General features: G+C 39.9%; 1 protein-coding gene across 20 annotated transcripts; it reads left to right on the top strand.

The window, feature by feature from the left end:
• Nucleotides 1-143,937: 143,937 nt before the first annotated feature.
• Trpm3 (transient receptor potential cation channel subfamily M member 3) lies at nt 143,938-1,010,717 on the top strand. 20 transcript variants are annotated; one of them, XM_040746451.1, is made up of 28 exons: nt 517,327-517,745; nt 752,536-752,615; nt 753,851-754,055; nt 767,304-767,517; nt 771,263-771,387; nt 784,930-785,101; nt 800,198-800,272; nt 819,747-819,921; nt 837,817-837,940; nt 884,236-884,308; nt 911,249-911,349; nt 912,592-912,726; nt 916,040-916,090; nt 922,742-922,777; nt 922,929-923,069; nt 925,298-925,327; nt 926,283-926,572; nt 927,211-927,439; nt 929,843-930,010; nt 934,847-934,987; nt 941,489-941,617; nt 945,773-946,024; nt 951,933-952,143; nt 992,868-993,018; nt 993,137-993,336; nt 997,829-997,961; nt 1,002,061-1,002,344; nt 1,003,998-1,010,717. In XM_040746451.1, the coding sequence occupies exons 1-28, from the start codon at nt 517,656-517,658 to the stop codon at nt 1,004,018-1,004,020; spliced, it is 4,038 nt and encodes a 1,345-aa protein (XP_040602385.1). In that variant the 5' UTR covers nt 517,327-517,655; the 3' UTR covers nt 1,004,021-1,010,717. The 20 variants fall into 20 exon arrangements, with proteins under 20 accessions (XP_040602323.1, XP_012969718.1, XP_021081008.1 ...); XM_040746389.1 differs by lacking the exon at nt 517,327-517,745 and adding an exon at nt 143,938-144,035 and having other exon boundaries at nt 1,002,061-1,010,717; XM_013114262.3 differs by having other exon boundaries at nt 517,321-517,745; nt 1,002,061-1,010,717.
• Nucleotides 1,010,718-1,072,466: the final 61,749 nt, after the last annotated feature.

Raw genomic sequence — 1,072,466 nt, 5'->3', positions numbered from 1 at the left:
CCTTTGGATTTTGCAATTTCTTTTAGTTTTTGTAAGGAGCTGAAAGAAAAATATGCAGTTAGCTATGATTAGAATGCAGAACAACAGGCACAGGTGCCTTGGCTTTGGATATAGAGAGAATTATCTTGCAGGTATGTATCTAGACTCTGTTAATACAGATGTATGTTAAGGCAGATGAATGGCCAGTTATAAGCATTTGCTTTGTAAGCCAATGCCTTTTAATACAAGAACTTTATGAAAACTGGCAAGAGGTGGTTGGATGGACTTGGGGTTAAGGAAATTGATCCTTGTCAAGGGAAAGGGTGGGACCTTGGGTGTGCATACCCGGCTTCTCTTCTCCCATCAGCTCATCAAACGGCACCTACTTCCTGGGGGAGGCACGTAGGCCAAGAAGACTTCTGAAGGAGGAGGATGTGTCACAGAAGGTAAGGAACGCCCAACCTTGGAAAGAGAAGTAAGTTGTGATGGTAAAGAAGTTCCATGAGAAGAGAAACCTTGTTGTTTACTTCAAAAATACATGTGCGTGTGCACACACACACACAGCCAGCTTAAGGAAGACAGCTCTGGCAGTTAAGGGCAGCTATAATGGATGCTTTGGGAAGCAGCTTTGGTCTAATGCCAGTGAGGGCATTTAGTGATGTTACTGGGAGCAGCGTCCTACCTCTGACGCTCTGCTTTGTCAACTCTCACGTGGGACTATAAACACTTTGTGTAATCACAGGAGGCCCTGAATGAGAATGGCCTTGGCTCACAAATAGCTGGCAATGTGAAACACCTGGTGGGTCCTTTAAAGATCTATGCCAGAGTCCCTGGCACTTTACATTCTTTAGTATTTTTCTAGCAGTGAAGAGTTAGGAACTCAGTGTGAAAGCAAGTTTGCAGGATGGAAGCCACACACGGAGGCAGCCCTGTGCTGAGCCTAGGCCCTTGTCTTATTCGTATCTGGACAGCAGCACCTAGAGGCAGGCAGAGCTTGTTTAGGGAACTGGTCTGCACACCCACAGGATTGCATTCATGCTGGTGGTTTTGAGGGTGCCACAACTCACTAACTAGGTGTTACAGACCAGAGCTAGGAAGTGTGGAAATGGCTCTTCTATAACGAAAACATGCGACAGCCCTCATTCTCCAGCAGAGCTGCATGGAGTTCTGCTCTTGCCATTCTTACGAGGGAAAACTGGAGTCTATCTAATAGTTTGTTTCTTCCAACTCCATTTACCATAAAGTAATGGAATGAAAACAACTCATGGCTAATCATCTCAGCTTTTCAATCACCCACGTTTTTCACTTCTGCCCAAGAGGAGAAATCGCTAATATTCAGCATAATGGCTTCGAGTTAAACTTTCTGTAATAAGCTGAAACTAAATTGCAGACTTGGGAAGGAATGCTGTTGGCAACATACCTGCCTGTGTTTCTGTTCATTTCTTCTTGGTCACATCATATCAACACTTCTTGCTCTCTGCTCAAGGTTCCAAGAGGTGCAGGTGGCGGTGGTGGGGTGGTGGTGGTATGTGCTGTTAATTTTTGGCAAAATTGAATTCCCAGACCTCTTTTGTAACTCCTTGTCCTGTTTATGAGTTCCCTTTTCAACACTCAGGATTTTTAGTCCTTGCTAAACTAATTCAGAAACAGGTTCCATGTCCCAAATTCATTCTCACTTGGGCAGTAATTCCATCTAAATATCTGCCCACAATACCTACAGTGCTAAAAGCAACATGTACCTGAAAGTTTTAATTATCTAATCTGGTTGATCTGTAAGGCAATTTGCTCTCCCACGGATTGACCTAAATGCAAAAGTACAGCCATCTAAGTGCGGGGAGAATTGTGAACCTGGAGAGCCACATCTTGAGAATGAGTCACTGAGTAATTCAGTCAATACCAGCAGCAGAATGTGAGCAATTGGGTTGGAAAGGGGTCCGTTCTGTTGAGGAGCCATGTTGTAAATGATAGCTGATTTTCCTGTTTTGGTAACAGTCCAAGAACACAGACCAGAAGAAAGGTCCTGTCAGGCTCTGAAGCGTGCAGCCCTCTTGAATTTGTGCCCAGGGATTAGCCACACCCCACTGTATTTCTGGAGGTACTCTTTGCTTGTAGTGACTTGCATTTCTCCAAGTCACCCTATTTCAATAGCTAAAAGGAAGAGATTCGGTAATTATAACTTTTCCCTGTTGCAGCTCCATATTGGAAACACATGCTAGCAAGGCTGGGTAAGGATCCAAGTTGGGGAGATGCTACACAAACAAGAGGAGACTCAGGAGACTCAGGGTCCGGGAGTTTCTTCTTGTGCAGTTTGCCCATGGGGAGGGGATCGATTATAAACATGAATGATTTCAGAGGAGGGCTGTTTTACTGATCCCTAATTTCTTTCTTTTTTAAAATATTTTATTTATTTATTATGTATACAATCTTCTGCGTGCATGCCAGCAGAAGGCATCAGAACTTATTCAAGGTGGTTGTGAGACACCATGTGGTTGCTGGGAATTGAACTCAGGACCATTGGAAGAACAGTCAGTTCTCTTAACCTCTGAGCCTTCTCTCTAGCCCCATTTCATATATATATATATATATAATTTAACTTTTTACACATATTACTCTCAGTTCCCTTACCACCCTCCCCTCCTCCCTGCCTTCCCGGTCCCCCAACCCTCCCAATCCCCCATCCCACTCCATCTCCCTTTCGCTCCCCAGGGAGGGTAAGGTCTTCCATGAGGGATTTTCAGAGTCTGTCATATTATTCTGGGCAGGGCCTAGGTCCTCCCCCACGTGTCCAGGCTGAGAGAGCATCCCTCCATGTGGAATGGGCTCCCAGAGTCCATTTGCATGCCAGGAATAAATACTGATCTACTCTCCAAGGTCCCATAAATTGCCAAGGCCTCTTCTCTGACACCCAGGTTCAGGGGCGGAGCAGGGGCATCTGGATCAGTCCCATGCTCGTCTCTCAGTCATCAGTCTGGGGTCCATGTGTTCCCCCTTGTTCAGGTCAGCTGCTTCTGAGTTTCGCCAGCCTGGTCTTGATTTCTTTGCTCATCACTCCTCTTTGCAACTGGCTTCCAGGAGTTCAGTTCAGTTTTTAGCTGTGGGTGTCTGCCTCTGCTTCGTCAGCCATAGGATGAAGGTTCTAGGATGGCATATAAGGTAATCGTCAATCTCATTATCAGGGGAGGTCATTTAAGGTAGCCAGTTGGTGTCATTTTTGTAGATCTCACTAGTGCCAAATCTCTCCTCCAACTTATAATGGCTTCCTCTATTATGGTATCTCTCACCCTTCTCTCCTCTATTCTTGCCTTGGCTCAACCTTCCTGTTCTCCTGGGTCCTCCTCTCTCCTCCTCTTCTCCCCCTCTCTTTCTCCCATCTCCTTCTCTCCTCCCCTCCCCCCTGCTCCCAATCCAATTAGGAGATCTCCTTCCATAACCCTTCTCCAGGTTACCATGCATATCTCTCTGAGGGTCCTCCCTGCTTCCCAGACTCTCTGACGGTGGGATAGTAGCCTGGCAATCCCCTGCTCACTCAGGATGATTTTTTTCCTGCCATCCATTTGCCTGCAAATTTCAAGATTCCATTTTTTTCCTACTGAGTAGTACTCCATTGTGTACATGTACCACATTTCTTCTACCCACTATTCAGTTGAGGGGCATCTAGGTTGATTCCAGGTTCTGGCTATTACAAATAATGCTGCTATGAACATAGTTGAGCAGATGTCCTTACTGTATCTTTTGGGTATATGCCTAAGAGTAGAATTGCTGGATCTTGTGGTAGATTGATTTCCATTTTCCTGAGGAATCTCCATACTGATCTCCACAGTGGCTGCACAAGTTAGCATTCCCACCAACAGTGGGGGAGTGTTCCCCTTTCTCCATATCCTCTCCAGTATAAATTATCATTAGTGGTTGTGATTTTAGTCATTCTGACAGGAGTGAGATGGTATCTCAGAGTTGTTTTGATTTGCATTTCCTGGATGGCTAAGGATGTTGTGCACTTTCTCAAGTGTCTCTCAGTCATTTTAGACTCCTCTATTGAGACTTCTTTATTTAGTTCTGTACCCCTCTTTTTAATTGGATCCTTTGGTGTTTTGGAGACTTGCTTCTTGAGTTCTTTGTAAATTTTGGAGACCAGTCCTCTGTCAAATATGGGGTTGGCTAATATCTTTTCCCATTCTGTGGGCTGTTGTTTTGTCTTGTTGACTGTGTCCTTTGCCTTACAGAAGCTTCTCAGTTTCAGGAGGCCCATTTATTAATTGTTGATCTCAGCGTCTGTGCTACTGGTGTTATGTTTAGGAAGCAGTCTCCTGTACCAATTTGTTCAAGGTTATTTCCCTCTTTCTCTTATTAAGATGTTCAGTGTGGCTGGATTGATGTTGAGGTCTTTGATCCATTTGGACTTAAGTTTTGTGCATGGTGATAGATATGGATCTATCTGCTGTCTTTTATATGCCAGCATCCAGTTACTCCAGCACCATTTGTTGAAGATTCTTTTCTTTTTCCATTGTATAGTTTTAGCTTCTCTATCAAAGATCAGGTGTTCAAAGGTGTGGGGGTTGATTCCATTGTTCTACCTGTCTGTTTTTGTGCCAATATCAAGCTGTTTTCAGGAGTATAGCTCTATAGTAGATCTTGTGATTCCTAATTTCTAGTTCTTGTAAATTCCTTGGAATGAGTTGATTTTATTTTAATTAAAAATATAGTACCTAAAATAGAGGAATACAAAGTCTCTGGATAGCTATTAGATATATCAGATAGTCATCTTCTAAGTCATCCCTTTAATGCATATGTCTATCTTGTTTGAAGGAAATGACACAGCATTATTTACTTATATTTGGTCCCTTATCTCTTTATATGAGATGCATGGTTATTGGAAAACACAAAGCTAGCCAGTTGGAGATCTACCAGGACTTTCACTCTGTCACTCTGTCTCTGTCTCTGTCTCTCTCCCTCTCTGTGTCCTTTTCAGAGGACCCAAGTTCAGTGAGGGTGGGTAGAGGACTCACACCTGCCTGCAACTTCAGCTGCAGGCATTCCAACACCCTGTTCTGGCCACCTGCATTCAGGTGTGTATACTTATACACAGATGCCCCCATGTGCACATAATTAAAAACAATTCTTAAGAGCAACAGTAGGAAAGGACTTAAATCGACCAAACTGTGTTGGGTCTCAGCCAGTTTTCCCATTGACATAAGCTTTAAGCTTTAGATAGAGGAATAAAGGACTGGGCTGGACGTGGCGGTGTAATTAAGCCAGCTTGGTCAAGGTGTGTCGTGATGGAACATTATCTCAGTTCAGGGCCTGAAGGGTAGTTGGAAGAAATCTTTGCTGTGTGGGGACAAGGTGGTTTGTGTGAGACCTTTGCTTCAGCACAGGGGTGACCAGTCTGCAAGGATTTGCTCTTCCTGGCATCCAAGGTCACTACAGATTTACGACAGTGACTAGAGACCTTCAGATACCTTTTGGATATGTGGGACAGGACACTGTAAAAGGTAACAGTAACATACCTCAGTTACCTTTAAACTCTGTGCCTTTAGCCTGGAAGAGGCATGATATAGGCAAGAGAGCAGAAGCTCCGATAGAGACTCATGGAGGGATTAACATGCCTATGTGCAGAGTTGAGCAAGAATCTGACCCAGTTTTAAGACAAAGGAGAGAGATGCAGAATGAAGATTGGGATGCCAAGATTGTACCCTGCTTTTAGTCACCTGTGGGCCCAAATGAGTCAGTGCTTTTTAGCAAAAGCAGTGTCTAAGTAGTTATTTTTACTTTTAAATTAGCAAGTGGGAGCCCATGGACTAATTGCTTAATTTCCAAGTTTGCTGTGTGTGATAGGAGACTTTCAAAAGCAAATTTTGCTCATTGTAATCACTGTGTGTGTGTGTGTGTGTGTGTGTGTGTGTGTGCATGAGAGAGAGAGGGGGGGAGGGGAGAGGAGAGAGGGGGGAGAGGAGAGAGGAGAGTGCTGCTCATATGTCTGATAATTTATTTCTTGTGCCAACATTATAAGCTTGCTGGAGAGTATGGAGGTAATGTTACACTGTTGCGTGTGGGAGGTAGAGCCCTGTTCAAGGGCAGAGTCAAGCCTCCTGCTAATTACTATGCTGCAGTTAGTTGTTCAGATATACCCACCTGCTTAGTGTTAGCTTCTAAGTTTAGAGGGAAGGATGGTTTAACGTCTCTGATTAGATTTCTGTGAGTCGAATTGTCTTGAAATGAGCTGTTGACTAGGGGGGTGTTAAATTGCCAGATGCCACATGATTGAGAATGGGCTATTAAGGGGAGGGATCTCTGAATTCTAGAATACTTTCCCCTGGACTCTTAACACTGTATGTTTACCAATGCCTGGGACCATGCTTCTTTCATGTATATGGTATACACATGTGTGTTTGCACATGCATGTGCTCATGTGTACGGAGGCTAGAGGTTGATGTCAGGTATCTTCCTCTATCGCTCTTCATCTTATGTACTTAGGTAGCACCTCTCACTTGAACCCAGAGCTCTCTGATTGAGTTTGTCTACCTAGTCTTGGTTTCCTGCAGGAATCATCTCTGCTTCCTGAGTGCTGAGATCAAGGCTGCTCTGACTGCCTGGCATTTACATGAGTACTGGGGATCTGAATTATGTGGATTATGTTTCTCAAAGTAGGGTTTATGGGCCATTTGCACCCAAATGATAATTTTATAGCTGAAATAGATTCAATATAGATTCGTGGTCTCTATTGTAGGTGGATTGCATTAGCATCTTGGGCTAAAACTTGTAGATCTGCATTTATACAAGCAACTTAACTAGTGAAGGCTTCACAGAAACTGATAGAAGTAACAAAGACAACATTACAAATGAGTGGATATAGGACAAAGGATTAAGTAAATGATGTGAGAACAATTAGATTCTTGTAAATGAATCCTTACTTCAAACCACAAAGGAAAATAACCTCCATGTAGATTAAATTTAGAGCTACAAACTTTTCAGGAAAAAATGTAGGAGAATATCATCGGGGCATTGAAACAGAGAAGGATATTTTCAATATTTCAAAAACAAACCAGAGGGCCTGAAGACATGGTCCGGAGTTTGAGAGGAGAGTTTACTGCTTTGGTGGAGAGCCTGAGATCAAGACCCAGTACCATTGGGATCCTTGAGGGATCCAGTGCCTGTTTGATCTCTATGGACACTGCATTCACATAAGCATACCCCCACACAAACATACACACAAGTATGTAAAACATAGAAATACATTTTAGATAAGACAAGCAAGTGTACACATGGCAATTCTACTACAGTACAATCTGTCTCAGTTCATTTGCATTCCTATAACATACAATAATGCTGGGTAACTTCAAAGGAAGAACAGCTTATTTTTCACAGTTCTGGGGCTGGGAAGTCTGAGTTTAAGGTATCAATAGATTTAGTGTCCTGTGAGGGTCCACATTCTAAAACAGCAGCTTCTTCCTGCATCCTCACGTGATAGAAGGCTCATTGTAGTTCTCGGACTCCATTGATAATCGCACTGCTTTCATCATGAGGCTTCTGTCCTCATGTCCTAGTCACTTCCCGAGACTGCCTATCATCATCACAGGGTTCAATAAGTGAAATTAAAGGGGACAAGCATTCATATCACAGCAAAATTTCATACATATGTCTGACAAAATAGATCATGAAGAAAGCCAATGGACACACCACATAATTGGGTGAGGCATTTATTTATGATTATAACCTGTAAGTGGTTAATGTAAAGAATATATAGAAATTTAGGTAGATTATTAAGGAAGCATAAGAATGGAAAATGTTCATTATAACACAAAATACAGGAAATCTGAATGGGACACACACACACACACACAAAATGTTTAACTTTGTTAGTAGTCATAGAAAATATAACTTGGAATGAGATGACATTCCAAAGATTATATGTGTATAAGATGAAAACTGGGATACAGTGTTGGCTGGAAAGTAAGTTTACCAACTCAGGATTTACCACTCAGAGAACAAAGTTCAAATTGGTAACAATTAAAAGCATTTATTTTTTTTTCCATAGGGTTTTTTTGTGTAATAGCCCTGGCTGTCCTGGGACTCACTTTGTAGACCAGGCTGACCTCAAGTTCACAAAGATCCATCTTCCTCTGCCTCCTGAGTGCTGGGATTAAAGGCATGTATCACCACCACCACCACCCAGGTATTTATTTATTTTCCATTGTGGTGTTGGAGATTGAACCCAGAGACTACATATACTTCCTAAGTGTCATGCTAATTATGTTTTATGTGTGAACTTCTTGCTCATGGGAATAAGCAAACATAGATGCATTCATTGCTGTGATGAAAACTCTGAAATTAGAATATGATTGTCTCCAGTGTGGGGCTACTCTAACACACTGTAGTGAACTCATGCAATGATCTGCCATGCTCTAGTAACTAGGAGTGAATTGTGCCTGTGCTGTCTTTGAGCATTTAGAAAATATAATGTGAAAAGGGAAGGTGACAAATGGATATATATATATACATATATATCACCAGATACTTATGAATGTGTACTTACTGTTGAGAACTCATGACCCAATTTTATATCATCATAAGATAATTTCTTTCTACTCTTGTTAAATTTGGAAGTTCATTATTTAATGTCTGAGAATGCCGAGGCTAAAACCTCTCTTAGAGACTGTCTTATACAAGTTCCTCTATAATTTTTTGAAAGTTTTATTTGTACTATGCATGTGTGGGCACATATGCCAAGCACCTGTGTGGAGGCCAGAACAAGTTTGGGAAGTCAGTTCTCTCCTTCCACCTTTACATGGGTTCTGGGGATTGAACTCAGGTCCTTGGGCTTGCAAGGCAAGTGCTTTTCCTGTTGAGCCATCTCTCTGGTCCCTCTGGTATGTTTTTTCATATGGACATTAATTTTTGAGTAGTTTCAAATATAAAGAAAAGTCTGCAAAGATATTATAGAGAATTCTGCTTTAGCCACATTTAATTTCTCCTGTTACCTTACATTAATATGGGATGGTAGTTTGTTATAAATAACAAAATTGTGCTCACATAATAATTAAGATTTATACTTTAGTCATAATTTTTTGTTTGCTTTTGAGACAAAATCTCATATGCCCTAGGCTGGTTTTGAATCCCTGATTTTGAATTTTGAATCAGCACCACCAACTTAGGTTGGGTACTATGTAGTTGACAGAGAATAGCTTTCTTTGAACTTCTGATTCTCCTGCTGGGATTGGAGGCTGCTGGTGCCAATACATTGATTTGTGTAGTTCTGAGAATGGAACCCAGAGCCTCACACACACTAGATAAGTGTTCTGGTTACTGAGAAGTATCTGTTGCCCCATTGCTGGTATTTAATGGATTTTTCTAAGCCTTAGATTCCACCCACGACAACACAGCTAACTCCTTCCTCCTGTGTTAAGAGAAGCTTTTTCTTTACTAGCCGCTTTGGTTTATCACCCGCCAGTCGCCTGGGCTCTGCTGCGTTGTAGTCCCCAAATAACACACAAGACGCTGTATTAATTATGAAGCTGTTGGCCTTGCTTGTTTCTTACTGGCTAGCTCTGACTTAAGTAATTACCCCATAATTGTTAATCTAAGTATGTCTCTTACCGGAGAATAGTTCCGGGCTTCCTACCCCATGGCATCACATGTCGACTCTCCTGTGTTTCTCCTTCCCAGAATCCTCCTGGACTCCTAGTCCCACCTATCTAGATTCCTATTGGCCAACAGTGCTTTATTAACAAATGTACAGGACTTCCCCCATCATCTCCTCTTTTCTGTTTAAACAAAAAGAAAGGTCTTAACTTTAACATAGTCAAATTATATATAACAGAACAGTTATCAAGTAAGAACATAGTTACAATATTTTAGCAAGATTTGAAGAAAATATCATCCATCCCATTCTTGTGAGTCCAAAGTTCTATATGTAGCTTATCTTTTATCATAACTAAGGAAAACTATAATTATAACTATCTGTCTTCAACTCCATCAAAGACCACAGAAGGATAATATATAAACACTAGGATTGACAGAGACATCTAGCTACCTGGACAGTCACCCAAAGTTCCACTGTAACATTGGGGCATCCATCTTCAGCCCATAGGCCACAATGTGTCTGGAACACTTCTCAGCAAAGCAGGAAATTTCAAACTGTCCATCTGCATTGGCAGTCTGTCAGTCATTTTTCTGTGTCCTGCAGAAAGTCTGGTAGACTCTTCCATGAAGCAGGAACCCTGTAAGACTGAGTTCAGCAGTCATTTTTCTGTGGGTCCTGCATGTCCAGATTATACAACAACAGTCAAGCAGTACAGGCAAGAGCTGTTTCTTGCCCAAATGGCTAATCTTGCCACGTTGAAAGCAAACTCCATAACAAGTTTCTTTGATGCCCATCTTCCTCTCAGACATAATTGGTGCTGCCAGGAGCAGACATTTCTCATTGTCAAGAAAAACCCTAAACCATTTTAAATGCCATTTTCTGAAGGTCTTTGAGAGGTTTGAAGACTGTTTATCTATGTCAAATATATTTCTGTATATCTAGAAAACCTAACTTACCTAACTATAAATTCTATTATCAATAACCATTCTGTTAAGAGAAGCTTTTTCTTTACTAGCCGCTTTGGTTTATCACCCGCCAGTCGCCTGGGCTCTGCTGCGTTGTAGTCCCCAAATAACACACAAGACGCTGTAATAATTATGAAGCTGTTGGCCTTGCTTATTTCTTACTGGCTAGCTCTGACTTAAGTAATTACCCCATAATTGTTAATCTAAGTATGTCTCTTACCGGAGAGGTTTCCGGGCTTGCTACCCCAATTGCGTTACATCTCGACTCTCCTGTGTTTCTCCTTCCCAGAATCCTCTTGGACTCCTAGTCCCACCTATCTAGATTCCTATTGGCCAACAGTGCTTTATTAACAAATGTACAGGACTTCCCCCATCACTCCTGTCTTTTAGAAGCCTCTCAATTGTGATACTCTGCCTGGCTTTCCCTCAGAATGTTTTTGTTTATTTTGTTTCTTTATGAATCTGACGGCTTATTTTGTTATTCTGTAGAATGTTCCTGGTTGGCATCTGATTGATAGTTTTCTTGTGTTTACAATGGGCTTGAGGGGGAAATATGTAAATGTGAAGTGCCAGTCTCGTCACATGGCAAAGTGTACGTGTTGTTAACATGGCATCCTGTTGCTGTCACCTTTGACCAGCTAGTGGAAGACACTCTGTCAGGTCTCACTGGCAACACTGCTGTTTTGGCGGTCCTTCTTCCTCTCCCATGCTAAAGTCTTCAGAAGGAAGTCACTGTGTGCAACCCATACCAATCTCCTTGATAAAGGAGTAATTATATCGTAAAACAATAGTGACTTGTCACAGATTAGAGTTAATCATATTCCAAGGTATGGTTTGGACCAAAGAAGAGTCAGTTAATCCATGATTAGATAATTTTAATCAACATAATTTGAAGATCAGTGTGAATCAAATTCTTTTATTTCATTTAATTTTACATTTAACTTACATGTCAAATTAAGACAGTGGATATAGTGAATTCAAAGCTCACTTTCCTTTCTCAACAACCCTTATATTGTTCGATCTAGCATTTATATATATTAGTTATGATATTTTTCATATTAACATATATGCCCACAATTCCACAGAGCTGACTGCAGAATGAGCAAAGGAAAATGTGTACCTATTAGAAAGTAGGACAGAGCCACTACTAAGTAATAATGAGGAGATAAACTCCATGGGAACCAGAAAAGTTTACCAAAAGCCTTTCCACAGCATTTGCCACCTGGTCAGGAAGCTCCCAGAGTCCTAGATCCTGGGGATACAGTAAGAAAAAGGTCCACATGCAGCTGGTGTACCTTCTAGGAACCCCAGCTTTCTTGATCCCTGAGAGCAGGCACTGTGCTTAGATCCTGTAACATTCTGGGGGATACTACTCCAGGTACATGCCTAGTGTGTGCAATGGCTGGGGGCTGACTGTTCATATCACAGATAGATGATAGGTGGCTGGCAGAGATTATCACTGAAGCGCTGGGTCATATATGAGACTCTAGATGCCAAGGCCCGAGGATGGCATGCTGTGTCGCCATGAGGACTACCCTTGAGTAGGGATGGAAATGATCACAGAGCAAAGTAATGAAGTGAAACAATGATGAACAAAAGGAGGAATAAAAGAGAGAAACCAGATTAACAAGTTATCATCATAAAATAATGACGGAACTTGAAAGGAAAAGTAACTGCTCAGGAACCCCAAGACCAAGTTCTCAGCACAAAGAACATTTCTTTGCCCCAGAGGAACAGAGGACACGGGGAATAGGGGACAGAACCAGGAAAGTAAGAGGGAGAAGGGGAAGGTAAGGAAAGGGGGCAGGGATTTTTGTCCTGGAGGTACAAAGGACTGCCTCTAGAGAGGAGACAGATGTGGCCCATAGGAAAATGAAGGTTAAGAAAGGTGCAAGGGAAAGCCCCATCTTAGGATGAGGTGTTTAATTTTAACTGGGCATGTTAGTTAGGTGAGCCAATGGGGGCTTTGGATTTTTGGACTTCAATACTTTGATAGCTGGACTTTGGTAGTCAGTCTCAGGAGGAGGAAGTGGCCAAGTAAGGGAATAGACCTTTAGGCTAGCTTCAGAAATGTCATCTGTTTTTAGCAAGGAAGAGGGAATGGGAGAGAAGGGCAAGGTCTGTCAGAGTCATGTTTACCATGCCTGGGCTGGATACAGTCCCTTCGGAACTGTGTATGTTTCATAAGAAACCGGAAAGGAAGTACTCTGCAGTAAAGGGGGGGGGATCATGAAGTAGAAGTGCAGAAGAATTTGCAGGTGCTAACGGCCCTGCCCTTTTTAGTAAAGAAAGGAGATGCTGATTAGCTTGACTCTTAGTTTGTTAGAAATCCAAGACTATCTGCTAAAAATAAAATCAGCTGCATAATTTCTGCATTGGTAAAAGAAAGAAGGTTTAGAAATGGATCTGTCTAGCCTCCAAAACAATACAGAGAAAACCTGTCTTGAAAAACTGAAAAAAAAAAAGGATCTGCCTAGTGCTTGTAAGCAAAAAGAACCAAGAAAATGAGAATAAAATTCTGAGGGTAGATAGTAACAATTATGAAAATGAATAAGGGTTAAACTACTAGTTACTCAGTTTTGTTAACTACTGGTTACAGAACCCTCTAATGGTGTTGAGAAGTAAAATATAGTTTGTGTTGCTTCTGTACATAAACTCACACAGAATAATTAAAAACAGTGTCACTGTGTGGATGGGCTTTGAGCTCACTTTTGCTGAAGCTACGCTCAGTGAGTTACACTGTTGTTTCTGCTGCTTGTGGATCAGGATGTAGAACTCTTAGCTCCTTCTCCAGCACCATGTCTGTGTCATGCCGCTTGAAGATAATGGACTAAACCTCTGAAGCTTTAAGCCAGCCCCAATTAAACATTTTGTTGTAAGAGTTGCTGTGGTCATGATATCTCTTCACAGCAATAGAGACCCTAAAGTAAGACAGTGATTTTTTTAATTTTTATTTTTTATTTATCTTTTCAGTGGCAAGGGCACTTTTTAAGAGTGGAAAGCAGATATGGAAAGACTGGGAAATGAGTGGGATTGGTGTGTATGATGTGAAATTCCCCCAAAAACCAATAAAAAATTAAGTTAAAAATAGAAAAGAAAATAGTACTGTTAATTTCCAATGGTCCCTCCATCAATTTGTTGGCAGTGCATGTCCCATCATCCCCATGCTCAAATATGCCGTCTTAGCTCTTGAACGTGCCAGGAGTTTTTTCACCTTGGTCTTTCTTTCATGTTTTTCTCTATCCAGAGTTTCTCCTCCACAGTTTTTCAAGGTAACTTTTTTTTTAATAGTCTAAGACTTGAATTTCACTCCAGATTATATTCTTGGGTAATTGTCACAGTGCCGTGGCCTCCTGTAGCACTCATTTTCCCTGCAGTGGCATTTGTAATCCTGTCTCTTGTCTCTCTCCTCCACTAGACAGGGTACTTCCCAGGACGGAGGCTGTGCAGGGTCCCACACCGCACACAACCACAGGCAGCTGGTTTTCTTTGGAGGCAATCCACTCCTGAAGAAATGAGTTACATAAAGATGTTGTGTGCTCACAGATGGTGGGATTAATACCAAGGGAAATGCCTTCAAAGAGGAAGTGACCTTTAAGAAAAAACATGGGAAGAGTGTTTTCCGGGCAGAAGGAATGTAAGATAAAATGGCATGGCCTGGCAGGATAGGTTTTTCTTCTTCCTTTTATTAGTCTGTAAAGAATTTCATGTAGCATATTCTGATCATATTTACTCCTCACCCCAACTCCTCCTAGGTACACACTCCCCCCATTTTCTATCCACCAACTTTTGTGTCTGCTTTTCTTTCTTATAACCCATCAAATAGCTCTGCTACTTTTAAATTCTTGGGTGTGTGCCCTTTCGCTGGAGCATAGTCCACCTGCCCTGAGTCCACACCCTCGGAGAAAACTGGCTTCCCTCTCCCAGCAGCTATCAATTACCAATGACTCCTTGGCTAGGTGGGGTTTTTTGGCCCCCTCCCCATCCAGAACTCTGTTTCCTTGTGGTCATACACTACCTCTGGCTCTTACAATCTTTCCATCCTCTCTTCTGCAATATGATAACAGAATTTCAACTTGGGCTGAGCATTTCACATAAATAAGGCATAGTGGCATGTTCATGCTCTCCCAGCACTTCTGGAAGTAGAAACACTGGAATCAGGGGTTCAAGGTCATCTTAAGCTACGTAATAGGTTATATAAAACCCTGGATCAAAAACACAGCCAAAAAAAGCAAAACCAAATTTCTAGCAAAATAAACTAAAAACTGACACAAAATCAGGAATGAAAAACAATTACAATGAAAACCATAGGAATTACAAATGATTAATATTTATCATACATGCTAATGTATTGGTAAACCTCAAACAAATGGATATATACATCATACAAGGGTTGAGGAGAAGAATTAGAAAATATCTGCTGAACAATAAGCAGAAGGTGATTAAATAAGCAATAAAAAGGCTCCAAATAAAAGCTTGTGGTCTGGTAGATTCACTGCTAAATTCTTTTAAATATTTATGAAGTACTAAACCTTTTTAGACTAGATCCAAATTGAAAAGGAGAAAATTCTTCCAAAATCATTTCACAAGGCCAGCATTATTTCTGTCTGTAAAACCAGACAAGAACATAGTAGAAGAAAGAGAGAAAGGAAGAAAGAAAGAAAGGGAGGAAGAAAGAAAGGAAGACAGAAAGAGTCACAAGCTACATACTTAACATGGATCCAAAAAAAAAAACCCCAATCTTTAACCAAATATGAGCACGTTAGGCCAGTAAGAAGGCTCAGCAGGTAAGGTATCACTGCCATGCCTGAACACCAAGTTTGATCTTCAGAAACTATGGAGTGGAAGGAGAGAACTAACTCTTTCAATCTGTCCTCTGACCTCCTCAGGCACTCCACAGCACATACAAGCCTCCTTCCCAAAATAAAAGTAGCAAAAAAATTGAAACAGTGTGAGAGAACTGAGCTTGGTAGCACATTGAAGAATCTCTTGCCGTGCAATTTGAGATTGATGCAAAATGCAAGGATTTTTAATATATGATACATTATATTAGCACGATTAAATGATTGTTTAATATACTAAGGAAAAACATTCAATAAAATATAGCATCCCTTCATGTTAAAAATAACTCCTTCCATTGTTGGTGGGAGTGCAAACTTGTACAGCTGCTGTGGAAATCTATACAGTGATTTCTCTGAAAATTAGGGATCAACCTATCTCATGATTCTGTAATATCACAGCTGGGCATATACCCAAAGGAGGCACACTCACACCACAAGAACATTTGCTCAGCTGTGTTCATAGCAACATTATTCGTAATAGCCAGAACTTGGAAACAGCCTAGGTGCTCCTCAGTTAAAGAATTGATAAAGAAAATGTGTTATATTTACCCAATGGTAAGAAACAATGACATCCTAAAATTCACAGGCAAACAGAACTAGGAAAAACCATCCTAAGTGAGGTAACTCAAAACCAGAAAGATAAATATAGTATGTACTGACACATAAGTGGATACCAGACATAAAGCAAAAGATACCCAGTCTACAATCACTAACTCCAGAGAAGCTTGAACTCTCTACCAGATACAGATGGAAACAGATGCAGAAATCTACAACTAACCAATGGACCAAGCTCCTGGAGTACAATTGAAGTGAGGGAAGAGTGATAACATGAACAAAGGAGTCAAGACCATGATGGGAAAACCCAAAGAATCAGCTGACCAGAGCTAGTGAGAGATCACTGACTCAGGTCTGACAAATGGGGAACCTGTATAATAACAAACTAGACTCCTTTAATATAGGTGGCAATGGTGTGACTGGCATTGGTGTGACAATGAGGCCTCTGGCAGTGGGTCCAAGATCTAACACTAATGCACAGTCTGACTTAGTGGAGCCTATTCTATATGGAAAGATACCTTGCTCAGCCTAGACACAGGGTATGGGGGTGTGGGCGTGGAGAGGTGTCTTGGTCCTGCCACAACTAGATGTTGGGACAGACTTTGTAGACATCCTAGGGGAGGCCTTACCCTCTCCTTGGAGAGATGGGAGGAGGGGGCGAGTGGGGGAAGCAGGAAGAGAGGAGGTAGGGGGAACTGGGATTGGAATTTAAAAAATAAGTTAATAAAATGTGCAAAAAATTTAACTCGTTAAATATCGAAGGAATATATACTTTAACATAATAAAAGGCAACTTATGCCAGACCCATACTTAACATATCGAACTGAAGCTTTCTTCTGATATGGAACATAACAAGTTTGCCACTGTTAAGTTACATGGACTGGAGTGTTAGCTAGAGTCATTACACAAGATAAATAAAGGGCATCAGATATGAAAGAAGGGTGTCAAATTGTCCCTATTTGTAGATAACATGATCATGGATATGGAAAAACTTAGATTTATCAAAATCTGGTAAAAATTAATAGATGGATTCAGGGGGTTGTTGAAAGGTATGGAATACAAAGTCAGCACCTAAAAATTGCTTCTTGAGGCTGGAGAGATGGCTCAGCAGTTAAGAGCACTCACAGCTCTTCCAGAGGGCTGGGGTTCAGTCAGTTCCCAGCACCAGCATCAGGTAGCTCACTATTACATGCAGCCCCAGTGCCAAGGATCCAACCCCTCTTTGGGGATCTTGGGATAGCTGCATGCACACAGCTGCTATACAGAAATAAGTAAAATTAGAAACAATTTGTTATTGTTGTATATAGAAAAGCTGTCTGAAAAAGAATCAGGAAATTAATCCTATTAAAACAGGCACAAAAATTTTAATTGAGGATAATGTAACTAATGAGGTGAAAGATCACTACAATGAAAACTATAAAATAGGGGTCAAGGTGTAACTCATTGGTAGATCTCCAGCATACACGAGGCTCTGGGTCTCTGTCCCTGCAGAAAACCAAAAACCAAACCTACAGAAACACGTAGGAAAGAAAAGAGGTTACAGATGACATAAATAAACAGAAGATTTCTTCTATGCTCATAGATTAGGAGAATAAATATTATTAAATGTCCACACTGTCCAAAATGATCTACAGGTTTTATGTAATCTTTACCAAATACCAATAACATTCTGTCCAGAAACAACCATAAAAGCAATGCTAAAATTCAGGAGAAACAAAAGGACGACCCTGCTCCCCCCCCGTATCAGTCTTGAACAAAATTAATCACTCTGACTTGAAAATGTACCACAGAGCTATGGGAGCTCAACCCAGTGTGGTTCCAACCTTTACACACAGACACGAGGAATTGAGCATAGCAAACAGGAACCAGTCCATCCACAGATATGTGATGTATTTTCAACAAAGGCACCAAGAATTAAATCTGAAGGAAGGACAGACTCTTCAACAAATGTTTCCAGGGAAAATTTAATCTGTGCTTGTAAAATAGATCCTAGAAACTGAACTTCCCAGAAAAAAACAAAAGCCAAGCCTATTAGAGCTTTTACAAGGCCAAAGGAACTCTTTGTGGAAAGTTAGTGTTGCAGACCAGAGTCCAAATGATCTTGGACTATTTTTAGTCCCCTTAAGAGTTCTTCATTTTCACACCCTTGTCTGAACTAACATCCTTAAGATTATGAAACCTTTAAAAGCTGTTTTTTGTAGAGGCCAGCTTTCCACCAAGCCAAAACCCAAGAATGTGATCAGACAATGTCAGAGACCTACCGCATTTACCCACTTTCCTGTAACCGCTTACTTGCAGTCCCCACCAATGTATTTCATCAGTGCTATGACTGATGACTTACTTTATTCTGGAATGAATAAAATATCTAGTTGATCTTTGTTACAATTCTGAGGAGCAAGATGACTAAAAAGATCTCATGTAACCATTTCCTCAGTGGAATATGTCTTCTGCTGCAAACTGAATTCAGTCCCTAAGTCAATGTCCTTCATATATGGCTCAAGAACAAAGCACCATTATTTTCTTTGAAGCAAGAACTCCATTTTGTATTGATAACCTCTACCTCTCACTGTTGGTATCCAGGCATTATGCTGGCCCCACCCCCTGACAATGGCAAGTAGGAACACTGGCATTCAGGCAGATACTTAGACAGCTCAAAGGCCCTTGTGTTTTGTGGCTGCATCGTGCATTACCTGACTGTGTAAGAACTCTGTTCGCATGTGCAAGTTTTCCCTTTTAAGCAGGTGCTTCTGCCTGTTGGCCCCTTCTCCTTCTCCTTCCTCCTCCACCCCTTCCCCCCTACTCTTCTGTTTCCCCCTTGTTCCCTTCCACCAATAAAGTCCACGTGTGTGTGTTGAGTCTTGTGCTTCATGTTTCATCGCTTGTAACTGAAACAAAAGCACAACACTCACAACATAAAAAAATAAGTAGAATGAAAATTGTGTGTAAGACTTACAACAATAAAATTAGTAAAAAAAATGGATAATATCATGATACTTTTTTTTCTGAAAAGACTCAAAAGCACAGACAGCAATAGCAGGAATTGCACATTAACATTTTATTGTTAAATAAAAAGTTTCTGCACAATAAAGAAAATAATTAACAGAATGAAAATATAACTTGCAAAATGAGAGAGAAATATTTACAAACTAAGTCCCTGGGAAGTAATTAATGTCTACATTATAAGGAATCTAGTAACAAAAAAAAACCAAATAATGTAATTAAAACACAGACAAAGGACTTGAGTAGATGTCAAATGAATACACATAGCCAACAAGTACATGTAAAAAGCACATCATCTATATAAATTAAAACCACAATGAGAGGCCCATCATTTTGCCTTAATTAGAATGGCAAGTACAAAAGTAAGACCCAAATAATAAGTTCTGGCATGGGTGTGGAGAAATACAAAGTCTATTTATATGCTGGGAATGTAAATGTAAATGAAATTTCCTTAAACAATAAAAGTGGACTTAGCAATTGATCTGACATTCCCACCATGAGCATCCATCCAAAGGAAATGAAATCAGACACCAAGGTATCGGTATCTGAACTCCTGTTTATTGTCACTATTCACACTGTAGCCAAAATAAAAAAAATCAAGGTAGGTGTCTACCAATATATGAGTGGATAAGAAAAATGTGTTGCTGCATAGAGCCAATAGACAACTACTTAGCCACAAGAATGACATTCAGGCTTTTGTACCAGCATGGACAAAGCCTGGAAGACTATATAAAATGATATAAACCAGATACTAAAGACTGATACTGCATGATCTTACTTCTGTGTCAAATTATACAGCTGTTTTCAGAGAAGTATAGAATAGACTAATGGTTACCATAGGCTGGGAAGGCAGGACAGGGATGATTATGAAACATAAGTCAAAGGAGGTAAAATTATAGTCAGATAGGAGGAACAGGCATGAATGTTTTATAGCTCCAAAGGGTAAATAGTGCAATTAATAATAGTGTGCTGTTTACTTCAAAGCAACTAGAGGATATGGCATGTTTAACAGAAAAAAGTGACAAGAATTTGATGTGATGACTATGTTACATATTGTGATTTGATCATTGCCTGCTGTGTATGTGAACAAAATTTCACATTATACTTCATAAAACATGTAAATCTGTGTCAGTTAAAATGAAAAACAAAATAAGATCAATAGAAAATATGTGTGCACAGAGTGGACCATTTTAAACTTACGACTTATTCAAGGCAAAGATTATAGGAAGGTAAGTAAAAGCTTCTTATTAGAAGCAAACCAAATAAAACCAGCATTGAGATGTCAGAAAGGAAAGGGCTTCCACAAGAGTAGCCTTCGGTGACATATATATTATAATTATAATTATAATCCAACAGGGGTCAGAAGATTCCAGTATGGATTCCCCACAGTGATTTATTCACAAAAAAATGGCAGTTTGGAGTATGTGGTGAGAATGGGAGTAAGACTTAAAGTCTGTCTTCTAGAAGTTCTTCCCAGCTTCCTCGAGAGGACGTTAAGGTTTTTGACACCAAGGCCCCTGGAAATCGGTAAAGCTATGTGGGGTGGGTAGATGAGATGGGTTTGCCCAGAGGAGAGAATTTGGAACCCTGGTGGAGGGGGTGCAGGTAGCAATGTTGGCTATATTTAGGCCTCCCTTCATTCCACAGTGTTGCTTCCAGCATGCATTTTAAGGCTGACTTGTTGGACTAAATTCTTTTCATATCATGATAATTTTTCTATCCCCATCACTATGACAGAGTTCTACTGGGTATTGCAGGTTGATGACCATGATCTTTAAGAATTTGAAGCACATTGCTACAGGCTTTTCTGGCTTTGAAAGTGTCCAGTGAGAAATCAGTTGTTGCTCTGATGGGTTTTCCATTATATCTGACTTTTGTGGGTGTTTTCTCTTGAAGCTTTCAATATTTCTGTTTGTTTGTTTTTCAAAACAGATATTCTCTGTGCAGTCCTGGTTGTCCTAGAACCTACCCTATAGACTAGGCTAGCCTTGAGCTCACAGAGATCTACTTGCCTCTGCCTCTGGTAGAATGAAAGATGTGTGCCATGCTACCACTGCCTGACTCCAATTCATGTTCTTTGTTATCTATCGTTCTTATACACATTAGGTGTTTTAACTATAATGTGCCATGGGAAGTCTCTTTTTCTAGTTCTGTCTATTTGGTGGTGTTCGTGTTTCTTGTATCTATATAGGCATGCCTTTCCTTAACTTGGAGGAAGTTTCATTCTATGTTCTTATTGACGATTTAGTCTCTGCCATTGACCTGGGGTTCTTCTCCTTCATCTATGCCTATAACTTAAAGGTTTGTCTTTTCATGGTCTCACATAGTTCTTCTGAGTTTCTTTAGTATATTTTAATAAAATATTACTTTTTATCTTCAAGCCCTGCTGATTCTGATCCATACTATTTGTGAGGCTTTTCTTTGACTTTTAAAATTTGGTTATTAAAATTTTCGATTCCATTCTAAGTTCATCTTGAGTTTTCACAAATATTTCTATTTACTGGATTCAGTTTTCAAATCCAACTATTTTCTTCTTGATTTCATTTAATCATATATACATGTTTTCTTTATCACTCATGCATTTATTGTTATCTTCTAAATTCAATGAGGTGTTTGTCTTCTTCAAATTCATTGAATTATTTGATAAACTTCATGATTATTCTTTTAAATTTGGTGGTCTGGTGTTTATCTAGGTAATTTCTATTAAAGAACATTTCTATAGGACTAGTGGATTTGGTGGAAGATATGCTGTCTTGATCTTTCATGTTGTTTTTGGTTTTGCCATGTGACCTGGACATGGGGACTTCTTACTTTTGGTTGTGTGTCTGATGTGAGATTCTAGCCTGCCTTAGATTGGGCCAGGCAGGAACCATATGACTATAGCTAGGTCAGGTAAAACTACTGGATGTTGGTCAGTCAAAGCCAATATCGAGTATTTGTACCTAGTCTGGAGGTAGACCTGTGGGTGTGAAGAGGGCAGTTGGGATAAGGGAGGAGGGACTCAATCAGGCAAAGCAAGTTCTTGAGCCACAGCTCTGGAGCCTGGTCTGCAGATGTGGAGATATTGGTGGTGTATGAATTGGTCCTACTAGCATCTTACTCCTTTAGAATGTCTCTTGGGTATCCTAATGGGTTTAATAATCTGTGCTGCCTTCAGCTGATACATTGGCTTGTGATAGGTAGTCATTCTTCATGCATCTTAATCACAAAATTTGTCCACATGTTTCTTAGCTCCTGGAAAGCTCTCAGTTGTTATGAGAACACATTCCTTCTTTATCCCCACTGCACTTGTTTTTCTGCTCAGTGTCATTGCCTTGGGTATTTATCCTACTGTGTCCTGTTTCTGTGACTTTCTCTATTATCAAACCCTTTTGATTAATTGTCAGATTGTATTGAAACATTTTCAGAAACATCCAAGCAACAGTTGACATCAATACCATAAATCCAGCTTGTAACACCATCATAGAGATGTTGACCTTCATTGTGACAGGACAGGGTAGTACAGAAGCTCCACCATCTTGTGTTCTTACTGAGGTCATTTTGGGTTTAGCTATAATTTGATCTCCTTGCTGGAGAATCTCGTGGAAAATCACCAAACCCTATTCTATGAACCCAAGGTCAGGATGTCCTAGCTAACTTGTCTTGGCTTCTGTTAAATTGCCTGCTTGTGCAGAACCCTCCCTTTAGCTAACTGCTTATCTCAGCTTCTGTTAAATTGCTTGCTTCTGTGAAGCCCTGCTGCAGCTGCTAGGATGTTTTTATCCTTCAAAATCCTTGTGCTCTGGACACTCAGGGTTCTTCTTATGTCTCCAAGCACTTGAGTGTAGTCCCAGCTGACTGGAATAAAGTTTCAGTGGCCTATAAATGCTATCTGAGTGGTTATCATCTGGTGATATCATATGACTAGCTATGTTTCAGTGTAGTCTACATATAGTAACTGACAAGTTTCTCACCATGTCTTGATAACAGAGACTGTAAAACACAATCTCAATTATAAAATGGAACTACTTATTCAGAGATGTTAAAATCTCTGAACAAAAAATGTGCATCTTAGTAGAGCTAAAATATGAAAAGCAATTTTTATGTAAATGTGGTCTTTGAAGTTTATAAAATTCAATCATAATTCTGATAAACATTTTCCTACTTTCTATTTAGCACTTCTAATAGATGCTAATAGAGTTGACTTGAGTCTAAACTTTTCTTACATTCTTTCATCTCTCCCAAAAGAAACATGAAATAACCAAGAGACAGTTTTCTGGGAAGGGGAGAAAATAAACACTTTATATTTTGTGCCCCAAATAGCTTGCACAGTTATATATCTCACCTGCAGGTATCATTTTGTTCCTAGGCAAAACTGGATCTGATTTAATTCTGAATCTACTCCCTTTCTGTCTCTCATTAGAAAAGAATAGGTTTCTAAGAGATAACAGCCAAATATGGCAAAATAAAATATAAGATGAAGCAAAAACTTCCATATTGAGGCTGGACATGGAAATCCAACAGGAGGAAAAGAGTCCCAAGGGCAGGCAAAAGAGTCAGAGACTCACTCATTCTCATAGTCAGGAGTCCCATAAAAACACTAAGCTAATAGGTATAATATATATGCAGAGGACCTTGTGCAGGCCCATGTAGTCCCTGTGCTTGCTGCTTCAGTCTCTGTGAGCTCATATGAGCCTTGCTTAGTTGACTGAGAAGGTGGTGTTCTCCTGGTATTGTCCATGCTCTCTGGCTGTTAGTCTTTCTCCCTCTTCCCTGAGTTCTGAGGGGAGGGGGTCTGATGGAGACCTTCAACTTAGACTTTCTCTCTATATGTTTAGCTGTAGGTCTCTGCATCTGTTCTCATCTGCTGCTAGAGGAAGCTTCTCAGATGATGATAAGGCACTGATCTATGAGCATAGCAGAATACCATTAAGAATTAATTTATTGGTTTTTGTTGTTTGTTTGTTTTTAAAGTGGTATTTGGTTTTACGTCTTTAGGCTATCTAGCCTCTGGTTCTTCTTAGTTTTTAGGGAAAGGAAAAGAAATGACTTTGTGAAATCCTGGTCACAGTGATTCATAGATCTGTAATGCTGGAGGACCAGAAATCGCCTCATTCTAGAATAGCATGCTTACTGATTGAACAACTACTGTATATAGTTTACAGTGTGACTTATGAGCTATGCTTCACCAAGTTATTCTCTGATGGGAAGGAAAAAATCAAACCAGGTTAAGCAAGCACAATTGGATTGCTAGTAAGTATAGCCTAGAGCATAGAAGACAAGTACGTAAATGCTGATCAAGTGTTCCTTCCACTGCACATTCCTGAACCCCCTCCCCTCTCCGCCCGTCGTGTTTCTCCTCTGCCTTCCATCAGTCACACCTATTTCTCTTTCTTTCAGTTGCTCTGCTTTGTTTTTGTCTCTTGTTGTGTCAAGGTTGGTTTGGTCTGTGGAAAGAACAAATGCCTGGATTTCCTGCTCCCCAGAGCTCTGGGGTGAGTTAAGTCTACAGATGTTTATTCGTGGTGACAGTCCTTGTTGGCAGGTTAGGCCAGTGCTTTTGTTTGAGGGCTGGCTTTGCTCTGTGATGCTAGCTGAAGGGGAATCCTAGGAATTTGCTTTCATTTAGATCAGACAGTTGAACCAATTGAAGAATGCTTGCCCACTTCTCTGGGCTCGTATACTCCTCAGAACCAAATTTTGTTTATGCAAATCTGAGAATGATTTTCTGTTGTTTTCATCTGATCTGGTAGGGAGTGGAGGATAATTGCTCAAAGGGGAGCTCTTTGTTCGTCTTCTCTGATCTATTTCAGAGGAAAATTTCCACAGGAATTCTAGAAAGAGGAACAAATGGCTGAGGCAGTGGGCAATATTTGTGCTATTGGTTGTTCCAGTGACTGACTCTGTGGATAGCAGGACAGCCAAGCCAGAGGAATGTTGACAGTCTTTGAATTGGAGCCCCATGTCTGGCAGCGATGCTAATTGTTTCACAAGGGAAAGCTGACATTTGGTGCTAGGGGCCTTCACTGGCTTCTCTTGTGAGGCACAGGCAAACTCCTGAGGCCTGTTCACAGGGTGGCGGTAAGGAAGGACAGAGCTTGAAAAGGTGAACATGACTCAGTGCTCTTTTCCTGACAATCACTTCTGCTTCCCACTTCTGTCCTTGTCAGATGTTACCCAGTGACGTCTTCTTGGGCTCACTCTTTCCAGGTTTGGGGGTGGGGGGCACATGTATCTGGGAAGCAGATATAGGAAGCCGTGATCTAAAGAGCAGGCATAGGAAGCAGTCATGGAAACGGAAGCTGAGGTGATGGGAATAAAGCCCAAGCAGTTTACAGGAATCAAGAGAACCTGGGAAAAACCCCAAGCCCCGAAGCTTTGGAAAGTTTTGCAGGATAAAGGTTGGTCAGGTCGAAACAAAGCTTTTCCACTGGTGATTGAAAACAATACACTGAAGAAAAAAAAACAAAACCTGCAACAAACAGCACCTCTTCTTTCCTTTTTGCTGAGCAGGTTTTAAGTTCAGCAAGAGGACTGGTGGGCTGGATATGGAGATGTGATCAGTCTCTGAATAACTGGGTGAATCCCATCAGCATGGAAGGGCTGCACAGACTAAAACTAATTGCTTTAATAGGCATACTCTTCCAGACCCTTGGCCTTCCTGTGAACAATATAGCCTTGCGCATCTTAATCCCAAAGATGGGAGGAGAAAGACCACTTACCCAAATCATCATGGCTGAATTAATTAAAGCAAGAAATTAATTAAAGCAAGCTATTTAATTTGTGTGTATGGGTCTCCTTCCCCTAAGATAGGGTTCAAGAGGTCGGCACTGGATGTGAGGAAGGCCTTTATAGCTCAGGGGTGGGAGGTTTCTGTAGTCAGATTTTTCTTTAGGCCACCAGCTCACAAATAACACAGAGACTTTACTAATTGTGAAAGTTTGGCTGTAGCTTAGGCTTGTCCCACTAGCTCTTACAACTTAACCTGCTTTTCTATATCTACATTTCACCATTGTAGCCTTTTACCTTTTATTCTTTGTGTCCGACTTCCTTAGTCTCTATGAAGTCTCCTGCTCACCTTGATTCATCTCCTCTTCCCCTTTCTCCCTGGAAGTCCCGCCTATCATTCCTGCATAGCTACTGGCCATTCAGGTTTTTATTGCACCAATCACAACACTACACTTTCACACAGTGTACAAATATCCCATAACAGGTTTCCAAATGCAGGATTTGCAGGCAAAACAAGTGGGGTTACAGGAGCAGAACATAAGCATACACTTTCATCCTATGATCTCCTGAAACAAAGACATGGTTGCCAGGTGGGCATAATAAGGTAGTCATTGTAATGATTGAATGGCAGAAGGTACCTGGGAGGTTGGAGCCAAGGGGTGCCAAACAGTCAAAAAGTCACACCATGCAACAGTACTCACATTTGGGGACGGGTTCAAAAGCAACCTCTAACTCTGATCTAGCAGAAGGGAGAGGGGGGAAGGGGGACAGGGAGAGGGAGAGAGAAAAACAGAGAGGTCAGAGAGAGAAAGTGCTTGCCTTTTATAAGGAGATATAGCACATGTGCATAGGCAGAGTTCATGACCAGCGGTGGCAATAACCACAGTGTCACATCTTGGCTGCTGCTGGTGAATTGCCCTGCTGTTGTTTGGTCCCCAAGGGCAGGCCAGTGTAAAACAGTCATAGCTATAGTAGTCACAACAAGGTAGTCATATAACCTTTTGAAACAAAGTAAGGTTGTAAGATGCTTATAAACAACTTTTTGAAACAAAGACATGATTGTCATTCCTGGAACAAGCAGTACAGAACCATTAGTAGTTAAGGTCATAGGTGGGGTATAGCCCAATCCTTGAAAGACAGAGGTTTAATCATAAGTAAGACGAACCTAGTTTGTCTTTACTATAAGATGGGTTTTAAGCCTAAGAGGAGACAGGGGTAGTGGCATACACTTTTAGTTCCAGCACCCAGGAGGCAGAGGCAGGAAGATATCTGTGAATTTGAGGCCAGCCTGGTGTAAAGGAGTACCTGGACAGCCAGGGCTATGCATAGGAACCCTGTCTCAAAAAACAAAACAACAACAACAAAAAGAAAACAAGCATATAAACAAAAAGCCTAACATGGAGACAGACTGGTTCTTCACATATATCTAGAACATTTCTCAAGGGTATTTTTTACCCCATGGTATGCTTTTTCTGTGAGTTGCCCTTTCTTATGTTAAGAAGTATAGAAAATATAGATTGATTGTGATTATTATTTTTCAGTTAATTTTTTTTTTTTGGTTTTTCGAGACAGGGTTTCTCTGTATTGTTTTGGAGGCTATCGGTCCAGCCCAGCCTCGAACTCACAGAGATCCGCCTGCCTCTGCCTCCTGAGTGCTGGGATTAAAGGCGTGCGCCACCACCGCCTGGCATTATTTTTCAGTTAATTTTTAAAGCTAATGATAGAGCATAGACAACCCCCACCCTCACCACCCCGAGTGCCACACACACATTTACACACATACTCACACATACACACTGAGCTTTTCCTGGCCACCATCAAAGCTGTAGTGGATGACTCTAGTGCTAATCCAGGCCAAAGCCCCTGGCTATATTTGACAGGTGACAAGCAGAGCCAGAATGGGTAGGTAAGCAGTGTTTTTCTTGCCTTTTCTTTCTACTTTCCTAGCATTTGCTCTAACACTCAGAGGTGGTGGGTGATGGGAGGGGGTGGTTGGAGGGTCGGCGTGGCATAGAGGCTCTTGGGTTTTGGCAGGCTTTTCTCTTTCCCTTTTTGGGCTTGACGGCTTACACCTGATTGGTCCCATTTTGTATCTCATTTGAGTGCACACATAGCCAGTCAGGATCCTCCTGGCTTTTCATAAACAAAAGGCACACAGGGTTTTCGCAGTTGAGCTCCCAGGTCTGGTCAGGGTCCAGTTCCCAGGCAGGCCTTCCTGCCCTCTTCAGAAGGGAAAAGCCTGAAGACAGGACCTCAGAGTCAGGTTTCTGGCCAGAGTCGGGTCCTCAGTCAGATACTGGTTCTGGCCAGGGGCTTGGCTCCTTAATGCTCTTGGGAGAAGGAAGACATGTCTTGAGACAAACCCAGCACACACAGGCAAACTCACACTGGATCCCTGCTTCAGTCTGTTCCTGCTTCAGTCAGGGTGTTCCCACCTTGACAGGCCTCTAGCCTCAGTTTGAGAGCCACTATTCTGTTCTTGGGTTGGCCTTTGAGATCTGTTACTTCAGCTGCAAGCAGGGAGCTCTTCCATCTCCGCCAGAGGTGGGAGATGCTCTGCTCCAGCTACTCATGGGTGACCTGCTCTCTACTGACTTGCTCTGTATGGCACTGTTCATGGTGGGCATCCCATAATATTTGCTAACAGCTCCTGAAGCCTGCTGAGAACCAAGGGGTGCCACGCTGCCAAACTCCCCTGACTGACTGGCATCCTGTTCTACTTTCCCATTTGGTGAGCCACTCTCCTGTTTAAACTGTTTCCTCCTGGCAAGTGAAAGTTTCCCATGTCGCCTCTTTGTCTGCCCAGCCCATCTGTGAGGGAGGGTAAGATGTGAACCTGAAATGGAATCGACTCTCTCCATAGGGCCTCGTTGGTTTGCATTGGTAGCTTCAAACTTAACTATGTAGTCCAGGCTGACTTTGAACTCCCAATTCTTCTGCCTTACCTTCCCAATTGCAAGGATTACAGATGTGTGCCATCATGCCTGGATCAAGAATTGACATGTTTTTGATACTTCTTTGACTTTTTTCATGAATTAATGTTCCACAGAAGAAATTTACCACAGAAACACTGTTAGAAATGTTGCTTAATTGAATTCATTCTTGTACTGTTTCCAAAAGATTAAAAGTCAAATGTATTATATTGAGATGGGTCATGAGGCCCTCACATGGATCATGGGGAAAATATACATCAGGTGCTAACCTCAAGCAACCATGGCATATGTGCTGTGAGTTCTCTCAGAGTTCCTTAAAGTTCAAAGTCCTCCCCAGTGATAATATATAGGATGTCAATATTGCTCATAAAAGGTGAGACTTTCAGCATAGTGTTTGGTGTGGGCCATGAAGAGATTGCACGGGAAACGACTGTATTCTAGTTAATCTTCCAGGGTTACTATGTATCTGTTATGTTTTGAGTCTACAATGTCCCTCATGGGCTCATGCGTTTGAATACTTGGTCCCCTGATAGTGGTGCTGTTTTGGGATGTTTGGGTCTAGTTGTTAAAACTAGGTCACTAGGGGTGGACCTTTGTAGGTTTTTGTGTGCTTGAGGTTCTGGTCTGCTATTCTGATTCTTGGTCTGTGCTATATGGGTAGCCACGGCCTTGTGTTCCTACTACTGTGAACAGAGCTGCTGCTGCTGCTGCTGAGAGTTCCCTGCTATGGGTGACTGAAATCCCTCTAAAACTGTGGGCTAAATAAATATCTTCCCCTGTGAGCTATTTCTGTGAGGCATTTGCTTCAGTAGCAAGAAAGGTAACAGATATAGAACATTCTCCTGTTAGTCTCATTATATGTCTTACACCATTTTGTAGTTATCTCACAAGCCTGGGCTATTCTACCACACCTATTCCAGTCTCTTTTCTCTTTGCTCATCAAAAAGTTCTCCTGACATGTCCCGAAAAGCCAGACTATGTCAAGCAAAAGAACTCTTTGTTTCTGCTACTATAAAGCTCTTAACTTCTGGTATTTTCCTTTGATTCTCAGTCTTCATGTCTCTCTGTTCACATTACCCAACTGTCTTTGTATGCTATAAATTTATTTTGTGTGTGTGTGAAAGACCTTTACATGCTAGTCATTGGTCGTACCTATGTGTTCTCAGTGACTCTGAAGCATGCGAGAGCTTGAACAGAATTTCTGCAGAATTACTCAATGTCTACCTACCTTCACAAAGTCCTCCTTCCTAGCCAATGAGCAGATCCTATACCACTCCACCATCTTTGACATACCCAGCCAGAATGTTCTATTGTACATAAGGGGGAGGGGCAGGGAATGTGTCATGGTAAATTAAACATAACAGCCTTTGGGAACCATCACTCTCTTGTTTTTGTTGTTTTCTTCCCAACCCTTGGTTATCTGCTCATGGTTCTCTCATTATAAGGAGTGATTTTTGCTCATGCTCCTTTGAACCAGTCTTCCTATGGCCTTGATGTCTGCACCACTGTTATCTGAGTTCAAGGCTCAGTGTTTGCAGTGACTTTCTGTCAGCAGCTTAAAGAGATGACTTTGCTGCGCTCTGGCATCTGGGGCAGATATGAAGTCTGTTGTTTGTCTAATGAGCGCTTGTTAACCGGAATTCTGTCTTCCTCTATGTGGCTTTGAGAATTGTTGCCTTTGTGTGAGGCTCTACAATGTTGCCATCTCCTGTTCATTTATCACAATACTTTTCATTTTTGTGTATTTTTAAAAAAGCGTGAAGATTCGTGAAAGTCTTAAACTTTGCTTCTACATTGACTCTGGAGATTTGAACTTGTGCCTTCACACTGTGTGGCAAGTTATTTATCTGTTGAGTCATATCCCAAGCCTAAATCATCTGTCTTATAGGCAATACTTGAGCAGAAACAGAATATTCCAGCATGCTTCAAAATAACTCCTTTGAAGAGAAATTGTTCCCGGAGGAAAAACTCACAAAAACACATCCATGATGTGGCAGCATGGATGGGTCCCTGTAGGAATTTTAACTCCCAGACGTGTCCACATCAGAGCTGCCTGCCAGCTACATCTCAGGGTTTCCCAGCCTTTCCATTGGAGGCTGCTGCTCACAGTTTTACCTTCTTGTAAAGTGTTATTCTTTGTAATCCGCCATCTGGATCTTCTACTTCAGAGGCTGCGGTTCACTCTGTGACCTCATTTCTCTGGTGGATTTAAGAGGATTTGTTCATTTTCATTTTGCTTAGTCTTTTGCTTATTAGAATGGGATAATAACTGCCCATCACATACGTGTAACTAGAAACTATAAAAACACTATTCTTTATACTCCAGGGGCTTTGAGAACAAATCAAAGATTCTTGCCAGATTGTACCTGTGTGTAGAAGCATTATAAATGTGTTCTTTGAGAGCCAGGGAGGAAACTTGGTGCTTGAGGGTTTTGGTTAGCATACACAAGCCTTTGGGTTTAATTTCTAGCACCACATAGTCTGTGACCTGCATGGCTTTAGTCTTGACCTTACTGGGTCAATGAAAGAATGAAGAAATCACAGACACAGAGACATATGTACATAAAAGCTGGGATTGAGTGAGCTGTTTGCTGCGATAGAGATGCACCAGTAGGCCCTTGTAATGAGAAATCCATGTGCATCTATTTTAGGGGTAATAAGGATTTATTCCCACTATAGCCCCCAAACTCAATTTATCTGTTATATACTGGTGAGCAAGGAGGTAGGATTGTGTGTGTGTGTGTGTGTGTGTGTGTGTGTGTGTGTGTGTATGTGTGTGAATGTACATGTAAGTGTATACATAGCTGAATGAGGAAGAGATGGGTTACCTAATCTGAGTAGGAGGTCTCTGTGTTTTCAGATTGCAGTCATGCAGCAGGAGGGAGCTGTGATTGACTGTTTCTGCATATACTGGTTTAAACTAAGGGTCAACCATTAATAGCATCCATACTTGGACCAGAGGAAGACTTTGCCTTTCTTTTGAGACTCACCTGGAGAAGTCTTTCCTATTCTCACAAGTCTAAGGCAATGGGTTCCTGGACATGGCTGTGAAAATGTCAATAATGTACATCCACTCAGGACTTTATCTTGCTCTCTCTGTCTTCCCTTCCCTTATTTCTTAAATTCTCCTGATGCATCTTGACTTCTAGTCCAGTGGTACATGTGCTTCATCTTTGGAACCTGGCTGAGAAGAGAAACAAATTCCAGCCCAACCCTCCCCATGTAACATGCATCCCTCAGGGATGTTTGTAAGAGCCGGGCCACAGTATGGACACAGTTCCTTTGCAGTCTGGTGAATCTCAGTGACAAGGTTTTTTGTTTGTTTTGTTGTTTTTTTTCTTCCTTTGGTGGGCATTCTCTTCATGCCTTTAAGATGGCTATATAGATTGGTTTATAAGTTGGCAAAGGATAGCGTGATTTGTTGCTGATTTCTTTATAATCGATGAGGCCAGATTCCCTTGGCTCTTTGGTGAGGAAATGGCCAAGGATCTATGGAATTATATACAAGACTCCATAAACCTGAAGTAAGAGTGGGAATAAATTCAGGTTCCTCAACTCTATTGTATATAGATTCTTCAATCCTTTTCTTTCTTTTAAAGAAGCCCAAATCACTGTCCCTTCCTCTGCAGATCAAGAGCACATCTCCCAAACATAGTGTAAAGGCCAATGAAGCCATAAAGTTCTCACCCCTCTTCTGTGGCTCCCCCAAACCTTACCCAGAGTACCAACATATTGTCTCTAGATTCTTCTTGTTCTGTGTTTTCCACCTCACACATAGAAATTTGCCCCTCTTATCTTAAGCCGCTGGTTCTGACAGGAAAATTAAAATATACAAGCCCCAGACCAACTCAGAGCCAAAGACAAAAAAGAGTGCTTGGAACAATTAAGCTAGAATTAAACAAAAATGGAGAGGAGGCAACAGAAGAGGCAAAAGATAGAAGGGGCAAAAATGGAGAAGTAGAAAGTGGAGAAGATGAGGTGCAGCTCCCCAGGATGCGTTCATCAGGATGCTCAAAAGGAAGGGAACAAAAGAGATGAAAGCAACGTTCACCAAAAATAGCAGCCAAAACTTTTCAGAGTTGAAGACATCCATAAATCGATGCATTTAACAGGACACTCAAATGAAAGGGATAGGTAGAAAGAAATGTACATACAGAGGAGATGCTACCCTCACGCAAAAGGAACAATTTTCACACAACGGCAACAATTCTCAAAGCCACATAGAGGAAGACGGAATTCCGGCTAACAAATGCTCATTAGACAAACAACAGACTTAATATCTGCCCCAGATGGCCAGAGCACAGCAAAGTCATCTCTTTAAGCTGCTGACAGAAAGTCACTGCAAACACTGAGCCTTGAACTCAGATAACAGTGGTGCAGACATCAAGGCCATAGGAAGACTGGTTCAAAGGAGCATGAGCAAAAATCACTCCTTATAATGAGAGAACCATGAGCAGATAGATAACCAAGGGTTGGGAGGAAAACAACAACAACAAGAGAGTGATGGTTCCCAAAGGCTGTTATGTTTAATTCACCATGACACATTCCCTGCCCCTCCCCCTTATGTACAATAGAACATTCTGGCTGGGTATGTCAAAGATGGTGGAGTGGTGTGGGGTCTGCTCACTAGCTAGGAAAGAGGACTTTGTGAAGGTAGGTAGACATTGAGTAATTCTGCAGAAATTCTGCTTAAGCTCTAGCATGCTTCAGAGTCACTGAGAACGTATGGATATCCTCCTAGGAGCATTTGACAGTTTGCAAGGAGGGCAGCACTGATGCTCTGGAGTCTACATTCAGGGGTCCAGCATGCTCCCTAGGTTAGAAAAATAATACAGTTAAGCATGAGATCAGAAACCTAAAAGTGAACATTAAAGAATAAAACTCCAGAGGATGTAGAGTTGGCTCAGCAGCTAAGAGCACTGCCTGTTTTCCCCACAGGATCTAAGTTTCATTTCCAGCACCCAAATGGTGCCTCATAATTGTCTGTAAATTCAGTTCGAGGGGATCTGATGCTTTTACATAATTGTCTGTAAGTTCAGCTCCAGGGGATCTGATGCTTTTACTGATTTCTGTAGGTACCACACCCATATTCAGTATACATTCATACATTTAGATTAACACTACACATAAAATCTTTTAATAAAGATGTACAAATGCTGCATCTATCTTCCAAGCCAAAGAAGAAAAGAATATGTGTATATAAATTGTACTGGAGGCAAGAGAAAGCATGTGGGAATGGGGGTGTGACAAGACAAGATAGGCATCTCACATAGAAGCTGCTGGCACTCCTTCAGGAAATATTCAACCATCTATAGTAAAGATGGGGGTTGTATCATGTTGAAGTAAAGACACCCATTCTTTTTACCAAGAATCTCACACCCACTTATGAGGAAGCTACAGAAATTTGTGCATTCAGGTGTGTCTGCAAATGTTTGCAGCATTGCTTATGATTAGCAACGAGCTAACCCTACAACCAAACAGTGTATTCAATCCAGGACTTTCACTCAGAATACTATAAATCAAAATGTATAGTTCTATGTGACTAGAGAGTCCACATATATATTCTTTAATGTTCTATGCCATATAATTCACTCCAAATATTTATTTTGTAAAATTAGAAAATCATAATTATTTAATGTGCATGCATGTGTGCGTGTGCATGTGCGTGTGTGTGTGTGTGTGTGCGTGTGCGTGTGTGTGTGTGTGTGCGTGTGCGTGTGTGTTAAAGGAAGTCACTTTTCCTTTTCTCCCTCCACCATGTGAGTCCCTGGGATAGAAATAAGGGAGTCAGACTTGAGGTTGTTTGCCTTCACTTAACTGAACAATTTTTATAGGCCCATTGACCCACAAGAGAAAGACACCGTGCAACAGGGTTCAAGCAGAGAGGTTTTTTTTTTATTAAGGAAAGACATAATAAAAGGGGGAGAGGGAAGAGAGAGACTGGCCTCTGGAGACAGGAGCAGCAGGAGAGGGGAAAGAGGAGAGAGAATGGGAGAGAGTAGGAGAGAAGGGAACAGATGAGAGAGAGAGAGAGACAGAGAGAGAGAGAAGGCTGGGAGATAGGCAGGACCCTTCTATAAGGGAACACAGTGAATATGTATAAGTTGTGCTTTTAGTGGCTACTGAGGGCATATCCTGTCAGAATCCCAAGGACAGGCCAGTACAGATGTCTGAATGCTAACACCTACTCCAAACACATCTAATCAGCTTTAGTTAAAATTATAATTGAAACTATAAACCACCTGCCTTAAGATTCTTTACCTGACTTGTTTACTTGAAATGATACTTAATATGAAATGGTAATGACATCTTGGCATGAATGACTTTGAGAATCCAAGCATTGGGTTAGACACAATTTATTAACTTAGAAAAATATGCAAGAGGTTAGATGATATTTATATTCCTATCATCATGACTTTAAAATTAATTTGTGCTCCTTTTGTGTTTTGTTATCACAGAATTATCTCTACAAGCCTGTTTACTTAAAATATAAAGATATTTTGTACCACTGAAAGGCATTTTTATAGTAGTTATTGTCTCAAGGCTGTGACTTGTAAAGTTTTCGATAATTGTTTTTGTTTTAGGAAGCGCTCCTTAAATTACTTGTAATAATTGTGTGTGTGTGTGTGTGTGTATGACTTTGACCTGGAGAAATCAACAATGGTAACCATTGCAGAATATTATTTTAAGATGTATTACATTTGTTTATGTTGTGGAACATTTGTTTAATGATGAAAAGATGTGCTGCATTCTTTTATGTTGCATTCATTTAACTCTGTGAAACTGTGTTACTTTGCCTGTCTAAAACACCTGGTTGGTCTGATAAAGAGCTGAATGTCCAATGGCAAGGATGGAGAAAGAGTAGGCATGCCTGGAAGGTGGAGAAAATAAATAGAAGGAGTAAAAGAGCAAAGAGATGGAGTGAGAAAAGAAGGGGCCAGCCACCCAGTCACAGAGTAAGCAGTAAAGAACAGATATACAGAAAACGAGAAAGGTAAAAGCCCAGAGGCAAAAGATAGATGGGATAATTTAAGTTAAGAAAAGCTGGCTAGCAACAAGCCAAGCTAAGGCTAGATATTCATAAGAAATAAAAACATTCTGTGTGATTTACTTGGGAGCTGGGTGGCGGGACCCTCAAAGAGCCAACGAGTAAAAACAACAACAGGTAGTCTTCTGTTCTTGTTTCAACCAGAAGATTAAAATCTGCTCATTGAAATTAGGAATGCATAACTTTAGAAAATCAGTGATTCTAATACTGAAATTAGGAGTGATTCTATCTTTGATTCTATCATTAACCTAAAAACTATAATGAAAATACTAATTTTCCAGGTATATATATATACATATATATATATAGTAAAATAGCCAAATTAGAATATAAAATACAAATTACAGACTATGTGCAATAAATAAGATGGCATTTATTTAAAAATTAAATCAATGAATATCATCCTAAAGATATTCCATATATCACTCTTTTACCATAAACTGAACTGTCAGGGGACTATAAATGTCTATAATGCATAATATATCTTGATGATAGATTATGAAATACAAATGACAATGAAGCTGATGATAATAGAAAGGAAGGGCCACTGTTGATATCTGACACACTTCTAAAAACACACGATCTGATAGAGATAGGGTGCAAATGCCATTTGTTGAATATAGTGTGGGTACTTAGATGTATAGGTGCTTAGATTTTCAAAAGGTCATCATATCCTTACTGGGTTATAGAAGATGAACAAATAAATCTGTAAAACCATATTCATTTCTTATATACATTATACATGATAAATATTACATATATATCACCAATTCTTTACAGCAGGGATGTCACAGTGTTCTGCTGTGATAGCAGTGAGCCAGTGGCATATTTCTACTGCTCCAGAAATGTCTGAATACTTCTGGTGATTTCTTGATTGTCTTTGGTGACCCCATAAGCCATGATCAATCTTCAGATGCTCCCTGAGAAGCACCCAAAACTGTCAGCTGATGCTTTTCAGAATGTCATAAAGAAGTGTTATTTTCCAAACCTAATGCAACCACTCCAGAGAAACAGACCCAACCTCTCTCCATGCAGAGCAGACTGGCATTGTGGACATTCCTATGTGAATGTATGTTATAATGCCTGAAGTTATGAGGGGAGATGATTCCATCTTTGGAGAACTTAGTCTGAAAGACTTCACCTGGTTGAAGGAAGCCTACCTATAAAAAATGATAATCTGACTTTTTCACAGTTGACTTAGTGTGGCTGGAAATTTGTTTCTGCCCTCTAGTTTCCAAGGCTTAGTATTAATTATGAATGGCTGGCTAATGGCTCAGGCTTATTACTAGCTAGCCCTCACTTATAAATTAACCCATTTTTATTAATCTAAATATTGCCACGTGACCATGGCATTATCTGTCTGTTGGCACATTGTTCCTTGTGTAGCTGGATGGTGTCTTCTAGACCCTGCACTTTTTCTCCCATATGTCTACTGACAAAGCAGCTTTATTCATCAACTAATAAAAGCAACACATATTCACAGAGTACAGAATGGCATCCCACATTAAGTTAGTGTTTGCTAGATGTAAAATACAATAATGCCTTGAAATCATTGAGGCTTGTGTTTGATAAGTAACTGAATAGTAGCCAAATTTATCTGTAAGTTTAGAACTTGTTGTACCTTCTTTCTCTCACCTCACCAAATGGAAGCTGTTGGAGTCTCACCTTTCTCTCATTTTCTATAAAACAATGGCCTTTAGTCAACTTAATCCAGTAATCTGTGTTCCTTGTTCTCCTTTTTAATCTTTTTCAGAAAATCCGAGTAAAGGATGCTCTCTGATTTCTGTGCCTTCATTTTCTCACACACACATATAATTCCATGAAATAATCTTCCATCTTAAAGGAGCCACATGTTATTCACCCCACCCTCCAATTTTTATTGTATCTGTCCCTTTTATAATAGCTTCCATTCAACTATGTTGCCAAGAGAAGGGTTTTTAAAATACAGGAAATATTTACATGTTAATGGAAAAATTGTGGTGGATTCTTTTTGAATCCATGATAGCCAGTTTTCATAAGTATTAAATACACATTGAATGATGCAAATATATATGGCTTTAGTTTTTGTAGGGCTGGAGGTTGGACCCAAGCCTAACACATGCAAGGCAAATATTCTACACTGATGCTCATTTGCCATCCCTTAGACCAAGTATTTCCAAGCAATGCATGATGTTTTGAAAGTCACTAAAATTGTGCTTTATGTATGAAATAATGGATATTTGTTAAGTTTAACATTTGTTTTTGTGTGATTTTCTTCTACTGTTTTCAACCTGCTGTAAAGACACACCATAAGAACACATTTATCACAAAATAAAGTGAAGACAAGAGAGTGCTAGTGATGACCAAAAGAATCAAGATTGGGCTGGCAAAACCCACAGAGGCAGCTGACCTAAACAAGGGGTTCCACATGGACCCCAGACCGATGACTGAGGGGCCAGCATGGGACTGATCCAGACATCCCTCCCACCTCTCTGGGTGACAGAGAGGAGGCCTTGGCAATCTGTGGAACCTTAGAGAGTAGAGCAGTATTTATTCCTCTTCTCTTCTCCCCTCACTTCCCCTTCTTTCTTTCTTTTCATATATTTGTGGTGTTGACTCCCCCTTCCCCCATGCCCTGCTCAGTTGGCTATGGAGCTCCTAGCTGAGATTCGTGTACCATCCTTTGGAGCAGGAATATTAAACTACACAAATTTAGGGATGTCCTATGATATTTATTGAAAGAGAATTCACTTATGTGAAAAGCCAAGAAAGCTGAGAACCAAAGGTCCACACACTGCTCTATAGGTGGAAACTGAAACCCAAAGAGAATGAGTCTCCTCCCCCTAGCTCTATTTACCCCCCCATACATTCTATATACCCATGAATGCATCCACATGGGAGTGTGGTTAGTGCTACGGATACGTAAAATCTCTCCCTACAACCCTTGAACACTTGTGTTTAGATACTGCAAAAGCAATTTGACGTGAGACATCTAAATTGGATAAACATCTGTGTTAGTTACTTTTTTCCTGTTGCTGTGATAAAATACTATGACCAACTTATAGAAGGAGGGGTTTATGTTATAGTTCCAGAGTGTAAGAGTCCTTCATGGCTGGGAGGCATGGAAGCAGGAACAGGAAGCTGAGAGACCACATCACAATCTGAAAGCACAAAACAGAAAAGGAACTGAATGTGGGTCAAGCTTTTAAACTCTCAAAGTCCATCCCCAGTGAGCTCCATCCTCCAACAAGGGTGTACTGCCCCCAGAACCTCTCCAAGCAGTATCACCGGCTGGGGACCAAGTGTTCAAACGCTTGAACCCATAGGAAACATTTCTCATTCAAACCATCATAGCATCTTTTATAATATCTATTCTCTCTCCTGTTCATCCTCTCATTGAATACTACCACAGTCTACCAAGATGCTCAGGCCAAGCACTGGAGAGTTGTTAGGGACTCTTTTCCCTGTCCTTGGTAACCATTTGTTCATCGAAAGCCATTGTTTTTGCTACTCCACATTTCTTGGAGACATCAACTCCTTTGAATTTCCACTGCTGCATTCTTAATTTGGGACACCTTGTTTGATTTCAGCTGTCACCATTCAATGTTCTCTCTATGCTCAGACTTGTTCTCTCTATGCTACAGTCTTTTATATTCTACCACTACAGTGACTTCTAAAAGCACACACCTGGTTCCCTCATTCATTCAGCTAAAATCCTCTGATGTCTTTCTTCACTGATACCAGTTTGTAATATAAACTGATTGACACATGGCCTCTTTGCAACCTTTCCACCTTTTCCCCAGTTTCCATTAAATGAAACCCAAACTGCAATAGTTCCTAGGAGATCATGTTCTCTTGGGTTCTGTCCCAATGGCTAGGGTTTTATTGTTGTTGTTTTATGTTTTGTTCTTTTTCTGTACTGGAATGGCAGTTACTCAGCTGTTACTTTTAAACAGCTTACTGGTTTTCTCTTAATGTAGCTTTCACTGAGCCAGAGGCTCCCATAGCATCATATAAATTACTATATCTAGCATTTACCTCACTATACATTTGTTAGTTGTCAGTAGTGCCTGAGGTCCATTAGCCAGGGAATATGCTTTTGTTTTCAGCTCCTGGAGTAGGGCTTGTTGCCAGGCACACAGCATGCACTTAGTGCATACATGTGAGTGAATTAATGCATCGAGACTTCCCTAAGAACTGTGCTGATAGCTACAATCCAGACTGGTTTCTTTCCAGCCTGTGTTGTAAAAATAAAGAGAAGGGAAGTAGGGGAAAGAAGATGGATTTCTCAATAAATACACAATGTCTGCTGAACAGATGAATCTTCTGTAAAGACTTTTGTAAATGTCTAAACAGACAGCTAAAGCGAAAGGATGGAGGAAAAAAGGCATTCCTATCAAGCAAGGTGACATAAAGCATCACAAAAGCCCATTTTGGATAAACCAACAAATAATAGCTAAATACTAAGCTTGGGACTTTCTGAAGGAAATGTACTTCAAGAATGTCAAATCAAAGGTCAGGAATCTCAAAATCTGAAAAGACACCCTTAGGCGGGTGGGCTTGATGGTGAGTTGCCCAGCTAACACTTTTGACATATATGGAGTATTTCATAAGAATTATTGTAGTCTTATTTGGCGTGGTAGAGAATGTAGACTGAGGACATCTGGCAGCTTTTCTATCATATCAGCTGGGTAGAAGCCAAGTGATCCCTCTGTCAATGAAGAGGCTTCTCTTCAGATGCTGAGTTTGGCTTTGCTGAACATGCACAACCAGGGCATGAACTCTCCATTGCACCATGATGGCTTCATACGCAGCTGCAGTCACAGCAAAGGCGCATTTCCATCCGAACTTCCTGATGGCTTTTGTGGGTTTCTCTATCAGGAGCCTCTGGGGAATAGGAATGGCAAGGGCACATGCAATAGTAGACCAAAGGCTGTGGAGGGTTTTTACTTAATCCTACCTTTCATTTCCTGTGTGGTTTGTGGGTGTGAGTGCTAAGAATGTATTTCCTCTGCAAAATGAGGAAGTGGCAGGGCCAGGAGCCAGAATAACTGATCAGAATGCCCCAAGGAATGGAGCTAAAGCAAGAAATGGGACTCTCTGCCTCAGACACTCAAGTGGCTTAGCTAGCGCGCGTGTGTGTGTGTGTGTGTAAAAGAGAGAGTGAGAGAAAGAGAATGACATCATGATGAAAGTATAGAAATTTTCTTCACTTTTTTTGGAGTGCCTAAAATTAGATGTTCCTGATGAATTTAGAAGATTTTTTGAACTAAATATTATTTTAATTTTGTTATCATCAATTTGGGTTATTACAGATTACTGATCTGTTTAAAAAGATGGAAAATAAGAAAGAATTGATCACCTAACAAGCCTCTGGAAACGAGAAGTGGAGTTTGAATTCCAGAGGAACAGTACTAACGATCCTGGTGAAGAGTATGGCCTCTGCTGCCTTTGGCTGGCTCATAAGAAAGAGCCCATTGTAAAATACCTAGTAGTTTCCAGCTGGCTTTGCAATCATTGCGACTTGAAATTGTGCAGTTTCAGTGAGTGGAAGTTTCAACAAGACCCAGTTGGCTTGCATCCTATCTACTCAAGGAGGATTTCTACTCAGAATTTTCTGTCTCAAGCATATGTAAAAAAGAATAGTGCTGGATCAACAGAGAACAAGGAGGGAGAAGGAAGAAAGGATGGGATGGAGGGGAGGAGTGAAAGTTGGAGAGGGAAGGGAGAGAGAAGGAAGGCTGGAAGAAGGGAGAAGCTGGGTGAAGTAAGGGAAAGAGAAGGGGGTTCTAAAGAGAGAAACAGAGAACAGAGTAAAGAAAGAGGGAGAACAAAGTGGGTTGTGGCAGGAAAAGAAGTGACTAGTTTGGTTCTTATTGCCGTGGACCATAAATGAATCGTGAACGAGGATTCCTTATTAAGGATAATAAACAAAATGGATAAAATAAGAATTCAAAGAGACAATGCTAAACACAACCCCCCCAACAAACAGCAGAACAAATTGAAAAAGGAGTTTTCAGAGCAGAGGGAACAACTTAAACAAAACAATGCCATTATAAAACTTAATTGGAAACAAAAATTAGAAAGATGAAAAAGCAGAGCATGCACAGCTGAAAATCAAATTATTTACACAGAGGAACTGCTGGCGACAGTCACAGTGAGTACAGGAAAAATAGAAGGGTTGAAAGTTCTTGGGATGGCGGGCCTCAGGGTCACTCACCCTACTGTCAACACCCCCCCAATTTGGTTGGGTCCCCAGTATGTGGGCACTACCTGACTTGCTAGGAGAGTTTGCTAGACTGGTTCAAGTAAAAAGTCATCTTGAAAATCTGATTAATATGTACTATTTCTTTATTAACTACTTACCTATTATTCCTGCTGGAAGAAAGATCTTTTTGTCAGGACAATGCATGGAAGAACCCATTGAGAGCTTCTCCATGCTAAAGGCTTCTTCCTATGGTATCTCCTGGCAAATGAGGAGGCTAAAGCTATTAACTCTACTGCTTCTTCCTCACATCATGCTTGACCAAATAAATACAATGACTAGAAAAACAACCCTCTAAACAAAACCACCACTATGATTAGGCTCAACTGTCTCCTTGCTCAGAGTGTCTGAATGGGGCCAGATTAATCCATATCAATTAATCCATATAATAGTCCCACTTTAAATTGATGTTCACAGTTATCAAAAGAATACTGATGTTTCTCGGTTTTCTATTTTTTCTGTTATGAAGGTTCTACTTTCTCTCTGGTTCCTAAAGATAACGCTTTCACTTTTCTCCCTAATCTTAGTGTCGCTGTTCTTATGCTCACTCAGCTGATCATTTCCCTTCTTATTGCAAGGCAAACAGATGGTAGCTTGCTTATCTTTGCCTGCCTTGGTGCTGATTCTTGGTTCTCATCTGTCTTAATAATGCAGCAGCTAAGTGGCCTGTCCATCCATCAGAAGACGCTGTCTGAGCTTCCAGGACAGCAAGCATGCCTTTCCTGGATTCTCCTCTTCCTGGCATTGGCTTTAGTCCATCAAAGACCCAGGTCCACATCTCAGACTGTTTGGAGGACTGTTCCCACTCCTCCCGCACTTGCTGGCTTGTTTTCGAAGTGGGAATTGGCCATGCATTTTTCTTCAAACTTCTCAGGTAGCTGTGGCCCATTGAGAACCAAAAGCTCCCTTAGCTGTTCTAGGTGTCCATTCATTCTTTTGGCATTCATTTCATCTGCATCTTTACTACTTCTAAATCTCTTCACTGAACTCTGTCTTAAACACAGATACTTTGGTTTGCTGACTTTTGAAGAGATTAGCTCCAGGGTGGCATTCAAACTCAACATGCCTGATCTCCCACCCTATTCCCTCTCAGTAAGCTGTGCCAACTTCAACTCCATTGTTCGAATGGAACAAAATCAACCAACGGCAAACCAAAGACACACTGGAGGTTGTTGTTTCTGCTGTTTTCCAACTTCATTCCTTCCGACTAGTTTATCAGCAAATGTACTCACTCTCATAATGGGTGCCCTGTTTGCTATTTGTTTGCATCCTTATTGTTTGCCCTCTAATTCAAGATACTGTAGTTTCTTGCCTGGACCCATAGTCATCTCCTAAATAGACCTCCTACTTCAACCTTTCTATGTCACTTCTCTTTTCAGTTCACTTTCTTGCAGGACTCAATTTGATAGTCTAAAATTGTAAATCATCCCATATGCTGCCGTCTCCTTCTTTCAGTGGCAAGGTGAACTCTGTAGGCTTCAACAGTTCTGATTCTAAGCATTGAGCTGGGAAAACTCTCCTCCCAGTCTCATCTTTTCACTGAGCTTTGTTAATTCATCTTAAAACCAAAACTTAGGACGTGACTGATTTCTCTTAAATGGGCAGGAAGTAAACAGAGAAAGATGCAAAGCCAGCAGCCAGCACCGTGACTAACAACGGAAACATGGGGGGTTCTGATGACGTATTCAGCTTGGGCCTGCCTGATGGGGGTAAAGGATGCTGCCATTTCCCAGGCATGGTATGCCAGATAGGAATGTATTATCAAAGGAAATGGCCTGATACAAACAGAGACACCCAGATTGGGCACGGATGAGACACTGTCATGGTAAGTGGCAAGTTATGGACACTCAGATAGATTTCCTTCCTTTGTTGTGTCCAAAGTTTTCACTGTATCAAGCTTCCTTTGTTAAAAAGTGTATATCCATGCTGACCACTCCACATCCTCTTTTACTCCCTCAGCTTTAGGTTTCACTTGTCTGAAGGCCAGTGATTAGCAGAAAATCATGTGGTTTTGACTGAGAGCAACCCCCTTAAATCATTTCCATACTGTATGTTTCCCATGTGTAACTTTTACATTTCAAAAGGTCCTAATACAAAGGTACACACACACACACACACACACACACACACACACGGCAATAAATACACATTTCAATTATTGGACAAATAGTAAGTGCCTTCAAAGGCTAAATCCAAGGTGTAAAAGACAAAGGAGAAATTCATTATGAAGAGAAATAGATGAAAGAAAGGAACATAAGACAATTATAAAGGTCCTAACTGAGTTTTCATTGTTGAGATGTACTCTGCTCATGGTAGGAAGTGCTGATAGGAGAATTTGCAGTCGACACTTCCTTTTAGGGTGTTTCAAGGGAGGGGACATCATTCTGAGAAGTAAGTACTCAAGGCTTGCTATTACACACGACACTTCAAGGCCATGCCTAGGAAAGAGTGAAAGGCAAACCCAGGGGTAAATGTCAGCTTCATCCTGTGGGCACCCTGCCACTCACAGAGTGAGTGTAGCTACATCCTAGACTAAAGAAAGTAGATATTATCTAATAGCTTCCCCTTAACCCTGTATTTAAGAATGGAGGAGGAAATAAAAAGAAAAGGAAGTGTTATCTAAAGTCTGCCTGTTTCATTTTCTTTAAATATTCTGACTGTCCAAGAAAGGTCTTGGGATATGTTTTCCATTGTGCTGAAATCGAAACCACTGTTATCTTCAGGAAGTACAGGCTGGTCTCACAAATGAAAGATTGGGGTGTTTATGGATAGCAGCTATGTGCAATGGTGCAAGCAATCACAGGAACTGTGGAAAGAGTAATCGCAAAAGCCCATGTGCACAGGAAAGGAACACTGTGCACAGAACACAAGTGAACTCCCTGCCTGGTACCTCCCGCTTCCTGCTGTGCCTTCACATATACTGTTGGATCCACAGGCCATGGCCAGATGACAGCATTAACTGATGAAGCTGGACAGTCATCTGAGGTCACTTTAATTATAAAGCCAGAGCCCATCAATGGGATAAAGGCAGTAATGGGAACAGCTCTGCATGAAATGCATCCACTTGTTATTTTGTAAAACTGAGACAGTCTAAGGGTTGTTGTAAGAGGCATTGTGGACATTTTTTTCCAAGGGGCTGGGTGGAGGGTGTGAACACATTATAAGACTGCAAATTGCTTTGAGTAAAGTAGAGATGTTCTTAGAGAAGCAGTTTCTACTACATGTAGCAAATTAAGTTCCAGATGTTCATTACTACAAAATCTCTACCAGATGTCCAGTCTCATGTGGCTGGGGATGTTTATTGCACATATAAAATACTCCGCACCTGTTCCCTAGAGGCCTCCTCGTCCCTTTTCATCTATATTGGCATACTAATCATGTGGGGATGATGAAATATTTAGGCCTCACTTCATAATTAAAGGGGCTAGGAAGAATATAAGACTTTTAATTACTTTATTTTCAGAGCCAGTTAAGTAAATGGCTATAGTGTGCCTCTTGGGAGAGTTTTTGGAAATTTATTAACTATATTGTTTGAAAATCTGGGATCCATTTTTTGAAGCGAATTCAAAGTGGAACAAAGGTTTAAGACCACATAACCCAATCCCAAGGACAAACACTGGCATTTTGCATGGCGTTCTCCTTTATAAGCAAAGTCCCCCATTCCACCATGAACTTCTTTTGCTAAAGAGCCGCTTACTTGCAAAGTCTCTGCTAATGTAAACCAAAGGATTGCCTTTTCTTTTCTGTTATACACAGCACAAGAAGACTGAGTGCTGCCAGAACATCCATGCCCTTTGGGTTCCAATCATAAATTGCTATAAGCAGGGCAGATGCACCTAGGCTTCTTGCCACCTAAGAGTTGGATCACATCTTAAGGTAGCACATTAGTCAAGCTCCACCCCCATCCAATAAAGAGTGATTCCTGTAGTCTAGGTCACGTGTACCCTGCTTCCCAAGCTCTGTCTCACAGCATAGGACACAGATTAATTAAGCCTGCTTCCTTGCAATATAGACCTCCCCTTCTCCCAGAAATCTCTCAGAATAGATCTGAAGCCCCTTCCTTCAGACTCTCGCATTGTCATGCTGCCTGTCGGCCTGTCGGTGTTCCTAAAACTTTTCTGTGAAGGGTGGTCCATTCTGCAGAACTCCTCTCCTCTCCCTCTCCAAAAGCTGACATTTCCCTGTCACCTGCATATTGTCCACCATCAGGTAGAACACACACACACATTTAAGCAAATTGCCTCTTTTGTGACATACTTGAGCCTGAATGTCAGTGTGAGCTCTGCAGTTCAGGACCTATGCTAAAAATAAGTGTCATGGCTGTCATCCCAGCACCAGAAGACAGACAGAGGCAAGAGGATTATCACAAGTTCCAGACCAGCCAGGCCTTCATGATGAGCCACTGTCTCGACATACAAAAGTGAACAAGAAAAAGAGCTTGGAACCATTGCTATTTTGAGTGTGTGTGTCCACTTCCTTGACATCACAGCTACCAGTTGCTACTACAAACAACAATCATCACTGTCTCCATAGATCATAGCTTGGACAGAGATTAGGTAAGAAACGGGAAATACAATGACTTTCATCCAAGTTCCTCCTGTCTCGGAACGGCACACACATACACACACACATACACATACACACAAGAATATGCACCCACGTATGTACACACATGTACACACATATATGTACAAACATAAACATATGCATACACACATTCACAAACACACATTCACATATACACATGTGCATGCACATACATACATACATGCACACATACATATACAAGCATAAACATATGCCCACCCATTCACATGCACACACATGCATATACACACACAAGCACATATAAACACACGCATGTGCACATATACAAATACATATACACATACACATTTACATCCATGTCTCTTTAGATGTCAAGACAAATTGTGGTTTTTTTTTTTTTTTTTTTTTGGTTTTTCGAGACAGGGTTTCTCTGTGGCTTTGGAGGCTGTCCTGGAACTCACTTGGTAGTCCAGGCTGGTCTCGAACTCACAGAGATCCGCCTGCCTCTGCCTTCCGAATGCTGGGATTAAAGCCGTATGCCACCAACGCCCGGCTCGACAAACTGTGTTTTTATAAAACTTTGCTTTTTGAGGCCTGGTTTATGATAGTCTGAATTTAAACAAAATGAAAAACAGACTTTATTCAGATGAGTTAAAGTGTATAGGAAAACTGAGCAGAAGGTTTAGAATCTATACATGTTCCAAATCCCCAATCACAGAACTGCCAGACTCCTCCTCAACATTCTACCCCAGGGCAGACCTACATTGATGTATTATGATTGCCCAAAGCCTGTATGTACTTTGCCTTTATATATCACATAGATTTTAATAAATGCCAAACAAGACATAGGCACCATTATAGTATTGTAAAGTTCACTGCTTCAAAGAGCCCCTGTACTCTACCTGCTTATTTCTCTGTCCTTTTTAGCCCCTGGGTTTACCTTTTATAGAACATCATAGAACTGGACATCTGTGTGCACAGTCTTTTCAGCTGTGTATCACTTGATGGCATGTATTTTTAGCTTCCTTAATAGTTTTTAAGGCTGAATTTCTTTTTCTTTGAAAATAGTGAAAACAGAAACTAGCTTCCCAGAGGGAAGACAGTGGCATCTCATGTCACAGACTCCATGCTAACTCACTTTAGGTTTTGATAATCTACCAGTATGTCTGGGAAGCTTTTATATGCTAGTTATTCTAAACCTGCTTAGACATTGTGATATTCACATTTTTTGATGGTCCTCTGTTGCTTTCCATTTTAATAAGTATCTAATGATGGGTTTTGGTAGGCTGTTGTTAAAAAAGGAGGGATTTTACTGATGTCTACTGAAAAACGAAGCAACAAAAACCCACAAACCACAACAACAATAGAACCAAAGAAGTCAAGTTTCATAGACAGTTTTCTTTTTTCTGCTCAGACGTTTTTCCTCATATAAGTCTGGCTTCCTGTTTCAGTAGAGGGCACTCTGACCTAGTCTAGAACCTAGAGGCTTTTCATTTGGCCAGTTGTGAAAAGTAGCTAGCATCTTTTAGTTCTCCAGTCGGCAGTGGTACACAACAGAATCCCAGCAATGCAGACTGAGAGTGAGTCCTTCCCGTGCAATCCTGAAGCTTTGTGTTCATCTTCCCCCCTACAGAGGCTAGCGTTCTCCCCTGCAGCCCACAGACTTCACACTTAGTCCCTCTGACTAGTGTGCGGAGGTAGAGTTCTTATTTCACATTTAGGGTACTGCACAGGGAAGGTCTATTAGTATACTGAAAAATGGAAGCTGTGTGTTGGGGGAGCTGGGTTGAGTGGGGGAGGTGAGAAGGGGTTGGGCCTGACTTTAGTACAATGAACAAAAGAAAGCTTGTATGTTTCCTCATGTTTCCATAGATGTCACCATTCTGCCTTAGGGAGTCACATCAATGTTCCACACTGCTTTTTGCCAGGTGGGAAAAAAATGGCATCTGGCTTAACTCCAGACTGGGAGAACATGGAGTGTTACCTGTTACACAGCTACGTGGTATTGTGTCTGAAGCCTTAGTGATGACATAACAGGCTAGTGATGGCAAGTTGTGTGTAAGTGTATAAAGGTGCAGGCACAGACCCAAGTCAGATCCAGCTAGCTGACTTACATCCCCCCTTTCTTGATCTTAAAGCTCTTCTCTCCATCTCCAAATCTTGAAATTCTTACTACTATTCAATCACCAGCTAAGATACTACTTTGGTAGCTTGGTTTACAGGCCACAGTGACCTCTCCTTCTGGTCTCCTGGGGAGATTACACCATTTATCATCTTTTTGTCTCTGAGATAAGTCTGGCTATATGTTTTAGGTTGGCCTTGAACTTGACATGTAGCCTAGCTTAGCTTTGAACTCCCGCTTCTTCTGTCACCACTTCTGAATTATTGGGATGCCTCATGTTTACCTCTGGGACAAATGTTGCACATTTTATCTTGTGGAATTTTCCTTCCTTTAGGAAGGCACTTAGCATGTTTGAGTGGCTGTTGTATGTGTCATTAGACCTAACCTCTACAACATTTTCCTAACAGTTATTTTAGGAAACTGGAGTTCAGAAATGTCAAAGATCTTAATTATTATGATCTATCAAATGATTGATGGCCATTTGAAAATTGATTCGGCCTGAGGCCAAATCCCTTGTTTTCTCTATTATGCAACACTGCCAAAGGACATGATCCAGTATAGTCATTAGATGGCTGGCTGCATTTTTCACAAGTTGGGAAATGAGAGTCCCTTGAATTTTGCTTTGCTTGTAGGCTTTCAATGTCAATATGCTTTTCTTGACCATCTACCTATTGCAACCTGGTCATAAATAGGACCTAGGAATCGGCAATTTATATTGCAGCAGTTTAAAATTTTTAGAATTGATATATAGCCTACACATAAGGTTCCAAAGATGGGGAAGGGCATTCTAGTGCACAGCTTGATAAAGTTTCATTATGGAACAGGAAAGATGCACATAGCTGTCTCAAACTGCTGTCTCTAGAAGACATGCTGGCAGGGCTGTTCCTTGACTTGTGTCTGGGGTGTGGAACTTTAGGAGAATTCTTACTGGTTAGTTTGTTTTCTTCTTTCTATGGACATTTGTGTTGTTTCCAGATTTGGTCCATTATGATTTAAAGCTATGATGAAAATGCTTGAATATAAACCTTTGTGATATTTCCCTAGGAAACTTTAGGGGTCAAGTTCTTAGACTGTAGATTGGATACCCACCCTCCTACATATTTATTTTGCCTTTCTGATGATTATTGACATTGAATATATGTCTTCATTTATTGTATGTAGTTATTGTACTCATTGTATATAGATTTTCTTATATTACTTTTAACCCTTTTCATTTTAAACAAAAAAGGGGAATTGTGGTGATATTTTGTTTGTGCTCTAACAAATAAAGCTTGTCTGAAGATAAGAGTGTGGAGCTAGCCACACTAGTTAGCCATAGATGTTAGGCAGTGGTGGCACACACCTTTAATCCCAGTACTTGGGAGTCACACACCTTTAGTCCCAGCCGTAGGGAAATGGAGACAGGAGCAATATGACTGGTCAGAGAGAGAAATATAAGGCAGGAGGAGAAAGGAGCTCATTGCATTCAGTCTGAGGATTTGTAGGAACAGGATGACCCCTTTGGTCTGAGGATTCAGTAGAGGTAAGAGGTCTCTCTTGTGACTGGTTCCTTTATTTCTCTGACCTCTCAGTGTTTACCTCAATATATAACTCCAAGCTTTTATTATTAAGACCAATTAGAACTTGTGCTACATACATTTTTTTTGAACATGTAAATACCTTCTTCTGGGAAGTAACTCTTGTTAAATTTTGACTTTTTAAAAAAATTTTGACTTAATCTCATACCTGAGTTCTTTCTAATTCTGACCTATCTTGTTCTTTCATATAATGTACTGTGTAAAATTTCCATTGCTTTAAAATACCAGGCTGCAGGCACGACCCCAGTGACCCAAGTTCAATTCCCAGAGCCCATGGTTAAGAAGGAAGTAACTCTTAAAAATTGTTCTTGGACTTTCTCACATCCCCATGGCATGCATGTGTTCATGCATATCCACAGCAATAATAAAATTATTAATAACTGGTTATGATTTTATGTGCTGTGGGCCATTACTCTGGGCATGTTTTTTCTCATTATCTATGGACGTTTCCTGTGCCCTATTCTTTGTTTTATTGGAAAAACATTATCTAGATTTCAACCTTGGTCCTCCCTCTTTTGTCACTCATTTTTATATGAAGTTCATTTTACTTAATATTTCCGAGGGAGAGGCAGGCTAAGACACTGTTCCTGTCTATCTGTCTGTAGAGTTCTTTTTGTTGTTTATTGTTTTTAAATACTGTCCCTCATTTTAGAGATCAGGTTTTCTTCTAGTTCTATATGCAGAAGCCTGTCCATAGCACATAGGATCTTTGTTGTTGCTCTGACTTTCTTTCTTTTAAGTTTTACTGAAAGAAAATCTCACTTATTTGATATTATATTAAAAGTTGTCATTATTTCTGAGTTTCCTAAGTTCCAATTTCCTTTAAAAATCTTTATGTTTCTTATTTTAACTGAAGGTTACAATATGAAAATACATTTTTAAAATCACAAAAATCCCAGTTTTAGGATTACTATTTCATGAAGATTAATATAAAAACTGTCTTTTATGTAGGACTGCATGTACCTTTTACCCACTTCAAAACTCCCATTTAAATTTCAGATTAGCAAAAGTAATAGTGTATGGGAGAAGTTTGTACTCAAGAAAAAAAACCTATTTTTAAAAGAATACATTTTATTTATTCTTTGACAGTTATATATACAAATATCTTGATCATACTGTCCCCAATCTTTTTTAAAAATGAATTCACCATCTGAATACATTACATAGGACAAGACAAGCATCAGCTGAAAGTACATGGGTTCCCTCTTCTATAACATCTATAGGTTCTCCAGTTGCTAAGTAGCACCCAGCAAGGATCACCCCCCCCATTTTTGTAACATCAGACACTTTGTGGGGATGAACCCACTACATGCTTTAAAGATGGTAACCTATCCCCACCCTAGACCTTTCATATTGTCATCCCATATTATAGGTAAGGAAACTAAAGCTCTTGTGTCCAGGTGAGTCTTTCTTTAGCACTGAACATTCTTTTTTTTCTCCTCCTTTTAACATTTAATTTAAATTAGAAAAAAGTTTGCTTCACATTTCAATCCTAGCTCCCTCTCCCTCCCTTCCTCTCCTGCTCCCCTTCAACCCTCCCCCAACCCTTCTCCCAATCCTCACTCCACTCTCCAAGGAGGGTGAGGCCCTTCATGGGGGAATCTTGAAAGTCTGCCATATGATCCAGGGCAGGGCCTAGGGCCTCTTCCACGTGTCCAGGTGGAAACAGCATCCTTCCACGTGGAATGGGCTCCCAAAGTCCATCTGGATGACAGGGTTAAATGCTGATCTATTGCCCAACGCCCCAAAGAATGCTGACGACTCCTCAATGGCACCCATGTTCGGGGGTCTGGATCAGTTCCATGCTGGCCTGTCAGACATCAGTATAGGGGTCTATGAGCTCCCCCTTGTTCAGGTCAGCTGTTTTTGTATGTTTGACCCCTTTGCTCCTCATTCCCCCCTCTCTGCAACTGGGTTTCAGGAGTTCAGTTTAGTGTTTAGCTGTGAGCACCAAACATTCCTAATAATTATGTTGCTTGATGTTGTCTGGACCTGGGCATTAGCTTGTGATTATGCAAGAAGCTATATATTCTACTGTGTTATTATATTTGTCTTATTTTTAACCTATCTTTTTGAAAATTTCACACATGAGCATTATATTTATGCCATTTCTACCCCTCCTTCCCCCCATCTCCCTCTCAGATATGACCTCTTCAATTTTAATTATTGTTACATACATATATAAATATATCATGCTCAGTCCATTTGGTGTTGTTGGTATGACTGTGTGTTTAAGATCAATTGCTTAGGGTTGGACAATCTATCAGGGGCTTGCCCCTGGAGAAGACTGATTTTCTTTCTCCCAGTAGCCATTAATTGCCTGTAGCTCTTCATCTATGGATGGGACTGTGTGAGGATTCCCCTATCTACACTGGCAAGTCAACTGGTGTTGTCATTGTTGGATCTTGTTTAGGCAAGCGCATTGTTGAGATTTCATGAGTGCAGCTTCCTTGTCATATATAGAAGATATTGTCTCACAGCAGAGGTCATGGTCCTCTGGTTTTTAAAATCTTTATGTTCTTCTTTCTCCATGTTTCCCGAGTCTTACATGTAGGGTTTTGTTGTAGATGGATCAGCTGGTGACAGGTGCCCACAGTCAGTTCTCTGAATTTTTTTCAGTTATGGCTTTCTGTAACGGTCTCTCTCTGTTAAAAGGAAACTTCTTTAACCGGGGTTTAAAACTGCATTCATTTGTGGGTATGTGGATAAATATTTAGATTGTAGCTAGAAATTATACTGGCTTAAGAATTGGCAGTAGTAGGTTCTCTAGGTGCTATGACTTCACGAGCCATGGGTAGTGGACTAGCTTCACAGTAGTAGGCATGAATTCCCTTCTATTGAGTGAACCTTAAGACCAATTAGATGACTGTTGGTAGTCTCCAAGGTGCCATCCTTGCATGATACCATGATAGTGAACTCTTGGGGAATTCTTGCCATGCTCGTCATTACTGTAGTTCACAGTAGGGCAGAACTACAGATTGCTTTTCTCCCTTGGCAGTTTGCATCATATCCTCTGATACTCAGAGATGAGGCTTCCGGATTAGCTCCAGATGGATTCCTCTTTCCAAAGTGTGTAGTGTCATCACCAATAGGATCTTACTTCAAGTTCTGGGAGACTGCCAAGGACAAGAGCAATAGCCTATGTTGTTTTGGAAGTCTCTTTGACTCCCTTGGAATACAACTCAAAGGGAAGCTACCCATGGCCAGCTTTGGGGATTTTGTTAGTCTCTGGCTCTTAGGGGTAGCATCATCACCCCAAATTCATTGATACATATATTATATATATACACATATATGTATATGTGTATATGTATGTATACATATGTACTTATATATAATGTAGTGACTTTTAAGTAGACATAATGATTCCCTATGACTTTTCTGAGCATCTTTAGCATTAATTTATCTTTCCTTCCTCTTTCTCCCTCCCTGCCCCTCCTTAAGAAGTGCACTGGTTTAAGTATGGGTTGTCTCTTTTGTAATTCCTCCTTAAATTTAATCTCTGTTGTGAAGCAGTAAGAGGTGGGACCAGGAGGGACCTTGAGCAACTAATTAAGGTTCTGCCTTTATATATGAATAAACAGATAACAGTGTAGCTAATGGGTGAATGGGTTATTTTAAGAACAGTTTGCTAGAAAAGCCAGTTTGGCTAGGTCTCTTGCACATTTTCTGTCTCTCCCAACACATGATTTCCTGTGCCTATCTAGGACTCTGCCATCAAAAAAAGCCATTGTCAGCTGCAGCCCCTCTACTTTAGGTCATGATTGTGATCCCAAATGAACTCCCTTTCTTTATAGCTTACAGTTTATGTGATGGTGTAGCATTAGCAACAGAAAAGCCACTAGGATAAAGGGAAAAGAATATTCATCTCTATTTTTAGCTCTTTTTCCTGTTTTTAAAGATTTCTAAAAAGTGTCCACCCTCCCTTCTTCTACTTGTTTTCCAAGCCTTGATTTGCACATGTTTGGTGCCACCTTATGTAAGTCACAGCTTTACAGAAGCATCCCCTGAACCCCCATCCCCACTTCCCAAAGCGACCATTGACAAATGGATCTCAATTCAAATGGCCTGCCGGTGGTACCCAGAGACTTGGCAGCACTCAGAGACTTGGTATCTTTGCACAATGAAATTTCCCTAGGGTTGCTGTCTACTTCTCTGCCTCCCTAGGACTCCTTCCCCACTGACTTTGCATCCTTGGGCTTTTGGGAGGGGGCTGATTGTTTTTTTCTTATTGTATGGTTAGTGACTAATTTTAAGGACCTCAAACTGGAGTGACCATATGAGATACTTTACTAACTTGGTCCTCCTAAGAATCTCCTGGACTCTCTGAATCCCATAAGTGAGAGAGCAGAATCAAATCCTGTAGTCCAGTCTAAGACTCTACATGGGATGCAAATACATGTATACAAAATGTAATGCCAGTGTGACTGGTTGGCCCACAGACCACATTTTGAGGCATGTTAGCAGGTGCCGAAAGCATTTTCAGAGAGCAAATCAAAATGAACTTCAATGACTATGTTATTGACTATAGGCAGGGAGGTTCCTGAAAGAAATTGTCTGTTGTGAACATGCATTTGCCAATATAAAATTATCAGAATGTTTCAGGGTTTGGACCTGATACCAGAGTTTTAAGGGGAATGAGAGACAGACCTTGACTTTATAGCCAACAGAGACTAACATGCAAAGGAACCACTTCCAAATGATATACAAAAGGCAGCAGAACTAACATGGACACTCATCAGGCATGTATATGTACCTTGATTGCCAATCAGCCATCAAGAATGAAGAGTGACAATTTCAGTCAGATACAAACAAGGATATGGCAGGACCTCCATGTTATTGTTTCTGTTTTGTTCAATAAAATCATAAGTACTAGTAACACTTCTTCCAGTCTAAGAGTATTAACCATATAGTTTTCAAAGTGTGTAGAAGAGTGCTATCAAGTTTATTACAACCCAGACACCAGAACCTGTTGCAGTGTTTTGGGTAGCTCAGGGGTAGGTTCGTGTCACTCACGGTTAGTTGTCTCCTAAACACTGCTCCTTGCTCATTACCATCTTCTGCATCTAAAGGTTTTAGAGGAGGCATATATGTAGTCCTCTGGAGAGTGGTAAGCATGGAGACAAAGAGGTCATTCACAGAGGACCTCAGGTGCTGAGGGCTAATGTGGGAAAGGAGAGGACATCAGAGCAGACGAAGTGACATAGACTGCATGGTATATGCAATTAAAAGCCAGCACTCACATGCACACACATGTACATATAATTGAAAAAAAACAAAACAGAATCTTGAAAAAAGCCCATCCAGACTGTGGAGACAGCTAAGTTCCTCCTTCCACTGCAGAGAAGATGACTGCAATGGATACCAGCTAAGCTCATCTACCACTAGAAAGATGATGAGTGCAGTGAAAACCATCTAAGCCCCTCCTTCCACTGTAGAGAAGATGAATGCAATGGAAACCATCTAAGCCCTTCCTTCCACTGTAGAGAAGATGAAAGCAGTGGAAAAGCTAAACTTCTCTTTGACTGTAGAGGAAATAAAGACAATAGTTTCTGAGGGCTAAATGGCTAGTGGGAGGAAATATCTCAGAAACATCCAGTAGAGTGGCTGGTTGACTTTTGTGGATGAATGGAATATAGTTATTCTTGCCTTGGAGTGGATGATATTTAGAGCCCCATCTAGATCTCTGTTTCTTTGATGTACAAAGTATATTCAGAATTTTGGGAATAAAAATAAAAAACATACTCTATGGGTATTCCTTCATATATAAAATAAATTTGATTATACTTGAAACATCAAAACATCTACATTTCTGATTGTAGGTTCAGCATAGGCTCTAAGTCCCCAAATGTATTCCTTGACTAAATGTCCCACGATTACCCAGCTTCTCACTAACGTGGACTGCCAGAGAAGGCTGTGTTATTGGACTGCAAAGCCTGCTCTTGGTCAACATATGTAATAATCTGGCATTTTCATTAGTGGTGCCTCAGAGTTCACAGAAAGAAAACAGAACATGAGAAAGAACATTAGCAATCGTGGCCCTGGTGGCTTCCATGTCACTTCATTTATTTTCCCAGGATGTTAGATACACTCTCTGGAAAGGAAAGAAAATGATAAGCAAGTCCAAAGAAAGCCAACCTCTGTTTATATTTCTGAAGAGAAGCACAATGCCCATGATTACCACAAACTTCTCTAATGAAAGGGAACTTTTCCTGCTTTATGTCCCCTTAATGGCTGCTATGTAAGGCTAGAGCTCTGAGTATTTTTCACTCGTAATAAAGAACTGAACATTCTCTCCCAGCAGCAGCTAGCACAGAGTTGTGGATGAATAGCCTAGCGCACACTCTTCAGTTTTCCAGTACTCAGGACCACAGGGCAAATAGCCATGCAGGCTCAGCCATGGAGCAAAGCCAGGGCTTCTTTCTTTGCTAAATTGGTTTGGTAAATGAATTTATCACAGAAATCCTCTCTGAAAGGAACAACTCAAATCTTCTGGCTTTTCTTTATATATTTTATGTCATAAGGAATATATTTTGACACTGCCTCTTTCAGAGAGACCCCTCCCAGTTCTCCCAGTTAGTCATTTGTTTATGAACTTGGACTGAGGGTCTGCCATGTGCCAGGTTGCACACTGTGAGTGAGTCTAAGACTTGGCTTGAGGACTTTTTTTTTCCAGAGAGGACTTAAGTAAGCTACATTAAAGTCTCACAGACAAGGTGATATGTGAACTGGCCTGTTGAAGGAGGAGTTTGTCTTTCAGAACATTGGTTGAAGTCTGGATGATCCCCTAAAGTGTAAGAAGGCACCCAGGATAGAAAGTGAGAGCAAATGCAGGCATTCAGGATCACTATTACTTTGCAAACATATAGGGAACTTGGATTGAACTTGAGTTTGTTCAGGTTGTCCCAGGAGTTGAAGATGGAGATGCAGGAGGGGTCATGCCATGACCTACTTTAGGTGGCATGAGGAAAATTCATGTCATGTTTTGAGGTCTTTGTTGATGTCTGGACTTGTCATACCTGCATCACACACTTCATTTGTACAACAACAATAATTGCACTTACATAATGGGATTTCTGTAAATAGAAAACAAGATAACGTGAGTCCAACTCTCAGCCTGCTCATTGGAATTATCTGTCCTGAGCTGTGTGTGACACTGCAGTGGCAATAGTGACAGGGGCTGTTTGGTTATGAAGTTCAGAACATTTCTGGTAAGACATTTTCTCCATGCCTGTCAAAAACTGTGGGGGTCCCCAACAAGAAAACTGAGTCTGTCATAATACATGTTGCTACACACCACCCCCACACCCCCTCCCCCCATGGCTGGAATGGTATGTAAACTCCTGACTCGAGAAAGCCAGTGAGTTCTGGGTCCTCTTCTTGAGCAGGCTTGGGAGAGAAGCTGGGACAAACTGCATCTTCAGCTGAGTATAAAGAAGGTTGATGAGAATGGTGAGAATGTAGTTTAGTCACGGATGTGTGTCCAAGTCTCACCCCAGCTGACTGCTGCTCACCCTGATACTGCACTGACAGCACTCCCTAGTGGCCGATGGGAAGAGAACACACTTCCCATTGCTAGAGTAGGACTAGATTCCATACCATCCGCAGCCCAGAGAATGCTATGCAGTCATTTAAAGAATGAATGAGAGCCACCCCAGAGGCACTGGAGGAACTTCTGTAAGGGACTGAGAGAGAGAGAGAGAGATAAAGAGAGAGAGAGGTGCAAAGTCCCTAAGGACTTAGAATCCCTTCCTGTAAGACAGTAACTAAGAAGACTTCCCCCTCATAATGAATAATGCATAGACAGAATACATAATTAAGTAGAATTATAGAATTATGCAGACATAATAATACATGAAAGGATGTCGACTAGACTGTTGACTTGGAGTTATGGCTGATACATGTAGAAGGAAGATAAGAAATTTCAAAAGCCAACTAAAAATGAAAAGAAAAGCTCCCTGTTTGTGCAAAATTATGTTTAAGTATGTATATTCAAAATAGTCATTTTACAAGTAAAATAATCCCAATGATGAAAGTTCTGAAAGCTTCCCGTAAAATTCTAAGATCAGTCATCTCTTCATGTATTTAAGAGTTTTAATGTGACTTAAGAAATGTAAAATGACTCCTTGAAGAAACTATGGTTTTACAAAAGTTCAGTGTGTATAATAGGACTTGTAGATCATGGTTTGAAGCTTTTATGGTACAAAGCCTGTCTTGGAATTCCTAGCGTTTTACCAGAGAAGTCTAAGGAGTCACAGATCTGGCCCGATGCTGCATTTCTTTCCACTGTGGAAGCATCTGCAGGCAGTCACACTGTTTCTGAATGCTTGCTCGTCTTACAGCAGTTTCACTTTATTTTCACTCTTACATGAACAACAGTGAAGATCTAGCTGAAGCTACTGGCTGAAATATGCTATCGTGTGCTCTTCTGTTTTCCTTTACTATGATACCATACCACAGGCAGGACAGCATATAAAGAAAAGAGGTTTCCTTTTGTTTGTTTGGTTTTCTTTTTCTTTCTTTCTTTTTGATCTCACAGTATTAGCACTGTGCAAACTCCCTGAAATCTATGATGGTGACCCCAGCAAAGACTCCTAGTAATGGGGGCTATGGAGCCTGAACTGACAATCATCTGGAACCAGGCAAGGTTTCCAGTGGTGGACTGGGACAACCCAACCTATAATTTGTCCTGCCTGCAAAATATGCTGGAGTAATGGTGGCACAGAACTTGTGGGAGTGGCCAGCCAATGATTGGTCCAAGGAAGCCCATGCCTGACACTAACTACCTTGATAGCCAGAAACCAGAGGTTAGGTAGGCCAGAGACATAGAAAAAAAAAGTAAACGAAATGATTTCTAGTGAAATTCCGCTATGCTTTTGTGACCCTTTTCCTTCTGGGTTGCCTCATTCAGTCTTGATACGAGGGTTTGTGCCTTAGCCTTATTGGAACTTGGTATGTGGAGATTGGTTGATATCCTGGGAGGCCTGTTATTTTCTGAAAGAAAATAGAGGAGGAGTGGATCTGGGGACAGAGAAGGTAAGCGGGGGAACTGAGGAGTGGAGGGAGAGGAGGGGAGGCTGTGGTAGGGATGTAATGCATGAGAGAATAATGACAATAATACCAATACCAATAATAATAATAATAATAATAATAATAATAATAATAACCCCCACAGTATTAGCAGTTGAAAGTCTAAGACAGACAACTTCTCTAGTTTGGCCTTTGGAGAGGTTCTTCTGGCTGTATGATGAAGAACCTGGTGAGAGCATGTGTTGAAGGAGAGAGCAGAATCCTGGTAAAACAGGAAGCAAGGGGGAGTCAGAGATTGTCAAGAGAATTTACCCACTCCATGAGAGCAGCATTAATTTCTTTGGGCAAGATCCTCCCAGGACCCAATTCCCTATTAAGGTTCCATTGTTTCAATACCCCTGCACTGAGAATCAAGATTCTATAACAGAAAGCTAGAGAAACAAGTGTAGACCTGCCTAAAAATGTGACACAGTGGGAAGAAGAGCCACTCACTACATGCTCAGATCAGTTTACCACAAGGGCCATGTGATACAGAGGGGAGTGATCCATCCACACTACATCTAAAAACAGCAGAAGGCCACAAGACACAGTGGGATGAGACATGCATGGGCCACTCCCAACGGGGAGGATCCCTGATTTGCATATGATGCTCTTCAGTGTCCACACTCTGCACCATGGGGATAATAGGGTGCAGAAGTTGCTGGCTTGTAAAGACCGAGAATAAAAGGTTTAGCATGACTCCAGGCACGGTATGGCCACTCGTTTCTTCATTCAGAGTACTTGTGTGCTATATACTGGAGATTTAAAGAGAGAGGTCCATGCAGCTTCAGCTAGCTTGCCAGCTAATAGAGACAGAAAATTCTAATGGCCATACAGTGAAGAATTGGAAACTGTGATATGTGCAGAGACAAGCAGATATGTCTGAAGCAATGGGAGCAAGTACCTGGTGGCCTGGAGTCAGAGACAGACCCTCCAGGTTAAACTAAGCTCATGGGAGAGGGACATTCCTAAAATGTCTATGGCTCATGACTCAGCCAGTTCCACTCCTCAGTTTTGGACAACACAACTTTTGTCATCTGCAAAGGTTACATTATATCTACTTACTGATGTGTTGAGAATGAAATAAGAACAATTTTGGTGTATACTGTCCTTTACACAGTAGCTCTAGATTAAATGCCTCCTTAATATAGACTTTGCAGGTAAGAAATGTAAAATGACTATTTAATCATTATCAAGCAATTGCATTGTGTGCCAATATCCCTGATTAACTGTTTGGCACATACATGGTCATTACTGCTCCAACCTAGCCATCGTGTAGGTGACAAGCTCTGCCTCTGGAGGTGTGGCTTAGCTTGTGAATGGCAGGATAGTTGCCAATGGAACCTTAGTGTTCTCCAGTTTTATTTCAAAAGCTTGCGTCTCCCTTGCTGAAATCCCAGAAGCTGGCTGCTGTAGGGAAAATAAAATTGGTACAGCGATGCTAACTTTCTTTAGCGATGTATCTTTCAGGTAGTTTTCAAGTCTATGTAGGATAATAACAAGGCAGCAATTTTAGTTCACTAAAAATTAAAGTAAGATGACTCTATGCTGGTCATTAAACTAGTTGTTGGGTAATGAAAAATTATTAAAACAGTATCAGATAGAGACCTTTATATCATGAAATTAGTGCTTATTAGTATTTGCTTCTCTTGGAGAACAGGCCATTAGTGAAACTTGGATGGTAAAGGGAGACAGTAGGGCTTTTGGGACATCTGGTCTCCCTGCCTAAAAAGTATCCTTGGTGCCCTTTCCTCCTAGTGCTTTCCCTGCTCAGCCCTTACAGTCTGAGCTGTAGCACTTAGCTTCAGTGACTGACCCTCCTGCCTTGGAGACTGGCTCTCTATCGCAGGGAGTGGTTCCCCACCCCTGTGCATGCCGGGCACTTGGGCTCTTCTTCCCCTTTTACTCACTCCCACTTCTGGGTCTGCATAAATGTGTCTTCTGGGGGAGCACAGATCACATGGAAAAGCCCCTCTGCTCAGACTTCTTAGAAACACATTTTCACTTCCTAGTTGATTCTGTACTGGAAAGCATAGTAAAAGGGCTTGGGTCAGGAGTTGAATAAGTCAGTTTTCATGCTCCCCATCAGCTGCTCTTGACTCGGTCTGCCCAAAGTTGGAATTTAACTCCAAAGCAACAATAGTAACAAAAGTGTTTTCCTGCAAAATGGAACATATCAGCCTCTCACTACCTTTCCAATGGGAGAAAACAAGGTCTCAATAGTCACCACAAATATTCTGTTGCAGATTTATCCTCAACTCTGGGTTGACAAACTACGGTTTCCAGCTCAAGTCCAAGTCACCCCTCTCCTTTGAAAATAGGTTTCTTTGCATGTTCAGTTGTTGACATACTATCTGTGGCTCCTTTTGTGGCCAGTGACAGAGCTGAGCTGTGTAGGTGCTACATGACATACAAAGACAAGCCTTTTCTTTTCAGGGTCTCCTTCAGAAAGATGTCTACCAATCACTATTCTGGTTCATCAGAATCCTGCGTGGATCTCCCATAAATATTTTAATATGTTATTCATCATTAGCATTCTCTATAGGAAATAGTAGGAGACAGAGAAGATACTTTTTTCTTCCTTTTTAAAATTTAAGTTAGAAACAAGCTTGCTTCACATGTCAATGCCAGCTCCCTCTCCCTCCCCTCCTCCCAAGAAGATACTTTTTAAAATATTTTTTGAGATTATAATTTTATCATTCCCTCTAATCTTTCTTCCCTCCAACTCCCCCAGGTTCTTCCCCCATTCTGTTTCAAATTCATGGCCTCTTTTTCTTTAATTGTTGATATATATGTATATCTTATATATACGTATATCACCTACATATATATATATATACATATATATATATATATATCTTATCCAATTTGTATAATGTTTTCAAGCCTAACATGAGTATTGGATAATCAATTGATGTTCTCTTCCCTGGAGAAGACTATTTTTCCCATTCTCAGCATCCCTTAGTTGTCTCTAGCTGTTTTTCTAGGGTTGAGGACTTAAGAGCTTTCTTCTTTCCAAGTTAGCATGTCTATTGTTGGTATTGTCCTTGCCCAGGACAACATGTTAAGGCACCATGCTGGTGAGACTTCATGGGTATAGCTTTAGGACACAGAATATCTTAAAAACAAGGTTAATACATTAGAACAAGGGAGAAGCATTGGATATCCTTTCTGTATGTCTGTTATTCCCCATCCCTCAGCCAGGGTACAATGCCCTGGTAAGGTAGCTCACATTAGCACAGAGTGGTCTATGTCTCCCAAAGGCTTACTCCCCAGGGTGACACTATTGGAAGGTAGTGCAAGCTTTAGGAATAGTACGTAGTGGGAGGTCTTTAGGTTGGTGAAAGCCTGAGCTAGAGAGGAATTATGAGAGCCTGATTTCCCTTCTTTCTGTCTCTACACTTTCCTTCTTGACTCATGACATAAGCCAGCATTCTGTCATGTTCTTCTCCTATGATGAGCTGCTTTTCCAGAGACCCAAAACAGTACAGCCACTTGACAGTGAGTTGGAGTCTTCAGAACCACAACTGAATTTAAACTTTTCTTTTTATAAATAAATTGCTCAGGTACATAACGGAAAGGAGCATTGGCTTCCAGTGATATGCCTGCCTCTCTGCAATAAAAAAAAGATGCCATGAATTTGAAAAATTCGTATTTGAAGGCGATGATGTAATGATTTCACTAGACCCAAGATAAATGATAAATGGTTGTTTATTGGAGAACAATTACACTGAGAAATACAAAGAACTGCAGAAGCATTTCTCTGCCCTTCCTACTGGATCAGCTGACCAACCATAAAGGAAGTGCAAAGGAAAGCCACACCTGTAGCTTCCCTCTGCCTGAGGCCATGCACAAGGGGGTGTGGGAACTGTTACAAGTTCACTGCAAGACTGCTACACATGTTGAGCTCAGACCTTCTTTATCTTGGATTACTTTGAGTCATCTCAACCATATGATATTCCTTCAGCATTTTCATACTCATTCATTCAGAGCCTTGAAGATCTGAACATTAAAATAATCATGGGCCCCAGCTAATGGTGCCATTTTGGAAGGTTCTCAGAACTTCAGGAGGTGGGTGGGGCCTGGCATGCAGAAGTGAGTCGTTGTGAGTGAGGCTTTGTAGAGTATACCTGGCTTCTGGTTCTAGCCTTGCTTTTTTTCTTCTGGTCTGCCACCAAGTGAACAGTCTTGGCCACACGCCCCCATTAGGGTGATCTGAGTTGCTCTGTCATGTCTTTCCTGGGGTGATGGATGTAATACTCTAAAACCATGAACCAGCTCATAGCTTTTCTTCCTTAAACTGTTGTGAGGGCTTACATGAGTTTACTATTAAATACAAAACATCTTTAGTCATAAGCTACATATAGGACACATTCTTGTCTACTGTTCAGTAGATGATTCTAATTTACCACATGAACCTCAGATCTTATGGTTACATAGAGTTACATTGTCCACCTTAGAAGGGTTCAAGAAAAATCCAGGGACTATTTTTAGAAAAACAGCGATTTACTGTTAATATTTCTAAGAGTCACTACATAATACCCCAGTTTATGGCAGACATTTAGACTTGTGACTGCTACTTCATAACATCAGGATTTGTAGTAGATATTGTAAACATCATTGTATTTGTTGGGTCCTAAAGGCCACTGGGAAGCTTTGTTTGCTTTGCATATTCAGAGCTGAAAGCTTACTCTGTGTACATTAGTTAAAGTTGGCATATTTACATAGTGCTCAAATGAATGTAAAAAATATGTCAAAGTTTGGTGAACATTAATCCATTAGGAAGTTTACTCCAGTGGAACTCAGTTCCAACACTCATTTTATAGCACCTAGCTTACTTTCAGTATTATCATTGTCATTCATGTCACAATCATGGTGTTCTGGGAAATGATAAGTAATCAAAGTCCCTGTATAGTAATGATGGTGAATCTTCCGAAAGTAGATGGAACTCCATAGGAAAGAAGGTTGCAGGTTTGCAGACACATACTGGAGAAAAGAAACTGCTTCTGGGGATTTATACTGAATGGAATTTAAAAAATAGAGCATTGCCCAGGCAGGTAACTGTGTATCACATGCCAGGTACCATGCAATTTTCCCAGTAAATAGCCTAAAATGGAAATTTTAAAAAGACTGCTATTCACTAGAAAACAACCATCTACTACAAATGTTAAATAGCCAGGTTAAATAGATATAATGTTACTACCACTTTCTTACTAGTTTTCTTATACACATAATTTTTAAAAGAGCTTATTTTGGAAATATTTACTATGTGGACCAGAAAGCCAGTGTGAGCCAGTTCATGTCAATTTTCATTTGAAAACACAGGAAAAAGGGAAATGACTATAAAGTGGGTTCCAAGATCCTGCAACCCAATGCAGAGCTAGTACCATGTGACCCACAGAGGTGCCTCCTATGGAGCTGATGACAGTGGCATCCAGGACCCTCCCAGATTAATATTGGTCTCATACATTCTTGCAAGGGTCAGAGTGTCTTTTCCCATCCAAAGTCACACCTCTGACACAGCTAATACACCTCTTAGCATCCTTCTCAAAGGTCAAGGAGCCCTGCAGTGACTCAAGTCTAAAATTGGAAGGATTATAACATTCTAGTGCTAGACCTACAGTTTTCTATGTTATATGTGCTTCTTGAAAATCACTGTGCTTCCAATCATGCTTTATCTAAGGGACTACAATATTTATAAGTCACCGTCAAAGGTCCTCCTAAACATTATACGCTAGGATCCATAAATGAAAAAGAACACATGAGTTTTCTTTTTCTAGTCTGAGTTAAATTATTTAATATAATACTTGCCAGATTTTCCCACTTTCCTGAAAAGTTAATTTTACTTTGCAGCTGAATAAAATTCCACTGTGCATAAACACCACATTTTCATTATTCATTCACCTGATGATGGACATCTAGGCTGATTCTATTTCCTGTCTAATGTGAATGATGATGCAATATACCACAGGTGTGCAGGCATTTCTGTCACATGATACAGTGTATGGGATATGTGCTCAGGAGTGCTTAGCTAGATCAAATGGTGGGTTCTATGTTTAAGATTTGAGAAACTACCACATTGATTTTTTCATAATGTCTGTACAAGACTATACCTCCACCAGAACCTAATAAAAATTCCTCTTTCCCCCACATCCTCACTAAATTTTGTATTGTCTGTTTTTTTGGTGATAGCCATTATAATTGGGGTGAGACAGAATCCCAGAGTAGTTTTGATTTGCCATTGCCTGATGACTAAGGCTGTTGAAGCCTTTTAAAGAACTTATATGCGATTTGTGTTTCTTCTTTTGAGAACTGTCAGCTATCTCACTAGCTCATTTAGTGATCGGCAGATTTGTTTTTATTTTATTTTTGGTGTTTAACTTATATAGTCTATAGATATTAAGCTCTTGTCCAAAAGAGATTTTAGCTGGAAAAGAATTTTCTCTCATTTGGTAGGCTTCCTTTTACTTTGCTGGTAATTTGTTTGACATGCAGAAACTTTAGTTTCATGTAGTCTGCTTATTAATTCCTTGTATCAGAGTCTTGTTCAGAAAGTTCTTGCCTATACCTGTATCTTTAAAAATTGCATTTTCGTGTATTTTTTGTATATGTAGCAGAGGGTTATATATGTGTTGGGGGTGTGTTTCACAGTTCAGTGCTGAGGTCAGAGGATGACCGGTGGTCGTTTGTTCTCTCTTGCCATGTGGGTTCTGGGGATGGACTTCAGGTTGACTGTCAAGATTGGTTGCAGGGACATTTATACAAGTTGAACTTATTAGGTTTATAACTGTGGTATCTCTGTGTTTTACTTGTTTAATTGTTTATGTTTGTGTTGAAGTCACATACTATTAATCTCTGGCTTGAAGTCAAGTAGCACTTTTGAAATGAAACTGGGTGTGTCTGAGTTTGGCGCATATAGTTTAGAATTATAGTGTCTTCTGCATTGCTTTTTCTCTTGCCAGGATGAAATGTCCTTCTTCATCTCTTCTTATTAATTTTGGCTAGAGCCTATTTTGTCAGACATTTGGATACTGTCCTCTGCTTTTTCCTGGTCCCATTTTCTTGGAATAACTCCCCCGCCCCTCATATCCTTTCACTCTATGGTAGTGTCTCTCTTTGAAGGTAAAGTGGTTTCTTGTAGACCATAAAAAGACCACTGTTCAACAAGCATTTTTAAGTGTCTATCAGCCATTTTAGGCTCCTCTATTGAGAATTCTCTATTTAGTTCTGTACCCCACTTCTTTTTTGAGACAGGGTTTCTCTGTATTGTTTTGGAGGCTGTCCTGGAACTCTCTCTGTAGAGATGGCTGGTTTCGAACTCACAGAGATCCACCTGCCTCTGCCTCTTGAGTGTTGGGGCTAAAGGCGTGTGGCACAGATGCCCAGCTTTTTAATTGGATTATTTGGTGTTTTGGAGACTAACTTCTTGAGTTCTTTATAATTTTGAAGATCAGTCCTCTGTCAGATGTGGGGATGATGAATATCTTTACCTATTCTGTGGGCTGTCATTTTGTCTTGTTGACTGTGTCCTTTGCCTTATAGAAGCTTCTCATTTTCAGGAGATTCCATTTATTAATTGTTGATCTCAGTGTCTGTGTTACTAGTGTTATGTTCAGGAAGCAGTCTCCTGTACTAATTCACTCAAGGGTATTTCCCATTTTCTCTTCTAAGAGGTTCAGTGTGGCTGGATTTATGTTGAGGTCTTTGATCCATTTGGACTTAAGTTTTGTACATGGTGATATATATCGATACGGATCTATCTGCAGTCTTCTACATACATGCCAATATCCAGTTATGCCAGCACCATTTGTTGAAGATGCTTTCTGTTTTCCGTTGTATAGTTTTAGCTTCTTTGTCAAAGATCATGTGTTCGTAAGTGTGTGGGTTAATATTAGGGTCTTCAATTCTACTCCATTGGTATACCTGTCTATTTTTGTGCTAATACCAAGCAGTTTCCATTACTATAGCTCTGTAGCAGAGCTTGAAGTCAGGAATGGTGATGCCTCTGGAAGCCCCTTTATTGTACAGAGTTGTTTTGGCTTTCCTGGGTCTTTTGCTTTTCCATATAAAGTTGAGAACTGTCCTTTCAAGGTCTGAGAAGAATTGTGCTGGGATTTTGATAGTGATTGTATTGAATCTGTAGACTACTTTTGGTAAGATTGTCATTTTTACTATGTTGATCTCTCCATGAGAGATCTTTCAATTTTTCTGGTATCTTCTTTAATTTCTTTTTTTAATGACTCAAAGTTCTTGTCATACAGGTCTTTCACTTGTTTGGTTGGAGTTACCCCAAGATATTTTATGTTGTTTGTGACTATTGTAAAGGGTGATGTTTTTCTGGTTTCTTTCTCAGCACATTTATATTCTATATATAGTAGGGCTATTGATTTTTTGAGTTAATCTTGTATCCTGTTTGCTGAAGGTGTTTATCAGCTGTAGGAGTTCCCTGGTAAATTACTTTGGGTCACTTGTGTAGACTATCATATCATCTGCAAATAGTTATAGTTTGACTTCTTCCTTTTCAATTTGTATCCCTTTGATCTCATTTGTTGTCTTACTGCTCTAGTAAGATCTTTGAGTACAATATTGAAGAGATATGGAAAGAGTGGACATCTTTGTCTTGTTCCTAATTTTAGAGGAATCACCTTGAGTTTCTCTCCATTTAGTTGTATGTTGGCTGTTGGTTTGCTGTATATTGCCTTTATTATGTTTAGGCATGTTCCTGTTATCCCTGATCTCTCCAAGACCTTTATCACGAAGGGGTGTTGAATTTTGTCAAAGGCTTTTTCAGCATCTAGTGAGATGATCATCTGGTTTTTCATTTGCAGTTTGTTTATATGGTGGTTTACACTGATGAATTTTTGTGTGTTGAACTATCCATACATCTCTTGGATGAAACCTACTTGATTATGGTGTATGATTTTTTTCTGATGTGTTATTGGATTCGATTTGCTAGTATTTTATTGAGTATTTTTTCATTTATGTTCATGAGGGATATTGGTCTCTAGTTCTCTGTCTTAGTTGTGTCTTTGTGTGGTTTGGGTACCAAGGTAATTGTAGCCTCATTAAAAGAGTTTGGCAATGATCCTTCTGCTTCTATTGTGCAGAACAATTTGAAGAATATTGGTATTAGCTCTTCTTTGAGTTTCTGGTAGAATTCTGCCCTGAAACCATTTGTCCCTGGACTTTTTTTGGTTGGAAGAATTTTGATGGCTGCTTCTATTTCTTTAGGGGTTATAGGTTTATTTAAATTGCTTATCTGTTCGTGATTTAATTTTGGTAACTGATATTTATCCAGAAATGCTCCATTTCCTTTAAATTTTCCAATTTTTTGGAGTACAGGTTTTCAAAGTATGACCTGATAATTCTCTGCATTTCCCCAGTGTCTGTTTGATCTCTCCTTTTTCATTTCTGATTTTGTTAATTTGCATGTTCTGTCTCTGCCTTTTGGTTAGGATGGATAAAAGTTTGTCTATCTTGTCGATTTTCTTAAAGAACCAGCTCTTTGTTTTGTTTATTCTTTATATTGTTTTCTTTGTTTCTAGTTTATTGATTTCAGCTCTCAATTTGATTATTTCCTGGTGTTTGCTCCTCTTGGGTGAGTTTGCTTCTTTTTGTTCTAGAGCTTTCAAGTGTTCTGTTAATTCTCTAGTGTGGCAATTCTCTAGTTTCTTCATTTCCTGAACTTCAGGAGTTTTAGTCATCCTTATCTATCTATCTATCTATCTATCTATCTATCTATCTATCTATCTATCTATCTTTCTATCTATCATCTATCTATATATTTTTGTGTGTGTATGTTTTCATACTGGGTTTCTCTGTGTAGCCCTGGCTGTTCTGGAACTCGCTCTGTAGACCAGACTGGCTTTGAACTTAGAGATGTGCATTCCTCTGCCTCTCCAGTGCTGGGATTAAATATGTGCACTGCCCAGCTATTCTTGTCCTCTTAAAGATCATTGAGTTGCTTGTGTCTCCTTTAAAATTGCATTCTTTGATCGTGTTTATAACTGTTATTTTCAAATTTGAGTCCTGAAGTTCACATCTAGATGATTTCCATTGCTGAACATCTCTTCAAGGCAGCTGTTTTTTTGTGGAAGTCATACTATCTCAGTCTTTCATATTGTTGGTGCTTTTGCAATGGGACCTGGGCATGTGGAGCTAGTTTGTTCATTTTGTGTGTGAGTTTCTGTCCACCTATGCTGAGTGGGAGTTTGGTTGTGTTTTGCTGTTAGCAAAACTTGGTTGATTTCAGGTCATATGCAAGGAGCTTGCAGGTTAGTTCTTCAGATACTATCTTAGTTAGGGTTTCTATTGTTGTGTTGAAACACCATGACCAAGTTGGGGAGAAAAGGGTTCATTTGAATTACATTTCCATCTCACTGTTCATCATCAAAGGAAGTCATGACATAAGCTCAAACAGGGAAGTAACCTGGAAGCAGGAGCTGATTCAGAGGCCATAGAGGGGTGCTGCTTACTGGCTTGCTCAGATTCCTTCTTTCTTTCCTTCCTTCCTCCCTTCCTTCCTTCTTTTCTCCCCACCTTCCTCCTTCCCTCCCTTCCTCCCTCCCTCTCTCCCTCTCTTCCTTCCTTTTCTTTTTTTTGAAACAGGGTTTCTCTGTGTAGCTTTGGAACTTGTCCTAGAACTAGCTCTGTAGACCAGGCTGGCCTCTAACTCACAGAGATCTGCCTTCTGCCTCTTGAGTGCTGGGATTAAAGGCATAGACCACCACCAATGGCTAGCCTACTTTCTTATAGAATCTAGGATCAGCAGCCCAGAAATGGAACCACCAACAATGGGTTTGTCACTCCCCCATCAATTACTAATTAACAAAGTGCCCTACAGGCTTGTTTATAGCCTGATTCTTTTGAGACAGGGTTTCTTTGTGTAACAGCCTTAGCTGTCCTGGAACTAGCTCTGTAGACTGTAGACTAGGCAGGCCTTGAATTCATAGAGATTGACCTGCCTCTGCCTCCTGAGTGCTGGGATTAAAGGCATGCACCACTACCAACCAGCAGGAAACATTTTCTTAATTGAGGTTCCTAGCTCTCTTATGACTTTAACTTGTGTCAAGTTGACATAAAACGATCCAGCACAGCTACTCAGTGTTGATTTTTGACTTAGAGGCTGAGATGATTCCAATTCTGTGGTGTGTGTGATTGTGTGAGGAACTGGAACAGGGGTGATATGGAACCCAGATGTGTGGTACAGTGCTTGGGGAAGGTTCTGGGAAGGAGTGGGAAGAGGGCAGGGACAATAGGACTTACGTACTGTGGCTTCTGTGGAGTAAGGAAAAAAAGAAATGTAGGGTATGAGTGAAGGTCTTAAGGTCTTCCTAGAAAGTTCACATGTGCAATTCCTTGCAGGCCCTCTGTGTGTGTGTGTGTGTGTGTGTGTGTGTGTGTGTGTGTGTGTGTAAGAGAGGGAAAGAGGAGAGAGAGAGAGAGAGAGAGAGAGAGAGAGAGAGAGAGAGAGAGAGAGAGAGAGGAGTATGGTGTGAGGTAAGAGGCTTTAGGGGTTTCATGAAGAAAGCTATGGGCAGAGAAACTGAACACCAGAAAAGCATATGGATATGACCCCTGGCTTGCCTGTGTGGAGAAAGTTAGAGAAGGGCAAGGGACCGGAGTGTGCAAGCATTTAGATTAAGATCTTCGATCCCCTTTGAATTGACTTTTGTCTAAAAGGCAAACTATAGATCTGGGTTTTTCTTCTGTAGGCTGATATCCAGCCTTGACAGCACTAGTTGTTGAATAGACTGCCTTTTCCCTCATGCATGTTTTGCTGAGTATGCCAATTCTGATGAATAAGGTGGTTCTAACTGTGTGGGTTTACTTAGGGATTCTCTGTTCTGACCCATTGGTCTACATATGTTTTTGTGCCAGTACCATGTAGTAGTTGTCTTTGTAGCTTCATAGTACAGTTTGAAGCCTGGTGTTGTGAAACTTCTAGCAATGCTCTTTCTGTTAAGGATTATTTGGTATCCCTGACCTTTTTTGTTCCCATTTGTGTTTTTAGATGGACTTTTATAGTTCTAAGAACGTTGGTCATTGGAACTTTGGCAAAAAAAATTGAATTGAATGCAGTATTCTGCCAATCCAGGATCATAGTCATTCCTTTTACCTTCTAATATTCCTATGCTGTCTCACATATGGATCCTATTTATATGTTTGTAAGTTGAAGTGAATGCAGGAATAGGCTATGGAACTAGAAAAGAGAACAGGAGAGGGCACATGAGCATTGAGGAAGCATGGAACAAAGTAGGTCACGTGGGACATGGAAGTGGAAAGAAAATTATGGCAGGATGGAAAGGTACAAGGGCCCTCAGGGATGAAAGAGAGGAAGGAGAATCAACAAAATAGACTTTTCTTGAAAATTCAATAATAAAAACCTATTTTAATTAAAACTTTGAAATTCAAGCTGCCCATAGTGGTACATTTCTTTAACCCTAGCACTCAGAGGGAAGCAGAGGCAGGTGGATCTTAAATTTGAGGCCAACCTAGTTTACATAGTGAGTTCCAGAGCAGCGAGGGCTACACAGACAAAGCCTGTCTTGAAAATAAATTATGAAAAAATAAATAAAATAAAATGTAGAAAATACCTGCATAGATCATTTTGTTCTGAGGGTCATTTAAGATTGTTGTCTACCTCCATGACTATCGCTACTGTGTATCCTACATAGGGTTAAAACATTGCTTGGCCAATGCTATTGAAGATATCATGGTTGCAACTGAAGCTAGGAAATACTTTAATAACTGTCCCTTCCGTTTTCATTTCTCGTCCACAAAAGACTGACACTAGAGTCCTTCAAAGCAGTCATTGGTGGGAGGACAACTGGTAAGTCCGTTTTACCATTCCTGCATACTCAATCTTTAGGTTCCCTTATCTACATTTTATCAAGGGACTTTTGCCACCAACTTCAGTTCAGTCCAATTAAGAATGAGTTTTGTTAATTAGTTGAACATTCAGAACCATTGCTAATTACTCACACAGCATCATGAGTCCAGAATCTGTTAAGTGCACTCATACAAAAATACCAGTCCCATAAATTACTCATCCCCCAAAGCTGTTTATATCCTTGGACTCCATTCCCCAACGTACTCCTGAGGATATGTGGTATAAATTTACGCACACTTGCAGTTCTCTTGGCATGTCACCCTTTCCTTCTGGGTTTGGAGTAGACCTGAAATTTGTAAAGATCTGACTTTTGTTACAGGCTTTCAAGCAACAAGGATATGAGAATGACAGTGCTTAATGTAACGATGCAGGCTTTTCAAGTTCAACAATTTAAGTCTTCTCAAAGATGGTGACAAAGGTTACTCTTGCTAATAAAAGAGGAGGCTCCATGACATTTGAGAGAATTAGTTACTTGAAATTTTCAGAATTCTACATTTACCTATTGTTGCTCATGAGACCCAACCCTTTTCAAATTAGTAACTACAGATCTCTAACAAAACTCTTAGGTGAGGTTGGAATTCAACTTACTTTGTATTTTATAAATCCATAGGGGTAGACCCTGCAAAATCTGTGCAGGGACATCTTCCCAAAAGCTACAAGAAATAGTGCTTAAAATCAAAAAGTCATGGTTCTCTGACAATGTGGTTGGCCAAGAATTTGATTCCCCTAAGTTCCCTCCATGTCTTTCTTTCTTCCTTCCCTCTTTCCATTTTCCCTCATTCCAATGAGGTCTAATTAACAAATAAAATGGTATAAAAGCACACACCCTGATGTTTTAATATATGTACGTATAGTGAAATAATTGCCATTGGTAAGGTAATTAATATTTTCATTATTTCACAGACCAGCCAGTTTTTTTATGTGGTGAGAACGTTAAAAGTACATGTACTATATTTATCAGGGTTCTCTAGAGCAGTGGTTCTAAACCTTCCTAATGTTGTGACTCTTTAATACAGTTCTTCATGTTATGGTGGCCCCAACCATAAAATTATTTTCATTGTTGCTTCATAACTGTAATTTTTTTTTGGTTTTACGAGACAGGGTTTCTCTGTATTGTTTTGGAGGCTGTCGGTCCAGCCTGGCCTTGAACTCACAGAGATCTGCCTGCCTCTGCCTCCCGAGTGCTGGGATTAAAGGAGTGCGCCACCACCGCCCAGCTCCATAACTGTAATTCTGCAGCTGTTATGAATTATAAATACCTGATATGCAGGGTATCTGATATGTGACCCCTGTGAAAGTGTCGTTTGACCCCAAAGGGGATAGTGACCCACAGATTGAGAAACATTGCTTTAGAGGAACAGGACACACACACACACACACACACACACACACACGTAATATGTATACACATATATGTATGCACACATATGTTCAAGGCCAACCTAGTCTATATAGACTACTTACAGATGGGATTTATTTGATTAATTTACATGATATGATCTGGGTAGTACAACAATGACTGCTCCACACCCAAACCCCAAGAATCAGTAGTTACTAGATAGTTCCAGTCTCTGACGGCTAGAGATCACTGGAGAGTTGCTGGTTTTCAGTAGTTACTAGATAGTCCCAGTCTCTGACGGCTAGAGATCATTGGTGAGTTGCTGGTTTTCATTCTATGTTGGGAGTCAGATGAACCTGGTTCAAACATCAGTGAAGGAATGCAACAGTGGCAGTTGCAGAGTGGATGAACTTGCCAGAACAACAGAGTGAAAGTAAGCAAACAAAAAGCAGTTTCCTTCTTCCATGTCTTTTTTTAAAAACCACATTCAGTGGGTGTCTTCCAAATACAAACAATTGGATCAAAAAGCCACTCATGGGGATGCTCAGCTGCTTGTGTTTTAGTTCATTACAGATCCAGGAAAGATTAGCCATTACACCGACTATGCTGCCAACTAAAATCATTATATTGTACATAGTCTCTCTAGAGTTTATTGAAACTATAACATTTGATCATCTTTCTGTACTCTTGAGCTGCTGGAAGCTATCATTCCACTTTGAATAACAGGAGAGAGTGTACACCTTTGTCTCGTTTCTCATTTTCGAGGAAATACTCCCAGCTTTCCCCACTCAGTATGTTCATTGTAGGTTATCACATAACCTTTATTATGTTGAAATAGTTTTTTTCTGCCCTTGTTTCTTCAGGACTTTTTATCATGAAAGAGTGTTGAACTTTCACAAAACCCTTCTCTGTATTTAGAGAGATAATTTTTTTGTCCCTGAGTCCATTTACATGCTGACTATGTTTTAAATAATTCTTTTACCCCTGGAATGGAATCAAGTAGATGATGGTGTCTGATTTTGAAGTCTGTTGTTAAATTTATAAGCATTTTATTGAGTATATCTATATCATAAATTATTCTACAGCTTTCTTTGTGTTCTTCTTAAGTTCTAGTTTTAGGCAGTACTGACTTCAGAAAGATGTTCACAGTGTCGTTCTAGTGTCATCTAGTTTATGGAACAATTTGGGGAGCATCGGCATTAGTTCTTCTTTAAATGTCTGGTAGGATTCAGCAATGAATCCATCAGGTCCTGAGGTTTTTGTCACTGGGAGATCTTTTATTACTGCTTCAATATCATCACTTATAGGAAGAGATAAAAAAGAAATTAAAAAAGCTCCTAGAACTCAATGAAAATGAAGACACAACATACCCAAACTTACAGGACACTATGAAAGCAGTGCTAAGAGGAAAGTTCATAGCCCTAAGTGCCCACATGAAGAAGCTGGAGAATAGTCACACTAGAGAATTAACAGCACAATTGAAAGCTCTAGAACAAAAAGAAGCAAACGCACCCAGGAGGAGTAGATGCCAGGAAATAATCAAATTGAGGGCTGAAATCAATAAAGTAGAAACTAGGAAAACTGTAGGGAAAGATCTTACCTACCTGTACCCCTAAAAAAGTACAAAGAATCATTGTAATGAAGAGTTAGTTTTTTTTCAAGAAAATCAACAAGATAGACAAACCTTTATCCAAACTTACCAAATGGCAGAGTGTGAACATGTGAATTAACAAAATCAGAAATGAAAAGGGGGACATAACAATGGACACTAAGGATATCCAGAGAATTATCAGGTCATACTTAGAAAACCTGTACTCCTCAAAATTCGAAAATCTAAAGAGAAAGGGACAATTTTCTGGATAGATATCACTTACCAAAAATTAAATTAAGATCAGAGAAGCAATTTAAATAGATCTATAATCTCTAATGAAATAGAAGCAGCCATCAAAAGTCTCCCCTTCCCCCCCAAAAAGCCCAGGGCCAGATGGCCTCAGTGCAGATTTCTACCAGACATTTAAAGACCAGCTAATACCAGTTCTCCCCAAAGTATTCCACTCACTAGAAGCAGAAGGGTCACTGCCAAACTCTTTTTATGAGACTTCAATAACTTTGATACCCAACCCACACAAAGATATGACTAAGGATGAGTACTATAGACCAATATCCCTCATGAACATTGATGCAAAAATATTCAATGAAATACTGGCAAATTGAATCCAAGAACACATCAGAAAAATAATACACCATGATCAAGTAGGCTTCATCCCAGGGATGCAGGGATGGTTCAACATACGAAAATCCATCAATGTAATCCACCACATAAACAAACTGAAAAAGATAAATCACATGATCACCTCACTAGATGCTGAAAAAGCCTTTGACAAAACCCAATACCCCTTCATGATAAAGGTCTTGGAGAGATAAGGGATAACAGAAACATACCTAAACATAATAAAAGCTATATACAGCAAACCAACAGCCAACATCAAACTAAATGGACAGAAACTCAACGCAATTCCTCTAAGATCAGGAACAAGACAAGGCTGTCCCCTCTCTCCATAGCTCTTCAATATTGTACTTGAAGTTCTAGCTAGAGGAATAAGACAACAAAAGGAGATCAAGGGGATGCAAATTGGAAAAGAAGTCAAACTTTCACTATTTGCAGATGATATGATAGTTTACATAAGTGACCTGAAAAACTAATGGCATTTCTATCTAAACATACCAGGCTCACAACAGGGGCAGGTGGATGGTTTCTTCCTACAATAGGACAAACTTCAGGCTTCACAGTCTCAGGTTTTTCATGCCCTGCATGGCATTGGTGCACATCATTATACTAAAACAACTACAAGGCACTAACTAGGTTAAGTACCAGAACATTTCCTCTGGACTAAATTCCAGTTTCAGAGAGTTGGTTTTGAGATTTTAGGAAAAGGGAAATTTGTAAAGACTGTAAAGAGCCAGAGGCAGATGAACATATCCAAATAGTGTTTTCCAAACACAACAGGGCAATTGAACATACAGTACCAGAGTATACTGTGTCTGTATATATTTTTGTACCAAGGTTTTTCTTTTGGGCTGCTACCCAGCTTCCAAATCATGACACAGAGACTTCTTATTACTTATTAGGCTTGGCCTAGCTTAGGCTCATTTCTGTCTACCACTTGTAACATAAATTAACATGTTTCTTTTTATCTACCTTTTTTTCCTTGGGGCTTTTTACCTTTTCCTTCTGTATGTCCTACTTTTCTTGCTTCTTCTGTGTCTGTCCTCCAGCTGCCTGGCTTCTGGCCCTGGACATTTCTCTCTTTCTCCCTCATTCTCTCTTCCTCCCTTTCTTTTTAAGCCTAGATTTCTCTTGCTACTTATTCTCTTTGCCCACCAGGCTGGCCTATCCTTTCTCTGCCTAGCTATTGGCCATTCATCTCTTTATAAGCCCAATCAGTTATCTTAGGCAGGCATGGTGAAACAGTAACACATCTTTTCATAATTAAATAAACACAGCATAAACAAATATGACACATGCTTACATCATTAAATAAATGCAACAAAACAAATGTAATACACCTTTATACAGTTAAAATAATATTCCACAGCATAAATAAATATAACATGTCTTTAAATAGTTAAAATTTTCAAAATATACTTTAGGAAGCTTCTACAGTAGTAGGTTTCCATAAGACTTTTCAAAGGTTTTCAGTGTTAATTATTCCTCCCCAATCTTTTCCCTCCAGCACTTCCATCCCACACCACTAAATACTTCTTGGTACATTGTTCCCATTCTACCTTTAAACCTTTACCTTCATTTATCCCTTCTTCCTTTAATCATTCCCTACTGTGATCTCTTACTAGTTTCCTGGACTTTATGGATATTCTAATTTAAATACACATGTCTAAAAATACAAAGCTTGCATCCGCACATAAGAGAGACTATACAATGTTTTCCTTTCTTGGTCTGGGTCACATTCAGCTATGCAGTTTGATGAGCATCGTTTGTTGAATATGCTGTCTTTTCTCCATGTGTATTTTTGCCTCTGTCAAACCCCAGCTGGCTAAAGGAGTGTAGGTTTGCATATGGTTTCTTTTTTTTTTTTTTTTTGGTTTTTACGAGACAGGGTTTCTCTGTATTGTTTTGGAGGCTGTGGGTCCAGCCCGGCCTCGAACTCACAGAGATCCGCCTGCCTCTGCTGGGATTAAAGGCGTGCGCCACCACCGCCCGGCTGCATATGGTTTCTTAATCCTATTCCACTGATTGATCTGTGAATCCATTTTTATGGCTATACCATGTTTTTGTTGTTATTACTATAAACTCTAGTAGAACTTGAAATCTGGAATAGTGATACCTCCAGCAGTTTCTTGTTTGTTTTTGTTTTGTTTTATGTTTTTTTCAATTGTTTGGGAATTTTTTGTCTATCCTGGATGTTTTGTGTTTCCACATGAATTCTTTTAAGATTAATGTTTCAATTTCTGTGAAGAATTGTGTTGTAATTTTGGTGAGGATTGTGTAGGATCTGTAGATTACTGTTGGTAGAATGGTTATTTTTATAGTAGTAATCCTACCAAGTAATGGGCATTGGAAGTCTTTCCATCTGCTGGTGACCTCTTTAGTTTTTCTTTAATGTCTTAAATTTTCATTATGCAAGTCTTTCTGTTCCATGGTTAGATTTATTCCAAGATATTTTATTTCTTTAAGCCTATTATGAATGGGATCATTCACTTAATGTATTTGTCAGCTATTGGCATTCTCTGGTGGAGTTTTTGCTTATATACACATATGTATGTATATATATATATTCATCTGCAAACAAGGATACTTTGATTTCTTCTTTCCTATTTGTAGCCCTTTGATCTTATTTACCTTTTTATTTTTCTAGTTAAGACTTCAAGCATTATACTGAACAGGAATGGAGAAAGTAGGCATCTTGGTCTTGATTTTAGTGGAAGTGCTTCATAATGTTGCATGTAGGCTTGTATAATGCTTTTAAAGCTGAGATGTCTCATATTTCTAGGACTTTTATCATGAAGTGATGTTGGATTTTGTCATAAGGTCTTTTCTTCATCTAAAAGATGATTTTATATGTTTGGGGTTGCGGAGAGCATCAGAGGATAGAGATTGCATCTTCTGGAGCAGGAAGACTCAGGTGGTTATTTACTCTTATCTGTGTGAGTCCTTCCTTAACAAATACCTATTTATCATTTATTGTGGGTCTGGTGAACTCATTTAAACCCCCACCTTCAATGATCTTGTGGTCTCTGTCCTTGAGTTGGTTTACATTGTGGATTATATCTATTGATTTCATCCCTGCACCTCTGGGATGGAGTGAACTTGATCATGGTAGATACACTTTTTGATGTCTTCTTGAATTTTGTTTACAGGTACTTTACTGAGAATTTTCACATCTTTGTTTATCAGAGGTATTGGCCTATAATTATTTATTTTTTGACTGAGTCTTTGTCTCTTTAAAAATATTTATTTATATTTTATTTTTTAGGTGTTAGTACTCTTCATGGATGCCTAAAAGCCAGAAAAGGATATCAAACCCCACTATAGGTGGTTGTGAGCTACCATGTGGTTGTTGAGAATTGAACTCATGACCTCTGGAAGACCAACCAGTCCATGCCCTTAACAACTGAGCCATCTCTTCAGCCTGTTTTTCTCCTAAAAAACAGTATAATGCTGTCTTTGGGAAAAGAATTTGGATGTATTCCTGGGTATCTTCTCTTTTTTCTAAATCCATGATTCATACACACACACACACACACACACACACACACACACACACACATCTCAGAGTTCCTGCTCATGTGTTTATTTTAGTATTTAGAGTTAGTATTTTCTGTGACTGAATCATCCAGTTCTTTAACTTGTCTGCATGCCCTCATGTCCTCTTTTCAACTTGAGGCTTTCCATTAAGTATTTACAGAATTTTTATTTTAAGCTTTATTTCAGTTTTGCTTTTCTTCAAAGTACTATCTTCTTATTAGATTCTATTTTTATATATTAGAAAGTTTTTCTATTTTACTCAACTGTTTGTGTTTCTGTTTTCATTTGGTTTTTATTCTTATCCTCTTTGAGTTGCTTGATCCTTATATATTTGCTATATTGTAGTTTTTGTCTTGTGAGTCATCTAAGTTGCTTTTCTCTGGGAGCACTGCTATGGGAGTCCTCATTTTCAGAGGAGGCAGATAGTCTTATTCATTTTTTTGGGATCTAGGCATCTGAAGTTAGGGCATTGGAAGGTTTCTTGGTATAGATGTCTTGTCTTTGCTGTGTGGGTGATTGAATGTCTGTTTGCTACTATTTTAACTTGTCAGATTATAGGCCATTTGAATGCTGTTTGGGGTTCATTGTTGATGTGCAAATAGAATGCCTAATGTAGTTCTAGTTCAGCCTGGATCAGGTCCAGGTTCTGAGCCTAGGAATAAACCTTCCTGTGGAGTTACACGGTTCTCAGGTTCTCATTGCTGAGCCTCAGAAGTCTGTGGAAGACTCACTGGGTTCCACGAGTAGTTCTTAGGTAGTAGGGACTAGAGTCTAACTGGAATGGGAGGTGCTACCTTGCAGAGGTGAGCAGGATTTGTAGTCCTCACAGAGTGGCAGTGATGTAGAGATACTGTGGCCAAGATCAGGATCCCTATATGGAGTTAGGGGCACAGGTCACCATGTAGTCATCTGCTGCTGGGAAGCAGGGTTATGTGAAGTGGCTGGTGGCTTAGTGGGGGTTCCCACCTGGAGGTATGGAATGCAGGACATCAAGAAATCTTGCTGCTAGCAGCAGTGGGATTGTCTCAATATTTATCTTTAGTCTTGACTAGTCAGAGTGGAGTCACCTATTATTACTGTATCTGTACTTATCTTTGTGTCCAGTAGTGTTTGCTTTATGAAATTAGGTATACTAACATTTGCTACAAATACTTATATTTACAATTGTAACTTTTTGATAGACTGCCCCCTTCATTAAGATGTAGTAACTTTGTCTGTACATCTGCTTTGTTAGATATAACAGTGGGCACTCTGCCTGCTTCCTGGTCCATTTGTTTGGTATTTCAGTCCTTGACATTCAGTCTATGTGAGTCTTTATAAGTTATGATAATATTAAGAAATATTTGTTGATTAGTTTTCATGGTTTAAATGTTATTTGCTCTTTTCCTTTTATAGGTCTTAGGGACTTTTTTTTTAAATTGATTTTGGCATATTTGATTAATCTTAGTTTTCATTAGTTACCTATTTCTTCAGTGAGATTTATTTTTGGTTTTCTTATGTTGTGACTGTCTTTTGCCTTTTTGGGTAGAATTCCTTTATGTATCTTCTGTAATACAGGATCAGCAGACATGAATTGCTTCCATTTTACTTTCCTTGAAGCTTTTTACTTCCCGTTAGTTAAAAATCTTTTCTCTTGTAGGTTTTTGTTGGGGGAAGTCCTGTGCATTTGTCAATAAAGCACTGTTGAGCCAATAGGGAACCAAGATATGAGGGACTAGGAGTCCAGGAGGACTCTGGGAAGGAGAAACACAAAGGAGTCAAGATGTAACGCCATGGGGTAGGAGCCGGGAACTATTCTCCGGTAAGAGACATACTTAGATTAATAATTATGGGGTAATTACTTAAGTCAGAGCTAGCCAGTAAGAAACAAGCAAGGCCAACAGCTTCATAATTAATATAGCCTCCTGTGTGTTTATTTGGGACTGATGCGGCTCTGGAACCAGGCTGGCGGGAAGGCATTCTCTCAAGGAAAAAGCTTCTCTTTACAGGTTTTAATATATTTGTTGTTGTTCTGTAGCTTTAATACTTTAATGAACATCTTGGAGAGGTTCCTTTCAGGTGATGTCTCTTTGGGTTTCTTAAATGCATTTTCTAGTTACATGGCCATTATCTTCTTTAGACTTGGGAAATGCTCTGCTATTATTTTAGTGGATATTTTTTTTCCTGTGACTTTGGTTTTGATCTCAGCTCTTTTCACCTTGTGTATTCTTAGCTTTTTCTCTTCATCACATTCCAGAAATTTTGGGAGCTGTGCTGATGTTTGACATTTTTATTGTTGTCTGAGTGCTATAGTTCACCAGCATGCCTGATGTTTTTTCCTGTGCTTCATCTAGTCTGTCAATAATGCTTAGATTGTATTTTTATTTGAATAATAGCTCTGGTTTCTAGCATTTCTATTTGGTCTACGTTTGAATCCCACTCATTTTCTGCCCATGATTTTACATTTCTGATTTTTTTTGCTTATTTTCTTATCCACATCATTGATGGATTTTATTTATTCATTTACTTGTTTAAGACTTCTATGTGGGAATTTAACATTTTTTAAGAGTAGAATTTAGATTTTTCAACTATTTCATAATCTTTGGTTTTAGTTATTGAACATAACTAGCTATAATTCCATGTATGACCATTGTCTTTTCCATGTTCATCAAGATAGTTTTTCTAGAGGTGGGACTTTGGGGAGATAACTAATTAGATTTACATAAGGTCCTGAGGTGAGTTCTTGAGTGATTAGAAGCCTTGTAAGGACAGGAAGAGGAGCTGGAAGTTCCTTTATCTATAATGCAAAAACAGAAAGCTACTCCCACTGTAAGTTGGGAGGAGAGCCTTCATGAGTCATGGAGTCTGATGGCACCCCACCCTGATTTTGAACGTCCCAGCTTTGAGGAACTTTTGTTGCTTAAGTAAGGACTCAGCTCATCAATATTACATTTTCGTTTTCTGAAAGAGTTCATTTTTGGCAAGAATTTCTGATAGAAATTCCTGTCTGGACCAGGATTATTAGCTGTAAACAAGACAGTTTATTTGAGGGCATCAAAAATAAACTGATTAGTTTCAGAGCATTAAAGAGTGGAACATATTTCCAGTAGTCCCAGACAGCTAAATTTAAATTATGACCAATCAGCAACAACACAGTCTCCAGAGACTCCAAGTGGCTATAGGACTATAAATAGAAACTATCTTGTTGCTGCCATACTCTGCTTGAGAAACTACCTGGCTCAGAAGACCTTTGTGTAAAACTTAGGGCTGTGGTATGACTCCATGGTTGATTGTATGCTTGACATGCATGGGATCCTGGGTTCAACCTCAAGAGTTATCATTTAAAGAAGAGAGAGAGAGAGGCATTTGAACTGAAGATGTATTTCACAGGCAGAACTCTTATCTGACATATATAAGGTCCTGGTTTCCATTCTCAGAACCAAATAATTAATAAATAATTAAATAACCAACTAATGAAATAGCTAATAATTAATTTATTTAGTGATAAATAATTAAAAGCTAAGTAAATAATAAGATAAATAAATAACTTTCATCTCCCATTGTCTAGTTATGTATTGTGCACCTCCAAAGTATCCAAAGAAAATCCTAGATATTAGCTTTTTACAAGGTGACATACCTCAGAGAGGTCATCAACCTGCAGTGTCTGCCACAACGTCAACCGAGTCTGTGCAGATATCAACAAGAAGATTTTTTTAGTCTGTTTTCTTTCTCATCTAGCTGACTTTGGGTATCTATTTATATTCCAACTGATGCTCTATTTTGAGAATGTACTCTGCAGTTACTGAGTCTCCAGTGACAAACCACCCATCAGTCTAGTTCCACTCTGTGAGAAGCATGGCACAAAAGAAGTCTCATCCTACTGTCTTAATGAGCAACCCATTAGAACCATGTTATTGGCCCTACTTGCCTCATTTCCTAAGTATAGCCAGCCTCTCTTTGTAAGGGTGCTTTAGGAAAAGCTGTCCATGGAAAAGAAAATCAAGTAGAAACTCTAGCTCTCCTTTTTTAGTGCTACTCAGGGTTGGTGTGCACATTTCTCAGCTGCCTGAAGAGTTAGTATAGCCAGCCTCTCTTTGTAAGGGTGCTTTAGGAAAAGCTGTCCATGGAAAAGAAAATCAAGTAGAAACTCTAGCTCTTCTTTTTTAGTGCTACTCAGGGTTGGTGTGCACATTTCTCAGCTGCCTGAAGAGTTAGGGCTTTGTTGTTGCTTTTGCAGCAAAGAAAATGTTTCAACATAGGTTGGAATTACTGTGTCCTTCTGAGATTCCCTGGATTTTGCTTTTCCTGTGGTATGTCAATTATCTTTAATCTCCCTAACATCATACTGTACTTAGTAAGAAACACTTTTTTCCAGGAATCGTTCATATTCTATGAAAAAGAAATTTGTCTTCAAATAATAAAGTGCAGAGACACATCCCTTGCATGTGCCTATGTGTTCATATTTTTCTAAGGTGTTCCAGTTAAAAAATCTGTCATATTTCTAAAAAGTAAGATTCAATAAATTTCTGAAATCTGTAGTGTCAATAGGAGAGATGTAGCCCTTGACCAAGGGAGATGTTATGCTTGTGTCTGAGAGACCTTTAGGGGAAAGGAAAAATATGTCTTTGAAACTTACTCAAGAACATTGAATAGAAAGTGAAGAAAATGCTGTAGATTATTTTTAATAAGAAACATTCTACCAAAGAGAAATATTTGTACAAAAAATGCTACGGGGTTAAGAATGGCCAGGCTTTGTAAGAAACAGCATGTGCATTTTTTGAAAGTTAAAGAATCGTCTTAGAGAAAAGAATTTCAGAACAATGAATTTTGAAGGTATCTGACTGACTCCCAAGTTCTTGGTATCTTACTAAATACCTATGTAAAATGGGACACATTATCTTTTTGAAAATTAATTTCATATGCAGGTATAATGTGAATGAATAACACTAATTGCCTACAGGAATATCGTAAGAATTAAATGTTATAATGTATAGAAACATTTCAGTTCCTCAGCAAAATGGTAATCAGTCTACCACAAGACCCAGCAATTCCACTTTTAGGCATATACCCAAAAGATGAACATTCATATAACAAGGATGACTGTTCCACTATGTTCATAGCAACATTATTTGCAATAGATAGAACCTGGAAGCAATCTAGATGTCCCTCAACTGAAGAGTGGATAGAGAAAATGTGGTAAATTTACATGATGGAGTACTATTCAGCAGAAAAAACAATGGAATCTTGAAATTTGTAGGCAAGTGGATGGCACTAGAAGAAACCATCCTGAGTGAGGTAACCCAGTCACAAAAAGACAAACATGGTATGTGCTCACTCATATATGGATTTTAGGCATGAATCAGGGGAGTGCCAGCATACAATCCCATTGCGAGTGAGTCTGGGAAACAGAACCTTCATCCAGTGACTGATGGAAGCAGAGGCAGACACCCACAGCTAAACACTGAACTGAACTACTGGAATCCAGTGACAGAGAGGGGGGGACTAATGAGCAAAGGGGTCAAGACTGGGCTGGTTTAACCCACAGAAACAGCTGACCTGAACAAGGGGGAGCTCTTGGACCCCAGACTGATGGCTGGGAGGACAGCATGGGACTCATCCAGACCCCCTGAAGGTGGGTATCAGTGAGGAGGCCTAGGCAATCTATGAGGCCTTGGGTAGTATTTATCCCTGGCATACAAATGGACTTTGACTGCCCATCCCACAGTGAGGAATGCTCTCTTAGCCTGGACTCTTGGGGGAGGGCCTAGGCCCTGCCCTGGATGAAATGACAGTTACTGGAGATCCACCATGGAGGGTCTCACCCTCCTTGGGGATCGGAGTGGAAATTGGGTGGGAGTTTGTGGGGCCTGGTGGGGGGGCGGGGGAGGAGAGAAGGCAGAGGGAGCTGAGGTTGACATGTGAAGCAAGGTTGTTTCTAACTTAAATAAAAAAGGAAAAAAAAGAAACTTTTCAGTGCCTGAACATAACCAGAAGGTATTATTACAAGTGACATTATTTATAAAAATCTTGAACAATGTGTATGGAAATATTGAACTGGAGAGTTTTAGGTTGAAATATATATACCTCTATTTTCAGGTACATATATATTATCACTTGGTTATGTTTGCTTATATGTAAAAATAATTCATGTTCATTTAGGCTTTGTATGGCAAGTTCTGCTGCCCATCCACAAAGCATCATTTTTGTTACATCTTCAATAGATGTCCAACGTGCCTGGGTAATAAAGTCACATTTTGCAGTTAGATGTTTTGGCCAATGAGTAGAAGCAGAAATTACTCAATAGTGTTTGAAAGTTTCCTTAATAGCAGCGTGTGCCCTTTATCTTTGCCATGTTCTTATTCTTTTTGAGAGGGGAGTTGGGATAAAGATACCATGTCCATTTTGATATGACAAAGCAACCATGAGAATGGAAACAGAGAAGAGAGTAGATGACACTGTTGAGTGTCTGGTGAGCAGATAACACTGTGGGATTGCTACCCTGGTTCTTAGTAACATTTGTGCCTCTCTATGTGGCCGAGGCTTGGCTTCAAACTCACAATCCCCCTTCATCATCCTCTAGACATGTTATTTTTAAATAATTAGTAAACAAATTATTTAGAGTAGTTACTGGTGCATAGCAGAACTAAGCAGGAATGTGAAAGTTCCACACTCCTCCTGTGAACACACATGTACACATTTCGTTGCCAACATCCTTCTCTAGAGGGAAATATTTGTTAAAATCAAGGCCTTTGTTGGCATTTCACTGTCCCATAATGCCATACTTTACATTGAAATTCACTTTTAATATTGCGTTTTCTATGGACTTTGGTAAAGATCTATCATTGCAATATACAGTCTGGTTTCATTTCCTTGACAGTTTTCCATGCTGTACCTACTATCTCTTCATCTTTCACTAGCCCATTGACCGTTTTACACTCTCTTTATATGTTTTCCCCTTTTTCTGGGTGTCATACACTTTCTCATACTATATTGTCTTTTTGGGTTGGATTCTTTCCCTTTAGAGTATACTTTTAACTTTCTTTTATATATCTTCAATATCTTCATATCTTGGCAACTTAATTTTAGGATTCAATAATATTTTATTGTCTGGATATGTAACAATTTATTTCTCCATTAACCTGCAGAAAGATATCATGGTTGCTTCCAAAGTTTGGCAGCTATGAATAAAATTGATATAAGGTTTCTGTGGATATAATTTTCATTTCATTTGGGTAACTCCTAATGTGTGTATTTGCTTTATCATATGTTAAGTGTGCGCTGTGGTTTGTTGAGGAATTGCCAAACTTCTTTCAAAAGTGGCTGTTCTACCAGCCACAGTTCACAGCTTCAGTGGCTTTGATGTGTTGTCGGTACTTCATTTTTGTCATTTTAGTCATTATGTGTTGATTATCTTGTTGGATAATCTATGCCATTGACCCATGACATTGAACACCATTTTATATGGTGCTTGCTGCCTGTGTATAATTTCTGGTGAGGTATATATTCATGCCTTTTCCTTCTTTGCTTTCTATGTTTGGACTTGGGCAATGAGGTTGGGTCACTGTGTGGATTCTTTTGTAAAAATCAACCTTTTTTTTTTCATTCAGTGGAAGTGTTTACAGTATTCAAGGGTGACTAAGTTGTAATTACAATAAGGTGCCATTTTCCTTGGCTTATTGGGGCCACCAGGTTCAATCTTCAGTACTTCTCTGTAAGTAGAATACTGTTTCCAAGTGCAATCACTATGTTAACTATGAAAAATCTCATAGGCCATTAATGACCATATAGTAATAGTCAAATAGAAAACAATCAGCTCTCAAGTGACAATCATTTCAGGAAGTAAGGGGCCAATGACAACACTATGCTCACTAAGGTATTAATTACTGTGGGTATGAGTGGGGTGGGAAAATGTAAAACAAGACATGTCATGAATAATGGATGATAGAGAAAAAGCAGAAGAGGGAAAAGTAAACAGAAGGAGGGAAGAGTAGTCACAAGGTAGGACAATGAGGCTACACCAGGCTATTTTCAATATGGCTTCTGGAATTGAAACTCAGGGCCATATCATTGCTCTGCAAGCTCCTTACTGACTGAGTCATCTTTTCCACCCATTTTTTAAAGGCCCACTGGCCTAGACTTCAAGGTATAGACTAGACTATCTCCTCCCTAGTCCTAGGTTTACAGGCATATGTTGATATGCCAGAATTTTTAAAAATATGGATTCAGTATAGGTCTTCATTTTTATGAGTCAAATACTTCACTGACTATAGTGAATGAGAATGTTCCTCATAGACTCATATAGTTAAGTACTTGGTTCCCACTTAGTGAAAATTTTGGGGGGAAGAATTAGGAGGTTGTGGCCTTGTTGGAGGAGGTATGTCACTGGAAGTGGGATTTGATATTTCAAAAGCCCACAGAATTTGAAGTTAGCTCTGCCCGGGGATCAAAACATAAGCTCTCAGCTACTTTCCTGGCTCCATACCTGCCTTCTGCCATGCTCTCCAATATGGTGGTCATGGACTAATGCTCTGAAACTGTAGGCCCAAACAACTCTTCTGTGAATTGCTTTGGTCATGGTGTCTTACTACAGCAATAGAAAGCAATGAAGACACTGACTATCTCTCCAGCTTGGTTTTATATTATTAAATTAATTTAGACTTAGACCAAGCCTGAAGTGATGACAGGGACTTGCCTTCTGATCCTCATCTTAGCAGTGACACTTTGAGTATCTCACAACTATGTATGCCACAGCTGTGACTGCTGGACTGCTGTATGTGACTGCTCTTCTGAGAGTTTGAATCACCATGAGGTGTTTCATTTTGTCAAATGCTCTTCCCAATCTGTTCATACAGACATATAATTTCTTTTACAGAGCCTGCTGATGTGCTATAGTAACTCAAATAATTTCTGAATGTTGAGCCAGACTTGCACGTGTAAGATAAACTCTGCTTGGTTGTGATGTGGATTTGAACTGCTGATACTGGCTTAAAGCACTTTACAAGGTATTTCATCTGTCCTGATTTTTGAAAAGCACTGTAGACAGAGGGTCTACTGTCTTAAATGTAGAGGAGAACCCTGCTCCCAGTGTACTCATTCGAGTCTATTGCTTTTTGGTTGGGAAAGTTATTAAGTATTGATTTGGCATCTTGAATAGACACAAGTTTGTTCAGACTATCTATTTCCTTCTGTGTAAGATTCGGCACATTCTGTGTTTCAATAAATTGGTCATTTCTATTGGGGCCAATCCGGCTTACTAATATTGTTAAACTTTCCTGCAATCCCACGACATTTAAGTTCTTCTTCCATTAGTTACTGGGTAAAAGATAGGGGGTACTCCAACTGTCATTGTCACTAGGTTTTTTGTTACTATTAGTTTTTAAAATCATTTTTGTTGTTTTTTTTGAGTAAATGTTTGAAATCTTTTAGATTGACCAAATAATTTGAATTTTTCCCCATTCTTATCTTAAAGTTTACTTTGTATAATTAGTGTAGTCATATGAGTTTTATTGGTTAATATTTATATGGTATGTATTTCCCCATGATTTACTTTCATTTGTTCTATTTTACTTTGATATTTAGTGAGACGTATATAGTCCCTTTACACTTCCTACAATTACTGATAAATCTTGATGTCATAGTTAGCTTCAATTGTCAACTTAACACACCTGGGGAAAGAGAACCTCAAATGAAGAATTGCTTCCATCAGATTGATGGGTGGGGGGGCACATTGTAGGGGCATTTCTTAATTGCTAATCGATGAAAGAGGGCTCAGTTCACTGTGTATGTCGTTTTGGGCTGTATAAGGAAAACAGCTGAGAAAGTCAGCAAGAACCATCCCTCTATGGACTCTGATTCTGTTCCTGTCTCCAGGCTCATCATGCCTTGGTTTCCATTGATGTTGAGTGGTAAATTTAAGACAAATAGACCCCTTCCTTCCTAAGCTGGTTTTGGTTAGTGTTGAATCACAGCAACAAAATGCAAACTAGGACACTTGATTTTAGTTTACAATCTTACTAAATTTTAAACTTGTCCTTTCATTTGTATTTCTTTTCTCAGTTGTTTTACCTTCACTTGAACTAATGAATTATTAATAATTCCATCATCTCTGTATTTCTTAGTAATATATTTCTGCATTCTTCTTTTAGTAGTTACTTATACGTTACAATATGTCACTATTTGTTAGAGCATAATATAAAGTGTTTTAGTGTATTCAAGAAAGAGAGAAATTTTGAAGAGCTATTTCCTCCTCATCCCTGACTATTTTATTGAATTGGTTTGTTCCAGCTCCTGAAGACTGACTGTAAATTTTCAGAAACCTTACAAATACACGTATTTGAAATTGGCATTGGTGGGCATATTTCTTCTACAGAAAAAAATCAATTCAAAACAATTTGAAGTTGTTGGGGGCAAATCATTATTTACTAGTACATTATTGCTACCATCATGTTCCTCTTTTCACATATGCTATTAATTTATTTATCCCTCTCTGGTGTGTACATGTTAGTATGTGATGTGGTGTGTGTGTGTGTGTGTGTGTGTGTGTGTGTGTGTGTGTGTGTGTGTGTAGGCAGGTACATTCCCTCATGCATGTGTGTGCAGAGGCCAGAGAAGATGCCTATTGCTCTCGGTCCTATAACTTTGAGATAGTGTCTGATAGGACTGGAAGCTCCTTCTTTCAGCTAGGCTGGCTGGCCAATGAGATCTGGGGATCCAACTGTCTCTGCTTCTAAGTGCTGGGTTATAGGCATGAGCAGTCATGCCTGGCTTTCTACATGGTATTGGGGATTTGAACTCATATATTCATGCTTGCACACCAAGAGATTTTGCTCACAGAAGCATCTTCACAGACTTGTATTTCTAATATATTTTAATACATACATATTTTAATATACATAAATTTAACATGTAATTATATATCTAGTCTTCACAAGATTTTAAAAATATTTCCTTGCATAGACAGTATCATATATTAATGGAATCATAGACTATATTTGAAAGTATTTAAAGAGATTTTATTTTTAATTAAATGTGTATGTGTATATTTCTGTGTGGGTATGTGTCTGTGAGTGAATGTACCCACCAGGGTCAGAAGAGGGTGCTGCAGTTCCTAGAACTGGAGTTACAGGAGGTTGTGAGCAGACTGGTATGAGTGCTAGAAACTGAACTTGGGTTCTCTGCTAGAGCAGTAAGTACTCTTAACATCTGAGTCATCTCTATAACCCTATAACTATATTTTCATTATCATGCATTGGGGCTAGGACGATGGCTCAGCTTGGAAATTGCCTGTTACAAAAGTAGGAGGTTCAGATTCCCTATATAAAAAGATCTGGACCTGGCTACATGCATCTGTAACTCTAGCACTGAGGTGGTAGAGAAATGTAGGCCACAGAGCTAACCAGTCAATTGGAGGAGGCCGGATTTGATGGGGAGCAAGGGTGAGAGACATATGATACCCACCTCTTGTTTCTACATGCATGCACACATGTATGGGCAAACTTGATTGTATATTCACATGAATACCTCCCCACACTTTCTATAGCATAAAGAGTGCAGAACAAATAAATAATTATTTTACCTATGAAAATTAGAACAAATTATGGGAACAGACCTTGCCTGGTTTTGGTTTCTATTCATGTTAGCAAGTCAAGTAAAAATTTGAATTTTAAATCTTGTTGCTTATTGCTTATTTTCTTAGGCATTCTGTCTAGTGCTTGTTGGATAAATGACAGAATTACTAAACATATGATGTGTGCTGTTTTAAATGCTATCTTTGGTACAACTACTGTTGTTAATGTAATAAAATCAAGAAGGGAATTCCTTTTACTATATCTCTGAAACCTAGTGTGCATTCAATACATATTTGTTCAGTTGGTGAATAAGGACTAATCAGCCACAACCAAGTACGGACGTCCCGTCCCCTCCCCCCAACATTGCCTTCCCTACAACTGGGAACATTGTTGACCATATTCATTATTTGAACTTCCACCATTTTTGGACAGCTTTCTTTGGTTGTTAAGTTGATGTTAGCTACTCATTTGTGCTCCTGTATCATCCTGGGTTTCCTCCAGCATTCTACACACAGGGCAGTACAATCGCTTGCTTAATTGTTGGCCACTCCCATCCTCCTTTGTGCTCTCTGGAATCAAGGGTTGTGCTGCTGCCTCACACGGTTGCTTCTAAGCATATTTAATGCTAATGCATGGACTGCACGTTTTCAAGGGCAGATGTTAAGACTCATCTGTCTGTTTTTACTTTGCCGTGGAGGCATGGTACCACTTGGCCACCTGGTTCTCTTGTAATGCTACTTTATTTGAAATTACCACTTTCCCTTCAACCATATGCTCAGAAAAAAAGAGAAACTGCTTTTAATATTAAGTTGGCCGAAACATAGAAAGTTAAGTCTGGCTCACAGTTATATAACAATACTTCAGGTATTTTCCATATCACTCCTCCCCAGCAGCCTAGATGACTAAGCCCTGTTAGCGTTTCCAAAAGGGGAAACCAGCGAAACAGGGCACCTTGACTGGAGGGCTTCCAAGCATTTCAGATGATATTGTGTGGTGGGTGATATTTAGCAAAACTGGAATGGGACCCAGTCAAATATGATTTCAGAATTAAAGGCAAGAATTTCCATTCCCTGTAGCATGGCAGATTAGCTTTGTTCTATTTACTCAGCGGCACAATGGAATAGCAACCAGTGTGTCCTGTATAGCCAGAAGTTTGATCCCTGCCTTATCTAGTCAGAATCCAAGGTTTTCAATCCAGGCAACATTCTTCTACAAGCCTTGGCTCCATTGTGTAATGGCTTCAACCAGAATAAAAATTCTTCTTTCCTTTGTCAGCACATATTGTGAAAGTTTAGAATTATTTATTTGGCTCTGCACAAAGTTTCCAGAACTCCCTGGATGGGGCCATCGGCTGAGAACCAACTGGCAACTTTATTTGGTCAGAAAAGTCAGTTACGTTTACAAAGGTTTTAGTTCTTAGAAAATCATACTCTAGGAAAACCCCAACTCTCAAAGTTGGCTTGGATGAGGTTGATCATGTCATCTGTCCTAAATTTAAATAGGCTGGAATGGAAGAAGGTACAAGTCATTTTCTTTAATGACTTAATGTTTTCCATTGCCTGACTGCTTTTGGCAACATATTAGTGTGCTAAATGACACATAGTGAGTTTTCAAGTCCAAATGATGAGAGTTTTCTTTACTTTATTTGCTAATTATAGCCTGGCTTTTTGAATCTTCCCTTTGGCTGTGTTACTCAGTGAATTTGAAGCAGAATTTCCCAAGGGAGACTCTTCTTTGGGCTCAATCATGACACATTTTTTTCCTACTCTTTGGGTCACTTTAGTCACTGAAACCAGCAGATGGTCTATAGTCTAGTTTGGAGAACTAATTGCATTTCCTTGACAAAAAAAGAGAAAAAACCAGGACATTGTAGAGAGATGGAACTTGAGTGGGTATGGGGTGTCCACTAGATTAAATTGGAAGATGGTCTGCAAAAGTCCCATATCACAGAATTTTCTTAATACCTACTTATTTATTTTTAGTGAATTTTTCATTTATTTTATATCCTGACTGCAGCATCCGTCTCATGGTCCCCATCATAGTTGACTTGCTTTCATTTGCTGAATTTGAAAAGAAGGGATTTCATTAATAGAGATTCTTCCTGATTGTCTTTGTGGATTTCTTTTTTTATTTTTAAATTTAAATTTAAATTAGAAACAAGTTTGCTTCCATGTCAATCCCAGGTCCCTCTCCCTTTCCCTCCTCTCCTCCCACATCCTTCCTACAACCCTCCCTATATTCCCTCATTTCCCCAGGGAGGGTGAGGCCCTCCATGGGGTTATCCATAGTCTGTCATTTCATTCAGGGCAGGACCTAGGCCTTCCCCCAAGAGTCCAGGGTGAGAGTGCATCTCTCATTGTGGGATGGGCACCCAAAGTCCATTTGTATGCCAGGGATAAATACTGATATACTACCCAAGGCCTCATAGATTGCCTAGGTCTCCTCACTGACACCCACATTCAGGGTGTCTTCATCAGTCTCATACTGGATTCCCAGCTATCAGTCTGTGGATTTCTTTTTAGGGAAAAGTAGCTACTCCGGCCTTTCAGATTATTCTTCTTGAAGCCTTTTACTTTTTTTCTTTTTTTAAAACTTTTTAGTTTTCCTCTCTTCTTCCTCCCACTTCTTCTTCTGTAAAGAATACTAAGAAACGGTTATGCTCATATCACTTTTCACAGCTCAGTAAGTATTAGTGAGGTTTAGAATAAAATTCAGACAAAGCATCCTAATCCTCAAGCCCCACTGGTATCTGATTCTTGGAGCTGACACTGGGTTCTCAGGAAGTGTGTGCCCCGCCCTCACCATTCCTGTATTGTTAGGACTAGCCTTTCTGCCTGTTATGTTTCTGTATTAGAATGCTTTGAAATTTTTATAATAGCCTCTTTATTTTGGATTAAATTTTGACCCCATGGTTGTGAAATCTGTTGCTGCTGGGATCATTTATCCTAAAGTATGCATGAATTTCAGAAGCCTGTTTTGAGCCTTGTTTTGGACAAAACTATGAGAAAGAAATAGGACAAGCATTTAGCTATCCAGTGTTGGAAGAGTGATGACTTATAGGGGAGAGGGTTGAAGTGGTCAGTGTTCAGGTTTCGCCAACCTGGGGGTCTGAAATCACCACAGGGCCATTTGTTTATTCACAGTTTTACCCAGCACAGTTTCCAATGGGGGCATGGATAAGAGGAGGGAGGGGCAGGTCTCCTACTTTATTGGTGAGATCTGGTAAGGAACTTGAGGAGAGGACTAGCATTATACATGTAGAATGAAGAGAGATCTCTTTACCAGTCAGTGAACAACACAGAGCTGGAAGATGTATGCAGGTGTGAATTCACTGTCACAGAAGCACCCCTTAGGGGATAGTGGAGAAGATGTTCCAGGGTCCTGAATCCAGCCTCCTTTCCACTTGAGGACCACCTGTGGGACAAAGGCAGGTTCACAGAGGACTCACGGAGCCTGGAGGCGTATGGCTATTCCCAGGGTAAGTAGTTCTTCCCATTCTGTTTCTCTACAGCAGGGGTGAGAATCAGGTCAAAAAGCCCCCTCTATAATCCATGAGCTGTCAGGTGGTATCAAGGGTGTTATTATTATTATTTATTATATTATTCCCTATAAAGCTTCCTGGGCTCTCATTTCTCATTAAAACTAAAAGAAGAGGGGGAACTAAACTATTTTAATTTTGAAAAACAGAAATTGCTTTGTGTCTGATTATTGAAAAATTGTAGGTAGATTATAAAAGAAAACCCACAAAGAAAAAGGGAATGCTTCATTTGAGTTTTGATGCATAACTTTCAATAGCCATCTAAAAAGGCTTTCTCTAAAGTTCACTTACCGGAAGTGCATGAGGCCAGCCTACTGCTTGCACTCACAGATGCCCCGTCCGCCCCATCTCTTTAGTCATTGCCAGCCTGTTGTTTATTTGCATTTCTTTGATTACTAGTGAGACTGAACATCTGTTCATATATTTACTGGCCCTATTTTTGAATTGTTGATTCCTCTCCCCTAGTTATTTTTCCTCCTCTCTGCATTGCAGCTATTTATCTATTAGAGACAATGTTACAAATCTTTTCTTGCAGGTGTTTGTTCTCTATCCTGATTGCAATATTTTTGTTATTTAAAAAACTTCACATTTGGAGTGGGAGAGAGTGTATACTATTCCTGCAGACAGTTCAGTTCTCAGCATCCACCTGAGGCAGAACCATCTATAATTCCAGATCCCAGGGATCCAGCACCATCTTCTGGAATCCAAGGGCATCTGCACACATATACCTAATTAAAAATATAGCAACTCTTTTAAAAACTTTATATTTTATGGATTTAAGTTCATTGACATTTCCTTTTTTATTTGCATTGAAAGCGGACATGGAAAAACTTTTTAAAGTTATAAAATTTATTCACTCATATTTTGTCTGAAAATAACATTTATTGAATATCCATATGTGTCATGAGCTATATTTGTCTTCATGTACATATGATTTCATTTAAATTTTACAGAAATGTGGTATGGTAGGTTTTGGCATTATCTTTGTTTTATAGGTGACAAAATTATAGGACAGACAGCATAATTTGTTCATGGTCACTTGGCAGTGAAAGGGTTGATCTTTGACTAGTGGTCAGTGCTCTTAACTCCACTCCATAGGATGCAAAGTTTTTACATAGTTCATTGTCTAGAGGGGACTCTGTTGCAATATTTAATTAGAATACATTCATAAATTAGAATCTATTACAAATACTTTTCGCAGAAAAGTATCCAATCCTGGAGAATTGCTTTAATCTCTTTATGTAGGCTGATAATGGAAAAAGTACAGATTATGGCCACTAGTATCAGTAATCATTCTTGGATCAAAATTTATTAATTTTCATTACACATATAGATGGAATATTTTGGTTATGCAAATTTCCTAGGGAAAATCCAGAGTGATGTTACCATGAGCCAAAGAATGGAGATGATCGCTTCCTTCTTGGTCCTTTCTAATAATCTGAAAAAAAATTGAACTCATGATTCCTTCTTCCTAGGAACAACATTTTATTTAGACCATTTTTGTATGTTTCATCTGTTGGCATAATTTGATGGTCAAGTTGGATTTCACATCTGAGTAAATGAAATGTTTTAAAATTATATGGAAAAGAAAGTAACGTTCCTTTGAAAACTTCATCTCATAGGATAAATCATACTTTAAAAATTATTTAGTTAAAGATAATTTCCAATGCTATAAGGCCAAGAAAACTACACAAGATAAGTTAAAAGGAGATTTCTCTAGTATAATATTACAAAATATTGCAGAAATAATTCAATTTCATTTTCTGATGAAATTTAACTTTCTTATGAAAACCCAAGGGAGGTTTTATTGTTTTTTGTTTGTTTTAGGAAAAGTCTTCTGCTAAAAAAGATAATTTAAAACACTTAGACTGATGACTTAAAAGAGATAATTCGGTATTTGTGAACGAGGAAGTTTGCAGGTCAATTATTCACCACACAGGGAATCCAGTAAGGGGGTCAAAGGGCATTCTGGATAGCACAGGTAGGATGAATTCTTCTCAATAAGTCCCTCCATTTATCTTTACAAATGGGGGTGAGGTGAGAAAGAGTCCAGTTCTGACTTCTGGGTAATCAATCAGTATTTTCAGGGTAGATCAGATTTTTTAAAATTTATTTTATGAGCATTGGTGTGAAGGTATCAGATCCCGTGGAACTAGAGTTACAGACAGTTGTGAGCTGCCATGTCGGTGCTGGGAACTGAACCCAGGTCCTCTGGAAGAGCAGCCAGGGCTCTTAACCACTGAACCATCTCTCCAGTACCAAGGTAGACAGATTTTTAACTGAGCAATAGTTATGTGGAACTGGAAGAATATTATGACCTGAGCAATCATATGAGGAATGATTTTCCATTTTCTTACATGAGACAAGGAGAAAACTGAGGGAGAAGTGGAGATATGTAGGTCTGACTGTACTACAGGACTCAGGACCAAGATTCAGATCCAGATTCCTCCACTCCATGGGCACTTGTAGCAGCACCTACAGTGTATCTGAACTCATCTGGGGAACAATATCCTTTCACTTTGACTTTAGCCCATGGACATCTGAACTAACTGTTGTGGTGGTGGTACTAGGGATGGTATGAATTTCTTTTCATCATTTCTCCATCACTTCCTTCTAAGAGACAAAGATTAAGCAGTAGCTTGGAACTTGAAATTAGTGTGTGACATTCAGCTGTGCATAGTTACCATATCAAAGGTGTCACATTAATGACATGCCCTCTTTTTAGTTTCCTCTTCCAGAACCATGGCTCTCTCTCTCTCTCTCTTTCTCTGTCTCTCTGTCTTTCTCTCTGTGTCTCTCTGTGTCTCTGTCTCTCTCTCTCTGTCTCTCTCTCTCTCTCTGGGTCAAACTGTCCTAGTCAGTTGGTGGCAGCTCAGAACACAGCTCTTGAGCTAAACCTATTCTTTTTGTTGGCTGTCTCTGTTTCTCTTTATAGACTGACAAGACAGGCCTCTGATTCTGATCCATGTGAGTAAGTCTTAAGTTCTTGTTTTACTTGAGATTTAGCTAAGGTCAAGACTCATGGGTAGGAATCTGATTGTCTCACTATGACCACAATTCAACTTTTACCATAGCTCTGCTCTGATAGTACTATCAAAACAGTGTGTCTGTTTGGCTAGTGATCCTTGTATGCACACTTCATCGATCATGGCCAATTAGGAGGAAGAGTGGCAGTTCAAATCTCTAAAGGCTCTTGCATGATGTTTAGGCTTCCTGAAGACTTAGAAATAAACGTGTTTTCTAGAGAGAGCTTATAAAATGAAAAAAATGATGCTGCAGAAAAATAGCCTTTAAGAGCAAGCACGATATCGTGTAAGTGTCCTGTGCGTGAAAAGGAGAGATAAGAAGTCAGATGAAAACATGGTAACTCTGAGTGTGTGGATATAGACATTGGGAGATCATATTATTTCTTTTGTTCTCCCTCTCCCACTGCTCTCTATTCTTTCAGCAATTCCCTCTTCTACTTTCATGGAGTGTGTGTGTGTGTTCCATTGAGTTTAATTAGGGTTGTTGTTATGAGTGTGGTGGATGTTATTTGCTGGAACACAAGTGACTTTTGTGGTCTCAGCACTGAAAAAAAATGGCATCCCCTCCATCAGAAACTTTAACTGATAAGAGTCCCTCAGGGAGAAGTGGGCCTCCTAGGTTCTTCCCTGGTCCATGGTGAAATGTTAACAGGGACCAATCTGGAGCAAGCCCTGAGCAGATAACCACACCTTTAGTGACTACATAAAGGGAATGGCTATGTCATGTCCACAAGATGTCTTTTTGCTGAATATCTATCCATTCTCTTGGTTTTACATTCTTTTGCTATCCCACTTCTGGGATATTCCCTGAGCTTTGGAGTGAGTTTTCTCCTCCCTTTTGAAATTTCACAAATATGAATGTTTATTATTACCCTTTGAGTTACAGTGAACTGACCAACTCTCCAGCCCCATGTGCATCATTAGTGACTTCTCTGAGAAGCTCACATCATGGCAACCAGGAAGTAGGGATAGAGAATGCCTACCCTCCAGTCATTCCCACTCTGTACTTTATGTAGCAGACAGAGCCCATGGGATGGTAATGCCCAGATTCCCTACCTTTAGTTAATCCTCTCTAGATGTGTCCTCACAAGCACATAGATGTGCTTGTTAATAATCTCAGTCCAGTAGAATTGAAAGTCAGATTAACCATCACACACACACATACACACACACACACACACACACACACACACGAAGCAAATATGGACTGTGAGAAAAATTATATTGTAAGGAACACCAAACCATCTCATTCTCAGTCACCCAAGAAACCATCTGGGAATGGAAGCCCATGCAGGGCTGGGGTAGCTGTGTGCAAATGGAGAGGAGAAAACTGTGTGACAAGAAAGGAACTTACCGCTCTGCCACACACACACACACACACACACACACACACACACACACACACACAAATGTTGGATGCCTGTTAAGTGTGAAGCTCCACAATAGGTATGAGGTTTCAATGGTCCGCAGTGTTAGTGTAGCCTCTGACTCCATCAACCATCCATAGTTGGAAGGGTAAAGACAAGAGAGAGAGAGAGAGGGGAGATAGGAGTTGCTATGTAGCAATGAGTATCATGTTGGGCCATTGATACAGCCCTGAATGTAAGGGTCTGAAATAGGCCTTGTGAGAGATAAGGGAGGATGATAGTGATTGGGAGTGTAGTGTGGAGGTGTGCTCTCAATGATCTGCATAATTGGGTGTCCCTTCAGGAGCAAGAAAGTCACATTTCCCCCTAACATTTGTACATACAAAGCTCAGTGTTTCTGCATGAGTGGATAGGAATTTCTGTGACTGAACATAGTCAGTCACATCTATTTTTTTAATCAACAAAATGGCTAAATACTATGACTTTTTAGCCTAGCATCTGAATATGCTCTTCAGTTCTGCCTGGCAAGGATCTTTCTCTTCAGAAGGTGTTCCATATTTAAGCCCAGCTGAAAAGCTAATTTGCGAACAGAGGAGGGTAAAAGGCAAAACAGACATGCTGTTCCCAAGCAGCTGGAGCGCATTGCAGCGGGGATGTTTGCAAGACACATGTCACTTTGCTGTCCCGCTTCTGGAAAGCCATATGCTCTACCCCTGAATGCTTGAAGTCTGAATTTCTCCAGAGTTTCAGCTCTGTGGTACTGTGCCTAACTGATAGAGGTGTGCCATTGGGACTGCTAGTAAGGAGTCATGCCTGGAGAAGGGCTGTGATAGACTCGCCTTAAATGTTTACCTGGAGGGTTTTATTCTATTGCCATATGGCTCTGGGCCACTGATTTATAGTAAATTTCAATGTTTTGTTTTCTTAAACAAGTTTTCCCAGCATTGGTAGGCGTAAAATAACCAGAATAGCTATTTGAAGCACTCCTTTCTGCTGTTTGCACTAAGGGCTTGCCTAGCTTTCTGCCCCTGTGATAAAGTACCGGAGATGGGCATTTTTTAAAAGGAAAAGCATTATTCTATTTTATTTCCATTTCAAGTTACTTAGTTTAAATACACTTTGGGGACCAAAATCTGGCAAGAGGTTTAGCACTCAAATATTTCTTTTGTTCAACTCCAGTTTCTTTCTCTAGGTCTCAGTAGCACTTAGAGACTCTGGGCTATAGGCAGGTGTGGTGCCCTTTCCAATTAGCAGGTGGAATGAGCTTTTTAATATTTTCTATAGCTCTAAATTCTAGGGTGTCAAGGCTCAGGGGACGTCACCCCTGTGTAGTTTTAGCACAGACTAAGGTGAGTCTGGGGTTATGGTGCTGAGGTTTTGTTTTTTGTATTTTTCCCTGTTTAAATTTAAATTAGAAACAATCTTATTTTATATATCAATCCTAGTTCCTTCTCCCTCCCATTCTCCCATGTCCCTCACCTACCCTCATCCCATCCCCCTTCTGCTCCATAGAAAGGATGAGGCCTCATTTGGGGCAGGGCCTAGGCCCTCCCCCATGTGTCTAAGCTGAGAGAGTATCCGTCTATGGGGAATGGGCTCCCAATGTCCATTCGTACACTAGGTATAAATGCTGTTCCATTACCAAGGGTCCCATAGACGGGAAATTTTTAAGGAGAACATGTTTAATTTGGTTCAGAGTTTTGCATGTTTCTGTCCATGGTTTATGGGTCCTGTTGCCTTTGGGTCTGTGAGGCAGAACACCATGGTGGGGCCTGTATAGTGGAGGGGGATGTTCACCTCATGGTGGCAATGGAGCTGTGAAAGGGAGAGGGGTTAGAGCACTTACTGTTCTTGCAGAGTACCTGAATTTTATTCCCAGCATCTACATGGCAGCTTACATCTGGCTATAACTCTGATTCCAGAGAATCTTATGCCCCCTTTTGACCCCAAAGGGATCTTGGACGTGGTATACGAAGAGTCATATAGGCACATATACATACACAAAACAATAAGTAAATCAAACATATCTCTAAAAACAGAATAAGAGGAAGAGGAAGAGGAAGAAGAAGAAGAAGAAGAAGAAGAAGAAGAAGAAGAAGAAGAAGAAGAAGAAGAAGAAGAAGAAGAAGAAGAAGAGAGGAGAGAGGAAGGGACAAGGTTTCAAATATCCTCTTCAAGTGTACACCCTTGGTGATCTAACCTTTCCCCAATGGTTGTGTCTCTTAAAGGATTTGCCATATTCCAAAGGGCTACAAGTTGTGCTGACTACTAACATTGCTTGTCAACTTGACTACATCTGTAATTATCTAAAGTCCTAGAGACTGGAAACACCTGTGAGGGAGTTTCATTAATTAAGTAATTTGAAGTGGGGAAAACCACCGTTAATCTGGATCTTTTGGAGTGGGAAGATCTACCTTTAATCTGGGCCATGCCTTCTGCTGGTAGCCTATATAAGAGACACCAAGAAGGAAGTGTTTTGCTCTTTGCCTGATTGCCATCACTCTGACTGACAAGTCCATTTCTTGACTGGCATTAAGACCCACTTCTTCAGGGTTCTGATGCATACTGAATACCAGCAGAGACTGAACAATTGCTAGATTCTTGTGCCTTCAATTGGTAGATAGGCATTGTTGGGCTGGCTGAACCACAAACTATAAACCATTCTAATAACTTCCCTTTTTTCTATATATGGAGTCATTATATCTGTTCTGTTTCCCCAGAGAACCTTGACTATTACAGTACCATGTCTTTATCACATATACACTTGGGGGACACTTATACAGACCATATGAAGGATACAAGGAGAATATGATATGAGATCTTAACCTGGACCAAATAGTGTAGGCAGAGAGATGTCTAGATACAGGAACTTCAGATTTCAGGATTTAATGAAAAAAAAAACTAAGTAAATACATGAAAAATAATGAGGGTGGGAGCTAAGGGGATGCCTTATAGTGGATAAAGTGCTTCCTGTAAAACTATTAGGATTTGAGTTCAGATCGCCAACATCCAAATGAAAAGCCAGGCACTGTGGTTCGTGTCAATAATATTGGTGATGGGTAGCAGAGACCAGAGGATCCTGGGGTTTTGCCTGGACAGGCAGCCTAGTCAATCAGTGAGGATCCGATTTAGTGACAGGCTCTGCCTCAAGAAATCAGGTGGAGAGCAACAGAGGAAGATGTTGGGTGTCAACTTCTAGGCCACATGCACACACCCCTGTCTGATAACTGAATGGGATCATAGAATAATATACTCTGTGGTAATGGGACCGCATTCCACCAGTGGGGCAAGGTCACAGCTTTCTCAAACTAACTGAAAGTTCTGGAGCTTTACTCACCTTGAACAGAAGCTTCCAAGTTAGTTGGATTCCTATATCACATCCAAATCACACCCAGGCAGGACTGAGGACAGATAACCAGAATACAAACTGCAGAAGAGCAAGGCTCCCTCTCTCCCTCCCTCCCTCCCTCCCCCATCATTTTTCTTGCAATTCTTTCTTCCTGTTTTCCTTTTCTCTGTTCCTCATTCTCTTCTTTGGATACTTCTAAATGGATGTGACATGCATCAGGGAAATTTACATTCTCACTGACAACATGATCCCATGTAACCACACACTCATGAAATAAAGGTCCACCCATTTACTGTGCATAGAGTTGTGCAAGGTGTTTCCCCACTTCCAACCAACCCTTCACAGAGTTCTACAAAGTGGATATCATAAGCCCCATTTTGATACAAAGAATCTGAGGCTTAGACAATTTCTAGAATTTACTTTTTAGGGATGGCCACCTGGGGCTATTCTATATGTGAGATAATCTCCAGGAAACACTAAAAGCAGTTTTAAGGCTTGGTATATATACCTGTAGCACATCCACTCATAATGACTTAATGGAGCTAGAAGCTCTAGGAGAGAAGTTAAGGATAGACTAGGGATGAAGCTGTCTGCAGAGGGGTTCTATGCCTAGGGATCTACATTTCTGGAGGATGGTTTATTCTGGAATCTAAACAGAAGAGGACATTGACCTAAAGATGCAGGTAATGAATTAGATTATCTGAATCAAGTAAAAACAAACTTGGACAATTTTCTTGCTTCTGTGTTGCTCCAGACGTAAAGAGCGCTGACAACAGGCCAAAGAATCTGAACATTTTCCATTCTCTTTCCCGCATCCCCCACTCTTTCCCCTTCTTCTCTTTCTTCTCCTCCTAATACACTGTCTAGTACTGTAGCCTGGGCTGGCTGGGAAGTTACCTCAACCCTCCTGCCCCTCCCTCCATTCTTCCTAACTTATAGAGCTGGGTAACCAGAAAAATTAATGTCTTTCCACTGTTTCTATGTAAAAAAATAGCTGATTCTGGTTTTCATTCTCTAACTCAGGGACACTGTACAACTGGGCAGGTTATTTATTATAGGAGTGTCTGGCCTGGTTGGCATCATTTCTACTTTGCAAACACTCAAGCTCATTGGGCTAGACGTAGCTTGATTTTGCTAGGGCACAGTGCTTCCTTGCATTGTGTTTTTCTTATTTAGGTGGAGTTTAGGAACTACAGAGGCCCATTGCATCTTGAAAGATGCAGGTACAATCAGAGGTTTTTCTTTTGGTTGAAGAGGAAGGGAACAGGGTCTGGCTATGTGGCTCAGGGTACCTTGAATTTGGGATGTCTGCCTCATTTCTACTGAGTGCTGGGATTTCAGGCATTTATTACCACGTGAGGTGGGGGTGGGAGCTATGTGAAGCCCTGTGTTAATGAAGTGTGCCAGGAGGCATTGTTTTAATATATTCTGTGGTTAGTATAGCAAAGAATAAAGCAAGTGACAATAGGAAGACAGCAAGCCTACTTATAAACTAACGAGAGAGACTGAATCATCAACGGGGCGTGAAAGTGATAAATGCAATCTTCATTAATTCTCATTCTAAGTGTGTGATGGCAGGACATTTTTTTCTTCTTTTTTTACTTAAGTTAGAAATAAGCTTGCTTCATATGTCAATCCCAGCTCCCTCTCCACCCCTCCTCCCCTGTCCTCTCCACCAGGCTCACCACCCAATCTCCACTCCAGTCCCCAGGGAGGGTGAGGCCCTCCATGGAGGATCCCCAGAGTCTGTCATTTCATCCAGGGCAGGGCCTAGGCCTTCCCCCAAGAGTCCAGGCTGAGAGAGCATCCCTTATTGTTGGATGGGCACTCAAAGTCTATTTGTATGCCAGGGATAAATGCTACCCAAGGCCCCACAGATTACCTAGGACTCCTCACTGACACCCACATTCAGGGGGTCTGGATCAGGCCCATGCTTTCCACTCAGCCATCAGTCTGGGTAGAGTCCAAGAGCTCCCCCTTGTTCAGGTCAACTGTTTCTGTGGGTTAAACCAGGATGGCAGGAAATTTTATCACTGCCCAGTTGAAACTGATCTCAGTCACTTCAGCTTTAAACAGATAGCCTAACTCTTCCTTACCCTCATCGCCATTCTTAAGGGATAGTTTCTCCCCTTCCCCCCAGAGCCGGGATCTTAAATAGTATGATGGTACCACATGAAGCTGCCTGGTCTCTGCCTTGGGCATCTATACCCTTGGCAAGAAAGAGCTCTAACTCATCTTGTGTTAACTTTGATGCTTCCCATCTGTGTCTATCATGCTTTTGCCTGTCTCCATCTCTGGTGCTTGGGACCTCCAACTTGTTACTATGTAAAAGAAGTCAACCTAACGGGACCTCCCTCACAGCACTGTGTGCCCGTGCATACATATTGGGGTACAAACATAGCATCTGCATTCTTTTTTTAAAATTGACACTGGGTTTTTCTATGTAGTCTTGGCTGTCCTGGAACTCTCAGAGACCCTCCTGCCTCTGCTTCCTGAATGCTGGGATTAAAAGTGTGCACAGATATACCCAGCCTTCTCTGCTTTTAAAGTCTCTCTTTATGTAGAGCTTTACTTCTCTTCTCCCAAGACTCATTCCAGTTGGGGACATTTAGTGGCAACAGATTTTCTAACTTCATTTTGCCCTTGTAATTGAATCTCAGGAATGGAAATGCCTTTGAAGCCATCTGTTTTACATAGCATGAATTTTTTCTTTTTTGTACTTTATAACTCAGTTTTTGAGTTTCAGAAACACCTCTCCTGATGTAGCCCTCTGTCCAGCTCAGCTTCCAGAACTTGATGAGGAAGGAGAAAAGAAACAACTATGCTCTGTTAACCTCATGTGATCTTTCTTCCCCCATAACACTGGGCCAGAGTGCCTACCTGCAGCTTGTGTCCACAGAGAAAGAAGCCCAGAGTCATCTGATACGAAATATGATGACTATTTAATAATGCTGCAGAGAAACAAAAGGTTGCTAAGGCAAGAGACTTTAGGAGCTTTCAGAAAACATGAATATGCATGTGTACACATACACACATGCATAAACATGAACATACACACTCAAGTATATGCATACATAAATGAGAGAAAGAACACACAGAGAGAGAAGAAGAGGAAATGGCAATCAAAAATAAATGCGAGTAGATTTTTCTTAATCATTTTGCTATGTACATGTATCACAACATATGTAATACATAAGCATATATAATACATATATATGTAAAGTCAAAATAATTAGTGTCAAAATGTTGCTCCATTAGACTTGCTATGATGAATTCATGATCTGTCCTGGGCAGGCCATGAATGGACACAAAGAATGATTATGGTCACTCTGCTTGCTAGTTTTATGTCAAGTTGATGCAAGCTAAAGTCATCTGAGAGGAGGGAACCTCTGTTAAGAAAATGCCTCCATTATAAACAGACAGGTGAACCAATGGAATTGAATTGAAGATCCTGATGTTAATCCATACACCTTTGAACACCTGATTTTTGACAAAGAAGCTAAAATTATACAATAGAAAGAGAAAACATCTTCAATAAATGGTGCTGTCATAACTGGATGTCAACATGTAGAAGAATGCAAATAGATCCATATCTATCACCATGCACAAAACTCAAGTCCAAATGGATTGACAACCTCAAGATAAATCCAGCCACACTGAACCTCAAAGAAGAGAAAGTGGGAAGTAGTCATGAATGAATGGGCACAGGAGACCACTTCCTAAATATAACACCAGTAGCACAGACACTGAGATCAACAATTAATAAATGGGACCTTCTGAAACTGAGAAGCTTCTGTATGGCAAAGGACACAGTCAATAAGATAAAACAGAAGCCTACAGAATGGATAAAGATCTTTATCAACCCCACATCAGACAGAAGTCTGATCTCCAAATTGTATAATGAACTCAAGAAATTAGACATCAAAATACTAAGTAATCCAATTAAAAAATTTAAACAGAGAATTCACAATAGAAGAATCTTAAATGGATGAAAGACATTTAAGCAATTGCTCAACATCCTTAGCTACTAGGGAAATGCAAATCAAAATGACTCTGAGTTACTATCTTAATGCCAGTCAGAATGGCTAAGATCAAAAACACTGATGACAGCTTATTCTGGAGAGGATGTGGAGAAAGGGGAACACTCCTCCACTGCTGGTGGGAGTGCAAACTTATACAGCCAGTTTGGAAATCAGTATGGCAGTTCCTCAGAAAATTGTAAATCAATCTACCTCAAGATGCAGCAATACCACTCTTATGCATATACCCAAAGGAGGCACACCCATCTCACAAGGACATTTGTTCAACTATGTTCATAGCAGCATTATTCATAATAGCTGGAACCTGGGAACAACCAAGATGCCCCTCAACCGAAGAATGGTTTAAGAAAATGTGGTACATTTACACAGTGGTAAAAAACAATGACATCTTGAAATTTGCAGGCAAATGTATGGAACGAGGGAAAAAAACATCCTGAGTGAGGTAACCTAGACCCAGAAAGACAAATGTAGCATGTACTCACTCATATTAAATGTAAAACAAAGGGTAACTAGTCTATAGTCCATGACACCAGAGAAGCTAGGTAACAAGGAGAATCCTAAGAGAGATGTACATGGATCCCCCTGGGAAGGGGAAATAGACAAGATCTCCTGGGAAAATTGAGAGTATGGGGCAAGGAAGAAGGGGAAGGGAAGGCAGAAGGGGAGAGGGGAGGAGAACATGAGGGAAGGGGATGATCGAGATGGGGGAAAGATAGAAAAGGAGAACAAGGAAAGAGATGTCTTGATTGAGGGAGTCAATATGGGTCAAGGGAGAACCCCCGGCACTAGGGAAATTCCCAGGAATCCACAAGGATGACCCCAGATTAGACCCTAAGCATTAGTGGAGAGAGTGCCTGAACTGTTCTTCCCCTGTAATCAGACTGATGACTACCTGAATTATCATCATAGAACCTTCATCCAGCAACTGATGGGAGCAGACACAGAGATCCACAGTTAAGCACTGGACTGAGTTCCCAGAGTCCAGTCTAAGAGAGGGAAGAACGATAGTATGAGCAAAGGGGTCAAGACCATTTTGGGGATACCCACAGAAACACCTGACCTGAGCTAGTGGGAGGTCACTGACTCCAGACTGTCAGCTGGGGAACCTGCATAGGACCAAACTAGGCCCTCTGAATGTGGGTGACAGTTCTGTGGCTTGGGCAGTCTGTGGGGCCATTGGCAGTGGGGCCAGGATTTATCTTTAATGCTTAAGCTGACTTTTTGGAGCCCATTCTCTTTGGATGGATAATTTGCTCAGCCTAGATATAGGGCAGAGGGTCTTGGTCATTCCTCAAAGTGATATGCCAGACTTCCTTGACTTCCCATGGGAAGTCTTACCCTCTCTGAGGAGTGGGTGAGGGGTGGGAGAAAGCAGGAGGGGGAGAGTGGGAACTGGGCTTGGTATATTAAATGAAAAAATATTGTTTTAAAATAAAAAAATGATTAAAAAAAAGGAAAACGCCTCCACAAAATTTGGCTTATGGGACAGGGGAGGTGAGGCAAGCCTAACTTCTGCCTGAGCAGAAACACCGGAGAACTGAGGACTGCGCACAGCAGAACTGGCTCTCAGCCCCACAGGATTTAGCCTGCCCGAGACTTCCAGCTTCCAAGTCCCAGTCTCCACCCACAGGACAGTCGAGGCCAGGGCCCAGCCTATCCAGAGTTTGCTAAGGTCCCGATAGTAGGACGGCCTCCATCCATGCAAGAGGAAAAGCCACCAGGGTGTTGGACCTGCTCCCACCCACTGGAAAGGAACCGTGGTCACATACCCACCAGGGGAGGAAGAGACTCCTTCTGCACCCACAGGAAGAAATGATGGGAAGGAGACAATACAAAAACACACCTACCAACAGAGAAACCAACATGACACCACCAGAAACTAGAGACTCTACACATGCAAGACCAAAACAGCCCAGTGCAGAAGAAGCAGATGAGAAAGACCTTAAAAACAACTTCATGAAAATGATACAGGCCCTCAAAGAAGATATGAGAAAATCCCTTAAAGACATGGAAGAAAAAACAAACCAAAAAATACAAGAAATGGAGGAAAAGACAAACCAAAAACAACAAATGCAAGACAGAGAGGAAAAGACAAAGCAAAAAATTACAATAAGCAATTAAAAAAAGTACAAGGGTTGAAAGCTGAAATACAGACAATAAAAAAACATAGTCTGAAGGAATGCTAGAAATACAAAAGCTGGACAAACAGCCAGGTACTACAGATACAAGAATAACCAACAGAATACAAGAGATGGAAGACAGAATCTCAGGTGTTGAAGATACACTAGGGAAAAATAGATTCATCGACCAAAGAAAATCTTAAGTCCAACAAATCCCTAATACAAAATATCCAGGAAATATTTGACACTGTGAAAAGACCAAATCTAAGAATCATAGGTATAGAAGAAGGCGAAGAAATCCACCACAAAGGGGCAGGAAACATATTCAACAAAATCATAGAAGAAAACTTTCCAAACTTAAAGAAAGACATGCCAATGAAAGTGCAAGAAGCCTACAGAACACCAAATAGAGTGGACCACAAAAGGAAATTCCCTCACCACATAATAGTAAAAACATACAAAGGCAAACCTATCAGAATCACACCTGACTTCTCCATGGAAACTCTGAAAGCCAGAAGGTCCTGGATAGATATTCTACCAACACTAAGAGACCATGGATGCCAGCCCAGACTGCTATACCCAGCAAAGCTTTCAATCACTATAGATGGAGAAAACAAGATATTCCATGACAAAACCAGATTTAAACAATACGTATCCACTGACCCAGCCCTACAGAAAGTTCTGGAAGGAAAACCCTAACCCAAGGGAGTTAACTACAACCAGAAAAACATAGGCAATAGATAATCCCACTTTACCAACATCCAAAAGAAATGAGGTGTAAATCCACATATAATTCCACCACCATCAACTATTCCAAAACAAACAAGAATGAGCAATCAATGGTCATTAATATCCCTCAATATTAATGGTCTTAACTCACCCATAGAGAGACCCAGGCTAACAGAATGCATTCAAAGACAGAACCCATCCTTCTGCTGCATACAAAAACACACCTCAGCCTTAAAGACAGACATTACCTCAGAGTTAAGGGTTGGGAAAAGATTTTCCAACTAAATGGACCCAAGAAAGAAGTGGAGGTAGCAATCCTAATAAATAACAAATTAGATTTTAAAATGAAATCAATCAAAAGAGATGAAGGAGGGCACTTCATACTCATCACAGGAGAAATCTAACAAGATGAAGTTTCAATTTTGAACATCTATGCCCCAAATACAAAGGCATCCTGTTCATAAAAGAAACATTACTAAAACTCAAATCACATATAAAGCTCCACATACTTATAGTGGAGACTTCAACACCACACTCTCACCTCTAGACAGGATTACCAGACAGAAACTTAACAAAGAAGCAAAGGAACTAATCGAAGCTATGACCCAATTGGGTTTAACAGACATCTATAGAACATTCCACCCAAATAAAAAAGAATATACCTTCTTCTCAGCACCACATGGAACCTTCTCAAAAATTGACCACATACTTGGCAACATATCAAATCTCAACAGGTACAAAAAATTGGAATAACTCCATGAACCTTATCAGACCACCATGTGTTAAAATTAGAATTCAACAACAACACAAATTGCAGAAACCCTACAAACTCATGGAAGTTGAATAATGCACAATTGCACCATTTCTGGGTCAATGAAGAAATAAAAAAGAAATTAAAAACTTCCTAGAATTCAATGAGATTGAGGACACAACATACCCAAACTTATGGAACACTTTGAAAGCAGTGCAATGAGGGAAGTTCATAGCACTAAGTGCCCACATGAAGAAATTGGAGAATAGTTACACTAGAGAATTAACAGCACACCTGAAAGCTCTAGAACACAAAGAAGCAAATTCACCCAGGAGGAGAAGACACCAGGAAATAATCAAATTGAGGGCTGAAATCAATAAAGCAGAGACTAGGAAAACAATACAAAAAATCAATGTAATAAACAGTTGGTTCTTTGAGAAAATCAACAAGATAGACAAACCTTTATCCAAACTTACCAAACGACAGAGTGTGAACATGCAAATTAACAAAATCAGAAATGAAAAGGGGGACATAACAATGGACACTGAGAAAATCCAGAGAATCATCATGTCATACTTTGAAAACCTGTACTCCACACAAATTGAAAATCTAAAGGAAATGAACAATTTTCTGGATAGATATCACTTGCCAAAATTAAGTCAAGAACAGATAAGCAATTTAAATAGACCTATAACCCCTAAGGAAGTCTCCCAACTAAAAATGCCCAGGGCCAGATGGCTTTAGTGCAGAATTCTACCAGAAACTCAAAGAATAGCTTATACCAATTTTTCTCAAAGTATTACATGCAATTACAAGCAGAAGGATCTTTACCAAATTCCTTCTACAAGGCTTCAATAACCTTGATACCAAGCCACACAAAGACACAACTCAGAAAGAGAACTTCAGACCAATATCCCTTATGAATGTTGATGCAAAAATACTCAATAAAATACTAGCAAATCGGATGCAGGAACACAGCAGAAAACTCATCCACCATAATCAAGTAGGCTTCATCCCAGGCATGCAGGGTTGGTTCAACATACGGAAATCCATCAATGTAATCCACCGTATAAACAAGCTGAGAAACAAAAATCACATGATCATGTTACTGGATGCTGAAAAAGTCTTTGACAAAATCCAACACCCCTTCATGATAAAGGTCTTGGAGAGATCTGGGATAAGAGGAACTTACCTCAATATAATAAAAGCTATATACAGTAAAGCAACAGCCAACATCAAACTAAATGGACAGAAACTCAACTCAATTCCTCTAAGATCAGGCACAAGACAAGGCTGTCCACTCTCTGCATATGTCTTCAATATTGTACTTGAAGTTCTAGCTAGAGCAATATGACAACAAAAGGAGATCAAGGGGATACAAATTGGAAAGGAAGAGGTCAAACTTTCATTATTTGCAGATGATATGATAGAAAAAAACAATGGAATCTTGAAATTTGCAGGCAAAATGATGGCACTAGAAGAAACCATCCTGAGTGAGGTAACCCAGTCACAAAAAGATAAACATGGTATGTACTCACTCATTTATGAATTTCAGACATGAATCAGAGGGAGTGACAGTACACAATCCCACTGCCAGAGAGCCTAGGAAACAGGACTTTCATCCAGCAACTGATGAAAGCAGAGGCAGATACCCACAGACAAACACTGTACTGAACTCCTGGAATCCAGTGTCAGAAAGAGAGAACTGATGGGCAAAGGAGTTAAGACTGGGTTGGTTTAATCCACAGAAACAGTTGACCTGAACAAGGGGGAGCTCTTGCACTCTAGATTGATGGCTGTGTGGAGAGGATGGGACTGACCCAGACCCCCTGAATGTGTGTGTCAGTGAGGAGGCCTAGGTAATCTACTGGGCCTTGGGTAGTATTTATCCTTGGTGTACAAATAGACTTTGAGTGCCCATGCCACATTATTGGAGACTCTCTCAGCTGGGACTCTTGAGGGAGGGCCTAGGCCCTGCCCTGTATGAAATGACAGTTACTGGAGATCCACCATGGAGGGCCTCACCCTCCCTGGGGATCAGTGTGGAGATTGGTTGGGGAACTGGGGGACTTGGTGGGGAGGGCAGGGGAGGAGGGGAAGGAGAGGGAGCTGGGATTGACAGAGAGAATAGGTCATGGGGGAACAGGAAGGTTGAGAGGAGGGTAGAAGAGGGGGAGAACCGGATGAGAAATACCCTAAAAGAGGGAGTCATAGGTTAGAAGATAGATCTGGCACCAGTGAGATCTCTAGTGATCTAAAGGGATGACACCAACTGGCAAGCTAAGCAATAGTGGAGAGACCAACTTAAATGTCCATTCCTGATAAAGAACTTGATGTCTACAACTATATGCCATCTTAGAACCTTCATCCAGTGACTGATGGAAGCAGAGGCGAATACCCACAGTTAAACACTGAACTGAACTCATGGAACCCAGTGACAGAGAAAGAGGAGCGATGAGCAAATTGGCAAAGAATGGGCTGGCAAAACCAGCAGAGACAGCTGATCTGAACAAGGGAGAGCTCTTGGACCCCAGACCGACAGCTGGGAGGCCAGCATGGGACTGATCCAGACCCCCTGAATGTGAGAGTCAGTGAGGAGGCCTGGGCAGTAGATCAGTGTTTATCCCTGGCATACAAACGAACTTCATGTGTCCATAACACAAAGAGGGATGCTCTCTCAGCCTGGACTCTTAGGGGAGTGCCTGGACCCTGCCCTGAGTTAAATGACAGACTCTGGATATCCCCTATGTGGAGGGAAGTGGGTGGGAGACTGGGGGGGATGGTGGGGAGGTACGGGAGGAGGGCAAGGAGAGGGAACTGGGACTGACATGTGAAGCAAGGTATTTAATGTTAAAGTAATAATAAAAAAGAAACAAGATAGTTTCTAACCTAAATAAAAAAATAATTATTAAAAAAATATTAGGCTTACGACATTTTCTAAATTAGTGATTGATGGGGGAGGGCCCAGACCATTCTCGGTGGGTCACCCTTGGCTGGTAGTCCTGGTTTATAAAAGAAAGCAGGCTGAGCAAACCATGTGGAGCAAGCCAGGAAGCAGCACCCCCTCCATAGCCTCTGCATCAGCTTCTGGCTCCAGTTTCCTACACTTCTTGAGTTCTTGTTCTGACTTCCTTTGAAGATGTGGAAACATAAACTGAATAAGCTCTTTCTTCCCCTAGTTACTTTGGTCATAGTATTTCATCATAGCAATAGACAGTCACCAACCACTGATAAGCACTAAGCCTAGGCAAATTGTCTCTGGCTTGAGTAAAGATGATTTATTAGCTACTTTTTTCATGTTCATGACAAAGCATGTGGTAAAAGCTACTAAAGAGAAAAAGGTTCATTTTGATGTAAATTTTTGGGATACCATGTATGGTGACAGGGCAGGCATGGTGGCAGCAGTTGGAGGTGACTGGCTGCATTGTGTTTTGTGTCAGGAAGCAGGGATGAACACTAGGGCTTGCTCTCTTCCTCACTTCTATTCAGTCTGCAGCCTCAGCCCAAGGGATGATGTCGTCCACATTTGGAATGATGAGTCTTCCATTTTCAGTAAAACCTGTTTGGAAATATCCTCACAGACATAGCCAGAGGTATGTTCACCTTCTGATTCTAAGTCCAATCATGTTGACAGTAAAGGTTAGCCATCAGAAATAATGAACCTGGACAAAGTCTAGAAAGAAGGAAGATGCATTCACACTGGCCAACTCAGAGTCAGGCGAGAACTCTGAAAAGTGCCTTAGAGAAGTGTTCAGAGAAACGTCATCACCCTGACAAGGAGAAGAAATAAATCCAATCAGGAAAGGTATCATAATGTCTGTTTCTTACTTTATTCTTCTCAGAGGAAGTGTGGACAGCCTAGGCCATACTCTTTCTACTGAGATGACAATGTGCTCATTTAGTGTTGTGCTAGAAGGCAGGTCAAAGTGTTTGTCCTGACCTTCCTCTTCTTTGAGAGTGTCTGTCTCTGTCTTCCAAGGTGATTTCTAATCTATTGTATTAACTATGCACATAACACAAATCCTTCCCAGATTTGGACTAGAGTTATGGCGGAGTTATGTTTTAGGAATGGATTATGCTCTCAAATTTTCCTACTTTTGATGATATTTTGTTGAAAAAAAACTGGAGCACTTTTGTTGGCACTGTCATAATAACTAGATGTATTATCTTGTTTTTGGAACAGCATTTAACAATAGTATAGGCCCTTTGTTTACTTGGTAATTATCAAAGGCATTTAGAATATCTGAAAAATTAGTTGTTTTTATGACTGAGTTATAGACATTATTGTAAGCCAAGATCTCTGTATTAAAATTTATCTGAAAAATAATTGAAAGTGGTAGAGACAATGAAAACATGAACACTGGGGGACAAGCCTTCACACTGTAGTGTTTGCAGCACACAGTTGGAGGGGACGGATAGTGTTTCCAGAGTGAATGAGCTCAGCATCTTTCTGATCAGAAGAAATGCAGCTATACATTTGGCTATACAGTTGGCAAAGGCCATAATGATCATTTAAATCTGTATCAGATGTAACCTCTAAAGTCAAATTTGATAAAAGGCATAAAAGAGGGGATAAAAAATAGTTTTCCTTTCCAGTGATTTACATTGGTAGTGGCTGCCTGAGTAACTGCATGAGAGAAGAAATAGGAGTCTGTGTGCAGATTCAAGACTGTCAGGAGCATAGGCAAGAGGGTGGTCATGCTGGTGTCATGCTGTCCCTACCCTTGGTATAAAACACCAGGAAGACATGAATAAAGAAAGAGAAACTATAGAAACTAAACAGAATGAGCTAAAAAAATCAAAATGTCTTCCTGACTGGACACATTAGTGGTTTAAGGGGATGTGAAAAGCTCTGCATTATGGGCAAGGAGGACAGAAAGTCATTGAAAAGAGCTGAGACCACATCAAATCCATGAAAACTCATGTTTGAGGCCTGAATATCGAAAATTACTTCTGTTTAGGCAGAAAAATAGTAACAGATCCCAATGCAATCACATCCAAATAACCTCATGATGATAAAATGGAAACTTCCATGGTTGAGATCATTTAAACTTACTTTCTGCCACATCTGTTTAGTGATTGTATTGGAATGCTTGAATTATTACAGCAAGTTATTGTAGGCTGAGTAGCTCATACAAAAATTTTTCTCACAGTTCTGTGCGTTGGAAATCTGGAAAGTAAAGTTCAGGGTGCTTGCAGAGTTGGGTTAGGTGAGGCTTCAGTTCTTAGCTTGTGGACAACTCCTTTGCTCTGTCTTCCTACTCCTTTTGCTGTGCACACTTGTGGGGGGCATTTCTGGTGTGTCTCCTCTTTTATAAGAACTTGAGTTCTATGGGATTAGGAGCCTTCCCTTATGATCTGATTCAACCTCAAGACTTTCACTTAAGGATTTGGGGAGATACTGTTCAACCTAAATTGATGATCTTTGCCTTCAGTTGCAGATAGTCTCTCCAAGGGGCTGGTACTTGTGTTACTTCCTGCAAGATACAGAGCCATCCTTGCTAGGGTAGGGAGGCAGGGGGGCTTTCAGGGAGCTGCGTACTCATGACAGCAGTAGTCACAGCTTTCTTTGCCCCTTTCCCTGTCCTATTATCTACTTCTTATCATTAACTGGACAGCCATCAGTCATGTTTTCAAACTCTTCTACAGAGAAGTAGTGTTCCATGGCCATGCTTTATCAGAAATTTGTTTTAATTTAGGACTGTTTTTCCTGCATCTATGTATATGTGTCTAGTCCTGGTGGAAGCTGAACAAAGTCATGGATGCCCTGGAACTGGAATTATATATGTCTGTGAGATGTTAGATGGGTGCTGAGAGATAAATTTGGGTCCTCTGCAAGAGTAGAAAGTGCTGTGAATGACTGAACCATCTCTCTAGCCCTTTGATGGCTTTGCTTTAATGAAATTTTAAGAGTGTACTTCAAATGGCATGCAAAAATATATTTAATCAAGAAAACTATAATTAAGAAGTCACATCAAGCAGTTCCCTTGCCTTATGTGGTAGTTCAAATGAGAATGGCCTCCTTAGGCTCAAATATTTGAATAACTGGTCCTCAATTTGTAGAACTATTTGAGAAGAATTAAGAGGTGTGGCCTTGTTGGAGGTGTCACTGCAGTTGAGCTTCGAGGTTTCAAAAGAACCAGTGTATCTCTTTCTATCTCCTTGTAGATCAAGATACCTCTCATCTGATCCTGCAACCATGCCTTTGCACTGCCATGTTGAACTCTAACCCTTTGAAACTATGTGCTAAATTAAATGTTTCCTTTTATAAGTTGCATTGGTCTTGGTGTTTTATCACAGCAAAAGAAAAGTAATTAAGACGTATTATATGGCAGATTTGGACACATTTGGGATAACTAACAAATACTTAGGATATAAGGTAGCTATGATGCTCAGTATGAATTGGAATAATATATTTGCCATTTCTTTTTAAAATTTATTTTAAGAATTATATTTGTGTATAATTTGCTTATATCGTTTTCCCTCTTTCTCTTTTTCCTCAAAGCCCTCATAGGCTCCTCCAACTGCTCAGTTGTGTATTCATTTGTCTCTTTTCCTATAACTGTTATCACACACACGCACACACACACCCCAAAACAAAACCACAAAACCTGCTGAGCCATTTAGTGTTGCTGGGCATGTGTATGTTTGTAGGGCTGACCACTTTATACTGAATAACAAATTAGGGGGCTCATTCTTGGGGAAGACTTTCTCCCTCTCTCAGAAGTTATTAATTAATTGCCTGTAGCTCTTCACTAGGGGTGGGACTCCATGAAACTCCTCTATCCACCTTGTGATACCAACTGGTATTGTCATTATTTATGTCTTTTTAAACTACCATTTCTTTCAAATTTAAGAATCCTGGATAATCCAATGAAACAGTTTATCTACACCAATGAAATTTATGAAAATAAATCAAACATTGAAGTTACTATCTAACTCTATTTAAATACCCAATTTCTACAACTTTTCTTCTTGTGAAAAAAAGTGTTAAAATTCTTACAGTGGGCATAGAGGTGTGTAGCTGAAACATTCTTTGAGCCATCAACGAGCTCCCAAATAAAGACAGGGGGATTCATTATTAATTATGACTGCTCGGCCTTAGCTTAGGCTTGTCCCACTTGCTCTTTTAACTTAATTTAACCTGTTCCTGTTCATGTATATTTGGCCTCAGGGGTTTTATCACTTTTTCATTCTGTAGGTCCTACTTTCCTGCTTCCTTCTTGTCCAGCTGGCTGGCTGGTCCTTGGTGTCTCTTTTTCTTTTTTCCTTGAGCCTCAATTTCTCCTCCTCTTTACTCTCCCTGCCTGGAAGTCCTGCCTATACCTCCTGCCTAGCTATTGGCCATTTAGATTTTTATTGGACCAATCAGGTACCTTATGCAGGCAAGGTAAACAAGTGCAACTATCTTTACATAGTTAAACTAATATTCCACACTAGTAGTTCCTGCCTTTAATCCCAGCACTCCAGAGGCAGAGGCAGGTGGATCTCTTTGGGTTCAAGGCCAGCCTGGTTTACAGAGAGAGTTCTGAGACAGTCAAGTTACACAGAGAAAAACCACATGCCCACATACACAGAAAATTCTTACATGAATGAACTTACAAATTTAAGTTACCCTAATATACTTATACTGATAACTACTGTTTTTTTATATTCATTTATTTAAAAAGTATCATATGAGAGAAGTTTGGCTGTGAAAGCAAACTTAGAAAGCAGTTGTTTGTCTCCTGGACAGTCTGTGTGGCACATGTTTTTCAAAAGTACACACTGCACACATGATGCAAACAAAACAGAATTATGACACAAAGCAAGCAAAGTAGGTAGGACACATGGCGTTTCAGGTGGTAGAAATATGTATCAGGTGAGTGCCCTTGCATTTCTAGTCTTACAGTCTGACAATGAGCAGTCCTTCATTATAAATCATTAGAATTAGAATTAAGAAATATTAGTGTCAGGAGTTGAGTTGGTCAGGGACATTAATGTGAGTATCTGGTATGAAGATGAGAGCTCAGTAGGAAACTTCCTAATGGAAATGTCACTGATAGTAATTACTTCTTTCCAGTCAAGCAGCTCTTTGATTTTCCTCCAGCATTAGGGGACCAGGCAGCCTGACAGACCCAGCGAAACAAGAGGATAATTTAGAAAGCTGAGGATTGGAAAACTGGCTAGGGAATTTGGAGACAGCAGAAGCTTAATTTAATATTTGCACCATTTGAAGAGAATGCTGGGACATGCTTTCATATCACAAACCATGAATTCAATGGGAGAAAACTGGTGTGGGATAGTAAGAAGGCTGGGAGCTGGAATCCTAGGAAACAGACTCTGGTAATGTTGAGAGTACACTGAGGAGCCAAAGGAGCAGGCAAGTTCAAGGTTAAACTAATGGGTCTCTGGCTCTCTCAGTTCTCCTTTGAGATCTTTTTAGTGCTGGCAAGCAGTGCAATGTCCCTTGAAAATCTGTGGGAGGATACATGGGATCATGCTTTCTGTGATCAACATGGCTATCAATTATCTATCAACACTTGTGCAATCTCAATTACTGTACAAAGGGCTTTAAACATAGCCGCTGCTCAAACTATCTTTCTTTAGTCCTTTTTTAAAAATTTTAGTTTTGTGGCTCTTTAGAGGTAGTACCAGGAACATCCCACTTCCCAGATATTTACTCATAAGTTGAAGATGAAATTTCTGATAATTGAATGATATCTTGCTGAAGGATGGGCACATTTGCAAGAATATCATCAGAAATAATAAATTATCTTCATTTGAGTGTAATTAGTTAAGATGGAGATTTGAGTTCTGCTTGCCATTTGGAAGTAGCATTTATGATAATGCGTACTGTACATAGGCAAACATACACCTACATTGTAGGGTGTCAATAGGGTAAATATGCTTAAGGTTTCCACGTGTGACGTTACTCAAATGCTTTCAGTAGTCACATTTTTTTTGTCCCTCAATAAAGGAAATACTGTAGTTATCCCCACTGAAACTTAGCACATTTCTGTGTTAACTGACTGATATAATGCTTGGTGTCTTTTGGGTTGACTTCCTAGCAATCAGAACCAACACGGATGTGCTTATTTGTTTTTGGGGGTTTATAATGGCTCAAATGGGAATAATTCAAAGGGTTGCTTCTGTGAGTTCAATAATTCCATCTCCACTTAGAAATGAAATGATAGATTTTTTTTAAAGCAACTAAATAATGCATCACCTGATGGGATGAGGATATACTGCTAAAATTCACATCAAAAAGCATACTCTATCACACTGTTCGGTTCTCAGAGCTGTTCCATTAGTGCCCCTTTAACATGTAATATTTTCCAATTAAATGTGTTGGTAAGAATTATTCATTTTAATAATTAAAGAGCTTCCCCAGCTCCCTGAAGAGCGTTACCATGGAGGCCCAGCTCCACTGCTGGGAATAACCACAGCATGCTAATGTGAAAAGAGGGTGACAGTTGAATGTTGGTATTGTTGAGGAGTAGACCTAACTAGAGCTCATCTCAATGGCTGTTTCTCAAGACATCCAGGGAGTGACCTTTACTTCAGCAGGTGGTGATTTAGGTTAGTTCTGTGACTACAGTGAAGTGAGCAGTTTCTCAACTGCTAGACATTGATGGTGTCTTCAGACACTCTAAGGTGTCTAAGTCACATTTTTTACTGCTTTCCACACTATTTAACTACCAGACAGCAATTCCACTGTTGGGTTTTGTTATGCTTTGGGCTGCCATGAAAATTTTCAAAGAAGTTCTTTTATTTTTGAGTAAAAATAAATAAATAGCTCTGAGGTTTTAAGAAGCACTGATAGGAAGGTGAACTTTGACAAAGAGTCATAAACAAAAGTGACAGAGCTATGTTGAATGCGGGTCTCTGGGCAGGCAGGGATGGGTGTCTAGTATGAGAGGAATTCCTTGGGTATAAAATGCTGGTAACTATAACCACAGTATTGGGAGATCAATAATTCCCAAGCACTTAAGTTCCAATAATAAGACTTAGCATGGAGGCACATTATCGGGAATTCAAGGGCAGACTGGACTATATAATGAGACCTTATCTCAAAAAAGAATGACGAATTAAACACAAGCTACACATTTCAGTAAAGCCAGAAATCTTTTCTTTGCAGAAAATAATTAGGAGAATAAAGGCAAGGACATAACACTGAGCCCGTTCCTGATGAACACCAAAGTAACAAAATAGTCAATGCTCAGGGAATTGTTTCTGAAACGTATAGTATTCAGTGTGTTGCATAAGCTGATTCATTCATTCATTTGACCTACAAAGCCAAAGTTCAAGACTATGATACTGTGCTAACCTAGCAATAGATGTCACAATCTTCTGGACCATCTTCCTGTCCCCCCTGGTGATTACACCGTGGGACTATTCAGCACACGCTGTTTCCAAATCACTCTCCTATTTACTCATGCAATTCTTACAGCAGAACAAGGAGGTAAATAGAACTATTTTGATGTTAATTATATAGAGAAATTATGAGATTTTCCCAGTTCAACAGTTCATCTTTAATTTCTAGGATTTTCTTATGGGAAATGTTTTATAGATTTTCTTTTTCCGTTTTTTTTCTTTTAATTGGTAAAAAACTAAAGAAAAACCAACCAACCAACCAACCAACCAAACAAACAAACAAACAAACAAAAAACCCGCCAGTCTTATAGAAGTTTTTGGTTTCCTTGGTCTTTAACACTATCTTTGCTTATCTTTGTCTGGTAAGAGGCAGCATTATGCAAAGTGTGCTTAAGTACCTTCTAAGAACAAATGCAGGATGAAGCTGCTTCCCTCAAGAGTCTCACTTCTTTCCCATCTTCAGCTGTTCAGCTGTTAATGTGGAAATGAAAATGATGAAAGATAGAGGAAAGGGCCCAGGAAGATGGACTGGCTAGCTTTGAGACTCTGCCTGGAGAAGATAGACTTGAGCACACGCTTTCTAGGTTCATGAACAATGGGAGTAAGGTCCTTAGTTAGATTCTGACCAACTTGGGCGGTGGCTTGCTCAGAATTGTCTTCTATGGTTGTTACCGTGTGTGAAAGGAGGGGCAGAAGACTGAGACAGGGGATCCACTTATCCATACACACTCTCCCCCAGTCTCACTCTCTCTCAGCAGGCCGCACTGTTATCTTCTCTGTACTCTGGAAACTATCTTGATAAGTGTCTCGTATGATATTATGGTTGATTTTTAAAGGAAGCTTTCTAGATCCTCAACGAATTGTTGATATTGTAGCTTAATCTTTCTCTATATTGTGACCTTGTGATGTAGTAAGAGATGTATGTTGGCATTTGCCCTGGTTCCTAATACAAAGCTCTTAAAACCTTAGTAATTTCTTGATGACAGAAACATCTTGTGTCAATCATAATCAGCCCTCATTTTATGCTACTGAGGTGACTTTCAGTCCCAATGACAATCTCAGAATGGGATGACAGCTAGAGGCTGAATTAGACACCGGTGATTTAATCAACCATACAAGCCTTCTAAAGTCCCCAAATAATGGGATTTAAGTGAGTGAATGATGTGCTGTGTAAACATAGCTGCTTTTCCAATGAGTTCAGAGAGTTCTCTGGGTTGGTAGAAGAACAGTGAGGTTTTGGTGGATGGTGTGTCCACAGGGCCTCCAAGAGTGTTGAATGCCATTTTCCATTCCTTGCCCAATGATGTTCTTCTTCCATTTGGTTATTCCCAAGTTGTATACATTCTATTAAGAAAAACACAAAACAACAACAAAACCCCCTAGTAACTGTATGTAAATTTTTCTATGGATTTTGTGAGCTTTTGTAACATGTCTTCAAACTTGAAGGGGAAGCCAAGGAAACTTCTGATGTTTAGACAAGTAGTCAAAAATATGGTAGTCTATTTTTGATTTCATCATCTAAAGTAAGGGTAGTCTTGTGAGCCAAAGCCATTAACTGTGGAGTCTATGATAATTCCAAGTAGCTAGTAACAGAATTGAATTGAAACGGTAGACACCCAATATGCATGAAGGGGTTTGAACAACTGGTTAGTGTGAGGAAAACCCACATACATTTGGTGTCAAAAGCCTCAGTGGGAGAGAAAAACAATAATAATAGCCATATTTGTCAGAGTGTAGGCATTACTTAGTGATCTTCATAGGTACCAAGTAGTATAGATAACTTACTAATTATTAACTTTCAATCCCATAGCACATGCACTTAACATTTGTGGCATCCTATAGCCACTCTTAAATAAGTAGAGATGTTTGCCATCAATGGTCTTCCCCTCCAGAGCTTCTGTTTTGCAATCAGGCTGCTTTGCTTGTTCCCAGATAATCATGGCTTTCCAGTTACTTGACAGGCTTGATCAGGAAACATTTATTTGCAAGGAATGAAACTAGTTCTAAAATGAATCAAATTTTAACACATGCGTGTTTAATTTTGTGGGTACCAGGAATTACAAGGCAGTCCACTGTTAGAAATGAAGTATGGCCTCTTTTTTAGGAGGCTGGTACTTTGAAGTGTTAACTCAGGGTATGGACAGACCCTTAATATTTCTTTCCATAAATTCATTGTATTTGGTGAATGCTCACTCTTCCTGGTGCACCTGTAGACCATCCTTTGGCACTGATGTAACCCATTGAAGTAATTTTCAAAGGACAGCTTTGTGGACTTCTGTCAACACAGCTTCACTCTCAAATTTCCCATATGGAATGATCTGGTGCTGGTGGCCAACTAAGCTGGGCTCTGTGTCAGTCTCACATCTTAGCTGTGAAAGACAGAAATACCATGACTAATTTATTACATTTTAATTTATTTACATGGTGTAGGGGTGAGGAGCACATGTGTACCATATAGTGCATACATGCACCTGTGCTTGTGTGTGTGTGTATGTTTGTAGGTCAAAGGACAACTTGAATTATCTTGTTGGCTCTACCTATATAAAGAAGGTGTCCTGGCTGTGGTGTGTGTGTATGTGTGTGTGTGTGTGTGTGTGTGTGTGTGTGTGTGTATGTGTGTGTGGTGGTTTTCCCTTTCCCTACTTGATACAAGCTAGAGTTATCTAGGAAGAGAAACTTCAATTGAGAAAATGCCTACATTAGATCATCTAAGTATGTAGAACATTTTCTTGACTGATAGTTGCTAGAGAAGGCCCCAACTCACCTTGGGCAGTGAAAGGACTCAGTGCGCAAGTGGTCCTGGATGGTATTATTTTTTTAAAGCAGCCCAAGAAAGCCATGGAGAATAAGCTAGTAAGCAGTGGTTTCTGCTTTAGTTTCAGTCTCTAGGTTCCTGCCTTGAGTTCCTGCCCCAACTTCTCTCAGTGATAGAATCTGACCTGAGAGCTGTAAGAGGAAATAAATCCTTTCTTCCACAAATTGCTTTTGAGAATGCTGTTTTACTACAGCAATAAAATTCAAAGACATAGGTTTATGCTTCTCACTAGGTCTCACAGGGCAGAACACCCCATCAAAATAAGGAAATTTAGATTCAGAAAAGTCAAACCCGACCAGTCAAATAACAGCAAAAACAAACTAAAAACTCAAACTCAAGCAAAAATTTCAAAACAAGTGGCTGCCAGGTCCAGGAACTATTTCCTTCTGCCTGAGTGAGTGTGAACAGTCAGTCCTGTTGAGTCAGCTGTCTATGACTGAACCAATTGACAGGTAGTCTAGCTACAGATATCAGCTTACCAAGGCTGCGGGTGAGTGGCATCTTCTCTACGAGGTAGTGTGTGTGGAGTCATGACTAAGTCACCTATCCACTTTCCAGATGCCAGCTTATGAGTGCTGCATGTCGTGACATAGATGCTTTGTGATTCCTTTGATGGCTTATATCCTGTGCCCTCCATTTCAGATTACATTCTAATTGGCATTAGTGGCACAAATATGTGACTATGTCTTCATTTATATGTTCCTGTGCCTTCTTGGGACAGCACTAGTTGCTTGGGGACAGTTGGCAGCCCTGTCTCAGACCTTTTCAGGAGGCCAAATATCATGTCTGTCTTAGATAAAATTCAAGCCTGCTCCTTAGCTGGTCATCTGGAATCAGAGCCAATGGAATAACCGGTGAGCACTTTGACAAAGGTCTGATGTGTGCCACTTTTGAGAGCATCTGCCTAGTGTCTCAGATAGGTGAAGTGTGGAAATGGAGCACAAGCTTTAGGACATTGGAGTGCCACTGGGCTAGTTTTCATTGCTGCTGCTGAAACAAAGCCCTGAGACAGTTTAAAGGAGGAAGGCTTACAGTGGCTTACTGTCAGAGGTTTCTTTTCTAGGTGGGCCGGCAGAGTGCCATTCAAGAAGCACATAGACAAGGGGACAAGGCAGGGTACATCTTTCCAGAGGACAACCCCAGTGATCCTCTTCCTCCAAATGGGCTCTAATTCTGCAAGTTCCCACAAAGTTCCAATATTACCATTAAATTGTGAATTCAGCAAGATTAACCTATAGATCAGGTCAGAGCCCTCATGATTCAATCACATCTCAATTGGATCTATCAAATTGGGACCAAGTCTCCAACACAGGTGCTTTCTGGGGTCACTTAATATCCAAACTGAATCTTTAAACAACAAAACATCACAAAAATGTTGACTCTTTAAAAAATCTATTATCTACTAGGAAGTGTGTCATATGTCACTGAAATTAGTTTTTCTTATTTTAGGGAGCACAGCTCCTGACAGATTGAATCCATTCTCATTGGGATCCAAATAAGAAGTAAATGCCACATACATGGATACATGGTAAACATCACATATACCTCTGTCCTTCTAAAAACTGGTAATTTGAATACTTGAGATTAAAGCACCACCAGACTGTATGTATTCCTTGCCCCAAATTATATCCTCCATTGGAAGAGAGTTTTTTTCTTTTTACAAACATTTAATTTAATAAAGAATTCTGAGACTGTTTCTAGAGTTTCTATTTGGTGCCTGAATTTTAACAAGTACAACTGGGTATTTGTTCTGAGTTAGATAAATGGTGCCAGGAGCAACAATTATCTTTAATGTGTACTGTTATTCATGCTTTGGAGAAGGAGAAGCAGAACTCACGGGAAATGCCACAGTCGATAGGAAATCATAATAGAAGGAGCAAGGCATACGCCGGGCTAGGTGCTATGGAGAACCTTATTATAACACTGGGGGAGAGCAAAAGGATTTGTTAATTACATACACTCACATTTGAAAAGCAGGTATATTAAATGTGAAGACATTTAGACTTAGAAGTAGACTGTAGACATTTAGACATGGATGGGCAGGTAAAGAGTTTCAGTGATCTGCTGTCATCTGCTTTTTATGAAATCTTATCATCCAAATCCACCTGATGTGATACGTCTCAGAAAAACATGTGAAGGCTGATGGTACAGTTCAGTGGTGGAACAATTGTCTAGTGTGTGTGAGACCCTGAGCTATAGCAGGCTTTCTTTGGGCAACCACGTAGACCCCAAATCATGACACGGAGACTTAATATTAGTTATGAAAGCTCAGCCTTAGCTTATGCTTTTCTCACCAGCTCTTAGATCTTAAACTAACCTGTTTCATTTCATCTATGTTTTGCCTCCAGGCATTTTACCTTACTTTCATTCTGTATGTCCTACTCTGTATCTGTCTGTCTGGTGGCTGCCTGGCTAACTGACCCTGGCTGTTTCTGTCTCTTTCTCTTTCTGTTTCTTTCCTCTCTCATTTTCTCTTTTTGAGCCTAGATCTCTTCTACTTCTCTCTGCCTTCTAGCCCCATCTATCCTTCTACTGCCAAGCTATTGACTGTTCAGCTTTTTATTAGACCAATCAAGTGCCTTAGGCAGGCAAGGTAAAACAGCAATACGTCTTTACATAATTAAACAAATTCATCATAAACAGTTGTAAAACGTGTTTGCCTAGTTAAACGAATGCAGCACAAACAAATGAAATACACTTTTAGATAAAGTAATATTCTGCAGCATAAATGTAACACATCTCTGCCTAAAGTAATATAATATTCTCTAACACTGAGCTCTGTCTCAAGCTCTGAAAAAACAGAAGAAGAAAGAAAAAGTTGCATTTGAAAAGCAGGGCCAGAGAACAGATTGTATGGGGAATGCATGTCTGACAGCATGGTTACATTTTAGAGATATCAAAAGAAATGATGCCCTTTTGGTAAGAAGGGAATATGATGACATTCGAGGTGTTCAGCCATTTTTGTACTAGGTAGATTTAAGACAAATCGCTCTGATAATCTCTTTAGCATTGAATTTTCCTTGTAAGGGAAAACACATGTGTTCAAATTCATGCATCCTTCCTGAAGACACTCTTCATTGTTGAGAGGATACTCATGGATAAAGCCCTCAATCTGCCCAAATATCAGGATCTACAGGACTTAGTATTCAAATGAGTGTTGAATAAGCAAGGCCTGAGTGGCAGATAGTGGATGCTTTCTCCTCTGAGACTTCTGTGGCCACTATTATAGTTATTCAATGACATCTTTAGGTCTCCAAGTAGCCATGGAAATAAATGACTGAGATGGTATGTTATTATAATGCTTTATTTATAATAGACCTAAACATGTAATATCACATGTCACAAAAAATAATTATTTTCATTATTTTAGCTACCAAAAGTATAAACATTACTTCCAGCTTCATAAGATATAGGGAAATGGATAGTGGTCCAGATTTAGCACATGGGTGGGGGTTTGCCACTCCTGCTCTTAAAAGTCCTTTGTTTTCAGGGGCCATGCTGTTGGGAACCATATTGATGGGCGTAATCTATGTTATGGTGATGTTTAGATCCATGCTGCCACTGAGGCCATGACTGGGTCCATAGTCCTACTGTGGCTGGGATCTGTGTTGATGTTACCACTGAAGGGCATGTGGATATCTGTAGCCTGTGCTGTAGCCTAAGGCTATGCTGATGTCTGTGGCTGGACTGCCTCCAAAGGCCTTGTTTGAGTACTTAGTCCTCCTGGAGCCAGGGACTCTGTTTGTGGTCTGTGCTATTGCCAGAAACCATATGGAAGCCCATTATCCTTGCTTCTGCTGATTTCGAAGAGCAAGGAGGCCACTTTTGCTGTGACATGGATGACTACAGATGCACTTTTGAGAGGGAGGGAAATGGAAGGCTTTTGAGACAACCCCTACCGCCCATAACTTCCCTCCCCACAAAAGTAACAGCTAAGACAGGAAGCCACTGAAAAGAACTCTTAAAAAGTGTGATGGGGTCAGGAAATGGTGGTTCACACCTTTAATATGGGCACTCAGGAGGCAGAGGCAGGTAGATCTCTGTGAGTTCGAGGCCAGCTTGCTCTAGAAAGGGAGTTCCAGGACAGCCAAGGCTACAGAGAGAAACTATCTCCAAAATCCAACCTTCCTGTACCCTCATGTCCTCCTCTCCCCTCCTTGCCCCCTTCTCATTCCCCTAACTCCCTCTCCCCTCCCTGCATCCTCCCAATTTTCTCAGGAGACCTTGTCCCTTTCCCTGTCTCCAGGGGACCATATATGCCTCTCTTAGGGTCTTCCTTGTTTCCTAGCTTCTCTGGCGGTATGGATTGTAGGCTGGTAACCCTTTGCTCTATGTCTAAAATCCATATATGAGTGAGTCCATACCATATTTGTCTTTTTGATTTTTGGGGGGAGGGAGTTTTTAAATTTAAATTAGAAACAAGCTTGTTTTACAGGTCAACCCCCTCCTCCCCTGCCTCCCATCAACCCCCTATACCATCCCTTTTCTGCTCCCCAGGGAGGGTGAGACCTCCATGGGGGATCTTCAAAGTCTGTAATATCATTTGGAGCAGGGCCTAGGCCCTCCCCCATGTGTCTAGGCTGAGAGAGTAACCTTCTATGTGGAATGGTCTCCCAAAGTCCATTCATATACTAGGGATAAATACTGACTCACTGCCAGAGGCCCCATAGATTTCCCAGGCCTCCTAACTGAAACCCATGTTCAGGGAATCTGCATCAGTCCTATGCTGGTTCCCAGCTATCATTCTGGGGTCCATGAACTCCCCCTTGTTCAGGTCAGCTGTTTCTGTGGGTTTTTCCAATCTAGTCTTTACCCCTTTGCTCATCACTCCGTCTCTGCAACTGGATTCCAGGAGTTAAGCTCAGTGTTTAGCTGTGTCTGCCTGCTTCTGCTTTCATCAGATGGATGAAGCTACTGGATGAAGGCTCATGTTTGTCTTTTTGTGACTGGGTTACCTCACTCCGGAAGTTTTCTTACAGTTTCATCCATTTGCCTGCAAATTTCAAGGTTCCATTTTTTTTCCCACTGAATAGTACTCCATTGTGTAAATGTACCACATTTTCTTTATCCATTCTTCAGTTGAGTGCCATATAGGTTGCTTCCAGGTTCTGGCTAGTACAAATAATGCTACTATGAACATATTTGAACAGACATCCTTGTATGAATATGCATCTTTTGGGTATATGCCTAGGAGTGGAATTGCTGGGTCTTGTGGTAGACTGATTTCCATTTTCCTGAGGAATCTTCATACTGATTTCCAAAGTGGCTGTACAAGTTGGCACTCCCACCAGCAGTGGAGGAGTGTCCCCTTTCTTCACATCCTCTCCAGCATAAACTGTCACTGGTGTTTTTGATTTTAGCCATTCTGACAGGAATAAGATGGTATCTCAGAGTTGTTTTGATTTGCATTTCCCTGATGGATAAGAATGTTGAGCACTTTCTTAAGTATCTTTCAGCCATTTTAGACTCATCTATTGAGAATTCTCTATTTAGTTCTGTACCCTACTCTTTAATTGGTGTTTTGATGACTAGCTCCTTGAGTTCCTTGTACATGTTGGAAATCAGTTCTCTGTCAGATGTGGGGAGGTGAATATCTTTTCTAATTCTGTGGGCTACCATTTTGTCTTGTTGACTGTGTCCTTTACCTTACAAAAGCTTCTCAGTTTCAGGAAGTCCCATTTACTAATTGTTAATCTCAGTGTCTATGCTACTGGTGTTAAGTTCAGGAAGAAGTCACCTTTACCAATTTGTTCAAGGGTAGTTCCCATTTTCCCTTCTAAGAGGTTCAGTGTGGCTGGATTTATGTTGAGGTCTTTGATCCATTTGGACTTAAGTTGTGCATAGTGATAGATATGGATCTATCTGCAGTCTTCTACATGCCAGTATCCAGTTGTGCCAGCACCATTTGTTGAAGATGCTTTTTTTTTCCATTGTATAACTTTAGCTTCTTTGTTAAAAATCAGGTGTTCGTATTGTACAGGGTTGTTTTGGCTATCCTGGGTCTTTTGTTTTTCCATACAAAGTTGATTATTGTTCTTTCAAGGTCTGTGAAGAATTGTGCCAGTATTTTGATGGGGATTGCATTGAATCTGTAGATTGTTTTGGTAAGATTGCAATTTTTATTATGTTGTTCCTACCTATCCAAGAGCGTGGGAGATCTTTCCATTTTCTGATATCTTCTTTAAGTTTTTTCTTTAAAGACTCAAAGTTCTTATGATACAGGTCCTTCACTTGTTTGGTTAGCATTACCTCAAGATATTTTATGTTGTTTGTGGCTATTTTTTTCGAGATAGGGTTTCTCTGTGGCTTTAGAGGTTGTCCTGGAACTAGCTCTTGTAGACCAGGCTGGTCTCAAACTCACAGATAACAGCTTGCCTCTGCCTCCTGAGTGCTGGATTAAAGGTGTATACCATCACTGCCTGGCTGTTTGTGGCTATTGTAAAGGGTGTTGTTTCTTCTTTCTCAGCTCATTTATTGTCTTATATAGTAGGGCCACTGATTTTTTTTTAGTTAATCGTGTATCCTGCCACTTTGCTGAAGGTGTTATCAGCTGTAGGATTCCATGGTAGAGTTTTTCAGGTCAGATGTGTAAACTATCATATCATCTGCAAATAGTGAAAGTTTGACTTCTTTCTTTCCAATTTGTATCCCCTAATAGAAGAGAGCAAGAAAAGAGATACCATAGTAGAGGGAGTCAATATAGGTTTAAAGAGACATCTGACACTAGGGAAATGTCCAGAGATCTACAAGGATTACCCTAACTAATAATCTAAGCAATAATGGAGAGGCTACCTTAAACACCTTTCCCCTATAATAAAATTGATGACTACCTCATATACCATCCTAGAACCTTCACCCAGTAGCTGATTGAAGTAGCAGCAGGCACCCACAGCTAAACACAGAGCTGAACTCCTGGAATTCAGTTGCAGAGAGGGAAGAGTGATGAACAAATGGGTTAAGACCAGGATGGAGAAACCCACAGAAACAGCTGACCTGACCAAAGGGGAGCTCATGGACCCCAGACTGATAGTTGGGAAATCCGCATAGGACTGACCCAGATCTCCTGAATATATGGTTGTCAGTTAGGAGGCCTGGGCAATCTAGAGGGCCTCTCATAGTGGATTACTATTTATCCCTAGTATACAAATGGACTTTGGAAGCCCATTCCACATGAAGGATACTCTCTCAGCCTAGACACATGGGGAAGGCACAGTCCCAGCTCCAAATGATATGACAGACTTTGAAGTTCCCCCATGGAGGCCTCACCCTCCCTGGGGAGCAGAAAGGGGATGGGATAGGAGGTCAGTGTTGTGCAGGGAGGAGGGGAGGAAGCTGGAACTGGGATTGACATGTAAAACAAGCTTGCTTCTAATTTAATTTGAAAACAAAAAACAACCAACCCATCAACCAACCAATAAAACAAAGAAAAAACATGTTATGGGAATGCTGAAGTGTAGATCTCAGTAATAGATGGCTTCAGGCAGGGGCGTGGGAAGGGAAGGACTCAGTTCTCTTTAAGGGCCACCTAGAGTTTGACCATACAAGAGTAAGTATATAGATAACACAAACTGGACCTATTTTTTTATTCTTATTTTTTTTTTGCTTTTTTTCAGGGAGGGAAGTCAGAAGGGATTCCAGGAGGGGGGGAGGACTGGCATAGAAGGACTGGAAAGTGAGTATGATTGGGGACATGGTGTTAAAGTCTCAGAGAATCAATCAAAATGTTATATTGAACAAAAACATAAAATTGCTGTCCTTCTCTCATGGTTTCTAATCAGAATTACATTTTCATGAGGCACATTTCAACCTTGCTTTAAAATATGATCCTTGCTGGGGATGTAGCTCAGGGTAGAGCACTGTGGTAGTTTGAATATAATTGGCCCCCATAAGCTCATAGTAGTGGCACTATTAGGAGGTGTGGCTTTGTTGGAGTAGGTAGGGCCTTGTTAGAGGAAGTGTGTCACTGCGGGGGGGGGGGGGGGGGAGCTTTGAGATTTCCTGTACTTGAGCTTTGCTTACTGTCTGAGTCCACTTCCTGTTGTCCTCTGTTTAAGATACAGCCAGCATCATGTCTGCTTGCATGACACCATGTTTCCCACCAGGGTGATAATGAACGGAACCTGTGAACTATATGCAATCCCCCAATTAAATGTTTTCCTTTATGGGAGTGCTGTGGTGGTAATTTCTCTTCACAGCAATAGAATACCTAAGACAAGCACTTTCCAGGCATGTATAATGCCCTAGTTTCAACATCAGCACCACAAAACAACCCAAAACTTAAAAGTAAAACACTTTATTCTAAGATCCCACTGCCTATTCAAGTATGCATAGCTTCAGTTCATAGTATCAAAAGCATACAATGTAGATAAGCCTGGCCAGAGCTTATATGTTGCTATTTAGCTACAATCATCTATAGTTTTTAATTCATTGTTTGTTTATCTGAGTTTCAAAACACAGTTCCTAATCCCTTCCTTTCACTTCCCTTCTCATTTCAAATCTAATTTGTATGTCACATATATAATCTTCTTTGAAAAAGACATTTGCCACGACTCAAGCAATCCCTCTGTTTGCTTTGGTTTCCTTACTCTTGAAATGAGAGAACACACATTTTAGTCCCAGATGAATAAGGGGGTGGGGTGGGTGGGGAGTAAATTGAGTTGAACATCAGCCAAAATACAGGCTTTGCATGAGATGCCCAGCTCATTTCCCCTACCTTTGTCTGCTCTGTTAATTTTCTGCCAGTTGCTTATTTTCTAACAAATCTCACACATCCTGTTCAGACAAAGGCGGAGACAGTGAGAGCTTGTATTCAAACTAAATAAACAGCAAGCACTCATGCATTTGCACTGTTATGATAAAAAATCATTTTTAATTCAATTTAGCCAGTGATGAGGTGGTATGTTTTTATTTGTCCATAGATATTGCTGGGTAGACTGGGGTGCGATTCTAAATGTCTATACCATAGAGTATATAACCACAGAGAGTACGAAATTAAAGGATATTCTCAGATATATTCAAATAAAGACTAACAAATCATGGTGGATCTTAAAAGTCTGTCATATTATTTGGAGCAGGGCTTAGGAACACCCCCCCCCCCGCCATGTCTAGGCTGAGACAGCATCCCTCTATGTGGAGTGGACTCCCAAAGTCCGTTCGTGTACTAGGGATAATTACTGATTCACTACCAGAGGCCCCATAGATTAACCAGACCTCCCAACTGATATCCATGTTCAGGGGGTCTGGAACAGTTCTATGCTGGTTTCCCAGCTATCAATCTGGAGGCCATAAGTTCCCCCTTGTTCAGGTCAGTTGTTTCTGTGGGTTTCTCCAGCCTGGTCTTGACCCCTTAGCTTATCACTCCTCCCTTGCTGCAAGTGGATTGAAGATCCCCCATGGAAGGCCTCACCCTCTCTCGGGAATAGAAAGGGGATAGGATAGGTGGTGTGTGTTGATGTATGTGCATGTGTGTGTGTGTGTGTGTGTGTGTGTGTGTGTGTATGTATGAGTGTTGATATGTGTGTGTGTGTGTGTGTGTGTGTTGATGTGTGTATGTGAGTGTGGACTTGCATCATACATGTAAACCTCAGAGGGAAGTCTTGGGGGTTGGCTCCTTGTTTGAGACAAGTTTTCTCTTGTTCTTTGTTATGTATTCCAGGCTAGTTGCCCTAGGAGTCTCTTGTAATCCTCCTGTCTCTGCATTCTGTATCCCAGCATCAGGCTTCATGTGTGTTATGGGGATCCAAACTCAGATCATCAGATTTGTTCATCAAGCACTTTACAGCTGAACCATTTCTCCAGCTCAAATACACTATTTACTGATGAGGGAAGCAGGAGTATTATTTACAAAATGAAGCTTATATCCAGGAAAGATCTGCTTCCATAGAGCAGTATTTCCACCTTTTGGAAATGTCATATTAGAAGTGATATATTGGTAAGACAAATAGAATTTATGAATCTTCATTTCTTTCTTTATCATGAGCAAAGTGCGTGAAATGGCATGACTTGGTCATTATGCCACATAAGACTATGATGAAGGAAGGTGTACCTCACCACCTCACTGCTTATGTTTCTTATTCAAAGAGGATTTAAGCATTCAACTTACTTTAGATCCACAGCAAGCTCGCTCTGTCTGTCTGTCTATCTAAATATCTATCTATCTATCTATCTATCTATCTATCTATCTATCTATCTACAGAATTTCTCTGTCCTGGCTTCCAATTCATAGAGATCCACCTACTTCTGCCTCCAAGTGCTAGGATTAAAGATGTGCATCATCACACCACCACATAGGGTTTTAGACTTGCGAGCATATATTTAAAATTTTTATTGTTAATTATATATATGTACATATCCATACTCACACACATATGTTAGCAGAAATGAACACATGTGTGATGATATTTATACACTGGAGAAAAGGAAAGTCAATTAGACTCTGGCTTTTCTTTGTAAAATTTATGCTGGAAAATAATTTTTGTCAAACAGACAGCAGGTTTTAGCAATGAAGATTAAGTACTACATTTGTATTATTTAATTTAGCCACAAAAGTAAGCTTGCTATCACTATAATCACACACAGATGAAGTAACTATAACTGGTTGAAGTTGCTCAAGCGTAGACATAAAAAATTGACAACATGCAGATTAGGAGCATAGATGGTCTGACCCCCAGGACCACGTTTATTTGGTTTGTGTGTTCTAGGGACACACAATAACTCCCATTGGAGATGGTATGGATTTTAGAGATGAGAATTTCTCTTCTTTCTTGTAGCATCACTCCTGAGACTGATAAAGGATATGCTTAGAGATGTCTACCCTCATCTGCACCCCTGCAGCTTCCCTGAAGCATTGTGGTTATTACTTTTGCATTTGTTGTAGCTCTTCCTTTACATGAGAAGACAAAATACACAGGCATAGTTGTTTTCTGTCACTTAAATTCCACAGGCTTCCCTTTTTATCCACATATGGGAAAAGCTTAGATAACTTAAGATCTTAAACAGAAATCTCCTTAAATTCACAACTTTTAATCTTCCTATATTGAGATTTTCTTGATCTTCTTTATTATATGCACAATGTATGACAAGAAAGTAAAGGACATGAAGGTAACCATGACTTTTCCATGAGTAAAAATCTCAGTGATGTCAAAGCTGTTCTACATTACCCTTGTGTTTCATGTATTCATTTCTAGGCTGTGATTCACACTTGAATGGTCATATGTGGATCTACAATGCACAAGTGCATACTGAAGTTTGCTAACATCCAAAGTCTATGAAAAGATGCTTATTGGTTAAAAATCCATGAGTTTTGTTTTGTTTGAGAATACTGGTGAAGAGTAGATAGGGTATTTTGTGGACCCTTTCTGAGCTGACCTGTGGTGGCACATAGCCACATGGGCTGGACTGAGAATGGCAACCTTTTGGGATGAATGTGGACCAAGTCGTTTTCATCTCTAACATCCACAAAAGAGATGAGGAACATGAACAAGAATGCTGGGCGTGGCCTCTGCTGAGCTTTCTAGAGTGAGGACACTGATCCTGAATCTTTGGAGGCCAGAGGAGGACACTTGGACCTGAAGCCACTCTCCCATTTAATACTGAGTTTTAGTTTAGCAGGCCAACTTTGCCTTGCACTGTCATCCTTGTATGACCTACTCTTCTTCCTCCTCCTCTTCTATTTGAAACTTTTCTCTTTTCCTATTTAAAATTTTTATTTTTATTTTACTTTGCTAGTCTTTCCCAAAGAAGATGGGCTGGCCTGGGTTTGCAGTATCTCTGTGTCTCAGTTACCGAGAACTGGATATGGTGGAGGGGTATTATCATAGGTTATCTGACTACATTTACTTATGTCTCATCTTTATTCTATTTTAGTCCACACTCCCTCACTCATGTCTTGCATTTACCTCTTTCCATCATCAATTTTTCTGCTTTCTCCCCTCCCACTCACACCCACAGTAACTAATGTATTAGTGCACATGGGACTGTCAGTGTTCCCTTCACTTCCTATAACGGTTGTCATTTAAGAAATGATTGGCTTCTTTGTTTGATAATTACTGTAATTTTACAGTGTATCCATTTCTCTCCTAATATTAAATACAGTACTTACAGCCTTAAATACAGAGAAGGAAATAACAGTTATGATACCAGTAGGAAAGGAAGAAGCAAGGAAGTCCTTCCTATTTGCAGATGATACAGGAGACTGTGGAGGCTCTACCTGCGAACTATTCTATCTGCCACTTGCTCTCAGCAAACTGGCAGTGTTCAAAATTGATATGCAAAAATAAGTAGCTTTCCTCTACACCAATATGAAACAGGCTGAGAAAGAAATCAAGGAAATAATCCCATTCACAGGTATCTCCAAATATACTCTGAAATAACTTAATCCAGGAAGTGAAAAAAACCTCCACAACAAAATCTCTAAATCACCAAAAAAAAAAAAAAGCAACTGAAGATGGCACTAGAAGATGGGAACTTCTGTATTCATGGTTTGCAGGAGTTAATATTGAGAGAAGGGCTATACTACCAAAAGTGACTTACAGTTTAATTAAGTACCCATAATTCCCATACCATTATTCATAAAAATTAATTGCTAAAGCAATCCTGAACAAAAAGAAAAATGCTAGCAGTATCACCACCTCTGATCTCAAGTTATACTACAGAGCCACAGTGACAAAACAAGTTTGGCACTATATACAGATGAATGGAATAGATTGGAGGCCTAGGCATAGACCAGTTACAGCCACTCAACTTCTGCTAAAAATGCCAAAATGCACATTGGAGAAGACAGAGTTTCTTGAATCAATGATTCTAGAAAAAACTGTATTTGCATATGTAGAACAGAGCTAGGTCCATAGCCCTCACCCTGGAGAAATTCTACTCCAGGTGGATTGAAGACTTTAGCATACGATGAGAAACTGACACTGCTAGAGGAGACATATGTAAATATATGCAAATTTGATGAATAGGATTCTAGCCATCAAGGAAATAAAGCCAACAAACAACATATGGAAACTCATAAATTAAAAGGCATCTGGGCCTGGTGAGATGGCTTGGTAGGTGAAGGTATCTCTACCAATTTTTACATGAAGGCAAACCTGAAAACCTGGGTTTAACTCACAGGACCCACATGGTGGAAGGAGACAAAAGACTGCTATAAGTTGTCCTGTGACCTTTGTGGATGCTGTGGTATATGTATGTACACACATATACATGTTCTGAAATAAATGAAATATAAAAATTAAAGGCTTGCATATTGCAAAACAAAGAGTTGATTGAATGAAGATGTAGTCCACCAAATGGGAGAGAATATTTTCCATATATATACATATATCATTTAGAATATATAAAGAACTAAAAAACCTCAAAAACCTAAAACAAACAAACAAAAAACAACTGAGCATCCAGAAGTCCAAGAACCCAGTCAATAAATGGGCTTATGAACCGAACAGTTTTCAAAAGATGAAATAAAAATGGCCAGCAAACACACACAAAAAATTCAACCCCACTAGCTGTCAAAGAAGTGCCAATCAAAACTACATTGAGCTTGTATCTCATCCCAGTTATAATGTCAATCATTCAGAAAACAATTGACAAATGCTGGTGAGGATGTGGCAAACAGGGGTTTCTTATTCCTGGCTGGTGAGGATGTAGACTAGTCTATCCACTATGGAAATCAGTATGGATGTCTCTCAAAACATTGAAAAATAAATCTATCCATTTAGCTGTTCTCCCTATGATTTGTTTGTCTTTGCATTGTGTACAATTGTGGCTTCTGTGATGGACTCCATTGGCAATTAAAAAAAAAAGCTGCTTTGATAAGGGGTAGTAGCTACGCTTATCTCTGGGTATAAGGATAGGATTCTGAATATAGTAAGCATTATGATACTTGAGGGGGACCTTGGTGGATCCCATGGCAGAACAAACATGCTAGGCAGACAGAGGTTACTTGGGAAGCTTTACTGAGAAAAGGAAAGGAGTAAGGGAAGGGAAGAAAGAGAGGGGATAAAGAGAGAAAGAGAAAGAGAAAGACAGAAAGAGACAGATATACCCCCTCAGAGAAAGGGCAGAAAGAGAGCGGGAGTGTGTAAATATATGCATGTGTGTGTGTGTGTGTGTGTGTGTGTGTGTGTGTGTGTGTGTGTGTGCCATCTCTTAATGGGACCTTTGTGCCTGTTTAGAGCCTGGGTACTGTTTGCCATGCACAGAGGGATGAAGGTTCTGCCTCTGCCAGGCCTCCAAGGAGCAAGGCCAGGTTTGTGTTTGCCTGGATGATAACACAGGTCTAGCAAAGTGGCAGTAGTTAAGGCTCATGAACTTATTAGACTTAGGAAGCTGGCTAGGTTTCCAGTACCAGACATAAATTCCCTCTTCTTGTGTGGGCTTTAAGTTCAACTAGAATTCACTCTTTTTGTTTCTATGGCTCAGGGAACATTGCAGTAGCAGGGAGGAGAGAAAGATTATAAGAGCATTAAAACTCTGAAAATAGATCTACCTTAAGATTCAGTTGTACCATGTCTGTGTACTTGCTTAGAGGACCTGTGGTGACCATGTTACAGATGTACTTACACAGCAGTGTTCATTGAAACAGTATTCACATTAGCTAAATTGCAGAACCAGCAGAGTAAGGGACAAAGAAAATGTGGTACACATGCACATTACGGTTGTTTTCTGCCACAATGAAGAATGAAGTTATACTGTCCTCAGAATACAATGGCAATTCTGCAATGGATGCAATGGCAATAATCAAATTATGAAGGAAGCCAGTATCAGAAAGACAAATACCATATATTCTCTCATTCGTGGTTCCTATCCTTTTTAGGTACATATTATCATAAATGACATGAGAGTAGAAGGAGAACTGTCTAGGGCAATACAGAAGACTAATGGGGGAGGTGAACAGGCAGGGTAAAGAAGTAGGTAGATATTACCAAGGGAGAATATACAATTGTATGAAAATTCTTATGAACACAGTATCGTGTGTATGGACATATACAATTAAGATTTAAAAATAGATGAATTAAATCAATGTGATGGATAATCTTGCTTGTCAATTTGACACACTCGGGAAGAGGAAACCTCAATTAAGGGATTACCTCCAGTAGGTTGAGGCATGTCTGGGGGCATTTTCTTGATTGCTAATTGTAGGAAGGCCCAGCCACTGTGGGAGGTGCCACCTGGGACACGTGGGCCTAGCTGTATCAGAAAGATAGATAAGCAAGCCAGTAAACCTCATTCCTTCAATGGTCTTTGCTTTAGCTCCTACTTCCAAGTTTATGCCTTGGCTTCCCTTCATGATGAACTGAATCCTAAAAGGCAAATAAACCCCCTCTATTCTAAATCGATTTTGGTCATGTTTTAATCTTTAGAATCAGGAAACTAAGCTAGAATAGTCAATAACAATTATACCTCAGTACATTGAATAGCTCTGTAATCTTTTGGGCAAAATATAAATATTTTTCAATTTTTCATTTCCAGGGAAATGGAGCTTCAAAACAAGCTACTTAAGGAAATTGCTAGAAAATGAGAATTTTTAATTCTCTGTGATAAGAAGAGACATTTGAGGAAAATGCTCTAAATGTGGCCCCTGAATGTGAAATGCAATATTTACATTTGTAATTAGATGGTGTAGGAATTAAAGTGAATGAGTTTGAGTGCCTGAAAATGAGTGAGGGTGATCATAGATAGATAAGCTGCCTTTAGACATCTCCCTTTTACAAACTGGTGCAAAGCCTGCAGAGTAGAAATGACCAATCTCCTAAATAAAGGAGTTACTATTGTCATTAAAATGTAGCTTCCCCATGCCTCTCTGGAATTCAGAATTCACTTGGTGTAATGTCCGTTATTATTAATAATCATACATAATGTGACAGCACATACATAATACATATTGACTTCATTTTTGTATCTAAGAGCCTGAGATGTTGTTATGATATTAGAAATAGTGACTCTTTCTTGTTGGCAGTTATTTGAAGATTTTTTTCTGACCAGTTGAAGTGGAAATCAGCATTCTATCATAGGTTCATGCCATTGCTTATAAGGAAGAAAAGATTTGTTTTATTATTATCTGGGGGGTTTCATTAAAATCTTCAATTGAAGCTTGTATACATGAAATGTGTATGGATAATGTTGGTTGCTCCATTATTCATGTACTTCAGTATATGACACTGGTGTGTAAGTATCAGGCAGATTCAAAAACTCCTCTGAGCTTAAATGACAGGAGATTTAACGCAAGACTAGTTGCATAGATGATGGAAACTGGAAAACAAAAGCAGACATTCTTATGATCAAAACATTATGAAGAAAACATCCTGTTTCGCTGTAACGAACTGCCCCAAACTCTATGGCTTGAAAGAACAAAATGCTATATGATATGATTCTGAGGGTCAAGGATATGGGCATGGGTGGCATGAAGTTCTCTGGCTCAGAATCTCTCAAGAGCTGACTAGAGCTTCAGCCTTACCCATGAGTGCTTGTGTAGCGTGAAGGATCCTCATCATTTACGTAGTAGGCTAGTCAAGACATGAGAATTATGCATTGGTGCAATCCACAAAGAGTAGAAGTCTTTCTTATGAAATGCAGGGTAACATTTTTGAATCCTGGACAATATTTTTGGTTTTAGTGAGTCATCTCAAGACTGTCATTAGAAAGAAAAATCTGGCCAGGTGTTGGTGGCGGACACCTTTAATCCCAGCACTCGGGAGGCAGAGGCAGGCTGATCTCTGTGAGTTCGAGGCCAGCCTGGTCTACAGAGCAAGTTCCAGGACAGCTAGCCAAACTGACTAGCTCCTCATTCCTTATGTATTGCATGTTTATGGATGGCTTCAGTCAGTGAACCTGCTGTGTTCATTGCTAGAGTCAACTCCCTCTTCTACCAAGGGGCTAGTTTTCCCTCTGGAGTTTGGCTGAGGGTTCATTTACTTTGTGAAAATTTCCAGTGTCCCTAAACCTTGTTTGTTGGCCCTCTCCACTCTATAAACTGTCCTCCCGTTATTAAACACACTGCACTGAATCACAAAGTGCTTCAATAACTTTCTTCCTCCATTGTAAAAATCACCAAGGATGGAAGAATTGCTTTTACAAAACCACTGGAGGTCTAGGACCTATCCAAGAGCCTGGTGTTTATATTATATAATATATATATATATTATATATAATACATCAATAGGTATTTAAAAGGTAGTCATCTGTCTAGGAATTATACTAAAAGGGAGAAGCACAAGTCTTACTTCAGTATCATAAAGTGGATACTTCTACCAGTGATGCATGAATTTTGATATATTCCTTAAAGGTAACACAACAGGAAATGATACCTTAACAGGAAGTTCAGTTTTATTAAATCTATATATTTACATCGTGTCTCATATGTGCTTAAATAGAACTTTATAGTGCATGATTATGCATTATTTGTCTTCTCAAGTAGGACCATGAGAGGTTTCCAGTTTTCAACTTAATCTTGCCTTTTATCAGTCACTTTGGAAGAAAACAGATTTTTTTTTTAACGGAGAGGACAGACAATGTTAGTGTGGCTATTTCCGTTGCTATGAAGAGGGGGACTGTACTTGCATGGCTGTCTTTAGACACTCGGGTTCTACTTTTCTTGCCTGATGGCACCTGCCTGATTACCTGGTTCAAGGTCCTGCCATGCCTTTGACCTGAAGAGTCTTACACTATACCTGCCTGCTATCTCAAACCTGGTCTTGGAGGGTCACATGCTTCCTTAGCCTTTAGGAAGGAGTCACAGCTGTTGTCTCAGCACCATCGCTGAGTGTGCCCCTGAGGCTTCTAAGGGCCACAAGCCAGTGCTGTCTTTATCATCTCAGCACCCTGGTCCTTCCTAGCCATCTGAATTGCCCTGAGCATTTTAGGTTCTTCCCAGAACACTTCAGAGAGTGTTGCTGGGCAAAGAAATCTCTCTTCAGGATAGGCCCTAGTCACAGCAGTAGATGGCCAACAGCTAACGAAGTCAACAGCATTGGAGGTTCTTTGTATCATAATGCTAAGTCAGGGCATTTTTCCCCTTATAAGTCGTATATCTGATTTTTGGGGGATTCCTATATGTGTGTCTCTACATCCATATGCATTTCGTGCCCTTTTTTCTATGGCTCTTTATTTGTTTAGTTGTTTTGTCATATTCCAAGTTGTTTTTGATTTACCTTGTATTGGTTTATTATCATTTCTTAGATGTCTGTTTGCTTTCTAATGAGGGACAGGAAGGATCTGGATCCAGATGAGAGGGGAGGTGTGAAGGAACTGGAAAGTGTAGGGAGGGGGAAACTGTAACAGAATATATTGCATGAAAAAAACTGTTTTCAATAAAAACACAATACTTAAAAAAGAAGGGAGGTGGGTCAGGACAGGCAAGGAAAAACATTTGATTTATTTATTTTTCTACTTTTGTAATAATAACTTATACTGTATTTATGTTATATTCAAAGAAGTTCTGTAATGGGAAAATGCTTTGGCATGTGTTATCTTAATGATTATAACCCAAGCTTAAATCGGGCCTACAGGCAGCCTAAGGTTCTATAGAATGACCATACAGAGAAAAGAGAGGTGCATATGAACTGCCAAATATATTACATTTTTAATTAACTAGAGACCTCAAAAACCACCAGAACACAAATCTGACAGGGTCATGGCTCAAAGACATTAATACCGGTTAAAAAAAACCCAGTGTGAATATTATTTATAGCCTTCCATCTATTGAAGTTAAAAAATCGTGTCAATAAATCTCATGGACAAAAGCGAAATGCTTTCCTGAGGAAAAGGCTGTATCAATACTGCCTGAGGCCCTATTAGTGTGTTCTGTTGATAGGCTCTTCATCTACATTTCATAGGTGAAGAAACTTACATCAGGTCATCCACTATCATACAGCTGGTGAATGGCTGAACCATGGTCAAAACCCAGGGCTACCCATTTTGGAAGGCATCTGGGTACTTCTCTTGCGTGCCATCAAAAGAGGCGTTGGTTTTTGAAATTGCCTTGTGTTTTATGTAGGGTAGCCTTGGACCTAGATACACCATAGCCAGTTTCCTTGGTCTAAATGATAAGGAAATAAGGAGAGCAACACTAAGAAAAATGTCTCATAGCTTCAGGATAACAAAAGGAAGAGAAAAAAAAACCTAAACAGCTGCTAAACAGAAAGGAGTGATACAGTTCATCTTTTAGCATTTGCTATTCAGAAGGGGTGGAGTGTTACAACTCGTACATTCATTTATGTTGTACTTACGGTATAATTATTCATGGTCTTAAGACAATCTCATCTCCCCAAATGCAGGCAAAGCACACACACACACACACACACACACACACATACACACACACACACACACACACACACACACACACACACACACACACATGCAGGCACGCACCAAAACATTTTAGACTGTGGCCAAGATAATGTGGTGATAGACACAGGTGTAAGTATGTTAGATATGACTCTTAGCAGCGTGAATAGATTGTTTTGTTGGCTGTGTGAAATAGTATGCCTCCATGATATGACAAGATCACATGATGAGGAACTGTGGGTGACCCTACTAGCTGAGAGTGGTTGCTGACTGACAATAAGCAACAAAATCAGTGACCTCAGTTCCACAGTTCCAAAAATGAAATCTTGCCAGTAGTTTGTGAAAATATCCTGACCTCCACAAAGGGATGGTAATCAGACAAGTTTCTGAGCAGTGGCCATATTGGGACCCTGGCTGCTGCAAGCGGGAGAAAGAACAAATGCATGTTGTTTTATGACATTGGACTTGTGAGGGTATGTTTTGCAACAATAGAAAATAAACATAATAATACATAGTAGAAAAGCATTCTCCAACGAACAGAGCTCTAGACAATAGGAAACTTGGGGGCTTCCCTGTGTGCTAGTGAATTTACCCTGGGAGCATCAAATAAGTCACAAAACTTTTGGGGCTTCAGTGACCTGATAAAGGAAACGAGAACCTCTTTAAGGTTTTCCCACAGGTACTTCCTGGTGAATGTGTCTACCAAGTGCTAAGGGGCACTGAGTCACACCAAATATATTGTGTATTATTGCCATGTTCTTTTAAGTGGTCAGGCATTTAGTTAACTAATTAATTTACTGTTGACATTATTGCGTGATTCTCCACACATTTTAGAGGTTGGTAAAACCAGTACCCTCGGTTTCAGAGTGAAGAATCAGGAGAATAAGAAGCAGTTGAGGAACGTACTTGAGAAAGCCTTTCTGCAGATTGTCATTACCCACCAGGAATTCCATCGTAAAACAGAAAAGAAAGGCATGGCTAAGGTCAGGAAAAGAAGAAATGGGTATTCTACATTCTTGAACACTTTCAGGAAGGTGAAAGATGGGTTGCCTGGACTCCCGACTGCATCTAGAGCTCTACATGGTGTGGAGAAAACAGGAAACCTAGGCATCTCCAGAGAGGGTCAGTACATTCCCCTGGTGAGGATGCCACCTCAGAGGCAGCACCTGCTTGTCACCACTAGGAGCAGCTCTACACCTGGTTCACCTTAACTGCCCTGCCCAATCATTGGTGAACAAGGAAGGAAAGGACAATGGAGCCACCAATTGCTTGGTTATCATTGGGAACATGTCATTTCATATTTAATGCGAGTAATGAGCCTTGGAGAGGCAAGCCCCATGCTGTGCAGGGTAAATGGTAGCCTCCCTCCTGATCCCACAAGGGTGCTGTAAACAAAGGAGACTTTGGCTATAAATAGGACCTGGGTCAGGAAACGTTTCATGCAATTATTAATAATCAATGCGCTTTACAGACAGTGTAGGGTGAAGTTGGTAATTACCATCCAACAGGGAAACCAAGGAAAAAGGAAGGACACAGACATGACTTCCTTTGCTTTACATGGTAGCTGATGTGACCAGATGAAAGATTCATTACCAACCGTGGCTCCCCTCCCTACTTTCAGTTGATATAGGGGCACTGGGGCTCCTTTGGAGTCAGCCAGAGGAGTACAGAGTTAATCGTCATCTGCAAACTTACCACCTACTGGAGGCAAAGCTGGAAAGCAACTGCTGAAGCCAATCACTGCAACCTGTAGCAGGCTCCCCTCCCTGCTCTGCGCTGCCCTGAGCTGGCCGTTCTCCCTCTCAGTCCTCCTGGACAGCACGGCTGGCTGCTGCTCTCTGTGCACCTGTCTCACCTTCCCGGTTTTGGCAGAATGGAGTGAGGAGACATCTGGAGTCATTGAGGCTCATCTGTTTGAAGGCTGCCCAAATGAAAAACAAACAATCAAATCTGGTGAGTTTCATGTTTCTCTTAAGTGTACAGAAATGCAGCTGTTAAGTTGTGTGGGAGATCAAAGGAGGGGCATTTCCAGTTCCGGATGCCAAAGTGTTCTTCCTGGCTTGATCCTTGATGGAGATCTGTTAGCAAACTTTAGAAGGAAGTTGAAAAGAGGATTATGTCTACTAAACTAGGCTGAATTGTGAGAGTTCCCTGTAAAGCTCATTAAGTGGCCGGATTGCTGATCACCCTGGGAAGATGTCAGTACAGACAGCCCTGAGGTTGTCTTTTAGTGATGAGAAAGGTGCATGCTTACAAAGCACTTATTAAAATAGATTGATATGGTAATTGTGACAATTGTTTATAAACTGTCAGTTTCTTGGAGAAGAAAAATAGTCTGAAATATTTAATAATCTTAGTGCATGGAAAGCAATTAAGCTTAACCTTAGCTCCAAAGTTTGAAATTGTCTCTAAAATATAGATGTGAAGTAACTGACATATTAGTGTCCGTCATGATGGAGAGCATAGACCCCCAACTGATTGGAGCAAACAAAAGAGTGCGTTTATTCTTTCTATTAGTGCATTATCAGTGAGTTACTAATTTCTCAATTTTTTTTACTTACAAATGAATGTGAGATCACGTCGTGGAGTATAATAGAGAAATTAAATTGTAGTATTTGAATATTAAATCTTCTTAACTTAGGCATAGTTAAAATAACACAGAGTTGAAATTTTGTCTTTATTTTGATCTGAACTTATCACTAGGATGGTTGTATATGGTTCACACTTTATGTTTTATTTGACATGCTTTAAATGACCTCTTGATTGATTTTGATTTTCTCTATATAGATATAGCAATTTTCAAAATGCTATATGACTTCAACTAAGCAAGCAAAGGTGATTTAGAATTCATTTTGGTATTGTTCATGATATTTGTACATAGAATGAAATCTATTTGGTTATTCTGATAATTTGTGTGTTATCCAAATGGTTGCTTTTGGCTACTTCATTTCATAACTGCAAAAATTAATTTTTACTTACTGTTGCTTTGATTTACAAATGTCATTGAGAACTGTTTAATACCTAGTTATTGGTCAAGTTTGGATTTTACTTTGACCATGTTTAGGGGCTTAAAGGAAAGATAAATTGAGTGTGGCCGAGACTCTTGAATTAAAAATGTATAAAGGTTAAACATCAAACACTCATGACTGCATGAGAATAATTCTAAATTACAGCTCATCCTTGATATCAATCTTTCCTTCTACTAAGTCCTGTTCTCCTTGATGCATTTTTTCTAATGATATGACTTTGATTTTCTTATTTCTTGAAATGTTGCTTCTGTAAAAAGGTAGGTTTGAGGACAGGATTCCCAAAAGGTAGGTTTTTATTTCATGTTCAAATCGGAATGCTTACCAAACTTCATATAAGTTACTGGTTCAAATATGGGCCCAGTCTCAAGGTGATCTTGTCAAATTACTGAGGTATTGCATTAGTTGGTTCTCAGGTAGAAGGCAACACACACAGTTGTAAGAAAATTAAAAATTTTTTGTATTATACAACAGTTCATTCCACACAGTGAACCCACACAAAGTACTTCAATTCTGGAAATAGTATTAATCATAGAAACTCCCACTAATTTTAAAACTTCATGTATAGGATTTCTGGAAACCAAACTTTCAAGATGGCCTACAGGTGTTCACTGCAAAAGTTATTTTTATTTGTTCCCTTCTCACAAAATTTGAAGGTTACAAACATTTTTACTTGGTGATAGATATGTAGTTTGATTGTTAGAAAGATACTAATTATCCATTTTCTTCCTTCTTTATAAAATACCCCTGACTTTATTATTTTGTTGTCAATTTAAGTTTCTTTCTCTCATAAACATTATTCAAATAAATCCTCTAATACTTATAAATTATTTTCACCAAACATCTGACTTAATAATCTACTTTATCAAAGTAATTGTAGTATTTATTTGTATAGATTACATGTCCTTTTGAAAAATTGCAATAACATGTGCAAGTTGTATTGTACGTTAGATTATGTAAAACATTAACTATTTTCCAGCATTGTTGGCCATTATTAGTTACTGCATAACATTGTATTAAATAGATAAACCAAAGTTCTTTTAACTATCCTCTTGTTGGTATTTAAAAGTTCATTTTATATTATATAGATCCTTCAAGATTACTTGAGTCGAATGTGTTTGAGTATTGAAAATATTGGTTCTCTGCTTCCCCAAACAGGCCGGACTTACTTCCTCAGGATAGGGTGCCTCACTCTGGAAATGGAAAAAGGGGCTCCTTAGATGACTTCTACATATTTGCCTTAATTTTAATTATAACTATTTAAAATTTATTTATTATAGTTGGCACTGACAGAATTGTACAGTTTCATTTAAAGTACTCAATAAGCCATTAATACACCAAGAAAACACATTGTAAAGATTATCCTTTGAAATTCATTAGAACTTGTATCCATAAAGGGACTCTACATATTTGTGTATTTACAAACAACAGGATTATTGAGATTGTTTAAAATTATCAAGTTACTTCCGGTTCTGGACTGTGTTTTCAAATAGGTTATACAGTCAGGAGGGATGTTGGATTAAAAATCTATCAGTTATGAATTTAAATAGCATCTTGCTAACAGCTCCAAACTCAAGTGTTCCTGCCTTAGGAAGGAGGGCATGTTTAAAAATTGTAACTGGAAATATTTCCAAAGGCTGGGTACTGCAGTCAATCTGTTGTTTATCCCTGAAAACAAAACCAACATTTTTTTTTGGTCTAGTAACTATATGTGGTTTGAGGTTTGAATAAAAGAAGAAATCCTATTCATACCTTTTCTCAGGCTTCTCTCTCCTAAGCCACATGCTTGCAGCTTATGTTAAAGGGGGACTGGATTTCCTCACACCAGCCAAGAGCTATTAGCTTCTCCTATATTTAAGCTGTTAGCTTCTAAGTTGGCTATAGGTGGCAGGCTGCATAAACAGCTGTGAAGAGGGAAGATGGACAAGGACAATGGCTTTCACAGCCTGGTGTGAAGTTCTTTAGGTACCTAGGGAGAGGAAGAACTTGGTAGCCATGGCCATGAATTAAAGGATTTAGAAAGGCTACCTGAGTTCAGGGTGTCCTGTTTGTGCTAACCCCAAAGGAGTAGGCCTGAAGGTAGGTTGTGTGTGTATGTGTGTGTGTGTGTGTGTGTGTGTGTGTGTGTGTGTGTGTGTGCCTCATACAGAGCCCTTGTACATGCTCGTGGCAGCCTTGTTTTAACAGCATGAGAAACACTGACAGACTAATGAGGATAAGGAGGAAGAACTCTTGGGGAAGCCAGCACAAAGAGGTGGTGTGAGTGCTGTGGGACTCTAGGAGGGAGCACCAAAGCTGTACAAGTTAGTCGGTCTCCCCACAGCAAACCCAAGAAAGCATTTGATGAGAACCCATGAGCAGAGAAGACATCGGAGATCTCTAGTACCCTTTTGTTCCCGTGGCTATGCCTTGGATCACCTTTGAAAATTGACATATAATGCAATTCCATTCCAGAACAGATACATTTAAACAGGACCCAAAGTCTGATCATCTTCTGGATGGTGATGATAAGGAATTGTGAGTGATTTAAATTATACTTATGTTTTAATATAAAAAAGAATTTGGTGAGAAAATTTTAGGGACCCAATGAAGGTTAACTTAAACTAGGGGAAAAAAACCCTAAAATTAGTTTTGTATTTGATCGCTAGTGACTGGAATTTCCCTTGCCATTTTGACTTTATTTTTTATCGATTTATTTTTTTGTTTTTTTGAGACAGGGTTTCTCTGTGGCTTTGGAGGCCGTCCTGGAACTAGTTCTTGTAGACCAGGCTGGTCTCGAACTCACAAAGATCCTCCTGCCTCTGCCTCCCCAGTACTGGGATTAAAGGTGTGCACCACCACCACCCAGCCCCTTTTTGACTCTTTTGAACACAGTGAGGGTATCTGCTAAGAAACACCAACAGCACCTGTTTCCTTTTGAGTCGAGCAGCAACCTCCTGGCTTGGCACACTGCTTAGGTACACTGGGAAGGCCAGTGGGATGGCTACTCATTCAAATATTCTCCCTTCCTGGAGCTGCAGAAGCCACACCTGAAACAACTCTCATCACCTCAGCAGTGCCCCCCCTTGATCCGGGTCAGGATATGCTGGGCAGCCGGGGTTATGTGAGCTAGGGGGGTAGCAGAAGGTCCAGTGAATGTTTTTCATAGTGTTTTCAAGATGTAATACACCCAGGGAGATTTGTTCCAGATGGATGCAGTGTGAAATGAAAAATAAAATAAAACCCTCTCCAAGCACAATATTGCTCTAGATATTTCTATGAGGCATCAGCAGGTTTTAAATCACTGGAAGATGTGCATGAGGCATTCTCTATATCATTGTGCCTTTCCTAGTCATTTGAATGAAATTTTAGTTTTAAAAGAGCTTTTATGTTTCTATAATTCTATTCTTTACATGTCATTGGCAAATTTATCCATTATGTTAAAAAATCATATCAAGACAACATACACGACAAGTCATGACAACAGCAGTGGTGACTTTTAAGTGTTTTGGAACACACCCAATGCTTTCTCTAGGTGCATCACAATTTCTGTATTTATGCCCATGCTTTAAAAGGTCAAAGGCAGCATTATGAGAGCCTTGGCTCAAAAGCACTGAATGTGGAATGTGTATGCAGTGGAGAAAGCGATTACAAAGAAATTAAAGAAACAATCCTGCCTGACTCTGTATCTGCTCAAATTGCTGGGATGTTCAACAAGTTTAAATCAGGGACTGTAAATTAAAAATAAAGTAAAACCCTGGAAAGTAGTTAGATTTCTTGTTTGATATATAGGTTTGTGTGTGTGTATGTTGTGCATATATATAATGTGTGTATATGTGCATATATATGTCCGTGTGAATACATGTGTGTATGTATGCATGTATCTATAGAAGCCAGGGGGCAATTTGGTGTCATGCCTCCTCAGGCACTGTCTACCTTTTTTATAATATTTTTTTATTTAACTTTTTACACATGTTTCTCCCAGTTCCCTCTCCCTCCCCTCCTCCCCCTGACCCCCCAGCCCCCCCAACTCCCTGCCCTATCCCATCCCCCCTCTACTCCCCAGGGAGGGTAAGTCCTTCCATGAGGAATTTTCAGAGTGTGTCATATCATCCCAGGCAGGTCCTAGGTCCTCCCCCATGTGTCCAGGCTGAGAGAGCATCCCTCCATGTGGAATGGGCTCCCAGAGTACATTTGTATGCCAGGAATAAATACTGATCTACTCTCCAAGGTCCCATAGATTGTCAAGGCCTCCTCTCTGATACTGAGGTTCGGGAGGGTGGAGGGTGGTCTGGATCAGTCCCATGCTGGCCTCTCAGTCGTCAGTCTGGGGTCCATGTGTTCTCCCTTGTTCAGGTCAGCTACCTCTGTGGGTTTTTCCAGCCAGGTCTTGATTCCTTTGCTCATCACTCCTGTTTGCAACTGGTTTCCAGGAGTTGTAAGTGGAGGGCCACCCTGGCTCTTGGGAGTGACAGGACAGAGGGAAATGGGGGTCTGTATGTACTTACTGGCTCTGTTTATGAAGCACTTTGTAGACACTGGAGGGGGACTGGGACCTGACCCTGTTCAGGACACTAGAATTTGGTAAACAGTATAGCCCTCCTTAAGTTAGAGACTTTGCTTGGTCCTCGATTTATGAACCCAGTTCAGGATAATTGATCTAAACAAAATCTTTTAAAAAGATGTGTCCCAAGACCAAAATGGTGGCTCCGCTGTTAATAGCACTTGTTACTTTTCTTTTGAGACGTCTCTTATTGACCTCTTATTCCCAAATTAGCCTATGCTGCTCTTCATGTCTCTATTTCCCCAAGTGCATGCCACCTGACTTCTTTTTTTTTTTTTTTTTTGGTTTTTATGAGACAGGGTTTCTCTGTATTGTTTTGGAAGCTGTCGGTCCAGCAGCCCGGCCTCGAACTCAGAGCAATCTCCCTGCCTCTGCCTCCCGAGTGCTGGGATTAAAGGCATGCGCCACCAGCCACCTGACTTTTTACTTGTATTCTGGAGACTAAACCGAGTTCTTACTGCTCGTATGACAAGAACATTATAGACTGAGCTGTCTCCCCAGCCCTGATGCATAGCTTATAAAATTTAATAAAATAGTTATGTAGGTGGCCTGTAGATCTGATTTAACTGATTTTAAGGGAGTATATAAAAATAAATAGGGCTTTGGTCAATTAAGAGCCTCACACATTGATTTAACCATTTGACTATTTTATTTTGGAACTCTAGGTATGCACTTTTAAAATGTGAAAGAAATAAATCGTTCATCAAAATCAGAAGTGTATTAGGTATTTGATGAAGAAAACTATCTTCAGGAAGCGAGTGTTTAATTAGTCATCCATAATGTTGAAGAAGAATCGTGTTGAACATGGACTAAGATACACAGTCTTTGCCCCCTGTGTCCCTGTGTGTGTGTGTGTGTGTGTGTGTGGTGAAAACTTAAGTCCTATGCTATCAGTTGCACAATAACAAACTTCAGAAAATTTCCACAGAGCCTAGTAACTATTGAAGCAGTTGACAAAAAGTTACTCCTTCCAGAAATTTCATATTCTCTGAAACAAAGGAATGATCAATCCATTTCAAATGTTTGGGCTATAGCCATTATCTTTGAGCCTTTATTCTCAATTGGAATTTTTGTCTAAAATTGAAATTACATAAGCATAGCTGAGAGCAAGAGCACTTTTGTTTGACTACCATAACAACCCAAGCATGGGGGAAGTAAGTTGGCTTGCTTCTTGCAAACAGTTCACAGAGGGGGGACAGTTTGTTGATAGTGGCCTGGATTAAGTGCAATGGGCCAGAGGTCTGCAGCCTGCTGCTCACTCCAGCTGTTACGATGACTGTGTTCTTCCTCACAGAATCAAGGGTAGGAGGGTGGTGTGTCCTTACCTGCAAGTCTCCAAGCATCTGCTAAAGCAGCACTTGCAGGTGTGCAGTGATCCAAAGTGCAGCTCTTTGAAAACAGTGAATCAGAACGCTCATAACAGGAACTGTTCTAAGTCAATCTGATTGGGGTATCATTGCTAAAATAACAGTTTACTTTGGTTTTAGTACAGGAAAATAAAACATGAGCCAAGGATATCTTTTGCTTTAGAGTGAGTCTTCAAAGGGCAGGAGAAAACTCTCCGGCATGCATTCTTCAAAGGATTGCAATTGTGTCGAAAACCTTCATAGTATGTGCAGATTTGAGTTGGAAATGTTGTAGAAGTGGCTGTGTCTTCACTCTCTTCACTCCTGGATCAATGCTAGGCCCTTTGGTCACAGTAGATGTATGCTAAGATTCACCAACAAAGTCCTGTGTAGACAGCAGGAGACTTGCCAGTAGGAATCTGACAAATTGGCAAGTGGAGACCATTCCCGTTCTGATCGACAATTTGGCAAAAAACCCCAGCAATGTTGTTGAAGCAATGCTACTTTTACTGGCAAACTGTTTTCTGGGTGCCATTTGAGTTGATCATTTTGACAACCCTTCCTTTGGAGTTTATTAATTTCCACCAGAAAGTTCTGGATAGATCCAGGGTAATCTGCCAAACTACCGTTGCTGTTTTCTCCAAGCCCATGTGTCAGTCACAATTTGCCCTTTCATGGAATTTATGCAAATATGATGGCTGGAGCTGTGTATTAAGACACACCTGTTTTTATAAGGTGGCTGTTTGGGCTGACTTTAACTTGTGATTTATCCTGGCTTCCTCCGGCTCTGTTCATTTTGAGGCCTGACCTGCTGTGTTTATCCAGAAGAAGGCAGTCAGAACTGCTGAAGGGGGACCTAAGATCACTGGCTTTCTTAGAAAAAGTCTGTCATTGTTTGAGGGTACCAGGAGCCATCACTCCCTGTTTCAGATGCTGTGAAGGCAGGTGGAGAACCTCTCTGCTCCATTTGTGCTTGCACTCTCTCTCATATTCTTCTTCGTATTTGGACCAAAATTTCCCATGAGAGGCGTTAACCTTTCTTTCATGGGTAGTTAAAACTGTATTACCTAGGAATGTAGTTTCCCCAAACTCTGCTGCAGGCAAAGTAGACGCATGGTAAAACTTACCTAGTATTGTTTAGTACTCCTAAAGGTTGGTATTCTAGCTGTGGATAAAAAAAATTCAGGGCATTTTATGAGTTTAAAAATAAGAGGTCAGCTTCCAGGACAGCCTCCAAAGCCACAGAGAAACCCTGTCTCGAAAAACCAAAAACAAAACAAAAAAAAAAATAAGAGGTCAGCTCTTCAACATCATTGTCACCAATTTGACATTTAGAAATGGCAATTTAATTTATTTCATTTTTTTGCAGTTGTAAAGATTGAACTCAGAGTCTCCTGTGTGCTGGGCAAGTGCCTGATAACCCCAAGCCCAGAAATGACAATTTAAAACATATTCTTAAAGATAAGTTAGGTGTCTGATACAATACTACCATATGAGGAGAATGACCCAGGACTTACAATTTATATCAAAGATATATATATATATATATATATATATATATGTAGGTGTGTATGTATATGCAAATAAACGAATGGCAAAATCTAATTATATAAGTCAGTTATTCACGTCAGTGTTTTAATTTGTCAACTTTAAGTTGGTCTAAGTAACTCTTTAATGTTATTTTGCTTGTAGTTGTTGAGACAGAATCTTTCCACATAACTCTGGTTGGCCTGGAACTCATTGTGCAGACTAGACTGGTCTGGAAGTCACAGAGAACTTCTGCCTCTGCCTTCCAAGTGCACTACCACATCTGGCCAGTAAGGTCTCTCACTGTGGAGCTTAGGCTGCTCTGGAACTCAGTGTGTGGCCCCACTAACTTGCCTCCATCTACTTTTAGCATGTGCCACCATCATGTTGAGCTGAGGAAAACTTTCACTAGCCATCTGGATGGTTAAATGTCCGAGCATTCTAAAAAGAAACATGGCTTTCATGCACCAACTTGGCATCCTGCTAAAGACAATAAGATACTCAATCTCTAGAAGAAGAACAAACTATTAAAATCTGCTAGGGATTGAACCTGAGCAAGTGGGAACTCAGTAATTACAGACTGACCGTTGGGGAAACTGCATAAGAACTAACTAGGCCCTCTGAATGTAGGTGACATTTGGGGGGCTTGGGCAGTTTGTGGGGCCACTGGTAGTGGAGCCAGTAATTGTTTATAGTGCATGACTGGCTTTTTTGAGCCCATTCCCTATGGAGTGATACCTTGCTTAGCCTAGATATAGGGGGTGAGAGCTTTTGTTCTGCCACAAATGATGTGACAGATTTTCATGCATCCCCATGGAAGGTCAGACCCTCTCTGAGGAGTGGATCAAGAGTGAGGTGGGGAGATGGTCAGGGTAGTGGAAGGACAGAAGGGAGAGGGAACTGGATTGGCATATAAAATAAGATTGCTTAAAAAAGGTATTATACAAATACCATTGGAAAGAAAAAATCTGATAAGTAAAACCAGGTGCATAACTTAAACTATATGAATATGGAGCAGTGAGAGGTATGTGAGGGGGCAGTGTCTAATAGGGATTTGGGCGGCCAGTTAAGAATATTTAACCATGGGTCTCCAATAGCTCACAGCTACATGTATCCCTACACCTACAATACTGAATAAGAAATTTATTTATTGTTATAATGTGTGTGTGTGTGTGTGTGTGTGTGTGTGTGTGTGTGTGTGTGTGTGCATGCAGACAGTGTGGATGCCAGAGGACGACTTTCAAGAATTGATATACTCCTTCCACTCCAGGGTCCTGGAATCAAACTCAGGTCATTGGGTTGGTGCAGCAAATCCTTTTATCTGCTAAACCATCTCTCTGGATGGAATTTAACTCTAGTCTGTGGCTTTGGACATCTTGCCTTTCTGTATTCCTGCTTTTTGATTTCTAAACAAATGGCAGTGAAATCAACCCAGGATTTTGATCCAATACCTCTAACAATGTTCAGCAAGTTTGTATATCTTTAGAGACTTTAAGCAGATAGCTCTGGCAGTGGTGCTGAGGCTTTTGAGAACAGGCAAGAATACCATAGTTTCAGGTAAAGGATAGTTTGGACTTCGTGAAAATACAGCAGAGCATGGCCCTGTTTCCCAGTGATCCTGTGTATCTTTCTAACCTGGAAAACGGTGGGCATTGGTTCTGTTCCATCGTTTCTTTCAGAGACAGTTCTCTGTGACTTGAAACTCAAGTTAGCAAATCAGCATCAGAGGAAAGGAAAGAAGGGAGTCTCTTAAAAGAGTGGTCCAGGTGAGGTGTTTACATCTGATTGGCATTGGGAACTAGCTGAGACCTGAATCCACTGGAAGATGGCCTGATGCCATTGAACCGCAGGGAACTTCAGAAGGAAACCTGGAAAGGATATTTCCTTGGAACTCAGGGAAGTTTGGGGTGAGTGGCCATAGGGAACTTATTTATTAATGAGAAACTGTTAATTTCTTTAACATTTGCTTTCTAACACAAACTTTAAAGTGATAAATTAGTGAATAATTTCATTGCAATTTGTCAAATTTTACACGTTAACAGTGGGAAAATGTACATTTATGACATTTATCTCTATAGAATCATCTACATTTGTGAAAAGAGTGGTTAGCATATAATTTGAACTATGTGACTGAAGTAGCCTGACCAACAATTTTCTTTGATTTCTCTCTCTGGGTGTTATGTGTTTATCATCTATCACAACTAATCATCTATCTATCTATCTATCTATCTATCTATCTATCTATCTACCTACCTACCTACCTATCATCTATCTATCTGACGGAGGGGGAAGCTTCTGGGTATTAAACCTAGGGCCTTATGTATACTAGATATATACTCTATAGTTGAACTACATCCCTAGCCAATTGTTGTGTTAAAGTTGCAAATGTAGTTTCAATGAAAATTGAATTAAAAACCATGATATAAAGCAAAATAAGAACACCTAGGTATTAAGAAGACATGGAGAAGTGACATAGAATATTACAATATTACTTTTCTGAAAGATTCTGTGTGTATCTAGAAGTTAAAAAGGCTTTCATATCTCTGGGAAACAGGCATTGGTAATAATCACTTGATGGACAAAAGCTCTTCACCACTGAACATTCAATACAGAGGATTTGAGCACCATGACAACCACATGTCCCACTTGAAAGTTCAATAAAGCAGGACTCTGATTTTTACATTCCCTGAAAGGAGAGAAGGGGAATGATCTCTTTAGTGCCATTCACTGGAAGAAAAAGTTTCATATTTACCAGTGATGCCCATTACATATAACCACAAGAAGCAGGTTGACATTCCCATGGTATGAAAGTGGAGACGTCAGCAAGATGCAACGGCACGTGTGGTCAATGTGTGCTCCTTGTCATGCCCTTGCTTGCCTTTGTGAAGCTACTACTCTTAGTGCATGTTTCTCATCTGAATTACTTTTTATCAGTAAGGATGACATTTTTCATCAGCTACACACACCATCCAGGTCAAAGAGAAACTGTCACCTGGGTATTATGTTTATAGAAATGGTACATTCTGTAATTGATTTCAAGACAATAAGGATAGAAGCAGATTTATGTGCCTCCATGCATAAATCAAATATTTTAGCAGCCAAGCCATCCAGTAACACAATCCTATTGTCTTTTTGGCCTATATCATAATGAGAATCCCTTAATGAGTTCTTAATAAATCAAATAAATTATGAAGTACCTTATAGTAAGTTCTCTTTAGACAGGTAAGCAAAAATTGCTCCCTGAATTTGTTCATGCATACATGTGTGCACATGCACATGAATGCCCACACATGTACAATTGAATATTCATACACAGGTGTGTATATTCATATATATGCTAGACATTGATGTCATGTGTCTTTTTTGATAACTTTCCACTTCATTCTTTGGAACAGTGTCTCTCATGGGCCAGGAACTCATTGTTTCTGCTAGGCTGGCATGCCAGTGATCTTCAGGGATCCACTGTCAAACAGAGTCACAAATGTTCACTGCTGCATCTGCCTTTTATGTGGATGCTAGTGATCTGAGTTCAGGTTCTCATGCTTATCTGAAAGACAGTTTACTAACTGAGCCATCTTCCCAGCCACTGTGCTTTTAATATGTTGTTAGCAATTTTCTTGAGAGTATAAGGGTTCGATTTGAAACATTCTTGTTCATGTTTCATATGCGGTTAATCCTTCTCTCCATTCTCACATCTTTTCCTTGAAGCTCATCTTTACAGGCTGTGCCTAGGGATGCTGCACAAATGATTCCTAAGCTTGTCCCTGTAGCTTAAAATCTAAACATTATGAAGTTCTTTGTCACGTAATGAAACAATTGAGAATCATTAAATATACATCTGGAACTCAGTCTCACGTTATTCCTTACTAGATGCTTTCTATAATTAAATTGTAACATTAAACAGAGGTTGAGAAAATCTATTGTGTTTTAAGCTAGTAAATGTTTCAGTCATTACCATTGTTTCTATTTGAAAACAGGGGCAAAATTATTTTGTTTGAAAACCTCCCTACCCTTTTGTGTGTTCACCAGTATTTTTGACCATACTTTGAAGTAATTATGCTATGGTAGTGTATCAACTCTGGAAGCACCTTCCAATCACAGGGGCACTTTTTAAAAAGCCTATCAATATTTGGGGTCCACCCAGATGGTGATCTGGGGAACTCTTTTTTTAAAGCCTTCTGGGCAAACTATGTGCAAACACAGAGGGTATTCAACTACCCGTCTTCCAAGACAGGAGATCTGCTATTACTGCTGCTTATGGGATGTGCTGTGGGTGGTTGTCCCAGAAACCCCAGCCAATGAGCGCCTGCAACTTTCATTCTTCTGAAGATGGTGCATTCATCTTCTGCATCCTATAGGTCATCTCTCCAAGCTATGCACATTATTGTCTCCATGTGGTCCATCAAGAGCCTTAATGTCTTGAATCCTGGTTAAATTTTATGTGTCTCTGGGCAGATGTATATGGCTGGCCACATAGAAATGGTAAAGATTCCAATTCCCCTCTCAACACTTTAGTATGTGACTATTTATATGTATTGGGAGTTAAGTCAGTCATATATGTAAACAGAGCTTGCTTCATAGTATTGTGAATACCTTTGACACACAACCCCTTTCTATGTGATATTGGTAAGTACCAGGAGATACAGTTATATGGCAAATGTGCTTTCCTCTTGACTTTGTGATCTGTGTGTATATACACATACACATATATACACATACATATATATACATACATGTATATGTATGCATGTATACACATACTTATACACACATATACACACACATACAAACACATGACTTTCTCTCCCATCTTTCATTACTCAATTTAATCACAATTATGACTTGAATATGAACAACTCCCCAGTTCTAGTTCCTATATGTTGTTTTACACAATCATGAATAATGGAGAATCCATTTGCCGGTCATTCCCAATCTTGTTCTCATTGAATCTAGTCTTTAAACTTCTCTCAGTATGCAAATGTATAGAAGTTATATCTAAATTTTTAACAGCATACTGCCTTTTCCTGATCCCAGAGTACCATAGACTTCCTAATATAAATATTGAAGTAAAATCAAATGGAATTAAGGCTTCTGCAATGCAATTAGGAAGTTAAGTAGAGTGAAATTAAAGACATTTAAAACACAGTGTTTTGAAATATTTGTTGAATCTCAAGAAGAATCACAATTTTCTACCAGCATGAAGCCATAACAGGATTTCATGTAAAATAAGTTCTTCGTTAATAACCAGAGGCTATATAATTATATAAATTCATGCACAGAGTCAGAGAGTATGCCAAGAATGATCAGCAGACAATTTTAATTTATTAGTCCTTTCTAATGGAAAATCAGTTAGTTGGATTTTTTTCCTTGAGAGAAAATATAGCTTTGATTTTATGTGGAGAGTCATCTTGTGGAGCTGCAAGCTTTCACACTGAGATGGGGAGAGCAGACGGGAGAAGGTGCTATTATATTACAATATGGTCTTGCAAATAGGTGCGAAGAATCGCCCTCCTAAAACTTCACAGCCTGCTGCTTCTGGTGGCTGCACCTGTGTGGTTGCTGTAATTGAATAATGCTTTTCTTTTGAGGCTATCTTTATTTTGGGGGGCTTCAAATCTTTTACCATGCATTCATTGGGCCCTGGGTTTGTGCCTGAGATAGACAGGAAAGCTGCTCATAAATTTGGGGGTGGGGCAGAGTGTGGTGGGGTTAAGGTTTGATTCAGGGATGTAGGTATTCTCAGAGTCCTTTAGACAAAAGGCAAGAAGATAAAACATGATCAGGATGAAAGGCAGAAATACAATACATACATTTGGCAGTCACTTTATTGGAATAAAAATTATTTGCATGAATAAGTGAGGACTCCAGTATGAGCAGACACAACCCCATATGCTTATGTCTAAAACTCTCCTAGACTGTCCTAGACAGCTGGATGTGTTAGCTAATAGATAGACACAGCCTCCATCCAAGTAGGTAAATTATGTTGTTTTCTTTCAGTTCATTGCTTCAGTTTCTTTCTTTCTTTCTTTCTTTCTTTCTTTCTTTCTTTCTTTCTTTCTTTCTTTCTTTCTTTCTTTCTTTCTTTCCTTCCTTCCTTCCTTCCTTCCTTCTTTCTTCCCTCCCTCCCTTCCTTTCTTTCCTTTTCTTTTTTCTTTCTTTTGACTCATAGGCCTCAATTTTACACTATCAGTTTGAAAGAAAAGTAAAAACTAAAACTTGAACATTGCTCCTAAGAGTTAGTATGTATGAGTATGGCATGATCCTCTTGCATTTCAGGTAGGTGTGGGTTTCATGGCCCTCACCAACATGTAGCCCTGTGCAGATTTCGTACTGCACAATTCTGTGTGTGGAGGGATTGTTCTATAAATGTAAATGACAACACCTAGAATTATGCAATACACAAACTGGACATTTGTATCAGCTGGTACAGCATGTATGATGATCCTTTCTTCCTACTCAGGCTTTGGGGTTCATGAGATAGGGATATTCTAATCATAGATGTGAAGGTGTTTTCACTTTTAAGTATAAGTCAGAGGATGGTGTATAATTGCTGTTATAGAAAGAGTAACTAGATAGCCATGTCTAGTATCTCACCATTTCATCCTTGCTTGACTATGTTTTTATGACCTTAGATATTTTAGGAGGAACAAATTTATAGCTGAACTTTTCTCCACTCTTACATTAATTGATTCAATCACTATTATGATTTGAATATGAAAGCCCCCTGTTCTAGTTTCCTTCATGTTGCTGTGATAAACAAAGCAACTTAGGAGAACAAAAGGTTTCTTTTATCTTACACTTCTAGTTCACATCCATTATTTAGTGAAATCAGGGTAGGAAGTAAGGCAGGAACCTATAGGTTCCTGCTATTCCATACAGCATTACTTCTAAGAGAGAACTCAGCCAAAGGAGCATAGCAGAAGCCATGGAGAAATCCTCCTTTCTAGCACTTACCCAGGCTCCTGCCTAGGGAATGGTGCTACCTACAATGAGTTAAGTCCTCCTACATAATTAAGAATGAAGGCAAGCCCCCACTGGATGTCCATAAGCCAAAATAATATGGGTTGTCCCTCAGTTGAGACTCTTCACAGGCGGGATCAGATTGTGACAAGTTGACAGTTAAAGATAACTAGGACAACCCCCCATTTTTAAATTTTATTTTAATATCCCCTCATTTCCCCAGGGAGGGTGAGGCCCTCCATGGGGGTGTCCATAGTCTGTCATTTCATCCACGGCAGGGCCTAGACCCTCCTCCAAGAGTTCAGGGTAAGAATGCATCGCACATTGTTGGATGGGAGTCCAAAGTCCGTGTGTATACTCGGGATGAGTACTGATCTACTGCCCAAGGCTCAATAGATTACCTAGGCCTCCTCACTGACACCCACATTCAGGGGGTCTTGATCAGTCCCATGCTGGATTCCCAGGCTGATGCCTGGGATTCAAGAGTTAACCTTTGTCAGGTCAGCTGTTTCTGGGGGTTAAACCAGCCCAGTCTTAATCCCTTTGGTCATCAGTCCTCCATCTCTGTTACTGGCTTTCTTGAGTTCAGCTCAGTACTTAACCTTGGGAGTATGCCTCTTCTTCCATCCGCCACTGAATGAAGTTTGTTTCCCAGACTCTCTGGCCATGGGATTGTAGGCTGGCACTCCCCAGATCTATGTCTAAAATCCATATATGAGAGAGTACATGCCATGTTTCTCTTTTTGTGACTGTGTTACCTCACTCAGGATGGTTTCTTCTAGTGTCATCCATTTGCCTGCAAATCTCAGGATTCCATTGTTTTTTTCTGCTGAATAGTACTCCATTGTGTAAATATACCACATTTTCTCTATCCACTCTTCGGTTGAGGGGCATCTAGGTTGCTTCCAAGTTCTGGCTATTACAAATAATGCTGCTATGAACATAGTGGAACAGACATCCTTGTTGTATGAATGGACATCTTTTGGATATATGCCTAAGAGTGGAGTTGCTGGGTCTTATGGTAGGTTTATTCCCATTTTTCTGAGGAATCTCCATACTGATTTCCAAAGTGGCTGAACAAGTTGGCACTCCCACCAGCAATGGAAGAGTGTTCCCCTTTCACCACATCCTCTCCAGCATAAATTGTCATTGGTGTTTTTGATGTTAGCCATTCTGACAGGAGTGAGATGGTATCTCAGAGTTGTTTTGATTTTCATTTCCTGGATGGCTAAGGATGTTGAGCACTTTCTCAAGTGCCTCTCAGCCATTTTAGACTCCTCTAATGAAAATTCTCTATTTAGTTCTGCAGCCCACTTTTTAATTGGATCCTTTGGTGTTTTGGAGACTTGCTTCTTGAGTTCTTTGTAAATTTTGGAGATCAACCCTCTGTCAGATGTGGGATTAGTGAATATTTTTTCCCATTCTGTGGGCTGCCTTTTTGTCTTGCTGACTGTGTCCTTTGCCTTACAGAAGCTTCTCAGTTTCAGGAGGTCCCATTTATTAATTGTTGATCTCACTGTCTGTGCTAGTGGTGTTATGTTCAGGAAGCTGTCTCCTGTACCAATTCGTTCAAGGGTACCACCCACTTTCTCTTCTAAGAGATTCAGTGTGGCTAGATTTATGTTGAGGTCTTTGATCCATTTGGACTTAAGTTTTGTGCATGGCAATAAACATGGATCGATCCGCATTCTTCTACATGCCAGCCTCCAGTTATGCCAGCATCATTTGTTGAAGATGCTTTCTTTATTCCATTGTATATTTTTAGCTTCTTTGTCAAAGATCAGATGTTCATACGTGTGTGGGTTAATATCCGGGTTTTCAATTCGATTCCATTGGTCTACCTGTCTATCTTTGTGCTAATACCAAGCTGTTTTCAGGACTATAGCTCTATAATAGAGCTTGAGGTCAGGGATGGTGATGCCTCCAGACGTTGCCTTGTTGAACAGGGTTGTTTTGGCTATCCTAGGTCTTTTGTTTTTCCATACAAAATTGATTATTGTTCTTTCAAGGTCTGTGAAGAATTGTGCTGGGATTTTAATGGGGACTTCATTGAATCTGTAGATTGCTTTTGGCAGGATTGCCATTTTTACTACATTGATCCTACCTATCCAAGAGCATGGGAAGTCTTTCCATTTTCTGAGGGCTTCTTTAATTTCTTTCTTTAAAGATTCAAAGTACTTGCGATACAGGTCTTTCACTTGTTTGGTTAGCGTTACCCCAAGGTATTTTATGTTGTTTGTGGCAATTGTAAAGAGTGATGTTTCTTTCTCAGCCCTTTTATCATCTGTATATAGTAGGGCTACTGAATTTCTTGAGTTGATCTTGTAGCCTGCCACTTTGCTGAAGGTGTTAATCAGCTGTAAGAGTTCCCTGGTAGAGTTCTTTGGGTCATTGATGTAAACTATCATATCAAACCCCCAAATTTTAATAGTAGGTCTCCAGCTAGTGGTGCCCTTTTCAAGAGTTCTGGAAACTTTAACAGGTGGAAATCTAGCTGGAGGAAGTAGGTAACTGAGAGAAAGTCCTTGTGGGTATTTATCCTGGGACTCTTCTAGCGTCTCTATCTGCTTCCTGATTGCCCATGAAATGAAGAACACCTTTTGTTCATGTTCCTGCCACTATGATGTGATGTTCTGTCCAGGTGCATAGATACAACCATCCATGGGGAACTCTGAAACTGTCCAATAAAATGGGTCTTTCATTGCTTAGTTTCTATCAAGTATTAGTTACAAACCTGAGTCATGCAGTCCCTCCCCTGAGAGGCAGGTTTCAGGGTGCCTGTTGTAAGGTGTCATTACCCAGAGGACTTGCCTACAGATTGTCCTACCTTAGGAATGACATGGAGTTTATAAATAATACAGTCTCATAATTTCCATTAACAACAACAATAATAATAACAAAAATCTGTGATGGGGCCTGGGTACTCTCTTAAGACCTGCAGTGGTGTACCATATTTCTTACTTTCCTATTATAAGATTAGCTCTACCATAGCTCCCTCACTCAACTTCTGCACTATCAGTGTCTGTATCTAAAGTCAACGTGCTAGGTCAGGGTGTTGACATACATGGTGTTAGAGAATTCTACATCTGGATCCAAAGGTAACAGGAAGTGAATTGTTTCATGGGGCATGGTTTGTGTACATATGAGACCTCCTTCCACAGTGACACACTTCTTCCAACAAGGCCACACCTCCCAGTAGTGCTATTCTTTTTGGGAGCCATTTTCTTTCAAACCACCGTAGCCATATAGGTGCTAGTGTAGAAAGCTGAAGTTGAAATGGTGGATTCCTAATTGTTTGGAACAGCTTTGTCTTTCAAACTACTGGCTGCGTATTTATCATGTAAAACTATTGTCTGGAGTACTTGGGTTCAGACTGTGGATACCTGTTTAATAGATACCTTGTAATCCTGAAGATTTTAAGGAATTGCATGATAGTAGCAGTCCATAGCTCATCCTGTCCAAGGCAGCTGCACAGAAGCTCCATGAGATAGAGGTTAGACATAAAGGTGATAGTCAGAAAAATTAAAATAGAAATCCCTACAAGCCAAACCAAAGCAAATAATGAAGCAACTACACCCCTGTCTACTGTATGTACCCATGATAATGTCCTATGGTGTCTCTGTCCTTTTTGTCTTATAACTGGAGTTTAGAAGTGAGACAGTTGTCACAGGGATTTGTATTAATACAATCATTTAGAGTGAAAAATTAAACAAGACATTGGGGCTGGAACAAAAATCTGATTTGCTTTATGAACTTGATAAGTGCTACTGTTTCAGGTCAGATTGTGTGACATATATCCTCTAAGCTATGGTTATGAAATCTTCAGCTCTAACATTAAAAAAAGCTTTCTTTAATCTCACAACACATTTGAATGACACCTACAGTAACTACTACCATATATGATCTTAACCATATATTAGAAGTGTATGTTTTTTTTACAATTCTTTAAAAATTTTTTGAAGAGCACTTGAAACACCTTTACTGGGTCAGTCATGATGCCCTCCTGGCCTCCAGCCACAAGATCTTTGTGAGAAGCACAGCAGATCCTACAGATCACCAGTGCCACCATCACTCCAGACAGATATGGACTCACTGTGGATTCAACACTGCTTCAAGCACATGGATTCCATGCTAGAGAAATATCTGAATGAGGTCCCGCCATGCTGTCCAGTTAGGCAGCTCAATGATCTGGTCTGGACACTTCATTTGAGACTGAAGCTGTTCAAGTGTTATTTCATTTACTATTGGAAAATTTGTATAAAAATTATTGTGAAACGTTCATGCTTTTGGAGGAGCAGTATTTGAGAACATGAAGTAAGTGTGCTTTTATAGACTACCAATCATCTGACTTGGTTATGGTTTTCTGTCTAAGTCAACCTTTATTAGATTGGCGCTTTCCCCTTATGCCCAGCAGGACACTCTTCTGCCTTATTTTGTTCTCCAGTAAATTTTAATGCAATGCTAGAGATGGAAACATTTTAAAAAGCAATCATTAAAGGTCCCTGAAGATATTAGGTGTCATTTTACTCATCCATGAGAGTGGGTAGGCATCTGTGGGGAAGGTGATGAGATCATGCTTACATAGGAAAGGAAGGGGGAAGAGGAGCAGTCCCTTCACCTCTGCTTAGAGAGTTTAGCTCAAGTTGGCTACAACAACACTAATGCATTCCTCCAATTCAAATGCATGGAGATGATACTTTCTGTGGGAGATTGCCCACTTCTGCCAAAGACATTAATTGGTAACAGCAGCTAACACAAATATTGAGGAAGGCTTCTCTATGGGATGATAAAACTTCTCACCCTTACTGTAATTCTTTGTCTACATCTATGTATGGTTCTGAAAAAAAAGTTCTCTCTGAACAACAGCTTAGCAGTGTTTGATAGGAAGACCCACAGAAAATGACTTTTGTTTAGGGTTTTGCCTAAACAGGAAGTCCCAGTGTGTTCACTACACTTGTAGCTTCCTGCCTGGAGCTAATGCTCATGCTGAAAAGGCTGCACTTGGAGCACTCTTGTAAGGCTTCAGAACCTATGGATAGTTCTCGTCAGGGTTTCACTGTGTTGCTTGTAGGAACTGCTCATGCTAGCAAATTAGCCCATTTGATGATTAACTTATGTCTGAGATTAAAGAATCTCTAAGAGGAAGACAAATGAGTCATATACAGAACTCATTGTCAGCATTTGACAGGTGTAATTATGGTGGCATTGCTACATCAGGTGGTCCCAAACTACAGTATATGAACTTCATAGACACGAATCTAGCCCACTGTTTCAGGCTTTAAGAATTTTTCTTTTGCTTCCAAACCAGTAATTTTTTAAAGAAATAAATGTCCATAGAACCTTCTAAAATAATCTTTCACTAGACAGATACAGGTACCACAAATTAGTTTGACAAGATCTAAATTGCCACACTTTAGCTTGCAGTTAAGGCATGAATAGAGTAAATGCTGATTCTACTGAAGTAGAAGAGCTGGGGGCAAGAAAGCTGACCCAGTGCACTGCATGGTAACATGTGAGCAGGATCTTGTCTTATTTATAGATTTTTATCTACCTTTGTTTGCAAGAAGTTTTCCAGTTATTATTAATGGTAAAGATGAGATTTGAGCGTTTTTTATACTAGTTTCTAATATATGGGAATCCTAGTTCAGTATACTGTATAGGGAGAAATTATAGATGATTGCTTCATCTGAGAGTCTTCTGGTTTTCCTTCCTGTTTCTAGAGCCACTAGCAAGAATATCACACTTGTCTAATAATTAAATAATTGCAGTGGTACATTGAACTGTCTGTATGTGTCTCTTTAATTTCATTTGATTCCACCTGCATGAACTAGTTTTCTGCGAATGACTCCCTGATCTTCTCTTCAATGGAGTCATGACTTCTTCCATGATGATTTTTGAATTCCTTAGTCTGCCAATCAAAACGGGTTATTCTGTACATATGGGATCTATATGAGTACATTACACAGTTTAGTACTTAAAACAACCCTTGATAAAGATGCCATTGTCCCCCTTTTATAGATAAGGAAAGAGGATCTCAGAGAGTTTGAGTAATATCCTATGGTCATACAGCTCATTACTGCTAGAATGAGTGCTTGGAACTGATCTGCTTGTTCCAATGTCTTTTAGTTGAAGTTCTAATCTTTCTACAAAGAAATTCTAAAATAAAATCCCAATTTTCTTCTTGGTCTTAATGCCCATTACTCTCACATGTAAGAGCAATCTTAATCCTAAACTCCTTAGTAAGCATCTACTGCATGCCTGGATGCATTGATTTGTCAGGTACTGATCTGAGTTCTGTGATTCAGGTCCCTAGACAATCCCCCTCTCCTGCTCCATGATACTTTTAGTGGCTTCTTTTCATATTATTCATGAAGATTGCCTCATACCCTGCTAACTGGGTGTCTCCCCAAACTACTCCATCCACCCAATGGAGATTTCTTCCTCTCTTGACCTCTGATTAATGCACATTCACTCTTCTTAAATACAACCTCTGCCTCCAGTTAGCTGTGTAAACTGTGGAACATTACTGTCTTCTCTCCACAATTAGTTTTCTTATCTACAAAATAGGATTATTGATACTACCTTGGTCATAGTGTTACGGGAAGCATTTAGTTCTTTATGTACACCATGATCAAGGGTACCTGACCTTTGTTCCCCAATTCTCCTACCTTAGCCTTGGAAGGTGTGTGCCACCAGACCTAGCTTTGAAAGAACATTTTGTTGAGGGATGGAATGATGACTTCATACATGACTCATTATGTTTCTGGCATAATTAAGACCATAGTGATCTTTAGGATTTTAGAAAATACAAATTCTTAGGAAGAGCTCAGACTTTCCTCTAATATTATTTTCTTCATCATGTACATGAGACTTCTAAACACAGGCACACTGTTAAAGAAAGGACACACTTGTGCTGAGAAGACAAGTAGTCATCAAAAATGTGTGACTGCTGGAAGAAACTGACATAGGCTTAGAAAGCATCAGTCAAATATTCAGTGTTTTTAATAATTTTTGTAGGTAAATAGTCAATTGAGTTTGTTTTTAGGAGCAGGTAACAATGAACCAAAAACCCAAGGTAGAAGCTCTGTAGACTCAAGGATGCAAGTCAGTACTAGTGAAGCCTGGCTTTTCTCAGCTGGTCTGTTAATATATTCATAGAAAGTTTAACTAGGAGGAAACTCTGGTGAGTCTTAGTTGGAATTCATTCCTATTTTTGATCACCTGGTTTGTGTAGAGCTATGGATGAAATGATCTTCTTGGCCTGTCTGGGTCATATGCTTGCTATCTTCTGTGAACACAGATTCTGTGACTTACAGGAAAAATAGTTTCCAAAATGAACACTTGCCAGAACTAAAATGAAAGCATTCATCATACTCAGGCTAAGATGATTGGTAATGGTGAATTCATGATTCCCAGGAGATTAGGCACCCTTGGTGGCATTGCTAAGCAATATCCTACTTAGGGTTTGGCAGAGTAAAAAAGTGAGTCTCACAAAAGTGAGGGCCACACATTTTAGCAGCTGAGCATCATCAGTCATCCCCAGACTGCAACTGGCCTTTCTACTTACTAGGTACCTTCCTTGACCACTGCTTGATAGATTCACATAGGAAGATATCTTGTCCTATTCTCCAGCGTGGTGTCACTCTGACAGACTACTTGTAACACATGGCCACTTACTTCTCCCTGCTACAATCACTGAAGTTAGACAATGTTCCTGTTTTAACTGCTGAAGCTCTGCTGAGACAGGGATGGCTTTCTGAAAGACCCCACACCATAGATGGCTCCCAGTCCTGCCATCCCATGATTATGCTCTTCAAAGTCTCCCACCATGATGTGGAATATCTTCCACCTTCTTGTCCTTTGGATTCAACTGTTTATTTATCCACCTAATTTTTTCCTTCATTAAATGAAATTACTTTTTTTCTTAATATAAACTGAACCTTAGGGTGTGATTTTGAGTTAGAGCTGGGGGAAAGGACTGAGAGTCTCCAAATTACCAGCAGGTAGCAGTGCCAAGGACAATCCTGAAAGGGAATGGAGATCTAGAAAAGCCCTCTCATGGATGTTTGAATGAATAGAGCTTAACTGTGAAGAGAATTAGGAGCTGTCCAGATGAGAGGACTAGAAGCCACAGAGGTTCAGAGCCCCTAGAATTTGGAGCCAGGCCAATGGGGCACAACCTTTGTGATATATATGAGGGACTCATTAGATGAGAATAGAACCTAGCAAAATGATGTGGAGCCTCCATATCATATAAATGTGTCTGGTCTTCCCCTAAGAATAGTTGGTTCTGCTTGTAGATGGAACTTCCATCTACATCTGTTGTCTTTCTTTAGCAGACAACTTCCAACTCCAACTATTTGGATTTTTGTCACTCAGAGTCTTTGGTAAGCTAAGTTGAATTCTCCCTGTCTTCCCTTTGACAGTATAGGCTTGAAGTCATCAGAACACTGGGATTCTAGCTCGGCTTGGCTGTCCTTAAACTCAGGTCCTGGCATGAGATATGGGTTACAAACTTGTAATCCTAGCACTTGGGACGCTGAGGCAGGGAGGTAAATAGCCTAAGTCCAGCACATTATACACTGTAGGATCCTGTTTAAAAACAAAACATCCTCTCTATATACAAACCCCACACATATGAAGGAGCCATGAACCACATCCTTAGGCATACATATCCACTTGAATGACTTGTAGGAAATTCTCCCCCTGAATGAGTTCTTCCTGAATTTTCTTTCTTCTCTGCATCTATCTTCCACCCAATCCTTAGTGTGCAGGAAGGCAAAGTTCCAAGAGATATAGCAGGGGCTGACCATAAACATAGTGGAGTAGACACCTACCTCTTAGATCGATCAAATTTTGAAGAAAGCACACTAGGTAGACTCCATTTTCCATCTTTGGACATGAGACCATGATCCAAAGTACTTCTTGAGAATCTTAGAATGAGGATGGGTAAGAATTTAAGAAGCAGTAAGCCCTGCTCATAACACCTCTGAGACAAAAAAAGCCCAACTTGAGGATAGGCTAGAAGGTCTTTGTCTATAGATTCCAAGTAAGTTCTAATAAAGTATAAAAGAAAGAGACCAGGAAAGAGCATAGAGTATGCCTCATGTTTGTTTTCCTATCTTCTCACTATCTCTAGTGAGAGTACTCTAGTCTTTAAGAAATCTGATGGGTGGGGCGATTATTAGCACAATTTACAAATTTTGTTAGTGAAAGCATAATTTATAAGGCAAGGAATTGTGCTTATGGGAAAGCTGGGAGAGGTAAGTGTACCCTTAGGACATGAGAGCTGTGCAGACATTCAGAGGTTGAAAGCAGTCCTCAGACAGAAGGAAACCTCTCAGTTATTTGAGAGGGCTGGGCTACATCCTAGTTTTACTTATTTTGCTGTGATAAAATACCCTGGCAAGATGGAACTTAGGGGAGAAAGCGTTTATTTCAGCTCAGTTCCAGGTTGCCATCCATTCTAGCAAGGGAGTCATGGTGGCAGGAACTTGAAGGAGGCAGTCACATCACAAGCTCAGGAAAGAGCTGAGAGAAACAAATGCATATATGATCACTTACTTGCTTACACTTAACTTGATTTCTCCACTCCTACACAGTTCAGGACCTGGTGCCTAGGAAATAGTGAACCCTACAATGGGCTGGAGCTTCTCACACCAACTAATTTAAATAAGACAATCCTCTATAGATATGCTCAATGTAGATACTCCCTCACTGAGACTTTCCATGTTTTGTCAAGTTGACAAAGTCAACCATTACAGGTTGGAACCTCTGGCACATGTTAGATTGTACTATAAGTAAACCATAGGCCAAATACTTGAAATTTATATCATAGGTAAATGTACATTTTTCCTTTGCTTCTTAACTTCCATGTTTTTAAAGAAGTATGTAGGATACTATGGAGGGAATAGCTTGCACTCTTCATTCTAAAAGTGACCGCTAGAGCAATCTGGCTCTTCCTCTACTCTGATCCCATTTGTAGCTACACTGTGGCAATACTTTACTTTGACTTTATCTTTGTTTTATTGAAGAGGCTACTTGTAGAAGATAGAATGATCTTATCTTTAAGGATACCTTTTTGTTGAAGAGTTGTGGAGTTGCATGCATGTGTTTTATAGGTCAGCCCTTATTCTACCCTGCTGTTTTCAGCAAGCCCTGCACTTGGGAGCTCAACAGGGCTTCTTCTGGTACATTCCAGTGATTCAGGCCAGGCTTCTTCTGGTCTTCGCTCAGGACACCATTAGTGAAGGAGAGGTATTATTTATACTGCCTTGTGAATACATATATGAGAAGCATGTTTACTGTACCTCTGGACTGTTAACTCACTGAAATGCTTCCTATCTGGGAAAAATGGAGGGGCTCAGCAAAGCCAACTTCAGCCCATGTATTCTCCCCTATTCAGTGGCTATAATGCTAACCTTGCTACTCTCAAGGAATGTACTATGGGATTCAAAATAACTCAGGGGAGAGCTCTTGGACCCCAGACCGACAGCGGGGAGGCCAGCATGGGACTGATCTGGACCCCCAAATGTGAGGGTCAGTGAGAAGGCCTGGGCAACCTATGGAGCCCTGAACAGTGGATCAGTGTCTACCCCTGGAATACAAACAGTCTTCGTGTGCCCATAGCACAAAGAGGGATGCTCTCTCAGCCTGGACTCTTAGGGGAGTGCCTGGACCCTACCCTGAGTGAAATGACAGACTCTAGATATCCCCTATGTGGAAGGAATTGGCAATAGGGTGGGAGGCTGGGGGGGAAGGGGAGTGCGGGAGGAGGGGAGGGAACTGGGATTGACATGTAAAACAAGCTATTTAAAATTAAAATAAAAATGATTAAAAAATAACTTTTCTGGAGGAATCTGTGTTGAAAGAAATGTATAGAGCAGCCAGGTCTGAGAGGAGTAACGTGAGGATGACAAACAGGAGATATAGATGCTACTTCCTCTCCACTCTTGTGAGTGGCAGACATTGCAAATCACCAATGGCACACTTTGCCGCTGAATCTTAGTACTAAGTAGGGCCTGAGAGACCTTGCCAGTACAGGTCTGGAGGCATTTCCAATAAGTTAGGTGTGGTTCTTGGATGAAGTCAGCTTGCTCTCAGAGCATGAACTGAGCAGTCAGTAAAGGTGGTCAGTACCCTCTACTTTGTATCATCTCTGCTGATTCCAATAGAAAGGAGGGGCTGAATAGTGATGGAAACGAGGCCCATTGCATCTGTCTCCCATGCTCTCACACTGTTAACCTGTGGGGGACTTCTCTTTGGTGTAGACTGCTGGCACGAAGCAGGTCTCATGAGAACCCTGGAAGGATCACGACTTCTGAAGTGACTTGGTGAATAGAAACATGTCAGTTTTCTGTGCGTCTTTGATCACTAGTCTTTGTAGTCATCCCTAGGATATTTTGAAGGATATAACTTCCTCTTTTTTTACTCCTCCCACTTTTGGGGGGTACTAGGGATGGAACCCATATGCTAGACAAGGGCTCTGCCACTGACCTCAGTCCCAGCTGTCTGTATGCTTGACAAGTTTCCTACTGAGTGAATTCAAAGTTCCCAAAGTAAGGTTTTGTTCTTTGTTTCCCTTTTTGAGTCACAGTCTCATGTATTTTGGGTGGACTCAAACTTTTGTGTAGCTGAAGTTGGCCTCCTAATCCTTCTTCCTCCTTCTCCCTAGGTGCCAGGATTATAGGCATGTGCTACCATGACTAATTTAAGGCTCTGTGAAGTTTAATTTGTTTTCAGTTTCCTTCCTAGGTAAGATATGACAAACAGTTATCCAAATGATGCTTTTTTAGTTTAAACAGTATACCTGTCATTGGCATACTGATAATTTTCAGATGGTTCAGGAGCTTAATTTTGGAGGGCATATTTAGAGAAATTAATACGTGTTGCCTGCATGTCAAATAAATCTTGAGAACACTGGCAATAAGAAGGTCTTGGAATGCAGCCCTGCACTATTTCCAACTGGCCCTGTCTCTTTCGCCTATTTTTTTTTAACGAGTGGATACTCCATTTTTGGATTGCCTCTTCTTTTGCTTTGTCACTATTGGAAGATTTCCCCAGCTCTGTACATTTATTTCATGTGTGTATAGTTCTGAGTAATCTTCTCCTGACCTGTTGTCCATGTGTGTGGCTCTGCCACAAGGAATGTAAGCTGCAACTTCACTTTTCCTGTGCCTCCTACCTCACACGTGTTCTGCCCATAGTCTTGGTTGTTGCAAGTCACTCATTGTGCTTCCTCTTGGGATCTAGTATTCTTTGGACAATATTCTGCACCCTTGGAGAGACACTGGCGAAACAGACACCAGGGAATCTGTTCTCTGAATGCTCTCCCTTTTCTTTGGAAAGGAAAATAATCCAAGATAAAATTCGAACTGTAGGATTTTCCTAAGGTTTTAGAAACTACTTATTAAGTCTACTCCACTTCTGCCATGAACAACATGACCAAGGGCCTGCTTCAGCTGCTCAGATAAGTTAAGAGGCATTTTCTAATGAGATCCATCATTCGAGATACACATGTCATCACTATCACTCACATTTACATCCCTGGAATGTAGGAGCCTTTCAAACACACATTAAGTTCCAGCAGAAGTCATCCAGTCCAGGACCACATGTTGAGATTACAATAGAAACTAAGCGCAGTATTTGATAGAAAGACAAAGCAATTTCAGTGACTGTGAGCTTTAATAGCTGGATATCGTTTCAAGCATACACTCCAGTTCGCCAAGCCAAAGCAGAGCGCCACATCACAGCTTTCATGCGGGTTTCTCTGCGTACAATTCGGGGCCCCTCCCCTGCCAGTGTTTGAAATAAGCTGAATAAACAGAGCACAGTGGGTTACCTGGGGAGTGTACTAATTAGAAATATTTTCACTCAGGGGGTAAGGCTTTACATAATGCTCTGGGAGCTATGGTCTGAACTACCCATTGCAAGCAAGGGAGTATTGCAGTGAGAACATGTTCGGTCAGGGTCCTCTTAGCGGCTATGTAAAACTTCACAAACTGCAAACACCTCTCTCTCCCTGCCTATTGCACAGTGTCCAAATGTCAGCTGCACTCTAAGCCCATCCTTTCCATTATGCTCTCTTCTGGTTTCCAAGTGTCAGAAGATAATATAAAGCCAGAAGCACATTCAAGAGATGGATGGAAAATGGAATCTAGTCTTGTGGCCAACTTCAGCACACCCCTGCATGGCTGTGCCCAGTATCTTTATGTAATAATTTGTTTCTTTGGCATAAACACTGTAGGACATATGGAATGAATTTCTCTTTATTTATCTTCCTAAAAACATGTTTTTTCTATCAACTGTGTCCTATAACAATTGTGTCCAGTTTAGCTTTAAAATGAATTGAATACGCCAATGTTTACCAACCAGATTAAGAAGCAAAAGACTTTCAATATATTGTAACCTCACCTCTTGACCTGCTTTTAATATTCTCTCTGGCTGCTCAGGGATAATTATTATCCCACAGCTGTTATTATCCCTGCATTTCTTTAGAGATTTGCTTATTGGTCAAAAGTAATTTTTCAGCATGTAGTATGAGAACTTTATATATGAATTACAGTTTATTTTACTCAACATTATACTTGTAAGATCTGCCTGTGTTAATGTCAGTAACTCGGTTTAATTAGTTTCACCATTGCACATTATTCTATCACATAAAGGAATAAAAAACCCCAGTACACTATTGAGCCATTTTCTTGCTAAAGGACATTTTGAGTTGGTCTTGATATTCTTCCATTTCAAGTATTATTGCTAGAGAGAATTCTGACCCATATTTCCTGTGGATTTGACTAAGTTTCTCTGAGGTGCATACCTGGGAGTCTATTGAATCATATAGCTTCAGCATTTTCCTTTCTCCTTAATGTTGTGACTTTGTGTTTGTTTTGTTTTAATTTTAAAAGTATATAGTTGGGACATCAAACTTCAAACCATGTGTTGAGTCTGTCATTGATTTCTTCCTTGTTTTCTACAAATTGAACCAAGGGCTCCAACTTCTAGTTACAAACACAGGTAAGTACAAGAAGCTAATGGCCGCTTTGATATTTTCATCTTTTCTGCTTGCTCTGTTCAAGCATGCCTTGGCTGAATAAGGTTCATCCCATTCCTCAGTATGACCCGGATTACTGTACTCACCCTTTCCTAAGGCCTAGTCCATCTGTAAGATGAATTGTCTTCTGTCTGTATTGCAGTGGCATTGACAGCTTGATCTATGACTGTGCCCCTCCCCCTTTTTGACTCTTGAACGTTTATTTTTAAATTTATTTTTCAATTTGCATACCAACCACAGTTCTCCCTCCCTTCCCTTCTTCCATCCCCCTCCTCCCCCTTCCCACCCCCATTAACTCCTCAGAGGAGGTAAGGCCTTCCTTGGAGAGTCGACCATAGTTGAGGCAGCACTAAGTCCTTTCTCCCTGCATCAAAGGTGAGCAAGTTATCCCACCACAGGGAGTGGGCTCCAAAACGCCAGTTCATGCCCCAAGGTTAGGTCCTAGTGCCACTGCCATCCCCCCTCAACAGATCAAGTCACATAACTGTCACCCATATTCAGAGGTTCTAGTCTGGTCCCATGCAGGGACTGTGGATGGTAAATTGAACCTTTCTATGGGAAGAACTGTGAAGCTCTGAGGCTTTCAGTGGCTAGGCCTGTCCTGCATGGAAGACCCTCCTCTGAGTGGAGAAACTGAAACCACCAGAACAGAAAGAAGTTGAGATGAGCAGGTTCTGAGAGCACTGGCTTCTCATTCCTTTCAGTCATACACGCCAACTCCATTCTCCTTCCTGAACAGTTTTGAACAGAAAGTTGGATTTTATAATAAATATTCTAACAGCACCATGCTTACACCTGGTTTTCGTAAGATCTACCTTGGGTTTACCAAAGTATAATGCTGAGTCCTGAAGTTCTGGAGACCAGCATGATGGAATGAGAAAGACTGCAATGATAGAGACAGAGTGAGCCATGGCTTCAGTTTTCACGGAAATGGGCATTGGGGATCTTTGAAAAAGGAAACTGAGACAATTAAGAGATGGTAATGAGTTAGAATAGGATTTGTGTTCATCACCAATGCTTGATGAAGAAGTTGATCTAATATGCAAAATTAAAGTGTATGACCAATATGTAAATAATATTAGTGCCGGTATATTGTTTTATGGAAGAATGCTTCCTAGCATACTCCAGGCCAGGAAGCACATTCCTAGAAGCAAACATCCATGTGTGCTCACAAACATACACACAAGTGTGTGTACACACACACACACACACACCCAAACACAAAGATATGGAGGAAGCAGTGGATTTGTGGTCTGTAAAACAGTCCCCAGAAAAGTGATTAGATCTCTCTGTGCATGAACCAGGGAGCTCATATAACTGATGGGTTGCATAATGATGAATGGTGATAATTTTTACTAGTGCTTTATTTTACGTCACGAAGATCCAATTCTTATTACACACTTGAAAACCTGATGGCTGTGTGGAAAGCATGGGACTGACCCAGACCCCCTGAAGGTGGGTGTCAGTGAGGAGGCCTAGGTAATCTATGAGGCCTTGGGTAGTATTTATCCCTGGTGTACAAATAGACTCTGAGTGCCCATGTCACAATATGGGATACTCTCTCAGCCGGGATTCTTGGGGAAGGGCTTAGGCCATGCCCTGGATGGAATGACAGTTACTGAAGATCTACCATGGAGTGCCTCACCCTCCCTGGTGATCGGAGTGGAGATTGGGTGGGAGACTGGGGGACCTGCTGAGGAGGGCAGGGGAGAAGGAGAGGGGGAGGGAGCTGGGATTGACATGTGAAACAAGCTTGTTTCTAACTTAAATAAAAAAAGAAAACCTGAGAATACACTCAAACTTTTGTCTATAATAATGTCTTTTCACTCATTCATGCCCAACCTTTTTTTTTTTTTTTTACAAGTGGGGACTAGTACATGGACTTTGATTACCACTGGGAGAACTGCCTACAACTTTGCCTAATTTCTGGGAGTGTGGCACACATGCACTTCATGTTTTATTTTTATCATGGCAGAACATGATCGAAAGCAGACTATTACTGGATTATACACTGTTATGTAGGATCTGTGTTTTCAGTATTCCCTACCTTAGGCCCAATGAGCAATCACACAAGAAGTACTTAGCAGTAAAGAATTGACCTGGAAGTTCTAAGGGACCACCTGTAGTTTTACCAATGTCAACAGATACTCCAGTTTCATTCATCTACCAAGTAGGGAGAGTGTGCTTTTTTGCTGACCTGCTTTTAAGAGAATATTGATGCTCCTGGGTTTGTGAATGATTTGAGGCATTAGTGCCAGCTGCTGAGACAATCCTTTGAGGTTTTAGAAGTTTTGTACAGAAATTTTTAATTGCCATGAAGGCTTTAATTATGCAAGTACTTCCTGGTCTGTATGTCCAAAGCCACTAGAAATTCACTCGATGCATTAAAGAAAATACTTGAATGAGAAACTAAACCTTCAAAGAGTGTTCATGTGTTTTAAAGAAAACACATCTAGATAAAATGGTAAATTCTACTGGTGAAGACTTTAGGAAAGACATTGGGATCCCTCTAACAATGAGATGTTGATGGTGATCAAATAAGAGTCTGAAAACGAGAAAAAGATGTATAATCAACTACTGTGATTTTCAAATATTATTTTATTTCCTAAAAGTTGGTAACAAGTGGAGAAGTGGGTGTTGGGAAGAGAACAATTGCTCCTTTGAGAGAGCTTGTTGGGTGCTGATCTCCTGCAGTTAGAGTTGCTATTTGAGAGAGCCATCTGCTTCTTCACACTTTCCAAGATCGTGCTTTATCTATAAGAGTCCCTCAGCATCTTCAAACTGAGAACTCAGTAGGTTTCAAGTTGATGCCAGACAACCAGATGCTAACCAGATTGCCAGGCCCCCTCTCCCTCCCAGCACCAAAGCCTTTGAAGGAGGCTGAATTAACACAAATGTTGGACAACACTTTGGGTTGAACTTCAGAGCCAACCTTGATCTCTTTTGGCCTCTGTTCATGCAGCCCTCTAATGACAGTCAAGGGGACTTCTATTTGTGCTTTCAAACTCCATGTGCCTAGGGGCTAAGTATTCAGGGAAGAAACTTGGACTTTCCCCTCACATCCACATTCATCCTGAAGTAATTATAAACACTAAATGCTGGGGAATCCAATAGATATTCCCAGTGCTGCTTCCTTCATCCAACATGCGTTCATCCACATTTTGGATCAGTTTGCATCATTGATTATACCCTACAGACAGCCCCACTGAGCTCAAAGAAATGTTGAGCCAAGGAAAAATTATGCAATGAAAATTGAAAATGAAAACGGCTCCTTTGCATGTCCCCTCAGAGCTGACATTTGAATGTCTGAATTATTTGGCTGGGGGTTCTCAGCAGAGAGTTAGAGGGACAAAGAGGGATATATCATTTCTAGAAAGCCATGCAGAAGGAGGCTGTGTGGGCAAATTCTCTGGAGGAAGCAAGACCTCCATTTTTGTTTTGACAAGTGGTAATTTATTTCCTGGGCTTGGGTGGTGAGGTCAGAGGTTTGTTCTGTGCTTGTCAAGCAAGACAGCATTAAGTGAGTTGAGAGATTCAAACATTGTTCATATTTTTTCCTCTAGCTCATTTGTAAATGAAACCAAATCAAACAACCAAGTTTACTAACCAACAAGACAAAACAAGTATAATCCTTTCATGTTCAACCTACATGTGCTATTTTAAAAACTGAACAAGTAAGTTTTAGGTAGAACAAATTACTGTTTGTAAGGGAGAGTATGTATACATGTGTGTATTGGATGTGTGTGCCTGTGTGCACCAACAATGAAAAACATAAGGTGTCCTCTATCTCTCTGTCTTTTGAGACAGGGTGTCTTACTGAACATGGAGCTGGGCTTGTGGTAAGCAAGTCCCAGTAATCTCCCTGTCTCTTTCCCCCATAGTACTGGAGTTATGGGTGTCTATGCAGCTTTGTCTGGTATTTTAATGTGAGTGCTACGATTCAAACTCAGGTCTTCACACTGGCACAGCAGGCACTTTCACTGAGTCATTTCTACAGCCCTGACTACTATTTTATTTTATGGAAGTAAACCATTATTCTGTTTAGAGATTTAGTTTTTCTTGCATGCATAGTCTCTTTTTAAATTATATTGTCTGAATCCCTAGTTAGTCATGTTTAGGGAAATGTGCACTTGAACGATATATTGAACAAATCACAATAGCCTAGTTTTTGACATCCCAGTTGCAAAAATGCTCCCTATTCTCAAGGGACCTGGTCTGATTTTGACCCACAGATGTGTCGTATTGCTGCAGGAAGCAAAATGTGTCCTCTTTGTGGTGAAAGTCCAGTTTTGTTAGAATTTACTACCTCACATGCAAAAGATCCTTTAGACACATGCACACTTGTGTTTTCTGATGTTTGGAAGCACTCCAATTCATATGGTTTCACTGCTTAGCACTAGTTGTCCTGGAACTCACTATATAGATTAGGGTGGTCTCATACTAACAGAGATCCATCTGCTTTTGCCCCTTTAGTACTGGGATTAAAGGTGTGCACTATTGTATTTGGCTCTTTCTTTTTGAACATTTATTTACAGACACGGATGTTCACTCTGTGTCTGTACACTTACATGTGTGCATGCAGGTATACCACAGCACATGTATGGGGGTCACAGCACAATTTTCTGAAGTAGTTATCCCCTTCTACCACGTAAAATCTGGGAATGGGACTCATGTCATCAGGCCTGCTAGCAAGTACCTTAAGCTGCTGAGCCATCTCATTGACACTCATGTGTTCATTTTTGTCAGAGGAATTATAAATATTTACAGAGAAACAGTATTATATTCAGTCTCAGTAACAGAGTGGCTAACATGTTCTACATGATTCATAGTGTCGGGGATACTTCGTTTCTCTGTGCTATTTATTCTTTTAAACAATTTTAGTATTTTAAATTTTAATTGCCACAAAGTAATTGAAGATATTTTTGATTACTATTTAAATATAGTCATATATCATGCAAAAATTACAGTAGGGTCACTGGCATGCCCACTATGTGTGGTGGTACAAGGCCATTTCTTCATTTGGGGAGAGAGAGAGAGAGAGAGAGAGAGAGAGAGAGAGAGAGAGAGAGAGAGAGAGGTGTTTCAGATTCCAGATTCCTCCTTGCTTTTGGGATAAAGGCTCAAGTTTTCTGTGTCTTTACTGATATCCTCTTTTGAAGAACTTTGTGACTCATTTGCCAGTTCAGAAGTTACAAACAGTTGGTTGCGTCAACATTGCTTCTCAACTCCATAGGTTCTCTTTGTTTTTGTGCTAGCCTACACTATGTCACATCTTCGCTTTAGCAGATATTATTGGATCAAATCAACAGAGCAGTCTGAATCTCCAGTTACTGGTGGCTGCAACAGGGCTGTCCCTGCTGTGATGCTTGAAGGCCTTCTGGCATGTGACACTTTACTCATTGGCAAGCAGGAAGCTTGTTATCAAGGTTGCACCACTATTTCTGCAAATTTTTATCTCCCAAAGTATCAGGTATAAGATCCTGTCACTTTCTAGGAAAAAATGTGCTTCTGGTTGGTTAATACAGAAAATCCACAGACAGAACCTTTTATCAGGCTAATCACCAACTTAAAAATTGCTAGTTCAGTACCAAATTGTCATTAACATTTGGTTGGAAAATGAGGCTTTCAAAGAACATCTTTTAAACCAAAACACAGTCACTTCTTTTAAAAATCCATTAATTATTATGATCCTTTTCCAAGAGCCCTCTTTATCCCCAAACTCTGCAAAGAATGTGCCCAGATTTTCTTTACAATTCTCAGTGGTCTCTGAGAGTGTCTTTCCGTTTTGCAAACATGAGAGCGTTTGCTTGGCTACTTGCCTGGGCTTGGAAACTCATACAGGAGAAAGCTGTATTTGTACCAGTTTCAGGCCATGTCTGATAGGAGAGGAGGCCATGCACAGAGCATAACCATGCATATAGGAAATCACAGCTTTTGACTCTTCAAGAACTGAAATTAAATGCTAAGTACCTTTTTGGTAGGGATGGTTCTGCTTGCTTTCTTTGTGTCTCCTCATTTCTGACTGTCACAAAATGGGAATGTGTGGGAAATGCAAAATAAATACTATGAATAATTGAGACTTTCTTCAAGCTCTAAGAGCAAAGTCATTGGATTGCTTTACAAAAATGTAGAAAAGGGAAAAGATTACTGAAGACCTCACAACCCAGATGGCAGTGTAGTTAGGGTTCAGAAAATACAAAGTGTGAAGCAGTTTGCAATGGTGTTGGGCCCAACTGTCAGTTCATTACTCCAGCCCACTCTTTCTCAACCCTGCAGCTCTAAAAGTAGTTTGTTAGCACCTTTATCTGTAGAAAATTCCCAAGCCCCCCCCCCGCCATGATGACAGCTGCCAGAATGAAGGTGACATGTTCTATTATCTACCTTTTGCAGGTCTTAGGAGATCTCAGGAATCCACATGGACAGATGCAGTGTGGCTCCTCTTTTCTATCCACTCTATTGTCCATCCAGTCACTAGTTCAATGAATACACTGTACTAGGATTTTTTTTATAATGTCATAAAATACCTGACTTAAACAATGGAAGGGAGGAAGGAAGGGAGGGAGGAAAGAAGGAAGGTAGGAAGTAAATAAAGAAGGAAGGGAGGATTTATCTTGGCTCACAGTTTCAGGGCACTCAGTCTTCAGCGCTGTTGATTCTGGACCTATGATGATGCAAAGTATTGTGTGAGAAACTGTTCAACTCATGGCAGAGAGGAAGCAGATAGGAAGGAAGGGACTGAGGACAAGGCACAATATTTTAAGCCTTGCTCCCTTACATACATACAGTGAAGCCCAACTTCTTAATGTTCCCAAAACTTCCCCTCAAAACACCTCCATCTGGGGACTGAGCATTCAGCACAAGTCTGTAAAGAACATTCCATGTGCAAATCAGGGCATAGGAGCTTAAAATGCAGAATGCTGAGGGCCAGTAAAAGAAGACCAAGCGTAGTTTATTCAGCCAAATGTGTGTACACTCTTTGAGAATCAACTCAACTACTCTGAGGGTCTGTTAAGAAAACTTGCACAAAACAAGGGAGGTTGGAAGCAACTTCTGCCTTCTAATGAACTAGTGAGCTTTGCAAACTCCAACCTGATATGAAACCAGTCAAGCAGTATGAAACCCAGTGCAGGTTGTGTACAGTAGACAAGCCATGAGGAAGACTGGATGAGTTTATGACTTTTTGTTTGTTTGGTATTTTTTTTTGAGACAAAAGATGCTGCTGAATAAAGGGAGGTCAGTGTAAATTGAGGATTCATTCACTCTGCCCTTCTGACAGTCAGCCTGAGGTTTTCTGAATCCTCTTCGTTGTTGCTTCATTGTTTTCTCTCATTAGTTACTTTTTGTCCGAGACAGAGTTTCTCTGTGTAGTTCTGGCTGTTCTGGAATTTACTCTGTAGATCAGGCTGGCCTTGAACTCACAGAGATACACCTTCCCCTGCCTCCTAATTGCTGAAATCAAAGGCGTGCACATTCTAGATATTCCTTATTATTTCGGTAGAGAGATGGCTCGATAGGGACCAGAGAGCTGATTAATGCTTGGACAGATAGAAGGAAGCCAGCATGGTTACCACATGTTTACTTTTATAACCTATCTGTGCTTAAAACACCATTGCTATATGTTGTGCTGTCATTACAAGGCAATCAGTGTTGGCTCTCTTTCCTCTCTTTCTCTTCTAATACATCACTATACTTCTATTATCCTTCTATCTCAGTAGCTCTTTTCCAACTTCCAAATTCCAAGCTTTTGGACCTTCCCTGTGGCATTTAGGAAGAAGTCAATGCCTGCAGAGTATTTGTATGTAATGAGTGTTGTTTAGTAACACATATAAAATAATTTCCTATACTCTATGAGATTGGCACATGACCAGAAAGAATCTTAAACCTTAATGGCTTCCTTTTCCTGTCTAACTAACATGGCAAGTTCCAAACCGTTGGAATACAATATCATGGGGAAAACCTTGATTTGATCCTTGATACAGACTTCTAAATGTTAGTCTCTGAATCTCTGTCTGTTCATCCATTAGATGCAGAGGTTCTCTGCTTTGCAGCTCTTTTAAAGAGACTACATGAAATACTGTATATGAATTTTATGACCAGAGTCTGGCATTTAATAGACATTCAATAAATGTAAGCGCTGTCATTCATTATGTATCATTGCAAGAACTTGTGCATTATTCAGTATCTGGAAGTAAAAAGGAGTTTGAAAGGTTCATTTTCAGCTCTCACAAAACCACAGCATTTTTTTTTCTCATGAGGTTGTTGTATAGAGTTTTGAAAGTTAATAGATTGTACTTTAAAACCATTTAGAGGTGTAAACCTCCATATCAGTGGAAATGTAATAATAGAGCAATAATTGCAATAACTGTAGCAAAACCAAAAGCAATAAACTTAAGTGACCTCATTTTGTGTACAGAGAAAGTTCATGTTTAATCTTTATAATTACCATAATTTAGTTCAGCTGTGTTTCATGGATGCGGATCCTGCCACACAGAGAGGTCAATGGAATCATCTGACATCATGTAAGTGGTAAGAAGGAAATTTGGGGTTGAGCTTGCTTCCACCAGAAACCAAAGACTAAGTTCTTCCATAAAACATTCCAACTATGCTTTTCCCAAAAGGAGCCCCTCCACACCCCTCTCATGTAAAGGATTTATCCTGACTCTCCTCTGACTGTCTTCTCCCATAAGGCCATGGTATGGAGTCAAGAGGACAAACGTGCTTGAAGCATGTGACTCCTGAATCACAATGGGCTGCTGTGGGCTTAATTGTACCCCAAATTTTTTTATCACTGCATCACTGCAGTCCCTTTTGCATAATGGTTAGTCTCCAGCAGCTGCTGCTCTATTGTCTGTCTGCTTCTATGAGTTTAACTTTGAACGATCTTACTTGTAAGTATAGAGTATTTCTTTTTCTGTGCCTGACTTCACTTAGCACATTATTCTCCAATTTCATCAATGATTTTGCACATGGTAGAATTTCCTCCTTTTAAAGGCTGTTTAGTATTCCATTGTGCACAGGTACCACATTTTATTGATTCTTTTATCTGTGATGGACACTTAATCTGATTTAATGTCCTCAATATTGTCCAAAGGGCAGCCCCCAAACACACACATACACACACACACACACATACACACACACACACACACACACACACACACACACACACACACACACAGAAACTATGAAAGTTTCTATTTCATATGCTTTAGATGTACATGTTATAATGTGATTGCTAGATCATTTGGTAGTACCTTTATAAGTGTTTCGGAAGCTTTGTATTATTTTCCACAATAGCTGTCTTAGCTGAGATTCTAGTGTATGTGTGTGTGTCATCTCTATAAAAAAAAACCTCAGAAATTGTATTCTATTGTCTTAATCGTTCCATTTTTTTAAAGTTAGTGGCTATTTTTTGACAATTACATGTAAAAGTTGGCCATATTTGCTTATCATCCAACTCTTACCAAATCTACCTCTCCTCTGTACTTTGTGTCCCAAGAGTATTTTTATCTATCAAAACCAATTTGTGCCACTCATATGTTCATGGATATGTGATATTCCACTGGAGCATGGTTGACCTAGTAGGGGAAACAATCTTAAAGAAAACCAGCTCTCCTTCTCCCAGCAGCTATCAGTCACCAGTAGATTCTTGCTTAAGAGTGGGTCTTCATGTCTTTCTCCCTTCTCCATGCTGGGATCTGACCTGGTTTGAGATTACACGGAGCTTGTGCATGCTGTCATAACTTCTCTGAGTTCCCATATGGAGCAGCCCTCTGGTGTCTAGAGAACATTGTTTCCTTGTATTCATTCACCAGCTCTGTCTCTTACAGTCTTTCCACCCCTCTTAAACAATTCCTGAGCCTTGGGAGTAAAGGGTACAGGTATTCTATTTAGGGTCAGGGATGCTGTAGTCTCATAATCTTTTGACCTTGGCCATTTGTGGGTCTCTGTGTTAATCACTAATGCAAATAAAAGCTTATTTGATGAGGGTTGAGGGACCCAATAATCTATGGGAATAACATATGCCATTAAGAGTCAGTTTATTATTAAGTCTTTCAGTAGAAGAATGGTAGCAGATTCTCCCTTACAGCCTATGAGCTGTCTTGTCACGGATTTTTGACTCAACAATGGTGCCACTTATGAATGCCATCTTCTGGAGTAGGACTTAAATCTAATTAGAGAGTTACTGGCTACTCCCATGATGTTTAAAGCACTTTTACACCAGTGGGCATGCCTTGCCAGACTAGTTGTTACTGTAACTTGAAGGGTTCAAAACTGTGTAAGCTCAAAGGCAAATTCCCTCCAATCCTCAGTAGTGTGGATAGCATCTTCTAACACTGTGAATGCAAGCCAGTAGGAATGAAGCTTCTAGGTCAACACCAGCTCACTATTTCAGTATTCTGACTCAGGTTGGTGTGTAGTGTCCTCAATAATGTGGATTTACTGTCAAATTCTGGAGAGTAAACAATAACATTAACAATAACCTGTAGTGTTTGGGGATCTATGGCCAATAACTCCAGAAGAAGAAACTTATTCCTAGCACCAGGCTTTTTATTCATTAGATTATGGTTTTGTGATCTCATTACAGGGTGAACTTCATTCTGTCTTTATAGCTACAGTAGTAGGTATGTTTCCTACTTTCCCCCAAAGGTCTTTAGAGTTATTTATCCTTAACTATATTCCCTTTTTTGTTCCCCTTTCCATTTTAACCTTTCTTGTTTCACTAATTCCATTTGAATGTTTATATCACCACTTTCTGTCTCTCCTCCTTTGAAAACTACCCCTTATGCCCCCTTTCTAATTTTCTGGCCTTTATGAGCATTTCAAATTAAACATATTTATCTGAAGACTTGAAAGCTAACACCAACAAATGAGAAAAAACTTGCAACCTTTATCTTTCTGGGTCTGGATTACCTCACTTAGAATGATTGTTTCTAGCTTTATCCATTTATCTTCAAATTTCTTTTCCTTTTTTTATTCAAGGCAGGGTTTCTCTGCATAGTCTTGGCTGTCACAGATCTCACTCTGTAGACCAGGCTAGTCTTGAACTCACAGAAATCTGCCTGTCTTTGCCCCTTGAGTTCTGGAATCAAATGTATGTGTCACCACCACTCAGCTCATTTTTTCTTAATAGAGAAACAACTTTCCACTGTATAAATGTGCCACTTTTTCATTAGCTATCATGGACATCTAGGCCATTTCTATTTTTCTGGCTATTAGGAATATAGCAGCAATGAACATGAATGAACAGATAGCTCTGTAGTAGGATATAAAATCCTTTGGGTATTCCCAAGAATGGTATGGCTGGATCATGTGGTATTTTTAGTTTTTGAGGAACCTTTATGCTGATTACCATAGTGACTGTACCAGTTTGTACTCTCACCAGCTTTGATAAAGTATTCCCTTTTAGGCACACTCTTGCCGACATTTGTCGTCATTTGTTTTTTGATCTTGACCATTCTAACTAGGATAAGATGAAATCTCAATGCAGTTTTAATTTTCATTTCACTGATGACTAAAGATGTTAATTAACATCTAAAAAATCTTTTGCAGCTATTTTGTATTTCACCTCTTGAGAACTCTGTTCAGTTTCATGCACCATTTTTAAATTTGGGTTTTTTCTTAAATTTTTTCAGTTCTTCATAAATACTAGCCCTTTGCCAGGTGTATATAGCTGGTTAAGATATTTTCCCAGTCTGTGGGCTGCTTTTTTACTCAAACACTTCTATCCTTTGCTGTACAGGAGCCTTTTAGATTCATGAGATACCATTTCTTTCTTGTTGGTCATAATGCTTGTGCTATTTGGAGTCCTTTTTATAAAATCCTTCTCTGTGTCAGTGCGCAAGCATATTTCTATTTCTTACTTTTTCATTTTTATCAGATTTGGGATATCAGGCCAAGTCTTATTTGAGGGCCTTGACCCATTCGGAGTTGAGTTTACAAAGGGTAGGAGATAAATATGAAGGTTCATAGACAAATCAGAAAAACAATAACAATCTCAACAGTTTCAGAGCTATCTTGGAGCACTTCACTGATTTGCTGTATGGCTTTTGAACAGCTGATCTTCAAAGATAGTTTCAAGAGCCGCTTCAAAATTCATTTTTTAAATTAATACCTGAGTTGTTTTGGATCAGTCTCCAGAGGTTTCTTTTTCTGGTCTTTGTATGTGGTATAATCATTATAAACCAGAGCTGTTATGCTATCTATAATTGTGAGCTGTTGACACTGCTCTTCTGCAGGCTTTTTCCCGACTCCATTTTATTCTAGCTTATAGTTAGATGGATTGGACTCAGACTTCATTTGAACCTGTCCCTGTGGCAGAAGCTGAACTCTCAGTTCAACCTGATCAGCCTTAGATGAGCTGTGAGTCTGCTCAACTTGTACATGTTTGACAAGGATGTGGGTAGTGTTTACATACAGAACTTAGAGCAGATACCTTCTTCTTTGAGGGCAATTCTTTCTTGTTATCTATTTGTGAAACAATAAATTCTTCTGTACAGTCTCCAAGTTCTGGCATTATAGGTATGTGCTATGATGCCTGACTTACAGTTTTTTGGTTGAATTTGGGAAGAAGCAAAGATAGGACATTTATTCAAATGAAGCCCCATCAAGAAGGGGAGCAACTTAAAAGGTTCAGTAACTCGAAGTCTGTCTTCAGGATAGTGGGTTTGTATTCAAGTAGTGGATTCCTCTGAATCCATAATTAAACTCTCTTGGTCAAGTTGCAGTCCAGGTCATCATGGGCCTGTTATTGACATAGCTCTGGTATACTAGGTGGTCTGGTAAATTGTGAATTTATTAAACACTAAGGGCCCATCCTTGTTCTTGCAACAATTGTCCTACTAGAGAAAGGGGTTAGTATAGAAGCTTTTATTCTGGCTTACAAATTTTAATTCCAAGAGGAAAAATAATAAATAATCTAGTTTTGCATCTTCAGATTTCAAAGTTATTTTCCTTGTACTTGCATTCAAAATAATAGCTTAATTTGTAAAATTATCCATTTTTGTACTTTCTAAGTACATATATTACCAGCAGAGAATCAATCAAATTCATTGTTTCTGTGAATAGCATAATCCTTTAAAAATAAATATGATTTTTATGGAAACAAGAATGTGTTAATGGCAACATTAAGTTACTACTTTTTCATTTTGACTTATTCCACAGAATTTATATGTGAGTACTTGATATTAAATGACTAACAGACCCAATTTGCCTTGTTTTAATGTATTAAAATACACTATCAATTCTTTTTCTAGATTCTGTCACATCTATGAACAAGCTTACCAGATTTTTTCTTTTTTTATTGAAAGAAGTTCTTTTTGAGTCATCTAAGCATTCAGAATGATATATGTTAAAGACAAACCATAGATCCAGTATCAAGAGATGTTGCTAATAAAATATAATTCAAAAAGGGAAAGCCCTGTAAACATATTTCCTATTAACACATCCTGGCTTTTCACATCTCTTAAGAGGAGCACATATTTGAATAAGAGATGGCTGAGCATTTGTGGAAACCAAGAATTTCTTTTATTTCAAAGAGAGGTTTTGAATGCAGGCAATCCTTTATACCAAAACATATCAATATTGAATAATGAATGAAAAGGATTCGACTCTTGAGACACTGCTGTTGGCTTCTAATGAGCTGGGACACCAGAGCAGATGACTCCTATCCACTGGATCTGGAAGTGGGGACTATTCTGCAGAGTTTGTGAGTAGAGGGATTTTCAGCACCGGTTTGTGTCTGAATCAGTTTGTTCTACTCCCTGTAACCAAGGTGATGATTCAGAGCAACAAAAACCAAAAGCACTTTGTAAAAATGAAGCTATTTTTTTTTGCTATTTGTCAACACTACTATTTTCTCATTTTTTGTCCCTCCAAATAAGTTTTATTAATTAATGTAGCAATTTCTCTGTAAACAGCAATTGTCTGTCGACCAAACACCATGACTCTTGGAACATAGGTGTGCTTTTCTCCCCTTTGATGATGTAGAATATTGCTTAGAATCCAGGTATCTGATGACATTGCCATGGTGAAGAGAGTTCTTCTGTTTAAACATTCATTTGCATATTCATTTTCTGTAACCAATTTGTTGAATGTTTGCAATATACATAGTAAAGTTTGATATTGGCATATGAAGCTATTTAACAGTGTCAGTCAATCGACTGATTTAAGATTAATAATTAATAACACTTTGAACAAGATTCTGCATTATCCAGATTCTAATGTTATCTCACGATGTCTAGGCTGATGAATCTGAGACCACACAGGCTTTTAATTCTCAGGACCTGACAGGCACTGCAACATAAGCACAGCTCATACTTTGTTTCCCTTTTAATCACTGTGGGATTTTCTTATTAAACAAGATCGAAAACCACAACAATGAGAAGCAAGGAACATGTTAATTGCTGTATATAATATTTGTTGCTCTCAATCTTGATACCTTTATCTCTGATGGAGCATGTGTTTTGGAGTTCCTCCTCTAAAATTGCTCCAGCTGGAAGTGACACTTTCATTCCTTGTGTGTTTTCCTCCCCTCTTCCTTGTTATTTTTAAAGCTATTAATCGGTGAGTCAGAGATTTAGCAGGAAACATATGGAAGGGTAAACCTGAGTAACTAACTAGCATTTAATGAAAGAAACTCCACAGCCAGGGGAAATTTACTAAATAAATATGTGATATCTACATTTCTCAAGAATTTTCCAGCCAGGCATTGGTGGTGCACGCCTTTATTCTCAGCACTTGGGAGGCAGAGGCAGGCGGATCTCTGTGAGTTTGAGGCCAGCCTGGTCTACAGAGCGAGTTCCAGGACAGCCTCTAAAACAATAAAAAGAAAACCCTGTCTCGAAAAACCAAAACAAAAAAATTCCTAGAAACTTTTTGAACAGCTTGTCTTTGCATCTATATGCCATTGCTTAGAGAAGATAATGGTCTCATGATCTTTGGCCTCTTATACCATTTAAGTGGTACTCATTGGCTGTCCCTGGCTATCATCGCTGTAGTGGTGATGTTCTGGAAAATATGATTCTATAGGTGTCTTCTCTAGAATTGAAGGGATAGTCATGGTGAAAGTATTTATTTGCTACTTAGACAAAGTAGCTACTTAGACAGGGTAGGAACTGTGAAATCCACTAGAGGGACATGTTTAACTTGTACTGATTCATCATCTTACAAATTTGCAATTGATCAAATCTATTCAAGCAGCCAGGGCAATGAGCCTCCAATAGTAGAGGGTGAGTGTAGCTGAAGATATTCATCGAGACTTTTCAGTATGCCCAACATTATAGGCTGCCAACTTGGCATTTCTGATACTTCCTTCTGGGCACAGGGAGCCAAATTTTCTAGGATCTCACCACTACCACAGTGATGATAGCCAGGGCCAGCCAACAAACAACATTTGAATGGTTTAAATGTCAGAAGGCCAGTATTTTTCCTAAGCAATGGCATGTAGATGCATCAGCAAGCTGTTCAAAAATTTTCTAGGAAAGTTTTGAGAAATGCAGATTTCATATATTCATTTAGAAAATTCCCTGTCTCCATGAGCATCACAAATTGTAATTAACAAAAGAAATTTTAGTGAAACAAAATCCCGATGCAATGGTCAATCAGGTAAAACTATTGTTTCTATACAGTGTGTGTGTGTGTGTGTGTGTGTGTGTGTGTGTGTGTGTGTAATCAATTGCTCATGACTGTGTGTGGAGGTCAGAAGTCAACCCTTTATGCCTTCTGCAAATACTGTCTACCTTGGGTTTTTATTTACTGTCTCTCCTTGGCCTGGAACTCTCCCAATAAGGCAAAGCTGGATCGTCATCAAGTCCAGGGATACACCTGTGTTAGTCTCTCCAGTGCAAGTCATCACTTCCAGTTTTTTTAATATGGTTTTGAGGAATTGAATTTGGCTTCTCATACATGCAATGCAAACACTTTATGGACTGAGCTATTTCCCCAGTCTAGTTTCTGTATACCTTCACACTATTAAAATTCTATATTGCTTGTACAATTTCAAAGAATGTAGGTATTTCCTGACTCTTGCCTTTATCTAGCATGTACTTTATATCTAAACATGAAGTCAACATAATTATTAATGGCCTTCTAGACAGTTTTCAGCCCCATATGTCTACCTCTGTTTAATTACTTGCTGTATATCTGAACCAGAGTCCCTAAAAAGAATTCTGCCTTATTGAATTAGTGATTCTATGAATTACACATTTATTATGGGAAATATATATGTGCATAAATAATGGCTATATATACACATATAATATGTATATAGTATCTACTATATACATATCCCACAGTGATGAATGAACACACTACTTAAAAGCTAGAAATTTCCTGATAATGTACATCTCTGAGAATCTCCCCTTCTTAAATGCCCCATACAAAGAGTAAAATGTGTTTGAATTTATGTATTTTTATCTTTTTGCCTTTAATATAATAGTGATGTATATATATATATCCTTTTGAATTGAATTCTGCAGCTTTAACTGTGCAGCTTCACTGCTTTTAAGCTTTAAAAAGTCCCATCTGCTCCACTATGTTGATAGCAGCATTATTTGTAATAGCCAGAACCTGGAAGCAACCTAGATGCCCCTCAACTGAAGAGTGGATAGAGAAAATGTGGTACATTTACACAATGGAGTATTACTCTGCAGATAAAAAAAGCAATGGAATCTTGAAATTCGCAGGTAAATGGATGACATCATCTTGATGAGGTATCCCAGTCACAAAAAGACAAACATGGTATATACTCACTCATATATGGATTTTGGACATGGATCAGGATAGTGACAGTCTACACTTCCACTGACAGAGAGTCTGGGAAACAGGAAAGAACCTAGGAGAGATATGCATGGTACCCCAGAGAAGAGGAATGAGGCAAGATCTTCTGAACGGACTGGGAAAACAGCAAAGGGTGGGGCGGGGAGTGAGAACTGGGAAGAAGAGAGGGGAAGAAGAGGAAGAGAGAGTAGGTTATAGGGGAACAGGAAGGTTGAGTGGGGGGTAGGATAGGGGGAAGAGGGAATCATAGGTTAGAAGACAGATCTGGCACCAGTGTGACCTCTAGTGATCTAAAAGGATGACACCAACTGGCAAGCTAAGCAATAGTGGAGAGACCACCTCGAATGCCCATTCCTGATAATGAACTTGATGTCTATAATCATCCTGGAGCCTTCATCCAGTGACTGATGGAAGCAGAGGCAAACACCCACAGTTAAACACTGAACTGAACCCAAGGAACCCAGTGACAGAGAGAGAGGAGCGATGAGCAAATTGGCAAAAAATGGGCTGGCAAAACCAGCAGAGACAGCTGATCTGAACAAGGGAGAGCTCTTGGACCCCAGACCGACAGCTGGGAGGTCAGCATGGGACTGATCCAGACCCCCTGAATGTGAGAGTCAATGAGGAGGCCTGGGCAACCTATAGGGTCCTGGGCAGTGGATCAGTGTTTATCCCTGGCACACAAACAGAATTGGTGTGCCCATAGCACAAAGAGGGATGCTCTCTCAGCCTGGACTCTTAGGGGAGTGCCTGGACCCTGCCCTGAGTGAAATGACAGACTCTAGATATCCCCTATGTGGAAGGAATTGGCAATAGGGTGGGAGGCTGGGGGGGATGGTCCGGGGGTGGTGCGGGAGGAGGGGAGGGAGAGGGAACTGGGATTGACATGTGAAACAGCTATTTAAAATTAAAATAATAAAAAGTCCCATTATTTAATAATCACCTAAAATTGCTTTTGTCATTTAAGATTATTTCTGAGATTCATCAGTGTTATATGCAGCTTTATCTCATTTATCTTTCCTTGTTTCATGCTGTTCCTTTATCACAATTGATAGGCTATAAATATTCCCACACAAGTTTCCTGCTACACTTTATAACAGAGTGTCTGGGTTGATGGTCTTTGGAATCTGACTGATGAGTAGCTAGACATGTGAATGTCCTACAGAGTCCTGAAGGTCAGTGGCCAGGTTACTTTCTCACTAGCAGTTTCAAAGAATTGTCAAAAACAATCTTTATTAAGTGATGTTATGGTTCGGTGGGTGAGGCAGCCGATTGTGACAGCCTGAGTTTGATCCCAAGAACCTACAAGGTGGAAAGAGAGAACTGAATTTCTCAACTTGTCCTCTGACCTCCATATAGGTACCATGGCATCCTCACTCCAAGTCATAAATAAATAAGTGTAAAAAATCTTTAATAATATGTTTTGCTAGCATATTGGCTACAAAATTGAATCTCATTGATCTTATTTTGTATTACTATGGTCATAAAAAAGTATGGGAAATATATTTTAACTATTGCATTTCTTCTTTTCAGAAGCTACAAGTTGGGTTTTTCAGAAATCGTATTTACTTAGTGTTTAATTCTTTTCTTTTTATTGAAGATATTTGGGAGTTATTTTAGTATTCTTTTGTGTATGTATGTATTTACTGCAAATATTTTCCTACTTGTGGATTTTTAAAAATTATTAATAGTTTTAAGAATTTTTTCAGTGTCTTTGAACTTTTCAGGTTTTTATGGGTATTGTTTGTTTTTGTTTAAAACACTTCTTTAAATTCAAAGTATTGTGAAAGTGTCTGAACACTTTGCTCCTAAAACATATCTTATATATTTTAAGTATTTTTTGAACTTTTCTGAGGTAAACCACCGATATCAGGGTTTTGTTTTATGTATTTATTTATCTTTGCTTATAGATAACTGTAGATCATCATATCCCATGTTGAATTTCGGGGATGAACAGATCTTTTGTGGAATTTCTTTATTCTTAGCCTTTGATAAATTATTTTATTTATTTTCTTGCTAAACTTTTTGTATTAGTTACTTTTCTGTTGCTGTGGCAAAACACCATAAAAAGTGACTTATGGAGTGCTGGGCATGGTGACACACAGCTTTAATCCTAGTACTTGAAATCCAATCAGAATCATATAGACATTTTGTAGTATGTGTAGCTCTTATTTGTTCTAAATATCATGACATTTTCCAGTGATCCATTTGGCTATCATTCATAAATGTGCTGCATAGGGAGGGTAGCTAGAAAAAAGAAAGTGCTATAGTGGTCCTCACTTACAGTTGTAAGCACACCAGGAACCCAATCTTTTCATGTTGAAAAAAATCTCTCTAGCACTCCATTCATTCATACATTCTGCAAATATTTATCAACTCTTCCAGAAGCTAAGACTATATCAGTAAGTGCAATTGTCTCAAGAACCACAGTTTTATTACTTAATTTTTTCTCCTCCTGTTGGGTTGAAAGTTATGCATACTTTAGTTCTGATTTTTGCTGGTCACTTTTGAAATATTACTGTGTACTTTGGGCTTTACAGAATTTACAGTTTCTGTCTCTCTGAAAGTAAAATAATGTCACAAACTTTACTCTTACAAAGATATTGTTTAGCTCTTAATCCCCTCCTTTTAATAACAACAATACACTCATTAGCCATAATTGCTATATATCCATATTGATTTAAATGTAGCAATACATTTCCAAGTCCCTTTGCTCACCCCTTCTCTTTCTTCTTTTGAGACTACCGTCATCATTTTTTATTCTTTCTTTGAGGCCTTCACACGTGTATGTAAGGTATTTTGATCATACAAACCCCACTCACTTCCTTCTCCAGTCCTCACAGACCCTCTCCCTGGACATATTGTCCTTCTACTGTCATGTCCTTTTTTTAAAGTCTGCTGAGTTCGGTTTGTTCTGTCCTTGTGTGTATAGGTATAGGACCTCCCACTAGAACGCAGTCATTTTAGTAGATACTACTTACTGAAGAAAGCTGACTCTCCCTACCCCATTAGCCTTCTGCTTTCAAAGCTCCTCAGCGGTGGCCTTCACAAGACTCTCTCCCAGCTATGCTGGAATTTTAACTGGCTTGGTTTTGTTCATAGAAGCTGTGAGTACACGAGTTCAATTTATTTTACATATTCAGAAGACACATATTTTCTGCAGTCTTTCCAAACCTCAGACTCTTAAAATCTTTTCCTGTCCTCTTCTGCAATCGTCCCATGAGCTTTATAGGAAAGGAGCATGGTCACCATTCTTTCTTTAATTTCAGAATTTCCTTGATTTCTTCCTGAATTTATTTGTTGATTGTAAATATATAGATACATGTATAAACACACACACACTTATGTTGTTTAAACTAAACAATGAGAAATAGTTGTTTGGTAGATTTCCCAGTAGACTATTAATTTTAATTTAGCACATAGAAACTACTATTTTAGTAACTTCACACTTCCATAATTGCATTTGTGAAGTCTGCTATTGGCAAATTATCTTACTTGACAGAAGATCTATGTATCAATCAGCCATTTCTGTGTGGAACATGATTGTTGAGGCCCAGATGACTTAGACTATACTTTGTTGGATAGCTCTATTTCAGGATGTAGGTTTGTCTGAGCTCAGTTATTTCTTGTGTTTGATCCCATGTCAATTCTCTCTGACTTTTTTATGGAACACAAATATTATTTATTGCAATGACTTTATATTATACCCTGCATGCTCAGTCTTCTAGGGTAAACTTTCTAAGAACACAGTGTAAGTACTAACATAGTAGAGTGGAGAAAGTATAATGAGTGTCAGAAAGGAACCTAGCCAATTTCTTGTAGGTAGGACATATTTAGGATACATGACAGTTAGTTATTCCTTACTAACTGATTTGTTAGAAGGTAGACACATTAACTTAAATAATCTTAGATAAATTAGGTTGGAATGACTAGAAGTAGCTCACAAAATTGCATTTAGAATAACTTCTTTGCATGCTGTTGCTTAAGAACAATCTAAAAAGGACTTTTTCAGCTTGTAAGATCTGGCACTGGTGAAATTGTCGGAGATCTGCAAGGATGACACCAACTGGCAAATGAAACAATAGGGAAGAGACTACCTTAAATGCCCATCCCTGAAAATGAGTTTGACAACTACCTTGTATGCCATCCTAGAACCTTCATCCAGTGACTGATGGAAGCAGAGGCAAACACCCACAGCTAAACATTGAACTGACCTCCTGGAACCCAGTAACAGAGAGGGAGGAATGATGAGTAAGGGGTGTCAAGACTGGGCCGGTGAAACTCACAGAAACTGCTGACCTGAAACAGAGCGATCTCTTGGACCCCAGACTGATTGCTGGGAGGCCAGCATGGGACTGATCCAGACCCCCTGAATGCTGTTGCCAGTGAGGTGGCCAGGCCAATATATGGGGCTTTGAGCAGTAGATCGTTATTTATCCCTGGCATACAAATGGACTTTAGGTGCCCCTCTCATAATGAGGGATGCCCTCTCAGTCTGGACTCTTGGGGGAGGGCTTAGACCCTGCCCTGAATGAAATGACAGACTCTGGATATCCCCCATGGAAGGCCTCACCCTCCCTGGGGAATGGAGTGAGGATTGGGTGGGGGGCTAAGAGGGCAGGTGGGGATGCGGGGGAAGAGGAGAGGGAGAGGGAGCTGGGATTGACAGGTGAAGCAAGCTTGTTGCTAATTTAAATAAAATAAATAAATACAAAAAGAACAATCAGAGACTGGGAAGCATCATCTCTCTTTTGACTTAAGAATTGTCTTTCAACAGACTGATGGTCCAAAAGTGTAGGAATAAATCCAATATAGTGGTTGGTAATTTTTTTCTAGCAAAATGCATAAGATGCAGATCCAACAGTCTTTCAATAGGGTTACTAACCTGTTAGAAAGTGAATACAAATTAGTAATTGTTAGACAAGAGTACTATGTGACTTTAAAATGCTAATAACATCTCTTTTTACATTAGATAGTTCCATTAGTCACAACTGCTATAAATGTAATTGTTTACCAAACCAACCTTTGACTGGAGTAACATTTCACCTTTCCTCTTTAATGTTTATGTTTCCATTGGGGAATAATAAATATTTTTCTCACTTGTATTACTTTGTAAATACCAAAGGAAAATGAACACATAATTAATGTGAATACTGAGATTTTTAGTGCCCCAGTCCATTCATTTTAGTCTCAGAAATTGATTGTCCCTATAAAAGAAGTGAGGCAAAGCCATTTTGTCTGTATATGATTATATGAAATCATGAATGTCTTTGTAACTAATTCAGTGTGGCATCATATAAATAAAGCATGGCCTGGTTCCCTAGAGTCATTGCTTTTGGAGATCAGTAGAGCATGGGCAGCATATGATCCATGCCTACCAATAATGAACAAGGTGATACTCTGGCTAGAAACATTTCAATGTCTTGAATTTCTTTTGGTAAGCACACAGGTAGTCTTCACTGACAGGTTAATCAATGGGTCATTTCTAACTTATGGGTTGATTTGTAGCTATCCATTGTACTCTTATTAATAGCATAACACTTGTAGGAAACATTAACTAGAGTTTTAATTAAATTCAAATTGAGGAATATATGATATTACCATGTTGGAGCAAGGCATAATAACCCAGTCAAGTTCAAACTCAAGTCCTGAGGTACCCTTGCCTTAATTTTTATCTAGGTTGTACTAGTCAAACATCATGTCCTTCCTAGACCACTGGACCTCTAATTTGAATGTTAATAAGTATACTCAGGGTTACTTGTTGAAATATGATATTTATGGGATCTGCTTCCACATTTCTCTTGAGGTATACCTTGAATAAGCTTGAAAATCTGAATTTTTAATAATTAATTCAGAAGATTCCTTTGAAAGATAATTTTAAAACACATGAGTCATACAGATTCATGGGGGTTGACTGTGATATTTCTTTACTTGCACAATGATTCTGGTCAGTCACCCTTTTTCCTCCACATCCCCTTTTCTACCTAGCACCTTCACAGTTCAAGAGACATTTTGAAGGTAGTCATGAGTCCACACTTTGCTCTATACTTCTCTGGACGTTTTTGTGTTATCAGAACTGTCTCAGAGGTAAAGGAGGATGTATCTTAGCCTCATAATATCTAGGTGTTTTCTTCATCACCTCTTCTGCTTTATAACACAAAAATCCTGATACAGGAGTCTCTAAAGTAATATACATAGTCAAAAGAAGAGAAAAAGATAAGAAAACATTTTAAACATGTAACTCAAGTAAAAGAAAGGACATACAGAATAAATTTGTAAGCTATAAAGAATTGATTGTAAAATGAAACTCTGATGAAAGTTTCCAGATTTTCCAGATAGGAGGAAGATATAGTTCATTCTCGTGCTAGCTTTTATTGCCAACTGAGTGGAAATACCCAAGACTCACAGAAAACAAGCAAGTCTTGGTCCAGAAGGACAGAGGAGTGGAACAACCATGCTTTCAAGGGCTTTCTTCGCAGTCAGAAATGGACAACCTACATACAACCTGTTCATGGGAGCTGAGGTGAATGTAAGTCAAAGTCAGGAGACAGGAGGCGTCTATCTCTCCCAAGTGCCCACATCTTTTGGAAGGTGAATATCAGCACCTATGGTACTTTTCCTTGACCTCATCATAGTACTTTACACTAATACTTTATTCCCCTCATGGTGGAGATTAGTTGCTTAAAGTCCACTCTCTTGCCATTCCTTTCCCAACTGTGAGAGACCTGCTCCCGGACTACTTTCTCCAGAGGTCTTCAGTCAGATTTTGTTTGTTTCTTGGACAGCTTCTAATCCACGAAAACAGGAATGTACTATGGGGAGCTATGAGATCTTGTAGCTGTTAACATGGTATGAGTCTGTGGACATTACTTTTCTGTTTCTGTGATAAAATACTATGACCAAAGGAATCATAAAATAGAGAGAGATTTTGGCTTTTAATTCCAGAGGGATGAGTCGACTGTGGCAGTGGGGAGGCATGGCAGCAGCTGTAGGAAGATGAGAAATGCTCCATGAGCATGAAGCATACAGCAAACTGGAAGGTGCTGAGGCTGTGAGCCCATATCCAGTGGTGCACTTCTTCCAGCAAGGCTTCAAATCCCCATAACTTCTCTGGACAGAACTACCAACTTGGTATCAAGTGCTCAAATACCTGAGCCAATGGGGAACCTTTCTCACTCAAACCACTGCAGGTTAAGACTCATGCCCAACCTTCTTCGTCATCCTCAGAACGATCCCAAACAGGTCTGGGATCAATGTTGACTTTTGCTCTTCTTTCTACTAAATTTAGTAGCATGCAAAGCTACTTCAGATCTTATCTAAGACCCCTGAAACATCACAGAACCATTGCTAGTTTTATATTAAAGTATTCATACAGGTACTGTGATTTGGAAACACAAGCAAAATGCTGTTCTGAAAAAAAATCTCCTCAAGTTATATGTAGTTGGTAGTTTTGATTCTTTAGTGTTTAAACCTTTTCACTACATGGGGCCCAACTCTGAAACACAAAACTATTCATCTTGAGCATACTCGTTGGTTCACTGTTCTTTATACCAGAGCCTTGAGGACTGATTGAGAACCAGAGAGTCTAGGGGCAGAAGATGTCACATACAGAAGGGCTGTTGGTGTAGACAAACAACAGTATTTAAAAGCATCCATCATACAATTCTGTCTAGGGACTTTCTTGTCCACAGCATTACAATGAAATGACATGAAGTTGGCTGTTTTATCAGCAAGATACCATTTGGTTTTCTAATGTTGGCATCGGTGAAGGAATCTAGAGGCAAAGAAAATCCTCAAGTTTTCAGTATGGTTTTAGTAAAATTAGCTTAAAAAACCCAAACATAGTAAGGGTGTAGTTTAAAAAGTAAGAAGGGTGCCTGCATCAGTTACTTTTCTTGTTGCTATTATAAAATACCTTAAAGAAGTCATGTAAGGAAAGAAGGATGTCCTTTGGTTCATACAGCCTATGAAAGCATGGTGGCAGGAATGTGAGACTGCTCACATTGCAACAGCAGTCAGGAAATAGAGATGAAAGGTGGTTCTCAGCCCATTTTCCCTTTCCCCCCTCTTCTTATTTAGCCTGGGTGCCCTGCTGTCTTGTTTTTATTTTATTTTTTTATTTTGTCAACTTCACACAAGCTAGAATCATTTGGGAAGAGAATATATTAATTGAGAAAATTCCTTCATTAGGTTGAACTGTAGGCAAGTCTGTGGGGGTATTGTGATGATTAATGACAGATGTAGGAAGACCCAACCTAGCCCACTGTGAGTGGTATTACCCCTAGGCAAGTGGTCCTAGGATATAGAAGAAAGAAAACTGAGTAAGTCAGGAGGATGTGTTCTTCCATGGCTTGTGTTTTAGTTTCTGCTTCCTGGTTCCTGCCTTGAGTTACTTCTTGCCCCAACTTAGATATGTATATATATGGATACTATGTCTCTATCTATCTATCTGTCTGTCTGTCTGTCTGTCTGTCTGTCTATCTATCTATCTATCTACTGGTATATATATCAACCCATAGTATGGTGTTACCTACATTAAAGATGAGTTTTTTTTCTTGTAAAACTCTGGAAAATTTATGTCTCCTATACAATTCTTAATCCAGTCATGTTGACAAGAAGGATTTGCCATCACAGTGACCTTAGTAATTAAAGTGTGAAGAGAAAAGGATGTGGAACTTCCAGGGCCATCTGATGCAAATGGGCTCAGTGAATACACTGCATATATTTTGGACTATTATTTGTTTATAGTAAGACCTCATTCTTTTGGAAGAGGTTGAAGATATAGAAAAATTATTCAAAACACCAGGAAAAGGAGTTTGTTAGAAGGCCTTTTACTTAGCCTCACCGGTCCTGCCTATAAAGGAACCAGCCAATGAAGTCTTTATGTATTTCAACCATATACCAGAAAGAAATGAATTGGGAAAATGGAAGAGATCCTTTCTCTTTTATAATGCAATTGCTAGGCTAGGATTGTACATAGAAGGCTGAGATAATAAGAATGATTTTCTTTCCTTTGTTCCTGACTTTAATGTGAGGGTTTTGGATTTTTCCCCATTAGTACAGTATTAGTATATATTGATTTTGAATCTGTTGGTAGAATCCTGTGATTTTTCTTCTTCAAATTTTTTGGTTGTGAGCCCAGCTTTTAATGGCTGAACTATCCCTCTAGCCTTTCTTCAACTTTTTGATGAAGTGTGTTGTATGAACTGACCTTGGATGTTTTACTAGACTTCCACATCAAGGGATGCCATCTCTTCATCATGGTGTTTATTTATTTTTCTGGAGATTTTTCTGGTGTCCATGGAGGCCAGAAGAGGACATCAGATCACGTGGAATCAGAGTTACCAATACAATGTGGTTGCTGGAAATTGAATCTGGGTCCTCTGAAAGGGCAGCTAGTATTCTTACCTACTGAGCCGTGTCTTTAGTTCCCTCTCTTTCTCTGTATACATGGTTGGATTTTGCTTATGAGTACTTTCTAAGGATTTTTGGTAGGTTTTCTCATAACTTGTAGTATTCTATAGTTTCCTTATGATACCTGATCTTGAAATTTTGGTAATGTTGACTTCATACTAAAATGAGTCTTATGATTTTTTTAAAATCTTGATACAGGTCTACTCAGAAAATCCATTATTTGTGTAAATTTTAGTGGGTCAAATCTTTCTTTAAATTTGTCCATTTTATTTATCAAGTTGGTGAATTTAAATAGCATATAGCATTCCTTCCTTACCATTCAGATCTCCTAGTAATACTCTCTTCTATTCTCTGAATTGGTCATTTGTGTCACTGATCCCTGTCCCCCCTCCTATCAACACCATTAAAGACTTATCAATCTTATTGATGTTTCTCTATTCTCCCCCCCCCTATTTTTTGTTCGAGACAGGGTTTCTCTGTAGCTTTGGAGCCTGTCCTGGAACTCACTCTGTAGACCAGGCTGGCCTTGAACTCACAGAGATCTGCCTGCCTCTGCCTTCTGAGTGCTGAGATTAAGGGCAGGTGCCACTACTGTTGGGCCAATGTTTTCAAGAAAAGAGTTTAAAATTTTTACTTAGTTTCTGCTTTCAATTTAATTTTTCTGATTTACATTTTACTTAGTTTCTTCTGCTTACTTTGGATTTAATTTGTTTTCCAGTTTATACACACACACACACACACACACATTTCTTTAATCTGTGCTTTCTTTAAATCTCCCCCATCTTGTAAGACATTCATGAAAAGGAATTATAATCTTTTAATTATAATCTTTCAACTCCCCTCTAATTTGGTAAAGCTTTTGTTTACATAAAGGCCTTTCTGGACTTCCAGATGGTCCTGGAGTTTAGTTATCTCCCCTCATTTCCTTTAACTTCACTTTCCAAATTAGCCAATTGGGCATAGGCTATGAGACTGACCCTCACCCAATGAGGAACAGCCAAGTTCACCCTTGTGTTAAGGATAAAAAACAGAGGTAATATGGCCATACTTACTCCTCGTACTACTTGCTAGCCATATTTGCTGTCTTGGAATATTCTTAACAAAGAGAAATCATCTCTCTGAGTTGCCTGTGCCTTGTTTTTGTGTTTCTCTATGTGACTTAGAGGATATTATTTTTCAGCACAACACAAGACTTCCTCATATGCTATGTAAGTAACCTTTGAGTACTGTGCCATTGAACTACATTCCTAATTCTTAGTTTGTTGTAATTGGGCATTCTGATTTTTATTACATCAGTGTTCCTTTTTAAAAAGATTTACTTTGCATGCCTTTAATCCCAGCTCTCTGGTGGTAGAGACAGGCAAATCTCTGTGAGCTTGAGGACAGCGTGGTTCACAGATCGAGTTCCAGCATAGCCAGGACTGTTGAACAGAGAAATCCTGTCTGGAAAAAAAGAACAAAAAAAGTTACATTTACATTTATGTGCATGGGTATTTTACATGTACCACATAAATGCTAAGCCTGTGGAAGCCAGAAGTCATAAGTTCCTGTGGAACGGGAATTACAAGTGACTATTAATTAGCCTCCATGTGGCTTCTGGGAACTGAACCTGGGTCCTCTGCAAAAGCAACATGTGTTCTTAACCAGTCTCTCTCCAGTCCCACATTAATGTTACATTTTGGAAATTGAAACATTGAAGTTCTTATTTATTCTCATTGGAAAGCCTGCTTCAATATGTTACGGCTACACTGCCTTTTAAACTTTTCCAGTGGTCTAATGATGTGACAAAGCACATTAAAGGCTGGATATCCACATTTTTATTTGCTGCTTTTCCTTTTGTGTTGTTGTAGTTAGTTTTCTTTGTGAGAACAGGGTCTCGTTTTGTAGTCCTGCTTTGAACTTACAAGTGTCCTCTGGCCTCAGCCTCCCCAGAGACTGCAGGTCTCTGCCTCCATATCTGCCTTGCTTTAGTTTTACAAGTTTTTTTCCTTCTTTCCTCCCTTCCTCCCTTCCTCCCTTCCTTCCTTCCTTCCTTCCTTCCTTCTTTCTTTCTTCCTTCCTTCCTTCCTTCCTTCCTTCCTTTCTTTCTTCCTTTTGAGACACATTGTTACATCATATAAACTTCTTTTGTAAAGATCAGCCTTAATGCTTTTTAAAATGTTTCTAAAATTCTTTGTTTGCTTCAACAGTGGTTCTTTCCCCTTTCCCCTTCCAGAAGCACCCCCTCCACACACACATATTTACCATGACAGCCTAGATAAGCTCCTGGACTTATAACTCACAACAGGAACTGTTCCTTCCACCTGTGACGGTGTCTTTAAGGATTTTTAACTCTTAGGCTATCTCTGTCCAACCTCTAGCAATTTGTTATTACCATTCAGGTCTGACTACCCCAGCACATAGTTCCCCAGGTACTTCTCGATATTCTCCTTGGGTCTCTTCATTCCCTAGATTCCTGCAGTCTTCACTCTGCACTTCTTGAGTTCCCTGAACTACACAGCACTTCTGCAGAGAACAGGGATGCACAGTGAGGGGTATGTTTGCACAGGAGGCGATAAGGAGGCCTGAGACACCAGGGCCAGAGTCTGAAGTCATACTTGGGGGAGGATTCTGCACTCATCAGAACAGGACCGCTGTGAGCAGCACACAGCTGTCAAATCATTAGGTGGGGACACCTCTTGGCCCCCCTTAATTTGGAGCAATCTTTATCTGAGTGGGAGAAAAGTTGTTAGATCTTTCACATTGCCTCTGGAAACAACCCAAAAGTTGATTTTTTAAAAAAAAATATTTTCTTCTAATAGTGTGTCAAACTGGGGGAAGAATTGCTTCAGAGCGATTGGAGGATATTATCTTTCCTTTAGAAGTTTGACTCGCAGCCAATAGCAAATGGATGTTATAGATAAAAGGGAGTGTGATTAATAACAAGGCAAAAAATACACCGTTTCCTAGGTGATCACTTCCAAGCCCACCTATGTCCATTATGTTTTCTTATAAGTTCAGTGGGTTACAAGATTATATGAAGAGTCAGCTGTAGGTGTTATGGTGTGAAAGCATCATACACCAATCAAACTCAGAGCCTTCATCAAATTCTCTAAAATCTTTCTTGCAAGACAAAGGGCATAAAGTCTCCAAAGACAAATCCAGTTCAGGAAGGAAACTGGCAAGGAAGTGAACTTAACATTAAAGCTGGGAGGTCCCTTAAAGCTTAACTGTTCAACCACCTTAGAGATGTAGTCAAGCCCAGAGACATGATTGTTGACAAGCTTGCAGTTAGATGTGGCACTGGGGTTGGACTAGACTCTAGGGTTCCAAAGATTTTAAAACTGAAACAAAAATTACTTCTCACGTGCACATGAGTCTGAGGGTTCTCTCTCTCTCTCTCTGTCCCACTCTGTCTCTGTCTCTGTCTCTGTCTCTGTCTCTGTCTCTGTCTCTCTCTCTCTCTCTCTTTCTCTCTCTCTCTCTCTCTCTCTCTCTCTCTCTCTGTCCCTCTCTGTCCCTCTCTGTCTCGGTCTCTTTATCTCTCTCTCTCTCTGCAGACTTGCTAGTTCAAGACATTGGACTGCAAGACTTCTTTTATGAGGAACAGTTTTCTATGCCATCAGGCTTCTAGTGGATTATAGTACTACAAAAGCTAGAGCCTCAAATGTTGCAATGTCCAGGTTTTTACACTGTTGCGGCTTCTTTGTCTACCACATATGGCTGCTTACAGTTTAGGTGGGTGCTTCTAATATTGGTGTGCCTGCATTCCCTTGCATACCCTGATCTTTCTGACAATGTCTGGGAGAAGTCTTTTGGTTCTCACAGTTGGTTTGTGAGCTATAACTAACAGCCTGTGGAGGATGCTGTGAAACACCAAATTACCATGCCAGAATGTCAACTGCTGAGGAATCTTAACAAACCTAACAGCATCATCCATTAGGCTAACAGTATATATGAAACTTTATGTATGACGAGGCTGATTTATAAGTCTTTACCCCAGGGTCTTGGTGATGCAAAGTTGTAATTCCATCTACTTGGGAGGTTGAGGTAGAAAGATTTCAAATTCAAAGGATGGTTGGGTTACATAGCGAGCGAAGAAACTCAGAGCTTGCCTAGGCAACTTAGCAAGAAGGAAAAAAAATGGAAAGGGTTTAGCATATTGGATGAATGCTACAGCTTCATGCAGAAGGTCCAGGGTTCTATTGCCAGTATAGCTAATGAATAAGTAAAATAAGAAACATTTAAAAACAGCTATAAAGGGTTTAATTCATGTATTTTAATATAAGGATTTGAGCTATTTTTAAATGAGCAACAAAGACATACCAAAGGCACATGTACTAAACAAAAGCTGATACTCTTCATTTAACAAAGCATCAACTGAGAGCTATGACAATATTTCCAACTCTCTACAGGATATGGAAGCAGTTTCATAATCTCAAGTGAAGTGGGGAGGGGAGTGTTCTTAATAATAAAAGTTCAGAGAGCTCAGACAAGTATCTCTCTTGCACAGCATTTGAGTTGGCATAAAACAAACTTAGCAATTCTTTCTCCAACAGTGTTCTCTTTACCTTTCTGCAATGCCTATACCACATGTGGAAACATTTTGACCTTGTATAAGTTGCTGCATCTTATGTTTTTCTCAGGTATGCAGACAAGATATCCCTTAACTTGCCTTATTTTCTGCGGAGTGAGAAATGAAAAATAGCACTGTTTTTCAGTGGCAACTATACCTCAAAGTAGATTAATTTTACAAGTTGCAGCTTGTCCAAAGCCTCTTATCTTGGGATTACTTAGGTTGTGTTAAGATTAAGTAGAAGGAGCATTGAGCGGCCAAACTCCATGGAGGGCTCCAGACAGAGGTTGCAGCTGATGCTCTCAGGTGGTTCCTGGAGATTTTTGACATGGTTTCTCTGCTCACTGCCTTCAGAGAAGCTGAGCAAGGGGATAAATGTGTTGGATTTCATCTCTATCTCTTGGCTTCAAAAGCCACCATTATCAAGAATATTGGCTGCACCACTTTGGTGCTAGGAACTCAATTGTTTCCTTTCAAATTTCCCCTTAGCTACTGTTGTTGTCACCTTGGGACAATTTCACATGAAACAATATGCCTAACTGAGTGTTTCAGTAACATGATGTTGGATATTGGTGGGAGGTCTCTGAGGGGTTCTAGAATTTTACTATATTGCTTTAAACCTGCAAGGTAACTTTGTTTCATTTTGTGATGCTGGTTATATAGAACTCTTAATTTTGAACCTTTAAACACAGGCATTAATATAACATGTAAGGATTTGTTTATACACCAAGAACAAAATGAAACCAGAAGATACTTTATTGGAATTTGTTTTAATGTTGTTTTGTTTCCTTCTCTGTATCCTGGTTCTGAGTGTTTTTCTCATTGTCCTCTTCTTATGGGACTCCAAGGTAAATACTTTATTTTCAAGTGTTTTTTTTTCTTTTTTTCTCCTTAAAGTCTTTGTCCCACGGCAGAATGAAGGCAGCTTTGTTCCTGGCTTTAATTTCCTCCCAACCCTTTTTACATCTTATTCCTATTACCCAAGTAGAAGGAAAGTATTTCTTTGAAAATGCCTGTTTTATGAATGCCCTAGAAAACAGAGAATTTATGCCTGGCTTTTCCTTTGCACCCCACAACTCAGAGACAGGGATCAAGTTTGCTCCTGACTTAGATTCCATACAATGCTTTATGCTTCCTGAATCAACTCACACTTAACTCTGCTAGAAGATATGGCATGGAAGGAACCATCAGAGGATTTGAGACTATGAAAAAAGCAGGGCATAATCTACCATCCCTGGGATCCCCCTGAGTGGGTATCACAAGGCCAGAATGAACTATTAGAAGTTCAAGAAAACAATGCTTCAAGATACTGTTGAGGGAAGCTTCTAGTCATAGAAACATGTTCAGAGGCTGGTGTTGCAAGTTTTCATTGGTAAAACCTTGAGTTATTCATTTAGCATTTTGGCGATGCAAAGGAACATTCATGATTGATTGCTGACAGTGTTTATCATTGAATTCCTGAGTAAAAGCCCAGCATTCTTAGAAAGGAATTTCCCTTAGACAGGAATGAACCCATGAACCTTCTTTTCTAAGATTGGAGGGATTTGACTACATTGCATTACTTTTAGTAATGTAAAAGTAGTTGAACTGGGGACATCCAAGGTCAACTGTTGAACACAGAGAAAGAAAGGCAGATTGGTGGGTGAGGGAGGAGAAAAAGAAGGGGAATGAAGAGGACGAGGAGGAGGAGGAGGAGGAGGAGGAGGAGGAGGAGGAAGTGACTCACAGAGCTGAACCAGTAGAAATCCTCTTAGTTGCCACATGGAAACACAAATGTGTGTCTATAGGACTGGCAACCTTGAGGAACGAGGCTAATCTTATGGTTAAACAGTTAAATATCGAACTTACTGTCATCACCTTAGAGTTATAGTTTTGTACAGAAATATGCAGTAAAAGCAGTATATATATGTATATATATGCATATATATATGTATATATATGTAGTAAGATGCAAAATATATGTTATATACATATACAAGAAATGGGTATTTGAAAACCAAAGACGATATTTTGTGGACTAAATATTTTCATCAGCTGATTCCAGAATGATACATAGGTAACATCTGTCCACCTGCATGAAAAGATGAGAACTGTTCCTACTTCATCTCTTCCTGTCCACAGTCTCCTGACTTCCCCCTCTAACTAACCTGTATCGCCCACTTAGGAGAAATAAAGTGAACAGCGATCATTTCTCCAGCAAAGTAGATTGTTTATCATAGCTTAAATAATACAGATAGATGAGAAGGAATTTATATTTGGGAGAGGTAGCTGCATAAACAAGTGGAAAGAAACCTGAGAGTAACAGAGTAATTATTTCTCAGGCCTGGCCTCTCTGTGATGTGAGGCCTGGTGGGCAGTCCTGCACTGGCCAGAAGTGGGAGTGTGTGTTTGCAGCTACAGATCCCTCCAACTGAGCCATCTTTGTATTTACTCAGAGTGTGGAATGTGGGGTGGGACAATAAAGTCCCTAATTCATCCCAGCAAGGCTCAGCAGGGGATAAAGCATGACCAAGAGGCACCAGGAGAAGTCCATTTAGCAACAGGAAGCTAATTGCTTCATCTTTATTTCACAAGATCTAAACCAGGCATCTGGCAGGCAGCCCACACGTGAACATCCTTAGATTCCCTGTCATGGGTCAGGTAGCTTCCAGTGTGCAGAGGCTGAACAGTCATCAGGTGGCCTGTGAGTCCTGAACTCAGTGACTCCCCCTGAACTCAGAGCTTCCAGCTGCATCATGTCCTGGTGGTCAGTATGCCTATCTCTACCTGACTGGTTACACAGGGTGTAACATTCCTCACAGGCTCATACAGAGATGCATTATGGGCGTGGAACTCTGGCAATGGCTCTTTAGTATGTGTAAGGAGGGATTGGAAAGTTCACTGCCTCCTTCAGGACATCAGCATGCATCAGGAAACCCTTTACAGTGATCCAGTTCTAAGATGAACTCTGGCAATCTATATAGCAAACGCATTCCTAGATGATGCTATTGTTCTGGTCCATGCTCTTAGAAGAACCTGTTGGTGTGCTAGATATAAATAAAACAAGAAGAGAGCCACAAGATAACATAGTTTCTCCCTTTTTAGGTCTGACTCACAAATCCTGAGTTTTTAATCTTTGGCAAAATTATATGACAGGGCAACCTGTGTTAACCTTGTCATGTAGTTTTCCCAATCATTGCTACTGGCAACTACACCCTCTATTGCCACCCTCTCACTCTTAAAGGTGCAAGTAAATTAATACTTTTATTTAAAATGACTCATTATTTGGTCAAAAGAAATTCACATCCAACGTGGGATGACCAGACCTGAAGGCTGGTTTCATACAAAAAATAAAATCTATTGTGTTTTCATACTAACAAGCCCTTAGTATGAAGCACAGTTTCTTTTTCTTTACTTCTCTTCCCAGAGAACTACCCTGACCTCTGTGCAATGAATGTTTTGGGGGAGAGAACAGTTATAGATAGATGGGAGCAAGGGCTAACTACAGAATCATGGCGAGGTTAAAGTAGTGATTTACAATACATCTAGAGGCACTAGTTTTTTTTTCTGTTAAAAATAACAAAGGTTCTGGATGTACATGTTAGTCTAATTGACTGAAACAGAAACTGCCTAGAAGTATCAAAAAAGTAGAAAAACAGTTTTATAATGAAAAAAATCTTGAAAAAGGAATATAACCACCAGCCTAGACAGGAAGGAGGCACAGTCATTTGGAAGATGTCACATGTTCCAGGAGCTAATGAAAATTTTGCCAAGGGCCATGGCAGGTTTCTTCCTTTTTCTATTTTATTTCTCTGCTTCCTTTCCTTTTCATTATTCATGACACATTTATTTGGCTATAATATGTATAAATAACATTTAAGATACAACCAGGAAGGAGAGGGACAGGCCAGACACAGACCTTATCTTCAAGAAAGCTCAGGTTTGACAATGTTGCCATGTTTAAACCCAACTGTGCTCAAACTACAATCAGCCTTCACATTGGGCAGGTTCTGCATCTCTGAATTCAAATAACATAGAATCGAAAATGTATCTTTAAAATTTTCATCTGTTCTGAATATATAGATATTTTCCATTGTTATCTGAATAGTGTTGCATGGTAGGTACTTCCAAAGTATTTATATTGACATCATGTTAGGTATAATGGTGAATATAGAGATAGTGTGTGCTGTTGTGATGGATTTATATGCAGACACTTCATAATTCTCCATAAAGCATTTAAGCATTATGGAATTTTGGTATCTTCACTAGGTATTCTGCTATCAAGCCCTTGTGGTTTCAGAGGTGGCTACATGTTAACTTTATCCTACCTCCTACTCTCTGCATTTTCATCTTTCATTACATGTTGAATCATCCTCTCCAGTAGCCTCTGTCTTTGATTTGATTGGCTTCTGTTGTTTGTGGTTGTAGGTTTGAGCATGCACAGTTCATATTGGATGGGGTTGGGTGTTTAACACTTACAGTATCTGGGTGATTATGATAAAGAGCCTTTCCCATTCCAGCTAAGTATTGTATGCGACCAAAATAAATAGGAAGAATCTATGACTTACACATATGGCTAATTCTACACTAGATTATTTCCCAGTTAAAAATATCATAATATTAAGTGTTTGGCATTAAAAACATATTGGCCATTTTCTTCTTTATGAAGTCTTGAAGGGTAGGTATTTTCCTAGTCATGGATGTGTCTTTGAGGCATCCTGAGACTCTGACTATTTGGATGACTGAAGAAGGAAGGAAGAAACAAAATGACAGGACTTGGGGACCTGCCTTGACTCATGGCTGTGATAAAGTGCAGTGAATAAGGAAATGTAACATAGTTGTTGTTGCTATAAATCAGTGTCTGTAGAGTTACAATCATCTCCATCCCCTACAGATTGTGTGACTCTAGTAGGCCAAAATTCAAATGATAATGTGAGGAATTTATATTAGTTTTCTATTGCTGTGATAAAACACCATGACCAATGTAATTCATAAAAGAGTGTTTAATTGGGCTTATGGGTTCAGGCAGTTAGAGTCCATGATGGCAGAGAACAGACATGGTTGTAGCAATGGCTGAGAACTCACATCTTGATCCACAAACAGGAAACAGACAGACAGACAATCAGACAGACAGATAATGGAAGCGGGAGAGCAAGGGGAAGAGAGAGAAGACAGACAGAGAGAGAGAAAGAGAGAGAGAGAGAGAGAAACACATTGAGAATGATGTGAATTTTTTGAAACCTTAAAGCTGACTCACAATCATACACTTCTTCCAACAAAGCCACACCTCCTAATTCTTCTCAAGCAGCTCCACCAGCTAGGCATCAAGTATTAGAATCGATAAACCTATGGGGACCATTCTGATTCAAACAACTGCAGATATCAATATTACATGCATTAGAAGGTTATAAAGTGTGAGTTGTTTATCACAGTATCACCAATAAATGATCTTTCTCTTCCCTTTTCCTAACCCCCCCTCCTACCTCTCTTCCCTTCTTCCATCTTCTTCCTCTCTCTTTCCCTCTGCTGCCACTCCTCAGATATAGGGTACTAGCAGGCCTCCTTCTCTGTGTAAATGTTTCAGTTCTCTACTGTGTAGGTTTTCAGAGTATGATCCTCAGAGTAACACCATTGTCATCTTGTGAGAAATAGGACCATCCTCAAGCTATAGTCATACCTACAGAACTAGAAACCTAACAGTCAGACTTTGTGATTACACAAGTCCCTTGGGTGACTCTTATGTATATTTCCTTATAGGAACCCTTATTTTAGGGGCCAGAGTAGAGTCTTCCTCAGCAAGGATATTGTGTTCAAAGCCAATTAGTGATTGCATTCCGGTTCCATTGTTCAGCAAACACAGTGTAAGTTCCACTCATTGGTGGAGTACCAGGTATGTGGTCCAGCTCTCAGGAAAGGAAGATAGTATCTCTACTAGCCATGTGGCAGGCTCTAGTTCATCTTTCTTTTCTCCATGTTGGCCAAGCCAACTGGCACTGGGGAGAATCCACATGTTCCTCATGGGACTAGGAGGTTAATCAACATCAACCTTGTTGTTTATTTGGGCAGAAGGTGTATGCGCCCAGGATTCACTTCCTGGGGGAGCCAGATGTACCTTGACCAGGTGTGCATGGCTTTGGAAACTGGTGCTAGAGATGAAAAGTTGCCATTGTTCCAGGTTAACAGAGTTCAGATGGGAGGGGCTGAGTGTAGGTACTGGGGGCTTCCTACACTAACACAACTTTGTGTGTTTGTGTGTGTGTGTGTATGAGATAGTGTGCCTCTCTGCAACCCTGTTGTTCTAGAACTCTCTTGGTAGACCAGATTGGCTCCAAACTCACAAAGATTTGCTTGTCTCTACCTCCCAAATGTTAGGATTAAAGGCATAAACCATTATGCCCATCTTAACACAAACTCTTTAGAAAGAACAACAGCTTAGTTTCAGGCATCTCTGTTTCTCTGCTCTGCATGTTGCTAAGTTCTCTGCCTGACAGTCACAAGCACCGTGAAAAGATATGACCTGCTTTGCTTCAGCCTTTTCATTTTAAGGCCAGCAACAGGCTGTGGCCAGAATTTGTGTCTGGTGGCAGCTGAGTAAAATCCCAGAGGAGATAACCTTGTCATCCCTAGAATGTATCTGGGCACACTGGACTGGAAATGTGCTCAGGTGCAGACCACGTTGTAGTCAAGGGTGATGCTTTTCAGTGTGTTCCTTGTAGAAACATCAGGGTAGAAATGTAGAATAACATAACCAAGAATTCCTCTGAGAAATCAACCCCTATGGAGAACCTAGGACAGAGAAAACAAGAAGTAATCGCCAGGCCTTGACTCACTTCTGTCTTGATGTCACACTGTGTAATTTCAAGGCTTCTGTCCCATGTCACAGCAGAAGCGAGGATCAGAGTCAGTATCTCCTCTGTGCTCTGTCATTTCAGCTGACACAGTGTGCTCCCAAACAGCTCGAAAGTATTAACCCTAATCAGCAAGATATGGATCACAAATCAGCCTCACAATTACCATCAGAACTGAAAACAAGTTGAACCTCTGAGTGTCACATTGTTATTGAATAAAAATTAGAAACTAAAAATGTGAATGAGTTCAACAAATATTTATTAAGATCCTATTAAAGGAAATCTCAAATGACAAATGGAAAAATCTACAGAAAGGGTTATTAAAATGAGGGTTCTAGACATTATTCCAGAATTTCTAATAACATATTAGAAAGAAGCTCAGAAATCTGTATTTTAACAATTAACCCTAAGTGGTACAAATACCAGTGTCCCAGAGCATACATTGAGCCACAGTGTTTCAAGAAAAGGACACAGAGTCTGAGAGTTGTTCCTATATCCTGTCCCTGTGCCATCACTTCCCTGCTGGAAGAAACTCCAAATTGCTTCACTTACCCCCGATAATTTAGACCTATTACTATAATGCTGTCCATATGCTCCAAACTCCACAACCTAGATCTGGAATCTAGACCCCTCCCCGAACTCTAGAAGCACATACCTGCTCAGTACTTCCAGGATTTTGTCTATGAGATATCTTGGCCTTAGCAAGCTAAAGCTGGGCTTTTGCAGTCTCTCAAACCTATTCTATATGCAATTGCCCATGTTCATGCATTTTTATAATTATCTAAGGAAATATTTGGGAAATCTTTGAGTTCTTTCTTTTTGTCATACCACTCAACCAATTTTTAAAGAAATTCTGTTACCTTTATCTTTTAACTTCATCCAGAATTGGTTCAAATCCATTTCAAAGCCTCCATCATCTCTTGGTCCATACCCAGTGACTTGCTGATTGACCTCCACAAAATACTCTGCACTCCCATTGCAGTCTATTTTTAGGACAGCAGCCAGAGAGATCCTGTTAAAATGAGCATCAGATGATGGGAGGCCTTGCTTTGTGATACCCCATAGTTCCCTGTTTTGTTCAGAGCAAAGGCCAGAATAAGTACTCTGGATTATAAAGCCTTGTAAGAAATGACTGTACACTGTCTAATAATCTTGTCTCTGCAATGGTCTTCCTTACTTATTTGTCATATTCCATGGGGCTGCTGACCCCTCCTGCAAGACCCTTGTCATGTTTTTCTTTAGGTTCTTTGCTGCTTTGCCTGGAATACTCTTCTATACTACAGTCTCATGTATACGTGTTTTCTGAACCAGTTTGGGACAGTGATGTCTGTCTTGGCTGCCCTATCTGACACTGTAATGTATGAACATGTCTTCCAACTACCTATACTTCTTCTGAACCTCTTCCTTTTACAAATTCTGTGCTATTTCCTTTATCTTTTTTGTCACTCTCAAACACATAATGAGATTTTGCATCTTTTGTATACTGTCTCCCTTCTGTCAACTGGATGCAAGCATCACAGGGGTGGAGACCACTAACTACTTTTTTTAAAGACAGGGTTTCTCTGTGACCATCCAGGAATTTACTACATAGCCCAGGTTTTCCTGGAACTCACAGAGATCTGTCTGCCTCTGTGATTAAGGGTATATACCGCCACTGCCCAGTGACTAGCTGTTTTTGTCCCATTGCCACAAGCACCACAGCAGTGTCTGCGATAAGGTTGATGCTCTGCTAGTGTTTGTAGATGAAGTTAAGGCTTGATGTACAGTGCTTCTCAATATTTTCCAACAAGACATCATTTTGAAACATTAATTAATTGTAGCCTATTCACCTTATGTTTACAAAGGAAAAATTAAAACTAGCCAAAACAAACAAACAAAACAAAATATTAGCCCAGCTGACAAATAGAAAGTAACATAGGCAACATTAGATATTTAATGGAAACTGTGGATTATAGGCCAAATTCACCTGGTTCTAAATGCCTTCAGTACTTAGCATACAATGTCTCAAGCATTATCCTATTTACAGTGTCCAAAGGTGGAGTCTTGGTTTCTGTTAAGTTTCCACTCTTTAGAGAAGACAGGTTCATGCCATTGACTATCATAGCAAATGCTTAGATGAATCTATTCCAAAACAGAATATGTCACACATATGCAGTAAGTTTCCAGGTACCACTGTTACCATAAAGTAACAAGGTAATACCATAAAGTAATACTGGAAATATGAGGAAGCCTTGGCTAGTTACTGAGTGTTGGATAGTTTAGGATAAACTAGATTTTGTGAAGACAAGGAGAGTGGGAATTAGGTACAGGAAACATAGCATTTTCTAGAGAAATGGAGTATAAAGGCAACAGCCTGGGTAAAATTATTGTTTTTGTTTGAATCTGTAGAAAACTCTGTTAATGGGGAAGCTTGGCATTATAAGAACCATTCTGATGGACACTGTGTGAAAATGTATTGTATCACAATTGATATAATAAAAATCTGAATGACCAATAGCTAGGGTAGAGGAGGGACTTCCAGGCAGAGAAAAGAAGTAGGAGCAGATAATTGAGGCACAGAGGAGATGCCAGGAGACACAGAGAGGAAACAGCTGGTACAAGATGGAAGAGAGATAATGCCACATGATAGAACATAGATCTATATGGCTGGCACAATAGAGAAAGACTTGTTACACAAGTGTTCATATTTTCCCATAAAACTATAACTATATATTTATCACACCAAAACTATGTATTGTGTGCTTTCTATGTGTGAAGTGAAGGAGCTGAAATTAAGTGAAGAAGGAGGCCTCTGCTTTTTGCAGCTGGTAACTGGCAGGGATGTTGTCTAGTCAAGAAACAGGTACAATCCAGGGCGGTGAAGAAGACGCAGAGCCCTCAGCAAAAGGGAAAAACATAACCTGGATTCAGGTATCAGAAAAGAGTTGCAGGGGAAGTGCCATTCTAGCTAGGACTTGGGAAATGGAATTGATTGGCAAACATATTAAGGCAAAATGTAGGAAGAAAGGTGTTGTAGGCAAGGGAATGGCAGGTGCCTAAACCCAGAGTTCTCCCAAAGCTAGAAGTACAGTGGAGCTCAAAATGAAATTTTAAAGTGCAGAGCAGACAGGAGCAATGCTGAAAGAGTAGTCAGTTGTTTCTTGAAGTACTTAACAAATATCAGTTTTAGTTCCATCAGAAGAGAAAGAACTGTCATTATATGCTCATGTTTGCATTACTGCGTCAAATAGTGTAGTTTGGAAGAGACTAGGGTTGGAAGAATTGAGAACTGTTCAGGAGTCCCTGAGTAATCCATGCAGGGGTGGATAAATTGGTGGGACTGGCAAGATTATTCAAGATTTAGGGAATGTGAGGATGCGTTTGGATGATGAACAGAAATGGATCAAAATGGATTTCAGGTTTCTAGCTTGTACAAATGGGTCCTAGGAGAGCCAATTACTGACTTGTGACTGGACAGAAATGGAATATTTTGCTGGAATGCATGTGTGTGGGTGTGAGTGTGAATTAAGCAATTGTTGCAATAGATGAGATAAAGCATATAATAATAGTAACAATGGAGGGGCAGGCAATTACTTTCTCACCAAATTTATGATCATTATAATGTTACTGGCAAGAAGCCACACAGATAAAGTATGTGATGATGGCACATACTTTATCATCCATCTGTAGTTTTATAGATCATTAACTGATGATGTGTTGAGCTGTTGAGTTGATAACTCATTTGTTTAGTCAAGGCTTACATAAGGGGAGCCACTTAAACCTCTTATAACATATAGGCTTAGAGAGAAAATTCTATCATCATATGAACTATATCTTAGAAAATACATTACTGAAAAATCTCTTAAACATAGCAGTAATTAGGACTTTGCCATATCATTTCTTTGATATAAATATGTAGTATTCAATTGAAACATAGTGTTTATCATTTACAACCCAATGTGAGCTACTGCTTACCTCTGAGAATTTCTTTGTATTTAGTTTTTATTTTTATTATTTGAGACACAATTTCTTTGTTTATCCATGGTTGTTCTGGAACTTGCTCTGTAGAGCAGGCTAGCCTTGAACCCAGAGATCTACCTGCTTCTGCTTCTCAAGTACTGAGATTAAGGGGAGGAGGACCACCACACCTAGCATGGGAATTCCTTTATAAGAAATGGCAATTTGGAAATTGTTCCCTGCAGAACTTTAAAAAGTAAGCAGAGACAAGGAAGGCCAAGTGTGTCTTATGTCAGGAAGTATGAAGGAAACTTCAATCCAGTTTGATTTTTCATGGAATGGCTTTTGTCAATTCTTAGCCTAGTTTATACCTTATGTGTTACTCGTCCACATTGCTCACTGTATTTACAGACAAAACCTATTCTGAACTTGCAAGCTGTGTTCTTTTTAAAAATTTCAATTTAAATGCAACTTTTGAAAGTACCAGTATAGAAATCTAGTCTTCAAAATGCCCTTCCAGACAATAATTGAACTGGGGGCAGCCACACCCAGCTAAGAATGACAGGCAGCCTGAGCTACTTGTGCCCACTCTGATAAAGACTTTTCACTCACAAGAAATTATCTTCTCAACAAATTGCCTTGGTAAGATACTTCTGCCACCATTTTAAATAGACAGGTGAGTTGGGTTCTTTCTGTCCCTTTCCACAGATGTGGTCTGTAGTAAATATATAAAGAATTCCAACTCTTCCCCCAGGATACTGAGCTTTAGGGGCTAGGACTATAAGTTAGAGACTCTGGCCACAAAATATGTTTTATTGGTGTCACTGCTGGTAATAGGACTACTAGAATGTTGATATGCTTATAGTAAATATTCAATAAATAAGTTATGGGAAAATAAATAATATATAAACATTTCAGGTCTGGAGAAATAGCTCCGTAGTAGAGTGCTCTCCTGGATGCTCTGAGGCTCTGGGTTCAGTCCCGGTCTGCCTGCCTTGACTTCCTGACCTCCCTCTAGAGACTTTATGTATATGAGAGTTCCACTTTCCAGGTACAGTGGAATACTTGGGGGGGCACTTTTCCTAGAGAATACATTATCTTTAATTTGTGCAGTACAAATTATTATTTAAACACCATCAGCCTAACATTCAGAGTAGTATAAATATTTTATCACTCAAATTACAAATGAATTCTCATGGATTTAACTGCTAATGGAGGATGTTTGTAATTTGTAGTGGGATATAGTCATGATCCCACTTCAGTCTGTCTTGTCATTGTTGCTTGTCTTAGGGTTTTTATTGCTGCGAAGAGACATCATGATCACAGCAACTCTTATAAAGGAAACCATTTAACTGGGGCTGCCTTACAGTTCAGAGGTTTAGTCCATTATTATTATGGTAGAAAGCATGGCAGCATGCAGGCAGGCATAGTGCAGGAGAGGTAGCTGAGAGTTCTACCTCTGGATGCACAGGCAGCAGGAAGAGAACTGATTCATCATGAGACCTCAAAACTCACCCCCTAGTGACACACTTCAATCGAGCCACATCTACTCTAACAACGCCACACTTCTTTATAGTGCTACTCTCTATGGACCTATAGTGGCCATGTTTATTCACCCCATTGCCTTTTCCCCCAGCTGCACGTTTTGTTTGGGCTTCTAATATCTTGTGCCCGCTTCTTTTCATGACATAGTCTTACTTTTGGCCTATCTGCACATTCCATTCTTAGTTCCCTACTTCTGAAGTACAAATTTCCTGAGAGGAAGTGTGTCCCATTTGTTTGCTGTGGTTGGCTAAATTCATGGAAGCTGCCTATATCTCAGTCTAATCATCAAAAAGCCACCCAGAACTGGGCCAAGGATGGACTTTGCAGACGTCAAGACAGGATGGAGACCACTAAAGTGATTGTGGAATGTGAGAAGTAAGTTCCCTGATATTTGCCATATGCTACACAGTACTCTATACATCCTTATTTATCTAACTTTTGTAGCAGCCAGTGATCTAGAGAACACCATTATCCTAGATTTGTACACAAGGAAAACAAGGTGCAGAGATATTCTGTAAATTGTCTACCTTGAACTCAGGTAAGCTGGTTTCAAACTTCTTGTTCCAATGTCCTTCCTTCCTATCATTTAGATATACTAGCTAGTACTACAGCCTCTTGATTTTGTTTTTTTTTCGGTTTCTTCTCCCCCCCTCTCTGTTTCTCTCTGTGTGTGTGTGTGTTCTGTTGTTATTATTCTTTTGTTCTGATGTAGGGCCTCATTTTGCAGTTCAGACAAGTGTCCTGAAATTCACTTCACAGTCCAGGCTGAGTGCAACCTCACAGCAATCCTGCATCTGCTTCCTGAGTGCTGGGATTAAGAATGCGAGCCCCCATGTCCAAGAATGAAACCTATTTTTAAAGATTTATTTATTTGTTATATATATAGTGTTCTGTTTGCTTGTATGCCTGCAGGCCAGAAGAGGGAACCAGATTTGATTACAGATGGTTGTGAGCCACCATGTGGTTGCTGGGAATTGAACTCAGGACCTCTGGAAGATCAATCAGTGCTCTTAATCTCTAAGCCATCTCTCCAGCCCCAGAATGTAACCTTTTTAAATGCCGGTTATTTCATATTTCTAAGATGATAATACCCACCTATATGCCACAGAAAATTCTTTATAGGACTAAGTAAAATATATCTGAATATCCATTTTGATCTTGGGAGCAACGTATAAATATTCAAAATACCTACCTATAACAATTAGAAAAGTAAAAATATAGAAAGATTTGTGGATACTCATTTTTGATAATTGCTTTAAAAATCATTTTAGTTCTCAAGTTCTCATTATAAAGGACTCTGACATATTTCTGAGTCTTTAATATGACAATATTTTTTCTCCTGGGGCTGATTGAATTATTGCTGTATCATTATTGTTGTATCACCCTAGAAATAATAATATTGCAAAAGGGCAGGTGTCTAGGATCTGCATCTATTTTTTCTTTTTCCTCCTCCCACCGGTGATTATTTGTGGGATAGACACATTTGTAACAAGCTTTCAAGCTTCAGAGAGAAGGTGTGAGCAGCCGTTTGGTAACAGCCTGTTCTCCTGCACTGGTTTCTCTTTTCTTGAGATGTTCAGCAACAAACTGTACAATGTAAAGTGCTTTGTCCTTCATGTTCAGCTCCTTAGGTAAACATCTCTTATTTTCCCTACATTGAGAACCGACCAACTTGTAGGTAAATGAGAGTCCCTTGAAGGAATTATTTCTTAACTTTTCTCATTTAGGAACCTTAGAGACACAGCTTTTCAGAAAAAGCAGGAATGCTGGTGTGTGTAAGAGAAGATAGTGGTTAATAACTGCAAGTTTTCTCCTTTCAGGTTTCTGTATTGAAGAAGCAGCACATTAAATGCCAAAGCAGCATTAGCCCTACGAACATATTAGTCTGCTGTGGGATACTTTCAGTACCATGGTAACAATTATCTGTAGATTTCACATGCTACAGTTTAGGAATTAAAAGATACCCATCTCTTTTTAGGAAAACTAACACGTACACAGACGAGAATGAATAAGAGAGTATTTAAAGCAGACTTTTTAAAATCAAGAACAGACTTTATTTGTAATCAAACTTTTCCACTGAATGTGTTTATGTCCTTTCATTTTCCTTTGTATGTCTCTCATCTCCTTTCACACTGAAGAAGGGCAGGCTTGTGTTGTAGGCAGCTAAGGCAGTGGGTATATGCTTATGAGGTTGGGAATACATTACATTACATTTCACCTCATAAAGTTGGTTATGTCCTTGGAGTTGGCACAAAAATGAAATTTCCTTTATTTGTTTCCTTTGGAGTAAGCTCATCCAGTAAGCCACTTGTCTTCATTTTAATTAGGTTGGTCCTCCTTCCTCGCACTCCACTTATGTACTTGTCCCTGGAGCAAAAATGCCTACTCATAAGCACCAAGTCAGGAGTCAGTTATGGTCGCCTGCAGACATGATAGCCATCATCACTGCTTTTTGGCAGAAACTGTTGTCATTGACAAAGATGAAAGGGGTCTTTGGGATAAAGATGGTTCAGGAAGATGCAAACTGAGTATTCTCATTTTCCTCTGGTTATAGAAACAACGAAAATGATAAATTTAGTAAAACAACAACCAATTGCAGTTGTTTTTCATATCTGTGGTCAGAGGCTTTCTTTATCCTAGTTACAAATACTTAAACCACACATGCATCAGTTCTCGAGACTATACTTTAGTCTGTAAATATTGAGATTTCATTTGTAACAAACTGCAATGGAGGATGACTGTTGAGTGTGAACTAGTTCTGTCCCCCAATGGCTGAAGAGGTCAACTAAAATTACCTTTTTAAAAAGAATTCATGTGGGTAGTTAGTGTCTTATTCTTAGGTCTTGACTGTCCATTCCCAAATAGGGACCACTGGAAACCACTATTTCATGCTTGGCTAACAGAACTCAAGAACTAAGTGGTCCAAATGAAAATAAATTTTAATGTTAGTAGGTAGTTAGCTGAACATAAACTTGTGAAGTGACAATGGACCTCCTTGTTCTGGACCCAGATGCAGTAGATCTACTTTGCCCCATCTCTCTTAAGTAGACATCAGAATAGGAAGAAGAGTGTACATTGGCTTTGGAGTCCAAGATCTGAAAAACAACATGGCAATGTGTGTTTTTGTCTTTGTGTCATCTATCCAAGATAAGGTGATGGAGGGCCAGGTAACACAGGAACCCTGATGTGATCAGACAGACAAAAGTCTCAAGAAAGACTCTATTGTAACCAAAGGACAAGGAAAGGAGCAGCATAGTAAGGCTGACAACTCTCAGACAATGACCTGCTTCCTTCCCCAAATACTATGGAAGAATAAGCACCTTTGATAACCCTGCTTCCATTAACATCAGCAAAAGTAGAGTGTGGCATTTGGACTGCAGCCTAGTCAGTTGTAACGAGGCTTCCTTCCTCTCTTCCACCATAGAAGATGAGCTGGGAGTTGGGACGTTTGCCTCTTAGAGGACCAGAGTGAAGCACTTGTATTGTCACTGCCACTTGGCAGCAGTGAGGCTGTGTAAAAAAGAGAGATGAAATGGATTTATGTGATGCTACAGAAACACCTCAAGTTGAATAAAAGAGGCAGTTAATAGCTAGCAGCTTTAATATGAACTAGATGCTTCCATGATCTGACAAGAGTTCTGAAGTAGCCATTAAGAATATGCTTGAAACAAAGGAATGTGTAGAGGGCCTCAGCAAGTAAATAGCTACTTGAAACAAAGAGAAAAGTGGGAATTTTAGCACTAAAAAGGATGTTAGTCAAAATTAAAGTCTGCCTGGGAATACTCAACAGCAGGAGAAGACAGAGAAAGTCAGCACAGAAGACACTAGAAATTATCAAGGGTCTTGTGACACTCATGTCACCAGACTCCCAGAGAGAAGGAAGAAGGTGAGCAAAAAGATAATCAAATACACAGTAGCTGAAAATTTCCAAATATGACAGACAATGTACTAGAGAGACTACATTGGTCAAATGGCAGAGGTATCATCATGAGAGAGGTAATCCAAGAGCCTAGAGACTAGCTTCTAGCTCCACACCCTGTTCCAGAAGCAGAGGCATTGCTCTGACAGACCACTTACTGTTCCTCTGGGTCTGGGAGAGTGATTTAGGGAATTTCACTCAGGTGAAGAACTTAGTTGTAAGCACAGGGAGCTTAAAGAACTGCAAACAAACTGATTTTGGAATGGGGGAAGGCCCATTAGTAAACTCTACAGAATCAAAAAAGAGGTGTCCCCCTCAAAATCCCCATGTGGTCAACAAGACTCTTGAGCCAGCACTAAAAGATCACAGTAACACAGGGGCACAGATTTAATTGTAAAGATAGTGGGGTAACAGGAAAGGCAGTGGGGTAACAGAGTGAAGGTAGTGGGGTAACAGGGAAGGCAGTGGGGTAACAGAGAAAAGCTCAGAAGAAGCAAAAAGATTAGCTAAGAAATCCAGACCTAGAACTGTCTTTGTAAAATGAAAGTAAAGTGGGCATTCCTATGTCAATCTCAATGAGGGAATATATTGCCACTAGGCATGCTTTATAAGACATAATACATGAAGTTCTCCAGGCTAGGAGAAATTGCTGTTACTAGACAGTAACTGAAATATGTAAAACAAGACAGAAAGTAATAGTAAAAGTATAACAGCAAGTGAGAATTCCAATACTTTAAATGATGGACAGAATAATTAGACAGATGTCTTTAGGAACAAAGAACACTTGAATGATATCCATTGTCTCCTAAGCATATCTGTGGAAACTTCTAGTACAATAGCAGCAGAATAACTGTTCTCAAGTGCATGGCTACTTACATTTTTTTCTACTTGTCATGTCTCTTCACCTGAGAAAAATTTACGCAGCCCTGAATATATAGCCATAAAAAGAGCTATACAAATCAAGCATTTATTTGGTGAGAAATCATGGAGAAGTTTATTTTAAAACAAATCTTTGGTATACACACAATTTCACTATTATAAGTGAAAGCACGCTTGTATACTAGTAATATAGGTGTGCTTTTTAAGAATGTGAGCCAATCTTGGCTAATTTGATATACTGTATGATGCAGAATATTCCCAAGAATTTTCAGAGGTGATTCAGTTTTGATTTGATATAATTCTTGCTTAGATGCTGTTTCCCATAAGTGTACCATTCAAAATGGCAGAATTATGTTTAGGGTTGTTCCAGAAATTGCTGGAAATCTGCCCTAACTCCAAGCCAAATTAATTTAATGATTTTTGTTTTATGAAAGTCATTAAACCCATGAGAAATGTTTAAATTATAATATTCTATCACAATCAAATATGTAGCTACTTAATTCCTATCTTAAGGAATGATAGTAGGCAATGTTAGGAATCTTTGCTTTCTTTAATTAAGCCATATATTCCCATAAGAGCAGAAAACTGTGAACCTACTGTAAAAGTGCTGCAGCTTATAACCTTTAGTTGTCTTGATTCTGAGATGAGGTGTTTTAAACAATATTCATTGGCAGTATGTGGTGTGATGACCTGCAGAGTGCACAAGCGGTGTGTTCAAAATCAAGGCTGTAATGGAGTTACATGATGGAACATGGGTAAAGGCAGCACCAAACCCCTCAGATTCATTATGCATTTGGCTTTGAATTAATTTTCGGTAATTGCATGTTAAGAAACATACTCAGTTTTGTCAACTTTTTGGCAACTTTCACATTCAGTTATGTGACCCCCATATGGGGTTGTGACCCACAACTTGCACTCCAATGTATACATGACATTCTCCAAGACAGGCCGTGTATTAGACCACAAAGCAAAAGCTAATACACTTGAAAAGAGCCAGATAATATAAATACTATCTGAATGAAAATTAGACATCGATAACAGACATTTTGAAAATTCTTGCGTACTGCAGCTGGTGAGGAGCAGGGACAGCTCTTCTGCTCTGATGACCTCAGCACCAATTCTCACACCTGCTGCAGGATCATGTTAGCAGATGTAAAAAGGATTTGACGAAAATCCAAGAATATGTGTGTAATTAGATCAAGACACTAGCAACATAGGAGCTCCTGAGTGTGAAAACTACATAAAAAACATCACGCTTAAGGCTAAAACGCTGGCCACTTCCCCCCACCTGCTAAGATAAGGTAAAGCACAGAATGTCCATACTACACTACCATTTCAAGTCACAAAGCACGTGTGTGTGAAACAGAAAAGTATGCAGATATAGAGGGCACATTTAGCCTGTTTCTCAGTCCTCACACTTCCCATGTAGGATGTTATCTTCCCACAATTAATTTCTCCATTTTGTTATCACTTGTTACCTTTTGTTACCCAAGAACTCCTACAGGTGGCTTCTAAAGCTGTTACAGTTAAAAGCGAATCAAAATATTTAACACAGTTGTTCTATGTCAAGGGCTGTCCTTTTGCCCATTGTCCCTGTATGCCTTGTGACTTTATTTTGCTTGTGACTTTATTTTAATGTTTTCTTTCAAGCTTTATGACTTTATCATCAGCATGTAAAATTTTTGTGTAATGCACAGTAAATTTAGAAGTGAAAAAACTAAATGGAGTATTTGAAAGAAGGAAGAAGCCAAGGATGTCCTTTCATAATCTTTTTCTTTTCTTTTCTTTTTTTGACAAGAAAACAAATTTTTTATTATTTAAGTTAGAAACAAACTCGTTTCACATGTCAATCCCAGCTCCCTCACCCTCCCCTCCTATCCTGCCCTCCCAACCAGGCCCCCCAGTTCCCTACCCAATCTCCATGGTGAATCTCCAGAGTCTGTCATTTCAGTTTGGTGGTAGCAGTTTTAGACAATTAGAAGAGATTAAAGTATAATACAACAACCAACCAATCAGAGAATCTTATTATGGTTTAACCAGCAGGAGGTGGCTCCTCTCACTGTCATAAAGGAAAAGTAAAGTCCATTAGGATCAAGGGAAGAGTCATGGCACCTCCCTTTCAAACTTCTGGCAAAAGTTTAATTTTTATTGCTTTTGAAGGCAGGATCTTGGAGAAATAATAACAGTAAAGCCATTACATTCAGTAAGTATACAACTGCGGGGACAGAAGATGGAGGCTTTCTGGCCTTCTGCACCTCTGACCAAAGTGGCAGCTTGATATATCTAAGAAGGAGCTAGTGGGTATGAAGATTAAAAAATAGCAAGTGACATGGATTTCATTGCATTTCTTTAATAAGTAGGTAAACTCATATGTAGAGGCAGAGAACATCTTACCAGATTAAATGATTTGTCTATCAAGAACTTCATAAACAAATACAAGAAGTACTTATTAATGTTCTGAACACCAAAAAGACAACTAGGAGAAGACCTAAACATGCATCTATCCATTTGTTAAGGACAAGTGCAGTGGTTACTGCTGCACCTTCTGTAGTATATAAACAGTGTTTGCTAAAGGACCTTGTTATTGAGCAGAACACCATTAGCTGCTTTAGGATTATGAGAGAAGAAAATAAGTTTAGGGCTGCTGGCATTTCCTAGGGGGATGAGGAACCAGAGCCAGTTATCTTCTTCGTTTTCCTTTACCCTCCACAATATTAGAATTTATTAGAAGACTCAAACTAAAATAAATTATAGAATGAAAAGAAGCAAAATAAAATGGGTGATGGGTCCCCCACCATACTGATTGTTTTTTAGGAAACATATAGCCACCTCTGCCTGCCAAGATATATCGATCTGTGAATGCATTAGAAGGTGCATAGTTTGAGAAGCCTGCCATTCATCATAACTGATGAATATTTATTGAGGGTAGTGAGCTTTACAGGTTATTTTTCTCATACATTCCATTTTCTAAAGGCTAAAAGGCATAATAAGAGCCTTTGGTAATTTTTTTGTTATTTTCCATTTTAATAAGTTGCATTTTATTTTTTCCATTTTTTATTTTTGATTTCATTTTACTTTCCAAACACAGTTCTCCCTCCCACCCCCTCACCTCCTCTCACCCCTCCTCATCTCTCCCCTACTCCTCTCCCATGAGGAGTCAACACAGTCTGGTACAAGAGTTTAGGGCAGGGCCTGGACCCTCTCCCATGCATTAAGACTGAGCATGGAATCTCATTATAGGGAATGGGCTCTAAGAAGCTAGCTCATGTTCTGGGATTATATAATGGTAATACTGCCTCTAAGCATGGCATCTCACCCTAAGAAATGCCTTTCAACAAGCTAGCTCATTAACCAGGTTTGTATTGTGGTCCTACTGCCAGGGGCCCCTCTAATAGTTCAAGATTCACAACTGTTTCCCACATGCAGAGTGCCTAGTTTGGTCCCCCGGAGTTTCCACAGTTGTAGGTCTAGAGTTCATGGGTTTCCATGAGCTTGGTTCAGCTGTCTGTGTAGATTTCTCCATTATGGTCTTGACCTCCCTTGCTCATATGTTCCCTCCTCCCACTTTTCACCTGGATTCCTGGAGCTCAGCCTGGTTCTTGATTGTGGATCTCTGCGACTGCTTCCATCAATTACTGAATGAGAGTTCTATGATGGCAGTTGGGGTATTCATCAATCTGACTATATGGGTAGGTCAGTTCAGGCATCCTCTCTACTATTGCTAGGAGCCTTAGTCGGTGTCCTCTTTATGGATTCTTGGGAATTATCCTAGTACAAGTTTTCCTCCTAAGCCCATAGTGGCTTTCTCTACATATCAACCCTTGGTTATTTTTTAAAAATCCTAACTGGTATGATGCTTCAGTTGGTAAAGTACCTGCCACATAAACATAAGGATCCTCAGAACACATGCAAAACCCAAGTGTGGTAGCAGGCCTGCAGCCTTGGCACTGTGTACAGGGAGCTGCATAGAGAAGTGGATCCTAGAGTTTATGAACCAGCTAGTCTATTCAGTCTATGAGCTTCATGCTCAGTGAGAAAGCCTGTCTTAAAAATATGGATCAAAAGTGATACCTGACATTGATGTCTAGCTTCCCTAAGTGTACACACCTACCCAGAAGTCCACAAGTCCACATACTTACACATATACCACACACACACACACACACACACACACACACACACACACAAATACACAGAGGAGTTTTAACATTATTGAGTAGAGTTGCTAACTCTCTACCACCTGCCTCCGTGACTCACTGTTCATTCTCTGTCAGCCCTGGGGAGCAGGTATGGAGATGGCTGGGTGAAAGAACTTATGCTGTGTTTGTTTGTTAGCTGAAAAGTTTGACTAAAAATCTGGCTTGTGGGAAGTTTCCTGTAGCATTAAAATGTGAGAGGGCATTGTTCTGGATTAACTAGAAAGCAACAGTGTGTAAGCGACAGTGCAAAGTATTAAACATTTTATAAGTGTTGGGAACTGATGTAAATTGGTATATCATTGCATTTGTTTATAATCACCACACCATACCAAAGATCAGAAAAACAATGGAATCTTGAAATTTATAGGAAAATGGATGGCACTAGAAGAAACCATCCTGAGTGAGGTAACCCAGACACAAAAAGTCAAACATGGTATGTACTTACTCATATATGGTTTTTAGATATGGATCAGGAGAGTGTGAGCCTACAATCCCAGTGCCAGTGAGTCTGGTAAACAAGGAGGTTCCCAAGAGAGATATCCCAGAGAAGTGGAATGAGGCAAGATCTCCTGAGCAGATTGGGAACATTAGGGGAGGGGAGAGGGAACCAGGAAAAAGAGAGCGGGATAAGAGGAGGGGAGAAGAACGCATGGGGGAGAAGGAAGGTTGAGTCGAGGTAACAATAGAGGAGAACAGGATGAGAGATAGCATAATAGATCGATAGCATTATAGGCTTGAGGAGAGAGCTGACACTAGTGAGATCTCCAAGGATAACACCAACCAGTAAACTAAGCAATAGCGGAGAGACTACAATAATAGCCCCTCCTTGAAGATAGGGTTGATGACTACCCTATATGCCATCCTAGAACCTTCGTCCAGGGACTGATGGAAGCAGAGATAGATGCCCACAGCTAAACACTGAACTGAACTCCTGGAACCTAGTGACAGAGATGGAGGAGTGATGAGCAAAGGGGTCAAGACCATGATAGTGAAACCCACAAGGACAGCTGGCTTGATAAGGGGGAGCTCTTGAATCCCAGACTGATGGCTAAGAGGTCAAAAGGGGACTGATCCAGACTCCATGAATGTAGTGCCAGTGAGGAGGCCACAGAAATCACTGGGGCCTTGAGCAGTAGATCAGTGTTTACCATGGTGTATAAATTATCTTTTGGAGCCCATTTCAAATATAGGGATGCTCTCTCAGCCTGGACATATGGGGAAGGGCCTAGGCAGAAGCCACCACAATGCATCGTACCTCTGGATTTTAGTGCAACCCAGAGAAGCACAGGCCATCCCAATAGAATTTCTAGAAGGTAGTTGTTTGGCATCTGATGAAGTTAACTTAAAGAAATAATGAAATTGTTCATATTGTCAATTGGCGACCTTACACTGACACCCAGTCTCATTTCGGGGAGCAGTTGCCTTCTGCTCTCTCCCTGAGTCTCAGTGAGGTATTAACCTAGCATGGTTATGTTTGTCTTCCCTTCCCAGCTCCCAGAAGAAAGACTGTTTATGAAATGACTGTAGAACTTGGGCCAAAAGCCTACATAAAACAAAGAATTATTTGTAATCACCTTTTGTGTATATTATTGACCACTTTGCAATGATTGGGTCCACCTTTTTATGACATCTTGCTATATAAAGAGAATTTCACATCCTAAAAGTCCCTAGATAGATAACACTTGGCTTTACTATTAAAGTAAAGCTCAGGGTAAGCTGAGACTGTAGTTTTGTGTGAAAAGAATTGGCACCCTATTTCTAAAGGAGTATGTAAGACCAGTTCCTCTAGCAGACTTTTTCTACGATGTTATATTTCCAAGTGGGGCTAATATTTCAGTAGCTACTGGAGAAATAATGATGACTGTGGTAGAGAAAGTCCTCATCATGGAGGTCACAGTCTGAGTTTTCCAGACATCTGCTACTTAATCCCTGTCTTTGTGCCATGCTCTACCTACCAGAAACATGAAATGGCTTTCTGAAACAGTGAAAGTCTGTGTTCATTACACAGAAAGGTAATGTGGATGGTGATTTATGGTGGGGTCTCAGGAATAATACCAGATGGGCTTAGATATTTACTTGAGATATGACTACAGTGAGTCACATGGCCTCTTATGGTTTAGTTTCTCCCTCTGTAGTATGAGAATTATTGAACCTATATCATCAGCCTCTTAAGTAAGCTAATAGAGGTAACACAGCTGTGGTTGGCACAGTCTTAAAAGTGGTAGTTATTGAGATATATGCATTCAATATTAATTACATGGAATAGTCATTAAAGGCATGGGGATTGCTTACAATCTGCAATAACCCCCAAATATATGCCATTATTTGTTCCACAGTGTCCTGACCAACAGTTTCTGCTGTGATTAAAAGCATGTATTAAAAATATGGATTTCAAGGTGCGTTACTAGAGGAAGGTATTGGAAAGTAGCCGTCCTTTGGTTGGCCCAGGCTTACCCTGTGTTTGTTGCAGATAAGAATACCTTTTAGAGACTTAAGGACATACTAACATGAAGTCATTGCTAAACAAAGTCAATTCACTTCAGAAATCTCTGATGAACAAAACAAGAAAGTATCACAGAATAAGACAGGGGGCAGGGCTCTTGCATGAAATTGAACCTATTTTTAAAAGGTGATATTATGCTATTGAAAATAAGAAGTAGCTGAATTGCTAACCTTGGGAGACAATGGAAGTTGGTGTTCAACCGTGTCAGTGTGATTCCTTTGTGTTCCCTTCCCTGGAATAGGAAGCCACAGGCTCTGCATGTGGGGCCTCAGTTCTCCTAGAGAGGAACATGGGAACCCTGTCTCCCCATCTTAATTTGTGAATGTTCAGGGAATACACAGGGTCTGAGTGTTCTGATCTGTGAGGTAGGAAATGCCTGGCAAAGATGACAGAGGAAGTGATTTTGTAGTAGATTATGGCTTGGAGCTTTCTGATGTGCAGCACTGGACAGCTCTCTCAGGCTCCAGTCATGCTCTGCCAATACTTTATTACCTTCAAAAATAATACACAAGTAGCAAATCTTTTCCTTTGACAGCATCTTAAAGTGCAGGTTGTTTAAAACTATATGTGTGCATACATATACATATATGTATACAATAAAAGCTAGTGAAATAAAAGAAGCCATGTATTTGAAGGAGAGCACATGGGAGAGTATATGGGAAGGCTTCAAGGAATGAAGGGGAAGAAAATCAAATTAAATTCCCCAAACAAATTTTGCAATCATAATAAAATAAGAAAGTAACTAGTTATAACAAAACACTTTTATCCAATCCAACAAGTTATTTCTTTAAATACCACTATTTTTCTTACAATGTGTTGGAAATTGTATAACAAATACCTAATGATTATTTTTTCTTGATTTTCAGAGTTTATATTCTAGGTCATTGGTGTTTTAGATTTCTGTGGTTATTTTTCTGAAGTTTTGTACATTTTTTCCTTTGCTATTAATGGTGGTGGTGGTGGTGGTGGTGGTGGTGGTGTGTGTGTGTGTGTGTGTGTGTGTGTATCTGTGCGTGTGTGTTATGTGTAGTATGTGTTGTGTGTTGTGTGTGTGTGTGTCTGTTTGCTGTGGCTCTGATCTGTATAATTCTTTCACTTCATTTAAATTACAGTATTATGGTCTTAGAATGTTTATTCTATAAAGTAGAAGCATGCTGCAATGAGTAATATTATGACTGCCAAGCTATTGTGGAATCTATTGTACTGTAGCTTATTAACTTAGAAGAGGATGATTTAGATTGTATGTGTTTTGATCCTATAAACTTTACTGACCACAATAATGAGTGAGTACATTACATGCTGAAATAGAGGAATTGCTTTAAACAGATTTATTTGCTTCTGGAGTGTCAGAGAGTGACACAATGAAACAGTTAAAAGTCAGTTTCAAACAAAACAGAACAACACAAGCATCTTTGGAGACATTATACATACTATAAAATGAAAGGACAGTTGTCCCTTAATGGCCCTTTACCCTCCAGGCATGAAACTCTGAGCCCCATAATGATAGGCTGACTCTGCGTACTTTGTGCCATCTACCAGGACACTCTGGTGCAGAGTCATAATTAAATACCATAGCCACTTAAGTTAAGTTAAGAGAAACTTAACATCTAGGGTGGCTGGAAATAAAAGATAAGTGGAGAATCTAAGAGCCAGTCAGACTTGAATTCAAGCTCTAGTCCTTGATAGTTAAGTTTCTTTCTTTTCACAAACAAAACAGTCACAAAGTTCTTTCTCCTCTTGTGAGTACAAAATTTTGCTACAAGTAACATCTGTCTACCATCAATTTCTCATTCTTGATGAAAACATGTGATAGACCAAAGAACAACTCTGTAGGAACCATTGGTAATTTCTAAAAGGCAAGCTTCTAAGGAAAAATGCTACATCTCTCTGGGCTCTCATCACATTGTAGGGACACCTTCCCAGGAAACTTGTTGAATTTAAGATAAAAAGGTGAATATAGTATAAATATAGCATGGTCTTTCCTAGTGCACCCATCAGCTTTATGGTGCCAGGCATTGTATCTAGTTGAGAATGTTGCTTTTTTGTTTTGTAAAGAGTTACTTTATTTGTAAAAATTGTGTGTGTGTGTGTGTGTGTGTGTGTGTTTGTATAGGTGGTGATAGAGGTCAGAAGATGGCATTGGCTCTCCAGAACTAGAGTTATGGGCAGTTGTGAGCTGCCCAATGTCAAGGATTATGATAGAAAACCCTTTATGTAAGCTGACTTGCCTGTCTTGTGCTAAGAGCTGAACTTGGGTCCCCTAAAAGAACAGTGTGTTCTCATACCCACCAATACCTAGGAAAGAATTCTGAGCACCATGTGTACATCTTATGGGAAAAAGTGAGGACTTCTTTGTTATCTTGGGATTGTCAGTAGGTAGGAGGCTGGTTTTGATGGAGTTGGTCATAGAGCTTTGTGTACCAAAGGAAGAGTTGGCCAGCTTTCTGTAGTCATAACCATGTGTGGCCATCCAGTTGTCCCTTGGAAGGCGTGGAGCATGTGTTTGTACAGCAGTCAGACAGTGACAGACTCCACAACAGTAGGACCCAAAGGTCTCTACCTTCAGGGCTGGTTCAGAGTAGAGATCAAGATGACAGATCTTTTCTGCAAAACCCATGAACACATCCAGAAACTGATGATTTCCTAGGCTTTCTTGGCTCTGGCTTCCCTTTGAGTTGGTATGAGTTGGTCTTACATATCTTGTTTTGTCTTGAAACACAATAAGGCATTAAGACCACATTGAAAGAAACATCTAATGGTTTTTTAAATCATGTGTTCATCATGCTTAAGGTTAGAAATCACACACACACACACACAGACACACACACACACACACACACCGAGACACACACAGAGATAGACACAGAGACAGACAGATAAAGAGGACAGTTTAGTAATCTAAAGTAGAAAAGAATAGCCTAGGAGGTATAAATAATTTTCTCTTTCTTCATGGTAATAAACATCAGATCTGAGTTTTCTTCTCATTAAATCTTTGAAAAATGCATCACCACACCTAATTCAAAGTCCTTTCTAAAGAGAGGAAGTCTCAGAGGTGCTTCCACACTTAGAGACAATCATTTACCCTGTCAAATTAACGAGAAATTGATGGTAGACAGATGTTACTGAGAAAGAATAAGTAAATATTTGTTATCTGCTTTGAAAAATAAAATTTAATAACACTCTTTGTACCCATCTTTTAAAGTAGGTGTACAAAATAAGAATTCAGAATGTTTATTTTTTAATTATTTCAGTAAAAAAGTAGCGAATGACACCCAGTGATGCAGGAATGAAAAGGAAGATTAAGGATAGGAGCTTAAAATTAGGGCCAGATTCTATCATTTCTACATAAATAAATATTCACAAAGAAAATATTTGGATGCCTAATCAGGCCATGTACAAACTTGGTTGATGCTTAGGGAGAATTTAGAATACTTTAGGTTTAAAACTCTGATCTAGGTCCCCTACAACTTAAAAGAATAAGAATATGTAGGTGGCTGGGTAGAGATGGCTTGGGTGGTAAGATACATGCCTTGTAAGCCTACGAGCCAGTACTGATGGGTGTCTATAAATATATCTGGGGAAATAGAGACACTGGAGAAAACTGGAGGGAATAGAATCCCCAGAGTTTGCTAGCTAGCTAGATTCACTGAATAGCTGAGCTCCAGGTTTGGGAGAGCCTCTGCATTAAAAAATAAAGTGGAGAACAATAGAGAAAGACACTTGATGTCAATTACTGGCTTCCACACACATGCACACATACATGTATACACATTCTCCACATACCTGCACTTGAATACATCCACATGCACATACCACACATATATATGCACATGCAAAGCTTATGTGTGTGTATGTGTGTGTGCCTGAATACACACACATGTACATACACACAAATAATAAAATAAACTTTCTCATGCTTGCAGAGGATGCTAATATGCAAAAGGAGTTTGAATGAAGAGGAATGCCATCACTGTTGTTGGTCCATTTTAGCTTATTGTAGAAATATGTAGAAACTTCCCAGGTCTTCCAGGTCTTTCTTATAAATGCCTGTCACACCAGTGCTATTGGTTTCTATGGAGAGTCTTCTCATTCTACCAAACTGGGTAGATTTCTTGTTCTAACTGGGCACAAGGACTGTTTCTGCCCCTGTTCTAAATGGCATTATGATTATGATGGCAGGAAATTCACAGGATGTGGAGGAATCTTTATCATTTTTCTGGAGGTGGTTCAGCTGCAAATGATCTCCCAGGAATCATTTAAGGCCAGTTCTTGCCACCTAATAATGTGAACTTTTGAAAATGATATTTAAAAATCTGTTAATTGTGAACAGCTGTGCATTTCTTCTGGCATAAAAACACACGAACTACTCTTCACCCCGCTGTGCTTCAAAGAAAGCCACCTGACCTCCTGAGGCCACACAGGAAGAAGTTCAGGAGAACTATGGCCTTGACATTTGTCATTTTCCTTAAGTTTTAATTTTAACCAGCTTGGAGTCACTTTTCATCTTACAATTTCAACACTGTGATAAGGTTTGTTTCCCTGTGACAAATATGAACATAAAATGTTGCCAATCTCCTTTATTAACATAAAGTAGATCAGACACTTCAAGAAATTGGGCCTTTTTGATCTAAATAATCGATAGAGCTGTACAGAATCTGGTGCAACATAGTAAGTTACAGCCCCACTAAGACACTATTTAATCTTCTTTCTTCTTCTTCTTCTTCTTCTTCTTCTTCTTCTTCTTCTTCTTCTTCTTCTTCTTCTTCTTCTTCTTCTCCTCCTCCTCCTCCTCCTCCTCCTCCTCCTCCTCCTTCTTTTTTAGAATATTGCTGGCTTTGTGTCTTATTTTGAAATCAAAGGACGCATGTAAAGCACTTAGGAATTTTAGTTTGTCAATAAACCTGTTCTCTGACTACTTCAGGCTTCAATAGTGACTTTATAAGAGTTGGGGAAATGAATTTAAAATATGCCTAAGATGCAAAGATAACTGAGGTGCTCTTCTGTTTTACTCCCTTCACCTTTGAATTTTAAGGTAAAATGATAAATTTGAAATAATCCAAATTATTATGCTTGGGTTCATATGCACTTATCTTTTTTAATGAGGGAGTAGTAATTGTGACTTTAAGCAGATTGGAGTTTTGCATGGTAACTTCTACATTCTCTTTTCATGTTCACAATGCTCCAAACGACATCCCTCTGTAAAATGTAAGTGTGTAAATAGATAGCTTAAAATCTTAATTTCCCAACCTCATGGAAGGAAATTATGTTTAAAAACTAAATGTGCCTGAGCATCATACCCGGATTTACATAACCACCATGACCTGTGTAGAACTTTGGTCAAGCCATACTTTCTTAAAAATAAAAAGAAGAGAAATAATGACTTCCCCGATGCCTGTAAGACAGTGTGTTTAAGATGACCCTTGATGTTTCCTGATGCTATTCTGTGAAAGCAAGGTAAGTGGATTTTAGCACAGGTGATTTCCTCAAGTCTAGGGTTAAAATGTGAGGGCAGAGAAGAAGCATGTATTTACCAGAAGATTCAGACTCTGGAATCTGCATCCTACTTGGCAGACCCATGCTGAATGTTCTTCTCTAGCAAGCTCTTACAGGTTTCATTTCACACTGAAAATCTGGACCACACACATGGGGTAGACTGAGAAAACTCAAGCATTATTCATCAGAGATGCAGTTACATTGTTTAAGAAGTGAAAGTAGGGAAACTGAAAAACAGTTTGAGGAAAAAATTCCGATATTCTAGAGGCGAGGAAACCACTGCCTTGGCAGGTAGTAATTTCATACAAGCTCCTCCTTGGTTGAAAACCTGGTTATGTTGAAACATCTTCTTTGACTTAAAAGAAATTACATTTATTTTGGAATCTAAGGACCAACTTTTCTTTGATCACTTCATAGTAATTAAGCCTCTGTTTTATCTTTTTGTATAAACCATTCCTGTTATGTTGAACTTCTGTCTTAGTCACTGTCCTATTGCTGTGAAGAAACACCATGGCCAAATCTTCTCTTATTAAAGAAAGCATTTAACTGGGGACTTGATTACAGTTCAGAGGTTAGTCCATACGGTTATAGATGTTAGTCCATTATGGTGGAAAGCATGGCAGCAGATATGGTAGGCATGGTGCTGGAGAAGTAGTTGAGAGCTACGCCTTGATCAGCAGGCAGAGACTGGAGGATGGGTGGCATGGGCTTTTGAGAACCTCAAAGCTCCCTGCCCCCCAGTGATATGCCTCCTCCAACAAGGCTACACATCTTAATCCTTATAATCCTTTCAAGTAGTGTCACTCCCTGATGACTAAGCATTCAAATATAGGAGCCTATGGGGCCATTCTCTTTCAAACCCCCACAACTTACAATTTCCAGGGTTTTTTGTTTATTTTGTTTTTTGTTTGTTTGTTTTTAATGAAGAGGCATCTAAATAATAACCACAGAGCATTCTGAGGGATCACTCTTTGTAATGCAACCACTTTGTTTGCTTCATCTTCTTCCTTCTGCCTGTGATTATCTTGCTCACATCATTTCACATCAAGGCATTCTTTAAAAAGTGATAATGGTGGGCTGGCAAGGAAACTTACACAAAGCCTGACAACTTGAGTTTCATCCCCAGGGTCCATATGGTGAAAAGAGAGAATGCACCTTGCATGAAACTTGTCCTCTGACCTTCACACACAGAGACAGACACAGACACAGACACACAGACACACACACACACACACACACACACTCACAGATGGGTATAATCACATGCATACCTCAAACAAATGTAACATTTTAAACTTAAAAATCAAAATACAAGGAACTGACAAGAATGTCTTTTTTCCCCAAAGCATTTCTTTGGTTTTCATGGAAATTAAAGCCCCCCGCACTTTCATTTGTTTTCCTTGATATTTAATTAAATTGAATATATGTAGCAAATATACATTATATAAATACACTTGGGATGAAATAGAGAAGATACCTGGAAAACATATAACTCATCAGGGAGGAGCCAAAAGCTGTAGACAACAGCTATGGAGTGTCTAGTATTCAGAGCAGAAAGCTAAGGAGAGAGATTTAGCTGCAGCTAGGCAGAGGTTGGTCAGGAGGCTTTCCTCTTCCTGATAAAGCCTTGGCTCTGCTCCCCAGGATTCTAATGATGGAGCCCTCTGTGGCAGCTTTCCAAACAAATGTGCTCTTTGCCTGAAACCTCAGAGGATGTTTCTCCACTATTTCAGAGCTTTCCCTAAATGTTTTTATATTGTAGGAAGAAGAAAAATGAGTATATTTTGTATAAATATGTGCTTTTTGGTTTGAATGACTTATTTTTCTTTAGTGTGGAGTTGCTATTTTGTAATGTTACGTGTTTTGTTATTTGATAACAAATATGTGTTAAATAACATATTAAACCATTGCATGTAGATTGTATGAGAGAGAGAGAGAGAGAGAGAGAGAGAGAGAGAGAGAGAGAGAGAGAGAGAGAGAGAGAGAGAGAGAAAATACAAAGATGAATACAGGAGTGGCAAAAAGAGAACTTGGAGTTGGAGACTAAAAGTCTCAGGTTCAAGACTCACACTTGTAAACATTAATTGGGAGCATGTCAAAAAAATCACTCAGTTTTCTCTTCTGAGGAGGCAGGCATGCTGTCATCTTTCTCTGAAAAGACAATATATACAATTATTTTAGCATTTCAAATGTCATATATTATTTCAGGATAAACCCATAGTGATGTTCATTAGTCTGTATAAAATACAAACAGCAATTTATATGTGATGACACTATCACCAGAGAGCACATTAGGGAAGCATTTCTTTTTCTTCTGCTTTTCTGATGAGCTATTATTGAGATGAACACAAAAAAGACACACTATTTACTACTATGTGCCTCTAAATAGTTGCCAAAATGAATCTGCCCTTGTTGCTATCATCTTGATTGGTAAGCAGCACATCTTTGGTTCCCCAACAGCCCTGTTCATCTGTTTTCCAGTCTGCATGACATGTCCCCTTGTCATGTTAACACCCTTATGACTTATAGCGATTTAGATTATTTTTGTGTAATGTCGACCTATGTGAATGGAATTCCACACTATGTGTTCTTTGTGCCTGTATTCCTTTACTCCCTATTGCTGTTACATCCAGGACTTAGAATGCAATGTATCTTTTGTGTACATAACTTAGTGCAGGATGCCTGAGTCACAGGGTATCCCAAAATCAGCTCCATTATGGATTCCATCCAGTAGTGTGTGGTGAATCTACCAGCTCCACATCCTCAATGTCACTTACAATTTTTGTTTGCTATAATTTTCCTGTCCACATAATTTTTTATCATTTCAATAGTATTATATTACTCATCTATTTTATATATTATTTCAGAATAAAGTGACATTTTGTTCATAACCTAATTATTTCCCTTTTTATTCTCTCTTCTCTGTCTCTCTAATATGTCTATAGTATTTCTAATTCTATTTTTATTTACATTCATAGTTCTTATACTGATAACTTGAGCTGTTATCTTTTAATCTTGAACTTAAAATTTTAGAGAACCAACAGAATTGTAAGGATGTTTAAATATATGCAAGTTTATCAAAGTACATCCATGGAAAAAAGGAAGTTTTTAGTATGATACTTAAATGTAATGTTATTTAAAGAGTAAAAAGCCTGTGATGGAAGGACATAGTTCTTCCCAGGTTCAGAGAAAAGAAGGGAATCAAGGTGGAACAAGGTAACTGGGGAGATTTGTAGGTGTCTAGTCACTGGATGGCTTCTCTGCAGGTATTATTGCAGGGGATATAGAAGACTGTTTTCTCTTTGAAGGAGGCTAATTTTTCAGGATCTGTCTCAGAGAATTTAAACCATATAGATGGGCAATTTACATAAACCAGGATAGCCCTACTGTTGCTTTTCTTGATTAATAGTCATGGGCTTTGGGGATTTCTTGCTTGAGTTACAGGGATAATTGCTTCACCTCTCATGCTTGTCTGGCTTGTGTGAGACTTAGCCCTCAGGTCTGTAAAGGAAATCTAATCATGACTAAACAGAAATTCTACATCCTGTCTCTTGCTTCATGGGCACTGACTAATCCCACTTCACCGAGAGCCTAGTCATAGAGATTAAGCTTCCAGTGGACTCACAAAGCTGTTGCTGCAAGCTCATTTAACACCATTCTTAAGTTTCTCTCCTATGTGATTGTGCTGAGTTGGCCTTTGTTCTGTAGTGTGTGGAAGGATGTGGCAGAAGGAAGCAAATATTGTTTACAAAGAAGAGAAATTACAGGGGATATGTATAGGCCATCTTCAAATACTTGGCAGTTCTCACAGGAAAAGAACACTTGTTAAATAAGCGTGATTCCAGAATTAAAGACTAGAAAAGAGGGACTTCAGCTTAGTTTATAATGCTAGGCATCCTAAAACTTAAAGCTTTTAATTAAAGAAACACTGTGATAATGAGAAGAGAAATACTTGATGTTGAAGGCTAAGTGTTGAGGCAGAGGATGTAGGATAGCTTGTCAGATCTTCAGAGTCAGGATGCTTAGCATGTGTCTCCCTTCAAGATGCTGTGAGTCAATATACTGTATTCCATCTAATCTGAGATGTCATCTAGTATAAAAAGCATCCTGATTCCAGGGATGTTAAAATGTTGAAAATTGAGGGCATTAAAACTGCCAAACTATGGTTCATAATCTCTTATATCATAGTGATAATTTGGGAACCAAGCATAGCCTGATAATTCATTATCATTTTCTCTGTTTGCTCTCCCCTCTCATATTTTATGTACTCTTGTCAGTCCCTGGGTGTGTCTGTGGGTCATAAGGCCTCCCCTCTCACATTTTATGCACTCTTGCTAGTCCCTGGGTATGCCTGTGGGTTTATAGGAAAGATATTTTCTATTAACTTTCTTGCAACAAAGTGCACCACCATGTGACCTATAGCAATTGGATTTTGAAGAGTTTGTTCTTGTTGCACAGACTCCTCAACAGTAAGGTCAGCCTCAGGTTGGAGGAGGCCTTGTAATTGTGGAGAACAGTTGCTACTTATTTTATGTGAATGTGTGTGTGCCTGAATACATGTATGGTCACCACGTATGTGCAGGTGCCTGAAGAGGCCAGAATTGGAGTTGGACCTGGAATTGGAGTTATAGGTGGTTATGATGCCTAACATGGGTTCTGGGATCTAAACCCGTCTTCTAGAAGGGCAGTGCATGTTCTTAACCACTCAGCCATTTGCTCAGTCCCTGAATATTATCATTAATAATATCTAAAATTCTTTTTCCAGATCATTGTATAATATTACTTTTTATTTGAGACAATTTAAACACTTATGTTTAATTTTGTATGGACTATGTCATTAAACAGTATAAGTGATTTTAGTCTTACTGACAGCCTATTGATTTGCATATCCTGTAAGTATTTGAAAGTATAGGAAAATTTTGTTATATTTCTGATTTGCTTTTAAAAAGTTTGTTATTATTATTATTGTTGTTGTTGTTATTATTATCTCAGCAGTTGAAAGTATGCACTGCTTTTCCAGAAGATTTAATTGTGGTTCCCAGTGCTCAGGTCAGGTGGTTCATAACTCCCCATAACTCTAGCTTCAAGGGGGATCGAGTGCCTCTTGACTATACGTAAACTCACTTACAGACACATACACATAATTAAAAATAATAAAATCTTTTTTTAAAGATTTATTTTTCAAGAAATTTTTGTGTCATGTATGCCTTGTGTTTATGAGTGCTGTCCTAGGTGCTGGTCTCTACAGAGTACCGTCTTTTAAAATGGACTAGCATTGTCCTTATGACAGTGACTTTCCCAAGAAAGCTAAGCTACTTTGGCAGTGTCTTCTAACCCTAATGTTAATGCCTCAATGCTGGTATCTTTCAACATTTTTGGTATTTTTCAAGTGCGAGAAGAACTGCATAGATCATCTTCAAACAAGGCTTTAAAAGCAGTACTCTGTAATAAGGGCATTTGAAAGCTGATTTTTCAGAGCAAACAGCTAAAATAATGCCATGTGCAATCACTATTCATCATCAAATTTTTCTAAGTACATTACAAAAAACAACCCTTCCAACCACTTGGAGTTATCATTGACATGCCGATATGGTCATTTAAGACAGCTACCCTTGATGGCAGGGCTTTTTTCTCCTTAATTGGCTGATGTGGGTGAACCAGGCATGGTTTTAGGACTCTGTGAGGTGAGTGCCTGGATACATTAGTGAGCATCCCTCAACTTCTTTTCAGAGATGCTGTCATTTACATCAACGGAGGGAACTGTCTTGCAAAGTGTGCAGAGTTTTCACTTTTAAGGAGTTATGCCCTTGTGTCTCTTTTGAAGTGGCTCAAGGAAAGGATAACTATTTGCTCTGTCCTAATTTCGTGGCTTTCATAGCTCTCAATTGGTGCTTTGCTCCCATACCTGTGCACTTTGTAAACTATGCATGATTATTTTGTTTTGTTTTTATAAGTGGGAGAAATATTGTCTGAATATTTGCAAGTTCATGCAATGTCCCTAACAATTTCAAATCCATGAACCTAGATATAAAACAAATCAATGCAAAATGGAGCCTGTGGTTTTCTCATTAAATGCCATTGGTTGTCACAAACATTGTTTAGAATTTCATTTTCTTTAATATGGATATATGATTTCCAGACATAGAGTACTGCTTTGAAAAGCCCCTTTGTTTACATGGATAGGCTCACAAGCTATAAACACAGGAGCACATCTATGGGAAAGGCCTTAGAGGTCTGCCTGCCATCTCTGCTAACTAGCAGATTCTAAGGCCCCTGCAAGAGCACACTGGCTACTGTCACCTCACTTTTCTCACAGCCAGGATCAAAGCACCATGTTCCCCTCAGCATTTCCCAACCTCTTTCCTTCCTTGTTACATGTTCCTCATAGTTTCTACTTGTTTGATTGAGAGACTAAAATGTATCTTTCTGAGGTTGCAAAAGATGAGCAGCCAGGCTATTCTTTTCACCTGGAACTGTTGTAACTCCCTCCTTTCATTGATAATTGAAGGCAGTGTCTCAGATTCTGCTAACTTGTGGTGCCTCAGTGGCCCTCTTTCATCGTGTTAAGGCATAACTGAACATGACAAGAGCACAGCTTAAGACAACTGACATGAGGCTCATGAGAGAGCATAAACCATAAGGAGGAGACGACAAGGAACACTTGACACATTGAAGACCCACCTCACACTGTTCTCAGCCTAACCGCCACCCTTTCTTCAGTACTGAAAGGGTAAAACTCTGTACCTGTTCCTACTAGAGAGAGGGAAAAAAGTCCCTTGAAAGAGTACCAATCCCTTCTCTTCCCAGAATCCTCAGCTCTGCTTCCTAGTACAGACCCTTGGGCTTAATTGTAGATGGAGAATCAATTGACTGGGGAGTTTTCTTTTTTTCCTCAGTTCTAGGAAGCTGGGGATCAAACATGGGGCCTTGCCCATTTCAGCAAGCATCTACTATTGAGTTACGCCCCAGGCCCCAGCAGAATAGAGCTTGTAGTGTTCTGATTCTCAAGCCACAGCCAAGCTAATTATATGAACCTCCAAGGAATATCAGCATTTAACATGTTACAGTCACATACAAGTATTCGTGTGTGTGTGTGTGTGTGTGTGTGTGTGCATGCGTGAGTGTAAATGAAAATCTATTCAGAAAACTTCAATGTGCCGCCTAGTCTGAGGCTCAGCAGCCTAGCCTGGCAAACAGAGGGAGGAAGTAGCCTAACACCTGACAGGCAGATGAAGCTGGACTCTCCCAAGGGTTCTTGAAGACAGTTGTTGTGAAGAGATGAAAAAGAAGAAAGAGAAAGGAAGGCGGACAAAGTTCCAAGCTTCCCTTCTTTGTCTAATTCATCTGGAGTCTCCACCCACCCACCAGTGTATGACCTAGGCTTCTACTCCCAGGTCCCAAGGGCCTTGAGACTGGGCGGGGTGCAGGGACTGCAAGAAACTCCCAGAGCGCGTCCACAGCCCCAGGCGTGGGCTGTGCATTCCCCTCCACGGGAAGGCAGTAGCTGAGGGTGGAGAGCAATTTGGGGTGCATAAGGAAGCGGGTTGGGGCGCAGGTGGCGCTCGCAGCCCCAGCCCCAGTTGAGCCAATCGCTGGCGCAAGCGCAGCCTGCTGGCGGCAGTACCAGAGCGCAGGGCTCCAGCGAGAGCCGACCAGGCGAAGGAGGCGCAGTAGAGAGCTGAGCACCGCTCCAGCCAGCACTGCCAAGGGAGCGGGCCGCCTCCCCGCTCAGCCACGCGGGCTAAGCATGGGCAAGAAGTGGAGGGACGCGGGCGAGATGGAGCGAGGCTGCTCTGATCGTGAGGACAGCGCGGAGAGCCGCAGGCGCAGCCGCAGCGCCAGCCGGGGCAGGTTTGCCGAGTCCTGGAAAAGGTTAAGTTCCAAGCAGGGGTCCACCAAGCGCTCAGGACTGCCCTCTCAGCAGACACCGGTGAGTGTTGAGAGCCCGGAGCCTCAGCAACCTTCCACCCACTTGTAAGGAGCCCTGTCCGTGGTGCTGAACTTGCCCTCCTGGTGCTGGAGCCTGGGGAACTTGTGGAGTCACTCACAGGGAAAGAAAGTCCTTGTGAGGAGGGGCCCCATTAAGGGATCACTGCCCTCTCTTTAGCTAGAAGAGGGTCTCTTGACTTGTCTGCTGTCTGTCTGTGCTGGAATGGGAAGAGTGTTGGATAGGCAGGGGGCTGACGGTCAGATCATTTGAGTTTTGTAATTAACAGAGTTATCCTACATTGTGTGACTCAAGACTATCACTCTGGTCTGTCTGTGTCCCACATTCGAACTCACTTAACATCAATTGAATGGGGGTGTAATAGGAAGGGTATGTCATAATTTCACTCTCCTAGCACTTGCTCTTTCTACTCACACCCCCACCGTTTTAATGGGTGGGTTTAATTGTTTGTGGAATGTCATTTGCATGTAGAGAATAGCAAGAATATCCCAGGTGCTCATAAGCCTCTTGTCTAACATGTACGACATTCAGAAAGCAGTTTTCCCATTTGTCAGCGCCTCTTCAGTGTCTGATTAGTGCGATAAAAACACTCATGTGAAATTAGCACAGGCACTGTGTTTGTGTGTGTGTATAGAAATACAGTTGATGAAAACTTCTGCTGCATTTGCATTTCTAGTATTTAAATATTAGGTTTTCCATCATGTCAGAGGGAGAGAGCTCTGTTCTAGAAGAAGGTTCCATTGGCCTCCTGTTGCTCATGGCCAAGGAGGATGCACGGCTTTTAACTCCCAAAGGATCCTTAGAAATGTCAGCATGTGTGTTCCTATGTTTCCAGATATATCGTGCAGATTGTATATAATGAAGAGAATTTGAAATAATTAAGTAGTTCACACTATGGACTCTAGTATGACTACTTAGCTCACTCTAGTTTTCAAGGGCTGCACTGAGGGATAAAATTCACCCATAAATGTAGCATGTGTAAACAGCAGTTCCACAGAATAATAATTTTAGTCCATTTAACTTTGTTTTTCTTGTTTACAAAAACCAGTGGGAGAAAAATTAATAGATTTGGGAATTTCAATAAAATATTTGATGTGTTTTGTGGGTAAGTTTTTCATTTAGATATGGATATAGTCCATATACATGCAATTAATTTATTTCAGCCACAGAAATATTCCTTTAGAAATACAGATCTGAAAATATTCTAAAAACTGAATTTTAATCTGAAGACAGACTTATGACCTATTACCAGTTACATAAACTAAGAATTAAGCTAATCTCCTTAGAAAACATCTACACATTATTCTTTGGGGCTTCTTATACTGTGTTTTTTATTTTGCTCAACAGGTGTGTGAACAGTCTTTATTAGGGCCATACAAAATCTTCATTTAATACTGTTGTGAGAATAAATGCCTTGGAGGTTACTGCCTTGAATAAAACTGTGTGTGAGGCATACTAGGATACCATGACAACCAGAAACATCTGGAAGAGTAACCATGCATGTCCTCCTGTTTTCTAAGGGCAGGCAATAGTGAAGTATTTCTCTGTGGTACTTGTTAATTGAAACATTAGCAATTCATTAAAAAGCAGTTGAAAGCCTGTGTTTTTTTTTCCTCACATTACATGGCAAGTTCAATATTGACTCTGTTCTAAAACTCCAAAAATAAGTCTCTTAGCTATGCTTTTAATTATCAGATTAAATATCCCCCAAAGATAATGAGCTTTTGTCATTCTCAGGACTGCAATCTTAGTTTTCATTCCTGGTTTGATCTCATTAGTTCTTGATTAAAGACTTTTGACTTCATTAGTAATTGAGATATGACACATGCAGGCAAACACAGGAAGCAGCAAGGGGATGACAATGCTTTCAGGGTATTTCTTTACAAAAGTTTTTAATTTTCAAGGTAAGATGCCTTTCTTATAATTTAATGTGAGCTGGTGCCATTTTCAACTTCTGTCATATTTTAATGTCAGAAAAATGCTTATAGACCACAGCTATCTTAAACAATGTTGCTCTTTGTTGTTCTTATGAGTAATTAAGATATTCTTTGACACAGTTTTGGATCTTATCCACTGTGGGCTATATTCAGAAACAATGTGGCATTCAGCCTAATAATAAATCATATGAAGATTTTACTCTTTCTTTTGAAAACAGACTAGACGAATGTGGAAGAATTTGGTTAATTTTGCTACTGATATGACTCATACTGTAAATATCTGATATGTGACTTCTCCAAAGGGATCATGACCCATAGGTTGAGAACACTGTTATAGGCTAATAAAAGAAACTTTTCTTTATGACCTAAGCTACAGTATTTTATGTGTGAAGTTAAGGGAGATTTGCTTGAATTGATTTTAGTTAGATTTCTTATTGATTCACCACTGAATTTGTACGGATTGTTTTTCTCAGAAGTTGAGTGCCAGTACAGTCATTATACTAACAATAGAAGTAAAGGGTTACATTTCTGGCAGATGCTTTGGTAATGAGAAAGTGCTTATGGAGTATGGAAAGCCAGGGGTAAGAGAATAAGTATGCCCCATCCATCCCTAATTGCAGCTATCTAGACTCTTTGATTCCAGTGCCAGGCAGAAGTGGTACTGTCTCTGCAAAAGCTGGAGAAAGGGATAGTTGTTCTGAGTCTTCATGATGGCATTTCATGGCTATGCTCTGAGATTCTGGGCTACAACAGTGAGCATGTCTCACAAGGTGACCTTTGTTGATTCCTATATCATTAAGAAATGTTCCTTTCTCTCCTTATTTTTCAGCAGGTGTATGAATTCATGATCCTTTGGTATTCAAATAACTAACTCATATAATTCTGATGTAGTGAAGTAGTATTTAATAATATGCATCCTTTAGAAATTATTTCCTCTGAAATAAAGTCTTAGATTTTCTTAAATCTGGAAACTGTTTAAAATAGAGACATAAATTTTATTCCAATTTTATTTTATTTTTGATTAGTGTGAGATTATGTGTGGGGTATTGAATCAAGTTTCTGAATATCAGCTTTTTAGATAGTATGTCTATCAAAGTTGTCTATAGGTATAAAGGAAATTCAAGAACTTCTTCATGGTCATTCTATAAGATCTAGACAGTATTTTCCTTGAAGTAGTGTGTTTGCTCTTCCTGTTGATTTTGTATTTGTACAGAAATAGATGAAAAGCATTCAAAATATAATCTAGGAGGTGCAGCCTGGTGTTGCAAATATCTAATACTCACCTCAGCACGCATGCATTATTAATTTAAAGAGGTGATTTCCTCTAGTCCCATAACTATTTAAAGGCTTGTTTACAAATAGATGTAGGTTTAATTTAATCTCTGAGTAAGCTCTGTGTTAAAGAGACAATAACAGTTTGAGGGAGTAAAATGATGGAGTAGTTGTAATTAGAGTTGTTTTTCAACCTTGAATGGCATATTTGCTTCCACTAATGCTATAATTACCCTTATCAGCAGGTGCCAAACACAGAGTATCACACCTTATGCAGATAAGTGGGCAACTAAGAGTGTGCAGAAAGAGCAGGGAGCACTGGAAACAGCATTGCTCCAGAGTAGGCAAGTGGATTTCAGCTGGGTACCAAATGTAGTCTGCCTGCCATTGCTTCAGCTTGAGATGCTGTGTATACAGGGGGTGTCTGTACAAACCTGGCTTTGCTTCTGATACCCATGTCCTCATTTTGGGCTTAGTAGGTGATGCCTACCTTTTGTTACTCAAAGCAAGTATTGTTTGATTTTTTTCATGTGTCTCAAGATGTAAACAACTGTCTATCCATCCCAGATATGGTACCTACAAGAGATAAAAGAAATTATTTCATCCAAGTCTAGCTTGGTAAGGCAAAGAATTTAATTGGGTTATTTATAGGTGCATGGACAACTTATAGGTAGTTACAGGGCCAAAGAAGACTGCCCCTCTTTAGCAGTTGTCATCTTGCTTATATATCTTTACTGAAGTGAGGGTCCTCTTATGCCACATGAGCCATCTTAGGTCTCTTCCAGGAAAATATCAACAGACCTGAATTTGTGACTTTGTTAGAGTCTCTGTGGGTGGGTAATCTAATCTTCTCTGACATCACAGTGGCAAGACAATGTCACTATGGCATGCCTAAAGGACAGAGTTTCACAACAGCTACATTTGTCAATGTCTTGAAATAAATAAATAAATAAATAAATAAATAAATAAATAAATAAATAAATCCTGAGTAGGCAGGGCTAAATTCAGAAAAACTTCTTTGTCCAGTATTTGAGGACCATGCAGATGGTGAGTCTGTGGTAGTTGTGAAAGAAACAGTGGCAACCGGGTGAACAGAATATCTCTGTTTCTCTTTCTGCATGTAAACCGCCATCATCATGTCATTAAGTCCTTAATGGTTTATTCTTGTTGTAAAAAGGGCTCTCTTGGTGGTAGTGGAATAAGTCTCCTGCAGCGCTGATCCATCACTGAGTAAACCATTTCTTGACAGGTTGATTTTTGTGTAATGCCTTTGGTCATTGTGTTGCCTGGGAATACAGTTGCATTTTCTTGTTAGTATGTTCTTTTTTTTCTTTTTTGGATGAAGAGAAATCCATTTAATAACAATGGTCCATCTTGTTTAAGCATTTTGGAAATACTCCTTTTGAATAATTATCAAAACAATAAATACACTTTTCCCCACTGTAATCCTCATAGTGAATGAAAATTTAGTTGTATCTTTGAGGGCGACAAACATATTAGGAGGAAAGTAATTCAAACAAGTTTTGGGGAAAATTGGGGATAATTTTTAAGTTGTTTTCAATTCTGAAATATATCAGAACAGTTTCTCCTGCCATTGTTTACTGAGATTTAAAAAAACAATTGAGTCATTAAAAATTATTTATAAATAGCAAAAGAACCATTATATTCATTTGGTTAGACCAGCTGGATGTGTTGACTTTATCATTTTCATTTGCAAAGGAGGGCTAGAAGAACAAAAATGAAAGGATTCTAGAGAATATGTTTTTAAGAATATTATTCTAGGAGTTTAACAGACGACTCAGCAGTTAAGAGTATTTACTGTTCTTAGACGACCTGAGTTTAGTTCCTAGCACCCAGGTTAGATTGTTCAGGCATGTACCTCCAGAGCCAGGGAATCCAATATCTTCTGGACTCTGTGGCAACACACACACACACACACACACACACACACACACACACACACACACACACACAACTTTTTAGCATTTGTCAAGCACATAGAAGTTTTAGGCACAATGCTAGTTGGTTTTTTTCTCAATGTGTCATAAGCTAGAGTCATCTGGAATGAGGTTAAGCTCAACTGCATAATTGCCTCCATCAGACTGCTCTGTGTGCAAGTCTGTGGAGGTGTTTTCTTTATCAGTTATTGGTGGGAGGGCTCAGAAGGCCCAAAGCCCCTCTCACCCCAGTGGGTAGTATCACAGTTGAGCAGGGCAGGTGGTCCTGGAATATATGAACCATGGGGAGCAAGCTGATGAGCAGAATTCCTCTATGGTCTTTGCTTCAGTGTCTGCCTCTGGATTCCTGTCTTGAGCTCCTGCTCTGGCTTCTGTCACGATGGACTGCAAACTGTGTGATGAAACAAACTCTTTCCTTCCTATGTTGCCGCTTGGATGGTGTTTATCAAGCAACAGATAGACATCATGGTATGTCCTGGACAGTTTGTCTAAGAGCAATGAGAGGTTAATCCACACAAAAGATATGCAAAACAGCTGACAGAGGATACAGTCTGTCTTTATAGCCAGAGCCCACTGGAGCAAGGTTAAATGGTTCATGCCTCCTCAAAGGTGGGGTTAGAAAGTCAGGATCATGAGCTTCCTTGACATGGGGATAGACATCAAGAGGAAGAAAGGCTTGCTTGGATTTGTCAGTTAGGAAGAAAGTAATGACAACTTCCTAATGGCAATTTTAATTGAATCGTGGAGATCGATGCTAAATGTTGTGAAATAACACCAAGACCAATCATTCTGTGGCTCTGACTGCGTGGAGGCTCTCATAAGCAGACTGCATGTACAACTATCTGTCTTCTTACTTCCCATCAGATTACTTCCTTTGCTTATTACAGCTGGAGTGTTAGCTCCCCTGAGTACAGAATCTTGTATTATTCAATGATACAGCAAAGAACCCTGAACAGAGTCTGGCACAGAGTAATCAGTCAGATATTTGTTCCATGAATGAAATAATCAATTAGCAACATAAAAATAAAAGCAATAGTTTTTAATGTGAGGGAGATTTTGGTTCCTAGGCTTTGGGTCTGAAAAGAAAATAGAGACAAATGTTTTACTTCTTTTTATCTTATTTTTATTATTTTCTTTCTGGATAGGGAAGAATAGTTTAAATAAATAGGAGGCAGATAACTATAAAATTACTCCATAGGAGTGGGGTATGGGGGGTTATTTTAAATTTACTTTTTGCATTTGCATTTAAATTTACATTGCAAATTTGCTTTTTCTTGTGTTCAGTCTAGCTCTGATTCCTTCATCCTCATGGACTTGCTTAGTAGAAGGAGATTGCAGGGATAATGCTTGGGTAGGTCTTACTTAGATGGTACTTATTCTAGAATGTTGGTGAATGAGTTCACCATTTTCACGTAGTGAAATGTATGCTTGCGGAAGCTTTTATGAATAATTCAAAGGTCACCAAAGCATCAGTTCAAGTCTTTCTCTGACATCCTGGAATAGGTTTAAAGAAATTGCCCAAGCTTTAATAAAGTGAAAACCATTCTGGATGTTCTGAAGATGGATGTCTAAAATTGAGAATTGACATGACAATTTATGTATGACAAGACAGGCATTCTCTGCCAGGGCTACATATTAATTAAAATCCTCTCTCTAGAATACCCCAAAGTAGTCCAGAAAGGGAAAGCATTCATGCTAATAACTGCCTAGATGATTTCCCCCTTCTGGAAAGTTGATTTTTCTGGGATTTCTTGGAAATGAACTTTGTAATAGTGACACTTTGGATTGAGAGCTGTATTGAATAAGAATGTTGCACACAAGGTCTGATATGAAGCATGTTGTCTCAACTTGGGCTGTAAATCTACAAGTACTCTAGTAAACATTGTGGTAACTTAGGAATGGAGCTGGCTGAGACTGGACTCTTGTCAGTTGTTAGCTGTGTAGCCTGAAGAACTATTTTCATGGCTGGCTTTTCTCACCAGTTATCTCTTCCTTTCTTATTAAGTTTATGAGTCACCCAGCTGCTCTTTTTTCTTAAGGGAACACTATTCAGTGAAAATTCTTTTACAAGTCTCTTTGACTCTTTACTATCCATTCATAATACTTTTTAAATGAAAATGTAAATAATTCCCATATGCAAACAGAGAAAATGCTGAGGCCTGCTGATCATCCCAACACACAGTCAACAAAAGCTAAAACATTATCTTTTCTTGATATCTTTAAAATAACAAAATAATGTAGATACAGATAAAACACCAATTTCCTATATTTTCCCCGCAAAGACTTCCTAAAATCAGCATTCATTCTCTCATGCAAATTAAAGACACACATCTAGTATACATTGTTATCAATGTAAAGACATATGTCTTTATCTTCTTGGCATTTCTTAGGAACTGTGCTGTGCAGTGGATTTTCATTCACCATTTGCCTTGTCCACTCACCATTGTTTTTTGAGCTATACTGTGCCATTCTATGCAAGCATTCCATAGTGTATGTTTATGTTTCTATTTTTCTAGTACATCTTGAAAGCATACATTTTTATTTCTTTCATTTCTTATTGAGAACATTGTGCTGACTAATTTGATAGCTTCAGCTTCACTATTTTCAACTATTCAGGGAAACTCCTTTTCATTGTCTCTTTGGTTGCTCCTAGGAAGATAGAGTGCCCAGCCACAGAATGGTTAAGCTTATCTACATCTCAACCTCTTAATTAAGTCAAAACTTTGCCAGAGACAGAAAGTGGGTGGCACTCGCTGTTATCATTGATATTCACCCTTGTGGAGTCCAGCCTGGCTCAGTCCCCTCACTGCTGAGTGTGAATGACACATGCCTTGATGTGGAGCCTTTGGAAGTCGTGTACTCCCTCACACAGGGCGGTCTCCTAACTCCTTGTTGGTATTCACTGGAGATAGGAGAAGCACTGGGCCCTTGTTCTGTAGGAGGTATTTCTTTAATACTTTAGAAGTGTTGTGGAGTACAGCTAAGCTGTAATATGAAACTAATGATTGTGCTGGACTTGTGGCTTGCAAAATGCCATGAAAGGAAGCTCAATATGGTGATCATCCACAGCAGATCTCAGTCACTGGAACAACCTTCTGCATCTTCGCTGAAGCTAATTTCATTGGCCTTTTGGGAACAAAAATAGGAAACTTAAGCAATATTGAAGTAGAGGACATTCTTTGCTTTTGGTATTTTTTATTGGTTTCTTTATACTTTGAGGAAAATTGTCATAATAAAATTACTCTCTTCATGAAGCTCATGGCCTTTGGGAAATAATGCCTTTTTAAAATATGGGAAATTTCAAAAATATAGGAAGACTTCTTAATAATCCTATAACCTAATTTCATTCAGTATCCTATTCTTCATTTCTTCCATCCATGCCAGATAATTTACAAACAAATCTCAGATATTATGTTACTTTATCTAAGTGTTATATGAAAGAGAGAGGGTATTAATTTACTTGTTTGGATGTGGAGCATCCAACTCAGAGTCTTGTGCATGTGAAACCTGTGCTCTGCTACTGAGTCACATCCCTGAACACTCTAGTGCAGCAATTCTCAACCTATGGGTTTCAACCCCTTTGGGGGTTACATTACAAATCATAACAGTAGCAACATTACAGTTTTGTATGCTATGAAACTTTAGGGCTTTTTGAAGATGTTTTTAGATCTTTAAAGAGTAGTCACTAAGTCCCAGGGAAAGAACACTAGCCAGAATCTGGATCTACCCTTAGTTAAAGTCTGCTCTCCTCTCCTCACTTCTTGTTATCACCAGAGACTGCAACATGATGATGTAATTCTGCCTTTCCTTTCTCAGTTACTAGTTGAAATATGTTTAAAACAAATCTCCCTTACTGACTGATGTACCTTATTATGTTTGTACTTTGTCACAATCCATAAGTCAAGATGAATTCTTGAGAGAGATTTTTTTAAAGTAGAGAGTAATCCATGTGTTACTATACTGTCAAGGCTTAGGTTTTAATTAGGTCATTGTGTTTGGTTAACTGGCAGAGAATAGTTGGCCTTTTAATTGTGGAGGCCAATTAAAGTGTTGTGAAGATGTGGAATATGTAAAAACAAATTGTCAAACTGTTTCTGAATTAAAGCTTTTGCTTTTAGTATTAAAAATGTGGGGCATTTTATTGTATTCCCACTGTTGCAAGGGAATTGGCATAAACTTAGTGGGCTAGTGCTACACAGATGTGTTGGAGTTCTGTAGTTCAGAAGTCTGACTTGGCTTCACTGCACAGAAAAGCAGGACTGCTTTCCCTCTGTGGTGTCTAGGAAAATTATTGACTTGACTTCTCCAGCTTGCAGAAGTCACCTACATCCTGTAGTTCATGCTTCCTCTGTGTTTGCACGTAGGAAAGTTGAGTCTACTTCCACTTCCATCACAAGCTTTTCTGCCTTTCACAGTTACTATGTTGGATCCACCTACACAATCCAGAGACCTTATTGTAAAGGAAGATTATTAACAATATTGGTTCATCTGCAACCTTATTTCTTGTCTGCCATGCAAACTAACAGGTCATCATTATTCTGTCTCTATGGGTATTGTTATGTTTCTCAATGAGTCCTTTACCTTTTGGAGTATGAGATTCAGAGTGAAAATTTTACAGGTAGAAGTGACCTCTACTACTCAGTAGACTTTGAAATAGAAATACTTTTTATCCGTTGTTTTTATAGTACGAGTCTGTACACATGAAATCTCACAGGACACAAGAGAAGGGAATGTAGGAAATTCTTCTGAAAGATTAACTTGATATAAGGGAAGAGATTGCATTATAACTTTAAAAATAGAATAGGAGGGAACTTGGGATATCCAGTTTATCAGTGGATAAAGTGCTTGCTGTGCCAGCATGAGGACATGAGCACCCATGATCTCCAATGTTCATGAAAAACTTGGTCACAGCAGCAGGCATCTGTAATGCCTGTAGTGGGGTTGGGGAGAAGGGAGATCAGAGAACAGAGACGACCCAGGATTTGCTGGCTAGATCGCCTTGCCAAAATGGATCAAGAGAGACCCCACATCAAACATTGTGGAAGAAAGGTGGAAGAAGGTAGGACCCAGAGAAAGACAGAGAGGAGTGATGTGAAATGCTGTCTTCAAGATATGACATGGCCATCACACCCACAAGCTCACTGCTGCCATGGCTACCTGCAAAAAATCAAGTCACTAAGCTCAATCAGAATTCCAACAGGTGGCAGTAATTGTACTCAGTGGGTTTTTGACAGACAGGAGAGGGCATTAAGTGTGGAGGAGGCATGCTTGGGAGTCTTTGGAGGGGATGAGAGCAGGAGTTGGGGTTCTTGGGGGGAGTGGAAATGAGAGTGGGAGTTGAGAGTGCCTATGATCAAAATGCATTGTCTACATGGATGACTAAATGATATTCTATGGAGAAAAATAAAAGGAACCCAATCCTGTCTCAAAAGTTGAGGCTTTGTGTGTGAAATACACACAGCTTGTATAATATATTAAGTAGATTTCAAGAATATTTTAATTTTATTTGTTAATTTGCTAAATTGTTTGGTAAGCATGGTCAAGCCAGTGAGGGAAATTACCCATTGGACTAAGAGCAAATGATGTAGTTTTCCATTTTTGGTTCACTGAATTTAATCCATACACATAATACACATAAATTGTCATCATATATTATTTTTATGTGTTCGTATATATGATGGATATATGATTGTGTGTGTGCACATGCATATGTGTGTGCATGTGTAAAAGGATTGTGAGGGTGTACACATGCCACAATATAAAGGTTAGGAGACAATTTCAAGTGTTGGTCATCACCTTCCACATTGTTTGAGATAGATAATTTTGTTCACAGCTGTGAATGATGCCAAGCTAGCCGGCCTGTGAGGTAACAGGAATTCCTGTCTCTGGCTCTTACCTGCTGTAGGAGTACTAGGAGTACTATGATCATTGTTACCTGCTGTAGAATCTCAACTCAGGAACTCATGCTTGCATAGTAAGTACTTTACTTATAGAGTCATTGCCTTAGATCACACTTTCCATATATGTGTGTGTGTGTGTGTGTGTGTGTGTGTGTGTGTGTGTGTGTGTGTGTGTGTGTGTGTATGTATGTAACTTTTTACTTTTTTAAGACAGGGTTTCTTTGTGTAGTCCTGGAACTCACAACTCACTATGTAGTTCAGGCTGGCCTCGGACACAGAGATCTGCCTGACTCTGCCTCTGCCTCTGCCTCCCAAGTGCTGGGATTAAAGGTGTGTGCCAATACTCCCATTTTTTTTAGCTCATTCAATATCTTCTAAACAGATGATACAAAGTGCAATTTTTCCAGCTTCTAAGTTTTATTGATTATTTTATTAATGAAGAAAAAAATCATGTCTTGACATAACATTTGGGAAGAGGGAACCTCAACTGAGAAAATGCCTTAATAAGATTGGCCTGTAGGTAAGTTGATGGTGCATTTTCTTGACTACTGTTTGCTGTGGAATGACCCAGCTAACTGTGAACATTACCATCCTTGGGTGGATGGTCCTGAGATGCTTTCAGTAAGCTGAGAAACTCATGGGGAGCAAGACAGTAAGCAGTATCCCTCCGTGGTTTTGACTGAGTTTCTGCCCAGACTTTCCACAGTGATAGACTGTTAACTGGAAGTGTAAACTGAAATAAACCCTTTTCTCTCCAAGTTGCTTTTGGTCATGGAATTTATCACAATATAAACCTAAGATGAACCCTCAACTGGAAATGTTGAATCACAGCTACTCTCTAAAGAGAGTTCTTGTCATTGTTTTCCTAGTAATCTGAGGATATTTGATCTTTCATAGGAACACTTCTCTCTTTGGCCCATAAATGATGAGCAATTGCAATAATAGGTAATTACTTGATCGTTGCTTGTAGGAAAGAACAAATGGTGAAACATTATTAGTAGTTGTGGACAGACCAACAGATGATCTTAAAATGCACAGGTCAAACATGACAGGAAGTAGAGTTTCCCTTACTTTACAACGTTTGTTTAGATTTATTTCTTTGATGTGTATGGGTGTTTTGCCTATGCGTGTGTCTGTGTACCATGTGCATGCAGTGACCACAGAGGCCAGAAGGGGCATCAGATCCCCTGGAATCTGATGGCTAACAATGGTTAGTAGATACCTGTGGGTGCTGGTAATAGAACTTTGGTCCTCTGGAAGTGTAGTCAGTACTCTTTTAAGACAACTACCCTTCTTTTCACTGTTAAGACAACTACCCTTCTTTTCTTAAAAATAGTGGGGTTTCAAGAAAGTATGGTTTTGTTACAAAGTCTAGAAAAGTCTACCCTAAAAAACTGACTAGAAATACAACTAAAGAAATATTTACCCCAAGGAATATATTACATTTAGAAACAATAGTAGAGAATTTCCAAAGTATGTGTGATTGCCTAAACCAGACCTTAATGTCAATGGACAACACTTAAAGCATAAACATTCAGGGAATTAGCAAATAGATTATTTTCCTTATAATGTCTATAAAGGAAGATGAATGAAGCTGTGTTTTAGTTTGTTTAGGATACTATAACAAAATGCCACAGGCTGGAAGGCTTTTTAATGATGGGGACTTTTAACATTTCTGCAGGTTGGAGAGCCAAACATCTTTTGGGTTTAGTGATATTTTGTTTGTAATCTAATATATAAAGTTTGACTGAAGATCCAAGTGCAGAGCTAAACCACTAGTTAGCCACATACACATACCTAGTTAAGAGCTAATCCACTTGTCAGACACACACACACACACACACACACACACACACACACACACACACACACACACTAAGCCACTAGTTAGCCATAGAGGTTGGGCAGAGGTGGCATACACCTTTAATCACAGGACTCAGGAGACAGAGGCAGATGAATCTCTGTGAGTTCAAGGCCACCCGGGGCTACCTGAGAGTGAATCAGTCTAAAAGAGAAGCAGACCTGGTGCCTTTAATCTCAGAACTGGAGAGGATGTAAGACATGACCTCAGTGCTATCTCAGGGAAGTCTGAGGTTTGGTGGAGATCACTGCAGTCTACAGCCCACCCCCCTTGGTCTGAGCCTTGATAGAGGTAAGAACTCTCTAGTGGCTTGACTGCTTTGCTTTTCTTATCTTCAGCTTGAACCCCAATATTTGTCTCTGGGTTTTTATTATTAGTGTTATAGGTGGAGTTTTCCTAGATAGCAGTGTTTCTGCTGTAATTTTACCAAGTGGGGAATGGACAGGGTTTCTTTGGGTTCTTTTTAATACTGTCACCCTATTTATGTCACCCTATTTGGCATCCCGAAATATACTTATGCTGGGGATATATTCCATCATGCATTTTTTTGGGGGGGGTGGAGTGGGAGGGCACTTTTAGTTTATCAAAGAATGACCTTTTATATTAAACTTCAGAAAAAATCCAATGTGGATAAGGCCCCCAAATTAGAAGGGCAGATATTTGGGGGCTGAAAGGCATGGTGGCCTAGAGCAGCTATGGTTGAGTCAAAAATCCACCTGTGTAGTAAGTAGTTAAAGAAGGCCATCTTGGATTGGACTTCAACATCAGACCTGTGCATATCTGGGCTATGTTTGGAATATGAAGTCCTAGCACTTGTTTAGAATTATAGGAAAATAAACAGATACATTCATGAATTCACAGATGATAGCCACCAAGCAGGTGATTGGCTTTGGGGGCACAAGGTATTCTTCAGCTAATTAACACAGACTGCAATAAAGGGTCCAAGAAGCATGCCATAGGAACAGAAATATGAACATAAGATTTTAGAGGGCTATGAAAACCAATGCAAATACCAAAGACAAAAATGTTGACCTAAGATAAAACATTTCAGTTTGTTGCTCCTGGGTTTATGGTGAAGAAATCTGACAGTCTATGTCACAATTCCTAGACATATGAATGTAATGAAGTAGGTAACTCTATCTGTTGTGTTTCTTTGTTGTCCTTATATGACTTTCATAAAATCACCCCTTCCAATAGGTTATGGAGACAGAGTTCAGTGGGTGAGTGCCTACTACTTGTCATGCAGAAGGTCCTGGGTTTTGTCTCCAGCACCACAAACAGGCACAGCTTCCAGATTTACTGAGAGGATGGAGTATAAGTAAGCCTGACACTTGTGGTTGCCATTTGTTTTATACACAGAGAGGGAGAGCCACTTTCAGAAAAGGAGGAATTCCCATTCTCTTTGGTTTCATGTCACAAGTCATCTCTCCACATACAGACAGATTGCAAACCAAAAAGATGGACTTGAAAATCACTTTCCTTCATGTGAAACAACTGGCAATTCATTGTAATAAATATGAGTTTTTAAATCATTTTAAAGTATTCAATATGCCATCAATAAGTGAAATTAACTTTCCTCAGAAGATAAACAGTGGTGATTACCATCGTAGTGAGAATGATTTGGGTTACAGATACAAAAATAGTTTATTATTTCAAAGTTTGGTCAAGTTATTAAATACCACTATAGAATGCAGTGGCAACTGTAACTAAAGCAAAGGCTTCACTCATGTTATCAAGACCAAATGCTCTTAATTAAACAAATGCAGAAGGAACCAGAGATAAGTAACAGGTAAGCCCTCTATTTGTAACTGACCCCATTGCATACAGAAGAGAAACAGTTTGCAAGAGCACTGAATTTTTAAAACTGGTGCCTTTGGATCTACTAATGGAGACAGACTACTGGGCTGATAGGATAATATCACAGCCCTGTGCTGACATGAATAGTGAGGTAATTCACAGAATATTGTATTACTGCATAGCTTGTGAATCTCATGTTAGAGAAGGCTAGCATTGCTTCTTCCTGGGAAAAACATCTGACCAGCAAAAATAACCTTGCTTGTGCCTCAGGTATCATCTGGTCCTCCATTTAGTACTATGCTTCAGGATATTCCTCCTATATTGCTTCTACCTGGGATGCTCTGGGACCATGTGATGGTAGATGAAGGTGTGCAACAGAGCACAGTGAAGACAGCCAGACATAGACGTTTCATATCTAAATAGGGAGGAGGAAAGAAGGGAGGAAAATGACTTCAGTTTTTGAATATCTAAATACTCAGAGCTTTAAATGACCTCTTACATGACTTACATAAACCAAACATCATTAGGTTTTATTTGGTTTTCCAAATTATAGATGAATAAACTAAAATTCAGATCAGTGGAGTCGTTTGCAACTGTGGTGGGCTGGGAGATGATAGAAATGTTATTCACAGGTAGCCAGATCCATCTTTGCCTGCAGGGCTTTGATGACTTGTGAGGATCGGGAGTAAGATGAGGGGGAAACAGAGTTGACCTCTGTCCCCAATAAGACACCTATATTTTTCTTGATATAGATGGTGAGGTCAAATCAAGTTCATATTAATGAAGGCAACAAAAACCCTAAATTGATCAATGAAACAATATAGAACCTTCATAGGATGTTATCTTTTCTCCCTCCTCTCCCCCTCTTTCCTCTCTTCACCTCTTGTATGTATGTATGTATGAATACATGTGTTTATGTATAGTAGCTACTATTAATAATATGACAAAAGAGTCTGGAGAGATGGCTCAGTTGTTAAGATCACCTGCATCTCTTCCAGAGGACCTCAGTTTAGTTCCCAGCACCCATGTCAGGCAGCTCACCACTACCTGTAACACCAGCTCCACGGTATACAATACCTCTGACGCCTGTACACATATGTTGAACATACACATAGACACATACACATAATTAAAAGTGAAAAATGAAATAAGAGATTTTAATAAAGCAATTACTGTGGTTTGTCCTGAGGTTAAAACAGAATCAGGTAAATAACTTGAGCCTTCAGTGTCTTCACTAACTCAGACAGAAATTGATGTCTCTAATATTGGCCCTTAGCCAAGGTGCTGCCCTTCAGCCATAGATGACAAGTGAGTGATGTCTACATTTCCTACTTGCAAAGGTAAGAAATTGTGATAATGGCATTATGTTGATTAATTGAATCTGTGACGGGAACTACAGGGAGTTACCAGAGTTGAGACAATTTAAGGAGACTTTCAGTAAAGGAAAGGAGACTGAGAGAGTGGAATGCACACTCCAGATTTGACAGTCTGGATTCTTTGTCAACAGCAGAGTCTTTATAATGATGGGGCCAGGAGCCAGGCTGCAACAGGCTGGGGAGTGCAGAAAGTAGAGGCTGTGACTGAGTTGGCTGTGGTGGATATAGCGAGACTGGGAAAACTGACTGGGTAACTGAAAGGTCTATTACGGTGAGGCACTGTTTGAAAATAAAGGATATCAGGGGTGGTGTGCTGAAAACATTGATGCCATATAGATGAAGAAAATGGTAATGGAAGAGAAAGGCATGCTTGGAAAATATAAAGTCACAGAAAAAAACAGAGGGTCTAGGTCCTCTGTGAAATAGCATTATATAAAAAAGCAAAGTAATTCACTATGAGCAAGAGGGAGTCGGGGTAAGCTAGCACTGTGAGTAACGTTTTCAGTTAACACTATACCTCATGATTGTGCCTTATTCTCATTTTTTTAACTTGCTTGATGACTGTTTATTTTTCGGTTTGATATCCAGAGAAGAACATGTATGTTTTATCTGTATGTCACTTAGGTCACATGTATATTCAATATGTGTCTTGGTTCACATGTATTTTCAATATGAATTTAATTGCAGTATTGTCACAGAAGCATTAAATCTCTTAAAAACTAGGTTAGGAAAACGCTATGTGATTACATGTCATAGGACACAAAAGACCACTTTCTGATGAATTCAGGAATAAATGCAAATCAAAACCTATTGCTGAACGTGGTATAAAGGAACTTAGACCTTTGCAGTGTTTTGGGGAATCCCTAAAGCACTCTTGAGAACCTAAACAATGTGAACTTAAGGAAGAAAGCAAAACCAGATCCTGAAATGTTGGAAGACTATTAAACAGTGAATGCTGTTGTCAAGGTCAGGCACCTGAGCTGGTCTGACCTCAATCAGCCTCTTCATCACCCCTTCCTAATAAGGCAGAGCCATACTGGATTTGGAAGTAGGTTAAGCACACCATGTCTTGGTTGAGGTTTTAATAATTTTAGCTTCATTAAGAACATACTTCTTGGTAGTCTCCATCAGCTGGCTTGCATATCAGAGACCTGCTACAATCCACAGCCCCAGAGAGGCTAGGTAATAAGGAAGGTCTCAGCCAGCAAAAATACAAAAGGAGGAACTTAGTCCTACCTCAATTTGATATGCCATATTTTGTTGACACCTATGGGAAGCCTGCATCTTTCTGAATACAGTATGGCAATATCCTGAGTTGTCTTCTCAAATTTCTTTGTAATGTACATAATTTTAAAGTGTCTACATTGTCTTGTTTTAATTTCTAAAATAATATACATAATGTTTTCTACCCACAAGTTTCACTAATCAGCATAAACTACTGATGAAAAACAAACAAACTGCTTTCATGGTGCCAGGCTATAGTTCTAGAAGACTGCTATGAAGACAATAGCAAGAGAAAACTATTGTTAGAGTGTAAGGGAACAGTTCCTTGGTAAATGCCAGTTTTCTTCCTTTTTTAGATGGGGTAATGCTTCTGCATGCACATCATATTACAAAATAATCTCAAAGATCGGTAAGCCTCAAAAACGAAAATGGTAAAACTTGATTTTTTTAGAGTGGTTCATGAACATGAAATTCTATTTCTGAATTTTCTGACCTTCAGTGGATTTTTCCTCTTCATCCATTTCTTGAATGTTTCAGTTTAAAGTTATCTCTCAAAAGGTGAAGATCTGCCCCAGGCTTGAGAAGTGAATTTAATGGTAAGGCAAGCAAGGCAACTTAGAGCAGAAATAGAGTCATTGTAGGATTTCTGCCTTGAGAAATGGGCAGTGTGAAATTGCTGGGCACTGAGCAAAACTCTTACTGCTAAGTTGTATAGAGGTTTGGCATGCAATGCACTTGTCAGATTGTGGGCTGAACTTCAGAGGGAGTGGGTTTTGCCCTGTAGATATTGTATTTTGATGGGGTGATACAAGACTGTGGGATTCTTAAAGGCCAGCTATTTTTCATGTAAGTGTGGTGAGACAAGGGAGGCAAAGGCTTAGAAATTATTCTAAAAATCTGAACAAAAAAGCATCTTCAGGTGCTATAAGAGAATTGTCTTAAAGATTCAGAGATACTTGGAAATACCAAATAATATATATATGTTAAGTATTGGCTGAGTGATTTTCAAAGGCTAGCTTTATGAAACCAAATGTAATGTTGTTACATAAGTCCAGTCAGATATATCTTATTTGGAGTAATTTTTAAATTTCAGTGATCATTGTTTTGCTTATTTTGAAGAATTCAGATTTACACTACTATAAATATACATTGAATTATATTATCTTGAGAGTTTAAAACGTTAGGAGCTTTCAAATTAAGTTTGGTAAATGTACAAGTTTCAATAAATATTTTTGACATATGCACAAAGGGTAATCACTTGTTTTTATTTGCCCCTAACCCAGCAGTGAATGAAGACTGAATGATCTCTAACCAAGCATATCTCAAGTAAAAGGAGAAAACCATTGTTTTAAATAATATATGCAGATGGCATTTCTTGCTGTAGCTACAGAATGTATAGATATCTGTTCTATTTTCTTCATCATGGTCACTTTTTTGTATTTTACTTTCAGTGTATTAGCATATTCATACTTTTTTATGAGTTGGTACTCACTTTATCACTTGTGTAACAGTCGTTATCACATTGGAGGAAAATAATTTTTTACTTTTCTTTCTACTTTTCTAAGCTTTTATCTGAGATTCCTGCAGCAAAATTAATTAATAAAAAGGGAAGAAGAAAATAAAAACATATAAGAAAGAAAAGAAAAATAAATTTATTGATGTGTTTAGCCTGTATGACTTTTGGAGGAAAATTGGAAAATATTGAAATTTCCAAGAACAAGTCAGAACTCTGTCTTGTATGGTGCCCTCAATAAAAAATATTTTTATGTAAATAACACAACAAAGGAAGAAAAAGTACATTGATCTCTAGTGTGGTAAATTGTAGGATAATGATGGAAGACAAAGGCTCCCTAGTCCTGTTGTCTATGTGGATTCTTGGGTTGTCTCTGGACTAATGAGGATCTGTGAAATACCCTTCACAGAGGGTTTTCTCACCTTTCCAGGAGAGAGTAGAATACCTTTGTGCTTTTAGGCAAGCAGGGGAGGGAGCACTTCCTGACTCTCAGCTCAAAATAATCCTGTGCCAATGTGGCATGTTTTAGAGTGACATGGTCTACCCTCCACCACAGAACATTCTTTGGAGATTTACACATCTTCCATGAGCATTTTCCTAAAAGAAGAAGAGGTTTATAGAACACAAATCCATTGATGCACCTTTCAGGGAGAGAGCAGTCTGCAGAGATATTAAGTGTGACTTTCTATCTAGCATTTCACCTCATTTTCTTCCTTTCCTTTTGCACCGATATGAGATTTTCCATACCACACTTGACACATTGTCTCAGGTCCCCATTTTCCTCTTCTTATAAAGAACATGATAACATTGAGGTTAGCTAACATTAATTGAGTTTTGAAGACAGAAACCATGAAAATTATTTGGTCAAATAAATAGTAAAAAAATTAAATGTAATTAAACCATAATCAATTAGACAATGATTTCTGGTTGACTATTAAAATTGATAGTTTGATTTGAAATTATAGTTTTATTGAGGTTCATTGAATTAAGAACAGGAGATTAAATAACTTGGAGTGTAGGAAATATCCTTAAGGTTTGTATCCCAACCCAGAGAAGAAGACAATTATCCTTAATAAGGAATAAATCATTGATCTCACATGTGAGGGGAAGTAAATATGCTGTATTAAGACAATTTTACCAATACATTTAAATGTACATTTTAAACTTTTATCATGATACAATATAACACAACATACACTTTATGTATTTACATGCATAATTCAATAGTACTAAGTACATTCTCATTGATATAAGAGTAGAACTCCTGAAGAAACGTTTCTTGGTATTTCTCTTTTGATCAAGTTTTATTTCAGACACTTTAACTCTTCAGTTCTTCTACTAATTGTCCTAGTTAAGAGTTAACAGCTAAGAGAATTATGGCCCAAAGAAATTAACTAATTGTAGGACTGTTTCAGCTTACCCACAACTTTCGCCTTTAGCAAAGAGCTGCCTATTAATTTGCAAATAAATAAATTGACAAAAATGTTACTAGAAGATATGGTGCCTTTTAAATATTTAATGAAATTTCTCCCTCTTAAAACATGTGAGCAATATTTTTTCCCAGTCCTTCTGAAAAAAAATGCTTGCTTATGCCAAAGAAAGGAACTTAAGTAAAATCACACATTCCCATGATCACTGTCATGCAGTCCCAGCCATTCACCTCTTTGTTTGTTTACAAGGGCTTTGGCCTATGTTAAAAGTAAAAATGCTCTCTGAAGTAGCTGCTGTAATCAAAGGAAGCAGACCCTGTGAAGGTTCCATTATTGTTTATTTGATGGGAGCTTTTTCACTTTATTCTCCTCAGATTTAAAAATAGGGGGAAAAAGTTATCTTACATGGTAAAAAAACCATCAATCAATTCAAAGTATGTTATCAATAATAAAATATTCATAGTTTTAAATATTTCTTAACTTGATTATGAATATTTAAACTTCTATAATTTTCTTATAAATTCCTTCTTATATAAGTTTCTTTTAGGGGAACTAGTAAATTAACTTTTCTTCTGCTCTCGTAAATACCTGTTCTTAATCTTATTAAAATCTCTCCTTTAACTTACAGTTTTTAATAGACAACAAAAAGTCCCAAATGACTTTGATTCTGTAGGAAAGGTAGCCATATATTTTCTTTTCACTTGTGAAAAAAATATTAGGACCTGGGAGTCTATCTCAGTGCAGAGCCCTTTCCCAGAATGCACAATACCCTGCTGTCAATCATCAGTGTGAAAAAATTAAAATAAATTCTCAGCCTTACTGTCTACTAAGAGACCACAATTAAAATTAAAAAAATCTTTGACTTTAATACCCTACAATTACTTTTAAAATGTGTTTTCCCAACATACCAGGCAATAATAGGAACTCAATGTTTTCTACGTTTTTGTTTTCCTCCTTAGAGTAAGTTTTGTTGGAAATACTTTTCACATCTCCTTCAGGTTTTTTTCAATATGGTTTTAAGTTTGGTAAAACCCTTGCACTACAAATCTGCTGAGACTGTTTACATCAAAAACTTAAGAAGACTTTAACGCCGTCCTGAGAGGCTGGTAGGGAAAACTCTGTCAGTAGGGACTGGAGAGTTTATAAACTGATCTTAGTCCGTTTTCGGTATAAAGAATTTGATGACCATACACGGGAGTTGATGTTTTGAACTGTGTCTATTTGTGGCTTATGAATAAAAGAGTATTTGAAGGCTATTTTTACTGGCTCTAAATAAACAGGAAAATGTGTTTGAATAACCGTTATACCATAGTTACACTTATTGGCAGTTGTATCATTTCCCTGTGGTTAATGTAAGAAAGAACCACACACTGGATAGATTGAGACAACAGAAATTATATTCTCTTAAATTTACACTCCACAAGTCTGAAATTAGTATTACAGGAAGAAACCAAGATATCAGGAAAGCAACTGACCCATGGTTCTGGTACAGACACTGAAGCTTTATCTCCTGGCTTCAGGATTCCTTGGCTTACATTCATGCCTGTCTACTCTCTGTTTCAATGGTCATAGCCTTCCCTTCTGCTTGGACTCATTTCCACTTCTGCCTGTCTGTAAGGAAGGCACTGTAACTGCATTTGTGCCTCATAGAAATAATCTAAGACAGTCTCCCGGCCTCAAGATCCTTACTGAGAGCATCCCTGCTGATATCTTTTCCCTCAAATAACACATAATGTTCTGGGTCCAGGGATGAGGGACTCACATCCTTCCAGGTTCTTATTTGTATAATTACAGTGACCTAAAATATGAAGCTCACTGTTCTCATCATACTTCCCTTTCTCTGTCTCTCCAAAGCAATATTTTCACACAATTTGGGTTTTAATTGATTGCTTATTTTAAAAGGATGGAGTATATTGCACAAGCCAGTGACTGACCCCACTCATAATAGCCGTAAGAATCTTGACTTATCTCTAATCTGTGAGCCAATATCTCATCTCTCCAGTAAGCATTGAACACAAGGTCTGTGTGCTATACCATTATCTTATGAAATCTAGAATTATCCTGAGAGTAGCAATTTAAACTCTCCCAGTCATTTATTAACCAGTACTTCTATTATATATTATATTTTTTTAAATCAGAAAATGTGACTGCCACGTAGAGAGCTTGACCCAGAAGCAACCTTTTAACTGTATCTGTTCAAGATCATAATGGAATTTCACTTTTTCTCAAGCCAGTTTATTACTGATTACCTCACTTTTCTTTTTCCCTTTGTGAAAGGGAATAAGGAAGTAATAGATGGGTAAGCTGCTAAGAGAGCAGTGGTATCAAGTCTGTCTGTAACATCAAATTATTACAACATTTTATTGCAATGATGGACTGAATCTTGTAATAAGGCATCAATGTAGCAATAATAAGATCTGACATATTAAAATTTAATCTCCATGGTATCACATAAATGCTGGCTTCTGCCCCCAATGGTGTAGCTTTATTATTATTATTGCTGTTGTTATTCTTGTTATTATTATCATTAGTTTCTTTCAGCCTCACAGACCACAGAATATACAGCTTGACTTTGAAGGCAGCTTCACAAACACATGAAGAATGACACTACCATAAGTGAAGTATAATAGATGAAGTTTAATTTCATTTTTACATGGTGCAGTTAAAAGGTTACTGTTTGTTTTAGTTTTGTGAATATTACAAGAGAAAAGGTCATGCTTGGGAGCCAGTTTTAGATGAATGTCAACAGATGTAGTGTGAACCAGTCAGGAGGCAAACATGCTCCATGTTTCACTCTATTATGTGTTGCTAGAAGAGAGTATCTGAGAAGCATAATTTGTAAAGAATAGAGGTATATTTGTCACCATCCAAGAAGCTGCAATGTCCAGGGTGACAATATTAGCAGGCTTGGGCCCTGTCTGCCTGAATCTATGGTTGCATTTGAGTACTAAGGGAAGAGAAACGTATTTCTTACTTGGCAGTGCAGTGGGAGGTAGTGATATTTTTATAAGGATATGGGTAGGGTGTGGCTTTCTGGAGCCTTAAATCTCCCCAGCCACACCTTCTACACCTTTTGCAATGGGATTAAGTTTCCAACAGTTGGACTTTGAAGGATGCACCTGCCCACAGCATTCAGCAAGCCCTGATCCCACTGTATTGGGTAGGGAATGTGAATCACATGATATTTGATAAGCATGAATGCCATTTACAGTATACACACATTTTATTGTCTTGGAAAAGTTGGTTTCAAATAGAAGAATCTATTTACTTCTTAGTATAGTGATGGAAGCTGTCACATAATCTTGGAGGTTAAAGTAGATGAAATGTATGGGGTATTGAGGATGTACATTCCCAGTGATTAGTGCATATGAATTATTGATATTCAGATCTCAGAAGTACATAAAAACAGGAAAGCCAGTAGCTAGTTTGACGTATTTAAGATACACACTCACACATGCAAACAGAAGAGATTCAGTGAACAAACTCAACATTTTTTAAATCAGTGTGGATGGGATGTTCTTGATGTCTTCACTTTAATCTTCATTATCATTCTGAATCTGGTTCCTGAACTTCAAGTTCAGAATCTAGAGTTTAATTCTTTGTTCCTAATCAATATCATAATTTTCTTTTTCTAGACATACCTCATACCATCAAAGAAAGTGCCCTAACCCAGGTGAGGTGTCTTGATATGGTCCTCAAGGATTGTAACACAGGAGACATTATGACAAAGGAGCTAAGTAAAGCTGTCATGCTATTGCATTGTTCCAGGTCCCTTAAAATCTTTGCCTTGTTCATTGATATAGTTTCCATTGTAAACAAAGATTTCCATTTGTTCCTTATTGTGCGTGTATATTAAGGATATAGTTTTTTCTTGATAAAGCAATTCAAATAGTTTCTTTATTTTATAAGGCAGGCACTAACAAATGACTGAATTTGAAAAAAGTTACCTATTAAACTTAGCTGTCATCTGTCAGTCTTTTGGGTCACTTGGAGTTTTTTTTCTGATTCATCTCACAGTTCCTTTCTTCTTTCAAGACACTTTGGTAACATTTGCCTTTCTGTAGATTATATTTCCCAAGACACCATGCTGCTTTCTTTTTCATTTTGTTTTTTGTTCGTTTCTTTCTTTTTCAATTCAACACATGTTTATTGAGTATTCCCTATAGCTAAATGATATGCTAGGCAGTGCAATGAAACAACCAAGATTACAGAATTGGATCTCTTCATTAGTCACCTCTTCATAGTCAAAAGATGATGGAAAGCCTGTATCTATTTCTGTCTTTGTGCTGTACCTTTGACCATTTCTACATTTAGATGTGAAACAATGAGTAATAGGTACATAGATATATTTTTAGCTTCTGACATACTTTAAAATATATTTTTAATCTTGAATATGTATTAGTTGTCATCTGCCAAATAATAATTACCATTCTTTGAAGCATCCCCGGTGCAGGAAGTAAAGACAAATAGAATTGATAATTTCACACAGCACTGTGAAAGTAAAAAGAGAACTACCAGGAAACAAACATTTATAAATGCATTATGTAATAACTATAACTAGAATCAGCATGTCAAAATTAAAAGATGTTCTTTCAGGACTTTATGAACTCATAGGAAAAAAAGGATTTTAAGATTAGTTTGTCTTCTCAGACTTATAAAGAATACACACAACAATTTGTGCAATGCTAAAGAAAAGGAAAAAATCCATGCATGTGCTTTTGACTTCAGAATAAAATCTCGTTTACAAGCAGTGAGAAGCTAGCAATTGCCTGCAACCTGCTAATGTTGCAGCTGCACCACTGGGAGAGTTCTGGAAGCATGCAGGCAGCTGGTTTGTGTCTGATTGATGCCAATGTCTAATGATCATTTGTGATCACCCCCACAACGACCACTCCCAGTTTCTGGAGTAGTCGTATTGTCCTTCTCTGGCTTTGAGTATACTGCAGAACACAGGGCATGCAATAACAAAATTCTAATTGACTTAGAATACAGTTTTTAAATAAGGGCACAACCTATGAAGACAGGCAAGGGGATAATTACAACCATTTACCACTTGGCAAATATTTACTCATAGTGACTATGAAACAAAAATAAACAGAAGGTTTTGAGGGTGTGGCATCAAGTGAAGCAAGATTCATGACTTGGTGGCACCCACGGCTTTGATGAGACAATATGTATGTTAGTCACAGAACAATGCATGAATGTGAAGAATATCTCTAGTTAAAAGCATTATAGGACTTGGAGCACCAGTGGACCAGAATTTTCTGAACAAATTGAAGAGAACTGTATAGAGCATTGTAGGGAGAGGCTATGGACACCCGAATTTCGACAAAGAATGTACTACATACTTAACAGTGTCATCTACCAGGAGATGGCTGGGTCTGTCTGATATAGACAGAGGGTCAAGTTGAGGGAGATGAGGTGAGGGGGGGTGATTTAGGATTTAGGACTTTACATGCACAATTGCAAGAATTTGGTGAGTAATGAGATTTAGCAGGGTAAATAAAAACATTTTGGATGGCATGTATGCTGCTTAAGTGGAAATACATCTGATTAACATTGGTATTAGCTAAATTTATTTCCTAGTGAAAATGTTAATACAATAACAAGTTATCAACTATCTGCTTATTCTTCTTATGTGGTAGGCACTTAAAAAGCCAGTGACTAGCTAAGATTATTGAGCCACTACCTTGTTTCAGGAATGGGTCTAAAGACTTAAAATCTTTTTGCCATATTTATGATTGCCTTGTGATACATATTTCAGAGCCCTTATTTTATAGCAAAGGATACCCCAGCTCTGAGCAATTCATTTTGCATGTAAACTTCTTAACTTCATGTGCATTTTATTAGTAGGACAAATTTGGACATTTTCTTTTATTCTAAAACTCTGATGTTCTTTCTCTAATAGCACATTCCTCCTCTGTATGACAGAAATTTTAGAACCTATTTTCTGTATTTTAAAAGGAGAATACCTTGCTGGCTACTAGAAAGCTGAATCTTTCTGACAAATTCCATGAATTACTTTAATTTACATTCAATTCTTGTGTGTTTTGAACTCTCCACAGACAAAAGAAGCATATGCTCTTTGTCCCACACAAGTCTACAAGGTTCCATGGACCTTTGGATAGATCTGAAAACTTTGTTGATACAATAGTTTCATATTTGCCTAAAGCAAGTTCTGGAGAGAGAAGGTGCCTCCTGTGTTATAACCAATTGTCTTCGATCGTCTAAGGTCAAAGTACTATGTTGTCTGGTCCATTGCTGTTCCTCTAGCAATGTTTTTCCCACACATACACCTCGCAGAAATGACCCTTTCCTTTTGACTTGATGCCTAAGCATATACTTCCCAAATTACCTCACAGGCCCCAACCACCTCTTTGCCTTGATCAGCAGTTGACGAACTTTTTCTGGGAAGAGGCAGAGAGTCACTGTTGTCAGTCTTGAGGTTCATGCAACAGCCATATTTCTCAGCCTGAAAGCCGCAACAGTTGGTGCTTCCAGAAACTGTTGTCTTATATTTCAGTAAAACTTTAATTATAGAGAAAATTTCAGACTCCATGGGATGTGTTGGTTCAGTTTGCCAATACTCTTTCTGAAAAGTTTCTTCATAGTCCACACCTTAGTAGTCTTAGCCTGCTGGTTTACCTGGAAGTCTGGAGTGTCTCCATCCATGAAACAATGTTGATCTTTCTTACCTAATCTGAGGACTCTGGCAATAGGAATTTTTCTTACCTTCTCCATTACTTTTCCAAGGGTAGAGAAGTCTCAATACAGTTTCTTGAGTGGATGGTTGAGTTTCATAAGCACAATACTGTGTCCTGGTTGTGCAATTCAATTGTTCTTTGCAAAATCTGTTTTAAAATGATCAGATTAGTGGAAGATCACACCAAGAATAGGCCTCCCTGCCTTACCAATAGCAGGAAAAAGGGACATACAACTCTTTTAAGTTTTATTTAAGGTAATTATTTTTGATAGCATGGAATACAACTTTTAATATTGTCATTAAAGTGAAATGATTCACTATAAATTTAGTCTTTTGTTTCTTAGAAGTAGGAACTTTGCTAAATGTACAATTTAGTGTGATGGGGAGAAGTTAGATGGGAAAGTGGTACTTTTGTAGGCTTTGGAATATTCATCAATAAATTCTTGAATCACCTAGTTGAAATGCATAGTTGTTTGCTATATGTGTTACAAATAATTTATGTGACCTCAACATGGCTGATTAAGGAGGAATTCAAAATAATGGTTAAAACACTTCACCTCTGATCTGCAGAGTGTCAGAGGAGGTGATAGAAAGACTATAAGCAATCACATTTAAGAAGTTTTGTTTCATTTCAGACTGTTTTTGAGCTTTTTTTTATATATTTTAGCAGTTTTTATTCCTTCTTGAGCAATTGAACAATTCAATGACAACACAATAGCATACAGTATCCAGACTCTCTGTGTATTTTCCATCTTTACATGGCTTTTTATTTATCTATTTATTATTATTACTCTCTTTTAGTTTTCCTTTTTACTTCTTTTTTTTAAATTTTATTTTCCAGTTTAAATTTAGATAAGAATCAAGGTTGCTTCACAAGTCAGTTCCAGGTCCCTCTCCCATTCCCTCCCTTCCTCCCGTGCCCTCCCCCCCCCCGTTATCCTCTCATTTCTCCAGGGAGGGTGAGGCCCTCCATGGGGGTGTCCATAGTGTGTCATTTCATATAGGGCAGGGCCTAGACCCTTTCCCAAGAGTTCTGGGTGAGAGTGCACCTCACATTGTTCTATTGGAGTCCAAAGTCCGTTTTGAGCTTTTTAATACAAACTATTAATGCAGCAAGGTTTATGCCGTTTTTCAATTTGTATTCACTAAATTGTCTTCGTAAAAATGACTCAAATATGTAAAATAGTTTTGGATTTCAATTTTTTTTGACTTAAGTAAGCAGCAATGTGCCAGGGACTTGCATGCTGACCCCAGAGTGGGAAAGTCACTATTGACTGTTCATTTGGATGCTCATATTTTCCTTCAGGTTAGCTGGAACAGTTGGGACATGAAGACCAGTCACTCCTTTACTGCTTCCATACTGGACACGTGATGGTTTTTTCAAACTGTCTTCCCCCATTAACTCTTAAGCATGATTTGAGGGAATAATAGTAACAATGTTAACTTCTAGAATTTCAATTTTTGTTTCTGTTGGAAAAGCATTCAGCTAAATAAATCATTCATAATGACCAAACTCCACAATTATTTAGTAAGCTGTTGTCATATTTGAGCATATACCTGTTTTGCTATAGCTTTATGATCACTCCTCAGTTGAACTTTGGAAAGGAAAGCAGACATTTTGCCTTTTTTTTCTTTGTCTGCCGTGTTCAGTTCTTTTTTATCTTGGATGAAAATCTAATCCCATCCCAACTACATAATCCTGTTTACTTTTACTTAGTTGAAAATACTAATCCCAACAGATGAATGCATTTTCTGCCCAATGAGGCCTGTGAAGCCTGTGTCCCTCATCTATACCACATTGCCCATGTTCTGCTCAAATGAGTACTGATCAACCTCTTACACGCTCCAGACCCCTGGACCCTCCCACTACACCAACCTTCTTGACTATGACCATCTTCTCATCTTCCTTCCACACCATGTGTGGATACCTCAGATGAAAGGAATCCCAAGTTCCTTGAAAGAAGTGGATATAGGCTATATCACTGATCTCTTATTTATTTATTTATTTATTTATTTATTTATTTATTAAATACCACAGCTACTGTTTCCCCACCTCTTCTCCTCCCTGTCCATCCATTATAACATGCCCCTGCCAGCAGCCCACTACTCCTCCATTTCTCTGCAGAAAACAACTGGCCTCCTATGAATAACATCCAAACATGGCATATCAACTTGCAGTAAGTCTAGGCACCTCCCCTCTTATTAAGGCTGAATGAGGCTATCTAGTATGAGGAAAAGGGTCCCAAAAGCAGGCAAAAGAGTCAGAGACAGCCACTTTTCCCACTGTTAGGCATGCAAAAAGAAGATCAAGCTAGTATAGACACTGTAAGATACAGTAGAGGGCCTAGGTCAGTCTCTTGCAGGCCCCTCAACTGATTTGTTTTCCCAGTTTAGTGAATATAAAGGCATAAAATCTTGCTGCATTAATATTTTGTATTAAAAAGCTCAACACAGTCAGAAATTGGAGAAAAACTTCTTAAATGTGATTGCTTCTAGTGTTTCTGTCACCTGCTCTGCCACTTTGCACTAAATTGTCTTCATAAAAATGACTCAGATATGTAAAATAGTTTTGGGTTTCAATTTCTTTTGACTTAAGTAAGCAGCAATGTGCCATGGACTTGCATGCTGACCCCAGAGTGGGAACGTCACTGTTGACTCTTTGTTTGGTTGCTCATTTTTTCCCTTCAGGCTAGTTGGAACAGTTGGGACATGAAGACTAGTTTAATGTTAGTTTGTTGAGAATTTCATACAACGTATTTGATCATATTCACCCCATCCCCCAATTCCTCTCAAGTCCACCCTCTCTCCCTATTAGCCCAATTTTGTATCCTTTTAAATTATTTTTCACTCAAGGAGTTTAATTTGTGCTACTCATATATTGTTGGCTGTATGGATTTCTATTAGAGTGTGGTTGACCTGCCAGGGGCTACACTCTTAAAGATAACTTACTCCTTATATCAGTGGCTGTAAATTGCCAATAGCTCCTTGGATGGGACTTTGTGTCTGACTTCCTTCTTTTTGCTAGGATTTGATCTCCCTTGAGCTTGCCTCAGGTTCTTGTGTGCTGTTACAACAATTGTGGGTTACGTGTAAAGCTTTCCTGAAATGTCCAAAGGAAACTGTTTCCTTTTCTTCATATACTCCCACTGAAGTTTTTCTACTTCATCTTCTGAAATGATCAGGAGCCTTGGGAGAAGGGAATATGACGTAGATGTACCATTTAAGGCTGAGCAACCCCCAGGCTCTTACTCCCTGTCCTTTGACCAGTTGGGGGACTCTGTGTTAATCACCAGCCACTGCAAATAGAATCTTCTCTAATGATGGTTGAGGGATGCATTAAGCTGTATCTTCATGCCATAGGAGGGCTCTAATGGGGAAGAGGTCTGTATCACCAACTCTTGATGAATGTATGCTCCACTGGGTGGAAATTATAATGCATTCCCTTGAGTGTACTTTTATAAAGTGTTTGTATCTTATTTAAATTTTTATATTCTGAAATACTGAAAGTCACAACTAGCAAAATGTCATTGTACTAAAAATATGATCAAATCCTATATTCCTTGGAGTAAATATTATTATTTTGCCAATAAATTATAATCCTTTACTTACAATTATAAAGTATGACATATCCTTAGTTTTAAAATTTTCAGACAGAGAGGGAGGACTGATGAGCAAATGTGTCAAATTAGGACTGGTTTAACCCACAGAAATAGCTGACCTGAACAAGTGGGAAATCTTGGACCCCAGATTGATGGCTGGGAGGCCAGCATGGGACTGATCCAGACCCTCTAAATGCGGGTGTCAGTGAGGAGGCCCAGACAATCTATAGGGCCTTGGGTAGTGGATCAGTATTTATCCCTGGCATACAAATGGACTTTGGGTGCCCATCCCACAATGAGGGATGCTCTCTTAGCCTGGACTCTTGGAAGAGGGCCTAGTGTCTGCCCTGAACAAAATGACAGACTCTGGAGTACCCCCTGGAGTGCCTCACCCTCCCTGGGGAACAGAGTGGGGATTGGGTGGGGGGCTAAGGGAGGCGGTTGGGGGTGTGGTGGAGGAGGGGAGGGAGAGAGAGCTGGGATTGACATGTGAAGCAAGCTTGTTTCTAATTTAAATAAAAAATCTTTAAAAATCATTTTGATATTTGACATGATTAACATTAACATTAACATTTTCTCTTCATCTCAACAAACAATGTGGTTTCTTCTTATATTCCCATGTTACTCTTTCACCACTCACTTGAGAAAAGAATTCAAAACTAAGAGTGCTAAATATGGACAGTTCTCTTGATCATCTACATGGCCAGCAATGTAAACTGCCAAGAATCAAAATATTCTGCTGTGCTTTTTAAAAAATTTTATTTTATGAGTAAGGTTGTGTTGTCTGCAGGTATTTCTGTGATCTACATGTATGCCCAGTTTTCACAGAGGCCAGAAAAAGGTGTTGGATATATCAGGACTATAATTACAGATGGTTGTGATCCACTATGTGGTTGATGGGAATCTTTCCTGGGCTTGCTGGAAGCAGATAATGTACTTAACTGATGAACTGTCTCTACAGTCCTCTCCTGTGAGAGAACCAAATACTTATAATTGATGTACTAAAAATATTTCCATTTACCATAATGCAAGCCCTAGAAAAATCCAAAGTCAGGATTATTTTTATACTCTGCTTGTATAATAGTGGTCAACGATGATGCTCCTATAGCTGTGGAAGAAACAGCCAACATCCAACATGGTGTTTCCACCTGAGAAAACAGACCAGAAGAGTTGATCAACCTGGTCAAAGGTACACAACACTGAGATCAGCCATCTGACTCTGAGGCTAGGATTCTTTAGTCACCTCATATCCAAATCCAAGAAAAAGACTAATTTTGTTCAGTATAAATACAAAATAAACGCATAAAGGGCAAATGTGATATTGTCATCATATAGTTATTCTAAGATAATTGTTCTAATTTTTACAGAGTGAGTTCTAAGACCTGTTGTCAGTTTTTTATTTGGATATATATTTAGCATAGGGTGGCTGCAAGTTGACCAAATGAGCTCTCGTTTTCTAGATAGTTATATCTGGGTAGGTTCTAGTTCTGGGAAGCACAGGTTTTTTCTATGGATTCTCTACTTTGCTCCTAGTGCCTTGAACACAATGACAGTTTTGCACTGGGCAGCAAAATGTACCATAGCCTTTGCTTCTTCCTCATTGGTTTTCTAGGTAGTGACTTTATGTGACTTCCTTCTATTCCAGCTTGTGGGTAAATTGTCTTAGTTTAAGCCCTTATAATTTTGTGCCCTTAGGTTTCTTCTCTGTTTCCCCCTACACAGTGCTCCCATAAACATTTTTTCCAAAAAACAGTATCCTTAAAACAGGAATAAAAGGATTCCTTTTTTCCTTTATGTGTATGGGTATTTTGCCTGAATGTTATGTTGGTGTATCATATGTTTGCAGTGGCCTTGGAGGCCAAAATAGGGCATTGAATTCTTTGAAACTGGAGTACAGATTGCTGTCAAGCAGCTGCCATTTAGGTGTTGGAAAAGGAACCTAAGTCCTTTGGAAGAGTAACCAGTGGTCTACCAGTAATCCATTTCCTCAGACCTCCCACCCCATTCTTTCAGCAAATGTTAGACTTAAGTTTTAGTAAGATTCATATGGTTTATTCAGAATAACTATGGTAAATTATATTGCCAATAAATTTTACCTTTTTAAAACTGTAAACATTTTTGGATGAATTTTGTTATTTGACAGTTTAATGCATTTATATAATTTATTCTGATTGCATTCCCTCCCATTCTCCTTTAATTTTCTCTTCCATTCCTATTAAGTCCGTCCTCTGTCCCTATTAGTGCCTTTCCAAGATGACTTTTGGTTTGTTTTTTGACTGACTTAGTTTCACTAGGGCTATGTGTGTGGACACTGAATTGGAAAGATCTATTAGAGCCTGGTGGCATCACTAATGGGTACACAACTAAGAGCTATTATTTCTTTTCTACTCAATCTATCAATAGCAAATAGTTCAGCAGTGAGGGCTAGGGTCCCCTGAGTCTATCTTCCAACAATGCCTGACTTTTTATGGACCCAAGATTATATTCTTTAAATTGATTCATTGGTTCAAATTACACATAGTCACAAACTCACTCATTGTGATAAAAATGCTGGAGAATTAGTGCATGCACTCTTTGCCTGTGAACAGAAACTTTAGAAGCTGCCCCTTTCTGGGTATGGGCTGACAAAGACAGAGGTGGGAGAATACTGTGCTTTCTCTATCACTCTAAGGGCTTTTTCTCAAGATAATCTCCTAGCTATAGTAAATAATTTAGTTACTTACATCCAAGTGTCTAAAAAAGAAATCTTTGAAATACAGAGCAGTAACAGGTAAACTAATTGAAGTTACGTCGACCAAAGCAATCAGATTATCAATGCTTGTAATTAGTCTGTTGCTACAATGGAATTCTTGGTATGGGGGTGGGACATTTAGTGAATAGTTTGGGGAGTTTGAAATAGAAAAATGGACAGGCTTTTGTGTTCAGTCTCAGATAAGGTTCCCATGAAAGATGCCATCACAATGATGGGAGTGTGTATGAAAGTGTTGACAGAGTGAAATAGTAGTAAAAGGGATTCAACAATCATGCTCTCTTTAGTTGTAATACATTGCTCTTGACAGAGTTTGCCAGAGTCTAACTCACAAGAACTTCATCAACCTTTTTTAGTGGTATGTTTTCAGTAACTTAAGCACAGTCCTCCCCATCCACCTAGACATCCAATCTGAGGACCAACATTCCAGTGTAAAAATTTTGGGGACCATATTGGGTAGCACAGCAATTTCTTACGCTAACACAGACTCAGTATTCAGGATATGACTGGTGAGTCAACACATGGCACAGTCTACACTGGCTGAAGTGCCTAGGAAAGTTCATGCTACAGTTGGAATTCCAAATGTATTTGGGTAGGAGTTTGCCTTGGAAAAGATTGTATTGTACTCATCAAGCAGGTTCACTGAGACATTTGAAAACAATTTGTGTCAATTGTAACGACTAACATGGCCCCAGGTGAGGTTTCTATATAGAAATAAAACAGAGCTCCCCAAGTCTCTCTCTTCTTGTAATGCTTGAGCCATGGGAATTTACACTACTCCCATGCAACTTGGGTAGTTCCATTTGAAATTTCATTTCATGCTCTTTTGATTTGGGTGGACTGAGGGCGAGTGCCAACATTGTTCATTCTGTGTGTTTTGGGAAGAGTTTATCCAACAAGAGCCTGGTGTGTGTTGCTGGGGCAGGGAATAGAAGGCAGTAAAGGTGGCTAACCTCAAGAACGCTCTGTTGTCACTATGGTATTGTATTATTTACAGACCATAGGGCATCAATAATCATAAAATTTTGTTTCATTTCAAGTAGACATTCTTTTCTTTATAATGAAAACCAAATGTACAAACTTAGAAGTGTGATTATATTTAGAAATTTTAAATAAAAATTAGATATTAGAATAATACTAGAAAGCATATGCTTTGTAAACAAAATCTGTTGACCCTGGTCCATACCCTCCAGATAAAGACTATTGTGTTGACTATAAAGGAATACAAAAGACATTATGAAAATAATTATTGTCTACATGGAAATGTATTTCATTTTTAGAAAACCATGACTTTATCCTGATGGGTGAATGTGCTATTTTTGTGTATGTGTGATTATGTACATTTGTTTGTGTGAGAGTTTATGCGTTTGCATGCCTGTGCATGTGGAGGGAAGAGGAGAGGATTAGATATCATTTCTCAAGTTCTCTCATTTGTTTGACTTTCAAAGTAGGAAAAGGTGGCAGGCCAACAAGAATGCACCATGCACCACCATGCTTAAGAAATTTTTGAATATGAATTATGAGGGATCAGATTCTTTGTGCTTTTATTGACTGAACTATTTTCTCAGCCCCACATGTAGTATTTTTACTTAATTTTCTTCCACTATGTTATTGTTACTATAAAATTCTCTGATATAAATAATTTTTGTTAATGACATAAGACTCTTTTGCTGCACATATTATAGATATAAATTCTATTCCCCACACTAAGAAAACCTGTGCATGATTTCCTTAAATTCTTTAGAAGGCATGTCTTAGTCACTCACTGTTCTGTTGCTGTGAAGAGACACCATGACCAAGGCAACTTTTAGGGGAAATAATTTAATTGATGACTTGCTTACAGTTTCAGAGGCTTTGTTCATTGTTGTCATGGTGGACACTGTGGCAGCATACAAGCATGTATGGTGCTGGAGAAATAGCTGACAGAGTAATGAGTCCTTATTTGTCCTGCCAGCCAGCCCCCAAATAATGACACAGAGTCTTGTTATTAATTATGAAAGCTTGGCCTATAGATTAGGCTTGTTCCTTACTAGCTCTTGTTACTTACATTAACCCATTTATATTAAATGTCCTGTCACATTATCTCTCTTCCATCTTGCACCTCCTTTTTCTTCTCCCTGTCTCCTGGCATCTCCTACACACCTATATCTTTCTCCTTTTCCTTTCTCTCCCCAGAAATCCTACCTATACCTCTTGTCTTGCTATTGGCTGTTCAGCTTTTCTTTACACCAATCACAGCAAATACATCTTCCCACAACAGGCTTACATCCTGATCTGCAGGCAGCAGGAAAAGAGAGACATGTTTGATGTGGACTTTTGAAATCTCAAAGTCCACTCTCAGTGAGAAATATCCTCCAATAAGACCAAAACTCCTAACCCTTCCTGAATAGTTCCACTAACTGGGTATGAGTCAATGGGGGGCAATATCATTCAAAAGAGCTCAACTTAGCTGACAGAATTGCTTGTCACTTATCTGCATAACTTCTTCTTATGGTCTCATTTTTTATATCCATTCCAGAATTAAGTATAATCCCTAATGTGTCTTCAAAGCAGCATTCTCACTTTTCTTAACTCATTTGTCATCTCATGTGTTTCTATCTAGCTTTCCTAGGTAAATTTCCTCGACATTGTTATCTCATGATTTGTCCCCATTCTTCTTCATACAGTCTCAAATTCATGTCTAAGGGGAATTTACAGTTTCTGGCTGCTCAAATTAAGATTATGTCTGTCACTTAGTCTCTGAAATAAACGTTCTTGTCACAGATGAAGCAGGGCTATTTCTTGTTCTGTTTTGATTTTGTTTTGTTTTGTTTTTTGAGACAGGGTTTCTCTGTGGCTTTGGAGACTGTCTTGGAACTAACTCTTATAGACCAGGCTGGTCTGGAACTCACAGAGATCCACCTGCCTCTGCCTCCCAAATGCTGAGGTTAAAGGCGAGCCCCACCAATACCCGACCTGAAGCAGGGGCATTTCTATAGCACGAAAAATAAAAGACCCAGAGACTGATAATGGGGTTCAAGCTGAATATCAGAAAAGCAACACAGCAGGTCACTAGCTTCTTACCTCTACCTCAGGCTGAAAGGGCTGATCCACCCACAAACTTCATGTTGTCCAAATAATGTGGGCTCTTCTTTGTTCTTTCCTTGGCTTCAAGATTGTCCCTCTTTCTCCCCCATTCCCACTTATCCCACCATCCCCCTTGACAAAATTTTCTTTTTCATTTTCAATTTGATGAGAAACTAATGGCAAATAAACTTCAAGTCATGTTAGGCTGACACAGCGCTTGCCCAATAGTTTTGTGCACCTTTGAAGGGTTTCTGATGATGATGGTAAAGTCTTCAATTAAAAGTTTGGTGTCTATTTAGTATATTAGAGTAAGCTTCCATGAACTTGTTTATGGTTAGAAAAGGCATCAGGTAAATAACTAATAACATTTGATCCTTTGCTTTGGTACCTGTGTTTCATGAGTGAAATCCAATAGCCGTTTGGACAGTGAGGTAACTCAGCATGGGAATGTTGGTTTATAAGAATTCTCTCTGGAGAAATTAAAAAGTTTTTTTGCCATCTGACTTTTCCTATATGACTTATTCTCAACCATACAAAGAGGCTTTAGAATTTTTCAAGAGGCTTTAGGATCTCATAGCATTTTCAGAAAGACAACACATTCATATCTGAGGCTGCTAGATACTTTTATAGGACACCCTGTAGTTAACTGCCAAGTTGTGTCGGGATGGGAATACAAGTGAGGAACACGCTGACACATTTGTGGGAAGAGTCATTGAGATGATGTATCTGGTAAGGGACTCTGCAAGAGAGTGGGAAAGGGTTGGAAAGACCACTGGGAAAGGTCTTAATCTTGGCAGGGATGCTGCTGACACTAGGGTAACACAGCTCTTCAGTCAGAGAGGTATGTCTATGGTTGATTCTGGAGGCATGGTAGGTCCAGTCCTTGAAAACTAGATGCCATCAGTGCCCTCTGAGCCATGTTATGCCAACGCCATGCATGTTGGCCAATTCTTGTTCTGTCAGAGTTGTGAGTTACTACTCCATAGCTGTCTTTTTTTGGCTTTCTCAGGCAGAGCTCATGATGCCAAGTGGGAGGAGGTAAAGGATTTGTTGACACTGTAACCTTCTGTGGAAAGTATATTAACCTGAGTGCTTTCAAAGGACAAATTTGACTTTTCTCTTAAAATGATTTCTAAATTTTAGGGGAAAGCATTATAACAAATTAGGGTAAAAAAAACCCAGTGGCATAATCAGATACCATGTCATTAAAAAGGCCAAGATATGTGAGTACAGCTTAGGGACTCTGGTGGTTTGAAAGAATATGGCCCCCAAAAGGAGTGGCACTATTGGGAGGTGTGGCTTTGATGGAGTAGGTATGGGCTTGCTGGAGGGAGTATGTCATTATGGAGGCAGTCTTTAAGGTCTCATATATGTTTAAGCTTTCTGTGGTGTGATATTGAAACCACTTCCTGTTGCCTTTTGATCAAGATATAGCCAGAACCATGTCTACCTGAACACTACCACATTCTCTGCCATGATGATAATGGACTAAACCTCTAAAACTGTAAGCTGCCACCTTATTGAATGTTTTCCCATAAAACAGCAGCTGTGGTCATAGTGTGTCTTCATAGCAATAGAATCTCTAACTAAGACAGGAACAACAAACCAAACTCCAACTGATGGGTCTTCAAAAGAAATCTGAGAGTAGGCCATTTTTGGCTGACTAGTATATCCATACATGGAAATATCTTTATAATTATTTTGGAGACTTGCCATTTCTTTGTGTCTTTACAAAGTATACAGAATATTCACCCCCCATGTTTTACTTTGTGAAAATTTGAATAATGACAATTATTTTGAAATTTAAAATTATCTCAATAATGGATGATTCTTTTAAAATGTTTTTATGGCTCGAGTTAAGTATAAATTAACTGATAACTACATATGTACTAATAACTAATATAGCTATGTAATTATTGTATACCATTTGGTTTCCTGATGGTTTACTTTTAAGATTCTGAAGGCATTTTACATATACAAAGTAGGCATATTTCTTATGTGTTGAAAATCAAATATTTTACATAAAAGGATGAGTCCATTGAAATACATTCTTCATTTATCAGCTGTAAGAAACTTCATGTTCAGTGAACTCTAGTGTCTTGATTTCTTTTCTGTTCAGTAGATGTTTCTAATATCTTAAATTTCTACCTGTGTTTAAATGTTTAAGGGAATCAGTGGGTCTGCTGTCAGAAAAAAACATATAGGTATATGCACAAAACCTTTCAGAATTACAAAGCAGGGCCCAGATCCCTGCGAACTGCCTTGAGTACTTTATAGAAATATGGATCCTGAATTATAAATTCCTTTTTTAAAAATACAAATTCTCTCTCATTGTGAGAAAAGAGAATTAATTGTAGTGTTGAGATGTCTGTCACATGTTGGTATCCATGGAGCTTAATGATCTGAGTGTGCTGTAGTGTATTGTTGCCAACTGTTCAGCACCCAAGGCCATTTGGAATTTGTTTATTCCAGGCCACTGTACCAGAACCATATTAGTGATGGAGTTGCTGTGTGGAGTTGGGAATGAAATGATATTAAGAGCCTCCAGATCATGAGCAGGAATAGAACTGTGCAGTCAGTCCATATATTCAGCATCTGAAAGATAAGTCTTCCTTCTTGAGGACATGGTTGGTTTGGTGCACAATTTAGAAGGGTTAAGATTTATAGTAGAAGTTCAGTACTTTTCACCCTTCTGTTTAATACTCAACCCTCAATTGAAGCATTACCAAATCCTTTCCCAGACTCTCTGAGATATGACTATCAGATTTTTCCTTATGTTTTGGAGTCCTCATTATTTTTTCCCAGTCAGGTCAGATACTCTCCGCAACATGAGAATAAAAATTGCTATTGTTTTCCCAGCATACAATGCATCTCACCTTAGAATGCTGTTCCAAATCTGCAGATGCACACTTAGAAGGCACTCCACTCATGCTTCATTTATGTGAACACCCTTTGCTTAGTGCTTCAGAAACTTCAACAGATCAAAAGGTCAACTCAACTTTTCTCATTCCCTTACTTCTGGACTCAATACTGCCCAGCTCTCTTTGACACATTCATTTCACTGACCAATTAGAAGCAAATACATAATATTTCCTAGGAAGTACATGTATGATCATTCATTCTCTCTTTAAATTTATGTTGTTCCATGCATTTATTTATGTATAAATAAGATTCAGAAAATGAGTGATAGGGACACAATGCTTTGCAAGTCAAGAGGCTGAGGTGAACAAAAACTAATCCTGAGCCAAGACACATTTGAAAAACTTTAATTGTCTACTTCATATATGTTAATCTTGTACTACACAGACTTCCCAACTTCAGTTCCTATCTACACTGGTTTGGGCTGTCTCATCTGATGGTGTCTTGGTTTACCTTTCTACTTATATTTCCTTTGTTTTTCTTTAAAGTAGACTCAATTCCTACTCTAACCAGAGTTTGTGTATATTATCAGTTGTAATGATTTTTTAAGTGGTACAGTATTTGCTTTTGAGGTACACTCTGTAGTTCACCACACTTTTCATTGGCTCATTTTCCTTCTAGTTGACACTCAAGTCTTGACCTTGTACCCGTGGTTACCAATGCTCATCACACCCTGCCGCACTGTTATTTAATCTCCACACTCAAGCCTCTATTGTCTGTAGCTATGGGTTTTGCCTTCATGTTCTCCTCTTTATCAAACTAAATTATTTGATGCCTTCTTGTTGAAAAATTTGCACCATTTGAAAATAACTTTGTATGGAATTTTTACATGTTCTTAAATATTTACATAATTACATATTGTCCCTTTAATCATGAGAAGTATCTAGAAAAGTATAAAGTTCTTTCATTGCCCACAGGAGTGCTTTGTATTCACCATGAGTGCAAGTTTAGACTGAATTACAAAACATTATTTTGTTTGCCTAAATAATACTAGCTATTTTAAATATTTCAGTGTAATAGTAAAATTTGATTTCCTAGTTGGAAAACCTATTAAACTTATTGAAAATGGATTTATTTCACCTTCTTAGTAGTCAGAGAAGTCCACTACTGCTTAAGAAGTCTTTATCCTTCCATCTATACATTAGAAAATTTAAAGCATTTTAGTATGAGTTTATGAACAGTAGACACTATCACCCTTTAATTAAAATAAGAAAATTATTTTTTTAAATGTAATGTTTTATGAGACTGGCTTTATATATCTTTCTGATATTTCTTCCCAAGATATAAGGAATAGATAGTCCAGATGCTTTAAGTGCACTGTGGAAATGAGTATCCGAGCTTGAATTCTGCTTCTAGACATGCCTCTTATCCCAGGTTAGTTGGGAGGATCAAACCAGGTAATGCATGTGATCATCTTATTTTCCTTCTCCTTTCTTGTCAAGGGAAGGCTAGTCTTAAGGAGGATGGAAGTGATACATGAGGGTAATTTGTAATCATTAAAGTTATAGAGAACATTTGCTTTTTAAATTCATAATCTGTTTCCTTGATTCTGCCTAATAAATACCCCCAGTCTTATATCTCAACACCCTTATTTCTTCCTTCTTTTCTTGCTTCTTTTGTTCCAGCCAGTTCCATGTCTTCTTTTAATCTTTGCTCAAACTGCAATTTTCTCTGCACTCAATAGGACATTTCTTTTGGCACTGTGTGCTTTTTCCTCTTTTGTAGCAATTCATGCAATGCAATTGAAAAGAAAAATCATGGATAGCTTAGTATTTAATATCTCCTTTGCTGCATTTGAAGGAACAATACAGTGATCATTCTGGTTTTACTCATTGCTGTCTACCAAAAATCTATGCCTAGTATCCAGTTTATAGTTGTTTGGTGTTTAATGTGGATTTGAAAGTAAGATAAGGAACCAACTAACTGATATACCTAGAAAATTTCTATCTGGTGACCTAGAGTGGTAGGCTTACAGTCAAGATGAAGTGGGAATCTGCTAAGTCATCTCTTCATGAGCATCCTGTAGCTGTAAACTGTGTCCAGATGAGAAATGCTGGTTCTTATTTATGAAGCTGGAAGAAAGGAGCATCTTGTCGTTAGCCAAACTTGGAATATGAGATCTATGTTTACAGTGATTTGAATATAAAACTCTGCAAATAATGAAAGCTGAAATTTAGAGACATGTTACAGAGGTAACTTCAAGCCAGGTATGGTGGTACATGCCTTTAATTCTAGCATTCAGGAAACAGAAGCAGGTGGATGGATCTCTGTGAGTTCAAGGTCAGCCTGGTCTGCACAGCAAGTTCTGGGACAGATGGGGCTGCACAGAGAAACCCTGTATCCAAAGACAATACCCCCTCAAAAAAGGCAACTTCAAACCAAGTTTGTGGATTTGGATGTGGAAAATCACAGCATTAATTATTATGCTGAGTTTATCATCAATAATTCCTTGTTTATAAAAACATAAATGTCACAAAAGTGGTTTATTTGCTTTTTAGATTAAAAAAAATTCCCTAGTACATGAATGGACTTTGGAAGCCCACTCCACAGCCTAGACACATGGGGGAGGGTCTAGGCCCTGCTCCAAATGATATGACAGACTTTGAAGATTTCCCATAGAAGGCCTCACCCTCCCTGGGGAGCAGAAAGAGGATGGGATGGGGGGATGTTGGGGGACAGGGGAAGAGAAGAGAGGGAACTGGGATTGACATGTAAAACAAGCTTGTTTCTAATTTGAATAAAAAATTAAAAGTTCCTTAAATAAATGGATACCTTATGGTTTTGCTATCAGTTTTCTTCTGTTTCAGTGAGAATTATCTATTGATCTGTCTGTATATACACTTCTTTCTATTGATATTGTTATCTATATAATTATATATGTATATATATATGTGCCCATATTCATATATGGGCATATGTAATTGTGTATATGATAAATGTGTGTGTGTGTATAGTTTGCTAATGTTTTGCCCAAAATATTTTATTTTCTGTGTATTAAATTTCAGGTGATGATGGGGATGAGGTCATTTCCTGTTTTTAAAAATAATAGTTTTATTAATTTTTTGTATTTTTACATAATTTATTTTGATTATATTCCTTCCCCTCCAAGTCTTCCAAGATTCTTCCTACCTCCATATCTGACTAATTGTCTGCCTTCATTTAAAAACAAAATGAAAAGAAAACCAAAAATATTTGAGTTCTGTTTTTGCTTCCTAAATACTCTTGGGCTTGGGGCTATCTTCTGGAGTGTGGTCTACTTCCAGGAGCTGCATCCTTGAAGAAAACTGACTCCTCCTCACCTAGAAGCTATCTATTGCCAATTGCTCCTCAGATACAGGTAGAATTTGGTTACCACTTTCCCTTTCTATGCCAGGATTCTGTCTGTTTTGAATTTGTTGGGGTCTTGTGCATGGTTGCAACCTCTGCAAATTTATATGTGCAATTGCACCAATGTTCCGAAAACACTGTTTCATTGTAGTCAGCCACTGCCTTTGGCTCTTACGGTCTTTTTCCCACCTCTCTCTCAGTGACCCCTGAGACTGTGGGGAGGAAGTATGATGTATAAGTCTCATTTAGGGCTGAGTATTCTGCAATCTTTTTTTTCTGTACATCGTAGCCTGTTGTGTGTATCTGTGTTAATCATGGTCTGCTGAAAAAAGAATCTTCTCTGATGAGGGTTGAGAAATAATAATCTATGACTATAGTGATAAGTCATTAGGAGTTGGTTTGAGGATATCCATTTAGCAGAATAATAATATTAGACTCTTTCCAAGGGCCTATGGTGTGTCCACTTGTAGGTTCTTGGCCCTGTTAATAGTGCAATACATGGTTTCCATCTTAAGGAATAGGCCCTGAATCCAATCAAAAGTGTTTGCTTACTCCAATGACATTCATGCCACCACTGCACTAGTAGACATATTTTGTCTAGTTAGTAGTTATTATAGCTTACAAGGCTTGATAAGATTAATGACATTTTCCCCTATGATAACTTGCATAACATCATCCAACACTGTAAAAGCTAGTCATAGGAATTAAACTTTTAGATCAATGCCAGCTTTATTTTTCCATGTTCAATAACTCAAGTATGTGATGTCTACAGCAACAGGTCTTACTGAGGGATAACCAAAAGCAATGTTAATAATCTGTAATGTTTGCAAGTCTATAGGAGCCCACTGATCAGTAACTTCAGAAGAGGGATAACTTACTGTCTATCACTGTTATAGCACTGTGAAGATGCACCATGAGCAACATTGTTCTTACAGAGGAGATCATGAGGCTTAGACCATTATCATCATGGCAAGGAGCAACGGGCATGAACAGGCTTGGTGCTAGAGAAATAGCTGAGAGCTACATACTGAGCCACAAAAGAAAGGAGAGAGAGAGAGAGAGAGAGAGAGAGAGAGAGAGAGAGAGAGAGAGAGAGAGAGAGAGAGAGAGAGAGAGCTGAAGGGGAGAAACTGGGCATAGGATGGGCTTTTGCAACCTTGAACCCCACTCCACAATGACACACTTCTTCCAACAAGGCCTCATCTCCTTATCCTTCTAATCCTTTCAAACACTTCCACCCCTTGGTGGTTCTTTTCTCCTCAAATTACACACATTGTATTTTTTCTTTGTCTGGCATGCTCCTTTTCATTATAGATCAGCATTAAGAGTAATTACTGGTAACAATGTGAGAGTCAATACTAGGCTGTCTTGAAATCTCTGCCATCCACAGTGGTCTGGGACCTCCCACATCAGCCATTAAGAAAATGACCTAGAGACTTGTCTTCAGGTCAATCTGATGGTGTTGTTTTCTCAGTTGAAGTTCCCTCTTTCTCGATGGTGAAGTAAATATATATCTTAATGGATATGCAGTTTGATGATAAAACTGGTTTTCTTTAGAGATAATACTTGATTTCAGATGTCAGTTATGCCAAGGAGAAAACTGGCCAAATTAGATCATGATGGGCAGTGATTTCTTAATACTTCTGAGGTAAGATGCATTGCTAGGGATGAATCTAAAATTGTTTCACTTCTTATGTAGTTTGAAGTGTATATATTCTAATAAAAAGCAATGCTTAATTAAAACAGCAAGGAATATGAATGCTTCAAAAGAGGATAATTTTATACTAAGAGTGGTAAATACTAAATGTTTAATTTGAGAAGATACTGTCATCAATGGTCTTCATGTAGATTACAAGTCTTGTCTTTCTATATTTCTGCTCTTTGAACTTCTCCATAAACTCAATTTCCAGATGTCAAATATCATGCTTTAGATAAAGATGAGTCATTTAAGGTCCAGTCATGGTAGCCATCTGTGGATATGTCCATCCCAGCTATTTCCCTGATGGTTAGCCCATAGACAGCATCCACTACACATTTAAATATCAGTTCTGAAAACCAGTCATTTCCCTGACCCTTAGGATTTAGAATACAGAAGTCATCGTGTTTGCCAACCAGCTGTGTTAGTGTTCTGGGTTATTCAACCCAGGGGTTCCAGAGGCTGTTAAAGTTTCTTACCTGCTTTCTGAAAACATTGCTGTTCTAGGCCATACAAATTGATCAAACTTAGGTTTAATGTATCTCAGCATAAACTTACAGGCTGCTGATTTGCTAGTATTCTATTTCTTTTCCAAGAGGTTCCAGACTACCTCATTATCCTATGCTCAGTAACCCTACAGAGTGCCCAAGTCATCAGCTAAATAGGTGTTATCATGGAGAAGGTTGTACCCAGGCATGTTGGCCATGACCCAGACTGTCACTCTGTGTGTTCTTTGCTAATGGAAGACTCTCATGTGGCAAGAATAAGAAGCAGTATTTGTGTGTGCCTATAAGTCAGCTTCACAATAAAGTGAAAATCTAACAGACTTTTATGCAATGTTGTTTTCTTGAAAAATTTTATCATATATTCTCTGGTTTGGGAATGTTAAATTTGTTTCTACAAATTAGCATTTTGGAGTTTTATCCATGGATTAATCTATTGGGCAGTATATTATAACTGATTTGGTATGCCATGAACAATATTGTAAAGTATTAAATTCATAGGGAATTATAATTATTAATAATATGGAAAACAAGTTAATTACCTGTACCTTTAATATCTAGTTTCCTATCGGCTATATTAGAAACTCAGTATTGTATGGATACTATAGAGCTAGGCTTTTCTAGAATTACTTCCATGCATTCTCCTGCCTCAACCCCGCTATCTTCCTTACATTCTCTGTTTTACAGAATGGCCCAACCACTTTTCTTTTCCTTTCCTCATGAGTCCATAAATAATAAATCATTAATAAAAATCATTATTAATTTTATTCCTCCTATATTAATATTCATAGCCAATCTATCACTATTTCATAATTTTTAGCCTAGATCCTCTCAGAATGATCTAAAATAACAGGTATCTATGATTGTCATTGTAGTGATTAACATATTTTTATTTTATATGTGGGATAATTGTTTCTTTTGAATGAGTGTTGCTATGTTTGGTAATCACCAGGACTAAGGTAAACTAGAGAGAAGCCTCATGGAAGGGCGGGCACATTGTTGAAAGGTCTTCCAGTATTACATGGGAAGTTAGGTGACCAAAATTTTTGTATCCTTTTTCTATTCATCCTTTTCTAAGTGGTAGGTTTATTTTTATGCACAAAGTGGAATGTGATGTAATGTTTCCATTGAGTTATCTCTGGGGACTTAACATTTTGAAAGTTCCTTGTAATATTTTTCCAGAAGGGGTAGACTGAAGTCCATTGAATTCAGTTTTTTCTTTGTTTGATAGATTTTTAAAAATTTTACTATATTTTACTATAGAGTTAACAACTTATGATTTGACTCTTTTTAAGTGACACAGAACATATTTATTCTTGTTAAACTCTTCAGGGTGCCTCAACAACCTAAGGATCACCTAGGATTTCTGTAAAGCAAAGTATTCCTAATGCTGTATTTATTGCAGAGTTTGTGGGTGAAAATGATTGTACATTTAGCTGAAAGGTGCCAGAAATTTTATTTTGTTTTCTTTCTAGCATTATTTGATAACCCTAAGATCGTTAGAGAGTGGGAAAATCACAGCTGAAATTTCAGTAGTATCTATGGGAGCATCAAAGAATAGAAAGGCTAGTGACTGGCAGTTTCCATGACAACAAGGGATTTTTTTCAGGCTAGAAAGATGTGTAGGTTACACCATCAAATGTGCCAGAGATTGGTCTCCATGACGACAGCCATGTGAATGGGGAAATGTATGCTTATGAGATTTTGTTTTAAAGGCTTGTTGGCTTATTTTAGAAGAAAATCCTTGACAAATCAATATCTTTTCTATTATATTTTATCTAAAAGCTGCATAGTCAAAATAAGGAATTCTGTTTGTTACAGTACTTTGGAGAAGGTGATATTCTGAATATTTGTATTATAGAAGAAGTTACTGATTTTGAAATAACTTCTTTGACAATATTTCTAAAATAGAGAACCTAGAGAATACATTTTTAATGATGGTATTTGCTTTACAATTTCAACATTTATCTCAGGAACCAGTACTTCCAGGGATGTAAAGAATTACAAAGTTATTTAAACTTTCTAGTGTTTATAAACATAAATCTACTACCAGAAAGTATAACATATAAACCTATATGCCTGTGCTTCAAGAGATAAGAGTGAGTATAGCAGTTTTGGAATAGAAGAAACTCAGTGTAATTATCACCTGAGCTATTCCCCTGCTTCAGTTTGTAAAAGATTTTGATGAATTTTTTTTTTGCTGTTGTGTTTTGAAATCTCTAACTTCAGAGAAGTTAGTGGAGCTGACTTTAGTATACTGTCTGTATAATTAAGAACACATATATGGTGTAGGACAAATTCAACCACAGAAAGGAACACTTGGCATTCACTTAGGGTTCAAGATGCTTTGTGAATATAATATATGTATTTTGGATTTCTGGGTAGATATAAGCATTTAATTGGAACTTGCCTAGTCAAATAGATTTGTTATTCCTAGTAAAGAAATGTGAAGTTTACAAAACTGTAAGATTTAGGAAAATAAAGGGAAATCTAGGGCCAGCAGGTTAAAGATAAAAGAGACCACCCCAAAATGTGGAAGGGGCAATTATCAGGGATGACCACCTGACAGGAGCTGCCACCTTTTACTGAGTGATCTGAAACTAGCTTCAGCCATAGATGAGTAGTTAAAAATACCAGACCTGGCTCTGCCTTCTCAGTGTCCAGAGGTGCGTCTCATTAGGGCAGCCAGCAGAAGCTGTGGTTCATAAACTGCAGTAGATGTAGTTCACGTAAGTCGCTCTCAGAGGAAGAGGAAGGGGGAAAGAGAGAGGAAAATGGCTTTTAAAAAGCAAGGAAAAATATGTAGTGTGTCAGAAATGGCATAGATCACACAGTGTCAAGAATAGTAACCATATATATACGTATATATACACATATGTATGTATGTTTGTGTGAACCGGAATGAATTAAAAGTGTTATAAACAATAATATAAAATTATAAAAATAACTAGTTTTATAATATATCAAAAATTTAAACAGCATTCATATGGAATATTTATTAAGGTCTTTTAACAAAACTGAATTCTATTTCTTTATAATTGATAACCGCATGTCTAATATCCATTTACAGTATGCAATTTTGGGGGGATTTTACTTAGTAAAACAACCATTTTTGGTTTTCTTTGTGTATGTATGTGTGAGCTTATTTGTGCATGTGTGTGTGCACATGTGCAGAGCTGAGAGCCACACTTTAGTTTCTATCTTGTCACTATCTACATTAGTATTATTGTTATTTATTATTATTATTATTATTATTATTATTATTTGAAACAAGGTCTTTCAGTGAACCAATTCACTGAAACTGGCTGGTCAGCGATCCTCCTGTCTCTACTGGGATGATAGTCACATTATGCTGCACCATATGAGTATTGAGGTTCTAACTCAGTTCCTTAAGTTTGTTCAATAAACACTTTACAAACTATGCCATCTCCATAGTTCCTATAGTCCCCATTCTAAAGATCAAAACTATATTCTTGAAAAAGCTCATCAAACTAGTAGGGAACATTCTTTTAATGTTTCCCTTCTACCTTTACGCCAGATGTTGTAGATATTGAGTGAATGTACAAAGGCCATCCTGATGCTTGATGTTAGGAATGAAGCTAGAACTATAAAGAGTGTCCTGGTCTTTGGAGTATGAATAATTAATAGAAAAAGAATATCCATGTAAAAGAGTATAAATATTAAAAGAGATTAGTGATAAACTGCAAAAATGGCTTTAGTGATTCTAACTTCAAGAGTTCTTTATCCTTAAAATATTGGAATGTCACTCATTTGAGAGTTCCCCTACATAGGGGCTGGGCAAGAATTTTCTGTATTCTGTCTTCTTATAGCAGTGCCTTAATCCTTCCTAACGCTGCAGCCCTTTAGTGCAGTTCTTCATGTTGTGGTGACCCCCAACCATAAAATTATTTTGTTGCTACTTTATAATTGTAAGTTTGCTACTGTTATGAACACTACTGTAAATATCTAATATGTGACCTTTCCCCCAAAGGGGTTGTGACCCACAGGTTGAGAATTGCTGCCTTATAGAGTTGTGTGTTGGCCCTGATTTATTTGTTTTTTTTCCTGGTTGATTTGATTGTAAACAAAAGTGAACTGTTTGGATGAATTGAAAAATTTTTTCTCACACAGTGGTACACAGTGAATATGGTAAATGAATTTGGTCCTGTCTGTTACTTACCAGTTAGAGCAAGTTTTCAAGAAAGGATTAAAGAAATACATTTTTTAAAAATTTAATTAAAATTTCATTTTATGGATGACAAAACTGATACATCTTGAGAAGTCAAATCATGTATACAGTGGATAATACCAGAAGTGGGATCTCACACTAAAATCTCACACTAAAGATATATTCTTAACCAATACCACATTTTAAATATTTATTTACCCATCTACTATTTACTAAACCTCTCTACTATGATACACACATCATAAGGTAAGGTCCAGGTAGAGAGAAGCGGCTTTCAGCATTGGAATCCTTCAGCAATCTATGAATCCAGAAGCACAAAGTACTGGAGAGAATAAAATTTCCCATGTTGTAAACACAAACCATCCCTACCACTAGAGAAGGCAGTGGGATGCAGTGAATTTATGAGCTCAGAGGCCGTCCTACTTGTGTGCTTGTTTATTGAGTGACTAACTTCCCTTATACTGTTTTCTGGCCTGTGGTTATGGTTAATAACAGCTGTGTTATACTGTTGTGAGCAATAGCGTACCATTAAATATTGACATTCAACATGTGGTAGCTAGAAATAGGAGCACTTCAGTGCATTATAAATCTGGCTCCAGATTGTGTTTCAGCTTTGGACTTGATAGTTTTCTGTAGTTCTCCTATCACCAATAATACTGAATGGCATACACGACTGTATCAGGTCTTTGCAATGGTCACAATTAAATCTCACCATACTCTAGGAGCCTTCTGGCCCGCTGTCTTCTTGGGTCTACAGGACATGCCTTTACTTCTTTTACATCTGAATTTCTTCTTTCTACCTGTACACATACATCCAATGTGCTGAGGAAGGACACAAAATCCATGCACAGGACAGGCTATCATTCTGCCACTGAGCTATATCTCTAGCTAGAGGAGAGAAACTTGGTTTGAATGATTTAATTTCAGTTATGCTTCTTCCAGAATGTCTCCCCTGTGCACTAAGATTTACCATTGTCTAAAGGATGTGAGCGCTATGGCATGGAACAAAATGCCGATGTATGCTGCAAGAAGCTCTTTGGTGAGGGCCGTTATTGTATATTGCATTTATATATACCTGGTTTGGTCCTGTTTCTCTTCCTACATGGGTGTCACATCCTCTCACTGAGTATAATAGCAGTCCCAGCTCTTAATTTTTGCATTCTTCCCTCATTGACTGTGGCCAAGGTGCATAACTTCTCTAGAAAGTTCTAAGTAGTTCTGAGTCAGGATCTGCATCCTGCAAATATCTTCGTTGCTGAAGGTCAGGGCCTGTTCTCTCAGGCAGATTCTCAGTTACTAAAGAGGAAGAGACGAAGGTCAACAGAAACAAACCTTTCAGATTCAATAGCTTTCATTTTCTGTGTAAGACAACATCAAATAACACCGGATGCTGATTGTACTGTTTTTCAGTCTCTGTTGATGAATTTTGTTTCACTGTTGAGGCCTGTGACCCTTAAGAGGAAGGGATTAATGAGATCCTGGCCCAGCTCTGTCTACCTGAATGTGTCACTACTTACCCAGGAACAAGATGACCTGCTACCCTTAGCCAATGAATGATTGGCAAGCATGAAAACAAACTTAAGCTTTTACCTTCATTATGTCACTTGAGAGAAGGGCTGCTTTATTGTCTGACTGATGATCACACAAATCCTCAAGCATGTATATTTTCTTAGAACATAGGCAAAGGTTTAAAGCCCTTGCAAAATGTCCTATGCCTTTGTAACATCTTCTTCTTGTGCCTTGTGTAAGTAATCTTTAAGGATTGGAAAAGCCCATGACTGGAGTGAAAAACATCAATCATCAATGTTATCGTTTTCCTTCCTCACTTGCTCAGTTTATTTTCTAATATATCCCAGAACCACCTGCCCAGGGATGGCCCTACCATGGTGGGCTGTACCTTCATCATTAATCATCAAGAAGAAAACATCACAAGGGCACACATCTCATTTGGAGAAAGAATTATGGTTCCAGTAATTCCCGAGGAATTTGGTGATCCGTCCATTACTTCTCAGAGAAGGAAAAGCCCTCTTATGGCAGAAAATATTGTTAGTATAAATGCATTTTCCTGTTCACTCTCAATACCTGGGAAAGATAAAACACTTATTATATCAGTTAGGAAAGGAAAAGGTTAATACATCATTTAAAACTTGCTATAAATACATATTGGATAAAATTACTTGAGTTATATATCCATTTGCTTATAATTATCAACACAATAATGTACTTAAAATCTTATTAAGAGATTTCACATGCATCAGCTACAAGAAGAAATTATTTTCTAAACCATCCATGGTGGGTTTTAAAATATTTAATACCATCTTGTGTGATCTTCCTTAAAGGTATATTCGTTCTCAGCTTTTTAAAGTTAATTTAGAATGTTCTCCTTCTTCTCACCATTCATTAATATATATTAATATACTCTATATATTAATATGAGTCATAATATATAATATAGTATATAAATATGATTTTATATATGATATAATTACAGTCTTGCCAGAAATATTTAGATGCCACATTAAATTTTCCTTGTACTTTCCATATGTATGTATATTTTATTATTTTGAGAATTTTATATATTTGATCATATTCATGCTTCTCCCTCAACTCCTTCAAAATCTCTCCCTCCATGCCTTGCCTACCAAACTTTGTATCCTCATATTTTATAAGGCCCATACACTCCAATTACTGCTGGCTATATATTCTTGGCGTAGGCCCATTTTCTGGAATGCGTTCAATCTACTAGGACCATACCCTTAAATGAACTCTTTGCCTCCCATCAACTATCAGTTATCAATCATTCCATAGCTAAGGGTACAACTTCAGGCTCACCATCCTCCTCTATGCTGAGGTTTTGTATGCCTTCAACCTGTACAACTTTTGTGTATGTTTTCTCAACGCTATGAATTCATATGTGCAATTGTTGTGTTCAGAGAACAGTCTTCTTGTAGACATTCATTGCTTCTGGCTCTTAAAATATTTCCCTCCCCTCTTCCATGGTGTTCCCCAAACTTGAGGGGTAGAGGTTGTGTTGTAGATATATTAACTGGGCTTATGGACTCCATAGTAATTTTTTCCATTATGGCCAGTGTAGCTTTCTGTGATGGTCTCTATATGTTGCATATAGTAGTGTCCTTGATAAGTGGTAAGATGAGCACTAATCTGTGGGTGTAAGGATAAGGATTTAGAATGCAGTTAGAAATTATATTAGTTTCAGGAAGTGGCAGTCAGTAGCTTTTCCTCCAGGGTTCATGGCCTCACCAGCCACTGGTAGTTGGCTGGATTTACAGAGCCTGTCATACCTTTCCTCCTATTGTCTAGGCCTTTAATCCAATTACATGGCAGCTGGTTAGACTCAAGATATACGTGTCACTATTGTATGCTTAGGGACATCTTGTTACAGTGGTCAGTGTTGTGGTCCATAGGTTTTATAGCTATGTAAGACTGCTGATTGCTTTTCTCCCGTGTTAACTTGCAAGCAGCCTTGGATATTGTGAGAGATAACCCCCAGAGTGGAGGCTTCTAGGTCAGTCCTATCTCTATTTGGCCCTTGTCTGAAGAGTGTGGTGTGATCAGCAATAGTTTCTTACTTTCAAGTTCGGGGAGGCAATGAAGGGCTTCAGCAGTAGTCTGTTCTGTTTTGTCTGTCTCTTGGAATTTGCTGACTGTCAGCCTGAAGGGCATGCCTGGCATCAGGTTTTTTGTTAGATAGTCTATGGCTCTAGTAGGCAGAATTATCACTCCAAAGGTATAACTTCATTCAAACTATATAAACACACACACATTATATATGTGTTTTTAAGTAAACAGAAAATAATGTTTTCTTGGAGTTTTTTCAAATATTCTCAGTGAGTATATTTTACTCCTCATCTTTCCCCTCTCTGGAACACTCCCCTGACCCAGGTAGACCCCCACCCATTTCCCCCTTCATAGCACCTGTGTCCTACTATTCCTCTCCCCTCCAGAGTTCCTTCTTCCACCGAACATTCCATGGTCCCTTTTACTTTCCCGATATCTGCAATTAGTTCCGTTTATATGCTTATTTCTAAAACTTCAGAGCTAAAACCCAAAATAAGAGAAAACATAGCGTTTGTCTTTCTAGACCTGGGTTAAGTCACTCGCTACAGTATTTTCCAGTTCCACTCATTTACCTGCCAATTTCATTATTTCATTTTTCTTTACAGCTGAATGGTATTTCAGTGTGTATTAGTACCACAGTTTCATTATGCACTCATCAGTTGAAGGTGGCTTAGGTTGCTTCCATTTCCTAGCATCTATGAGCAGAGTGGTAGTGATCATGGCTGAGCAAATATCTGTGAAGCAGGATGTTTAGTCCTTAAGGTATGTACCAAGGAGTAGTATAGCTGGGTCATATGATTTATTTTTTTATCTTTCTGAGAATTCTTCACACTGATTTCCATAATGGCTGAATCTGTCCATAATCCTACCAACAGAGCATGAAGATTTTCTTTAACCCATACCCTGGCCTATTTGCTTTTGGTTGTTTCCTAGATCTTATCTACTCTGATGGGGGAAAGATCAAATCTCAAAGTAGTTTTACTTTGCCTTTCCCTAATTGCAGTTGAGCACCACTCAGGGTGTTTCTTAGGCATTTTTGTTTCTTTTTTGAGAACTACCTGTTAAGATTCATAGCCCACTTCATTTGGGTCATTTGGTATCTTCATTTATTTTTATGAGTCCTTTATATATGCTGAATATTAATCCCATATTTTATGCATAATTCTCTCCTACTTTGTGGGGTTTCTGTTCACTTGGTTGACTGTTTTCTTACCGGTCCAGGGACTTTTTAGTTTTATGAAACATCACATGTCAACTGTTGGCTTTAATTCCTGAACAAATAAGCTCTTAGAAATTTCTTTTCTGCTCTCATGCCTTCTGAGTACTGCCTATTTTCTCTTTAGCAGTTGCAATTTTTTTATCAGTTATTTAGTGTATTTACTGTTGTTTGTCTAATTGTCTATGATATATCACAAATATTTGTTTTATATGTGCCAAAGTTAGAAGATTTGTTTGTTACTGAAGATCAGGTATAAGAACATTTTTTCAGCAGCATAAATCATTGAAATCATTACATGCAATTGTATTAAAGCCAGAAATATTTTTATATAAGAAAAGTCTTATAAATATGCCTTATTTTTCTTGAGCATTAGCCCAACCTTAATTTATTAACCTACAATTATCTAAGTCATTCAAGGATAAGCTTATTTTGGCCTGACACTGTATCTGAATTAAATTTGAGATCTATTCAGGGTGCTATTCAGTTTATAGGGAAGATAAAAAGGTTCTTTCAATGTTTTCAGGTTAAGGAACACCAATTAAATAGTAGACTTATAGTATTAAATCTGCTTAAATACTGTTATTTATGTAAAACTTTTAATGTCAAAAGGCAAAAATAATGAAGGTTACATTATGTATTTCAGGAGCAATAATAGTAGTCAGAGAGTCATAAACCTATCTAACATGTCACTGGGTGACTTCAGAGCTTCTAAGAGGCAATAGAATAAATATGTACTTGTGGATTCTCAGGGCAAGAGAAACCTTTCTTACTGGTATAATTATCAACAATCCATAATTTCTACTCAAAGTTTGATGTCATTGTATATTGTGTACATAAAGTACACAATGCCTGTAATGAAGAATGGCTTCATTGCTGGAAAAATATTGTTTCCCCACAGCAAGGTAAAAGGAAATCATTTAAAATAACTATGGACAGGCTTCATAAACCTACATGTAGAGTATTTATTCCTTTTCTGCGAGGAAATCCTGAATGCTCTTAGAACAGTGCCCTAGCATACCAAGCTAAAATCACGTGACACTTTTAAGCTACCATTTGAACAAATGAAATGCCTTATTTTATGTGTGATCAGTATTTACTGGTGTTACAACACTAAATGGAATCCTTTAGAATTTGTTACAATTGTGCTTCTATTCTATTTCCTCATCTTTATATTTTACATACAAAGTTATCATTTAGATTTTTTGAAGGAATTTTTGAGTATGACTCTCAGACTGCAGTTACGGGTGAAGCCTTTTAAATTCTCTCTCTCTCTTTCTCTTTCTCTCCTCTCTGTCTCTCTCTCTTTCTCTGTGTGTGTATACACACAAAAATGAATATGTTTATATATAACTATATACAGCTTATATATAGCTATGTATAATATTTGTATTAATTCCTTGAGTATTTTATACATTTATACAATATATTTTGTATTAGAAGGAAGGCAGCAATGGCGTTATGTGGAATGATGAGAAAACCCACAGAAGTGAACATCTCCAGTGACATGGGTGTACCTTTCCACTCCTGATGCTCACTTCTCACTTGTGACCAACAGTGACACACTTAGCTAACTCTGCAACTCCATGATGGGGTGGCTTCTTCTATTACTGAGCAAGATAAACTTGTTATCCTTAAGTCTTTTTGGGTTCTAATTCTCCCTCATCTTAGGATTCTGAAAGTTTAAAGATAAAACACTGAATTCTGGTGTGGCTAACTCATTTTGTGTTTAGAAAGTATATGGGTTCCTGGTGAATATTGCCTAAGTTTACAAATATGAAGTTAAACTAAACCTTTATTTGGGCAAGGACATCACTATAGATATTAGAATATTGTTCTTAATTACTAGAACAAATTAAATGGCTACTGAGGGCCACCATTGACTAGTTAACCCATTAATTATCATGGTAAAAAAAGTCAAACAGCACTTAGTGTTTAATTACTTTTTTCCATTTAAACAGAAAGAAAGAGAAAGCTAGTTGCTTTTGGCCGAGAAAAGTGGAAGCTGGTTGGATCAAATTGTAATTCGAGCTGGTTGTGGGGTGCACACTTTTAATTCAAGCACCCAGGAGTAAGTGGCAAGTGGGTCTCTGAGTTAAAGGCCCACCTAACACTACATATTGAGTTCAAGTACAACCAGAGCTCATCTCCAAGACTTTTTAAAACAATACAAAAAAAACCAACCTGTAATTTTCTCAAAACACATTTTGTGTGTTTATGAAATTCTCAATAAAAACTGATAGAAAGTAATTTGAAGCACACAGGTCTCCTATACACATTGCGTGATGCTGAAGAGGCAACCCCTTCCTGCTCTGCCTACTCTGACTATATTGCCCTTCTGATTAGGTTTCAGGCGGTATGCGATTTGATGAATGGTATTCAGCAGGAAACTCCAGGACACACCGTATGTGAAAGTTGATGGAAATCCTGTGATCTGTATAGTTAAATTCTCTGGATTAAATCATGGCATAAAAATGGTTAAATACATTTGCAAGTTATCTTAGAATCTCCTAAAGAGAATATAAGATGTTAGCCATATTCTTTTCCTGTCTTCTTTGCTCCTTTTTGTTTTGCTTCTTATCTCAGACTTAATGTACGAACTTACAGGACCTCTGCACAGAACAGAGCTTTGAATTTATTGCAAGTTCATTAATTTGACGTTTTTAACAGCATGCTGTTCTGTGCTAGCCCTTCTACTCCCTACTGTGAAAATGGGATATGAAGATAGCAGTGTGGTCTCTGAAGTCAGCTTCCTTTCCATGTCCTGGGTAGGACACTTTGTTCCTTGTTCCTCCCTTTGCAGGACAGAAATAAAATTCATTGCTGGAAATTTTTTTCCTGTTAGTTCTTGGTACTGCTAGGATTCACATGGAAGTTCAGACCAGAAATATGGCTGGCTAACAGAGGATTTTCTGATCACTTTGTTTATCAGCCATAGATTCAGGGTAATAGTAGCTCCCCAGAGCTAATGGATACACTTGGCAGCTGTGAAACAAGTAATCAGGCTGTTCAAATCAGCTTCCACAACTGTGCTCACAATCACAGGAAATTGCACCATTGGGTAGCTCATCACACTTTACCAATGAAAGAACTCATCGTAAGGTCACTGTGGAATATTTAACACCAGAGCATTATCTTAAAATGATTGTGCAGAAGGGTGTGACCGTGCTCATGATCCTTCTTCAGTTAATGAACTTGAATATATGGTTGATTTCCTCTAGTAAGGTACCAAGACGGCAAGTTAGAAGACCAATAGCTTCAAACATTTGAAATAGGGGAAAATATTTTAGGAGAATACCAAAAGCAACATGTGAATATTGAAGAGTAACTGAACACTTGCAACATTTACAAGGAGCTAGGATAATGCATGGACTGTACATATTCCTGAAGGAGGTAGTCACTTCTCCAGGGAAATACTACTGGTAACTTAGCAACATGGGGAAATTGCTCACTCCTTGTCCCTTGTTCTCTTTAGTTTATGAAGCATTTTTGCCTTTATACTCTTACTGGATGGCTGGGGTTGCAAGCTTGGAACTGGCCTAGATCTATTTAGATGAGAAAACAGGTCTGGAGGGATTGGTTGGCAGTAGAGAAACTCCAGCTTTAGTTCTGTGCTATTTTCCTGTAATAATTTTCCTCTTCTTTTTATGATATACAATTTTACCCTAGTCAAAAGAAGTAAATAGAAAGGACAATATTGCATGAAGTGTTACAGCAACAAATGTGCCTTTTGCTAGTGAACTTTAACTGGTTAACTCCAGTTAATATCTGTTTCCCTGTCTACAGCAGGGAAAATGGTAAAAATCTCATGGAGTTCTGAACATTTCTGCATTGGTCCCAGGCATCTGGAATAGAAGCAGATACTCCAGGTTGGCTAGCTGTCACTGCATGAGCTGTCCCCAAGTGCTTGTGTGTGACAGGCTGCTGATCATAAAATATTGGTTCTTTGCAAACTCTCTTCAGCTTGGGGTAAAGCATTGCTAGTGTCTTCATATTTTTAAACCATTGTCTTAAGGAGGAAAATAGGATTTTGGGGATGGTATTGAATACATTTCTCAGAATCACATTGTTTGTTTATTTTCTTGTTGGAATAAAATGCTTCAAAAACAAAACACAAAACTGTAAGGTTTCTTATTAATCCTATTCATCACACAGACGTTGATGCCTCCATCTGCTTGACAATTCTGAAGCAGTCAATTAAATAGGCACAGTTGCCTTATGAAGATTCAGTTTTCTTCAATTGATGGAATCACATCTATTTAAAAATCATTGGAATTTGCTGTGACATTTTACATTTATGAAAGTATGGATTTGCTGTGGCCATAATTTTTCTATTAGAAGGCAATCTGCATTGAAGTCATGGAGCCCACTGGAGGAGCTCCTGTGATTCTCGTGCCTCCCACCCCAGAAAAAAAATAAAACATTGTGAACATACAAAGACAAAATTTTCTGCCCTTGACCTATGGCTCCATTGATTTAAAAAGGTAGGATGATGCTATCTTGAGATATTTTAAGATGGCAACTGAAGGTATCTTTAATATATTGATGCAGCAGGTACAATATCTTTGCCATGTCATGCCATCATAAAACTTGTTAATATTGCATTTAGATTGTATATCATTATTTCTCTTTCCTTTTCCCCACACCATAGCTGACCTTTTCCCACATCTGTACCCCAAAGCTCCACCTATCTGCAGGATTTCTGGGGCTTCAGCATGGTCCCACTCTTTCTAAGCCATGTCCCTCCACGTTCTAGGTCGCCATTCCTAATCCTCTCTAAGATCAACTCTCATGTCTTCATGGGAAGCAGAAATAGGTACCTGGGGACACTCTTTTTCAAGTATTGTCTTTAATGGTAGAAAGAAAATGAATACAAACTTTGAAATTGTAGCATTATTGGGGGATGCTTGCATGTGCTGGGAAGTCCTAGGACCTACATTTACAAATATCTTTTTTATGTCTCAACCTTTGAGAAGAATTTCTAATGGACTTTGCCTCATTTTGTTTTTAATTTCATCTGACATGGAGCTTCAGTTTATGCCTTTCTGTTAAACATGATGCCTAACCCCTTTTATGGAAAACATGTTTCCCTTTCATTTGTTTCATAGCATTTGTCACAATAGTATTGTATCCAGTATTTGTATATTTGTTTATTTTCATATATATATATACACACAAATATATATATATACACATACATACATACATACATACATACATACATATTCTGGGACTGGAGAGATGGCTTAGCAGTTAAGAGCACTGGCTATTCTTTCAGAGGTTATGTGTTCAATTCCCAGTACCTACATGGCAGTTAACAACTGTCTATAATTTTAGTCCCATCTCCTGTTGTGCAGATAGATATACATAAAATACATAAATAAATAAATCATTAAATGATGAACTTCAAAACACCTACATAGGAGGACACAGGCTTGTTTTCTTGTGTCCCTTCTAGACTGTGATGCAGCGTTCCCTGCTCTCAATATGACAAGGATGGAGAAATGGCTTATGATGCAACTCTACAGGCAATGTATTTTGGTAATTTTCACATGTCAGAATCTCTAAAGTCATAAGCTATGGTTTGTCTTCTTTTCTACCTGTTCAGCTTGACCAGTTATGTCCTATGTGGGAAACTTTCAGAATCCAGGATAAAGAGATGTTGAATGTATGTAATCAAGTTAAAGGGACTAGTTGCATGAAGAGATATGACATGGATGTCAATCCAACCTATAACACAGATATAAGAAAATTGTAAAAATGTAATCAAGAAATAATCCTTACTTATAACCTTTTTGTAGCCTGGGATCTCTTAGTAGGAAGCCAGAACCTAGTAAAACCATATCAGGATACAATTTGATATAGGAAAACTTCTTTATGACAGATAGACTGCCGTTCCAGGGACCAAGGGTCACTGAACATTGGAGGCTCTGAAGTTGCATGTTTGCCTGTTGGTCTGACTTGAGATAAATGACAAATTAATTCTGCTGTTGTGTGTCCCTTGTTATCTTATTTCCTTGTGTGCATTCCTTTTTCTGCCCCATCACCTGGCCTGGTGTTGCTAACACTAGGTCTGTCTTTTTATCTGTAGGTCTACATTGTTAAAATGAACAGATTCTAGTGAGAAACAAGACTGTATCATTATTTTTGTTTCCTTAATGGAAAAGAACAGTCTTTTCCCACAGATGAATAAGTATGATCATCCATGGGATTATTTACTTATAAAGGAAAGGGATGTCTTCTGTGTCTTTGGTGATTCACACTAACCAAGCTTAATTGTAGACTTTTCTGTCATTATGGGTCAGTAATTCCTCAGGATGCTAAAAGATGGTTTATTTAATGAGGCATACTGCTTTTACACTGTTAGGTATAAATATTCTTTTATTTTCTCATCTCTGGGATCCCTACAACCTTTGCCTCCTAAGGGCTGAAGGTTTTAAAAGCATTTCCTTGCCCTAGTTTAGCTCTGAGCCTCACATTAAACTCCAAGAGGATTTATAATCCTTAACTGGTTGGGCTCTGAGATAAGCAAACAAATTAGCCACCCTTCTTCTAATGACTCTTGCTTTCTCTCTGACACCACCGGGAGGCAGATGTGTTAAGGTAATCACCCCAGCTCATGTGTATTGTACCCTGACCAATTAGTGGTAGAAATGTCCAGGAGGATATCCCATTTAATTGGGCATAGACAAAGGATCACTGCACGTGCCTTGTATTATCTGTGAATGTTCCCTTTCGATAGTGATTTGGAAATGATATGTCCTAACAATGGTGAATAGACATATCAAGGGTAGCCAGGAGTTCTAACATGCTTTGGCCTTATTTTGTGAGGGCCCTGCTCAGGCTTTCTGGTGTTATCATAGTACATAGGCTTTATTACTCCCCACCCTCCTCTTTCTTTTAGAACATAGATGTTTCATCATCTTACTATAAGACAGCTCCTATCTTTTTCAAATCTTACTGTTTTTCTTTGCTGGCACTAATTAACAGATTTAAAAAGCCAAGTCAAACTTAATATGTCAAATTTAGTTATTCTATCATTCATTTATTTTATAAATGTTTTTGTGCAATTACTGTATGCTAGGCTTAGGGACACAGTGGACTCTAAGCCAGGATCAGAGTTTATTCTTACATAATGTATGCACCTCAGGGTAACTTCAGTCACCAAGCACTTAAGTCTAAGTGTTATGGTACCTATGGGAATGTGTACTAGGGGTCTCCAGGCCAGGATTGCAGTATGGGGGCAGGAAGAATTACTGGAGGAAGTTCAAACTAAGCTGAGACTTGATGAGCAAGAATGAGATACTTTAGAAAATGAATTTTTAAAAGCTTATTCTTTACTCCTTTAGGTCATCGAACTTCTACTGCTGGCAAATGTATTTTATGTAGACATCTCAGGAAAAATTTGTTAAATAAAACAGGTCATTAAGCTTAACATGAAATTTAATGTGTAGTTCAAACCATAAGGGTTAATACAGTGTAATGTCGAAGGAATGATGGGAGCTTGAGTATGAATCTCATCCCTGCTGTTTAATAGTTGTGGATCCTTGGACACATTGGTTGAGCATTGCTTTCTTCCTTTCTAGTAAAGTTTCATTAATTAGTGACATAAAAAGACTAGATGGTCTTACTATATTGCTTATTCAGGATTCTTAAGAGGAATCTGAAAGCTATCCATCACATTATGCATTTGCAACCCAGGAAATAAGCTATCCTTCTGAAAGACATTTAAATTGAGTAAAAGCTTTGATCTTGTGTACATAACACGACATTGGTTCCTTTATCAAGATCAGATTAGTCCACGGAGAAAAGACAGTGATCATCATTACAACGTCATTGCTGTTCATAGCAGCTCCAAATGATCTGAGTGTGATAGATGATGTGAATATTACTTATTCTTTCTGGTCTCAAGAACCTATGCTGACTGCTTAAAAATCAAAACCATTTTAAATTAAAATGTAATTACATTATTTCCCCTTTCCCTTTCTTCTCTTTAGCCATTCCCATGTACCCACACTGCTCCATATAGAAAGCATGGCCTCTTTTTCTTTTACACACACACACACCTATATATAAGCATAAATATATAAATACACCTTTCTCAGTCCATTTGGCATTATTTGTATGTTTATAATTTCAAGGATGACCATTAGGCATTGGACACCAATCAGGGCCTCAGCCTAGAGAAGACTATTCCTCCTGTTCTCAGCAGTCCTTAGTCGCCTGTAGTTTTTGTCAGCTGACCTCTTTTTTTCTTTGGAGTGTTTCATCACTCTGTGGTTTTCTGGAGTACACATTCCAATTCTATTTTTTCTTTATTTAAAAGATGAATGGAATTTCTTTAACATTTTTCAGTCTTTGTCTAAGGGAAGCCATTCATGGCAAACCTTAACAATATAGCATGAAAAGCAGTTACTTCACAGGCAGGAAACTAAGATCCAGTGTGTGTTCTGGTTTTGCCGTGTACTAACTTGGGTAACAAAATCTTCAAGCCTCTATTTCCACATGAAAGTGACTTTAAGGTTAATCAGGATAATTGAACACAAAAAAAAATTCATGCTAAGAATAGAACAATGACTAACTAATGGAACCTACAATGTCTCAGTTGGACTTGGAAAAAAGCAGAACACTAAATTGTTGGCAGGTGGATTGCTTCCTTGACTAGATTGGAAGATGTGAGCCTAACAATTCTATTGCTACACCTGGAAGTGACGGTAGGCCAGCTGGTAGAAACCTGGAAGTAGTAGTAGGTATAATTTTACTTCACTGGGCACTTCTCTATATCTTGACTCCTCATTAGTAAATTTTTGGGTTCAATAAGAGCCATGTATTATGAAGATAATAACCATCTGGTCCTTGGGAGTTTCGTTGGTGGTAAAATGAATACAACTAACATGAGTCTTTGCATCAGTAAGGTTTCTTGTCTTCCAAGAATGACTCTAAAGATACCTTTACCATTTTTCAGCTTGTTCACTTGCCTTAATGAATTAGCCATTCTCTATCCTCTATAGAAATCCCAATGAAATAATGCTAGGGATTCTAAGACTCATGTTCATTTTAGATTGGTTCTTGGAGTGATAGTTACCTTTATTTTTAAAAAATTTTAACTAATTTATAAGCAGTCATGACCTGTAGGCATATGTGCTGTGTTAACTTTCATAGTTGTAAATGTAAGCCATTAGAAACGTTACTCTAAGTCAATATCTCAGAAGAAAATGCATTTAACTTCAATTATGACTTTTTTACTTATTATGTTCAGAGGTGTACCTGTAGTCATAGAGACAGACAATAATGTTAAGTGGAAAGGATCATTCTAATGAATAGTAGATTGAATTCTAATGAGTAGTAGATTTTTCTATATTTTCAGAGAGCAGAATATATATGTGCTGTCCTGTTGGAGTTTGTCTTAGACAGGTAGAGTGTTACCTTTCTGGGCTGTGTAGAAAGTAGCCAAGGAGGCAGAGTTTATCTTTCCTATTCTCTGGTATCACAGTCCTCCTGGCTGCTCTTAAGGGCAGCTTGATGGAAGCATCTCTGACTCTTCGTAGACATGTAGTTCTGAGCAACTGATGGCTGCGGATACATCTTTTGCCTGGAGAACTGGTTTGATAATTATTCCTGTAAATAAACCTTTAAAAAATTCTACAATGAGAGGGATTCTGTAAAGAGACCTTGGTGAAATCAGAGGAATGCTGTCTGGCATTGGTTTAGTTTTTGGTATATATGCAAAGCACTGTCTCCAGGGGGCCCAACTGTAGACTTGACAAATGTGGCAGAGCAAGAAGTACCTGAGAGCAGGCAGTCTGACATCCTATGTATGGCAGCATTGATCAGTTCATGATCTTAAAACTCATCTCTCCTAGCTGAGTCTTGGTTCTGTTGCTGTAGAATGAAGGGGTCTTACTGTGAACTCTGTGTGATTCTGTGATTTCTTTGATCTCTTTGCATATTTTCTTCTATTGGCCTGTAAATTAAAAATGACAAGGTTTTATTTTTCAAATATATTTGAAGAAAAAAACAGAAAGAAATCATTAGCCAACCCCAATTCTGTCATGAACACAGAATCACTAAGCAAGTGCCAGCTCTTTGATGTGTGTTGTAAAGTCCAGACTCTGAAAAGTCTAGAGGAATCATATGGAGAATAAATCATAGAAATTAGGAACAATGAAGGCAAGTTACACGCAAGAGTTTCTCCAGTGCTGTGACAATGCCTTGGTGGTATCATCAATAAATGAGTAGTCTAGTCTCAACAGGGGCTTGGCTATGAGGAGATGCAAGATAATAGCCCGACTCCTGTCCTCCCTCCTAGATAGTGTACCATGTCTGAAGCTCTCTGATGAGAGAGAGCTCTCTTAATTCCTATAGCTGCTACAATCTAGACAACAATTTTTTTTACTACCCATAAGGACAAGGCATGAATCAGTCAGTGTCATCAAATAATTGCAAAATCAGGATAAAATATTATATATAGTCTATTTTTTTCAGACTATTTTCCTGTACCTGTAACCTTTTAAGCTTTCAATGCATTTTAACTTATTATTTCATGGACTCTCAGCATGTCACAGGGACATCTAGATAATGGGATAATAGCTTTGTAATGAAAACAGCAATTGAATAATATATATAAGATTTGTTGTTATCTATCTTTAAAATTTTATTTTGAAAATCCTAGTAAATACAAAATAAAAAAGTACAGACCATCATACAGATCTATTATTTATGCAATGCACATAAGTTTGTTTTGACTGTCCTCTTTCCAGTGTTTTCCTAAAATATTTTCATTCAAACTCTACTGTTTTAATCAATAAAAACTGTTGTCTTGATAAGAGGGTCATCAATAGATCTATTAAATCTTATTTTAGAAAAATTTAGTTCAGTTACACAGAAACATTAATACACTGTCTCACCTGATTGCAAAGAGATGACAACACAGAACCTGACAGTCAAGAAGAGATCATGTGTTACTATTTTACTCAAAAATTGGCTCTTCCATGGTAAGCTCATAGGAGTTGCACCTGTTAGTTACTTTACTACTTTAAATTTGAGTGGGTCTTTACTGCTCTTTTATTCCCAACTGTATTATCCAAAACAATGCCTAATAGTTAAATATCTAATTGATTTTTTTCTGATATTGGTGAAAATAATATTCCATTTTGGTGTATTAACACTTTCATCTGTTGGTTAGTGCTCTGTATTGTCAATAAAAAATACTTATGATATTTATAATATCATCTTCTCTGTTCATTAATTATCAAAATGGTAAAGATAATTGTCCAAATTGGATAATTGTGTTAGAATGGAGCTGCTGTTTCAGGCTAGGGCATTTCCTTCTCTCTCAATGTGTTTTTCTGAAGTCTCTAAGAAAAAATTAGGTAATAGTTATCCTGAGAGCTTACATCTGAGAAGGAGTGATTAGAACAAGAAGATCTTATAACTTACAATGACAAAATGATAAGCAGCAGCTGTTGGTTATAGCTGTGTCACAGCTATTTATTTCCCCACTAGAACTATTCAATCTTCCTTCTTTGTGTGGTAAAGGAATCTTGTTAAGTGCATATCAGACATTCTTCTTATGGCTAGAATGGAGCAACGGGTGACCCCCAAATTCCTGCTATTGTGCTTCTTTTACTAATGGTTGATAAATGTCACCCCGTTCTTTGTATTTTTACAAGACTCAAAGTCTTTTTAGCCAAGGGACATATGATAGGATATGACATTCAGAATCTGAACTCAGGTGGACTGGCTTCATGATTCATGCCATAACATGATTCTGTTTCCAAATCAAGCACTATAGCTTTTGTAATAGACACACTTTTATGCTCCACTTCAGTTTCTTGGCTTTGTAATTAAGGTAAAACCTCAAAGGACAAAGCAGGTCTGTACCACATATTGTAGTCCATTTCCAGAAACCCTCAGATGGAGAGTAGAGGATCATTTTGTTCTTCAGCCAATCATTGGTGTGTTAGTTAAGATCCTTGATGTGATAGCGATCTCTTGGTGTGTGACAGGATGTTACTAGTGCCAACATGGGGACATTGTGTTCCTGGTGCTTATCCCCTGAGCTGTGTAATTGATATGCCCTGAGACAAGACAATAGCAAACTGCATTCTAAGTTGAGAAAGATGGGGTTTTAAACCCCACCCACATAAGCACTCATTTTAATTGAAAAATGAAAAAATTCTATAGGGTAGGGAAGATTAGGAAGCAGAGCATAATTTGCACAAAACTTTTATTAATTGAGTACATTGGAATGCAAGGCATGTGGGTACCATCCATACAACAGGGATGAAGCAGTAAGAAACCAACAATATGGAAATCACGATGCTACTTTTCAAAACAGATCGGTTCTCCCTGTTTCTGTAGAGAATACACCAACTGGTCAGGTGTTTGACTTTCCAAAGGTGAAGCAGTTAGGACCTGGAGGCAGTTTGCTTCTCCTATCAGAGGCTCTATTCTTAAGCATATGCCCCTGCTTTGATGAGAACTATTAATGACAAGAGTGTGAAGGATATTGTAAAATCAGATCTCAGAGGCTCTAAATTGCAAAGTCTTCTAAGGAAGAAATAATGAATGTAAACTACCAAGAAAAAATCTAAGAGGAAGCCAGTAACACATCTCAGGCAATTTCAAGGAAGGTGGAGGTGATGCTTGATTAGATGCATGAGTTTTTTACTCAGAAGCAATTTTGTCACCGTTGCTTGGGATTCAAGACACACCGCCTGTGCAGCTCTCTCATCAGCCTATATACTGAGCATAACAAACTGTTCTGCTCATTGTGTAGCTCAAAGAACATCTTAAAATCTTGGATGAAAACATGAGCCCAAGGATAATTTTTTTCAAGGATAAAATTTTAAGAAATGAATACAATAAGAGCTATGGGAAAGTAGCCATAATATTTATAATTAGTCATTAGGTTGAAAAAAATCATGGAATGGATATAAACTTGTTTGTATTTTAGAATAAACAAGGCACTAATTTATCATGAACTTCAGAAATATATGGATTTAAATTATGTTGCTTTAATTTTAGATAGGTATAGTGTGAGGTATATTAAGTCAATTTAAGACACATTCAAAAATGTTTTGTCAATGTTTCAGTGGATTTTGGCCAAAATTTCCTTTTCCCCATTTGTAGCTTTTTCCTAAGTTAAAAATATTTATTTTTAAGGACAGACAATTGTACATATTTATGAGGTACATGTGAATTTTGGAAATGTGTTTCTGTTATATCAGGGTTTAATGATTAAGTCAGAGTAATTGCTTCAGGCTTCTATCATTTCATGTAACAAGAACATTCAGAACTCTGTCTTCTTCTTTTTTTTTTTTTTGGTTTTTTCGAGACAGGGTTTATCTGTATTGTTTTGGAGCCTGTCCTGGAACTCACTGGGGAGACCAGGCTTGGTCTTGAACTCACAGAGCTCCACCTGCCTCTGCCTCCTGAGTGCTGGGATTAAAGGCGTGCACCACCACTGCCCGGCCCTGTCTTCTTTTTAAACAACCAAACATGGCAAAATAAAATATAATAAAGCAAAACCATCATACTGAAGTTGGATACAGCACCCCAACAGGAGGAAGAATCCCAAGAGCAGACACAGGAATCAGAGACAACTTTGTTCTCATAAAATTACTCAGCTAATATAGATTGCAAAGGAATTAGGCCTTATCTGTGTAGGCCCCATGCTTGATGCTTCAGTCTCTATGGTTCATAAGCATCTTGCTTAGTTGATTCAGAGGGCCTTGTTATCCTGGTGTCCTCCAATCCCTCTGTCTCTTATACTCGTTCTGCTTCCTCTTCCTTGGGGTTCCCTGAACTCCAAGGAGAGGGAGCTGATGGAGTCATACCATTTATACTATCTCTTCATGTAATATCTGTCCTCCTCTTCCCACCTCCACCCTCTTTTTCCTAGCTTCCTCTCCCCTCTCCCCCATGCTCCCAATCTGCTCAGGAGATCTTGCCTCATTCCACCTTCTCTGGGGTACCATGCATAGGACCCAAAGAGAATTATTTCTTCAAGCTATTTTAAATACACATTGCATTACTATTGGCTACAGTCACCCTACCTGTGACAGACATCAGAACTCACTCTACCTTGGATGCTGTACTTCTTGATCAACTTCTCACACTCTCACCATTCTGTACTTTGTTTCTTTGGGTCAACTTTTGAGATATGATATGTATAAGAGATCATATAGTATTCATCTCCCCTATACCAGGCCTAAATAATGAATCCTGTCATTTTTAGAGTTGTGGATACACCTAGAGGACAATATACCAAGGGACGTTTCTTTTCTTCATGGATGTGGCTTTGCCTTATGATTCAGATACAGAATATAAAAGCTAATTTACTTCCCCCTTTGCTTCATTAATTATTACTTGATTCTTCTCAATTCCAAATCCTGGAGACAGATGCTTCTCATACCTTTTATTTGTTGGTTCCTATTACCTAATGCTGACTCTTTATGTAGAATAAAAGGGTTGGTAGTCTTCCCTGAATCATTGTGCTTTGTACTTAGATAAATGACATCGATACTTGGCTTCAAGAAATATATGAGGCACCATAGTATGAAAAGAAGTATGACCACATTCTTAAAAAAATGTTTGAGTTAGCCATAGTGCATACAAATTTTGTTTTATATGAGGAAAAAGCATAGAGTACAAAATAATGACAACTTTCAGAGACTTTAGGAACCACATGGTAGATGCATTCCCTGATTTGCCATTAGTATCTGAACATCGCTTTAAAATGTTTAAAAGTATATAATTCTTTGAGAATGAATAAAATATATTTTTATCATATTTACTCATTACTCTTCTACTGAATTCCTCTAAAGGCCACTCTTCCACCCAACATTTTTCTTTTCTCTACTTTTCTTTTCCTTCCTTCCTTCCTTTGTAACCTACCAAGTTCGATTTGTGTTGCCCATATACTCAAAGGTGTGAGTCATCATGTCTGAAGATACTGTTTGGCTCCAGTCATTCTCCAACCTCTGGCTCTTAAATCTTTCTGGCTACTCTTCACCAATGGTCTCTGAACTTTTGGAGGATCCAGGTGATATGGATGCACTGACTCTGTACTTTGGCCAGCTGTGAGTTTCAACAAACCTGCAGTCCAGTCCACAAAGAAATAATCTCTGATGCGAGCTGCACTAATCTATAGACATAAATTTAGAGAGGACTCAATATTTAAGCAAAATCATAGTAGGTTGACCCATGGAGGATATGAGATCTTTTGCCATGGATTATTGGCTAACTTTAAAGTACCAGGCATGTGTTTCCTTTTGTGCAACAAGCCTTAAACCCAAGCATAAAATGTTATGGGTTATTCTCACAATGCCCATGCCACTATTGCACCTGTAGTATATCTTGCCATGCTGGTTATTATCATAGGCTTTACAACTTGGAAAGACTTGATGAAGTTTTCCTGCAAAGTGCTACATAGTGCCTTCCAATATGTAAAAGACAGAAAGAGAGGAATATCCCTGGTCAGCACTAGCTTGATTTCTCTACATCCTGTGTCCAAAGCGTGTGGTGTCTTCAGCAATAGGGTCTTGCCTTCAAATTTTAAAGGGTAGCTATATATTAGTTACTTTTTGATGCTGTGAAAAATGGCAAGACTGTACTGTTAAATGAAATAAATATATTGGGTCTTTAGCAATAGGGCCTTATCATCAGGTTGTGGAGAGTAATCAATAGGCTATGGTGTGTGTGTGTGTGTGTGTGTGTGTGTGTGTGTGTGTGTGTGTGTGTGTGTGTGTGTGTAGTTATGGAACCCTTTTTGCCAATGATTCAATAAAATATAGCCCATTTCTAGCCCTGGGGATTTTACTAGATAGCATAAGATATTTAGTTGGGGCACTGTCTTTATTAACATAAACACATTTAAATGAAGCAAAGCAACATATTTGGAAGAGTCTGTCTTTAATATTTGCCATGATCATATACTTGGTGATAAGAGACATACATCCCACCTTTGAACTTCTGGCACCTTCTGTTTCATGCTTACAAACTTCACTTGGTTGTCTGGGTACTGCCTATTTTATATTATTTCCTAGCAACTTTATATTTAGAGGGTTTGCATTTGTACCATCTTTTCAAAGGTTTTCCCATTATAAAGACTTTAGACTCAAGGGTCATGGGATCTGAAGATAAGAACAGCAGACTTGAACAAACAAATTCCTGTACATTTCTTGGTTTTGAAGTTTGCATCCCAACCAGTCTTGGAGGAGGGCTTCGTTCAGCTTGTCCTCCAGTACTGACTGCACAGAGACACATCTGACTTGACTCTGCCAACATTTCAGCATCTTATCTAGAGACCGGACTGTCTAGTTTTATGTCAACTTGACACAAGACAGAGTTATCTGAAAGGAGGGAATCTCAATTGAGAAAATGCCTCCATAAGATCCAGCTGTAAGGCATTTTCTTAATTAATGATTGACAGGGGAGGGCTCAGCCCATTGTAAGTGGCACCATCCCTGGGCTGGTGGTTCTGAGTTCTGTAAGAAAGCAGGATGAGCAAGTCTGTAAGTAGCACCCTTCCATGGCCTCTGAATCAGCTCCTGCCTCCAGGTCCCTGCCCTGTTTGAGTTCCGGTCCTGACTTCCTTTGATGATGAACAGCAACATGGAAGTGCAAACCAAATAAACCCTTTCCTCCCCATCCTGCTTTTTGGTCACGGTGTCTCACCACAGCAATAGAAGCCCTGAATAAGACAGTTTCTAACTCTGTGATTTCGAGATTGGTGTGTGAACACATCCATGTGGCAAATGAACCTATAACCTTGGACTACCAATGAGTGCATTATTGATAGAAAAGATCAAAGGTGGGGGAGATTGACAACAGCAAAAACATGTTTGAGAATGATAATGTTTTTAAAACAAAGAAAACTGATATTATGTTGGTTAATAAACTTTCAGGCTATTTTGCTCAAAGTGAGATTTGAATTTATGCTGATCAAATTTGTTGAAGATAAAGACAATTGCTGTTTCCTGGCAGTGCAGAGGTTCTATGGGGGAAACGCTGCATTCTTTTAAATCATAGCAAAAATGATTACTTCTATATCACCCACTCATTTCTTCACTTTTTCTATTCCCTGAGGTCACAGTTCCATTAAGGCCAAGGACAGAAAAATCTGGTGAGTAATCTAGACCATTTCAACAGATAGAAATTTGTTTGCAAAGTAGAATATTATCTTCCATATTGCTTTTGCAATTGCTTTTGGAGTCATCGTCCTTTATGACAGATTTATGAGAAAGCTGTGAGCTGAGCAGTTATTTAGATCTAGGATTTTCTGTATATTATTAAGAAAGAGAAAAGGAGGGATAAAGATAAGAGGATCATTTGAATGTGAAGGAGTGGACCCTGCTCCAACACAGTCCCCATGAGCAGGACTGTGATTTGTACAGAGAGGGCCAGTTAACTTTGGCATGTGACCTGACTACAGACAGTGTTCTTGGTTCCTGAAAAAAAAATCTGCCAGATGCAAGTTGCTGTTAATTAGATGCTGGATCAGATAGAAGTTGATGGGTGTAAATTCATACAAATGAGAGGGGGCTGACAAGTCCCATTTGTATGCAAGTGAGAGGATTGTTGTGGAGGTTTTTTTTTATAGCACATGTATGCTTATCCTTGAGAAGGAGCTGTAATCTGAATTCCAACTTTTCTTCTGCCCACTTCACTGATTCACCAGCTGACATAATTATCCAGTCAAAAGCACAGGTCACAGTGTGTGTAGCTGCTTTTGGTGGCTATAAGGTTAGATTGGTCACTGATTACCTTGATTTCATGACTTGCTGTTGCTTGGAACGCCATGTTCAGGGACTTTTGTTAAGAATGAGACACTGGGATTTCCAGAGATCTACAAGGATGACACCAACTGGAAAACTTGGCAATAGTGGAGAGACTACCTTAATTGCCCCTCCCTGATAATGAGATTTATGACTACCTTATATGCCATCCTAGAACCTTCATCCAGTAATTGATGGGAGTAGAGGCAGATACCCATGGTTAAACACTGAACTGAATTCCTGGAACCCAGTGACAGAAAGGGAGGAGTGATGAGCCAAGGGGTCAAGACCGTGGTGGTGAAACCCACAGAGATAGCAGTTCTGACAAGGGGGAGCTCTTGGACCCCAAACTGATGGCTGAGAGGCCAGCATGGGACTAATCCAGACCCCCTTAAATGTGGTGTCAGTGAGGAGGCCTCAGCAATCTCTGGGGCCTTGGGTAGTAGATCAGTGTTTACCATGGCGTATGAACAACCTTTGGGAGCCCATTCCATATGGAGGGAACTTCTCTCAGCCTGGACATATGGTGGAGGGCCTAGGCCCTAGATGAAGTGACAGACTCTGGAGATCCCCCATGGAGGGCCTCACCCTCCCTGGGGAATGATGTGGGGATTGGCTGGGGGCTTGGGAGGCTGGTAGAGGGGCAAGGGAGGTGGAGTGGGAGAGGGAGCTGGTATAGACATGTGAAGCAAGCATGTTTCTAATTTAAATAAAAATACATTGAGAAAAAATTAAATAAAAAAGAATGAGACACTGTGAAGGCTAATTAGCCATTGGCCAGTAGTTGGGCTTCCTGGGTTGAAGGTTTACTAAGTGGGATAGGTCATTTGATTAGGATGTTAATGTAAGTTTTAGTTTTCCATTAAAATAGTTCGTGCTTGTTAGGTGTTTTATCCTTTTTAGGAATAAAATAGTTGTGTAGACCAATATAAAAATCAAACAGTGTATTACCAATGTAAAAGTGTCTATCAGTGGCTTATAATGACAAGGCTTTGCTCCAGAGCACACTACACACCTGTGTCCATTATAGAACGTTAGAGAACCCAGTGTGAGGGAAGAGGATCTATGTGAAACTAATTGCTTTTGATTGCAGATAATGCAGGTATTAATTTTTTGGGGGGAGGAAAAGCAATAACCCATAATTTCTACTCAAAGTTTGATGTCATTGTTTATTGTGTACATAAAGTACACAATGCCTGTAATGAAGAATGGCTTCATTGCTAGAAAAAATATTTGTTAACCTACATGTAGAGTATTTATTCCTTTTCTGTGAAGAAATCCTGAATGCTCTTAGAACAACAATAATCACTTGGCCCCAATAGACTGTCTTAGAAGGAGATCACATAAGTTCCTTAGGGCTACTATGGCAAATGGCCACAAACAGGAAACATAAAGCCACAGAAATTGTCATTCCATAGATGTTGGATGTACATCTGACATTCAGGTGTTGGTAGGTTAAGGTCTTCTGAAGCCTGAATGAACATTTGTTTTACACCTTGATCCCTGTTTTTGTTTTGTTTTGTTTTGTTGCTTGCTGATAATCTGTGGCCTTCCTTGTTTTATGGAAATGTCACTCCAATCTCTGCCTCTGTCTGTATATGCTATTCTTTGTTGGGAGTACTGTCCAAATTATTCACTTTTGGGAAAAATAATGTCCACCTTAATTGACATTGTTTAGGTTTATTTTATCTTAGTTTTATAAATATTTTAGGCAGGGACTCTCTTTGTTAGGTCTGGCTGCCTTGGAACTCATTATGTATAATCCAGCTTTGTACTCATGACTGTCCTCCTGGTTAAGCCTGGCAAGTGCTGTAATTATAGGAGTTAGGAACCATAGTTAGCTGTAATTCTTTTCAGAGCTGCAATGATCCTTTGTTGGCAGTTGGTCATATTGCTTGAAAAACAAACTTAAATCAATAGCAGGGCCACTGAGTTGAAGTTGGGCCCTATGATTAAAAGGGAGACACAGAAAGAGATGGTTAAAATGCCAGTGAGTTCTGTATTCTTTTTGAAGTTTAAAAACTGTTATACTTCTGAAGTTTGCTTGGAGATTAAGAAAGGATAGGTCTCAGGCAACCAATACATGGGAGATGGTAGCTATAAACCACGTAGGTTGGCATGCTAATAATATCAGGTTCTTTTGTTTGTTTTTTCGAGATAGGGTTTCTCTGTATTGTTTTGGAGGCTGTCCTGGAACTTACTCTGTAGACCAGGCTGGCCTCGAACTCACAGAGATCCACCTGCCTCTGCCTCCCGAGTGCTGGGATTAAAGGCATGTGCTACCAACGCCTGGCGCTAATAATATCTTAATAACAGAGATACTCTCAGGAAAGGACTTTAAGGATATTGATGCTCTCAATTCTTTGGGGCCCCCAGTTATTTCTTCCTCCTTGTAGCAATATTAAAGATGGATTTTGTGCTCACAGGTTCCAACATACAAACCAAGTTTACCTAACTGGAACTTTTGCATGGGTTGTAAGTATGCTCCTAGTATTGATTGTGACAAGACATATTAGAAATGAGAAAGGTAAGATATTTCAAGACCAGGATTGACTCCGTATTTATTTATGATAAAACATCAAGATTTATTTGATTGAAAATCTCCCTCCCCCCTCTGTCTCTCTGTCTCTCTCTCTGTCTCTCTGTGTGTGTGTGTGTGTGTCTTTCACACACACAGAGATGAATTAAAAAGTGGTTTGTTGTATCATTGACTAATTCTTACATATTGTTTAAAATAAATTGGTGTTTCATATTCTTCTGTTTGGGGGGCACTGGAGAGATGCCTCAGCCTTTAAGATTACTTCCTGCTCTTACAGAATAATTATATCAAAATGACAGAACATTACACAAATATACGTGGTTGAGTGTTTTGAAAAGCCAGGGCCACTGTTGACGGGATCTTGCATGTACAACCATCCCAAATGTCAGATAAAAGTGAAAAGGTGTTCCACATGTGGAAAGAGTAAAGCACGGGGTAATAAAAGGACAGTTATAGTCAGGGTATAGTGTGAATAGCCTAGATCACAAAGAGTTCAGAAGTTTGTTGACATAAGAGACAATGAGACACAGAAAAACTAGGACAGAAGGCCAAGCGTTGCCACTAACCTTAACTGTTCATCTTTAAAATTAAATGTAATATCTCATCTTTGTTTTAATATTCATAAAACTTTAACTGTTTAGAAACAAATGTCTTATAATTGGGTACAAGGGCATCATAGCAGAAGCTATATATATATCTTTATGGTATAATAATGAAAATATTCCATTTACGCACTGTTGCAAATGTTTTCTATGAGTTTAGTGTTGATACAACCCTAGAGGAAAAAGAAACTGGGAAAGGTGAGGTACCTTGCAAAAACTATTATGAAAAGCATAACCTAAAGTTAACCTAAGTGTAAGCCTGTGCCTGCAGACTAATGTAGATAGCACTAAGATGTAAGGAAGAATGTGAAGGGACTGGGTGGAAAAGGAAGAGGCTGTTAAGTAGAGAAAGGCAGTCCTGAGAGCAGAGGGCCAGACTCTGCTCTCTGGGTCAATGTTTATCTGACGGCTTAAGTATTGATTGATATTCTGATTTATGCCTGTGGAATAGCGGCCTGTATATTTATTCTATTAGCAAACTGGGGAAGATTCCAGGCCTATGAACCCTGACTTTCAGTTGGCTTGATTCTTGGAGACTCATTGGGAGGAAAATGATTCTGAGGAATAACAAACTGGACGTTTCTGATAATGTTGAGAGGGAATTGGAAAAAATGTATTTAGATCTAGAAGATGATGACATTCAAGGTTATTTCTGATGCTGTGTGGATTTGGGCAGAGAGGCTGATAGAGGCTAACTGTTCTGAGAGCAGTCTTGAGGACATAGGTTAGCCAGGGGTTGTGTTGGAGGAGATGCCGAAGTACTCTGATGAGGATCTAGTGCCTTCCATGGAAAAGAATATAGCTTAAGGTAATGCCTGCTGCTTAGTGGGCCTGATAGTCACTCAGTCAGGACTAGTAATTCTCAGTTATGTGTCTTCCTTCACACACAAAGCCCACAACCAGGTAACCCAACATTGTACTTGTATCACTAAAGTACTTTGCATCAGCTTCATAGGTCAAATGCTGGGGTAGTATATCACAACTTTTTAAAATCACAGAATAACCCTACAAGGAATAGAAGGAGGGAAACAATATTTTGACTTGTCTCAGTGATAGCTCTATGCCAGTGGTTCTCAACCTTCCTAATGCTATGTTGTAGTGAATCCCCAAGCATAAATTTATTTCATTGCTACTTCATAACTGTAGTTTTGCTACTGCTATGAATCCAAGTATAAATATTTGATATGTGACCCTTATGAAAGGGTCATTCTCAACCCACAAGTTGAGAACCACTGCTCTATGCTGTCTTTCAGGAGAAACAAGTTTATACTTCAACATGATCAGTGTCTAAATTATAATCCAGCTGAGTTGTTCTTGACTTATGAATGAGAAATTATTAGTTCATGCTTCTTTTAAAATTTATAGGATGTATTTTCCATATTGTGGGTCTTTCAATACATAAAAGAATAAAATAAAAGCTATATGAGTGTCTGAATGTGCACTACTCACTTTGAAGGTCTTCTGAATGCATCTCTCTCACTTCATTTCTCATTTTAATTTCATCTTCTTTTAACTATTATGATTGATATTGATATTTATTACCTAAGACATTGAAAGAATCCAGGTAACATAAAATAAAGAGTAATTTTGATATTTTAGGATACCTAAATAATTGCTTATTATATAAATCCTTCCACAAGTTTTTTATTGCCTACCATTATGCTTAGAATATGCATGCATGCATCAGTACTTAATTGACTTTTTTGTTGCTTTATAGTATTTCATTGCTTAAAAAGATCAGGGTTTATTCATAGCCATTCTCTTATTATAGGCATTTTAATTGGAAACCACATTTATTTTCTATGATTATTGTTATAGAACTATTTTCTCAGAAAGGTAATTAAAGAAAGACAATATGGTAAAAGAGATAGAAAGATAAATAAATAATAGATAGGTAGACCTCCTAAATTTACTCATATGAATTCTATTTCAACATGAGCACTGTATCCAGACTTCCAATCTAAGCTGCACACTCCTTTCTAAATGGAAAGCAGGAGGTTTCTCAGGATAGCTCTAAAGTTTGGGTTATATTGTATAACCCAGCACTCCCTAGCTCTACTGAGTTTATTAAAAGAGAATGAATACATTGGCCACTATGTACAGGAACAAATGTCTTCACGATAGTATTTTCAGGTCTGTTCAGGAGGTTCTCTTTTAAAAGGATAGCTTTTTGTAAGGAAAGGTCACCCAATTACAAAACCAGCCTTTGTTTTCTGTCGTTTCCAGGATGCTTAGAGACACCTTCTTGGTGAGCATGGATGTCATCATCATTGAGCCTCATCACAAGAGTAGATAGCCATTTCCCAAATGTCTTCCAGATGAGTTAGCATTGATGTCTTGAGTATTCTCCCAAATGAATTAACATTGATGTCTTGAGTGTTCTTCCAGATAAGTAGGCATTGGTTTTGAGTGTCCTTTCTGATGAGTTATCATTGATATCTTTACTAGAAGACACTGCCTCCTTCTGACTACAGAGAGTACTTATTGAATCTGGAATGAGGTAAAGCTTGCAAATTACTTGAAGTTAGATTATAGAGTTGCTAAATCCATAGAAGGAAAATGAAAAAAAAAACAACATAAACAAAAAGAATTGAACTAAGAAGAAGAGAATTTAAAACATCAGTGAAAAGACACTGGACAAGGTCAGCTTGGCAAAGTTCGTGTGAGGATTGTGGATGATGAGCTTCATGTGAGTCCCATCAACAGGTCATTAGTGCTGTGCAGCTATGACAGTGAACTCAAGGCTGTGTGGACAGTCATAGCCACAGGTGCAACTTCACATACAGGAAGTAGCATTCACCCAGTAAGTGGCAACTTTCATTCAGGGGTAAATCAAAATGACAGATTTGTTTAGAGTTCTAGCATCATTAATGTCACTAAGCCATGGATGGCCTGATGACCAGGAAACTGACCTTAGTACCAAAAGATTTGGAATTGGTGTCACTGAAGAACTATTAGAAGAGTAATTTCTTTATAATTGCTAGAATCCCATTGTCATGAATTGCCATTGTTTGGCATGGAATACACTGAACAAATTGAAATGGTGTGAATTGTGACTTCTCATACATTGTATAAGCAATTCTCTGACTTACTGCAGATCTATCTCATGACAGTTTTTTGCAAATGAGACAAATCATATATAGACAACTTAAAATCTGCCATCTGTTGATGAGAGTGGATCATCCTAGTGTTAGTAAACTTGTGTCCTTTCATGTGAGTTGATTTTGAAGTCTTCATATGTGGTACAATATGAATCCTTAGGGTGTGGTGATGAAGCATGAGTGTCCATGCTGTCACTTTCCTGTGTCTTATCAGATATAAACACAGGAGTAGAAGCATGCTGTGTTTCCTCCTGGGGAATTGAGAAGGCCTTGGTTATCTAGCAGTAAAAGAACTATAAGAGAGACAGACTCCACTACACAGACTCCCTGCAAACATATTCACACCCTCAATTATGTGTTGATAACCATGTTTAAATGAACCTATGAGAGAATTAACATTTTAAAACTACATTGATTAGTTTATTTATTTTACTTCCTGGCTGCAGTTTCTCTTTCCTCTCTCCCATCACCCCTTTGTTCCTTGCCTCCAATCCACACCTCCTGCATTTCTGTTTAGGAAAGGGCAGGTTTTCCCTAAGTATCAACAAAACATGGCATATTAAGTTGCACTAAGACTAAGCACCTCCCCTTGTATTAAAGTGACCCATTATGAGGAGTAGGGTCCCAAAGCCTGTAAAAGAGTTGTGGACAGCCCCTGTTCCCACTGTTAGGAGTTCCACAAGAGGACCAAGTTACACAATTGTAACATATAGAGAGTGCCTAGGTCAGTCCAGTACAGTCTCCTTTGTTGTCAGTTAAGTCTCTACGAGCCAAAGATAATTGATTCTGTGAGTTTTCTTGTGGTGTCCTTGATCCCTGTGGCTCCTACAATCCTTTTTCATACTCTTTTAATGTATGTTAATATTTTTTTTGTTTTGGACAAATTTACAAAGTCAACATGTTATAGTGATGTTTAATGTTAGCTAGTCTTTGCTAAAGGAAAAATTTGCTGAATTCTATGCTGACACCTCTCCTAGCATTTTTTTCTGATTTTTCCAGATTATAATTGCTGGATATTGGTTGTTCAGCAATGGTGAATCCTCTAAAAATGTGTGTTCGTATTTTGTTTGGAATAGGTGTTCCATCTTTGTCTACTATACAACCTTTACATCTGTAGAGCCTTTGAAAGAATTCAAGGTTTTGGTCATTTTTTTTTAATTTTCTTCAATACTCATGTGAAATTGCATCCTGGAACAATTGGAAGGTAATTTTAGAGCCACCCTAACATTGGAGCAGGATGTCTTTCTGGATTTTCCTCTGGCTGTCTTTGTATTATCAAGGACTGTTGGAGCAAGCTACTAAGAAATGATGTACTTTTCAGAAGTGTATAATAGTAAGTTCCCAGAAGGTGGGATTTCAGCATAAGATATTTTAGCTGTTTTTGGTTTCACACTTTGACTGCCTTAACTATTCTCCAATCACTTCATAAAAGCACATTCACTGGCCATTCCAGGAATAACAGAGTACCTGAGTGACTATCTGAACTGCAGAATTTTCAAAACAGTCTCTGTGAACATGGGGAAGGCAATGCTTTTCTTTGAGGATTTAGAGATTGAAATGAATTTCACATGGGTGAACTTGCTTAAGGCAGTAACACCTGCCTTTAATGTAGGAAAACAACAGAACTTTCATTTAAAACACTGGATCAGAAAAAAAAAGTGTACGCAAAAGATATTTCTTTGTCTAGCAGACAGAACTGTCAGTAGCAATGATATAACAAACCTACACAATTCTCATCTGGGACATTTCTGAATAGTTAATATTTACTTGAATTGTTGTTATAATTGTTCACTAAAACGTACTGTATAACTTTTAAATTCTTATGATTAGAGCAAAACTTTGGAAAGTAATTTTTCTGTTAAGAGATTTAAACTATTCACTTCCTCCAGTAACCATAGTCAGCAAACAGTTCCTTTGTCGTTCAGTTTTCTATGTCATTTGACCCTTTTATAGAAAAGAGACTATGCCCTGATGCTTCTGAGGGTCATCCATTTAGATGTTTTCCTCATCCAAAGGGACAGAAAAATACCTGGGAAATATGAATATGCTTGCTCTGTTCAGGAAATATCTATTGATTTTTCAGTTTCTGAAAAATATATATGATCTTTAAACGTTACCTGCTAAAAAGTCTAACTTTATTTTATTTTCATCAGATAAATTTCTTCTCAGTAATGAGTTGTGTTATAGGTTAGAAACTTTTTGTCCAGTGGGCAATATTTTAAATTGTTTAATTCAAGATATACTTTAAAACTTAAGGCTTTAAGTACAGTATACCCATAAAACCACTCAAGTATTTAAAAAGTCACCAGTTCTCTCCCATGTATGAAATCATGAAATAGTATATTTCCGCAAAGGTAACTCAAGTAATAGCAACAACAACAACAACAAAAAAAAAACTTGAGAGAAGTCAATGGGAAAATGCCCTCTTGGTATCTAGGCAGGAAGCAAAACAATAAATTTAATTCTCTCAAAGAATACTGCAGGTGCTTCCAGGGTATCAATGAGCAAGGGGAATTACAGGAACACATGACATGAACTTAATGCTGACCTTAGGTTAGGCATGTCTGCCTTCATCATGCCTAATCCTCTTAGAACACGACGCCTGAGTGGCCAGGCAACTTACTGCACAAAGGAGAATGCCTTTCAGCAGCTAAAATGATAAATGGGGTGTGATGCCAGGAACAACAGAGCACATCCACACTGACTTGTGAGAAGCAGTGTGAGTGTTCACCAGAGGGTTAGGATCCTCCAAACCCCAACCACACATTTATAGATTTGCTAATGAATTAGTCAGAAATGCGTTTCTTACCTCAGAGGTGCTCTCTCCAAGGGCTGCACCATTCATGGAGGTATTGTAATGCCAAGCTGATGCAATCTCCTATTCAATCTCCTAGCTCAAAAAAAAAAAACCAAAAAACTAACAACAAAAAGCTATGTTGTGCTTAGACAGAACTCACTGGTGATTTGGCCACATATCTTTTCCAAGTGATGGAAAAAACATTATACTTTAAACATTCATACTCAGAAAAAAAGAGTCTGAATCTTGACAGGAACCCATCAGAACAGTTCTTTAAAACAGACAGAAAGACACTCCAATGCCTCTCTCATGCCTTCTGCACACCACTGTGTGTGTGTGTGTGTGTGTGTGTGCGTGCGTGCGTGTGTGTGTGTGTGTGTGTGTGTGTGTGTGTGTGTGTGTACAAAGACATGCCTCTCTGGTCCCATCTGCACATTGCTGGTGAGTGCCTTTTTGTGTTCCTTTTAAAATGCAGACACCAGGGTGGATTCTCTCACCATAAATTTTAGACCTTTTGCTGTTATTTATCTTGAAGCCACCCCTCCTTTCATCCTCAACCTCCTCCAGTTTCATTGGCTCAATGCCATCACTTTGCCCATTTTCAGAAAACATCTTCTTTCCCTCCCTCCCCTCCCTCCCTCCCTCCCTCCCTCCCTCCCTCCCTCCCTCCCTCCCTCCCTCCCTCCCTCCCTGTCTTCCATTCTTACTCCCTTCCTTTTTTGCTTTCTTCCTCTCTGTCTTTTTCTTCCTCTCCTTCCTCCTCTTTTTTGGTTTTCTTTCCCTACTTAAAATAATTTAGGTTGTATTTTAATTACATTTCTACTATTTTTTTCTCCCTCCAAACCCATATAACCTTTCCCACTGTCCTTCAAATTCGTGGTCTCTTCCATCAAATGTTATTGCAAGCATATATGTATGTTATATAAGTATTTATACCCAAACATAACCCATTGAGTCTGTATAATGTATTGATATGTATGCATTCAGGGATGATCATTTGACACTGGACAACCAATTGGTGTGCTCTTCGCTGGGCAGGGCCTCCTCTCCCACTCGCAGCTTTACTCAGTTGTCTGTAGTTCATTGTTTAAGGGTTTTCCCTGTCCCCTTTGGTATGTTCCTTGGTGTCTTCCTTGATCAGTTCACATTTAGGTGGTCATGTTAGGGAGATGATGCAGGTATAGAATCTGATATCACTAAGAGACACATTCTTCCAATAAGTCCCTGATCCTTTGTATTGTGCATTCTTACAGTCTTTCTGTCCCCTTCTACAATATTTCCCAAGCCTTAGGTGCAAGAGAGTTTTGTGTATATATATATATATATATATATATATATATATATATATATATATCCATAAGGTCTGGACTTCACAACTCTGCATATTGATTGATTATTGTGTTTTTCTTCAGTGAACTCCATCTGTTGCAAAGAGAGGTTGCCTTGATAAGGGATGAAGACTACACATATCTGTGGGCGTATGAACAAATGTTTATAAACTGTTGTTAGGGATTATATTGTTTTAGTAAATTAGTGGTTATGGATTTTCCTCCAATAACCATTATTTCACCAACACTGATTAGTTATCTAGGTTTCCAGTACTGGGTATGGTAGCCCTCTTGTAAAGTGGGCCTTAAGTTCATTTAGGGAGCTATTGGTTGCTACAATAACATGTATGCCACTTCTGTCCCTATATGGTCATCATGCTATGATGGTCATTGATGTGGTTCAAGAGGATACTTCTTAGTATGTTTTTCCTAATTTTTTCTAGTTTTCAGCAACCAGTACTAGCACTGACTTATTGTAAAGATTTTGAGCTTCTTGTTTGTATCTTGTGTTGGGTTTACTTTGAAGCTGATGGATGTTAATTAGTTCCCATGTCAAACCTTGTATTTGCTTTTTTTAATCCACATTTTTAAAGTATACTCTTCAATATGTGGGAAAAACTAATAAACTCTTAAAGACTGGTTCAGTTAAGGATGAGGGCTTATAGATCAGGAGACATAGAGATACAAAATGTTAATTATCTGTTTGTTGGTCATCTATCTAAAATAAAACTGGACCCAATAGTAAGACCTAAGAATTTCCTGTTTTAATTTTTAATTAAAAATTAATTTTTAAAAAGGAACATTTAATTACATGAACTAAAATGAACAGATTTAATTACACCATTTGGCTTTGGAGAATCATTATTACTTTATGTGGTAAGAGTTTATTCCATGTAACTGACGAATAGAATTCCTTTATATTAATTATATCATGTGATTTAATTATACATCTAATGGTAGACATTGTTTCCAAGTTCAGAATTTTTTTGAAAATGTTGTGAATATTTTTGTCTCTTTTAGATGACAAATATTTCTATTTTTGGAAAGTATATTTAATGGGGCAATTACTGTCTTTAAATTTCATTGTTTCATTTTTTTAATTTTGCATACCAACCACGGTTTCCCCTCCCTCCTTTCATCAGTTCCATTTCTCCACCTCACCTCTACCCCGTCATCCATTCCGCCTCCCTCTCCATTCAGATGGAGTAACATATCCCATGGTCCTGCCTCAAGACTGAACAAGGTATCCCACTATAGAGTAAAAGTTCCAAAGAGCCAGCTCATGGATCAGGAACAAGTCCTGGTCCCACTGCGAGGGGTGCCACAAAAGACCAAGCTACACAACTGTCACTCAGATGCAGAGGGCCTTGGTGGGTCCCATTGCAGCTCCCTAGCTGTCTGCCCAGAGTCTGTGAGCTTCGACGAGCTCAGGTTGGCTGTTCCTGTGAGTTTTCCAGCCATGCATGATCGTGATCCCTGCTTGCTCATATAATCCTTCCATCCTCTTTTCAACTGAGCTCCTGGAGCTCGGTCCAGTGCTTGACTGTGTATCTCTGCATCTGTGTCCATCAGGTATTGGATGAAGACTTGTTTCTCTCTCTCTCTCTGTCTCTCTCTCTCTGTCTCTCTCTCTCTGTCTCTCTCTCTCTCTGTCTCCCTCCCTCTCTCTCTCTTTCTCTTTCTGTCTCTCTCTCTCTCTCTCTCTCTCTCTCTCTCTCTCTCTCTCTCTCACACACACACACACACACACTTGAGCATGCATGTATATGAAAACCATAGGACAATAGGTTTTGCTTCTTATCTACAATGTTGGCTAAGAAGATTAAGCTCAGTCACCAGGCTTGGTGGCAAGTACCTTTTCACACTGGGTAATTTTGCCAGCTCCTAAGTCTTTTAATAAACATTTTAAGAAAGTTGTACTAAGAAAATACTATTCTAGTTGCTTCATACCCTTGACAACTCTCTGTGTTGTCAACTTTTCTTTGTAAGCCATTCCTGGAAGTATATGATGTAACTTGTGATTTTCTCTTCCCCAATGATTAATAACCTCGAGCATATTTTGTATTGCTACTAAAAATTAACATGTCTCTTGTGAATTGTCTACTCAAATCTTTTGCCATTTTTAAAACTTGAATTGGATATTTTCCTCATTATTTAGTCATAGGAATTCTTTTTATATTCTGTTTTCATCAGTTTTAAATATATTTATTGCGAGCATTTGCTTATCACTCTTCATTTTAGTTTTCTGATAAATTGATATACAAATTCAATAGTGAATAGTTTGTAATTATAAGTTAGTATGTTTTGAATCTGAATGAAGAAGTCTGTTAGTCAAGTGAAGTAATACTACTGTTGTCTTCTAACGGTTTAAACCATAACTTTCATATTTCTCCAATGCAGACACTGATTTTTTAAAAATAAAATTATATTTAAATTAGAAACAATCTTATTTTACATACCAATCTCAGTTCCCTCTCCCTCCCGTCATCCTCCCATTCCCTTCACAGACCCTCCCATCCCAGCCCCCATCCACTGCCCAGGGAGGGTGAGACCTCCCATGAGGGATCATCAAAGTCTGTCACATTATTTGGAGCAGGACATAGGCTCTCCCCCTTGTGTCTGGGCTGAGAGAGTATCCCTCCATAGGGAATAGGCTCCCAGATCCCATTCGTGCTCTAGGGATAAATACTGGTTCCACCACCAGAGGCCCCATAGACTGCCTACGCCTCCCATCTGACGCCTACATTCAGGGAGCCTGGTTAGGTCCTATGCTGGCTCCCCACATGGCAGACATTGATTTTAATCTCTGCAATTGTTTGGCAACTTGTGAAAAAATTATAAGGTCGATCAAATATCCCACTTTTACCAAATATTCCCTGTTATATTTAATATCTATTGACATTTCTTACACCATTAATGTTTTGATGATGCTTTAAAGGTGGTAGATTTCTTATTTTACCTCATTCATTGGTTGTTGTTGTATTTTAGAAGCATCTCCTTCCATTGTTTATCAGTCTATCATCTATCATCCCATATACATCTATCAGCTATCTGGTTAGAATGGATTGCTAGGCCCAGTTTATTAGGGGGTTTATCATAAGTTGATTACTTTTATTGGATTTTTGGGTTGTCCCAGATATACTCAGTGGGTACCCTTTGAAGCTATGTATTTATTACTTTTAAAAGAGTTTAATCATTAAAAAATAACTTCTGTACTTTATGGCTTCCTAAGATGGATCAGGCTCACCTGAAACTTTTTTAAAAATTTAAATTAGAAACAAGCTTACTTCACATGTCAATCTCAGTTCCCTCTCCCTGCCCTCCTCTCCTATCCCCCACATGCCCCCACAACCCCCCACTCCATTCCCCAGGGAGGGTGAGGTCCTCCATGGGGGACCTCCAAAGTCTGTCATATCATCTGGGGCAGGGCCTAGGCCCTGTGTCCAGGCTGAGAGAGGTTCCCTCCATGTGAAATGGGCTCCCAAAGTCTATTTGTACACCAGGGAAAAATTCTGATCTACTACCTGAAGACCCATAGATTGCCTAGACCTCCTCACTGACACTCACATTCAGGGAGTCTGGAACAGTCCTATGCTGGTTTCCCAGGTATCAGTCTGGGGTTCATGAGCTCCCCCCTTGTTTAGGTCAGCTGTTTCTCTGGGTTTCTACAACCTGTTCTTGATCCGTTTGCTCATCATTCCTCCTTCTCTGCAACTGGGTTCCAGGACTTCAGTTCAGTGTTTAGCTGTGGGTATCTGCCTCTGCTTCCATTTGCCACTGGATGAAGTCTCTAGGATAGCATATATGGTAGTCATCAATCTCATTATCAGGGTAGGACATTTAAGGTAGCCTCTCCACTATTGCTTATATTGCCAGTTGGTGTCATCCTTGTAGATCTCTGGAAATCTCACTAGTGCTAGATCTCTCTTAAAACCTATAATAACTCCCTCTGTTATGGTATCTCTTATTTTGCTCTCCTCTATTCTTCCCCCAACTCAGCTTTCTTGCTCCCCCATGCCCTCCTCTTCCCTCCTCTTCTCCACCCTCTTTCTTCCAGCTCCCAGTCCCCCTACCATGTTCCCAATCCACTCAGGAGATCCTGTCATGTTTCCCATCTCCGGGGTACCATGCATATCTCTCTTGGTGTACTCAACTATTTCCCAGACTCTCTGGCGGTGGCATTGTAGGCTGGCAATCCCCTGATCATTGTCTAAAATCCATATATGAGTGAGTACATACCAGGTTTGCCTTTTTGTGATTGGGTTACCTCACTCAGGATGGTTTCTTCTTTATCTATCTCTGCTGTGCTTAGCCATTCCTCCCTGGGCCCTTGTTTCATTCTGAATGGAAATGTTTTGGGAAAAGATTTCTGAATACTGAGTGTATTCATTGCTACAGGGATAGTCTTAATTGGATGCTTTTCTTTACTGGGTTGAGGCTGAATTTGGATTTATACTAAACTTTTCTCTTCATGAAATTTCTTCTCAAATTATTTAAAAGATGTAAATTTTCATACCAATCTTATAAGATTCTTCTGTGCCTTCCTACATTTAATATTTATATTAAGTACTCATCTACATAAACATTTTCTCAAGTTTCAGTGTATATTTTGACTTGGTTTATGTGTTTAGGTTTTAATAAAAAAGATGCAAAAGTAGAATATTGTCTTAGTCCACTGTAAAACGTACTCATTGATCTTTTCTGTTTCCTTCTGTTTAGTTTTGATAATTTATCTATGCATATTTAAGATGTTAGCCTAAGAAATTATCATTGGCACATCCTGAAACTAAACAGAGTATGTTACCCAAATATTGCTGTTTTTGCACTAGTATTCTTTTCTGGGATCCAGTTGGGTTGGTACATTTGACTGCATTATCTCCCAGTTCTCAAACCTTTGGTAGATTCACATCTTTTCTTGTCTTTCATTGCCTTGGCAATTAGAAGCATGCTATTTGTTCAATATTTTCCTGTGACTGGATTGAGGTTTGAGTCATAAGAAACCACCACAGCAATGGTGTGTTCTCTTCAGTGTTATATATCAGGAGGGCATGGTGACAACATCATATTATTTGTAGTTATAATTTCTGTCATTTAGTTAAGGTTATGACTGACAGGATCCTTCAAATGTACTGTTTGCTTGGTTAGCAATTGGAAATGTTTGGTGGAAGATGCATTAAGACTTGTTCAAATGTTCTGTTTCTACTGCATCTGCCTGTAATGTAATATCCATTCTTTGTTTTTTCCTATAGCAGTTATGCCTGTAGTTTACTATAGTCATTTCTTATTTCTGTATATCATCAAAGATATCCTTCTCTAATACAAAGCTGTTTCCTTCCTTCAGTGAAAGGTATGTTTGCTAAGGGTATTCATACCCTGTGTTGTTAGTGAGATGAGATATTTAGGTATGTATATGAATTCGTGCCTCACACCCATGTTTCTCTACATGTATGTAACAGTCCATGATGGTGCCTATAACCCAATAAAGAACCTCTAGGTTTACTATAGTATTTATTGTGTCTTTACAGAGAACTTCTTTCTCATTTACTGGTGAACATGGATTCCTTTATCTATAATGCAGTTACACATTACCTAGAATACACAAAGTTTCAGAAATATTAAGTCAAATTCTTAGAGGAGCAAATTTACCAACTGAAGAATTATTGTGTGGGATTCTTTTCCTCTTCAGCGTTACCACATTTAGCCAAAACACAATTTTCAAAGTTACCTGTCATTTGTTCTAAGGATTAAAATTAATGTTTTGATTATGTGTTATTCTAATAGTCAATTTGCCTTTGTTATTATATGAACCAACAGTTTGCTGTTGTATTTTTGGGTGATATTTCATATATTGACCTGCCACACTTTTCCTGGCATTAAAATATTAATATGCATGCTTTTGTGAGCATGCACTGTCATTTTTCTTAGGGGTTAACCCAGAGGCTGCTGCAGTGTATCATAGGTTTATAAGAAACTGTCAAATTGCTTCCACACTGGCCTTACCATCTTGTAAGATGCAGTTGCTCCCCGTCCTTGCACAACCATTTCACTGGCATGGTTTTCTTTTTCTCCACACTAATGGATGTAGAGGGTGAACCTTTATGGCTGTTTTTCCTAGTTTTTATGTTAAGCATTCTTTATATACTCTGAATTTATTTTCATTATGAAGGATAAGATTAAAGATATTTGCTCTTAGTCTACAGGCTGTCTTTTAATTTCCCTACTATGAAATCTTGTCAACCAAAATTTCTTATATACACTCAGCAACGTTATGATAGATAATTTTGTTGAATGTGAAATTTTTGTATCACATTTGGAAAGAAGTACCTGATACATGGATTACAGAGTGATTCACACATTTCCCCCTCTATTATTTGGATAGTTTCATTTTGAAATACATTTTTCGTGAAGTTTGAGTTTGTTCTAGTATATGTGTAAAGAATAGATCTATTATTATCTTTTTCCAGATGGCTTAACAATTACTCAAACAGTACTTAAGAGTATACATTTGCCCTAGCAGTTTGAGATGTCACCTTGATCATATGCTACAGCCCCAGAAGTTGTTGGCTCTATTTTGGGTCCCCTTATTCTGCTTCATCTGTGTAGTCATATACCAGCCTCCACATGGCTTTAAGTTAAAGGAGACATTGTATCATATTTCAGTACCACAAAGAGCTGTATTTTTCTCAGAGCTCTTTTGTGCTGTTTGTTGAATTATTCATATATAATTATTGTATCATTCAAGTATAGTTATCTGTTCATCTATCTTTGGAAAAAAAGATTTTTATGGCTCACATGCTAAACTAATAATTAATTTTGAGAAATCTTGGATTTCAATATTTGATTAAAAATAACAAGAAAATTTTAATTCATGCTACTCTCCATTTATATCTTTTAAGTTTTTAAAACAAAAAATAATTTGTACCATAATTTTTTGTAAATTAATTGTATATATTAATTTCTGAGTTTATTGTCATTTTAATCATCTTCTCTTATATACTATTCTTATAAATTATTTATCATATAAAAACATTTATCTTTTTGTATATGAGGTTTGATAATTGACTAATGGTTTTACTACTTGTATTAGTTTATCCTTGATTTTCCTGGCATTTTTGGATATATATTCATATCATTTACAAACATACTTTTGTTTCTTCCTTTTCATGTCTAATTGCATTGATCACACCTTCAGTTCAATGTTAGTGTCATAATTTAAAGTATATTAGGTTTGCCTGCATTCTTCTTGGCATAGTAGATGCCACGAAGTAGATTCTTATTGTTCATCTACAGTTTTCCTCTCTCCTGAAATCTCCATTATTCATGTATCATTTTAATTTATAGTTTGTTTAACATCAGTCATAAATTCATTAATTAAAAAATTTTTTGCACAGTTTCTGCATTTGCTTTCTCTCGATTATTTTTCTGGACTGCGAGTCTCATTTTCATGGTTCTTTACTTAAATTAGATATTAAATGACAGTGAGGAGAATTTGGATTCTGTTACCTGAATATTGTTAAATACTCTTCTAACAGACAGTCATGTCGCTGCCTTATCATCTTGATCTTCAGGAAGCTTGGCTTCCAGTTTTGCTCCCAGCCTAAGAACTATTCTTATTTATGGCTGAGGCTTCCATTTTCAAGAACATAGACATTTCGTAGATCAAATAGTAGATGGAGTTTCTGTCCTGCCTGGTCCCACAGAAGTTTAGTCCCAAATAAGCACACACAGGCTTATATTAATTATACACTGTTTGGCAAATGGCTTAGGCTATCTCTTTCTTAATTATTAACCCTTAACTATTAATCTATCTATTTCTACATGCCTTTATCTTACTGGAGAATGCCCAGTGTCCTATCTTCTCAGCAGCTACATGGTGTCTCTCTGGCAGCTCCTCTGTGCCTCCTCTCCCCAGAATTCTCCCATGGTAGTCCTGCCTGTATTTTCTGCCTGGCTACTGACCAATCAATGTTTTATTCATCAACCAGTAAGAGAAACATATATACAGAAGGACATTCGTCCATCATCAAATGAGGGATTTACCGAGCATCTCTGACTTCCAAGGATGCTGTTGAAGTTTTTCATCATTTTAGTCTGCTTCTGTCTATCTTTATGTCCATGTCTTGCTCTATTTCTTTCTCATTTGTAGTCTTAACGTGACAACATGCAGGCATCTTGAGAGCGATTTTTATGCAGGTTTTTGGGCTGTCTACTTTGTATATGTCTTTTGGAAGGGGTTTCCTCCTAGGCGGATAGTTTTCTAGTGGCTACAGATTTAAACCTGAGTCTTCACTTTCTAGTGAGTTCAGTCCTTCGTCAGAAAAAAAGGATGGTATTTTTAGAGAATAGCCATAAATCTGTGGGCCTTCTTCAATAGATGAAGCCTTTCCTCTTCCTGTTTACTGTTGATCATTTGCCAAAGACTCCAAGTAGGTGCTGAGTACTGTCCTTGGAACTTTTACAGTCCTGATGGGAAGGTTAGTGTGGCTCAAATAACTCACTCATTACTTGAATCCAGAGGGCAAGAACCAAGATGAATGTGAGTGTGATTAATTCTGAAGCTGGTGACATTGAAAGGTGTTGGTGACTGAATAATCTGGAGAGTATTAGTGACTGAATAATCTCACTGTTGTGAGTGAACTGATAGGGAGTTGCTGGCCTAACAGGCCATCAGATTTCTGTGATGACTGATCTGACTTGGGTGAACCTGTCTGCTGCACCTATGCGTATAGACAGCTAGATGCAAACAAACATTTTTTCTTTTCATTTCTAAAGGGGGTGGAGGGTACTTAGTATTGAAACCCCAAACTGACTTCTACATATTGCATTATACTTCATAGGAAACCTCATCTGTAAGGTAGTCCTTATACTTCATAAAGTTCATTTGAACATTTGAAATGTATAAGGTAAATTTCTAAGAGAATATTTGTCTTTTAAAAGTTATTTGCTCACTCCAGATGATCGAGTTCATTGGTCTCAGAGACAATGAGGCAGACATATTTAGGATTTATTTCTTATATTATTTCATTTGGAAATGGCAAAATTAATTTTGGCAATTTTATTTAGCAGTGTTCCCTATCAGACATGCAAAGATACTTTCATCTGTAGCGTCATCAAGTAATAAAGTGTTCAGTGTGAGTCACATAATATGGGGATTACAAAGGTACATTCTATTTTGAGAGCACTCAGTATATGAGAATTTAACTGCTAGTTGTTAACTTTAAAGATGACTATAGTACTTATTAGGCATTATGTCCTTAATTCTGGCTCTGTGTAATTGGTCTTCAGACATATTGAAATAAAGTATAACCTAAAATAATTTGATTTTCCCAGTTTCCATCCAAAGAATCACGGAAAGACATGGGTTTATGATATGTATAATATCAGTTTTTGCTAAATAGAAAATCTAATCAAGCATGAGAGATGACTCAGTGAGCCCCTGAGTGATGGTCATGTCTCAAGTCTGACGCATTCTTATTAAACTTGGTTATAGTTGTTATTCACAGGCTTTTGGTAATTCATGGTCTTCTTAGTAACCCCAAGTCTGTTTCATTCCATATGCCAGTTATAATTTCAGCATTTTTTCTCTTTCTGAATACATTTTTAAAATGTGGGTCTAAATTCTATCATTGGCTATCCCAGTAATTGATATTTTATTGAGTGATATTTTAAGGAACTCAATATTAGCATATAAAAACTAGATCAGTAATTGAGATAAATAGTTGGAAGTAAAAGGATGATAAAACCAATACAGTAGTTGAATGTCAGGCATAAAGTCAATTCTTATAGACATATAGAAAAAATAATAGTTAACAAAATTGAAGAAATGGAATAAAGGAATATCTAATCAGATCTGATAACCCATGGGAATGGCAAAGGATGAGGCAATTTGAGAAGAAAAATGGCTGCTGAATAATAAATAGCATCGCAAAGAGAAAATACAATTTGAGAACAGGATTGGAATTTAGGGATATAGTGAGTATAGAAATGCATATTTGGGATTCATTCAAATGGAAGTGATAAATGGAGTGTTCAGAATGTATAAGACAGGGTTCGGCATCACCCATAATAGAGCAGATGATGCTGTGGTAAGTCTGTGGCACAAATTTATAGAGATGTTTTGTCTTGAAATGTTTTGTTGTGACATATTCCTGAGTGCATTTTTGCATTAGAAGTTGATCTCTTTTCCCTAGCAGTTTGCAGCTCATGTATATTAACCATAGTGTAGCCTTTGAAATTTCAAAAGCAAATGAATTCCTTGGATTTTTCTGTACTGCTTGCTTATTATCTTTCCGTAGAAGCACACAAGAAAGGTGTGAAGCAGGCTTAATAAGACAGCTTTGAGTGATTCCCAGTCTCCGGTGACTTGCCCAATTAACTATAGTTGGGTTTTGATTTTTTTTTTACCAATTGTTATACTGGAACACTAATGTCTTATCTCTCAAGATACCAGTAGTTTTGGTTGATATTTTAACTAAACTAGAGGAAGAAATAACTTTGCTCTAAGCTTTTAGGAGGATTATTTTTCTCATCCCACATGTTTATAAGGGGCACACACATTTCACCATCACCTTTGGCATTTCCCCTGCTAGTTTCTCAATGCAAGTTTGGAAATCATCCCAAGGCTCTCCCAGGTGAGGAGTCATCACACCTTATATGTGGATTGCTGGAAAGTTTCATTTCTCAGGAGATGTAGGGTAAAGTCTTCCTGTGTCTTCCTCACATGAAGCAGCTCCACGTCATCTGCAGACTTTCATATTGCCTTTCATGGGGTGGAAGTGTGCAGGCTTCCTGGGACACATGCTATTGGGAGCAGGTTACAAACTAGATAGCTCATCCTTGCTGAACTGTTACAGCACAGACATTTGTTAGCTCTGAATTCTGACAGGTTCCCTATGAGGAGGTCATGAAGTCAGTTCAAATTCAACCTCATCCAATACCCTTGGTAGGTTTATGTTCTCTGATGGGATTCTATGTGTAATTGAGTTTGCAATATTTGTTTAATGCCACTGTCACTAGAAATATTTGATTCAAAGTCCCAAGTTCTGCCTTCCTTTCCCTATGTAGTTTGTATGGATCTAGAATGCAAAAGATTTAGTACAGACCAGTGATTAACTAATACCATTTGGATGGAGTTCTCCAGGACTCCACCAAATCTTAATTCAGATTTGATGAAATAAACACTTCAAAAATCCCCCACTCTTGAAGATAATATACTAGAATATATGGCAGAAACATTGTCATACTTAGACAGTCATACAGCTTAGTTCTTGGGGGAAAGCTCAAAGGCATTTGAATTTTTTTAAGTGGCTTGTTAATTAAAGGCTTAAAAGCACTACACTGAACTTTAAAAAATTACAAAACTGTATATGAATGTTCAACATGATGTGAAAACATTGTGAAATTATGAAACTAAAATGAAGTATGTGAAGAAACTGGCAATAAAGCAGGTACGACTTTTTAAAATTTAAAATAGATTCTTTTCTCATAGAATATATCCTACTTATAGTTTTCCCTCTCTCTACTCCTCCTAATTCCTCTCCATTTCCCCTCCCCTCCAGATCCACTCTTTTTCTGTCTCTCAGTAGAAAAGAACAGGTTTTTACATCTCATAGTTCAGAATGTATTCTTATAGACAGACAGTAATAACTAACTTGGAAAACCATGATCTTATTTATATAAATATGCTGCCGATTTTAGCTAATTACCACCTTGTGTATTATTTCACTGAGGCAAGCATTTGTGGCATGAGCAAAGACTGAAAATCAGTGAGACTGATCATTCTCCTTTGGCTTAAACAGACTTTATCACAAGATGTCTCAAGTAGAAGTTTTATTGTTCTTTTTTTATTTTAAATAGCTTGTTTTACATGTCAATCCCAGTTCCCTCTCCCTCCCCTCCTCCCATACTCCCCCATCCCCCCCCCCCAGCCTCCCACCCTATAGCCAATTCCTTCCACATAGGGCATATCTAGAGTCTGTCATTTCACTCAGGGTAAGGTCCAGGCACTCCCCCTAAGAGTCCAGGCTGAGAGAGCATCCCTCTTTGTGCTATGGACACACAATGTCTGTTTGTATTCCAGGGATAAACACTGATCCACTGCTCAGGGCCCCATAGGTTGCCCAGGCCGCCTCACTGACACACACATTCAGGGGGTCTGGATCAGTCCCATGCTGGCGAAGTTTTATTGTTCTTAACAACAAAAACAAAAGCAAAAAAATCATACAAGAGCCTATTAGAGTAAAAGTTACTTTTCTGTTCTTCCAAGAGCAGTAAGACTCTGAAGTTATCTGTTTAACTAGCCAAGATTAAAACATGTAACAAGATATTTGTAGCACAGAGGTTATTGTGTAGGTAGATGTAGTATGGTACTTAACCAGTGTATTCAAGCACCAGAATTTTCTATCACATGATCATACTAAGCTACTTAAGAATTCATTTTGTAAACAATATGACTGTGCAATGATCTGTAAAATATTTATTTACTTTGTTTATAAACTATTTTATGTCTTTCCTTGAGCCCCAAAGCTATTATTTTACAGTAGACTGGGGATTTCCTTTGATTATAGGATCTAAGCATTATTCTGGAACAGTCCTCCCAATATCAGTCTGTCTCCTCCCCTTGGTCACATGGTGTCTTTGTGGTTATTCTGCTGTTACCTTTTATGCAAATTCCAACATTGTCTTCCAGGAAAGACACCTGTAAGCTATGCCTGTATTCCTTCTAGGACGTTACTCAAATGCCACAATGTGAAGGATGTACCCTTCATACAACCATGGTGCATTGTATACAACCTGCCAAGCTACTTGGGGCATCATCTTTTAGACTGTTGGAACCATCTGTGTTTGGGGTGGTTTGCATAACTCTGCTTCTTCTCCTTAAATCCCAGTCTCATTTGTGTGCATTTAGGCATGGTCCTGTGGTCTTCAAGATGTCCATTGCTTTGTTCCTGTTTCTCTGAGAAAGAGAAATCAGAAAGGTATTCTGTATTTTCCCTACTGTAACACACTGAGAATCTAATTCTTTGCTATTAGAGAAGTATTGGAAGACACAAATTCTCACACTCAGAAACACTGTGGCCATCAGCAGCATAACTGGTAGAGGGCTGCATTTAGAGAACACACTCATTATCCTTCATTTCATGTAAAAAAATCATATAAGAATTTGAATCTTAGCATTGCCACTTATGAGCAAAGACTATACAAATGTTTTTCTCTCACTAAAGCAGGTCTCCAAAGAATGAATTTTTGTTAACCTTATTGCATTTCTGTGTGTCCCTGAAAGTGATTAAACTATATAACCAGACAACATCTCAAGTTAGTCTTCTGGGAATTGAGGCTCTGGGGCAATGAGTGAGCTGTTCCTTTGAATGACTGATACACATGAGCTACTACACAAAGAGGTAGCAGGCCTGGACTTGCAGAGGATGTTTTTGGGTGCTGTGTTGGGAACATGATCCAGCTGGTAGCAGACTGAGATTTCTAGTGTGTTGCCTTTTTCCATTGTCTTGCTAAATTTGGCCCTCTTCTCTAATATTTTTCTCATCTGTCAAGTTACATCCCACAATTTCTTCTAAACAGAAGATGTTACCTCCAAGGAATTTTCTGTATATTCTTTTTATGGAAGTTGATGCAGGCTTGTGTTTTAGTTATTAGATGCTCTTTACATAGCAAGTAAATGAGAATGCCCCCTTAATAGAATTTAGGAACCATAAACATTTATTTTCACATAGCTCCTTTTCTTGGAAGAAAGAATTCGGAACAACTGTAGAAGACCCATATAGAGTCAAGGGTTTTGAGGGATGTGTTGACTCATCTTCATCATTACAAATCGATTATTTTACCCTTTACAGTATTTTTCACCCCATCTTTTCAGCCACCCTCTCCTTACCCAATTTGTCTCACTTGTAAGCTATATAAAGTAGCAGTCCTTATGTGACCCTTTAATACTGCTGCCATACCCTCAGAGGCTTAGCTCAGTTCTATGGCTTTGAGATACTCCATACTCAATTCTTGTTAATCAATTGAAATATCAAGGAATCATTGGATTATTAAAGCTGTCTTACTCTGGAATCTGCTGTATAATTGGCATTACATTAGATACATTGAAAATCACATACAATTAGAATATCTAATCACTTCTCTCTAGGTGTTCATTTGAGAAACAAAATAAACACAAAATGAGAAGGCACCTTTGAGATGGTTGGTAGTTAAATAGAACCACATGGATGTTCTTTGGTTGTTGCTGTTCTATATGTTTGTGTGCAACAAAACTGACTAATCCAGTTAATTTTGGGTGCCACTGTACAACTGGACATATTCCGCATAATTGATATGAAGTGTTCCCCAAGGCTCATGTGTTTGAAAATTCAGTACCGAGCTAGTGAAGATGGGGAGGGACAATTGAGTTGAAGTTGTAGCTAGAAGAAAACTGGTTCCACCCTGATTCCAGCTCTCCATTGATCTAGCTGTTCCTGTCTGATATGGTGTGATGTTGTGGGATTCCCTCCTAGGTCCTGTTGCTGTTTTAGCCCCCAAATAACACACAGGACATTATATTAATAATGAAGCTGTTGGCTTCTAATCGGCTAGCTCTGACTTAATTATTTACCCATAATTACTAATATATATATATATATATATATATATATATATATATATATATATTTATAAGGTCTTAGCTTACTGAGCACTCAGATTTGCGTCCTCTTCCTGGGAAGATCACATGGTAATGACTCTCTTCACCACATTTCCCAGAATCCTCCAAGACTCCTAGTCCCACCTAACTTGCTTCCCTTTGGCCAACAGTGCTTTATTCATGCCAATCAGACATACACAGAAGGACTTCCCCCATCGTCTCCTCTTTTCTGTCTAAATAAAAATAAAGGTTTTAACTTTAACAGAGTAAAATATATAACAGAACAGTTATCAAGCAAGAACTATAGTTACAATAGTTTGTCCATTAACATTTAGTAAGATTTAAAGAAAGTATTTTATTATCTATCCTATCTGTGTGAGTCTAAAGTCTTATATGAAGCTTATCTTTTATCATAACTAAGGAAAACTACTATAACTATCTGTCTTCAACTCCATCAAAGACCACAGAAGGATAATATATAAACACTAAAACTGACAGAGACATCTCACTACATGAACATTCACCTGAAGTTCCTCTGCAGCATTGGGCATCCATCTTCAGCCAATAGGCCACAGTGTGTCTGAAGACTTCTCAGGAAAGCAGAGAATTTTGAACTGCCCACCTGCATTGGTAGTTTATCAGTCATTTTTCTGTGTCCCGCAGACTCTTCCATGAAGCAGGAACCCTGTAGGACTGTCCAAGTTCAGCAGTCACTTTCCTGTGGGTCCTGCATGTCCAGTTTATACAGCAACAGTCAAGCAGTCCAAGAAAGAGCAGTTTCTTGTCCAAATGGCTACTCTCACCATGTTGAAAGCAAACTCCATAAGAAGTTTATTCGATGCCCATCTTCTACTCAGACATAATTGTTGTGTCAGGAGCAGTTGTGTCTCACTATCATGAATAACTCTAAACCATTTAAATGCCATTTTTATGAAGATCTATCTCAAATATTTCTCTGTATATCTATAAAACCTATCTATAAGTTTTGATTATAGGTAACTATTTATAATCTATACTTAATTATTCATTACTTTTTTAAAAGATCAGTATAAACACAATACTTAAACAAGAGGAGAAATATACATATCACAAAATTGACCTAAAATTTGTATCAATAAATAAAAATCCATTCCAATACAAAGTATTCATTACTATATCATATATCCTTTTTTCCCTTTAGAAAGAGATTGACTGTGATCATTACCATTTATAATCAATCCTGTATAAATGAAAATAAACATTTAAACAGTATTTGGGAATTTGGGCATTGCTCATTCCAAACTGCTTCCTGCCCAAGAAATTCTCATTCTCTACAAATTTATGTATGAAAGGCAGTTTTAAAATGTATTCTATCCTCTCTTGTCTCTGGGTAAAATTGGACTTACAATTCAACATCTTTGTGGCTGTAGACTTGATGCATAAGCCTCAAATGTCCCAATCTGTAAAAGGGGGTGACTCTATCTTTACAAAACTTATGTAAGGATTTCCTTAGTCACATACTAGAACCTATGTTAGAGAATGACATACAGTAATAAGAGTAAAGGTGCTTATAACTTTGTCAGCAGCTTTTCTTACTTATCACATTGGCTCAAAACAAAAAAAATTGCTTCTGTTGAGTTGGTCCTGCTTCACAGCTATGTGATCATCTGTCTTAATATGTTCTAGAGAAGCCGGGCGTTGGTGGTGCACACCTTAAATCCCAGCACTCGGGAGGCAGAGGCAGGCAGATCTCCGTGAGTTCGAGGCCATCCTGGTCTACAAAGCGAGTTTCAGGAGAGCCTCCAAAACAATACAGAGAAACCCTATCTCGAAAAACCAAAAAAAATGTTCTAGAGAAGATCTATATTTTGATTTTGGATGCAGACAATATTGAAAATTTTCAACTATTTGTTCAAGACTCTCTGATTTTTTTTGCTAATTTTATTTATTATAACATTCCAAAGACTCTTCCCAATTAATTATAATAATAGTGCATAGACAGACATAACAGTAGTACATACAAAGGCATAACAACAACAAATACATTGCAGATGCAGGTGAGAGCATGGTCTGTCCCTAAGAGAGAGCTTACTATTTCCACCTGTCTAGGAACTCACTGGACTCAGTGAGCTCTCTACTGTAGTGTCATAGAGAAGGCAACTTTGGTGTGACCCTGCCCATCAGGGCTAGCCTAAGTTAAGGTGATTTAGAGTGAGCCTTCAATAGTCACTTCTGCTATCATGCAAGATCAAGCAGAAAAGTCCAGTCAGACCTAGGACTCTTCAGGAAAAATTCTGTTTGCTTTTCCTTCCATAACTCTATGCTTCCTTCCTATCTTTCTCTCTATTCCTTTCTCCTACCACTTTCTTTTCTTCTCTCCCCCCCCCTCCTCCCTTACCTGCCTTCCTTACTCCCTTTCTTTATTCTCCTCTTTTAACCCGTTTGGTTCCCTTCATGTTATATTCTGTCTGACTTTGGTTTGTCAGCTCATTTCCCACCCTTACTTGTTATCTATTGTTTTCTCGTATTGGCAGTGATCTTGAAACAGCTTTTCTCAGTCTCTCAAACTCTCAAGTAGCCTTGTAATTTATAATACCTACACCCATATGACTATAATATTGTGGTTTTGGTTTAAATTCTCAAGACAATCACATTTACTCTATTGGTGGATGGAGGCTATGTCAGCTGTTTGCTCTTGATCCCTTAGTAGTTTTGATGGGAAAGGTGCTTGCAGTCACTATGTCTCTATAGTATAATTCCTATTCCCTGGATAATGTGGCTAACCGATACTTGAGAGGTTAGAGCTGATTCCTTTAGAAGTTCAGTCTAAGTTGAAAAGCTCTCATTCCAAGAATGTTGTTGACCAGAAGACTTGATGAACAGAACTACTGGGTTTCAATTATGAGAGAATAAAACCAATCTGAATTAATGAGAACTGTACTGCAGAAAGGATGGAGCTGTTTTATCTCCCCAAATGTTGAACTATTTAATATATCACCAGGCCTTGACATTTACAGTGTATCACCTTTTTATTACAAAGGGCAAAATAACTTAGAAATATTGCAAAAAGGTGAAAGTCGCTGATCTTTTGTGAGCAAACATACTCTAGAGTTGATCTCTTTCCCTTGATTAATTATTACCTGAACCACTTTCGATATAGCCACTGCATTTAATTTGTGATTTGCATAAAAAAGAACTCAACTTGTACTTTCCAAATGCAGTCTGGGGAGGATTGATTCAGTGTGCAGTGTATCATATCAAAAAAATTCTTTTCTCACACAAAGTTCTTTTTTTGTGAGGTTCTGGACTAAATTTCTATCCAATATGGCTTATTTTTAATGGTCTCTATTGAAACCATAAAATATAAATTAGAAAAAGGCTATGACTCATTCTTATTCCTACAATGTTGTTAATGAGACAGGAATTGACATTTTCATCACAAACTCCCTAGTCACACAGAGCATCCTGGCATAGTCTAACTTAACTGTTACCTGGGCAATATGACTGCTGAAGCCATTTTTGGCATAAAATGTCAGGTGAGATTGTAAGATACATACAAAATTATTTAATAAATTTTCATTTCAGAGTATTTTCTGATGCCTTCTGTGAACACTTTTAACACCAATATTTTATGTTATTATCATCTGTTTTGTTGGGTCATTTGAGAGATTTGTCTATCAATGGAGTGTCTGATAATTCTTCAAGCTAAAATTCAAGTAAAGTAGCCATGATATCTTCCTAGATTCTCAAGATGTTTTATGATCAAATAAATAACTGATTTTAATAATTTAAGTTCTTCAGGAACTTTAGAGCCTACTAACATGGTGGAATGTCAAATCATATTAAATAGTATTGTATGCCTCTATCCTCATCATCACAAAAATCCAACATGTCTGTTGTATTAACCATTACTAGGGAGACTCATCTTACAAAGAGCACAGAGGAGCCAAGTACTAGGTTATAAACACAAATCAGGAACTACTGTTAGGCCAAGTCACAGACAGTTTCTTAACTGGGTCCTAGACAGAACTGCAGGAAGATGAAACCTGATAAAGGGTATAGAGTTGGCCTACAGTCTAACATTTAGTGTTTTAAATAAAGGAAGAATGTAATCTTCTCTTTTAAAACAATCACTTTGGCTGCACATATAAACGAGGTAAGAGAAACAAGGTCAGGTGATAAGAAGAGTGATTGCAGACTGGTAGACATCATCTAAGCAAGAGGATGGAGATGAAGATGATGATGAGAAGATGTTAGGATCTCATTTAGTGACACTGGGTTAGATTAAGGTAGACAGATCCATCAGGTATTTAGTAGATATTTTTATGAGTTCTTTTCTTTTTAGTTTGAATTTACTGTTTTATACAAACTAAGGGTCCCAGTGTCATATTTATTTATTATATATATAATCTTGAACCCCCTATTATTATAAAAACTAATTTCAGGTATACTGAAAAGTAGGAGAAATGACAATGACATCTCTTTTTAAAGTTTCCTTTTTTATTTCAGAGACTAAAGAAACTGACAAAGATATGAACTGACTTCTTAGAGATCAATTGCAGTTCATGATAGTAGTTTCGACAAGGGCAAACAGCACAGGATAGAAGTGAGCCAGTTTGAAAGAGTGTTCACAGAGTGAAGACAAGGCATGTTCCTAGCTCGGGAACAAAAAGGAATGAAGGCAATAGAGCTGTCAAGAATGACCCAGTATGTATGGGTAAGAAGATGAATTGGTGACAAGGAGAGGGAATTGTAGGAAAGGATTTTATGTGGGAGTTAGATTAAAAGCATCCTTTTGGCATGTGCTTTTTAAGATACACTAGAAACTTGCATGTAAAAGAGTTTCAAGCAGGGAAATAGCTGTTCATATTCAAAGATGTGAAGATTTAGATTACGAGTGTGTTTATGTGAGTGAATGAAGCTAAATACTTTTTGGGCAGTGGGGGGGAGATAAAGAGATAAGGAGGGAATGAAAAAGAGACAGACTGACGTTAGCATTTGCACGCTGCATGAAGAAAGCTAACACGATGGAGACAGAGGGTAGAGAATAGAATCTATATAAAGCAGGAACAAGGAAAGGACAAGAACAGTGGTCAGGCTTCTACTTTTCTTGTCTCTGACCAACACTGATACTTTCTTATTTCCACATTAATTGTTGTTGGTGATATCTCTTCTTCGGTAATCTGTGATTCATGGGAATTAATTCACAGGAATCTCTATAACCAGACATTTTAGTTATTATTCCTTGGGTTTCTTCAGGAAAACAAAACCAACAAAGTATGGACAGACACGTAGAAAGTAATTTTTTCTCAAAAGGAGCCTCTGTGTGTGTGTGTGTGTGTGTGTGTGTTTGTTTGTTTATTAGAAATTGTTTTCACGTTGCAACACCAGAAATTTAGAAAGCAAAGTTCTATAAATAACTTTCCTCTACCTTTCATACTTTAGAATAAATATATGTGATGGGATTGTGACCCCAAGTGTAATCCCTTTTGTCACTAGTTCTTAATCAATTCTTTCCTTTCTGAACCCTTATCAGAAGCTGTCTTAAGCTAACTGTTCACATGAGCTAATTATGGTGGCCCAATCCTTAAAATACTAAGGTACAAAGATCTAGCACTGTCTCAATTTCTATAATTTCAACTTTCCTGGTATTTCAAAAACTAAAAATAATGGTCAGAGAGTTTCTATTTTTCCCTCTCAAACTGTCTTTCCCCACGTAATAATAGTCCTGCTCTACTCATATCTGCAATCTGCCTGCCTGTCTGTTGTCAAAGCAATGAGATTGCTGGGACTGAGGTGAGAGATTTTTAATATAGTAATATTGATATAATTTTATCTTGTAAAGCATACTGAGAGTTACAGAAGATGGTAAAATATGATTTCTGGGTATATCTAGGAAAACATTTATTAACCATTACTAGAGAGACTAGTAATGTTAGTGTTAGATGCTGGAGAGAGGGTGGTACCTTACCATTGTGAACAAGTATTACCCAGACTTTTATTGCCTGACTAGGATAAACTAGCAGAGTCAGGGTGAATTTATTCTTCTTGAGTTGGGGTATCCATATTCTTCTGTTCTTGGATGTGAATGCCTATGGTCCTTGGGCCTTTCACTTTGAACTTGGCCTTGGCTCCACTGGTTCTGGGGACTTTGGATTTTCACTGAAACAACAGCACTGACTTTCTGGACAGCTTACCAAGGGATCGTTCTGTCTCCATCACTACTTCAGCCACTCCTGCTTACAAAACCACTTTCTATGTGTCTGCTTTTATCCTGTTGCTTCTGCTTCTTCTCTAGAGAACATGGACAAATAAAATCAAAGACTGTCCTGCTGTGTAGACTCCTGGGAACTAAGATATTCATTTTCCCACTGTGGGACCTTGGATGAATTTTTTAATTTAATTTTTAAAACTCTAAGAAATAATACTACTATTAGCAATTGCAGCCAAACAGAAGAATTTCAAAATGATGGTTTTAAGGGAAGGTTTTAGTAAAAAAAATCTTAGTTTATGTGATTGTGTTTATGTGGAATGTTAGAAAATGTATGTTTAGCTGTAATAACAACAGCATTCCCATGGTTACTTTGAGCTGGGAGTTGGAGGTGGTCTTAGGGAGGGTACTCAGGACTTTAGAGGGCAAGAGATGTGTTCATTATCTACATTGTGGAACTTTTGAATATCAAAACTAATCAAATAAATTCTTAATATAAAGTTCTGTTTTAGTTATATTTCAACAGAATTTTGAAAGAATTGCGATTCAAGAAGAAAAATATTTTTAATTACCTTCCAACTTTCAGTGTCTATTTTAGAGGTGAGGGGACCAAAGTCACTGGACCTCTAGAGGCTACATTGAAGCAAGCATCAGAGCCAGATCATTAGGGATACACATGACCAGTTTCCAGCAGCTGGCTTTGTCAGAGAGGACCTCATGGACCCAAAAGCTGAGCAAGGTCCCCTGCTATGCTGACGTAGTTACTAGATGAAGACAAACTATGAGTGTTGAGAGAACAATAGAGCTAGCAAATCAATGTATTTGCCACTTTATAGAAAATACAGACTTTTTTATGTATCAGTCCCCCCCCCCCACCTCTTTTTTAACTTTACAAATCATTGTTAACATTCTGGCCCAAATATATACAATTTGCTTTCTTTAGAAACAATCAATCACTCTCCTTTTCACAGATACATTTGCATTTGAACCTTTATTCTCACCATTCCCATTCACCATGATGTCAAATAATTATCTTGTCAAAAGTACATCCTTTCTGCTTTCCAGAGAGAAGTCAATGTCATATAACAGAACCAGAAGATGACACAGTGAGTGTGGCTTAGATACCACCTGTAGCCCTCTTTGCTACAGACTGAGCAATCAGAGCTCACAAACTCTCTTAATGGAAGAGGACCAAAAGTGACACTGTAGATTTTGTGAATGGTATTTTTTTATTATTTTAATTTTAAATAGCTTGTTTCATACATCAATCCCAGTTCTCTCTCCCTCCCCTCCTTCCACACTCTCCCACCATCCCCCCCCCAGCCTCCCACCCTATCCCCATTTCCTTCAACATAGGGGATATCTAGAGTCTGTCATTTCCCTCAGGGCAGGGTCTAGGCATTCCCCTAAGAGTCCAGGCTGAGAGAGCATCCCTCTTTGTGTTATGGATACATGATGTCTGTTTGTGTGCCAAGGATAAACACTGATCCACTGCCCAGGGCCCCATAGGTTGCCCAGGCCTCTTCACTGATTCTCACATTCAGGGGGTCTGGATCAGACCCATGCTGGCCTCCCCGCTGTTGGTCTGGGGTCCAAGAGCTCTCCCCTGTTCAGATCAGCTGTCTCTGCTGGTTTTACCAGCCCATTCTTTGCCAATTTGCTCATCGCTCCTCTCTCTGTCACTGGGTTCCTTGGATTCAGTTCAGTGCTTAATTGTGGGTGCTTGCCTCTGCTTCCATCAGTCACTGGATGAAGGCTCCAGGATGGTTATAGACATCAAGTTTATTATCAGGAATGGGCATTCGAGGTGGTCTCTCCACTATTGCTTAGCTTGCCAGTTGGTGTCATCCCTTTAGATCACTAGAGGTCACACTGGTTCCTGAATCTGTCTTCTAACCTATGATTCCCTCTTCCCACTATTCTACCCCACTCAAACTTCCTGTTCCTCCATGACCTACTCTCTCTTCCTCTTCTCATCCTCTCTTCTTCCCAGATCCCACTCCCCCCACTCCTCGCCGAATTTCCCATCTGTTCAGAAGATCTTGCCTCATTCCTCTTCTCTGGGGTACCATGTATATCTCTTAGGTTCTTTCCTGTTTCCCAGATTCTCTGTCAGTGAAAGTGCAGACTGGCACTATCCTGATCCATGCCTAAAATCCATATATGAGTGAACGGTATTTGAAATGTGACAGTAATTTGACCAGCACAATTTTTTTTCCTTCATATGGGTTTCTATCAGTTTGGTGACTTAAACATAAAAAATATATTAGAGTTGTATAGTTCAGAAGTCTAGTGTGGGTCTCACAGGGATAAATGTGGCAGCAGACCAGGTTCTTCTGGAAATACTACTGGCTCTCAACCTTCCTAATGCTGCAGCCCTTTAGTACAGTTCCTCATGTGTGGTGACCCTTAACCATAAAATTATTTCGGGACTGCTTCATAACTGTAATTTTGCTACTGTTATGAATCATAATGTAACTGCCTGGTATTTCCTATGCTCTTAGGTGACCCGTGTGAAAAAGTCATTTGACTCTCCAAGGGGTCGACTCATAGGTTGAGAACCACTGACTTCAGGTCAGAATCTTTTATACTCTTTTATAGAGGTTGGGCACAACTGCAAAACCAGGATATTTTCCTAGTCTCAGGGTCTTAGTTATAGTTAGCCATCCACGTACATGATAAGGACATGCATTCACGAGGCTCAAAGATCACTTTAGGCATCTTGGGAAGCCATTGTTCTAAGTACCATATAAGTAAGATGCTAGAGCCTACAGAGAATGAGATAAGGACACAGAAAGAGGCCTTAGAGGTGTGCTTTAGGGAGCTGCCTACTGGTGTGATTTTTCAGGAAGGGTTCACTAGAAAAGGAAGCAAATCACTAGCACACAGAACAGCAGGTGTGAAGGCAGTACTCTCATGTTACCCACATTCCCACCTTGGGCACAGAGAAGTCCTTTCTGTTCACTCGGTTGTCAAATCAATCAGTTCTCTCATGGGCCTGCCTGGCATTGGTTTCTCAGTTATGGGGGCAGATGGATCCCAGTCATTAGGTGCTTGACATTTCAAAGTATTGGAATGAAATACTTGAAAATTATGACAACAACAACAACAAAATAAGTTGATGGTTTGTAAACCCAGACTTTTTGCCTAAAGTCTATCCAGGATGCATGAGAAAATAATAGTAAACAGCATATATACTGTAAAGATTGCCTTTGGAAGGAAATATTTTTCCTTTGGAAAAATAAAGCTATGATATATGTACATCAAATGAAGGATGAGAATTAGATTTAGTTTGCAAACTAGAACAGTAAAGTTCAGTTTGTAGAAAACATGAGTGATGAGAAAAGGGCAGATTATGTTTCAGAAATCTCAAAAAAAAAAACCTGGGCATCTTATCTCTTTTGTTCTAATTAAATGTCTTTAATATCCTACACAGTCTTTTTATTTCTTAGTGAAATTGTTTTTAATAAATGAGCTGGCTAAGAGTAATATTCATTTTAATTTAACAACCAGCTACAAGTAGAGTTGGAGGCCATGGTCTTAAAATTAATTACTGTTTAAAACCTACAGCTCAAGCTGTCAAATCACTTACAGCTGACGGAGCTGAGGTCCAGACCAGGGAGACAACTGTGAATGTCACACGAAATCCTTTAAACCCTAATGTGCGCAGATCGTGAGAGTTTCTCCACTATTGATGTCTGTAAAGTAACATTAGTAACTAACACTTGGTTTTACATACAGTGGATATATGAGCTGTCTATACAGAGGAGGTGATCAGTCCTCCTTTTCTAAGTTAATTCACACGTGAGTATGAATTAATACTGTGTTGACTTGCACAGTTACTCTGGTGCAGTTGACTGTGTTCTTCCTTGAATGTCAGCTGAAAGGGAAGGGTACCGGAGGGGGTGGCATGTGAGCTCAGGGAGGGAGTGGCTTCTCTCTCCAATCCTCCCATGCTGGTTGCACAGTGGGGTGGCACAGACAATACTTGAAGGCTTGATTCCACTGCTTTGTTTTCCCCATCAGCCCATGCAGATTACCTGAACCTTGGAGCCTTTTCCTTTTCTGCTGCTCTGTTTCTTCTCAAATTGAACTGTCAGTTGAGAAGATCTAGGAAGCAGAGTCTCTTAAAATCTTGACATGTTTCTAGGACACCATGAAGCAGCTCAGATTCACAAATCAGAAACGCTGTCGGCTACCGAATCTTATTGCTCTCCCAGAGGCATGGTCATTAGAGTGGCCAGTCTGTTGACTTCACTCATGAATTAGAATCTCCTCTGGGAACACAGGGCATGTGGCATTTGGTTGGGGAAGTGTAGTTGTACTTGGGTTCAAATTGTGCCTGCCATGCCAACCTGTATGCAGCTTCTCTTTGATTCCTTAGGCTCATCAAACATCTGTGGGGTAGATGTGAACTGAAATATAGTTGTCCTTATTTTAAAATAATCTCCTAAATAGTATGGACCAGGGATGAAATGAGAGGACAAAAGGAGTTATCCACACAGAATTGTGAAGCAGGAAAAAGCTCCTATCTGGGGTTGAATGAAGACAATAGAATACAGGAGAAAATGTATTTGATAAAATTGTAAGTATAGAATTATGTGATTTTTTATTAGATAAAATGTGTATGACAATGGTATTATCATAGTGTATTTGTTATAGCTACACATGAGTTATCTTTATGGAAAATATAGAATGAGTTTGAAAATATTCTGTCAGGAGTACTTCAAATGCAGGCTAAAAAATACTTATTCTAAAATATCACTGTAGAAACCCTCTATGTTACATTATAGTTCCTGGCAGTAGAAAATGGTTCAAGTACCCTACTTCTTACTTGACATCCTCAGCTGTCAATAGGGTGCTCATGAATATTTATAATTATTACAAATAATTTATAATTATAATATGAACAAATATCATAATAATGCTTAAAAACAAGATTGAAAGTTAGGAACATGACGTGTTTGTAATTACTGAAAATCAGTAAGAATCTAAACACAGCTTAAATATTAAGTGTTTGATGGGAGAGTTCTTTCTTACCACTAAGTTAGTCTCTGCATCATCTTTCAAGGGAACAAGAGAAAACATACAGCCCTTGACCAGAGACCCTCACTGCTAAAAGTTAAATGAAATCTGTTCTCTTCTGAGTCTGAAGCTTCATGAACTCAAGTATTGACCACAGACTTGAGAATTATCTTATCAAAAGGTAAAGTATTTGAAAAGTTAAGAAACAAAAGTAAAGTTCTTTGAAATGAATCAAGATGGATAAAGGAGTGCCAGGGGTCATGAAAATATGTGCAAACAGGTCTTTGCACATTAAAATATGGCCTGGTTCACATGTGACCTACAATACACAATAATGAAGCATCATATAGGAAACAGGAATGTATCTTAATACATTTTCTGTCCTTTAACAATTTCCCATGAAGTAAGGTTAATTTTGCCTGAAAAAGGTCATCCAAAACTAGAAATCATTTGTGAAATTCCAGATTTTGTTAAAACTGAAAGTGTGAGGTTTGCGTATACACATCAGTGAACAATCGTTTAAGTTGTATACATTCTTGCAGATCTAATATTTAGGTTTGTAGTATTTCAATTTTTAATAGATTTTTCAGAGAATATTTACATTTACAGCATTATTACCTGCAAATGCAGACATTGCTTTCTCCACGCACATCTCCAAAGCACAACCTCTCTAAACGACAGCATTCTATTCCAGAGGTTTCCACTGGTAACAATTGACAAGTCTACATCATCGTCACATGAATCTACATATATTTTACAAGAGGATCTGCTATGAGGACTGAGCATGTTATGTGTTTTGAAATACAAATAATATCATGTATCAACCATTATGCCAGGAGTGTTTCACTAGCATACAAAACCTGCTGTTCTCTGCCTCTTGATTTGTCCCTCCTCAGATTCTTAGCAGTTATTGTTCTTTTTACTATCTCCACAGTGTTTTCTTTGTTTGCTTCACTTCCTGGCATTCTAACTGAGATAAAATGTATTATCTCCATAGGTTTGACTTTTCAGAGTGTGATAAAATTGCAACTACACAGTGTGCAGACTCTTCAGACTGGTTACTCTTTTTCACTCTAGGCTTGATATCCTTTGTGTTATTTTGTGTTTTGACAAGTCACTTATCAGCACTGAATGATAGCCACTGTTTTTGACACAGCACTGTTGTTACCTGCTCACCCATGGAAGAGTACAGCACTTTGCAGGCTTCTAAGTTGGAAAGTTAAAGACATGAAAGATTTATGTGATTTGAAGAGGCACAAATTCCAGCCACTTGAACAAAGCTACTATCTGTGGAGGGTTTTGTGTGAAAACAACTTTTCAGGTGATTTGGGCACATGCCAATGTGCTAGTGAATTTTTCTCCACTGTGACAAATGCATGAGCAGCTTCAGGGAGGAAAGATTGGTTTTAGCTCCCAGATTCCAATGCTGGGAAGTGTGGTAGAGCAGTGCATGTCAACTTCAAACAATCAGGAAGTAGAACAAAAATAGGGAGGGGCCAGGATGAGATTCATTCATCCACAATACTCCTCAAAGTTAAGTAGTTCCTTAGAACCACCTAGAGTTTCCACTGAATCCCAGCAGTCACCTCAAACTTTGAATCTATCCACTGAATAAACCATTGATCATATCAGAATACCCATGAGTTAATAGCTTCTGGGAGACACATCACCAAAAAACTTGAAGCTTGCTTTGCTCATCTGCTAGATATTTCCCAATTCAGTCAAGAAGACACTCGAGTGAACCATCAGAACTAAGAAGCACAGTCTGTAGATGGTTCTGGAAGCAACTACCAGATACAGATGAAGCTCAGAGACAGAGTAATTACCTGCATGGTAATTGAAAGGAAAGAGGAAGGAGGGAGGGGTAGGATGCCCCCATATCTTCTGAGGTGGCTGTATGTTTTGTGTCTCCCAACCAATGAACAAGGGGTCCTCTTATTTCATTTTCTTGTCAGGATTGGGTGGTGCCATGTTTGGAGCTTATGCCATTGCCGTGGAAATGAAGGACATTTAGTTGTTATTATGTGCTGCCTCTGGCCTGTGATGGGAAGCATCTTGTTGTTTGTACATTCCCCATTGGTACATCCTTCTCTGGACAGTAGATTATTCATGTATTTTGATTGCTTTTCAATGGTATTGTTTTCTGCCAGTTGAGTTTTGAGAGCCCTTTGTCTATTTGGTATTGGTGTTCCTTATGGGTATATTTTTGTTCAAGTCTGTATCCTATCTTCTCATTTTCTTGACTGTGTGCTTTACAGAATGTTTTAGTTTTAATGAATGCCAGCTGAGCAATTATTTCTTTCATGGTAGTATCCTTGGTATTCTGTCTGAAAATTCATGTCTGAGCAGGTATAGAGTTTCTGCACAGTGTATTTTCTAGAAGTCTTACAGTTTTGTCTTTTACATTTAGGACCATGGCATATTGAGTTCACCTTGGGGAATAGTGTAAGTCTGTCTCTAGATTCTCTCTCCTCTGTGCCCCAGTCTTTGGTTTTGCATGGTATGGGCCAATATATTGGTTTTTACTTTATTATTATTATTTTTTTATTTAGAAACAATCTTATTTATATATCAATCCCAGTTCCCTCTCCTTCCAGCCTCCCGTGCCCCCCCTCCAATATTGTTAAAGTCTGTTTCCTCAATCTCATTGTCTGTGCTTCCTTGTCAAAGATCAGTTGACTATATTTATAGATGTCTATTTCTGGTATAACTATTATTACACTGATCAAATAATCTATTCTTTTGAAATTACCACAATGATGGGAAGTGAGTCACTCTATCAAACTCGTGGGAACTAGGATTCATCCTACTTGTATTTCACTAAAATTTTCAAAATATAATTGAAGTTTTTGTAGAACATGTTTTTCTAATGTCAAAATCAATACTGTTGTTTTAGAGAATGTAAAATAAGAAAGATGCACAAAATATTTTCTCAGTAACAATTTTGTTTTAGTGTAGTCTCTTTGTATATAAGTATTCTTGTTTGCTTTGATTACACATATTCATTTATTGTGTGTAATGTGTCTGGCATGCTTTTGGAGGTCAATAGACAACTCGCTGGAGCTGTTTCTCTCCTTTTACCATACAGATCTTAGGGCACAACCTTGGGTTGTCAGATAAGACAAGTGCTCTTATCTATTGAACCATCTTATTGGCCATAGGTATAATGCCTTTAAATCACATATTTCTATGAAGATAGTATTCTTAAGATAATATTAGATTGCAGTGCTGTGTGTTTTCTTTAAAGTCATCGTCTTATAATTTTGTGATGAAGAGAGACAAATAAATATTCTTGGAATAGATTATTGTAGTATAGGAGATTCCCTAATACTTTTGGAGTTCCCTTAAAAAGAAAACTCAGTTAAGGAACAGAATAAGAAATTGGCATATAAATATCACATTAGATATTATTTTGTTCCTTTCATCTTTGTTGTCCTAGTAAACCCTGTTAAGAAAAAGGAAAAAAAAAACCTTTTTCAGTTTATGCCTCATTTGATTTTGTGGGTTTATTTTGATAAGACTTTTGAGAATATTGTATCCTGAAATATGAGAGAATCTATGGTCAGCTGAAGGGGACATATCCTCAAAGACTGATTCACAGTAGTCAAATTACCAAACATGACTTTGTACATCTTGCCCACTCTTTAACTCACAGTATAAGTAACACTTCATGTAGGAATTTGTCATATAACTATGTAAGACAATCCCTTCCAGTGCATAGATGTAACCTGGTGACCAGATTACATAAATAGAAAATGATCTTGGAGGCCATGAAATTAGAGCATTGGGAACTGAATTTTAAGTATATTTTGCCCTTTGACCCTTCAGGGAATTTCCTATTATAATAATCAGATGAGAAGTCTCAATATCTTCCTCAAGATTTCTGTGCCTTTCTCTCAGATGACTGATGTAATGCATTATTAATAAAAAGTACATTGGGGGGGGCTGGAGATGGCTCAGTGGTTAAGAGCACTGGCTGCCTATTCTCGATGGTAATATGTCATTTTCAGCCTTAATGCATGGGAGAGGGGCTTGGTCCTGCTCAAACCTATTGTGCCAGACTTTGTTGATTCCTCATGAAAAGGAGTGGACTGGGGGTTGGCTGGGGGAATACAGTGTGGGGAAGGGAGGACTGTGGCTAGGATATAAAATGAAATTTACAAGAATAAATAAATTTTAAAAAAGAAAATAAATTAAAATATAAAAGCACTGGCTACTCTTCCAGAGGACCAGAATTCAATTACCAATGCCTACTCACAACTCTCTGTAACTCCAAACCTAGGGTATCCAACACACTCACACAGACATATAGGTGCAGATCAAACACCAATGCACATAATATAAACATAAATAAATTATCTTAAAAAAATAAAAATAATAAAAAGTGCAATGAAATGTTGGCTTTTGGCTTCAAATATTTTGGTAAACTTAAGACTACTGTAATGATTTGTTATGTTTTGTTTCTGCTAAAAGAAACATCTAAATGTAATAACATGATATGTTATATTGAATTCCCACATTTTGCATTGATTCTTGCCTCACTCAAGTTCAGAGTTTGTTATACATCCAGGCCGTATGTACCTAAAGCCAGTCTTGTAATTATATATCACTTTATTTGGATGGCTTCCAAATCTTAATACTTTAGTATTTTTGCATCTCTCCTAATATGTTGTGCCTGTTTCTGTTATATAAAAACAAATTCTTCTTAACAGTTTGAGTTTTGTTATGGACTGATGACATAAATCTTTTATTCAACTTTTAGTCCACAAATCACCACCAGAAAGTCAAAAGCAGATACCATACTGAGGGAGTCTTTTCTCCCTGCTGTCATCTTTGTCAACTCTACCACGATTTTTTTCATGGTATTTTGATGAAAATGAATGTGTGTGCCTTTCAGTCACAAATTAACATGTCAGCACATTGGCTGCAGGCAGGCTGCAATTCTGAGAAAATGGAAACAATGAACTTGGTATTCAAGTTATGTGTTCCTCCAAAATGTTTAGTAAGTGCAGTGTATTGTTCATGAGCCCATTATTTCAGAATTACACCAAAATTGTAAGTACAAGAAATTAGCTAAGGAACCAGCGTTAGGAATTCAAATTGTGATGGATCTTGCCAATGTTCTACTTTATTTTGGGGTGACTATAATAGTGACTATGTCTACATAGTGCATATGTCTACTAAATAACTAAACAAATTTCACCTTGAATCTCTATTGGTGGTAGAGGTGGTGTACCAATAGAGTGTTCTCTTGGCTTTTGTCATCTAAAAAGAAATAATTCAGTTGAAATAGACACAGATGGTTTGAGTAGACGTTTACTCAGCAGGGCTAAGCAAGCACTCTGAAGAGAGATGACCATGACCTACCCCAAAGTGGGGAGCAGCCTAGTAGGTTCTGGGTTGTCAAATTAAAAATAATTAGGAACATTTATGAGGCATGTATATAATCATGGTATCAGATGACCTCTTTTCCATCCCAAATCATGGTGAACCTGGTCTCCCTTTTAGGGTGTTTCATTCCAGGTCCGCACAAAAGGGGAATCCTGTCAAAACACACTGCAAATGATATTTATAATAGGCTCCAGGCTTTGAGAATAGAGACCCTGGTCAGCACTTGTGTGGGAAAATGCCCCCAGTTCTCATTTTTTGCTACAGTGGAAGCAACAGCAAGGGGATATCAGGGACACAGAGGCCAGCATCTGGCCAGCAGGAGGCACAGTTACCAAGACACAACTGTGTTTCCTCTAGTTACCTTGTATCTGAGACCTCTCCTCCCTGCTGTCATTTCCTCCACAAGGACTGGAAATCCTAACATTGATTTTTTTAATCCCCATATTTGTTCTTACTGTAACATTTGCACATGTCTGTTTTCCTTGCAGTAATGAAATGGTATCTCTTATAAAAGTATAAGACATGCTTGTATGAGACATTGCATTTATTTGTATTAATGACAATGAAGCAATGGAACATTTACCATAAATTCAGCACATTTTGTAGTTATAAGGAAATGAGACATGATTATTACTTGTCCTTTTTTTTTGGTAAAGGGTAAGACATCCGATAATTGACACTTATTCAACACATATTAAAAGATTAAATGTGCATTTTAATTGGTGAATGGTGTATTTATCACATGTGACCTGATTCTGATTCTTCAGGTGACTCTAAAGCATCTTTGGAACATACAGTGACAACTCAAATATTAAGGTGACAAACAGGTTCTGTCCAATGGAAATCTGTGACAACCTATTAAAGACTCGATCACTCTTATGTCATGATGTCCCTTGATGTTGGAAGGATATGTTCTCAAATGCCCTTGCAGAGTGACCATAGGGAGACCCATGATTTACTTCCAGTACAGATCTCAGTACATCGGAACTGGCTTTGTGGTCACATGCTCCGAAGGATGGTCATCAACCTCAAACAGGAGCACCGAGCGCTTTTATGTTTGAGTGTTTACTTTGCTTTCTGTCTTGATTTCACATCTGACTCTGAGCTTCAATTACAGAGCACAGCAGTACTGCTTATACCAAAACCCCCCATTACTTTGTTTGCTGAGGTGTAAAATTACTCTCAATTGGTGTCAGAACAAGACCAACTTAACCTCCACTGGTACGGAGGAAAGAAAATTCTTAGTTCCTTTAATTTAAGGGTGTTAAATACCTCCCATAGGACGGACTCTATAATGAAGTGATAACAGATCATTAAATAGTTATGACAACAATATTCTGCTGAAATTATCAACAATACCAGATAAATGTATTAGTCAGAAACTGATGATTAAATTAGATGTATAAACACCCCTACTAGACTTCCCTTCCATTCTCCTGTAACTATGCTCAAATAACCCTTATACTTAGGCAATGACAATGTATAAAATTAAGCCAGGATCTGCCTGCTGTTGTTGTTTTCAAGTATCTCTGCGAGAGAGGAGTGTGAGTGTGTATGTGTGATTTCATGTGTGTGGATGCATGTGTCTGTGACTGAGTAATGTGGAGACCAGATGTCAAACTCAAAGGTCATTTATTAGGAGTCGTCCACCTTTTTCTTGAGAGAAAATTTCACTGGAAGTTCATCTTAAACACTGTGCTAAGCTAGATGACCTTTGACCCTTGACCCCAGAGATCCTCCTGTCTCTCTTTGTGGCACTGGGGTTAAAAGCATTTATCAGCACACAAGACAGACATTGTATGTGGGTACTGGGAATTGAACTCAGGTCCCCATGTTTGCCTAGTGACAACTTTAGTGAATTGAGCTATCTCCCCAATTGCCATAGTAAATTTTAACTGAAAAATATTTCTTGATGATCATTAATAGTTTTATATAAGCCATAAACATATATCATTTGTCTTTAGGAGGCCCAGCCTATTAAAATATATTGGAGTTTATGTGAAAGTCAAATAATTAACCATTAGAATGCAATGTCTCAGAAAAAACTGCAGAAGACTGATATCATTACATGTATAGAAGGGGAAAGACATATAATAAACATTATCATGATTATTAAGTCACTCAAAATATATGTTCATGGCAGACATGCACTGAAAACTGCTATTGAATGATGCCAAGCTAAAATATTTTCATTTCTATAAAATGTAAAACATGTTATTTCTGAACAGTTCAGCAAAAATATTTTTAATTTGGGAGGGGTGGGGAGATTTGGTGAAAGGAACATATTCTTGACTCCCAAAATAGCAGCATTAGAATAACCAGGACGAGTCATTGTAATCAGATAAAACTGTTTTACGAAAAGCTCTTTGACCAGGGTTATAATAATACAGTTATAGTTCAGTGGTAGAGTGTAAGTTTGACACATACAAGTCCTGAGGCATGCTTACATACACACACACACACACACACACACACACACACACACACACACACACACAGACATAAAGCTGTATCAAAGTCAATAACTTCAAGATAATTTTTGAAAGCAATTAAAATAAATGACTTATTAATGAAAGTGAGATAGAAATTATAATATAAATACAAATTTATCATAGTACTAAATATGGATGACATGTCCCCCAGATCAGCAAAGGTAGTGTGTGTTATAAAATTTCACTAAAATAATAAAAAGCAAGTAATAATAAACAAGCATGCCTCTAGTTTGAAAAATTAAAGTTTATAAATAAGTCTAAATATCCAAAATAGCATTTAAGAATAAATCTTTTACCTAAGAGATGTGTGAGGTAAACAATAGATAGCCATGGAATAGATACAGTTATGGTACACAGTCTTTTCCCTTTAAAAAGAGAAGACAAGGAGGGTAAAAAAAATAGTTCACAGTTAACAATCTGAGGACAAATTAAGTTAGATACATATTTTATATAGCTTGCTACAATAACTTTCAGAACTTACAGTACATAGTAAAAGAAAAATAAAGCGCAATCAAGTGTTCATCAGTCTTTAGATTAAAAAAATCTGAAACAGAAAATGACCAAAAGAATCAGAAAAAGATGAAGACGTTTGATTGTAGGGTCAGTAATAAAGACACAAATAGGGAAATACAGAGGCATCTATTATGTTAGGAAATAAAGCAGAGAAAATGAGCACGTCACCGCATGTTGATCCATACAGAGCTAACCCTAGAGGATGTCCTTTGAACTGGACTCCATAACTCCATTCTGTATTGCACATCAATAAGTAACCTAAATAGAAGTAAAACAAATATAATTAGTCTTGTATGGGCTATGAGACCTGCTTCAACCCCAGGCTTCCAAAGGTGAAACACTTCTCAAGAATGAGGGAGGGGGTAAAATATTTCTATAGTAACTTCACACACAGCCTGAGGGTCATGCTCTTTATTTCCTGTGCTCTTTACTTTTCTGTTTCTACTCTAATAATCCTGTCCCACTTCTAACTTCTCTATGCTTCTTCTTCTAGCTTCTTCTTCTATTCCAAAATCCTTCAGGAGCCTTGAAATGATAATCAAGTTTCTCTTATTGGTCAAAAAGCACACTCCTAGAGGAAGCAATAAGGATATGAACTGTTTACCATGATAACACAAGGGTCCAAGGCCATAGTAGCAAAATGATGACCAGTCAGAGGAGGGCACCATGCCCAATGACAACTTTAAAACAGGTCTATTGTTAGTAGACTGGCAAGTGAAGGATTAACATGCTTTTCTTAGTAACCTTGGTAGACATCTGTGACTCTGACCTTGTGCAAGCTGTAAAGTTTTCTTTTTATAAAAAGCCTATAGTCTAGTTAGAACTTGCTCTGAGATGAAAGCAATAGTCTGAGTAAGAGAACAAGGCAGGCTGTTAAGAGTTAACACTCGTTAACACCTGCTGTATCTCTCATGGCCTGTGACATAGTCTCAGTGACAAAAATGCTCAGCACAACATTTATAATAACAAGGAATTGGAAGGAATCTAAATAGTGAATAATATGTAAAATTATGTTTCATAGCAATGTCGAAAGAGCATTTGTAGACAGTAACAGTGATGTTCAAGGAATAATATAGAGATAGGTATTTCAGAGATTTTTTACATTTTTATTTGAAAACAGACATTAAACTGTGGATATTAGAATACAGTAATTGTTCATAATCCATTTTCTTAATTTATTTGGCTTATAAAAGCCCTCCAAATTAAACTCACTAGTGGAGGAAAACTTTTTGTTCTGTGTGCATCTAGAATTTACTAAAAATAAGAGATAGTAGGATGAGAATGAAAAAAAATTGAAAAAGATTACAAGAGTGTCTTCCCTCTCTCCAGGCAGTGTTTCTCTAGAGACCGTGGCCATAAATGCTTGCTTTGTAGAGGATCCAAGTCCTTCATCCCCAGCCCATCAAAGCTCTATGTAAGAAAGGAGGGCTGGTTTGGTTGTATTACCAAAAAAAATGTTATTGAATCTTTAGGGATTTCCTGCTCAATCCAGCATTGAGCTGCAGTATTTTGTAGGATCTTGGTAGCTTAGATGCTGTGTCCTCATTTGCTAACCTGTAATTAACCACATAATTTGTGCCGATAGTTACTAAAGAGCAAAGTCATGTACCCTCTGGTTTTCCACTTCAGATACCACACAAATAAAGCAATATGCATGGGTGTGAACTTCACGGCAGACAGTAGGAAAATCTGACTGCCAACTTGAATTTCAGAGTGGGGAATGAATGTGTATGTAGCCCTCCACTTTCATTACCCTCCTTGCAGCTAGAAGTAAAAGCTAAAGATATATCAGCTGATTTTATAAAGAAATGGATTGAGAGAGGGAGAAACAATGCTAACCCCCTAAAAATAAATTAAAAACTTCTAAAGCTGCAGCACTCCCATCTTCCATCTCCTTCAAGTCAACTGTCCTCAGCCTTGCCATAAGCATCAACTCTGGATGCTGAGAAATATACTCAGGCCATGGCACAGCCTGGTTAAAAGAAGACCTCTGGGTTGGGGACCCAAGCAATAATAGGATTGTATTTTTCCTAGTAGCACTGAGGTGCAGTTAATTTGGAGAACATGTGTCTTAATAGACTATGAGGTCATGGTTTATTTCAAAAGCTGTGGTGGTATGTACAAGTGTCTATGGGGGCCTAGAGGAGAGGGCTATGGGTGAAGCTAGATGTTTTTGTAATCTTCAGTCATTTGATTTCAGAACAGATGTTTGGCTTACATGCTGACCATGTAGACGGAAGATAGAGCCAATAACAACTGCCCACAGCCTGAGGGGTTTCGGGGAAAATCCACTCAAACAAAGCTGGATCCTTGACTGTTGCAGAAAAGGACATCAGGGCAAGGAAGGGTGAAGTAAAACTAGTAAGTTTATTTTGATAAACAAGGGTACATGCTTAAGCATGAATATTGATGAGTATTGAGTGGAACACACACACACACACACACATACACACACACACGAGAAGGAGAGGAAGGGAGAGAGAAATCTTCAGAGAACTCAGAGTATATATTTAAGGCATGGGCACTAGTTTCTCAAGAGAATTGCCCCTCGGTGTCTACAATGACTGTTTAGTTGATTCTGAAGCTGTTTAAGTAATATAGTTCCAAGGTTGTCATTTACACAGCAGGGTTTAAATATGAATGAAAGCATAGAATTTAAGAAGAGTTTAAAAATTAAATAAAACAGGAGCTGATTTCCTTGTCTCATCTTGAGGAATTTATTTCTGTAAATTACATTGCACAGTGTTTTTGGAGGGTGCTATCATTGGGCTTATGAAGGACAAAGGGGCACTCATACTCTCAAACTTAGGGATACAAGCATCTTGGCCCTGCTTAAACAGATGGTTGATTTCAAATTTCATTTGGGATGTCTATAGGGCAATAAGCACTATCTATTTGGTTGAAATTTCTGACTCCACTTTATATTTCTACAAGTGGCTTCTATTATTTCCCATGTCTCCTCTTTGCTTCATTTTCATAATGCCTCAGGAACAGTTTGATCTCCCATAATAAACAAAAATTTTCATTTCTTCCTTGAAATTTAAACCTATGTGAGTCTTTGTCTACCTGATTTTGATAGAGATTCCTTGATTTCCAGTTTACTGTGTGACAACACAATTGCTAGTATGATACTAAAAGAAAACAAGAGCTGTAGGCTGCATAGGTGGCTATGATCTTCAATATTGCTATGTCATCCTCACCTGGGAAACACCATCATTGTCACATGGTCTGGTATTTCACATGAAAGCCAAACTTCACATTTGTGTGTACAAACAGTTGATTAATTTTTTTAAAAAAATTGCTGTAATTTAACAATGCCAGTCAACATACTTGTGGGCAAGTTCTTCTTGTAGGCTAAAAGTGACTGGTGAAGTAGAAGCATAGATTCTTTTGCATAGGATGTATTTACTGAGGCCCTGTGATCAATTGCCTTGCTTGTATACGTTGAGAAATATTCAGGCATTTGAATGTGAAATAAACAACACAGATGTTGAGTTATAACAATTAACTAGTGTCAAAAAATAAGACCCAGGTAGAGTGAAGTGCTGGCAAAAGAGATTGATCATGAATGGTGATATCAAATTTGTCCCTTACTAAGGACAAGCCAAAGTCCACAGATCAGCAGTTGTCAGTTAGAGGGACAATGAAATCTAAAATACAAACAGTGCAGTAGTTGAGTCTTGGCCTTGGATAAACCTTTATCTTGATGAACACCAGAGGCTTTCCTGATGTGGAAATCATGATTGCGTCTTATTAGCATCTCACTCCAAAATGCTGACTTAATATATTATGTGTTCCTTCTGTCTAATTGGTTCTTGGGGAGAATCTGGTGGGAAAAAATAACCCCTTTATGACTAGGCTATATATGTGTAGATGTACTATTCACCCTACCTCTCTCAATCCCCACAGGCATGGGGGAAGGGGACTGGGATATTTGCAAAACCTGCCTTCAGGGCTGCAGAGCAGAAGATAGAGGCAAGTCTGGGAATCATCATTTTTGATGAGCTTCTGGGTGCTGCTGCTGTAATCCACATGCTTAGATCTCCAGGCCTTGGGGTTTAATTCTAAGGTTTCCACTGACCTGGTTCTGTATCCTGTTTCTGAGTCAGCAGGAAATGATGCTCTTCACATATCCTTGTCAGTATTTTTCTTACAGTAAAATGAGAAACAAATGCTGAATGAAAATGATAACATTGGCCTCTCTTAATCTTAATAGCATGCTCATGATCAGCTGTGGTCAGGAAATGTGAAATGGAAAAATTCCAGAATTCTGTAAGTCTCATACTGCATGCTATCCTACATAGTATTATGACATCTTTCTCCATCTTATTTCATCCTGCTTGGGATGCATTTCATCCTCTCTATCCACAGTATCCACATTTGTCTATGCTAGCTGCCATTAGCCACTGCATAGCCACCTGGTTATTAGATCAACCATAGCCAGTGATGAAATGTTTGTGCTCTAGTAACCCTTATTTTACTCAATAATCTCCCTGAAATATAAGGATGGTAATGATGACAATTTGGTTACAAAAATAGGATGAAAGAAAGAAAAAAAGAAAGAAAGAAAAGAAAAGGAAAACAAAGCCAAAATATGCATCCTTAGAGAAAACATGTGGGTATTCTCCACTTAACAATTGATGAAAAGAAGATCGAATGCAGAGGTTGGTAAGATCTATATTAAGAATAACCTTCTAGCCATAACATTATGGGGAAGAAAACGCACATACATATGGAAGGATCAATACTTGATCCCTAAGACCAGGTTCTCAGTACAAAGGAAATTTATTTGCTCCAGAGCAACAGAGGTTGGGGAATAAGAGATAAAATGGGAGATAGAGGAAGAGGGGACACAGGAACAAGGGAAGGGAGCAGAAATATTTTTCTCAGAGGGAAAAAGGAACTGCCTCTAGATAGAAAGGAGATGTGTCCCCTAGGACAAGGGAGGGTTATAAAGGTAAAAGCAGAAACCCCATCTTAGGATGAGGTGTTTAATTTTAATTGGGCATGTCAATTAGGGTAGCCAAAAGAGGGCTTTTGAGTGCTGATGTCAATAATTTGATAGCTGGAACTTAGTAGTCAGCTTCAGGAGGAGAAAGTAGCCAAAGAAGGGAATAGACCTTAATGACCAGCTTTAAGAAGGTAATCTAATGGGTTTTTAGCAAGGCAGAGGGAATTGAGGAGAAGAACCAGCCTGCTAGAACCATGTTTGCCTTGCTAGGGCTGGATAGAGTCCTTCCACGTGCTAATTTTGCTCTCATTTTAAACTGCAAAAATGGTAACTGGTTTTGTGTAAGTGCTTAGTTAGGTTGGAAAAGACATTAGAGATGTGATGTGGTGCTCTGGTTTCAGGTGTGCCGTGGAACCCTAGAGCTATCTTACTCCCCAGGAGTAAGGGAAATGCATTATTATCCCATAGGTTGGTGCTGACAATTTGATTCTATAAACTGACAATTTTAGGAACCCTGTGATTTTCTTACATGCATATCATAATATGTAAATGTATTGTTTGGTGACAATCAGTGGGTGGTAATTCTACACTTGTTAATTGCCTGACATGCTGGGATGTATGGTGGAGTCCTTAAGTCACAAGGCCCTCACATGTATTTGGATTGCTCTGCTGAAAATAGAGCATCTGCCTTTTTCTTAGGTCTTTGTGTATCTGGTGATGGCTTCTAAGACAGTTGGATCTGTGAAGCACATCCTGGAATCTGTTTATGATTTCCTTGTTGTTATGATGTTAGCTAGCACTGCTCCATTTGTCAGGATGGAATGGACCCAGTAATTGAACTCTCTGGAGGTCAGAGTTACTTGGAGAGGAAAAGGATTAGTATGTTCAGTTCAGCCAGATTATTATTATGTGTTTATCTTGTTTTCCAGAAGGATGGTGTGTGTGTGTGTTTGTGTTTGTGTGTGTGTGTGTGTGTGTGTGTGTGTGTGTGTACTACTTAGAACACTGTTCAAAGAATATTCCAGTTGGTCCCAAAACTGAGACAAGAAGACAAGAATCTCCTAGGGGAGCTGATGTGATCCTGATTCATTATACCTGATGTTCCCAGCTTGGAGCCTGGCATTGCACTGTTTTACACCCCACCCCCACCCCCATGAAATCACTGGTTCTCAAATTTGCAAGAAGCCCACCTAGAGGGCTTAGTGGATGTGGAACACCAGCCCTAAACTCTAGGATTTAAAATTGAGCAGGTCTGGGGTGGAGTGTTTCATCTTTAACATGGCCCGTGCTGTTGATGCTAATGTCACTTCAGTCACCATTTTTCCAAGGCCACTGATTTCATTAACGCATCACTGCCACCTCTTTTCTAACCTCTGATGTTAGTATCACATTAAGCCCAAATTAATTAGCAGGCTAATGTTTCATCCTGAAATCCACTGTGAGCCTTTTCTTATAGACTAAGGTTATTTTGGAAATCATGATTTAAGTTACCTTGGGGCCCATTTAACTATCTGACAATTGAATTTTGTCTACACAAATTTAGAATTTTTTTTGTCTCAAAATTTATCAAATAAGCTATTTTTAGCTGCATCAATCACCTTCAGATAGGTCCATCTAACTATTTTCATGAAAATTTATTTACCAGCACCTTTGATAACAGAATAAACACCATCAGTGGCATCTTTTGTTGTTGTGTTGCTTTTTTCTCAATTTTTTTGTTTGAGACCAAGTTACTCTATGTTGTGTTGCCCTTGCTATCCTGGATCTCACTCTGTAGACCAGGCTGGCCTCAAACTCAGAGCTCCACCTGCCTCTGCCTCCCAAGTGCTGTGATAGAAGGCATAAGCCACCACCACATAGCTGACATCAGGACTGTCAAATCAAATATACATAGATGGCTTCCCATGTTATCCTTCTGGTGTGATAAAATCAGTCATTTTCCAAGGCATGTCACTACTAGAAAGGTAACTTCTACTAGGATGTCTAAGGATAATTTTTAAACCTCAAATATTGGTCTTCTGCTTCTGAGGTATATTGACTGCCATTAAAACTTAAAAACAGATGTGAACAAAAATTTTAGATTGAAACCAATGTTCATGCAGTTATGATAAATGCATTCAGCTGGTATAACACACAGAACAAGGTTTATAGTCACACTTACAGGTTAGTTCTTGTGACTAGCTAGAACTGAAGATAGGTTGCTGAATCATTCCCAGACTCATTTTCCAAAACTGAGAGAATAATCCCTGCCTCTGAGCAGCATACAAAGAACAGTTGCAGTAAGGAAGGTCATGTCTTCATTTTGGCAGCATTTTGTATGATAGGTGGGAACTATTCTCAGAATTGATGAGGGTAGGAATAGGATGTTCTGAAAAATGAGATATTTGCCAAAATTCCTTATCCAAACTAAAACTGGATATCAGTAGCTGTAGCTTGGCTCCTTCAACACAAGATGCCACAGGCTGTGACTTAGGTTCTGAAGTATTTAAGTGCACAGTATTGCCTACCAGATCCTTCCTTTAGAATAAAAACTCTCTGTAGATGTAATTCCTGACCTAGTTGTTAGTACTATTATTTTATATTTATACAGGAATATATGTCTATAAGCCACTGAGTGAGATACGGATTCTTGGGAAGAGCTCATTTGGGTTTAATTTAAATTGGAACTTAGAGGATAATCTTCACCATAAATGTAGGATTGAAACACTATGAAGTTGGTAAACCCCCTTCATCTTGTCACCATGAGGCCAATGCTCTATTAGAAGACACCTATTCAGATCATACAATCATACACTGTTCATTACAACACAGCCTTTCCATCCCACTACATAAAACCACTATGGGAACTCTGCCTGGCATTGAATGAGATTGGTACCCACAGTACATTCCTATACCCTTTCAAAGCTGAAACTAGTTTGGAAGATAGAAGCTTTGTGTGGAAAATAAACCAAAGTCAAAACTGATTCTGTCAAGCTCTTACCTTAATATACTAGTTTAACACAGAGGTTATGTGACTATATGAAGTGGTGTATAGCTGCGTGGGCAGTGCTATGTGTATTGTGTATATGTTTGCATGTGTGTATGGTCTTGGGTGTAAATCTGAACACACAGCACATTGCGGGTGTACAGATTAGAAAGATGATCTCAAGTATTGTCCTCTCCCTCCCCCTTGAGACACAGACTCTATTTGGTGGTTCACTGTTGTGTGCTCAAGGCTAGCTGGCCTATGAGCTTTGGGGATTCTCTTGCTTTTGCACCTACTCATCATAGGAACACTAATGACACACATCCAGCTATATGTATGTGTCATCTGGGGATTTGAACATGGGTCCTCACACTTGTGTGTCCAAGGGTTTACACAGGAAGCTATCTCTCTAGGCTTTATGTTTGTATGTTAATGTGTGTCTGCGGTTGTTTGTGCAGGTGCATGTGCACACACATATATATGTACCTGTGGAGGGCAGAGAGGATGATGTCAGATGTCCTCCTCTGTAGCTTGATCCAGGGCTCTCAGTGAACCTGAGCTCACTAATTTGGTCAGGCAGGCTTCCTTAGAGGGTCCAGAGTTCCTCCTGTGTTCCTCCCCCCCAGCACTGGGGTTACAGATATGCACTGTTATGCCTAGGTGCTAGGGACTGGAACTCATGTCCTTCCGCTTACACATCAGGCACCCAAGAGTCTCAGAAGCCTCACCCACCCCCCAGGTTTTTGAAAAACCATTGCATTATAATAAATATAAAATATGGTTCACTTTTTTTCAGTATTTCCATTAAAAACCTATTAGATAATATAACATAGTCTACTTTTTCTCTTGAGGTTCTGATAATAGAATTGTGTTTTCTATATCTTTAGATTTTAATAAGATAGTGCAACAAGCTAAGTAATTAGGCTTCATTTTGCCGTGCCATGCCACAGAGTCCCCTCTTTCCCCTGTTATGCCTCTTAAAAACTCATCTCTTGTTACTGATGAGCTAAAAATTTAAAAGCAGTGAGTCATCTGGAAACACAAAGGATTGAGCCGGCTGCGGTGAGAATGGCCCTGCCTCTTTCAGCTTTCTGTGATGGCTTCCTTATCTCTATGTGTCAGTTTTGACATCCTTATGGAACATTTAGACTTTTCTATTCTACCATGGCTGGTGAGCCTGCATCTAGAAAAAAAACACTAGAAACACTTAACATTTATGCTTTCGGTGATAAATATTCTGAAAATAACCTTATTTTCTATTATTAAACTCAGTTTGGTCATATTTTTCCACTTTAGCTGTTGGTAAGGGAAAAATAAACTCATCTTTCCCAAAAATCCTTTATACTCTTTCAACATTCTGACCTTTTACTTAGGAAATCAGTGGCTCTAGGTAATTTTCTTGGGGGAAGTAAGGAACACTTATATGCACACTAAGTAGGTAAAATCCCTAGGATATAGGATGTCCTCATGGCTCCTCTAGATGCTGTAGCAGGATTCTAGGTGACGTATCCCTGAGCGTGATAAGCAGAATTGAATGACCTGAAATGTGCGATGTCCAGTGTTTCCACTTCCCTGCAGCCACCTTAACTCTCTTTCCAGAGTTCCATGTGTGAGGTGAAGAAGAACATCTAACTTTCAGCCTCTTGTCGATCAAGCTGGAATCTGTACAATTTCTTTCCGATCTTTTGCCAGATTTCTCGTGACACAAAAGCCATGTTTCTTTATTAATTCTTGGCTTTTGCTTTCTAATTTCTTCAGTTTATAACTAGCTTATAAAGGGCTCAGATAAATATTCCTGTTCCCTTCTTTGCTTCTTTTCCCTTCTCTTCCTTCCCTCCCTCATTACCTTTTCCAGCTTGAAATATTGTACTTCGTAATCTGTTCTTGGTATCAGTCTTGTCTATGTTGAGTTTTCCTGCCTTATCTATGGGACCGTCTACATCCACTCTATCAACAAAGCGCAACTCCCACAAATACAGGCTGTTGTCACAATGGCTGTGGTCTATGAAGGCAGTATCACGGCCATTTTGGAATTCAAAGTCAAATATGATTTTATCTTTCTCTGCTGGATTCTGTTTTTCTTCTAAACCAGCGAATACATCAACTTCGGGAGCTAAACTAAACTAAGGACAATAAAGAACTGCAGAAATGAAGTTACACTGCACAGTATTTCAGAATTCAAATAAGCTTGAGTGTTGCACATCTGGTTTATTTGTTTTGTTCCTTATTGTTCCGTAGGGTATTTTGGTGGTGTGGGACTTTTCTATCAACTAAGTAAATAGCAAGTTGTAATCAAGTAGTTTATGGGCTTTTCAGTATGATCATAAAGCAGAAGGTAATGAGGCTACATAAATATTTGCTAATATATAGATACACTTTTATGAGCCTGCACATATCTGAGAGTATCTGTAATGATAGTCTGTGATTAAAATAACTGCAGGTGATTTTCCAGCTATACAGATCTTTACAACTACAGCTATCTAGAAAGCAATTTGAAATGTGCAGTGTAGGAGTTGATTTATGACATTAAATTATACATGTTTTTGTTTTATGTAGACATTTAGTGTTTGTTCCATTATCCCCAAAACTGTGCCAATTACTTCTCAGTGCTCAGAATAGAGGGGGCATATATAGAAAAGCTACTTCATTCATTACAGAACTGGGAGGGGAATAACTGATCAGAGATTTTAGAATATCAAGAAAATCCCTTGAGGATGAATCCATGTTTCCACAGAAAAATAAATGGAATAAATATTTATAAAGCATATACTGAAACCAGACCATGTAGTAGATGTTCACATATGTGTGGTGTTCTATTTGGTCTCCTTTTAAGTCGGTAATTCTTTTTTATGACATGACTCTCTTCATTGAGTACAAAAACAAAAAGTATATTTTCATGACATATATCAGGGCACTTAGTTATGGAGCCATGGTTGTCAATCATCAATCCCTAAAAAAGTCTCAGAATACAAGCAAAAGTACTTTATAGTTAATTAAACATATATAATAGAATATTGATTAGGTAATGCCTATATTGCCACTAGAAGAGAGAACATTTGAGTTTAAAAAACAAGTAAAAAGTGATTATTTATAAGTGGGTAAGTCTTACAAGACAACAATTTACAGTGATGCAATTGGTATATAATCAAATCAGAATTTTTTTAATTTTCTCTTTTAACAACTGACAAATACAAACTCATCAGAGAAACAGCAATGGCATTTTTAAATGTGATTTGGGGTGGCTTAAGAAACTTACTAATTAGTTAAGGGCATACATTTTGTGACATAGTATTTTGACACAAAACATAGGAATTTAGTCTGATTTTTCTTGTGTACTAACTCAGTGAATGTGTGTTTGAGTGTAACAGCATGTGATTGTGAGTACCATTGAATACATCCTTGGACTCTTAGCCAGGAACTACTGGGAGTTGAAAATAATTATAATCAACATGCAGTACAGTAGTGTCCACTCCTGATAAATAAATAAAAAGATTGACTCTACACTCACCATATAAAGTAAAACTTTACTCATAGTCCCTTTGGAACCCTCAAACACCCAGTGGGTGCTTTTGTGTAGAGCTCCATATTCTTGTTCAGAAGTCAAAGATGAGGAAGGCATGACCCTTGGCCAACATTAAATTTAAAATACATAGACATATGCTGTCAGGAGACTTGCTTCCCCTGAGCATGCATTCTGTTTTCCTGTGTTGCTTTTTATAATTAGAAATGGTATGCCCACAGGAAATGCTGGAGGCATATTCATAGGATGCAGATGGAATACAAACACAGCAGAACAATTCAGTTTGGTAGCATGAAATCTAGCATGTATCAGTTGTTGGGTATGTATTAATACAATTAATTATATTGGTTAATATAGTGTGATTACTTGCATTCAGTTGAATTTAAAAGTTCTACTGAAGCCTTGGTTGAAGGTCCGGTGTGGCCCCAAGAATATGTCAATTGCAATAACAGTTATTGTTCTAAATATTTAATCACATCTTGTGAAATCGTCCCATTGTCTTTGATTTCTTTATTTCCTCTTTATAATCAAAGGGACTATCTAGGAATTGATGATACACTCTAAGAACATTGGCCAATGTTTTTTTTCAATTAATGAGTTGTATTATAGGGATTTAAAGATCTTCAACTGGGAAATGTGAGAAAGTTGGTGATTTAGAATCTTATTTAAACTTCAAATCAATATTATTCTTACAAACACATCAGCAAAAGCCTGTGTTGGCCTCTCAGACAGAACAATGATGAGCTGAATGGGCTTGGATGTGAAAGCCGTGGTTAAGAGTGTGACTTTTTATGTTAACAAAAGACCTTTCTTGGGAAGCACTCACTGAAAGATCTACTGTAAATGCATCTGTTCTACAACCAGATGGAGAGAAGGATCCAATTAAATTGTTTACTAGTCCATTCATAGGCAGACATCTCAGTCATGGATTTCCATGATAAAACTATTTTAATCCAGCTCACAGCTACATGAACTTCCAAAAGACATTCCAGCCATCAGGAAAAATTAAGTTAAGCTTGTATAAAGTTAATTTTGAAGTCACTGTTTAGCTATTTCATGATGAATATTTCCATATTATAGGATTCTATGGATGTTTTAAGAACAGTGAAATGAAAGACAGTGCTGGTATGTAGGCTTTGTGTCATTTAAGCTTCAAGTACCAAGAGATGATTTGAGCTAGAAACTCAGTGTCCGTTTTGTACACAGTCCCGTTAGGAAGAGGCTAACGAGACTGTCACCTGGTGTGCTTTGCTCCTGGACGGCCTCCCACTCATTCCGTTCCTTGCACTCAGATGTGTCTGTTGAATCTCAGAGAACCATCTTGACCGTGTTTGGGGTTTGTTCTTTAATAGTCATATTTTCTCATAAGTTTTCAGTTCTTGAGATTATAAATGCATGTGAGATAAGTTTAAGGAAAGGTATACAATATTAGTCACACAATGGAAAACAATATATGATGAAATGTTTGCCAACCCCAAAAATTTTCCAGATAGAAGGTGTTGTCTGATATTTTAAGAATTAAGAAGGCACATCTCATATGAGAGGTGAGCAGTACTGCAGGTGACAACCTAGAATAGTTCATCCAACTCTAATACTTCTCCCGCCTTGCATTCCCTTTTTTTCCCTCTTGCCTCTTATTCTTTCTTTCATTCTTCCCTCATAAATTTCTGAGCCATCTTTCCTTTCTCTTCCTTTTTATTCCTTTTGCCTTTTAAACCCATTGTGTGTGTGTGTGTGTGTGTGTGTGTGTGTAGTACATGTTTACAAATATTCATATTCATCTATGGGGAGACTTGAAGTTAACATTGGATGTCTTCCAGCGTTGCTCTGTGCCTTATGTTTTGATATGGGGTCCCTTGTTTAAAGCACAGCTTGCTGTTTCAAGGATGTCTGGCCCCTGTCTCTGCCTCCTGCTAGCTGGGATTATAGGCAGCTCTGCACAACTGGCATTCATGGGGGTTTGGGTGATCCTCCAGTTGTGTTTCTTGCATGGCAAAGGCTTTACTTGCTGAGCCATTTCCATAGCCCTACATTTTTTTTGTAGTGTTAAAACAGATATTTCCATTCATCTAATTTCTTCCACAGTAACTATCTAAACCACATGGTACTTTTATCAAAATGCTTTCTTTGGAACTTTCATCTGTTCCAACCCTCTAGTTCACCTTTTAAGCTACACTCTTTGTACAGGTGATACTATGAAGACACAGTGAAATGACCATAGTACACATTCTTTGTTTTCATCTTTATTTGTTCTCCCATGGGGCATTTGAATGACTTTGAAAGCAAAATTCTTCTACTATATAATAATCTAATTAGATATACTGATTTCAGAGCTTCACAGACATTTTTTACCCAAATCTCCCCCTAGACAGCCAAAACTATGACACCCCATTATCCCAGGTGACTGCCAGGACTTTCTTTTCCAATATTTCAGTCTTTCCATGAGTTCTTGTTCAGTAGAGCTGTGGTCCCTGGCCCATGTCAATGCTCAGCGCTGCAGGGAGAATGCAGGAACACCAAAGGTTTCAAATGTTTGAGAGAAAGAAGACAGTAGTTTCTGTCCACCCAGAACTGTGTACTGGCTCCAGGTAATCAACAGGAGGCTGGGTGAATTCCTTTCACTGTCACGGTTTATGAAGCCAGGTATCCACAGTTGCTGTGATATAAGGTAAACAGGCTTTAAAACAAAGGGAAATGAAACGTGGGGGTATGCCTCCGACTCTAGGAATGTGGACAGTGCCCAAACTTACACATCCAGGAATCAGTCATGTGACTTTTTAAGGATTAAATATTTTCTTTCAATTTATATGGATTCATGATTTTGAATGGGCACTACGTTTGTAAGATATACAATCCAGTGTGCTCTTTGCTTCTGATGACATATTTAAGAAAAACATTGCATTCCCCTGGGTATAATGCCTCAGTGAAAGCACTGGAGCTCAGAAGGCTGCAAGCAAAATGTGTGGTTTTGAAGACTGTATAGAACAAAGCCCAAGCCCTTAGCAAAACCTTACCTAGAGCATTCCCAGAGTCAGATTCTCAGGAATGAAGAAGCTGTGCTGTCCAGACAAGAAGTGCTGTCCTGATCACTGAGCTTTGGAGAGTATCTGGTTGTTAAAGCCAGAAGGTGAGCACACACTATGCCAGACATGCAGCAACTGTGGGTGATTAAGTAAAGCACATGAGTTTCTCTCATCTTAAGAGGAACATTATTGCACTTAAAACTTGGGGTCATGGAGTTCTTTTATTTGTTTTAGTGTCTAGTCATTTACAAAATCACAGGTTTCATCGTGACTTTTGATACAAGTCCATCATACGCTTTGCTCGTATCTGCCCTCATTGGGCTTCCTTGTGCTGCCCCTCCTAACCACATATGGTGAAACATGTCTTTCTTGTTTAGGTTAAATCATTGGATATGATCTTCAGTTTTACCCATTTTCCTACAAATGATGCAATTTTGTCCTTTTTATGGCCTAATAAAGTTCTGTTATACACTTATACCACATTTTCTGTACACATTCATCAGCTGATGGGTATCTAAGCTGGTATGTCTGGCTATATAATGAGTAGTGCTGCAGTAAACACGGATGCGGTATTCTGACTTAGACTCCTTCACAAATATCCACAGGGTGGCACATCCGGGTCATTTGACCTGTTTCATGTGTGTAGTACAAAGAAAGCATTCAAAATCAGACCTCTTGCTTCCCATTACATCAGCTGTTCCTCCATTCTGTAGGGGAAAACCACTGATTTCCATCATTCAGTACAGTACTAGAAATTTCTAGGCTTGGCTAGAAAAAAAGTATTCTGAGTTCAAAACGACTATTAGCAAGTCAAATTCAGCTATGCAGTTTTAAATTCTTTCTTTTCTTTTTTCATGGGCAAATATCTTACTGATAATGCTTTTGTGTAAATAGGAGGTATCGACCATTGAGTTGCTTGTTTAGTCTATAAAGGAGGATTCTGACTGGTTGAATTCGTTCTTATTTCTGCATACTTTTTGATTCTTCCCTTTTTTTCCCCTTAAGGCAAAGGGCTTCACAAAGATTCTCAGATTTATTCTGCAGGTGAGAGCACATTTGCCTAGTGACGCAAGTTCTCTGAAGGAGGCCTATGCTGAACAGAAGATAGCTGCAGAGAGATTATAGAGGTCACATGTGGAGGTCTTTCATGTGCTACTACCTGCAGTTTGCTCCTGGACCATGTCCAGACTATAATGGAGCATCTATCTGGATATAAATTTCCATTATTGAGAGAAGCAGACCTGTATATAGAGAATTCTAAATTCTATATTACAGAATTAACTTAAAATCACTATCTCTTATATCCTCAACTCTATAAGGAAATTGATGACCATATTGTTTTTTAAAGTTTATTAACTTTTATGTATATGGGTGTTTTTGTCTGTGCACCACAAGCATGCTTTGCCTTCAGGCCTGACCACATTATTATTAAAGTTTTCCTTATTTCATAGCATGGAGGATCAGATTTACAATGAGTAAGACCAGAGACTTAATTCTATACCTGAAGCTTAACCAAGTCACTCATCTTACTGTGTCAGTTTCCTTGTCTGCATACTGAGGATGTATGACATTAAGATGGGTCTGTGGGATATGCCTCATGGTCATAAGATTACAGAAACAAACAAATAAACCTTACAGATTTCAATACCAAATAGGATATAAAGTATCCTGCACTCCTTTTAGACATTTCTAATGTGTGTTAGTGAAGTAAAGAGTCTAGATTTTCTGCAGTATGAACCATATTTAAGCGGGGTGTAATGGCAGACATACACCTGTACTGTCAGCTATCAAGAGGTGGACGCAGGATAGTATTCAATGACTGAACTTCACAATGAGACCTAGTCCCAAAAATCCATGATCACCACCAACAGTTTAAATAATAACGTTTAATTATTTGACTCTGTTTGCCAAAAGAACTTTAGCTTTGTTTCTAATGACAGTCAAGTGACTATGGAAGACTGTCTGTCCCTCAGATTCTAAAGTATCCATCAGTTCTAACAGTGCACAATTTAAGGCTTTGTTTATTTAAAAAACCCAAACATTAGAATCTAGAAGGTCTGGAGATCAGCTTAGGTGGGTAAGCCTTTCCATCCATCTTTTATCATATATCAGAGCCAGTTATGTTCCAGCTAAGGGAGCCAGAACATTGTTCAGTGGTGTGACCACCAGCAGTGAGGAATGTGGAGACAAGTTGCCTGGATATAAAATCTGCTTCTTCCCCCAGCCATGAAACTTAGTATACTTTCAGAAACTTGCTATTTTGTTTTCTATCATCAAATAAGTGAGCCTTACAGGGACATGTCCATCCAAGGGTGAAGGGCTCAGGACCTTTTACTAATGTCTTTGAAGTGTTATATAGCTGCTATGATTACTTGAGGCAGCTACTGACTCCCTGAAGATATTGAAAAAGGAACAGAAAATGGCTTATCCCATATTTTTTATTTTATATGTTATTCAAATTTTATCTCATTAAGTCTCTTCTTGACAATATTGCTTGCCTCTATTATGTATTATAAAAAAACTATAAACCTGATGACTAAATTCTATATGGTTCCCCATTTGAAACAGCGACCAAAGAAGCTCTCTTAAGATTTTTATTGCGTGGCCATCCCAGGGGAATTCACCACCATTTCTTCACTGGTATCCTACAATCAATTTTGAATGGTGTCTAGTTTCCCATAGTTATTTTATCATTATAAATTGGAGGGCTAATTTAAAAGATACCAGAGAGTTTGGCAAGGTGTTCAGTACATTAGAAAAGTGTCTGAAATATTTAGCCATGACCTTTAAAGTCTCCACTAGTGCTTAGCCATACATGGGACATCTATGCTACCTGCCTCCTCTTCATGGTTCAGGAAACATTGCAAAAGAAGGGCAGTGGATGAGGAGATGTGCAGCAAAAGGACATTTCTGAGCATGACATAGCTGTTGTGCTTGTAAACTCACAGCAACTGACCTTGGAGTCAACAGTGAGTTCTCAATCTACACTATTTTATTCTGTCTTCTTCAACTCACCAATTTAATTCCTATCTCTATAAACTGTGAGAGTATTTACTATCCCCAGCTTGTCTGAATAATTCATTCTCTCTCGTGTCATGCTCATCTTCATGTTATCTGCATAATGAATTAGCAATATTCAAATTCCAGGACCCAAATTTTTGACACAACTCTGTGCAATGAAAACTGTGCTATAAGATGTATTATACCCACAAAGGCATAGGCAATCTCAGGATCTGTTTAAAGAATAACGGTGAAGTGGGCATCTCCATTTCAGCATCAATAAAAATAGAACGTGAAAGTACCTTTGGTAGTCCCTGTGTGCTTTCCCACCCTTAGGAGTGACTGCAGGTACATTTGGTGACAGTCATCCTGTTTCCTTTGCATCGTTAAATTATATGTGATGTGGAAGGTCAATGCAATAGGGAATATAATATATTTATTTATCAGAATAAGAACTTACACACAAAAGGCTAGGAAGTCAGAAGCGTGGCAGGCTTCCAGGGGAAGAGAGAAGTAGAGAGGAGAGAGTCGTTTCTCTTCCACTTCCTTTTGTCTCCACCTGTCCTAAATTTCTTTATACCCACCCTTAGGGTAGATATCTTTGTGGGGCTCACCCCTACATATATGTCTGCTTCTTTCCATTTCATATAAATGGAGTCTTATATATGTGCATTGTTCCCTGATTTGTTTTTTAGTTTGCGTGTTTGAGTCTCATTTGAACCAATGAATATAACTGATCAGGCAGGCTCACATTGGCATGCATCCCCACTGTGTGAGCTAATCACACTTTATTTCTTCATCTAGCTGATGAGTGTATGGGTTGCTCAGAGGATTTTGCTCTTATGAATGATACTTCTGCAGACATCTCCCCATGTTTTCTGGAATGCATGCAAGAATTTTTCTAAGGTTTACACATAACAGTTGGTTTTGGTTGGCCATAAAATATTCTCCTATTCAGTTTGTGACACTAACTTGTTTTCCAGAGTGATATCAAATTATATCCCCCTCCAGTGGTACATGAAAATTCATGGTGCTTTAAATCTCCTTGCACATGTCAGGGAGATTGTCAGCCTTTTAAATTCTTGCCATTCTGACAGGTGTGAAATGATAGCTTCGTGAGATTTCCATCTGCATTTCATTGCTTACTATGGAGACCAAGGTCTGTCATTGGTTGATTCGGCTTTCCAGTTTCCTCTGCTGGGAAATGTTTGTTCATTTTATTTTCTGTTGGGTGGTTAGATTTTATCTTGCTGATGTACAGGATTTCTTACTACATGCACTTTTGAGTGTCATGGGTCTAGCAACTAATTTTCTTCTAATTCCTGCATTTATAGTAAATGGGTCCTCTGGAAACCCAGAAGTTTCCTTTTCAAATATAATTGCATTTATTGATAACATTTTAAAAATTGGTACATAAAATCCCCTTTTGTGCCACTTAAAATAAGTTCTTTGAGAATACCATACAAGGTATTTTGATCATATTTATCCCCTACTTCAACTCTTTCCAAACCCACAGACCTACCCCGTTTATAATCTCCTTCACTCAACTTTGTGTCCCTTCCTTCCTTCCTCCCTGACATTCTTCCTTTCTCCTCCCTCCCTTCTTCCCCTTCTCTCTTATTTTCTTTTTATCTTATACCCATCAAGTACAGTTTGTGTTACCCATCTACTCTTGGATATGTGGACTTTCATTGGAGCCTGGTGGACTACATTCTTAGCAAAGACTCCTCCCTCTCCAAGCAACTATCATTTGCAAGTCACTCCTCTGTTAGAGGTGAGACACTGACCTCATGCTCCATGCTGGGTTTTGTCTGGCTTGAGCTTGTATAGGTGTTGTGCATGCTGTCACTGCTGCTGGGAGTTCATATGTGTGCCTGCGCTAGTCTGTCTGGAGAACACTGATTCCTTGTAGTCATTCATACTTCCAGATCTTCCGGTCTTTCTGCCCACTCCTCCACAATGGCAGAAGTGAGTGTACTATAGATACCCCATCTAGGGCTGAACATTCTACAGTCTCTTATTCTCCACACTTTGACCAATTGTGGGTCTCCATGTTGTCATCATTGACTGCAAATAGAAGCTTCTCTGATGAGAGTTGAGAGATGTACTAATGAATCATTGGGTATAATGAAAAGTCATCAGGAATCCACTTAATACCATGTTTATAGTAGGCTCTCAGGGCCTATGACCTGTCTAGCCATAGGTTCTTAGCCTCAGTAATGGTGCTAGGTATGGGTTTTATCTTATGGAGCAGGTCTTAAATTCCATTGTAAAGGGGGGCAGGGTTACTCATTTATGTGCTGTTATATCAGTGGGAATGTCTTGCCAGTCTAGTTATTATTGCAGTTGTCACATATGGGTATTATTAACAATTATTATTCTCCTCTGGTAGTCTTCAGCACTATGGAAGCTAGCCAGTAGGAATGAAGCACTAGGTCAGTACCAACTCGATCTCTCCATGTTTGCTGACTCAAGAGTATAGTACTATCAGCCGTAGGGTCTTACCATCAAGTTCTGGAGAATAATAAGAGGCAATGGCAACAGCCTCTAATATTTAGAGGTCAATAGAATCTTACTGACCAACAACTTTAAAAGAGACAACCCATTTTTAGCACTGGACATTTTATTTGTTACCCTGAGGTATTTAATATGGGCTTAAACATTTTTAATGTCCTTAAGAGATTTTCAAACATTTTTTTCAACCAGCCTTAATCTTCTCATTGAAGTCAATAAATTGCCATGTGTATTCTAAGAATTGAATCTGTAGTGTTTTCTATATGGATTTCATTTATTCCAGGAACTCTATTTTTAAAAACCCACTCATTCCTGGAAAATATATAATATTAATTCTTATGTATAGGGAGTTTCTTTAGATTATATAGATTTATAGATTTGCTTATTTCATCTGAGTATTTGCCAAATCACTGGGCAGTACTATAGTTCTAACATTGCTGTAATGTTAATAATATATAGAACAATTACTTTGATCATATTAATCCTTTATTTCTACATGAGAATATTTGGAACCATCCTATGAAGTTCTGTGAAAGATTATTCTAGGATTTTACTGGAATTGTACTGAAAAAATAAATGAGTCTGGGAAGAGGGCTGATATCGACAGTATTGAGCCATTTTTTTATTAGTTTTTTATTTAAATTAAAAACAATCTTATTTTACATACCAATCCCAGATCCCTCTCCCTCCTGTTCTCCCACTTCTTCACCATCTTCCCACCCCCCCCCATCCACTCCTCAGAGAGGGTGAAGCCTCCCATGAGGGATCATCAAAGTGTTTCACATCATTTGGGTCAGCACTGAGGCCACCCCCTGCCCCTTGTATCCAGGCTGAGAGAGTATCACTCCATAAGGAATGGGCCCCCAAAACGCCAATTCATGTACTAGGGACAAATACTGGTCCCACTGCCAGTGGCCCCATAGACTATTTCTCCTCACTTCTCAGGTTCTCTAGTAGGGCCTTCTAAATGAGTTTTATCATGCTGCATAGATTTGCATATCTTAAAATTTTTCCTAGATGTTCTACTTCTGAATTTGTAGAGGACATAAGTTAAAAATGCATCTCAAATTTCTTTTATCAGAAGTTATGCACTTGAAAAACAATTCAGTATGTTTGAAATGTTTAAATATTATGCATACAAGGAAGCTATCCAATAACAATGCTTTACTTATTTCTAAGACACATGATATATTTTATTTTTTGCTAAATTACCTGACTCAAGTATCAAAGGTAATCCATAATAACTGTCCTTTCTCTGTGTGTGTGTCGTTTCAAAGGGAATGATTTAAAAGTTTCATTATTGAGCATGATCTTTCCAAGTTAATTTTTCCCAATTATAAATTTTGAGATTGTATTTGTAAGATTATAAAGTTGTCTCTGAGTCCTTGTTTTCAAACCACCTTATTATTAAATTATGAGCTTCATAGAGTACTTTTAATTTGCAAATTGAAATGAATATAGATTTTTCCCCTTCAAACTAAAATGTAATAAGTAACATTTTTGATTTCTAATATTCAACAAACTTTACATTCTTGAAAAAACAATGTTGTCAAATGTATTTACTTTGGAAGCAATTCTGTGTTTGGTATTTTAGCTGAAAGTATATGGTTAATATGGGATTTATTATATATCATACAAGCCAGGTAGTGATGGCAAAAACCTTTAATCCCAGAACTTGTAAGGCAGAAGCAGGCAGATCTTTGTAAGTTGGAGGCTAGCTTGGTTTACAGGGGGAATTGCAGGACTTCTGGGGATATACAGAGAGACCCAATATTGTAAGCCCAAGTGTGTGTGTGTATACAAACATTTATGTATGTGTATATACATATGTATCATACACATGATAAATAGTTATTTTATGATTAGGACCATATTGCCCTTTTTTATCCCTAGTATCTCCTTGCTGTTACTAGTGAAGGTAGACTTATCACATGATCAAGCAAGTTTCTTGCCTCTCTTTCCTGAACTTGATGATGTTTTTAAGATTGTTGATTCCTAACACGCTTCTGTGAACTTGTTTATAAAATGCTGCTCTAGGTATGAGATTCTCTTTGAAAGATTTTAAACAACTCTCTTTTTTTATTTTCCAAGGCAGGGTTTCCCTATGTATTTCTGACTGAACTCACTTATTTTATTTTATTTATTTATTTATTTATATTTTTAATTAGTATATAAGTCAATTTCCTCCCTCCAGCCCCTCTCATGTTCCCTCCTTCCAAATCTTTCCATGTCCCACCTGGTTCTCAAATTGATAGCCTCTTATTGCCTGATTATTACTGTTATGTGTGTGTGCCTGTGCCTGTATGTATGTATATGTGTGTATGTGAATGTGCATCCATGTATATATGTGTACCAATATATGAATACAAATCCTGAGTCCATTTTTGTTGCTTTTGCACGTATGGTTTCAGTGCTCACCACTTTACATTGGTTGGATAACCCGTTAAGGACCTCACCCCTGGGAAATCTAACTCTCCCTCTCTGCAGCCATCTGTTGTCTGTAATTCCTTGTTAGGGGTAGGACATGCCAGTTTTCTTGCTGTAACATGCTGATAGTAGTACTCAATTTTTCTGTCTTAAGTACTAGTATTAATAATCTATACATTTGTAAGGTTTTTAACCTTGACTTACATTAGGTTATGTTATGTTGTATATGAGATCCTCGTGTATTTGCAATGTTGATTTCTATCATATTATTTGTGTTTTCTTTTCCAGCTTTTCCTTCACATGGTTTTCTACTTATCATCTATAGCTTCAGAGTTTATGCACTAGACTTACTCCTTTAGATCATACACATCTCAATATACATATTTAACTTGTCCAACTCTAATAAATATTTTATCTCCTCCCAAACAGTATGAGGGTACTGGAATAATTCAACTTCAATGACTTATTCCAGATTTCCACAGATTTCCTAAATTTTGGCTCCATCTTATTTTTTCTTTTTTTGAATATATAAAATTTTAATAAAGGCTACATCTCTTAATTACAATAATTATTGTACCAAGTAATTTTCTTTAAATGAACTCTTTATAATGCATAATTTACAGTCTAAGTAAAACAAAATGCCATGACAAAAGTCACTGAGTAACAAGACTTGTAATAAAAAGGCATAAAATATATTTATACATAACCCCCTTTCAAAAACCAAGGGAGAGCTTGAGCCCTAAATATAGGGCAGTGCACGTCCTGTTTGGCTCCATCTTGATTGCTTTAATTCTTCAATTATATATTGTATTGTTTTGCTATGTAGGCACTTATGTATTTGTGAATTCCACGATCATTTCTTGAGTATTTTTAAAAATGTGCTTTATTGTGTGTGTGTGTGTGTCTGTGTGTGTATCTCTGTGTGTGTGTGTCTGTGTGCGTGTGTCTGTGTGTGTGTGTACTGTGTTGGGGGGGAGTTGGTATTTTCCTCTTCCACTATGGGTCAGATCCAGGTCTGACACCAGGATTGTGCTCCTTTACCTGCTGAGCTCTTAGACTCTGCTTCCTGAATATCATGTATTCATTTAAGGGTCATTTTAACCAGATTTAACGACACTTTATGGCATTTTTTAATGACAAAGATGACTTTGGAAAAGTCCTCACTTGTGCACTCTCTGGATCTGATGCTCTGAAGATGGTTTTTCTCCATCCTCATTCTCATGAACAAGCAATTAGTGGTTATTTCAAATGTGAGTCTCAACTATACAAGTAAAACAGCACTCAACACAGTTTGTCATTTGTTTCAATGACCATTTAAAGTGTCTTTCTTCACTTGTGGAGCTGTAAGGTTTCACAGAAATATATTTACATTTGAGCTACTCCTTTCTTACAGTTCCTCTTGAATGTCTAAAGCGTACCACACTGTGTCTTATACTTCTAAGAGATGCAAAGTCATTATGTTTTCCAAAATTGCCTCAGTCCCATTTTGCCTTTCTTGCCTTCTGTGAGCTTTCAATATATCTGTGTGCACCCTTTCATTCTGTGCCCTAGCCTCTTAGCTTCTTTTCCACTTAGCCTAGCCTTCATCTCAGCATGGCATTGAGGGTAATTTCCTCAGCTCTCTCATGGAAGGCCCACACTTTTCCTCAGGTGTGCCAAATCTGGAAAATGCATACATGGAGTTTCTGGGTTTTATTACGTTTTATCTCTGTTAGTATTATTGCTTCCTCCCCTCCCCCGAACTTTGTAGTTAACTTTTGTTGTCTTGTCGTTTTACTTTGATACAGTCTTGGTATCATCTTGTCCCCTTTAAGTGCAGTTATAGATGTTAGACATCTGGCAGATTTACAGATATCCTCCAGGATGTATTTTCTGCTGATCCTCGATGCTTTCTCGTGGTTTTACAATCACTTCTAGTTTTAAAGTCAGGTTGTATTATTTGTGCTCTCTCGAAGCACAACTGAGCTTAGGGTCAGAAGAGATTTCCCCTACTCCTGCCTAGAATCAAGACCAGGAAAATACACACACCCTGCTGCCTCCTGCTGCAGGAGACTTTTCCAGCTTATCTCTGAGGATCCCAGCCTCATAAATAAAGGACTGTTTCACAACCCATATGTTGAGCACTAAGCTTTTGTTTACTCCTGTGTTTTGCTCACACAGCCTTTAAAAAGCACCAGAATCTGGCTCCCTTTGAGTGGTCCTCTGCCTACAGAAAAAAAATCTGATTTCTGTGTTCTTCATCTTCAGCATTCATCTTCTGAATTTTCTGTATTTCCCACCATCATCTTCTTCTTTATTTATCCTACTGGTGTCCAGTAAAATCTCATTTTCCCACCAGCCTGCCTTGTAATGAAATAGAGTAGAGGAAAAAGAATCACCATTTTCAAGCTCTCATGTATTTCCAGCGTATGTGTGTGAAAAACTGTTCTCTGGTGGGTTCCATTTTTGGTCTCTCTGTGTGTACATGTGTGCATGGATGGATGTGCTTATCTATGAATATAAATAATGTGATAGCATGTATAAACAGTGTCAGTGACATTTAATTTGGTTGGTAATCAGTCCTCAATCTCCATCCAGAAAACGACATGCACTATATTATGAGGCTCAAGGTACCATGCCTTTATTTCTCCTCTTGTTTTTATGTAATAATTTGAGTAAACTAAAAGATGTTTAAATTGAAAAATACTGGGAGTTTTTATTTAGGGATCAAAAGATATTAAGAAATTTCTATATCCAACAAAGAATAGCTGACTTCCACAACATTTAGGATGAAATTCATCAGAAATGAGACAAATGTAAAGCTGTCTTCTAGGAAATTAGGTTCAGAGCCATGAGTACTTAACCTGTATTTCTGTGCATATGTAAATGTCACCTTATATATCTCTGAATTTGTCCTTTGCATGGAGAGCAGTCCATTCCAAAGTTCAATCCTCAGCTCTTAATGTATATGCATATATATATATATATATATATACTGTGTGTGTGTGTGTGTGTGTGTGTGTGTCTGTGTTGTTGGGGCCCATAGAAGTGGCTCCTTCTCTCTACACCAGTCACAAGCCTATTCTTTTCTGATGTTGCTGAATGTTCATATAACATCTCGTGTATTCCAGTGTCACACATTTTGTTTTGTCCCTTATATTAACGCTTTCCTCCTTTTCCTGTTCCAAGATATTATGGATTTTATGTGTTGATAGCATAATGATGCATGAATAGAGACTAGGCAGGTAGCCTTGAAGGCTCCCTGGGTGTGTCCAGATGCTTCTAGAAGGAAGGAAGGATTGTAGAGTATTGATCTTTCTAGAGTGCCCATCCTTCCATCTGGATGTAGTCACCTGTTGTTTCTCTCACACACCACATTTCTCACATCAAATAGTTAATCCCCAAAAGATGGGAACCTCGGTGTTGTTCTATTATACTAATTATTTAATACAATTAAGTGTTTGAGAATAATCTCATGCAGTCAGCCATAAAATCAATTATTTATTGAGCATCGAATAAAAGACACATACAAAAAAGTTTCTGGGCTCTGGATGCACATTAGTGAACAAGAGATAAGAGCCCCAATGTTCAAGAATTTGCCTTGGCTTAGCGAAGATGGGAAGAGAAATGAGCACACGTGTACAGGGCTGGAAAGGATGCTTAGGGGAAGCTGAAACAGGTGAGCTTTGAGCTTTGAATTAAACATAGGAAATCCTGCAGGGGCAGGCGTGAGAAGAGCAACCCAGGCAGGGGGAGAGGTTGGTATTCTGATAAACAGGAAGCATGCTGTGTAGCTGGATCCACAGAGGGGGTCAAATAACGGGATAGATCCAGTCTGAAAAACAGGCAGTGGGTGGATTATCTAATACAGGCTTTCAGTAAGCAGCATCCCAGGCGGCACTGGATGGAATCCCTTACACCAGCCTCTATTGCACTCCCTTTCTTCCCTCTGAAGCTTGTGGCTAGTGCTTGGACACAGACTACTGACCCTGGAAAACGCTGCTTCATGAGTAAGGTCTTCCACTGTCACTGAAACTCCTTTGGATTCGAATAACAAACAAAGCTGCATCGGTTAGGGATGCAGTGAAGAGAAAGTGTGCTAATCGTTTGGAGTCTCTGGGCAGAGATTTTCCCTCAGGACGGGAGATGGACTGTGCAAGCCAGCTTTGCGCATGAAGGGCAGATCACAGCACGATCCTGGCTTCTTGCTACAAACAGATTGCGGCTTTGAATAAATTGCATGCCCTCCCTTGGTTTTGCTTAATTTGAACTGTTATTGCTTACCAGCAACAAGTTGATTAGAAAACTATAAAGCCAGTATCCTCGGACGGTCTGGGGATACCTTACACAGTTACAGTGGCTACTAGACCCTCTCCTTCCTCTACAAGGGCCCAGTGGAAAGGAATTAGCATTGCTAAATTGTCAGCCTTATTCAGGAATAGCTGTTTGGCCCTTGATCTTGTGGGTACCCAGGCCTGGATCTCTGCCATGACTGTTGCATAGGAGGATACAGGACTTAGACGAGAGTCGGAGGCAGATGCGTGTAACTTTTGCTGTGGCAGCATTTTGCTTTTGTAGAACGAGTAAGGCACTGTTTGAAATTTGTGAAGCAAATGGGCTAATTTGTACCCGCAGAGTGATTGTCCAGCTAACCAGGTGATGGTTCTGAGAGACTTGACTTGGAAACTCCAGCTGGGAAGGGGCTCAGGGGAATCAGCAGGGTCAAGTCGTATGCACAGAGAGAACAGTGGGAATGGGGCTTATCATCAGCGAAGAAAGCCTTGCCTGGTGTTGAAACACTTGAGATGGCTTGGACCAAACAGCTTAGGCATTATTTGATTTGGACTTAACAGCCCTGAGATGAAATGGCCTTTCATTCAACGTTGTTAAACAGGGACAAGCTTGGCCTTGCTTTACTTTTGAGTTTGCCAAGTAAAAGGATTGGCGACCGCAGGGCCGTGTAAGACATTTCTTCTACATCACTCCCCCGATGGCAGCTTTTCAGCCCTAAGAGCAGAACAGTCTGCTGCTACTCCTGAGTACACAAAACAGAATAGAAAGGAAAAAAGGTGGAGACATCTCTTTAAGTAATGCATCTGGCGCCCTCTCGTGGCTTATTGTAAGAATGCAAGTCTGGGATTATTTCTAATAGACACTAACCGCTCAGAACTGGCCCTCAAGGTTATACATGGAGGAAAGCATAAACAAACAAACAAATAAGTAGATAAATAGATAAATAAATAGACAGACAGACAGATAGATAAATAGATAAATAAATGGATGGATGGATGGATGGATGGATGGATGGATGGATGGATGGATGAATGAATGAGTGCAAACTGCCCATTTAAGTCCATTTTCCAAACCATTACTGGGTTCCTCATCTCCTGCTCCTCATGAATCTTGGAAAACCTGCATCTGCCATTTAAAACGAAGTGTCATGATGGAAAGGGTATTTAAAACAAAACATACATTTCACCAGGCCTTGGAGACACATTCCTTTAATCCGAGCACTCAGGAGGCAGAGGCAGGTAGATCTCTGTGAGTTTGAAGACAACGTGGTCTACAAAGCAAGTTCCATCCCAGAATGATAAAGAGTTCATGATTTCACTTACTTGAAGATTTTGAATAGTCAGATTCAAAGAAGCAGAAATGAAAAGGATATTCTTCATAGACTGGACAGAGGAAATGAGTTGGGTAGTAGGTTTCAGTCTTGCAAAATGAAGATTTTCAGGAGATTGAACAACAAAGTGAATGCTGCTGAACTATGCTCCTGCTTCTGTTGAGATGGGGAATTTTATGTTAGACATATTGTGCCACCACACAGACATTCATGGCAATAGCGAAAGTGTGAAGAAGGAATTATGGGTAAAAGAAGGGCCCACGTGAGTTTGATTGAGACTTTTTCATTTTATTTTTTAAATAGAAAACATTATTCTTCCATACAATACATGTCGACCACAGTTTCCCATCTCCCCACTCCTCCCAGCTATAGTCCACCTCCCCTCTCTCCCAGAACCACCCTCCTCAGCATTCTCTTCAGAAAGGAGCCGGCCTCCAAGAGATGACACAAGACAATACACAATAAGGCAAGGCAAATGCTCTCATATGGAGGCCAGGCAAAGCAATCCAATAGGGAGAAAAGAATCTCCAGAACAGGCAAAAGTATCAGAGACACACCCACTCCCACTGTCTGGAGTTTCACAGGAGCGCCAAGCTAACAGCTCTGGCATGTATGCAGAGGACACATGCAGGCCCCTGCTTTGCTGTTCCGGTCTCCATGAGCCCATGTGACCCCTTCTTAGGTAATGTAGTGGGCTATGTTCTCTGGTGTCCTCCACCCCTCTGACTCCTACAGTCTTTTGTCCCCCTCTTCTGTAGAGCTACTTGGTCTCTGAAGGGAGGGACCTAACAGCTCTCCAATTTAGATATTCTCTCTGACATTTTTACTGTGTGTCTCTGCATCTACTACCATCTGCTGTAGGAGGAAACATCTTTGATGATAACTGGACAAGGCACCAGGCACTCATCTATGAGTATAGCAGAATGCCATTAGGACATTGTTCCATTGTTCTCTCTCTCTCTCTCTCTCTCTCTCTCTCTCTCTCTCTCTCTCTCTCTCTCTCTCTCTCTCTCTCTCTCTCTCTCTCTCTCCCAGTCATGTTTGGTTCTACTGTAGATAATTAGATCATTGGGCCATCCAGTCTCTGGTTCCTGGCCATTAAACATTGTAGGACATGGGTCACTTCTCACGTGTGGGCCTCAAGTTAAACCAAACACATTGGTTGATTACTTCCACAAGTTCTGCACCAATGTTGTCTCAGCACATCTTGCAGGCAGGACAAATTGTAGGATGAGGGTTTTGTGGCTGGGTTGGTGTCCCTGTGTCTCTTTCTTTAGTCTGCATAGTACACTGAAGGCTCCAAGCCTACACTGGCTAAACTTCCTTATGTTTAATGAGCTATGTGGAAGTTGTCCCTGATAATGGCGTCCTGCTGTCAGTTTTTAGAGAATGACCTTTTGTCCTAGCATCAGCCTGAGTTGTCTAGGGATCTCCATGGGTCCTCCTTGGCCAACAACTCAACCAAATGTAACCCAGTCCTGCCAATGGAATCATAGTCTGGCTACAAGAGATGGACAGCTGAGACTCCATATCCTCCGTTATTAGGAGTCCTCACTAGGATCACCCTAATAGATTTCAGGAAGTTTGCACTGCACTAGGTTTCCATGTCAGCCCCCAAGTGCCCCTCCCCAATTCCAGCTGTCTTTCTCTGCACTCTCCTCCCACCTGATCTCTCCTGTTACTGTCCACACCTGCCCCCAGCCTATCTTTCCCATTGAGATCCCTGTATCACACCCTAGAGCCCCCCTCTTTGCCTAACTTCTCTGGATCTACACATTGTAGCTTGGTTATCATTTACTTAGCTGCTAATACATACAATATTTGTCTTTCTGTGTCTGGGTTACCTCACTCTGGATGATAATTTTTCTAGTTGCATTTATTTGCCTAAAAATTTCATGATGCCATTTTTTAACTGCCAAGTAATACTTCATTGTGTAAATGTACCACATTTTCATTATCTGTTCTTTGGTTAAGGGATATCTAGGTTGTTTTCAGTTTCTGGGTATTATGAATAAAGCCACAATGAACAAAGTTGAGCGAGTGTCCACCCTAGGAGTATCCTTTGGGGATATGCCCAAGAGTGGTAGAACTAGGTCTTGAGATAATCAGATTGATTTCCAATTTTATGAGAAACTGCAATACTGATTTTCCATAGTGGTTGTGTAAGTTTGCAGTTCCACCAGCAATGGAGGAGTGTTTTCCTTGCTCCACATCCTCACTGTCATGAGCTGTCTTTGTGACATGTTTATATATACACTTTATCATATATCTACCACCCCCACTGACATTTCTCCTACTTTCCTTCCTCACTGATGAAATTAATCCCCATTAGTTCCTCCCCATTCTGTTTGAAAACCACATATATTCCACTAACCTCTTATTTCCTTGCTTTAGATTCTTACACCCATCTCACAGCTCCCTTTCTGCTTTCATGTTCTACATGTGTGTGTGTCATTATGATATGACATGTATGAATTTAAATCTAGGTTCACATATGGATGAAATCTATTGATGTGATATTTGTCTCACCAAATCTGGCTTATCTCATTTAGCAGAATACCCCCTAGTTCCATCCACTTTCCTGCACAATTTCATTTTTTATGGTATAGTAAAATTCCCTTGTGACTTCTGAAGAAAGACATGTAGTCATGTTCTATTGTGTCTCATGCAACAATAAACATAGATGAATAGTATCCCCTAGGTGACTTACAACCAACCTGCAGCTATATACTAGGTATGGTATAGATGAACCATATGGTAGTTGTATTTTAGGAAGGTCCACCATGATCTCCACAATGGCTGTGTCACTTTCCATTCCCACAATATTATTCTCATTTTTCATCTTAGCAATAGCCAAACTGACTGGGCTAAAGTGGAATTTCAAAGCAATTTTAATTTGTGTTTCCTCAATTGCCAAAGATGTTGGATGCTTCTTTTGCCACTTATAGTTATTAATCTCATTCAGTTCACTGGTTCATTTATTGATTGAATAGTTTATTTTTACAGTATGGACATGTTTTAGTTCTTTATATATTATAGACAGTTTTTTAGGGGGTCCTTCATTCTGTGTTAGTCTGTGCTGGTCCCTATGTCTTCTTCATATGGTGTTATACTGCTGTTGCCATGGCTCTATAGTTTGAGATCAGGTGATGTAACATTCTCAGTGTTGGTCATTTTGCTTAGTGTCTTTTTGGCTATTTGTGATTGTTGGTGTTTCCATTTGATTTTTAAGATTGTTATTTTCTAGTTCTGTGAAGAATATCATTGGTCTTTTGACAGGAATTATGTTGTTTGCTCTAGTTTGTTTTCAGTTTTAAAACAATTTCCAATGTACCCTGTCAATCCATGATTGTGATATTAGGGGTATATATGCATCCATTTTCTGCTGTTTTAGAGTTATTATTGTGGATTTATTTGACCTACTTGGATAGTTTTGTTCTTAGCTATTTTTGAAGCTATTATGAATGGGATTTTACTCCCTGATTTCTTTCTTGGCAGATTCATTGCTGGCATATAGCAAAGCTACTGGTTTTGTGATTTTTTTGTATCTTTGTCCAATTTCTAAAAGTGTTTATCAGTTCTAAATATTTTCTGGCAGTGTTTTTGGTTCTTTTAATTATAGGGTTATACCATTTGAAAATACAATAATTAGACTTCATTGTATTAGTTTTCTGCTCCTTTCTCTTGTACCATTTCTCTAGTTAAGACCCTGAGTAGTATATTGATCAACAGAAAGTGGTAAACTATTTTATGTCAATTTTAGAGACAGCACCTTCATTTTTTTCCAAATTTAGAATGGTGTTGTCTTTAGGTTTGTCCTATATGTCCTTTACTCTGTGAGATTAAATTCCTTCTATTTTCACCCTCTTCAATGCTTTTATCATGAAATGATTTTTCGATTATTTGATTTCCATCCTTATGTATATTTATGTCTTGTATTTCATTTATTGATTTGCATATGTTGAATTATCTATCCTTATATCCTGGAATAAAATCAACTTGATCATGGTGTGTGAATTTAATGTGTTCTGGAATTTTTTTCAAGCACTTTACTATCATTTTCATGTCTGTGTTCATGAGAAACATTGGTTCATAGATTTGTTCTTGTGTCCTTATCTACTTTAGGTACCAAGGTGGTGCTGACTTCATAGAACGAGTTTAGAACTATTCCTCTCTTTGTATTATATGGAATAGTCTGAAGAGCTTTGCTTTTAGCTCCTTAACCATTGGGTAGAATTCCTCAGCAAATTCATCTGATGCTGGACTTTTCTTTGTTGGGAGACTCTTGTTGTTCAATCCCATTGCTTGTTGTGGATCTTGTTAAATGGTCTATATTATTTTGTATTAATTTTTTGTTAAGGAATATTCAGGAGTTTATTTATTTCATGTTTTCTAGTTTTTGAAAAATACATTCTAGAGTACTCCATAATGATCCTCTCAGTTTCAATGAAATCATTATAACATTCACCTTTTCATCTCCAAATTGTTAATTTGGGTATTTCTCTTTCCTTTGATTTGATTGGCTATGGGTTTGTCTAGCTTCTTTATCCAAAGATCCAGATCTTTTATTTTTGTGTGTCTATGATATTTTCATACCTTTTCTGTTTACTCATTAAATTTTTAAAATATTTCATAAATTAAATTACATTACTTACATGTATTTTAATTATATTGACGCCCTCTACAATCCCTGAAACTCATCCTAGACTCACTGCCTCACCATATTGCCCTCTCCACTCCATTCTCTTTTAACATCCTATATCCATTTAGTGCTTCGAGTATGATGTACATGAGCATGGATCTATCACTGGAGCATGGGCAAATGACCAGGTAACACATCTCTAAAGAAAACTAATTCTCTCTCTTCTGGAACAATCAGTTGTCAATAGCAGGGCTAAGGGCTGGCTTCATGAAATTCTCTCTATTCATGCTAGAATTTTGGCTGACTTGATATAGTACTGGCCTTATATAGGCAACCACAGCCCTCTGAACTAGGAGTTCTCATCTCTGCTTCCAACTTGCCATACCAGAAAAGTAGCCCTCAACAATACCCACAAAAAGACTTTAGTTTTGTGAGAGCTGTGGTGTCCATCAGTAGGACAGCCAGTCTTTTTCACCAGGGATGGCTTACCTTTAGCTGAGGCTTCTACTTCCCTTTCCTGCTGGGAATTCATGTAGCTGGAGCTTTATGGGCATCTGGGCTTTCTTCTTTTCAATTAGTCACCCTTCTGCAGCTCTGCACTTCTCAGACGTCTGTCTTGACTCATTTATGCGTTTCCAAAGCTCTTCTCTTTATGCCTTTGCAGTAAAGTCTGTTTATTCTTATGTGACACTTTTCCTTCACCAGTTGATGCAGAGGCATCTTCTAGCCTGCAGTATTGCTTCTGAAGCTACAGATAGAGTCCAGACTGTTCCACGTATCATACCCCAGCCTGCTTTTTTGGGGGGTGGGGGAGAGGGTTAGCCTCTAATTTAACACTGACACGTGTGCTTGGAGGAAAAGTTGCAGTTTTACCATTTTGATTAAAAAGTTTTCTTATCTAAATTTAGTTCTTTTATAAATGCTTTATTTTTTTCCACAAGTGCCAGATGGACAGATATTTATCTACACCCCCTCTTGCCTGGAAGAACCTCCATAAGTCAGTCACCTTTGCTCTGTTGTGTAAGTCTCCATATCTGGGGACTCTGTTTCATAGCATGCACCTGTCACTCCACATGGTTGATACCTTTCCTGGAAGTGGTTGCCCTCCTGTGTGTGAATGTGCATTTTGGTTTTAATAGCTGAACCCAAGGAATGTTTACAGGGTTGACCAGTCTTTTAAAGAAACTAAATCACTCATTTGCAGACTCACAACAGAGGTCTTTTAAGTATTTTTAGTTGAGAAAAAGGAGATAATCATAAACTGTCCTGTGTGTGTCCCATGTGTGTCCTGTACATGTGTGTGTTCATGCATGCATGCTGAAGAAAGAACTTAAGAAACAAACTAGATCTGTATTTCTTTGGTCACAACTGTAACAGATCATTTCTACTTATAATTGATGTCTATTAATTATTCATCTATAATGATTCTTCATATCTGTTACCTAATATGTAGTTTGTTTTGTCATCCCAAGGTAAGCTATCTATACATATTATATGTGGATGTGGTTGTATATAATCATATGCCCCCAGATTACTTCCAGCCAAGTATGTCCAGCATTTTCTTCTTACTGAACACTGGTGCTATTTCTTTGCATTAAATATTAAAATTAGCAGTTACATATGGCTCAAATAAAACAGCTTATGCCTCGGATGATAAACCTAAAATGTTTATCACTCCATATTCCAGTTTCATGAGTTTTCCATATGCCTAATAGGAAGTAATATTAATAACTTGGTTCTTTGGAAACAACATTTGCATTCTTGCTAACGATGTTTAAAATGTATTCTTCTACTATGGCCTGGCTTCCTCTGATTTGCAATCACCTGTTTGCGTCTGACAAGCATTATGTAACTCTAAGCCTTCCCTACCTAATATGACTGTACTCTCTTCTGTATGCTCTGGAAAACTTCTTGAACTCTCTGGCTTTACTAGATGTCAATGCCCTATGCTTGTTTAGCGGCCCTTATGCGTGTGTCTCCCTTAGAACATACCTCTTCTGCAGGCATGATTGCCTTCTCCACTTCTCTGCTAGAATTGCTTTGATTTCAACATGTGGGATAATGGTCTGTTTTCTTTTTATATGAACTGAATTAATAGAGCAAGAGCTTCTTCCCACAGCCCAAGGAATAGCACTGTGGTTTTAGTGCTTTGTGCTATCAGATGCACACAGTGTAACTTCCTGTCTAAGCTCTGGCTGAAACATTGGGAGTATCAGAGGGAAATGGACCAGAATGCATTGTGCTGCTAACCTGCCATTTATACTTCACCCTTCTTTCCTTTGTCTTTGTTCTTGGGCTTTTCTTCCTTTTGGATGAACAATCCTCTGTCTTCAAATTAACCCCACTCTAGAATCCCGGCTGTGGAGGGTAATGCTGAACTCCACCGTGAATGTGGATTACACGGTGATGAAGTGTTTCTCCCAGGTGAATGGTTTATTTTGCCCTAATCCGGGGTCTATTTTTGCTTAAGTCAATGCCACTGGCAGAGTCCTGTGATTATAGTCACATTGCACTCTGGGTGATACCTACTTGGGATGATGTTCTGCCCTTGTCCTGCTTATGTGGACATTCTGTAGCCTTTAAATCTCAGTTTCAGGTGTACAAACTTCACTAGTCGCTGCCTGGTAATATTCTTTTTGCTACATATTATCTTTTTTCAAATTAGTGTTTCGAATCACCAGAATAGAAACAAGCTTGTTTTGCATGTCAGTCCCAGTTCCTTCTCCCTTCCCTGGCCCCCACCAACTCCCTATCCCATGCCCTTTCTGCTCCCTAGGGAGGGTGAGGCCTTCCATGAGGGATCTTCAAAGTCTAACTTATCATTTGGAGCAGGGCCTAGGCCCTCCCCCATGTCTAGGCTGAGAGAGTATCCTTTTATGTTTTCTTTAATCTCCTTCAACCTTTCTCTATGGCAGGACTCTCACTACTCTGTAATTTCTAGTAGACTAGACTAGCTGGCTACTGAGATCTTCCTATCTCCCCTTCCCATCTTGCCATCTATGAAATCACAAATCACACTTTTACTTTATGAACTGAACCATCGTTCCAGCCTAATGTCGACCCTTTTTTTCTAAAAGGAAATATATCCTTTTAATGTTTAGAACCAAGTTATGTTAACCTATATTCACCTGTAAAATAGTGTCAGTTTCTCTCTATGCTATTTTTGTTGTCTAAGTTGCTGAAGATAGAAAAAAGAAAATACATCTAGGCTTTCAATGGCAGACACTGCTTGAGGAGGATGCACCCTCACTATGGTTAAAATTCACTGGTAGGGCTCATTTCCAAACACAACCCTCACATTTTGTGTTAAACAGTATTCTCTCTGTTACCCCAATTACTCCTCAAACTCCAGCTGGCAAAAGTGAGGAGTGCTGCTGAAGGCTCCCTCAGAAGAGCTTGCTTTGACCCCCAGAGAAAGAAAGTAAGTAAGAGCTCGCTTTGACCCTCAGAGATAGAAAGTAAGAGCTCGCTTTGACCCCCAGAGAAAGAAAGTAAGTAAGAGCTCGCTTTGACCCCCAGAGAAAGAAAGTAAGAGCTTGCTTTGACCCCCAGAGATAGAAAGTAAGTAAGAGCTTGCTTTGACCCCCAGAGAAAGAAAGTAAGTAGGTCTTTATCATTCCTCATCACAGTCCAGGCACCCTTTCCTTTCATGTCTTTTGAATCAAGGGGGTAACTTCTGGAGCTGTTCCTCGGGTGGGAAATGTCTCAGCTTGCTATATCTGAGCTGTTTGGTGTGCTAGTGTCTCCTCCCATGAAAAATTCCACAGAGGTGTGTTTGCTGCCCCTGGTACGAGCACTTTGTAGATCTTTTATATTTGCGCTTTTAAATTGTCTTATTATTTATTTTATTGTTATCATTTAAATCTCTACGTAGATACACCTTTTACTCCAGAAGACCTGATGTTCCCTGCCTATCAAGGCCCATTAGAAGTACATATGTCTCTTCTTGTCACCAGAGACTGCACTTCTTTTGTCAGGGAACTGCTGCTAAGTTGTGTTCATAGTGAAAAGATTACTCAAAACATGTGAAGTTCAAAAATATGAGACACTTTCCATCTGTGTTGCTGTGAATGCAATAGAAGGCAGTATCTCAGAATGGAAATGTACTTAACAGTTTTAAATGTAGAGAAGTCTCGTCAGTGTGTGTCTTGAATGCTAGAACAAGAAAAGGGCAAATGCTAGTGTTTTAAAGTTTGCCTGCTAAAATTTATGTCATTATTCAGCTGTTGAAAACATGTGGTTGACATGTTCACACAAGCCTGTAGCTCCCCCAATATGTTTACTTTCATAGAAAATAACCCCTCCATAAAATTAAGAAAGTAGCCTTTTCTTTTCTTGGAAAATGTTAATGGGAAGTCAAATATAGTGCCCTATACCTATAGCCTATCACTGAGCCACTTGAAGAAGGGTGATTCTGAGATAGAACTCAGGCTGGCCTACAAAGTAAGACTCCATCTAACCAAAGGCAGTTATCCAATATCAGCATCCTGAATGTTTTATTTTTATGCTATGTGATGGATATCAGTATTTTTCCAGGCAATATAACTGGAAAGTCACATCATGCAGGAGCATTTTAGGTGGGTGAGAGTGGGTAAGCATACGTTTAATTCTTCATTCTTGGGAAGTATGATTAAAAAGATGGTTTGCACCTGTGAAGTGTGTGAAAATAGCAAGACCCAAACCAGAGAAGCTAAGAAGACCTTCTGGAAAAAAGCCTAAGGGTGGACTCAATTTCTCTCACTAACTCAAAAGAAATTGAATGAAAGTACAAGCTGTGGACATAGGGGATACACATACTGTGTGCTGGTCTTACACCTCCAGTCTGGGTCATGAAACTGTACATACATCCTATGTCTATTGTATGCTTGTGAAGTAGGAAGCCATGTTCATAGGCTAAATAATAAGACATACATTTTTTAAAAGATGATGGTTAGATCTAGAACCATTCTCCCTGAATGAGGGATTTAAAACAGTTCTGTACAGTTCCGGTACAAATTTCTAGGGTGATTTAATTAAACAGAAGACTGTATTTTTAATGTTTGAATTGAATTTTCATCTCATGAAAGTTGATTTGTACTCTTCATATCTTTGTTTTATGATGGTTATATCATCTCCTTGCCTCTGATACACTAACATATTACCCAGTGTCTTCTTGTTTTCTAAATGTCATCTTTGCTACACAGTGTGCATTTCTATTATACTGTATCCTCTCCTCCCTGAAACCTTTGTAAACAATGTTAATTGCTCAAAAGAATCTTTATCTGGTCTTCAGTATAAAGCATAAAGCTTTACTTAGAAAGTATCTGAGAGGCTTGTCTCCCCTGCTTAGCTGGGCATAGATGTCTCCCGTATCTTGTATTGAATCTGAGATAGCTAGGACATCAAAGAGCTGGAGGTAGGAACTCAACTCATATACTTCTCTGCATCATTAACAAGCAAGTGTACCAGAGTGGTACATTATTCTTTAATGGGTTCTTCATTGATTATTAGATCGAGATGACAAATTTCTTATCATAAAGCTTTATGAAAGAGGCAGACCAAAGTGTTGCCTTCAAGGATTTTAAGCTTTACTTGAGAAAGACAAGAAATAACCAAGCCAGTAAAAGTAAAATAACAGACTATGCATGTGTGTGAGAAAGAAAACAGAATGGATGATCCCATAAAGCATGGGGTGATAGGGTCTCCGTAGATTGTGTACCAGGGGAAACCAGCATGAAAAGACACAATGGTTACTATTTGCAGTGTAAAAATTGTTACTCAAACTAGCAGATTAAAAAGCAATATTCTGTGAGGTTGTTTATTTGTTTGCCAGGCAACAATTTAGGAATAACTTGGCTGTGTAGCTCTGTCTCAAGGTCTGAGGAAGTTGCTAGTGTGTGAAGGCTTGACAGTGTTGGAGGCTCTGCTTCCAAGAAGACTTACATCTGTTGACTGCTAGCATAGGGGTGTCAATACTTCCCTCATGGATCATTGCCTTAGAGTCACCACATGACAAGCTGACAGATTCATCCCAAACAGAGGATCCAAGAAAGCATTGCTCAAGCAGCAGGCTTCTTATGATCTAAGCTAGAAGGTAACATTCTATCTTCTTATTGTATTCTTCTTGTCATACAGATTGGTGTTGATAGTGGAGAAGGGGAATTGTTAGCAGATATGCATACCAGGAAGAGAGCAGCCTTAGGAGCTATCTTGTTTGTTGCTTAACACAGTCAAGGAGAATTGAGTTTAGGATAGAATTATAAGGAGCCTGTTAAGTGAACATGTAGCTGGAGAGGACATTCTAGTGTTTCTAGGATTCTGAGAATAGTGAGAGTTAGATTTGCTGCAGTCAGTGTGAAAGTTAGATGGGGTGAATCCAGGGTTTAGGGGCCAGATTGTAAGACTTTTATAAAGTTCGGAGATATATTCTGAAGAGGCTTTACACTCTTGAAAGGTTTTAAGTAGGGAAAGGAACATATGTGGTATAACCACATTTGAACAGAAGTATAATTCTGAGCAAAAACTAGACTGGACCCATAAAACTATAATACTAGACAGAACGAGTGTGCTTCAGACTCTTGATATTTTACTCCTCAATCGTGCTATGTGATCTCATATACAAGACATGAAGAGAACTATTCTGTTCTGTTGAGTGATATCAAAGTGAACTATGGATTTAAATGTGAGATATTAACATCTCTAATTCTTGTTCTGCCGTCATAATGCAAGTGATTCTACAGTTGAACATTCATAAGAAGCAAAGTCCAATGGGAATTCTTGGCAATCAGATCCCCAAGGGTGCTTCATAGAACTTGCAAGGTGTTCTTGCTCACCTGGTTCTGTACTTCCCTGCTTTTCAAACACCACCTTGTCCTCGCTGGTTTCTCTGACTCCTTCTCATGTTGTTAGAAAGCAGAGTTTAATTTTTAAAATGGTGACTTTGGACATCACAGAATATTCTTTCATTCTTTTAGCTCTGGCTCTGGCTCTCCCAGCTCACATATAAATGATGAATCTTCCTGCCTGCAATCTTTTATTTCAAATGAGATTATTCTGCTTGTTGTTCTGTGTAGGTGTTGAGATACAGGTCACACACTTCATTGACTTAGAGAAGGAATGTGTTCTTTTCCGTTTTAAACAGAATATACCTTCATGGTCCCTGCCATAACTCTGAAATATTTGAATTATAAAAGATTATAGAAGACAAGAATATTCATGATTTCTAATTGCTCCCATATACATAAAGTAGCACCCTTCTCCATGTCTAATAGTTTGATGCAACATTTATCTCTTCTCTACTTGAGCTACATTGATTTTTTTTTTACTTAAAAACAGAAATACCTTATTTCCAAGTCATGAATGGCATGAACCAACTCTCTGGATAAAAATCTAATGTTGTATGGTTTTTATTTAAAGTGCTTTTATGCAATGTATTTCTAACAGTTGGAAAGCACCTTCATTATTAAGCCCAAATCTGTTTCTTGATGTGGTAGTTTGCATGAAAATGGACCCATAGGCTCAGCTCATAGTGACAGACACCACTAGGAGGTATAGCATTGTTGGAGGAGATGTGTCTCTGGGGGCAGGCTTTGGGGTCTCAGATGCTCATGCCATGCCCAGTGTGGAACTCTCAGCTACTTCTCCTGCCTGCATGCTGCCATGCTTCCCCCAAGACAATAATGAACTAAACCTCTGAACTGTAAGCCAGCCCCAATTGAATGTTTTCCTTTATAAGAGCTGCCATGGTCATGGGTGTCTCTTTACAGCAACAGAACAGTTACTAAAACGCTGGGTTGTTCTTCATCTTTCCCACCCTGTGCTATTGTTTCACCATCAATTATCCAACATGCTTTTCTCATACCAACCTTTGTGGTTTGCCTGTAATAGCCTCTGACTGAGTGTCTCTTGCGGATTGTCATTTTACTTTCAAAGTTCAGTGTCATCAGCACTTTCTCTGAGAAGCTATCTCTGACTCCTGGAAGCAGGTCTGGTACTGATTGCCACACACTCATAGAGGACATTGAGACCTCTCTTAGAGCATTCACTTCACATACCAGCATTGCTTGGCCTATCAGTCACTCTGTGGCTTCATACATCATAGGCTCAATACAAGTTATCACGGGAACCAATAGCCCCAAGCCATGTTTATGTTATCGAACTGGAGTATTTCAGAGTTTCTCAGCAAGTTAGTCCTAGTCATCTGCTCATTACAACCTGTAACATCCTCAAAGAACAGGGACACCCTCAGGGTAGCTGCTTGCAAGAATCTGACATGAAGAGATGGCAGGAAATCCCTGTCCTTCTTGGCTACTCTAGTAGCTATAAGAACAGCAGTCTTGGAGATTTGAGGTTTGTAGTATTTGTGTGATGATGGATATTGTCATTTATCACCCCTGAAAATATTAGCAAAATGATATTCAGAAGCTCAGCTCCATCCACTCCACCTCAGAATATGTAATATTAACAAATGACTATTCATATTTCTGTATTTTAAAGAAGTGTCTTCACTTAAAGTGAGATATGGCTTAGGGGCTGCCAAGTCCTGGGTAGGATGAGCAGCAGAGGAATTTCCCTATGTTTTCCCAATCTCCCTATGACCCGGTGGAGAGTCAGGTAGAAGATGCAATCCAGTACACTTAGTGAATTCATATCCAGTAACACAACTATGCATTTTTTATTCATTCCTTTATCCATTCTGGGAGCAGTCATTTGCTGAATGTGGAGACACAGTGATAAAACCAAAAGATGTCTGACCCTCATGGTGCATCCATTTGTGTGGGATGACAAATATGATCACACATGTGATTTATTCATTACAGTTTTGATAAGTGCTAAATATTCTAGCGTGATATAAGAGTAAACAATAATGGTGTTAGCTGAGGTCTCAGGAGGTGACATAATGTATGCTGAGACTTGGTATGACACACTCCCTGAATTTTTCATAGAGGATTCACAGGTAACTTTTGTCTACTTTTTACTGTTTGAATTGTGGAATTAAAATAAACATTTAATATTTAATGTGACTATTTTCTTTTAAAATTTTATTGAGAATAAATTTTTCATACAATATATTCTGAACTTAGTTTTCCTCTCCTTCATCTCCTCCTAGGACCTCCACTCCCATCTGACTCCACACCTTCTATTTATGGTTAGAAATCAATTGGGAAAATAAAAACAACAATAATAGAAAAAGAAGAAGAAAAATGGACAGACACACACACACACATACCGTAAAAACACAAAAGTAGAAAACATAATATACAAGCAAAAGACCAGTAAGATTAAATAAATACCCAAACAAAACAATATGAGACAAAAATTCTACAAAAATACCACTAAGTTCGCCATATAATGCTGGCCATCTGTGGTTTATACACCCAATGAGAAAAACAGTTTTTCCTCTGTAAGTGGTTGTCCATTGGAGAGGGCTTCTTGTTAGGGATGGGAGCTCATGTCCAGTACCCCTCTCAGTGATGGAATTCCATCTGGCTTAAACCAAATGGCCCTATGCATACTGCCACTGTCTCTATGTGATTGTATGTATGTCAAGCCACAACTGTACAATATGCAGAGTGAGAAATCTTGAAACACTTAGTCCTAAAATAGCATGTCTTCAACTCCCCACTCCCTACCCACCCAGGCATCAGGGAACTATTTGGGAGAGGAGGTGGAAGATTTTAAAAGTCAGAGGAGAAGGATGACACTGAGGAGATTTTCCCCCACACTCAATGGATTAAAATTATATCCATTAATGGAAACACGGAGTATTATGTTAAGTAACATAAACCAGACTTAGACAAGTACTGCATGGTGCTGTCCATATGAGATAGTTAAAGTATCCAGAGATAAAGAATGGAGTAGTGACTGTTGCAGACTGAAGGTCATGGAAACTGGAAAGTTGCCAACAATTGGCATGAAATTCCAAGTAAGCAAAATGAAGAAGGCCCCGCCTCTCACGTGCAACATGGGACCTTTAGTTCATGAAACTGTGTTGCACAATTTCAAAAACTAGGAGGCTGGATTGCACATTTAGCATTTTTACCACAGAATATGAAGTATCAAAATAATATGGTTACCTAGAATACACCAGGACTACTTTTGTTTATGTTTCTGTGTAGCCTCAACTGCTTATGATGTGGGAGTTGCTGACAGGTATCAATTGTTTCCTTCAGACAGACAGGGAACAGCATAACAAACTGGTGAACAATCATAGAGTAAGTTACCAGTGCTCAAAAAGAACGTGGGATAAAATGTCTGTTGATAATAAAAGTGCCAGTTTTGGTTAAACAAGTCCCTTGCATTTAAAAAGCAAGAGGTAAAAAACAGAGAAAGCAATCAGTGGCTCAGAAGGTGAAGGAAGAATGAATGACAGTCAAAGAATGCATCCAAGTGTTGGACATTAAAGAAACATGAGCACAGATATTAATGCCTTTTACTATGAAAGGGATTTTCCCAGGACGCTTCACTCCCACAACAGATTCACGGATAGCTCTTAGATGCATGCATATGATAGAGAAGGCAAAATAACTGAAGAGAAGCTTTAATAACTTCTGAAAAGAGATACTTCAAACCAATGCTGGGGTAAGGAAGCCTACAAAACACAGTTAATGCACTCAGAATCGGGTGCCCTGAACCTTGGTTCCTGTGATGGGAACAGCTATTAGCACACATTCCCACTCACATCACAGGGAATCACTTCTGAAATTTTTACAAATTGTTCTTATTGTCTAATCGGCTCCTTTTAGCCAACAATTGCTTCTTCTAAAGGACATGAAAGAGTAATGTCAGAGAGCACCTTAAAGATTCAAGTTGCTGTCAGAAAGGTGCCTCATCCTCTGATCATCTGCCTGGATTCCACAGTATATATGGTCTTATGCTTCAAAAATTCTTAGAGATAAAAAAAGATCAGAGCTGGAGAGATGGCATAGCATTTATGGGCCATTGCTGCTCTTACAGAGGACCCAAGTTTAGATGCCAGGTGGCTCATAAATGCTTGTAACTCCATTCCAGGGTCTCCAACTCCCTCTTCTGGCCTCTGCAGAAAGCTGCACACATTCCTCTCTCTCCCTTTCTCTTACCCTTTTTCTCCCTCCCTCCCTCCCTCCTCCTCCCTTCCTCCTTCTTATTCTCTCTGTCTCTGTCTCTGTCTCTGTCTCTGTCTCTGTCTCTGTCTCTGTCTCTCTCTCCCTCCTCTCTCTCTCTCTCTCTCTCTCTCTCTCTCTCTCTCTCTCTCTCTCTCTCTCACACACACACACACATTTAAATTTTTAAAAATCACAAAATGATTTTGATATTTAACAATTTCTATACATATTTCTAAGTAGTGCAGTTAGGGGAGTAACTCACTACCCATATTTCTTTGTGTTATATAAGTTCTAATTTGTCTTTTTCAGGAATTTCTTTTAAAATAATAAAGTCTCATAGTCAGATTTAAGAGAATCATACTTACAAAATATCTTTCTTTGAAATCATCCAAATTAAATATGTTTCTTTGCTACAGCACCTTGTAGTATGATTTAAACATTCTTTCTGTATTATTAATGAGAAATGATTTCACCCACTTGCAACCAGCCCACTCACAAGGATTTTAAAAATGCTGGCATTAAGCAAATTTTAAAAATACATCTTTTGATAGAAATACTTAGTTTTAGGAGGCAGAGGAGGAAAATGAAATGTTTTAAGATGCGTGACACACGTACAAAGGAAGGCAAACTGGTGGGCTAGCTCTATGTGCAGCTTTCAGATGAACTTGTCTGTAAGCTTTCTCAAACTCTGCTTAAGGAAGACCTTTTGTTCTAAGACACAGCTTCATTACTCAGCAGGAAGGAAATGGGGTATCCCACTTCATACACTGCAATTAGCAGGTGCTAATGAAGGCTGCTACAAGACCTCTAAGAAAAGAGACTATGGCATTCCTATACTGCTTGGGAACCTTCCATTGGATCACTTAATTGGATTTGTTGTGTCATCCCTGTATATACTCATGAATGCTTTTAAGTGTTATAGACAATATGAAGGTATGGAAGACAGAATTCTTTATACTTAAGGAAGGTTTCTTGCAGACAATAGTGCTGAGATCACCCACAAGTGCCACAAAATTTTTGCTCAATGAATTGGAAGACCAAAGATATTACTGCAAACTCTCTTGAGAATTTTCTTCTCTTGTTCTTAGAAGTAAATTTCAAGTAAAAGGAAGACTTTGTCTGTACTTTTTGTCTTCTCCGGAAATAAATTTCAAGTAAAAGGAAGACTTTGCCTGTACTTGGTGTCTTCTTCTGAAATTGTCTCATGGATTGCATCAAGAAAAAAGTAGCTGCAAAAATTGTGTCCATATAATACATGTATGTCCCAATTAGGGCTTAGCATTCTGCACTCTCTTCTTTGTATTAATCTCCACCCACTTCAAAAGAGGCTTCTCAGGTTGGGCATAGAGATAAGTCATTAGAAGTCAGTTCGGCTGTGACATTAATTTAGAGTGTGACATTAAAATAGTTCTTCTAATATTCTACTCTGGCTACATTTCCAGGCATTTCTCATAGGGTTCAATACTTATAATATTGACAACTGGACATTTGGATGTACTGTGTTGCCAAGATCCTTAACTACAAATGTTCTATAAATTTTAAGACATGATGCTAGTATTCAGGCATCTGTACTGGCCTGCCCATGGGGTCCTGGCAGGATACACACTCAGCTGCTGCCACTAAGAGCACGTCCTGTGCCTATTCACTTTGTTCCCCTTTAAAAGGACCCTGATCAACTCCCATCCTTCTCTCTCTTTTTCTTTCTCTCCCTCTGTCTGTTTCCAAATATAAGTATCTAAGCAGTATTACAGTTCATCACTTTCCATGCGTCTTATTGGCTAACTGTGCATTGCTTTTTGAAGAGTACAGAGATTGCTGTTATTCTCTTGATCAAATATCAGTTCACTCATCTCTCGAAACACTTAAAATTCAAAGACAGGTGTAGGACAGCAAAAGCTCTTTACATGTCTGCCAGTTGTCTCACCCATCTGCATGCTGCATAATTGCAGCTCATACCTTTTGCTTAGGCCCTGGGAGGTTATATAGAGACCCAGGTCAGGCACAGTATGTCTCTTAATCTTTGCGTGTCTTTCTCCCCAACCCATATGGTGAACTCCTCATTCAGAAACTGTGCCTCAAAATAACACTTCCTTAGTAAGACTTTCCTGTACTCTTCCTTCTTAATATTCCCAGCACTTATCTATTATTAAAACCATTTGTAGGCACCTCAACTCATTACTAGACTGGGTCTTATAGCTTAGTTATAACACAATCATCACAAGGGGCTTGGTCTTTAGTTGGTTGAGAATTGTTCCATCATGAGACCTTTAGCCTCATCAATGACCAACCCACTGATAGATTCATAATACAATAACAACAATAGGAGCCTATAGAAGGTTGATAAAAGGAGTAAAATACATCTTCTCCTTAATATCTTGCTCTGTAACTGTCTACCGTATGACTACCGTAAGTGCTACATGCCCCTGCTGCCATGATGTTCCTGCTTGTTTGTGGGCCAAAGAAGACAAGACAGTCAGCAATAGACAGAAACCTCAGAAATCACAAGTCAAAACACATCCTTGTTCCTATATGTTGTTTCAAGCATTTATCACAGTGCTGGAACTAGTAGAATGCTTAATTGTCAGTACTAGTCACTGTTGTGTGTTCAGCCTTGCCATAGAGTTTGTGTTGTATCAGAAAAGGAAAAATACACCCCTGTGGTAGGAAACAGACTGAAGAAACCACTGTGTAGGATGTCAGGACTGCAGCAAGTTCTCAAATGCGTGGAGACTTCAACCATGGAAATAAGTGTTGTCTGCAGAAGCTGCATCTGAGTTCTGACACCACTGCCTACTAATGCCATATCCTCAAACCAGATGCTGGGCATTTCTAATGGGAGGATGTTTACTACTTTCTCTCTCTTCTGATTTCATGGCTGTCATACCTTTGAGAGCAATAAGGAAACAGCCTTCACTGAGGTTGAAATCCCTGTGGCATATGTTGTGTCTTGAGTCTTGGAAGGAGATCAGAGGGAATGCAGTAAATAGAGATTTTTTCTTTTGATTGAACCACTTGCTCTTGATTGGCTGTAGATCACTCATTCCTGAAAACAAGATAAATGTGGCAAGCGCTGTCTGTAAGAAGCAAGGGGCAAGTCAGGCTTTGCTCCAGGAGAAAGGAAATTCACTGAATTTTTCAGACCTATGATCCTGTAGTGCACTTACAGTTAACATGCTCAAATGGAGCCACTTTTGCACCTAAAATAATGGATGGATCATAAGATAAAATACTTGTTCAGATTCACAATAGGCAGAGACTGACATTTTGTAGGTTGCAATGATGTTCTTTCACCCTTGTTTAGAGGGACAGTTAAAAGAACAGTCAAGAAACACATGAGAGAAGGCTTGGAAATCACAAATGAATAAAAACACTCTTTGCCCTTTTGGAAGTTTAAATAGGCTAGACAATTAGGCACAACGGATCATAGGTGACAGTGTGCATAGGGCTACTACGCGAGATTCTGCCAGGTTTCTTACAGCTTGTGCAGCAGCAAATGGATGACAAACACCATGCCAAAGCCTTTTAGATTACTTGAGGCTTGTAAAGCTGCATAGCAACATAGTAGGGTCTAAAACTAGCAAAGTTTTTCTGAAATGAAAGTTAACTCTGAAGTGGGTGAGGGCTTCCTGTTACTAACTGGGACTCTTCAACCATTCTTATTCAGGATGGGAAGGAAAGGGAGGTTGTGTCTTTCCTCCTCAAATTACAGATATATTTTTGTTGAGGGGCCTTATCACGTACATATAAAGCTTTTACAAACTAGACAAGACATACTAGACAGGATGTTAACTTACTTTTCAAATAGCATGCACTCTCGAAAGGTAATTTTGCTAGGTTGTACTTTAGACAAAGAAAAATTAGTTTCCTTTTGAATAATTTTATTTATCTAGTGTAGTTTTATTGGTTCTTTGGGAATTTCATATCATGCTCCTCAATCCCATTCACATTCCAATACTTCCACACTCACCTTCCTCCCTTGTAACCTCACCACCCCCTCCAAAATAAAAACACAACTTACATACTCCCTCTTGCCTATCTCTCAGTCTCATATTCATAGTAGTGGTATTGGGAGCTGCTGTGTGTTGCAAAGTATACCCACTTGCTGCAGCAACTTTACTTGCAAGTGTTCATTGCAATGTGTTGTGGGTCTGGTTCAAGACCTCTGACTTCTGCTACACCATCAGTATTGAATCCTCACCAGAACATCCCCTCTGATGTCCTGCTGTTGCCCTAAGTCATGAAGATCTTATGGCTATGCTTCCACAGAACTGGTCCCTCCCTGTACTCTAGCAGGTCACAGATGGGAAAGATGTTGGGGTGGGTCATCTCAAAACACTGGATGTAGGTAGTAGCTGAGTTGATCGGCTCAGGCCTCCACCAGAAACTCCCCATTCAAGGGAGGAGTAGGGCCGGCTCTTCTGTGCCCACTTCACTGAGGCCAGCTCTCCCATGAGGGGGGGTAGGGTTAGCTCTCCCAGGGCAAGCAAAGGATGGGGCCTGCTCAGCAGAGCCCTCAGACATCAACATGGCTTCAGATGGTGGTACAGCAGGTCATGGACATCAACACAGACTCTGGCTGCCGTAGGGCCATGCACCCAGACATGGCCCTTGGTTAGTACAGGGCCAGACATTACATGGCCTTTGCTGGCTATGCAGGCCACCCACATCAGACTGTTCTCACCACTTACTTCTCCAGTTCCTCTGATCTCCACAGCACTTTGAACTGCTCTGCTTCTCTTTCTCTCCCATTTCTCCACCAGACACTTTCTCATATAGTGGCACCCAGAAGTGGCAGCAGGTGGGTTTCTGGCCACTGTCTTTCTCTTGCCGATACCCTCAGCCACAGGGGAAAGAAGGCCTCTCAAAGGGTTACATTTTAAATTAAATGAAAGATGTAATGTTTACCATGTATGATTTAGCCTTGTTTTTTGAAATGATTACTTCAACCTAGTTACACTATGTATCACCTCATAGCTTTTTCTATAAGAATGTCTAAATCCTTTTTTAATTCCTTAATATAAGAGATATCCCTCCTGTAGTTGGAGACTAAATGCTTCAAGTATTCATATCATTGCTACTAATGTACTCAGATTCTTATCCAATGTATATTCTTCACTTATTATTTTACTGAAATGTATGCTTTACTCAGATTTTCAGTATTACACCCACCGCTGGCTCCTGGCTCCTGGCAATTACCCATTGTGCTCTGTGCTTCTATGAATCGGTGTTTCTAAATTCCACATGTACAGGGGAGATCATGCCATTCTGTGTCTGGCTTGCTTCACTTAACATGAGGTCCTCCGGTTTCATCTGGGAGAGCACAACAGATTTTCCCTTTCAAAGGTTAAATAGTACTCCATGATGTGTATTTACCCAGTTTCTTCATTCATTCTTTCATAGACATGGTTGCTTCCATATCTCAGCCATTGTGAAGACTGCTGCAGAAGCCTGGACCTAAGTTCCTGTGCCTGCTGTTGGCACAGTGAATTTTCTATCTTGGCTATCAAATACTGTTTTGTGTGATTCTTGTGTGTCACAAGATAGTTAAAAACATTTCTAGCCCCTAACAACTAGATGACACACTGTGATTCATTGACACACAGACACACATACATATACAAACACAGACACACAGACACATACACACACACAGAGGTACATATATACACACAAGGCTATAGCAACAAAAAAAGTCTCTGTTTATTCATAGTATCCAAAGGACAGCAAAATTATCCCTTGTTGAGAATTACTGACTTATATCATAGTTTGTCATTCATTAAAAATGTTTACATTTCTATCTATTTATTTATTTGTATATCTATGATATGAGACTCATCATGACAGGCATGTAGAGGTCAGAGGATAACCTGAGGGAGCCAATTCTATCCTGCTACCAGGTGAGTCTCAGGGAGTGAACTCAAGTCATCAGGCTTGGTGGCAAAAGCTGAGTCATCTCACCAGCCAGTACCATATCTTACTACATATCAACAACTGAAGTCCGTATCAACAAGCCTGATTATTTTAAGGTAAGTTTTCTGCAATCCAGGCTGGCCTAGCACTTAAGTCCCTCTCCCTTCAGCCTCCTTACATCCAGACCTTCAGCCTCCTTACTTCTAGTATTGTAGATATGCACCACCACCCTGGAAAACCAGAGCTGATAAGTTTTTATCAAACTTTTATTGAAAGTCTTATAGTGAACTGGATATGAGAAAGGCAGGGATGTGTAAGAAACTGTCCCCTCAGACTCAATGGTAATAAAGAAAAGCAGCTGTGTGAATTAAGTCATTGTATTATGGGATATGATTGTAATTCTGTAAAGGTCAATTCCATGGTGCTTTGGCAGCCTGAAGGATGTGTAATCAAATTCAGAATGAAGAACTTGAAGAAGCTGAATAATGGGTTCTGTATTATTTGCCAGAATCTTTCTCCTCTGTCACATCTATGTACCTCTGGGACTGTTGGATCCTCCAAGCCCTTAAGATGCAGAGGGATTGTGAATCTGAGTTCCTGAAACTTCTCCTTGTAAAAGTTGCACATTTAATGTAAAGCTGTTCTTAGAGAGTGAGTTTCACAGCTTTATTGAGGATGATGTGAGAATTTGTTGGCTTGGGAAGGTTGCTGGAGCAAATTATCATTATTTCCAAAACAGGAAGAAACCAAATCAACATTAGGTTAACAGTATAATAGAAATATAGAAAGGGGCAGAGGTCAGGCTGTCAAATAAGTTATAAAAACCAGCAGGAGGAAATCTTTTCTCAGTGCATATAAGGCCCTCTCTTTTATGTCCATCTGTCCATCCATTCAGCCTCCAAACAATGCCTCTGTCAGTTTTTACTCTGTAACACCATCTCTTCAGTGCAGTCCCCTTTGCCCTTAGCTTGGACCAGGCTTCCATCCTCTGTTAGATGCTGCAGTAACCTGCTCCAATCTCTCTCTGTGTCCTGGTTATTTCTTTCCATTCACCAGCTGTTGGTTTTCCACCATATGCCAATAATGTAGGCTCTCCCACTAGCCTCTGATTTCTGCCCTTCCTGTTATGATCTTATTTACTGCAGAGCCTTCTCAAGAATAGGAATTCTTATAGGTTCAGTCTGCCCACTGATGGCATCCTTGAGCAATGCATAAGAATAGTGTGTCTTTGGCGTATGCATCTTTGATGGATAAGCAGGTACATCAATCACCTGTACTAGACTATAAGCTTCACTTATATTCACTAATTATTTCTTATTTCATATGCATGAGTGGGTGAAGTATACCATGTGTGTTCAGCGTGTTCATGGGCGTTAGAAAAGAGCATCAGAGAGGAGTTACACAAGGTTGTGAGAAACCATGTGGGTGCTGGGAACTGAACCTCTGTCCCCTGTAAGAACATCAAGCACTCTTCACCACGGAGCCATTTCTCTAGCTCAACTAGAAACTTCTTTTTAAAAAATACTTTCCTTTTTTGAAATTAAAATATAATTTCATCATCTTCCCTCTTCTCTTTTTTCCCTCTCCCTCCTTGTCCCCCCCTCTCTCGGTGTGTGTGTTTACTTGTTTGTCTGTGTGTCAGTGTGTCTATGTGTGTTTCTATGTGTATCCTAAATACATAAATATAGCCTACTTTGTTCATATAAAATTACTTTTATGCATGGACATTCAGAACTGACCACCAGGTATTGGATAACAAATGTGGGGGTTCTTCCCTGGGAAAAGCTATTTCTCCTGCTCTCAAAATACCTTAGTTTCCTGTGGTTCTTTGCCTGAGACCCTTAGATTTTCACTTTCATATTAGTATGTCTATTGGTGTTGTCCTTGTTCAGGTCTTGTTTAGACAGCTATGTGAATGAGAATTCATGGATGTAGCTTCTCTGACATTTCCAGGAGATATAATCTCAGAAAAAACTTCCTAATCCTCTGGAGCTTACAATCCTTCTTCTTTTTTTTTTTTTTTTTTTTTTTTGGTTTTTCGAGACAGGGTTTCTCTTTATTGTTTTGGAGGCTGTCGGTCCAGCCTGGCCTCGAACTCACAGAGATCCACCTGCCTCTGCCTCCCAAGTTCTGGGATTAAAGGCATGTGCCACCACTGCCCAGCTTCTGTCCCCTCTTTTGCTATGGTCCCTGAGGCTTAGGGGCAAAAGTTGTGTTATAGATGTTTCAGATGGAGCTGTGTGCCGAACGATCACTTGCTCTCTGCATTTCGATCAGATGTAGTTTCTGTAATAGTCTATGTCTTTCAATGGAGATCTTTCTTTCTTTCTTTAATTTACTTTTGGATGATGGAGAAGGAACTTGGGCCTCAAGCAGCCAGGCAAGCATTCTATTGCTGAACTTTATCCACACTTCCATTATAATGGTTATCTTGTTTAGAGCATTTCCCATCAAAGTTGCCTTCTACTTTGCTCCCTGCTCTGTGTCAACCTAGCAATGGACTCTGATGTATGTTCCTTTCTTGCCTTTCTTGAACTTTGGATTGATGGTAGTTTGCTATACTTGATTTTTGGGTGCTCTCCATGGAGCTGTGATGGGGGAAGTCCTGTACATTTGTTAATAAAGCACTGTTGGCCAATAGGAATCTAGATGGGTGGGACTAGGAGTCCAGGAGGATTCTGGGAAGGAGAAACACAAGAGAGTTCGAGATGTAACTCCATGGGGTAGGAACCCAGAACTATTCTCCGGTAAGAGACATACTTAGATTAACAATTATGGGGTAATTACTTAAGTCAGAGCTAGCCAGTAAGAAACAAGCAAGGCCAACAGCTTTATAATTAATATAGCCTCCTGTGTGTTTATTTGGGACTGATACAGCTCTAGAACCAGGCTGGCGGGAAAGCGGCTCTGGAACCAGGCTGGCGGAACGGCTCCTTCTCAAGGAAAAAGCTTCTCTTAACAGAGCTGATTTTCTTCTGATCCCACAGTCCCAATGTCTATAAAGCTAACTTCTTTGCCCATTGACACCATCTGCAAGCAGACTCCAGATTTTGGGTTCCAATTAGGTACCTCTGAGATTATATCACTACAATACATGTCTTCCAATTGTTAGGGTTCATTGGGCTATGTAGCACCGGTTATTATCCTATTGTCTCAAGAGGCAGAGGCAGGAGAACTGTAAGGTGAACACTTTCTAGAGCTACAGGATGAGGTTCTAGTCTGGGCAAATTAGAGACACTGACCCTAATAAAAGCTAGAATGAGGGGTAAGGGTGTAGTTCAATGGAAGAGCACTTGTTTAGCATGTGCAAGGCCTTGAGTTTAATCCCCAGCACTGCTGAATAAAATTACTGGCGTACATTCATAATTGTCCACAAGAAAGGCTTTTCCTCACTTATCAACTGTGCTTATATGTTCTCAGAACTCAGTAGAGAGCTCCATGAACTTTTTATCTTAGAGATTTGTTTATTTATCTTAATGCCTGAGTGTATGAATATGTACCATGTACATGCATATGTCTGCAGAGGCCAGAAATGACATCAGATCCCTTGGAGCTAGAGCTAAATGCAGCTATTAGCTGCCCTGTTTGAATGCTGGGTACCAAACTCAGGTCCTCTGTAAGAGCAGCAAGCATTCTTTGTCCCCCCCCCCCATATATTATATCCTGATTGCAGTTTCCTCCCCAGACTCCTCCCCTAAGGCCCTGCCCCCACTCTTCTCCCTGTTCCCCACATCCCTCCCCCCCATCTCCCTCCTCTCAGAAAAGAGGAGGCCTCCCAGGGACATCAACCAAACATGGTGTAACATAATATGCTACAATATGAACAGGTACATGATAGGAGATGTCATTCTGCAAATCTGTCTCTCTTATTGTTGTTGAATAAAGCACTGTTGGCTAATAGGAAAGTCAGATAGGTGGGACTAGGAGTCAAGGAGGATTCTGGGAAAGAGAGGCAGAGTCAGACACCATGTAGAACCCTAGAGGAGTAAGAGGTTCAGACCCTTTTCTCTGGTAAGAGAAATACTTAGATTAACAACTATGGATTAAATACTTAAGTCAGAGCTAGTTAGTAAGAAACAAAGCAAACAGACAACAGCTTTATAATTAATATAGTGTCCTGTGTGTTATCTGGGAGTTCAGACAGCATGGCAGGGCCCAGGCGACTAGCAGGGAAAGCTATACTCTACAGGTACATACCATCACATCAAGACAGGATAAGGCAACCCAGTAGGAGGAAAAGGGTCCCACAAGTAGGCAAAAGAGTCAGAGACAGGCCCTGATCCCACTGTTAGGAATCCCACAAGAACACCAAGATACACAGCCATAACATATATGCAAAGACATAGGTCAGAACCCCACAGACTCCCTGATCTCTAGGAACCCCATTGAGTCCTGGCCAGTTGATTCAGTGGGCTGTATTCTAATGGTGCAGGATAATAGATATGGATCTATTTGCATTCTTCTACATACAGACATCCAGTTAAACCAACACCGTTTGTTGAAAATGCTTCCTTTTTTTTGTATATTTCTGGATTGTTTGTCGAAAACCAAGTATCTGTATGTGTATGGATTTGTGTCTGGATCTTTGAATGGATTCCATTAATCAATGTGTATGTTTTTATGCCAATGCCATGTGGTTTTTATTACTTCAACTCCGTAGTACAGCCTGAAATCAAGAATGGTGATACCTCCTGAAGTTCCTTTTTTTTTTTTCTTTTGTATAGGATTGTTTTAGCTACGCTGGTTTCTACCAGCTGTAACTGAGGTTTCCCTTTCTTCACACCAGGATAAACATTTGTGATCAGTTGTTGTACTGATCTTTGCCATTCTGTTGGGATAAGATAGATCTCAAAGGTGTTTTGATTTGCGTTTTCCTAATTGCTTGGGACAATAATCGTGTTTTGAGGGTTTTTATTTTTTGTTTGTTTTGGTTTTTTAGTTTGTTTTGTTTTGTCTTTCCATTTCGTTTTCTTTTGAGAACTCTCTGCTCAGGTCCCAAGCCCATTTTATGAATGGGACACTTGCTTGTTGATGTTGTTTGACTCTTTGTTCTTTGAGTTCTTTAAACATTCTGTATATTAATTTTCTGTCAAATGTATAGGCAAAAATTCTCTCCCATCCTGTGGGCTTCCTCTCTACAAAGTTGTTTCTTTAGCTGTGCAAAAGCTTTTCAGTTTCATGAGGTCCCACTGGTTAGTTGTTGGCCTCAATTCATGTGCAAATAGAGTTCCAGAAAGTCCTTTCCTACACCTATACCATGTAGGGTACTATCTATGCTTCCTTCTAGCCATTTTAGTGCTTTAGATTTCACATTTAGGTCTTCAATGCATGTGGAGTTAGTTTTTATGTGTTTGCTGTGACCATCATGGCTCCAACGATTGACCTAAATAGGTTGATAAGGGAATGAAGAAAATGACAGTTACATGAACAAAGAGGAGCTGGGTTCAGTGTACTGGGCTCTCTGATGGAGATGCCTCAGAACTCTGGAAGTTCATTCCATTTCATATAGACAGTTGAACAGGGAAGCAAGGTTATTACATACAAATGAACAAAGAGGTTATGTTTGGCTGGTCTCATTAGGAGAGGTCTCTGTCTCGAGCAGTCTTCAGGCCATAAATACCTGGGAGAGAAAGCTAAGGTGAACATTTTATACACACACCATCACACAGTCACACTTGGGCCAGAGAAAGGCTTTACCATTCCTCTGAGCTTCACCTAGGAAGGCTTTGGCATGACCATGGGACTGAGGCATTAGGGTTATTGACATGGCCATGCCTGTGTCAAACAGTACATGTTCACTCAGGCCTTTACTGGTTCCCTACTCCCCTTCTGCATGTGGACATCCAGCCAATGACAAGTACTTAATGACAAGGACTAAGTCCATTATTCTCATTATGGATTTCCAAGTGCCAAGATCCAAAAATAATTTTAGAAACATTTTTGAAGGTGGAAATAAATGAGTTAATCTATTAGACGATTGATAAGCTCTCATTAGGGTTTAAATAGCAAAAATCATTAGATTGCTAATAGATGTAGAAGGGAAAAGTAAATATTTGGTTATTTCATTTAAAATATATATTATAAGGTTAAATAAATTTTTCATTTTGATACTAGGTAAGAAATTTACCAAATTATTTCTTAAATAAATTTCAACGTGTTTCCTATAGAATGTGAGTGATATTACAGTTAGTAATTCCTATGATTCTGTCACCACTTTAAGTTTTATTATATAAAAGTTGTTAATACTTTTTACTCTGTTAATGGCAATGGTGACTGTTCAGGCTTTAAATTAATGACCACATTAAACAAATAATCCATTGTTAACACTGGAGTCTAAAACAATTCCCCAATCTAGCCACCAGGTAGCAGTGTCTGAGGAGACCCTTCTTCAGATGAGTAATTATTTCTTCTGCCACTTGATGGCATCATTCCATTGTTTTCAAGAGTGCTGTGATTTCCTGTTTCCTTCTAGGTTGAGCTGCTTTGTTTTCTGTTCTGCAGTTGTCACTGTCGCACAGCACACCCTCCAAACAATTATGTGTAATGTCTTCTAAGGAGAGGATGTTTGGACCAATTCATTAAAGGATATTAATCATGATTTTATTTTTTCTTTCTAACCAAGCTATACTTTTAAACCAGAAGAAAAATCTTCATTTAAAGGAAACAGAAGCGGTGTAGGATTCTTAAAATCAGTGAGAGGATTGCATGCATATATGCCAATAATGAATATATTCATTGGGGTATATACATGTGATGTCTTTGTTGTAAGGCTTCAAATTAACTTTCACAGTAATGCCATGTCGCTGGATTATATTGTAGTTTCACATTAGGAATCTTCAAACTGTACTTCCTATAGTAAAGCACGGGACTCTATATTTTCATTGTTTACAAAAACCTCTGACTTTTAAGCATTCTCACAGGATATACAACCACATTAATGCTCTAAAGTAATTGATAATTTAGAATAACTGGAATAATGCAGGAAATGTTTCAAAGTTACTAATGTATTTCTTCTGGGTTTATTTGCATCCTCATTAGCTTGACTTGATCCTAGTAGAATTCTGGATGGGCATCTTACAATACATAGGTTTAAGAGATTGTAACGTTAGGTATTGTTCTTCCGAGTGTGCAGAAAGTGTTCCTGGAGGGTTAGTCTGGGATCACACAGCCAGGGACGAAAGCAAGGAATTTCAGAGTGCTTTTTCAAGTCAGAGAGTTTATTCCACATGAAGCATTGCTTTCAGTGCCTGCTGCGGAACAGCAAATCACAGGTGACTTAAAGCCCATTAGACTGTTCTGAGGTACATCTCCTTTCCTATGGGAAAGACCTTTAATATGACACCTGTAATCTGTTCTTTAAGAATTTCATACATGTATTCATTGTGTGTTAATCATGTCCACTCTGTCCCTCAAATGTCCCCAGGCCCACTCTAGCCTCTTCTGTTCCAGCTTCATGCCCTTTCCTTTCACCCTTTCATCTCCTGGAATCAAGTCAGTGCCACCTGTATGTGGGTGGGTGAAGAATCATCCACTTTAGCAGGGGCACCGACCAGAGGTCACGCTCCTAAAGGAAACTGACTCTTCCCTTTCCAGAAGTCACTGACTACAAATAGCTACCTAGCTGGGAGGTGGGTACCTTGTGAGCCAGCCACCTCCCCATCCCTGCATGAAATATTTATCTATAGATGCCCAAGTTGTCTTTCTTTGCATTGTTTGCTAAGGCCTCCTTTCAAAGGGTCTGCTTTCAAAGCACACAAGGCTTGTGCTTAAAATCCTGAGAGTCTTTCCAACATATCAGTGCTTGTGAAGCTCACAACCACAGCAGGCTGCATAAGTGTGTAGCAGTAATTGAACATAACACCTGACTAGCACAACAAGACTCTGTGAGTGTTGTGGCTGAATGGGAAAGTCAAGATGATACTATGTGACCAAGTTGTGATTAGCTGGAAATACAGACTTGATATTAAGTTAAGATAGGATTAGCGTAAGGACACAAATGCTCAGCTAAATTAAAATGCAAAGGAATGAGGTGACACGCTATGGTCACGGGTTGGTTAGTATGGAGCCTAAGGGATAGTCTTTCTGACTTTTCCTTCTACCTTCCCATCTGTCAGCTCTGTCCTCTGGCTTGTCCCCAGGTGATCACTAGACCATTCTATGTGCCTAGAAGTCACGCTTAGATATCAGAGTGTTCAAAAGAATAAGAGATCCTCTAAATCTCCCCAAAGGCCCCAGAAGGCAACAACCTCAGGTCTCTTTGACCAGTGTTGCTTGGATACTCATTTCTGGGTTGCCAGCGGCAGGGTAATTTGATTTCCATCAAAGCTTGAACTCTTAGGCTTATCACTGAGTCACTCAGAAAAGGGGAGAATTCCCCAAGGGAAAACTTGTAAGGAGTGTAAATGGGTTTGGGCTTGACAAGCGACCCCTTCTGATGGTTTATTTTGTTCACACTTACTGGTAGTTTTGAGGAATGTGAACAAACTCAGTTACAAGAGGAGTGAGAATGTGTGTTTTGCATCTTGGGAGTTTCAGCATTTCCAGAGAACAATGGTCCACCCACCTTTGAGGTTGTGCTGTCAGCTTGGTGTCCCAGCAAATATCTTACTATTTAACCCTTCTACAGATTCCTGTAGCTAATAAAATGAATCATTTGATAGTAAATAAATATTGAAACTTCCGGGCTTTCCTTCTTTGAAGCATAGTTCGTAACTGTGGAACAGTGATCCCATGACACTGTTGAGGCTGCATACAGCTCCTCCCTTTTGATGTTAACTGTTGCTTTGTGCCTTTGACTCCTGCCTTTTTCTGAGGCTTCCTCAAGTTTTATCATCCCAGTTCTGCAGGACACGGAAGCTAGACACTTCAGAATGTTTTTGACCCTTGACACCCTGTGTGCCGAGCTGCCAGCTGCTATGGATTGTCTGGGGAATTGTCTCCTCTCTCCTGTGCTTCTGTTATTTCTCACGGAAGTCATTGGAGTCTCAGAGATCAGCAGACTCTGTTCCCTGAATTCAGCTTTTCCACAGTCTGACATTTGAAGTAGGGTCTCGGTTTTGCTATTTTTTACTTTTATTAAATATTCTGAGAGGTAACCTTTCAGTAACCTATATTTGCTTTTTAGTACACTAGAATTACATGGTGCTCATGAAACCTAAAGAGGCTAAAATGGTGGGAACTAACTACCAACTGCAGAGAGAGCATTAATTAAAGTGTCTCACAGCTAAATCTTCTCTATTAAGGAGATAAATTAGAACTGTTGGAGTTTACAGAGGCCAATTTTGAGATGGCAAAATAAATCCTATTGTTATTCATACCCTGAAAGTAGGTTGATGTAATTGTAGGCAAATGCCAGTAAATTCGGTGAAGCCAGTTATTTATATAAATGCCTATTAAATGGGGACAATTCAGTCCTTGTTGTTGTTTGTTAAAAGCATTGTTTGCATTTCTTTTTATTTCCATTTAGTTCCAATCTGAAGTCCATGGACCAAGTTCATGAAGGGGCCAGGCCTTAAGGACTACTGTTTACTATGTATGCAATGGTCCATTGACTAATCTCTCACTTCACTCACTTTTCTCCATTCAAAATCCAAAATTTGAGCCAGCAAGATTATTTAGAAGGTTAAAGCCCTTGATACCAAGCCTGATAGTCTGAGGTCAAATTCCTGGACCCACTTGGTATAAAGAGGGAACCATCATCAGGCCTCCACAAAACATGCCACGGGACACCCCACCCCAACCACACCATGTCACACACACATGCACGGGCATTAAAATTTATTGCATTTTATTTAATCATTTCCTTTTATTATTAATACAACTATTTATTTAAAAACATTTAAATAAAAATGTAATGAAAATTTAATCTAAAATGTGACCAATGTTGTTCCTAGATTTGACAAATGTGCTTTTTTTCTTAATTTTTAAAATATATTTTGAAGATTAAAAAAAAATCTAGCCACCAGGGGTAGATCATGAAACACTCTTTTGTTTGTTTTTCCAGGCAAGGCTTTGTGTAACTAGTTCTATAGACCAGGCTGGTCTTGAACTCACCTAGATCCATCTGCCTCTATTCTTAATAATGATAGAGCTTGCATTTCAGAAATTACTTTTCTACCTTGTTGATCAGATCACTCACTCTAAGGAATATCAGCCAACCAAATAATTTACATTTTCCAGTAATCACTTTCCGGAGCCTCCATTTAAGTACCATTAAGGAATGTAATGTCTTAAAACATTGCTCAGAACCTGGACCATGCTTATATCTTCTCTGTCTACTGGTAATTTGAGATTCTGACTCACTGAGAAAATAAGAGCCAGTCTTAAATAATGTGACTGAATCATCTTAACTCTGCTTCTCTGCTGGAACTCTCCCTGCCCCCACTGGGCAGCCTCTTGCAACAGCCTCTCCAAGCCTGTGAGCTTTGACATGCTTATATGTATTCTCCTGGCCCTTGGGGCCACTGCCCTTCTAGTTACCAAGACCTTTGAACCCTTCTAGGCCATCCCTGAAGCCCCTAATCAACCAAAAGCCCATTCAGGCACCTTTAACCTCCTCATGTCCTCTATTGCTGACTTGAATGAAGCCAATGCACTCGAAAGCTCTCCTTGGTTCTTGCATATTTGCTTCATCTGTGATCTTAAACAGCTGAGGCTATATTCTTGCTTCCTCGGGAATACCCATGAGGTGCTCCATGGATACACTGACAATCTCTGGACCGTTGTGATTGTCACACCTCTGCTCACGTTGTTCTCCCAACCATCCTGAGCTCCTGTGTCCTGCTCATCTTCCACAATCATCTTTAGTGCCATTGGCTCTCTCCTAACATGAGTCAGAAACAACCACACATGCTCTATATGACTCGGTTATATCCCTTAGGGTGACCATAGTACTTTACTCCCCACGTTGTCCAGTGTGTCACTTTCACTTTTTCTTTGTTAGATTCTCACCCCTTTTGCTTCCTAAAGCACTTAGCAGAACTCTGTGTTCATAATAGGAACTCCAAGGCATTTGCAGAGATGGAATTACCTGCTGTTCAAAGGGTTTATGTTTAAAGTGATCTTTGCAGTATCTTTGAAATGTATAAAGGGAAATAAAATATACTTCAAATCACAAAGAGAATGATATGAGGAGCGTAATTAATAATTATGAAAGCAACATGTTCATATCAGGAATAGTAGCAATACTAGCAATGGTAGGCTTATTTTTCTTGACAGGTTCTGAATTGAATACTGCATGAGTCAATTTTTAGGCGGACGACACACATAACATCCTTGTTTCAAAATTTATGGTCCTTCTCTGGCACATCATTCTGTTGACAAAAGTCAAGCCTAAATTGACAGGTCCTTCTCTCCATTTGATCTGATAACAACTGAGTTTTCACAGTGCTGCTGAGTTTATCCAAGATGTCTCTCTGATGCTGGAGCCTAGGTATTTCCTAAGTCAATTGGCCATGTCATAGACTCAGTCCCTAGACCTGGTAGTCCCCATGGAGATGTTTGCCAGTGATGAGTGAACAGTCCTCTTCTGTGGCATTAGTGATCTAATCTGAGTGTCCATGTCCTTGGGATACTTCATCTACAGTCATAACATGCTTTGCACATATTCCAGTACCCTGTACTTTTGAAGATGAGCCCTGACATACACCTGAAATACTGATTTCCACATTTCTCTGCTGCACTAGTGATATTTAAAACTGTTAATAAGATATGGCTTCCCTAGTTGTCACATTGGCAATGCGGGTTAAGGTTCTGTCTTGAAATCTCCTTCTGAAAGCAGTAACACATGAGTCACTCTGACTCTCCATGGTGAACAGTGCTGGATAGCACTGAGATGGCTGATGAAGTGATGCCCAGGATAAAACCATGGGAGCTACATTTTTCCCTTGAATCTTGAAATCTAATATTAGTCCACACAAAGTCCAAACTTACCTGTTTCTTAAATGTTTAAATGTAAGACAAGTGTACTTCTCAAGATGCTTCTATCTTTTCCAAAAGTAGCTCACAGTTCCTGACATTTCCAACCAATGAGATAATGAAGCCTCAATATACTATACCCCAGAACCCAAACAGAAAAATTATCAGCTGGACACAGTTTCCATCTGGAGGTATTTTTATTTGCTGAAATGACTAAAGTTTTTGGCTAGATATTGTCAACGACCCTCCTGAAAGTAGCTACCAGAAGCAGCAGGAAGAAACTTTGTATATTTGATGGTCTACACAGTAGAGAAGATTTCACATTTAAAGCCATGAAACAAGGAAGTTGTGGAGCGCTGCACTGAAAAGTCTACTTGCAAGTTCCTGAATTTAGTAGAAATAAATAATGCTTTATCTACTTACATCCCTGGAAAGAAATGATACTTTGTAGGCAATTTCCTGTTTTTAATTTTCTTGGGTATATTGTAAGTTAACTGGGAGCATCTTGTAAGCTTTTTATCTTTGCAAAGAAATAATTTACAGAGTAGTCAGGGTTCACCAAAGGTCTAATGATTTGACAAGTGATGAAAGTGTGGTCTACATCATAGTAAATTTTCAGCATGGAAAATTTAATATCCTATTAGAAGACAAAAGAGTTCATTCAGTTCAAAATTTGTACATGGATAGAGATGGATTCCACCTGTATGAATGTCCTTCGGCAGACCTATCGTCGGATGGGTAGATTATACATCCTTTTAGTTTGACCTGTGAATGTCAATATTTATCCCCACTTAGGCAATTCCATTCTGCTTACTTTTATTTATTTACTTATTCATTTGCAAAAGTCTTCAAGAGAAAAAATTGCCATCTTAAACTCTCATCATCAAATCAAGGAAGATACATTCATTGCTGTTAAATTTTGGGGGTGTTTAATGCAAACATTAAGATGTTGCCACTTTCATAAACTATCTGTACCAGAGACAATAAAGACTTGGATAAGATTAGCTGAGTAAAGTCATATGGTGCTGATGCTGGCTAACTGCCATGGCCAGAATGATTTAACTCACTGATTCAAGACATTTATCTAACACTTATTCTAGTAAAGGGCATGTCAAATAAATCATAAGTCCTACCCTCCATGCACTTGGAGCCAATGTCCCCACCAAGATTCTAAAGATGTGGGTTGTAACTGATGTGGGGGGGTCATGAAAAATTTGGTCACAGTAAAAGCTATCTAAAGGCATCAAAAACTAATTCACTATCCAATGTCTAATGAATCTGAGCTTCTTCAAGTGGCAGCAAATTGAGTTATCACATGACTCCATTGAAGCTTTGCTTCTAGACACAGAACATGTCCATTTTTGTAGTGCACATGCCTATGGCACAGTAAAGAGCACTGCTTGAAGTACCTCAGCTGAGGTCTAGACTGTCTGTGTTAGGAACTGAAGTGTTTCTGTACATAAAAGGGTTCCTGCTCTTATGGTAATATAGTGGCCACATTATAAAACAAATAGTTTAAAATATTTTTCTGTTATCATTCCTCAGCATGTATCAGATTAGCACATCTATAGATTGTGTTGTGTTTCGATCTTCAGTTTTTTAAAACTTCTGTGTGAGTTGCTGACAGCATTCTCATAATAAATAGCAAAATAAAATTTCAAGTTTCTTAAGTGATATGCCAAGCATATGCCTGCCATTTTGTATTTTGTATTTATGTGAAACAGTTATCTCAGTATTGATAATGATAGAAACAAAAAATACTATAGATGATTCATATCCAACAGTACAAAGCAAGGATTTAATTCCCCAAGTAAAAATGAATGAGCTTGATATCTCATAAGTGGGTAAACTTTAAACTGCTTTCATCTTAAATAGATGGTAAAATAATATGTACACCAAAAATTGTCTAACAATTAAATTTGTTAGGGTTTACAGAGCTGCAAAAGGATAGAGCTTTTCCTGCATGCAGGTGGCACTTGTGGGGAACTCTGAGAGAAATACCAAGTTTCAACTTGCTGGGCTAAAATATTAACGCATGATTCATGAAGATTCCATTTAGTTTGCATTAACAAATATTTGTGCAGCAGCCTTTGCTTGGGTAAATGTGCTCTTATGAGATAGAACATTCACCTTTAAATGCATGACTTCTTATACATCATGTGCAGAAGACAATGGTTTTTAATTTATAAAGCTCAGCCTTCATTAATTACATGAGCTTTTCTGCAGTGTCCTGTGAATATCTTGCTTTTGCATAATAAGAGCATTTGTATATACTTAATTTCAAAATATCCATATGAGTGGTGAAAGAGCTTCATGGACTCAACTGTGAACATTTGTAGGATGTTTTATCTACAAATAAAACAACAGATAGCTTAGTATTTAGTTGAAATGTGAATTTATTTTCAAAAGTGTCTAGAATAATTAAAATTGTCAAAACCAGAAAATATTTTATTCCACTACCTTTTTTTTTCATTTGGAAGGAGATCCAGGCATTAGAAAATGTGCCTCATGCATTTCTTCTTAGTGGAGAGGCAGCTTGGGTATTTTCACTGTAGGCTGTATTCTGAAGGTCTACAGGGACACTTGCTTTTCTCAAACACACTGAAAAGTAAACTTGGAAGAAATTTGACACTGCCCATTTTATATTCATGCTTTGCCTAGCTAAAATATAGGATGTGTAATTAAATGATTTGTAAATAAAAAAGCTTCCTATTTATATTCCTATGCACCTGGGCCCCATACAGTATTCTCAGATAAAAAGGGGTCATGAAGGGGGAATTTTAAGAAGCTTCTGTCTGGCCAGCTTCAATTTCCCTGGCAGTCATTTTTAAAATTATAACAAGGATAAAATTACCCACAAAGTCTGAACATTAATTTAGTGATGAGGTAGAAAAATGTTTTGAAATTTATAAAATAAAGCATCAATAAAAAAATCTAGTACAGGTGGGAAAGTGGTACATCCAAGATTCAGCCTGGTTCATTGATTGAGAATATTCACATTTATGTAATGAGTTCCAAAACCCATGACATTATCCTTCTGAGTTTTATTTAGATGCCATAAAACTATCTTCAGTTAATCCTTGAAAAAAGAATAAACCCTACAGGCAAAGAAATTATTATATGGAAAATGTTGTGAATAAATTCCACGGGCTGCTCTAATTAATTTCATTTAGTAAATATAATAAAATACCTTTCTAATTTGACAAAAACATGAATCGGCAAAATCCTTTTTGAGAGAGAGAGAGAGAGAGAGAGAGAGAGAGAGAGAGAGAGAGAGAGAGAGAGAGAGAGAGAGAATTATTATATAGCCTTGGCTAACCTGGAACTCACTTTGCAAACCAGGCTGGCCTTGAGCTAACAGAGATTCACCTACTTCTGTCTCCTAATAATTGGGATTAAAGATGTGTGTTACCACAACTAGTGCCAAAGCCATCTTTGAAAATACCAATTCACCTATATCATGCTGATTTAGATTAGTTTAAAGCACAAATTTTATGCTTTGAACTACAGGGCAATCAGCAATATTCACAAGCATTCAAAAGTGCCCTAGACGTTAAAATTGGAAGAGCTATGTGTTTTCAAGTATTTATCTGTGGAAAACTTTGCAAAGCCTATCAATAATTATGTTAGCAAAGCTGTTCTGTTCTTCTACTGTGGGAAGTACAGTCAATAAAAAATGGATTAAAGCTAAATTTCACCATGTGAAATGTTAAATATTCCATATTTGGTGTGTTTTGCTGCTGTTATTCTTTTATTTTCAAGGGAAGGAGGATGAAAACACCATCTTGGCAGAGATGTGTTTTCTCTGATGAAGTCACACTTCAATAATTTAGCACAAGATCATTGGAATCTCATTCCATTGTGTTTTGTTGGCCACAGATTCAGTTGGTAGAAGGCCTTGTCAATGAGAATATTCCTAGAACAAGGCCTGGGATGTTTTTAAAGGTGTCATTCAAAAGTAGCATCAATACTCTTGAAATGCATTGGGAAGATGGGAAATCTCAAATGTCTCCTGCAGAAAAAAAGATGGTTGTATGAGGCAATTTAAAGATAAGTTGGTAAAGCATCTATACTCATGAAAATATCCCAATTTCCTTGGTCATCTTCACATGTTCTCATTGTTTAAAGTTTTACAACTTAGAAATACATTGGGTTTATAAGGTCCTTTTAACAAATAAATGGTCCTTGCCAGTAAATTACATATCATATCCACCTTTGTATTGATAATATTTAACCATGGAGAATACATAAGAGCATTTTCTTAGGAATAGGATGAAGAAAGGGGAGTTGCTTTTATTTGGTTGGTTCATTTTTCTTCACTGTGGGGACCTGATAAGTGAGGTCTGAGGAGACAGCCACAACTAAAGAATGACACCAAATTAAGGAAGGAGGACATGACAGTCCATGTGAGAGGAAGAGGAAGTTGTGATTGACTCAGGAGAGTCATGAGGCATACAGGGGAGGAAAGCAGACAGTCCCCAAAATCTCAGACATCATCGTTGGTAGGCATTGTTTGTGATGCGTGTGAAATCGAATAAAAGCAGGATTGTTGAGAGTAAAGTGAGTGACCTAACACACGTGTGCCTGGCTACTTTAACCATTTCATAGGAATTTACTGAGAAGCACGGTAGAAACAGAAAAGGAGTTGCTTTTGAAATGTGATGAATTTCGGCTAAACGTTTATTGCAATGAGCATTCAGCAGTTTGAGAGGTATAGCCTACCCCTCCTACATGGAATATAAAGGATAAAAATCTGCCAATCATCTTTTGGACGTTTTCTGTCTTTTGCCTGGGGGTGTGTTCAATTCCATAACAAAATGCTGCCAAACTGAAAAGAAAAATACTAAGATTCATCAGAAACATATATATTTTATAGTATGAAATTTATCTTCCAGACCATCTAATAAATGAAAATATAAAATGTGCACTTCCTGTTACTATCCACATGTTTTTAGCCAGCCATTTTGTTAGAGGATGAAGCAGGCTTTTTTAAATAAAATGCTGGTATAATATAAGACTATTAAACTCGCAGACAGAAGTCTGGGGAATTGCTTGTGTCGAATTGAGCCTACCCAGAAACCTTTCTCATACTTTCCTCCCTTATTCAGACAAAGGAAAGAACATTTCCCCCAAGAGCATGAGAAGGGTTTGCATTGGTCAGTATTATAGGTGGAAAAGTCTCACACCACAGTACCCATCTTTTACACAGCTCACAAAGCTGTTTCAGTAATACCTATCTTAATGTTATCAATTGTCTTCCTTTAGCCAAAGCATGCATAATTTCTTTAAGGTTGAACATCCTATCTATCTGCATCTAGATCTACACTTGGGTATCCTCTATATGTACATGTATATATCTCATAGATCTGCCTTGGAGTGTGAGAATACAATTCATTCTCAGAAGAGCCTCTAGAGATTAGGGAAGCAATCTAGGATATAGGAATCACAAGTAGACATTCTCGCCGTCAGTGAATATTGTTATTACACAATATTATTTACATACTATGTTTTATTTCTTTCTGCAAATCTAGGGTAGAAAGGAGGAGTAAAGACAAGAGGTAAATGATAGGCTCTTGTGGTTGGAAGAAACAGGACAAATTGAACCATGTCACCTCAGTTTATGGAAAAAGAAGTTGGTACCTGGAGCATTTAAATGTTTTACCACAGTACACATTAAGATGGTTGTGCATCTAACTCTAAAAGTTAGATTGTCCAGCTCTCAACCAAGAGGTCTTTCCAAGAACAAAGGAATCAACAAATTGAGTGTAGGGTAAGTAATCTATGTGTCGCTGGATATATTTTTGGGTTATGCCTGTTAACTTGCTATACTGTAGACCATAGAAAGTTGCTGGGATATTTATTCTTTACAGTTACTACTTGAGGCCATTTTATAAGACAGACAGATAATATGCTTTTCTGGTAAATTAAGCATACATTTTCAACACATGAGGAAGTAATGAAGCATGTAAGAAACTCACAACTAAGTACATACTGTCCTACTACAATAAGGATTATATTTGCCTTCATGGAGGATGCCCAGAAGCAGTTTGCCTCAACCGAGAGAGACTTTTACAACTCTAGAAACCTGATTTTTTCAGTATCCAGAATTTCTGGGAAGCTTATCCATTGTCACCCCTTTGTATGCTTTACCATTAAATATTCAGATGGAATATCTGAATCGTTGCATCCCATACCTAAGGAAAACAAACACTTAGCAGTAATTTCCAATGTAATTAAAGTGATTTACTGAAATTATATCATCAGAGCAACAAACTGATCCTATTAGTGATCAGAAACTCTGGAAAATGTAAATCATGAAGAGTATGCTCTGAATTTACTCCTATTTCTCTGGCTCATCTGTGAGTAAGGCTGCATTAGCTAACTTAATTGGTCATCATTTGCTCACTTATTCAACATACATAGATTATGTGCTATATACACTGTGGTACTATGGTATGCAAAGAACAAATAATGGATCTTACAATATAATTTAGGACTCAAATAATAGCTTAGACTGTATTGTGGAAAGCCACAGTGAAGGTTTAAAGAGTGACTGGACAGAGGAGGAAGGTCCTAATGGAATGATGGGCAGAAAGGTCTCTTTGATGAATGGTGATTTTGAAGAGAGTTTAGAGCCAGAGAATAAGGCAGTCTTGCAGCTGAAGTACTTGCCAGAACTTTCTCTGGAGTTGGTAGCTTTGTAGCAATTGCTTGTTTATTATTAGGGCTTATTTGTTTTATTTTTTGTTAGTTTAATTCTTGAGGCAAAGTCCTACATAGCTCAGACTAGCTTCAAACTATGTAGCATAGGCTAGCCTTGAACCAGTCCTCTTGCCTTCACTTGCCAAATCCTGGGATTACAGCAACACACTATTATTCCCCATTTAGATAAGAATTTGTGAAAAGATGTGTGGAATCCAAATAGGAGTGTGAATATTTGGTTTTACAAATCCCCAAATGGATGGCAGCTATTGTGAAGAAATCAGGTTGGTATGCACTGAACTGTGTGTCCTTCCAACGCACATGCTGCTGACATAAGTTTTTCATGTCTCAGGATATGGCTATAAATGAGGTGAGGCCTTCAAAGGAACAAAGCTGAAATGACATTGAGGAAGGCCCCAATCTAGTGCAACAGGTTTTCTCACAGGGAGACTAAGACTCAGACAGAAATATAAGAAAGACCTAGAGAAGACAGGAAGAGAAAACAGTACAAAAACATCCTCTGCAACTCAAGGAGAATCTTCAGAAGAAATTAATGCTGCCAGCAGTATCTTTAATTTGTAGCTTTCAGAATCATGGTATCTGTGGGGTTCAGGTTGGGATTCTATTGTCTAAGTCCCCAAATCTTTAGCGCTTTGTTCTGGCAGCCAGGGCAAAATGCATATGTTATTCAGAATCTTCCAGTATGTTAATCAGTGCTACCATGACAGCATTAGCAGTGATTCCAGCATCTTGTTGTCCCTGCCCTTATGAGGTTCCCTCACGCACTGAACTGTGTTCCTGTCTGTAACCGATTAAAAATTAGGTGCCGCCAAGGCTGAATCACATAAGACACTGTGGCATTGCCTTGTTTTGTCATGGCTCACTGCCTCTGAGGAAAGTCAGCTGCCCCATTGTAAGAACATTGTAGCTTCATATAGAGACTCTAATGTTATAAAGAACTCAGACTTTGACAGCTGGGCATGCTAGTGAAAAATCTCTAAAGGCCCCCCCAGATCTCCAGGACCCTGGCTGCAGTCTCAGTACACATCTTGAGTGAGACCCTACCCTGGCATGCTACATGGTTTTCCTGACCTATAGGGATTGTCCTATAATAACTGTATATTGTTGCCATAAACCACTAGGTCTGCTGGCACTTGGTTCTGTAGCAACCGATTAGTAATATAAAAATTAAAGAGAAAAGGACAGGGCAATGTAGCTACCTTCCTTCTGGTAAATCTGAAAGTGGGTCAGCAGGATTTCATTCAGCCTGAATTAAAGGAAAAGACTTGAGCCTGGGGTGATATTTTAAAGGCCCAGCTGAATTTTTGTCTAGAGAGTCTTTAAAAATCTGGCTGTTTCCAAACTCTGTAAGAATTTCTGATGATAATCACACCTAAAAATCATTTAACTGTGAGTTAAAGCACATTTTTTCACATCAACTTCTGTGTTCAATTTAATGTGGAAGATGACAATTTTCTCCAGTTTCCTAGAATTTGTATAACTTTCTAAAATGATCAAAGCTCTTCCCCAGAAGATGCATGCAATAGTGGCTTTTGTTTTTGATGCAGATGATGCCTTTGAAAATTAAAACATGAGTCTTTCCCATCCTAGCATGCCTTTTAATTTGCATAGACTACCTATATCAGGAACCAAACAGTTGACAAGGTCTACACACAATTAAAATGGTTGTTTACTAGAAGATCAATGTTTGATACCGAAACTTTAATTGTCAAATCGAACCTAGAGAGAAGGGATATGCTTTTGGCTATCTGAGAGAGCAGCTTTTACAAAATGGACAGTGAAAGTCCGTCGTTGGCATAATGAGGACCTACTCTTCTCCTGCTAAATCTTGATGCAAGCATAGGAGGGTGTGGGGAAAAACTGATCAACAGGCAATATGTACAGTTAGGGTAAGAGGCTCTGATGTTCTACTGCACAGAGGGTGACTATTGGTGGTAATACTATGCTAGCCATTGCAAAAAGAAAAATGAAGGGATTTTATAAGATTTACCATACAATTATAAATGCATTAAGGCAGCAAGTTTAAACTGATTTAAATATTATGACATATATGCACACTTCAAAATAATACACAGAACCCCCTCATATACACATCTTCATGTTTTATGTATCAGGTGTAAATACATTTTCAAAAAGGACATAATACTTATTTTATCTGGAAAGTAGATTATCTCTTAACTAGGACCATTGGTTACCTGATCCTATGCTATTTGGGTAAGGACATTGCACATTATTGACCAGTGGAGCAGGAGTTTCAAATGAAAAGCCTGGCAAGTCTTTTCCTAATTTCAAGTGCCATTTTCATTTTATCTGTAGAGTTGGGTACTTAGAGTAGGTCACTTTTGGATAAAGATGTGCGAGTACAAACAGCAAATATGAGCCTGCTTGTGGAAGGAAAGCCATGTATGTGGTGACCCAGCTGCTAAGCGTGATAAGGGCTAGAAAGTTGACTAATCACAACACAGGCCAGGGAAGTAGAAAGATAAAGTTAAATATAGAACAGGAAGAAAGAACAGGAGAGGTTAGAGAGTGGGTACCTTCACACTGGATCTGATTTCTGAGGTCTTTGTACATCAGAGAAGAAATGGGGTAAAGAAAATTGACACATATTCTTGCAGTGAACATATTAGGGAAAGCAACTTCTATTGCTTTCAGTTTGACTTCTGATTCAACCATGTACGACTCGGTAGTATGACCTTGGCAGGGCCATGGACAGCACTAGTACCTATCCATTGGTAGATGGCAACTCAGATCTCTCTAGACTCCATGTCCTCTTCCTTGGGTTATACACACTTACATCAGTATCTGCTTGACCCCCACTCTCTAAGCTGGCAGGCATCTTTGACTTACCCAAGAGCACAGCATTTCTTTGGAGTCCTTTTTATGTTCAATACCGGAAAGGAAGTAATATGAATACATAATGTAAGTAATCTGATTTTAAATCTGTTATGTAAATCTATAAGTAGTTACATATCTGTATCTGTAGATATTATAAAGCATACATAAAAACAATTTACTATTTTTACTGTAATAAATGATTACAAACTTAGAAGCACAGTAGAGTACAAAGTGTTTCTCTAAAATGCTGGGTCAAATCTCCTAAAATGGATCAAGAGAGCTACCCTCAGGTGACTGCTCTAGGGGACAACCTGTACTGTCATGTTCTAAAGAGGTCATCTGTAGTTCTTGGTTCCTTACTAGGAATATAGCATCTTGCTGTTTCTTTCTGTGTCTTTTACCCTCTGCTTCTGTTATTAAACTTCCTTGTCTGACTGTGACCCTCCTTCTGCCCTCTTATAAGGACTGTCAGAATTACACTAGGTCTCCCAGATAATCCAGGATAATCTCCCCATCTCAAGAGCCTTAACTGAGTCATATCTGCAAAGCATCTTTTGCTGTGGTGGGGGGTAACATACAGGCTCTGGACACAGAGTGTGGACACCTTGGGGGTGGGGAGCTGTTATTCAGCTTCTCACAGTGTGCACATTAACATATTATATATGGCACCCTATTCTCTCTACCATGGCTGGGGACTTCAGATGGCTCATACTGGTGAAGTTGTGACTCTGGAACCCAAGAAAATTTAAGCATAATATTTCCTTTCTTTCTTATCCCAAATTATTCTTGTCTGTGATGTGGGTAATTTGAAGTTTGCCTTTAAAATGTGAAGAAGAGACAACCCAAAAGTTATGACAGGAATATGTGCTTTGAGACCTGGGGCTTAGAAAGCACTGAACAGCCTTTGCCATCCTGAGGTCTTGGAAGCCTGACTGAATCCTTAGGTGGTCTTCAATTCAGATCCTAGTAGAACCTCGCTGCCTTACAGTGTATGCAGATTGGGATCCTAATGATGGAAATTCATGGACCGCCTGTGCCAACTCCATGCTGTGAGTGTGGAAATGGTTCTGATGGAGACCTGGATCAAAAGACTGTGTATATCTGCTTATTAAAGTTGTCTGTCTCTGTTACCAGAATGTGTGTGTGTGGGGGTAACTATGGCCAGTAACACCGAGAGCTCATATCTCTGCTTTGCTTTACCCCACCAAACTACAAAATGCATGCAGGATCACATGTTGAGTTTACAGATGACACATGATGCAAAATCACTGGGATTTAATAACTTTAACTTCTAGATCCTGGTCTTTAATAAGTGTCAAGCAGCCTATAGAGACTGAAATGTTTTCAGCTACCATAGAGTGGGGTCAGGGAGGTTTATTTTACATCTTTAATGAATTCCTCATTTGGACATTATCTTTTTATTATCAGTGTACTTCTCAAACTCACCTTCTAGTAACATATCTTCAGCATATTCTACAGGCTCGACACACTGGTAGGAGCCTTGATCAGATAAGATGAATTAATCATAATTCTAGCCTTTCAAGAACTAACGGTCCTTCAAAGCATATATTACAAATAGAATTATTGCCTCAAATCTAAGGGGTAGGGAGACCAACATTGAATTTTATTCAACTTTAAGCAAGTTGGTATACATACTTTGTTATAGCTATAGGCAGCTTCATCTTCTAGACCATCATTTCTCTTCATCCATCGTCCTTGCTTTGGATACCATGTTTTTATTCCTTGGTTTGTCTCACATAACCTCTAAACTTATTTATCCCTTCATGAGTTCTCAGAAGTTATATCCCTATATTCAAAACATTAATCTGTCCAAGACTTGCTGCCATGGCCACTTATCCCCTTATCATGTCATGGAATAAGCCCCACGTTGCCTACCAGCTGAAGACACACATGGAAATTGAACAGCATGGCTCTGGTGAGTTCAGACTTACAAAGGTTAAACACACACCAGCTCCCTGAAGTGAAAATAAAGACCCAATGACAATATTTTTCATATTGTATTATATTAGATTAAATAAAATATTAAAAGAAATCCAGAATGAAAATTTGTGTATATCCCAGTTTGCTTCCTATGACCCATGACTACAATAAATATGAAGAGGAATGGGTTCATTTGTCTTACACATCTAGATCATAGTCCATCACTGGGGAGAAATCAAAGCAGAAACTCAAGCCGGAACCTAGAGACAGGAACTAAAGCAGAAGTCATAGAAGAGTGCTGCTTACTGGGTTGGTCTGCATGCCTTGTTCAGCTTCTTTCTTATACCACCCAAGTCAATCTGCCCCATGGTAGCATCACCCACAGTTAGCTGCCTCTCCACATCAATCATTTATCAAGAAAATACCCCATAGATATGCTGTAGTCCAATATAACAGAGGCATTTTCTCTGTTGAAGTTCCCTCTTTCCAGACAACCTTAGCTTTGTCAATTTGACAAACTAAGCATGTGGGGGGACCAGAACCAGAATAACTATGTAGCAGGGGAAGGGAGAGGTAAACCTAATTAAAGTACAGGACCTACATGTATGTAAATATCATAATTAAACTTACAGTTTTTACAACACATATGTCCTAATAAATAAGAATTCAAAATTATGGTTTTTAAAATATTGCTATTAGCACATTTCTGGTTGTGTACACAAAACACATATTTTATACAGCATTAAAATTTAAAATCACACTAAATCATTATTTTGTATAGCCTTGCTGTAGGGCATCAACTTTTCCAGTAAATGGATAGATAATAAATTTTTTTTGGCTTGGATCACAGATGAGCTGTAATGGATGACTGTGGCTCTGTGGCTCTCCATTTGAGAGTAGACCAAGACAGGGATTGTGATGATTCAAATGGTTTATAGATGCTGGATCTGGAACCTAAAGCAGTGACTAAAGCCAGCTGAGTGATTCAACGTTAGCTTATTTTCTGACTTCTGAGTGCCTCTGCTGGAGTCATTGTAACTCATGAGCACCTGCATGCATCTACTGAGGATCCCAGGAATGCTCTTGTTATTAACTTTTAATAATTAAATTATATTAATTTGAATTGATATGAAAACTTTTGTTTTCATACCAGTTTCCTGTACTTGTACATACACAAATAATTATATTTTGCTCAGCTTTGCACCTTTCATTACCCTCTGCTGTCCCCTCTCCCCTTACAAGTTGTCTTCATCCTCCCAGCCCCCCTTTCATGTGGAAGAAACCATGTGCTATTTTGTCTTTTTAACCCCCACCACCCTCTCTTTAACCTCTATCACCCTATTTTAATGTCCCCTCTTTCCTTCAGTCCTCTTTCTATCATAAATGCTTTTAACTGGCTTGTCTTATACCTTTTAATTGTCTCAGAATGCAAGCTTACACAAAGACCACCCGCTAAGAAAGTAATGAAAATGAGGAATTCCTCTACTGACAGATCATTAAAACAAAGGACTGCTGTATGAAGAAGCCATGGGAATCCCAAGACGGTGTGTGCTATTTCAGAAAATGAGTAGAAAACAAAACAACCTAAGGTTTTGGCAGAGTACAGAAGGGTGTGGATGGGGAAGGCAAGGATGTAAAGTTTGCTAGCATTTCTTCCAGAGTACTTTAAAAAGTACGGGAGGGTGGGCATCTACTTTGATATGTAGACCCTACCTAAGGCATGTATTTTCTTTATGTGTTCTTTAAAATGAGCAAAGTGTTAACTAAATTCATTTTACAAGGAGATAATGAGTTAGGAATGTTAAGTGAAGTGTTCAAATGAACACAGCTTTCAAGAGGCAGAGCTATGATTGGAGCTGGGATCTTCCCAAGATTAAAGCCCGTTCTTTGCTAATCTATATTGCTTCCAACTGTCCTGAATGTTTACACTAAAGTCTCAGGAAAGCCATCAACAGAATCAATGTTATTTGGCCTTTGAGTTAGTAAATAGTCCTAGTGGGAACACATGGCTTGAGATCAGCCTTCTTCTCTAACTTGCCTATTTAGATGAACGGATAAACTAAGAATCAGAAATAAGGCTTTTAAAAAACTAGACAGCAGTATTAACTACAGTAGGTAAAGTGGAAATAATGATAATTACTATCCATTATCCTACTATCCCAAAGGCAGTATTTTATAACATTTCATAGACTAGACATTATCTGTACTAAGCATGGTTGGTGTCAAATGTAGTGTTAATGGTTCTTTCTATACTATGATCGACTCTTGAGTTCAGAGACTTAGTTCTTATGTTCATGTTATTATCCAGTTCACTAGACGTGTAAATATGTACACCAAACAGTGAGAGAGGATCTTATACCAACTTCTTTGTCACTAGTGTAAAGTCTGGGTCTGATGATTTTAAACATTTTTTCCCTTGTACTTCAGGGACAGTCAAGAAGAAGCGTTCTAATGACTTTGAGCTTTTAGTAAAATCAATTCCAGGGAAGTATAGCTTCGAGTACAGGCAGAGCTTTCTAGCCAATAGCGGGTCACTTCTGGTTTCTAATCTGGGGGTTAATCAAAGGTTTTAGCCTTTGATTTGCTCTCTGAGCCCTATGTGTTATCCATGGCTTTTGTGGCTCATCTGTAATCTCTGTGGAGCAATGTGATGTTGCCAAAGGCCCCAGATCCTCCTGGTCCACTGCTTGAAGACCTAATACTAAATCAGTATCTAAGATAGCTCCTGCAACTCTGGAAAGATGTTTTAGTACTTTTGTCAAAAAAAAGCCCTCTGGAAAATTATGGCACAAGATGGCACAGTATATACTTCTGAATTAGCATGAATTAGCAGCAAATGAAAATAACTTTTTCATTAATTCTGAACAATTTTATTGGTATCTGGCACAGCATCTATATTTTCCTGACAGTGGTATAAATATTTTACAAGTCATGAGGCTAAGTAATTCTATACTATGATGGTGACTTTCCCCTGTCAACTTTGTTGTTTTTATTTTGAGGCAAGGTCTCACCAGTTCAGGCTGGTGATCAATTTACCATGTAAGTGAAGCTGACCTCAACCTCAAACTTATTGAAATTCTTTTTTTCATCTTCCCATCTATTGGAATTACAGGCTAGCACTAAATACTGCGCCTAGTTTCCATTACCAGCTTAACCAAATTTCAAATCACCTAGGAGGAAGGAAAGGCAAATGATTAGATAGTCTCTTTCAGAGGGATTACATGAGTGAATATACTTCAACCTAACTGTAGGCAAAACCATCCCACAGGCTGGACTCCTTAACAGAACCGTGTGTGTGTGTGTGTGTGTGTGTGTGTGTGTGTGTGTGTGTGTGTGTGTGTGTGTCGGGGAGTGATTAAAAAGAAACAACTGTCCCTTTCTCCACTTCTTGGCTGTCGTGCTGTGAGTGGCTTTGTTCCTACATTCACTCTCTGTTCAAATGGATTGACCTCTTTGAAACACTGAGTCACACAGCTCTTGCTCCCTTAAGTTTCTGTCAAGTATTTTGTCACAGCAATGAGACACATATCACTTAAGGGCTTTAAGATTCATGTTTAAATCGCACAGAGGTCACTGGAACGTTCAGTGTCTATGAAGAACACCAGCAATATTCACACTCTCTTAGAGTTTGGTCAGCACACAGACATTTGCTGTCAGGTGGCAAGTCTGGGTTTGCTTGCCATAAAAATTTGAAAGGTTTTTAAATACAGCAAAAGAATCAAGAGAAATTAAATTTTTTTCTCGTCTCTAGCATTCCTCAAATGTTGGCTTTTTAAAAATAGATCTGCTTCAGAGAAACAGAAATGCAATTTTTTCCTGGTGGAAATTTTGATCACAATGGCAATATAATCTTGAAACTATCAGTCACTATATTTCATTTCCTTTTAGACTTAGAAAAACTGCTACTTACTGTGTGAAATATTTTATTGCTTGAGAAGCAACTTGTTGGCCACGTTTTTTGCTCCTATTGAATTTTGAGTCGATTATGTAGCGTTTATTGGAATTGGAGCCTACCTTTGCTAGTATAATAGAATCTTAGTTACATTCATCTTTGTTTCCCCAACTTCAAGCATGGCCTCTTGTATATAGCCAGCAGATATAGACACAATAAAGTGTCAAGTGGATGGATGATGGATGAGAGAAAATTACAATCAATTCTTGGTAATGTTCTTGGTGGATTTTGCATATGATAAATAGATCTAGAATATAACTTAAAGGATACTAATAGGAGTTTTGGAAATAGAATCTAAAGTTAAATCCTGGTATTAGTGTTTACTAGCTATGTGGCCTTAGGGTAGTTATCTAAGCATATTGTAATTTGACTTACAACAGATATTGAAAATTGTTCCAAAATGGATCAATCTATGCATTATGTTGATTGTATTACTATGATTACATGAGCCAATATCTGTCTAGCAACCAAACCATAATGTGTTATTTGATAGTATATTGTTATTGTCATGGAGCCTTACCTATTTGGGAAGAAGGGGATGTAATTGAATGAATTAGATTTTAATCTGAACTGAAACACATTGCTGTAAACATTTAGTTGTCAAAAGAATTTTCTATTTATCTTTAGCCAAGAATTTTACTATATGACATGAATCAACCTGTACACTTTTATTATGAATGTTTCATAAGCATGATGCTGTGCTGAGCCAAGGACACAGATTCTGGTTTCATAATGAGTTGGGGGAAATGGCTAAGTTCATCCGTATTCGTAAACTTTTTACTTGTCAGAGAGAACAAGCACCTCTGACACAAGCAGATGTCTAATTCTGTATCCTAGGCTATCCTGAAATTCACTGTGTAACTCAAGAAAGCATCAAATGTGAAACAATAATCCTGCTTCAACCTCCCAAGTGCTAAAGTAGCATGAGTGAGCCATATTATGAACCACACACTTTCATGCCTGTAGTAGTGTGACAAGATCAATGTTGTGTGGTTTGTATTTGCTAAATATAACTGTGATCTTTGGGGTATGGTCTGATATCCACAGGAGAGAGAGACAGAATGTGTGTCATAAGCAATGTCTGGACAAAACTGATTTAATAGAGTTTGGCTGTAATGTTTCCAGTCTATATTTTCATGAAGGTTATGTTTTTGGAGGAAGGAATTGAAAAGTATTTGCTCTTTCCTGTAGCATGATGCCAATAAGCTAGTGCTCAGGTTAATGTGATCATACAAACATGAATTGAGCTCCTAGTGTTACCTACCCGGTGCTGTTAATATAGAGGTGAAATATAACAGAAACCCAATTTCATAAATCCATTTACATGGAAGAGGGTCTACCTAAGTGCAAAATGTCATGCAGTTCAGGGTCCAACTGAGTCCTTTGTTTGGTCCGTCACATTCCATTGAACCCTAAGGACAGATTAACTAACTACTCATCTCTCTAGGATGTTTGTTTCAAATCTATGTAAACATTCCTTGAACACAAAGGTCCAAAGTAAAATGAATAGCATCCCACTAAAGGAAATAGTCATATTTTATTGTCTTATGCAAATTCAAGTTCAATCATCATACTGGTCCTTCAGGCAAGTGCAATATGAATGTGATTTATGATCTTGGATTCTTTTTCTGTCCCAAACAAGTAGGCAAATATGAGTGAAAAATAAGCATAATGATTGTCAAATGCATTTTATCTGCTTGGCAGTTATCTATGAGATTAATTCATCCTAATATATGCACAAATTAGGGAAGAATAATTAGTATTCCTATTAGTTAGAAACCTATTTACAGTGTAATTGTTTGAACTAAATTCTCTTGATTTAATAAACTCACATCTGTTAATAAACAACAAAGACTTTTATATGTCTCCTTTGTTGGGAGGAAAATTCTGTCAGCAATTTCAACAGTGGTTACAGTGAAGGTGTAACATCAAGCACTTAGCTTTCACAGCAGGGCCATTTTTCATAAAGCTGTCAGTTTCAGGTTATAAACTAATGTTCCATCCTTGGATTTGGCATGTTTCTCTGTCTCCCACTGTGAGCCTACTAGGAAGACATCCTCATGCTTCCCAAGAAACGGACACTCCATTTCTTGGGAAGCGGTTTCCACTCCTGTCCTTTGTTCTGTGCTAAAGTTCTTGTTCATTCTGGTATTATAAATCAAAGGAAGGCTATAGAGCAGCCTTTAAAACAGTTTGAGTGAGGGAGTTAGACAATTAAAAGTCTGAGCAAAGAAAAATTGCACTTCTTCCCAAAGAGGGACTGAGTTATCGAGGGGTTTTACTCTATTTTATTTCACACATAAGTGAATGTGCCTCCTAAATCTCACATTTTATTTATTAGTAGCAAGGATGTTACAAAGAGATTTGAGTTTATTGGTAGTTATCTAAACATTCACTTAGTTAAGAAACTCAAAGCCAATTGAATTAAGTTCTATCCACTCCATGTAATTCTTTTAAGCATCAAGGAAAGTGGGCTTTGTTGGGGGTCTATAATCCCATGAAGACTGAACTTAAACTTTCAATTTTCAGTAAAAGAAAAATTGCAAAGCACAGCACTCAAGTCTAACTGATCTTGTAGTATTTCCTGGAGTGGAGTCTTTAAGGCTGATACTTGGTGCACATTGACACGTGTCTCTCTCACACTTATCTTTGTTTTTACCATTGACTTAACTGAATGTTTGCATGAGTACTCTTCCATATCTGGTCCATAGGCAAGCCAAGCACACTGCTGCATTGAGGTATGTTACAAGTAAACTAGAAAAATAAGCTTGTTTTTAGGAAAAATCGCAATATTGTTCAAGGATATTAATTCCTCCTCACATTTGGGAAGCATTGTTTTTGGTTGAGGTTTTGTGTTAAATATCCATAGGTCATTTTCCCCAGCCACATAGACACTATACTTTTGAACTGTTATTTTGTTGTTGTTGTTGTTGTTGTTGTTGTTGGTAGAGGGCAGATTGCCAGAAGCTGCAAAATTTAGGGGAGAAAAGAAAGAAGAGACAGAATCACAGTAACAATAAGGAGGTCTCTGAGTGCAAAATGAAAGGGGAATTCACGGAGATGGTATCAAGGAAGAAAGGCAATTTAATTTGATCTTGAAAATGTTGAGTTTCTGGCTGTAAAAGATAGAGTCATGGGAGTTTAAGACATGGGACTCAACAGAAAGGAGGTAAGGAATCTGAAGGTGTGTGAAATAAAGAGGCTTGTGACTGAAAGTCTGGATGCATGACACCTCAAGATAGTACCCATAAGGGAGATTCTGTATTTTGTTGTGTTCTACAGTTGTGGCTGTATCCTGGCAATAAGAGGAGCCACCAAATATTTCAAAGGGAAGTGACATATTAAAATTGAGGTACAGTGAAAGGAGCCACTATGAGAAAATCTGGACAGCTTGATACTTTCATTCTCTAGAGCAGTTGAGGGCATGTGGGTTTCTTCTCTGTAAGTTTTAGAATTATGTGGCCAACAACTCTGGTATGTGTATTTTTGGATGGGCCTACATTTCCATTATTCCAGGGTGTAGTTACCCAGGATTTGGGATGCTAGACTATATGCTTTATACTTTTAAAGAAATGCCTGCTTATTTTGCTACTAATATATTTGGGATGCTTGAACATTGTGTCACATTTGAAACATGAAACTGTGGTTTGAGTTCATCCCTCCAGCTGGTGCTCTTTTTAAACAAACCCTTTTTCCTCTCCTCAGTCTCTTCATTCTGCCAGTGTTGGCAGCCAGCTGTAGACCTTGTTTATGAAAGTCAAATCAGAGGGAGATATTTCTCTCTGACAAAGACTATAACATAATTATTCATTTCCACAACCTTAAACTTAGACATTTTGAAACAGTTTTTTAAAAGCATCTCATTTCTCAAGTAAAATGATTTTGCTTTGAAATGTAGAGGCATAAAGGGAAGCATTTTAAGAAAAGATAAAATAGATTGCAACACAAGAAGCTTTGGGCCTTGGCTCTGTTGTTTTACTCTGTTTATATACTAGGAAAAAATAATAGATGACGGTTCTAGAATTCAAAATGAGTGGATGAGAAAATTTAATATTAAAAGTATTTGTAGACCACATGAGATATATGCATCATGCTGTAATCTTTTTGGTCACGATTTTAAGTTTTCTTTCAAAACTTTTTAATTTTAAGTCTGTCAAAGGGACCCCTGGACCATCTAGCACCCTGAATAACTCATGCTTTCCATCTCTGCTATTTCTCTCATTGGATTGAAGAAAAAATAAATTGATGACCTCATACCAAGGCTATATATGTTTTAGAGTTATATGTCATGGGTCTAAATATAATAAACGAAGAACAGAATTAAAATGAAACTTCTGGTCTAGAGACAATAAACTAAGGCTTGGAGCAAACTCCAGTCTGAATTGTTTTCATGTACCTCACTGTTAATCAGTGGCATATTTCCCTTTCTAAGGAGTGAAATAACTCAAAAGACAAATAATTTGTGACATATGAAATGATTGACTTCCAAAGTCAATAATTCTTAGAAAACATATTATCGGAACAAGACCAGTAACCACTGAACACCCTGGCCCTTGCTCTGGTCCTGCTCAGTGCCCCAGGAAACAGTGACATAGAATGGTTCAATCTGCAGAGCTTAGAGCATTTCCTTGGCTGACTAACAGAAAATGTGTGGCAGTCACAGTTGAATCTCTGTAAGACACTCAGTATGACATAGTTGAAGCTATGACACTCACACTGGTTTTACATATTTAATTATAAATAAGTATATTGTTTGTTTGGGAATTGGGTATCTTGGTTTATTTTCACATTTACCTTTTGTCCATGTTCTCCACATCGCAGATTGCATGCATGAAAACTGATAGTGAACTCCTAGTATACATACACGCATCATGCTAAAGCTAACTGTAGCTACAGCTAACACAGTATAACATCTCTGACATAAGGAAAATTCCTAATAGACGTTACTGTGGAAATAGTCTGCCTAGCCATTTTCCTCTCAGTAGGTGCCTCCACTGGTCATCACCACCATCCCCCATGCATTTTCATGTCCCCTTAAGCAGTGGTTCTCAACTTTCCTAATGCTTTGACCCTTTAACACAGTTCCTCATGCTGTTGCGACCTCCAACAATAACATTATTTTGTTGTTACTTCATAACTGTAATTTTACTAATGTTATAAATCATATGGCATGTGACCCCAAAGGAGTTTCGGCACTTGGGTTAGGAACCACTGCCTTAGGGAACCCATCAAGTCTTACTTTTGAAAATGTATTTCTTCTAGAAGGTACTTTTCTCTCATGCTGTCCTCAGAGGTCTGCACATGTATCTCTTTGCCTCTTTATAAAAGCTAAAAGATAATGGCCAATTTAATTTAATGGGTACCTTCCTACTAAAGATTCAATAGTCTTTAATTTTGACTTGCGGTTTTAGCTATCACCTTGTTATAAAATGTTAGTAACATTAACTGTGTAATGCTCAATTAGTTAAATAAGAACTTTGAATATGAGGAGAAATTACAGGGAGAAAGAACTTTAATTTTTTAAAGAGCATAGATAATTATCTTTAAACCTTCAAGAAAACTGACCCCCCCCCTTCACCAACCCATCCTAGCAAATACCAATATATTGACCAGTTGTGAGTCTCTCTGTCAGTCTCCCTACTGCAAAAGGAAGCTTCTTTGTTTAGGCTGAGAGAGGGGCTAATCATGGGTATAGCAATATACCTTTAAAAGTTTTTGTAATACTTTATCCATTTATCTAAGTAATATTAATAAGCTTTTGACTAGAATTATGATCCATCTAGCAACAGGTCCTTATCCTAAATAATGGTACCAGGTATTGATTCTATCTCATGGAGAAGGCCTTAAATCCAAGCAGAAACTGGTTGGTTATTCACACAATGTTTGCGCCACTTTGTACTAACGGGCATCTTGTCAGGACAATTACTATTGTAGCTGACAGGTTTTACAACTGGGTATGATTAATGATTATTATTCTCCTCTGATGTCATGCATAGAAGCTTTTAGAATTATGGAATCTAACCATTAGGTTTAAAGTTTCAAGGTCATCAAGGTGCTTGATTTTACCATGTTTATCACTTAAGTGTGTGGTATATTCAGCAATATGGTCTTATCATCAAGTTCTGAAGGGTAACCAAGAGCAATGACAATAGCTTGTAATACTTAGGAGTTTGTGGTACCCTACTATTCAAGAACTCAAAAAGAGGGAATCCGTTCCTGGCACTAATGTTTTTATTCTCTAGCTCTGGTAGGTTGATAACAACCCAGGGTAAGCCCCACATCCATGAGTGTTTGAGCAGCACAAATTGGACTTGATGATTTTAAAAAGAGAAGGAGTACATGCAATTGGGTGGGTAGAGAGGTGGGTAGATATGAAAGCATTTTGGAAGAGAAGAATATGACCAAAATACATTCTAAGAAATTCTCTTTTTTTTCTTTAATTTTTTATTATTTTAATTTTAAATAGCTTGTTTTACATGTCAATCCCAGTTCCTTCTCCCTCCCCTCCTCCCACACCTCCCATCCTCCCCCCCAGCCTCCCACCCTATTGCCAATTCCTTCCACATAGGGGGTATCTAGAGTCTTTCATTTCACTCAGGGTAGGGTCCAGGCACTTCCCTAAGAGTCCAGGCTGAGAGAGATTCCCTCTTTGTACTATGGACCCACGATGTCTGTTTGTATTCCAGGGATAAACACTGATCCACTGCTCAGGGCCCCATAGATTGCCCAGGCCTCCTCAATGACACTCACATTCGGGGATCCGGATCAGTCCCATGCTGGCCTCCCAACTGTTGGTCTGGGGTCCAAGAGCTCTCCCCTGTTCAGATCAGCGTCTCTGCTGGTTTTGCCAGCCCATTCTTTGCCAATTTGCTCATCGCTCCTCTCTTTCCGTCACTGCGTTCCTTGGGTTCAGTTCAGTGTTTAACTGTGGGTGTTTGCCTCTGCTTCCATCAGTCACTGGATGAAGGCTCCGGGATGGTTATGGACATCAAGTTCATTATCAGGAATGGGCATCAAAATAAAGTATTTTTAAAACATTCTATTGAAAAGGAAGTCTACTCTTATACAACACATCCCAACCACAGTTCCCCCTCTTCCACTCCTCCCAGCTGTCCCCCACCTTCCCTGTCTCCTAGATCTACTCCCTCTGTTTCCTTTTCAGAAAAGAGTAGGCCACAAAGAGTTGATAGCCAAAAGGACAAAGCAAAATACAATAAGACAAGGCAAAAGCCATCATATCGAGGCTAGTCAAGACAACCCAATAGGAGGAAATTTTTAAAAGACTCAAATTAAAGATATAATCCAATATGTAATTTACATATTAAAGGAAAAATTTAAAACAAAGTACACAAACTGTTTTATTTAGGCAAGTAATCAGAACTATAGCTGTTAATATCATGTTACATGCTTTTCTTTTGTTTAGTCATCTTAGCAAATAGAAAGGACTTCTAGTAGACAGTGAGTATGAGGTAAGAGTTTCAAAGTCCTGTTTCATAATCAAAGTTTCCTGGCAGATAGCACTCTGAGGAAGGCTTGGATTTACAATAGTACCTATTTATTTGGAATCTGGGAGCTTTCTCTTCAGTCTCCTTGCTTCACTTCTATGTTTAACTCACCTGCAGTTGAAGAGGACATTTCAGAAGGCTGCATGAGCTAGCCTCTGGTTTATAACTGAATCCCTGAAGTAACATAGATGAACCTTTTGAGGCATTAGAAATAAATGTTCCTTCTGCAAAGCACTCTTCACACTTGTATGTTTCCTTTATGCGCTAACCCATCTCCACCTCAGCCATCTAATACTTTTCGTCTTTAAACCCTATTCTGCATCTAAATTCCTGAGTGTTCTTGCAAAGGGAACCAAGGCTTTAAGTGTTTGTTTTCATCCCCTGAGGTGACTCGTTCACACTTCAATTTGTACTGAAACCATAGCATACAAGCAAGTAATTTATGTCATTTTTTATGGAAACTATCAGTAGACAGTTCAATTTGTTCATTCTGATGACAATGGTAGGTGAGAGACATTTACTAATTCGTGTGAATGAGTCACCTTTTCCACTATAGAAGACACAAGTTAGGGTAGGTTCAGTAATTACTTTTGAGCTGATGTCATTCTGACTATATACTGTGTAGTTCAAAATGTATCAGCACAGGCTTCTAGAAAAGTACATGATTAGTTTAACACTTATTTCATTAATGCCCCCAGCATACGCCCAATGTTGCTACTTCACATATTATTGAATGCAATTTTATTTTAAGATTGTTTGGACAATACGCATGGCATGGATGCTGTTACACATGTTTTACTCTCCCCGAAAGCTACTTTCTTCCACACCTACTTTCTTTTTTTTATTTTATTTTTTTTTATTTTCCAGTTTAAATTTAGACAAGAAACAAGGTTGCTTCACAAGTCAGTTCCAGATCCCTCTCCCTTTCCCTCCCCTCCTTCCGTGCCTTCCCCCCAACCCCCCCCGTTATCCCCTCATTCCCCCAGGGAGGGTGAGGCCCTCCATGGGGGTGTCCATAGTCTGTCATTTCATATAGGGCAGGGCCTAGACCCTTCCCCAAGAGTTCAGGGTGAGAGTGCACCTCACATTGTTCTATGGGAGTCCAAAGTACATGTGTATACTTGGGATGGGTACTGATCTGCTGCCCAAGGCTCAATAGATTACCTAGGCCTCCTCACTGACACCCAGATTCAGGGGGTCTTGATCAGTCCCATGCTGTACTCCCAGGCTGATGCCTGGGATTCAAGAGTTAACCTTTGTCTGGTCAGCTGTTTCTGGGGGTTAAACCAGCCCAGTCTTAATCCCTTTGATCATCAGTCCTCCCTCTCTGTTACTGGCTTTCTTGAGTTCAGCTCAGTACTTAACCGAGGGAGTCTGCCTCTTCTTCAATCAGCCACTAAATGAAGTTTCTGTTTCCCAGACTCTCTGGCCATAGGATTGTAGGCTGGCACTCCCCAGATCTATGTCTAAAATCCATATATGAGAGAGCACATGCCATGTTTCTCTTTTTGTGACTGGGTTACCTCACTCAGAATGGTTTCTTCTAGTGTCATCCATTTGCCTGTGAATCTCATGATTCCATTGTTTTTTTCTGCTGAATAGTACTCCATTGTGTAAATGTACCACATTTTCTCTATCCACTCTTCGGTTGAGGGACATCTAGGTTGCTTCCAAGTTCTGGCTATTACAAATAAAGCTGCTATGAACATAGTGGAACAGACATCTTTGTTGTATGAATGGGCATCTTTTGGATATATGCCTAAGAGTGGAGTTGCTGGGTCTTGTGGTAGGTTTATTCCCATTTTTCTGAGGAATCTCCATACTGATTTCCAAAGTGGCCGAACCAGTTGGCACTCCCACCAGCAATGGAGGAGTGTCCCCCTTTCACCACATCCTCTCCAGCATAAATTGTCATTAGTGTTTTTGATTTTAGCCATTCTGACAGGAGTGAGATGGTATCTCAGAGTTGTTTTGATTTTCATTTCCCGGATGGCTAAGGATGTTGAGCACTTTCTCAAGTGCCTCTCAGCCATTTTAGACTCCTCTATTGAAAACTCTCTATTTAGTTCTGCAGCCCACATTTTAATAGGGTCCTTTGGTGTTTTGGAGACTTGCTTCTTGAGTTCTTTGTAAATTTTGGAGATCAACCCTCTGTCAGATGTGGGATTAGTGAATATTTTTTCCCATTCTGTGGGCTGCCTTTTTGTCTTGCTGACTGTGTCCTTTGCCTTACAGGAGCTTCTCAGTTTCAGTAGGTCCCATTTATTAATTGTTGATCTCACTGTCTGTGCTACTGGTGTTATGTTCAGGAAGCTGTCTCTTGTACCAATTCATACAAGGGTACTTTCTCTTCTAAGAGGTTCAGTGTGGCTGGATTTATGTTGAGGTTTTGATCCATTTGGACTTAAGTTTTGTGCATGGCGATAAACATGGATCGATCCGCATTCTTCTACATGCCAGTCTCCAGTTATGCCAGCACCATTTGTTGAAGATGCTTTCTTTATTCCATTGTATATTTTTAGCTTCTTTGTCAAAGATCAGATGTTCGTACGTGTGTGGGTTAATACCCGAGTTTTCAATTCGATTCCATTGGTCTACCTGTCTATTTTTGTGCCAACCTACTTTCTATCCCACAAACTGTAAAAAAACACACCTTGGCATGGGCACTTAGACAACATAAAAATAAAACTTAAGCAAGGTTAGAAAAGAATGTCTTAAAAACTTAGAAACCCATAAAGCTCAAGCAAGATCAAAGGGCATCTTAAATACTCTCACTCCTGAATACAGAGCCATTTTTGAAGCTTTAAAGTAAAAGTAGACAAAAGTATTGACTTTCATGGAGGCAATTCTTTTAGAATTCTTTTTACACTTAAATCTTTTAGCTAGGGCTACATGTGGTACCGAATTGACGATGATATACAAGAAGGAGGCAAGTAGTAATGACAGTCAGCACTTTATGAAGCCCTCATGCTGTGCTAGGCATCATCTAAAATATGATGCATGTGTTAAATCACAAATTCCCATAACAGCTCAGGAAGTAAACATAACTATAGTCTTAATTCTACAGATAAGGAAATCAAGGCATAACCAGACCAAGAATACTTCAAGGTTCACAGAGCCATTCAACAGCTGAACATTTCGATGCTGACATTATGTCTATATGATAATGCTGCTTTTTTTTTGGTTTTTACGAGACAGGGTTTCTCTGTATTGTTTGGAGGCTGTCGGTCCAGCCCGGCCTCAAACTCACAAAGATCTGCCGGCCTCTGCCTCGCGAGTGCTGGGATTAAAGGTGTGCACCACCACTGCCTGGCGATAATGCTGCTTTTAAAACATCATTACTCAGTTTTAAATCCTCTGTTGGGGCTTGGCTTCAATATATATTGATGACTTAATAACCAAAACAAGTTTAAGGCAGGGGTATAATGCATATCTACTGGGCTTTGATATAGCCATGTACAGTGTATTTGTCTACAACTTATTAAGATGTGTTAGGAGGGAGCAATCATACTGATCTGTGCCATGCATGAGCAAGGCAGAGAGGCCCCATGATGGGGGTGTTTTGCCCCATGATGGGGGTATTTTGCAGATCTGTGGATAAGAGAGAAACACCAAGAGACTAGGACATTGTAAGTGACATTGTAAGTGTAAAGGACATTTTCTCAGCCAACCTGCCCTATTCCAAAGTTGCTGTGTGTTTTTTAACACAGATCTCCCTCAGAGACTGTGTGTCATCTGTAAGAGCCCAGGGAGGCAGATCCAGTTTCTCACAGATGCTTACCAAACCAGATGCTTCTCGGTGGGTGCCAACCTTGAGGGCACTGATGTGCAGCCCGGCTCTAGATAATGGGTACTCTTTTTATGCCATCAGCATAGTGAGCATCCTGCAGATGTCATGCAGCAGAAAAGCACAAATAGAGTGTCCATGTACAGGAAGAACAGAAAGGGAAACAAAAAAAGAAAAAGATTCATCTGGGGATTGCACTGTTTTCTTGCCTCACTGTTATGACAAAACACCTGAAAAAAAAAACCGTATGGAAGGAAGGGCTTATTTTGGCTCACACTTCAAGAGTGGAATGTATACAGAGGGAAAGTTAGGACTCCAGGAATCTGTAGTCAGCAAGCAGAGATCAATCAATGCTTATGCTCATCTGTATTTCTCCTTTGTATCCAGTCCAAATTCAGCCCATGGAATGGTGCCGGCAACTCAGAGCGTGCAGGTCTTCCCATCCGCAATTAACTCGATCAAGATAATCAGTTCTAGGCATGCACAGGCTGGTTGCTTAGTTGACTCAAGACAATCAAATGCAAATAACTGACAATCAAATGTAAATAACTGAATTAACTGTCACAAAGTCAGACTGTGAATTTGCTTTTTGCTTTATGTTGCTTCAGAAATAGAGTATTAGAAGAGGAAAGAAGACCAAATAGTCAAGAAATTATAGAAGTATCACAAGCTAAGCAAGTACGTGCACACCAGTAGTTTGTAGTATGTTTGCTACCATAATATTCTTTCAAATGGTGTTGCCTGTCTAAATTTTTTCTTCATAATAAAATGGAATCATACACATGATGTCAAGGTCTCTTCCTGCAGTATGAATGTCGTAATGCTTAGTGAGTTACTTGCTTAGAAAATGATCGAAGACAATTTTTTTGTCATTTTATTGCTGTTGTGTGCATTTTGGTTACATATGAACCCCTTTTGAAGTCCATTTGAACTATTTAAGTTACAGACAGAATATGAAAATCTGAAATATGAAAAGTTCCAAAATCTAAAATTTATGACTATCACACATTATCATAAATCCATGTTTGACATTGTGTGACAGGTCACAATGAAAATTTTAGGTGAATTAAGATACTGCATTATTCACCATGGTAAACACTGATTTACTAAGAATGAATTTTGGGAGCCCATTCCAAATAGAGGGATGCTCTCTTAGCCAGGATACATGTGGAAGGGCCTAAGTCCTGCCCTGGATAAAATGACAGACTCTGGAGATCCCCCCAAGGAGGGCCTCACCCTCCCTGGGGAATGATGTGGGGATTGGGTGGGGGGCTGGGGGGGCAGGTGGAGGGACAAGGGAAGAGGGGGAGAGGGAGCTAGGATTGACATGTGAAGCATTCATGTTTCTAATTTAAATGAAAACATATATTGAGGAAAAAATAAACTATACTCATCCTCTAAAAAAACAGAAGATACTGTATTAATTTACCACTAGGCTATGTGCATGAATTGTACTTGAAAAGTAAGTTTTGTGTTTTGTCTTGGGTATTGTTCTTGTAATATCTTTTTTTAATCAAGTGTTTATTCATTTCGTTTACATACCAACCAGAGTTCCCCTCCCTCCTCTTCTCCTGTTCCCTCCCCCCACTTCCTTTTATTCCCCCCACACCCCATCCATTCCTCCTCTTTCTCCATTCAGAAGGGGTGAAGGCTCCCATGGGAGTCAACAAAGCATGGCAATCATTCTTGTAATGTTTTATGAAACATTCCAAAACTTAACATTTGAAATGTTTCTGGTTCCAAGCATTTTATATAAGGCATTTGACTTCTAATCAAAATTAACATGTTTATTTTTCCAAATAAATTTTACATAGTCAAGTGTAGACTATCATTTGAACATATAGTAGAATCGACTGTATATGGAAAAAATAATTTCTAATATGCATCTATTAGTTAAGGTAAATCTTGCTACTGTGGCAAACAAAGTATTGTGATTAAACAACAGTGAGGTTCTCACTGGTGTCAGAGTTCAATGAGAATAATGACCTGGTTGGATGACTCTGCTCCAGGTAATAATTCCAGGACCTGTGCACTTTACATGTGGTTTACATCATAAGTTTATTATAATCTGGACCTCCCAGGTCATAGTCACTCCTGTGGAGAATTTTGTGAGTCAACTGGACTATCAACTGTAAGTATTTTGCCAAATTCTGTTGATTCTTTTGCCAAATTCTGTCAATTAAGCTTTATCAACAGTGCTTTACTTAGAGGTTAAGTAAGTAGCAAGAGAAATGAAGCAAGCTTCAGTGAGTACTTAATCTGTTAGAGTGGTCCCTATTGGTCACCATAGATGGATTGTTTGCCTCCTATGTACGACCATTCTCATTTGAAGTGGGAGGGTATTAAAGGAAATCCTGGTGCAAGTTACTCACAATAGTAACAAAGGAATTATAAACAGTGTATTCCTTGTCAAGGACACAAAAACATTTTAGCATCACTCGTAAAACAATTATTGTTGTTTTAAGGTATACATGCTTGTGTATATATTTGTTCATATAAACTTCACCTAAATGTAATAGATTCAGCATTCACCAAGTACTCATGTGCTGGGTTTCCAGAGACTCCTAAAAGTGTAGGGAACACAACCTTCAGGACCGGAGTTTGAGTTATAGCAAGTGACTCCTCAGTGCTAAACCACTTGAGAATATTTTCCATAACCCACACCTCCTTTCTACATCAACACTTCTTACTATGATGACTGGAGTGGATACAATGGCTGAGAGAAGATGAGAATGAAAAACAAAATAAAAAACAAAGATGTGTGAGGGCCAAATGACTGATTTTGTTTCATGCATGCTATGGTTTGGGTTCATGAAGCTGACTTAATCACTCCAAATTGTAAACTCCAATTATAAACATATAAGACATCATATATACATAAATTCTATTGCCAATTAAAAACAAAGAGATTAGAATACATGCAATTATTTGTTGCAAATCTCTCTACAATACTTTCTATCCATCTATGAGTATCTTAAAATTGACTAGTTGCTTCCAGATAGCAAAACTTCATACTTCCAATCCTTTCCTGAAATTTAGATTTGGAAGAAGAGGACATTAAATGTGCCGTATAATGGAGTTCCTTAGACTTCTTGTTCAACAATAAATGCCTTTTTCCTAATTTTTCTGGACTCAATACATTGCCATCCTTAAATTCCAAAGCATGGATTACTGTCTATGAACTAAAAATTCATGGAAGGTCTATCCTACACTCAGTTCCTTGCAGGCCACCAAGGAACTGGCTGAATTCAAATTAGAGGTACAGCCTCATCTACCCTTACTACAGTTTAGGGTGGGCTTGGTCTCAGTGGTCATATTCTGTCACTTTGAATGGTGTGACGTCAGAAAAGTGCTATTATAGTCTTACTTCAGACTTCTTATCTTTCATCTAGCATGAAATGACTCATTGGTAGAGTTTTTACAAGTGGTCCATAGGAAATATTGCTGCACAAATGTCTCCATTTAATAACACATATGTAGAAAACAAGGTATTGTTCTTCAGATTGGAGATAACCTTTAGTGGGATAAATCTTTCCAGCATGTTTAGGTCATTATCTGTAACGGTCTTAATACCAAGGGTAGAGTTTGGAGATATCCTATGGGTCAGAGAGAGTCCTTATGGGTTGCTGTGAGTGCTGTGATGATACTGATTATAGACTGAGAGGACACATCAAACCTGAAGCTTGGCATCCTTGGTTTCTGCATAGGTAATCAGGGGCATCTGTGTAGTGCAGAACTGTATGCTGATAATGTAGGCTGCTTAGGGTTCCTTACCCCACTCCTCATTCTTCTGCCCACATTCTGTTATAGATAGGACTTTCAACTGGGATATTTGTGTATTATCTGACATGTTGTAAACTGACTGTTCACTGTTGTAAATAATCATTTTCTTTGAGCTCTTTGACACCATATCTCTGGATCAAAGGCTTCCTTGGGACACTTGGTGTGAATTCAAGATCTCTAATTGGTAATGGTGTTACACTGTCTGGTGTTTCTTGGGAACTACTACCTCATGGTTTATTATTGATTAGTTTATGTAAGTCCTTTAGTGACAGGATGCACTGGCCCACTTTATTTGATGTGTTAAATGCTCACAATGCTGACTTGAAGGGTGACCTTAGGGCTACTGCTGCTTCTTTTCCATTAGGTGACTGTGAAATGGCATGGACCTGTGACAGCTCTGCTCACACACTTATGTCCATATATTTTAGTAGGAAAGTTGGGACAAAAAACAAAGCTTTGCTTTCTAGTTCTTACATCTTTGATGACCACCAGGGTAATTTTTCTGTAAATTAAATGCATGTAAAAATGACATCAAGGAAATAAAGCAATCCTCTGCTGATTTTCATATCTTCTGCAGATGACTTTTTATATGAATACTACATATTCAATATAAGTTGAGGAAATAGCACTTGTTGACTGTAGCAGCTATGGAGACTCAAAAGTGAAAACACACATTAGACTCTAGTGAGGAGGAAGGGCAGAGCATGATGTGGTCCTTGAAGGACAAGTAGTAAGACTCAGTCGGGAAGGTTGAAGAAAGAAGAGCTTGGCTAAATGAAGAGTCAGAATGGGAGTAGTTGTCCAGAAGCCATAAAGGGCCAGGGTGAGTGAAGCATGACAGTGGGAATCACACAATTAAACCACAGAGGCCAAGGGTTCCAGAATGCAGATAATCTTATTTTCCATCTAAGGAATTTGCATGTGTAATGGCTCAATTATACAGGCAAGCACTTGAGGATACCTTTGTGTATATGTGCATTCTGCACTGAGGGTTTACCTTACAGCCAATTTTTTTAAACAACATGCATTAAGGTAGATCAAAGGCAAACAACACTTTTATTACAGTTGGTTAATATGGCAACAGTAACATATTTCTCATGTAAGTTGATCTATTTTGAACTTGCACTGTAAAATAGAATTTTCCTGTATTTCTGGGGCTGTGATAAAATTTGAGAAATGGGGGTGAGTTATTTCTCATTTTGAAGCACAGTTTACTTTGATTAACCTAACTTATGCTGAAGATTGAAAATTTAGAGGTGGTAAGGGAAAGGAAGTGCGCTCCACTGTGCAGCAAATAAAATTCAGTCTTGGTATTTCTATACAAAATAACACATACAGAAAAACCTGGCACTCTGTGTCTGAGATTGGCAGCCTAATATGCTTCTGGTTAAGCAAAGGAAGTTGCAATTCTAACGTACAGAGTACAAAGTGAGTGCATGATTTGGGCACAACTCTGAAACCTCTGAGGTACATAGAGCTAAAAGGACTTTTAGTAGCAAGGATGTTTGGGGATTGACTGACCTTTATCCTCGATTTCTGGACAGGAGAGCCTGGTGCTATTGACTGACATTCAAGCATACCTTTATCCACAGACTGATTTCAAATCAGTCCTGGAAACTGTGTCTGTCAAAAGCTTAGGAATGCACACAGTCTCTTTCCTTCTTGAATTAGTAAAACATGTGCTTTTTCACAGGGACATGGACACAATCACAGTAATAAAAAAAATCAATGCAGCAATCTACTGCAGGTCAGAAACAGTACTTATTATGTCATTATGCTATCTTGTTTGATCTTTCTTGCAATTGTAAGAAATGGTTACTATTTATCTATTTTACAGAAGAAAAAAGTCCAAGATATAATATGAGGAATAACTGGCCAGCTGCCACAGGGTGAATGACCAGCAATCTGGACATGCTGACTCCCAGACCATGGTGAGTGCACCTTGGTCTGCGAAACAGTGATGTGAGATCTGCCTTGGGGCAGTTATAATTGCAGAAGAGACACACAAACTCTTTCCTTGATTCCTAGACGTCTCAGAATCTTAGAGATCCACAGACTATGCAGTTTACAAGATGATGCATTATTGTCAAAATTATGATTATATCAAAATATCATCCAGTGGACTGGAAATAAAAAATAGAAAGTTGCTTGCAATATTTACTTATATGGTGCAAAGCATATTGTCCATTCACCATAACTCTAGAAGGCACTACTACTGCATCTATAGTAGTTTCAGAGAAAACAAAACAAAACAAAGCAAACAAACAAACAAAACACCCTTCCACTTTTCCAGGTCAAATGGAAAGAGATTAGTGTACTTGATGAAGCCTAGTCTTACTAAATGGGTGCAGAGTGTATACACCTACACTATGCACTATCTCTCAGAGTCTCAGGAAAGCATTGGGATAATTCTCACTAAGATTTAAAAGGTACACTTTTTTTTTAATTTTAGAAACACTCTTATTTACATATCCATCTCCCCATTCCCTCACCCTCCCTTCCGCCCATGCTTCCCAACCACCCCCCCAACCCACCCACCACCCTCGCCCCAGGGATAGTGAGGCCCTCCAGGGGGGGATCATCAAAGTCTATCACATCATTTGGGGGTGGCCCAGAACCTCCTTTCCATATCTGGGCTGCAATAGTATCTCTCCATAGGGAATGGGCTCCCAAAGTCCATTTGTGACCTAGGAATAAACATTGCCTCCACTGTCAGAGGTTCCATAAACCGCTGTAGTCTCCTTGTTGTCACCTACATTCAGAGGGCTTGGTTTGGTCCAATGTTGGTTGCCTGCTTTGTAAGTAGTATCTGTGTGCTCTCATTAGATCGGGTCAACTGTTTCTGCTGGTATCTCTAGCAACTGGATTCTGGGAGTATGGCTCAGTGTTTAACTGTGGGTCAAGGTTCTAGGAATGGGAACCAAGGTAGTCATCAATCCCGTTATAGGGGAAGGACATCAAAGGCAGCCTCTCCATCACTGCCTAGATTTTTAGTTGGGGTTATCCCTGTGGATCCCCTACCATTTCCTCTGTGCCAGGCCTCTCTCCAAATCTGTACTAGCTCCCTTTATCAAGGCATCTCCTTTCTTGCCATCCTCTATTCTTCCCCTGTCTCAGTCCTCCTGATATACACAATTTTAATCTGCCTCTTCTAGAAGTCTGTTTTCAGTCAGACTTGCACTGTGTCCACAGAAAAGTTAAAGAACCTTATTGCATTTGTTTCATAGAAAACATGGAAGCAAACTGTCTTCATCTACTGTAATCTAGCACATGGTTGGATACTAACTAACTCTTTTAAAAACTATGGGATGTATTCATCCTTCCATCTCCCTATTTTGAAGTGAAGATAGATGGATATGAAGAAAAAGACATCATAAAAGAATATGAAGAACACATTTCCTTCTGTGTTTGTGGTTGTTTGAAAGGTAATGGCACTTTTAAGTCCTGCCTCTGTCTCCCTAGGGCTGGACTTAAAAGTATGTATAACAACCACCCAAATAGGGCTTTTAAATTTTGACTAAGATTCTTCTATATTGTCTAAATTTTTGTGGAAACTATCATTTTTATCTATAAAAACCACCTTTGGGTTTAAAAATGAATCACTTGATTTTGTTACATTTTTAGCCTCAGATGATCCTTTGATTTTGATATTACTTCATCCAGGCATCCCACTCCATTGTCTACGGAACCTTCTTAGAGTAAAAAATATAGAGTTTATATATTAGTAAAGAACTGTGACAGCACATCTTTCCATCACATATTCTTCCAGCCTGTGGGCTTTTGCTTAGGATGCTGCACTCAGGAGGATGCCATGGGATAAGACATAGGCTTAGTTCTGTTGGTACCATGACTAAGAAACCCTTAATCTACATGAAACCTATATAGAAGTGAAAATTATTACGGTGTATCTCTTCTCTAATATGGGTCAAGCAATGACAGGCTAATTGGATATAATTTGAAGTAAAATTTAACTTCATCTGATCTCAAAAAGCTGAGCCAAGCACAGTAGCACTGTTATGGATACCCAAAGGCTTGTTTAATCTAGAGCTCCTATTGAAGATATAGTGACCTAATTGTTGACATTCAAGCATGTGAGTAATTATAAAGCAGACTCTGTTAATTAGACCTGGCCTAGAGTTACACAGTCTCATGGGGTAGAGTATATTTCAAATGAAACCATCCACACGAAGAATTTTTAACTGATTGTGGAAAATACGGTTAAAACTGTATGGCTTTCTCAGATTTGCTAATAGATGACCAAATAATAGACAGAGTATGAGAGAGAACTTTCATAGCTCATCTTCATATGCATCTTTATGTATAAAACAAAAATATAAGAAAAAATTTATTCACACCTTTTCTTTCTTAAAATATAGCCATCAATAGTTCCTAATATGTTTGTAATAATGTATACAGTTACTTTCTAATTAATTAATTAATTTTATATCCTGGCCACAGGTTTTCCTCCCTCCTTCCCTTCCAGTCCCTCCTCCACCCTCCTTCTGTTCCTACCTCCTAATCTACTTCTCTGTTTCTGTTTAGGAAAGGTCAGGTCTGCCATGAGTATCAACAAAACATGGCATATTAAGTTGCAGTAAGACTAGGCACCTCTCCATGTATTAAGGCTGGACAAGGTGACCCAGTATGAAGAGTGAGGTCCCAAAAACCAGTGAAAGTTGGAGACAGCCCCTGTTCCCACTGTTAGGAGCCCCACAAGAAGACCAAGCTATACAACGGCCACATATATGCAGAGTACCTAGGTCAATACCATGTAGGCTCCCTGGCTGTTGGTTCAGTTTCTGTGGGCCAGCTTATTAGATTCTGTGGGGTTTATTTTTTGTGGTGTCCTTGACCCCTCTGGCTCCTACAATACTTTCTCCCTCTCTTATTCAAGATTTCTGGAACTCTGCCACATTTTTTAATCCATTCCTCTGTTGAGGGTCATCTAGGTTGTTTTCAGGTTCTGGATATTACAAACAAATCTTCTAAGAAACATAGCTGAGCAACTGTCCTTATGATATGATTGAGCAAAGGTTGGGTATATGCCCAAGAGTCGTATAGCTGGAACTTGTGGTACATTGATTCCCAGTTTTCTGAGAAGCCACCATACTGACTTACAAGGTGACTGTATAAATTTGTACTGCCACCAGCAATGGAGGAGTGTTCTTCCTGCTCTACACCCTCTCCAGCATGAGCTGTAGTTTGTGTTTTTGATCTTAACCATTCTGACAGAGTTCATTTGATTTGTATTTTCCTGATTTATAAGAATGTTAATCATCTCATTTAAGTGTTCATTGGCCAGTTGAGATTCTTCTGTTAAGACTTGTCTGCTTAGATCTCTACTCCATTTTTAACTGGATTACTTGATTTGCTGATATCTAGTTTTCTTGCTTTATATATTTCGGGAATCAGTCCTCTATCAGATGTGGGGTTGATGAAGATCTTTTCCCATTCTGTAGCTAGCTGTTTTGTCCTACTGACAGTATCCTTTGTCTTACAGAAATTTTTCAGTTTCATGAGGTCCCATTTATTAATTGTCGATCTTAGTGTCTGTGCTATTGGTGTTCTATTGAGGAAGTTGTCTGCTGTGAAACTGATATTATTTCCCACTTCTGTCAGATTCAGTGTAATTGGATTTATGTTAATGTCATTGATCCACTTGCACATGAGTTTTGTGCAGGGTGATAGAAATGGCTCTATTTTCGTTCTTCTACATGCCAACCAACATTCAGTTAGAACAGCACCATTTGTTGACATAATCAAAGCAAGCCTATTGTCAACATCAAATTAAATGGAAACTCAAAGGAATTCCACTAAAATCAAGAACATGGCAAGGTTGTCCACTCGTCTCCATACCTATTCAATATAGAAGTTTTAACTAAAACAATAAGGCAAGTTTTAACAAATTATAAATAATATATCACTGCACAATACCCTTTGTAATATCCTTAATATAAAATATCTTGATGTAACTCTAACCAAGCAGGTGAAATACTTGTATGACAAGAATTTCAAGTCTTTAGAGAAAGAAGATATCAGAAGAAGGAACATTCTCCCAGGCTCGCAGATCAGTAAGATTAAAACAGTAAAAAAGGTCATCTTACCAAAAGCAATCTACAGATTCAATGCAATCCCCATTAAAATTCCAACACAATTCTTTACCGACACCAAAAGAACAATACTAAACTTCATATACAAAAACAAAACCCCAGGACAGCCAAAACAATCCTGTACAATAAAGGAACTTCCAGAGGTATCACCATCCCTGATCTCAAACTCTACTGCAGAGCTATTGTAATAAAAAACACACGGTATTAGCATAAAAACAGACAGGTGAATCAATAGGATTGAATTTAAATAAATCCACATACCTATGGACAACTGATTTTTGACAGAGGGAACAAAATTATATAACGGAAAAGAGAAAACACTTTCTGTTTCCAGTTTCTAATGAAAGAAAATCCTAACATCTCATCTCCAACCTCAGTCTTAGCTCACCTCCTATTTCTAAGATTCTTTTCTTCATTTTCCTTAGCAGAGGAGACTCCTCTTTAGATATTAGTCTTTTTTCTTCTAATTCATAAGCTAAATACGTTGGGACAGAACATTATAATAAATATAGGATTTAATCATATGTTACAAGACAAAATGGGCATGAGGTTAAAAGGATTTAGTAGCTTTTATAATATGCTTACATTCACTTTTATATTACAGTTTACAAATAGTTTATGATTTTTGTTAACCTCAAAAATGGTTTTATTATACTAAATAAACTAGGAACTAAAACATTCAATAATGGTTTTGCTCTGGTTTGGGGAAAGGGCTCCATTGGTAAGAGTGCTCAGTTTCCAATCATGAGGGCCTAGATATGTATCCCTGCCACCCATGTAAAAACTGGGTGTGGCCACTTACACCTGTAATGCAAGTGTGGTGGGATGGAGACAGATGAATTCTGGGAGTGTACTGGTCTACCAGCCTACCTGAAATAGTGACTTTATGTTCAATGAGAGATTCTGTGTCAGGGGAATAAGATGGAAAAATGACAGAGCAAGATACTTGACATTCCCTTCTGTCCTCCCAACTGGTGTGTACACTCTTCCACACAGGCACATACATATATAGACCACACATACATAAAAGGGAAATAAATAAATAAACATTCTAAAAACTGGTCTTCCCATATGTTATGGTGTGAAATGTAAGATGTGTCATAAACATGTCTTCCTTCCCAAAATTAAATATACGTAAGGCATAACTCCCTAGTACCTTAGAATGCTATTTGAAAATAGTCATTGTAAATGTTTTTAGCTAGGATGAGGTTTCACCGCAGTGGAATGGGCTCCTAGTCTCATAGCATGTACAATAACATCTAGTGGAAATGGAGACGCACAGCTAGAATACCATGTGCTCTTGGAGACATTAATGACAGTTTCACAGTTACAAATCAAGAAATAACAAAGACAGTCAGCAAGTACTCAGAAATGTGAGGAGACAGGAAAGGTCTCCATATGTCCCATAGTGAGGCTGGCTCTACTCTCAGCTTCATCATTTTGGACATATTTCTACTACCCAGCTCATGGTCAATAAGAAAGCCTTAAGAATCTAGCCTAGTGACTATGAGAGTATGTTGCTTTTACATGCAGAGCACCATTCTCTGCCAGAAGTTCTTGACATTTGGGGACATCAGCAAGCTAAAGGGTCATTAGCATGCTGTTGTGAACCTATTTCTTGACTTTTTAAGTATGTAGGCTTATAAAGCAAAGTCACACATGAAACACTTAGCCTGGAGGCCAGTACAGGGGGTAGTAGATGCATAATAGCATGACTTCTCTTGTATTGCCTCTCTGAATGCAACAGGGCAGCAGTTGCTACAGGAGTTGCCTTGTGTGGTATGCCATGATTAGTCTCTGAGTTGGAGAAGCTGAACCTGTGCTAGAACTATGCTTATTCTTGACCTCAACAAACAGACCAGTAGAAAAGATGGGTCTACCAACTTCCAAAAAAGCTTCCTTACGTTCTATTTCTAGTTTGCTTTATTTGGGCTTTTGTCTCCTCTGAATGAGAACACCATTTAGGGATTTGTAGATTTCTGCAAGCTAATACATTGACTTTAGATTAAGTGCTGATTATTCTTTTCATTGGTGGAAATAGATGGCTGTTTTACATACTATAGTTTTATTCACTGAGTTTCTCTGCATTGACTCTTTTTTCCTAATGTCTCCTCTTTCATTTCATGCATCGGTTGCAAACAATTTCCATTAGAGTTCCTGACTTCCCCTAGACATTTGTCCTCAAGTATTCCCTCCAGTTTATTTAGGAGTCCAGTCTTTGACAGGTACAAAGTTTCTCCAAGCATGCAGTTGACTTACCCATCAGTGTGCTTTCAGACTCACCAATCTTGGGTCACCCATTTCTCTGATGATGTGTGCGTACTTGTAAACTATTTCTTACTTTTCTTTTAAATAATTAAACCCACTTCCTCCTCAGTTGCAAATGAGCCTAGATGCAAATTTTTTGGGGTGAGCACGCAAAGTTATTTTGAGGCCATCCCTGAGAGCAGGATTTAATGGGTCAGAGACTGGAGTGAATTTCAGGAGAGGGGATGAGACAGTAGGCCAGAAAGGGGAGAGCTGGCATTGTCCTTGAGAACCTTGCCTGGTACATGATGCTGCCCAAGGCTGGTTCTGAGTGGAAACTTCATAGCAAGAAGATCACCTTTGTGCTCTGTGCAGACTTGGTACCTGCTCAGAGAATGTCATTGTAGAAAATAGTTGTGTATGGAATCAAAGACCAGCTGATCCTGGGGGGTACCCGAGCTGCTTCTGTTTTTCAGGGCTTTGATAATATTGAAAATGATTGGAAAGGTGATCAAAGAGAAGACAAAATCAGGCCACTGTCATGATAGTGTGGCTCACCTATAAACAATTTGACTCTCTTGACCAGCACTCTAGACATGAGGCTTTTGCTAAACATGTGCCCCACTTCTCTCCTTAAGGAATACCACTGCTTGTGTTTTGATCAGTGTCCATGTGCCAACATGCCATAATGGTTCTACCTCCTTGTGAGAGGTCTTCTTGGCTTCTCTGCTACCTGCACACTGATGACATCTGGATGTGTATTCCCAACAGCTGTGTCTGGAATTTTATGCCAAGAGCTGATTGCCTGTCTGTACTACAGCCAGCCAGATGGTAGGACTGGATGTATCCTGTTGAGGGTAGGAGAGATAATGTAGTAAAGCTACAGAGTTACTGATTGCTGGTGTTTGGCAGTATCCTAGGTGAATAGCTATGGCCTTCTCCTGTATATAGGAGTATTTGATTAAGGCTGACAGATGCTAATTGTTTCCTCCTCTGTTCTGTAGTCTGCATTTCTATAAAGGAAATGTGCTCTTTTTTATTTCTGTACCGCATCTATAGTTTAAACTGGGATAGACATTCATGTTCAAGGATGGAGGACAGTAAGAAATTCATGTTGCCTTTATTATTCATGTTGTTAGTATACTCAATGCTACAACCTACAGTAAGAGGTTCCAACCTCTGCATTTGAAGGTGAAGACAGTAAAATCAAACTATCTTTGATACAAACTGCAGAATTGGGTGAAGTTAATAAACAAATCTTGGAAAAGAGCAGCTTGGTATGTAACTCTTATCACAAAGCTTTCAGTGCAAATGTGCTTGCCTACGACTGTTGTCATGCTGGGTTCCAGGACAAGAAGGAGCCAATAATTGTAATAAGGCAGGAAATTAAAGCACAGAAGAGAAAAACAGATTTTCCAAAGGGCTGGATGGCTAGAGGGAGATATAACCTTGGCATCTCAACTGAGGATAGCTTCCAAGAAAAAGATCTCATCTGAGAGATTTTCTTGTTTTTCAACTTTCAGTATCCTTAGAGAACCTAGCATGGGGTGAAGAGGTGGGGGCAGAGATGTCAGTCACTAAGCCAGCCAGGTATCTAAAGGGCAAACTTCTATGCTAATGCAACTTCAAAATGCCCTTGCCTTTGTTTTCAGCTTTATGACACTGGGTGAGCATGCCCAGAGGCATTCTGTCCACCAGTTAACCTTTCAAACACAAGATCCCTGACCTTGAGCTAACCTTGTCCCCAGTGTGTCTGCCATTTTTCTCTCTTAAATTATGAAATTAATCTGAGCATGCTCAGGAATTTGTCTACCTCTAAGACACTTTTCTATAGGGATGTGTTTAGGCTGTCCTAATGAGGGCATCATTTGAGAACTAACTCAGATGTTTTCTGTGCCTGTTACTGTTATTACATATTTCTCCACTCTGCCATATCTTGGTCATGTTTGCTTTGGCTTCATAGTCATCAAAATTCACACCCATTGTGTGTGTTACAGTGAGGAGCAGATGCTGCAGCCTTGACCATGGGTTTTATTGTCCATGGCAATGCATTAGGGCTTTCGCACCATAGATGTTTATGTTTTACCTATGTGCTGGCTTAAGGGAAAGTTAAACTTATTTGTGTTTGTTACAGCCCCCTCGCAATGCCCTGCTTTGTCTGACAAGTCTGACTACCAAATTCCTGGCTGACCTTTTTATACCATGTGAGAGATGGGATGAATTAAACCAGTCTATTAGTTGATGTGCTTTCAAATTTTCCAATAAATGTTTTCACTAGCATCATTAAGCTGTTATGCTATTTTATAGTTTATGCTGGATTTAATGAAGTAAAATTAGGAACCATCAATTAAGTAGTATTTTAGGTCAAACTGACTCCCTTATACATTTTAAGTAAATATAAATGAAATTAAAACCACTTTCTTCTGTGGTGTATAGCCATGTTAGAGCAGAGGGGACATTAAAGTGTGTCAGTTTGGCATTAAGGAATGAAGGCACGAACTTCCTGTGGGATTGTTTAAACAAGAGTGATCCCAAATTTGAATTCTCCAGTTTCTTTCCCTGTGTCTTCCATCTGTCTATAGTTTGTGGCTACTAGCCTGTCTGTTTTCTGTCTATTGTGTTTGTATGATCTATCTGTTCCTGTTGCCTATGTGTTGTGACTGTGTCTGTTCTATGTTTGAGCCTGTTGGCGGGTATGTGTGTTTGTGTGTGTGTGTGTGTGTGTGTGTGTGTGTGTGTGTGTGTGTGCTGTCTGTCTCTAACAAAAGGGCTTTGTTTGGTATTTATTGAACAACAGAGAACACACAGTATGGGCATGGACCAATGGATTCCTTACAGAAATGTTTTAGCAAACTTTTGCAAGGGAAGAAATCACTTTTCAGACCTCAACTGTCCCAGGGAGACACTCAAAACAACAAACTAACATTGTCAGTCCACATCCACATCCTGATTCCAGGATTTAGGGAGCACTTGTTTTGCTGAAGTTTCAATCTGTTGGCTGCTTTCAGAAAATGATTATCAGAACACAAGCATATACATACATTACTCTAGGTCAGGGGCATGGAAGAGTACTCGATTTATCTTAAAGCTATACATTTATCTTAGGTTGTAAAAGCTGGTTGCATGGCAAGCCCAAGGTCTAGTAAGATTGGCTACATTGTTGTCTTAAAGCAGTGGTTCTCAACTATCCTAATGCTGAGAAGCTTTTCACACATTTTCTTGTGTTGTAGTGACCCCCAACCATAAAATTAGTTTGTTGATACTTTATAATTCTAATTTTTCTGTTGTTATGCTTCATAATATAAATATTTTGGGAGATAGAGGTTTGCCCAGGGGGTTTCAACTCATAGATTGAGAACCACTGTTATATTTAGTTAATTTTTTTATTTTAATTCATTTTACATACCAACCACAGTGTCCCCTCCCTCCCCCCTTCTAATCCTTCCCACCTCCATCCACCATCCCTATCCACTTCTCAGAGAGAGTAAGGTCTCCAATAGGGAGTCAATAAAGCCTGGCATATCAAGATGAGGCAGGACCAAGCCCCTGCCCGCTGCATCATGATTGAGCAAGGTATCCTACCATAGGTAATGGGCTACAAAAAGCCAGTTTGTGCACCAGGAATAAATTCTGGTCCCACTTCCAGAAGCCCCACTGTTGGGGGAATTCTTTCAGCCAATAGTCTTTGAGGTAAAGGCCTATTTGGGCAGGGATTCAGAGGCTATGTATGAACTGGGAGCAAACAGTGGCTCTCTTGGGTGGTGGTCAGACTTGAATGGCAGCATCCAGCAGCTAAGGGCAGAAGACATTGGCAGTTTTCTACCTTACTTTATCATTTGTGGGTGATTCCCCAGTAAATACCTGACTTCCCTTTATCTGGGCTTTTGTGGACTCTGTAACAATTGTCCAACACATCCCCACAAACAGAGCAAGCCAGGCAACTGTACCCACATCCAGAGGGCTTAGTTTGGTCCCATACAGGCTCCCCAGCTGTCAGTTCATAGTCCATGATCTTCCACCAGCTAGGGTCAGCTGTCTTTGTGGGTTTCCCCATCATGATCTTAACCTCCCCTTACTCATATAATCCCTCCTCCCTCTCTTCAGCTGGACTCCAGGAACTCAGCCCAGTGCTTGATTGTGGATGTCTGCATCTGCTTCCATCACTTACTGAAGAAAGTTCTATGATTACAATTAGTATAGTCACTAATCTGATTACAGGAGAAGGTCAATTCAGGTACCCTCTTCACTATTCCTAGGATTCTTAGCTGGGATCATGCTTGTAGTTTCCTGGATATTTCCCTAGCACCAGGTTTCTCACTAACCCCATAATGGCTCTATTAAGATCTCTTTCTTTGTTCTTCCCCTGCATCCCTCCCCAAACTCCAAGCATCCAATTCCCTCATGCTCTCATTCATGTCACTCTTAGTGTCCTCCTTGTTACCTAGTTTCTCTGGGACTGTGGAATGCAGCCTGGTTATCCTTTGCTGTATGTCTAATATCCACTAATAAGTTCATTCTCTTTGAAGGGAAGAGATATTTTCAGAGAAATGCTTCAGGAGACCTACCTGCCACATTAAATGGAAGAGGAATTACCTCAGTTAGTCAGATAGACAAGGATTTTAAGTCACCAAGTTCTTAGAGGCATCAACCCTAGAGGGCCTTACTTTTTTCTCAGGCTACTGTTTGAAGAAAGAAAGTCAAGGGTTGGGCTCTGTGCTCCTGTAATGCTGACTGGTGGATCAGCAGCTTTTGTTAAATAGATACACAGACATACAGGCACACACACACACACACACACATACACACATCTTACACACACACACATACACACATCTAACACACACACACATACATACACACACATCTTATACACACACACACACACACACATACACACCTCCCACAACATTCTATCTCTTAGGCATATGTGCCTGATTAAATATTGTCTTAATAGAAAATAAGTTAAACACCTGTATAATGGACAGGATTCATGTAGAGACCTCGGTGTCCATCCTCTGGTGTGCATAGCAGTATATTAGTAGCCCATTACCATGGGGAGTCTCAAGTGGATCCAACTGCTCATTGATGGAGTGGTTATAGAATAGTTAGTTTAACCAAAATATCAGGGGGTTTCATTTTGGTAGTGCAGGGAATGCTGAGAGGATGTCATCAGTTACCTGGGTCACATTTTCAAGCAAATGCAGGTCTAGTTCAGCTCACTTTATTGTAACAATCCCATGTGAGCAAGTGATAATAGATAGCAACTATGAGGAATGTGAAAGATGGCTTATGTGTTGCTGAAAGCCATTGATAAATCAATACCAATGTTAGTTCCAAGGAAGCCTCAGTGATAGATGAGTGATAATTGTACCTCAAAGGGAAAACTCAGTGACTACAAAATGCTTTGCATGTTTTTGGTGTTAACTAGGGTGGTGAAGTGATTGCTCTGCAGTTAGGATCATGTACTACTCTTGCAGAGGACCCAAACTGGTTCTTAGCATCCATGTCAGAGGATCACAACCATCTATAAGTTAAGTGCCAGGGGATCCTTATTTGGCTTCTGAAAGCACAAGCACTCACCTGCCCATATCTACACAGACATGCATGTAACTAAAAGCAAATATAAACACCAGTCATAGGGGCATACACCTTTAATCCAAGTTCTTGGAAGGGAAGGTTGATCTCTGTAAATTCAAGGCCTATCTGGTCTACATAGTGTGTTCCAGGCCATCCATGACGCCATAGTTGCTATCTTAAAACAGCAACAGTAATAAGACAAAAAGAAAAAGGTAAACAAATTGTTAAAAAACAGTTATATAGTAGATGCTGTGCATCTACTTATCTGCTATCAGCAGCTGTTTTCATCCCTGGAATGGCTTCTTAAAAAAGGATAGTCATTACACTAGCATTTCTTTCATGCACATAGCTACACAAAGTATAGCCATCTTTCTCAAAATGGGGTCAGACCATGACCCTCGTCCTATGAAATTATGTGTAGGTTAAATTCCTTTTCAGATGAACTGAATTTGGAATACCTTTGGGGAGGATATCTCTCTCTCTAAGAAAGGTACATGCATTCTCACCTTTCGTTGCATAATATAAAATCTATTCTATTCTGCTGAGAGGAGGACCATTTCCAGAGTGGCATTTCAGCTAAACCATTTCCTAATGATGGGCTGAGTCCCAGGCACATTAAGACCATGTGGCAGACTGTGCTGCTGTTGTCGAGAGAGCCACCAAAATTATTTCCGATTTTTGGAGGCACATTTGATTAGAGACGTCTCATTGTGATTTTAAAACTTTGTTTCATGGACTATTTATAGAAAAAATATTCCTCAAGTGTAAAATTCCCCCAAAAGGAACTCTGGTACACTTTTTTTTCTAAATTCTGTCTAGGCTCCTGAGAATCCAGAAGCCCCTGGCAAAGTCAACATCCTGCCTTTTCAGAAAACAAAAACAAAACTCCATGCAGGATGAGTTCCTGGGTGCCTGGCCTCTCTAGTGGCCATTTGTTTTTGTAGTTTCATTCTGCTCTGTAGGTTTTAATTTTCAGCAGTTTTTTTTTTTTTTTGCGGAATCATGTAAGCTATCTCAGTTCAACAAACAAATACTCAGTCTTCCACTTGCGTACAACATGCAGTTGCATTTGGCGTCCACTAAAGCAAAGTACAGACAAGAGCAGTAGCGTGGGTGGGGTGGGGGTTCTCTCTTGGAGGAGGTGAGGACAACGATCGTTGGTAACAGTACAGCGTGGGGGCTGCTGGGCTCTTTCTGTGGATGGTGAGGCTTTCGGCTTCCCCTGGTTTCTCTAGCGGCCCATGAATTCTAGTTCTATCAGATGAAAGTTGATTTTCAGCTGAGTCTTTCACATGCAGGCCCCACTGCATGCATGCTCTCCTGGTCCAGTACTGTGACTTTGGCATCCCCCCTTTCTTCATGAATGAGTTGTCAGTCCAGTTCCTCAAAGTACCAGAAAGGTCTGGAGTATCAGGGTTCAGTGTCTTTTGAATTATTTTCAATTAAGCTAACTCTGGTGCCTCACATGTTAATTAAGAAAAATTTAAAACTATCCTCTAAAATACTTTTTTTAATTTAAATAAAAGTTATTTTGGAGGGGCTAGAGAAATGGACCAGCAGTTAAGATGGCTGTTCTTCCAGGTGGATCTCTGTGAGTTCGAGTCCAGCCTGGTCTGCAGAGAAAGTTCCAGGACAGGCTTCAAAACAATACAGAGAAACCCTGTCTCGAAAAACAAAACAAATGAACAACAAACGAAAAAGAACTCTTTTCACATCATTGCATAAAATCACCAATTGCCTTGCAAGATTTCCTGTTTCTGCTCTGGTGCTTGTGTTTTCCAATACCACATCTATGTATTATACCATTGGGTGATTTCAAAATCCATGTTGAAAACCAATCCATCTTTTTCACCGCTGGCCTGTTCGTTTGCTGAAGGCATAGCTCTTCACCAGCAATGGATACCCAGACCCCGCCAACAGCCATCACTTTCCTTCGGAGCTCTCCCCTCAAGCCTTGCTGCCTGCCACATTTCCACTGCCATCATGCCAGCGCTGCTGCTTTCCCCGGCCGATTGCATGCTGCCCTGCTTTTGCCTACCGTCTCTGCTTAGTGTTTCCTCCTTTTCACACTTAAGAGTTCATCCTCCTGTCTTCTGACCAGCCTTGGAGTCTCTTCCATGCACTGAACCTCTTGGGACTACATTGACTCAGGTTCTTTCTTTTTTGGTTCTTCAGCTGCTCAACTTGAAAGGAAAAAGTATAGAATTAAACAATGCTATCACAGAACCACACATATTTAGTCTGGTCATTGAAGAAGCATCATCTAGGTTCCCTTTGTGCAACCTTAAGCTCACTTCTGGAGAATCCATTGGGACTTTCTTTTTCTTCTCACACTGTCCTGTCTTCCTTCACTCCCACAGGTATTGCAAGATGGCTGCATTAGAAGGAAAGTGTTCTTTATCTTTGGTTATGCAGCTCTGTTTATCATTTCTTTCCTCCTAATCCTCTCCCTATGCCTCCCTCATCCAGGGAATTCTGTATACTGCTCTTTCCTTATTCCTGTGTGAAAACTTAGTTTCTCAGTCTCTTCCTTCTAGGTCACCAAACAGGATTAGCTATGCTTTAACAACAGAACAATCAATCATTCTCTCTCTCTCTCTCTCTCTCTCTCTCTCTCTCTCTCTCTCTCTCTCTCTCTCTCTCTGCATAAACAGCCCTGTAACTTCTGCACCACAGGCATTTGTGGATCCCAACTGATGGCTGAGTCTTCACAAAAGCTCCCCCTTAAATTCTGAGATTCTGGCTCCAAGGCCCTGAATCTTCACTTCTTTCCTGGTTTTCTTCTGCTTACACCCTACCTGTCTTTTTCCCTTAGATTCTGAATGTGAGTGTTTTGAGCTTGTCCTGTTGATTTTCACTCTTGTTTCTTTTCATAGCCTTCTTCAAGCTCACCCAGTAAGTGAATTTTCATGGTTCCCCCAAACAAATCTTCCCACAAATCTCACTCCAAAATTATATCTCCATTTCCAGAAGTTTACTGGATATTTCAACTTAATTTTCCTATCATTTCTTGCATTTTTGTTTGTCTAAAATTTAATGAATTATGTCTCCCCCAAAGTTTTCCATCTGACATTCCTTCACAGAGTGTTTTTTATTTCCAGATTTATTTTAATTTGGGGGAGAAAATTTAAGTGCTAGTAGAGATAAAGTCTTTTGGCTCGACATTTATATAATCCAATGCAGCGGCAACAATCAGTTAAGATTTCAGGGTATTTTTCTTCTTGGAAAATTCTCTGTACTGAAGATTATTATCTTCATGATTTGGTTTATCTCTGAGTGTAGTGAACATACAATGATTTTATTTTTAGCAATTTATAAGGCAAAGCAATGTCGGGCCATGTCAATTATTTGCTAATCAAAATTCTTTGTCCTTCTATAAGTAAAAGCTCACAAGGAAGAAGTTAATTCAGGAAATAAATTGGGTTTCCTGGGTAATAAATCTCAAAACAAATTAAGAGTTTACTAAAGCAATCCTGTGGCCATTTCAACATCACCTCACTGTAGATGAAAGAACCCTTGCAAAAAAAAGGCTTAATAGTACTATATGCTCACTTCCGGTGCTGTTTTGCTGGCACATAGAGATCTGTTCTTTTTCATGGCCTCTAGGAGACTCCTCAAAAGGAACACAGACATCTCCATAAATAAACTCTATTGCCAAATGTAAGACCAGCACTGGAACTACTATTCAAAGAACAACAATCTTACAAAGTAGAATTCATTCCTACAATGTTCTTCTGCTGAGGGACATCTAGGTTGTATCCAGTTTCTGGGTATTATGAATAAAGAAGCCACAAACACAGTCGAGCAAATGTCCTGTGGTAAGATGGAATGTCTTTTGCATATATGGCCAAGGGGTGGTGTAGCTAGGTGTTGAGTTATAATCAGTCCCAATTTTCTGAGGAACTGCCATATTGATTTCCATAGTCACTGTACAGGTTTTCATTCCCACTGGCAATGAAGGAGTGTTCCTCTTGCTCATCAGCATGAGCTATCACTTGTGTTTCAGTCTTAGCCATTCTGAAAGGTGTAAGATGGAAACTCAAAGTAGTTTTTATTTGATGAGTAGATTTAGGTAAGAATGCTGACATTTAAGTGTTTCTCAGTTCTTTGAGATTCCTTTGTTGAGAATTCTGTTCATATATGTACCCCATTTTTAATGTTTTATGTGGGTTTTTTTCTGTTTAACAGCCTTTGCTTTCCTGGAACTCATGGTGTAGATGAGGATGGACTCGAAATCACAAAGATTCGAGTGGCTCTGTCTCCAGAATACTGGAATTAAAGGCAGGCACCATCACACCCTGCTTTACCCATTTTTAAATTGGATTATTTGGTGTTTTGATACTCTTGTTTCTTGAGTTCTTTATGTTTTGGATATTAGTTCTCTATTGTATGAGGAGTTAGCAAAAATATTTTCCCATCCTGTAAGCTGAAATTTTGTCCTATTGACCGTATCCTTTGCCTTACAGAAGTTTTTCAGTTTTATGAGGTCCCATTTATAAATTGTTTATCTTAGTGCCTGAACTGTCAGTGTTCTATTTAGAATGTCATCTCCTGTGTCAATACCTTCAGGGCTATTCCCCACTTTCTCTTCTATCAGCTTCAGTATATCTGGTTTTATGTTGATGTCTTCGATCCACTTGGACTTGAGTTTTGTGCAGGGTGATAAATATGGATCTATTTGCATTCTTCAACAAGCAGACATCCAGTTTAACTATAACTATTTGTTAATGTCTTTTTTCCATTGTGTGTTTCTGGCTTCTTTATAAATATCAGGTGTCCATACACATGTGTATTTATGTCTGAGTCTTCAGTTTGATTCCATTAATCATTTAATGTCCCTTCCATATGGTTTTTATTACTATTTCTCTGTAGAAGAACTTGAGATCAGGGATGCTGATACTCCCAGCAGTTCTTTCATTGTTCAGAATTTATTTAGCTATACTGTTTTTCTTATTTTCCCTATAAAGTCGAGAATTGTCCTTTCAAGGTTTATGAAGAATTGTGTTGGAATTTTATAGTAATTTTATCGAATCTATCCATTGCTTTTGGTAAGATGGCTATTTTTACTATTAGTCCTACCAAACCATAATCATGGGAGATCTTTCTGCCTTCTGATATATTCTTAACTTTATTTCTTCAAGGGTGTATGGTTTTTATCATGCAAATTTTTCACTTTCTTGGTTAGAGTTACCCCATATTATTTTATATCATGTGAGGCTATTGTGAAACTGTTGTTTGTCTGATTTCTTTCTCAATTTGTTTGTCATTTGAATCTAGTAAGGCTACTGAATCTTTTGAGTTAATCATGTATCCAACCACTTCCCTGAAAGTATTTATCTGCTGTAAGAGTTCCCTGGTGGAAATTTTATGGTCATTTAAGTATACTATCATGTCATATGGAAATAACCATACTTTGACTTCTTCCTTTCAGTTTGTACCCCCTTGATCTACTTCAATTGTCCACTTGATTTTAGTGAAATTGCTTTGGATTCCTCTCCATTTCATTTGATGTTGACTGAAGGCCTTCTGTAAACTGCCTTTATTATATTTAGGTATGACTCTTATATCCCTAATCTCTCCAGGACTTTTATCATGAAGGACTGTTGGATTCTGTCAAAGGCTTTTTCTGCATCTTCTGAGATGATCATGTGTTTTTTTTTCTTTCCTTTTCTTAGTTTATATAGTGGATTACATTTACTAATGTTTTCAGATATTAAACCATCCTTCCATCTTAGGATCAAGCCTATTTTATCATGGTGGATCATCTTTTTGTTGTATTCTTGGATTTGGTTTGAAAGTATTTTATTTATTTTTAAAGTATTTTTATTTCTATCTTTATAAAGGAAATTGGTCTGTAATTGTCTTTCTTTGCGGAGACTTTACATGATTTTGATATCAGGGTAACTGTGGCCTTATAAAATGAATCGGGCAATATTCCTCTGTTACAATAACTCTTCCCATCAGCCTGGTCCCAGTGCTCCATCAACCCCAAATAACACATAGAGACTCTATTAGTTTTACTGGGATCACATGGCGACTCCTACCCTTTACTACATTTCCCAGATTTCTCCGCAACTCCTAGTCTCACCAATCTTGCTTCCCTATTGGCCAACAGAGCTTTACTTATCAACCAATAAGACAAACATGCACAGAAGGACTTCCCCCATGTATTTTGTGGAATAATTTGAGGAGTATTGGCATTAATTTTTCTTGTAAAGTCTGGTATAATTCTGCTAAAACCATCTGGGCTTTTTTTTATTGGGAGAAATAATTGTAGCATGAAAAATAAAAGACTCAGAGACTCAAAATCACAGATATCTTCCTGTCTCTGCCTCCCAAGTGCTGAGATTAAAAGTGTTTGTCACTACCACCTGGCTTAACAGAATCAATTTAAGGGATGGGGGAATGATTTATTTGGCTCATGGGTTGAGGGATATCAGTCCATCATGGTGAGAAACATGGCAACTGAAAAGTCCCACACATAAACTATATTGCTATGATTTTTCTTCTGCAGTTCCATTTTGGAAGACTAGGAAGTAGAGAGGACGATAAGCCAAGCCAGGCTGTAACTTTCAAGGGCTTTCTCCATGGTGGCCTACTTCTATAAACTATGGCATTTGTCTTAAATGTCCTCCTACTCCCCAGATAGGACCACCAGGTTGGGACCAAGTGTTGTAATGTGTGAATATATGGGGAATTTATATTCAAATAATATACAAGTATTATTCTTATCAATTCACTCTTGGGTTCTTAAAATGTAGCATACAATTTTGAAAAGCCAGAAAAATATTTTAAGTAAAAATATCTTCATACCCATTCTTGAGGACAAAATAAGTGAATGATTAGTTCAAATAAACATTTAAGCTATAATATATGACATATTTTGCCTGCTTCAGATTTTGACAACTTGACCATCATGAATTTAATTCTGGAAACCAACTCCATTATTTCTCTTTGTATAGTACAATGGGTTTCTAGAACAAGCTGATATCTGTGAAACTACAATTATAGAATGAAAAAAGAATAAGAAAACCAGCACTCATAAATTTCCACAGTTTAGTAAAACTGGCCAACCTAACACACTTCTGTGTAACCATTTCAAACGGTTAAAAGAAAAAGTAAAGACACAGAAATGGTTGGTGAGCTGGCTTTGGAAAACTGACTTTAAGTGCAGTGGCTTTCTAGCCAGATGTTAAAGTGATGAAAATCTTTTCGTAATGGGGGAAGTCCTTCTGTGTATGTATTGTATTGTTGGTTGACAAATAAAGCACTGTTGGCCAATAGGGAAGCAAGTTAGGTGGGACTAGGAGTTGAGGAGGACTCTGGGAATTGTAGTCAAGAGTAGAGAGTCCCCATTGATCTGGGGAGGAGAGGGCACAAGTCTGGCGTTCTCAGTAAGATAAGACCTTATAAAGATATATATTATGGAATAATAATTAAGTCAGAGCTAGCCATTAAGAAACCATAGCAAAAGGTCAACAACTTCATAGTTAATATAGCATCCTGTGTGTTCATTTGGAACTGATGCAGCTCTGGGATCAGGCTGGCGGGAAAGAATGCACGTTACATTTTAGAATATAGTCTTGAAGCTGCCTGGACTCCTGCCTCCTCAGTAGTTCAGATCTGTTATGTCACAGACTGCCTTGCAATCCTGTATCCTTAAAATTGTAAATAGTTCTCAGTGCAACCTCTCTCTTCTCTTCCTTATTCCTCTTTATTCTTCCTCTATCTTCTTCTGTGTCCTCGCAGACCTGCATCTTCCCATACAAAGGCCTGTAACTGCTCTTAAATGTTCCTTTATGCCTGATGTTAACTCCCATCAGACCCTTCCGTCCACTGTGGTCCTTAGTGAGCATGATTGCAAAGTCACCTTTGGGGGTTAAAGTTGCTTTTACATGTCTAATGCTTTGTTATCTCTTTAACATAATTGTAGGATGCTTGCAAGCTTGCCCCTGCTTCTTCTTCTTATTCTTTGACTTTCTGACCTGTATCAATTACTCTGGAGGTCACATTTTGCACATGAATTGTTCAGAAGAATGCCTTCAAGCCTCTATGCCTGCTCTGTGAGGTGGAAGTGAAGCATTCCCTCTTCTGGGATACCTCCTTTGAACCCTAGCCCATCCTATTGTTTCCTCTTATTGCTCCTGTAGCATGTTGTACACATATCTGTATCTTAGTGCCTAAAACACATCCCTAGAATAATCTGTTTCTTTTTCAGTGCTAACATTCAAGTCTAAACCCTATCCACTATCTCCTGAGAACGAATCCCCAATATATCATATCTTATCAATGGATAGTAGAGAATAATAGTATGTAATTGAACAAATGAAATGTATGATTAAATTAGGGTTCTAGAAATTTTTTTCAATTCAAATAACTTCCTGAAACAATCTCTTTCATTTCCATTTAAACTTTTCTTCATTCTTGCTAATTATATATCTCAGCTAATATTATGTGAATGGTATACTGGCTGTGCCTGATCAGAAAACAATACAGCAAAGAGAACAGAATCCACTCTGTGTGATTATGTTTTCCTCACAGTGGTTTAATGCCGTGTCCCATTGGTTTTTGTGAATGTCAATTACTATTTTATGGTAGACATGGGACATGAAACCACGAGTATGGTATTTTATTAGAACAAATCTTTTTTCCAATCTTCCATTGAGTGACTTTCTTTTTCATTAAATCACTTTAAAAGGTCCTCTGCTATCTGCAGAATTTTAATAATGAGAATAGAGTAAACTTAGGTTTGCCTGACACTTACACAAGTTTTCAAATGACTAAGAATCTTCTCTTGGAATAATCTGTCTATAGCATCTTTCTTACATCTAAGCCTTTTCCTGAAGTAACCTGTGTCTACAGTTAGCATTGCAATAGGTTCCTCTATTCACTTCCTCCTCTACATGGTGCTAGATTCTCAAGTCCTTTTTTAGTCACATTGTATTTAGAGGGGTTTCAACCCATCAATGCTCTGATATTCTCCACAAAGCTGAGGGCATCTTCAGTAACCTGAGCAGAAGGTCAACTTGGTGTGTCTTAATCTCTTTGGGATTTTGGACCCTTGAATCTGATCAAGTTTCCCTCTTAACAAAATGCAGACATATACATGCCAATGCTGACTGAACATTTAGTGTGTCCTAGGTCCATAAAATACATTCTCCTGGCCCTTAGAGTCATGGAGCTTAGACACTTGAGTTCGGTTTAGATGTCACCCAGTGAATGATGCTGTGTTGGAGCATTGAGAGCAAACCAAAGGCAAATGAGAGATGAAGAAGAAACTACCAAGATTTCTTCTCAAGAAACATAAGCTATGAAAGTTAATGGTAGGATATTTGCAAAATAAATAATGACACGTGTAAAATTAATTTGTGTCATTTGTTTGAGAGAGAAGCGTGATTAGTTTTGCAAATACTCCAAAGAGATTATTGAGATTCAGAGTCACTTCTGAGATCAGTGACATGTCACTCGAAACCATTTTTTGATCAGGCTAAGTTTATTTACATTGACTGTTGAGGAGTGAAATACATTCTTTACACTGTATAAGATTTGATTATGTCAACATTAGTTTTTTTAAACTGTCTAAATCTCGTAGGTTAGATTAGGAGGCCTGAAAGTTGGCAGTTATTATGCTGGGTTGTACAAAGAAAATAAAGATGACTTACTGGCTATAGTTTCATAGATAGCTTGAGAAACACACATTCATTCTTGATACTACTGAAGTCCAGTTGAGATGGAAGGGAAGAAAGAAGATTTGATAGTGACATCTGAGAAGGCCTGAAATGAAGGCAGATTTGAGCAGGCTTTGAAGACAGGCTGGATTTAAATAAGTGGAAATTTTAGTTAGGGATGATATTGCTGTGATGAAACATGACCAAAACAACTTGGGGAGGAAAGCATTTCCTTGTCTTACTCTTTCACATCATCAAAGGAAGTCAGGACAGAAACTTGCAGGGTAGGAAGCTAAAGGCAGGAACTGATGCAGGGGCCATGGAGGAGTGCTCCTTACCAGATTACTTGCCATTATTTGCTCAGCCTGTTTTCTTAAAGGCCCAGGACCATCATTCCAGGGGCAGCACTACCCACAAGGTCTGAGTCCTTCATATCAATCACAAATTAAGAGAATACCCTACAGGCTTTCCTACAGCCCAATCTTATGAAGCTCCCTCATCTCTAGTGACTCTAGTTTGTGTCAAATAGTGACTCTGGTTGACATTAAACTAGTCAGCACAGCAGGTTGAGACACCATTTTAGATACTATGCATTGGGATAAAAAACACATAGTGGGCCGTGAGTATAAACCTGCAGTATAGCATTTGTCAAATATACGTGAGTTCTCAGGTTTGATTCCCATCACTGAAAAAAAATTTTAAGTAGTAAAAAATTATCAAAGATAAATAATGGTTTGAGGCAAACATCTGATGCTGGGAAAACAAAAAGTCTTATATGTCATAGCTTATTCTGAGTCCAACATTCAGCAGGTACTCAGAGTTTCACATGTGCTGGGAAAAAGAGACAAATGATACATAGTACCATAATAGAAAAATTACAAATGGTTTTAGAATATGACATAGTACTTAATCAAAAAGCTGGTAAGAAAAATTATGAATTCCCTGTGGAATGTATGAAAGTGCACCAAACATCATACATTGGAAAAGTGATGTTTGAGCAGAAACTTGAGCTGATGAGGGCAAAAGCTATTCAGGTATCTTGAGGAAGAATGCTCCAGAAAATGAGTTATAAAGCCAAAGTAATGTTTGCTGTATTCAGGAATGGCACACACATTAGCAAACCTGACCAAGTCTGTGGGAGAACAGTAGAAGATACAAGCAGGAAGAGGCACATGGCAGACCCGGAAATGGAAATGAGGAGTATGACAAAATTTCGTGGACTTTGTTGCTTCCTCTGTGGATACCTCCACACTCTCACTAGCTCAGTGACTTTGCTGTCATATAGGAAATGTGCAGTCAGTGTTTTGTGCAGCTTTCTCTGCCAGGGATGAGGTGATCCATCTACATGCATGCCAGCAGATGGTCTCTATAATATTTCAAAATTTTATTCAGCCTCATAAATCTCTGGAATGGAGATGACTTTAATAAGCTTCAGAAAGTAAGGAAGCAATCTTTCAAGTTGTTAAATGATCCCTGTTGAATCATACCCATGTTGCATTAGACAAAGCAGGTGTGAGTTGTTCTTTACTGAAAGTAATTTTTACCCCAAAGCTATTCAAAGAAATTTGTTAGGGGAAAGAAGGCATATATTGAGTGATTTTCCTGGTAGATAGATAAAAGAATGTGTTTATAAGCTTTACATGTAAAGCACAGATGTTAGTTGTATCAACAGAAACATATATTTATATATTCAGGGTATATTAATTGGTTCTATGACCCATTCTGTATTCACTATACCTTCTCTAATCCTTAAATTATCTCTGTGTTGGTTTCATGGGAGCACATAAAACACACATACACACACATACACATGCATATATTTATGTATATCTGCATATACATGTATACATGCAAAGTACTGACTCACAGTTGTAGAGGCTGAGAGGTCTACTTTCATTAAGTCAGAGACCTGGAGAACTATGGTGTAAATTCCAACCTGCTGCTTGGTAATGACAAGTGCTTTGGTCATGACCAAAGCAGTACCTTACTTAGTTCATGCAGGCAGGCAGCACATGAAACCCTCTTCCTCCCCATTTTTCTTCTATTCATCACCTACATGATCTGAATGATGCTTGCCCACATCAAGGAGGATCATCCACATCAATAAGTCTACCAAATCAGATGCTAAAACCATCTTAACAGTCACACTCACGAATTATTTTCACCATTTTCATGAGCTTCCATTAACAAGCTGATCCATGACATTTTGCCTTCATGGGCTCTATAAAAGGGAGTTGTATTCATTTTACAGAAAAGCCTCTCAAGCCAATGGAAGTTATATAATCCTGTTCAAGATATGCTCCTATTCATTGGTAACTATAACACCAGCTGTGTGATTTCAACTTGATTTAATTGTCTTCAACTTTTCTACATATTTTGAAAGTAGGTAACTAGACTCCAGTAGAAGAAACAAATGGTTAAAAGCTTGATAAGAACTAGGCGCTTGATTTTGCTAGATAGGGCATCCTAGACTAATTTAAGTGGTATGGAATTAAAAGTCCTGGTTTAATATGCTACACTTGCTCTGTACAAATGACATAACTTTGGTGACATTATTTTTAGTTTGAAGCCTTTAGTTCTGATATAGAAAATGAGGATTGTTGTATCTGCATTGCAGGGAAAATTAAATAAGGATGTATTTTAGATTGCACAGGACTTTAGCTTTTGTCAGCTGAAAATTTACACATTCAATGAACATTTCTATATCTTGAATTAAGAGCCAAAGATATGTCATGACTTTAAGATTGCACAGAATATCTTACCATTTGATGTTATAATTAGGTTTTCAATAAGAAATGCACATTACCCATCTCTCGTGGTAAGTTGTACTAACCTCATTTCACCCAGGCAAGTGTTCTGTAGTGTCAAATACAGACACTTTTGACAATCTGTCAAATTAGCTTTTGCATAATTTAATTATTTCAGTTTCAACAATCTGTGTGCTCTTCAGCTTGAGTCTGCTTTTCCTAAGTTACTTGCTTCCCCATACCTACCAAAGAATAACTAAAAATAGCATCTCTTTTACTCAGTGGTGTTTTCTTTGTTGTTATTGTTATTTAAGATTATTTGCACTCTAATTGTCATAAAAACTGTAATCTTTATTTACTTGGAATATCCAGATAGCGAAGCACTTCTGGCTAGTAGTCTGCTGAATTATTGAACTTTAAGTAGGTTTCTCAGTGTCTACACATTTATTTAGAATACAAGTCAGAATGAAATGACTTTGCTCAGGATTGAGGATTTAGTTATGTTGTCTTTACAGGTAATCATATTATCTAGTGTCATTCATTTACTCTCACCCTACCCTTGTGAAAGAGATAAGAGTCAGGAAAACAATGCTAAGTGTTTATTTAGGTGGCTACAGGATTAAAAGTGTTAGACATGATCATTCTTTCCAATTGAGGGGATATAGCCTTTAGAATTTTTCAAAATGAAAATCATTCTTTTGGCGGTGTTTAGACAGAAGTATAGACACATTTGTGGTAATTTGCTTCTCATTCTTTGTAAGTTGTGATACTTTGTTATTTATTTAGTAAAAATATTCCTTGCCTTCAGAACTGTAACATTTGTTAGCTCAGTGATCCAAAATGTTCCCTCAGCATTGTGTAGGTGTTATACTTTTGGTTGATAATGTACTGTTTATTCGTTTCCTACCAATGTTTTGGAAATAAATGTAGAAATTTTAAAAAGTCAGGGTGTGTCCATGTGGGTAATTACAAACAGGTAAGGTCTCACTCATCCATGCTTGTGGGTAAAGCCAGAAGTGAAGTATTTGAATACTTGTGTTTTATAGAAATAATGCTGGGTGTTGTTATTCCTACACCAGCTCCCACAGAAGTCGCTATGACCAGGGTGAAGGCAGAAGGCATTTTCAAGTTACCCTCATAAGTATGCCCATTCTTACATTGAGTTCTCAAGCTTTTCTATTCTAAACGACTTTACAAACACAATGGTACTAAACATTCTTCTCGTCGAATTTGAAAGTTTTTGAGAGGATAAACATCTTCTGTTTCATATTAAAAATAAGTCTGCAACTCTCTTAAAAGTCTTGAAGAATACTTGTAGCAAATTTCCAAAGTATAGTTGTGAACAACTTAGATTACAAACATACTTTATATTACTCATAACATAAAAGTGTTTGAGAAAATCACTATATATAGTTATATTTGCTGTAGTTTAGTAGCAGTATGTTCTTATTTAAAAGATTAAAAGTTATACCTGAGGCTAGGGAGATGGATAATCACTAGAATACACCCAATGTTCACCTCTCTCTCTCTCTCTCTGTCTCTCTCTCTCTCTCTCTCTCTCTCTCTCTCTCACACACACACACACACACACATGCATGCATGTGCACATACACATACACTGGGAGGTGACAGACAGACGGACATATAGATAGATGCATGCATGCATGCATACATACATACATACATACATAGATCCATAATAAATATATAGATGAGATAATTAATCAAGAAAACTTAAAATTAGATTTAGTTTTCATGTAGAGGAAAAGCTGGTATTTACTGACCAGATGTCAGGTGTCTAATTCAGTGATAAGCCTATATATCCATTAACTAAAAGTTACCACTGGGAGTTTCCCATTTTTTTATGTAAAAGGATAAAGGACTGTAGAACAAAGCACACATGGTTGTAACTGATGAGCTAACAACCAATAAAACATAGCCCAGACTCCAGAACTCACTCTCAACTACTATGCTGTGTGCCTTCCTCAAACTCTTACTACACTAGTAAGTCAAGGCAGTATACAGTCTGTCCAGCAAAGTCAGCAGAACAGAGTCATCTAGAGTGGTGGACTTCTTCCCCCATGGAAGTTCTACAGAGTAACAAGCTCCTGATGCAGTTATGTTTTCAATTTTCTGACATTGCTACAGATGGACTTTCATAGCAAGCTTTGTCTTACAGACCTTATGAATGCTCAGAGGACAGACTCCAAGCATGTCCCTTACTTGAATTTTTAATATACTTGGACTATGAAATATTATTAGACAAAACATTTATAGATATTAAACTGCCAAGTAAAAATTTAATCCCTAGTGTGCCAAACTCTACTTGGCCTCAAGAGTCTTTTCAACTTGCTTACAATGCTTTTTAAGTTTTGACCAATGATTCCTCTTGCCAGTCAGGTTTTCACTATAACAGCTCTCAAACAGCTGCCCTTGGTCTTCTGTTATTTGGATAAAATGAAATTGGTCCATAAGAAGTCCCTTTATAGTGAAGGGAAGTTAGACAGTCAGAAGTGATGAAAATATTTCATAAGAGGAGTCCTTGACTTTTGTCTACCTTCAGAATGACAGATTTAAAAAATATTGGAGCCTAAAACAAACTTCTAGAATAATACCAAAGAGATATCACTTATGGAGTAACACAGTCTCTTCATTCATTGAGTTCTGTGGCAGGTTTCTTCGTTAAATTCTGCTGAAGGATGAGGTCAGTTGAGTTTAATCCATCGATACATATACATTTTGATCTGCTGCCAGGTGAAGTTTGCTAACCTGCAAAAAAGCAAGAGCCAAGTTGTCTTTAAGTGGAAAAAATGTTCAGATCAATTAGTGGAGCCATTTCATTTTAGATAGGAGGAGGCTGAGCCAGAAAAGAGAATGGAGTGTAGACATTTGACTCCCATTAGGATTTGCAGTACAGTCCCGTGCTTTGCCTCCCTGCCTACAGATGTCTCTTCTGTTTGTTCTAGATGTGTTTTTACCTTGTCTTTACAAATTACTACTTTAAATACAATACATGAGTTTAGATGTAAGTAAAAAATGTGATGAGGTCAGGGAAATAAATCTTGAGTGATTATTTGAATGAACATCTCAAAACTAAAGTCTTTCTGAATAAACCCAAATTAAATTATTTTATGTGGTTAACTCTGGGATACTACACTACATTTTGTTGTATGAAGTTTAAACTTTGCCGTGGCAGCTCCTTAAAAGTTCACTCTCTTAGTACCAAAGAAAATCCTTTTCCCAGTGTTTTAACAGAGCCCAGCTTCAGGATGGCAATAGACACTTCAAACTGAAAAACACTTCAGAGATTTTTCAAGGAATAGGTTTTAAATTATATTATCTATAGCCAAGTCAGCTTTCTATGTTACAGGGGAAAATGAAGGTACAAACTATACATATTGGCTCACATTTTGTGGACATAGGATTCACATCCCCACTAGAAATCAGCTTTTAAAGCATGGATTTCCAGGGAAGGTCAGTCCTTAAGAACACACTCTCACTCTGAGGTCAGGAGTCAGGCACCTAGATCAAGAGGCAGATGGTGATTCCCTGGTCCTGAGAATTACTCAGAGATAGGAGCTAGGATGGAAGGAACAGAGTTGTGTGCAAGCCATCAACATTAAGGAAGAGTCAACATTTATAAGATAACCTTTTAATGCTATCCTTAAAATTAGCATGCACTTACTGACCTAGCTTAGCACCCAATTAGCAGGAAAGAGTAATTAAAATAAGACATTCCATGTGTCAAACACCGTTCCTAATACCTAGGAGCGAAACATTATGTGATGCTCTTGTGGAACTGCATCTTATGGGCTAAGTGGGATAGCAGTGTCAACTCACAGTGTAGTGAAGTAAGTGAACTTGCACATGGATGCTGCCCTGGCTGTATCACATGTGGCTGTTGGCTCCTGGAGCTCCTTTTTAGTGCTCTAAGCTGAGCATTCTGCTGACCTTATTTATCAGCTCAGCAGCCATCTTGCCAGTGAATACTTTCAGCCAGGTAAAGCCACAGTTGTTTTATCCTTCTGTCAAACTCAATACGTGTAAGGATGAGTGTACATAGTCTTTCACAGGCAACCCCTGCCCTTAAGGGAAGAAGAGCTAATACAGCAGGCAAAGCAATTCATCAATGCCCCATGGTGGTTCAAGCTTCTTGGGCAGTGATAAAGCTAGCCCTGCTGCGGTAAGTAGATCAATATCGGGACAAACTGTGTTCACTTCTCTCCCACTGGATCTCTTCTTTGTATTTCAGGGATTTGAAATAGTAGCAGGCTGAAAATAATAAAAAAATCTCACATATGTATATTATGTTCACTGAATGCTAATGACCCAGGTTGTAAAAATTTAAAGCTTTTTAAATCCAAGCTATATTTCCAATCCTAAAGATTCCTTTGGGTTGGATGCATTCACAAGTAGCAACTCTACAGAAGTTTTTCAGGTCACTATGTCTTAAGAGGTGGCATTCAGTGCCCTTATTGAGGATCCATGGCATATAACTCCCATAGAGAGTTAGTTTTTAGCATTGGACTTGACTTGAAAAATAAGTCTAGTTACTAAACAGTAAATCTAAGAATCAGTCCCCTTACAGTTTATTTCTGAGCAAGTTGGGGTGTGGTAAAATCTTACCAACAAGAAATTCACAATCTTATATGTGACAAAGGATATATAACTGTGTTTATTTATGATTTCTTTCTGGATTTCTAAAGCCCTCATCATGAAATCAGCTATGGTATTGGCTTATGGAAAAACCAGCTATAGTTCCTCTGTGTATTCTGAGAAGGAAGGAGAGGTTCACCATATGCTTTTTGTACTGTGCATTTTTCACCTGTTGATGGGAAATAGTGAAGAATCACAGATACTTCAAACAAGAGCTCATAAAGTGCCTTTGTCAACATAGAAACACTAAATTTTATTCTTTTCTTCCCATGGAACTTGCTCTGTATTCATACACACAGAATGCCTTCACTCTTCTTTGTAAATTCATAATATCCTTTATGGGGATTTATGGAAAGCAGTTAACATCCTACAGATGCCCAAGAGTGTTTTCTGTATTTCTAATGTTTTAACAATTCAAACAATATCACCGTGAATGTGTGGCTTGTTTTATCTCAGGCACACAGCAGAATAAATTTCTAGTAGTAAAATTGCTAAGTCTTTAGGCCAATTATTTTGTTGTTGGTAATGATGACCAAGTTGCCATTCCTAGCACTTTTATCAATTTACACTCCCACCAGAGATAGTAGACAAAAGAAAATTCTTCACCTGTGTATATCAAACTTTTATATCTTTATCCAGGTGTTGATTGATTTTCTTGGCAACTTGACACCAGATTGACCTGTAGGCAAGCTTGTGGAGACATTTGCTTGATTAATGATTGATGTGAAAGAACCCAGCCAATGACATTATGGGCAGTGCCATCCCTGGGAGGTATCAGAAAGGTAGTTGAATGTGAACCTGAGGAACAAAGCTATAAATAGTGTTCTTTCATGGCCTCTGTTGGTTCCTGCCCCGACTTACCTTCATGATGGACTGTAAGCTGTAAGATGAAATTAACCCTTTCCTCTCCAACTTGCTTTTGTCAGAATGTTCTATTATAGCAGCAGGGAATAAAACGACAAATTAAGAGAGAATTGGGGTTGTAAGATAATGCAGTCGCAGATGTGGTCATGTTTTATTTTTTAAGAGGACTATCAAGGACATTTGAACTTTGGACTTGAATATGCATCAAGAGCTTTCTGTGGGAAATGGGAAGATAGGAATTTTGAAAGCAATGTAGATGCTAGAAGCCTGGTTTGTAAGGTTTTGAAGAGAAGCTTGAGAGTCTTTCCAAGACTCTATCAGAACTATTTGAATGGTGTCTTGAATTACATATATGTGATTTCTGATCTTCTGGAGCTGAAGAATTGCTGTGATTAACCAGAAACCAGAACCACTAATATGAAACTTTACTGGGACAGTTGAACTATTTGCCTGAGGCTGAGAGATCAACAGCAGTGAGTAAGAAGAGACCAAGATTGTTGAGGTGGAATCTTCTGGGAAGATTTCCTCTGGGTCAACAAACAGAGCTATTGTTTAGAAAGGGAGGTGTGGTGGCAAAGCCTTCATCTTAAACTGGTAGCTTGACTTGGTAAGGTGTAAGAGTCTCTCATTTGGCAGCAGTTTTGGCATCCTGAGAGCTGCAGGGTTTGAAGGGGTCATGGAAAGATCCTGATGCTTGGTATCCTGCTGTGAAAGGCCATTGGAGACAGTTCAGCCTCAGTCAAAGTGGAAATGTGAAGATTAAAGGTGTCATGAAGAGAAATTGAGCCCTATGTGACAGAGTCAGAGCCACCGAAGAGAGCCCAGGAGAGGCTGTTCATGAACATACATCCCAGCTGCAGCAGAAGACCTCAGCAGTTTGGAGATGCCAGAACCAGTCTGAGCCTAGGAGACAATCTGTATGTGTTGTTGATGGCAGAGTTGGAGAAGTATGAATACCCAAGCCCTTTGAGCCCAGAAGACTCTGAGTGAATCCCGGATATCTGACACTGAGTTTTACACTGCTGGAGAAGGAATATGTACTGAAGTGGGAGAGAGTGTGAGCTACTGTGAGAGTGAGTGTATACTACCGCGAGAGGGAATGTGTACTACCATAGGAGGGCATGGGAGCTTCTGAGAGACTGAGTGTGTACTACTAGGAGAGCGGGTGTGTAGTACCATGACAGGGAGGGTGTGCCGCTGTGGGAGGAATGTGTACTATTGTGAGAGGGAGCCTGTGCTATCCTAAAAGTGAGCTGGCTGCATTTCTTATCATAAGCTTTAGGTTCCTCTTCATCTGTATAGTTTTTGCCAATATAGAAAAGAAAGAGTGTCTGTTTCTAGAACCCTGGAAAATGAGAAGATGGTCAAAAGGTACATTGCAATTAGGCTCTCCAGCGTGGTCTTTGCACCGTGCTGCATCTCCCAGGCAGCACTTCCTGTGTGATATCATCAGGTGACAACAGATGAAGCTATTCCTTCAGTCTGTTTTGTGATGAGAGCACTTAAGTAGGCTGAATTCCAAAATGCTCTCTTAACCTGATTTCTGTACTGACTGGAGATTGGTTTAAAGGGACCCCTCAGTGTCCAGTCTGCATCTCTTCAGAGTCCATTCACATTTGCACAGGCCTTCAGGAAGCTCCTTAGCCCAGGTCTCTGAGGACAAGCAGCTGAGTTTGGCATCCATTAACATTTTCTTAACAAGTTCCTATTATTACTGTGGTGAAGGGGAAGGGGAATATTTAGTGGTTAGGATATATAGTTTCCATAAATATTAAAAAGAAATAGTTACCTAAACTATAGTTTAGATGTATTTTATGTAGTACACATATAGAATTTCTGTCTCAAAGGTGCCAAGGTCTATTTTTAACACAGTTATTTTAAAACAGAATCATATTAACCCATGCTTTTCCAGACACTAAAAAAACCTCACAGTAGCTTCTGAGCTTTCCTGTTTTCAAAGATATAGCTCAAGGTATGGCATATATTTGCATTCCTTTTCTTAAACTCAACATTTGCTATGTATAACTAACTGGAGAAACCCAGATGAATAAAAAAACAACCTCTTTACTCCAAAAATAAAAAGTCAGACCTGTGGGGGCTTGGCAAGTATCTGAAACTGATGGGAAATTTTGTGAAGTATTTAGCAGTTACTGACTCTGGACCTTGATAAATATCCAATGTCATTTTTCAGAAGATGGTGGCCAGCTTGTGTGCATGACCAGGAGGCCACACCTCTGGCATACCCTTTTCTTTCTGGATGTATTCTTACTCAATATGAGAGCAAATCAAATTATTACTTACTTATGTTAAATGCATGTGTAAAGTGCTTATAAACCTGGAATTTGTAAACATCAAAAGCCCCGAGCCTTATTGACTGTGTGACTTTAGACAAGATATGAGCTGGCTCTGTAAAATAAGACTGATGTAAACGGTTCTCAGCAAGTCTAGATGAGATCATGTAAGTAACAAACTTATAAAGGTACCTGGCACAGAATGCTGTAATAATTATACATATGCCCATTATTTTCATAATTATTATTACAATACATTGTGAACTCCTGGATGGCAGGAAATAAGTTTGCTTCATTTTTCTGTATGGAGATTAGAGGCAGTTATTTGCATGAGATGGTATTTGAGCAAATATTTGTTCAATGGGGACATATTAATAAGTTATGAAAGGCTGAAAGCTGTTAAGATCTTCAGGAAAAAAAGCATACTGGTTTTTTTTTCAAGATGCTGAGCAAATGGGTATTGTTACCACAGGGTCTCTGCAATTGCTCAGGCTTCCATTTCCTGGTGACTCAGCAAAATAATTCAGAGTGCCCACATAGTCGGCTGATAAGAAAGAAATTCTTTAGAAGAAATACCATAAGAGTGGGTCTTCTGCAAGTAAGCATCAGGCTCAAGCAAGAGGTTTCCAGAGCCCTTGGTTCTTTTCCCTGGTTCCTGAGGATAGAGGATTAATCTCCAGAGTCAGGGAAAGGGATGGATTATAGCAGGCTTTTTCTTTTGGTCTGCCAGCCAGCTCCCAAATCAAGACACAGAAACTGCTTATTAGTTATGAATGCTTGGCCTTAGCTTTTAATCTGTTTCTCTTTGCCTATGTTTTACCTTGGAACTTTCTACCTTTCTTTCTGTATGTTCTACTTTCATTTTTGTATCGGGCTGGCAGGCAGCTGCTTGACTTCTGGCGGTTGGTGTGTCACTCTCTTTATCTCTTGCTCTCTTCTTCTCTCTGTCCACCAGCCCTGCCTATCCCTCTTCTAGTTATTGGACATTTGACTTTTTATTAGACGAGTCAGGTGCCTTAGGCAGGCAAGGTTTAACAGCAACACATATTTTCATAATTAAATCAATGCAGCATAGACAAATGTAACACATCTTTACTGTAACTGGAGTTTTCTTGTCCCACCAGGTCCTGCTGCTGCTTCAGCCCCAAATAAACACCCAGATGCAATATGAATTATAAAACTGTTGGTTGATGCCTAGGACTTCTTATTGGCTAACTGTGTCTAATTATTAACCCATTTCTATAAATCTATGTATTTCCACATGGCCTTGGCTTACTGGAGAATGCCTGGATCTATTACTCCTTTGGAAGCTATATGGTATCTCCTCGAGGCCCTCTCTGCCTCTTTTCCCAGCATTCTCCTCATCTCCTAGCCCCACCTATCTTCCTGCCACTATTGTCTATTGGCCAAACAGTGTTTTATTCATCAACCAGTAAGAGAAACATATATACATAAGGTCAACCCCCATCATTTTACATCATTAGCAAAGGCAGTAGAAATAAATGTAATACACCTTTAAACAGTAAAAGTAATATTCTGTAGCATAAACAAATGTAGCACATCTTTACACAGTTAAATATTCCAAAACAATGGATCCTCTCCTTACCCAGACTGACAGAGTTGTGTTGTTAGATAAAATTGAAGGATCAACTTGTGTGTGGCCATACATCCCACAATGTTCAGAATATGTATGTGGGGCCTGGAGTAGACAGGAAGGAGATGGAATGCTCCTCTAAGTACAGTAGTCCAGCACCTCCTGATCTGTCCCTGCACTGGTTTGCTTTATTCTCACATTACAGCTAGTAATGCCCCATAGGGCACATATAAGCCAGCTTGTTGAGGATAGCTTGATGGACACACAGGGCACATATAAGCCAGTTTGTTGAGGATAGCTTGATGGACACACAGCACATTCAACTGTCCTTCAGACAGAGCAGTTCTTTCCAAAAGTGGGAATTAGGCTGTGGCTACTTTGTAACTCAATGTTGGAACACTTTGAACCCTCAGAGAAACCCACTACATAACTACAGATGGTGTAATAGAAAGAAAGGAAATTTATTTTTTGGACAATCATAGCAGAAAAAATATTAATCTTAGAATTAAGATTACTCACAAGCTAATAACAAACAGATGGGAACAAACTGCTTCTTGAAGAGTCAAATTCTTGTCTTTTTCCTATGGTGTATTATTTACTGTGAGGAGTACAGGACCAGTTGCTAGAATGCATGTGGCCATCTGGGTCCTTTGACCAGACAGCAAGAGAAGACAACACAGGGCTGACTTGGAATCTGAATTATTCTTGCTTATAAGCCTGAGAAAGCTGAGTTTCTTTCACCATGACATTGTGTAGATGCATTTAAAATGAAGGATGTCCATGGAGGAGCCTAGACAATCAAACATAGCTTGTTCACACTTCCTCCATTTCAAAATAGATTGGAAGATGTTTTTATTTTATTTTGTCTGTGATTAGAGAATTGACAGAATAGCAAACATATTCCTGAAGAAGTGTTATATGCCCAAGTGGTTATAGACCCAAGTTATAATCCTACAGCAAATTACTCTGCATTAAAAACACATTTTAAATAATATCAGAAATAAAAGTAGAATTCAACATGGGAAAAAGAAATACTGTTAATATCTGCATTGTGCCTTCTTCTTAGAACTCATATTTCCTTTCCTCCAGAGTCCAGTATCCCAGCAAAGCAAAGACTACAGAACAGTTAATTAGGGCTTCAGAGTCTCTGTAAAAGAAGTTCAATGTCATGATATTTACTGCTTTCTAAGAGCATTCTAGAGTGCAGCCTAAAAGCCTCTCACTTTAAAAAAGTTATGTTTATCACTGGAAAAAGGCAAGGTGAGAAGCAGCCATTGATAGAATGCCCACATTAACTCTTCTGGTCTTCCTTGGCCCTAGACACTTGCTAATGTCTAAGGTCTAAGGGGAAGCACTCCTCTCAGACTTTCTGATAGAGTTCTATTTGGTGTTTGCTGCAATGTGTATTTTTCTCATACTTTCAAAGACCTTTGACCTTACTCTAGAAGAGAGAGCATATGACTCTTGACACTGCTCTGGCTTCCCTATAATTGCATCAATAAATATTTTTTCTAGTTTTTCTAAAAATAATAAGTAAAACACTCCATAATTTATGATCTGCTGTCAAGTTTTCTTTGGAATATTACCCAACAGATATTTATGGAAAAATAAATTTATCTTATTATATCTGTTCATATGATTTACATATTTCTGGTGGCACTAGTGTTTATAGCTCAAAAATATAAACCTGGGTTACCATGGATGCATGCATACAGAATTTCACCTCATCAAATTATAAAGAACTTACTGTTTATTTTTAGGATGTAGTATAGCTTAAGCAAAAACTCTTACAGTGTTTGTTTTCACTCCTACTAGGATTATTAAGACTATTGCTGCTAATTTTTTTCTTTTAATGTTTTCTTCACACCTTTTCTCCCCAAAGGGCACAGTTTAAACTGTATGTCAGAATGGCTGATCAGCAGTCGGGGCTGACTTTTTGACTTTTGCTAGTCCTCTTTCCAGCAGACACGTCAATGAGGTTTATATATAACCTGAGAATGATGCTCATTATAATGTGTTAGAATTAGAACAATCCACAAGGGAGCTCATAGGAAGTTAAATGGACCAATGGAAAAATAAAGTGAAATCTAACCTCCCTTTGAGAAAAATCCCCAAGATAGATGGTATTCTGCCTATCATAAGAGAGGTGCACCCATTATTAACAATGGACTAGAAGCAAAGATTTGCTGATTTCTAAGAAGCAAAGAGGAAAGAATATATTGGATGTAAGTGCAGAACCAGACCTAAGTTAGGATGTTCATGAGCAAAAAGATGGATGGAAGGGAATTGGAAAAGATTTATTTATTTATTGAGTAGGTAAGATTGAGTAAGGTTAAATCATAGTGATGGGGCAGATCTCATTAAAATAACTGTTGGAATGGAGTGTGGTGGTACTGGGGCACAGTGTCAAACCTGGATGACACAGAGGTTTAGAATCAGAAACCATGAGTAATTTGGAACTTTCTCCCTCCTCTTTTCTTATTCATAGAGTTGGCCATAAAATAGGGACTATATTATATCGGAGATCAGTTTGTTAACATATATCACAAAACAGAAAAAATGTATTTGAAATGTGTGTGCATACATATGCATATGTGTTTAACCATATGAATGAAAACATGAAGAGTCATAAAGAAAAATGCCACACTGCACAGAACTTTGTAGAATTTGTGCATCCAGTAACATGCCTGTTAGAGCTGCTATGAGCAAGTTACTTTTTAAACATCATGGTTCACGAAGTTTTTGCTGTTATGAATTTGATAGTAACATTAAAATGTCAGCATCAACTACTCTACTGTTTTATAAGTCTAAAGAGTTTAAGAGTTAGAGACAAGGATAGCTATTTGGCACAAACACTTCAGTAATTTATGCATTCTGTTTCCTTAGAGAAATAAAAGGCATCTTTTCTTTGAGTTTCTCCAAAAGATCCACAAGCTTATTTAAAAGCATCGGTCAAAGAGATGTAGGTGGACTGTAGTCTAGAGATAGAAATAACTTTGTGTTTGGTAGGAGATGTGTGAACACCGTGGCTAATACTGTATGGAAATGCCACCATAGCTCAGACGTGGGAAAGATGTCCAGAGGTGTGCCACTGGAGCTAATCTGAAACATTAACTGTGTCATGTAACTGCCACATAGATTAGAGGGAGAGTGGAATAATAGCTGAAAGGGACCATATATAGCTTCAGGCCATTTCAGTACACCTATGCCATTTTATAACTCCTCCCATCTTTGTATATACTTCAGAGCATCCTCTAGCCTGAGGATATACTATGAGGCAGGCTACAAATGTAGGTGAACTGGAGCACCACCACCCCCTGATCCTGTCACAGCAGCTCAAAACCAATCACTGATTGGCACTGACATAGAAATCCCCACCTGCCTGGCTTTAGGAGGATAACCATGGGGAGCAAGTTGTACATCATGTCCCCATGCATAGGAACTCCCAGGCCACTGTGATGGCACACCGAGAACACACTCCCTTGCTTTTTTCTCTTTTCCAGACTCAATCCATCACTTTCTGTGCTTCCTGAAACAACTACCGAGTGCTACTGGTATGCAAATCCTCACTTTAACATTTGCCTAGGGAGAATAAAACATAAGAGAGGCAAATGCAGAGAAGCTGGTCAGTGATCCTGCACAGGAGTCTTTGGGAAACTGTCTAGCCAAAACCATTTACTTGAGCAGTAGGCTATCAGAGATCCAGAAAAATTGAAGCCTACTCCATAGTCATGAGCAGAAGAGGCAGAAAAAGAGCTCTGTTTTCTTTACTACAAGTCTATGCTCTTTATTATACTCAATATTACACACATTTTTATATAACATGAAGGTTAAAATTGAAACACTACCAGTTCGACAAAACCCAGTTTGATTGTAAAGATATCCAGATATTTCTCTGCATACATTATGGGCCAAATAAATGGACTTTCAGAAGCAGTCAAAACTTATCAAGTACAGGAACAAAATATTGAAGATGGTCATGCAGAAGAAGCAGGTTAATTTCATAGGAAATCAAAAACTGATGTCAAAGTGATTGAGGCCTTAAAACAGGGCAACTAGTGGAACTATAGGCATCAGTTAATTTTGCATCTGGAAAAGGTAGCTTAGTTTATATATGAAATATAATAAAATGTATTATAGTTAGTAGTAATTTTATTTGTTCAGGGACTCTGAGTTTCAATAGTGTCTTATTTTACTTCTGATTTAGACATTCCAGTCTTGTACATATTACCATACTAGCTCAGGACATTGCTGTTTGAAAAGCCCCTTTAGCCTACTAAATGATACAACAGAATACGATAATCTGGACTCAGAGTTTTCAAAGAATATTCTACTTTGAAATTATCAGTAAAAGATCAGACTCAGAGTCAGTGGACAAGGGATTCATGCTCATCCCTAAGTGAAAAACTAAAAACTCTGTCTTCTTATAGTCCTCTTGAGTTAGGTTTTATCTGTAACTACCAAAATCTAGCTTTCATACACATTCAGCATTTTTGTCTGTGCTTACATGCCCTTGATATTTTTAAGTTCTTAGGACAGCAGCCCCTCTTGTGACTACATGTGATCTGTAAAGGTTTATCTAAAGCCGAGCACATTGATGGTTGTTTTGAATTATGACTTAATGATGACTTTCATTTATTTGTGTACATACATCTGAGTGTGTGTGTGTGTGTGCATTTGCGTGTGCGTGTGTGTGTGTGTGTGTGTGTGTGTGTGTGTGTGTGTGTGTGTGTATAAGCACAAAGGCGGTAAGAGGGTATGGGATCCTGGGAACTAGAGTTACTGGTATTTGCAAGATTCTTGACTTGTCATGTGGATACTGGGATCCTAACTCATGGTATCCATGGACATGCAGCAAGCACTCTTAGATGCTGAACCATTTTTACAGTTCCAGAATTCAGTTTTGATGCCTTAATACAGCTAACCAAAAACTGAAGACCATGACAACAATCCAGCTCACTCAGTTTGTTACAGAATTCTGTATTTTACATGTCAGATACATCTGGTTCAGTGATCTGGATTTGAAAAAAAGGATACACATGATCTTTTTTAAATATATTTTTAACGTGAATGAACACATGACAAATAAACTAGACATCAAGGTCATCTGGCCAGTTTTGAACATAGAGATGGATTTGATTTGATTATGATGGTGTCTGATCTGAAAAGCCCCTTTGGGAATCCCAATGGTTCCTCAGGTACAGCCAACTACCTTTATTCTTTCTTCTAAAATCATAGCTTTCTTACATTTAAATGTGCATTGTGTGATGATGCATGCATGCAGTCTATTAATATAGGCTATTTTCTGGAATATATGTGACTATATTGGATATAGTCTTATCACCTTAGAGTTGCATCTGTAATGCCTGGAACAGTAGGTGATCTGTAGTTAAAGAAGGACCAGGAGGGAGGTAGGAAGGGGGAAAGGAAAGAGTATAGCACAAATTCTAATAGATCTTAGTAAAAGCCCAGAGTCAGATATTGGTGTAAATGCTGAAAAGTCAGAGAAGTCAAGTCAGCCACAGGAGAGACCTCTTACCTCTACTGGATCCTCAGACCAAAGGGGTGACCCTGTCCCTAGGAATCCTCAGACTCAATGTTATGAGCTCCTGTCTCTTCCCGCCTTATATTCTTCTCTCCACAGAGAAATATCACTCCTTTCTCCACCACTAGTGCTAGGATGAAAGGTGTGTGACTCATAAATACTGGGATTAAAGAAATGAGCCACTACCACCTAGTTCTGTTTCTCTGTTAGACTGAATCAATCTCATTAGCCCAGGGTAGCTTTGAACTCACGAGGGTCTGCCTGCCTCTGCCTCCTGAGTGCTGGGATTAAAGGTGTGCGGCACTACTACTTGGCCTCTATGGTTAACTATTGGCTAGCTCTGCACTCTCATCTTCATGCAATCTTTATCTATTATATCACAAACAAAATATCACTTCCCTTGTCTGTCTAAAATAAAAAGGTTATAACCAATATAAGAAAATTATACACAATAAGTACAAAAACTATAGATAATGTATACAGATAATAAATATGAGTCCAGTCCATTTGCATTTGATGAATTCAGGGGAAATGTTCCATATCCATCCCATCTTGGTGAGTTCAAAAGGTTGTACCTAATTCACGTTCTATTCCATTTGATTTATCAAAATTAAATTTCAATCTCTCTCAAACTTATATCCTTTACACCTCTTTAGTGAGTTTCTTTCCTGAGTCTAGTAAACAAGAAGAACTATAACTGTAACTATCTTGTCTTCAACTCCCTCAGAGACCTGAGAAGTAAAAAATATTAACTGAGTAAGCAATAAGTGCAAGGAAGCAACTTCCAAAAAATGTGATAAGTAGCAGAAACAGTTGGCTGCCTGGAAAGTCACCCAAAGTTCCTCTGTAATGTTGGGGCATTCATCTTCAGCCTTCAGGCCTAGAATTCGACAGATGTTGCTGCAACAATAAACGGCACAGTTGTTGAAGGTATAGGTAACTGTTTGTTGTAGAAATTACTTACAAGAGAAAACAGGCAATCCAGATGAGTCAAGTGTTTCGCTACCAAACCAGAAGCTGAAAAGAGGATGAGAGGCTCAGCTGCTTGGTCTTTTATTCCTTCCTCGGTACTACTCCGCTAGTAGCCAGGCCCATGTCTCTAGTCATGCCCAAATTGGGTGTGGTTAGCGGCACAGTCCTGCCCTTTCATTACCACATCTGACACGTGGCTAATGGTGGGGTTCTAAGTTTCCCCCTACAGACAGACTTTTCTACAAAGCAGGATTTTTGAAGGATTGTCCCACCTTGTCTTGGCAAGATTTTGATGTCATTTTCTCTTGTTCCTGCTTGTCCAATTTGGACAGCATACTGTCAGCAGTTGAGGCAAGAGCACTTTTTTGCCCAGTGGCTTACTTTTGCCACAGAGAAAGTAAACTCCATGTAAAGTTTCTTCAATGCCCATCTGATGGGGAAGTCCTGTGTATATGTCAATAAAGCACTGTTGGTCAATAGGGAAGCAAGATAGGTGGGACTAGGAGTCAAGGAGGATTCTGGAAAAGACAGGCAGAGTCAGTCACGAAGTAGCCTCCAGAAGAGTAAGAGGTCCAGATTTTTTCTCCGGTAAGAGAAATACTTAGATTAATAATTATGGTTGAATACTTAAGTCAGAGCTAGCCAGTAAGAAACCAAGCAAATGGCCAACAGCTTCCTATTTAAAATAGCCTCCTGTGTGTTCATTTGGGACCTATGCAGCTCTGGAACCAGTCTGGCGGGAAGACAACACACTACATATGGTTGTCAGGAATGGGATTGAATTTCCATGTAGAATGACAAAAGCTTAAAAAGGGATTTTAGAAACAAAAGAACAGAGAGAAGCACAGCTTTTCGGTAGCAGCATTTTTCTCAGGTGGGCTGTTTTGCTAGCGACAAGCAGAGACTCACGTGGCTCCCTTAAAGGAGTCTTTCTGACCCAGCGTTAAAAAAAAAACCAGCAAGGTTCTTTTAACAGGCTCTACTAACAATTGAATGGTATGCATGAGCATCTGGCAGTGGCAGTGACCACATCTCCAAACCGCACCATACTGCTGAGGCAGTGAGCTGGAGTCAAACTTATGCTCGCCATCTAGGAAAAACTACAGTTTAAACAGCCATGGTTTTTAGCAGACAAAACACGTGGCCAGAAAAACATAAAGATTTACAGTAAAGTCAGACTTGGATGAAGAAAAACATCTAAAGGGTTACAGTGTGTTTAAAAATATACATAGGATTGGGAGAGAAAAAGAAACAGCATAGTGGTAAATAAATAGCAAAGCCGGCTGTTGTGGCACATTCTGGTAGGATTTTCTCCAGAGGCCGAGGCAGGCAGATTTCCAGAGAAACCCTGGCTCAGAGAAATAAATAAATAAAAGTAAAAGAAATAGAGTAATAATAATAGATAAATAAATAAGCCATGTAAAGATGGAAAATACACAGAGAGTCTGGATACTGTATGCTATTGTGCTTTTCAGTTTTTTGATTGCTAAAGAAGGGAAAACTGCTAAAGTATACTTGATTATAAATGCTGCTGAATTAATCCAATTTATATATTTCAAAAATGCTTTGACCTCTAACTTTAAATATAAGGGCCAGTTACTTGGGAAAAGAGTTTTTGTTTATGTTTCCACCGAAAATGGAATGCTGTAGGGAAGCAAGATAGGTAGGACTAGGAGTCAAGGAGGATTCTGGGAAAGAGAGGCAGAGTCAGTCACGATGTAGACTCCAGAATAGTAAGAGATCCGGACCCTTTCTCTGGTAAGATAAATACTTAGATTAACAATTATGGGTTAAATACTTAAGTCAGAGCTAGCCAGTAAGAAACCAAGCAAACGGCCAACAGCTTAGAATTAATATAGCGCCCTGTGTATTATTTGGGGACTGCAACTATAGCAGAACCAGGTGGCTGGCAGGGTAAACCAAAGCGGCTGGCAAAAAGGCTATACTCTATACCCATCATCTTCTCCAATGCAGACTGGTGCTGCCAGGAGCAGACATGTCTCATTGTTGTAAAAAAGGACTGTATGTTATTAAAACATCTTAAATGCCATATTCTGTAGATCTCTGAAGTGTTTGAAAATGACCTGTCTATCTAAAATATATTTATGTTTGACCTTGAAATTTCACCTAATACGACTACAAGTTTGATTGTAATAGGTGACTAGCTAACCTGTATTACTTTTTTATCCTAAATTCTTCATAATAATAATTTTAAGGACTAGATATTTGCATTACATTGTTAATTGAGCTGTTTAGGCACAACACCTTGAAAAGATTTAAAATGCATGTACAGTATGTTCTAACAAAAATAACCTTAAATTTGTATCAATATACAATGATCCATATCAATGTAAAATATGTAAAACTATAGCAGTTGCTTTTTAAAAGTAAATTCAATAATTTATCTTTTTATCTTATCAAAAGAGGGTAAATTTGAAGCAACCACTGAGGACTGTTTAGTTTCTACTGGCTTGAAAGATACTGTGCCATTAAAATTTTGAAACATTCCTGAATGGTATGAACTTCCAAATCTGGAGCAATGCCATGATGTTATATTGAGGGAAGGGAAGTGGTGAGAAAGGCTAGGATTAGAACAAATTAGGAGGATGAGGAAGGGAAGGGAGATAAGCTTTTCAAACCTCATGACATTTCCTTCAGAATAAAAAAGCACTGCATGTAGGGACTGAAACACCAGATGTGTGGTATGTGTGTCCAAATGGGTCTCTGCCACTTCCCAATGGTACAACTTGGAGAGTAATGCTAATCTCACTCACAATTCATTTCATAGAGAATTTTTAGACACATTCCACTACTTGTAACATAAAAATGACTGTGGCTAAAATAAAATAAAGTAAAACATTTGATGACCTCAGATAACTTGGCTTCCCACTGCATGTGTGATGTCATTAGGCTGAGGGTTTTCCATTTGACTCTAGGCTCCCCCTTTCTGTTAACAAAACACTTACTATACCATCAGATGTTACATCCTAAGGTAGCATAGTCCCATAGGTAGGGCAGGAAGGAGGGGCAGTGAGGGGCATACCGAGGACTGGGAACTTTCTCCAGACTCCTCCCCTAGTAACATCATTTTTCCCCTGCTTATTGACTAGCACTAGCTATAATGGAACCCTGGAAATCAACATCTTATTTTCTATCATCCCTAACAACATAAATAACAAAAGATGGTGAGATGGAAATTCAATAGCCAGACTAAATGTATGCCAACTGTTGGGTGGGGCATATTATTACTAGCATTGTGCTTGGCACAGCAAAGAATTTAATTGCTACTTTTATGATTCATTGCTCTAGGCTATGGTAAAGAAAATCATTCTAATATAAGCTAATGTTTCCTATGGGATAGTAGACCAGTTCCTTCTAACAAACATATGTTTACAAATGATTTATAATTTCCTACATTACTGCTGTTGCTACTCTTTTCAGTGCTTCCTTTATCTCTACCTCCACTGTGTTTTGCACAAATTTCTAGATATGAAAAGTAGTTTGTTCTTGTTTTGGGGACTGACAGATATTATAGTGGTTTTCCTAAAATATCAATTAAAATGGGTGAGGATTTGTTTCAATTACATTTAATGTAGCCTCAAGCATTGAGGTTGAATTGTTCCTTAGAGCTTGTAAGTTATGAAATTTTCATTGCAGCAAACCTCTTGAGATAATACCTTGCTGCTTACCCATTTCAATGCACCTCTAGCTAACAGGAAATTTCACCATCTAATATATTCTTTCCATCAGTTTAATCTTTGAGGACACTGCTTATTTCCCTTAGATCACGAATTTTGGTGAGAAAGAAAAACAAATGGAGAAGATAAAGTAGTATATATTCAAGGAATCAAGTAAGGGTATCAAAGAAGTAAACAAAACCAATAACAATGAAAGGTCCCTTCTAGAGATCAGAAAAGACTAAAGGGAAAAAAACTACAACCAAGTCTGTTATGCCATTATGCCTCTTTGCTGTTATTTGATTCAAATCAAAATATATTACATAGCAAAGGATATGGGCATAAAGCCAATGAAATGGAAGAGCACATGTAGACGTTTATAGCCATAGTCACGGTGATTTCATTTTCAAAGGATGCAAAGGCAATTCTAGAAATGAGAGACGTCTCAGCAGTGTGGGAACAGCTAGATTAAACATGTAATTCCATACCCCCCCATCTTCCTTCCTACCCTCACTATACCCACCTCCTCTCCCTCCCAAATTCTGGACTCCTATTCTTTAATCATTGTTGTTACAGATACATATAAATAAATCAATATATAAATACAATCTGCTGAGACCATTCAGGTACCTATATGTGTATGTTTCTAGGACTGACCACCTCTTGTTAGATGACCAGTTTAGGAATGATCTAATATTGGGCCTCTGAGATCTCTACCATTTACACTGGGATGTTCACTGTTGTTGAAATCAGTCCAATCTTTTTTTTTCTTGACACCTTCTTTTCTTTTTAACTTAAAACATTTGGTTTTCATTTTCCATACCAATTCCAGTTCCCCCTCCCTCCCCTTCTCCTATTCCTCTGCTTAGCCCACTTCTCACCCTCCCCCATCCACTACTCATAGAGGGTAAGGCCTTCCTTGGTCAGTCAACAATGTCTGGCATGCCAAGTTGATGCTGAACCAAGCCCCTCCCCCAAGTATTGAGACTGAACAGCCGGGTGGTGGTGGCACACAACTTTAATCCCAGCACTTGGGAGGCAGAGGCAGGCAGATCTCTGTGAGTTCGAGGCCAGGCTGGACCAACAGCCTCCAAAACAATACAGAGAAACCCTGTCTCGAAAAACCAAAAAAAAAATTTTGGAACAAGGCATCCCACCATAGGGAGCAGGCTCCAAAAAGGCAGTTCATGCCCCTGGGATAGTTCTCAAACTGAATCCTCTACGGATCAAGTCACATAACTGTCACCCACATTCAGATGGCCTAGTTTGATCCCATGCAGGTTCTCCAGCTGTTATTTCAAAGTCCATGAACTAACACTATCTTGGATCAACTGTCTCTGTCATTTTCTCCATCATGTTTCTCTTATTTATATGATGTCTCCTCCTTCTCTTTGATTGAATTCCAGGAACTCAGCCCAGTGCTTGGCTGTGGATCATGGCATCTGCTTCCATCAGTTACTGGATGTAGGTTCAATGAAGACAATTAGGCAACTCTGCTTAAAGGGGAAGGCCCATTCAGATACCCTCTCCACTTCTGCTATGAGTCTTAGCTAGGGTCATCCTTGCAGATTCCTGAGAATTTCTCTAGGACCAGGTTTCTCTCTAACCCCATAATGACTCCCTCTATCAAGATATCTCTTTCATTGCTAGCCCACCCCATACCCCAACTGGGTTTTCTTGATCACTTATGTTCCCATCACCCATTCCCTTCCTTCAAATTTAGCTCCTAGTTTACCCAGGAAATCTTGATTATTTTCCTTTACTAGAGCCCTCCATATTTGTCCCTCTTAGGGTCCACCTTTTTATCTAGCTTCTCTGGGGTTGTGGATTGTAGTCTGATTATCCTTTGCTTTCCATTTTTTTTCGCTTGTGAATGAGTATGTACTATGTTTGTCTTTCTGTGTCTGGGTTACCTCACTCAAGATGTTTTTTTTCTAGTTCCATTCATTTGCCTGCAAATTTCAAGATATTTTTTTAACCACTAAGTACTCCATTGTGTACATTTTCTTTATCCATTCTTCAGTTGATGGGCATCTAGATTGTTTCCAGGTTCTGGATATTACAAATAATGTTGCTATGAATATTGTTGAGCAAATGTCCTTGTGGTATAATTGTGCAACCTTTGAGTATATGCTCAACAATGGTATTGCTGAGTTTTCTTTTGTAAGAAGCCATGCTGTTGAGACTTCATGAATGTAACTTCCTTGTCCTAGCTAGAAGGCACAATCTCACCACAGACATTCTCATTCTCTGGCGCTTACAATTTTTCTGTTTATTGGAAATCTTCTTAAGTATGCTAATCACAGGGTCTTTCAGTGTCAGTGGCCTTTAGCCATAAACCAACTAAACAAACAATTTTTAAAAAAATGTTTTCATATTTTTAAGTAGAAAACCAAATAATAACTTTGAGAAATCTATTCATATATGAAAGCAATCAGAAATATACATGGTTATTTGAGATGCATGCCATCAATATTTTGGAGGGGTGCAAATACCCAGGAGCCAGTAGGAACTGAAGCAGAGGTGAAGTAGAGCGGTTAGAGGAAGAGAGGCCAGGTGAACATGCTTGAGAAGGGGCTTATGGCTAGGCTTCATTTTTTTTTCCTGATTCCTAATACTTTCTCTCTGCAAAGTGCCATTTTCTATTTTTAGTTGTAAAAGTTCCCTCAATATATATTTAAAACTTTTTAAGCAGAGTAAAATATTAGTTTCCAAGAATACTTAAAATGTGTCATCCAAGCCTGAAGCTTCCTTTTGGACATTTTGCAGAAATTTGGAGTCATTTCCATGTTAAGTCCTTAGATGGCATATAAAAAGGAGATACAGGTATGAATTCAATTTAAAATCTTTGCATTGAATTTGGAAAATTAAGCAGAAATAAGAGAATGGCTGCCTTTTATTCAAGGAAACAGATAAGATAGTTGTAGTTGTTCAGCTGGTTTAGCAGAGTCAAGGTTGGTATAAATGCTAGATTTAGTGTCTATAAACCCTCTAATGGATCCTCAGAATTCATTTCTCCATGTTACTGTTGTACTCAGGCAAGCTTGTCTTGAATATTTATTTAAGTGCTCAAGAAGTTAATCTGTTCACTTGATCCTTATTAGAACACCAGTCTTTTATTTGATCTTCTCTCTACAAGAGAAGCACTATCAAACGGAGTAACTTTTGTCTGTAAAAGGTCAGGAAAATGGTTATATTTAACCCTGATTTCTCTAAAAGAGTATTTTTTACTTCTTTTTCTCCGTGTAAATTTCAATCCTTTGTGAAAGTTTTAAGGAAAAGCCACATCACAAAATTAACTCTTTGCGTCATGCAGCACATTCTCATGATGGAGACCTCAACTCTGCTGGGGAAAAACTAGAGAAGCGTTTTAGTGAGAATTAAAAATCTCATGTTTATTTTTTTCAGTTGGTAAGGTTTGTTTTCTTCCGGTAGTCTTGCTAGCTCCAATTTGTTTCTAAAAGCATTTAACTTCTTTGGATGGGATCTGGGGTCTTGGTGTTGCTAGGCAAGAGCTCTGTTCATTAGCTATACTGAGATCACTTAGGGAAATTCCATCTCATTCCTGGTTACACTTAATTCCAGTACTTTCAAACCTCAATGGCATCTTTTTCTGACATTCATTTCAAGCATTGTGAACACACAATTCTGTCTACTTTCCCAAACAAACCAACCCTTTGGAATCAGCATGGTTCTGGGTCCCTCTACTTCATTGACTTTCTTGGGTATCTCCCAATTCTAGGTCTGAACTTGCCTTGTTCTTGAGCTTCATGAAATGGCTTAGAAATCTCCCATCCTCTAGCTGCTTCTCCTGTGCTTCAAGATCTCAGTGCATCTCTGTCTATACTGGATCAAAGAGTACATCTAGGAGAAGAAACATGCTCCCTAGTCCAAATGGTGTCTTAACTCCAATTGTCAACTTGATATAGTCTACAGTATCCGTTCTCAACCTTAATAATGCTAAGATTCTTTAATACAATTCCTCATGATGTACTCACCACCACCACCCCTGCCGCAACCATCAAATTATTTTTGATACTTCCTAGCTGTAATTTTGCTATGGTTGTGAATTGTAATGTAAACGTTTTTTAAGATAGGGGTTTGCCAAAGGGATTGTGACCCAGAGGTTGAGAACCACTAGCCTAGAGTCATCTGAGAGGAAAGCCTCAACTGAGGAACTGCTTAAGTCAGAATGGCCTATGGGTACCTTTGTAGGGAGGTTGCCTTGATTCTTAATTGGCTTAGGAAGGACTACCTCGCCCACTGTGTTTGATACTATCCCCAGGAAAGGGGTCTTGGTTGTATAAAAAAAATTCTAGCTTAGCAAGAGTCTATCAATGAGCCAGCCAGCAGTGTTTCTCCATGCTTTCTGTTCCAAATTCCTGACTTAAGTCCCTGCCCTTACTTCCCTTAATGATGTACTGTAACCTGGAAGTATAAGCCAACACTTTTCTTCCCTAAGATGATTTTGTTCAGAATGTTTTAGCATGACAAGAGGAAAAGAGAAAAAAATAGATGAATTTCCTTGGATATGCTACAATACTACTGGAAAAATCTTTAGAACATTAAACATGCTAGAATTCCTTACCAGGAGATTAAGGTATGTGCATGGGAAGGGTTCATTGGAAAGTAAAGAAGCATGAAAAGTATCAGTACTGATGATCACATGTTCTTACTCATGTCTACTTTCTCAGGTAATGAGTAAGTCACTGGTCACATTTTTCCTTCAACAAATGGAGAGTATTACTTTCCGGGCTTAGAAACTTTGAGCAGTAGAGTACAGGTTGAGCCTAGCCATCTTGTTTCCTATATATTTCTCAGTCCTTCTCCAAAGTAAGGTTTAAGGCATAAAAACTTCTTGAGTCAGTAGCTAAAGATTTTGTGCTCTTACCTCTAGAGAGCTGACTGTTTTGTCCAGGTTTTGATTTTTGATCTTCCATGATGTGTGAATTTCCTGTCCTGTCAACTAAATTACTTTGATGTTTCATCCTTAAGAGCATGTGTGCCAATCTCTTTGTATTATCAGATTTTGGCTGATTATACACATGGCAAACACTCAGAAGTTAGCTGGATTAAACATTTATCTATCTGGAATACTCAATACAAATTTAATCACATTTAAATAGTGTCCTCATAAATTTGATAAAATATTAAATACATGGTCTTGCTGTGAGAGTGGCAAATAAAGTGTCATTCCTTAAGATATATACCTCTGTTGGTTTTCAAGCAAGTTTGTTTGTACTAATGATGAAAAGCATTGGCAATATGACTTTTACTCTATGGGGAGAATAAAAGGTATTATAATTTTCTGGTATTTCCCTTTTGCCTGAAAACATGCATATGCTCAGGTATATTTGACAATGCTCTGGGTGAATTAACACCTACAGCTGTCTTATTACACAGATTTTGTACTAAGTATTTAACAATAGTCACTTTATATTTTAAAAAAGTAATTGAAAATGCTTTATTTGTGCCAAATTTGAAATGGATAGAGACATCTATGGAATTGGACTTAAGTTTTAAAAACGATGTTAACTTTGTTATTAACTTAACAAAACATCAATACCATATTGACTTTTTTGATGTTATCTAAGTCCCAGAGGAACAGACTAAAACAACTCCATGTTTACCCTGCTGGCCCTTGGGATAGTTTCAAGAATTCAGTTGCTTTGGTTTTCAAAGTGGTCTACACTATTCAATGATGATGTCTTCATGACTTTATTTCTCACATTCTCTCCTGTCCCCATGCACAAAATTGAAAGTAACACATGGAAGAATTAGTATAAAATTCAGGGAACTATCAAATTGAAGGGCAACCAAGAATGTGTGACTCTTTTACAGGCCAGGTGCCAGCAGAAAATGCCACTTACGGGAATTTCTGTGCTTTAAGATCCAAATAAATTTTAGTTCCAAGTGAATGCTTGAGGAGGTACTAATATAATAATTCAGCTATGTTGAAAATTACCATAATTGATGATCTAGCAATTTTGGATATGAGTAGTGTCATTCTTTTAAGGTTGTATTTGTAAGGATTGCTCTTGAATTCTTTATCTGTGATCCTTTTACCCATTTTATATTCTTCTGTTGGAAGTGGTAAGTGAGTTCTCAAACTGAATCTGTCTTCATCTGGTTTTGTGCCAAGTAGATAGCTCTAGAAATGCAATCTCTCTGGTTTTTGCTTTCTATCCAGAGGACTTGGTGTCGGCACTGATCTTCGAGATCTCTAGTGACTGAGATCCCAGCAAACTCAGGAATTTAAATTACATTTATTCAGCAACAGCACTTCATTCACTTTTGCCAGTCAATTCTGCGATCGAGATGACTGACACATGGAGTGATACTGGATTAGATTTACCCAGGACAAGAAGAAAGTGTTTTAAGGCCTGAGGATTGTTCCATTTATGGAAATACTATTTGTGAATGAGGAAAATGCTCTTAATAACATCTGGAAATATGAAGCAATGACTGATCACAGATTTTTATCACTGAACGGAAAATTTTTATATTCAGAGTTGGAAATTGGAAAACTTTTACAACAGTGCTTTGTTCAACCTGTAGAAAAGAATAAAACTATGGGCTGTGGCTTGGTCAAGTACAAGTAAGGAAACCTAATGTTTAAAACTCACTGATAGATATTAAAAAGAACACACACATATATATTCAAGCTTTTACCTAAAATTGACCTGGAATGACAGTTCTTCAAAGAATTTATGTCAAGTATATAATTGCTAAAATTTTCTTTAAATATAGAAATATAAAAGTTGAAAGATGAATAGAAAACTGTTGGTGACTATTATGACAAGGGATAATATCCTTAATATAAAAAACATCATTCAAGAATTAATGAGAAAAACTGAACTCTAATAGAAAAATCATTTGGTAGAATTTCAAATGGCCATAGGGAAATGGAGCTATGTAAGTTGCAAAATAGAAGAAACACATATATTTATTCTTCTTTTATCAACTTGGTCAGAAAAAAATTAATTATATTCCCAGTTTTATCAATAATTTACTAGTCATTCTCATTTGTTGATGAAGAGCATGTGAAATTTTACATTCCTATATGATAGTGTGAAAATATCTATAAAAAGTATGTCTTTAAAATGAAACCAAAAAGTTGTACACACAAATGTGTGATCACTCATTCATTACAGAAGTATTTCTAGCATTAAAATGGAAGCAGGCTGATTATTGTCTACGATTATTGTCTACGGAGGAGCATGACTGATTCAAAAGTAAACATTTAATATATTTTGGACTATTCAAAAGTTTATATGTTAGTTAGTGATACAATCATAGTAAGCTTTATATGAATTATGATATCAAAAATACTTGATTAAATATCCAAAATCCACCTCAGAAATTGTAAGGATTTTTTTTGTCAGCTTTCTGTTACTATCACAAAACCTAAATCAAAGAGTTTATCATGAGTAGTGCTTTATTGTGGCTTACAGGTTTGTAGGCTTTAGCTCTTGACAGGTTGACATTGTTTGCTTTGGCAAAATATCATGATAGATATTCATGGCAGGCCAAACACTTACCACAAACGTCTGTTAAAAGAGAGAGGAGAGTTCTGAGTTCTTGGATTTCCCTTCAAGACACACCTTCAGTGACCCAAAGACTCTAATTAGCTCCCACCTCCAAATAATCTCATCATTTCTTAGTAAGACCACACTGATGAATAACTGTTAAAACATGGACTTCTGGTGCCATTAAATATGTAAACCATATCATAGGTAATTAAATTTCTCTTTTCAACAATAAGGATTTCATTTTATAATAAGAGGGAAAACCAATATATTTTCTCTAGATCATTATATACAAAAATCCGTCAACTTTGAGTGTACAGTTTGCTGAATTCTAGCAATGGCTGATGTTGGGCATCTGCAGCTGAATTGAAAATCCAATGCTTCCAGCACTCTGAGAAGGTTCGTCTGTCCTATTTATTGATAGATATCCCCCTTAACAATTGCTGACAGCCATGACACTCTTTTCTGTCACTATTGTTTTTTCTTTTCTAGAATTTCATGATTTTAAGTTGTACCTATACTACTCTGTATACCATTAATTTTTTCTGAAGATTATATTTTTAAAGAAGATTCAGTATATAGTTCACTCTAAGAATAGCCTTATCATACAGAGGACACAGGGCCTCATAGAAGGCACAAGAGGCAGTAAATCTAGTGATAAGACAGTCACTCAAGACGTATTCAACAAGCCTGTTGGTCCATCTGCAAAACTAAGTTTGTATTTACATCTTCCTTGTCAACATGTCAACATAACTGTGGGTAAGGAATCATAATATACTTGTGAGGAATCAATATCAGATTATTATTATTATTAGTGAATCTGGTTGCTACTGCTGATGTGTAGGTGACTATTCCTACACTTTTGAATAAAGATTTGCATTTATATATAATAAGGCTCCCTTTCATAAAGAAATATGCCTCATACTGAATTATCATCACAGGGGATGTCTGACACAGTTACAGCATGATGAATGGTAGCTGGATTCTTTCAAATGAGTTATTTCAGATTTCATTGCTTATAGTTTCCTGTTGCTTGTTTTGCTTCTCTTTCTCAAGTACCTCTGTGCTTAGAACTTGTTCTGTAGTTGAAGTATGTGTCTGTAGGTTCATCCACTACAGTCCTTTACTCTATTAACTTAGCTATTGAAGGCCTCCAAACCCCCTGAATATGGGTGTCAGAGAGGAGGCTTCAGCAAACTATTTGGTCTCTGGTAGTAGATCAGTATTTATCTTTAGCATATTAATGGACTTTGGGAACCCGTTCCACACAGAGGGATACTCTCTCAGACTAGACACATGGGAGAGGGTCTAGGCCCTGCTCCAAATGGTATGACAGACTTTGAAGATCCCCCATTGAAGGTCTCACCCTCCCTGTGGAGAAGAAATGGGGTGGAATAGGGGGTTTGTGGGAGACAGGGGAGGAGGGGAGAGAGAGGGAACAGGGATTAACATGTAAAACAAGCTTGTTCCTAACTGAAGTAAATATAGACAAAAGATTATGGGGATGAGAATATAATAAATCTATATTATACAAATATAAAAAAGAGCCTGTAGGTTTTTTCTTTCATTAATTTTAGTAGCAGTTCTTAGACTCTTAAGCCAAAGGAGCCTGAAGAAAATTTCAGTTTGTTAATAAACACTATGCAGCATGAGACTACCCTAAATAATTTGAAAGAAATGGTTATAATAAGTACGCCTAGTCCATTTATTCTCACTTGTTCATTCTGGAGTCAACAGACTTTGATTGACTTCACACCATGTTCCAGAAACTCTGCTGTGATCTAGTATACCACTGATGACTGTCCTCAAGAAATTACACTCAAGTAGGTGGTGGGGACCAGAGAGAACTAAATCAACCATTTAAGCAGTTATACATTCTAAAAAGTAGAAAAGAATTCAGAGAGGGAAATTCAGTAGGTGTCGAGGAGCTCCTGGGGATGCACTGGAAGGACTCTAAAAAATCATACTCAAGCTGAGCTCTCAGCCATGTAAAAGAGCCTCTCCTGTGAGGAGCTAGAAGGAGGGGCGCTGGCAGAACAGAGAAGAGTGCACACAATACTCCTGTGACAAGAAACCCAGAAGCTAAAAAATAATAATGTCCACTGAAGTATGATGAATGGTGATGATGGTCCAGAGTTAAGGCTGAAGACACAAGTAGAATCAGAGAGTCACAATACTGAAAACTAAGATTTGGAGTAGAGTGTCTCCCAACCCCATAGAGAGGAAAGGATAGCTTTACTCAAGTCAGTGACTTGGCTTATCTTTTAAAATCTTGTATAGTTTTATAAAATGGAATTAATCATTCCTCCATTTGTTCTGTAGCTATGCATTTACTTGCATATGATTTGATAAAGGGTCAAGAAAAGGCATATATAATATAGTCTTATTTGCCTATCACTTTGTATTAATTTCTTCAGAATTTCATATATAAGTACAGTATTTATATCATTTCTACCCCTGCCTCTATCTCTTCCAACTCCTCCAGTGACCTTCCCTGAATCCCACTCAATTTCAAGATTTCATATACATATATATATGTATATGTATATTAATATTTTGTATATATGTGCATATTCCTATTGATTCTATTTAGCACAGTTTATATTTAGGATTGACCACTTTGGACTGGATAAATTATACAAGGAGTCATTCATGAATAAAGTTTACTTTCCCTCTCTCTGTAACAATTTATTTTCTGTAACTCCTCATCTAGGCATAAGACCTTGCAAAATGCCCCTTGTCCACACCATCATGTCATCTGGTGTTGTCATTATTCAGATATTCTTTAAGCAACCATATTGTTTAGATGTCATGGTGCAACTTCCTTGTCATGTTTAGAACTCTGTCAAGGTGTCCTCGTCCTTTGGCTCTTCCAATCTTTCTGCCTCCTCTTCCATTATTTTCCTTGAACCTTAATGTAAAGCTTTCATTCCTGTTTATTATTTACCAAAACCATTATTGCACAAGGTCTCCCAAACAGTAATATTATCCTTCTTTTCTATTATAATGCGTTATATAAAAATAAAGTAAGCTTGAATACTTATCATAATTTTTAGACATCTTTGATTTTATTGGCTGTGATAGACATAAAGTTTTGGCTCAAGTGCATCTTATTGTGTTTGACCACCTGTTGCTGTTCTAAGTATCTGAAATGGCATATCTGATAGATATCTGAAACTATTTCAGTTGCCTTTAAAGTAGGTTTTGTTAAATACATAATTGAACCTCACAAAATATATAAGTCCATGGCTCTTAACTTTGCAGGATAAACTTTTATACATATTTAACTTTTAATTTAAGCACCATTTTCCTCATCTAGAAAGTGTAGGTGGGAATAAAAAGGTGGTAGTACTAAGAATAAAACAATTGGTATTTATCATCTGTAGGAGTTCCCTGGTAGAGCTTTTTGGGTCATTTATATAAACTATCATATCATCTGCAAATAGTGAAAGTTTGACCTCTTCCTTTCCAATCTGTATCCCCTTGATCTCCTTTTGTTGTCTTATTGCTCCAGCTAGAACTTCCAGTACAATACTGAAGAAGCATGGAGAGGGTGACAGCCTTGTCTTGTTCCTGATTTTAGAGGAATCACGTTGAGTTTCTCTCCATTTAGTTAGATGTTGGCTGTTGGTTTGCAGTATATAGCTTTTATTATGTTTAGGTGTGTTCCTATTATCCCAGATCTCTCCAAGACCTTTATCATGAAGGGGTGTTGGATTTTGTCAAAGGCTTTTTCAGCATCTAGTGAGATGATCATGTCATTTTTTTCTCAGTCTGTTTATATGGTGGATTACGTTGATGCATTTCCGTATGTTGAACCATCCCTGTATTACTGCAATGAAACCTACTTGATCATGGTGGATGATTGCTTTAATGTGTTCTTGGATCCGATTTGCCAGTATTTTATTGAGTATTTTTGCATCAATGTTCATGAGGGATATTGGTCTGAAGTTCTCTTTCTTAGTTGTGTCTTTGTGTAGCTTGAGTAACAAGGTAAATAAAAAATCTAAAAAACAAAGAATTAAACAATTGTGTATGTGTAGGAAAAACTGAACCTACCATAAGTACCATATTGGACGGCAGCTGATAAATAAATATTGGGCATACCAAATGAAGTACTGACAGTGTTTCTCTCACTGTGGAGGTCTACCCACTGGAACCACAAAGTTGGAAGGGGAGTAGGAATCAACAATGAAAACAAAGTCAGAGCCACTGAATGATTTGTGGACCAGCTATGCTGTCCCGCTGTTGGTGTAGATGAGAATTCTTCAGCATTGCTTTGTCTCTGTTCAGATTCAACAGCTCAAATGCTGGCTTATTTATGAAGAGTAAGAAGAACTTTACTTGCATCCTTTTCCTTTCTAAGTGCCGTCAATATCTTGTAATAGGTAAAAGTACAAAGAATCAGATAGATTTAAGTATACCTTGCATCACATGACATCTGAAGGAATAACGACTTGGGAGACTGTTCTTTTGTTAGTAATATTGAGACAATGCTTCAGGCTTCCTGAATGTGGTAAGAGGCATAAGATCTTCACTTGGTATGTCACACATTTTGTAGTTAGTACTCAACAAGTTGTCAACCACTTTGGCATTACAGCCCTGTGTGTTTTAAAGTTTATGCCTTAAAAATTATGTTAATTGTCAGGTATCTTAACAGGGTTTCAAATTCAGTGCACCCTGACTTCAAAATTCATTGATTTTAATCCCCTTCATAAGAAGAACAAAATAAAATGAAAAATACAAAACTGGCCAACTGACTAAAATCATCTAATTCCTGGGCTACTATGAGTAAGACTCATAGTTGTTGAAAATAAGATAACAGAATTAATACAGTAACATGTTTTCTGGAAGTATGACAAAAAATAGCAAGTACAATAAGTACAATTTTCATTAGCTTTCATCATGAAAATCCTCTTCCAAGCAGTGCCACCACTTTGAAGATTTTCCAGATCACAGTATGTCTCAGTTTCCCAGGTGAGCAGACCTTATGTTCTAATGTGATGCTGGCTGGTCATCAGCATCAGAGGCTCAAGATGCACAAGACACATTGTGTGGCTGGGATAAGCTCCTAGTTCAGGTTAGTGAGCATCAGATGATGACTGTGGAATATGTCTAAGGTTTGACTTGAATGTGTGCATGTTTGTGAATTCCCTCACTAATACCTTTCTTAAGCTGCACTGTTAGCAATGAGTTTCTGTGTTTCCCTTCAACCGATGCAATTTCTTCAAGCAGGAAATGAAATTAACTGCTTAAGTCTCCTTACCTCACAGGTATTAACTCATGAGTTCATTACCAATATGGTAAGGTTGATGAATTTCATAACAAAATTTTCTAAGGTATTCTATTCAGAGCTGTAACAGTTTGCACACATGTATCTAAATTTAGAATAGAGAGAAGAGTTGCAATAACAAATATCAGGAAACTGTGACTATGAAGTAGTTAAAAATGAACATCTCAAATTCTTATATTTTTAACAGGGCTCCGTGGGCTCATTAAAATTTTAGAATCATTGCCAAAAATCATCCCTGTTGTGAATGGAAGTAATAGGGTTTCAAAGCTAAATGAGGGTGTATTTTGGCTCCTGGCCTTTGTAATTTGTTGTACACTTATGTGTGTGAGTGTTTTTTAAACAATGCTTTATTGGTTATTTGAGAATTTCATATAAGGTTTTTGATCTTATGTACTTCCCCTCCTCCCACACCATCCCACCCACCCCCAATACCTCCTCCTTTCCCCAGGGAGGGTGAGGCCCTCCATGGGGGTGTCCATAGTCTGTCATTTCATCCAAGGCAGGCCTAGACCCTCCCCCCAAGAGTCCAGGGTGAGAGTGCTTCTCTCATTGATGGATGGGCACCCAAAGTCTATTTGTATGCCAGGGATAAATACCGATCTACTACCCAAGGCCCCATAGATTGCCTAGGCCTCCTCACTGACACCCACATTCAGGGGGTCTTGATCAGTCCCATGCTGGATTCCAGCCATCAGTCTGGGATTCAAGTGCTACACCTCATTCAGGTCAGCTGTTTCTGGGGGGTTAAACCAGCCCAGTCTTAACCCCTTTGCTCATCAGTCCTGCCTCTCTGTCACTGGGTTCCTTGAGTTCAGCTCAGTGTTTACCTGTGAGTGCCTGCTTCTGCTTCCATCAGCCACTGAATGAAGTTTCTGTTTCCCAGACTCTCTGGCCATGGGATTCTAGGCTGGCACTCCCCAGATCTATGTCTAAAATCCATATATGAGAGAGTACATACCATGTTTGCCTTTTTGTGACTAGGTTACCTCACTCAGGATGGTTTCTTCTAGTGCCATCCATTTGCCTGCAAACTTCAAGATTCCATTGTTTTTTTTCTGCTGAATAGGACTCCATTGTGTAAATGTACCACATTTTCTCTATCCACTCTTCAGTTGAGGGGCATCTAGGTTGCTTCCAGGTTCTGGCTATTACAAATAATGCTGCTATGAACATAGTGAGACAGATGTCCTTGATGTATGATGATATATGCCTAAGAGTGGAATTGCTGGTTTTGTGGTAGAATGATTCCCATTTTTCTGAGGAATCTGTATACTGATTTCCAAAGTAGCTGTACGAGTTGGTACTTCCACCAGCAGTGGAGGAGTGTTCCTCTTTCTCCACATCCTCTCCAGCATAAAATGTGGTTGGTGTTTTTGATTTTAGCCATTCTGACAGGAGTAAGATGGTATCTCAGAGTTGTTTTGATTTGCATTTCCCTGATGGCTAAGGATGTTGAGCACTTTCTCAAGTGCCTCTCAGCCATTTTAGACTCCTCTATTGAGAATTCTCTATTTAGTTCTGTAGCCCACTTTTTAATTGGACCCTTTGGTGTTTCGGAGACTTGCTTCTTGAGTTCTTTGTAAATTTTGGAGATCAGCCCTGTGTCAGATCCACATCTTTTCCCATTCTGTGGGCTGCTGACTGTGCCCTTTGCCTTACAGAAGCTTCTAAGTTTCAGGAGGTCCCATGTATTAAATGTTGACCTCAGTGTCTGTGCTATGGTGTTATGTTCAGGAAGTGGTCTCCTGTACCAACTCATTCAGGGATACTACCCACTTTCTCTTCTAAGAGGTTCAGTGTGGCTGGATTTATGTTAAGGCTTTGATTCATTTGGATTTAAGTTTTGTGCATCGTAATAGACATGGGTCTATCTGCATTCTTCTATATGCCAGCACCATTTGTTGAAGATTCTTTCTTTTTTCCATTGTATATTTTTAGCTTCTTTATCGAAGATCAGATGTTCATGCATGTATGAGTTAATATCAGGGTGTTCAATTTGATTCCATTGGTCTACCTGTCTATTTTTGTGCCAATACCAAGCTGTTTTCAGGGCTACAGCTCTATAATAGACCTTGAAGTCAGGGATGGTGATGCTTCCAGATATTGTTTTGGCTATCCTGGATCTTTTGTTTTTCCATACAAAGTTGATTATTGTTCTTTCAAGGTCTGTGAAGAATTGTGTTGGTATTTTAATGAGGATTGCATTGAATCTGTAGATTGCTTTTGGCAGTATTGCCATTTTTAGTACATTGATCCTACCTATCCAAGAGCATGGGAGATCTTTCCATTTACTGATGTCTTCTTTAATTTCTTTCTTTAAAGACTCAAAGTTCTTGTGATACAGGTGTTTTACTTGTTTGGATAACATTACCCCAAGGTATTTTATGTTGTTTGTGACAATTGTAAAGGGTGATGTTTCTCTGATTTCTTTCTCAGCCATTTTATCATCTGTATATAGTAGGGCTACTGATTTTCTTGAGTTGATCTTGTATCCTGCTACTTTGCTGAAAATATTTATCAGCTGTAGGAGTTCCCTGGTTGAGTTTTTGGATCACTTATGTAAGATATCTTATTATCTGCAAATAGTGAAAGGTTGACCTCTTCTTTCCAATTTGTATCCCCTTGATCTCCTTTTGTTGTTGTATTGCTCTGGCTAGAACTTCAAGTACAATATAGAAAAGGTATGGAGAGAGTGGACAAGCCTTGTCTTGTTCCTGATTTTAGTGGTATTGCCTTGAGTTTCTGTCCATTTAGTTTGCTGTTGGCTGTTGGTTTGCTGTATATAGCTTTTATTATGTTTAGGTATAATCCTATTATCCCAGATCTCTCCAAGACCTTTATCATGAAGGGGTGTTGGATTTTGTCAAAGGCTTTTTCAGCATCTAGTGGGATGATCATGTGATTTTTGTTTTTCAGCTTGTTTATATGGTTGATTACACTGATGGATTTTTTTATGTTGAATCATCCCTGTATCTCTGGGATGAAATCTACTTGATCGTGGTGAATGATTGTTTTGATGTGTTCTTGGATCCAATTTGCCAGTATTTTATTGAGTATTTTTGCATCAATGTTCATAAGGGATATTGGTCTGAAGTTCTCTTTCTTAATTGTGTCTTTGTGTGGCTTGGGTATCAAGGTTATTGAAGCTTCATATAAAGAGTTTGGCAAAGACCCTTCTGCTTCTATTGCATGAAATACTTTCAGAAGAATTGTTATAAGCTGTTCTTTGAATTTCTGGTAGAATTCTGCACTGAGGCCTTCTGGACCTGGGCTCTTTTTGGTTGGAAGACTTTTCGTGACTGCTTCTATTTCCATAGGGGTTATAGGTCTATTTAAATTGCTTATCTGTTCTTGGTTTAATTTTGGCAAGTGATAGCTATCCAGAAAATTGTCCATTTCCTTTAAATTTTTGAACAGTCCTTAATCTTAATCACTGGAATAAATTACTAGTCTGAGCCACTGAATGTGGTAACCCATGTTAATGATGTAAATGACAAGTACAGTCATATGTGGCTTTCATTATATAAGTATTATGATAACTGCTTCTAGTTTTTCTAAAATATGAATGTGGACAGTATAGTGGAACCTGTTTCTACAGTAAGAAACCAAGGTTTTGATAGCTGATATAGCTTGTTCAGCTCTAAGTAGTGAATAAAAGGCAGAAGAACTTGAGTCTAACTTCAAAGCTATCAGATGAAGATACACAAAGGCTGCTTTCTTACTATCAGTGTAGAATTCCCATTAGCTCACTACAACCTACCTCCCTCACAAAGTTTTAAAAAGAGGAATACTTACCAATTCAAGTTGATTCTCTTTGTCTCCGCCTCTCTGTCTTTCCCTCCCTTCCTTCTTCAGCCCCTCCCTCCCCCCTTCTTTCTGTGTGTACAAGAGATAGAATGTCAGTTTTCTGTAGGGGGGAGATGCTATTGCTTAGAGTCAACATTGCATCGGCTTACTGATAAGAATTTGAGAAGAGGTTAAATTATTGGTGACTTTTCTTCAAGCTCCCCAAAAGACCTTTGTGAGAAGTATTTCAAAGCATTTGGGAGGATTAAAACATTACTCTGTCTTAAGTAACTCTATGACACAATATTGAATGAAGCCCCTGAAGAGACTGAATTTTTATAACCCCGAAGAGGGTGTTCTACTAAGAACTGCATGGTTTGAAGAGGGATTGTCCACTGTTAAGGAAAGGCAGATTTCACAAGTCTGTTTGAGCCCAGTCCAGAAAGGCATTTAGGAAACTGGCCTTGGAAAGACAACTTGACTTAAGAAGTCTCAATAAAGAGCATTTCACCACTGCCTGTCAATTGAAACTGCCCAACTGTGGAATGCTCTGCCTCCAAACCTTACCCGGTTAATGTCACTGGAAGCATTTGTGAAGAGAGTGGGAAGCATGCAGGGAAAACAACCCGGTGCTGCAGAAATATAATCATTCTTATTCTGAGATATTTTTGGTTTTATATGAAATAAATGCTGCTTTGGCTAGTTTAAAAATGAGTAATTATTTTTAATATAGTTTAATCTATTTCTGAGTCTATTATCCATAAAAGAATCCCAAATGGAAAACTACTTTAACTGGAGAAAAAAATCATGTAACAACATATTTGGAAATAATAAATAATAGTATCATAGATGAATGGGGTCTACAATGAAATTTCATATTTTAAAGGATATTGTGGAAACATCAGAGAAGTCCTAAAATTTCATAGCTCGGAGAACAGTCCAAAGGAAAAGAAACATTTAAAATACCATGGTTTTCAGATAAAAAGTATAATTTATCATAATGTTCACAACAAAAATGATCTTTTGACAAAACTATTCATCTGGCAGACACTAGAAAGTTATGAGAACTGGAGAAATGGCTCAGTAGCTAAGAGTGCTTACTGTTCTTCCAGAGGACCAGAGTTATGTTCCCAGAACCCATATTAGGCAGGCCATAACTTCCAGTTCCAGTGGCTCTACAGTTGTTTTATGTCTCTATTATTCTCCCTCCCTCCCTCCCTCCCTCCCTCCCTCCCTCCCTGCCTCCCTCCCTTCCTCTGCCTTCCTCTCTCCCTCCCTCCCTCCCTCCCTCTCTCTCTCTCTCTCTCTCTCTCTCTGTCTCTGTATCTCTCTCTCTTACACATACATACACACATTCACAAAATAAAAACACATCTTTAAAAGAGAAAAGAGGAAACTGTGGGTTGAGGCCAGTTACAAGTAAGTAGAATGTTAAAACTACTAAAGAATTCTGAAGTGGAAGATACCTACAGATGTACTGTTGTCTGGTTTTAATACTTGTCCTAAGTGTTGGAATAGCATCAACTCTATGCAGACCATATCCGAAAATAAGCTTCTGAAATACACATCCAGTTAATGCCCAAATACCCCAATATTTCAATGATAATAACAAAATGTATAAACTTACTTTGGAACATCTTGTGTCCAGGTGTGTCTTCTAACTTTGCTATCGCTGATAAAACATACCATGACCAAGGCAAATTACAGAAGAATATTTTATTGTCTTTTTGGCTCCTACTAACACTGCTTCCTAAGCCTTGCTTACAATACTCAAATGCTTTGTTGCCCAGAGAAGATGGTTCTGAATTATATAAGAAAGCAGGCTGAGAAAGCCATAAGCAGAGTTCCTCTGTGGTCTCTGCTTCAGGTTCCGACTCCAGTTTACTGCCCTGAGGTCCTGCCTTGGCTTCTCTGAATGATGGACTATAACCTATAAAGCAAATAAACCCTTCCATTTCCAAGTTGCTTTGGTCATGGTGCTTTTCACAGCAATAGAAAGAAAACTAGGACAGTGTGGTTTGTATAAAGCACTTGGTAAGGGTTTGGACATTCTGATCTACCTGGTCATTATGCATTCCCTTGTATCCTTAATTTTTCAGATAAGCCCCTTTATATTAGAGGAGTATCAAGAAGACTAAATGTGTTCCAATGTCTATGAAAGGGTCTTGACTTTTAGGGTGAACATGGTCTTGAAGGATAAAATATAGACTAGCTATATTATGACCTAGTAACTGCTCTGAGACTGAACTAAAAGATGACCAATGGGAAAGTAGCTTGCATAGCATAAAAGAGATCAGAAATATGTTGAAAGACACACTTGCTACTTTTAGGAATATCATAACTAATATGATCATTTAGATTTGTAAACACAATCATAACAGTTAAAGTGAGCATTGTAGATGTATGAGACATTAACTGCTTCATCCAAGCTTCCTCTTCTCTGATTTTCCTCTTAGGGTCCTCTCTAAAAGCATGAGGGAACACTCATTCTATGTGAAAAATGAGGAGGGTCCTGGAAACCCCCTCTTTCCATATATGAGAGCAAATAACACAGGCACAAATTAGTCCAATGATGGGAAGATGCCCCCTTAAGCCATTCATTCTTTTGGTCTTCATCTCCTTTGCTGGGTAGCCTCTAAATTCCTGAAGGTTTTGTGCTCGTCCCTCTAATGGCCTCTAGAGAGGATGTGACAACTCCCCCTTCTAAGTTCACACAACTCTTATTTTTCTGACCAAAGTTAGTCTTAAAAATTAAAGGGGCTAAGAGGATCAAAGGCTGTGGTTTCAGAAGGATGCTTTCATTTCTGCGGTGTCCTTAACACTTTGGGATGGTGAGCGGCAAGGGTGGGCCACTGGTCCCTGGTAGACTCAGTGAAGGTGAAGTTTTGCAACCTGATGACTAGCCTTCTGTAAGAAAAGACTGAGGGAAAGTTCCACTGCCTTTTCAGTCTTTGACTTTCTTCTTTACATGATTTACTAAACTCTTCACAACTCATAGAAAACATGCAGGTTTAATTTGTATTGCTTGATTTCACTACCCGGTACTACAAACACACACACACAAAGTATCCTTAATGAAAAATGTCAATGGCTGCCTGTTGAAATAAGGCCATACTGCTTAGAATACGGCCATGGTAGAAGGGGCCACACACTGGACTCAGAATTCCCCTGACACTTGCCCCTTTGGTTTCACAAGAACCTTAGGTATGTAGCTATATGGTTGCCTCCATTTCAGAGATAAAAGACTCCAGTTCACAGAGGAGATGAGAAAACTGCCCAAGGCTGGGGTCAGGATTTCACTGAACTCTGATTTTAGAATTCAGGAGGCTAAGTAAACCTCAGTGCCATGCCACAACACTGTGTGAGGGACATTCTGAGCTCTTGTTCCATCTTTTATTGCAATTCTTACATCAGATTCAAGACCAGAAAACTGAAGTTTTATTGTTGTTGTCTCAAATTATGAAAGAAACAGAACAGAAAGCATATCTTTGCAGCTCAGCAATATGACTCTAATCCAGGCTAATTTCTCTGGACTTTATTTGCTTAATCTGTGAAACAGGCATATGATAGCATCTGCTCTGGAGGGCTGCCATTGGTGTGAGTTTATATGACATAAAATGCCCAACACTAATCCTGACATATATACATCCTAGCTCATTAACTGTTTAAAACATCCTGCACCCATTGTGGAAGTAGGATGGTGACAGAAAATGAACCCTGTGTGAGTTCTGTTAAATTGATGCTGCTTCCTTAGAATTAACCTGATGCATGGATTCTTAGGTTGCAATCAGTGGGTCTGCAGTACTCTGCATCTCTGACTCTGGAGTACTCTAGGAAATGGTGCAGTGGTGCAGGTATCAGGTGTCTGCTACATTCTTTGTTCTTGATCCTAAAATGCAGCCTTGTATCTCTATCACATCTGCTCTAACCCCCCTGGATTTTGTCCCAGAATTCACAGTAGTCATGGTTAATTAAAAATGGAAAAGCTCTACAGTCACTGGGAAGGAAATGAAGTGGGAAGTTTTAAGTACCCTGACAATGCTTGAAGGGTGAGGGTGTGGGAATCTCCCGGGCAGAGTCTTTGGTCAATACTACCACTGTAGTTTAAAGCCTATGGGGAGTGGGTAGTCCAGGTGAGGGGTGTGACACAACTGCCCCTCCCAGACCTCTTGAACTCCCTTCCTCTAAGTGAAATTGGCCAATGTTTTGCTTTAAATGGAAAAAGTTCTCTTTTATTCCTTTCACCATGGGAGCTTTACAAATTATTTATCCTAAGGCAGCTACACTCATTCTTAAAGCATCCTTCAAACATTATTGGGAAGAAGGGAAATACTTGAGGAAACCATCTTCTGTGTACGGTGTTCTACACGGCACTTTAAGGGTTAAGCTTCCTTGCAAGAGGTCTGTCTTGTGGGGATATCCCCCAATTTAGAAACTACTATTGCTAAAATGGTAAGTCACAAATGCATTCTTTTGCAAAGCCTTCTACGACAGGAATAACTCCTTGTTCCCAGCGTGTGTGTGAGTTTTACTCAGCCTCTACACATCTATCATCTATATGGTGCTTGTATCAGGATGAAGACTGCCAATCACAGTTAATAAAAGACCCCAGAACACAGCAGGGATCTCCTCTTACTATAGATCCATTTTACGATACTCTCAATTTATTATGTCACACAAATCAAATAGGAAGCATTTATCTTATCATTCAGAGGCATCCCTTCTCCCTCCCAGTGTCCTAGCCCCTCCCCCTGCACCAGTTTCCAGCCCCTCAAAGATGCTTTGTGCAAGAAAGTACAAGTTCTCCTTCTGGCTTCATTTTTGTTCCTTTTTGCTCTCCTCCTGGCTCCCCCCCAAAACAAGAGAGCAAAGCAAATGGCCCGGGTTCCCCCCCAATGCCTGACCTGCGTTTGCTGGGAGGAGAGCGGGAGAGAGAGCGCGCATTCTGGAGCAGGCTGCTCTGACTCCGACCACAGGCTGTTTTGTGCAGGCTGTCCCTCTCCTTCGAAATCAAGCATCCCCTCCCCTAAGCAGCAGGCAGTGTGCCTCCATTCGGCCACATTTGGTATGCATGAGCACGGCTGCAGGGAGAGGGGAGGTGGCTTTCTTAAGAAGGTTCAGGGGCTCAGGAAACGCCACTTGACTAGACTCCCAAGTTCCAGGAAGCCTCTGCCCTAATGGAATTTGCAGGTGTGGAGATAACCATGGGGTGCCAGGGCCGTGGGGGGCCGTTTGTTTTCTAGGCATTGCCCAGATTTGCAGTCTCTTGTCTTCCCGGTGGAATTTGGAAGGGGTCATGAATCAGACTGATGCTTCTCGACCCCTAAATTGGACCATCCGGAAGCTATGCCACGCAGCCTTCCTCCCATCTGTCAGACTTCTCAAGGTACTGTAACTTGCTGCTTTGAATGGCTCTTACTGTGCTTTTCAGGTCTAAACGCCCAACTTCGCACTTGGGCTGGGACGCCAGTTTTGGGGCGTGCGAATGCATGCAGTTCTGGCTGTGTTAGCCATGGCTGGAGAGAGTTCCCAACACCCCTACCCCACCCCCACCCCCACCCAGCCTGGAGGATGGCCTGAGCTACACTAGGGAATTAGATTTGGTCTCAGGAATGGGGCTACCTGTGTGCACCCCCACCTTTCTTAACCATTAACCTGCCAAAGAATTAATTCACTTCTTGGGGAGGATGCGAATAATAGTGGGCATGAAATCTCTTCTTGTCTGCATTTGGCTCCAGAGCTCATTTTCTTCCCCTGGGGAAGCCCTTCGACCCACTTTCCCTTAAATGGAACCTGAGAGAACAAAGGATTCTCTTCCTTACTTTAAAAGCTGCTTGGCTAGGTGGTCAGTCAGGTATAGACAAAGAAAGAATGAACCTTATCACATAGTGAGTTTTTAAAGGCATGATCATTTCTATCTCTTGGTCTTTGGACTGGAGCCAGTGTGAGAAAGTATTGTTTCTCATACATTGGAGGAAGCCGTCTCTAGCTCCCGAGTTACACAAAAGATTCCTACTATACCTGAACTGCAGTTGCTAGTTGTGTCCAGTGTTCCTGTTTCTGGAAGCAAATGTATTGAAGACACCGAAAAAGTCCTCACAAGTCCGTAGGAATTTACCTTCATCACCTGCCTGACAGGGAAGGGCACTATGTGTTGAAGGTGCTGAGGAAAAGTATTGCTTAGAAAGGAAAACGTGCTAACCCTTTGGGGGGTGGGGCGTGCATAGCTGAATGTTTCACTTTAAAGTTTGTCAGGCACGGCAAATTCTTGATTCTCTTTTTCCTATTATATATGATTTTTTAATTTAATTACTGGTGAGCACTGAGGGAATTTGCTACAATAGAAGAATGATGGATCAGCCCTGAATAAATTGCTCTGATTTTTTTTCTTTAAGGTGGAATTCCGATTAGGTTTGATGTGGACAGATCTAAATAGCTAAGTAGTGCCTTATTGCCAAATATGACCCATTGTCTCAGTTTTCCTGACCCTGTAAAACACAAACTGGTATTAACTTTCACTAAGTGTGCCTCTAAATGCCCTTCAAACCTCATCTTATGGTTGTCATGGCAATGACTTGCTTCCCAAAGAATATTTGGAAGGAAGAGCATTTGGGGGCATAGGGAGTGGGAGAGATTTCTACACTTATGCATGCTTTTGCTGTATTGAAGCAACTTGTGTAATAGGGCATGAAAAAGAATGAGGCCAGAGAATTAACAAATGAGTGTGAATTTCCCTCCAGATTTCGTGGTCAATCAAGACCAAGAAAAAGAATGTTTTGTCAAATTAACTATGACTGAGAAAGTGAAGTTCTTTGGTCCCATGTGCAATACAAACTACCTTTTCAGTTAATGCCATTCATTGGCTTGAACCCAAGTGATGCTTTTTAACTCGTCTTAACAGATATGTATATATATTATTAATGAATACTCAATGCATTATTCATTAGTGTTCATTTTTAAAATAGAAACTGTTATTAATATACTCATCACAAAGCCAGGAGAGAAGTTTATATTTGAGACAGATTACTTATTTTTAGAAGAACTCTGTCATCTTTTAAAATTGAACACACAAACACATACACACCATAGCCAGACTGATGCTTGCATTTTCATCCTGCCCCACCCTTCCATTTATGCCATTTATTAATGTGGTGCTTGATAACACTTCATCTAATAAAGGCCATTAGTGAGCTTCCTTTCCCTGATTGCAACATCGAAAGGAGGGGATGCATTTTATTAGAGAACTTTCTCTCGAAATGACATCTGTGCATATGAGAGTATAGCTACCCCAAGAGACTTCACATAGTAAGCACATTTCAAAATCTTACAAGGAAGATAAGGTGATGCCAAATCCTTTCAGCAACATTTAGGTAGAAATGCCAACTTCTTTTGGAAGGCAGCTGTGCCCACCACTAGACCATCCAGCTGCTTTTGAATAGGAGCAAATGTACCATCCACATGAACACCATGGTGTGTGTTTTCCCTTCTGGGTTATTATGGCCCCATTTTTTGTTCTGCTTAGTACCTATGCATTCTTCCACTGTTTTTATCTTCTGTTTAAAAACTGGAAGCATTTTTTGCATAATTTGCATCTTTGGTAAATGTTCTTGTCTCAGGCTAAACATTAAATATTCAATAATGCTTTTTCTTGTAGTGCCTTGCTTACTCTCTACTCTCTTTTTTTTTTTTGTCTCAGACTCCGCTCTCCCTCCCACACTCTACTATCATCATATTAATTTGATGGACAGGCTCTCTGAGCATCCAGAGTTATTGAAACCCTTAGCTAACAAACCAAATTCTCCCATTCAACAGGTAACTTTTGTTCCTCTTTCCTGATATGCTTTGCCCTCTCACATGCCTTAAGACTTGCCAATAAATATAGTATGGGGTATGATGGTCTGATTAGACCTAGTTAAATGCAAATCACTCACCAATTCTGACAGCCTGGATTCAAACTGATTTCCTTTGTCATTCTTTCCCATGAAAATGTATTAAGTATTTATTTATTTGTTTTCATTCATTCATTCATTCATTCATTTGTTAACTTACTTCAGTGCTGTATGGGTAGTCAGAAATAGCCTAATGTATAATTTCTTTTTAATTCCCTATGTCCTGGTGGAAATGTGGTGCTAAGGAATCAGGAAGAAAAGATAGTCCTAAAACATGAATTAAACCCATCAAGGGTTGGAATGCACTTATTATTCCTCCTGAAAACATTTCATTGTTCTGTCCACCCCAAAGCAAATTTTGAACATGCCAACTGACTCTCACTCTGCATTTGGAGCTGCACTTGGAAATTGGACTTGGAAATGAATGTCTGGACAGGCCCAGGGTGCTGATAGCCAAAAAACAGAGCGTGCTTTGAAATGGATGCCTTTTAGATGGGACTCTTTCCGGGAGACTTCTCCTCTGCTATAGTTGCTTCATTCTTATGTGGTTCAAGACTTCACTGTACCATTAATCACACACACACACACACACACACACACACACACACACACACACACACACACAGAGTGAATTTGGTTTCAGTAGCAGAATGTTCTTAGCATATTTCATATTCATTATCAGGTCTGTTTCTGCCATTGTTTTATTTAAGAGATTTTATTTTGGTAACTTGTGTTGAGTTTGAAGATTATTTTTAGGGCAAGTTTTCTTAGAAGTGAAGTCTTGGCAGACTTTTTGAAGGGAAGGCTTCTGGAAAATGGGTTGCATTGGAGTGAAAGGAAGAGCTATGTAACATACTCTGAATAAACACATTTATGTCAACTTGTTAATTAAGAGCATCTGATCAGTATGACCATAAAGACTTTGGACACTTTATATTGAATAATGCTATGCTTTGAGTGAGAAATGTCAAAAATAGGATAAAAGGAGGATAAGAGCACTTGCTGCTATTCCAGAAGGTCAGAGTTTGTTTCCTAACACTCTTGTTGGGCGGTTTACCACTGCCTCTGATTCCAAACCATGGGTATCTGCTTTATTTTGGCATCTATGAGCACCCATAGATATATGACAGACACAATATACACACACAAAGAGATAATTTCTCTCTCTTTCTCTCTTGATTTTTGAGACAGGGTCTCTCTATGTAATCCTAGCTGTTCTGGAACTCACTATGTCATCAAGGTTGGCCTCAAAGTCACAGAGATCCACCAGTCTCAGCCTCTCTCATGAGTGAAGGAATTAAAGGCATGCACCATCAAATCTGGCTTAAATCCTTTAAACACAAATACTAAATAATATTTGGGAAAGGTAAGTCTAACTATTGTGTCCAATTTCCATTGTCTTTCAAACCAGCTCTGTGACCTTGAGGTGACATAGTTTCCTTGTAACATGGAGTTCTTTTTAAAATGAAGGATTTCAGTCTTGAAGAGATTCCATAGTAATACCCTTTGGTGATGCCTGCATGCTCCCTGGGAATGGAACAACACACTATATTTAGTCTAAAAGCATTGGATATTCTAGTGGAAAACAGAAATAAAATAATAAATAGTGAGATTCAAGGCACAGAGGGTCTTGTCTACTAAATAAAATGCTTTAGACCATTATCTCAAAACAGATGGGTACAGTAAATGTTTGTAGTGAGGTGACTGCCAGATTCAGTATTGTATACTCACTCTGGCTGTAGGATCTAGACTTGGTGAGACATAGTTAAGCAGAAGATGAATGGCAAGATTAGAGACCTGGAGAATTTCTAAGAACCTGGGCTAAGACCAAAGTAATCGAGGTAAATAAAATAGGGGCATGTTGCATTGATCATTTGTATCTTTGGGAAGAACCTAGAATAATCTCTGAGTTCCCATCTTTGGTATCTAATTGAACACATTAAGGTTCCAAGAAAGAAGGGTGGGGCTTCTTTGTGATCCTCTTGATGAACTAGAAAGATGAGTCACCTGCTGACTAATTAGTCGGGACATAAGTCAACACAGTACTTCTCTGTCTCACTCATCTCATTGATTGTGGGTCCTATTGAAGCAGAGAACTTGGAAGTAAATGGTACACACATATAGTAGCATTATGTTTATGTTATTAAACAGAATTTTAATGTTACACAAAAAGATACCTTTGTATTTCCATGTCCTAGAATATCAGCCTTCAATTCCTTTAAGAAAAAAGTGAGAAAGAAATGGTAAAAGGAAGAAGAATGTGACCAAAATGAAAGCTCTGGGGACTGTCTGACGTCTTCAGATGGTGGCCCCACTCATGCTGCACCCTATACCACATGACTTGGCTTTAGGTGAAATGTTCCCAGACAGCCTGAGGCTAGAAGAAACCTTCTTGTTGCTCTGCAATGTTCTGTCTCCTCTATTGTAGACAGAAGAATAAAAATCTGTGGTCATGGGGATGAGGGAGGAAATGGTTGTGATGTCCAAGTCCAGGGCCACCTCACTCAGAGAAGCACGGGGTCACAGCAATGTTCCTGCCAAGCTCTGTCTCTGCCTTTTGTGGTTACTTCCTGCCTCTGCAGTGGGACTTCCAGGCCTACCCTCTCCTGGCTGTTGGTGTAACCTCAGCTGGCCCCAGAACTCCAGACAGCTAGATTGTATCTTTCCTTTGTATCATCCAATATGAATAAGTCTTTTAATCCTAAATATTCAATATATGTGTGTTGAATAATCAGAAAAATGAATCAAGTGTGAAAGATACATGAACTCTTAAGACTATTTAACCATTATCTGGTGAGTCACTGAGAAGAGCAGGTTACCCAGCCTCATCTCAGAGTTATTGATTCAGTACCTAGGCAAACATTCAGAATTTGCAGTGTACCCTGTTCTGGGCCTGCATTTTCACTACCTCTCCCAGTGATTCTGTTGCCCAAAGTTCTTATAAGAATGGAGGCCATGTTGAGGGAACCAAAGCTGGAAGGAAGCTTTCTTCAGTGGCTTGAGTGCTGACATCTGGGCTGAACAGATTTTGTGTTAGTCAACAGTGGAAGCAAAGGGTTTGAAGTAAACAGTTCACAGGCTTTCAGAATGTAATCATTAAATATCATGTACAAAGAGAAATAAATTGAGTTCAACTACCCTTCTTTGGATTATAGATAATGCAGAATCATAATCTGAAGAGATGTTTGTCCTCCCTCCTTTATTTTTTGCTTATTTATATGATCATTTTTCTGTCTTTTCTTTCATATGGTTGAATCATTGATAAAAGTTTACACTTTGTGTCTTCTTGAATTTTTTTGAGCTCCCAAAGACGGTATTAGTAATTAAGATTCTGTTATATTCCTGTAGGATTTGATGATTGTGATGCACATTCTACATGCCCCTTAGATTGAAATTGTATTTGATAGCACCCCACACAAGGACATGCATAACTGATGCCCTCAGTAAGAGAGGCTCCAGGGTCCTCCCAGACCCATTTGACAGTAACCAAACCATCCAGTGATTGTAGACTAGCATAAGGCAAAAGAGAACACTCTATGCTTCTGTTTGAAAAAGCACATTTATATTTAAGATGAAATCCATACCTTGAATTTTAAATGATGCAGTCTACTAAATGTTATATATGGAGAGTAGAGATAAACAAAACTGCTCTTTTTCCTGAGCACAAGATTTGACTCTCGTCATTCAAGGGAGATCTGTAAGTTTTAGAACACACATAGTTTGTGTTTAAGTGCATTTGGGAATTCTACTCCAAATGTTGACTCTGTTTTACTTTGTTTTCAGACACATAACTAGTAATTGTAGTTTGGGGACAGTATTGATCTATTGTATTTCTTTTCTTATAAATAAAGATATTTCAAGATTTAATGTAACTGTAGATACTGGATGAGTTAAGGTAGTAATAAAGGAAAGAAAAGGGGGGATAAAGGCAGAGAAGATGAGAGAAAGCATGGAAGGAATGGGGAATGGGAGGGAGAGAGGGAAAGAAGGGCTATTTATCCAACACAATAAACTCTTGAAGGGTATTTCTCAATGAGGTCAAAGACTGTCATAGACACACTTCTAAATATACTGCCCAGGTTACAGTATGGTGGGAGAAAACCTTGAGAATTTGCATTTCACTAGCAATTTTGTGCATAATAAAATTTGAAACTCTTCCTTTTTAAAGTATGACATGTCAGTGAAGAGACATTGTCTCATTAAATTATGCCTCTGGCAGGACTGCACCTCAGTATCCTATTTTATCATTAAAACCTGAGCACTTGTTATCTTTCTGTACATCTATATAGGTTCATCCTTCATCCACATTTTATAATTTTTTGTGTTCACAGGGCACTGAAGGATTATTACACTTGTTTTTTAAGGGATCATGCGGGAAACCTAATTTGCATGATGAGAGGAGGGGTATAACCCATTAGCCAAGGTTAGAAGAGAGGACAGAACTTCAGTTTAATTTTTTACTTAAGATGCTATATGCTTTCATGGAAGAAGACAGAGAAATCTTATAGAAATAAATAGAAATAATCCTAGCTCTGACTTCTGCCTAGTCCTGTGGCTCTTGCTGAGCTAGAACAGTGCTCCAAAAACACCTTTGCCTTGGGTTTCCTCCTGCTTGCTAGTGCAACTCATTAACCAGATCTCTCAAACTAGAAAGCCAAGGTTGATGCATTTTCTGCCTTGCTTTGTTTTTATCCTTACATAATCTGAGAATTAGTCCTGCCAGATTTTCTCCTAACTGTCTCCAAGCCACCCCCTTCTGTCTATTCCTAGTTCCCAAATTTGGCCTCTCTGTTTCTTAGGCCAAAAATACTATAACTGTCTCCAGTCTTGTCCACCTGAATTGTCCCTTCCCACACTCCCCAGAATGGTCCATTTGAAATGCAAGTGTGCTGAGGCTGTGCTGTGCCTGTCTCTGATGTTCTTTGATGGTTCTCCATGTCTTGTAGAGTAAAATCTGAACTTCTTGACCCAGTAAGTAAGGTCTCCCATGATCCAGCCTCTTCTACTTTTCTGACTTTGTATGCTGCTTCAGTTGTAGAGATCTTTATAACTGGTCTTTTTGCACAAGTGACTTTCATACCTGGAAAATCTGAACTACACCTTCTTCTCGCTAACTTCTGCCCATTCTAAAAGCTCAGCTGAGCTGAGCAGAATGAGTCTAGAAAACCATCTCCTGGATCTCAAAAAAGCAAGATGGAGCTCTCCTTTGTATGTTTATAAAGTTAATCACTGTTCCTTCTCCCCAACCAACCTCAACACTGAAGTTCTTCTTAAAGTCAGGAAACCTATTTCTTTCAGTTTGGTAAAGGAACATTTAGAAGAGAATCTTGGACATAGTAGGTGTGAAATGAGCTATGCTTGCATAGGTAACAGTTGGAGGAAATGAAGTCATGTACTGAATTGAGGCATATGATGTTGCTACTTAGAAGATGAAGTGGTATTACAGTGCCTTGATATTTTTGGACAATTAAAGAATATTTTGAACTTGGTGTTATTTACTTTATGTATTCCCTACATTGGAAAATTAAGTAATTAAATTAATAACAAGTCTAATGCTTAGTAAAAGCAGTGCAAAATGACTGTGAACTCAAGAAGACACTAAGTAGTTCAGACAAGGTGTCTGTTTTAATAATATTTGCTGAAAGAAAAGTGAGAAATGAAATTACCTCATTTATTGATTGTGTTAGAGTGAATGTAGTCCATCATTTAGCAAGCTAATAGAACTTATTTCCTTTAATAATGTTCTTGACTGGGCTACACTGTGATATTAGTAATTAGAAAGTAATATTAGAAGGAAAAGAGCACTGTCAATCTTGTTGTGACCTCTCCTGATTTACCCTTAACTGTGTGTCTGGCAAATATCTAGAGACAACGACACGGGTGCTATCCTATTGAAATATTTGGGTATTTAAATGTACATGTGATTTGGGATTTATTTTCCTGAGCGCATTGGAGTATATTACTACATGAGTTATTATATACCATTGTCAAGTGGAAATCTTACTTTATCAAATTCCAATAAAGAAAAAAATAAATGAAAAATAACTAACTTATGGAAGGGATTAACATTCTTGGGAAATAATCCCACTGTTGTTCGTTAAAGTCAATAATATATGGATAAATGGTATATAACTATCTGTGGCATTATCTCTGTCTTCTTGATGGATGAAAATGAGCTGTCAGATAAGTATTTTCTCTACAGTGATTTGAATGATGGCTTGACTATGTGGGGTCTGGCAGTTACACTTGCAGAAGTGTCTTATGCTTTGAGCACTTCCTTACACCTCAGTACTATTGTCACCCTGAGCTTTCAGCCTTCTGTGCTGCAGTACTTGTATCAGTGCCTCTGGTTCCCATGCACTGCGTATACAAAGCAGGGTCTTTGCGGTATCCATTGAAACTGTCTCCACATGTTGACAAATAAGATTTGAAGTGAAGCAGAATCCCAAGGCAACAGTGGATGGCTTCTGTACATGGTCCTGTTTTGAAGATAAGTATGTTAAGTCTTGGTTAGGTCTTTTCCAGACTCTCAAAAGATATTTCCTAGAATTGGGAAGGGGATGCTCTAACTTTAGCTGTACTTTTCTGTTTTATAAGAGTCTGGAATTCAGCTCGTATTGGGAGAATTAACTGGTCAAGTACTATTCTCTAAATATAGAAAGACTCAAATTATTTCCTCATTTTATTGTCAATCACTTCTTGTAAGAAAAGTGAATGCCACGAATTTCTGTGAAAGTAAACATTCCATTGTGTTGCTTTGCAAATTGAAAACAGAATGCATATGTCAGCTTGATTGATATGTCAAGTGAAATATTTAAATTGTATCATTGTTTTGTTCTATAATAAAATCTACTTAGAACTGTCAAAGAAAGTGCAGCACAAGGTTCATTTCAGTGAGTACATGAAAGCATTCTACTCCAATGTTTTTTTGCATGGCATTAGCTTATGTGAGCAAGGATATGACATTAATTAGGGTGTTACATGGGGGTCTATCTAATTTAATTTAAGCATTGCTATAACTAGAGTTAAGTTTGGGTCATTAACTTCAGTGTGATCAAATGGACTTTAAACTGAATTAGAGGACACAATTAAAACTAGAATTGAGTAATAAAGAACCATTTTACCTTTGGTGTGTCTCAGTTTTCTCTTGTGTTATGAGTGAGGGTTACACCAAGGCCAGGGAATTTTGGTTATAAAAAGTCAGATCATCAATATTTTAGGCTTTGTGGGTCAGAGAGTCTCTGTTGACACTGCTTTGTAGGCAATCACCTATGTATTGTGACAAGCAACTCTCTTACACTGTGGCCCAGTATCAGCCAAAAGATGGAATATAACAAATGAGTGGAGTTGTGTCCCAGTAAAACATTCATGAGCACAGAAATTTAAATTTTGTATAATCTCAAATGCCATGCAATATTACTCTTATTGACATTATTTATAAGAGTTTTAAATGCAAAAAATGAAGTAATTTTTGATTACCAGTTGTAGACAGAGGGTAAGTGGGGCATGTCTATAGACCACAGTTTGTCATCCATGACACGAGGTCACTTCCTGCTCTAACATTTTTAATTGGATGTTTCATTTTTACTTAACATTTTTCATATAACATATTTTGATCATGTATTCCTTCCACCCAACTCTTTCAAGATCCTCCCACCTTCTCACTTGTTATTTGTGAGCAACTAATTTTCACTTTCAGCCTCTGGGTATTGTGTTAGTGTTCCCCAGAGAAGCATACCAATATGGTGAACACATATATGTTTATGTATGTCTGCAAGTATATGTATGTGTCTATAGGAGCATATGAACAAGAGTGAGAATGCCTCATTTTGAACTATCGGCCCCTTTGCTCTCAGAGGCTGACAAGCCTGAAACCTTCAGGGTTTCAGATTTGGGGAAGCCAGCAAGCTGGAGACTCAGGAGAGGCCAAGTGAGTGTTGCTATGGTACCTGGAAGAACTGATTCGGCAGACAGCTGTCCCTGCCTGGAAGAGGTTGGCCCACTTTTGACATCTGGCCCTCAACTCCACATTATGGAGTGTAATATGTGTTGCCCAAAGCCTCATGAGCACTCTCATAGAAATATCTGGAATGTCTGACCAGATCCAAATACCTGGACACCTTGGCCCACATAGGCTGAAACGTATAACCATCATATAAGTCACTGCTAATTACTCAGGCTAATTTAAATGAAAATCTTCTTCCAGAATTAAGCTTAGCATACCCAGTAACTAGAAAGGAATTGCTGCCTAAACTCAGAAGTAGGTTGCCTTCGTTGTTATGGGGCCCATTGACTCCCCGTTCTGCTTTTCCTGGTCTGTCAGTATACTTTTCTTTGGAGCCTAATTTTTTCTCTTCGTCTCCAATACACTAACATTTGCTTTGGTACCGCATTTTGAGTGATCTTGGAGTTCATTCTTTGAATCTGGCTACTCAGTGACTCCTCTGGAGGAATATCACTGTGATCTTCCAGCTGACTAAAATTTACCATCCCACATTTGTATTGTTGCAGAAATATAAAAGCACAATAGCTCATTGTTTATAAGTCATATGATAGTCAGATGAATGCAAAATAGATTTTATGACAATTAGTTGCAGTATACAACAGATTTTTAATATTTTAATCAGAATTTACCTGTTTTCACTGGCATTGTTCTGAAGGTCCAAAGTTCATATAGATTTAATATTCAATGTGTATTGTTCTTTCACACCTTAAGTAATACACATCAACACAAAAACATATGAAATTGGCTTTGCTCCACATTCATTTTTGTAGTCTTTCCACACTGTTTATTCTATAATAATCTCCTGCATTATATCAGAAATCATGCTCATATTAGAAGTTCTAAGATAAAAAGCACTAATCCTTTGATCAAGAATAGCTAATGATGGCATTAGGGAGACAGAGAAGGACATTGAGGACAGTATGTTTCCGTATTGGGGAGTTCAGATGCAGACACCAAACACAGCCAAGAAAGGTAGGCAAGCTTTTTCAGGGAAGGCAACATCTGGTGAAAAATGACAGATGTGGGAAGATGAGGAAGAAAGTAAATAGAGTGCCATGAAATGTAGAAAAATAGAGAGCATTGTCCAGGACAGTGTGCCCCACAGGGAGGAACTTTCAGAAGGGTAGCAGGCATATAAAGTTGAGGGTTTTGTAGCAGAGAAACAGCCACAGGAAGCTGAGGGCTGCTTCTGAGGAGGGTGTGGGGTGTTTGTTCGCTGGGCTGTACAGCTTGGCCTCACTCAGCAAACTGCCTAGTTTAGGCTGCTCAGTTGGAGTGCAATGCTGCCACCTCCTCACCCTCTGCCTCAAAGCTTTGTGGATAGCTCCACTTCCCCCAGCTGTGCAAATGCAGGGGCGAACCCAAATTCATTAGTCACTTAATGTGGGAATTGTTCAACAGCAGTGGGATGCTCTTGAGACGGTTACACTGTGGGAGGGAGGCCTCGCTGATCTTTCTTCTTTCTTTTCTTTTCAATTTTCATTTTTGTGCCCCTGGCAAGCTCATTTTACATATCCAAACAACTTTGCCAAACTGGTTCATGAAGATGTGTCTTATTGTATATATGGATTCCAAAGTGCTTTGTCCAGGATGGTAATGACCTCAGAGAATTACAGAAAACAAGCTTGGCTCTGGAAATCTCTAAAATGTAAGGCAAAGGGAAGAGTGGCCATGCTTAGTTTTTTTTGTCACCAAGAAAGAAGGGAGGTATGCCCTCACATGGCTCACTCATCAACGGTGTATTCTATCCCTTGGGGTTCTTGATTCTGAACTGATTCTCTAGGGTGGACAGCCGCCAGTAGCCTCTGAATGCCTCCAGCAGTTAACCTATCAAGGCGATACTGGAGCATCATGGAAAAAAATTTCCTGAAACAAGATAGAATTTGTATTGAGCATTATTTATGAATTTTTACCATAACCTCAGTAATTTTATAGCTGCATCACTATGTGACCACTCTTGCCAGAGCACATTACTTTGCAATGGTGACCTTCCCAGTTAATGTTGTCTCTACCATCAATGCTGTGTGCCTAGGGTGGCCACTGCCAGACTTCTAACATCCTTATGTGTGAGGGTATGCATGTAGATGCACACACTTTTTAAGCATTCTGTGTGTTATTTTGTTCTGACACCTTAATTTATTCCTGGCTGGTAGGCTCTGCTACCTCTCAGGGACAGCCAATTCTCCTAAATAACAATGGCTCAGCAGGGAGTCACCTTTAATATACAAGTATTCTAGAGACACCCTATCTCTCTCTGACCTTGTCACCAGAAGGCATCATTCCTCTTTCTTTCTTTTTTTTTTTTTTTTTTTGGTTTTTACGAGACAGGGTTTTTCTGTATTGTTTTGGAGGCTGTCGGTCCAGCCCAGCCTCGAACTCACAGAGATCTGCCTGCCTCTGCCTCCCGAGTGCTGGGATTAAAGGCGTGCGCCACCACCGCCAGGCCATTCCTCTTTCTGAAGCATAATTTGTCCCAGTGCCAGACAATTAGGACTCACCCCTATAGTACAGAGCCCAGTGGTAGTACACAACCTAGCCAGTCTCAAAAACATTGCCTCACTTTCCCAGGACACTTAGCAGTTCAGGCTCCAAATCTCCCTATTCCTGATTACCAGGTTCTGTTTTGATTTTGATTTTCAAGTGGCCTTGTGACTCACGGGCAGCGCCTCTTTTCCTAAGTCCCTTTATTCCTGGGCCTGGGCCTTGTCATCACATGGATCTGCTATCCAAGACACTATGTCAGATTTACTTTGTCTTTGATTTTTGTATTGAATCAAGTCATACCAAATATATTTTGCATCAGGCTACTTCCACTTTTAATTTTAAGTGATATGAATATACCATACAAGGTCTCTTGGTTTTCTGTTTATAGCATTTTTCTATTTATGGGCATTTGCTTCTCTTTGAGGGTCTCATAGAAGTTGCTGTGGACATACTTGTGGACATATGCACTCATTTGTCTTAGTGGCTCTCTATGGATGTAACTGTAAATATAGGGTATAAATGTTTGACATCAGAAAAACAACTAAATAGCTCTTCCACAATAATAATACTATTGCACTTCCAGAACATGATTGCTGTGCATGTGTATAGATAAGGGAATATTTTTCTATCAACTCTATGTAGTCACATCTCTCAGTGATTACAATTCATACTTCACTAATGGTTAATACAGTGAGATTCCTGTGCAAATTTTTAAAAGTAGCAATAGTTAGAAAACATTATGGGTTTGACTGAAGATAGGAGAAGAAAATGAACATTTTCTGAATTATTGTGACTAAACAGCAAGACATAATATACATCTTATTTAACCCTTGTAATAAGTTATACTATATCAGTTTTCAGATAAGGAATGTGAGACTGAGAGAGGCTAAAACAATGTAGGAATTGTAGGAATATTAATTATTTTGCACTGTGATCAGGAGAAATACATGAGAAATAAAGGAGGATGTGTGAAGTTTTGAGAATAGTGTCTGTAACACGAGAAATGATATTCCATATGTTTTTGCTGTTCTGAAATGATGCTATAAATTATAAATAAAGGGTATTAGTTACTTCTCTTAAGGAGAGCCTGAATTTCACCCCAGGAAATTTTACAAAATGTTGTTTGTACTTGAGTGAGTAGGATAATAGTTTTACCTATAAAAAGCAACAAAATATGTCTTATTGTTGTTAGTAGGAAAAATTTACGTAGGTAGGTTTTGATGAAAAGGGTTCCCATTTCAGAAAGAGTATGATGGTTAATCCTGCTGGTCTACCTGACAGATAATCACCTAGGAAACATATCTGGCACTTGTTAAGGGTACTTCTAGGATTATTTAAATGAGATGAGAAGACCCATCCTAAACGTAGGTGAGACCATTCCATGGGCTAGACTCTTGGATGAATACAAACAAGTAAGCAAATGGAATATCAACATTTATTTCTACTTTCTCAAGATGAGCACACTATGACTTGCTGACTTGCCAACTATGATAAGACTATGCTGTCAAACTGAGCCAAAACAAACTCTCTTTAAGGTAACTTTTGTCACCGCAGTGAGAAAAGTAGTACAGACTACTAGTGCCCAATAGTGGGATGTTCCTATGATAAATCTGAGCATGTGGGTCTTAGGTCTTTTGAACTAGTTTGTAGAAAGAATTTAGGAAGAATTTGTAGAAGAGTTTAGGAAGAGGGCTAGAGAAACTTTAAAAATTTTCAAGTGGAACTTAATGGGCCATCTTGGAAAGGGCTTCACAGAACAGAGTATCAAGAGAAATGTCTTCAGAAGAGAACCCAAGCACTCATTTGGGAACTGGAATTTTTACTATTCTTAAGACACCCTGGAAGAAAATCTGGTTGTGGTCTGAGTGTGTCCTGGAAATTCTGGTGAGGCCTAACTTAAAAGTTATAGACTTACTTACAGCATAGTATTCAGATGGTGGCATGACTGCTGCTCACTGCTGTAACCCAGGTCTACAGTGAGCAAGGTCTACAGCAAATCACACCAAAAGATGTAAAGAATGTGAATTTTGAAAATAGTGTCAGGACAAGCAAAGTACAGACAAACCACCTGAAATTGATAAAGAGAAGCCTCACCCTTTTCTCTGGGGCAGTATGAGAAATGCATTGAGGGCAAGAATCTCCTAACCAAAGGCTCTAACTTTTCTATTGTGTTTGTTTGCTTGCTTGAGGCAGCTTCTCATTATGTGGCCTTGGCTGGACTGGAACTTACTTGTAGACCAGACTGCCTCCTCCAACTTACCAAAATTCACCTCCCTCAGCTACCCTAATCCTGGGATTGAAAGCTTGCTTTACTCTACCCTACTTCAAGGTTCCAACTTTTGCAAATGTAAATTCTTTTGAAAACAGAGAACCTAAGCTTACAATCTAACCACAGGAATTCCCTGCTTAAAAATAAATACCTAGGGAAGTGTTTCATCAGGGTCAAAGCAGAATGCACAAGGAGGTCATTGCAACTATTAGCCAAGGGATCTAGGCAACATCTCAAACTGGCAGCAGAAATTGACAGTGTTATCCCTGTGGCACTGGTTTGAGGCCATGAAAGGTTTATCATGCTCCTGCCACCATGACTTTCCTGTCACAATCTGTGAACCAACATAAACCCTATTTTCTTCAGTTGCTCACTTTGCTGTCCCCAGGTATCTTGTCACAAGTAATAGAGAATACGATCTGTCATTAATTAATGGTCAGAGTCCTACTTACCACTGACCTCACCAGGAATATCTTATGCATGACATACATGCTGTCTACCGGAAATAAATACAAGTAAAATAATTATGGTTGGCTTCCTCTTTGGAAGTATGCTGCATCTGCCCAACCTTGTTATATCTATGTCTTTAAGCTTTTATGCTTAGACCACTAGAGTGATTCTGAAGGCTTAGTGTGTCCTTTTCTTCCTCCATATTTGTTTTAGATCACTGTAATTAGAGGAATTTTTAAGTTTGAGCCAGGCCTTTGTTTTTAAGTAAACCATAGATAAATTTCAGATATCACCGATCACTACTGTGTCAATATTTGACGACTGTTTTCTCGACACTATCTTCTAAAGTCTCAGGCCTCATTAGGTAAGCTTCTTAAGCTGATAGCTATGTTCTGGCCTCAGTCATGTTGAAAACTTTATTTTCTCAGAATGCTGGGCTAACTGGGAGAGAAGATAACTGCCACTTTATTTTAAAACAATGTTCAATTTATCAAAGAAAATATATTAGGGGGTTCTACTTAGGTTACAATTAGCAGTGGAAAAATAAAAATAGTATTTGAGAAGATTCAACTGGAATTTAGAGGTGGGTGTTTAAAGTGGCCACAGTGTTTACCCATTTTCTTCATTTTCATCTTATGCCAAGGAGGATTTGAGGTAATGTTTTTACTTAAAACTAATAGCCAACTCCCTAATTAAACTTTTTAAACTGTGACTATAAATCCTGATAAATATAAATGGTAGAAGGGAAGAAATTTGTGATGTCATCCCTCATATCCTATGAAGAATTGTTTTCAGGCTGTTGAAAAGAAAAAAAACCTGTGTGGCCCTCTAGTTACTTTTATAAAATTGGCTTACATGCTTGCCCAAGCTACCTGCCCCTCCCATATACTCTAAGGTATCTCTATGTTACTCATAATGTCTGATACATGGTAAGCACTGTGTGAAGAGTTGCCATTCCACATTGTCTAGAAATTAACTTCATGAAAATGAGTCTGTATTTAGTAAGGGAAGGCAGGATTTTTTCCTGAATATTTTTAACCCACAGGTAGTGGAATCCACAGATAAGGAATTATAGACATGAGAAGAAATTGCACTGGCTTATCAGGCAACAGAGACATCTGGCCAGCCTCAAAACTAGAATTTTGTTCTTTCAATAATTTCTTCTGAGCATCTCTGAGGATCAAGGCCCAGGAACATTAGTAACATGAAGATGAAAATATAATAATCTCTAAAGTCTAGGACTTGAAAACTAATGATAGAAATTACAGAATTAATCATAATATTTCTAATAAAGAACAACAGAAAAACATGCCAAGATACCAGATGTTGTGAGACAGCAGTTTTTGAAACAACTAATTTTCCTTGAGAAAAAAAAAACTCCCATTAAGAGACTGTCCAGGTGTTAGGCAAATCATTTTTATGCTTAGTTTTGCTTTTCCAAACGTTGTTACTGCTTAGACCAGGCTGGCCTCACATTCATCTTTTTCCTGTTTCTGATTCCCAAGTTCTGGGATTACAAGCATGTGCCATTACATCTATTCTGTTGTTCTTTCTATGTCTGTAGATATTTAAGGCAATGCTTCACACAATCTAAGCTAGCACTATACTGAGGTTCACCCAAGCCCTGATTTGTATAACGTTAAATGATGGGGTAGGGAGAGCCATTCTAAGTGGAGAAAAAAGTTTTGTACAAAGGCACTGTGGTGTGAATGGATGGCCCACATGGTGGCTTTCAGATGTTCCTGGAGTGGAGGAAGTTGATGGGTTAGGAAAACAAACTTTGTGGCAGAAGCTGGGAGGAAAATGGTGAAAGTTTTTGTATATGTTGTTCAGTAGTTTAGATTTTGCACTTTTTAAACAGTCTTAAATATTCTCTGGCGAAAATGTGTTCAACAAATATTTAGAGAGATCATTCATGTGGCACAGTCTGGACTAGGCAGGGGAACACAGTAATAAAGGAACCCAAACCCCAGCTCTCAGAATCTCAAGGGACATTAGACATGCAGAGAAACAATGGTAACTCCAGGGCACATGGCTCCACTGCTTTACTCAGTGGAATTAGAAGCATAAAGGAATGTTTTGTTTGCTTTGTGAATAAAATAATCCATTTTTTACCACAGCAAAACATTATTATGTTGCTAACCAAAATTTAATGTATCTATCATGTCATTGCTGTGGAGTGAAAGCTTGAAATATATTTGAAAAGAAAAATTCATGCTGGCATTCCACTTTCACAGATATGGTGTCCCCTAAAAGGGAAACTGGAATAGAGTTTGAATTTAATTGCTTCTTCTGAACTGCCCCGAGAGAAAGCTGTTGACTTTCTCAGGCCTTTACCAGTTTTGTTATCAATAATAAAAGAGATGAGACTGAAATGCGACTTCCTCACCAGGGAAATGCTGTCACAGGAGGCAATGACCTAAATTGTATTTAAACATCAAGTTTTCTAAAGTGAAGAGGACACGTTTGCCCTTTTGAATATTAAACTTGTGCTGAAACTGGGACAAAAGGCGTACAAAGAGCCCTTTGACTGTGTTCTCTTCCTTGAGGACAGTGGTGCTGGGTGTGTTTGTTACCTTGAAGAAATGAGTTATAATTCCTGGGAACATTGCAGGAGAGCTGTTTTTGTAGGTTCACCCTTCACAATGTAACCATGTGCCAATGTTTATGGAGCCTTGACTGAGTATGAATCAGATTCCTTGGGAAATACTTACCCCACCCAACTACATTCTGTACTTTGTTCTTATATCTTAGTTGAGTTATATATACAAATGAATTTCAACATTCTCTCCAGTCAATATAATCTTCATAATTATTTTTGATTATTTTGCATGTCAGTATATATATAGGGAGGAAATGAATGATGACCAAGACAAGAGGAGCAATTTGCATGGCTGGGGAGAATGATTGAGGAAGACTATGTTAGGCACATGTGTACAAATGAATACCACCCAGCAAGTCATCCCAAGAGCAAAGATCATGTCTTATGCATGGTTTATTCCCTCACACAAATACTAGAGGCACTAGATGCCTCATTAATTGAAATAGCAAGAAGAAGAAATAGTGGGCCTACTATTTCAAGAGAACAAGCAAAAGAAGAGAACATAGCAGGTGAGTTTTAGGTAGATTCATGACCAGAAGAGAGACACATTTAGGTTTCAGACACATAGCAGAAAGCAAGTAGACAAAGGAAAATTTAAAATTCATGTACAATTTGGTAAGAAAAAAGAGTGAGCTATAGAACATGCTAAGACACAAAATATAACTTAGGCTCAACCTATGATCTCTGCTATAGTTTTGTGGTGATTCTAAATTCACTTTTATGTACTCAAGTCAAATAACAGTAACTAGCATTTTAGTCAATGTTTATTGCACCAAAGACAAGAGATGGGAATACATGAAATATTTGTTAACTACGTTAATAAGGAATGATATTGTATCTTCTAAAAGAAAATGACCAGCTAAAGCTGAAAAGACTTTACTGAGGAAGGAAAGGAAATTCAAAATATTTTTAATCAGTTGAAATAATTGCAGGTGACACTGAAGAAATGATTGTTTTCTGTGAATTTTATATTATACATTTACATTATTTTATTTTTTGTTTTATCGAAGCAGGGTTTCTCTGTATCATTTGGGAGGCTGTGCTGGAACTCACTCTGTAGACCAGGCTGGCCTCGAACTCACAGAGATCTGTCTGCCTCTGCCTCCCAAGTGCTGGGATTAAAGGTGTGTGCCACCAACGCCAGGCTTACATTATTTTATTTCATCTTTACTCTAAATTTACAAGGAAGGGTAGGGACTAATATTCTTGTTGTTAATAGTAAAGACAATGAGATTATTTAGAATAGAGAACTCTTAGTCAATTGGGTTCAGGAAACTATATGATCTAGCTGGAATTTGAACTTGACCTCTGCCTCCAGAAGCCAAAATTTCCTGAAAATGAAGGAATGAGGCTGGACTTTGAAAACCCATATTTCTCTTGATTAAATATATAATTCACTTATGGATTATGTACTTGTATACCCATCTACATGTATCAACATGTGTTTATGGCTGCATGTACATATTCATGTATGAATATACAGCCAAATATGGCTGTTGTTTGGATTATATATATGTGCATTTATATATGTGTGTCCACATGTACCTATTCCTATATAGATCATGTATATCCATATAAATGTATCCACGTATCCATACATTTAGAGAACTGTGCCATAATTAGTCATTATTTAAAAAACACTTCTCAGCAAGTGTGGTCTGAGAAATGGGGATTATGTAGAATGTTAAACCTGGAAAGAATGCAATTAGACATCTGGCTCCATTTTGTCCATTATCCTGAGCAAAGACCAGTGAGTGATTTTGCAAGGCCACATGTTAACAAAGCTTGGGTGTAATAAATGCTATACAAGCATGTGGCTGATGTTCCTGCATACACTTAAATGTGTGTATTTATTTTTAATGTTGACAAGAACTCAGCACGGCATATGGCCATTACTGACCAACAACTGAAGAGTGGATGGAAATAGTTGCCTTTAATCCAGGAAACTTGGTATAAGCATCTGGCAGCCCAACTTGCCTGAACTTATTTGTTCCTTTGTCTTTCATTAAAGGTCTCTGTCTAGTTAATAATGCAAAAACAAATTTCTTCAACATAAATTAATGTTAGAATGCTACTGGGCTCCCACTGTGAGTTGTTGATTTCTACAGCTTCTTCTCAGTTGTCTTTCACTTTAATTCATTATAGTTTGATTTAGGCTGAGTTTGTAGTGAGGGCACCGGGTGAAATCCGGAGCTAATAGTAGATACATAGACATATTACACAGGCCTTGCTTTTGCCTGTAGATTCATCTCTACTCTATGACATTCTCCTGGCAAGAGGGCATAAAAGCAAAAGCCAAACAAACGAACAAACACACACACAAAAGCAAACCAAAACTGCAGGTATTGGGCATGTATTTATGCCCCTCGACTTCATCTATGGCAAGATGTTCTTAGGAATCCTAGATGGTTTAAAGAACTTTCTTCACAGAACTATCCTTCCGTTGCCACATGTCTCCACTACTAAGTCGTCTGTGATATTTGGCTGCCTGTTAAATCCAAGGCCTCATGTCTTTTGGATGAGATGAAGCTGAAAATACTCTGTTGGAAATGCCCTTCAAAACCATTGATTCGTTATTTTGTCACCCATGAGTCCCTTCTGGAGTGTACTTGCTGGCGTCTCAAAACTTCCATTTCTTCTATTTTTAGGTCCTAAGATTCAGGGACTCATAAGCTGAATGACTGGAATGTGGTTTACTTTTTTCCTATGGGGAATATATTTGGATCTAGGAGAAAGTCAGTGGTATCAAAAGATTCTGAATGGTTCCTTCCAATCTGAGAAGATTAGAAGAATACATAAAGAAAAATATATGTGTATGCCTTAAAAGTACATCATATTAATTATAAGCACTACATAACATATGACTAATTTGCAATGTGTATATGTGTGTATATTTACATTTGATGATGGTAAGCTTTGTGTGTGATATACACATAGAACCTAAAGTGTTAACAATACATTTTAGACTTATGAACAGTGTCTTCTTATACATTTTCTTAGTTTCCTTCCATTTTTTTCAACAAATTATGCAACGATTTTATTAAAAAGGAACAAACATTTTAAAGCAGGTCTACCCTCCAGCCTCATTCACAACAAACCATGAAATCACAACAAAACTGCCAAAATCAGGGAGGGCTCAGGAAACTGCAAGTGTTTCCTGGGTTATGGCCAAATAGGCCACAGGATCTGGTTTCTCCTTCATTTTCCTCTCTGAAGAAACAGCTATTGTGGGCCAGAACAGTGTAAAGGACCATGAAATGACTGATGTGCTGTGAGACTGGCTAGAGGCAAAATCTGATCATTGAATTCTCAATTTTTACTTCTTTTGAAACTCTGAGTAGTCTCTCTTTCCTCACAGAAATTACAAAAGTATAAATTCAGTGGACTCAAGCTGACCTGGAAGTTAATGTTTAATTATAGAGGAGAATTTGTCCGTGGAGATGACTGTACTACTCCAGATGAAGAAAACCCCCACTTTAATTTGCAGTTCTTGTGTCACCTTCTCCACTTTTTGGAATTCATGTGCTCATGTGTCCACATGTGTATCCACAGGCACGATATTGGCCCTCCAACAGTCTGTGGGAGAACTTATACTCTCTCAAGAAGAGCATAGCACTCGCAAACAATGCAGGGTTCTAGAGCCTTGCTTTCTTTTGTTCTTTTAATAGTCACTTTATTGTTTTTTTTAAGCTTTTAAAAGAAGCTTTTATTTTGTAGCATGTGTATTACAGGAAACAAAACGCAAGAAGCTAAGAACAGTCTCCCAGTCACAAGCAGTTCAGCTTGATGTGTCTTTCCAGATGCTGCAAATGTACATACATTTAGGGAATTGAGATTATACAGTATGTACCAAGCTTTCCCCCACATTGTGAATATTCACCAACTAAAAATCCCAGGCTACATGAGTATTTTGATAACCAAGAATACACTACACCATCTCAGTCTGTCAGACAAATCTGTAATCCTGTCTTCCTTGGCAACAAAAATTTCATAGAAGACAAAAATGGCAGCAGGCTTCTAGATAGAAGTACTGGCGAAGTTACTATTAAGGTTCTGCATTCCCTCAATGCTCAGCTTAGAGAAACAAAAAAGCAGCAGACCAAGTAAGTACAGCATTCCTAAGTTTATCATCAGATGTATATACTAAAATGTGAAGGTGTTCCTGCTAAATAAATGTATCCTGTGGAGCACTGAAGATGCACCTGCGGCATGGGTCCTCAGGATGTCAATCTTAACACAGCACAGTGCTGCAGATCTTGCCCTGTGAACCTTTCTGAGTTCCTCCAGTCAACCTAGCAACATGAATTAACTCCCACTGTCCAGGCATGGCTTAGCTAATCTGTGTTCAAGAGTCACCTCTTCTGTCAGCCTATGAAGCTATACTTTTAACCATACGCTCTCCTTAGGACATTCATGAAGTTCAGATGTTGTGGGATGAATTTTGACGAACTCACTGTTAAAAAACATTGCACAGCTAGATTAATGTAGCCACTCCCACAAACACTTGCCCAGTCCCAAACTCTATGCATCTCAGTGAACTTCTACAGTTAGAATGCCCATTCTAAAGTCATGAGTTTTACACTTTCAGTACTAATTATGTTTTTATAGACTTATCACCCACACAATTGTAGTAGAGCTGAAACTAAAAAACAATTAGCTTTTTGTACCATTTGATTTGCATCCTGTGACTTTCAGTAAAATAAAAAATGTGAGTACAGACATGATTACCATCTTTTTTTTCAGAAATGAGAAAAATAGTTGCAGTAGCTAGAAAGTCATGTAGTGGGGAAATGTCACCCAAAAGGAGGAGCAAGTGTGTGCTGTTGTTTTGACTCTGAATGAGAGCTGCATTTGCAACATTATTTTGAACTTATATTTCTCCCTGATCACTAGTTTATATTTAAATGGAAGTAAATGTACTTGTTTTTGAAATGCTAGCTTAACTCAAATTTAAATTCAGTCCTCTAGAAGTGAGATAACCAATCTTGAAACATTATCCTTCTTGAATAAATACTTATCTTTAACTCTTAAGTAGAGAAAACCATGTTTTTTCTTTTCAGGAAAAAAAAACTTAAGAATATGCTTCAATTTTTTAAATCATTGATCTCTCTGATTTTCACGCTGGTGAAAATCTCCAGTCTCGACTCCGTATCTCTAGTAGCTATCTGGGCAAGCAATAGAAAAGGCCCTTGTGGCTGTTAGAAGATAACATGAAAAATTCTCAAATTCTCCTACCTTGGAAGGGGGAATTGTGTTTCTCTGCTACATAAGTTAACATTCAAGATGGCACAAAAACTGTTCAAGACTTTAGAAAGAAGAAGCACCCCTGGTTCCTCATCTTGTTCTCAAACCCATTTTTTGTTGTTATTGAGAAAAAAATAATCTGGATAGTAGTTTTATCTCTTATATGTGACAATAGATTTAGCAAACCTCCTCTGTGTTCACTTAAGTGAATCCTTTGTTGGGGGGGATCAAAGAGGGTTTTGTTCTAATTGCCAAATGTAATCGGAAACTCAGCAGTCTAAGCACAAGGGATCTAGTTCTGTGCCCTTTGAATCTTACTGTAGGCAAAAGTCCAGGTCTTTCCCAGGGCTTGGATTACAGTCCATTTGGTAGATAGTCATCTGTGTGGGTGATATGGTCCTTATCCTGAATATAGAGTGGCTGTTTTGAATGGAGCATGATGAGGGGACTTAAGATCCTTCTGGTGCCTGGGGTCCTTGTCCCTTTCCTTTCTGAGCCCTGAGTGTAGAACATCGAGCTAAGAGTAGTGAGATCCACACTACCTTGATGCCTTGACTGTCAATATTTCATTATGAGAATGTAGTTTTCCTTCAATACTACACAATCTGATTTTTTATATTTATAAATCTAATGTGTCACAGAATGGTCACTCTGTACCATGACTGCACTGAACAATTTTCAGGTATTTAGTACATTCAGTTCTCCCATTAGTTCTGTTAAGATGACCATTTCTAAAAACCAACAAGAAAGCTAAGCTTGATTAGCTGTGCATTTTACTGCTGCTGAATTGTAGACCCCATGGTCACTCTGAACATTAAGAAGTTTCTTCTTGCTAAACTTTTATGTCTCATGGAATAATATGGATTTTGTAAAATGGTTCAATACTTGAAAACAGAAAGGACACAGAGAAACAGTCAAGCTCATAAAATAAGAATTTTCAGAAGGATCAATTTTTTAGTTCTAAATATGTCAGAAATAATCTCCATAAGTGAGAGAACTATGTCTTCCATTCAGTCTTGAATTCTTAGCACCAGTACTATAAACAGCAAATGGAATTGGCCAAAAATATCTAAACAAACGAGTGACTAAAGCTAACTATAGGTAGAAACATCCTACCATATTTAATGAAAAATCTACACCATAACAATAATTAAGAATACTAATTTCAATTTAAATGAATGCTGTGCTGGGCATAGATACTCATAAATTTAGAATCATAGTTGTAAGATAGTAAGTACCCAATTTATCTTTGTTACTCTTGGGTCATTAGTAAAATACTAAGATACCTGTCTAGAACTAGTTGTTGAAAAATGAATTAAATCACTTGGGGATATAGGCAAAGTATAACTCTGTTTATTTGTAGAAATTTCCTTTGCAATGTTGGCCCACTACATTCCACAATTGTAGATAGTAGTCTTATGCTTAAAAAGAAGTCTTTGATAAATTCTGTACTGCTGCTGATGACAAGGAGAAAGATGTTAACGAATTGATTATCTTGTTGATCCTGAAAAGAAACATTTCATGACCAGAAAACTGTACTGTATTCAAATTTAATAAGTGAATGTAGAAAATTTTAAAGGTTTAAAAGACTGATGGTCAGACATGGAATAAACTTGTACTTTTGTGCAACACACAAAAAAAGAACTAGTTGCTGAAATTTCAAATTGGGTATGCTTTATTATTTATTATTTATTAAGAAGGAAATTTGGAGAAATTGTTCTTAGTAACTTCAGTCTTACTGCTTTTAGGTAAACAAAATTGTGAACAATCACATTAAACTCCAGATAATTAGCATTGTTTCATTTTCTGTAGTTTAGAAAATTAGTTTGGTCTTCATTTCTGACTGTCCAGCTCTAGAGGATATCACTCACTTACTGCCTATGTAAATGAAGTCTAGGGGCTGGCTTTCCCACTACATTTTACCATTGCCCCCGATCTTCTCTGTGCAAACTGTTGAGCCCAGAGGAATGGATTCCTGATTGAAAATAGAGGTTTTGTTTTTCATATTGAAGTGAAAATATGTTTTGTTTTAGGATTTATTGAGTAAATGTGTCAGACATTGGACAAGATGTCTATAAATGAGTGAGGCATGATCCTGGAACTAGATGCATTATCTATTAGAATGAAGAACACTAAACTGATGTGACTGTGTCTTTATTCAGACAGATGTAATAGATGATCATGTGATACAGACAAATAGATGCTATAAATATATAAATGTATGTAAATTAACATCTTCCCATAATTGAAACCCAATGTTATTGTGCTACTTTAAATTTGAGGCACCCAAACAAAGTTCATAGTCGTGCTTATACACTTTTGCCTTTCACAATAGATTGGACTTCCTGTTTCCATGGCCTTTGACTACTGTGACATGCCTGGAGATTTGTCTTTCTGGACATGTATCCCAACAGTCTTTAGCAATTCCTGTGGCTGAGGATTGTTGAAAAGCATAGCAAATTCAAGTCTCAACCAAATTGCAGCACACAAGAAGCTTATTGGTTCCTGTAGTGGGAACCCTGGGAGCTGCCTGGCTTCAGGTAGACAGTGTTTTGTTTGATCCTTGCTATTCTTCCGCAGGCCATATTGATTCTCAGTCAGGATCTCCTCAAGATGCCTGCAGCAACTTGTGATCTACAGCATTGTATTTTAAAGTTTTTGGTCACAACTCTATGGCAAATCCTAGGGAAAAGTCATGCTCTAATGGGCTGAAGTTGGCTTTATGTGTCCCAGCCCTAACGCAGGTGGATTTTCCAGCTAAGCAGTAAAGAGTGAGACTGTGAGTGGGATAGTTTCCCAGAAGCTTGGAGTTCAGTTACCAGAAGTGTGAGAGGAATACTAAGCATAGATACAGCAGAAATATCACTATAGAGGCTAAAGCAAGAAACCTTCCTTACCTACCCAGAAACCGACTTTTGTAGTGAAAGTTGCCAACATTTCCAAAATTGAATTATTCCATCTTTAAGACAATGGTGAGCATTGTACTTCTAAGGTTTGATATTTCAAGTTGTTCCTTATTGGATCGGAATCAAAAGGACCAGCACAACCTACAGATGGATGAGTCCTTCCTCCCACATCAATTGACAGTCAAGAAAATGCCCTACAGACACACAGCCATGCCCATAGGCTGATCTAATGGAGGCAATTTCGCAATCGAAGTTCCCTTTTATGTTTCAATTGACGACTACAATTAGCCATCACACAACACTAGGCTAATGGTCAAGGTAACCTTGTAAGTTAGGTAGCGATTAGTGTCACATAATAACTGAGGTATTTAAAAAGTTCAACAAATTGTCTAAGATCATAATGTGAAAAAGTGTCAAATCCAGATTTGAACCCGAGCTTAAGTCCAAGGGACAAGTTTGAAAGACAATAATTTATCCTTTGCTGTTAGGTTCCTCCATTAATAGACATAATTCAAATCAAGAAAAGCAGCTACCCCTCTACATATATAGAGATACAGATATACAGATATAAGCACCAAGGGAAATGGGAATAGTAGGGTAACTATCTTAGAGGAGCTCTTGATAAAAATGAAGGTTCAGAGTGAGGAATAGCAAAGATGGTTATGGATCTTGAGCCTGTTGTATGAGAAGAACCTCATCAAATAAAAGGCACACAAAGACTTCACCTACATGCGAGAAACTGCTTTTAGAAAGAATATGAAGTTTATTCCATGAAGAATGGCTGCTAGATATTTTGGGGACATAACTTACAGCTAAGCAAAGTTTTCCTGTAAATTGTCTCTAGCTGCCATTTCTTCTGCCAAGAGGACTTTTCTACTTCCTCTCAACCTGTCCCTCAAACTTGAAATGCAGCTTACTCCATGACTGCTTCTTTTATTCCCTTCATTGCTGACACCAAGCTAGGTATGTCCATCTATTAACTTCCAAATCACTGACTCCAAGAATTCTTGTGGTTCCTGCACTATCCATATTAATGTACAACTCTTTCCTCTCAAACAGCACACAGCCCTAGAAGTAACTTGCAAAGTCAGACATGCATGAAGAGTATCCAAAAAGGAAGACTGGTGACTGTTTCAGATCTGGGAATGGCTTTACTTACACCCACATAGTAATTATTCTTCCTTAGGGTGGTTAAGAGTGAGGAAACTTCATTATGCCTTTTTAAACTCTACTGCTTCTACTTAGAAAGACCAACCTATTGCTTGGGTCACACAGGCACTTTTGTACTTTATTAAAGTAAGTGAAGTCACTTGAATCTAGAGCTAGAACAAGGAGTGTTTGTTATTTGAAAGTATTTTGGTAACCAAACAACTAGAGTTGAGTTTATATACTAAGCCATATTAAAGTATTGCCTATAGATTATGCTGCTGTTCAAAGATACTGTATATTAGTCCTTAAGAACATGGTATACAAGGTTTGAGGATGCATTGAGTTGATCCATTCTGTTATTTACATCTCTGTATTGTTCCCACTTCATAAAATGAAGTTCCTCCTCTGCCATCTGGAGACGTTCCACTCACAATGAGTTTGAATTTCTTCCATCTTGAAATTCATTTTCTCTTTTCAGTTATAATTAAGTGTTCTGTCCTCTCTGCAGTTTGGGTACTTAAACAGTCCTCTTTCTCAGGGCTTGCCTCGAGTGTGTTTCCTTCCATAGTTGGCTCTGGAGTTGCTGTACCCTGACATATGTGACTCCTGCTCATTATGCACAAGAGTTCATTAAAGGGTAGAGGGTTTGTCTTCATTGTATTTTTAGTACCCAGATCAGCATTAAGTACAATGACCACAGTAGAACCCAACTAAAGAATCAGTAACAGCACAAGGGACAAGGCAAATAGAAAATTACAGGTGCAGTCTTTTTCTGTCAGCATTAGAAGTCAAAGAACATTGTGACTATACTTTTTAAAAGTTCTTAAATATTTGCCTTTCTAATACTTGTTTGCTTTGTATTTGTACAGACTGTAATTTTCAAACTGCAATTATACCATGTACTCGTGCTAAAGACATTTATTAGTTATAAGTGTTTTCTTAGTCTTTGTGCTCAGTAGAATTGGCCTAAATGTTCAATAGCCTATGTTTAAAATGTCCTTTGCTCATTGAAAGAAGGAAATTAGCTTACATTTGCATGCACTGGCTCATTGGTGGGCACTTGTCACCTACCTCTTTTCCTCCCTGAAAGCATATTAACCCAAGTGCATTTTACATTGCTGAAGAACACACCTAAGCAAACAGTGAGACGCAAATATATGAAGGACCACCAGGCAAACTTACTACTGTGTTTTACAAAGACACATCCAAAATGCCAGTCTTGGAATAGTTATAAATAGAAATAACTTTGTTTGCTTTTTTTAAATAAAAGGAACACTAAGATATGCACACTCACTGTATTGTGAATGAGGAATAATGGGGGACGAGGGGAAGGAAAACATTCACTTCTCGTGGGATATGAAAGCTTTTTCCTACGAACTGGCACCTGCATTTGCTGTGAGGTATACAACATTAGAAATAAACAGTGTGAGGAGAAAAGAAAAGAAAACTTCTGAGAATAAACAACAAATTGGGCTCAGGGATGGAGCAACAAGTTTAGTTAGCCTGGATAGGGTAGGTGAATAGTCATAAGGTATAAGGTAAGCCTACTATGTCAGCTTTCTGTGATGGTACTAAATCACTTGAGAGAATTTTAAAAGAGGGGATTTTGTTTGGTTTCATGGTTAATGGATGTTTCAGGCCCTATTTCGTTGGCTTGTTGCTGTTGGGCCTGTGGTGAGGCAACAGCACATGACAATAGTAATACATGGCAGAACTAGTCAACCAAATTTTGGAAGCTTAGAAGCAAAGAGAGAAAGAGACCTACAGCCCATAATCCCCTGTAAGGAGACACCTCCAGTGGCCTTAAACCTCCTACCAGGCCATACATTTTAGATGTTCTTCCTACCTTTTTCTCATTGGGGCAAGCTGAATAACAAGTCTTTAACACATGAGTCTTTTCAAGCTTTCCAGATTCAAGCCATAGCAGAGGCAGGAAGATTTGTATTGGAAGTTCTTGGAGAAAAAGTGAGGATCTGGTTTTAATTTCTCTGAAACTGGAGAGATGTGAAAACTGTTGAGGTTAGGCCTAGCATTCAAATGTTCTCAACAGTCAGGTAGTTCAGTCAATAGAGACAGAGATAACAAGAAGCAAGAAGTTTGGTAATGTTGTAAGGATTGATTGATCACATACAGTCTCCAGTTTCTCAACTATAGGCAAGGTGTCAGAGCCCTTCTTGTGAAACAAATGGTACTGCAGCAGGCTTTCTTGAACCACTAGCCCCCAAATCATTACTCGGAGACTTTTTATTAATTGTGAGGGCTTAGTTTATGCTTGTTCCACTAGATCTTAAAACTTATTTTAACCTATTTCTCTTCATCTATGTTTTGCCTCAGAGCTTTTTATCTTTCTTCCATTCTGTATGTCCTACTTTCTTGTTCCCTCTGTGTCTGGCTCCTGGCATTTCCTCTTTCTCTCTCATTCTCTTTCAAGCCTAGATTCCTCTTACTGCTTATACTTTCTGCCCACCAACACTGCCTTCCTTATAGACTGCATTTCTAACCTCCATCTACATATCCCTCTACTGCCTAACTATTGGCCATTTGGCTCTTCATTAGACCAACCAGGTGCCTTAGGCAGACAAAGTAAAACAGCATCACATTTTTTCATAGTTAATAAACAAACATAGCATAAACAAAAGCAACACATGTTTACATTGGTAAAGTAATATTCACACACATTCTTTTGGTCAGACCCTATGTAGAATGTTGTAAGCATTATTTGAAAGATATTAATTGTATCCCTCATCTCCTTACTAGTGCATAGTCAGGTGCTGGGATCAAAACTTTCCTAAGTAGAGTCACCACTTTTTTTTCAGATAGAGGGGCAAACTGATTTTTATGGATGACTTGCCCTTCAGTGAGATAGAACAGAGACCCAGTTTTAGACTGGGGGAGATATAAAGATGTGTGGTTCAATGGTAGAATGCTTGCTTAGCATGCACAAAACCCTGGATTTGATCTCCAGACCCTTACAACTAGGGTGGAGAAGGAGGAGGAGGAGAAGGAGGAGGAGGAGAAGGAAGAGGAGGAGGAGGAGGAGGAAGAGGAGGAGGAGACCTTACTGTCCTTCAGCCAGCAACAGGTACTTACCTACAACCTACAATATGCACATTATGTCAAGGTCTCTATCCTCTTTCAGCTAACTGATTGGTGAAGAAGCATCTAACTCTGAACATGAAGTCTGTGTCAGTGGTCCTTTAAGGCCCTTTATTTCAAAGGTTGCTGGGAAATGGAGTTTCTTTTTTGTAAAACCAAGAAAATGGTGTCTTTTGTGTATTCCTGGCCCAGATTCTCTTATTAGTCTTTGTAACATCAGAAACAACCACAGATCCTTGACACAAGTTTTATTTTATAAGTATTAAAGTGGTAAAAATTAGTGTACATTAACTTGTGGCATATCCTTTCAGTCCTGACACTTATCAGGCATACAAGCAGGTAGATATCTATGAGTTCAAGGCTAGCTTGGTCTCCATACTAAGTTTCAGGAACAGCTATCACTATGTGTAGAAACCCTGTCTCCATCAAAACAGACAAGAAAGTTAGCATGCATTAGCTATGACCACCAGACCAATAACATCTGTGTCTCTGTGTCATCAATCATTCTGTTTTTCAAGTTGCCAGAGGAAAGGTCTAGAGACTGCTTGGTACAGCACTGATACAGTGTTGACCCCAATACCAAGACTAGCATCTTTTTCCTTCTCTCAAGGAGGGATCTATAGCAACCTTGTTTCTCCTAGAAACTGGATCCCTACCAATTTTTGTGACTTGATGATTTTAATGCTTAGATAATTCTAATTATTACTTAAGTGTTTTGTTCCACTCACTTTACAGATTTTTATTTTTACCACTTCTTAGAAGGATTTATTAAAATTATGTGTTTTCTTTCATAGTATATATATATGTATACTTATATGTACACATATGTATTTATCAAGATAGAAGCAGTAGTAATAACCTTTGGCCTTACATGCTGCACTGGATAAAATTAAATGTCCTTCAGTGTATAGAGCTGCTAGATACAACAACAAATAATACATAAAGAAATAGTCATTAAGGGGCTGGAGATATGGCTAAGGTGTTTTAAAAAAATGTGAAATACTTTTCTAGAGAATACCAGTTCAGTTACCAGCACCTAAATTAGTGGCTCTTTAGGTTAAACTGCTAGTAACTTGAGCTCCAGTAAAAATATGATACCCATTTCTGGCCTCCATAGGCACCTGCATTCAATGATGTGAACACACACACACACACACACACACACACACACACACACACACGAGCCTAATAAAAATTAAAATGTCTTTTTAAAAAGAGAAATGTTTATTAAAATAAGAACTCCGTTCATCCCTCCCTGCCCATCACATTTTCTCATCCACCTAGAAAAATCTCAGTTTGTGGTCAGGCTACTAGAGTTTCCAGTTTCAGAATAAGCATCTCTTAAGATTGATACATGAGATGAAATACAGAGAGACAACACAGTGGGGAAGAGAGGAGAGGCTTGGAATCAGTTAGTCAGATTTTGGTTCTAATTCCCCATTTACAACTATAATGTTGGCCTGCTTGCTTGACCTTCAGAATTTTAAATTTCTACATTGTGCTATGATAAGCATTCTATGAGATGATGGACACAGCTACCTGATGCAGTTACTAAAGCATGCAATGTATTTAATAAGTGGTAATTATCAAACTGATGCTGGTTACATTTTATGAATCATTTCATTCTCACAGGACCACTTGATGCTCCAATCCTGTATTTTCCTATTTGATTGACTTAGAATGCAGACATATATCTCCCTAAGCACTGGATGTATTCTGTGAAATGAATTGACTGTCATATATTATTGTATAAATAAAAACTGTTTTATTACACACAGAGAAGGATTTAAGACTTCACTATTTGGGAAAAGGTCGAAATCTCCTTAGAAAATCACCATGTCTTCTAACTTGTTATCTTCTGTTTTACCTGTTTGATTCTAGCTTTCTATTCCCCCATCTCTTACAATAGAATTGCAACTCTATAGCTTATTGTATTTATATTACCACTTTTGCTTCAAGAACCAAGAAGTACTCTTCCTAAAAAGGCCAATGTCGTTGGATATACTATTAACCTTTTGATTTATTTCCTTTGATAAAGATCACTTTAACCACAGTAACATTCTCTTCCCTCTTCCTTGATTTGACAGAAGATCAGGCCACATGAGATCATTTAATCCCCTAACAATAGGATCACAGAGTATTAGAGCTTGAAGGCTTTCATAAGATATCCAGTTCCTACTTTAGAGGATATTCCCTTTCCTACACACAGGAGCTGGTAGAAAGTAGAGCCCTGGCTTGTCTAAATTCTCACCCACTGGGGTAATAGATACAAATTCTTGTGAACTATCATTCAATAGGATCTGTGACTTATCATCTTAACCTCAAAAACAGATTCCTTTTATTCACAAAGAAAAACATTACAACACATCTCTAATGTACCCAATGGGCATCCTCTCTTTAATGTTCAGGTTTATCTGTGTAAGTGAGAAGAAAGTCCAGGCCAGTAAAGTTTTACTGCTCTGTTATGAAGACAACATTCTGTGAGTACCAGGGAAATAAGGTTCTTTACACTGGTTTCCTGGATTTTTCTTATAACATCCACAATTTCCCCATCTATGCATACTGTCCTAGGGTTAAACCTTCAGTCCAAAACACAGAATGAGATGTAAAGCAAACAAATTGCCATCAATGCTTATAATCTATTAAATATATTTCCATAATGTTAAAGACTTTGGTGAGGGTCAGTTGGTAGTATGTAACCTAACTAAGCTGGTATTGTTTAAGAACTTGCCTACTACATGGAAACATGAACAGAAAAATATACCTTTTCAACATTCCCTCCCCCATAGTTTTCCAACATCAGTTGAAATAGTTATTTTGTCTGTACAGGGACAGAAGGCTGTACTAGGAAAAGTTAGAGCATGGGTGAATAGGCAGATGGGGCTTTTCTCTTATTTGGAATCATCCTAAGTCCCAAGTCCAATGCCCACATGTCTACAGGTCTGTGTAACTATGGCAGGACATAGATACAGGACAGATATTTGCACACTCTTATTGATCCACTCACTATTGGACCAAGACCAAGATTGGAAAAACTAATGCTAATCATTTCAGATGCTGCCCTGTAGTCATCCAGTTAAGCCAAGTCTCATATTTTAAATGTCCCCATGTGTGCATGCATGTGTGGCAATATTCATGTCATGGTACTTTTATCTAGATAGTCTACCAGAATTAGGTTACTAGTTGCTTTGTTAGAAATGCTAACAAAGTGAGATTTTAAGTAAAGGAATCTCACTTTGACACTATCCTAGGTATTTAATTCTCAGTTACCCATACTATCTCAGTGTTAAAGATGGGAACACTTTTAAGACAGGGATCCACCCAGTGAGTGAAGAGCCAGAGGCTGAATCCAGGCAACTATGATGAAAGAGCTTCTTCCTAGTTACTTCCACAGAATGCCTCATGAGTTGACTATTAACTTTCCTTCAGAGCTTTCCAAAAAGCTTATTAATGCATTATGGCTAAAATTTCTCTCTATCCTCTTGAAAGCAGAGTAAATGGATTTGATAATGATTTGTTTAGCTTCATGTACTGAAAGCTGAGTTGGTGAGGATGTCTTTGGACTTGACTAGGTCAGTGCTTGGAGGGGCACTTAGCCTCAGTAAGATTAGTGTTTCCATTCCCTGCCTCCATTTGTTCTGTTCTTGGCTATAGTCTTGTCAGGGGTATAGCTGATACTAAAACATAGGTGCAGTGTGTATTACCATAAGCAATCCCAGGGAGAGATGGGCTTGGAATCTCCCATGTTTACTTTATACATACATAACAGGCTACACAATTTTCCAGGTCTAGCACAAAATAAAAATTCATTAGCCCTGATTCAGAAAGAAGGAAAATCTGTTTTCCTTTCCTTTTTTTTTCCGAGACAGGGTATCTTTGTATTGTTTTGGAGGCTGTTCTGGAACTTGCTCTGTAGACCAGGCTGGCCTTGAACTCACAAAGATCCACCTGCTTCTGCCTCCCAAGTGCTGGGATTAAAGGCGTGTGCCACCAACGGCCGGCGTTACTTTCCTTTCCATGGTCTTTCTCTTGACTGCTCACGCTCATTAAAACTTTCTAACTAATATTGTGCCCACTGAAGCATGGGATGTTCACTAAGTAAATATACTTAGATCACCAATGACACGTGTCTGAGAGAGGGTGAGTGCTTGGTGGGGTTGCATTGTGGTGAAAAAAATACCTGTCCCAAGAAGATGGGCCTTCCACTGAACCTGAGTCCGCATCCCTGATATTTACACCACTGCCCACTAGGCAGCGTTTACAGAATACATGTCCAAAATAAAGTCAATAAGAATGTGTCAAGCAAGCAACTTTACATGATCAGACATCAAGAGATCATCTTCCCTTACGAGGGTCGAGTCTGGAAGCTGCACTCATGGCACACCCAAAAAGCTGGCCATTTGCCCTTATTGCTTTGATTTGGCTGAGGGTTTTTGAGCTGCTGGGAAGCTTAGCTGTAGTTACCCCGACTTCCCACTGCTAGAAAGAAAGCTTCCTTCAACATTATTTTTGAGTCATTCTCATGACAAGATTGGAATCCTAGGACCCGATTAATGGTCAACAGAGAGAGCACTGGGGGCAGTCTGTGGAGTATAAAAAAGCATTCTAGGATGTTTCAGACTTCCCAGTCCTTTAAACCCATAAAGGACTCCGAATACTTTACAGTGGATTAACTGACAAGCACTGTTGACTCCTCAGCAGCCAGAGTGGGAGCAGATGGAAGCCACTTGCATAACCAGGCTCTGTGTTCCATTGGGAAGACTCACATGCATTTTTAATAGAGGACTATTTACTTTCGGCTTATCTACAAAGGGTATGGTTCTGGATGGGCAAGCTGAATGGGACTTTAGAAATCACCCCTTCTCACCCAAGCTCTTTACCAAACAGAAAAAGGAGCTTCCAGGGGGATATTAACTTACTTGAGATCACACCCTCCAGAGATACCATCCTCACATGGCCTGGTTTTATTACACAGCACCCTCTCCTTTGGAGACTGGCTCAAATTCCTGGGAACAGAAACTGATCAGAGGGAACAGTGAGAAGTAGCACCTCTACACTCTTCCCTTACCCCAAACACAGGTTGCCTGTGCTCTCAGACCAAACAATGTCTTCTCCCTGCCTGCCTTCTTCATCCTGTGTGTTTCTCTCTGCTTTGTCTGTGTATGTTCTGTCTTCTTCATTCTGTGTGTTTCTCTGTGCTTTGCCAAGATACAGCTACCGCCTCTAAGAGTTCCAGCGCCACTGCCATATTTGTTTCCCTGTGAGACATTTGGCTTTGTGCAATCAGATACTGAGACCTTGGTGGTAGCTTTCCACCTCTGCTTCCTTGCGAATTCAAGGCAGGTCTAAGGTATAAAGTTTAAGTCCCCTAGGGAAAGTGATTCTCTGTCTTCTCAGCTGGCAGATTCTGATCTTGCATCCAGGCTGAGTGGGAAAGCAGGCCTTGAGTTCCCTGGGGTTCCAGGGCAAATGAAAAGGGTGACAGTTGGGGCACCTATTTACTTTGTGAGAGCTTGGGTATTTATTCTGTATTTCTTCTGTATCTATTATGCTTTAAGTTGAAACAACATTCAATGAGTTTAGCTTAAATCCTAGGTTCATTCTCTAATAGATTCCCCTATTAGGTAGTTCCTATAGAAACTGTCATAGTGTTAAGAAAAACAAACAAGATAATTAACAGAAGGTACATTTAATGACCTTCTTTATGTTACAGATGCTTAATTAATAACATTTTATGTTCTCTCTATGTAAATGGGTATAAGACTAAACACTTCAAAACTCATTGATCTAGTGATTTCTAAAGTTATTTTAACATCAATTAAAGATATAACACAGAGCATGGCAAAAAATAAAGACACAAGAAAACATTCCATAAACAAGAATACTATAACATTTCATCACCAAAAATTAGTTTTAAATTCTGCTTCTTAAGAGTAATCTCTGTTATAAACTCCCTTACTTATAGTGTAGTTGACAGTGTAGATTCCATCATGGGTGGGGTTGTAGCTAAACACAGTGAAGTACAGATTGGAAGGTCTCTTAGCTGTGGTAGCATTAGAGAGGAGAGAATATTTATGCTACCCGTTTGCCCCTCTGTTTCTTAATTGATTTATGTGAGGTTCAGGACCAAGTGGTATGTCAGCTCTTTCTGTTTTGGCAAAAGGGTGAATCCTAACTATTGATTAAGCCATTTGGAGCCGAGAGTATCTCTCCTGACACAAGCATCGCAATGAATTGTTCCTAAGACATACCATAAAAGTGTATTACCCACATGAAAACCACTTCTGTTAAAGAAGACAGCAGCAACATGGCAAAAGTGGGTAATAGAGCAGAAATAGTACATGTAATTGAGTAGGTTACAATCAACACCTGCAGTTGGAGATGTCTAGATAGAGGACAATGGCAAGCCTATGTGGATGATGTGGACTTTTTTCCCATGAGGTCAGTGTTCAATGTCTTCCTAGTATTTTCTTCATGTTTGTCTTCCCATGGTGTGTGTGTGTGTGTGTTATATAAAGATGGATGAGAGGGAGAGTTTTTCCTAAGGTAGAAAGGGAAAATTTAAAGGAAAAAAAAGAGATTTGAATTCAAATAGAGAGTGAATTCCTCTGTGAGGTAAAGATGACCTGAGGTGGCCTTGAGGGATAAGTGAGGGGTGTGGTCAAGTGAAGGTACTTATGATCACACTAACCTGGAACCTGACTTTGCCCGATCCCATGACTGGTCTTTAGGGAGGGCCTGTGTATTGTGGTGGTGGAAACTGGAAATGCAGTTTGTAAGGCTTTAACACAAGAGATTTAGCTTGAGATGTTAGAGGTAGAATTTAGAAATCAATGTTCCTTCTTTTTATAATGCCAGCATAACTGGAAAACTACTCCATAGAATTCTACTGTGACTGCATCCTCTGAAGGATTTGCAGGTATCATCCCTTGCCATCTTGTACCCTGTGAGGTAGAATTCCCTAGTCCGCCCAGATATGAGGCAAGCCAGGTGGGAGACACTGAGGGATTTTCTAGTAGAGGGATGCAGGATTTCTGATGTTAGGCCCACTGCTGGTATTTACCACTGACACCAAAAGGCCAAGACAGCCCCAGGCTCATGATTCCTCAAAATCTGATAAAGGAACCAAAAGCTACACCCTTTTCTCCTTGGAAACATGAGTGTTATGTGAACAGAAGGAAATGTGTATCTTAGCAAATGTTCTCCCTGTGACTTGTTTATGCACATTGCAGTCAGAGTAGCAAAGGCTGCTAGAACAGCAGCCCTGGCTATTTGCTTGACACACAGAAAAAATGTATTGTACACTATTTAGACAATAATGGAATGAACTAACCACCTAGAACTTACCTGTTCAGAGAGTGACAATAGAGTGAAGTGCAGACTATTGAATTGTGTGGTTAACAGCCTTCAGTACCACCAGCCTCATAATCATATGCAGAAAATGTGGGTTGCAACCTCAGAAGTTATTTACTACCATCTAAAAGCCTCAATGTAATAGGATCAAATGTACTCTTTATACAGATGAAAGATGGACCAGCAGTGAAAGTTTAAATTAGAATAATTTATATGATTGAAGCATATTATTTTTCTTATATTAGTGTTTTTCCAACATCTTAAATTCCTATCTAGGGAAATAAAATAAAAGTAATCCTAAAAGCTGCCATGCTGTGAAATTCAGCATTCCCTTTTCAGCTTTATCACTCATAATATTTTTCTGGATTTTTTATTAAATAATATTTAATTCTTCTATTATAGAATGCATTCCATAATTCAGGCAGCAGTTTGAAAAGTGAGGTTCTTGGCCACATTATTATTATGCAACAGAAGAAATGATATTTTCTAACCAAATTGGTTTATTGTTCCTTGATAATGTGTGGAATGGAAAGGAGAAAGATATTACAGCTTCCTTTGAAATTTTATTCGAGAAAATATCTGTGGGCACTTTGGAAGATGAGCTGTAGCAGAAGCTACATTTCTGGCCAGGAAAATTAAAGCAATTAGATAGTGTCAAGAGCTAATCACAGAAGGGACTTCTGTCCCCTTTCAAGCTCAGAACTCAAAATTTATTGCAGGGCCGAAAAGGACACGATATGTTTCTCTTTGAACATCAATCATAGATAATTTACTGTGTAGGGTGAACCATGCCACATATTCTATTTTCTGTATTTGCCTCAACTCCCAAGTTCACCAGTAAGATTTTGGCTCAAAGGCAGGATCATGCATTAGGCCTGTATTTTTGACTAATCTCCAACCTTCATCCATATCCTTAACTTCCCATTTTAGCTTTTTGCTTATAGATATAGACATTTTTCTTCTGGTTTCTGTACAGGATACTCTATAAGGGTTCAGTTTTAAAAATCACTTTGAGTTTTTCAACATGCTCTCAGCTCCCAGAGTACATATCCTGATTTTAACACTCAGGGTACTGTGTGCTCCTGACCAGCAATAGCTGAATGCATTGACTGTTCCTTTTCCTCATCTAGAGTGGTACCTGCCTCTTAAAGTGATTGTGGTGATTCAAATTGTTTGTATAGATGAAGTATTTTTGAAGGTATCTAGCATAGACTAAATGCTGAGTAAGAGGAGAGGGACAGATGGAGAAATTTACTCTGAAGGAAATGCAAATAGGTGAGTACAAGATAAAATACATTGTAGAAATAATGATAGGGTCCCTTTACTCTTCTAAAAATTGTCATGACTGTGCTGTATAAGCAAAGAATAGTCCTCATAATGACCACCTATTACAAAGAGTAAAGTATAAAAGTTGCCTTGAATCAAAGGTTTCAAAGAATTAAATATTCATAGGATTAAATATTCTCTGTAGGCTTTTTTAATATTATATTTTTAATTTAAATTAGAAAAAAGCTTGCTTTACATGTCAATCCTAGCTAACTCTCCCTCCCCTCCTCCCCCATCCCCCAAACCCCATCCTCCCAGACTTTTCTTATGAACCACAAACCCTCTAATCTTTCGACCTCGTACACAATCAAATACCTAGTACCAAATAAGTCTAACGCTGTTGCCTAGAAACACTTGACATTGATTGAGTCCCTTCCCTTACATGAACCAGGTTCTTTTTTAACAGTTCCTAATGTCATCATCTTGATGTCATGGGCAGGCATGGACCTTATGGATTACTTAGTACCCACAAGGTTCAGGTTGTATCTCTCCTAACATCCTAAACATTTGTGCTTAGTTGGTCTCTTCATGAGGAAGGAGCTTCGTGTCTTCTGAGTCTCTAATGACTCTACTACAGAGTCTATGGACAAAGAGGGAATTCCAATGCACTGGTGTTATCTTACTCAACTAGAAATCTCTATCAATGGTATGGGATCTGGGTTGAAATACTGTTGTAAGTTTCAGATTTCTACTGTTTAAGGTTATTATGACTACGCTAATATTCATTCTATCCTTGTAGACACACAGCTTTAACCTTCTAACAGTCTGTTGTCCTCTATTCTTGGGGCCCTGTCTAGTCATGCTCACCACAACTACACTCCAAGAAGACACCCTTCCAGCAATCTGTCTTTATCAGTTAGGGCAGAAAGTATGGGTTTGTAATGAAGACATCCCCAAAACAGTTGCTGAAACAAGAGAGATTTATTTCTTTTTCTAGCAACATTCCAGAACTTCCAGGCATTTTGTCATATTCAAAACATTTCTCCTTCAGAGTCTAAGGCAAGCAGATGACTCAGAAGTTGTTCCTTACAGACACTCACATCTTATTGGTCCAACTGCCTCATAGATCAGAGAAAGGCAGCAGTTTCTGACTCACCTTTAAAAACTAATGTACCCTAAGTATCCTAATACTTTCTTATATCAAAGATGATCAAATTCCATTAGCTTCTCTAATGTGGGCATACCTCATTCACTGAATATATTTTTGCTTTAGGAAAGCCATCCATATAGAGTGACATTACTTTTGGAAAACAAATTAAACATTTGGAGCAACAGTTAGGGTATTGGCATATGCAGTAGTCTTCATATAATAAGACTAGGAGTTGAAGAAGAGAAGTATCCAGAGCTTCTCCAAGGCTGAGCATGTTACATCTATGTTGAGAAAAATGAGATTTCTATTATAGACCAGTGATGGGACTGTGACTGATGTTCCACTATAAAAGCAATCAAGGGCAGAGGACATAGGTGTTAGTGGAATACTTGCCTAACATGCATGGAACCCTAGGTTCAGTTGCCTGGACCATATAAACTATGGTGGTGCCTGCCAGGATTGGAGAATTGGAGACAGGAGACTCAGGATTCCAGGGCCTGTTTTGGCTACATGGTGAGATCAAAGTCAACTTGAATTGCATGAGAACTTGTCTCACAAAAGAAAGAGAAAAAAAAGGCAATCGCTGCACTGAAAAGAAAATATCAACAGTTGAATATCTCATCTTATTCTTATCCTTTGTCGAAGCCACATAAATTAAAAGAAAAGATGTAAATATGTTATTTACATGAATATGGACTGATTCTAACTATTATGTAACTCAGAGTTTTGCACACTGTCCTTTCAAAATACTTTGCTATTATTTTGCTCTTCTGAATTTTAAAAGCATCTGATAAGAATTCTGGCCCAAGAGTATTTCAGAAACAAAGCTTACAGAAAATGCAATGGATTTGTTCCACAAGCTAAAAGCAAAGTGAAGGCATGTTTCTCTGCTTCCCTAAAACTCTGCTCCATTTCAATCATCATGGAGAGCTACCTAGCTGGCTGTGTTGTAGCACCATGTATCATTCATGACCGGATGGAGCTGCAAAGGCCCCAACAATCGATGCAGAAACCCCACCGCAAAGATTCAGTCCCCCAGCGGGCTGCAGACTTCTCCAATTTCATTTTCTGCTGATGTAAGACATTTCCTCCTCCCATTTCAGAAACAAATTACTGATACATTTTGATAATAACACTTCATCCAGATAGCTCCCCCCGGATTTGCAAGCTGATTGGAGTGATAAGAGAGTTGGCAACTGTTGGAGTGAAATATAATAATTTCATGGTCAGCATTCATTAAATTCCAAACTAAGCAGAAGGATGAGAGCTTAGCAAGTGAAATTATTAGATGGTTGCCTTTAAATACACTTTTCCTTGCTCCAAGAAGGTTGGTACTAGGAAAAGTTCCTAAAGCTGTGCTGGAGTTTTGACTTAATTTTATCAGGCAAATCCTACTTATTTCTCTCTTTGCAAAGAGGACCTGTACAATTTAATTTCCTTTTGTATAGTTTTAATTTCCCTACATATAAATAAAATGCAAATATATTGTTATTCCCTTACTTTTCTCATATAAAAGGTCATATGTAAAGAAGACATGTATAGATGAGCACTTAGTTTTTCTCAGGTCTTAGTGGTTTTTTTTTCTTTAAAAGAAATTATTTTTTCTTTTTACATACCAACTCCTATTCCCCCTCCCTCCCCCTCTCCCCTTCTCAACCCTCATCAACTCCTCATATGAAGTAAGGCCTTCCTTGGGGAGTCAACAAAGTCTGGCATACCAAGTTGAGGCAGGACCAAGCCCCTCCCACCTGTATCAAGACTGAGCAAGGTATCCCACCATAGGGAATGGGCTCCAAAAAGTTAGTTCATGTACCAGGGATAGGTCCTGATCATACTACCAGTGGCCCTCCCCAACAGATAAAGCCACAAAGCTGTTACTCACATTTAGAGGGCCTACTCACACTTAGAGGGCCTACTTTGGTCCCATGCAGGTTCCCCAGCTGTCAGTCCATAGTCCATGAGCTCCCACTAGCGCAGGTCTGCTGTCTCTGTGGCTTTCCCTATCATGCTCTTCGCCATACTTTTTCATGTGATCCCTCCTCCCTGTCTTCAACTGAACTCCAGGAGCTCAGCCTAGTGCTTGGCTTCCATCTGCTTCAAGGCATCTGCTTCCATCCATTACTGCATATAGGTTCTATGGTGACAATTAGGATAGTCCCTAATCTACTGAAAGGGGAAGGCCCATTCAGGCACACTTTCCAGGATTGCTGGAGTCTTAACTGGGGTCATCCTTGTGGATTCTTGAGAATTTCTTAGAGAGATTTTTATATGAGTATATAAGCAGCCTTCTCATAATTTTGTAGAGTTAGATATTCTTCTGTTGTGTGGGTATAGTTGACTTTAGCCATCACAGCATTCTTTAATACTGAACTATTACCCTGGAACAGGCATTAGTATTCCAAATTTCAAAGAAGACCAAAGTCTGTAATGGTTACAGTATTTCCCTGGTGATGTCTACTTTCTATGGTCTATTATGTATATCATGCTAAGGCATCCGGATAAAAAATTATGGTAAGCTCTTAAGTATTGGATTGTTTTAATTAAATATCCTTCCTCACATGAATAAATTCCTCTATGCTGTAAATTTCAAACTTCAGATACAATAAAATAATTTGATTCCATTGAAAATGCAGATTCCTGACTCAAGACTCATAAATTCTCATTGGTCTTTTAGGAGCAAGTTGCAAGAAAGTTACTATTGCAGGTTGCCCAACTCAAACTTGGCCACCTGCAAAGGGTGTAACAGGAAAATTCTGCTTAGCAGTCTTCATTTGAGCTTACACCTATATGACTTAGGGACAATGATGTTTGGGCCACACTCAAAGACATAGGACATGCAGCTATAGGTATACTACATATCACATGTATAGGCATCAGGTCATGGTGGGTAGTCAGCAGCATTGCTGATCCCATTATCAGCTGGTTCAATGTGGCACTGTGGGCCAGGCTTGTTTACCAGGGCTCTTTGCACTCTGACTTTGTACAGACTGTCTCAGACTCCAGTAGATGCAACAAAGCATGAGACCAAACATCTCTTGTTCCTTTAGGATTCAGAAAGACTACAATTATCTGTAGCAAATTAGCATATAAATAAGCACTGTTAGATTCCCTATTCTGAGTACATCAGGAGTTGAAAGTGTGTGAAAGAAATTTAATTAGGAAGTTCAATAAGATGGAAAACAAGGAACTATTCCATGAGGAAGAGTTGTTTCCTAAACATCTCCCTTTACCCTTCTGCTATTTCTACTGTAGACAGGTAAAAAATCATTAAAGTGGTGGCATATCCCTGGAATTGAGCATTTGATACTGAAGAATTATCAGAGGTGTATGATATAGGGGAGTCATTCCAGGCCCTTAGAAGGATTCTAAAGGATGGAAGCCCTGAGATCTTGAGAATACTGTTGTGTTAGAAAACTTCCTTATCGCAAACGATTAGGAACCATCAACAAAGCACCATGCCCTTGTGGTGTGATTTAAACAATGATCTAGTGACACACTAAGATCACACATAATCAGAAGCAGAGACTGAGTTCAAACAAGAGTCTGAATAGCTGGCCCTATCATTTATAGAACTGTGAAAATAATATATTAAGGTCACCTAGTAAGAACTTGGACGTAAATAATCCATTGCAATATCTGGAGCCTCCATAACTGGAAGTGACAACTGTTTAATTCATGGTGGTGCTGTTCTAAGTATTTTATAGATTAGCCCATCTGATTCTCATAATCACTCCACAAAGTATTGTTATTCTTGTAACTTTATTACCACCCATATTTTAGTTATGAGAAAAATAAATAAGTGCCAGGAGGCTCATTTGTTTACCAAAATCTAGACTCCAACTCTCCAGCTCTACAATCCATGTTCTTCCTCACAGTGCCCTGCCATTTATTTTCTCTGAACTGATGACAAAGTCAACTAGAAGAATGACTGCCAAAACTTTTGTTTATCACATACTCATGAAATAGTCTAGAAAGCTACATTGACTCTGCTTATTTCTGTGCTTAAGCATGAGGCCCCAATGGAGGAAACAGAACTGATAGGTTTTCCATGATACTTCTATCATAGGTGAGTGTATGCCAAAATGCCAACTGTGGGCATATCTGAGTCATGTAAAAAGAAACCTAAGTTTTCTTTGAGTGTTTCTCTCTTTCCGCAAAGTATGGCTACTATTTTTTTAAGAAAAAACAGTACTTTTTATACTGTTACATTTTCTTTTCCTTTTTTATATATTTTATTGAAAGGAGTTTTATATTAAATTTAAAATACATATCACAATAATCCTATAGTTTCACTACCTCACATCATTTAAGAATCCTTGACCTCTACCAGTATTCCACTGCCTTGTCAGGCATCTACAGTCCTCCTGTCTGTCTGTGGAGTGCTTTCCTGCAAGTTGGACATCAGGGGCTCATAAAACCGACTTCATGCTCACATGGGTTGGAATATGGTTCTGATGTACAAGCTCCCTACCTTACAGAAAAGAACGGGTTCTCGCCAAACATTGATATTCAGAACTTGAAAATCACGTGGATTCTGAGTTGTGTGACAAATATTGACTGAGGTGTAGGAAAGTAAACAAAGAAAGGATATTTTGGTAAGAACAGCTGAAAAGAGGCGGTGCATGGCAAGGGGAAGCTTTTGAGAGAAACTGTGTAAGAAAGGTGGTCTGGAGGAAAGATTTGATCAGTCCTGTTTCTGCATCTTGGTTTTGTTTTAGGCTTTGCTTTGAGTATTTTTTACTGTAATTTAGTGTTCAGCTGCCTTCGGTGCTAGTCAACAACAATTTCTCACATGTGCCTTGATATGTCAAAACTCCTAATTGGTTATTGGACAGAGGCATGAATGCAATACTGTTCTCTGTGTAAGTCAGGGAAAAGCTCTGTTGTTTTAAGTTGTTAAAAAATAATATTGGCATGGCTTAAAGATGCTTAGCTCCATCTGCCAAGACCCCTATTACCAAAACATTTTAGGGTCCATTGTTTACGGCCAGGAAAAGCTGTCATAGAGTTTGTTGCATCTTCCAGTATGATGTTAAAGGCGGTTTCCTAGAAAGCCGGCATGAGATCTTTTTCTAAGAATTTCATCTTTTTGTAGGAAAAGGAGATTGTGCTTCAGTTTTTTAAGGAACTTGGCATTTCTCAAATGTAAATTTCTGTTATGGGGATTTTAAAAATGTTTTAATAATAAAGATCATGAAGTCAAGTTTTATTTAGATATCACTGTCACCAGATTATAATGTATCCTACTTGAGTCAAGTTTTCAGACTGAATTCTATAACTTTAAGGCCTTGGGGGTTATTTTCTCCAACTTTAAGCATGGATATGTGAACATATGTGATGCTCTTTCTGTATCTTTTGGGGGGAAAGCAGTCTGGTGGCAGTGCATGAGTTTTATGTAGACATGATTATGTGGGAAGTACTGACATGTAGACAGGAGTTTTCCACTTCATGTGAGTCCCAGTGTCCTGTGCTGGTTCACCTCCCATGCTTGCATTTGTTGAATTGTTTTCATCTGCTTTTTGCTCTCCTACTTCTAAATGGTATTGCTTACTCTTGAGAATGACCATCTGCACAGCCTCCTTCCCCACCCCCACTCACAATGTGTCACTCTGCTCCTACTGTGGATTTTTGGGATTTGACCAGAGACATGCTTAGGCTATGTGGAAACTGGATTGGGTTAAATACATAAAAGTCACAAGTTGGAGAACACAGATGTGATACACTATTTGATTACTTTTTGACTGTGTAAATGGTTTTACACTAGTAAAATTTTGCTATTGGTTTGATACACATAGTCAGTTTTCTTAATGAATTCACTTAGCTAACTATATGCCCTTAAAGGACATTAGCATCCTATTATTTAGAATGTGGAATGAGTTACTGAGTCACAGATTTCTAGAATGGGGATTGGATGTATTACTTAGCTAATCAGTAGCAGCAGAGAGTCTTCTAGCTCTAATTCCCTCATCCGTTTATTCCTTCACTTAGTAAGGAGATATTTAAAGAGGACCATGTTTGTATGTCAAATGATCACAATATCAAAAGGAAATGGCTTCACAGCTTTTCATAATGCTGAAGTAACCTTATATGGATTGGAGGCCTTTTCCTCCAGTTGAGCATGAAAAGTCATCTTTACTTCACAATCCTCTTGGGTGTGGCCCCCCTTCATCCAATATCCTCAAGATTATTCACTGTTACCTCTTCAATTACACAGAATGCAATAATGTAATCTATTATGTAATCTACAGATTTTTAACAACTGTCACTCATAAGTTATCAAGAAGCCTCTGAAGTTCCACTTACTTATAAGCCCTCTCACCTCACTCTCTAGTACAATGTGATAAAAATCAGGGCATTTTAACTTTTCTGCTTGTGACCTCTTTCTTCCTGAGAAAATTTCATGTGACTGAGGCACGTAAGAACATAAAAATAAGTATGCAACTATCTGTATAAAAGTGTACAAAGAAATTTTGTATAGCAATATGATAGATATGTGGATTTATTTTATTGGAATAATTAAGTCACTATATCATGATTGAATATTTGCATCTTCAGCATTTTTCAATACTGATTATTGTTTTGATTTGTAATCATTGTTGTTGAAAATCTACATCCCATAAATAAACGGTACAACATGGTAAAGTAGATTTCGATATTGTTGGAATTATGTTTTAGCCACAAATCAAACTTTATTATTTCTATAAGAATCAAATCAGGTCAATTAATAATGTTTAGTTTTTCATTAACATATAATTATACATAAAATGAGTTTCATTATAACATTGTCATACATGTTTATACAATGTATTTTGATCACAGTTATCCCCATTAACCTCTCAAGTAACAATTATTAAAATAAAAAATTTTAACACAACTCAGTGCAAATATGTATTAATTTATATTATAGAATTATGACAGCAAAATACTAAAATCATCTTTTTTTCTGTACTTAAAACACCATGCTTCTGTAAGAGTACACATTGTTGCATGTGAATAAAAACACTAAAATTTATAGTATACAATAGTTTTAACTTGAGTGTGGGTTTTTTTAGTCAAAGTTCCTTGGTGCTATCTGGTGGGATGGTATGTACAGTAGGAAGTATGCATATTGTGCTTTCAAAAGCAAGACCGCCTTGAATCATACTAACACTGACAAATGCTGCCAGAAATACCCCAGATTCATTATACATTTTTAAAATTAATTTCTTGGCATTGCATATTCAGAAACCCCTTAGTGTTGCCAGAATTTTTGTGATGCCTCCCCACTTTTATCACAGAGCCTCATGTGAGGTTATGATCCCCAATTTAAGAAACTGTATATGAGCAACTATGGCTAGATGCTCCCTCTAGTTTGTATAGCTTAAGTTACTCCTAGCATGCCTACATATTCCTTACACCTTTTGAATAATCACAATATGCTGGACCTACCACAGGCACTTGAGACACAATCCCAGACTTCAATTATTGAGAAGCTAAAACAATAACAACTAAGCAATAATAACACTACTAAATGCTTCACTATAATTACGATCAAGTTTAGAAGTCTGAGTTTCAGTAAATTATGAAAATGTAGAATCTAAGACTATCTAAAAACCCAGTGAGCATTTCCAGTGAAGGCTGGCTGTTCTCTTATATGTATTCTCCTGTGTTATGTTTCTGGTACAGTTTGATATCATTTTAATAGGCATGTGTGTTACTGTTTATGTACAGATTCTTTCCAGAACTCTTTTTTTGGTGGCTCTCAACTTATTCAACACCTCACTTCTGGTGTCTCCAGAAATGTCACCTGTAAAACAAAGAACCCATGCTCCAAAGACATCGTACATTCCTACCCTTCATCATGAGCTTTAGACTGTGTCCTGGGCTGCCTGGGAAAGCCTATCCAGCCCTGCCTTGCATTACCTCTGTGACTATGTTCTCCCCTCAACCATCCGAGTCAAGACATTTCTTCCTAAAGGGTCATTTATCTGACTGTCAACTCCATCAGAATTGCTATCTCACTTCTGACCATCAAACCCCTCCAGTTCCTATATTTTAGTGTAGATCCCTCCTCTACAGACTTCATCATCCACACAGGTTTATGTCTTTTATGACCATATAATAGTGATATGTATCTGTTGTTTAACACTTGACCTTCTCCTTTCAATTAGGACCATTCCTAATTACCAAAGGCTATTTCAGATGACAAGCCCCTTACGAAGCAGATCCCTGTAAATATTTGTAAAAGTTTTACTTGTACTCTATCAAGGAGAAGACATCTTGTTGACATTGATTGATGAGCTCTCCCATAGGGACAGTGGGTCAGGCTTCTTAGAAGTGTCAGGTAATTAGCCTTGTGACTTTCCCAAGTGGTAGCTTACGATAGGAGGGTAAATTTTGAGTTTGTGATGTAAGGCAGATCTTTGCCATTGGAAACAAAGTAGCTGAATCCCACAGAAAGCAAACAGAGTTGTATTGCTCAGTTGTTACTTTAGAAAGCAAGATCATTTTTTGTGCCAGTGTCTAATCTCATCAATTTTTTATAACCTTTAATTCTTTCCTGGGGAAAAAATGAATAAAGCAATTGAATTTGCATCTACCCAAACAAAGTTATTAAGTAAACAAAGTCATTGCTTTTAAGCATTAGTCTAGTGGCCACAGTGAAATCTGCTATATCTTGTGATAAATGTTTTGTGGGGATTTTGGGTATGTTTCTATTGATAGTTTTTGCAGTTAACAGACAAAATGCAAAGATATGATTTGTTTTTCTTGGTCCTATATAATAAATTGTATACATCAAAAGAGGGCATTTAACCATAAGATTGGATAACTTATTATAAAGGCATAGAATTGAAATACCTTGAAGTACACCTTTATTACACTCCTTAGTGCATCCTGCATTCTAATAAGAACAGATAAGCTAGAGCTGTGTAGTGCTATGACATGGACATTCTGATCTCCCAATGGTAACATGGCTTGTTCCTGGAAAATCTAGGGCAGTGGCACTGGGGATTGCAGGTGGCTGTTTAATATTTATTATGAGTCTTCATTGAAAGTTGGTGAATGTCTTTAAATTTTGATTACCCAGCTGTGGATCACTGCAGAAATTTCTAGACCCTAGAGTAGTAAAGCAAATGTAAAGGCTCAATTTCCCAGCTGCAGCAGACTATTGCAGCCTTGCCTCTAAGCCCTTCTGTAATCAGCTAGAATGCTTGAATTCTATAGTCTCTGTGGGCTTACAGGTCAGAGGAGCCATTCTTGCTGTGCCAAGAGTCTCCAACAATACTCCTATCCAATTGAGTAGTTTCTTAGGACTAGTGGGTTTCATATAGCCATGTTTATACCTGAGATTCATTAGAGAGAAAGCACTCAAAGTAAGATGGGCAAAGGAAGAAATTGCATTAGGTCGACATTCAAGGAAACAATCAGAAGCTTCCAAGTGCCCTATGCAGCAAAGTCCCCAGAATGTCCTTATCCTTCCAGCAACAGATGACAGCTTTTGTGAAGTGTTGCCAGGGAATATTTCAAAATGCTCATAGCCTCATGATTTTTACTGGGGAGTACTTATGTAGCCACCCTCTGCCTGGTGTCTTAAAATTCCGGAGTCCTAGAGGACAGGCATTTGTTCAGCATGAACCATATTATTTCACTGTTCAGGAACCCTCACATACTCTTTCTTATAGTGGTGGGGACATCCAAGTGCCTGGGTTTTCTTATGCCAGCCTTGCAAACAGAAACTTTCTAAGAGTAACCATATTAGACCTGCTATGTATAAACTGTCCATATACAACCCAACGTCTAGCTATGATTTTATCCGCAAATTTATGGTTGAGCTGTCTAAGCCTCCAAGTTATTTTCATCTCTAATGCATTCATTTTAAAAGATTACACATTTCCCATGGCTCTGCATGAAGTGGCCTTGATCTTCCTCTTCAGCTGCAGCTCATGCCTCTTAGCCTCTGCTGATTTTCTTTACAAAGCAGCCACACTATCTGTTCTTCAGTTCTTCAAGGACTCCAGTATCTTACAACTCTGGAGCCATGCCGTATCCTGTACCTACTAAAACATTATGCACACTTCACCCTGCAGCCACTTATGGAGAGATGTCTTTCCCAACCTAGAAGAGAAAAAGACTCACAAAATACTCTAAGAGTTCTATTCTTTCCCTCTGCATTGGTGACAATTTGTCTTTAAATACTTAGGGTCACAATTTAGTATCTATTTTCATAGCTGAGATTAAGAAACCTAATCACTGTAAGTTCTACCATTACAGAACTGTTCTATTTCTTGGGCAACAAGAGTAAGTTTGATTCCTCCACATTTAAGCCTTCAAATGTATGAAGATAGCTACAAAATCTCACTTAGACTTCCCATCTTCCTATTTATTCTAGCTAACTATCACCTCCAGCGACTTGTCACACCTGCGACAGATTAGGGATCCTCCTGGTTTTCAGACTCCTTGCAGTTTTGGCTGCCTTCCTGAATTCATATTGCATTTGCATAGTGTGTCAGGGTGCTTACGAAAATCAAAGCCAATAGTGCATATTTGTGTAGCGTGTGCGTGTGCATGTGTGTTCATAAAGAAATTCAATGGATTGGCTCTAACGGGAACTGGCAAGTCCATAATTATAGAATAGGTTGGGAAATCAGATAGATGCAGTCGAGGCAGCATTTCTTCTTCCCAGGTTACCTCAATTTTTGCTTTTAGGGCCTTCACTTAGACCCACTCACACTTTGAGGATAGACTTTAAAATGGATTGATAATTGAAGTGAATAAAATCAAAAGATATCTCCATAACAGTGGCAAACTTAATGTGTCAATGTGGCATTATCTGTTACATATAATAGCCTTAATCTACTGTGATCAAAACTAATTGTGAAACATTTGCTCTAAGGACAATGTAGCACTGGGAGACATGGCTCCTTCACTCTGGAAGCTACTTGATTATGAAGTTAACCTGAGTCTTTCACGAACTGTTTAGAAATATACAGACCAGGCTGACTCGTTTGCTTTGCAAACAAGCATCCTGGGAACTGCTGGAGAAACTCTAGAGGAGCATACCTGGAAATGAATCTCTAAGCTGGAGGAAGAAAGTTCACCAGGGAGCTGAAAAGGGACACTAAGAGGGAAATCCTTGTGTTTGCCTAGCCTTTGTCTGTGATCTTTTCCCTGCCCCCTCCAGGTGCAACCCACAACCTATAACACAGTTTTAACCATAAGGATTAGTAAAGAGATAGATAGGCCAAAGTGTGAGCCACTGATACCACCTAATTGGTCAGACCTTAACACCTCATTTGGGACTGGCATGCTAAGTTGTCTGAGCAGTGATTAGCTCTGATTGGCTGAGCAGTGACACTTGTGACTGGTTGAAACTGAACTCTCTGTTTTACTCCTATGTAAAGTATTATGGAAACTGCAGGTCAAATTGAAGTTAAATTAATAAAACTATGACGTTACATGTCCTACAGGTTGCCGACAGCCTTATGGGTAGCTACTGAACTTTGAAAACGGTATCATAGAGATGTAATTACTGCAGCAGAAATTCCAATCCAAAAGGCAAGCAGGAAGGGAGATTGTTTTTTAACGGGCACAGGGTTTCCCCAGGTAAACTAGCTTTGTCCTGCTCTCTGTTTCCAAAATCTATTCACCATGCCTGCTAAGACACTGACCTTTCCAAGCACTGCAACCACTGGATTATCCTGTATGGTGAACTCCTCTAATCTATGCAATTGTGTCACCTCTGCCAACAGTTTGGCTTCCTAATATCATTAATAACAAGAGATTCTGAACAGCTGTAGACTCGGCAGGGAAAAAAAAAAGAGAGAATAGAGTGCGCCTATTCCAAAATAGTCAAAGCCTACAGCACTCAACAGTCAGAGAGGTTCTTTGAACACTAAAAGCAGAATTTCTATACAGGGAGTGCCCTTGATATACTTCTTCTGACTAGGATGTCTCAGAGTACAATGTCCAGACCATCAGCGACACAAGATGTCAACTGTTTCTGTGTTAGATATTGGAAGGCAATAAAAGAGAGTTATTCAATATGGCCAGATTGGGAAGAACAAAGAAGTCTATTGACCCACCAAGTTCATCTTCAGATTCTTAGCATACAGTTTGATTTTAAATACCATGTGAGAGGTATGTATCACTAAGTCCTGGTCAGTGCAAGTTCCTGCCCATCCCCAGTCCATCACCTCTGTTCTAGTCTATCCTACAAGACTGTTGGACAAGTTGCCAAAATTAAGTAACTTTCTCCCTGGAATATAAGTACCCTTTCTGACTGACACCACCTGTTAGCCTTTTCCTGACACCAACTTGAGATTTCTGTGTAAATTCCAATTCCTTGTTTCAATGGTCTGATAACTAAGAGTCATTATCTCCTCAGAATACCTTTGCTCTGGTAAAGATATTTACATACTTAAACTACAACTGTTCCATCAAATGTATAATTGCATATTATTTTTCACTTCTTTTGCCTCCCTTGCTTTTTATTATTATTATTTTCTTTCTCTGTTTTTATTTAAATTAGAATCAAGCTTCTTTTACATGTCAATCCCAGTTCCTTCTCCCTACCTTCCTCCCTGCCCCTCACTAACCCCCTATCCCATCCCCTTTCTGCTTCCTAGGGAGGGTGAGGCCTTCCATGGGGGATCTTCAAAGTCTGTCGTATCCTTTGGAACAGGGCCTAGGCCTCCCCCATGTGTATAGGCTGAGAGAGTATCCCTCTATGTGGAATGGTCTCCCAAAGTCCCATATTTCCTAGATATTTTGTGTTAGGGGTTTGTTGACCTTATGATTTTCTTTGGTCAATGAATCTATTTCTCCTAGTGTATCTTCAATGCCTAAGATTCTCTCTTCCATCTCTTGTATTCTGATGGTTATGCTCGTGTCTGTGGTTCCTGATAATTTACCCAGCTTTTCTATTTCTAGCATTCCCTCAGACTGTTTTTTTTTATTTTTGTTTTTTTGTCTCTATTTCAGTTTTCAAACATTGCACTGCTTTAATTGTTTCTTGCAGTTTTTGGTTTGTTTTTTTCCCCCATTTCTTGAATTTTTGTTTGTTTTTTTCTTCAATTTCTTTAAGGGATTATCTCATTACCTCTTTGAGAGTCTATCATCTTCATAAAGTTGTTTTTAGGGTTGTTCTCTTCTGTGGGTCATCTGTCTATCCTGTCCTTTTCTTCTGCCATAATACAAAACACAGGAAGCACTGCATATGATTTAAAATGATACAAACATAAAGTTTTCAGTCAAGTAAAAGGAAATGGTAAAACTAAATAGAAGCATAACCAGAATATAGAACAGGATAAAGGTAGGAACAATTTCATGAATTTGACTAACATTTCAAAGCAAATGACTATTAGGAAATGCTGGGTTTTAGGCTAGATTTGTTAAAATTTCAGCCCCACTGAGGTCTTTTAAGATAATATATTTCTTACCTATGAAAATGGTCACAAATATCACCTGTTTCCTAACCTCTAGGACAGGTAGATTTGAGGATACAGCTGATGATATAAAGTGCCAGTCATATCAAGGGCACTCCCTAATAATTATTCTTCTTTTCGCATTTAAAGAAAATGAAACGTGTTAAAGAAGAACAAAGGATAGACATTTATAAGACACGAGGGCAGGAAATTCTACTTAAATCCACAAGAGTGCATCAATGCAATCAAACGGCAGTTTAGCTAACCTTGCTTAGAGGTAGCACTTAAGCACTTGAGGCTGCATTTACCTACAGAAGCAGAATGAAAAGAGCAGTGGTTGAGGAGAGCCAGGAAAAACCTTTTATAGAATTCGATTCCATGGTTCAGAAAGTGCTTGGAGAGTTTCAGTTAAACTTGCAGAGAGAGGAGTAGTCCCATCATAGAAGCACTGGTAGAAGGAGCAATGGGGAAACTGTGTCTAAAGTTTCATAGTCAGATTCCTTAAGGTGTCTGAAGATGCTACAAAATGAAAATGACTCTACAGACTGCACCTCAATATGAATAGAACATCTGTGCCTTACCAATTACCTGATGCCCCAAGGCCTTGCCTTTTATTCTTCTGTCTGCTTAGTACACACAGATATACCTCAAGATTCAAGCCAGGAGTATATATAGATCCATACTTGCTGTGTTGATTAGCTTGCTAGAAATGCCATAAGAAAGTACCAAAGAGAGACGGCACTTTCTGTACCTAAAAGGTACAAATCTCTAAGCCAGAACACTTAGATCAAGATGTCAGTAGCCTTGGCATCTTCTGAGGCCTTTCTTTGTGTCTTGTAAATGGTTGTTTTCTCCCTCTGTCTCTACAGTGTCTTCCCTCTATGCCAGTTTGTGACTCAATTTCTCTAATTACATTAGATTAGGGCCTACCCTGATGACTTACTTTGTTTGCTTCTATGTGTCCTTATCTCCAAAGTAGAATCAATAGTCTGATTGCTGAACATTCAACAATGATCCAAGAGTCCTGACTCATTCTCTGTGGTAGACAATTTGAAAGTACCCTGGACCTTTTTGGGCATGGGCCTTTGTAGAAGAACTTCGTGTCACTGGGTATGTGCCCTCAATTGTGAGTCCCTAGACTCTTCCTCTTCTCTTTTGTTTCCTGTCTATGAGCTGAGCAAATTATCCCACCATGCTGTCTGTCACTGCCATCTGACCCACTCATCAGAGGCACAAAGAATGAGTCCACTTGATCTAGGACTGGAAACTCCAAGACTACAAATGAAATGTGCATTTTCTCAGAGACTGGTTATCTCAAGCACTGGATCTCTATGGGAAAACTCTATGGGACTACTAAGGGTTACATTCTGTGTCATTGTTACTAGAGCTTCCATAGATTACTTTTTCTATTACTCAGCACATAACAAATGCAATAACCTACAGTTACTGTAAACAATCATCTTCATCTAATTGTCCATGTCTGTGTGCTGTATTTTCAGAATCAAAGTCAAATGGCCAATGTTGTTAGAATGCCTAAAATTAGTAGAATTTGATTTCCTTTGAGTTCTACAAAATGAATAAAGTAGAGGCATCACACTGTAGCTTGTGTGTGATTCCATTTACAGCTCATGAATGCTCTGTAAGAAAACATATCATTCTTCCATTTTACTAGTCCAAATTCCACCTTCAATTGTGTTAATTTAGTGCTCCTTTTTTACATTTTCTTAGTTTTTTAAATAGAAATGTAATTACATCATTTTATCCTTCCTCTTTTTTTCACCTCAACCGTTTCCATGTACCACCCACCCAACCCTGCTCTTTTCAGTTTAAGGCCTTTATTTTCATGTATGTATATGCATATATACTGTTTTATTATTTAAAACATTTTAGTTTAAATATTCTTTCCCTCCCACAAGCTCTTGTTGCTACACACATACATATACACATATACATGTACACACATGCACATACACACACATCAGGTTTTCCACGTCAGGTGGTACATTGAAAATATTTTAACATTTTAGGACTACATTTTGTGCATTGAATAATAAATCCTTTCATATCTTGGGCACTGTTCCTTTAAAATTCCTTTGAAGCTGAATGCCATAGATATAAGGAATAGATGTAAGGAATGCCACAGATGTAAGGAAGTAAGGTTGACTATAGCATACAGATGAAAATAATGAGGTAGGGTAAGTTGGTGTGTACAATACAACCTCCCACTGTTCTCTGAGTGACAGTGTGGCCTGGCTTCAGCTTTCCAGTTCCTCAGCAGGTAGATTTAATATTCAATTCTGAAGACCCAAGAAGTTACTGTGGGATTATGAAAGACAATATTCCTTTTTGTCCCTTTCCTTTCACTCTTCTCTCACAAAATAATGGCTTGTAAAAAGAGGTATGCTAGTTTGCTGTAGTTGAAACTGTAAATGGAATGCTGGTAGTAAGAGTTATTGAGAATCACTTGGGACAGCTGTAAAAGTAATTTTGTTACTGTGTTTTCTGGGTAATATATTTTTTCTGAGAATATTTAGCTTGTGATGGCTATTTTAGCTAATATGAGGAGTAATTATTTGTCAAGAATATCTGTTCTTCCACTTGTTGGAAGTCCATTTCCTCTGTTGAAAGTGAGGTGTGCTTTGCATGCTCGTTGAAGAGAGTTACCAATGGTATCTTGCCACTGCTGCACACTCGAAGGTATGTTGTATGGTTTGGGGTTCAGTTAATGAATAGATGTAGAAGCAAGCTCTTAGAACTTTTTGTGAAAGCTATTGTCAGGTGTTTTCTGAATTTGTGCCTAAAACAAAGATGACAACATCTGAGACACACGTGCCACTATTTCTGTTTCCCACAACCTGTCCAGACATAGCTAATCAAGCATGCTACACTTTCTTATCAACTTGGCCAAGCTCTCAGAAAACTTTCTGAACAGAATATCTTAGAATGATTTTACTAGCTAATGAGAATGTGTGTATATTAAGATAAAACCATTTCTTTGGTTTTATTTGGTCCAATATGCTCAGGAAGTCAATCAGGCTTCAGTGCACATTTATTTGCTCTGGGATAGATAACGGGTTTACACAAAACAATGTTCCCTTTGCCTCACTTATCTTAGTCAGCTCTTATCCCTGTAGTGTGGCTTTTCTTTACCTGTATCTGAAAAGCTACTCTGAAGATACAAGCATGGGAACATTTCATCTGACATTTTATTATCTGTGTAACCTTGGCAAGATTCTTTAACTTACCCAAGTGTCAAGCTCTGCTATTACAAAATAAGCTCACTAATGTGCATAGTGACTTCCTTAACACGAAATGGCACTGTTGCCTAAAACCTACCATTCTGCACAGGTACAAAACCAAACACCAAGAGACTACCAATGTGCATTTACTCTTGCCCTGTCACTCTGACTTAGTTATCCCAATATGAAAAATATATTTGATGAAGAAATTTAGATGCAATCGGGAAATAGATTCCAATTATGCTACACTTGTGTACTAATTGGTATAAAATTAACAGATAATTAATTTTCCTTCTCCTGGATTAGTCTGAAATGAACAACACAACTGTATTCTGCAGTAATCCATGGTGACAGAAAAGAGAACCATTGACAAGATATATTGTCCTGAATATCCAGGGAACATTTTATTCCTGGGGTTTTGTTTTAGACGGGGTCTTTCTATGTAGCCCAGGATGATCTAAAATTTCCCCTCTGCTTCAGCCTCCCCAGTGCTAAAATTGCAGGTTTGTAGTATCATACCCATTTTCTTTAGGAATATGAGGTAAGACTCTTTCTCTCCATCTTTTGTACAGCATAGCCTGGAGTAGGAGAGCCCTTCACACAGTTGAAGTATACTCTGCAGAAGAGCCCACTAACCATAATACAGGATCCATGTGCCTATGTGTTAGCTCCATTCCTAGCCTCCTGGTGTATTTAGATACAGGTTCTTTTTATGAACGTCTGCTTCCATTTCTTTTTATTTATTTATTTTTGTTTTTATTACTGTAATTTCAAATAGCTGGCTTCACATGTCAATTCCAGTTCCCTCTCCCTCCCCTCCTCCCGCACACCCCTATCTTCCCCCCCAGCCTCCCACCCTATCCCCACTTCCTTCCACATAGGGGATATCTAGAGTCTGTCATTTCACTCAGGGCAGGGTCCAGGCACTCCCCTAAGAGTCCAGGCTGAGAGAGCATCCCTCTTTATGTTATGGACACATGAAGTCCGTTTGTATGCCAGGGATAAACACTGATCTACTGCCCAGGGTCCCATAGGTTGCCCAGGCCTCCTCACTGACTCTTACACTCAGGGGGTCTGGATCAGTCCCATGCTGACCTCCCAGCTGTCAGTCTGGGGTCTAAGAGCTCCCCCTTATTCAGATTAGATGTCTCTGCTGGTTTTGCCATCCCATTCTTTGCCAATTTGCTCATTGCTCCTCTCTCTATGTCACTGGGTTCCATGGGTTCAGTTCAGTGTTTAACTGTGGGTGTTTGCCTCTGCTTCCATCAGTCATTGGATGAAGGATCTAGGATGGCTATAGACATCAAGTTCATTATCAGGAATGGGCATTTAAGGTGGTCTCTCCACTACTGTTTAGCTTGCCAGCTGGTGTCATCCCTTTAGATCACTAGAGGTCTCACTGGTGCCAGAACTGTCTTCTAACCTATGACTCCCTCTTCCCCCTATTCTACCCTCCACACAACCTTCCTGTTCCCCCATGACCTACTCTCTCTTCCTCTTCTCCCCCTCTCTTTTTCCCAGCTCCCACTCCACCCCCACCCCTCACCGTGTTCCCAATCTGTTGAGAGAATCTTGCCTCATTTCTCTTCTCTTGGGTACCATGCATATCACTCTTAGGTTCTTTCCTGTTTCCCAGACTCTCTGTCAGTGGAAGTGCAGACTGGCACTATCCTGATCCTTGTCTAAAATCCATATATGAGTCAGTACATACCATGATTGTCTTTTTGTGACTGGGTTACCTCACTTAGGATGGTTTTTTCTAGAGTCATCCATTTACCTGTGAATTTCAAGATTCCATTGTTTTTATTCTAATGAGTAGTACTCCATTGTGTAAATGTACCACATTTTATCTATCCACTCTTCAGTTGAGGAGCATCTAGGTTGCTTCCAGGTTTTGGCTATTATAAATAATGCTACTATGAACATAGTGGAGCAGATGTCCTTGTTGTATGAATTTGCATCTTTTGCATATATGCCTAAGAGTGGAATTGCTGGGTCTTGTGGTAGGCTTAATCCCATTTTTCTGAGAAATCTCCATACTGATTACCAAAGTGGGTGTACAAGTTGGCACTCCCACCAGAAGTGGAGGAGTGTTCCCCTTTCACCACATCCTCTCCAGCATAAATTGCCTTCGGTGTTTTTGATTTTAGCCATTATGACAGGAGTAAGATGGTATCTCAAAGTTGTTTTGATTTGCACTTCCCTGATGGCTAAGGATGTTGAGCACGTTCTCTATTTAGTTTTGTACCCCACATTTTAATTGGATCCTTTGGTTTTTTGGAGACTTGCTTCTTGAGTTCTTTGTAAATTTTGGAGATCAGCCCTCTGTCAGATGTGGGATTAGTGAATATCTTTTCCCATTCTGCGGAATGCCTTTTTGACTTGTTGACTGTGTCCTTTGCCTTACAGAAGCTTCTTAGTTTCAGGAGGTCCCATTTGTTAATTGTCGATCTCAGTGTCTGTGCTACTGGTGTTATGTTCAGGAAGCAGTCTCCTGTACCAACTCGTTGAAGAGTATCTTCCACATTCTCTTCTAAGAGTTTCAGTGTGGTTGGGTTTATGTTGAGGTTTAAAAATGGAGGAGAATTGTTTTGGAATAATCACAATGTTTAAATTGGATAACAAATTAGTTTTAATGAATTTGTTAATGGAACTGGTAAACTGGTGAGCAATTAATCACATTCTCGAGTCCTATAAGAAGTGCTCAAAAACAGGCTGAATAAAGTTAAACCAGTAGAGACACAGAGTCCGTGATCATCAGTCTAATAGATTTCCATAGGATAACCATTTGCTCAGAGAAAATTGTAGTGTGAAAAGAGAAGAGTTAAAACAGATTTTTTAATTTTTTATTACTCTTTTAATTTCAATAGAATGACATCAACTTTCTCCCTACTTTCCCTCCCTCCAGCTCCTTCTAATTACCCTACCTGGAATCCTCCAGTGCCCTCCACTCTCAAGTTAATAGCATGTACACACACATACACACACACACACACACACACACACACACACACAAACACACAAACACACACACGCATCACTATAATTTTTTCTAGGAATGGGACCCCTCATAATTTCCCCCCTTTCTATTAACATGTCCACTAACCTTGCCATTGTTCCAGTCTTGTTTATGCAGCCATTTCTAGAAGACACTATTTCTCAGCTTTCTTATATCTGTCTCTTAAAATCTTTTTGTCCTTCTTCCAAGATGTTCCCCAAACCACAGACGCAGGAGCTGAAATATAAATGTACCCATTGTGCATTGGCTATCCATGATCTCCTGATCTCATCATGATGTCCAGTTGTGGTTTTCTGTGGTCTCCATTTGCTGTCAAAAGGCTTCTGTGATGAGGAGTAGTTGCTACACTTACCTGTGTGTATGAAGATAAGATTCAGAATATAGTAAGAAATAGGACTAGCAAAGTGTCTGTAGTAGATTATTTTCTAAGATCAATGACCTCACTAGCCCCAGTGAGCTGGCTAAGTTTTCCAGTACAAGGCATGATTTCTCTTCTGTTAAATGGTCCTCAAGTCCAATTAGCCAGTTTTTGATCATCACCAATATGTGAATGTCACTTATTGCTCCTTTATGCATATCTTGCCATACTGGTAATTGTCATGGTTCATAGGTATCATAGGACTGTTTAATTGCTTCCCTCCCTTGACAGCTTACATAGTATTTTGTGGTGTAATGGAAGCTAGCCCATAGGAAAGGCACTTTTTAGGTCAGATCATCTCAGATATACTGTGGATATGATTAGGTACACAATTAAAAAGGGACACTTCTTGGAAATACATGGTATATTAAGACACATCTTCATTGTGGTAAACTATATGCATGATAAAAATTTCTGATTAGATGGTTATACAATGATGATTATATATAATTAACCTAATATATGAACTTGGTTCTATACTTCTGTTCCTTCTCCCTAAAACTCTTTACTGTTGTTTTCTTGACTGACATGGCAAAAACTTTAGGATTAGTAGGGGTAACATTTTTTTGTTTCAACTTTTGCCTTCTTTTATTTGTTTTTTGTTTGTTTGTTTATAAACAGTCTTATTTTACATATCAATCCCAGTTCCCTCTCCTTCCCATCCTCCCATGCCCCTCACTGACCCAACACACCCCACCTCCCATCCACTCCCCATGGAATGTGAGGCCTTTCATGGGGGATCATCAAAGTCTGTCATATCATTTGGGGGAGGGCCTAGGCCATCCTAGAGCCTTCATCCAACAGCTGATGGAAGCAGAAGCAGGTGTTCACAGTTAAGCACTGAGCTGAATTCCTGGAATCCAGTTGTAGACAGAGAGGAGGGATGAGCAAAGGGGTCAAGACCATGCTGGAGAAACCCACAGAAACAGCTGACCTGACCAAGTGGGAGCACATTGACCACAGTTATAAATCTGTGGACTAAACCAAGCCTTCTGAATGGGTGTAACACTTTCATTCCTAGGAATAGTACCACTCCCTTTTTTTATCCATTTAGTAGGGTACTTCTTCATGGTTAATTATTTCTATTACTAAGGTATAACTGAATCCTACATGAGTCTCACAAAAAATAAATATCCATGTGTTATGCTACGCTCCACACCAGTGAAATTACAGGAAATTCGTAGCTGCCAAACACCTTACCAAACACAACTGATAAGAGTTTGGGGCACAGTCTGTGTTCCAGGTCCAGTTGCTATTTAATTTAATTCCATGTTTCGCAATAACTTGATGGGAAGTTATTACTAACATAAGCATATACATGTGTGTATTGCACATGAATGTTCAAAGGAGAGAGAACATGACAGTAAGAACGCTTAGAATAAGCACCACTCTGTGAACTAAAATTTAAATCTATAGTCCACTTATATTCAAAGTGTTGCTTCATGGATCTGTAGGGTGATTATCTGAGAGGGTACAGAACAGAGAGTTTTCCCAAACTCACACAGCTGGAAAGTGAAAGTAATAGGATTTTAATGTGGGCCTCTGAATCTCTGAGTAAGCTATACTCTTCTCCATCATAACAGGTTAGTTTCGCTACCCTTAAAGATTTTGTTGTTGTGTTGTTCATAGACAAACACATCCCAATTAAGGTAACCAAATGGTTGGAAATATACAAGTGTCAATCATGTCAAGGACTCCCTATTTCGTGTTTTCTTCACTTTTTCCTCCAGACTCATGTCTTCTCAATGGCATGGACTCTTTTGTTAAGAGAAGCTTTCCTTGAGAGGAGCCTTCTCGCCCGCCTGGTTCCAGATCCGCATCAGTCCCAAATAAACACACAGGAGGCTATATTAATTATGAAGCTGTTGGCCTTGCTTGTTTCTTACTAGCTAGCTCTGACTTAAGTAATTACCCCATAATTGTTAATCTAAGTATGTTTCTTACCGGAGAATAGTTCCAGGCTTCCTACCCCCATGGTGTTACATGTTGACTCTCTTGTGTTTCTCCTTCCCAGAATCCTCCTGAACTCCTAGCCCCACCTATCTAGATTCCTATAGGCTCAACAGTACTTTATTGACAAATAACAGGCAAATAACAGGACTTCCCCAACATCTCCTCTTTTCTGTTTAAACAAAAGAAAGGTCTTAATTTTAACATAGTCAAATTGTATATGACAGAACAGTTATCAAGTAAGAACAGTTACAACATTTTGTCTATTAACATTTAGCAAGATCTAAAGAAAATATCATCTATCTCATTATTGTGAGTCCAAAGTCCTATATGTAGCTTATCTTTTATCATAACTAAGGAAAACTATAACTATCTGTCTTCAACTCCATCAAAGACCACAGAAGGATAATATATAAACACTAGGATTGACAAAGATATCTCACTGCCTGGACAGTCACCCGAAGTTCCTCTGTAGCATTGGGGCATCCATCTTCAGCCCATAGGCCACAATGTATCCAGAAGATTTCTCAGCAAAGCAGGAAATTTCAAACTGTCCATCTGTATTGGCAGTCTGTCAGTCATTTTTCTGTGTCGTGCAGAAAGTCTGGTAGACTCTTCCATGAATCAGGAACCCTGTAAGACTGAGTTCAGCTGTCACTTTCCTGTGGGTCCTGCATGTCCAAATTATACAACAACAGTCAAGTAGTACAGGCAAGAGCAGTTTCTTGGCCAAATGGCTAATCTTGCCATGTTGAAAGCAAACTCCATAATAAGTTTCTTCGATGCCCATCTTCCTCTCATACGTAATTGGTGCTGCCAGGAGCAGACATTTCTCATTGTCAAGAAAAACCCTAAACCATTTTAAATGCCATTTTTCTGAAGGTCTTTGAGAGGTTTGAAGACTATCTATCTGTCTCAAATATACTTCTATATATCTAGAAAACCTAACTTACCTAACTATAAATTCTGACTATTATAAGTAACTATCTATTGTCTGTATTTAATTATGCATTACATTTTAAAAGAACAGTATAAGTACAATACTTAGTCAAGAGGAGAAATATACTTATCACAAAATTCACTTTGAATTTGTATCAATAAATGAAAAACAATACCCATACCATAATTCCCCTTTTTACCATTAAAAGGAGATTGGTTGTGATCATTAACCAATTATAAACAATCCCATTTAAGTGAAAACAAAGATTTATAAACAAGATGGGAATTGGGACGTCGCTCATTCCAAACTGCTTCCTGCTGGAAGGGGGCGCTGTTCATACCATGGGGATCATGACAAAACTCAGAAACCTGTATAAGTCCGTATTTTCGGGGTCTGTAAAACTGCATCATCTTAGCTGTTTCAATTGTTGGAACATCTGATCCACTGCTTCCGGGGGTGTTAGTTCGTCAAACCACAGAAGACTGGAAGGAATCCTCAGCTTTTCATTTTCTGTGGAAACATAAGCAAAATCTCCTTTCCCAAGTAACATATCCTTATACTTAAATTTTGAAGTCAAGGCATTTTTAAAAGATAGAAGTTGTATTAATTCAGCAGCATTTATAATCAAGTGTACTTTAGTTGTTCCTTCCTTAACAATGAAAAAACTGAAAAACACAATAGCGTACAGTATCCAGACTCTCTGTGTATTTTCCATCTTTGTGTGGCTTATTTATTTATCTATTATTACTTTATTTATTTTACTTTTACTTATTTTTCTCTGAGACAGGGTTTCTCTTTGGAAATCCGCCTGCCTCTGCCTCTGGAGTAAATCGTACCGGCGTGCACCACCACAACGCCGGCTTTTGTATTTATATACCACTTTGCCGTTTCTTTTTTCTCTCTCAATCTCACATATATTTTTAAACACACTGCAAACCTTTAGAGGTTTGTCTTTATCCAAGTCTGACTTTACTGTAAATCTTTATGTTTTTCTGGCCATGTGTCTTATCTGTAAAACCGCGGCTGTTTTAAACTGCCAGTTTTTTTTTTTTCGTCAAGATGGCGGGCATAAGCGTGACTCCAGCTTACCGCCTCAGTCCATGCTGACATCCAGCAAAAGCTGCCACTTCCAGCTGTACGTACACACCTTTCAATCGTTAGCAGAGTCTCTTAAAACAACCTTGTTGGTTTTTTTTTTCTTTTTATGCCGAGTCAGGAAGACTCTGGTAAGCGAGCCACGTGAATCTCGGCTTGTCGATAGCAAAACAGAGCACACCTGAGAAAAATGCTGCTACCAAAAATCTGTGCTTCTCTCCGTTCTTCTGTTTCTAAAATTCCTTTAAAGCTTTTGTTGTTTTGCGTGGAAATTGAATCCCACTCCTGACAACCATTCTGTTAAGAGAAGCTTTCCTTGAGAGGAGCCTTCTCGCCCCCCCTGGTTCCAGATCCGCATCAGTCCCTAATAAACACACAGGAGGCTATATTAATTATGAAGCTGTTGGCCTTGCTTGTTTCTTACTAGCTAGCTCTGACTTAAGTAATTACCCCATAATTGTTAATCTAAGTATGTTTCTCATTTTCCCCCACCCCTTTCTGTATTGAACTTGATTAATTACTGAATTCACAATTACCAGGTGGTATTTCATAACTGGAGAGTCTCCTTGCAGATGAGACTACTATCAGAAAGCAATGTTAATGCAGAATTTTCCACAGAGCACATGTACTGCATATTATGTTAGTATAGAGTATTTATTTGGGAATGTATGAATCAGCATCATACATATTGGAGACCTTTTTCTGTGCCCCCAAAATATGAGTATTCAATTCTCTGAATATGACTAAGAATTTGATGGATGTAGCCATTTCTGGGTAAAACACAGAGTAGTATGACTAAAGGAAAATCAAGACATGTCAGAATAGCCTTGTGTGACAGAGCCTGAGTGGACCTAATGATAATACATATTAGTGAGATGGCATTACTCATAATTCCTGACGCTTTTGAGCAAGGATGATGTGGGAGAATGACAACACATGACGATGTGCTGGAGAAAGCAGTAGCCTCAGGCTTCTCAGGAGGACTCATTTTCCTCCTTACTCTGAAATTGGAAGATCTCTGCTAACACTACTTTATAAGATAGCATTTAAGGATGTGACTTAGAAGAGTGTGAGTAATTTCCACCTGCTTTTATCTCGTAATGGCTAAGGCAGGCCAGAATGGAGCTGTAGCTCCAGCCCAATGAAGACTCTGTGTCTCCTACACATTAGGAATGAGTGATTTCCACTATTTGTGTAACTTAATACCTCGCAGAAATCCATATTGACATCCCTCTCACATCAGCATCAAGGTGAGTTTTGCTTTTCTGAAGCACTCTCAAAAACTAGGCCGTTTTCTGTTCCCTACAGTTTCAAGACAAGAATATGATTGTCTGTGATTTTAACTTTCCTCCCATGACTATGTCTTAAATTTTAATGTATACTGTAAGCAAAATGGTTCATATCACAGGAATAGATGGAGTGAACAAGACAAAATTTCACCCCTGATCAGTGTGATAAGGTACCTAGAGGAAACTGGAGCCAGCAGGAATTATCCTGACTTAGATAGTAAAAAGAAGCTGCAGAGTGACTCCTGAAAGCACACCACACGAGACCTCAGCATGCCCGGTGGGGAAGTTGGATCTGACACTTTATGTACTATTATTGAGTAAGAGCTCCCAGAGGTGAGGATTTGAGTCAACCTGTAACTAAATGAGGGCCTAAAAAGTAGCTGAATTAAATGAGAACAGTTGTTGAGTTCTTTGGTGTAAAGCGAAGCAGGTAATTGAATGTGTACGTCTGTAAAAAACTGGAGACAGAGCTTTAGCCATCTTTTTGGTTGACTAATATACTGAGCACTTATTCTGAACAGGACATCCATGTAGCCTGTGTCTAGGATAGAATGATGAAATGCATCAAAAATAACAGTGACATACAATATGAAATTCCAATACTTAATTTGACTCATGATATCACCAGAGTAGAAAACGATGGACCCTATCACCCAACAAGTGGTGATAAAATACCTTCTGTGTGCTAGGTGACCTATGAAACACTGGTGTTTCGGTGACTTGGTGATGAGAGATAAAAAGACAGTACTCAACAAATGTTTGTTTTTCCCAGAAAGACAATCTGTATATGCTTGCCTAGTGAAAACACTTACTTTCTGAGAAAATTGTATATGAATCAGGTTATAGTTATTACATATATCAGTGATAGAACATAATCATTTCATTGAAATATGTTCATACATATATGCTAAGAGGTCATGCATATTCAACATTTATAATCAATGAGGAATTTTTAGTGCTTACTAAAGATTGGATTTTAGCACTGGTCATAAAAGATTGACTCTTTACATCTGGTGAACCAGGAGGACAGAGTATATATTATTCCAACACTATTAAAGAAAAATAACAAAAATGGCAATTTGTTTCATTTCTCTAGAGGACAACATAGATTGTAGAGGCTTAGCAGCCTAATCTAATGCAGAAAATTTCAGTACCTCTGCAAAGGCAATCTACTAATTTAATTCTTTCCAATACTATTGGTGATATGCTCAAATTATTAATGATGGATCCTGAATGTATGGCATTCAAGTAAAATAATGGATAGAAATTTTAGAATAAAAATATGAATGTTTTGTTGTTGCTTAATTCGGGCTAGAAGTTTGAGTTTTAAGAAGAAAAGTACAGATACTAGGATGATATTCAAAACATAAAATCCACAACTGACTAAAGACTACAGAATATTTATACCTGTGCTCAGTCAGAAGCTAGTGTTCTCTGCTCACACATGGTATTTTCATTTCCAAGTTGGCAAGGAAGATGCTCACATATAATATCTCTTCTCTGATTATCTCTCCATTTACTGGGACACGGAGCAGTAAATAATGCTCTTTGTTTTCATTTGATTGATTTTTCCCAACTTACTCAGCCACAGAAACCTTGATTGTATGAGCTAGCAGTACCTGCTTTTTTAAAAATAAGATAACACAGAAGTAAAATAAACTATGCATATCCTTCTCTGGGTGTCCCTAAGTCTGCACTAAAAGCTCCACATTTAAAATCAAATCAACATTTCTTCAAGTTTCTATCTAAGAAAACTCTGGTATTTCTTGAGGTCAGAAATCTCTTATCTATATCCTTTATGTCCTTCCCATTTGTCCCTCTACCATCTTCTCATTGAGTGCTCCTCTTCTGAGAACCACCAGCCATCTCATAAACATCTTATAGACAGATATATTTATTCAACACACACATTAAACATCCATGATACAGAAGAATGTATTCTGGGTACTTGGGTAAAAATGAAAACTTTAGGCCTGGACATGGTGGGGCATACCTTTAATCCTAGCACTTGGGAGGCAGATATACATCGGTCTCTATGAGTTCAGTGCCAGCCTAGTCTACATAGTACCAGACCAACAGCGTTACACAACTGAAAAGTCAAAGGAAAGGGAAGGAAAGATACAAGAAAAGAAACAAAACTTGAGACAGACTTGGCATCTGTCTTTATTAGCTTTACAGTTAAGCCAAGAAGAGAAGTTACAGTGTTCATTGTTACAACTCACAGATGGCCCACCTGCCATGACAAAGATGTAAAGGAACTGGGATAGGGAAAAGATAACTGCTGTGGAATATTAGCTGAAGATGTGTTACATTGTTTATGCTGTGCAACATTTGTGTAATGATGCAAAGATAATGTTGCATTTTTTCCTTTTTTAAATTTAAATTAGAAACAAGCTTGTTTTACATGTCAATCCCAGTTCCCTCTCCCTCCCCTAATCCCCTGATCCCCACCAACCCCCATCCCATCCCCTTTTTGCTTCCCAGGAGGGTGAGACCATCCATGAAGGATCTTCAAAGTCTGTCATAATATTGGAGCAGGGCCTAGGCCCTCCCCCGTGTGTCTAGGCTGAGAGAGTAGTACTCTAATTGGAATGAGCTCCCAAAATCCATTTGTATATTAGGGATAAATACTGATCCACTGCCAGAGGTCCCATAGATTTCCCAGGCCTCCTAACTGACATCCACATTCAGGGGGTCTGGGTAGGTCCTATGCTGATTCCCCAGCTATCAGTCTGGGTCCATGAACAACCCTTGCTCATGATGTGTTACATTTTTATATTGCATTTCTTTAACTCTGTAAAGATGTATTACTTTGCTTGCCTAAAATACATGATTTATCAAATAAAGAACTGAATGGCCAATAGCTAGGCAGGAGAGGGATAGGCGGGACTGCTAGGCAAAGAGAATATAAATAAGAAAAAAGAGGGAGGAGAGAGAAAAGGAAGAAAGAGAGGATGCCAGGAGCAAACCACCCAGCAACACAGCCAGCAACAGAATAAGAGGGAAAGTAGTATAGACTAGAGAAAGGTAAAATCCCAGAGGCAAAAGGCATATGGGATAATTTAAGTAAAGCTGCCTCAATTGGGAACATCGAAGGAGGGGAGAGGGAACCAAGAAAAAGAGAGAGGGATAAGAGGAGGGGAGAAGAAGGCATGGGGGAGAAGGAAGGTTGAGTCAAGGTAAAAATAGAGGAGAGCAGAATGAGAGATACTATAATAGATCAAGTCATTATAGGCTTGAGGAGAGAGCTGACACTAGTGAGATCTCCAGAGAGCTACAAGGATAATACCAACTGGCAACCTAAACAATAGTAGAGAGACTACACTAATAGCCCCTCCTTGATGATAGGGTTGATGACTACCCTATATGCCATCCTAGAACCTTCATTCAGTGACTGATGGAAGCAGAGACAGATATCCACAGCTAAACACTGAACTGAACTCCTGGAACCCAGTGACAAAGATGGAGGAGTGATGAGCAAAGGGTTCAAGATCATGATGGTGAAACCCACAAAGACAGCTGACCGGATAAGGGGGAGCTCTTGAATCGCAGACTGATGGCTGAGAGGCCAACAGGGGATTGATCCACACTCCATGAATGTAGTGTCAGTGAGGAGGCCACAGAAATCACTGGGGCCTTGGGTAGTAGATCAGTGTTTACCATGGTGTATGAATAATCCTTGGGAGCCCATTCCAAGTAGAGGGATGATCTCTCAGCCTGGACACATGGGGAAGAGCCTAGGTTCCTCCTTGGATGAAATGACAGACTTTGGAGATCCCCCCAGGGAGGGCCTCACCCTCCCTGGGGAATGATGTGGAGATTGGGTGGGGGACTGGGAGCGAGGGTAGAGGGACAAGGAGGAAGGGGTGGGAGAGGGAGCTGGGATTGACATGTGAAGCATTCATGTTTCTAATTTAAATAAAAACATGTTTCTAATTTAAATAAAAAAAAGAAAAGCTGCCTAGAAATACGCCAAGCTAAGGTTGAACATTCATAAGAAATAAATAAGAAAGAAAGGAGAATAAGCCAGATAATATCTACATGAAGACAACATAATAACAGGACATAGAAGAGAGCTGAGATGGCATCCCACATTGAGTGAAAGCATGGGAAAATAAAATTGTAGTATACCTGAGAAAGTCTGGAGACATTTTATTGAAGTGTTCCCTGTATTGGCTAGAATATAGCAGGAATCGTGTCTGCTTTGAAGTGACAGTTTGGAGTCATATAACAAAATACTAGAAGGTTAGAAGGTTAACTGAGAAGCAACCATTGGCAAAAGCTAAATTGAAAAATAATTAGATATTGAGTCTACTGAAAAGTAGGTAGACTGAGACTTGACAAGCAGTTATTCAGGAAGGGAATAAAAAATAAAGGTGGTGGAGCCTGAGTTTTTCAGATGTCTTTTTGAGAATAGGGTGAGATATATAAGAGCAACTACTTTGAGAATGATGGTGTCTGGATGTTTGACATTTTTGTATTCCTTATAAAAGGCTACGGAATGAAGAGGTGGCATTTCTATGCAAACAATGGAAACCTTGAGATTAGTAATGAAGCTTAGTTTTGAATGCCCATGACTCAAAATTTGAGAATTGCTGACTGAAACATTGTCTCAGCAGCTAGGAACACTTGTTTCTCTCCCAGAAGACCTGGGTTTGATTCTTAGTATCAATACAATGACTCACAACCATCTGTAATTCCAGTCCGAGGGGATGTGATTCCCTGTTATGATCTCTTTGTGTACCACAAACACATGTGGTGCAGACATACATGCAAGCAAAACACTTACACACATAATATAATGCAAGCGAATTCCACCTGCCCAGACCCCAGACCTAAAACTCACTCTCCATCATGTCCGCACCTGTGACCACGCTACAGGTATGGGTGGGATGGATATCTCACTGCAATTCCCCTTTTGGTCTAAAGAAACAGATTTAGACTTGATACAAAACTACATGCAAAAGCAATTAACAAGTATGCTCTAGGAGAAGGAAAAGTAAGAACAAACACACTTAAGACCTATTGCCAGTGAAGCAACTAGAGCAAAAGGTAAGAACTACACAGAGAAGATGGGAGAAGACCATGGTTTTGAAGACTTAACCCAGCAGAGTAGATTATGTCATTTTGCAAACTGCAGATACATGAACACTGCCTCCTTCTACTGACTCTGGTAACCAAGACTTCTTAAGTGTAATCTTAAATGGTACCAACTTTTCATAGTTCGTCTATCTTTCTGTCCTCCCCAAGAGTCCCCTAATTCTACCTTGTATCCAACATATGCCAGCTGGGTCATGATCGTTTCCCCGACACCTCAATTGGACTGCAGTACTGTTTGATGCTATGTGTGAGGAGTCTTGGGGGAGAGAAAGTCAAACTTCATTTAAGCCCAGAAAATTAAGCCATGTGTGCTTTCTTCGGTGTCTGAGTTTTAGTGTTCAGTGTCTTTTTTGCAAAGATACTGAAATTTTGGTGCTTCTCACAGAACCACAAGGACCTGGCATGTTGTATGTGCTTACTGTCATCCAAATGCAGCCATGCCCCTTGGGTAATCCCAGGAAATAGAAATGAATGTGACTCTCATGGCTTAGGAAAGTCATTTCTTGGTCTGTGTAGTGGCTTTCTTCATGACACTGTGACTTTATTACCTATAATTTAACACAGCATGGTGCTTCCTGATGAACTGTTTTATAGCACTTTCATTTTTCCCCAACTGCCAGGTATGTAATGCTTATTTAAATTGTTTCTTTTCTTGTTCAAATCTTTTGGGAATTCTGCTCTTACCTAAACGAAAAAGAGAATGAGGATTTACACAAATGTAACCAAAGGCTGTTGGAAGGCTGAAGCCTCTGTTTATTAGCATCCTGCTTTAGGACATCCAAAGGTCATTTAGTGTATATGCAAAATGTAAGTAATCCAGGAGGGTGAAAATGAGGAACTAAGGGACATTTAGGAAGAAAGGAGATGGTATAGGCAGCCCTTGCCAGTTATGGGGCACATATTAAACAACCTACTATGTCTTAGCGTGGGAAAGAAAATTAAGTACAAGGCATAGTCCATGAATACCTACTATTGGAACACTATTTGGATGGCAAGACACTGCATAGAATATAGCAAGCGATTATTTGAAACAGGATGCTGACTAGCATGTGAATATTAAGTGGAGCATATACCTGCCACACATAAACACTGAATAACAGAACTTAGGTTGCATGGTAGAAGTGAAGATAATTGATGGGCCTCATCAAATACAGCATATCTTAAGTCCTTTGAACATTGTGCCCTTGCATGTTTTTCACATAACAACTTTAACATTTTAAGGTACATATTTTAGGAATTAGGTAGGAAAAGGACACAGCTAGACAGTTAACCTTTTCATTCTCAGCCTGATGAGCTCTAAAAATGGGATTCATAAATTTCTCATACAGAAAATGAAAAGATCAGATTTTGCATGTTTATGTGTATGTAAATATTATAATCTAAATAATGCTTCATATGAAAGTTGATTCAGTACTTTTCCTTCTTTTGAATTAGTCTCACGAGGCCCAGGCTGCCCTCAAACTTACTTTATAGCCAAGGATAACCTTGAGCTTCTAATCCCCTGCTTCAGTATCCTGATGGCTAGGATTACAGGCATAAGCCATCACACACTCCCCCCCCCCCATTTTACATAGTACTGAGTGTTTCTCGAGCAAGAGGGCATTCTCTGTTGTATACCTTGATCAGTTGTCCCAAAATGTCTTCATAGGAGGAAAAAGGTTCTGGCTCATGTTGTTTCTATTATCAAAGCTCTTCAACACCTATCTATCCATCTATTCCTCATGCCTACTTGTCTTTAAGGTTTTAATTTGTTTTGTTTCAGGGACAGGGTCTGTCTGACCCCAAAATCTTTATCCTCCAGGTTCAGCCTCAGTACGGCTGGGACTACACATTTGTACCACCAAACCCAGCTTTTTCAATTCCTTGTGTTCTGGGGAAATACATCAGTCTTCCATCATCATTTCCTAATGCATTTTAAGAATAGGGTTCAAATAGTTTGGTAACTCCTTCCTACATCTCCTTATGATTATAATCCGGTTGTAGCATGAGGGAAGTTGCTCATTGATGTTCACATCAGCTCTGGGCATGATACCTAGCAGCACCAAGGACAGTTGCTCACTAATGCTCACATGAGCTCTTGTCATTATGTTGAGATGACACCTGTTTCACCTAGGTTTCCCTTCTATTCCCCTCTGCTTCATTTGCATACGATGAGTGCTACCATTAGTAATCGAGGATTACAGCTCTTGTTTTGGCATTCACTGGAGTTGCTTTCTGAACTGTTTATAACTGTCATGGCTGCAAAACTGGGGATTTTCTAATTCCAAGTCTAATGCACAGTTAAAATGTATGCAGTCAGAGAGCTACTATCCCGCTGAGTCACTCTAGTTTACACAGTGCCATCCTGAAAACAAAATGATTCACATACAGCATTGAAAATATCTCTAACACCAGCTGTGACAGTCAGTGTCATGGGGACAACATTTCTGAGAAGGCAGCACTGTGCTGGGGAGCAGCTATGCATGGCAAGCTGCTCTGTAGAGAAGGCTTTGTCACCAATCTCGGAACATATTGAGGGATATTATGTGCCTCACAGTAAACTTTTTATAAAGACTCCAAATCTGGCCACCAAGAGTTCATCCTGCTCCAAGTCATAAAGCATTTTGTTTCTCACCTTTACTAAAGCTACAGCCTCATTCATATTGTACTGAAAGCACATGTGCGCTCTTGAAACCAGGGTTGAAATGAGGCACAGGGTTTTTCTTTTCTGTATGGGAGTCTCACTTTTCCCTTATTTGGAAATTATGTGAAAACATGGATATTTTGGAACACTTATGAGATGCATTGAACAAAACAAGAGGTTCAGATACTTTTTAAGCATTTATTTTGTATATTTAGTTATGTGTTTGGGGATGGATACATACACATGAATTCATGTACCAATTAAACTCAGAGGCATTGGATCCTTTAGGAGCTGGAGTTGTAGGCAGTTGTAAACCACGCAAACTGGATGCTGGGAACTGAACTTTGTTCCTCTGCAAGAAGAGTACATGCTCTTTAAAAAAGAATAGTGGTTTATTAATTCTTTCAGCATTTTATACAATGTATTTGATAATATTTATGCCCTTCCCATGACTCCTCCCTAATCCCCGTCACTTGCTTATCTGAATAGTTTCATTTAATTCCTCCTACTCTGTCTCTGTCCCTCTCTCTCTCTCTCTCTCTCTCTCTCTCTCTCTCTCTCTCTCTCTCTCTCTCTCTCTCTCTCTCTCCCCTTCCTCCTTCTGTCTCCTTCTCCCTCCCCTCCCACCCCTTTAAACACATCAAGTCCAATTTTTGTTTACCACCTACTCCTGTCCGAGAGGTTTGCCCTGGATTATGGTCACAGTACTAGTAACCAAAACTTTCTTTTCCTGGCAGCAACCAAATGCCAATAGCTCCTCAGCTAGGGGTGGGACTTTGCGTTCACCTATTTCCCTCCATGCTGAGATTTTGGCTTAAACTTGTGCAGGTCTTGTACATGCTAACACAAATGCTGTGAGTTCATATGTACAATTGCCCTGTTGCGTCCAGAAAACACACTGCTTCTAATTCTGTGTCTTAGAATTTCTCTGCCCCCTTTTCCTCATGGATTTCAGAACCTTAAGGGGCTAGATATAACATAGATGTCCCAATTAGGACTGAATCATCAATGTTTCTTATTCTCTTTATGTTCCCAGTTGTGGGTCTTTGTGTTAACCACCATCTTGTGCAAATACAAGCTTCTCTGATGAGGGTATGTGGATAGAGCAACAAGTCACTAGGAGTCATTTTAATCCTTTTAGCAGAATAATTGTAGTAGGTTCTCCCCTGATGCCCATGAACTATCTAAACACGGGTTCTTGGCTTCATTCACTGGGTCAAGTAGGTATGGGTTGCATCTGTGGAGTGAATGTTAAACCCATTTTTAAAAAGTGATTGGTTATTCCAATAGCATTTGTTGTCAATATTTTGCTAGTGGGCATGTCCTGCCAGACAGGCCATTATCATAGTTTGAAGGGTTTATAACTAGATGAAACTGATTATTAATTTCCTCCTCTGATAGTGTGTATAGCACTACTATATATATTTAATGTTAGGAAGCTTCTACATTAGTAGTCTCAATATGGCTTTTTCAGAAGTCTTTTAGTTTTATTCATCTCCCCACATTCAATGCTCTACTTTGACCTCCCATCCCCTATCCCATTTAATCCTTCCTGTCCCATTTTTTTGTCCTTTCCTCTTTATAACACTATATACAATTTCTCCTTCCTTGGAAGATCCTTTTCCCTGGTCCTTTACTAATTACATAACCTTTTTAGCTATTCCACATGAGACATACACATATAAAACTTACGATCTATCAACCACATATGAGAGAAAACATGTTACATGTGTCTTTCTGTTTCTGGGTTACTTCATCCAGGATGATTGCTTCAAGTTCCATCCATTTACCTGCAAATTTCATAATTTCATTATTCTTAATGACTGGATAGTATTCCCTTTGGGTATGCAACACTTTTGTTATCCATTCTTCAGCTAACTGGTGTCTAAACTGTTTTCGTCTTCTGGATATTTTGCACAGATCATAAATGAGCAAGGGTAAGTATCTCAGTGGTATGAAATGGAGTCTTATGGGAACATTCCAAAGAGTTGAGAAGTTTGATCTTGGGGAAGACCTACTTCTTTTTTTTTTATTCTTTTTTTTTTTAATTTTAAATAGCTTGTTTTACATGTCAATCCCAGTTCCCTCTCCCTCCCCTCCTCCCGCACTCCCCTTCCACCCTCCCTCCCACCCTATTGCCAAATCCTTCCACATAGGGGATGTCTAGAGTCTATCATTTTACTCTTGGTAGGGTCAAGGCACTCCCCTAAGAGTCCAGGCTGAGAGAGCATCTCTCTTTGTGCTATAGGCACATGAAGACAGATTGTATACCAGGGATAGACACTGATCCACAGCTCAGAGCCCCATAGGTTGTCCAGGCCTTCTCACTGACACTCACATTTGGGGGGTCCAGATCAGTCCCATTCTGGCCTCCCCACTGTCGGTCTGGGGTCCAAGAGCACTCCCCTGTTCAGATCAGCTGTCTCTGCTGGTTTTGCCAGCCCATTCTTTGCCAATTTGCTCATCATTCCTCTCTCTCTGTCACTGGGTTCCTTGGGTTCAGTTCAGTGCTTATTTGTGTGTTTGCCTCTGCTTCCATCAGTCCCAGGATGAAGGCTCCCGGATAGTTATAGACATCAAGTTCATTATCAGGAATGGGCATTCGAGGTGGTCCTTCCACTATTGCTTAGCTTGCCAATTGATGTTATACCTTTAGATCACTCGAGGTCACTCTGGTGCCTGATCTGTCTTCGATCCTATGATTCCCTCTTCCCCCTATTCTACCCCCACCCCTCAACTTCCTGTTCCCCCATGACCAACTCCCTTCCTCTTTACCCCCTCTATTCTTCCCAGGTCCCACTACCCCCCCCCCTCGCCCTGTTCCCCATCCATTCAGAGGATCTTGTCTCCATCCTCTTCTCTTGCGTACTATGCATATATGCATATCTTTTAGGTTCTTTCCTGTTTCCCAGACTCTCTATCTGTGGACAGATATCCTTGTTTTTATGTGTTTCTATGTAAATTTTAGGATTTGTTTTCTCAATTTCTGTGAAGAATTGTGTTGTAATTATGATTGCTCAGAGTCTATAAATACCTTGTGGTAGAATGGCCATTTTTAACAATATTAATTCTACCAATCCATGAACGTGGGAGATCTTTCCATCTTCTGGTATCTTTTTCAGTTAATATTTTAGTGTAGTACGTGGGGTGGCTGCTAGGCAGCAAGCAGGGGTAGGGGACTGATTATGGGGAGTCTATAACTTTGGGTTGGGCCACACATTCTGGAACCCCAAAATAGGAGGCTGCACAGTACATGCTCTAATTCACTAAACCATATTGCCAATACTCTAAATCACATTTCATTATTGACATTATAATCAAATTATCCAAGTGTTGTAATCTCAGACCTATATTCAAAATATTACAGTATTCTATGAATTCTAAAAGCATAACATCTACTGAACACTTGCTATGCCATAGACATAGGAAAAACTACTATTTCTGTTACTGTTATGACTAATATTAGTAGGTACATTATCTTCCTGTTTCTCTCTTGCTCCTATTTGATTCAGAGCCTCCAAAGGAAATATTACCCCTTAGTTGCAGAAGATGAAATGAGACCCTAAGGAATGAAGTACTTTCACCTTGTTTCCAATGACTTAGAGAACTCTACCTATGCCTGCTGAGAATTGGAATCTGTGTGTGTTTATCTTCATTGACTAGCATAACTTTGGGATGAGCTGACCATATCTATGACAAGAGGGGCTAATTAGCCTCTTTATTTTTTTCTTGTGGTCACACATGACTCCAAGTCATGTTCTCTTGAAAAATGTATTTTTTTCATTCTTGGCAGCATTTAGGTAGAAAGTGTATACCAAGTATTTCTTTTATTTTCCTATATAGCTATGGCTGTAGTTAAACATTAACTTTTCAAATGTTCTACTCCTTTTTACCCACTTATTCACTGCCTTCAGGGGCTTTATGTTCCAGTCACTTTGTGGGGCTTGTAACCTATGTTGGTTGTGGGTAACATGCTTGGGCAGTTTTGAATTCTAATACTATACAGGAGTGAACCAAATCTTCAGCTGAAATATTTGCTTCAGAATGAAGCACCAGAAGACTCCAACTCAGGCTTGAAGTCCATTCTGTATTTGATTCAGAGTCCCCAACTTGTCCCCAATGAGCCTCAGCTTCACAAGGGTTCAAGGAGGAGTGGGTGAGGACACTGACACTCATGGTCAGAGACTGGGAGTCTTAGTATGAACATGGGATACATGGTTCTATCTTTTCTATAAAGCATGGAAATGGTTCTTTCTGGGTTATCTGTTTAAAGGTTATGCAGAAATACAGTGTTGCAGACATAATTCAAGGATAAGGTCCGGAGTTTTGACCTCAAAGACGAAGACAAATGATAATATTGCTGTTTTCTGCCATGTCATTTCTGCTCATGCCTCCTGGAAAATCTTTGTCTGAGAACTGATGGAACAGCCAACTACTCTGGCACTATATTCATTACTTTTATATCACAGTGAAAAGACACCATAACCAAGGAAACTTAGTAAATGATGCATTTAATTGGGAGCTTTCTTAGAGTTTCAGAGGGTTAGTCCACAGCCATCATGGTGCGAAGCATGGCAACAGTGGACTGGCATGCCACTGGAGCAGTAGCTGTGAGTTTATACTTGATCCACAAGCACACAGCAGAAAGAGAGAGGGAAAGAAAGAGAACCTGGCCTGCTGTGGGCTTTTGAAACTTAAAATCCCACTCCTAGTACTCAACTCCTTCAACAAGGTCATGCCTCTTAATCCTTCCTAAAATGTCCACCAACTGGTGACCAGAACTGCAAATATGTGACCCTATGGGGACCATGCTCATACAAACTCCCACAAGCACATTAGGAGATGTTGATTCCCCTTCCTGGAATTGTCACTCACCATTTCATGGGATAGGCCATCTCCTACTCACCTTTCAGGTCGTGGTATAAATATGACCTCTTAAGATGTGTTTCCAGCCCTGCTGTGTCCATTTGTCTTGTTAGACTGTGTGAGTTCAAGGCTCCCTCTGAATTCCTCATCCCTAACTCTATGTTTCCAGCTGATGCTCAGGAAGTGATTGTTATAGTGCATGAATAATAGCAACAAAAAGAAGCAGAGAGATGTATTGTAAGGGATAAAGGCATTCAAGAAGATGGAAAGTTGCAAAATGTTTTCAGCTCGGTCATGGTAGGGAATCACCAGACCTGTGGCCCTTAGGAATGATTAAGAGGTCCTTGCCTGGACCTCTGTTTCCCAATCAGTAAAATAAAGGTTTGAACTTGGAGGCAAGAAGCATCCCTGATCCCTTCACACCACATCATTCTCCACATCTGTAATTGTTCATGGTAAATGTTCTCAAATGTCTAAAATGCTTTTCTCCACAGGTCTTCCAACTCCCTAAAGTACAAAACAACCCATGGACTTGAACAATGCAAGTCTGTTTGAAAACACTTTACACTCTGTCACTTGGGCTTTTATCTCACTAAGCGTCTAAGACTTGAAAATTCAACAGGATCATTAAAATCAATTTTTAGACCTCAGTTCTTTTGTAATCAGTAAGCACTCTGCTTTGACTGAAGAAGAGGATAAAAGCTTAGCAGCAAGAATAAATAGGCTGTGCCACACACTTGCTTGCATTCAATGCCATTTTCCATAGGATTGATGTCCCCCCCCCACACCTTTTCATTCTCTTGTAGTATCCATGTCTTATAGAACTGAGAATGGACCAGACAACGGCAAAGTTGGCTTTCATCTTCCAGACCATGGGACCTTATATATTAATTATTGAATTGGGTGTCATGTTTTCTGATGAAAGGCTTTTGTGTATTTCTGTGGCATTGTAGCCACGTTCTGAAAGATGTTAGCCAAGAGAATAAGCTAACCATGCTGTCAGCTATGCTGCATGAAGGATGGAATAAACAAGATGTCCTCCATTTTAGAAGAGCTATGCTGAGTGGATGAGTGGTAGATTGACTATGAACTCTTGTGTGCATGTGATATGTATAAGCTTGTATACACACAAACATTTTTGTGATTTAATTTGTATTCAATTTTATTTTTTATTGAGTTATACATCTTCGCCACTCTCCTTTCCTTCTCCCTTCTGTCCTTCTACCCTCCCCCCTACACCTCATGTTCCAAACTTACTCAAGAACTCTTTGTCTTTTTCCCCTTCCTAGGAGGATTCATGTATGTCTCTCTTAGGGTAATCTTTGTTAACTAAGTTCTCTGAAGTTTTGACCTGGTGGGTGGTTGTCCTTTTCTTTGCATCTAATATTCACATATGAGTGAGTGCATATCCTGTTTATCTTTCTGGTTGCCTCACTTAGAATGGATTTTTCTAGATCCATCCATTTGCCTGAAAATTTCAATATGTCATTCTTTTACGACTGAATAGTACTCAATTGTGTAAATGTACCACATTTTCCTTATCCATTCTTTGGTTGAAGGACATATAGGTTGCTTCCAGAATGTCTATTATCAATAATTCTGCTATGAACATAGTTGAGCAAATAACCTTGTGGTGTGATTGTGCAGTCTTTGGGTATATGCCCAAAAGCAGTGTTGCTGGGTCTTGGAGTAGATTGATTCCCAATTTTCTACAAAACTGCAATACTGATTTCCAAAGTGGTTGTACAAGTTGGCACTCCCACCAACAAATGGAAGAGTGTTCCCCTTACTCCACATCCTCTCCAAAATACACTGTCATAGGAGTTTTTGATCTCAGTCATTCTGACAGATATAAGATGGTATCTCAGGGTTGTTTTGACTTGCATTTTTCTGATAACTAAGGGTGTTGAGCATTTCCTTAAATCTCTTTCAGCCATTTGAGATTCCTCTGTTGAGAATTCTCTATTTACATTGTACCCCATTTTTTATTGGATTATTTGGTCTTTTGATATCGAGTTTCTTGAGTTCTTTGTATATTTCAGGGCTCAGTCCTCTGTCAGATGTGGGATGGGTAAAGATCTTTTCCCATTCGGTAGGCTGCTGTTTTGTCTTGTTGAACATGTCCTTTGCTTTATAGAAGCTTCTGAGTTTCAGGAGGTTCCATTTATTTATTGTTGCTCTCAGTGTCTGTGCTACTGGTTTTATTGGTCTCCTGCTCCAATGCATTCAAGGCTACTTCCCACCTTTTCTTCTATGAGATTCAGTGTGATTGGTTTTATGTTGAGGTCTTTGATCCATTTGAATCAAAATGTTGTGTTTTGTGCATGGTGATAGATATGGATCGATTTGCATTATTCTACTTGTCAGCATCCAGCGATGTCACCACCATTTATTGAAGATACTTTCTTTTTTGTCATTTTGTGTTCATGGGTGTGTGGATTGATATCCAGGCTTTCAATTCAATTCCATTGGCCTATCTGTCTGTTTTTATGCAAATACCAAGCTGTTTCCATTATTGCAGCTCTATAGTAGAGTTTGAAGTCAAGTATGGTGATGCTTCCAGAACCTCCTTTAGTGTAGAGAATTGTTTTGGCTATCTGGTTTTGTTGTTGCTGATGTTGTTGTTTTGCCCATATGAAGTTGGGCATTGTCCTTTTGAGGTCTGTGAAATTTTTTTTCTGAAATTTTGGTGGATATTGCATTGAATCTGTGGATTGTTTTTTGTAAGATTGTCACTTTTACTATGTTAATCCTACCTACCTAAGAGCATGGGAGATATTTCCATTTTCTGATGTCTTAATTTCTTTCTTCAAGGACTTAAAGTTCTTGTCATATAGGTCTTTACATTTGTTTGGGTAGAGTCACCCCAAGATATTTTATGTTATTCATGGCTATTATATTTTAAAGGGTATTGATTCTCTGATTTCTTTCTCAGCCTGTTTATCATTTGTATATAGGAGAACTACTATTTTTATTTTAGTTAGTTTTGCATCTTGTTGCATTGCTGAAAGTGTTTACCAGTTATTGTAATTCTCTGATAGAATTTTTGCGGTCACTTGTGTATACTATCAAAAGTTTGACTTCTTTTCTAATTTCTATCCCTTTGATCTCCATTCATTGTCTTATTTCTCTAGCTAGAACTTATAATGCTGTTTTGAACAGATATGTAGAGGGTGGATAGCTTTGTCTTGTTTCTGATTTCAGTGGGATTGCTTTGGGTTTCTCTCCATTTAGTTTGATGTTGTCTGTTGGTTTGATGTATATTATCTTTATTATGTTTAGGTGTTTCTTGTATCCCTGATCTCTTCAAGACCTTAATCATGAAGGAGTGTTGAATGCACTCGCACATTTTTTATAAGCTTGCCTAATTCAAAAATTACAATACATTACTTGTATCAACATCCTGAATTTGAGACACATCTTAGATTCTACCCAATAAAAATAAATAAATGCAAGGTATTGAACTTATGTCATATATTCAGAATGACCAAGTGCAGTGTCTGTAGCTCTCAGATTCAGCCAGGCTTCAGTGGTGATATCTATTTGGTTATAGTAAAGCAGCCTTGCACATGTAATCAGCCAAATATAAAATCTCTCCCATGTCGCAAGTTGGGAAATAGTCATAGAAAAACTTGGCTTGCTCTGGATGATCAGTTAGTAGCCTAAGGAGACAACTGCAGACTTTATCATAGCAGTATTTACTCAATAAAGACACTTTTGTATATTTGAGTGCTACTATACAGAAGTTTTATTGTCACTTTACTGGCAGTGCATTATTTGAGTGTTACAGCTATGTTTTATTTCTCCTTTACCTCAGCCATAGCCTTGTGTCATCATAAGTGCTTACTAAATGCTCTGGTCATGTTGCATAGAGCTATCTCAAATACCAAATCATTTTGAGGCCACAAGTTTGTGTTGTCTTGAAGTTATACATTTTTCTCCTTCTTAAAGAAACATGTCTCTCAATTCTACAATTCCCCTTGAGCTACCCTGTGATCTTCACAGGATCTGGAAGGGTTGTACAAATCCCTGAGCTGCTATTTTGCACATCTTTGCCGTGCAAGTTACAACCTGGTGACAGAAAGCTACCTTTCTTCAGACTGATGCAAACAAGGCCTTCTTCCCAAACTACTCTCAATTTGGGTCTGATGCAAAGGTCCCTGTTTCAGAATTCTTACACTAAATAAATGTAATAAGACTTTTACCTTTTTCTTGGAAACTAGTGTGTCAACCAATAGGCTAAAAACTCTCTTTCCCTTTATTCTCCAGCAAGTTAGTAAATAAACTCGGGGACCTGTGCGAAAATCTGAAGACTGTGTCAATAATATTTCCATTTACCAGTGAAATTTGGAGGCACTGACATAGTGAAGTCTTTCTAAACACATCTCAAGGTTGCAGAGACAGAAGAACTTTCTTAAAAATATTGAGGAAGTGTAATTTAGAGGCAGTGTGACTTCCTGGTCCAGGCTCATACATCCTAATTAAGTAAAACAGGTCCTGAAATTGCCTTCTGTCATCTGGATAAGAAGAAACAATTACAATCTTATTTCAGGATGCTGGTTCCATTGCAGAAGAAGGTATTGTATTTAGCAGACTCTTCTACTCAGCTGAATGTTAAGAAATTAATATCCATAGTTGTGAAAATCCAGTGAGACAAAGTGGGAAGTTATTTATGGCTTAAAAGATGGGGACTTCAGTGAGGAGCCTAGGTAATCTATTGAGCCTTGGGCAGCAGATCAGTACCCATCCCAAGTATAAACATGGACTTTGGACTCCCATAGAACAATGTGAGGTGCACTCTCACCCTGAACTCTTGGGGAAGGGTCTAGGCCCTGCCCTATATGAAATGACAGACTATGGACACCCCCATGGAGGGCCTCACCCTCCCTGGGGGAATGAGGGGATAACGGGGGGGGGTTGGGGGAAGGGTACGGGAGGAGGGGAGGGAATGGGAGAGGGACCTAGAACTGACTTGTGAAGCAACCTCGTTTCTTATCTAAATTTAAACTGGAAAATAAAATATAAAAAAAAAGATGGGGACTTCAGCATTATAACCCAAAATTTCCCACTCCCAAATCATAAAGCTGGAGTTGTTTAAAAGTAATTATTTTATATTTGACAAAGAGTGGAGAAAATGTTCCCATGTCTTAAATGAGCATCAAACCACAGACCTTAAAATCTGGGCTTGCATCACTAAGTGGAGTTTGTAGTGGTACCTAAGATGTATCACTTTTGTGCACCAGCCTCCGTGTATCTCGGTGTAGTAGAGATTGGTCTATGTTTATAAATGGGAACCTCAGCAGTGATACTGAATAGCAGAGTTTTGGGAGGTCCTATTTACAGGAAATTTCCAAAAATCTTTAATGTGGAAAAGAAATTTTCAGATTTTATTTTATTTATATTATGTTTGTCTAAGTGTGGGTATGTCACCTAGTCTGTGAGTGCAGGTGGCCATAGAGTCTAGAAGACCGTTTCTTATCAACCAGAGCAAGAGTTATGGATGTTTGGAGCTGCCTGATGTGGATGCTGGGGACCAAACTCAAGTCTTCTGCAACAGCAGGATGTGCCCTGATTCACTTAGCCATCTCTCCAGTCCCTGCAAGGGGAATGTTTACAATATGTATTTATGAAATATTTAAATTATCACCTGTGTGACTCATACCTGTTCACAAATTATGCTTAATCTATAAAAGTACCTTCTGGATCCAGGGCTTATTACTAGAAGACTTTTCAGGGGAAATGCAAAGATTTTGGCCACTGGTCATTTCTTTATCTGTTTCTGTTGCTATAATAGAATACCTGACTGAGGCTGGCTGACTTAAAAGAAAAGAGATTTATTTGGCTCATGGTTCGTGCAGCTGGAATTAAGTACATTGTTAAGGTGGCAGTACATAGGAGGGCGTGCTTACATGGTACAGTCTGAGGGAGGGAGTGATTGCATGCAGAAAGGGCAAAGCAATGGACATGGCCTAGCCTGACAGTTCTTCCTCTGATAGTGAATCTAGTCTCTCTGTAACTCATTTAACCCCTCCTAAGACGGTGCCAAATGGCAATCAGATTTCAACATGGGGCTCCAAGGACACAGATGTAGTCAAATCATAGCAATGTGTTATCATGAGAAGTTTTTTGTTTGTTTCTTCTTAAAAATAGAGACTCTGTATGTTTATGGAAGGATGCAGATAGCTGAGAGGTTGTCAACATGGTTTTAGTAGTCAACAAAAACAAATGGACGTAATGAGGAAAATTTCTGTAATAAACATGATCGAAATCAACAGGGAGGTGGGCCTGATAATAGCTGGAACAGGGCTGGAAATTACTAACAGCCTTGGATTAGTGTCACTGTAAAAATAAAAAAAAGATTGTAAAAACAGTTTTTGAGAGAATGTTCCATAGCAAAGTATTATAGCACAGTAGGTCATGTTTTTGTCATTGCTAGTGGGGTCATGCCTGGATTAAAGGTATTTCAGATGAATTTTCCAGAAATTAGCTTTCTAGAATGCTTGCTTCTGTGTGCACATGCACATGCTGAATGATATGCCGGTAAGTGCTGTATCACCCAAAAGCTCCCTGGGAAATACAGGCAGTGAAAGACCTCATTTGTAACCCTGTTGATGGCCCAATGTACATATTCAGCTATGGCTTACTATAAAATGCCAAATAGTGGTTCCTGCATCTATGGCTGGGGAAAATAAACACAATCAGCTCTCACACTCTTGTACTCAGGCAAGGCAGATCAGGTAACCTCTGAACGTCCCATCCACTTATACTTTTACTTTTGAATATTCCACAAGCAGAGCCTATCATGATGCACAGTGGTGACCCCAAATGCCAATTTGTTAACAATTAAACATTCACCTTTCTTTCCCCCTATTTCATTCAGTCAACTCACTGGAGGTAGGGAGCATGCCTCTTCTTGGACATGATTCAGTTTGTAGAAACATATTTGATGGATAAATGTGAGAACCCATCAGTCCTCCCAAGGGAATTTTCAGCTGCTTTGATCTCTACTCTTCCAAGTAAAGCAGAAGTGTGGTCATCAAGACAACCAGAAAGGGCACTTCTAAGTTTCTGGCATATTTTAGTAAAAGTATCTGTCCCCCAGGGCCTTGCTCTCAGCCAACCTGCATCTTAAAACATAGGTCTAGTTGTTTGGCTTTCCAATGTTTTTTTTCTATGTGTATGCATATGAATGATATGTATATGTGTGGTATGTTGGGTGTGTACATGTAGATGTGGAATGCATGCATCTATGCACACACATGCAGAAGATACTCTTGATCACTTCCTGCCTCACATGTAAGACAGGGCCTCTCAATAAATTAGAAACTTACTGTTTAACTGGTCTAGCTGGCTATCAAGCTCTCACATCTACATATCTCAGTCCCTAGCTTTGTGCCCAATGCCAGGGTACAGGTATGTGCAGCCTTGCCTGACTCTTTGCATAGGTGATGGGAACTTGAAATCAGGTCTCCATGTTTGTACAGCAAGTGCTCTTATCCACTAAGACATCTCCCTTGTCCTCCCAATGGACTTGTAACTCTCTCTTTATTTACTGTGTTCCTTCTTGCCCAAGTCAGATAAGGAGATAATTCATCAGTGCTAGATGGATGTCAAGCATCAGAAGGAAATAGGATTTCATTGTTTGACTCTACTTATAATCAATAACTGGCTCTAACTTAAAGCATAGCGTATTCATTGAAGTAACTGGAAATATGATGACTAGTTAAATGGGATACAGGAAGTAATATGCTATAAATCAAAAAGGAAGGCAACATTTTATCCAAGTATATAATGTTCACCTGACAACAAAGAAAGTTACTGTTTTGCAAATTCTCACATCATTATATACATAAAATGACTCCTCTGAAATTATTTTCTTCTAAACAAATACTTTAATTCATCCAATTAATTCCTTAATGCTGTCAATTAAAAGCAAAGGTGTACATTTGATCTTTATGAAATTTTGTAATGTAAAATTAATGATGACATAGTTATTTTATGATAAGTGAAATACGTTTCATCTCAGAATCTGATGGTAAAAATTCTAAAACAGAATTAAGATTTATATTTTGGGATTTTTTGTGTACTTGTGTGTGTATGTGTCTGTGTGTGTGTGTGTGTGTGTATGCGTGTATGAATGTGTATACCAAGGTGTGTGTGCCTAAGTGTGTATGTATGTGTGTGTGTTTCTGTGTGTGTGTGTGTATGAGAGAGAGAGAGAGAGAGAGAGAGAGAGAAAGTGAGAACCATGTGCACACCAGTGTCCACAGAGGTGAGTGGGTCGAGTCCCCTATAATTGAAATTATAGGAATTGTGAGCTGCCCAACGTTGGTGCTGGGAATTGAATCCAGGTGCTCTGGAAGAGACACAGCTGAGCTAAGACAAATTTGTAAATGAACCTAATACTGAAGGATGCATTTTGTGAGGTGTAATAGATACAAGAAGTCAGTTTTTCATCCTGTGAAGCCCAGTTGTCTTCATCACACACATTTATATCCTCTCTAAGAGAATGTTCCTCATTTTTGTAGATTAGAACGACTGTGTTCTCATCTTATGCTATGCGTCTGCTATCTTGCCTCTTTTTTCTATTTTCCTGTTTGTTTGCAATATTGAGACTGTTTTCAATTGTATATTGAATTTAATGGTGGATTTACAATTTGATATTTGTAAATATAATTTGATATTTGTAAATACATAGATGATAGGACCCTGTGTGTTTCCTTTAGGCCAATAAGAAGAGAAGTATTCAATTTAAATGTTAGTCAAATTATAATACAGGAAATATTTAATTAAAAAGTCACTGAGGTAATACATTTTTGATGGAATGAGTCCACACTCTCTAGCCTGAATTCTGAAATTGAGAAATTTACATATGCAAAGAGCATAAAATATCCCATGAGCTCAAAAATACAAATTTCATAGCACTTGCAGAATATGAATCACCATGAAATCTTTAGTATCACTAAAACATTATTAATAACAAACACAATCAACAACAATATGCATGCTTTTTCAATATCTGCTTTTTGCCAGGTATCTGGCCTTCTTAAATACTATGTGATAATTACTATGTTAGAAATTTCACCTGTGTTGGATCCATTTTTATAGCAATATGATAAACACATAGGCAATTTTCTGGAAAGTTAAACATATATGTGTATAAAAGTTTAGAAGAAATAAGTAGAGGAAGGAGTATTCAACCTCAAATCAGGCCAAATAGCATTCTGTTCTCTTTTTGCTCCTGCAATCCAGTTTTAAATCTGAGAGCTGAGATCATGTTGGATTTACTCATCTTTGTATTTCTCACACTTCACAATTGTTTGTCATTTGATATATATATGTGGGTTGAAAGAATATTTTTCATATAAATTAATAATTATGTGCCTGCAAATTTCAAGATGTGTGTTTTTTTAACCTCTGAGTAGTACTCAAATGTGTACACGTATCACACTTCTTTATCCATTCTTCAGCTGAGGTGCATCTAAGTTGTTTCCAGGTTCTGACTACTACAAGCAATGTTGCTAAGAACATACTTGAGCAAACGTCCTTGTGGTGTGAGTGTGCAGCCTTTGGATATATGCCCAAAAGCAGTATTGCTGAGTTAGAATGAATAGTGAATCTTTCATTGAGAAAATATTCCCTAATTTCTAATTTGTTGTCACTTCATATTTTGACCATCTTTACAAACATAGCTTTTATTCTGTACTGAATATGTATGTGTAATGAGTGTTTGTATATATCATTGTAACCTGGTGCCTATAAAAATACACTAGACAATTCTTATATTTATTTATTTTGGTATATCTTTTATTCTCCTTCAATATTAATGGTATTAATATCAGTAGTATTTTGAGCTTACAAACTTGAATATATATATATAGAACGTATTTTACAAACATGTTTCTAAAAAATGTAGTGGTTTCTTGAAATAATAATGTTTGTTTATTGTCAACCAGACACAACATAGAATCATCCAGGAAGAAAATCTCAGTGATAATTTGTCTTTCTCCAGTTGGCCTGGGGATATATCTATAAGGGATTTTCATGGTTTAATGAAGTGGGAAGGAGCCAATGTGAACATGAGTAGTGTTGTTTCACAATATTGGCCCTGGACAGAATGAAAAGGAGAGAGCAATCTAAGCACCAGCATGCACACATTAATAAGTCCTTGCTCTCTGTTCTTGTCTATGGATGTAATATGACTGGTTTGTCAAGTTCCTGCTGTCTTAATTTTCCCAAAATGATGGACTGTAATCTGGGTTTGTGAGCCAAATAAATACTTCCTTCCTTCATGGTTTTTTTGGTAAGGGTGATTTATCACAGCAAAAGGAAGCAGTATTAAGACTTTAATTACTTATGTAGACAATATATCAAAAGTGTTGGCAATATCTGTGACTGTATAATATAATCCACAAAGATGTTCATATCTCCTTATCGTTGTTACAGATATCTTAAACTACCATTTATGTTAATCTTTAGTTTGAAATTATGACAATCATTTGGCATATGCCACACATGTAATGTGTTGATGAAAGCTTGAATATTTTATTCTATCATTCAATTCTGTATTTCACTATAACTTATTTTCTTTGCAAATGAATGTAATTTATTTTATGCATATGATCTGTTTTGAAAATAAAAGCATCATCCATCAATTTATTTTAGTGTCCCAAAGATTAGGCTAATGTACCAATGCATAATTATCATAGCTGTAAATATTAAAGACTTTATAGTAATAGCGTTAAAGGGACATAAGATCCAATTCAATGCTTAGATGATTTTATTACACATATGATTTAAAACTTATAATTTAAGCTACACTAAATGTCTTTGATTTATAGATAGCAAACCTTTTAATCACTCAGAAATAACTATGTATTGTTTGATAGATTCTTCCAATATTTTAAGGCAAATAAAAATGGTCTGATAGAATGTATAGCATAGCATAGATTTTTTAATCCAACAGTCTAATTCAAAATATGCCAAAATGACCTTATCATTAAATATATTATATACATTATCCTAATCATTGCCTAAAATTCCTTTGTTTGATGCATTATGCAGAGAAATGTTTCTTGACACTTTAGAAATATCTGTTCACTAGTTTCTGTACCCTATTTTAACAATGATAGCCACAGAATTTGGAAAACTGGATAGAAACCTGGCTCTAAGCAAACAAAAGGATTAGAAATAGATGGAGAATAGTGGATAGAAATGACCTTAAATAATGTACATGGAGAAGAATCTAATGTCTCTATGTATAGATGATGTTACTCTCATCCAGTGAATGAGCTTACAAGTTAGTCTGATTGGCGGGTGTACTTCATAAGGTAAAGTAACGAATTCGCAGAAGCAATTCTAGAAAGAAGCTCTTTTGGGCTCCAGATGTCACTGTTGACTGTTTCCTAAAGTGCAGGGCTTCACAGCAAGAAAGGAGCCCCTTTACACCCACTCCCATCCCTGCGCACTTGGCAGTCCTCAAGAATAGTCCCAGAGAGAAAAGAATGAAAACTTTATTCTGATTGTGTGTTCACTCTTCATAGAGCAAAGGTGTGCTCCTGTTTCTTGCCTGTAGTTCCAAAAATACATGGGCAAATGGGAGGAAGTTGAGTGAGCGGTTACTACAATGATCTGAGGAAAGACTCACACTTGACTTAAGAAGGTGAAACTTGAATGAACGATGAGCTTTTATAATTCTAAAGAAGCTGAGTATGATGGAGAGGGATGTATTAATCATGTGTGTGTGTGTGTGTGTGTGTGTGTGTGTGTGTGTGTATTAGTAATTTTTTTCTGTTGCTGTGATAAACCACCAGAACCAAAGCAAAGAATAAATTTGTTTTGACTGATTTTTCCAGAAGGTTAAAGTCAGGGACAGCTTAGCAGCAGGCATGGTAGCTTCAGCTACAAGCTGAGAGCTCACATCTCAACCACAAGCCCAGAGAGGAACTGGAAGCAAGGTTGGGCCTAAAGCAATGGATGCCCACCTCCAGAGACATGCTTCCTCTGTCAGGGACACACCTCCTAAACCTCCTCAAATAGCTCCACCAATGGTCAACAGAGAATTCAAATACAGAAAAGTCAGTGGGGGCATTCACATCCAAATAACCACAATGGGAAATATTTAACTTCTGGAAAAGAATTGGTTTAAGAAGTGTTAGTCAATATCACATGTCCATAAGTGATCTTCATAGTTTACCTCCATGTTAACAGAAAACAGGGGTAAAGCAGTTTAGTCTATATATGGCAGCCTGCTAAACGGGTTTACTGGGGAAAGTGAAAATGGTAAGCTAGGTGTCTAAACTCCTAAAGATACCAACAAATAAGGCCACCACTGCCTGTGATAATGTAAACTTAAGTGGCATTCACAAAAGTTACTGAATGAAGCCAGTTCTGATGATCCTATCACATAGCTTTGGCTTTCGGCTTCATATATTATGATTTCTGTACCTATAGCAGTGGCTGCCAGTTAGTCAATGCAATCAGTACTAGTCCTTATTAAAGATGAAGTTTTCCAGTCCAACCAAAATGTGACTTATTCCCCCCTAGGAAGTTCACATTATCCATGGCTTATTAGAAAATTAATCTTGCATGTCTCATCCTCACAAATTTAAGAGTTTTTATTTCTTTTTTTATGAATTGTATACTGTTTTTTTCAGAGTGTTCAGGCTTCTTTAAAGGCATATTCTCTCAGCTGTCATCCGGCAGGCTACAGGACAAGCAGAACAAGCCAGTTTGTAGAGAATCTAGAGCTCACAACATCAGTCTGCACTGATTGTCTGCCCAATCTTCATAAACCAAGAATGCAAAACAGTGAATGTTCTGGGCCAGAAATGATGGCTGCAACTACTATGCAGAGAATAGGTGTCGTGTTGACTAAGGGGTACTTGTCCTCTCACAGGGAGTAAAGTTGTAGGTGCTGTGAGAGTGAAGGGACTCAATAGTGATTAATACCTTTTGCTTAATTCAGAAGGCAAGGTGTTGAAAGCCACAGCCAGAAAAGGGGGCCAGATTTGGGTGAGAAGTGCTGGCCCTGTCTTCACTCTTGCGCCAGCTGCCACACAGTGCTTGACTTTGAGAGCCTGTGTGTCTGCAGTAGTCTTGAATAGTCAGGGATACACAGTTCTTCCAGGCATAGTTGGATGAAATCTGAAAACTAAACACCAAAGGGCAACAAACAATAAGAAAAAATAGCAATGCTTATATTGTCACACATGACAAATGTTCTGCTACAAGCTAATGCAGTTAGTGATCACTGATGGAAAGCCAGCCTCCGTTCTGAGTGTGATTTACTTGGAAGGAAGAAGTCTAAGCACAGAAAAGTTTTATCCGGCTGATGACTGATGTTGAGTCACAGGAAGTCAGTATCAGAAGTCACACTTTTAAGTTATACTTTACTGTCTATTTAGAGGTTATGCTAAATTCTGTTCTGGAGACACCGAGTCGGGGCTTCTCTGTTGTCATCCTTGCTGATGCAGAAACTATGTCTCCCTTGATGAAGTCCCCAGTTCATCCTACCAAACACTCCCCCTACTTTTCAGATGCTGTTGAGTCTACTAGACTTTCTTTCTAGAACCTAATAATAACTCAGTTCTTGGCATTCAGCCCTAATACACCTATATACAAAATCTTTCGTTGACTATACAAGGATAATTTGTGCTTAAATAATTAATCAATTTAAATTTTATTTTGAGTCAAATATGAATTCACATTCAAGGGCAAGAAACAGTAAAGATGTATGTAATGTCCCCTTGAACTGGTTTTCCATGGATTTTAACATTTTGTAAAACCACAGTATCTCCAAGCCTAGATTAAGACTTCCCTAGGTTAACCAGTGCTGTGGGGTAGCATGGTTATGGACCATGTGATGTGTGTTTTTGTGTTTCTATATCACAGTCAGTTGCTAGAAAGGTTTATTCCTATAAGGAACCCTTGTGTTCCCCTTTACACCATAGCACCTCTTTCCTTTATGTCCCCTCCTCTGCCCCTAACCTGGACAACTTACAAAGCGCTTCTGCATTTCTAAAATAGTTTCCTTTCAAAATACTAAATATAAATGAAGTAGTACAGATCATAACGTTTTGGATTAGTTTTTGTATTCAGCACTATTTCTTGGAAATAATACCAGGGGAGACTCCAAAATTGTTTCATGTGTCAAAAATCATTCCTTTTTTATTGTTGAGTAGTAATTCCATAGTTGGTTCAACAATTCACCCCCTAAAGAACTCTGGGTTTTCTCTACTTTGGCCTAACAATATTCCTATGTACATTTAAACACAGATTTCTGTAAGTATGTAGATTTTATTTATCTTGGAAAGCAAGCCAGACATATATTGGCTAGGTTACACATTGATTAGTGTTTAGTTCTATGAGAAACTGCTAAGTGATTTTCTAGAGGGACTGTCATCTGATGTCATCAGGGGACACAGGTTTCTCCCGATCTTTACTGGCATTGTGTTTTTTGAATACTTTTGGTCTTATTCCTAGATAGCTTTCTGTGTTTTAACTTGGATATTTTCTTCGATGGCAAACACTGCTCAGCATTATTTAGTCACCATCTGTCTTTCCTCTTAGGTGAAGTGTGTAGGTCTCATGGTGGTGTTCTAATAGATGATTTACTATTACCAGTGAGGTTTGGAGTTCTTTATGTACTCCAAGTAATAGTTCTTTGACAGGCAAATAGCCCATACATATTTTCGTTATTTATAGCTTGCTTTTCATATTATTAGGGTATTTTTAGCAAAAATGTGTCATTTAACAAGTGTAAAATAATCCTTTTTCCATTTTATACATGACTTTTTACATTAGTATTTTGCTTGAAGGATGAGACATAGGGTGATTTTCACTTGTTTACTCATTTTGTTCATGAATATCTTGTGATCTTAGTTGCATTGCACCTCTAACGGGTTTCATTTGTACCTTTCAGAAAAAAATTATACATGGTGATACAAGTCTTCAATCTCAGTACTTGGAGGATTGAGGCAGGAAAGTTGTTAGTTCAAGCCTAACTTGGGTTAAGATTGCCAGTTGAAGCCTAACCTGGGCTATAGAGTGTCTAAAGAAGATAATGAATTGTAATATTATGTGGTTCAGTGTCTGGATTTTCTGTGCTGTGCGGAGTGTTGTCCTTCCTTCCATGTTCCGTGTTAAACACAGCTGCACAGTAAGACCTGACAGTTCGTTGAGTGATTACTCTCACTTTCTCTTTAAATTTTACCTTAGCTGATTTGGAACCCATGCTTTTATGAACTCATGGTTTTTACTTTAACTTGGCCATGGAGATGGGTCAGTGGGTAAGCTGCTTCTTGTGAAAGCCTAAGGACCTGAGTTTGGATCCCTAGCATCCACAACGTAAGCATGGTGTCGTAGTGTGTGTGTAGTCCCAGCACTGGATGCAGACAAAGGAAGATCATGGTTGCTTACTGGCTAGTCAGTCTAGATAATAGTTGAGCTCCAGGTTCAGTGAGATACCCTGTTTTCATCACTAAGGTGGAAAGGACTAAAGGAAGGCTCCTGCTGTCTTCCTCTGGCTTCTGCCAGTATGCACATAAGCATATGCATTACAGATGTGCACATATACCACATGTGAAAAAAGAAAAAAAAACATCCTCTATGACTCAGCCTCATCATTCCAATCTCTAATATCTACTGTTGCCCCTAAATATGTGTAGATTCCTACCTCCTATTTCATCAATTTTATATGTTTACTTTCTCCTATGATATGTAAGGTCTTAGGCTACTAAAGTCAGTTTATCTTTTTGTTTTTCCATTTTTGTTAAAACACTGGATATTTGATCAGCAAACTAATAGTCTGCATGAATTCATTGTGTGAAATTTCTGTAGACTTTCTCTATGGACCAAACTTTAAAACATGTTGTATTTTTCTTTTTTTTGTACTTGGAAAGAATGTATGTTCAACATTTTTGGGGGGTTGATTTCCAGACATTGTCAGTTGCATCAATGAAATTGCTTATTCTTTGTATCTTTGGTGATATTTTCCCCGTTTATTCTGTCATGCTTGAGAAAAGAGTACTAGGGTTTCTGCTATTATATCTATTGTTATATACATATTTTACTATGTTCATCAATATTCACATGGTAAATTTTAAGCTTTTATGATTACATATGAATGCACATAAGTTGTCTTACTCAGTCTGGCCTTTTGTCATTATGAAATAATTTCTTATCTGTATTTTTTAAGTTTTTATCTGATGTCAGCATGTCTTTTTTATTTTATGTTTTCATGGCATATATTATTCATTTCTTATTTCAAAATTGTGTCTTTGTATCAATCATGTGTTTTTTTGTAATTTTAGTTTTTCCTCTAGTATTTGATAGTCTTCTGTAACTCAGCATGGCAGTCTTGGACATTCATTTTTGTCCATTTATATTTTAGGCATTTAAAGATGTGCTTATTTCATGTATATGAGTGTCTGTGCACCACATGCATATCTGGGGCTTATGGAAATCAGAAGAGGATGTCAGATTCCCTGGAGTTGGAGTTAGAGATGGTTGTGAGCCACCATGTAGGTACTGGGAATGGAACCTGGGGCCTCTACACAGGCAACAAGTGCTCTTAAACATATCTCTCTAGAACTAACCCTCATTTATTTTGTATAAATATTTGCACATTTGGTTAAATATTTCATCATAGAATTATTCTCTGTTTGTCCTCTATCCTTTTCTTTTTGCTCTTGTTGTTCTTGTTGTTTCCAGATAGGATCTTACTCTTAGTCTCAGCTTGACATAGAACTCAATATGCATTCCATGCTAATCTCAAACTCACGGCAATCATCCTACCTAAGCCTTCCAAGTGCTTGGATTGTAAGTGTCTGTCACCATATATGGCTAGTATTTTATCTGAGTTTTCTCTCCTTTCTTATAAGCAGTTTAACTAAGGAGATGAAATAACCTAGGAAAGCAAAAATAGAAAGGAGAAAGTCACACAGCCTTATATACCAATTGAATTTGAAATTATTGCTGAGAGCATATGACACAATACAACACAGAGGACTCAATGTCTGGCCAGGTAGATGAATGTGAGCTCCATCATTATAACTTAGTGCTGTAATATAAATGCAAAGACAAAGATCAAATGTAAGTGTGGTGAGTCAGTAGAGAAATGTTTGTTCTTGTACACTGCTGGTGTAAACACAAGTAGGTGCAGCCAATGTGGAGAAATACGCAAGTTCCTTAAAAGTGAAAATTACCATAGATTTTACAGAGGCTATATAATGCATAGTATATATTTTATGTTGTGTATAATATAACCTGTTGTGGGCGACCCTGCTCTGACACCCCCTTCAGGGAAGGGGTGAGAAGACTCAGCACCAATGACTCAGGCACTGGGAGTCAGTGAGTAGCAGAATGTAGGGCAGACTCATTTAGTAAGATAGGCCTGCCTTTATACCCCCTCCCAAGGTCCTATTGGCTCAGGTGGCTGACTCTGCTGCATGTCCTTTCCTCATTGGTGTCTCTGGGTCAGATATCTCTCCATTAGCAATCTCTGAGCATTGAGGCAGGCTTGGCTCAGACAGGAAGTGCCTACTGTGCCTGCACATAAGCAGGAGGACTGCACTTTGGGTAAGCTTGCTTCAGGTTCTCCTACAATAACCGACCAATCCTACTTCTTGTTACTCACTCAAAAGATTTGTACACTTTTATCCATAGATACATTATTCACAATAGCCCCAAAAGGCAGCAACCCAAATGTCCCTGTCTAGTGGAATGGACATGAAAATATATGTATACACAATGGGATATAATATGGCCTTAAAAAGAACAGGAATTCTGGCACATGCTGTAACATGTACAGCAACACTGAGTGAAATAAGATACACAGACAGACAGATGTTGAGTGGTTCCACTGATATGAGGCACTTAGTGTAATTAAATTCACAGGCACTAAAAGTAGAGTGGTGGTTGTCAGATGTTGGCAGTGAAGATGGCGGCAGGAAGAATTGGGCGTATTTTTTTCTTTTGGAAAATGAATATTGTTTGAGAGGTGGACATTGAGGATGGCTGAACAGCAGTGGCTTGAAGTCACTCACCTGAACATTTGAAGATGCACATGTACACACAGACTCTTATTGAGATATGTAATGTGCTCATGTGTGGTAATAGCTTTAGAAACTCCTTGTCTCATTCATGATTAACTCTTGTCAGGCTAAAAGAAACACTCTCTATGAAACGGTCCCGGCTTTCTGTGAAATGTGAATATTCATTTGAAACAAAAATCTGTTCACAGCCTTTAAAGAATGAAATTAAATATGTCTGGTTCATTGCTTCTCTTTCTGCTTAGTCTACTTTTACAAGAAAAGCTTTGTATTATCAATTGAAAATACAAAACAAGTGTGAGAGAATTTAATGGTGAAGTTCAAAGTTTCCTGATGAAGAAGTCACTCTTTAAATGGTACCAAACCCAGATATTTCTTTCCCTAGTTTTCAAAGCAGTTTACAACTATTATTGAAATGTTCACACCACCCTTGTGCATAGCACAACTCAAGGCAATGGCTGATTTCCACTTGGTGTGAGCCCTTTCTTGTCCCCAATTTCCATGCCAGGAATGTCTGCAGTTATCTCAATGCCTGGCTAGAATGATACTGTATTGATGTTTTATTGTCTAAGACTCTACAGCAGGACTACTTATAGCTGTAGAGGTTGGGAAGGCAACAAAAAGATGACTCTCATTTCCTGGGGGTTTCATGAGCAATCGTCAGAAGAACTATACTAAGAACACTAACTAAAGTAGGCCTGGCCTGTGTGCCATATGAGTCTCTCAGCATTCCATCCATGGATCAGCTGTGAAGGAGAATTAGTCTTAAAACAGTTTGTTTTTGTGTTTTTAAATAAAAAAAACAGGTAATAAAAAAACAGAAACAAAAATGATAGTATTCACTTAGGGCACTCTCACATTTAGTTCTGTGTTTTCAGTTGTCAAGCCAAAATTTTCCTAATAAAAATGGGCTAATGGAAAAGTACTCAGTGAACCAGAGAGGTTTAAGTTAAAACATTAATTATTTTCAACAGGTTTTTGTTATGAGGAGAAAAAAGCTGAAAACAAAGCAATCATAAAAAATACACCAATATATATATAAAATAATAGGATTGGATTGAGGCAAAACATGTCATTCATATAAATAAACATAAGTGGATTAAGCCTAATTTATAAGAAATGGAACAATTTTAAGATCAGTTCATGAAGTAAAACCCAAATCAATACTGCATTATGTGAGATACACCCAAAATTGAGTTTTGAAAGCTAAAAGTTAATAAATGGAAGCAGGCATGATGATATATGTCTGTAACCCCCAGCTCTCAGTATGGGGTAGGATTTCAGTTTTAAGGCCGGGGGTATCTTATAAAAAGAGCCTGTGTTTACTTACCTCTCTGTCAGTTGATTGATTTTAAGTTTCAGAAATTTGGGATCAACATACTGTTATTAATTAATGTAGAATTCAAATTCCAAAGAAATCCCTAAGGAAGAAAAAAATTAAGCCAAATGAAGGAAGAAAGAAGCCACAAAAGCAGACAGCCATGTAGTCAAAATCGTAACAGTAGAATAAAAATAAGGGAAAATAAGCTCTTCACTGAAAATTACAAAAGATAAGTGAAAGGAGATAGTGTGTGAATACTTAAGAAAGTTATAAATCCATAGAATAAAAGGTGACAGCAGAGCATTTCCATAAAAGGGGGGAAATTGAAAAATCATTTAGAGTCCTTTGTCCTACTATGCAAATAAATTATAAAATCGAACTTAAATAAGCAATTTCCTAAGACAATTCTGTAAATTTGGGTTTAAGAGAAAGAAAGCTTAAACAGACCAATTTGCATAAAACATATTTAGTTATCAAAGCACAAAGTAAATTCTACCAACGCTTCCACAGCTTCATCATTCCAGATACACTTAAATCATTTCATAACCACAGATATAAAACAACAACAATCTTCCAAAGTATCCTCCTGAAGCAAGTATACAATGAAACTAATTGTGATAAAGGTGTCCCAAAAAGGAAGGGGCAGCCTGGGCTCACATGGGAAAGTCATTGTAAAAGAAAACCCTATATTAAAATTTCAAGGATGGTATAATATTAAATCACCAGTAAATTTGCTATAGCAATCGCTCTAAAGATAAAAATCATATTATCTCCATAGAGGGAAAAGTGTTTACTAAAATTAGACACTGAGACTTGTTTTAACATAAAATTGGAATGAACGAATGCCTTCTCAACATGACTCCTCATCTCACTTAGATGTGTCCTTATCTAATTCAGGGGAAGGAGAAGAGAATGGGGGAGAAGAACAGAGAAGAGGTGGGGAGAAGACAGGAAGACCAAAGATTGTGTTGCTGTCCTATGTTGCTGATGGGCAATCCTATAGAAGGCAATTATTAGTCTCTAATTAAAATTCATAACCATTTACATGTTAATTCATTATTCTAAATTCTAGAAATTTACCCTGAAAAGTATATCTTAACTAGTACAAAATGTCACAGACACAAAATTACTTATTGTGGGTCAGGAGTAGTGGCATGTGCCTTTAATCCTAGCACCCTGGAGGTAGAGGCAGGTAGATCTCTGTGAGTTCAAAGCCAGCCTGCTCCATATAGCAAGTTTCAGGTGACCAGCAAGAGCTATACAGTGAGGCCCTCATGCATGCACACACACACACACACACACACACACACACACACACACACAGAGAGAGAGAGAGAGAGAGAGACAGACAGAGAGAGAGAGAGAGAGAGAGAGAGAGAGAGAGAGAGAGAGAGAGAATTTATACTATTAGTCATAGTAAAATTCTGGAAACAAGCTCAGTGTCTATCCACAGAGAAATGACTACATAAACCTCACACAGTAAAGAATAAAGAACCCAAATATATGCAAAGAAAGAGAAATACACCTGACCTGACCTGCTTTGGAGTGGCCCTCATGACATCCTGTAAAGTGGAGAAAAGATAGTTCAAGAAGTTCAAAAGGTTTAAACTAAATCTGCAAAAAACAAACAAAAAATTGACTGTAAAGCTAAGGAATAGATTTGATTGGCAGGACAGTTCAAAATTGGTCAGGCAATGAAGATGAGAAAGACAGAACAGCAAATACAGGGGCCTTGCTTAAGAGACTGAGCCACTCACAAACAAAGGTACCACCATGTTTGATTGTGTACTGGATCAAACAACAACACAAATGATTATAGGCATTTTTTGAAAACTTGATTATGAGCTGATGTCATATTTCTCTTCATATGAGGTTAATGATGTGGTTATATAGGAAAATGCTGTGTTTTTAAGAAGTATCTGTCCAAATGTCAGAAAATGAAGTACCATGGTATCTAAAGCTAACACCTAAACAGTTGAGGAGGCTAAGAGTTAGCTGTAGGAAGAGGACTGGGCAGAAGGCACTTGGGTGCTCACCGTGGCTTTGATTCAGTTATTTTTGCAGACTTAGTTTTATTCAAATAAAAAGTTGGGAGACAATGGGAATGTTCAAAGGGGGATGTATTTGTTACTCTTCGGGACTAGTATTGACATTTTAATGATGAATTTTTTAAGTAGTGCTTTAGTAACCAGAACTGAATAAACATGTATTACCCATCTGTTATACTATATTTGTTCAAGAAGACAAAAGAACCTAGTTTAGTTAACACAGAAGAAAAGGGCCATGGGAAAACATGATTAGTGTTCTGGATGAAGTTTAGTGATGTCCATGTGGAATATCTTTTCTTCTGAGAGCTCTCATCACAAAGAAATATTGTGCTTGTTAGATGGAGTTCTAGAGACTGTCATTCCATTTCAAGGGCCAAGCCCTAAGACCAAGGTCTCCAAGTTCAGTCAAGATAAGTAGTGTATCTCTTGATGATGTTGAACAAAAACAGTGGCCTAGTACATAGAATCATCAAATTGTTCCATGCAGAAGTTAAGTCAATGGAAACACTGGTGGACAAATTAGTTAATTAGGTGCAGGTAGTGAATGAAAGAATATTACAAAGATGTGGAAAGAGGTAAGCAAGAACAGATACAAGAAGGAATCATGGTGCATCTGAGAACTAAAAGGAGGGCTGTGTTGCTCAGAATGATTCATAGCAAGAAGCAAGACCAGAGACTATGTCTACTTTCTTCAGATCCCAGAGTCCTCAGGGTAGATCCTCTCTCTGTGTTAGTGCGTTAACCACAAGGGGGCACCCAAGACCCAGTACCTGCCTGGTGCTGCACCCGCTGACTGTTGTCTCTGTTCCTTAGATTTATTTTTTTTTAAAGAAAAAAAAAAAAAGATCAGTACTCATCCCGAGTATACACATGGACTTTGGACTCCCATCCAACAATGTGAGGTGCGTTCTCACCCTGAACTCTTGGGGGAGGTTTTAGGCCCTGCCCTGTATGAAATGACAGACTATGGACATCCCCCATGGAGGGCCTCACCCTCCCTGGGGAAATGAGGGGATAATGGGGGGGTTGGGGGGAGGGCACGGGAGGAGGGGAGGGAAAGGGAGAGGGACCTGGAACTGACTTGTGAAGCAACCTTGTTTCTTATCTAAATTTAAACTGAAAAATAAATTTAAAAAATTTTTACAATGCATCTAAAAAAAAAAGTCCCAGTAGCACCCTGATCATTCTCATATATCTCAGTCTGCCAGCTAAGCAACAACAACAACAACAACAACAAAAACAAAACTAAAGTCCAAGTTACTATCGCCACACACCCAATGTAACGTGTTTCAAATTACCTCCTTTGCTAGAAAGCAGTTCAGCTGTCTGGACACAAGAGGTCCACCATCAGTGCCATCTTGACACCATTCTTCAGTTAGAAACTTTATTCTCTGGTTTCACCTTCAGAACAGTTGTTTTTTCTTAAGCCTAAACTATTTCTAATGGAAGGCTGTTTGAATAAAGTGCTTTGTTTTTGTCAATGACTGTGTTGACCCTGGCCACTGTCTATAAGGTTTATGTGTGGATCCAAGACAATTGGAAGTAAACTCAGGAACCAGATGTGATGGTGCAGGTAGGTAGAGGTAGGTGGGTTGTGTGTTTGAGGACAGGCTGTACTGTACAGCAAGACCCCATTTATAAATAAGTACATGAACAAATAAGCAAACAATAAAGTCTACCTCAGCATGTGTGAGCAGAATGCATCAAATACTTAGTTTTAGTTTTTTTCGGAGACAGGCTCTCACCATAAGCCCAGATTGTATTCTAAGTCATGAACTTCCGGCCTTAGGATACCCCTCCCCCACCCCATGCCGACAGTACCGGGATAACAAGCACCAGTATGCCCAACTTCACTAATGCTTAATTGATACCCTGAGTAGAAAGAACATACATGTAAGAACCCGGGGGAAACAAACAGGGGTGTGTCTCTTTCTTTTCCTGTATATTTATGAATTACCCAGCGTTCATAAACAGAATCAGAAGACACATGACTACTGGATTAGCTACAGACACAGTCTAGACATGGGGCTCATTTCTGAGCAGATGCTAGGATTCCAAATCCACAACACCTAGCCCAGACTGGACTCTTGTCCCCACAACTAGTGAGGTCTAAACTGGCTTTGGATTTTAAAAATAGCAGTAACCAGAGTTTACTCAGTCACCCTTCGACGAAACACCATTTAAGCCTCTTCCACACCAACATGACATCTGTTACAATGCAAAGCAATTAGGGAGAACTAAGGAAATCTAGCCCTGTGTATCCTAAAATTACCCCCTTTACATGCTAACTTTCTTGAAGTGTTTGCAATTAAGGAAAAACATTTGACTGTTGTCTAGCTGTCATTGTGTTTATAGAAGGAAATGAATGCATCAGACTATCTGTTCCTTCTATATTCCTGGCAAGAATGATGAGTTGGGAGAAAGAGCCACTTATCCTGATTCTAAGAATATGTTTATTCTGTGAACACTAATGAAAAATAGTAGAACTACCACATCTCGTTTCTCAGAGTGAGATGACCCTGTCCACTAGAAAGCATATACACATTTTCTTGGTGGCTTCTTGCTACCTCTACAAAGCACCTAAGCATCTTATTTAAGGAATTCAAAGGCAGGAGATGGTGCATTGTTTTGGCAGGTACTGTTATTTAAGTGGAAAATCCTGTTTAATTGCCTGCAACGTTAATTAGACTGAGTAAGTTTGATTGTTAGCAGCCCAAGGAGAGACAAATAAATTAACAAAAAAGATCTGAATTTCTCTAGATCACAATGAGAGAAAGAAAAGTTTCATTCTACTGTGTTTGTACTTTAAAACAATCTTTCATTTGAAACTATATGTTGGGAGATTACTTCTGTATCTAGGAATGGATCTGAAACCAACATCGACATTTTCTTTGTAAAGCCAAGCAGTCCTTCAAAATGGCTAAGGAAAAAAAAAACAGTGACTAACACAAGGTGGAATTCAACACTTCCACCGCAATATTCACCCAAATCAAATCTCCAAGCTCTGAATTAATAAACTCATTCCATTTGACTTGATTTTAGGGTTGAGTTTAGCCAAAACTAGCTTACGGTCTTGGATTCATTGCTTTGAACTGAACAGTGGACTGTCCACTTGTTCCCAGTGAGAATACATTATGCTGAGTGATTGCTTCCTGTTTGTCCTGGAGGGGCTTCCCTGGCAGGAAAGGAGTCACAATTTGGGTCAGCCCTCTCTGCAGGAGCCATCCCAGACAGATTTCTTGAGATAAATGAGATCTGAAACACCAGGCTTTCAGTAGATAAAAAAGCCTTGGCATGGCCCCTGACTCTAGAGAAGAGCCTGACTTTAAAAACGGCCTGCATGGTGCAGTGTACCCCCCCACCTCTGCGGGCCCCACACTGACTCCTGCTGCAGCATCCTTCAAAGAGGTCCACATGTTCCTGAGAGCCAAGGCAACACATCCATGTGGATATATTAGGTCTTCTGTGGGAGGACTGCCCAGAAACTCTTGCACCTTCTTCTGGGATGACAATGGAAGGTGCTGAAGGGTAAAAATAGCCCTGGATCAACACATGAGTCAATTGCTGTTTTTATCTATTCTTCTGTTAGGGAACAAAAACGTTAAAATGCCATCATGCTGAAAATAACGGGCAATTAAAGCTTACCGAACCCATGATATGACTTGTGGCGGCTAAGTATTCTCAAGAAGCCTCATTATGGGAGAGATAATTACATGGGGTTTCCAGTCTTTAACTTCCCCTCAGGTTACATACTGAACTCTTTACTCTTTTGCATTGGAGAACCATAGATTCACCTAGGGCAATACTACTATTGCCTGTCATTTCGGGTCATTTTCAGAAGGAAGAATGAGTGCCCTGTCCTACTAAAGTCTCAGGATGCTAAACTCAGAAATGAGCTATTGCATGGAGAATTTGGAAAGAGAAAGTTGGTGTCCACTGACAACTCTATTCAACAGCTTGGAGCGATTAATTCAAGGGACAGCACACCAGCAATCTACTTCAAGTGTGATGGACAGCCAATTACCAGGTCTCCACCTTCATAATTTTTCATAAAATTTCACATAATTTCTAGTGAGGCTCTACTGGGGCGGGCAGATTCTCTTCCTGTCTTACCTGAGTGTAAATTAAAATTGAAAGAAAATGGAAAATTCATCTTGAAGTGAGATTGAACAGGACCAGAAGTCTAAGGGAAATGACTGCCACAAACAAGGAACTATGCTAGAGCATGCTGGGTAGATCTCATTAGCCACCAGTACCATTCTTTACATACACAAAGGTGTGATAATAAACCACAGATTATATGGAAATGGTGAACATACTGCATAGACTTGCAGGAGTTGGCTAAGAAAAAAAGGAAAACATTGCCAAATAAAGGTAGTCAGTTCTAGAACCTCTGAGCTATAGAAGTGAAAACATGTGTGTCATGTTTTCTTAGGTCCAATGGTAGGGAATGGGTCCATATAGGCAAGTAAACAGTCAGAAGGAAATAACTGCAAGATGGTGATGGGAAAGGAAAGGGCAGAAGCAAGAATTTTTAGGGCAGTGAGGTGGTCCTATATGGTTAGCTATAGTGGTTGATATGAATTTCTACACAAGCCATGTAAAATACAAATACCAACAGCAAGCCCTAGGGAAAGCTGTGGATTTGTGTGAGATTCATAAGATGCCACAAGTTTTCACTGTAAGGGGAGATGTAGCTCATGGAATAGGCCATGTATGTCTAGGAACAGGGTACATGTGGGAAATCTCTGCCCCTTCTCAGATTTGCATGTATCTAGAATTGCTCAGAAAACAGGATCATTAAACCATGGTGAAAGTGATACAAATTACAGTTCATAAAAGATAGTATGTCAGGTATGGAAAAGATAATACATTCCATCAGAGGAAAGAATACAGAGTATTCAGCAAGTTCCAGGAGAGCTGGGATTATACAGAGAAAGCCTGTCTTGAAGAATCAAGGAAAGAAAATGGAATGATTTTCTAACCCAAGAACAATAGGAACAGTCTTGAAGACATATGGCCAAGGTATTTTGTGTTACTCTGTGGGCTGAAAGATAGAGACATGTTATTGTACAGTTTGTAGGTCTTGTTAGGTTCCCCCAAGAGATGAAAACTGGTGAAATGACTTACAGAAGCCCATTGGGTATCTATCAAATTAACTACAAAGTGAACCATGGAGATCTCTGGCTTTGGACATCAGATAGGAGCTCTGTGAAATAAGCCTGCCTCCGTTCTTTTTTTGTTTTGTTTTGTTTTTTTGTTTGTTTGTTTGTTTTTACGAGACAGGGTTTCTCTGTATTGTTTTGGAGGCTATCGGTCCAGCCCGGCCTTGAACTCACAGAGATCTGCCTGCCTCTGCCTCCCGAGTGCTGGGATTACAGGCGTGCGCCACCACCACCCAGCGCCTGCCTCCGTTCTTATGGGGAAAAACAAAAGGTTTTTTACTTCTCCAGCTTACTTTTAAAAGGTCCCACTAAATATTATGAAAGATATCAGATTTTGGAAAGGTAGGAGGAAACCAAAGAGTCATATATGTATATATATATATATGCATATATATGTGTGTGTGTGTGTACATGTATATAGTATGTGTGTGTGCACACGTGCACGCACGTGTGCACGTGTGTATGTGTCATGGGCTGTACATGAGAAACAAAAGGAATCATTGTTGGAGTCAGGAATAAATTTGAGTTCTTTTATTGGAAAGCCATGTTGTCTATCAGTCCTCCAAAGACACCACCAGCAAACCATTCTAGCATACCAAACCATGCCTCACAGCATATTACAGATAATATGCTGAGTTGGGCCAACCACAGAAGCCCCCATATAGCCCACAGATGAAGCAAAAGTCAAATTTCCCCATTAAAGGGATATTTGGGTATGATTTGAATTGTTACTTATGAAAAAGAATTACAAACTGCAGGCAGTGTTCCTGTCCCATAGTCACTCTCACATAAACACACTGATGATTATATTAATTATAAATGCTTGGACAATAGCTCAGCTTATTACTAAGTAGCCCTAACTTGGGGGCCTCCAATTGCGGAATTAGGTCTATGTGTTATCTAAGTCCTGGCCCTCGACTAGACTGAGCAAGGTGAGTTAATGTGTGTAGATCAAAGTTCTTCATCCCTTAAAATAACATGCAGAATTCTGGTTCTGTAGAAATGTGAGTATGGTCCTGGTTTTCTGGAGGGAGAAAATCATCAGTCACTCACAAACCACAAGGGCCTGAAAAGGTTCAGAAGGGCCTTTGATTAATCCAGCAGTGCTATGCCTTCAATGGGTGAAGCTCTAGATTCTGTGATTATAGAAGTAGAGAAGAAGAAGTAATTGCCTTTAAGCAGTTCTCCATCCACTGGGGAAAACAGCCAATTTGAAAAATGCATTTGCCTTACAGTAAAATGACACATAGAGCTAATGGATCCAGGGAATTACAGAGATAAAAGTGACCAGAAATGATCTCAATTAAGGACCAAAGATAAGGTTCAGAGATGTCAAAAGATGATAGCCAAGTGAACTTGAGCGAACAGTCATGTGACTATGCATGTTTGTGCATCTGTATGAGTAAAGGAGACCACTGTTAGGTTTTGCTGGGTTTTATTTTTTGAACAATTACTTTTTAAGATCCTGGCATGCTATGTCCATCCATCATCTTTCCCACATATCTGGAAAGATGCTAGGCAACTCTGGCATAGCTAATTAAAACAAATGTCTGTGATGGTGGCATTGTGAAGAAACAGGCAAGCAACATCTCACTCTTTGTTAGATTCTGTCAGAGACTAATGAAGAAAAAAGGTCAAAATATCCTAACAGATAGTTTTGGTAATTGTTACAATGACACAAGATGTTCAAGGGTGACAAATGGAAAACCAAGAGACAAAGGATCTATCTAGCTATGTATATCACTCTTGGGTATATACCCCCAAAGACTCCAAGTCAGCACACCACAGTAATTGCACAACCTCATTTATTCTGATACTATTTACAACAGCCACATGATTAAATCAGCTTGGGTGTTTATCAAGAGAAAAATTGATTTAGAAAACAGTGGTGCATAGTTACAATGGAATTTTATTCAGCCACAAAGAATAAAATTATGCTATTTTTAGGAAAATGGATACAACCAGAGATACCATAATAAGGGGAATAAGTCAGACAACAGTCAGATAAATATTGCATGTTTTCTCACATTTGTGGATTCTCGTATTTATGTAGATGCATGGAATCATACATATATATGGGGTATGAAGGTAGAAAGAAGGTATAAATGCAGATTAAATTGAATGATTGGAAAGGAGAGAAAAGGGAGAGTGATGGTTAATACGGTCAAGTGCCTGATAGATTTGTATAAAAATGTCTCTTGACACCTATAGGTATTTTAAGTACCTACCAATGAAGAGAAATAAATAGGTCCAATATCTTTCCATTTGGAGTCCAAGTTGATAAGGGTCCTATACATGTAGCCATCATGTAACATGCACACTTTTAGGAGAGCCATGAGTTAAAAGCAGAGAACGAGCCACCACTCTCCCACTTCTCATCTGGGCTAGAGAAAACTTAAATTGCTAGTTTTAGTGTGTCCCTGAATAAATACACCTGGTGACAGTTAAGGAAGTAGGGCCTCTAAACTTAGGAAATGCTGACTTTACACAAACTAGCACTCATGTATTGTGACGTGTACTATAGAGAGTCCTAAGCTAATTATCAACCAAGTGTAAGGCAGGAAAATGATAGAGAAAGAAAGAGGGATGGAGGGAGGGTGGGAGAGAAGGAGAGAAAGAAAGAGGGAGAGAGAGGGGGAGGGAGGGAAAGAGAAAGAAAAGAGGGATGGTGGGGGTAGAGAAAGAAAGAGAGGAGAGTGTCTATCATATAAACCTGTTTACTATGATTTCTGCACAGTGCCCTTGTGCCATAGCGATTGCTCATCTGAAGTGTTCCCACCGAGCTCATGCATCACCTGTGCACATACTAAACAGAGAAGAACACACAATCCAGGAAATGAGGGGATGTTTAAAGACACTTTCTTCTGGAAGGGCTCCAGGATTCCTATCGATCATATGGGATAAATAAATTGTCTACTATTTCTTTGTGTCTTCCATGCAAAATGGCTGGAGGTTTATTGCATAGGTTGTGCTGAGAAAGCTAACTCAGCAGGGCTTTAGCTAATAAACATGTTTAAGGCAGGTTATGGAGGGAGCAATGCTTCAGTGCTGAGTAAGCTGGTGAAGTTTCCTGGAGGGACTAAGGTGGGCTGGAAGAGGAAAGGGGAAAATAACAAAGAGGGAAAATCTCCATGGAATCTGTACTTAATTTGAAAGGGAAAATGTAGACACCTGTATTTGCCTGCCAGAGAGCAGAAGACAGACCTAGGAAGCAAAGGAGTCCTGTATCCAGTTTTTAGATAGTCACTGAAATGTAAATAATTTGTGAAAACCTTTGGAGAAACATAGGTGAGAGATAAGGAATGTTGTACATGACCACAGGCTTTCTTCTTGTCCACACCTTAGGTACATTGCCTAAGCCTATCGCACTGCAACTGCTTACTAACACTGAGTAAGGTGTTTTGTGTTAAGAGCTGGTGTGTTTTGAGTATGTCTTCTGTGTTAGGTATCTAGCTTTATGCCTTATAGGCTTAAGTCTTACTGTATCCAAGAGTTATAGTATAGAGACAATATTAATGTCAGAATTTTGACTTGGGTCTGCTTGACTATGTTTACATTCCATTGTTGTTCCCTGTGCAACAGATGCTCTGATATGTCTTTTGGAGTTTATGGGTGAGTTTATGGAATCTGTTAATAGCTCTTGGCTTTCTCTCTTCCTGACTCTACCTATTTGTGTTGTTTTGCACACAGCATACTCTCCAGTGGTGTGTACCCTGGGTTTCCAACAACTGAGTTGTTGGAATTTGTTCCTGTTACATGAAGTAGAAAATGAATTTCATCTGCAGGGGGCAAGCAGCCTACTTAGGTGCTGGCCATATCCACCACTCTTGAGTTCCTGCTCTGACAGCCTTGGCTGGTGACAGGTAGCCTCCACCCAATATCTTGTAAAGTCATCTCTGCAGCAACTCTCAAATTATAATTCTTAATCCTCCCTTTATTCAAAATTCTAAGCTTGCATCTCCATTTGGATATCTACAACTGAACTGTCAATTTTTCAGCCTAACACTGTCCATCCCAATATTATTTTGTTCAGTGGCATTACTCATTTAATATTTATTCCTATCTTTGTTGCAATCCCCAACAACCACTTAGAAGATGTTGCTGATTTTGTCTGACTATCTATAGATCTTAGCTGTTACAATCACCATGAGCATTATACAAAATTGCCATCCAGGTCACACTGGGACTCCTATAATTATTCCAACTGGACCCCAGCCTCCATTCTACAATCCATTATTCAATGTTGAGGTCCCTGCAAGCATCACAGGCAGCAGTGAAACCATTCCTGTTGGGTGAAGAATGAAACTCATGTCAGCACCATTTTAGCAGGTTCTGGGTCAAAACTTGCAGAGTCGACCTCATAGTCTATTTTTTCTTACACATCTAAGCACAATAAAACTTTAGGGGAAAGTCACCATGTGACAATTATCACAACAAACTTCAAGGATGGCTACATTGAAACTCCCTTGCAAAGTAGCAAAGCATCTCTGACTTTACAATAAGAATGAGTTCTATTGACTGATAAACAGAGCTCAGGATAAGGGTCTAGGGAGGAAGGATTTGTATAAGGGTAAGGTTAGATTCTATTAATGGAGGATGCAAAGTACATAGAACCTCTTTCATAGGGATGGATTGTATTCACTGAGAGACAAAGCTCAGGGTTAGAACCTAAACAGTGCTTAGTGATATGGGGCATTCAGGTGAAGGTGGGCTCCATAGAATAGCAAAGAAGCACGGGGTTGTTAGACAACATCCACTCCAGTCTTCCTAGTGAACATGTATCCTTTTCTTCCCTTGATGTTTAACAATTTTGGTTCCTCTAAAGGCTTTCTGTAAGCTGTGCCTCCTACAGTTCAAATCACTAGTATGACTTTTAGGAAATTTTGATTTAAAATTTAAAAGCCCTCTAGTGGTATCCTACTACAGCTGCATAAAAATAGTTCAAAATCTTTATATTCATGCTGGTCACATGTCAAGTGTTCCACACTCATGTGTGACTAACAGTGGCTCTATGGAACCAAACAGGTACAGATAATGTCCACCAATGTGAAAACTTCTACTGGAAAGTGCTGTTGTGCACCTAATTTTAGAAGAAAGCCTTTATAGAGCAAGGGTTCTGATTTGGGTCTGGTTCCCACAGGTATCGTTAGCAATCTAGAAAGTCTAATGGCTTCCTTCTTGGAGTGAAATAAAAATACATAAATAAGATTTCAAGGGAGACCAACTATTTAGAGATACAGTTGTCAAAATCAGAAAATAAGCCTGTAATAACCATTTGTTTCTTTACTAACTCATTGAAAACTAGATCTAGCAGCAAGTCCAATAACTACTATAATTTGGGTTGGTGATGGGCACAAATGCATTTGAGGATATTTGCAGCACTGTAATGAGACAGAGAAACATCTGTGATTTTTGTCCTGCAGCAAGTGCATATAGTACTAAGGTTTGTCTCCATTTGTGACATAAGAAAATGGTAGGCTTCAGTTAAAAACTGGTAAATAAAAATGGGCGTTGGTGCTGCATGCCTTTAATCCCAGCACTTGGGAGGCAGAGGCAGAGGCAGGCGGATCTCTGTAAGTTCGAGGCCAGTCTGGTCTACAGAGCCAGTGCCAGCATAGGCTCCAAAGCTATACAGAGAAACCCTGTCTAGAGTAACTAAAAATAAACAAACAAACAAACAAACAAATAAATACATAATTCTCATCTACATTTAAGGACCATAAAATTCCATCATGGATCTAGGTTAAGAGCCTCTGTAGGAAGTATGCAAAATGAATGTGGGAGTGGAAGAGACTGGAAGTGCATATTGTGGGCCTGAAGACAGAGAAAGCTATTAGCTATCACTATACTTATGTAAGAGATGAAAAACCTTGTATTGGGCTCTTAATTTAAATCCAATGAAGCATGTATTTATCTTCAAAATAGACCCTGAAAAGTATCTATTTACTCTAGCCTGGGTTCGCTGAGAATCCTCTATATCGAATAGACTTTCTACATTATTCAGGACACATTTTGATTGGCAGAGCATCAGGATGTGCAAACCTCTGAAACACAGTATGTCAGTAGCCTGACAGTGGTGCTGGTTGTTTTCAAAACCCATTTGGAACAATGAAACGAAAACTCAATGGCTGTACAGTCTGTTTCACTATGAAGTAAAAAATGCCTCTTGTAAATTTTAGCCATGTGCTCCTATGTTCCCACATAGTATAAATTCGTTACTGAGAGTAACACATAACCCAGGACCAAGAGAGGTTTTTCTGCCCTGTTTCAACTCCAGCATTCAGCAATGGGGATTAGGAAGGAACAGGGTTCCAGGCAATCACCTTCCAAGTCCTGTTTAATCTCACAAGTTGAACCAAAAGCTTCTGTCTTGTTACGAACTCCTAAACTGTGCTGTCTGTCTTATGGGACTTCAATTAAATTTTTTCGGCGTCAGGTAGAACCTTGAAAGCAGACTCACTCATTTCTCATATTTACTGCCAATAGCTATGGCAAGAAAAGGGAGAATGTTTTTTGTGTGTCTGTGTATTTGCCTCTCTAAGTAGAGATAATTTGTTGTGTCAGAAGGGCCCTTCATCTTCTGCTGAATGGTGCACTTTGCAAGCCATGACTGGGAGAAAGTGTGTCTCATCTCAGCCTATAAGCAGCAAATTACACAAGGAGATCACAGTTTCTGAGACGTGAACCCCCCCCCCCATTATCAGCAATGGGTTTGGGGCCAGTTATTTAAATAGTCTGTCACTCGTTAACTGCACAAAAGGCATGAGGTTGGAAATTATAATACTTTCTCAGAGAAAGACTTTTACAGTTGAACAAATTAGGGCCCATATAATGCATACATAGGGCTGGACACTTAAGTAAGTGCTTAACCAAAGTTAGGGTTTATCATTTCTATCATCATTTCTATCATCATGAAAAATGCACATGACTTCCCACACAAAGAGAGACATAGACATCTGTCAGTAGTTTCTTTAGGTTATATGCAGACCACTGTGTTTTCATTAGATGTGATTTTCATGAAGCCTACAAACATGGTCTGTTTCCCTTGAAAGACATTAGAAGGTAGAATCTGGTTAAATGTCCAAGTAACTAGTTAAAACAATCCCAGTCACATGGGATTTAGCTTGAGGAATATATAAAGATTATTTCTCTAAGTCAAGATCAGAAAGGCAAAGAGTGGCTACCCCTGTCCCCAGAACCATATGAAAAGGAAAAGGAAAATTCAGCAGCTTCAACAAGGAAGAAAGCTCTTCACAGCTGCAAACCTTCAGGGATTGCTGTTGACCAAGCTGATGATTCCTTCAGTGTACTTCTAGAATCTTAGCTAAGCCTGTGGTGATGGGGGGGGGTGGTTGTTGCACTACAGGGCATTTATAACAAACTGAAAGAGACGGAGTGAGAGAGCTGTGTATTTCTGTAGTCCTTGGTGATACGTTGAGAGAGTCAAAATGCTGTTCTTCCTTCCATTTGCCCCTTGGAAGATAAGAACTGTCATTTCTCATTTATATCATAGATAGAATCTTAGGTATTCTATAAAAAATCAAGGGGGACTTCTTTTCCAAATAATACTACCTTTTAAAACATACAGTTTCGTTGCATACATAGCAAATACATGTATCATCATCATGGATCCAAAAATCATAAATTTAGGAATTTAGACATTTAAAACAAGGTCAACTAACTGCCTTGACGTTTGATAAGAAGGAAGTCTTGCATGATTGGGTTCTGTCTAGGCTAGTTCAAAGCTAACAGAAGTAGAGCAACTGCATAGGAGGCATGAGGCCCTGGATTCAATCTATCATAAGGAAAAAGGAAATCAAATAAAGGAATGGGATAGCTACTTCCTCTTCTATGGGATGAAGTAGAGAATTGAGTTAGAGGTTCAAGTAGGAAAAGATTCAACACAATTACTTTAGGTTGTTGCAAATTTATTTTCTTTCAGGTTGAAGGATTAAAGTATGATCTTAGTTGCTGTTCTATTGCTGTGGGGAGATATCATAGCCAAGACAACTCTTTATTTATCTACTTATTTTATTATATATAATTATTTATTGATATTTTGAGACAGGTTGTCTCTATGTAGAGCTGGCTATCCTAGAACACTCTGTGTAGACCAGGCTGGCCTCAAACTCAGAGATGTATTCATCTACCTCTGCCTCCCAAGCGCTGAAATTAAAGGCAAGTGCCACCATGCCTGGATGACCAAGGCAACTCTTATAAAGGAAAGTATTTAATTGGGGGATTATTTATAGTTTTAGAGTGTCGGTCCATGGTCATCCTGGTGGGAAACATATAAGCAACTAGTTGCACTTAATAAACAAAATTTCTTCACAGACAGAACTGCCTAGATTTGTGTTTGATAGATTATCAGATGACTTAGGAAACTGCCTTACAAAATATTCATACACAAAGCATATAATGGTCACTCCACTAGCAGGTTCAGGAAAATAGTTCCTAGTCAAGAGTAGTTGATGTCAGAAACTCCATATTGACATATTGAGTAGTTTTCTTTTTCTTACAATTCGTGTATGTGTGTGTGTGTGTGTGTGTGTGTGTGTGTGTGTGTGTGTGTGTATGCACACAGAGGTCAGAGGACAACTTTTTAAAGTTGGTTTTTGTCTTCTACCTTGTTGAGTGAGGATCTGTCTTGTTTCTACTGCTGTGCTATATACTCAAGGCTAGCTGATGTAAGAACCTCTGATGCAATCTCTTGTCTATGCCTCTATTCTTACCTTTGGAGTGCTGTGTGTTTCAGTCTGCAGCAAACTGATCATACACAAGTTGCATCTGCTGTGAGTTGTGTTCAAACTTCGGCAGAAAATACAAATTTACACAAATCCACAATTATCTTGAACAACCAGATAAATGGATAGAATGCATCTTACTTTCTTGGATTGGTTACTGGATCCAGTATCTGGCTTGAGTTTGGGTGCCATTTTGTCTTTTAAGAATATCTACTTGCTTTATTTATGTTGTTGTTACTCTGGCTGTATCATCATCATTGCGCCAATTTGTATTCATGCATTTCAATTTAATGAATAAATGATACTGCTGTAATCAAGAATGTTCTGAGTGACATTAGCTATGCTTGTTCTAATTCCTGTATTTAATGTAAATTAATATTAAGTAAAATAAAAACCCAGGTCCTCAGTCACCCTAATATGTGGAGAGCTAGGACCCAGATATAGAAAATATCTATCACCAGTAAGTTTTGTTGATGAGCACAGATCCATCACTAGTTAATTGATGTTTCCTAAGGTGTAACCATGAAATTAAGTTGCAAAAATAAGGGTATTTATATGTTATTTTTCTTGGCTTTCTGTGTGTCTTAGAAATGTGAACTTCAAAATATAATAGGATAAAAGATGCTAAATCTACACATGATAATAATTACTAGTATTAATTGAATATTTACAATTATTCAAACTCTGTGCCTAATGTTTAACAAGTTTTTAATTTCTTTGTTATTGTAATGGTGAAATGCTTGAGGCTTAAGTAACTTATATAAAAAAGAGGTTTGTTTAATTTACAGGGTCTTTTATTTGTTTCTTTGTTTGCTCACTTGTTTGTTTTTCAAGACAGGGTTTCTCTGTATAGCCCTGGCTGTCCTGGAACTAGCTCTGTAGATCAGGCTGGCCTAGAATTCAAAGATCCACCTGGTTCTGCCCTCCAAGTGCTGAGATTAAAGGTGTGTACCACCACTGCCTAGCTAAGTTAACAGTTTTGGAAGTTAAAAATCCAAGCAGCAAAGGCTTGGGCAAGACCCCCCCTTGGCTATGCCACATCATGGTGGATGGCATCATAGGAAAAGTACTTATGGAAGAGAAAAATGGCATGGTAAAACAGAAAACCACAGGAAGGTGAAGGGTCCATTTTGTTTTTTCTGTAACAATATTAAAAAAAAAAAGCTAAGAATCTCCTGAGATTGTAATTCTTACTTCTGATAACATCCCCTATGACTCAGTTACCTTTCACTGTCTGCATCTCTCATCAGTTACATCACTTCTTAAAACACCATCCAGGAGACTGAACCTTGAACAGATGAACCCCTTGGCTTCATGTTCAAATCAATCCACCCATATTCTTCATGTCATCCTCCCAACACATGTAAAAGTACCCTATTACTTCCACATTATTATATGAAAACAAAACTGTAGAGAGACTACATGATTGGATAGAAATGCCTTAGATAGGAAGTGGTGGAGTATGGATTAAAATCCCAAACCTTCTTGAGCATCATTACTATGTCAGTAGACGTGAGCTTCAAGAACGTCTTAGTCCTTTTTGCAACTGTCTTCCTTTAAGCTCTGCTTGCTTAGACATTTCCTGACACCACCCTCCCCAAGAGGACACATCTATCTCCTTGTCAATGGAGGCAATAAAACAATTTTGCTAATGGTTTAATCATGTACTCTTAGATATCATATTCATAATTTATTAGGAGACTTTCTGGAGACAGTGGTTTAAATCCAGGCTCATGCAAATGATGCCTTTACACTTCAGTTCTCAAACTATTATATGCTACAGTCTGCAGAAATAAACCCATGAAACTCTGGATACAATCATCTTGTCTTAGCAGCATGAGCAGATCTGCATGGACAGTAGTATGCATAGATACTAGGAGCATCAGAGCTTGTGCTAATTAGGGGAAAACTGTTGATATGACCCTTGACCCACCCAATCATCAAGAAAACACATTGTTCAAACATGCATACTTATATGCCTGTGTACATATGTATACTGAACTTGTTTTAGATTCTTTAAACTTAATACAATGTACTCTACATACTAAAACCCGAAATGCTGAAAGGGGAGGACAGTGGAGTCTATCGATATCTGTATCTCTGTGGGAAATGACATCCAACTTAGAAATTTAGATAAAAAATTAATGCCAAGTACCCAGTGATGGGCTTCCCACATTTAAAGAGGAGTTAACTCTCTCCTCTCCAGATTGACATTCAAAGTATGGCAGATTCCGGGAGGTTAATGCAGTCAGGTAGAGTGCTGTCGGTCAAGTGAGCAGGGTGTGTGGGAAAGGAGCTGGAAAAGAATGAATATGGAGCCTTGGAACCCAATGACAAGCAGGTGATGATGAGCAAGAGAGAAAGTCAGGGAAAGGAACAAGCAGATGTCTTCCATTAGCTTCCCACATCAGCAACACAGAGGAAAACGCATTAAAAACTACTTTAGAAAAGCAAGAAGTCTGAAAACTGTCCCCCACCGACCCTTTCATTGATCTCTCATGCCTCTGATTCCCAAATGTCTGCCTTTGCTGCTGTCTCCATTATCACCCTTTCTTCTGCCCTCTAAGGAGCTTGGCAAATCCCAGAGCCCCTCCTGATAAGTCAACAGAGGCAGGACTGAGCCCTCCTCCTAGCAGGCTGCCCCCCCCACTCCTGATTCACACTTGGTGGCATGACCTAAACAGAGCAGCTTCTCCTCATGTAACTGTTTCATGACCAGGTTCTTCAGTCAGTACCGCACCAACTCCTAGCTTAGTGTGCACAGGATGGGGAGGGAATTGTGGTCCTTCAAAATTCATTTGGCAGAGTTCTCTTCCTGCGTGATTATGTGACATGCTTTCAGAAAGTAATTAAGGCTAATATGGTTATGAGAGCAGAGCTCTAATCCCAAAGCCTAGGAGCCTTGTAAAGAGAGAAATTGGTTCCTCCCATCAGTTCCTCCCCCTTTTCCCTCTGCCCCATCCCTGCCCCCTATCCCTTGCCTGCCCTGTAAGATACTGAAGGTAGCCATCTGCAAGCAAAGGAAAAGGCCCTCACCAGAAGTCAGAGTGCCAGGATTTGATCTTCAGAATTATGCTTCAGAACTGTAATAATATGAATTTTGTTGTTGAAACTTTGCTGCTCCATTTTCCTATGGCAACCTGAGCATTCTGTGACAGTTTTGTGTGGGTACAAATGACAGCAGTTACAACGAGTTCAGGTTGAATTTAGTCCACCCAGGAGGCTAGCACTGTCAGTTTAAAGTATTTTATTTACCCCCCAAAGCACAATATTTCCATAAAGAAAATATTTAATAAATATGAGTAAATTCTGCCCACTCTTTTGCTTTGGGGGTGACAAATGTCTTCTGCCTTTTACACTTAAGGCAAGCAGTCAGCTCTCTCCCTCATGTTTCATTTTGCTGCTCCCTAAACTTCATGTTCCCCAAACTAGGATTTTGGAGAGAAACTGTAATCAAGTTATCTAATAACTTAGAGATAAAGCAGGATGCCACATTTTTATTGTACTAAAGCTTGGCCAGCTGTATTCAGCATTAGGGAGAAAGGGAAAACAGATACAGGTGAAAATACCTGTGGTTATCCAGAACCAGGCAGCGATGACAGTCTGGCTGAAAAAAAAAATCAGCATTCTTAATCACCTTCATCAGTATTATGAAAAGCCTGAAAATAACCAAAAGTTGTCACAAGAGGAGGGGAGGACAGTGACTCATCCTCCCTGTTGGACCCACCTGATTTATCCTCCATAGCTGACATCATGGAATCCTCCCTGCTCTAGAAAGAGATGGGTTCCCAGTGGAGCTTCTTCAGGTGGGAACTGAAGAATTCTACAGACTCACTCCCAATAACCATTAGATACCCCAAGCTAGCAACATGGGCCTCAGGAAGTTTTAGTGAGGTGGATGAAATGCATGCTTTGGCCTTTTATAAGGCTCTGAAACAGCTGGGAGAACAAGTTAGCAGTGGTCCATTATCATAAGGATGAGTTCTGGTTCTCTTCCCCCTGTAGAGGGGAGGGAATGCCTGAATTGATGCTTTCAGTTCTCTTACAGTCAGTGTTTTTGAGATTTTAAACCCTCACCCTGATAACCTTTCCTGAACTGCTTTGAATACTAAGGTTGGGCCCCAACTCACTCAATTTTGGGAGAGTTAGAGAAGTCTAGCTTCAACCTCTCTGCACCTGACCTTTCCACCCCTCCCTCACAAACACACACTATGTATGCCCCGCTGATTCCCATGGAAAGCAAAGAAGGGTCAAGGTCAGTCGCCAGAGCTGGGTCTTCCTCACCCATTTGCCCAGGCTTCCTCTTTCCCAAGGCTGCCACCTGGTTAGGATTAAGACCTTTGAGGCCCTAAACCTTAAACAATTGTATAAGCATTTATCATATGGAAATAAGGGCAGTAAACAAGTATAAGTAGAATGGCCACACAATTTATCATCTACCTCTGGGCAGCTATGACAACTAAAGGAGCGTTGTGATTGGCATGCGCCAGGACAGTTGGAATAATCCAGAAGTCTCCTGAGCAAATAGGGATGTGCCATAACCCCAGTCAAAATCCTCAATGATATGTAAACTCTGATGACTAGTTTGATAATCTCTTGAAAACATGAGGGGCATTTTTAAAGTATCTCTTGATTTAAAAAAATGTTGGCATGTGTCTATTTGTTAGTGCAGTGGTTCTTAGAGTGTGGTGGTCGTTTCATTGTCATCACAGGTGGCAGGCAGGGCTTTCCAGGGCCACCCACACCTACTGAGGATAAATCTGGAAGCTGGCTCTTGTGAAGGTCTGAACCACAGGGCTGATCACTGCAGCCCTGAAGGCTCCTTGTTAAGAAGAGCCACCAGACTAACTTGAGGTACTTCTCTTCACCAATAGAAACAAGAAATTTGGGGGTAAGCTTAATCAGAATCCTGATAACTGACAACAAAACTGATAGTCCCCTCCCATGCACAGTCTCCTGTCTATCAGTCTTCAGTCATTGGCTATGTCTGTGAGGCTTTATGTAAAGCAAGCAAGTATACAGTTTGATATTCAGACCAATAGGTTTCCAGCACATTCTCAGATATATATATATATTTATATATATATATATATATATATATATATATATATATGTCTGGTGCAGTAGCTTGGAAAAGTCTGAAATACCCAGTTGGGTGATGCTGGGCTTTGGGCTTTGTCTCTATCGTCTATATATCAGAGTGGTTAGGTTGCCTGGTGCAGCCAAATAGCTCTCATATCTGAGCCTTATGACAGCTGGGCCTTGCTTCTTTCTCTTTCTTTCTCTATCACAGCTTTTTGGAGAGTGGGAGCACCCCAGAAGGGTGCCGGACATGAACAATTAAATTGTGTAACTGGAAATGCCACCTTTCACTTCAGAGCACAACTCATTAGCAAGAACTGGTGATAACAGCGGAGCCCATAGAATCATTACACAGTAAGCAAAAGGTGTAAGAAGTAAATTGTATAATACATAAGAAAGGAATAAGTGTTCTGGCAAAAGATAGGAGAGTAAAGTAATGGGCTGATCAGAAAGGTGAAAGATGGTGTTTGACACAGGTGGTCAGGATGGATTTCATGCAAAGGTGGCTTGAGTAAACCCTTAAAGGAAGAAACACAATCAGCCATGAAGACCTCCAGGGAAAACGTTCTTGGGCTAGGATGTTGGCACAAAAACAGCAGAAGCAGTGGCATTAGATAAGACTACACAAGGTCTGTTTGGGGCCACTGGAGATCGGGAGTGAATCAGAGGTGAGGGGTCAGAGGTGAAGCTGAGCAGCTAAACTGCTTATGAGGGCCCTGATTTTTTTCCATGCCCATGGCATACAGTGCAGAATGGCAGGAGCTAATGTACATTTTAAGCCACTTTTCTCAGAATTGTATAAACCATAATCTCTAGACCTCATGGGAAGCTACCATCATCACTTGCACATGTGAAGCCCATTTGAAGCAGGGATTATAAGAAAGATTGGAAATAGCAATGAAATCATATACACTTGGAAGGGTTTTCTAGTAGTCTGACTGTAAGATGGAAGACAAAAGGAAGAGTAAAGGACCAAGAAATGTCTTGGGTCGAGGAAAGGGAGGCAAAACGTAAATAAAGAAGACTGTAAGGCAAACAGTTTCTATAGAGAAAACGGGGTTCAGTTCAGTTTCAGATGGGATAAAAAAAAGTTTGTTACCATGGGGATCTGACTCTGAGTGCAAACCATCTTGAAACCATATGTGGGGAAGTTGATAGTCACAGGCCAAGGCATTCTGCCATCTCTACTTTACCAACCCAGTCAGATACCCACAGAGACCTGCCTGGGATAATTCTTCAGATGAAGGGCTCTGATTTGAATAGAAATTATATGTTTTGTAACTCTAAATGCAATGTGTTTACAATAAAATTAGGAGTCTGTTAAACATCTTCATCTTGTGTTCAAAATGTGGCACATATAAACAAATGGTGGTTTTATTTTGTTTTCTCTTTTGGTTTTTTGAGACAGGGTTTCTCTGTATTGTTTTGGAGGCTGTCCTGGAACTTGCTCTGTAGACCAGGCTGGCCTCGAACTCACAGAGATCCACCTGTCTCTGCCTCCCAAGTGCAGGGATTAAAGGCGTGCATCACTACCGCCCGTCTCAAATAGTGCTTTTTAATACATGATTAAATAAAAAGTACCAGCTGCCATGCCTAATCGGATCTGGTGTGTAAATGAACACTGAAGTGGCAGAGGTGTACAGGAGACAGGGAACCAATCAGAAGGCTAAGGACTGAAAAGATGCATCATTTTGGCACAAAGGTGACTCTGTAGAGTGACCTAACACTGGTGCTGAAGTAACATATAGTCTAACCAAGAAGTAGTTGTATTGGGTGGACATTCTTCATTACAGAGAAATTCTTCCCTAGAGATGATTCATGTCAAGATATCCAGAAGGGGTAAAAACACCCAAACTTTTGATTTTGTGTATTTCCTAGAAGGAGAAAATATCATTTTTCATGGTTCTGCCTGGTATTGGTGGAGAACGTATCAGTATGACACTTCAAAACAAGTATGTTCATCTCCCGTAACAGGGGTGGCATCCGCCCATGATGATTTGAGACTGTAGGTCACCAGTGAGCCTGTAGCCATGAGACTTACGAACTTCCTACCAGGAATCCAAGCTTTCTCCCACCAAAGCTAATGTGCTTCCTTTTTGTCCCATTTATGCTCTATGAAGGTTTCGATTTTATGGATGACACATTAATACCAAGTGCAATGTCTTTCCCCATAATGGTAAGTGCTGTACATTTCTAGTACATTTCTCCTGGACACAGTGTTTCAGAGACCATGAAGAGAAAGTACTGGAAACACTCAGTAGTGAGAGTCTCTTGGGCCCTCAGGGCATCGCTGTTATAGATGAGCTAAATAATTATTGTTTCTTGGAAAGGAAAGAACTTAAATTTTGTAGAGGTGAATCCTCACAGGAGTTTCAGAGTAACACTAATTGACCGGACAATGGAAAAGAGCAAATTACAGTGTTGAAGGAAAGTGATGATGGTGCAATCTTTTGACACTTTTCTGGCTAGATTTCGATTTGCTGTGATCACAAGACTTAAGAGTAGAAGTAGGCAGAGCCTCTGGGAAGAATCAAAACGGCTTTCAATTCACATGTGCAGAGCTGTCAATCATTGCTGCACCGACTATGGTGATTTTAAAAAGTCTACTTGGTCCTTGTACAAGTCTTTCCTAACTGAACTTCTAAAACTAGCAATTTTCTGACTGACTGGGTGTCTTTTGTCCTAATAGAAGTTTGATTAGTAGGCTCCTAGGTGACTTGAGGTTGGAATCCAGTCCCTGAAAAGACAAATGCTTCATTCTTTAGAAGGTTAAATTTTTCATGTACCAACCAGAGTTCCATGGTGGGGAAAGGGTTTGAAGTGGAAGTTGACACCAGTGATACTCGATTATGTCTGTATAATAGATAACACCCCTGTCATAGGGTTTAGAGAGAGCTTCTAGATTGGGAGATATAGGGCTTACTGATATTCCAGAAACATCCTGGAAGCACCTGCTCTTATATCAGGCTCTTCAAATCTCTTCCATTTGGCTGCTCCTGACCTGTGTCCCTTTATAAAGGGAAAGGAATAGAAATAATGTGGTTTTCTGAGTTCTGTGGGCTATTGTGCATATTTCTGAACTTGAGGAAAGAATTGTAGGAATCCTCAACTCCACATCCCGTTGGTGGTCATTCAGAAATACAGCTGGTCTAGACTTGTGGCAGACATCTGAAATGGATATCATCTTGTAGGACAGAATGCTTAAATTATGAGGTTCCCACTAACTCCAGGAAGTTAGTGTTAGAATTGAATTACAGAACACCCACTTGGTGTGTGGAGAAATGGAGAATTGGTTGGTGTGGGAATAAACCCACACAATTTATGTCCGAAGTGAGGAAAACCGTTGTGATTGATAGACTTGTATGTTACTCAACATACAAGAAAAGGCCTCTGAATTTATAGTCACAGATAGTGCTTAAATATTCATTCCTTTTTTTAAAGGTTCATTCTAAAAAAAAAGTTCTGAGAATTGGAGGAGATCACTTCTCATGATTAACAAATGAAAAATGGAAATGCTAAGGGACCTCTGAGATTGAAATGGTTCTCCACCAGAGGTAGTTAATGGATTCTGTCTCAAGCTGGAAATTGAGATTGGGATTGGAAGAGACACAGATAGGAAGCAACTGGAGGTCTGAGCTCTTGAATGATAGCCAAGGCCACTTTGTCTCTGACTATGCAAATGTAGTTAATGCAAAGAACTGACTTATGTCAATAACAGGTTGTGGCAAGGTGATATTTACAGGGTCTCCTTTTCTGTGTTCATCAGGTGGTACCTGCTTTGTCTGAATTAGCACAGATCTGAGAAGGACTCACATATCCAGAACTTTGTTTCATTCCTAGTGAAAATGTTTAATACACATATACTGATGTTTGGATAGTTCTCCTCTTAGTTGGTTTAAATAAATGATAAACAAAATAATAAATAAATAAAACTCAGAAACTTATCAACTACCTACACAGTAATAACTTCAAGGAATACTCATGATTTACCCTTGATGAGATTCTTCTTTTTTCTCCCTGACTTTAGGGTAGGCCTCTAGGTCAGCTCCTTAGAAGAAAATGAAACAATGACACTCATGATCTTAGCAAGCATTCCCTACTCCACATTGAAACACCATGTAGGTAGCATTACTCATTTGTGTCATCAAAGTGGACAAGCACTACAAATCCTGGTCTTTTGCACCCTCCTTTTACTGGCTTATAAAACATTCATCTATCTAGTAACCTAACATTTATCAGTACTCGCTCTGAAGGAGAACTATTTTCCATTGAAAAGAAAGAAAAATCAACATAGAAAAGTCAGTAGAAAGGGACTACTGTACTAGTTGAAACAAATTACTCTGAACAAGTTCTTCAAAAAGCCCTGTAAATCATATGAGATTCATTTCAATGAAGTTGTGCATTCTGAAGGAATTATGATTTGTCACCAATGGATAGATAGTTTTATAAGACAACTAATACCCCAAAATATAATCGTAACAACAATCTAAGTGTTTTATTTGTGAAAGGCATCATATGTAGTAATTGTAAAGTATGAATGCATTACATAGGCAAAAGGAAGTGATATTTAACAAACGTTAACTATCTACAAACCAAAGATGTCTGCAGGCAGAATAGGAAGTCATTTCTGAAGGAAATCCTCTGTTCTTTGCCTAACATGACAAATACAGTTTTCACATACAATAATTTTCTTTGCTGATAGTTTTCAGATAGAAGTGAGAAAGTTTTCTTTTTGTTCTTGTTTTTAAGCAAAGAAGAGACATTAAATTTGGAAAAGTGTCAATAAGATGCAAGACAAAATTCAAAAATTTATTTCAGTTACAGAATAACTAATTAGAGAGTATCAGATTCTTTAGGATGTTAAAGACAGCCTCAGAAAGAGCTGTTGACTTGAGTGTTCTGTTATTATAGGTTGAGCCTAGGAAAACCCAAAATCCAAAATGCTCCCAAATCCAAAATTTCATGAGTGCCAATGTGATACTACAAGCCCCAAGCCCTACAAACTATCATTCAACAGATTAGCACTCCAATCGCTTCCTATCTGTGTCATCTAAAAAGGAAGTTGGTCCCAGTTGCATCATCTTTATAGTAGAGGTAATAAAAATTAAAAACATAAATATCACAATGCTGAGAAGCCAAAATATCACATAGTAGCAGGTTTTCAGTGGTGGTTGTGTCTCTGTAAGGTATAGGTTCTGAAGTGAGGGCAGGAGAAAGCAGGTCACACTTAATCTCGGCCTATGCTTCTGAAACCAGGCTTTCCTATGTATTTGGCCAAGCTGGGCACCCAGCTGAAGAAAGATTACTGTGTGAAACCACAGCAGTATTGTGAGACAGGTAGGGAACATCTGTAGTCTCTTTGCTCCTTGGGATAAAAGAGGGAAAATAATCTATACTGACTTAAATCCTCATTGACATTCAGGGTCTTAAAAACAGAAAAAAGTTCCCATAACATCACTTTTAAAAAAAGCAGCCCAACTGAGAACTCAATTACATGGCATGAAGTTTGTCTTTTAGAAGTGCACAGAATAGTGCATTTTAATGTGTTCCTAGAGTTGTGCCCATCACCATCATGTAATTTCAGACTATTTTCATCTCTCCCCCAAAAGCCCCTCACTAATTAGCAGTCACTTAACAATTCCTCCCTACCCAGACCCTTGCAAACACTGTATCTAGATGTGCCTGTTCTGAAAATTTCACACCCATATATCATACTCAGTGTGTCTTTAGTGTGTTCTTTGGAATGTGATTTTAAGATCATGTGCCAAAGCTCCATCTTCATTGCTTTGGGGAGTTGAAAAATATTTTATTGTAATGTATATGAAAACAATTGAGAAACATGAGGGTTATTTCTATTTCTATTCTGAATGATGGGATGCTCTGCATCTCTTGGGATATTTGTTCCTCTGTGTTCTCTACCAGAAAGGGAAAGGCCAGGTCCTGTGATAATTGCTTAACATTCAGAGACTGCCATGCTCCCCTCAGAAGCAGCTATTTTCCATTTCTCCCAACTCTAGCTTAGGGTTCCCACTTCTCCATACCTCTGCCATCAATTGTTATTGCCTTGCATTTGCTTTGTAACCATCATAGTGGGTATGAAATAGCATTTCACTCTCCCTTCTATTTCTGCTTCTCTGGTGTCGCTGAACACATTCTCATGCTCTTACAGGTAATTTATATATCTTCTTTGGAGAAATGCTTGCTCAAATCCTTTTCCCATTTTTCATAAGTTATTTTTTAATAAGTGAGTTGTGAGAATTCTTTGGATATTGCATCTGCAAGTTCTTTATACTTGATTAAAAAGTAAACATCATCAGTCTATAGGTATGTATCCACAGTCTTTTTATATTACATTTTCATCTGTAATAGATAAATTGTGCAGAATTATGGAGTGCATTGTGGTGCCTCAATTTATGCATACAGTGTGCAATGCTTGGCTCAAGGTGATTTTATATCTAGTTCCATAGATGTCTACCAGTTCTTTGCTTTTAGAATGCTTAACATCCCTTCCACTAGCTATTTAGAAAGACTCTAATAGGTGTGGTCAACTATAGGTCTCCTACTGTTCTCTGAAGGACTAGGTTGTTTGCACCTCTTCAGCTGTATTTCTGTGACCACACTTGCCCCCATCTCCCATGATCATCCCAGGCTCTTTTCACTTGCCTTAGTGGAATTCTTTGCTCAAACTTTCTTCATTTTTTAATGAAGCCCAATTTGTCAGCTTTCTAAAAAATTGTGTTTTAGTTTTACTTAGGAAGTTATTAAGATCCTTGATCTAGGTTTTGTACATGCTAAGATTCTGATATCAAAACACTTTATTGTTGGAGGGGCAGTGTTTGGGCAGGATACGCACACCCTGGTATTCATATGTAGGTCAGGTCAGAAGAAAGCTTTGTGAAGTCAGTTCTCTCCTTCCACTTTTACACGGGTGCTGGGAATTGAACTCAGGCAGCCAGTGCTATGAAGCAAGCAGCTTTCCTTACTGAGTCCTCTTGCTTGGCTGTTACTGTCAATATTAGTCACTTCTACCTTGAGCTCTTCTATCTACATAAGCTCTTCTCTATGTTTTCACACTGATACACAGGGAAATCAAGTATAGCCATGATCACCCCAACCACCCTCCCCCCCCCACACACACACTTCCCATATATCAGCCACAAGATAGTAGAAATGTTTAACATTTTAGAAGAAACAGACTAATATCAAATTTGGACACCTCTGACAGTCAGTGTTTTTATGAAAGCTGTCAATTCCCTTCCAAAGTCCTTCTCTGTGTTCATTCTTTCTCTTCTAGACCACACTCCACTCTTCTCACCATGCCTCTTAAAATTGCAAATACAGATTTGATCTTTTTTTGCTCAGACAACATACCATAAATTTCTCATTTTTTTTCTTGAGTTACTGAACAGTCTCACACATGCAGGATTTCTCACTCTCTTCTCCCCAGGAATGTATTTGTGACCCTAATAAGAATTCCGGTGTCATTTTTCACATAATTATTGTAAGTGTGTGCTGATAGAATGGTGGGTGGAGGCTGGTTCTCATGGCTTGAGTAGCAAAATAATAAGATTCACTGAAGGAGTGAACCAAAAGCAGAATGGGACCCAGAACCCTTTGTGGTGATGACCTTTAATTCTTTCAACATGTTGAAAGCAGAGAGGTGGCAGAATGTGTCTTAGGGGCACAGGTGTGAAGAAATGAGGCAGGTGAAGTAGGGAAGACCCCAGCTGTTAAATTATATGAGTCTAGGATTTGAGCTCACACAGACACACAATACTTTGGAACGATCTTGAAGAAGTATTGCTCAAATTTTACAAAAGTGATAATTGGCATGGATTACATAAGGTCCTGGAGAGTCTGAGAAAGTAAACCACCACTTAATACTTCCTCAAATGTATATGACATGAAGTAGGACTTAAATACAAGAAAAAAATTGAAATAGATTTCTCTGAGTTTGGGTCTGGCTTATCTGTTAAATGAGGGAGGGGAGAGAAATTCAGTTTTCAGTTTGGGTTTTTCTTTTTTTAAATCCGGAGTGTCATGTTGTAGGATTGTATCTTTCATGCACAAGATCTGTAGTAAACAGCATTCTCCAGATGTTCTCTCAGAGATCTGCCAGCAAGCGGGATGAGAGTGAGGGCAGACCTGAGTCCCAAGTGGAAACCTTTCCAGCTGGGCCATTATATCCAGTCAGGGATGTGTCACACAGATAAGCCTTGCTGCCTAGAAACAGTCACGCCGGGCTCGTTTCCTTCAGTTTTCTCCCTGCTTCAGCTTTTAGACAAAAATGCCACGTAAATGCTGTTCATGAAAGTAATGTAAAACTGATTGCAAAGAGGAGAGGATTGGCAAGTAAAGAGACCAGCCCAGTGCTCAGAAAACAGGTGCCCTGCCCAAGAAGTGCCTTCACCAGCACCAGCTCCCTCCCTGGGAGAGTCTCCAACATCTCATTGATGAATTAGTCTTAATTTACCTTTGTTTTCATGGTACTCTAATAGAGATTCTGGTCCACTCTGGTGCAGGAGAATGCTCAGAATTTGGATCCAGAATGCTGGGTCTTATGAGTCTCCTCTTAGCATGACCCTGCTTGGCATCATTTGGTTTTACTTTCACTAGGAAGGTTGCTGTTCCTATGGAATATTTACAGGCATAAGCACCAATGTCTATAGCCACCTTGCAGTACAGATTCTAACTTCCCCATTATCAACAAAGATGAGGTTCAAAGACATCTACTGATTCATGCAGGTTGTGTATGAATACCCTGCTCCCCAAGATTCAGATACAGCTCTGTCTGTTGATGCCCTTGATAAAGCTTCTGCTCACAGTGCCCGGGTTGTACCATGTCTGGATGGATACTGATCTTGGTGTACAGTCCAAAGCCCACAAGTTTCAATGTGAACCATTTCTTATACTAACTGGATAATCTGGAGTAGTAACAACAGATTTGAGTGTGGCTGTAGAGACTTGCCGGATACCCACAGTTGTTCTCATCTGTAAAGTGGGGTGATGTTACCAGCTTACTCTCCATGGAGTTCACATCAGACCAGATGTGTCAGTCTTAAGCAGTGTATCATTAAGGACCATTAGACTCTGGAAACAACCAAGAGAAAGTTTCTGTGGCAAAGTAATTTTGAAAAGCCTCTAACATATACCCCCTTTCTTTCAGTACATGCTCACAACGATGCTGAGAAGGTGCAAAAGAAACCGTTCAACCGTGTTTACTCAGGAAGGACACTCCAGAGTATTTGGCTCAAAGCACTCCTTTCTTGAGTATTAACATCTCACTGGCCCCATGAGTACAATAGGAAGACATGGGTACACAAGAGGCATGTTGTTGCATGAAGTAGAGTGATGGATGACTCACTCCATTTGGGGCTGTTTTAGATTTCACAAACTTAGAATTTCTTACGATCAAAAAGTGTATCTAACTTTAGTTCTCTTACTCATGGGCTTTTCCTACTTGTGTTTTTTTAAAAAAAAAAGTGAAAACAAAAGCACATTTGAAATCTGAGTCTTGCCATTCAAATGCAGACCACTCAAATGCGGGTCAAAAGTTCCCTCTTTCACAGAATTTTTGATCACCCTCTTCTAGCCCATAGAGATTTCTCTGTTTTTGGAGCTCTTCGGTACTGACTGTCCCCCAGGAGCTGGGGCTCCGGAAGCATCTCTATGGAACTGGAATTGTGCCACACACTTGCCAGAAGATAGAAAGGGGATTGTGAGAAAATCAGTTTAAAAAGAAAAGGCAGCTGAGCCACAAGCTCTGAACAGTATAAGGGAAAGAGAGGCCCTTTTCTCTGCACTTTTGTCTTTATGAGTTCATAGCAAGTTCATAATTACAAAATTCTCATTTAGTCAAAACATACTAAACTCAGGGCTTCCAAACTGAGACACAGATTTCCATTTAACTTTCTTATTTATTGTTTTTTATAGTACAGAAATAAACAAACAACAACAACAACAAAAACCTAAGGAGTCTTTTTGCTTCTGTGTGTGACTTAGTTGTTCTCAACATGCAACAGTTCCCACCTGTATTGAGGTCTACGAATTTGTATTCACAATCACTACATTTTAAAAAAAAGTGATGAAATGCAATATTTCTAAGAATCTTAGCATTCTTTTTATTATTAATTTTTATCAAGTTTTAAAACAAAACTCAGTGTTATTCCATTAAATGGTATGGAAGCCATGTTTTCCTTGGTTCTTCTATGGTACACCATCGGTAGACATGTAGTATATATAAAAGGAAAACAGCCAACAGGGGGCTAGAGAGACAGTTCTGTGGTTAAGTCACATTGCTCTGCAAGCATAAGGACTGGAATTCAGATGCCAGCACCCCAACCACAAGCCAGGCATCCTTGCAAATGCTTTTACCCTATTTCCAAAGGCAGGCAGAGACAGGGCGATAGGAAAATCTCTGCAACCTGCTGGCTCTTAGCCTAGCAAAGAAAGCTTTAGCCCCAGGTTCAGGGAGAGACCCCTGTCTGAAAATAAAAAGGCAGCAAATAACAGAGGAGAACAGGATACCCTCTTCTTTCCTCTGTGAATATCCACAGGCAATGTGCATCTGTATACAAACTAAGAAACACACACAACTCACACACACAATATTAATCTATTAAAAATTAAAAATACACACAGACACTTCTAACTGTGAATTAAAAAAAACACACAATATCAGCCTGAGAAGAAATGAGGGGCTAATTGGAGGAACACAGGGGAGTTAGAAAAATGGCAAGCAATGACATCAGTAACATCAGATACAGAGACAGTCTGTCACAGGGTTGTTTACTGCCCGATGAGGCAGAGAAGCAGATTACTGTAAATTTTCATTAGTTCATATAATAGAAATGCATCAGAAAAGGAGTGATTTGTAAAATTCTCATGATTGGTTGAAAGCAAACTAGACATTTAAGCAAAGGATGATTTATCTGAAACCCAGTGGGTAGTTAAAAAATTCATTACTCAAACGTAAATTATGATTTATGAAAATTTGTCAAGGACAGGAGTCCTACCTAAGGCTGTAATTCAAACTTGTTATTTATGACAGTTTGTATCTTCTCAGACTACAACTAGAAATTTATCTGAGTGTTTCTTAACCAGAAAGACTCTGCCCTAGATTATTCCAAGCCAATGCACAGGCCCAGTGAATGAATGTTGGTTACCTAGACTAGTCATTTAGGGAAACAAGCAACAACGGCAAAAATGAGGAACCTCAATAGAGTGTCAGCAGAGACAATGAGATTGTTGCCTTTACTTTGGGACATACCTCTGTTCTTTATTAATATCCACTGTTTCTAAACCTTCTTTAGTCTTGATAATGTTTCTTAACCCAATTCACTCAAATTTAAGCATTAATTCCTTTACTCTTCCTTGGGTGTATCTGTTTGTTATAAGGTGTATACTGAGAAGCCATGAGCTTAATATCTGCCCTTCCAATTCTTATGATACAAGGAAAAACAAATAGAAGAACATATCTAGTCTTTATCAGTGTTATTGATACAAATAAAAATAATGACAGTAAATCTCGAGGCTCATTGCAGAAAAGCTATAGGTGGAAAGATGTTTTACCTTTTCTCTAGGAAAGTTTAAGTTAATTTATGTACACTATTTGGGGAATAAATCATGCAAAGCAGTAAATGTGAGGTTGGAAACTTTTCCCAGTTGAAGACACAACCTGAGAAAATCAGGATTTCCAGTAAAAAGAGTGATGTATTAGAGTCGATACCATAATTGATTTTCATCATTTAAGAATTTAAAGTCGTAGTCCTCTATTGGATTCAGAATTGATAAAAAAAATCTTTTCCTATTCTGTAGGATGCTTTGTCTAGATGACAGTGTCCTTTGCCTTGCAGAAAATTTTCAGTTTCATGAGGTCTCATTTATTAATTGTCAAGCTTAGTGCCTGGGCTATTGGTGATCTGTTCAGGAAGTTGTCTCCTGTGCCAATGCATTCAAGGATATTCTCCACTTTCTCTTCTATCAGGTTCAGTGTATCTGGTTTTATGTTGAGGTCTTTGATCCACTTGAACTTCAGTTTTGTGAAGGGTGGTAGATATGGATTTAGTCACAAGACATCCAGTTAGACCAGCACCATTTTTTGAAGATGCTTTTTTTTCCCAGTGTGTATTTATGGCTCCTTTATTAAAAAAAAACTAAGTTACCAAAAGTGTGTGGGTTTAAGTCTGAACCTTCGATTCGATTCCATTGATGAACATGTCTGTTGTTATGCCAATACCATGTTGCCTTTTATTACTATAGCTCTGTAGTGCAATTTGAAATCAGGAATGGTGAGACCTCCAGCAGTTCTTTTATTGTTGAGAATTGCTTTTAGCAATCCTGTTTTTTTTTGTTTTTCCATATGAAGTTGATAATTATCTTTTCAAGGTCTGTGAATTGTGTTGGAAGTGATGAACCTCTTTGAAGAGAAAGTGGGAAGTAACCTTAAATGAATTGGTACAGGAGACCACATCCTGAGCCTGTTCTTTTCTAATGAGAGACAGAAAGGGAGTAGATCCAGGGAGAGGGGAGGTGAGGATTAACTGGGAAGAGTGGAGAAAGGAGAAACTATAATCAGGATATATTGTATAAGAATAAAGGAAAAAATGAAAAAAAAAACGGAAAAAATTTAAAAATATTAAAATATTGCTTTAAAAGACTTCCTTCTGACTGCATACAGGTTTTCTGATAGACAAAATTGAGGGGCTTGTGGCTTAGAAGACTCAAGTCTTTGATCTTCCACTTGTAAAGGCAACATATCTTTGAGAAGGCTTTCGGGTTCTATGCCTAGTTTGAGAATTGTGGGTATTGCGTCATTCTGAATGAGAAATGTTCCCCATGGTCTCAGGTATTTGGACACTTGGTCACCAGTAGGTGGCTCTGTTGGGGGATTTAGTGGTACAGCCTTGCTGCAGAAAGTACCTCACTGGCATCACACTCTAAGATTAAAAGCCTAGATCCAGTTCATCCCATCTGCTTCTTCCTTGTGGGCATGTGAGCCCTCAGCATCTTGTCTTGACACGATGCCTGCCACTTGCTTCTGTGCTTCCCCACCACAGATTCTAATCACTCTGGAGCCATAAGCTCAAATACACCCTGTACCATATAAATCGCCTTGAGTATGGTGTCTTGTCACAACAGCAAAACAGTAAATAATACAGGCAGAAAGGCATGGTTTGCTAGAAATTTCCAATGAGAATGTGGCTGCATCATTGACACTTCTAAGCCTCTTTATGTAACCATGTTAGTGTATGTTTACAGAAATGCATAGACGTCAATGTGAAGGTCAGTGTATCATCACCAAAAAAGATGTGTGCAACCACCACCAGGATAAGACATGGGTCAATGCCAGCCTCCCACAAAGTTATCTTGGACTCCCTCAATTGTCTCCTCCCCTGGGGTCACCACTCTTGACTTTGAATATGACAACCCTCTTTCTGCAAACATCCATTAACAGTCCTGGAATACATATTTCCTTCCTTATCCTGTGGTCACTTATGATAAAGATACTGGGGATGTGCCACATGGAATGTGCTTTGTTTCCATCCAGTTACTAGAAAAGATGTGGGCTTTATCCTCCCCTGTGCTACTTCCACAGGTAGCCTGGACTCACAACACAAGGCTAGGATAAAGGTAAGAATTACATCACAGCATTTGATAGAGCTTACTTTGCCTCCAGGCCTGTTGTTTAAACATTAGCTTTAATCCTGCAGGTTAATTCTCTACTCCATGTCCTTTCTTCCTATGGAGGAGCTGCTCCTTGTGCATTTATCTTTAAACATGTTCAGTTGGTTTGTGCTCCATGAGATTAGATAAGTAACCTAAATTGAGCTTGAGAAATGCCAGTAATTACAGTGTATCTTTCAGGGGGATTCAGTATGCCAGGCTTTCTACTGATAAGTGTATGTGTGTGTGTGTGTATTTCCATAAAGTTAAACATTTACTCAAAGTAATAGCAGAAATGCAGTTTATTAATACTGCCTGTAAGTGAAAGGGCCTTTGACGGGACCTTAGAAAGGTTCCCTGAGATGTGGAGAGGAAGCATGCATTGTGTCAGCCTGCTGCACAGGAACTGCAGGCTCAAGGACTGTTAACCATGCTTGCTGACAAAGCACAGCTTAAAGTCTCAGCGTTTCAGGAAATGAGAAGAGACAGGGAGAAAGGTAGGCTGCCTTCCCACTACTGCTGCAGGAAATCAATACAAGCATGGTTGCTTCAGACACACACATTTATCACACCATTTTCTATAGCTCAGAAGCCTAAACCCAAGGCTTATTGATAAAAACGAGGCATTAGCAGATGGGCATTGCTTCTGGGGCTCTAGGTGAAAACCTGTTCCTTGGTGTCCCCATCTCCTGGACACTTGCATTTGTTGGTTAGTGACTTCACTTTCCATCTTCAAGGCATATCAATTGATACTTCTTGCATCATCCTGTCTCTGCTCTGAGAACTGCCCTCTTCCTTCCTCTCTGGAGCTTTGAAGATTACATTGACCCCTGTGATCATCTTATCTCAAGATTAGCTTCATCACAAAAGTTCCTTGTGCCAAGAAGGAAATCAGAGTCTTAGGTTCCAGGGATTAAGGGGATGTGGGCCTCAGTGGGAGCCATTATTTCCACCATGTTAAGAAGGACTTTAAGTGGTATGCTTTGAAATGTGACCTGGCACAGAACAAATCCACATGGCACTTTGATCTGGGCAGAAACAAGGACAAAGCACACAATGCATGATAGAGAGGTAAATAAGTTGGTCATGGGGAAACAGATATGTATTACTGCATCTGCTTTTGAGCAGCGTGTACCTGAAATGACTGTGATTCAATGTATGTGATGGATGCTGTGTATATACCTGTGAAAGCACCCCTCCAGTCCGCCACAGCTATGACTATGAGCACAGCCAGTTTGTTCTCAGTGGGTGTTCACCTACTATGGAACACCAGACAGTTTGTAGGTCCTGAATATTCTTTTGAACACATGGGTAAGCTTTTAACTCTCTTATTTCTTGGTGTTCTCCATCTTTCTTGAATGCTTCAGAATATTAAATATTAACAGGAGTTATGGATCATAAGCTTCCAGGAGTCTCAAAGTATTTTCTAATCATAAGGTTATGTTTTAATTTTTTAAAAATTTCCTGCAATGAGACCTTATGCAAGTTGAAACAGTGTTCTGAGGCTCACTGAGACCAAGAAACGGGGTCTCCCAGAAGTGACTTGGTATTTACAGCAGGGTTCAGGACACTGTGTCAATTCCACACCAGTACTTTTCTTTTCCTGTCACATTGCCAAGAAGTTAAAATGAGTTGTCATACACTGTGAGTTTTGATTTAGAAATTTAATTTCTTATAATTAGTTTTAGCTTTGAAATATAAGACTCCAGTGTTGCAGCAGGTTAAGAGGTGGCGAGGGGAGCTATCACTAACATACAGGCAAGAGCTAAGATTGTCTGTCTGGTAAAGCAAATTCATAGAGCCTTCTCGAGAATGTGCTGAAATGGTAATTAACACATTTGGAGGTCCCATCATCAGTACAGCTACTTATCTAGGATAGAGCCACTAAGATATCATCAGGTAGTGCAACCTGTGTCCCTTGTAAAATGTGATAAGAGGGAGTTTTCAGGGCACAAAACTGTCTTCTCAGAAACAGGAGAGAAAATTGTAACAGTGGCATTCAAACGTGAAAGACTTACAATGGAGCCTGGAAAAGGCAGACACTGTGAAGTCAAAGCTCTTTCTCCACCCTAGGCTGAACTCTGCAGCAAAAGTTACTTTGGTGGCATTGAGCAGTTGTGTTGTTCAATGGTAAATAAGATCCACAGAAGACTTAGAAGGAAAACATAAACACTCAGCTGTGCTTTTAAAGACTTGCTATTTTCTCTCTTAATTGTGTTTACCTTTAAGACAACAAACAGAAGCCAAAGACTTGGCAGAGGGTTGCTTTTTAAGGAGAATGTATCCCTTTGCAGCCAAGCAAACATGCCATTCTTCTTACTCTTCTGGATTCTTTCTCTCAACCAGAACGTGATGCTTTCCCATGTCCTTCATGTTGGTTTCACCCTTCTAAATGTGGGAGGCCCAGGGAGAGCAAGGGAGGTCGTGTCTATTGCTATGATCATCATGATTGGGGCTGTAATAAAATCATAATTACTCATTGAGGTATTGGGGATTAGGGACACATTTGGTTGAAAAACACACATACCCAAACAAACAGTTATTATGCAACGGATAAATAAGGTAGTTGTGCTTATTTGTACTTATTGAGAAGTAATTTTTACTATCAAGATGACCTCCATTGAATGAATTCCTGTGCATGTTTGCTGCCTTTAAAGAATTTCATACACATGTATGAATAACCAATAAGTTATTCCATCAATAAAAACCTACTTTTAAAACTTGTTTTACATGTTGGGGAAATGGGGCAGAATGGGACCACCCACTTTGGGTCACTGACATCATATAGTGGACACTGTGCTAATTAGGGAGAAATACCAATGCAAAAGTAACTGTTAGCTTTCTGAATCTGTAACAAAATACCTGAAATATTAATTTAAAGAAAAGACTTACTTTGACTCACAGCATTGAAAGCATCTATCCTTCACGGTTTGTTACTACCCTACTTCCTTTCCTATAAGGCTTGATAATTGAATTTTCAGATTGGTTGTACATGGCCAACTAGCCTGTTCGCCTCTTGATAAAATGAAAGAGAAAACAATCAGAGTCCAGCTTCCCCTTTGAGATTAACTACCATTGATCTACAGTCCTCCATCAGGCCTGCCTCTTAAAGATCCAGCCATCTCCTGGTAGTGCTGAGCAGAGGCCTTTAGCATGTGGATCTCTGGGGACTGTTACAGATCAAAACTATGGCAGTGGCTTCAAGCCACCCTAAATTCCATTCTGTGTAACCTAAAAGTTGCAAAGGTAAGCCTCTGAGTGTACTCCAGATGTTCAGTGCTATTCCAGTTGTTCTGTGCTACTCTAGATGTTCAGGATAATAAACCTCGTTCCCCACCACTGGGCCACTTTCTCCAGAGAAGTGTGTCCTAGGTGACATCTAGGGAAATTAGAGGCAGGGATAAAATGTCAACTGCTGGGTTTGAGGGCTTTGGACAAAGATCTGAAAACTGAAGGGAGTGTTTATTCATTAATCAACTGTGAGTCATGCATAATACTAAATAAACTACTGTTAAATTTGACATTTTCTAGAAGAAAACATAATTTGCAAAATGGTACCTGATACATGATTCTACAACTCTTGAGTGGTAAATCTGGAGTCTGGTGTTCCAATTCAGTCCTTTGAACCTACAATATTTCCCTCCTTGGTAAATGAGACCTGAACCCATGGCTAACCTATAATGAATGCTCACAAACTCACTTAGTAAGTTGGGTCTCCATCCTGCCAAGTGAGAGGAAATAATCTCACAAGCCAGGAGTTCTACTTGCACTGTAATTTGCTATGGTAACTGTGCATAGTCTATTGAAAAAAACATTTAAATAGTTCAAAATTAGATTTGTTTAATTTACAAGTGGGCCATTAAAAATTATTCTTTTATAATATTCTATATGTAAACACACATGTATGGGCACGCACACACACACACACACACACACACACACACACACACACCTCTATTTTAGGTACTTGCGATAGCTTTACCTTGAAAGGTGACCACAACTCTTCCATTTGCCTTACTGACCTTTTGCAAGATACGTCTTTCCCCTCATCCTTTTTATTGAAAAGTACTATCTTTGAGTGAAAATGTTGAATTGGTTAATAGAATTCATGGCGTTTTGAGTTGAAAAGTTTTGATTTATTCTGAAAGAAATCTGGCTCTTCTTTTTTGCAATTTTTTTTCAGAAGAGAAGAAATACTTAAAACTCAGTTCTACATCCATGCATATGATAAGTATAGCCTGAAGTTTGTCACTGCAGATCTTACCCAGTGCCTTTATCTTTTCTTGGAAAAACTTATCCTTTGGATTCTGGGTGCCCTTCAAGTGACACTGCCAAACAGATTAATTAGCATTGTGGGAGGTCTTCTTTATTTGATTAGTCACTTGCTAGAGACTAGCCCAATAATTACTATTGGTTGATGAAAGGCTGTCAGCATTAATGACATCTTGTCATCCTCATTACTTTTCTACTCACCCAGTTTACCAAGCATATGAGGCACCAGGGAGCAACTAAGCTGTCCCGGTCACCCTACAGCCACCACTGAGTTTGCCAGGTTCAGCTGAAGAGTAAAATTCAAATCAACTGGATTTTGCCTATGAGGAATAATGTTGACAACTTGGATACATGGATCTTATGCTGACAGACACTTTCCCACCTCAGGAAGGCCATGCCCTGTCAGCTGCCATTTTAGTTTGTCACCTGGGAGAATATTATTAGTGATAAAAAATTTTCAGTTGTAATCCTAACACCTGCCCTAACTTCCTGAGTGGTCTTGGAAATGTCACTGAACGTATCTGGGACTCAGGTTTCTGAAGTGTAAAGTAACACAATCTAAGTTATAAAAATCAAGTGAAGCAGACAGATACACACACACACGAAACAAAATATTAAGAGTACTATTTACAAGTACTATTAATATACAACCATCTAGAACAGGTAAGACTATATAAAGGCAGCAACAGGAAATATAAAAACAAATGAAGAAAATAAATTAAATGAGACAAAGAAACTAAATAAGATCAAATAGCCCTCAGCCCACCCAGCCTCAACACAGAAACAGCTACAGCTCCAAAGGGCGTGCCTGTAGGTGTTACTGTCACCTGTGGCAGAGAAGTACTCTCTAGAAGAAAAGCATTAAGTATGATTGCCACTTGTTTTCAGTAAACTAAAAATGTTGGACAGCAAATGGTTGAATCCAGAGCACCTAGGAGATTAGTAAGCAGACATCTGGTGCATGTTGGTGTTTACAGACAGAGAGGAGTAACTAAGGCAGGAAGACAGGCCACAAGGTCTGCAGAAGCAACTGTGACACAGAGACTGACACTACTGCTGAGTGAGCTGCGAAAGCTCAGGGGAGAGAGAACAGGGCTTCTAGTCTTCAGGAACTCTGGTACACACAGCCCAGCGAAGCTGTGACTGCACATTCTAATCCCAGCAGCAACCTAGAAAATGACTCACAGTGCTTCCGAGGAAAGCATGGTACTCCCTGGGAAAGCAAAGCCTCATCAGGAATCTGTCCACTGCCCTGGCTGCTGCTGGATCTGCTTTCCAGATCCTCCGCAAGTGGAGCCTTGGGCATAATTCATCTAGGAGCACAGCTGGCAAGGGGCCCCAGGAAGTGGGGAGCCCAGGCTTCTCCAGCAGGGTGAGAGGTAAGGCAAACTCAACAGAAGACAAGCTGGCACAGGATTGCTTCCCCGTGTCTCTGCTCACATGGGCACAAAAAGACTAAAGTTATAAACCAAGTGTCCAAATGGCAAATCAGAGTTTATGTTTTCAAATATGTAACTAGAGTGTGTTCCTGTGTTTTTATGTACCACCCAGTTACTATTCTAAGATTCCACTGTGTAGGAGTTGAATCATTAATTTAGTAAGAGATTTTCAAAGTAAATATTAAAACACCACATGAGACATGCCCCTCCCCTACCCCAAAAGATTCTGTTAATAGTGTAAGAAATCAATATTGAAGACAAGGAAACAGCCTGTTACTGCAGCGTGGAGAGCTGTAGTGAGAGAAGCTGGAAATCCCTTGTTCTTTCCACATACCTCTGAACAATCCATCCAATCCTGTCCCACAACAATGCACCTTCATGGACATGTGCAAAGTGTTTTACTGAATGCTGGGTTAGTGCAGAGCTTGGCAAACCCCTTTTCTACCTGAGAAACTTTTATGTGACCCTAAGTGAGTAGGTATATAAAATAGGCATCCAAAGCTAACATTTACTGTAATCAATCGTGAGGAAATTTATTTTAAAATAAGTTTTTGACAGACATGGATTTTATTTATTGAAGATGAATGCAAATGTGCATGTTAATGAGATAGATGAACTTAATTTATCTGTCACAATCCAATCCAAAAAATATCCTAGCTTGATATATTACATGCTAAGGAATTATTCCAAAGAAATATTATTTTCCATAATTAAATATTATGGTTCTGTAAGAGCAGAAATTCCTACATAGCAAGAACACAGCTGTTTAAAGCATGCAGCAGGATCAAATCTGACCCAAGGATTTTACTGTTTTCTTGTCCTTGGCTCCATGGAACCAGAATGGAGCACTCCTGTTCATTCTTGGAAACTGTTCTGCATCTCTGCCTTTCTTTCCCAGTGCAGTTCCTTAGAGACGGTCCTGGAGCTGAAGATACACTTCAGTGGTTACAGGCCCTGGATGCTCTGCCAAAGGAGTAGGGTTTGAATCTTAGCACCACATGCTGGCTAGCAACAGTCTGTGATTCTGTGATTCCAGTGCCGGAATATCCAACGCCCTCTCTCACTTGGGTCTACACGTATGCAGTACACAGACATGCGTGCAGGAAGAACACTCAAACGCATAAAATCAAAATTTAAAGGTGTCTGTGTGTGTGTGTGTGTATGTATGTGTGCACGCACATACATGTGCACTATTTCTGAAGTCCAGCCTTAAAAGACCTCAGGTTGGACAGACAACTCCTACAGGCTGTGCTTGTACTTGGTCTTTACAACCTACCTTGTTCAGGCTGTAGAGTTCTCTGTGAGACCCTTCCTAGATCATGGCATATTTTGTGCTGAGTTCAGGGATTGTGATTATATGAGTTTCCTTTGAAACCTTATGGGTAGTTTATGGCCCAGATCCATAGATTCTTAATCCAAATTCTGCAATACTGTGACCTAGTATTGGGTAACGGCATCTATGGTCACCTAATACTCTCTAAGCATTATTACATACAAGCAAGATCCTCAGGGTGTATTGTAGGGGAAAGATCACATACCCAAGATACTGTCCACACCCCTGAAGATGGAAATAATGCTACCTGAAAAGGAGGTGTAAGATACTTTATTGAATATAGAAATCAGTTACTGAGAAGTGCTCTATTGTCTCCTCATCAGCCAGGATCCAAGACAGAGAGATTTACTTTCTCTTCCCGTTTTATTCCTCACCTGTCTCACGTACCCCTGTCCACATGGACAGTATCTTGGGTATGTGATCTTTCCCGTACAGTGTATTTTCTGGCTTTTGAAAAGAGAATGTGTGTTTACAGTGAATATTTTAAGTTCCTTGACATGCCACTTATTTTGTAGAAATGCTGTTGTATCCTTACTTTAACCGACTTATTTTCATTTTGTTGGAGAATCAGAGAAAAATGTCTCCCACGGTTTTCTTCCCTTAAAGGGGTTGACTCATTCTAAGCCAGGTTTCTTTTCAAAAGATACAATGCTTATAGATACAATGTCTCAATCATAAATCCTGACACTTAACAGCCTAACTCTCAGAGACTCAAGTGGCTACATGACCCTGAAAGTCAACAGCACTTTAAAACTAGGTGACCGTTACCCAGAACATTCTCAGGAAAGCCTCCCCACCGTGGGAAAGGACAGTCTCAGAACATGTCACAGATCTCACCTTTAACTTAAGCTGTTCATTATGCATGAGGTATGTTGGCTCCCACTGTTGGAGATCATTGTCCAATGTAAGTCAGTATGGAGCACCTAGTTTTCAGAGTACGACTAAGGTATATTGGTCAGTGTAGAGACCAACACCAACACACACACACACACACACACACACACACACACACACACACACACACACCCCTGCTGCATCTGGCATGGTAGCAGGAAAACCTACTTTGAGTGCTTTTCTGATTTGTTGGCAACTCAAATTGAATTTTGTCACATATGTGCTTAAATGTTCCCCAGTGGCTCTCCCTTACATTCTGGATCCAGTCCACCATGTCTTGCCTTGTTTTAGTATATCTCACAGCAGCTGGTTTCCACACATCTACAAGAAACACCACCCCAGATACTTCCTAATTTCTCATTCCAGTCTCAAGGAGTGCCTGGCTTCCCTTCTCCTTTATGGAAAGAGTAAGCATGTGAGGGAAAGTTTGGCTTCCCATCACTCCCTCCTTGATCACTCCTCACATGGATTTTCACTATATTGCCTGAAGACAAGATTTTAAGCTTCTCTAAAAATCATCTATATCTTGTGGACCTGCAAATTCCTGGTGTCTATTGGGGGGTTCAAAACAAATCACCATGCCTGAAAGGGACTGCAGAATTGTACATTTCCTATATTCTCTTTATCCCAAAAATCAAGAGACTTCTGTTACATAGAACTTGTTCATTTAATTTCAGTGGCATCTTACTAACAAAGGTCTTCTGGGTCCTGACCAAAGCACCCACGAAGAGTTGTACTATAAATTCCACACCTAAAGTCACATTCTAAGGCACCATTTAAGAAATCAACATAATTGCCACCACAGTATCAAAACCAGTCCAGCCTATGGATCCAAGACATAAAATGAATAATAAAAAATTGTTCTGAAGGAAAATGTGCTTCCATTAGTACCATGGATTCATCAAACAATGAAAGATAATTAGCATTAAGTCATTACAGCCAAGAATGTGGTCTCATTCATGGCTAGAATTGAACTTTTCATCCCAGGATATTGCATTTGATTTCTGGAGATTTGATCAAGGCTTCCCAGATTAGGCACCCTGGGGAACATTATTGCCTTAGACTTCCCTAAGCCAATTTTGTCTGTTTCAGTCTGCTCTGTAGTACCCAATATAGCAGAGAGTCAGCCTTGGGGTTCAAGGTGTATGTCTGTCCAACTTCAATTCACTTTTAGAGAACTCAAAAGCAGATGGACGAGCTGTAGCTTGTTTGTAGTGCTGATAGTTGCTTAACTATTCTCACTCACAATTTGATTACTTGTAGCATTAATAGAATGTCATCACTATTCACTCTTAAAATTACCTTTACATATGGTTTGCAGATTGTGTTATATCAGATACACACTGAACTGAAGAAAGATTCATGAGGTTCATCATTATTTCCTGACATTTCTATCCATCCACCCATTCAAACATAATTACTTATTAATGCATCTACGAAGAATGAATTCTGAAGTGACAAATCTAGCACTGCCAATTGTTTCTCACATTCTTCAGCTGAGTTGATTATAGCCAAATGTTTTCTTACAAGAGACCAGAAAACACTGAAGGCTGGAAATTGAAAAATAGATTTTAAAAATTACCAAATATATTTGCTATAAAAATAGATGCTGATGAAGACTGGAGAAGCTGGATGAGATCTAAAGGACCCTTTCAATTCCGTGTGTGTGTGTGTGTGTGTGTGTGTGTGCATGTGCATGTGTGTGTGTGTGTGCGCGCACACACGTACACACACGCACATGCACACACACATACACTCGTGCATTGGTGTTTGACTGGCATGTCTTTGTGAGAGAGTTGGATTCACTAAAAATTGAGTTACAGATGGTTGTGAGCTGTCTGTGGGTGCTGGGAATTGAACCTCAGTCCTCTGGAAGAACAGTTAAGACCAGTGTTCTTAATCACTGAACCATCTCTCCAGCCCCCCTTTCAGGTTCTTATGGGTAGTAACAACTTTCTTCTCTTAGGTTCATTTTAGTAGATTCCATTTGCCTCAGCATTTGCCTTCTCATTAAATATGGATTGAACACTATTCCAGAATCTTGGTTCAAAGAGCCTAGTTTCTCAGACAGTACAGATCCATTTTCCAGATGTCTCTCATGCACTCCATGGAGTGCTAGATAACCTTGACTGTATTTGTACTTGACTGCCTCCCATTTCCCTCTGCACCGCTCTTAAGAGCACATAAGCCTTGTTACCTGATTCCATGAAAATATTCTGTCCACTTCCAATGGGTCACGTTGGGGGGAAAAATGCATCACTGATGCTTCAGAAATGATCTAACTAGCTTGGCACTCTCCAAGAGCCAATGGCAGTTTCTCTACCAGGTGCCTTGAGGCCACAAGTCACATCCCACTGTAAGTTTAGATGCATCTTTCCCTGTACTGCTCAGAACAAGAGTCATCTCGCTGCTTGTTTTCTCCAAGGTTTAATGCAGGTTTAGGTGATTTTGCTAGAAATCACAATGCTATACAAGGTTTACCATCTCAATCTGAAAGATCATGATGGTACTGGGCGCCTTAGTAAACAGGGAATGAACACCTCATCTGTCATACCAAGGCAAATTTCATTTTCATTATCCCATTGTCAAGTTAGCGATCAGGGAACTTCCAGTTCTATGGGAATTCTAGCAGGAGTCACTTTGCCCCATGGCTTAGGCCTAAGAAAGGAAAGTAGCGGGAGCTTTGTGGCTCCCAGCTCACAAAGGAGGGGGACTGATTCCACCATTTAAAAAGAAAGGCTGTAATGTTATTCCAAAGCCCTGAATCATTCTTGTCAAAAACTCATGTGGCCATACATGTGATCCCCATCTTATGTCTTTAAAAGCCTTCACTGGTCCTCCATTGAGTACCTCTAAGATCATGTCCAAACTGCACAGCATGGAGGAGGCTTCTCCCAGGATCTTGCCCTTGTCAGCATTGTCAGTTTCTCCTCCTTCCTTCACCTGCAGCTGCAGCCATCTGGAAGTCATGTGATCTTCCTTTACCAGAATGCCTTCTGGTTCTGTAGACCAGGCCCAACTCTGCCCTACTTCATTCCATCTGTCTCAACCTGTGTTTTAATAGCATTGGGGTCACCTCCTCCACTGAGGCTTTCATACACCCTGGATTGTCATTGGCCCTCATAGGACTTGGTGTTCCCATAGTTGGTTTATTTGCTAATCTCACTGTAAGGCAAGATCTTTAAAGGGAGTCAACCCAGCAGGTTTATCATTGTTTCCCAATGCCTACTAATGCAAAGCTGAAGAAGTCAAGGAAGAGTAAATCAACTGCCCCTTTACTCAGAGGGTTCAGAAACCCCTGTCCTGGAGGACTTTAGCAATGAGGAATGTATACCATAAAGTGAATTTTTATTTTAAAAAAGGCATTTGTTTTATTATATTATTTGATGAAAACTAATGGAGGCTAATTACAAATAATTAGCAATACAAGTCATATGTAGAAATGAAGAAAATTAAAATCATGCTGAAATAGCCATCATTTATACCCCTACTCTATTCTCTAATTTTCATGCAAAATTAAAGAACATTTCATGAGATAGCTGCCTGAGCTACTTTTTACACAACACACTGCAGCTCTCTGTCAATAAATTATTACAACAGTGACATTTAGAAGGGAGAAGACATTTGTAAGCATCTTTACATGTATTAGGTCATATGCATCAAGGCAGGCCTGCATTAGGTTGTTATTATCTTCATAGTATAGACAAGAAAACTAAATCAAGAGAAGTTATGTATGTAACTTGTCCAAAGTCACATAGTGACAGAGTAGCAGAACCACAATTTAAACCTTCTTAGTTTTATTCCAAAATCAGTGTTTAGCCTTATCAAAAATCTCAACCATTTATCACAACCATCACAACCACACCACTCTCAGTATTCTATGAGTTCTGTGAATACACATATCATGACTGTTAGTACAATACAGCTTGCCTAAGGCTTGCTTCCATGCCCAGCCTGTAATCATAGGCATTTATATGTTAATTGAAAGAACAGATAGTGTTAGACATAATTGCTGAGTCATGTCATAAGGATATAAGCTAGAGGCATTGAATCTCTCTCCCTAAAATTACAAGCTAAGAAAAATTCCAAAATCATCAACACAGCAGGCCTGTTTGTAGTCAGGATCTAAAATGGAAGCTTGAGAGTGAAAACATGAGCACCCAGGACCAAGCAGATGAGTCAGTGAGTAAATAGCTTGTCACCACACAGGCCTGGAGCCCGGAGTTCAGACTTCAAGTACCTATGTAAAAAGTTGGGCTTGGTGGTATAAGTCAGTAATCCCAGCACTGGAATCAGAGATAGAAAGGTAGCTGGGGCTTGCTGGGCAGCTAGTGTATACAATTAGTGAGCTCCAGGTTCAGTGAGAAATGCTGTCTCAAACAATATGGTGAAGAATGATAAGACAAGTCATCTGACATAGCCCTCTGGCGTCTACAGGTACACACATGAGCGTCCATTGACAGCACACACATATAATAAAAAATTAGCAACTTCCTGCATTAATTAATGTTCTTGGTAATCAGGCAAATGGTGTCAGTCATCCAGGAAAATGTATTACCAGAAGTGATTCTGGATTCAGTGTATTTGTGAGAGTTTGTGGCACACACTCATGGGGTCACCAGGGATAGAACTTCCACTCAGCATGCATAGTGGCTAGAATATAGCACCTGCTTGTATTTGCAGCCTTTAAATTCCTGAGGGTGATATTTGTTTAACAGACTTTTTATGCCCTTAAACATGACTTTGAAGATAGATCCCCCAATTCCCAAAAGATGCATTAATCTTTTTTTTTGTATTAGGAACAAATTTATTTGTCTTTCATTTTTTCCTTTATAGTTGTTTATCTATTCTGTCTTCTTTTTTTTGTTGTACTTTTTTATATATATTTTATTTTCCAGTTTAAATTTAGATAAGAAACGAGGTTGCTTCACAAGTCAGTTCCAGGTCCCTCTCCCATTCCCTCCCCTCCTCCCGTGCCCTCCCCCCAACCCCCCCCCCGTTATCCCCTCATTACCCCAGGGAGGGTGAGGCCCTCCATGGGGGTGTCCATAGTCTGTCATTTCATATACAGCAGGGCATAGACCCTTCCCCAAGAGTTCAGGGTGAGAGTGCACCTCACATTGTTCTATGGGAGTCCAATGTCTGTGTGTATACTTGGGATGGGTACTGATCTGCTGCCCAAGGCTCAATAGATTCCCTAGGCCTCCTCACTGACACCCAGATTCAGGGGGGTCTTGATCAGTCCCATGCTGGATTCCCAGGCTAATGCTTGGGATTCAAGAGTTAGCCTTTGTCTGCTCAGCTGTTTCTGGGGGTCTTAATCCCTTTGATCATCAGTCCTCCCTCTCTGTTACTGGCTTTCTTGCGTTCAGCTCAGTACTTAACCAAGGGAGTCTGCCTCTTCTTCGATCAGCCACTAAATGAAGTTTCTGTTTGCCAGACTCTCTGGCCATAGGATTGTAGGCTGGCACTCCCCAGATCTATGTCTAAAATCCATATATGAGAGAGTACATGCCATGTTTCTCTTTTTGTGATTGGGTTACCTCACTCAGGATGGTTTCTTCTAGTGTCATCCATTTGCCTGCGAATCTCATAATTCCATTATTTTTTCTGCTGAATAGTACTCCATTGTGTAGATGTACCACATTTTCTCTATCCACTCTTTGGGTGAGGGACATCTAGGTTGCTTCCAAGTTCTGGCTATTACAAATAAAGCTGCTATGAACATAGTGGAACAGACATCTTTGTTGTATGAATGGGCATCTTTTGGATATATGCCTAAGAGTGGAGTTGCTGGGTCTTGTGGTAGGTTTATTCCCATTTTTCTGAGGAATCTCCATACTGATTTCCAAAGTGGCTGAACCAGTTGGCACTCCCACCAGCAATGGAGGAGTGTGCCCCTTTCACCACATCCTCTCCAGCATAGATTGTCATTGGTGTTTTTGATTTTAGCCATTCTGACAGGAGTGAGATGGTATCTCAGAGTTGTTTTGATTTGCATTTCCCGGATGGCTAAGGATGTTGAGCACTTTCTCAAGTGCCTCTCAGCCATTCTAGACTCCTCTATTGAAAACTCTCTATTTAGTTCTGCAGCCCACTTTTTAATAGGGTCCTTTGGTGTTTTGGAGACTTGCTTCTTGAGTTCTTTGTAAATTTTGGAGATCAACCCTCTGTCAGATGTGGGATTAGTGAATATTTTTTCCCATTCTGTGGGCTGCCTTTTTGTCTTGCTGACTGTGTCCTTTGCCTTACAGAAGCTTCTCAGTTTCAGTAGGTCCCATTTATTAATTGTTGATCTCACTGTCTGTGCTACTGGTATTATGTTCAGGAAGCTGTCTCCTGTACCAATTCGTTCAAGGGTACCACCCACTTTCTCTTCTAAGAGGTTCAGTGTGGCTGGATTTATGTTGAGGTCTTTGATCCATTTGGACTTAAGTTTTGTGCATGGCGATAAACATGGATCGATCCGCATTCTTCTACATGCCAGTCTCCAATTATGCCAGCACCATTTGTTGAAGATGCTTTCTTTATTCCATTGTATATTTTTAGCTTCTTTGTCAAAGATCAGATGTTCGTACGTGTGTGGGTTAATACCCGGGTTTTCAATTCGATTCCATTGGTCTACCTGTCTATTTTTGTGCCAATACCAAGCTGTTTTCAGGACTATAGCTCTGTAATAGACCTTGAGGTCAGGGATGGTGATGCCTCCGGACGTTGCCTTGTTGAACAGGGTTGTTTTGGCTATCCTGGGTCTTTTGTTTTTCCATACAAAATTGATTATTGTTCTTTCAAGGTCTGTGAAGAATTGTGCTGGGATTTTAATGGGGATTGCATTGAATCTGTAGATTGCTTTTGGCAGGACTGCCATTTTTACTACATTGATCCTACCTATCCAAGAGCATGGGAGATCTTTCCATTTTCTGATGGCTTCTTTAATTTCTTTCTTTATAGATTCAAAGTTCTTACGATACAGGTCTTTCACTTGTTTGGTTAGCGTTACCCCAAGGTATTTTATGTTGTTTGTGGCAATTGTAAAGGGTGATGTTTCTCTGATTTCTCTTTCAGCCCTTTTATCATCTGTATATAGTAGGGCTACTGATTTTCTTGAGTTGATCTTGTAGCCTGCCACTTTGCTGAAGGTGTTAATCACCTGTAAGAGTTCCCTGGTAGAGTTCTTTGGGTCATTGATGTAAACTATCATATCGTCTGCAAACAGTGAAAGTTTGACCTCTTCCTTCCCAATTTGTATCCCCTTGATCCCCCTTTGTTGTCGTATGGCAATAGCTAGAACTTCAAGTACCATGTTGAAAAGGTATGGAGAGAGTGGATAGCCTTGTTTTGTTCCTGATTTTAGAGGAATTGCATTGAGTTTCTGTCCATTTAGTTTGATGTTGGCTGTTGGTTTACTGTATATAGCTTTTACTATGTTTAAGTATGTCCCTGTTATCCCAGATCTCTCCAAGACCTTTATCATGAAGGGGTGTTGGATTTTGTCAAAGGCTTTTTCAGCATCTAGTGAGATGATCATGTGATTTTTGTTTTTCAGCTTGTTTATATGGTGGATTACGTTGATGGATTTTCATATGTTGAACCATCCCTGCATCCCTGGGATGAAACCTACTTGATCGTGGTGAATGATTGTTTTGATGTGTTCTTGGATCCGATTTGCCAGTATTTTATTGAGTATTTTTGCATCAATGTTCATGAGGGATATTGGTCTGAAGTTCTCTTTCTTAGTTGTATCTTTGTGTGGCTTGGATCAAGGTTATTGAAGCCTCATAGAAAGAGTTTGGCAAAGACCCTTCTGCTTCTATTGTTTGGAACACTTTGAGAAGAATTGGTATGAGCTGTTCTTTGAATTTCTGGTAGAATTCTGCACTGAGGCCATCTGGACCTGGACTTTTTTTTGGTTGGGAGACTTTTGATGACAGCTTCTATTTCCATAGGGGTTATAGGTCTATTTAAATTGCTTATCTGTTCTTGATTTAGTTTTGGCAAATGATTGCTGTCCAGGAAGTCATCCATTTCCTTTAAATTTTCGAATTTTGTGGAGTACAGGTTTTCAAAGTATGACCTAATGATTCTCTGGATTTCCTCAGAGTCTGTTGTTATGTCCCCCTTTTCATTTCTGATTTTGTTAATTTGCGTGTTCACTCTCTGCTGTTTGGTAAATTTGGACAAAGGTTTGTCTATCTTGTTGATTTTCTCAAAGAACCAACTCTTCGTTGCATTGATTCTTTGTATTGTTTTCCTGGTTTCTACTTTATTGATTTCAGCCCTCAATTTGATTATTTCCTGGCGTCTACTCCTCCTGGGGAGTTTGCTTCTTTGTGTTCTAGAGCTTTCAGCTGTGATGTTAATTCTCTGGTATAACTGTTCTCCTGTTTCTTCATGTGAGCACTTAGTGCTATGAACTTCCCCCATAGCACTGCTTTCAAAGTGTCCCATAGGTTTGGGTATGTTGTGTCTTCGTTCTCATTGAATTCGAGGAAGTCTTTAATTTCTTTTTTTATTTCCTCTTTGACCCAGGGATGGTGCAGTTGAGCATTATTCAATTTCCATGAGTTTGTAGGTTTTCTGCAATTTGTGTTGTTGTTGAATTCTAATTTTAAAGCATGGTGGTCTGATAAGATGCATGGAGTTATTCCAATTTTTTTGTAGCTGCTGAGGTTTGATATGTTGCCAAGTATGTGGTCGATTTTTGAGAAGGTTCCATGTGGTGGTGAGAAGAAGGTATATTCTTTTTTATGTGGATGGAATGTTCTATAGATATCTGTTAATCCCAGTTGGGTCATTACTTCTATTAGATCCTTTGCTTCTTTGTTGAGTTTCTGTCTGGTATTCCTGTCTAGTGGTGAGAGTGGTGTGTTGAAATCTCCCACTATAACTGTGTGGGGCTTTAGATGAGATTTAAGTTCCAATAATGTTTCTTTAACGAATGTGGATGCCTTTGTATTTGGGGCATAGATGTTCAGGATAGACACTTCATCTTGGTGGGTTTCACCTGTGATGAGTATGTAATGACCTCCTTCATCTCTTTTGATTGATTTTATTTTAAAGTCTAGTTTGTTAGATATTAGGATTGCTACCCCTGCTTGTTTCTTGGGTCCATTTGATTGAAAAATTTTTTCCCAACCTTTAACTCTCAGGTAATGTCTGTCTTTGAGGGTGAGGTGTGTTTCTTGTATGCAGCAGAAGGAAGGGTTCTGTCTTCAAATCCATTCTGCTAGTCTGTGTCTTTTTATGGGTGAGTTAAGGCCATTAATATTGAGGGATATTAACGACCATTGATTGCTCATCCTTCTTTGATTTGCGATGGTTGTTGTTGGTGGAGTTTAATCTTTAACCCTCAACCCTCTCCGTGGGTTATGGAGACAGTGTTTTACAGATAAATAAAAATGTGAGGTCATCAAAGGGCTCTCTGTCAAGATCAGTGTGCCATGAGAGTGAAAGATGGGGAAGGACAGAGGAGGGCAGACCCCACATACAACAGGAGGCAGTCAAGGCCACTTTGTTTCCACCAATGTTAGAACAGGCAGAGATGACTCAACATGTGCCTCCCCATGAAAAATGCATATACATTTATAAATAATATAAATTAAAGAAGTCATTAGGGAAGATATTTCTTTCAACTACAGGACAGTAGAATCTGTGTGATTTGAATATAAACCAAGGATAAATTATGTAAAGGAGGTGCAGTTTAGTGTTGTATCTAAAAGGTGGCAGCAAAGTGGTTTCTGTATGTAAATATAAAATGAAGGAGCTGCATCCTGGCTGAAGCCAAACCTATTGTGACACTAGGGTCCACATGGAGTGATACTTGTGCGTCGGTGTAAATGTACAGACAGGAACAATTCAGTGTCTACATTTTATATGAGAAAATATTCTTTTCTTACTATATTTCCCTCAGAAGGATTTGGTTACCTGCGCATATGCTGAGAGTAGAACGTGAAACTTCAAACTGAAAGTTGCCATCCCAGATTCCTCCACAAAGTACCCAAGGGCTGGTCGGTGTTGTCATGCTTATGCATAAGCTCAGCCTTCTCCCTCCCAACACACACACCTGGTTCTTGAAAGCATCTTGCAATCATTGAAAATATGTCTAGGAGCTTCTAGAAGTAGGTCAGCTCCCCTCCCTGTCTCCCCCTCCTCCTCTCTTGAGCTCAGAGCTGCCTGCTGAGCTGAGATAATGTTTTAATTCCACTCTGAGGAGCAAGGAAAGGAAAAGGAAACTTGTTTGGGGGCAGACCCCCCTCTCTGTTTTCTATTACCAGAGGATAACTCTCCACATGCAAAAGAAATACAAGTTGCATAAAATAAATTTGGTGAAGGCCCTTAGTTTCAAAATTGGGACTTGTATTTTTTTGTAATGCTTTAGTTAAAATGAAAGCAGTTATTTAAAAAAATGGTGGGTTCAGAGAATGCAGCCTTTCACCACAGGGAAAAGATGAAGCTCATATCTTACTGTAATTTTACAGTATTAGTTGTTCATTTTTCATTAGTCATTGAGGAATTCCAATGAGGAAACAAATGAGGCACTCCTTTGTGCCCCCTCCCAAGTCTATCTGCAACAGAAAAATCAAAGTAGAATTCTCACAAGTAGTGGAAGTATTCTTTTATAGTATATTTTATGTTCTAAAACTGCTACTTTAAAAACACACACGCACACATAGTAAAACATGAGCACATATTTACTGCTTGATATTAACAGAGGGTTTCTAGCATTGCCATTTTAAATTCAGGAACTATTGAGATGAATATCGACTGTAGAATGGTTCTACATATTGTCATATTTTTGCAAACAGAATACTATCCAGATGAGAATAAATGCTCGCCACTTAAAGCATTCCCACAGAACATAATATTAAGTGCAGGCAGAAAGGGTTCCATATTGCTCGATTGCTTTTCTACAGGTGCAAAAATCAGCAAGACTATCTTGTTTTAACTGTCACAATGTTAGTTACTTTGGAGTGAAAGATGTAGCAAGAGAGGTACCATTGTTTGACTATGAAGTGTCCCCTGAAAGCTTATGTGTTTAAGCATCTGGGCCCAGTTGGAGGTACTAATTTGAGAGAGCACTGCAATTTTAGAAGGGGACTATTCCTAGGAGGTAGATCACTGGCAGAAAAGGGCCTTGAGCATCATACACTGGCTGTTTTCACATGGAGTTCTCCACTTCCTGGTCCATGGAACATCTGAAGTGTCCCAGCTCCAAATTCTCACTGCCAGAAACTCCTCCAGGGCTTCTCCTCCAGAATGGATTATACCCTCTCTAACTGCCAGCCATGATCAGTCCCTTCACCCTTATTTCTGTCAGAGAACTGAGAAAAGTAACTAATATGGGGTATGATTTGTGGACCTAGTAATACTCTGTTTCATGGTCTGGATGCTCAAACATGACTATGTTCAGTGTGAAAAATAACCAAGATACAATGTTTAAAGCTTTGAAAGACCCTGTATCCTCAACTGTTAGCTGAATATATCCTTATCTATAATCATACAACACATGTATGGGCTACATCCTGAGTGATTTCTAAATATTAATACTTGCTCTTATTATAATTTCCAGAGTAACTAGTAAACAGAGACATAAGTCGCTTCCCCAAGTGAATACATGTTGGATCTTACTTTCTGACTCAGTTCTTTTACCATTAATCTGTTTGCCTCCTTCAAAATTAAAACCTTTGACTATCATTCTCATTTCCTTTCTCCCTCTCTCTCCCTCCCTCCCCCTATCTCTTTCCTCTCTGTCTGCGTCTATTTCTCCCCCCTCATCTCTCTCTCTCTGTATGTGTGTGTATGGATGTTTATGTGTGGGAGTATGCCTGTGTGTAGAAGCCAGAGATCAACCTTGAATGTCCTTTCTCACTTGCTATTGCTATCCAGCTTGTCTTTGAGACAGTCTTCCACTAGCCTGGAGCTTACAGATTTGACAGTGAGTCCTAGTTAGATAACCCATCTATCTCTGCCTCCCCATCACTGGGATGAGAAGTGAGTAACACCACCTTGGTGTATAATGTGTCGGTTGGTTATTGAACTCAGTTCTTCCTGTTTGTGTAACAAACTTCACTGACAGAGTTATCCCAGTGCCCAGTTTTCTTTTTCAACTAGGGGTAATGTGACATTGAGCTGCTCTGACAACACACAAAGCTATTTGAATTTGAGTCCATGAACACTGTCTCAAGATTTTTCTAACAGATTGCACATCTCTTGCATATATGTATTAAATGTATGACTGTCATTATCACGACAGTATACTTTTGGCTTAAAAAAATCTAATACTTCAGTTATATTAGATATCTCAGGATTTAATTCCAGCTACTTGGTGGTTAGGGCAGTAAGATCCAAAATTCAAAGTCAGTCTGGGTAATGTGGAAAGACTATCTCAAAATTAAAAAAAGAAAAGAAAGGGAGATGAGTGGGGATGTATAATCCAGTGATGGAGTGCTTGCTGGCATGTTGAGGTCTCTGTATTCAATCCCTAGAATAAAAAAGGGTTGCCACAAGAACCAAGCGATACAAAAGGAGGCAGCTATCTGGCCCCACAAACGCTAAACTAATGTTGACTAAACGCAGGGCTTGCTTCCCTTTCTGACTAAGGCTGGTAGTGATCTCCCTAGCTCAGACTCAGTTTGTCATCCCCATGAACTCTTGACACCAGTATCTTCCAGGCACTGCTCCCTTTCTTCTCCCCTCCCCTTGACTCTTCCCCCAGCAACTCCATCTCCCCATCTGCACCACTCAGACTTCCCTCCATTTCAAAATTAGTTCCAAATTACCTTGCTCAACATTTTAAAGTTGCTAATGGTTGCTAAGTGACAAGAACTTGTCTACTTAATGTTTCTCCAACAAGGCAAGCAATTTACAACTTAACAACAGTCAGCTAAAATCAGATGAGGGAGGTAAAGTAGGAAACTTCAAGCCAGCAAACATTTGGAATAGCATAATGCCTTTCAGTAGCTGGAGTAACACTCCTTGGGATTTAATCTTACCCATGTTGTTTTATGTGAATATATTATTTTCTTCAGTCCACTCCACATTCTAGCAAGGTATTATGTTGTTGTATGATTTTGCTCATTAAACAGATGCAAAAAAAGTGATGCTTAACAGGATTGAATTCATTTGTTAAATTCATTGGTAGTAGAGCAACTTTGCTTAACCCAATACTGTTCTGGAACCTATAGGAGTTATATTCTTAGAAGAGATGGGCCATGTAGACCAGTATTACAAGCATATGAAGATAATTTCATACTGTGGTTAACATTCTGAAACAAGTCCTCAGAATGGTGAGGACAGTGGTATGACTGGCAGGTCACATGCAAGAGCTCTGTCCTGCCCTGAGGATCTTGGGGGTACGATCTTCCTGTTCTTTCATGCTTAACAGACCTTCACCACACCAGCTAGGCCCAGTTAATTTTATGCACATGAACATGGGACCATCCATTGGAAACCTACCAATAGCCACATACGCAAAGAAAAATAAGTCCCCCTCTTACACATGCGCGCGCGCGCGCACACACACACACACACACACACACACACAGAGAGAGAGAGAGAGAGAGAGAGAGAGAGAGAGAGAGAGAGAGAGAGAGAGAGAGAGAGAGAGAGAAGACACCAGTTGCCAATATTTCCTCCGCTCAAGGGGAGAATGCTCTCTCATCCATACTGGTGTGTTGACTGGTTTGACCTTTTACAACTGTTTTCCAGATAACATAGTTGATATAAGTTCATAAATGCAATGACCATGTGGTGTCCAGAAGATGGCATTTCTCAGCAATATTCCCCATCCTCTGGCTCTTTTCTTTCTCCTCTTCAGGTATATTCCCTGAGCCTTTGGGGTAGCAGTGGATATAAATGTTCTATTTAGGACTGAGCACTCAACAGTCATGAGTCTCTATGTGGCTGCTCACTGCTAAAGCAAGCTTCTCTGACAAAGTTGAGAACAGTATTAACCCATTATTATAAGCATAAGTATTTAGAAGGCAGTTTGCTAGCATGTCCATTTGGGAACACAACACTAGTAGGTTCTTCACTAGGGCCTATTGCCTTTAGGGCCAGGATCTTAGGATTATACTATATAATACTAGTTTATAACACTAGGCATGAATTGTCTCCTGTGGAGCAGGCCTGAAATCAAATCAGAAAGCAATTGGTTGCCCGCATAAATGCTATGCCACTATTACACCAATAGGCACATCTTATCTGACTGATTGACATTATAGCATACAGGATGCACTATTGAGTAAGTCCATGGTGAGTTTTGTTCCCCAACAGCTGGTGTATCTTTTGGCACCACGAAAGCCAGCCATCAGAAAAGAGTTTTCTAGGTCATTTCCAGCTTAATTTTCCTATGTCCTAAAACCCAATTAGGTTTTGTCTTCAACAATAGGGTCTTACCACCTAATTGTGGTGAACAACCAAGATCATTGGCAAAATGACCTGTGCTGTTTGGGGGTTCTTTCCAGATTTTCTGACCTAGGGAGGTATCCCATGCTTGGCCATGACTCCTAGTGGAAGCATTGACCACTCATGAAAGGTACCTCTGTCCAAACTCCTTTTTTTTAAAGTTGGACTTTTCAAAGGTATGTTTTTGGCTTCCAAAACTGTGTCTCCATAAGGCTTTTTATGTATCATTGGGTTTGGTTAACTAACCATCTCCCATCTCCTTTTCCCATTCCTGCCCCCTATTCTTACTTTAATGCTTAACCTCCAGTATTCTTTTTCATATCACATGTTTTCTACCCCCCAGGCTTCTGTGAGAGCCACCTTCTTGTCAAGCATGTTATGAATGCAAAGATGATTCTGCTCACTCTCTAACAAGAGTATATATTTAAATATGTAACTATTCTAGTAGTCAGACATATTTTTAGAAATAGCTATTTTTGCCAGAGTTCTTGTTGTGTGATAACTCAGCAGATACAGAGGGACACACATTGATGAGTGGAAGAACAAGGGAATAGATAATATCATGCAGGTTCAATATGTGTAGGCCAGGGCATAGGTGTATTTGTATGCAGTCCATGATGTGTAACCAGCTTCCTGTGCTTTCTCTTTCTAAGAAATAAACACACTAGGTAATTATGCATTCAGCCTTGTCCTTTAGGGTAGCCTTAGCACCCATTTTTTTACTTCAACATTTATTAAACAACATGACACTCTAGCACTAGAGTATTACTGATGTGGTGCCAAATGTGTACTGGGTCCTTTGCAGTTTAAATGTTTAAAATCTGATGAGGGAAGCAAAGTAATTAACAATCTAATTAAATCCAACCCAGAAAGTATTACAGTGGAGATATATTGAAAAGCCTGAAAGTATTGTGAGCCTTCAGAAGAGACAAACTGCCTGGAGCATTGGGAAGTCCTCACAGAAAAGGCCATTTCCACTGTGGTGGGGAGACTGTTGTGTGACAAAACTTTTCCCAGGGAAACACAACACACACACACATCTACCCACACCAGATAGGGAAACTACAACAAACCAAAGTACAGACACCATCAAAGTTCATCAAGGTGAACCAAGAACTTTTTGTTGGGGCTATTTACAGGAATTTGCTTATAGGAGCAGAGAGGATTCAAAGACAGATGCAGTGAGTCATCTAAGGTCACCCCAGCACAGGTGACAGCTCACAAAGCTGGGATCCTAGAGCACATTGCACAGCCTGCAGCCAGATCAACAGGTTGGAGAGTGCCCTTTCCTGACTGCCTGCCTCAGTTGGTCTAAACCTCTTCCAGGCAGCTAAGCTGATTTCTGCTCCTTCTGGGCCCCTGTTCTGGTCTCAGAATCTTTGCAGTTTAGCGTGTCTGGGTCTTATTGGCAGCTCTGCCGTCTTTGAAGTTCAGCTTTGTCCAGTCTGAGAGGGACTCTTGGCTTTCATCGCTTACTCTGGCAAGGAGGAGCTCTGTGAACCTGATCAGTTTCAGGGACTTGCAGAAGCTATCCTGAGTTGTTTACCTTTCTTGCTTAAGGAGTTTCACCGCAGATTGAAATGTTTCAAATCTCTGAAAAGATTGTTGTACAGTTGAGAGAGAAATAGCAGTCATTGTAATCAGGGCTGGAAGAAATGAGAAGGCTGAATGGATTGGAAGCAAGCCAAGGCTGAGGGGCAGTTTGGGTCTGAAGATGAAACATTCTGAAAGAATTGTGTCATTTCTCACTATGATTTGAGTATGTCTACCAGTGTTCATATGTTGGATCCTTGGACCCCAGTCAAAAGTATGGAGAGGAGGAACCTTCAGAAGGTGGCTAAATCACGAGCTTCTCCCCTTGTAAGTGAGTTGAGCCCACCACTACACCAGTGGATCTGTGACTGCGGGAGCGAATGCTGATGTGAGCTCCACATTTTCCCTCTCCTCTTATACACATTCCTTGTGTCTTCAAGCACAGATGGTGCATGGTCACACTAGACAGCCTCTTGACTTAGACTTCCAAGTCTCCAGAACTATAGAAAAGAGTTTTCGTTTCTCTCCCTCCCTCCCTTTCCCCTCCCTCTCCCTCTCCTCCTTTCTCTTTCTCCCTGGTGTGAGGATTCAAGACAGGGGTTTTTATGTAGCATTGGCTATCCTAAAACTAGCTCTGTAGAACAGGTTGGCCTCAAACTCACAGAGATCTACCTGTCTCTGCCTCCTGAGTGCTGCCTGGTTGGAATTCTTCATTCCCTATAATATCTTGTCTAGGTATTCTGCTACAATAGCACAAAATCAATCAAGTAATCCATTCTTCAAGCACTTGCCACCACTGAGAGGGTCCTCAGGCTGCACTTGCCTTGTGTGAGGCAGCAACATGCATACCCACTCTTTCTTCCTTCTCATTCCCTGAACATATCACCCAATTGAAGCCCCAAAGACAAAGTCCAGCATACTCTGAAGTTCAACCCCTAACTGTGCTTCAAGTACCCACCACTCCTTAAGAGACATGTGGACAAAAGAAATCAACATCTTCATTCTGATGGCATGAAAACGATTGTAAATGCAGTTAACCATTCATATTCAAGTCTTCTAAGTTTATGAAGTAGAATTATGAAGTCTCCATTGTAGTGTAAGAAGTTGAGAAAACTGATCTGTAAAAAGAATATCCCTAATTCACTACTATAATTGATGTGTTAATGAATGTATTTCAGGTAGATACTATGTCTGTATAATGTATCTTATATAGTGTATCTTTTTAATCTGCCCAACTCTGAGAGTTTAGGGTTAATTTACGGTTCATGATGAGGAAACAAGGCTGAGCAATACTAAGTAGCTTTCTTCAAAGGACAACTGGGATTAGAAATTTAGCTGTTTCCCAAGCTTGTATGGATTTTCTCCACTCACATCTGCTCACACTCTCCATGTTGAAATGAATATGTAGATATGCTAACTTTCCTTTTTACTCAGGGCCAGTGGAGTTCTCACTGCCAGGATTTATAGCCAAGAGGCCACATGAAATGCTCTCCTGAGGCATCATCAGACTGGGCTACATTTCTCACAGAACAGGATTTTCTTGAGCTATAACCCATTTTTTTCCTTCTTCCCAATTCAACACTTTCTATGGAAACTCTTTTTTTGGATTGTAACACTAAGGATATTAAAATATAACCTGAGGAGTGTGACCACTTAAATTGCTCCCAGGCATTAATTATGAAATTTTTGTAGCAAATTTAAAAGAAAATAATAGAGCCATTAGAGAAGACAGACCTACTAACTGTAAGTGTTACAGCTCTGGGGGGAAGAGTTTCACCAGTGGAAGTATTACAGCTCTGAGGGGAAAGGTTTCCCCAACACAGTGTTGCAGCTTTGAGGCAAGAGGAATTCCACATTTAAAAAATACCACCTTAAAAATTAACACAAAGTCACACCACATTAAAAATAAAAAACTCACACAGGAGATTCAGTGGGAAAAATGCAGGAGGGTGGCTTTATATACGGTTTCTTGGGAGCAGAGTTTCCAGGGTAGAGATTTCAAAACTCAGAAGTGAGCTTTGACTTTTTACCCTACACCAGTGGTTCTCAACCTTCCAAATGTACAACCCTCTAGTACATCTCCTCATATTGTAGTGATATCCCCAACCATAAAATTACTTCACTGTTACTTCATAACTGTACTTTTGCTACTTTTATGAATTATAATGTAAATATCTGTGCTTCCCAATGCTTTTAGGTCTTTCAAGCCCTCAAAGGGGTGGCAACCCACAGGTTGAGAAGCACTGCCCTACACTACCTGCATCTTCTGATAAATTAAATTCAGACAATATGTTTGGCTTGGTGCACATATACATAGTTAAGTCTAGGTAAGGTCCCAATGATAAGCATGATGCCACTGGCTTTTAGTTCAAAGATTAAAGTATCCATGTGGGTAACTTCCTTAGCTTGCCACTACCAAGCTAAACCTTGCTTGGCCCGACTCTGCTTTCTCTCTCTTTCTAACACAGAAATACCCTCCTAACATCCAAGTCCAGTCCTGTCCCTGAGGTATAAATCCTACCCTTTCATCCTGCCCAGGAACTCTAGGCTATACATCATGCCTTTCTTTTTTTTGTTCCATGTCCACTTGTCTTTCTTAACTCTAGTTCTTTCCTTCCATGTTTAAATACCCTCCAACTTCACTCAGCTTCAAATACAACCTTTAAAAGAAAAATCAATCCTGAGGGACACTACTCTTCTGCTGTTTAAGCCTATTCCTATGGGGGGAACAGAAAAATGCAACAGACTGCTTAATTTATAGAGAAAACTGGATCACTGTGGTTCATAGTTCTGGAGACCAGGAAGTTCAAGATCAGGCCTTTGTATCTGCTTGGTTTCAAGAAAAGGGTATATGCTGCTTCAACACATGGTGGAAAGCAGAAGGGGAAGAGGGTATGTGCTCTCAGAAGAGAAGGGGACAACACTCATGGGTCAGCTAACCCATTCTCACAAGGAAACTTATGAGGCTGCCTCTATCCCATCAATTCAATCATCTCCTACTCAGCACCACATCTCAATACTGCTTTATGGAGTAATTGTGCCTCAAGTTTCACTGAGGACAAACCAAATTCAAACCACAGCACCATCTCTCTGCCTGCCTTTCCCTTTGTAAGAGAACTTCAGAACGTCTTGACAGCTCTTGCTCTCCTTGCCTTATCTTTTGCCTCAAGCCTTCATGGTGGTTTCCCAGCACTTCGCAGACAGCTTTTAGCCTGAACCTTGTGTCACTAATTTTTGCCTCATCTTCCCCAAATGCTTCCTTCTCTAGGATCCTATTTTCTATAACCTTGTGGATTTCTTCCTACCTTCCAAGAATGATCGTTGAATGCCAAAATCCTAAGTCCCAATCTAGTCACAGCCCCTCATCTATGCTTACTCTTCACTCTAGCTGTAGCTACACTCACGGATACAATTCAGATCCTCTTCATAAATCAGTGGCCATCAAATTATCTCCTTTTTAGCTCCATGCCTCTTACCCAACTCTCTAGTAAATACATCTCAAAATAATGGCAAATATAGGAGGCACAGAATAATGCAAGAAAATTTCTCTCACTCTCCTAACTTTGTCTATCTCACTGCCTGCAGCCACACTCACCCTAATGGTTACAAAAGAATCAGCCCTTTATCAAACCACTTTCTCTTTGTACCTTACCTGTCAAGACATAACCAAATCTCCACCTGACCTCTGAAATATATCTAAAAGCCACCTACTCCTAATTCTCTTCTACTCTTTCTCCTGTTATCTACCTGAGCTAAGGTATGTCCTAGCCACTTAGTGCTTTGAGCATATCCTGTTAAATGGTTTTCTTATCTTTGCCATGGTATTATGTAAAAGATGTTCTACTCTCTACAAGCCACAGTGTGAATCACCCAACTTCTGGTACCAGAATACATGCAGAGGTACCATGCCGTGCAGGTCACATAAGATGAGAGACTATAGGGTCATGCACCCTTGGCTGCTGCCTCCATTAAGTCAACTGGGCTTCTTTGACGGTCTTGTTTCCCCCTTCTATGGGATCTTTGTAGATGCTCTCATGCTCTATAACTCTTCTATTACCTTTTGATTTCTTCTCTTCACAATCTTCTTTTAAACACCTGAGTCAGTCTAGGTCTGCAACCTTCTTTCCTTTACTTAATACATTCTACCTAGACTTTTAATTACATATCTAAGGGTATGAATGCATATATGTCTGCACTGTGAGTCTGTAAGCCCCACACAGGCAGGAAATGTGGAATATTTCTGGTGACTGCTACAGGGTCTAAAGCAGATATGCTCAATAAAAACTTCAGAAGGGAAATAGAGAAGCGGGCATGCTAGCAAGAATTATAACATGTATATACAAGCCCTTTCTCACTCCTTTTTACCTTACATCCTTCACAATTGGTCCAAAGGAAGACAGTGGTTCCTGCAAGAGGGATAACCATTATGTAATATGGGTAGGAAGTTAAGGTGTCCATTGTTTTCAATTGTGGTTTCCTCTACTTTCTCTAGACCTAATCTAAAAATCATCACTTGGCAGTTTCTCCCACTCTCCTTCTCTTCCATCTTAAATGTTCACCGAGACTTAACAAGTGTACCCTTTCTTGTTATTCTTGAATCTGCCCGAGGCTTAGCACATATTGATGTGCACTTATGCATTCCAAAAATGATGGAACACTCCCAAAAGTACCCTAAACATTCAGTTTAGTGCAACCAAGTGAAACACCATTGGCATCAGCATGTTAATAAAGCAAGAGAAACTATGGATATACCACTCCGAATGCACCCATCTCATCTGCTCATAGAAGCTAAGGAGGCTCAGGCCTGGTTTGTGCTTTGAAGAAAGAGAATTCAGAGAATACAATTGTGTGCTCACTGATTCCTGGCACTGAGTTTAGAAAGAGGACTTTCAACCATATGTTTATTATTCTGAAATACAAATCTATGGCAGTCAAAATTTAAGACTGATTGTGAAACTTTGACCTTAATGTTTTCTACTAATAGAGGAAGCATGAGTGAAATATTAAAAACTTTGTCATTTAGAGAAAAGACCATTTCTCTAAGAAGCTCTTTTTTTCAACTTTTTCTCATTTTCTATGCTATAAAAGAATAATGGTGCAGAAAACAAAAGTGTAAGATGATGATCAATCCTGCCTTCTACTTTTCATGAGAAATGTTTTCTTCAAACTTAACCTCCATTGCTCCTTTTGGGGGGCAGCTGGGTCATCATCAATGGCTACAGCTTGGTTCTATTTTCTCAATTTTGTGTCTAACCAGTTTCAGCCACCAACAGCTCACTTTTCAGAAGTGATTCAGATGTCTTAATTGTGGATATATTTTCTTTGAAATGTATTCTGAGTGTACTGCTATTCAAAGTACATTCTCTTTGCATATTTTGATTATGTTCCTCAAACATATTCAGAAAACAAAAGGTTTCACACTTACTTTTGTGTTTTCTCTAAATGCAAATTGTACATTTTAATTTATTCCTAAATCATCAGGCTGCTACATATATATGCAGTTACTATAAGTATCATTCCTACTGTGCCAGAAATGTAGGGGTCATGAGAATTTAACAAATCTGAGAACTACCCAAAGTGCCACTGACTACTGTGACTCTTAAACAACACAACAAAGGAATGGGAAAGTTCCATAACTTTTCAAAACAACGACAAAAAATCACTTGGGGAAGAAAATATTTTGTTCTCCTAAGCAATGCAAACTTATAAAATCCAGTGTCAGACCCTCCCTCTGTGTTTTAAGTCACCTGCATTTTTATCTTTGAGTAGTACATTTAACAAAGAGGAATGTACTCTCTTTATATTTTTCCCTTCAACTACTTCCTTTCACTATGCTTTTCCTTTTTTGTTTTTTTTCAACATCTCAGCAAAACAGTCTGAAAAGGCTTTGTCTTGTGTTGAGTAGATATCTTAAAAGTGTTCTTGCTCTTACTGAAAGTAGGGATATACCTTGAAGTTGAAAATATTTGAACATACACCCCTTTGTGTTACAAGCAAATAGCCATGCAGTCACATTCTAGAGTATCTACTACTGCTTGAGAATGCAACACTTTACATCATAACACCCCTAATAGAACATTAATGAAGCTATGTGGTGCTCATTTCTGTGCTTAACATAAATGATATATTTATTTCTGTGGGTTTTAATACTAAAATAATGTGGTACTAATGCTAAGATGTAGATGTGTAAAATAGTAATAGGGGTGTAACTCAATGATAGAATACTTGCCTAACATACAATGCTCTGGATTTAACCCCCAGCACTTCAACGAATGGGAATGAATGAATGAATGAATAAGTAAATAAAATAAAATAGACAAAATATGTGCATATTTATTTTTGGTGTATATATGAGGGGTATATGTCTATGGGATTGGACCTCACAAATACTAGGAAAGCATTCTAGTACTGAGCTATATCCCCACATGATATTATAGTTTTAATAATAAAATGTCAATTATGAGAAAAAGATAAAGATGATGAAAGGAAGTTTGAAAATCCCCCTGGGGAAACAACTTTTAATGCACTACTGAATCCTACAGTTACCCACACAGGGTCTTAGAAAATCTGCATTAAGTGACAAGAAAGTGAATTTCTTGAACTTTTGAGAAAGAAATTAAATAGTCACCATGTATACCCTTCTCCCACTGTAAAGCACTATGTTGGAACATACACAAATGTGACTTATTTCAACATGGAATTGCTTCTCCCCACCACCTGTGTCTTTGACTCTTGTGAATATCTTCATTTCTCTTCAAATCCAAAACATCCAGAGGAATGTAAGAAAGAAAAATGTAGGATATTCCATGACTTATTTAGGAACTCCTCCATTTACTATCTGTGGGATTTGTACATCTCTTTGGTCATTTGGTGAATCTTAGATGTTCATTTTGGAAACGAAACAAAAATATATACCTCATAAAAAATTGCCATGAAGAAACAGCCATGTTGTATCCCACATGGTTGTTGTATATACAAGTGCCTAATTTCTTATTCTTCTCAAAGACAGACTTCAGATCTAGAATTTTGATGCCTAACTTAACAATGTATGGAGAAGTCGGGTGACAAGAATGGACAGCCAAGTGTCAAGAAAGGAAGATGGAGAGAAAGGAAAGGAGGGAAGAGAGAAGGAAAGGAGGAGAGAAGGAAAAGGAGGCATTGAAAAAATATATTATTTCTTCCAGAAGCTTGTGGCAAGATTGCGGCTCATATGCAGCAAGGCTGGAGAGCCATTTTTTTTATGCTTATGCTAAGGATAGGTTTTCCCATTGCCTATGTCAGGCATGAAGAGACTCAATGAGGACCTAGTAGAACTTTTGATTTCATACATACACAAGGGATGGGTCTCGTCAGAGTTTCTGACTTCTGTCAGAGATCTTTAATTGTATACCCTGTAGGTAATGGGACGAAAGCAATGCTAAAAAGCTTCTGGAAATCAGCTACTAGATACACCAAGAACTCCTTTATAGCACTCACTGGAGTGGCTGTGTAGACTCCACTTTATCCTTACTGTGTACTGAGCCTTTCCTGGACTATGGTGGAAGCCATGGTTGCCTACATGGCTGGGATCACAACAGTTCTCATCACTCACCAAATGTCATTCTGTGTCAGAATAGAAGACATACTTTTCTTAGAGACAGTCTAGATGTAAGCAACAGAAACACATTCAAGGTTGTTTCCACAGGAGGTGGCTGAATGTCAGGGTGGATTCTCAGACATGAAGAGCACAGAGCAGTAGACAGCTTCTTCTGAGGCTGCCTAGTCACCAGCCCCAGGCACACACCTGCTTCCTTTCTCACTGATCCCTGAGAACATGTTTCTTGGTGCCTCCTGATTTCTGTTTTTCCATGGTACCCATGGCTCATGTTTGTCATGGAGTTTCCTTAGAATTCAATCAAAATGCTCAACTTCCTGTCACAATGAACTACACAGAGAAGCCATACAAGCCAAGCAGCATTGTTAATGTCACAGAGTCCCAGTTTCCATACATCCTAACCATATTTTCTGTGTGACTTGGGAATATACTTTACCGACATACATACACAGAGAAAGCACTCCACCCAAGGTCTTCTGCTCTGGCCCCAAGCTCATGTTTCCCTTTCTCCTACCACCTAAATATCCAGAAAGCCTGAAAGATAGGACAATTTCTCAGAACTCACTGGAATTCCAAAAGAATCAATCTCCAAACTATCCTCTGCTCCCAAGCTGGGCATGCATTGACTTAAAAATAAGAAAAGTCTCAAGAGCTCTCTCTCTCTCTCTCTCTCTCTCTCTCTCTCTCTCTCTCTCTCTCTCTCTCTCTCTCTCTCTCTCTCTCTCTCTCTCTCTCTCTCACACACACACACACACATACACACACACACTACCTGTAAGTATCATTAGAAACCCTTCACTGTGTGAGAAAGCTGCTTTGGAGTGGAAGATGGTCAGGAAACAGAGAAATGGCAATGTCAAACAGGGAATAGAGACCCAAACTGATTGATTATGCTTGCCCCATAGTTTTCCCATAAATCACACAGCTGGCAGGACAGGTGTCTGTGACTTTGCCAACTCTCCCCTTTGTAGGAAATGGGGCATCCTATACAGTGCCAAGGCCTAACTGACATACTCAAAGAATACAGAGTGATGTTCAAAAAGACTTTGCAAATAGCAGAGGCCTCTGAAGAACCACTGGAAACAGCCAGTCCAAGAATGTCTGTAGAATGTGCTTTACTCTCCACATTAACTCCATCAGAAAACTGAGTGTACTTTCCTAATGAATGAAGTTGGCTTGGAAGGTGAATGTCTTGAAGTCTTTGCCGGTGGCCTTTAAAACACTTTGCCGTGTCTTAGGCTGTGGGTTTTCTGTATCCTTACCCATTGGTCTGACATCTGCTTTGTGAATAGCATTTGCTTCTATCACTTAACTAACATGTGACTGTGTCTTATCCACAGTATGATTATTTTTATCTCCTATGGGCAGAGTATGATCATATGAAAGTAAATTTGGTTATCTATAAAAAATGGAGGGAAATACGCTCTCTCCAACTTACACATAAAATAACTTTTCTCTGGTTTCCCCAGCTTCCTTTGAAAAGAGAGTTAGAGTGCAAAGAAGTCAGATACAAAGTGGTGATAACTGAGACAGCAAATTTCAGGATTCTGATAATAAACTATGGTGTGAGACCCTGACAAATAGTACTGAGCCCTTCAACTGTGACGGTCACGGAGCTTTCTCACATCAGTTTCCACATGGCTGGAAATGGAATTTCCTTAGATATGGTACATTTTCACCTTTAAGCTGGAAACTGTGTGACTAAAATCCGTTGTCTGACATGGGAAGAGCCAGTAGCATAGGTTTTCTCTAGTTGGAAGATTTAGCTGATATATTTTGCAATGTAAATATTTATAATTTCCAATTTATAAAGTCACTGATAGCTTTGAATTTTAGTTTAAAAAATGCCTACCCTAAGCATCCCCAGGAATAAAATTGGTCATCAGATGGGATATAAAATTCAAGGAGCAAAAAAGCTGAATGCATCAAATAGAGCTTATGTGGAGATGAACAGGTTAGACCTCTGATGCAAAACTTGTTTGGTTGCAAATGGTTTTATTTGTTAAATTCTGGTATCAAAGGCCCAATCTGGGAGGTACATTAAGAAAAGCAAACAGCTTGAAGAAGCACTTAGCATACATAAGTGTGACTTGGTTATGAGATGTTGTCAGATGTCATTGGATCTCAAAGAATAGTGCTTCTCCTGTTCTCTCCCTGCCTCCATTCAAATGTCCACCATGTTCAAGGAGGAGGCCCTATTTGTTATTTTTAAAAGAGTCTACATATAATCCACTCATATTCATGTGAAATAAAAGTGCTCACACATTTACCAACACCAGGTTATATAAAAAAAATTGACCATAATTTGTTTGTATCAGAAGTATTTTAGAAATGCTGTTTTGTTTCACTTTGATGTTGAGGAATCTCACTTGTGATACACATTCATTTATTTGACTGACATATAACAGTTCATATGTCAGTTTACAAACTTGGAGTAGAAATTACTATAGTTCATCTCCTTAGCAATACCACTGACTGCCAGTAGCCTGAGAATTGTGTTTGGTCTTCTGAAGCTTGGATGCATTTTCCCTGTGGATCGGTGACTGGTGTTGAGGATGTGCAGGCTGTGGGATGAATTTTAAGGATGGTCTGTTTTCTGTGAGTCTCACTTTGTTCTCTCCCATTCTAAGCAGGCCTTTCTCTTCCCTGGACATGAATAGAAGACAAGGTACCTTATTGAAATCGAATCCTCACACAGACTGACATTTCTCAGGAAGGTTAGACTGGCCTAGTTTCCTCATTGTAGGCCCTTCCTCAAGGAAGAAAGGAGACTTCTTGTGTGACTCCCAATTGTGTTAATGAGGTCTTGTAACCCATGTTGACCAGAAGCATTTATATCACCTCCTGCTGGTCAGAAGGAGATCTTCTACCTGTTATTCCATCTGAACAGCAAGTTAATTTGGAAAATGAGTAATGTCTGACACCCAACCATTCAATTCATGTTCTAGGATTACTCAGTGTAGGCATCCACCATAAAAGTAATGTGAAACCTGTACCATGACTCACAGTCTTCTATAACTGCCCTGTTCAAGTCCCATCCCCAAGTTTCATAGTGTCCCCAAACCATTTTCTCGTATGCCACTAGGAAATAAGTTAAGTTTAATCCATCATTGCTGTGGGGAGGTGATTCATCATTTGCTTGCCTTAGGTACTTTTAAAACACATTGTTTTCATCAGTTTTGAGCAGACTGACTTTATGTTTGAGGTACGCCATCTCATTTTCAGATTCGATTTGGGGCCTGTGAGCAATTTCAATAATAGCAAAGGGCAAAGTAGACTTCATTAAATACCCTTGAGCAGCCCTGCATAATCAGTCACAAGTTATAATTTGCAGTGTAGTGAATTTAAAGCTTGGAAAAACAGCACCATCTGCTGGAAAGGGGCTGGTAGGGAACTACATTTGTCCAGTGAACCTGGGGGCCCAAACTCTTAACTACCTAAAGCGTTTATGCATACATCTGTGTTGTGTCATGCCATGACAGTGTGGTCATTTCAGTGAAAATGAGGCAATGTGGGTTCAGCTCACCAAACAGGGAAATTTGGCAACCCCTATCCTTCCTCTGTCTTCGTAGCCATATTCCTTGAAGAAATCACTTTGTAATTTGGAATAAAATGGACATCATGTCTGAATTTGGTGCCTCATATTGCTGTTATCTGGGAGTCAAGGCCTCTAGGTCACACACAGGCTATAAGATGCAGTGCTGATGTGAACACCCCAAACTTTAACTGAGCAAGGCACACAGGACAGACAGGCCTCTTGGGTACTAGAGCACAGTTCCAGAAAGACTCCACCACAGGGAAAGTAGTAGAGTGAGAAGAGAACTTGCTCATTTCATTTGAATTAATAATTGTAATTCTCGGAACCCACCCAAAAACAATTAGATAAATAGAAACAGGTCAGGGATGTTCATGTCAACATTACTTGTGATACTGAGGTAGTGATCATCAGTGAGGAACTATTACATCATGTGCTAGATGCTCATGCTGCATTAAATGTCACATCTTGAATAATGATGAGGGGAAGAGTCACCATATAGCTAAATTTATGAAAAATGCTGATGACTAGTGTGATTAGGGATGGGGGAGGATTCAAGCAAGAAAAAGAAATATTGAGGACCATGGAATAAACTGTTCCCAGTACTGATCTGTGAGCACCTGGGGCTCTGGAGTCCTCTGCTGTGTCTGTGGGGCTGGGCTGTACATCTGAGCACAGATCTGTGAGCACCTGGGGCTCTGTTGTTCTCTGCTGTGTCTGTAGGGCTATGTTGTGCATCTGAGCACATATAGACTCACACTCTACATCTATGCAATAAATGCCATGGTCATCTCTTCACCCAGATGTGACAACCCAGAATGTCTCCAGACCCTGTCAAACACCCAGTGGGCAAAACCACCCTCACTAGTTTAAAGGAGACAAAGGCAAAGACTTCAGGTACATCCTTGTCTGTGTGTTTCTAAGCAACACGATTAATATGTTGATTACAGCTAATTCTCAATGTCTTTTAGAGATGAAATCCTTAGGATATAGCTCTGGCATATGGCAAGAAAAACTCATAGGAGGTACATGCCTTGTACTAGTAGAAAAAAGATTTTTATGACAAATGTCTTTAGGAACCTACAATCCTTTCCTTTTGTAGTAAGGATGTAACTTTATGCATGTTTCACATTGAAACAGGCTTAGTCTTCATTACTAGAAAGAGAGGATTGTGATATTATTTACTTTTGATACTTTATATACTTCCCATAATTTCCTACAATTAACACTACTTTTGTTATTAAAAATATTAAATGAGCATTAATAAGCCATAAGAAGAGGCTAGGAAGCAGACTGCTTTCATCCTCATGTGGGCTACATGACCTTCACAGCCTCTGCCTCTTTCAACATCATCTTCAGACAAAGTCTATTTCATTGTAAGAGTGTGTGACCATGAAATAAAAGGCAGGAAAGGCTATGAAAACTCACGGCTATTTCAATAAACATTTTCCTTAACATTCTCTAGGCTCCTTTGTCATCAACTAAGTTTATTCAAATTCATAACCAAGAAATTACAGCAAAGTCAAACAATCTATGATGTCAACCCAGTTGTCCATAGACAGGTACCATAGCTCATCACTGGTTAAAAATAGTTTTTCTATTTCTGTCTACTTATCTCTTAAAGGAGTAGGGTTTTTTTTGTTTTGTTTTTTCCAAATGTCAGATCCTACCTCCCCAAGGTTTTCTTTTTCTTAGACAAAGTCCCACAGAACTGTCCTTTCAGTGTCTTCAATTGGATTTTTATGCTCAGCTTATTGATCTAGTTAGACTTAGTAAATTCTTAGCACAGAGAGAAACAGCATTTTCTTTTCACCATGTTTCTTTGAAGCAGTGATTTTTCCATTAAGGAAATACTCTGTTCCTCCTGGGAATAGTTGGCAATTGTCTGGAGAAATTATGAGTTGTCACAGTTGGGGTTACGAGTAGTAGCCAGTGACAAAACCAAGGATGTTTATTAATCATCTCCTAATGCATACTTTGGCACAGCCCAAATGTCAGCAGCCCATGTTGAGACCCTACTTCAAACTCACTTTCTGCCTTTGCCAGCTCCCCAAAAGGGCAAGATGTCTTAACAGAACCCATGTTTTTTCTGGTTATCTCAAGATAATAAACCAGCCTATGTTCACTGTCAATAAGAAAATTATCAATTCCAGGGACATCTGTTCAAGTGTGAGAGTTATAAACTTGTTCAGAAGGGGTATTTCTTATCACAAGATGCACATCTACTAAAGATACACAGAAGAAAAGGACTGAGTGAACCAATCTTTCCTGCTACCCAGTCTTTCTCTCTGATTCCTAGGCAGGTTACTCTGTCCCAGTTCCAAGTCAATATCCAAAGAATTAAAGGATGGGTGAGGTTGCAATTTGACATCATAGACTCCTGGGCACACTATGAAGACTTTTCAGACATTGATATCATAGACTCCTGGGTACACCATGTAGATTTTTCAGACTTTTACATATGAGTCATATTTACTGTTTTCTCAGACACTAATCTACCTCTAGTCCCTGGACCTCATCTATATCCCTTGATTCAGACAGTATCTCTTCTCTCTGGGTGCTCAAGTAAGACCCCTATGAGATCTTGTCTCTCCAGTGGTGCCCTTCCCACCAAGCTGTCACCATCACTCCTCTTTGACAAGATCCCCTTAGGACACCCTCTAGCCAGAGGCCATTCACACAACCTAGAGTTGGTTCCCAGGCACATTTGTCATCTATTGACTATAACAAATGCCCCCAAACATTTATGACCTAAGGATGTATCTGTTTCTTTTGTAGTTCAGTATCCTAGGTAGCTCCTCTGGATCCTCTTCCTTTAACTCTCTCTGAAGACTGTTGGGGGCTGCCAACTCATTTTAAAGACCTTCTAAAAGGCAAACGGTCTGGGCTCATCTTTTGGGATATCTGCTATAAAGAGGTAACTGTCCTTTCATCATGTTTTTCACTACATACAGCAAATCCCAGCACAGCAGCTGGATTCATCAGACTAAACAAAAGAACCAGGACATATATATATATATATATATATATATATATATATAGAGAGAGAGAGAGAGAGAGAGAGAGAGAGAGAGACGGAGACAGAGAGACAGAGACAGACAGAGACTGACATGAACCTTTGTCTGCCAGTTTAAGCACAGCCATTTCCTATAGCCTTCCCTCTGATAGGCATGTAAGTGTCCTCAGTAAATCACTTAGAGATCCAGGAGGCCATTTTACTTGAGAAAGAAGAATCAGCTTCTCTTCCCAGTGGAGAAATGTCACAGCCCTTCAGCGTTCCACAAATATTCAATCTCTAGGGCCATTCAAAGCAATGGGAGACACAGTTGATGCTGACAACACCAGAGCAGTTTGAAGCTTTACTCTTTGTGAGTCGCACATGCATGAGTTAGCATTACACTTTGTGGTGTGAAGGGAGTCAGCAATTATTTATAGGTCAGCCTTTGCATCTCCACAAAACAGAGGCAAAAAGTTCTGTGTTCTACCATCCAGCATGCCTTTAACCTGAAAGGCTAAACAAACAGAAAGTTGGTAAGAGTTGGCTTTTACTGCCCCATGGAAATGAGGACTAAAATGAAGACTGTGATGAACTGGAAAAGACCAAAGAAAAGGGTTAGACCAGAAAACCTGGGGCCAGAAGTACTACCCTTTGTTTGATGAAGAGTAAAATGGACAAAGAATGAAGAGGGAATGAGCAGGGGAAGAATGATTCTACTTATCAGGGCATTAGTGTGTGAAGCTGTCAGACATTTTCAGGACTATGAAAATGCAACTCAGAGCTACAAGGTTTTAGAGTGAAAAGGAGATGCACACATCCATAGAAAATGGCCTGTGTGCTTGCCAACACTTAGCTGCACATAGTGGGGAATGCTCTAATTAAGAATGAACATGTTGTATTAAGATTGTTCTAGGAAACGAGTGCCAATATGATCTATCACAACTTTTCATCAATTTGGGATAAAATAAAGGCAGCACAATCCCTTTTTTATAATTACTATTTAAGGTATTCCCTCTTTCTAAAATGAACCCTTTGCAATTTCTGAATCTTAATATTTCCTTTTTCTTATGAGAGTTTCATGTTATTTTTCTCCTCAAACATCTCCAGGGTTTTTTTCTAATACTGTATTTAATTGTGTTTTGGAAATAAATAAGTTTTCTGAAAACACAGAGTGGATGTAATCGGTTGTCTCATGTTAAGGACTTCCTCCTCTAAGTTTTATTGGGGAAACTGACAGTGTATCAGTTAAATAACCTCTCAAAATGTTCTATCACTTCTGTTACTTGTTTTTGTTTTTATTAGCATACCACATTCTCTGTATTATTTTATCACCGCAACAAAAAAGTAGTAAAACAAATGATGTTTAGCATTCAGGAAACTATAGCACCTGAGTGATAGCTTGGTCTGTAAAGTGCTTGCTGCATAAGTATGAGAACCTGAGTTCAAATCCAGCACTCACTAAAACAGCTCTGTCTCCAAAAAAGCAAAGTTGATTTTTGGCCACCATATACAAAGACATGTGCATGCCTTCACACATGTGAACTTCACCAAACAGCTATTAGGAGGCTGAGTATTAGGTGGGAGGAGTCTTTTCCTTCCTGTGAGGGAAGAATGGTCCCTGTAGGAAAGTCACTTGCTGAGATGGGGCATGTCTCTGGAACAGGGCTGTCTTACTGTGGCATCGAGGGTCTGATGAAGAGAAATGAATGGCCAGACTGGAAAAAGGGAGGTGACACAGGGACAGGAAATGGATCTCCATGCTCTGTTGTTTAAAATTTCTTTCTTAGCAAATGAGAGACCCTTGGATGGTTTTTCAATGAGTGTGATAATCATGTGCTGTAGGAAAATTACTGGGTAAGGTGGAAAGCAGTCTGTCGGAAAGAAAAGAGACAAGATGCAGAAAGACAGACACCTCCCACATGGTGTCCACCACCAAAAAGAGGTACTGCAGACTCAAATGTAATCACCTACAATGGAAAGGCAAGCAAGTAGAGTTCCTTATTGGGTGTTCTTGAAGCTCTGGTGCAGTTTTTAAATGTTTTGAGGGAAATTTTGCAGTACCTGGGGCAAACGAACAAATATGTGAGAAAATATGAGACACATAGCTACCATCAGACATTGAATATTCCTCAGCATTATTGTAATGTAGGAACTTAGGACACACATTGTTCAAACTTCTGTAACTCAGGATGCACCAGCTTCATTTGCCAGCAGGTACTTCCTTCTACTCCTAGTCCTGACTGGCTTCACTCCGTGTCTGCTGATTGCCCAATCCAGGGCTCTCTTCCACTGGGTAAGAACCTAGATGTCTTACTGGATTCTTCTTCTTTGTTTTCAAATTTGTTTTAGAATTGCATTGGTATATATTAATTATATAACATAATGGGTTTTGTAAAAACAATTTCCCTAAGTGTGTCATGGACTGTAACCAAGTCTTCTACCATACCCACTTCTTCCTCTTTTCCCTCTTTCCTTCTCCTAGTATCCCTCCTCCCCTCTTCTCCCTCCTGCTTTTATGGCATGTGTGTGTGTGTGTGTGTGTGTGTGTGTGTGTGTGTGTGTGTGTGTGTATGTTATATGTCTATATACAATCTAGGATCCATGAATGAGAGAAAACATGTGTGTTGTCTGAGTATGGATTATGATGATATTAGATTATATCCATTTTCTAACAAACTTCATAATTTTATTCTTCCTTATAGCTGAACATACAACACACACACACACACACACACACAGTAACCATTGACCCTTCAATGTACATTTAGGCTGAGTCCATAATTTGGTGCTGTGAACAGTGCTCCAATAAACACATATGTCTATGGCATGCTGGCTGAGAGCCCTTCAGGTGTACACACCCAGGAGTGGTAAAGAAGAGCCATGTGCTAGCTCTAATTTTGTTTGAGGAACCTCCATACAGATTTCCACAGTGGCTGGACCAGTTTCCATTCCCACCAGCATTGTAGATGTGCCACTACCACCCCATCTCTGCCAGCATTTTTGTTTCTTTTTTTTGTGGTTTTTACGAGACAGGGTTTCTCTGTATTGTGTTCGAGGCTGTCGGTCCAGCCCAGCCTCGAATAAAGGCGTGTGCCACCACTGCCCGGCAGCATTTGTGTTTCTTAATGACTGCTATTCTGATTTGGATGAGACGGAATCTCAGAGCTTTCATTTGCATTTTGCTGATGACTGAGGAAGATGACATTTCTTCGTATGTGTTTTGGACATTTTTATTTCAATTTATGAGTACTTTCTGTTCATTTCATTCACCATTTGCTGGTGGGTTTTTTTTTGCTTGTTTTTTTTCTTGTTGTTGTTCTTTAGATATTCTAGCTATCGATCTTCTGTCAAATATAAATAGTAAATCTTTTCTCCCATTCTGTTGGCTGTCTTTTCAGTTGATGATTTCTTTTGCTGTTCAGAAGTTACTGAATTTCATGCCATCCATTATCAATTGTTGGTATTGTAGGCTTCAGCGGACGCTGTAACGATAAGCGACACTTACTGGAAGTAAAACTAAGTATTTATTGTAGAAATTACTCACAAGATACCAAGCAAGTAACCCAGACGAGACAAGCCGTTTTCCTCTGCCGAGCCGGAAGCCGAACTCCAGGAAAAGAGAGCGAGACTTCCTGTGTGCTGTCTTTTATGCCTTCCCCCGTAACGCCCCTAGCCATGCCCAAAAGTGGGCCTGGCTAGTGACGTAGTTCCGCCTACGTACGTATACATCTTTACGTCCAGCCGTATACGTCTTTATTCCTGCCTAAAGTGGGTGTGGTTAGCGGTGTGGTAAACCGCCCTTTTATTACCTCATCTGTATGCGCCTCTAATAAGTCACATGTTTAATGGCGGCATCAGACTTCCTCCTACAGGTATTTTTCTGAGAAGCTGTCTTTTAGAAAGTCCTTGACTGTGTCTTTATCTTGAAGTCTTCCCTCTAACAGCTCTAGGGTTTCAAATGTTACATTAAGATATTTGATACCCTTTAAATTGAATTTGAACAGGTGAGACATCTAGTTTTATCTGTCTCATGTGACTATCCAGTTTTACCAGTGCCATTTGTTGAAGATGCTATATTTTCTCCAATGTATTTTCTTTAGCATTTTTGTAAATAAGGTAGCTGGCACTGCATGTGTCTTCAATTATATTTCATTTATCTGTGTATCTGGTTTTATGTTAGTATCATACAATGTTTGTTTATGTGACCCTGTTGTGCATGTAATGTGATGTTAGATATTACAATACCTACCAGCATGATTCTTCTTGATCAGGATTTTCTCTGCCTGTCCACGGTCTCTTGTGATTCTATATGAATTTGGGAGTTGTTTTTGCTGTTTTAGTGAAGCATGGCATTGGAAATTGATAGAAACTGTGCCACGTCTGTAGAGCGCTTTTGCAATACAGCCTTTTTCACAGTATTAATTTTGCTAACCCATGAGCACAAGAGATTTTTCAATCTTCTAATGATTTCTTTAATTTCTTCAATGTTGTTCTTTCAATGGAGATCTATGCCTCTTTGGTTTTGGTTTTGGTTCAGGGGACATTGTGAAACATACCTCATGTGGCTCAGGTAGCTGAGGTTGGTCCTGAGCTCCTTGATCTTTCTGCCTCTAAACCCAAGCACTGGGATTATGGGCTTGTGTCACCAGACCCATCAAAACTTTCACAGTGTTTTAAAAATTTACTTGTAGATGTCTTTTACATCCTGAGTTGTGTTTATTCCTGGGCATTTGAAAGCTATTTTGAATGTAATTGTTTTCATGATTTCTCCCTCAGTTTGTTTTACAAGTATATGGAAATGCTATTGATTGCTCTATGTTGATTTTTGTCTTCTGTCTCTTTGCTGAAAGTGTGAATCAGGTCTAAGTGTTTTGGGTGGAGTCTTTGGTCACTTTAAAGGATAAAAGGATATGATCTGCAAATGGAGATAGTCTGACAATTTGACTTCTTCCTTTTGTATGTATCCCTTTTGTTTCCTTGTTGTCGTCTTGATCTAGTGAAATCTTCAAGAATGGTATTGAATGAGAGTGAAGGGCCCACTCTCCTGCTTTCACTACCAATGCTATGGATTTCTCCATTTGATGGAATGTTGGTTTCTGGCTTATCATGTGTGGTCCTCTATGTTGAAATATACTCCTTTTAATCTAGGATTTTCAGAGCTTTTGTAACAGTGGGAGGTTGGTCTTTGTCAAATGCCTCTTCTAAATCCATTGAAATGTTCCTGTGGTTTCTGTCCTTGAGTCCATGAATACTATATATTATGTTTATTGCCTTGCATATGTTGAGCATCTTTGCATTTCTGGAGTGAAGTCTACTCAGTCATGGTGCTCTTTACTTCTAACATTGCTTGTTCCTATTCTGCCATGAAGGGATGGGGAAAGGAAGGAAATTTATACTGAACAGGAGAATCATGGACTCATCTGTAACATGTTGTCTTCCCTACCTGCCGAACTGTCTGAACCCCGAAATAACACACAGGACACTATATTAATTATAAGCCGTTGGCCATTTGCTATTGTATCTCATTATCTAGCTCTGACTTAATTATTGACCCATAATCATCAATATATATTTTTATAAGGACTTATCTTTCCAAGAACGCCAGGCTTGCTTCCTCTTCTCCGGGGATCACATGGCGATGGCTCAGTTCACTACATTTCCCAGAATCTTCCTAGACTCCTAGTCACACCTATCTTGCTTCCCTATTGGCCAGCAGTGTTTTATTGACATATACACAGGACTTTCCCATCACTCATCTACACCTAAGTTCTAGACCAGAATGACAGATAGTCCCTGAATACTAACTCAGTAGACAGCCTGTTCTGGCACCATTGTGTGGTGATTTCAGAGCAAGAGCAAGTCACCAGTCTTGAGTAGAAATACTATGCCTAGCTTCAAGACCAGCAATCCTTAAAGTAGGATAACCATGAGGCTTTCTTTTCTGAAAGTCCTAATGCGTTGGGGAAGTCCTTTGTCAATAAAGCACTGCTGGCCAATATGAATCTAGATAGGTGGGACTAGGAGTCCAGGAGGACTCTGGGAAGGAGAAATACAGGGAAGTCAAGATGTAACGCCATGGGGTAGGAAGCCCGGAACTATTCTCTGGTAAGAGAAATACTTAGATTAACAATTATGGGGTAATTACTTAAGTCAGAGCTAGCTAGTAAGAAACAAGCAAGGCCAACAGCTTCATAATTAATATAGACTCCTGTGTGTTTATTTGGGACTGATGCGGCTCTGGAACCAGGCTGGCGGGAAGGCTTCTCTCAAAGAAAAAGCTTCCTTTTACACTAATGGATGAATGTTCCAAGGAAATATTTATAGACATTTTAAAGTCTACATTTACCCACTTGTAACTATTGTGAAGTTTGTGAGTTTTGTCTAACATGCGTGCATGAACACACACACACACACACACACACACCTGTTATGCCTTATCATCATGTCAACTTCTCATTGTGTCTGCAGTGACTAAGATGATAGTGTTTTTCAGGCATCACTAAGGGCTATGTTGTGTCTCAGGATGTCAGGAGCAATATACAGTACCTGCATCTTATTCGGTCTGTTCTTTTCTCCAGTATTCCCATAATCAACAGGACATACTGGTGACCCAGCATTTGGGTGAGATCTGTGACCACCATATAGAAGAAATCAAGAACCTGTAGCTTAACTTTTAAAAAATTAATTAAATTTATTCATATATTCTACATCCCAACGAAAGTTTCCCTTCCCTCCTCTCCTTATATTCCCTCCCACCTCCCCTCTACCCCACCTAATCCACTTCTCTGTTTCTATTCAGAAAGGGGTAGGCCTCCCATGTGTCAACAAAGCATGGCATATCAAGTTAAGATAGAACTCACATCCTCCCCTTGATTGAGGCTTGGTAAAGTAACCCAATATAAGTAATAGGTTCCCAAAAGACCTGCCAAAGCGTCAGGGATAGGACCTACTCCCACTGCTAGGAGTTCCACAAGTAGACCAAGCTATACAACTGTCACATATATGTAGAGGGCCTATATTAGTCCCATGTAGACTCCTTAGCTGTTGATCCAGTGTCTGTGAGTTCCTATAAGCCCATGTTAGTTGTCTGTGTGGGTTCCCTTGTGATGACTTTGACCCCCTGGCTTATACAATCCTTCCTACCTGTCTTCAACAGGATTCCCTCACAGAGTTCTACCCAGTGCTTGGCCCTGGGGTTCTGTATCTTCTTCCATCAGTTACTGCACAAAGAATCTCTGATGACAATTAGAGTAGTCACCAATCTGATTATAGGAGATGGCCAGTTCAAGCTACCTATCCACTATTGCTAGGAGTCTTAGCTGGGGTCATCTTTGTAAATCTGTGGGTGTTTCACTTGCATCAGGTTTCTACCTGACACCAAAATGCCTCCCCATTGTCCCCATCAAGACATCTCTTTCATTATTGTTGTCCCTCAACCAAATAATAGATAAATAGAAGGTGGTACATTTATAAAATATAGTATTACTCAGCTGATAAAAATTATAACACCAGATAATTTTAATCCAAATGGGATGGAACTAGGAAAAATCATCATAAGTGAGGTTACTGAGACCCTTAATACCATGTTCTGACGATCATGGTATGTACTCACTCATAAGTGGATATTAGCTGTAAAGTAAAGGGTAACCATACTACACTCCATAGCCCCAGAGATGCTAGGTAACAAGAAGAACTCAAAGAGAGGGATTCATGAATTTCCCTGGGAAGGGGGAATAGAAGATATCTCCTAGGTAAACTGGGCATGGGTGGAGATAAAACATGAGGGATCTGGTTGTAGGCAGGACAGAGGGAGAAAGTAATGAAACAGCTTGACAGTTTTTAGTTAAGACTTTGATACATAAATTAATATTTTACACCTGAAGAATTAATAGAGTGGTTGTTATGAATTGTTGTGTATAACCCAGATACTTGGTAAATAATATGTAAGGTTGTAAGAATCCAACTCACTCACTTATGTATCACAGCTTGATATATTTATGATGGTAGTTCCAGACATTAAAAAAAAACTTTAAAAATTCTTTGTGACTAGCTAGTTCTTGAAAATACTGATCCTTCATTTGAATCACTGTTTTCTGACTATTCATGTCTTGCTGTAGAAGTCTTGAGATTTTAACAGCAGTAATATTCTCTACTGCTTTTGGTTTGTGTGTTAAAAAGTGGATGGGAACCTATTAACCTTTGTTTTCTGCTCCATGCTCCTCTCTAGAGCACCCTCACTTATGGTGGTGATACAAAAAGCAGGAAGCCTGGGAGCCAATATCCCTGGGCAGTGGAGTGTGGATGGGGTCACTCGGTACTACTGTCAGGTTTTTGACCTGCAGTGGCTGTAAGAATATAATAGCAATTTATTTCTGGGCAAATCAAATAAAACCATTGGCCTCTCTGTGTTCATAGGTGGAATTCCAAGTTCATGCCTCAGAATGATGCTGGAGGAGTACCACCCTAGAAAACAAAATCAGATATTATTAATCAAATTTAGAAATATAAAAAAATCACTTTCTGTCATTTGGGGTAGAATTAGGTTTGACAATGCTACTGTAAGAAAATGTTCACAGAAGCCATGCTCATTTGTATGTCACAGAATTTGATAATATTTATAGTGCTCCTCTCAATAGTTTGGGTACCTGATGAGCCTGGAGTTGGTCTAGAAGTGAAGACTACAGATAAGAAATCTTGGTGATGATAGAAGATACATACATGTGTAGTGATGATTTGATGCTTTTGTGTGTTCATATCATCCAATTATACATTTCAGGAGAGTGCAGTTCATCACATGTCATATGTGCCTTAATAACTCCATGAAAGCTGGGAGACAGGAGAGTGACAGGAAGCACAGTGTAGACCACCGTACAACATGCCTATAGTGGAGCTGCTGACCATCATCTTTAGCTCTCTCTGTCCTATCATTTCTTACTTTGGAAGGCTTCCTCCCTAAGACCGGCTTCTTATGTGAGTGGTGTGTTGGTGCAGCTGGGAAAGGTGAAGGGGATCACTGGAACAGATGCTCTGACTATAAGGACAAAGGAAAACAGGGCCAGGGCATCCCTACAAACTAGAGTCCCAAGATCTAGGGGGCTTCATCTGGAGAGAGGGAATGGTGGAATGGGAATCCAGGTCTCTGATGGAATCTGATGGGCTGGCAATAGCCATGATCATTAACAGACAAAATAAATAAATAAATAAATAAACCGATTTTTGATAGAATCTCCTGAGTTCATTTGGACAATTAAAGGTGCTTGGGAGGTTTCAGTTGGAACCAGATAGAAGATGTTTGTATATGTGGGAATAGAATAGAGAAGAAAGAGATAGGTTTGTGTGGGTATCATTGAAGTGCCAGAGGGGTTTTTGACATCCAGACATGACACTATCATCTACAAATGTGCTCTGCCTCATTCATAGTTATCCTAGGACATGTACAGCCCATGGGTCACTGTTGTGCTTGCCTTGTTAAACTGATGCATGATTTTATAAGCTATTAGCCAGGAAAAGAAACAGTAACATAAGGAAACATCCATTCACTTGAAGCCTCAGGGGAAACACTAGTATTTTTTAAATGGTCCTAAAACAGGACCTTGATAAAGAGACCCAAAATAGCCATGAAGGGCAGGGGGGAAAAACAAAGTAGTTATGAAATAAAATGCATCCATTGTGTGTTCTGCACAACACCAGTCCTACAATTTGAAACCTCACCAGGTTTGGGAATGGCCCTTATCACATCCCGTTTTCTTGGCCCTCATCTGGGAAGACCTTCGATAGTGAAATTATTTAGACTGTATGATCCCAAACATGCTCTCCCACAAAGATTTGTAAAGCACCGCACACCTGGCACTGTCTCATGAGAACAGCATTCTCCAGCCATGTCACCAGGTACTTTACGATCAGGCAGGAGAGGTACGCACTGCCAGCACCAGGAATGGCTGCAAGCTAAGACAATGAGACTAATGAACACCTAGGGCTGTCAGAGGACAGAAACAGTAATTGTATGCAATGGCAACTTCATTTCCAATGAAGAAATGTACACATCCTAAACATTCCATGGTTTGTCTCCTTCAGTTTGTGCTTCTATGATGTACTTCTGTAGTCTTTGCTAGTCTCAAAGATATATTGTCTTCCAGAGAGCTCATTTCCTGTTCCCCATTCACAGCCTCAACCACCTGGCTGATGTGAGATGATGTCGTTTTATTTGTCTGTGACAAGATGTGATTTTCAACCTTCCTAATACTTCTACCCTTTAATTCAGTTCCTCTTGTTGTGGTGACCCTCAGCTATAAAATTATTTTATTTCTACTTCATAACTGTAATTTGATACTGTTATGAATCATAATGCAAATATCTGATATGCAGGATGTTTGATATACAACCTATGTGAAAGGGTTGTTTGACCCTCACCCCAAGGAGTCATGACCCATAGGTTGAGAACCACTGGACTAGATAGTCAGGTCACATTTACCTTTTTCCTGCTGCTGGGAAGTGCCACTTAAATTATGTGCCCAAGTGTGGGTATGCTCCTTATTTCTGAATTCAATTGCTTCTGTCTGTTTGCTGCTATTTGTACAGACTGTCTTAATGACCTGCAGCTATTCCATGTATACATTGGCCCAGCATCAGCTCTTTGCATCCCAGGCACTTTCAGTAAGATTACATTGACTTATATCAGTTTACAGAGATGAAATTTTCCCGGGATTCGGTCTTCCAATCAAATTGTTTAGTTCAAGCTTCTTTTGCTTTTGCCTTTCTTAGTTTCCCTCAGTACCACTTTGCCGACTCAATGGTGTTCTCTTCTGTACTATTTCGGACCCACAAGTTCGTTCTGACTTTACAACTCACCATCATCAAACATTTACATATGGTTCTCTAGTTCTGGGCACTAGATTGGTCTGAAACCAACTAGTCTGCCACCCTGAATAATGGGGCACCCTCTCCTCTATTTATATTCCATAGTCTGATGTAAGCTTGGGTTCTGGGAAGTCCCCACTAACCACCTTTCACAACTGTTTTTCACACACAGCACACAACTGATGCACATTAGTGACTCACATCCACATCTCTTTAAGGAACACTTTTTTAAAAAAATTATATTGGTTCATTTGCTTACTCCCTTTTGGAGGAATTTGAAGACAGGATCTCACTGTGTAGTCTTTACTGGCCTCATGTGCATGGTTCTCCTCTGCAGCCTGTTGAGTACTGGGATTACAGGTGTGCCTACCATGCTTGACAAAGACACCTTATGTAATACACATCACTGGCTCATTAACACAGCATTCAGGGCTGGCCGCACCAGAATTTGTGCCCAAACAAAGCTTTTCTAAAATGCCCTTCCTTCCTGATTCATGGCACAGATATCTGTTGCTGAGGGACACTGTATAGTACTTCAGTACTATGCTTGAGACAGATTTCACAGGAAATAACCAATGAAAAGTACGACAATGTGAGAAACTTGGTGCCAAATAGAGCAGGAGAGTTTGTAATATGCAAATGAAGCAGGCAGGCAGAGCACTGGCTCCCTCCTACTCTACCAGGATGATGGGAACTTTTTGCTATGCTGCACATGCCAGCAAAAACCTGGAAAGCAACGAAAGTACTGATTTTGAGGTCACAGGTACATCATATAAAGCAGGAAAATTCAAACAGACAAAAATCTATGAAAGTTAAAGATTGACTGTGCCGTTTAAATGGAACCACACTGTTTTCAGTAGGTTATAACATAACAAATGGAATCTCAAATGTCCATGACAGGGCTTGGGCATGGCTCAGTTGGTAAAGTGCTTGCCATGCAAACATGAACCTGTGTTCTGTTCCCAGAACCTATGGAAGATCCCCAGAAATCTAGTGTCCAGGTCTAATTCTGATGCTGGAAAGGCAGAGATCGGATGATCCCTTGGGTCACTGGCCAGCTAGTCTAGTCTAATTGGTGAGCTCCAGGCTGATGAGAGACCATGTCTCAAGAGAGGTATATAGCTTCTGCACACACACACATAAGCACACACAAGTATGCACACACATACACATGTTCAAGTGCACACATGGACATGTACAGATGTAAAACTGAGGTAATTACTTTTCATATATTTGGCTTTGTCCTGTGACTTAACTTCTTATTTATCCTTAAGCTTGCATGCCTTCTATACTTTGCAGCTCAATGTCTCTTTTGTGTTTGTGTGATTATCTGCATGTGTGTACCTGAGCATGTGGGCCAAGGCAAATTTGTGAAGGTCAGAGGGTTACCAAGGGAGTTGGTTCTCATCAGCAACTGGGTTCTAGGGACCAAACTCAGGTTTTGGAGCAAATGCCTTTACCCAGTGAGCCATCTCGCTTGTCCTCAACTTCTGCTTTAAGACACCATTCATTTTTGCTTTGGTGATATCTAACCCCCATCTCAGTATTACTGCAAAGATTTGAAGGAGCCTTCCCCAAGCTTCAGAGACCATTGTGGTGGTTACTGCCCTATAATTTAGCATATGGGTGATAGCAGTTAAATCCCCTCTGGAGTCACTGACCCTCTCCACCTTATCCCTCTCTCTATAGTCCAGGTTTGGGGAAGTATCAGTCTGAGTCCTTCAGCTTGCTTCCTCTCAGAAGCTTACCTTGTGGTACACTTTCTTCTGTCATTCCTGTGTCTCCTCTGTGATTGGTGGAAACTTAAAAATCCCTGCTTAGTGCACTAAGGCCTTTTGTGTAAGATAGGGAGTCATTTGTGCCTCACAAACAATCTTCCCCTAAATATTATCACAGGAAGGAAATCCCAGGGGAAGGATAGCATTAAATTGTCAGGGAAGAGCAAAGTTCTGGTTTCATTTTGCTTTAGTGACACCTAAACTCATTTGTTGGTTTGAGAACACAGAAGTCAGAATTGTCACATAAGAAAAGACCTCCCTGTCAGAATCCTGGTCGTACAGAAGAGTAAGATTTAGTGTTTATTTCAATCCCCATGATAGGTGGCATACTTTAGATGACAAAAATTCATTTGTCAAGATCCTGCTTTCCAGATATTTGAAAGTTTTGTTGCTTCTGTGCATGGCCAGACAACATGTCTATACTATGAAGTGCTAATCCTCTGAGAAATTTAGTAGATGCTGCTGAGAGACAGTAAATAGAGTGCTGCTGTTCCCACAGTTTATGATCCTCTGTGAAAATTCTACTGTAGGTGCTTTGGTGTCTTCCCATAAGATGTTGACTTTTGCTTCTGGTCTCCAAACAAAGGGTTGGGGCATTTTAATTAGTTTTATATGTGTTGTCATAACCAAAGTTAAAGAGCTTTATCTGGTGGTATGCACATGATGTTTAATGTGGTGATGCCCCTTGGTATCTCTAGAAGGCAACCATCAGTAAACATGCCTAACTTCACAAACCTTTGAAGCAATACCTTGCAGAAATAGTGAACTGAAAGACATGGACTCAAGATATGCTGTCCTAGAACAGGATCCACTCATGAACATAGACTTTCCAGAAATGGAATGACAATTAGCCATGGCCAGTTGTCAAACTGATATACTCTGAGAGTGCTTCTGTAGATTAACAGACATCTCACCAGGTGTCATGAAACTGCCAGCGCAGTTGAAGTGTTGTTTGCCTGTTTCTTTAAACTGTATCATAAGTGAGGTGTGTGTGCAGAGACTGGAATTACTCTGAGAACATCCCCAGCAGAAGGCCATTTTATTTTTTTGAAATATAAACAAGGTACTAGAAGGGCTTCTTTCAGAGTATATAATATTAAAAACAAAACACTAGGGACTAGAGAGATGGCTTGGTGGTTAAGAGCACTTAATGCTTTTGCAGAGAACTCAGGTTCAGTTCCCTGCACCCACACCCTGGTTTACAGCCTTTGTAACCCCAGTCCCAAGGAATCTGATGCCCTCTTCTGATATCTATGGTAACTGCACCCACATGGTGCACAGACACACTTTCGGAGAAAACAGTCACACACACACCACACACACACACACACACACACACACACACACACACACACACACACAATACTGTTCAATGAAAAGACAGGCCATTAATGACTCTTTTTAAAATGTTTTGATATTACTAAAAGTTTATATTACTCCCCTTGAAAAGAAAATGTTCTGAATGACCACTTTGCCTTCCCAGGATATGCTAAATCCAGTCCAGCCTCTCCCTAGGGCATCCCATCATGTCACCATCAAATACTGTATGGAACTACAACCAGGCTGCTCCAGGTCTGTCAGTGTGTTTTGGCTCTTTCTGAGAGCCCCTGGGGCCCTGCAAGCTCTGATTTCGGAAGGGACTGCCTACTTCCTGTCTTCCTCCGAGACACTTTGTTTTTGTTCCTCCTTTTCCTTAGAGCTTTCCTGGAGAAGTTTCTATTCTCAAGTCAGGGAAACCTAACAAAGAGATTTGGAAGCTGAAGGTGGATCAGAAGAATGGCCTAGAATAAGCACCTGGCTGGTACTTCATTGATTAGAAATACGTTAACTTCTCAAGATTGTGTTTTTCTTCATAGGGCAAGATTTTAGTCAATAAACATGACTTTCAAGGCTGTTTTAGGAAAGTTGAATTTTCTTATATTTTTTAATAAATTTAAAATATAACAATTAAAACATCTGGCAATTTAATTCATTACCAAATTCTACGTTTCAGGGAAAGTAGTATTTCTTCCTTTTTTTTTTTTTTTTGATAATCTGCAATGAGTGCTTACCTAAGTAATGTTTGACTGCATCTATTCAGTGTAAACTTATATAAGACAAACCTGCTAGGTGCCAGCAAAATGACCCAACCAGTTATAACAGAAGCCTAGCTCTTGATATCGATTGTATGATTTTCCTGTGATTACTCTTCATTGTTTTCTGTTTAGAATTTTGCCTTTGCATTGTCTCTAGAGTAACCAGCCTCACCAGAAAGGAAGTGACTTACATTTCAGTTCCTTGTTGAGAAAAATGCTGCTTCCTCACTGCAGACCCTTCTCTTTTCCTACAAGTTCTTTTGCCTTAATAAGTACCTCCAAATGCTTCCAGCAGGAAGGAGGACATTCTTTTTAAGGCAGTGGCGTGAAGAGGTATAGCATACAAGCTCAGGGTGCCAGCGTGGCATTCCACACAAGCCAGCTAATCCTCACAACCAAACATGCCAGTCATCTGTCTGTGTCTTCATGTCCTGGCTCTCTTTGAACAGGCAGGAAAATCCAGATCTTTGTTTCAAGAGCAAAGCCCTGCTGTTGGACCAGCTTTGAACAGTTCCTGAGCACATTGTCTGTGCTTAGTGGCCTGGAAAAAAAAAAGAAAAAAGAGACCCATTTTGTCTGAAAATGTTAATGTTTCAACACAGGAAATGATGGTGAATTCCCAACCACCAGGGCTCATCTTTCCTTTGAACTGGATTTGCTTTCTGAATTCCTTCCTGGGAAAGGACCTGCTGTGATTTTTCTCTTGCCAGCTAAGTGGATAACATCTTTACATCCCCTGTACACTTCACCTTCTCTTCTACATTTCCAGAAAAACACACAGTGCCTTGTATTGGTATTCTGAATACTAGTGACAGAGAAGTTACCAGGCTGGAAGCTGAAGACGTGGGACAGGAGGGGCTATGAATGATCTGCCTTACAGCTCAGTGCTGTGAGCTTCCGGCAGCGTCTGAGGTTTATTGAGAAGCCAGCCAACAACTTCTTTTCTTCCTGAACATTGTAGAGATAAGTTACAGGTTATTCACCCATCCACACCCACACAGGATGAACTAGACACCAAGCTGGGACTTACACATCAAGGACCCTGGGCACCTGTTGTCATACTCAGGACAAAGTAGATGCTCAAAACAAATATACATTGTAGTTTCTCAAGAAGAAAACCTAAAAACATTTGACATGATTCCTATTCAATTAATAAGTGACAGGTGACTAACCAAATTACTAACTTGACTTATACAACTACAATGGGTTTATTTCCTAGACAAATCCAAGCCCTATACTCTTCCTTCAGCCTTGCCCAGATGAAAATATGTTCTTTCTGAGTAACACACCCCAAGCAGTTCCTGCTCAGTGGCAGCATTTGCTGAACACAGAGAGTCTGACACAGAAGATACGAGGGCTCCCAGATTTGGAATGCAATGATGACAACTGTAACCACTGTTCTGCTGAGTATGGAGTATTACTAGGTGAAAATGCTTACCCCAGCCATGTTGGACCAGCACTGGGACTTGCCAACTTATGCTTATCTGTACCTCAATGTCTCAGATCTTATCCATCCTCACTCCCTCACTGGTTTCTGTGTGGTGAGTTTGCCTTTCTATCAGCTAGACATGTTGGAAGAACAGTCTTTTTTTCTTCCTTCTTTTATTTAAGTTGGAAACAAGCTTGCTTCACATGTCAATCCCAGCTCCCTCTCCCTCCCCTCTATCCTTTCCCCCCCCACCAGGCTCCCCCAACCCTCCACCCAATCCCCACTCTGATTCCCAGGGAGGGTGAGGCCCTCTATGGAGAATCTTCAGAGTCTGTCATTTCATCCAGGGCAGGGCCTAGGCCCTCCCCCCAAGAATCCAGGCTGAGAGAGCATCTCTCATTGTGAGATGGGCAGCCAAAGTTCATTTGTATGCCATGGACAAGCAATGTTAGTGAGTGAAAATTACGTGCATATTGCTGTGTGTTGCAGAGGAGATACTCAATGTTGACCTTCACATTCTGTGTGACCCCTCCCCTCAGCCACCAAAGAAAAAGAATGTCTATGCACAGAACTTACTCTATGTGACTCAGGCATGCAGCAAGCACACCATGTGACAGTTCCTCGAGGTAGGACAGTTACAAAAACCAGCTGTGTCCAAACTACAGAACACTTGCAGGTATGTGTTATAAGTCTCTCAAAACAGCAGCTGCACACCATCCGCTGGGTCATTAACCAGTTATTAAAACCTGGAAATTAATCACCTGAAGCAAGCAGCACTTCCTCTCTCTGTTTGCACCGTCAGGTACCATCCAAATATTAAAGCTCCCAACATTTTAACTTTCCAAATTTAATAATTTTGAAGAACCTCACTGCTGGCTATTTGTCTCCCTTTATAAACTAGTGTCTTTATTTTTTAAATGCTTATCTTGTATCTGATAATTACTTTCAAATTTATTCATTAAATTTATTTCTGGAGATAAAATAAAATTCCCTGTATGTATTCTCTGCACACTGTATTTCAAATTCTATAAGTTTTCTCTTTTAAAAAATAAATTTGTATTCTTTGAGAGTTTTATACATTCACCCAATATGTTTTGATTATAATCACTTGCTAGTCTCACCCCTAACTCCTCCCAGATCATCTTGACTCCACCCAGATTCCTGTTGTTTTTTAATAACTCACCAAGTGCATATTTTTCTGTCTAAGGATTCATAGCATGGGGCCATTCACTGGAACTTATTCAGCCTATGAGGGGCCACACCCTTAAGAACCTAGCTCTCTTTCCTCTAGAAACCAACAACTGTCAATAGCTCCACAGCTAGGGATATTAGGCTAGTGAATCCCCAGCCCCACCCCACCCCAAACTGGACTGTTTACTGGTTTAATAGTGTGTGGTAAACCACAGCTGCTGTGAGTTGAGTACAATGGTGCTGTCATGTCCTGAAGATACCATTCACTCCAGCCCTCCCTGACCTTTGGCTCTTACAGTGTTTTAGTACCCGAGCCTTGGGAAGCTGTTATCGTATAGATATCCAATTTGTGGACCATGCACTGCACAAAGAAACTTCTCTAACGAGGTCAGAGAAATGCACTAGTCTATGAGTATAGAGATACAAATTTAGATGGCACTTTGAGTCTTTGTTCATTTAGTAAAATGATAGTAGTAGATTTGCTACTAGCTCCCCAGATATAGGCTCTTGGCCACATTTAGGGTAGCAGGTATTTTTTTCCTGGGTCTTAAATCCAGTCAGAAAGCTGTCAATTACCCCATAATATTCATGTTACCATGATACCGAGAGGCACATGAGTCATTTTTGTAACTCATGTGGTTTATATCTGGGTAAAACTGCTGATGACATTTTCCCCAAGCAGCATACATAGCGCCTTCTGGTACTATGAAAGCTAGTGATCAGGGAGGAAGCTTCCAGGCCAGCACGAAGTTGTTTTTCTGTGTTCTCTGACCAAAGTGTTTAGAGCCTTCAGCAATAGGATTTTTACCTTGATGACTGGGTTTGGTGGCATACACCTTTAATCCAAGCATTTAGGAGAAAAAAAAGCAGGCTGATCTCTGTGAATTTGAGGTCAGCCTGGTCTACATAATGAGTTCCAGGCCAGGCAGGGCTATATAGTGAAACTCCTCTTTCAAAAGAAAAAAATCTAAAAAACAAAAAATGGAATGTTGTATATTAATAAGTTTACTCACAGAGGCTAACCATTGTGCTAGATATGAAAGTCTAGATATTAGTACTGCATTTGAATAACTGTCCCTCCATCTTCATGGGGATTTATCCTAGGAAGTGTCTTGAATACTACTAGGTCCCCTGCATTAAGTAAATGGTGTAGCAATTACCTGCAAAAGTGGCATATTAGCCTAAACTATTTTTCCTGGAAATGCCTAAAAAGATCCATCAATACACAGTGTCCTGTGCCAAGGGAGCTCAGTGATCAATGTAATGCTTATCTCTTACTGGTATTGTCACAACGCACCCAGTAGGCAGTCCTGTTAGCCGTTTGCCTATCTCCTGGTGACATACTGGGCCTCCACCCTAGTTCTTTCCCCCTTTTCATGCTGCTTTCATTTGGGGATGTGTGGCTCCTCCTGGAACAAGACAATATATAAATAGCATGGAATGGAAGGGGAGTATTAAAGCAAACCAACTTGCGATTTATGCTGAAGACAAATGCGAAAAGTCACCCTGTTTCCTACTGAGGAAATGATAGAAAATGGTTTTAGAAGCCTTTTCAGAACCTCAAAGGCATGTGTTTCATAGTGTCTCAGCCCAGCTGGAAAATACTGCTTTTTTGAAAGCACTGAGTGTCTGGGCAGGTTAAGGCCAAGCTCATCGTCCTGCTCACTGGCCTTGTTTCTCTGTTAGTCCCATGAACCAGAAACCATGGGTTAGGTCAGACCATTGCTATGATTAAGGGCAAAAATCACAAGTTCTGCCCTCCATTTGGGGCGTGCAGGAGTCACTGGCAAGGAGAAAAGTGAGAAGGGTGTATTTTCAAATGTTGGTCTCATTGAATGAACTGCTCATAATACCAAGCAATGCAATCTATACTAAAGGATGTACTGGTACTTCCCGGTTGGGTGCTATAGGTTACCGTGTATGCCACCAGAAGTGACTGTTGGTCATCAGTTCCCTGGCCCATTTTCTGCTCTTATTCCTGGTTGTGCATTGAATTTCCAATTCTATTACTATTTTTTTATTTTTCTTTTATTTATTTATTTTTCTTTTTATTCTCCGTTGATACGATACATCCCAAACACAGCCTTTCCTTACTCAACTACTGTCTTCTCTCCAACTCCACCTCCCTTCTCTCCCAGATCCACTGTTCCTCCATTTCCCTTCAGAAAAGAGCAGGCCCCCCAGGGATATCAACCAAACGTGGCACAACAAGATACCAGAAGACTAGACACAAACCCTCATATCAAGACTGGATGAGGCAAATCTTTAAAAGTAGGATCTCTGTTTGTGCCTCATTCACTTAATTATCTAGAGAATTTAGTCCTTGACTTTTAATACGTTTTGTCACATCTCTATGATCAAAGCTATGGTCCCTAAACTTGTAACTTAATTTATCTTTCTATAAATTTACATTAAACGTCCTTCTAAGTCTGAGATTATATTAAATATTTCATCTCAAGCAAGTTTAGGATGCAGTATATTCAGGAGTTATTCTTAGACTCTGAGGAACTTCAAGGTATACTGCAGTAACATAGCTAAGTCCCATCTCATCAGTTTTGTCTTCTCACCATTGGCTAACTGATTAATTATTCAGGCAGTAGAATATTGCTTTTGCAATCGTGATGCTATGTACTGTTCTTACATTGACAAATCAATGAGTATTCCTAATCCAAGAAGACAAAATGCAATAGGCAGGAGGCCAAAGGTAAAGTCATCCGTGTAGTCTAAACATCCCTTGAGATACAAGGCAGTGAGCAGGTACCTGAGGCACGAGGTTGAGGAAGCTTTATAGATGATACCAGGATTTAGTTGAGTCTTATAAGACAGCAGATCATTATGAAATGAGAAGAGGCCAAAGGGACAGCTGAGGCCACAGACAGAGCAGAGGAAAAGTCGAAGGAGCTGAGCTAATGTATGCAGCTTAGGGAGTGACCAGCAGTTCTTCACTCATGTGAGGATGGGGAAAGGACGCAGTAGGAGGAGAGTAGGCAAATAATGAAAACTGGTTCAGAACACCACAGGAAGGCTAGACAAAAACTCTTAGTGTTGCAGGATGATTTTCCCACCAGTTCCGCAACTGCCTTGCCCCAAATGAACACACAGAAGCTATATTAATTATGAAACTGTTGGCCGATGACTATGGCTTCTTATTGACTAGCTCTGTCTTATTTAGTAATTTCTATTAATCTAAGTATTTTCAAGTGGTCTTATCTTACCAGAGAAGGGTCCGGATCCTTTACAACTTTGTGGTCTACAAGACCACTGCTAAGCGTGTCTAAAGAGAAGAGATTTTGTGTTTGTGCCTGCTTATATCCTGATACTGCCCAGCTATGACACTTCCTGTCTATCTGTACAGACCTCCAGACCTCTATGGTTAGCTAGTGACAGGTTTCTGTCCAATTACATCACTTCCTCTCTGGCCAGTCAGTGTTTTATTCATTAAACAATAAGAGAAACATATATACAGAAGAACATTCCCCATCATCTTAGGAAATAGGGGATAGCTAGAGGATATAATCAGTTTTGTCCCCAATAAAACAAGCAAAAATGAAAGTATCTTAATAAAATAGACTTCCTCCAGAAATGGCAAATCATCTTTAAGACCACAAACAGTTTGGTGCTGGGTTTGTTCCTCTGTAAAATGAAATATTTCTTTCCCTCTGTGAATTTTGGTTTGTTCTGTTGCTTTTGGTTCTGGCTCCAGCAGTCTAACTGTCTTGCTTCTCCCTCTCTCCAGTAATTGTCAGGTTCTGAACTGATAATAAACACTGACCCTGGCTCCCATTCCCCTCACTGTGGCACATTATCATTACCACTGCAGTTCAAGCTAATATAGATAATATGTTTGTCAGCTGGGGAAGCCCCTGCCCCCAAGGCTGCTATTTGAATCCTTCATTCCCAACAAGGTTTGAATTAGGGAGCCTATCCCAGTTCCTCATTTATCAGAGTTTGGGCTGTATTCAGATGCCTTTCAATCTAATATAAGCAACAGAAAATCATGATGGTTTTTGTTTGTTTTTTTTTTTAATACTTTCACTTTTAGGTTTGTAGGCTGTTGAATGTTAATTTAGTATGCAAATTCCCCATTCAGAAGATAGCCCTTGTCAGGGATCTTATTCAACCAGGGAATCCTCAGATCAAAGCAAAATCTAGCAAAAGAGGTGAATGTGCTTTGCTTTGCCTTAAAGTCTTGGCTATCTGTGACCTAATAGATAACTTTAGCCCTGGTGTAATTTTCCCATCTGGTCCTCCTTGAACATCAACTACAAATGCCCTTAATGGCCAGTGAGTTGATACACAGAAGTAAAAAGAATTTTCTCCTACCCAATTGGCATAATTTAGAAGCCATTGTTTCTTTCATCTTTCTTTCTTTCTTTTTTTTTACATTGCTTATTTAAATTAGAGACAAGGTTGCTTCGCATGTCAATCCCAGCTCCCTCTCCCTCCCCTTCTCCCAGGCTCCCCCACCAACCCCCCAAGGCCCCTACCCAATTCCCACTGCATTCCCCAGGGAGGGCAAGGCCCTCCATGGGGGATATCTGGAGTCTGTCATTTCATCCAGGGCAGGGCCTGGGCCCTCCCCCAAGAGTCCAGGCTGAGAGAGCATCCTTCATTGTGGGATGGGTACTCATAGTCAATTTGTATGTCAGAGATAAATACTGGTCTACTACCCAAGGCCCCATAGGTTACCTAAGCATCCTTGCTGACATCTACATTCAGGGGATCTGGATCAGTCATCAGTCTGGGGTCCAAGAGCTCCCCCTTGTTCAGGTCAGCTGTTTTTGTGGGTTAAAGAAGCCCAGTCTTGACCCCTTTGCTCATCAGTTCTCCCTCTCTGCCACTGAGTTCCAGGAGTTCAGTTCAATGTTTAGTTGTGGGTGTCTGCCTCTGTTTCCATCAGTCACTGGATGAAGGTTCTAGGATGTCATATAAGGAAGTAGTTGAACTCATTATCAGGAAGGGACATTTAAGGTAGCCTCTCCACTATTGCTTAGTTTGCCAATTGGTGTCATCCATGTAGATGTCTGTAAATCTCACTACTGCCAGATCTCTCCTCAAATCTATAATGACTCCCTCTATTATGGTATCTCTCATCGTGCTCTCCTCTATTCTTCCCCTGAGGCAAACTTACTGGCCCCCCATGTCCTCCCCTCCCCTCCTTTTCTCCCCCTCTCTTTTACCCGGCTCCCTCTCCACTCTCCCCATACTCCCAATCTGCTCAGGAGATCTTGCCTCATTCCCCTTCTCTGGGGTATCATGCATGTCTCTCTTAGGGTGCTACCTATTTCCCAGACATTCTGGCAGTGGGATTGTAGGCTGGCACTCCTATGATCAAAGTCAAAAATCCACATATGAGTGAGTACATGTTTGTCTTTTTGTGACTGGGTTACCTCACTCAGGATGGTTTCTTCTAATGGCGCTCATTTGCCTGCAAATTTAAAAATTCCATTTTTTCCACTGAATAGTACTCCACTGTGTAAATGTACCAGACTTTCTCTATCCACTCTTCAGTTGAAGGGCAATTAGGTTGATTCCAGGTTCTGGATATTACAAATAATTCTGCTATTAATACAGTGGAACAGACATCATTGTTGTATGAATGTGCATCTTTTGGGTATATGCCTAAGAGTAGAATTGTTGGGTCTTATGGTAGACTGATTCCCATTTTCCTGAGGAATCTCCATACTGATTTCCAAAGAGGCTGTATGAGTTGGCACTCCCACCAGCAGTACAGGAGTGTTCCCCTTTCTCCAAATCCTCTCCAGCATAAACTGTCATTGGAGTTTTATATTTTAGCCATTCTGACAGGAAAAAGATGGTATCTCAGAGTTGTTCTAAATTGCATTTCCCTGATGGCTAGGGATACTTAACACTTTATTGTCTCTCAGCCATTTTAGACTCCTCTATTGAGAATTCTCTATTTAGTTCTGTAGCCTACTTTTCAATTGCATCTTTTGGTGTTTTGGAGACTTGCTTCTTGAGTTCTTTATAAATTTTGGAGATCAGCCTTCTGTCATAAGTGGGGTTCATGAAGATCTTTTCCCATTTTGTGGGCTGCCTTTTTGTCTTGTTGACTGTGTGCTTTGCCTTACAGAAGCTTCTCGGTTTCAGGAGGTCCCATTTATTAATTGTAGATCTCAGTGTCTGTGCTACTGATATTATGTTCAGGAAGCTGTCTCCTGTACCAATTCGTTCGAGTGTACCTCCCACTTTCTCTTCTAAGAGGTTCAGTGTGGCTGGATTTCCATACTGTGTTTCTGCTCTCTATTAAATGAAACCATTTCCCTTTCCCAGTTGGGGACATTTAACAGACTTCTTATTTTTATAAGAGCTGTCCTCATGCCAGGCGGTGGTGGCTCATGCCTTTAATCCCAGCACTCCAGAGGCAGAGGCAGGTGGATCTCTGTGAGTTCGAGGCCAGGTTGGACCGACAGCCTCCAAAACAATACAGAGAAACCCTGTCTCGTAAAACCAAAAAAAAAAAAAAAAGAAAAGAAAAGAAAAAAAGAAAAGAAAAGAACTGTCCTCTGAAAAAACTTTTTTTTCAACAAAACTTCATCCTAGATTTTAACACTGTCCAGTCTAATTCTTTTCAAAGTCTTCAGTGGGATTGCAAGGAAGTGAGGGTTCATCTCTACCCCTTATTTATATATTATCTTTTGTGATCTTCAGTTTTCTCCCCTATCAAAAAGATTTCTTATATACTCAGCTTGGTGTCTAGATGACTTGTGATAGGTCGTATGCAGCTCTTGATGCCACAGTGAAAATAAAAAACATATAAACTACAGAAATTCTTCTTCATAAGGCATATATCTGGCATACATACATACAAGGCTCATTGTTTTTTGTTAATAGTCTTACCCAGCTGTGAATGCTATGAGTTATGATAATGGCTGCCCTGCCAAAAATGTTCATACAATAGTGGAAAAAGGTTATGTGAGTAACTAAACATTTTCAGATTAGCTAGAAAGACTGTTCCAGAAGACAGAATTCATGCATGGTACCATTACTGGGCCAATATGCCATAACTGGCTAGGTTATATAGATCATAGTGAACACTCTAATACTATAATTAGATACAATATTAAACTACCTTGAGTTCTTATTTGTATATCCATAGATTAGTACACCTCTCAACCCAACCAAAGAATTTTTATCTTGTTGTAGGCATTGATTAATATAAGACCCACAACTGGCTGCTATACAGAGAATAAGACCTTGTGGAGTGTTTAGCTCTAGATACGGTGTTCATACCACATCCCTTCCCTCCCCTTAATGGACAGGGATCATTGTAGAGGAGAGGGGTGAAAGGCTATAAGGGCCAGAAGTTGTGGATGTCTGCAGAGAAAATCTATTTGCTAGACACGATAGTGTTTTTATGTACATAAACTTACAGAGACTATTGCACACTCAAGATCAAGCACAAGCCATGAAAGAGAAGAGGCTCCTGAAGTTCTGTCCTTAATTCAGAAACTATTGGCAATTGATGGTTACTGGTAGGAAAGAGAGTAAGTTTTCTCCTGGGTGAGAAAGGAGGGTGGATTTAATCAAAATATATTATATGCATTTTTGAAGTTCTCAAAGAAAGAATTCTGCCTAATTCAACTGAAAAATGCAACACAATAAACAGGATAGAGTCTTACTAATAAATACTAAAATACCTTAATGCACAGTGAACATCTGTTGTGGTTAAACACAATTTTTCGTTGTTTTATTTGATATTGAGCATGCACATCTCTGAGATGTAGTTAGCAATTCCCTTTCCCATTTCTTTGTGTGGGAACTTCTGAACTCTTCTAGTTAATTATAAATGATACACATATGTATTATACTATACATATATAATAGTCATTTTCTATAGAACATTAGAACTTACTCCTCCCATGTGACTGTATTCCAGCCCCTATACTCTTATTTTCTAGGTGATGGTGCAATCAATTATCAGTTATTTATTTGTAGATCATGTTTGAACCGTGAGGCATGTGTTGTTCATCTGGGCCATTCGACTAGAGAAGGAGTTTATAAAAGAGGCTATTTTCCCTCTGTGATGAAATTTCATTGGAATCACCTCCAGTTAATGCCCCATGTTTCCTGATTTCTGATTTAGAGTTATCTAATACCTGGGTCTCTCTAGTGACATTTGTTGTCTTCCAGGTTTATTCCAAATGAGACATCTTCTGTACTTTTCTACTTGCTAAGAGAATTTATCTATGGTCTACTTTTATAATTAATTAAGATCATTTTACCTTCTGAGGTCATTCTCTAACAGTAAAATATATCTTCAGTGCAAATTTACATAAAATATTTTGTAGTCTTTTAGATTCATCGAAAATGCTAATATTTTATATAAGATATAACATGTGTGGTAGTTTGAATGTAATTGGCCTCCATAATCCCATAATCTCATAGGGAATGGCATTATTAGGAGGTGTGGCTTTGTTAGAAGAAGCGTGTCACTGTGGGGGTGGGATTTGAGGTTTCATATTCTCAGGATTTTGTCCAGCGTGTCAGTCGACTTCCTGCTGCTTTCTGGTCACATTGTAGCCAGCGCCACCTCTGCCTGCACACTGCCATGCTCCTCTTCATGATCATAATGGACTGAACCTCTGAAACTGAAAGCAAGCCACCCTCAATTAAATGTTTTCTTTATAAAAGTGGCCGTGGCCTTGGTGTCTCTTCAAAGCAGTAAAAATAAATAAATATAACTAAGACAGTAGGTAACTATGCAAAAATTCCATTTGCTCAGAAATACAGGGGATGTTCAATAATCTGTTCATCTTAGGATATGGAAAATGTCACAAGACATCTGTGATTGGCTCCTTGTATTAGATAATTTTAATTTCAATCTCAGACATGAAAGAAAATTGGGGAATTCCACGATTTTATCAGTAACCTTGCTTCATTTTTAAAACTCTAGTTACAGTGTTTGTGTTGGTTTTAGCATCTTTGCATCCAAATCTCTGAGCAGCATAAAGAGAAAGATTTGTTTTAGCTCACAGGTTCAGCAGATTTTGTTAATGATTGCCTACCCAGGACTTCACAGTAGTGGGAGTATGTGCCATAGGAAGCTTCTGCTTCATGGCAGACAGGAAGCAGAGAGTGAGGAAGCAGGTGTGACCTTCAAAGGCATGCCTCCATTACGTGACCCTCTCCTGCTAGCCTGCACCTTGCCAGACCTTCCCCAGAAAGCATCACCATCTGGTGACTAACACAGGACCCTCAACAGTGTGCCTCTTCATTAAGCACACAAGGCAGTGTAAGATCTTTCACAAGCAGTTTTATCTATTAAGTGTGATCTAGCTGGTCCTCTCCAATTATAGATAATTTTAGGCATTTTAAAGCTTTGTTAAGCTAAAATATAAAATACAAATTTCTGTATGTCAAACAGCTTCCAAGAACACAGAATGCAACTTTGGCACCTTCATGATTCAGAACTGCCACACTTGAGTTTGCCCTTGACACTAGGAAGAGTGCAGCCTTTGTTGTCATTTCATGCTCACTGCAGCTAGAAGAGGGACTGATGTCATCCTTTGGGGCACCCAGTGCAGTCACCACACTAATTAATGTTGTAGGACTATTTAAAATGTCTTCCAGTCATGTTCATGAATTAACCTCAGGGTCCCAGTTCACACTGGACCCTGTTGTAATAAGCATAGCATTGGGTGGAAGCTTCTTGAAGACAGTTCTCCAGTAGCCTGTTAGAAGAAGGAGGATTATCAGAATACTACTAACATTTTTTAGGCAAATGCCCAGATGCTATATCAGTGTTGGTAATGATATGATGAATTTACATAACAGCCAGACACAGATCTGAACCCTGGAAACGTTTTGGTTTCATGCTTTTTGTTTTCTTTTATTGTTTTTAACATATTCTGAGGTGCATATACCCTTGTACTTCATCCTTTTGTGCAAGGCTTTCTTACTACTGAGCATCTAAGTACTAAGATCTGGCTAGTACCTGGTTGACACTCTTGGCATTCAAGGGTCACTTACTGAATAAATGAATGAAAGAAAAAATGATAGTAATGGCCTCGACCTTTGTACTCAAGGCACAGACCTTCATTCATAAAAAGCTGACTGCAGCCAATGATAACAGCCATATGGTGTTCTCTAGTCTCTCCCACCAAGGGATCCATTCACCTTGTATCCCAGAAGAGACTTTTGTGGGATCCTCACCTTCATTTTGCTCCTAGCTTGCAGACGGACAGCCACACTGGAAATATTACTGTTTGTTCATGAAATGGTCTATATATGCATTTTGTAGACATACCCACTGCATTTGGACATGTCACTTGAGATGGCCTGTGTTTAGGTAGTTCTGACTGGATCTTCATAATGTGATTAGATGGTTCATGGCACTTTTTCATGGTGTCTCTACTATCTTTTCTCCACCAACAATATCCCAAATAATAGTCCCAGATTCCAAACAGAATTCCCTCATTCCTGGAAATCTATAACCTAGTTCACTCTCTAATACATGTTTTTTTCCTGTGGGGTAAAACCTTAAGCTTTTTATAAATTCTGACATTTTCCAGTAGAATCAATTTGTGCTTACCTCTTCATATTCTTCAGCTTCTTTGAAAATACTGAGAGGCTTAGGGTGTTTTGCATAAGACCTCTTTCAATGTGTTAGGCTTTCTATGGGAGGAAAGAGAAAGAACCCTTTGATGTAAATCTTTTTTTGATGTAATCCCTCTCTAATATTAATCTTATTCACTCAGTGTCAATCTTTAATTACTATTAGTCCTTTAATCTGCCCACATGTGGGATTTGGTAGAAGGTATTTTTCTTCCAAAGAAATGTGATTTTCCATGAGCTACAGTGTTCTGTTTCTGGTAGGATAGGGCATGACACCTAGCCCACAATGTGTACTTTCAACCACAAAGTCATCAAGATGTTACTAAAACTGATAAACCAACCATTTGTGGGTTACCACTGGAACATTTTAATATTCAGATTATACTAGTTTTAATCTCAATAGCATCATGATTTAGATTTCCACAGTATTTTTCATTTATTAAAACACTTCCTCTGGAGGGATGAACAAAGGAGTCAAGACTGTGCTGGAGAAACCTGCAGAAACAGTTGACCTGACCTAGTGAGAGCACACAGACTCTAGTTATAAAGCTGGGGAACCAGCATTGGACCAAACCAAGCCCTCTGAATGTGGGTGCCAGCTAAGAGGCCAGGGCAGTCTATGGGACCTTTAACAGTCAAGCCAGTGTTTACCCCTAGTGTACAAATGGACATTGGGAGCCCATTGCCTATGGAGGGATACAATTGCAGCCCAGATACAGGGCCTTCCCCCAAATGATGTGAAGGACTTTGATGGTCCCCCAGTGAGGGCCTTACTGTCCTTGGGGAGTGAGAGGGGTGGGTTGGGGGCATGGGACAATGGGAGGATGGGAGGGTGAGGGAATGGGGGATTGATATGTAAAATAAGATTGCTTCTAAAATAATAAAAAAATACTTCCTCCATTCTCATTCATAGTCTTCATTTTCTTAAACCTAACAAAAGCCCTGTGAAGCAGAGGGGACTGCATTTCTATAAATGAGAAAACTTCAGCTCATGGTATTTGAATGAACTGACAAAGTTCTCTGACTAAAGTCCTGGCATTGTTCACAGGGCAAGTTAACTCCCCAAAATGGTTAGTTATGTAATCCTTTGAATTGGGGAACCTATGGGAATAAATTTATTATTTATTGCTAACTCAAGCAATGTTTGTGCCTAGTTCTGATTGTAGTAGTGCAATTCAAGAGAACTCTCCAATGAACATATCACTATCAGCTTTTTTCAGATTATGTTGTAGATCATAGTGTTTGTGCCTATTTATTTACACATCTTAGGCTGGGGATGTTTAGCTAAGTGGTAGAATACTTTCCTACCATGCATAAAGTCCTTGTTTCATTCCCCAGAATTGCTAAAAGACAAAAGGAACAAGGGAGGGGGAGGAAAGAAGGAAGGAAAGGAAGGGAGGGAAGGAAGGGAGGGAAGGAAGGAAGGAAGGAAGGAAGGAAGGAAGGAAGGAAGGAAGGAAGGAAGGAAGGAAGGGGAGAGAGGGAGGGACAGAGGGAGAGAAGGAGGGAGGCAAGCCTCTCATAATACCTGCTGTATTATATTAAATACTACAAGCTGTATTATATTAAAAACTTTTAAAAGACAATACGAGTTTTCTCAGTTTTATTCCTGTGCATGTTTGATCACATAGAAATTGTACACCTTTCCTAGGCACCTTATATGAAGATAAATATCTCCCAGAAAATGAAACCTATAGTATTCATCTTCCTTCAAGTAATTTCTATTCTACTTTGAACAATGGTCAGCTCTTGGACCAAGTGTTCACTGAGAATCAGAATAGATTCTACTTTAATTAGAAACCTCTAACCACATGTGGAAATAGTTTCTGAAAAGTGGTCTTGACCTCTCAAAATCTGAGAAATTCTTATAAATGCTTGCAGGCTGCATTCATTTAACAGTTGTTTTTATTTTTGTTTGTTTTGCTTTTTATTTTTCTTAATGGGTTAGGAGTTCGTGAGTAAACACAAATCTGCAAACTGATGAAGTAACAATATTAATTGAGCATTTTTGTTTTAATCTCCAAAGCCTAACGGATTTAAATAACCAAAATTGAATTGGGTTGAACTATGGTCATTCTTTCAAGATTTGATTAAAGAATATGAAGTCCTACTGTCTGTTTCCAGAGCCAACTTAATTTTTTGCCTAGAAAACATTCAAGTAAGTACCAGATATTGGCTTCCTGCATGGCCTCTAAACTAGAATCTGACCCCATTAATGTAAATAACAAGAAGTGTCAGTCTAGGAGAATTACCCTATTTCTGTGTATTTTTTCCAATTTACAGGTACAGTATAGCATTCTGACCATAATAGAGGTTTCTTTCCATAGAGATTGATAGATATTGTTAATTCATCCCACTTTTGATACTGTGAGTGCCCTTGTAGCTACAAAACTACATTTCATAAGCTATGAATAACTAATTTCCATGTGTAGCCTTTCAGAGTTTCAAGACAGAGGTATAGAAACAGTGTGGGCAATTCATCCTGAGAATAAAAGTCTCAGATCTTGCTTCACATGTGTCCCTCTTTCTTTATGGTCTTGGGAAATTTCTTAGAACTCTGAACCAGAATTCTCTGTGTGGGATGTCAAGGCAAAATTGCTTTGCCTCCTACGGGTCTCATCAGGATTGAATGAGGTGATACCTAACCCAGTGGCTCACAGTAAATAGTATGCATTCATTTTATATAACTGCCAAGGAGGAAATTAGAAGATGCCTAATGGTCTGAGGTTATGGAGCATTGAAAGCCAATTGGTACACAAAGGTCTTTGACTCAAAACCAGTCTCTGGTCAGCCCTTCCTCACTCCACATTTCGGTTTGTTATCAACCTTTGACTCTTTTGCCACATTTTTATGGTGTTTAACTCTTTCTAAATAGCATCTTGAGAATCCCACTTTTTAAAAGTTTTTTCACAGACAGAATTTTTAAGGGAAAATGTAGAGTTTAGCATTGTTCTCTTCTCCAGCAGGGTCTCCTCTCCCCTTGCTCCCAATATAAATTTAGAAAACTGTCCTTCAAACATTTACAACTATGACATTATTAAATCACTTCTTTTCTCAAAGAGTATTTTGGGTTATATGTTATGTGTATGTTAGGTTTGGCTGCTGTTCTCCTGTGTTGTGGCTTTGTTTTACCACATCCCCACACTTTCAACATCCCTTTGAAAATCTCCGGCCCTGTTCCCGTTGGTCCTTTGCTTCAGTGTAAAACATTTATTGGGTGGCTGGCAAGAGCTGCCTCCTCTCTCTGACACTTGGCTTTTCTGTGTTCTTATAAATCCCCTCCACTCTGTCCCATGCTTAGTCCTCTGTTCCTTAGACATATTCCTTCTCCACATTTATGGAACATTTTCCAGAAGCTCCCTAGGGAAGGGTGAATATGAACCTACATTTTGAAATATGTCCTATTTTCATACTTACTTAATATTGCTCATCCTCTTGATTTCAAGCTATCCCCGTTGTCTTCTAGATATTACTGCTTTTGGTCTTGTTTATTAAGCCATTTCCTCAACTGGAGCCTGGTAAAGCATTCTGTTCTGTCTTGTCCTTTGGAAATCCTAACCTTTCATACTTTGTCATAGGTCTACTTCATTCATGGGGTGACTTCTCCAACTTGAAAATTTATGCTCTACAGTTCCAGAATGTTTTTCCTTAAATTGTTTTTGCTTTAATTTTTTTCTGTGCTAGGGATTACATGTAGGGCTTCATGTATGCTAGGCAAATCTACTTACTATGTCACCAAACCATATCCTGAGCCCAAATACCATATTTTCACTCTTTCCCTCCCTTTCTACCACCAAACCTTCACATTCTTTAATATTTTTATTTTTGCATTATGTTTTCCCCTTGTTCTATTTTCTAGTGATCTTGTCATCTGGTACTTCTGTTGGCTTCCCTCCCCCCTCCTCCCTCTGTCCCTTTCTTCCTCCATTCCTTCCCTCCTTCCTCTTTTCTGGCCCTCTCACTCAAGTTCCTAGCACTCCCTCCCATACTGGAGATGCCTTTGTTGTCACAGCCTCTCATCCCCTTTGCCTGATCTCCAGCCCTCAGATCCTCCTGGTAATACTGTAGCTCCTGTTCTCTGCTCTGTTTACTGCTGATTTTGCTGGCTTCTGTCATTCATAAAAGAAGTTTCCCTCATTCCTGAGGAGACACTAAAATGCAAATTGTTAATCCTTTGTCCTCACATAGTATTTAGTGCCAAGTGATCTTTTCCATGAATATGCAATATGTTAGGAGGTTCCCAAGTTCAAGATAATTAGGTCATTGTTTGGCATCTTTTAATATTTCTGGAGTAAACCATCTGTGTGAAGAGGTCTTTAGGGTGGGATAGAGGAATTTAAGGGAGTCATGGGGAAGATATTTAGCCAAACTGGCCGTGGCCTAATAGCCCAGAGAGAGTAGTAATATCCTGGAGGATCTCCAGGTAATTGATGATATTCACAGTTTGTTTTCGTTCTCATGCCCCATGCCTTCTCTCAGTTGTGCCTTGGGATCTGATACAAGTGTCAGCTTCTCAAAGGAATACATTTCTAGTCTCCTCCAGAAGAGCAAGGACAGTTCCCTGACTTTTTGAGGTTGAGAAGCAAATTTGGCTGCTTCTTTTATTTTTTTTTTTGCATTCTTTTTTTTTCTTTTTTTATTATATTTTATTTTTTTTATTCTCCAGATTTATTTTGGTAAAAAAAATCAGATATAACCTTTCAAAAATTACATTAATGTTTAACATGCATTCAAATAACTTTCTTTTTTTTTTCAGTTTAAATTTAGATAAGAAACGAGGTTGCTTCACAAGTCAGTTCCAGGTCCCTCTCCCATTCCCTCCCCTCCTCCCGTGTCCTCCCCCCAACCCCCCCCTTATCCCCTCATTCCCCCAGGGAGGGTGAGGCCCTCCATGGGGGTGTCCATAGTCTGTCATTTCATATAGGGCAGGGCCTAGACCCTTCCCTAAGAGTTCAGGGTGAGAGTGCACCTCACATTGTTCTATGGGAGTCCAAAGTCCGTGTGTATACTTGGGATGGGTACTGATCAGCTGCCCAAGGCTCAATAGGTTCCCTAGGCCTCCTCACTGACACCCAAATTCAGGGGGTATTGATCAGTCCCGTGCTGGATTCCCAGGCTGATGCCTGGGATTCAAGAGTTAACCTTTGTCTGCATCCCCAATAAGTTTAGTCCTGCAGCTCCATCAATTCCCAAGCCTTCAAACTATTTGGTGTGTCTGTTCTAGGCCTGTGAGTTCAGTTTAGGGGTCAGCTTATTTAGCACTAGCCAATGATTTCCAGTCCAGTACCTCAGCTTCACACATTCTCCAGTCAACTATGCCACTTATCCCATCCATTCACTACAAAGCTTCCAAAAAGTTGCTGGCATCTCTCATACTTTCAGGACTTCCCTCCTATGATCTTGTCCTGGAGGCTTACATCTTTTATGGGGGTGGGGGAAGGTTGCTGTGTTACTGTCCATTTACAAAAATATTTGAAAGGAATCAGGAAAACCATAAACATTTAATTATCTACGCTTGACCAGAAGTGCTAATAGACCTCAGACCCCTTCTTGTTTCTGGAATGGGCATGATTACAAACCTTAATTAGACAAAGGTTAGCAAGAGGGATACTATACTCCATTTCCCTTCTCAACACAAGCCTGGGAGTCATCAGGGCCTCTACTGAGCTCAAGTAGACAAGTGGCAACATTCAATTTTCACTGGCTCAAGAAGAGGATGTAAAACATGTCTCTCTCTAGTACCACCACTAAAATGTGAAAAAGAAATGGAATTCAGAGTATATTAACAATGGAAGTGAGGTGATATGTAAACACTGAAAACAAGACATGTACCTTTCGATAACTTAAAAACCCATCAGTTAAATCTCCAGTAAATCAAATATAAATATTGTTGATAAAAATCCGAGATGGCATATAATAATTTCCAATTTTACTTTGTTATCTAAGAAATTTTATGAATAAAACCCATACACCTAAAAATAAGGGCAAAGTATACACCTAGCATCTGGTAATCTAACAAGAAACAGTGAATATAGTTCATAAAAATTCACATTTTCAGCTGGCTGGCATGTTCTGAGTTGCTATGGTGGGACACAGCAAATTCTGAAGGCAATCATCCACAGTCAGTTGCAGCTACATGCCTACAGTGACCTAGGGATAGCCAAATCCAGTTAATATGCCTCCTTAGTTCTATGGAGCATGCTACAATCTATGCCAGATGCAATTAAAGAATGGTTGAAGTAGCAGTCTATAGTGCTTTGAAGATATCCGTGGGAACTGGGCTGCTTGGCTCTTCATTACTGTTGTAATAGATTAGCAGTGACATTGGTTTGGCGGAAAAAAGTACCTCATCATTCTGGTCCAGTTGACCAGTTAGAGTGTTCACACTTGTCATGCCGCAGTTACATAACTATTGACGTTATTTTTCAAAATATGATTGACTGTTACGGGAGAGAGATGAGGCACTTTATGGACTTTATCTCTGCCTTGGCCCAAATTAAAATCTTCAGAAATAGGAGAGTGAATGCGTACATAATTAATTGAAACAGAGTAAACCATTCTCTCGAGCTAAAGAAGAGGGTTGATATTGATACTTGATGTTTAAAAGCAAATGTTGAAAGTGACAGACACCCTGGTCCTTAGAAAAATACAAGGTTTATATGGATAGACTCATTCTCCACAACTAGGAATAGATAAAACAGAATCCTAACTACTCTAATACAAAGCATATAGATGACTGCCAGAAAGCTAGCCTTGTCCCAGACTTGCAAGGAGCCTGCTTCTATAGCAATTTACCAGAACACATTACATCAGCAGAAGCAACAGAGCATAAAATCTTACCTATGCTATTTTCATCACCTGTACTTTCTATTAAGCTCTGAAATTGAAGGAGAAAGCATCCTTCTATTAGGACAGCGGGTGGTGTGTGTGTGTGTGTGTGTGTGTGTGTGTGTGTGTGTGTGTGTGTTAAATATATTGCCATAGTAGAAGGCCAAAATCTAGGTGTTAATGGACATCTTTCCTAAGAACGCTAAAGGAAGGCTTGCTCACTCACTCCTGCCAATGGTTGCTTTTTGTCTTCCTCTTATGGCTTATCCCCTGTCCCTGCTGGGTGTTTGTCTCTGTCCACATGTCTCTGAATAAAGTAGTAGTCATATTATATTCTACTGAATCTTCCTCACTGACTTCTTTATAACTAGATTATATCTATACGCTTACGCCCTTTTGCATATACAATCATTTTAGTCACAGGCCAAGGGCACTGAGGTGTGAATTTAGAGAAACTATTCAACCTATAATAAGCACGAATAGTAAATACAGCCATTTTAATGTTTTGGAGGTAATAAAGTGCTTTGAGGTATTTGGTTTTATTGTTTTTAATTCCATACACATGACTGTGTTCAGGGGACTCAATGGCTGCCTTTGTCTCAGAGAAACCTAGTATCAGAGCAGTTGTGAAGCCCTGATATTTGATGAGAAGCTAAGAAAATAAAGACACAATGTCATTCAAAAGCATAGTGGAAGTATGTATTTTTAATATAAGAATTTCTGTCCTGGGGCAATTTCCTGTGTCATCAATGGAAATCATTAACGGAGAGGATGAACACATCTCACTACAGCCTAATTTTATTTGACAACCTAATTTTATTTGTACTCAAAAATCCCACCTCACGCCCTGTGGAAGTTAGTTTTGTGTCAATTTGCCACAAGCTAGAGTCATATGGGAAGAAAGCTAGATTGAGAACACACCTCCATCAGAATGGCCTGATGGCAAGTCTGCAGTGCATTCTTGATTGATGATTGATACGAGAGTGTTTAGCCCACTGTGGCTGGTGCTGTTCCTGAACAGGTGGTCCTGAGGCATATAAGAAAGCAAACCAAACAATCCATGAAGAGCAAGTCAGTAAACAACATTTCTTAATGGTTTCTGAATTAGTTCCTGCCTCTAGGTTCCTGCCCTGACTTCCCCTCATGATGGACTGACTGGAAGCTGTTGTTTGTAATCATGGTGCTTATCACAGCAATCGAACTCAAACTAAAGCACATTCCAGCTGACGTCCTTGTTACCTTCTCCATTTAATATTTAAAACAGAAGAATGGACCTTGAACCACATCTCAGCAGACCTGCTGCATTGCCCTCTGTAAGCCAATCTGATAAACCTGCACAGATGACCACAGAGCATGGCTGGCGCCCGCAGTAGATAAACATGATGCTAGAGAGAGAAGCGGGCATCAAATCATACTTTGATGTCATCAATGACTCCTGAAATTCCCATTTCTATTTGCTATTTTTGCTTTTGTAAAAAGTCAAGAAGCCCTTTCCCTCTGTCATACACACACACACACACACACACACACACACACACACACACACACAACATGTGTATGAGAAAGAGTGTATGGTCTATGGCTATACCACCCTGACTGTGCCTGATCTAACCTGATCTTGGAAGCTAAGCAGGGTCAGGCATGGTTAGTACTTGCATGGGAAAAAGAGTGTGTGTATGTGCTGTCTCTGTGTGTGTGTGTGTGTGTGTGTGTGTGTGTGTGTGTGCTCATGTGCTTTTGTAAACCTCCAGGCCCCTCCATTAGAGATTCTCCTTAGAGAACCTTAGAGGGGGCAGAGTAAATGTCTGATTTGGAACTGAGCTCTCAATCACCACTTATTTTTAAATTCAAAGACATATGAGCATCTAAATTAACCACAATTTGTTGCAAAAACCCCCTTTATTTGAAAATGATGGTAGGATTTTTCCCTGTAACTATAAATAGGGTATGGTATTTTAAGCATTTTTAAAAGTTATGTGTATGCATATGCATATGAGTAGGGGTTTGTGCAACATGAACAGGTATCCACAGAACCAGAAGGAATAATATCCCCTGCAGCTGGAGTAACTACCAGTTGCAAGCTGTCAGACATGGATGGTGAAAAATGAACTAGGATCTACTACAAGAGTAGTATGCATGTTTAACTACAGAGTCATCTCTCCAGCACCAGTAATAGGGTCTTATCTGGTAGTTCTGAGTATTGACATAAGCCAACATTGTTTTGTGGGCCTCTGGGGCCATTTTACCACCTCCTGAAGACCACCATGTCTAGGATGTGGATTTTATTAACAAGCAATTGCTTCTTGGAGTCATGTTATCTAGCAGTGCAGGGTAACCCCCTTCAATCCCTTATGTGGGTTGTAGGGTAGAAGGCTTCTATATGTCTTTTTCACAGACTCTTTGTTTTGGTTAATCTTGCCCCACAAACCATTTCCCCGGTCTTCCATTTCCTTCCTTGTTTAAACCTTTCCATCCCCAGTATCTCCTCTTTATTTTGTTTTACCTAGTTCTGCTATCCCTTCCCCCATCTTTAAGGGCTAAATACTTACCCCTTGTCTTTCTCCTAGTTTAATTACTTCCACAGCTATTCCATGTTAAACAGAACTAGAAATTGGAACTAGAACATGAGAGACACATAATGTCACGTTCAGCATAATTATTTTCGGTTTCATCCTTTTACCTGCAAATTGCAATTTTCATTATGAATCAATAAAATCTTATTCTGCATATGTACCATATTTTCATTAGTTGTTGAACATCCAGGCTGCTTCGCTTCCTATATACTTTCAGAACAGCAGTAGATCAGGTCCTGCAGGTATCTCTGTAGTAAGATAATAGAGTGCTTTAAGGTAGTCTATTATCTTACTACATGCTCAGAAGTAGTCTAACATGGTAGTTTTACTTTTAGTTCTTTGAGAAAACTCCATACTGATTTCCAAATTGGCTGTACCAATTTACACTCCCACTAACAGTGGATAAGAGGGGTTCCCCCAGAGCATACCAACTGGTAACCAATACCAAATAGTCAGCCCTGAAAACATATACACAAGTAACATTGTACAGAATGAGCCAGTTGTATTTATGTATTTTGGAGTGTGTGTGTGTGTGTGTGTGTAAAATAACAACTTATGAAAAAAGGGGGCATGAATTTGAAAGAGAGCAAGAAGGGGTGTGAGTAAAGGGAAAGGTGAAATTATTTATTTACCTAAAATGTAAAGAAATAGTAAAAAAATAATAAGGGGTCCCATTTTCTTATATCCACATCAGAATTTGTTGTCATTTGTTTTCCTGATCATGGCTGTACCTACCTACATGACTTAGTCCTGGAATTAGAGGTGGGGAGAGCAAGAAGAAATAAATGACAGACACCCATATGCAAAACCTAGGGTTAAGTGGGCTGTGCCTATGCTGATGGAATGGCACCAACTGCTATAAGCAACCTGGAATCTAGCATGTTTATTATGTATAACATGGGGGCAGGGGCTAGGGAGTCTTGATAGGACGTCTCCCATAAGCAAACAGTTTCAGACTGTAAACATTCCAGAGGAGGAAGATGCTTTCTTTGTACACTCTGATCAATCACCCATGAAAACTTTTACTTGACAGAGGAGAAGACATTGCTAATCTCCAGCCTATACCATCTGGGATAAACTTCACTAGTTTCCCATGGGTCTGAGACCTTGGTCCTCATGGGGTGCCCATATCAATGATACATATTCACTCAGGACTTCATTCACTCAGGGTTTCTCCCACTCCCTACATATGGCCTTTCTGATTGGGGTAGAATTGTAAAGTAGTTTTAAACTGTATTTCTTTAGCAGTTAAGGAAGTTAGACATTTTTAACATATCTGCTAGACATTTCTATTTCTTCTTTTGCAAACCATTTAGTTTTCTAGTCCAATTTTTGGCTGAGTAACTGGTTTTCTTGGTATTTTATTTTTGAATGATTTGTGCAAAGACTCTAATCCTCTGTCAGATGTATAGATGGCAAAGACTTTCTCCCATGCTGTGTACTGCCTCTTCACTTGATTAACAGTTTCCTTTACTGGACAGAGGTTTTCAATTTTATGAGAGTCCATGTGTTTTTTTTTTTCTTACTCCCTATGTTTTCCAAGTCCCACTTAAAATGTCCCTATTTGTATCTATATCTTGAGGCTTCTCCTTTTTCTCTCTGTAGTTTTAGAGTATCATGTCCTAAGTGGATATCCTTTATCCACTTGAAGTTTTATTTTGTGCAAGGTGAGATACAAGGATCAGGCTCCATTCTTCTAAATGTTAACACGCTGTTTCCTAGTGTAATTTATTAAACATTCATGTCTTTTGTCAATGTATTTTTGGCATCTTTGACAAAAAGTTACATGGGCTTCTATCTAGGTCCTCTATTCTAGTCTATTGATCTCTGTGTTGGTTCTTTTGTTGGTACCATATGGTTTTATGGTACCAACAACAGCTCTGCAGAATAACTTGAATTCAGCTGTGATGATAACTCCTACTTAATGCATTTCAGGATTGCTTTGTCTATCCTTTCTCTTTCATGCCTCCATATTAAGGTTATATTTTCTGTGCCTATAAAGAATGGAGCTGTAATTTTGATTGGGATTGTATTGACTGTAAATTGTTTTTGGTAGAGCATCCAGTTTTAAAATATTGATTCTTCTGATCCATGACTATTGAATGTCTTTCAATCTTCTGGTGTCTTACTCCCTTACTGTTTTAGGTATCTTAAAATTGTCATAGAGTTCTTTGGTTTCCTTTATTAAGTATTTTTCTAAATATTTGAGAATTTGTATCTATTGTGAATGGGATTGATTTCCAAATTTATTTTTGGTGTGCTTGTCATTAATATATAGGAGAACTACTGTTTCTATGTGTTGACTTTATACCCTTCCTCTTGTAGATCATGATCATGCTTATCAGCACTGAAAGGTGTTAGTGGAGTCTTTAAGGTCTTGTGTATAAAACAGTACCATTTGCAAAGGGGGATGTTTTAAACTCTCTTTCTATTTATATCCCTTTTACTGCCTTCTCTTTTTTATTTCTCTAACTAAGATCTCAAGCACTATATCGAATACAATGGAGAGAGTGGAAATCTTTGTCTTCTTCATGATATTAGTGGTGATACCTGAATTTTTCTCTATTTAGCATGATATTGGCTATAAGTTTGTAATATATAGCCTTCATTATGTCAAGGAATGCTTCCTCCATCCCTAACCTCTCCATTACTCTTATTATGAAAGTATGTTGCATTTTGTCAAGATTTTTCTTAGAAGTGCATTGAGCATGCAATTGTTGTATTTGAGTCCATTTATTTAAATTATAACATTTATTGATTTGCATATTTGAACTATCTGTACATCTTTGGAATAAAGCCAACTTGGTCATGATGAATGGTTGATATGATCTTGAATTTGGTTTGCCAGTATTTTATTAAGAATTTTGCATCTATGTTCATTCAGGAGATCAGTCTATAATTTTCTTTTGTTGTTTTGTGTTTCTATCAAGTTTGAGTATTGGGGTAATACTGGCTATAAAAAGAAGTTTAGAACAGTAGTTCTCAACCTTCCAAAGGCTACAACCCTTCAATACAGTTTGTCATGTTGTGGAAACCCCAATCATAAAATTATTTTCATTGCTATTTCATAACTGTAATTTTGCTACTGTTATGAATCACAATTTAAATATCTGTGTTTTCTGAAAGTCTTAGGTGATCCCTGTGAAAAGTTATTTGACTGCCCACACACCACACACACACACACACACACACACACACACACACACACACACACACAAAAGGGTCAAGACCTACAGATTGAACACTGGTTCAGAAACTATCTTATTGTTCTAGCACTAAAGTATTCTGTATCTAGTTTATGGAATAATTTGTGTAATATTGATATTAGTTCTGCCTTGATGGTCTGATAGAACTCTGCAGTGAATGTACCCTATTCTGTGCTATTTTGAAATTGGGATGCTTTTTAAATTACTTCTTCAATCCCATTGCTACTTGTAGATGTGTTTATTTATTTCATCTTGCTTTAAATCAGGAAAGTCATATGCACTTAGATATTCATCCATGTCTCTTAGCTCTTTGTTTAATGCCAGAGACTTGGACAGAAATAGGGTGTAGACTTGGCTATCCAGGAAGAAAGAAATGATGGAGAAATGTGTATGCAACAAGCTGAGTGAAGAACTTCCAGATAGATGCAAAACTTAATGTACACTATAAACAGGAGGGATAAAGACAATTAGAAAAGAATCCAGGAAATTTTTAGGAAAAAAAAGGGTTTTGAGCTAAACTTTACAGAAGTCAAACTATCCTGAAAAAATATGCATGGGAAGGTGTCAGCTCAGACCTGATGACAAGCAGAAGAAGGGGTGGAGAAGTGTGAACACAGCAACTGGATGCCTTTGTTTAATGAAAAGTAAGAATCAGAGAGACGCTTACCAGGATTAACAAATTCACTCCTGGCATTTTTCATTTTCGAACGATTTTCCTGCAGGAGATATTCAGTAGTGACTGGAAACTGTGGGTCTCCCTCCTCCTTAGGGATCATTGGCCACTTGTAGGCAAGGGAGGATAGAGCAGAAAGGGAAACAGGGTTCAGATGGCTGTGAGCAGGAATGGAAATAGCCTTCTGGGAGACTGCTTCACCATTACAGCTCAGCTTTATTCCAGAGCAAGGGGAAACATACGGGATGGGAACAACAGCTGGGGCATCACCTAATTCGTGTTTGGCAGCATAGTCCTATCATACAACTGGGAGCACAAAACATATTTGTCATATGAGCAACATACGGAGATCATCTGCAGGGATCCTTGCTAAAGGTCATGCTTGAGATAGGTCAGGCATCTAAGCATAGGGATAGCTTCCAGATAAGGTCAGGCCTCTGGGCCTAGAGACACTATCCAGATAGGAAAGAAGCCCTGCTGGAAAGGGAGTCCTCCATTTTGCCCAAGCTCAGAAAGCTGTCTGAACATGGTGGACTGCAACCTTAATTGTAGGTTACTCCAACAGGACACAGTTTTAGTTGTTCTCACAAGGACAATAGGTGCCACTAAACATTCTACAAGCAGAAGACAACCATGCACAATAGTCAATAATACTATGAGTGTCATGCCAAAACTGAAAAACTATGGTCTAAGAATGTCATTCTCATAGTACCATGGAGGGGTGAATGAGGCTGCACACAGAGGGCAAAGAAGCATCTTAGAAACTGTAGCTCAAGGGCCAATGTGTGATGAGAAGGACCAGAAACAACATCAAAATGGCTTCAGCAAGCAGCAATAATCTAGTTTGCAAGCAGGCCTGCTTGGAGAAATGCTGATGAGGAAGGAAAAGTTCTGCTCAATGCATTTATGGACTTACCTGTCATCCTTCTTTAGAAGTGAAACCCCAATACTATTGTTCTTTTTTTAGAAAAGTAGCAATAAAATGACTCCTAATGACATTCTGCTATCCTCTTAGATCAGACCTCAACCATCATCAAAGAAGCTTCCTCTTGAGGCAGATGGAAATAAGCACACTATGCAGAGAGTGAGACCTTGGAACACTCAGTCCTAAGTGGGATGTCTCCATCAAATCTTCCCTCCCCTACCTCATCAGTACTAAGGGAACCATATGGAAGAGGAAATATGAGGACTAGAGGGGATGGAGGATACCAGAAAGAGAACAAGGCCCTCTAAATTGTCCTGAGCAAAGCTCATAGAACTCACAGAGACTGAAGCAGCATGTGCAAGTCCTGCAGTGGTTGGCACCAGGTCTTCTGTGTACATATTGAGGATTCCAGTTTAATGTCTTTATGGAACTCCTGACTATGCAAAACAGTGGGTGTCTGATTTTCATGCCTCTTCTTGTGCTCTTTTCCTTCTGTTTGTCTTGCCCAACTCTGATGTGTTAGTTTTTGTTTTATCTTATTTCATTTTATTATTATCCCTTAGAAGCCTGTGAGGGCCAGAAAGGAAATGGATCTTCATAACAAGGGAAGAGGGGAGGAACTGAGAGGAGTAGAGGGAGGGGAAACTATAATTAGGATATATTGTAAGAAAGTAATATATTTAAAATGAAAACAGGGGGAGGGGTGGCAACGTGGAGATACTCTCATCTACAGACTCAGAGACTATGAACAGAAGTCTATGACATGTGTTTTTCACAAACTCCTGAGATGATTTTGGTATGGTTTTCTGCTATAAGTTGATTCCACGTCGATTTTCTAATATACTAGGATGTTAATAATTATTGCAAGTGTGGCTGTTATGAAGTTTTAATCGCTTAAAATATAAATATATGTGTCATCCTGCTCTGTGAAACAAGAATACAAACAAACATGTGAAGGCTTGTGGGAAAGCCAAAAAGATTTTACCTCCTGACCTGGAAACTGGGGCAGTGCTTAGAATTCCATGTCTTTCCTCATAGTGAGGAGCAAATTGGCAATATGCTACAGGCACAGGCACACTTTATCCAACATAGGGGCCATCCCCAGCTAGCGCTCAAACACACACACACACACACACACACACACACACACACACACACACACACACACACACCCTGCCCCATGCAAGGCCAGCACATTCTCAGATGAATGGTTAATTCAGTTCTGCATGCTTTCACCAGGTCACTGAATCCCAGGGAGTAATCCGGCATTTGCTTTGCAAGCTAGTGGAGTATTGTCCACTCTTCTACCAAAGAGAAACACCCAGTTGGTTACATAGCTCCTTCTGAGGGAGAATCAAATCAAAGGGAACAGTGGCTCAGAATACAGAAAGAATATACAAAATGAGTTGTTAAAAGGAAGGCAAATTAGGAGTCTGTATTTGGACACTGAATAGCAAGAGGTGTAAACAACTCTAACACAGACACGTTCCCAGAAAGTCCTTCATTATAGGTGACCAAGGATGAGGTAGGGGATAAATCTCTGAAAATAAATGCTCCCATGTGACTTGAGATTTCTCTGGCATGTCTTTAAAGTCAGCCTAGATAATAACTACACAAGTACTGAAGGTCAAATTCCCTTAGATGAATCATGTTAAGAGAAGTATTAGAATATCTAAGACCCAAGGATATTCACAGCTAAAATTGAAGCCATTCCTAAGAACCAAATGCTCCCTAGAATCCTGCCCTGAGAACACCTGCAAGCATATGAGCTCTTTGTGCATTTCCTACACATTGAATCTCTTTCGAGAAATGAGAATGCTGAGCTTAGCCTGTTTTCCATATCAAGTAGTGGGTGTGATATGACTGGAGGACATTGGCCTCAATGCTAAAAAATACAGGCCTCCAAGCATTGACTTTATGAGGTGCTAGCACTATGACCTTGAATGAGTCAAATCCTTTCGCTGTATATCACTTTCTTCCACTATCAAGGTCAAATGGGTTAAATGAGATACTCTTCTGTGATCTGGACCTATGAACTATGAATAAATATTCTTGGGTATCTTTTGACTCATAGTTGTTCACTATATTTTCCCAAATGTATTGATGAGAGCACTCAGGTCACTACTGGAGACAGTTTATCATCTCACTGGAACCTAGAAACTGAGTAGAGTCTGGAGGCCTGATTCACCTTCTTGTATCTGTCTCTCAAAGGCCACCTAAGTTCTTTCTCATACTTGTGACTTCATAGGTTTGTGTCCTCATCTCATCTCTGCTAATGCATAAATATCCCTTTCCATTTGGAACTTTCTTGTCTCGTGATTTCTTTGCCTCATGCTCCCTGGCTCATTTTCTTTATGTTTTCAAAGTGAGACTTGAAAAACTGCAATACAGACTAATATGAACTTAACATGTTCCATTTCCAGTCCATCCAAACAGCAGTCAGCTTGTCTCTAGGGGTACTGAATAATTCCAAGTTAATGACTAGACTGGGGGTCTTCTTCTTCTCCTTCTCCTTCTCCTCCTCCTCCTCCTCCTCCTCCTCCTCCTCCTTCTTCTTCTCCTTTAAATATCAAACTGAATAATTGTCTATTCAGTCTTGACATTGTGGTGAATGAGAATATATTACCAAAATGAAAATTGTCACAAGTATAGAGAGGCATTGACTATGATTTGCAGAAAGTACAAAGGTTTTGATATTTATCTTCAACTCCTGGATTTAATGTCCTTACATATACATAATTTTGAGATATATTCCACCATTATGTATCTAATATATCTTATCATCTATTACTATCATTATTGTGTTGCATTGAATAAATGTGCATGAGGTACTTTCTCGGATTGAAATAGCACCCCCTTATGAAAATGAAGAAGCAAGCCTTCATTGCCCTTTGTTTTTCATGATACTGTGGAATAGTTGAAATGATCTATAGACAAGCATCCTTATAGAATCACGTGGTAGAAGATTTCATTGAAAACTCTTAGCAGTTGTTCAAGATTGACTTTTATGATCAGCAGTATGAAGTGGGTGGGCACAAGAATGGGGTTAATTTGATATTTGTACGTTGTAAACATATGAGGTACCTGTATAGGCCATGGGCAGAGAGAGTATAAGCCATCGCCCTTTTCATTAGCCTGTATACATCATTTTTGATGGTAATCTTACTTCTAAGCACAGACTACTATGAATATTAGGTATTCTATTTCCAGCCTACCCAAAAGCAGGTTTCAAGTATGATTGTATTTGAAAAAGACATTAAGTGGGTAGAGACAGTGCTTTTATAAGCAATAGTCCCCTTTTGAGGGGAAAGTACAGTAGGTACTATGAACATACGTATGTTGGATTTAGGACCTTAATGATCACCTGCATATAAGTATGAATGTTTTAGAATGTTATCCTGTAAAACAAGAATTATGTTAGTCTGAGATATTTGGGCTTCAGATTCATTCCCATGCAAACGCAATGCATGAAACTATTGTAATCAATGGCATATACTGAAAAGCAAATGAATATAGAAGAAACAAGAACATTATTTACTTATTTATTATCAGTTCTACTGCAGTACTTTTCATTCTGACTTCTGATACTTGCAGCTCACACGTTAGATGACTATATTTTCAGTTTATCCCTAGGTCTTATCATTTATGGGTGATAAGATTTGGGCTTCTCTTGAGGGAGAAGGGGCAGCCCCCTGCCAATGCAGCATCTTAAAAGAAACCACACACATGCAGAAGGTGCCAGAAGTGCCATTGCAATGTCATCTTTATTAGACCACAGTGGAGATGTAATTATTCTAAATCTTCATGTACGATTGAGAGCAACAAATTAAACCCCACTAATCTACCTCACTGGATGGTACTTACCAAACCTAAGAGGCTTCAATTATCAACAGCTTAATAAATGTACTAATCTGCAGTAAATGAAATCCTTTGCAAAATCACATTGAAACAATGCTTGAGTTGTAATCAGCCTGCCTAGTACCCAAGCCTGCTGTGGCTGAGCCCCAGAATGCTGTGTGATCAAATTCCATGTTACTTAAGTCTAATGAAATTCCTAATAGTTTTTTTAAGAAGGAGGGAGGGTCAAGTTAATTCATATAGAGCTTATTTAATCCAAAAGAAATTAACATTTTGGTGTAAGACAAGCAAGAATGTAATTAAAGCTGATAAAATTCAGCCACCTATAATTATGAAGACAGAGCATGAAAGAATGTGTCACTCTGTCCACAAGCCAGCACACCTGTATTAACAAGTCCTCATGTGACACTCAAGTTGTTCAGGTCATCATAGTGTTGATCAGTTTTAACCACAGTTGCGAGAGAGGTAAGAAAATGGAGACTGTATTCTTCTGTTTACAAAGGAGAGCCTGGGTAATAAATGAAAAAAGAATTATCTCCATTCATAGCTGGGAGCATCACTATCACAGTGTCATTTCCAAATAATGCAGATGAGGCAGGATTGGGAGGTCAGTGTCACTAATTAGGCAGCACTGGGATTCAGTGCATTTTCTCTAGGTTATTTGTATTCTCTGACACAAAAGCTGAACTCACAGTGATGGTTCCATGAGGGCTTCATCAGTCAGGTCTGATGTGTAACAACTATACAGAGAAGAGTAGGATGTGTGCATCTAAGGCCATGAAGGATGAGTCCTGACATCCAGCTAAACAAAACATTGCAGGACTGTATGCTCAAACTTGTGGATAAGCCTATCAATACCATGTACAGATACCCATATTATATCTGAATATCAACGAAAGTCTACTTGTTTAGAATTCTGCTGGCATAACCTTTTTAATATAGAGTATACAGAAATTTCTATTTGAGTAAGGCTAGCAAAGACCATCAATTATTATTTATTTATTTGTGAAACAAAGTAGTTTTGGATATACCATTCTGCAGAAAGGGATGCCAGTGTAGAGAAAAGGGGAAAATTGCTGATGTGTTGATTTAAATACTATCATCTGAAACCCACCTAAGAGATAAAAATCTGTTCTACTTCATTATATTAAGCTTTAGACTACCAAAATTAATTTTAAAGTAATCTATACAAGCCTGTGTTAACTATAGCTTGAAAAAATAGAAAAAGGGGCACAATTGACAAATACTTGTCATGCAAACATGTTGACACAATTTCAATCCCCAGCACTCACAGCAAGGAGCCAAATTCCAGTTCTGGGAAGGCAAAGACATAATTCTCGAGGGTTCACTAGCCAGACAATTTAGTCACATCTCCGGGTTCAACTAATAAGGTGCAGGGAGATTGAAACATCTCCTGTCAAACTCTGGCCTCATATGTGCATAGATGCATATACACCACCACCACCCCTACACACAAGTTCACCCACCACACATGCATGCAATACACCCCACACACACACATACAATGGGAACAAATGAAAAATATAATGTGATCCAAACTGTGAGGAAACATAACCAATGGGCAATTAAGCTGTGTATCAAGTGGCCAGGTTGGAATGAGAACCCTGCTGGACATTAAAAAAAGAATTCTATACCCTTCCCAGATAGCATTTGGTAATCCCAGCATTCTGAAGACTATTTTCTTCTTAGGCCCCCCACAGACATTTTTGTCTCTTAATATTCATTTGAAAACATTCAATGATTGCATGGATCCATTATTCTTTTTTATTTAAAGAGCTATTTTATTTTAATTATGTTTGTGTGGAGGGGGTTTGTGTATGTGAGTACAATGACCCATTATTCTTCAAGTGAACTAACCAATTTATAATGCCAAAAAAGGAACAATGATATATACATTATATATAGTATATATTTGTAATTTCTCTTTTTCCATCATTTCCAGCATATTACCTATATTGTAGAATTGAAAAACACAAAACTTGTGAACTGTCTGTCAAATACCAACAGAAAATAAATCATTAAAGTGTGCACACAACATGCACACGCATGTGATTCATTGTAATCACTTTTCAACACAGTGACAATGCTTTAAGACTGACAGTTATATTTTGCCTGGCATTTTAAGACCTGACAGGTCTATTTGTACAGAATATGTTAGGTAAATACAAAAATAAATTGTTCTATTAATGAGCATCTTACAGAATACTCCTTCCACAGTTGAATGATTTTATTTTCTAGATATCTATAATGTTATTCATTAATCTTTAAAATGTTATTGAGTTTTGACCAGGTGCCAGGCACTTAGAATCTGGAAAGAAGATTAAAAGTTAAATAGACAGCATGGCATGCTGGATCACACCTGTAATCCAAACATGTGGGAGGTTGAAGCAGGATGATTACTATAGACATGAGGCCAGGCTAGGGGTTCCAGGACAGCCGAAGACCCATGAAAACATACATACACACAAAAAGCTAACAGGGAGGTATTGTCGTGAGCCTAGAGATGAAGACTGATGATAAGGATAAGTGAACAACACTGGTCATAACAGAATGCATAGTGTACAAGGGAAAGGAGAAAATACTTGGAAGCAAACTCCTTCCATTGTAGACTTAAGGATAACAAAAATTTAAATATATCTCTAAAATTATGGAGGTTAAGAACTGGTAGTTAAAGTTGTGTCCCTTTAGTTACGGAATTAAGGAAGAACACATTATTCAATGAAATGTAAACAAGTTCCCAAAATGCAACACTCATTTTGTACTACCAGTGCACACAATGCATGGGCCAGGCCAGCTCAAATGCACCTTCCAGCCAACACTGACTCCCCTGATCTGAGGGCCCTTCATAGCCATCTGTGTCACATAAGGTGTTCTATGCCCATGCACTCCACTTTCTGACTGAATAACATTGAGCCCTTTATGTCTGCTTCCTTAGTGTCCATACCTGCAAAGTGATCATAAAATATAAACACTGCTTCACAGGTTTGTGAGAAGGCTCAAGTTAGCAATGACTTGACAATAATTAGATCACTGAATGGCCTATTCAGGAGCAATGAAACTGTTCATTATTGCTACTGGTATTAAATGGCTCTTTACTGTTCTTGGTTTTCCCCAGAACACTGTATTTAATGTGATGAGGTCACCAGAAATGTGATTTAACTTAGCACTCTTTAGAGGTCTGTGAGGTGTAAGTATCCACATTTCTCGCAAGTTCCCCAATAGTGCAGATGTGGCTAGAGTCAGACAGTCCACTGCACACAGATTCGTGTCTAGTGGTCCATGATCAGATTCTGCCCCTTAAGCCAATGGCGAATGATAAGAGCACAGACGTTGAGAATAAACATTTGGAGATGACCATAGCAATTTAATATTGCCCAAAAGTCACCTGCATGATCATGTTATGGTGTTCTATAAAACTATTGGTTTATGATGTATTGAAGGTTTTTGTTGATTCTAGTCCAGACTTTATTTATATTCATTATTTTTTCATGGGTTTTTGTTATATTTTTATTATTTAAAACTTTTTTATTTTTTATTTTCAATACCTCTGTACCATAGTTTCCTCTGCCTCCACTCCTCCCAGTACCCACACCACCTCCCCTCTCCCCAGATACACTCCTCCTCCATTTTCCTTGAGAAAAGAGAAGGTCTCCCAGGGATATCCATTGAATGTGGCATAACAAGTTACAATGAGATTAGGTAGGCAGAAACCCTCATATTGAGGCTGGACAAGGCAACCCCATAGGAAAAGGGTCCCAACAGCAAATGAAAGAGTCAGAGACACTCCCACTCCCACTGCTAGAAGTTCCACAAAAACACCAAGCTAAAAACCAAAACATATCTGCATAAAACCGAGCTCAGACCCATGTAGGTTCTTTAATTGCTGCTTCAGTCTTTGTGAACCCCTATGAACTCTGCTTAGTTGATGTCTGTGGGCCATGTTCTCCAGGTGTTCTCAACCAGTGGCACACACCCTTAAGGCCCACAGGATCAACTAAGCAGAGCATAGGGGCCCCAAATTGTACAGTTGATGGCCAATGTATATTTGTGTGTGCGCATGTGTGTGTATGTGTGTGTGTGTGTGTGTGTGCATGCATGTGTGCGTGCCTGTTCCAGCAGAAATACCTGGGTTTGTTTGGTTCCTAGCAATCCACATGCTGGCTCACAACCACCTGTAAGTACAGTTCTAGGACATCAGACACCTGCTTCTGACCTCTGTGGGTACCAGATGTATACATGGTTCACATACATACATGCAGGCAAAGCATCCATACACATAAAATAAAATGAATAAATCAAACAATACAATTTTAAAAGATACAAGTGAGCCCAGCACTGGTTGCCCATTTTCCAATTCTCTAGGCACTGACTTGAGCTCAAGATCCAGGTAACACTGGATTTAATAACATGTATTAATATATTAGAACTTCTAAACCAAGCCTCTGTTTATCTTTTCTCTTTAAATTTTTAAATTTGAATATATGTGAGTAGGTATCATTGTGACATTTTCAAACAAAATTTGCTTTTAGTAATCTCTCACACTTTCCTTTTCATCCTTCCATACTCCCCATGGCTTCTTTTCTGCTTCCACATGCCTTATCTGCCCTCCCCCATCTTGTCCCCTCTTTCCCCCTCACCGTGGTCTCCTCTCTGACATCATAGCCTATATCTACACTCACTCACACATCCACACATAAGCATTATAAGCTAGCATCTGCATATTAGTCTACACCTGTACATTTTGTGCTAGCTTCTAAGATTCTTTATGCATACATTTGAATTCATATTCATTTACTTGTGCATCAAATGTAAAATGTAGTTAGAGAAGGCTAAATATATAGATTAGAATCTACTCCATGATCTAAAATCTTCCAAAGAGGTTTTATATTAGCAAATAAAGACACACATAATCAGTACAGTGCAGACACTGGCAGCTAGTGGTTAGGGAAGACAGTGTTAACAGTGTTTTGAAAGTATGCTTGGTAACCTCCAACAACATGAAAACTATCATGTTAGCACTTCATCAAAGGCTGAGTCTATGTGAATGGTTTTATTTTCTACCTAACAACTAAGCAATTTGAAAGAGAGTGATGACTCACAGATCAAGATAGATATTTATGCTGCATTAACTGAATATATAAACCTTTTCCATTTCCCAAAGGATGAAAGGAACAATATTACATTGACATTGCTGGGTCTGTATGCTTGTATGTTGCTTTCAATGATACAAATGGGGTTGCCTTTACCCTTCAGTTCAATTATTCTTGATTGTTAGTTTTGAGGGGGAAAAAAACCTATGAATCTTGGATTTTTATAAATCCTGACTAATTAAATTTTGGTTTGTCATTTACGAAGGAAAGGGGTTTAGGGAACACCATGTTCCAGTCTTTGAAATTCTCTAAAAGTCAGAATAAAAAATGCCAAGTTATCATTTAATCATAGCAGTGTCTTAATAACACTTGGATTCTCACTGAAACAGAATTACAGTTTTTACATACGTGCTGAATAGCTCAGCCGGAGACATTTTTCAGAGTGGCTGGAGCCTGGTGAGAATTCTCTGGGGGATTATTTATTAATTCAAATCTTCTTATGTACTTTGTGCTGAATAGGCCAAAAACCTTGCACTCTGCAATGTTTTCCTTTCTTGGTTATGAAAAGAATAACAATTCCATGAATGTGTAAAGATTTTTAAAATAATCTGCCTTTCAAAACAGCCTCTTACCATCTTGGTACATATTGGTGAGAGACTGAAAACAATGCTGCAGGTCTCTGTGTCCCAGAATCCTCAGCCTTAATACTTGCAGCTGACCTTGCAGGTCTCCAAGGGCATACCACTCTCCAAGATTAGGAACCTGGTTATCACTAAGTCATAGTCAGGATTCATATCTCAAGATTCCTGGTCTGTCACAGCTCCACCAGGCTCTTCTTTATTATTTTAAATGAATAAAGAAAATTGGGACTTGGGAAATAAAATCCTATGGCCAAACTGAACTCTATTTTGTAATTTTTTTTACTTTAAAATGGAACCCTAAGTATTTGAAGGTGGTTAGAACTGTGATAAAATAAAATTTACACTAGACAGGCAGACAGAGATTGAGATTTCCCTGGGAGTCAATCCTGATAAGACAACTCCCCCAAAATTGAACTGTGGTTATGTATCTATTCTCACTTTGTGCTCTTCTCAGCATCTTCGTCCCTCCAGGACAAAAGAGTTAAACGAAATTAAAATTGGCCTCTGCACCGGACATGGCTTGTCACATAAATTCCATCCGCATTTCTACTGAACGTGAAATGCTCTAATTTTATGACTCAGCACAATGGCAGGAAAGGGATGGGAGGCCATACCTCCTCCTAACAAAATCAGAATGGCAAAAACGAGCTACTGTAAATAACTGAGCACTTAAAGAATGGCTTTGCACTGACAATGTTACTCGCACAGCTTCTCTGACTGCAGAACACTTTCCCCCATCACAGATGTGTGCCAACATCATCGTAGTGATATGGTTTACTAACAGTGGTCCATCATTTTAAAGTTCCTGGTCCCTCAGGCAGATGCAAAGCTTCAATCTCATGAGATTTTTTTTCTTTTTTAGTCATAGCCTTTTCTTTCATCTTCTCTTTCTTGGGACAAAGTTTATTCTGTTGCCTTTTAGGATATGAACCTGATTCATAGGGAGAAATGTTGTCAGGTTTTTGAGTCAACAGAGGCAGTGAGTTCCTAACTGTGTATATGTAGCACATAAATGTTTAAGTATGAAAACAGGAACTGTAAAACAGCATGTGACTAATCTTTGGTGGTTATGGGAGAGTTTTGAAGTAGAAGCAAACATCTTCATTTCAACTCTTTCATTGGAGTTTTTTAGACCTGATGAGATAAATGTGGTTTTAATAATCTCAGGATGATTCTGATGACATTAATCCACCACACCTAAAAGAAAAGCATTATTTATCATCCTTAAGATCAATGACAGAATAAAGATGCAGAGACCTCAGTACCAATAGAAGCACAAGGCCATCAGGCTAAGCCAATCATTGAATTAATCTGTGTAAACCCAATTTTCATTTATATAAGAAAATATTATGTTTCTTTTATAAACTTACTTAAAAGGTTATATGAAATGCTATGTTCAAAAACATTCTGTGTGTAATAGAGTACTGTGCAAATATAAGGTATTATGGTTAAGCAACGATTAATTGCTTCACAATGGAGAAATCTTCAGTGTTACATGTGACTATATTGAGATTATTTCCAAGATGACTCTGTAGAATTAACCAATCTACGTGTAAAATTCTGATCATGTTTACTTGTAATTTTCACATCATGGCCTGTGTATAAAATATGAATTTTATTTGCAACTGGAAAATGGGACATACTGAATATTTTCAAGATAAGTAGATAAAATAGATCTTTTACTATATGGTAAGAAATACATCATGTAAATTTGGATGCTATGAAGTTAAGTCCTATTTCAAGTAATTTCAGTCAATAGCCATATTATTCTCCAAAAGGTTAGTCTAGAAATGAGGGGTACCAGGCCTCTAGGATGGGGAAGAAGAGAATTCTTCTAGTGGAGATCCAATCTCTCGTTGTGTCATAGTAAACACAGGATATATACAGGGGAGAGTGGAAATGGGTAAGCGTACCTACTGAACCATAAATAAGTAATTAGAACAGTACATGAGGCTGCCACTGATTGGAGTGAAAGCAAAGTACTGAAGTAAAACAAGGTCACGGTTGTTCTAGCTTGCAGTGGCTAGCCAAGCCTCTCAAAGAACTAAGTGTTTTATGCAGATTTAGGAATACGAAGGCATCCACTTGATGCAAAAGCAATAATCTAACCTTCCAAGGGAAATAGCAACATGCCCAATGGCTAAGAAGTGTGGAACCGCTTGATGAATCAGGCCACCTGAGCAGAAAGAGGGTTAAGGACTGCAAGGAAGTTGAGAGATTTGATCAAAACACTTGCAGAGTCATATCCAGAAACCTTTAAATACTGAGCTGATCACAATTGGGCTCTGATGATACATGAGGGGTTGATAGGGGACAGCATGGTCATTTGCTGGAAAGGGCCATGCTGGTGTCAGTATGATCCAGAAGCACTGGCCTTGTCATGTCCTCTGGCATTGTTTATAGGTCAATGGCAACTCAGATGGCAGAAACCACAACACATATATTTTCATAGTTGTAATAAAAGCAAGGAGTTTAAGGTTTATAGGGCATTGAAGAGGAGCTGTCTGTGTTTCCTAAACAGCAGTCACTTTATGATAACATCATGACTTTTCATCTCCACATCTTTTTCTGGTTTTTTTTTTGTAGTGCTGAGGATTGAATCTACTGTTTTATGCATTCTAGACAAGTGCCCTACCAGTGACTTCTACCTCCAGAACTCTTTCATGTTTTACTTGGAGACAGTCCCCCTCAGTTGCCAAAGCGATCCTTGAACTCACACTGTTGCTCAGAGAAACCTTGAACTTAAAGATATCCCTGCTTCAGTCACCTGAACAGCTGGGATTATGGGCCTGAATCACCAGGCTTGATAAATAAATAAATACTTTTAAATAAAAAAATGTAACCTCCAGATGATGATATTTTATCAGTTATATCCCTTCCTTATACATTAATGCATTGCTATAAACCCAGCATAAATACCTACCTAGTTAACCCCCAAGCCTCCTTTTTGGAGGCACAAGACCATCTGATGCCATCCATTTCTTTTTTATATTAACAATTTAATCATTTATATTTTATGTGAATTGGTGTTTTGCCTATACATATGTCTGGGTGAGGATGCCAGATCCCTAAAACTGGGATTACAAACAGTTAATGAGCTGCCAGGTGGGTGCTGGGAATTGAAAAGGGTCCTCTGGAAGAGCAGCCAGTGAGTGCTCTTAACCACTGAGTCATCTCTCCCGCCCAAGATGCCATTTCTAAGGGAAGGTTTTACTCTTTGGGAAATGAAATGGTTTTCTAGGTCATCTGTATGCCTCCCAAGAGCCATAGTGCTATGCTGCTGGTGGTAACAGGCTGAAATTACTGCCCTTGGGAACTTCTTCTTAAGGGACATGCAAGAAGATACAGGGGAGGGAGGATATCTTGATAGAATCACACAGTGTTCCTTTGGCAAGGATGGTCAGAGACTGCTAGGGAGTGAGATATCTGAAGATAGACCTATCACAGGAAAAAGCAAGAGAAGGAAAGCCAATGGAAGAAAATTTGCCTGCCATGCAGGAAAAGGAGTAGAGGCAAGTGAAGGATGGTGCCACAAAGCCTGGAGGTCCTCTCCTGTCTCCTGAGAACCCATTGCAGGATGCATTTTTTATTTGTTTGTTTGTTTGTTTGTTTGGGTTTTGGGTTTTTTTTTTCTGTTACAAAGTTTGACCTGTATACATCAGCTGCAGCCCACTACCCTCTTCATTGAAATAAAATATATGCAGCCATGATCATGTTTGTAACTACTTTGTCCCTCATGATAACCAAGTGATTTGGTATTAAGGTGGGGACTCACTGTCTCTAATGTCCTTAAGTAGACACTATCCGACCTTTGCTGGAAATGTTTGCTGACACACTAAAAGCCATGCCATCATGCTCTTTGTCATTGTTATTAAATATAAACATCAAAGAACAGATTTTTGCAGGTACTTGTTACAGTGCAATGTGTATTTTATATGTTAAAAATCAAACTTCTACAAATAGAAAATCTAATTGCACTTTTTTTTTGTAAAGGGTGGTGCTTCTCTGATTTCCTTTTCAACCCATTTATCATCAATATATAGTAGGGCTATAATTTTTTATTTTTTATTTAAATTAGAAACAAACTTGCTTCACATGTCAATCCCAGCTCCCTCTCCCTCCCCTCCTCCCCCACCCCCAGTTTTCCCCAGCATCCTCAGTTCCCCACCCAATACCCTCCATGGGGGGATCTCCAGAGTCTGTAATTTCATCCAGGGCAAGGGCCAGGCCCTCCCCCATGTGCCCAGGCTGAGAGAGCATCCCTCCATGTGGAATGGGCACCCAAAGTCCATTTGTATGCCAGGGATAAATACTGATCTACTACCCAAGGCCCCATAGATTGCCTAGGCCTCCTCACTGACACCCACATTCAGGGGTTTTGGATCACTCCCATGCTGGCCTCTCAGCCCTCAGTCTGTGTCCAAGAGCTCCCCCTTGTTCAGGTCAGCTGTCTCTGGGGGTTTCACCAGACTGGTCTACAGAGAGGGAGGACTGATGACCAAAGGGATTAAGGCTGGGCTGGTTTAACCCCCAGAAACAGCTGACCTGACAAAGGTTAATTCTTGAATCCCAGGCATCAGCCTGGGAATCCAGCATGAGACTGAAAAAAAACTCCCTGAACGTGGGTGTCATTGAGGAGGCCTAGGTAATCTATTGAGCCTTGGGCAGTAGATCAGGACTCATCCCGAGTATACACATGGACTTTGGACTCCCATCCAACAATGTGAGATGCACTCTCACCCTGAACTCTTGGGGGAGGGTCTAGGCCCTGCCCTGGATGAAATGACAGACTATGGACAACCCCATGGAGGGCCCTGGGGAAATGAGGGGATAATGGGGGGGGGGGGGTTGGGGGAGGGCACGGGAGGAGGGGAGGGAAACGGAGAGGGACCTGGAACTGACTTGTGAAGCAACCTTGTTTCTAATTGAACTTTTTAAAGAACTGTGTACCAACAAAAGCTTTTTAGTATAGACTTTTCAGAGGTATTTTTAAAAATAAAACTATTTTATTTATTTAAATTAGAAACAAGCTTGTTTTATATGGATAAAAGACCTCTTAAGTCTAGCCACATTTGAACCTCTTAGAAGAGAAAGTGGGAGGTACCCTTGAACAAATTGGTACAGGAGACCGCTTCTTGAGCATAACACCAGTAGTACAGATACTGATATCGATAATTAATACATGGGACCTCCTGAAACTGAGAAGCTTCTGTAAGGAAAAGGACACAGTCAACAAGACAAAACAGCAGCCCACAGAATGGGAAAAGATCTTCACGAACCCCACATCTGACAAGAGGGCTGATCTCCAAAATATACAAAGAACTCAAGAAGCAAGTCTCCAAAACTGGTACCAAATAATCCAAGTAAAAAGTGGGGTACAAAACTAAATAGAGAATTCTCAACAGAGGTAGTGTTTTAATAATGATAAATTTGGAGAACAAGGCATTCTGCCAGGACATGAAAACGGAAGTGAAGAATAGCCATAGCTACCACTGTGCATGTGGTCTTCCACTGTTAGAATTCAAATTCTTTAAAAACTACACCTGAAGCAGCCTGGTAATGGATCCTCCTGGGAGCTGCATCTTTGGTAATGATTCTATAAGTATGAAGGGATCCACATGCAAAGTAGCTCTGAGCTGCAAGTTTCTTTGGAGCTAATTACCTTCTTCAATCAAAGGGTCATCCCTACCTCCCCTAACTCATGTGAAAGCTTCATTCTGCTGACTTCACCTGGAGCTTCATGTTTTAACTCCCACAAAAGGCCCAGGGCTCTGTGGCAGTATTTTCATCTCTGGTGTAAGTTTCATGGATAGACAGCAACTCATACTCTGTTTTCTACTGGATATTTCTATTTAGAATAGAAAAACTAGCAAAGACACCCCCCTCAAAAATGGGACTAGAACAAATAACAATAAATGCATAGAAAAGTGATAAAAGGCTATTTATCAGAGAGATCTAGTGACAAGAGGTGTTGAAGGAGGTGAATGGTTGAGACTTTCTACATTGGGAAGATTACTGAAAGCCAACTGCTTTAGTATCATATCTCATCCCCTCTCTATTTCCTTCTGCTTCCTTCCTCTCACCTCTCTATGTTCTTTTCTCTCTTTGTGTCTCTCCATAAAACTCACCCCATATAAAAAAAGAAAAGAAAAAAACCTTTCCAGGATCTCCCTATGGAGCCCCTTCTTCTCATTCTATTCTTCATGAACTTCTTTCTAAATACTGTCCTGTTCTGAGCACCTTTCCCACATCCTCCTGTGAGCCCAAGACAGAATGCTATAACTGAAAAGCAAATACAGAATGTTACCCTGACTCCACATGTGCACAAGGACAAGGAGAACCTCAAAAGCAAATGGAATAAAATTAAAATGAGCATAGTTGCCAATCATCTATTTAAAATTTGCCATTTTTCTTCCTTTTTTCTGTGGTCTGCTTTTCACATAGCAACATGAAAATGTATGTTTCTCCCTGAAACCTTGCTATGATCATCAAATGGCATAAACCATAATTTATTTAGTTTCCAGTTCCGAGTCTACCCACTGCTATCCAATTAGAATGAATACTTAAGGGTCACAAGTACACCGAGGAAAGGGCTGTATGATATCAAGGCTGTGGTTAATTCATAAGGACAGGTAAGGGACATTTGTACCTTTAAAAAAGTCTGTGAGGTGTTGGAGAGAGAGAAAAATCAGAGAACACATATATGCCACTGTGCATGTGTGGTGATCAGGGAACAGCCTCAGGTGCCAGTTCCTACCTTTCCACCTTGTTTGAGACAAGGTATCTGTTGCAACTGCTGTATATCCCAGACTATCTTTCCAAGGAGTGTCCAAGGATTGTCCTATCTCTGCTTCATGTTTTGCCACTGGAATGCTGGAATTCCAGAAGAACGACAAAATGTCCAGCTTTAGATGGGTCCTGGCATTCCAATTTAGGAACCCACACTTGCCCAGCCTTCCGTCTTGTGTTTCATGGTAAAAGCTTGATGCCATTCAATTAAGTCTTTTTTTACCATGTTATATTCATGAAAGTCACTAGGTGGATGGTGTCCCTTGTCTTGCGAGAAATTATGCCTTAGTGAAAGACCAGCAAATATGAGAATCAGTCCTACAAAGAGTACAGACAGTAAAGATGGCTGGCTCATGCGCTAATCGAAGTGTGAAATAAATAACTTGATTACCATTGTCATTTTACTGTACACAAAACACATATGATTCACTCTGATACAAGGTAACAGGAAAATGAAAATCAAAGCCTCACTGCCCTCGCTGATTACAGCCCAGATGGCTTACTGCTGTAGGTAACACCTCTTAGTTGACCATCACCCTTGGCAAGAGATACAGTGCTTAGACATTCACTTCTTAAGAGTTTGTTTGCCTTATTGAAATTTGATCTCTTTTCTTCCCCAGTGTATTTGCTTACCTAGCTAATATCTATCATCAAAAACATTCCTTCTTGGGTGATCTCTCAAAGTGCCCTCTCTATGTGGCCTCATGCATGCTCGAGTCTCCTGGTGAAGATACAGGCTCATCATATAGGTTCTTCACTTCCTGTCTGCACCCACAGCCTTAGAGCACTCAGTGGATCGCTTTTCAGTAGAGAAAGAAGGAGGGAATGCAGGTCTCTGCATTTGTGCTGGGCAGGGGAAGGCTGTGGACAAGAGGTATGATCAGGCAAGTTTTACTGACATCTCATTGTGAAAGGTGAACAATCTAGCCAACCCCAACTGCATTCCCGGGCTCATGTTCAGGGACCAAAGGGTCCCTTTGAAGCGCTGAGGGATTTTAACAGTTTCCCTTTAAAGAAATACTATCATTCATTCTGTTGGGCTGGGGAACAATGCCTCTTGTGTGTTCAAACTACTAGGAGCATTAATACACTGTTTCTTTAGAGAGATTCACTTTCCAAAGCTGAACTTTCAGAACTCAGAGCACCTTATCACACTCTGGCAAGCTTTTTTTTTTCTCTCTCCCCTGAAAATGGAAAAAGAAAAGGTGGGGGCGGGGTAGGAAGCAGTTAGGACTTGCACTGGTTAAACCTGATCTCTCCCGGGATTTGTTTCTCTTCTGGCTTCAGATTAGATGTTCAAATCAAGCAGTGTGTGAGAACTGTGAGTGAATGTCCATGGGATTCTTAGCCAGGCTAATCCTGGAGCACCCGCACATTCCAAGGGGGCCAATCTGCCCAAGTTCATTGCTTACTTGAAATGTCTCTTGGGGGAAGAGCCTGGCAAATGACTTTTTTTTCCAGTGGGCGGTCATCCGAGCATTATTAGCGGGATGGCCAGCCCCAGTCACAGCAAAATGAAAGCAACAGGAGCTGTGGAAGGGGACTGCCCTGCTGCCAGCCAGAGTCGGTGCAGGTAAATTTTTTCAGCTAAACTTTCTCTTGTTTGCCTTCTCCAGGTTGGATGTGGGGACTTAGAGAAAGACCAAAGGAACACACAGAGGGGGTGGAGAAGAAACAGAGGGAAATGAGCATATATTTTGGTATTTTGTTCTGACAGAGACTGGGGTAGCCTCTTGAAACTGGAGACTGATGGCGAACAGCACCGAGAAGTGTCCCTTGTACTTTGTCTCCAGAAGTTCATCTTCCTTTCTTTTGGATTACCTGTCTGGGTTACCAAACTGGAGATGCTGTTTGTATTGCAACTGTTTCCTCCTGGGGAAGGGTTGAGTCTACAGTTAGTAGGGAGGTAAAGGAAGACAGAGCAAAACTGTTGGTGGTTTAATGTCGGTAGCAGAGACCAGTTGAAAAAGAGTGAAACCTGTTTAAATGAATTGACTTAATGTTTCTTTGGTATAAGACACTATTTACAAGTTTGTTTTGCCTTCTTTCATCTTAATAATTTATTGATAACATGTTTAAATTTCAAAAGTAGCTCTTGCTTTTATTCCTTAGGGTAACTATTATACTTCGTTGAAAATGCAGATGCCCTTGTTTCTGGCTTGGAAAAAAAGATGTCCTTTAATTATTAGTCCTTGAAAACATTTCCCTATTACACATCACACATGACTGGTAGTGCAGAAAGACAAGAAAGAAACAGCCGCTGACACAGTCAGTTTGGTTACCTGACCAGTCTACCTCCAGAAAGAAAAATGGACAGAAGTGATTTTCTGAGGACTGATAGGAGGATAGAAGACTTCTCAGGCATAATTAAAAGTCAAAACTGTAGGGCAAACTCTCCACTGAAGTTTTGCAATAGAAGAGAACTTAAAAAGTCAGAAGGAAATGCATGTCAGATGTATTGCATGCTTTCTAACAATGAGAGTAATCATTCTGCACTAACTTCATTCCATGTTGGAGCAAAGTCTAAAGCTTCATGCAGAGTAGTTCAAAGCCCTTGAACAAAAGAAAAGGGAAATTCATCTAGGCAACAATTTAAGCTATGATTATACATCAAAATATGCCCTTTCCAGAACAAAATTTAAATCGAGTATCTTTCCACACTAACAACCTGAATAAAAGCTCAATGAAGCCAACCCAACAATATAGCAGAGTCAATTATGCATGTTTTAGGGAAGTCCTAAGTCATCTGTTATGCACACATTTATTCCTATGATAAACTATACTAGTAAACAAAAAGAGTCTAAGTTCATTTTGAGTGACAGAAAGATCTTTTTATCTCACTTCTCTTTTCCTCCCAATTGTGCTTTGGCAAAGGAACTGATTAGTCTGCTAATACTAAGAAACAGAAGTGGTTTCACCCCCATTTACCCCCAAGGAGATTGATTTTGTTCCTGGAGACTGTGATTGAGGTGCCAGACTGTACACAAGTCAAAAAACTTTCCACTGAAAGATTAACAAACAAATTGATAGTTCATATGTAACAACTTATCTGCACACCATCTTACTGAAGCTTGCAGGACCTCCCAAATTGAAACTAATAACAACAGTGCCCTTGAAGAGTCTGATTCATTTGGCACAGTCCTCTGTTTTCTCAAGTATAAAGTACGGTTGAGATACCATTCTTGGCTGTGGTGGAAATAATAATATTTCCCCCTTCTTTAACTTCTGTCTTATGTATTAGGCTCTTCCTAAAATGGCATCCCATCCATTACCCCAAGGGAAGAGGAAGAACAGGTGACAGAGAGTTCACCCCACACCCATATGTGTGAGGGCTGGACTGGGGAGGAGGAAGGAAAAGAAACAAGCTTGAACCAGTTCTCCGCATGCCACTAGGTGTCCAGTGAGGTCCAGACACAGCAATAGTCCCAAGCATCTCAGATGGCACTGCACCCATAAAGGACATTCAGAACCAGTACTGTCTCCTCTGGCAATGCAGCGTATCCAAGAGCTGGGCAGAAAGATTCTGGGGCAAACCTGTTCACGGTCAAGCTGTGGCTTTGGAACTCACTTGTGGTATCTCTCTGGCCCCATTTTTTTCATTGGTAAAATAAATGTAGCATTGAAGATGGTCCCTCTCCATCAGTGCTCTTCCTGTGGAACTAAGTACGTAATGGACCCTTAGCAAATATTAGTTACTGTGCATCCTTGCTGAGCTCCTACTATGTGCTAGGTGTAAAATGAACTTCTTAGTTTGATTATCACAAAACCCACCTTAGTAACTTAGGATCTATACGCTATACATGAGGTAAGTAACTTTTCTTCATATCTTGATAGTAGTCAGTTCAGTGCCCTATGATCCAAACATAGGGGTGGCCATTTTTACCAGTATCTTCTAGAACCCACATATGACCTTCCATATGAATTTATAGTATGAGGATCAGCCAGAAGTTTGGCATGATGGTGCATGCCTTTCTCTAAGTACTTGGGAGGCTCAGGATAGTGATTGCTGCAAATTTAAGGCCAGCTAGATAGCTAGATGTAAGCATGATTACCAGGCTAACCAGGAATACAGAGTGAGAACCTGTCTCAATAAACAAACACAATCCAAGGTCAGTCTCTTCTTGAAGTCAAGCATGGTACTCCCCAAATAATAACAACCCAATATGTCAAGCATTATTATTGTGCCCAATATACAGATGTGAAAAATTGAAGATAAAAAGAATTCTTAACTGTCTTCATCTAGGAGGGTCCTACTCCTGCTCTTTTCTCTGCTGTAGACTTTACATCCCACACATGTTGCTTTTCCAACTTCCTCTCCTAGAACATGGGCCAGCATTCATTGAAGCAGGCAGATGATGCCCCAAAAGGTTCTTTTGAAGGCTTGCCAGGACAGGCTACAAAAGTACATTCTTTCTCCACTGTTCCCCAAGGTGTAGGGAAAGTGGGTTTCAAATGTCCAGTGAGGAACGTGAGATAACATCAACAGAAGTATTCAGGGTTTCAGCTTGATGGGCTATGAATAGTTTCATTTACAGGCTTTTTACAAAGATAAAGATGGGTTAGCTTTGCTGCTGAGCTCATTTCTGTTGCAAAGATGGAGCCAGTAGATTTTTCTACTGGTTTAAGGAGGAAACTCTTGGATAGGAGATTTAGGGGTTGTTTGTTTTTTGTTTTAATGCTCTGCTGCAAACAAAATTTCAAGTACCTTCTGTGTGCATGAGGGCTCAGAGGTTCACTTGAACCTGGAGACTTTTGAGGCAGTGTGGAATGCTCTTTTAAATGAAGACAATATAGGGAAAACAGAAAATATGTGACCCCATTATGACCAATACTGAAGCAGAATACAGTGCCTTCATGGCCCTCAACAGTCTTCCATATGGGTTTGTGTAGAATATACACGATTGAAAGTATTAAAGAACTACTGCTCTGGATGCCGCATGCATACACAGACCTCCATGTGCAGGGCTTCATTCATATTTATGGTTGGATAATGTGTTCTACAGCCCATAGCTTGTATGTGCAGGATAGATGCTGCTTGTGAGAAAAAAGTACATCAGTTTGACAGAATGTCCTTGACCCATCTAGGAACCCTATCTCAATGCCAGGGGTCCTGAGTGGATGGTTTCAGCAACACCTTTTCTAAGAAGCAATAGTTTTGTGAATGTATATAGGATGTAAAGTGAAATTCCCTTCGCAAATATTACCTGGGAGCCTTGAGGCTATGTTTACATTTCTTCTCTTTGTCTTCCCACTTCCATTTCTCCCTCACTGTTCTTCTGTATCACAAACTTGGATTTAAGGAACCTCAGTGATGTAGTAGGGATTTTGAGTTCTGTACTCCCTCTGCCTTTTTTCCTTTCCCTGTGTCAAGAAAATCTAATGGGAGTCTCAACCATGAAAACCTAATACTAAACTAGATGGTTTTCCTCTGACTTTTGAATCTTTCTTTTCGTGTTATATTATAAATGTCATGTTCTTTTCCTTCAATTCCATTTTCTCTATGAATAGCCTTATATTTCTGTCCTTTAGGAATCATAATGAACAAGTCTACGGTCCCATTAATAACACTGTTTCTAGCCTGGCTATTTCTTTTACTTCTCAATATTATAATAATAACGCAAGCAGCAGGTACTGAGAATGGCTGGTTGGATGATATGCAGTGTGGAATTCATTTATGATATATATGATATATTGTGTGATTACATGTTGTTGCTACCTAGCCAAAAAAAGATTTAAATTTTATGCTCACCTCTCTTTTTTCTCTCTCTCTTTTTCAGGCTCAGAAATCCTGGATTGAAAGGGCATTTTATAAAAGAGAATGTGTTCACATCATACCCAGCACCAAAGACCCCCATAGGTAATTCTGGTGTTTTTATTACATTATGAATACGAAGTGGTAATTATAGGGATAGAGTACAATAGTAATTACTACCACTGCAAGGGAACCACTGTCAAATTAAATATATATTTGAAACAAATATATACTGAACTGCTTAATATGCATGACCAAAGTTATCTTCAGATAAGTGTCTGTACACAGAGTAACAGATCCACTATTGGAGAATTGTTGATCCCTGTATATAACATCCTATATTTTTGTTGCAAGTACTTACTTTTCCACCTTAACATTTTCTCAAACTGTTTCATTGGTACCACCATATCCTGCTATAATGAAAAAGAAAGTCTTGAATGAAAGACACCTAGGAAATTAATTAGTGTTTAGACCTTCAGATTCCTCTGCACATTTTTGGCACTGTAGTTACCTTCCTGAAAATCAGCAGTATATAAAGCAGGAAGCTAAAATAGAACATCGGCATCTGGAAATGCCTTTTGAATGGGCAATTTTTAAAGGCAGCTTAAATTACAGATTTTACAGCCATAGACTAGACACATAACCTTGGATAAATTGCATAAGCTTCAGTGCTGCAATATTTTATTATCAGTGTATCCTCAATTGTTAGTGTTTAAGAGAATGCTATGTAACTATCATTACTAATAGTTGTAATTGTGGTCATCATAACATATGAAGGATATTTTGATGACTGGGGAACAAATTTTAAGTTTCTAATTTTTTCAACTCTTGTTCAAAGAAAATCCTGTAGATTTTTTTTACTCTCAGAATTGAGTAATTTGACAGCAAATATCAGTTAGAAAACCAAGTTAGGTTGTGACTCACAAATAAGTGAGATTCCTCATTTAAACATTCATGTGAAAAGTCGTCTCTCTGAGCTCTTCAGTATCCTTCATGCAAGATTTTATAGATGGGAGCAGTTAACAGTGGAGAAAATCTAGAGAATGTTTGTTCCCAATTGTCCTGTCCCAGATGATATGCCAAGTGCTTCGAGGTGTGGCTGGAGGAGGACAGGAAGTATGTTGATAAAGACAAACTAGGTGGCGGGCAAGAGCAGTAGATGGGGGGTTGTGGGAAGCCTCCCTCCACCGTCTTTTCTGATAAGGCTGCATTCTGGGATTTTACCTATCACTAAACTGGAATGGGTCAGCACGGCCCATGGGTTTCTGTAACCAGCTTCTTGAATGTGTGTTCTAAAAATGGCTGATTCAAGAGGTTCACTTTAACCTCTCATGTTATAGGTGTTGCTGTGGGCGCCTTATAGGCCAGCATGTCGGACTCACTCCCAGTATCTCTGTGCTTCAGAATGAGAAAAACGAGAGTCGTCTCTCCCGAAATGACACCCAGTCTGAGAAGTGGTCCATCAGCAAACATACTCAGCTCAGCCCAACAGATGCTTTTGGGACCATTGAGTTCCAAGGAGGCGGCCATTCCAACAAAGCCATGGTAATAAAAAGACTAAAAAGGCCACTCACTCGGCCCTAGCCACAATTTCTCATCCTGTAAAGGAACAGCTAAGAGCCTAGGCTGTAGGTTTCAGGCTATACTGGCCTCTGTCACTTCCCAGTAAAGTGTCTATAACGTAGGGGAAAGAAACTTTCCCCAGCAGTGATTTTTTAAAATGCTGGTATAAGATCACATGATGAGCTAAGTTTTACCTTGGTTAATATGTATCATCGTATATGATCATGCAGTTCAATGATCATTTCTTTTTTCTTTGAGACAGGTTTTTTCTGTATTGTTTTGGAGCCTGGAGCCTATCCTGGAACTCACTAGGTAGACCAGGTTGGTCTCAGACTCATGGAGATCTGCCTGCCTCTGCCTCCCGAGTGCTGGGATTAAAGGCGCGTGCCACCAACGCCGGCTCAATGTCATTTCTATTTGTCTATACACAGCACTGGCCAGATCCATCACCTCCCCCAACCAGCACCTTTATCGTCTTCTTTCAACCACTCTCACATTCAGATCCTCTGCTCCCTGCCCTTTTGTATGAGAGCAAAGGTCACACTTGTCTTTCTGAGTCTGGCTTGTTTTCTGCAGTTATTTATAGTTTGTAGTGTTACTTTCTATGTCTTGTCTACTTAGCCTTTTTCTAATTCACTTTCCCCAGTTTGGGAGAGAGGAAAAAATGTTTCCTTTAGGTTTCTTTTTGGTTTTATTAGTAGCATTTCCCAGGCTGTTTCCTTCCTGAAAGGTTAGACCTTGCAACTTACTGGCTGACTTCTACATAGGAATCCACTGGCATCTTATTCATAGCCTGGTGCTGTCACTTACTGGTTGGGTGATTGTTTCCGTGTAAGCCTGGTGCCTTAGTTTCCTTGCATATAAAATGGGGTAGTAACTTCTACTTTGTAGGACTATCTCAGGGATTAGCAGTGCCTCTGTGTATGAAGGGCTTTGAATAATACCTGGTGCTAAAGCTACAGAAGGTTTTACTCTGAGGGGAACTTCGTAATCCGTCAAAATAGAAGTGTGCTCCTGGAGTCGCAGAACTAGACATATCCTCAGTCTGATTGGAAACTCTTTGTTAAGCCATTTAATTTGCATGAGCCTCGAGCGTTCTTCCTAGAAAGCTGGTAAAGTTGCCTTCTGTGAGATGCATAAGGACAATAGACACCTGACCCATAGCTAGTGTTCAATAGATGGATGAAAAATGTTAGAGATGGGTCAGGGAAATAGCTTCCTGTACTTCCTGGGAGCCCAAAGATCCAGTAGACTATTTCCACATGGGCGTCAGCTTTCATGTGTCCGTAGTTTCAACACTGTTCTGTGAAGAACAGCATTAGTGATAGTCACCATCATGAAAGCTAGTGATAGTCACCATCATGAAAGCTAGCTAGAGGTTTGGGAACTGATGTCCATGCCAGGGCAGTCACTCATACCAGCGAATCAAAATGAGTTAACGGGACCTGGGGTGCATCCCATCTTAGTCCTTGTCCAATTTCCATCGCTAAACTGCTGTGGATGTAACATTTGAATGAGCACAGCAAGAGCCCTTTTGTTGTATAACTTTCCTCTACAGGAAATTCTTTTCATCTCTTGAAAATTTCTAGTGAACTTGAGAGACACCCCCCATCAGAAGCCTGGAGAGCAAAACTCAAAATGAGTTTATTAGCATGTGCCCTTCAAAATGTTCAGCAAAATATTTTGGCAATTTCTTTCATAACCTATAATGAATAATAGTCATGATCATAAATGAGCAACCAACTATTCTGCAAGACCCTCAGATTTCATTTCCCCAACACATATTCACGGATTTTGTTGAGAGCTGTGATCAAACCCATGCATAGTCTGCAAGTATATACCACTGAGCTACATCCCAGTTCTCAGATACTAAGAATTTCAAAACAAAACCTCAGGGAAGTGCGCTCTAAGTACTTCATTTCTGAGCACTGTTTTCCACATACTGTGATGTTGACCCTGAGGTCAGAGTGGCCCTAGGTGGTCTAAGGGCAGTCACTCTAAGGACAACCCTTTCTTTCTGTCCAAGCCTAATTAGCCTAATGAAGACCAGCTTTGCTTTTCATTACTACTGGGTATTTAGTGAGTGGAAATCCCCAGCATTCATTCTGACACAAACAAGCATCTTGTGCACTCTGAAAGCTCGCCCCAGAGTTATTCTGCTTCTCCTGTCTAAACAAAGAAGTGGTGCTGTCAGGCCCCATTTTATGAGGCAGGGCAATGGATGCTTGCCAACCTGAGTCTCCCTTGCTTCCAACCTCTTGAGCAAACTAGCATGCAGTTTGGACAGGCAGACTTGGCGCACACTTCCTGTGAAGAAAAAAAAAGGGGCAGTCTTCATGAGAGCACTGCATGGTTAATTATTCTCCAAACTGCAGTTAGACAGGCCAGTAAATTTAATGTGCCTTTGGGCCATCACTTCTGAAAGGTGTCCTTGAAGTGATTTTTAGCAAAGTCATCGAAACACTCTAGCGGTAAGATTGACTTATTTTTTTAACTAAGGGAAGATATAACATTCTTTTTTCCTTCAAGGCAGCCCAGGATACAGCTGTAGCATTTTCCAAATGCTGAGATGGACTGAACACAGTGAGGCAGGCAGCAGGGGGAGCAGACTCATTATTAAAATGCCTCCAGTTAGGTGAGAGCCACTAGCTAGGTGTCCTTCCTACCACATGTGGGATGGCAGTGTATCACAGGCCCTTAAGCACCAAAGGCACTTGGGGGTCATAATCAGTGGTTCTTGACTTAGGGGCACAAAATAACAGGGAAGGTTATTACAAATGGTCATATCTAAAATTCACATCTGGAGTCTCATTCATTAGCCTTGGGAAGAACATGGGCACCCAAAGATCTTTGGATATATATACACAGCAGTTATTCTGCTGTGCAACCAGCCTTGGAAATTTTAATCTCCAATCCCTCTTCCTACAGTATAGATGAGGTAGTTGAAACCCCAAGAAAGTAAATTATTTTCCCAGAGAAAGTTCTTGAACCCAGCTTCCTAATGACCTTGTTTCCGTTTTCTTTTTTTCTTTGTCATGTGTGCCTTGGACAGATGACAGTCACTGTTGTATTTGGAGGCTATTTGGAGGTGATTGAAGGGAAGTTAATTACTATTGGACTTCTACCTTTTTAATAGAGGTTTTATACTGTTTTGTGGCAGAATTTTTAAATCACTAATATTTAATGAGGTTAATTAAACTTGAAAGCTTTGAGCAGGGGGATGTCTTTGTAAAATTACATCTTAGATCATTAGAATCAGTTGCCAAGTTCTTTCAAGTGCTTTGTGGTGTTGAGAACTCAATGTTCAAGCTTAACCAACACTGTGCAGAGAGAAACTATGACATAGGGAGGAGCCAATCCAAGCTGACAGTGAGGGAAAGAGCCTGCCATCCTGCCCATTCCCAAGATGCATCCTATAAGATGACACGCCCTAAACCATCCTGGATTCTCTGAGGACCTGGTTGCTTAAAAGGACATCTTAATTTTCAAACGGCCTTAGGACAACAGCAAAATGGCCCTGTCAGCAGACATTGTGTGGTTCTCAGAGACTCATCTATTGAGGGCCCCCACATGGTTTATAAAGTGAGCAGAATATAGACTCGCTCGTTTATAAAGCATCTCTTCTAATTAATGCAAAACTGGCTTGTGGGCCAGGTAAGACTAAACCTAATTAATGGCTTGCAGTTAAACCTCTCAAGCTGACTACAAAATTCTCTTCTGGCTCTCCTCTGCTACTTAATCTGCCTATTAGATCATGTGGCGTTCCTCGGTATGGTTTTCATATAATTTAGAAAATTGTCCCTAGCCCTTGTTTTCACACTGAAATCTCTATTGAGACCACGGGGGTGAAAGTCTTGCTCTCTGAGCTCTGGGGGAGCAGACCACACAGTAGGGAGGTTGCCCCTGTTAGCATGGTGTCTATAACCATGTACTCTTAGAGAGTTTCAAGGATTGAATTTGAAGTTTTAAAAATTGTCTCTCTTTGCATTCTGCAAATTTCATCTGGGAACCCTTGATTAATAAATGCCATGTAGGAAATGATTAAATGATTCCTCTTCACACATATGAATAGCCCATCACTACATTACAGCTAACACTAACAGGAAGCTTCCTCCAGCCCTTTGGGGCTCGGGGGAAATCTTGTGGTTGCTCCACTGATTTCCAGTTTGCACCTTACAGTCTGAGGTTGCTAAATTGGCAAATGGATCAGATGGTCTCTCTGAAATTAAGAATTAAGGTTGAGTCAGGGTGCAAAATAATCCCAGCACTAGGGAAGCAGACGCCAAAAGATCTCTTGTTAGTTTCAGGCCAGCCTAATCTACAAAGCAAGTTCCTCCAGGGCAGCCAGGATGGTTACACAGAGAAATCCTGTCTTGAGAAACAAAAACAAATAAACAACAACAACAAAAATGAGGTAGAATGTATGGTTGTTATTTCTCATCCAGATTATAGATATGTAAAGTAGGGGAAGCTGAATCTCCTCAGGAAACAATCATACTTCCTTGCTTCTAGAAAATGCTATTCTGAATAATTCTGACAGGAATCCCAGAAACTAGCCTCTGTGACCCCAGTATGTGCTTAGTGACATTATATGTTAGTTCTCACTGTTGAGCTTCCCATTATCAACATTAATCATACAAACAAACACCTGATACCCAACAATGGAAAACTTCAAAAATAATGACACTTCTTCTTCCAAAGTTTTGAGTGTCATCAAATTAGAAATTTGAATGCATTGAATGAATTCCAAATTCTTTTCTGGTGAGATTCTTCCGTCTACTGAATCACTGTAAGCATTAAACTCTAGATGCAAGGCAAAGGCTCCATGGACTTGGGAAGCTGCTATCGGCAGAATTATCTCTGATGTGACATATTGTGCTTGGCTGCAGCTTTAATTACAAGTATCCCCTTTATATGTGGCTACAAAAATTGGAAAATGAAATGATGCTTGTCACATTTCTCAATAGAGAGAAGAATGGGTCACATTTCCCCACTATGTGCTTGAAAGAAAGGCATTGCTGAGACTGTTAAAACAGATTTCACAATGGTAGGCCAATTAATCAGAACAAACACTGCTTAAGAAGTACGAAGTGGCTTTGTAAGAATTAATGGTGGCTTTGCAGTGAAAGGAGAGGATTTGTCATTGAACATTTCCAAGAGTGTAGCAAGATTTATTGTACTGCAGTTCATTTTCATTTTCATTAAAACAGCTGGACAAAGTTACACGGGTAAAAATCTAGGGCTAAAGAGGTGACTGATGAATTAGCAGAACCAAAAGCTTTATGAAGCTCAAGTTGAGACCACCGATAGAAGTTTATGGAGGTTTTTGGTTGGTTTGTTAAAAGAAACAGCTCTATCTGCTCTAAGTAGTAATGACTGCATCCTCACCCCATCCAGTCTTTATTCCCGGTAGATGTGATGGAAGTTTAAGAACACTACCTGGTGACACCCTGTGAGCTCCATAGCATTGATAAGTAAACAGAAGCATTTGGAATGCTGACATAGTAATAGACAATTCAATAGGAAAGTCACCTACCTAACATAGGAACCTCAGTATCAGGCATAGCTAACCTCTTACAGATGTCTTACCAAAGTCTACTCCATTCAAATGAAAGAGAGGCTCTCATTGCCTATCAGAGTCTCACAAAATGTGATTTCTACTTTATTGTCTGGAAATTAAGGTATATCTTCATGTGAAAATAATGCTGGATTCATTGACCTCCATTGGTACTCAAGAACATAATATTACACAATTTCAACTAAATCTACCTTCTGTTCTACATAGAACATTCCAAAAGCCATCCACTTGACATTCACAGGTCTCCTAATATCAGACAGGAGAACTAACAGCAGAAAGAAAAAGGAACAGGTCATTACAGACACACATACCTTACTTGATCTCAGCTTGTCATTTGATCAATTAGAGACCTAAAGGCCCGTTGTGATGGGAGGGCAAGAGTTCCCCCCTACACCCACAGAACTGTAGTAGAAAGTAAAGACTGCTTTGAAAAGCATGTGACTCGGATAAGTTATACATAGGCACACTATGTCTATGTTAACTGTAAGTAATCTTTACCCACTTTGCATTTACTGCAGCTTCTTGGCCATTACATATTCCACAGTTTAACCCGTATAGTATCCTGTTCAGTGGTCAGGGTTGGTCTCATATAACAGGTGAGATACTCAGATTGTCCAAAATGACCAATACTGTTAGCATCTTATAATGGAATGAGTTGGAAATTTCTAAACAGCACTGAGCCAGAATAATGCCTAGGTAACGACATTTGAAATGCATGTTAGGACATTAATATTGCTTATAGACTGGAGGGATGGCTCAGTGAGTAAAGGTGCTTGCAGCCCAGCCTGATGGCCTGAGTTCAATCCCTGGAACTTACATGGTAAAAGTGGGGAACTGACTCTCACAAGCTTCCCTCTCACCTCCACATGCACGCCTGCACGTATGCCATCCCATCCCGAAATTAAAGAAAAAATAAAATTGCTTCTCGTGACAACTGAAATAGCTCCTAATTTCAAATCACATTAGCAATTAATAGGAATTATCTAATATCTCTGGGCACAATTACTGTGAAGCTGCTCATTCAGCAAGTGAGGTCATTGGTATACACAGATGAGAGGATAACTACATGGGAATATAACCTTAAAAGTTTCTATTTAATGAAATCTCTAGGTGACCTTAAAATGATGCCAAACCCCTGATTTTAATAGCAATTTTACCTCCCAAACCATTTATTTGCTTTTCTAAACAACAGCCAAAATGATTTTATTTATTTACTTATTGCTTTATTGACCAGTGGACGTAGACAGAGTTGAGTGAGTAATGCCCAGCCACACAGGTGCCAATTAATAGGAAGCAGTGCTTTCAGTGTTTTTTCTTGTTCCCATGAAAGGTAACTCCAACTCCAGATTCCAAACCCATGGCTTCATCCTTGGTCCCTGTATCTTTTGCTCCATAGCTTCTCATCTTAATTAGGGCTTCTGTTTCTGAGATAAAATGCCTTGACCGAAAGTAACTTGGGAAGGTATCTTTGACTTACACTTCCACATCACAGTCCATCCTTGAGAGAAGTCAGGAAAGGAACTCAAGGCAGGACCTGAAACAGAAGTTGTGGAGTAATACAGCTTACTGGTTTGCTCCTCATCGCTTGCTCAGTCTTCTTTATTAGAGCTCTCGGGACCACCAGTCCAGGGATGGCACTGCCCACAGTAGCCTGGCCCCTCCCTCATCAATCCATCAGTCAAGGAAATGCCTCACATGCTTGCTTGTAGGATGATCTCAACTAAGCTTCTTTTTATTAAATGACTCTATCTTGTCAAGTTAACATAGAATGAACCAGCATACTTCTTCATCTGAGAAATGCTGTCAGCCCTGTCTGATATTTTTGTTTGTTTTTGTTTTTTAGACAGGGTTTTTCTGTATTGTTTTGGAGGCTGTCCTGGAACTCGCTTTGTAGACCAGGCTGGACTCCAACTCACAGAGATCCACCTGCCTCTGCCTCCCGAGTGCTGGGATTAAAGGCATGTGCCACCACTGCCCCGCCTGATAATTTTTTTAAGTAGCTTGCTGATTTACTTAAATACTTGCCTTTTTTCCAGGAGAAGGGCAGAAAAGTCATAGATTTTGGACAATAGCTATAAGTTAAGACTGAATGTTTGTGACCTTCACCAGGTTTTGGATAGTTAGGTGTGGTATGTACAGAATCTTGGCTTTCTCTGCCTAACAAATGGTCCTGGCCACGATGGCTACTGTTAGTAGGGATTCCTGGAGCAGCTTGCCAATTATTGTACTTTTTCATTTATTGTAGCCTAATTCTTACCTATCATCTCTTTGTTTTCCACATAAAATTTAAGTGTATTTTACTTTCTAAATAACAGACACATTGTCTTAGTTCTTCCTTGTGCTGCTGTAGCAGAATATCTGAGAATGGGAAATTTATAAAGAACAAACTTATTTTACACTGTTCTGGAGAATAGGAAGTTCAGGGTCTAGGAGCTTATTGCCAGTGAGCCCCATCTTTCAGCATCATCCTACTGCAGTAGATGTGATGGAAAGGACACATGTCTGTGTGCACACATGACTACCACCAGCAGGAATGCAAGTAAACTCATCCTTTTCTCAGGATCTCACTTCTACAATAAGAACACTCATCTGTTTAGGAAGACACTGTTCCGAGGACCTAACTATCTCTTAAAGCCCCATCTCTCCAAACTGCTACTGAAGATAAAATTTAAGAACACACTCAGACCATCTACACACTATTTTAGGTCTCTTTTAATATGGACAGGAGTTGCACACATGTGGACCCAGGGAGCTGTTAGAAATGAAGACATCCAAACTCCAGCCTAGACCTATTGAATCAGAACCTCCATTTTTGACTGACTTGCCTATCCTATAATTTTTACATTTTAAAGGTTAAGAAGCCCAGCCTATCTACAGAACTTCAGGGTTCGTCATAGCGTTGACAATATGGCTATAGTAATGAAGCAATGTTGGATAACTAGGTGTGATATCCCTATGAGTCCTTCCCTATGTCTCTTCCCTGGGGCCATGAACAGAATAGTTGAAGTAGATGATCTCCAGAACCCCATGATTATATAACCATCTCTCATAATACTGTGCTTACTTCACAGCAATACTTACAAAGCTTAACAAAAACCATGGGCAGCTCAACTGGGCTCTGAACTCAAAAGCCTGTAGCACAGGAGATAAAGTGGCACATAAAAGGACATAAAGAAATATAAAACTGGGCTTCAGCAAGAGTCGCATTGCATCAGCATGGACTTGCAGTCTCAGGCAGTCAGTGGGACTGAAGTGAACTTTTAAAGATGAGTGTAGTTTCCATGAGTGACAGGGCAGAGTGTATTACCCTTGGACTTGAGGATTAGCAGAGTCAAATGCACAGAGAAATGGGAAAAGTTGCCAATAATGAGGGTAAGACAAAATTAAAGGGAAACTTATTTGCCTGGATAAAGAGTATACAAAAGATGTAATGATTTAAATTAATAAATAGTATGATCAAAGGAATAAGTAAGCCCATTGACTTCTTGATGTTTCATAGGGATGTGAGGGGCAGAAAAACCACAGGGAGACTGTACCAGAACCCAAACTGTCATCCTTTAAAGGAATAGACTGCTAACACAGCAGCAGAAGGAACAAGACCTGGATGAAAGCACCATTTTGAGAATGCCCCCTTAGGACTTGGAGACTATTTGGTTAATATAAAGGAGGAGTAAGAGGAAGTTTTTTCTCTAAGGTCAAGAAGGTTGTAGGGTCAAAGATAGGATATCGAGCCTCTTATGACCCACTAGTAGTGTGAGTTTGGAAACAGTATGGAGCCTTTCTGTCTCATTTGAGATATTGAAGAATATTCGATGGAACGTGTAAAATGCTCAGCACATGCGTACCTGTAATGCATAATTCAGGCCACACAGAGTGACCTCTCCACCAACAGTGAACCATATATACGATGCTGGTCTCATATGTGTACAATGGAACTCAAAGAGTCCTACCCCTCAGTGGTTTGAGTGAAATGTAAAAGTCAAAAAGCAGCACGTTTTGTTCATGTGTATGGTGGTCTTACACTACCAGGCCTATTTTTTTTAAAGTGAAGAATATGCAGTCATATACCACAGACAATACTTGACTTCTGGCTAATGTATTTTCTGTGCTTTCCCTTAGTCATCATTTTGGGGTTCTATTTAAGAGTTCACTATAAAATAGTGAGTCAATTGATATACATGTGGCCCTTGGTACTAATTTCAAAAAAACTGAATTATAGGGATGGGGGGTTGTTACCTTACAAATATGAAAATCCAAGTTCAAATACTATCACCCACATAACAAGCCTGGAATAGCATACACCAGTAATCCCAGAGTTGGGAGTGTAGAGACAAGGGGATGCCTTGGCCTACACTGACCAATCAAACAAGTAGGCTCCAAGTTGATAGAAATCTTGTCTCAAAATTTAAGATGCACAAAAGGGCTGGCAAATGGTTCAGTAGGTAAAGGTGCTTGCCAGCAAGTATGATGACCTGAATTGAATCCCTGGGATCCACCTGGTAGGAGGAGAGAACCTACTCCCCAAGTTGTCCTCTAATTTCTACACTTCTACTGTGACACATGTGTGCATGTTTACACAAACACACACACAAAATAATTTAATAAGTGTATAAAATAAATAAACAGATAGTGTTGAGGAAGACACTCAAAATTAACTTTTGGTCCATACTTGCATGCACTTGTACATACACAAATGAATATGTACACACATACACCACACACACACACACACACACACACAAAATAGACTTGAATGTAATTGGCCCAAAGGTCGTGAATAATTTGGGATTTTTTTGAGACAGGATTTCATAAAGTCTAGGTTAGCCTCAAATTCACTATGTATCCAAGGCTAGTCTTTGAACTCCTGAAGTTCCTGTCTCCACCTTACAAGTGATGATTATAGTAATGTACCACAAAATTAATCATTTTCTCCACCATACAATACTTTTTTAAATTTTTAAATTAATTTTGTATTACTTTTCTGTGGGTATATATATATATATATATATATATGCACATGTACACATGTGTGTGAGCCATAGTATCTATACACAGACCAAAGAAAACTTGTGGGAGTTGGTACTTTCCTTCTACCATGTGATCCCAGGGATTGAACTCAGGTCCTCAGGCTTGGTGTCAAGAAAGTCACTTACTCCCTGACCAATCTCAAGGACCCAGCGTTTATTTTTGTTTTTGTTATTTTGATTATTTTGAGCCAGCACCTCATGTAGTTCACAATGTCCCCAAACTTCTGCACCACCTGCCTGCACCCCTCAAATCTTGGGATTACAGCATGCATCATCACATTCTGTTTATGTGGTTATACGTATCAAACCAAGACCTTCAGGCACACATTCTACAACTGAGATATATCGCCCATGTAATTTGCACTTAATTTTATAATTTTGATTGCTAATATATTGCCTGATGCATTATTTCTATCCCTTTACACTATAAATTAGGCAAGATTACTGTTTTGTAGTGTACAACCAACATACTTTTATATTTATATTTACCTTGTGTTTGAGATTATAACTTTGGATCATATAAGCTTCAATTCTACTCCAGTAAAAATTGTCACAGGGAAATTCAATGTTGTCATTCAAAAGTGGCTATGTATTCTCCCAAGAAATTACATCACTTTTTTCCCTGAAAATGTGGAGCTCCAGACTGACAGGCCATTTCTCTTGGCTTTAGCTTCCATTGCTGCAGTTGAGGAGTGGGCTTCTAGTCTAGAATCTTCATAGGTGGTGCTTTCTCTCAGCTATTTTAGGCAGTGCTTTCTGTAGTATCTCATGGCTGAGGTGTCCCGTCATTTAACCTTCCTGGATCCATTGAGCTCCTGGACCTCCGAGTTGGTATCCTTCAGTATTTGTGAGAAATAGTCTGCCAGTGCCTCCTCAAGCAGTGCTCTTTCATGTTTATCTAGAATTTCTAACTCACTTGCCTGAACATCTTTAGTTGTTTTTGTTTTTCTGTGTATTTTTCTAAACCTTCACCTAATTTTTAAGAACCATTGTCAATATGTTTTTTGCATGCTAATTTCACTTACAGTATTACACTTTAATTTTGGCAGGTTGTTCTAGGCTTTCAAATGCCCGTGGTTGTTACAGCTGCTTCTTCCTTGTTTTGATATCCATATATAAAATGGTAAATGTGTCTGTTTTGTATTCCATGACCATCTCACTGTCTCAAAGGGTCTAGCTCAGCTATCTGTTGGCATGCAACTATTTACAACCTGGATTTATTACAGGGTCTGTGTTTGCTTCTGCTGCTTACCTGGAGCTACCACTCCGCCAAAACAATTGACATTAACATACCACTTTCTAGGTCTCAAACCACACTAAGATACAGATGGCATATCTGTGTAGGGACCTGCTCATGCTTAGTAATAATCAAATGGGAATTCTTTTTCAGTCCACCCAGAACCTCCCTCAGTTTTCTATGGTGGAGGTAAGCAAGTTTCCCTACAGCCTTCTTTTATATAGTTCCTTAGTTTTTCCTAGTAATGTTTCAGAGTTGAGCACTTTGATGTGTACCAGCTTTTTGTGGGGCTCCGCAAGGACTCCTCCAGACTTCAGAAACTCTTCAGTCAGATGTTGAAGGGCTGAAGGGCTTGGGAGAGCCTCTCAGGTCCAGCTCTGCCCTGTGTCCCAAAGCAGACTTTTGTTAGGAACTGAATGTCTTTGCATTTCCTGTCAAGTCATTAGAATATTTCAAAGATTTTGTTTCATTGCCTTTTATATCAACTATGTAGTTGAACTAAAACCTGTTTGTCTGTACATGATGTTATATCTTATCATTGTACTTATAGCATTGGTTATATATACTTAGAATTTGCTGTGGTGTCTAGTAAAACCTTGATTTCTGCTATAAATTTTCAACTATAGGAACACCTGCATGTCTTCTGTCACTGGTCTTTAAAATATAAACCATTTGAGATAGGTGTGGTACCACATATCTCTTATCTCAACACTTAGAAGATGAAACCAGGAGTATCACTGAGTTTGAAGTCAGCCTGATCTGAATAGCCCGTTTTAGGCCAGTCAGAGCTACATAGTGTCTCATAAAAAAATAAGTAGACAAATAAAGAGAGATGATTGATTGATAAATAGATGATAGATACATAGATACATAGATTTTGCATAGGTTGCTAGATATTAGGCTATTTGAGATATATTTAAATTAAATATAACCTGCTATTGCCTGATTTAAAATTTTTTATTGTATTGTGTAGAACTTTAGAGTCTTATAAAATCTTAAAATCACAACAGGATCACAAAAGCACAAAGACTTTGTTATATCTGCATCTAGTTTATTTAAAGGGATTGATCATGTTAGGAATGTTTGAGGTATTGTACAAATACAAACTATGGTAAAATATCAATATAATTTGTTTTAGGTAAAGAGCTCACCAGGAAAATTGTATTTAAACTGCATTTTGTAAAAATCAAGTAATTTTTCAAATTGGAAATAACTAATTTTCAAGAAAACCTTTAAATGTGAGAATCCCTTTGTCTCCTGAGGCCTCTTTTGGTAAAGGAAGTGATCCCTTCTCCTTAAAATACTTGATTACAAGTCGGGCACATATAACTGTCACAACACAACAGCCCTGCCCCCATCTCCCTAATTGCCATCTTTATTCTATCTAGTATGTCCGAGTATCTTTTGATACGAAACCTGATCTCTTGCTTCACCTGATGACCAAGGAATGGCAACTGGAGCTCCCAAAACTTCTCATCTCTGTGCATGGAGGGCTGCAGAACTTTGAACTCCAGCCCAAACTCAAGCAAGTCTTTGGGAAAGGGCTCATCAAAGCAGCCATGACAACCGGAGCTTGGATCTTCACAGGAGGGGTCAACACAGGTAATCAGAGTGGGATGAAGAAAGGTAGCTTCTATACTGTTGTGTCTAGAATAATTTTTGCCTCACTGAAAATGTCCATATTTCTCTACCTTGTCTCTGCCATACATGTCCATCCTCCTGCTCATCCCTTCTCTTTTCCTCCTTTCTTTGGCTAAGTGATAGCTATACAGATGATTTTCAACTTAGAAGAGCTGCATATGAGAAATGTCTTTATTACTCAGTGACTTAAAGAATTCGTATACAAGAATAATGGAAATTCACGGGATATTTTTAGTAGATAAAATTATCATAGGTATCTACTAACTCTTTAACGAATAACTTTTTATTTCAAATTGGAATGTCTGCCTTTATTAATTCAAGTAATTTCAAGCTTGGTACCAACTAACTTTTCTAAGTGTGAGTGTATATGTGTGTGTGTGTGTGTGTGAGAGAGAGAGAGAGAGAGAGAGAGAGAGAGAGAGAGAGAGATGTAAGGTGATTACTTTTCTGCCAGCTGCCTGGGTCCTGTCACTGTCTCTGCCCCCAAATAACACATGAGACACCAAATTAATCATTTATCAACCAATAGGACAACATATACACAGAAGAACTTCCCCCATCAGAGAGAGAGAGAGAGAGAGAGAGAGAGAGAGAGAGAGAGAGAGAGATTATATATTCCATAGCTACTACATGGCATGACTAATACATGTAGTCAGATAACTTCAGGTATCAATCCTTGCCTTTTACCTTGTTAACACAGGGTTTCTCTAGTTTTTGTTCACTCTTGTTCAGGCAGGGTCTCTCTGTTGTCCACTCCTGTAGACACCAGGCTAGCTGGCCTGTGAACCTTCAGTGACTCTCTATTCTCAGCCATTCATCTCTCTAAAGGCATGCTACAGATTCTCATATTACTACCATACCTACCTGGCCTCTGATGATTCAAACTCAGGTTCTTATACTTGTATGACAGGTACTTTATCCACTGGGCATCTTCCCAGCCCTAATTTTTAATGCCATTTCATCTGTGGCATGAATTATAAGGTTAAATCTAGATTGCTATATGCTTATTTAAAATATTTTACTTTCAATTATATGTATGTGTGTGTGAGTGCACACTAATATAATGCCCTTAGAAGCCAGAAGCATTGGATCCTTCTTGATCTGAATTTACAGGCAGTTGTGAACTACCCAGTATAGGTACTTAGAAACCAAACTCAAATCCTCTGCAAGAGCAATACATGCTCCTAACCATTGCACATCTCTTCAGACCCATGTGTGTTTATAATGTTACATGTTTCTTAAAACATTTTACATATGCCAGGTAGTAGTGGCGCATGCCTTTAATCCCAGCACTTGGGAGGCAGAGACAGGCGGATCGCTGTGAGTTCGAGGCCCGGCTGGACCGACAGCCTCCAAAACAATACAGAGAAACCCTGTCTCATAAAAACAAATACTTTTTCCTGCCTGCCATATAAATTTTCATATTATGATATATGCATGTTATCAAATCAATTCTAATAACCACTTACGGTTAGGTTCTTAACTTCAGAACATGATTAGTGTGCAGCAGATAATGGAGTAAACTTTATTACCAGATACCTAAAATTCCTACTAAAAGCATACCAAGGCCAGGCATGGTGGTATATGCCCTTAATGCCAGAACTCAGCAGGCAAATGAATCTCTGAGGCCAGCTTAGCCTATAATAATGTTTCAGAATAGCCAGGGCTTAAGAGGGAGCTAGGGAGAGACCCCCCCAAAATAACAGTAAAGTATCCTAGTAACTTTGTAATAAGCTAATACAAATGTGTCATAAGATTCAAAGCCTATACACGTGGGCACATTTGATGTTAGTGGGACCACCAGAGCTCATAACTCTAGAACCAATTAACACATTCTTATAAAACAATAATTAAGTTTTAGCTTGGAGATGTTTAGGTAACATCAAAACTGTGAAATCTCCTGCATAACTAGAACTCATAAGCAGTCAGCACATAGCTAGACAGGCATGTTTTTTTCAGTGAACTGTGCAGATGGTCCACGGCTTGTGTCGTGTTATAAAATTGCAACCCAGCCCATCAGCTGGCAACATCTTTGGCTGACCTGATCAGTCAGCTCTTATTGTCGATCCTGTAAAAAGAGCACTTTTAGTGACTCCAGATTTTAGGCCCCACATATTCCTCTTCACTAAGCAGAAAGCATTTGCTTGTAATTGTTTAGGCTTTTGCTTTCCTGTAGAGAGACATCACCCAATGCAAGGCTTTAAAAGGCTTGAAAGAAATTTTAACCAGTTTTCTACATTTAGAAAGTTTGATTGCTAGTTGTTTTTCTTCTTTTATGAAATACATTCAAAAGCAGGGTGGGGGATTGCATAAACAGTTCTTCTCTGGTTTAGAGTATGGGACTTTGATGGTGGCTATTGAAGCTGGTAGCAGGTAGAGAAAACTGGCAGACAGAGACGCATACCATAATGTTGGATTTCTTGTCCAACCCAACCCTGATGTGTTTTGCATATTAACATTAATATTTATTTATTTTCTTGTCTGAAAGTTTTATTCAGCAATATTTTCACTTAGATGATTCACTGACAAGCTAGCAGGAGAGAAGGGCATCTCCCCAGGCTCGCAACATAGCACCCTGTGGATTAGTGATCACGTATAATTTTATTTGATTCCTAAAAAGAAACTCTTTGTCAGATCGTGTGTATGCTTCACAGATGAGTTATTGAAACATGTATGATGTCTCCATGGTGAAACTTCTTGGTGTGTTCTGCCTGTTCAATGCATGGTTTCTGAGCCCTTATTTGGAGTCAGATCGCCTTCAAGGCCCACAAGCCAAGTAACACACTGACCGTCCCATCCTCCTGTCAGAGAGCAAGCACATCTTACATGCTGTTATGCGCCACTGGACGATGCAGCAGTGAAACGTGAAGCTGCTGGGGACTCACAAGCTATTATATGTATAAGGAATTATATCTAACTTAATAGAAGGCATGGCACTGAGGATGAATGCTTCTTGGGGAATGGGGAAAATGCTGATAAGTGTAAATTCTTAATGTCTCTTAAAAGTATAGAAATGATTGCTCAAGAAGGAAGCTAAAAGATTAGAAATTGTATATTCTTTAAATGCTTTCTTAAAGTAAGATCAAGTTCCCTACTGCTGCAATCTGAATTTCTTTGCTTTTAACTGTGAGGCAATCATTAACAGAAGGAGGAAACAAATAGAATGATGAATATTAAAGGTGTACTTACGCATTTTAGCATAAATTTGCCATTGAATAAGACATCATTATTACTAGGCTTTCCACATTATGTGATACAAATAGGAAGCAGAAATTGAGGTTAATAAAATATTAGGTAAATAACTACAGAAATGACCCTAATTCTTTCACAGACTATGGAATAAATTAACTTTTGTGCTTTTTAGTCCAAGGATGCAAGGATACTAATAAATCACTATGCTTACAGGAAAAGGACCCTCTAATTATACTCTAATTATATTTATTCTTTATAGACACTAGATATTATGTTTTAACATATGAATTAAAGAAATTCATTGTTTGCATTTTTATTGAATCTGACAAAATATCTGCATTATAGCCACTCTTATGAAGTCTCTTTAAATGTAGTTTTTTATAGAAATGTGTCAAAATTGTGTGTTCAACATTCTCCCCCAAGTTTAAAGCACTCATTAATTTCCTGAAGAGTGACAGGAAAGTCACTGCCCTTAAAATACAAGGTTAATATCTCTCTCTCTCTCTGTTCCTAGGCGTCATTCGTCATGTTGGAGATGCCTTGAAGGACCATGCATCTAAATCTCGAGGGAAGATATGTACCATAGGTATCGCCCCCTGGGGAATTGTGGAAAACCAGGAGGACCTGATTGGAAGAGATGTAAGTTCTGAGGAGTGCTCTATTATTTGACTTCTCCTAGCATAATACAAGTCAAACTTGTATTATGAAAAACTTACTAAATGATTACTTGGTTTCCAAACTATCTAGATAAATTCCTTGACAATTCCCCCAACCAAGAAAAGTCAAATATAAGACCTACCAACTTTCTCTGCCTCTGTCCAAACTGCATGTTCTTGGCATGGCAATACCAACATGCATTTATGTCATATTAATATCAGGCAACATGAACTGATTGATCCATCAGAGCGGTAGTCCATCAGAGCAATGCTCCATCAGAACAGGACTCTCCCACTGCAAGGTGCTGGCTTTTGTAGCATTAGCATGCTCATTTGCCAAACTGAGAAAAGCCATAGAGGGTGCCTTCTATTTGAAGTCATGACTTCCCTTGTTGGCCTCTCCTTTTGCTAAATGCTTGGCTATGATATATTTCAACCTTGCCTTAAAATGCCCTGGCCAAAATACAAGATTACCAGTTTCTGTTTCTTTTTCTTATGTCCAGGGCCACACACTAACCAGAAGTAGAAGTCTAGACCATTTCCCCCCATTTTTCTAGGTCATGATTTTATTTGTTTTTTTACCCCCTGAGGAACACTTATAAAACATAAACAGTTTTGCCATGTCCCCAACAACATTGCCCTCTATATAACTTCTCAAAATACATATAATTGACAAACTAATGAACAGGTGACTATAGTTTATCTATAAGATTTTTATCATTATTCAGTACCTTAGATCAATTCACTCTTCTTTAATTAAAGCCTGACAGAGTGTAAAACATTTATGCTAAATAGTTTTTTATCAAGAGATCTGTAGGAGCCAAAATAAAATACTAAAACCTAAGAACCAACTGGTTCAAAACTAATTCTTTTATTATGAGACTTTACAGTACAATCTTACCATTCTCACACCATATGGACATCTTCTAATGCCATGAAACAGAAGTACAGAATCTTGAAGGGATACCAAAAGTGCATGCATGACCAACACTACCAAATAATATGTAGAAATAGAAATGTAGCAGAGAGATGGGATGGAGGAGAGAGATACGAGGAAAGGGGTTTCTTAACTAGAATTCCCTGGATGCTTCACATTACATGTCTTTGCATGTTGCAGCTGGTTCATTTTCCTCTTCTTATCACTTCTTTATCATATGTAAATAGGAATGTGTACATGCCAGTAGGGCTGAGAGATGCTATCCCAGAGGGTAGGGAAAGGCACTCATATAACAAATAAATTGTATGCATTCATCGTTCGTGATCCTAGAGATCTAATAAAACAATTGGCAGCTCACAGAGAACTAGAAGAGCTGCAAGAAAAGTAAAATGAAAAGAAGTGTGAAATCCAAAGTATGTGAGTAGAACTCTCCAGCACATACCAAAGGTGCTATAGCTCTCTTTGGAGTCACAACTGCTCTAAGGGTTATAAAGTCCATGCTGGGGGTCTGCAACGTCCCAGATTGACTGTGTCCTAAATGCACTAGATAAATGTCCATTAAAGCATTAGTATTGCAACACAGAAAGAACCTGACCAGTACTTGCTGTCTGGACTCTGGACAGTGCAATGAAGTTCTGCCAAACTAATACTGAGGAATAAAACAATCAAGAAAGAACTCAGTAATAATTCTTATAGGACAATAATTATTAGACACTACTGAAATATATTTAAGAAGACATGAAAATATAAAATCTTCTCATGTTTGTAGATTGGAAGAATTAGTATTCTTTGAATATATCTTCCACTCAATGTAAGTCCTATCCAAATGTCAAGGGTATTCTTCACAGAACTACAAATAACGATCTTAATGTATATATGGAACCATAGGACCCCAGACAGTCAAAAGAATCCTGAGTGGATAAAAACTGGAAACATCACAGAATCTTATTTCAAGATCTACCGTGGAGCAGCAGTGTCCTAGACACCATGGCACTGTCAAAAGAAACAAGTGGCACAATAAATCTCAACAGAGATACCATGGGTTCACATGTAACCATTGCTTATCAGAGGCCCCAAAAATTATCACTACAGCTCACTGTAGAAATGGAGCTAAGAGTACTTATCCCCAAACAAAAGATTCAAACTGGATCCTTATCTCTCATTTTCTGCTCAAGATGAAACCAGATAGAAAGGGAGGCAGGGAGAAACTTGGAGTCATAGAGAAAGGGGAAGAAACTATACAAGATAATATGCAAGAAAGGAATCTAGTTGCTATAAAAGGGGAAAAAATCATTGAAACGAGGTGTTGGAATCAAAGGCTTAATGGGATCGGAAGCCACAAGAATTTGAAAAACAGTAAGCCTTTCAAGGCCCCCATAGGGGCTGTGGGTTTCTGCAGAGGGTCTGTATTGGCAGGAAACAAAAGCAAAAGATGACTAGTCGGGATGAAATCAAACTCAAAAATTTCTCCACAGCACGAGAAGCAACAGAATGAATAGGCAACCTACAGAATGAAAAGAAATATTTGCCATTACTTCTCTGATAAAGCAATAATAGCTAGAATACTTGGAAACTGAAAAAGACCTAAGCAAATCATCTAACTTGAAAATGGGCAATAACATACTGAAACACTGAATAGCATTATTAGCTACTAGGGAGATGTAAATCCTAACCACAGTAAAAACAGGTATTATAAAACAAATTTAAAAATCTAGCAAAGATATGCAGAAATTAAACTCATATACTGTTGATGGTAATACAGATCATCCCAACCATTATGAAGAACAATATAGAGGTTCCTCAAAAACTAAAAATATGTATACCAGAGGATTCAGCTACCTCACTTCTAGGTATATATCCAAAGGAAGGAAAATCAGCACACCTAAGCCTACAGTACAGTTCACAACAGATAAGGAATTACTCTGGTTGCCCAGCAACAAATGACTGAACATATACATATATATATGACAATATGTATTATCATATATTATCCTATATAGCAGATAATATATACTATATGTGTCATATACATAGATATATAGATCTCATGTATGTATGATTAACTATTACCTGTCCATAAAGAAGAATGAGATCCTGTCATTTGCAGTAAAATGGAATTGGTGATATCAAGTAAAGTAAGCAAGACACAGGAAATCAAGCACACTATGGTCTATCTTACATGTAGACGCTTTTTAAATGTTGATATAAGAATGATCACCAGAGGTTAGGAAGAATGGGTGATTGAAAGGAAGGAAGGCTATGCTATATGCACATAGAGAAATCCGTGGTGAACACCACTAATATACATAATCAACTCACATGAGCAATTGCATTTTTAAAAGATATATAGTCAAAATTTCTTTTTTCACTGGAAATTAAAATGGCAGGTTATGCAGTGCAGTGAAAAAAATAATGGTCATCTGATTTTTCAATAAATCTATGACCAAGGTTTATTGACTTTTGACCACTCTGCTGCTTTATTCTCCCAAAGCTGATGAACTAGAGAATGCATAGAATTTACTATACTCTTTTGTTTTAATAGTGTTTGTTTTTCAAGTTTCACATTAGAATAAAAGTACTGTTCTTATGAAAATACAAGGCCAGAGATGTTTGTCCATGCCTGTAAACACCAGCCATGGGGCTGGAGAGTCTCAAATTTGAGAATAGCCTGGGTAACATATATCAGGGGCAGGATTTTCAGAGCTCAGTCTAGAGCCTCAATCTTAGTAAATATTCCATAATTAAGATAAATTAAGCATGATGGAATCTAGACTTCATCAGGAAGTAATGTAAAATGTAATGATGTATCTTTCACCACTCTACAACAATTTCATCTCTCCACGGGTCTCTCTTTATTGGGAACTAAATCCAAGTAGTCTCTAAATTTGAGGGCTCAACACTCATGCCATAATTACCTCCTAGAGATCTTGCCTCCTAACACCATCACCTTGTGAGTTAGTATTTCAATGTCAGAATTAGGGTGGAAAGGGACATAAACTTTTAGCTCATTTTACCTATTAAGAGTGTCTGGAAAATTCAATTTGGGGTAGTTTCTTATTAAACCTTAATATAATACTTTGCATGATAATTCAAGACATTGATAGGACATTTGAACACTTCATGTCTTCATCCCTAAGTAAGTTATAGAAATGGGTTTTCTATTGTTACATAGTATCATCAGGATTTTATCTAGAGAAGCTAATTATAATTTATTGAGTATGTCCTGCAATAGAATACCTTTGCATGAGTTAAGTAAATGAACCATGAACTAAAACTCAAAATCCAATTTTTTCAGAGATGACTCTTGTAATTTATCATCTCAATGGTAGAATGTTTTTAGCTATTATTTGGGACACCAGTAGATATCTTAACTCCTACAAATTAAACTTGAAAATACACTCAGTAGATAACTAAAACTCTTCACTTTTTTGAAAAAATATCTTGGCTTAGGCAGATAATTATAAAAGTACCTCCAGTGTGAAGTCAGGAAAGAATTTCTAGCAAATTCCAATTCTTACTTAGCATACTTTGTATTCCTTACTTTAGAAAACAACTTAGCCAGAATTATATGAGGTGATTGAAAATTTTCTGAAATCTGTATCTCTACCAAACTAGATTAACCAGACATGTACCAAATTAAAATCTATAATCAGATGCAGAGCTATTTTTTATTTTAACTTAAGGATGAGATTATGTTTGGCAGATTTTCTGACATATCTAATTATTAAACTATGTTTCTATTCAATGTTGTTCTTCAATAAATTACAAGTTTATCTCCTTTGGTTTTTAAAGCCTTTGAGAATTCTTATGAAAAGTGTCCTTTTAATGTTATCTTTGCAGTTTAAGCCAAGAACCACCAAGGTTCATAACATAATTGATTGCTGAATTGATGCAGTAAGCAACTCAGCACATTGTTGGTTATCTTGGGGGCAAGCCAAATATGATTTCATACCATAAATTCAAAAAATGTCTCAACGATGGCCCCAGAATGTTGAACTTCTATGACTGAGTTAGATAGGATGTACCCAGAAGATGTCAGTGGAAGGGTCAGAGGCAAGGAAACATACCTAAATCTATTAGTATAATAGTATAACAAAGACAAAGCTTGCTGGGCCTTGACCACACAGATTCTAGGCAAACTGCCAAGGCAACCATTAGGATCACTTCTGTCAGAAGCGAAGTTTTGGTGAAGGTAATGGTGAATTTGGATTGAGCATGTTCCCTTTGAAGTTCCTTTGAGACATTTCCAGGAGAATTTCTGGCAAGATATCAGTATAGGAGGCAAAAACAGAATGTTTGACCTATAAACTTAGATTTGGAGGTCATCTCAGGTAGATGGCAATCAGGCCATGCCAGTGGTTGGCAGCACCATGAGAAGGTATATAGTGAGGAAAACAAGGCCTAGTTCCCGAGGATCACCACAATTTAGTGGCCAACCAGAGGGTACATAAGAATGGCTGACATGTAGGAACTGAACAGTAAGTTTCGGAGACCAGGGGAAGACTGTGCTTCAGAAAGGCAGAGCAAAAGGAGCCACCTGCTAATGACAGACTGGGGATGATGGGGAATTGGAATGTTATTTAGACTCACTGGCACATCTACCAGAACTGATTTAGTGCAGTGACAAAAGGGAAAGCACATCCACAAGAAGAAAGGCAGCATCAGTGGCACTGAGGAGAGATGGGCCATCCGTGGGGGTCAGTGTGAGGGATTAAAGTAGCAGAGATGGTGCTGATGTGTCAGGGAACAGCCAAGAGGAGGGGTTGTCTATAGAAGTCATGATATGAGGCATTAAACAATATTTGGTACTGGTGCTTTGGGGAATAAGGAAAATTGATGGGGTAGTCCATGGGAGTCACACTGTGAGGGACTCTTAAGACAAGATGGATCTGAGTTTCATCAGATATTGGTCATAGAAAGGGATTTATGCAAAGACAGATGATAATTCTGCAAAAATTAACCTAGAAGGTTGGTAAGGTGGTAAAGAGTCCAGAGCTTAGGAGGAAGAAAACAAAACAAAACAAAAAAACAGCACCTGTACACCACATGCAACTGAAGAAGAGGGAAGATTCTACACTTGACAGGCTGTGTCAAGGTATTAAAAGGATTTTAGCATGAAAGCTTGTCATTATCAGTAATTATATTAACAGTTTTGTACTTCTTCTTAATAATCACCAGATATGTAGGTACTTTCATTTAACTCTCAACAGGGTGCTCATAAATAAGTATCACTCATTATGGCTATTTTTATTGACGGTAAACATAATCACTAAGAGATTATGTCAACTGGGGCTATAAAGATGGCTCAGTGGTTAAGAGCACTGACTATACTTCCAGAGGATGGGGGTTGAATCCCAGCACCCATGTGGCAGCTCATAGCTGTCTATAACTCTAGTCTCAGGGGATCTGTTACCATCTTCAAGCTTCCAAGGCACTGCATACATGGTACACAGACATATATAGGTAGGCAAAAATCCATACGCATAAAATTAGAGTAAGTAAAATCTCAATTGTTTTTCAAAAATCAAGGTTAAGTCAATTTCCAGGTGTTCCACGACCAGCGAGGATATGACTGGGATTTAAACCAATACTACCAATACTGTAGCTTTATCTTCTAAGAAATATTACGTTTCTGTCATAACAGCTATCATTGATTTGAGTGCATCATTCTTTAAGGTTTGTGTCTCAGCTACTCTTTAAAGTATATTGTAGTGGGGTTATGTACCACAATCCCTTTGTGAGTCATGAGTAATATAAATTGAAATGCATGTAATATGCCTAACCCAATGAACATCACAGTTTAGGCCAGTCAGCCTTGACCTGCTTGGGATACTTAACATTAGCCTACAGTTGAGCCTGTTTTGAAGTGAAGTGTTAAATGGTTCGTATAGTTTAGTGGCCACAGGACACTGCAGGGTCCTAAATCAACCCTTACCTTCCTAATCATATGCATACCTGGATGCTATAGTTTGCTGCCACTACAAAGCATCATGATAGAATATCACTAACCCAGAAAAACTTGGCAGATGCTACTGAATGTGTATTACTTTTTGTACCTTCATTAAGGTTGAAAAAATCACAAGTTGAACCATTGTATATGGGGGATATTTTTCTCAATAAGGTGATTGTGATACTAACTTTAATTTATATAGGCAGATACAGAAAACATTTAATTTGTAGAATCACTCTAAGCAACCAACAAGAACAGAAGTCTGACCATCTGCCAAGTAGAAAGAGGGGAATTGGGTCAGCAATATGAAGAGATTGGAGGATGCTGATCATCACCCAGGGAACACACATCAAAACTGATCAAAAGCACAGGGCAAGAATTCTAGGCAACACTGAGAAATCTTGCCTAGAGGCAGAGGGTACCAGCAGCCATGAAATTATTTACGTGAACCAGTCCAGGAAAGAATGAGAAGGTGTATTTTAAAGTCTCAAAGAAAGACAATAATAATACAAGACAGTTTTATCTATGGATGTATAAAAACAACCTTCAAACTTCATAGCTTAAGTAATAACACACTGGTTTCTCTGTTACTAGGGGGAGGGGATTGTGAATGGCTTACCTAGAAAGCTCTGGATGCAGATGTACAGTGAGCAAATGGTAGTCGGGCAGCACTACAGTCTGAAACTACTGTGCTGTCTTCACAGCACACTCACTTGCCTGTTGCTGTATGGTGTTCCTGGTCATGTGATACCATCTTCCTAACATGGCACCAGCTTTCTCCAGAGTAAATTATCTGACAGAAGGAAAGTTAAGGGAGACCCTTTTATGGATCCCCTATCAATTTTTGCTTTGTCCCTTAGAAGAGAGTCATTGCATCCCTCACAGACTAAGAGTTTCAAGGAACTTCTGAATACTGTTTAAATCCACCCCCATTAGGGCCATGGTGACTACCAGAGAAAGGATCCCTCTTCAGAGTATATTCCCACTGCCACTAGTGAGGGGCCAAAGGGAGGTGAGTCCACCTGAATGTACAGAAAGAAATGAGAGACACAGAACTCTCTGTGTGACACACACCAAGGAACACATTTTCAAAGGGCTGCAGGAAAATAAGTGACGTGCCCATGGCTTTTAGTGTGTATCCCACAGCTCAGGGATCTGTGTGCTTTTTGAAAATGGGTCCTAGGGTGGAGTGGCTCCTCATGTGGACTGCTGGACAGATAGTAGCACCTGGGTTTCAGGGTGGCTTTCTTTATATCCAAACTTAACAGCTGCACTGACTGCGCATGAAATGTGCAGCCAGCTGATGTCTGATTGTGACGTCCTGGGAAGCCTTTTTCTCATTTCATTCTCAGTCCCCAAGCTCCTTTATCCCTCACACAAAGGTTGCTTCTCACTTCTTAGCAGGACCCTTCTCCCCAGCAGTCACAGATGCCAGAATCCTTAGAGAGTCTCAACACACCTTTCATTTCTTTCTCACCAAAGTACAACCCCATCTGGCCCCTTGCTGGTACCTTCCCTGACCTCCTAAATAACCATTCTAGATAGCTCTACCAGAAACAGTGTGCTCAGCTGTCTGAAGGATTCCAAAGCCAGTAACAAAAATGCCCAGCAGCAAAGTCAACCACAGCATCCTCTATAAATTTAAAATGAACAGTTCTGTCTTTTCCTTCCTAATATGGTGGGGAACATTTGGCCAAGACACCTCACATCTCAAAGCCTTACAGTTCCCTGGGTAAAATAAAGACAAACCATTACTCCATGGGATCTGGTCCTCATAGAGTGTGGCACACTAGACATGGTCAATGAATGCTCCTTTTCTTCTGGTCTAATTAAAACCATGTTGTTATTAGGAGATGAGTCTTCAGGCCATCTGTGCCCAGATCTGCTGTTTAGGGCATGCTGATACACAAACAGTAAGACATGGACTTGGAACTTCAGAGGGCCTCTGACTGATGACATGAAACCCTAATTTATCCCAACTCAATTCTGTAAGGAAAAGCAAACTCGGGTAACCGAATTGCCATTGCGCTGTACAAAGCACCACACAAGAGACAAGACTGCAATGCATGAGAGAGGATGTGACTTTACTTTTATAGTCAATACTCATTTTAGGCCTTTGTTCTCCACTGACTTTAATTAGAAGTGTTCTTTCTAACACGACTTCTAGAGACTCGGGTGTTAGAAGAAAGAAGCTTCCAGAAGCTATAACTCCAATACTTGACAGAAAGGAAAACTTAGCATATCTTGAACATTTATTAGGAGACATTATCTTGACATATGATCATGTATGGTGATAGTCCTCAGGTACCATCATGTATGTCAGCATACTGCCATCACAGGTTGCATTTCCTCTAGAAATTTATGACATAATGAGCTTCAGATATCTGCCCAAGGTTGTAAGGTAGTAGCTATAGAAAGTAAACTATAGTCCCTAGATGTTGATTTCCTACAAATGTTCCTAAATGAGATCATGACATGCCTGAACATACTTGGAAAAACTCCAGCAGCTATGGTAAAACAGACTGCAATGCTTGATTTAAGCCCATGTGCTGAATAGAACTGTAGCAGTCTATAACCAGCACATAAAGGATACTTCCTGCTATCAATGCCTTATATAAACTCTTGCAAGATCCCACTCCTCAAAGGTTTTCTCTGTCAGAGCTAAGGTGTATATAGAGGCATGAGCCAGAATTTTATCAAACATCCATTGCAGTACTCAATGGCATGCATTGGGTGAACAGGTAAAAATGTGTTCACTTACTCTCAAGGGACAAGAGAAAAATCATTACGTATTCACACTGTGGCCAGTGATGGCCTGTGAATAGAAAGAGTCTAGGGTCCACTTATAAGTAGACTTACTTACCAATCATGAAGAGTGATTAAAAAGGCCTTTTATTCAACATTCCTCAATTCAGGTTATGATCTCAAGAATGAAATGTAGAAAATGATTTGAGTGTCTGCCTTCTCAATTCTTCCAAGGAGAAGCAAATGGCTTCCACTCTCCTGATTTCTTGGGAGAAAAAGTAAACATGGATCTTTATGACTTAACTTTCTCACAAAGTCCCACTGAGAAGCATCCATGGTCATCCAGTGCCCGATGAAAACACCACCATTATACCAACACATACTTCCAAAGACAGCCATCCTCTCTTTATAAGCTCATTTGTATTCCTGTTATTTAAAAAGCAGTATTTTTTCTGTTTGGAAAACAAACAAGAAAGAACAGGAAATATTTGTATATATGCAGACTGTAATTCAAATAGAAAGAGACTGTGGACATGTTTATAATGAAGAATATTAAATGGATTTAATAAGTTTAAACCAAAATACGTTTCTCTGAAGTACTTGGAAATTATTTCCAAACTTTCAGTTAATCAACAAATAGTTCCATGCCATCACCTTCTTAGATGCCCGAGGGATGTGAAAATTAAACGTACTTTGTATGTTTTACCAACAGATGGTTGATTTGCTTCCTCTCCTTACATTGATTTAAATAAAAAATGAGTGATTTATTCCATACCATGCTTGGCTCTCTAGTTTACAGCTGGAAGTATAAGGTTGGTAAGACAGAGCAGAGCTAGGTAAGGAATCAACATTGCTAGAAATCTTGGTAGGAGCTGGGCATTATGCCTGGTACTTTGCACATGTAATCTAAACCATTCCCCCTGAGGTCAGTAGTGTTATTAAGTCCTTTTTACAAATTGAGAGGCTTGGGTTTCAACAGCCATGAACAGAACTGCAATTCCTTCCTTGATTTGTGTTGTTGGAGATGCTCCAGGACTCTGTAAAGCTTCCTCCAAAGAAGAAAGAAATACAGAATTTTACTCATTTTTTTTTCAGATTTATACCCTCTATTGTTCAGCAGACAACCTCTCTGCCAAAACATGGCAACCTATAACTTGCTACACATGAGATCAAAAGAAAGGGGATTCAGATAATTAAGAAATCAAAATCTGCAGATGTATAGAACCCTCTGAGCACGACTGGGCTATATATCACGAAAGGGTTGTCACATGCCCAAAGATTGAAGCACCAGTGAACTTAGGACTCAATAATGGAGGAAAGAGATGTGATGGTCACAGGAAGACAGTGTAATCACCTTTTATTTTATGATGTGGTGCTTAGCTGAATTCACAGGCATCTTCGTACTTTTTCTCACTTGAAATTTTTTTCAACTTCTTTTTTTATCATTTTAATTTTAAATAGCTTGTTTTACATGCCAATCCCAGTTCCTTCTCCCTCCCCTCCTCCTGAACTCCCCCACCGTGCCCCGCAGCCTCCCACCCTATCCCCACTTCCTTCCACATACGGGATATCTAGAGTCTGTCATTTCACTCAGGGCAGGGTCCAGGCATTCCCCTAAGAGTCCAGGCTGAGAGAGCATCCCTCTTTGTGTTATGACACATGAAGCCCGTTTGTATGCCAGGGATAAACACTGACCCACTGCCCAGAGCCCCATAGGTTGCCCAGGCCTCCTCACTGGGCCCCCCCACTGACAGGGGGTCTGGATCAGTCCCATGCTGACCTCCCAGCTGTCGGTCTGGGGTCCAAGAGCTCTTGGACCTCACTTGAAATTTTTACTTTTACTAATAGTCTTAAAGTAGATTAAGAACTTTAAGTGGGGGAGGGGAGACAGATAGCACAAATAACTGTTGCACATTGTTTAACCTCCAAACTCCAGTCTCCCCTGCCTCTCACAGAGCTGCTGTGTCCTTTGTACCCCCTTGGCATTGAGCCCTCAGGACCTGCCACTGACAGTCAGCACTGTTACTAACTCATTTGCCTTTGCCTGATGTGCAGTGCAGAGGCGCTTTCAGAACAGGGGAAGGTCTTTCTGCTAAGCCTCCAAGCATTAATATTTATTAGTGTGCACTCCACTGTAGGATGAATGTTTTATGATCAAATATGAGTGGCAACAAATGGAAATTTCAGCCTCAAACATAAGCCACCCACTCTTCTAGTGCTTCAGCATACAGGACAGGCTTCCCAGTGCAGGCGTCACCCTTCGGGAAGAATCCTACTCACTGTTCTGGACAAGGCAGCAATTGACTGCTTCCCATGGGGTTATTCCAGGCAATAATCAAGGTTATCAGCTTTTGAAATCAATGAGGAGCAACTAAAATGAAACTGGGCGTTAGCATTATATGAATTCTATGTCTGAGAGCTAGGACACACACAACAGGACTGAAAACCATTTCAAAAGCTCGAAATCACAGACACATTTTAAATTTAAATCAGATCAGTTCCCTAACAATTCTGAAAAGAGGGGATCCGTTGCCTTCCCAGGTTTGAACAAAAGCATGCCTGTCTCGGGTTTGCCTATTCATTCAGTTTATTGTGTACATTTCATCTTCCAGGAGCATTGCACTGTAGGTTTGGAATCAGGATCAAGCTCTAAAAAATGGCTTACATGAGCTCTTTGCTATTGAAAACTGCCCTCACTAAATCACTCTGCAATGCCTTTAACACATGACTCAATATTACTCCAGCATCACATGCTGAGTTATTACATGCCGGAAGAAGCAAATGCATCTCATCTGTATAATTAATGGAAGCACTGTACAAAGTCACAAAAGTAAGAGCCCAGTAGCATCTATTTCTGTCCTATCAATTTCAGTGATTTTGTGCAGAAGTAATCATGCTGGGACTGTGCAACAGTGAGCCTATTGAAAATCCTCTTTTCTTCCTTTCCTGGTGAAGCTCTAACCTAGATATTTTAGCAATAATTTGCCAATACAATTTATGTCCAATTTGCTCTAAGCAGCTCAGAGTTTTGAATCAGACCTGGATGCAAATTCTGATTATTTGTCTAAATATTTGGATAACTCACCTATCTATTTCTTTACCTTCCAATCTATAAAATGAACATAATATGTCAGGTAGGATTGCAACATAGAATATAGATTCTATGTAAATAGCAACAGATCAAGATAAATGTGGCTTTTGATAGCGAAACTGTCAAAGACTGTGCTGAAATTGCTCTATTTTACAGAGTGAAATTCATTATGGAATTAAAATAAGAAAAGGAGACAGAGACAGAGAGACAGAGAACAGAACAGAGATGAACATTTTAGGCCTGATCCATTTGCATCTCATGAGATAGTTATTATATAGTCAAGCTCTTTTGTACTTAAGGAGTGTTGTTGTACTTAAGGATATTGTTGATATTAAATAACAGAGTTTTTGGTTACTAAGTGAAATTGAACAACAACAACAAAAAAAACAAATGAAATAACAAGAAAGAACTGTCCCTTCCCCAACTTCTGAAACTGACCCCATTCTCCAGAATAAGGACTTCTACAGAACCTATTAAACCATAGATATGACAGAAGAAGGGAAGAAAGAAATACATTAGTTACATTTTAAAATGATGTTTGGCTCAGTAGCAAGATATCCATTTTGGATGAAACAGTTATCAGTGTATAACTCTTTAACACAGCAAAGGCACTAACTGTAGATCTGGTAAGAAACTCTTCTTTCAGAATAGTCTTCCTTCAAATGGGATGTTACCAATAATCTTCCTTTTTCTCTAGCTGCAGAAAGAGGGTGTCAGCTGTGCTTTCTTTCAATCTCTCTCATCCTCTGTCTCACGTCTTGTATTTTCCTCTCTGACTTCGGCTTCATTTTGCTGCCTGTAGGTAGTCCGGCCATACCAGACCATGTCCAACCCCATGAGCAAGCTCACCGTTCTCAATAGCATGCATTCCCACTTCATCTTGGCTGACAATGGAACCACAGGAAAATATGGAGCAGAGGTGAAACTCCGCAGACAACTGGAAAAGCACATTTCCCTCCAGAAGATAAACACAAGTAAGCAAGTCACTCTTTCCACTACTGTGCCTCCTAGAAAACACTCTAACTAAGCGCCCTGTGCAGTGATGATGTGGAAATTCAAGGAAGATGCATGGAAGAATGATGCCCCAGCCATCCTTCTTCCTCAGCCAGTGTACTGAGTGAAGGAAGCTATCTTGGGTAATATGAATAGAAGCATGAGAACATTAGCACAATTAATGGGCTCAAGCTCAGTTTTTCACACACCCGAAAGTCAGCCCCATCTGGGGTTTAGGAATGCAGATAAGCTTTCCCTCAAACTTTTCCTATATCCTTTTCACAGTACCCCAGAGAAAAAGGCACCCCCAGAGAAATGGCTGCTATTTATTAAGCTATTTTTAGTGCCTAAAAAAGGCAAAACAAATCAGGCTTTGATCTTAGCACAGAGGAGTCTCAAGGGAGTTGGGTGAGTTTCTAAACTAAAGCTTCCTAGGCAGACATCTTGCTCAAACTCTACCACCGTATTTATGTGTCTAGGCATTCACTGCCTCCAGCTACACATGCACTGTGTTGTAGTGCGTACTTGTGTATGCCACATGCTGTGTATCTGATGGCTATAATCATTTCTCCTAAGGGCTCGTGGGCTCTGTACTGAAGTTGTCATATAAACATTTGGCAGTAAAATGAAAGTTGCTCCCCTGGTTGTCTACTAAGGGTCCTCTCAGAATAAAATTTTGTTCTTTTCATAAGTGCCATGTGAGGTTTCAGTGACTGGAAAGTTCAGACTGTATAATTGTCTATAGCATGGAAGCTGGGATATAGTTGATTTCAGTTCCAAAGCCTGTAATTCCAAGAAACATTAGATTCTCTTTGACTACTTTTCGAAAGTTCAGTGCCATGTGGTTCAACTGGTCCAAATCCCATTTCTCTTCTCTGCCTTTGCCCTGGAAGTATCGTCCTTCCTACAGCCACCTTCTTCATAGAACTGGGATGGCAGGCCCTCTGGTCTCGACTTCCCTTCCTGGGTCCTCCTGTCTCTTTGTCCCTCCTGCTTACTTAGTACTCTCATTCTATTCACAGTGAAATCTTGAATAATAAATTTTGCTCATCTGAAATAAAAATTATGTTAGGAAACTCCATTCTTGAATCTTTGCAGCTGTAGATTGGGGGGAGCGGCACATAAAAATCACCCCCCCCCAAAAAAGTAACAGATTCAGAGGCTGACAGAGACAAAGCATTGTCATCAGCCACGTGGTAAGCTTTGCTAAAAATACTAGTGCTTCCCTCCATCTCAGAATCTGAGAGAAAGAATGGGGAGATGTTATATAATTAGTACTATTTCAGGTTATTTTAGTCTATAGTGGGACTCGCCCCGTTATGGGGTTAGATATGAGAGTTTAATGAGAAATAAGCTGGAAACTGAAACTGAAAGGCAGGAGAGCAAGGACACAGAGATAACTCAAGGTCAAGTTGAGGACAGGACAATAAGAAACACTCTCTAGACCAGCAAAGCCCTCCCCTGTGTAGACCCTGGTACCATGAAGTAGTGTATAAAGCAGAACTAGATGTGTAATTAGATGAGTTAGATACCCAACTGATACAAAATCTGGAGTTAGATCAGCCAGGACTGTTAGTTGAACCTTCTGCTTGACAGCTGCCCAGACAATAGGGTGCCTTTTGTTCATTCCAGACAGGACACTTTTTGGCATATAATTTATGCACCTGGAAGGATGCCTTTCTTCAAAGGTTTTTAAAATGCGTAATGTACAACTTGCCTTCCAGGAAAGGGGAAACTGAGCAAGGGACAGGCATGGAAGACCCTGGACAATCACCTCATGCCAGTGAGCAGCAGAGCCCAGACACCAGAAGGGTGAAGGGTGACCATGGAAGGTGGCTAGGGACACTAGAGGAGAGACAACAAGAGGAAGTCTCTGGAGTGATAACTCATCAGGGACACATCTTATCTTATTTGTGGAAACACTGGACCATTGCTTTATTATCAAAGAGGGCAGCAGTTTGGGTTCATGTTCATAAGTGGGAACACATGCAGGAGTATGGATACAGAGAAGGAACATGGATGCCATTGCTTTAGGGCTTATTTTATTGATGGATTTTGAGGCATCATAGAAACTGACAGCCCTCCCACTCTTCTAGTATAAGCAGTAACAAGAAGTGGATTACAGAAGCCCAGTAGACCCCAAAAGTCACAGGAAGTTAAGAAGAGATATGTCTGTGAGCTGCAGTAAATGTCATGACTTAGAACCTACCATTCTGGCATTAAATTCATTGATGCTTACCTGGCACTGTCCCTGGACCCCCTTGGTCTATAAAAACCTGAGATGAGAAGTCACTAGATGAGTGAGTGATTCCTTAGTTATAAAGTAGACTTCACTTCTTACTGTGCTCAGACCCAAAGGAACAAGAAAACATCAAATTCCTCAGGTGTGAGAAGTGACCCAGGCCCCCTGAGAAGGTTCCATTCACTTTGCAGCATGAAAAGTTTCCCCTGAAAACCACAGAAGCCCCAAGAACAGATCTGGGAAGGGTACAGAGCAGACCTGGTTATAACATGTATAGCCTAAGAATATCATCATTTGTGGCAACCCTGCTCAGTGTTTGAAACAATGATTCTACCTTCTTATCTGAGCATGCTTTTAGCTTCATATCATAATTAGCAATTAGTGATTCATCCTTTTAATAACTAAGTTTTATTATATAAGTTCTAAAAATCCCACTTATGTTTACATTTCCTGCTTCAAAATGGAAATTACAAAGAAATCCATTTTACAGTAGCAATCCTGCCCACCACCTTTTATACCCATGGTGGTTCTAGGACTCTCAGGACACACTCAGCACTCTCCTACTGAATTACCAAGCCTCAGAGAAAGGTTTCAAAGCCTATTTACCTACACAAAGTGCATCAACTTCTGGAGCACATATCTGTTAAACATAAAGTATATCCTGTTCAAGAAAACCCTTAATTCTCATCAGCATGCCAATTATTAGTAACAAAAGCACTGAATGTCTTTACATTAATGTGCACTCTGACATTCATTATCCCACCTACATCCCTCTCTACCAGTCAGTAGGAAAGCATTATCAGGGATTATTGAGGGGTCTGTCTATAAAAGAGAATTCTCCTAGACATGAGAAGTTGCCTGCCTTAGACTACTCAACATTTGCAATTTTTAAACTGCAAATTTAACCTTTAGTAAGCAAATATCTACTGAACTCTTAGGATATACAAACTATTCTTAAGGTCTAGAAAAGCAGAAATAAATCATTGAGCTTAAGTCAAAGGCAAAGGATAATAGGAAAATAAGTGAATAGGTGTTATCTGATAGTAACGAGGGCTGTTAAGAATCACAAAGGTCATTTATATTAATCAGGTGTCTGCAGAAGGAATGACATTGAAGCAGGTGCTCGAATGAAGAGAGGGATGGCTGTGGAAGGAGGAATACAGGGAAGGAATCTCAGGGCCCTCAATGAAGACATGAAAAGCTTAGTAAAGATTAGGTTTCAATAATAGGAGTTTGGATCCAAGAACTTAAATATGATCACCACTTTGCTTTAAAACATCTCCAATAGCATGTGGAGAATGGGCTGGGGTGGTGAATATCAATCACTCCAATAGCATGTCGAGATTAGACTGGGGTGGTGGACGAGATGAAAAGCCAGAGTTGCATTTAGGAGGATCTCACAGTTAAGTGGGGGCAGACACAGTGTTGTTTGAGTAAGCAGCTGAAAAGGTAGTAAGCCTGATCAGATGCAGAATATAAAACTTAGATGCCCTGTCCCAGAAAGGAGTATCTAAGAGTCTTCATGATACAATTCAGGAGAAAGTTCCAAACATATGCAAAATTAGAGCATGTCTAGATAGCATGGACATCGGTCTGACTGTCAATAACACATACTACATCTCATCTGCATTTACGAGCTCAAGCCCACTCCTGTTTCCTCAGCACACATCCCACAAGTTGGATCCTCTGGATAATAGGGGAGGAAGTCTAGACAGCACACAACCCACCCAGAAATACCTCCATACCAAAATATTTCTGTCTTATGTTGGCCATTCATGGTCTGGAACTGACTTATTTCTTAAACTTGACTTATTTCTTAAAACAATAAAGATTAAGAATGACAATGGAGCTCAGGGCATCAAAACAAAGGTGGAAAAACTATATTAGTTCCTTATCCATTACTTGAATTACTTTGGCCACAACCACAGTCATGGATATGTTCAAGATACATTGCATATATGTATAAAATTTTTAAAGAATAAATAGCACTTAAAATATTATTTTACTGTTAAAAATATATCTTAAAATTTGGACAAGCCTCTCTTCCAATGCCAAATTCTACCCTAGGCTTACCAAAAAAACAATATTGATGATGTAGTTCTCAGTACCTAAGGTCATAAAATTCCTAGAAGCTATAACTAACTTTCTCTTAAGAATCTGTAACAAGAAATATTGCCTTGAGAAGAAAAGGAAGTCTTTGCCTATTGCAAGTGGCATGAAGGGCAATGGTAGGGTAGTTGTGGGAGAGAAGATTATCATAGTCCTAGAACTTTAGGCAATTTGCCTGTTTTCTCCTAGTATTGTTTGTGAATCTGTGAGCCCATAATGATAGTTCACACAGTTGTGACTCAATGGTGAGCACATGAAAGAACTGTACCACGCAGCAGCTCAGATCTTTGGTCCCCTTCTGATCCTCTCTCAGTAGGAGCCATGGGTCATGTTTATATTATATAGCCTCACTGCCTTAGGTCCAACCGTTACCCTGAGCCTCTGCTCAGCAGCCTGTCAGAGCCAGTGTGTTCATTAAAATACCTCTACTACCTTCCCCTTCTGTTATAGACAGGGTCCAAAGAGAAAAGCCAAAAATTATACCCTGGCATGTTTTATCAAGTATCTATTAACACTAATTATTGAGTGATAATTTATAGAATTTCTTGGTCTCTGCAGTAATAACCAGAAATCTCTAGTTTTCTTCGAATAGTTGAAAATGCAGTGTTACTAGGGCCTGAGTCTACAGTACAGAAGAAGAGAAGCTGGAGCTGACCCCTTGTGTAGGAGATTGTGAATGTCAGTTAGGATAGTGTGTATTCTGCCTCTGTCAGGGTAAGAACTTGGGCTCATGCAAATTGACCTAGAATATCTAAAACCTTAGATTTTCTTCAGATAGCTTACCAAAAGGACATTGCAAGAAAAAGACCAAATTCCAGCTGTTTGGGGGGATCCATTTGATTAATGGGAGAGGTTTCTCACCACTTTAGATTTTAGATTTCACCAAATAGAAATTTTATTCAGCTTGGACACATCATCATATTGTACACATCAGTCTAGGACATCTTTATGAAACTATAATTCCCTGACTCTTCCTCTCTGCTTAAATGAGAACTCTCCATCAGGCTAAATCCAATCTAAAAAATCCTCTCTAAAAAATCCTCTCATGGCAGCCGACTGCAGACACGTGTGCTTTGAGGTTTAGTTAATGGAGGTGTCACTGAGTGCATTGAGGTTTCCACACTGCCAGTTTGCTAGAGAGATAATTTGATGCTGTTCTGCCCAGAATAACATCTGACATTTAACTTTGGCCTTGCCTGATGAGGCCACCCAGAGCACTGTTCTCTAAAGGAGCAGATTAAAATGAGTCTGACATTTATGTTTTTAAATAAACAAAGAACAGAAATGATTGTAGAATTCCTAAAGTACAATCAAATGATATTGGAATTTAGAAGCCTCTGGGGGAATATTTTTACAAAGTTCTTATTGCAATAAACATATTCATATATGACTTTATACTTATTCACACAAACTGCAAAAATAACAGTGATGAGAGGGGGTGTGTCCCAGTAGGATAGAATGGTATCTGTAATACATCCCAGATTTTTGTGGGAAGTATTTCCCCTTTCCACTGAGATAGATCTCATGAACACACTGGTTTGTGGGGTAAATTAAAGCTTTGTAAAAGCTAACTGGTTAAAGGATATTAGAGAAGTCAAGTTGGTTAAAATTCAAATTAACTTGGACCTGAAGTTTGGTATGTGCCTATGAAGTACACACCAATTTAAATCATTTTATGTCAGTGAGGTTTCTATAATTAGAAGTAAACACTCATGATTGTATCATTTATATCCTGATCCCTTTACTACCATACTCAGTGAGCACTTTGAAAGATGGCTTTTGCACAATTTTCAACTATGGCAGTATAGCCTCCCTTAATAGACACTTAAAATGAGAGAGAGAGAATGTGAAGTTGTCCAAATCTCTGGTACTTAATTAATGACATGGGAGAGGGGCAAGAATACTAAAATTCCACGATATGAACTCCCGGTTTCCAACAACGGCATCCCTTAGGATGTGCTTGCTATTTGAATACATGAAAACAAGAAATCATTTAGGAATAGTAGTGAGATTTAAAATATTTAACAATCTTTAAGGACTTTGGTACCCTTAAATCCATAATTCAAGATTCCAACTCTGATACATCCTAATGTCACTGTATGTGGGAAATTCTCTGTAATATCAATCTTCATTAGCGCTGAGAATGAAGCCTATTCTCTCCTAGAGATGCCCAGTGATATCTATGTATTAGAACCCGTGGTGTTTTGAGTCAGGGAATGGAACTGAGTTGACTGCTGTGCCATCCTAGCTGTATAAAAGCTGCTTTTTATTTGAAGAGACACACTGGCTTACCTAACAGGCAGAACCAGCCATGATATAAATCAAATCAGAACTTTCAATTCAGCAGCACCCGTTCCTAGTCCACTACTTTGGATGTTTCAGGCTAGTAATCCCAGTGTTCCAGGCTGGGAGCTCTCCTGTCATAGCCTTTAGTGTCCAGAGAAGTCCCACAGTCTACAATTGTCAGATAACATAGGGATAAGACAAAACCCAGACAGGCAGTTGCTTTACCTCTGAGACCTTGGCATGCTCATTCTTTAGATGACATTGCCCAGGGAACATTCTAATAAATCATGGTTATACCAGAATAGATATCAAATGCAAACACACAAAAATGCTAAATTTTTTCTATAAATTACTTAGAATTATTCTAGAAGTTAGAGGCAGGGAAGCAAAGTAAATCTTGAACAAATGAGTAATTCATGAAGCAAGCTCCGTGAGGCAATTTTTCTAAAAAATTTACATTGTATATATAGCAAGTAGCATATATATTTCATATCCCTAGACTATAGTAGATCATATGTATACATATATTCATATGTTCTATTATTAAACTATGGATCCAGTTCTCCAATAATGTTGGCATCAATCAAAGAACCTGTTGAATTCATCAACACACTTATCAACATCACTGACACTGATTGGCAGCAGTGCTAAGTAGTAGTCACCACCGGGATATGAAGGACATTTAGTAACCTGCCCAGCTATATTTTTGTAAGAAATGTGAAAACTATAAATCTCTGAAATTTTATCCTAACTCTCTGAAGAATGACAGTGGAATTTTGATGAAAACTGCATGGAATCTGTAGATTTGCAATATAGTATTATTTTCATTGTGTTAATCTAGCCATTACCATTACCTGCATCTTCTTTAGATTCTTTAGATGTCTTGAAGTCTTCACTGTAGAGTTCTTTCACTGCCTTTGTTAGATTTATTCCTGGTTATTTTTTTACTATTATAAATGAGATACAATTCTGAGTTCACTGTTGGTATATGTGAAAGCTACTGACTTTTTGCATTGATATTGTATTCTGCAATATGTTTCTTAGATCTAAGAGTTTTCTGGTAGGGTATGAAGGCTCTTTTAAGTACAAAACTGTGCTGTCTATAAATAGAATTAGTTTGACTTCTTTCTTCCCTAGTGTTATTGCTTTAATGTCTTTCTCTTGTCTTATTTCTCTAGCTGACACTCAAAGTTTTATATTGAATAAGAGAGATTTGAAGGGATATCCTTGTTTCATTACCAATTTTAGAAGAAATGTTTTCCTACTTTTTTTCCATTTGGTATAATGTTGGCTATATGTTAATATAGCCTCTAGTTTTAAATGTTAAGTTTTTTTCCTGATATCTCCAGGACTTTTATCATGAAGGCTTGAGAGACTTTGCCAAATGCCTTTCTGTATCCAATAAGATGATTGTGTGGTTTCTGTCCTTAAGTTTATTTATATGGTCCATTTTACTTATTGATTTGCATATGGTAAACCAATTCTGTAGCTATGGGGTAAAGCCTACTTGATTATGATATAGATTTCCTTAAAAGTGCTCTTGATTTTTGTTGGGAATTTATGCATCAGGAAGATTGGCATGTAATTTGCTTTCTATTTTTGTTTTTATCTTGTTTTGAGTATCAAAACAATAGTAGCTTCATAGAAGGAATTTGATAGTGCTCTTTCCCCTCTTTTCTGTGGAAGAAATGAGAAGTGTTGGTATTATATCTTCCTTGAAAGTTTAATGAAATTCACTAGTGAATTCATCTATTATATTCTACTCCTGGGAATACGCCCCAGGGGATCCATACCCTATCACAGAGGTACTTGTACACTTACGTTTATTGCTGCCCTATTCAGCAGAAACAGCCTAGATGTCTATCAACAAAGGAATGGACAATGACTATTTGGTATATATGCACAGTGAAATTTTATTAATGTTCAAAGAAAATGAAGTTTGCAGAAAATAGAAGTATTATATCAAGTAAGGTGATGAAAGATGGGAAAGATACCACATGTTCTCTCTCATACTTTTATCCAAGTTTGTAATATATACACATAATGTATAATTGAAGAGGAGACCAAAAGAAAGCTAAGGAAGGAGGACAGGTCAAAAAAGAGAGAGAGACATGTAACATGAAGGAGAGAAAAATCTCCTCAAACACACTTCATTCCAGAAATACCATCACATTACCTAATGCCTTATGTGTTCTTTGCTTTCTGTTACTGTGATAAAACACTGGCCAAAACTATCTTGGGAGAAAAGGGTTTGTTTCATCTCACAGTTTAAAGTCTACTACTGAAGAAAGACAAGTAGGAACTCAAGGCAGAAACCTCTGCAGAATGCTATTTACTGGTTGTGCCCTCTGATTTGCTCAACAGCTTTCCTTATTCAGCCTAGGCCCACCTGCCTAGTGATGGCATGGGTGGTGCCCTGCTAAATCAACTAGCAATTAAGAAAATGCCCATAGATGTGCCCATAAGCCAGTATAGTTGAGGCAGTTCCTCAGCTGAGGCTCCCTCTTCCCAAGTGACGCTAATTTGTGTCAACTGAAAACTAGCCAGAATGTGTACTAATTTTCACTGGCAAAAAAAGGTTGTGTGTGGGTTTTAACAATTGACACTATGATTGAAATAAAGATGGCCAACAGCATAAACCTCACAGGTCACTTTTTCCTGATAACTATTGTTAAACCTCAAAATCATTGATCCTGGATCAGGCCCAGTTCCTGTGACAGTGACCAAAAGCAAAGAGGCATACATGTGATCAGAGCTGAGTATTCCCACTTACATATCATTCTGAACACAAATCTACATGTAATGATAGCATCATGGTGCCAGAACTCAAAATTCTCCTCTTTGGTTTGCTCTACATCACCATTTATATGGTTCCCATCAAATCAGGTACATTCTGGCCCAAATGAATAATCCTGAAGTGATAGCTAGTTATTATACAGGATAAAGGATAAAACTGTTGGGCATGGGGTACTGATGAAGCCATCAGAGGACTAATAAACACATGAATGGGCATGTCTGCTAATGGTGGTTATAAAAAAATCCCTGACTATAATTAATCTTCATAACTAATTCACTGGGTCCCTTGTTTTAGAAATCATATACATGTAATCATCAATTCAACTTTAATTTTTCCTTTGATTTTTAACTTGCATTTTCAGTCCAACTTAAGTGTTAGATCTATATGTAGATGCAGTTTCTGTTCCAATTTAGTGAGTGAACAAATTCAGGGTGTGTGTATCCCCTTACACATTTAATGAAGCCACAGAAAGGACTCTGAAAGTAAACTTTCTCTTTTCTCTCTTTCATTCCATTGTTCACAACAATTTCTTTGTCCCACTTCTGATGGTGTATCCTTTCCCACTATAATTTTATAAAATAGCTTGAATATTCCTTATCCAAAATGCTTGAGAGCCTGTGTTACAGACTTCAGAGAATTGGGGCTACCAATTTTTCAGATTAGGGATGTTTGATCAGTATCTAAAATTATAAGTATTGGGGCCTTCATATTCACACAAGACAGTTTTCTACAGAAAATAAATGCTTAGAAATCCCATTAGAAAAAAACACAAATAATTTCAAAAAACAACCAAATGAAGATTATATTCACAACTATGACAAAGAGCCTGCTTCCATAATGTACAAATTATTTATAAATCAAAAAGAAAAATGTGCAGCACCCTATTGGAAATTGAGCAAAACATATCTATATGAAGGTCATGGGGAAGAAAATAGATTTAACATCATTCAAAAATGAAAACGTTTTATCAATCAAACTGACAAAATCAGAGGTCAAGATAATCCAATGTTAATAAATGCCATATAAATATAAACTGATAACATCTTTGTTATGTGTGTAAATATGGAAACCTATTTAGCAGATATTCTGTCATGCCTTCTAAGTGTACAACCCCTTCTTTTCTACAATTTCACTACATAGGAATTTACTCTATATATTTTCTATAATATTGCTCACAATAACAAAACAGAAATAAACTACTACTCAATAGTTCAAAAACTTATAGAGACATGTAGTGAAGTCCTCAAATTACTATAGACAATAAAATAGTTCTGTTTGGGATCATATAGAAAGCTATACAGGTACTTTTACAACATCTAATGTTATCTTTTAAGCCAAAGTCTATTCTATAATGTAATTATTTGCTTACTATAACCACATTTTGACATTTTATACTTATATACTCATATATTCATACACAATAGCCCTAAGTATTCTAGGATACTAAAGAGCCTAGGTAAATAGTACTTATAATGAACCAGGTGGGAGACAAAAGGCAGGAAGAGATACCTACACTTTTTGCCTTCCTGACTTCTTGGTGTTTGTCTAAGTTAGGGTTTTTAGTACTATGATGAAGAACCATGACCAAAGCAACTTGGAGAGAAAGTGTTTATTTGGCTTACACTTCCATGCCACTGAAGGAAGTCAGGACAGGAACTCAAACAGAGCAGAAACCTGGAGGCAGGAGTGGATGTAGAGGCCACAGAGGGATGCTGCTTGCTGGCTTGCTCCTCATGGTTTTCTTGACCTGCTTTCTTATAGAAGCCAGTTTCACCAGCCCAGATATGCTAACACCCACAATGGGCTGGGCCCTCCCCCACCAATCATTAATTAATAAAATGCCCTCCAGGTGGGTCTCATGGAAGCATTTTCTCAGTTGAGGTTCCCTCCTTTCAGATGACTCTAGCTTGTGTCAAGTTGACATAAAACTAGCCATCTCAGTGTTGAATTTTACATCAAACAGAGACAATTTTTGCCAAAGGGGATATGAATAAGCCTTTGGAAGTAGTCTCCCTATCCCTGTAACACAGGACATTGACACCTTACATTCCTGCACATATACATACCATGCCTTAAAATAGGTACTATGTATAACTAAGGTCTACAAAGTAGAATTATAAGACACATCTATAGTAAAACCATCTCACATAGTTCCCCCATCTCCCTATGATGCACAGCCATAACTACTCATTTGGCAAAATCCTAACGATAGCACACCACTGTCTACTGCAGTTCTCATGTTATGTGTTATTTTTAAATTGTTCTTTCAACTACTGTATCCTTTTAGCTCTCATCTCCTGGTTCTGCTACTCCAGCTCTAGGGTGACCGTCTTCCCTGATCCATGCAGTCTTGGCTTTATCTTAGGAGTAAAGAATCAGCAAAGGGTCCAGTCAGGAAACAAGGGAGGAGAGGCTGGCTACAGACATATGAACAATATTCCCAAGTCACATATGAAGGTGATATAAAAATTATGGGGCCAGTGTAACAAATTCCATGCTTGTATTTAATAACTAAAATCAGAACACAAAGTCATGTTCCCACTTTGGTGTTGGCAGATTACAACACAGTTTAAAAATATTCCCAGTACTGGACTATAAATAGATGTCCTGTTGTAGTGGGGAGACTGGAAACACCCTACATCTGTGTTCCTACCAAGAGGAGAATATGGCAGTTCAACAATATGGCAATCATTTCTCTTTCATTACACTCCTGGGTACCCCCAAAGTCCAGGTCCCTTTCTTATCATTAAGTTGCAGCTCATTCAACAGCTGTTTCATGTTGAATATTGTCCTTTTACTCACTGTAGCAAAGTGTCTCCAACATACTCTTCACCTCACTATAATGTTAAGATGTTTCCTATGCAGGCAAAAATATATATTGAATTTCTTCACTTTTTAAAAATGTGACAAAACCTCTTGTCATTTAAAACAAACAGTGTTGTACCATTCCATTTTCCTATGACAATGCTACTTTGTGGATTATTTTTTCAAATTTGCCTGAGTGCCTACACTATATAAAGCACTGTAGAGGCTGCGATACACATAAGGCATAGCTTTGTGCTTGAAGAACTTAGTCATCCAAAGAAGTCAACAAAACGTTGTGTTTATCAAGTGCTGCTCTAAATCATTTACAAGGAACAGCTGACTTAATCCCTACAACAGCCATTCTTCATCTGTTCCTTACTTAGCAATCTGAAGCACAGAGACCAAGGAATGGACCACAGGTCAGGCTGCTACCAAGTGGGACCCAGGAAGTCTGTGTCTGAGCCCACGCCTGTGCCAACCTGCTCTAAAGATCTGGCTGTGTGTGCAGAGGCTGCACTATAGAACAGCAAGTGCTCCATGCCTTTGTGACACAAAGTACAGTGGCAATTCAGACAAACACATTTCTAGATAGAATATTCATGGGGAAGCCTGTCAAGCAAGATTTTACAGGCACAATGGAGGCAGTACACTTACATTCCACATAGGTAAAAACTTCGAATAGGCAGAAATTTAGTGCAGTAAACAGAGTTGAAACTTGTTTCATTTCTCTTAAGTTTTATCCTCTAATGGCACAGGAAAACTTTCTGGGGAAAATGTGAGTGAGAACATGTGAACTCGAGTTAGTTTTTTAGAACATATAAAGCATTAAACTCATAAGGAGAGGCATGTACCTTTTACTAACAGTCTTAGGGAGAAACTAAAGTAGAATATAATCAGAACATAAATAAATAGTACAGTGTGTGTGTGTGTGTGTGTGTGTGTGTGTGTGTGTGTGTAGACATATAGACAATCTATAGATCTCATCTAGCTAACTGCTTTCATTCTCTATGTAGAAAAGTCACTTGGAGAAAGCCAAAGGTCCTATCGGAATTCAAAGTAAATTGTATTGACAAAGCTTCTGCCTGAACAGAAACTGCACATAGTCTGTCATTCCCTGATCAGCAGCATGTCACTATCTTAGTTTGCTGGATGGTTCTCTGTTTGGGACAAGGCCCTAAGAATTTGGAGGAAATAAATAAACCTCTCTATGCAGGTCAGAAACATATGCCAGCACAGCACTTGTGGGATCAACCTTGTTTTGGTACAAAATCTTTAGTCCTTTATCCCCCATCTCCTCACTCATCATCATCTCTCTGTTGTGTCCTGGGGTCACTAAGGAAATAGCAAGACAACCAGGGACACAATCAATGCATCCCTTTGCCTTGACATTCCAGTTTTTAACTATCCTACGTCTCTTTGCCCTGCCCTTTCACACAACATCATTGGAGGTTTTTCTTTATGAGATGTTTATATATCTAGGGAAATAATAAACTGAAAATACCAAGACATGGTTCACTCTGCAGGAAAGATGCAGCAACACCAGATTTATTTAATTTTAATATATTTTAGGTATTTCTCAGTTCCATCCATAATACTTACATTAAATATCTGGGGGGTGCTATCTATTAGAAGCTTTCCTTATATTATTAACAAGCTGTCTGATCACCACACACAATTGTAAGCTGAATTTGTGTCCTCAGAAGCACACTAATTATGGACACTCTGGGAAATGTGGCACTGTCACTTTCGCATTATTATTTCATGAGCAGTAGAGAATCTAAAAGAAGCAACCCCCATCCTGGCCTTGGAGGGACACTGCTTTGAGCTTTTCTCAGTGAGCTCACTGTTCTAACAATGCACATGTATCATCAGGTAGTGGACCTGAGGAACGGCTCAGTGATGAGTCATGCAAACATACACAGTGCCTCTCGCAGTCATCCATCCCTGCCTAGCCCATGATCCCAGCAACTTCCACAAACTGGGGCTTCTCTGGAAGTCTAGCTCAGACCTAAGAAGCTGGGGCCTGGAATTCCACCTATATTCTGTTCTAGGGTTAGCCCATGCAGACTGACTCCCTTAGGCATGCATTTGATAGCAGATGCTGTTTGAGCTACCTAGCCAAAGGCTGGCTAACTTAACTAGTGAGCAACTCTCCAAACAGGATCTTACCATGGAATGTCTCTCCCAGGTGAAAAGCAGAAAATACACCTTGGTAGGAAATCTGACATACTGAAATGATTGTGGTGTCTCTTAAAGACACAGAGAGAGGGCAACTGGGGACACAAACAACCCCCTGGCTAGACAATGAGAGAAACAGCAGAATGAGAAGCCTCGGTAAATAACACTGTTCAGATTTAGTAACAAATCAAGTTAATCAGCCTGTGACTAGCTAATGTAATTCATGTGTAGCTAATTGTTTGATAATGGACTATATCTCTTTTAAATATGTTTCTGAAAGGAAGAAACAAGATAGGCAGGAATCTGCTTCTTGTCCTGCACTGGGACACAGAACTAATATATCAGCAACTAACACTTGTGGGTTTCACAAAAGCTGAGCACTGAAACAAACACACACTGTGAATGTGCCTAAATCACCTCCTATACCCATCCTAGACTAGGATAGGACAAAATATGCTTCCTCCAGCAGTAGGCATGTTGAACTTACGAATCTGCTTGTGTTTAGTTGTGAGAAGTCTATGTGATGCTTTGCACAATTCAGCAAGTGAAGCATGGGTTTTGCACACACAGACTTACACAAATTGGGTGCTCCATCTGCTTTAATAAATGTGTATCCAACCATTGGGTTATAGAAATTTCAAAGCTTTTGTTTTTTGACAGGATGCCTGCCGTTTTTCTCTCTTGACTCGCGCTTGTTTTATTCATTTTGGGGTAGTTGCCAATTAGACCCAATTGGTAAGTATGATTAACAAGAATCTTGAATTTCCTCTTAAACCCCAACCAAGAAAATTAACCTTAGAAGCTATAATTTCCTTTAAATATTCCTAACCACATCACTCTCCTGACTACTACTCATCTCTTCTAAGACATCTATCCCCACCAGAGCTTAACGATTCCTTTTGACTTGTCACCCTGAAGATGCCACCTAGGACGAATTAGTAGTATTCTAAGATATGACTAAAAGGAAGGAAGCATTTACTCAAGCTCCAGATACTATGCAAGGCATTGCCATATATACTGTCTTTTTTAATGCTTGACAAATCCATCCAAGGTAGAAATTACATGGCTTTTTATAGTTATAAAAGGATAACTCAGACAGGTTATACATTTAACCTTATATCCAACTATTTGGACACCTGGTTATAGACCTAGGCTGTTAAGATTCCCAAATCCTTATACCCTTTCCATCCACATGCAAGGCGTTAGCTCACTTAAGAAGTTCCCTAAAATTTGGCTGCCTTTGAAAGCTTGAGAGCATTGTTTCATTCGGGACCTAGTTGAGCACTCACTCTGTTCAGGACCTGATTCATCATTGCTTTAAATGAGTCATCATTCGGGATTCAGGTGGGAATAGAATGCTGGTTAGAGGCTAAGATGCTGGAGAAACAACATGAGCAGGACATGGAGAGGGTGGCTAAGAGGGGGCAGACAGAGGCAAGCGGAGAAGCTCCTGACCGTGTACCGTGGCTACTACAGTCCTTCTTCATGTGACTCGTGGACTTCCCTTTGTCATCCTATGCCTGAGAATATATGAAGGAGGCTGGGAAGGCAAAGGGACGTTCAATTGTCATCACTGGCATCTTTTTAAATCATTGCACCATCATCAAATGCATTAGGATAACCATACATGAAATTTTCCATCACTGAGCCCATAACTTTTCCCAAACAGGGGTAACAACTCTACACATCATAGAACCTTACCCAGGGAAGTCATGAAGTGAGAAAAAGTGAATTAGATTCTTACATATTATCAACCAATTCCAACTTCAAACTCTAATTGATAAAGGAAACTGAGTTTCCTCTGAACAGTCACATGTATATCAAGAACATCCTAGTGCCTTCTGTAGATGCTTTGGTCTGTTCAGACCCATCATACAGACTTTCTTCTGTCTCAACCAAAGATCAAGAGTTAGTATAGTTATGAGTATCAAAGTCATAGGCAGTTACTGGGAACTGTGATGATTATGCCATTTTTCAAATGCTCTCAACAGCCTGAGTTATTCAAAATGTCCTCTGTCTTTTAGTGGACCTTCTATCTAAAGGATAATTGGTTGGGGAGGCGGGGAACTGATACAACAATCTCAGCCCTGACTTCTCTCCATTTTGTGAAATGACTTGACACAAGTTGGTTATATAAAATATTAGTCATCCTTATTAATTAATGGTCACTTGGAAAATCAAAACAATGAAGTCAAAACAACTTTGGAGGAAAATGGTTCCTTGGTGTTTGCCTGTCTTGTCAATCCGACCCTTTTCCAGTCAAACTAGGATCCTTCTCTTTTTGAGAAAAGAAACTTTTTCACTTCAGAATTACTTGTTCGGGGATGAGGCAGGTCTTTTACACAAGTTTGACCAGGTAATCCGCCCAATATTCAGATGGGATACCCCGGGCACTTCTCATGGAGTGAGAAATCTTTGCATATTAGAAAGACTTAGGTTGGAATTAATTGATACTTTTGCTCTCAAGATCAGTCAAATTTACTTCTACTAGGCAGTTAGATTCTTTTCATGATAACAGGACCTTCCTGGTGGGACCTGGTCCTTTTCTTGTTTCATTGCTAAGTGAAGGACCCTCCATATTATTCCCATTTCTTTCCCAGCTTCTTTTTCCTATAATGCCACATGGACATTCTAATCCACTCATTCCAAGATGCTTATAGTGTCCTTGATATAATACAGCCCATTGGGTATGTTTTGTCTCTTTTTAATACCTTCTGGGATTCTGTCCTCTCCTATTACTAATGGAAACACTCTTTTTTAATCTTTCAGCCTAAGAATCTACCTTCCATCTAAGTATCTACCTTCCTTGATGTACCTCATAGACCCACACTCCTCACACCTTCCACGTTCCCACTTTACTCTCTAGAACTCTGTGGTAGCACTTCTTACTCATTCTTCTTACTCATTAGTGATTATATGCCCATTGCCCTGCTCGGCTGCCTGTCACCTGCAATCTCTGAGACTGTATAAAGCAGAGCCTGTATCTTGAGCATTTTTATCATCCTGGGAACTGAGTGCAATCCCTGGAACATGCAAATGGGTGCCCAGGAGATCACTATTGTAAAGGGGAATGCTTAGTCTTCCCGGCCTTGTTTTTAGCTTTGGTGTCAAGCCTGACACACAGAGACATGGGAGGACTTAGACAATGTAGTCCAGAAAGTAAAAGACAAGTGAGGTTAACATGATGGAGAGACCCAATGAAGATAACTGAACAGGAAGGTGTATAGGCAGTAATGACTGTTGAAGAAAAACATTCAGTCTGGGACATTTGAGTGTGTTTTTATTCCATGGCAATTATTGTTAAACCATTTCCAAATAATGCATTTCAAAGATAGTTTCTGCATTAGCTGATTCCATTATGGCTTCAGTATTTATACAGAAAAATAAATATCTATTGATTTCTCCCCACTGATCCAAAGTAATAGTCACCTATGTCTTCTTTTCAGTTTAGATTAGGATCAACTCATTTGGTAGCAATGCAAAGCAAACTTTAGAAAGTTAGGCAAGTAGAAAATAGATCAGAAAACTTGTGCTGACTGGGTACTTTTCTGCCATAATCATCAACTCATGGTTATATTTAGAGAAGAGATGGTATCTCATTCCCCAGGGGTCTCAAAGGAACGTGGATTGAAACTCTCATTTGCTGAAGATGGATAGAGCTGAAGAACTCAGCACAAGCCCTCCAAAGTCCCCTTTGAGGATTGTTAATAATTTGTTTAATCCCTGCAAAATGCTATTTGGAACATTTCAAGCTCTGGAAATGAATGGATGCAAATGCAAAAAGCAAAATGTAATTCATGAGGTTCTGAAGAATAAAATAAGGGTCCTGGGAGTCACTAATGAAGCCATCATTGTTTTAACAATAAAAAAATGTTTGACCTTAAACTCTCAGCTCATTAACCCTTAAAAAAAGGTGAGGAAAATAAGAAATCCCATGCCTTAATAATAATAATAATAGTCAAGAAGGCAAGCAGCAGATTTCCCTCCTCCCCCGCCTCTCTTTTGGCACCCACAGCTGAAATAAAGCAGCACTCTTCCCCTCACTGAACAGGCTGTCCTTGTTCCATGCTGCAGGCCAGATTCCCAAACTCAGCAAAGGCCTACATGCCACAGCCCAGCAGGCACACACTCAAGTCCTAAATGCACAACCCTAACAAGCCTTGGCGTCTCTGGGTCCACACGGGGATCTGGGGGCAGTTGCTGCTGCAAAAGAGCAGAGTGGAGAAAAAGAATAGGTGTGCCTGTGCCAAAACAGGGAGAGTGAGGATTGAAGAGTCAGCTTTCCTGGTCATCAAACAAACCTGCGCTGAGCCCTGCCTCATTAACAGCATTTCTTCCACCCAGAGGAAGAACAAAGGAAGTGTGTACCTTCTGTGCTGCGCATTAGGGTTTGTTATGAAATCCTGGGGGAGGCTGTGGAGCAAGTGGCAACTGAGCATGCCTGCATGATAAGTCTAGGCAGCAGGTCCCTGCACCCTTGTTTTCCAGCCTTAGAACCTGGCCTGTTGAAGCACAACCACATTTGTTTTGTCCTGTTGATCTGTATGTTCCCATTAGTCAAATACTAAGAACTGTGGCAGTATGGATTGGTGTTCATAGACTCACAGAAAATGCCACATAGTCACACTTTCCTTAATTCAAATAAATTCCAACATCCCCCTCTGTATACTTTTTGTTAAGTTCAAACTTGCCATCAACGTTAGTCTCCACCACCCACAGCCCTGGGCTATTATTTAGTTTTTTATCACTGTATGAAGTACTTGAAGTAGACATGGTGATGCACCCCTGTACTTCCAGGTCTTCCTTGGAAGACCAAGATGACAGCCTGAGCTATAGAGCAAGACCCCATCTCAGAAACACAAAAAACTGAGAAAATCAACTTCAAATTGATAATTTTGAAAACATGGTCCCTGAGTGGTGATTAGCTATCATCATTGTAGGAGTCATTACCAAGCAAAACTGCTCATCTCTTGACTAGAAAGTAGGAGAAAGAGAAGATAAGATTCCACAATCCCTTTCAAGGGCAAGCCTGCAAATATCTAAAGAACTCCTAGTAGGCCTGCTTATTATTATTTCCCCATGTCCCAGTTAGTGTCGTTTCAGAGACTGAGCCTTTAATATGTACACTTGGGGGGATCACATCTTGAAGACTCCCACACACTCCCTGACTTTCACTCTCTCCTGCTTACAGACAACTTAGAAAATCGGGGGTGAGGAGGCTCTCAATTCCCCTCCTCAAGGTTACCCACGATCCAGAAGTTGTCCAAATCTTTGCAATTGCTCCAAAGTGGGCAACTCTGGCACTCCTGTGCCAAGTAAGACCTGTGGAGAATTCCATAATTCTAAATGGAGGGGTGGAAAACACATGAAGAGACTGTAGAGATGAAAAAAGAAAGAGAGAACTGAGAAGAACATCAAAAGCAGGTCTTAGGACAGCCCTAATATCAAATATCAGATAGATAAAAGAATTAGCCCAAGAGATGGAGAAGGGGGAGCAGCTAGTGAGGTGAGAGCAATCCAGGGTGGAGGACTGTATGAAGTCAAGCAAAGAATGCCTTTTCGTCAGCAGGATGGCCACTAGGCTCATGTATCTCATAGCCAAGTAAGAATTCCTGAGAACCGAACCAACTACTGGCTCAGGAGGTTGACTCTCTTAGTCTGGTTCCAGTAGTATATGCTTCCTTACATTCCACCTGGTCACATCTGTCCCCATCAAAGACACTCCCCTTTCTCTTCTCCCCTTCAGGGCATGAGTTTGGCTTTTCACAAAAGCAAACAACACAAACCTGGCATGAAGTAGGTAGAAATGCACCCCAATGGCTCTTTGTAAAATGAGGAGAGGGAAAAACAAATGGAAAATGAAATCTAATACAGAACTCCATAAATTCTCCTAAATAATAAAAATATGTTAGTAAGTATATTCTTATAAGCAAACCACCAAGAAGAAGATGCAGGTAAACATGAGAAATTTCACTAGCACAGTGAAACTCCTATTGGGATGGAGCAGGGAAGAATTCTGTACAGTCCCAAGTAGCCAGGTTTAGGGGCTGAATTGCTAGGGAGTTTATCTGCCAATGAAAGCAATATGCCACAGATACAATGGAAGGCGCACCGATACTGGGCTTACACATCCATGTCCAACTTAGTCATTTCCCATTGCACACTCAGGATAAATGAGCTTACTGACTTTTCCTTCTATGAATTTTTTTAGCACATTATCTAGGCCGAAGGGCAGGAAGACTATAGCCCAGGAGCTAATCCAGCAAACCATCTATTTTTGTAAATAGAGATTTACTACAACAGACATGCTGTTCTAAATAAAATATTTATGGATTGTTCTGTGGTACAGTCGCAAAGTGAAGTCCTTTAGAGGAGTACATCTGGGCTGCAAAGCTGAAAATACTCTCTTATCTGACCCTGTAAGGAAGAAGTTTGTTGGTGGCTCATGCTTTAAAGTAGACTCCTAGGAACACTGTGGATGCCTTCAGTGTCACCCCCATGAACTTTTCCTTTATTTGCTTTAGTGGTACACATTTTAGAAGTCAGTTGTTTTGTTACCTCCCCCTGTGGCTTAGGCTAAGCCACCAACTCTCAAAGTGCGGTCCTCAGAACAACAGCTGCAGCACCGCTGCCTGGAAACTGCCCTGAAACAAATTCTCACTGACTAGAAACTCCCAGGGAGGGACAGGGCTGTGCTTTCAAGCAGTGGTCCGGCAGGTGATTGTGATGGGTCTAAAGGAAGAGCCTCCATCCTAGACAGACACTGGCATGACATTTCCACACACCCTTTCTTCTGGTCATTTTCAACTGGACAAACAGCTTCTGTGCATGAGGGTTGCGGTTTTTAAGGCAGCCCTTAGAGGACCACGTCCTTACTTAATAATCTCAGGACACCCTTCTTTTAGATAATAAGATCAGGAGTTATTATTGCGGATAATAACACAGATTTTTGGTGCCAGCAGCTACAAAAGGCCATTTCCCACAGACATGCAGAATAAGATAAGAGGATTAAATACTCTCATGATTGAGGACTAGGAGAACCTACTGCATACCTCTGGGCCATAACTATCTCCCAGTTTCTCATCATCCTACTGGATGAGTTTGAACAAGGATACGATGCAGCATTTGTCTCCAGAAGAGAGGCAGCAGGGATTTATCTCCTGCATCATCAAGGTTATACTAGACCATGGGAAAAGTTTTGAACTGCTATCTTCCTGCTAAGGGATTGGTGCGGGAACCTCTGCACTGTTGCTGGGTCACTTTGCTTTGTGGTCCAGTCCTTCTCTGGAGCAGCATGTCTCCATATGCAGATAGGGGAATAGCTCTGACAGTGGACAGCTGTGTATAGAAAGGGGCAGAAAACTGAACCCATGAAACGGGGCCCTCAGCCTCAAACAGACCCAGGGCCTCTTTTAAGCACCGCAGAATTGCTGTCTACTTGTAAGAAACACAAGAAATGACCTTGAGGTTGCAAGTGTGGTAGAGCAACTGTACATGAAGGTGTGTTCAGAATTAGGCAGTTCAGTTTTATAGCTGGAATACTGAAGTAATTATCAATAAGGACACATACACATACCTGTAAATGTGCTCTAATTAAATGATAAATCAAATGATTTCCTTAGTGCAAGACAATACTTCACCACAACCCCAAAGTTTACAAGCAGCCTTGTTTTGACTCATTTGAAATTACCTTCTTTAAAAAAAGTATATTACCACAATTTGCTTTTTAAAGAGTTATGACGATATCAAGAAATCAAATATCATGCAAGGAAAAGTGTATTTTTTTCACTTAAAAGTAGATTTACATTTCCAAAGTGGAACCACAAGCTCAGGTTGTGTCGGTGCTGTGGCAAAGTGGACTCTGGAGCTGGAATGGTAGTATTGTAGCTCACAGTGTTAGAACTGGAAGTCCACCATAATACAGCCAACTCTTGAAAAGAACCATATTGACAGTCAGGCACTGCAGCCAAGAAGATGGAAAGGAAAATGGCATTTTTGTTGATGATGATTCTATTGGAGATAGTGAGGGAGTATTGGGGTATCAGTTCCCACACACCCCACCAGTCAAGAAACAGGTTCTCCAACACTTGCCTTTACCTAGATTGATGGCTAGCATTCAGCCCCTGAGGAAAAAGAGGAAAAGGGTTGAAAACTCTCCTCAAAGGACTCTCAGAAACTAGCCCTCACCAGTCAAGAAGCAAACCATAGAGCCAGGCATGATGGTGCACCCTGGTAACTGCAGTGCCCAAAAGCCTGAGGCAAGAGAATCATGAATTTGAGTCCACTCTCAACTATCCAGTGTGGTGATATATTGTTTATGATCTAATAAAGCTTGCCTGGAGATCAGCATGCAAAGCTAGCCACAGCTATAAGATACTAGGCAGTGGTGGCACACACCTTTAATCCAAGTACTGGGGAGAAAGAGGCAGATGGATCTTTGTGAGTTCAAAGCAATCCAGGGCTACCTGAGAGTGAATCGGTCTAAAAGAGAAACAGAGCTCATGTCTTTCATCTTTACCAGCACTAGAGAGGTATATAAGACAGAAGCAAGGTCTCAGAGCTGACATTCAGCTTTAGGAATTAGCCTCCAACCATGTTAAGGATAGGGTTGCCCCAACCCTGGTAGAAGTAAGAGCTCTCTGTGGTAGCTTAACCACTTTACTTCTCTGACCTTCAGCTTGAACCCCAATATCTATCTCGGGTTTTTATTATTCATCCTATAACCCAGTAAGAATTTATCCTAAGCAAGAAAACAAACAGGATGATCAGAGATGGAAACGCTACAGTAATAGGAATGAAATCCATGGATATGAAATGTCAAACCAGAAAACAGTTTCCTGCAATATAGTCTCATAGTTTCTCATTAAGGTCCATCAAGAATAAGCAGACTGGATATAACTTATAGCTAGATAGATAACCAGTTAAAAGTAATTATCCAGTTTTATGCTTTGGTTCCAAAATTAGACCCACAATTGGGGATCCAAAATGATCCAAGTAATAATGGATACAAGATAACCACCAATTTCTTTTCCTTAGTCTTGTGTCTAACAATGGCAGTCTGCTATTTTTGTTGTTTTGATACCTTGTTGGTGAAGGTCATCCCTAGCCTGATGCTAAAACATATCAATCAGCTCTGTGGGAAGAAATTTTGGCTTCAATTTCAGTCACATAACCTCTATTCATTTCAACCAAAGGAGATAATAGCTTCATGGGCATCCTTCTAGCAAGGGAAAGAATATAAACCTTTGCTTCCATCTTTCTCCCCAGTGGCTGAGATGCTTTGTCCCTATAACTGTATCCGGTCCCAGGAAACAGCACAGCCTCCACTTAAAAGTACAGACAGTATTCCATCTCTAAATATCTGTAATCTGATGAACAGCTACAGTTGGAGACCCACCCAAGGGTCCCTGACCACTGCTGAAGCCCCTATAGTAAAGATCTGGGACTAGGATGCCACAGAGACACTTAAATAGCTGCCACCTGTGCTTTCAGAAGGATGTCTCAGCAGTGTTGGGTGTGATAGTCTCTTTGCAACGCTCCATGTGTTCCTGTGCTTTCATCTGCACTGTCACAAGGCGTTGTTGCATTTTGTTTTTGTTTTATTATAGCATTTGTTCAAACTGCCTTCTGAGCATGATGTACTTGGGAGCCAGTATGTTAAGATGAGTGGGGAAATCACTGTCAAGGAGCTTACAATGTAGAGGGGGGAAAGAAAGTTCTATTAAGACAAGGCAGAGTAACTGCCCAAAGACATTTTTTAAATGAACAATGGAACCACAAAGACACCATAAATTAATACTGTCTGAGGAGGGCAGATAGGGCTTAAGAACTGGTAACATTTGAGCCAGACTTTCACAACTGGAGTCTGGGGAGGGGGACAGAGGGGACAAAATAAACAGTGCTCCTCTTCTTTATCCAAGCTCCAAACAATATTAAAAAACAAAAGTACTTAAGGTATAGAACCCCAAATAGCACTTGTGTTGTTTATAGGGAAAAGTAGAAGAACATGTTTTAGGGCCCGGCTAAATAGACTGGATAAATCCCACAGCTGAGAAGAATCCTACACCAAGCTACACCCCTTCACCTCATGCCCACCTTCTGGGCAGAGCCTCTGGAAGACCTGGGAGATCCCTACCCCACCCCATCCTACCCATGCTCCAGGCAGGCAAGAGGGAGGTAAAGGTATTGGACTTGGATGACCAAACTCAAATGTCCTTTTTAAATTTACCAGGGGTAGAGAAAAGTTCATGGAACTGCTTTGTTAAAATACCTCCTCCTGAAGACAGTTGTGGGAAGAAATATTCCTCCCTGAGGTTTAGGGTGGCTAAAGGAGAAGCTTAAAAAGAATCCTACACAGAGGGCCTGAGGGTGCTGTGTGAGAACACAGTGTAAGAATCTCTGAGAAAGACGAAGATGCAGCTGTGAGCTGAGTCTGGAGGAAGAGGGGCCTTATATATCACACGGAAGGAATTCAGCTTTTTCCTAAGAAGTAGTGAAAGCCCACTAGATTTTCAAAGAAAGATTGTAGTTATGAATAACGGTTAGCTGTTACATAAAGACTCATACAAAGGCCTGGAGCTTACCAAAGAGGCCTTCAATATTCCACAGGAAAACCAGTGAACATAGATATGGGGCATTTGCTTTTCTGATTCGGAGGCATTGGAAATCATATAGCAATTACTCATGTTGTAAAATATTTAAATTTTTCTGGGGAAGGAAGTACACTGTCAAGACAATCATCAGAACAGAACTAGGGTAGAAAAAGGGAAAAAGCACCCTGTCTTCCTGTTCTTCTGTGTTCCAAATATTAGTGGTCATGAAGAACACTGTGTGATATGCTTGAATTACTAAGATAAATCTGCCAGGTAAGGGGATGAGATGCTGGAATACATAATCAAGGGAAATTTTTTTCAAGAGACACAGGGGGCAATGAGAGCCTTCCTGTTTAGATTGTTGTAGCTGATTGTCAAATTTGTAGGGCATAGTAGTGAAGGAGATTTCTTTTTTTAAGTTATAATATAATACAGCAGAATGTCTAATTCTGCCTAGTGGTAAATAGGAAGAGGTTTAAAAAGACCTGCCCTTGAACCTGAAAACAGAAAGATAAAGTTCTCAAAGAAAAGAGTGGGTAGAGGAAAGCATTCCTTGAAGGAAGAACTCTTTGAAGTAATTGCATTCTCCCTTAACAGGCACAAAGCAAAACCATATATGTAATTTCAGAATGGCCAATTACCACACATTGGCAATGACACCTTCCCCCTCTCCATCAGCTCTTCCCTGCATCACAGGCCAGATCCTTCCCTGGGTTCACAACGCATAGTTGCCTTAACTGTTCTGTTCTTTACTCGTTTTTCCACAAAGCACAGGCACTTGCGTGAGCTGTGTATTTGGATCCTGGGACATTTGTAGAAAAGTGCTGGCAAAACATTTTAAAGTAAAATGAGTCAGAACTTCTCCAGTTATCCCACATCTGAGAAGGCAAGGTTAGCCTTTTGATGTGGGTTTTGAACAGCACAGAGACAAAGATTATAGCTTTGTTTGGATGAGTTTTCTTGTCAACTTAGATCAATTACATTAAAACATTCAGTCTTCAAACAATGACCCAAAGAAAATAATGCTGGCTTTTCCTTTCTTGAAAGTAATATCCACTTTATAGCCCATGGGACTAGATTACCCTTTCTATTGAAATTATTCACAGCAATGCCACTTGCATGGCCTAGGAGTATACTGACATTAATAGCAGAATATTTCATATTCTGACCATAAGGGAACTTTTTCCATTAAGTCAAAAGCTAAGTGAATTTGAAAGCATATAAAATACTTGGATTTAGATTATTGGTTTTATGATTTAGTATTTACATCTCTTTTTTTCAACCTATTCAAAAGACTTTAAAAAAACTGACTGTAACACTAAGAAGAATAATTTGAGAACTAGGAAATTTTAATTTAATTATAAAGGCCATCTACCTCAAACCAGGAGGTTTTGGGTTTTGGAAACAACACTAATAATGCACATAGTTTTAACTTATTGTCGGTCTGCATTGGAAACTAGGCAAATTTTCAGAGAGATGTGTTTCCCAGTATTTCACTATCAGAACATGTACTTGACTTGAATATATAAATTGCATTCATTTCTTCTACTTTCATAATTCATTTATATATTTAAAGAAGAAACCTTTTATAAGCTTTATGAATATAAATAAGTATTTATATCTATGTTTATCTAACCAGAAAGCTCTGAGTCAGTGATAACTCCTTTATCAGTCTGGTGATTTCACAAATCAGGGACCTACTCTGTGTGCTAATATAGTACAAAATAGCAAAATATATCTTTAGTACATCTATGTCCATCAAATTGCCTTTTTCACCTTCTAGGGCAAAGAGGTTAAGCTAATGTGCTATACGAAGTCTAGCCATGCTGACAGGGTGTCTGATAATGGCAGTCAGGGCAAGATACACTAGAAATAGGCATACTTGCTGAGAACCAGTGAAAGGAAATTGGAATGTATGGGAAGATAAACATGGATAGAGGATAAGACTGTCCATCATTGAACTGAGAAGAGGGAGGTAATAGATTCTGCCCAGCTCTAGACAGGGTCCCCCAGAGCCTAAGAAAAAGAGTCCTCCCAGAGTGGTTCAGTTGAGACTTCCAGAGTATGAAATAAAAATGAAACATGTGTGAAGCAACACCCTCCCAGGAATGCCACTGAAGTCAAAGCAAGACCCAAGCCTGGAGAGCCTTTGCTACACAGGGAACAGCAAATTATGATGGGGTATGGATATAGGCCCTGATCTCCAAGGAACCACTAAGGCTATCAAAAGAGGGAGGGGATCCTACCCTTAGGGTTAGACTACAACAGGTGAGGCTCTAAGACTACTACAGAGGATTGGGTCAAATCCCACTCTCCCTTCTGTTCCTAAGGCACATGTGAGTGACTCCTCTTTTTCAGTAAGAGAGGTTCATTAGCAAACTATGACCATTACATGGCTTCCCACCTAAAAATCACTTATGCCTCAAAACAAAGCCCATCAACATGAAGCCCACACTTGATATCAGCAGAGACAAGAGACACACCCATCATTGACCTCTGTGTTTTTTCTTACAACTCCACCTCAAACGAAAATCCAACGATTCTATCCCAAATCCCTCTTACAAAAATAATTTTCAAGTACAAGTATATTCTCCTTCTTAGGTTTCTATGCTTAGAAATGTCCCCACCCCCAAGGCTCTTCTGAGTATTTAAAGATAGACGAAGACTGCCATGGAGTCTTTTGTAGCAATAAACAGGATGGAGAGAAAAAAAAATGTGCCTATAGGAAGGGTTGGCAAACTATTCACCACTTGAATCCTACTTAATCATATACTCAACTTCCCCTCCTCTGTCTCATTTGGGCCATGTTTCATCTCTCCCCTCCATGATGCCTCTGCATCCATCAGAGCCACTATTAATCAAGGCTTCACTCTCTGTGAAAGCATGCTTTCACAGCCTACCTGCCAGTTATTTGCCTCAGGCACACCAATTCCAGGAGGTAGATCTGGCCTCATACAGGTCTAGTGTCCAACTGATCTTAAGGGAAGTCAGACAAGGCCTCCTCTGCAGTGCTATATACAGAGTGGTTCTCTCAATAAGGTGATGAACTTTTCCATGTGGACCCTCCACAGAATTTACGTGGGCTGACCAGTTTTCCCATTCACCTACTCCTCAAGTCTCTCCACCATTCTATCCTTTAAATAAGAAGACCATACCTAAGTGAAAGGCACTCAGTAGGAGCTAGGATAGGATTCCTATGCAAACATTTGAAACATAAATAATGCCCAAAAATAGGTCTGTGCAGCACGAAAACAAATAGAAAACTTCATTTGCCATATTAATAGATTTTATGGTCTCCATCTGAAGGATAAGAAATGCTGTGCTTTGTTAGTTTTCCATTTTTTATCACTACCTGGGAACAGCAGTCCCATCAATTCAAGCCCTCTATTTTTGATATCTTGACAAGTCCTTATCTCTGGCCAAATCTGAGATGTCACATATCAAGATAAAATATAGGAGATGCTTATTCTGGTGGATTTATCATGACTTTAGATATGGAGAAATAGTCTATGGAGAGACTCCTTTAAGTTAAAATCAAACACAGGGATTCTTATAATACAGCAATAGCAGAAAAGGACATTGACAAAATTCATGCCATTTTTACCCTTACTCCGTCATAGTGGGTTGGATACATGGGTTCTGGATAGTCCCAATCTCACAGACAGACTCTGATCATCTCAGAAGGAGTTTCTTCCTACTAAAAACCAATACAATTTTTGATGCTCACTAGTTTATGTGGCATTTTATATTTCTAAAAACACCAATGCATCAATTTTAGTGTAGAATTATTTGAAGAAAATTGTGTTGTTATAACAGAGCATGGATGGGATTAATCTATATTGGGTTTTTCATTCATCAGCTGGGAATTTCATTACAAGTGACTAAACATACCTGGCCAGATTACACATTTCCAAGTGAAGCCTTATTCTGTCTTGAATGGACTCCACATACTACTTCCAAAAGTCAAGGCAGTTCTAAAGCCTCTGCATCCATAGAGGACCTAAGAGACACTCCTTAAAACAAGATGCAATTTCTCTTATGATATTCCTCTATATTTTCTGGACTCACTCTTCTGTGAAGTACCCAAGATTCCTACTGTTTCATCTTGGGGAAAGTTTTACTGTAGTACCAACTTTTTATGTAACATTTCCATAATTGTACCTGAATATTTACCTACCTATGACAGAGAATCTTACAAGAAATATCTTAATCCTAGAGAGAAAGAGAATACATTTTTGTCAGTTAGCCAAAACCAATCAACGTGTGTGTGTGTGTGTGTGTGTGTGTGTGTGTGTGTGTGTGTGTGTGTGGTGTGTGCATGTGGGTGGTGGGGTGTGTAGTATGCATGTGTGTGTGTGTGCATGTGTGTGGTGTGTGCATGCACATGCACCACAATATGTATGTGGAAGTCAGAGAACAACTTTTGGGTTTTAGCTCTCTCCTTCCACCATATGGGTTTCTGAAATCAAATGTACCCACTGATCCATCTCACTGGCTCTGATTACAATTTTCTTTTATTTTCTTACATCCATTTCACACACTGTAGACCATAGAAGACACATCATATCTAGTTACAGGAACTGAGAATCTAAAATGAAAAAGCTATGGTATTGTATAGGTTCCGTCACTACAGTAATTGTTAATGCCCCTCAAAAGTAGGAGATTCTGTTTGAAAAATGCAACTTACAGGTTACTTGGTTTTTCTGGCCACTCATATAATCTAAATATAGGCAATGATGACCATGTTTTTATCAGCAGAATCAACTGCTGATTTAGAGCCCAGGATATTTGAGTTAGTGGGTGGGTGAAGCTTTTAATTGTAATTATAATTATGCAAATTTAAATCTGTGCAACTCAAAACATTGGTAAATTCCAACAATATGGAGTATTTCAAAACATAAATTCTCACTCCAAGTAAGCTTTAAAACACTAAAAATAACATACTCCCAGAGCTGACAAAGACAAAAATTAACCATGTTCATGTTATTGTCATGGTTTTACTTGGTTCCCCACCAATGACAGACTTGGTCTTAATTGGGCATTGTCTTTAGGAATCATCTCGTACAAGGATCAGGAATCTCCTTTCTGAATGACACAGACTGTAATATCATAAGCTTGGCTTGTGGTCATTGAGACTTAGATCAAAATCAATCTTGTATATTCCACCTTCATGTAAATATAAATCACCTTTCAACAGAAAATAAATGACTCCATAGACTAAGTACTTTAAATCCATCTGACAGTCTTGACATAGAAAGAGTGTTAGTGTGAACAAATATTTTTTCTCAGTGACCCAGACATTTCTGTACATCACACCAAATGTTTCTATAAGTACTTGAACTGATTATAGAATATGGATTCATGTCAGAGGGGTGGGAAGGGAATAGAGGGAGAGAAAGAGAAGCCTTTTTAAGGGCTAGGATTGCTAAGCAGTTAAGACCACTTGGCTACTCTTCCTGGATCCAGGTTTGGTTCCCAGCACCCACATGACAGTTCACAAACATCTGTAACTCTATTTCCAGAGGATCTGGTACTCTCTTCTGGCCTCTGCAGACACCAAGCACACACATGGTACTCAGACATCCAGGCAGGCAAAACTTACCCATACACACAAAATAACGAAAATAATGACTTGGAATTTTAAATCTTCTGTTCCTGCCACCCATTTCCTTCTTGCACAATGCCCAACTCAACCCAATCTTTATTTATCCCAATTTAGATGCTTCCTACCTGGGGGTAAGGAACCATTTCTGAAGGGCATACCAGCCAGAAAAAGATGCAACAAAAGTCAAATGTGTTATCTTGCACAGAGAGAACTGGGGCTCTGAATACAGTTTGAGAGCCCATGTCAGCTGGATCATGCTGAACTCCTGCCCATTTCCTGAGCTCGTGTTCTTGTTGGATAGGACAAAATGCTAAGGTTGAGGTATACGACAAGTATGTCACATCTTCTTGCTTAAAACAACTTTGATTATAATAGAAATCTTATTCAGATACAGAAGAAACTTTAAATGATTGCAATTAACTAAGGAATTAACCTACTTTCTCCCCAAACCAAATGGGGAATAATCCAGGTATTCTCAGCAATCTACATATAAATGTTTTCCTAAATAATAGCTTCATTTTTTCCAGTGTAAATCTGAGTAACTTTTGGGAGAGGGTTTGGCAGGCAAACAGCCAACAGTCTCAGCTGAGCAAGACACAGCTTTGCAAGGACCTTTAAAAGAAGTTAAATTAATTTCTGATAGGCATAAAGAAGGAGACAGTGATTTGAGCAAATCTAGACCAGTTACAGATAAAAGAAATCCCCAAAGTGCTTCGTTTGTGTCACTAATAAAAATGCACAATGCTTGACTTGCAAAAGGCTAGTTCATCCTATGTGGCAACATTCTACAGATTCTAGTTTGCTAATTTTTCTAGAGATTTTTCTAAATATGTTATGCCCAAAATGTGGTTTAGAAAATAAAGTATGAGTAGGAAAATTAAGGAATGAGAGAAAGAGCAGATAGGAGGAGGGTAGGGATATACCCTACAGTGTTTTACCAGGGAAGGTTTGTCCAGTCAATATAAAAGAGCAATAAAATGGAATATCATTTCCTCAGGTGTAGAAATTAGCTTGAAAAGCCATCTGGGTATTTGTCTCCAATAAGGATCATAAAATAATAAACTAATGGATGAATGTTTCAATGTGGTTAAATAAGGACCATTATGTACATGTTAATTGATGAGCTTCAGGGATCCATGAACATCACAAAGCTGCCTAGAAACATCTTTGTGTAGACATGCACTTCCTTTTGTAGAGCAAAAGTTTCTCATGTTCACCACATTCATGCAAATGTTCTATAAAATTTGCTTCACCAACAAACTAACACTTATAACTTAGCACATCACTTTTTATTTAATATATTTTCCTCCTCTCAGATTCAAAACCAATGTGCATGTGTGTGCGTTCAGGAAAAAAAAAGCTTAATGTTGCCAGATCTTATCAAGTTCTATTTGTGTTAAGCATAGTATTTCTAAGCATAACAAGGGTCTCTGCCATAAGAAACTCAAGATGTTTTTACTTTAAATATTAAGTATTTTTTATATTTTATTTTTAAATTTAAATTAGAAACAAGGTTGCTTCACATGTCAATTCCAGGTCCCTCTCCCTTTCCCTCCCCTCCTCCTGCGCCCTCCCACCAAGCCCCCCAGTATTCCCTCATTTCCCCCAGGGATCGTGAGGCCTTCCATGAATATTAAGTATTTTTATCCACTAGGCAAATGTTTTTTGTCACCAAAGGAATGAGAATTTGGAGATATAGATATATGAAATGTTTATGAAAGGGAGACAATATTTTGTTCCACCCAACATTTTACCACTGACCTTAGTTGAATTATTAAATAACCAGTTTCATTCCAAATATTAGAAATGTTACCATCCTGAACATATTTCTGTATTTCCAGCAATTGTAACATTGATATATTGACAAAAATGTTTTCAGAAAACACTTGAAATATATTTTCCTCAAATTAGTCCATAAAAAAACTGATCCCTCATAACTAGCTATCCTTTGGGGTAAATGATTATCAGTTTTCTTGCCTGATTTCCACAAGGCCTTAAATTGCTGGAACATTCTAGATACCTAGCCTAGAACCACTCCCTCCATAATGACACTGAATGGATCTTGGAGGAATGTTCACTTAGTCTGTTACTTTGATGTGAATTCCCACTGACAGAAGCTTTGCTCAAGAGTAAGAATTTAGAAAGTTTTATTTTCCTTTCCATATTTGGGGTTCTACCCTGAGCCTTGTGGATGCTAGGCAAGTGGTGTATCACTAGGCTGCATCCCCAGATCAGAATGGGTCTAGATCTATGCTCGGAGGTTGTGTTTCTCAGTGTATGTGATTGTACAAATCCCCCACACTTTTATGACAGCAAATTCTCCCCAAAAGAGGCATGCAGCATAAAGTCTGCAGTTCAGCTTTTCTCTCCCAAATACCTTTTAAGAACTTGCTTAATAGTTGCAGCAAGTAGCACTGGTAAGGCTTTTCCTTCACCTACACCCAAACAGACTTTGTAAGAAATCTGGTGTCAGGGTAGGAAGGGGCTCCTGGAAACAAGAGCCACAGGATGTTTCACTGTCCTCTCCTTAGAGTTGGCCTGTCCTTAGAGTTTCAAGAATAATCCTCTGGGTCCTCCCCATCTACCAAAAACTACTTGGACCCAGGCTTCATCCCTCTCCCATTTAACATTAGAGCATACAAAGAACTCACAACCCTCCTACCTTGACCAAAAGTCATTCTTTTCTCCACATGTTTTTGATGGAGATGTAAAACAATGCCTATTAATATTCAACCAGCATTTTGGATTCTTTCTTTATGATTAAAAATCAAACTATGAGAAAAAAAATCCCTCTTCTGTAACTTAGAGCTGATTAAGACCCTGTGAGACTGGTGCACTCAGATTTTAGAAGGAAAACAAGTCATATGAGTCCAATAAAATCTCCTACCAATCGAGCAAACACCAAATCCCAAACTATTACTTGTCACTGGGAAGCAGTTTCCTGACACAAGATAAGATGACAGCCAAAGGACAAACAAAAAAGTCAGATGATCAAAGTTTTTATCTTATTTTGTTTTGTTTTACATAAATTCATATTTATAGATGTGACACAAAATTTCAATTATGTCTTTTGTAAAAACACTTTTGGACCCATCATAAAAACAACTCACTTTAACATTGTTCAGTTTAACCCAGTACAATACCAAATTGAGCAAAAGTAAGTTATTCAACGATGCTTAAAACATCACTTTAAATTGAATCTGGGGTTCATTGTTTCTCTTATGGAGATTGGTTTCCAATGCTTCCCTTTAATATGTTAGATTGAATCACACATACAATGCTGACATTACAGATATTTTTAGATGAAAATTGCAGTGTCTTGTGACTTGAAATAATTGCTTATGTATGTTAGGAAACAACTCTGAATCTCCTTATTTCAACTGAATGCAACAGGTGTGTAAGGAGTGTCATGGTGCACACATGGCACTTTACTCAATAGTGCAGGATACAATTATACAGAAAACCATCTGACCAAAATGGTTACTTTTATGATACTGGTGTTGCCGGGAGCTGCTGTTTAGCCAACCAGCTATGGTTAGAACACACAGACCCATATCGCAGCCAGCAGTGGATCCAAAAAACCCCTACTGACTTTTTTTTAATAGCCAGGAATTGGAAAATTTTAACTTTCAATGTTTTACAAAGAAAACTGAACTACTAGGTAGATACGACACTTCTTACAATCAAAATATGGCTTCCAACATTTTGACTAATGGTCCAGTCTTTCTCTGTTAGCCCCTTCCCTTCTTCATGGTTGTGAGGTGTGAAGGGGATTAATATCCCTCTTGTGAGTTGTGGGGTTTGGGCAGGTCATGTGGACTTTCTGGGGGTGGAAATTCTACTAATGAGTTTTCTACAAATGTCACTCAGTATTTTATTCCTTCATATCTCATTACCTCCCCCACGCTCAGTAATTTTAGTTTGTGCTTTTTTTTTCTCTTTTTGTTTATTTGGTTTGCTGGCTTTGTGTTCTTTTCTCCTTTTTTCCTTTTCTTTTCCTTTTTTAATGCAGGGATCGGCCAAGGGGTTCCAGTGGTGGCACTCATAGTGGAAGGAGGCCCCAACGTGATCTCCATTGTTTTGGAGTACCTTCGTGACACCCCTCCTGTACCAGTCGTGGTCTGTGATGGGAGTGGACGGGCATCCGACATCCTGGCATTTGGGCACAAATACTCAGAAGAAGGCGGGTAGGTAAATTACCAGGCCCCATGGTAGAGTCCTGAGTACAAACCTTGTGTTTAAAGCTTGGAAAAGGGGGCATCAGAGCATGTTCTCTGCAGTTCAGGCAAGACCTCCCATTCTAACTAGCTATAAACAATTATCTAAATATTGACTGTGGGATGGTGGAGAGGAATAACAGCGGACATCGTTGAAAATGCCTCTGCAGTAGGAAATCCATGATTACTACATTGAGACCACATGAAGATGATGGGGAAGAAAGGAAGTTAAAGGATGTGTTATTTTATCTTTATTTCTTCTTCCCTCTTCTCCCTCAAGGAAGGAGAGACAGGCACTGAGTTATGATAAATGAAGAAAACAGAATCTGAGTAACAGGGCTGGGTGGCCTCTGAGAGAAGCTGGGTACCTTTGGGCATGAGTCTAAATACCATCATGGCCAAGCTACTGTAAACACATTTGGAAGACTGTGTTAGCAAATATTTCTCTATGTCCTGGAAGGTAAAACCTCTGTAATTGGTAACAGCCCTGGTCCTTTGTGAATTTCTCCCAGAGCCCCTCTCTCCCCTATATATTTTGCTTGAACTACCAGCTCTTAAATTCTGCCCACTAAAGCCCAAAGCTCTGACCTCCCTGGGAGGAGGTCTCTCCACCAGTGGCATAGTAAGGTCCGAGCACTCTTGAAGATCATGAAAGTCATTGTGGGAATGAGTTTAAGGAACACAACCAGTGGGGAGTCACTTAACTTATGCTTTTTGTTGGTGTCGTTTTGGGTTTTTTATTTGTTTGTTTTTGAGAATTTCATATGAAGAACTACAGAAAACTAATGGCTGCTGAGAGAGGGAGAGTTGGTCTTCTCCATGGACAGGCTTTCTGATAGGTTACCAAATCCCCAGTGGTCAACCCTAAGTACACACACACACACACACACACACACACACACACACACACACACACTCACACACACACACACACACACACACGAGTCATTAAGTTAAACAAAAAGCAAAAACTTCTTACCCAATTTTTCTAGCATGTGGTTAGGTTAGGGTGATAAAGTTCCACAGGAGATAGGGCCTACCCAGTGGAGGACACTCCCTCTTCCACCTCCCTCCTCCCCAGGAAAGAGATTCCACATGTTAGCCAGTACCATCTCTCTTTTCCCCATCGTAAATCCTTGCTTTGGCAGGCCCTCCAGTCAGCCACTGAAACAGCCACACATGTATACTGGAAGCAACATGTGTGAAGGGGAGAGTAATGGAAGGCTGATGACTTCTAACCCAGCACTGAACACCACGACAGTGATCTGATTCCTAGAGATTTGATAGTTCTAGAAACATCCTCATTGAAGTTATAGCTTTCTCACTGACAGACTTAATTAAATTACCATCAACTTTTTTGGGATAGATACTAAAATTTTATTACTAATGACCTAAAAAGAGGACATTTGCCCAGTGATCTTTATATTGACTAACAAAACAGTGTTCCATAACCTTAACATTTTTAATTCAAATTTTTGTCATAGTCCTCATTTCTTTAAATACATCATCAATACGTTCCTTTCGTCTGAAAATACAGTTAGCTCTTAGCTTTTGATTGTGTGTTGACCCACTGTTATTGCTGTTTTTGTCATATACCCACAAAGCAGATACAGGGTTGTATTTGGAATGTAGATTTCCTTTCCCTTCCTACAAAGAGAAAGAGAGAGAGAGAGAGAGAGAGAGAGAGAGAGAGAGAGAGAGAGAGAGAGAGAGAGAGAAGGCATTCTCCACTGTTGCTGGCAGTCTGGGACTATCTCAGTGACAGTCAGCGTCTGCTGTCTACTATTTATCATTATTTTAACTTGTGTTTTTTGAACATATTAAAATCTCTCATAAATATGTCTCTGATTATTTCTGTTTAAATATTTGAGAAGTGTTACACATTTTAGAGTTGGAAGGGCAGTGGGTAATTTCATCTAGTGGACAAGAAGTTAAATGACTTGTTCAAATCTTCACAGCCCATGAGCTCAGACTAGCCATCCATCTAGGTTATTAGAAAAATTCACTGGAATAGATTGCATGGTGCATCATTCTGTTCTAGCTAAGAAGGGTCAGTGACTCTTTTAAACTTTAAGTTCACAAAAGTAACTCATCTTCTTTCAATAATTATATTTAAATTCTTAAACTATATGTTTCCTAGCACACAAATAGTGCATTCTTGGTTATAATCTTGTGTCCAAGTTGTGATTCCTTTCTCATCCTCACCTAGACCATCACACACCCATCCCCACCTCACCTAGACCATCACACACCCATCCCCACCTCACCTAGACCATCACACACCCATCCCCATCCTTCCCTAGACCATCACACACCCATCCCCATCCTTCCCTAGACCATCACACACCCATCCCCATCCTTCCCTACCTAGACCATCACACACCCACCCCATCCTTCCCTAGACCATCACACACCCATCCCCATCCTTCCCTAGACCATCACACACCCACCCCATCCCCACCTAGACCATCACACACCCATCCCCACCTCACCTAGACCATCACACACCCATCCCCACCTCACCTAGACCATCACACACCCATCCCCACCTCACCTAGACCATCACACACCCATCCTCACCTAGACCATCACACACCCACCCCCCACCTCACCTAGACCATCGCACACCCACCCCCATCCTCACCTAGACCATCATACACCCATCCCCACCTCACTTAGACCATCATACACCCATCCCCACCTCACCTAGACCATCATACACCCATCCCCGCCTCACCTAGACCATCACACACCCATCCCCAAATTAAGACTCAAAAGGACTGTGCACTTCTAACTTCACTTTGAATTCTTAGATCTAACTATTTTATAGTCTAAATGTGTAAAATTACCAATCTATATAGCATCTATATAAACATGTGAACCATGGGCATTTATCAAAGAATTTGAAGTCACCTACATAATTAATACAGAGGCAAAATTTAAATATTATCTATTTTAGGGGGTCTTTAGAGCTTTAAAATTATTCCCAGATACTTACAATACTTAAAGTAAATAGAAACCTAAAGGCAGTCTTGTGTATATGTTGTCATTACATGTAGTCACTCATGCTATGCATAGTGCTATGATGAAAGCCTACATTCTTATAAAAGAAATGGTAAATTTATCATGGTGAAATGAAGTCATAATGTTTCTGTGTGTCACTTGAATAACTTCCAGGGTTAGTCATGCCTATTTAGCTTGATAAGAAATTGTTTAACCACACATTTGCATGCAATTTAAAATCATTTCCAAAGAACATTATTTTTCACATGTACAAAAAGGGAAGAAGGAAGGAAGGAAGGAAGAAAGGAAGGAAGAAAGGAAGGAAGGAAGAAAAAACATTGGTCCAGCTAGCCTTCATTCCCAAGGAAGGAGTTGTTCTTTGATTTTTCAGAATCCAATGGAATTGAACATTCTACTACAAACATATGTACATATGTATTTATGTAAACAAACCTACATAAGTAAATGCATTGCTGTCCAAATAAAATTAGACATAGGGAGCACATGCATCCTAATTACAAAGCTTTTATTTCAGACATTAATATTTTTACTGATTTATTTTATTTGGTGATTTATTTAAATGCTTCAAGTTAATTTCATTTATGGGTTGTTAAATGACATCACTCTCAGGACTGTGAGAGCTTTATATTTTAAAATCTTACATGGATGACCTTTTTCCCCTTATGTTTTGACCTTTCTAGCTTGTCATTGAGTTCCTTTCCAAGAATATGAATTGGAAAGAGAACATGAATTGGAAAAGAATCACTTTGGAAGTGAATTATAATTGGCAAAACTGATTATCTTCCCTGAATGAGATTGCTTGAGATAGAAAGAGACAGACTGTGTCTATCACAGCACAAATGGGTTTGGATGTACTTATGAGACAATCACAATGAAATGCTTTTTCAGTGTGTGGTGCTGAGGATAAAATTAAATTCTACATTTTGTCTTTTTCCTCCCTATCTGTTCTGTGACATGTGGTACTGGGAAGAAATGGCCAAAGTCTATTTTCCCCTTGTTGTCATAATGGGCTTTCTGTTTACCTGTCAGAGTTCAGAGTGAATCAGTAAGCACTTTCCATAATTAGTTCCATTGCTCTAGAAATATTATCAAAGCTTTCTTCTTAATGGAAAATGACTAAACCCCATAAACACAAATATTAATACTGCCATAAATTGTTAGATTTAATTACCTAGGATTAAATACAAAGACTTTGCTTTCTAATGTCTGGCTAAGCAGATAAACAGTGTTGCCTCATGCCTGGAACACCTTTCAGGGCACAACTTCCGGGTGCTGAAATCAGGCATGCCTTTTCCTGATAACTACCAACCACAAGCCTCAGGCTTTGGAGAATTGGGACCTCACCCCTTCATTTGTCACACATGGAACAAGTACCTGACAATGAACAGTGTCAACATGAGAATGTCATCTGAGTACATGTGTGGTCTGAGTCACCACCCCTCATCCCTCACCATTTTATTACCAATGCTTATATTTACTGTGGGGGTTTTTGTCCAAATCTTGTCACCTGAATCTACCACATTTTAGATACTCTGTAAAACAGGCAGAACCAGCTAGGATCCAAAAAGAAAAACATCCTTAAAATATTTTTAATAATTTGTTCATGACAATTAGGAGATTGTCAGTGAGGAATATACCATTCACATTATAATATTCTGGGGGCATTTTATTTAAGGATTGACTGTGAAGAACATGTGAACAGTTTCTTTTTTGGCCTTTTTTTGAGACAGGGTTTCTCTACATAGCCTTGCTTTCCTGGAACTCCCTCTGTAGACCAGGCTGGCCTTGAACTCACAGAGATCTGCCTGCCTCTGCCTCCCAAATGCTGGGGTTAAAGGCATGTGCTGCCACCACCTGGCCATGAGCAGTCTTACTCTTGGAAACAGAAGAAGAAAAAAAATGAGTGGGTTGTATGGTATGGGTTGTGTAGATGGATAAGAGAAGTGGGTGTGGGGCGGGTGATGGGTGTGAGGGGTGTGATGGGTGTAAGGAGGTATGTGTGGTGTGTGTGTGTGTGTGCATGTGTGTGTGTGCACAAGCGTGCATGCACACTAAACATAGTCTGAGAGTTTTATGCTTAAAAAGTACTTAATAAGAATTCTGTTGGGTTCTTTTGTTTGTTTGTTTTTGTTTTCCATGATATTAACCATCGTTTTTTATTGAAAATAGATTTTATTGATGAGCTAGGATGAAGGCATGAGAACATTAACTAGCTATAAAAAGGGAAATATACATCACATGGTTTCTAATTTATTACTGCAGATTTCATAAAGAATGCTTGTTTCTCTCCTAATACGTATCACAGGTTCAAAGACAAGAGAAAGTCATCAGAAAATCAGGCATATTAGGAACCCAGAAGTAATCGGTTTTCCCTGGGGCATGTCATTCTGTGCAGTGATCACAAATGTTTACTCCTGCTGCTCCAGAGATTCATCTCACACTGAAGACTGTCAAAGCCCTATCGTTTTTCTGTATTACTTTCTCCAGAAAGTAATTGACCTGGGTGGCCTGCACCCCAGCATGATATAGACATAGTTGGAATGTCAAGCAAGCAAGAAGGAAGCTGATGTCAACCAAGATGATTTCAAATGTATATTTTAGTTTCTGTTAATTTCCTCTCCTCATCTCTTTTCTAGAACTTTTTGTAAGAAATGTCAGACTGATTCTTTCTCACTTTCCTTGAAAGAAATTATAGAAACACCAAAGACAAAGGATAGAAGTGGTTTTACTGTTACTTCTCTAAACACTGTTTATGGAGTACCAACTGTGTGTATATAACGAATATTCAAATACATGTCTACGGAGTCATGTGGGCTGTGAAAAAGACACAAAATGCTTAAACAGCACAAGATAAAACAATGAGTAGGGCACTCCCTACAAGAGTTATATTGTAGGACAATTATCTATAAATGCCAATATAATTGGTCTTCTCCTTTTTCCTCATTTTGATCAAATCTATGTTTAATAAGACTCAGCCTCCATGAAGGGAGAAGAAAAAATAGTTGGTCTTCTTTGTGTAACAACCCTGAAGAAAGATTCAATCCAAACAAAATGAAAGGAGCTGGCAGAGGAGAGCATTTTTTTGTTATTGACCTTGAGCTCAAAATCCTCCTGCTTCAGGCCCCTGAGAGTGGGACTACAAGCATACACTGCTATAAGTGGTCAAGGGGAGAAATCCTTTGAGTTGGTATACTAGTAATATGTGTGTGTGTGGTGTGTGATTAAATTTTATTTCTATATTTAAGTTCAATGCACTAAATGTAACAGCTGTCTCTTAATTATCAACTCATTTCTATTAATCTGCGTATCTCCACATGGTCTTGGTTTACCCAGACCTCTTGCTTGCTCAGCAGCTACATGACATCTCCCTGACTACCTACTACCTTTCTCTATCCCTGTTTGGATCTCCCGCATGGCTAAATGCTGCCTCTTCATTGGCCAGTTGTAAAGATACAACCTCATCATAGTGCCCACATTCTATGTGACTAGGACATTTAAGAAAGCACAAAATATAATAAAACTTTCATCCAGCAGCTTACTGTTAAATCTCTCCATGATGTGTCAACACATGGAGGATGAAGCATTGGTTAAAAAAAACTCAAGCATAGAGAAAAAATACCATGAAGGAGAAAGGTTTTATTGATCTAAGTTAGCCAGTCAGCTCCCTACATTCAATACGCTTTAAAGTTGCCCAATTCTTGGCTCCCTGGGAAAATGTGTCATTGAACCTGAAGAGCCAACATCATCAGAAGGTATCTGGAAACCATTGTGGAGAACTCTTGTCCACAGTTGCCAGAATACCCACCGATGTGGGGGAAGATTTCAAAGGTGTCTACTAACAAACACCTTTCCATACTGATCTAGATGGACTGAAGGCAGAGCTTAGCAAACTGTTTAAAACCAGAATCCCAGATTATCCCACTGATAAGAATACATGTACCCCACTTAACCCCAATGAGAATAATCCATGCACCCCATTTCCCTAAGAATCGTTTAGAGTATATGAAGATTGCATTTCTCTGATACATCTAATGTTTTTTAAAGTAGCTTCTGCAGTCATGGTGCACATTCTCTTCAAGTCACTAGACCATTGGCACAGGCACTCTGCACCTGCTGCGACTCTCAGTCCTCAGAGCCCATTTGAATCCAAAAGTGTATTGACTTTGAATCACCTCCTATCCCTGCTGTGCCGGGTTCTGATCAGATTTGAAAATACTCCCGGACAAGACAGTTTTATTATTAAAATACTCTATTTGATAGGACTTTTAGCTCTTAGTTCTTTTATTTACATAGATTTCTTAAGAACATCTGTGTCCTTCATCCCCCCTCTTTTGCAAATTACTGGGATATTTTTATTTTTAAGTTGGTATTCATGGCATTTTCATATATGTATATGTACATTAGTGTGCATCATAATTTGTAATTCATCTCCCCTCTTGCTTCTTCCCCTCCTAGACTCGCTGCCTCCACTCTGATTGGTTCCCTTCAAAGTGTATTCTGACTAGTGAAAGCACATGGCCAATTTTAAAAGATGGACAAATGGCAAAAGATGAGAAAAGCAGGATTTGAGGAGGAAATGCTCTAGGTGAGGAGAAAATTACCGACAGTAGAACAAGCATTAGATCAGTGTGGATGCCATCACACCTCACTTTGTCACTGATGTAATAGTTATCAGGGAGAAACACTATAGTCCCATGCTTCCATATGCTTAGCTTTCATTTTTCAAAAATAAGTACCTTTTATTAATTCTTTGAGAATTTCATTCAATGTATCTTGAACAAATCTATCACATACTCCTTCCCCAAGTATTCCCAGATCACTCCCCCAATTTTGTGTACTTCTGGCCTCTGTGGGTATCAAGCATAGATATACATGCAGGCAAACAGCCATACACATAGGATAAACAAATGAACTAATGAATTCATAAACAAAATGACCTTGAATTTATTCCCTGTCCTTTAGAAGAAGTTAATTCTGAAGCATCTTAACAGATATTTGACCCTACAGCTGTTGCTACCCTGGTTTAACTTGCCACCAAAAGCATCACTAACAATAAATGTCTGGAATGTTCTTTAACAGATTTTGCCCGGAATCGACATGGAATTCTCAAATTGACCATGGACCACAGCATTTTCATACACTGTATACAAAACTGACAACATGCTGTAAAGCTCTCTGTGACAGAAAAGAGGAAAAATGTATTGAGAGTAGGATTCAATAATATATGTACTAATCTCACCAAAAGAAACAAGAAACAAGAGCCTCTCCATTTGGTTTCAGTGAAGCCTTTCCTAAATTACTGAGTGGATTTTCATACTTATTATGTGTTCTTTGGATAGTTTCTGTAACACAAATCTTCATCACAGAGAGACACTCCTATAGGTCTTGGATAAGCATTAAAGAATCTATTCCTATAAGCCCATGGTAGTCATAATTCAGTGTTTTGGGGACAGGCCTAAGATTTGGATTTCTGTGAGTCTGTGACCACATTAGTGTTCTTCCTTTGATAGTGTGTTTCAGTTTTATCACTTCTGGTACAAGAATTACAGGCCATTTTCCTCTTGAATGCCAACTCAGATCAGTTAGTGATGGCTTCCTGAAATGCACTGAGAATAACTTTAAGGCTACATCTGGGCTCAGATGAAAGGACCTAAAATGATAGATTTAGGGCAGAGAGGACCTCACAGTCTGTCAGTGTATTGTTGTGAATGTCTACTCTGGCACTTGAATAAAGCAATACTCTTATAAGTACCCTCATATCTGTCAGACTGCCAGATGAGTATCAAGTAGTACATTGAATTATCTATACAATGAGAAAAGAACCTAAGTTACCGCAAAGATGCTTGGAATAGAGGAAGCAGTTGCTTTTTGACCAATATGCCAAAACATGAGTGTTTCAATCATCTAGCCATGTAAGAATTTCTATATAAGGATAAGGCATGGGAGATGAAAGACCAAAAAGTCCTTACTGCTAGAAACCAGTTAGAAATGGAATGAGGAACAGGGTGACTACTCAGCTTACTATTGATAATATATAAGAAATAGAATTTTTAAGTAGGAATTAAAGACTAGGGAGATGGCTCTGCAATTAAGAACACTTGAGGTCTTTGTAGAGGACCAGTTTCAGCTCTCAGCATTCATGTGGTTTCTTACAGCTATTTTTGACTCCTGATGCCCCTTCTAATCTCTTCAGGTACCAGGAATGCACATGGTACACATACATATATGCAGCTAAAACATTCATTTGCATAAAATAAAATAAGCTGTTTGAAATTTTTAAGCAAGGAATTAGTCCATCATTGAATATTCAACAAAAATAGAGAAAACTTACTTTATCTCACCATCTGAAAGAAGAAAAACAGGGTGAGAAGGAGTAATCTGACAAACTACTTAGAGACATAACATAGCATTACTCTTCTCCAGCCCCTCTGCCCCTATTTCCAGCAACATCCTTGACACACTGGAGTTAACTGTATCTATAAACATGAATGTATCTCTTATATATAACTACAAAGCTTCTACATGCAAAAACTTGACCTAAATATATCATTCTGCAATATGAGATAATTATGGTATTTATCCCACTGTAGAAATAAGGGAATGTAAGATGAAAGGGTCTTGTCATTTGCTAACTTTCCTCTAGTAGTACCATGGTCTTCCCAGGCAAGCTGGAACTGGAATTACACTCTTAACACCCATGCCATATTGCATCCTAGGAAAATGGCCCAGTGACAACAGGAGGCTTATTTTTCTTGTCCCAAATCTGAGTTATTTCGGACAAGGAAGTAGAATTCATCCAGTTTTCTTCTTCTCTCACATACTAGTTAACTTCTCCTCTGAATATATCTGGAGCCAACATTTAATGTGTATCCATTGGAGGTGTGTCCACAGCTTGACCTCCCCAGGGGTTCCATATACTCCTTAAGTCAGCACTGATTCTGACTTTGGTGCATGGTCTAAAATAATAATATACTGACTGTCCCCCTAGCCTGACTACAGGTGGCATTCACTGATCGGTTTTACTTGGAATGAACTTGCAGCACCCACTCCACAAGCAACTCCGAGGTATCAGGAAAAGAAAGACCAGATGTCCAGCTGTTTGTACTAAGAAGTGTCTTTATTTTGCAAGTCCTAAGAGGTCTCTCTCTTGTAGGAGGGAACAGTCTTATATATAGTCTTACAACATAGTAGAAAAACTCCAGGTGGAAGAGAGCATGTTTTTCTCCTGCTAGATGTTGATGTCAGTGGGGCAATGCGGGGGCAGGAAGCCAGGACTAGAAAATAGGATGCACCTGTGGCTATCAGCTGACAAACAACTCAGAGACCCTATGGGGGCTAGGCCCCAACATCTCCCCCTTTTTTAGTTTTTGAAATTTTGTTTGAACTGTTTGCTACTCTATAGAATCTTCCATACCGATTTCTTTGGCTCCCAGGCCATGTTGTAAGCTTTTGCTATTTTTCTCAGGGGCTACAGCCATACCCACTCTTGTAAAATATTTTGAGAGATGACTCACAAAATTGACCTTAAATTTATAGCAATCCTGTATAAATGTAAACAAACATTTATAAACAATATTTGGGAATGTGGGCGTCGTTCTTTATAAACTACTTCCTGCTGTTAAGCGGCGCTGTTCATACCATAGGGATCATGACAAAACTCAGAAACCTGTATAAGTCCTTATTTTCAGGGTCTGTAAGGATCCATCATCTTAGCTGTTTTAGATGTTGAATCACTTGGGCCACTGCTTCCAGAGGTCTTGCTTCATCAAACCATACTAGTCTGGAAGGAACCCACAGCTTTTTATTTTCTATGGAAACAAAAGCAGAAATTTTTTTCCCAAGTAACTTGTTTCTGTGGGTTTCCCCAGCCTGGTCCTGACCCCTTTGCTCATCATTCGTCCCTCTCTTCAATTGGTTTCCAGGAACTCAGTTCAGTGCTTAGCTGTGGATGTCTGCCTCTGCTTCCATCAGCCACTGGATGAAGGCTCTAGGATGGCATATAAGGTAGTCATCAATTTCATTATAGGAGAATGGCATTTAAGGTAGCATCTCCACTATTGTTTAGATTCTTAGCTGTGGTCATCCTTATAGCTCTCTGGACATCTCCCTGGTGCCAGATTTCTCTTTAAACCTATAATGGCTCCCTCTGTTAAGGTATCTCTTTTTTTGCTCTCCTATACCCCCCCTCAATCTTCCTGCTCCCTCATGAACTCCTCCCCACTCCTCTTCTCCCCTTCTCTTTCTCCTAACTCCCTCTCCCCTCTCCCCTCTCCCCATGCTCCCAATTTGCTCAGGAGATCTTGTCCCTTTCTCCCTTCTCCGGGAAACCATGTATGTCTATCTTAAGGTCCTCCTTGTTTCCTAGCTCTCTGGCAGGGTGGATTGTAGGCTGGTGATCCTTTGCTCTATGTCTAATATCTATATATGAGTGAGTACATACCATATTTGTCCTTTTGTGACTGGGTTTAGGTGGCCACTTTCAAGGACCCGTGGTTCTTAACCACATCAGCTACTAAAGAGGGAATAACACTACCAGATCCTTGATGCTAAGAATGAATAGTAGTCATCTCTCAACCTACTCTTAAGACAGAGCATGACAGTAACAGGTGTAGGCCTGATTTGTGGAGTGAGTGAATGAATGGACAAATGAACATGTGAATGTCTGCATGGGGTGTTTGCAAAGCTCCATTTTAATTAAGCTTCCCTAAATCTAAATATCTCAATTCCCCAAAAGAAAGTAAGCACTGCAGCTCATTAATTTCTCTCAAGTGGGAAAATTATTTCTCCTTGAGAAATTGTAATTCAAGACCAGCTGCCATCACAGGCCCTTCTAGTTAATGGAAAGGAATCTACCAATGACTCTTCCCTAAAGGATACCATAATAAGATCTGGATAACAGCAAATGCTCACACAGGCAGCCACACACCAGGCCCTTTATGAGGTAGACTAATTTCATTCACATGTCTTTGAAATACACTTTATCACTTCCATGTTACATATATGAAAGGATAAATAAGGACTAAATAATCTTAAAATCATACAGCCAGCAGGTGATAGCCTATCAAAGGCTGTCCATCCTATACATATGAGCCATGTCATTACTTATGGCAACAGAGGTACAACATTTGAAAGAAAGTGTAGATTTTATCAAAAAGAGGGCAACAGGAAAATTAAAGGGAAGAGGGACAATCAGAAATTGCCATTCTCTATGACCTCTCAAGGACAACTTTGGGTGTCCATTATATAACATTTAGGCATTTGCTTTGACTTCAAATAAATGACAAAATTTCTATTTTCTTTAGTAAACTAGATATGCCATTGGAAATGATGTCTTTTAAGTACCAAATGTGGGTATTCACAGTTTTATTTATATAAGTAAAATTTCTCACACTGTGTCTGCAGCATCTCACAGCATCTGCAGGGGTCTCAGGAGGACTGCTCTCCTCGAAAGCTGTTAATTAACCTAAGATTAGCTCTTGGAGTCTCACTGAATTCTAGATCCCTTTTTAATTTTCAAATCTAGGAACAAAAATTGATATTGCAGATAATTACATTTATTCTGGGAGAAGTATTTCCACATGTGGGCTGGATTTGCAGCATTTGAATAGAACACTAATTACAAAGTATGGGGCATGTTGCTGGCTATCCTGAGCCCTGGGTAAACACTGACCTATTTTAAATTACTCCGTGACTTGTCTAAAATAAAAGCCTACAAACCATACTTGCAGCATCATTTAAATGGAACCACAAATGCCACAGTGCAGAGATTTTCCTCAGTCGAAAGAAACCTCTAATTTGAGGTGTATCCAAAATAACACTGATATGTATGGAGCCACAAATTAGTAGTTTCTATAAATAAGTCACTCTGTCACAAACCCAATTCTAAAGCTACAGTTTCATGTAATATTACAACCATGACTGATGTCAAGAAGTTTTCAATCACTACTCTAGTGCCATAAAAAGAAATCTAACAAGGGGTTGTCTTTAAATCCATTGATATTCAAATATCATAGTGAAAAAAACTTTCAATCTCTCCTCTCCAGTGCTGTAGAGTAGGGAAAAAATGGGAAGAACTAAAATTAAATCAGAATTTCAAGAAAGTAGGCTTCTCAGAGACACTAAAGTGTGTATGCACAAAATAAGTCAGGGAAACAGAGAGTGAAACATTGTCACAAACAGGGGACAGAACCTCAACAAAGAAGTACCCAGAGGAGAGTCTAAAGCCAGAAAAACCTGCAAGCTGCTGAATGCTCTGCCCGTGTCTTCTTTTACAAGACCCTACCTAGACTCATCTTCCCTAAGCCAGTCAGAACACTTCCAACCCTCTCATTTTCCCATTCATTCTCTCATCTCTCCAGCTGTTTCTGTGTCCATTATACATATATACATATACACATATGTAACGGAAAGGCATTTTTCTAATAACTAATTGAGTTTACATTTCTCCCTGTGATGCACATGATTAGGAAACTGAGTAACAGAGAAATGTAAGATATGGGAGAACTGGCATCATGAGACAAGACTGAAATGAACAGACACTGATGCCACTGGGTTATGTGACAGATCACCCCATCACCTTTACCAGTTTCTTCCTCTACAAAATAGACCACTGCCTGCCTCACATGGATTGTTCTTCCATTTCTCCCATGGAGTTTGCTAAACCAGGAGGTGCTAAGGATAAGGAAATATAATATAGGATTAATCTTAAAGCAATGTCATTAAACCTCTTCAGCCAAAGGTATATATGCTTCAGATGTGTTATTTCTCTGTTAACAGGTTAAAAACTGGCAACAATGGAGAGTTTTGAACAGCAGAGACACAGCACAAATAACATTTTCTTCTGCTGTAATCAGAAGGATGTGGAGGGGAAAAAGGAATCAGAGTTGGAGTTTAACAAATATGACACATGATGTTTCAGATGGACAAAGTCACCTTTGTTTCCCCAATTATCTCCATTCCATGTGTGATGAATCTCTCCTCCATCTTCTCTTATCCATCAGTGATGAGACTCTCCACTTTGTAGCTCTGACCTATTGCTCCCATTGTATGGTTTTTCTTGATAGCTGATTGAGCCAAAGGCACCATCTTGGTCAGATACAAAATAGGACTCAAAAACTATAGAACTCTTGGGTGACTCTTTAAGCTTACCTAGCTAGTGAAAGCTGTGGGTAAGTCAATTATGCATCATTCTTTAATTCACAAACTGGCAGACTGGATGGAAATGACAGACAGCTCTCTCAAACAGTTAATGACATCAGGGAATTCAGATTTCATTACAGATGGCTGGCAGTAGAGAACAAATTTTGAGTTGTTATCAAAATTAAACACCTGCCAATGAATGATTGGACCTATCAAGTGGCTAATCAGAATAATCCCTTCTGTAGTCAATCATATGCTACATTATACACTTTTGATATTGCAGAACTCTCTGGACTTACCCCCTTGAGTGGTCTGTCAAGCAGAAGTATAAACAGGTATGACTGTTCATGCCTTGAGTCTTAGGAGAATTAATTAGCACCACAAATATAAATGGGTCTCCCTCTCCTGCTGAAACACTTCTTACCACTGTAGGGACAAAGCCACAGATCTCACAAGACATGGTGGCACTTGTCTGTAATTCTAGCAGGTTGAAGGTAAATGCAGGAGAATTGTGAATCTGAAGCTAGCCTGGGTATATAGCAAGACCGTGTGTCAAAAACTAAATAAACTGTAGCATAGTCTCCAAAGGCCCCCATGATCTTGTCATGGCTAACCCTCTCTTTAGCCTCATCTTTTCTTACTTTTTTATTTTGTTCCCCACAATAGTTTTTAGTCATTGTAACAACTGAAATAATTCCCTTATAGAGGAATAAAGGATTTGCACATTTGAATGTATAAATAGTTGACCCATTGGTGTGTAACAGCTCTTAGCAGGAACATGGAACAGAACAAAGCCCTCTAAACTCCTGGCTGGGATATGAAAAACAGCCTAGATCCCCTTGAGGGCACACTCCCAGCATCTCAAAACCTTCTGTTAACCAGTGCTTCCATGTTAGTTACTTTTCTGTGGCTATGACAAATCACCAGGATCAAGGCAACTTTGAGACTCCACCAGCTCCCACTAGCACTAAACTGAGGCCACATCTTTATCAGAGAGACCTTTAGAGGTAATTTTGTATCAAAACTACAGTATTCACAAGCTCCACCCATACTACCGTCTTCTCTCTTCTCCAAACCAAGCCTATTCATGCCGTTTTGTCTGTTCTTTCCCACCCTTATCACCTTCAACCCTTTTTAGTGCTCCTCTACAGGTGTCAGGTAAAGCTCCATCTCCTCAGGTTTCCCCAAGTCACTCTCACCAGCTCCTCTACTTCTCTACCACTGCCAATTGTGGCTGAATACCTAATTTATGTCTTTCTGCTCCAATGGATGCTGAGAGTGAGCATACTACATCTATCCATATATCCCTAACACATACCATAGTGCCTGCCACCAAGCAGAAATCCATATGAATTTTCTAAATGAGTGAATGATGGATGGATGTGTGGGTTGTTAGTAGGGTGGGTGGTAGTGTGGATGGGTGGATAGATGGATGATGGATGGGTGGATAGATGGATAGATGGATGAGTAGATGGATTGGTAGGTGGGTTAGTGGGTGGGTGGGTGGTAGGATGGATAGATGAATGGATGATGGATGGGTGGATGATTTGGTGAGTGGGTGAGTGGGTAGGTGAGTGGTAGGATGGATAGATGAATGGATGATGGGTGGGTGGATGATTTGGTAGGTGGGTGAGTGGGTAGGTGGTAGAATGGATGGATGGATGGATAGTTAGATGGATAGATGGGTGGGTGGATGGATAGATGAACAGATGAACAAATGGATGATTTCAAGCTGATTTGGTGCTAAGGCCATTGAGTCATCCAGAATTACTTAATATCAAGAGAACATTTGAGATGTCCATTCTCACCCTCATCTGAGCCTCCTTTTCTGTAAGCATGTATATCTTTCGATACTATTCTTCCTGAGGGAGGAGTGAATGTGAGGTAACCCAACCTTCTGATTCTCAGATGAAGGACTTTGAGGATCCTTGGACTTTACACATTTTTCAAAGGAAGGGCACCACAGTAAACAACCCTCTGTGCTCATGGGAACCATGCATATTGAGGGCATAGCGGGCCACTGATAGAAAGATATTCTTAAAATTCTTGCCCTGCTTTCTTGTGGAAGGCTCACGGATTTGTAGTGGCCACAGCATTGAAGAGAGGCGATGTGGTGGAGCATATGCTGCACAGAGAGGTGGCATGGTGGCATGGAAGAGAGCGCTGGGCAGTATTCAGCATTTGGCATTGCTTACTGGCTGTGTGGATCTAAGTTTTGGTCTCAGTCCGGCTAAAAATCCATGCTTGTAAAATTAAGCAAATCTTTAGCCTACGGGGTTCCTGCCAGCATCAAATGAAATAATATTCTTTCTATCTATCTAGGAGTTCCTGATACTTCAATAATGAAAGCAATGTGTAATGTATAAAATGTACAAGGGATAGGCAGAAAATATTATTCTACCAGTATGTTAAAGAAGAGTTTTATCCTCCCAATTTTGAACAGTTATCTCTTTATAGCAAAATACATTTTCATGCTCTTGCCATTTGATGGCTGACAGATGTCTTTCTCACCAGGCTGGTGAGAGGAGTTAAGATTTAGTAGCTGAGACCTGACTGTACACTGATTGGGCGAGCTGAAGTAAACAGTACTGAGCTTTGGGAATGGTGCTTTTAATCAATCATACTTTGGCTCACTAGAAAAAAAAGTAAAACCTCTTTTTAAGGTTTAAAAAATATTAAAACTCTTAAAGTAGTAACCTAACTCCTGTTTCTACTTGTGGGGGTGGTGCCTGTTCTGCCTGTTTCTGTGAGGGAACACATGTGCACATGTATGTCTTTGATTACATGCATGTGTATGTGGAAGCCAGAGGTCAACCTGGAGTATCACTCCTGAGGTGCCACCCACTCTCATTTTGTAGACAGTCTCACATTGGGACCCAGGACTTGCAGATTAGGCTAGCTAGCTAGCAGGGAGCCCTATGGATTCTTCTACCACACCTGGCTTTTACAAGGGTGCTAGGGATCAAACTCCAGTCTTCATGTTTGTATAATAAGCATTTTACTGATGTCCATCTATTACGCTGATGCTGAAAATTGTGTTGCTGAGATGTAACTTTTCTTCCAATAATTAGTTATAATATTACAGTTTGTGGTGAAATGACACAGCAAACCCTTTCCAAATGTAGATAACACAACTGAAGGCATCTTTAATAGCAGCATTTGAGGTAGTAGGTACTAAACACATGACTATGGGTAAGGGAAAATGGCACAAGGAACTAAGTCCGCTTTCTATTTCACCCTGTGAGGTTCTGAGACATGAATTTATTTTAAATGCACTTATTTGTAAATTGTCACATTCAAAACAACAGATATTGTGGGGGAAAGATAGGAAGAAGTATATCTGATTAAAAATAAATCCTCAATGCTCTCTCATGTTCCATAGTGTTCCAATTGCACTGTAGGGTATTTTGAAATACCCTACTCTGTGCGGGTATTTTGAAATAGCTAAAAGGAAGGATTTTGAATGTTATCACCACAAAGAAATGATAAATATATAAGGTGCTAGATGTGGTAAATACCTTGATTTTGTTATTCCTAGTTCCTAGTATATTGAAACATAACCCTATAAACTATTAGCAATTATGTGTAAATTTAGATAAACTACAACACACACAAACCACACACACACACACACACACACAAAACCACACACACATTGAATAGGAGTTGTGTTGACCTGATTGGCCTTGGTTTTCTTTGCAGGCTTATCAATGAATCTTTGAGGGACCAGCTCTTGGTGACAATACAGAAGACCTTCACATACACTCGCACCCAAGCTCAGCACCTGTTCATCATCCTCATGGAATGCATGAAGAAGAAGGAACTGGTATGTCAAACCTGTAGGTGGCAGGGCAGTCTCCATGCCCTCAAATGTTTGCATCATCCTGTTTCCTTTTCTCTCCCGGGCCTTGCTTTCACAGTCCTCCAGAGGTGCCACTGACTGCAGAACTCATGGATTTTTCACTGTTGACTCCAATGAAGTGTGTGTAGTGTTCATAGCCAGGTTTTCCACATTTTTCCTGTTTTCATTTCACCCAAATACTTCAGATTATCTCAAACAAATAAGCCATTAAGAATATAACATTGGTTTCCTCCTGGGAATGTTCATTCCGTTGAGCCTCTCTTAGGGGTGGGATTCCACTTTGCTTGTAAGCTGAGAGTCACTGGGTGTTTCTTGTCACTATATCTTTAGTGACACAGCACCCAAGTTGATACATTAAATAGTACAGATAAATAAATAGATCGAGTATCTCAGAAGCTCTGGAACATCTCTGTGAAGTTACTGTAGTGCTGTCTAGGTGCTGCTTAAAAGTTTCTTTTGTCAGTTCAAAGTGTTCTGGCAGAGTGAAAAGAAACCATGTGAGCCAACACTAAGGAGCCAGGAAAAAGAGCTGAGTCTTCCTGTCTGTTAACACAGGTGATCTTTGCAGCTCTCCCAGTGAGAGTAACAAATGGTACCTTGTACTTAAGGGAGTTGAGACTCACTTGCTGAATAATGAGGAAAGAGATGCAAAACCAGTGATGGTTAGTCACTGCAGGGAGTATTTTCTTTCAGCAGTTGTCTCATCCAAACTGACAGAGTGAATTTCCCATCTGGGAGGAATCCCATCAGGTTCTTAGGTTCTCAAAGGTCAGCTGAGCTGGTAATGAAGTCAACCAAATATTTAAATGAAATAACACATTCAGTAAGCAAAGCATTCTTAGAAGACATCCACATACCCTTGTCAATCAAGGCTTCCAGAAGCTTCCAGACTTGGGATGACAACAGAGAAACTGGAGACACCTGTAATTCCTGAATATCTATATGTTCAAGTGCATACCTTGCCATCTAGTATAGGGAGGCCAAACAAGCAGTTAGAGTCCATGGCCACAAGACCGCCATGCTTGTTGTATGAGACATGAGAATTCTTCTGAGTTCCAATAGTGTTTAGATGCTGAGACCAAAGCTAATGATGAAACCTCACCATGACTGGAATTTTCAGTAGCCTTGAAATTTCCTAGAAAGGCAGTTCTAGCAAACATTCTAAGGAGCCGTTAGAGGTTATAAAACTAAATGATACTGGATGGACTTGTCAAGGTATTTTATGAGACTGTCCTGTAGGATTCTGCTAGATAATTGTCACTTCATCATAAACCCCAAGGAAAAGGTTGAGTGTGTTTCTAGACAAAGGAAATTTATTCTGAGCAAGCAGTAAGTGCTCATCTCTCCACATATGGGCAGAAATGTTAAGGATCCATAAAGTCGTATTTAATTTAAATGATTTTCATTTTTGATGGACAGTGCAGACAGTACTAGATGCTTTACAAATGAGGGGAACAGAGGGTCGTAATTCTTTTTGTCGAAGCAGAGAAGTAAATTGGGGCATCACCTCATTTAGAGGTAAGGCGTCCACATACAATCCGGAAGAGCCAGTTGGGAGGGTCTTGGTGTAAAGTAATCCCAACTCACCAGGCTGCAACACATGGCATACAGAACAAAAAAGACACTGTGGGATGAAATCCCTCTTCCTTCTTATACTTCAGCTGCCCTTTGATTGTCTTTAAAAACCCCATGAGATATAATTTTCTAAGGGAAATCTAACCAATTCAGCTAAAGTTCCCAGTTCTATGGCTAAAGCAACATCATTCTCCTGGCCACAGCCAGTTATCTCACACAGTGAAGAGCAGCACTAGAAACACACATGTAGATGGGTCTATTGATGTTCCCAGTAGGTGAGGCAGCCCTATACATTCTAACACATATGTAGAATGCTGATGGGTCCATTGATGTTTCCAGTAGGCAGGGCAGCCCTGTTGGCATCATCTCAGAGGTACTGTACATTCTACTAGCTTCATATAGTTCTTGAAATTCATTTCTCCTCTGCTTATTCAAAATCTGTCATCTTGTAAGAAAATAATATCCCCCACCCCCACTGAAAACAAGCCTTCCCCAGGAGTGCCAGCTATTTTGCCCTCTGCTCACACATGAATTTTAAAGTTGTATTGCCAACTCTGCATGCATGGACACTACTGGATGGGAATATCAAGTGCACTGACGACTCATCTCCTCATATTCAACAAAGGCCTGCCTTTGAGAGACATCAAGGCCCATCAACTTCCCCATTTGTTTCCCCTCCATCACAAAATATCCTCGTCTATGTTTCTTCCTACTGTATCTGTAACAGAGGAGGGTTATTCTAAGATGATTCTCCCAACATGAGCCTCACATATCCTCACATCATGCATCCTCTGTGATCTTGCTCTAGGAAGGGTACTTGATTTTTTTTAACAATAACCTTCGTTGCACCATCTATGGGGTTTCACCTTTATTCCCACTTTGCCAGTCCTTCAATGGCACCATTTTCCTCTCATCCTTAAGCTTTTATTTCCTTTTCTCTTTTGTCTTCTCTTTTCCTTCCCTTTCTTGTGCTTTTAACCCATTGAAGCCACATCATGTGAAGTTTTTTTTTCCTTGTGTCATTTTTAAGAGAATTTAAAATCTTCTACCCTGGGAGACTGCATCAATTTCTCCTTGAAATTATGTCAAATTTTTCCTTTATGTGTTTTGAGATTGTGTTCCTAGACTAATAAGATTTTACAATTGGCTGTATTTCCTAGCGAATCATTGTCTGCTGTTCTTCAACAACCTTATTCATTCTTAACAATGTCTTGCCTTGCATTTCAGCTCATCTGGTACTAATACAATTAAATCAGTTTCTCTCAATTCATACTTTCCTGGAAATGAAAGTGCCCATGCCCTTTTTTTCCATTTTCAATCTTTCCATTTCTTACTATTAGGTGCATTTTACACGATATATAGCTTTCACTTTTTATAGCTTTCATTTTTAATACCATTTAAATAGAGCTAATATAGTAAGCTTGGCCTATTTGCATATGCTGTGAGCTGTTTGCTCTAAATAAACTTCTACATTTTGTTCAGTCAATGAGTGAGCCTGTAAGGTGAATTTTAATAGTGACCCATTGGATCTATTCAGAAATAAATACATTTTGTTTATGACAATTTTCTCAAAGCATTCATATACTAGATTTTCCCCCATAAAGGCAAAATGTGGCTCCATATTTATGTTGGAAGATAAAAATTAAATAAAAGACTAATGACTTCAAATTCATTTACTGCTGTGTTCAAGATGACTTCCTAGTAATAACTGATTAGGAGTTATTACATGATGGGGATCTGAATAGTATTCATATCTCGAAATCTAGAGGATTATTCAGTTTTCCTACTTTATCACATGATTTTGGATAAAAGCTTCAAGAATTGTAGTAATTACATGAATATTGTTTTTTACTCCTAACCTATATTTTTGAGAATAATATATCTAACCAATGATTTAATTTGGTTTTCAGTTGTATATTGAAGAGCTAGCCAGTTCTCATATGCAACAGTGGTTCTAAACTCAATAAATAGTGAAATGGTATTAGGGGCATTTATCCAGTATATCAAATTAGGACAGACAGGAATGAAAATGAACCAAATTTTCCTTAAACATTATCAGTTAAAAAGCATCTAAGGACTACTGTCCAATCTTGATTAATTTAGGCTATACCCGAGTAAGTGGCTTATAAACCAAGTTCATTGCCCAAAGTTCTGGAAGGTGGTAAATTTCAGAGCAAGGTACCAGAAGACTGGGAATCTGGTAGGGATATTCTCATATATGAGGGCTTCTTGCTGAGCCTCCACAGGATGGCAGGGGCAAGCAAGCTTCTTTGGAACACATTTCTGAGGATGCTAATCCCATTCATGAGGGTGAAGCCTTTGTGACTGAATACATTCACAAGCACCCCACTTTGTGGCACCATCATGTCTGTGACTAAGATTCAATATACAAAATTTGGAGGGCACGTCACAAATATTCAGAGCACAGCAATCATAGAGGCATCTGCTAGTAAACATGGTAAGGGTAGTATGGGGAAGGGCACATTATATCTACCTTTAACTTGGAACATAATGGATACACAATCAGATAAGCTCAACTGATGGGCTAGGTGGATAGTCTACTCATACCAGCTAGAGCTGGAGCACTTCATTGGCATCATAGTCTCCTTTGGGTAGAGTGGGGAAATAAGGCAAGGACATACAAAATGTGCTGATAAGAGGCAGGAAGGGGGCTCAAGAGGGATGTAGCTGTGGTGTTCATGTATGAAGTTCTCCAAAAATAGTGTGCTAATGGAGTAAATGGAAGCAGGGACATTAGATCGCCATTTTGTCTCCTTTTCAGACACTTCTTTGAAGTACTTGGCATTCAATTTCCTCTCCCCTCTCAAACTTCTATGGGTCTAATTTAGACTCTCTGTTTTCCGTTTTCTTTGTACTTCTTAAATTCACTTTCGCTTTCCATTTTCCTGCCCTTTCCTTCCCAGCTCCATAAGCTGATATTTATCGCAGATTGATTGGTGACTCTTTTCCTTTTGTTTGCTGCTATAACTTCTGCTGCAATAAGACTAGGTGTGAATGCACGAATGTCCAGTCTCATCATCTGCATTCTACACCCTCACTCAGACCCATATGCTTCCTTGCACTGACCACCACTACTCCCAAGAAGCCAGGTTGGTGATCCACTCTCCCTACCTATACACTGCATGGATTGGCAAATTTCCACAAAGTAGAGACTATTTAAGGGTTTGCATACCAGGCACACTCTGTATGCCTTTACTCTTCAAAACCATGTAAAACTAAAGTCATTCTGAACAGAAAAACAAGCCATTAACAGAACTTCACCAACAGATGGAGTTGGGCTGACTCCTTGCTGTAATAATGCTAGATTCTCCTTGCCGAAACACAGAGGGAATTGTATTACTCATTTGAATATAAATGATGATGATGTTTTCCTACAGTTCAGTCTGAGAATCCATTTATTTTTTATGAATGCTTCCTGATATCTTACTTGTTTTTATTTCCTAATTCCCTCCATGTTTTCGTAAGTGGAGTACTCTCATTTACCATAGTCAACAGCAGATCCTCCCCCATCCCACACCTCCTCCTCTTCTCTCTCTCTCTCTCTATCTCTCTCTATCTCTATCTCTATCTATCTATATCTCTCTCATGTACACACACACCTGAAATATTTAACTCTTAAGTCCATTATCTGTATTTCCACTGTCACGTATTAATATAATATCTATATTTAGACATAGATAATAAGCATATACATAAGTGTATAAGCTCTTAAGAACCAAATCCACATTTTATTCATTATTCCATTTTTTTAAGAACCAAATCCACATTTTATTCATTATTCCATTTTCCCTACACTCATTTGGGCCTAATTGTACATAGTGCCACAGTATATACATAGCAGATACTCAAAAAACATTTGTTTACTGGATTTCTGAGTGAAAAACCTCAGGTTAGGATTAATACTTGGATTAATCTGCATAGTTCATACAATCTCTGCTAACAAGAGCACATCTCCTTGGGGAGTTGCAGATTTTGTTTCTGACCTAGATTTGATTTGGGCCATCTGTCTGCGTCTATTGACCTGTGGGCAGCCATCTAATCTGGTGACCGTAAGGAGTGGAACTCAGGAAACTGACAAACCTGGATTCCATCCTGACTTCATAACTGCAGTGGCTTAACCAGCACTGATTCTCAGGATCTCAGCTTTGAAACAGAATGACAGTAATCTCACTGGGTTCTACAATCTGTTATATTCCATTTTGATCCAGACCACATTTTGAATTTTTTCCAAACTCAGTAAGACAAGCATCAATCTACTAGAAGATTAAGGATTCTCTGAGGGCTCTTCAAATCCAATATCCCCAACCAAATGCAAAGCTAAGATATATCCAGATGTTACATGTCTTCCTGTGCTCTACAAAAGAGTCCTGGTCTCTGGGGATGATGAATCTCCCCTCGACACTAGATAAGACTGTTGTCTATGCCTTATAGATGAGTCTCTGGATACCCAAATGTCATCATCATCCTGTGCAAAAAAAGCAACTATTTCTATGAGGACAGAAGATGGTGCTTGCATCCAAGGACAAGTCTCTGGTTAGGAAAATGAGGGCAACTCTACCCTTCCTTTCACAGATTCATTAAAGTCAAGTAAGAATAACCTCTAAAGCAGCCCCCTCTCCTGCTGAAGATAGGTCTGACCTACATGGGGAACAAACTCAAATTCCCAAATGCCCATTGCTTACAAAAATAGACACATGCAAGACTCTTATATCATTAACAAGGGTGGTTAGTGTAACCTGGAAGATTGGAGCCTCAGCATCATATGAATATTCCCATCGATCATCAGTACTTCCACCCAGATTGTTGGGAGAGTTAAGAGTCAGAATGTTGGCTAAGTGTGTGGCTCCTAAGGTGCATTCAGTTATTAGTGCCATTACAGTTGTTCAGTGAGTCACAATGGGGACGATTCATAATAGTAGCAAAATAATAGTTATACAGTAGCAACAAAATAAGTTTGTGGTTGGTGGTCACCACAACATGAGGAACTGTATTAAAGGGTCATAGCATTAAGAAGATTGAGAACCACTGCCCTAGACCATTTACTCTGAAGGTACACTTCCCCAACATACACCAGTTCTCTGACTTCAGCAAGGGAGAGAGTCAACAGACCCTTCTCAAAGATAGGGTTTACTATACAGACACCAGTCCTTTTGCCTTCTCCAGTGATTTCCCCTTGCCCTCTTCCAGTGTGTAATGGGATATGTCCCTCCTTCACAGCCTCTTTTACTAAAATAGAACTCAAAATGGTAAAAATAGGCTAGGCCCCTTCTCTGACCACCTTGTGTTTTGTGAACTGACTGTCCTCAGAGCAGAATTCCTAACAGGTAGGTCAGGCCAAGTATCTTCCATGCCAAATTAGAATGTCTCTCTTCACTTCTAAGCTGATGGCTTTTGTGACCTGAGGGATGAATTCCTATAATGTATTTTCCTCATTTAGTCCTCTTGAAGCTTTTATGTACCTTTTTTTTAATGCATACCATCCCAACACATGGAAGACTGAGGCAAGATTGCAGGACCAGCCTGGGCCTTCCCCCCATGACCACCTCCCCCCCACCCTAGTCAAACCATTCCATCTCTTTTGCACAGCCATTTAGCCTTATGCACAATCACTGACACAAGCTGAGTTTTTCAAAGTGTAGCCACTGAAATTCCAAATTATTTCTGGTTCTCTATTTCCTCCCAGTTCTCCAAAAATAAAAAAACAGGTTCTAGAAATTCTCATCCATGAAATTTACTGAACTTCCAAACTAGAATGTTCCAGATGCTGGACTCAGTGTACTTTCTGCAACTGATGGCAATTTATCTGTATAGCACTTTATATTTAACAAACAGCATTTCAAATTATCTTATTTGACACTAACATAAACTTTGCTGGGGTCACTATTAATGGCACCACTTTGCAAAGGGAAACAAATTATCAGTGACACTAAATAACAGATCCAATGTCATTTCCTTAGTTAGTGACGATTAATCTTAAACCAAGACGATCTTTCTGCAAGTTATAGATTCTAACTGACAAGTACGGACAAGTAAAAGTCGTTTTGAAGCACCTACTTTGTTTTCAACTTTGAGGTTCCTGGAAAGAAAGGACTCCCTTGCTATGTTGCATTCTTGCACACCCTCTACCCCCATGTTGCAGGCTAAAATCCTTTGAAAATAATGTAAGCACCGTGCCCAATTTGACTATGCTCTCCCAATACTCAGTGAAAGAAAAAAAAAAAAGAACTGGAAGGTAACATTGTTTAGAGCATTCCTTGTCAAGACAGCAGACAATGGTAACACCCCTTCTCCTGTGATAAATGACATAGTAAATGCTTTATGTATGCAAAATTGTGTTGTATGCCTTGTGTCATTAAAAGCACATAACCATGCAGCCAGACTTATCTCTACGCCTTGTGTCATGTGAAGCACATAACCATACAGCCAGACTTATCTCTACGCCTTATGTCATGTGAAGCGCATAACCATGCAGCCAGACTTATCTCTATGCCTTGTGTCATGTGAAACACATAACCATGCAGCCAGACTTATCTCTGTTCTTCATCTAACAAGAACAAGGAAATAGATTGGAAAGAGGATGGGAGTAAATGCAAATGTCACTTTGATTTCGTCTGTTCAGATCAGGTTCAAAAGGTTTTAGCTCCTAGCTGCTAAAAATGCAGAATTGTAAAGCTTAGAGCCTCCTATATCCACAGTCATGAGAGAGATGTCAGTAGAAAGAAGGGAAAAGCACAAGTGCCCTATTTACTGTGGAAATTAAAATATAAATGTCTTTACACATAAAAATAAAAATAAGCATGTGTTATTACTTCATTCCCATCAAGAAGCTGACTAAGTGGCTGGGCCTGGTCTTGCACACCTTTAATACCAGCATGCAGGAGGCAGAAGCAGACAGAGCTCTGTGAGTTTGAGGCCAGCCTGGTCTACAAAGCCAGTTCTAAGACAGTTAGGGCTGTTACATAGAGAAACCCTGTCTCAACACACACACACACACACACACACACACACACACACACACACACAATGTTTTACCTGTAACCTGTTTGAGAGATGTATCTAACTGTACACAGTTCTAGGTAACAAAGCTAGGACATGAGGCTTCCATAAACTAATAATATTGGCAACAATAATTGCATTGATTTTCTAATTATAAAATATTTAACCACAGAAATAACTGATGTTATCCTTGTACTGATCTTGTTCAGGCAGCCTTATGGTTGGGATTTCACATGCGCAGCTTCCCTGTCACATATAGAAAACAGTATCTCCCAGCAGATGTCCTGGACCCTGTCTTTATCATCCTCTTGTCCTTCTTCCATGATGTCCCCTGAGTTTTAGGTATAGGGATTATATTCTGGAGATATCAGTTTGTGTTGGGTACCCCACAGGAGAGGCCCTTTAAAAAATAAACTGTGGAGTAGTGGAGGAAGAAACTCTATTTTGACCTGTGACATCCACATGCACAGGCCAGCTTATCCTTCTCATATGCATGGACACAAAAATAATTCAAATTAAAAAGTGGATAAGATAGTGCACACTTGTTATACTAGCAATGGGGAGGTAGAAACAGGGGAACCTGAAGTTCTAAGACATCCTTGGCTACACAGTGAATTAGAGGTCAGTGTGGGCTACATGAGACCTAATCCCCCAAATAATTGAACAAATATCAGGTTGTAAGAACTAACCATTCTTCTGTCTCCTGAGTTCAAATGTCACTCTGTCTCCTGTGAGTATCTGAAATATTAGTCACAGAATACATTTTTACATGTATTACTTTACACATCCCCACAGGCCACAGCATCCCATGTCATATCCAATGCAACGCTTAGACTAATCTATGTGCCTGAGGATTCCATGCAGCATTTGCCTGGTGACTGAGGCCCAGTGTGATTACCAATGGCATCTCCCCCACTTTCAGAAGTCTCCTAACCTAGAACAGTAGCTGAATGGTCACCCTGAGTGTGATCTGTGTTTCCCAGACAGGAAAACAAAGGCAGAGTCTCTTCCCCGGCCTTGCACAACTGAGGGACAAATGTGAACCTAAGCTGAATACAAACCAGAAAGGGCTGTCTTCAACCTTACCAAATCAGGATTCAACCTGCTGCAAGATAAAATATAACTCAATTATAAAAAAAAAAGATAGCCTTCTATGTCTCTGTGTCCCCTAAAGACCTAACATAGTGTCCTGTCACATAATTAGTGTTTGGTGTCTAAGAACAAGTAAAAAGAAATTGTTGTTTCCTGTCTTCTGGCAACATTTCTATGGGGTGGCCAGTCTTCTTGTTTTATAGTACTGTGGGACCTGTTCAGATTCCCCATGTGATGGACCTACAGGGCAGAATACAGGCTCTCTAGTATTTTTTATTATACAGGAGAAACAAATCTGAATAATAAAATCTTATTCATATAATAAATATGGGTGCTGTGATATAGCTCAGAGGGGAAAGCACTGACCTATCAGATCAGAAGGCCTGGATTAGATCTGCAGGACACCGTAAAGGTGGGATGATGAAAGCATGTTGGCTATACCGTAATCCCTGCCGCTCCAAAGGTGGACCCTGGAGGATCAGGACTTCAGCGTCATGCTTGACATGAACTGGTGCTCACTGAGTTTACTCCATGTATGGGGGGGTGTGTCTTTTTAACCTTGCAACATATGTGAACTTTCCACAGAGGAGACATTCTGATCCAAAGGAACTTACTGGTTAGTGTTCCAGCTAGAATGACAGACACAAGAGATGAAAGTGGGGGAGGCTGCAAAGGAGTAAGATGCCACATCAATTAATTCTTCCCAGACATCTCCTTCTAATGTCAACCCTTTATTCAAATGATTTCCAGACTGCTACGATCTTAAATACATTGAGCCCCAGTTTGGATTCAGCAGCCCTACCTCACAGCCATTGCAAAACAGAAATTTTCCTTTATTCATAGGCTGGTGTTCTCCCTCCAGTCACTAAAACAGCAATCCCTACCCTAAAACCCCTGAACAATTCAGTCTGTGGTGGGTTCCTATGAACCCTCTGAAAATAAATGCAAGATTTTGTGTGCATAATTTCTTGGGGGGGGAATATATACATGTCTCCAATTTCCCAAGGTAGCAGTAACTCCCAAGAGTTAAGAGCTGGTGCAATAGAGAGCTCTGTGCTGCAGTATATAAGGATCAGAGAAGCCACAAATGTTCCTTAAGGGACTGGAGAGATGGGTCCGTGGTTTAGAGCACTTGCTGTATTATAAACAACAAAACAGTTCAGTTGTTAGCACCCACATCAGGTGACTCACAACTGTCTTTAAAGGGTATATCTCAAGCCTTCTCCTGTCACCACACGCACACACACACACACACACACACACACACACACACTAATTATTCAATCAATTAATTAAAATTCTTTTATAAAAAGCTCCTTAAGCTCCTCATTGCCTTTAGAGGTGCTGGAGCTGGACAAATATTTAACATTCTCTGAGTAAGTGTGTAAATGTCACCCTTCTCATTGACTGAGTTTGCAGAGGTAATCTCTTTTGTGTGAATTAGTCAATCATGCATTTCAGAAAGTCCACGGGCTATGATACAATGTTTTATTTACAGGCTGGAACTTATTTTCTCATAAAAACAAGCTAGATCTTTTAGCAAATATCTTGTTTTGTGGAGATTGGTAACAAGAAATCAAGAAATGAATGAGGCAGGAAGCAAAGAGAGCACCCTTCCATGGAAGATGACTGACTTCAAAAAGTAGTTACAATGCCACATGTTCTCATTTACATGTGGGAAACCAAAAACTTACCTCACATAAGTAGAGAGTAGAGTAATGCTTAAAGAGCCTGGGATAAATGTAGACAACCGTTTATCAGGTCATGGAATACAATAAAGAGGTATTTTCTCCATCTATCTCCGTTCCACTGGACCAATTTCTTTCCACCCACCAGGTCCCTGTAGCCACTTATGAAATAACCACTCTGAAGCTTAATATCAGTTACAATTGTTTGACCATTGGCTTAGGCTTCTTATTGGCCAGCTCTCTCTTAATTATTAACTCGTGTCTATAATCTGTGTATTACCACATGACTTTGGCTTACCTAGGTGATGTCCTGGCATCCTGCCTCCATGGCCGCTACATGGCATCCCTTCAACCCTGTCTTCCTTCTCTCTGCCTCTTTGTTTGAATTGCCTGTCTAGCTAAATTCTGACTGTCCATTGGCCAAAACAGCTTTATTCATCAGCCAATAAGAGAAACATATAGTCACAGCCTACAGAAGGACATCCCCCAACAGAGATGTCACAGATATATACAACCACTGTGAGTCAACCAAAAAAACTATATAGTATCATATATCTCTATACACATAAATATTATTTTAAAGATAAAGGAAAGAAGCAAAGAAGCAAAGTCTGTAGTTGGTTTGCACTCCCTCCTCTGTAGGATTGTTCCCATAATCCCCCTCCCAAGCTCCTTTTAATGCCAGAAAAGAACTTCTCATCTTCTTTCACCACATTCACCAGTGGTCCCCACCTCCTACTGATGCAGATTCCCCTCTGGACTACTACCCTGGGAACCTGGATCCGGTAATTATGATGTTTACTCCAGGTGTGAGGGAGTGGTAGCTTTTTAACCTTGCAACATATGTGAATTTTCAACAGAGGACACATTCTGATCCAAATGAACTTACTGATTAGCATTCCAAGTGACAGAAAGGTGAGAGATGCAGATGGGGAAGGCTACAACAGGGCAAGATGCCAAGCTACATCAATTTATCATTCCCAGATATCTCCTTCTGATCTCAACTCTTATATGCAAATAATTTTCAAATTCTAAGCATATCAATAGCAGGGAGAAAATGAATGTTGAAAATAAAACTCTGGTCACTCTTGGTTTAATTTTGGGGAGCTGGCATGTACAAGGTCCTGGGTTCAATCCCAGGCCCACAAAAATAATCTAATTAATTTTGGTTCTCTAACACTTTCCCAGTAATACTGTCATTGACTAAAGCCATAAGATTAAAGTTAGGAAACAACTGCTTTAGAATAGATATTTCCAGGCTTTTTGCCATCTTCCACTGCATTTTGTTTCTCCAAATGTGATTGAAATTTGCACTTGCACAAGTGTGAAGATGTTTTTTTGATCCAGCATTGGAGGGAATAGAAGACTGAAGGGGATTAAAAAGGAACTACAGAGGCCATTTGCATCCATTGGTCAACCTAGGATCTGAAAACAAGATACCCATCATTTTCTCTCCCATGCTAATTAATACACACAAAACACTGCTTTAATGGGAACTCAGCCACAGGGCCTCATGTCACCACAGAGGCTGCTTCATGTTCATGGTGAAGCTCAGTAAAGGAAGACATTCTTCAGATGTCAAGGTTGCAGCCATGGTCGGTAGTCTTGATGCTGAGCACATGCAAAACTGTCCAACTCCGTTGTCTGCCTTCATCAAATCCAAACCCTGATTGAAGCACCCCAACGGGGGAGCAAGTACGCACTGCCCAGAGGCTGTTGCTATTCCCATGGTCTCTCCTCGTCTATCTTCGGGTTATCTGCTTCACTGAGTCATGTTCTCCTTTGAAGGGAACTTAAGTACCTTGTCTCCCTTACGGTAAGGAGGGCTTTCACTCTTTTTGACTTTCTCATTGGTCTTTCTTCTCAGAATTTTGTTAGTTTTCCTGCCGGCCTCCACTGTTGGTTACCACCACTGGGCTGTCCGTTGTGAGGGCTGAGGCCTATGCCTCACTCTGTCCCTCACAGCTCACACAGGCTTCCTTCATATGCTCACCCTGCTGTGCACTTTTCTCACCCACCCCTATGGGCCACCACACTAGCCTGTGGCAGCCACATAGCTACAATTCATTAGCTACATTTTTCTTTTCTCTTCCTTGTGTTGAAAATAGATTCTTTTCTCATACAATATATCCTCATCATAGTTTCCCCTCCACCTACTCATCCCAGTCCTCCTCGCTTCCTCTCCTCTCTGGATCCACTGTCTTTGTGACTGTCATTAGAAAAGAACAGGCTTCTAAGAGGTAACAGCCAGGTATGACAAAATAAAGTACAATAAAACCCAGACCATCTCAGCGAAGCTGAACACAGCAACCCAACGGAAGGAAAGAGCCAATAGAGCAGACACAAGAATCAGAGAACCTCTCATTTACTCACTCTGGAGTCCCATAAAAATACTAAGCTGAAGGCAATAAAATAAATGCAGAGGACCTGGTGCAGACCCACGCTAGCCCTGAGTTTTCTGCTAGAGCCCCTGTGAGTTCATGTGAGCCTTGATCAGCTGATTCAGAGGGTCTTATCCTAGTGTCCTCCATGCCCTATGGCTCTTATACTCTTCTAACTCCTCTTCCCAGGAGTTCTGAGGGAGGGATTTAATGGAGTCATTTAATTTAGAGCTATGTATTTCAAGGACTCTTTCTATGTAATTCCTGGATATGGGTCTCTGCATCTTTTCTTGTCTACTGCAAGAGGAAGCTTATCTAATGATGACTGAGTAAGGCGCTGATCTATGAGAATAGTAAAATATCATTAGGAATCATTTTACTGATACTTGTTTTTTGTTTTGTTTTGTTTTCTTGTTTTTGTCTCTTTTTGTTTCATTTTTAAATTTAAATTAGAAACAAGGTGATTCATATGTTAATCCTAGCTCCCTCTTCTTCTCCCTCCCCTCCTCCCACACCCTCCCACAACCGCCCTATCCCCCCTCCCATAATCCCAACTCCTTTCCCCAGGGAGGGTAAAGCCCTCCATGCGGGTTATCCATAGTCTATCATTTCATCCAGGGCAGGGCCTAGGCCCTCCCACAAGAGTCCAGGCTAAGAGAGCATCTCTCATTGTGGGTTGGACACTCAAAGTCCATTTGTATGCCAGGGATAAATACTGATCTACTACCCAAGGCCCCATAGATTGCCTAGGCTTCCTCACTGAAACCCACATTCATGGGATCTGAATCAGTCCCATGCTGGATTCCCCGCCATCAGTATGGGGTTCAAAAGCTCCCCCTTGTTCAGGTCAGCTATTTTTGTGGGTTAAACAAGCCCAGTCTTGACCCCTCATCAGTCCTCCCTCTCTGTCACTGGGTTCCTTGACTTCAGCTCAGTGTTTAGCTGTGGATATCTGCCTCTGCTTCCATCAGTCATTGGTTGAAGGTTCTGTTTGCCTGACTCTCTGACAGTGGGATTATAGGCTGGCATTGCCCTGCTCCATGTCTAAAAACCATATATGAGTGAGTACATACCATGTTTGTCTTTTTGTGACTGGGTTACCTCACTCAGGATGGTTTCTTCTAGTGCCATCCATTTGCCTGCAAATTTCAAGATTCCATTGTTTTTTTTCCACAGAATAGTACTCCATTGTGTAAATGTACCACATTTTCTCTATCCACTCTTCAGTTGAGGGGCATATAGGTTGCGTCCAGGTTCTGACTATTACAAATAATGCTGCTATGAATATAGTGGAACAGATGTCCTTGTAGTATAAATATGCATCTTTTGGGTATATGCCTAGGAGTAGAATTGCTGGATCTTGTGGTAGGCTGATTCCCATTTTCCTGAGGAATCTCCATACCGATTTCCAAAGAGGCTGTATGAGTTGGCACTTCCACCAGCAGTGAAGGAGTGTTCCCCTCTCTCCACATCCTCTCCAGCATGAACTGTCATTGGAGTTTTTGATTTTAGCCATTCTGACAGAAGATGGTATCTCAGAATTGTTTTGATTTGTATTCCCCTCATGGCTAGGGATATTGAGCACTTTCTTAAGTGCCTCTCAGTCATTTTAGACTCTTCTACGAAGAATTCTCTATTTATTTCTGTTGCCCACTTTTTAATTGGATCCTTTTCAATTAGAGATTTGCTTCTTGAGTTCTTTGTAAATTTTAGAGATCAGCCCTCTGTCAGATGTGGAGTTACTGAATATTCCCATTCTGTGGGCTGCCTTTTTGTATTGTTGACTGTCTCCTTTGCCTTACAGAAGTTTGTTTTTAGATCAGTTGTTTTGATTTGACCATAGAACTCTGGTTTCTGGTCACTCAATCAGTGTTGAACATGGATTTTGTCTCATAGGGTGGGCCTCAAGTCAAATCAGACATGGTTGGTTACTCCCATGACATCTGTGCCATTGACCAACGGAGTCAGAGTGAAGAACCATGCATAAATCCACACACCTATGGATACCTGATTTTTTTATAAAGAAGCCAGAAATACATTGTATAAAAAGACAGCACTTTCAACAAATTGTGCTGGTCAAGCTGAATGTCTGCATGTAGAAGAAAGAGTACAGTTAGATCCATACTTACCACTCCACACAAAACTTGAGTCAGAATGGATCAAAAACCTCAACGTAAACCAGATACACTGTATCTAATAGGCTATGCTTTCATTAATTCATAAAACCTAGATAGTTCAGAGATTTGCCTGTTAAGAAGTCATACAGTCTGGGGATGGAGAGATGGCTGATTATTTAGGAGCACTGACTGTTCTTCCAAAGTACCTGGGTTCAATTCCCAGCTCCAACATAGCAGCTCATAACTGTTTGTAACTCCAATTCCAGGGGATCTGACATCCTCCCGCATACATGCAGGCAGAACACAAATGCACTTAAAAAGAACACAAAAAAATAATAAATTATATAGTCATGGCTCCCAAACTTGGCTATACATAAAATCACCTGAGGAGTGTATAAATGTTCCCTGTACCTTATTTTCCTTTTGGGCCTCGAAAGGATCTGCCATCACTTTCTGTAAGGAAAAAGGCAATCAAATTTACCCATACAAAATCCTTTCCTTACCAATCATACCCCAAAGAAATCATTGCCGTGCATTAGGAGCAGGCCTGATTGGGATGAGAGTAGATAGACAGAATGATTAAGTGGAACTGGCTCCAGCTGACTTGATTTTCAATGTTTGATTGTTTCTTTTCTCCATGTACTTGGCCATAACATTAATAATAAGTGGTAAGAAGGATTGGATTTACTACCACACTGTATACCCTATAGATGAGCTATTGGGTAACAAGTTAAAACTGGGTGGGGTTGCATCAGCTAGTAGAAGGAAATGGAACAGAAGAAAGGAAGAGTCAATTCCTACTGTAAAGGTCACTTTGGTAATTTCATCGTCTCCACAAAACTAAGAGATAGGTAATGATGTTTCCATCTTCATAGGCAAAACACAGTGCTTGCTTGGAGCATGTACTGTGCTCAGGTTTGCTCGGCTAGCAAGAAGTATGACTTGGCCTCTGCCTGCCCCTCCAGGCAGTGTTCTGTGTTACTCTATTCAAATATACTACTCTAGTGTTGAATGGAGATCCAAGAGAGCAAGCAGACTGTCCAGATATGCATACTGCTTCCACTGGCCTGGCTGCAGAGAGGAGGAAATTGGGTGTATTTGTGGGACAAGCAAGGGGTTACTGTTCTGTCCTTGGCATAGGGGCAGAGGATTTGAGAGCCAAAAAGGAAAGTTCGAATCTTCCTGGTCTCAAAGAATACCTAGGCTAGTTTTGTCTGGTCAAGGTAGGGATAAAAAATAAACCACCAAGAGGATCCATGAATATGAAAATGTTGAAACACCAAATTTTCAGGACCGTGCCCAGGTCCTAAGTCATAGAAAAGTACCTTGGGCTACTTGAGGTCTGTGGAAGAAAGACAGCATGCCCAAATAACAGCCACCACCATTCCAATCTCGTGCCTCACCAGGACAAATGTGCAAGCTTTATTGGAGACAGAAATGAGGGCAGAGTGATGGAGGAGAAAATCCCAGGCCTACAGCAGAGCTCTCAAGATCAACAGGACCTTTCAGCTTTAACTGCTAATGTTCCAGCCCCGGCTAAGACCAAAGATTTCTCCACACCCCATTTCTAACCAAACCTCCACCATCTGCCGCCCAAGAGACCTAATTTCATTGCCTTTCCCTATCACCAGCTCCCAGAAGCTCTCCATCCCTGCCTTGCCTCCTTGTATGTGGGTTGATTCTGTCACTCTGCCAGTTTAGCAATACTTGATAGTTTTTTGAAACCCAATAGGATAAGTCAGAGGGCTCCAAAAGAAAGATATTCCAAGTACCATATAGCATGCCTTCAAAGTCCCAGACAGCCCTGAGGCCCAGGCACACAGAGGGACAGGAAACAGAACAGATGCCAGGCACAGCACACACTGTATATAAATAAACATGGACATATGCAACCAAAGCTCACCGTTAGAAACATCCAAGTAGGAAAGGAATTTATTTTTAAAACCAAGTCATCATTCATGGCAAATTTAAGAAAAAATGCTAAGCTGGAGGCCAGAAGGTGCTCAGGAATTGCTGAAGGCATCAATACAGTAGGCTTCAGCTTGGAACATCCATTCACATTCCACCTTCCAAGTCACAAAGAGCAAGGGAAAGCCCCTGAGTGCTGCCTGTGACAGTCTTCTGTTCACCAAACTGTTTTTAAAATTGTTTCTCCAGAAACATACATAGCATGTCTTCTCTCTGCCAGGTATTATTCTAGCACCACAGTATGTATTTTCATTCTGCCCACATTCTAATGAGGAAGATACAGTAAAGATTTAAAATACGGTGATACAGATAGTAAAAAAAAAATCCTTAAAAGCAGAATTAGTAGATGACGTAGGATGTGATGAACAAAACTCCTGATGTGGGTGTTGTTTTCTGCTGTGGTTAATCACTTCCACCCAGCACAGATTTGGTGAGTGTATACAAAGGGAGAAGAAAGAAGCTCTCCTTCAGTATCTACTGCTAAATAAGTTGTTGGGAAGCAATGAACGGGGGAAATCCTTAAAAGTAGAATTAGTAGATGACATAGGACGTGATGAACAAAACTCCTGATGTGGGTGTTGTTTTCTGCTGTGGTTAATCACTTCCACCCAGCACAGATTTGATGAGTAGATACAAAGGGAGAAGAGAGAAGCTCTCCTTCAGTATCTACTGCTAAATACGTTGTTGGGAAGCAATGAACGGGGGCTCACTGTCAAAGTTCTAAAGACAGACTACTCCAAGAAGATTGAAGCATTAAGTGGGAAAGCACCAGTGGTCCCTACAGCATAAGTGATACATCAAGAAGGTTCGTGTGCCTGGAAGAAAATTAGTAATGACTGTGGTGAGAGATGTTGTTGCCAAAGCAGACTGGAGGAGGGGTGCAAGTCCCAATCAAACATGACAGGGTTTTGGTCTTTGAGTAAGACTAGAATTTAGTCAATGGTTTTGAGCCCTGCAGTAACATAATCTTGCTTAGGTCTTAAAAGAACATCTTGTCCCTGGAAAACATGGAGGCCTAGGGAGCATCAAGGAATGTTCCTAGTAATCTCAGCAAAATGGATGTTGATATGAACTGGAGTGATAGACAGTGAAAGGTGCTGAGTCGGGTTGGGAGTCGTGCTTGAACCTGGAACTAACAGGACCTATCTGACAAGCCAGATGAGAAACAGTGGACAATGAAGAGGCAGTGGTTACTTTCATGTTTCTGGCCTTATAATGAGAATTGCATGGCCCGCTATTAAGGTGAGAGAAGAACTTAACAAAGAAATGGAGCTTATTTTGGAAAGGATTATTTGCACATCCTATAGGACACCTGAGGGGCATTACCATAAGGCAGTGGGTTTATGAACTTGGGCCTCAGGAATAATTAGAGTGGGAGGTGTGTGACTGGCATGCTTACTGTATTTGCACCATGTACTAGAATAAGATACTGAGGAAGGAATGCAGAGAGAGACAGGAGCCAAGGCTGAGAACTGAGGCACCATGATGTTTAGATACCCAGCAGAGAAGGGAGGCTACAAAGGAGACCATAGAAAGGGCCAGTGAGACAGAAGAAGGGAAAAAAACCTACAAAGAAAGGTTTGTGCTAGAGCCAAGTGAAGAAGGAATTTCCAGGGAGTTCTCTTTTCTGATGCTTTCCACACTGTAAATATTAAAATGTGCCAACAGATTTAGCAAAACAGAGTTCACTGGTGACCTGGATAAGTAAAATTTCCATGGTTTTAAGGGAAAATTCTGACTATACACACCACAGAGCTTGAGGAGGAGTGGGAAGTAGAGACAGAAAGAAAACAAAATGCTTCTGAGGAATTTCAGTAAAGGCAGAAAATGAGGAAGAAATTGGGGAATTATAGAGACTGAGAGATCACTTGTCTGTTAGAAAAATAGGCCGTGATCTTAACTGCCTATTCTATCCAATCCTGGAAGCCAAACTCAGAGAAGCAAAGAGTAAGGTTGCCTGATGACAGGAGTAAAAAGCAGCAGGGAGGGACCAACTACTAGTGTTGTTATGCCTAGTTAGTGATATACCTAGTGTTGTTAATGATGCAGTGTTCTACACGTCAAATCAAATTATAGGCATTAAAATATTTCAGGTGGAGGCTTGGGAAATATCTCAGGTGGTAGGAATATCTCCTGTGTAAGCATGAGGACCTGAGTTCAAATCCCAGTGCCCACATAAACAGCTGGGCATGACAATCAGAATTGATAAGCCCAGCATTATGTAAAAGACACAAATGGATCCTAAGGTCTCACTAGCCAGCTAGCCTAGCTGAAATGATGAGATTCTAGTTCAGTGTCAAGGCAGTAAGTCAGTGAGTCACAAAGGAACACACCCACCCTGCTCATATGTACACAGATATGCACACCAGCACACTCACATGCATACACTAAATATGCACATGACACACACAAAATATTTCACTATGAGAAGCTAGAGTTAAAAAAATAAGAAGAGCAGCATACGTAGTCAGGTGGAGGCACAGATACAGCAGGTATGGTGTGGTATGGTTGTAACCCTTGTAACCACTGTACTTGGGAAGTGAATGCAGGAAGATGAAGGAGTTCATGGCCTTTCCCAGCTACAAGTAAGTAAGCTAATATAATAAAAACTAACTGTATGTATCTGATTGGACAATTAGACACACACACAATCTCACACATCTAAAAATAAGGCTGGATCATTCCATTTCAGACTAGCAACCACCATAGAAAACATTAGTCTGAATTGAAGACTAGGATAAACTAGGATAATAGTGCTTAGCCTTAGTGGCTGTAAATTTTGAAGACTGTATGTGAGATTGTGAGGAGTCCCTGGGTCAGTGCTCCTAACATCTGCCTCCACCTTCACCACAGGGCATCTGCTTCGCAGGTATGAACGACCATTGGGGTCATCCTAACAACAATACCATGAACCTATCAAGACTATCTAAACACTTAGGACTGACTAACATGCTAGCCCCACATCTGCCTAACAGAAGCCTCCCCAACAATTGTGTGGGAGTGCTGCTTAGGAGACTACTAAAGATTGCCTGTGACCGTAACATTTGAATAGGGGTCATTGTTAAATCTTATAATACAGAGATGATGTATCTTACTTGCCCTCCCCACTCATGAATTTCATATAATGCAGTGAATTTTAATTTGTTTAATGTCCACACACTTACTGGGTTGGGTAACTTCCTAAGTTGATGAGGCACTAACTCTCAGGCATCATGGGTTTTGACCTTACTGAAAGCCTACCAAAGAGGCCTTGTTCAGAGAACACAGCCCAGTGAAGGGGCCACAGGGAAGAAGTAATTGCATGACAAAAAGAAATATGAAGACCTAGCCTGTCCTGGCTGTGATGAATGCAGCTTTTCCCTAATGAACTGCCAGCCCCACCTCCCTTAGGAGTTGTGTTTCCCATCAATGTGCTTCCAGAGCAGCTACAGCAATGTCTCCCTGCAAGTCCCTTTTCCTCATGTGATATAAGCAGCAAGGTGACTTCCTTACCAATGATGATTCGTATAGCAATGACCTACTTCTGAAGGGGCCATGGGTCACTGCACAAGCCCTACAAGTCGTGCTGCATACGCCATTATAAGTAGATCAGAATCTCCAAAGCGAATTCCCTTTAACCCGCCTCTGAAGAACGCTCCACATCTCTGCCCCTTCTCCTTTGGAACGGTTGACTGGCACTACACAGAAAACCCGTATCTTCCTGATAGCTTTGTGACTTGTCCGTACTTTCATTTTTTATTTAAAAACACTTTTCCATGCATTTGAGAATAAGAAAGATAGCCCCTGGACTTGGGTAGAACCAAAATGTAAGAAAATATATAAATATCTTTGGGGGAAGCAGACATTCTCACAAGTCCCAAGCCTAATTTTACATGGTCTACAACCCCCATGACTGGCATTTACTCTGCCCAGTAAGGTATCTGAGTGGGAAAACCACTATCAGGGGAGTGGAGGATTTATAGCAGCAGTTACTGAAACAACTGGCCCTCTGCCTGTCCAAACAGTCTCCTAGATTTACAACATGAAATTACCTTATTGGAATGAGCCTCCAGGAGGCTCAGACAACTAATTGACAAGCTGCTCTGCCCCTGTCAAGGCTGACCTGAGTCTCTCCTTCTGGGTCCCAAAGCATGTGGAGCCAGACCAAGTTTTCCCATGCCTAAGGGAAATTACCTACGTATCGTTTCATCATTCCAGCGGTATAAAAAAAGAACAAACCGAAAATTCCTACTTACATGGAGCAAGACAAAACATGCTCCTGCTGGCTCATTATGGTCTCTCAACACTGCAGGGTATGCTCTCATTTGTACTAAACTTTATCCTCATACGTGATGCTGATCACACCAGCAGAAGTTAAGGTGCAGTCTGCAGAGTACCCACCACAGAACTGCAGGGTGAGCCAGTAGACCCAGCCCTTCTGTGACCAGGGAGGACAGTGGACTCATAGCAGCAGCCTTTGCTGAGTGGGCACAGCTCCGTGTCTGCTAGAGCTTTTCACTAAGGACATCAATTATTCCAGGTTCCCCAAGGATACAGCAGGGTCCTTTCCATTATTTCATAGCTGTTAATTCACTGCCCTCGTGTCTTATGATGGAGATGCTGTTAGCACCCTATCTATAAAACAAGCACTTGAAATGACCAGCTTTCAAGTAACAAGACTAGTAGGCTAAATAATCTTATCTGTAGTGCTTATATGCTATGTCATAGCACCATGATAATGATATACAATGCATAATGAGTAATAGCAGATATAGGCTTGAGTTTTGATATATATTATTTGGAGAGTTGAGACAAGGTTATCCTGTTCTGAGTATATATCAGAACATCACATCACTCCCCATAAATAGGTATGATTATGATGACACAACCAAATTACTTTTAGACTTTTATAATGGCTGTTTTAGAAAACTGGTAAGCTGTGCTTTTTATTTAAAGGCCTGTGAAGTCTTTCTGTCCTTGCCACACTGGTCCAGGCCACACTATGTCTGCTGAGTATTTTCAAAGAAGCAGTTCTTAAAAAGCAATTGAAACCTTCAGTTGATTGGGCCCAGAACAGCAGTCAGTCCCCTTGAAATTACAAGCTGAGCTGCCTGAAATGAAACGTGTCATGCCCAGCAAAGCTGTTGACTGCCTGTCACATCTGGGAATTCTCACGGGATTGAACCAGTCTGACAGACAGGCAGGCTCTGAAATGCAAGCAATCAGGAAAATGTCCTGAGTCTTCCCTCTCTGGAGCTCCAGCAATGATGGAGATGGAGAGTTAGTCCTATGGCATAGAGGGTATGTTTTAGGTGGCCTGTTAAGAAAGAGAGTGAGATACTTGTGTATAAATGGATTTATCTTTTATTTTTGAGATAATTCTCACTATGTAGCCCAGGTTGGCCTTGATTGAACTCATGGCTCCCCTGCCCCTTCCAAGTGCTAGAACTCCAAATTCTATCACTATAGCAAGTGACATGTACTGTTATCAAGTAAATCATATTTTGATAATTAAAGAACCTATCATTCATATGTTTTAGAAAGAAAAACTATTCAGTCAATTTTCTTTTGGATTCCCTCAATTCTATCAAGCTGAAGCCCACGAGCGTATGGTCTGCATGGTTGCTGAAGTATGGCCTTAGTGCTTCCTTCAGAGTGGCTCCTAATTAGGGGGAGCCAGTAATGGTGTCATTAGACTCTAGTGTCTGACAGAAGTCAGGTCTTATTTCTATAGAGAGGATAAAAATAACACCCGATTCCTTCTCAGGGAGCTAATATTTTCTTTTTACTTAAGATTTCAGGAGCCCGCTCTATAGTGTATAATCTGGTAATATTTCCCACTGATAAATCTAAGTTCATTTATCTGCTAATTTAGGGTATTTTACTTTAAAAATCACAATCCAAAAAAGGCACATTTTGCTCATTTTCTACACTTACTCTTTCACAATCTCAAACTGCTCTCCTGATGACACTTTTGAACTTATAAGCTTTGATTAAGTGCACTTAATTTCAGTTCCTCTGTGTAGAAACAAAGAATGACATTATCCATAAACTGTAGTTATCCAAGAATTTACTAACTCATCTGGTCATTTCTACTCAATATCTAAAATGTGAGATAAATGCCAAGAGTGATCATAAAGAAACTATGTGTACATACACACATATGCACAACATGTACATATCCTTCATAATATACATCCTATATATTAGTGTATATGTACTAGCTTGGATCTGTATAGTTCAAAGTATGTGTACACTGCCTTTGAGTTAGCATAGTGGAGCTGGGCAGTGGTGGCACACGCCTTCAATCCCAGCACTTGGGAGGCAGAGGCAGGCAGATCTTTGTGAGTTTGAGGCTAGCCTGGTCTACAGAGTGAGTTCCATGATAGTCTCCAAAGATACATAGAGAAACCCTATCTTAAAAAACCAAATAAGCAAATAAATACAGCATGGTGGGGTTGTACCAATTTGGTGACACTCTAAGACTCCTAGTTAACAGTTTGACAAAAAGAAATGGAAGAAATGAGGGAGGAAAAAGAAAAGTGGCTGAAATCTAACCAGAAGAAGTGTGGGATTGCATGAGACAGGGATGCCCCAACAAATGTCCCCATGGGACTATCTTTACATAACTGAAGCTGATAGGCATTTTGCTGCAATGGACAGACAAGGGAGAGATTCAACAGGAAGAAACTTCTCTCCCTGGAATCCAGAAACACATACCAAGTGATGGACGGAAAATAATTAGATTCTACTTCGTGCAGCTCTTAGGCTGTGATTACTAACTACAAATACACACCTTTGCGCACATTCACCATGTCAGCATGCCATTTACCATGCCAGTGTGCCATTCACCATGCCGGTTTTTGTAGCTCAATTTTTCTTTAGCATCTTGCTTTATTCCACACTAGAGCTTTTTTGCACATGTATGAGGAATTCTTTATTTAAGAAACACAACATAGAGGAACCCTAGGTCTCTGATGAAGTACATTTAGATAATTTGGCCAAGCAGGAGTCACTCTTGCCAAAACCATGAAGAGATGTTTTAGGGATGCATAGTTGCACTGTGTCTTTCTTTACAATTAGGTTCTCTTTACCCTGGAAGGGGAGAGGAGCTTCAATAGCAGAACAACTACTCAATGTAGCCACTAAGCAACCAGGCCTCTCATGTGTGCAACCAGGCTCTGCAGCCATCTAACCCCTTCTCTTAGCAGGTCCTTTGCTATGAAGCACTGACTACCAGCAACAAATATGAAACAATCTTGGCCTCACTGAGGCATCAAACTGTTCTGTTTCTCCATAGAAACCATAGAACCATCATGAGTCATCTGGCATGAGTGGGGAGGCCTCCAACTATGTGCTTACACTGTAGGGAATTCCACCTCCCTGACTTTCAATGGGTGTTTTTAAGTCACTGCTAGTTCCACTGGAGAAATGGGAATGATAACACTTGGTGCTGTTGAAGGGAGTAAGAATTACAGGGCACAAGGTTTCAACGACTGCTGAAGCATAACCGTGAGTGCTGTCACTGAGAGCTTGACTGTTCCCACTTAAACAGACAGACATAGCTTCACTTAGCAACTGTTTGCCTTCAGAGTCTGGATATGTTCAAGCCTTCACTTACTCATAAATATTAGCAGAAAAGAACTCAATAAAATCAGGGGGCTGGAGAGAGGGCTCAACAGCTACAAGCACTTGCTGCTCTTGTAGCAGATTCAATTTGGTTCCCAACACCCATGTCGGATGGTTCGCAACTGCCTGTATTTCCAACCACAAGGACTCTATCTTCCTCTTATGACTTCTGGGAGAACTGCACACACATGCACATACAAACACAATCACACACATACACTTACATAAAAATAAAGTAAGTCTTCTTAAAAGTTAGAAAATAATATGGCAATATCCAATTTATATAAACTACCTAATGTCCTTAGTGACCTAGAATATATATGCAAGGTCTATGAAATAATAAAAGAAAAGAAAAGCATTAATTTGAATTTTTACATTATCAGACAACCCACACACAAGATCATACACAGCCCTGGGTATCAAATGCAACCAGAACCATGACTCTCTGCTCAGTTTTAAACTAGCACACCCACTTGTTTCAGTTAGGAATCAAGAGCCACATGACTGAGAGCTGTAAAATTGTTAAACCATAAAGTTAAGACACTGGGACAGCAGACATTTATTTCTGGGCTATGGCTTGGCAGTAGAATGGTTTCCTGGCACATGTGAGGCCCTGGGTTCAATTCTAGCACCACAAAATATTAAAAATAAGTAAGAAAATTTTAGGGCTAGGGTTTTATCTCAGTGCTAGAACATTATTTTGGTTAGCATACAGAAAACCCTAGCTTGATTATCTTCAGCCCTACTCTGCCGTGTGTGTGTGTGTGTGTGTGTGTGAGAGAGAGAGAGAGAGAGAGAGAGAGAGAGAGAGAGAGAGAGAGAGAGAGAGATGCATGAGCAGTCTGAGGTCATTTAGACATGTCCCAATACCCAACACCAGCCCTGACAGTCAATGAGAAAGAAGTTCACAAAATTCATTCCAAAAGAAAATAATGGAGTCTCACTGGAACTAAAGTGGAAATAGTGCTGAGATAAGTGATCTTGGGCAACTAATTTACTCTCCAAAACACAAAATCAGTACATGGATTAATAGAATTTCAGATGGATAGATAGGCAAGACGTATCAATAGACAGAGATATATATGACACAAAGTACAGTATGTCCAAATACCTATCGCATTTCCATATGTGAGAATTAACTTATTTTTATTTGACATTAGTGAATAATCCATAGTTAACTAGAAACTTTGCTTCTATGTGAATAATTACTTCACTCTTTCATATGTGTAAATAAATGGGCGCTATCATGTAACCCAGTCAATTTAATAGAGATATATTGAGAAAGTTCTGGCATTTGACTGCAGTGATGAATATGAAGTGACAGTCTCTGCAGAGACTGTGGTTCTTTGTGGGCAAGGGAACCACAGTAAAATCACACCTGAGCAGCATGTGGAATGATATTCAGCATACACAGCATCTTCCATGTTCAACATGGCCCGGAGTCTCACAGAAACGCTGTGTCTATTGGTATACATGGAAATACCTCCTTTAGCCAGAGTGGGCCAGTTGGTGAGTATAAATCCACCCCATAGTTTTACTCTCCAGAGAACTGATCAGAGGTTCTGTCTTCCTCTCAAGTGTGTATACATTGCTCTGTGACAAACATTTGCATGGCATCCTGAAACCATGTCCTGCCTGCAGTCCCTCCTCACCTCTCAAAGCTTCAGTTGTCTCTGATGCTGTTTGGTTTTAGCAAAAATTCTTCATGTGAGTGAGAGGGATTTGAGACCAGGTCTTAACTCTGTTCCTCTTTCATCACATAAATGATCTTGGGCAATGAACTTACTCCCCAGGCCTAACAAAATTGAAGTGTGGACTAATATATAGATTAGTGATATAGAGATACAGATATAGATATATGGCACAAGACATAGTGCATAGTGTGCCCAAATGCTGTGTCACTGAAGATCATCCACAGTTTGTTCCCAACCTTCCTTTCCAGTCTTAAATCACTAATGGCCTCTCCTCCACCCATAGCCCCAGCCAAGTACACATTCAGACATAAGATTCAGTGTTCATTTCTTTTATTTTCACTTAATACTTTCTTCTTCCAGCTTCTCCCCACCAAGAAAATTCTCCCATTGAAGTTCTAATACAGCCTACAATGTCCATTCAAATCTCAGCCTTCTCTATAAGCATAGGTGAGTCGCTCTGAGGCAAGCCCCTCTCTAACTAGAATTCCCCCATGGTTTTTGACAGTGCTTCCTGGTTTTGATTATACAGTTGCATGCCACATAACAATGTCACAAGCAGTGCTGAGCTGGAGATGACACCAAGGTCACAAGATTGTAATAGGAACATGACTGACACCATGACATCACAGCACACATTGCTCACTGCTTTCACTAACATTTGTATAAAGGCCTGTTGTATGCATGCCACTTGTATAAAAGTATAGTATCTAGAAGGATGATGACCCACTATGCTACACATACACACATACATACATATATACATATCTGCCTCTGCCTCCCAAGTGCTGGGATTAAAGGTGTGTGCCACCATCACTCAGCATTAGTAATTTTTCTATTACTGTGATAAAACACCATGATGATGGAAACTTATAGAGGAAACGGTTTATTTGAGGCTCACAGTTCCAGAGGGTTAAATTCATGACCATGGTTGAGAGCATGTCAGCAGTTAGATATTCATGGCACTGAAACAGTAGTTGAGAGTTTATATATTTACGTACAAGCATGAAGCAGAGAGAGCTAACTGGGAATGGAATGGGTTTTTTTGTCGTTATTGTTTATTTGGTTGGTTTGGGTTTTTGTTTGTTTCAAGAAAGGGTTTCTCTGTGTATCCCTGGCTGTCCTGGAACTCACTCTATAGACCAGTATCATTTTTTTATTTTAAAAACAATCCTTTCTCATTTTATATACCAACCCTAGTTCCCACCCCCTCCTATCCTCCTCCTCTCCTCCCCCTCCTCCTTCCCCCCACCCTATGCCCCATCTACTCCTCAGAGTAAGTAAGGCTTCCCATGGGAAGTAGAGAAAGTCTGGAACATCACTTTGAGGTAGGGCAAAGGCCCATCCCCCTATATCTAGGCTGGGCAAGGTATCCCTCCAAGGCATCCCTAGGGATAAATCCTGGTCCCACTGTCAGTGACCCCACAGAATGCCCCAGCTAGACAACTGTCACGCACATTCAGAGGACCTAATTTGGTCCTATGCAGGTTCCCCTGCTGTCAGTCTAGAGTCAGTGGGCCCCCACTAGCTCAGGTCAGCTGTTTCTGTGGATGTCCCCAAACTGGTCTTAATATTTTTGCTCATATTATCACTCCTCTCACTCTTCAACTGGATTCTGGGAGCTCAGCCCAGTGCTTACCTATAGATCTTTGCATACACTTCCATCAGTTACTGGATTAATACTCTCATGATGAAAATTCAAGTAGTCATCAATCTGATTACAGGAGAAAGCCAGTTCAGGCACCCTGTCCTCTGATGCTTAAGGTCTTAGCTGTGGTCATCTTTGAAAATTCCTGGGAATTTTCCTAGTGCCCAGTTGCTCGATAGGCCCATAATGACGCCCTCAATCAAGATATCTCTTTCTTTGCTCTCCCTCTTTGTCCTTCCCCCATCTTGACCATTCCATTCCCTTGTGTTCGAGGAGGGAGGAGAACATGTATGTATACTCTTATCATTGTTTGAGAATATTCAGTCCCATGAAAACATTAATTGTAAAATAACATGCAGTGTTGCACTGATAGCACTCCCGTTCCTCTTGAGTTCACTGCAGGCCTGTAGTTCCAGCTACTCTCGAGGCTAAGGCAAGGGGATCATAAGTTTGTCCAATGCCAGTCTGGACTACAGAGTGAGTTCAGGGCCTGGGTAATCCTGTTTCAAACCTCAAAAGTCATAAAAAGGCTAAGGATACTGCTTAGTGGTAGATGATTCTCAGTATGTGTGAATCCCTGGGTTCAATCCCCTCTTAAAAATATATGATAACATAAGAGACTGTGTCCAGCTATCAGGTGACCCAGCTTTGGTCACACATTCTAGGATGCTTGCAACAGTGATGGAGGTGCTCAGTGGTGTAGCTTTCTATCGTGAAACTGCTGTTAAGTAATATAGTATTCAAGTCTTTATTCCTCTCCATACATTTTTAAGTTTCTCAACAGAAAAAGAGGCCAGGCTAGCCAACAATGCACCTGGGCTACTGGGAGTGGGATAGAGGAAGGAGAGAAAGGAGAGGGTGTGTGGTGCTTAATATGCTCAAGAACATGATATACCTGAAAGGAACTGTCTTCATGAATGCCATCATCTTGCCCAGTAAATGTATATATATAATTTCTATTACATTTTCCCCATTATATTTTTTATTTAAATTAGAAACATACTTGCTTCACATGTCAATTCCAGCTCCCTCTCCTACCCCTCCCCCTTTGCCCCTCCACCAGGTCCCCCAGCCCCCCACCCAATCCCCACACCATTCCCCTAGGGAGGGTGAAGCCCTCCATGGGGGATCTCCAGAATCTGCCATTTCATCTGGGCCAGGGCCTAGGCCCTCTTCCATGTATCCAGGCTGAGAGAGAATCCCTCCATATGGAATGGTCTCCCAAAGTTCATTTGTACGCCATGGTAAACACTGATCTACTACCCAAGGCCCCAGAGATTGCAGAGGCCTCCTCACTGACACTACATTCAGGGGGTCTGGATCAGTCCCATGCTGGTTTCACAGTCATCAGTCCAGGGTCCATGAGCTCCTCCTTGTCAGGTCAGCTGTCTTTGTGGGTTTTACCAGCGTGGTCTTGGTGTGTCAATATATTTTAAAACCTTTCAGTGTACACGGGGATTTACATAGTTACTCATTCAGCAGGACTTTAACAAAGGAAGGGACAGAAAGAACTATGCCATTTCCCTGTTGCCCCTTATGTATTTCACTCCTTGTCTTTCTGTAAGGTCTGAAAGTTTTTGAACCAATGAGAATTGAAGTTGTAGACTTACGCTTGGTTTGGCTTGGTTTGGTTCTTTCTGTACTGGGTATCAAGCCCAGGCTTCACTCATGCTAGACAACTGTTCTACCACAGTAGAATGTTGCTTCTACACATGAGGTTTATATAGTTTCCTTATATACCTCCCTATTGACCTTTTCATTGGGTCAAAACTTGCCCCCTTTTATAATTCACTAATAATGCTCACACACAGTAGGCCTGTGCCAAGAACTTAACACGCAGTTGTCTCTTTTGACTTTCCATAAAAAATGACTATATTGGGAATGGCGATGGCTCCCATTTTTCAGATGAGGAAATGTTGGTTTCCAGATGGAAGTGAACTTGCTCGGGGGCAAGTATAGCCAATGAGAAGCATAACAGAGTTGACCCCAGAGACAGCTGACTTCAGTGCTCGGCTGTAATGCAGAGAATGGTCTTTAAGAGGCAGGGAAGGAAGTGAGGATGCTGCTCAATGTGGCTGCTCCAATAACCCAGGAGAGAGGACTGTAGCTTGTGCCTGGCAATGGTGGGCATTGGTCAAATCCTGGACTCAGTATAAAGGAGGTATCAAAGCCATGGACAATATCACTACTGATGATAGTCACACTGGAAAATGTTCTTCTCAATACTTCAACAAGCTAACGGGAGGTCCAGTTAATTTTTTACTTGTGACATAACAAAGCAATCCTGGGAGCAGGAATTCTCGGGCTCTGTGTTCATATTGGTGCTAGGAAAGGAGAGAAATCTCTCACTCTGGCTTCCAGAGAAACAATAAAGCTGATATACTGAATTGTTCTTTCTTTGAATCTATTCCATCTGAACTCAAAAGAATAGAAAACTTTTCAAAACAAGGTTCTCTGTAGGTCAGAATAATGTGACCCTAGACTAATAGTCCCTTTCACCGCTGAACGAATGTCACACTCTTCCTTTGTCAGGTCAGAAAATGCAGTTTCGTGTGAAGGCTTCATTCTCCCACCAGCTTCCTTTTTAATTTGCCAAGCTGGTTTAAGGGGGAAGCCAGCTGGGGCTACATTTTGTTTCCTTTTGTATTTCCATTCAGTCATGTGAAAAAGGGACCCCCTGGCCCCTGCTTGCTTTTCATTCTTCCCCAGTGGCTCTAGAAAAAAAAGCTGTGGAGGAAGCCAAGTTGAAATAAAAAACTGCAAAAAGGGCAAAGAAAAACTACACTGTCTCCAGGCTCCGCATTGTGTAAATAAACAAGGGACAGTCTCTGCCCATGGGACTGAAGCCAGGCACACAGGACCAGTTCAAGGCAGGGGAGGGTCTGGCTGGATTTGATTCCAGTAACTGGCCTTTGTGATTTTCTCATTTATTTGCTCTCTGTTATTAGTCTTTGTTTAAGACAATAATATCATGTGATGATATAATCTTATGGCTCCATTTACAACTGCTTTCAAACATATTAACTCAAGCAAACAAAACTTAGGATCATCTTGAGGCAAATACACACTCAACAAAGCCCGGGAACTACTCTCATGCATCCATCACCAATATCACCAATATGTTTCTAGTTATTCACAAGGCCAGGAAGGCTTGCTTCTGACTATCTCTCATAATAGGAATACTATTTATTATGACCTCTACTTTTCAGATAGCACATACGTAGCCACAGCTGAGCTGACCTGATTGTGTTCAGGCGGGGTTGACCAGGATCTTATGCTTAAAGATCTGGTCACAGTGTGGGTGTGTCTTTGCAATATTTCTCATCCAGAGCCCAGGTAGGGTTCCCTCCCAATGTCCCCAGTCATACCAGTAAAGGCATGCCACGCTTGGTGTTTCACTTTAGTAGAACTCAAACCTCAGTAACTCTGGACTCACTTTTGCAGGTTAACCATAAACAATACAAACATTCAATCTGGAATTTATTGTAACAAGGTTCTAAGAGTACAGTCTCCAATATACCTCAGCCTTTCCAACTGCATGACCTTCCATGTGTTTTCAAGCTGTGAAATGGGGTCAGTGACAACAACTAGTGATGGCTATTTGTGACAATGGCTAAAGTCATGCATGCAGTGTTTGAGACACTGCAAATGCACCTTGAACAATCATTGGTAGTACCAATGCAATGCTATCAGAATCTCTGCACTGGGCTAGGGAAGTTGTCACAGTCACCAAGATTGGCATGAAAGAAATAATGCTTGAATCCTATCTCAAAGAGCAAATAGATGAAAACCAGGCAGAGTTTTTGGATGGATCAGGCTAACAGAAGAAGAGAGACATGGGAAACATGCAAGGAGTTGCCATGACCCACACCCATGTCTGATGGTAGAAACAGATTCCACATCAAACTGTGCAGTAATCCTGAGATGAAGAGTTGCCCCATTTCACTCACATGAGCAGGTACTAAAGCTTGGAAAGGGACCTTGGGTGACATAAGGTATGCATCTATTAGCCATCATCATCCCCTCCTTGGTCCACCTTGTTCAAAGTCCATGCTCTGCTCATGGTCTGTCATCTTCAAGACAGAACACAGTAGGTATTGGGAAGGAGTAAAGACTAGGCCAGGACCAGACTGTGTATATGCCAGTGTTCACAGTGGGGAGTCCTTGTCCATGAGCACAGATTGGGTAGTATGAGCTGAAGAGTAATAGACTTTTCTGAGTGGGGGCAAGATTGTCATATGTCAGCATGGGCTACCGTCAACAATTTGATTTTTGTGACAGAGAACAAGATTATGGAACCATTACACAGCACCGTAAGAGGGGGAGATGCTTCAACAAAATTTTTCCTCTAAACCATTGAACAGACTACATAAGCAGACTACAAAATGTGATTTTTTTTCAGTTGGTACTACCCATAAAAATCAATATTTCTTCTTCCAATTTCATTGTGGAATTAGTGTATCAGGTAGGAGGTTGGACTAGTATGTCCTAATGATTATTTCTTGCCATTCTGAGAACAAAGATGTACAGCCTCTAGGAACAAAGAGAGCCCCAGTGACCACCAGTCAAACTTATTTTGATTCTGACACATATGAGCATATACACCAAGAGCCCTTCAGCACTAGACATTTCACAAACTAAACTAACCTCATCCTACAAACCATAGAGTGAAACCCATGGACCTAGGCTAAAGACGGAGACCCAGACTGAAAAAAAATGTTTCTTCTTCCCAAGTATTTCACCTGACCACAATCTTCTAGGCTCTGAGGGGAATGTGATTTAAGCAACTCTCCTCTCCAGTGCCCCACTGTATATGGTACAGAAAACCCATCTAATGGAAAGCAAAGACCCTGACCTCAGAGAGCCTGCCATGCCCTACCTCCAAGACATTTGTCTCTGGTGTTTCTTATCATTGGACATGGAAGAAGAAATGAAGTATACAAAGAAATTTTTATTAATTTATATTCTTTTTTTACTTTTTTTCCATTTTTATTTCATTTTACATTCCAACCACAGTCATCCCTCCCATCCCTCCCACCCCAGTCCCCCCTTAATTTATATCCTTATTTTCCTTAGTTTCAAAGCTTCCTTGCTTGGTCAGTCTTGGGTTTGTACTGCCCAAGTCTGAAAAGTGGGGTTGGCTCAGTAATAGGTGGGCAGATTCACAGAGAGGCAAACTAAGGACATCTGGTATACCCAACTTGGAAACTATCAGAGTATTGTTGCCAGGGCTCTGGACTACCTTGAAGAGGGAAGTGAGAATCTTCTTTGTCTGGAGCACTTCATGGTGCCTTTATGATATCTCTCACCTAGTGACAGTGTCTCAAAGAAGTGTTTTTACTAAAGAAATGTGTGGTGTCATGGTATATATGTGGCAGAAAAACAAGGGGGAAAAGATGTAGCTCTGTCCTGTGGTGATGAAAAGGGTAGGAAAAAAACAGCTACCAAAAAAAGCAGAAAAATTGTTATAGCTCAATAAAAAGTACATACGATGTTAGACTAGAAGCATAACTGTGGTCCTGGATATTACTCCTGAGAGATATTTATACTTATCCCTAAACATATATGAAAGAACTGCACATGAACCCAGAAATGCTCTTTCCTGAAATGGAAAATACTACTTTAGGTCAAATTAATTTCCATCCATCTGGTTGGCTGACAAGGTATAAATAGCAATTATTTCTTCATTCTTTATTCTTTATTTTTTTATTCTCTGTCATGAGCTTTACAAAAAGCTCCTGAAAATGTGGCTGGAGGTCGTATGGCATCTGTCCCTTTAGCATCCAGTGAGGCACAGTACACATTTATATGCTACCTGGACATGCATCAGGAAAAGAACTGAAAGAGGGAAACAGTTGATGACAGACTGCCATGTAGTCCCCACCCCACTGCATGAAGAGTTGCACCCCATCCTACATTTTGCCCCCACCACAGAAACAGCTGAGAAGTTTTGTCCTGCCTTCCTACATGTCATTTTAGGTTGGGAGCACACTCTCTCTCTCATTGATGAATGATATGCCAATCATGAGTTTAGAAAGCCTTGGGTGAATTACTGACCCATATTTTAAATTTTTCTTACTGTGACATGGTGTATGTGCTGAAAAAAAACCAGTAAAAACAGTCACCAGGCAGTATGCTCCCTGAATGTTTTACTTGCACATGCCCAGTTATATAAGGCAGAATGGTCTAGAGACCCTAAGCAGTCTTCAGAGAGCTGAGCTGAAAAATCAGGCACCGCAAATTGGGAGAGAACCAAGAACTGAAGCTCCTCCTGGTGGCTGGCAGTAGCGAAGACAAGTTCTGATCCAGCTCGCTTTATCCACAGAGGCAGGGGTCTGCAGCTCTCCCTCGGGCATTTGTTAACAGGTTTGGGGTGTTAGCACAGCAAATCAGGTTCAAAGACAACACAAGCTTCCTTTGACTTCAACTCCCTTTGATGCTATGACTCCTCTCTAGCCAAGACAAAAGCTGCACGTGTCCAAGACCTTCTTCTAAGGACTGTATGCTAAATACAGAACAGGAGCTGTACTCTAGACTTCCATCCTGTCTTCACTCACAGCACACATTTAGAAGCAATGTAACTGATTCTCCATAGGGCATTGGTTAAAGGAACTATAATAGATCTGTCAGATAAAATATCCTGCAAATACTTAAATGATACTCTTGAAGAGTTCTCAACAATCCATAAACATAACGTTAATTGAAAATATGGCATACAAAGTAATGTTTCGAAATGTGCTTCTGTTTCTCTTCTGTGAAGATAGAAGGGGAAGAAACAGAGGGAAGGAGTGGAAGGGAAAGCAGTGGTGAAGGGGAGAGGAGGGAGGGGGAGAGGAGGTAGGGGGAAGGCAGGGAAGGGGAGGGGAGAAAAGAAAGCACACAGGTGTGCAAGCATTTTGTCTTTATAAGAAGAAAACTACACCTCTTGGTGGGAAAACCTCTAATGTTTTGAAATTGTGGTAGGATTAAAAAGGTAAAAGGGAATCTAAGATTAGAGTACAAAGTATACCCATCTTTCTCCAGCTCCCTTTATTAACTAACTGCTAAGTTGCTGCTTATAGGGTCTTTCAGAGTAACACAGAACAGAACTGAACAATGATGTAGACATGACTCGTTCTATAAGACAATCCTCCACTAAAAACAACATAAGTCAAATTATGTACCAAAGATCAAAGGGATGAAAATAAACTAACAAGCCCACGGTATAGCAACACATCCTTTTTCAAAGTTTAAAAGAAAACTTACATAATATGCAAATTTATATACAAAAGCTTTATAGAAAATTCTGGAATTATATTAATGTCACCCAATTTCTGTCTCTGCAGCACTTTTTATTCAACTAACTCAATGCAAAATATGAGGCTTGTACAAAAGTATACCATGGAGAGTTATCCCAGCATCCCATCTGTGTCCACAGGTCTCGCAGCCACAGATTCAACCAGATGCAGACCAAAATATTTGAAAAGAGCTGCATCTGTGCTCGACATAGTTCACTAAACAATACAACTGAATCGCTATTTGCAAGCATTTTCATTGCAATAGGTATTTATTTAGAATCGACATAACCAGTGCAGAAGGTTATACATAGTCTAAATGTCACAAATCTATTGAAGCAAGGGGACCTGCACATCCTCTGAGTGTGATACCTATTGAAGGCACTAGGGTCAGTCCCCTTGAATACTAAGGGATGACTATCGTCCATTTGGAACTTGGTACAAGTAATTGAATCTGACATTAATATTCTAATTTTAAATTTTATTTCTGTCTTCAATGCTGTTTTTTTCTCATCTGAAATTATATTTGAGTTTCCTCTTATTTCCTTCCTTTTCGCATATTAATATGCATGCCCCTTACTAGAGTCAGTCACTTTGACCAAGTGGCAATTTTACCAATTTCATCAAAAAGTTCATCTTTCCAAAGGTTGGGAAATAAATACGAAGTTTCAGGTTCCCAGCATTCTGTTCCTGAGTGTTTGCCATTCTCCCCGTACCAAGTCACCTCTGATAATGCCAGAAAGAAACCTAAAGCCATTGTGTGCTTAAAAGCCTTTGATTGCCAATTGAGATTCCGTTTCCCTGTCAACAGCCTTTTATCATTCCATATCTTAGTGAGAATATGTTTTTGCATTTTTATTAATTATTCAGTTGTTTCGAGTTATTTTAAATACTAGTGATTCATAGGGAAAATGGTATGAAAAGCTGGTGGACTTTAAAAGGCACTGGGGCTGGGGATTTAGCACAGTGATAGAACACTTCTCTGGCATGTGCAAGGCCCTTGGTTTCATCCCCAGCACTGTAAAAATAATTAAAATAAAAAATGAAATAAAATAAAAACCACCGCATTGTGATAACTCAATTCCTGGGTCCAGTTCTTCCCTTCTTCTAAAGTCTCTACATAATTTAGTCGTAATTCAAACAGGGAACACTTCAGAAATGTGTTATGTCCTGTGTGGGGAGGTAGGGTATCTGTTGTTTATTTTTTTTTTTTGAGACAGTGTTTTATTCTGTAGTTTGGGTTGGTCTGGAACTCATGGCAACCTTCCCACCTCAGCCTCCTCATACAGGGTTTCTGGCATGAGCCACCATTTCCAGGTAGAAATTTTTCTTCTGTGGAAACTCCCATATGGCATTTTAGTGTCCTTGAGTCTATTGGTTAACATTATTATCAATGGACTTTTTGAAACTGCAAGAATTTCCTTTGTTGATCATCATCTATTTGTAGTTATAGCTTTTCTGTAAACTTCTCAGACACGTTACAAACCATTTGTCAAACTCAGATGTCATCTCTCAAACAGCTAGCAGCAGGATATGAGTGTGGAATGTTCCTTTCTATTTCTGATCGATGGAGCCAAAATGTCCTTGAAGCTTATGCCTGGTTTTCAGTGTAATACCACGGTTATTTTCATTTTCAAAAGCTCTACTCAATATCTGTGTCTGTTTTCACAGATTTGATGCCCACTGTGACAGAAATATGTCATGAATTAAGCTGATAAATAGGTACTTTCAAAGTGAGTCGGTTTAATTTTCCCAGTATATTCCTCCATACCTTCTTCCTGTTTGACCTCAGACTTACTGGATATAAAAAAAAATGGAAAGTCCGTGATGAATTCAGTGGCATACCCTCTATTTTGCTATTTTTACAGTGAAAAAGGGCTCACTTATTTCCAAGAAAAAAATGAATTAGGCTGCCCACTAAGTCATTTTATGTTTCTGCTACATTTCCCTATAGTATATTTTTACTTTGAGTCTTTTTCCTGGATTGAGTGTAGTTTAATATACATGGAACCAAAAATTTGGACACCTTTGTGAAACCTATTTTTGGGTCTCTTATACTGCTGCTGTTCTCAAATCTCCTTATTTAAACCAAGTGTCAGTAAACAATGCTTTAAGTAACACACCCTACCCTCCTTCACATAAGACCTGTTTAATCTCGAAAGAGTAGCACAGTATCCGGTAGACTCTTGTGTTCAAATTGATTCTTAACATTTGTGAAGCATGTCCTGCTTCCATTTACATTTTTTATTTTCTTTAAATCAGTCTTTTAAACACAACCATTTGGTGATAGTATATCACTCAACAAATGTTTACTGAGCAGGGACTAGGACTCCTTCCTGGAAGTTAATCTCCTCTTTATGCAAAGATAAGTGTGCACATCGGAGTAATAAAAGGTAGGAATCAGAATCCCACAATGCCTTATAGAATAATAGGAAAGGTTTCTCGTGGGTATGTAAAAGAGCTTCTTAAAGTGTCTCATGTCTAATGGAAGACCTACAGCTGGGTCTTCCAAGGAAAGGGAAGGGATTCTGCTAAGAATCCTCTGGATGAACAAAAGCCAAGAAACAAAAAACTTCAAGGTCTCAAAAAAGGAGTAGGTTGCCCCACACAATGGAATGTCCGGTGTGTGGGCATGGGCTTCGTTTTGTTTTTTTGTTTGTTTGGTTTTTTTTTTTTTTTTTTTTTTTGTCCAGACAAGGTTTCTCTGTGGCTTTGGAGGCTGTCCTGGAACTCACTCTGTAGACCAGGCTGGCCTTGAACTCACAGAGATCTGCCTACTTCTGCCTCCCGAGTGCTGGGATTAAAGGCATGTGCCACCAACGCCCGGCGGGCGTGGGTTTTTACTGTGACGGTGGAGACAGCAACAAGAGGCATGAAAAAGAGTGTCCAATCAGCAAGAGAGGTAACAGAACAAGCTGGGAGTACAATGGCAGCAAACCTTGAATGCCCTGCTAAGAATCTCTGTCTTGTATAGTGAGGGAAGTCACTAAAGAAGTTAATACAGGGGGCTGGAGAAATGGCTCAGAGGTTAAGATCACTGGTTACTTGCTCTTCCAGAGTTTCTGAGTTAACTCCCAGCAACCACAAGGTGGCTCACAAACCATCTATAATGAGATATGGTGCCCTCTTCTGGCATGCGGGCATACATGCAGGCAGAACACTATACATAATAAATTTTAAAAATGTTTTTTTACAAAGTTAATAAGAAGATTGCATAGTCTCATGGGAAAGAAGCAGGAGATGAGAGACAGGACCAGAATCACCACAAAACTGAAGATGTCACAGGCTGAACCAAGGCTGTGAGGGCAAGAGCAGAGGGAAAAGAGTCTGCAGGAGGCAGGGGCAATGAATGCTGTACAGAACAATACACAGCATGGCATCACATACATCCGGCACCTACTCTCTCGTTTCCCCTTATCAGGATGCCAGCTCTGGGAAAGCATGGGTCCTATCTGTTTGCTTCACTACTGCATCCTCCGCACTCCGCAGACTTGGCAGAGAGGCTCAGAAAAGCAACCCAGTGAATCAATACAATGCACGAGTTGGGTGACAAGCACACTGATCAAATTTCTGACTTTTAAAGGGACACAGTAGGAAAATGAAGACCAGCAATGAGGCTGGTTGGCTGCCTGGTTGAAGGCTTAAAAAATAAGGGAAGAGTGTAAATTTTTCTATTTCAATTCCCTTCCATATGAAAGCCATAATTTTATCTAAGCTCGTATAGTTTGTCCATAAGGAAGCTGAATTTAGGGGAAAACTTATTTTTAATGAAATGGTTTTCACATTTATTCTTTTGTATCCGGTAAACTGGGTTAGTCTTTCTGTATCCCATAATACTTTGAAAATGTAACCAGTCATGTCAGACAAGTGCTAGAGTTAGAGCTGGTGTTCACATTAAAAATGTTAATGTTATCGTAAGTTAAAAAAATCAGCCTTTGCAAAATTAACTATAATATAATTAGATTAGCATTCTATTTAGTTTACATTTCTATTGCACTTCATAGAAATGAGACACGCGGGTATCTCCTTTTCTGGCCCTCAAATGACAAAATTAACCGAAATGTATGCTTTTTTTCTTTTATGCTTAGCATGTAGGTAAAAATAAGAGGATACTATAGGAAGGAACAAGAATTTTTTCAGTAATTTCTGAATTAAAATCAAGAAAATAGACTGGGCATGGTGGCACACATCTTTAATCCCAGCACTTGGGAGGCAAAGGCAGATAGATCTCTGTGAGCTCAAGGCCAGTCTGGTCTACAACCTACTCTACAGAGTTCCAGGATAGCTAAGGCTGTTATACAGGGAAACCATGTCTCAAAAACAAACAAAAAATTAACACCAAGAAACTAGAATTTCAAAACCATTACAAAACTTACATACTGTAAAGTTAAATGTTCTTTTCAGATATCATGAGAATCAAAATATCAAAGTAAAGAGTGAAGGCACTATAGAGAGAATCAGAACAGCAAATGAAGGACCTTTCCCTCAGAGCTCTGGGCAAGAAGTTTTACTCTGCAAATGCATACCATGTGCATATGAGGATACTCACTGGAACAATGTTTACAATAACAGACTATGGAAATCTGCCTTGGAATGGTGGCTACATTCATTACAGTGCACACAAGTAGTGAAACAGTAGACCAGTGACCAATTATGACGCCTACCTCTGCAGCTGAGAGTACTGCCCTTCAGAATAAACTGCCAAGTGGAAAAGCAAAGTATAGAATGGTGTATAACGCTGTCAACACTCCAAGTGGTAGAAGACATTTCTATGCAATTAATTTCCACAAGGTTTTCATTTCAAATTTTAACAGTTTTAGAATAGTGATAACAAAATAACATCTCGAGTCATCAAGGAAATTATAAAACATGTCTTTGGAGTCCCCAGCTCTCCTTGGTGCTCCTTTGGCATCTCCTGAAGTTTCCCTTGCTTGTCAGTCCCAGGTCCTTGTGTTCTTCAACACCAGCATTCTAGGCTGGCATGTGGGCAAGGAAGCAACCATGCCCACACTTCAATTAAAACACACACCACACACACACACACACACACACACACACACACACACACACACACACACACGCCTTATATGCCAACGCCATTTCAAACTGCTTGATAACAAGCCTCCCCCATAAACCACTTAGAAACTACCCCACTCAGATAGTGGTGGCACATGTCTTTAATGTCATCACTTGGGAAGCAGAGACAGGTGGATCTCTGTGAGTTTGAGACTATCCTGGTCTACAAAGCAAGTTCCAGTACAGTTAGGGCTGCACAAAGAAACCCTGTCTCAGGGGAAAAAGACTAAAAAAGGAACTTCCCCACTCATTCTTCCCCACACACACACATACCCCAATCCACATCTGTTACTATGAAAGCCTGATAATCTTGTATTTCAGGGTAAATTTAACATGCCAGTTTACTGCATCGGGAGGATTTCCATCCAAAATGTGATCTCTGATTATGCAATGAGGTTTAGGCATTGGAAAGATGAGCAGGTCAGATGTGCAGGGAGTCCTATTTGACACTGCATTTTTTTCCATTCTTTTAAATAACGAGCTCAAACACTACCCTGAACTCTTTCATCTTGCCATCGGTTAAGTGCTCGATGAATGATAATATCTTTCAGTCCATCTATCCCTGCAAAAAAGAGTTCACTTAAACAATTAGCCAAATTACCATATCTGCCCTCAGGTTCTTTCTTAGCAGGAGGAAAATTATCTTCGGTTCCAGCATCCCTTCTTGAGTTCAGAATATGGTACAGCCACCTCTCATCTCCCAACTTAAATCTATGAGGTTATCAATAACTGCTAGGTGCAATATCCACATGACTATGCAGAAGGAGACCTCTATGACAACCTAAGTCAGCACACACCTCCTCCTGGAAGCCCCTACCAGAGATCCAGCTGTAACCATAACTCAAACACACCACATAGATGTGCTTTGTTTGGCCTTTTTTTTTTTTATTTCAAATGCCTGTGAAGAGTGTTAGTCTCTTATCTCTGTGACAAATACCTGTGGGGGAAAATTAAAGGAGAGACATACTTTATATCATTGTTTCAGTCCGTGGTCAGCTGGTTCCACTGCTGTGAGTCAAAGACAGAAGAGCATGGCAGTGTTGTTGTGGAAGACACTTATCACCTGGCAGTGGCAGCCAGGAAGCAAACAGAGGGACCACAGAGCAAGACAGCACCCAAGATACACGCCCCAGTGACCTACTTCCTCCAACTAGGCCCGTCAGTTAATGTTCCTAACATACCAGAGAACCAAACCTTCAACACATGAGCCTATGGAAAAACATCTCAAACTCAAATCAAAACAGAAGGTCTCTCTGTTTACATCCTCTGCCTCATAGTCATCCCAGACTCTGACCCCACATATAAGCCAGTACAAAAGAAGCAGGTGGAATGGTGCCTTCTACCCTCCTGCACTTCTTACTGTTTAGACAGGACAGGTGATAAGGACAGGTGACCTTCAATTTCAGAGTTCTCCTTCTAACTTTTGTGTGACCCTAGCCAAGCTACTTTGTCTCCGTTTAGGCAAGCAGAAGATGCCTGAGGCAATTAGTAATTTAACAATCTATGGTTCCATCTATTCTCCCCACCACAGTGACAAAACTTAGAATTGCTTGCTAGAAAATCCTATATAGTTTATTTCCTATATAAGTGGAAATAGGCAAGCAGTATTATTATCCCACAGATTGCTGTGTACAGAGAGTGCAACAGAAACTCACCGTGGAGATTCAGATAACCCTTTGGGTAACTAACATAGATTTCTCTTCATGGAAATTGAGTGTCTCCTTTATTTGTTAAGCACTTTTTGGAACGTTTTCTATATCCCAGAATCTGCAAAATATGCCCAAAGTCACACAGAGGATCTGAATGCTAAAGTGACAAAACAAAAGTTCATCTTCCAGGTGTTTGTCCCCTGTCTATATGAGACTCTGTGACAGTCACACATACCAAGTGTCAAATCCACAGTCAGCTGTACTCTGCCAACACTGAAATGAGCTTTTTGTCATTTGTTTTGTGCGAGGCTATCTTCTGATTTGTTAAATGGCTCTGTGATCAGCTTTGGATAGCTATTTAGGAGTTCTAGGGTAGATAACTAAACCTTATTAATTTCTCCATCTAATCTAAATATTCACAACAATGACTTGTTGATTGTGTATTTTATATGTTCATCTTTATGTAGATGCACACATTTATTTTATTACATAAAATGAAGAATCTAAGATAATGTATTTGAAAATACATACCAATATTCCTAACACAAGGAACCCCCCACAAGAGGACTTTTCTAACTAGGTAGAGGGCTGTCATAATCCACCTAGCCTGCTATAACAAAATACTATAACCTAGGGGTTTTGTATGCAATAGAAATTTACTTCCAACAATTCTGAAGGCTAAGAAGGCCAGAATCAAGGTGCCACAGATGTAGAGGCCACTTTCTGGCTCCAAAGTTACTCTTTCTAGCTGTGTCTTCACGTAATAAAAAGAATTAGGCAGTTCTCTATAGGCTCTTTTACACTGATACTAATTTATAGCAATCATTAGTCAAGACCTAAAACCCCCTTAATCGCCCTACATCCCAGAAGCATCACACTGGCTCTAGGTTTCAACATAAGGATTTAAGGAAGACAACCGATAAAACCATAGGTAGGACACCTGAAGGAGGATTATTATGTAGCGCATTCAGATAAAAACAAGCCTAACTGAAGTGTCATGCGCCATAAAGAGGACATAAATTTTGGTAGACTCCAGACACAAAAATTGAAGAGAATTACCTAATCCAAGCATATAACAGCTAGGATCAGTGGCTCTAAAATAACTATTTTTAGAACATGTTTGGGCACTAATGTTGGTGAGATTTTATGGGTGTGCCTTCTGATATTACTAGAAGACAATATTTAGGAATATATGTATACATACATTTACATAAATGTATATTTATTTAAATATATTCTATTCCATGATTTACTCATTGTTTCCAATGCCAAAATCATACTGCTCTTAAAAATCTATGATTTGGTAAATAATTCTACATGATCCTGAAATCAGTCTATCAAAGCCACAAGAACACGTTTGGGATTTTATTGAAATTACAACTAACTGTAAATTCACTTATTGGATACCAGCTTATTTTTGAATTGTACTGTCTGATCAGTTAACTAAGGCTATGCATCATTTAGCAATCTCTCCCACCCTTCAGCAATGTTTTTACTTTCCCATTATAATCTTCACAAACTCTTTATGAAGAAGGCCAGACGATTTCTTAAAGTAGATTAAGCCTTCCTCTGTTACAAAAATCCTTCACTAAGTTTTTCATACAAATGTTTGCTCCAAAACCATTCTTTAGCTCATCCCTGCTGGAGACCAATATTTAGCCATGAATCGCTGTTGTCTCCAACAACAAGTTGGAGTATGGAAGAGGTGCTCTTTCCTAGTTACTCCCTGATGGGTCTTGCTCATTCCTGGGATGTGTGTCTTTCTGCCCTTTCTTCCCTTTCCAGTTGAGTTTTATCTCTAAAATGCTGCCCATGCCACATGCTGAAGCTGCTTGTCTTTGCCTTTTAAGCCTGGAAACTTGCTCTCTGTCGTCAGCACTCTACAAAGTGAAAGGGAAAGTCATCTGAGGACATTCACTTCTCAGGGCACATGATATAAAGAAATCCTGGCTGCACATCAATGTGGATGGCAGTGTTTCCTATGTGCCCATAAAAGACCCCACCCAGAAACATAAACCTGGGCCTTTGGAGACCATAATGAATGCATACAAATGACATTTCTTGGGGCTTTCTCTCAATGTCAGCCAGGTTTAAGGTTATGAGGGAAATTCTTCAGTGCCATAAAAGTAGAGATTATTCCCAATCACTACTTCATGGTAGCAGTAACAATTGTTAGCGAAAGCATCTCCTCCAGAATGAGTCTCCTAGCTCTCTCTTTCCCTTGTCAACAGTCAAGGCTCAGGGAAGAGTTAGTTCCTCACTGATGTTTCTTCTCTCTCCTTCCTGTTATTCTTCCCCAGAGACTGTGTGTCTCTCCTATATTACCATGGAAAAGACGTTACTTTACTGCCTTCTGTCCATTTCTTACCATCTGGATATACTGCTCGATTATTCTAAAGGCTATTCAAAGTCACTGAGAGGATTGAACAGTGATATGCCTCCCTAATGTCAAAACTCTTGAATGATGTCTTAGTTGAGATTTTTACTGCTATGATAAAATACCATAACCTAAAGCAACTTGGTGAGGAAAGGGTTTATTTCAGGTTACAACCCCAGGATCATGCTCCATCACTGAGGAAAGTAAGGGCAGGAACTCAAGACAGAAATGTGGAGACAGGAACTGAAACAAAGGTCACAGGGGAATTCTGACTTCCTAGCTTTCTCAGACTAGTTTATTTTTCTTTTTTTATTTATTATTATTTTATTTTGTATACATGGGTGTTTGCATACATGTATCTCTATGTACCACATGCACGCTTGGTGCCTGCAGAGGCCAGAAGAGATTGTCAGATGCCTGGAACTGGAGTTACAAACATCTGTGAACTGCCATGTAGGTGCTCAGAACTGAAACTGGGTCCTCTGAAAAAGCAGCCAGAGCTTTTAACCACTGGCCCATCTCTCCAGTTCCAGGCATTATTGTACACCCCAGGAGTGTACTGTGCGCAGCAGTTTGAGCCCTTCCATAATGATCATTAATCGAGAAAATGTCCTACAGACTGGTCTACAGGACAATCTTAGGGAGGCGCTTTCTCAGTGAAGAAGCCTTCTTCCCAGATATGTCTAGGCTGTGTCAAGCTGACAAAAAACAACCAATGCAGATGACTATTGCTAAGGAATAAGTGTAGAGACAGTTATAGTGCACATATGTACATGTGCAGTGCACCATTTTCTACAGAGCATAGCGACCAGCTATGGTCTGTGTTACAATTTACATGTTTGAATCTTGAAAATCTTGCTTGATAACCACTATCAGTAGTTATGTAAGATGGTCCCCACTTGGAGACTATTGACCCATCTATCTCCTAATGAATGGCAGAGTCCTCTGCTCTGATCCTCATTATGTATGCTTGCCCTACAGTTAGGAACCTACTTCTGAGACAGTAAAATAGTCACTGCTCAGAAGTGGTTTCATTGACTTTATTTCTCTCTGAAGGAAAAAATGTGTTGTTAACCATCTTTTTGTCTCAAATTGCAGATCACAGTATTTCGAATGGGATCAGAAGGCCACCAGGACATTGATTTAGCTATCCTGACAGCATTACTCAAAGGTAAGAATTCCTCTATCCACGTAATACAAAAAGTAATTTAAATAGATACTGTATGTCTCCTATTAATGGACTTAACCCCAGATGATTTTGTGTCACATCTAATTACTGACAGCCCATTGACCCACTGTGTAAGACACTGTTACCGCTATGGAAGCCTTTTAATGCAGACATATTGCATGTGGCTCAATTTTGTAAGTTTTGAATATAATATAACTCAAGTTTATTGGGTCATAAAAATGTAAATGAAAATGTTAATGTAATATGTAAAATGCAAAGTTATATAAAGTTATTTAATAGTTATTAGTACTTTATTCTCAAAGCCATCTACATGGATGTGGGTATAGATGTGCTTATTAAAATTAAATGGGTGTATATATTAAAATTAAAAATCAAATATCATTAAGAGGAAATCAGTAAGAAACAAAAACTTAACCTACACTCCTTGTTGTAACTGAGCATTAGACAGAACTCTAAGTTCCCTTTTTAACATTTTAAACAGAGGAATACTTGGGTTGTTGGATTGTAATTTATAAGGTAGATATTTGTCCTACTCTCTAGACCCAGTCCTTCAAAGATATCTCACTAACTTCCCAGTTTCCTCCAGGTTCTATAGATCAAATCTCCTCTTTAGTATACCTTAATAATCAAATTACACTTGGAAAAACGTTTAATAAATAAACATAAACAGAAGGAAGAGGCCTGTTCATTTCTAAAATTCAGGCTGGACATATAACAAACAAAGCACAAATGTTTCTGAAAGTTGTTCTCAGTTGCAAATATTTGTGTTCTCACTTAGCCCCATAATGTACCTGCAGCAGTGTTTACCACCTGCCTAGTCATCGCCTACCCATGACCTCCATAAATCACAAACTCAATGAGAGCAGAAAAGCTATCTCATCCATTCACAGCACAGTACTCTGTCCCCAATTCATACAGCATTCAGTTTTTGTTGGATAAAGAAGTGAATGGATTATTCAGTGATCCAGTGATAGAATCAGTATTCTGCAATTCATAGTTAAAAGGACAGTTGCTTCATGCTCTTTTTCTAGTATATTGTTCTTCTTTCACTATCAATATTTTCTTGAGGACTTATTATGTGGCAGTAGTTGTGCCAAGCTCTTTACAACTACAGTAAACATGGCAACAACTATATGATTCAGAAACTTATTCCCCTTTGCCAATGGAGTAAGAAAAGCTACAAGAGTTGAAGTAACATGCTGAACAATGAATACTAATTATTATGTCTGGACTTAGGTCCAAGATATTGAACTTCTCACTATACCACATGAGAACCTTAGACAAATGTGATCACCAGGCTTCCCTGCCCACTCCCTGAGTGTCTATATGCATACACCAGACTCCTGATCACATTTCAGGGGAGTCCCAGTCCCTCATATTGTGTGGTATATTGCAGGTTGAACATTTCTGTAAGGTGTTTCATTTCAACTACAAATATAATTGCTGGGAAGGAAAATTAAGGGCCTGGGGGGCTATGCTGAGCCACAAGATACACTCTGGGCTTTATGCTACCTCTATTAGAGGCAAAGATAAAACTTTGATGCAAGAAAGTTTGATATTTTCTATTCTCATAAGGATAATGAGGAAAGTAATATCAATAAGCAATGTTTGTTGAACATTGGACACTATGTGCCCAACACTGTAAAGAGCTCTTAGTGAATTCATTCACTGATTCTGCACAATCATTAGACTCACTTATAAGGAACCTGAGGTATGGAGCCAGTCAGAGTGTGCCCAAGAGGATCTGGCTAGAGAACAGTTCAGTCCAAACCTGAGAGCTCATATATACAGCCAAGATAACCCCCATTCCAATAACAACAACAGCTGCCGTGAACAAACTTCATGGCAAATGGGGAAGTAATCTGATTATCATTGCAAATAGAGTGACTATGGCTGTTCAATGAAAACACTTGTCTTTAACAATTTGTGAAACTAGAAATTATGGATCATTTTCAGGTCAGTCCTGGAATTCATTTGTCATACTATAGAATACCTGTCCTCCAGATAGTTTTTAGCATGGTATTTCACAAATGAAATACAGTGTATGTCATAATCAAGGAGTTATACATAATTGCACTTTAAAAATTGAAACTGGGATGATATTTACATGGACAATATGCAATGAAATTGAATATTTTCTCCTTTAATCTATTTTCCTGAATGCTGATTGTACCCTACTAAATTGATTTCATGGGTCATAAACCTGCAGCTTAAAAAGTACCGCTAGTGAAGATGAAAGAAAATTTTGATTGCTCTAAGAAATTAACATTTCTAATCACTATAATGAACATTATTTATGCAGCAGTTATGCTAATGGGAATTTGTGCCATTAAATGATTATAGTGTGTCAACTCTATTTTGCAAAGACTTCTAAATGCCCCCCAATACTGACCTACTTGATTTGGAAAGGGAATTGGGCATATTTTTGGCTGACTTCCTTGATGATCAAGCATACATGCATAATTACATCCATTTCAGTTTCTTAGTTTTATTGTATTCTATGTATTTAGCCAAGAAAAGCAACAGGCTTAACACTTAATTTTCACAATTATATTTAATTTTCAATTATGTAATGTACAGGGGTTATTTGTAAAATCCAATTTTTATTCTAAGATGTTTCTGAGAAAACCAGTAGTTAGATTGAAAGAGACCCAGGAAGGAAACCACTGCTCCATAAGTCCACTGGGGGAGAAAGGAAGGGCAGATGGGAAACCAGGTGGCCATGGTGAATAATGTTTTTGCTTCCCTTGTTTTTGAGCTGTTTAATTTTCTTGTACTTGAATTTATTTTAGTGAATTTCATCTTCTGATACACACTTAAGCATTGCATTGGTAAGCAATAAAAAGAATGATGAAGGTGAATTTCCCCACACCTTAGACAGATGTCTTTTCTAGAAAGTATTTTCAGATGAATACAAGGAAGAAAGATAGGGAACAAAAGAATGATGCTCCAAAGAGCCTGGAAATCCAAGTGGCTTCAAATGGTAACACGGGTACTTTTGACAATAAGTGACATCACATTTCCCTTCTCGTGGAGCGTGATGGCCTGAGCCACAGGCTGTGTGCTGTCCTCTCACCCACTCTTCCCTCCCCACCATTCACACAGAGGAAAAAACACAGATACAGCAGGTCCAGCTGCATTGCAAAGCTTCAGGCGCCAAATAAACCATTTTAACAAGAGAGCAAAAAAGCACCACATATTCACCTAATATAAAGGTATCATAAGTATAACATGAAACTTACTTTATTTAACTATAATCAGTTAAATTAGAAAATATCTAAGTAACAAGAAACACAATTTAAACCAGCCAAAGGAGAAATAAATAGATGCATAGGTAGATTTGCCTGGCCAGACAACTCTAAGGGTAAGCAAAATTCAAACAAAAGGAGAACTAGGGCTCAACTTATGTCATTAAGGTCTGCCCTCCGGCCCTGAGCCATTAGCCTATACCTGGGTTACCAAATACACTCATCAGTGACAAACTAAGCTCAGAAAATGCCAATCATAAATACCCATCCTTCCTGGTAATTACAGCAGAGAGGTTCCAGTGAGAATGGGGACCTGCTCAATTTTGTAGGTGCCCATCTTTTAATTTACACTGTCACAAGGGTGACAAAGGAGTCAAAGAAATTCTGGACCTGTGAAGTGGGACATGGGGCAGCTCACCCATGGCCAGAATTATTACCCTTGTTTGGGAAAGGGTGGGGGACACATGTGAAGGTCAGAAGACAATTTTCAAAAGTCAGTTCTCTCCTACCATGTAGGTCCCAGAATTTGAGCTGAGGTCAACAAGCTTAGCAGCAGGTGCCTTTACCTGTTGAGCCATCTCATCAACATCCAGGTCTGAGTAACCATGAAATGGAGGTTCTATAGACAGAAATGGAGTGAAAGGGAAGTTTAAAATGACTTTTAAGAACTGCAAACCTCCACATTTATGTTAGAAGAAATAGTAAGGGTCAAAAGGTATCATAACTTCATGTAATGCAATTATCCAAAAGACTGTATCCTAGAATAAATGCACCATGATATATTCTTCATTCAGTGCCAGTGTATGGTGTGCTCCAAAACACGATGTTTCATTCAGCAGACAAAACCAGGAACTGGGTCAAATGAATACCAGCCAAGGTTCAGGCATTCATACAAACATAGTCACAAAGCTCACAGCAGATATACCCAATTATATCACTAATTATTTATTGATTGTGTATATTTATTGCTATCAGTAGTAAAATATTTAGTTTTAATAGTCTGTACTTGATCATTTCTAATAATTTGAAGAGAATTGCATACTTACCATCTTTTCCCCTAAGACCAAAGTTTATTACTTAGGAAAAAGTTATCCTATGAAGGTCAAAGTGTCCCAAGTGTTCTTCACTTACCCCTCTCTCCTCTAGCTCCACTACCATCCTCTCCATACAGCACTTACTACAGGGAGGCATTAGTCGAAGGGTGTGACGCCTTAGAGCAGCAAGACTGGTGGCCACATTCAAACATCACTCTTCCTTGACCAGAAAATTATTTGACCTCACTGATCCCCAGTCTCCTCCTCTATGAATCTGTGATAATAGTGGTAATCCTTTTGCTGTCATGATGACCATCTTAACTAACAATGAGAATAAAGCCCTTACTGCAGTACTAGGAAAGCTACATGGTGTTCTGACTGAAGATGAAGATAATGATTATGATGAACACAAACTAGAAATGAGGGGTCACTTCTGTCTGAGCACACCATGTCCATGTGTACATAATTTCTACCACATAAAAGGAGTGCAGTGTGTATTTGCTCACCTCGTGGAACCTTTCTTGTGTGGGTTGGTGTAAAGGACATCTGAGAAGGCTCCTCTGGAGGCTCTCTGAGACCCGTTCCCTTCCTTCATGATTCACATTTACCACACAGCCATTTCCGTTCAAAAGCAGTCTTTAAAACTTCCCAGGGTACTGAGATACCTTCCATGTTCAAAACCCATCAAAATTATAACGTGTTAAATATGAAAGACTCCATGAATTTCGAAGTATTCATTTAAGGTAAAATACAGAAACCATCAAGTGTACAGATGAGGATCCTGAATATAACACAAAGGAATGGAGTTTAGAGAACGATGAAGCACACATCATTTGGCTTTCAAGTAAAAATTCACTTATGGCAAGTTTATTCCCATGCAAAATTGAACAGATCTCAGAGTAATAACAGGGCCTAAGGTAGACAGCAATTTCAAACACGACTGTCCATCTCCACCTGAGAATGCAATAAAGTACTCAAATGCTTTAAGACCTTTCATGTGGATAAAACTTTGTAATTCACACCAAATTTTTCACAGAAATTTTGTCATTTAATCTTCACAGCTCTTTGGAATCATTATCATTTATCTCCAAACTAGTATTTTTGGGGCATGAAAGTTGGAAGAAATAATAGCAATGCTAGTGCCACTGGAATAAAGCAAGTATAGCCAGTCAGAATATTAGTACTCTGGCTACAAACATCCTTGATAATTATTGTTTCCAGAGAAGGGGATTCTGTTCATGTGCTTGCATGCTCTCTCTCTCTCTCTCTCTCTCTCTCTCTCTCTCTCTCTCTCTCTCTCTCTCTCTCTCTCTCTCTCTTTCTCTTTCTCTCTCTCTCTCCATCAAAATTGCTCACAAATAGCAGGAATTTAATAAATACTACTTATTAAAAGAAGTAAGGTTATTTCCCATATCAGTCAGTCACCAGCCAAAGCCACATAAACAGCCCAGGTGTAACCTATGGTACCCTTACCTGTGAAGGTCACTGGGGAGGGCTCTAGCCTCTCAGGTCAATGACCAACAAATATGACACACTCTTCAGGGTCACCAAAAAAACTTCCTTCCATTCTCTTGCTCACTCCTGGCTTCTAGTTATTAATCCCATTTACTATTTCTTTTCTTTATCAAAGAAGTCAAAATACAGAAGTTGGCCCTTCATACTTCAAAGTGAAAACAAGAAAATCAAACTTACTTCACAGGGCATTTAATAAACTGTAGAGTTTTCTAGAAACAGCCATGGATAGAAAAGAGATTCCTTTGTCAGTACCACAAGTGACCTCAAATGAACAGCATCTCCAAGATTAACATTCTTGGGTACTTGACACAGCATTCCCTGTGGTTCCTCCATGTGACTTCCCAGGATCACAGTATCTCTCAGGTTCCCAACACTCCTGCTCACGTTGCTGGTGTCCTCGTGCTTCCCTCTAAGAATGGAATAAACTTTTTTTCCTGTCAAACAGAACAGTACCTTCCTAGTTTCTACTTTACTCCTTCCTCCAGATGCAACTGTTCTATGCCTGGCTTTTAGGAAGAAGAAATGGAATCAGGGTCAGATAAACCCCAGGTCTCTTCTCTTTCTTTAGTAGCATGTGGCTATTTGTAAATACTAATGAAACAGACACTGTCACTTTTTCCTCAGAAGCTAAGCATCCTTTCACTTTGTAACACATCTGTCTTAGTGACTTTCTCATTGCTGAGGACAGACACTGTTGGTCAATGTAATTTATAAAAGAAAGCATTTATTTGGGGGCTCATAGTTCCAGAGGGTAGTAAAGTGCATGACCATCACAGCAGGGAGCATGTCAGCAGGCATAGCCTGCATAACTTCTAAAGAAGCCCCCTCTCCTGCTGAAGATAGGTCTAACCTACATGGGGAACAAACTCAAATCCCCAAATGCCCATTGCTTACAAAAGAGTTCACAAGAACAAAGGGGGGAGAGAAAGAGAGAGACAGAGAGAGAGAGAGAGAGAGAGAGAGAGAGAGAGAGAGAGAGAGAGAGAGAGAGAGAGAGAGAGAGAACAGGGAATGGTGAGATTTTTTTAAACCTCAAAAGCCACCCCTAGTGACACACTTCCTCCCACAAGGCCTTGCTGCCTAATCCTTCCCCAACAGTTCCACTAACTGTAGACCAAGCACTCAAATATTTGAGCCTATGGGGGCCATTCTCATTCAAACATCCACAACATGAAAGCCTCTGATGTGTGCCCAGGAAAGTTAACGGCAAATCCACCACTGCTGAACAGCTCTCCACTAGTGAAGGACGCATTGCTGTGACTTCCCAGCAGAGTTAAGGAGTCATCCCTTTTCCCTCTTGACTTAGTTGAGAACCATGAATCATCATCACTAGTACAATCAGTCACTGCCTAGTCTCAATTATATGATCATATGGACTGGCAGCAACACAATTTTAAAATACTTGGTGCATAAAAATAAAAAATAATGAAGGTATCATTTGACTCTTGTCCCAGAAGTTCCTGACCTCATTGACAAAAGTACTCGAGGATAGACAAAGAGGTCTTGAACCAAAACAGACTTACTGAAGTAAAAGCATTCCTTTTTAAGGGAAGAAGATGTTAAGTCAGCTGCTGATGCATTGAGCTCTGGAATTGGGGCTTGGAGGATGAGGAGAATGTATGCCAAATCTACACACATAATGATGGAGTGTTCTAGGAACTTGAAGGGCATTTCTAGGAACAAGAAAAGAGTGGAGGTATCTGAAAAAAACATGGATTTTCCAGCATCAAGAGACAGAATGGAGGAGATGTTGTGCATGAAATCACCTATACATCACATCTACAATGGTATATAAATGAAAACTCTAGCTGAACTTTTAGACTCAGGGTCCCTTGGAGTGCACAGGTTATTCTCCTGGACTGCACAGCTACCTTTCTGGCACAACACAGTTAATGCAATGAGAACCCAGATAAGGTCTTAACCTTCAAGCTAAGTCCTTGTCTCCCTCTGCCTATGTCAATAGCAATAATAAAACTAGCATGTAACAATCACAACAAATATATAAGTGGCTACAATTCTGAGTATTAACTAACTTAATCTTCCCAAGATGACTACAGGGAAAGGATCATCAGGAACACTGGAAAACAGAAAAGCTAAGCTTTTGGTGAAGGTCACACAACTAGAAGTTGGTAGAATCTGGATACGAACAGATTTCCTGAGTCACTCACACTTGCTCTGAATACTAAGAAGATATATAACCAGGACAATATAATAAACAGTGCCTCCATTCTTGTGCATTTTTAGGCAGTCAATGACAACTACATTTTTTGCTACATGACAAAAAAGAAAAACTGACAAATGTGACCACTGAACCAAGGGTCTACCATGACTTCCTAAGAAATGCTTCTAAAAGAAGAGTGTGAGGTCTCAAAATCATTCGTTCAGAAGCTTCATTTTATGTTTCCTGTACTGATGATCATCCTTTCTAAGGATGGAAGCTAAGCATCTCAGATTCTTTTGTAGAGATGTTCGGACCATATGACTATGTTATGACCAATAAGATGAGATTAGGACTGAGGTATGCTGTTTCTATACCTAGAAAATGAGAACAGATTGGGGGGAATGAAAAATAGCAGACCAGAAAAGAAAACTGAATTCTAAGCTATCTTCAAGCTGATTTACACTTTGTGGTACCCAAAAGTCCCAGAATGTGGGACAATAAGAAATTCAAAAGGAAATATTTGGGAGGAAAAATAGGAAAGAATTTGTTAAGTCTTTTTTAAGATGCAGCCAGAATGCCACGTCTTCCTCCACTCTGCAAAACCCTCTCCAACTGAAAAGACTTATTCTCTGAAGAAGCCAAAACAGATTTTCTGGTGTAGAGGACCAGATGCTAAAAGCAGTCTGGGATACAGTTCTGAAAGGAGGCTGGGGACAGGAGACTAAACAAGCAAATGCATATTGGATGTGAGACCTTGGCCTCCTGAGACAATGAGATAGAGATTTTCATAGCAAATCTAAGATGAATCAATGGCCCGACTTTGTAATGTGTGACTTTAGTAAGAACAAATGACACATGGCCATTGCATTGCATGGTACCCAAAGGAAGAGACAGACTGAGTAAAAGAAAAGAGAATAAAAGGGAAGGAATCAGTGTAATAATTCCAGAAAATATTCCAGAACCCTGGGGCAAAGGTTTCTATAGTGCCTTGCTGGTAATAGCAGAAATTTTATTCACACAGCTGTAAAAACAAATTCCTTTTTGACATATCACAAATAATCAGCCCAAGAGTAAGAATTTTTATTCTACTCTCAATCTCACATCCATTATGTTTCTCTGCTTTGCCTATTGTGCATACAACAGGAACACTTTTCCATGGTTTTCTGTAAACAAACAGGGGGCTGGTGAGGTATTGGCTTCTTGTATTGCAGAAAGGGCACAACAAAGAGAACAAATTCATTTAAGTGAATGTTTAGAAAAAGAAACACACAGAGCTTTTCAATATCATTAATCATAAACTATGTAAGTTCATTCATCCTTTCTACTTGCGTATATTGTTGGGACCTAAAAACAAAAGGCAATGTTCATTGTAGAAACTCTTAGCACATCTATTACCAAAGAGACTGAGTACACGTTTAAATTCCTGACTTTGTGGGGTTGTCATATTTATTTGGTTCACAAAAGACTAATACTCAGCTCCAAAATCAAAAGTAGAAACACTTATTCGAAGTGAGTCGACTTTCCACTGAAAAACACCAGAGCCCAATCAATAAGAGGATCATCAAACTAACACTTAATCACCACCTCTTGTCATCCCTACCCCCAATAATGGGGAAATTAAGGGACCCAGGTAATGGAGAATCCCAAATCTCTCAGGAAAGGCACAATAGTGACAGAAGGGACCTGAAGTTCCTGAAGAACTGTCAGTCAGCCATGACCAGCGAAGACAAATGGCTGGTCACCAGGACAGGTGAAACAGTTCCCTTGGCTGCTTGCAACCAGGGGTCACCATAGACCATCAAAACTGCATCTTCTATTGTACTAGGCAGCCTTTAGGATGCTGTGGCTTATATGGAGAATTCCCAGTGTCACAATCTAAAGAACCCAGATAAATGTACATCCAAAATTGCGTTCCTAAAAACAATATCATTTTATAATCTAAACACAGTGCCTTCATCTTCATTAAAACTGTAACTTTACCTCCTCTGGTATTTATCTTAACCTTGACAAACTTTGGCTCACTCAGGAAAGAAGCTGAAAAGAAAGCCAAACGGTAGATTTGATCGACACCCCATGCTGTCAGAGAATCACTTCTAATATAAATGGACAGTTCTGACATGCTTAAGCCCTGGGAAACCTAAGGATCATCTGAACTTAATCCTCAGACTGCGTCAGTGTCATTTTGTGGAGTCTATGGCAGCCAGTCATTCACACTGACTACAGAAAACACTGTAGTGATAAGTGGTAAATTCTCCATCTATGAATGCTCTACATGGAATAGCATCACCAACTGGCATAAATTATTATTATTAATTTCATAGTAGTTGTTATCAAGAGTACATATGACACTAAAAAGCTTTTCATAGTGCTTTCTTAGAATATTTTATTATTTGACAATTTAATATATTAATATAGTATATCTTTATCATATCCAACCAGGCTCCCCATTACCATCCCAGATCTCCCCAACATTTCCCCCTCCTTAATTTCATGTCCTCATAGCCAGAACACTGAAGAAAAACTACCCCCCCCCCCAACAGTAAGTACTTGTCAATTGCTCTTCAGCTAGGAGGAGAACCTCTTGAGTCCTTCTCCCAAACATGCTTGGAAATTGACTGGATTAATTTTTTATTACTTTAATTTTAAATAGCTTGCTCCACATGTCAATCCCAGTTCCCTCTCCCTCCCCTCCTCCCACACCCCCCCACTATCTCCCCCAGCCTCCCACCCTATCCCCACTTCCTTCCACATAAGGGATATCCAGAGTCTGTCATTTTGCTCAGGGCAAGGGACTGGATTAATTTTATGCTATTTCTGTGCTGGAAACCATACCTGCTGTGAGTTACTGGAAACAACGAGGACACATTGTTTCCATGGTGGCTACACCAGTGTACATTCCAACCAGTAGTGGGTAGGGATTTCTTTCCTCCAAATCCTCACCAGCATTTGTTGTCATTTGTTCACATGATGACAGCAATTCTGAGTAGGGTGTGAGGGAATCTCAAAGTAGTTTAAATTAATATTTCCCTTGTGGGTAATGATGTTAGGCACTTTTTAAATGTTGCTAGCCATTCGTATTTATTCCTTTGAGAACTCTCTGTTCAGTTATGTGGTCCATTTTTAAATTGGTTGTTTCTTTGGTATTCATTTTCTTGAGTTCTTTGATTATTCTAGATACTGATATTTTATCAAGTATATAGCTGTCAGAGATATTTCTCCCATTCTGTAGATTGATTTTTCACTTATTAGAAGTTTCTTTTTCTAAATAAAAGTATTTTAATTTCATGAAATCTCATTTGTCAATTATTGGTCTTATTTCCTGAGCAATCAGAGACTCTATCATAAAGTACTTACTATGCCTATACCTTGAAGAGTTTTCCAACAATATTACTAAAGATACTGTCTTTTCTCTAATATATATTTTTATCAAAAATCAGGTAACTGTAACTGTGAGGCCTTGCATCTGGTTCTTCTATTTCACTGATCTACATGTTTGTTTTCATTATGCTTTTTTATTATGGCTTTGTAATATAATTTGAAACTGTATAGTGATACCTCCAGGAAGAGGTAATAACTCTTCTTGCTCAAGATTGCTTTATCTAGTCAAGATCTTTTATCTTCCATGAGAACTTTACAATTTCTTTCTCTTTCTGTGAAGAAAACCACTGGAATTCTTATCATGATTGCATCGAATCTATGGATTGCTTTTGATAGGATAGCCATTTTCCCAATCCAATCCATGAGCAAGAAGGTCTTTCCATCTTCTAGTGTCTTCCTCGATTTCTTCCTCCTGCCTTTAAGTTTTTGTTGTAGAGGAGGCTTTTCACATTCTTAGCTAATTGGTCTTTCACATCTTTGGTTAATTCTGAGGTATGTATTTTGAAGCTACTGAACGGAATTGTTACCTCGGCTTCTTGCTCAGTATTTTTGCTTTGGCATACAGGCAATCTACTAAGTTCTGTATGTTAATTTTGTATCCTGCCACCTTGCTAAAACTGCTTATCAATTCAGTCCTAAGAGTTGTCCAAAAGACTTTATAGTCTCTTATGTATGGAATCATAAGTGTAAGTAGACACTTTCATTTCTTCACTTCCTGATTGCATCCTTCTATCGACTTCCTTCATCTCATTACTACAGATAAGACTTCCATTATGATCTGGAAAAAAATTGACCAGTGAATCCATTTGAGCCTTGACTATTTTAGTAGATTTTTAATTACTTCTTCTATTTGTTCATTTGTTTTGTTTCACTTTTGGAGATGGTTTCTCTGTGTAACAGTCCTGGCTGTCCTGGGACTCTCTTTGTAGAGCAGGCTAGCCTCAAACTCAGAGATCTCCTGCTTCTGCCTCCCAAGTGCTAGGATTAAAGGTATGTGCCACCACTCCCAGATACTCCCTCAATCTTAACTGTTCGTTATGGATCTGTTTACATTGTTTATCTCAGAGCTGAAGAGATTACTTAGTGCCTAAAAACACTTGATGTTTTTGCAAGGAGTCTGCATTAGGTTCTCAGTACCTGCAAGATGACTCACAGCCATCAGCAACTCTGGTTCTTGGGGTTCCAATGCTCTATTCTGGCTTCCATTAGCACTGTCATGTGTGGTTCACAAATACATACTTGCAAAATACTTATGCACATAAAAATAATTAAATACAATTTGTGTATATCATCTCATTTTTGATTAATTTTAGTAGGTCATGTATATTCAGAAATTCTTCAATTTCTTTTAAATTTTCCACTTTCATGGAGTATGTTATTTAGATTTTCTGAATTTCATTGGAAATAAAAGAATTTCTAAAATCAAATGAGAATAAAAACAGCATCTCCAAACATGAGATGCAGGGAAAGCATTCCTAAAAGTGGAATATATAGTTCTAAATGTCTATATTAGGAAACCAGAAAGATATCAAGTAAATAACCCAATGATATGTCTTAGGTCTCTAGAAAACTCAGGTCAGTAGATATAAAGAAATGCTGAAATCAAAGCAGAAATTAATGAAATAGAAACAAGATAGTAAATGCAAACAATACAAAGAATCAAACAAAGAGCTGTTTCTCTGAAAAGCTAAACAAGATTGACAAACCCTTAGAGAAAAGAGAAGATGCAAATTAATATAATTAGAGGTGAAAAGGGAACCATTACAATAGATACAACTAAGAAAGAGAATTACAGACCAATATCCCTAGTGAATATTGATGCAAAAATACTCAATAAAATACAGGTGAATCAAATCCAAGAACACATCAGAAAAATCATCCACTGTGATCAAGTAGGCCTCATCCCAGAGATGCAGGGATGGTTCAACAAATGAAAATCCATCAATGTAATCCACCATATAAACAAACTGGAAAAGAAAAACCACATGATCATCTCACTAGATGCTGAAAAAGCCTTTGACAAAATCCAACCCCTTCATGATAAATGTCTTGGAGAGATCAGGGATAGCAGGAACACACCTAAACATTAATAAAAGCAATATACAGCAAATCAGCAGCCAACATCAAACTAAATAGAGAGAGACTCAATGTGATTCCTCTAAAATCAGGAAAAAGACAAGGCTGTACACTCTCTCCATATCTCTTCAATATTGTACTTGAAGTTCTAGCTAGAGCAATAAGACAACAAAAGGAGATCAAGAGGATACAAATTGGAAAGGAAGAAGTCAAACTTTCACTATTTGCAAATGATATGATAGTTTATATAAGTGATCCAAAAAACTCTTACAGGGAACTCTTACAGCTGATGGAACATCTTCAGCAAAGTTACAGGATTACAATATTAACTCAAAAATCAGTAGCCCTACTATATACAGACGAGAAATGGACTGAGAAAGAAATCAGAGAAACATCACCCTTTACAATAGCCACAAACAACATAAAATATCTTGGAATAATGCTAACAAAACAAGTGAAAGACCTATATAACAATATCTTTGACTATTAAAGAAAGAAATTAAAGATGCCAGAAAATGGGAAGATCTCCCATGCTCTTGGATAAGTAGGATCAACATAGTAAAACTGGCTATCTTGCCAAAAGCAATCTACAGATTCAATGCAGTCCCCATAAATATACCAGCACAATTCTTCGCAGACCTTGAAAGAACAATTCTCAACTTGTATGGAAAAACAGAAGACCCAGGATAGCCAAAACAACCCTGTACAATAAAGGAACTTCCAGAGGCATCACCATACCTGATTTCAAGCTCTATTTTAGAGCTATAGTCCTGAAAACAGCTTATTAGTGGCACAAAAATAGACAGGTAGACCAATGGAATCAAATTGAAAATCCTGATATTAACTCACACACCTACGAACACTTGATCTTTGACAAAGAAGCTAAAATTATACAATGGAAAAAAAGAAAGTATCTTCAACAAATGGTGCTGGCATAACTGGATGCTGGCACATAGAAGACTGCAGATAGATCCATGTCTATCGCCATGCACAAAACTTAATGGACCAAAGACCTCAACATAAATCCAGCCACACTGAGCCTGTTAGAAGAGAAAGTGGGAGGTACCCTTGAACAAATTAGTACAGGAGACCGCTTCCTGAACATAACACCAATAGCACAGACACTGAAATCGACAATTAATAAATGGGACCTCCTGAGAAGCTTCTATAAGGCAAAGGACACAGTCAACAAGACAAAACAGTAGCCAACAGAATGTGAAAAGATATTCACTAACCCCACATCTGACAGAGGGCTGATTTCCAAAACATACAAAGAACTCAAGAAGCTGGTCACCAAAACACCAAATAATCCAATTAAAAATTGGGGCACAGAAATAAATAGAGAATTTTCAATAGAGGAATCTAAAATGGCTGAAAAACACTTAAGAAAGTGTTCAACATCCTTAGCCATCAGGGAAATCATAATCAAAATAACTCTGAGATACCATCTTGTTCCTGTCAGAATGGCTAAAATCAAAAACACCAACCACAGTTTATGTTGGACAGGATATGGAGAAAGGGGAACACTCCTCCACTGCTGGTGGGAGTGCAAACTCGTACAGATTCTTTGGAAATCACTATGGTGGTTCCTCAGGAAAATGGGACTCAGTCTACCTCAAGACCCAGCAATTCCACTCTTGGGCATTTACCCAAAAGATGCACATTCATACAACAAGGACATCTGTTCAAGTATGTTCATAGCAGCATTATTTGTAATAGCCAGAAACTGGAAGCAACCTAAATGCCCTCAACTGAAGAATGTATAAAGAAAATGTGGTATATTTACACAATGGAGTGCTACTCAGTTGAAAAAAATGGAATCTTGAAATTCTCAGGAAAATGGATGGAACTAGAAGAAACCATCCTGAGTGAGGTAACCCAGTCACAAAAAGACAAACATGGTATGTACTCACTCATATATGGATATTAGGCATAGAGCAAAGGATTGCCAGCCTACGATTCACACAGCCAGAAAAGCAAGGAGGACCCTAAGAGAGATAAACATGGATCCCCAGAGAAAGGGAAAGGGGCAAGATCTCCTGAGCAAATTGGGAGCATGGGGAGAGGGAAGAGGGATTTAGGAGAATGAGAAGGGGAGAAGAGGAGAGGGGAGGAGGACATGAAGGAGCAGGAAGATTAAGTTGGGGGAAGAATAAAGGAAAGCAAGAAAAGAGATACCATAATAGAGGAAACCATTATAGGTTTAAAGAGAAATCCGGCACTAGGGAAATATCCAGATATCTACAAGATGAACCCAACTAAGAATTTAAGCAATAGTGGAGAGACTACCTTAAATGCCCTTCCCCTATAATGAGATTGATGACTACCTTAAATGCCATCTTAGAGCCTTCACACAGTAAATGATGGAAACAAAAGCAGACACCCACAGCTAAACACTGAGCCAGACTCCTGGAATCTAGTTGCAGAGAAAGAGGAGTGATAAGCAAAGGGGTCAAGACCAGGCTGGAGAAACCCACAGAAACAACTGACCTGAACAAGGGGGAGCTCATGGAACCCAGACTGATAGCTAGGAAACCAGCATAGGACTGATGTAGATCCCCTGAACGTGAGTGTCAGTTAGGAGGCCTGGGCAATCTATGGAGCCTCTGGTAGTGGAGCAGTATTTATTTATTCCTAGTATAAGAATGGACTTTGAGAGCCCATTCCACATAGAGAGATACTCTATCAGCCTAGACACATGGGGGAGGGCCTAGGCCCTGCTCCAAATGATATAACAGACTTTCAAAATCCCACATGGAAGGCTTTAACCTCCCTGGGAGCAGAGAGGGGATAGGATAGGGGGTTGGGGGGAAGGGGGAGAGAGAACTGGGATTGATATGTAAAACAAGATTGTTTCTAATTTAAATTTTAAAAAAAGAAAAAAAGGCCAGGCAGTGGTGGCCACGCTTTTAATCCCAGCACTCGGGAGGAAGAGGCAGGAGGATCTCTGTGAGTTCGAGGCCTGGCTGGACCGACAGCCTCCAAAACAATACAGAGAAACCCTGTCTCGTAAAAACCAAAAAAAGAAAAAGAAAAAAGAAAAAGAAAAAAAGACACCTGTCTCAGGCAAATTGTATTATGAAGTCATTTGAAATGGAGTGCTGCTGCCCAGAATGCTGGTAGAAGGTTACAGACAGACCCATAAGTAGCTGGAATAATTAGAAAGTGAAAATGTGATATCTTCCAGTTTCTTTTTCGGAACAGTTTCAATGTGAAGGAAATGTATAATTTTAAAAACCTTATTAATACAGCATATGTAACAAAATCCAAAGAAGGTTCATTTTGCCTACCTAGGTATAAATCATTTTACCTAATCAATAACCACGTAAGATGTACTTATAAGCTATATCATTTGACCTATATCTTATTTATATCTCTATATAAATTCCAACCTAGAGAGAAAGGTAAATACATTATAAAGAATTATTTTATAAAGTAAATATTACGTAAATTGCTGGTTTGTATGTACTTATCTTTACTGCATGATGATTTAAACTGAGAACTGTATTTAAGATGACTAGGGAAGAATGGCAATCAAGATGAAGTGGTTGAAATGAATAGAGATGGTAGGAATAGGTGAAAATCATTTAGAACCAAAGGAAACAAGAAGAAACTACAATAAAGGCTGGAAGAGAACTAAGGCTCAGTAAAAATTTCTTGAGTTAATGAAACTAACTAGAAATCCAGGTCTCATCCCTGAATGATCCTCTGTTTCATGTCATAACTGCACAGGCAGGAAACGAAGTAAAAATTCAGTAGGAAGGCAACATGGTGACATGGGCTGTAACCCAATACTGGGAGATAGAGGTGGGAGACTCACGTTTGAGGCCAGTTTTGGTTTCACAGTAGAACCCTAACGCAAAAAATAACTGGGGGGGGGCTGTACAAACAGGCTTCCTGAGTTTGAATCTCACCTCTGACATTTCCTGACTACTTCAGCATAGACAAGTTCCTGTGCCTGGATTCCCTCATCTGTAAAGCTGGAGAAATGGCACCTTGTGAGTGATTGTGAGAATACAACGCATGAATTCTCAGAAACTGTGCTAACTTGTGGATTTTAACTTAAAATAAATGTTAGCTTTATCTTTCTTATTTACTGGAACCCAAGGAAGTTACCCTATCTTCCTTCAGGTAGCTTTGTTTTGTCTCTCGCATATAAAAATGAGATTCCCTCAGCTAAAACTGAATTGGTCTTTCCTGATCCCATTTAGCCTTCTCCCGAGATTCACTTAAAGTTATTTCTACCAAGAGAAGATAGTTATCATTCAAGGCAATAAAATATAGATGACAATAAATTATATACAAACCCCATATCTATCTATCTCTCTCCCTCTCTCTCCGTGTGTGTGTGTGTGTGTGTGTGTGTGTGTGTGTGTGTGTTTCCAGCTTTGAATTCAGTCTTTCTCCATGTAGCAGCCACATTCTTGAGGGAGGCTCCTGAGTAGCAATCTCCACTTGGGGAAGAGGATTGTATCCTAGCAACATAAATCATGTGATAGAGCCTTTCAGCTAGTTTCCTCCCATATTACTGATCTAAAGGTAATTAGGGAATCTGATGTCTTTTAATGAAAGGGCAGATGGATTTGTGTTAATTGAGACCCTATTGCAACATTTCTAAACAAAAGGACTGCTGGATGAAACTATAGAAAACATATTAATTAAAATACTATTACATCATTTCTCCCTTCGTCTCTCCTTTCCAGTCCCTCTCATGTTTCCCCAGTCCTATCCTGCTCTCTCCCAAATTCATGGCCTCTCATCCTTTAAATGGTATAGATATATTCATGTGTGAGTGTGCGTGCGCGCGCGCGTGTGTGTGTGTGTGTGTGTGTGTGTGTGTGACTGCATGTGTGTAAATATATAAATACAACCTGCTAAGTCTGTTTAGTGTTGGTGGTATCATGGTTTTAGGACTGACCACCTGGTTTTAGGACTGACCACTGGATAGCCAGTTAGAGGGCTCATCCCTGAGGAAGACTTTAATTTTCCATCTCTCAGTAGTCATTAATTGCTTGTGACTCTTTATCTAGGGTTGGAGGCCGCTATGTGATCTCTCCCATCCACATTGGCTTGTCAGTTGGTGTTGTCATTGTTCAAGCATCTATATTGTTGAAATTTCATGGGTGTGACTTCCTGTCATATCTAGAAGACACAATCTCACAAGAGGATTCCTAGTTCTCTGACTCTTACAGTCTTTCTATCCCCTCTCCCATGATGTTTCCTGAGCGTTAGGAACAGGAGTTATGCTGTAGGTGTAGCAGCTGAGGGGTTGGGAACCACACAGTCAGTTGTCACCTGCATTTGAGCCAGTTGTGGCTTTCTATAAAGATCTCTATCTTCCACTGAGAGGAGCTTCTTTAATGCAAGGAGAACTATATCAATCTGACTGCACCAGCACACAGAATCAGGAAATACATACATACTGAGACAGGGTGTCCCAGATCTCACTGGATAGAGCAGGATGGCCTTGAACTCACAGAGATCCACCTGCCTCTACTGCACAATGGCTAGTATTAAAGGCATGAATCGCCACACCTGCCTGCAAAGCACATTTAATCCAGATAAAATTCTTTGTGTAAGGCAAGGAAGGGTTCAAATCCCTTAATAAGAAAGAATGTGTTCCTCAACGTTATTTGAGGGATGGGTGCTTCATCCTCAACACCAGAATCATGATACTATTATGAATGACACAGCACGCCATCAGTACATGCTGCCCATCCCCACCCTAGCCCATCAAGCAGGATTATATTAACACAATGTATGCCAGATGAGACACCTGACTTCTTTATGTATCATCACTCTCCAGGAGGGTCCATTATTTGCTTAGCATCCCAAGCCTTCTTTTTTATTTCCTTGGAAGAGATTATATGAGCAAGGAGGGGTGGGTGGATCAAGATCATGATAGGAAAACCCACAGAGACAGCTGACCCAAGCAACTCCACTTTGGTGAAACTAAGAAATATACTCCAAAAAAATCTGTGTATGCAGGAACCATGTTGGAGATCAGGGCAGAGTATGAGAGAAAGGACAGCAGGAGTGCTCCTTCAGAGTCTATTCCTAGATGTGAGGAGCACCCCAGGATGCAGCACTCTCTCCTTTGTCTGCAGCAGCATGTGCAAGAACAAGTGTGGCACCGAATTGCGAGTCATCCCTCGCCCCAACTCAGAGCACAGTAGAGGAGGAGGGATGCGTGCGGATTGTGTGGATAAGCCATGCTTGCAGGAGGGAGTTTGATTTTGGCATGGCTTAGAAGAAAGCCTTCCAGTTGTGAATAATAACTAGCTTGGAATGCTACCCTGGGCCCATTATAACCCAACTCATTAAATGATAAATAATAAAAATGGATTAGCATAGACTGCACACAGAGATAGTCTAAGGAAAATAACAAAAGAGCAAAATGTATTAACAGAAGAATCATATTCTTTATAAGAATGTTCCTGGAAGAAAAGATGAACTTTGAATACAGTAGCTGCCCTTCATCTGTGAGGACATATTCCAAGACCCCCAACACATGCCTGAAACCACAGATGGAACAGAGTCCATATATGTTGTGTTTCTTTACATAGTTACATATATACATACACAAATACAAATGTAAAATTTAATATGCACAACAACTAATAAAGCTGGACACTTGTAATAGTATCCTATAATAGAATGGGTGTGGTCTCTCAAAATAATTTGGCTGGGGCTAGGAAGATGGCTATGTGGGGAAAGAACTTTCTGTGTAGGTGTGAGGACTCGACTTCAGGCCCATGAACCCATGTAAACCAATATGGCAGCATGCACAGCTGCGGCTCAGCAGCCTGGAAATGCATAGGCCGGCTAGTTTGCTGTATTCAGCAGAGAAGACACTGTCTCAAACAAGCTGGAAGGTGAGAACTGACACTCAACATTATCCTCCAGCCTGCACTTGCATGCCCACATTCACAGACAGACAGACACACACACACACACACACACACACCACCACCACCACCACCACCACCACCACCATCACAAATGCATGAACAATATAAGCGTGTATATGTACAGAAATGTATGGTCCTGTACTGTGCTCATCCCCATTGTGATGTAAGATGATGCTATGCTTATGTAAGCAGATGAAGAGAGCCAAGATGTAAACACTGAGCACACACTGTGGCTGTCACATTTGTAGTAACACACACTTTCTTTAACATTGTCACAGAGAATGCTTATGCTTCCTGTGAATCTTAGCAAATTTGCCACATAATTTTTTCTGTCCTGTTTCAACTTTGCCACGTAATTTTTTTCTGTCCTGCTTAAACCAGGTAATTTCGTGTTTTGCTTTAAAGAAGCATGCATGGCGGTCTCTTAGGTACTCTCAGTTGCCAGCATCACTGCCCTCCTGCTGTATAACTGCACCCACCCTTTGACTGTTCCAACACTGGGGACACAGGTGAAGCTCTGTGGACCCGCACCAGACACCAAACCTTCTGGCACTTTGATCTTGGCTCTTCAGGCCTCCTGACTGTCAAAAATAAATTTCTACTCTTTGTGAGCTGCTATTTTCTGGCATTGTCTTTTAACACAAAGAGACTAAGACATTCCTTTTACATACCATGTACTGCTCTGAACTCTGAAATACAACAGGTGATGAAGTGTGCTGACTCCCTCTTCTCCTCATACATCATTCCTTTACTGAAATGCCCAGTCATCCATCCTTCAGAAATCTATGTGGTCTTAATTTGCACACTTACTTTACCATTCTACCGCAGAAAGATAAGATAGCCAAACCACTGCTGACATTTTATACTGATGTGTACCCGTGCTCACACTGGGGGCAGTGCAGTTGGCCCGTTCTCCTTCTGGATGGTTTCATTTGCTTCCTGCCTACTCCTCCTTGTACCTCTGACACTCCCCTTGTCACTTGTCACTCCTCCTCACCCTGTATACATGCTTACAAAGGCTTTCCTCAAAGGTACCAAGCCGCCTCCCTCATCTACCAGTCCAGGAAGCAGGGCATATGGATGAGTGCCCTGAACTCAAGTCAGGACCTATATAGAGTCCAGGCCTATTTCAATTCCTCAAGATTTTTTCCAGTCCTCTATTTTCCATGTGGAGTCAACCAGAGAACCCAAAAAACTCAAATGCTTATGCCTTCCAGGTTACTCAAAGACACAGTTTCCCTCCCTAATTATTGAGTATAGCCTGCCAATGGATCGCTCCAGCTAGTTGGTGCAATATTGTCAAGGCAACAAGCAAGATTGAAAAGCCAGAGCAATGCTGACACAATCATTTGTTTATATAGGTACAGGCCACAAATACACTGGAGGTAGCACTGGTCCTCTACAGTACAAATACACACTCTGAACGTTCACTGTGTGCTGGTTTGCTTGCTTTTTGAATGTTCACCCACCATGGCTAGCACACTGCAACCTCCATTAAGAGGATGACTGCAACTTTGCTGATTGACATTAGCTGTGCAATTCCAAACATTTCCTGGAAACAAATGTCTCTTCAACCCACACATGTTGAGCAGGTAAATCGAGTGCCTGGGACATTAAACAAGAGATTTCCCTTCTCCAGACTGTCAGATTCGGTCAGATTCATTTTGGTATCTGTATTGGCATAATATCTGGCATCTGCAAAGGCATGAAATCAATATATTTGAATGCAAAAATACATGAGTGAAAAGTGAGCGAATTAATCAGTGTATATTACCTGCACTGGAGGGTCTTAACCTTGTCTTCCCATATAAATCACCTGGGGAGCTTTTTAGACCACACAGTACCTAAGACCAGATTAACCAGGATCTCTAGGGATGAATCTGAGGCAAGAGTGTATTAAACTTCTGCGGGAAATTCCAGTGTACAGCCAATTAAGAACAGTGTGAGCAGCCATCCAGCCTTACTCATGACTGAGGCATCTCTCTGAATGAAGGAATTTCAGTGCTAAAACTGTCACTGTTCTAAGCAACCCAGGATGGTTCATCACTTGTGCTGATTCAAATTGTCACCCAGGACAATTCTTGAGTGATGTATTTTCAATTTTTGAAAAGCCAAAATTCACTGGCTTCATGTTCTGACATTTACCTAATTACATTCAGGCCTGTAGCTCACCTTGACCTCTTCCTCCACGGTCTCTTGCTCAAGCTTGTGCTATATTGTCTTGGGTAGCATACACATTTGTGACATATAAATGATGCAGGGAATGGCTAAACCATCACGGTATGTAAGCAACAACCAGTGGAACAACTACGAGAAGCAAAGTCTCTCTCTCTCTCTCTCTCTCTCTCTCTCTCCTTTCTCCCTCCCTCCCTCCCTCTGTATATGTGTGTGTGTCTCTCTCTCTGTACATCCCTCTCTCTCCCTCAAGATAAAAATTAAGTCAATATAAGCATTATTTAAAAAAGAAAAGAAACAGTGCAGATGATGCTGAAAGACGGGTCAGCCATTCAGAGCACTTACTGCTCTTGTATAGGACAAAGATTCAATTCCCGGCACCCGCATGGTGGCTCACAACCCTCTATAACTCCAGTTCTAAGGGATCTGGCACCCTCCTCTGACCTCCACAGGCACCAGGCAAGAACATGGTATATATACATACATGTAGGCAAAACACTCGTAGACATAAAACAAAATAAATAAATCTTTAAAAAAATTTTAGAGAAAACTACGTGGAAGATAGGTTCTTCGGAAAGCTAATACCAGACCTACCTTGTGATGTAGCTATCCAATGACCAGGTGTATCTCAAAAAGAAATGAAATCAGTACAACAAAGAAATACCTATACTCTTGTGTTTATTGCAGCAGCATTCACAATACTCAGGATATGGACTCAACACAGATTCTGTCACCAGATGAGTGGCTTAACAAAAAGTGATGTATTTATACAGAATGCAATATTATGCATCTAGAAAACCATGCCATTTGCAGCACCACAGATGCAACTGGAGGACAATGTGCTAAGTAAAAAACAATCAGGCATGCAATAGCAAATACTGCAAGTTCCTCTTAGATTTGGAAACTGAACATTGATACCACAGAAGTGGAGAGATAGACAGTGGGAGGGAAGAAGGGAGTGGGGGTGTGTAATGTATTCCGGTACAGTCGGCTAAGAACAGTAACTGCTGTAGCACTGTAGGAAAACTAGGGTTTACAACTGACTACATTTTTTAAAATAGATAAAATAGAGGGGATTTTGAATGGTCTTAATGCACACACACAAATGTTCTCTGTCTAATCTTATCTGTATAGACAGTGTCCCTGTGTCTATATGTCACACAATAGTCGATAAAAATACACTCACTGTGTCAATTAAAATTTAAAAATGTACTTTTAAAAGAGAGAAAATAAGAAGCAATTATAAAATGCCACCTTCCAAATGCCATTCCAGTGAACTCTCACTTTTTTTTCCTCTCCAACTTAGTAACATACGTTTTCACATATTTCAGTTACCTTGGCATAAGTTTGCAATCCTGGTTGCCATCTGAAAAAATAAATGGTTTTCTTAATGGAAAAATTCTCTGTGTAAATCAAATTAATAGACATTGTTTCAAAAGGTACTCAATTCACTCCAAGAATGTGGCATGCACAAAACCCATCAACTTGTGAACATCAGGGTCAGACTTGTGAAGGAAGTACAACTCAAAGCTCTCAAGAGCTCTGTCACTCAAGGAGTAGTTTCCAGAACAGGGACAGCAACATTTCCTGAGAGGCTGACAGAAATGCACAGACTCGGGGCTGGGATATACCTCAGTGTGGAGCACTCGCCTAGCCCTGGGCTCAGTCTTCTCTATCAAAAAAAAAAAGGAAATGCAAAACCTCAGGCTTTACTCCTGAACTCCTGAGTCAAATTGTGGAGGTGAGATGCAGGGTCTATAGGGCCATGCCAGTCTAGACACTCATGCACAAACTGGAGAAGTACTGAAAACAGTCCTCTGGTTAACACTGTCTACATAGATCACTTTGGTTTTGTTTGTTTTTGTATGTTTTCAATTAACTGATTTATTTATTTTTTATTTTTAAATTTAAATTTAAATTAGAAACAAGGCTGCTTCACATGTCAATTTCAGGTCCCTCTCCCTTTCTCTCCCCTCCTCCTGCGCCCTCCCACCAACTCCCCCAATATACCCTCATTTCCCCAGGGAGGGTGAGGCCCTCCATGGGGGTGTCCATAGACTCTCATTTCATCCAGGGCAGGGCCTAGACCCTCCCCCAAGAGTACAGGGTGAGAGTGCATCTCTCATTGTTGGGTGCCCAAAGTCCATTTGTATACCCGGGATAAATAATGATCTACTACCCAAGGCTCAATAGATTACCTAGGCCTCCTCACTGACACCCACATTCAGGGGGTCTTGATCTGTCCCATGCTGGATTCCCAGGCATCCGTCTGGGATTCAAGAGCTACCCCTTGTCAGGTCAGCTGTTTCTGGGGGTTAAACCAGCCCAGTCTTAACCTCTTTGCTCATCAGTCCTCCCTCTCTGTCACTGGATTTCTTGAGTTCAGCTCAGTGTTTAGCTGTGAACTGATTTATTTTTATTTTTATGTATGTTGGTGTTTTGCCTGTATGTTAGTCTGTGTGAGGGTATCAAATCCCCTGGAGGTAGTTACAAGCAGTTGTAAGCTGCCTTATAAGTAGTGGGAATTGAACCCAGGTTCTCCACTGAGTCATCTCTCTAGCACCATTCATTTGGTTTCAAGATGAGGCTCACCTTATAGCCTAGGCTGGCCTAGAACTCACAACATTTCTGTCCCAGTCTCTCAAGTGGTGGAATTATTGATTGAACCACCATGTCTAGAGGTTGCCTAAAAGAATCTCTCTCTCTCTCTCTCTCTCTCTCTCTCTCTCTCTCTCTCTCTCTCTCTCTCTCTCTCTCTCTCTCTCTCTCTCTCTCTCTCTCTCTCTCCCTGTCTGTGTGTGTGTCTGTGTGTTTGTGTGTGTGTATGTGTGTGTGTTCGTGTGCAAGCCAGAGGTCAGCACCACGTATCTTCCTCTAGTCCTCACCATCATCTTACTTTAGTCCCTACTGTGAGACAATGGCTCAGTGAACCTGGACCAGCAATTCAGCCAGACTGGCTGAGCAGCAAGCCCCAGGGATCCTCCTGTCTCTGCCACCCCACTACCCCAGCACTGGATTACAGGCACAAACCACCATTCCCAGTTTCCATGTCCCTTCTGGGCATGAATCTCAGGTCCCCATGCTCATTTAGCAAGCACTTTATATCTTCCCAGTCCTGTTTGCCTAATTCTTAGATCAATATTGCACAGTCCAGAAGAAAAAGGCGTGGAGTAGTCATGAAAAGAGGCAGGCATGTGGGCCACTAGTTCTCTGTCCCTGCTGCATATTGGAAACACCCGGGGGCTTTAGACAGCCTTCAAGCAATGTCACTGCATTGGTATGGGGTTTGGCATAGCGATAATGTAAAGATCTCCGAGTAATGCAGACAAGTGGCAACAGTGAGAATCACATACACTCATAGTGTGGTGAGTAGATAGCGGATCCTTGTATTGCTTCTGACCTTCCCTACTGGGCAGAATTCACTAGGACTGGCTCTGGTGGAATGTCACTGCACCATAATGAACGCTTCTGTTTATTCTGTTAGGAGCCGTGTGACATTTCCCTAGTGTCACTCTAGCATGTCTAGACTTGAGTATCTTCATGGGTCCAACTCAGATAGCAAGAGCCAATGTCCAGACATACCTGGGACATTCCTTATCACAACTTGTGGAAATCCCTAATAGTTTGCCAAACATAAGCTCAATTTTCAAATTCTCTGAGCCAAAGGAGGCTGTTTGCTCTTTTCCCTTCTCCTCTGCTAATAGGTGACTCAATAGAGTAAAGCTAAACCAGCATGCAGTGAGATCTCTTCCTCTACACACCAAGGATGTCAATAAAGTATGAAAAATAAAAAAAAAACCTTTTGGCATGTGTGAATTCACTTATATGATCCCATTTCAGTCTCACAGAATCTCGACTGAATAAAATGAGATAATCTTTCTGTTCCCATTTCAACGTTGTCAGGAGAGTGGCTTATAGAGGTCCCTGCTCACCCAGCCACAAGATGGACTGCCTGCTAGCCTGTACCTGTTCTCAGCTACACAAACACCTGCTGAGGGTTGCATGTGTAGACAGAATGCTTCATCTAGACTGCCTATCATCACATATCTTCTGTAGACATACGAATGGCACAGGTGGCTGTTGGGTACCGAAAAGCAGCCAATGGCAGACCTGTTATCCCAGCACTCAGGAAGACAAGCTGGGTGAACCCATTAGTTTAAGGCCAGGTTAAGCTACATATTGAGACCCTATCTCAAATAAATAAAGAAAAGAAAAGAAATCTGCAGTATACGGGAAAGCATACATGATAAAGAAGGACCCTCCCACAAAATGTTCAGTAGCAGAATGGAGTCACACAGCTCCTTAGTTTGCCCTTGGGGAAGAGGGATCGATGGAGGAGTGGCTGAGAGACTCTTCTTGACATGACTAACTACTGTTTCTCTTGCCCTCTGTTTTTTTTTCTTTCTTTCTACCACTTTTTACAGGAGCCAATGCATCAGCCCCAGACCAACTGAGCTTAGCTTTAGCCTGGAACAGAGTTGACATCGCTCGCAGCCAGATCTTTATTTACGGGCAACAGTGGCCGGTAGAGTATATACATCACTACCCATGAAAAGCTCACGTGCTTCGCCATGGTGTTTAAAGAACCTTTGAAAGGGTCTCAGAAAATTGGAGCCAGTAGGAAGGGGAGGAGAGATCTCCCTTTGCTTAGCACTGCATGTTTGGAGACATGCTGCCACCTAGTGGAAGATTTAACTAAGCCCACCACCAAACGTTCCCTGGCTCTTCTCAGCAATTTTCGGGTGCAAATTCTATCTTTTTATTTTAAAGATACAGATAAGACAAAATTAAAATAAAGGAAGGAGAGGATCGGTATGTTTCTGGTTATCTTTTAGGAGAGCAGAAGGAGGAAGCTGCTGCCGCCAAATGGTAGTGTTCATGCTGGTTTGCAACTGGGCCAGGCCTCTGTGTACTGGTACCATCTGGTCCTGGTGACTGAGCACAGGTCCGCCCTATGCCGGGCACAAGTGAACCAAAGCTTTATGTAACTGTCCGTGACTTTTTTCTGTCACTTGGCTGCCAAAAATAAGAACTCGGGAAATGGGCCATTGGGTGATGTGTTCACACACCCACGGGTGGCAGCCCAGCAGCAGCCTGTATTAAGGCTCCCCGAACCTTCCATCCCCAGGAGGTCTGGCCACAACTGAGCATCTGTCTTCATAGAGTTCAGAGACTGCTAGTTGGGGGTGTATTTGTCAAGGGATCTGAACGTTGAAAAAAATGAAAACTGTAAAATGAATATAAATCCCAGCCAGTGTTTCATCTAAGAAAGTAGGTTGTTCTTTTAGTTAAGTGGGCACAGTTTGTCTCTGGGGTGTCTATTTCTACACAGATTCCAGGCCTATTAGATCCTTGGCTCTGTTTACCTGGGTTCCCATCCTCGAGTCAACCAGGGCTCACATTCAGAACCTAAGGAAGAAGAAAACGAAGGGAGGGAAGTGTCTAGCTTTACCTCTACAGGCATTGCGGAAAACTAGCCAGGGAATTAATCGTCAGGAGGAAAACCTGGGGTCCCAAGGCTCCACAGCATACAAGGGGGTGGAGGTAGCGTCTAGATCCGGAAGTCCTTGACGTCTGTTTCCCAAGATTTGAGACGAGGGGACCAGGAGTATCACATGGAGGGGGAGGGGGAGAGCAAGGTGCTGGGTCTCTAGGGCATATCTGGAGATTTACACATCTCCCCAATCTGTTTCAAGCCCTCTCCGTGAGCACCGAGGAAGTGCACTTCTCTGCTGGGGGCAGACTAACTGAATGTCTTGAATTGCAGGTAGGGTCCCTGGAGCAAGCCATGCTGGATGCCCTGGTTCTGGACAGAGTGGATTTTGTGAAATTGCTCATAGAGAATGGAGTAAGCATGCATCGTTTTCTCACCATCTCCAGACTAGAGGAACTGTACAACACGGTAGGGCCAAGCTAAGATGCCTTCCAGCCTCTGTTTTGTTTTGTTTTGTTTTTCTTCTCTTGGTTTTCCTTCTCCTGCCTTGCCCCCATGCCTGCGGTTCTTTTCCTGACTCTCCTGTAATGCATGGATCATTCCTCACATGCACTCCCCTACATGTGAATAGCCAACAGACACCAAGTCACCAGGACGTCACTTGTTTTAACTGCTCAGTTGTCAGCATCTTAGACAAAGGGGGATGTGATCACCCCGGGGCCTTGTTCTCAGATTCTAACACAAAACCACCAGCAAGTCTCTGTCAATCAGAACACATGTACTGTGCAAGCCTGGGGATGTGTGAGACAAATATTACAGAGGAGGCTTGGTTTAGCACCAAGTACCAAAGCAGACTGATTAAGTGTCTCATATCATTTTTTCATCCTCAGAGCAATGAAGTTCATTTTTCCCACAACAGTATACAATATCTTGGAGTCGTCCAAACATGTTTTTTTTTCCAAACGTGTTTTGTGGTGGTCGTTGCTCTTTGCAGCAGCATTCACCAAAAGAGCCAACAAAATTTAAAGAACTGATGCTGTTTTTTACTATTTCACAGATGAAAATACTGAGGCAGTCTTAGTCTATTTGTGCTGCTACTATGGAATACTTTCTCACAGTGCTGGAGGTTGGAAGTCAAGATCAAGGGACCAATAGGTTCATTATGTAGTGAGAGTCAGTCTCTCTTCCCAGAATGTATCCACTGCAAGGGACAAACCTACCGTCCTCTTAAGGCAGAAAGGTTGGAAGTATGAAAGTGTGAACCCTCTCCTGTCTAGACCTCAATTCCACTTACAAAGTAGATACCCTTGTGGCCTTCACCTAACAGCCCCGCCTCTCCATGCTTCTGTACTGACATGAAGTTCAACATGAATTGTGTAGAATCACAGAGGTGTAAAGCATAGACAGGGGCTAAGAAGTAGCTTATTGAAAGCCCCACATCCCTAAACACAACAAAAAGAACCCGGTACCAAACTCAAGCCTCTTCTCAGAAGTTTTCTTTCCATGCACTGGCCACAATATTTGTCCCAGCACCGTGAGTGCAATGGGACAGAGCTATGGACTGTCCTTCAACAAGAGGTAGGTGATAGATAATAGCATCATGCCTCATCTCAACCCCACCAGAGGAAGGAAGCCAGCTGGCAAAGTGGATTAAGGTTCCTGCTTTCTCTGCAGGCGTGCCTTGCCTCAACACACTGAGATTTACTTTCAGAAATAAATACACGTGGCATCATGACTTAGGTATCAGAGAGTGATGATGGTGGAAAGGGTCATTCCAAATCCTAAAAAGGACAGAAAGATTGAAAGAACCCTTTTCCTGGACCAACAGGCTTCATTACTCCAATCGACTGGTGATGGTCACCTGCAGTATCATATTGATAAAAATTATGAGGCAGCAAATGGAAACAACAATAATAATGACATCGATCACTTACTGAATGCCAAGCACTATTTAATAGCTTTATAAAGAAGTATGGCATCATTTAATCCTCAGATATCCCTATCAAATTAAGTGGTGTTATTCTCTTCATTGTAAAGAGGAGTGACTGCATCACAGCAAACTCTGTGGTGCCTGTTTGCACAATCAGGGCTAGGGTCGAGAACCTCAGCCCCAGAGTATCATTACTGTTTTAGAACTTCCAATCATGTTGCCAGATTTAGCAAGTAACTGCAGCACACCAGCAACATTCCTGTTTCAGATAAGCAATGATTGTTAGCATAAATACGGTTGTTTATATCTTCATAGGATTCATTCTAGGAGTTACCACAGAAGAAAAAATACCTTAGGATGATCAACTTCCTTATCTAGATGACATCAGATTTGCATAGACTCAGCACACATCACCAGATATATATATATATATGTATATTTTTTAAGGAGCCTCTTTCTGGAAGCTAAATAAAGCAGCTAAACCAGGAACTTTGCACTCTCATGTACAATACCCAATTCAAGGTAAATAGCTTCTAAGTCATTGTTTCTCAACCTGTGGGTCATGACCCCTATTGGGGTTTCATATCAGATATTTACATTATGAATAATAACAGTAGCAAAATTACAGTTATAAAGTAACAAAAAAATAATTTTATGGCTTGGAGTCACCACAACATGAAAAACTGTATTAAAGGGTCATAGCATTAGGGAAGTTGAGAACCACTATTCTAAAGAATACTAAGAAAAATACCAGTACATATTCAATACACACATAATTTCCCCCAAATAATTTCAATCCAGTTGGAGAACTTCAAAAATACAGACACCATGAGTATGGAGGCCTGACTGTATATTCTTAATATTGCATGAGGCATCATTGCTCATCTGAAATTCAAATTAGATTGGGTATTCTGTACTTTACTTAGCATCCCTACTCCTGAAAGACCACAGAATAACAAATCACTTACTGTATTCTAAGCTTCAATGAATGTATACCCTTTCCTGACCTTTTTTTCCCTGGCTATCTTAAGTCAGATGTCAGGGAGCTATCACCAAAATATAAAGCCAGTTCACTATTTCTGTACAGCCTGGGAGCCAAGAATGACTTTCTTTTATATTTAATGGTTGAAACAACCAAAGGAAGCCACAATATAACATGCTTAAATTTATGAAATCTGGCCAGATGTAGTATATCAGCTATGTGTAATCCCAGAACTCAGAAGGCTGAGGCAGGAAGCCTGTGGTTTGAGATTATACAGAAAAACCCTCTCCTAAAAACGATATATAAAATTTGACTTTCTGTGACTATGAATAAAGTTTTATTGAAACATAGCCAACGTCACTTATTTGTGTATAGCTTGTAGCTGCTTTCATATAGTAATAACAGCTAAACAGACTTGAGAAAGACTGAATAGTCTGCAAGTATTCACTACTGACTTTCTGACCTTTTGCAAAGAAAGTTGGCTAATGCTTTTTAGGGATAAGTTTTTGATGACAACTTGGAAAACTACATTGGATAAAATTAAGAAGTTTTTACAGCAGTGTGTCAAAATCCCCTCTGCTTTGTCTTGCTGTAAAACTAGCTCTTTCTACAACATTTGGCCCTGGTATCTCTCAGCTGACAATCAGCCTTACAATGCTTGAACCTACAACTTCAAACACATTTTTCCATGATCCGAAATCCAGCCAGTCTTGGTTTCAAAGTAACAGACACAACTGAGCAACTAGAACAAGGCCCAGCGCAAAGAGCTGCCCTCCACCAGCCAGAACCCTTCCTTCCAGCTCCCTCTTGCCTCACCACCCGGAGCCCCTGACAAGCAAAGCTGTTTGATTGTTCTTTATCATTTTCAGAGACATGGGCCCTCAAATACATTGTACCACTTGGTCAGGGATGTCAAAAAGGTAAGAATCCTCTAGACCACAGGTCAGAGGCCCTGTGCTGAGTGCTTCCTGTGATAGACTGTACCTGTTATGCATGAGCTGCCCCGTCTCCATGTCCCTGCCAGCCCCACATCATTGCAGAGTGGTGTATGTGCATCTGCTTTGTAGCTTGGACAGTTCTGCTGACAATGCTGCTATGGTCCTTCCTCTGGTTGCCATGGATTTAGATGCTTTCATTGAATGTAATGCTTTTCTATAGCAGATTCTAGGCTTTCTCTTGTGCCAGCGTGGATTTATGTCATTATTTATGTCTTTCCAAACGCCCCTTACTGTTGGGGAGTTAGTTTCCATGGTAGCTGACCACATGAAGTGCCTTCCTGCCAGCGCCTCACAACAGCCTATCTACCTTCATATAAAGTACAGTCAGAAGCTAAACAAAGGGGACTCCACTATGCATTCCAGCCTCCTAACACTTTATTTTTCCAAAATTTATTTCATGCCCATCTATTCATTTGATTTTTTAAAGCTAGTGGGTTATTCACAATTTATGGAGGAGGTTGAAGCGTAAGGATGTGATGACTATACTCAGTGATTAGTAACCTGCTAACATCACCACAGATCTTTTATCAAGGAAAAGCAGCAAGGCTTGCTGGTGATGGGCACACAGTATTACATAAGCTTTTTACATACCTGAATTCATTTACTCTTCATAAACAATGTCTGAAGTAGGAGTATAACGTCTTTATTACTGCTGCATAATACTCTCATTTAAGTTGAACATAGGAAGGTTATGTTTAACCTCAGATGTACTTGCTCCTTTCCCCCAAACAGTCTCTTTTAAGAGTAGCTTGACTTCAGAACCTTTAACTCCAAAGAACAAAACAGAAGCTGTAGACCCTCCCCACCTCATAGGAATGCTACAGTACTACACCAGAACCCAAGGACATACGTAGAGAAATGACCTGGAAGAGCAGCTTGATATTCAGTGCCAGGTTCCAGAGAGGGAGTACCACAGAATCTGAAAATAAAAAACCTAGGAAAGTTGGGATCAAGAAATCTTGCACAAGCTATGTCAAATGCCAAGAAAGCTTATTGAGAAGTACAGCACTTTATATACAATGTGTGTAAAATCAATGAGAGAGTCAGCAGAAACCTATCCCATAATGGGACAGAGTCAGGAAGAAGCTGATCAAGCAATGCTGCCCAAAGGGAACAGGGGCTAATTCAAATGCACCACGGCTCGACAGCCTCGACTGATCATCACAGCCCTTCAAGTGGGGTTTTCCCAGGATCAGAAACCTCAGTTCTCCCAGAGTCCTGGCCCCAGGTCATTGCTGGTCTTGCTAAGCACGTTCCCGGTTTTAGACAAGGAACTAAGTTCCTTCTCCATACATCAGGGCCTCAGAGAAAATCCTGGGCTGGTTTGATTCTCAACTGAGAATGAAAAGAACTGGACAAGTTATCATCTCATAGAAAGTCTCAACTAGACGACCCTTAGTGAATTGTAAGCAACTTCTGATATTGTCTTCAAAGTGCTGGAGGCTCTGAGAGCTGCTTAGAATTGGCCTATTTTAACCTGCTGGACATTGGTTAGGAATAAGTAAAGGATGTAAGAACAAAAACAAAATCCACGTCCACCTAAAAACACTGCTTTTTTTCTTACTACTACAAACCTTCCTTCCATCTCCACACAATAATGAAGGGTGTCCAGCTTTGTGAGCAAAGCCTGCAGCTCTCAACGTCAAGAGAAGCAGACCCTGTGCGGCTCCTTCACCCAAATCACTACTTCAGTGAGATCCGACTTTTCCTCAGTCCGGCCCATTCCAAACCAACGTGGCATCTGTTTCTCCAGCAAGCCCATTTCCTTCACACATTCTCCTTTTGCTTAATTTATCCTGATTTAAATTTTTCTGGAAACTAATCTCGGGTGATTAGGGTCCCACATACCCAACATAGTCTTTGCTAAACTTTAGCACTCATGTTCTATAAATTATTTTTGAACATTTATAAAATAATAACTATGACAGCATTTCCTCATGTCAGACTAGCCTGTGTCCAGCTAGAATATGGGGCTTTCTGATAATGTAGCTAGGCTTTGGTCCAAGATCCCAGCCCTCAGCTAACCCCAGCAATGGAAAAGTCGCATACTGACTTTCCCAGCCCCCTTTCCCAGCCATAAGGTCTTGCCTGATTTTCACGATTTTTGAAGTTACAGTTGCGTGAGTAGAAATTATCAAGACCTCTCATATTAGCCTCTCCTCTCCATAGATTCCCGCTTTGCATGACCACTATCCATTAGCTGAGGGTCCTTGAGCTGCCTCTTGCATTTGTTCACATTGTGAGTCTTCTTAGAAGGCATGCAGTGCATCCTTGGGGTACTTTTTCCCCTTTCTCAAAGCGTCTTAGCTGGTAATGGGCCTTGAAAGCAATAGAGATTAATAAGAAAAGGGTGTTAAGAATGTGGAAGGAAGACCTGCAAGCTCAGAGCATGCCTTTAAGAGTGACAGGAATAATAGAGCCAGAGAGGATAGTTATGTGAGCATTCACTTACTTGGGAACTGTGGAAGATGACTTTAAATTCACCCAGAATAGCACCTAGAAACAGTTTCTCTTTACTCAGAGAGCAGACTGCTAGTAAGGGGAGGGAAAAGATAATGCCTGTGTTTAGTTTCTTCTCCTAGAAAAAGTAGACACAGGGAATGAAGAGTTGTCTCTCTGATAAGAGAAATCTCTGGCTATTGGAGGGAATGAAGGAATAGCCTTCCCACCTGCAAAGGAACCAGATTTACCAACAGTTTGTATTCATGGGTGAAATGAACTTACAATGGGACTCTTTGTTGTATGTTTCTTAAAGAAATTAAAATGTGGAGCAAATTTCTTCCATGGTCCCGTATGACTTTTTTCTAATTTAAGAGAAGTACTTACTCAGGAGATACAAAATCTAGGTTTAAAATGTTAAGAATGTCTTGGGACATTTAATTTTTAAAATTAAAGAATATAATAAGTAGTAGGTGCCTCCTTCCTTACCAGATGTATGTATGTATGTGTATATATGTATATGTATATATATATTATTCTGTGAAAGTTGTAACCAGTAGTCATAATATAATACATATACACAGATATGTACATGAGTTAGAAGTATAGTTCTGTACCTTAAACATAGCATTTACTGAGATGTCTCTAAATTAAATATAGATGATGCCTACAAACCCAAGGATACATTTCATAATTATCAGATTCCCATAGGCCAATTAAGTCATCTCCAAGCCCTGCTGTTCTTTGAAACCAACAGAAATGAGTGAGGAGAAATGTTTCCATGCTACTCTCAAGATCTCAAATTCTTTTATATCTAAAGAACAAGTTACAAGCAGTGTCTAAAGAATTTCTATTCTCCATTCAGTAGAAATTTGAACTGATACAAGCCAAACCAATTCAGGGAAGCAGTTTCATGCATAAATCCATTAACTATACTCATGGCTTTCCTATTAAACTAGTGGCTCAAGTCTGTCTGCACCTCTGTAAAATATAACCTGCCGTTCTAGTAGCTGTCTGCTCAATCTGTGGCTCCGGATGTTTCAAGCAGTGGTTTCTCCTTCTTCAATTAAATGTGCTAATACTTCAGATTATCTGTTCTGTCCTTCACCACCAGAGGAGGGTGATTCAAGTAGAATACAGAAGTTAAGGTTTAAAGTTCATTTACATGGGAACTAAGACCCAGTTTTGCTGAATACAAAAGACAGGAAGAAATATGGAAGGAGGGAGGGAGGGAGGGAGAGAGGGATGGAGGGACGGGGAGAGAGAGAGAGAGAGAGGGAGAGAGAGAGACAGAGAGAGAGAGGGGGAAGGAGGGAGGGAGGGAGGGAGGGAGGGAAACATGGAGGGAAGTGAAGGAGGGAAGGAAGGAAGAGATGAAGGGAAATGAAGGGTTTTTGAAACGTTGGGTAAGGAACGGGGATTTTCATAAGTCCATATGATAAATTCATGCAAATTTGTAGGAGCATTCTTATTTTTTTATTGTGAGCCTAGCCTTTAATGGCTGTGCTATCCTTCCAGTCCACATTCTTATTTTTAAAATAATATATTGCCTGGTTTTTTACTTTGCTAGTCTACTAAACCATGGGTAACCTCCTTTCTTCCCGAGTGCTACCCCAGACTGAGCCCCACCCAGTGACAGTTTTTCCCCCATCAAGCCTGTCCCCCAAGTCTCTTCTACACTCTCCTTTGGTGAACCTGAAAATCAGCAATCATTTGAGACTTTCCACACCCCAGAGGAAACAAGTCTGTTTTCAAGGCTTGTTATGAGTTTCAAAGGAAAAAAAAATCCAATGTTCCTAAAAAGCTCAAATCAGACAGCCATATCATGAGCTGACACCTAAGGACAGTTCATTTTGAAGAGAAGATTCAACCTGTGAGTTTGAACTGCTCTGGAGGACATCTTTAAGCATGGCATGACTTAAATTTTACCTTCAAGTAACAGTTCATAGCATGAAGACAACGTTTTCAAGTTGTCAACCTGCCTCCCGATCCTCTCTACTAAATAACTTGACTCTCGGGACCTACCCTGTGTTGTTAAGGCATGAAATGGGAAATCATCCTTGAGGCTTTGCCCATTACTGAAGTCATGATCCATAGGGTGGGAACAGGACTAGGAACAGCAGACAGAATAAGAATAACTCTGGTATCATTTTCTTGAATTCCAATTTGGAAAGATCCAAAGCAAAGTAAGACTCCTCCAGAAGGCTGTTGTCACAACCTGTCGGGCATTCAAGGTGCCACTCACCCTCTCTGCCTCCTCCAGAGCAGGTGAAGTGAGAGCACAGGTCCATCCAAATCAGTTCCTTGACCACCCCAACCCCACACACCAAACTCCAGGGGACACCAACTTTGATGGAGTAGAAAATAAAAGCAGTGGATGGGTGCTGATTAACAGTCGGGCTTCTAGAAACAGGTGGGGCCTGAGAAGTAATGACCAAGGTCACCTGATTTAGAACATAAAGTGAGAGACAGAAAAGCATACAGAGTAACAAGTGGTTGCACTAACAGAGTCCAGCCCAGTACTGGTTGCCCTGGGAACTCATTTCTCCAGTCTTTCTTAGCATGAATACCTGCAACTCCACTTCTGCCCAACAATTATGTCCTAAGATAAGCATATAGATGCTTTGTCATTGATGTGCGCAGACCACACCAAGTCAAGGCCATCATCCTCATCATGCAGCAAGGCTGCCATTTCCCTTACAATCTACCCACAGTTAGCCCAACCAGGGGTGACAAAGAGAGTGTAGCTACTCAATTTTGTTACTGATAACAAAACACAAAAAACCCAACCCAGGATGAATCCCAGACATGCCAATTAATTTCATTGTTTCATTGATATATATTTTCAGCAGCAAAAATCCCAAGAACCAACCACACCCCACATGTTATAAAAGGCATAGGAAGTATAGAGATTAAAAATTGCAAGAAAAATTTAAAACTATAGGTTTAATGACAGGCTACATTGAGGCCTCCTTTAACCAGTTAAATGGATTTCCTACTGACAGGGATTCCCATATCACACTCTCAGATCCCTAGGTGGACTGCCATTGCCACCTGAGCCTTAGGTGGTAGAGAAGAGCTTCCACAAACCCAGGCTTGCATCAGAAGCCACCCAGAGAAGGGAATGAGTCACACAGATACTCAGCACACTAGAAGACCACATAGTCACCAAATTCCCCACAGTGCATGTGATATAAGCCATCACTGGCAGAGGATGCTGCCCTGCATCTGGAATTAAGCTAGGCAGTGAGAGCTGCCAGTCATCCATGCCCTCTGGAATTCATTCACTATGCATCCCTTCTTCCTTGACTTAACAGAGTGGAAAGTCTCCTTGGGTTCAAAGAGTCTTCTTTTGAACCATCTTTATAAACAAACCCCTGTGTTCCAGCTCTGGAACCAGCACTCAAAAGAAAAAAAATTGTAATAAAAGCTAAAAGATACACCATACTTCTGGGTCTTTAAGAAATGCTACTCTGGCTAGAGATGTGTCTTAGTGTTAAATGCTTACAGAGTATGTATAAAGTCCTGGGTTTCATCCTAACACTGTGCCCTCCCCCCCAACCAAACAAAGGTATTTTGCAGCAAAAGGTGACAAAACCACCTTAATTTTGTGAAAGTTTTCATGCCAATGTTAAAACTGCTTCTCCTGTTACACTTACACACACACACACACACACACACACACACACACACCCTTTAACCACAAGAGTCACTCATAGAGCTCCATTGTGACACTATGAAATACCATCCCTGATCTGTTATTTATTGGGGGCTGAGGGAAGGCCAGTGTATGTGACCAACTAACAGAGGTCTTCTATTCAAGTAGAATTCATCTCTAAGTGGTCCCTGCCCAGGTAGTGACACTCATCTTCTAAGAGGAGTCTTCCTTTGGCGAGTGAGGAGAAAACAAAGGGCCTCCAAGAGGCAGCCTGGGTCAGAAAGGGGCTCAGGAGCATCAAGGGACCCCGCATCTAGAAGCTGGGAATGATAGTCCTTGCCTTGTCTAGCCTGTGTTTCTTTCTGCTACACTGGTGTTTTTTTCTCCCCAGCTGAAGACTTGAATAAATAATTTGATTTTCTGTTATTGCCGGCGATTACCGCATCTTCTTATTTAACTTATGTCTTCTTTCCAAGCGAGAGTATCCAGGTTTCGGTTGGATCTATTTTAAGGTGAATTAATTAACCAGCATAATAATACATTCATGTTTCTGTTTTCATTATAATTTTTACTCTAAAATAGTTACAGAACACTTGCCAATGAACCCCTAGTAAACCACGCCGTGTTTTTGGGTTTGTCTGTTGTTCCCTTCGTCCCTAACAGGGAAACCTGCCCCCGGACTACAGAATCAGTCTCATAGACATTGGCCTGGTGATTGAGTACCTGATGGGAGGGGCTTACCGCTGCAACTACACGCGCAAGCGCTTCCGGACCCTGTACCACAATCTGTTTGGCCCCAAAAGGGTGAGCTTCTAGCATGTTCTTAGTCTGTTGGAGAAGACTAGGGACGAGAGATTTGGGATATGGCTTCTGTCTCCAAGGGAAAACGAACTGAAAAGACAGAAAGTACACCTCCCTCTTTTTCCATCCAAACTACTGAAATTTATTATTGAATTTAAAATACTGGCCAAACAAATCCTATCTGTTGTTTTCCTTGAGGTGTCAGTCCCACTTTGGTCATCCTAAACATGTCTATCTAGTATTGCAGCTTAAATAACTACAGTCTCTCTGCTAGTCTTTCCTTCAACTAAAAATGATCTTCCGTCGGAGGGGGCAAGCTTTTTCTTTTTCTTTTTTTTCTTTCTATCTTGCATTTTTATGTCTGCAATTCAATTCCATCAAAGACCTGTGCTTTTCCTCGGGAATCATTGGGTCAGTCTAGCAAAGGTGGTCCAGGCAGCGACATACGGCTTCCACTTCGTATATCCCACAGGCTGGTAATAGGGCATGTCTAGAACGTGTTCTCATGGGTTGCTTTGGCCAACGACTACAATGTTTACATCTTGAGGATATTCTTAAGAGAAGCTGTTTTGCGCTTTTGCTGGTCAGTTGTTTGGTTTGTCGGTGCTCGGTTGGTTCGTTTTATACCCAGCAGTGGGATCTCAAGAGGACAGCAAGCAAGCTACTCGATCGCATTTGTTCCTGTCAAGCTTAGGCTCCCACAGCTTTCATGACCACAGTGGAATCTCAAAGGCATGTTATTACTAGAAATATAGCTTAGGCTTCACTCCCTGAGGGGCTGGGGGACCCTTAGAACCCCAAAATGACATCCCAAGTGCTGCTGTCTGTGCTGGTAGTAAGCATGCTATTTCTTTTTTTATTCTCTCTTTTTTTAAAGTGTCTATGGTTTTCTTAATGTTTGGGTTTTTTATTTTCCCTTTATTCTATGTAGTTTGTTTCTCTGGGGACTGTGTGTTTGTTTGTGTTGTTTTTAACAAAGTTTTCCACTGATGAAAGTATTTTGTGGGGCTACTAGAAAACCAGGAGAGGGGGAACAAAAAGTTTGATACAGACAAAATGTTTAGACTTGTGGTCATTTTAGAAGCTAAAGAGAAAAGGGGGAGACAGCTTCAAGCTACTCAAACTTACATAATCACATCTAATTTGCAGGAACTGTCAGCTCGTAATTCTTATGTCCCCAGTATCTTCCAAAGTGACACCCACTGCACTGAAGCGCTCACAACACGGAAACGGTACTCCTGGCCTACAGGCGTAACTTTGTTCTCCCATTCTTAAACACAAAGCAAGTTCTATACTCCAGAGTGGCCTTCAGTTGTGTCCATTTTACACAGTCCCAGCATGGCCAAGGAAGCCACTCCCTGTGTGGTGATGTTCTCCATGCCACTGAGCAGCTTACGCCACCATCAGCACCTGCTCCGGCCCACACACCCTTGCTCTACTGTGCAGCACTGGAAGTGTCTAAACAAACATTTTAAGTTGTACCCAAGTCACTGCATAGTAGAAGTTTTCCAGAGGTTTCAGGAATATCTGGTTTGATCGCCTGATTGTCTCATTTTTCATCTGTCTTCTCTGCTCAGACTGCTGTATCAAAATACTATAGGCTAAGGGGCTTAGAAACAACATCAACGTATATCTCTCACAGCTCTAAGTTCAAGAACAGGGTACCAGCAGACTGGGTATATGCAGAGGGCCTGTTTTCTGCTTCGCAGGTGGCACTTTCTGGTTGTGTCTTCACGTGGTAAAAAGCAAATGAGCTCCCAGCAGCCTTTTGATAAGAATTTAGCTTTCTCTCAGGTGTCTTCTGTCATGACCTAACAGTCTTCCCCAAATACCCACCTCAATACCAACACCTTCTCAGTTAGAAGAGTGAGGAGGAAAACATTCATGCCATTATGTTTATTCAAGTGCTGAATGTCCTGGAGGTGCCAATCAAGTAAGATGGTTATAGAAGGGAAAGAAACTTTGACCCACAAAAGTCATTATAAGCCTTCAATTATATCTCTTCAGTTTCCTAATTCCCTATGGTTCCCCAAAATCACAACATCCCTAATTCTCCTAATTTAAAAAAAAATAAAAATCATGTTCCTTTTATTGTGTTTACTCAGTGACATAAAATTAATGCTATATGGTACTGTAGAGTTCTTATATTACTTATTTGCAATATAGTAGAATTCGTTTCTTACCTCAATGAAAGAAAGATCTAACTTTGTTCACAACATTTTTTTAAACAGCCCAAAGCCTTGAAACTGCTGGGAATGGAGGTTAGTGTTTGCTCAAATTATTAGTGTCGATTATTCTCTTTCTCACATATTTAAAAGATATATGAGTTCATTTTAATAGTAAGGCTTAGTGCATGATTCTAAAATAAGTAAACAAAGATTTTCCAAGTGCCATGGTGGCAGCTCACAGTAGCTTTTAAAATTCCACAATGAATTTATGTTAGCACTGGGGGAAAACAAAAATAAATCCTAGGATAAATACTAACTTGAAAACAGTGTATAAACTCCATAGGCAAAATCAATTTCAAATATTTACCAACAGCAATAGATCCAAAGGATTTCACAGATGCATCTAGTAGGGTTGTAAAAATTTGAGCAGTTTTGTTTCCATCTTTGGTTCATTGTTGATTGTTGTTATGTGAAAACACAAGTATAGAGTACCCTTGATTTTTCAGAAAAAAAATAAGAAAAAGAAACATAGTAATGCTGTCTATCATGAGATATAGACAGCCACACCTATGGAAGAAGAAATGGACAAAAATAAACAAGAAAGAAAGAAAGAGAGAGAGAGAGATGGAGAGAGACAGAGAGAGACAGAGAGAGACAGAGAAAGAAAAGCCTATGAAAATATGTTTGGAATTTTTGAGACAGACTCTCATTATGTAGCCCAGCCTGGCCTCGAACCCTCCATCCTCCTGTTTCTGACTCCAAGGTGTTGCTGGGATTTTAGGGATTCACCACCATGCCCAGCTTAGAAAATGTTTTGTTTTGTTTAAAGTAAAGTATAAACTGACATATCGGTTGTTAAGTATGCATTTATTAAGTCTTATTGTTAAATTAGCCTGAATGAGCTTGGGAGTGTTTTTGGGATAAGAAGTGGCCTGGTTCATTTCAGTGAGATTGAGAGCTGGGCCATTGGAAGGTATACATAATGAATGTAAAGAATTAATCTGATACACTTTCAACTCAACTTTTGTTTGTTTCTCTAAAATTACAGGATGACATTCCCTTGAGGAGAGGAAGAAAGACAACCAAGAAGCGTGAAGAAGAGGTAGACATTGACCTGGATGACCCTGAGATCAACCACTTCCCATTCCCCTTCCATGAGCTGATGGTGTGGGCTGTCCTCATGAAGAGGCAGAAGATGGCCCTGTTCTTCTGGCAGCATGGAGAGGAGGCCATGGCCAAGGCCTTGGTGGCCTGCAAGCTCTGCAAAGCCATGGCTCATGAGGCCTCTGAGAATGACATGGTTGATGACATTTCCCAGGAGCTGAACCACAACTCCAGGTTGGCCAGCCACTCATGGGGAGGGAGGGGGTAGAGAAGGAAAGGTAGACAGAAGTTTGGGGCTCCCCAAAACCTTATAGGGTAACAGAGCCACCCCACTAGGGTACACAGAGGGAAGGCATGAGTTATTTACCCTTACTGTGCACAATGTTGTATAGAGATACAGAGAGATTACACTTATTTCATTCATTTGCTCAGCTGCCCCAAACAGCAAGTCCTAACATCATGCACTTCATCTAACTAAGGACATCATCTCAGAGAATTTAAGTACTTTGGCCAAGACCATACATGGTTGGCAAGAATAGGGCTTGAACTTGAGTTCTGACACATTTAGTAAGACACATTACACTCTAATGATGGGTTGATTGTTCTGCCTCTACCTTCAAATGCCATGAATCAGGAGTCTTGAGTGCAGGAATCATGCTTTGACTTAACATCTTCAGTTCTAGACATGGTACCTAACACATAGCAAATACTTAAAGGATGTTGACTGGGTGACTTTATGAGTAAACTAGACCTTACATGAAATAACTACTCCACACAGCAAGTTACCTTTTATAATTGAACAGTGGGGCCCATCTTTGTTCATGTACATATCCAAGTTGGTCTGAAAGACTATCCTGCGCCTTGCCTTTCAGGGACTTTGGCCAGCTGGCTGTGGAACTCTTGGACCAATCCTACAAACAAGATGAGCAGCTGGCTATGAAACTGCTAACATATGAGTTGAAGAACTGGAGCAATGCCACATGCCTGCAGCTGGCTGTGGCTGCCAAGCACCGTGACTTCATTGCACATACGTGCAGCCAAATGTTACTTACCGATATGTGGATGGGCAGGCTCCGCATGCGCAAGAACTCAGGCCTCAAGGTCAGCATACCCAAAAAAGATCTGTTGCCATAGAGTCCACGGGTTGGTTGAAGTTTTCCAAATCAAATCTATAATGGGTCTAGGAGTTGTCTTACATTAGGAGGTGATGCTAACCCATCACTATTCCTTAGAATGTCCTTAGAGATGAGGTTTTCATTTTGAATCAAGGATTTGAACTTGGGATCTGACACATTTAAGAAGGCATGCACATACACTCTAGTCATTGATTGCTTTTTCTGCCTCTACCCCATTCTCAAGGGCAGATCTTAAGGCCTGCTAAAACAGAATCTGTTCACAGATCCAATGATACAGAGTACACATAGTTCCCATAGGGCACCGTATACTCATGCACAGCCATGCTACCATAGGAATCTCACCTAAGCCACCCTTCATGCCCTGTGAGGCTGAATATCCTCCTGGTCCCATCCAGGCTGTCCTTGCATTGCATCATAGCATAGAAACATGGGCTCTGATAACATGGACTGAGAAACTTCAACTGAACTAAAATTGAGATAGATCTGTATATCAAGACATTACTCACTTAAAGAAAAAAGTTTGAAATCAAACCCAGAACCTCACACATGACAGTGACTTATATCCCTAGTCCCTGAGCTATTCTCAAATGAGGAAAAGTAAGTCATGGGCCAGTCGACACAACATAAGGCCATTTTAAAAGGACATATAGTGATAGCTATATAAATTAATTAAGGAAAACCAAGAGGAGCACATGTAGTTCGTTGTTTGTAGTAGTTCTCTCAGGTATTGAACAGACCATGTATGGTACTTGTTCTGAAGAACAGAAAGTGGGGTTGAAGCTTTCGCCTTATTTGTTTACAGTTTTGGGGAAGATCTCAGGGCCCTACATGTACCAGACGAGGTCTCAGCCTTTGAGCTAAACACTCAGCCCACTTTTTGCTTCCTCTAGTTCTTTTTAGTGATTTTCAAGGAAAACATCAAGGTGAAAGAATTTGTTTAAAAGAGAGAGTGAGACAACAGAGAAATGATCAAGAGAAAAATGGAAGAGTGTTTGTTTGTTTTAATTTTCATGATGCCAGTTTTTAGTTATATATATTTAAGATACCAATATGATGCTTTAACATGCACAGTGAAACAACTACCAGGGTCAAGCAAATTGGCGTATTCATCATTTTGCAGTTACCCTTTTTCGCATGTGGTAAGATTGGCTAAAATCTACTCTCTTAACAAATTGCTAGTATACAGTATGGCATCATGACCATGTTACTCATGAGCTGCTTAAGCTCTTTAGACTCACAGCACAGTTTTGCATCTTGCCCTCTTTGACTGTTGTTTTACTGGACCAGCATTGCTTGTCCCACTCCACCTTTCTTGTGGGCTCTTGGTCCAAAGTTACAAAAATGGTTTTATAAAGAGGGTCATTACTACATTCCAGAGTCACGCTGCTAGTAACTGCCAAGACCGGCCTCAGGTTGTCAGCTAAGCCAGTTGTCATCTCTGAGGACAGGGTGTTGTACCCTATGAAGATTGCCACCATGCCATTTGAGCCTCCCAAGACACTTACAGTTCATCTTTTCTCCTGACTAGCCCTAAGTCCCCATGGGTATTTCAGGACCATAGGACTGTCCCTGTGGAAGCATCATATTCACTGACCCTGCTTCAGGATCTGTCTAACTCCCTCCCCTTGGTGCACTATCTTCAGATAGGCTCATCTGCAGGGATCTTGTGCACTGGAGCCATTTTAGAACAGAGAGAAGCTGGGGAAGACACTGTTCTCTGACAAATAAAAGGCCTAGGTAATGAGCATCCTGACACTGAGATTCACACACAGTGTTTCCACATGAGAGCAATGCAATGTTGGCCTTCCTGGGGCTTTTGTGCAAGGGGACCAACTACTCTTGACAAACACAGAGGTGGAGAGGAATGTTTCTGTTTGAGCAGTAGCCAATGCCAGCAGAATGTTCTCCAGTAGATAAAGTGTCTTCAAGGTCAATGTAGAAAGCACTACTTTACAGAGATCACCAGCTGACACATCAACTCTGCTTGATATAGTCACAAAAAACTGCCAATGTGTGTGTGTTAATTGACTTTACAACGCCAAATGCTAATGAATAAATGGAAATCTCGTATTTTTCCACCTTTGTTTTGAGTAAGCACTCTTTCCTCAGTTTCCCCCATAAAGTAAGAATTAATAAGATAAGATTGATCAAATAAGTATTTCCTAGATGGGTCAAAAAGTCGCCTTCTTGCATGTTTAGATTTCCAGATATCCACATCCCTGTACAGCAAACACAATACCTGTGGATGTGCATGCGTGTGCACAAACACACACCATATGCCACATCCCAGGCTCTCTGATTCTAAGAAACCACTCTAATCTTAATCCTTTAAATGTGATTATTATTGTTATCATTGTTATTACTTTAGGTAATTCTGGGAATTCTACTTCCTCCTTCAATTCTCAGCTTGGAGTTCAAGAACAAAGACGACATGCCCTATATGACTCAGGCCCAAGAAATTCATCTCCAAGAGAAGGAGCCAGAGGAGCCAGAGAAGACCACAAAGGAAAAAGATGAAGAGGACATGGAGCTAACAGTAAGAAAACACTATGCAATTTTTCTCCCAGAGGAGATTCCCCCCAAGCCACTCAAGCATTGATGTTGCTAAGGTTCAACAATGCTTGAGATAAGGCTTCCCCAGCCTCCTGCCAGGTCTAATGTTGTAAGTGTTGCAATCACAGTATCATAAAAGTTTCCTCTTTGTGTGCAAACAGCAAGGCTATAGGATCCAACTGTATGGAAAATCCTTCTGCCAACATGCTGCAGAACAAATCGATAAAAGTCAGAGCCAGATGCCCTCAATTTTCCAGGCAAGCATCCTGTTTATAAACATGATGATGTGACTGGCAGTCTTAACACACAAGAAAGAAAGGAAAGCCATGAGCTGTGAGCAGCCAGCTTTGCTGAGCTGGGACCATTCTGCTGGTTGGAAGCTAAGCCTGTATCTGTCTTCAGGGCCAAAGTCACAAAGCCATCACTAATTGAATTTTGAGGTTCGTGTGGAAAGCTTTTATTAGCACTTCCTGGTACAATTATAGAACATGGATGCTTTGTTCTGCTGAGAGAACAAGACAGCTGTGCATGGAACCACTTCCCGCAGCCCCCACCCAAGCGACATGACTGCCACTGGCTTGTGTCCAAAGGATAAAAATAGTCTGTGCTATTAAAGGGACAAATAGGGCTTCATAGCTTGGGAGAGCTGCGTCAAACAGCAACTCCAAAGGGATAAATAGTTCTGAAGTACATCAGCCACCCTCATCACCCCAGCCACTGGCTACAGGAGTAATGACCCAGAAGGAGCTATAAAGGAAAAGATGAAAATTGGTTTGGTTCAGGTGACAAAAAAGACTCTGGATGAGTCTTGTCATTGGGACCACTATGGGACATGTTCTTCCATATGCACAGAGCTTCTTTCTAGAAACTCCTTCCTGGGGAATCTGTTGATAGATATGACCCTTCACTCGCTGAATGAAAAGCCAAGTTTTGTTTCAGTTCCCAGATCTTTGTAAACATCTATGTAGGCATCAGCCCTACCCTGCCCTGCCTTGCAATAGCAGGAGAGACTGCCTTCCCTGCAGATCATGTTGTAATTTTGATCTCCGAACTCCTCAGACAAGAAATGGTATTTTAATCATGGTTAGTGTTGATTCTGAATTCTTATTGGCTGTTTCAGCACAGAGGAAACGAGTATTGCTCTAGAGTCAGAATCCGACCCTTTATGTACTTGTTATATGACCTTACAGACAATTTCATGCCTTCAAGAGTGGGAGTATAGTTTTGTCTGCCTCGCTGGTGGTTATTTGGTTTAAAGAGTAAACCACTTGGACACATACATGTAAACTACTTAGACTAGCAACTAAACATTAATAAAAGTTTGTTTATGTTCCTAAAATGATGCTGCACACTCTATCTGCCCTCACTCACGGGACCACATCATGGCCACTAGGGATACATTGTTCTACTTCCCAGCATAGAAAGCGAATGACTCAGAGATTAAATTGCTCACATTTATCCAACTGGTTAGTTTGCAAAGGTCAGATTATAATCCAGGAATACATACTCCATTGGCTGTTATACATTTTATAACCTAGTCAATTGTCAAATGTAAGAGAGAATTATTTTCTATTCTATTCTTCAATGGTCCTGTTTAGTGGATTTAGTTTAGCACAGTGTAGAGAGCCTCCAAGGGATGCCAAGTGTCCCAGATGAAGTATGGTGTGGCTCCCTCACAGGTAGCCATCCTGGGAGGACATCCAGAAGCTGCAAGATGCTCTCAGTGGCTGGGTATAGAGGAATGAGCTTCCTTTGTCTGCTAAAAGCTTTGGAGACTTTAATTCTTCATGAAGTCATTGTAAAAGATGTCTCCCTAGTCCCAGCGCATAACAGGCTTGCCAGGAAATCAATCCTAACACTGTTCACTGTGAACCTGAGTAGGAGGTATGATGATGAGCAGAAACCTCACAAAGAAGAATAATGTGGGGACATGTGGGCTGCAAGCTTTGATTGAGGCAGCATTGTCCTTAAAGGGAGCCTCTTTTCACCCTGATGGCAATTTCTGTCCCCTCCTGCTTCTCTGGTGAGCAGCTTACCTGGGACAGGGATGCATCCTTTCTGAAAACAGGACACCCTTGGTTGCTTCCAAAGTGACACCTAAGAATATCGGTTTCTAACTGCACCATGTTCATAGCCTTTAGCAGCTTAATTTATATCAAAGGATCTTTCTCCAATTTGACACCTGCGCCCAGCAGGCAGGGTCTCAAATCTGCACTGAACAATGATATAGTTGACTCCGTTCAAACCTCTTTTTCTACTAGAAAATGTTTTTGTTTTCTATATGGAGTGTTTCTTTTACACATAAATGACCCTGTTAAATTCTGCTTTAAGCAACAAGGGGAAAGAAGTCAACAAAATCAGAGTTAAGCTGCTAAGGCTGGAACTGGTGAAATGGTAAATATGTAAAGGACAAGACTTTGCAAGTGTACCCCGCCCCTCAGAAAATACGTGAGTAACAAAGGAAAAAATGACTGCAATGCTTCTGTTTCACCTTCATGGCCAAGGAAGTATGCCATCCCACACTTAAGCCTAAAACAGCCCCCAGGATGTGCAGAGCTCCAGGGCTACGTATGCTTTGCTAACAAAGACACTGTCCCTAGAGGTTACCCCAAGATGTCATTCTCTAAGGTACCTAAAAAACATCAACTTGTCTTTTATTTCATTCCATCATATCCCTAAGCGGCACTGGATTCTTGGGCATAGAAATAAGCAAGAATGGGAGAATAATTTTTACATAAACTATAGAACAAACATCTCATTCTGTCAGTCTCTTGAGGTCAGTGACCAATGTTAATAGGACTCTACTGGACTCTCCTGCGCTTAACCTACCAGAATATTGATTCAGTTCACTGATGAAAATAGACACATATGATAGTCATAGAGTGAAATCTTCCTTCCTTTAGCTCAAGGCAGCTTTCTCACCAGGCTATACAAAGGAATGGAGGTTGCTTCCCCAGAAATGTTCCTGGATAGATATAAACCATTTGTGAGTGTCATACAGTCAAATGAATTGGCTATGAGGAAATCATTGAAATTCTTGAAACTAATATTTGTTGGGTATTGTGTCAGGTGGTTGAAAACTAAGTCATGTAGTAGTTGTCTCTGTCTTCAGTGTCATTACAAATTGCAATTGTTGCTATAGTTAGGTCTCATAATTGGAAACTTATATGCCAAGTACTCTGTCTTATCCCAAATCCTTGTCAATCTGAGCAGCTATATCTGAGCAGCTATAATGTATGTCTTATCCTAGTCTCACATTTATCTCGAGTCTCAGGCTTAGGGATTGGCTAAACATGTAAGAAAACTTGCTGTAAAAACATAAGGGCCAGAGTTCAAGTCCCCAGACCCACATAAAAAGCCAGCTATGGTCACATGTCCCAGGGGAGGTAGGCAGAGACAGGAGGTTTACTGGGGCTTCCTGGCCATCCAACTAGATCCAGGTTCAGTGAAAGATTCTACATCAAGGGTATACAATGGAGAGTGATAGAGCAAGGCACCTAATATCCTCCTCTGGCCTCTGCATGCACACCTATATACATATGTGCATATATCACACATTCACCACATATCTGCAAAAAAATAAAAAATTCAATTCCCCAGCATTGTGTAGTTAACTTCATATGTCTTATAACAATATTAAGGAATTAAAGTCAATACTTTACCCTGTTAGAGACTCCCATAGCATGTACATCTTTCTGGTGAGGGACCTTCAGGAGAGAGTATCTAAGAAGGTCCAAGTTCACTTTGAAGATTATCTAGTAGTTACTGAGCACTTAATTAGATGCCAGATGTCAACCCATAGGGCCCCTAAGGACATAGCCCAATTTATGGCTAAATAAAGTAGGTTTCAGAGAAGTTGGAATAACTTGCCCAAAAGTCCACAGATTCTGAGTATTCATCTTAGAGCTCACCCTCCCATCTGAGTCATCCAAAGCCTACTAGCATTCACTATTAGGATATTCAGTCATTTCTGGGACATCCTATTGCTTGCTACCCAGGCAGGGTGTGTCTTCCTGTTCTTCAATTCTGCTGTTTTTGCAATATTTAATCATTATTACCCATACTGCTACTGTTGTGATGGACAACAAGGGAAACCATGTTTACAGAGATCTCCAGCAGCTTACAGATGAGGTCCATTGCAGATCAGGCTTGCCTCAAATCCTTCTGCTAATCCACCTGGTTGCAGAGGAAGGCAGTGTACTCAGGAGTGACCATAAGATTGATAACAGCAGGAATTCCAGTCTTACAAGGTTTAGAATGGAAAGATCAATGCCCTTGCTTTGAAATAGGTAGAGATATCCCTAGACTGACTAAATGCCAAGCACTTCAGACGACTTTTAACTTGAATGCTCCCACACTTTGGTTATGTAATAGACTCTGGTCCAATCAATCCACCTTTGACTGGAAAGTCACTAGCACAGGTGTAGACAGAATTTGAATCCAGACCCTGAATGTCTCATATATATATGAAAAGAAAGTAACAGAATCTGGACAGATTCCTGTAGCCTGGCCTTCCCAAACAGTGCTTATTATCACTCCCAGAACTCTGTATATCCTACTGCCTACCTCATTCAGAGGGTTCTGGTTGGAAAAAAAGAAAGCTCAAGAAATACCCCCCAAGCTTTCCTTCCTTAGAAGAAATGCACAGCTTATACTAATATAGTGCAAGCTCACACATAGACAAGGCATGCCTTTATGCTCTGGGGGTGGGGCTTATATTGAGTTCTGTGCACTCTTGGGTGCCATGAACATCCACTTGTCCTTTGCAACACAGCCTACAGAGCCCAGCCTTGATTGTTTCTGCTCTCTCACACTGTAGGCGATGTTGGGGCGAAACAACGGGGAGTCATCCAGAAAGAAGGATGAAGAAGAAGTCCAAAGCAGGCATCGGCTAATCCCTGTGGGCAGAAAAATCTACGAGTTCTACAATGCACCCATTGTGAAGTTCTGGTTCTACACCGTAAGCATTTCCCTTCCCCCTTTCCAAAAGGCGTTCCTTTCTCAGGCACCTGTGTGGCTTTGTCTGAGCAGCATGTTATACGTACCATGTGTGCAGGAATGAAAGTTCTGTGACCTTGTTTTTCCAGTACTTTCACAAGATTTGAGGACCTTTCTGGGCAGCGTCCATTGACTGCCTTTATGTTTGCCACAGAAGGTAAACGAACTGACAGAGGTGAGACATAATAGAAACAGATGTGAGATGTGTATGAGTTAGTTCAACATGAAAACAAATGTCCTCTTCCAGAGCATTCCTATGTTGCCGCATGGATGAGAACTAGGACAGAGTGGTCCATTACAGATGCTTATCCTGGGCTTCAGGGAACATGTAGTGGGTCAGGTTAACACATGGTGTAGATGTAGCACCTCTAGGGACAGACAGCATCTATAAGTAACAACTTCCAACCTGGTAATGACATCAGTCACACTTTCATACTCAGGCACAATTAAATAGCATGCAGCTCAAAGCTAGAAAACCTCCAATCCTGGTAAATATTCTCCAGGAATCACACCATATGCACACTTCCTGCCTGCAAAGCCATGGGCTTCCCCAAAGTGGCATCTGATATTGTAGATAGGTACATTGCTGGGACTCCCTTCTCCTTTTCAATGAGCTTTCCAGTGGTTCTCAACCTTCCTAATGCTACGACCCTTTAATACAGTTCTTCACGTTGTGGTGACCCCAACCATAAAATTATTTTCATTGTCTGGACATTGGTGAACCACACCTTTAATCCCAGCACTCGGGAGGCAGAGGCAGAAGGCGGATCTCTGTGAATTCCAGGCCAACCTGGTCTACAGAACAAGTTCCAGGATAAGGCTCCAAAGCTACACAGAGAAACCCTTTCTCGAAAAACCAAAATAATAATAATAATAATAATAATAATAGTAATATTTTCATTGCTACTTCACAACTGTAATTTTGCTACTGTTATCAGTCTGTGTTTTCTGTGATGGCCTTAAGTGACCCTTGTGAATAGATCCCAGAAAGGGGCATTCGACTCCCAAAGGGTTATGACCCACAGGTTGAAGTGTAAAGTGATTCTGTACAACCTGGTGGAGCTACACCAGATAAATGACAATGTTTCTGTATTTTTAGAGTTTCTCACAACCAACTGTAGAGCCTTCATTTGAGTCAACAACAGAATAATCTAGGTCTGAGAACAAGAGAGTTCAAATGATCATGGAAGTTGCTTCCTGTGCAGTCCAAGATACTGATATTCAATGCTGGCTTTAAAGGGAGACTTCACTGCCTTGGCATTAGTGATATTTTAGTTAGGATAATTCTTTGCCATGAAGCAGCATCCCTGGCCTGTACCCACCAGATGCCAGTACCACACTCTGTCCTTTAAGGGTGACAGCCAAAATGTTTCCAGGCATTTTTGGGATAAAAACTACCCCAGTTAAAAGCTGATACTTTAAGGGATGACTTTAATAGATTATGAGAGAATATAAAACATACGTTTCACATTTACATTCATATTAGTAAAATAAAATTTCATATGTATTGACATTCTAAAATAATAGCCACCTCAAAATAACATACATCCAAAAATTCAGTTTGCATTCTTTTTTATAGCATTCTTTCGTGTTTGCCCCATAGAAAGCCTTGGAGCTATGACTGTGGGTAGCCTGTAAAGAGACAGGCTACAAACAGGTCTGCCTGTGTCCCTCTGTGCTGTTTGGTCCCAAACAAGGGACTTTCCTATTCTGTCCTTCTGTGGGACAGAGATAACGCTACTGCCTACTTTAGGAAGACTGATGTGTTGAAGGATACAAAGCACTTACAATGGTGTCTGAATCCGTAAGTACAATATGGGAGTAGCTAGTGTTATTCCTAAACTAGTCACATTTCTAAGAGGTAATCAATACCAGCTTCATCTGTCCACTCAACAACAGAAGTGTCATTTATTGAGCAGCTACGGTGTTTAAGCAAGGGTCCAGATGCTTCCTAAATAACTTCCCTGAGGCTGACAACGACTTCATCAATACATCTGTCCCTCCCTTTTATACCCACATCTGCCCTTCTCCTTCTGTTCTTCTGATTTGGTTCTCACAACCAAAAGGGGGTGGGGGAAGGTGGAAACTATAGCCACAAAGGAAACTCCACTCTTACGGTCTACATGCTCAAACTCATTTTTGCATTATTTCATTTATTCTGGGATGCTGTGCATCACACCAGGTGCCTTACTCATGCTAGGCAAGTGCTGTGCCCCTGAGCTGCAACCCCAGCCTGGTTCTGTTTGTTTTGCTTTGAACCTTTCTTTAAAAGGTTAAAGCAAACTTTTTTTAAAAAGATCAATTTGTGAAATATGAAATTCAAATTTCATTGTTCTCTACACCTGGCCACATGTGTGCTACAACAACAACAGCAAAAAAAGTTAATTTAAAAACAAAAAACCTTGCCAGGCATTGTGGCGCTCGCCTTTAATCCCAGCACTTGGGAGGCAGAGGCAGGCAGATCTCTGTGAGTTCGAGGCCAGCCTGGTCTACAGAGAGAGTTCCAGGACAGCCTCCAAAACAATACAGAGAAACCCTGTCTCGAAAACAAAAAACAAAAAAACAAAAAACAAAAAACCTCTTGGCCTATGATTCATCCTGTGGCCTTTTGAAAATGTTAGCAGATTCCTGGTCTAAAGCATAGGAGAAACTGGTGGAGGGAATTGCATAAAGAATTAACCAGCACTTGGATGAACACTGACATCACTTAGCCTCCCAAGGCATCTGCTTTTTCTTCTTCATTGGGGTTTCACATTCCCATCATTTGAGTTCCTTGATTCTCTTGTTCCCTATTGACTCAACCTAGGCCTTTTCAGCCCTGAATGCTTTCTTATCGCAAGTGCCCTGGCTAGTGGCTCTTGGCCTTGGCACCTCCATATGAAGATTATTTAAATCACCCACTACACTTTTGGTTTTGATTTTGGTTTGGTTTTGTTGGTGTTGATGTTGTTTAAGCCAAGGTCTCACCCAGGTTTTCCTTAAACTCATGATCACCTTGTCTCGGCCTCTCAAGGGCTGGGATTATAGGGATATGTCATGTCCATCTGTTGAAACATCTTAAAAAATGTGCCCATGCCAGACCTCCACCCTTAGAGCTCTGATGTCGTCGCTCTGGGTACTGCCTTAGAGCTCGCCAGGTCTTTATCATGAGCAGCTGGGGTTAAAAAGCCCTGACTCGGAACAGAGAGTAGTGAGTTTTAAACTATTATTTTTTAAATGCCCATGATAAGAAATGACTTACTAGAAATCCCAATTCAAAGATCCAACATGGACCCAACTGAATCAATTCTATGGAATAAATGGGGAGGTGTTTGCCAAAAGTTCCAGGTGTCTCTAATGATTACAGAAACCTAGAGCTCACTGCTTCAAAAACCATTTGCAGAATGTTTTGAGACACTATCAAGTTATTTTTCTATTGCTGTGACAAAACACCATGGCCAAGGCAAATTATGGAAGAAAGCATTTAATTAGGCTTATGGTTTCAGAGGGTTGGTGTCCACCATGATGGAGTGAAGGCATAGACAGGAACAGCACATCTTGATCTGCAAGTACTCAGAGAGAAAGCTAATTCAAAATCCTGTGAGTCCCGCTAACTGGAGACGAAGCATTGAAGCATATGAAGTTATGGGGGCATTCTGATTCAAACCAGTACAGGAGCTGTAGCTTTGACGGTGGGGTTAAGTGTCCCGCTCTCTCTTTCCTATAACTTACTGGGTTAGCCTCAGGAAATCCATCACACTAAATTCCCCAGTTATATTCAAACAATTCCAGAGGTTTGTGTTCAAATGTTGACAAAACCCAGACCTCAAGGTAAATGAATGGAAATGAGAGGTCCAAGCTTTTGAGACCCCAACAATACTTAACAATAAAATTCATCATCAGATTGGTGGTCCCATTTGCTGTGGTCTGTGTCCTCTGTAAGAGTATTTCCTCTCTGATTTCCAGAAGTGTTCCTTCCACCTCTTTGACACTCTGACCAAAGAGAACATCCACTCAGTCCCCTAGGATCTCTTGTCCTCATCTCAGCTGGAACAAGTGAATCCTCTTTAGATCCAAGATAGAAGGAAGCCGATCCAAATGGCTCACAGCCCCTGTATGTGCAGAGTATCTTTCTTAGTTACGAGCTGGAGAAGATTTTGAGCTCAAGGTACAAAACAACCACAGAGGACATGATGCTTACTGTGGGTTTCCCCAGTAGTGACAAACACTTCCCCAGAGGCACTAGGTTAGGTGACATACAAGATGACATGCATGAGCTGAAACTTAAACCCAAATTCCACTCCAAGTTTCTCTGCCTACATTCCTTACTCCAAATACAGTATACCTGAGTTCATAGGATGAACCCTGTTAGTAAAGTTACTTAAGTTCTAAAACAAAGAATTTCTGAAGAAATGAGTTCATGTGTCACTGGGCCAACATGTGACAAGAAGAGACAATGCCTCAGAATGTTTTGCATTGAACTTCGTAGAAGGTTAAAACCAGGGTCCTTAAGAGTCACTCCATCTTGAAGCAACAGAATTTTATTCATAAGTGACCAGGAAGACAGAAGCAATTCCAGGCAAAAGGAAACAGAGGTATATTAGAGAGTTTTCCCACTGACTCCCTTTCTTTGTGTTTTGTAACTGTGCATACAAGGATTTCAGAGCATATCGGTGTTTTCTTGATTGTAACCTGACACCATGTGAACCAAGTCACACTTGGGACCATTTTTTAGAGGATGCCTCTCTCATGTGAAAGTTCTGTGATGCCCTAGTGATTCTTAAGTGGGGCTCTAGACATGGGTTAATGTAACAGTAGTCATGGGGATATAAAAACCAAATCACCCAGGTGGAAGAGCTCAGCTAACCCTCAGCAGCTTCAGCACTCACTCTCTGTCACAACTGATTATTCCAGATGTGATATCCTCTGCCTCTGTCATAGCTTCATCCTTTGGATGAAGGAAGGACTGGCTGGGAAGTATCTTGCAGTGGTAGAGTGTTTGCCTATTATGCCCAGATCTTGGCTTATCAGAAAGGGAATGCTGTGTCACAGCTGTACCTGGACATGTGCCATCAAGGTAATGAGGGTCTCAGAGGTACCTTTGATTCACATTAAAAGTCTATTCAGTTTACTAAATTGTAGGAAGAAGCCCATTGGCACATAATACATCTTTCTGGTCCCATATCTCTTAACTCCTTACGAGGCTGCAGTTTCTGCCTCCTAACTTGCCTTTACAGTCCCAAAGTCACACATTGTTTCCAGTACCTCAAATCCCCAATCCTCCTGCCCACATGCTGCCCTGTTCATTGCCACACCGCCCCCAAAGAATGCAGACTTGAGTCAGCTCACTCTGGGTCCCTGCTCACAGCCCCTGAGGCCAGTCAGAGCCTTGCTCAACTTGAAGCATTGCCTGCCATCCCCCTTGAGGTAAACTTTCTTATGCAAGAGCACCACACCTCTCTTCTTTCCACATTGACATCACTGCATCTTTCAACAACAGCCTCCAAGCCTGGGCCCTGAGGAGTGTTTCCCAGATCCAGCATTTCAGCCAGTCACACCAGGACTCAAACTCCAGATGCTGGAGCCTCTGGAGGATTAAATCCACTCTGGGACAACAGGTCACATGCCTTCCTGTAAACTGCTTTATTTTATCTTGTTTTGTTTCAAAAAAGCAGAAAGCAAACTCAAATGTTCCAACCAGGGCAGGGCAGGATGACAGGACAATGGGAAAGAGGTCAAAATCCTCCCAAAGAAGCCAACCACTGAAGATCAGAAACATCTACTCAGGACAGCAGGGGAGTGGGGGCCTTAAGATTAAATCTAGGCTGCTTACACTGCAGTTTTACCAGCTTACAATTACTATATGTGTCTTCTTTCTGGTAGGAATGAATCTATCTGGTGTCTTTCAGGAAAAATAATATACTATATCACCTTAGGATGGGAAGCCAAGTCTTCACCTAAGCAAGAAGAGCCCTGTTATGCCAGGTTTTTTTTTCTAAGCCAGAACACCAGAACACACACACACACACACACACACACACACACACACCAAAAACAAACAAAAAAACTGGTGATTGCCACACAAATTCATACATGGTGACACAAAGGTTCAATCAAGGTACTAAGACCCCATAGACACATATAAAAGTCAAAAACAAACATTGCATATTCAATTATTTGTAACTATTATAGCATTTTTTAAAAAAATGTTTGTAGTAAAGATGACTCAGAAGGCAACGGCACTTGCCATCAAGCCCGGTGACCTGAATTCTATCCCCAGAACTTGGTGCATGGAGAGAAACAACTTCTGCAGACCTCCATAGGAATGCACACAGAAATAAATAAATATTCTTTCTTATTTAAAATTCTTTAGCTCATTCACCATGGATTCCCTGTCCTGCTTACTGAACCTTGCTGGGTGCTGCCGTGCATTGGTCTTGCCCAGGCCTCTGCAGTTAGACGACTGTATTGTATTTCCTTGCAGCTGGCATATATCGGATATCTGATGCTCTTCAATTACATCGTGTTAGTGAAGATGGAGCGCTGGCCTTCCACTCAGGAATGGATCGTCATCTCCTACATTTTCACTCTGGGAATAGAGAAGATGCGAGAGGTAACGACTTCATAAATGAAAATAGGAGCGAAATGGTGGTTCATCATATCTGAGGATGGAAAATTGGGAGGGAAGCTTGGGATCCAAACTTAGCCCCAAACTGGATTCTGTAATGTTGCTGAAGGCTGCCACTTTCCTCTTTGTCAAACCTGGAGAGATTTCCTAGGGCAATTAAGTCTATTTTCTGCTCGCAACCTCCAGAGGGCCTCAATATCATTTACACCTCCCTCCTCTCATCCCTATGAAGATGACTTTTTGAATGTTGGTTTTTTTTAGCTACTATTTCTACCCCTCACTTGGGGTCTCCTTGGACACTGTCCATCAATCCACTATCAACCTCTCCAAATGTGTTCCAGCAGCTTGCTGTCAAGCCCAGTGACCTGAGTTCAATACCCAGAACCCACATGGTGGAGAGAGAGAAACAACTTCAGCAGGGGGGAGGGAGCGACACTGTGCATGTATTCCTTTATTCAGTCTATTCTTGAGTTGATCCTTCTCAATGTCCGTCCCCCCCAGGCTGGGCACCTACCAGCTCTTCCACCCCTGGGGGGCACCGCGGAGTATGGAACACCGTTCTGATACTTGACGTTGAGGATACAGTAGTCTCTCTCCTCACCTCCCTCCATTTAAGACTAAGAGGAGCCATTGAGATGCCATCCCCCTATACAGTTTGTTTGAAGTCAAAACTAACCACGGGGACAGGAAATATTCAGTGCTAAAAAGAAATGAGCTATGAGGCCATGGGAAATGTGTTTTGAAGAGAAAAATGTTTGAGAGGGACATTCTATATAATTCCAGCCATATGAAATTCTGGGAAAACCTATGGAGATGGGAGGGGAGCTATGGAGATGGGGTGGAGGCTATGGAGTGGTAAGAAGATTGGTGGTTGCCTGGGGTAGGACACTGCAAGGTGAAGCTCGGGCTTCTAAGGAGAAAAATATTTTGTGTGCTACTCTAGTAATGGGCTCATATCATTGTATACATGTTCAAACCCATAGAATGTATCCTACCAGCAGTGAACCCTGATATGAAATATAGTCTCTGATGAATGTGTCAACATCATTCCACCATTTACAAAAAGGAGGGGGGCTTTGTGAACTTAAAACTGCTTTTTAAACTTAATTTTAAAAAAGAAATGCTAACCCCAGCCGTTTAGAGTCCAAGGCTTCTAAAATCCATGTGATCAAGAAACAATCCACAAGAGGGCGCATCAATCCTGCTCAGTGTTCTCCATAAACTCCTACCTCACCAGAGAAAACCTGCAGGGAAGGCAGGCTTGCAAGGTGAGGCAACTCCTCCTCTGCATGTTCCCAGAAACTGCAGTGAGTGGGAGAGGCCTTTTCAGTAGGAAAGGATCCTGTGAAGTCTGTACCGATCTGGGAGCTCCAACACAATCCTGGTGTCTGTATTACAGTGGTGGGCACTAAATGGAATGGGGCCACAAACCCACCTTCATCATCCAGACATGTTCAAATGTTCTTGCCCTGGTGAATTTCATCTCTGGAATGTTCTCCAGAGACGAAAGATGTTGTATCTATTAAATTTAAATTTGATTGCAAACACACACACACACACACACACACACACACACACACCTTTGCATTCAGCACCGTCTCTGGGTCTGTGTGGGTGCTGCTTTGATTCTAACTGACATTTCCTCCTCCCGTGGCGTGGGAGTGGTACACAAGCCCCACCTGACTAGAGACTTGGTTAAATGACTAAAGACTAAGGCAGTGAGACGCCTTGTGTTTCTGTGGTCAGTCCTTTGCACTGTGTTCCACCATTCAGAGTGCCTTCCTTTGCTTGAGTAGAGCAGTGGGCTTGTAAACTGAGAAACAGTAATAAATTTGCCTGGGGCTTTGTGTAGCTCTGAGAACTGAGCCTGCTCCCGCCAGGGGCCCTGCCTCTGTGTAGTGCCAGCTGGCACTCTAGAGACTTAACACCCAGCCACATATTCCTTCCTCATCACAAGCAGAGGAGGGAAAGACTGGAGTGTGGAGGCTGGAGACTGTCCAGGAACCAGGCTAGAAGAAGACGGGGAGCAGTCTGTACTCCTCGGACTGTTCTAGAGAGGCTGCCAAGCCGGCAGGCTGCCAGCAACCTCCAGGCCTGGCCATCCATTTCTTGTGAAGCTGCATGTCATGGCAAGCAGGGTGTGGCTTCTGATACAGGGTCAGGGCTGGGTCATCTGAAGAATTCTTGCCACTGAGGGAGATGTGGGAAGGGGGGGGTTGTGGCCATTTCTGTGCAGATCTTTTTCTCTGCAATTGGTGAGGTCGTCTCTCACCCCATGTCCCTGCCTTGAACTCTGAAAGGAGAGGCTCAACTATTGAGTGGATGACAATTCCCACAAGCACCGGCCTTCCTGCCTCCTTGCGGTTGGCACACAGGCCCTCGGGAACCCAGACGCAAGATCCTGGAAGCATGGAAAAGTTTGCATGCTTCCGTGCCTCCCAAGCAAACACAAGGAAGGCTGTGGTTTCATGTGCTGCCGTTCCCGTTCTCTTCACCACATACTTCTGCATGTAGTCACCAGAGCCAGCCACAGCAATCCCTTAATAGTATGGGGCTGTTTACAGCAAGCCTTAGTAGACATTATCTCACCCAGGGCTCCCCCAAGTCTGTGAGGTCAGTAACAGCCATGATCCTATTCATCCCCACTTCATAGGTCTGGGAAACAGGATGGAGCAATTGTTTGGTAGGCTACAACTAGGGAAGAGAGCGAGGTCTGAAACCTGTTTGGGTCATCTGAAACTCCCCTTTCCATTCCCCCATGATGCTCTACCAAGGCCTGTGCTAAAGGCTAGCTTGGCAGTGAAGGAGCAGAGGAGGGGTGCTCCTAAGCCCCCCTCTCTTTCCTCACACTCTCCCTCTCTTCCCCCCTCTCTTCCTCCCTCCCCCCACCCCCTCTTAGGTGTGGTCCATCCTCCCTGACCCTTATTTGTCATGCGCATACACAGATTTTTACCCAGTTAAGACAAAACCAGAGGGTAAGGAGCCAACAGGACAGCAACAGTTGCAGGGAGTGCTGGTGGGTAGGTAGGACAGTGGACCTCACACCTCGGTCACCAGCATGATCTGGGAACATGTCAGAACAGTGAATCCCCTGGCCTAATCCCACACCCGCTCAAGTAGGAAGTCAGTGGTGGGAATCAGGTATCTGTGTTTTGGAGACATGGAGGCTACTGCAGCTGGGATGGTCAACAGAGGCCTTCCTAAGAAGGGGACATCTGAATAAACAGCCTAAGGATAAGAAGGAGCCAAACATGCAAACTCTTGGAAAAGTGAAAGGAATTAAGTGTCGTGAGCTTAGGCTGAACATGTTATGCTTCCCAGCGGCCAGTGCGGCTATAGGGAGAGAAGGGGGGAGGATCGAGTCGGATGGGAAGTGGGCCATGGCAAGGAGTCTGCCTTTTGGTCTGTTTATAATGAAAGCCATCAGAAAGTTTAAGTATGTACTTACTGTGGTTTGCTTGTCCCTCGTCTGTTTTTCTAAGACATGAGGTATAATTTACTGGTAATGAAAGGAAACCCTGCGCAGGGTGCAGCTTGATGAGGCCTTGCTTACACAAACAACTGTGTCGTTGCCAACCACATCAAGGGTTAGGTCTTTAAAGAGCTCACTGTATGCTGCTCAGAAAGTGGATGGTAGGCTGGTGGCCATAATGACAGCAGATACGTCATAAGGAGACAGTGGCAACCATGTGCCTGATGTAATGGGACTTAGAATTCAGTGGCAATCATGAAGATGATGATAAGGCATTAACGGGGTTGGACTTCAGATAATGGCTTACTGATGCAAGAGAGGGATGGAGGTGTCCTGTAGGAGTGGTCCATGTCACTCAGTACTGAAGCGCTGTTTACTGAGATGATTGTGGGGACCTGTAGCATGTTAGGAATATATAATGTTATAGCAAAAGCCTGAAGTGGCTCAGAATTGCCAGAAAATCCAAAGGATCGAACCAGTTGTTTACATCTGCTTTTAGACTGAGCACATCTGGAGTACCCAAGCTTAGTCCAAATATGCATTCATAGCATATAGGTATCCAACCAGACACAGGTCTGGGCGGCCCCTTCTGTCAGCTAACAGAGCACTTTCCAGCTGAGCGGAAAGCACCGGAGAAACCAGGCCTAACCCTCTCTGCTGATTTGCAGATCCTGATGTCAGAGCCCGGCAAGCTGCTGCAGAAAGTGAAGGTGTGGCTGCAGGAATACTGGAATGTCACAGACCTCATCGCCATACTTCTCTTCTCAGTGGGCATGATCCTTCGTCTTCAAGACCAGCCCTTCAGGAGTGATGGGAGGGTCATCTATTGTGTGAACATCATTTATTGGTACATCCGTTTACTAGACATCTTCGGCGTGAACAAGTATCTGGGCCCATATGTAATGATGATTGGGAAAATGGTAAGCAAGGTCATTCGGTTCCATGTCACCCTTTCCCAGAGGAAGGTCCATGATAATAGAAAGAGAGATGTGATTCATTTCAGTTTGCTACTGTGGTCTGCATGCGAAGGCCCCAAGGGTGTTTCGGTGTTTTAATTCCCTCTGAGTGCTTGCAAATTTAACTCTATTGCTATACACAAGCTGAAGAACACAGTCATCAGCCACCTGTTTACTCACTGAAGCATATGGAAAGATCACTTGCTTTATGCCGGGGACTGGCTTAAGAGCCAAGCAAAGCCAAGCAGTGGTGTGGCACACCTTTGATGCCAGTGCTTGGGAGGCAGAAGCAGATGGATCTCCAAATTTGAGGCTAGCCTAGTCTACAGAGCAGGTTCCAGGATGGCCAGGGCTATACAGATAGACCCTGTCTAGAAAAAGAAAAAGAAAAATAGTTGAGCAAAGATGTCATTTCATGAAACAGACAAATGAAGGGGAGTCCTTTGCATGCAGGATAAAAAGGTTCCCACAGTTACGCCTATGAAGTCCGGATGAAATCACAAGTCAGGACAGGCTCATGCAGAATGTTCACGGGGATCAGGCTTAGAGGAGGACTTGGTCTCCACAAAAATGTTAAGAGATTTTGAAGACTCCCTAAAAGATGAGCTTTGAGGTTGACAGATGAAGCTGGGTGTTTTGCACTCACTTCGAATACCCAACTTAGGAAGCTAAGAACATCAGATCCCAGGCCATCCAGAGTTGCATAGCAAAAGCTTATCTCAATACAACCTAATGTAAAATAAGATCAAATAAAGCTCTCTTAAAAAGTGGCCTTTGCTCCACAAAGTGTGTGTGTGGGGGGGGGGGGGGGAGGCATTGAGTTGATCTGAGTTAGGGAGACTGAGTCTGAATACCAGAGGTTTTGTGAGTACTGGGGGAAACTATTGACTAAACCTGGCTCCTGAATGAGGCCTAATGGTTTAAAACAAAAGACTCTCAAGTGGCGCATTAATGTACCTCTGTACAAATGTCTGAGAACTTCTACTTCCTGACTATATTCCAGCCTCCAGAATTTTGCTATAAAGACTGAACCTGAGGTGACCTGCATCGGTGTGAACCTGGTGACAGGGGTGGTGTGGGGGCGGGGTGCTGGTTCATGAGCTCCTTCACTCTAGGGGAACAACCAGAGCCTGGGATCCACATGTGTATCTCCGCCATGTGGAAAGCTAAGCATATCCACCCTACCTGGAGAAATACCTCCTCATAATAATCTCTTCAGTATCATCTCTAGTTCTATCCTATGAGCTGTTGAAACCAGCAAGTGACATTACAGATGTCACTCAAGTTTTACTTTAAGCATCATTGCTAATTCAGTATTTATTAAACCACTGTGTATGAATTCTACTTAAATCCATCTTAAACAACTCAAAATCTTCCTATTAGGAAAACAATAACAACAAATCCATGAAAATTAATTTCCTTTACTTTTTGATATTCAGTCCACTGCCTTCTAAGGCAACAAAAACTGATAAGCGTGTACTTGGTAGAGCATGTGCCAAACAACAGCTGGTGGATAACCTATGTCTCCTATTGTTATGTTTATATTGTCTTTTTAAAGGACAGTGGAGAAAGAAAAGTTTACAAACACGCCATTCTTCTATACCACCAGCCCTTTCATACACAAGTTGGGAATTATCACACCAAGGTCACTTAGGGTAAATAGCTCCAGACACATTCTAGAGAAAGGAAACATGGGCTCTGAAGTGTCAGTTATCCAGACTGAACCCAGTTCAACTTGATATCGTTTGAGAAGGGAGAAAGTGTGCATTATTCTGCCATTGTGTCTTCATTGAACTATGGACTTGACATTTGGGTGACAACTCTGATATCTAGACGCAGACTCTGTGGAAAGGGTTTGAAGGAAGGGACCTGCGGATTCCTGCTCCCAACTTACATAGGAAAATATGCATATGGATTCTGGAGAAAACAGGCCTTTTTGAGATTCTCAAATATATTTCCAAGTAAACTGAGAAAAAAATATCAAACTATAACATCTTGGAAACTGGGCCAATTTTTCTCCACTTTGACACTGTTTTTTTTTTTTTAATTTTCTTTTTAAAGAATGTCTCACCATGTCAGCCACCCTGACCTGGACTTTACCCTTCTCCTGCCTTTGCCTCCTGTGTGCTAGGACTGCATGCATGTACACCACACCCAGTTGGGACTTTGTGATTCTTTGTTGAAGAGTCTCCATCCTGTATATTACAGGATGTTTAGCAGATTTCACACAGAGTTTGGGGGGGGGGGAGAGGGCAGAGAGAGAGAGCTAGGACAACAAAGATGTCTCCAAACATTGCCAAATGTCCCCTGAGGCACAAAACTGCACTCTGTCAAGAACTACTACATTAGGGGACTATTTAATCTGATAGTTATTTTTTATGATTACCTTATTTTAACAGATAGAATATTCAAAGACCCAAACCAAGTCAATTATTTTTAAAAGTCTAAGTGGCATTTAAATATTTGAAACATCTAAAGTTACATTAATACAATGAGATTATCTGAATTTCCGTGCCTATCATTTTAATAATGGCATAATTACCCCAGTTTTGACTCGAATGAAACCTTACTAAGAAATGATCAGGAGGGCTATGATGCCTTTTCTCTCCTTTTTAAGTTATGAATGACTTCATTTATCAGTCAGGAATAAGTAGGAAATTTGGGGACTTTGAGTTCTTACAGAATGCTTTTAAGATAATTAGTTCAATAATTGAGTCATCGATCCAGAAGGTAGATAAAATCCGTCTTTAGAGTTTATCAGTACGCCAGATGGCCTGCAAGCTGGAAGCTGAAGATCTTCCCAGATGTGTTACACACAAAGCCCTCAACTTCAGAGGCTTCCTCTTTAGTACTCCACACCCAGGTAGACATCTGGAGAGCAAACACGGGATGGCCAGGTGCTCGTTCTGAAATGGGTTTCTGTGCTTCTGTAGAAGAAACCAGCCCATCAAATCAATGTCTGAGAGCACAGACCTCCTTCGTCCGTCCCCACTGTGAGTCCTGTTGATATGCAGGTCCAGGTTCCCTTGAAATCCTGACTCGGTTCCTTCATATTTCATTTCTCAAGGAAATTCTGTAAACCTTGGACTAACTCACTTGTGTAACACGGAATAGAAAGAAACCATGACAGGAGTTATTTGTTACTATTCCAGCCAGGACCATGTGAGGCACCTCTTACCATAGATTTTTAGAACCCTCCTACATTAATTAAATAAACAGACTCTGAAACAGACAGGGACAAGGTTCAAACTCCTGACTCCAGATCTTGACCTTCCAATAACAACACATTAACATTTATGAGAACTTACCACATATCCATCACATTTAGTCAAAGGTAATCACGTGATTGTTATTATTATCCCACTTACAACATTTAAAAACAAGATTAAGCAAGTTGCTCCAGGCCACTCAGTGAACTTTCTTTGTCTTTTTTAATGGTCAGGGGAAGGTTTGTGTGTGTGTGTGTGTGTGTGTGTGTGTGTGTGTGTGTGTGTGTGTGTTTTCCATGTAGCTATTTTTGCTAACTGTTGGGATCAAAACCCAGGTCGTCTGGCACCTAGCAGCATGAGCCTCATCACCACTGTGGATGTTCTCTGTTGAACATACTGAGAGGTGTCCTAAGACTGGGCAGGATCTTAACGTTGAATTCACTGGATAATTTAACTTTGAAAACAAAAGAAGTCCCAGTTCCCTTCTTATTAAGGGGCTCAGATCCTGATATTTTAATGATATTAAAGACTTTGAAACAGAGAGCTCGGCATATGGGAAGAAATTTTTCTTTTACTGTTTTGACCCTGTGAATAGGAACAACTTTTAAAATAAAAAGCTGAGAAATTAAATTGCCGCAGTTTCTGTACTTACTGGCTGAGTTTTCTTGAGTCAGACTAGCTCCATACTCTCTTGCATACACCTAGTCCTCCCCACGCATCTGTTAATCTGTATAGACAAACATAACATGAAGACCCATCTGTGCTCCTTCATTGATACAAGTTTCTGTAAATAAGTGATCAAAGAATTTCATAAACTAAAAAGAAGAGAGAAGATGAAACATAGACTTGGGTTTCCTAGGAACCTGTTTCAACCCAGCCATCTCTCCTACTTAGAGACCTGCACCCACCAACTGGGAGAAGGAATAACAACTATCTTGTACCTGGAAAATCATGGAAAGGAGGAATCTTGGAGAAATTCCAACTTGCTTCAAGCTCTTAAATTTTTTGGCAGATGTATTTTGAAGTTGTCTTGAAAACTGATGAATTGATCTAAAATATATTGAGGCCCCCATGTCCTAAAGCACCGGAAAGACCATAACGTTTACAGTACTGGAACCAGTAACATCGAATATTCTCTTTTAAGCTGGAGGAGGAAATAGGTCCATGGTAGAGTGTGTGCTTAGTGCACACTAGGCCCTTGGTTCAACCCCCAGCACAACAGTAACAACAATAAATAAAACAATCTAGGATCTTCTTTATCAATGATAATTAGCATTTGTCGTTCTCTGTGGGTGGGTACCCCTTATACTATAATATCCTAGAGGGTGTCAGACAGTATAATACAAGGAGTGAAAACCAATTTCCGTAACTTATGTGTGGGAGAGACTTAAAGAGGACAAGGTGGAACTGGCCATAAAGACTACTGAGACAGGGGTTCAATCACTGTTAGAACGAGCTCTTTCTCTTATATAATCTGCTCATTCACTGGTGGGGAAACTCAGCCTCCAGCATGCTACATGGTTCCAATGAATGAAAGGGAACTTCTCTGTCTACTTTAAAGAAATGGTAGAGTGGGTTGTAATGTCAGCACACTGGAGACTGAAGCAGGAAAATCACAAAGCTCCAGGCCATCCTCACCTACATAGTGGGTTCCAAGATACTTTGGGCTCACACAGTGACCCTATCTCAAAAAAAATTCTGAGGATTCTGGTGATCATATCTTGTATCACATGCTGCCTCACCATGGCTGACATGGGGTGAGGTCCCACAACGAGCCTAGCTTGGACAGCACACCCATCTTTCTAGGCAGATGTGTTAGAACTGTCTCTTAAAGAAAGAAGCTGTCAGAATCACCACTTACCTTATACCCTTATCAGTTTTCAGTGTTGAAAGAAAGCAATTAAGTGGGTGAAAAACAGATGTCTAGTCACAGGGCATTGTAACAAATGAGGGAATGGAAAAGTAAAGCTGGGAAAGGAAAGGTGGTGGGCTTCCATCAGGAGATCAGAAACTCACAAAGGAGGAAATCCATCATGTCAACAACAGGCACCGGTCTGGTTCATGAAGCCACATGGTTTTAAGACCTGTGAAAATGCCCTCCATAATAAGCTACCCTACAGGAGAAATATAGAAATTGGATGATTCTGTGTGAGACTGGCAAAGAATTGAGTAATGTGATGGGCTCCCCTTTGCCCTGCCCCAGGTCTATTTGTAAGTCCCTATTTTCTTGAACTTTCTAAGTCATGTTAGCCTCTTAGAACTTAAGAATATACTGTTCTGCACTTGTTCTTAAAATAGTCCAACTATCCCAACTCTAATTTTCCTAAGAAGAAAGAAACCAAAACAAGCGACTTGCCTTCTCTAATAACAATTTTTAAAAAAATGATGTTGGAACTATGTGGAGAACCCAAATTCTGAGGAATAGCACTCCTGTGCCTAACTTAAATATATTCCATAGATATACATAAAAAATAAGGGGCTCTATCACGTATGCACGTGTTTTAAAAAAGGTTTTTTTAGCAACAGTCATCAGTATTTAGCATGTAGACATTGGCTTCGGTAGTCCATTTGTCCTCTTAGTTGGGGATTCCTTCAATGTCAGCATTCACAGGCACCCTTAATCACGTGGCTTTTCTTTTATTTCTCCTTCTCTGCCCTTCTAGATGATAGATATGATGTACTTTGTCATCATTATGCTGGTGGTACTGATGAGCTTTGGGGTCGCCAGGCAAGCCATCCTCTTTCCCAATGAGGAGCCATCTTGGAAACTGGCCAAGAATATCTTCTACATGCCATACTGGATGATTTATGGGGAAGTGTTTGCAGACCAGATAGACCGTAAGCAAGTTTATGATTCTCATACACCAAAGTCAGGTATTTAACTTTGATTGAGTCACGTCTTTTCCAAGTCCATTTGTTTGTCCTCAATAAATGGCTCAAGATAGAGGACCGATTCCTAGTTTGCTATCTTGGTGGAAACAAACAGTCACTGCAAGTGAATATACTATTTTAGCAAAGTATCCATCAACTGTTTCTTCAGGTATGTCCTTCCTATAATGCAAATGGACATCTAGTAGACCAAAGCTCTCTCTCTCACACACACACACACACACACACACAAATGAACCATTTTAAATGTTATAAGTTTGTGTGCAACTCAAACGCTTAAGGCCAGGTTTTTCATATTTCATTGCTGGGAATGTATTATGTCAAAACTACCCACTCCTACCCTAGTCCTCTGCTTGCTAGGCTTTAGAAAATAAATTCCTTGGACTTGACTTTAGAACAAGTAAACAATTCTCAATTTCATCATTAGAATTCAAGATTAAGGGCAAACATCTGTATGGTATTTTCCTCATGCTAGAAACTATTCCCCAACAGCCTTTCTCATTGTTCAGTGCTATTGAGGCACAGATGAAGCCAGAATTCATTACCAAGAAGTATGGAAAATGCCCGTAGGTCATAGACCGAGTTGTTTGCTGTAAATGCCAGGGTGGAGGGTATCTATATCATAAAGTGATTTAGTGTGGACTAAGAGCCAGAAGCCCCCAGTACCGTTAGCCCGCTAGATACTGAGTCTCTACAACAAACAAGTCCTTTTGTGCAGAGTTGGAGGATAGTCCTGAAGTCTGTTCCAGGATTTTATTTGGACCAAATGTCAGGGCACAGCAGGCATCAGGAAATGACTTGGGGAAGGAAGAGTCAGGGAAGAAGCATGTTTCACTGTGGAGTTGAATCCCAGGAGCAGCTCTTTCTCATTTTCCCTGAGGACTTTAGCTCTGAAAATAACAGCCCTCCAACACTGTTGAATTAACATTTTTCAGAATTTTTTTTCTTTTTCTTTTTTTTTTTTTCTTTTTTGCTGACAGACCAACCATCTGAGCCCTGGACTGTGTATGTGGATTAGGGTCACATAACCACATAGCTTAATAAGAGTGGGAGTAGAGTCTAGTCAGCACCCCACTCTCCCTCCTCATCCTAGGTAGGATGGGGCCTGGGAACACAAGGACAAAACACATCTGAGCTTGGATGTCCTCAGGTTTGTGAAGAGTGTGTGTATCCTGGCAACAGAACACAGCAACACGTCATTTTTCCCCTCCATGATAGATTTTGAACAAATACGCTTCCCTTCTCAAAACACGTTATCTGAAGCTCTGAGGCAAGCAAGATTTTTTGGAACACCTAATTGGAACAAATATTTGTTCCATAAGACTTAGCCAACTTACAGAGGAAGAATTTAGCTCCATCCTCCAGTTGTAATATCTTTGGCTGACAATGCCCGGCCTTCAGAAGGCAGTTTCCCAGGGACAGGAATTTCCTGTTGAGAGCATCCTTTCAAATGGTCCCTACAGGCAAAACAAGATGTAAAAGTCTGTTATGATGCATCTCCTCAGAGACTAAGCATGCTAGTCCACCCCCACCTCCCGCCCCCACCCCCCCCCCAGAAATTGCTTTTCCACTCTGTCACATTATTTTGCCTTTCCAGGTTGTCCCTTTTTCTCCCAGAATGAGATGAAGCCCACATGTGCATTTGAACAACTTGGTGTGGGAGAAAGAGGGAGGGGGAAAGGGAGAGAGAGAAAGGGGGAGGTATGGAGGTGTTTTACAAATGGGATTCTGTGTGTCCCTCTACAAGTGGCCATTTATTGATGTTGTACTATGAACCAAGCCCTAGTGCAACAAATACACCATCTGCTGAATACGAGGACTTAGTATTGCTGTTTTAAAAGAAGGGCTGATTATAGTTTAGAACTTGAAATCTCCCCACCACCCCCAAAGACAGAATAAAGCTGTTTTGTGTGACTGGAGTATGAAAATAGACAAATTTCCCTGCTCTGTGAATTGGATCTGTGGCGCTCTATGTGTGTGAGGATAAATCTTGACCACCCCCAATCCTAAAATATAACTGACCTAGCCTTAGATGGATCCAACCTTCTTGAGACCCTGCCCCTCTCCCTCTGTGATCTTCTGAAGTTGGCTGCGATGGCGGACTCTGTTCTAAGCTAAATCAGCCAGTTTTCTGTCTAGAGTGCTAAAGAGTATCTGTCCTTTCTCAAATGGATTTAGATGACTGTCCTCAAATCTCAAATAACAGTCGGCCAAGGTCACTGGACGTCACTGTCCTATTAATGACTCAAATGCCTATACTATGGCACCAGGTGGGCCCCATGGAGACTGGATGCCTGCCCCCACCTGCATCTTCAGAACCGCCCAGGAGAACTAGTACCAAACTGTTTGAGAAAGGTACAAATCATTGATGCTGCCCTGCAGTGTGTGGCCCTCTCTCTGTGCCATGTCGAGGTTGGTGTGTAAAGCATGTGTTCAGGCTGATCGGATCTCATACCCAGCCGGACCCGCTGCTCTCCCATGGTCTACCAAACCCTTGCTGTGGATGTGCCCCGTGTGGCCCTTCCCCAGTGCTCTCACCACACACCCCAGATGACTCATCCTAACGTGATGCACGTGCTGACTCCATAGCTAACTCTGGTTGTTTTGACTTCTCCGTTGCTGGACCCATTTCATGTTGGGGGAAATTATCTCTTTCTTAACGGGGACCGTTTGGTGTGAATATGCAACGGGGCCCCCAGAAAGTGTTCCTCGCACCAGTGTCACACCTCAGAATGGAGGACAGCTATAATGCCCTCACTTCTGGGAGACAGTGTTCCCTAACTGTAGCTTTTTTTGATATGTATTTTATCTGTGTCCCTGTTATTTTAGACAGAGATTACCTGAAAATCCAAAGATTATAGGCTGAGACCTGTAAGGTTACTTTCCAAATGTGCTTAAAAACTTAAGAGAGAAAAATGGAAACCCATTTTTAAAAATCACATAACAAGTACATTTGCCTTGTAAGCCATAATGAACTAACATGAATGATAGACCAGCCTTAGTCTAAATTATCTGAGAGGACAGAGTTTGGTTTCTGGCTGGGAAGCAGAGGAGTGCAAGAATGTGATTAGAAGATAATGAAAATGAAGAGGGGACCACAGGCATTTTCACCCTGGAGGCTGGGCCTCATGCTGCTCTGCTTCATGTAAACTGAACTTGCTGTTGCTGACTAGTTCGTCGGTCGGTTGGTATTTGGTTTTATTTTACTTGGTTGTTGTTGTCGTTATTGTTCAGATAATCAGTAATTGACTGTAGCTCAATGTCAGGGCATTTGTCTTGCCCATAGGATGCTCTGGGTTCAATACCCAGTGCCACAAAACAATTAATTCATTCCATACATCAAATACACCAATACCAACTTCAACATTCTTCTGGGAGGTCTCGTTGAGGTGACCCATACTGCATTGCCTCTGAGGGTTAGCCACCCCCACGGGTGCTTGCCTGGAAAACGCATTTAAAGAGCAGAAGAACAACAGAATAAATTCCCAGCAGTATCCACACCAAGGCTGGAGCAAAATTAAACCTGAATGGCTTTTCCTGAGCCCGGAGATCTGGTTGGTGGGTGGGGTGCTTGAAAGTTCACCTTGCTTAGCAGAGGAGACAGGGTGACTCCATGTGCTCTAGGCTCCCGCTGGATGGGGCTGCTTCTTACTCACAGGGAGGGCATCCTGCTGTATCTTCACATTCCCCAGGCTGTACTGAGGCAGGAGAGAGATGAATCATGCTCTTGAATGCATTAAATACGCGTCTAAATTTAGGCCTCCTTTCTGCCTCTCTGGGTATTTTTACAAGTTTAGATAGTACTGTGAAAGCAGAATGTCCAGGACTCGCTTTCTACCATGACAGCTTAATATTACCTAGCCGTTTCCACTCTGAATTAAATATCCAATCTTCTTAGTGGATGGGTCATTTTTTTTCTTACTGCCTGGGGCTTTTTTGTCTGAAATTAATAGGTAATCTGAAGAAGGAGGGGTTTTTTGTTATTGTTGTTTTGATTGATTGACCGAATACAACATTTTGCTGTTTAAATAACCCTTGCTCTTTGGCATCCCGGCTGTCTTTGTGGCTTTGATTCAAACAAGGGTCTAAGGGTCTAGTGTATGTGTGGAAAGCTCAAGTGCTGTCCTGAATTTCTTTTCAATTAGTGTCTACTTGGGTGTGGAAGTAGGACAGCTTGGGCGTCTGGAACATACTTGCGACGGTGGAGCCCGAAGCTCGCGGAGCAGGGAGGATGGCGAGCAGCGTGCATCTCGGTCATCCCCTCCAGTTCTCAGAGCTCAGCCTCTGTTCAGTGCTTCACACTGACCTCTGATGGCTTCAGAGCACACTGAGGCCTAACCGCTAGAGCAGGGGAGGCCTTGCCAACCAGGAAATGGACTCTGCGAAAGAAAAGCTTGGGCCGGTGCCCACTTTGCGGGAAAGGGGAATTGTTTTATTAGGTTTCATTAGGCTTCGTGAGGAAGCTGGCCGGTACAGGGCTGTCTCCGAAAAAGTCAGCTCACACTTTAAAGAACGTCCACATGACTTGTCTACTAATACAAACTTGGCCTTGTGAGAGCTCCAGAGAACAGAGCTGTCTCTGCATTAGGGCCACTGCTGGGACCTGTATGTATTCCACTATCATGACGTGCACTGTAATTTACTCACAGGTTGGCCTCTACTTCGAGCCCATTCTTCATTCAAAGGGTATTTTATTTTCTGTCTACGAGCTGAAAAGCAAAGCCTGGAGATAAACATGAAAGAGACATTGCCTTCTAGGAGCTTACAGTTCAGAAGGGGCAAGCTGCCATTGACAGCCTATGTATTGAGGCGAAGCTCGGAGAGGAAGTCAGCCAGTTCCACATGGAGTAGGAGCACGGGTGTAATGGATGAGGCCTTGCAGAGAAGAAGGCGGAGCAGAGCCCTGAAATATGAGCAGATGTGTGCTAAGCAGATGGGAGCAGGGGGTGTGAAGAAAGAATAGCATTCCAAACTGAGACCCAGAGTGGCAAGCTCCAGGCACAAAAAATGATTTAGCATGGCTCACTGTAGAGTGAGAGGTAGGAGACAGGAAGCAGGACAGATGGGTCTGGAAGGAGAAGGAGAGGGAAAAGGAGAGGGAGATCACGGGGAGGGAGGGAAGCGAGAGATGGAAGAACATCCCTAAAGCAGTGGTGATGGAAAAGATAGGCAGCGTGAGACTGGAGGAAGGTGCATGAGAAAGACCTGGGCCAAAGCCCGATGGTGCAGAAGAAGTGGGGAGGGGTTCCAAATGGGGGAATTGGAGCTTACCCTGAGATCTCTGACTTAGACTAAGGTATAAAAATCATTGAGAAACTTGGGAAGACTAATATACCCAGGGTTAGTGTCCCATTAGGGTTGGATTGAGTTCATAAATCCCATAGTCCAGGGAAGCCATAAAGCTCAATAGGATGAGCTGAACTATAAACCAAATTAAATTTTAAAGGGGGGACTAAGAAGATGACTCCATGATTAGCATTTGCTGTTCTTGCAGGGGTCCCAAATTCAGGCCCTGGCACCTACATCAGGCAGCGCACAAACTCCTGTAGCTCCAGTTCCAGGAGATCTGATACCTTCTCCTGGCCTCCATAGATACCTGCATGCATGTTCCACACATAGAGACAAGCAGGCACATACATGTAAATATTAATTAATCCATTAAAGAGAGATGAACTGGAAATGCAGATTTTAGGAGCAATGTCTTTTCCTGTGAACACCACGATGCATGAGCACACATAGATAACACAAGTAGAGAGAGAAAAGAAACTGAACTAGGATATGAAGAACAGAATCCCAAAAATGGCAAAGGATGCCAAGATAAAAGGGTTGACTAGGCAGACATTTAAAGATCCATTGTGACCTTTTGCCAAGAATTTTCATTTCTGTGCTAGGGTTCCAGCTTCTCCTTAGATGAGTAATTCTCCAGCCATTGCAAGAGACCTTTCTTCAAAGGCTGGTTACTCTAGTACCATTAACAGAGCACTTTTGATCCACCCTAGTTAGCATGACCCCCAAAGTCCCTATATTGTTCACTCTAAAATGATCCCTCCAAGTGAGTCCTAGGTAGCCCCTCAGAAAGCGAGCTTCCAGGGGTGCAAAGCATCTTAAATTCTCATGACTTTCTCCTAATCCTCTATACTAAACCCCAACAATTTGTAATGAGAAGAAATCTTGAGTTCTCATCTAGCTATGGGAACTAATCACTAATTTATTGGTAGGGAGAAGCAATATAAGAAGTATTTGTCCCTCTCCATAGAGACAAGTCAGTACACTTCCTTAAAGTTCTATTTTATCTTGTCCTCTTCAACAAGTACAAAACATTATCTTAAAAAGTAGGAGTCCATTGGGGTAAGAAAAGACTCCCAAATCAGCAGCAATGATGGAAACCAAAACGGCAGTAAAGACCTGCAAAAAGAGGTTATGTGTGTGTCAATAGAACAGAAGCAAGCAAGTTTACTAAGGATGATTTGAGATAAAATTAGCGGTTGTGAAAGAACACCAGTTGTCCTTACTCTGCCTAGCAATAATGGGCTACAGGCACACAGAATAGTAGAGACACCTGCACGGAGATAGAACAACCCCAACTGATGTTAAATAAACATGCTATAATCTATAATCACATAGAAAACAAAAGGGATACAAAGGCTGTCTGTATCTAACTCCAAACTGTTGACTTTTTGCCTGGGACATCAAATTCAGTGTTAGCTTCCATCCTCAAAGAAAGCATAAGTGGGCTAAACCGGTGAAAGGCAGCCCATAACTGGGAGTGGAGAAAAGCAACAGTTTGAGGACCAAGCAGGATTTGAACTCTTCACACTGGAGAGATAGAAGAGAAGATGCCCAAGAGTCTCTGGGTTTCCCAGGTGAATCTCTAGGCATACCATAACCTGGGACCCCAAATCTAAGTGTGCTTGGCCAAGCATCCTCTGAGGTATGAAAGGACTAGACTAAGCGCAAACAAAGGGAATGCCCTTCTACAGAGAACATGTAAGATTTATGCCCCCCTAGAGATGTGACTCCCCAAAAATTGTCTATTCTGGCAGGCTTTTGATTCTTTTTTCATTTTCCCTTCTCCTTCCCTCTGTGTCTACATTGTCTTCCCTCCTCACTCCCCAGTTAGACCCCGGCCTGTTTTTCCCATTGCCCCCTTCATAGCACCTGTGTCCTGCTATCCTCCTCCCTCTCTAGAGCTCCTCCTCTCTCCAGAGCCCTCCATGGTCCCTTTTATTTTCCTGACTTATGCAATTATTCCAGGTTTCCTATCACATCTAAAGATTCAGAGCTAGAAGCAAATAAGAGAGAACATGTAGCATTTCAAGGTCTGGGCTACCTCATTCCGAATAATATTTTTCAACTCCATCTGTTTACCTGCAAATTTCACGATTTCGTTTTTCTGTATAACTGAATGAAGTTCCATTGTGTAACTGGATCCCATTTTCATTATATGTTCAACAGTTGAAGGCCATGTAGGTTGTTTCCATTTCCTAGGTATTGTGAATACAGCAGAATCCCCTGACAGCAACAAAAAGTCTACATTTTTATATTCCCAGATAAATCATTGTATTTTTGTAGGAAAAACAATAAGGTGAGGAAATAGAAGATGTTCTTCGATAAAATGGAATGTGCACATCACAGAAATGGCCAGGATAAGTCAGGCATGGTGGTGCAAACTTGTAATCCCTGCACTCAGGGGGTACTTAGAGTTTGAGGCCAGCCTAGGCTACACAGTGAGAGCCTGTCTCAAAACACACACAAGCATACATGCACACACGCACACATGCACACATGCACACATACAACGGACATGATGTGTAACCTCATTGCACATTAATAAACATAGGCATCCAGTTGTCAATGTGATGGATACCATTGGTTCACCGCTCAGATTCCCTCTCATTCCCTTTTCCAGGTTTTGCATTCATCCCATGCTGTTTTTGTGGTCTCTAATACTGGTCTCGCCTGCCACATTCAGATAACTGCCACAAGGTTCTTGCAGTCTCTTCATTACCCAAAGAACCTAGGGTGACCTGAGAATTTGGGTGTCCAAGGGAATCCTGCACCTTGTTTCTACCTTTTAGATGCAGGGAATATAAAAGCGTAGCTAATTTGGCTCTTGTTGAAACCCCCAAACTTCTACCTTTAAGCTGCAGAGTACCTTCCTGAATGTCAGGTACAACCCATAGCCTGGAGATCCCAGTAGTATCAAGTGTGGGCTTAGGCTTCACCTTGGGGATGGCACTTTTATCCCCACGCCCTGGTTCTGCTCTCACTGTGCATATTCTCTTTCGTAAATAAATCACACTCGTTTCAATGCTTTCCTCAACGATGCTTCTGGAAGAAACCAGCCTGAGATAGGCCCTCAGACTCCAAGTCTCCTCAGTTAAAACCCAACATCATTCACACTGGAGACTCCTTTCCAGCAAGGTAGGAAACCATGAGCATCCTGGATTATATGCACAGCAGATGGCTGATCCAACCGCCCACATTTACAATGTGACAATCATCTCTCCCATTACCCACTTCTTAGCTTTGTACTGATATAACAAAATCCCCAAGGCTAGGGACTTCACAATAAAAGAGATTTATCTAGGCATGCTAATGCACACCTATTATCCCAGCACTTGAAGGTTAAAACTGGAGACTCACACATTTGATAAAAATCCCTCTGAAAGAGACATTAAAAAAAAAGGGAAGAGAGAGGGAGAGAAGGCTTGTTTGCTCAGCTCTGCAGCTTCACAAACATAGCAGCTCGACACTGGCATCTTCTGGGCTCTGGTAAGGGCTTCATGATGGATGTTGTCAAATGGTGGGAACGTGTGAGAAAGAAATCACATCGCAACACAAGAAACAAGAGACTAGTGGAGAGCCAGGCTTGCCCTGTTTTATAAAACTCCACTCTTGAGAGAGTGAACCCATTCTGCATGACTGACATTAATCCCTTATGTCTCCAGAACCTAATTACCTGCAAGTGGGCCCCAGCTCTTAAAGTTTTCCCTATCTCAACACCACCATACTTCATTACCAAACCTCCAGTACTTTGGAAGGTCAAATCATACACAAGTCCCAGCATTATAGAGCTGTGCATAGTGGCACAGACCTGAAATCCCAGCAGGGAAAAGAGAAAGCATAGCATCATGTCTGATAGAAACATGACTGTACCCTCTCTAATAGTTAAGATCAGTAGCCATAATGGAAGGCATGATGTTTCCAGGAGTCTCTTCAAGAAGCTGAAAGAGTCACTCAAGTCTTGGGATCTTTTATTCTACCTTCTTAAATTCTTGCTTTGCACCCATAAGAACTGTGAGGAAATATTCAGATATAGTCCTGTCTTCAAGGAATTTGTAAACCAGGCCAGGCATGTGTGAGCAAAAATTTTCCAGAAATGACTAGATGTTGTTTCAGGGCAATGTGGTCTCTGTCACAGTTTGCAGTGTTGGCATTGTACCACCAAAGTGATCCTAGATATAAGTAAACTAGTGTGTATGACTGTGTGTCAATAAAACTTTATTTATAAGAACAGAAGGCAGGCCAAATCAGTCACACAGATTGATTAGACTCCTGACTAAGCCAACAAGCCATGTAAGTATATTGGCTTCCTTCCTGCAGGCATCATTTGAACTCCAGAATGGAATCAGTTTCCTCACTACCCAAGTTTTCTCTGAAGGCATTAGATGTGCTTACTCACTAGGAGTATGTCATTCTAATGCTTCAGATAAATGCCCCAGCAGAGAAGGGGACATCAGTTGTTACCTGAGTTCATGTGTGTAGAAGGAAACCATGCTACTTCTGGGTGGATCTTGCTTCCAGATAAATACAGGTGCTGCCAGGAAGCCAGTATTTACCTTCTAATTCCACTTATTTCTATGTTGAAGTTATCCTCTTAAAACTGGGAGGGGATTACTGCCTGAGGCTGTGGAATATGCGTTAGGATGGGTGGGGCAGGAGGCAGGGCTAACTTGCCAGTCCATATAGCTCCCTGCTTAATGTCAGTGTGACTCTTCAAGTCCTGCAAATTTAGAATGTTTCTCCACAGTCCTAGTTTCTGGAAACTTTCTGTCCCAGAAACCCTGCTACTTGTAACAGAACTCCCAGCATCATACAGCCTGGCCCCACAAAGCACAGTTAGGCTGGCATTCACTCTCGTCCACACTCAAATGTGTGTGCAGACTCCCATTTCTCCCTCTTCTGTAGCCCTGCTTTAGCCGGGACATTTGAATACACTCCCCAAATCTACCTTTCTGTGTTCCCTTCTACATGCATTCTCATGTCCCTGGGAATTTGTAAAAGAATAGCCAGAAAGATACACAGGCTCTCTCTGGGTTCTGGATGATAACTCTCCTCTCCATGAAATAGTGAGAGCAAAGCCAACACATGTTCAAAGGACAGGTTGGGAAAGTGATAGGCTTGTCATCCCCACTACCCACAAGGGATTGGCTTCAGGACTGCACCTCATCTTGTGGCTACCAAAGTCGACAGATGTTCTGGTCCCTTACATGAAATAACTTAGGCACATCCTCCTGGTTACTTTAAGTCATCCCCAAATTGCAAATACCCAGTACAGAATAAGTGCTAAGAACATGCTTATTCTCTCTGATTTAGGGAATTATATGTTTGGTTTTTTCCAGTATTTTACTTCCATTTCTAGTTAATGCAGAACTTCAGAGACAGTGAGACAACTCTTATCCTACCGCATTAATTTAGCTGTCTTGTAATTAAAAGTAAGTGTACAGGTTCCTGAATACTGTGCATAAAGTATGCTTCTAATGGAAATTACAATAGAAGAACTATGATGTGTAGCTATATCATTCCAAATTATTTCTCTCTATGGCTACAACAGTTTTATAGAGTCAAGGGATGACAATGGCTCTAGAAAATTCTTCTAGAACACTCCTGTGCCGTGAATGGTCTGTGGTAGAACTATGCTATCTGGTGCCACAGCTGCTGGTCTCCCATGCTTCTGAGTACTTGAAATGTGGCCAGTGTGAATGAAGGACTAAAATTCCTATGTTATCTCATTTTAATTAATTGGGATTTGAACTCAAGCAGCTGTATATCGTGAGTGGGTACCATGTCGGGCAGCGCAGCCCTAGAACAAAAAGCTTCCTTTAGTATGCCAACTCCATGGGCGCGAAACCACATCTATCTGTTCCCTGTTGTAGCTTCAGAGCCTCAAGCTGTGTCTGGCACAAAGTAGCAACTCAGAAAGTCTCCCGTTCAGATTAAACATCCTGAAGCAAGACTCAGAGCAAAGCAGTGTTGTCTATGGCTTTAAATAATCAAACAAACAAGCAGATTTCTGTGAACAGACACATGGAGCTAGAGAAATCAGGGTGCCCGGGATGTCATTCATGACAATGGAAAGGAACTGAGTGGTTATAAAGGAACTGCACACTGGGGTTAAATTGAAAGGCATGATCATGCACTCAACACATGCATGTATGCCGTGAAGAGTTAAGGGGAGAAATATATCCTGAGAGGGAATCCAAGAGTTGATAGCAACCTAAAAGTTAGCTGAGTGTGTTCTTTAGAAAATTACAGCCATGTTCAAGAAATATATTGGGGACAAAGCCATCATTATAAAATATACAGGGAGATTAGTTGCTGGACATTCATAAAGAGGAGAAAGAGAGAGGGAGGGAGGGAGGGAGAGAGAGAGGGGAGAGGGAGGGAGAGAGGGGGAGAGGGAGGGAGGGGGAGAGGAAGGAGAGGGAGAGGAAGAGGGAGGGAGGGATGGAGAGGGAGAGGGAAGGAAGGGGAGAGGAAGGAGAGGGAGAGGGAGAGGGAGAGAGGGAAGGAGGCAGGGAGGGAGGGAGAGAGGGGGAGAGAGAAGAGGGAGAGAGGGGGAGAGAGAGGAGAGGGAGAGAGGGAGGGAGGGAGGGAAGGAGGGAGGGAGAGAGGGGGAGAGGGAAGGAGGGAGGGAGGGAAGGAGGGAGGGAGAGAGGGGGAGAGGGAAGGAAGGGGAGAGGAAGGAGAGGGAGGCAGGGAGGAAGGGAGGGAGGGAGGGAAGCAGGGAGGGAGGGAGGGAGGGAGGCAGGCCCTTCATTGTGAGAGCACTGAGAAAAGAAGAGAGGGCTGTATGAGCCTAGCAGCAGGACAGAATGGGCCCCCGCAGTGTCCCCCTGTGCCCTGAGCTGTGCTGTGGTGGAGGTAATTGCTGTACATCCTGTAACCACAGCCTTTCCAAATGCACAGTGTTCTAACCAAACCCAGTAAGGCAGATGGTTGATCTCCGCCAAAAGCAGAGCCAAGGACACCCATTTTGATTTTTAATGGATCCATATTAAGAGCCAACAAATAGACTGATTTGCAGGCAGGTTAACAATTAGCAGACCATTCCAGCAAGCACCTACATTAATTGTCCTAGAATGTGACAGAGTCCACAAAAGCCTGAAGGCAGAGTGTAAAGAAGGAAGGTGCCAGGGATTTGGTAAGACAATATCCCCTAGAGCAAATAGCTTCCTGCAGCTAGATTTTAGACCACATCTGCCACCAAGAGATGTTTAACTGAAACTTGCTTGACTTTGGGGCAAGTCTTTGGTCTCCAGAATATCTGGCCCCTAGTTTAAGATGAGTTCTGTTTAGAAGACACCAGTAGTTTTCAGACAAATACAGAATTTTGAGTCTTTGTCTTGGTGGCATCCTCAATTCTGGTAGAAAACTATTTCTTGATCTGGGCGGTAGTGACACTGGACATTTATGCCCTATGGATCCTTCTATGTGGACATTAAATCTCACCGTCTAATACAGGAAAGAATACATGGGACCGCCTGCTATCCTCAGTCTGAATGCGTCCATTCAGTGATACCAAACACTTCCGAGTGTCAGGCTCTGTGCCAGAAGCTGGAGTTTAAAAAGGACCTTATTTCTTTGCCTTTGAAGAACATTTAATGGGGAAGGATTGGCATAGAAGCAGAACATTACAAGTTGGGGTGATTTAGATCCATAGAGGTGACTTGTAAGGACTTCACTCAAAAGAAAGAGGAACACAGTTTAGCAGTAGCTCAGGGAGCCACAGCAAAGCAGAGAGGCAGAGCAATGGGCAGTCTGAGACATTTGCCTGGAGATAAGAGTTAAGCTGGATTGCTACTAGGAGTTTTTCAGACAGATAAACCATTCTAAAGAGAGGACTGTCATGTCCAAAGTCAGAGACAGATGACAAAGCATGCCAGGTACTAGCAGATGGGCTGGGAAGAGCAAAGACAGGAGGTCTCCCAACTCTGCCAGCCAGGAACTAAATTAATCCCCAGGTTAGTTCCACATACAAGGCATTCCCAGGCTGGACCTACCCTGGTTTAACGTGTTGTTTTTGTCTGGTTCCTTATGTGACCACTTGCTGCACTATCTGTGTTTTTAGGGGAGGAGCTGGGGTCAAAGGTTGTGTCCATCTTTTCTACTAGCACGTGAGGGAATGAATGGAGATGGGGTTAGCAAGACAGATTTCTAAGAAACACTTTATATGCCAAGTTAAGAAATGTGGGTCTTTTCACAGTTCATCTTATGTGGAGCCTCTTTCTAAGTGAGATCTCTAACTTACAAAAGCCAAGCGAGAGAGGAATGCAGAGAGCATGGCTAGAAAACACACTACCCATGCTCACTTCAGGGAAGCCTGAGAAGGCAGGCAGATGCTCTTTGTTCTAAAACTCCTCCGACTGAGGAATAGCAAGCTTCCCTTCGAAGATCCAGAATCCCCTGGCCAGGTCAAACCTGCAGACTCATCTCTCCTTAGTATAAAGTATTTGCGTGTTTAATCTTAGCTCTACAAATAGCTGGAATCAGCACTCGGGGAAGGAGGGCTGGAAGTGAGACAGGAAATGTTGCAGCAGATGGCTCAGCCTGGATGAAGTAGGCTTTGAGCAGCCAGAGGGCAGCATGAGGCAACTGTGTGATTGCAGGGCAGGGAGCAGGGCAGAGGCATGGGTGTGGTACAAGGGCTGTGCCTACATGGCAGTTTTCCCAAGCACCTTGGCAGATATCTCCCTTCCTCCAAAAATCTTCTTTGTGCTGCCTGCAGTATCGGTTTTTTAAGTATCGGGATTACTTGACACTCCAAAGTCCTAGCTCCAAGTTCCTCCACAGACCAGCGTCGTCAGTTCAACCTGTGTCTTCCACATTCCACCCTCTCTCTTTTGGCCCTACAAGTATACAGGGAGAGGGGAGGATGAAGAGTGATGTATGCATCCCCCCCATCCTTGCCCTCCCTTGTCCCCCTCTCCCCCCCTACCCCCCACCTTTTGCTTTTATTTTTTATTTTTTTATTCTTTGTCCTATATCAACCTACAGATACTTCAGACAAATTATACAGGAAACTCAGAGATCAAAAACATCTCAGGACTGCCACAAGAAGCTGAAATACGCCCAAAGAGGCTTTCTTGTGGCCACAGAAAAATCTCCCAGGATCTGGAGTGATAGGAGACTCTCTAGTATGTTCAAGGCTGTGAGTTCAGTCCCTAACCCTGCCAAATAAATGATAATGATGACCGTGATAATGGTGACAATGATAATAGCCTCCCAAAATGCAAGTCTATTTCACTGATCCTCAACCAGGGATAATGTGACCACTCACTCTCACCAGCAAGGAGATATCTGGCTTAGAAATTTTGTTTTTATTTTATTTTTTAAGCTTCACTGAGTTTGTTCTTTAACAATTCCATACATTTATAGAGTGAAATCCGATTATAACCCCTATCTCTCCCCCACTTCTATTATTTTCCTCTGTTCTTCCTGACAAGTCCCCTTTGCAAATTAATGGCTTTGTTGTTGCTATCCACCAACAGGATTTAAACAGGATTGTCTGTGTGGCTGTGAGTTTGGAACTATCCACTAAAGACTGGTAGGCTCTTTGGTGATTATACAACTAAAGACAACGTTCATCAGTAGTAGTCAGTAGTTCAGTATCAAGGTGTATGACCCTATAAGCTCCAGCCACATTCATGATAGACTGTTAATAGGCCCAGCCTCGTGTAGGCCCGTTACAGACAGCCTCGGCTGCCATGAGGTCATGATTGCACTGGTTGCATGACTGTGTTTTATAAGTTCTCTCCCTATCTTCCAATTCTCATTTTTTCTCTGCCTCTCTCTTCCATGCTGCTCCCTGACCCTTAAAGGTGGTGGTATAAATGTCCTGTTTAGGGTTGAACACACAACTGTCACTTGTTCTCAGGACCTTGAGCAGCCATTTGGCTCTGGAGTTGCGTTTGTCTATGGGTATAAACATAAATATTTAAAAGGCAATGTGGTGCTATGATGATTTAACTAAACAGCATTAAGTTCACCTCTGGGGCCTAATATCTCCCTAGCCATGGGTTTTTAACAGGGTTTACAGTACTCAGACTGCAGAGATGGCTCGGTCATTAAAGGCTAGGCTCACCATACTAAGTATGAATTCTTTCTTGTGGAATGGACCTAAAATCCAATAAGCAGTGTTGGTTGGCCCCCCAACAGTTGTGCCACTACAGCACCAGTGGACACAGTTTGCAGTGGTGGTTGGTATTTGTAGACAGTAGGGCTCACAGCTGGGTAAGCCCATTGATGCTTTTTCTTTACCAGAAGCCTTTAGCACTATTATTAATACTAGTCAGCAGGGCAGAAGCCTCCAGCTCAGTTCAAGCTTGGCTTCTCTATACCTTGCAGCAAAGTGTGTACTTTCTTCAGCAATGGAGCCTCAGCAACCAGATCAGAGCTGGTTGTTTTCAGGGCCTCTGTCACCTCCTGACCAACAACCCGGAAGGAGGCATCTCACACATGCCACTAGGGATTTTGTTTAGTGACCCACAGCTTCTAGGAACAGAATTTCTCAGGCATGCAGAATGTCTCCCTTCTAGCCCTCTTATTTTAAACTTCTGATTTTAACTGGCTTCAAGATAATAAATCTCCAAACATCTTTTTCATAAACCCTTAGATTTAGCTAACTCTCCCTCACTACATACCCCTACATCCATCCTGCTTAAACTCTCCACTCCCACATTTCCCCCTCTCTGTTTTCATATTGCCTATGCTATGTATCTCCCCTCCATTAAGGTATCAGGTGCCCCAATGGCCATTTTCTGGTGCTTTTACTTCTACAGGTACTCCAAATTAATCACAAATCTGAGATTTGAAGTTGGGATCCAACTTCAAATTGAGTTGAGAGAAACTATGTGGCATTTTTCTTTCTGAGATGGGGTTACTTCATCTGGTATGATTATTTTCTAGTTTTACCCATTTACCTGCAAATTTCATTATTTCATTTTTCTTTATAGCAGAATAAAATTCCATTGTGTATGTACTACATTTTCATTACCTATCCATCAGATGATTGATATCTAAGCTTATGCCTTTTTAACCATTGTGAATAGAGCAGTTATGAACATGGATGAGCAAGTATCATGGAAATAGAATGTAGCAACCTTTGAGTATATGCACTGGAGTAGTATATTAATCTAATGAGAGTTTTACTTCTCAATTTTTGAGGAACCTCTGATTTCCATAGTATCTGCACCAGTTTACACTCTAGAAATATTTTGGGTTGTCGTAAGTCAGAGTTTGGTGCTTGATCTAGAAGTAGAGGCCAGGGATGCTGATCATCATTCTCCAGTGTCCCATACAGAATCACTCCATCCTCTATGTTAACCAGCACTGGGGTTGAGAAAATATGGCATAATAACAACCAATAATCAAGTCCCAATCATTGCTTCTTTTTTGTAATTTAAATTAGAAACAAACTTGCTTCACATATCAATTCCAGGTCCCTCTCCCTCCTCTCCTCCCTCATTCCCCAAACCCCCACCCAATCCCCACTCCAATCCCCAGGGAGGGTGAAGCCCTCCATGGGGGATCTCCAAAGTCTGTCATATCATCCGTGACAGGCCTAGGCCCTCCCTCATGTGTCCAAACTGAGAGAGCATCCCTCCATGTGGAATGAGCTCCCAAAGTCCATTTGTATGTCAGAGATAAATACTGATCTACTACCTGAGGCCCCATAGATTGCCGAGGCCTCCTCACTGACACCCACATTTAGGGGGCTGTATCAGTCCCATGCTGGTCTCTCAGCCATCATTCTCCCCCTTGTTCAGATCAACTATTTCTGTGGGTCTCATCAATCTGGTCTTGGCCTCTTTGCTCATCACTCCTCCCTCTCTGCAACTGGGCTCCAGGAGTTCAGTTCAGTGTTTAGCTGTGGGTGTCTGCCTCTGCTTCCATCAGCCATTGGATGAAGGCTCTAGGCTAGCATATAAGGTATTCATCAATCTCACTATCGGGGAAGGACATTTAAGGTAGCCTCTCCACTATTGCTTAGATTGCCAGTTGATGTCATCCTTGTAGATCTCTGGAAATCTCACTAGTGCCAGATCTCTCCTCAAACCTATAATGAATGACTCCCTCTATTATGGTATTTCTCATCCTGCTCTCCTCTATTCCCCATCCCCCCCCACTCAACCTTCCTGCTCCCCTATGTCCTCCTCTCCTTTCCTCTTCTCCCCCTGTCTTTCTCCCAGCTCCCTCTCCCCTCCCCCCATGCTCCCAATCTGCTCAGAAGATCCTGTCCCATTCCCTTCTCAGGGGTACTATGCATATCTCTCTTATGGTCTTCCCTGTTTCCCAGACTCTCTGGCAGTAGGCCAATCATTGCTTCTTAAAGGAAAAGATCACAATGCAATTGCCTCATCATCTGGAAAACCCTAAATGAAAAATTTTTTAAAAAGTCCCCAAATACTAAGAAACTGAAGCTTGGCCTAGAAAGCTCTCGGTCTCTATTGCCATGCTCCTTGCAGCATTTTGGAACATCTCTCTCTGCTCATCTGAGTTAGGATATCACACAGAGATGGTGTCTAGATAGTCAAAGGCGGAACTGCTCTTGATAAACTACAGTAGACCTTGTCTCCTGATCTCCAGAAACCATTTGGATAAAATTAACCCAGATACCATTGCTATATAAGAATGAGAAGAACCTGGAAACCCTAACCCATCAGCCAGAATCCACAAGTATTTGATTGAGCCTGATGAAGTCAACCTCAATGTTTCTCTTCCAGATTTATGGGAGAACTTCATCAGTTTTCACAGGTGGTGGGAAATCACCATGATGTTCTGGTAGATAAGGTGGTAAAATGACCTCAGAAGTTCTAACGGAATTACCCACTTCTAGCAACGTAGTGTTTCACTTGGGATGCAACATGAAGGAGAATCATACCACCTTGATGGGACTCAGTAGTTAGAGTTGCTAATCAATGTCAGCAAACCAAATTCAAAGCCGTTCTTAAACAGGGGCCAGTGACTTGCCGGGGTAGACTGTGAGGCTCAGCTTCACAAAAACACAGTTCTTGAAGCAAACAAGTGAGACTGCCGGGTGCCCTTTTTAATATTCTGAACAAGGACTTCAGAAGTAAAATGCCACCATGAACTGAATGGTTACAGTACTGCATAGAAAGGCTAGTTGCTGACAACTACTTCAAAGTCACTTGTGCCACCTGAGGGACATAACGTTCACCTACAGAAAGAACGATATATGATGCATGCGGTTCTATTATGCAGTAAGTGATTGAATATACAGGGCAGGGGACGCCCCTTCCAAGCAGAGAAAGCACGAAAAGACTGGATTCTTTTCTGTAGATTTAAGATTACAAAGCCTATCAAATATCAAAAATATCACTGCCTTCTGCCAAGTGGACAGGAGTTCTACTTAAGCAGATTGTACTGAGTATCAAAATTCCCATGTTCTCTATTAAGTGTGTGACAAAGGCAGGGTCACAGGCTCCATGGGCTTCTTCTGTGTGGCTAAGGAAAGGGAAAGTCAATTAGCACTCGTGGAGTCCCTAATGCAGTAGCTGGCACCAGGACAGGCTAATGACACACTACAACTAGTCCAAGTCTGCTAATGAATGTAAAGGAAGAGCAAAGAACTTGCCCTGGCTTACAGCACAGGGTGAACTGGAACCCAGGCCCAATGCCCCCGAGTCTTAATTTCTACATGACAGCAGTAGGCTGCTTCTATCTGAGTCCAGATCTCTTTCACTGCCCTGAGTCCTGAGTCCTAATCACACATTTGTTTGCTTAGTAATTACTTACTGAGTATCCTGCTCAACACTGGAGATGGAAGAATCAAAAAAGCCTTTAGCCTTTCTGAAAGTGCAGCGTCATAATGTCAGCTGTCAAAGAGGATGAAAAATCTCCCAGAAGCCAGTGACTTCCACATTCATGAAGTCCAATGAAGGGTCATCATTTGACCTACTGGAAGGTGGCTATAGTTCTAGAATAGCGACCCTTTAGATGCATTCAGAAGCCCTCATCGCCCTCATCATGGATGAGTTAGACACATTAGCATGGAAAAACATATTGTGTCTTCCTAGCAGAGTCTCAGCTGCCTTTATGAGGATGTAAAATAGCATCCACCATTAAAATGGTCTGGTACTGTCATCAAGACTGCAGTATTTGCAAAGGAAACAACCCCTGGTGGGGGGAGGGGACAGATAAGTGCTGTTAGGAACAGGCAACTAAAAAGTGTGTCCTGAGATGCAGGCAATACTATACTGTATGCAACACACTTAGGAAAGCCTTACCCTAATCCTAGCACTAACCCTGCTTCCCCTATCCCTAACTCTAGTTCTAAGCAGTTCATATTTGTGGTGGGCACAGGGTGGGTGGAGAACTGAGCTATAAACAGTTTGCTCTAGTGTGACAGGGACAGTCCATAACAGAACCAGATGTGACCTGGTTATTTCATGTTATTGAAACTATGTTTGGGTCTGCCTTGGGTCTGCTTCACAGCAATGCTTCTAAGTATGAGAGCATGCCTTGCAGAGTGAGTATGATGAACTTATAAACCGAGGAGTCCATGCACATTACCATTTTTTTGTTAAATCAAAATTTATATTGATGTCAATATAGTGTGTTGCATTTACAGAAAAGCAATAGTAACAGTGCTAGTAGTGTGCAGGCATGCCAGATTAATGAAAGTGATAGCCAAGGGCAAAAGTTTGAGAAAAGAACAAAATAAGAGACATAAAGCCGAGCTATGCAGAGATGAGACACTGGTGATAACCCTGAAAGGATGAAGGGGGTACTTGTAGGGTTGAGTCCTGGGTAGCCAAACTTCACAAAGCTGCTTTTCTCCCAGTTATATTCCAGCAGAGATGCCAGCTCTGGACAGATGGGAGAGCCTCAACTCATCCAAACAGTGAGGTGCTCCCACTCCATGTGTCTTTAGTTGAACACAAGTAAGCCAAAACAAACTGGTCCACATAGCATGCTTCTCTCTGGAAGACAAGTTAGAACCAATGTGTTACGATGCTCTCATCACAAAAGATATCCTGATTGTTTCTGCCATGTGTCTGCTTTCCAGCCAGACTGAAGGTCATTCTGGGCAGCTGACCCAATTACTCATCCCTTCTTGGGTCCAGCAGTTATGGGCTGTGTGCTGGTAATGCATGAAGCTGATTAAGCTGTTGCTGCTGCCTCCTCTCACTGACTCACAGCCCATTGGAAGTATCAAATAATAAACCTAGAAACATGTACATAAAAACATAATCTTGGGCTGGAGAGATGGCTCAGTGGTTAAGAACACTAGCTGCTCTTCCAGAACTCCTGGGTTCGATTCCCAGCACCCACATGGTGGTTCACACCTGTCTGTAACTGTTAAAGGGGATTTGACACCCTCTTCTGGTCACTGTGAGCATCAAGCACACACACGTGGTGCACAGATAATCATGCCAGCAAAACATCCATATATGTAAGATGAAAAAAATACACAAGTTTGAGCCCTATAAGTCTGTGGTTAAGAAAGATGGAATGCTTTTCCTCAGGGAAAAATTCTCTGAGGAAGTGGCTTTTTCTAAGCCAAGCTATGCAAAATGCACAGAAGTCTGTCAGAAGAACCTAGGGAGGTAAAGTTATTTGTGTAAAGGTCCTGGGGCAGGAAAGAGAGTGGGTCCTGCTGGGAACTTCATAACATACCAACAAGGTGGGATCATGGTGGTAAGGAGTAAATGACACCAAGTAAAATGACAGGCAGATAAGGGCTAGATTGCATGGACATTTTAGGTGCCATTAAGGCTTGAACTCACGACTCTATAAAACCTAGGAATGGTCGTGTGTAAGAATGGAATTGATGTGAACATTGAGGAGGGTGATAGTGATGGTGGCTTGAGTACCTGTGTATGCGCAAGCATGTGTGTGTGTGTGTGTGTGTGAGAGAGAGAGAGAGAGCGCACGCGCGTGTGCGTGCGTGTTATTATTTGCATGATTTGACCTCCTCCACTATTAACACTGATACCAAGGTTCCCAGTACTTTTGATGATCCAACCATCCTTTAGATTAATAACAGGCAAACTTGACTTCTAGTTCAGCATTATCTTAAAGAGCAGGCCATATGAACCTAGCCTAGTACACCCCAGTAAAATGAAGTGACTATTCAACTTTGCTCTTGGTGACATTGACTGAGGCAACATCACCTCTGTATTTTTGAAATTTTGTCTTAGAGATCTTGGTGTGTTTTTTCCTTGCCAGTTCTTAGAGGGGTAAGATCTAATAATCAAGCCTTGTTCTCTGTACAGATTTTTAGTACCCCAGAAAATAATCATGTGGATGAAAAACCTGGTTATAATTATCTGTACCTAATTCCACCTTACATTTAAATACATTAAAGCAATATTTTGCATGTTCTTAATAAGTCATGTATTTTTCCAGTCATGAAAATCAAAGGAGGTGGCATTTTGTTTGCTGTGGAACTTTCTCTAGGGTGCTTTGCCATCATAGAAAATCAACTTTCTCATGACAAGGCACTCACTGTATTTGGAGCTTACATCCATCTACATTTGTGTCTGGTCCATTCCTGGAGATCCTCTCTATAATCAAACACAACTGCCTCACAGTAGCTTCTAGAATATTTATGCCCAAGCATTTAGAAGTTCTGATGTTTGCTCCTTTGTTCCTTTTGTTCATTATATTGATTTTCCCATGGTTATGGATACAGATAAACTACACCATAGCAGAGGAAAGGAGACCTTAGAAACTAATTATGAAAAAGAAATATCAAGTCTAAAGAGGTTAAGCACAACTAAACGAGTTCAAGTTTGTTCAGTGTCCAGAATGATGCTGTTTTAGGGATCTAGTTACTTATAATCTCCAGGTAGGTTCTTGGTTAACATAGCATGGGAAGAGTCTGCTATGCAATGTTACTAATGATAGCATCACTGGCGAAGGGCTAAGGATGCATCTCAGGGGTGGAATGCTTGCCTAGCCTGTGTCCAATAAATAAATAAGTAAATGTCATTATCATGAAGCCAGGAACAGTGCTACAAACCTTCAATCATAGCACTCAGGAGATGGATGTAGGACATCAGGAGTTCAAAGTCATCCTTAGCTACAAAGTGAGTTTGAAACCAATCTCAACTAGATGAGATCCTGGCTCAAAAAAACATATCCATGGGGCTGGAGAGATGGATTAATAGTTAAGAGCACTTGTTGCTCCTACAGAGGTAATTCTTGATTTAAAAAATATGAGTTGAGCAATAATTATATCTAAGGGTAACAAAAGTAACAACAGCAAATGCTATTACTGACAGTAATAACAATATCACTTTCCAGAGTTAAGAATAAAAATATACATATATATACATATATACATACATACACACACACTCAGTGATGAAATGCTTGTCTAGTATACAGGAGGCCCTAGATCAATTCCCAGTAACAAACACACGACATATGATAAAAGGGTGTGTGTATATATGTGTGTGCACACCCATATGTGCATGAATGCACATGTCATGGTGCACATGTGGAAGTTGAGAGAAACTTTCATGAGTTGATTCTCTGCATCTACCATGTGGATGCCAAGACTGGAGCTCAGATCATCAGGTGCAGCAGCAAGTCCCTTTACCCACTGAGCCATCTCACCAGTCACAATAGCACTCTCTATATACCAAGCAAGCACTGCCCCCACACACTTAGGGATGCTAATCCACTTGATACCTATGAGGAGCCTAAGACATAGTATTATTGAACCAATTTTTAATGAGTTAAGAAGCTGAAGCACAGAGAATATTACTGTACTTTTTTAACCTGAGGAAATGGGGAAATGGCCAATTTTGTTGTTCAATAGTGGCCTGTGTTATAAAATTCCAAAGGTTCATATTTGCCTAATTAGTAATTTAAGTAAGATACACCGCTATTTGAAGGACTGAGCTGGGTCAATGCCTAGGTTGGTGTCTCTAAGTTCTAGAGCCTCTCATAGCAAAGGCTAGTGTTTATTGAGTACTCACTCTGTGCTAGACACTGTAGGTAAATCTTTACACACAGCTCTGATTATGACCCACTGGTAGCTGAAGAAACAGTCCCAGGGAGTTTATGTTTCCTGCCATAGGATAGCTTATGAATGGCAGTGCTGGGGTTTGGAGGCGTGCTGAGTGGTCCCATGACTGGATCTTATAGTTTCTAATGCTTGTGTGTTTAGAGGTGTAGCAGGATTCAAACTGAGACAAGTTTCCCTGTGAATGGACAGTCTGGAGAGGAGAGGTTTTTCCCTACCACACTTTAAATCTGTGGGGATTACAAAAGGAAGGCACATTTACTCACCAGCTCAAAGTGGCTGATAACATTCTGGTGGAATGGGAAAGTTTATCTCATAATGTGATCAAAGGGGAGGAAATGCATGGAGGGTGAAGGAAAATGGAATAAAAAGAAAGAGACTGAACAATTGAATGATTGTTCAATATAAAAGCTACACCAACGCACCCGTCCTAGAGATAGTGGGAAGTGAGTATTACATCTGAAATGTTCTGTCTTTTCCTTGTTCTTGAATGGTTTTCTGGTCATCCAGTGGATATTCTGTGGTTGGCTCTGCTTTCCATAGGGGTCATGCTATAATCTAATATCCAATTGACATGATGTGCACCAGGATTTCACTACAAAAGGAAAAGTAGCTGAATGTTGCTCTCCAGTACATTTTAAATTATCATTTAATAATGTGACCTAAAACTAATTTATTAATTCTGTCAGGTAAATCTAAGTGAGCCAAAATGCTGGATTATAGAATTTTTTTAGGTGCGGCTCCATTATTTTGACATGCACACATCTGAAATTAGCCTAGCTGCAGACTGCCTAGCAGGAAGAGCTATACAGAGTCCTAGAATCCAAAGTAGCTCCAATTTTGAGCCAAAAGTAGTTCAGACCACCAAATGCACACAAGAGCAGAAAGATTCTGCAATGTGCCTCTTTAAATCTCAAAATAGAACAGATTGTGTTCCATGTCCCCTGCTTACGGGTCAGTATTCTGAGTCGGTTCATGGAGGCAGGAGAAGGCAGATGTAAACAGGGATGACTTTGCACATGTGTATACTTTTATATATGGTCTATATATAAATTAATTAAATGAGAGAGCACAGCAACAAAGATCTTATTGGCACTACTCTGTGCACTTGATCTTACATACCTGCCATCAGTAGGAACATTTGCTACAGCAAATCTACCCCTTGAATTATGAAGCTATAGACATGATTGTGAGCATCTTGATTAGTCTCAGATGCTGGTACATAGAATTCCACTGTTTTATAACTTCAGATCCCTTTGTTTGACATTTCTAAACTCAGCGTCTCTGGTTCTATTATAATCTGGGAGTAGTTGGAGCAGTGCATATCCATGACAACCATCGATGGAGCCAGTCCCTTCAATCACTTACTAACATGAAATATTAGACTATTATTCATGACAGAGAGCAAGACAAGATTTGTGCTTTGTTCATTGCTTATTTAAGCCTTGTTGTATCTGGTCCTTAACCTCTTCTCAACTGAGACTCTAGTGCAAACCCAATATGCTGAGTGAAGCTGTCAGTCAAGGTGTCCCCAAACGACTATGCTCAGGCAGAAAGGTCACCCTTGTACCCATCTGCACCATCCAATGAAATAAAGAAGTCTCTGTTCCCATGGATTGGAAACAGATCTCAGGATAAATAGCTGAAGAGGTCTTACTTAGAGTCTTCAAGTCTGTGGACTAGATGGCCTTATGTAACACAATATAAACACTTTAAAATCTGTACTTGTATAGTATGTACCTGTCAGTAAGCTCTATTTCTCAAGGAATTGTTGAACCAAAAAAGATTTGAGTTCTTTTATTAGATAACTTGTGAGCAACTTTCCATTTGTCAAATGTATAGTCTACACGGATATAGTTTGAAAGTAAGCATGGTAGCCAAAAATTCTTATGGTCAGACGTACCCTAAAAGTTTACGAATGAAAAAAAAATCATTTGTAAACATCACTATCTGATAGTCACTGGTCTGACATAAGAAAAGACGGAATGCAGACATTATCCCATCAGTCCACCCTCCCTTAAAATGACCCTCAAGATCCTCACAATGACCAGCCATTGTGGTGCTTGAGAGACAAAGACACGTAGATTTTTGTGAGTTCAAGGCTAGCCTGGTCTACATAATAAGTTTCAAGTTAGCCAGAGCTACATAGTAAAACCCCATCTTTTTTTTTAAAGATCTATTTATTTATTATGAATACAACATCTTGCCTCATGTATGTCTGCACACCAGAAGAGGGCACCAGATCTCATTATGGATGGCTGTGAGCCACCATGTGGTTACTGGGAATTGAACTCAGGATCTCTGGAAGAGCAGTCAGTGCTCTTAATCTTTCCAGCCCCATAAAACCCCATCTTTAAGGGAAAAACAACCCCTCACTATTAGAAGTAGCATAGTTTGGTAGCTAAAATGTTAAAATGTAGAACCTGTTAAAACGATGACGCACACCTATAATCTCAGCAGTAAGGAGGCTGAGGTAAGAGGACCTCAAGTTCATGACCAGCCTGGGATACACAGTGAGGCTCTGTTTTGTTTTGGTAGTGGTGTTTGTTTGATCGGTTGGTTTTTGTTTTGTTTTAAAGACGATAGAACCCTGGGTCTGGATTCGGGCCTTTTAGCCGTGTATCATTGCACATGTCAGTTAGCTATTTTGCCTCAGTTTATTTATCTCTAAAATAGGCATAATAAAAGTGTGTGCCTCATGTGTTTTCTATCATTTTTTTTCAAAGCAGGGTTTCTCTGAGTAGCAACCCTAGCTGTACTACCTTTAGTCCAGGCTGGCCTTGAACTCACAGAGATTCACCTGCTTCTGCCTTCCTAGTGCTGGAATTAAAGGTGAGCACCATCACCACCTAGCCTTCTCTCATTTTTTAGTTGAAATTTATAAAATATTCATAACAATTCCTGGGACAAAACAAATGCTTAGTATTGGGTAACCCAAACTTTTCTTTTAACTAAGGGAATAAGAACTTCCAAAATGTTTCTTGCTAGATTGAGTCCACTTTCTCTCCCTTATCTGACCTTGATACCTTTATAGAACTGTGCCGGTTGCCTTGAGGATCAAATGAGGGGACAGGTGGGAAAGCGCCTGTCCTAGAACCTGCTGGGCCCTTCTGTAGGATGGCTATAAACACAAACGCCTGTGAGATCTTCACAGGGCCTTTCTATCTGCAAATTTGAAACACGTATCCTCAGACCTTTATCAACTCTGCTCCTTGAAGAGTTATGGAGAACAACTCGTCCATCGGCCTCATACCTGTGCAAAGAGTTGGGACATCCCACCATAGCCCAGACAGTTTACATGCTCACTTCCCTGGCCATTGGTTTTATGTCACCTTTCACGGATTTCCGTCCTCACATGCGGTTCTAACTGCAATCATGCGTGCACGGGGTCCCTCTACCTCCTGTCAGTGACTTCTTTCAGCTCTCCTTCCCTTGTGTTTCTCTCTCTCCAGTCGTGGCTGCATTTGCTTATGTTGCATGTGTTTGGATGATCGCTGAGAATACAGCACAGAAACTGGGCACTGGCCACCCTCCTTTTTCTAAACAGTTGTACAAGTCTCCACTCCCTGAGTCCCGTACTATGAGAACACAGCAAACAGCCTTTGTCTTGGGAAGAGGCAAGGGACAGCAGCCCAAAAAAGCCAGCTTGTTTCTTTTCTATGCAGAATCTAGAAACGGGCCAATTTTTACACTGCTTGGGGTTCCATTTTAGGACTTTTCCCACAGCTCTATTCAGACCAACTTGGCCAAAGGGAACACTGTTCATCCACTATTGTTCAGAGGGGAGCTGCACGAAGCATTAGCTTGTTAAAACTGTGTCAGCCAAGGTTTTAAAGAACAAATGCAGATCAGCTCTCACATGCCACTACTGTATAAGCTGGGCTGTTTTTTTACAATGGCAGAGGGAAGCTATCTCGCTTTCCAGTGTTCTTAGCGAATGTAATCAACCGGGTTGAATCTATTAACATATGATTTCTGTAAACCATCTCTTCCACTTTTTATCTTTGAAATTAAACTATTCCTATCTTCATGGAGAAGTCAAATAGGAATTTAAGTCTTCTCTTGACTGTCACATGATGAGTCAAACCATCTAGAGAATTTTCAGCCCCCTGCTGTCTCCAGCTTCACTTCAGTCTTCCTGCTTCAGCAAAGGTTAAGGCACTTAAGGAGTTAGCCTATACCTGGGCTTATTGTTCTTAGGCACAGCAGGTGCACTGAACAATGCGTGCTGAGCAGCACCACGGTGGAGCATAGCGACAGAGAGAAGAGCTAGGCTTGGGCCCTGATGCCATCCATGAGACCATTCTCTCTCATGCTGTGAGGGTGTTCATCTATCTGTAAAAGTTACTTCTGCTCAAATCTGATTAGAAATCACCATTCCTTCAGTGGACTGCTGTTTGGCCAAAACCTGGGGTGAGCTGTGTGGGCGGGACTGAGAGACAGCTGGCGAGCCCTGCTCCTAGCCTGTTTGGGATTTTTGGTTTTGTTTTGAGACAGTGTCTGGCTTTGTGACCCAGGCTGCCTTCAAACTCAATGTCTTCCCAAGACTGCCCTTGAACTTGAAACCCTTCTACCAAGTGCTGGGGTCCCAGGCATGTGCCACCATGGCCAGCTGCCCATCACCTGTCATTAGCCTTCCTCTTTAGGAGTGATATTTGCAGATTATAAGGTATCAAAGCATGACAGCCATCGGTGCTCCCTGCTGAGAGCAGAAGTGCCCCCTATTTTGTTAAGGGCATAGCAAACAACCAGAAAAGAAAAGAGAAATCCTGTATAGATGACTTACCTACGGCTGCAAAACCATCAGACAGAAGTATGAGTGGAGAAAGGAAAATTAGTCAGTTACTTGAATTAAACCCAGGATTACGATACAGAATGCTTTGTCTCCATGCCTGTCACCTTAGAACCTGTTTCTCTGAGGTCTCTCCAGAGCCCCCATGTGATGCTCTCTGCCCTCACCCTCCCTCCCCTCTTCTCCAGCTGCTCTCCCAGCGTGGCCCTGGGCACAGGGACCTTCCTGAGCTCACAGCACACAGCAGGCAGGCTGCCATCTCAGAGCCTGCTGTGTGGACCAGCCTTTCCTTAGGCCCGCTTGGCCAACAACCCCATCTGAGACCAGTCTGTTCCCATCATGCTCTCTCAGTGTGGTCTCTTGACCACCTGGACACGCTCTGGAGCCTTCCTGCTCCAGGGCCAATCACCTCCCTACACACTACCCAGTTTGGTCATTCATTATGCTCTTGTTTCTTTTTTCATATACTCTCCATGACCTCCTCCCCTCGGCACAGCCACTGTCTCCCCAGTGCCGATGATCAAGCAACAGAGGTCTTCAGAGCTTTATCCACTGGTCTTTCTCCAGCCTGCCTCCTACAGGTGCTCTATAAATACTTGTTAGACGGATGGCCAAGGAAGCTAGGCATGTGTCAGCGTCATTAATAATGGCATTGCTGGTATCATTATCTCAGGCTTAAAGATGGAGAAACTGAAGCTCTGACCCATGAGTGGACCCAAACATACACAGCTGACAATGGCAGATTGAGGGCTCCACCAGAACCTGCCCAAGAAAGCACTGTGTGTGTAGGAACTTCAAGAAATGATTTAGTGAGACAGACCACTGGCAGATAGCTATTAGAACAGAGAATGTAGGATGTGGTGATTGCTGTAAATAGGTGAGCTGGGATTAATAGCAAAAGGTCCCTTTACACCACAGCTCCACTTGATGAACATTTTTTGCTTATTATTTTAAGAAACAAACCTATGAAGATTAAAATGCTTATTTTACTGACATATATTAGTATTAGTCCCGTGTATAAAGGTTCCCTTCACTTGCTTTATTCTAACAATAGTAGTATTGATATTCAGCCTACATGTAAATGCCTATTCCCAACACCACAACAAGTGCTGGGCACTGGCATCAGAGCCTGCCAACAGCTGTTCTGGTTCAAAGCAGAATGTGGATTGCATACTATGCGGGCTCTGTGCAGAGAAAGAATCATCAGCTGGAGGCAGAACAGCTCTAGTCATAAGAAGAGACAGGGATGAGGAGACGGGAGACTGAGCTTGGCATCTGGGGTACAGAAAGGGACCAAGAGACATGGAAAGGGAGGTATGCCAGAGAGTGAGAACTAGGTAGGAGCCATGAGGATGGATGGCTTTCCTGCATTGCCACTTACCAGGGAATGTGTAAATAATGTCAGCAGGAACTCTGGCATTATTTACCTGTGTACGTGAACTGAACGTTAGAGGCCTTATAGATTACTTCCATGAATGTGATTGCCCTCAAGTGCAGTCTGATGAGAGTCAATGGGAGCCATGGATCATTTCTGTGGTGCTGTTACAGCTGTGTGTCCCCTAAGGTGCAGGCAAAGATGTGCCATCTGGCTCACTGCACTGATCCCTCCAGGCACAAGCAGCCCCAATGTTCTATTACTAGTTTTTTATAAGACAGTCCCTCTTGAAGATAGTTCCAGCTTATCCTGTTCAGATATCTTGATGGACACAGACTCACTGGAAATGTATGGTTTCTGAAAAAGCATGCAATTCCAATTTAAACACACACACACACACACACACACACACACAGACATGTTCCCCTATGTGTGGCATGGAAGCTTGGCTGGTGTAGTCTCTCAGGGGGAAATTCTCCACAACCAAGGCATTGAGAATGGAATCTCTTCTCTTGCACCTATAATAGGAGAGATACCATCTCCTGCCCTCAGAGCTCTGAAGTCAATGATAACTTGAGGAGTTTGAGGCCAGCCTAGTCTACATAGCATGGTCCGTGCCAGCTAGTACTATGTAGGAAGTCCCTGTCTCAAATAAAAAAAGTTACAGTGGGATATAAATGTGTGTTGTAGCACACACTTGTAACCCTTGTACTTGGGTTACCATAGAGGGGACAGCAACACACAAGTCCAGAGATGTAAATCATGGATTTTTACTTATACTCGTTACTCTTGTGTGACTGTGGGAAAAAACACCTGACAGAAACAACTTAATGGAAGAAGAGGTTATTTTTATGCAGGTTCAGAGAGTTTAACCCCATGGTCATTGGGAAGAGAGCGTCATGGCTGCAAGAATATGTGGTAAAGAAGCTGCTTCACCTTGTGAAGGGTAGGGACCACAGGAAGAATGCTGCAAGGGGCCAGAGCAAGATAGAGTCCCGCAGGATGCATCTCCAGTGACCTATTCTACCACCCAAATCCCTACCTCCAACCTTTCACACACACCCATACTACTATCATACCATGAACCATCAGAGATTCATACACCCATTAAGTCAGAAATTTCCACGTTCTAAGTGCACTTCCAAGAGATAACCCCAAATGTGGACTTTACCAATTTTGTAGGCATTTCTCAATCCAATCAAGTTTACAATTAAGATTAACCTTTATGCTTGGTCTCTGTGTTATTATTGTTGTTTTGATTTGAAGAAGGTGTGTGTGTGTGTGTGTATGTGTGTGTGTGCGTCCACGTGCATGCGTGCGTGCATGCATGTTATGCGGAGGTGAGCCCTCAGCGAACTGTGACTTAAGCAGTATTTATTTAGTACCCCTTCTCCCATCTCACTGCTGTCCCCACTATCCAGAGGAGAAATGTCCTGAAAAAATATTCCTGCTCTGATGAACTACTAGTCGGAACCTTTTTCTCTCTAAGACACTAATGACACAAAGAAAAACACCGGTTGCAAGAAAACAAAAACCACTCAAACTAAGTTAAAGGAAGGTCGACTATGAGCCCAATAGAGGATGCCACAGAGGCATTTGGAGACAGGAAATGCAGCGTGAAGTGGGTTGATAATGAAACTGGAAGTGGTTTGGGGGAGTCAACATCTGAAGATGTGTCCTCCACCATCTGCTTTTCTCTCTACTCTCCAGCCTCTGTCCATGTCATATGTCATATCTTCCTTGGCTCTCTCTTTTTTTTATCCCTTCCCTCCTCCTCTCCTCCTTTTAGATATCTTGCTTCACTCTTATGGGACCAATGTGGCCTAGTTCTACCTGTCTTTCCAATTAAGCATCTGCCATTGTCTAGCTGGAATCTGTGTCCTGCAAATTAACTTTTGAAGACCAAGTCTGACTAACAACTTGTCACTGGGCAGCAATGTGATGGTGTTCTAGCCAATTGTGACCTGAATTAGAGGTGGAAGATTCTTAACCCTGCCCCACCTGGGTACCAGTGACACAGTCTTTAACTCTTTAGGGCCATCTTGGCTTATAGTCACCTGCTATTTGCACAGTTTTAGCTTTGAGCTGTTCAGACAGTTGTATCTTTGAGCTTTTCGGAAATCCATTCACTACTCTAATCTAATGACTTAGAAAGCACAATGTCCCAAACCTAGGTATGTTGTGGGTATGTTGGAGGTGTTTTGGGTCAGGGGAGGGGAGAGAGAATTCAATCTCTTTTCATCAAAGGGAAAAGAGTAAACAAAAGAATTCACACAATGAGTAGGGAAAACTATCTGTGAACTCAGTTTTGCCAGAGGACAAACCATCCTAAACTCCATGGCTTTAACCCACAGCACTTACTGACTTCACAAGTCTGTGCACTGACTAAATGATTATTCTTTCTCCAGCTGCCAGGGGATCAATGATCGACTGATCCACAACAATGTCAACTCAAAGAACAGAAGCATGTAAGAGCAGAGGCTCCATGTGCATGTGTCTCCCCTTAGACCGGCTAGTATAAGCATGCCTGCCATGGTGGTAGTTGGAGTAGAAACAGAAGACATACAAGGGCTTTCTTGAAGTTCTACATGGGGTGCATTTACAAATATCCCATTCACCACTATGGCCAAATTCAAAATCAAACCAAGGAAGCAAATTCCACACATGCAATGAGAACTCCAAGGTCACTTGGCAAAGGATACAGGGAAAGTGGGGAAATTAGGGGCATTGAAGCAATCAAGCTGCTATATCATGACTCTAACTCAGTGGCTGGAAAGACAGTCTTCTATATATATTCAGCCTTCTCTAGGGAGACTAGGATACAACTATCCTGATAGAAATTCCTAAAACAAAACAATGAACTACCAAGGATGGAATGTTGAAGCTCTTTCCAGAAATAGCAAATAAATGACAATTTATATTTAAAGTAGAGAGAACATAGCACTGATATGTTAGAAAGAATTGAATTATTTTCCCTTTTCCCCACCCCAGAACACCCCTCAACATACCCACAATATACCTAGGTTTGGGACATTGTGTTTTCTAAGCCGTTAAATTGGAATAGATTATTAACAGCTCAAAGCTAAAGCTATGCTAATATCCAGTGACTACATACCAGGATGGCCCTAAAGTGGTAAAGACTGTGTCATTGATACTCAAGTGATACAAGCTTAAGGACCTCATGACTTTTCTTGGAATCATGGAGCAATACAATGTTAGGAATAGATGAAGTTTGAACATCATCTAATTTAGTATTTCTCAACATTTAATCAGCCATATTCTCTGTTTTGTAATCTGGTCTGTTCCTTGTAATTTTTCACTTTTTAAAACTCAATTTACTTAAAAAAATTGTAACATGGCCATAAGTTGAAAATGACTATGATTTGATGTAAATAGAAGACCACCATAAAAGAAACAAAAGGTAAACACCATGCTGTTATGAAATTCTTGGCAGATGCTTAAGTCTGTCTCAACTTTACTGGAAAGGGGGTTAGTGAGGGATAAGTTAAGCAAACATTATCCTCAAACTCACAGTGTCTTCCTGATGAAGTCAGGAAGAATTGAATGAGTCTGGAAAAGGTCATTTTATTACCACTGACTCAATGCTATTTAATGCTCTGTTCTCATACCCTAAAATCATCACAGCTTCCCTAACCTATGAATGTGTCACCCTCTGGGGAAAATCAATACTATAACTCCCTTCATTCACAGATGCAGCACTCGAGGCAGCCTGCCAAATTCTAATGGCTGTTGTTGTGCCATATTGTAAGAAGTCAGTATCATCTCTAGCAGCTGAGTTAGGGACTAGGAAAAGAAGTCAGTCATAAAAGAAGTAATAAGTCAGAAACTAGTTGATGGTCCCTTTGTGCAGAATTCAGTCTGACCTGGTTTACATTTACTCTGTAACTCCTGTCCTTAACTACATGGGACACTGCCTGTCATCCCCTACAAGCAGTGGAAAATGTCCCTAGCTTCCACCTAGATCTACCACAATCTAAGACCTTTAAATAATGAAAATTCTGGAAAGAGGTAGCAATACAAAGAGGAGCATCTTCAATTATTCCATCCTGAAGACTATTATGTTATAAAAAAGAACAAAGGGCAGTTCTCTGAGAGTTGTCCCTCGGAGCAGGTGCCAGGACCATGGCCATAGCACTCCAGATCTTTCAGCTAAACTGATCATCTTACTTATGATTTCTATTGCTGTGAAGGGACGCCATCACCATAGCACCTCTCATAAAGGAAAATTAATCAGGGCTGACTTACAGTTTCAGAGATTTAGTCCACTATCATCATGACAGGTGGCATTCAGGAAGACGTGGTGCTGGAGAAGGAGATGGGAGTTCTATGTCTTGATCTGCAGGCAGATCAAGAGTGTAGCTTGAACAAAGGAGATATCAAAGCCCATGCCCACAATAACTCCTTCCTCCAACTCACTAATAAAGTTGTCCTCTTTGTCTTCTTGTCTTTTCAAAATAAACGTTTTAGTTTGTGCTATGTTGTTTATTTATTTATTTACTTATTGCAGGGAACATGAGTGAGTCATGGTGCATATGCGGCCAGAGGACAACTTACAGAAGTTAGTTCTCTTCTACCATGTGGGACCCAGGGGTGGACCTTAAATCATCAGGCTTGATTACAGGCTCCTTTACCCACTGAATCATATTGCCAGCCCTCAAAACAGAATTCTAGTTGAAAATCATTTTCTTAAAAAATAAAATAGAATTTTAAAAGTCAGGTATTTACTGGGCAGTGGTGGCACATGCCTTTAATCCCAGTGCTGAGGAGGCAGCTACAGAGAAACCCTGTCTCAAAAACAAACAAACAAACAAAAAAGTAGATATTCAACTAACCATTCCATTGTCTTGTGGTTTGGGATTAAGCTTGTAGGCCTTTTTTTTTTTCAGATGTGAGAGGAAGTGATGGTCCTTAACAAACAGCTCTCTTTGTCTTATCTTTAAGAGTACTATCAGTCATTTCAAACGTTGGCCAGTCTTTTAAATATTTCTGATTTTGAGGGAGCAATGTGTTATACATATTAAATTAACACACATTTTCTTTCCTTGCATATTCTAGGAGAAGAGAAAAACCAAAGGCAAGTGTCTAGACATGGAGGACATCTGTCTCTCCTACTTCTGAACCTGCTCTCCCTCTCTGTGCTCTAACCTTGAAAGAGCATCTTTGACCTCTTCCTTCATCTGAACAGTTCAGGCTAGTTACTCATATAAGAGCAACAACAACAACAACAACAAAAAACACAGGTGCCTATAAAATCCCCTGGTTTGTGTGTAGTCCAGAGGCTCTCCTCATCTTTTGTTGTTCCCTCTTCAGAGGCACTGAGGAAAGAGACTCTCCTAGACCTGACTTGTACGGATGGCTCCATTGTTCTTCCCAAATTCTCCTGAGACACTGGCAAAGGTTTAGAAGCTTTCTGACCTTTTACCATGTCAAAAACTGATGAAGATCATACCTCAAGCTCAAGCCCCTGCATTTAAGCATGCAGTGGTTGGTCGCTAGTGCTAGCATACTGGTGAGGCCACATGAGAAAGAGTGAATGTAGGCCAAGTGTCAATCAAGCCCTGTGGACTTGAGTGGGAGCCTCAAGAGAGACAGGAAATGTTCTTCATCCCAACCCTTGCATTCCTATTTTGCAAAGGACTAAGGTTGGTCCTGTGCCTTGTGTGAATTATACTTCATTGGTCATACTTCCAAGAGTTTTATCTAGAGAAGGATTCCATAGTAACACCTTGGCTGAAAGGGAGACAATGTAAGGTTTAATTAGCCATGAGTACTGGATGAGGTAGGAGGGCTGGCTTGCTATGGAGGGTTATACACCAGCATATAGAGATGTATTGTTCTAGACAAAGTCTTTGGGAGGAAAATCCTATTTTTTTCTCTGTCAGTGTTTTGCTTTCTATGACAGTAGGTTATGGTAGCACTTGATGAAACCTAGGAGTAAATAGACAGATACTCAGGGTCTGACCTGGTAATAGACATCAGTTTGCACCTAGAGAAATGCATGACACTGCTTCTAGGTGTCTGGCATCACCATGTTTAACTGTATTTCTCTGTTCAGCACCTGTATGTGCAGCTGGTGCTCAGGAGGCTGTGTTCTTCAGCTTGGTGTACAAGAGAGACAACTCTGGTCTCAGGCCTTATATTCTAGGAAGGATGCTATTGCCCCTTATTTCAGATTAGGTTCTATCTATTTCAGTTATGGGAATTAAACCCAAGGTCCTATTCGTGCTTGGTAAGTACTCTTATCATAAGCTATATGCTCAGACAGCTTAATTACTATAAAGGCTTATGGGGAAGGGCAGTTCCAACCACTGGAATCCTGTTCCACAATGTATGGGAGCAGCTTTTCTCATCACCCTCATACTCTTGCCAGATTGTCACTAGCCTATCAGTGTGTTCCAAAACACAATTGTCCATTTCTACCCATGAATGCATCATTAGCGGCAACTGGCACTTCCAGTTTCTTCCCTGTGATGTGTCAGTGTGACCTACATAGATAAAGCACAGGGTTCCCTTCAAATTTGGCTGTTAACTGTGCAGATTCAACAGTTATGGCCAAATTCCCCCTCTGTGCTCACACCTGCCCTATGGTGCCACTTCTAGAACTCACTTCCTTTGCCCTAAGGGTTGATGGCTACATCCAAGTCTTTTGGCCTGTTCAGACCTGTATCTACCTTCCTGATTTTGCAATGTTCCATATTTCCAGTTTCCGAGGTCAAAGTTGGACAAAAGCTCCGCTTTGCCAGGCAGTGGTGGCGCACGCCTCTAATCGTAGCACTCAGGAGGCAGGGGCAGGTGGATCTCTGTTGAGTTTGAGACCAGCCTGGTCTACAAGAGCTAGTTCCAAGACAGCCTCCAAAGTCACAGAGAAACCATGTCTCAAAAAACAAACCAACAAACAAAACAAAACAAAAAACCTCAGCTTTATTGGACTAGACCCTTTAAGTGGTTTCCTTTGGGGAAGCAGGAGAGCAGCTGAATCTCTGCTTTGGCTCCTAAAACTTAGACACTGATTCAGCTTCAGTTTCAGGTCACATGCTGTGTCACCGGGTACCATTCCTGATCTTTCTATGCTATTCCAAGGCTCTAAATATGAACATCTTGTTTTACTGACTGTGGGCAGGGAGGGATTGAGGGTAATTGTATCAGCTATCCCCCCGCCCAGTGTTTTAGTGTCTATGTGGGGCTCTAGCACACAAGCCTCCTCCTGTGTCAGCCTCCCTACCTAGTGCTAGGATTGAAGTTATGCACCACCACACCTACCTACTATCAGGGGTCTTCATTGCAAGTGATAACAACCCAATGAAACTGACTTTAGAAAAACAGACTTGGTGTGGTTCGTGTAACTGGAGAGGGCTAGTTTCCTACATGTCTTAGTTAGTCATTAATTCCTGTTCTCTGTGATGTCCCTTCCAGCCAGGCCCTTTATACTTGATAGTCTTACATTTTGTTATGAATTGGGGTCTCGGGGGAGGGAAGTCAGTCCACAGGAGTCAACAGAATGCTCTTATTCAAGGAAGGGCCATAGAGGAGGGAGAACTGGAATCTACAAACATCTACTGCGGGGACTCTACTGATTGTCATTGACAAGAAGGAGATGCCCACATGCTACTTGATAGCTCATAGTGACTAATCTGTGTTTGTCAAAGGATTGGGAGAAAAAGGACCCAAGTGCAAAGTGACAAAAGGAAGAAACAGGGAAACACAGTGATAGAAGCCAGCCTGTATACCCCAAACTTCCATCCATGTGCAGTCTTGGTGCATATGCTTGAGGGGCATCCCCAGCAACTTTCTGGTATCATAGGACCACCGAAGTAACTTACCATCTTTCCTAATAACTGCTGCTTGTCAGGTCTGGAAGGCACCCTGTTCATCTCCATTAGTGGTGGACATCTGTGCATTTGAGTTATTGCACTTTCTAGTGCCAACAAAGACCCAGAACAAGGGTGTCATTAGAGGCCCCCATGGAGCAATGCTTTGCACTAACTGCTGCCTGTCACGCTTACAGCTTCTTTGCTGATATTACCAAATAAAGTCTGCCTCTTAACGATTCACTTTTATTATCATTATCACTGTCACAAGGAATATCTAACTCATTCATGCTGCACTTCTTGCTGTAGAATGTAGAATCTAATTCCTCAGACTGGCTCTGACATGTATACTGCCAGACTGAACCAACCTAGTAGGACTACAGCAGTTTATGCACAGATACTGCAGAGGTTTCTTTACTCAGTCAACAAACACTGACTATCCCAGGATGCTTATGAACATGCTATGTGAATTGCTGAGGGAAGAGCAATGCCCCAATGGGAATCTCATGTATGGGACAGACGAGTAATTGGGCAGTGGCAGCAATGTGAGAGCCCTAAGACAAATAAATAGCAGGAGTGTTAGGAGCTTGAGGATATGGCCAGCCCAATCCTGGCTACAGGGGTAGAAAGTGGGAGGTTAGGCACACACTAAAGGAAGAGATACACCCTAGGTGAAGCTTGGGAGTAGGGCCAAGTTGTCAACGGGTCTTATGGAAGCAACAGAAACAATGTGACTCAAAATCAGGAAGTCAGAGAGAGACTAGATTCTAGGAACTACAAGAAACTTGATCTAGGTTGTGCCTGAAGGAGCCAGCCTCCCTCTCCCCCCTCCAACCCCGTTTTAGTAGTAGCCATGACAGGCTAACATGTGCTCAAATGACCTTGTGGCTCCTGTCCTGGTCACTAGGAGGTCGACGCGCTCCTCATGGCAAGGAACCAATCAGAAGTTAGCTGGCAGGCCTGTGCTTTAAGGCTCTGGGTGTGCTTTACAGACAAGTGCACAACAGTGATGTACAGAGCATAGCAACCGCGTAACAACCAGTTGACCAATCGACACAGGGCAGGTCATCCAAGCACACCAATCCTGAGACTGTTGCATACCCCTAGACTCTCCCCTTACACTGCCCTATAAGATCCCTGCCTTGTGGTTTCTCGGGGTCTTTTCTCTAATAATCCACTGCATTAGATGGATGAAAAGCCTGAACTAAGGGATTGGCTCGTTAAACAACTATAATAAAAGACTCTTTGCTTTTGCATCGAAATGGACCTCTTGGTGATTTGGGGGTTCATAATTTGGGCACAATAGCGTCCATAAGGAGAAATGAGAAGAAATAGACCTGGAGAGCCTCCTGCAGACTTTGAACATCACCTGTCAGTGAATTTCCTTCCAAGACCCTTTTATTGGACTGTCTTAGGTGGTCAGTACTACAGATGTCAGTAACAAGATTCTGCCTTCTACAAAACGCCTACTCCCACATCCAATTATCTGGCATATAGAGCCAAAGGGAGTGCTTTGGCCATCTTATCCTGGTCATAAAGCCAGCATCTTGGTGGCCTGGTTAGCTAATAAAAGCCTTTCCAGCTGCAAAGGTGTGTTTTAATTTTTAAAAAAATCATGTGACTTTTCCAGCCTAACTAAAAACTCAGTTACTCAACCTCTGTAGCAAATGACAAGAAAGATTAAGAAGAAATGGCATACCTATGACCCCAGGGGGCTTCTGCTTCAATTCTGGCTAAGAGCTGGATGTTAGTAGTGTTTCAAACTGCCAGGTGACCCCTGGGTATTCAGAGCCTGGCAGAAGGAGTTGTGGAGAAGAATGGGCCCCCTTGCTGTACTGCTCAAGCCTTGTAGATCCCCCATGCCAACCCTCCTTCCACATCCTAGGCAGAAGCCTAAGGAGCTGCTAAGGCCTTCTGGGGTGCTCTTACCTACTGCTAACAGGCATAAGGTTGCCCTCTTCAAAGGCCAAGGTAAAGCAGCTGGACAGGAAGGGCTACCTACCTACCCTTAGTCCCTACGAGCAAGTCTGGCTCTGTGGTGGTTTGAACAAGAATGGTCCCCATAGGCTCATATGTTTGAATGTTTGGTTCCCTGCTAATAGACTGTTGAGAAAGGATTAGGAGGTATGGCCCTGTTGGAGGAAGTGTGGCCTTGTGGGAGGAACTGTGTCACTGGGGATGGGCTTTGAGGTTTCAAAGGCCCACACCAGGCCCAGTCTCTCTCTCTCTCTCTCTCTCTCTCTCTCTCTCTCTCTCTCTCTCTCTCTCTCTCTCTCTCTCTCTCTCTCTCTCTCTCTCTCTCTCTCTGCCTCTGTCTGTGAATCAGATATGAGCTCTTAGCTACTGCTGGAGGCTATGGCTGCCTGTCTGTTGGCATGCTCCCCACCATGATGGCCATGGACTAACCCTCTGAAACTGTAAGCAGGCCCCGTCCCTAAATGCTTTCTTTTCTAAGGTGCCTTGGTCACTGTGTCTCTTCACAGCAACAAACAAAGCAGTAACAAAGACAGGCTCTATGAGCCACAGCGTGCAGAGCTATAAAGCCTTATTGGGGAACCACCCCACCCACTCCACCCCCACCTGGCTTACCGGGAAACTCCAAGCTGACCTTGTTAGTGCATTGCTTCTGCTCACCCAATCCCACACATCGCCCTCCTCCTCATCCCCATCTCCACATCCCCCTGGACACCTCTGCCTTCGCTGTTTAGTTACTGCTATAGTTAGGTTTTATGTCTTGTCCCTGAAATGCACATACTTGGAATGAAAAGTGGTTGGTTTGTTTTTTTTAAAGACAAGTAGCTCTAGGTTCTGTGGTCCCTCCCTGTCACCCATTCCCTATTATCGTCCTCCATCCATCAGGGGCACCAAGTGACAAGCTCTCTAGGTGCTTCCCAGGTGCTGCCCTGTACTGTTCCTTCTGTACTGAGACAGCAAATCGTTGGCTGAGGCCGTGGATTGTTTCTCACAGCAATTAACAGTTGCCCTCGTGTTAATTTCCAATCAATAGCCTGCCATGCTTGGCTCCAAGCTGTCCGCTGGAGGCCTCTACAGCACATTTTGAAAGTAACTTGCCAGGAGGTAGGACTCTGGCCCTCACTGCTCCAAAAGCCAACCATTTTAGGAATTCCAAATGCCCCCCTAACCACTGCCAGGGGCCAAGGGACTAAAGAACCAGGCAGGTGGCTCTAGATACCTCTTACAGTCTGATGACAGATTGGGGACACAGGTGGAACCGCCTCTCCTCAAGAGTGGTGGCCCTTTGAATATTCATGAAGCTCTCATTTTCCTATTTTGGCTTTTTTGAAACCTTTTGCTGTTTGAGGTGGCTGTATTTTTCTTTCATTCAAACCCCTCATTTAAAAATCTCTCTCTCGTTTAAATTACATTTCCATAGTTTCTCATTTTTTTTAACTGTGTCACTTCCTCTAGCTCCCTGTGGACAGAATGAGACCCGAGAAGATGGCAAGACAATCCAGCTGCCCCCATGCAAGACAGGAGCATGGATTGTACCAGCCATCATGGCCTGCTACCTCTTGGTGGCGAACATCCTTCTGGTCAACCTCCTTATTGCTGTCTTCAAGTGAGTGGCCCCTTCTTCAGTCATGCAGGTGGATGGATGGGCAGCATGGGTAGAGGGAGCCGATATTTCAAAAAGTAATGATTATTTTTGGTCATTGTGACTCTCTGGTCTGTTTCAGCAATACATTTTTTGAGGTAAAGTCCATATCCAACCAAGTATGGAAATTTCAGAGGTACCAACTCATCATGACTTTCCACGAGAGGCCAGTTCTGCCCCCACCACTCATCATCTTCAGCCACATGACCATGATATTCCAACATGTGTGTTGCCGGTGGAGGAAGCATGAGAGTGACCCAGATGAAAGAGACTACGGCCTGAGTGAGCAGCAAGCTGGCACCCGCAGCGGGAGTTCCCAGCAACTCCCACAGGCAGTCGGGGGGGGGGGGGACTCATGGTTCTCCTGCCTCCTGCATATTTAGGGAATGGGAAAGGGACCTGCTTAATGAGATACATGATAGAGGGACGACAGCACAACATGAGATGAAGGCAAAATTCTTAGCCACTTCTTAGTAAGAGTGAAAAACACTCTGCAATAGAGCTAGTTTGCCACCTTCATACACTTCTTACTTTCCAAGGATCCCACCACAAACCAGACATTTCTATGTACCAAGTGCTATATTAGGTATCGCTTCTAAACAGTGAGACCTGAGTTTTATTCTTCCATGCTCATTTCTGGGGCTATCCAGATCGTAAATGTTTTCCAAGCCTTCAGCATTAAACCGGTATGATTTTGTGGAGAATGGGCCATGTTTTCAAAGGAGAGAACAACAGCCTCTCCACCATCTACTATCCACCACTCACCACCCTCCTTCTAGACTGGTGTTTCTGAAGGGAAGTTTGGATGGCACTGGGCTGGAAGAGTTCCTCGCTGTGTAAGAATGTATGACACATTGCAGAAGACTTAACATATCCACTCCTGCACATTAAGTACTGGTGCTCCAACAGGCTCCTAAATGCCCCCTGGGCACCAAGTCTCAGGAGCCACTGGAAATGCAATGAATTATAGACAATCTACTGTACTTTTTCCAAATGTTATGCAAAATCTACAGGCAGAAGCCTCTGGGATAATGATCCAGGAGTCTACCTCCATCCCTGAGATACCAATATACCCATGGCTTAAAACCAGAGTCCGTTAGTCAACTGCTTCTCTAAGCCTAAAGCTCTTAGTGATCTCCCTAACAAAGCAATGTCTATCTTCTTTCTAGACAGTCAAATCAGACCATTGGAAATACCTGACAATTCCATCACCACTCCCTTCTCAAATACAAGTTTAGGCAAAAAGCAAGCTAGGTACCCTGATATTTTGTACTCAAATCACACCAGCGTGGTCAAATCCTAGGCAAGGAATGCTGTAAGAATATTGCACTGGAGGGGAGGACTATGGGAGGAGGGGATGAGAGGAGAGGAGGGAAGAGAAACTTCAGTCAGGGTGTAAAAAATTAATTTATTAATAATAATAGAGAATATTGCACTAGGGGTCAACTCAGAGCTCCAAGTCAACTTCAATAAAGCATGAGCATTTGCAGTAGAAAACTTTGCTTAGCTATTGAGCACAAGATGACTGGAACTATAGTACATGACAGAGGCCTGTGTGAGTTATTTTTATCATCATTGTGACCAAATACCTAGCAAAAGAAGCTAAAAGGAGAGATACATTTCACAGTTTAGAGAGACGTAGTTTATTATGATAAGGAAGGCATGGTGGTGATGTGTCTCCATAGCTGCAACAGTATGAGGGACATGCAGTTCCTCATACTTTTGGAGATCAGAAAGCAGAAAAAACTAAATAGGCACCCTGGCCAGGATATGAATCTTAAAGATATATCCTCAATCACCCCAACAGACATCACATACCCTAAAACATTACGACCCTCTAAAGACTATGCACATGAGTCTGAGGGGGATATTTCTTGTACAAACCACAGCTAGGGCAGTCCAGAGACCCATTTCCACTTCAGAGCACCTGCCATAGGTCCAAGGACACTGAGAAGCTCCACCAAACTCTAGAATATATGTGATTTGGTTTTGTGTTTTGTTTTATGTTTTGAGACGCTGTCTCACAGTATAGCCCTGACTACCTTGTAACTCACTATATAAATCAGGCTGTCACCATACTGGTAGTAAGTCACCGGGATTAAAGGCAGGCACCCCCACCCCCACCCATATACATGGCTTTCTTATTTTGAGCCAGAGTAGCATAGGATGTATCACTAGGTCTCTGGACATGTGGCAGGGAGGAGCAGGTGACAGACTTCTCAGAGACTTCCTTCCCAGAAGGAAGATCTTGAAAATGTGGCAGGATGAAAAGAGTGAAGAGCAGAGAGGCAGGCCCTACATGTGTCTACCCATCAGGGAGGAAAGAAATTCCCCCATCAGTCTGTAGCTGTCATTAAAAGATCCCAATACACTGCCAAGTTCTTGCTGAGCCTCGGAAAGAGTAAACTTAGAGTTATAGGGTAAAATCTGACATGGTAATAGGGTTTTTTAAAGAATGTTTTATTTTTTTTAAAAAGAGCAGCATAGGGCTTGGGGTTTGGCTCAGTCAGTAAAGTGCTTTTTATACATGCGTGAGACCCTGAATCTGGATCAAGAGCATGAGCATAAATGCCAGGCCCAGACACAGCAGCGGTGCCTGCACACACATACACACATACACACATACACATACACATACACACACACACACACACAGAGAGAGAGAGAGAGAGAGAGAGAGAGAGAGAGAGAGAGAGAGAGAGAGAGAGAGAGAGAGAGAGAGAGATTTTGTTTGTGTTTCAACAAATAAAGCTTGCCACTCGTTAGTCATAGAGGCCAGGCAGTGGTGGTACATACCTTTAACCCCAGCACTTGGGAGGCAGAAGCAGGTGGATTTCTGTGAGTTCAAGGTCACCCTGTACTACACGAGTTTGATCCAGTCTAAAAAAGAAACAGAGCTCACACCTTTGATCCCAGCACTTGGGATCACATGCCTTTAATCCCAGCAGTAGGGAGGTAGAGACAGGAGAGATACGGCTGGGCAGAGAGAGGAATATAAGGCAAGAAGAGATAGGAGCTCATTGAATAGCCAGTCTGAGGATTTCTAGAGACAGGATCATCCATTTGGTTTGAGGATTCAGTAGAGGTAAGAATTCTTTCTAGTGGCTGGCTCCTTTACATCTCTGATCTTTCCGTGTATACCCCGATATCTGACTCTGGGTTTTTATTATTAAGACGTATTAGAACTCATGCTACACTTACTGCCACAAATTGGACTGGGTATATTTCTCTTCTTTTCTGGAGGGGGGGGACAAAGCAGGTCACAAAGATGAGGGGATAGAGCTGGGAAGACTGTGAAGTGATTGTGATTGAGGTGCATGAAGTGAAATTCCCAAATAATCAATAAAAGTATTATCTTGGGGAAAAAAAACTCAAGCCACAGATAGAGAGAGTCAAGAAGTCAAACAAGGCACTTTTAAGGTGCCAAGTAAGTACTGGGTCTACACCTTTGGATCTTAGAAACATCCCTAGCAGAGGGCATCATGGGTCTTTGGGATCAGTGAGGGAATCTATACATGGCCTCTCTCCGTCTTGACCCTGATGTTCATGACCCTACGTAGTTGCATGACCACATCTCAGGTGCCCCTATGTGGCACAGCTGTCCCTCACCTTAGGAGCCTGCCATATTTAAGAAATGCAGTCTGACTTCTGGTATTTTCTATAGTCCCAGAGGCCTTTCCAGCCATGTTTTACAGCCCCTGGCAAGTTCCTACTGAAGTTTCTAGACAAGCAAAAGAGATCTAGGGCCACAAAGGCCCACAGAGCTGAGATTCAGCCCTCCTAATGTTTGAGCCAATTCCTGCAGCACCTCAGGGAGCCAGGATGAGAAAGGCTTCCTGATTTGAGGAATATCCCCAACAACTCTCTTGCCCTAACCCTGTTCCAAAAACTATTTAAATGTTCACAGTTCTTCTTCTGTTGCTGTAGCATTGATGGAGACATTTACCTTCTATTAGAAACCTGGATTAACATTAGCACAAATAAAGAAGGCTTCTTTTTCTTACATAACAGAGAGTGAGGAGATGATTCAAAACTCAGCCATGGCTCACTGAGGTCAAAGACCCAAACTCCTTCTAGTTTTCAGCTCAGCTTTTCTTTTTGTGTGATCACAGAATAGTTGCTGGGTCCCCTCATCATCAAATGTTTATATTGAAGTCAGGAGAAAGAAAGGAAGCTGAAAAAAGTTTAGAAAGAGCAACCATGTCTTTTTTTTTTAAGTCACTGGCAAAATCTCTTCCTGACACACCATCCTTCCTCGCAGTAGACTTCTTTTGTTTCTTGTTCTTCTAAACTGAGTCTTGTGGTTGCAAATAATTTCAACAGTGACTAGAAATGTGTCTATTTGGCTTTCCTGCCTCTGTAGTAGGAAAAAAAGACAGAGAGAATTGGGCTGCACAAAGATTATTAATCAATCATGTTGGCATGTCACACTGCACAGCCCAGAAAATTCGGAGCCTTTAAGAAATATCATGCTCCCAGTTGATTTCTTTCCCTTGTTTTCCTCATGCTCTCGATCCTGTCACTTCCTTAATTAAGCCCAGCTCCTGTGGTGCCCAGGTATACCCAGGTGGGCTCCAGAAACCACAACAACTGCAGCTCAGGAAGGAGCTAGTGTTTCAAGAGGCCTAATTAGATTTGGATTCTGTCTGGAACTCACAATAGAATCTGGTAGACTTTCCCCAGCCTGGATTTCTTTAAAACTGTCATTAGGCCACAGACCAGATGTCTTTGCGGTCCCTGCTCTGTCTCACAGTTCCTTTTTTCTCCCTCTCAGAACTCTTCATAACGGATGATGAGCTCAAGAAAGTACACGATTTTGAAGAGCAGTGCATAGAGGAGTATTTCAGAGAGAAGGATGATCGCTTCAACTCATCCAATGATGAGAGGATACGAGTGACATCAGAAAGGTGTGTTCCCTGTCCCTGCCTCACACAGATGCTTCCTATCACTGTCCATGTTACCATATGAATTAGTTGTCACATCTCCAAAACACAGGCCTCTTAGCTGTATTTTTACTGCCCAAGAAAACACAGACCTTCTGAAAGAACAGGTCATTGCCTGATCAGTCCACAGATCGAAGTCCCAGACTTAAAGATCTTAGGCTTTTCCAGGAGACAGTGAAAGCCTCCTACCTGGGCACGCGTATTGGTGAGTCTAGAACAGATATGGCTTGGACCAGAAACTGGAAAGTTCTGTCCCAGAATAAAGCAAAGAAAGCCCAGCCCCAACACAGTCTCTTTAACAGGTTTATGTTTCATACTATAGACTATCGAGTATTCTTACCCAGAAGAAAAAAGCCCCATGCTTGGTTTATGTGGTGTTCCATACCTTCTAGATAAGCAAGAGCAAGAGTTCTGTCAATCAGTAAGGATAATGATTGGTATTTTTCCAAGAACTGTTTTTGTTGTTTTTCTTTTTATATAACAAGATTAAAAACAAAGAAATTAGTACAAAATTTTCTATCCAGGTTCATTTATTCCTTACCAGGTGGCTTTGAGAGCCAAGAGATCTGTATGAAAACTCTCCTGCACAAACACGAGTACCTGGGCTCAGGCGGCAGCACCCACATCACAAGACAGGCATGGCCTCATGCGCACCAGTGGCCATGGTGCTGTCACTGGGGCTTGCTTAACTTAAAAAAATGCAAGGTTCAGGTTCACAGAGAGACCCTGCCCACCACAAAAAAATAATGTACAACATACACACACACACACACTCTCTCTCTCTCTCTCATACACAACAGAAATGTTTGATATCGAACACTTCTAAATCTAGGCAACTGCCCTTACATTTTCTTGTGTCTCTTATGTTACTATAGACTAATAAAACCATCATTCTAAGATGGTACATTCATAACCCAGCATTTGGTACTAGCTTCCAAAAGAACACTCAGAGAGTGTCACAAAGAACTAGTGTAACTGCACTTTAACTGTTTATACTATAAAGAGCAAATGGTAAATAGAGATATCACAGACTGGTACCTGCTGTCAGTGTGCATGAGACTTCAAAGATTTAAAGAGACTCATTCCTAACCTTCATGAAATAACACTTTGTGTGCCCACATCAAAGTTTCTTTATTAACTGTGTAGAAATCACATAAATTGCAATTTTTTGGTCCCTTGCTCTTTCTTTAAAGAATGCAGACTATATACATAGGTATAATCACATATGCCAACAAGTGATTGTATCCATAGGTACCAAGCCAACATTAATAAGAATTAAAGCTGTGCACAGATTTTACACACATCTGCCACTAGAAAATAAGAGAGATTTATGATATGCTGTAAAGTAGTTCTCTGGCAAACAGAGGAAGGAACTGAAATTCTGAAGCTCTCTCTCATTCTGAGGCCTTGGAAAGCTGTTTATGAATGGACATACAGTCGTGTGCTTCCAGAAAATTGTGCCATGTGGGAATATTACCATAACTGAGACACATTTCCTTAGCATATGTCTTCGGGCCTTTGAAATGCTTTTTTAATTCAGAAAAACTGTAGGCCTAGGAGGCAAGAAAGGCAGGGCGGGAAAGGCATATTAAGATGACAGGAAGGCTTTGCCTCTCTGAGGAACTAGGGTGAAGAGGCCCAGATACCAGCACACATGAATATACTGTGACCATATCAACATCTCCTTTTGGGAAACCCAGGAAGGAACCAGAGTCTCTCCATGTCAGCAAATCCTGCAGGACTGCTCCTTACCCTGACCTGCCAAGGTGGCTTCTCAGAGTGTGAGTGAGGTGAGAAGTACCAGGAATGCAAAATGAAGTAGAAACCTGCCCTCCTGGTTCAGGGGCAATAAGAAGACCAGGCCTCAAGAACCAGTATGACCTCCTGAGCAAGCCCAGGGCCACAAGCTCTGACCTCATTCTGTTTCTTTGACTTCTGTTTGGTTTTGGAGTTTTACTGTGGCTATTGTTTGGGTTCTTTGCATTTCTAAGAAAACCAAAAGCTAGCACTCCAACAATTGAATGGTATGTAAGCACAACAGAAGTGCCTCGGTGCATTGGAAACCCACCAAGAGATCAGGGCATCCATATTGGCTGCCTCCATATCCTCCAGGATATGACTGTTCTGAGTGAGTGGCAGCTCACATCACCAGCCTTGTCCACAGCCTCTTAACAGAGACAAAGGCAGCTGGGAAAAGAGATCTGCACACATGTGTGTCTGTGTGTAGATACATCCGTAGGAACACTTATGGTTACATTTCACTACTGATTGTGCACAGTCCTATAACAGAGAGAATACTATGTAACTGTGCCTTTGTGTTATACATCTGAGTGCAGGGATTTGAAATCAGAAGGACTAAGATCTTATTCCCTTTTCAAGGGCATGTGCCACCTCTCATCTTCTCTGTACCCTGTTGTCATCACCTTCTGAGCTAATCTGAAATGAACCATCTGGAGATGTGAGGGACAGAAGGAAGGCTAAAGACAGGTTTCTTTCCATATAGCATTGTGATTTTCACAATGACCTTCTTTCTTAGTCATTGTCTGTGTCTATCTCTTGGGGATTCCTATTGATTTATAAGTTCTTATCACCTGTGTCTGCATTCTGTTGCTTAAGCTATTTGACCATAATCAGCACTGGCTGGCTGCAGTCATGACTGAAAATTCTTGGTGGGCTCTGTGTGTACGTGAGTATGTGGATGTCAGAGGACAACTTGCAGGAGTAGCTTCTTCCTTCCATCATGTACATCCAGGGATCAAACTCGGATCATCACTTTACCTGCTGAGCTATCTCACTGGTCCCAAACTTTGCTAGAAAAAAAGAATAAGTTTAAAGGAAGCTGTCTTGTTACAGAATAAACATAAAGTAAATTTGACTCCAAGCTCCTTGTAGTTAGATTCATGCTATTGTTTGGCTAGATGGTTAATCACACCCAGAATGATGGATGGATTAACACTGACTCTCCCTGTTTTCTACAAGACTTAACATACCAACTACATAGGAGTGCAGAGAAGTGCTAAGAATTGGTTAAAAATAGTTCTTAAGCCAGGTGAAGGGTGTCATGCCTTTAAGCCCAGCACTTAGTAGGCAGAAGCAGGTAGATCTTTATGAGTTCAAAGTCAGCCTGATCTATACAGCAAGTCCCAATACAGCTAGGTCTATATAGAGAGACACTATACGTATGTACATCTGGGAGAGAGTATTCAGCCCCTTTGCAGCTGGTTTCCAGCTCTAGATCTGTTTTCCTATTCTGTGATGCTTTGCTTTGTTTTTAGGGCTCCATCAGAACCTTCCTAGTGCATCTGAAGAGTCTTCCCCCTGTACCCAGCTTCTTTTCATTCCCCCTGGATTCCTGGTCTGGGTCTAGCAGACCTCCCTCCTTAGGCCTCAATGCTTCTGACTTTCACTTGCTCCTTTTCTCTGTGATATAGGACCCTAAGCCTGAAGGGCAGTAGACAAAGAGGCCCGACCATCCAGGCTATAGTACACAGACATTTCTCAGCCCTTAGGCCAGTGATCACGTGTAGTTATGCAAAAACAGTACCATTATCCCCTTCAGAGCCCCTATCCACTGGGCTCTACAAAGGACAGCAGTAAAGTAACTATTCTGTCCTTTATTACTCTTCTAGAATTAAATACTTCTCGGTAGCAGCACCTAGGGTATGCTGAACCGGAAGCTAAAAACCTGAATCATGGCAGGCATAGAGGAGCTTGCCTGCTGTCCCAGCTGTTCAGGAGGCTGAAGTGGGAGTATCATTGGGAGATAATTCCAGTCTGCACAACACAGAGAGACACCTTTTCAAAATTACTACTAAAAATAAAGAAAACCACTGGATGAGTTCATTTCCAAAACGTCCCCCAGCACAAAAGTATTCAGACCTGGTGATTCTTGGTGACAGCAGGAATGTCACTCTTTCCCCTTCAGCCCCTCCCTTTACCCAAAACCCTTGCTGATTTCCTCTTGGAGAAGAGCATAGCTTTGCCATCTTCTAGCTTTATCCTCTAACTCTCCCAGCAGAGGACCCTGACCCAAGTGACTCTTATTCTCTGCTTCTCGGCACAGGGTGGAGAACATGTCCATGAGGCTGGAGGAAGTTAATGAGAGAGAACACTCTATGAAGGCTTCACTCCAGACTGTGGACATCCGGCTGGCACAGCTGGAGGACCTAATCGGGCGCATGGCCACAGCCCTGGAGCGCCTAACGGGTCTGGAGCGGGCAGAATCCAACAAGATCCGCTCAAGGACCTCCTCAGACTGCACAGATGCAGCCTACATCGTCCGCCAGAGCAGCTTCAACAGCCAGGAGGGGAACACCTTCAAACTGCAAGAGAGTATAGACCCTGCAGGTGAGGAGACCATGTCCCCAACTTCTCCAACCTTAATGCCCCGTATGCGAAGTCATTCTTTCTATTCAGTCAATGTGAAAGACAAAGGTGGTATAGAAAAATTGGAAAGCATTTTCAAAGAAAGGTCCCTGAGCTTACACCGAGCTACTAGCTCCCACTCAGTAGCAAAAGAACCCAAAGCTCCTGCAGCCCCTGCAAATACGTTGGCCATTGTTCCTGACTCCAGAAGACCATCATCATGCATAGACATCTATGTCTCTGCCATGGATGAGCTCCACTGTGATATAGATCCTCTGGATAATTCCATGAACATCCTTGGGCTGGGCGAGCCAAGCTTTTCAGCTCTTGCACCATCCACAGCCCCTTCAAGTAGTGCCTATGCAACCCTTGCACCTACAGACCGACCTCCAAGCAGGAGCATTGATTTTGAAGACCTCACCTCCATGGACACTAGATCTTTTTCTTCAGACTATACCCACCTCCCAGAATGCCAAAATCCCTGGGACACAGACCCTCCAATGTACCAAACCATCGAGCGTTCCAAGAGTAGCCGCTACCTAGCAACCACACCTTTTCTTCTGGAAGAGGCCCCCATTGTAAAATCCCATAGCTTTATGTTTTCTCCTTCAAGGAGTTACTATGCCAACTTTGGGGTGCCGGTGAAAACAGCAGAATATACAAGTATTACAGACTGTATCGACACAAGATGTGTCAATGCCCCTCAAGCAATTGCTGACAGAGCCACCTTCCCTGGAGGTCTCGGAGACAAAGTAGAGGACTTATCTTGTTGCCACCCAGAGCGAGAAGCAGAGCTGAGCCATCCTAGCTCTGACAGTGAGGAAAATGAGGCCAGAGGCCGGAGAGCTGCCAATCCAATCTCCTCTCAGGAGACTGAAAATGCAGACAGAACCCTATCCAACAACATCACAGTTCCCAAGATAGAGCGCGCCAACAGCTACTCGGCAGAGGAGCCAAGCGGGCCATATGCACATACCAGGAAGAGCTTCTCCATCAGTGACAAGCTTGATAGACAGAGGAACACCTCAAGCCTACGAAATCCCTTCCAGAGAAGTAAGTCCTCCAAGCCGGAGGGCCGAGGGGATAGCCTGTCCATGAGGAGACTGTCTAGAACATCGGCTTTTCACAGCTTTGAAAGCAAGCACAACTAAACCTTCACCATGTGTTGCAGGAGGCTCAAGAATCCAGCACTAAAATTCTCCCCATGTCTACCTTGTTCCCCATGCTTGAGTTATACCTGCTTTACTCTTAGCTGAGCAAAAACAATGCCTTGGGAGATGTTAACTCAAAGGTAACCTCGGGCCACAGGTCAAGCAAGCTTTCCATCTGGCCCAGTGCCAAATGTAGGGTTTTAAGGCATGTTCACACTTGTTGGGAAGGGAGGGAACAGAAAGGGGTTAGAGATGAAAGTGTGTCACCAGGCACCACAGTAGGTCATGAGCTCTGGGGAACAAATGGGCTCAAGCATTCTCCATGCCAGCAGGCATCTTGGGAACTTCTGCCCTGTTATCAAGAGGTGAGGAGACAGGGCTAAATTGCAAACTGAGATAAAGTAGCCAGCATACGAGATGAGATATTCTAAACTTCAATTCTGTTTTCTTTTCACATTGGTTCCATCACTGGTGACTGATGAAGAGCATCCTTTTTATTCAGTGTAAGCCGGCAGCAAGCAGTTCTACCTAACGTCCCACATCCTTCTCATGCCAACACTTCTGTAATTGGTCATTATAAAGAAAAACAAGGTAACAGTCATATATACAGTTCACCTGTCTCTTATATACTCACTTCTGGTGCCACAACTGTTTTTCTCTTTAGAAGAAACTAAGGGAACAGAAATGCCTTTTATTTTTTCTTTTTGTCTTGCAATCAAAATGAAAGAAGAATTAATGTTGAAAGCAAAAGTCATATGATTTATAATATACCATGGGCAATCAAGTATATAGTCAAGCAAGCTCAGGATGAATGTAATTAGATAATTTTATATTTTTAAGTTACTTTGTATCTCACCTGTCATCAGTGAATTCACTATCAAATATGTAATAATGAACTTTAAAAAAAATGGTGGGAAGAACTAACATTAAATTGCCAAGTGGGATGTTGTTAGAGTCTCACCATTCACCGTGTGTGACGCTGCTGTGTGGCTGTCATCATGTGCATGTCTCCACTATGTCCTCCGAACACCTCCAAGATGTAACTGCCAAATTTCCACACCACTCATCACGTGACCATTTTGTATTTGAACACATGGTTATTTGTGGATATTTTCATACATAGAATTTAGCCATCTAACCTTGGGCTCAGCATAAATTTAATCGGAGTTTTTCAAGGGCTGGTATCTTTTTTACGGAAATGTTCCAAAGTGCTTCTGTTTTGCTTTGCTTTGTTCTTGAGACAGGGTTTCTCTGTGTAACAGTTCTGGCTGTCCTGAAACTTACGTTGTAGACCAGGCTGGCCTTGAACTCACAGAGATCTGCCTGCCTCTGCCTCTGCCTCCCTAGTGCTGGGCTTAAAGGCTTATGCCACCACCACCCAGCTCCAAAGTACTTTTTAAGGAAGTTTAAAAACCATAGACTTGACTAGGGGCTTGACATCAACCCAAAGCCATCATTAGCTGCAGGCAGACCATGACTAGTTTCTTATTTACAGAGCTCTATAAAAGATACAGTAAGCCAAAATAGAAAGCAAGTATACCATATACAGTTTTATAGTTTATACTGCCTATATATACATCCACATACACAGACACATGTTTATATAGAGTAATAGACACAGAGATTTCTTAAGTGGCCTTGACTCCCTGTCATCTGGAGGTATAACCAAGATTATTTTTTAATATCCAAGGAGTTTTGGTGGGGAAAAAAGTTCATTGTGCTATTGGATCCACTGTTGAAATTATACTTTCCAGAAAATCTCTGTCTCTTTAATCATTCCTTACACTGAACAAGAACTGTCAAAATGGCTCATCCCTGCCCTCTGCCTCCTCTTGTTTGGAAACATCTAATGTCGTGACATCTCTTTCACTCTGGTTTCTCTGACACAAAGCTATTACCACAGAATACAATCTGAATAGATGTGTGATTGTAAGCCAGTTTGTATTACACAGTCTAGAATGGAGGCATAAATTTCTAGATTAGAATCCAGATTTGAAGTGGGATGAAGAAATTTTGACCACAAAACTTTGGATTCCTATTTGGATCATTGAACATTTTAAGATAAAGTCTTTAAGAAAAATTATTTGGAGCCAGACATAGTGGTGATGTACACCTGTGACCCAACACTTGGAGAGAAGAGGCAGAAGGATGAGAAGGAATTCAGAGTCAGCCTCTGCTACATACCACATCCAAGGCCATGATACCCTGTCACAAAAAAAGGAAAGAAAGAAAAGAAAACATTGTAAAAGGAAAAACATTTTGAACTAGAAATTGGACTCAGTGGCCCAGCACTCATCTAGCATACTCAAGGCCCTGTGTTCCATCCCCAGGAGGAGGAGGAGGAGGAAGAAAGGGAAAGAGAAAACAGAAAACGATTGCATGCCCCCCCTGACCCCAGATGCCCCCTGGTTCTTTTATCTGTAGCTGGAAACACCAAGGTGTATCTCATTTGGCAAAATAAGTCAATCCCTCACAAAATCTCTATGCTTTATTTTTTTTAAGAAACAAGCTTTTCAGATGGAAAAAAAAGTGGCAAGCTCACATATGTGAAGAATCCTTTCTCATCCTTGGAATTTAGGTAATGCCCAACCTCTTCACTGATAACTGCACTAGAGACATTTCCTAATTGGTGATCTCCCTCCCAGCAGCCATGTGTTGGACCTAAAAGTAAATCATTTGACTCTAAGCTTCCTTGAACCATGAATCCCTGTAAACCTCATAGAAACTCTGAGCTCTCTACTTCCCCCCACCACACACACACCCCAAATTTACATCCATGTTAAGGCACAAGGTGACTTTAAGGGGTTCATGACTCCCCTGGTTCCACAGTGAGTGATGATGAGGATAGAGACCTTGTTCATCATCCGTCAAGCTGGACTAGGCACCATACACCTGTAGACCACTTCCCTGTGATTTTCTGGAAGGCCAAGTCTCAGCACTTCTGTTCCTTAGAGTAGATATGGTTAGCTGGATATCGTTGCGCCCTAACATTTTCATGACTGAGTAGGAAGCATCCTCAGAGGTAAAGACTCTGAGGGAATCCATAGAGGAGCCCAAGGAAATGAAGTCATCATCTGAGACCATAGAGCAGGGTACCAAGCACCATGGGGCCTGGCTTGGGACCTCATCCAAAGCAAGGGAGAGAAAGAAAGAACAAGCCTGAGTATTTCTGTTTGTTGTGATCACCTGAGAGAAAGAATGTGACCTGGGGAAGGAAACACTTAACAGTCCAGTCCTGAGCTTTCTTTCTCCATGAAAATTAAGTGCTAACATCCTTGGTGAAGTGTGCGAAATCTCTAAGCCAAATGTAAACGACTTCAGACACTTCAGACACAAACTGTGTAGGCCTCATAAGCCATCTCTTCCCTGTGCACATGTGTGTGTGTTATTCTCAGTCCCATCTTCTTTCATTTCTGGGGTCTCTGCACACCAGTGTGGCATTGATTCTGTGGCCTTGTACAGACAGCTTGTGTTCATTTGTTCTACCATGTCCCTGACAGAGGAAACCTTAATTCCCCACTTTGTGAACTACGCAGCTCATGAGCAGCCAATCATTGAGGACCATACATAAATAATGTCATAGAGGACTCAAGAAAGAGATAGCTTATTTAATCGTCTGCTTCATAGGTGCCAATTTTTATATGCTGCGATGTGTAATGATTTGTCCTAAATTGCTTGCTTGTTCCTTTGGGGAAAGAAATGAAGGATGTTTTTATAAAAATGGCCATATTTTATATTTACGATTAGAAACTGATAGGTTCGAATGGAGCGCTAGAAAGCAAGAGGATAATTGTCATGGCCAGTTTGTGTTTCTGCAAGCCAAAAGGAGGACAGTCAGAGTGCGGCACTTTATAGAACTGGGTGTTTCTTTAAAGTTGAAGCTTCCAGGCCAGTTATTATTTAGCACTTTGAAAGTTTCCCCTTTAAAAAAAATATATATACATACACATATATATACATATACCAGAATAATGAAATGGGAGGGGGGTGTACTTGTGAAAACACAAAATGTGTTTCTTCTGAATGTTACAAATGTACTTTAAAATCTGGTTTCTATAGATAACATTATGGTAGATCACTGGATAGCACATTTCTTTCTCCTTTCTGCAGCTGTACAGTCTAATCTTCCTGGATATTTGGGCTGTTTGATTTCTTTAAAGATAATATTATCCAGTTATCCATCATGCTATATCTATAGGCTATGCCATGTGACATGTTCGGCAATGCTGTATTATAAAACACATGTAAACCTATCTGTAACCTGTGTTTAACCCAGCATAGTTGTAGCATGTGGTTGTATTAATGAACGCTACAGGACAGCTTTATAATCATTTATGAATCTGTAACATTCAATAAAGAAGCACATATGGCAAGGATTAATTACGCTCCCATTTCCATGTTATTTAGCAGCTCCGGTAATGGGCATTTTCGTTCTGGTCTTCATTACTTTGTTCCCATGCCTCAGACTACTGTAAAATATTTGTATAAGCTGGTGTGCATCTTCTACCAGGTCCCACTAGCTGTGAGAGGTAGAGTATGGTTCTGTGATGGACAAGCTGGCATGTTATGCAAAACACTATCTAACAAAGAACTTAAATATTTTAAAGTCCAGTTGAATTAGCTGTTTATGTCTGCTGACCCCATGTGGAAGCAGTGTACAGTATTTTATAAATATGTTCATTCAGTAACGCTGTCTGTTCTAGATAAAAACGATGCTTATGTTTAGGTGGCTGTATACTTGGCCTAGATATTGCATTCACCTCACTAATCTTTACAGTAATAATGTGACTTGACTGAGTAATCCCTCTCCGAACCCAGTTTTAATTTTGTGTCGGCACAATGCACGCTGTGCTGTATGAGTTTCTTTTGACTCTTTTTAATGCACTTACATTTTACTCTTGTCTGCTGTAACACTGAAGCCAGTTAGGGACCCACTCAGATTGTTGGACTTCTTAAACTGGGGCTCCTTTCAGTTTTCAAAAATGAAAAAAAAACAAGTAATCAAGGGTTTCTTTTTTTCAATTTTGTAAAGCTCTGAACAAATAATATGAAATAAAGTGTCAACCGCAAGTTGCAATAGCTAGGGGACCCAAAGAAGCAAGCCAGCACCACTCTGGAGTCCCAAGGTCTAAGTGTGGGGGCATCTGTGATATATGAAAGACACATCTTGGATTCTTTAGGGCTTCCTGGGTGCAAATTGCTAAACCAGAGATGAAAACCAAAGGTCCATGGTGGCAAGACAGAAATGCACAGACGGCTATGAGTGAATGGTCCCGCGGTAATGGATGAGACCTCTCCCTTCTTGTCCTGTGGCTTTCACAGCCTGTGGGTGAGCTGGGCCCAAAGGTGGGAATGGGGTGATTGTTTGATGAAACAACAGGTGACTCCAAATAGTTTATTCTTTAAAGAAGCCACTGTTGCATTGTTATAAGCCATTCAACGTCTGGAAAGGGATGGATCCAACTTGCACAGTCTAAATGCTTCCAAGATGAGCTTGGAAACCTTTCTCTCCACCAGCTCTGCCCTGTGTTGTCTCTTGTGTCTATGAGTCAAGCATCCTGTCCCTCAGATTATAGTCAATAAAAGAGAGGGTGGCTCTGATAAAAGAAGAACAACTTTTTCTTTTCTTTTTCAAATTCTTTTCTGAGTGTAAGTGTCACCTTTGCTCTCGTGACCTCTTTGCACTGATTTCCCCTAGTAAAAATCAAGATGTGCTGATTTCCGTGCATCATCTACGAGGGGGAGTGGGTGACCAGATCATCCAGATTAATCAAAAGAGGTGTGTACCTTTCCTGGAATAACTGGTCACCTTCTGCTGGCAGCACATGACCCCCACATGAAACATGAAAGGTTGGACGTCTGTACAGATGTCCATAGACTCTGAGGGGCATCAGTACTAGTCATGACTCCAGCACCTAGGGCAGCAGATCGCTGAAGAATGTGAGGGACAGGGTGAGATCAGCCTTGCGCCTGGTGGCACAGCTTTTTTCGTTTTTCGTTTTGATCCCTTTACTTTTTTTTTCCCTTAGTCTAAAATTAGCTCCCCTTTTCTCCCCATGTGTGTGAGACCACCAGACTCATCCATTACCTCATATCCCTTTGGACCCCAAAACAGTAACCCCAAACATCAACTACATGGAAAAAGCCAGATGTTCTGAATTTGACCCAGGTCTGATCTTCCAGCTGACTTTACCTCCTCCCTCCAACCAAGTTCCTAGCATGGCTGCTGTGGCACCTGTCACAGCTGATTCTGAACTGCCTGTCTGAATCCTGAAAGGCATCCTACATCTTCACGCAGTCGCCTGCCTCTCCACAAAGGGGTTACAAACTCAATCCAAGACCCGGATCTAGAATGCAAAGGAATGGGTCTAGGCAAGACGAGGCCAGCAGAATTTGTTGAGCATGAAAACATATGCATCCCACAGAAAGACTAAAGATTGGGATTTTCAACCCCTGTGCTAGCCACATACGTGTCTGCCAGCAGTATTTCGGTGACCATGTTTGGGGTCTCTAATGTGGGGTCAAGCAGGATCTGATTCATGATTTTGGAACACATCAAATACACGCGAGAACTTCGAGTTGGGAGAAGCAGCTCACCCTATTTGGCGTGACTCCTGGATGACTTTCATGTGTGTTGATTAGCATGTTTTACTATATCCAAACACAGGATCAGTGTGAGGGAGGCTGAGAAAGGATGCTGTAGCATGTGAAGACTTGCTTCCTGTCACTGGGGCATCTGCCCTGAGTTTATATTGCTGCTACCGCTGTGTAAGACAGTCCGTGTAGTCAGTGCACTATACTCATAGCCATTTCATAATCTAGCACTTAGACTGTCACTTGTAAATGCTCTAACCATAGTTTATAATGGGGAAAATTATTCAGATACCATTTTTAAATGAATTCCTATAAATACAATGATTTTGAAATTGGGTTTACTAAATATACATACATCTTTTCCTTCTTTCATGTATGATACAAAGAGGTTTGCATATCTACTGATACTATGAATATATATAAATATATATAAATCTAGAGGCATTGTTCTTTTTTAACAGTCTGTTACTGAATTCACAATGCACTTTGAGCTTGTCTGTTTAGATATGTAATTTGAAGCAGAAGTTGGCAAATACTACAGGCAAAGAACTTTCTGGAATTTCTGTAACAAATGTTTTCAATAAAAAAATACAAATAGTTTAAAATATGACTCAGAGTTCCTTGTGCATTTATGTGTCTCTATCTGCTTTCCACCATTCTCATGCTAAAATCCCCGGTGGTTCCTAGGGAATCATTGCCCGGAGCTCCATGAATTACTCATTCTGGAAAAATAGAAGTTACGGACTGTTCAACTATGGGGTGTGGTCACCAGCAAAGAATGGATATTATAGGCTAATGCGATGTGAGTGTGTGTGTGTGTGTGTGTGTGTGTGTCAATTTGAAACATTTTCAAATTGACAGATATCATATCTAAGGCATTTGCCTTTATAAATGTTTTACTTTTTAAAAAAGCATAGAAAAATACATTACAAAATATACACACATTCATTCATTCAACAGGGCCTCACTTTGTTACATGAGCTGGCATAGAACTCCTGGACTTGAGCAATCCTCCTGCCTCAGCCTTCTAGTTAGCTAAGACTACAAGTGTATACTAATGTGCCTAGTTATTCCTTTTATGAAAAATAATTTGTGCCCAAAAAGATACCAATATGAATAAGCAAACTATGTGTGTGTTCTTGTGAGGCTTTACATTCAACTGTCTTGAGAGTGGGATCATATCACTATCATTTAGTTGCCCAAAGAATAAAGCATGAAAAAACAAGTCTAGGGATTTAGAGAAGTGAATGCTTTATGACTGAGGAGAAGAAATGTTCTCCTGGTGGAGGCAGTGCTACATTGGACTGAGCCCTGCCTACTCAAATCCTTTGTAATGAAATGGTCAACATCAATCTGTAAAAGCAACTGTTTATGCTCTTGAACTCATGTAGCTACCATAACACACACACAGCTTTCAATAAAGTACCCTGGAAAATCTCAAGTATAGACCAGCATGTGTCTTCATTTAATGAGATACTGATGCAAGTGAAAAGAATAAATTCTATAGAAATAATTCTCATTACTTTTTGTACATGTTACCTCACTTAATTGAAAGACAGAAAACCTGGTCTACCATATAAGAAAAGTCTTTGAGTCCTTATCACTGGAATTTTTAGTAATTATTTTTCTACCTTCCTAAATCACTGGTTAGTTTACTTGTACCCAAATGTCTCAACTCATCACTATGTTAAAGCTCAAGTCATTTCCTTGAAGCTGTGGGCTGTATGGTAGTCATAATCTTTCAACATATTGTTGAGATAGAGACTAATGGTACTCAGTTATCTTAGAAAGGCTATCACTTGAAATCAGAATATTGCTCTATTATGCTGTCTCAAATATTAAGCACCCATTTTTAAACGTTAGATGTATTAGTTTTCTAGAACTTTCTTAACAAAGTAGCATAAACTTGGAAACTTAACAGAAAGTCATCATCTCAGATTTCTGGAGATTTTGAGTCCAAAGTAAGGATGTCAGTAAGTTTGCTCCCTTCAAAGGACCTGAGAAAGACTCTTCTCCATGCTCTTACCTGCTTTGTGTTGTTTTCTGAAACTCACTGGCATTTCTTAGTTACAAAATCAGCACCCTGGGCTGGACCTTTATGTCACATGATGTTCTCCCCATATTTTCTCTCCAAATGTCTCCTTTTAAAAGAGTACAAATCCTGCTATATTAGCCCCACCACCTCCCTGCACCTTCACTAATTCCAACTACAGTGATCTTTTTTTCCTAATAAGGTCATATCTGAAATACTCAGGGCTAGGACATTCACATATGGATTTGGGGAAAGAACATATTCAAATTATAATGGTGAGTGAATGTGTACACAGGTTTGCATAAGTCATTGCTCTTTTTCATGTCTTTCAAGGTAAAAAAAAAACAGAATTGTAGAATCAATCTAAAACAATGGGTTAACCAAAATAAAAAATGATAAAATAGTTATGCCAAACATGAAGGTATTAAACTTTTACATTTTTATGTCTTCACATGAAAATATATTATCATTATATTGTCTTTTTGAAAGACAATACAAGGCACATTGAGATGGCTCAGTAGGCTTGCCACACAAGCTTGACAACCTCAGTTCAATCGTCAGAACCACATACAGGCAGAAGGAGAGACCCAACCCCTGAAAGTGTGACTCTGACCTCCACCCATATGCCAGGGCACATAAAACCCACATTTTCACACATACCATACACAAAAAAAATAAGAAAAAAATTTAAAGGAGCTACACAGTAAGACCCTGTTTTGAAACTAAAAATACATTCCAGTATATTGGCTCATACTAGTAATCCCAGAACTTAGGAGGCTGAGGCAGGAGTTCCACAAATGTGAGGCCAGCTTGGGCAACTGTCTTAAGAAATGATGCCAGTCATGGTAGTACATGACTTTATCCCAGAACTCACAGAAGAACTCTAAGTTCAAGGAAAATGGGTCTTCATAGTGTTCCTGGCCAGCCAGAGACATACAGTGATGCCTAATCTTAAAAAATAAATGAATAATAAAATAAACCCACCCTAGTAATGATGATAATAATAACAACAATAGATGCTGGATATATGGTAGTGATAGCTCAGTGGCAGAGCCCTTGACTAGTCTGTTCAAGGCTCTGTGTTCATCCCCAAATTCACACGCACACAAATCAATACAGAGGAGATCCCCATTTCTGTAAACACCCAACCAGATATAAATATGTGGATATAAGTCGTGTAAAGACTGCAGATATGCCTCAAGACATAGTAAAGGTTTTATAATATAGTTTTTTTTCCTTTTGAAAATTCAGAAGTGTAAGAGGAATCAAAAGTGACCTGAAGCTGGGTGGCACACACCTATAATCTTAGCACTCAGGAAACAAAGGTGGGTAGATCTCTGTGAGTTTGAGGCCAGCCTGCTCTACATAGTTCTGTCGAGCCAGGGCTACATAGAGAGAGTGCCTCACAGAGAGAGAGAGAGAGAGAGAGAGAGAGAGAGAGAGAGAGAGAGAGAGAGAGAGAGAGAGAGAGAGAGAGAGAGAGAGAGAGAGAGAGAGAGAGAAACAGAAAGTGGCCTAAGCAAAGTTGGGTGCATACTAAGGAGCATCCACCTCAGTTGGGAACATTTTCTTTATTGCCTTTGTGTTAAAGTCCATTGTAGGCATCATCCAATAATCATGAGGCTTCCAATGCAAGCCACATCCTCCAACAAATGGTGTAGTTAGAAGAAAATGGGAGAAATGGTTTAACTACTAATGTCAGGAAATTATCATTTAAGGCATAAATATAATCAATGCCTTTTGAGCAGTTACTTTGTTCCTGTGAAAGAACTGAAATTTTTATTAAAAAGGCAAGACAGTCATGACTAAAAAGATAATTGCATGTTTTCATTATTTAATTAGAGCTGTTGAAAAAAAATGGGAACAAGCAGCCTAAGTATGGCTCATCAGCATTCAAAGCGCTCAAGTAGAAGCTAATGGCCCCGGGGAAGACAGTGTGTGGATGGCTTCCCACATTTAGGTGGGAAATTGGACTACATAACCTATTCTGAGACTGTAGAACAGGACTGGAAAGTCTTCAGATTTAAGAGGAAAGAACAAACCCTCTAGCCTGGCAGAACCTAAAGGAATAAATAAGACCAAAGACAAGATTAGGGTCAGGTATTCGCAAGGCTAGAGTCACAGGTAAAACAAGACTCCACCATGAATAAAATGAAACCAATTCCTAGGGATCAATAGGAAGCCACCCTGCTCTGTGTGGAGGACTTACCACCAAGAGGTACTGTTAAGTACAGTGGCCCCTTCAATTCCCTCAATTCTTTCAAGATTTCTATGATATGGTGTTGTTATTCTGTCCTGGGTAGAGAAAAGGAGATCCATCATTCCATACAACAGTGTCAGGCTAGTTTCTTCCTGTGACAAGAAGACAATGGCTGAAGAATTCTAGACAGAGCATGTGGCACATGACAGTGAGGTCAGTAGAGGAGGAGGCACAGTGTGACCTGTGGAAGGACTCCCTCCCAGGAAGAAGTGAAAGGAAGCTTCATAACGCAATTTCATAAATGTCCCTTGAATGCCTACCATTTGACAAACACTGACCAGGTGTCACTACCCTTTATCTGAAACAGCACCCTCTCGCTCAACTTCTGGTGAGCTAAGTCTTTCTCAGTAAAGAACTATGCTTGAGTACATGCCCAAGGCCTATGCCTCAAATATTTGCTTTCCAGTAGCGTTAGTGCCATGGAGAACAGCTCTGTGAGCTGAGTGAAGCTCTACCTCAGGTTGCAGCATTCTTGGGTTGATATACTTCATTCATCTAAGGGTGCTGATCAACCAGCCATGGTGGTGCATGCCTGTGATCCAAGCACTTGGGAAGAAGAGGCAGGAAGATTGATCAAGTTCACTTTGGGTTACATCATGAGATCAAAAGATAATAATGATAGTAGTAGTAATAAAAGTATCAATTAGTTCTCTTGGAAATTGGGACTAGAGATGGTGCAAAGGGGCAATCTGGATAATAAAAGTACAGCCCAGACCCTTGGGTTGTCGGCAGTCATGCTCCTACAAGTTGGCTAAGTTGCAGAGGCAATCAGTCTGCCAAGAACAAGAGAGAGGAATATAGTCACCATGACAGGAGCAGATGTAAGAACCAAAAAGATTCTAGATTCTTCCTGAGAATGTAGCTATAATCCCACACTAAGGCTCTAAAAGCATAGCAGTAGCCTTAAAATAAATACTTCTGTCATACATTGAATTATGTCCCTGAAGATACCTTTGTTCTAATCCCCAGAACCTGTGGCTATTAGCTTGTTTTGTCAGGGTGAGTGTCCTGATGTGGGGAAATTACCCTGGATTCTTCATGTGGATCTGACTGGAAGGAGAGGGGTCAGAGTCAGAAGGCCAAGGACAATAGAAGTAAATTGGAAGAAGAGGCCGGAAGCCCAGGAATGCAAGAGGCCTCTGGAAGCTGAAAAAGATGAGGACTAGACTCCTCTCCCAGAGGCCCTAGAAAGAGTCAGACCTGCTGCCATCTTGGTTTCAGGTCCTTGAGACTCATCTGAATTGACAGCCTGCAGAACTGCATCAAAATGACTTCTCAGAGCAGCGTTTGGGAATGGACACACTGCAACTAACCCCACAGCCAGCATTTTTTAAAGTGAACCTTACTATTGTACATTTTTCTTTGCCTTTGTGATATGTTGTAGCCCAGGCCGGCCTCAAACTCATGACCCTCTTGCCTCAGCCTCCTGAGTACTATTAAGACATATGTTACTGAGCTGAGTGTGGTGGTACCTACATTTCCAATCTTGGGGCTTGGAGAGAAAAATTGGCTTATTAAATGTATACATTGGTCCCAAAAAAAACATATCCTGGCTTCAAGATATGGGAAAAGGAAAGAGTCCCACTTAGAATTATTAAAATAAGGCTCTATGCCCTTCAAGATTCACCATTGCTACTTCTGTAGAGCATTCTCTAACCCACCCCAATGATCTTTCCTTGCTTCCCAGCCTTCGGGCCTTACATCTATCCTCTGCTCTACTAATAAGTTTCTTTGTACCCCATCCTTCTCAAGCCAGTAGTTAGAGACAGAGCCTTAGCACATTCTTAGGACCCAGATGAGGGCCTGATCCTGAATGGATAAAGAAATAAATGTACATTTCATCTCAGGCCCTTGGCAAATTCCCCACTGAGTAGCATTAACACATGTCACCATAGGAACCTGATTTTGCTAAGCACCATAAATAAATAATATAAACAAATTTCCCTTGGGCATAGTCTATGCTTTTAATGTACATTCATATTTGCAATGGATACAGAGCCAAGCTGGAGGAACCAGGTGGAGTTTCTCAGGAAGGGTGAGATTTGAACTCGAATATCTCAATTGTGAAGAGTGGGTGAAATGCCAAGGTAAGGGGACAATTCGAAGAAAAGGTATAACACGTTTTTTTAAGAAAGTCCTAACAGTGTAAGATGCAGCAGACTCTGAAAGGCAGTGAGGGACTCGTTGGGGTTGGAGTACACTCCAACGTGTGGTAAGTAAAAAAAGACAAGTCCAGAAAAATCTGATCTGGCCTAGAGCTAAAGATGACTCAAGAGGGCAAACAATAGAAGAGCTAATGTGGGAAACAGACAGGACTCACCAGTGAGATAAAAGGGCTGCAGAGAACGCTAAAGGTGGAAGAATCTTCTGGAAGGACATAACAGAGCAAGAAGAGGCACTCACCAGTAAAAAGGAGAAAACTGAAAATGACACCAAGGTCTTAAGTCTCAAGTGTGATCCTAGAAATATAGAGGGGAAATTGTGTGTTGTCACTGTGAGTCAACACACTCCCCTCCCAGAGATGAGTGAAGATGCAAATAAACTATGAAACAAAGTCAAATGAGTGAACTGAATGAATGAAGAAGTTATGCCAGTCTTTAACCCAAAGAGTGACAAAACAACACAAGACTTAAATCAAAGATACATGAGACCTTTCACTTGAAATATGATCTGAGCTCAAAAGTATTTGGGGACTGTGGCCAAGAGTGCTTTAGTCACAGGTATTCTTCCCTGTGAGATATGTTTGAGCAAGCTCTCTGTGAGCCTCTAATCTAATAGCAGCAGGCAATGTAAAATATGCAACAGTTGTTCCTCTGTGGTATCTCAGGCATGTTGTGAAAGCTATCTTGGCCACAGAAGAAGCTATAGGAGGGTTTCAATGGAGAGCCCCCATGTCACTGGATGCTCATGAGCAGCTGACAGCAAGATAAGCTGACTGAGAAACTGGAGAACGAGAGCAGCAAGCCACACAACCCAGAGCCATCCCACCTTGTAGGAGATACAGCCTAGTGACCCAAGGAGTCCTTCCCTACGACACCCAGATGCCTCCCCAACATGATCTAAATTACATTGTTCTTGTCTATGGTTCTGTTCTCTCTGCCCACACCCTTGTCCTGCCAAACTCAAATTCACTTTAAAAACTCTGGTCTCATCTTGCTTATTTTTTTTATTTTTGTTGTTTTTTAAGACAAGAATCTCTCTACATACCCTGGCTGTCCTGAAACTCCCTATGTAACCCAGGCTGGTTTCAAACTCACAGAGATCCACCTATCTCTGTCAGTACTAAAGGTATGTGCCACCACACCTACTTACCTTGTTTATTTACTGAACACAACCATGTTCCATTCCCTAAAGTGTTTTCCCTGTTTCACAAATAAAACTGATGTCTGGTGTCCCTTGTGTCACCAAGGGACTCATTTTGCTAAACAGAACAAATGTAGACTAGGTAGAGAGGAGAGTGGATGAAGGAATGGAGTATGTTACACACAGGCACGCGTGCACACACACACACACACACACACACACACACACTGTTTTGTTTCTTTTTCATTGTTTCGGAGTCAGGGGTCTCATTCTGTAACTCTGGCTGGCCCCCAAACTTACAGTAATTGTTCTTCCCATGTTCTCTAAGTGCTAAGGTTACAGACATGAGCCACTATGGCTAACATCACAAGTACTTTTCATAAGTTCTATTCCTCAGAGTTCATAGATAACCCAGGCAAAAGAAGACAACTGATGTAAATTGTTGTCACTGACTTCTGGAGACTGGAAGAGCTCTGTTTCCTGTTGTAGGTTTTCAATCAGACTTGTCTCTGCTTTCTGGGCTTCTAGACTGATAATAAAACCTCCTATGGTCAGTTTTATTCAAGCAGTTTTGCTGGGCCAATAGTTCTGTCTGCAGTAGATGAAAATCAGGTCAGCTCTATGGTGTTATATGGGCACTTCAGAAAATTCCAAAAACTAATCTGATCGATTTCCTAACACATTCTCTCAATTCCTCTGTCTGCTACAGAGGTTTACACGTTGGACTGGGCTCGTGATTCCTTAAGTTCTTAATTTATAATCATTTACTGTGATGTGCTGAAAGCTCGGAACAGTTAGCAGGTGGGAGAGACCTAAGATTTGTTCAACTATTTAAAGAGGATCACAGAATAGCTAAAGCTCATCCACTGTCACTAAGGGAAGACCTCTGGGAAGCTCAGGTTAAGACCCAACAGGACCCCATGCAGGCTGTCAAATGGAAAGCACAGTCACCTGGAGCCTCTGTTTGCAGAAGAGACCCAGCTGACAGCTGTCTGCAGCAGTACCACAGGCAGCAGGCACACACTCATCACTCTCCGCTCCCCACAGCTGCTAACAAGCACGCCAAGGGAGACAGTCAGACCCTGAATTAAGCAAGTCAAGCTATTCCTGATGCAGACAGAGGGACAGTCTGCACCCTCTAGGTCTGCTGGAAAATAGTGACTGCAAGGGTAAGCTGTGCCTGCAAATGAGAGCATGGTAGTCACCTCAGATTGTCTGGAAATCTGTCTCCGGCTCCACCAGCTGAAGAGACTGACTAATAGGAACACCACCCTTTGTTTTCTGTTTTGTTTTTTGGGTTTTTTTATTTTTGTATTTGTATTTATTCTTTGGTAATTTCTTTTTTTTTATTTATTTTTCAGTTTAAATTTAGATAAGAAACAAGGTTGCTTCACAAGTCAGTTCCAGGTCCCTCTCCCTTTCCCTCCCCTACTCCCGTGCCCTCCCCCTAACCCCCCATTATCCCCTCATTTCCCCAAGGAGGGTGAGCCCTCCATGGGGGTGTCCATAGTCTGTCATTTCATATAGGGCAGGGCCTAGACCCTCCCCCAAGAGTTCAGGGTGAGAGTGCACCTCACATTGTTGGATGGGGGTCCAAAGTACGTGTGTATAATCGGGATGAGTACTGATCTACTGCCCAAGGCTCAATAGATTACCTAGGCCTCCTCACTGACACCCACATTCAGGGGGTCTTGATCAGTCCCATGCTGTATTCCCAGGCTGATGCCTGGGATTCAAGAGTTAACCTTTGTCAGGTCAGCTGTTTATGGGGGTTAAACCAGCCCAGTCTTAATCCCTTTGGTCATCAGTCCTCCCTCTCTGTTACTGGCTTTCTTGAGTTCAGCCACTGAATGAAGTTTCTGTTTCCCAGATTCTCTGGCCATGGGATTGTAGGCTGGCACTCCCCAGGTCTATGTCTAAAATCCATATATGAGAGAGTACATGCCATGTTTCTCTTTTTGTGACTGGGCTACCTCACTGAGGATGGTTTCTTCTAGTGTCATCCATTTGCCTGCAAATCTCAGGATTCCATTGTTTTTTTCTGCTGAGTAGTACTCCAATGTGTAAATGTACCACATTTTCTCTATCCACTCTTCAGTTGAGGGACACCTAGGTTGCTTCCAAGTTCTGGCTATTACAAATAATGCTGCTATGAACATAGTGGAACAGACATCTTTGTTGTATGAATGGGCATCTTTTGGATATATGCCTAAGAGTGGAGTTGCTGGGTCTTGTGGTAGGTTTATTCCCATTTTTCTGAGGAATCTCCATACTGATTTCCAAAGTGGCTGAACCAGTTGGCACTCCCACCAGCAATGGAGGAGTGTCCCCCTTTCACCACATCCTCTCCAGCATAAATTGTCGTTGGGAACACCCCCTTTGAAAGCAAGCAGCCTTGTCCATCACAGCTCCATGGGGTTGACACATTGCTCTCTGTTACAAAGGATACTGTTAGTGAACAGAATTCATGTGATCACAAGCTGCTGATCCATGTGCACAATTGTCACATCTCTTGGTTGTTCCAGGCAACTCTTTGACTCCCCCAAACTTATCTTGCTTCCTCTATTTCTTTCATTTATTTACTTGTATGGGTATGGGTATTTCCCTACATTTATGTCTGTGTACCACGTTTACACATGGTGCCCAGGGAGTACAGAAGAACGTGTCACAGATGGTTGTGAACAGCCATGTGAGTGCTAGGAATCAAGTCCAGGTCCTTTGGAAGAGCACCCAGTGCTCTTAACCTCTGAGCTATCTCTCCAGTTCCTCTATTTCCTAATTATGAAATTGTTGAGCACACACAATCACAGAAAGAATAAGAAAGTGAACATCTATACATTCTCCATATTTACAACAATCATCAACATTTTGCTGCTTGCTTCTTCCATCTCTATATAAATTTCCTTCTAAAGCCATATTAATCAAACACTTCTGTAGACTTGAACATATCTCCCAAGAACAATGATACCTCCCCTCTGTGGTTGCTGGGGTGTTATCATGCATAGGACAGCAACAACGATCCTAATGTTATCTAACATTTAGTCCAAGTTGAATGCCACAATTGTTTCCAAATTAACTTTTGTGACTATTTGTATTTTCTGAGCCAGTACATTTGATTGTCAGAGCTCTTTAGCCTTTCAGACAACAGCTGCTCCCACAGCACACTCTTAATTCTCATGAAATGTCTTGTTGACTGTCTCACATTCCGAACCCCTGTAGTTGTTTCCCATTGTCTTCTTCATGTTCCCCTAGCCTCTGTATGTCCTCTAAACTGGTAGTTAGATTATACTCTGATTAAACAAATTTGATAAAGATGGGGCTATTACTCGGTGGTAGAGTGCATGTGTAGCATACACAAAACCTTGTGTTCAAAGCCTGGTGCCACACAAAAAGAAAGAAGAGAGAGAGAAGGGAAGGAGGGAGAGAGGGTAGGAGGGAGGAGGGAGCAAGGGAACAAGGGAGTAAGGGAGGGAGGGACAATGGAAAGTAGGCTTGCTCAATAAGAATACTTCACAAATATCTTTCACATTTTGGTGTCATATCAAGTTAACTATTCCCATTAGAAGTGATGCTGTCCTTGATCACATGGTTAATGTGGCCACTACCAGGTTTCTACAGTGTAAAGATACATTTTACTTTGGTAATTCATATGAAAACTAGGAAGTGATATTTCTCAGTGAACTTTGGAGGGCTGTTTTAGTATTAAGGTACTTCTGTCCTGGTCAGTTATTCTAAAACTCCCTTTTTGAGTACCCAATACAAAAGGACAGTGTTACTCTCATATCTATGTGAGGCAAAGAGTAAGTCAGGCCTGATGATGGTGGCACACATCTTTAATCCAAGTAGAGGCAGGAGGGTTTCTGTAAGTTGAGGCCAGTCTGGTCCTCAGAGTGAGTTCCAGGACATTCAGGACTACACAGAAAAATCCTGTCTCAAAAAAAAAAAAAAGTAGATCAGATAAGCTTGTTACTGCCATTGCTTCCTGTTATCACCATTGATGACTACTCCTGCATGATCCCAGGATTCTGGTTCATCTTGGGATCCTGCCTCTGAACAGGCTGCAGTATTCTACAAAGAGCCAAGTCCCTCCCTCAGTGCCAGGTGGAGCTATGTATGCATGCCCTTCCCCTATCTCCCCCCAATTCACGCAGACCCTTCTTAACACACAGCTCACCCCTGGAGTACCGCTTCACAATTGGTCCAGCATCTTCCACTTCCCAAATCTCCTGACAGAACTGATTCCGCTCTCTCTCCCAAAGACCCTGCTACAGGGCAGCAAGCACACACTAGGTCTGATGGTTCTCCTGTTCCTGTCATTTTTTCCCTGTCTTACTGAATGTGCTTCAGTTTTTGAAAAAACCAGACAACTCTGATATATAACTCATACCAGAAAGTCTATATGCTCAATGATTTCCAGAAGCTATAAAGATCCAAGTATAACAGCTCCTAATAACTATCTTCTTCTGGCCACGAAAGAGAACAGCACCATGCCTCTCAGACAGTGATATGCTAGGATGTGCTTAAGGACTCTGTAGGGAGTAGAAAGCCCCTAAATTTTCAGACTTTGTCAGTGTCTATCATGTGAATATTCTATCTACTACTGATTTTAGAGTATTAAGCAGGTATGTCCTGACACCATCATCAGCTGTCCCGACAGCACAACACAGCTCTAGCAAATGGCAGTGTTTATGATAATTGCCTCCTTTTTTCATGATTTTGCTGCTTAAATGTTGATCTTTAAAAACCTGAGGTTAAAACCCCTCTTCTTTAGGTAATTAGAATAATATTGAGCCTTTTAGTAATATTTCAATGATGCTCAAAGTGTATGATGAATTTCATGGAGGCCCAGGGCACCAGTATGGAATTAGACCACCACTCACTTGGGCATTTGGATTGGTTCCAGCTCAGGGCTATTAAAAATAGTAATGAATATTCTGCTGAATATACTCTTCAGATTAAAGTCCCTGATTAGTCTGGTAAGTATAGCTTCAACTTTAATGGGTTACATAAACTTCCATGAATAGTTTATCAAATCATCTTCCCTCCCACTGTGTCTGAAATGTTGCTCTGCTCCGTGTTGTCAGTCATTGTCAGTCTATTTAGTGTTAGCCTTTGTAGAAAATGCATAATGATGCTCCATTGTGTTTTACAGTTTATTTTTTCTGATTGCTAATTAGCATAATGTCCATTGTTTTTGGTCATTTGAATTTCCCCTCAATTTCAACCGCCCGTTTCTCTCATGCCTGGGTTTGTAGGGGTTATTTTCACATTCTCACACAGAAGCCCTCTGCCAACTCTAGAAGTTGCCAGTTATCTCTCTTCTCCACGGCTTCTCTTTTCAAATGTTGTGTCCCTTTATGAATATGTATTCTTACCTTTCCCTTTATGTTTAGAGCTTTTTGTATTCTCCTCCAAAAAATTCTATTCCCAATAAAAATAGCAAAACTCAGACGAGGAACTAGAAATTACTACTTAAGTGTTAAGAAATGACCTGCCTTATACAGAGTCTCATGTACCCTTCTAAGAGAAGCCAAGCTCATAACTTAAATACAATATGCTCGTCCAAGGATGTCTTTGTAGGTGATAACTACAACCTGTCCCTTTCAAGAGGTTCCACTTTCCAGGACCCAAAATTATTGCTGGTCCTCTGTATAGAGAAAAATGCAAGCGCAGCTTAATCTCTGCTGGACCCTCTTATACACTTCCTTATCTGGTACCTGCAATCATCTTGTGTTTACAGATACACATGTGTTCAAGTGCTTTATAGCTATTACTTCATAAAGTTATTTGTGACTCTTATGACTCTATAATAACAACTTCCCCCAAAACATGCATACTGTGGTATGTAGCAGTACTTTGAAGCAATTCAACAGAGTAAGATGACTCTAAGCAAACCAGGCATACTGGATATCTGCACAGACATCACTGCCCTCCTGGGAGCTAGCATTCATTAGGCATCTGTAATTGGAAGATACTTTACACACATCATGCCTAATATTCCAAGAAGTTCTACCAGGCAACTTCTATCAATACCAACTTCATAAAAATGAAGGTTCAAAAGTACTGTGATAGCCCAGTAAGTAAAGCAAGTGTAGGGATATAAACACCAGAGTTCAGAACCCCAGAACTGACATAAAAGCCAGGTGGGTGTGACAGCCTGCCCGTACTCCCAATCCACCAAAGGCAGAGACAGGAAATCCCTAGCACAAGCTAGCTAGCCGGACTAACAGAAACAGTGAATTCCAGGTTTCCAGAGAGACTTTGCATCAATGTATAATATAGAGAGTGATTAAGGAAGATACTGGCATCAATGCCAGCCTCCACATACATATATGTGTAACACACACTTGCATACACACACACACACACACACACACACACACACACACACACTTGCTCAATATGACCAAAAAGTGCAACGTCACAAGTACAGCAAAAAGTGGAACCCAAATTCAAACCCAACTCTCTTGAGTGCCAAAGACTATGTCCATGTATAAAGCCTGGGTTTGGGTTCTCTAACTCTTTGCCAAAGAGTCACTCGTCAGTGGAGTTCATTTCATAGAACTAACCAAAGAACTTGTGTTACTTTGAATAGATGTCCCCCATATTCTTAGGCATTTGAATACTTGGTCCCCAGTAGATGGTGCTTCTTGTTGGCAGGCTTAGAAGGTGTGGCCTTGTCAGAGGAAGTATGTCACCAAGATGGGCTTTGAGAACTTAAAGGCTCTTGCAATTTCTGGTTTGCTCTCTCTGCTTCCTACTTGCCTTTCAAGTCCGACACTCTCAGCTGCTCCCACTGCCTGCCTACCTCCACACTTCCCTGCTGTGATGGTGAAGGTCTCTTGTCCCTCTGGAGCTGTAAACCAAAAATAAACTCTTTCTTCTATGAATTGGTCATGGTGATTTATCATAGCAATTGAAAAGCATCTGAGGCAGAACCAAATATCATCATCACAGATCTCTGCCCACCATATCTATTTAGGCAAAAAATAATGCCTAATTTTGTATCTATTTTCTCCAAATACCTTTGTAAGAAGAATATAGATCTAAAACTTGAACAAGGAACTATAGGGTGGCAATTTACAAGCAGGTATGACAGGTAGGGGAGGGGGGATCAGGAGCCATAAATGTCCATTTCCTGAGCTTGCTGTTAATCTAACTTGAAATGCGTAAATGTCTCCTGCTTCTACATCACAAAAGGATGACCACAACATCCCATTACTTACTGTTTTGACAACACACAATCCATCTAATCCAGCTCACCTGTTGGAAAGCCAGGGCTCCTCTGAGTAAGCCAAGAGATGATAAATGGGGAATGAAGGGCTCCTGACTGCAGCTCATTCATCATGTCTCCCAGGAAGTCAGACCCAGGGGAGCTGATATATTCCATGTGGCAGACAAGAGGGAAACAGACCACCAAAATGGCTTCCCAGGCCTCTTAAAGCTTCAGACTACAGAATCACAATCCACTTTTCTTCCTATTTAGCATGTTAGTGCTACAACCTCACCTTTTCCTCCCATCAAGTCTGTTCACGTGTCTTCGACTGTCTGCTTTCTCAACTGGAGAAAAGACAGCCCAGGTTTCCTGAGGCCTGGTTCTGAACCATCTAGTTCAATATGTGTTTTCTCATTAAATAGCTACAACACCCAACAAGGTAGGCGTTGGTGCCCCCTTTTAATGGAATCGTATCTCTTGCTTGGGACACAGTGTCAAGTGGCAGCATTGAGACATAATCTCATGTCTGCAGTCAGAAAGCCTGACGACTTTTGACCCTTCTTTTCTGAAACTGTCTCTAGAGCCTCAGTTCTATGAAGGCTTCTGTGTACCAGCTTGGAACCAAACAATTTCGACTTCTAAGATTTTGAGCTAGAAAAAAAAAAAACCTGATCAAATCGTCTATTTCCAAGGTCTTCTCATCTCTCCTGTCTCATTTTCTCCCTAGGCCAAGCCATTGTGTGGTTGCAGTACTCTGACTTAAGGAAGCATATCAAAACTCAGTAAACACAGGGCACTGTTGTGCATGTTATTAATCCCAGTACTCAGGAGACTGAGGCAGATAGATCTCTGTGATCTGCAGAGCAACTTCTGTAGCAGGGTGTAGTGGCACAGGCTTTTAATACCAGCACTCGGGAGGCAAAGCAGGTGGATCTCTGTGAATTCTAGGCCAGACTGGTCTACAAATCAAGTTCCAGGAAAACTAGGGCTATTACACAGAATAACCCTGTCTAGAAAAACAGAACAAAACAACAACAAAACTACATAGCAACTTCCAGAACAATCGGAGCTGCATAAACTGTCTTTCTGCCTGTCTGTCCCTCTCCCTCTCCTCCCTCTCCTCCCTCTCCTCCCTCTCCTCCCTCTCCCTCTCCCTCTCCTTCTCCCTCTCCCTCTCCCTCTCCCTCTCCCAAACACAGCACCTTGAGTATAGCTGGAGATGTAGCCTAATGGCAGAGCACCCACCTAGAATGTCCAAGACCCTAGGTTCACTTCCTAGCACGACAAGGAGAATAAAAGCTCAAAGATGGAGCCACTCAGTTTTATATATCTGTAATGCCAAGTTTCAAGAGGCTACCTCAAAAGGATCACTTGAGTCCAGAAACTTAAAACTATCTGAGAACATAATGAGAGCTTCTCTCAAACAAAAACAAATCCTGCATCAGGTAGAGTGCCATTATGATAGGAGACGGCCCTAAATCTGCCTAATTTAAACTAAACATTTAAAGACTGCTGACTTACCTATCATTTTATCTCTAAGTGCCGCTATGAGTATTATATTTGTTATTTCCCATGGTGTTACTTTGAAAACTCTGGGCTAATCCAGCCTTCTTACTTCACAGCCAAGGAAAGTCAAGTCCAGCAAGGTTGAGTGATTTGTCTGGGCCATGAGCTGTTAAGTGGTTTTGCTGCCCTCTTCTAAATCAAATCTTTGCCCTTGCCTCTATGTCATAATAATTACCAGTCCAGGTCAAATATACAGTCATGTGCCTAGGGTCCCTAGGTTTTCCTCCTATGGCCCTCCCTCCCACCAGAGGCTCTTGGTGCTTTACTCTCCCTTGGAAGATCTACCCCACCTCCAGCCCACCAAGTGCCTCTCTTCACAGCTGTCTTAGTCAAGGTTTCTATTGCTTCAGTGAAACACCACGACCAAAAAGCAAGATGGAGAGGAAAGGGCTTATTCAGCTTACACTTCCACATTATAGTCCATCACTGAAGGAAGTCAGGACAGGAACTCAAACAGGACAATAACCTGGAGGCAAGAGCTGATGCAGAGGCCATGGAAGGATGCTGCTTACTGACTTGCTCCACACTGCTCGCTCGACCTGCTATCTTACAGAACCCAGGGCCAGCAGCTCACATTGGGCTGGGCCCTCCCCCATCAATCACTAAGAAAATGCTCTATAGGCTGGCCCACAGCTGGATCTTATGAAGTAATTTTCTCAATTGAGGCTTTTCTCCTTTCACAAGACTATAGTTTGTGTCAAGTTGATATAAATCTAGCCAGCACACCAGTCATCGAAGAGACAAAGAGACACCCAGATAAGAATGACTAGGAGAGCTGCTAGCTGTGTTACAAAGCAGTGATTTTCCAGTATTTGGTCCAGTGATAGGTTTTGTGTTGTTGTTTGTTTGTTTTTTGCTTTCTGGTTTTTTTTTTCTCTTTGAAATTATGGAGAATTCCCAGAGAGCTCAAAACCACACAAACAAAAATTAGTGAGAACAGCATTGTTCTCTGTATTTGCAAACCTCTGTGGTATTCGGCATAACAGAAGACAGCTGGATCCTCATGTCTGCTTCTGCAGCCTGTCCTTTTCCATCGCATGTTATGCAGACTCTGGAAAAGTTCCTGCACAGTCATAAGAGACCAAGAGTGAAAGGCTTGCTCTGAGAACAGCTCTAACTTCACAGACTCACTGAAAGGATTCTCACAGGGCGCTCCATGATCATACACTGAAAACTACCAGTACATGAATTAATGTATGGTCAAAAGATCTCAAATCCTGGCCATCACTTACTAGTCATGTGATCTGGGCATTAGTGTGTACATATGAGAGAGAAAGAGAGAGAGAGAGAGAGAGAGAGAGAGAGAGAGAGAGAGAGAGAGAGAGAGAGAGAGAGGGAGAGTGCCTTGTACAGACAGGCAGGCTCCCCCATCCCCCCCCTTTTCTTGAGAGAAAGTTTCATGTAATCCAGGCTTGCCTCAAAGTCACTATGTCAACTCTTGGTCCTCCTAGATCCACCTCTGAGGCATGTAGATTACAGGCGTGTGCCACCATGCCCGGATTCATATGGAGCTGAATCCAGGACTCTGGTATGCTAAGCAAGCATACTACCGACTGAGTTACATCTCCAGTCTCAAAAGGTTTTTTTCAGAGCTTCTCCCAAATACACTTATGAAAAGGGTGGGGGGGCATATCTTTAAGGACAGTGCCTGAATATGAAGAAATTTTTTCCAGTGATGGAATATCAGAAAGATAAGGAAGTAAAAACTGAAAGTAAATTGTGCAAGCATTTGGTGGTAAAAGATGCCTCTTAGTCTATCCCTACCTATCATCCCTTGGTTCACAACCTGCATGTGACTACCTCATGGAAAATTCCAGCTATGGAAGCGTGAATCCTACTTGTGCCACATCTTCAGCAGGATCTGTTGTAGCTGAGCCTCTCAGCCCCCACGGGCTCATTTGAATCATCTTTGACCCACAGCATCAAATGGGAGGTTCCCAAAAAAAACGTTGCCCTGAAGACAAGGACCCCTTGGTTGAACATCCCATTTGGATCTGCTGTTGAGGCTCTTTTTCTCCAACTCTTTGAGGAGACTGGGGGGGGGGGGATGCTCCCCTCCTAGCCACACCTCATGCTGTAGGCATGGATAGGATCTAGGACTCATTCTGATCTATTTCCAAGCTAGATAATGAGCAGGAATTCTTAATTAGAGTTAGTTCTTGGGGAATTGTTGCTGAGGATGTTATAAATAATGGAGTGTGGTCTGCATTGAGGACTGTGAAAATGAGTTTAGCTATCTGGAACACTCTACTTCTCTTCCTCAGCCATCTTTTATAGCTACATAAGACCAATAATAAGCCTCAACACTACATTCGTACTACCAACACAGCAAGGACTCAAGGAACTTTTGTTGGTAATTTTAACTGATTCATACAGCCTGACTCCCATTTAAAACATACCCCTGAGAAAGAGCATCAGGGACATAGCAGCCCTGCCTCTCAAGCACTCGAAATTCAATTTGAACCCAGTTGGAGACACATGACTGAAATGTTTGGGGAGAGGAAAAGCTGTTGATGACAAGAAACACAAGTGCTATTCATTACCTTCCTCCTTCAGCAGGGTATTAACCACGTGGGAATCGGGCTGATGGCTCTAACAAACCAGGCTGGCATGCAGGCCCTATGAAGGGTACTCAGCTCACCTGCAGGGGGCAGCACCTACAGCTACTGGCTAAAAGTTGGATAAAGCTTCTGATTTTTCAAGAGAACCCAGAAATATGGATTTGTTTAAATATGAAAAGTCCCTATATTTAAGTCCTTCCACTTTTTTTTTTTTTTTGGTTTTTCGAGACAGGGTTTTTCTGTGGCTTTGGAGGCTGTCCTGGAACTCGCTTGGTAGTCCAGGCTGGTCTCGAACTCACAGAGATCCGCCTGCCTCTGCCTCCCGAGTGCTGGGATTAAAGGCATGCGCCACCAACGCCCGGCTAAGTCCTTCCACTTTTAAAGACTGTGTGACTGTATATACATACACACACACACACAACCTATATACATAAATACATTCAAAAGTTTCCAAAACTTTTAATAAAACATGTCTGTGCTGTCAGTTTATGTCCCATATCCCCAAATCTTATCTCTTATAATGCAGGACAATTTCACCACACAGGATAGCAATGTTTCCTCCAAGAGCCATAGACTATCTAATAAAAACCCCAGTACCAGACAGGAAAAGCTCCCTTCGAGTTGTCTGTCAGGGGAGTCCAAGGAATTCCCAAAATAATAGAGGCTATTGTCATTGCCCTTGATGCCTCCCAGGACTTGAAGGTTAAGACCCTATTGCTCAAGGCACCACATATTTTAGACACAGGATTTAGAGGATTCCAGCCAGAACTCACCTGGAAGCTTTCTCCCTGAGGACTTGCTCTCATAGAACACAAAGGTGTTATGCAAACTGCCAAAAAACAAACAAACAAATCAATAATTTCACCCAGCTTTAAAGTCTACAAAACCAACAATGACCAGACTGCCATGTCCTCAAGGTTGCAATAGTGGCACTTACATCTTGGGAGTCACCAAAAGTCATCTTATTGATATTAGAGCCCACTCAATAGGAGGCCATTCATGCCTGGTACTATAAGCTTAGGCCACTACTGGTGGCTGATGAAGTCATAAATCCTAGAGTAGAACCTGCTACATTTCTAAACTTTCATGATTCCCAACTGCATTTAACATAGCTACCCTTACATCCACAGGTGCACGTAGCTCTCACCCTTCATTGAAGAAGCTTCCTTTTGAAATAGGCAGGGACCATCACAGAAATCTACAACTGGCTGAAATGCAGCTGCCAATGGGGTGCCCATCTCCTATTGATTCGTCTATATTACAACCTTACACTTAAGACTCAGGGAACATCATGGACGATGGAACAGAAAGTTTGTAAAAGCCAGAGGATGAGGCCATGTGCTTTGAGATAGTGTTTTCTATATGTGATAGGGAGCTGCACCCATGAAATCTCCACAGTGTGTTTTCCCAAACAAAACCTACACAATGACAACGCCAACTGACATCCCAACATGGATTAGAAAATCTCACAAGGCCCCACCACTTGATGAAAAGCTACAGGCAATTAATGGCTTGGGTTTTTTGTTTTGTCTTGTTTTGTTTGTTTGTTTAAACATAATAATTGGTTGATTCTTTGGAAATTTCACATCATGAACCCCAATCTCACTCACCTCCCAGTTGCTCCATATCCACCCTCACCCCTACAGTATGCCCCCCAAATTAATTTTAAAAACAAAATAAAAACCTTACCTTGCTTCTCCATCTTTCCTAGTGGCATCAGGACCTATAGTGTGTCATGCAGTGTACCCCTTTTATCCAGTCAGCCCCACCCACAAACTGTTCATTGCAACGAGTCCCTTGGTCTGGTTAAAGGCCTCTGGTTTCTGGTACACCATCATCACTGGGGTGGGCCCTCATTGAAACTCCTCTTGGATTCCTATTGTTCCGAGTCATGGAGATTCAGTGGTTATCTCTGCAGGACCAGTTCCTTTGCACACTGGAGCAGGTGGTAGTTGAACTGGTCTGTCTGGGCCATTGGGACTACCCACTCAAGTGAGGGACAGAGCCATCTCTCCTAGGTCCATACCATTGGGGCCTACGGTGCAGGGTGAGGCCTTCTCTCCTAATGTTGGGGTCAGCTCTCCCATGGGGGGACAGGCACCAGCTCTCCTGCTATAGTGTCCAGTGAGGTACAGGGCTGGCTCAGCATGGCCATTGGATTTCAGCACTCATGGTTCCTATGACCCCCTATGGCAACACAAGCCATGAACATCAGCCCAGACATTGGTTGCTGTTGGGTCCATGAACCCAGATATGGCCCACAGCAGCATCCTGGGCCCAGCCCATGTTACTACACAGGCCACTTTGATTAACCTGATCCCAATGGTAGCAAAGCCCTTGGACACCAACATGGCCACAGATGTCAGCCCACACCCCTAGAATCAGCATTGCCTTTGCTGGTATCAGGAACCACAGACATCAGCACAGACCATGATGGCTACAGGGCCATCAGCCCAGGGTTGGATGTCACCATGGCCCCAGATGGCAGCACAGGCCTTCCAGATTAGCATGGTTCCACAGGAAGCATGGCCTTCAGAGGTCAACATGGACTCAGGTGTTTGACCAAAACCCAGTCATCACACTGGTCTTCAGTGGTTACTGAAGCCTTGGACATCAATACAGACCCTGGATGCTGCAGGGGCATGGACCCAAACATAGCCCTGGCAGCAACCCAGGCCTGATGTCATCATGTGCTCTAAGTAGCAGCATAGACCATTCAGATCAGCATGGCCCCAGTGGTGTCAGGGCCCATGGACCCAGGTAACCCTGTGGCCTTGATGGCCTTGATGGGTTATGAACACCAACACAAACCCTGGCTATCACAGACCCAGATATAGCCATAAGCATAGCCTAAGCCCAGACATTACTCTGGTCCCAAGTGACAAGCAGGCTACCAACATCAGCCATTCCTCACAGCCCTCACTTCTTCAGAACTGCCTCTTACCACAGCACAGGAACCATTCTGCCTCTCTTTCTCTCCCATTTCACTACCATATACTTAATTGCTCAGCATATTGATACCCAACCACCAAAACATTGTGGCTCAGGACAGGCATGTGCATGCTTCAGACAGTCTGAACAGTGAGGACACAGGTCCCAGGCTGCCAGTGGGTGTCTTTTGCAGGGCTGTCCCACAAGATACCAAGATGGTCTGTCAATTCATGACTTTTAAAAGAGGGAGCATCAGTCTTCTCCAGGATAAGCTATCTGACAGATTTCAAGAGGTTAACACTAAACACACATATGTATGAACATCATTAAATGAACTTGCATACTGTATTTATATATAAATAGATACACACATGTGTATAGTGTGTGTGTGTGTGTGTGTGTGTGATAATTAAAGAAGAGGTCATAAAACAGAAAGGGAGTTGGAGGGACACAGGAGTTGGGAGGGGGAAAAGGAAGGTAGAAAGGATATAATACTTGGGAAAAATTCTCAGAAACAAAGTGGAACATATAGGGAAAAAATGAAGCCCTGAGCAAATGTATATAGTTTAACATGGGCATAGTGATATCAGTGAAAGCCTTTCATTGTTTCTTCCCCAAACCCATGTTTACTGCTCCCCTATGGAAGCTGCTTCTACCGAAAGATAAGCTAAACTTACCTCTTTGCTCAAACGTAACTAATAACCCTGTCTCTTTATCAATATGCAATAACCCCACCTCCTTGTTCAGCTGTGTGCAATGACATTGCCTGCCTGTATACAACACACTGAGTTTCCACAGTGCTACAGTTTCTCCATCCAGGAGCCCAGACCACCCGTTCCCAGTTTTTCTGTATCTGTGTGTCTGTCTTTCTTCATTCCCTTGTGTATATTCCAGGAGCCAATGCTTGGTGATGCGGGTACAGGACTTTTTAAAAAGTTAAAACAACACTTGAATTACAAAGTGCCATTCTGTTCCCTCCATGTGAGTCCTTAGACCCATGCTGAGTATCCATCCTGTTAGTGCTTCCACACTGTCATTACCAAGTATGCATTCAAACACAACCCACATCATGCCTTGTGGATTGTAATGTTATAGAAGTGATATGCTGCTGTTGTTCTATGCCCTGCTTCTTATTTTAAATTAAACTCTTTTATTTACTTAGGTGTTTAAATGGAATAGTAAGCCATAATTTTTAAAAAGCTTACATAGGTAGAGGGATAATTAGGAATAGAGATCAAGGGAATGGTTTGATTCTTTAATATGGTTTGCTTTACTGACATAATAATATTTTTGCATGATTGTCCCAAAGGTAATTTAATACCAAAATAACACAGAAGTCAGAACCAAGGCAAAGGAGATAAGCCTAACAAGGTGTCCAGTTAGTGGCTTAATCAGAGAGATGAACTATTCCACACCACTTTTATCACAATCTATAACTGCAAATATGCATAGTTGATACTTACTTCTCTGTTGCTGTGAAGAGACTATAACTATCAGGGGGCTTAGGGAAGAAAGCGTTTATTGGGTACTTACAATTTTGACGGGTGAGAGGTCATGACAATCATGGCAGAGAAAATGCACAGCACTGGAGAAGTAGCTAGAGCTCAGATCTTGAGATGACAACCATGAGGCAGAGAGAAGAAAGCTAACTGGGACTGGTGTAGGTTTTTGAAATCTACTTCTCAATGACACACTTCCTATACCATGGCTATATCACCGATCCTTCCCAAACAGTTCCACCAACTGTAGACCCGGCATTCACATATATGAGCCTATGGGAGCCATTCTTATCCAAACCACCACAGTACTAGTATATTATTGGCTGTGATTTGTTATTTGGGGACTAGTTTGTATATTGTAGAATAAAGCAATTGAGAATTCAAAGTTTCCCTTTGAATGTGTGAAATGTTTTTGTTTTATTTTTTTATTTTTTTGAGATAGGGGTCTTACACTATAGTCCAGGCTGACCTGGAACTTAGAGCAATCCTTCTGCCTCAGTCTCCCAAGTAGGATGCCATGCCCACCAATATGTTTTTACCTTTAAAAAATAAAGTAGGAGTCATCCTCCCTTGGAGCCTCTCCCACTCAACCTATTTTCTAGCTTTTGTCTAATAAATCTATGCTCATTCTGCTGTTTTTAAAATGTAAATTAGCCAGGTGTAAATCCTCACATCTATAATACTAGTGTGTAGGACGCTGAAGCAGGAGGACTACAGCTTAAGACCATATCTCAAAATGAGAGGGGGGGAGGGAAGGATGGTGGAGAGAGAGAGAGAGAGAGAGAGAGAGAGAGAGAGAGAGAGAGAGAGAGAGAGAGAGAGAGAGAGAGAGAGAGAGAGAGAAATAACATAAGTAAAATGATGCAGGGACTTGAGGTGTGGCTTAGTAATAGAGGACATGATAGGTGTGTAGCTGGGTAGCAGAGTGCATTCTTAGCATGCCTGGGGCCCCAGGTCGAATCCTCAGAACTGGAAATTAAATTTTCCAGCTCTGTCTGCTAAAATAATGGCCAACCCAGATCAGTGAGTTCCTCAGGCACCCAGATGGTGACATCTAAAGATTGTTTTCTACTACACCAAGTGTATTTACTCGAAGAGATAGCTGGTTCTAGGTCTAAAGCCAAAGATGAATGACTAAATGAACCATCTTCTCAGACTTAAAAGCCAAGTAGCAACAAAGGTCATGAGGATGATCTAAGCAACCAAGATGTTAATCTAAACGGGGAATGTCTGGGCCATCAATAAAGACCAAGACTGCAGGCAATTGAAGAGGCAAGAATGTTACTACCTATATGTTTATAGTGGTTTGTTTAAAACATCATCAGGGGTGAGAGAGACAGCTCAGTTGGAAAGTGCTGGTTATTAAAGCATGAGGCCAGCCTGATTTCCACGAGTTCCAGGGCTACATAATGAGAGCCTATCTCATAAAACAAAACAGAAAACAGCACTCGTTAACTTGTAAAATGCTAAAGACGAAGCATTATCATAAAAGGTAAAGAACAGAAGGAATGAACCAATTGTTTTGACTTTCCAAAGCAACTGTATGTCAAGATGATCGAATAGTTTCTAGGAGACTGTTCCCTTCACTTCCGCATTCCAGAGAGTCAAGCTAACAGGGTAAAAGCAGAATTGTATCATTGTGTCATCCTAATGAATTAATGGATCTCAGCAATGAGTATCAATGGCTGCTCACAACCCTAAGGGAAAGACTTTGGGCCTTTGTGTACAAGGCTGAGTTCTCAGAAAAGAGGAAAGGGATAGAGGGAGACAGAGAAGGGAGTCAAAGGAGGGGACAGAGCTGATCTAACATCTGGCTCTATCAGTTTTTTGTGTGCCACAAGGGACAGAGAAACACATTATCTGCTACCAAGGGAAGCCATGGAAGAGCTGAAAGGTTACCAAGCAGTCTGATAACCTTAGGCACCATAGCCACCAAACCCCTAGAACTCTCAGGGAGCAGTGCCTGCCACTAACAAGTCACACATTTCCAGTGCTGCTGAGCAGCTACCTCAGTTCACCTCTTCCTGCCTTCTACCACTACATCCTTAAAGGCCATCAACTGAAATTCCTGATTGCTTCCATCAATACTCCTCCTCCTCCTCCTCCTCCTCCTCCTCCTCCTCCTCCTCCTCCTCCTCCTCCTCCTCCTCCTTCTCCTCCTCCTCCTCCTCCTCCTCCTCCTTCTTCTTCTTCAAGACAGGGTTTCTCTGTGTAGAGATGGCTGTTCTGGAACTCACTCTGTAGACCAGGTTGGCCTTGAACTCACAGAGACCCACCTGCCTCTGCCTCCCAAGAGCTGGGATTAAAGGTGTGCACCACCACCACCTGGCTCCATCAATACTTCTTAAGACGCAGTCTTCCCTGCCGCAATGAGGACAAAATCCCCTTCCTAGCCTTTGTATGTATTGTCAACCAGCAGCTGCAGACTTTGAACACCAGAAACCTGAATTAAGTGAGGAACACAGAGAGGGTTACGATGGGATTTCAACCAGGCGTGGTGGCACAGGCCTGTAACCTCAACAGCTGGGATGCTGAGGCAGGAGGATCAAAAGTTACAACCCAGCCTAGCTACATAGTAAGGTCTTGTTTTAAAAATTAAAAGAAAAATCAGTGAAATGTCTATTTCTATCATTTCCATATAAGATAACACCCAGACCACTAGAATATATTAATTATACAACTAATTGCTACTTATATAAAAATGGAAGCTAAAAGAACATTTCCCGAACATCAACATGCAGAGAACTGTGACTTTTTAACAGAGAGATTTTTAGTATATTGCTAATATAGCATTGAATAGGATGAAACAGCTTCTTCAAAGGTCTAAAAAAGGCAGAACAGTTCCCCTGCTTTTCAGTGTCTCAATCTTTTCCATATTTAGTTGAGTAAGAGTCAAAAATATCAAAACTCCTGGGAAATTCTCAGTACGAGAATTTATTTTTGCTTAGCATAATTTAGTCCCATTTGTGGCTGCATCATGCAAGACTCATGATCCCTTATACTTGAAAATGAGAGCAACTCAAGGCACGACTGTAAAACTGACAGTCAAATAGTCCTTTATCCTTTGACCATTTTGTAGCAGATTCATAGGAAATTAAGAAACAGAATTGAGAAGCCAGAGAGATGGCTCAGTGGATAAGGGTGCTTGCTGAACAAACATGAAGACCCAAGTTTGAAACCCCAACACTAGAGTAAAAGTTGGACATGACTGCATGAACCTGGGACACCAATGTTGTCTGGCAAAGACAGGATGGTCCTAGAAGTTCACTATCAGCCAACCTAGCTGAAAAGGTGAGTTTCTGGTTCAGTGAGACACTGTCTCAAGGGCAGTGTGGAGAGTTAGCCATTACTCTGGTCCATGAATGTGCACACACATACCGCCAACACAAGCATGCTCTCATATGACAAACACGTGTGCATGCGCGCGCGCGCGCGCGCACACACACACACACACACACACATGAACAATTAGTTATTCTTTTTTTTTAAAGATTTATTTATTTATTATGAACACAATAACACCCTGCCTCCATGTACGTCTACACATCAGAAGAGGGCACCAGATCTCATTACAGATGGTTGTGAGCCACCATGTGGTTGCTGGGAATTGAACTCAGGACCTCTGGAAGAGCAGTCAGTGCTCTTAACCTCTGAGTCATCTCTCCAGCCCTAGTTATTCTTTATTAAGGAAAAGGATAAAAAAAGAATAGGACCCTGGCCTTAAATAACAAATAGTCCTTAAAGGACCAGTCCCAAGCTGCGTGGTTACACTGTCTCAAGTACTGACAGCCACAGTGGACCAGCTTGTTATCAATAACCAGACATCAAAGGAAGCAGAGTGTGATAAACAAGACCATTCAGAAAGCAGGACATTGATTTTAATTGCTCTTAATTTGCACTGTAAGGCAGACAAAAGGCAAAGCTCCTGGAAAAGGAATTTTTTTAACTCAAAGCTCTGACATTATAGCATGCAGGAAGTCACCTAGCGGCTCCAGCCATTCTCTAGAGCTGAAAGAAAATGGTATTTCTCCTTCCCCAGCAGCTGTGTGGACCTATACTCCATCTCAGTGGCTGAGCCTAAAGCACTCGAAGCTGCCAAAGGTATTGGGGGCAGGGCTCAAAACATCAACCGATGAATGCTGTAGAAAAGTAATCAGATTTGTGTCAAGCTGTAATACCTGCACTAGGTGTTTTGTGTAGTCTATTTTTAGTATCCATTAGTAATGGCTGATTTAAAGTTAGTGTCATCCAAAGTCAAACAAATCTTTAGAATGAAGATTGTCCCCAATTGACCTATCTGCTTTTAAAATTGCTAGACAGACGCTGCCGACAAAATCCATCACGATCACGGATCTTAGGTTTCTGATCCAGCATTCAGTTGTACAACTGGAGAAGTTTATAACTTGATGAAATCCTTAAAAAAACCATGCAGCATTGGACTGTTTTGTATCTTGTCAGTGGAGCATGTGTGTCTAGACACTATACTGAGGGCTCTGACTCTCACTGGATTCCTTTGAAAAGGAGAAATTAGGTGGTTTGGGGTGTGGCACAGTAGTGAGATACTTGCCAAGGAAGTGCAAGGTCCTGAGTTCAATTCCCAGTACTGCCAATAGAGGTAAGGTAGAGGGGGGAATGGATAGAGATGGAGATGATGGGTATAGGAATGGCAGAAAGAGGGGGTAAATAGAGGGAGGGGAGATAAAGAGAGAGGGAGGAAAATAAGAGACAGGGGGAGGTAGGAACAGAGAGAGAAAGAGGTGGGTGGCTAAATCCATAAATCCAGGTGGCTCCTACCACCTCCAGGTCCCTGATGTGTGTACTGGGCAGAGGAGGCAAAAGTGGGGGAGGAGCAGTGGCCCCTACTCGCATGCATTTCTTGTATGGAGATAGTCAGATCTATTTCTAAAGTCTTCCATTCACCACTCTAGAAAACAAAACTAAGTCACCTAGAATATTGGGGTATAGTCCAATGTACATAATGATTAGTGATGTCTGTATCTGCATTTCAAGAGGGCAATTGACTGAACTGTGGAAGAGAATGCTTAGTCACGAACTTCAGAAACCCAAAGCTCTATCCAATATTGATGTAACTTGAGTAATTAAAAAGTAATACATTATCTACAGAAATGGCTTCTTATGCTCCAGCTAAATAAAACCACTTCTAGCTATAACCCATGTATAGATTTCTCCAACAAGATGAGGAAATTAAAACCAGATGGAATCACTGTGGCAGTATTGGAGACATTCTAGTTTTTTGCTTTTGTTCCTGTTTTTTAAGACTCGGTTTCTCTGTGTAGCCCTAGGTGTCGTGCAACTCTAAACCAGCCTGGCCTCAAACTCAGAGATCTGCCTGCTTCTGCCTCCTGAGTGCTGGGATTAAAGGTAACACCACCACCCAGTTCTACTTCTTAATAGTAATACATCCTCCCTTTCCACCAAGAGTTTGAAGCAACATACAAGTGCTGTAAAAAGTGCCTTCATGGAGCTAGGAACATGACTTAGAAGGCAAAGTGCTTACCACAAAAGGTCTGATCCCCAACAATCATGCATATGGGTGTGGCATCCCACCTTCGATCCCAGTGTGTGGAAGATACACACAGGGATCCCAGAACAAGCTGGTCAGCTAGACTAACTGAACCGTTCAGCTCTGCCATCAAGTTAGAGGAAAGGTACTGCCTCAAAACACTACAGTGGGGAGAAATTGAGAATGGTATCTGGCATCACCCTTGGGCCTCTTGTGCACATGGCACACGCACATATGAACATGCATACACACAAGCACACACCACATACAAATGAGAGAAAACATGAAGTAATACAATAAAGCAGGTATAGTGAGGACAATTCTTCCTTTGTCTAACAGCTACGTGTACCTACTGTCATTTCATGACACCCCATGTTAAAACCTTACCTGTCATTATAGCACCTAGGAGGCAGAAGCAGGAGCATTACAATTTCTGACCCGGAATATTTAATGAGATCTTGTGTCAGGAAGAGAGTGGGGAGGAGTGATTGAAAAAAAAATGATGAAATTTGTGCAAGTGACAAAATGTAATAGAACCAAGGGTAAAATGGTACAATCACAGAAGATGGAAATTTTGGACTCGAGCTTCCTGAAAAACAGAGGGAAAACATAAGCAACACAGTTGTGCAATTCTCACTTTTAGAAAAGACAAACAAGGTTTAGGTAAGAGCAGTAGTAATTTCTCCATCACACTGAGGGTAGCCAACATCCATCCGTGGAGCCTTGCACTTGCCCAGGAAAATGGGGAGCCCAGCTGATAGTACCTCTCCAAGAAACTCTGAATATAGAAGAGTGAGTGTCACTCAGAATGAGGATCCACTTGGCTTCTGGCTTGATTTCAAATTCTCAGAGCCACACACCAAGGTAGCAGAGAACCTCACTGAGAATGGGAAAACTCAAAGGCAAAATCAGTGACAGTCTACTCTGCCTATTTGCAACCTGCATTGCCATCAGAAAATAACCTCACTCTATGAGTCCCACCTTTCTTCTCTACGAGAAGTAATGTTTACGTATTCTGAAGAACTGTAATAAGGAAAAACAAATGTATTTGGCAGACACTAGAACAGTGGTGTACTAATGGCATATTCATTATTATCAACTCAGATACCTTATAGTCCACAGAAGTAACAGCAATACCCAGTATATATTCACCAAGTGTTAATCCCACATTTTCCCTTTGAGATCTAAGGTGTGCATCAGGGGGCTGGGGAGATGGCTTGATGGGTAAGAGCGCTAGCTGTGCCAATGTAAGGATCTGAATCTGAGTCCCCAATACCCTCATAAGAAGCTGAATGAGGCTACATGTGCCTGTAATCTCAGTACTGGGGTCAGGGTGGAGGGAGAAGGACCACTGGGATTTGTTGGCCATCAGTCTAGTTCAGTGAGATGGTGTCTGGAGGGAATAATACTGAGAGGAATGGAACAAGAACTCCAAAGTCCTCCTCCAGCTTCATCATGTGCACACCACACACACACACACATACACACACACACACACACACACACACACACACACCTTGCAATGGAAGGAAGAAAGGAGAGAGAACCAAAAAACAAACTTTGGGGCTAGTGAGAGAACACATGTTTCCCATGTATGAGACCTTGGGTTTAAAACTCAGTGCCAAAAACTAAAAGTTAAAGTGTACCTTAACTGTATCAAACAGAAGTGAGAGGTAGAGACGATAATGATGATGGAGTCACTCATGTTAAAATCCCATGAAGCCAAGTCGACAATAAGCTGTGTATCTGAACTTCTGAGCAATCAATATTAAAGAGATAGAATCCAAATATCCCAAACAGGGCAATCTCTGCATAATAATGAAATTCCCTGGGCTTTCCTTCACACAAAAGAGGTGACCTGAAATGACCTGGTGTTAATCAACCATTGCTTTCCTGTTGACCAGTTTCCCTGCCCTGCCTTAGAATGGAAGTAACTTTGGAATGACCCATCCACTTTTGTTTCTGTTTCTGCTTTGTCAGTCCTTTTCTGTCTGAAAAACCAGCATCTTCAGTTTTGGCCATTAGAACACTCATTCAATTTTATGGAATGAAGTGTTGCCCAATTTCTGAATCAAAACTTAAGATCTTCAAGTTGTTGTAATCTTATCCTTTGACAACAATTTTAGTGCCATAGACCTCCCAGGCTCATAAGCCATAAAAATGCCTTTCTTTCAGTTTAAGGCCTGAATGTTCAAATTCAGGGAGATGGCAGATTCAGGATCCAGGAGTGCCAGCTTGCTGCCTAAGAGATTTGTGTGTTCTCCCGTGATGAAAAAAAGAAGTGAACTCCCTGATATCTCATACAAGTGATATAGGAAAAGTGGGCATCTTTGAGAGTGACAGGGTCCTCATAGCCTCAAATGAGCTTTAACTCATGATTTAAGGGGCCACAGAAGTTAGTGATCACATAAAATTTTCACCGAGTCCGTGGCTCCATGTTCCTATGTCAGGAATTGGAAGAGTGATATTCACAGACCACAATGTCAAGTTTTAGAAAGAGTGGTATTATAGGATTCTAGGTGGGAGCTTAAGGGAAAGAAAGAAGGCAGCACTCTTACATAGCACAAGTGGGTCTTTAAAAAATGAAGTACCATTGAGCTGCTGGTGTAGGCTTTCATGGGACTTACGGCAGAAACTGGGGTATGGCATGGAGAGACAAGCTGTCCGTCCACAAGGTGTCCAGGTGTGTCTCTGTTCCATTCGCATCCTCATGTGTAATTTTCAGGCAGGGATGCTCAGTTAAAGCAAGAAAGACAGCAAGAAACCAGAAGAGGAAGGGAAGCCTCCTTCTGGCATTCCGTGCAAGAGAACCAAGGACATTTCCTAATTTCTGGACAAGGGTAAGACTCAGAATGGCTGCTTCTGAGGCCCCTGCTCCAAACTGGTCACTTTCTAGGTCCCCTTTTCATCATGATGACATTAATCCCAAATGTGAGGGTTCTACTCTCTTGACTTCATCATCTCCCAAAGTCCATCACCCTAGGTCCAGGATTTCAATATATAAACTTGGAAGGGGACGAGCATTCGGATCTGCGTTCAGCCTGTTTCAGCAGCATACCCAGGCTTGTTTGGCCATAGACCCCATTTTCTGATTGCATGACACTACTCTATGACCCGTGCTTTGGGAACATCAAGCAATCCTAGTGGTTCTCCCAGACTGATTCTTTACCCTCTCTCAACAACAAGGATCAATATCTGGATAGTTATCAGGGTCCCAGTCTGGAAGAAATGCTTTAGCAATTGAATGGGTTGAAGTCAAGGCTCCTGCTGAACATCTTACAATGCATACCCAAAGTCAGAAAAGAGCTAACCCAAAAGTCAATAATGTTATAGCTAGGAAGCCCTAAACTAACCTTTCTTTAAAATTCCCAGGACTGAGGTATACGTAGGTAGGAAATTGATTATGTAGCATAATCCAAAGATCTGGGTTTGATCTCTGTCATAATGAGCGATCTTTGTCATAACTCTTCCAGCATAAGAGTTTGTAGAGGGTTAATTGCCATAGAGAAGCTAAGGCATTGTCGTTCATGCCTTTAACCTAGGAATCTGGAGTCCAGCCTGGGCTGCACACTAAGCCTTTTTTTTTCAAAAATTAAGACAAAAAATGCCCCCAGAAAATATATTACCAAATGCATTGTCTTCTGTGAACCTGCTAAGAATGGTCTCATTTTATACATATATAGTGTACCTAGAGCTAATAAACAACCTACCATGTCAGCTCTTATCCTTGCCAATATACAGGTGAAAGAAGCCTTCCCCTTGGTTGTCTGAAAGTTCTCAATATGAACTGACAGGTTAAACAGAGGGAAAGATGCACACACCAATGTGTACAAGGGGATTTTCACAGCACAGGTTCATTTACAAAGTATGAGCCTCCCTGATGGGCCCATGGTAGAGCCCAAAAGATGATGACATTATGTGGATGGTCTGTCAGACAATCTTCCAGGAACTGCCTTCGGAACAGTAGAGGAGCTGGGTGTGTGTAGTGGCACACACATGTAAGCCAGTAATGAGGCGGGGGAGAGGAGGAGGAAGTTGAGACCAGCCTAGAATACATATAGAGACTCTGTTTACACACACACACACACACAGAGCGAGAGAGAGGAGAGAGGAAAACTGTCTGGACAGCTGCCCTGCACTTGGAAACCTTTGGTCTCTTCTTCCTGGGTAGCTAATCTTTCCTCATTAACAAGGTTTCATAATAATTGCTTTCCACCCGAGAAGGGAGCTTGGGAAGGAGCCTCCCCCTTGCACTTTGGAAGAGAAAGGGATTAAAAAACAGCTATTATGGGCAAATTGAAGAGGCATGGTAAAAGCTGTTTGCTTAATTCAGTCACCATACTTCAGGGATTGAGAGGGTTTGGGGGGGTTGCTTTGTTTTTCTAAATGCTGACTAAGCCTTCTCCTAGTCTCACAGCTAGGTCTGTCAGGGATACCCTACAACATGCCTGACTCTCAGGACTGTCGGTGCTGAATCTTCTCCAAAGACAATAGTTCCTTCAGGAAGGACAGCAGCAAGGTCTTCATCCGATGTTCCAAACAGGGTATGTTCTTGCAATGAACTGTGTACTTCCTAAGCGAAACACTCATCTTACCTCCCAGGCTGGGACAAAGAGCTTAAGCTCATAAGCATAGCTTAAATGATATCTACATGAAATACATGCATCTAAATACATATCATCTAAAATATGCCTCAAATGTACCTTACTAATCAGGAGTGGCATATCCCAGCACTGGGGAGACTTAGAGAAATCATAAATTCAAGGCCAGTTTGGGCTAGATAGCCAGTCTATGGAATATTTTTTCTTTTTTGTGTGGGGGTTAGGGAGGGTGGGGGGATAGGGATGGGGGGTGAGAGACAAGGTTTCTCTGTGTAACAGTCATGGCTATCCTGGAACTCAGTGTGTAGCCAGGCTGCCCTTGAACTAACTGAGATCCACCTGCCTCTGCCTCCCAGGTGCTGAGATTAAAGGCATACATCACCACCTGGTGGGATATTTTTTTCATTGCTTTTTCACGATTATACCCAATTTCCCTTTCAGTTCATGTGATAGCTAAATTTGATTGTCAACTTGATAGGATTAATAACACCTAAACAATTAGCAAGGCCCAACTTTTAGCATTTGGAGAAAGGGTTAACTGAGGAGGGAAGATTCACCCAGAGTAGGGGGCACCATCCCATGTGCTCAGGGCCCAGATCAAACTGAAGGTTGGGAAGGAGAAAGGCAGGTGAGTGCCAGCATCTGTCCCTCTGTGCTCCAGATGCACTCAGATGTGTACAAGCAGCCTCATGCCCCCACTGCCTTCCCTGCCATGATGGGCTATAACCCCTCAAACTGTAAGCCACAATAAACCCTACTCTCACCCCCTTAAGCTGCTTTTTATTTTAGGTATTTCATTACAGCAGTGAGCAAGTATCTAGCACAGCTACTCTCACTGTCAGAAATACAGCCTAGGAGATAATGGCCGCTGCATGTACCTGTGTCCTTAGAGCCCCCATGATGTCATGAGAAGGGATTAAGACACCTCCTCAGAGGCAGCCCTGTGCTGGTCTCCTGCCATGTTTTTCCAGTTCCTCTTTGCAACTAGCCTCACATGCCAATGTCAGGTCCCTCTACCTCAGTTTCCCAAACCCACCTGGGCCTCCATCATTCTTCACCAATACATGGCCCAGAGACATGAAAGACAAACGAACCTACTGCTGGTTTCTGCCAGGACAGCTCTTCCATGTCTCCTGGTTTTATTTTTTAATGGTTAAAGACTCTATCTGCCAGAGTCCCCTTAGGAGATGTGTTTTTGAAATTCCAAAGTTCAGCTTTAAAAAATCTCTCTCCTCTCCCTCTCCCTCTCTCCCCTCTCATACACACACAGTCTCTCACACACACTCTCTCACACTATGTCTCACACACTCAGACTCTCACATATACTCTGACACACTGTCTCTCACACAGACACACTCTCTTACATTCAAACTTTCTCTCACACACTCCTTTCTCTTTTTCTCTCTCACATATAGCTTTCTCTGTCTCATACATACTCACACACCCACACACACCCTGTCTCTCACACATACACACTCTTTCTCACACACACACTCACACTTTCTCTCACATACACACATTCTCATGCTATTCTCTTACACATACTCTCACACACTTTATGTCTCTCACACACATTATTTCTCTTGCATACACACACTCCCTTACACACATGCATATTCATTCTCACACACACATACATGCACACACACATAATCTCTCTCTGTCACACACACACACACACACACACACCTTCCTTAAAATCACCATCTCAGCCAGCAATTCTGAAAGTCTGTTCAGACTCTTGCTGAGTTATTTATTCACTATATGATAAAAGCAACAGCCAGGCATGATGGCACAGTCCTATAGCCTTGGCACTGGGAAGGCTGGGGGAAGGGGAGTACGTTCAAAGTCATCCTGGGTCACAAGTGAAATCCTGTCTCCAGAAGAAAAAGGGAAAGCAGGGAGGGAAGATGAAGGGAATGGAGGAGAGAGGGAGAGAGGAGGTAGGGAGAAAGGGGGAGGAAGGAAGGAAGGGAGGGAGGGAGGGAGGAAAAGAAAAAGGAAAGTCCCTACTCTGGAGGCAAGGAACAGCAGAAAGTGTAGAAGGGAAATGAGGAACCTTTGGTTAAATGCCACAAATGGGCTTATCTCCCAACACTTCCCAACACTTCCGTGGCTCTCCTGCCACGTGAGTCTACCTCACGGGTCTGTCCACGTTGAGTATCCAGTCTCAGTGAGTATACCACTCACTCCTGAGCCAGGCATAGGTTACACCCGGGTGGCCATTGGTGGCACTTCTTGTAGTAGGTTGAAAGAACTTTCGAGATTTCAGCTGGGCTCAGAGGGCAAACCTGGACTAGTAGTGAGTGTGGAAGGAGAGTTACAGGTGCTGGGAGGAGCTGACGTCTGAGTCCTTCCCCAGAATCACTCAAGTCAATATTGCCAGAGGGCCTGTTACTAAAACTGCTTTCTGGCGATGTAAGCAACACAAGGTAAGCCCTTCCTCCCCAGTCCCAACAAGTAGAGGTGTGAGTTCGCCAAAGTTCACCCTGGGGAATGAGCGAATTTATTAAGCTTACTTGTAGAGCAATGGGTGACAGGTTACTGGGAGAAACAGGAATGGCCTTAAAGTGGCCACGGCCACGCTGGAAGGTCTGCACCTAGCATGAATGGTGGCGCCACATGGCCGTGAAGATGGAGCCCCTCCCTTAGTCCTCCCAGAGGCCAACTGCTATTAGGGCAGAATTGCATCGGCTGGTTGGAAGGTGTGGGTGGACAGAAATGAGAGCTCAACTGTCAGCAAGCCCAGCTGTGATAAGCTTTTGCAAGCCTGCACAGCTGAGCTGATAAAGATGTGGCAATTTGGCTCAGGGGATAGTCCTACACAACAGGACCTGACGAAGAGAGAAAACTCCATACATAAAAGTCACTCGGAAGCAGGTTCACCCAGGAGCCAGAATCTACATGGTACCCTCTGCAAACAGCAGAGAAGAGTGCCCCCTCCACACTGTCCTTCCCTCCTCCTAGCACCTAAGTCTGTCCTCAGAGAAGTGAGGGAGAGTTTGTGGTTTTGTGCCTTCCCTCAGGAGAGGCAGTGTTTGCACTAACTGGTCCATAGACAATTGGAGCCGCAGTTGGTGTGTTTGGTTCTGCTCTGCGAGGCTGAGGAGAGGACCCAGGGACTCACTAATGCTGTGCAAGGTCTCTACTATTGAGCTTAGTACTCACTACCCAGCTGCTACTCCATCGATGGCTTCCAAGTGGATGACTAGAAAGACAGGATAGGGCTTTTTAACAAAATCGGTGCAATAGCTGTGGGTAGATTGGAGGGGAATGTTGGAGCCCAGCCTCCTTCTGGCAAAGTCCAGATGAGGTGCTCCTGAACAGGAATGAATACAGAGACAACATGGAACCACCAGGCCAGTACCCAGATCACGGACGTGGAGAAGCACAAGAGTTATCTAGAGTATCAAAGTCAGAAGATCCCCAAACAGAAACTTGCCAGCAGAGTCCTTAACAGGGCATGCTCTCTTCCCACATGGCCCAGGGGACTTTCTGATGCAAGGGTGACTCTGGGCCACTGTGAGAAAGGTCAGCCTACACTGCAGATGTGGCAGTGGCTCTATCCTTCTGGGCATTCCTCCAAGGCTTGGGATAATTCCAAGGCCTAATCAGCAGGTTAAAGCCAAAGCAAGGGCAACACAGTACCTCCCCTGTCAGTGAGGTTACACTGGAAGATGTTTTGACATGGCCAGGCAAGCTCAGAAGGACTAGGGCGCTATGTAACCTGGTGAGGGGTGGCACCGAAGCAATGGGACTGTTCGACAGGGTTCACCCCTTTAAAAAACTGAGGCCCTGCTTCCCAGCCAAGGTTTGGGTTCCTGAATCCATCCTCCTTCCTCTCCCCTCACACACGGACTCATCCTTATGTCTGTATTTCTAACTCATCTTCCTTTCCCAGCATGCCTTGCTCTTCCTCCCAGCATGCTCTCTTCTCATTCCTTCATACACACATGGAATCAACAAAAAGTACTTAGGGCATCCTGAAATAACAGTTCATAACCCACCATCTCTTCCAGATCTCCAGTCTCAGCAAGAGCCCGGCAGGCATGGGGAGATGACTGAGCCTTTCCAGTCTTGTTTTGCACACTCCTGACAGTCCATTCAACAAACAGGAAAAGCAGAGCAATCCTCAGCCCTGGCTGGGCTCCCTGTGCCTGGCTCTGCTGGTTTCCTTCGCTAAGTGCATGAGGGGTGGGAATAGCAGGTGAGCCTTCAGGCTAACTGCAAGCAGTTAGTCTGTCCTTCCCAACTAACTTTGCTCCTGGCACAGAACAAGACATGAGGGGGTCACCACCCACAGGAGGCCGCAGGATGTTGTCCAAGAACTAATACCAGACCAGAGCGCTACCAGGAAAGCACAGGAATACTGAAAGCTGAGAGGAATTATGGGGAAAACTTCACAGGCAGAAACTGAGACACCTTCCAGGTGGGCGTGGCTGAGTAGAGGCTCCCAAAGCAAACCGAGCAGGGCGAACTTCAATTGTGCAGTTCAGCTGGAGGGACAGAATCTGCTGGGGGTGGTAAGAGAGAGAAAGCTAGCGAGCTCAGCTGGAGTTAGCTTGTAGAGGGCCTTGAATGCCAGGAATTTATTCCACTCATAATAAGGAATAGTGGAAAGGCACGGAGCAGGCAAAGAACAATGTGAAGAGACGATGCTTAGGTAAGAAAACGTCAAACAGGGCCCTTCTTGTTGGGGTGCAATGGGCACTCGGGGCCATAGCTGGAAACAGCAGTGCAAAAGAACTTCAACCGACCAGGGACCGAAGACTTGTCTCTGTAGTGAAGAGCACCTAATGCTCTTCCAGAGGACCTGAGTTCAATCCCTAGCACCCACATGACAGCTCACAACCATCTCTCACACGTGATACACACACCACAAGCAAAGCAAGCAAAACACCCATAACACATAAACTAATAAAACAAATAAATCTAAAAAATTTTAGTTGGAGTTTTTTATTTATTTTTAACTTTAATAGCTTGTTTTACATGTCAATCCCAGTTCCCTCTCCCTCCCCTCCTCCCGCACCCCCCACATCCCCCCATCCTCCCACCCTATTGCCAATTCCTTCCGCATAGGGGATATCTAGAGTCTATCATTTCATTCAAGGTAGGGTCCAGGCACTTCCCTAAGAGTCCAGGCAGAGAGAGCAACCCTTTTTCTGTTATGGACACACGATGTCTGTTAGTATTCGAGGGATAAACACTGATCCACTGCTCAGGACCCCATAGGTAACCCAGGCCTCTTCATTGACTCTCACATTCAGGGGGTCTGGATCAGTCCCATGCTGGCCTCCCAGCTGTCTGTCTGGGGTCCAAGAGCTCTCCCCTATTGGGATCAGCTGTCTCTGCTGGTTTTACCAGCCCATTCTTTGCCAATTTGCTCTTCGCTCCTGTCTCTGTCGCTGGGTTCCTTAGGTTCTGTTCAGTATTTAACTGTGGGTGTTTGCCTCTGCTTCCACCAGTCACTGGATGAAGGCTCCGGGATGGTTATAGACATCAAGTTCACTATTAGGAATAGGCATTCAAGGTGATCTCTACACTATTGCTTAGCTTGCCAATTGGTGTCATCCGTTTAGATCACTAGAGGTCACATTGGTGCCTGATCTGTCTTCAAACCTATGATTCCCTCTTCCCCCTAATTTTTTTTTAACAATTTCTATTGCAATGAACACAAGCCAAGGAAGGGAGGGAGTCAATACACACTACCCTCTCATTGGTAACTGTGGTTTCGACTGTACTGGTAACCACCTAAGCTACAAAGGACTGATTAGCCCAGGGAAGCGCACTGTCTCCCTCCTCTGAAAGTGACCCTGAGCCACACCCTGTCTTCCTACCTCCCCCATCCGTGGGTGTGACCCCTGCTCTCACAAGGCCAATCTCAGCAGAGGCAGGGAAGGACTCCAAGAGGGACTCCAAATCTGAAGAAGGGAAAGCAGGAAGTCCCCTGTTGCCCAGGCAATAGGGTGCTGAGCTGAGAAGGGAGAAACAAAATCAGGAGTGACCACAGGTAGAGAAAAGGGCTCAGGGGAGCCTCTGCACATCATTCTTTAGTATGATACCATGTAGGCTGTCTGTGGGGCACGAGCACAGCTCACACAGGAGCTGGGCTCAAAGACACAAAAGACCCACACTGTTAGGCTCTACTGATAGGAAGTATCCAAAATGCGCAGAGAGAGAGAGAGAGAGAGAGAGAGAGAGAGAGAGAGAGAGAGAGAGAGAGAGAGAGAGAGAGAGAGAGAGAACACAGAACGATGGTTGCCAGAGGGAGCAGAAGCCGGCGAGGAGGGAGAATGACTGCTCCGTGGGTGATGTTCAGAAACTAGAGTGGTGATGGCTGCAAAACACTGTAAACACACAGAATTCAACTGAATTGTGCCCTTCAAATGCACCATTTAATGGCTGACGGGTCGAGTTCATGTGAAAGATACTTGCCATTAAAATCTCCCTTTCTCCTGTTGCTTTTTTGTCAGCTTGGCACTGGGAAGAGGGAATCCTGATTGAGAAGATGCCTTCATAACACTGGCCTATAAGCAAGTCTGGTGTTATTGTCTTAATAATTGAGTGAGAGGTCCCGGGTCATTGTAGGTGGCAGCAGCCATGGGCAGGTGGTCCTGGAGTGCACAACAAAGCAGGCTGAGCAGGGTTCCTCCATGGCTTCTGTGTCAGTTCATATTTCCAGGTTCCTGCCTTGAGTGCCTTCCTTGATTTTCTTCGGTGATGGGGTGTGATGGGAACATTGTAAGATGAAATAAAGTCCTCACCAAATTGCTTTTGGTGATGGTGCTTTATCACAGCAATAGAAACCCTATCCAAGACACCCTTGTTTTAAAAGTGGCCGGGCTTTGGCCATTGTTAGTTGCCATCCAAGGGAGGTCAACAAGGAGGGGAGGTTTAGGAACCAGATAGCAGGGAGTGAACTTCAATAATGTGAAGGAGTGGGCCAGAGGCCACCAGACTGATATCAGAGACTCACTCAAGAACAAGGCCGGGGCCAGACAGTGGTGGCACACACCTTTAATCCCAGCACTGGGGAGGCAGAAGCAGGCAGATTCCTGTGAGTCTGAGGCTAGCCTGGTCTACAGAGCAAGCTCTAGGACAGGCTCCAAACCAAAGGTACACAGAGAGAAACCCTGTGTCAAACAAACAAACAAAGAACATGGTCAGGCTGAATCCTCCAATGAACACACACACACACACACACACACACACACACACACACACACGTAGTAATCATTGAATCATTGATCCTATCCCCAAATATTTCCAAAGCACAAAGTATCCTGTTCTGGGCTTATAGTAAGATTGTAATTTCTTCTGTGTGGGTGGCCATGTGACTAGTTAGCTCTGGCCAAGGAAATACAATGTTTGGTCATATAAGTCCTCATACAAGGTCTTCTGGGAGCTCTATTCCCTCGGATGGTGACTCTGTCCTATAAGCTTGAGAGCAAGCGAGCATCAGCTGAGCCTTTACTGACCTGCAGTGGACATAGGGTATACGAGTGAGCTGCTGTTGTCTGTGTTTACTTAAGTCCCAGGTGATTTGTTACTCCTTCCAACAGCATCTTCCTCATCCTGGAGGGATCAGCACTGGGCTCACTGATGACTTTGTTGAGGGTTCAGTGTGAACCAGAGACATTAGTGGCTAAAAACCAACAGCACTTCAATACCTGCTCATAAGACAGGGTGTGTTCAGCTGGGCGTTGGTGGCCCCCAGCACCCGGGAGGCAGAGGAGGTGGATCTCTGTGAGTTCAAGACCAGCCTGGTCTACCAAGCGAGTTCCAGGACAGATTCCAAAAACAATACAGAGAAACCCTGTCTCAAAAAACAAAATAAACAAACAAAAAAGATAGGGGTGTGTTCTTTCCTCTGTCCTCCTGCTCCTCTGGCAAAATGAAAAGCCTGGGAGAGAAGGCAGCCAGTGAAGGAGCACACCCCATTTTCCTCCTCAGGTTCCTGTTTTCAAACAGAAAAGAGATTTGTATTAAATCAGATAGGATTTCATCTGGAACCCCACCAAGCAAAGTTATAGTAAACTGGAATGCATAGAAAGCAAGGAGAGCTTTGATATCCCAAGCACCAAGGAAGGAAAAGTCCACAAGTCTTTATCAAAAGCAGTAACTGGGGCTCCATGTGGGACCAGCAAGGAGAAGATGGCACCTTCACAGAGGAGTGGCGAGTTAAATAGGACAGGACTATTTCCAAAAGGATAGTCAAGTTAGGAAATCCCACAGAGCCAACAGCAGGAGGGAAGACTGGCATTGGTAGACCCAGAAGGAGACAGATGCTATAGTGGGAGAACCAAGTCCATACTCTCCAGAAGAATGTCTAATGATTATAGTTGGAATGTAAAATAGTTCCTAGCTCATTAGACTCCAGTGTTAAATAGGTCACTGTCAGCTCCTCCGAAGGTTATGCCTGGTGGTTCCTGTCCTCCCCACTCCCACCTCAGCCTCCATCTTCAGTGAGATGAATAGTTCTCTCCTCTCCATGCTCCTGCTCCACTGACATAATGTCCTGCCTCACAGAACCACAGTGCCAAGTGACCAACACAAGCTCTCATAAACTATGAGCCAAAATCTTTCAGTTGACCCCAAGTATAAAACAGTATCTAATAAGCTATTATGCCCCCACCTGGCTGGGCAGTACTCTGTCTTCTTCCCTGTCTATAGTTTGCAACCAGGGTTCCAGAACTGATGGAACCCACAGTAATATAGACGTCAAGTGAGACTTTGACACATACAGAGGGTTCTCACTCCCTGAGATCACATTATAAGGAAAAATGAAGAGTCCCTCCGGAGGCCCAAATGGACACAACTAGGTGCCTACCTCCATGGAGTTGAGAGTACCTGTGATTTCTGTCGTGCTTTAAGAATGTTTCTTTATGGCTGATCTTTTAAATGAGGCTGGTTGCAAGGGAAAGGAGACTGGGAAAATAGTTCTGTCAGGGAACTGTCAAGGCCCACAGAGATGGCTCTACTTCATCTTTACTTAAGGTCAGAGAATTCAAAACTGTACTTAGTCTTCCAAGGTTAAAGTCATAAGACCTAAAGGTCTAAAGTGTGGCTACTATAGGTAGGATATTTGATTTTGGGAGTGGATGTCTTATCTAAATAACAACAGACTTGGTCTGAGGTGTGGTTACTCTTGACCCTCAAGGCCAGATAATGAGAAACTGAGTCTATGGTGTGGTTATCAAATGTTTGGAGAATTAAGGGAAGAAAGTCTATTTGCTCCTTGTACATGATAAAGAAGTCTTTTGCCATGTTCCCCTTTTTTTGGTTGGGGTATTTAAAAATGTTGAATAAACTTGGGGTGTCCAGTATTTACTGGATTTCCCTCCCAACTCTATTCTGTGTCTCTGTCTTTTTCTTAGCATCTTTACCTGCCCTTTCTCAATTCATACTCTCCATCTCTGGTACAAATCGGGCAAGTCAGCTGGATCCCACTGAAGGCCCACAAAGATGGGCTACAACAGATTGGCTCTGCAACATGAGGCTCCTACAGATGGCTACAACACTCCTCTGGGAATGGCTGTGGAGGACACAGACCAGCACCCAAACCTCCTCATGAAGAAGCTTTGCCTCATCTTACTACTGCCTAGATTTCCAGTCTTCTAGTGCCTTCCATTGGGTGAACTCCAAGGACATGAGGAGAGAAAAGAGATTGTATCTATTGGGAACCCAACACAAAAACTAACCAATTTGCAGTAAGTGCAAGCAAGAATGGAGTGCAGGAAATGAAAGTCAGGGCAGCAGATTGTTTTTGTTTGGTTGGATTTTGTTGTTGTTGTTGTTGTTTGCATGTATAATGAAGAGAGAGGGATTTCGACTCTGCCGTTAAGAACGGCTGCTTTTCCAGAAGACCCAGGTTCCTTTCTCAGCACCCACATAGCTGCTTGTACAGCCATCTGAAACTACAATTACAGGTAACCAGACACCCTATTCTGACCTCCATGGGCATTGCATGCAAATCACCCACACATATAAAAAAATAAGTAGTTAAAAAGAAGAGAGATAGGTAGGGATGTGACTCAGAGGTAAAATATTTATGCCATTCAGGGAGCTCTGGTCTCAATGTAGCACTTTTTTTGAGTGGTGGGTAGGAGAGAGCTAGAAACAGAAAGAGACAGACAAACAGATTATGCTTTAAGATGACACCAGATTCAGCCATGCCACCTGTGATGTCATGGTGACAAGATAATCCTGGCAAAGATTATTCTGAAATTCTTCTGTTAGAAGCAGGAATCTCTAAGGACCCCAAAGACCCCAAGGCTGAAGTAAAAGACATAAATTGTTACAGAACAATACCGCAACATGGCATTTGCCTCTACCTAGCCATCCTCTGTCCCTAAAGAGCAAGAATATTTTTCCAAAACAGGAAAATAGCCTGCCTTAGTAGCACAAAGACTAACATAGTCCCTGGATCCTCAAAGCTGGTTAGATCTGGTTCAAATCCTTTCTTTCCAGAGGTACTGTGGCTGGCAATAGTGGTGGTTAGTCTAGGTAAGCCTGCTACATTGTTCATTTCATGGTGTGTATGTGTGGTGTGTATATGTGGGGGTGTGGTGTGTATGTGGTATGTGTGTGTATGGTGTGTTTGGGGAGTATGTGGTATGGGTGTATGGTGTAATAGGGTATATGCTGTGTGTGTGTGTGTGTGTGTGTGTGTGTGTGTGTGTGTGTGTGTGTGTGTGTGTCTCACCACTCCCTGCCCCTGGCCTTTTGAAGAACTCAGGCCCGGACATTCCAACACTAAATTATGGCCAACCAATGCTCTGTGTCTTAAATGATGGGCTGCCTTCTAGAAAAGCGTTCCTCAACATAGTTAAAGAGGGGAGGGTTCAACTCCTTTAGCTGGAATGCAATTCAGGTAAGCACAGACAAAGGGCAGTGGAATCCAGAATCTGGATCACTCCCTACTGTGTAGCTAACTAGAAGAAAGAACTTTTACTGCTATATTCGGCAGTCTGAAGTGAAAAGACTCGGAAAGGGGGACAGTGGTAAGTGGTCCTAGTCAGGTAGATGAATTTTGCTAGGAAAATGGAGTGTAAGCCTTTAAGACTTCAATTTGCTCAATGGTTCCTCCCTAAAATGTAACAGTGTACAGCAGCAGTGTATGTTGTAAACTTTATAGCACCCCCTCCCCAAAATGCCCCTCTTGCTAAGGGTGTGACTACAGTAAAAAAAAAAATCTACAACACAACACACCTGAGCATGCCTAGAAGGCAAAGTGGCTTTTTCATTGTACAGAGAAATACTATCTACTTGCTACAGGGACCAATTGTTTCCTGGACACTGACGTGTGTGAAATATCTGTTGCTGATTCTACCAAAGATGCTAGATGGGCTTACAGCAGCCTTGCTTAGATTTCTTGTTGTTAATGGTACATTTGGGCTGGAGAAATGGCTCAGCCATTAAAGGTTAGGCTCACAATGAAAAATATAAGAGTTAATAGTACATTCACACTTCATGTCTTAAGAAAAACAACAACAACAAGCCTTCCACCAGAGTGGGCACAATTCAGAGGAGATAGAAGTAATAATCACAGTAAGGGCGACAATGCATTTGTGATAAGCCCTTCCCATTTTCAAAGGTCACTTCCAGTAGGAAATCTCGGTGAAACCTCAGAGCCATCTATGTAAATCTGTTCTTTCCCGTGTAACTGTGGAGCTTGGACTCGTAGCACTGCCACTGTGATCTCAAATTCTCTGCCCTTTTCACAATACAAAGAGATAAACAAAGTCTGCTCCCTTAGAAAGACTCCCGGGTACAGAATGGGATAGCCAGCATCATGCATCCACAGGCATCATGGGATCCAGAGCAGAGGTTCTCCAGTCTCCAGTTGCATTCTTTCTGAATACTGCCCTGCCCTACTGCTGGGCCAGGAATGAGCCCATGACCACACCAGAGCCAATGAAGGGCAAGAGACTTGTGCAGCCTTGGGGACTGGGATGGGAAGAAACGGCCTCTTTCCCATTGATCTCAAGCACAGAGGAAGGTATGTCTGGCCCTCATGTGGAATGTGAGAATGAAGGCAACGTGGATGACAGGGAGTCCAAGAAGTAGCTTAATAAGACCCTGATGACTTTATTAGAACCTCTGGACAGAGTCACATGCCCAAGTACTTCTTATTTCCTTCATTATATATTTCTTACCCTTCTCTCCATCCCAGTGCTGGAGATGAAGTCCAGAAACTGCTACACTCTTAAGTTATACATCTTGCCACTGATCCACACTGCTAGCAGGGGCCTATATAGTTTTATTACTTAGGTAGCTTCTATTGCATCATCTACCCCTTGCATCTAAAATATCTTGACTGGTGAGGGTAATTTCTTCCTCTTCTGTCTCATTAGTCACATGCTAATGGCAGCCATGTCACATACAGCACTGGGGACCAACAGAAGGTCCTATGGCCAAAGACAGAGTCGGAGAACCAACTAGTGCCATTATGTGGTTAATCACCAGCTCTACTCAGCAAGCTGGAGAAGTCAAGTAACTTTCCTGTACACAGATGTCCCATGGGACAGTGCAGGGAGAACACTGTGGATATGATGAGAACTACACTTCACATCAAAGGAGTAGAGTATGTAGCAATATCAGATACACACACACACACATACACACACTCACAGAGAGAGAGAGAGAGAGAGAGAGAGAGAGAGAGAGAGAGAGAGAGAGAGAGAGAGAGAGAGAGAGAGAAAGGCTGGTTCCCATAGTAGTGGAATAAGAGGAAGAAAAATTTCTTCTCTGACCAGAGCCTCACCCAGCCCCCTGCTTTAGCAGCCATAACAGGCTGCAGAAAAGGCCCCCGACTCAGCAACATGTGCTTGCCTGACCTTGCCCAACCTCCTAGTCACTAGGAAGTCAGACACCCTCCATGTGACAAGGAAACAATCAGAAGTTAGCTGCCAGGCTCTGGGCGTGCTTTACAGTAAAAGTGGAGTAACAGTGACATGCAGAGCACAGCAACCGCCCTGGGAGGGCCCACAGGCCATAAAAACCAGTTGACTAGTCAACACAGGACAGGTCACCCAGGCCTGGAAGTGTACCAATCCTAAGATTGCTGCATACCCCTAGACAACCCCCCCTACACCCCAATAAATTCCCTGCCTCATGTTTCTCCAGGTCCTTCTCATTCTACCCATTGTGATGAATGGACGAAGGGCCTGAGTTAATACAGGTAACTTGTTAATAATAAAAGATTCTTGGTGATTTTGGGGTTCAGAATTTGGGCACAGCACTCACCACTGGCTCTAACTCAAGAATCCCCATTTAAGTCACTATCGGGAGAGTCCAGTCCAAACTGGAATTCTCTGGAGGAAAAAGAAGTAGGGATTGAAAAGTTTCTGCACCCCTTAAGCCTCTCCACTGATGCAGCAATCCAGATCAGACCAAATCAAACCGAATTAGAAAAAGCCCACGTTTAATGGATACAAGGCTTCTGGATGGCCTTCCTGCCCCCCAGAGAGGAGACCCAAAAGAGAGACTGGAAAACCACAGTCTATTTTCTGGGAGTGGTCTTGAGTATCTCTGGGGGAGGGGCCACCATTAGGTGGGCTTTCTGAGATGCAGCAGGGTTTGGAGAGAGAGAGGGAAGGAGGACTTGGGTGAAACTTCCACCAAAACATCCCAGACTCTTTGGGTATATGGATGCCGGTTCTTGTCTGGCTTCTTCCAGCTGACAAGGGATGATGTGGGTGAGGGGGGAGTCAGGAGTCAGTGGGATCACACTCAGGGGGTGGTATGATGAAAAGGCACTCAGCTAGCTGCCACCTATAGATCTCAGGCACCTGTTCCTTGAGGAGGCAGAGAAGGCAGGTTGCTAGGAGAAAAACAGATTGTTCTCATTGGTCCTATGAATGGGGCTAGCCATGGGAAGGGTGACAACTGCCAGAATGAAGGGAATGGTGTCCTGGTAGTACAGAAGAGGCAAGGGTGAGTGAGTGAGACAGGGGAGCAGATGTGTCCTTCATTGGGACATCTTAGAAAACCAGATTCCAGTTGTTGGGTAGGAGAGCCTGGAGAGGTGTTACTGACAGTAAAGGCCCAGGAGCTGCTGCAGGTGCTGGCCTTATCTGGAGAACCCTCTGTGGGTTCACCTTGGCTCAGGCAGTAGGGGTGAACCTGCAAGACTTCTTGATACAGAAGCAGAACTTCTCCCAGGAACCTGCAGGTATCTGTAAGACAGCTGGCTCAGACTTATATCTCGGTGTCACAGCAAAAGGCTATGGCTTTAGGTTAAAAGGCATGACATCAGAGGAAATTTAAAACTCTAAACCTCTGAGGTTACATCTGAAGCCTGTAAGAGACGCGCACCTGTCTGTACTTTTAGCAGGAACTTAACTAATGAACTAATGAGCCACAGGTACCCTAGTCATCAAGCGCCATCAGATCTGAGGGATAAATAGATAAGCAGAGGTGAGACAGCTTTTTTAGCTAAACAGTCCCAGGTTTTTCTAAAATGGGAAGGAGGGGATCCCATCCATCCCCGTGACAGGAACTGGAGAGGGAACTGTGGGACCCGAGTGAGAGGTTAAAACAGAATAGGTAGTTCCCGTGTCCAAAAGAAAAGTAATGGACTTACCCGCTACCTGCAGTGTTACCCTACATTATGAGGAAGCTCCCCGTAGTGGACTTTAGCAGATTCCATGGCAGGCGAGGGTAACTGAGGCAGTAGACAAACATGCCAGGCAGACAGAGCTTAAGTGAGAAGTTTTATGAGAGAAGAGAGGTAAAGAGACACAGAAACACAGTGACACACAGAAGACAGAAGGGAAGAGGTAGACAGGAAATGGCCTGTCTGCCCCAAGGAAACAGCAGGAGAGAGGGAAAAAGATCGTAAGTGGGCAGGGCCTTTCTTTTAAAGGAGTCCTTTGCACCTGCGTGCAGACTGTGCAACCATGGAACCCTGGGCTGACCAGGGTACTGCCTGACAGTCAGGTGACAGGAGCAGGCCAGCATAATGCCTGGATCAAAGCTTTCACCATAACAGGGATTAGCGATTGGGTGAGAGTGTCCTTACAGACACCATTTGGGCATCATCTTTGGGACCTGAGGACAGCCCTTTAACTTAGTTTCTTATTGCAAATTGAGGGCAGAATTAAAGCTACAAACGCCGCTCTCCTCCTCTAACGTTTAGACTAATTCCCAACATGAAGCCGGGAAGTCAAGGGAAACCAGAGAAGAGTGGCCGCTGCTCATTCCAACTTTGCTTCACTCTGGGGGTGAACTCTTGATAGGACACAGATGTACCCGACTTAAATAAAAAATAGATCCATAAAATGTATCCACTTAGGTGACCGCACAGATGCCACACTGGTTTACACAGTTCTCTTTTCTGTTTTCTATTTACTTCCAGATACCAAGATGCCACGGTGTCACAAATCTGAAGAAATCCCTCTGCGAACTTTTGACTTGCTTTGGGGTTTTGTTTGAGGAGCTTTCTGAGAGGCCATTGTAAGCTGTCTTGTGCAACAAGAAGGGGGAGGAACCAATAATTCTTTCCAAGAAAGTGTGGGAAAACAAACTTCTGGTTTGTTTTCAGCAGTTTTCAGCATAAATCAATTTAGCATCCTGTGTGATTTAACAGTCCCCTTATCGCTACTGACTTTATTAAGGAGACTGATGTCCAAGCAAAGGCTTTTCTCTATTTCCTCTGATATTTGTTCTTCCTTTTGGGGATAGTCTAATGTCTTAAGAATGAGGAGCCCCGATAGCCAACATCTCAGCTGGCTCTGAAGACTCTGGCAGTTTCAAAGAGCCTCTGTGACATGGAGCCTGACTCAGCACCAGACTCCTGTCAGGGACCCTCCTGCCTCCCCTTGGCATTCTTGCTACACCTTGTCAGGGATGTTGTGTTAAAGAATGATGTCAATATCGGAATGCCTAAGATACTGCCTCCCTCCAGACAGACCCCAGGACCCAACCCAGGACCATCAGGTGAGTAAAGATTTTCCAAACTCAAAACCACAAACCTCCTTCAAGCTTAGCATGTTTTCCTAGTCCATCTTCCCACAAGCATTGAACTCCATCAGAATAGGCTAACATGGTTTCTAGTTTTTAAGCAGCAGCAAAAAAAGGACAAGGCATGCTCCAAGCAGTGAGAAAGGAGGGAGAAATGGAGAGATTTACTGAAGTAAAGTCCCTCCACAAGCTTTAGAACTCACCAAAAGAGGGTTCATGGGTCTAATGCTCACACATGCTTCCATTTCTATGGTTGTTTGGGGTCTCATGTAAGCCAGGCTAGCCTTGACCTCACTACATGGTCCAAAGGCTGGCCTTGACCTCTTACTCATTCTGACTCTACCAGAGTTGTACTTGTGTGCCCCTCCCCCACATCCAGTTCCAAATTCTGCAAATTGAGAGGTTCTGCATATAAATCCTAATGTGTATCTCCTCCTCTGACCCTCATCCCCCAAAAAAGAAAACTTCTAGCAACATTAGGAACTATTCGATTGGCAACAAGCAGCCAGCACTGGGACAAGTCACTCACTGAGATAAGAGTCCTGCTTTAACGGAGTCTCACCCCTCATCCACCAGTCACATTGCCTGCCGTCTTCCCCTGCATGCCCCTGCTGTCCCTCACAGGATGGGTGTGCTTGCAAGGCCCTGTTTAGAAAACAGTCGGGTCCACAGAATCTTACTCCGATTACAGTAATCCCATGGTTTAAGAAGGATGTAGACCTTGACTTTCCCCAATACGGAACAAAATAAAGGAAAGATTTCCCCACCTTGCTTTACTAGGAAGTCCTATTCCTGAGGTTCAAGGTAAAGCTCAGTGGCAGAGAATTTGCCTCTCACGCACAAGGTCCCTGGTTCCGGCCAAATCATAGCAAAAAGAAAATGGAGAAGACTGTCTGGTGGCATATAAAGTCAAATCTATGTCATGGTGGCCTGTTCTTCAAAATCTGGATTTTCAAAATATACTTACTTTCTTGTAGTAACATGATCAGATCATACAACTGTAGCCCATTATAAATTTCAGGAATATTTTTTAAATATGATATCAGGATATAGCCCACACCGCACAATTCAGAATTGCCAGGGGTGAGACCCAGGTGTCAGGCATGTTTAAAGCCCGGATGGTTCTAATGTGTCTCCTAAGTAGAGGGCCCTGCCTGGGAGCTTGCCCTGAAACCTGCTAGGGTTACTGGGATAGGGTGGCAGGCTCAACATTTCCCAGCTCCCAACTAGAAGAAACGGAACTCTTGCCAGATCTTTGAGGTCTAATGATTCCTGTGATACATGCACAAGAGAGTGTGCTGTCCTGCCTCGGAAAGGAACTACACTTTATTGATAAGTATATAAGTAGAAGGTCTTATTCCAAACAGGTTAGAATTACAACACCCTTCCCTGGGAAAGGGCCAGTTACCCAGGCATCTCCCATGCAGATGCGGGGCTCTAGCCAGGGCTGCTTATAACTCTGCTTAGCTCAAAGTTTCTCAACCTATGAACCTTTAGCACAGTTCCTCATGTTATGCTGACCCCCTAACATAAAATTACTTCATTGCTACTTCATAACTGTAATTTTGCTACTGCTGGGAAGTGTAATGTAAATATCTGTGTTTTTCAATGGTCTTAGGGAACCCTGGTGAAAGGGTCATTAGATGCACCCCCCCTCCCCCGGGGGTGATGACCCACAGGTTGAGAACTGCCTTAGTAGGTTGCTGAAGTCACTTTACTAAGGTTTCACTGTGTGATTATTTTAAAGGGGGTCAGTGAGGACATGAAACTCTCCAAAGATTCCCCAGGCAGAAAGAGCTGAGCAAGAAGGTTACTTTTGTTGGAGAAAGTCCAGCCTAAGGCTAACCCAAGGACTATCCATGTAAGGTCTGAGCCAGGAACTAAATGCAGGCATAGGAAGTCATAAACAGTCTGGCTACATTTTAAAGTAAGGCGATAATTTTGTTCAAGGTGTACACTGTTTTGATAAAGAACATTCTAAAATGTTCCCCAATTCCTGACTTTTGGGACTGACAATATTACAATAAGCCAAGACTAAATGTCAGAGGGAGGGAAAACATAACTGCCCTAACTGAAAAATATTCGGTCATTTCTTGAATCACATGTGAAAATGAATCCCATATTGGGAGACAAGAATGCATACTCTAGCCCTCTGGCATCATCAGGTAAACAGGCCAGCTTCCTGGCCTGAGTTCCAGAGCCTGCAGATCGCCTGGGAACTGCACAGAGCTCCCAATCCCGGTGGGAGCATCAGGTAAACAGGCCAGCTTCCCGGCCTGTGTTCCAGAGCCTGCAGATCACCTGGGAACTGCACAGAGCTCCCAATCCCGGCGGGAGCATCAGGTAAACAGGCCAGCTTCCCGGCCTGTGTTCCAGAGCCTGCAGATCGCCTGGGAACTGCACAGAGCTCCCAATACCGGCGGGAGCAAAGCACCCCAGACTCCAGATCTTCTCTCCCACCAACGATTCCAGGAAAGGAGAGGAGGCTGGGAGTACAGGGAAGTAGCTGTCCCTCTGGCATCATCAGGTAAACAGGCCAGCTTCCCGGCCTGAGTTCCAGAGCCTGCAGATCGCCTGGGAACTGCACAGAGCTCCCAATCCCGGCGGGAGCATCAGGTAAACAGGCCAGCTTCCCGGCCTGTGTTCCAGAGCCTGCAGATCGCCTGGGAACTGCACAGAGCTCCCAATCCCGGCGGGAGCATCAGGTAAACAGGCCAGCTTCCCGGCCTGTGTTCCAGAGCCTGCAGATCACCTGGGAACTGCACAGAGCTCCCAATCCCGGAGGGAGCATCAGGTAAACAGGCCAGCTTCCAGGCCTGTGTTCCAGAGCCTGCAGATCGCCTGGGAACTGCACAGAGCTCCCAATCCCGGCGGGAGCAAAGCACCCCAGACTCCAGATCTTCTCTCCCACCAACGATTCCAGGAAAGGAGAGGAGGCTGGGAGTACAGGGAAGTAGCTGTCCCTCTGGCATCATCAGGTAAACAGGCCAGCTTCCCGGCCTGAGTTCCAGAGCCTGCAGATCGCCTGGGAACTGCACAGAGCTCCCAATCCCGGCGGGAGCATCAGGTAAACAGGCCAGCTTCCCGGCCTGTGTTCCAGAGCCTGCAGATCTCCTGAGAACTGCACAGAGCTCCCAATCCCGGCGGGAGCAAAGCACCCCAGACTCCAGATCTTCTCTCCCACCAACGATTCCAGGAAAGGAGAGGAGGCTGGGAGTACAGGGAAGTAGCTGTCCCTCTGGCATCATCAGGTAAACAGGCCAGCTTCCCGGCCTGAGTTCCAGAGCCTGCAGATCACCTGGGAACTGCACAGAGCTCCCAATCCCGGCGGGAGCATCAGGTAAACAGGCCAGCTTCCCGGCCTGTGTTCCAGAGCCTGCAGATCACCTGGGAACTGCACAGAGCTCCCAATCCCGGCGGGAGCATCAGGTAAACAGGCCAGCTTCCCGGCCTGTGTTCCAGAGCCTGCAGATCGCCTGGGAACTGCACAGAGCTCCCAATCCCGGAGGGAGCATCAGGTAAACAGGCCAGCTTCCCGGCCTGTGTTCCAGAGCCTGCAGATCGCCTGGGAACTGCACAGAGCTCCCAATACCGGCGGGAGCAAAGCACCCCAGACTCCAGATCTTCTCTCCCACCAACGATTCCAGGAAAGGAGAGGAGGCTGGGAGTACAGGGAAGTAGCTGTCCCTCTGGCATCATCAGGTAAACAGGCCAGCTTCCCAGCCTGAGTTCCAGAGCCTGCAGATCGCCTGGGAACTGCACAGAGCTCCCAATCCCGGCGGGAGCCAAGCACCCCAGACTCCAGATCTTCTCTCCCACCAAAGAGACCAGGAAACTACAGGAACCAGGGAGACCAGGGGAGTAGCTGTTCCGGATCAGGTACAACAGGACCCAGCATAGGGTCCAGGGGACCAGGTAGGAGGCTAAGCGCCCCAGATTCCTGTTCTTCTTCTCTACCCACGGACCAGCATTTGGACAAGGCATAGAAGAACCACCAGATTACTGGACTTACTAGCACCCACCAAAGGGAACTCTGGTCCCCAGACCAGGAAGGGGCTCTTTCTGCACCCACTAAAAGAAGAGATGGGAAAGAGACAATACAAAAACACAGTCAGCAACAGAAAAACAAATATGACACCGCCAGATTCTAGAGACTCCACACCAGCAAGACCCCAATATTCAAACGCGAAGGAAGCAGAAGAGAACGATCTTAAAAGCACTTTCATGAAAATGATAGAGGCCCTAAAAGAGGATATTGGAAAATCCCTCAAAGAAATGGAAGAAAAAACAAACCAAAAAATGCAAGAAATGGAAGAAAAAACAAACCAAAAAATGCAAGAATTGGAAGAAAAAACAAACCAAAAACGGCACGAAATGGAAGAAGAAATGAAGCAAAAAATGCAAGAAATGGAAGAAAAAGCAAAGCAAAAAATGCAAGAATTAGAAGAAGAAACATACCAAATAAGGCAGGAAATGGAAGAAGCAACAAAGCAAAAAATGCAAGAAATGGTAGAAAAAACAAAGCAAAAAATAAAAAAAATGGAGGAAGAAACAAACCAAAAAAGGCAGGAAAGGGAAGAAGAAACAAAGCACAAAATCCAAGAAATGGAACAAAAAGCAAACCAAAAAATGCAAGAAATGGAAGAAAGAACAAACCAAAAAATTCATAAAAGGCAACAAACGGACGAACAGATAAACAGAAAATTGCAAGAAGCAATGCAAATGCTGCAAGGGTTGAAAACTGAAATAGAGACACTAAAAAAAACACAATCTGAAGAAAGGCAGAAAATAGAAAAGCTGGACAAACAGTCAGGCACTACCAATACAAGCATTACCAACAGAATAGAAGAGATGGAAGAGAGAATCTCAAGTGTTGAAGATACATTAGGAGAAATGGATTTATCAACCAAAGAAAACCTTAAATCCAACAAATCCTTAACACAAAACATCCAGGAATTATGGGACACCATGAAAAGACCAAACATAAGAATAATAGGTATAGAAGAAGGAGAAGAAATCCACCTCAAAGGGGCAGAAGGCATATTCAACAAAATCATAGAAGAAAACTTTCCCAACCTTAAGAAAGACATGCCAATGAAGGTACAAGAAGCCTACAGAACACCAAATAGAGTGGACCACAAAAAAAATCCCCTCGCCACATAATAATCAAGACCCCAAACATACAGAATAAAGAAAGAATATTAAGAGCAGCTAAGGAAAAAGGTCAAGTAACATATAAAGGCAGACCTATCAGAATTACACCTGATTTCTCCATGGAAACTCTGAAAGCCAGAAGGTCCTGGATAGATATTCTACCTACACTAAGAGACCATGGATGCCAGCCCAGACTACTATACCCGGCAAAGCTCTCAATCACTATAGACGGAGAAAACAAGATATTCCATGACAAAACTAGATTCAACCAATATGTGTCCACTAACCCAGCCCTACAGAAAATTTTGGAAGGAAAACTCCAACCCAAGGAAGCTAACTACAACCAGAAAAACATAAGCATTAGAGAATCCCTCTCTACCAACAGCCAAAAGAACAAAGGGGCGAAATTCCACCCATAATTCCACCAACAACAACCATCGCAAATCGAAGAAGGATGAGCAATCAATGGTCATTAATATCCCTCAATATTAATGGCCTTAACTCACCCATAAAAAGACACAGACTAGCAGAATGGATTCGAAGACAGAACCCTTCCTTCTGCTGCATACAAGAAACACACCTCACCCTCAAAGACAGACATTACTTGAGAGTTAAAGGTTGGGAAAAAATTTTTCAATCAAATGGACCCAAGAAACAAGCAGGGGTAGCAATCCTAATATCTAACAAACTAGACTTTAAAATAAAATCAATCAAAAGAGATGAAGGAGGTCATTACATACTCATCACAGGTGAAACCCACCAAGACGAAGTGTCTATCCTGAACATCTATGCCCCCAATACAAAGGCATCCACATTCGTTAAAGAAACATTATTAGAACTTAAATCTCATCTAAAGCCCCACACAGTTATAGTGGGAGATTTCAACACACCACTCTCACCACTAGACAAGAATACCAGACAGGAACTCAACAAAGAAGCAAAGGGTCTAATAGAAGTAATGACCCAACTGGGATTAACAGATATCTATAGAACATTTCATCCACATAAAAAAGAATATACCTTCTTCTCACCACCACATGGAACCTTCTCAAAAATCGACCACATACTTGGCAACATATCAAACCTCAGCAGCTACAAAAAAATTGGAATAACTCCATGCATCTTATCAGACCACCATGCCTTAAAATTAGAATTCAACAACAACACAAAGTGCAGAAAACCTACAAACTCATGGAAATTGAATAATGCTCAACTGCACCATCCCTGGGTCAAAGAGGAAATAAAAAAAGAAATTAAAGACTTCCTCGAACTCAATGAGAATGAAGACACAACATACCCAAACCTATGGGACACTTTGAAAGCAGTGCTACGGGGAAGTTCATAGCACTAAGTGCTCACATGAAGAAACAGGAAAACAGTTATACCAGAGAATTAACATCACAGCTAAAAGCTCTAGAACACAAAGAAGCAAACTCCCCCAGGAGGAGTAGACGCCAGGAAATAATCAAATTGAGGGCTGAAATCAACAAAGTAGAAACCAGGAAAACAATACAAAGAATCAATGCAACGAAGAGTTGGTTCTTTGAGAAAATCAACAAGATAGACAAACCTTTGTCCAAACTTACCAAACAGCAGAGAGTGAACACGCAAATTAACAAAATCAGAAATGAAAAGGGGGACATAACAACAGACTCTGAGGAAATCCAGAGAATCATTAGGTCATACTTTGAAAACCTGTACTCCACAAAATTTGAAAATTTAAAGGAAATGGATGACTTCCTGGACAGCTATCATTTGCCAAAACTAAATCAAGAACAGATAAGCAATTTAAATAGACCTATAACCCCTATGGAAATAGAAGCTGTCATCAAAAGTCTCCCAACCAAAAAAAGTCCAGGTCCAGATGGCCTCAGTGCAGAATTCTACCACAAATTCAAAGAACAGCTTATACCAATTCTTCTCAAAGTGTTCCACACAATAGAAGCAGAAGGGTCTTTGCCAAACTCTTTCTATGAGGCTTCAATAACCTTGATCCCCAAGCCACACAAAGATACAACCAAGAAAGAGAACTTCAGACCAATATCCCTCATGAACATTGATGCAAAAATACTCAATAAAATACTGGCAAATCGGATCCAAGAACACATCAAAACAATCATTCACCACGATCAAGTAGGTTTCATCCCAGGGATGCAGGGATGGTTCAACATACGAAAATCCATCAACGTAATCCACCATATAAACAAGCTGAAAAACAAAAATCACATGATCATCTCACTAGATGCTGAAAAAGCCTTTGACAAAATCCAACATCCCTTCATGATAAAGGTCTTGGAGAGATCTGGGATAACAGGGACATACTTAAACATAATAAAAGCCATATACAGTAAACCAACAGCCAACATCAAACTAAATGGACAGAAACTCAATGCAATTCCTCTAAAATCAGGAACAAAACAAGGCTGTCCACTCTCTCCATACCTTTTCAACATGGTACTTGAAGTTCTAGCTATAGCCATACGACAACAAAGGGGGATCAAGGGGATACAAATTGGGAAGGAAGAAGTCAAACTTTCACTGTTTGCAGACGATATGATAGTTTATATCAGTGACCCAAAGAACTCTACCAGGGAACTCTTACAGCTGATTAACACCTTCAGCAAAGTGGCAGGTTACAAGATCAACTCAAGAAAGTCAGTAGCCCTACTATATACAGATGATAAAAGGGCTGAAAGAGAAATCAGAGAAACATCACCCTTTACAATTGCCACAAACAACATAAAATACCTTGGGGTAACGCTAACCAAACAAGTGAAAGACCTGTATCGTAAGAACTTTGAATCTTTAAAGAAAGAAATTAAAGAAGCCCTCAGAAAATGGAAAGATCTCCCATGCTCTTGGATAGGTAGGATCAATGTAGTAAAAATGGCAATCCTGCCAAAAGCAATCTACAGATTCAATGCTATCCCCATTAAAATCCCAGCACAATTCTTCACAGACCTTGAAAGAACAATAATCAATTTTGTATGGAAAAACAAAAGACCCAGGATAGCCAAAACAACCCTGTTCAACAAGGCAACGTCCGGAGGCATCACTATCCCTGACCTCAAGCTCTATTATAGAGCTATAGTCCTGAAAACAGCTTGGTATTGGCACAAAAATAGACAGGCAGACCAATGGAATCGAATTGAAAATCCGGGTATTAACCCACACACGTACGAACATCTGATCTTCGACAAAGAAGCTAAAAATATACAATGGAATAAAGAAAGCATCTTCAACAAATGGTGCTGGCATAATTGGAGACTGGCATGTAGAAAAATGCGGATCGATCCATGTTTATCGCCATGCACAAAACTTAAGTCCAAATGGATCAAAGACCTCAACATAAATCCAGCCACACTGAACCTCTTAGAAGAGAAAGTGGGTGGTACCCTTGAAAGAATTGGTACAGGAGACAGCTTCCTGAACATAACACCAGTAGCACAGACAGTGAGATCAACAATTAATAAATGGGACCTACTGAAACTGAGAAGCTTCTGTAAGGCAAAGGACACAGTCAGCAAGACAAAAAGGCAGCCCACAGAATGGGAAAAAATATTCACTAATCCCACATCTGACAGAGGGTTGATCTCCAAAATTTACAAAGAACTCAAGAAGCAAGTCTCCAAAACAGCAAAGGACCCAATTAAGAAGTGGGCTGCAGAACTAAATAGAGAGTTTTCAATAGAGGAGTCTAAAATGGCTGAGAGGCACTTGAGAAAGTGCTCAACATCCTTAGCCATCCGGGAAATGCAAATCAAAGCAACTCTGAGATACCATCTCACTCCTGTCAGAATGGCTAAAATCAAAAACACCAATGACAATTTATGCTGGAGAGGATGTGGTGAAAGGGGGACACTCCTCCATTGCTGGTGGGAGTGCCAACTGGTTCAGCCACTTTGGAAAGCAGTATGGAGATTCCTCAGAAAAATGGGAATAAACCTACCACAAGACCCAGCAACTGCACTCTTAGGCATATATCCAAAAGATGCCCATTCATATAACAAAGATGTCTGTTCCACTATGTTCATAGCAGCTTTATTTGTAATAGCCAGAACTTGGAAGCAACCTAGATGTCCCTCACCCGAAGAATGGATAGAGAAAATGTGGTACATCTACACAATGGAGTACTATTCAGCAGAAAAAAATAATGGAATCATGAGATTCGCAGGCAAATGGATGACACTAGAAGAAACCATCCTGAGTGAGGTAACCCAGTCACAAAAAGAGAAACATGGCATGTACTCTCTCATATATGGATTTTAGACATAGATCTGGGGAGTGCCAGCCTACAATCCTATTGCCAGAGAGTCTGGGAAACAGAAACTTCATTTACTGGCTGGTTAAGTACTGAGCTGAACTCAAGAAAGCCAGTATCAGAGAGGGAGGACTGATGATCAAAGGGATTAAGACTGGGCTGGTTGAACCCCCAGAAACAGCTGACCAGACAAAGGTTAACTCTTGAATCCCAGGCATCAGCCTGGGAATCCAGCATGGGACTGATCAAGACCCCCTGAATCTGGGTGTCAGTGAGGAGGCCTAGGTAATCTATTGAGCCTTGGACAGCAGATCAGTACCCATCCCAAGTATACACACGGTCTCTGGACTCCCATAGAACAATGTGAGGTGCACTCTCACCCTGAACTCTTGGGGAAGGGTCTAGGCCCTGCCCTATATGAAATGACAGACTATGGACACCCCCATGGAGGGCCTCACCCTCCCTGGGGGAATGAGGGGATAACGGGGGGGGGGGATGGGGGGTGGGCACAGGAGGAGGGGAGGGAAAGGGAGAGGGACCTCGTACTGACTTGTGAAGCAACCTTGTTTCTTATCTAAATTTAAAATGGAAAATAAAAAAAATATTAATATAAAAAAAAAAAAAAAAAAAAGAATGCATACTCTATTTGGTTTGATTTTTTACCTCAAAGGGACTTCAAAGCTATGACACCTTATTAATCTCTGCAAGTATTTATTAAGCAACTACCGGCTTAGGGATATGCAATATTAATAAAAGGTTTGGGTCTCTAGATCCTTATTAAAGATATGCCATTGATTGATAGACTGGCACATTTAGAAGAATTTATCAGAGGACAAAACACACCCTTGGGGCCACTACTCGAACAGGAACATTATTAAAATGAAGGTGACACTTTCCCTTAACCTATTGTTACCTAATCACTACCCAGCACTGTGGTTCATAAGTCCACTATAGGCTTAGAGCCACATTACCATAAACCATGCCCAGAATAAGGATCCCACCTCCTTTCAAGAGAGATGAAAAGCAAACTTCATATACCAGTCGGCTGACACAAACAGATGGGAAGCATCAGATTGTGCTAAGATTCAACAGGTAATGTATCATGGCTTTCAAGCAGGAATAGACAGAAATCATCCACTCATCAATACCCAGGACCACAGTAAAACATCAACTCAGTTTAATCTTGACTTTCAATGCAACAAGGGCTAGACTAGGAATCCATCCAGGCCAATCAGATCAAGGGACCTGTTTCAGGTGCCAGGGAAATGTGCTTTGAGCTATTACTCGCTTGCAGTTAAGCACAAGTACAGTATAGATCATGAAGGAGTCCTCTGATAGTTAGGACTCTGAGTTATGAGCTAGAGGAGCCCAGAAAAATCGACCTAAACCAAAGAGAATTGATGGTCTACAAGGTACAGTGCTGGCTGCATGCGAGTCCTCAACGGTGTCACACAGAATCCGTTGCTGTCTGTCCCTCAACTGTTCCTTCATGTGGCTGCCTCTTCACCCAAGTCTTCTGCTGGTGAATGTGGGAGAGCCCCCCTGAAACTCCTTTACAGCTCCAGACAGTTCCAGCAAGAACCCAGGGATGTTTCCCATTGGTCTGGCTGCAATTACACCCTCAGCTTTCAACCAGAAGATATGGCCAGAGAACAGCAGCTCTCACGGATAGAAGCTAACCTGGCCATGACACAAGGACTAAGACTTAGAGGAAGATGTTCCCAAAAGAAAATTGGAGGACTTGGGATATAATAGGTCAGCAATATTGCACTTGACTCGTTGGCCAAGGTGTTAGAGTTGGTCACTAGTACCATGGAAAAGAAAAACAATAAAGGTATGCTTATCACATGGTCAATGGGAACTGGGTGTTAAAAACAACAGCTCTCTGCTCACTGTGTTGGCCCTGGTATTAGTGATTTTTCTATTATATGACGAAACACTATGATCTGGCAACTTATAGAAGGAAAGGTTTATTTAGCCTTACGGTTCCAGAGAAATAAGAATCCATCACAACAGGGAAACATGACAGCATGAAGCAGAAAGTGAGATGAAAGAGTATGGGGATATTTGTTTTGTTTTGTTTTCCTTTTAATGTGTGTGAGGGTTTTGCCTGCATGCATATCTGTGTACTGCAGGCTTTCAGTGCCCAATGAGGCCAGAAGAGGACATTGAAACCTTACCCTAGGACTGGAATAATAGACAGTTGAGAGCCACCATGTGAGTTCTGGGAATCAAATGTGGATTCTCTAGGAGAGCATCAAGTGCTGCTAACCACTGAACCATCTCTCCAGCCCCATAGCATAAGTTTTTTGTTTTTTTTTTTTAACTCTCAAACTCTCAAATCCTCCTCCAGAAAGACCACAACTCCTAAGCCTCTCCAAATAGCACTACCAGCTGGACAGCAAGCGTTCAAATGCCTGAGCTATGGAGAACATTTATTATTCAAATCACCACATCACATTCCCTGGCCCCCATAGTCTCATGGCCATATCATAATGCAAAATGCACTTAGTCTAACTTCAAAGGTACCCATAGTCTTTTATCATCTTGATACTGTTCTAAAAGTCCAAAGTCCAAAATCCCTTCTGAAACTCAAAGCTTCTTAATTGTAACCCCTTGTGAAATCAAAATATAAATTATATATGTACAACACATAATGGCAAAGAATATACATTACCATTCCCAAAGGGAGGAGGAATTGGGGCATAGTGAGGAAATACTGGAGCAAACACCAGGAGAGCAAACACCAAAACTGTGTCTCATGTCTGGGACTTTAATTTCAAAGGACTTAGATGAATCTGGCCTGCCAGCTTTGCTGCCTACTGCAGGCAACCGCCACCCCTCCCTTCTCCCTTTGGATGTAGCTCTCTCCTTGACAGATCTCTCACAGCTCTGGCATCACCAACATCTTGGAATCTCCAATGCAGCCCAGGTTCATTTTCATAGCTTCACGCAGTGGCCTTGCAGAGCCCCTTGCCCTTCTGGGGGCTTCGTGCAGAGACTCCCTTGCCACATGTCGCCTATCCCCAGCAGTTCTCTTTAACCACAGAGGAAGGCTCCACAACGCCTTTCCTCATGCATCTATCCTTCATGACTTTAAATGCAGCACTGCAGTGGTTTGAATGGTAACGGCCCCCCGTAGGTCCATGTGTTTGAATACTTGCTTCCATTTGGTTGGACTGTTTGGGAAGGATTAGGGGGTGTGGCCTTGTTGGCAGAGGTGGGTCACTGGGGGTGGGCTTTGGGGTTTCAAATTCCAACCAGTTAGCTCTCTCTCTGCCTCATGGTTGTTGCTTCAAAGTGTGAGTTCTCAACTATTTACTATTCCAATACTATACCTGCCTGCTGTCATGTCCCCTGATATGATGGGGGTCATGGATTCATCCTCTGAAGCTGTAAACTCCCAATAAATTATGTCTCCTCTAAGTTGCCTCAGGCATGTTATCTTCACAGCAATAAAAAAAGTAATTAAGACAAGCACCCTG

This window comes from Mesocricetus auratus, unplaced genomic scaffold (assembly GCF_017639785.1).
Source record: "Mesocricetus auratus isolate SY011 unplaced genomic scaffold, BCM_Maur_2.0 Super-Scaffold_4256, whole genome shotgun sequence".
NCBI lineage: Eukaryota > Metazoa > Chordata > Mammalia > Rodentia > Cricetidae > Mesocricetus > Mesocricetus auratus.
This window is presented reverse-complemented; position numbering and strand designations above follow the sequence as displayed.

Coding starts and splice junctions, on each gene's coding strand:
- Trpm3 (XM_013114262.3), top strand. CDS start 517,656: ATGAATCAGACTGATGCTTCTCGACCCCTAAATTGGACCATCCGGAAG. Junction 926,573..927,210: donor GAGCTGAACCACAACTCCAG/GTTGGCCAGCCA, acceptor CTTGCCTTTCAG/GGACTTTGGCCAGCTGGCTG. Junction 993,337..997,828: donor TGAAAGAGACTACGGCCTGA/GTGAGCAGCAAG, acceptor TCTCCCTCTCAG/AACTCTTCATAACGGATGAT.